General features: G+C 56.5%; 342 protein-coding genes and 3 non-coding genes across 345 annotated transcripts; 164 read left to right on the top strand and 181 right to left on the bottom strand.

The window, feature by feature from the left end:
- Window positions 1-393: 393 nt before the first annotated feature.
- B0I36DRAFT_37461 (uncharacterized protein) lies at window positions 394-3,044 on the top strand. The gene has a single exon (XM_046160291.1). It carries the CDS (start codon window positions 531-533, stop codon window positions 2,853-2,855), a length of 2,325 nt encoding a protein of 774 aa, XP_046006551.1. The 5' UTR covers window positions 394-530; the 3' UTR covers window positions 2,856-3,044.
- Window positions 3,045-5,012: 1,968 nt separating this feature from the next.
- Window positions 5,013-6,156, bottom strand: B0I36DRAFT_253623 (uncharacterized protein; the record flags this gene model as incomplete). The annotated part of the gene is made up of 2 exons (XM_046150769.1): window positions 5,013-6,014; window positions 6,082-6,156. The coding sequence occupies 2 exons, from the start codon at window positions 6,154-6,156 to the stop codon at window positions 5,013-5,015; spliced, it is 1,077 nt and encodes a 358-aa protein (XP_046006550.1).
- Window positions 6,157-8,635: 2,479 nt separating this feature from the next.
- B0I36DRAFT_335638 (S-adenosyl-L-methionine-dependent methyltransferase) lies at window positions 8,636-10,508 on the top strand. Its single transcript, XM_046155506.1, has 4 exons — window positions 8,636-8,904; window positions 8,995-9,169; window positions 9,315-9,401; window positions 9,513-10,508. The coding sequence occupies exons 1-4, from the start codon at window positions 8,864-8,866 to the stop codon at window positions 10,086-10,088; spliced, it is 879 nt and encodes a 292-aa protein (XP_046006549.1). The 5' UTR covers window positions 8,636-8,863; the 3' UTR covers window positions 10,089-10,508.
- A 592-nt stretch (window positions 10,509-11,100) lies between these two features.
- Window positions 11,101-12,749, bottom strand: B0I36DRAFT_368312 (F-box domain-containing protein; the record flags this gene model as incomplete). Its single annotated transcript, XM_046159599.1, has 3 exons — window positions 11,101-12,310; window positions 12,376-12,629; window positions 12,705-12,749. The coding sequence occupies 3 exons, from the start codon at window positions 12,747-12,749 to the stop codon at window positions 11,101-11,103; spliced, it is 1,509 nt and encodes a 502-aa protein (XP_046006548.1).
- Window positions 12,750-17,558: 4,809 nt separating this feature from the next.
- Window positions 17,559-19,274, bottom strand: B0I36DRAFT_368311 (uncharacterized protein; the record flags this gene model as incomplete). Its single annotated transcript, XM_046159598.1, has 4 exons — window positions 17,559-18,446; window positions 18,522-18,938; window positions 19,021-19,100; window positions 19,181-19,274. The coding sequence occupies 4 exons, from the start codon at window positions 19,272-19,274 to the stop codon at window positions 17,559-17,561; spliced, it is 1,479 nt and encodes a 492-aa protein (XP_046006547.1).
- Window positions 19,275-21,865: 2,591 nt separating this feature from the next.
- Window positions 21,866-24,403, top strand: B0I36DRAFT_388519 (uncharacterized protein; the record flags this gene model as incomplete). Its single annotated transcript, XM_046161250.1, has 5 exons — window positions 21,866-22,342; window positions 22,722-22,979; window positions 23,069-23,494; window positions 23,591-23,989; window positions 24,092-24,403. 5 exons carry the CDS (start codon window positions 21,866-21,868, stop codon window positions 24,401-24,403), a joined length of 1,872 nt encoding a protein of 623 aa, XP_046006546.1.
- A 495-nt stretch (window positions 24,404-24,898) lies between these two features.
- Window positions 24,899-25,791, bottom strand: B0I36DRAFT_354572 (uncharacterized protein; the record flags this gene model as incomplete). Its single annotated transcript, XM_046157327.1, has 3 exons — window positions 24,899-25,012; window positions 25,274-25,388; window positions 25,691-25,791. 3 exons carry the CDS (start codon window positions 25,789-25,791, stop codon window positions 24,899-24,901), a joined length of 330 nt encoding a protein of 109 aa, XP_046006545.1.
- A 1,421-nt stretch (window positions 25,792-27,212) lies between these two features.
- B0I36DRAFT_435617 (uncharacterized protein) lies at window positions 27,213-29,431 on the top strand (the record flags this gene model as incomplete). Its single annotated transcript, XM_046162779.1, has 4 exons — window positions 27,213-27,493; window positions 27,657-27,907; window positions 28,900-28,940; window positions 29,134-29,431. The coding sequence occupies exons 2-4, from the start codon at window positions 27,695-27,697 to the stop codon at window positions 29,429-29,431; spliced, it is 552 nt and encodes a 183-aa protein (XP_046006544.1). The 5' UTR covers window positions 27,213-27,493; window positions 27,657-27,694.
- Window positions 29,432-32,578: 3,147 nt separating this feature from the next.
- On the top strand, window positions 32,579-34,228 carry B0I36DRAFT_253814 (serine/threonine-protein kinase hal4; the record flags this gene model as incomplete). Its single annotated transcript, XM_046150784.1, has 1 exon — window positions 32,579-34,228. The coding sequence occupies one exon, from the start codon at window positions 32,579-32,581 to the stop codon at window positions 34,226-34,228; it is 1,650 nt and encodes a 549-aa protein (XP_046006543.1).
- Window positions 34,229-39,761: 5,533 nt separating this feature from the next.
- B0I36DRAFT_377554 (PX domain-containing protein) lies at window positions 39,762-40,325 on the top strand (the record flags this gene model as incomplete). Its single annotated transcript, XM_046160570.1, has 2 exons — window positions 39,762-40,176; window positions 40,297-40,325. 2 exons carry the CDS (start codon window positions 39,762-39,764, stop codon window positions 40,323-40,325), a joined length of 444 nt encoding a protein of 147 aa, XP_046006542.1.
- A 1,901-nt stretch (window positions 40,326-42,226) lies between these two features.
- Window positions 42,227-43,445, bottom strand: B0I36DRAFT_253519 (mitochondrial carrier domain-containing protein; the record flags this gene model as incomplete). Its single annotated transcript, XM_046150763.1, has 2 exons — window positions 42,227-43,193; window positions 43,324-43,445. 2 exons carry the CDS (start codon window positions 43,443-43,445, stop codon window positions 42,227-42,229), a joined length of 1,089 nt encoding a protein of 362 aa, XP_046006541.1.
- Window positions 43,383-44,240, top strand: B0I36DRAFT_37313 (uncharacterized protein). Its single transcript, XM_046160165.1, has one exon. It carries the CDS (start codon window positions 43,583-43,585, stop codon window positions 44,138-44,140), a length of 558 nt encoding a protein of 185 aa, XP_046006540.1. The 5' UTR covers window positions 43,383-43,582; the 3' UTR covers window positions 44,141-44,240.
- On the bottom strand, window positions 43,982-46,480 carry B0I36DRAFT_37292 (uncharacterized protein). Its single transcript, XM_046160152.1, has 3 exons — window positions 46,233-46,480; window positions 45,967-46,080; window positions 43,982-45,902 (listed from the first exon to the last, which is right to left on the bottom strand). Exons 1-3 carry the CDS (start codon window positions 46,348-46,350, stop codon window positions 44,482-44,484), a joined length of 1,653 nt encoding a protein of 550 aa, XP_046006539.1. The 5' UTR covers window positions 46,351-46,480; the 3' UTR covers window positions 43,982-44,481.
- A 3,296-nt stretch (window positions 46,481-49,776) lies between these two features.
- Window positions 49,777-51,215, top strand: B0I36DRAFT_276792 (uncharacterized protein). Its single transcript, XM_046151399.1, has 3 exons — window positions 49,777-50,357; window positions 50,545-50,616; window positions 50,681-51,215. The coding sequence occupies exons 1-3, from the start codon at window positions 50,126-50,128 to the stop codon at window positions 50,812-50,814; spliced, it is 438 nt and encodes a 145-aa protein (XP_046006538.1). The 5' UTR covers window positions 49,777-50,125; the 3' UTR covers window positions 50,815-51,215.
- Window positions 51,193-55,179, bottom strand: B0I36DRAFT_335608 (PAB-dependent poly(A)-specific ribonuclease subunit PAN3). Its single transcript, XM_046155505.1, has 8 exons — window positions 54,730-55,179; window positions 54,483-54,597; window positions 53,557-53,672; window positions 53,398-53,495; window positions 53,159-53,344; window positions 52,962-53,106; window positions 52,748-52,903; window positions 51,193-52,694 (listed from the first exon to the last, which is right to left on the bottom strand). Exons 1-8 carry the CDS (start codon window positions 54,803-54,805, stop codon window positions 51,652-51,654), a joined length of 1,935 nt encoding a protein of 644 aa, XP_046006537.1. The 5' UTR covers window positions 54,806-55,179; the 3' UTR covers window positions 51,193-51,651.
- On the top strand, window positions 54,603-55,563 carry B0I36DRAFT_37270 (uncharacterized protein). The gene has a single exon (XM_046160140.1). It carries the CDS (start codon window positions 54,806-54,808, stop codon window positions 55,364-55,366), a length of 561 nt encoding a protein of 186 aa, XP_046006536.1. The 5' UTR covers window positions 54,603-54,805; the 3' UTR covers window positions 55,367-55,563.
- A 292-nt stretch (window positions 55,564-55,855) lies between these two features.
- On the top strand, window positions 55,856-57,914 carry B0I36DRAFT_335604 (uncharacterized protein). The gene has a single exon (XM_046155504.1). The coding sequence runs from the start codon at window positions 56,226-56,228 to the stop codon at window positions 57,822-57,824; it is 1,599 nt and encodes a 532-aa protein (XP_046006535.1). The 5' UTR covers window positions 55,856-56,225; the 3' UTR covers window positions 57,825-57,914.
- A 1-nt stretch (window position 57,915) lies between these two features.
- Window positions 57,916-60,109, bottom strand: B0I36DRAFT_425330 (Pre-mRNA splicing factor PRP21 like protein-domain-containing protein). Its single transcript, XM_046162324.1, has 2 exons — window positions 59,849-60,109; window positions 57,916-59,786 (listed from the first exon to the last, which is right to left on the bottom strand). Exons 1-2 carry the CDS (start codon window positions 59,940-59,942, stop codon window positions 58,258-58,260), a joined length of 1,623 nt encoding a protein of 540 aa, XP_046006534.1. The 5' UTR covers window positions 59,943-60,109; the 3' UTR covers window positions 57,916-58,257.
- Window positions 60,110-61,388: 1,279 nt separating this feature from the next.
- B0I36DRAFT_37184 (dolichyl-phosphate-mannose--protein mannosyltransferase) lies at window positions 61,389-63,974 on the top strand. The gene is made up of 2 exons (XM_046160053.1): window positions 61,389-61,738; window positions 61,814-63,974. Exons 1-2 carry the CDS (start codon window positions 61,488-61,490, stop codon window positions 63,897-63,899), a joined length of 2,337 nt encoding a protein of 778 aa, XP_046006533.1. The 5' UTR covers window positions 61,389-61,487; the 3' UTR covers window positions 63,900-63,974.
- On the bottom strand, window positions 63,975-64,802 carry B0I36DRAFT_37185 (uncharacterized protein). Its single transcript, XM_046160057.1, has one exon. It carries the CDS (start codon window positions 64,649-64,651, stop codon window positions 64,049-64,051), a length of 603 nt encoding a protein of 200 aa, XP_046006532.1. The 5' UTR covers window positions 64,652-64,802; the 3' UTR covers window positions 63,975-64,048.
- B0I36DRAFT_335598 (uncharacterized protein) lies at window positions 64,801-65,770 on the top strand. The gene is made up of 2 exons (XM_046155503.1): window positions 64,801-65,224; window positions 65,378-65,770. The coding sequence occupies exons 1-2, from the start codon at window positions 64,953-64,955 to the stop codon at window positions 65,697-65,699; spliced, it is 594 nt and encodes a 197-aa protein (XP_046006531.1). The 5' UTR covers window positions 64,801-64,952; the 3' UTR covers window positions 65,700-65,770.
- Window positions 65,771-66,712: 942 nt separating this feature from the next.
- Window positions 66,713-69,835, bottom strand: B0I36DRAFT_297829 (uncharacterized protein). Its single transcript, XM_046151931.1, has 2 exons — window positions 67,793-69,835; window positions 66,713-67,731 (listed from the first exon to the last, which is right to left on the bottom strand). Exons 1-2 carry the CDS (start codon window positions 69,371-69,373, stop codon window positions 67,177-67,179), a joined length of 2,136 nt encoding a protein of 711 aa, XP_046006530.1. The 5' UTR covers window positions 69,374-69,835; the 3' UTR covers window positions 66,713-67,176.
- Window positions 69,836-70,346: 511 nt separating this feature from the next.
- Window positions 70,347-70,803, bottom strand: B0I36DRAFT_335595 (uncharacterized protein). Its single transcript, XM_046155502.1, has one exon. The coding sequence runs from the start codon at window positions 70,702-70,704 to the stop codon at window positions 70,507-70,509; it is 198 nt and encodes a 65-aa protein (XP_046006529.1). The 5' UTR covers window positions 70,705-70,803; the 3' UTR covers window positions 70,347-70,506.
- Window positions 70,804-71,135: 332 nt separating this feature from the next.
- On the bottom strand, window positions 71,136-72,426 carry B0I36DRAFT_335594 (uncharacterized protein). The gene is made up of 2 exons (XM_046155501.1): window positions 72,186-72,426; window positions 71,136-72,115 (listed from the first exon to the last, which is right to left on the bottom strand). Exons 1-2 carry the CDS (start codon window positions 72,192-72,194, stop codon window positions 71,591-71,593), a joined length of 534 nt encoding a protein of 177 aa, XP_046006528.1. The 5' UTR covers window positions 72,195-72,426; the 3' UTR covers window positions 71,136-71,590.
- A 185-nt stretch (window positions 72,427-72,611) lies between these two features.
- Window positions 72,612-73,725, top strand: B0I36DRAFT_368297 (uncharacterized protein; the record flags this gene model as incomplete). Its single annotated transcript, XM_046159597.1, has 2 exons — window positions 72,612-72,846; window positions 72,932-73,725. 2 exons carry the CDS (start codon window positions 72,612-72,614, stop codon window positions 73,723-73,725), a joined length of 1,029 nt encoding a protein of 342 aa, XP_046006527.1.
- Window positions 73,726-73,882: 157 nt separating this feature from the next.
- On the bottom strand, window positions 73,883-75,404 carry B0I36DRAFT_37150 (family 43 glycosyl hydrolase). Its single transcript, XM_046160018.1, has 2 exons — window positions 75,245-75,404; window positions 73,883-75,127 (listed from the first exon to the last, which is right to left on the bottom strand). Exon 2 carries the CDS (start codon window positions 75,091-75,093, stop codon window positions 74,068-74,070), a length of 1,026 nt encoding a protein of 341 aa, XP_046006526.1. The 5' UTR covers window positions 75,094-75,127; window positions 75,245-75,404; the 3' UTR covers window positions 73,883-74,067.
- Window positions 75,405-76,120: 716 nt separating this feature from the next.
- Window positions 76,121-76,963, bottom strand: B0I36DRAFT_354556 (uncharacterized protein; the record flags this gene model as incomplete). The annotated part of the gene is made up of 2 exons (XM_046157326.1): window positions 76,121-76,657; window positions 76,802-76,963. 2 exons carry the CDS (start codon window positions 76,961-76,963, stop codon window positions 76,121-76,123), a joined length of 699 nt encoding a protein of 232 aa, XP_046006525.1.
- A 922-nt stretch (window positions 76,964-77,885) lies between these two features.
- B0I36DRAFT_395008 (uncharacterized protein) lies at window positions 77,886-78,402 on the bottom strand (the record flags this gene model as incomplete). Its single annotated transcript, XM_046161515.1, has 2 exons — window positions 77,886-78,131; window positions 78,210-78,402. The coding sequence occupies 2 exons, from the start codon at window positions 78,400-78,402 to the stop codon at window positions 77,959-77,961; spliced, it is 366 nt and encodes a 121-aa protein (XP_046006524.1). The 3' UTR covers window positions 77,886-77,958.
- A 933-nt stretch (window positions 78,403-79,335) lies between these two features.
- Window positions 79,336-83,645, bottom strand: B0I36DRAFT_435602 (uncharacterized protein; the record flags this gene model as incomplete). The annotated part of the gene is made up of 2 exons (XM_046162778.1): window positions 79,786-83,645; window positions 79,336-79,351 (listed from the first exon to the last, which is right to left on the bottom strand). The coding sequence occupies exons 1-2, from the start codon at window positions 83,163-83,165 to the stop codon at window positions 79,336-79,338; spliced, it is 3,396 nt and encodes a 1,131-aa protein (XP_046006523.1). The 5' UTR covers window positions 83,166-83,645.
- A 332-nt stretch (window positions 83,646-83,977) lies between these two features.
- B0I36DRAFT_335590 (uncharacterized protein) lies at window positions 83,978-84,438 on the top strand. The gene has a single exon (XM_046155500.1). It carries the CDS (start codon window positions 84,079-84,081, stop codon window positions 84,418-84,420), a length of 342 nt encoding a protein of 113 aa, XP_046006522.1. The 5' UTR covers window positions 83,978-84,078; the 3' UTR covers window positions 84,421-84,438.
- A 489-nt stretch (window positions 84,439-84,927) lies between these two features.
- Window positions 84,928-85,576, top strand: B0I36DRAFT_253983 (acetyltransferase; the record flags this gene model as incomplete). Its single annotated transcript, XM_046150793.1, has 2 exons — window positions 84,928-85,208; window positions 85,321-85,576. The coding sequence occupies 2 exons, from the start codon at window positions 84,928-84,930 to the stop codon at window positions 85,574-85,576; spliced, it is 537 nt and encodes a 178-aa protein (XP_046006521.1).
- Window positions 85,577-87,594: 2,018 nt separating this feature from the next.
- Window positions 87,595-89,373, top strand: B0I36DRAFT_253784 (Alpha/Beta hydrolase protein; the record flags this gene model as incomplete). Its single annotated transcript, XM_046150779.1, has 4 exons — window positions 87,595-88,239; window positions 88,450-88,663; window positions 88,739-89,070; window positions 89,200-89,373. The coding sequence occupies 4 exons, from the start codon at window positions 87,595-87,597 to the stop codon at window positions 89,371-89,373; spliced, it is 1,365 nt and encodes a 454-aa protein (XP_046006520.1).
- A 320-nt stretch (window positions 89,374-89,693) lies between these two features.
- Window positions 89,694-90,991, bottom strand: B0I36DRAFT_335583 (uncharacterized protein). Its single transcript, XM_046155499.1, has 2 exons — window positions 90,626-90,991; window positions 89,694-90,444 (listed from the first exon to the last, which is right to left on the bottom strand). Exons 1-2 carry the CDS (start codon window positions 90,749-90,751, stop codon window positions 89,785-89,787), a joined length of 786 nt encoding a protein of 261 aa, XP_046006519.1. The 5' UTR covers window positions 90,752-90,991; the 3' UTR covers window positions 89,694-89,784.
- A 658-nt stretch (window positions 90,992-91,649) lies between these two features.
- B0I36DRAFT_395004 (uncharacterized protein) lies at window positions 91,650-92,814 on the bottom strand (the record flags this gene model as incomplete). Its single annotated transcript, XM_046161514.1, has 2 exons — window positions 91,650-92,172; window positions 92,419-92,814. 2 exons carry the CDS (start codon window positions 92,812-92,814, stop codon window positions 91,786-91,788), a joined length of 783 nt encoding a protein of 260 aa, XP_046006518.1. The 3' UTR covers window positions 91,650-91,785.
- Window positions 92,815-94,578: 1,764 nt separating this feature from the next.
- B0I36DRAFT_388498 (sorbitol dehydrogenase) lies at window positions 94,579-96,542 on the top strand. The gene is made up of 4 exons (XM_046161249.1): window positions 94,579-94,724; window positions 94,881-94,970; window positions 95,075-95,878; window positions 95,991-96,542. The coding sequence occupies exons 2-4, from the start codon at window positions 94,920-94,922 to the stop codon at window positions 96,330-96,332; spliced, it is 1,197 nt and encodes a 398-aa protein (XP_046006517.1). The 5' UTR covers window positions 94,579-94,724; window positions 94,881-94,919; the 3' UTR covers window positions 96,333-96,542.
- Window positions 96,543-98,418, bottom strand: B0I36DRAFT_335580 (Aldo/keto reductase-like protein). Its single transcript, XM_046155498.1, has 3 exons — window positions 98,062-98,418; window positions 97,180-97,857; window positions 96,543-97,037 (listed from the first exon to the last, which is right to left on the bottom strand). The coding sequence occupies exons 1-3, from the start codon at window positions 98,117-98,119 to the stop codon at window positions 96,820-96,822; spliced, it is 954 nt and encodes a 317-aa protein (XP_046006516.1). The 5' UTR covers window positions 98,120-98,418; the 3' UTR covers window positions 96,543-96,819.
- Window positions 98,419-99,317: 899 nt separating this feature from the next.
- On the bottom strand, window positions 99,318-101,152 carry B0I36DRAFT_335577 (integral membrane protein sed5). Its single transcript, XM_046155497.1, has 5 exons — window positions 100,463-101,152; window positions 100,297-100,385; window positions 99,829-100,222; window positions 99,631-99,769; window positions 99,318-99,564 (listed from the first exon to the last, which is right to left on the bottom strand). Exons 1-5 carry the CDS (start codon window positions 100,770-100,772, stop codon window positions 99,540-99,542), a joined length of 957 nt encoding a protein of 318 aa, XP_046006515.1. The 5' UTR covers window positions 100,773-101,152; the 3' UTR covers window positions 99,318-99,539.
- Window positions 101,153-101,874: 722 nt separating this feature from the next.
- Window positions 101,875-102,771, top strand: B0I36DRAFT_335574 (uncharacterized protein). Its single transcript, XM_046155496.1, has 2 exons — window positions 101,875-102,133; window positions 102,210-102,771. The coding sequence occupies exons 1-2, from the start codon at window positions 102,082-102,084 to the stop codon at window positions 102,533-102,535; spliced, it is 378 nt and encodes a 125-aa protein (XP_046006514.1). The 5' UTR covers window positions 101,875-102,081; the 3' UTR covers window positions 102,536-102,771.
- Window positions 102,772-103,336: 565 nt separating this feature from the next.
- B0I36DRAFT_335573 (uncharacterized protein) lies at window positions 103,337-107,093 on the top strand. Its single transcript, XM_046155495.1, has 2 exons — window positions 103,337-103,652; window positions 103,753-107,093. The coding sequence occupies exons 1-2, from the start codon at window positions 103,597-103,599 to the stop codon at window positions 106,823-106,825; spliced, it is 3,129 nt and encodes a 1,042-aa protein (XP_046006513.1). The 5' UTR covers window positions 103,337-103,596; the 3' UTR covers window positions 106,826-107,093.
- Window positions 107,094-109,103: 2,010 nt separating this feature from the next.
- Window positions 109,104-111,108, top strand: B0I36DRAFT_368283 (uncharacterized protein; the record flags this gene model as incomplete). The annotated part of the gene is made up of 2 exons (XM_046159596.1): window positions 109,104-110,437; window positions 110,499-111,108. The coding sequence occupies 2 exons, from the start codon at window positions 109,104-109,106 to the stop codon at window positions 111,106-111,108; spliced, it is 1,944 nt and encodes a 647-aa protein (XP_046006512.1).
- Window positions 111,109-113,339: 2,231 nt separating this feature from the next.
- On the top strand, window positions 113,340-114,827 carry B0I36DRAFT_368282 (uncharacterized protein; the record flags this gene model as incomplete). Its single annotated transcript, XM_046159595.1, has 1 exon — window positions 113,340-114,827. The coding sequence occupies one exon, from the start codon at window positions 113,340-113,342 to the stop codon at window positions 114,825-114,827; it is 1,488 nt and encodes a 495-aa protein (XP_046006511.1).
- Window positions 114,828-115,096: 269 nt separating this feature from the next.
- On the bottom strand, window positions 115,097-117,396 carry B0I36DRAFT_388492 (uncharacterized protein; the record flags this gene model as incomplete). The annotated part of the gene is made up of 6 exons (XM_046161248.1): window positions 115,097-116,287; window positions 116,433-116,836; window positions 116,899-116,966; window positions 117,027-117,063; window positions 117,127-117,222; window positions 117,298-117,396. The coding sequence occupies 6 exons, from the start codon at window positions 117,394-117,396 to the stop codon at window positions 115,576-115,578; spliced, it is 1,416 nt and encodes a 471-aa protein (XP_046006510.1). The 3' UTR covers window positions 115,097-115,575.
- Window positions 117,397-117,886: 490 nt separating this feature from the next.
- Window positions 117,887-120,023, bottom strand: B0I36DRAFT_425317 (uncharacterized protein; the record flags this gene model as incomplete). The annotated part of the gene is made up of 2 exons (XM_046162323.1): window positions 118,923-120,023; window positions 117,887-117,949 (listed from the first exon to the last, which is right to left on the bottom strand). Exons 1-2 carry the CDS (start codon window positions 119,928-119,930, stop codon window positions 117,887-117,889), a joined length of 1,071 nt encoding a protein of 356 aa, XP_046006509.1. The 5' UTR covers window positions 119,931-120,023.
- Window positions 120,024-120,268: 245 nt separating this feature from the next.
- On the bottom strand, window positions 120,269-122,256 carry B0I36DRAFT_335567 (uncharacterized protein). The gene is made up of 2 exons (XM_046155494.1): window positions 121,698-122,256; window positions 120,269-121,629 (listed from the first exon to the last, which is right to left on the bottom strand). The coding sequence occupies exons 1-2, from the start codon at window positions 121,985-121,987 to the stop codon at window positions 120,339-120,341; spliced, it is 1,581 nt and encodes a 526-aa protein (XP_046006508.1). The 5' UTR covers window positions 121,988-122,256; the 3' UTR covers window positions 120,269-120,338.
- Window positions 122,257-122,561: 305 nt separating this feature from the next.
- Window positions 122,562-123,218, top strand: B0I36DRAFT_335566 (uncharacterized protein; the record flags this gene model as incomplete). Its single annotated transcript, XM_046155493.1, has 2 exons — window positions 122,562-122,594; window positions 122,726-123,218. A coding segment is annotated over exon 2 (275 nt), but the record flags the coding sequence as incomplete, so codon positions are not given.
- A 1,244-nt stretch (window positions 123,219-124,462) lies between these two features.
- B0I36DRAFT_425316 (heterokaryon incompatibility protein-domain-containing protein) lies at window positions 124,463-126,387 on the bottom strand (the record flags this gene model as incomplete). The annotated part of the gene is made up of 2 exons (XM_046162322.1): window positions 124,463-125,018; window positions 125,374-126,387. 2 exons carry the CDS (start codon window positions 126,385-126,387, stop codon window positions 124,911-124,913), a joined length of 1,122 nt encoding a protein of 373 aa, XP_046006506.1. The 3' UTR covers window positions 124,463-124,910.
- Window positions 126,388-129,966: 3,579 nt separating this feature from the next.
- Window positions 129,967-130,582, bottom strand: B0I36DRAFT_368277 (uncharacterized protein; the record flags this gene model as incomplete). The annotated part of the gene is made up of 2 exons (XM_046159594.1): window positions 129,967-130,292; window positions 130,441-130,582. The coding sequence occupies 2 exons, from the start codon at window positions 130,580-130,582 to the stop codon at window positions 129,967-129,969; spliced, it is 468 nt and encodes a 155-aa protein (XP_046006505.1).
- Window positions 130,583-130,932: 350 nt separating this feature from the next.
- On the top strand, window positions 130,933-132,512 carry B0I36DRAFT_335559 (Snf7 family protein). The gene is made up of 3 exons (XM_046155492.1): window positions 130,933-131,265; window positions 131,391-131,684; window positions 131,764-132,512. The coding sequence occupies exons 1-3, from the start codon at window positions 131,215-131,217 to the stop codon at window positions 132,043-132,045; spliced, it is 627 nt and encodes a 208-aa protein (XP_046006504.1). The 5' UTR covers window positions 130,933-131,214; the 3' UTR covers window positions 132,046-132,512.
- Window positions 132,513-132,681: 169 nt separating this feature from the next.
- Window positions 132,682-137,039, top strand: B0I36DRAFT_276748 (antiviral helicase SKI2). The gene is made up of 2 exons (XM_046151398.1): window positions 132,682-136,010; window positions 136,088-137,039. Exons 1-2 carry the CDS (start codon window positions 132,828-132,830, stop codon window positions 136,766-136,768), a joined length of 3,864 nt encoding a protein of 1,287 aa, XP_046006503.1. The 5' UTR covers window positions 132,682-132,827; the 3' UTR covers window positions 136,769-137,039.
- Window positions 137,040-137,235: 196 nt separating this feature from the next.
- On the bottom strand, window positions 137,236-140,138 carry B0I36DRAFT_36930 (uncharacterized protein). Its single transcript, XM_046159754.1, has 4 exons — window positions 139,911-140,138; window positions 139,193-139,812; window positions 138,121-139,129; window positions 137,236-138,058 (listed from the first exon to the last, which is right to left on the bottom strand). The coding sequence occupies exons 2-4, from the start codon at window positions 139,794-139,796 to the stop codon at window positions 137,254-137,256; spliced, it is 2,418 nt and encodes an 805-aa protein (XP_046006502.1). The 5' UTR covers window positions 139,797-139,812; window positions 139,911-140,138; the 3' UTR covers window positions 137,236-137,253.
- Window positions 140,139-141,238: 1,100 nt separating this feature from the next.
- On the bottom strand, window positions 141,239-142,165 carry B0I36DRAFT_253768 (oxidoreductase NAD-binding domain-containing protein; the record flags this gene model as incomplete). Its single annotated transcript, XM_046150777.1, has 3 exons — window positions 141,239-141,777; window positions 141,848-141,925; window positions 142,000-142,165. 3 exons carry the CDS (start codon window positions 142,163-142,165, stop codon window positions 141,239-141,241), a joined length of 783 nt encoding a protein of 260 aa, XP_046006501.1.
- Window positions 142,166-144,152: 1,987 nt separating this feature from the next.
- Window positions 144,153-145,074, bottom strand: B0I36DRAFT_368272 (NADH-ubiquinone oxidoreductase 21 kDa subunit; the record flags this gene model as incomplete). The annotated part of the gene is made up of 4 exons (XM_046159593.1): window positions 144,153-144,442; window positions 144,611-144,816; window positions 144,911-144,927; window positions 145,018-145,074. 4 exons carry the CDS (start codon window positions 145,072-145,074, stop codon window positions 144,153-144,155), a joined length of 570 nt encoding a protein of 189 aa, XP_046006500.1.
- Window positions 145,075-145,376: 302 nt separating this feature from the next.
- On the top strand, window positions 145,377-146,792 carry B0I36DRAFT_335542 (replication fork protection component Swi3-domain-containing protein). Its single transcript, XM_046155491.1, has 3 exons — window positions 145,377-145,686; window positions 145,744-145,819; window positions 145,879-146,792. The coding sequence occupies exons 1-3, from the start codon at window positions 145,466-145,468 to the stop codon at window positions 146,656-146,658; spliced, it is 1,077 nt and encodes a 358-aa protein (XP_046006499.1). The 5' UTR covers window positions 145,377-145,465; the 3' UTR covers window positions 146,659-146,792.
- A 209-nt stretch (window positions 146,793-147,001) lies between these two features.
- On the top strand, window positions 147,002-148,800 carry B0I36DRAFT_335541 (peroxisome membrane protein). Its single transcript, XM_046155490.1, has one exon. It carries the CDS (start codon window positions 147,135-147,137, stop codon window positions 148,356-148,358), a length of 1,224 nt encoding a protein of 407 aa, XP_046006498.1. The 5' UTR covers window positions 147,002-147,134; the 3' UTR covers window positions 148,359-148,800.
- Window positions 148,801-156,216: 7,416 nt separating this feature from the next.
- Window positions 156,217-158,098, top strand: B0I36DRAFT_368269 (uncharacterized protein; the record flags this gene model as incomplete). Its single annotated transcript, XM_046159592.1, has 6 exons — window positions 156,217-156,324; window positions 156,406-156,541; window positions 156,640-156,824; window positions 156,908-156,944; window positions 157,020-157,090; window positions 157,181-158,098. The coding sequence occupies 6 exons, from the start codon at window positions 156,217-156,219 to the stop codon at window positions 158,096-158,098; spliced, it is 1,455 nt and encodes a 484-aa protein (XP_046006497.1).
- A 2,494-nt stretch (window positions 158,099-160,592) lies between these two features.
- B0I36DRAFT_425311 (uncharacterized protein) lies at window positions 160,593-162,914 on the top strand (the record flags this gene model as incomplete). Its single annotated transcript, XM_046162321.1, has 3 exons — window positions 160,593-160,651; window positions 160,740-161,595; window positions 161,653-162,914. 3 exons carry the CDS (start codon window positions 160,593-160,595, stop codon window positions 162,703-162,705), a joined length of 1,968 nt encoding a protein of 655 aa, XP_046006496.1. The 3' UTR covers window positions 162,706-162,914.
- Window positions 162,915-163,166: 252 nt separating this feature from the next.
- B0I36DRAFT_435580 (uncharacterized protein) lies at window positions 163,167-164,798 on the top strand. The gene has a single exon (XM_046162777.1). It carries the CDS (start codon window positions 163,480-163,482, stop codon window positions 164,728-164,730), a length of 1,251 nt encoding a protein of 416 aa, XP_046006495.1. The 5' UTR covers window positions 163,167-163,479; the 3' UTR covers window positions 164,731-164,798.
- Window positions 164,799-166,110: 1,312 nt separating this feature from the next.
- On the bottom strand, window positions 166,111-169,217 carry B0I36DRAFT_377530 (fungal-specific transcription factor domain-containing protein; the record flags this gene model as incomplete). The annotated part of the gene is made up of 5 exons (XM_046160569.1): window positions 166,111-167,017; window positions 167,081-167,330; window positions 167,398-167,516; window positions 167,583-168,742; window positions 168,969-169,217. 5 exons carry the CDS (start codon window positions 169,215-169,217, stop codon window positions 166,111-166,113), a joined length of 2,685 nt encoding a protein of 894 aa, XP_046006494.1.
- A 1,488-nt stretch (window positions 169,218-170,705) lies between these two features.
- Window positions 170,706-172,698, bottom strand: B0I36DRAFT_36819 (Di-sulfide bridge nucleocytoplasmic transport domain-containing protein). The gene is made up of 3 exons (XM_046159582.1): window positions 172,363-172,698; window positions 171,292-172,295; window positions 170,706-171,232 (listed from the first exon to the last, which is right to left on the bottom strand). Exons 1-3 carry the CDS (start codon window positions 172,478-172,480, stop codon window positions 170,858-170,860), a joined length of 1,497 nt encoding a protein of 498 aa, XP_046006493.1. The 5' UTR covers window positions 172,481-172,698; the 3' UTR covers window positions 170,706-170,857.
- A 382-nt stretch (window positions 172,699-173,080) lies between these two features.
- On the top strand, window positions 173,081-175,042 carry B0I36DRAFT_297784 (uncharacterized protein). Its single transcript, XM_046151930.1, has 2 exons — window positions 173,081-174,354; window positions 174,439-175,042. Exons 1-2 carry the CDS (start codon window positions 173,339-173,341, stop codon window positions 174,707-174,709), a joined length of 1,287 nt encoding a protein of 428 aa, XP_046006492.1. The 5' UTR covers window positions 173,081-173,338; the 3' UTR covers window positions 174,710-175,042.
- A 246-nt stretch (window positions 175,043-175,288) lies between these two features.
- On the bottom strand, window positions 175,289-179,454 carry B0I36DRAFT_335527 (kinase-like domain-containing protein). The gene is made up of 5 exons (XM_046155489.1): window positions 179,014-179,454; window positions 176,540-177,333; window positions 176,415-176,469; window positions 176,116-176,359; window positions 175,289-176,046 (listed from the first exon to the last, which is right to left on the bottom strand). The coding sequence occupies exons 1-5, from the start codon at window positions 179,214-179,216 to the stop codon at window positions 175,450-175,452; spliced, it is 1,893 nt and encodes a 630-aa protein (XP_046006491.1). The 5' UTR covers window positions 179,217-179,454; the 3' UTR covers window positions 175,289-175,449.
- An 835-nt stretch (window positions 179,455-180,289) lies between these two features.
- Window positions 180,290-182,838, bottom strand: B0I36DRAFT_335524 (putative lipoprotein). The gene is made up of 4 exons (XM_046155488.1): window positions 182,395-182,838; window positions 181,745-182,245; window positions 181,113-181,599; window positions 180,290-181,027 (listed from the first exon to the last, which is right to left on the bottom strand). The coding sequence occupies exons 1-4, from the start codon at window positions 182,629-182,631 to the stop codon at window positions 180,780-180,782; spliced, it is 1,473 nt and encodes a 490-aa protein (XP_046006490.1). The 5' UTR covers window positions 182,632-182,838; the 3' UTR covers window positions 180,290-180,779.
- Window positions 182,839-184,659: 1,821 nt separating this feature from the next.
- On the top strand, window positions 184,660-185,899 carry B0I36DRAFT_335522 (uncharacterized protein). Its single transcript, XM_046155487.1, has one exon. It carries the CDS (start codon window positions 184,678-184,680, stop codon window positions 185,233-185,235), a length of 558 nt encoding a protein of 185 aa, XP_046006489.1. The 5' UTR covers window positions 184,660-184,677; the 3' UTR covers window positions 185,236-185,899.
- Window positions 185,900-191,114: 5,215 nt separating this feature from the next.
- On the top strand, window positions 191,115-192,395 carry B0I36DRAFT_368261 (SWIRM domain-containing protein; the record flags this gene model as incomplete). Its single annotated transcript, XM_046159591.1, has 1 exon — window positions 191,115-192,395. The coding sequence occupies one exon, from the start codon at window positions 191,115-191,117 to the stop codon at window positions 192,393-192,395; it is 1,281 nt and encodes a 426-aa protein (XP_046006488.1).
- A 2,112-nt stretch (window positions 192,396-194,507) lies between these two features.
- B0I36DRAFT_253829 (uncharacterized protein) lies at window positions 194,508-195,464 on the bottom strand (the record flags this gene model as incomplete). Its single annotated transcript, XM_046150785.1, has 2 exons — window positions 194,508-195,313; window positions 195,383-195,464. The coding sequence occupies 2 exons, from the start codon at window positions 195,462-195,464 to the stop codon at window positions 194,508-194,510; spliced, it is 888 nt and encodes a 295-aa protein (XP_046006487.1).
- A 1,382-nt stretch (window positions 195,465-196,846) lies between these two features.
- B0I36DRAFT_435571 (major facilitator superfamily domain-containing protein) lies at window positions 196,847-199,772 on the top strand. Its single transcript, XM_046162776.1, has 3 exons — window positions 196,847-197,482; window positions 197,534-197,921; window positions 198,002-199,772. The coding sequence occupies exons 1-3, from the start codon at window positions 197,053-197,055 to the stop codon at window positions 199,371-199,373; spliced, it is 2,190 nt and encodes a 729-aa protein (XP_046006486.1). The 5' UTR covers window positions 196,847-197,052; the 3' UTR covers window positions 199,374-199,772.
- A 786-nt stretch (window positions 199,773-200,558) lies between these two features.
- B0I36DRAFT_297771 (putative cytochrome P450) lies at window positions 200,559-203,189 on the top strand. The gene is made up of 5 exons (XM_046151929.1): window positions 200,559-201,095; window positions 201,187-201,378; window positions 201,504-201,835; window positions 201,963-202,545; window positions 202,685-203,189. Exons 1-5 carry the CDS (start codon window positions 200,651-200,653, stop codon window positions 202,870-202,872), a joined length of 1,740 nt encoding a protein of 579 aa, XP_046006485.1. The 5' UTR covers window positions 200,559-200,650; the 3' UTR covers window positions 202,873-203,189.
- Window positions 203,190-203,431: 242 nt separating this feature from the next.
- Window positions 203,432-205,810, top strand: B0I36DRAFT_253437 (uncharacterized protein; the record flags this gene model as incomplete). The annotated part of the gene is made up of 6 exons (XM_046150755.1): window positions 203,432-203,963; window positions 204,021-204,493; window positions 204,602-204,806; window positions 204,873-205,028; window positions 205,179-205,423; window positions 205,571-205,810. 6 exons carry the CDS (start codon window positions 203,432-203,434, stop codon window positions 205,808-205,810), a joined length of 1,851 nt encoding a protein of 616 aa, XP_046006484.1.
- Window positions 205,811-207,168: 1,358 nt separating this feature from the next.
- On the bottom strand, window positions 207,169-208,667 carry B0I36DRAFT_354518 (uncharacterized protein; the record flags this gene model as incomplete). Its single annotated transcript, XM_046157325.1, has 2 exons — window positions 207,169-208,147; window positions 208,210-208,667. The coding sequence occupies 2 exons, from the start codon at window positions 208,665-208,667 to the stop codon at window positions 207,169-207,171; spliced, it is 1,437 nt and encodes a 478-aa protein (XP_046006483.1).
- Window positions 208,668-210,373: 1,706 nt separating this feature from the next.
- B0I36DRAFT_354517 (uncharacterized protein) lies at window positions 210,374-211,345 on the bottom strand (the record flags this gene model as incomplete). Its single annotated transcript, XM_046157324.1, has 1 exon — window positions 210,374-211,345. One exon carries the CDS (start codon window positions 211,343-211,345, stop codon window positions 210,374-210,376), a length of 972 nt encoding a protein of 323 aa, XP_046006482.1.
- A 610-nt stretch (window positions 211,346-211,955) lies between these two features.
- B0I36DRAFT_435567 (uncharacterized protein) lies at window positions 211,956-213,400 on the top strand (the record flags this gene model as incomplete). The annotated part of the gene is made up of 3 exons (XM_046162775.1): window positions 211,956-212,206; window positions 212,414-212,569; window positions 212,842-213,400. The coding sequence occupies 3 exons, from the start codon at window positions 211,956-211,958 to the stop codon at window positions 212,996-212,998; spliced, it is 564 nt and encodes a 187-aa protein (XP_046006481.1). The 3' UTR covers window positions 212,999-213,400.
- B0I36DRAFT_435566 (uncharacterized protein) lies at window positions 212,808-215,880 on the bottom strand (the record flags this gene model as incomplete). Its single annotated transcript, XM_046162774.1, has 3 exons — window positions 212,808-213,553; window positions 213,620-215,360; window positions 215,442-215,880. The coding sequence occupies 3 exons, from the start codon at window positions 215,878-215,880 to the stop codon at window positions 213,232-213,234; spliced, it is 2,502 nt and encodes an 833-aa protein (XP_046006480.1). The 3' UTR covers window positions 212,808-213,231.
- A 1,635-nt stretch (window positions 215,881-217,515) lies between these two features.
- B0I36DRAFT_368253 (uncharacterized protein) lies at window positions 217,516-218,884 on the bottom strand (the record flags this gene model as incomplete). The annotated part of the gene is made up of 2 exons (XM_046159590.1): window positions 217,516-218,686; window positions 218,763-218,884. 2 exons carry the CDS (start codon window positions 218,882-218,884, stop codon window positions 217,516-217,518), a joined length of 1,293 nt encoding a protein of 430 aa, XP_046006479.1.
- A 406-nt stretch (window positions 218,885-219,290) lies between these two features.
- B0I36DRAFT_335504 (uncharacterized protein) lies at window positions 219,291-220,496 on the top strand. The gene has a single exon (XM_046155486.1). It carries the CDS (start codon window positions 219,417-219,419, stop codon window positions 220,296-220,298), a length of 882 nt encoding a protein of 293 aa, XP_046006478.1. The 5' UTR covers window positions 219,291-219,416; the 3' UTR covers window positions 220,299-220,496.
- Window positions 220,497-220,900: 404 nt separating this feature from the next.
- B0I36DRAFT_377521 (uncharacterized protein) lies at window positions 220,901-222,858 on the top strand (the record flags this gene model as incomplete). Its single annotated transcript, XM_046160568.1, has 4 exons — window positions 220,901-220,937; window positions 221,030-221,296; window positions 221,403-221,734; window positions 221,803-222,858. The coding sequence occupies 4 exons, from the start codon at window positions 220,901-220,903 to the stop codon at window positions 222,856-222,858; spliced, it is 1,692 nt and encodes a 563-aa protein (XP_046006477.1).
- Window positions 222,859-223,768: 910 nt separating this feature from the next.
- Window positions 223,769-225,103, bottom strand: B0I36DRAFT_335501 (pre-mRNA splicing factor cwc24). The gene has a single exon (XM_046155485.1). It carries the CDS (start codon window positions 224,975-224,977, stop codon window positions 223,973-223,975), a length of 1,005 nt encoding a protein of 334 aa, XP_046006476.1. The 5' UTR covers window positions 224,978-225,103; the 3' UTR covers window positions 223,769-223,972.
- A 1,737-nt stretch (window positions 225,104-226,840) lies between these two features.
- B0I36DRAFT_253471 (uncharacterized protein) lies at window positions 226,841-233,524 on the top strand (the record flags this gene model as incomplete). Its single annotated transcript, XM_046150759.1, has 5 exons — window positions 226,841-227,101; window positions 227,167-229,119; window positions 230,308-231,182; window positions 231,990-233,320; window positions 233,382-233,524. The coding sequence occupies 5 exons, from the start codon at window positions 226,841-226,843 to the stop codon at window positions 233,522-233,524; spliced, it is 4,563 nt and encodes a 1,520-aa protein (XP_046006475.1).
- Window positions 233,525-234,268: 744 nt separating this feature from the next.
- Window positions 234,269-234,859, bottom strand: B0I36DRAFT_335499 (uncharacterized protein). The gene has a single exon (XM_046155484.1). It carries the CDS (start codon window positions 234,739-234,741, stop codon window positions 234,340-234,342), a length of 402 nt encoding a protein of 133 aa, XP_046006474.1. The 5' UTR covers window positions 234,742-234,859; the 3' UTR covers window positions 234,269-234,339.
- Window positions 234,860-235,573: 714 nt separating this feature from the next.
- B0I36DRAFT_377518 (choline dehydrogenase) lies at window positions 235,574-237,584 on the bottom strand (the record flags this gene model as incomplete). Its single annotated transcript, XM_046160567.1, has 2 exons — window positions 235,574-236,951; window positions 237,028-237,584. 2 exons carry the CDS (start codon window positions 237,582-237,584, stop codon window positions 235,574-235,576), a joined length of 1,935 nt encoding a protein of 644 aa, XP_046006473.1.
- Window positions 237,585-240,626: 3,042 nt separating this feature from the next.
- Window positions 240,627-241,139, top strand: B0I36DRAFT_368246 (uncharacterized protein; the record flags this gene model as incomplete). Its single annotated transcript, XM_046159589.1, has 1 exon — window positions 240,627-241,139. The coding sequence occupies one exon, from the start codon at window positions 240,627-240,629 to the stop codon at window positions 241,137-241,139; it is 513 nt and encodes a 170-aa protein (XP_046006472.1).
- A 1,479-nt stretch (window positions 241,140-242,618) lies between these two features.
- B0I36DRAFT_335491 (uncharacterized protein) lies at window positions 242,619-243,936 on the bottom strand. The gene is made up of 2 exons (XM_046155483.1): window positions 243,479-243,936; window positions 242,619-243,382 (listed from the first exon to the last, which is right to left on the bottom strand). The coding sequence occupies exons 1-2, from the start codon at window positions 243,657-243,659 to the stop codon at window positions 242,649-242,651; spliced, it is 915 nt and encodes a 304-aa protein (XP_046006471.1). The 5' UTR covers window positions 243,660-243,936; the 3' UTR covers window positions 242,619-242,648.
- Window positions 243,937-246,523: 2,587 nt separating this feature from the next.
- On the top strand, window positions 246,524-248,581 carry B0I36DRAFT_276695 (uncharacterized protein). The gene is made up of 4 exons (XM_046151397.1): window positions 246,524-247,036; window positions 247,177-247,282; window positions 247,352-247,745; window positions 247,859-248,581. The coding sequence occupies exons 1-4, from the start codon at window positions 246,887-246,889 to the stop codon at window positions 248,361-248,363; spliced, it is 1,155 nt and encodes a 384-aa protein (XP_046006470.1). The 5' UTR covers window positions 246,524-246,886; the 3' UTR covers window positions 248,364-248,581.
- Window positions 248,582-248,607: 26 nt separating this feature from the next.
- On the bottom strand, window positions 248,608-250,507 carry B0I36DRAFT_335488 (uncharacterized protein). Its single transcript, XM_046155482.1, has 4 exons — window positions 250,344-250,507; window positions 249,706-250,272; window positions 249,477-249,632; window positions 248,608-249,401 (listed from the first exon to the last, which is right to left on the bottom strand). Exons 1-4 carry the CDS (start codon window positions 250,401-250,403, stop codon window positions 248,658-248,660), a joined length of 1,527 nt encoding a protein of 508 aa, XP_046006469.1. The 5' UTR covers window positions 250,404-250,507; the 3' UTR covers window positions 248,608-248,657.
- An 843-nt stretch (window positions 250,508-251,350) lies between these two features.
- Window positions 251,351-252,646, top strand: B0I36DRAFT_388455 (uncharacterized protein; the record flags this gene model as incomplete). The annotated part of the gene is made up of 3 exons (XM_046161247.1): window positions 251,351-251,914; window positions 252,001-252,309; window positions 252,452-252,646. The coding sequence occupies 3 exons, from the start codon at window positions 251,351-251,353 to the stop codon at window positions 252,644-252,646; spliced, it is 1,068 nt and encodes a 355-aa protein (XP_046006468.1).
- Window positions 252,647-252,866: 220 nt separating this feature from the next.
- On the bottom strand, window positions 252,867-253,743 carry B0I36DRAFT_36636 (uncharacterized protein). The gene is made up of 2 exons (XM_046159287.1): window positions 253,345-253,743; window positions 252,867-253,229 (listed from the first exon to the last, which is right to left on the bottom strand). Exons 1-2 carry the CDS (start codon window positions 253,560-253,562, stop codon window positions 252,950-252,952), a joined length of 498 nt encoding a protein of 165 aa, XP_046006467.1. The 5' UTR covers window positions 253,563-253,743; the 3' UTR covers window positions 252,867-252,949.
- A 1,605-nt stretch (window positions 253,744-255,348) lies between these two features.
- B0I36DRAFT_t184 lies at window positions 255,349-255,447 on the top strand. The gene has a single exon. It is a non-coding gene; the product is annotated as a tRNA-Ile (tRNA).
- Window positions 255,448-255,813: 366 nt separating this feature from the next.
- B0I36DRAFT_335482 (uncharacterized protein) lies at window positions 255,814-258,719 on the bottom strand. Its single transcript, XM_046155481.1, has 7 exons — window positions 258,392-258,719; window positions 258,268-258,308; window positions 257,468-258,162; window positions 257,344-257,397; window positions 256,380-257,267; window positions 256,183-256,279; window positions 255,814-256,073 (listed from the first exon to the last, which is right to left on the bottom strand). The coding sequence occupies exons 1-7, from the start codon at window positions 258,487-258,489 to the stop codon at window positions 255,940-255,942; spliced, it is 2,007 nt and encodes a 668-aa protein (XP_046006466.1). The 5' UTR covers window positions 258,490-258,719; the 3' UTR covers window positions 255,814-255,939.
- Window positions 258,720-261,135: 2,416 nt separating this feature from the next.
- Window positions 261,136-262,692, top strand: B0I36DRAFT_377515 (putative vitamin H transporter; the record flags this gene model as incomplete). Its single annotated transcript, XM_046160566.1, has 3 exons — window positions 261,136-261,333; window positions 261,420-261,535; window positions 261,594-262,692. 3 exons carry the CDS (start codon window positions 261,136-261,138, stop codon window positions 262,690-262,692), a joined length of 1,413 nt encoding a protein of 470 aa, XP_046006465.1.
- Window positions 262,693-262,999: 307 nt separating this feature from the next.
- Window positions 263,000-263,965, bottom strand: B0I36DRAFT_253227 (ketose-bisphosphate aldolase; the record flags this gene model as incomplete). Its single annotated transcript, XM_046150741.1, has 2 exons — window positions 263,000-263,804; window positions 263,883-263,965. 2 exons carry the CDS (start codon window positions 263,963-263,965, stop codon window positions 263,000-263,002), a joined length of 888 nt encoding a protein of 295 aa, XP_046006464.1.
- A 1,462-nt stretch (window positions 263,966-265,427) lies between these two features.
- B0I36DRAFT_335472 (uncharacterized protein) lies at window positions 265,428-266,883 on the bottom strand. Its single transcript, XM_046155480.1, has one exon. It carries the CDS (start codon window positions 266,383-266,385, stop codon window positions 265,726-265,728), a length of 660 nt encoding a protein of 219 aa, XP_046006463.1. The 5' UTR covers window positions 266,386-266,883; the 3' UTR covers window positions 265,428-265,725.
- A 616-nt stretch (window positions 266,884-267,499) lies between these two features.
- B0I36DRAFT_354499 (elongation factor G 1 precursor) lies at window positions 267,500-270,137 on the top strand (the record flags this gene model as incomplete). The annotated part of the gene is made up of 4 exons (XM_046157323.1): window positions 267,500-267,711; window positions 267,795-267,903; window positions 267,976-270,005; window positions 270,083-270,137. 4 exons carry the CDS (start codon window positions 267,500-267,502, stop codon window positions 270,135-270,137), a joined length of 2,406 nt encoding a protein of 801 aa, XP_046006462.1.
- A 582-nt stretch (window positions 270,138-270,719) lies between these two features.
- Window positions 270,720-273,942, bottom strand: B0I36DRAFT_253584 (uncharacterized protein; the record flags this gene model as incomplete). Its single annotated transcript, XM_046150766.1, has 5 exons — window positions 270,720-271,778; window positions 271,975-272,534; window positions 272,602-273,427; window positions 273,500-273,611; window positions 273,668-273,942. The coding sequence occupies 5 exons, from the start codon at window positions 273,940-273,942 to the stop codon at window positions 270,720-270,722; spliced, it is 2,832 nt and encodes a 943-aa protein (XP_046006461.1).
- A 3,147-nt stretch (window positions 273,943-277,089) lies between these two features.
- On the top strand, window positions 277,090-277,782 carry B0I36DRAFT_368234 (uncharacterized protein; the record flags this gene model as incomplete). Its single annotated transcript, XM_046159588.1, has 1 exon — window positions 277,090-277,782. One exon carries the CDS (start codon window positions 277,090-277,092, stop codon window positions 277,780-277,782), a length of 693 nt encoding a protein of 230 aa, XP_046006460.1.
- A 1,736-nt stretch (window positions 277,783-279,518) lies between these two features.
- B0I36DRAFT_335461 (uncharacterized protein) lies at window positions 279,519-282,766 on the bottom strand. The gene is given in 6 exon segments (XM_046155479.1): window positions 279,519-279,751; window positions 279,928-280,373; window positions 280,383-280,469; window positions 280,479-282,129; window positions 282,162-282,495; window positions 282,561-282,766. Coding segments are annotated over 6 exon segments (2,613 nt in total). The 5' UTR covers window positions 282,644-282,766; the 3' UTR covers window positions 279,519-279,739.
- Window positions 282,767-284,895: 2,129 nt separating this feature from the next.
- On the top strand, window positions 284,896-286,854 carry B0I36DRAFT_435546 (SAC3/GANP/Nin1/mts3/eIF-3 p25 family-domain-containing protein). The gene is made up of 2 exons (XM_046162773.1): window positions 284,896-286,110; window positions 286,237-286,854. The coding sequence occupies exons 1-2, from the start codon at window positions 284,983-284,985 to the stop codon at window positions 286,507-286,509; spliced, it is 1,401 nt and encodes a 466-aa protein (XP_046006458.1). The 5' UTR covers window positions 284,896-284,982; the 3' UTR covers window positions 286,510-286,854.
- A 183-nt stretch (window positions 286,855-287,037) lies between these two features.
- B0I36DRAFT_368230 (coatomer WD associated region-domain-containing protein) lies at window positions 287,038-290,961 on the bottom strand (the record flags this gene model as incomplete). Its single annotated transcript, XM_046159587.1, has 5 exons — window positions 287,038-287,280; window positions 287,345-288,465; window positions 288,518-290,416; window positions 290,487-290,856; window positions 290,938-290,961. 5 exons carry the CDS (start codon window positions 290,959-290,961, stop codon window positions 287,038-287,040), a joined length of 3,657 nt encoding a protein of 1,218 aa, XP_046006457.1.
- Window positions 290,962-292,198: 1,237 nt separating this feature from the next.
- B0I36DRAFT_377509 (UDP-glucose:glycoprotein glucosyltransferase) lies at window positions 292,199-296,880 on the top strand (the record flags this gene model as incomplete). The annotated part of the gene is made up of 4 exons (XM_046160565.1): window positions 292,199-292,308; window positions 292,359-292,709; window positions 292,764-293,595; window positions 293,662-296,880. The coding sequence occupies 4 exons, from the start codon at window positions 292,199-292,201 to the stop codon at window positions 296,878-296,880; spliced, it is 4,512 nt and encodes a 1,503-aa protein (XP_046006456.1).
- Window positions 296,881-297,449: 569 nt separating this feature from the next.
- On the bottom strand, window positions 297,450-299,559 carry B0I36DRAFT_368228 (uncharacterized protein; the record flags this gene model as incomplete). The annotated part of the gene is made up of 4 exons (XM_046159586.1): window positions 297,450-297,620; window positions 297,678-297,874; window positions 297,932-299,108; window positions 299,443-299,559. The coding sequence occupies 4 exons, from the start codon at window positions 299,557-299,559 to the stop codon at window positions 297,450-297,452; spliced, it is 1,662 nt and encodes a 553-aa protein (XP_046006455.1).
- A 554-nt stretch (window positions 299,560-300,113) lies between these two features.
- On the top strand, window positions 300,114-303,288 carry B0I36DRAFT_377508 (lethal giant larvae like, C-terminal-domain-containing protein; the record flags this gene model as incomplete). Its single annotated transcript, XM_046160564.1, has 4 exons — window positions 300,114-300,232; window positions 300,299-300,381; window positions 300,467-302,479; window positions 302,540-303,288. The coding sequence occupies 4 exons, from the start codon at window positions 300,114-300,116 to the stop codon at window positions 303,286-303,288; spliced, it is 2,964 nt and encodes a 987-aa protein (XP_046006454.1).
- Window positions 303,289-303,793: 505 nt separating this feature from the next.
- B0I36DRAFT_394922 (uncharacterized protein) lies at window positions 303,794-314,796 on the bottom strand (the record flags this gene model as incomplete). The annotated part of the gene is made up of 11 exons (XM_046161513.1): window positions 303,794-304,488; window positions 304,627-305,114; window positions 305,206-306,063; window positions 306,124-307,661; window positions 307,727-309,161; window positions 309,212-310,682; window positions 310,735-310,909; window positions 311,107-311,206; window positions 311,273-312,450; window positions 312,509-314,349; window positions 314,453-314,796. 11 exons carry the CDS (start codon window positions 314,794-314,796, stop codon window positions 303,894-303,896), a joined length of 10,023 nt encoding a protein of 3,340 aa, XP_046006453.1. The 3' UTR covers window positions 303,794-303,893.
- A 1,248-nt stretch (window positions 314,797-316,044) lies between these two features.
- On the bottom strand, window positions 316,045-317,096 carry B0I36DRAFT_388438 (uncharacterized protein; the record flags this gene model as incomplete). The annotated part of the gene is made up of 1 exon (XM_046161246.1): window positions 316,045-317,096. A coding segment is annotated over one exon (1,052 nt), but the record flags the coding sequence as incomplete, so codon positions are not given.
- Window positions 317,097-320,468: 3,372 nt separating this feature from the next.
- B0I36DRAFT_335449 (heterokaryon incompatibility protein-domain-containing protein) lies at window positions 320,469-322,665 on the bottom strand. Its single transcript, XM_046155478.1, has one exon. It carries the CDS (start codon window positions 322,648-322,650, stop codon window positions 320,533-320,535), a length of 2,118 nt encoding a protein of 705 aa, XP_046006451.1. The 5' UTR covers window positions 322,651-322,665; the 3' UTR covers window positions 320,469-320,532.
- A 1,218-nt stretch (window positions 322,666-323,883) lies between these two features.
- Window positions 323,884-326,470, bottom strand: B0I36DRAFT_297727 (plasma-membrane choline transporter-domain-containing protein). Its single transcript, XM_046151928.1, has 7 exons — window positions 325,966-326,470; window positions 325,802-325,859; window positions 325,657-325,738; window positions 325,503-325,601; window positions 324,646-325,440; window positions 324,461-324,589; window positions 323,884-324,396 (listed from the first exon to the last, which is right to left on the bottom strand). Exons 1-7 carry the CDS (start codon window positions 326,299-326,301, stop codon window positions 324,228-324,230), a joined length of 1,668 nt encoding a protein of 555 aa, XP_046006450.1. The 5' UTR covers window positions 326,302-326,470; the 3' UTR covers window positions 323,884-324,227.
- Window positions 326,471-327,222: 752 nt separating this feature from the next.
- B0I36DRAFT_435537 (pectate lyase B) lies at window positions 327,223-328,725 on the bottom strand (the record flags this gene model as incomplete). The annotated part of the gene is made up of 5 exons (XM_046162772.1): window positions 327,223-327,445; window positions 327,526-327,890; window positions 327,980-328,087; window positions 328,198-328,334; window positions 328,428-328,725. 5 exons carry the CDS (start codon window positions 328,723-328,725, stop codon window positions 327,379-327,381), a joined length of 975 nt encoding a protein of 324 aa, XP_046006449.1. The 3' UTR covers window positions 327,223-327,378.
- Window positions 328,726-330,760: 2,035 nt separating this feature from the next.
- On the bottom strand, window positions 330,761-332,920 carry B0I36DRAFT_297725 (uncharacterized protein; the record flags this gene model as incomplete). Its single annotated transcript, XM_046151927.1, has 3 exons — window positions 330,761-332,432; window positions 332,515-332,664; window positions 332,726-332,920. 3 exons carry the CDS (start codon window positions 332,918-332,920, stop codon window positions 331,068-331,070), a joined length of 1,710 nt encoding a protein of 569 aa, XP_046006448.1. The 3' UTR covers window positions 330,761-331,067.
- A 631-nt stretch (window positions 332,921-333,551) lies between these two features.
- On the bottom strand, window positions 333,552-335,685 carry B0I36DRAFT_368220 (uncharacterized protein; the record flags this gene model as incomplete). The annotated part of the gene is made up of 3 exons (XM_046159585.1): window positions 333,552-334,845; window positions 334,906-335,155; window positions 335,217-335,685. 3 exons carry the CDS (start codon window positions 335,683-335,685, stop codon window positions 333,552-333,554), a joined length of 2,013 nt encoding a protein of 670 aa, XP_046006447.1.
- A 925-nt stretch (window positions 335,686-336,610) lies between these two features.
- Window positions 336,611-338,469, top strand: B0I36DRAFT_394907 (Alpha/Beta hydrolase protein; the record flags this gene model as incomplete). The annotated part of the gene is made up of 6 exons (XM_046161512.1): window positions 336,611-336,627; window positions 336,772-336,852; window positions 336,910-337,802; window positions 337,877-337,955; window positions 338,025-338,212; window positions 338,299-338,469. The coding sequence occupies 6 exons, from the start codon at window positions 336,611-336,613 to the stop codon at window positions 338,361-338,363; spliced, it is 1,323 nt and encodes a 440-aa protein (XP_046006446.1). The 3' UTR covers window positions 338,364-338,469.
- Window positions 338,470-341,457, bottom strand: B0I36DRAFT_394904 (glycoside hydrolase superfamily; the record flags this gene model as incomplete). Its single annotated transcript, XM_046161511.1, has 4 exons — window positions 338,470-339,999; window positions 340,142-340,716; window positions 340,800-341,248; window positions 341,320-341,457. 4 exons carry the CDS (start codon window positions 341,455-341,457, stop codon window positions 338,576-338,578), a joined length of 2,586 nt encoding a protein of 861 aa, XP_046006445.1. The 3' UTR covers window positions 338,470-338,575.
- An 835-nt stretch (window positions 341,458-342,292) lies between these two features.
- Window positions 342,293-344,228, top strand: B0I36DRAFT_297721 (uncharacterized protein; the record flags this gene model as incomplete). Its single annotated transcript, XM_046151926.1, has 3 exons — window positions 342,293-342,560; window positions 342,707-342,829; window positions 342,923-344,228. The coding sequence occupies 3 exons, from the start codon at window positions 342,293-342,295 to the stop codon at window positions 344,056-344,058; spliced, it is 1,527 nt and encodes a 508-aa protein (XP_046006444.1). The 3' UTR covers window positions 344,059-344,228.
- A 922-nt stretch (window positions 344,229-345,150) lies between these two features.
- On the top strand, window positions 345,151-345,618 carry B0I36DRAFT_253127 (Ribonuclease/ribotoxin; the record flags this gene model as incomplete). Its single annotated transcript, XM_046150733.1, has 2 exons — window positions 345,151-345,433; window positions 345,512-345,618. The coding sequence occupies 2 exons, from the start codon at window positions 345,151-345,153 to the stop codon at window positions 345,616-345,618; spliced, it is 390 nt and encodes a 129-aa protein (XP_046006443.1).
- A 530-nt stretch (window positions 345,619-346,148) lies between these two features.
- On the top strand, window positions 346,149-348,419 carry B0I36DRAFT_276661 (uncharacterized protein). Its single transcript, XM_046151396.1, has 2 exons — window positions 346,149-346,460; window positions 346,543-348,419. The coding sequence occupies exons 1-2, from the start codon at window positions 346,350-346,352 to the stop codon at window positions 348,265-348,267; spliced, it is 1,836 nt and encodes a 611-aa protein (XP_046006442.1). The 5' UTR covers window positions 346,149-346,349; the 3' UTR covers window positions 348,268-348,419.
- Window positions 348,420-348,669: 250 nt separating this feature from the next.
- On the top strand, window positions 348,670-351,256 carry B0I36DRAFT_36377 (uncharacterized protein). The gene is made up of 6 exons (XM_046158869.1): window positions 348,670-348,846; window positions 348,912-349,322; window positions 349,392-349,579; window positions 349,675-350,663; window positions 350,821-350,965; window positions 351,048-351,256. The coding sequence occupies exons 1-6, from the start codon at window positions 348,818-348,820 to the stop codon at window positions 351,101-351,103; spliced, it is 1,818 nt and encodes a 605-aa protein (XP_046006441.1). The 5' UTR covers window positions 348,670-348,817; the 3' UTR covers window positions 351,104-351,256.
- Window positions 351,257-351,408: 152 nt separating this feature from the next.
- On the bottom strand, window positions 351,409-353,520 carry B0I36DRAFT_368215 (uncharacterized protein; the record flags this gene model as incomplete). Its single annotated transcript, XM_046159584.1, has 2 exons — window positions 351,409-353,380; window positions 353,444-353,520. 2 exons carry the CDS (start codon window positions 353,518-353,520, stop codon window positions 351,409-351,411), a joined length of 2,049 nt encoding a protein of 682 aa, XP_046006440.1.
- A 577-nt stretch (window positions 353,521-354,097) lies between these two features.
- Window positions 354,098-355,528, top strand: B0I36DRAFT_394886 (putative aldo-keto reductase; the record flags this gene model as incomplete). The annotated part of the gene is made up of 4 exons (XM_046161510.1): window positions 354,098-354,273; window positions 354,350-354,549; window positions 354,649-354,718; window positions 354,795-355,528. 4 exons carry the CDS (start codon window positions 354,098-354,100, stop codon window positions 355,450-355,452), a joined length of 1,104 nt encoding a protein of 367 aa, XP_046006439.1. The 3' UTR covers window positions 355,453-355,528.
- A 76-nt stretch (window positions 355,529-355,604) lies between these two features.
- B0I36DRAFT_252964 (acyl-CoA N-acyltransferase) lies at window positions 355,605-356,453 on the bottom strand (the record flags this gene model as incomplete). Its single annotated transcript, XM_046150721.1, has 3 exons — window positions 355,605-356,063; window positions 356,118-356,248; window positions 356,297-356,453. The coding sequence occupies 3 exons, from the start codon at window positions 356,451-356,453 to the stop codon at window positions 355,605-355,607; spliced, it is 747 nt and encodes a 248-aa protein (XP_046006438.1).
- A 919-nt stretch (window positions 356,454-357,372) lies between these two features.
- B0I36DRAFT_252958 (stress responsive A/B barrel domain protein) lies at window positions 357,373-357,876 on the top strand (the record flags this gene model as incomplete). Its single annotated transcript, XM_046150720.1, has 3 exons — window positions 357,373-357,438; window positions 357,513-357,623; window positions 357,721-357,876. 3 exons carry the CDS (start codon window positions 357,373-357,375, stop codon window positions 357,874-357,876), a joined length of 333 nt encoding a protein of 110 aa, XP_046006437.1.
- Window positions 357,877-358,992: 1,116 nt separating this feature from the next.
- Window positions 358,993-360,170, top strand: B0I36DRAFT_253838 (uncharacterized protein; the record flags this gene model as incomplete). Its single annotated transcript, XM_046150786.1, has 2 exons — window positions 358,993-359,072; window positions 359,144-360,170. 2 exons carry the CDS (start codon window positions 358,993-358,995, stop codon window positions 360,168-360,170), a joined length of 1,107 nt encoding a protein of 368 aa, XP_046006436.1.
- A 508-nt stretch (window positions 360,171-360,678) lies between these two features.
- On the bottom strand, window positions 360,679-362,781 carry B0I36DRAFT_354473 (uncharacterized protein; the record flags this gene model as incomplete). Its single annotated transcript, XM_046157322.1, has 1 exon — window positions 360,679-362,781. One exon carries the CDS (start codon window positions 362,779-362,781, stop codon window positions 360,679-360,681), a length of 2,103 nt encoding a protein of 700 aa, XP_046006435.1.
- Window positions 362,782-364,612: 1,831 nt separating this feature from the next.
- Window positions 364,613-366,124, top strand: B0I36DRAFT_335431 (uncharacterized protein). The gene has a single exon (XM_046155477.1). It carries the CDS (start codon window positions 364,650-364,652, stop codon window positions 366,066-366,068), a length of 1,419 nt encoding a protein of 472 aa, XP_046006434.1. The 5' UTR covers window positions 364,613-364,649; the 3' UTR covers window positions 366,069-366,124.
- A 2,501-nt stretch (window positions 366,125-368,625) lies between these two features.
- B0I36DRAFT_253690 (uncharacterized protein) lies at window positions 368,626-370,681 on the top strand (the record flags this gene model as incomplete). Its single annotated transcript, XM_046150772.1, has 3 exons — window positions 368,626-368,755; window positions 368,860-368,978; window positions 369,188-370,681. The coding sequence occupies 3 exons, from the start codon at window positions 368,626-368,628 to the stop codon at window positions 370,679-370,681; spliced, it is 1,743 nt and encodes a 580-aa protein (XP_046006433.1).
- Window positions 370,682-371,015: 334 nt separating this feature from the next.
- Window positions 371,016-372,659, bottom strand: B0I36DRAFT_335429 (RmlC-like cupin domain-containing protein). Its single transcript, XM_046155476.1, has one exon. The coding sequence runs from the start codon at window positions 372,611-372,613 to the stop codon at window positions 371,081-371,083; it is 1,533 nt and encodes a 510-aa protein (XP_046006432.1). The 5' UTR covers window positions 372,614-372,659; the 3' UTR covers window positions 371,016-371,080.
- A 547-nt stretch (window positions 372,660-373,206) lies between these two features.
- Window positions 373,207-374,545, bottom strand: B0I36DRAFT_335428 (uncharacterized protein). The gene has a single exon (XM_046155475.1). It carries the CDS (start codon window positions 374,518-374,520, stop codon window positions 373,615-373,617), a length of 906 nt encoding a protein of 301 aa, XP_046006431.1. The 5' UTR covers window positions 374,521-374,545; the 3' UTR covers window positions 373,207-373,614.
- B0I36DRAFT_335427 (uncharacterized protein) lies at window positions 374,476-375,796 on the top strand. The gene has a single exon (XM_046155474.1). The coding sequence runs from the start codon at window positions 374,548-374,550 to the stop codon at window positions 375,661-375,663; it is 1,116 nt and encodes a 371-aa protein (XP_046006430.1). The 5' UTR covers window positions 374,476-374,547; the 3' UTR covers window positions 375,664-375,796.
- Window positions 375,797-376,539: 743 nt separating this feature from the next.
- B0I36DRAFT_253664 (putative N-carbamoylsarcosine amidase) lies at window positions 376,540-377,384 on the top strand (the record flags this gene model as incomplete). Its single annotated transcript, XM_046150770.1, has 3 exons — window positions 376,540-377,049; window positions 377,171-377,201; window positions 377,278-377,384. The coding sequence occupies 3 exons, from the start codon at window positions 376,540-376,542 to the stop codon at window positions 377,382-377,384; spliced, it is 648 nt and encodes a 215-aa protein (XP_046006429.1).
- Window positions 377,385-377,793: 409 nt separating this feature from the next.
- Window positions 377,794-379,902, bottom strand: B0I36DRAFT_335424 (heterokaryon incompatibility protein-domain-containing protein). The gene is made up of 3 exons (XM_046155473.1): window positions 379,409-379,902; window positions 378,906-379,334; window positions 377,794-378,785 (listed from the first exon to the last, which is right to left on the bottom strand). The coding sequence occupies exons 1-3, from the start codon at window positions 379,859-379,861 to the stop codon at window positions 378,015-378,017; spliced, it is 1,653 nt and encodes a 550-aa protein (XP_046006428.1). The 5' UTR covers window positions 379,862-379,902; the 3' UTR covers window positions 377,794-378,014.
- Window positions 379,903-380,934: 1,032 nt separating this feature from the next.
- B0I36DRAFT_394871 (major facilitator superfamily domain-containing protein) lies at window positions 380,935-383,400 on the bottom strand (the record flags this gene model as incomplete). Its single annotated transcript, XM_046161509.1, has 11 exons — window positions 380,935-381,156; window positions 381,281-381,369; window positions 381,434-382,038; window positions 382,124-382,180; window positions 382,235-382,293; window positions 382,377-382,413; window positions 382,475-382,566; window positions 382,629-382,756; window positions 382,851-382,874; window positions 382,964-383,055; window positions 383,123-383,400. 11 exons carry the CDS (start codon window positions 383,398-383,400, stop codon window positions 380,935-380,937), a joined length of 1,683 nt encoding a protein of 560 aa, XP_046006427.1.
- A 3,894-nt stretch (window positions 383,401-387,294) lies between these two features.
- On the bottom strand, window positions 387,295-388,717 carry B0I36DRAFT_368202 (uncharacterized protein; the record flags this gene model as incomplete). Its single annotated transcript, XM_046159583.1, has 3 exons — window positions 387,295-387,777; window positions 387,915-388,049; window positions 388,130-388,717. 3 exons carry the CDS (start codon window positions 388,715-388,717, stop codon window positions 387,295-387,297), a joined length of 1,206 nt encoding a protein of 401 aa, XP_046006426.1.
- A 4,359-nt stretch (window positions 388,718-393,076) lies between these two features.
- On the top strand, window positions 393,077-394,524 carry B0I36DRAFT_253117 (uncharacterized protein; the record flags this gene model as incomplete). Its single annotated transcript, XM_046150732.1, has 2 exons — window positions 393,077-393,573; window positions 393,660-394,524. 2 exons carry the CDS (start codon window positions 393,077-393,079, stop codon window positions 394,522-394,524), a joined length of 1,362 nt encoding a protein of 453 aa, XP_046006425.1.
- Window positions 394,525-395,380: 856 nt separating this feature from the next.
- On the top strand, window positions 395,381-397,352 carry B0I36DRAFT_388418 (permease for cytosine/purines, uracil, thiamine, allantoin-domain-containing protein). Its single transcript, XM_046161245.1, has 2 exons — window positions 395,381-396,321; window positions 396,394-397,352. The coding sequence occupies exons 1-2, from the start codon at window positions 395,462-395,464 to the stop codon at window positions 397,085-397,087; spliced, it is 1,554 nt and encodes a 517-aa protein (XP_046006424.1). The 5' UTR covers window positions 395,381-395,461; the 3' UTR covers window positions 397,088-397,352.
- A 399-nt stretch (window positions 397,353-397,751) lies between these two features.
- Window positions 397,752-399,089, top strand: B0I36DRAFT_335402 (Ribokinase-like protein). The gene has a single exon (XM_046155472.1). It carries the CDS (start codon window positions 397,977-397,979, stop codon window positions 398,934-398,936), a length of 960 nt encoding a protein of 319 aa, XP_046006423.1. The 5' UTR covers window positions 397,752-397,976; the 3' UTR covers window positions 398,937-399,089.
- Window positions 399,090-399,554: 465 nt separating this feature from the next.
- On the bottom strand, window positions 399,555-401,521 carry B0I36DRAFT_435518 (WD40-repeat-containing domain protein). Its single transcript, XM_046162771.1, has 3 exons — window positions 400,829-401,521; window positions 400,217-400,771; window positions 399,555-400,158 (listed from the first exon to the last, which is right to left on the bottom strand). The coding sequence occupies exons 1-3, from the start codon at window positions 401,328-401,330 to the stop codon at window positions 399,689-399,691; spliced, it is 1,527 nt and encodes a 508-aa protein (XP_046006422.1). The 5' UTR covers window positions 401,331-401,521; the 3' UTR covers window positions 399,555-399,688.
- A 255-nt stretch (window positions 401,522-401,776) lies between these two features.
- On the top strand, window positions 401,777-403,717 carry B0I36DRAFT_335400 (uncharacterized protein). The gene has a single exon (XM_046155471.1). The coding sequence runs from the start codon at window positions 401,831-401,833 to the stop codon at window positions 403,340-403,342; it is 1,512 nt and encodes a 503-aa protein (XP_046006421.1). The 5' UTR covers window positions 401,777-401,830; the 3' UTR covers window positions 403,343-403,717.
- On the bottom strand, window positions 403,718-409,013 carry B0I36DRAFT_425266 (uncharacterized protein; the record flags this gene model as incomplete). Its single annotated transcript, XM_046162320.1, has 8 exons — window positions 403,718-404,401; window positions 404,469-404,583; window positions 404,640-405,093; window positions 405,151-406,244; window positions 406,297-406,409; window positions 406,465-407,265; window positions 407,593-408,138; window positions 408,965-409,013. The coding sequence occupies 8 exons, from the start codon at window positions 409,011-409,013 to the stop codon at window positions 404,169-404,171; spliced, it is 3,405 nt and encodes a 1,134-aa protein (XP_046006420.1). The 3' UTR covers window positions 403,718-404,168.
- A 1,605-nt stretch (window positions 409,014-410,618) lies between these two features.
- B0I36DRAFT_335394 (heterokaryon incompatibility protein-domain-containing protein) lies at window positions 410,619-414,136 on the bottom strand. Its single transcript, XM_046155470.1, has 4 exons — window positions 413,994-414,136; window positions 413,402-413,868; window positions 412,360-413,347; window positions 410,619-412,231 (listed from the first exon to the last, which is right to left on the bottom strand). The coding sequence occupies exons 1-4, from the start codon at window positions 414,099-414,101 to the stop codon at window positions 410,861-410,863; spliced, it is 2,934 nt and encodes a 977-aa protein (XP_046006419.1). The 5' UTR covers window positions 414,102-414,136; the 3' UTR covers window positions 410,619-410,860.
- A 1,380-nt stretch (window positions 414,137-415,516) lies between these two features.
- On the bottom strand, window positions 415,517-417,096 carry B0I36DRAFT_354458 (uncharacterized protein; the record flags this gene model as incomplete). The annotated part of the gene is made up of 4 exons (XM_046157321.1): window positions 415,517-415,846; window positions 415,939-416,105; window positions 416,746-416,920; window positions 416,995-417,096. 4 exons carry the CDS (start codon window positions 417,094-417,096, stop codon window positions 415,517-415,519), a joined length of 774 nt encoding a protein of 257 aa, XP_046006418.1.
- A 1,545-nt stretch (window positions 417,097-418,641) lies between these two features.
- Window positions 418,642-419,855, bottom strand: B0I36DRAFT_354457 (uncharacterized protein; the record flags this gene model as incomplete). The annotated part of the gene is made up of 3 exons (XM_046157320.1): window positions 418,642-418,872; window positions 419,549-419,580; window positions 419,618-419,855. The coding sequence occupies 3 exons, from the start codon at window positions 419,853-419,855 to the stop codon at window positions 418,642-418,644; spliced, it is 501 nt and encodes a 166-aa protein (XP_046006417.1).
- A 1,215-nt stretch (window positions 419,856-421,070) lies between these two features.
- On the bottom strand, window positions 421,071-421,649 carry B0I36DRAFT_354456 (uncharacterized protein; the record flags this gene model as incomplete). Its single annotated transcript, XM_046157319.1, has 2 exons — window positions 421,071-421,325; window positions 421,443-421,649. The coding sequence occupies 2 exons, from the start codon at window positions 421,647-421,649 to the stop codon at window positions 421,071-421,073; spliced, it is 462 nt and encodes a 153-aa protein (XP_046006416.1).
- Window positions 421,650-422,626: 977 nt separating this feature from the next.
- B0I36DRAFT_335390 (thioesterase-like superfamily-domain-containing protein) lies at window positions 422,627-424,102 on the bottom strand. Its single transcript, XM_046155469.1, has one exon. It carries the CDS (start codon window positions 423,727-423,729, stop codon window positions 422,719-422,721), a length of 1,011 nt encoding a protein of 336 aa, XP_046006415.1. The 5' UTR covers window positions 423,730-424,102; the 3' UTR covers window positions 422,627-422,718.
- A 334-nt stretch (window positions 424,103-424,436) lies between these two features.
- On the bottom strand, window positions 424,437-425,494 carry B0I36DRAFT_36184 (AhpD-like protein). Its single transcript, XM_046158553.1, has 2 exons — window positions 424,716-425,494; window positions 424,437-424,636 (listed from the first exon to the last, which is right to left on the bottom strand). The coding sequence occupies exons 1-2, from the start codon at window positions 425,217-425,219 to the stop codon at window positions 424,559-424,561; spliced, it is 582 nt and encodes a 193-aa protein (XP_046006414.1). The 5' UTR covers window positions 425,220-425,494; the 3' UTR covers window positions 424,437-424,558.
- A 212-nt stretch (window positions 425,495-425,706) lies between these two features.
- Window positions 425,707-427,218, bottom strand: B0I36DRAFT_253867 (kinase-like domain-containing protein; the record flags this gene model as incomplete). The annotated part of the gene is made up of 2 exons (XM_046150787.1): window positions 425,707-426,860; window positions 426,936-427,218. 2 exons carry the CDS (start codon window positions 427,216-427,218, stop codon window positions 425,707-425,709), a joined length of 1,437 nt encoding a protein of 478 aa, XP_046006413.1.
- An 838-nt stretch (window positions 427,219-428,056) lies between these two features.
- On the top strand, window positions 428,057-431,951 carry B0I36DRAFT_253733 (condensin component; the record flags this gene model as incomplete). Its single annotated transcript, XM_046150773.1, has 5 exons — window positions 428,057-428,292; window positions 428,367-428,878; window positions 428,934-429,199; window positions 429,253-431,721; window positions 431,781-431,951. 5 exons carry the CDS (start codon window positions 428,057-428,059, stop codon window positions 431,949-431,951), a joined length of 3,654 nt encoding a protein of 1,217 aa, XP_046006412.1.
- A 295-nt stretch (window positions 431,952-432,246) lies between these two features.
- B0I36DRAFT_335384 (uncharacterized protein) lies at window positions 432,247-434,412 on the bottom strand. The gene has a single exon (XM_046155468.1). It carries the CDS (start codon window positions 434,094-434,096, stop codon window positions 432,426-432,428), a length of 1,671 nt encoding a protein of 556 aa, XP_046006411.1. The 5' UTR covers window positions 434,097-434,412; the 3' UTR covers window positions 432,247-432,425.
- A 1,551-nt stretch (window positions 434,413-435,963) lies between these two features.
- B0I36DRAFT_368186 (uncharacterized protein) lies at window positions 435,964-438,528 on the bottom strand (the record flags this gene model as incomplete). The annotated part of the gene is made up of 3 exons (XM_046159581.1): window positions 435,964-437,022; window positions 437,129-437,394; window positions 438,327-438,528. 3 exons carry the CDS (start codon window positions 438,526-438,528, stop codon window positions 435,964-435,966), a joined length of 1,527 nt encoding a protein of 508 aa, XP_046006410.1.
- A 411-nt stretch (window positions 438,529-438,939) lies between these two features.
- Window positions 438,940-443,694, bottom strand: B0I36DRAFT_252929 (autophagy-related protein 26; the record flags this gene model as incomplete). Its single annotated transcript, XM_046150719.1, has 5 exons — window positions 438,940-439,368; window positions 439,430-442,180; window positions 442,246-442,683; window positions 442,747-442,844; window positions 442,902-443,694. 5 exons carry the CDS (start codon window positions 443,692-443,694, stop codon window positions 438,940-438,942), a joined length of 4,509 nt encoding a protein of 1,502 aa, XP_046006409.1.
- A 1,933-nt stretch (window positions 443,695-445,627) lies between these two features.
- Window positions 445,628-446,946, bottom strand: B0I36DRAFT_335376 (60S ribosomal protein L28). Its single transcript, XM_046155467.1, has 3 exons — window positions 446,843-446,946; window positions 446,278-446,476; window positions 445,628-446,085 (listed from the first exon to the last, which is right to left on the bottom strand). The coding sequence occupies exons 1-3, from the start codon at window positions 446,872-446,874 to the stop codon at window positions 445,867-445,869; spliced, it is 450 nt and encodes a 149-aa protein (XP_046006408.1). The 5' UTR covers window positions 446,875-446,946; the 3' UTR covers window positions 445,628-445,866.
- A 612-nt stretch (window positions 446,947-447,558) lies between these two features.
- B0I36DRAFT_335370 (DEAD-2 domain-containing protein) lies at window positions 447,559-450,634 on the top strand. Its single transcript, XM_046155466.1, has 4 exons — window positions 447,559-447,798; window positions 447,854-448,300; window positions 448,357-449,064; window positions 449,129-450,634. Exons 1-4 carry the CDS (start codon window positions 447,604-447,606, stop codon window positions 450,506-450,508), a joined length of 2,730 nt encoding a protein of 909 aa, XP_046006407.1. The 5' UTR covers window positions 447,559-447,603; the 3' UTR covers window positions 450,509-450,634.
- An 838-nt stretch (window positions 450,635-451,472) lies between these two features.
- B0I36DRAFT_335369 (carboxypeptidase S1) lies at window positions 451,473-454,031 on the top strand. The gene is made up of 3 exons (XM_046155465.1): window positions 451,473-451,925; window positions 452,005-452,120; window positions 452,194-454,031. The coding sequence occupies exons 1-3, from the start codon at window positions 451,761-451,763 to the stop codon at window positions 453,893-453,895; spliced, it is 1,983 nt and encodes a 660-aa protein (XP_046006406.1). The 5' UTR covers window positions 451,473-451,760; the 3' UTR covers window positions 453,896-454,031.
- A 1,546-nt stretch (window positions 454,032-455,577) lies between these two features.
- On the top strand, window positions 455,578-457,908 carry B0I36DRAFT_202836 (uncharacterized protein; the record flags this gene model as incomplete). Its single annotated transcript, XM_046148791.1, has 2 exons — window positions 455,578-457,366; window positions 457,442-457,908. Coding segments are annotated over 2 exons (2,256 nt in total), but the record flags the coding sequence as incomplete, so codon positions are not given.
- Window positions 457,909-458,570: 662 nt separating this feature from the next.
- On the top strand, window positions 458,571-460,706 carry B0I36DRAFT_335365 (GRIM-19). Its single transcript, XM_046155464.1, has 5 exons — window positions 458,571-458,711; window positions 458,921-459,074; window positions 459,904-460,010; window positions 460,131-460,283; window positions 460,449-460,706. The coding sequence occupies exons 2-5, from the start codon at window positions 459,024-459,026 to the stop codon at window positions 460,495-460,497; spliced, it is 360 nt and encodes a 119-aa protein (XP_046006404.1). The 5' UTR covers window positions 458,571-458,711; window positions 458,921-459,023; the 3' UTR covers window positions 460,498-460,706.
- A 461-nt stretch (window positions 460,707-461,167) lies between these two features.
- Window positions 461,168-463,149, bottom strand: B0I36DRAFT_368179 (uncharacterized protein; the record flags this gene model as incomplete). The annotated part of the gene is made up of 3 exons (XM_046159580.1): window positions 461,168-462,442; window positions 462,559-462,944; window positions 463,011-463,149. 3 exons carry the CDS (start codon window positions 463,147-463,149, stop codon window positions 461,168-461,170), a joined length of 1,800 nt encoding a protein of 599 aa, XP_046006403.1.
- Window positions 463,150-466,261: 3,112 nt separating this feature from the next.
- On the top strand, window positions 466,262-467,310 carry B0I36DRAFT_253594 (putative tricarboxylate transporter mitochondrial carrier protein; the record flags this gene model as incomplete). The annotated part of the gene is made up of 2 exons (XM_046150767.1): window positions 466,262-466,430; window positions 466,526-467,310. 2 exons carry the CDS (start codon window positions 466,262-466,264, stop codon window positions 467,308-467,310), a joined length of 954 nt encoding a protein of 317 aa, XP_046006402.1.
- A 250-nt stretch (window positions 467,311-467,560) lies between these two features.
- B0I36DRAFT_388397 (uncharacterized protein) lies at window positions 467,561-468,933 on the bottom strand. The gene is made up of 3 exons (XM_046161244.1): window positions 468,615-468,933; window positions 468,189-468,518; window positions 467,561-467,998 (listed from the first exon to the last, which is right to left on the bottom strand). The coding sequence occupies exons 1-3, from the start codon at window positions 468,630-468,632 to the stop codon at window positions 467,855-467,857; spliced, it is 492 nt and encodes a 163-aa protein (XP_046006401.1). The 5' UTR covers window positions 468,633-468,933; the 3' UTR covers window positions 467,561-467,854.
- A 265-nt stretch (window positions 468,934-469,198) lies between these two features.
- Window positions 469,199-470,109, bottom strand: B0I36DRAFT_354443 (uncharacterized protein; the record flags this gene model as incomplete). The annotated part of the gene is made up of 2 exons (XM_046157318.1): window positions 469,199-469,509; window positions 469,608-470,109. The coding sequence occupies 2 exons, from the start codon at window positions 470,107-470,109 to the stop codon at window positions 469,199-469,201; spliced, it is 813 nt and encodes a 270-aa protein (XP_046006400.1).
- A 974-nt stretch (window positions 470,110-471,083) lies between these two features.
- On the bottom strand, window positions 471,084-471,741 carry B0I36DRAFT_368175 (uncharacterized protein; the record flags this gene model as incomplete). The annotated part of the gene is made up of 2 exons (XM_046159579.1): window positions 471,084-471,220; window positions 471,315-471,741. 2 exons carry the CDS (start codon window positions 471,739-471,741, stop codon window positions 471,084-471,086), a joined length of 564 nt encoding a protein of 187 aa, XP_046006399.1.
- A 3,088-nt stretch (window positions 471,742-474,829) lies between these two features.
- Window positions 474,830-475,621, bottom strand: B0I36DRAFT_388396 (uncharacterized protein; the record flags this gene model as incomplete). Its single annotated transcript, XM_046161243.1, has 3 exons — window positions 474,830-475,023; window positions 475,100-475,394; window positions 475,454-475,621. 3 exons carry the CDS (start codon window positions 475,619-475,621, stop codon window positions 474,845-474,847), a joined length of 642 nt encoding a protein of 213 aa, XP_046006398.1. The 3' UTR covers window positions 474,830-474,844.
- A 1,418-nt stretch (window positions 475,622-477,039) lies between these two features.
- Window positions 477,040-478,984, top strand: B0I36DRAFT_335356 (uncharacterized protein). The gene is made up of 2 exons (XM_046155463.1): window positions 477,040-477,985; window positions 478,045-478,984. The coding sequence occupies exons 1-2, from the start codon at window positions 477,527-477,529 to the stop codon at window positions 478,618-478,620; spliced, it is 1,035 nt and encodes a 344-aa protein (XP_046006397.1). The 5' UTR covers window positions 477,040-477,526; the 3' UTR covers window positions 478,621-478,984.
- Window positions 478,985-479,208: 224 nt separating this feature from the next.
- Window positions 479,209-481,203, top strand: B0I36DRAFT_335354 (uncharacterized protein). Its single transcript, XM_046155462.1, has one exon. The coding sequence runs from the start codon at window positions 479,216-479,218 to the stop codon at window positions 481,019-481,021; it is 1,806 nt and encodes a 601-aa protein (XP_046006396.1). The 5' UTR covers window positions 479,209-479,215; the 3' UTR covers window positions 481,022-481,203.
- Window positions 481,204-483,115, bottom strand: B0I36DRAFT_335351 (uncharacterized protein). The gene is made up of 6 exons (XM_046155461.1): window positions 482,544-483,115; window positions 482,333-482,458; window positions 482,107-482,228; window positions 481,927-482,011; window positions 481,548-481,754; window positions 481,204-481,428 (listed from the first exon to the last, which is right to left on the bottom strand). The coding sequence occupies exons 1-6, from the start codon at window positions 482,782-482,784 to the stop codon at window positions 481,268-481,270; spliced, it is 942 nt and encodes a 313-aa protein (XP_046006395.1). The 5' UTR covers window positions 482,785-483,115; the 3' UTR covers window positions 481,204-481,267.
- Window positions 483,116-483,290: 175 nt separating this feature from the next.
- Window positions 483,291-484,195, bottom strand: B0I36DRAFT_335347 (uncharacterized protein). The gene has a single exon (XM_046155460.1). It carries the CDS (start codon window positions 483,879-483,881, stop codon window positions 483,495-483,497), a length of 387 nt encoding a protein of 128 aa, XP_046006394.1. The 5' UTR covers window positions 483,882-484,195; the 3' UTR covers window positions 483,291-483,494.
- A 128-nt stretch (window positions 484,196-484,323) lies between these two features.
- On the top strand, window positions 484,324-484,703 carry B0I36DRAFT_368170 (uncharacterized protein; the record flags this gene model as incomplete). Its single annotated transcript, XM_046159578.1, has 2 exons — window positions 484,324-484,390; window positions 484,456-484,703. 2 exons carry the CDS (start codon window positions 484,324-484,326, stop codon window positions 484,701-484,703), a joined length of 315 nt encoding a protein of 104 aa, XP_046006393.1.
- Window positions 484,704-485,423: 720 nt separating this feature from the next.
- B0I36DRAFT_388391 (ASST-domain-containing protein) lies at window positions 485,424-487,192 on the top strand (the record flags this gene model as incomplete). The annotated part of the gene is made up of 2 exons (XM_046161242.1): window positions 485,424-486,128; window positions 486,192-487,192. The coding sequence occupies 2 exons, from the start codon at window positions 485,424-485,426 to the stop codon at window positions 486,912-486,914; spliced, it is 1,428 nt and encodes a 475-aa protein (XP_046006392.1). The 3' UTR covers window positions 486,915-487,192.
- Window positions 487,193-487,640: 448 nt separating this feature from the next.
- On the top strand, window positions 487,641-489,547 carry B0I36DRAFT_335342 (casein kinase substrate phosphoprotein PP28-domain-containing protein). Its single transcript, XM_046155459.1, has 3 exons — window positions 487,641-487,987; window positions 488,112-488,779; window positions 488,933-489,547. The coding sequence occupies exons 1-3, from the start codon at window positions 487,921-487,923 to the stop codon at window positions 489,047-489,049; spliced, it is 852 nt and encodes a 283-aa protein (XP_046006391.1). The 5' UTR covers window positions 487,641-487,920; the 3' UTR covers window positions 489,050-489,547.
- Window positions 489,447-493,609, top strand: B0I36DRAFT_354434 (uncharacterized protein; the record flags this gene model as incomplete). Its single annotated transcript, XM_046157317.1, has 5 exons — window positions 489,447-489,461; window positions 490,606-490,716; window positions 491,046-491,112; window positions 491,480-491,773; window positions 491,898-493,609. The coding sequence occupies 5 exons, from the start codon at window positions 489,447-489,449 to the stop codon at window positions 493,607-493,609; spliced, it is 2,199 nt and encodes a 732-aa protein (XP_046006390.1).
- A 1,626-nt stretch (window positions 493,610-495,235) lies between these two features.
- On the top strand, window positions 495,236-498,071 carry B0I36DRAFT_368166 (uncharacterized protein; the record flags this gene model as incomplete). The annotated part of the gene is made up of 2 exons (XM_046159577.1): window positions 495,236-496,524; window positions 496,610-498,071. 2 exons carry the CDS (start codon window positions 495,236-495,238, stop codon window positions 498,069-498,071), a joined length of 2,751 nt encoding a protein of 916 aa, XP_046006389.1.
- A 27-nt stretch (window positions 498,072-498,098) lies between these two features.
- Window positions 498,099-499,247, top strand: B0I36DRAFT_335336 (uncharacterized protein). The gene has a single exon (XM_046155458.1). The coding sequence runs from the start codon at window positions 498,522-498,524 to the stop codon at window positions 498,801-498,803; it is 282 nt and encodes a 93-aa protein (XP_046006388.1). The 5' UTR covers window positions 498,099-498,521; the 3' UTR covers window positions 498,804-499,247.
- A 1,294-nt stretch (window positions 499,248-500,541) lies between these two features.
- On the bottom strand, window positions 500,542-501,585 carry B0I36DRAFT_253735 (uncharacterized protein; the record flags this gene model as incomplete). The annotated part of the gene is made up of 1 exon (XM_046150774.1): window positions 500,542-501,585. One exon carries the CDS (start codon window positions 501,583-501,585, stop codon window positions 500,542-500,544), a length of 1,044 nt encoding a protein of 347 aa, XP_046006387.1.
- A 353-nt stretch (window positions 501,586-501,938) lies between these two features.
- B0I36DRAFT_35864 (uncharacterized protein) lies at window positions 501,939-505,637 on the top strand. Its single transcript, XM_046158000.1, has 3 exons — window positions 501,939-502,071; window positions 502,141-505,285; window positions 505,354-505,637. Exons 1-3 carry the CDS (start codon window positions 502,048-502,050, stop codon window positions 505,503-505,505), a joined length of 3,321 nt encoding a protein of 1,106 aa, XP_046006386.1. The 5' UTR covers window positions 501,939-502,047; the 3' UTR covers window positions 505,506-505,637.
- An 860-nt stretch (window positions 505,638-506,497) lies between these two features.
- On the top strand, window positions 506,498-507,274 carry B0I36DRAFT_368162 (uncharacterized protein; the record flags this gene model as incomplete). Its single annotated transcript, XM_046159576.1, has 1 exon — window positions 506,498-507,274. The coding sequence occupies one exon, from the start codon at window positions 506,498-506,500 to the stop codon at window positions 507,272-507,274; it is 777 nt and encodes a 258-aa protein (XP_046006385.1).
- A 713-nt stretch (window positions 507,275-507,987) lies between these two features.
- On the top strand, window positions 507,988-508,902 carry B0I36DRAFT_354429 (uncharacterized protein; the record flags this gene model as incomplete). Its single annotated transcript, XM_046157316.1, has 4 exons — window positions 507,988-508,404; window positions 508,433-508,438; window positions 508,468-508,469; window positions 508,821-508,902. 4 exons carry the CDS (start codon window positions 507,988-507,990, stop codon window positions 508,900-508,902), a joined length of 507 nt encoding a protein of 168 aa, XP_046006384.1.
- A 2,527-nt stretch (window positions 508,903-511,429) lies between these two features.
- Window positions 511,430-511,518, bottom strand: B0I36DRAFT_t177. The gene has a single exon. It is a non-coding gene; the product is annotated as a tRNA-Gln (tRNA).
- A 122-nt stretch (window positions 511,519-511,640) lies between these two features.
- Window positions 511,641-513,236, top strand: B0I36DRAFT_335332 (kinase-like domain-containing protein). Its single transcript, XM_046155457.1, has one exon. It carries the CDS (start codon window positions 511,975-511,977, stop codon window positions 513,067-513,069), a length of 1,095 nt encoding a protein of 364 aa, XP_046006383.1. The 5' UTR covers window positions 511,641-511,974; the 3' UTR covers window positions 513,070-513,236.
- Window positions 513,237-515,131: 1,895 nt separating this feature from the next.
- Window positions 515,132-515,613, bottom strand: B0I36DRAFT_253976 (Ribonuclease/ribotoxin; the record flags this gene model as incomplete). The annotated part of the gene is made up of 2 exons (XM_046150792.1): window positions 515,132-515,238; window positions 515,328-515,613. The coding sequence occupies 2 exons, from the start codon at window positions 515,611-515,613 to the stop codon at window positions 515,132-515,134; spliced, it is 393 nt and encodes a 130-aa protein (XP_046006382.1).
- Window positions 515,614-516,313: 700 nt separating this feature from the next.
- Window positions 516,314-516,946, bottom strand: B0I36DRAFT_335330 (uncharacterized protein). The gene has a single exon (XM_046155456.1). The coding sequence runs from the start codon at window positions 516,801-516,803 to the stop codon at window positions 516,414-516,416; it is 390 nt and encodes a 129-aa protein (XP_046006381.1). The 5' UTR covers window positions 516,804-516,946; the 3' UTR covers window positions 516,314-516,413.
- Window positions 516,947-517,826: 880 nt separating this feature from the next.
- Window positions 517,827-518,570, top strand: B0I36DRAFT_354425 (uncharacterized protein; the record flags this gene model as incomplete). The annotated part of the gene is made up of 2 exons (XM_046157315.1): window positions 517,827-518,276; window positions 518,343-518,570. 2 exons carry the CDS (start codon window positions 517,827-517,829, stop codon window positions 518,568-518,570), a joined length of 678 nt encoding a protein of 225 aa, XP_046006380.1.
- A 2,468-nt stretch (window positions 518,571-521,038) lies between these two features.
- On the top strand, window positions 521,039-522,108 carry B0I36DRAFT_335328 (uncharacterized protein). The gene has a single exon (XM_046155455.1). The coding sequence runs from the start codon at window positions 521,173-521,175 to the stop codon at window positions 522,019-522,021; it is 849 nt and encodes a 282-aa protein (XP_046006379.1). The 5' UTR covers window positions 521,039-521,172; the 3' UTR covers window positions 522,022-522,108.
- A 313-nt stretch (window positions 522,109-522,421) lies between these two features.
- On the top strand, window positions 522,422-524,185 carry B0I36DRAFT_335327 (uncharacterized protein). The gene has a single exon (XM_046155454.1). The coding sequence runs from the start codon at window positions 522,790-522,792 to the stop codon at window positions 523,909-523,911; it is 1,122 nt and encodes a 373-aa protein (XP_046006378.1). The 5' UTR covers window positions 522,422-522,789; the 3' UTR covers window positions 523,912-524,185.
- On the bottom strand, window positions 524,186-525,736 carry B0I36DRAFT_335324 (class I glutamine amidotransferase-like protein). The gene is made up of 4 exons (XM_046155453.1): window positions 525,334-525,736; window positions 524,803-525,222; window positions 524,599-524,654; window positions 524,186-524,440 (listed from the first exon to the last, which is right to left on the bottom strand). Exons 1-4 carry the CDS (start codon window positions 525,556-525,558, stop codon window positions 524,326-524,328), a joined length of 816 nt encoding a protein of 271 aa, XP_046006377.1. The 5' UTR covers window positions 525,559-525,736; the 3' UTR covers window positions 524,186-524,325.
- Window positions 525,737-526,409: 673 nt separating this feature from the next.
- Window positions 526,410-528,363, top strand: B0I36DRAFT_354421 (uncharacterized protein; the record flags this gene model as incomplete). Its single annotated transcript, XM_046157314.1, has 2 exons — window positions 526,410-526,951; window positions 527,010-528,363. The coding sequence occupies 2 exons, from the start codon at window positions 526,410-526,412 to the stop codon at window positions 528,361-528,363; spliced, it is 1,896 nt and encodes a 631-aa protein (XP_046006376.1).
- Window positions 528,364-528,811: 448 nt separating this feature from the next.
- Window positions 528,812-530,721, bottom strand: B0I36DRAFT_368155 (uncharacterized protein; the record flags this gene model as incomplete). The annotated part of the gene is made up of 2 exons (XM_046159575.1): window positions 528,812-529,878; window positions 529,941-530,721. The coding sequence occupies 2 exons, from the start codon at window positions 530,719-530,721 to the stop codon at window positions 528,812-528,814; spliced, it is 1,848 nt and encodes a 615-aa protein (XP_046006375.1).
- A 524-nt stretch (window positions 530,722-531,245) lies between these two features.
- B0I36DRAFT_377458 (uncharacterized protein) lies at window positions 531,246-532,532 on the bottom strand (the record flags this gene model as incomplete). The annotated part of the gene is made up of 1 exon (XM_046160563.1): window positions 531,246-532,532. The coding sequence occupies one exon, from the start codon at window positions 532,530-532,532 to the stop codon at window positions 531,246-531,248; it is 1,287 nt and encodes a 428-aa protein (XP_046006374.1).
- Window positions 532,533-533,909: 1,377 nt separating this feature from the next.
- Window positions 533,910-535,815, bottom strand: B0I36DRAFT_368153 (uncharacterized protein; the record flags this gene model as incomplete). The annotated part of the gene is made up of 8 exons (XM_046159574.1): window positions 533,910-534,541; window positions 534,673-534,749; window positions 534,825-534,934; window positions 534,995-535,002; window positions 535,069-535,336; window positions 535,405-535,481; window positions 535,547-535,583; window positions 535,645-535,815. 8 exons carry the CDS (start codon window positions 535,813-535,815, stop codon window positions 533,910-533,912), a joined length of 1,380 nt encoding a protein of 459 aa, XP_046006373.1.
- An 857-nt stretch (window positions 535,816-536,672) lies between these two features.
- Window positions 536,673-537,602, top strand: B0I36DRAFT_368152 (Alpha/beta hydrolase fold-1; the record flags this gene model as incomplete). Its single annotated transcript, XM_046159573.1, has 2 exons — window positions 536,673-536,890; window positions 537,020-537,602. The coding sequence occupies 2 exons, from the start codon at window positions 536,673-536,675 to the stop codon at window positions 537,600-537,602; spliced, it is 801 nt and encodes a 266-aa protein (XP_046006372.1).
- Window positions 537,603-539,010: 1,408 nt separating this feature from the next.
- Window positions 539,011-540,195, top strand: B0I36DRAFT_354417 (uncharacterized protein; the record flags this gene model as incomplete). Its single annotated transcript, XM_046157313.1, has 2 exons — window positions 539,011-539,898; window positions 539,983-540,195. 2 exons carry the CDS (start codon window positions 539,011-539,013, stop codon window positions 540,193-540,195), a joined length of 1,101 nt encoding a protein of 366 aa, XP_046006371.1.
- Window positions 540,196-540,853: 658 nt separating this feature from the next.
- Window positions 540,854-542,269, top strand: B0I36DRAFT_253450 (major facilitator superfamily domain-containing protein; the record flags this gene model as incomplete). Its single annotated transcript, XM_046150757.1, has 1 exon — window positions 540,854-542,269. The coding sequence occupies one exon, from the start codon at window positions 540,854-540,856 to the stop codon at window positions 542,267-542,269; it is 1,416 nt and encodes a 471-aa protein (XP_046006370.1).
- Window positions 542,270-543,648: 1,379 nt separating this feature from the next.
- Window positions 543,649-544,614, top strand: B0I36DRAFT_276524 (heterokaryon incompatibility protein-domain-containing protein; the record flags this gene model as incomplete). Its single annotated transcript, XM_046151395.1, has 4 exons — window positions 543,649-544,070; window positions 544,102-544,139; window positions 544,226-544,337; window positions 544,446-544,614. Coding segments are annotated over exons 1-4 (657 nt in total), but the record flags the coding sequence as incomplete, so codon positions are not given.
- A 1,393-nt stretch (window positions 544,615-546,007) lies between these two features.
- Window positions 546,008-547,505, bottom strand: B0I36DRAFT_368148 (uncharacterized protein; the record flags this gene model as incomplete). The annotated part of the gene is made up of 3 exons (XM_046159572.1): window positions 546,008-546,870; window positions 546,942-547,196; window positions 547,289-547,505. 3 exons carry the CDS (start codon window positions 547,503-547,505, stop codon window positions 546,008-546,010), a joined length of 1,335 nt encoding a protein of 444 aa, XP_046006368.1.
- Window positions 547,506-548,444: 939 nt separating this feature from the next.
- On the bottom strand, window positions 548,445-549,318 carry B0I36DRAFT_388371 (uncharacterized protein; the record flags this gene model as incomplete). The annotated part of the gene is made up of 2 exons (XM_046161241.1): window positions 548,445-549,086; window positions 549,253-549,318. The coding sequence occupies 2 exons, from the start codon at window positions 549,316-549,318 to the stop codon at window positions 548,445-548,447; spliced, it is 708 nt and encodes a 235-aa protein (XP_046006367.1).
- A 901-nt stretch (window positions 549,319-550,219) lies between these two features.
- On the bottom strand, window positions 550,220-554,514 carry B0I36DRAFT_435479 (uncharacterized protein; the record flags this gene model as incomplete). Its single annotated transcript, XM_046162770.1, has 4 exons — window positions 554,070-554,514; window positions 553,050-553,231; window positions 550,726-552,958; window positions 550,220-550,298 (listed from the first exon to the last, which is right to left on the bottom strand). The coding sequence occupies exons 1-4, from the start codon at window positions 554,306-554,308 to the stop codon at window positions 550,220-550,222; spliced, it is 2,733 nt and encodes a 910-aa protein (XP_046006366.1). The 5' UTR covers window positions 554,309-554,514.
- B0I36DRAFT_335309 (Alpha/Beta hydrolase protein) lies at window positions 554,505-557,040 on the bottom strand. Its single transcript, XM_046155452.1, has one exon. The coding sequence runs from the start codon at window positions 556,797-556,799 to the stop codon at window positions 554,715-554,717; it is 2,085 nt and encodes a 694-aa protein (XP_046006365.1). The 5' UTR covers window positions 556,800-557,040; the 3' UTR covers window positions 554,505-554,714.
- Window positions 557,041-557,410: 370 nt separating this feature from the next.
- On the bottom strand, window positions 557,411-559,859 carry B0I36DRAFT_335308 (uncharacterized protein). Its single transcript, XM_046155451.1, has 2 exons — window positions 558,438-559,859; window positions 557,411-558,371 (listed from the first exon to the last, which is right to left on the bottom strand). Exons 1-2 carry the CDS (start codon window positions 559,741-559,743, stop codon window positions 557,638-557,640), a joined length of 2,040 nt encoding a protein of 679 aa, XP_046006364.1. The 5' UTR covers window positions 559,744-559,859; the 3' UTR covers window positions 557,411-557,637.
- Window positions 559,860-560,874: 1,015 nt separating this feature from the next.
- Window positions 560,875-562,817, bottom strand: B0I36DRAFT_335305 (uncharacterized protein). Its single transcript, XM_046155450.1, has 2 exons — window positions 561,403-562,817; window positions 560,875-561,293 (listed from the first exon to the last, which is right to left on the bottom strand). The coding sequence occupies exons 1-2, from the start codon at window positions 562,772-562,774 to the stop codon at window positions 561,115-561,117; spliced, it is 1,551 nt and encodes a 516-aa protein (XP_046006363.1). The 5' UTR covers window positions 562,775-562,817; the 3' UTR covers window positions 560,875-561,114.
- Window positions 562,818-565,299: 2,482 nt separating this feature from the next.
- Window positions 565,300-567,941, bottom strand: B0I36DRAFT_394728 (uncharacterized protein; the record flags this gene model as incomplete). The annotated part of the gene is made up of 6 exons (XM_046161508.1): window positions 565,300-565,785; window positions 565,879-566,170; window positions 566,252-566,524; window positions 566,616-566,766; window positions 566,844-567,053; window positions 567,128-567,941. The coding sequence occupies 6 exons, from the start codon at window positions 567,936-567,938 to the stop codon at window positions 565,408-565,410; spliced, it is 2,115 nt and encodes a 704-aa protein (XP_046006362.1). The 3' UTR covers window positions 565,300-565,407.
- A 904-nt stretch (window positions 567,942-568,845) lies between these two features.
- Window positions 568,846-570,043, bottom strand: B0I36DRAFT_335302 (SGNH hydrolase-type esterase domain-containing protein). The gene is made up of 3 exons (XM_046155449.1): window positions 569,910-570,043; window positions 569,477-569,838; window positions 568,846-569,391 (listed from the first exon to the last, which is right to left on the bottom strand). Coding segments are annotated over exons 1-3 (801 nt in total). The 5' UTR covers window positions 569,911-570,043; the 3' UTR covers window positions 568,846-568,953.
- B0I36DRAFT_335299 (cytochrome P450) lies at window positions 570,044-572,354 on the bottom strand. The gene is made up of 4 exons (XM_046155448.1): window positions 571,415-572,354; window positions 571,263-571,340; window positions 571,017-571,178; window positions 570,044-570,925 (listed from the first exon to the last, which is right to left on the bottom strand). The coding sequence occupies exons 1-4, from the start codon at window positions 572,309-572,311 to the stop codon at window positions 570,485-570,487; spliced, it is 1,578 nt and encodes a 525-aa protein (XP_046006360.1). The 5' UTR covers window positions 572,312-572,354; the 3' UTR covers window positions 570,044-570,484.
- A 705-nt stretch (window positions 572,355-573,059) lies between these two features.
- On the top strand, window positions 573,060-573,749 carry B0I36DRAFT_35687 (uncharacterized protein). The gene is made up of 2 exons (XM_046157705.1): window positions 573,060-573,089; window positions 573,248-573,749. Exon 2 carries the CDS (start codon window positions 573,349-573,351, stop codon window positions 573,625-573,627), a length of 279 nt encoding a protein of 92 aa, XP_046006359.1. The 5' UTR covers window positions 573,060-573,089; window positions 573,248-573,348; the 3' UTR covers window positions 573,628-573,749.
- Window positions 573,750-575,293: 1,544 nt separating this feature from the next.
- B0I36DRAFT_297560 (neutral protease 2-like protein) lies at window positions 575,294-576,629 on the top strand (the record flags this gene model as incomplete). The annotated part of the gene is made up of 2 exons (XM_046151925.1): window positions 575,294-575,516; window positions 575,565-576,629. 2 exons carry the CDS (start codon window positions 575,294-575,296, stop codon window positions 576,383-576,385), a joined length of 1,044 nt encoding a protein of 347 aa, XP_046006358.1. The 3' UTR covers window positions 576,386-576,629.
- Window positions 576,630-579,148: 2,519 nt separating this feature from the next.
- On the top strand, window positions 579,149-580,256 carry B0I36DRAFT_335289 (uncharacterized protein). The gene is made up of 3 exons (XM_046155447.1): window positions 579,149-579,500; window positions 579,614-579,765; window positions 579,849-580,256. Exons 1-3 carry the CDS (start codon window positions 579,369-579,371, stop codon window positions 579,976-579,978), a joined length of 414 nt encoding a protein of 137 aa, XP_046006357.1. The 5' UTR covers window positions 579,149-579,368; the 3' UTR covers window positions 579,979-580,256.
- A 2,308-nt stretch (window positions 580,257-582,564) lies between these two features.
- Window positions 582,565-583,539, bottom strand: B0I36DRAFT_368136 (uncharacterized protein; the record flags this gene model as incomplete). The annotated part of the gene is made up of 2 exons (XM_046159571.1): window positions 582,565-583,299; window positions 583,360-583,539. 2 exons carry the CDS (start codon window positions 583,537-583,539, stop codon window positions 582,565-582,567), a joined length of 915 nt encoding a protein of 304 aa, XP_046006356.1.
- Window positions 583,540-586,366: 2,827 nt separating this feature from the next.
- Window positions 586,367-587,317, bottom strand: B0I36DRAFT_297556 (uncharacterized protein; the record flags this gene model as incomplete). Its single annotated transcript, XM_046151924.1, has 1 exon — window positions 586,367-587,317. One exon carries the CDS (start codon window positions 587,315-587,317, stop codon window positions 586,367-586,369), a length of 951 nt encoding a protein of 316 aa, XP_046006355.1.
- Window positions 587,318-587,966: 649 nt separating this feature from the next.
- On the top strand, window positions 587,967-589,390 carry B0I36DRAFT_425232 (heterokaryon incompatibility protein-domain-containing protein; the record flags this gene model as incomplete). The annotated part of the gene is made up of 2 exons (XM_046162319.1): window positions 587,967-588,936; window positions 589,123-589,390. The coding sequence occupies 2 exons, from the start codon at window positions 587,967-587,969 to the stop codon at window positions 589,305-589,307; spliced, it is 1,155 nt and encodes a 384-aa protein (XP_046006354.1). The 3' UTR covers window positions 589,308-589,390.
- A 616-nt stretch (window positions 589,391-590,006) lies between these two features.
- B0I36DRAFT_253798 (uncharacterized protein) lies at window positions 590,007-591,782 on the bottom strand (the record flags this gene model as incomplete). Its single annotated transcript, XM_046150781.1, has 1 exon — window positions 590,007-591,782. The coding sequence occupies one exon, from the start codon at window positions 591,780-591,782 to the stop codon at window positions 590,007-590,009; it is 1,776 nt and encodes a 591-aa protein (XP_046006353.1).
- A 1,598-nt stretch (window positions 591,783-593,380) lies between these two features.
- B0I36DRAFT_435469 (cytochrome P450) lies at window positions 593,381-595,983 on the top strand. Its single transcript, XM_046162769.1, has 4 exons — window positions 593,381-593,563; window positions 593,636-593,923; window positions 593,983-594,855; window positions 594,926-595,983. The coding sequence occupies exons 1-4, from the start codon at window positions 593,426-593,428 to the stop codon at window positions 595,532-595,534; spliced, it is 1,908 nt and encodes a 635-aa protein (XP_046006352.1). The 5' UTR covers window positions 593,381-593,425; the 3' UTR covers window positions 595,535-595,983.
- Window positions 595,984-596,622: 639 nt separating this feature from the next.
- Window positions 596,623-597,972, top strand: B0I36DRAFT_354400 (uncharacterized protein; the record flags this gene model as incomplete). Its single annotated transcript, XM_046157312.1, has 1 exon — window positions 596,623-597,972. The coding sequence occupies one exon, from the start codon at window positions 596,623-596,625 to the stop codon at window positions 597,970-597,972; it is 1,350 nt and encodes a 449-aa protein (XP_046006351.1).
- Window positions 597,973-599,289: 1,317 nt separating this feature from the next.
- Window positions 599,290-601,680, top strand: B0I36DRAFT_435468 (uncharacterized protein; the record flags this gene model as incomplete). The annotated part of the gene is made up of 3 exons (XM_046162768.1): window positions 599,290-600,251; window positions 600,328-600,746; window positions 600,829-601,680. The coding sequence occupies 3 exons, from the start codon at window positions 599,290-599,292 to the stop codon at window positions 601,506-601,508; spliced, it is 2,061 nt and encodes a 686-aa protein (XP_046006350.1). The 3' UTR covers window positions 601,509-601,680.
- A 524-nt stretch (window positions 601,681-602,204) lies between these two features.
- B0I36DRAFT_377447 (laccase-1) lies at window positions 602,205-604,631 on the bottom strand (the record flags this gene model as incomplete). Its single annotated transcript, XM_046160562.1, has 4 exons — window positions 602,205-603,043; window positions 603,124-603,726; window positions 603,793-604,030; window positions 604,575-604,631. 4 exons carry the CDS (start codon window positions 604,629-604,631, stop codon window positions 602,205-602,207), a joined length of 1,737 nt encoding a protein of 578 aa, XP_046006349.1.
- A 499-nt stretch (window positions 604,632-605,130) lies between these two features.
- B0I36DRAFT_388356 (uncharacterized protein) lies at window positions 605,131-606,041 on the top strand (the record flags this gene model as incomplete). The annotated part of the gene is made up of 3 exons (XM_046161240.1): window positions 605,131-605,302; window positions 605,358-605,420; window positions 605,539-606,041. The coding sequence occupies 3 exons, from the start codon at window positions 605,131-605,133 to the stop codon at window positions 605,889-605,891; spliced, it is 588 nt and encodes a 195-aa protein (XP_046006348.1). The 3' UTR covers window positions 605,892-606,041.
- A 717-nt stretch (window positions 606,042-606,758) lies between these two features.
- Window positions 606,759-607,594, top strand: B0I36DRAFT_394704 (uncharacterized protein; the record flags this gene model as incomplete). The annotated part of the gene is made up of 2 exons (XM_046161507.1): window positions 606,759-606,964; window positions 606,989-607,594. 2 exons carry the CDS (start codon window positions 606,759-606,761, stop codon window positions 607,281-607,283), a joined length of 501 nt encoding a protein of 166 aa, XP_046006347.1. The 3' UTR covers window positions 607,284-607,594.
- Window positions 607,595-607,700: 106 nt separating this feature from the next.
- B0I36DRAFT_354395 (uncharacterized protein) lies at window positions 607,701-608,615 on the bottom strand (the record flags this gene model as incomplete). Its single annotated transcript, XM_046157311.1, has 1 exon — window positions 607,701-608,615. The coding sequence occupies one exon, from the start codon at window positions 608,613-608,615 to the stop codon at window positions 607,701-607,703; it is 915 nt and encodes a 304-aa protein (XP_046006346.1).
- Window positions 608,616-609,301: 686 nt separating this feature from the next.
- B0I36DRAFT_354394 (uncharacterized protein) lies at window positions 609,302-610,560 on the top strand (the record flags this gene model as incomplete). Its single annotated transcript, XM_046157310.1, is given in 5 exon segments — window positions 609,302-609,309; window positions 609,742-609,981; window positions 610,008-610,057; window positions 610,074-610,207; window positions 610,411-610,560. 5 exon segments carry the CDS (start codon window positions 609,302-609,304, stop codon window positions 610,558-610,560), a joined length of 582 nt encoding a protein of 193 aa, XP_046006345.1.
- A 6,505-nt stretch (window positions 610,561-617,065) lies between these two features.
- On the bottom strand, window positions 617,066-617,468 carry B0I36DRAFT_368125 (uncharacterized protein; the record flags this gene model as incomplete). Its single annotated transcript, XM_046159570.1, has 2 exons — window positions 617,066-617,287; window positions 617,400-617,468. 2 exons carry the CDS (start codon window positions 617,466-617,468, stop codon window positions 617,066-617,068), a joined length of 291 nt encoding a protein of 96 aa, XP_046006344.1.
- Window positions 617,469-620,400: 2,932 nt separating this feature from the next.
- B0I36DRAFT_253341 (VHS domain-containing protein) lies at window positions 620,401-622,554 on the bottom strand (the record flags this gene model as incomplete). Its single annotated transcript, XM_046150749.1, has 4 exons — window positions 620,401-620,607; window positions 620,685-621,193; window positions 621,247-621,922; window positions 622,009-622,554. The coding sequence occupies 4 exons, from the start codon at window positions 622,552-622,554 to the stop codon at window positions 620,401-620,403; spliced, it is 1,938 nt and encodes a 645-aa protein (XP_046006343.1).
- Window positions 622,555-623,738: 1,184 nt separating this feature from the next.
- Window positions 623,739-624,953, top strand: B0I36DRAFT_368123 (uncharacterized protein; the record flags this gene model as incomplete). Its single annotated transcript, XM_046159569.1, has 1 exon — window positions 623,739-624,953. One exon carries the CDS (start codon window positions 623,739-623,741, stop codon window positions 624,951-624,953), a length of 1,215 nt encoding a protein of 404 aa, XP_046006342.1.
- Window positions 624,954-625,345: 392 nt separating this feature from the next.
- On the top strand, window positions 625,346-627,903 carry B0I36DRAFT_354389 (uncharacterized protein; the record flags this gene model as incomplete). The annotated part of the gene is made up of 2 exons (XM_046157309.1): window positions 625,346-627,454; window positions 627,694-627,903. The coding sequence occupies 2 exons, from the start codon at window positions 625,346-625,348 to the stop codon at window positions 627,901-627,903; spliced, it is 2,319 nt and encodes a 772-aa protein (XP_046006341.1).
- Window positions 627,904-629,019: 1,116 nt separating this feature from the next.
- Window positions 629,020-630,778, top strand: B0I36DRAFT_435462 (uncharacterized protein; the record flags this gene model as incomplete). Its single annotated transcript, XM_046162767.1, has 4 exons — window positions 629,020-629,183; window positions 629,258-629,589; window positions 629,676-630,134; window positions 630,212-630,778. The coding sequence occupies 4 exons, from the start codon at window positions 629,020-629,022 to the stop codon at window positions 630,475-630,477; spliced, it is 1,221 nt and encodes a 406-aa protein (XP_046006340.1). The 3' UTR covers window positions 630,478-630,778.
- A 276-nt stretch (window positions 630,779-631,054) lies between these two features.
- Window positions 631,055-631,483, bottom strand: B0I36DRAFT_368120 (uncharacterized protein; the record flags this gene model as incomplete). The annotated part of the gene is made up of 2 exons (XM_046159568.1): window positions 631,055-631,230; window positions 631,372-631,483. 2 exons carry the CDS (start codon window positions 631,481-631,483, stop codon window positions 631,055-631,057), a joined length of 288 nt encoding a protein of 95 aa, XP_046006339.1.
- Window positions 631,484-632,544: 1,061 nt separating this feature from the next.
- Window positions 632,545-633,046, bottom strand: B0I36DRAFT_335263 (uncharacterized protein). The gene has a single exon (XM_046155446.1). It carries the CDS (start codon window positions 632,936-632,938, stop codon window positions 632,753-632,755), a length of 186 nt encoding a protein of 61 aa, XP_046006338.1. The 5' UTR covers window positions 632,939-633,046; the 3' UTR covers window positions 632,545-632,752.
- A 32-nt stretch (window positions 633,047-633,078) lies between these two features.
- B0I36DRAFT_335262 (uncharacterized protein) lies at window positions 633,079-634,442 on the bottom strand. Its single transcript, XM_046155445.1, has 3 exons — window positions 634,014-634,442; window positions 633,605-633,982; window positions 633,079-633,530 (listed from the first exon to the last, which is right to left on the bottom strand). Exons 1-3 carry the CDS (start codon window positions 634,380-634,382, stop codon window positions 633,438-633,440), a joined length of 840 nt encoding a protein of 279 aa, XP_046006337.1. The 5' UTR covers window positions 634,383-634,442; the 3' UTR covers window positions 633,079-633,437.
- Window positions 634,443-634,810: 368 nt separating this feature from the next.
- B0I36DRAFT_368118 (uncharacterized protein) lies at window positions 634,811-637,258 on the bottom strand (the record flags this gene model as incomplete). Its single annotated transcript, XM_046159567.1, has 1 exon — window positions 634,811-637,258. One exon carries the CDS (start codon window positions 637,256-637,258, stop codon window positions 634,811-634,813), a length of 2,448 nt encoding a protein of 815 aa, XP_046006336.1.
- Window positions 637,259-637,564: 306 nt separating this feature from the next.
- B0I36DRAFT_435460 (uncharacterized protein) lies at window positions 637,565-638,082 on the bottom strand (the record flags this gene model as incomplete). Its single annotated transcript, XM_046162766.1, has 2 exons — window positions 638,056-638,082; window positions 637,565-637,949 (listed from the first exon to the last, which is right to left on the bottom strand). A coding segment is annotated over exon 2 (363 nt), but the record flags the coding sequence as incomplete, so codon positions are not given.
- Window positions 638,083-639,107: 1,025 nt separating this feature from the next.
- On the top strand, window positions 639,108-640,100 carry B0I36DRAFT_253410 (heterokaryon incompatibility protein-domain-containing protein; the record flags this gene model as incomplete). The annotated part of the gene is made up of 1 exon (XM_046150751.1): window positions 639,108-640,100. A coding segment is annotated over one exon (993 nt), but the record flags the coding sequence as incomplete, so codon positions are not given.
- A 5,296-nt stretch (window positions 640,101-645,396) lies between these two features.
- B0I36DRAFT_335252 (serine hydrolase FSH) lies at window positions 645,397-646,708 on the top strand. The gene has a single exon (XM_046155444.1). The coding sequence runs from the start codon at window positions 645,663-645,665 to the stop codon at window positions 646,614-646,616; it is 954 nt and encodes a 317-aa protein (XP_046006333.1). The 5' UTR covers window positions 645,397-645,662; the 3' UTR covers window positions 646,617-646,708.
- Window positions 646,709-648,663: 1,955 nt separating this feature from the next.
- B0I36DRAFT_354383 (uncharacterized protein) lies at window positions 648,664-655,206 on the top strand (the record flags this gene model as incomplete). Its single annotated transcript, XM_046157308.1, has 5 exons — window positions 648,664-650,746; window positions 650,847-653,382; window positions 653,732-654,203; window positions 654,289-655,068; window positions 655,150-655,206. 5 exons carry the CDS (start codon window positions 648,664-648,666, stop codon window positions 655,204-655,206), a joined length of 5,928 nt encoding a protein of 1,975 aa, XP_046006332.1.
- An 865-nt stretch (window positions 655,207-656,071) lies between these two features.
- On the top strand, window positions 656,072-657,459 carry B0I36DRAFT_335251 (uncharacterized protein). The gene is made up of 2 exons (XM_046155443.1): window positions 656,072-656,473; window positions 656,545-657,459. The coding sequence occupies exons 1-2, from the start codon at window positions 656,090-656,092 to the stop codon at window positions 657,013-657,015; spliced, it is 855 nt and encodes a 284-aa protein (XP_046006331.1). The 5' UTR covers window positions 656,072-656,089; the 3' UTR covers window positions 657,016-657,459.
- Window positions 657,460-657,501: 42 nt separating this feature from the next.
- On the bottom strand, window positions 657,502-658,900 carry B0I36DRAFT_354381 (uncharacterized protein; the record flags this gene model as incomplete). The annotated part of the gene is made up of 2 exons (XM_046157307.1): window positions 657,502-658,395; window positions 658,493-658,900. 2 exons carry the CDS (start codon window positions 658,898-658,900, stop codon window positions 657,502-657,504), a joined length of 1,302 nt encoding a protein of 433 aa, XP_046006330.1.
- Window positions 658,901-659,598: 698 nt separating this feature from the next.
- On the bottom strand, window positions 659,599-661,689 carry B0I36DRAFT_335250 (allantoate permease). The gene has a single exon (XM_046155442.1). The coding sequence runs from the start codon at window positions 661,510-661,512 to the stop codon at window positions 659,788-659,790; it is 1,725 nt and encodes a 574-aa protein (XP_046006329.1). The 5' UTR covers window positions 661,513-661,689; the 3' UTR covers window positions 659,599-659,787.
- Window positions 661,557-663,271, top strand: B0I36DRAFT_368111 (ribonuclease H-like domain-containing protein; the record flags this gene model as incomplete). The annotated part of the gene is made up of 2 exons (XM_046159566.1): window positions 661,557-661,634; window positions 662,132-663,271. The coding sequence occupies 2 exons, from the start codon at window positions 661,557-661,559 to the stop codon at window positions 663,269-663,271; spliced, it is 1,218 nt and encodes a 405-aa protein (XP_046006328.1).
- Window positions 663,272-663,645: 374 nt separating this feature from the next.
- Window positions 663,646-665,506, bottom strand: B0I36DRAFT_253239 (Alpha/Beta hydrolase protein; the record flags this gene model as incomplete). Its single annotated transcript, XM_046150743.1, has 2 exons — window positions 663,646-665,166; window positions 665,288-665,506. The coding sequence occupies 2 exons, from the start codon at window positions 665,504-665,506 to the stop codon at window positions 663,646-663,648; spliced, it is 1,740 nt and encodes a 579-aa protein (XP_046006327.1).
- A 939-nt stretch (window positions 665,507-666,445) lies between these two features.
- Window positions 666,446-667,375, top strand: B0I36DRAFT_222453 (uncharacterized protein; the record flags this gene model as incomplete). The annotated part of the gene is made up of 1 exon (XM_046149033.1): window positions 666,446-667,375. A coding segment is annotated over one exon (930 nt), but the record flags the coding sequence as incomplete, so codon positions are not given.
- A 465-nt stretch (window positions 667,376-667,840) lies between these two features.
- On the top strand, window positions 667,841-669,308 carry B0I36DRAFT_368108 (uncharacterized protein; the record flags this gene model as incomplete). Its single annotated transcript, XM_046159565.1, has 2 exons — window positions 667,841-668,957; window positions 669,025-669,308. The coding sequence occupies 2 exons, from the start codon at window positions 667,841-667,843 to the stop codon at window positions 669,306-669,308; spliced, it is 1,401 nt and encodes a 466-aa protein (XP_046006325.1).
- Window positions 669,309-669,332: 24 nt separating this feature from the next.
- B0I36DRAFT_368107 (uncharacterized protein) lies at window positions 669,333-670,544 on the top strand (the record flags this gene model as incomplete). Its single annotated transcript, XM_046159564.1, has 1 exon — window positions 669,333-670,544. One exon carries the CDS (start codon window positions 669,333-669,335, stop codon window positions 670,542-670,544), a length of 1,212 nt encoding a protein of 403 aa, XP_046006324.1.
- A 1,422-nt stretch (window positions 670,545-671,966) lies between these two features.
- On the top strand, window positions 671,967-674,653 carry B0I36DRAFT_435453 (heterokaryon incompatibility protein-domain-containing protein). Its single transcript, XM_046162765.1, has 2 exons — window positions 671,967-672,632; window positions 672,680-674,653. Exons 1-2 carry the CDS (start codon window positions 672,020-672,022, stop codon window positions 674,527-674,529), a joined length of 2,463 nt encoding a protein of 820 aa, XP_046006323.1. The 5' UTR covers window positions 671,967-672,019; the 3' UTR covers window positions 674,530-674,653.
- Window positions 674,654-674,865: 212 nt separating this feature from the next.
- Window positions 674,866-676,561, bottom strand: B0I36DRAFT_221187 (major facilitator superfamily domain-containing protein; the record flags this gene model as incomplete). The annotated part of the gene is made up of 5 exons (XM_046149024.1): window positions 674,866-675,131; window positions 675,208-675,436; window positions 675,511-675,931; window positions 676,015-676,147; window positions 676,216-676,561. Coding segments are annotated over 5 exons (1,395 nt in total), but the record flags the coding sequence as incomplete, so codon positions are not given.
- Window positions 676,562-679,549: 2,988 nt separating this feature from the next.
- Window positions 679,550-679,975, bottom strand: B0I36DRAFT_218956 (uncharacterized protein; the record flags this gene model as incomplete). Its single annotated transcript, XM_046149004.1, has 1 exon — window positions 679,550-679,975. A coding segment is annotated over one exon (426 nt), but the record flags the coding sequence as incomplete, so codon positions are not given.
- Window positions 679,976-680,649: 674 nt separating this feature from the next.
- B0I36DRAFT_t176 lies at window positions 680,650-680,746 on the bottom strand. The gene has a single exon. It is a non-coding gene; the product is annotated as a tRNA-Glu (tRNA).
- Window positions 680,747-680,752: 6 nt separating this feature from the next.
- Window positions 680,753-682,470, bottom strand: B0I36DRAFT_335243 (dienelactone hydrolase). Its single transcript, XM_046155441.1, has 4 exons — window positions 681,955-682,470; window positions 681,483-681,837; window positions 681,203-681,370; window positions 680,753-681,100 (listed from the first exon to the last, which is right to left on the bottom strand). The coding sequence occupies exons 1-4, from the start codon at window positions 682,243-682,245 to the stop codon at window positions 681,033-681,035; spliced, it is 882 nt and encodes a 293-aa protein (XP_046006320.1). The 5' UTR covers window positions 682,246-682,470; the 3' UTR covers window positions 680,753-681,032.
- A 2,374-nt stretch (window positions 682,471-684,844) lies between these two features.
- B0I36DRAFT_297516 (putative short-chain dehydrogenase/reductase family protein) lies at window positions 684,845-686,257 on the bottom strand. Its single transcript, XM_046151923.1, has 3 exons — window positions 685,614-686,257; window positions 685,089-685,417; window positions 684,845-684,993 (listed from the first exon to the last, which is right to left on the bottom strand). Exons 1-3 carry the CDS (start codon window positions 686,133-686,135, stop codon window positions 684,882-684,884), a joined length of 963 nt encoding a protein of 320 aa, XP_046006319.1. The 5' UTR covers window positions 686,136-686,257; the 3' UTR covers window positions 684,845-684,881.
- An 877-nt stretch (window positions 686,258-687,134) lies between these two features.
- Window positions 687,135-688,660, top strand: B0I36DRAFT_35422 (uncharacterized protein). Its single transcript, XM_046157282.1, has 3 exons — window positions 687,135-687,267; window positions 687,364-687,451; window positions 687,521-688,660. The coding sequence occupies exons 1-3, from the start codon at window positions 687,250-687,252 to the stop codon at window positions 688,465-688,467; spliced, it is 1,053 nt and encodes a 350-aa protein (XP_046006318.1). The 5' UTR covers window positions 687,135-687,249; the 3' UTR covers window positions 688,468-688,660.
- Window positions 688,661-690,103, top strand: B0I36DRAFT_35418 (uncharacterized protein). Its single transcript, XM_046157275.1, has 3 exons — window positions 688,661-688,930; window positions 688,991-689,717; window positions 689,891-690,103. The coding sequence occupies exons 1-3, from the start codon at window positions 688,853-688,855 to the stop codon at window positions 689,896-689,898; spliced, it is 813 nt and encodes a 270-aa protein (XP_046006317.1). The 5' UTR covers window positions 688,661-688,852; the 3' UTR covers window positions 689,899-690,103.
- Window positions 690,104-692,046: 1,943 nt separating this feature from the next.
- Window positions 692,047-694,234, top strand: B0I36DRAFT_388335 (Carboxylesterase; the record flags this gene model as incomplete). Its single annotated transcript, XM_046161239.1, has 4 exons — window positions 692,047-692,089; window positions 692,260-692,360; window positions 692,423-693,320; window positions 693,394-694,234. 4 exons carry the CDS (start codon window positions 692,047-692,049, stop codon window positions 694,164-694,166), a joined length of 1,815 nt encoding a protein of 604 aa, XP_046006316.1. The 3' UTR covers window positions 694,167-694,234.
- A 1,457-nt stretch (window positions 694,235-695,691) lies between these two features.
- On the top strand, window positions 695,692-697,055 carry B0I36DRAFT_368099 (uncharacterized protein; the record flags this gene model as incomplete). Its single annotated transcript, XM_046159562.1, has 4 exons — window positions 695,692-695,708; window positions 695,793-696,058; window positions 696,184-696,455; window positions 696,516-697,055. The coding sequence occupies 4 exons, from the start codon at window positions 695,692-695,694 to the stop codon at window positions 697,053-697,055; spliced, it is 1,095 nt and encodes a 364-aa protein (XP_046006315.1).
- A 566-nt stretch (window positions 697,056-697,621) lies between these two features.
- On the bottom strand, window positions 697,622-698,991 carry B0I36DRAFT_368098 (uncharacterized protein; the record flags this gene model as incomplete). Its single annotated transcript, XM_046159561.1, has 3 exons — window positions 697,622-698,084; window positions 698,175-698,535; window positions 698,598-698,991. The coding sequence occupies 3 exons, from the start codon at window positions 698,989-698,991 to the stop codon at window positions 697,622-697,624; spliced, it is 1,218 nt and encodes a 405-aa protein (XP_046006314.1).
- A 2,573-nt stretch (window positions 698,992-701,564) lies between these two features.
- On the top strand, window positions 701,565-703,256 carry B0I36DRAFT_435445 (uncharacterized protein). Its single transcript, XM_046162764.1, has 6 exons — window positions 701,565-701,807; window positions 701,878-702,037; window positions 702,117-702,130; window positions 702,193-702,717; window positions 702,790-702,851; window positions 702,946-703,256. The coding sequence occupies exons 1-6, from the start codon at window positions 701,674-701,676 to the stop codon at window positions 703,134-703,136; spliced, it is 1,086 nt and encodes a 361-aa protein (XP_046006313.1). The 5' UTR covers window positions 701,565-701,673; the 3' UTR covers window positions 703,137-703,256.
- Window positions 703,257-705,612: 2,356 nt separating this feature from the next.
- On the top strand, window positions 705,613-706,693 carry B0I36DRAFT_335214 (uncharacterized protein). The gene is made up of 3 exons (XM_046155440.1): window positions 705,613-705,955; window positions 706,021-706,157; window positions 706,222-706,693. Exons 1-3 carry the CDS (start codon window positions 705,672-705,674, stop codon window positions 706,293-706,295), a joined length of 495 nt encoding a protein of 164 aa, XP_046006312.1. The 5' UTR covers window positions 705,613-705,671; the 3' UTR covers window positions 706,296-706,693.
- A 472-nt stretch (window positions 706,694-707,165) lies between these two features.
- B0I36DRAFT_253159 (MFS transporter) lies at window positions 707,166-709,000 on the top strand (the record flags this gene model as incomplete). The annotated part of the gene is made up of 3 exons (XM_046150737.1): window positions 707,166-707,516; window positions 707,574-708,785; window positions 708,842-709,000. The coding sequence occupies 3 exons, from the start codon at window positions 707,166-707,168 to the stop codon at window positions 708,998-709,000; spliced, it is 1,722 nt and encodes a 573-aa protein (XP_046006311.1).
- A 134-nt stretch (window positions 709,001-709,134) lies between these two features.
- On the bottom strand, window positions 709,135-710,541 carry B0I36DRAFT_335213 (uncharacterized protein). The gene is made up of 2 exons (XM_046155439.1): window positions 709,612-710,541; window positions 709,135-709,514 (listed from the first exon to the last, which is right to left on the bottom strand). The coding sequence occupies exons 1-2, from the start codon at window positions 710,342-710,344 to the stop codon at window positions 709,219-709,221; spliced, it is 1,029 nt and encodes a 342-aa protein (XP_046006310.1). The 5' UTR covers window positions 710,345-710,541; the 3' UTR covers window positions 709,135-709,218.
- A 1,972-nt stretch (window positions 710,542-712,513) lies between these two features.
- B0I36DRAFT_335211 (putative oxidoreductase) lies at window positions 712,514-713,741 on the top strand. Its single transcript, XM_046155438.1, has one exon. The coding sequence runs from the start codon at window positions 712,568-712,570 to the stop codon at window positions 713,465-713,467; it is 900 nt and encodes a 299-aa protein (XP_046006309.1). The 5' UTR covers window positions 712,514-712,567; the 3' UTR covers window positions 713,468-713,741.
- Window positions 713,742-715,287: 1,546 nt separating this feature from the next.
- B0I36DRAFT_335210 (uncharacterized protein) lies at window positions 715,288-717,023 on the top strand. The gene has a single exon (XM_046155437.1). The coding sequence runs from the start codon at window positions 715,664-715,666 to the stop codon at window positions 716,810-716,812; it is 1,149 nt and encodes a 382-aa protein (XP_046006308.1). The 5' UTR covers window positions 715,288-715,663; the 3' UTR covers window positions 716,813-717,023.
- Window positions 717,024-717,286: 263 nt separating this feature from the next.
- Window positions 717,287-718,682, bottom strand: B0I36DRAFT_388328 (uncharacterized protein). Its single transcript, XM_046161238.1, has 3 exons — window positions 718,370-718,682; window positions 718,067-718,316; window positions 717,287-718,004 (listed from the first exon to the last, which is right to left on the bottom strand). The coding sequence occupies exons 1-3, from the start codon at window positions 718,597-718,599 to the stop codon at window positions 717,513-717,515; spliced, it is 972 nt and encodes a 323-aa protein (XP_046006307.1). The 5' UTR covers window positions 718,600-718,682; the 3' UTR covers window positions 717,287-717,512.
- A 1,853-nt stretch (window positions 718,683-720,535) lies between these two features.
- Window positions 720,536-721,267, bottom strand: B0I36DRAFT_377429 (uncharacterized protein; the record flags this gene model as incomplete). Its single annotated transcript, XM_046160561.1, has 2 exons — window positions 720,536-720,918; window positions 721,261-721,267. The coding sequence occupies 2 exons, from the start codon at window positions 721,265-721,267 to the stop codon at window positions 720,536-720,538; spliced, it is 390 nt and encodes a 129-aa protein (XP_046006306.1).
- A 1,345-nt stretch (window positions 721,268-722,612) lies between these two features.
- On the bottom strand, window positions 722,613-723,182 carry B0I36DRAFT_354359 (uncharacterized protein; the record flags this gene model as incomplete). The annotated part of the gene is made up of 2 exons (XM_046157306.1): window positions 722,613-722,940; window positions 723,025-723,182. The coding sequence occupies 2 exons, from the start codon at window positions 723,180-723,182 to the stop codon at window positions 722,613-722,615; spliced, it is 486 nt and encodes a 161-aa protein (XP_046006305.1).
- Window positions 723,183-724,195: 1,013 nt separating this feature from the next.
- On the bottom strand, window positions 724,196-724,754 carry B0I36DRAFT_335206 (uncharacterized protein). Its single transcript, XM_046155436.1, has one exon. It carries the CDS (start codon window positions 724,744-724,746, stop codon window positions 724,333-724,335), a length of 414 nt encoding a protein of 137 aa, XP_046006304.1. The 5' UTR covers window positions 724,747-724,754; the 3' UTR covers window positions 724,196-724,332.
- Window positions 724,755-728,216: 3,462 nt separating this feature from the next.
- Window positions 728,217-728,651, bottom strand: B0I36DRAFT_368088 (uncharacterized protein; the record flags this gene model as incomplete). Its single annotated transcript, XM_046159560.1, has 1 exon — window positions 728,217-728,651. The coding sequence occupies one exon, from the start codon at window positions 728,649-728,651 to the stop codon at window positions 728,217-728,219; it is 435 nt and encodes a 144-aa protein (XP_046006303.1).
- Window positions 728,652-730,402: 1,751 nt separating this feature from the next.
- Window positions 730,403-730,843, top strand: B0I36DRAFT_368087 (uncharacterized protein; the record flags this gene model as incomplete). Its single annotated transcript, XM_046159559.1, has 1 exon — window positions 730,403-730,843. The coding sequence occupies one exon, from the start codon at window positions 730,403-730,405 to the stop codon at window positions 730,841-730,843; it is 441 nt and encodes a 146-aa protein (XP_046006302.1).
- Window positions 730,844-731,611: 768 nt separating this feature from the next.
- B0I36DRAFT_354354 (lipoxygenase 1) lies at window positions 731,612-733,823 on the bottom strand (the record flags this gene model as incomplete). Its single annotated transcript, XM_046157305.1, has 2 exons — window positions 731,612-733,508; window positions 733,570-733,823. The coding sequence occupies 2 exons, from the start codon at window positions 733,821-733,823 to the stop codon at window positions 731,612-731,614; spliced, it is 2,151 nt and encodes a 716-aa protein (XP_046006301.1).
- Window positions 733,824-735,360: 1,537 nt separating this feature from the next.
- On the top strand, window positions 735,361-736,466 carry B0I36DRAFT_377427 (catalase-like domain-containing protein; the record flags this gene model as incomplete). Its single annotated transcript, XM_046160560.1, has 2 exons — window positions 735,361-735,514; window positions 735,574-736,466. 2 exons carry the CDS (start codon window positions 735,361-735,363, stop codon window positions 736,464-736,466), a joined length of 1,047 nt encoding a protein of 348 aa, XP_046006300.1.
- A 621-nt stretch (window positions 736,467-737,087) lies between these two features.
- On the bottom strand, window positions 737,088-738,540 carry B0I36DRAFT_425215 (uncharacterized protein; the record flags this gene model as incomplete). The annotated part of the gene is made up of 3 exons (XM_046162318.1): window positions 738,073-738,540; window positions 737,343-737,995; window positions 737,088-737,254 (listed from the first exon to the last, which is right to left on the bottom strand). The coding sequence occupies exons 1-3, from the start codon at window positions 738,258-738,260 to the stop codon at window positions 737,088-737,090; spliced, it is 1,008 nt and encodes a 335-aa protein (XP_046006299.1). The 5' UTR covers window positions 738,261-738,540.
- Window positions 738,541-738,812: 272 nt separating this feature from the next.
- On the bottom strand, window positions 738,813-743,183 carry B0I36DRAFT_394628 (uncharacterized protein). Its single transcript, XM_046161506.1, has 2 exons — window positions 742,819-743,183; window positions 738,813-742,758 (listed from the first exon to the last, which is right to left on the bottom strand). Exons 1-2 carry the CDS (start codon window positions 742,993-742,995, stop codon window positions 739,273-739,275), a joined length of 3,663 nt encoding a protein of 1,220 aa, XP_046006298.1. The 5' UTR covers window positions 742,996-743,183; the 3' UTR covers window positions 738,813-739,272.
- A 1,223-nt stretch (window positions 743,184-744,406) lies between these two features.
- Window positions 744,407-745,831, top strand: B0I36DRAFT_276440 (salicylate hydroxylase). The gene is made up of 2 exons (XM_046151394.1): window positions 744,407-744,546; window positions 744,610-745,831. The coding sequence occupies exons 1-2, from the start codon at window positions 744,478-744,480 to the stop codon at window positions 745,795-745,797; spliced, it is 1,257 nt and encodes a 418-aa protein (XP_046006297.1). The 5' UTR covers window positions 744,407-744,477; the 3' UTR covers window positions 745,798-745,831.
- A 2,070-nt stretch (window positions 745,832-747,901) lies between these two features.
- B0I36DRAFT_297496 (major facilitator superfamily-domain-containing protein) lies at window positions 747,902-749,969 on the bottom strand. The gene is made up of 3 exons (XM_046151922.1): window positions 749,283-749,969; window positions 748,362-749,216; window positions 747,902-748,328 (listed from the first exon to the last, which is right to left on the bottom strand). Exons 1-3 carry the CDS (start codon window positions 749,830-749,832, stop codon window positions 747,937-747,939), a joined length of 1,797 nt encoding a protein of 598 aa, XP_046006296.1. The 5' UTR covers window positions 749,833-749,969; the 3' UTR covers window positions 747,902-747,936.
- A 2,945-nt stretch (window positions 749,970-752,914) lies between these two features.
- On the bottom strand, window positions 752,915-754,578 carry B0I36DRAFT_253169 (major facilitator superfamily domain-containing protein; the record flags this gene model as incomplete). Its single annotated transcript, XM_046150738.1, has 2 exons — window positions 752,915-754,335; window positions 754,413-754,578. The coding sequence occupies 2 exons, from the start codon at window positions 754,576-754,578 to the stop codon at window positions 752,915-752,917; spliced, it is 1,587 nt and encodes a 528-aa protein (XP_046006295.1).
- A 3,078-nt stretch (window positions 754,579-757,656) lies between these two features.
- On the bottom strand, window positions 757,657-759,025 carry B0I36DRAFT_335191 (uncharacterized protein). Its single transcript, XM_046155435.1, has one exon. It carries the CDS (start codon window positions 758,995-758,997, stop codon window positions 757,798-757,800), a length of 1,200 nt encoding a protein of 399 aa, XP_046006294.1. The 5' UTR covers window positions 758,998-759,025; the 3' UTR covers window positions 757,657-757,797.
- Window positions 759,026-759,509: 484 nt separating this feature from the next.
- B0I36DRAFT_435434 (hydrolase) lies at window positions 759,510-762,058 on the top strand. Its single transcript, XM_046162763.1, has 3 exons — window positions 759,510-759,981; window positions 760,068-761,635; window positions 761,726-762,058. Exons 1-3 carry the CDS (start codon window positions 759,915-759,917, stop codon window positions 761,873-761,875), a joined length of 1,785 nt encoding a protein of 594 aa, XP_046006293.1. The 5' UTR covers window positions 759,510-759,914; the 3' UTR covers window positions 761,876-762,058.
- Window positions 762,059-762,657: 599 nt separating this feature from the next.
- Window positions 762,658-764,994, top strand: B0I36DRAFT_368077 (uncharacterized protein; the record flags this gene model as incomplete). The annotated part of the gene is made up of 1 exon (XM_046159558.1): window positions 762,658-764,994. One exon carries the CDS (start codon window positions 762,658-762,660, stop codon window positions 764,992-764,994), a length of 2,337 nt encoding a protein of 778 aa, XP_046006292.1.
- Window positions 764,995-765,419: 425 nt separating this feature from the next.
- B0I36DRAFT_35306 (uncharacterized protein) lies at window positions 765,420-766,522 on the top strand. The gene has a single exon (XM_046157175.1). It carries the CDS (start codon window positions 765,695-765,697, stop codon window positions 766,439-766,441), a length of 747 nt encoding a protein of 248 aa, XP_046006291.1. The 5' UTR covers window positions 765,420-765,694; the 3' UTR covers window positions 766,442-766,522.
- Window positions 766,523-771,398: 4,876 nt separating this feature from the next.
- B0I36DRAFT_354344 (uncharacterized protein) lies at window positions 771,399-771,822 on the bottom strand (the record flags this gene model as incomplete). The annotated part of the gene is made up of 2 exons (XM_046157304.1): window positions 771,399-771,528; window positions 771,602-771,822. 2 exons carry the CDS (start codon window positions 771,820-771,822, stop codon window positions 771,399-771,401), a joined length of 351 nt encoding a protein of 116 aa, XP_046006290.1.
- Window positions 771,823-773,387: 1,565 nt separating this feature from the next.
- B0I36DRAFT_335184 (terpene synthase metal binding domain-containing protein) lies at window positions 773,388-775,331 on the bottom strand. Its single transcript, XM_046155434.1, has 9 exons — window positions 775,159-775,331; window positions 774,971-775,097; window positions 774,893-774,911; window positions 774,618-774,784; window positions 774,547-774,556; window positions 774,241-774,487; window positions 774,144-774,177; window positions 773,779-774,047; window positions 773,388-773,668 (listed from the first exon to the last, which is right to left on the bottom strand). The coding sequence occupies exons 1-9, from the start codon at window positions 775,293-775,295 to the stop codon at window positions 773,494-773,496; spliced, it is 1,185 nt and encodes a 394-aa protein (XP_046006289.1). The 5' UTR covers window positions 775,296-775,331; the 3' UTR covers window positions 773,388-773,493.
- Window positions 775,332-775,779: 448 nt separating this feature from the next.
- On the top strand, window positions 775,780-777,276 carry B0I36DRAFT_335178 (uncharacterized protein). The gene has a single exon (XM_046155433.1). The coding sequence runs from the start codon at window positions 775,787-775,789 to the stop codon at window positions 777,185-777,187; it is 1,401 nt and encodes a 466-aa protein (XP_046006288.1). The 5' UTR covers window positions 775,780-775,786; the 3' UTR covers window positions 777,188-777,276.
- A 36-nt stretch (window positions 777,277-777,312) lies between these two features.
- B0I36DRAFT_354341 (uncharacterized protein) lies at window positions 777,313-778,622 on the bottom strand (the record flags this gene model as incomplete). The annotated part of the gene is made up of 2 exons (XM_046157303.1): window positions 777,313-778,047; window positions 778,116-778,622. 2 exons carry the CDS (start codon window positions 778,620-778,622, stop codon window positions 777,313-777,315), a joined length of 1,242 nt encoding a protein of 413 aa, XP_046006287.1.
- Window positions 778,623-780,044: 1,422 nt separating this feature from the next.
- Window positions 780,045-784,628, top strand: B0I36DRAFT_388315 (uncharacterized protein; the record flags this gene model as incomplete). The annotated part of the gene is made up of 5 exons (XM_046161237.1): window positions 780,045-780,449; window positions 781,695-783,686; window positions 783,763-784,003; window positions 784,100-784,334; window positions 784,439-784,628. 5 exons carry the CDS (start codon window positions 780,045-780,047, stop codon window positions 784,626-784,628), a joined length of 3,063 nt encoding a protein of 1,020 aa, XP_046006286.1.
- A 621-nt stretch (window positions 784,629-785,249) lies between these two features.
- On the top strand, window positions 785,250-786,882 carry B0I36DRAFT_335172 (uncharacterized protein). The gene has a single exon (XM_046155432.1). It carries the CDS (start codon window positions 785,337-785,339, stop codon window positions 786,720-786,722), a length of 1,386 nt encoding a protein of 461 aa, XP_046006285.1. The 5' UTR covers window positions 785,250-785,336; the 3' UTR covers window positions 786,723-786,882.
- A 300-nt stretch (window positions 786,883-787,182) lies between these two features.
- Window positions 787,183-788,593, bottom strand: B0I36DRAFT_377418 (uncharacterized protein; the record flags this gene model as incomplete). The annotated part of the gene is made up of 5 exons (XM_046160559.1): window positions 787,183-787,817; window positions 787,873-787,964; window positions 788,013-788,156; window positions 788,246-788,399; window positions 788,458-788,593. 5 exons carry the CDS (start codon window positions 788,591-788,593, stop codon window positions 787,183-787,185), a joined length of 1,161 nt encoding a protein of 386 aa, XP_046006284.1.
- Window positions 788,594-794,204: 5,611 nt separating this feature from the next.
- B0I36DRAFT_217611 (uncharacterized protein) lies at window positions 794,205-794,984 on the top strand (the record flags this gene model as incomplete). The annotated part of the gene is made up of 1 exon (XM_046148989.1): window positions 794,205-794,984. A coding segment is annotated over one exon (780 nt), but the record flags the coding sequence as incomplete, so codon positions are not given.
- Window positions 794,985-795,175: 191 nt separating this feature from the next.
- On the bottom strand, window positions 795,176-797,323 carry B0I36DRAFT_335169 (putative carboxypeptidase S1). The gene is made up of 5 exons (XM_046155431.1): window positions 796,983-797,323; window positions 796,519-796,849; window positions 795,924-796,452; window positions 795,548-795,814; window positions 795,176-795,446 (listed from the first exon to the last, which is right to left on the bottom strand). The coding sequence occupies exons 1-5, from the start codon at window positions 797,246-797,248 to the stop codon at window positions 795,385-795,387; spliced, it is 1,455 nt and encodes a 484-aa protein (XP_046006282.1). The 5' UTR covers window positions 797,249-797,323; the 3' UTR covers window positions 795,176-795,384.
- An 817-nt stretch (window positions 797,324-798,140) lies between these two features.
- Window positions 798,141-799,280, bottom strand: B0I36DRAFT_253214 (uncharacterized protein; the record flags this gene model as incomplete). Its single annotated transcript, XM_046150740.1, has 1 exon — window positions 798,141-799,280. A coding segment is annotated over one exon (1,140 nt), but the record flags the coding sequence as incomplete, so codon positions are not given.
- A 3,765-nt stretch (window positions 799,281-803,045) lies between these two features.
- B0I36DRAFT_435424 (Cyanovirin-N) lies at window positions 803,046-804,403 on the bottom strand (the record flags this gene model as incomplete). Its single annotated transcript, XM_046162762.1, has 4 exons — window positions 803,046-803,845; window positions 803,936-804,042; window positions 804,134-804,144; window positions 804,209-804,403. 4 exons carry the CDS (start codon window positions 804,401-804,403, stop codon window positions 803,385-803,387), a joined length of 774 nt encoding a protein of 257 aa, XP_046006280.1. The 3' UTR covers window positions 803,046-803,384.
- Window positions 804,404-806,864: 2,461 nt separating this feature from the next.
- Window positions 806,865-810,158, bottom strand: B0I36DRAFT_335165 (uncharacterized protein). The gene has a single exon (XM_046155430.1). It carries the CDS (start codon window positions 810,097-810,099, stop codon window positions 806,917-806,919), a length of 3,183 nt encoding a protein of 1,060 aa, XP_046006279.1. The 5' UTR covers window positions 810,100-810,158; the 3' UTR covers window positions 806,865-806,916.
- Window positions 810,159-811,939: 1,781 nt separating this feature from the next.
- On the bottom strand, window positions 811,940-812,382 carry B0I36DRAFT_354331 (biotrophy-associated secreted protein 2; the record flags this gene model as incomplete). Its single annotated transcript, XM_046157302.1, has 2 exons — window positions 811,940-812,244; window positions 812,349-812,382. The coding sequence occupies 2 exons, from the start codon at window positions 812,380-812,382 to the stop codon at window positions 811,940-811,942; spliced, it is 339 nt and encodes a 112-aa protein (XP_046006278.1).
- Window positions 812,383-812,939: 557 nt separating this feature from the next.
- On the top strand, window positions 812,940-813,439 carry B0I36DRAFT_335163 (uncharacterized protein). The gene has a single exon (XM_046155429.1). The coding sequence runs from the start codon at window positions 813,129-813,131 to the stop codon at window positions 813,363-813,365; it is 237 nt and encodes a 78-aa protein (XP_046006277.1). The 5' UTR covers window positions 812,940-813,128; the 3' UTR covers window positions 813,366-813,439.
- A 1,354-nt stretch (window positions 813,440-814,793) lies between these two features.
- B0I36DRAFT_35184 (uncharacterized protein) lies at window positions 814,794-815,986 on the top strand. The gene has a single exon (XM_046157053.1). The coding sequence runs from the start codon at window positions 815,120-815,122 to the stop codon at window positions 815,732-815,734; it is 615 nt and encodes a 204-aa protein (XP_046006276.1). The 5' UTR covers window positions 814,794-815,119; the 3' UTR covers window positions 815,735-815,986.
- A 1,971-nt stretch (window positions 815,987-817,957) lies between these two features.
- B0I36DRAFT_335159 (uncharacterized protein) lies at window positions 817,958-820,080 on the top strand. The gene has a single exon (XM_046155428.1). It carries the CDS (start codon window positions 818,235-818,237, stop codon window positions 819,621-819,623), a length of 1,389 nt encoding a protein of 462 aa, XP_046006275.1. The 5' UTR covers window positions 817,958-818,234; the 3' UTR covers window positions 819,624-820,080.
- A 3,847-nt stretch (window positions 820,081-823,927) lies between these two features.
- B0I36DRAFT_335155 (transmembrane proteins 14C-domain-containing protein) lies at window positions 823,928-824,683 on the top strand. Its single transcript, XM_046155427.1, has 3 exons — window positions 823,928-824,054; window positions 824,127-824,219; window positions 824,287-824,683. Exons 1-3 carry the CDS (start codon window positions 824,018-824,020, stop codon window positions 824,481-824,483), a joined length of 327 nt encoding a protein of 108 aa, XP_046006274.1. The 5' UTR covers window positions 823,928-824,017; the 3' UTR covers window positions 824,484-824,683.
- Window positions 824,684-825,192: 509 nt separating this feature from the next.
- B0I36DRAFT_368060 (uncharacterized protein) lies at window positions 825,193-827,112 on the bottom strand (the record flags this gene model as incomplete). Its single annotated transcript, XM_046159557.1, has 5 exons — window positions 825,193-826,100; window positions 826,152-826,219; window positions 826,296-826,687; window positions 826,805-826,909; window positions 826,969-827,112. The coding sequence occupies 5 exons, from the start codon at window positions 827,110-827,112 to the stop codon at window positions 825,193-825,195; spliced, it is 1,617 nt and encodes a 538-aa protein (XP_046006273.1).
- A 3,208-nt stretch (window positions 827,113-830,320) lies between these two features.
- On the bottom strand, window positions 830,321-831,795 carry B0I36DRAFT_35112 (glycoside hydrolase family 61 protein). The gene is made up of 7 exons (XM_046156984.1): window positions 831,596-831,795; window positions 831,386-831,519; window positions 831,278-831,306; window positions 831,083-831,198; window positions 830,772-830,989; window positions 830,594-830,638; window positions 830,321-830,509 (listed from the first exon to the last, which is right to left on the bottom strand). Exons 1-7 carry the CDS (start codon window positions 831,708-831,710, stop codon window positions 830,498-830,500), a joined length of 669 nt encoding a protein of 222 aa, XP_046006272.1. The 5' UTR covers window positions 831,711-831,795; the 3' UTR covers window positions 830,321-830,497.
- Window positions 831,796-832,619: 824 nt separating this feature from the next.
- Window positions 832,620-833,664, bottom strand: B0I36DRAFT_253255 (3-oxoacyl-reductase; the record flags this gene model as incomplete). The annotated part of the gene is made up of 3 exons (XM_046150744.1): window positions 832,620-832,803; window positions 832,947-833,020; window positions 833,158-833,664. The coding sequence occupies 3 exons, from the start codon at window positions 833,662-833,664 to the stop codon at window positions 832,620-832,622; spliced, it is 765 nt and encodes a 254-aa protein (XP_046006271.1).
- A 534-nt stretch (window positions 833,665-834,198) lies between these two features.
- B0I36DRAFT_276395 (3-isopropylmalate dehydrogenase) lies at window positions 834,199-835,714 on the top strand. Its single transcript, XM_046151393.1, has one exon. The coding sequence runs from the start codon at window positions 834,326-834,328 to the stop codon at window positions 835,478-835,480; it is 1,155 nt and encodes a 384-aa protein (XP_046006270.1). The 5' UTR covers window positions 834,199-834,325; the 3' UTR covers window positions 835,481-835,714.
- A 253-nt stretch (window positions 835,715-835,967) lies between these two features.
- B0I36DRAFT_253004 (uncharacterized protein) lies at window positions 835,968-837,904 on the top strand (the record flags this gene model as incomplete). Its single annotated transcript, XM_046150722.1, has 2 exons — window positions 835,968-836,570; window positions 836,639-837,904. The coding sequence occupies 2 exons, from the start codon at window positions 835,968-835,970 to the stop codon at window positions 837,902-837,904; spliced, it is 1,869 nt and encodes a 622-aa protein (XP_046006269.1).
- A 494-nt stretch (window positions 837,905-838,398) lies between these two features.
- On the bottom strand, window positions 838,399-840,163 carry B0I36DRAFT_394569 (uncharacterized protein; the record flags this gene model as incomplete). The annotated part of the gene is made up of 4 exons (XM_046161505.1): window positions 838,399-839,153; window positions 839,199-839,766; window positions 839,830-840,128; window positions 840,157-840,163. The coding sequence occupies 4 exons, from the start codon at window positions 840,161-840,163 to the stop codon at window positions 838,399-838,401; spliced, it is 1,629 nt and encodes a 542-aa protein (XP_046006268.1).
- Window positions 840,164-841,251: 1,088 nt separating this feature from the next.
- Window positions 841,252-841,915, bottom strand: B0I36DRAFT_368056 (uncharacterized protein; the record flags this gene model as incomplete). The annotated part of the gene is made up of 2 exons (XM_046159556.1): window positions 841,252-841,544; window positions 841,639-841,915. 2 exons carry the CDS (start codon window positions 841,913-841,915, stop codon window positions 841,252-841,254), a joined length of 570 nt encoding a protein of 189 aa, XP_046006267.1.
- A 1,420-nt stretch (window positions 841,916-843,335) lies between these two features.
- Window positions 843,336-844,321, bottom strand: B0I36DRAFT_354322 (acyl carrier protein-like protein; the record flags this gene model as incomplete). The annotated part of the gene is made up of 3 exons (XM_046157301.1): window positions 843,336-843,382; window positions 843,486-843,633; window positions 844,097-844,321. The coding sequence occupies 3 exons, from the start codon at window positions 844,319-844,321 to the stop codon at window positions 843,336-843,338; spliced, it is 420 nt and encodes a 139-aa protein (XP_046006266.1).
- Window positions 844,322-845,279: 958 nt separating this feature from the next.
- Window positions 845,280-846,211, bottom strand: B0I36DRAFT_377411 (uncharacterized protein; the record flags this gene model as incomplete). The annotated part of the gene is made up of 4 exons (XM_046160558.1): window positions 845,280-845,555; window positions 845,650-845,742; window positions 845,816-845,843; window positions 845,925-846,211. The coding sequence occupies 4 exons, from the start codon at window positions 846,209-846,211 to the stop codon at window positions 845,280-845,282; spliced, it is 684 nt and encodes a 227-aa protein (XP_046006265.1).
- An 827-nt stretch (window positions 846,212-847,038) lies between these two features.
- On the bottom strand, window positions 847,039-847,475 carry B0I36DRAFT_368053 (thioredoxin-like protein; the record flags this gene model as incomplete). Its single annotated transcript, XM_046159555.1, has 2 exons — window positions 847,039-847,110; window positions 847,209-847,475. 2 exons carry the CDS (start codon window positions 847,473-847,475, stop codon window positions 847,039-847,041), a joined length of 339 nt encoding a protein of 112 aa, XP_046006264.1.
- A 367-nt stretch (window positions 847,476-847,842) lies between these two features.
- On the bottom strand, window positions 847,843-848,973 carry B0I36DRAFT_368052 (uncharacterized protein; the record flags this gene model as incomplete). Its single annotated transcript, XM_046159554.1, has 2 exons — window positions 847,843-848,419; window positions 848,564-848,973. 2 exons carry the CDS (start codon window positions 848,971-848,973, stop codon window positions 847,843-847,845), a joined length of 987 nt encoding a protein of 328 aa, XP_046006263.1.
- A 3,866-nt stretch (window positions 848,974-852,839) lies between these two features.
- Window positions 852,840-854,169, top strand: B0I36DRAFT_335137 (uncharacterized protein). The gene has a single exon (XM_046155426.1). It carries the CDS (start codon window positions 853,006-853,008, stop codon window positions 853,765-853,767), a length of 762 nt encoding a protein of 253 aa, XP_046006262.1. The 5' UTR covers window positions 852,840-853,005; the 3' UTR covers window positions 853,768-854,169.
- A 295-nt stretch (window positions 854,170-854,464) lies between these two features.
- Window positions 854,465-856,413, top strand: B0I36DRAFT_335134 (uncharacterized protein). The gene has a single exon (XM_046155425.1). The coding sequence runs from the start codon at window positions 854,469-854,471 to the stop codon at window positions 856,290-856,292; it is 1,824 nt and encodes a 607-aa protein (XP_046006261.1). The 5' UTR covers window positions 854,465-854,468; the 3' UTR covers window positions 856,293-856,413.
- B0I36DRAFT_368049 (uncharacterized protein) lies at window positions 856,410-857,477 on the bottom strand (the record flags this gene model as incomplete). The annotated part of the gene is made up of 1 exon (XM_046159553.1): window positions 856,410-857,477. One exon carries the CDS (start codon window positions 857,475-857,477, stop codon window positions 856,410-856,412), a length of 1,068 nt encoding a protein of 355 aa, XP_046006260.1.
- Window positions 857,478-857,797: 320 nt separating this feature from the next.
- On the top strand, window positions 857,798-859,570 carry B0I36DRAFT_368048 (uncharacterized protein; the record flags this gene model as incomplete). Its single annotated transcript, XM_046159552.1, has 2 exons — window positions 857,798-857,893; window positions 858,740-859,570. 2 exons carry the CDS (start codon window positions 857,798-857,800, stop codon window positions 859,568-859,570), a joined length of 927 nt encoding a protein of 308 aa, XP_046006259.1.
- Window positions 859,571-860,610: 1,040 nt separating this feature from the next.
- On the top strand, window positions 860,611-862,665 carry B0I36DRAFT_368047 (heterokaryon incompatibility protein-domain-containing protein; the record flags this gene model as incomplete). The annotated part of the gene is made up of 3 exons (XM_046159551.1): window positions 860,611-860,839; window positions 860,889-861,773; window positions 861,836-862,665. The coding sequence occupies 3 exons, from the start codon at window positions 860,611-860,613 to the stop codon at window positions 862,663-862,665; spliced, it is 1,944 nt and encodes a 647-aa protein (XP_046006258.1).
- A 704-nt stretch (window positions 862,666-863,369) lies between these two features.
- Window positions 863,370-864,834, bottom strand: B0I36DRAFT_377409 (uncharacterized protein; the record flags this gene model as incomplete). Its single annotated transcript, XM_046160557.1, has 3 exons — window positions 863,370-863,594; window positions 863,657-863,782; window positions 863,860-864,834. The coding sequence occupies 3 exons, from the start codon at window positions 864,832-864,834 to the stop codon at window positions 863,370-863,372; spliced, it is 1,326 nt and encodes a 441-aa protein (XP_046006257.1).
- A 3,963-nt stretch (window positions 864,835-868,797) lies between these two features.
- B0I36DRAFT_435410 (carbon-oxygen lyase-like protein) lies at window positions 868,798-870,934 on the bottom strand. Its single transcript, XM_046162761.1, has 3 exons — window positions 869,664-870,934; window positions 869,212-869,593; window positions 868,798-869,127 (listed from the first exon to the last, which is right to left on the bottom strand). Exons 1-3 carry the CDS (start codon window positions 870,875-870,877, stop codon window positions 869,098-869,100), a joined length of 1,626 nt encoding a protein of 541 aa, XP_046006256.1. The 5' UTR covers window positions 870,878-870,934; the 3' UTR covers window positions 868,798-869,097.
- Window positions 870,935-872,810: 1,876 nt separating this feature from the next.
- B0I36DRAFT_354313 (uncharacterized protein) lies at window positions 872,811-874,156 on the bottom strand (the record flags this gene model as incomplete). Its single annotated transcript, XM_046157300.1, has 2 exons — window positions 872,811-873,981; window positions 874,053-874,156. The coding sequence occupies 2 exons, from the start codon at window positions 874,154-874,156 to the stop codon at window positions 872,811-872,813; spliced, it is 1,275 nt and encodes a 424-aa protein (XP_046006255.1).
- A 580-nt stretch (window positions 874,157-874,736) lies between these two features.
- B0I36DRAFT_335126 (NUDIX hydrolase domain-like protein) lies at window positions 874,737-876,709 on the bottom strand. The gene is made up of 2 exons (XM_046155424.1): window positions 876,307-876,709; window positions 874,737-876,069 (listed from the first exon to the last, which is right to left on the bottom strand). The coding sequence occupies exons 1-2, from the start codon at window positions 876,582-876,584 to the stop codon at window positions 875,061-875,063; spliced, it is 1,287 nt and encodes a 428-aa protein (XP_046006254.1). The 5' UTR covers window positions 876,585-876,709; the 3' UTR covers window positions 874,737-875,060.
- Window positions 876,710-877,190: 481 nt separating this feature from the next.
- Window positions 877,191-878,133, top strand: B0I36DRAFT_335125 (uncharacterized protein). Its single transcript, XM_046155423.1, has one exon. The coding sequence runs from the start codon at window positions 877,288-877,290 to the stop codon at window positions 877,654-877,656; it is 369 nt and encodes a 122-aa protein (XP_046006253.1). The 5' UTR covers window positions 877,191-877,287; the 3' UTR covers window positions 877,657-878,133.
- Window positions 878,134-879,030: 897 nt separating this feature from the next.
- B0I36DRAFT_368041 (lysophospholipase catalytic domain-containing protein) lies at window positions 879,031-881,091 on the bottom strand (the record flags this gene model as incomplete). The annotated part of the gene is made up of 1 exon (XM_046159550.1): window positions 879,031-881,091. The coding sequence occupies one exon, from the start codon at window positions 881,089-881,091 to the stop codon at window positions 879,031-879,033; it is 2,061 nt and encodes a 686-aa protein (XP_046006252.1).
- Window positions 881,092-882,330: 1,239 nt separating this feature from the next.
- B0I36DRAFT_335121 (cytidine deaminase-like protein) lies at window positions 882,331-883,583 on the bottom strand. The gene has a single exon (XM_046155422.1). The coding sequence runs from the start codon at window positions 883,284-883,286 to the stop codon at window positions 882,801-882,803; it is 486 nt and encodes a 161-aa protein (XP_046006251.1). The 5' UTR covers window positions 883,287-883,583; the 3' UTR covers window positions 882,331-882,800.
- A 454-nt stretch (window positions 883,584-884,037) lies between these two features.
- B0I36DRAFT_354308 (uncharacterized protein) lies at window positions 884,038-884,577 on the top strand (the record flags this gene model as incomplete). The annotated part of the gene is made up of 1 exon (XM_046157299.1): window positions 884,038-884,577. One exon carries the CDS (start codon window positions 884,038-884,040, stop codon window positions 884,575-884,577), a length of 540 nt encoding a protein of 179 aa, XP_046006250.1.
- Window positions 884,578-889,813: 5,236 nt separating this feature from the next.
- B0I36DRAFT_34965 (fungal-specific transcription factor domain-containing protein) lies at window positions 889,814-892,726 on the top strand. The gene is made up of 4 exons (XM_046156819.1): window positions 889,814-890,214; window positions 890,305-892,267; window positions 892,329-892,563; window positions 892,615-892,726. The coding sequence occupies exons 1-3, from the start codon at window positions 890,092-890,094 to the stop codon at window positions 892,361-892,363; spliced, it is 2,121 nt and encodes a 706-aa protein (XP_046006249.1). The 5' UTR covers window positions 889,814-890,091; the 3' UTR covers window positions 892,364-892,563; window positions 892,615-892,726.
- Window positions 892,727-893,020: 294 nt separating this feature from the next.
- Window positions 893,021-896,168, top strand: B0I36DRAFT_34962 (uncharacterized protein). The gene is made up of 2 exons (XM_046156816.1): window positions 893,021-893,919; window positions 894,008-896,168. Exons 1-2 carry the CDS (start codon window positions 893,259-893,261, stop codon window positions 896,077-896,079), a joined length of 2,733 nt encoding a protein of 910 aa, XP_046006248.1. The 5' UTR covers window positions 893,021-893,258; the 3' UTR covers window positions 896,080-896,168.
- Window positions 896,169-897,307: 1,139 nt separating this feature from the next.
- Window positions 897,308-899,154, top strand: B0I36DRAFT_354305 (uncharacterized protein; the record flags this gene model as incomplete). The annotated part of the gene is made up of 2 exons (XM_046157298.1): window positions 897,308-897,673; window positions 898,810-899,154. 2 exons carry the CDS (start codon window positions 897,308-897,310, stop codon window positions 899,152-899,154), a joined length of 711 nt encoding a protein of 236 aa, XP_046006247.1.
- A 1,812-nt stretch (window positions 899,155-900,966) lies between these two features.
- On the top strand, window positions 900,967-902,787 carry B0I36DRAFT_394519 (major facilitator superfamily domain-containing protein; the record flags this gene model as incomplete). The annotated part of the gene is made up of 3 exons (XM_046161504.1): window positions 900,967-901,211; window positions 901,287-901,715; window positions 901,780-902,787. The coding sequence occupies 3 exons, from the start codon at window positions 900,967-900,969 to the stop codon at window positions 902,624-902,626; spliced, it is 1,521 nt and encodes a 506-aa protein (XP_046006246.1). The 3' UTR covers window positions 902,627-902,787.
- A 174-nt stretch (window positions 902,788-902,961) lies between these two features.
- Window positions 902,962-904,226, bottom strand: B0I36DRAFT_394517 (uncharacterized protein). The gene is made up of 4 exons (XM_046161503.1): window positions 903,854-904,226; window positions 903,677-903,797; window positions 903,343-903,605; window positions 902,962-903,260 (listed from the first exon to the last, which is right to left on the bottom strand). Exons 1-4 carry the CDS (start codon window positions 904,169-904,171, stop codon window positions 903,048-903,050), a joined length of 915 nt encoding a protein of 304 aa, XP_046006245.1. The 5' UTR covers window positions 904,172-904,226; the 3' UTR covers window positions 902,962-903,047.
- A 1,867-nt stretch (window positions 904,227-906,093) lies between these two features.
- B0I36DRAFT_253141 (uncharacterized protein) lies at window positions 906,094-906,485 on the bottom strand (the record flags this gene model as incomplete). The annotated part of the gene is made up of 2 exons (XM_046150735.1): window positions 906,094-906,166; window positions 906,262-906,485. Coding segments are annotated over 2 exons (297 nt in total), but the record flags the coding sequence as incomplete, so codon positions are not given.
- Window positions 906,486-907,034: 549 nt separating this feature from the next.
- On the bottom strand, window positions 907,035-909,333 carry B0I36DRAFT_335114 (uncharacterized protein). Its single transcript, XM_046155421.1, has 10 exons — window positions 908,933-909,333; window positions 908,845-908,860; window positions 908,642-908,766; window positions 908,403-908,565; window positions 908,112-908,316; window positions 907,984-908,044; window positions 907,902-907,922; window positions 907,710-907,841; window positions 907,356-907,596; window positions 907,035-907,300 (listed from the first exon to the last, which is right to left on the bottom strand). Exons 1-10 carry the CDS (start codon window positions 909,090-909,092, stop codon window positions 907,204-907,206), a joined length of 1,221 nt encoding a protein of 406 aa, XP_046006243.1. The 5' UTR covers window positions 909,093-909,333; the 3' UTR covers window positions 907,035-907,203.
- A 1,036-nt stretch (window positions 909,334-910,369) lies between these two features.
- B0I36DRAFT_377399 (short-chain dehydrogenase) lies at window positions 910,370-911,438 on the top strand (the record flags this gene model as incomplete). Its single annotated transcript, XM_046160556.1, has 5 exons — window positions 910,370-910,853; window positions 910,917-911,053; window positions 911,119-911,174; window positions 911,241-911,349; window positions 911,406-911,438. The coding sequence occupies 5 exons, from the start codon at window positions 910,370-910,372 to the stop codon at window positions 911,436-911,438; spliced, it is 819 nt and encodes a 272-aa protein (XP_046006242.1).
- A 791-nt stretch (window positions 911,439-912,229) lies between these two features.
- On the bottom strand, window positions 912,230-914,376 carry B0I36DRAFT_368032 (uncharacterized protein; the record flags this gene model as incomplete). The annotated part of the gene is made up of 5 exons (XM_046159549.1): window positions 912,230-912,322; window positions 912,408-913,070; window positions 913,147-913,207; window positions 913,306-914,275; window positions 914,346-914,376. 5 exons carry the CDS (start codon window positions 914,374-914,376, stop codon window positions 912,230-912,232), a joined length of 1,818 nt encoding a protein of 605 aa, XP_046006241.1.
- Window positions 914,377-915,134: 758 nt separating this feature from the next.
- On the top strand, window positions 915,135-916,888 carry B0I36DRAFT_425190 (D-isomer specific 2-hydroxyacid dehydrogenase; the record flags this gene model as incomplete). The annotated part of the gene is made up of 2 exons (XM_046162317.1): window positions 915,135-915,328; window positions 915,959-916,888. The coding sequence occupies exons 1-2, from the start codon at window positions 915,257-915,259 to the stop codon at window positions 916,886-916,888; spliced, it is 1,002 nt and encodes a 333-aa protein (XP_046006240.1). The 5' UTR covers window positions 915,135-915,256.
- On the bottom strand, window positions 916,800-919,689 carry B0I36DRAFT_335108 (uncharacterized protein). The gene is made up of 6 exons (XM_046155420.1): window positions 919,384-919,689; window positions 919,216-919,310; window positions 919,000-919,155; window positions 918,776-918,928; window positions 918,420-918,721; window positions 916,800-918,356 (listed from the first exon to the last, which is right to left on the bottom strand). Exons 1-6 carry the CDS (start codon window positions 919,510-919,512, stop codon window positions 916,972-916,974), a joined length of 2,220 nt encoding a protein of 739 aa, XP_046006239.1. The 5' UTR covers window positions 919,513-919,689; the 3' UTR covers window positions 916,800-916,971.
- Window positions 919,690-923,359: 3,670 nt separating this feature from the next.
- B0I36DRAFT_388279 (uncharacterized protein) lies at window positions 923,360-924,671 on the bottom strand. The gene is made up of 2 exons (XM_046161236.1): window positions 924,277-924,671; window positions 923,360-924,178 (listed from the first exon to the last, which is right to left on the bottom strand). Exons 1-2 carry the CDS (start codon window positions 924,539-924,541, stop codon window positions 923,517-923,519), a joined length of 927 nt encoding a protein of 308 aa, XP_046006238.1. The 5' UTR covers window positions 924,542-924,671; the 3' UTR covers window positions 923,360-923,516.
- Window positions 924,672-926,637: 1,966 nt separating this feature from the next.
- B0I36DRAFT_253284 (NACHT domain-containing protein) lies at window positions 926,638-933,420 on the top strand (the record flags this gene model as incomplete). Its single annotated transcript, XM_046150745.1, has 5 exons — window positions 926,638-927,123; window positions 927,201-927,540; window positions 927,606-927,881; window positions 927,941-933,081; window positions 933,136-933,420. 5 exons carry the CDS (start codon window positions 926,638-926,640, stop codon window positions 933,418-933,420), a joined length of 6,528 nt encoding a protein of 2,175 aa, XP_046006237.1.
- On the bottom strand, window positions 933,374-934,576 carry B0I36DRAFT_34837 (uncharacterized protein). The gene is made up of 4 exons (XM_046156681.1): window positions 934,262-934,576; window positions 934,091-934,187; window positions 933,822-933,988; window positions 933,374-933,717 (listed from the first exon to the last, which is right to left on the bottom strand). The coding sequence occupies exons 1-4, from the start codon at window positions 934,453-934,455 to the stop codon at window positions 933,603-933,605; spliced, it is 573 nt and encodes a 190-aa protein (XP_046006236.1). The 5' UTR covers window positions 934,456-934,576; the 3' UTR covers window positions 933,374-933,602.
- Window positions 934,577-937,540: 2,964 nt separating this feature from the next.
- Window positions 937,541-940,687, top strand: B0I36DRAFT_276336 (peptidase S8/S53 domain-containing protein). The gene is made up of 2 exons (XM_046151392.1): window positions 937,541-939,038; window positions 939,098-940,687. Exons 1-2 carry the CDS (start codon window positions 937,664-937,666, stop codon window positions 940,216-940,218), a joined length of 2,496 nt encoding a protein of 831 aa, XP_046006235.1. The 5' UTR covers window positions 937,541-937,663; the 3' UTR covers window positions 940,219-940,687.
- Window positions 940,688-945,225: 4,538 nt separating this feature from the next.
- Window positions 945,226-945,662, bottom strand: B0I36DRAFT_394490 (Alpha/Beta hydrolase protein). The gene has a single exon (XM_046161502.1). The coding sequence runs from the start codon at window positions 945,635-945,637 to the stop codon at window positions 945,302-945,304; it is 336 nt and encodes a 111-aa protein (XP_046006234.1). The 5' UTR covers window positions 945,638-945,662; the 3' UTR covers window positions 945,226-945,301.
- Window positions 945,663-946,447: 785 nt separating this feature from the next.
- On the top strand, window positions 946,448-947,643 carry B0I36DRAFT_377394 (uncharacterized protein; the record flags this gene model as incomplete). Its single annotated transcript, XM_046160555.1, has 2 exons — window positions 946,448-947,309; window positions 947,384-947,643. 2 exons carry the CDS (start codon window positions 946,448-946,450, stop codon window positions 947,641-947,643), a joined length of 1,122 nt encoding a protein of 373 aa, XP_046006233.1.
- Window positions 947,644-948,851: 1,208 nt separating this feature from the next.
- B0I36DRAFT_354291 (monoamine oxidase N) lies at window positions 948,852-950,526 on the top strand (the record flags this gene model as incomplete). The annotated part of the gene is made up of 3 exons (XM_046157297.1): window positions 948,852-949,035; window positions 949,142-949,389; window positions 949,468-950,526. 3 exons carry the CDS (start codon window positions 948,852-948,854, stop codon window positions 950,524-950,526), a joined length of 1,491 nt encoding a protein of 496 aa, XP_046006232.1.
- A 119-nt stretch (window positions 950,527-950,645) lies between these two features.
- B0I36DRAFT_394484 (uncharacterized protein) lies at window positions 950,646-952,234 on the bottom strand (the record flags this gene model as incomplete). Its single annotated transcript, XM_046161501.1, has 3 exons — window positions 950,646-951,613; window positions 951,690-952,148; window positions 952,210-952,234. 3 exons carry the CDS (start codon window positions 952,232-952,234, stop codon window positions 950,646-950,648), a joined length of 1,452 nt encoding a protein of 483 aa, XP_046006231.1.
- A 1,553-nt stretch (window positions 952,235-953,787) lies between these two features.
- On the top strand, window positions 953,788-955,936 carry B0I36DRAFT_377391 (amino acid permease-domain-containing protein; the record flags this gene model as incomplete). The annotated part of the gene is made up of 9 exons (XM_046160554.1): window positions 953,788-953,888; window positions 953,977-954,181; window positions 954,288-954,357; window positions 954,446-954,601; window positions 954,673-954,826; window positions 954,887-954,934; window positions 954,993-955,530; window positions 955,595-955,640; window positions 955,713-955,936. The coding sequence occupies 9 exons, from the start codon at window positions 953,788-953,790 to the stop codon at window positions 955,934-955,936; spliced, it is 1,542 nt and encodes a 513-aa protein (XP_046006230.1).
- A 457-nt stretch (window positions 955,937-956,393) lies between these two features.
- Window positions 956,394-957,026, bottom strand: B0I36DRAFT_335086 (uncharacterized protein). The gene has a single exon (XM_046155419.1). It carries the CDS (start codon window positions 956,936-956,938, stop codon window positions 956,489-956,491), a length of 450 nt encoding a protein of 149 aa, XP_046006229.1. The 5' UTR covers window positions 956,939-957,026; the 3' UTR covers window positions 956,394-956,488.
- Window positions 957,027-957,570: 544 nt separating this feature from the next.
- On the top strand, window positions 957,571-959,717 carry B0I36DRAFT_253529 (putative Tripeptidyl-peptidase sed1; the record flags this gene model as incomplete). Its single annotated transcript, XM_046150764.1, has 3 exons — window positions 957,571-957,794; window positions 957,855-958,333; window positions 958,396-959,717. 3 exons carry the CDS (start codon window positions 957,571-957,573, stop codon window positions 959,715-959,717), a joined length of 2,025 nt encoding a protein of 674 aa, XP_046006228.1.
- Window positions 959,718-962,840: 3,123 nt separating this feature from the next.
- B0I36DRAFT_394475 (uncharacterized protein) lies at window positions 962,841-964,582 on the bottom strand (the record flags this gene model as incomplete). Its single annotated transcript, XM_046161500.1, has 5 exons — window positions 962,841-963,750; window positions 963,808-964,111; window positions 964,174-964,332; window positions 964,390-964,477; window positions 964,537-964,582. 5 exons carry the CDS (start codon window positions 964,577-964,579, stop codon window positions 962,878-962,880), a joined length of 1,467 nt encoding a protein of 488 aa, XP_046006227.1. The 3' UTR covers window positions 962,841-962,877.
- Window positions 964,583-964,989: 407 nt separating this feature from the next.
- B0I36DRAFT_425183 (mitochondrial carrier domain-containing protein) lies at window positions 964,990-966,936 on the top strand (the record flags this gene model as incomplete). The annotated part of the gene is made up of 8 exons (XM_046162316.1): window positions 964,990-965,208; window positions 965,266-965,352; window positions 965,409-965,535; window positions 965,596-965,713; window positions 965,769-965,955; window positions 966,008-966,179; window positions 966,233-966,365; window positions 966,417-966,936. 8 exons carry the CDS (start codon window positions 964,990-964,992, stop codon window positions 966,439-966,441), a joined length of 1,068 nt encoding a protein of 355 aa, XP_046006226.1. The 3' UTR covers window positions 966,442-966,936.
- A 545-nt stretch (window positions 966,937-967,481) lies between these two features.
- B0I36DRAFT_335082 (cytochrome P450) lies at window positions 967,482-969,476 on the top strand. The gene has a single exon (XM_046155418.1). The coding sequence runs from the start codon at window positions 967,496-967,498 to the stop codon at window positions 969,143-969,145; it is 1,650 nt and encodes a 549-aa protein (XP_046006225.1). The 5' UTR covers window positions 967,482-967,495; the 3' UTR covers window positions 969,146-969,476.
- Window positions 969,477-969,751: 275 nt separating this feature from the next.
- Window positions 969,752-971,440, bottom strand: B0I36DRAFT_354285 (uncharacterized protein; the record flags this gene model as incomplete). Its single annotated transcript, XM_046157296.1, has 1 exon — window positions 969,752-971,440. The coding sequence occupies one exon, from the start codon at window positions 971,438-971,440 to the stop codon at window positions 969,752-969,754; it is 1,689 nt and encodes a 562-aa protein (XP_046006224.1).
- Window positions 971,441-971,842: 402 nt separating this feature from the next.
- Window positions 971,843-974,412, bottom strand: B0I36DRAFT_354284 (uncharacterized protein; the record flags this gene model as incomplete). The annotated part of the gene is made up of 3 exons (XM_046157295.1): window positions 971,843-972,996; window positions 973,057-973,381; window positions 973,474-974,412. 3 exons carry the CDS (start codon window positions 974,410-974,412, stop codon window positions 971,843-971,845), a joined length of 2,418 nt encoding a protein of 805 aa, XP_046006223.1.
- A 159-nt stretch (window positions 974,413-974,571) lies between these two features.
- B0I36DRAFT_253059 (uncharacterized protein) lies at window positions 974,572-975,162 on the bottom strand (the record flags this gene model as incomplete). Its single annotated transcript, XM_046150730.1, has 1 exon — window positions 974,572-975,162. A coding segment is annotated over one exon (591 nt), but the record flags the coding sequence as incomplete, so codon positions are not given.
- A 1,950-nt stretch (window positions 975,163-977,112) lies between these two features.
- Window positions 977,113-977,403, top strand: B0I36DRAFT_227318 (nucleoside phosphorylase; the record flags this gene model as incomplete). Its single annotated transcript, XM_046149092.1, has 1 exon — window positions 977,113-977,403. A coding segment is annotated over one exon (291 nt), but the record flags the coding sequence as incomplete, so codon positions are not given.
- A 43-nt stretch (window positions 977,404-977,446) lies between these two features.
- Window positions 977,447-977,917, bottom strand: B0I36DRAFT_253670 (heterokaryon incompatibility protein-domain-containing protein; the record flags this gene model as incomplete). Its single annotated transcript, XM_046150771.1, has 1 exon — window positions 977,447-977,917. A coding segment is annotated over one exon (471 nt), but the record flags the coding sequence as incomplete, so codon positions are not given.
- A 1,393-nt stretch (window positions 977,918-979,310) lies between these two features.
- On the top strand, window positions 979,311-980,647 carry B0I36DRAFT_227613 (uncharacterized protein; the record flags this gene model as incomplete). Its single annotated transcript, XM_046149098.1, has 4 exons — window positions 979,311-979,437; window positions 979,528-980,184; window positions 980,277-980,438; window positions 980,565-980,647. Coding segments are annotated over 4 exons (1,029 nt in total), but the record flags the coding sequence as incomplete, so codon positions are not given.
- A 1,259-nt stretch (window positions 980,648-981,906) lies between these two features.
- On the bottom strand, window positions 981,907-986,385 carry B0I36DRAFT_211395 (killer toxin alpha/beta; the record flags this gene model as incomplete). Its single annotated transcript, XM_046148915.1, has 10 exons — window positions 981,907-983,273; window positions 983,360-983,623; window positions 983,687-983,786; window positions 983,893-984,111; window positions 984,231-984,648; window positions 984,749-984,984; window positions 985,096-985,252; window positions 985,319-985,519; window positions 985,571-986,103; window positions 986,161-986,385. Coding segments are annotated over 10 exons (3,720 nt in total), but the record flags the coding sequence as incomplete, so codon positions are not given.
- A 1,163-nt stretch (window positions 986,386-987,548) lies between these two features.
- On the top strand, window positions 987,549-988,739 carry B0I36DRAFT_368013 (uncharacterized protein; the record flags this gene model as incomplete). Its single annotated transcript, XM_046159548.1, has 2 exons — window positions 987,549-987,680; window positions 987,747-988,739. 2 exons carry the CDS (start codon window positions 987,549-987,551, stop codon window positions 988,737-988,739), a joined length of 1,125 nt encoding a protein of 374 aa, XP_046006217.1.
- A 1,178-nt stretch (window positions 988,740-989,917) lies between these two features.
- On the bottom strand, window positions 989,918-990,471 carry B0I36DRAFT_335080 (uncharacterized protein). Its single transcript, XM_046155417.1, has one exon. It carries the CDS (start codon window positions 990,455-990,457, stop codon window positions 990,002-990,004), a length of 456 nt encoding a protein of 151 aa, XP_046006216.1. The 5' UTR covers window positions 990,458-990,471; the 3' UTR covers window positions 989,918-990,001.
- Window positions 990,472-992,859: 2,388 nt separating this feature from the next.
- Window positions 992,860-994,329, top strand: B0I36DRAFT_354277 (putative LysM domain protein; the record flags this gene model as incomplete). Its single annotated transcript, XM_046157294.1, has 3 exons — window positions 992,860-993,057; window positions 993,115-993,175; window positions 993,236-994,329. 3 exons carry the CDS (start codon window positions 992,860-992,862, stop codon window positions 994,327-994,329), a joined length of 1,353 nt encoding a protein of 450 aa, XP_046006215.1.
- A 1,145-nt stretch (window positions 994,330-995,474) lies between these two features.
- B0I36DRAFT_335079 (uncharacterized protein) lies at window positions 995,475-996,751 on the bottom strand. The gene is made up of 2 exons (XM_046155416.1): window positions 996,304-996,751; window positions 995,475-996,176 (listed from the first exon to the last, which is right to left on the bottom strand). Exons 1-2 carry the CDS (start codon window positions 996,726-996,728, stop codon window positions 995,603-995,605), a joined length of 999 nt encoding a protein of 332 aa, XP_046006214.1. The 5' UTR covers window positions 996,729-996,751; the 3' UTR covers window positions 995,475-995,602.
- Window positions 996,752-997,917: 1,166 nt separating this feature from the next.
- Window positions 997,918-1,003,328, top strand: B0I36DRAFT_377384 (pectate lyase superfamily protein-domain-containing protein; the record flags this gene model as incomplete). Its single annotated transcript, XM_046160553.1, is given in 12 exon segments — window positions 997,918-997,966; window positions 998,264-998,670; window positions 998,752-998,799; window positions 998,883-999,314; window positions 999,394-999,475; window positions 999,567-999,856; window positions 999,868-999,912; window positions 999,998-1,001,598; window positions 1,001,656-1,002,928; window positions 1,002,982-1,003,022; window positions 1,003,033-1,003,159; window positions 1,003,233-1,003,328. The coding sequence occupies 12 exon segments, from the start codon at window positions 997,918-997,920 to the stop codon at window positions 1,003,326-1,003,328; spliced, it is 4,491 nt and encodes a 1,496-aa protein (XP_046006213.1).
- A 3,137-nt stretch (window positions 1,003,329-1,006,465) lies between these two features.
- On the bottom strand, window positions 1,006,466-1,008,041 carry B0I36DRAFT_388269 (uncharacterized protein). The gene is made up of 3 exons (XM_046161235.1): window positions 1,007,855-1,008,041; window positions 1,007,607-1,007,781; window positions 1,006,466-1,007,583 (listed from the first exon to the last, which is right to left on the bottom strand). The coding sequence occupies exons 1-3, from the start codon at window positions 1,007,956-1,007,958 to the stop codon at window positions 1,006,606-1,006,608; spliced, it is 1,257 nt and encodes a 418-aa protein (XP_046006212.1). The 5' UTR covers window positions 1,007,959-1,008,041; the 3' UTR covers window positions 1,006,466-1,006,605.
- Window positions 1,008,042-1,009,057: 1,016 nt separating this feature from the next.
- B0I36DRAFT_368007 (uncharacterized protein) lies at window positions 1,009,058-1,009,435 on the top strand (the record flags this gene model as incomplete). The annotated part of the gene is made up of 1 exon (XM_046159547.1): window positions 1,009,058-1,009,435. The coding sequence occupies one exon, from the start codon at window positions 1,009,058-1,009,060 to the stop codon at window positions 1,009,433-1,009,435; it is 378 nt and encodes a 125-aa protein (XP_046006211.1).
- A 1,071-nt stretch (window positions 1,009,436-1,010,506) lies between these two features.
- B0I36DRAFT_388267 (acyl transferase/acyl hydrolase/lysophospholipase) lies at window positions 1,010,507-1,014,989 on the bottom strand. Its single transcript, XM_046161234.1, has 6 exons — window positions 1,014,288-1,014,989; window positions 1,012,589-1,012,941; window positions 1,012,192-1,012,492; window positions 1,011,929-1,012,135; window positions 1,011,594-1,011,850; window positions 1,010,507-1,011,465 (listed from the first exon to the last, which is right to left on the bottom strand). Exons 1-6 carry the CDS (start codon window positions 1,014,772-1,014,774, stop codon window positions 1,010,656-1,010,658), a joined length of 2,415 nt encoding a protein of 804 aa, XP_046006210.1. The 5' UTR covers window positions 1,014,775-1,014,989; the 3' UTR covers window positions 1,010,507-1,010,655.
- Window positions 1,014,990-1,017,204: the final 2,215 nt, after the last annotated feature.

The raw sequence follows: 1,017,204 nt of genomic DNA, 5'->3' as shown, positions 1-1,017,204 counted from the left end.
GGTGTCACCTTTGACCAGCCGGATCTGTGTGACCTTCCTCCTCCTTCCTATACTATCCTCTTCGCTTCTCTATCGCGTCCCTCTGGTTCAGGGCTGGTTCACCTCTCCGCACAAGTCTTGTCGCCTGGTATTTGTGGCGGCTTCGATTTTCGACGACAACAACGTTCGCCCTGATTCGCAAACACTCAGCCGTAGGAGGATCTCTAGGCACGGACGACTGGCGCTTGCAAATAAGAGCCCGCGCACCGGGCACTAGCAGTCGACGTCGCTCTCGGAGAATCAACTCAGGTGCTTCCATTGTATGGTGTCCCATTAGGCTGGATCGGCCGAGGCGGCCTTGGACTCTTTGCTTTCTCTTCGACTTTCACCGCTTGCATCCGTTGCCCGGGGCTGGTAACCTGGGTCATGACTTTTTGGAGCAACGACGACATTTATGATTAAGACGACACCACAGCAAACGCACTCGCCCGATTTCACTTCGTCGCGACTGGTCTCGCCTCCCTCGCTCGGCTCCGCGCCTGTTGGCCTCCATGGCTACTAACGCCAATCTGCCCTCTGGGGCCTTTCTTACGACGATAGGGGGCAAGAAATGCACGGCTGTCCCTTTCGCCGCGAGGAACGTGACCGTGACGACGTCTTCCTTGCTGACCACGACATTGGTCACATCAACGACAACGACCGCAAACTTGGAAGTGACTGCATCCCCAGATCTTTCGTCATCAACCTCGGCCGAGTCTGTTAAGACTTCGCCAGCTGCCACTGTCCCAATCGCGGTTCCATCTCAGGCCGAGCCTTCAACGACATCAGCAGTCACGACAACAGTAGCGACGCAAGTCACCACCACATCTACCGAGGCTCAGACAACGGCACAAGCAACAACACAGACACAGGTCATCTCAGCTAGCGTGCCTCCCGCCCAAAACCCACCTCCTGCGCAAGATGTCGTTGCGCCTACCACGGCTGTCGCAACTTCAGCACCGGCTCCGCCACCGGCCCAGCCTCAGCCAGAGACCACTCAACAGCCAGTCCAGGATCCTGCCCTGGCCCCGTCGCCAACCACTGCGACGACCACAGCAGCTATCGTGCCCGGAGTGACAACGACAAACACTAGTGTGGCGGCCTCTGAGACCACAGTACCAGTGGATGATAGCACAACTACACCAAACGCGGCACCCTCCACGGATGTGCCGGCGGACACTCAACCACAACCTACCGAGCAGCAGCCAGGGTCGGACGGACAGACCACACCGTCCACGACTGCCGATGGTGTAGTCCTGCCCTCCACGGCGACAGCCACAGCAACGACGACAAGTACAAGTACAGCACCGCTGGGCGTACCCGTTCTGGCCGGACCGGGTCCGAGTGAGGCCTCGGAAGTTGTCGAGCCTGTCACGTCAACTAACGAACTGGGCGAGATTGTGGTAGCTCCTACCCAGCCTGCATCGCCTGACTCGCCTGGGGCTTCTTCGGCGCCTCGACCACCTGTCACTCCGAGCATCTCAGATACAAGACCTCCAGAGACCGCCTTGCCATCGCTGGAGGGCGGCGGTGGTGGTATGGGTCCTCAGGCCACTGCGGCTGTGGCCGGCGGCGTGGCTGGCACAGTTGTCCTGATTGGTATTCTGGCATTCTTGTTCTGCTGGCGCCGGAGAAGAAGAAACGGACCACGAAGTCCCGGCTCGCCCGCATCTACTGAGCGCGGTATACGCGAGAAGGCACCCTACGTCATCACGCGGACATCCATAGGCCCGACTCCTGTCAGCGAAAAGTTCAAGGCGTCCATGGTTTACAAATACCAGCAGGCATCTCTTCACATGGTCGAACTCGGCGTCAGAGCGGCTGAAGCTATAGGGCTTCGCAAGCGGACGGATGTTGATCTCGACAGAGGACCGTCGCAGTATGGGCCCCTGATGGCAGGGGGACATAGCCGCAATAACTCGGGCTTTGGCTTACCACCCGCCACACTTGTACCAAAACGCGATTTCCCGGATTGGTGGGACCGCCTAACAGAAGATGAAGCTCAAAACTGGACAATCAAGCCGGAAGATGGCGGCGCCCAACCTTCTAGGCAGCCTGCCGATCAGACCACCGACCGATCCAGTATCCGTGCCAGCTCAAACGTGATGGGCGCCAATGCTGTCTCGAATCAGGATCCGCCGCCACCTATTCCAACACGGAAAGGGCCTATCGCCAACGACGGCGCCCCAGCTCCAAAGACTGGTGGTACTCTACAGCCTACGAAGGCACCTGCGTCTGGAAGGCCAGGTCAACCTCGGCAAGCGGCACCTTCAGATCATTTCTTGAGCAATCTGGGCCTCAACTTTGACCCTGCGGATCCTTTCTCGGACGTCAACTCAATGTCACACGTCTCTGCCATGGTCATGCCTCTGTCCGCCCCGACTGGGACAGATCCGTTCTCGGATGCAAACGCAATACCGACAAACCCACAAGCCAGAGGCCCCGCCAACTACGTCCAAGGAGTCCAGCATGCGCGACGAGAAAGCCGCAATGCTGTGATGAGGCGGCAGCAGGCAGAAAGCGTGTATCGGGATTCGGCCGTCAGCGAAGAGTCCTTCCAGACACGACGCAACAGAGTCCGCTCCGACCCCTTTGACCTTGACCGACCGGAGCTTCGTGCTGCCATGCCGCCCAACGCTGCAGATCTCGCCAATAAGGCCAAGGAACCTGCGCCGCCGCGCCAGGCGCATGTGCGCACTCACAGCTCATCCTCGTCCAAATACTCGACGCATACTGTGTCTGAGGCTGCTTGGAGCGAGCCTGGCCCAGACATCGGTCCGGGCGTTGCACGCAAGCGGAGCAATGGCAGTCAAACAAGCGTCGGTCGTGCCATGTGATCCCGTTCCCCCCAACTTGTGATTTTATGGGAGTGCGCTTTCAAGTCGTCTTTTCATTATGCACGTTGTTTCCCCCACATTCATTTCACCGTATATAGGCATGCACGTACAAAAAGGAGCGCGTAAGGACCTGGGGTTCTTTTTGAATTTTTGGCTATACATTCTAGGTAATCTGCACACACTCATTTCGAAGCATAGCGGGGAGAGCAAAGATACCCACAACCAAGGAAGAGGAGGGATCATATCCGGAACAGGATGGTGGGAGGCGCTTCAACACAAAGCCATGGTGTGTCGTCAAGACACCAAAGGCACGGCCAAGGGAAGGGCCCTGAAGAGGGAGAACGAACGAAGTTGGAAGTGGCAGTTACCTATGTCGACTAAGGCGGCACTACGTCTTGTGAGGTTCGAGGGGCCTCATTTGTCTGTTCTCTTACAATCGAGGGGCCACTGGCATCAGCCGCTCCTTGTATATTGCGTATATAAGCCATCAATACTTGACGTACATATATCATCTGGCTTCTCTCGACACACTGCAAAAGTGACTCGCACGCACACACAAAGTGGCCTTCCGTACTGCAATGCATAATCTGCGCGTCTAGCCGTTCTCTTGTGGCCAAGTGGATGCTAACATAGGCCCTTGTTTGCATGGCATACATACGCTACTTACGCAAACACCTGCCCGCATGTGTGCAAGGCGCAAGCCTACGTCACACATAGGATTGCACGCAGTACTGGCTCTTGGCTATTTGCCGACTGCAAACCGTTTATAAACACACTCACCTGCAAACATTCCAAACACTCACACCCACGGGAAGTTAACCAATCGGAGGATCAAAAGGACAGATTGAGAAGGGGAGCAACCATGATGATGGACGTTATTATCACTTGCAAACATTGCCAAGCAGACAGAGAGTCGGGAGAGAGAGCCCGGCGCGACCATTGGTCTGAGATCCCCCCTCCATCCCCCCTCTCCTTCCCCCGCGCCTCTACTCACCCCCCCCCCCCTTCCCCTCCTCCTCCTCCTCCTCCTCCTTCTTCTTCCCACGGTCCAAAGGGTTGCCGTGGTTGTAACCATAGTATGGCCTACGTCATGTCCTCCGTGCGTGCGGTACGCGGTATGGAGGTCCGCTTTCAGTGGAAAAAAAAAAAGGCTCCAGGACGAGGGTCGAAAGAGCCCACTCTCCCAAAGGTTTGTCCGGTTCAATCATCATGTGATTGACGGTCCAAAGTGTCGTGAGTCATTTGATCGGGCGATGCACAGGCTTACTCCGGACCCCCCGTACGCGCATCGTTCACGTCAGGACGAAAGACTGCTCACTAAATTGCCCGCTACAAATCGTGATGTAGTGAAGCATGCCCGGGCGAACATGCATGAATTCACACGTCTTAGCCTGTCTCGAGACCCGTGGGGCGTCCCAGCTGCGATGCATGCACTTGGCAAAAGAGGACTAGCTCACTAAGATCCAGGGATTCTGATTGGCGATCACTAACTAATTGACACGAAAAGTCGCGTCACACGTGCTCAGCTCCACGCGCCCGACGCGTAGAGTGGCCCACATCTCAGCCCAACCATCTTTGCACAAACAAGATTCCAGCCAGCCTCGTGTGAACCGGGCTGGCGCAAAGCAACATGCACTCCCAGACGCCATTGTTCCAGTAGCAGCAGCGCCAGCATCTGGCGTGCGTCTGTCGCTCCAACATTCCCTCATACTCCGTACACAATGAAATCAAAGCGGCGGGGTCCTCAGGTCTCCTCCCAGGAGATCCTCTTAATCAGCCGTGTGGTGGCATGAAGAAACATGATGATGTCAAAGCGCTGTACAGGGAAATAAACTCGAACAAAGAAAAAATTATGTCACCGTGAAGAAATGGTGTCGTGTGCTTTTGGTGCAAGTATGCCTGTATGAGACTCAGCCGAGAAGTCCGGCTCCAGACACGGTCTGGATCGAGGCGTTCATGCGGCTTCTTGTAAAAAGAAACAAGTCGCCGATCATACGTCGTTAGCACATGGCGTGCTCGTGAGGACAGCTTGTTTGTGTCGTCAATGTCGAGGCTTGAAAGACATGACTAGGGTATTATGCGACGGAGCGAAATTGTAGTTGCCATTAGAACCGGGTCTGTGCTTCGGTAGTGATTTGGCCATGGAGCATCAGAGTCTTAGAGGCCGTTGAGCTGCAAGGGTTCATCAAAGGTGAGCCGTGCTCGTGTCAAGCTGCGGGGCGTCCGTGCAGCAGAAAACCCTCCAGGAGTCTTCCACTGCTTTTGAGCTGGGCTTGGGGTGATGTTGACAAAGTCCGACAGGTCGAACGGCTGGCCGGGTGTTGTGGGGAACAGGTTGCCGCCACCGGGAGTGGTCATCATCGAAGACGGGAGGGCGAGGTCCTTCTTGGACGGAGGCGTCGAGGGAGGCTCCATGCGTGTCCTGCCCGAAGGCATCGCCGGCGATGGCGAGGCAGCGAGGTACAGGAGTAGGTCTGCGCCTTCTTCACCCGACTTGGCCCCTGTGGCGACGCCGTTGCGATCCTTATTAGACCGGCGGTTGAGGCTCCGGTTACGCATAGGAGGTGTCCGTGGAGGCGAGGACCGGTTTGCATCGACACGGAAGGAGTGTATTCCAAGGATGTCATCGTCGTCATCAGATGGTGCCGCAAAATTGGGCGATGTCAGATCCACGGAGGGGCGGCGGGTCCCCCGAAAAAATGACACATCAGGGCCGTTGGAAGTGGTAAAGTGTTGTTGGCGCCGAGGTTTTATGGGAGAGGACTGGATCAGTTGCCTGTGAGCTCTCGTTGGGTTCTCGTCTGTGTGGAAGGACTTGTGGGCGGTGGGCGAGATTCTGAAACGTTTGGTCGGGCTGGACATGGCCATGTCAAATGTGGCCATGTAGGTCCGCTTGCGGTGGCCGGTGCTGCCGTTGCTGGAGCCGACAGCGTCGGAGAAGAAGGGCGCCTTCATCGGCGAGCTCATGAGAGCTCGTGATGGGTATGGGAGGTCGGATGTGCTAGAGGACGAGTCGGACAGGACGTCGCCCTCAAACTGGCGCCGTCTCCTTATCTGCTCTTCCACCTTGGGCTCAATGGTATCGAGGGTGAGGTCTTCCCAACCGTGCTTGGTCTTGAACTGGGCGAGGGCGAGGCATCCTTGCAGCCTTCGGGCAATCTGGAAGTCAGGACAGAGGCCGGGTCAGTCCTGGTGCCTGTGTGCAAAAATGGCAGCTTCATCTTACCTTGCTGACTTCGACCCGCTTGAGGACCTTGTCTGCAACCGCCTCGGGCTGTTGCCGCTTGGCGGGAGACAGCATGGTAAGCGATTGGCGGATTGCTTGCAGTGTATGCGTCGTGGAACTTGTTTCTGCTGGTGGTGGTTTGGGGCCGGAGGTCGAGGTTGAGGTGGTCGTGAAGCGAGCGAGGTTGTGTGCCGTCAGAGAGGAGATGAAGGAGTGGATGGGGTTGGAGCTGGGGAAGGAGGCCGGGAGGAGAGGAGGCCTTGCCTCGCCTGCCTGGCGGGAGGCTCCGTAAGCGAAAAGGGCTGCAGCTGGCCTAGTAACGCCGGCCTCCAGCGCTGGAGCTCCCTGCTGGCACCAGCCCAGCAGTGCGCAGGGCCGGCCAGGGCAGGGCAGCGGCACCTGCTTCTGCTAACGTGGGTGCTCAAGTGGTTTGCTGAAACACCTGCCATCTGTGCGCGCCCGCTTGCACCACCACTGCACGCTGTTTCTTTTTTTTTTCATCTCCCCCCATCTGCACGCTGTCAGTGCTTTTGCGCAAAGTCTTGCCCATCTACTACACTCCTGCCGTGGCTTCTCCAGGTCAAGGCTTGGGATCAATTCTATGCATCTGTCCAAACAGTTGGCCTACAGCCCGCGATATTGATGTGCCAGCCAAGCCCAGATCACACTACTCCTACCCAGCAGCTTATGCTGATAATACAGCTGCGCGGCGGCATCTTTTGCGACCTTGGCAAGGGCTAGTGGCACATTCCACAAGAAGTGCCGGCACGAGATCTGCTATTTCGAGGAGCGCACTTCGGATGTCTCGCAAGGTCCCGGTTGCGGTCTGTTCGACAGACCTCCGGATTGCCGTCCTCCCATTTGAGCATCGACATATCCAGCACAAGCACACTCAGCGCACAAACCTGGCAAACCATGCACACGTCACCCTCCCACAAGGCCAGAGGCAGTGGCCTCCGTAGCTGTTCAGCAAGCCACTTACAGGCTTGAAGCATCCACTGTAACCTTCAATCCCAGCTGAGCAGGGGCCGCGGCCTGCTGCTGCCCACTTGGTCCGTCGTTGGATGAGCAACAAGGCTCCTCATTTGCTCAGGACCACTGGGGCCTGGCTGAAGACGTGCATAGCATGTGGAATTAGCCTTTGCGAGCTCCCCACAGAGACCCACTGGCTGGCGCTGTCGTGATGCGATACAGCACCCAGCCCGCTCCCGGAAGCGCCTTCGGAGTCAGCTCCCTGGTTCAACATGTTGACATGCTTGCTCTTTGCCAGGCAGTCCTCTGGCGACCCGATAGGCTCGCAACTTCCCGTTGCTAGGACTTCCGGACCATCCAAGTCATAGTTGGGCTATATGAGACTTTTCTGTTGTCCGGCTTTCGTGAGCCGCTCTCTGCCCAAGACTTGCCCCTTTCTTGTGCAGCAAGTGTCTCACACCACGCTGCGTGCCCACATGAAAGTGAGACTGGAAGCTGTCCTTTGAAGTTGATCAGTCATCGGATCCGCCCTGGGTTTCTAGGGAGGTCGACTGATACCGGGACTCGAAAGGTAGCTCCGTCACACACGGTTGGCTCGGATGACACTGTCGCCTTCCACGTGAGAGGCAATCTCCGTCGGCCGCTCTACTGAAACGCAGCTCAGCACCTTATCCCACGGACCGGCATGTCAATATTGCTGCTGTCCCTTTTGGGGAGTAAAGTCACGATAAATGGGTGGAGTTCATAAAGTTGATCGCTGGGGGTGTGTGCCCCGTCAGGTGCAATGAGGCTCCCCGACAATCTGAACTGCGAACTTGAGCAACCGTGGTTGACACAACTGTCTCGAGGGCCTCGGTGCACTCTATGGACAAATGATTACCCAGGCCACGATTCTGCAAGCACTTAAGCCAGGCTGCGCCTGAGCATTAATTACCGTGGATGCGGGCCCTAGCGCAGCCCCTGGCGGCCGTGCCCCGTGTGGATCAGTCGATCTGGAGGCTAGGCTTCGATCGATGGCCACTGGTTCACCAGGCGATGGGCCAGTGGTTAATCTTCGCAGTGTCCCGCAGGCATTAATCACATGACACGTCCGACGTCCAGAGATTAATGCTCGCGTGCGACTCCCTGAAGGGACGGCTCGAGGTCGCGGCATGAAGATGCCCGTGTCAACCTCATCAGCAGGATTTGAGGAACCATGGCTGCAGACTCGGAATATTACTACTTACACTACTACGTACGTTACGTGGTCCAGATCCACCGGGATAGGTTGAGCATGAGCGGGTTTGCCCCCAAGGGAGAGAGTTGTGGCTGGGCATGACTCTGGGCAGTCGTTGTCTCCGTCCAACAACTAAGTGTGCTGGGTGATTGAATGATTTCATCCTGTACACCTGCTGCAGCAAGCCTACAGGCACTCACCGCAGCGTCCGAGATGGCAAGTCATTGACGTTCATCTGCGGTCGCAAAGTGCACAACCTCCTGTTGCAACCACACAAGGGCAGGGCTCTGCAGCCAGACCGACCCGCTTTCCCCCAGAAGGGCGACTTTTAAAGTTGACGAGAAGTCACCGACACCACGATTTTAGTCCGCGAGAAAGTCGCCGCACGACACCACCGAGCTGCAAGTGTCTGCGTATATATTCCAGCTCTCCAATCTACGGCATCACACTAGTCTGGTGGCAAACGTGACCAAACAAGTGATCAAAACCCCATCAGCATTGCAGACCACACTCCACGCCCAAAGCCAAGCCTACAAGTACAGGCCTGTTCAAAGCACCCATAACCGACATCTCAGCCCTGCCGACAAAGCAACCATGGCGAACAGCATCACCCTCCAGAACCAGGACTACTTCAAGTGATTATGCTCCCTCCCCTGGCTGAAGCCTGGTCTCGCAGGCAGCCAGTAAGAGACATGCTGGACTAACCCATCCATTCTGGTCCGCAGCAAGGAGGCCGCCACATACGACTCGCGGCATGCCGACCTGATCCAGAGGTTGACGACAACGATCCGGGACAACGTCGACTTTATCGGGGCAGACTGGAAGACTTCAAACGCCACCCCAGACGGCGAGCCGGTCAAGTTGCTCGACTATGCATGCGGGACGGGGATGTTGTCCAGGGTGAGGCTGCCTCTCTCCATATCTCCGTGATGTCCTGACTGCCACTTTGGCATGGCCAAGGGGCAGAGTTAGCAATGCCTTATATCGTGCAAGTATCTAGTAAGAGCAGACCGCACTAACATGCAAGCCTTTCAACTACATCCAGACCCTCGGTGACTACGTCGACCAGTGCATCGGCATCGACCTCTCCCCCCAGATGGTCGAGATCTACAATACCCGCGCCGCGGAAGAGGTGAGCAGCCAAGAAAGCATGCCGCAAGAACTTCGCAATATACATATACACACTCTCTCTCTCTCTTCCTCTCGCACACGCTGACTCGTCCCACCATTCACACAACCCCAGAACATCCCCTCGGCAGCACGCTACGCCGTTCAAGGCGACCTCGCCGACCCGTCAGACCCCAGCCCGGCTGCCCTCACCGGCCCAGAGTTCTACGGCTTTGCCATCGCTGCGGTGGGCGGCGGCTTCCATCACTTCGCGCATCCGGGCCTCGCGGCGACACGGATCGTCGAGCGCCTCCGGCCGGGCGGCGTGCTGGCCATCTGGGACTTCTTCCCACATGCTCACGACCACGACGACGGCGACAACCATGGCCATGACCACCACGGGCATGGCCATGGACATGGACATGGTCACGACCACGGCCACCACAAGCACACCCACAACCCCGACACCACCGGGGATGACGAGGCCACCACCACCACTACCGCGGCCCACAAGTCCGAGGAACGCGACGGAACGCACACAATCACCAAGCACGGCTTCAGCGAGCCCGAGCTCAGGGACATGTTCACCGCCGCCGGCGCGGGCCACGAGTTCGCGGTGCTCGACATGGGTCACTACAGCTTCAAGAGGGACGGGCAGCGGGAGATGAAGCGACGCATGTTCCTCGCAAAGGGCCGCAAGGGGCGGGACTAGGGCGGCTGGTGACGGTGGTGAAGGTGGTAGTGGCGGTGCTTTCCAGGGTCGACCTCGCTCTGAGTGTATAAAACACTGAAGACAGAGAGAGCCGGTATCAGATCGAGGCTTATCAGTGACGCCTGTTGGGTTTCACCGACCGAGATGAATGCTGGCGAGAAGAAAAAAAGGTCTCGTATAGATCACACGGAGATATGTAGATTTTGGCAACTGCATGGCTCGTCTTGGCTGCCCTTCCCAACCCGGACTCAACCACTGCCCCGAATGTACTTGAGAGTTAAGCTGAGCCCGTGATCCAGCGCTCTAGAGCTACGACGGCGGCACGTCCATCCGCCGACGGAACCCAGTTACAGCCTTGCGTACACGCTTTGAAGGTGGCGTTTCTTTTGTTTGGTGTATCGTAAGAAGGCTTCATCGTGTGAACCGCACGCTGCGCTCATGCACAGTCGAACCTGGGCATATTTACAAGAGCAACGAGCCAGTCACACACATCATCATTATCATGCCCACCCGGGGAGTTCAATTGGCTCAGTTTGATTACATTTTATTACTTTTTCTCTTCCCCCCTCTCTTTGGAAGGCGTGTTTATCCTCTATGACTGACTTTTAATTTGGCCCGGTTCGGATCGTCTTGATCGGAATCTCTATGTAGAGGGTTTTCTGTTGAACGTCTGCTCCTCTTAAGATGTTGACCCTTGTGAGGGACGTGGCTACAACGCCACTGGTCTTGGTCATCTTTCATGTGCTGAGCTGCCTGAACCAGACATCCTCGGCACTGTTCGCACGTCTATGAGGGATGGTGCGGCGGCATCTTTATGCCTTCTTCTGCTGACGAGGCTGATATAGCCTATGGCTTTCGTCGCTGCGTGTTTCTTCCAGTTGGAACGTTGTGTTGCCCGGCAGCTATGCTGGAAGGAGCTAAGCGTTGCTCGCCGGTGACGCGATTTGCTGATATATTACTTCTGTCGTGTCGCATTCGTTGCGGTGTTGGTTTCGTTCGTGAGGCCGTCGTCTCAATCGCGAATGTTGGCCCGCTCATACATTTCGTACTCCGCGTCAGAGTTCAAGGGCTGTCGCTCGAAGACGAAGCATCTCTCCGCGAAGATCCCTTGCTCATTTCTCTCCCTCCAAGCTTCGCTCAGGCGGCGCACCTGTACAGGACCCCAACCGCCCACGTTGATCGTGATCTGATCCCATCCGGGGATACCGCTACGGCCGTTCTGTTGGTGCTGCCGAGCTTTTTCGACAACGAGGTAGTTGCACATGTCTTCTGCGGCTTCCATATCCTTGTCGTTGTCCATGTCCACGTCTTCGTCGAACGGATTCACCAACGTCTGCACATGCAGCGTCAACCGCTTGAGCTGCGGAAAGCGACACAGCCCCGAGAGGAATTTGCTCGGATAACCATGATATTGCCTGACTTCCAGGTCGACCTCAAGACTCTCCAGCACCGGCATTCTTTGCGATAGGCTCATCAGATCATCTATCGCCATTGTGGGACACCAGATGTCGTCCTCAGCAAAGCCGACGTGGTCACGGAACCGCAAGGACCGTAGAGTCTGGCCATGCGCAGTCAGGACGCTGACAGGAAGTTCACTTGTTTGACAAGTAATTTTGAGCTCCTGAAGCTCTTCGATCTGGTTGATGAGGGACGCCAGCAGCGCCGTTGCCGTGCGACGCACCGCGGGTGAACCAGGGTTGAAGTCGCCACACTCCAGGCTTGTGATCTGCGACAGAGCCGAGGCTGGCACTGTTGACAGGAACTGATTGAGAGGAACATCAACCAATACAAGCGTTCGGAGCCGACTAAAGTCCCAATGTGCCCCAGCCTCCGCACTCGTATGGTTCCAATCATATGATCGCAGCTCGAGCTCTTGTATCGGTGGCAGCCTTTCGCCAGAGCGAAAGGCGAAGCGTGTTCCCTGCCCATTGTCGTTGTAGTGGAAAGTCTCGAGTCCCCTCGATTTGATTAGGAGACTTTTTAGCGAGTCGAGTTGAGGCGTGCGAAGTGGAAATCGGGTCTCGGCTTTTAGAGAAACGAGTAGAGGTGCTGGTATGGCCTGAAGGTACGCATCCTGGTTCTGGCCGGTATAATCTTCTAGGGGAAGGTCTTCAATGGCCAGTCGTACCCTCTGCCGGTAGATTGATTGAGCCGGCGGCTTGAGGACATCAGATGGCAGCCAATAGCCCCCTGAACACAGCCGCGGGGCGTGGTACTTCCATCTACATGGCCGTTAGTTGATATTCATGTGGCTAAAATCCAGAGAGTGCTTGTGCATCATGCGTACCTTACGGATTTCAAGCTGTTCATGCCATTCAGCACACGCCTGACGTTCTCGGGGTCCAGATCTTCCAGAACCTCCACGTGTCTCGTAAATGCAAGTACATGCCTTAGCCCATGGGCCATGTGGACCTCGCTCTCTGGCGACACAATGCGCTCAGTGAGGCGCAAGCGCTCGTATCGTATTGGCGTCGTGATATCATAGAGCCGTCTGGAGACGAGCCGTACTGCTGCTAGTGATGGTGCGTGGATTTCTCGCAGCTGCACGTGGCCATGTTGGTGTAAGCAACACACGAGCAATAGAAATCGTCGCGGAGCGAGCAATCTGGAACCTACCTGTAAAAGAATGAGAGCCACGAGCTCTGTGCTGAGGCCATCCATCGACCATGTTGTCACACGGGGACGTGGTGTAGGACCTAGATGCGGACGCACATTGCGGCTCCTGGGGTCTTTCTCCGCAAAAGGGTGATGCAAAAGAGGCCGTGTCTGTGTACGACACAGCAGCTCCGACGAGACCATCTCCACGGTGTTGGATCGACCTGGGCTGATAGGCGAGGGCCGGCCGTGGGGGACAGCGGGAGAGAGGCGGCGGCGTGTCTTAAGCCGGGCTTGGTCGAGATGTAAGAGACTGGCTCTCCTGGGCTTTTAGCCGAGCTGGGGGAATCGCCGCAACCACGGCGGGCTTGGCAGATGCGAGGCCGGCCAGGCAGGATCCTGGTCACAACATGCATGCAGCTCTTCGTGGCAGGCAGAGGGCACGCCGGGCTAGCTCGATATGGTGAGGCTCACGACACACACACACTTCCTAGCAGGAGGGCCGGAGGATAGATGCTGAGTGTAGACGTCGGCATGTAGTGTGTTGCCAACGGAGAAGGACGACTTTTGATGCCAAAGGATGTGGTGACCGGCGGGTGGCTGCAAGCCTGGAGCATATATGTCTGGGCAAGGGCCAGCACAGCGAGGGTCGAGAGCCAATCGCTGGTTCAAAGAAGGGGTACCGCACAGCTTGCGTGACAGGGCGAGCAGGCAGACCAAGAAATTTCGAGAAGCCAGCCAACACAAAGACAAACTGCCGGCGCATGGCACTGGCTGATTAGAAGAGGAGGCGGACAGCCGCGGACTAATAGACATGGCGGGCTGGCGGCCATCTGCTGGTGCTGAAGGAACGGCCCCCCTGGGCATGAGAGAGTTTGGGCTGGTCGAGCCCCGGGCGCGGTCGAAGCAGGCCGGGACCCTGCGGTGCCAGAGCAGGCCGCTATGGGTCTGCCAGAGGTACCTTATGGACGCTAATCGCCTGGATGGAAGCACGCAGTCGAAGCATGCATGTAGTATGCGTCAACACCAACACCAGCGGGCGTGGCGTCACGACGACTGGGTCAGAGCACGCCCCTGGTGCGCAGGAATTCTTCAACTGACTCGCCCGTCGGTCACGGCTGAAGCACTGACGCTGGCCGAGCGGTGCAAGCGAGCTTGCTGTGCCCTGCTGTGGGAGGAGTTGTCACGAGGGGGGACCTGGGGCGGGCAAGCAGCAAGTGCTCGAGTGGTTCGCAAGAATCGCCCAAAGCAGCCTGGGCCAAGAGCGCAGGCAGAGGGTCCCGGCCTGCAGCCAAGACGATTCTAGCGTGAGCCTCAGGCATCCGGTGGCCGCCCTGCAGGGAGCTAATCCCTTCCTGCCTCGTGGCTGCCCTGCCCGCGCGCCCTCCACATCACCACCATCAGCACCGCCAGCACGGCCTCACCTGCCCGTCTCCTCCCACGTCCTGCAATCACGCACATGCCCCAGTACGCCATGTACTATGGTACAGCACCAGAGGACCCGATAGGTGGGCGGCTTCACGTCCCGTAGCGTTCTTGACATGCTGTCCTGGCCTCTCGACCACATGCGCACGCTGCAGTCCTGCAGTCTTCCTCCTGCGACAAACCGCTTGTCAACCTCACATGCGCGCAGTCCCTTTCCTCAGCCACCAGGGCGGGCCGTCGCTGCATTCGTTCCCATTCAGCATCGACGACAGTCAATGTCAAGTCTGTGTCCCAGATGGCTACGTACCCGTATTGCACCCGCGGGACCGGCAGAATTACGAGCGGACGCCTCAAGTTCGGCAACGCGGGGCCCACCGTTGCATCCGCGCGGCGGGTCCCGCGTTGACAGCCTCCTCAGCCGCCTTGTTCTGTTCGGGCTACTGTAGCGCCTCGCCGACAGGACGGGACCGGCACTCGCTGGCCATTTCGAATCCAAAGGTCCCACAAGTGTCTACCTAAAGGTAGTTGCTGGGCTAGATTCGCCTAGCCACAGCTCCCGTCACCGCCGCCGGCCTGGCTCATAGTAGCCGCCAAGGTGTTCCGTGTCGGATCGAATTTCGATTCCCAGCACAAACAGGGGTTGTACCCACCGCGACCGCCCCCTCCCCTGCACAAATCTGAGTTCCAGGACCCCGGGAGCCAGCCAGTAACCTGTTTGAGACATGATCGCGAGAGACAACGTCGGACTCATCTGACCCCGGCGCCCAATCGCAACACCGAGCGTTTGTGGCTTGCATGTTCGCGCTCAACCCCTCTGGAGAATGCATCAGCCTCCTCCGATCTTTCCTACCCGTCCAGTGCCGCGGCAGGCAATGGCTGCCAGCTGACCCGCAGCGCCCTGGGCCCTGCTCACGGCCACAAGCCCCCTCAGCAACCCTGGCCAAAGTACTTTCCTCGGACACGTTTAGCGATCAACAAACGACAGCGAAACCCCAGTGTCAGCTTTCTTAAAGTATGCACCGCAAGCAGTCTTCTGATAGCCTCCATGAAGCCCGAGCCTCTGATGTGAAGGGCAGCTGCCAAAGCACCTCTGCACAAGCCGAGGATAATCTAACTGGAATTGCATCTGGTCCCTCAACGGCATGTCAATCAAGCTACCCGCGAATGCTGTGGGGCCGCCTTGTCAGCCGCTTCACTCCCTGGGGCCATGGCGCAAATTGACCAGTGAGAGCTGCTCTCTGGATGGCATAAGGATCGGCGTGCATACGGAGTACTCGCAAACCGGCGTGCGGCAGCGAAGCCGCCCTGATCGACAAGATGAGTCTGCTGGGGATTGATTCACTTCAGGCACTCGGTCCCTGCGGGGGGCATCTCAGGGAAAGCCACTTCCGTATTTATACTGCCCGGCGATGGGAACTGCTGGCGTGGTTGATTTCAAAAGTATCACAAAAGAGAAGTGCTGCGATTGGTGGACCTGTGGGCATGGACTCAGAATATGTGTTGAAGCAGCAACTACAGACATTCGTACTTGTCAGCATGTGCCATACCATGATGAGGTCATCCCGGAAGATCAGCCGTCCGCAGGGTCATCTTCGTAAGAGGCGGCGTGCCTAAGCGAGACACTGTTTTGGCAAGGGCAATTGAGCAGCTCAAGGTCGCACAGCCTTCGGGACATGCATAATCCTTACAAACGACCACGGGTTCCGGACACGAGCCTGGTCATCGGGGCCATCAGACTTGTTGCCCCTCAAACGAACTGGACCGCTCACTAACATCAACGCTTGCAATTGTGTTCCAATACGGTTCCGAGGTGAAACGTGGGTTTTGGGGTCGCAACCAAGCACTCGAAGCGGCAAGAGCAAGAAAGTTGGAGAAAGAGTTGCGGGTTGGCTAATTTAGCGCGGGCGGCGCCCCATCATCCCACGCCATCCATCATCTCCAGGCCATATCAATATCCGAGAAGGTCCAATTTTCTGGCACGTCATCCTAAGTCTGGAGTAGTGTCGGAGCACATGTCCAATGCTTTTCTTTTTGTTGCCCCCTGGAAGCCCTATGGTCCCCCCTCTGGAAGTTGGCGGGCCTATCGCATCCTGTCGATTTCATCTGAAGTTTGGCACACTTCACGGTGAATGCGGTTACTTCATTCGTTACCAAACTCGACATCATCCGCACTCTCGAGCGGGCCAGTGCTTGATCGGGACATTTTGCCATCTGCCATGGCTTTCGGGCCCCCCCACAGGCTCGGTCTCAAGTCTGTTCCCGAATGGGGCAATAGGCACGAGATGGACTCGCTTGTAGGCTCTTCCCTCGGATCCGACAGAGCCGGCGTCCGAAATTTTATCCAGGGGCAGCGGATGAGCAGGAGTCTAGCATGATGCGGCACATACATTAGATCCCTTCCGTATTCTAGCCGCCGCTTCACATGCACCACTAGGAGGCAATGAAGGTCGAGTAGCGAGGACCTGTCGTTACCAAGAAAAAACTTGGCCCCATTCTGAGAAGAGGCTAATAATGCCAGAGAAGCGAGGCGGCCCCCCCATGTAGTCTAGGCACGTCAAGCTCTCCGTCCGTCCGATCTTCAATAGATCAAGCCCGAGTCTGGGGGACTAGACGAGAGGCGGGAGCCGCATCGCTTTTCATGCTACATGTTCCACACACATGTGGACTGCAACCAACTCCATTACTTGAATGCTCCCTCTCTCCTTTTTTCCCTTAATTCGGAAGGTGTCTCGATTGAACGCTGGTCGCTTTCTTCAGCCCGTGACCCCAGGCAGATATCCCTTGCTACATGTTGACCCAAGGCCATCATCTCCTACTTCCCGTGCCTGCAGGCACTGGGCGGCCAGGGCTGATCTTTTCGGGCCAGGACCGGCCCATGTCTCGCACAGTTCTGCCCAAAAAAAAGAAAAAAAGTCACACTAGTGTAAAAGAACCAGGAACACAAAGTGAAACATCATGATGTCGCGCCGCTTGCATGAGACATGAACTGAAAGGCACATTCCGAAAGAGGGAAAGAGATAAGAGGAATAATAAATTTTGGTATTTCGCGCGCGCATTCGCAAAGGAATATGTAGTCGGACGACGATAGTAGCAGGTACATGCATTTGGCTCGCCAATATATGCTTGATGTGTCAAAGCGAGCGATTAGCACGCTGTCTCTCTCTCTCGCTCGCTCGCTCTTTTGAAAAGGGGCTTCTTCTCCTTTAGGAAATGTGTAGGTGCATGCCTGCCTCAACTCTCACAAAAACCTCGCTTAGCTCCCGGCCGTTCGTCAGCGCTCGTTCGCAGATCTTTATTTCCGTAATCCCCAGCCAATCGGGCGCTGCTTTATCGGCACTGATACATTTGGGGCTGGAAACTGCCACATTGGCCCAAACAAGAATGCAGGACCATCATCCATGTGCGGGAATGGTCCTGGCGTCTATCGTTCCTGGTTTCCACAGCGCGCGCTCAGTACCGGTAGGTGGGTTCGCGCCGAGCGCCTCGGGAAGAATCGACCGAGTCCGCGTCAGAGTCGCGCTGCGCCGCTGGCCGGCTCGAGGAGGATGAGCCCCCGGGTATAGCCCCGTGCATAGCTTCCTTGCCAAGCGCACTCTCCTGCCTGCCCGTATAGCTTGCTGTCGTGAGGAAGCCGGGATGATAGGGTTCGTCCGCATGTCTCTGTCCTTCGTCGTGGCCCATGTCATTGTAACGCGCCTTACCCTTGCCTGATGTGCTCTCCGGCTCGGGATCTCGGAAAGGGTCCTCCTCCACGCGGGGCGTGTGTGACCTGGAAGGTCCAGCAGTGTTGGTCTCGAGCTGTCTCTGCTTGCCCTTGCCATTCGTTCTTCCCGCCGTGCGCGGCGAGCCGTCGTCCTCGCTCACGGGTGAGTACCTCCGCGATATGGAGCCGTTGGGATCGGTCTCGGTCAGCGGGCTCGGCTCTTCTAATGGTTCCCTGGGGCCGGCCTGCTTCCGGGCATTCAGCATGGCTCTTTGGTGCAGGCTCATGGACGCCTGAAGCTGCTCGTTCGTGTCGATCAGACTCTCCATGGTGTCGTGGTCTGGCGTCGGGTCGGTGGCGTTCATGTAGCCTTGTATGCTGCGGCTTGCGCTCAAACACCGATCGGCGAATTCCTTGATGAGGTCGTTGCCCAGAACATCTTGTGGCGCGGTATTGGCAACAATATCGTGAAGCACCTTGGCAGAAGTCTTGGCTTCTTCCAGTCGACCGGCGAGCTCGACAGGGTCCGGGAGAGTGCGCCGGGGAGCATGCTGACGGGCGAAGTAGTTTTGCGAGTGAGGATCGGGCATGTGCTGCTGCTGCATTTGCGGAGGCGGAGGCTGCCAATTGTACGGCTGGGTTTCATGTGTTCAGAATCCCATCTGATAGCGGATGTTGCTCTCCCCGGGTCTGAAGCTGTTATAACTCACCATGCTGCCCCCAGACTTCTGCAGCGCCTTTTGCTTCTCCTGCTGCCACATGGCAATGATCATGCCGAGGTTCTCGTCATATGCCTTCTGGTGCTCGAAAGCGTCTAGCGTGTCCATCATCATCTGATTCACCCGGCGATCGGGAGACATGAGGATATGCTTGCACGTCTCGATGAATTTGGAATCCATGTTGCGCGTGAACGTTGGGCCGGGGTTGTCGGTCAAGATGCGCATGAGCATGATGGCGTTGTACTGGAACGCGGGCGAGTGCTTGTAGGCCTTTCTAAGATACTGCCGTATGATGCGCGCGCACTCGGCTGCGGCTTCTGGGGAGGACTCGGCGGCGTCGACAATGGCAGGGAGGTATATGTAATCGTCGCCCGAGTTGGGCCCGCCACCGGACTCGCAGAATAGTCTCTATCGGAGGGGATCAATCAATGTCAGTGAATAGGTTCTCGAGGGTTGTGTTTGCAGCCAGGGCGTCGTTCTGGGGACGGACCACATTGCGCGCGGCGATGGCTTCAGGAATGTCGCCTTGAGGGTCGTCAGACGTGTCGGCGCGTATCCGAACAGGTTCGTCTAGGCAGGAAGGAGAAGCGGGATCAGCATCAAGACCATATTCAGTCGCCTCGTAGAAGGGGAAAAGGAGGGCGCCCTACTGGTGCTGGTGCCATCCTGGCTGTTGCTGCCGCTGCCGCCGTTGGTCTTGCGCCCAAAGGAGCTCAGCGCCTTGATCTTCTTCAAAGACTTCATTGCGCGATTGGCGAAAGGCCTGGATTCCGGCAGGTCCGTGGTTGTGAAGCTGGGGATGCGCGAATCGGGGCGGCGACGAAGGAGGTTGCTGCGGACAGAGTTGAAAGGGAGCAAGCAATCTGGTCTAGGAGCTGGCGACAAGCGGTCTGAGGGCAGCGATGGCCGTGAAGGGGACGGTGAACAGGGTGAGCAAAGCGTTGGTGCCTGGAACGAATGAGTCGAGAAGGAAGGATGCGCCTGGATCAGGGTCACCCCTCGGGTGCTTCGATTGGCTGCCGCGGCTCCAGAGATGGGCGTTTGGGGGTGGAGCGGGAGGGGGAGCTATCAATAGGGCCCTGCAGCTTTGATCGGCCGCCTGACAGATAGACAGCGGCAGCATAAGCTTGATCTCTCTGCCTAAAGTACCTTGAGGCGAACGTACGGAAACTCCCCTTCCTTCTGTGGGCCAGCAGAACCACCCGGCTTTATCATGCTTCATTCACAAAGAAACTGCATACACTCCATACATACAGCAACCCCTTGGGCGGTGAGCGAGCAGGTCAGCTGGTGGCAATCGTGACGACTGCTTCTCTCTCGCGGCTGCTTGGCAGACACAGCCCCCACCAACGCGTAGGCGCGCTCGCCATCTGCCCTGCTAGCCTCAGCCGAATTACGTATGCCACCCCGCGCAACCTCGCCCAGCCAAGTCCATCAATGAGTGGTGTTGTCGGCTGTTGCGGCCGGCAGTGTTGCGCTGGGCATCACGGACGGTGGCCATGGGCCCTACGCGGAGCTCCCCGCCAACCAGTATTACTGCGAGCGCGCCCAAGCTGGGGCAGGTCGTAGCGGCGGCGATGTAAGACAGCCGTGCAGGGTCCTGCGGCCGTTCTAGGTTTGACCAGGCCACTGGTGCGTCCGCCAGAGTTCCAAGGTTCCTGCAGCCCTAATTACCTGCAGTCAGGTCCTCACGCATGTTTGCTTACCTAAGCCTATAGCCTCACCGGCGTCTCTCGGAACGGCCTGGATCAACCACGATGCGATCGGGGGGTAGTCGTGCCTGGCCGGCGGTCAAGGAAGCCGACCCCTTTCGCAAATCGTCAGGTGCCGCATGGGTTCTGGTGTCTTGACACCTTGACCAAATTGCTCTGGATAAGGACAACTGTTCACAGCCTCGACTATATGAATTGGGAAGGCCCTACATCTACCAATCGTATGTTTCCAATTGATCAAATGACGCTCTGATGTTACGGTTGTGAATCGATATTGAACTGTGCCCTGCCGCCATGCATTGAAGACCTATATGAGTTTTAAGCAAAACAGTCATCCCAACAATACACACAGGGACCTGCCTTTATGTCGCTTGTTGCATGATCGCTTACTTTGTTGAATTCCCGAGAGGATTTGTCCAAGGCGAGCAAAAGCGCCTCTACGAGAATTTAAGCTCGTCTAGATTGAAGCTCTGATACTCTGTGTCATCTTTGCCGATTCGGAGCCACGCATTCGTTCTTGAGTCCATCAGGCATTCCGTCACTTTCCAGTTGTCAGCAACTCTCGACCTTTTGCCAAGGTTCTTCTCACTCTCTAATAAGTGTTTCTTTCCTTTTGTACGCTGACGCACCGGGGCTGGTACTGCTTCTTTGAACCGTACACGGAGACTGCGATATCGGCGTCCTGTTGCTTGACGAAACGCCTGACAGGAGCACTTCGGGCCGATGGTCGAACATTGTTCCTTGACCCGCCATTGTCCTCCAGCAGAAGACTGGGCGTTGATGAATCATCTCCCTCATATGCAGTGAGCCATGAGCCAGCAGGGAGGCTTGATTACGGCCATTGTAACAATGAATGGATCTCTATGCCACAACATTGATGAAGGCACCCTTTCGTCTCCGAAAGTCTGTCCCCTGGTCCACCAGACACGCATGAGTTTTCATGACGAGGAACCATTTCGACAGACCTTTGTCCACCCAAGACACCCACTAAACCATTTGAACCCTCTGAACCCTCTGATTACAATTTCGCGATAATTTTCGCATGCCAACGCTCCCTCAACTGCGACTGGACGTCAGACGTCTTCTTGAAGGGACTTGACTTGAAACGTCCACGCATTCCTTGTCCTGACAGCATCACTCACCACGAACTAGAACGAGGAACATTTGGCAGTACGTAAGACTTGAGAACAAGCCTTGAAGTATACGGCTGAGTTATTGTTTAACCTGGATCTGAGTGGCGAGGATTCAGGCTTTGGCCTTAGCTGACGAGTTGCTTGTGTATAGTTCACTTTGTTGCCTTTCCGAGCCGATCAACAACCAAGAATCACATTCGACAAAGACACGGTTCTTGTTCCTGCCTCAAGCGCCAGTCCTGTTTTATCCTGTGCTGACGGCGGATTCCCTTCCTCAGCTGCTTCTCTTGGACAACATCTTGCTGAGAACGGTGCAGCTTTCCACGGCAGCTGTACCATAGCAGCAATATTCGCATTCAGGCTCCAGTATGTTACTTCCACATGGCACCTTCATACATGGCTCACGACCGATTCCTGGCTGACAAACGCGCCATCAAGCTCTCTTGGTGACGAAGTGAACCGAGTGGACTTGCTTCGTATACTCTTTACCATGCCTTCACAGAACACTCGCCAGTTTGGCAAACCATCGCTGTGGATGCAGCGAGAAAACGCAGAATATGGTGGGCAGCGATCGTTTCGCAACCGAGTGGTCCATCCCATCATCGCTTCTGAGGACTCTGACGAGTCCGGCGGCGCGCCACTCTGGACACCAGTCTCAGCAGAGTTCTCCGACACCACCACCACTCTGGCTACCACGGACTACGAAATCTTGAACGATAACTCACTGCAGTCCAATCGAGGCGAGCCGGGCTCTGGTTGCCCTCCAGACCAGCGTGAGCGGCATCAGAACATGGCTTCCCTCGATGTGGACGAGCCCCAGGGCGGCGTGTCCAGCGCTGAGCCAGCCCGCCCACTGGTCAGGCATCGCCATACTCTTGGCAGCTCTCTCAACGCGCTCACTGCACCATTCATTCCAAGCATCAGACACAAGAAGTCGCACTCTGAGTCCCTCGCGGTCAACGATCAGGTGAATATCACATTTGTCTCACTGCGGAGAATAGTCAGCGCTGGGCTCGTGGGTACTATGTTGCTAACTAACGAGGTCCTCGGACGAGATACAGGAAACGGTTGCTCATGATGACGAGCACGATGGCCCTAGTGGACGTACTCCAGCCCGGCCGGCCTCGAAGTCTTTCGGCAATGGCCCAAGTACCGAACGGGCTGAGCCACCACCCTTTCCGTTCACCAAACGCCCAGAAATTCCGGGGCTGAAGGAGTTGTTGGCAAACCGACCAACTGCTGCTCCACCCCAAAGCAGCACGAACAAGTCCAACACTTTCGGTGCAGCAGCATTTCATAGAGGTGCACATAGCGCTGAAGACAATGCTTACTCACAATCAAGACAGAATCAGCCGATGAATGAGAACGCAAGTCATGCTCTCGTAATCCACAACAGCGACTTGTCTCAGACTGTCGAGCACCGTCTTCGCATCTTTGCCAACCCGTCTGAGGAAACGCGAAAGACTCGCTCCGATCTGCTCAACTGGCTGACAGCCCGAGGCGTGCCGCACGAGCGAGATCTTCTGGACCCCAACTACTTGCCTTTCGTGGAGAGTGCCAGACATCATGAGCCTGCCGACTATGCGGTGGTCCAGATAGCCAATGTCAGTGCCTGGAACCTCCGGTCGTCTTTTTCCCTATAATCATGTCGCCAAGTATGCATGTGCTAACTTCTCTTGCACAAACCACATAGATCCCCTACGGAATCTCTCGCGCCGAGATTGGCAACCTCGTTGGACGCAACTCGCGCAGGATTGCAGACCCTCTCGAAGGCATCCACATCATTATGACCCGCGTTGATGGCAAGACCCACGACGCCTTTGTTGAGTTTGAGAACATGACGGCAGCCATGAATGTCGTCAACCGGCTCGAGACCAGACCAACAAGCAGCGGCCTCAACGCAAACACCCGCCTCGGCGACCGGCATGTCGTCGTCACTCTGTCGAGCCAGTCTGCCTTGATGGAAGCCCTGTTCCCAAATGCTCGAGGCGTCCGATGGAACGGCAGCAAGCCCCAATTTCCCCTGCAGTCCAAAGAGGAACCGTGGAAGCACTTCAAGGGCTTCATGACGCTAGAGGAACTGTCAATGCTTGTCAAGCACGTCGAATTCCCGCAGAGGGTATGTCTACATGATCGAGTCCCATAGACTGGCATGGTCTCCATATACTTCTTGACTCTGCTGACACGTTGCCTTTCCTGGGCGATGCGAGTATAGGCCTCATTCTCGACCAACTGTCCCGAGCGTCCGTATGAAAGCTACATCAGCGTGCTCAAAAAGTTCCCGTGGGATGAGACATGCTACATCACCATCCACATGCAGCACGTCATGTACGACACAGCCCAGAAGCTGCTCGACTTCCTGCAGGACAGAATCGGGCACGGGGAATCCACCACGTGCCACCGCCTTACTCCCCAGCTGCTGAAACGCTTCGTCGCCGCGTGCCTGCTGTGCCCGGGCTTCACAGTCCTGCAGAAGGACAACATCATGGTCTCGGCCAACCTGGACTTCTCGGACCTTGCCGGGCTCCCCTTCCACCAGCCACGCTTCGCGGACTGCTGGCGCCACCAGTACGCGATCTGCCCAGCACCTGGAGTCCCCCAGGATGTCTTGGAGGTAAGTTGCTTTTCCTCCCACACTCACCTTGTTATGCGGCACACGTCGTGAGTTCCTATAGCTGACAGCGTGGCCTCCCTCAACCACCACACATGAAAACAGTTCTACATTGGCATCATCCGCGAAGAAACATGCAGCGCCGTCCGCGACCTCCCGCTCGACGACCAGCGCCAGATCGCCGCCCGGGCCGCCACCACCAACGACTACTGGGGCTACTTCTGGCTCGAGGTCGGCTTCCCGCCCGCCGCGGACAACAGCCACTACGGCTACGAGGGCGGCGGCAGGATCTCGGCTTTTGACAGGCTGAACCTCGCCGAGGCTGCCCGTCTCGAGTGGGCTGCCATCGACCGGATCTTGCGCAGGGCGCTCCGGCCCGAGCCGCATCGGGAGAATGCACCACCGCTACTCTGCTGATGCCTGCTGCAGTCTGGCTGCGCTGTGGCTCTATTTGAGGGGGGTTTGGACTGCAACAAGGAGATATACCACAAGATGAGTTGTGCTTTGGCTCAATAATGGCTGAGCACAGAAAGGAATGGCCGGCGGAGAATTGCTGCCAGCAGCTCCTTTTGTTCTCTGTTCTGCGAGGGAACTCTTGACATGATGCGTCCTATATTGACGAATTGGCATGGTACACTAGGTGATTCTCTGGCAATTCCAGGAAGTTGAAATGGACGGGAGGAGATACTGGAAGGCGAACACTGCTTGATACCCCATGAGTTGACGGGTAGTCCCATAGCCATATCGAGCTCCTCACATAGCACTAACGGAGACAAGTAATCTCTGGCTTGCGTTGAGTTTACGTTGAGTGAGCGTGACCTTTGCGCAGCTGTTTTTGTGATACCGACCAACGATAGCCTCGTCTTAAGAGGCAGCCCACGCTTGCCGTCCTATCGGCAAGATCGAGCTGAACTACGGCACCATAAATTGGCAACGCTCCTCATAAATCCGCAAAACGTATTTGCGCTCACCACGGAACTCCCCTGCCCCTGGTCCAGTGATGAGCCACGGGCTGACCTTGAATTGCTAATTGGCTAACAGACAGCATGCTCGTCCTGCCTTCCCTTTTGTCTTGCAGCACTGCTTCTATCCCTAAATTCTTTCCACCTGTCCTCTTTGTGCGGGATCCGCGGGGGAGTCGTGCGCACAAACGAAAAAAGGGGGGGGGACGCAAAGACACAAAAGCCAAGACGGGCTGGTGCTGCTCTTCACACGCCAAGACCGTAGCCGCTGTTGTTGTTGCACGTCCCGGTCCGTGTGGGAAAGGAGGTAATACAAAGACCTTACGGAACCGCCCATCTTGAGCTTTTGTTGTTCCTTTGTCTTCTGTGCAGCTGTCTTGTCGGGACGGATTGCTTCGCCCCCGGGTGTATTTTCGAGGAAATGGCCGCCCTTGTCTTGTCTAAACCCCAAGTATAGCCAACCCAAAAAACCCTCGGCGGCTCTGCGCTCCTGCTGGAGAGCAGTAGTTAGTGTGAGGGAGATGCAGAAAATTTTCAGCGCCTCCAGTTCGCGTAGATTAGAAGACGGAACCTACTGATCGTAAGAGACAGAGGGAATAAGAGGTCTGCTCGTTGTCGCGTTCCCACAGGGTATGGGTTCATTAACGAGTATATGCCCGGTACATTTTTCAGTGGTCATAGTCATACGCGCTGTACATAGCTGACTGTGTATACTCGAGGTATCAAGACGTGGTGGTAATACCTGCCGTCACAAATGACATGACTTGCCGTCGTGACAAGAGACAAGAAACACGGCCAGATGCCACAAGTCGCACAAGCCCACGCGCAGAGTCTCCTGCCCATGCTGGCACCTGTGTGCCCGCCTGCATGGCTTGACGGGCAGCTGGCCGTGACCTGTTTGCTATGTTCCTTTTGCGACAGGGCGATAGAAATAGAGGAGTATAGTCGGGTCGAGTTCAAAAGAAAAATCAAAGTTTACATTAGGGTGAGTATCCTTGCCCTTGTTGTACCTTGGGTTTCTTTTGTCTCGATCAGGTTGACTATTGGCTTTGCTATACTCCGTGTTAGCCGCCCACTATCATGGGAGGAAGGGGAAAATGGATTGAGGGTCTCAAGGACTTTGTCGCTCCCATGCAGACATACTGGAGCTTTGGATGAGATGATATGTGATGGTTGCTCAGCACGGCTTACACATCTCGGGCTCAAATTGGGCCACGCATTATCTAATCATATGAGGATACCTTGCAGATGACTATGCAAAGGTCTTGCGACCCTGTAAGTATTGTGTTGCCGACGGGGACACATGGCCGCTAAATGTGTCCCAGAAGCGCTTTGCATATCCATAATTCACACAGCTTGATCTCGCAAGGTAGCACATTTCACAATGCACAAATGACAAGGTTGGTTCCATGCAAGGCACAGCCTCTCACCACATGGCCAGCCTTGCGACAATGCCCGATGGCGTGTCCTGGAAAAGCCCACATAGCTTGGCATGAATGGCAGGCAAAGGAGACTGCCAGCTCATATGCCTGTATGTTCCAGGGATTTCTACCAAATCATATCCCAACAGTTGTGTTGTCGTTGATCGACGTGCTTGGCCCGGATGACCTGTGTAGCCAAGTCCAAGGTGCTGGCACTGCAGCGTGCATCTGCATGCCTCTGTGCATGCCAGGCCCGACGGACACTACCGCTGCTCCACTCCCCTCCGCAGATACCTGTTCGAACGAAGCAAATGATCCTCGCCGGCAGGGCTGACTGACCGACTTGGATCGACATGAGACACATACACAATGACTTGGAGGTGCCATCTCTCCGCATGCCCGACTGTCAAAGCCGGTAGCGGAGGATCCAAGGGGACTGGATTCCACGGCACGAGGCGATGGCATCGAGGAGCGTGGGGGCCGCACGCGACATCTTGGCAAGGCAAGAAGACAATTAATTGACTTTGCGCCGACAGGACGCCCTGTTGCGCTCGATTGGCTCATGCCAGCCAGCCTGGGAACTTCCCTTGCCCCGGTGGTCGCGGGGCCGCATGCTCCGCATCAGTTCCGCGCCAGAGTACACGTGCATATGCATATGCAAATGCAAATGCACACACGCAGGAGACTGGCCGCCGCCGTGGAAAAAACTCTGCACTGCATCACATCGCCGGGACTCGTCGCGTGTGCTCTGCCTGCTCTGCTGTTCTTGCAGAACCCCCCCCCCCCCCCCCCCCGGGCCGGCCATTTGCTGCTCAATCGACTGCTACGTTTCAGGCGTAGATATGCGGGCTTGCTTCACTGTCCGGGATTCCAGGGACCTGGTGGATTGTCAGGAGTACCCAGTCGTGTACTGTGCAGTGCGCAAGTTCCGAGACATATGTAATTAGAGCTTGGGATGCTTCTGTCTCTGTGCACAGTACATCAAGTGTGCTGTCGACTGACGCTGGCATGACTGCAGACTCGGAGAGATACTGACGCCAAGGCCAGACGAGGCGCGCTGAGACTCACGATAGGTCGTTCCGCTCATTCGATCCAGATCTCATCTCCCTTCCTTGTCGTTAATAGTGAGTGATTTTCTGGCTACCATGAGCCGCAGGGCGAGCACAACCACAGACCACAACGGCGTTGCAGTGCGTCGCACACGCGCACACCGCCCCTCTGTGAGTGTTGTGTGTGATGTGCGTCTCGACAGGTCGGTTCATAGTGCGGCACGCTGACCCATAGCAGCACGCACCGGAGGTCACGCGTTGCGAAGCGACCCCAAAATGTCCCCTTGCCGATATCGTCGGTTGGTTGGTGAACCCAGCCGCCAGGAGGCGAATGCGCTGGCCGGCCTTCGCAGGGATCAAATGCTCACGCGGCAAGCAACGTCACCCGATGGGTTCCTCTGGAGTTTTGAGAGACGGGATCAATGCCCATCGCTTTGGCTACCAGGTGAATATCAAATGACTGCAGTCAAGTGCCATTGGAGCGGTCCAGTAAGTGGCAGAAACTACACAAGTAGTCACCCATCTTGAAACCCACACCCACCACTGCAGACGAAGCGAAGGGCTTGCCGTAGGCACATGGCCTTTCGATCAAGCAGAGATGTGGGGCATTGTTTGCTGTTCATGGTGTGGAGGTTCTCAAGCTGAAAGACCGAGCCACCAGTCGCGCAGGACAGTCATAGCAGCACTGCGATTTGGAGTGATGAGCATCCGACGATGGACCTTGGCGTTCCGCTCAAGTTTGAAAGCCACAATCCGATTTTCCCCGCGCACGAGCGTGGGGTCAGCCTCATGATAGGGTGAGGTCCACGAAGCTCTGGGGTATTTAGAGTTTCGAGGGACTGTGGCGGTTGTCAAGCGGCTTCAAAGTGGATGCAGATCAGTGACGAATATCTCAGCGGAGGGTGCGCCGAACGTCTGTCGGTCACGGGACCTCTATTTCCAGTCGGCGGATGCTCGCAGGCTCGCAGTCGCCGGGACTTGTCCTCATCAGTTCCGTCACCGACATGTCTTGCGGCAGTTAGAAGTCCATGGTATGCTTGTATCGCAGGTTTTGGCCACCCTGATTGCGTCTCGCGTCATGGCGCCCACCCATCGGGGCAATGTTTTGCTGTTCTTGACGACGGGGCACTTGTCATGGATTCACATCAAGACCGCACATTGGAGGATGCGGGCGTAAGGGCAAGGGCGAGGGGTGGGGGTTGGCATTAGTGTGGGGGCCTCAAGGCTGCCCGCTCTTGCTCGTCCACAGATGCAAGTACGGATAGATGGGCGACTAGCGAGCGACTCACGATGTCAACGCGACCAAGCAGCGCCTTTGCAGCAGTGGAAGGCGAGCGCCTTGTGAACCCACTGATACACACGTCTTGGATCCAGGAACATCGCCGAATCGCCCGGCCCCTTCATCTTCGTGGTTGATGTCGGCCTTACTGCGGAGCGGGCCAGACGCCAGTCATTTGGGGCTGACCAACCATCAAATCCAGCCGCTCAACGACGGTGCCCCTGATGCTGTGCTGTCGAGCAGGTAATTAATTCATGCTGCGGTGACTGCAGGCAGGTACTGGTCACTCCGATGCGTCGCCGTCCTGTCGCCCGCTCCCCTGAAGAGCTCCCTGGCTGCGGTGGTCTCTTGGTATTGGCCGCCTCCGTCAATGGCGGCTGCTGGGCACGGCGATTGCAATCAACAGTAGCGCCAGTTGTACATGATGGATCCATAGGCCCATGGGTGGCGCCCTGCGCTTTGGTATTATCGGCTTGTACAGTACGCCATCTCGATTCACTGTGCCAGTAAAGAACTGCTCATGTTGGTCGACAGCTTCTGGTGTATGCGGGCTTGGCGCCTACGCTCGCGGTTCCGTAATTTGTTGCGCAATGGTCGAAACACAAAAGGCTTGGCTAGACAATGAAAATGCTTCGGTCACGCCTTGCGCAAAAAGAGGAGCCCAAGGACGAACCCTCAACGGTACGGGAACGCCCAAGCTTGAGACCAAAAAGCTCGGCAGTCCGGCCGCCTGATATCTGAGCATCACCATTGGAGGGACAGCACGCGACTCCTGCTCTACTTGTCCCTCCCCAGGGCTGCCAAGAGGCTGGCGTCATTGCTGCGCGACGACGACACCTGCCACGAATTTGCCTCGGGGCGAAACAAAGCTTGGCAGCGATCGGGCTCACAGCACCAGCGGACACAATGAGTACTCTTGGGGTGAACCCGAGTGTTCTCGTCCAACAAGATTAACTGTGACATTGTGTCCCGTCGTGAAGCATTCGGAGTTTCCGCCTGACGCCGCCTTGCTCTAGCGTTTACTCCTTGATCGACAATCCTGCATACAGTTCCGGCCCAACGACACGACGGGCAGATTCGACCAAAGTTTCCAAAGCAGGAAGCAAATCGGTCAGGGCCAGGCCGATGGTCCCGATGCATAAGTGAACCAGCCAATGCTATTTTCAGGGGATTTCCCTCCAGCGGCAATCGACGACGCTTGGGCCCTGACTCGGGAGTAATAAGGTACACGGCCAAGTACAAGCCCACACGACCCTTGGATCTGCCGTGGTCGTACCGACATGGGGTCCACACAGTTTCGGCAGAATGAGCGGGCCAACAGTCGATGTCATCTCCCCCACAGCTATCTCCGGCTTTTTACGGAGTGGCTCCCCATATTAGAACACCAACGCCTCTATTCCTTGGGGATGCTGAAGACTGTGCGGAGTGAGGAATTGTGAACTAGCGAAAGCTGGGGCCATGGCATGCCTGGCATCCTTGACGAGGGCGGCCCCGTGTAGACGTGTTTGGAGTTGGCTGAGAGCGGTGCGTTGCAAAACACACCTGGCGCCAATTCAACAATTGTGCGACTGCGCCATTGCCGATCTGTTGGAGTATCTGTCGCGTGAAAATGCGTGTCGCTGGCCTGTCGAAGTCCTGTTTAGCTTCCGAACGCCTCACACACTTTGCCTTTTAGCCTCTTGATAGTGAAGAGTTCGTCGGACGCAGCAGCAGCAGCTTGACATTGCCGCTGCCGGCGCGCTCCCCCCTGACCTTTGGAGGCAATCCTGCATTCGGAGGAGCTACATGGGCAATGTCCACGGGTACCTCTCGAGCAGCAGGCAACGAGAGTTGATATTGTAGACACTTGGACAATTGGCAGCCGCACGGGCTGCGTCGTGTCACAGCTTGACTGTCAGCAAGGCGGTGCTGGACCCTCACAACACAAGATCCCCGTCGACGAAGCAGTCTTGGCGTTTACACGACACGGCAGATCACAACTTGGCAAGACCCCCCGTGTCTCGAGGGCCCGTCATCGCAGCTTATGACCCGTCCGTGTAGTACGCAAGCCGTGCAGTGACTGCACACCATTGCTGCTGCACCGAACATTCGAAGAAACACCTTGCCCCTTTGCATTCCCACCTTGACGGCGGCCGGGCTGAGAATCGCTTGGCAAGGTGCAAGCGGCCATTTAACTACTGCCTCATCGCCGCCCCGGTGGTGTCGACGCCAGCGACCTTGGCCCCCCTCAAATCGTCGCCTTTGTCCTCGTCGCTCTCACGCCTGCTACCCCCTCCAGGCCTCGTTTGGCATGACATGCTCGTCTGCATGAACCACTTTTCAGTCCTCCCCACCACTGGCCGTCCACGGAGCTGAGGCTTTGCAACCCGCCTGCGGCTTACCTGCTTCACGTGCCGCAACAGCAGCTGAAGTACGGGCACAAACCGGCGACGGTGCAGGAACCAGCAGCAGCCGCCCACAGGTCCACGACTTACAACTGGACTGGACATCCTTCCACCCTGGTCACGCCGTTGGTCAGCTGCCCCTTCTTCTGCCCTCGCAGTCTCTCTCGCTGCTGCACCCACCCACTTACCTATCCCCCTTGGTTGTCCCCAAGAAACACCTGCGCGCGGATTGCTTGGTGTAGGCCATGGTAAATAGTCGACAAGTGTGAGCCCTTGGTCTCGCCTTGGTTCTGGAGTAGCCAAGCGAACTCTGACACCACCGAGCTTGGCCGTGCCCGCCCGCAGCGACGACACGGCCCCCTGGCACTGTGCCCTATCTCATCACCGAGTTGCCAACCAGGACTAGGGCCATTCAGCCAGGCGAGCAAGCTCCAGCGACGACCCATAATTCAGCGCGCCCCTCTCTCTGCCTTGCCTCTCCTTTGCCTTGCCCTGCCCTGCCCTGCCCGCAGCCCAGGAGCCGCAGCAATGGCAGCCACCCAGACCCTGGCGGCTTCCGGCGCTCCAGCGTCATCGGCACCCACTCCTCCTCGAGGCGGCCGTCTGGCCGGTCTCGTGCGGGATTACAACATAGCCAGCCAGAGCAGCACCACCCCGGCGAGCTCGTCTTCTCCTTCATGTCCCTCTGCCTGCCAGTCTTCTCTTGCCTCGTCCTCCGACTCGTCTGCGCACTATTCAGTCCCCGAGAGCTGCGCGTGCGATGAGGAGACGGCCAGCGAGACTGCCACCGAGCCACTTACACCCGCCAGCGGCCGCCAGTCGCACGAGCACGACTTGCACCTCTATCAGCACCTCGCCCACCACCCCGCCGCCACCGGCCACTTCGCGGTTCCAGGTATTCCCGAGCGGCACGACGACGATGCGCACCTAGCTGCCATTTGTAAGCACGAGCATCTGTACCAGAAGCAGCAGCACCAAGATCATCACCATCAGTTTCAACCGGCTCCTCCCATTGTTGTCGTGGCCCTCGAGCCGCCTCGACGAGCCTTGTCCAGTAGCACCCACTCCAGCACCACCAGTGGTAATACTGCTGCACCTGCGACTGGCCCTACCCCTGCGCGCCAGACTCTGCAAGTCCCACAGCCTGCGTCGGTCCCAAGTGCGCCCCTACGTGCATCCCGGTCCACTAAATCCCTCACAACATTTGGACGGCACGCTATCGCTCCAAGTGGTGGTGGATGTACTCCCGCGCCGCCCACCCTCAGCACCACCTCCGTCGCCGCCGCATTCCTGCGTCGCCGGCCCAAGACATCCGCGGGTTCGCCGTCGCCTGTCTCGCACTCCCCCGCTGAGCCGCCTCTGCCGCTCTTCAGCGACCGGCACGACCTTTTCTCTCCGTCTTCGACTTCTACCACTGCCAGCACCTCCCAGAAGCCGCCGCACGGCCTCCGAAGAGTCATGTCGTTCTTCCGGCGCTCAAACTCAAATATGAGCGAGATGAGCTCGCGGCCCGTCATCCGGCCCCTGACGTCAACAAAGGATGCACCCAAGCTTAATGGCGGCGGCGCGTCGGACAACAGCCTCTCCAAGCACAGCCGCCGTTTCTCGTTCCACCGATCTGCAGGCACCACCCGGTCAAACAGCCCCCCTTCGCCGGACGACACCCCTCTCGAAATGACCCCCTCCGTGGGCAGAACCTCCCAGTCTTCCAAACGTGTGTCCATGCCCGCGGCCGACGACTTTTTCAACAATGCGCAGCGCAAGTCCCGCGCGCACACTGGCTTCTCGCTTCGTGGCCGAGTGGTCAACTTTGCGTCGTCGCATGCCAGCACCCCGAAACAGGAGTCTCCACGGCCTCGCGCCCGCAGCGTCGAGCGCCACAAGGTCCAGAAGGAAGGGCAGCCAGGCCAGGTCAAGCAGGACCTCATCCGCCAGCCATGGGCCATCGCGCCAGATGCAGGAACTGGCATGAAGGCGAGACGATTGAGTCTCAGCCTGCCGGATGACTTCACTGTCGATATCGCCGAGCTTGGCAAGGAGTTTGAGTACCAACACAAGATCCTCGGCCGCCACCGCAAGCATGTCGGAAAGGGTGCCACCTCGAAGGTTACCCTCATGGTCCGCAAGGGTTGCCCAACTGAGCTCTACGCCGTCAAGGAATTCCGCGCCAAGAGCAGTTCGGAAACCACGGAGGACTACGAGAACAAGATCAAGTCCGAGTATAGCATCGCCAAGAGCCTGCACCACCCCAATATTGTCGAGACGATCCGCCTCTGCACAGACCATGGCCGCTGGAACCACGTCATGGAGTATGCTTCCGAGGGCGACCTCTTCACCCTCGTGTCCAAGAAGTACCTCAAGGAGGACGGCCGCGAAACCGATCGCCTGTGCCTCTTCAAGCAGCTCTGCCAAGGCGTCAACTACCTGCACAGCCACGGCATCGCACACCGAGACATCAAGCTGGAGAACCTGCTCATTACCAAGGACAGCAAGCTGAAGATTACGGATTTTGGTGTTTCAGAAGTCTTTTCTGGCGTCCACCCTGGACTGAGAGAGGCTGGTGGCCAGTGCGGCGTCAACATGGGCGAAGTTCGCCTATGCAGCCCCGGAATCTGCGGCAGTCTGCCATACATTGCCCCCGAGGTGCTGGCCAAGAAGGGCGAGTATGACCCCCGTCCATTGGACGTGTGGAGTTCTGCGATCGTCATGATCTACCTGACGTTCAATGCCTGTCTCTGGGACAAGGCTGAGATCCCCAACACAGCGACGTACGAGAAGCTTGTCAGTGGCTGGAGAGGGCTCGACGCGAAAAAGGCCGAGAACCCCGACTTCGAGGCACACTATCCTTCAGTGCCGGCCTTTGAGCTATTTGTCAAGCCCGTCGCGCTCAGGCGTCTTCTCCTCAACATGCTGCACCCCAACCCGGAAAAGCGCATGACCATGGAGCAGGTCGTCTCGTCAAGGTGGATGAAGGGTGTTGAGTGCTGTCAGCTCGAGAGCTACGAGGACCCGACCAAGACTATTGACGCGTCCAAGAAGGGATGCATGAAGAACGGCACCGGCAGCAAAATCTTCTGCCACAACCACCTGCCACCGCAGGCTACCAGCCACGGCCTCCCCCCTATGCCTGGCAAGCCGGGATACTAGACACCCTCGTGGACGGGCAAGGCCACCCGTCGGCATTCTCCTTATCATCTTTTTAATCATGGGCCCTCGCTGTGGGCCAACGACTCCCTTTCTTTTTTAACTCTCTTATGTTGCATCGTCGGTTTCGACATTTTTCGAAGAAGCTCGACAATCAGGCGTTTCATGCAGATGCATTCAGACCGGGGCGGTGTCTCCAGTGTCGTGTTTGGATTTGGGAACGGCGTTTGTGACTGGCGATGCCAGTCAAGGTGGTCCATTGGCGTTGAACGGCGTTCATGGCGGCGGGCAGTCCAAATGTAGCCCGTCTTTTCTCCCTTTCCCTCTTGCTCTGAGTGGAGGAAGACATTGGGAACTGCCTATAAACTAGGTACATATATCATAAACATACGCGAAGGTCGCCTGTTTCTAGAAAGTCATCGTCATCGCCCATCATCATCCCGGGCCTCTGGTCATCCACCAGCCACGTGCTTGGGCGGATAATGCTATGCCGGCCCGCCACAAAAGATGGGGATGTCTCTTCGAGAAACAAGACGGGACCCATAATGTTTGGGGACATTTCCAGAAAGGATCATGTAAGCGGGGGCGGGATAAAACCAGAAAAAAAAGAGGGGATAGATAAAAGCAAGAAATATGATATGATGGGCTTTCAAGACCGGAACAGTTGTAATACCGCGCGCGTGCCTGGCCTGCCTGCCTGGCTACGTTTACACACTCTGATACTTTGATTATGTAGGATCCCCCGTTCTATATGACTTGTATAGACATGTCTGGAAGCATCTCGGCCACCTTCAACCCCTGGTCTTTGCCGAGCCAGCAGCAGCCCAACGGCGCTTTGTGATGAGCGTAAGGTAGTCAAGTTCCCAATACCTTCTCTTTGTTTCTCTCCTCTGTTGCAAAAGGTGTTTTGGTCGTTGTCGTGATGTTTAATATGGGACCCCTTAGTAACACCTCTTATCTAGACTGGCTTTGAAATTCGCCCATCTTGGGGGGGGGGGGGGGGCAGAGGTGGCGGCGCGTGTGCGCACGCAAAGGGGACTTTCTGACAAAGACACTTATTTGTTTCTCACACACACACACACACACACACACACACACACACACAGAGAGAAACCGAAAAATTATGTTACATTGATAATTACCTGAACTGGGAAGAAGGATGGAAAGGTGGTAGGTGGTTTGACGTCACTCGCTTGTATTAGGGCGGGGAGGTGTGGTGCTAAGTGAGTGAGTGAGTGGGTGGTGTGAGTGGGTTGGGTAAAGTTCCCAGCTTTTCTTGTGTGTGTGAGTGTGTGTGTAGTCCGTACAGGGCTAGAGCGGCCCCCTCCCCCTCTTTCTGATTAGAGAGGGTTTAGTGGGTGTGGTGGCGTTGGTTGATCTTGTGGGGTTTCCCGTCGGATTGGGACGAGATTGTGCCACTCCACTGTGTCAACTCTGGATGTAAGTGTATGGATGTGTGCGTGTGTGTGTGTGTGCTTGATATGCGCCCCCCCTGCCTGCCTTTGTCTGAAACCGTTTTGATGATGGCCCGGGACGGCCGGGAGGGAACTCCGCGCGCAAGTCGAGACGGAACGGAATCTGGCTGGTTTACATAGAGCACGGTTCGGTGATTTGTCAGGTCCCTTGGTTTCGGTTGGTGTTACATTCAAGAGTCTGATTAATAAACAGACCATCGGACACACTGAGCTGAGGAGACGAGTGGCGATTTGCGCACACGTCAGCGACAGGACAGTGACACGACTCACCTCATCGACAAAGAGCAGCGCACCTCAGAATCAAATTCGCCAGCGAGGGACGAGCTTGATGTGATTCCAGCTGACTCAACGCGGACCGGCCGGAACTGATGCTGTAAGTCAATGTCCGGCGCGGATGAGGTACCGGTACGTTCAGGTCACGTCACGTCTGACTTGAGATGAAGCTGAGCTCCCCGACTCACCTACAGCGCTTTCCATGTGCCCGTTCTCACATGCACAATGCCAGTCTTGGACGGGACGAGTAAATTTGATCAAACACTCTAAGCTCCACTGCTGCCAGTCTGCACCGAACGTCCAGCATGGTGATGGCAAGGACGGTGACGGATGCCGGCTTAGGCTCGAAGCCCGCCTTTGTACGCGGCGAGGCACATAAAGCGTGCCCAGAAACGTGAACATGCCGTGTAAGTCCGCTGGTGGCCAGCTTCCCAAGATTGCCCTAAGGAGTGTGTAACTGGCAGAGGGAATCGGCTGGATTAGCACGCGACGGCTTGTACGGTGTCCTCGGCTGCTATGAATTGCTGTGCTCTGGTCTTGGAGCGTCAAGCCCGGCAATAGCCACGGTATCGTGCTCAGTACTCACAAGACCTTTTGAAGTGGCAAACCTCTTGAACAGAGTCGACCAGATCCAGCACGCGCCAGGGGGGTCCTGACAAACTCCTTCAGAAGGCGGTTCGCCATTCCTTGGGCATGGACGACAATCTCACTGCACTGCATGATCAACGAACAGGTTACCGTTTATATTGACCTCAACGCATCACACCGCACAGCACCGCAACAGCCGGTTCATTTGAAAGCCAGCTGGGCCGGTGTGACGTTTCTCGCGCTTCCGGACCGAGTCGCGCGCAAGCTTTCTAGGAGCATATGCTGTGTGTGACTGAACCTGCAGAACCTCTGGCCTGTGGACGAGGCAACGCACACGCATGGTCTCCAACCGCGCGGCCTGCCCCCGATCGTGGCACAACGTCTCGATACACTGGGTGTTGTTTCTGGCAGTCGGCTTCCGATGGCACTGACTGTACCACACTTCTCTCAATATGTCCCGGGAGTTCGGGGGGGGGGGGGGGGGGATGTGGCTGAAAACTCCCATCCATTTTGAAAATCAAGGCGGCCGCGGCATTCACAACACGTACGCACACCACATCCTGAAGCACATGCCGGTTGCAACACCTTGCCTAGCTTGAAGGGCGACGAGGTTGCAAGAACGCTCAATGCGTGGAACTGGAGTCACACCACCGCTACCAGATCTACCGCAGAGAAGACAGTCAGCTTGTCAGCTTGTCAGCTATTGAAGACGCTCTCTGCTTCCGTCCCCAAACCCCCAATTGCACCCGCACACTGCGCACGGGGGTTTGAGAACTCGAGAGGCGTCAGCTGGACTATATTTCTTCACCGGCCTGCCGGGACCGAGCTCGGTGGGGGTACGCCTTCCCCATGCCCGCCGCCGGATGCTCACAGCTCGGACAGCCTGCCTGGAGTGTCACAACATCCGGGCCTATGGCCCCTTCTGCAACTCCATGCATGGGGGAAGCGGGGGAAGGGCGAAAGGGCGGGTGCAGATCATCGAGCACAAAAACACCGTGAAAAGGCTCGGGAGGAGAGGATACAGGGAGGGTTATGGAAGACGGGCCTAATCTGATACAGGAAGAAGAGGGCCAAGAGATGGGCTCGGAAGACAAGCTTTCTTGCCGCAGTTCTTGGCTTCCCGCGGGAAGAACGCGTATGAGTTATCCGCTTGGAAGGCTCGGTCCGTGGGTTACACAAGATCTCAGGAGAAACAGCTGTGTCGAGTGCCCTCAGATGGCCCGTGGTTCGGTTTTGATTTTGATGCGTTGGTTCGTGCTCATGCCCTTTTGGGGGAGGTTGGTACGTCGTTGGTGAAGACATGATGACTTATTTCTGGGGACATGCGTGTTGGCAAGAGGACAAGTGAGTCAAATCAGTGGTGGAAGTCGCTTTAACTTGTGAAGCCACCGGAATGTGCCAATACAGCTCAGGGGCAACCTGCCTGCATGAGTTTTGGTGGGAATAGGTCAAGACGGCAGGAAGCAGATGGTCCAACAGCTCTGCCGAGGCTCTTAGCATGTACGCCTCGCAACCTCATAGGTACAGCAAGCAACGAAGACAATGACAGGGAAAAAGACACGGATGTTGCACAAGAGCATGAGAGGGCATGAGCGTGGGACCGACACGCAGAGCCCAGCCGATGCCCGACCTGCCTCGTCGGCTTGACAGAAGTGGAGATGCCGGCACGACTTTGGTGAAGCTGAACAAGACACGCAGCCAGGACCCCCACGTGGGCTGGCCCTTTTGTCGTTTGTCTTGCCGATTTCCCCCGCGGCCCCCAGACACACGCCCGCATGGAGAAGGTCCGGGGGACGGATGGCTTCAGCCCCGTGCGGGGGTGGTTTTGGGGCAGGAGAGCGACAGTTGGGCAGCCCGCTGGCTTCATGTAGTAACTGGTAGTGCATAGTTCCATGCATACATATACAATGCATGCATGGAATGTTGCATTGGGGCTAAACTCATCAGAGTGAACGGCAAAGCCGTCTCTCTACCTGCTGCATCGGCTGGATGCGGCAGGGACAGTAGGCGTCTAGAAGACATTCAGCTTTTCGGGCCTGACTCACCCGAAACCGACGGGCGAGTACCTTTAAAGTCGAGAGTACTTGGCCAGGTTCATGCGCGAGGATTTCGCGTCGCGTGTCGTCTTTGGCCGACAGCTCTCGTTTGTCAACAGCGCTTTGCCATTACGCACTCGACATGATGGCAAAAAGTGATATGATTCTACTTCTACGGAGGACCAGCTGTGAAGCATATCAACGCGGCACTATTACGTCTTGTTGCTGACGTCTCACTCAGCTCACATTGAAAACACCGAAGGCGTCCTTTGTTACCACCCCATTGTTCTGGACTGTCCTGTATCAAGCGCGTTCCGCACAGCATGCGAGAAAAGTAAGCAGACGGCCTTTGGTAAACACGAGGCCGGGTCGAGGCTGGTTCTGGCTGTCGGTGATTGCACGTAGAGTCTCTCAGCAAGGGAAATCTTGAGCGCTGCTTCCCCATCTGAAAAGTGGTCACGCGAGCTATCTCCTTGGCTTCGAGCAACTCTTGATGCAAGTTTCCAATGTGCGATAGCCCGAGGGCAATTCTTGCGCATTGTCCTCACTCGTTCCAGGCATATGGCGACCCATGTTTTGGTTACGGACAGCTCAACCTTGTACAACTGAATTGGCACGATGCCTCGGAATAGAGACAGGTGCCCGTGTTATAGATTGTCGACGTGTGCAAGGAGATACATGGCTGTAAGCCGGATGCTTCCAAGGTTTGCTTTGGTGCTGCCGTGCCGTACCGGGCGAGCGACCCCGCCCGCAGGTGTGGGCCCCCGGCGCCTTCTTGGCGGGGCCGCCCGCCGCAGCCGCAGCTTCCTTCCTCGTGCGCAACTTCCCACTTGTGCCAGCCAGCTCCGACGACATCGCATCCGCTGCCGCCCTTTGCGCCTCACGACACGACGTCCCCAGCACTCCCGACCGGCTGCATCCTCTGCCCTTCCCACCATCGCCGCCGCCGCCTCCTCGGCCCTGTCCCCTCTCCGCGACTCCCGCCCTCCCTCCTCGGCCGGTGCAGAGCCGCCCAGTCTCCACCTCCCGCCTCCCCTTCGCCGGCTAGCTGCCCCGACTGCCCTCGAGACAGACAGACCGACAGACCGGCACACAACAGCCATGTCAGCCGACCAGCAGCCCACGTCGCCGCTCAACAAGTCGCCCTCGCCGCCCCTGCGCGGCATGGCCCGCCCCATGATGCAGGCCATGCCCGACACGCGGCAGCAGAGCTTCGACGAGATCTACGGGCCCCCCGAGAACTTCCTCGAGATCGAGGTCCGCAACCCGCGCACCCACGGCACCAGCCGCTCCATGTACACCGACTACGAGATTGTCTGCCGCACAAACATCCCCGCCTTCAAGCTCCGCGCCTCCACCGTCCGCCGCCGCTACTCCGACTTTGAGTACTTCCGCGACATCCTCGAGCGCGAGTCCGCCCGCGTCACCATCCCCCCGCTCCCCGGCAAGGTCTTTACCAACCGCTTCTCCGACGACGTCATCGAGGGCCGCAGGGCCGGCCTCGAAAAGTTCCTCAAGATCGTCGTCGGCCACCCCTTGCTCCAGACCGGCAGCAAGGTGCTTGCCGCCTTTGTCCAGGGTAAGTAAGCCCTGCTATATGTCACCTACTGATTGTGGGCGCGCGGCGCATTTCACCTGGGTCCCTTTTCTCTTGACGATGTGCCTCTTTGTGCTAACAAGCTTCTGCCGCCCGCCACAGACCCTAACTGGGACCGCAACGCCTGGTGACTTCGGCGCCTCAAAGACTCGTGGGACGCCGCCGCGGCATCGCGACGGACACCCCGCAAACTCCAAAAGAAGCCGCCTCCGCACGTGGGCGCCGCCCAGCAGCAGTACGCTCTGCCGTCCAGCAACTCCACGGCTACCCCCTGGCACCAACCGCAACCCAAGAGCGTCTCGGCTAGGAGCAGCTGGGCAAGCGCGGACACGCTGTGAGGGGAGCGGGGGTGGGCGAGACGTGGGCCTAGATGATCAAGGATGACCTCATCACACTCATCACTGTGAGGTTGTCACTGTTGATGGGGCGATTTTGTTGTGCGAGAGAAAGGAGGGGGGAGGAGTACATGTTTGTGGGTTCCTAGCAATTGCGTGCGCCATAGCGTATGTACGCCTACTACTATGACCACAAAGAAGTAGGTGTTGTAGGCGCTCGTGGTGTGTCTGCTGCCGACTTGTCATTGGAGATTTTGAGCTCGTCGTTTGACATTTTTTTTTTTTTTTTTTTTTTAGCTTCCTGCTTTTACCTCTCTTCCGTTCAGTTCCCAGGTCGAATCATTATCCATCATAGCCTTCATTCTGAAAAATCTTCCAGAACATCAATAGTACCTGCTCTGTCTCCGTCTTCTTTCATATTCTGTGTAAACCCCTGTTGTGTGTGTGTGAGTCTACCCATGAGTAGGAACGTAGCAGTGAGCCCCAATCGCTCACTAACCTAGACCAACGAGACCAGGCACACACGCACGCGCGCGCGCGCGCGAAGCTTTGAAAAAACCGTGGACCGTGGACCGTGGACTGTGGAGGACCAGGAAGTCTTTTCCAGATTTTGATCAGGCCCCTTTCCCCGCCCACTTATGATGTACTTGGGTTCGATCGAGGGTTTCAAGAAGACGAGCCTCTCCTCCCGGCGCTTCTTCTTCTTCTGCTGCTGTTGCTACTACTGCGGTCTTTTTGTGAACCCAGCTGCGGCGGAAGAAGAAGACGAAGAAGAAGAAGAAGAAGAAGGCGTGGTACAATATCAACCCACCCGCCAGCAACACGCACGACCTAGGCCAGACGAGTCCGTGCCGTTACAACCTACCCCTCTGGTAAAAGTCCATAACACACACATACCGTCACGGCAAAAGCGCAAGTTTCCATCGGCATCAATCGCAGTTGTCTGTGACGTTTTTGTCTCGTAAAACTTTGGTGGTACATGGGGATATATGTTTACATGTGAATATATATGGAACACGCCCACGCTGGAGGCGGTGCTCGTGGTCATATCCTTACATGATGTGTATTGGTACAGCTAGATCGTTCTACCCTTTTTCCCCGCCCGCGAGACTCCCGTTCGCCGTGAGCGGAGAAGTAGGAAAGATGTGAGTCTATGCAGGTGTGTGTGTGTGTGTGTGTACGTGTCGTTCATTTCTGCGTCTTCCTGAGGTGTATGTGTATATGCAAGATTGTTGCCCCTGTCGTTTGCGCCGCTGCGCCCTAATGGTCTAACTCGAAAGTCTATCCTCGTAGTGAAGCGGGTAAGAGTGTGGATGTTGTACAGTTTGGAAGATCGTGTGTGGGGGCAGAGGTGATTATAGAGATTCTGGTTGCGAATGCAGCGTGGCGAGTGCATCGGAACAGTTCTTAAGCTCCCCGGCGGGTTGCCGCGCTATGCAGACGTTATATGTTGATAATAAATATTGTTGTACAGTTGGTGTTGGGTGGTACGATCCTCCGTGTGTCTGGATGTGGAATGATGTCGTCCAGTGTGATGCTGTTTATAACTGCATGATGAGTTCTGCGTCAGAGCCGTGGGGTCGAGGTGTTGACAGCGCTCGGTGTCATTACAGCTCTTGGCCATAGGACCGAGTCTAGGCTGGCGAAGCATCTTTGGATGTCCAGTTCAGCCGTGCGGCTTGGACCAGGTTGCGTCTTCAGTGCTTCGCTCCCAGCACGGTCAGAATACCTTCGTACATGCCAAACATGATGGCGGCCGACGGGATCGTGCGCATAAGATGGGGCGTCAGGCCACCGTATAATCCGATGAAGCCTTCCTCCTTAAACACAAGCTTGAAACATTGGACGAGGCCGGTGTACTTGGGTCGGCCGTCTTGCATCGGCGCCTGTCGTAACCTCGTACGGGCGACCTCGTGAGGATATGTCAGGACGGACGCGATGCCTTTGGCAGCGCCTGCGCCCATCGAGTTGCCTGTCCAGTCCACTGTGCGGTCCCACCACGTCTTCTCGCGTCCGCTGGTGATGATGGCCTCCTCGCGTTGCCGGAGTGACGCCTTGATCTGCTCGTACAGCATCCACTGCAGCGTGCTCTCGGTGACGCCGAGATAGCTGGCACTCAGGCCCTTGAAGAAGCCTCTGAACCCTTCATTTCTGAATGTCTGCTTGATGCAGTCCCAACTGTTTCTATACTGACGGGCAGCCACGTCACCCTTCTTCGCCGCGTTATTCTTGTCGAGCTGCAATCGTGTCTTGACAAGCCAGATTGGGTTCGTCGCCGTGCCGGTGGCGATACCTGCTGTCACTGCACTAGCCAAGTGTACTGTTGGCGAGGTTGCGTCGATGCCCAGCCACTGGCTGTAGAATCTTTTGCTCGTCGGGTATACATAGAAGTTGATGCTGCGCGCAGGCACAACGCCGATCAGGTTGGGGCCCAGCCCTTTGAACATCGCGCGAAAGCCTTCCAGGCGATAGACGTCGCGCAGGATCTGTATCGTCTCGGACATGTGATAGGTGATAGATCGGGCCAGGCCCAGCCTGGCATTCGCAGATCCGGTGGCGGCTTCTCGGGCAGCGCGCAGCTGCGCTTGGTAGAAATCGGACTGCAGTCGTGTTTTCAGGACGTCAAGCGGTGCTGTCAGCACGGCAGCCGTCATGCCTCCTATGCTGTTGTGCCGTCACATGTTAGCCCAAGAAGTTGGTAACAAATGTGAGCTACGTCATATGATGGAGAGAGCATATCAGCTCCTATTCGACGCAGCCGGCTGAGACCGCCAGCGGCTGTCTTCCCACTTACCCTCCAGCAACGAGATGGGGCCATGACGAGGCAAATGGCGATTTCTTCGTGGCAATAGGTTGTGTATCTGGCATGGCAACGCCGAGCTCGCGGGACTCGGGGAGAGGTGACTGGCGTGGCATCCCGGAGCCCGCGCTCCGGTGCGTCGAGGTTGACATGTTGGCACGTAGACTTTGCTGAAGACAATGACTAGATCAAGTCGAGTTCAGGATCTTCAAGGTGGGTGTGGCGTCTTAGGCCTGGGCGTGAATGTGTACAAATGGCGCCGACGTTGGTCAAGTCGCTGGGAAGAAGGCTCTCAAGTTGCGCTGCTACCGGCAACCCATACGAGGAGTGGCATTCGCGGATCGAGGAGTCGTCGAAGTTTCGGCACAGCGCCTGTGCCGATTTGAGGTTCGTGCTGCAGGGTGGAGGGATTCTGTGCGACGGTCCGGTGGTCCGGTTCGTGAAAGAGCGGCGCAAGCAGCCAAAACGTGGACTAACAGGGCCTGTGCAGAGTCGGACTGGTCGAGGGGCGCGAGAGGAGCTGTGGAAAGGTGCGAAATGCCGGGTCCCGGCAAGATCATGGAAGGGTAAAGCGAAAAAGCGCACCCAGCAGGCGAATCTGCATTGCTTTCTCGATGATGCAGCTTTTTTTGCGGGCCTGATTCATCATCTCACGACTCGACTGCCAAGGCCTAGTCTAAGCTGCCTCGGGGTCCTCCTGCTTGCCTGCCCAAGTAGCCGTCTTAGTCATACAAGGGATCCACACTCACAGGCGCGCCCGCATGGTTACCATGAGCACGCCCAATACTGTCCAGTCCTGCCGACTTTGTAACTGCCTCACATCCCTCGTCAGTGCTTGCAGAGTGTGCACATGAATAGTCATTACATTATCGGTCTACGTGCCGGCGCATCCCAACTCTATGATGCCTCGCTTCGGTTGCTTCACTGCATTAATGTCTAGATTTCTTTCGTATGGTGCTGCACAATGTGCATGAAGCGGGCAAGGGAGTTCGCTTTGTCGGCTGCAGGTCATTAGGAAAAGTTATGTCGTGACTGCAGACTCAACGACTCAATGAACGGAAGCTTGTCTCTCCGGCTCGGTCGCGGCCACGGCGGGCCACTCGAAACTTACAAGAGAAGCCGTCAGCATCTGTACAATAATTTCTCGGCAGCTCAAGACTGATAGCCCTGACCATTATGCCGCGGTGAGGCAGCCGTGCTCGGTGTCGGTGCCGAGGTCGGGTGTGTCAAATGGCTTAGTCGAGAATGCGGACGGCCACCATCTCCCTTAGCCGGCTCCCTGGTGTCTATGTCCATATTCTCGTGTCTGTAGGGACTGCTCGTCGATGCGTTTCCTTTTCTCCACACGTCGTCTACGTGCCGCCCAATTGCAAGACGAGACACTAGCTGTCCCGACGGCGCAGCCTCGTTGCTTCGATCCCTGCTGTCCGAGAACTGTATTTGCTGTTGGTCATGGGATGGGGTGGCGAGATGGACCGTTTCTCTCGGGTCATCCGGTACGCGCGGTAGTGTTGTGACACGGCTGTCACTTTCGTCGTCGTGATGACTTCCGACTTGTCCTCTAAGCCAAACCACTTCTTCCTCAGTCAGCCCCTTCCAGACACATCTGGCATGTTTTTTGGTACATCCCTGACAGGCTGTGAGATGCTTGACACACTGCGTGCGCAGCCGACGACAGCGGTCACATGGTGGGTAAATTGTCTCTCCACGGCCCAACTTCTCTACAACTGACGTAACGAGATGCCGGTATTCCTCGTCTGGCTCGCGGGCGGACGATTCGGCGGAGAACACCGGTGACGGTCGACCGCTTGCAGCAGAGTACGCCGTTGACGGCTGCGATTGCTGGTGCTGTTGCTGTTGCTGTGGATGTTGTGGCTGTTGAATGTATTGTAATGAAGTCCGAGGCGTTGTGACACTGGTGCTTGCTGTGACTGGTGTCGGAGGAACCGAGCTGGTAGATGACAAACGGGACTGATGCGGGTTGTTCATAAATTGAGCAAGAAGATCCGCGTGGAGGTCATAAGTCGGCCCTGCTGCCCCTGGTCGCAGCTGATTTGCTGCCTGGAACGGGCTTTTTGACGATGATGATTGAGACGACCGCCGTGCATTGATAGCTGCTTTGCGGCCACCGAGGTGGTAGTTGAGCTGGCGAGCTTTGCGTGCGACTTCGTCCGCTTTCTTGATGAGCACTTGCAGGCGTTGTTCTAATATATCTAGTGTCGCAGCTTCTGTCATCTCATCCTCTTCTGCTGGTTGCTGGAGGCGAAAGCGATCGACTGCTCCAGCGACTATGAGACGCCAATCGTCCTCGGAGATCTCAACCTGGGCACCTTTGAGTTGAAACTGGCAGCAGCGTATGCCGCCAGCATTGTTCGATATGACGAAGTCGCCAGGGTGTGAGCGTGAGAATTCTACAATATCGAGCCAGGTGATCGGGTCGGGTCCAAACATGGCCTGTCGTGGATTTGCGATGATAGGGCCCTCGAAGAGTCCTTCCATGGCTTTGAGAAGACGGGGGCCTGTGAGTTTAGCCCCAAGGTTGACGGCGAGACTCTCATGACGGTTGAGCACGCCTACACGATGTCGTATCAGCAATCTGAGGTGCGAGCTCATGATCGTGTGTAGGTAGTGACCTACCTTCATACTCGCCAATAAGAGCCAGTACATCAGAGAAGGAATCGCTGTCTCCCTGCAGAAGGCTCAGACGGCCTGATTGGGCCCTGGAAAGATAGTTGATGGGCGGTTGCTTCGCTGTACAGAAGGTTAGCAGCCTTTTGCAAAGTGTCCGCCATAAGCAGCTGTGAAGCGCGCGATCCATGAATGCTGGCGCGGGACGTGGACCTGATCCGAATCGGTTGCGGGCCCAAAGCAGCGCCCGTGCGGTGAAGTCTCATGGAGCATACCTGATTGGGGAGGTAATGGCTGAGGTATGCGATCTGCAGCCAGGCCAGACTGAGTACCACTCTCATCTGAAATGTCGCGTTTGCGCTTGTGCGGTTCGTTTTCTGAGCTGGGTGCCATGACTTCGCATCCTGTACGCGAGACGAACGCTGGGTACCATGGAGAAGAGAAAATAATTTGCACACAGGAAGAGTGGCTTGGGCACAATGCACAGGGTGAAAGTCTGAGGTGGACAACAGCAACTGCCTTCTTTAGCGCCAATTCTTGCGGGAATACCTCTCAGGTCCGGCGGCGCAGCGCAGTTGTGCAGCGATATTTTCGAGAATGGATGGCGGACTTTGGTGGGTGCTGTCGCGGATGTGCTCAAGGACAGTGCCAGATCACGTTGTTGTTGGCGTGCTGGTGGAGGGCAGCAGTGGACGGTGCCGCATGGAGCGTCGGAGCGGTGGGCGAGTCGGGTGATTAGTGATCGTGAAGAAAGGCCCTGGCTGGGGTTCCCAGGTTGTTGATACAGCTGCTTCCAGGAGCCACTGAGGCAGGCGAGGCACAAGACAGTTGTTCACACATGAGATGGCTCCATCGTTGACCGCGGACGGTAGCGAAGCCAAGTCGTTCCTCGCGTCGAGCAGACGAGGAAAGTCCGAAGCAGAAATGAAAAGGTAGAAATGCAAGGTTGACAAGGCCGCAACGCTAGAGCGAGAAATTGAGATGCGCGGGGACGACTTGAGCTCTAGAGCTCTCCCATTCGAGGCACCGGCTCCCGCGCCGACGAGCGGGAGCGGAATGGGCCCCTGGTGGCGGAGAAGACATGCGCAACAAGCATTCCGCACCCCAGCAGTTCTGGGCTGTCCCAGCGCTGAGGACCCGGGGTCAGCGGGCCCTGTCGGTACGTGTATACAGCAACAAGGGGGGGGTCCTGAGACCAGCGCCCATTGAATCTCAAAGGCACTGGTGCCGATCGTGGCGAAACTGGATGCTGGCACGCAACCCACGTAGCTAGGTGATTTCCGGAAAGCTCAAAGCCGTCAACGCAGGATGCTCTTGTCGGATCGCCTGGGGATGGGGCCTAGGCCCTAGGCCGATGACAGGCTGGCCGATCATGTTTGCCGTAGTCAGTCGGCAGGACCAGGTCGCTTTAGCGGGGAGGACAGGAGCGGCGGATGATGGTAGTCCCGTGTCGTACCTTGACGTGGACGAGCCAGGCAAGCCAGGCATGGCACATATGCCGCGAGGTTATCCGGGAGAGGTTGTCACGGCGCGGTTAGAGATCGGAAGCCGGCAACAGTCGAATGAGAGGTCTTCATTTGCTGTGCGGCCCCGCCACCGAACATCAGGGTGGCCTGAGACGACTATGCGACCAGGATAGGCCCAAGACTTTTTGAAGGAAGGGTAAGCCGACTCGGTACGACGATCCTGCGTGTCCCACCAGGGTCCCTTGTGTTCTCTGGTGTCTTGAGCTCTCCTCATGCTCCTTACGCCGGCAGAAGCGTCCTGCAGCCCGGAGCGGTATCTTGCATGGCGAGGCTGCTGACGGAAGTGGTTGAGATCAGCACGGTGCAGGCGTCCAGGCCAGCGGTGCCGGTGACATGTCCGCAGATCGCGCCTCTCGACTGCTCGACTGTTCCCACGATGATGGTGTATGCGAGGTGTCCACCGGCGTTGATTTGAGATCTGGATCCGCGTCCCAGGTCTGGGAGTCACTGGACGTTGTAGCCGACAACAAACGGCAGTTGCGACCCTGCCGACCGGAGCCAATGCACCGCTCCGCAACCAACCTGGCCGGATCAAGATGATGTGCGCGATCCTTGTGTCCTCTCTCTCTCCTTGCCCATCTGCTGATGGCTCACAGACAAACGACAAAGACCAATCTCTCACGTTGCATCCATGGATCTTGCAGGCTCAAACAGCCCATATGCCCAGCCAGCCTTGCTCCATCCAAGACTGCAGCTGCGCTGATCTGCACCACGCCCTGCGCTAGCTCTCGACAATGGCAAGACCTTTTGGGCTGGAGCCTGCTACCCTGGCCCCTTGTCCAGGCTAGGCCTTTCCTCCGTAGCGACCATCGAGAATCAGTCGAGCGCCAGTCAAGCGGTGTCACCACTGGTCTGGTTCGGCGCTGGCTCCTCCCTTGCAGGGTCGCGAATGGGCGTGAAGAACCCCTGCCCGCAGCATCGACGGCGGTGATGAGCTCAACCACAGACCGACCTGCAAGGACTGGCACAATGCCCAGTCTGGAAGTGCGGGCTGGTCGTGGAGCACTGGCCGCACTGCAGATCTGCCAGACGGCATTGGCCCGAATGCGAATTATGGCTCATCTTGCTTCTGTGCCTACAGTCCCCCTCCATGTCTGGCCGACGCGGGCACGCGTGAGGACCCTGAACAGCCGGAAACATGCATATCATAGAACGGCAGTATGGCTCTCTACTAGGACGGGCGGAGGACCAATTTACCTCGCAGCTCGAGACAGCTTGCCCCTTGTTATGTCGTGACGCTCGCTTCAACTTGCCACACCCAACCCCCCAGCTCCTAGCTGCTACAGGGCAGCCTTGCCGGGAAAGCTACCCCGTCAAAACGACGATCATTCACTTTGCCACACCAGGACGAGGGCCCCCATGGCAGGCGAGGGCAGGCATTTGACAACTTCGGCTCTGTTAAAGGAGTTTTTCGGTAATTTTGATCCCTGCTCGGAGCCATATTCTTTGGCCTTGACTCCCAACAGACTGGCCGGGTTCCTTCCCGCTGGGTAGGGTTTCACCATTGCACATAGTACACTGGAGCCCGCTTGCATTGTCATCGTCCACTCAAGTCGTAATCTTTCGTTGCGTGGTATCTTGCCAAGCTATGAGCCAAATGTAACCACGCCCATAGCATCCAGGGAAGGCCCGGTCACTGATCACGGATTCACCACCGTCCAGCATCCTGGGCCCAAGATGATCCTCAGCTCATACGTGCATCGGAGCAATTTCGCGGAACGAATGATCCGACGGACTGGTCACTATGGCTTGCAGCACTGAGACACATGTCAGCGGCAGGGGGCGCGCAGAACTGACTTGAAAGGGTCCAGACAGCCGGTTCCCCGTCCAGTCCCTACACGTGCCGTTTGTGTGCGCGAGCATGAAAAGCAGTGGCAAGCTGGGATTTGGGACGAAGCGATTCCTGCACACTTTGTTGGCTAGCTGCGCTGAGCGTTCAATAGTCCTCCCCCAGAGCCATGGCTGTAGCGCGAGACGCGAAGTGGAAAATCCGGGAAAGTGGTAGCACGCAGTGTGCACGAGCAATTTGTCGAAACTGGCGGAAGCATATTCTCATGTGTAGTGCACGATGTCCAGTTCATGGCAAGTACCTATCTTAACCATGATCAGAAGGCGAGAACCCCATGGACGATGAAGCCATTTCCCATCTCTAGGTAGTGTAAGTAGGTATGTATGCGGTGGTCTATTGGTGAGGTGCCGACAAACAATTGGGACACCTCCGTTGCAACCTGCCATCTGGAGCAAATCCTGTGCTGCCTGTCCGAACCTGCAAGGTCCAACCATTTTGCGACATCCGGTATCGATAGGGCCCAATGACGGGGGCATAGCTCTCGCCGTGTGGTGGTGGAGGGCGGTCCGCGACACCCCACGTCGAGTGCAGTGCTGGAGCTGGTCGTCACAGGTAGGCATTGGCCAAGCGTGCAACAGACATTCTGCATTTCTGCCTTTTTGAGACCTAAGTCCAGCAGCACACTCGCGTCAATTGTGCCGTTCGCCTTTCACAGTGCGTCGCCGAAGAAGAAGAAGAAGACCATTGGATCCAAACTCCCGTCAGGCATCGCCCCAGGTCGTTTTCAAAATCATCCACGAGCATCGAACGCACCATATCCAACTACCAAACGTACCCGCATACTCGAAAAGAAATGGCCGATAGAGGGGGAGGTCATCACCGTGGCGGCGGCGGCCGAGGAGGCGGTGACAGGGGCCACTCGCGAGGAGGCGGCGGTCGGGGAGGTCGTGGCGGTGGTGGCAGAGGAGGCGGCGGCGCGGGCGGCGACAACCAGGAGCGCGAACGGCCGAAGAAGGAGAACATCCTGGACCTTGGAAAGTACATGGACAAGAAGATCACAGTCAAGTTCAATGGCGGGCGGGAAGGTAGGCAATCGGCCCTCTCCCCATGAGACTCGTTTCTGTCTTTGACAGGACCAGGAGGGAAACAAGGCCAGCAGGTTTGTCGAAGGCAGCCAGGCCCCGTTTCCCCCCTTGCGTGGTGCACTGTTGCCAGAGATATATGCGGAGCGTCGTTGTACGCAATGGCTAACGAAGAGACGGCGTATCACAGTGACCGGCACACTCAAGGGCTACGACGCGCTCATGAACCTCGTCCTCGACGATGTGGAGGAGTCGTTACAAGGTACGCGTACAAAAGCTTTCTCCAACTTGCAAATGGGAACACCTCTTCTAACAAGACCCCGCAGACGACGAAGGAAACACAAAGACGAGACAGCTCGGCCTCGTCGTGGCTCGCGGCACGCTGCTGGTCGTCATCAGCCCGCTCGACGGAAGTGAGCAGATTGAGAACCCGTTCCTGCAACAGCAGGACGATGATTGAAAAGAAGGTTCATGGCGTCACCACCTATCAGAGCAGAAGCACCGCGCGCCATGGGGAAGACGAAACGCCGATTACCCAGGTGGTTGGCTGGTTTGCTCCAGACCATGCTTCTCGTCACAGCAGAGAGCTGCCGAGCTGGGGCAGCGGACCTTGGACTTGTCTGCGATTAAGCGCTAGAAAGGTCTGTGGCTGTAGCCTTTATTGACGATGCGGCGGATTGAGATTTGGGCCCGGACCGGACTTATTGGGAACAGCGTGGGTGACATGGTAAATATATGAAGCAGTTCGGCATCAAAGCCGGGCACAGATGATAGCAAGAGCCAAAACCATACTCTTCAGGTGTCCCTCAAATCAGGTCACGGGTCAGTCAAACAACGAATAGATCCTCTGGTTTTATGATAATGCGTTTTCCCATTTTTAGTGTTTCTTCTTGAACGTGATCTTTCTCTTCCCTCTTCATTGCCTTCTTCTGCCTTTGATCCTAGCCCAGCTTCGGTTGTTACCTCACGAGTTGAGTGCTATGCGGAATATGGAGGATTGTCCTTAGTAGCTGTCAGGCGCCGAAGCTCCAAACGATGAAGCCTGTACCATACTGACTCGCGTGTCGGCAGTGTACAGGGCGAAACGCCTCTTACACCTCGTCCGACTTTGCGCTTGCTTGTGCTTCTGCCACAACCCGTGCTGACATTGCGTTTCCGGCATACATTCTGGTTCAGAAGTGCCACATAGCGTCACTGCTTCTGCTTCTGAATAGGAAAGGCCGAGTCAATATGACTTTCTGATGGGATTTCTTGTATGCTGTGCCAGGCGCTGCAGCTGATCTCTCAGGGGGTATTCCTAGTAACTCTTGCTCTTCGCAGCGCCACCCTTAAGGAGATCTCCGAATGCAGTCGTGACCTGCTTCTTGAGCTCTTTATATGTCACCACAAATGCGCTCTGATGATCGCGGCTTGTCAAGTATATCTTTTCGTCAATGCCAGCGTCGAGCTTGTTGAGACACTGTACGATATGACCAAGGTCAACAACAGGATTGCCTTGAGAGTCGACTTGGTGAAAGACGTAGTCGCGGAAGAGCTTCAAGGTATATCGCTCATTTGTCTCTGACCAGGTTGGGTCATTGTCGAATTCTGGCCGCTCGTTGATTGCTCCCAGCTTTGCCATGAGACGGAAAAGTCGGCCGTTCTCCAATTCCTTGCTGAGGTGGGAGGTCGTCTCATCTTGGTAATTGAATTGCGCAATCATGATATCGTCGAGATGCGTCGCAGACTCGGCAAGTATGACCTTCGTGGTCTTAGGTTGACCAGGTTGAGGTGGTGATAGCAGCCAGCTTGTCCGACTCACGAGCTCCTGACTGTAGGATCTGCTCATCTGATCAAGCAAAGGGGGAACTTCGTGGGAGTTCCGCGGCTGTGAATGTGTGGCGAGGCTCAGGATGAGTCTGCCAAGGTGCAAAAAGTCCTCTTGCTGCAAGTCTTCAAGGGGAGTTTGGTTCTCTCCTTGGAGGACATCGATGATGGAACAGCCTGCAAGTCTGATACGGTTCTTGTCCGTAATAATAACCTTGGTCGCGTCGATGCATCGAGCAGCCAGGCCCCCAGCATGTATCGCGCGCAATGCGCTCGTAATTTGCAACAGGTAGCTCCAAAGCACTCTTTCGGCTACTGGGCTGGGTCGCGAAAATCGGCCAGCGGCGGTGGTCGCGGAATGAGCCTCAGCCAGGGTCTTGGAGAGAGGGTGATAGTGTTGCACGAATATCAGCGAACTGTCGCTGAATTCCCTCGTAGTGAATGCTTCCACGGTAGTCACAACGTTTGGATGAATTATCTTCTTCCACGCAGTCATTGTTTTCACGAATGACCCTTCTGCGGTCAATCGGTAGCCTGAGAGCATGTTAGCACTGATGTAGCAGTGCCAAGGAATGGGCGTGACCAACCTTCAATGCGGCGTAAGCAGAAGGTGCTGCCTTGTTTCCGCGAGTACGCTTTGTATACAGAGGAAGGGAAACCAAAGAAACCGCCGGAGTTTGTCCTCATCTTGACATCCAATGGGACGAGCGAGTGATAATGAGTAGGTGATGGCAAAGTAGAAGCTGCAATAATGTCAGCGCTTGTGCAAAACGATGACAAGCTCAGCGCGGTGCAACCTACTAGGAAGGACCTGACGAGCGGCTTCTGACTTCTTCGCCAGTTCTTCTCGCAGATGTTCGGGTACAAAGAGCTCCTGAATCTGCTTCTGATGTGGGAGGAGATTTTCCCTTGATGGATTGACGGGGTTGTAAAGATGATGGTTGAGCTACGCAAGGTCAGTGAAAATAGCAGTTGGCAGACTCCAGGGGTCAACATACAGGCTGCAAGGGGGCCGTATAGGCACCTTGTGCACCATAATATTGGGCTCCGGCACCAGACAGCGCATTCGGATCTTCAGCATAAGGGTTGTACTGCGATGCGGGGTTCAAAGCCTGCGCGACGTTTGACATGGTGAATGGATCATAACTCATGGCGCCATCTCCTCCAGTCCCGTTTGTGCCCGACTGTTGGACCGTCAGCGTCGTGTAAACAAAGTTCAAGGTTGGCGCAGACATACTGCAGTGTTCAAGTCATAGTTTTGTGGTGTGAACTCGGCAAACGTGGGACCAGTCTTGTACAATGCCGGCACATCTTGCGGGAGTGATGATGTCGCAGCTGCTATTGCTGTTAGCGAAGATCAATTAGACCATACTGCGATCACTCCTTTATATCATACCTGCGGAACCGCGTGGTGTGAATGGCGTGGCAGTGGTTGAGAATCCGGTCTTTTTAGAACCCGGAAGCTGAGCCGGTGTGAAGGAAGGTGATTCCACATTGAGAGATTTCTTTGAGCTATGCAGAAGCAAATCAGTATAAGTTGTGGATTGGTTGAGCCTGCCAATAATTTTGGGTGTGCTACGGGTTGAGAGAAAACCAGCATCTCTCATTCCGGGTGAAGTTGCATCCTGATATTGATTATGGATCCGCTCGTCGTTTAGTTGATGCATTGATGGGGAGGTTTTGACATTGACAAGAGGTCTGACAGCCTGAAGAACTTCGGATGTGCTTTCGCCTTCGACTGCCCGCGCCTCGAGGTCCAGCGAGTCGGCCTGAAGACTCTCATTATGTGCAGAGTCATTGATCAAGAACAATGTTCGACCATCACCAGCGAGCAAGCTTCCGGTGATAGCGACTTCATCCTCACAGGCTGGAACGCGAGAGTCTAGGGATTCAGCCGTCGCCACGGATTCTGAAGAGCCATGTCCAAAAGTGGCGCTGATTGAAGGCCTTCTACAGCGGCCCCTATATCTCCTGAGAGGTACGGTAGCTGCCTGGCTCAAGGTCGGGAACTCCTCACAGAGGTCGAAGAGTGGTGTCGCTGGAGACGGGCGAGCAGAATCCGTGGGGGTGTCCAGATGGACCGACTGGCCTGTCATTGATCGCAGGAGCGGCATGATTGTCGGCCAAGAGAGAGAGAGAGAGAGACGGCTGGCCTCCTGTCACAAGTTGGACTTGCGCAGCCCAAGGAGTCTCGAGGTATGGTTACAATTGGCGTACAGTATTGCCATATACTCACATGACAGGGGAGCCACAGGGTGCCGAGGGGAGATCATTACGCTGGAGATGGGTGGGAGGCAGGAGGGGGAAATTCATGGCACCTACACATCCATTGAACTCGAGGAGTTCTTGTTCTGATCGTGATTGAAGGCGCAACCTTGGTCTTCGTATCGGCAGTGGCCATAGATTAGGACATTGCGACACAGAGTATCCTTTGTATCTATAGCTAGCAGGAGCAGTGGGTGAGCAGAGGAGCTTTAGGCATCAAGAAGCTGCACCAGCTGAGTAGTCTCAAGCGGGAGGACGCCTTCTGGAGAGGGCGGTCGGCTTGGGCTGGCAGGAGCAGACGTACCTCGTGCCTTGGGTCGTGGGGAAGCCATTGTCCTGCCTGCCCTATCGGTGGCAGATCCAAATCGGGTACTCGCCATATGTGGGGAGGACGAAACGGGAGGACCGGTGCCGGCATGAAAGCAAGCGCGACTCCAAAGGATGTAGTCTCCGACAGAAAGGCCCGACGTCGCTGGCGGCAGGAGAAGGAGGTGGAGCAGCCGCAACACTCGTGTGAGGCGAGACCCAGACTTCTCCTAGAAGTTGACTCGCTTTCCAAGAAATGCTCGCCCGGCAAGCGACATGGGTTCCAGCGCAGGCGGTGTGTAAGTTGCCCGGGGCAAGTGGTGTTGAGGGCGAGGTGGCCAGCGCGGGAGGCCGTGGTCCGGATCGCGGCCGAGGAGGAGGAGGAGGAGGAGGAGCACGTCAAGTCGCGTTCAAGACAGATCACGGGCGGCGTGGAGCGCGAGGCCGTGCAGGCGCTGGCGGGGAGCGTGGATGGTCGACAATGGTCACAGCGAGACCGGCATGTTTCTGTACGAGCAAGGCGTGGGCGGCGGCGGAGGCGGGCGGCGCGAAGGGAAGCAAAGGAAGCAGCAGGCGTGGTTGATGCGAAAGGCGGACCGGCGCCGCGATTGGGGATCGGGAGCTGGAGGGGCTGATGACGGTCGGGGGCCGCACAGCGGTCGCGGTGGACGATAACAAGCGCAGAGAGTCGGCGGGAGGGCCAGGCCAGAGCAGAGCACTGCTGGGCGTGCCTGGCCTGTCTGTCTGTCTGTCTGTCTATCTGCTCGCGGCAGTGGGTGGGCCGCCGTCAACCTCGAGGTGGGGACGGGGGAACGCCAGGGGCAGGCCTCGTCTTGTGAACACTGGACACGCTTGCTGCTCCTGGCAGTCAAAGGGCAAGAAGGAGAGGAGCTCACATCCAAACAACACCTCAAACAGATCAGACGTTGACATTGGGAACCGGGACGGCCAGCGGCTTCAAAGCTCCAGACTTGACGACTGCGCTCCCGCCCTGCACGCACAGTGATAGATAGTCCACGGCCAGGTCGCCGTAGTGGCCGTGCCCCACTCCCCTCCCGTGCCTGCACAGTAAACGGTGCAGCCAGGGCGGCGTCCGACAAGCACATGCTGGCCACATCGCACGTCATCCCACCTCGAGCACTCACCACCGTTGCACGCAGGGACCAAGCTTACCACGTCCTGCTCGAGTCCGCGGCTACTGGCAGCTGTCTAGAGCTAGTACTTTGTCCCGACAAAGCCGAGCCCTACGCCGCGATTCACACCACCCTCCATAATCAACTGGTGGCCCTTCCAATCGCTGGCCGCTACCACGCTTTGCACAAAACACACCATCCAGGCGTATTCCAGCCTCCACCCGACGACAGCCGAGGCTCGACTCGTACGTCCCCCTCCTCGCCTCGCCTCTTGGTGGCACATCCTCCGGGATACGGGCATCTTAGCAACAAGCGTCACATAGCTCTACCGTAGATTGAAGCTGCCTCAGTGCCTCCGTCCATGGCTACAGCCGCTGGTCCAGAGGTGGACCTGGACCAGCTCTCCGCGGAGCAGCAGGCTGCCCTCGAGCAGTACACAGCAGTCACCGCCCAGGACCATGCAGAGGCTATCCCCTTGCTTCAACGGTCGCAGTGGAATGTACAGATAGCCATCGCCAAGTTCTTTGACGGTGAGGGCCCTGATCCCCTGGCTGAAGCCATAGCCGCCCAGGATCACATTCCGACACAGGCATCCCGTTACGAGAATCTGCAGGAGACGTTTGCAGATGCGCCATTCGGTACTGTCCGGCCCCCAAGAAGAAACGCACCAGCTCCTGCTCCTCGAATAGTGCCTCAGCCTCCAAGTACACATCGGCCGCCACTTCTGCTGGCAATCTTCCTAGCCCCCTTCAACTTGGTCCATCGCGCGACCACTGGAGTCTTTCGAGTCATTGTCTACGTACTCGCATTCCTACCGGCAGCAATTCGACCTCGAGCCATTACCACTTCGATAACACAAGGTTTCAAGGGAACCTCGGGCCGCCGCATGCTCCTGCCTCGCGACACTGCAGCCAGATTCAAGCGAGAATTCGAGGAAGAATACGGGTCCAGCACCTTGCCATTCTATGAGGGTGGTTTTGCGCAAGCGTTGGACGAGGCGAAGAAGGACCTCAAGTTTCTCATCATGATCCTCGTCTCTCCGGAACACGACGACACTGAGTCATTCACCCGCGAAACGCTTCTTTCGCCTGAGGTCACCGCCTTCATCAATGACCCGCAGAACAACATCGTTCTATGGGGCGGGAACGTTCTGGACAGCGAGGCATTCCAGGTAGCCACGGAGTACAATGCGACCAAGTTCCCCTTCACCTGCGTCGTGTGCCTGACCCCTCGAGAGGGAAGCACACGCATGAGCATCGTGAAGCGAATAGTAGGTCCTGTACCACCGCAGACATACGTCGCCGAGCTGCAGACTGCAATTACCAAATATGCACCAGATCTCGCCGGCGTGCGAGCCGAGCGAACAGCACAGGAAGTGACGAGAAATCTGCGCAACGAGCAAGATTCGGCATACGAACGATCACTGGCGGCAGACCGGGAACGCGCGCGGCAGCGCAAGGAGGCTGAGGCTGCCGCAGCAGCAGCAGAGAAGCGTGCTCAAGAAGAAGCTGAAGCTGCTGAGCGCCTCGCCCGGCAAAGAGAAGAGTGGCGGCGCTGGCGTGCAACAACCATAACGCCCGAACCCGACAACACTGTCAATGCCAAGGACGTCGTGCGGCTTGCGCTGAAGATGCCCGAGGAGTCCGGCGCGGGGAGGATAGTGCGCAAGTTCACGGCGACCACGACCGTGGAAGAACTCTACGCCTTTGTCGACTGCTTTGAATATCTCGGGGCCGACGAAGATGATGAGAAGACGTCAGCGAATATTCAGGAGCCCAGTGGGTATGAGCACGTTTACAACTTCAAGATTGCCTCGCTCATGCCTCGCGTCGTCTATGAGCCAGACAAGGATGGCTCAGCCACGCTTGGGGACAAGATTGGGCGATCTGGCAATTTGATCGTTGAATCATTTGCCAATGACGAGGAGGAAGAAGAAAGCGAGGGCGATAGCAGCACGTAGAACCATTAGGCATGCTGAAAGCCTAGCCCGGGAACGCCGTTGCAGGTGTTACAATTTGAGGAGACGATGATGTCACGATATTAATGAACATGTTGTTAGATTGCAAGCGCTGACTTGTGACAAAATGTTCCCTAAAAACCAAAATATGGACATATTCCAAAACGCTTGAGGTGGGTATCTATCTCTTATACCTCTTGGTTTTGATGATGAGCCCTAGACGTCCAAGGACCTTCTTGGTAGTACATCCCGACCCTAAACTGAACCAGACTCTTGTGCTACTAATGATGCGCCAAATGCTCGGTGAATGAACTAAATGCACTTGTGTGCACTCATGTTACGCAAGAAATCGGATACTACGCGCGCCAGGCTCTCTCGTCGTTGTCGACGCAAACATCCTTCTCTCCTTGGACCAAGGAAATGACGCTACAAAGACTCATTGTCCCTGGTCTCTGCTCGCGAACCGCTGGTGGATCCGCGCAATCTGCTCGTCCACATTGACATTCTGCATGTGGCTCATGTGCGCCTGGCTCCTGCCCTCCGGGTTGCCGTCGTAGCTGTTGAGCGCGATGCGTTTCCTGCGCGCCGCCTCCTCCTCGGTGATGGGCTGGCCGGTGGTGCCGTCAAAGATGTCGACGCGGTTGCTGGCGAGGCGCTTCAGGTTGTTGGCCATGTCGGCGTGCGTCAGGTTCGTCGTTGCATACCGCTGCTCCGCCTTGGCCTTTTGCTCCTTCCACGACGGGTCCAGCAGCTCGATGCGCATGTGCTCCTCGAGCTCGTTGAGCGGGATCTGCTGCTTGCAGTTCGGGCACAGCGCCATCTGGCCCGCGCCTTGCCGGTTCGCGGCGCGCTGGGCGGCCTTCGGCACGTAGTTCTCCTTGATCTTCATCGGGGCCGCGCCACCCTTGGCTTCGGCTTGCGCCATCTGCATGCGTATTCTGGCTTCTTCGCGTTCTCGGATGCGTTGGTTCTCTTCGTCCTCCTGGGCGTCATGTGGTCGAGGTGGAGGTGCCATCTGGTAGGGTGCTTGTGCTTGTGGTATGTTTTGCACGGGATATTGTGCTTGTGGCGCGCTGGCGGGATGGTATGGAAGATTGTGGTTGGGTTGAGCGGCATAGTTGTTGTGGAGGCTGTCTTCATCTGAAGGGAATGCCTCCTCGATGCGCAGGTTCGCACTGACGGAGGCCTTGCCCTTTTGTTCGAGCGAAGCATACTGGAGCTCTGATAGTGATGTTGGGGGTGGTAGAGCCGCTTGGTCGTCAGCGTCGGTGAAGACCACCGTCTCGACGACGACAAAATCATGCCAGTCGATCTGGGCATAGGACAGTTTCTCTGCTTCCTCCTCCTCCTCTTTCTTCTGTTTCTCGCCCTCTTGGTGTTTCAGCCACTCGGCTCTTTGTTTCGCGCGAGTCAGGATATGGTATCTGTCTTCAACATTGTGCTGAAGTTCTGACACCAGCTGTTGCTGGACCTTGCCGCCTTCGCCGTCAACGCCTCCGGACCGTAGAAGCAGCGAGTATTGATCGATGAGATGTTGAAAGAAGTTGTGCAAACTGTGGTTTGGCCGAAGAAAGTCAAACTGGTAGTTACCAGCTTCTTTTTGGGATAAAGTCGTCATGAACTGGCGCCCATTCTTGGCGACGAACAAAGCTGTGAGCTTCACCACATCCAAGTCTTGCGCGCTGATGTTGGGCATGCGCGCTGAGAATTGGAAGTCCGGCGGCTTCGGAGGTCCCTTCGGCTTCTCCTCTTCCGCTGCTGCGGTGGCCTCGCCGGCGCGCCCGGCGGCGATGGCATTTCCTCGTCCCTCCTTGATCTCGCTTAGTCGCCAGAGATAATATGGGTTGTAGGGGTCCGCAGGATTCAGGAAGCTGAGTTTCGGGTTGTTCTTTTCCTTCTCGCGGATGCGTTCTTCGAATGCAAGACCGTTTCGGGCGACATATCCTGCCGTCTTTTCGAGAACAGCTATTGAGACGGGCAGTTAGTCATTGCGGTTTGTTGTGTCAGGCGCAGGGCGAGGAACTCACTTCTGAACTCTTTGGGGGGGAGGACGACTCCCTGGGGCGGCTTGATGCTGTCGAGGATCTCTGCGGCACCATCGCCGTTCGTGGCTGTAGCCATCACGCGCTCGTGGCTGGCGAGTCTGGCGAAGAGTCTTGTCGAGTGCAATGAAGTCGCGCGGTGCACGATAGTACACGTGTGTCTTGATGTGCCCTTCGCGACTTGAATGAATGCGCCTCGGTGCTGCCTAATGTCTCGCGCTCAGCTTGTGCATGTGCCGACATCACCAATCTGGAAAACTAAAGATTCTGAGAAACCAATCACACACGCGCGGAGCCTCAGCAGGCAGGCGGCTCACAGAGTTTGCTGACATAATGATGCATCTCGACTTCCTCTTATCGAAGGCTTGGCATTTCTTATCGGGCCAGGTATCCGCACTGTCAAGCGAAGAGTGGTGGAGCCTTACGACGCGGCTGCAGCCCGTCAACTAGGCACGTAGCGGGATGAAGGAGTTGAGGCCACCTTTGGCTGTTTCTGAACAGATCTACCTAGGCCCAGCAGCCACAACTCCACTTTGGTCTGAGACGACGCCATCGGATGGGGCTGCCGTCGTCGCATGCTGCGCGTGGACAATCGCATTGTCTGTGATGCAGGTCGACGGGCCATGTCGTGCCAAAAATGATTGGCATTCTTGACAGGGATTGGCCTGACCAGCCGGAGCAAGGTCTCGCCCTGGATGCCAGGAAGGGAGCTCGACTTTGCGATATGAAGGGACCAGCAATACTATTGACAGTCTGGCATGCAAGGAATTTAACTCGTTCCAGAGACTTGATGGCCACCCAATGAAACAATTCTGTAGTCCCAGTGTGCCGTACTAGGCTAGGCAAAGCCACAAAAGCATATCATTCTTGTCCCACGACGCAATTTCCCTGAATAGGCACTGCCGCTGCCCCGAGGCAGGAGACAAATCAAAGTCGTGATGCCGACAGAACAGCCTTGTGTCGAGAATATCATCAGGGGTAGGGGTTGCCTGTGATATCGCCTGGACAACTAACTGTCTTGCGCCTGTGAGCCCGTGAGTGCAATGAGCAGCAGCTCGTATCGTCGTAAGCCTGCCAGGCGAGTTGTGCACTAGCAGCTCAAGAACGCAACACGATTGGACAATGTCAAAAAGTTACCCTTGGAAAGGGGGGAGGGAGCCAGGAGCTTATGGCTGGGGCCGCCGCGATGGGGGGGCTTCCTTGTTGCGGCGGCTCGAACCGTGCCAGTTACGTGTGCTTCTGGGCGGACAGGACTAGGAGAGCGGGACCCTTTCCTCCTCCCTCAGCTCAAGCTCAGCCCTTCCGTAAAACACCTGTCAACTTTGAATGTTGCTCTGCAAGGGGCATCTGTACAACCAGCCCTGCCCGCTCTTCCATTCGCCTTCGACCGCTTCTTCTTCAATGGGTGACTGGCCCATAGCATCATTGTAATCACCCTTCCTCTTCTCGACTCTCTTTAATCGTTTCTCCCTCCCCTCTCATCGCGACCGGGCTGCCCACGCCGACCTGCTGCCCCCGGCCCACAGCTTCCAGTGCTGCTTGCTCTCGACATCAGTCGTCGAGCCACCCGACGCTCCCGATCTCCACGCCCATACCGCTGACCGCTGAGGTCTCAATCTCGACCATGGGCCGATCCAACTCGGCGCGGCCCCCTGCCAGCAGGAACGGCTCGGGCAACGCAGTTGTTTCTGCCAACTCCAAGTCTAAGAAGGTCGCCAAGCGCCAGGACTTTGGTTCCGACGGTGTCACCGACAACGATGTATTCCTCCTCCCCGGCTCCGACTTCCAGGTGCTCGTCTTGGTCACAATCATCGGCGCCGTCGTCAGACTCTTCCGTATCTGGCAGCCGACCAGCGTGGTTTTCGATGAAGTCCAGTGAGTAATTTCCCGCTCCGGGTGCTCCTGCTTGTGCCCCAGTGCTATGTGCTGACCAGAACCTCTCACTCACAGCTTCGGTGGTTTCGCGACGAAGTACATCAAGGGCAAATTCTTCATGGACGTCCACCCTCCGTTGGCCAAGCTCCTCATCACGCTCTTCGGCTGGCTCGCGGGCTTCAAGGGCGACTTCGACTTCAAGGAAATCGGCAAGGACTATATCGAGCCTGGCGTACCCTACGTAGCCATGCGCATGTATCCCGCCATCTGCGGTATCCTGCTCGTCCCTACGGTGTTCCTCGCGCTCAAGGCTGCTGGCTGTCGCACCCCTAGCGCTGCTCTTGGTGCCTCTCTGATCATCTTTGAGAACGGTCTCCTCACCCAGGCCCGCTTGATCCTCCTCGATGCGCCTCTCGTCGCTGCTACTGCTTTCACGGCCTTGTCGTGGATCTCCTTCTCCAACCAGCATGAGCAAGGTCCCTCGAAGGCTTTCCAGCCTGCGTGGTGGTTCTGGCTGGCCATGTCCGGCCTGGGCATGGGCATCACCCTCAGCATCAAGTGGGTTGGTCTGTTCACCATTGCCTGGGTTGGGTCCTTGACCCTGGTCCAGCTTTGGGTTCTTCTCGGTGATACCAAGACCGTCACCATGCGTATCTTCGCCAAGCACTTCCTCGCCCGCGCTTTCTGCCTTATCGTCATTCCCGTCAGCTTCTACATGGCCATGTTTGCGATCCACTTCCTGTGCCTCGTCAACCCTGGTGATGGAGATGGATTCATGAGCTCTGAGTTCCAGGCCACGCTGAACAGCAAGGGTATGCAAGATACACCCGCGGACGTTGCCTTCGGTAGCCGCGTCGCCATCCGCCACGTCAACACTCAGGGCGGTTACTTGCACTCCCACCCGCTCATGTACCCAGGAGGCAGCCAACAGCAGCAGATCACTCTTTACCCGCACAAGGACTCCAACAACATCTGGCTCCTGGAGAACCAGACTCAGCCAATCGACGTCAATGGGCTGTCCATTAACGGCACGGAGGCCTGGGACAAGCTGACCAACATCACCGAGAACTACATTACTGACGGCAGTGTTATTCGTCTCTACCACACCCCAACTTTCCGCCGTCTCCACTCGCACGATGTTCGCCCTCCGATCAGCGAGCAAGACTGGCAGAACGAGGTCTCGTGTTACGGTTACGAGGGTTTTGAGGGTGATGCGAATGATCTTTTCCGCGTCGAGATTGTCAAGGGCCAGTCAGCGGGTGTCGCCGCCAAGACCCGTCTTCGCACAATTGAGACTAAGTTCAGGCTCGTCCATGTCATGACTGGTTGCGCACTGTTCTCCCACAAGGTCAAGCTGCCAGAATGGGCTTCGGAGCAGCAGGAAGTTACCTGTGCTAAGCAAGGAACACTCCCCAACAGTATTTGGTACATTGAGTCCAATGACCACCCTTCCCTTGGAGCAGACGCCGAGAAGGTCAACTACCGCAAGCCCGGTTTCCTCGCCAAGTTTTGGGAGATCCAAAAGGTCATGTGGCGCACGAACGCCGGCCTCGTTGATTCTCACGCCTGGGACTCCCGCCCTGACTCGTGGCCCATCCTTCGTCGTGGAATCAACTTTTGGGGACGCAACCACCGCCAGATCTACCTTATTGGCAACCCCATCGTTTGGTACACGTCCACCCTGGCCGTCGTCATCTACATTCTGTTCAAGGCTGTTGCCGTTCTTCGGTGGCAGCGAAGCTGTGGTGATTACTCCAACACAACGTTCAAGCGCTTCGACTACGAGATTGGCGCCTCTGTTCTGGGCTGGGCTCTCCACTACTTCCCATTCTACCTGATGAAGAGACAGCTCTTCCTACACCACTACTTCCCCGCCCTTGTGTTTGCCATTATGGCCTTCTGCCAGATCTTTGACTTTGCCACGACGAGAATTTCTGGACCGCAGAACCGGCCGATCGTGAACAAGTTTGCTGCCATCACCATTCTCACTCTCTCTGCCGCCGCGTTCGCCTTGTACTCTCCACTGGCTTATGGCAATACCTGGACTAAGGCCGAGTGCAAGCGTGTGAAGCTCTTTGACACCTGGGACTGGGACTGCAATACATTCCTTGAAAACGTGAGTATTCCCCCACAAGGCTTGCCTGACCGTCAGAGGGGTTGAAGCAAAGTGGAATTCGCGTCTGCCAGGGGTTTTGGATTCGATACCACACCAGCGCAACCACTAGATCCAAACCGCGATTGACAGCTTGCGACAATGACATTACTGCGCTGCTTCTCCAGGATAACTAACCCTCCTCTTCCCCTTAGTACTCAGACTATGACAAGCTCGTCCTGACTACAACGCCCCAGGCGGTTCCCACTGCTCAGCCTGTGGCTCCGAAGGCCCAGCAGCCTCCGGCCCAGGAAATCGTATCCGGCGCGCCCAAGTTTGAGGTCCAGGATCAGCAGATCGTCAAGCGCGAAGAGAGTGTAGAGTACCGCGACCAGGATGGCAACCTGCTTAATGAGGAGCAAGTCAAGGCCCTCGCAGGAAAGGTCGAGTTCCACACCAAGTATGAGACCAGGACTCGCGTTCTTGACGCTGCTGGCAACCAAATTGAGGTCATCCAGGACGAGGCTGCTGAGGCCGGTGTTGCCCCTCCCCACCCCGACGTTGAGGGAGCCAACTCTGAGACCAAGCAAAACCGCGGAAGTGAGGAGCAGCCCAAGGAGGCTTTTAGCAGCAAAGATGGTGAGAAGGAGGCCGAGCACTCGATCCCCAAGCCAGCCAGCGAGGGCAACGAGGCCACAGTCTGAATGGTTTAGACACGTGCCGGAATGGTTCGGCAGCCACGAGTCTGCTTGTGGACATCTGTAGACATCAGAGATGGTCTCCACACGGCCTTGTATACCACCATAAATAATGAGGGTCATGGGAAAGAAAGAAGAAGAAAAGGGCACGAAAAGATCGTGATGTTCAGAGACATCTGAATGAAAGCACTTGCTACTCAGCCATAATTTCCTATTTAGTCACAAGAAACATTTCTTTGTTGTCGGAATAATCCCCCAGATCAAAGGAAATGCCGCAATTACGGTGACTCTGAATTATGCCGTCTTTATTCTCATGCAGTGGTAATGCTAGAGTCATTGCACGTTATCTTCGGTCCTGGCATTCGGCTGAGCCACCGCTAGCTTTCCCCCTTGAGGTTGAGGTGTCACTTGACTCCTCATTGCGATGAGTCGCATTGAATCTGGATCAAATGCCTGCGATGTCGAAGCGTGCGATCGACATCGTCCAAATCTGGCGTGCATGAAAGCCTGCCCTATCACCCACTTCCGCCCAGATGACGACTTTGACAGGGAAAGGTTTCGAGCGGGAACACCCGCACAGCTACCACTTTACAAAGTTCCAAGACAGATAGTTGCCCGCCGTGTACTGACACACGCTGTCAAACAGTGCCGCCTTGTCGCCCTTGTCGACGCAGTTATCCGTCGTGTAGGCATAGGCTGGTTGCGCGAGTCAGTACAGCAGCAATCACGACAACGACAATGACAACGACAGCTGGCGACTATTTTCTCCGCTGCGAAAATATCCAGACAGGGGCGATAAAAACAGGCCGGGCAGAATTGGGGGGTAAGGCCCGAGCTAGAAAAACTTACCAGTGACGTTGAAGTCTGTAGCATAGTGCGCGATGGCCTTGAGCCCGTCCCAGCCGCCCGCCCGACTGAAGGCGAGGCACTCGCCGCTGACGGCCTGCGAGCGCGTGCCAAACACGATGTTGGAGTACTGGTCCGAGCCCTGGCCTGGGCGGCAGGTCGTGGCGTCTGTGTACGTCTTGAAGATGACGAGCGTCGGGTCGTCGTCTTGTCTAGCAGTGGCAGCACCGGCGGGCGAGGCGACGGCGGCGGCCTGTATGGCCAGAGGGGCCAGGGCGAGTGCGAAGGCGCGGGTGGTCTTGGTTGTGTAATGCATGGTGGCTAGGAGGCGCTTTTCTGATGTGAAGTATGGTGCGATGCGGACCTGTGGGCAGGGCGAGGAATTGTATATTCTGTTCTAAATGGGGTTGAGTGCCGTTTCGAAGTTTCTTCGTGGATAGGCTATCCCAATATATATATATATCCAACTCGGCGGTGACGAGCGAACCTCCGCTTGTAACGACTGGGCGAGATTGCCTGCATACTATGCCCACCCGCAATGTCACTTCGTGATCGCACGATGGCGGATCTACACGAGACACCAGCATGCGGCGAGCGATTCCCACTCCACGGCACGTCGATCGACCAATTAGATAGGACAAACATTCGATCTCAAGATCGGCAGGTCTCCCGTTTCTGATTTCTCTGTTTTGACGTGGCATATGATGCTGCAGTCCCATATTTAGATACGAGGCTGCCATCAGGACTCGTGCCCCCCAGACGGACAACAAGATCGACATAGACATCAGCACTTGCAGAGAAACACACGGGGCATTTGCGAAGCAGTTGAAGATTTTACTCGCCAGCGGACAAATCTCACGTGGCACAGTCCTACAATCAGGCTTATTCCCAGCCACACACTAGAACTGGCGAATGACGGTTTTCGGCCGCTTTGCCGGCTTAGCACACCAATCCGACAGCGAGTCACACCGTCGGACATGCCAAATACCAGCTCTGAAATCGGAAGTGAGCCGATACCTGCCAACACCAAGACGTGAGTAGTCAGGGCAGAAACCCCACTTGTTACACGATGGAGGTCGTCAGCATACCTGCATCCTCCACCAAGTGGCCGATCGACAGCCTTGAGGATGAGATCGCATTCGTGACCATGCTTCGTACCGCCACTTACATTGTGGCAGTACAAGACAAGTGCTTACACTTCAACAACGGAGCACAGTCGACTGACCCAGCCAATCAACACGACACTTTGTGCATCGGGACGTCAAGCTACGTCAGCGCCACGACCGTATCACTTGCGTCCTGCAAGGGGTATGCACGTGTTGCCTTCTGGAATTATAGCACAGAAGGGCTTTTGTGCCCCACAGTATTTCATTCAGCGACGGAATAATAAGGGGACCGGAGAGTTTCGCTGCCCGTTACGGGTGCTACCATCCACGCGGCTAGTAATACCGAACCTACGTCTTGAAATCAAGCACAAGCATGGTTTCCATTTAGAGAGATATGAGAAGGCAAAGATCCATCATGGACGCTTGTAGGAGGCAACGAGGGCCAGGGGATGAGGTAAACGGGCCAAAGACGCAGTTTTCGCGTTACCCATTCTCTCGTTAAGCAGTTACAATTAAGGAACAGCTAATATACGTAGTCTTGTATAGTGGTGCGTGTCGCGTGTCGCGTGTGCGCCTCCTTGGTGAACCAAAATCCTGCGTTCTGTCATGCATCAGCTGGCGCACCTTGGGGGGCCTTCTGCGGTTGCATATGCTCCTACCAACGTTTCTCCCCCGTTCAAACTTGGCAGAATCGGCCTACTTGACCTCGGTTTGCTTCTCGTTGGTCAGCACGCCGTTTGTATCTTGCTCCGACGAGGACCTTCGGCCCAAACCGATTTCCGCCCTGGTGGTGGTGGCAGGCTTAGCCTCAAGACCGTCAGGAGACTCGGCTTTGCCATCTCCAGCTGAGCAACGCCTCCGAGCTTCGCTGTCGACACTGGCCTTAGTAATGATGTCTGCAGCACCAGCCTCGAGACGTTGCCGTTCGCGCAACTCGTCCGGGTCAAGTGTAACCAGGGGAGCGTAGGGAATGTGGCCCTCGTTGCGCCTCGGTGGGGGAATGAGGCTGTCGAACCAGCGTGGCACCACAAAGCCAAGCGCAACGATAAGCAGAGCGCAATGCGCGAGGGCAAATCCGTAGATGTAGGTGGGATCCTGACGCTTGCTGTAGAAGTCGGGGTACGAGAATGAGTACACAATCGCCAAAATCGGGCCAGATATGTAACGCAGGAGAGGTGCCCACCAAAATGGCAGCGCCCAGTTGCCGTTGGAGCCGACGACCACGTTGAGATCGGCCGTGAGTTGATTTCCCTGTTATGATATAATCAGCATGGTACGACGCCACTGAATAAGCCACGCAGAGGACGCTCACAGAGTAGAAAGCGAGCAACCAGAACCGGCGGACAAAGACATTCTTCTGCCAGAATCTGGGTGCCTTGACATCAGGCGTCTTGGCGATGAACAGCGCCACGAGTAAAGAAGCCAGAAAAACACCAAACCCAGCCCCAGCGCCGGCTGGCGCACTGACGGAGTGTGCGGTGATGAGACCGATGAGCATGCCGCCGAAATATCCGAAGTTGTAAGTCACAAAGGCTGGCAGGCCAACCTGACCTTCAATATCGCGCCAGCGGTAGACAGTGGTCGACGTGACGCACTCAGTGAAGACAACAAAGACTAGAGCAACGTTGCTGATCCAGCGATCCACTCCATCCAAGAGGTAATAGCCAAATTCTGTGGCGTAGGGCAGCGATAATAGGAACGAGACGACCACCAAGGTAGTCACAACGACCGGGCGAGACAGCTTGGTGCCACTGTCCATCCACAATGTGACGACGGCGTCGAGCATCGCAAACGCTGAGCTGAAACCAAGCACCATGAGTGTAAAGAAGAGCATGACCGCCCAAAAATTGGCTGCGGGCATCTCGACGATCGCAAGGGGCAAAGTGAGGAAGCCAACAGTGAAACCACCAATCGGTGACTCGCTCTCCCATGGCCAGAGACCTGTGAAGCCAATGACTCCATACACCGCAAACGCCGCAACGTTCTCAAACACGGCATTGCTGGTGGCGATCATGAGCGCATCCGCCAAAGCATTAGAGTGCTGTCGGTTGTACGAGGCGTAAGAAGAAAAATACCCAAATCCGATCCCGCAAGAAAAGAAGACTTGCGAGCAAGCGGTCTGCCACAGCTGACCCTTGGCTAATTCTTCACCTCGCCACGTCGCCCAGAAGGCCGCCACGCCTGCGGAGGCGTTCGGGAGTGAGCACGAGCGGCCGATGAGGATGACAGTGATGACGATAGGCAATCCCATGGTCCAGTAGATGACACGTCCTGTAAGACCTACACCACGGAATATGCAGAGCCAAACGAGGAACCATGTGAACAAACACCAGGCAGCAGTCTCCGGGATCACGCCCATGCCCGGATAGGATGTGTATGCGATGACCTGGCTCATGTCATCACTCAACATGCCAGGCACGGGATCCGGGTTGGCGACCACGACGTCCTCAAAGAACTCGGTACCTCGTCCAGCCCATGGGAGAGGGCTCGTAAAAGAGTACCGGAAGTAGGTCATGATCCAGGCGAGGTTGACGACGAAGTAGGGACCGACAACAAACCCGATAAACAAGATGGCCAGGCCAGCGCCCTTGAGGCGATGATGCATCGTGTTCGAGGCGACGACAGAGCCGCCGCGGTACGCGTTGCCGATGGCGATCTCAAGGGTGAGGACCGGGATTGCGATGAGGAAAATGGCCAACAAGTACGGGATGAACCACTGCAGGCCATAGTTGTTGTACACCTGGGACGGGTAACGCAGCAGATTGCCCATACCAGCACAACCGCCCATTGACGCCAGGACGAACGCCGTGCGGGAAGGCCATTGATCACGGCCATCAGCAGCTTTGTCTGGCGGTGGCGCAAACCAGCGCCCGACCTTTCTGGCAGCCTCCATGATTGCAGAGGTGATCAATCTGCTTGACTACCAAGGCAGCGTAGCGTGCCCGTGTACTCAGGAAGAGTCTGCCGAGAATTTGAACCTGTGCTCGTCTGAACCCGAGCGCGAATTGCAGGAAAGAAACAGAAGTTCAACACTATTGCGCGATCATAGTCGTTGCTGTGCTGGTCGAGTGCCACAATTGTTGATCGGCCAAGATTTTGGTTTAAGTACGAAAGGAGTCGTAATGAGACAGTCCAGAAGGACCGGGCAAGCTTCTTGAACAGTGGCTCGGTGGCTTTAATACGGCGAGCGTAGTGTTTTCTCCCAGCCTTGTGGTTTCCGACCAGCAAGATGGCGTGCGTGTGGAAGCTTGGCGACATCATCGCTCGCTCCGAACCAACGACGGCTCATACCGGCGGTGCCTCCGCCGCATTGCGGCTCTTTAGTCGTGGATGCGATTCATTGCGGGCCACCGATGTTACGGGCAGGCAGCTTTGTCGCGTGGTGTCCCGTTCCCGAGAGTGATGATCGGCCCTTACACGGGACCCTTACCGGGGTCCGCTCCGCTTGGCACCTCGGCGCCGTGCCGGTTTTCCAGGCCGGGCCAATCACGACTGTGGCAGGGCTGGAACTCGGCGACTCTACGCTGTCTTGAAAGATCCTCCAGCGCAGGCCAAGAACCTGCGCCCCATGCCGCGTTGGGGAGTCCATGGTCAGATCTGTGATGATTTTCCAGGCTTGGCAATGATGCAAAAGTATCTCCCTTCCCGGTTTGGTCTGCTGAGTGTATTCGAGCTCGTCCACGTGAAGCTCACGCCAAACGATGAATATGAACCGTGGCCTCCCAATCGTCAACGATCATAGGGTAGCCGTGCTGTCTTGGCTCTTAGGGACCCCACGAGTCTATTTTGAAATCCAGGACCGTGCATTGCAGACTGCAAATCAAGAATGAACGGCTAAGACGAGCCTCAAGGCGGCATAGCATGCGGGTATGGTGAAATGCTGTAAGTCGGAAACAGCCGACCACAACATCCCTTTGTTGTAGGTTGTCAATCTGCATTCCACCGTGTTTTGCTGAACTTGTATATCTCGTGGTCCTTCGTGCGTTCGCCAAATAACCAGAGTTTATGGGGCGTTCAGGACTCTGGTCATAATTCAGAAATTCCACAGCGGAGCAGTAATGCATTGCTTGGGTGCTGATAATGCAAATGATGATGGACATCCGGTAAGCCAAGCAGTTGCGATGTTGGCGTGATCGGGAAGCTGCTCGTGTGGCTGCAGGTCCTTGCTCGTGCCTGGGTCTGACAGGGACAGACCAACATCCCAAGGTCAGTTTGTCGTGCCATGGTGGTACATGCTACATAGTAGTGCAAGAGCCCTGGCGAGGGAGCATGGCTTCTGCTATGATTTGTCTCTTGGTTGTCATATAGAGTCGACTAGGCAGCAGCTGCTGTATAAGGATGGATAGACGTCAAATTGGGCGGCGTTGACTCTCGAGCTTTGGCTGATCAAATGCAGCCCTTGACTGCCCTGACTGTTCTCTTGCACGGTGTCTGACTCCTAGCAGCGACGGTGCCTGACAGGCGTGACCCACAACCGCTGAGATTGGCTCAACTTGCGTGCAGCTCCCGCATGCGCGTGCGCCCCACTCGCCTTGTCTGCCTGGCAGAAATTGAGCCGCGCCACACCGCCTAGCCAGGCACGGGCGCGCACCACCAAATTCCTATAAATGCACTGCGCGGCTGCCACCAATCTTGGCTGTTTCTCTTCCCTTTCCTCTCCATCCTAGTGCTAGGGCTTTACACATACCAGTGAGGAGAAATCCGAGGTTGTGTTTTTGCTAGTTGAAAACTATACTATGACTACTCCTGTTTGGCTACGGCCGGGCAGGGAATTTTTGGCACCCATCGAGAGATTCTCCTCACTTGTTTTCTTCATTGCTCGCGTTCCCTGGCGGAGCGCCGCGAAGAAGAATCGTCGTGGCTCCCATTGCTGTACACAAGACGCGACGTCTGCTCGCATCGCGAAGCACCAATGAGACGACTCGCTGGACTGTGTTCCAAGAAGCAGCAACGTTGAGCATCTCGCTTGACTAGTCGGACTGAGCAGGTTCAGATGTTTCGTACGTGAGGTCATTGTGAGATGTCTGCAAATCCACCGTTCAGCAGTGCCAGTGCCCCATGATCCAGACGCATGGTGTCACGCATAGAGATTGGTCTCGCACGTAAAAAGTCAATCAGTTGGTTTTCTCGGATCATAGACTTCGTACCCTTCGTCATCTGTATCGCTCTCGATCGTTTCATCGCGCAGTGAGAGCTTGCCCACCGTCGGCGGTGCAGAAGTCGAATCGCCCTTGCTATCGCGGACTTCAGCCTCATCCTCACCACCAGCCGGCGCAAACGCGCTCTTGAAGCCGCTTTTCTTGAACCCTCCCTTCTTGAAACCCCCAGAAGCACCACCGCCGCCAGCTCCGCTGCTGGCAGGACTACTCGTGCTGGCGGCTGCGTCGCCTCCAAACTTGATGCTGATGAGCCCGTCGGCCTTGGCCTCTGCCTTGCGCGCGCGAGCGCCAGCAGTCGGGTCCTTGACCATCTGCTTCATGTCCTTCATGCGCTGCCGATGGCTGTGGTCGTAGCTGCCTAGATGCGCCTCATAGTCGTTCATACGGGAGTAGCCCTTGGAGCATAGCTCGCAGTAGAATGACTGCATCGCCGCGCGCGCCGATGCGGTCTGCGCAGACGGCAGAGTCTGGTGTCTCTGTGTTTGATATCACGTCAGATAAAGAAGACACGTTCGGAAGACAGCTCGTGGCATGAACTAGACGTACTGGTGGCATGGTGACTGAAGTACTTGTGGTGACTCGTCAAGCTGGTGTCATTTGCGCGATACTACGAGACACACGATCTCTGCAGCCTCAACTCGAAGTGAGCGAGAGGAGAGCTTGCCTGTCCAATCGCTCGTCAACAGGGAGCAATGTCGTTGGATCTGTGCTCAGGCTGGTGTCTCGGATTGATCTGCCCACCCTTGGTGTGGCTCTCCCAAGGGCAAGCTCGGCTGGCGGGCTCCCCTGTCGCGGATGGGAAAGTCCCCAAATGCCACTAAATTGTAGCTGCGGCCGCGCCAATGACTTTGTAGCGATTTCCAACATCTAGACGTCAACGCCAGCTCGGCACCACCAAACACCACACGACAACCTACTTGCTGTCGGCAGGCACCATCCCAAGCTTCAGGTGAAGACGACAGCACCTTCATCATGGAGGCCCAAGCTGCGCGGCGGCGCGACTCGGTCGACACGATGGTCTCGCTGCTCCAGCTCGACCCCACGCCCATGGATCCCAGCACCGAAGATCTGACGGCATTGTCAGAGGATACCCTGGAATCCTCCACGTCGACCCTCAAGTCACACGGCACAAGCTCGACCTTTAAATCCAATGGGACTTCGTCCAGCCTCGGCCTGAGTGGCATGGGCAAAGGGCCGATCTACTACCGTAAGTACTTGAAGCCATCAACGGGAGCAAGGGGAGCATCAAGTTGAAGCCCTAGAACCAATCTAACGAGATGGATTTTTGACAGTTACACGGATCCAGCGCTACTCGTCATACACATTCGCTGCCTTTGCCGGCCTGCACCTCGCCAACACATCGATAATACCCTTGATCTACCAGTCGGTCCCATACTCGGAGCCGTTCCTACTCATGGCGCGCGAGATATACCAGACTCCCCTCACAGAACCGCTGCTCGTTGCCCTGCCCATAGTGGCGCACATAGCCTCGGGGATTGCCCTTCGCCTGGTCCGCAGGAACGAGAACCTGCGACGCTACGGTGGCGCGACGCCCGGCATATTACCCTTGCGGCACGCGCATACTTCCTCGTCCACGAAAACAAGCGGCAGCAGCACCACCTCGTCGACACCAAACCCGTGGCCTGTGATATCAAACATCTCCATGTCCGGCTACATGTTCGCCATCCTGCTCGTCCCGCACGTGGTGATCAACCGGCTCCTGCCGCTCCTCGTCGAGGGCGACAGCTCCAACATCGGCCTCGCGTACGTCTCGCACGGCTTCGCGCGCGACCCGATCCCGCCCTGGATCGTATACTCGCTCATGCTGGCGTTCGGCGTGGGCCACATGGTCTGGGGCGCGGCCAAGTGGATGGACCTCGCGCCGCCGGTGAACTGGCGACGGACCACGATCGACAAGAAGCTGAGGCGGAAGCGGAGCCGCGCGTGGTGGGGGATCCATGCCGTCGCCGCGACGCTCACGGGCCTGTGGGCTGCGGGAGGCTTGGGTATCGTTGCCACTGCCGGGCGGGCAGAGGGGTGGATTGGCAAGGTGTATGAGAACATCTACCAGTACAAGGGATGGTAGACAAAAATTAGAGGGATGCAACGACGACGAGCGTGCGCATGAATCACATGCCACGGATGAATGGACGACCCCGCAATGCATGAGACTTGGATTTGCTGTTTTATTCTTGCAAGCGTTGGATTTCTTTTCATGGACGAGCATGTCTTTGTAATTGTCCACGTGTACGATATATACACATCCCGAGCACGTACATTGAGCCTTTGTACTTTGCCTGTATCTCCAGACTAAAAGCATAGAACCACAGATCCATCTCTGCTCGGGGAGCCATATCCTTTTCCCCGAACAATTTCTAACTCCCTGCTTCCCAATCCTTACTAATCCACGCGACTTCCCCCAAGCAACCTACGGCTTCTCCAACACAATGTTGCCATCCTGATCATAGAAGATCTCGCGGACCTTGACATTCCTCAAGTGGTTCTTGCCATGGCTCAGCTCGCAGTCGTGGTAGAAGAGCCACCAGCGGCCCTCAAACTCGACGACGGAGTGGTGCGTCGTCCACCCGAGCACGGGCTCGAGGATCCTGCCGCGGTACGTGAACGGGCCGAGCGGGCTGTCCGACGTCGCGTAGGCGAGGAAATGCGTGTCGCCGGTCGAGTAGCTGAAATAGTAGGTCCCGTTGTACTTGTGCATCCAGGCGGCCTCGAAGAAGCGGCGCGCGTGGTCGGTCGAGATGATGGGCTCGCCCGTCTCCGGGGCGAGCAGGACGAGGTCCCGCGGCGGCGAGGCGAACTTGCGCATCGACTTGTCCAGGACGCCGACCTTTGGGTGCAGGGCCGGGGCAGAGTCCGAGCTGGGCTCCTGGGGGCCGAGCTTGGAGCCGTCGAACGCGGAGCCGTCCTCGGCGCCCTGGTAGCACTGCAGCTGGCCGCCCCAGAGACCGCCAAAGTATAGGTAGGCCTGCTCGTCGTCGTCGACGAAGCACGCCGGGTCGATGCTGAAGGAGCCCGGGATGGGCTCAGGGTCGGGCGTGAAGGGCCCGGTGGGGGTTGGACCGACGGCCACGCCGATGCGGAACCGGCCGTCGGCGGACTTGTCGCGGGCCGGGAAGTAGAGGATGTACTCCTTTGTCGAGGCGTTGTAAGCGCAATCGGGCGCCCAGAGCTGCTTTGAGACCCAGGGGATATCTTGGGTGCGGAGGACGGCGCCGTGGTCGGTAACCTTGGGCGGCTCAGGAGCTGTGTCGGACGAGGTAATGCCCTTCAGTGTGTCGATGGAGAAGACGTGGTAGTCTCTCATGTCGTATTGGTCGCCGTTGTCGTTCGACTCGATTCCCGACTCGATGTCGTGGCTCGGGTAGACGTAGAGCTTGCCCTCAAAGACATGGGCCGACGGGTCCGCCGTGTAGACGTGTGTAATGAGAGGCGCCATGGTCGATGGAACTGACCGTGGTGGACTTTTGGATCTGGGATCATTGAGGTGATCAGCTGGAGTAACCTGAGCGAACGAATTGAAGCGTATCTCGCAGCGCAGCAGGAGACTTGTTCTCAGCCGTTAGAGATGGCAGGAGCAGCTGACTTACACGATCGTGATGTGGGGCTGTTGGTGTTGAGGGGGTCGGGGACTGTACACTGCTCAAGTTTCCGAGCCACCTAGGTTCGCCTGCTTTGTCCAAGCTTGTACTTCTTTCATCTGAGGATCTTCACAACAGATCTCGGGGAACACGGGCTCGGTCACTTATACCACCTGGAAAGCCGCGTCTACCCCAATGACGAGGCTCGGCAGCTCCAAATCGCACCACTGGCGACGGCACTTTTTCGCATTTACCCCGATTTAGCCGGCGCTCGTGGGTACGTGAGTGGGCTGCCCCAGAAACCCCGCGGGATCGGATGGATCCCCAAGCTTGGTTGGTCGCATTCGTTGGTCGCACGGGCACGATCTCTGGTGGTGGTCCGCGACACTACAGGTGCGGAAGTGGCTACGTCTAGTCCCTGCGTGGTTCGAGCCTCCAACCCCTGGGGTTTGAGGCACGTGCATAGAAAAGCATGTGAGAGCGAGCGCGTTGTCTCACGCCGGATCTGTGTTCAAGTGGCAGAAACGTAACATTTGGGGTATCGTGACAGTAATTGTGTGTGCTTGCTTGGCTCCCAGGCTGTTTTGGTGCCCAGCAAATGCGCATCGTTCCATTTCTCCAGCCAGGCGAGACCAGCTTTCTCCTCGATTCGATCTCCAGCGACCGACGCGGCTAAACTCGTTCACTTCTTCTCCCGACATCAGGCTGATCGAGACACCCTCTACAGTCTTCTCTATCCATCCGAATTCAGGCACCGGTTGTACGAGAGCCGAGCGGCGGACAGTAGCATCTCTCGTGGCCAGAGTTGAAGCAGTACCTTCCGCTTGTCCTTGAATTCATCCACGGCAACAATATCCACCATGATCACTACCCACGATACAAATCTCATCTTCGTCCACGGGTGGCATACTCCCACGTGTTGTATCGTGGCTCCTGGCGCTTGACACGATAGACAGGCTTCTCTCCCGGCCTCAACGTTGGCGGAGGAATCGACCTCGGGAATGGCGGAAAACCTGCTCCTGAAGACTGTTGAGCTTGCATCTGCTGCAGGAGATGCATCTGGCGAAGGCGTTCGACATGTAGCCTGTACGCCTCGTGCTGTCGCCTCCGACTTGATCGACTGCCGGAAAAGTCGCTCTCCTCGATATAGATGAAATCTTCTTCGGGCGGGCCAGCCTCTCGCCACGCACGACGCTGGCCTGCTGACCATATACACCAGACGAGCAGCAGCACGAGCACAATCGCGCCCAGACAACAGCCGACAATAATGCCGACTTGTTCAGAAGGCACATCGCGACGCCCTAGTGGCGCGAATGCCACGGTTGGCATTTCGTGAGGATTGCGTGCGGCCGGCATGGCGGATCGGTTGATCTCCCCTCGCGGTAAAATCATTGGGTTGGCTTCGATCAGTGCGATGCGGTTCTGTGTCTCGTCGTTCAAGGCTGCTCATGCCCCTACGTTTGCGCGCGGCGGCTGCCCAGTGGCGTTGTCCGTTGGTGGTTGGATGCTAATGGGCTACTTTGTTGGGCGCCGCTTGTCGTCATATCCACCCTTGAAGTTGTTCACGTAATTAGGTTCGTGGGCACAGCTCTCCAGTATCTCAAGGGACGGGTCGTCAAATCTGGTGAGGTGGTGAGAGCGGGCCGAGTATCCCAATAGTTGACAGAGCATAACTAGGTAAGGTGGTCGAATGGCCTCGCCCTGCTCGCCAAAGATAACTCCAACCATATTGGCCCTTCCCGCCCAGGCAGACAGGAAAGAGGAGTCTGCTCGGCGGACAGACTTGGCTTTGGCGGCGTCCGTGTGCAGCAGCCACCAGCAGGTTCGTTCTCATGACCGCTCGGGGTGATACTGTCCAAGTCGTGTGGGTGGCTGTCCGGCCGTCCCGTTGCTCTGCCGCCCAGTGGGATTGGGCAGTCTGGCAGAAAATACAACCATATCAGCAGCGAGCCATGAGTGTGTCTGGCGAATAAGACGTGGCGCTGCCTTGCATATGCAGGCTGATGCGTTGGCCGGCTGGCATCTTGGTTCTCGTGCCCGCAATCGGCTGCTGGGCCGCGCGCACCATACCGTATTGAGTGACTTCGGTTGTCTAGCAGATTGGGGGCTATGCTGCACGCAAGAAGACCAACTCTGTCTCATGCATGACCTGTGATGTGCTCCAACAGGGGTGCCTAATGCAGTCATAGGTTGGGCTGGGACGCAACGATTCGGCACAGGTACCCGACGCTCTACCTATGGACTCTCAGCAAGGTGGCAAGTCCGCGGGCGAGGCGACAACCGTAGTTTGAACACTGCCGATGCTGGCGCATTCAGGCAAAGCAAGATAGCTTCATATATTCCCTTTGTGGAGAACCCCGAATTGGACATCAAGGGTGCGAACAATAATGGCTGGGACGAACAGTGATGTGCAAGGTAGTCTCAGTCACTCACATACACTACTTTGGCCTTGAGCAGGACTGCTAAAGCTTGACGGGTTTTGTTGCTGTCGAAACTCTGATCAGCAAGCTTCATGTCTAGACATAATACTCCCCAACAACTTTGCCGAGCACCATCCGCCTGTCGTAGTCTTGAACAAGTGAGAAACCCCGAGACGGTGCCCATAGCCGGCATGGCGGCCACGCTTTCCTTGTGTGCTTCAAGCGACCAGTGCCAATCGTAATCCGCTTCTCAAAACCCCGTCTCAAAGCAAGCATCGTCTCGTAGGGTTCATATCATTTGCCTCAATTTTGACCGTCCCGCACAATCACAACGTCTTCTCCATCGATGGGTGACTCTGAAGTGTTGTGGCAGCTCGAAGGCGCTGGCTTGCTGCTAACGACATTGGGTTTCTCGATAGCTGCATTTGAGCATTTACTCTTGTCATCGGTGGCTTTGCTCTTTCTCGCCCAAGAACCTGTTCATTTTGAAGGTATTTTCTGTCAGAACTGTTCGCAATCTGGACGCATCACAGAGGCCTCATCAATCAACTCACCCAGTGGCACGTAGGCATCGCCATCGCTGGTGATCTTGATCCGCTGGTACGTCTCGGTTTCCTGCTTCTTCTTCTGAGTGCTGGATTCAGGCTCGCAGGCCGGTGCCGGCTGAGCCGCATCGCTCGGCTTTTGGACAGTCGGGCTCGAGGCGCGTGGCGTGCCTGCCGCTTTGGGTGTTGTGGTGTCCTTCATGGTTTGTTTCTTAGATGTGTGATGGGAAGTCCTTAAGGTGGAGCGTGGTTGATTTCGTGAATATGTCGTGCTCGGGAGGGAGGTCCTTGCCGGTCAGATGTAAATCGAGCCGTTTGCATTGGGCGGACTGAAAGAACACAGAGTTGGAATAACCCTGTTCAAGTGGTCTGGTGAGCACGTGAGAAGCCAGTCATCGTTGACGCACGAGAGTCAGAGGCGAGGCAATGGCAGCAAGCACTCAGAGTCGTTCCTTCCAACGACCCATACATACTCCAGATATGCCTCACCAAGCATTCAGGCAGCAGTCAGGAGGTGACAGAAAGCTATCTGCAACCATTCAAGTCGCTCTCTGTTGCAGTGGTACATGACATTCACGAGAGGAGGGCGATTCCTAGGTACCGAGGTCGCTTTCACGATTACTTGCACGTCAGCACAGTTGAATTAATGCAAACAAAGCACCCACGAAGAAAACAAAGATGAATGAACTCCAGCTACATTACCCTACCGCGTTTCTTGAGCAAAATCCTGATAAACAAATCACCTCCATCGCTCCCACTTAGAGGAGTCGCTTCCTACCTCTGACTGTCACCGCGCGAAGAGGAATGGGCGTTTGAAATCGACTCAAAGACTCGGGTCTCATAGTACTGCATAGCGTATGTCCTATAGATCCGGTCTTCCCGGCCCATGTGCTCAAAGAGGCACTTTCAAGCACCTTCCTAATCTGTTGGCATGTCTCGACTCCATGCGAATTCTGTCTGCGTCCTTGTTGGTACCAGTTCTCGTATAGCAAGGCTTTACACAATGCACAGGCGGTCTCCTTTGACTCCTGGCCCTGAACATCGGGAATCCCCCATCCTCGCATTGAAGTTGTGTCCCAAGTGCTCACCAAGGACGCAGCTACATACCAACCACCCCTTTGAACATCCCACGTAGTTAAGCAAGGTTGATCCTACGGAAAAAAGGTGCACAGTAAACATTAGGCTCATGCTAAAGAGGTTGCCACCAGCCGGGAAGTGTCGTGATTCACCCTTGTGCACACACCAGCATTTCTCACGCTGTGCTGGAGTGCGTGGTATATGTATCAGAGCGTTGTGTAGCTCGCAACAAATTGGCATATTTACAGCTCGGCCGGCCAAAGGCAGGACTACGTATGAAAATACGGTAAGGTCAACCACAAGTGACTAACATGCCTGCAGCAAGTGCCTCCCCACGAGGCGAAAGCATATAAGGCTCTGCTTCAGCTATGCTGGATCAGCGATCTCGTGGCTGTGCCTGATTTCGTGACGGTTCTCGTATTCCATGGTCACTCGAAGACAAATTGAATGTGCTTCCAAATGCTACCACGCTCAGAAGCAGAAGCGCGGTACAATGGTACGCGTTTACCCTATCACCCCAAGCATAAGCCGCCTCAATGCATCCTCGTATCGACCAGGACTGTGGTCCATGAGCATGCTCGCACCGAACCGAATCTCGCGGAAGCGCGTCTCCACATCCCTGATGTACTTGAGCACAATCCTTGTCGCAGGGCGTCCGATTTGTTCCTCTGGAGCTCTGAGGAACGCATCCCTGCGTAGAGCAGCCGAGCATTCCACAGAAAAGACTTCGCCAGGAGGCAGCAACTTCGAGCTCATCATGCTGGCGCGCAGGGTCTTTAGCGCGGCAAATGCCCACTGCTCCTCCTCTCCGCTGGCTGCCTTGGGTGCGTTGTTGTACCATTTATCTGCAAGGCCGGTCTGCAGCCCTTGTACGATATGCCGGCGCACTTCGGCCTTGGCTTCGTTGTTGTCGGTTTTAAAGGCAAGTGCAACAGCTTGCAGATCGTGCAGCACGCCGAGCGAAAGATGCGGCACTAGATCATTTCCGTGAACCGTGCTCGTAATGAGGCCGCGCGTTGCTCTTTGCAGCGATGGCGACATGGTTGCAGGCGGGCCATACGCATAGACGTGGATGGGCCGGCCAGTTGGAAGACAGATTGGTGGCGGAGCTGTCGTCCCTGGTTTGTCGGTCAAGAGTCGCGTATGCTGATGAGCCGACGTCACGAAAGCTGTCCCTGACGTGGCAGGCTCAGCCAACATTGCTCCCAACAGTGCTGTGACAGCTCCACCCAGGGAGTGCCCGCAGAGGACGAGGCCATAATCGGGAAATTCTTCGAGAGCTTCTTTGAGTGTCAGAAGAACTCGCCCATCACCTCCGTACAGAAGACGTCGAGCTGATGCGTGGATGCCCTTGTGCACCTTGTAATTTCTACCACGCCAAGTTAAATCGTCGTATTCACACATCATGTCAACGAGGACATCGTCGAATCCCAGAGTTCCGCGGCATGCGAGAACGACGGCTTTCGATTCTTCATCAAGGGCGATGGTATGCACCAGGGGTATTCCAGTATCAGTGGAGCCTGTGTAGTCGGAGCCTCCCTGAGGATCGACAAATGAGGACAAGAGAATGCTATCCACCGGAAGGCCAGTATGATGGGTGAAATAGCGAACATCCGTATGTGTGTCGTCAACCGTTTTCATGATCGGCATGTCCTTTGAGATGCCCATGTATCGGAGGAAATTGGAGCCATATGCCGCCGAAGCATACCGACTATATCGTGTAATGTTCCGTAGTATATGGAAATTGGGAAAGATCCCATCTATGATTCCTGTGCGACGTAGAGCATCAACGTTTTCCGAGTCGCTGTATGCACTCTTGTGGTTGTAAGTCGAAAGAATCAGAGAGGTTTGAGAGGCCGACGTCTTCAGAGTCTGGATGCTTGGAGCGTACGACAGATGCGATCTGTTACGGTTGTGGCCTCTGCTTGGGATTTGTTCGTGGTCGTCATCCCATCGATGCCCAAAATAACCGCCGGGACCAGTCCTTTGTTCCACCCTGTATATGCTCGGAGATCCGGGACGGCTTGATTGAATCGAGAATGACTCTGCCTGGGAAACGACAGAGTTGCGTCGTCGCCTGCCAGATGCGGAGACGAGGCTCGATATGGACGTGCTCCTGCGGAGATGAGGTTGGTCGTCCACAATCCCAAGATCTCTGGAAGAAAAATAGTTTGGCGCCCCCCTTTGGGCAACTCGAGGTGAATCGCGTGGTGGAGCTAGCGAAGCTCGATTTGGAGCTGGGTTCCTTGCAGGTGCGCTGGTGCTCGATTTAGACTGCGAAGCTTTGCTGCTTCCCCACGGCGGTTTCAAGGAAGACTTGGTTTTACTGCTTGTTCCAGGCTGGTCTTTGTTGAGCAGACCGCTGAATGACGACATCGATCCTGTCTTTAGTACACCCTTCAGCTTGGGTCTTTTCGTGGTAGGCGTAGCGTCCGTCACCTCACTTCCAGCTTGCTTCGCAGTGCCTTGGGAATTTCGGGCCTGCGTGCCGATGCGACTCATTGGACGGTCTTCTTCGAGAGGTTTCCTGGTCTTTTTCTGGTTGGCAGTGTTTTCGTTGGTCGATCTGGGGCTGGCTGTCGGTGCACTCGGAGGCTCTGGCTTCGGCCGAGGAACGCCGTGCTCTTCTGTGATGGTCTTTGTTGGTCGAGCGCGGCTTCCATCATTGACGAGATGTGAAGAGACAATTTGCAGTACGTCTTCGTCTTCGTCATCTTCTGATGCTTGTAGGTCCCACAAGCGATCATCCCGTTCGTCATGCTGTGGCCCTTGATGTGTCCTCACCCTGTTCTGCACAGCGCGATAAACAAATTTGTACGTGGTCTCTGAACTCGGCGAGCCTGCTCTGCTGGGAGCGCGGACCTCATTCTCAATCATGTCAAGTCCCGGCAGGCTAATCTGTGGTGGCAGTTTCTGCAGTCCTTTGACTTCCACAGTTACAGTCTTGTTGATTGTGGTGGCTGTGGAGATTGAAACGTTGGCATGTTTGGGGAGCGATCGCAATATTTGTTGCCTGAGAAAATGTTCAGGTAAGCCGTCGTCGTCTGTCGCATCTTGCGCGGGGTCCGAGTCGTCATTGAGGGTTTCCAGCTGGCTTGGCGAGAAATATGATCCGGGATGCACACCATATAAGCTGTCATGATGTACATCAACTCTTTCGCCATCCAGTACGACCACATCCCAGATGATCTCCTCCTGTCCAAGCCGCCGAGACTCTTCCTTGATGAGCTTACGGCACCAGATCTGCAAGTATGCGAGCCCCAGAGTGCCAAGTACCAGATCCGCGACACCAACCTTCTCGCCCTGCACGCCCGTGGCAGGATTTTGGAACTCCCGGCGAACAAGCGTGATGATGCTAGCAATTGCTCTCGAGGAGTCTGTAGACCCGAAGAACTGGTCGAGGACAGACAGCAAGATTTGTGAAGTGGTGGAGACATTCGACATGGTTGTTCTTGTGAGATAGAAGCCTGCTGTGGTCCAGAAGACAACCTGGGACATGGTTGCGTGGAGGGCTTCAAGACTTCTCTCGAGAATGTTTTCAGCATCGGCCTTGGCGAGGTCAGACCGTGACCTTGCGACCACGTTTCTTCCAGTCTTGCTGATGATGCCCTCAATGATCCCTCGGCCGAGCTCCAGACTGGACAAAGTGGTCATCTTGGCGGCGCCGAGGCCAATGCCACCAACGAATGTGCCGACGCGAAGAGCCATGGACGTGGAGCGAGTAGCGAAACTGACTGCATTGGCAATGGGATATGGCAACAAAGTCCGGCCTGGGGATGGGGACGACGGAGGGGCGTTGATATCGTCATCATCTTCATCGTCATCGTAGTCGTCCAGCAGATGAGCCAGGACGAGGTCTGCGTCTTGTTGGCTTTGGAAGTGTTCCATGCTGAGTGTGGGTGGTGTGCCACATACGCCAGGCTGGTGCTTAAAGAATCCAGGTGCTATTATGTCAAGAACGATATGTATTTGCTCGTGTCCATGGCCCAGCACCTTGCTTGCTGAGGCCTAGGCAAGGAGGAGTGTTTCTGAGTAACAGGCGAGAAGGGCGATGCTCCCTGTTGGGGTTCAGTGGGCTGGTATTAGAGTCTCCGGGCTGGCATCTGGCGGCAGGAACAGGGCGATCTTGGTCCGCGAAGGACAGACTGAGCAATGGGCCGTGTCGAAGATCAGGGTGACCGCGCTATGCTGGTAGGATGACGACGGGGCAAATGTTGGGGCGTGCCGAAGGAGGGAGGCGAGAGTGGGCTCTGCGCCGGAATGGGGGGTCGCGTGGCCCGCTCCTAGTGGTGATCTGCTGCACCCCAAGCTGCGGGCCAGCCGCCCCTGTCCTGGCCCTCCATACTCCGTGGCAAAGGCATTCACACACATGGCAGCCTGGAGCTCGTCTTTGTCGACTATTCGACATCGCCGCCCGAGACCTGCATCTCTATTGTGGCCTTGTGATAGGTTCCGGTCCCTCGCGGCCTTTCTCAACGAGAACTGTGAGTCAACGCTGACCCTGGTCGCCGTGCAGCACATATCGACAGCATAGGTCTCACTGCGCGGCACTCTCCTGGCATGTGAAAATGGCCTGCCTCCTGGCTCCAACGCGCCCCCAACTTTGCACCTCTGCATCTCAAAATCACCACTAGTGAGCCCGCGTGCTTCCCTCGGCTCAACACCCAAAGATTCATGGGCACACCCACGATGGCCGGCATGTCATTTTTGGGTTGGCGCCGCCAGGCGTGGACATCTGGATGCGGCTGGTTCGTAGCGTGCTTCTCGCAGCATCGTCGATAATTATAGCGCCGGCCCAGGAATGCCAATCTCCCGCGCGGCTGAGTATCGAGGACAGCATCATTTGCAACAGGCAATGCCTGCGCGGTCGCCACTCATGACCGATTCTCTGCTTGCACAATGCACCTGTCTTGGTCAAACCATCATAATTACCACATATCAGGTTCCGTCAACACACGTATCGCTCGCCCTGGCTGGTGGAAGCCCCCACGTCGGACTGTGCGTGCCTGGCTACAGGATGGCCCGGCACGCTTCGCAGAGTGTATGCAGGCACACAACCTCGTCGTTCCTGAGCATGGTTGCTAGCCAGATATGCCTGCGCGGCCTTGCAGGATGCCCAGATATCGAGGCAGCTTGGCTTTAGCATTGGGATGGGGCAGGGATGCCATCCAGGCACGATGCAGACGTATGATGTCAGTATGTCCATGCCCGCGCGTCCGCACCTCCATCCACCAGCAAACATCCTGCTTTGAGTGCCTGCAGATGCCCCTGCATGGCTCCAGTCGAAGGCATCGTGTCGGCAGTCTCCCCTAGTCGGCTGGCAGCATGCAGACCCGCCCGCCGCATTCGTGCTGCTATTCTGAGCCACGACGCGTTGCAGGCAGGCGGAGCATGGCTTCTCAAGTACGCTATGGCTGGGATGCCATCCATGCATCTCTAGCGCCCAGGTCCCGCAAATACGAGGCTCAGCTCGCTAGTCAGGGGCGCCTCCAGACCCCTCCATCAGCCTGCCCGGCGCAGAGCTTCACGATCGGCACAAAAACATTCCCATCAGCTCGCGACATTTTACCAGACCGCTATCCCTCGACTCGACCCCGTCCACCAGTCCATCCTTCCATCTGCACCGACTCAATTGACGACCCCAGACACCATGGCTGCCCAAGAACAAGGCCTCTTCTCGTCCGACCTCATCTCCGAGACTGTGGCCCAGGCTCTCCCTGAAGGCTACACCGCCCGCTCTCTCCGCCTGTCCGACTACGATGCCGGCTTCCTCGACTGCCTCCGCGTACTGACCACAGTCGGCGACATCTCGAAAGAGCAGTTTGCCGAGAGATACGAGTGGATGGCCAAGTCGGACGGCTACTACATTCTTGTCATTGACGACGGCACGCGCGTCGTCGGCACTGGTGCACTGCTTGTCGAGCGGAAGTTGTGAGTCTCCATTCGTGACATTTCAGGGATAGATGACGCGCTGCGTTTCAATCTTCATGCATTTTGGTTTGAGACGACGGCAACATGCTGACACGGGGCGTCTCTGCAACAGTGTGCACAGCCTTGGCCTCGTCGGCCACATCGAGGACATCGCGGTGGCCAGTGACCAACAGGGCAAGAAGCTTGGGCTGCGCATCATCCAGGCTCTCGACTACATTGGCGAGAAGGTGGGCTGCTACAAGACGATCTTGGACTGCAGTGAATACAACGAGGGCTTCTACGTCAAGTGCGGCTTCCGCAGAGCCGGCCTCGAAATGGCACACTACTACGAAGGCGAGCAGAGCAAGTCGCAGACAAAGACGAAATGAGCCGAGTCGGGCGCTGGGAAGAGCTGTGGATGACGAGGAAGGCGTGCAAAAAAAAAGTAAGCTGTGGGTCTGTGTTGCTCGACGACAAGCACAGAATTAATGTTTTGAGGCGCCACGAGGCTGGCGATGACTGATGGGGAGGGGGATGGAGGAAGTGCGCGGGCGTGCGAAATCTTGTCCTTTTTGCAATGTCGCAAGGGGGCGTTGAACATACTTAGATATATCGGAGGAGAGTCAAGCGCTGATTCCCGACCTGCCAAATAGATGGCGACCTGATAATGGACACTCGGAGTAATTAACTCGATTACCGGGTGATTGCCTGTCGCTCGGCTCGGGGCATTCGTTGTGACCATGATACACGAATCAGGGACGCGCGATTATTCGTCGATGATGTCGAGCCTCGATCTCGGATTGAATGATGACCAAGTGGAGCGGGCCCCAAGCCAGCCCATTTCCGGCACCTTTCACTTTCACATGCCAACTGCACGCCCAAGCTCCTCCTCGTAAACCCTCCGCCAGCACTCGACAATGTCCCGTCATCTTGTCGACATCCGCAGCAGCACTGCTTGTGCCTGATTTGCTACTGCTCTCCGCGACTCGGCCAGAGCGAAAGTCTGGCCCATGTTCAGCTGCGCTGCTCTGGTCAAAGCAAGTCGAAGCCAGCCCGTCGAGGCTGACTGAAGCGCAGGCAGTTTAGCTCAAGCTCCGGGCTGGACCGCCCTGCTGGCTTATCTCTTGGGTTTAGTGACCATGCACACCTCTCGAGAGCCCTCCCCACACTCCTTCAGGTCCAGAGCCATCATCTAATTACCGGCCCTGTGTACCGTCAAGCATGGACTGCTGAGCTGGGATGATGCAACCCCCCCGATCACGCCCCGCCAACGGTCGCGTCGAGGCTTGTGACAGACAGACCTCAGGCAGGACGATAAGCTGACACGGGCTCGTGTATAAAGGCCACCACACTCTCCGGCACGCGCGGAGCGTGGCCTCTCCACCCTTCACGGCATCAGTCGCTCCCCTCCATCTTCGGTCTGCACCATCAACTAGTTCAAGCAACGGACGACTACCTAGGTATCCAGTAGGAGGGCTGAATTGCTGGCGCAGGATTCACTCTGCTCAACTCTGCTCAATATCGGTCCGCACAAGCCGGCTGTGAGGCGGCCCCGCCCTTCCGACTTATACGGCATCCTCAGGCACCGGTCAGCCGGACTTCCCCAACGCACCCAAGGCCAAGACCGAGCATAGCGGCTGGACGACACCACAACCGCCATTCAAATTCTGTGGGACAGCTAACCCCCCCTCTTCGGTCCGACGCACGTTTCGGACCTTGTAGACAGTGGAACATGGCAATCGCAAAGATGAAGACGGACGACCAGAGGATGCGGGCCATGTTCATCCGCCTGCACATCGCTCTCTTACAGCGCGAGTAAGTGGCGCACCCTTGCCATACAATCAATGTTCCTGGCCCGAGGAGGAAAATCCAGCCAAGGGGCTTTTTCTCCCTGCCCTGCATTTGTACCCTGCATATCCGTCTGTCTGCCATGCGGTTGGCCATCGCAATGGCATTGTCCGAAGCGCGAGTTCGGGGCGAGGCCTTTTTGTCCGGATCCCCTGGGGATGGAGCGGTGAATGGGACCTTGATATAAAGGTGTACTGCTGACCATCCATGCTTGACAGGATCCGTGAGCAGAGCAACTGGTACAGCACCAAACGTGTCGTCCGAAGAACACGATCCGGCAAGGTCGGACTGAGCCGCCTCGGGAGCGTCAACACCAGGCAGTTTCACTTCCCATCATCAGTCAGTGTGTGTGGCAGCGACTGGACAGACGTATCGAGCCACGATTTTGATCTGATATAGCCGGTGCTCTGCTTGTGTGGCGCACCCCTTCAGAGCGTGGTTCTTTCCGTGTCTGGGAGCAGTTGACGAACACGATACCCAATAATACCAGATTCTATAAATTCTATTTATCTTTTCATTTCCCTCTTATCTCTACCAAAATCCTCGCTCTGAGACCATCATGGCCCCACACCAAGTTGCTGATTATGACGATACCCTTATTCCGAAGGAACCTGTTCCTTTCCATGGAAAGACGTTCATCAAGACGGAGCCCATCCCCCCCACCGCCCAGCAGAATGAGCAGAAACCTCAGCGCAACTGGCTGATGGGCGAGAAGGCCTTCAAAACCAGCATGCCGCACCATCAGGGCATCAAGGCTCTCTGGGAGACGAAATGGAAGTTCCCCTGCACCAAGTCCGTGTACCCTTTCCACGACGGCGCGTACGAGGACTTTGCCCCAGTCTTTGAGCACCTGATCGCGCACGACATCAACGACGGCACATCGCCAGAGTACACGCGGGCATTCTTCCCCGTCACGGAGGAGCTCGAGGCCGCGGGCGACGCCGCCGTGCAGCAGGGTCAGGCAGAGAAGGCGAGCGAGCTGTACCTACGGGCAGCGTGTGTCCTCCGCATCGCACGGTTTCCGTACATCTCGGCGCATGTCTCCCAGCAGGAGGACCCGGACAAGTGGCGAGCCTGGGAATGGCAGAAGAAAGTGTACATGAAGGCTGCGGGTCAGCTGTGGGAGCCGTCGCCAGTGGTCGAGGTCGACATTCCTCACGTCTACGCGGCAAACAATGATCTCGGCCTGTCGATCCCCGCGTATGTCCGCATGCCGCCGGCAGCTCCTCTCAGCGCTGCTCCTGGGACTCCGCGCTCCGCGCGATCCAGTTCGGCGTCCCCATCGCCTCCTGGCTCTCCATCGCTTCTCTGGACGCTCGAAGGCAAAGAGGAAGAAGAGCAACGAGCCCTGCGGACCACGCAGCAAAAGCGCAAGAAGAGCCCGCCCAACTCACCATTCATGACCGCCCAGCAGCACGGCAAGCCCGTCCAGGAATGCCCCGTGGTCATCCTGCTCACCGGGCTAGATGGCTACCGGCCCGACAACACGGTCCGCTGCAACGAGTTCCTTGCCCGCGGCTGGGCATGCGTGGTCCTCGAGATCCCGGGCACCGCAGACTGTCCTGCTGATCCATCCGACCCCGCGGCCTCGGAGAGGCTGTGGGACTCGCTGTTCTCCTGGATGCGGAGTTACACATATAACCGTACTGCTGCTGCTGGCACTGGCGCTGGCACTGCCGCAGAGGACCGAAGAAACGGAGGAGCATCGGTGCTGCAGAAGTTTGACATGGCACGCGTCCTGTGCTGGGGCCTGTCGGCAGGCGGCTACCACGCGATCCGCATCGCGCACACGCATGCCGCGCAGCTCGCCGGTGTCGTCGCGCAGGGGGCTGGGAGTCACTACTTCTTTGACCGGGAGTGGATCGAGTACGCCGAGGGCCACGAGTACCCTTTCAAGCTGGCGCCCGCGATGGCGCGGAAGCACGGCTTCGACAGCGTCGAGGAGTACAAGGAAAAGGTGCAGGGCAGGTTTTCGCTGCTGGCGAACGGCCTGCTAGACCCCCAGGGCGGGAGCGCGAGGTTGTTGTTGGTGAATGTGAGTACCGCTACTTTTCCCTGTCGCTCTTTTACCAGTTTTTCTTCGTGAGAAGGGCTTTTGTGCTCGTGTTTATCTTGTTATGGTTCCCCACGGCATGCTAACAACTTGTTCTTTAATGTCTTTCAGGGCATGCAAGACGGCCTCATGCCCATCGAAGACTCTATGCTGCTGTTCGAGCACGGCTCGCCAAAGGAGGCTCGCTTCTTTGCTGCGGCGCTGCACATGGGCTACCCGCTGGCCAACTCGGCGGTGTATCCGTGGATGGAACAGGTTGTTGCGTCGGTGGTGGACAAGGCATGAGCCTTGCATACGTGCGTATTTAAAAAGAGTACTCATGAGATGATCAGATACGGTGTTATCTTGGGGATCGATGTGCCCTCGTCTTTCTGCCTCACGGTCTTGCTTAGCTGCGTTTCACTAGTCTCAACACTGTACATGGCATTGACTTTTGATGTGAGTAATGCATATGCCATGGCTTTCTGAATAGTATAGCCACAAACATACACAAACATAAAAGAAGCAATTTGGAATTTCGAGGCGCTTTCGTGGTTGGTATGGCCCCTTCTCGCAATACGAGATACACCATCAGCAAATCATGTCTGAGCGATCTTCCCTATTTTTATTTAAAAGCATGGGAACGAGATCAGTCCCAGCAGTCTTCCTGGTGCTTAAACACTAATTTTTTCCCCGGTCCATAACTCCCCCGCATCTTTACCTCCCCATCCAGCCACCGTCCACGACGAGCGTATGCCCACTAACGTACGCGGAGCTCTTACTCGCTAGGAACACGACGCTGCCCTTGAAGTCCTCGGGCAGGCCCCACCGCCCGGCGGGGATGCGCTCGCTGATGCTCCGCAGCCGGTCCGGGTCGTTGAGCAGGGCCGTGTTCATCTCGGTCGCAATGTACCCCGGGGCGATGGCGTTGACGGTGATGCCCTTTGCGCTCCAGCCGTTGGCGAGGGACTTTGTCAGCTGGCCGACGGCGCCCTTGCTGGCCGCGTAGGCGGGGACGTTGAGCCCACCCTGGAAGGTGAGCAGGGAGGCAAAGTTGATGATGCTCCCCTTTCGCCCTGTCACGGGGCTGTCGGGCAGGCCGAGCATGTGCGCGCCCACGTCGCGGCACAGCGTGAAGACGGTGTTGAGGTTGACCTGCATGACGGCGGCGAAGTCGGCGTCCGGGAAGGCCTCGCAGGGGTGCCGGATCTGGATCCCCGCGCAGTTGATCAGGATCCGGACCTCGTGGCCGTCGGCGAGGATCTTGGGCGTCAGGGCCGCCACGTCGCTCGCCGAGGACAGGTCCGCGGTGTAGGTGCTCACTTTGCGGCCCAGGGCGGTGATCGAGTCGGCCGTCTCGGTGGCGGAGGTGTTGCGCTGGGGACGCAGAGTTTGTGTCAGCCGGGAACGTTTTAACCTCCTCTTTAATCATGTGTCTTTTAGGCTGGGCTTTTCTTTTGCTTCTGGATAGGGAAAGGGACAGGTTGTTTTGGGGACAGGCGGATATTTGTCGAACCGCCCAGGTAAATGATGCTTGAGCAACGAGCAGTAGACGAACCTGGATGAGAATGATGTCGGCCCCGGCCTCGGCGAGGGCAATGGCAACAGCCTGGCCGATACCTCTGGTGCCGCCAGTCACGAGGGCAGTCTCGCCCTTGAGCGAGAAGAGAGCCTCTGTGGCCATTTTCGGACAAGACTAAGTCAAGGGGAGGGTTGTGTAGGGTATGCTGAAGTGTTCTGGGTGGTCTGTTCCCGGGTCCGCAATCGCTGGACCGCTGGCGAAATATTTGCAACTGTTTCGACTTGCGAGTGAAGCTATCGTGAGATTTCCAGGATCAGGTCAAAAATCAGAAAAGCCTGGAGAAGGAATTACGAAGACGTCAATTCAAGATGAACCCCTGCCTGTGAGGAGCACAACAACTCCACAACCAATGCAGGACACTGAAGCAGAAGGGCAATAGCCGCCGCCGCGTGGCCGCCGCCATCGGAGGGCTGCCCCGCGACATTAGCAGGGCCACCCCCATCCCGTCGGCGTCTGGGACCCTGCGACTGCCGCCCCTGTGACGATTGTCGGCTATTGAAGGCTAGAGACCAGCGGAAGACTGGAGGTGGGGTGCCGCCCGGGGCTTGCTCTCCACCCACCACTGGAAAAGCTGTCTAGCCGTGGTCATTTTCGGCGAAGGTTCCCGTTAGATGGGGCATCTGTCAGGAATATTCCCGGCGCTACAGGGTCGCAGCTTCGGGGCTGTTGTGGAGTAAGCCGGTGCTAGTGAGTTGGGGTTGGTGTCATGCGATATTCAAACATTCAGAGAAGCATTGGAGTACGTTGTCTGAAATGTGGTTCATTGAGTGATACCGTATGCGTTTCCTTGATTCTTCCCTCATGCTCCCGAAAACTCATAGTCTCGCCTGTATTTCACATTTCGTCACCGTCCCTCATTCAAGATTGGAGGTGGGACGTGCAACCCAGAAAGCCGATGTTGCTACCATTGCCTGAGAAGTGTCGAGACGATTACTCAATGCTGCAAGCGCATACTGCATGATCCAAGGCGGTCCAGTATGCAAGATAGCCATTGCTGCGTCAGATCTTGACCAATGCCGGCCCGCTGGAGCTAGAGTCAGTCTATAGCTCGTTGCCAACCATCTCCTGTCGCTTACCAGAATTCGCAACTCACGGAGATGATCGTCACCTCACTCAAAGGTGGCCTTCTCATACCTTCAGCGATACAGCTTGCTGTCGTACATAATGCTGAAATGAAAGTCGACTTCATCTGAAGATCGACCAGCACGCTGGGAGGGATGCGACCAGACGCCCTCCAACTGCGCCCGCTTGTGCAGCCATGCGAGCAGTCCGTCCACGATGCCGGTGACAAGACCCTCATCTGTAATGCCAACCTTTGTGGGGAAGTACACTTGGCCTTGTGAGGTGTACAACCACTCCTGGACAGTGGCTGTAAAAAACAAGGCCAGAGCGACCTGTCCCGTAAAGACGCCCTGGCGGACATTGTCGGCGGCCCAGCGTGCAAGCATGACCTCTCTGGACTGCGTGTTCTGGTTCTTGTTGTTTCCGTCGTGCTTGTGCTCATTGCTGAACACGGTCTGGTCCTACAAGACTCGTGCTCGGTTATATGCTTGAATTATCGTGCCGGCGGGGAGGACCTTGGCATCGGGGTTCGTAACGAGGAAGTGGTTTTTATAGTAGAAAAAAGCATTGAGAACCACCGGATGCTGCACGAGAAGTCGCGCGTTTTGCACGGTAATGTGCATGCTGCTTTGAAGCCGGCCGAAGCTTGGCTTCTTCGCATCCGACGACGAGATCGCAACGAGATCTTCGTTGTCAATGTCCTTTACGTCTGCACTGCTTGAACATAGGACGGGCTCGTCGAGACGAGCGGCAGACGCGACACTGCTAGAGCCGCGGGACACGAACTCCCAGTCGCTAATGTCACACAAGGGTCTTGCCGGTGCAGAACTGGCTTGGCTAGGGCTGTCAGCGTTGGTGCTGTCCGCAACGTTATCGTCAGAGCTAGCGGCAGCGACGTTGTCCTCAGGCGGCGCGCTGGCGCTTGTGCCCGCGCTCTCTTTTCCAATGCCGAGTTTGCGTCGGAAAGCTGCCATCGCGGCGATGTTGTCGGGGCTGTTGGCAGCGACCGTGTTCTCTCGTGCGGTACCGAGGATACAGAGACAGAGTGCTTGGAGGAAAGAGACTGGAGGACCGTCTGGAACTGCTTGGTTCGTGGGGTTCATTCTGAAGAGGTGAAAGAAGACATGCGACGAGGTTGTGGAGAGGAAGGGGTTTGATGAGGTTTGCGCGTGTCGCTTTATGCAAACGTGTTTGTGGGCATGTGGGAGACAATCAAAACTCCTGGCGGGGTATTCTGGGCACAGGTTTGTCCTTGACGAGGTTGGGTTTTCATCAGGTCGTCACATGTGCGCTGACTTGGTCTCGGCTAGGGTTGACAAGAAATGGGCGAAACCCGGGCAACGGCCTCGACGAGGAGGAGCTTGGGGCAGCTGGTCGTGTCGAGAGCGCGGATGGGGGCCGCCACAGAAATTCAGGTGCTCACACAGCTCGAGTATGGTCACAGATGGGTATCCTTGAGAGTGACAGTGACTTGAAGTGAGATCGCACACCCAGCGAGCTCGGTAGACCAATGGAGATATGTGAGCGCCATTGACGGCTGCCACGATGCCCAAGACAGACCAGTAAAGGACAGTACATAGCTTGCCCAGAGCCTTAAAGTGTGACTAACATCATAGTCTAGCCGCGCCCCTCTGACGTAGACATAATCGTACGTGATAGCCGCCTGGTGCCGGCTTTGAGACTGGCAATAACATATGCAATGTACGGCAGCATGTTAAGCGTGATGTCTTCCAGCACGGTCTGTCATCAGCAACCACTATGCTCACAAGGGGGTGGATCAGGGTATGGAGTTCCGAATAGCCCATTGAGGAGATTTATGCGTGACCCAGCCACATGTGTTGACAGCTGTGCTGTGCTTGTTCGCTGGACGACGCGAGGAGTCACAAAGGCTCGGCTCAATGGCCACAAGCAGCTATAGTCGTCCCCGCCCCTGCGATATATACCGACCACGACTATCCATAGAGTCTCAAACAATCGACAGGTAAAGGTGATTCCCAACGAGCTTCGGCCCTTCTTTTCGAGATGCTTGACACTAGTTCCGTCCGCTCTCTCGGGTGTACCAGCGACACATTGTACCAACCCAGCCATCAAAGGACCATTATCGCGCCCACCAACTGGTAAAGCCATGATTCTATGAGTGTATCCTATCAGCAATGGGAGTCAAAGCGTGCCGCATTGCACATGCTCGCATTCAGTCGTCTGAGTTAGTACACTCCTTCATCTTTGGGAGCGCTACAAGGACACAAGTTCCCCGTCATTTACATGGATCGGTCTAGCCTTATTCATGTGCTTGACGTTGCATTCCATCGTGAGAGATGTGATTCAAGCGCGGTTGGGAGTTGTAGAACACTACTCCCGTTCTAGTCTCGTTGTGCCAGTCTCGTCTAAGGGCCTTGTGGACACACACATCCGACTAATCATGTCGGTCTTACCCAACCAAGCCCACTGGCTTTGAGAAGCCGGGGCAGTCATACTTGTGGCCCTGATGATTACAGACAGTTGCTTCCTAACAATCCCAAGCCGGATTACAGAGTCATGGACTAGTAGAAGTTGCTTTTTCGTGACGATTCCGCCCTGCTTCCCCGTTTCGGCCCACTGCAACCCGTGATTGGCTCATGCAGAGCCACACCAGGGAACCCTCCAGGGCCAGGGCGTCTCGGCGGTCGTGACCCCGGCCTGGCCCCCCGAACCTAAAGGATCCCCCACCATACAAATTTCGCCGGCGAGAATTGGGGGCGCAAGAGGAAAAAGTTGGGGAAATCGGAGCAACTCTGCTGAGGGAGTGGGGGAGGGGCACAGGCGGCGGGTATTGGTATGGTATTGGTATTGCCCCCGGCCGCCATCGTCACGAGGCAGCGGTTGCCGATCGGAGCCAGAGTATTCTTTGCCAGGGTCGAGTCTGTCTGTTTTCCTGTTTTTGTGTGTATTGCTACTACACAAGGCACAGAGCATTCGAAGACTACACAAACCTGTCGACACAGTTTCCCAGGTTGGCCATTGGAACTTGCACAATGTAAGTAAACAGCAGTCGTCCCTTGCGGTCCCCTCGTCTTGGATCTTCCTCTCAGGCATTGGGGATTGCGTCACAGCACGGAGACTTTTCCCTGAGAAAACCCCAGGGCCGGCTCTGCTTTGTTGGCGGAAGCATTGTTCACTGACTCACTGCCAGTGTCTCCCAGCAGAACCCAGACACACATCATCATCAACCATGGCCGAAGTCAAGGCGTCTGTCCTCCACGGAGCGAAGGACCTCAGAGTGGTACGTGTTCTCTCGATCCGCAAACGTTTGGCTGGCAAACTTGCCAGAGCATGCCACCGCCACCAAGAGTCCACGGCTGACCCTCACATCCTCCAAACCTCTAGGAATCCCGCTCCCTCGCCTCCCCGTCCGCCGACGAGGTCCAGGTCGCCGTCCAGGCCACGGGGCTGTGCGGCTCGGACCTGCACTACCACGGCCACTACCGCAACGGCGACATCCTTGTGCGCGAGCCCATGACGCTCGGCCACGAGTCGGCCGGCACCGTCACCGCCGTCGGCTCCGGCGCCAGCGGCCTGCAGGTCGGCGACCGCGTGGCCCTCGAGGTCGGCCTGCCCTGCGAGAGCTGCGCCCTGTGCCAGTCCGGCCGCTACAACATCTGCCGCGGCATGAACTTCCGCTCCTCGGCAAAGGCCTTCCCGCACTCCCAGGGCACCCTCCAGGAGCGCATCAACCACCCGGCAAAGTGGTGCCACAAGCTGCCTCCCGCCGTCTCCCTCGAGCAGGGCGCCCTCGTCGAGCCCCTCTCCGTCGCCTTCCACGCCCACTCCCGCGCGGGGCTCACCAGGGAAACCGCCGCGGACGCGACCATCCTGATCCTCGGCGCGGGGGCCGTCGGCCTGTGCTGCGCCTACGCCAGCCGCGTCCTGTGGAACCCCAAGCGCATCGTCATTGCCGACATCCAGACCGACCGCGTCGACTTCGCCGTCCAGAACGGCTTCGCCGACGTCGCCGTCACCGTGCCCCTCGGCCGCCCCCAGAGCATCGAGGACAAGCTCGAGTATGCCCGCGGCGTGGCCGACCTCGTCAAGACGGCAAAGGTCCCCGGCTCGGACGGCGAGGTCGTCGGCGAGGTCGCCGCGACGTTTGAGTGCACCGGTGTCGAGACTTGCATGCAGGCTGCTATCTACGTAAGCTTTTTCCCCTTTCTCCTGTTTTTGTCCTCGTGTCTCTCCATGGCCAAGAGATTCTATACAGGTGAACACAAACTAACAACCCGCGCCTTCCCTTCCCCAACTATAGTCCACCCAGCCCGGCGGCAAAGTAATGATGATTGGCATGGGCACGCCCATCCAGACGCTGCCCCTCTCGGCCGCCGCCCTGCGCGAGGTCGACCTCGTCGGCGTCTTCCGCTACGCAAACACGTACCCCAAGATCATCGAGCTGCTGGCCAACCCCCCAGCGTCCTCGTCGGCGGAGGTAGAAGGAGGCAGCAGCAAGAGCCGGATCCCCGACATCACGAAGCTGATCACGCAGCGGTACAAGGGCCTCGAGAACATCCCCAAGGCGTTCGACATGGCGAGCAAGGTCAAGGACGAGCAGGGCAACCTGGTCATCAAGGTATTTGTTGACATGAGCGAGTAAAAAAAGAAAAAAGGCTGGTAGGCGTGTAGCGGTTTGAAGAAAAGACGAGACTATGGTATAGCATTTTGGGGGAAGGCGTGAGGTGGGGAGTTCGGGGTGCTGGTATTATCGTAGCGAATGATGCATTGTATATATATAGTCTGAAATGGATATGCGTTGAGTCAGTATTGGAGGCACGAATAATGCATGGGACAGCCACAAGAAGGCGTTGCATTTTCCCGCAGGGAAAGCTGACATGGACAGCCTGACATTTTGGAGCTTAATCCGTCTATGATCTGAGCAAGAAGCCCAATCTCCACGCTCAATATTCATCACGAAGACGAAGACAAAAAGTGAATCCACGTGCGAAAAGGCACACCACACACCTCAACGCAATAAATCGCAAGTTTTTGATCTATGTCTGAAAATGCTTTTTCACAGTATAAAAAAAACCATCTACCGCCAGAACCGCTTTCCTCCCTCCCCGTCTTCAAACCGCTACAAAATCTCAAGCTTCGAGGCCATTGGGCATGGTCTTGCCCGTGGTTTTGTCGGGGAAGCCAAAGTTGATGCCAAAGGGCGGGTACACGAAGCGCTCGAACTTGCCGCCGGCCGAGACCTCGCCGAGGGTCTTGAGGTCCTCGTCGTCGAGGTCGACAATCTCGAGGTTGGCCTTGATGCGCGACTCGGTGACCGACTTGGCCAGGACGGTGCTGCCTCTGGCGACTGATTGCGAGGGGGCCGAGCAAGAATTGGCCATGAGTTAGTTACTGGTACGCTTTTCTTTTCTTTTTCCCTCACTCGTGTGTACCGCCGCAACGATTCACGATGCGAGAGATGGGGAAAGGAGGATAGGGTAGACACTCACCGTGGTAGCTCAGGAGCACGGTACCCGGGCTGGCGCCCTTCTTCTCGGCGACCTTCTTGACGCTCTCGTTCTGGAAGAGCGGCGAGCCAGTGCTGCCGAGCGGGCTGTAGGCCATGATGTGGATGCCGTTCTCCTTGCAGATGGCGACGACCTCGTCCTGGGGCAGCGACGGGTGGTTCTCGATCTGGTTGACGGCGGGCACGATCTCGGCCTGGGCAAGGAGCTTCTCGAGGTAGACCTTGCTGTAGTTGGACACGCCGATGGCCTTGGTCTTGCCCGTCTTGACGAGGCCCTCCATCTGCTTCCAGGTCGCGACGTGGTCGTGCTCCCAGGTAATGTCGCGCTCGCCGTTGGGCAGCTTGGGAAACCGGTCGTCGTTGCCCTCCGGGTTCATGCCCACGGGCCAGTGGACGAGGAAGAGGTCGACGTAGTCGAGGCCCAGGTTCTGGAGGGACTTGTCGAGGCCGACCTCGGCGCGTGTGGCGTACGTGTTCCACAGCTTGGTCACGACAAAGATGTCCTCGCGCTTGACGACGCCCGCGTCAATGGCCTCCTTGATGCCCTTGCCGACCTCGTCCTCGTTTCCGTAGCAGTAGGCCGTGTCGATCAGCCGGTAGCCCGCCTTGAGAGCGATTGCGACGGCGTTGGCGACCTCGCCAGGGGCAGACTGCCAGGTGCCTATGGCGCGCACAAGCGGATTGTTAGCTTGGTGAAGATAGCAGTTTACAGGTCTGTTTGTGAGGCTGTCTGTGGGGGTCGAGACCATGCTACAACGTCTCCAATCCCAGCTTCGTTGCAACGAAGCAAATATCTTGCAGCTTCCGGCCAGGGATAATCTTATGCAAGCAGCAATAGTTCAGCAAAAGAAAGAGCAGCACGTACCGAGACCGACAGCAGGCATGTCAACGCCAGTGTTGAGCTTGAAGGAGGTAGGAGCCATGGTGAAAGTCGTGTGCGTCTGTGAATTTAGAAAACAGCTGGGTATACGCAAGGGGCTTCTCAATGGCTGGGAAAGTCACAGAGGAGCAGGTTGTGAAAGAAAGTGAAAGGGACGAGAGAGGGGAGGAAGTGAGGACATGTGAGGAACACATGGGCCACAAGGGCAAACGCAATTGCAACCACAGATCGGCACGGGCGAATAGAGCACGAGGGAGCCCTACGAGGGCACCCTTGGGACGCCCTGGGGCCTCCGCGGGGGCGGCGAGCGGATCACGATAGTTGCTTGGGGACCAGAGCTAGACGGGGCGGGGGAGGGGCAGCATCGGCGACAATGTGCGATTGCGTCAAGGCCTTCCTGGTCCGACAAGTGGGCGCCTGCCGCGATGGCGGGTCTGTTGTTCCACGTCCTCCCCCCCCTGAGGCTTTCCTGTTGGAGCATTTCGCCGTTCCGTGACCAGGCTCGAGAGCATGCGCCTGGGGGCCATATCAGAGTATACACGCCCTTCTGGGGAAGACTGATTCGTCAGTGATCTTGACGGCCATGTCATGAGACTGCAGTCCTCATGTGTTTTTGGAAGTCGCTACCCCGCGTGGCCGATCGCGGAAAACTGCCAGCTCGCGGGCCTGGGATTCCGGCGCGGAGGGCTGTCGGGTCCGGCACGCCGCTACTGGCAGGACCCCAGCCAACGCCTCGGCACCGGCCTGATTTGCCACGAATCAGCGCCCGCGCTGCCACCTCCCCTGGACAGGCCCAACACGTCCTATGCGCCCTTGCCTTAATCTGTGACCAAAGGTACTTGTTGTAGGCACTCTTCAGGACAATTGTACCAGGCCTGAAGATATCATGCATCTAAATGCACTGGCATCCGCGTCTGCACAATCCGTCACCTACGCACCCTTGTGCTATCATGATACCAGGGGAGACTCCGGTCCCTCGAGTTGTGTCGATTTGAACGAAACCCAGGCTCGCAGCACAGAGGCAGCCCGCAATGTGCCGAGCAATAGGCGTCGTCTGCAACTACACAACACGACTACAAGTTGGTTCTTGCGCAATCGAAAATAACTGGGTTAGTCCTGCCCGAAGCTGAACGCCGACTGCTGCCTTCTGACGTTTCATCTGTGAGTTCGAGTGGTTGGCAGCAGTATGGGCACGGCAAAGCATTTGAAAGCTCAAACGAACCAGGGGTTCGTCTGTCGGGGCTGTCGGTGACTCGTAAACATCTATTAATGCTATGTGCTCGACAACCAGGTCTGCCATAGTTGATGGACACCATTACAAAGGAGATCTCTAAGATGCAAATGCCACTCGACCGGAGACGGCGAACTCGCAAAATGAACAGAATAAAAGACCACGCAGTAGGCAATATACAAGGTGGGGTATTATGATATGGGGAGCCCGTGTCCCAAGAAGTGAGCACCATCTAACCAGCGATGAGAACCCAAAGACTAAGAATGCACGTTTAGTACTCGTTTTTAATACTCAGAGCAGACGGCATCGAGGGGGTGACTCACAGGAAGAAGATCATCAGAACTCCAAACATTTTGGCAAGAAGCCACCTGTTGCTCGAGACACGGGACCAGTATTTGAGCAGTTCCCTTTGTGCCCCGGAGACGTTATCGACAACGTCATCCGTGTTCGCGTCGATACGTTCTGGAGTGCGTCAGCTTGTTTGACCACGTAAACGTTCTTCAGGTAGCAGCGCATCTTACCTATCATCTCGCTTTGCTCTGAAACCATTTGAGCCAGTTGACCAAAGATAGATCCTAGCTCGCCAATCGTGCGTTCTATCGCTTCGATCGCCTCGCCTCTTTGCTGGATGTATGCATTTTGCGGTTGCGCCTCCTCCATCATAAGAACCTGCTGGTCGGCCACCGGATTCAGAGACAATAGGTCCTGCCCAGGAGAAGGCGTGCCTCTCGCGGGTGTGCCGTAGAGCGGAGATGCGTTCTGGTGCATCGGTGGCTGGACGTGCTGCGAAACGGAAGAGATGAAGTTCTCGGTTCGCGACCTCGAGGCTTGGATGTTCTTCGTCCGGACCTCGAGAACGTCCTTGAAATTGGCACCGACATCGCTGAGCTTTCCTTGAAGCATAAGAACTACATTCTGGAATGGCAAGCGCATTAGTTGCACGGAACCATCATGCAGATGTGGTCCTGGAAGGTTTCGCATCAGCTTACCTTGTTGTGCTCGCCTTCCTCTCCCTTGGGATGCTGCTGGCGCGTAAGTTGCTGCAGACCAGAGATCTGCTGGTTCAGCGAAGAGAGATCTTCGAAGTACACCTTGTCAGCCACAACTGCCACAACTGCCACAAATGGCTGTCCTCCTCTCCTGCCTGGAACATACCTTGCTTGATAATAAAAGTCAACTCATTAATCTCAATCGGCTTGTCATCGAACAACGTCTTCTTCCTGCAGAGCAGCGCCAGCTTCTCTAGCTTGCCCATAGTTCCCGCGATACCTCTACCAATCTCAGCGGCCCTGCGCGCGAACTCAGACCTCCTCTGGGGACCCTGCGCGCCATCTGCTGCAGCCTTCTGCGAGTCGGTCAGAAGGTTTCGGCGCGAGCCGACTTTGGCAGAAGCCTGGCGCTTCTGAGCTTGTTTCACGACAGAGCGGAACTCTGCCGTGCGGTCCTGCATGTTCGTCATCGCCATTGTTAAGGCTAAGCGGCGGAGCGTGAGTTCGGCCCGCGCGGCGGGGTTGTCCGGACTATTGCTCGTGACAGGCGTCTCTCGGCGCAGGTACGCGTACGGCGCAAAGAGTTTCGCGGCAGTGCTGTATGATGGGATCAAGGCGCGGCGCCGAGTGTGTGATCTAACTGTCGACCGAAGATGCGCAGCTCGATTGGGCTTGTCGTGCTGTCTGGACGTGGACAGCTGGAATTCCCGTTCGTGTGTTGGAGGGTGCGCGCCTCTGTTGTGTGGCGTCTATGGCAGTGTCGCTGGAGCCGGCGTGCTCTTGACGAGAAGCGATGCGAAAGTGAGGACGTCGATGACGGTGCTGTGGAGTGTTGGGATCTGTCAAGGAGCGTGATGGCGACGCTCTGGACGTTGGCAGGTGAAACCTGGCTCGATGCACGAGGATATTACACACTGTGCCATGTACTGTACGCCTGGGATTGGGCTGCGTGTCAGGATCCAGACCGCGGTGGGGGCATTGGGGCCGCAGCCAGGCACGCGCAGACAGCCACCACTCTCCTGCATGAGAGGATCCCAGCAGCCTCGAGGCGGCAAGCCAAAGTTAGAAACGGCCAGCCGCCTACGGGACTGTTGGTCGGACACAATGGCCGTGGTCCAGACCCACAGCCTACTTCTGGAAGCCACCTCGAAGCCATCATGATCCATCCGGCGTACAGGAAACTCTGCGGACACCCCACGTTGGCTCAGCGTACTGAGCAGGTATTCGGTAGACGCTCCGATGTACGGATGCAACGACGACGTTGGGTCGTTGAGTTGATGTAGAAACCTGTGGATGTCGCCTCTTACTTTTTGATCGACTGCATGGCATTTTGGATGAGCCCCGCCAACCAAAAATCGAGTGATATACCAGCAGCGCACAACGGGTTCCCTTATGTGCAACCAGTTCATCACCTTGACTTATCTGGCCCCATACCAAATACTAAAGGTGCATGTGCTTCCATGCCGCCCGGGCGCTTATGGCTGCTTCGTAGGTGCTGAAGGTGCCCTCCACGTTCCTCACAACCTCTGGTGCCCCGCAGGAGTATTGACGTAGTGATGAAGCTACAATTGCGTGTTGACATCATGAGCCATCACAAGTGACAAGCCCAACTCTGCTGTTATGGCCTGTAGCGATTGCTCATCTCGATGCCTGAGGTATATAATGCGTGAATGCTGAGCTGACAGGTTGCGCTCTGCTGTAAACTGCTTCATTCACAAGACTCACACCTAGCTTTATTGCAAACATCAGCCATATCAACCACGTTCCGCAATTACAGTACACATCATGTCTGACCAAGGCGGCGACTTGTTTGCGATGGCCAAGGACGGCACCAAGGGTAAGAGAAGAACAATCCCAGAGGCAGTAGGCCACTTTGACGGGAGCAATGCCTAATGCTTCCTTGACAACAATAGTCCCCGAAGATGCCGCCAAGCCCAACATTGTCCCGTCCAAGCCCAGCGCGAGCCAACTCAAAGACACTACAGGCGGCCTCGGAGCTGCCAGTCTCGAGGCTGCGGCCGACAACTACACGGTAGCTTCGAATGGCCTCGGAGACGGCATTACCGGTACTGGAGATGTCCTGCCCGACTCGACGACGGCCAAGACATTCGGCTCGAACAGCTACGGCGGCAAGAACCCGCACAAGGAGAGTCGCGGGCACGGAAGGGCTTCGGCGGTGCTCAGCTCCAAGGTGAACCGCGCTGAGAAAGAGGAGCGGGAACCGGAGCGGGTATTGTAGTGTATCGGTATGTAGGGCGACTCTTTGGTAGAGCAAGTGTGCTCTACGCGCGGTGATTGCATAATCGAATATTTTGCGGCGCAGGAGATAAAGCACGGGGTGTAATTATTTGGGAGTTGATGCCGTACACGCTGCAACGTTACGCAACGGAGTGCGCCCCCAGCAGATTGATTTGGCACGATCCGTGAGGATGAGGTTGAGACATAGTGTACGCACATTGGGCGTGAAGCACAGGCGTTAAGCTGGGGGAATGCACACAAACTGCATCGGATGCTGTCCCGCCTCAGCCTGGCTGTATGACGCGTCTAGTCTGGGGAATGCGCAGCACGGGCACTGCCATAGGCCTGTGGGGATTTGAACCACCTTGGTACGTCCAGAGGGGGTTCTCGTCCGAGGTGAGCGGCCTCTGCGGTACCAACGGCGACCGCGGGACATCTGGAATGGTTGACATGACTAGATCTCAAACTGGGAGTGCCGGGGTGCTGGTGGGCCATTGCTCCGTGAAGGGTCTTTGTCGTGACATCGTGTGTCGTGAGCTCTCTGCCAGAGGCCGTGGCTGGCCTTGACACTGGTTCGCGGCCAGGGGTCCCGAGGGCACGACAAAGCAAAGAAAGGGACACCCTGGCTGGCGCTAGCGAGGGCACGAATGCAGGTTCTTTGATTGAATGTCTGGGCTGGCGGCCCCGGCTTGCAGTGGCACGTCGTCATACCCGCCGCCACTCCACCCGCCCTTCGCGCGAACACATCCCAGACTCCTCCCATGCTGGCCCTTTGGAGCGCAGCCCAGAGAGAGTCCTGTCTGCAGCCTGGCCGCCGCCCAAACCCTGCACCACTGCCACCACGTTGTCAAGGAGAGCCCATCACCAACTGCCCTCTCCGCCCGAGGGCCCTCAAGCGTCGCTCGAACTAATTTTGATAGCCTGTCGCTTGGCCGCTGCTCTTTCAAGCTTGTTATATCGCTTAGAGTAAACCGGACAGCCCGAAGGTGACGTCCACATCACTGCCCGACAGTTCCAAGCACTGCGCTCGTGTCCTGCGCGAAACAGACCTCGGCAATCGCCATGGACGGCGGTTCGTATAACAACGTCGTGAGGACAAGCAGCCCCTTCTCTGCATCGTAAGTTGCAGCCCACACTTCTTGTGTCTCCTTTGCCTGCTTTTCCGCCCGCAACTTCTACCGGATTCTGGCCAACACCTTTGACTTTCCCCTCTCTTAGGTCCCCGACGAGCAACCCGAATGCATACAAGGCAAATGTAAACCGGACGAAGACGAGAAAATGGGTCGAGGCTCGCGTGCAGAATTACGACGGAGACGACTGGGGGGGTGACGATTATGACGACGAGGATGAACCAGAAGAGCCCATGCCTGCGCCACTGCAGAAGGCTCCCACTGGTGGTCTGCCATCAACTCTTCGCGCGGTCTCGCAGCCATTACAAGCCCGATCTACCGATGCGACAGATTTGTACGGCCGCCGTAGCTTTGGAGAACCAGGCACGAATCTAAGCAACCCGCATAATGGCGCGAACTTTGCTGCGCCTAGCTCGCAGCATCAGCTGCCCGCGTCGCTACCCCACGAGCAGCCAACATATACCATGAGCACACCACCAGGCGCGCAGCCCTTCTCTCCCCCGGCCGCACCAAGTTATGCCGCAGAGCCTCAACAGGATCCGTCGATGATGAATGCTACATTCCCGCCTCGCAAGAGCAGTATGAGTGGCGCGGGAGGTGTACCTCAAGGACCTTACGACCCGCAAAATGGATTCCAGCCTGGATACGGGACCAGCACTCGGCAACACGAGGGCCTGCCCACGCAGGAGAGCCCTGCGCCACCCGCAGCCAACAAGCCAAGATTTGTAAGACCCTCCGACATCTACAAGCGCATGAGCCAAGAGAAAGAACGGGAGCGTTTGTCCATGGAATCGAACCGCCCGAGTCTGGATGGCATCACTGGAAGAGGAAACGGCGCCACTTCGCCCGAAGCGAGCCGCACCTCCGGCGAGCAACGACGCAAGGCTAGCCTGGATCGTGACGAGCCTGCAGACTACACTCTGCACGGCGATAGAACGGCGCTTCCCACAGTCGCGGAAAGAGACCAATCAGCTGACATTTCTCCCATCAAGACGTCTACCTTCGACACAGGACCATCGCTGCAGGCCAAAGGGCCCGAGTCAACCAGCCCGTTATTGCCCGAAGTGTCAAGAATGTCCATGTTCGGAGACGACTTCTTCTCGTCAAGTATCAAGGATCTCTCGCCCCCGAAGCAGACAAATATTGCGCCGATTGCAGAGTCAGACGAGCGGCAACCACGGGAACCCATCGCCGCAGGTGCGAAGACGACACAAACGAGTGGTGCAGACAGTGCGGCTGATGCTGGGCTGGGTACGGCGGCTGCAAAGAAGACTGCCCATGGGCATCTTGCGCGGCCATCGCTACCTGGTGGGTGGGTTTCCGAGACACCAACGCCATTGGAGACACCAGCAGAGTCTCTGCCTGTTACCGATATGAGGCTGCCTGCGCCTGCGACGTCGAGAGGTGTCGCGAGCTCGGCGGCCGAGAGAAATGATGCTCCTGCCAACGTCATGGCAACGGCTCCTGGTGCCGATGCTGCCGCCGCCAGTGATTCCGGGGAGAAATGGGAGCCACCCAGCAACGGCCCTCCCACCAAGCTAGAGCAACACCCGACACCTCATTCTCTGCCACCACTCAAAACCCAAGATCCGCTCAAAGGCACGACCGACAGTATCCGCGAAGGCCCAGGCGCAGAATCGGCCACCAGCAATATTGCGCCGTCCTCGTCTGTTTACCAAGACTCCCCTCAAGTCATGTCACATCCACAATCGAGCTCAGAGACGCCGGTATACTCTCGGCAAGAAAATCTACCTCCTACCTTCGCTCCTCCACTGGGCGCACCAAGGAAGTCTACACTAAGCTCCGTCACAACAGCATCGCCACTTAAGGAGAGCGACGTGCTCAGAGAGGAGATCATCAAGTCGCTCAGTCCAGCTGTCGACTCCCCAACCCACGAAGCGCGTCTCGGCCCGCCGACTCCCTCGTCGCCGAATGCGCCTGACATGCCGCACGAAAGCAGATCATTGTCAGGCATTTACGACGACTACTACGGGTTTCAGGAGGATAAGGCCTTGCAAGAGACAAGTCGGTACCTGAAGTCAGACGCAGAACCCCAACAAGGCCCAGCACCATCTGCTGCTACCCAGGCCAATGCAAACCTGCCGGAGATTCGTCCTCTGAGCCCAAATAAGCAGGGACTCAATCCACAAGTTAGCACAGAGCACCGGGAACGGCGGTTCTCGTTCGACGCAGGCCCGGAACACGTCACGTTGAGCCCTGTTGAAGCTCCGACGTCCACCGCTGTCTCGTTCGGGTCTATGAGTGATAGGCAGCCTTCACGACCAGAATATCAGGCGGCTGATCGGACCGAGACATCCAACGGACCACCGCCACGCGAGACAACGAGCGGCCCGGAGTCGACAAATACGCAACTGCATGCACCAAGTCAGACGATCACACACCAGGTCTCACAAATGAGCATTGGTGCCAATAACGACGGGGATGTGAACATGATTGATCAGCCCTCGCCCTTGTCAGCTGGCAAGAGCGAAACGCCAAGAGGAGCTACGCCTGGGCCGATAGAGGACAAAGTGTTGGTGTTACCAGACTCGACCGCCGACGACTCTACAGCACCAGAAGTTGTATCAGATCAGATATTGGCATCAGACAAGGCGGAGGTGCTTCCAGAGACGGCTGATGCTCCTGCTCCAGCTGGCAACACATCAGGAAAGATCATGCCATTCCGCGAGATTCTCAGCATCGGCTTGCCGCAACACCGAATCCAAAAATTCGACGAGACGCGCGTGCAGTTCTTCAACATGGACACTGGTCTTGGTGACTGGCTGCGACACATGCACGCTCAAGGCGATGGCACCAACACAGATGGACCACGTGGAGGCAACGATCTGGCTTCGCCTACGACCGCTCCGGCTTCACAACAACCATACTACCAGCAGTACTTGAACGCAAGCAACCCGAACCTCAGCATGCCGCCTCCGGGACGGACAAACACAGGCAACGTCGCTGGCCAGTCTCCTAATATGTCTCAGGGGCAACAAGCCCAATTCGGCTCCAGCGGCTTCAATACTGGCGGACAAGTTGGCACCAAGGGCAAGGAACTGCTCCAAGCGGCGGGTGTTCTAGGCAACAAGGGTGTGAAGACAGGCATGAAGTTCTTCAACAAGAGCAAGACGAAGCTACGCGAGAGGGGGTTCAACTAGGACATGGAGTAGCAACCTCGGTACTTGGTGCAGGCTTGCTACAGGACCGTAGTGCAAGCACGGTCGTGTATTTACAGGTCGCTTGGTTCGGGCTCCATTCACGTCGTGCTTGGACAGACGGGGGCTTGAATTTCTTCGCTTGGTAACATATTTATCCATTATCGTGCTCAGTGTACATTCCGCAGCTTCACACGATCTACCCTTCAAGATATGTACAGTACCTAAGTCATGCATTCGCCGCCAGCCCGTGTGCTTTGCACATCAATGTCGTCCAACCACCGTGCAGACCAGGATGATGTAGCCGATCCGCCTCGGCATTGCAGGGCTGTGCCTCAACGACTGTTTATTCACACACAGGAAGAAACAGACAAGGACGGCACAGACAAGCGAGGCGAAATTGACATGATCCAAGAATGGAAGCAACCAGGGCAGCAGCGGCCGCCGTGGCAGGGACGCAATGGAAGTGGATTCGGATCGTTGATGGCGAAGAAACCCCCCAGGGAAACCCGCCCCCAGTGTTTCTATTTCTGGCCGCGAATGACGCTTGTTTTGCTGTTAGCGTGGGTTGCTGGCTGCACGAGTGGGCGGCAGGCTGGGCAGCCCTAAACGACGACCAGGGGATCCCAGGCTGTACTGAGCCTGCCCCCACTACCGTAATTCCTACCGAACTACGGATGTACTGCGTGATGGCTACTGCGTGACGGTTGTGGCCCCCTCCACCTTCCACTTGCAGGAGCCAAGGCATCCACATCGCCTGCAGGCAGTCACTCATGCCTGCAAAACCAAACAACCAACTGGGTGAAAAGGCGAAGTTGCTCTGGCCTGACTGGGCTGGAGTGGATTGCGGGAGACGAGATGCTGCGCATGCCTCTGAGAAGGAAAGGGCAGGGGGCCAGCTATTATTAATTTCTTTTCTGACATGGCGGGTCCCCCGGCCCCCCAGACAACGAAGCCAATGCCCAGTGGCGTGGGAACGGTCGGTCGTTAGGATGGGGGGTTTAATGTCCCTCCGAGGGATGCACGGTGCTCATGTTTCTTCTCCCATCGGACGTGGGCGCCAATGGGATTGCACCTGAGCTCATGTCAGTGCGTGCTGCTTTGAGCCCTTTGACAGCCGAACAATTGGACTTTGCACGCCAATGCAGACACGGAGAAACGGTGCGAAAGAGATGGCTGTAGGTTCTATGCGAAGGTACAGGAGAACTAAAGGGACAGCAGAAGAATGCTTCCTGGACCCTGTCGCCTCTGAAAAGTGAACAGACGATCGTCTCTGATCGTCGCTCGACGGGAAGCGGCCACGAACAGGAGACCGAGATGACAGATGTTGTTTGGTCCCCACAGGGCCAACAACGGCCCTGGCCTGCACCCAGCCGCAGGCTCAGCCCCCCTCCGCCGTCCCTGGTCGCTGTGTGCACGAGCGCTGTCTATCGTCGCTCAGGGTCGTCCCAGCCCGGCCAGGTTGGTCGTGCACGCTAAGTCAGCAAGGTGGCAGGTATTGCAGCTCCTGTGGAGCAAGGCAGCTCCCCGAAAGTGGAGGGAGAGCATCCGCATCGTCAGTCGGCTCGCCTGCTAAAGAGTGCGCGCTGGCGGCCCCCTCAGCTGCACGTCCAATCTCACGGGCCTCAGCCTTCGCTGACTCTGCATCTCGTCTCGCTCGCTTTTCGCATTGGCCTTCACCTCTTTCCCTTCCCTCCAGGAGACCTGTACTATACTGCCTACGAGAGAAAAACCTTGCGTGCTTAGCTCTCACCCCGTCCACCAGACCTCGTCGTGGTCGTGGTCGTCTTGCCGCCAAGCTTTGCGGGTCCCCTCCTGCCTTAGGCGTGCTCAGCCTCAGACCCCCAGCTAGAGCTATCCAGTAGCTCCCGCTTTCCCCTTGAGACATCTTTTCTGACCAGGACCAACGTCCCCTCCTGTCAGCCTCTCACCTCGTCAATTTTATTTCTGGCGAGAAGCTCCTTTCGGCTTGCGCCCAGGCTCAATCATTCGACCTGCTTCACTTTCTTGCGCATCACCATCTCATCTTGTTGCAGCTCCAAGGAGCTCAAGCAGAGCAGACAACTAGTCAGAGCTCGCCGCGCAAAGCGACTCGTCGCAACCATCGCCTCGAGGCAGTTGGCCAGTCGCATCTTGTCGCATAATGTTCTAGCCCCCCCGAATCGAGTCCATTCCACTGGCGACAGATACAGCACTCGATCGCGAGCATCATCAGCACCAACGAGCCTACGCTGAGGATTCATTCGAAGCTCCCTTGCCGGGCACAAGCTATTCTTACGCAATGGCAGGTGCTCAAACCCGGCCTAACGCATTTGGTGGCCAGCAGCCTGGCTCTCCCGAGCGCCAGTCTTCCTTCATTGGCCTGCCCCCAATTCGCCGAACCTCAACGTTTGGTGGCCTGCTGGGCAAGGGCGAGGGCGACGACTCCTCGATCGCATCCTCGGATAAGGACATCCCTCCTGTACCTGTGGTTCCACAGAACCTCGGTCCCCAGGGCCAGAGCATGCAGAACATGAACAACGCAGGCCCTCCGCAGGGCCAGCAACCGCAGCAATTTTACCAGCATCAACAGCAACACTTTATGCAACAAGGCCCGCCTCAGCAGTACATGAACGGCGCGCAACCTGGAGGACCGCCAATGGGGCCTGGCTCTGGCCCTAATGGCTTCATGGCCGGGCGTGGCTTCAGTGGTCCCGGAGGGCCATCGCCGCCTCAGCAGTTCGGGTTCGGCCGTGGCGGTCCAGGAGGTCCGGGGCCTCAATTTGGGCAAGGACCACCGGGCATGCCAGGACCATCCTTCCCACCTCAGGCTGGGGGCAATCCCGTCCAGAAGTTTCCTCCAGGCGGCCAATGGAAGCTGGTCGAGGCGCATCTTTCAGAACCTCTACATCAGCCGAATCGCAACAGGAGTCCCCAGTTGCCTCAGCCTAGCCACTTTGCTTATGACAAGGAGACCGAGCCACTTCCGCCGCCGCCCTCAAGTTCCGGCATACCTCAGCGTCGCAATAATAGCAGCATGCCGCCTATCTCGGCACAGCGGTGGCCGACCTTATTCCAAGAGTCTGGCCAGCCCGGTCAGCCCGGGCAGCAAGGCCCTCCAGGTCAACCTGGACAGTTCGATCCCCAAGGCCAGCCAATCCAACAACAGCCAGTCGAGCCTCACAAGAACAGTCTCTCGCGAACATCGACGAACGAGGTCCCCGAAAACGAGCGTGGTCACACACGTAATTTGTCTTCCGGGCTTCTCAGCAAGTTCAGCCGCGCTCGTGCTGGATCTGTCTCGGATGATAAGTCTTCGGTGCATGTCGTGGGAAACGACGCGGCGTCAGTCATGAGCGCGGAGACCACGGACAACAAAGAGAAGAAGGGTTTCTTCAATAACCTCGCCAGGCGCAGCACGGCGGCAGTGGATCAGATAACTGGACCATCGCAACCTCCTCAACAACAGCAACCATCGGACATGCCATCACCCGACCGTCGGCGGACATTTTTCTCCGGCGGTGACGGCCAAAACCAATCGAAGCCAAAATCCAGTCTCAATCTAATGCGCACAGCCACCAACGAATCGACTCCCAGCCAAGCACCTGTTTCCTCCGGCAAGAAGCGTCTCTCTGGGTTTGTAGACAGACTGAAAGGCTCCTCGTCAAGCGCGAAGGAAAATGACCAACCAAACAAGTCTGGTCCTCCGCAATCTAGCTCCGGGCCTCAGCAAGCTCCAGGATTTCAGGGTGGACCAAATGGCCAATTTCCACCATCGGGGCAGTTCCAACAGCCGGGTCAAATTCCGCAAGGCGGTCGACTTCCTTCAGGTGGCTTTCAACCGCAGACTGGGGCGCCAGGTGCTCAAGGCATGCCCGGCCAGGGTCCTTGGGGGCCTCCAGGACCGCTGCCTGGCCAGCAGCTCCCACCTGGTCAAGGACCGCCACAAAACTTCCAGACTCCCAATGGACCACCACAAGGCTTTCAGCCTGGCCAGGGCCAAAACCCTCAACTTCGACAATTCTCGGGGCCTGGTTCAGGCCCTGGTCAGGCCACAGGTCCACAGCAAGGTGGTCCTCAAGCCATGCAGCAACGACAATTCTCGGGGCCCGGGCCTCTGCAGCCTCAGCCAACTGGTCCGCAGCAAGGGGGACTTCCCGCCGTCCAACAAGGCCAGCTTCAAGGGCCGCCTGGAGCACAGCAAGCTGGTCAGACGCCAAACACCCAGCAGATCGCACCCCAAGGCTTCCAGCAAAGGCCCCCATCGCAAGGTCCGCAGCAATCCCAGCCAGGAAGCCCGCAGCTAAGTCAATTTTACGGTGCTCAGCAGGGACGCCCGCAAAGTCCTCTGGTCCAGCAGACTACGGGCTCGACGACGGGTCGGCCGCCGTCAATCGCGCAGCAAGGTCCTGGATCTGGTGCGCAGCAGCGCATTTCGCAGCCTCCTGGCCAGCTGCAACAGCCACAACAGGGAGGGCCTCAGGGCGGGCCTGGCGGACCTGGCCAGGTTGGGCAGCCCCCATACGGTCAACCAAATGCACCGGGACAACAATTCCGTCCCGGACAACAGCCACCTCCGAACTTTCAAGGACAGGGGCGTCCTCAAGGACCTCCTGCTCCAGGTCAAATTGGCCAGGTCGGCCAACAAGGGCTCACAGCTGGCGGTCCTCCTGGTGCCATCCATCCGGCTAGTGGAGGGTCTGGAGCACCTCAGAATCCGTGGGGAGTTGCAACAACGATCGCAGCGCCGCAGGGAGGTCAAGGCCGGAAGACCAGTGGCCTATTTGGCGGCCTTCTCAACAAGCTGAAAGGCAATGATGCCGAGCAACAGCCGGCTCAAACAGTTGCCCGGCAAGATGAAAATGCTTCACACTTTCCGGGACAGCAACGGCCTCCTTCCCAACAAAGACCTCCATCTCAGCTTAGCGCGAAGCCTCTGCCAGGTCAACAGCTCCCTGGTCAACCCGGGCAGCCGCCATTCGCTCAAGGTCACCCACGACCTCATTCCGGTGCCGGTGGCCCCGACGTACAGGGTGGCATGGGACGCGGCCAAATGTCACCTGCCCCTGGACAACTCCAGCCTGGCATGCGGCAAACGTCTCAATCGAGCATTGGCCTTCCAATCCAAGGCGGCACACCGAGTCCGCAGCCTGGTCAGAACCTCGACCCGAGACTATCGCTGCCATCGCAGCAGAACTCTCAGATTCCTCTCCGACCAAGTGGCGAATTCAACCGCCAGAACCCGTTGGGGTCCCATCCTGTCACTCCGTCGGCCGGTAATGATCACGACCAGGATCCGCTGGAGACAGCACAGATCCATACTGCTCACCGGATTTCCTTGCGCCCATCCAGAGAGCGCCTCAGTGTTGTCGGTCTGCCTGGTACACCCGTCCGGAAGCCAGTTGGCTCCGGTCTGTCTGCTCCGGACAGAGCTTCCGTGGTCTCCGGTCATACTGTATCGACTGTGACTCAGCCTAACAGTGCCATCTCCCGGCCTGATGGCTCGAGCCACGACGGCGAATCATCAGACGCTGGTGTTAGGGAGCAATCCTCTCAGGGCACAAGTTCACCCGCACCACTGAAGCCACAATTCAACGCTCCCGCGGCGACGGCTCTCGGCCGTCAGCCTTCGCTGCCAACTCCATCGCAGACTCCTGCTCCACACCCGCCATCGCCTAGTGCCCCAAGCGCTCCGAGCCACGCGCCAAGTCAAGCGTCGCCACGCCCATCGATGGCTGAGACCGCCTCGATCTCCGGCACCGAACGACAAGAAACACGACCTGGCATCCCTCCTGTCCAGCCAGGACCTGGCCCGCAGCCTGGGAACGCGCCTCAAGGCTTCCCGCCATCTCAAGAAGGACCTCCTAGAACACCAAATTATCCTCAGCAACAATTTATGGGACAACCCCCTCGACCTACAGGCAGCCCTGCACCCTCGCAACAGGAAACTTCCGGTACCATGTCCAAGCTTTTTGGTAAGAAAGAGAAGACACCTGCGCAGTCCTTCGGCCCTGGGCAGCCAACAGAGAAGAAAGAGAAAACCAGCTCGAAGCTTCTTGGCGCGTTCAGACGTGGGTCTAAGCAAGTCGAGCAGCCGGTCTCTTCACAACCGCAGCAACAGCAGCCCCCTAATGGTCAGCCTGGGCAAGGCCGTGGTCAGTTCCCTCCACAGATGCAACAACGGATGCACATGCAGATGCAAGGTGGCCGTGGTCAAGGTCCGCCGCCGATGCAGGGAGGTAGAGGGCAAGGACCCATGCCAGGTCCTCTACAAGGACCGCCTCCGATGTCAGGTGGCCGTGGGCAGATCCCTCCTCAGATGCAAGCTGGTCGGGGACAGATGCCGCCACAGGGTCCCCCAGGGGCCCAGGGTTTCCCTCAAGGTCAGTTTGGGCGAGGACAGCCACCGCAACCAGCTCCGCAGCAGTGGGCAGCTGGTCAGCAGCGGGCTCCTTCATTTGCTGGGGAGCAGCAGTATGCTCCTGTGCCTATCCCACGAGGCTACGAGGCCGTACATGGCTATGGCCAACCAAACATGATGGCTCCCAGTGCGTACAATCTCGGTCGACAGTACACTGGCCCAGGCCCTCAGCAGTGGAATCCGCAATGGGGGCCTCCGCCGCCACAACAGGGCATGCCCGGCCCCGCCCCCATGGGAGGTCCCTATGGTGCTATGAGCGGACCGCCGCCATCGCAGCAGTTTGCCCCAGGTAATGCGCCTTCATCAGGCGCTCCAGTGCCTCAAAGCGGTCCTACACCTGGTCCTGTCAATACTGGACCACAGCAAGCTGGACCAGTCATCCAAGAGCAAGGCTTCCGTGGGGCTGACGCGGCTGCTGCGCAGACGCAACAGAGCCCACCTCCGGCTCAGAATGCGCAATTCCAACCTCCATCTCAGCCGTCTCAACCTCTGGCACCCACTCAGTTCCAAGGACTGACAGCTGCTCAACGCCCACAAGGTGCCCTGCCTTCTGAGCCCAGTCAATCTGACGAGAGCCCAACGATCGCGCCCCAAGTGGCTGTCCCCGTGGCTGGAGCCGTCTCACCTCCGGCACAGGGTCCTACCTCGCCACCAGTCGATCCGTCCTACAATGTGTCTCCTCCTGTGCCCGAGGAGGGCAACCAGGGCCGGAGTCAGCCGAAACCCATGACCGTTCAAGGAGCCGTCACTCCTCCGACAAATGCTTCCACACCACACAATGTCCCTGTCCCAGATTCGGCAACAACATTCTCACCTGTGAACCCTGCAGCAAGCCGTCTACCAAACCCTCCGCCACCGACCGTCTCGCCTCCAGACGAGTCTGGCGAGGAAGCGGAACACTCACGCCCGACGCCACCTCCCCAGCATCGGCTGAGTGACATACGTCTGATGTCTTCGAAGAGCGCCGAGGCGTCAGAAAAGACACGTGGCGACTTCGCCAGCCCGGACCACGCTGATCGTGCTCAGCAACAAAATGGCCACTCAGGCCTGCTCGCTGCCCGCGCCATGAGCATGAGCCCGCCTCAGCAGCAGCAGCCCGGTCCTGGTCAGCAGGGTGCGATCATGAACGGCCCTCAGACACCAGTCAACAGCCAGCAGCCCAACCAAATAACGAACAACACCGCCAACATGAACATCAATGTGGCTCAGGCCAACGGGCACAGGCAACACTCGGACGACTACTACGATGCCACGCCTCGTAAGCCTCCCGTTGCCAACCAGGCCGCCCAGCAGCAGCAGCAGGAGCCGCCAGCCCACAAGCATAAGAATGTCGCTGCGGCGGTCGCCGTCGGTGGCGCAGCTGGAGTGATGGGCGCCGCTGGCGCAGCCGCGACTGTCTCAGACGAGGATCTTCCTCCCAATGGGACCGCCAATGGCAGCCAGGATCACGACCGTGACGCTGAGGAGAAGCAGGTCGTCGAAGAGGCGTACGAGCTACCCGCTGTCAACGACAACTCTGAGGACCTGCTCGTCATGAGCGCCACATCGTACCCTGGACAAGAGTGGAACCCTTACGGTGCTGGCGAGTTTGGAGATTACGACTAGACTGAAAAGGGTGGTGAAGTTGGATTGTGAATCATGATTCCAAGTTGATAATCATTCATTTTTGAGAGGCTGCGGCGACATGACACGTTCGATTTCTCTTCATTTCCTTTCCTATTGTTTCTTGGGGCTAGTTTACCACTTTTGTCTAAACACCCGACATAGCCTGCTTGTCTTGGCATCGCCCATATAGCGCCCTGTTTTGTTTTCAGAGGCGGAATTTTCTTGTGTTGAATAAAATTTCCATATACGCTTGACTTGATACCTCGACTATGACATGAAATGGTTGATTGGAGTAGTGAACTGGCCCGCGAGCATGTGGAACTGCCGCTCAACGGCATAGAGATCTCATCGACTGTTGAAAACGTGCACCTAGATCATAGATGATATTGCTACGAAAACCGGACAGGACTGCCTGTTGAATGAAAGCAAACTGACTGTATTATCAAGAGCCCAATTCCCCTGAGTACTCAGGCATTCTCTAGCCAAATAGCCTGTGCACAATGTACGTGCTGCAGAGAGAGCTACTGGGAATCAACCAGCAACCCATGTTCAAGAAACTGGTCGGGAACTTCTGCAGTCCCGCTGTCAACAGGAGGGGGGCCCGCCAGCTCCTCTTCCTGCTGTGATCCTTGTCGCGGATGTTGTTTGTTGTCGTGGTTGGACTTGCTCGGCTTGGGTGAGATAAGCCACGGATTGATCTGCCAACTATTGGATAGACCGACGGCTACGACGAAAACTACGACGAGGACTACGATGACGACGACGATGACGACGATGACAACCCCTTTGTCGTACCCGCGCGAGTGAGTGATCTTGTGCGTGAGCTACGGCTCCATCTCGCGGAGGAGTGGTGGCGTTGATGTGTCCTCCTCGAGGGGCCAGACACGCTCTTGCGCCCATGGCCGAGCTCGACGTCGCTGGCATTGCGACTGGCGCTGTTGAGCACTCGGCTGAAGAGATGTTCCGTGCTATCGTCTCCAGCATGCTGCTGGTGCTGGTGCACGCTGCCCCTGCTGCTACCGTAATTATGCGTAGCACGACCTATGGGGGATGAGGAGGAGGCGACAGAGCTCTGGGAGAGAAATGCGGCCCTGTCTGCTTCCCCTTCTTCCTCCCTTTCCCGTCTGACTCCTCCTCCTGGTCCCTTCCCAGCGCTGCCATGGCTGTTGTTGCTACTGCCGCCGCCGCCGCCGCTGCTCGCACCACCACCACCACCAGCGACAGCGACTCGGTCCTCCCGCGTGACGCGGATCTCGTGCGTGATGAAGATCTTGCCCCACTGCAGCGTCGAGATGACGGGCCAGAAGATGGGGATGCTCGCGCATATGGCGGCAATGTCGACCTCGACGGCCGCGAGGACGAAGGTGACCGGAGCGTACCACGTCGGGTCGCGCGTCGGGTACGTCGCGGCCTGGTGATGGACGATTGTCTGGAGGCGCCAGCCTGCGATTGCGAGGACTCTGCGGGTGGGGGGTCATCGCAAAAAAGGAAGGGTTTGTTAGTCGGGTCTTTTGATATCAGTTTTTCTTTTTTTTTGTTCTTTTTGAAAGATCCCCCGGAACAGCCTTTTGTTACCGTGGCGAAGAAGGGGGTAAACGAACTTACACTAGACCCATCGCCAGCAGACCGGCGACACGCAGGCGATCCGCACGTGTACTGCTAGCTTTGCGTAGTAAAGGCAGGGGCACGAGCAGCGTGAGCACATCGAGGGCGACGTTGATCGCGCCGTGGCTGATGTACGTCGCCACGAAAGGCCCCGGCTCCGGCGCGCCATAGCCGTAGCATCGTCCCGGCACCGCGTCGCCCAGCCATATCTTCCTAACGGGGGAGCAGGGAAACCAGGCCAAAAAGCAGTATGCAACGGACCAGAGGGCAGTAAAGACAATCAAGCATTGCGCGGCGCGGTGCGCGATGGTGCCACGCTCGAAGATGCGCAGGAATTGGAAGAGGAGGGCAAGCTTGATGAAAGATGTCGCGAGGTTGTAGCAAGCATTCGATATGTAAAAGGTCTATCAAAGGTAACCATGGCTGTCAGTACTGCTGGTAGCCCATAAAAGCAGGCTTGGCTTACCAGAAGATACGAAGGAATATCCTGCGGGTCTAGAAGCAGAAAGTGCTGCCCAAGCCCGTAGTGTACAGCTACTGGCCATCAGCATTCTGCGAGTGTAGCCGTGGACAAGACGGGCGATAATGGCTTACAGAGACACGTCGAGATTGATCCAGCCGTCATGGCTAACTACAGGTTGGAATGATCAGCAACAAGAACATACTTCCAGGCTCGCATCAGAGACTAGCTTACCACCGTGCCGGCGAGGAAGAGATCATCCCACCCAAGGCTGTGGACAATCTTGAAGCGAACATAGAAGCGAAAGATAGCACAAAGCCATGACATGATCTGCTCCCAGGGGTCAATCGATTTGCTGGATTTGCACATCCGGCATCATCAGTCATGAATCCAGTCAGGACATACCATGAATGTGATGACCATGCCCCAGATCACATCGCGCCGATTCGTCCACGGGAGCGGCTCGTCAAAGTTTGAGCTTCCGTAGTAGAACGCTTGTGCCATGACAACTTGTTGAAACTTTCCACCTTCTGACTTTTCGAGGAGGCGACGTAACAGGCAGCACAGGATTGCCTCGCCGATATATTCACTGTCCAAGAAGGAAAAGGATGCTGTTTTCACATGGGTGGTGGTGACACCAAATGGATCAGGTTGAGCTAAAGCCACATTCAACTCCATATATCCCAAAACCACAACACAGGCTGCGAAGCATGCTCTGATACAAGGCCGCACGCAAAGGTGATGGCATGCGCTCTACGGACCTCTGCCTACGTTACTCCCACCCTCCCCCTGGGTGACGCACCCATGCCAAGAGCATGCAGTACATCACCTGTATCTCGCACTATATCCGGAGGCTCGCTGGCTCGCTGACGGCATTGGGAGTTGGCGGGTACTTTTCTGCATTGCTGTTTTGATGTTTTGGACCGTAAGCTTGTCAGGGTTTGTTACTTCCGTCATGGCATGGGACCAGGGCGGACTGTCTCCAATCTGTAGCTCAAATCACACATGCCACTCGGGTTGTTAGGAGCGCGCCTGACTGTTGGTGGATGTGTTGGCCCTGAACAAGCAAGCAGTTTTAACAGCGCGGACGGGAGACTGCAGGTACCTGACAAGTCGTGTGCGCATATTGGATTTGTTGGTGCATCCCTCGAGGAAGCAAACAACCTAGCGTCTGGTCATGCCTTCCTAGTGAGGACGCCCAAGTGGTGTCTTGGAAATTCACGGTGCCATTTCTACAAGTGATTGGTGATTGGTGTTGTACGGGCGGGTGGCAGCATCCTGCTTTGGCATTGTGCCGTTCTGGCATGACTGGTAACACTTCCTCAGGCGCTGGGGCTTGACAGGGAACGGCACATCCGCTGGCGAGGCTTTCGTGCTGCTCTTTGGATGCTGCTGTGTAACCAGCGCGGGCGAGCGAGTCGGAAAGGTCGCCCAGACTCGGTGTGTTGGCCTCGGAGCCATGCAGCAGCCCCGTGAAAACGGCACGTCGCCTTCCCAGTCTATCCTTGCACAAGACACCGCTTTGAGCTTATTGAGCTGGCATGAATGCCACGGGCGATTCGCGTTCCAAGCGTGTTCGCAGCCACGCATTACGACCAATCGCTCGCGGTGTTGACCTTGGGGGACTGCCAGCTTCGATTGTTGCCATGAGTCCAGTGGCTCTTCAAAAATCGACGCTTTGTCCACAATGAAGGAATGCTTGCAATGGTGAAGAACATGGCGGGGCTGCAAGGATCGATAGGCCAGGCACCGCCCACCAGGCTGCTGTCATGTTTTGAGGCTGGATTCGCAACAAACAATGATCAGGGTTAATTCGTCTTCCAGTGGCATCCTCGAAAGCTTGATCGCAGTGCTGTGAGTCGAACACCCAACATCCCGCACAAAGTGCTTCATTGTGCAGTCGTCCTTAGCCAGGTCAACGCTTATCCACCAGACAGATCTATCAGTCTTCAACCGCTTCACCCTTCATCAACGTTCTGTTGGTCTTCCTGGGCGTTGGCTAGCGCGTTCCGTTCACGGTGCTGGGCGACATGCTCCAGGTCGCCCTCTGTGCCTCGCCACGTTCGCCCCTGCAGATGCCGCAAACATAGAGTTTGGCCATCATCCGGATAATAGAGCCAGCAAGCCCAGCGCGTCCACTGACCCTCCTTCATCTGGTTGCGCCCACGCTGGCCGATCGTGTCCTCGATGAATGCGCCACGAGGTATCGCCAGCCTCGTGGGGAAGACCCGCGACAGATAATGTTCCGTGGAAGCGATGTGCGGCTTGTCGTGCCAAAAGAACATTGGCGTCAAGGGAATTGTCTCTGTCTTCCCCGCGGCCGTCGTGGACGGAACGGCAAACTCTTTGCGCAGCTCCGCTGTCAGGCTCTTCAGGGTAGGAAAATTTGTGACATGGCCAGACGTGGCATAGCCCAGCATCCGCACGGACGGCAGGCAAACATACTTGACGGGGCTTGATTCGTGACATTCGTGCCGCCTCATGACATCCAGAATGCCGCCCAGGGGAACGTCCGTGACAAGTGACCAGTCATGCTGCTGGATCCAGACGTACGGGGTCTCTGTCAGGCGCAGAGCTGACCGCACGGCGAGCCCGAACCCAAGCCTTCTCGTCGGCTCGAGGAATGTGATGCGCCCGTCTGGCGTGTGCGTTGCTACCACGGAAATGTGGTTGGCCTCGTTTGCCTCGTATCCGAACTCGGCTTCATGGGTGCTCGAGCTCAATTGTGGTTTCTCCTCGTGCGGCCAGTATTGCTCCAATATGAGGTTCTTGACGTTGGTCTTGTAGTCGTCAACGTCCTTTGCGCCTTGCTTGGTAACCTGACCCTTTTTCAGCCGGGGCTGGAGCCCAATGCGCTCAAAGGTATCCAGAACAACAATGATCCGACATGTCAGAAGTTCGGTGCAATGTGTCCTGAATGACTCTAGAATGGCGCATAGCAGTTCCGTGGACGGCGCACTTGGTGTAGGTGAAGTTGTGATGACTAAAGTCACAGCATCGCTGCTAGCCCTGGTGTTCCCCGTCTCGAGGGATCCCATGGCGCCTATCGGCGCACAGGATATGAAGCGCAGCTGTTCAGGGCAAGCTAGCCACTGCGAAGAACAATTCGTCGTGGTCAGAAGGAATGATATGGAGAAGCTGTGGATGTCAAAGGCGAACAAAGGTGCACCACAATTCTCGTGTAAGTCTGCAGCAGCCGCCGCCAGCTGTCGGCCTGCCCAGAGAAATGCATTTAATTGGCTCGCATCGTTAGTGGCGGGAGGCGACACTTGCACTGCTCCTCAGCGGTGTCATTTGCACGACCCATAGCACTTACTCAACGAAAGAGAATATCAGAGACGTACAAGTCACCAAGGCGTCAAGGAAGTTGAAAAAATATTGTCATCGTGATTGTATTTTCAAACAGGTTTTTGTCTGTTCATCATAGCAGTCGTCATAAACTGCAGCTAACGCCGTACCCCGGAACTCCCAAACCTCAACCGTTGAACCGCCCCCTGATCTTTGATTGATCGTTTCCTTTTTAATGTCATGTTTTGTACATTGTTGTATTCAGTTGGTGTTTGTTTATGGTGAAAGACGCTTGACCCTGATCGGGAACTGGGCGAGGAGTGGTAGTTCTCCTGTGCTGTTTGTCGTTCCTGAACTTTGATCGCCCACATCAAAGTGAGCAATAGCTCTTGCGACGGTAAGCTGGTGCCATCTGGCCACGTACGCGGGCCACGGCTACGATCTCCCTTGATACCCGGGGATCCATCTGCCAGCTCCTCGATCTGGTCATCGCGTCCCTCAGACACCAACCGCAATAACCCCATCGTCGCATCCAAGAGAGGACGCGCCAGGAAGGGGCTGCTGGTTAAAAGTCTCCGAAGGGATCTGATTCTCAGAGTCGAAGAAGCTGAAAGTGGATTCGGGCTCTTGGGTGATCGAGCCGTTTCCTGCGGCAGTGCCGGAGGCGCCGCTGACGTCGTCGCTGAGGAATTGCTCGAAGTCGAATTCGGGGAATTGGGGGGCCGCGTCACCAGCCATATGATTGTACTCAAAATTGAGGGGGTCGCTGGAAGGGCTGAATTGTTCTTGAGCGCTCCAGCTATCAAGGTCAATGGACGCCGATATGCCGAAAGAATCGCCGAGGAGGCTGTCAGCAGCATCTGGAGCTGCAGAAAGAGAGACAGCGCTGGCGGCAGCACTTGTCGCGATGCCGACCACTCCTGAGGAACCTCCAACGACTGACACTGCAGGTCGCACAACACCGCTGCTGGATGTTGTGTCACGTCGGAGGAGGTTACCTTGGGGGTGGCGGCCGCGTCAGTGGCTGACGTCGCCGCTGTCGAGTTGACCTCGGGCATGTCATCGGGTACGGGTGTCATCTCGGGGGAGAGAGACGCGGGGTTGACAGTGCCATTGTTTTCGGGCATCAGGATGAAGTCATCCATCTGCTCCGATCCATCGGAGCCGAAAAGGGGCTTGGACAGAGAAAGGGGGGAGGGTTGGTTGTGGTAGGCGTTGAGAGGAGAGGAGCTCCGACCGGGTTGGCCCCGGAGGCGCTGCATCTCGTCCATCAAGAGGTCAACAGTGTTGTTCCGCTCCCGAAGCGCCTCTTCCAGTTGCTTGCACCGTTCCTCCAGGGCCTCAACCTCTTGGCGCTTACGCTCTCGAGAGGACTGGGCGGCGCGACGGTTTCGCAGGACACGCTCGACACGGCGCTGCTCCTTCTCATCTTCCGTCTTGGCGCGTTTCCTGTGTCTGGTGTTAGTGGTGCTGATTGGATTCACTTCAGCGTAGCCTGAACACCTAAAGAGACTTACCTGGGGGGCAGATTGGTCTTGGGCTCTGGGAGAACTTGACCCCACGACTTCCGCTTCTTTACGGGCTTCTTGTCGCCGGCCGACTCGGGCGCGGGTGTCTCCTCTGCATTCTCCATGGTGGAGGCTGGGGTGAGAACACCCTCCAGTGGGTCCATGACACTTGAATCGTCCATGGTGTTGTCAAACAGCGAAGGGTAGATATCGCCGGGGACTGAGAGGAGGGACTCGACAGGTGACGCCTCGAATTTGACGAGTGGCGTCGAGGACTGCTGAGAATCTGTAGAGGCCATTGTGAATGTGGTTGGTGTGGTGAGTCTGGATATGCCGTGCAGTAGAGGAGCTGTCCCAAAGCCTCAATACAAATAACAGGCGCTGGCTACCATCACCATGGCATGGCTGCCTCCGTCATGAGTCAACGCTTGGGGTGGGTGGGGTTGACAGGCAGGCACCGAAATGGGCTTCAGACCAAAGGCCAAGTGTCCAGAGCTGGCTGGAGGGGAGTATGTATACGGCCTGGTGCCTGCGTCGTGCTGGGCTGTGCTGAGTGCTCTGGTCTGTCTGGGCGAGGGCTGCCTGGTGGGTGGGAGCGAGGGCCTCTCTTTATGTTCAGGACACGTTGTTCGCAAGGGAGCGGCGGGCTGCCTGAGATGCCAGGCCACCAGCCCCTTTTGGGCCGTGTGTCAGCCAAGGAAGGTTCCTTCGCGGGCCTGCGGCGGGCGGAGCAGGGATGGCGTGCCGGCCCCTCCACGCACATCAAGGGCTCCACCGTCCCTCCGTCCTTCCTCGAATCCGTCCACGGGTCTCTCCCTCGCTCCCTCGCTCCGTCGAGCCCACCCACACCTCTTCGACGCTCGTGTCGAGCCACGACAGCAGCCCGCTTGTTCAGGGGGCGACATAGTACGTATTGTATTGCAGTCACTGGCGCCCAGGGGGCTCGTCCGCCATCGACGGTCAGCGCACGAATTGTCAGACCTGCAGTAATCCAGGCCGGGCCATGCAATATTCTTACACCGCTGACGACAGCGAAGCCCACTGATAGCCCATCTAAAGTACCAGAAGTTGCAGGCCAGACTGAGTTATGGCCAGGCTTCCTCGCGGTCTTTGCAACAGAGAGACGAGCGCCTCTAGAGCAGGTGGAGCAGCCCAATTTAGAACACAGCTGGCGTGATGGGATGCTATGGCAGAAACCATCATTCAGCCTTCCTCATCGACTGAGCATCCCATCCCTCTTGCCCACCTCAGTTGTACGGATTTGCGGGCCCGTACTGCACATTCGGCTGCTCGTGTGGCCAAGGCATGCATCTCATTGGTGGCTTGACATGTCCTCAGCTTCTCTGTGCCTCCGTGGCACCCGCTTGGCCCAGCCACTGAACCAGCCCTGGAGGTCCGTCTGCACAGTACCGGCAGCGTCAGCACCGTCCTACACTGCCTTCCAGTGGAGTCGTAGGTAACGTTAGTCGAGGGGTCTCGAGTCTCACCCCCCGGCCCTCCTTCAGATTCCCACGAGATCCCGCCAGTGCCGTCCCCACGGATGACATGCTCCCGCCCACTTTCCAGATAGGGGGGCCAGCGCCCCTTCACCTCCGAGCCCTCCAGATTCCCCTGCACGGCAGTCATCCTGTGTATGCAGCGATACCACTCCGCAGCCATTCCTCCTAGGCACAATAGGCAAAAATGAGGATCCAGCGCCAAGATGCCCCATGGACGTCTTTGACGGGAAGCCTATTTGCGGAAGGCGGGCGGCTCGAACCGTGCGATTAGACCGTGGGGCAGGTTCAGTGCGTGCTGCGCATTTCTCGGACACGGAACAGCAGGGGCTCCCGAGGAGGCTCGAGTACGTCGTGCGTGCGGCTATCAGTGCGCCAAAATTAGCAGCTTTCCCGACTTGACCTAGGCCAATAACACGACGGCGGGGACTTCTGGTTGGTTCAGTACGGCCACCAGAAGCCCTTAGACACCTCTAATGACGAAATGCTCGCTGCTTGTCGTCCATCCATTGCACATATGTCGTAAGCCCAGAGACCTGGGTACATTGGCGACGGCGGGTTGCAGAGAGGCCTGCTTTAGATCGTCGCTCTCTAGTAATCATACAGAGGAGAGTATACTCGAGGCTGGTCATTAGCTGAGTTGTGCCACAGATTGCTGCCCGTCAGAACTGGGCACGCATGGGCACGTGTCGCAGGTTCCAGATTGGAAGGTTGCGCAATCTGCGGGTTTCACCCCCTGAAGAGTTCGCGGCCTATCTTAGACGAAACCTTGATACGCAAACCGTCCTGCTGGTTCGAACTGGACGCTTCCCAATACGGATGCAGTGCTGGCCGTAGTTGGCATTTTTAACTAGGGAGCCGTCGATAATCTTTTTTGGCTCTTGGGGGGTCAGTCTCGTGCACATTGTCTGCCTAGATGATGTGGGCACACAGTCACTTTATGCCCGAACCGTCGACTGTGTCTCATAGCAGAGTTCTGGGCTGCATGGAAACTTCAACCGTCGCGCATCCGAACGTAAACATTAACATCACCGTCCCAGTTCCTCCGCTATGAGGTTCGGTGAGTGGCGTGCCCAATGTTTCATGAACATGGACAAACAGGAGGCATGTTGTAGCTTGAATGAGTGGGGGGACTCTGGAGCCCTCCTTCGTAGTGCTGCTTTGTAGATTCTGGATCCTTCCACAACTACGAAATGTGGGGTTTACACAGTCACCACGATAGGTAGCACACTCTTGCGAAGAGAAGTGCAAGTAACCCTTTTTGGGCACGTCCAGTAGCGCAGGTATTATGCCAGTTGCTTTGAGGTTTCGGAGCGTGCTACTGAATAGGGCTCGCAAAATGTTCACCACCTCCAAGGGAGATCACGCAACGCTTTTCAAGCGTTCAGAATCAACTGTAGACGATTCTATCCCTCTTCCCATGAGATATCAAGAACGTGTACCCACTCCCCGAGGACTTGCTCGGGGCAAAAGGTAAACCTCACCTTTGACGAACCCAGCTGAAGCACAGCCTTAGCAGCATTCGACCGCCACGCGCCGTTCCCATCGAGATACAATACGCCCTGCGCATGGTGGGCCCCCGCGGTCCCCAGCCGCCGCGCAGCCTCAGTGGCGAGGATGCCCGTCGAGCCCCCCTTGGGTACCACAACTGAGGAAACCTCGATGCCGACATGGTAATTTGGGAGCTTGATCGAACTGTGCGACTGAAGGCGCAGGACTACCACGACTAGTCTTTGACTAGGTTCTGGCGCGTCGGGCTCAACACGGCTGCCGCCCTCGAAGAGCAATATGCGGCGCTTACGCTTGCTCCGGTCATTGACCAGGGGCTCAAAGACTTGCCGTTCTGGTCTCCATGCCTCCGGCGGGTCAGCACCGGCGATGAGCAACTCTGGTGGGTAAGATCGTAACCATATCCGTGCCAGTTTCTGCATTGTGCTGAAGCCGCGTCCCTGGCCGGATTCTAATTGAACATCCTCCAGCAGACGGAATTTTTCCTTTGGGGGGTCTTGCAGTGCCTCGGGCGAGACATCTCGACCAATGACAAGGTAGCGGAGGCCAGTACGCTGATATAAAGGTAGAGCCTGGGACGACTGCGGCACATGTATAGAGTGGCCGTCGTGCGTCCGAGCTGGCCTCATCCCGATGCCGAGAAGACCTCGAAAGTCGCCCGACCTGCGAATCGACAGCACCGCGGTGGCGGTGGACGAGCCGTGGACCTTGTGGATGACGGGCGCCTCGAGCAGCAGGCCTAGAGGCGTCATGGCCATGTTCTCGAGCTCGAATGCCCAGGGCGACAGGAAGTGCACAATGTCTCGCGCATCGCGGAAGCAGGCGGGCGAGTGTGCCAGTGCCGCCAACCCACGATGGAGTGCGTAGGTAGACTGCGACCATGACTTGGCGTCGTGGGGCGCGGGGTTCCATGCCAGGATGGAGTCGTCCGCATGGCGCCGTATGATTTCCTCTTGGAGCCGACGAAACGCGCTGGGGCCTCCTTCGCCATACAGAGGCGCCATGTTGATGTCAAAGACGCCAAAGAGGGAGTAGGAAATGTCCTCTTCGCGCGTGGCCTCCCTGTTTGCGGCCCATGACATCCTTTGCGCCACGCTGGCATTCTTGTAGCCCTCGGGGTACTGGAGTACTTCATACGATATTCCAGTCAGCTCGTTCAGTGCACCGGTCCATGCAGGATCGTTCTTGATACCGAGCCAGGTCCATCCGCGATCGTAGAAGTGCACGGAGCTCGGGGCGATTAGCTCCTGGAGCGTCCAACTTCTGAGGAACCATCGGCTGCGATTGAGCTGCTGGCGGAAGTGTTGGTCGTGGATAGGCGAATTGTCCGCGGTGCTCGCAGAGGCCGACGATGATGAATGCTCAGGAGATGCTGAGACGTCGTGTAAATAGACGTAGCACTTGCTTGACCTGCGATACCATGTGAACATGGAGTTGATAGCCTCGGAGAGCTCAGCGCTGGACGACTTGTCGATGCAGCAGTTGTCGATCCAGATGTACTTGTAACCTTGGTCCCTGGCGAGCTTAACTGCTCCCTGGAACTTGGCGTAGCCTCTTCTCTCAGGTGCACAGCCATTCTCGACGTCTTGAAATGAGACTTCGCCCACGTCCCAGGTGTGGGACAGAATCGCATAATGTGCTGGAGGGCTCACGAGCTGAACGAGCCGCTCGGTAGCTGTGTTGACGAGACGCATCTTTGTTACACGAATTCCTGCAAGTTACGAGACGTGGCTGACAATGGCTGTTGGTGCACACAAAGCAAGGCTGTCGGAGGGGTTGCAAGATCTCCCCCTCCCACCACTGGCCCTGTTGCTGGCATGATGCATGAGCAGAGGTAGATATCACAGCTCGTCTCCATGCCCAACCGGCATGCGCGATCCTTCTCTTTGCTTCTGTTGCTGAAGAACTCTTTGGTCGACTACTCAATTCAACATGGACTAGCAATGTGTTGCAGAGTTGACAGATGCGAAGTGATAGCAATAAACACTCGTAGACGCTAGCTCCGATCACTGAAAGACTTTGGGAAACAGACTGCGCCGAACAAGAACGGAGATGTGGGACATGGTCCTGTAGTGAGTGTAGTGTATCGTATGCACAATAAGTCAGCTCTTCGCTCTGCTCAATGGTTTCGGGCAGGCGAGACCAGAGAATCTGGAAAAGTGCAAGTACCCCTAGCTGAAAGAGTCTGCGATGCATTACATATATGCTGGCTCATGCTTTGAACGCCCGCAAATCCCCAAAGAGACGCCCCGAGGAAGTCGTAACAGAGCAGGGACGATGGTTGTCAACCAAGGTTGGCTTACTACGCACGCAGTACGTCGGGCGGGCACGACCGTGGGCAGGAGCCGGGCAGGACAAAGCCGGCTCTAAAACGAGGACGGAGGTCCTCAATCGTGGGGCGCATCTCCTGGTCTTCGTACAACCCACTCAGGTGGGAGGTCAATGTGGACATTGATTGACTCGACCGATGGCTGGAGATACGATAATTACTGGGTCTTCGTCTTGGTGGGGCTCAATGGCGGATGCTGCTCCCAAGATCCGATTCGTAACCACCACAAGCGCTTTGATTCCTGCCCCATTCATCAGTGATCATCAGAGACACATCTTGTGCCTGCGGCTCGAGAGGCCTCAACTAGATCCTGGCTCCACAAGGCTGTAGGAATGAAGTCAAGAAAGAGCACCTTGTGCACGGTGCTCAGCTCTGTTGATCGGCCGCCGGAGAGTTGGAGCCTGCATCAAAACGAAGTAGGAACGAACGATATGTATGCAGGGGCAAGACACAACTAAGTTCTCAGTGCGATGGCGTCGCCAGAAGCTCCACTAGGCAGGCACCAAATGAATCGTTATTACGCTGTTCCAAACTTGGCTTGTAGCGCAATTCAGCAGGTCCACCACGGTTTTGGAACCACTCCTCTATCATTAAACAATCCTGCCTGTGTACAACGACTGAGACCGGGGTTTGCAAGAGACTGCCACGACCATGGAGACTCAATCTCAAGAGGGCCGCGCGTTGCACCAGTCGTGCCAGTATGGACCCAGAAAGTCCGTGGGACAAATACGAGATATTCATAGGTATACGAGTAATCTGGGATATCCCACAGATGCGATTTCGAGATTGTTTCAGTCTTATCCACAGCTCTTATGTTTCGACAAGCCTGAGACATTGGAGAATTGAGCTCTACCCCTTGCCGGAATGCTTTCCCTCCCCCCCTTGACTCGAGATTTGCTCGATTGGCCACAGCGGGTGGGCATTTCAGTCCCTTGGCTTGGCTTGCGAGACATTGTACGCACCAGTCGTCGTTCGCCAGTCAACCCGGGATTGCGGATCGAAGATCGATTCCTAGCACTGTCCATTCTCTAAGCATTTGAATCAATGTCCCTGCATGTGCCCGAGTGCCGGTAGGCATGGAGGACCGAGGGAGACATTGACAGGCATAGCAGGCACGACTCAGATGACTGGTGGGATGAAGCTGACGCGTGACGGACGTTGACGACGATCCGGATCCTATTCCTCCGTGCCGTTCAGCATCGAGGATCGCCGCAAAGCATAGCATGAGCTGCATGAGCTGCATGAGCTGCATGAGCTGCATACAATGCACAATGCAACATCTAGAATCCGGGGCGGCGCAAGGGACGCGGCGTGGCAACTAGTCTCGAAGGGACCTTGTGCTACCCCTGACACGGGACGATCCTCCGAGATAGGCCAAGGGGTTTCTTGTTGTTCCATCGCATGGCAAGACAGTAACGATTCACCTTCCTCCGACGGGGGGGTCCCCCTTGTTGTTTCTCAGGCTGGCTTGCGAGGCTGGCCAGCCACGTCCTCCCCTCCCGGCAATCAATCGTCTGCGTTCCCCGCAACATCGGCCCTAGGAAGCGAACCCCTGAATGCGCAACCCTTGCTCCAACTCCGCGCAAGGGGACCTCCCTAGATAGGCAGTCGCCACAACGGAGGTCGAGACCTGCCCGTTCTCCCCCAGACGTGTAACAATTCTGCAGCGGCGGGCAGCTCTCCGAGAGCTGCAGGTCATGCATGCACCGGATTGTGTCTACCTTCTTGGTGAAGCAGGTCGGCGGCACTGCACTGCCCAGCTGCCGCAGCACTACGTCTTCATCGTCGGCTGGTCCAATCTGGGGCAATCATGCCAGCCCACAGGCTCACATGTCCGACTCTTGACATGGTGCTAACATGTGATTCTCGTGGATCTGGAGAAGGGAGATACGGCCCTCCTCTGGGCTACGAAGCGTGCCTGGTATTTGCGCGACTCGACGTGCATATTCGTGACATTTCATCCGTCCCTCTATCACACAGATTACACAAGGGACTTTGCTTACGTCAGGAGCCCTTGTACCCAGAACGGCCACAAGCCCCTGGCCTCTGCAGGACAGATGGATAGCAAGCGATACAGGGCCATTTGCATGCTCACGGGCTCCCGATCCTTCTCTTCGCGAATCGATTGTACTATCGTTTGGAGACCTATCGGCCGTCGGCCCCCGCATGCAGCTTAACGCAGGATGGTTAGGTAACATGTTACCATGGGCATGGCGCCAAACGATCGTGACATGTCAGCAGCAGCCTTCCAGGAGCCGGATCCCTGCTGATGCTGATCGGTGGGAGATACCTTTTGCCAAGACGTGCTGACTGGGGATTTGTGGGATTGGGAGGATCTGACATAAGATACAGGTCAGCTTGGAGCTACAAATGGAGGAGTGAATGTGTCGATTAAGGAGTGCTGCACAATGCAGGAATAATAATCATCAGGAATCGGGATTGTCGCAACAGTCGTGAAATGTGCCGCTGCTACTGGGCGATATGGTGGCGGGAGTTCGTCTGGCAAGGATCTGCTCCGGCGGCTTCCTGTCCGAGCCGGATATCAGCGTATTGGACGTGGCTCATGGACATTCAACGGCGAGGTGGTTGTCAAGTCATGCTCAGATGTCCATGGTTTTCAACATGCAAGAAACTACGCAAGACGATGGATTAGTTTATATTGCAAATTTGAATAACCTCGGGTACCTTTTTATCATCATTTCTTTTGTTAAATGTTTGCTCCCAGATTGGAATCTTTCATGGTTCAAGTTCAGAGTGATGAACGATACTGTTGTTATTTGAGCTATCATTGGCGGCAGCAGATTTGTTAGATCAACCAGAGAGCCTAATGCAGCGACCAAGGCCTATCGGGAATTCCCAATCGATCACAGGAATTCCTATAATATTCAGTCTCATTCAATTTGTTGCCATCTGACGAAACACCTGATGTTCACGAACATTTCTTTTACACAACTGGGTCAAAGTTCCCATCTCGCCCTTTGACAATGCCACCAATGTCGCTGGTCACCCAGCCGCCGTAGAAGTCGCCCGGCTGTGGCTCGACCTTCTCGCCATCCACGTAGCAGTCCCAGGGCCCGGCGTAAAACGACAGGTAGCCCTTGATGGGCGTGAAGGAGCTCGTTGGCGAGTTGTATGACCAGATCCGGTTGGCCACCGTCTCGCCGCCGTGCGTGATGGAGTAGTACGTTGCTCTGCCTTTCCACTCGCAGTATGACGAGCGTGGGGTCTGGGCCAGAGGCACCCTGATGCTGGCTGGTGGGAGGTAATACGCTGTATGGTTTGGTCGAAGGTGTGGTTAGCACAAGAGACTTACAAATGAAATTAACTTATATAATTATATTGAGCATAAATCGTCTCTCTCTGCTCAAATATCGAGTGACAGAACCCAGATCGAGAACGGGGAATGCAGGTGGCGTACTTGGAGGATGGTGAGTTTCCAGGACCCAGTATGCCTCCTTCGTGTCAGCAATGACTTCACCCTTCCATTTCACAAGCAGATGGCGAGCGGTTCGTTCGAGCAGTGGCGGCCGAGGAAAAGATTGGACATTGAGTTTCGTCATCTTCGTTTTGGTAGCTATGATGTGCAATATGATGCCGAAGCCATAGGGATTAAGTAGAGTTTTTTGAGTTCCCTCGAGTTCTTTCTATGAGGCTTCTTAATGTCTGTTTCGATGCACCCATCAGAAAGTGCTTGTGTCATAGAAGCGAAGCAGCTTGGCAGGGACCAAGGACGAAGCAAGAGCGCCAGTCAGCCACCGTCAGCTGCACCAGCCACATGGCGACCGGTGGCCAGCTGTGGCGCCAACGCGGGGTGTCCGGGCTGGACTCTGGAGCGCCGACCAAAGTGCGTCATTGGGCGCAGGAGGGTGTGCGGTCCCGCCAGCCAGCCAGCCAGGCCAGGCAGCCCAGATGCGCCTGACTCCAGCCTGCGCATGGCCGAGACCTGGACCGACAACGGCAATCCCGCGCAGGCGACCTCTTTGATGCGCCGCCGTCCCTTATCGACCCCGACGCCCTTCCAGCAGTCTTGTCCTCCGCAACAAAACACCATCGCACAGCATAGACACTGATCCTCGAGCCAACCGACATCTTCCAGACAGCTGCCATCCCATCCGACGATCGACACCTTCCCCGCACGTCATCGCCCGATAACGACTGTCATCACCGGACTCCTCGCCCCATCTCTGCCAACATGTCGAATCGCCAGCAGGCCCGCGATATGCAGGTCGAGTTCCAAGCTCGCGTATGTCATGCCTAGCATACACATCTCCACCGCCCGCTCGGCGCAGCCTTGGCGGCCGAGTCCCAACGAGCGTCTCCTATCACCCATTTCAACAGTCGCTAATTTGGCCATCTCCTCGATCATAGTTCCAAGCGAAGCAGGCGCGCCGTGAGGCGCAGAAGGCTGCGAAGCAAGATCCGTTACTCAAGAAGCAAATCCAGGACCTGCTGAAGAAGGGCGAGACGGCAAAGGCCTACCAGAAGGCCAAGATGCTGCTCTCGAAGCAGGCGCTTGCCCAGCAGATGGACCAGATGGCCGACATGGCCGAGCTCAGCGCCTCGCAGATCCAGGCCAACAACGCCATGAACCGCATGACACACATGATGGCCCAGTCCTCGCGCGTCATGAACGCCGCGCAGCGCAACACGAATCCGGAGAGGGTGCGTTTCCCACTTCGGGCCTTGATGGCTCGTGCACACATGTTGCGTCGTGATGATTCGTGGCTAACCTGTGAGACAGACACTGCTTACGCTCGAGCAATTCAAGACGCAGAATGAAGAGTACGCCATGAACAACGGTATCTACCAGGACGCCATCAGCCAGACCACATCGCAGCAGGTCTCCGAAGATGCTGTCCACGAACTTCTGGGCAAGCTCGCCGACGACGCCGGTGTCGAGCTGAACCGCGAACTCAATGCCGCTCAGCCAAGCACGGCCGAGCCAGTTTCTGCCCAGGCAAATGAACCTACCGCAGAGGAGGAGGATGCCCTCCAGCAGCGCCTGCGTGCGTTGAGGGCCTAAAGTGCCAAACTGGCACATGCTTATTTGCGACCATACTTTTGCATTAGAAATCCTCAGAAGGAAGGCAGAGGAGAACCACCCTCGCTTAGAGCCCGAGATGGGAGGTATTCGGCCAGCGTTTGTTTTCGAGAATTGGGGTATTATCTGGCGTTTTGGGCCTTTTGCGATGCATACTTATCTAGCACGAGTCTCGCTGTCATCCAACCCTCACAATATTCAGCATGTTCTTTGAAATCAAGTCATTCACCCAGGTGCAAGATGTTCAGACATGAGCTAGCAGAATGGATACTTCCCCCTGAAAGATCCCATGATAACCTCGAAGTGATCGGCAGGCTATACACATTTTCCTAAGCGGGATTGAAGCAAATAGACGAGAGTAAGCCCATCTGGGCAACACGTAGCCTGGAGAAAACTGAAGAAGGAAACTGATCGCGATCGAATGAGGATTATATCATAATTTGAGGTCATGAATTGTCGTGAGTTTTCAGGAACTCTAGAAAGCTCTGAAGCTGCTTCGTTGAGAATAGCGTGGTGGTGACGTTGTGGTGGGGTCCTTGTTCGGACTGAGACTACTGCGGGACACCTGCACAAGCGCGGAATGAAGCCCTCAATGACAGCTCGACCTCACCACGAACCCACGAGGTTGGCACCTGTTCTCAAGCAGGCCACACACTTGTTACGGCCTGTCGTCTGCCGCCGAAAGCTTCTCACCCCTGGTAGCATCCTACGTCCGACATGAAAGCAAGTTTCTGAGCTACTGCACCCTCCCCCACCAACCCACCATGGCTTCCCCAGACCTCGCGGAAGCTATGCAGCAGCTTCACCTGCAGAGCGAGGAGCAGCAACAAGACTTCGAGGTCGACAACCTGCTGTTCCAGCAGAAGCCACGAAAGAAAGTCAAGCAGGACCCCGCCGCGATCAAGGCCGACCTCGAGAACCGCTTCCTGACCCCGTCCAACAAGTTCTCGACCGAGTGGCTCAACCGCCTGCAGCAACGATGGGACTGCCCGACCGACCTCACCGAGCTCTTTCGCATTGCGCCGACGCAGTCTCGCACAGTGACTCGGTTTCAGAGACAAGGGCTCGAGGGCAGGGTCACGGGCTACAAGAATGTCACGATCCCCGCCAACAGCGCGACAGCCAAGAACTCGACGTCCCTCCTGCGCAAGCCGGCTGGCCGGGCAGACTTTGTCCGCGGCGCGGCAGGCTTCTTCCCGTTTGCTCCGGGTGGCCTGGAGAGCGTCGAGGCCACCGCCGCCATGGAGGACCAGATGATGCGCCCGATACAGGGATCTAGTGAAGGCTCGACCAACAAGCTTGAGCGTGTCATTAAGCTCGGCACCGAAGGAGGTCTACTGTCCGTGGCTCCTGGACTGGAGCGAGGCATCGACTTCAGCAAGAAGAAGTCCAAGGTCAACGAAAGGGCAGCCAAGGACATTGAGGCAGAGCTCGACCAGGAGCCCGAAGACGCTCCGCAGAGCGACGATATCAATGGCCACACGGATAACCGCCAGGACGAAGCTGGCTCCGACGAGGAAGATGTCGAGGACATAGATGCCCTTCTACCAAACGAGTTTCCTGCACTCGAGCCCCATGGCAACCTGGCAGCGTCCAGTGCGAGGAAAGCTGGCAAGGAGTGGGCGCACATGGTCGACATCAACAAGGACATTACGAACTTCCGGGAACTCGTGCCAGATATGGCTAGGGAGTGGCCGTTTGAGCTCGACACGTTCCAGAAGGAGGCTATTTACCACTTGGAGAACGGCGACTCGGTCTTTGTTGCAGCTCACACCTCTGCCGGCAAGACCGTGGTGGCTGAGTATGCCATCGCTCTGGCAGCTCGACACATGACCAAAGCCATCTACACGTCACCTATCAAGGCTCTAAGCAACCAGAAGTTCCGAGACTTCAGACAGACATTCGACGAGGTGGGCATTTTGACCGGTGATGTGCAGATCAACCCAGAGGCCAGCTGTCTGATCATGACGACCGAGATTCTACGGAGTATGCTCTATCGCGGCGCAGACTTGATTCGGGACGTCGAGTTTGTCATCTTTGATGAGGTCCACTATGTTAATGACTTTGAGCGCGGAGTGGTATGGGAGGAAGTCATCATTATGCTGCCCGAGCACGTGTCGTTGATTCTCCTTTCCGCGACTGTGCCAAACACGCACGAGTTCGCCTCCTGGGTTGGCAGGACGAAGCAAAAGGACATCTACGTCATCTCGACGCCGAAGAGGCCGGTTCCCCTAGAGCACTATCTCTGGGCTGGGAAGAACATCCACAAGATCGTCGACAATAACAAGAAGTTCCTCGAAAAGGGATGGAAGGAGGCGGATCAAGCATTGCGAGGCAAGGACAAGCAGCTCCCGCCCCCAACAGCCGCAGCGGCGTCTGGCCGTGGAGGCGGCAACCAGAGAGGGAACCAACGAGGCGGGCCTCAGCGTGGCGGACCCCAAAGAGGCGGCCAGAGGGGCGGCGGGCAGCAGCGCGGGAGAGGCGGTGGTCCTCCACGAGCCAGTCATGCACCTGGCCACATGGGTCGTGGTGGTCGCGCGGGTGGCTTTTCGTCCGCCGCACAGGACAAGAATTTGTGGGTGCACTTGGTGCAGTTCCTCAAGAAGTCCAATTTGCTGCCGGCTTGCATATTCGTCTTCTCCAAGAAGAGATGCGAGGAAAATGCCGACGCTCTCAGCAACCAGGACTTCACGACAGCTCAAGAGAAGAGCCATATTCACATGATCATTGAGAAGTCGGTAGCTCGCCTGCGACCCGAAGATCGAGTCCTGCCACAGATTATTCGTCTGAGGGAGCTTCTTGCACGTGGTATAGCGGTGCACCATGGCGGTCTTCTGCCCATTGTCAAGGAGATCGTCGAGATCTTGTTCGCGCAGACGCTGGTAAAGGTTCTCTTTGCGACCGAGACCTTTGCCATGGGTCTCAACTTGCCCACAAAGACTGTTGTCTTCTCTGGTTTTAGAAAACACGACGGGCACTCTTTCCGGAACCTTCTACCTGGCGAGTACACGCAGATGGCTGGTCGTGCGGGACGTCGTGGTCTTGACACAGTCGGCTATGTCATTCTTGTGCCACCAGGGAATGTGGACGAAGCACCGCCAGTCATCGAATTGCAAAAGATGATATTGGACCCTCCTAGCAAGCTAAGGTCTCAGTTCCGACTGACGTATAACATGATTCTCAACCTCTTGCGAGTCGAGGCATTGAAGATTGAGGAGATGATTAAGCGTAGTTTCTCGGAACATGCCACACAACAGCTGTTGCCCGAACACGAAAAGGCAGTCAAGCTCTCAGAGGCCGACCTGGCAAAGATCAAGCGTGAGAAATGCGAGATCTGCGACCCATCTATCGACCAGTGCCACCAGGCAGCTATGAGCTTCAAGCAGCTGACGCAGGAGCTGTACCAGGGCCTCCTGAGCATACCTATTGGCAAGAAGATGTTTGCACAATCGAGGCTGATCGTGTGGAACAAGGACGGCGTGCGGACGCCAGGTCTTTTGCTGTCAGAAGGCGTCAGCACGAAGACGCTTGCTGGCCAGCCTACAGTACACGTCTTTGAGATCAGATGTGGGCGCGAGACCCGAGACTCTACTGATCTGTTGCCCTTCATCGACAACTTCCGGCCCCTGCTTACACCTCTGCCCAAGGCCAAGAAGCAAATGATGGGGAAGACGGTACATGTTCCACTTAGTGATGTGGAATGTCTGACCGGGACCATCGCTTCTGGCATCGTGCCAGACTTCTTCCGAGGTGGGGACGACTACCAAAAGGCCAAGGAGCGCATGCTGGCGCTCTGCAAGACTGGCTGGGAGGCAGATATCTGGAAGGAGATGGACTTCTCCAAGATCAAGAGCCTTCCCTTGCAGGAGATTATGGAGAAGCGCCGCACGGAGCTCAAAATCACACAGGAGACGGCCACAACGCCGTGCCCGAACTTCCTGAAACACGTAAGTCCGATGCTCTCGGATCCCGGCTTGACTTTTGGGGGGGTGGGATGAATTGCTAATCATTCGTTGTTCCATAGTATGCCATGTGCCACGACCAGTGGCTCATCAAGGAGCACATCTCCTCGCTGCGCCAGGCCCTGTCAGACCAGAACCTGCAGCTACTGCCCGACTATGAGCAGCGCATCCAGGTCCTCAAGGACCTCTCCTTCATCGACGCGGACACCCGGATCCAGCTCAAGGGTAAGGTGGCCTGCGAGATCCACTCGGCGGACGAGCTCGTGCTCACCGAGCTGATCCTCGACAACGTGCTCGCCGACTACGAGCCCGCCGAGATCGCGGCGCTCCTGTCCGTCTTTGTCTTCCAGGAGAAGACGGACATGGTGCCCAACCTGACGGGCAGCCTGGAGCGCGGGATGAAGACCATCGTCGAGATCAGCGAAAAGGTCAACGCGATCCAGACGGAGCACCAGGTGATCCAGTCATCCGAGGACAGCAACGACTTTGTCTCGCGCCCGCGCTTCGGGCTCATGGAGGTCGTCTACGAGTGGGCCCGGGGTATGTCGTTCAAGAACATCACCGACCTGACCGACGTGCTCGAGGGCACCATTGTGCGCACAATCACCCGCCTCGACGAGACGTGCCGCGAGGTCAAGAATGCGGCGCGCATCATTGGCGACCCGGAGCTGTACCAGAAGATGCAGACCGCGCAGGAGATGATCAAGCGCGACATTACTGCCGTGGCGAGTCTGTACATGTAGTCTAGGAGAAGAAGAAGAAGAACTGAGAACGGCATGAGAGCATGGTGTTCATGCAGAGTCTTGATCAATCTTATGGTTGTCCACAGGACTTTCTCGGTACGATCCGCGGAGAGCGTGTGTTCTCTCGTGCCTGTCCTGAGGACTGTGTGTCGCTGCATGTTGGTATCTAAATAAGAGCAGACAAACAACGACAGCACATGTATCATGAACGAAGGTGTGTATGACGAGCGCGGCAACTCATCGTGTTATAGACTCATTCATTCGAGAAATATGTGTCACAATACAACAGCCGCCGAGACTGCACTATACTACAATGTTTCACAACGTGATTGCCTGATCTGGCCAGTAGCCGGGCTTCTCTTGGATTGTTCCATGCCGTTTTTCTCAAGCGAATTCAAGCCCGGGCAAAGTTTCGCATCCGTGCGATTATGCCGCAAGTCTCTTAATTGAGAGATAAATGCTTGCAGCTAGCTACTTCGATCTCCTCACGGCGTCCAGTTGAACGTGTGTATCCCCGATAGATCCTCTTCTAGCAAACCCAGCATGTAGTTGTTACCCGAGAACCAGTCACCGAGCTGATTCGTCGTCAGGGGCTGCTGTAACACGGACCCTTGTTGTTGCTGCTGCTGCTGCTGTTGCATAGGAACACCGCTATTGCTGCTAGCTGACGGGAGCATGCCCTCCATCCCACTATGTGATCCGCTCGCGCCACCGCCGAGCATGGTGGCGTCGAGCTGGTCTGCGTTTGCGGCGTTGACGCCTTGCTCTTGCTGGGCTTGTGCTTGTGCTTGTGCTTGTGCTTGTGCTTGCTGGTACTGCCCTGGCATGAAACCCAACTGGCTCAAGTACATGTCAAACTCGCGCACGTCGAGCGGGATGCCGCCCATTTCGCCGTTGTTGCTATTACCAACACCGCCACTGCCGGCTTGAGTTGGGTCCTGTGCTGATGCTTCGGCTGCAGTGCCGCGCATATAGGAACCGCCGTCGTCTTGGCGTTGTGCCTGCTGGTGTAGCCTGCTCTGCTGTTGTTGCCCTTGCTGCAGGAGCATAGACTGTTGCTGCGCCTTGGCTTCGACATATAGGGACGCAACATTGTGCAGGACTTGGCAGAGACGGTGCATGCGGCTGACGGAGGGAGAGAAATCGATTGCCGCTTCCAGAGAGTTGACAAAGTTCGACATAAGCTGCAGGTCTGCAGAAACGTCGTACGAGGCCATCGGATCGGCGCATGTCTCAATGAGCAGGCAGAATATGACAATGAATGGTATGAAGGGTGCGTATAACACGGTCCTGTTCGGTATCAACAATCAAAGTCCCACGGATGTGCTCAGAGCATCGCATGTGTGACTTACCAGTGCAGATGCGCAATCATCATGGAGTTCTGTCCCTCCATTAATGCCACCACTTCTAGATGTACGCGGATAGCCGAGTACGCCGCTTCGCAGCACTCGTCTGCGAAAGTCTTGCTGCGTGCACCCGGCGCCGGAGGCAAGGCACGATATATCAACGCCAAAGTCGAGTGATAGCCAATCTCGTCGCTTCGGAGAATCTGCTGAAAAATGCGACTTTGTGGATCACTACTTGTATCCGCTTCTCGTCGCCGCGACAATTCTGCGGAAACCGCTTGCGAGTGCTCCAGGATCTCAAGTTCCTCAGCCGCTAATGCCCGAACATGCTCAACTCGGGATGCTTCGGACTGGCGCAGCGCGCCCGGAGAGTACAGTCGCTCATATATACGTCCCTGGCATGAAGCATGCTTGATCCATATGGTGAATATTTCTCTCGCCGGAAAAGGTCCATCGATATGGTCAAGGTTCTGGGGGAAATTGATATCGTAATCCTGCAAGATACTCGCTCGGCCGAGCCGGAGCGACAGGCCTCGATCTAGGAGGTAAGCACTCCAGAAGAGTAGTGTCTTACGAGCGACCACTTCCGGCGGATCGTTTGTCATTGTGGACACGTCTTGGATACCCAGCGCCCGGCACATGTGCACCGCCCGACTCGTCAAGAGCCATGCAAGGGATGGGCGTGAGACTTCAACGCTGAAAGAGGCACCGTTGAGAAGCGCCTCGACATTGTCGAGAGTTGCCGGCATCATCAATGGCATCTGGGCAAGGGCGACCTCGAGGTTGTTCTGGCACATTGCCGTGCAAGCTTCATACTGGGCTCGCTTCACGGGATCAGAGTCTCCAACCTCTAGTGACGCCTCAAAAAAGAGGGTAATGAGTCCTGAGTTGACGACGATGAATGCCGACTCTGTCGGTTCTTCAGTGCTGAAATAGACTCGCCGACAACGGTCTGTGAAGGTCTCGGCGTCGATGAAAGCCGAGACGACGGTAAGCATTGGAGGTGCTGGCGTGTCTGCACGATTCGGCTGTCAGCATGTGAGGGCTTCTCCATATCACGCCACAATCTTTTTCTTACTTTTCAGCTCCTTGAGCTTCTCAACCACAAGCGCCATGGGAGGTAGTTGCAGATCCCGCAGGTTCATCTTGTGCAGATGCTTCTCGCCAACGTCGTTGACACAACCACTGCCGCTCTCGCCGCCAAAATTCTCAAATGATGCTGAAAGGCCTCCCCGACGATTCTGCTGCATGCCGACAATCTGCCGCAATGACGCAAGGGCGATATCCATCTTCGCTCCGCTGGCACTGCCATCATGCAGCATGCTCGTCTTGTGCACGGCGTTCTCGAGGAACTCGGACGCGAAAGCAGCATGTGCAGCCGTCGACGAGGCACCTTCAAAGTTGGATGCGTCCTGCGGGTCAAACACCGTACTCATGGTCTCGTCGGTGGAATTCGTCGTGGCCGGCCCTGCTGGGCTCTTGCTGTGAGATGATGACGGGCCAGTGCCTGCATCAAATGATGCCTGGCCACCATGACGCCTTTGCGACGCTGGAGAAGATATGTTGGACAAAGATGTCTGCTTGCCTGGTGCTTGAGGCGATGCCGGGGCTCCTAACGACAGCGTGGCATTGGTTAGGTTCTGCAGGAGCTCCTCAATGCCTCCTAGCCGTTCCTCAATCATGTCGATCTTGCGCTCGCTAGTGAGCAGCAAATGGGTGCAAGTCAGCATGGGCTACCATTCACGAGACTGCGGACACTCTAATGAACGCGCGCAATGCCATGGGTCTTTTCTTACTATTGACTCGAAATGAGCACCCGCTGCCGGGCTTCCTTGGGCTTTTGCCCGAGCCCGGTAGAGCTGCATATTCGCCTGGCAATGCGGCAGTTCGCGCAAGGTGATTCTTTGTCACATTTTATCTGCGAAGTGTGCGTTAGCACAAGTGTTTGGCGTGGGAGTGTGTAAGTGGTGGTCTGTCTGCTTGCTATTGGAAAACATTGAGAAGTTTCAAATATTGCTTGACAAGACGTGCAAAAGGCATAAGAGGTGAGTCCGATCTACTAAAAAGATCCTGAAGATGTTCGTCAAGGAAAATGTTAAGTACGTACCTTTCTCAGACGACACTGGTCGCACTATATTTCGGTAGGAAACATGGTCAGTTTCTGGATTTCACGAGGTCGTTCCCTGTTCCAACTTTAGGCCAGGTGCATCTCGAATTGCGAGGAGGCAGAGTCCAAGTTCGACAGCATGGAGCTTGAGCACGACGTGACTGAAAGCCCGAGATTAGTGGGTATATCAAACGTACCGCCCTGCGGACTCCGATGCCCAAAGACCCTCCATGGTACGGATCATTCGGATCCATGGCCGCCGAGTTGCCAAGGTCCAATTCGGCCTGTAAGCCGCCTTGAATGTCGCGTCGTGTCTCTGAGAGGCTGTCAAGATCTACGCTGCCACTCTCAAGGATAGTGAATGTGGTTGTTGTTGTCGTAGTTCAGGCAAGAAGACATGACGCCAATGGGGTCTGCAAGAAAATGGAGGCTGCGACCAGGAGAGACCAAGGATATGTGCCAGTGTGAAGCACGAGACCAGGGCTGCTGCCTTGAACCCCTTGACACAGAGGGCGCTGGTGGCCTCTAGAGTTTCGTCACAGGGCGGAAGCGAGGTCGATCGCGTGGTCCTGGGCGCATGGATGGAGCATCAGGTCATTGGCCGGCGCTGCAATTTGGGCGTCGTTGTCGGATGGCGTGGAGCGGGCAGGCACGAAAAGCGGGGCCATGGAGGGCGGAGGCCGCGGATGCCAGGCACGACCAGCCCGATTAGGCCATGGCTGGAGCGACTTCTGTTCCCCATGCATGCAGGAACCGCCTGGTCACGTCGTTCCTCGAGCATCCTCACCAGTCTGTGCGAGAGCTTATTTCTCACCTTGAAACACCCAGCCCGTTTGGTGCCTGCGCGAGCATTCCATCTGCTGCGCCACTGCAGCCCACGTCACGGAAGGCCCCTTGCCTTGTTACTGATGCTCACCAAGGACGACTACAGTATTCTCTCTCATGCTCCCCTTCCTGTCCTCGAAATATCATGTGGTATATTGTGTTCGCGGTACAAATGAGGCAACCGCCTCTGGCTTAAAACTTGTAGATCTGGCTCTTCTTGTAGCCCATCTGCTCAAGGATCCCCTTCCGCCCGCATAGCGCCGCCTCCATTGGCGGTGGCCCGCAGACGAAGACCTGTGCGCCATCGACACTAGGCTTGACCCCCTCCTCCTCAATCAGGGCCTTGTCAACGTAGCCCTGGCGCAGAGAACTGCCCAGCTCGGGGTTGCTGACGGTGTACACGGCCTTGAACCGGCCAGGGTAGCGCTTCTCCCAGGCATCAAACTCGTCCTTGAGCAGCACGTCCGAGTCCGAGTTGACGCCAAACAGAAGGCGGATCTTGGTCTTGTCCTCCGGGTTGTCGAGGATGCCCCGCGCGAGCTGGTACATCGGGGTGATGCCCGCGCCGCCGGCAATCATGGTGACTTCGGGGTGCTTGTTGGCCTCCCACTTGTAGCCCCTGATGGGCACGACGAAGCGCAGGCTGTCGCCGGGCTGCAGGTTGTGCAGGTGTGTGCTCTGCTTGCCATTGGGATACTTCTTGACCAGGAAATCAAGGACGCCCGGTTCATCTGGGCACGTGTGTGTAAGGTTACTGGATGATATACTACTGGAGAGAGGTTCCAGAGGGGGTAAGCTTACCAGCAGAGCTGATTGGGGTATATGGTCTTAGCACTGGCAACTTGTTGCCCTGGGGCCAAGAAAAGGTGAGGAGAGCAGCTGCACAAGGAGCGGCCACTAAATTAGCACGGGAAACCCACTCCCAAGTTACTAGGAACGCCACAAAGACTTACACGTCAGGGGAAGGCCGCTGGTGGTCTCCGAGGAGGGCAGCTCGAAGCGCAGCCTCTTTGTGTTGTGGTTGACAGACTCTGAGCTCTGGAGCTTGAGGAGGAGGAAGGCGGGGCCCGAGCCAAACGCCTTGGCGGGCGTGCCTGTTGATGATGTTGATCCGGCCATGAATGCGTAGTATGCGCCGACAGCGAGTCCCGCTCCTGCGATTGTTGCGGTAGTCTTGGACATTTTTGCCTGCCTGCCTTGGTGGTGCGGCGGACGACTTATATGTAACGCGCGCCCGTGAATGTGCACTTCCTTGTCTGTTTTTGGATCTCGAGGATGGCTGCTCGGCTTGTTTGTCTGTGTGTAATTGGCCGATGCGAGATTACGTTGCGTGAGGATCCCGTCCCGGGCCGTGAGGGTGCGCTGCTGGCGTCGCCTGGGCGAGATGTGATGGGCTGGTGGTGGGTGTATCAAGGTTTCGGCGGACTTTCCCCAACTCTAATCCGGGCTACCAGCGGCGGTCGAGCAAGCGCTGCACCCAATGTGGTTGTCTGCTCGGCGGCCGAGAGCAACACTACAGGGCTTTGTGACTGGCTGACGGACCGAGAGGGACAAGGTGTTTGATTGAGACGGCCTGTTCGGGACAATCCTTGCCTGGGATCAGACAGACGATGGTGTACCGTTGCAAAGCTGCGCAGCGGCGGGTAAGCGCGTGTAAGTGGAACACCAGGGTGGGCAGATGAAGTCTTTGTGTTTTGTGAAGGGACTCCCGAGTGCGAAAGAAAAGTGACCAGGGGATCATTCATTGTCCTCCTTCTCGACGTTCTTTGCCTCGACCTTTAAATGCGCAGAGCGGTGCCAAGGGCTTGCCGTGTCCGGGCTTGGTCTCTCGTGCCGCTCTGAGCATCAAGCCTCATCTCGCACCAGGTCCGGCGGGGCGGCACGGCAGGTCGGGCCCGAGCCAGTCAGTTGCACTGCGTCCAGCATGCTCGGGGCCGTAGGGCTGGTGGGGGCTCGGGGCCAGCAATGGCCGACCCTGCAAACTCCAGGCGGCCACTGCCACTCCAAAAGGCAAGACTGCCTCATCCCATCCAGAGGCTGCATTGTTGCGTGCAGGCCGGGGCTTGTTGGGCCCGATCCGCCGACATCTGCGGCCACAAAGAGTCTTGTCGTCCTGCAGGCAGTCCGACCAATACATGTGGCCGACTGGCCTTTTAAAGCTGTGCCTACTTAAAGTACCTAACATGGCGCATCATTGCTGACCACTCACCGTACCCCGGCGCGCCATGGGGACCTGCAGTGCGCAAAGAACAACTCAGGAGGAGGCTCACAGGCTTATTTTTAGTTAGCATGCTGGACAAAGTCGTGACGCGTTCAACCCAAATAATCCCCAATACAACACAGACAATCCCCAGATCTAATCAGCTCCACCACCCAGCTACTCAAGCATATACTAACAGCGGTTCCACGGAACGTCTCTTAACTCCGCCGATCAGGGCGGCCAGGGGTGGCTGATTCGCACCAGAATCCCCTGAGATCAGATTGGAGGCCTTGTTGTGTAATGACAACAGCCTTCGGCTGGGCCTTTGAACCTCCAAGTCATGACCTATGCTCCGCTCACTCGCAATTTCGAAAGGCAGGTGTATGCTGCTGCCATCCCTTCACTTGTTTGTATTGTTATGTGCTTATTGTCGAGCGGCATCTCCTCAGGCTCCGTGAATTTACTATCCAGGAAACAACGGCCCCCCAAAGTCTTCCACTGTAAGCGTAACAAAAGAAACGCCGCGCGCATTGGATTGTGTCATGATGGGACATGCTGCTTCGACTCCGACAGCACAAGTCGTCAGTCTGGCCACGAATCGTGACCAAGATTAGGATGCGTTACCAACGTTCGTGTGAGCGTCGTCTGTGATTTACAGAAACAAAGCACTGATATGACATGGAAAATCAGCAAGCTTTGCATTTCTGGACTACGCGTCCCTCCCCAACTCCGGCTCAACCTCTGCTTTGCCGTTCTTGTAGATCACCCGACTCTATGTACAAACTCGACCAGGCTGATCCGAGGCACCAGTTGGTTGTTGCACAACCCACCCGGCGACCTCGCTCCACCATCCTCCTCCTTCACCACCTGCTGCACTTCCATCGATCCCGCCACCGGCAATCCCCTTTAACCCTGCACGGGGCTGTTGCTCAGGCGCTCGGCCTCGAGCTCCCGCTCGGCCTGGCGGTAGTACTTGGCCGTGTCGACGCCGTGCTGGTTGTGGTTGACAAAGTTGAACCACGGCAGCACCGCAGTGAAGAGCGCAGAGTACCGCGACTGCCGCGCCGCCACGCCCTGCATGTGCGGGCTCAGCTGGCTCACGCCGTACAGCGGCTCGCCCGCCTTGACCTTGGCCACCATCTCCTTCATGTCCAGGTCGATCTCGCGGGCGTTCTCGCTCATGCCGTAGAACCGCACTGTGGTGTGTGTCGAGACGTGTGTTAGCCAGCCCCCTCTGATATCCTCCTCGGTGCGGGTTTTTTTCATGCGGTCCAATGTAGGACGATCAACAAAGACACCAAACGTTTCTCAAGTGCTCCTTGGGGTGTGTGCCTTAGCTCGGGAATGTGTCGTGTATGACGTACGTGTAGATCTCTGGTAGAAGTAGAGGAAACCGCCGATAGCACCAATGACGCCAGTCAGGCGCATGGCCGAGGCGAAACCGCCCTTGCCGACGTGTGACGGCGCGATGCGCTCCATCGTCCACAGGGCTCCGGGCCCAGCCGCGGCAGCTACCGCGCCGTGGACATAGTCGGATGGTCTGGCATATGCAATGACTCTCTTGAAGTGGCTACCCCGCAGAAAGCTGTCAGTCAGACTGTCGTCGGAAAATGAGGGGATCGTGTCGGGGAGACGCCCGGCCGTCGAGCTGGGAGGGTACATACGGGTCGTTGTCGATGAGCTATCGTGAGGAAAAGAGCTTGCGTTAGCGGAGTGCGAAGCTGGAACGAATGGCGTGAGCATGCCATCAATTGGAGTCGGGGCGACTCACGGGATACTCGGTCCGGAGCGTCTTGCTCGGCACGTATGTCTGCTGGGGGGCGGCCATTGTTGCGGACACAATTGGGCTGCGCAACAGCTCGTCGTTTCTGGGCGTCAGCGGAGGTTGCTCTGCTGTGAGGTCGTCAACTTCGCCTGATTGAAATCGCGGAGTCGGGATTGGCTGCGATTAGGTAAGCGGGGATGGTGCGGGAAAACTTGTGGATCACTGTCATCCCAAGTCCTTCCCGGCTTACCTGGCACCTGTGGTATGCCGCCTAGCCCTTTTGGGGGTTTAATGGCCCAAACGCGTCGAGGGGTAGTGAGACGCGTCTCCTGGACTTTGAGGTCGGATTGAGCTTTTGGCACACTCCCGAGGTCATCTGTAAATCTGGACATTCCCCGTAATCAGACGGTCTGCACATATAACCGAAAGCCAGCACTGCTCTGAGATTTCAGAAATGTCATCAGCCATGTCTGGGCGAAAATCGTCGCCTCCAACAGCCAATCTCGACATAGACGACTACGATGTGGACGATGATCCTTTTGCGTCAGAGCCTGAGGACAAGCAAAAACCTGCCTCTTCAAAGAAACGGAAAGATGTGACCGGACTGGGTATCGACGAAGAGGTTGCCGTGGCGAAGAAAGCAAGAGTACCTAACGTAAAGCTTGACGAGACAAGGTATGTAGGTTTCGGTGGCAGCCTCGACAGAGCATTTGGCTAACGTGAGATGGGCAGGTTGCTTTCAGAAAAGGGCATTCCAAGACTACGGCGGAAAGCCGGTGAATTGAAGTTCAAGGGCAAAGGCCATGAGGTAAGGATCTCAACAGCACAAGACCGTGTAACTTGGCCAGACCTAACGACCCTGTGCAGTTTTCTGATGCCGCCAGATTACTATCCTTCTATCAGCTGTGGTTGGACGACTTATTCCCCAAGGCGCGTTTTCTCGATGCTCTAGGTATGGTGGAGAAAGCCGGTCACAAGAAGTTCATGCACATGAAGCGCGTGGAGTGGATCAACGAGGGCAAGCCACAGTCATCACGGCCTGAGGAAGATGACGTATTTGGGGGAGGAGGGGAGGAGCAAAGAGATGCCGCTGTCTTTCCGGCGAAAGTGGCGCCTATCTTTCAGAACCAAGCCTCGGGGCGGCCGAAGACGCCAACACCAGCCGACGTGCCCGACGACGAGGACGATCTGTATGGGGCAACACCCAAGGCAACCAACTCAGTACGACCTACTGGTAACTCTTTGTTTGGTAATGGTGGTGACGACGCTCCAGATGACGACGATCTGGATGCGCTCATGGCGGAGGAAGAGGCGCAGAGGACGGGTTCTGTGTCGTTATTTGGAAATGGGGGCAATGTTTCGTCTCGGCCAGCACAAAAATTGGCGCCAGATGAAGACGACGACCTTGACGCCCTCATGGCGGAATACGAAGCCGGCCCTTCGTTACCAGTGAGACAGGCACCAAGAGACAAGGTGCAGTCGGTGGACGAGGCTGAAGACGACCTCGATGCGCTGATTGCAGAGTCGGAGGCTCGAGCAGCGCCATCTGCGAATCAGGCAAAGACCTCTCCAGCCAGCAGTAGTCTGGAGAAAGAGGCTGATGCGGACGAGGAGGCAGCAATGGCAGAGATGGATGGATTGTGGTAATCTTGGCGGGAATCGGAGAGGCCATTATGAGACAATGTCGGGTCTGCAGGATTTATGATGTGCCCTAATACATTGCCCGTCGTGATGCTTGGGTACGTACGTTACTCTCCCAAAAATTACCATGTTGTTGTGCTGCACCAGAGTCAAATCACTGCCTGCCCCACTCCGCAAGCCGACACGAGTCCCGGGACTGGGGTTGCCGCAGGCCGTGTCTGGGGAAAGCCATGCCAGCCACAGCGAGCCGAGGCAAGCTAGCTCTTCCAGCTGACGGGGCCGAGCACCGTCACCCCTTCACGTCTCCCATGTCATCAGCTTGTCCGTCGTTTTCGTCCTCTACTCCAACCACGCCACATCACCGCATCACCAACACTGCAACGGCACGCTCTTCCACCTCCGACATGCGACAGCAGCAGTCGACAACTTGCTGCTGATCACGCCCAAGAGATGCCCCTGCGCCACACCTGCACATAGTCCCAATGGCTCAGTCGTCCGACGTCGTGCGCAGCGCGCCCGCGCGCCCCTCGCGGAATCCAGCCACCGCCAACGCTTCCAACCAGAGCAGCAATCCCGTTACAAAAGTCCTCGCCCTTCCACCACGGTTCCTGCACATGTACAGCGACTTCATTGCCAAGAATTCTGGCCAGGTCTCGCAGATTGAGAGCGCGCTGCGGTCCCTTACCTACGTCATTCCGGGCCGCTTCCGCGATGCAGAGATCGCATCGGAAACCCTTCACTCGGGCGTGCAGCTCCTCACACTATATCACGATGCCCTGTTGCGGCGCGCCGCCGCGAAGAACCCTGCGGGCGCGGCAAATCGTCCCGCGCCGACACCACATGCGCGCTACACACAGTTCTGGATCAACAAGAGCGGTGTCTACCGACGAGTAGCGTTGCTGCTGCAGGTTGTGCAGTACACTGAGCTCCTATGGGAAATGGCTGCCGCGCGGCGCGGGCAGAAGATCCGTTGGCGCGTCGTCATTGTGCTGGAAGTCATCAAGGCTGTCTGCCGTTTGCTGCTCATGCGCATCACGCACTCCCGCCCCATCATGACCCCGGCACTGCCTGAGCGCGAGCCGATCGTGCCGAGCAAGGAGGAAGAGGAGGATGACGGCGCGGCTCTGCGCGAGCTCATGGGCGAGGACGACGATGACAACGTCGCGCTGCTGCGGCCCATGAACGGCCACAGCAAGCCGGCGCACGAGAAGGAGTGGAAGATGCCGCGCACACAGAGCAGGCTGCCCAGTCTCCCGAACCCAAGCGACATCAGCTCTTATCTGCAGAGCCGGGTCCTCCGAGCAGACGATATCAAGCCTGCCGCCAAGCTCCTGAACAGCTTATCAGCATCCGGCCAGGCGGCCGAGAGCCTGCACATCCTCGCCCCTCTCATCTACGCGATAGCCCTGTCAAGGAGCAAAGACAAGAAGTCGTGGACGCCGTGGATCATTGGCCTCACCGTCGAGTATGCCGCGCGGCAGCTGCGCGACGGCAGCCTGCGCACCACCACGCTCGAGCAGGAGGAATGGGGCAAGAGGAGATGGGGCAGTGCCTGGTGGCTCATGCGCGGCGCCTTTTACCAGAACGTCACCAAGGGTCTCGTTACTGGCGTGCGGTCACGCATGCCCAGCTTTATTGGGACCATCATGGAGGACTATGAGTATTTGTGGGAAAACTACTACTTCAGCACGGCAAGCTCGAGCTGAGGGGGGCTATTCATGTGATCTGGAAATGGCGAGAGACGAGTGTACTATAATGGGGCGGTGCTATGTTAATGCGGCCGACTCGACTAGAATTAGACGAGAGGGAGCCCTAGAGCTTTTCTTTGTATATACCGAAGCCGGCGTTCTTGGGTTTCTTGTTGCCACTTATCATCTGCGCAGTGCAGCAATTATGACGATGCCAGAGATTCTGTACTGACAGTATCTAATTACTGAACAATGCCCTGGCAGAGACGGCGAAATGAGGGATGGAGGCCACTCGTCACGTTGATACTGGGTGATATACACCAATTAATTAGAGATACACCAAGACTTCAGAACTCGAGAGTCCGCGGGCTATCTACCTGAGTTGAGTCTGCAGATCTGCTCAACCTGGTCCCCCTTGTTGACAGACCAGCGATGAGGGCTTCAGTGAAGCCGTGTCCAGCCCGAAATGTAAGGTAATCCTGAATCGGTTAAGGGATTATCTGCACGTATCCATGTTCAACATGTCTAAGTTGTGGAAACTCTGGGCAGGAGACTTGCGTCCAGATATAGGTACTGTGAGGAAACGCAGTTCTTCTCGTGTATGCCGCCCCAAACTTTTCGATAATGCTGAAGCAATTGAAGCTGTTCAATCCTCGGCTCACGAGCTGGTTGGCGATCTCTCGTTCGGCCCAGAGCTGAATTCTCTCGATTCGGGCCACCAGCATCGAAACCCGGCAGGTCCCTAAGCCGACCGGGGAAGACGCAACACATAACAGCTCAAGCTTAGGTCTTTGACAAAGTGTAGCTTTACCATCTTCGAGTCGACCTCTGTTGCCGTTGACTTGATAGGAAGCAGTTTAGACTAACCTGCAATTGCCGCCAAAAGATCTCAATCCTTCGCAGCTGGCAACTCAGCAACGTATGTAGGCCTCTCTGGTCACACCGAGCGACGAACCACGAACGATTCGCCTATTTGGTGCACTAATATTGTTGAAACGAAGGGTGAATGACCAGCAGGTTTCTGTAGCCTGTTCCCTTTGAAATTGACAGCGGAGCAGTTCGAGGACCACAACTCGCACCAAAACAGAGAAACTGCTATGTTCCGGTAGCCCTCCTCATCTACAGCCAGAGCATCCTATCTGGTGAAACACCTGTATATGAGCCATACCTGTTCCAGGAGAGAGGCTCAGCACTTTTAAGCAGGATTGCCCTGAGGCAGTAAGCGGGCGGCCAGACAGTGCCGTACTCACTGGGGGACTCTCAAGCGAAGTTGTAGGTGATCGAGAACACCGCCAGAGGTTGCATCAGGCGTCCCCGGAACTCGCACTGCTTGTCCAAGGAACAAAAAGATCCTGTAATTGCCATCAGGGTAAAAATGGAGAAACATCTGATGTTAACTTCGGGTGCAAGGAACCACGACCGAACTTGAGCAGCAAGCTCGGAACCTGTACTGTGCAGGTCTTTGCACACGCCATCACTGCTGATCGTAGTGCTCCTTTGGCATCTATAATACATGTCGTTCCTCACAGACTGTCATGCTTTCCTGTTCTGCAGGTCTTCCGTGATTAAAATTGGCTCAGCTAGGCCGTGTTTCGGAGTCCTATTGCCTGGGCACACTAATGTCACGATCCGATCTCCGGGGTCAACCGTCTGATCGGCGCGGTGGGGTTTATGTTCTGGATAAGGTAGGTAGCGACCTCATGCAATACTGACTCCGTGCTTCTCGTGTTCTCGAGGGGGTTGTCGTTCGTGTCTCTTGCGAGATATCACACTCGGATCAATTGAGTGACTAGGTCAAGTGAAGGGTGAGGGTGATACTTAGATTGATCGCTGAAGTACAAAGGTAATGACTGTCTACAAGGAAATCCTTCTGGCTCTATATATCCTTTGTCCTTCATCGTGAACTGTGTTGCCGTGCCTTGGAACTGTCAGTTCTACCGGCGCACTGCGCAGTTCCTACTGGGACTGCGCAGTCCCACAGTTCTTGGCACAGTTCCATGGTCTTGGCGTGGTCCTGTCCTGGATGACTCATCATGGTGGCTTAGGTAATGTTTCTTGGACCCGCGTGCATGACCTGCCCTTGTCCCTGGCCCGATCTTGCGACCTGTTGGTCGGGTCGTCACAACTAATTCACAAGCTGGAATTACCTGACCACTACGAAATGAAGCTGGGGGTGCTCAGTGTGCATGAATGTCGGTTTACCAGAAACGAATATATCGGAATATTATACATTCATAAGCAACCACATCTTTCTATCGGATAAGGATCATCTCAAAAAGTAAAGAAACTTTTGTTTGACTCTAATCTACATATGAATGATAAGATAGAGTAGAAGATGGAAGAAAGAGAGGGCACGGGAAAATACTTTAAAAATAAAGAAAAAGAAAACTAGGCGAGCAAGGCTACTTATACATCATCCGTAGTCCAGGAAAATGGCAAAAAATTGCCTCCACGCGGAATCGAACCGCGGATCTTCGCATGTGCATCGTATAATAAACCAGAAGATTTTTATATATTACGAGTGCGACCTTTGGTCTTGTTAGTCGACGGTTCTCGAAAGAAACTGGTGTTTCGATGACTTACGCATTACCCCTGTGCCATAGAGGCTGGTTTTTGAAAAGGTGGCGTTTATTAGAACTCATATAGAATCGATCTAGAGCTGAAGGTCAAGCTCAACCTAGTTCGTGTTCACAATCCCAAGAGCGAGAGGACGCACCCGGGAGCTGAGTTCGCATGACTAAGCAGACTCTGGCTGCTAGACGTGCAAAACGGCTACAACCGCATGCACTCGGCACGGCGCCTGATTTCCTGATATGGACGACCAACAAGCCGCTGTCCAACCCGAGGGAGGGAAGCTCTGATGTTTTCCAACCACACGGCATTTGGCAGGTTGTCACCTGAGCCACGACAAGCTAGCCACCCATTCATTCATTGAAATGTTGTAATTGACTTTGGCCCCCTATGATCGCGAAGCACCCATGTGAATATAGCATTTGCGGACAAGCGTACTTGAGAAGGGTAATTATTTGGCCGCACTGGTACCCGACCGCTAGCAGATGGCCTAATAAAGCCATCACGGGAGAGCACGATGGCACAGCCAACAAGGTGGCGATCCCATGCCCCTGAGATCAGAATCCCCTTTCTTGGCCACCCTTCTGCACTCCTGCAATGCTCAGTGATGATCATCATTGGCCGTCGGCACATGTCAGGGGCAACACGAGCCGACACATCGTACCCATGCCATGATGACTCGTCTGCATAGTACGAGTGTTTCGGCGGTCACTCCAACGTCCGCGGTAGTTCCGCCCATGGATCGTCGTCACTACGGTCCGCTACGTCGGGAAAAAGAACCAGCGGAACGACTGGATCTGCACGGGTCCGTGACACACCCTGTTCCTGCGCATACGTTGAGGGGAACTGCGCACTGGTGAGGCAACCTTTCGTGTGGTTGGAGTTCTTTGGCACGAATGCGCATCTTCTGAGGTTCAGAGGTTCAGAGGTTCAGAGGTTCAGAGGTCCAGACGATTGCAGAGAGAAGCGTAGGTTTGGACACAAGCCATTAAGAGAGCACATCAGTCAGCTCTAAGCACGTTTCCGCGGGCCGTACGTCTCAGAAGTTCTGACGATTCATTTCATTGGCTAGATCCTGCCGGAGTGGCCTACTATCCGTTGCTGCTTGAAGGCTTGTTTCTCAGGATGATTGACTTTGAAAATCTCTTCAGGTCTGGCGTGTGGTTGTGGGCAAAGCACCAGATCACTAAGGATGCTGACCCGGACTATGGGAACTACCGAAGCATGGGTTCAACACAGTGGGACGACATCATGGTCCTGTGAAACCTTGCAAAGCTCCATACGGGAGGAGAACCATAGATCTATTCTGTTCGTATTATGAAGTGCTCCGATGACCGTAATTCTTGCCCGAGCGCCAATTGGCGAATAGATCCTGATGCCTGTTAGGTTTGACAGCATAGACTCTGAATCTTGTCATCTAGAGGTTCGGGTCGGTCATCCAGGTCGACAAACATCTGAGCCCAAGGACTATTGGCAGGGTTCTGAGAATTATCGGAGATAGCCAGTCGGGATGGCAAGTGAAACTCTACCCAGAGATTGTTCATCTCATGACGGCACGGGATGTAACCTTGCCATTTGGCAATTGACAGGGCAAGCAGCCGACTCCACATGACTTCTCAGGGAAGGCTGATTGTTGCCTTTTTTAGGCCACCGTTGCGACTGGGCCAGATGGTGGCTCCATTCAGAGCGGAGAACCGTTTTTTTCAAGTGACGATCGACCCAATTCTTGTGATCAAGGAACATGCCTCCAAGATATATCCTTGCCTCGAGACAGACGTACTCCGTAAAGCTTCCAGGAGATTGTTGCTCAAGAAGCACACATGCACGTGATCCCTGTTTGTTTTCTAAGTATCCATGTCAACGACGAGACAAGAAGGCTTTTTCCTTGAATTTCTTGGTTTGACAGAAAGAGGGTCTCTGGTCGAAGACCCCACCAGCCTTGCTATGACGCATGAATTGTGGGATATTGGCCTCTGCCTCCCCAGAGCACATCTCACAGTAATGACAGTCATCATGGCGCACTCAGGAAGGCAGCACAGTATCAGTGCTGGCAAACAAGTGAGGATGCAGGTACAGGGGTTTGTCTGGAGGACCCCTGGAACTGCCATTGTTGGTCGCGCCTGGTTATCCCATGTCGTGCTCTCCGTACGAGGAAGCAGTCCCGACGGTGCAACATTGCAGAGAACACTCCCAGGGCCATAGCAACTCATTGACGTATGAACCTCCAGGATAGGCAATGACCCTTGAGCAAGATACCCGGGTCAGTGGACTTCCTGCGCCACTGCCCTGCAGAAGCCTGCAGCAAATGGCCCAAGGTCCAGTTATCCTCCGGGCCCGGACCGGCGGAAGATGTCCGATGAGTGTAAATCTTCGAGAACATATGGAGAATTGCTATCTTTCTATGACCACATGGATTCGTCGAGAACAATCTGGTTGAATCTCGGTGAAGAAGGATTCATCAGTCGACAACAGGCGCGAAGCACCATCATTGTGAAGCCTGCAGGCTTTACAGTCTGCGGTGGGTGCAACTGCCGGCATATGCCGTGGGGAAAAGTACGCTTCGCTTAGCGAGCAGGCAGCTCCCTCTGGCATGCACGACCGTCGGCTCGGGGTGCCATGGCGGCATGCTGACAGGCATCTGCGGTGTAAAATGCAGGCACAGCACGTGTGAAGAGACTGCCAGGGTCATGGACTGTTACTGTTGGCGGCGTGCTGGAATTCATTGCTTGGACGGCACATTCTGTTCCGTGTGTCACGGCTCATTCTTCCCGAAGACATGTTTATCGCCCGCTGCCGCTTGCCGCGTAAACCGACGACTGGCGTTGTAGCTTCACCCGGACAGCAATGCTGTTTTGGGTCGTGACGGACCATGGCGTTACGATCTTGACACATGCCACCAGGACCATCATCGTAGGCAAAATCCTTGTTCTTATCTGAGGAAGCATAGACGAGATGATTAGCGAACTTCATCAGCACTTCCGACCTGGAGGCCAGGTCTGGCCAAGGTATCCCTGATGATAGCACAGGCGTCTGCCACCAAGACATCGAATATCGAAGATTTGGCATGGCAATTTCGAAAGTATCAAACAAGCTCGACGCTAAAGTGGTTGGACTATGATTTTGGCGCCGTTCTGCCGAGATTCTTTCCGTTGCGCTAGCGGAGCACTTTGAGCGGACGGCTTGGACCACGCCCCCGCGACTCCATCTCCCAGACGGGTGGTACCTCGCGACCGAGAGCTTGGTAGCTCGTGTGGAGACGCAATAAGCAGGCCAAGCTCGCCCCAAGCCACTGCCAGGGAAGACGGCCGTTGGTGAAACAAGAGAGCAAGATTGGCTTCTCCATATCCCGCTGGAACCTGCCAACCCTCGTCTGGTTAGAGGCTCGCGGGCTTTTTAACCCTTGCCCTATAGCCAGACGCCTTTATCACTCTGACCTTAAGGTAGGGTTGCGCCCGGGACCATATCGAGATAACGCAAGTCAGACACATGACAGCGGGCCATGCTGACATTGGACGCTGTCAGTTGTAATGGAGGTTGGACCCGATGTGACTCTACGAGCTTGTCAGACTTTAGTCCGTGTCCTATCGACCAGGTCCTGGTCGTTACTGCACGTGGCTAAGCAGCCGTTGACACACCCGTCTCGTATCTCATAGCTCGTACAAGCCGTTGCGTCAGAACCGGGCATCGTTTTTAGACCAGCACGCACCTAGCCGTCGGCAACCTTATTCCCCTCAATGATCGTCATGGCCCTCGCCTCTGGACATCACGCGTGCTGGCTTGTGTGCTCTTCTTCCGGTCGATCATTCAAGGGAATCACGCCACGGGTCAGTGATTGTCCCATGCAGGCGTGCCTCACATCCCCTGGCCCTCATGGTTTTGTGTGCCAGGGCCCACGCAACGGGCGCCTGCAAGCCCCTTTACCGGTTCTGCGGAACAACCGCAACTGTTCGGCGTGATCCTGGCCAGGCCAAGCAGAATACCGTGGAAGACCCGTTTCCCCCGGCGTACTATGTAGGCGTACCTGCAAGGCACTCGAAGGCCAAATCATGACTGCATACAGAAGCCTGCCCAGGATCGAGGCCCTGGTCCGGGGAGCAGGCATTCGAAGCCGCCTTGGACAGCATTGATTGTTTGCCGACGGTCTCCTCGGGGTGCAAACTGAGAAGTGCCCATCCTGTACTCCAACTACACTTGCGGATCATCACCACATCTCTCGAAACGTCACTGACAAGAGTGTAGCACAAAACTCTAACTGACTAGCCCGACAGGCTGAAGACGTAGCCTGGACAAGGCGAGTTGACACGGCCCATGCCTAGAGCAGTATTAGGCTTCTTATTGCCCAATGCAGCCGGGAGGCCGATCGTTCCCTTGTCTGTATCTGGTTCTTGTTTTTTGTGATCAAGCCCAGTGGAGCTGACAGGCCTTAACCCCGGCCTTGGAGGAACGCCCGGAACCCTGTCCCAAGTCGCCGTGTACCAAGAATCCACCAGCCAGGGGCACCGCCGGGTCAAGCACCAGTGGGCGCGGCAAGATTGCTGGCTTGTCGCACTCTCGCAGGCATTGTCCGGACCTCTCTCGTCAATCTCCATCTCGGAGTGGCAGTTGGCGAGCCGGCGGGTAGGCCGGCAGCAGGTATGCCTGCAAGAACAAGGGCCAGGCCCGTGGCGTTTCTCCAGACAGGTCCACTAGAGGCGCGAGCAGCTCCTGGGGTCGACTTGACCAACATAGTACTTCGTACAAACACGGTGGGCTTGGCATACTGGGTCATGATGGGGTGGAGTTGGCCGGTCTGCTTGTTCGACAGAGACCTTCCAGGGTTCATGCTGGATGCGGCGGCGTATCCTGGGAGCGGGAGGAAGGAGAGCCATCTGCAGAGGTTTGCAAAGAAATAGAACTCGCAGATTATTATTCCTGCTGGCTGTCGAGGACAGGGAAGTGTTGAACCCATCACTCTCTCGTTCACCCTCTAAGTCGTGGCTGATTTTTATATCAGCAATCGCTCTTTGCTTCTGTTGCGTGTCCCGTCACACCATTACTCTCCTTCTCTCGTCGCCGAGGAGTCTCACGTTGCTTGCCTGGATTCGTTCTCATTCCTAAACAGTGGACGTCCCTTTTCAGAGCTCAGGAACGGATCCCAACGATTGAACACGCCAGACGAAGACGGCCAAGGCTCACGTTCGACTCGCTGGTCAGGACCAGGCGACGAGCTCATCCCTAGAACGGGACTCTCTTTCATTTCTTGGCTCGGCACAAGACTTTGCTTTTCCCTTACTCGCTGCACCAACCACGAGCGAAACTCGCAGCCATGAAGTTCATTATCGTTGCAACCATCGCCGCGGCCCTGGCCTTCCAAGCCGTTCCCGTGCTGGCACAGGCTCTGCCGGCCGGAGTCGCTCTGCCGCCAGCATGCGGTGTAAGTTTTACGGATACCAACCCTCAGAGAACTACATTCTTGAGAAAGCGTCACTAACACTGATGCCTTCGTCACATGCAGCTCAAATGCACAATGCAATACGTTCCCCAGATCTGCGGCAGCCTGACAAACATGACCTGCATCTGTACCGACCAGACCCTCGCGCCAAAGCTCACGGCGTGTGTGGCCACCACCTGCACCAAGAGAGAAGCCCTTGGTATGTCTCTTTCTTGTTCATTGCTGTTTTCGTTCCAACACCGGCGATAACTGGAACAATGCAGTGCTAACGTCAATTGCGACTGGTGTCTCCTCCAGCTACCAAGAAGTTCTCCGACGTCTCCTGCAAGCGGCCAGTCAATGACCGGTCGCTGCCCGTCGTCGTCGTGACGCCCGTCTTTGGCGCGCTCGCGCTCGTCATCTTTGGCCTGCGCGTGCTCGCTCGCGGTGTCGTGGGGTGGCAGTCGTGGGGTCTGGACGACTGGCTGATGATCCCCTGCGTGGTGAGTCTGGATGATTGTGGCACATCTCAACCAAGGGGGGTTTTTTGCATGAACTAACCTTGTGTCTTTCTGTGTGTTTACAGCTTCTGTCTATTCCCATGACTGTGTTGTCTGGGTTGCGTAGGTTGCTTCATCGACTCAGTGTGTCACATTACAACGCTGAGCCAAAGAGCTGACAAGGTTTCGAACGTGTAGTCGTCAAATATGGACTCGGCAAGGACATTTGGATGCTTGATGACTATGACTACATCAGCGAGATTCTCTATGTAAGAAACCGGACCCCTCAAAACAAAGAAGACGAAATTCGACCTCGTGACAAACCACAACCTGCTAACACAACATCACATTCGCGGCAGATCTACTTCTGGGACGAGATCTTGTACCTGGCCATTATCCCGCTCACAAAGATCTCCATCCTGGCGTTCTACCTGCGCATCTTCCCGCGCAAGGAGTTCCGCAAGTGGGTGTACGTCCTCATCGCGGGCAACGCGCTGTACCTGATTGCCTTTGAGGCTGTGACCATCTGGCAGTGCGGGCCCATCGAGGGCGCCTGGCTGCACTGGGACGGCGAGTTCGAGGCGACGTGCCGGGACGTGAACCTGCAGGCGTGGATCGCGGCGGCGATCTGCCTGGTGCTCGACATTGCCATGATTGTGCTCCCGCTCCCGGAGCTCTGGAAGCTCAGCATGTCGTGGAAGAAGAAGATCCAGGTGCTCTCCATGTTCTGCGTGGGCTTCTTCGTCTCGCTCGTCGCGATCCTGCGCCTGCAGTACCTGCTGCACTTTGGCCAGGGCGGCAACGTCACCATGGACTTTGTCGAGATTGGCATCTGGTCCACCATCGAGGTCAGCGTGGGCCTCATCTGCGCCTGCATGCCCGCCATGCGCTCCCTGCTCAGCCTCGTCCTGCCCAAGGCCTTTGGCAACACCACCAAGCGGCCCACGGGCGCCGGCGGCAGCGGCGACGGGCCGTCGTATGGCGGCGGCGGCGGTGCCAAGGGCAGCAGCAGCTCGGCCGGGCTCTCCTCGTCGGGCCTCTCGCACAAGGTCGGCCCCAACAACATCAAGGTCAAGTCCGAGTACATGGTGCGCAGCAAGCAGCGCGACGAGTCGACGTTTGTCGAGCTCCAGCCGTTCGATTCGGACGACAACGACGACACGCGGGACATACTCGCCGGCAAGCGGAGCACCCTGACCGCGACGGTGTCGGCCGGAGCACCACCCCGGTCGGTGGGCGAGAAGTCTTCCCACGGCGATTTCGGCCGGGCCATGTAAAGAGGAGGGAGCCCATCGGCGAGGAATGTTTGCTCTTCGTGCTTTGAAAGCAGCACCAGCGCGTTTTACCAAGCAAAAGTTATACAGAGATTTGGTCGCCCACGCCTCTCTGTCATCATATACATATTCTTCTCTAGTCTATAGCATGTACCTATGGATGGCTGTGTCCAAAACGACTGCACTTTCTGGCGGGGAAAGGCAGCATGTGGCCAGCCGGCGGATTATTGGCGTTTTTCATTTTATATTACAGACTTGGATTGGCTTTCTGCTGCCTTGCGGTGCAAGGCGTATCGCTGCAGGCTGAACTGGAATCAGTCACTTCTTGTTTTCAGACCTTGATGGCATTTTTCGTAGATGGAGGGATGGCGCACTGGGCGTCATCTCCGGTTGTTAGGAAGGCACAGAGACACACAGTCATTACCTTTGTGGCAAAGCCACCGATCGAGACCAGGCCCAGTCTGACCACCACTCTCTGTTTCACATGTGGTGCTTGCGTGGTCACATTTTGCTTGCCTCTCTGCTTGGACTACAGTGTCGGGACGGCCCTGTCCGTCAACCATGGCGACTCGTATCGGGGTGGCCGTCTGTAACTATGGCCTGTTCTCCTGATTGCTCTCAAATCACAAGAGTCAGCCGATCCTCATTCCTATGTAGATGTTAGGGGGGGGGGGCCGATCGACTGTCAGGGACGGCGAGCAAGGGCCCGGGACGGGGAGACGGAGCAGGCCGAGCACGGGCGGAACGGGTCCGGTTGAGCTGCAAAGGGGGCAAGCAGTTCATGGAGAGAGGTCCGGAGAGTGGAGGACAGATGCAGCAGCAGGGGCTCCCCGGCGCCGTCCCGGAACGGCAGTCACGCTGTCAGATCGCGCCTTAAACCCCGGCCATGGGCCCCGGTCTGGCAGGATCAAGGGTTGTCGAGGTTGTGTGTGCAGGGTTGACTATCGCTACTCCACTGGAATGCAGTGGAGAAAGAGGCATGCATGGCCTGAGGCCGCTGCCGTTGAGCAGGGCCCCCGCCTGTCAGTGTGCTCCCCTCCCCTCCCACAGGGGCATCACTGCCAATCTGCCACGTTCTTCGCTTCCCACTGCCGATCGCCAGCTTTGTTCCTAGTCCTGGCATGGGTCGTTCGCCGTCGTGTCGTCAGCTCCAGGACCAGGGCTTGCGGCGCGCTCGGGGGAATTCCCTGACCTGGCATGGCAACCTCAGTTGCTCGCCTTGCTGCCTCGAATCTCGCGTGTATGCAATTCTCTGCTCTTGCCAGCGTCCCGCTGGCCACTCACCCCTACCACCATCCCATGTCGGCGGATTTGCCTCCCCATTCGGCGGCCTTACGCAGCATATTTGACTTCAAGGGGCAGCCTATGCTGATAGCTGCTCAGTGCCCACGCCAACGGCACACTTCCTTGACTGGGGTTCATCGACATTTGCTCGACCTTGCCCACGTGGTCCGCCGAGATTGCGCCTTTGGACTCTCTCCGCTGCCTACTAGGAGTCAAGCTTTTTCGCCAGGTTGACGCCCGCATGCCTTCTCCATGAGAGAGGCTTGGGAGCGGATTGAGCACCCTGTCTTGACTCTTTACCTTGCATGCCGATCTGCTCCTCCCGCACGCGTCCGCCGTCTTGGGCCGGCCAGGGTTGCCGACACGGGCCAGCCAGGTCCAGCCGGGAGGACCTTGCCAGTCTCGGTCTTCTACCTCCGGAGGTCATAATAATAATACTGTCGTGCTCATTGTCCAGCTTCCGTCGGCTTTGTCTCGTCGTCATGCAGAGTCTGTGGCCAGTCTGCAGTCCTCTATCATGGGCATTGGGTGCAGAAATGTCAGAAATGATTACATGAATGGTCTTGCTGCAGGTACAGCCAACAATTGCAACATCCAGCCGAAATCGAGCCAATGCACAGGAGCGCAGGCGGCAGGGGTCGGCAGTCCCTCTCGAACAAGCCACTGCGAACCCTCCCGAACGGGAAATGTTCTCGTCGACAGGCATACCCCCCTGGCCCAGTTCGCTACTGAAGGCAGTTGTCGAGAGAGCACCGCCTGGCTCCACCGCGACGGGGTGACGGGCAAATTCCTAGGCGGCCAGGGTCCTTTGACATGCCCGCGCCGCTGCCATGTGCTTGGAGCACGGTTATCCTGGCCACGCCTCGTTGCTTGCGAATTTGCTGTATAACAGCCTGGTGATGCCTTTCGCCTCCGGACCCCGATGACCTCCGGTGGCGGATTTCTCACTCCCCAGGAGCCAACCATACACTCTTTTGCATATCGACTTTGGTAAATCCTACCTCTTACGCTCCTTTATTGTTTTCTGCTTCTTGGCTTCTCAGGTGGAGAACGTCTGCTCAGCCCGTGGTGGCGTCACGGTAGCCATCAGAAGAACTATTTCTATCATTGATCTGTCCAGTTACTCCTACCGACAAAAGCTTGTATTGGGAGTAGTCCTCGCTGCCCTTTGTCGCTCCTTTTCCACAAGTAATCATAATACAGAGAAGCCAATATGCGTACCTCCCAGGTTCTCGTGGCGGGTGCCTTCCTCGCCCAAGAGGTTCTCTCTGTGTAAGTCTTCGAGTCTAGCCCAAGAACATGTACAAACGCTAATTATTTGTGATAGCTCTGTTCACAGGCACAGCCCCTTCCTGAAGAGGCAGTCAGGCAACAACACGCTCGAGGACTACGAGTTTGTTGTTGTTGGTTCTGGACCTGGTGGTGGTGGTACTGCTGCCAACCTTGCCTACGCTGGTTACAAGGTCCTCCTCATCGATGCCGGCGGTGACTATTCCGACAACATCTTGACCCAAGTGCCGGCCTACAGTCTGGCCTCGACCGAGTACGATGAGATAGCTTGGGACTTCTTCGTCAACCACTCTGCCGACCCGGAGGAGCGGGCCAGGGACACCAAGATGGTGTACGAGCTCGCCGATGGCTCTCGCTACATGGGCCTTGACCCTCCCGCCGGGGCCACGCCTCTGGGCGTCTTGTACCCCCGTACTGGTACCCTTGGTGGCTGCACGCGTCACAATGCTTTGGTCACGATGCAGGCGTTTGACAGTGACTGGAACGACATTGCCACTCTCACCGGCGACAAGGGCTGGAAAGCCGACAAGATGCGCAGCTACTTCCAGAAGATTGAAAAGTGCGAGTACCTCCCCAACAGCTATGTGGGCCACGGCTTCAACGGCTGGATGAACACTGGTCTCACCTCGCTGTTCACGGCCATCACCGATCTCAAGGTTGTGACGCTCATCCTCGCCGCCTGCAGCGCCATGGGCCAAGGCGGTCTGCTCACCGGACTGCTGACCACGGTAACTGGCCTTGCCTCTACGCTGCTCACCGATATCAATGCCCCGGGCCAGCTTGACCGGGAGGGCGTTTACCAGGTCCCCCTTTCCATGAGGGACTCGAAGCGTGGTGGTGTCCTCGACTGGATCTACGAGGTTGCCAAGGCCACCAACAAGGACGGCTCCCGCAAGTACCACTTGGACATTAAGCTCGAAACTCTGGTAAGCGACTGCGGTTCGTAAGGTTGCCAAACCACATTTCTCTGACTTGTCCTACAGGCTACCAAGATCATCTTTGACGAGAGCGGCGCCGTCCCTCGGGCCACCGGTATCGAGTTCATGGAGGGCAAGTCTCTGTACCGCGCCGACGCTCGCGCCCGCAACGCCAGCCCGACCGGATACGGCACTGTCTCTGCCACTCGTGAAGTCATCATTGCTGGCGGCACTTACAACACGCCCCAGCTCCTCAAGCTGAGCGGTATCGGCCCGCGCGACGAACTCGAGTCTTTCGACATCCCTGTGCTCGTCGACCTGCCTGGTGTCGGCACGAACCTGCAGGACCGCTACGAGAACACGGTCGTCGGCCAGACCACCTCTGACTTCAACCTCATCAAGGAGTGCAACTTCTACCGCACCCCCGACGACGCATGCCTCAAGAAGTGGAGGAATGGTGCCACCCAGACCGCCAAGGGCGTCTATGCCTCGAATGGTCTCTCTCTGGCGGTCCTCAAGAAGTCCTCGGTCGCTGAAGGTGGCCACCCTGATCTTGTCATTACCGGCGGTCCTGCCAACTTCCGCGGATACTTCCCGGGCTGGTCTGGCGAGGTCCTGCTTGACTCCCGACACTGGGCTTGGATTATCCTCAAGGCCCACACTCGCAACCGTGCCGGTACCGTCAAACTCCGGTCTGCCGACCCTCGCGACACCCCCCTGATCGACTTCAACTACTTTACCGAGGGCGCCGACAAGGACCTCCAGGCGATGCGCGAGGGCGTCGACTTTGCGCGCGACATGTTCAAGAAGCTGATCCCCCTGGACGGCGGGTTCCAGGAGGTCTGGCCCGGCCGCCAGAACGCCACCAGCGACGTCGAGATCAAGGACTTCCTCCGGAACGAGGCCTGGGGCCACCACGCCTCGTGCTCGTGCCCCATCGGCGCCGATGGCGACCCCATGGCCGTGCTCAACAGCAAGCTCCAGGTGCGCGGCACTCAGGCCTTGCGCGTCGTCGACGCCTCCGTCTTCCCCCGGATCCCCGGCGCCTTTATCGCCCTGCCCCTGTCGCAGGTCGCCGAGAAGGCCACCGTCGACATCATTGCCGCCAACCCCAAATAAGCGATCGGCTCGTTTGGTGGTGGTCCCGTGGCGCGCGTGTGTCACGGGACACAGGAAGCGAGAAGAGAGAAGGAAGGGAGGGGACGAGAACAAGACTTTGCAATGTTTCTCATGATACTCAAAATCTGGCACGTGCAAGATAGACGTACGTAGGGTTTTCTTCCTGCATTTCACTACATAGGCTCTCGATTACATATACAAATATTTGGGGATGTTCCACACATATGTGCCAAATCAGATTGCTGTGTTTTAGTGAGACCAGATCCTGTAAATACCATGCCAATTTTATCTCCCTGGCCATTTCATTGGGCAATGCCATGAAATCGAATGTCGTGCGTGCCTCGGAGCAGCTGGTCTGCGATGGATGTGCAGGGTGCAAAGTGCGGAGTCGATGAGGGGAAACACTGCTCCGAGCACGCCATCTCCTCTTCCCCTTCTCCGCACTTCGGGGTTATCATTACAGGGCACTTTGCGTAACCATTTTGCAGACACCTACCAAAACGAAATCGCATTGATCGACTCGCCTATCTACTGGCCCGTATCGCAGAGACAGACCAAAGTCGTGCGGCTTGTACGTTGACGTGTAACGTCTTCCTTTCTGGCAGCCCCCCCCCCCCTGGCAGAGCTGTTGGGGTGCAATCTTCCTCTTATTTGTCCTTCACGACTCCAGAGTGGCCTGACGCCTCTCCAGTGTCAGTGCCAGTGCCCGTCTCTGCAATATCGTCAACCACAACCTCCGGACCATCTGCACAGGACCCGCAACCCAGAGACACAATGTCCTCGTCTCTCCAACCGGGCAGCGGCGGCGGCAGCAAGAAGAAGGGAGGGAGAAGCGGAGAAGGCCGCAGAGTGACGCTAGATCACATCGTCGTGCTGGTCCCGTACCACTTCCTCTCCGGTCTGCCGGGCTTATCTGCGTCCGGTAACGGCGGCGGCGCAGACGGGACAGCAGCACAAGCCGCAGCAGGACAAGAAGCAGCACCAGAGTGGTTCCGGGAGCTATTCACCTTCTCGCCCGGCGGGCGGCACGCGGACGGCCTGACCGAGAACGTGCTCGTGCTCTTCAAGAGCGGGGTGTATCTCGAGTTCATTGCGTTCACGCCCGAGGCGGCCGGTGCTACTGCTGCTGCTGGTGGTGGGGGGAAGGGAAGGCAGGGGCACAAATGGGGCGGGTTTGCCGAGGGGAGCGTCGTCGACTGGGCCGTCACTGTTTTCCACGACGGAGGAGGAGGAGGAGAAAGCGGGACGGGAGCGGCAAAGAATGACTATGACGAGGTGGTCAGGCCCATCACGCAGCGCGTGCTGCTCGGACACCGTCGCCATCACCAGCCCGACGACGAGGGGCAACAGCCGGGCGGTGGTGGCGGCGGCGGCGGCCAAGTGGTGGTCTATGGTGATTTGATACCCGGCGGGAGAACGCGGCCCGACGGGGTCAAGCTCGAGTGGGCTACCGTTCCTGCCGTTCGGCTCGACCCGTCGTCGTCGTCGTCGTCTTCGCCATCGCCATCCGAGAAAGAAGCTACTCCTGTTGATCGTCGCGGTGGTGCCGCAGCCGCAGAAGCAGAAGGAGAGCAAGTCCACCCCGGGCAAGCGCCGTTCTGGTGTGTCGACGAGACCCCGCGGGAGCTGCGGGTGCCGTACGCGCACGCAGGCACAGAGCATGCCAACACGGGAGCCGTCGGCGTGGCAAGCGTGCAGGTCACGCCCGCTCCTGGAGTCTCCGCGGGGGATCTGGGCCGGCTGTACGATGAAGTCTTTGCCCGTGGCGATGGCGAGGATGGCGCTGAGGAGGAGGAGAAGAAGAAGAACAACAACAACAAGTGGGCGCTTTCTGCGCCCGAGGGCACGCACTTTCATCGAGATGGTGTCCTGGAGCTTGTCGATGCGGCTGGTCATGAAGCAGCAGTCGCTGCTGGCGATGTCGTCGTGGCGCTCTACACTGACAAGCCGGAGCTTGCGGGGAAGAGGGTCGGAGGCAAAGTTGATGGAGACAGGGCAATCTGGTTCGATCTTGTGGGAGTTTGAGCTAGTGGGATGTTAGAAGCTTCGTCTTCATCATGAATAGACTGTATGGAATTGTGCTGTGAGCGTCGGTTACAGTATTTGTAATTACCCTGTTGCTTGTGACGAAAGCTAAGTTTGATGCCACCGGCGACCTTGCTTGGATAGCAGTCGTGAGAAACGTGCTTGGCGGAGAAGTATCTGTTGATGAGTAGTCGGCACCTTGCGAAACACAGAATTTCATCAATCCTTGTCCACGAGCTTTCGTTTGATGGAGGAACCTCGCAGGGTTACCACCAGCTCCCGGACCGCGCAATGGACTCGGCAACACGAGCTTTGGTTATTTCATCATGGATGAGAACAACACACGTAATAAATTAGAGCCCAGTTTTCATAACATTGCACCATCCGGCGGAGAACCAAGCACCGCTGCATCAGCGGCAACGGCACCGCCCAGGACTTTGTCTGGGCCATTCGTTGATGGCTCGCCAATTTGAGGGGGCCGGACTATACGGTTGTGTCGACTCGGGATGTGGCCGTTCACTGCAACGCCAACAGGGTGGCAAGAAAGTGGACGGCATTTGTTGCTGAGAGCAACACGCCCCTTTGGCCGGCTTGATTCTGAACACATGGCTGCAGAAGGCTTTGGACAAGACTAGGGAAGTCGTAGCAGCCGAACTTAGGAAATGAATACCCAGCTACTGCAAAGACAAAATAGTAAGCCAACCCTGTTCTACATCTCAACAAGACATCCCCTAAAGCAGACAACATCTTACAAGAAATGCTCACTCCAGCAACGACACACTGATTGTCCAAGCTCAAACGTATCATATGATAACAAACTCGCCCTCATCACCCATCTACTAGACAAAAATGTTGTATAAGTATGATTTATGGCCGTTCCATCTCGGACCTGCTGCTAATACAAGTACGCTGCGCGGGTGCTAGCCTAGTAGACGAACTCCGAGGCGGGAAACAACGAGGCCCTTATAAACACTTGGCTCTTGGCCGGCCCAGATTCACTGGTCGGGATAAAACTTGCTTCATCGGGGTTCCACTTCCTCTTGCCTGCAATCATGTGACCCAATGTAGATGAAAAATGGCCCCGGTCACAATGGTCACAATCAACACGTCATGGGGCCCCCCTGATCTACGGCACTCGCACTCAGCCCTACGAAGCAACAGCCCACACCCATATCCAGCTCGGTCACGCCAAGACGTCACGTCACATCACCACATCCGATTGGTCAACTTGCAGTGCTTCTTTTCCTGATGGTTCCAGGCAGAGCTACAAGTGTCTCACGAACCCAAAGGGGGGTGGGGGGGGGGGAGTGGTCCCTAAGTCCCATTTATTCATCAACCGGCTCGGCGGCCGTCTTGTCTTGTATTACTCTTCCTCTATCCTTATAACTGCGCAAACCCAGCCTCCTCCAGGTGCTTGCCCTCTGGCAACATCGGCCGCCCTTGCATCGGGAACGGCCAGAACAGCGGATTCTCTATGCTTGCCGCGGTGTGTGCCATCGGCCCGGCGGACGAGGCGCCTCTCAACGGTAGCCCGGGACCTCCTCCGCCCGGCGAGGGCTGCAGCGGCGGGCCCATGCCCCCTTTGTTGAACTTTTGCAGCTCGTCCATCTGAGCCTCCACGCTCGGGATGACACCGGCCCCCGGCACCGCCGGCCACTCGCACACAAAGTCGCTCTCGCCCATGTTGAGCGAGAAGAAGTTGAGCCCGCTCGTGTTGGGCCGCATCAGCTTGTCCGAGGCACCCGGCGCGGCGTCCGGCTTCTCCGGGATGTCTATCTCGACCTTCCACTTCTTTGCGAGATATCGTAGCATATGCAGCGCCTGCTCCGCAAAGTGGTGGCACGGGGCCATCTCCTCGAGGTCAGAGATTCCCTGCTCTAGCGCCTGCGCAGCCCGTCGGTCTATCAGGCCTCCCCGGCCGAGTCCGCCGCGCATCGGCTTGCCGTCAGACCTGTCAGTCTCCGAGTCGGACCGGACAGACTGCCCACGACTCGACCGCTCCTCGCTCTTCGTGCCAGGCGTCCGCGACGCCGAGGCGTCGCCGTCCTGCTGCTCATCGGGTGACTTTGCGCCGAGGGCAAGGTGCATGATCGATGAGGTCAGCAAGAAATACGGCACAAACGACGGTGTGCGTCTCAGTGTATACAGCTGCGCGTAGGATCGGAGGAGACCCTGGATGGCGTCTGCTGCTTGGGAACAGACGTCTCGAGGCAGGATGCTCGAGCCAATGATCCGCAGCTTGATCAGTGGCCGGAACAGTAAAAGGATCGCAAAGTGGTAGTACATGCTGTGTGCACCCCCAAGTTAGCTCATGCATCAGATACCGCACCATGCCACTAGGACTACTTACTGGGCGAAGAGCACAGCCGGGGTGAAATTGTGGCCCAACCTGAGAACTTCTGGAATGCTCTCATACCAGTTCAAATATTGGGTATATATGCTCAGCAGGTCCCGACTCGTCACCGGCTTGCCTGGCGAGTGCAGGACATAGAGCGATTGGTGTACAAGCTCGCTCAGCTCACAGAAGCACTTATACACGGAGCGCACATTTGATGGCTGTTCGCACGAGCGTTGAAGTGGCGCGCCAAGATTATCAGACCCTAAGAGCCCACAGGGTCAGCAGAGAGCCCCATGGCAGGAAGTCAAGTATGATCATGAAAGACTTACCGTCATCCGTGTAGGGTTTCCACTGTGACGCTTCCACGTCATCGACAATCGCTGGTTTTGGTGGCAAATGCGGGTAACACGAGCTCTGCGGGAGCGAGCCTGTTGCCAGGGACCAGGCACTGGAAGACATGTTAGATCAGGGTAGTGCATCAGGATTCCGCCGCATCAAACAGACCGAAACTTACTGGTCAAGTGCAAAGGCTCCCCAAAATGTGGCAGACTGCACGGCAACCTCGTCCTCGTTCCCATTTTGATCCACATAGTGCAGCCCCATTTCGAACGCCAATCTCATACTCTGGCCGGCATAATACCACGACTCGGAGTCTCGGCCACAACTAGCTTCCCGGATAGACATGATGCCAAGTGCCTGGATTGTGGTCAGGCTATGGTGGTTCTTTTCTTGGTGGAACAATCGTAGGGCTTCCTTGAAGAAGTGGTCGCCCGACGTATAAGGGTCGTTTGGATCGGCTCGAGTATGCGGGTGCGATGAAAACCGGCAGCCAAGTGCCAGCAGGGCGTTCACTAATATCTGCGAGCAGAAACGCGGTCGGCTGGCCCAGAAATCGGTGAGGAAATGCTCCTTGCTGAGTGATGCAAAAGTCGGGTATTCCCAGCAAAAGTACAGCGCAAGTAGGTGCTGAACAAGGGCGGCATCGCGAGTGACTAGTGTCCATCTGACAGGTGTCGCTTTCGAGTATTGGGCTCCGGGTGTCGCCAGAACCTGTTCGACGCCTGGATACCGCTGGCTATTATCAGTCGGCGATTGCGCCTGCACCCAAGAACCAACCCTGGGCATCCTCGGCTCGGCTGACCACTGCATGTGCTCTGCATACGAGTCGCTACGCCCTGAACCCTGACTATGCGACGAGAAGTCCCAAGGACTATTCGAACCGAAGTCTTGACTGTTCCGAAAGGGGTTGGGGTGTTGTTGACTCGGAACAGGACTAGGTGCCATGGGAGCCGCGAAACTGCTTGGGCTCGATATCATGCCCAGGTAGCCTCCCAGAGGAGGTAATGTTATGCCCGTCATTGGCTCGTTCGTGCGACCGAAATTGCTCAACTGGCTGATCGGGGGGACTGGGCCAGGCACTTCCGCGGAAGAGTAGCCGCTCAGCCAGTCCGCGATATCTTCGACCTTGTGTCCAGTGCGAAGCCTCTGGATCACTTCTTGAGCAAGGTCAGATCGATGGAGGGCCGATAAAATGCTATCGCTTTGGCGCTTCTCTCGCCGCAGGCTATCGATCTCGGTGCGTAGGTTCTCTTTGGACTGCCGAACGGGCACTTCGTAGACACACTCTACATCTTTTTGGGACTTGCATCGACCGCAGGGTTTGTTCCCGTCACACTGGGCAGAACAGGTGGTTAGCCATCAAGTAGGACCATGCTGTTGGGCAGGCGTTGCGCTGGGTGCCCCTCAAAGCCGAGGCAAAGCCGAGCCACGGCACTCGATGGTCCTGCACCAGGACATCCGCACAGCATTCGAAGCTCAAGCCGAGCAACAGACTCTGTGGCAAACACATTCCAGTCGCGCTCCTGCCCTCTTCCTTCCTTGGACAGCGGAGGACGCTTACCTTGGCACGCTTCTTGCGGCATTCTGTGCACGCATTGGGTGTCACGACACCCAGGCCTCTCCGCCTCTTAGACTGGCTCTCATGAGCCGCTGACGATTTCGCAGCCGCGCTGCCAGACTCGCCGTCCGCGTGTGTCGAATCGGGCGGCGAGCTCTCTGGAGCCTCGTGCTTTTTGCCCGCCGCAGGAGTTTCGGAAACGGAGCGTCGTGGCGCGCTGCCTGACCTTGCAGCATGGTTGTCCTCCTCCATATTATCGTGTTGCCGGGCGGCCGATCGACATAATGGGACGAAGCAGCGAAAGGAAGGCCCCCTTGTCCCCCGAGCGGGTGGACTTGGCTCAAGGGCTGTAGCCGGTGTTCGAGCAGCTCAAGTGAGCCTGGCGACTTAATTCCGGCCGAGGCGGCGGTATGCGGTGCTTGGAGAACGGTTCGCAGCACGCGGCCGAGTTTGTCGGGGGGCTGGAGGGCGTCGGTGTGGAAAGTCGCATCCCCATCCAGAAAGGCCCTGGCGCTCGATTCTCAGGCGGGTGCGAGAGGGGGGATCTGGGCCCTTCTCGCGACTATTGGACGTCTATGCGCTGACGCGTCTGTCGGAGAGCATGTGTCGGCTCCAAGACGGTGCCAGCAGTCCAGTGACTGGGAAGAGAGACTCTGAGGCCGGGTGCTTCGTGAGGCGCACGGATGGACAGGACCAACGCCTTTGCTCTATGCAGTCGGGACGTAGCTGAGCCAATTGCGCTGTGCAGGGCTGAGCGAGGTCGGTGCGGACGGAGGCGCGGGAGAGGACCAAAAAAAAGCGAAGACAACACGATGTGGTTGTGTTGGTGGTGGCCGTGGCTGGTTGGCGGGCGTTGGGTTATGACGCGTGAGCAGCGAGCTAAGAGGCGCTGAAGGCTGTCGGCAGCGGCTCCGAGGATCTCCAGTGGTGCTTTTCTGCAAAGTGGGGATGGGACAGGGGCCGTGGGGGAGCTGCGACACTATCTCCAAGGCCTGCCCTGATCTTTGGCCCAGCAAGGCGGGCAAAAAGCCGGACGCAATATCTGCTATAATCTCTAGGCCGCTATGCGCCATGCGCCAGGCGCGGCTGCTGCCATCGGTGAGATTCTCACGTCAACATTCGCCCGCCCTCGCCCTTCAGGAGCAGCAAAGCTGCGCAGGGCCCCCACCATCGCGCACTAGAGCAGCAGAGAGTCTGTGGTCTCTCCCATAGCGCAAAGCTGCCTTTGACATCACCCACATGAAAACCAAGAAAAGACTGGAGCTCGAGGCCGTCCAAGTCCCGAATCGGCGATCCCGCCGCCCACAACCAGCAGACCCGCTCCTCGCAAGGAAGCCGCTAACCTTAATCCTCCTTTTCCCCTGTGGCCGTTGTGCCTCACCCGCCCAGCTGGTGCCCCAAGCTGCCTCGCTTCGGCACCCAGATGCGAGCTTCCATCGCAAAGCTTCACTCGTCATTGCGCAGTCTTCAAACGAGCCCTGTCCTGCGCCTGCATCCTTGCCCGACTGCTTCATTATGCCTCGGTACCTTGTCCTAGACACCAGCACGCACACAAGCAAGCCAGCCGTGCTGACTGATGCTTGCGTCATCCTTTCTGGAGCTGTTTGCCTTTCTTGGAGCCTGGCAGCAGTCACCAATCACCTCAAGGTCGACTTCACGAACGAGAGATCGGTGCAACATGATGCACAAAATAGCCAGGCCCTCCCTGCCCCATATGATGTTTGGTGGCATGCTCGTTCATTCGTCTATCTCAACCCCTTGGGATTGCTACTCCTTTGGTGCACTACAGGTGTACCCGTAAACGCCGCCAAAATTGACCGGACGTTAGAAACAAAAGATGACAAAGGGAAGATAAACCATGAATGTTACAGACGCCCAAGACCGACTTCATGTCAGTCCCGGTACCTCTTAGTTGGACTTCTTGATTTCGTCGGGCTTCGTGCCCGATCCCCCTTGATTGGGCTGCGCCGGGTGCTCGGAGTTTGCGGTGCCGGCAAGGCCTTGTATGGTGACGGTGAAGCATCCGTTTCCGGTGTCTCGTCATTGTTTAGCAGATGTCGTGAGTGCAGATGACGAGGCGTCTGCGGAATCTGCTCCCAAGCAATCCCCTGCGGCGACATAATCATCGGATGGCCCATAGAAGCGGCATGTGATGTGAATGGCCGAGGGGGCGGTGCAGGGGCGGCAAAGTTGGCGTAGCCGGTGGTGTTGTTGATGAGAGATCTGCCACTGAAGAAGAACATGCCTGCAAGGGCAATGAATGCGATCTGGGAAGCAAGAATGTTAACGCGTGTCTCACGGACGCATGGCCAGCTGCGGGACTTACCATGGTCTTCCAGTGCATCGCCTCCACAATCTCATTGAGGATCTCAACTATGCCCTTGGCACCGATCTGCACGTTCTTGATCCTGTTAGGATCTTGGTTGAAACATTCAAACCACTGCTCGCAGAGCTGGTACATGGCTGGCAGGCGTTGCTCTTTCGGTGCACATCTGTTCTCCATGTAGTCTGCCCGGCACTTGTCCATCTCATTCACAATCGCGTCACGGGCGGCTCTCCGTGCGGCAAAGAAGTCTTCACGGAGACCGGACCAGACCATCCACATGATGGAGAAGGTGATGCCCAGGACGACAAGGTGGAACACAAAGGTCAGCCAGAAGCCGAGAATCTGGGGCACATGAGGGTGCTTCTGGATGGTGGAGAAGAAGTGCCCAAAGAACCCTTTGCCTCGCTTCGCCGCCGCCGATGATGAGGATGAAGGCCGCCCAGCTTGTGCCGTACTATCGTCAGAATCATAGTCGGTTCCTTCGTACTCTTCACCATACCGGTACGGGAGGCGGTAGCCGCTGATGTCCTTGTCGCCATTGTTCCGCCTCCGCTTGCGCACTTTGTCTCTGGAGGCAAATATGGTCTGGGCGATCTCGCCTTTGCCAGAGGTCTTCTTGTAGGGCGATCTGTGATGGGCCATGGAAGCAGGCGTGACGGTCATGCGTCCGAAGTCGTCGAGGTTGTCGCGGTCGGGGGTTTCAGGGAAGTCGGAGGCGTCAGTAGCGGCGGGACTGTCCTCGGCACCAGAGACCTCAGACAATACATCTGCATCAAAGGCCTTGCGCGGCGTGGTGAAGGCAGGATTGCGGAAAGGAGGGGCGGTCGCTGTTCGAGAGAAGCTGCTGGCCGAGAAAATTGATGGAACCGAGTTCGTTGCGGCGGGTGGCCCTGGTGTGGGCGGAAGAGGCTTTGAAGGTGTGCTTTGTGTGCGCTGAAAGATGGATGGTGCCTGGCCCTGCGACCTGTGGCCAAAGGTGTTGAAGTTGGACGAGGCGAAGGAGTCTGTCGCGCGAGCATATCAGTTGGTGCGCTGTTCTTGCACATGGCCACGCCGGCAATGAACACCTACTCTTCTGCTTCTGCTGTGACTGTCTGGCGGAGCGGGCGAAGGGACTTGACGGATCCATCGGGCCCTGGTCCTGATACTCCCAGTCCATCGGGGACTCGAAGGTGCGGCGGTGGTCCATGACGTTTATGGTGTCTTGCAGGCTCGGGTCGTCGAGGTCAGCCAGCCGAGTCGTGATGGAGAAGGGCGAGTTTATCAAACAAGCCGGACTGCAGCGTGCACGCAGAATGCAGCAAAGCGACGGATGGGAATTTTGAGAGAAGCACAGAAGAATACACCAGGACGGTAGCAAAGAGTGACGAGGCCAAGATTGGGTGGCACTTTGGAGGTTGCTTGAAGTAGGTATGCGTTCACACTGATGCGACCCCGTTGACTGGCTGGCTGGCCTCTTGCGCACATGGCAACGGGCCCTGCAAATTCGCCGCCCAAGCTCCAAAGTAAACAAAGCCCCGGCTGCTGAGCTCGCAGACCTGCAAGCATGTGCAGTGCTCAGTCTAGTGTGGTGGTGCCCCACCCCGGACGGTTGAGCCCGGGCTTGCGCCTGGGCTGGGAGCACAGCAAAGCCACAACTTGTCCGCCACAGGAACCCGCAGGTACTCAGGACAGTGCCTGTACCACGTGCGGGCTCTGCACCTATGCACCCTCCCGCACGGTGCCTCTCACGTACAGTGCATCAAGCTGCTTTCCTCATACGCAGCATTTGACAATCGTCTCTTGGTCGCACCACAGGCAGGGACTACACTTTGCACCAAGACCTGAAGACACAGCTTGTGCACATCAATCTTTGCCTCAGTTTATCCGTGCGGCGACATTCACCGTCCTTTCACGCATCCGGATAACTTCTGCTCGTGTGGCAACGACCATTTGAACACCATACGTCTGTCGAGCCCAAGGCCTTGCCCAGGCGTTGTCGCCTACGAACCGAGACGGCAGTCGCCCTTCCAGCGATCGAACTTCAGTTGCGCCAATCATACCAAGCATGTCGGACAGAGACTCACCTGCGCCCGAGCCGGCGACCGAGACCCTTCACGACGGGGTTGACGAGGTCCCCGAGGAGAGCACCAAGGACCTGGGCGACTACGACACCGCGCGCGCTGGTGACTCAGATAGAGATTCCGATGTCCTCTCCGATGTCGACGAGGTCGACGAGGACCAGTTTGACGAGTACGATGCTTCAGCAGCCAACATCGATGAGCGCCCGGTAGAGATCGACGAGGATGTGGCGCGGACGCTCAAGGCGTCCAAGCGGAAAGGCACGGCCACCAAGAAGCCCAAGGAAGGAAAGCGGGAGAAGAAGAGGCGGGATCGCACAGATGACGCCCTCGATGCAGGCGACGCCGAGCTCTACAGTGGCAAGCGTGTACGGAAAGCCACAGCTGTCGCGGAGCCAGAGCAACCCGAGCCGGAGAATGAGGAGGACCTGACGCCCGAGGAGCGCCGCAGGCGAGCCATCGAGCGCGCCGCCCGCAAGGAGGTCAAGAAGCCCTCGCAAAGGCGGAAGCGCAAGGACGAGGAAGATCTCGAGGACGAGCTGGACGACATCATCGCTTCGCTCAAGATCCGCATGGAGAGAGCCTGCGAGGCCGACAACGTTGCCCGTGGCGAGGGTCAGCCTGCTATTCACAAGCTGAAGCTTCTCCCCGAAGTCATGGCTCTGCTGAACCGCAACAACAACCAAGCCGCCGTTGTCGATCCCGACACGAACTTCCTGCAGCACGTCAAGTTCTTCTTAGAGCCGCTCAACGACGGCTCCCTGCCTGCGTACAACATCCAGCGTGACATCTTTACTGCCCTGATGCGCCTCCCCATCGACAAGGAGTGCCTGCTGTCGAGCGGTATCGGCAAGGTGGTCCTGTTTTACACGAAGAGCAAGCGCCCTGAGCTTGGCATCAAGCGCATGGCAGAGAAGCTGATCGGAGAATGGAGCCGTCCGATCCTGAAGCGCACTCACGACTACCGAAAGCGCCACGTCGAGTCGCGTGATTACGATTACCAGTATGTACTTCCTCGCCCTTGAGAATAGGCTCGTCCTCAAGTTTCCCCCAGACATTACATGCTAACCACAACCACACGTCACAGAGCCGCCAAGCTCAAGCAGGCCACGCAGAGCAGCCAGTTCACCCTGACGCAGAGACCAGCAGCCCAGAACGCCCGTGACGCGGAGCGCGAGCGCATCCTGGCACCAACCAACACCAGCAACCGCGCCCGCGTCGTCGGTCTCCCTTCGTCCTACACCATCGCTCCTCGCAGCACGTTCGATGCCAGCAGGGGCCCGGATCACCGACCCATCGGCGCCAGCGGCATGGAGGCGTTTAGGAAGATGACGACCTCGCGCAAGAAGAAGGCGTAGAATGGACGTGTCCGACCGCTTTGAGCGACTGCAGAGCTTCCGGGAGGTTACTGATCGCCCGTCGTTAATAACAACTCTGCTTTGTTTCTGATCCTGAGCAAGGAAAATTCGCTGCTCCCCTGCAGCACACCGGCAGGAAACGGGGGTATCGCTCCTGCACGAAGCGTGTACGTGTGCGTGACACCACCATCACCGCGTAACATTTTTCGTTTTCTCGCGATCACATCACAACCAGCAGAACCATTTGGCGTTGGATCGGCGTTTTTCTTTTGCTCTTAGATCATACCGGGCGCGCGCGCGGTCTCGAGAATGAAATCTGTTCTTGACGGATACTTTCCTGTCTCGCTTGCTTGAACTCTGTCTTGTGTGACTGTGTGAGATCACGGGCTGTGCAGGCACATCTGCGACGTGAAAATGTGGTCTCCTCGGGGACTGGAGGACAGCAGCACTTTTCAACGCCGAGGATGCGAGCCATGTTCACCACACAACCAAAGTACCCACAAGCGGCTCGTTGGGTCGTGGTTGCTTCCACATCGGGCATTTGTTTCACGGCGCGTGACATTTACATGAGATTACATACTTTCACATCAGTATTCCAGCCCACTATGAGCTTGACGCACTCCAGGGGCGTCTCGAGGAGCAGTTTCGGAGAAAAAGACGTCTAATTGCTTCGCTGTTTAAAACAAGTTTTTGACGATGTGTGTGTGTGCTCCGAACGCCAGACTCGTTCGTGGTCTAGTCTACCGTCTCTTAGTCTCTGTAGCCCAGCCCTCGATGCCCTCGCCCTGACTGCCGTGCACTAATCCCGGAAGCCTGACATCTTCCATGCCTGGCGTGTCTGCAAGCCAGGGGTGATTAGCCATGCCGCCTGCGTTTGCTCTCTTCTCGGGAATGAGCTCAAGCATGGGGAGCAGGAAGCTCGCGACTTCGGTCGGCCGGTATTCCAGGGGCGGTTCTGGCTCTGCAAACCGCTCCTCCACTTCATCCTCGTCCTTGCCGGCCTTTCTTGCCTCCATCTTGGCTTTCGCCTTCGCCTCGGCACGCTCTCTGGAAGCCTTTTCTTTCTCCTCCTTCTCCTTCGGTGTGAGCTCCTTGGCGTCCTTGAAGTGGTACTTTTCCCTAAGCACATCTGGAAGTTGCCAGTGTCGAAGCCGGTGGATGTTTCGCAGCTCTCCTCTTTTGTTGAAAATCTCCTGCGACCACCGACCAGTCTTCCACAGCTCTTTCGGGAAAGGCCCCAACAGCTCGATAATCTGTGCAATGTGGTCATCATCCTTTCCGTACTTGGTACCGGATTGTGGATCGAAGAGGTAATCGCCCGTGATCAATTCAAACACCTATTATTCGCAACAAAGTTAATCATGGCGTATTCTCGTCATGCCCAGCAAGACTTCGGAAAAACTTACCATGGCAGCCATACTCCACACATCCGTACTGGCACCCCATTTCGAGCCAAGAATGACCTCCGGAGATCTGTACTGTCGTGTCTGAATGTCGTTGGTGAAGTGATGCGACACCCAGCAGGCATTGCCCAGGTCCGCTATCTTGACGTTGATAATGGGTCCTCTGCGCTTCCGCTTCTTCTTGTCATCTGAGGAGCCCCCAGACTTGTCCAGCGAGATTCCTGAAACCTCCCTCGTGAGGATGTCACTGCTCGAGTCAGCAAAAGGGTCCACGAAGATCCTGGGCAGGGTTGATAACGTACGCTGTTTTCTCTCTCTGGCCTTGCGCCTCGTCTGGTGTCTGCCCTGCTGAATCTGCTATGCCATATAAAATCAGCTCCGATCTCCAAGAAGGGAGGTCGCCTTATCGGCATACGCTGCGACTTACTGTCGCTCATCATGGCATTCAAGCTGCTGTGAGAGGTTGCAGATGCGAACAGGTTGTCCCTGTTGAAAGTTGCGTTGAGCGGGGATGGCAGTGGCTGACTGCCGGTAATCAAAGTCCGTCTCCTCCTCCGACCATTTCGGTTGTTCTCTTTGTCGACATTCTCGGTTTTGACCACCTTTTGAACCACTTCCTCGACATCACCAATCTCGATGAGCACATTCTCGGGCTTGAGATCGGTGTGGATAATGCCGCATTCTCGGTGGAGGTAGTCGAGGCCCATGAGGACCTGCTTCGTGATCTGCATAACGAGCTCTCGAGGAATGCCCCGGTGCTGCCATTTCTTGATAAGGCCTAGCAGGTTCTCACCGAGGACCTCGAACACCATGCAGACGTGCACTCCATTTGGTCCTTTGTGCTCAAACGAGTCCAGGAGACTGACGACGTATTTGCGACCGGGGTGGTTCGGATTGGCTTGGACAATCTTCTGAAGAAGCTTGATCTCGTCGATCGCTGTCTCGGTGTAGTGGCTCGCGGACCGGACGACTTTGAGGGCAACATGCTTGCCATTGGTGGTGTCGCGCGAAAGCCAGACGGTGGAGAAATGGCCCCAGCCCAGCTTGCGGACGACGACATATTTGCCATCCTTGAACTTCTCGCCGATCTGGACGGGGTGGTAGCCACCCTTGCAGTAGTCTTCAGAGTCCTCCTCGTCGGCTGTGTTTTCGGCGGCGTCCTCGGGACCGGATGACGATGTGGGTGAGTGCTGGCCCATGTTTGTGGCTAGGTGCGGTGGTCTGCGTGTGATTGGGAAGAGTAAGCAATGAACAGGAACAGGCGCGACAGATGCAGATGGGCACCCAAAACGCAGCGGGTGACGCTACAGGTCTGGCGGCGTGTCGAATACTGGGGATTGCTACCAGGGGCGACGAGGGGGCTGCGCGCGCGAGGCAAAAGAGACGGGTGGGGGCAAATGTGATGAGGGGGTCGGGAGGGGCAGCAGCGAGTTGGGAGCGCGCCTCTGGCTGCTGCAAAGCAAGACCAGTAGCCAAAGCAGTAGCAATGGCAGTGATGGTGGCGAGGACCAATGCAACTGTGGACTGCGGCAGCTCGAGCTGGGCTCTAGATCCAACGCTGGCAGTAACGCAGCTGAGGGCGAGAACCAGACTGGTGTATCCGTCCGTGGTGGCAGCCCAAGCGGGGTGGGATTGAGATGCCGTTCGGTGCTGGGACACTGGGCAGGGAGAGTAGCGTGGCCGGAAGCGGGCTTGGGACTGGCCAGCGCGGCCACAGCAACCAGCTTGACTTGACAATGCAGGGCACAAGAGTGGGATGTGGGGTCGAGCAGAGTCAAGCCAGTGTGAGAGGAAAGAGAGGTGTAGGTCGCATGGAGGACGAGACGGAATGCACTTGCACACGACTACGACGGCCTCACACCGACTCGGGCAGAAGGAAACAGATGGATTGCGGGGTCAAGTGTGAGTGAAGAACGGCACCTTTTCTTCATGGAGGCCATGGCTGGTCAGGACAGCGATGGGCGGCTCGTTGATCGGGACAGAAGATGCGGCAGTAAGTGACACAGGCTTGGAGGGCGTGAAGCAGGCGACGAGCAGGGAGGAGTGGTCTTCCGTGATGCTGGCTGGCGGGGAAACAGAAAGACTGGACAACAAGGACGAGATAGCAGAGAAGGAGAGCCAGGAAGAACGAGCTGGTTGCAGAGGGAGACAAACAGATAGAGCCGGCGCCGTCTGAAGGTACGGTGTCGAGAGGTAGTCTGTCTGGAGGTCGGTCTGCCTGTAATAGGCGCAGGAGGTGCAAATCGGGACGCCCACAAGATGCACAAAAGGTGAATTGTTGCTCCAGCTCCTCGAGCGAGAGGAACTTTGACGCTCTGCTCTGCTCTGCTCTCTCGGCGGAAGGGGGGGTGCCCAACCTCCAGGCTTGGGGCAGAAAGGGTGGCGCCCGTGGTGGACCACAGGAACTCGTCGTAGGTGCCCCAGCCATCGGCACAAAAGGTATATCGAAAGCCTGCTTCCGAACCTGTTGCACCGAGACGGACACGATCCAGCTGCTTCACAAGTTCATGGAATTCCACACAGACGATTCTGGACTTCCACGAGTCGATGTGCTACGGCTCAAGCCGTCTCCTAGCATCGTCGCCACAATTCGCTGCTGACATCACCGGCGCGCAGACTGCGCCAGACAGCCCCATGTCATTGGGCAGCAGGGATATGTGCAGAGCCAGGGCAACGGCGGCTGACAGCCAGCTCCATAGTCGCTAGTCGCCGTCTCATCTTCGCGCTTGCGAAATGGCAACTGTATCGCCGTCGAGCTGCTCTGACTCGATCGTCGCATTCATTACTCATGGCGAGGCTGCGACAGGCAGATAGACAGACAGACAGACAGGCGGTATCCAAAGCGGGCGAAAAGGAATACAAGAGAAGGAACCGTTGCGCTTCGCGCGCGGACGCACTTACCCTGGTGCGGGACCCTCGGTTGTAATGATGGGCTTGGTCTTGCGTTTCTTGTTGGCGAGCACGGCGGCGGCGGCGGCGGCGGAAGTGGTCGTGTTGTTGCCGTTACCATTGCCGTTCGCACCAGCCATAAGCGGCGGCCCCGAGGTTGCTGCAGAATCTGCGGCGTGGTCTGTGCCAGTAGACGACGAGCCGTTCATGATCATGAGCAAGGTGCCGAATGTTGTTAAGTAATGTGGCTCGGCACGGACAACGCGCAATAGTGGAAGAAGCTGGCCGGTCGCGGGCAGTCAACAAGTGACAGCGCTGGATGGGCGGACTCGAGCTGCTCAGCCCGGGCTGGACGTGATGATGCCAGTGCCGGTGCTGGTGCTGGCGATGGCGCAAACCAGCCAGCCAAGTCGGCTGGAGCGAAGCGGGACGGGAGCGGGAGGCGGGGCTGTCTGTACAGCGCGCAAGCGACAGGGCTGAGCCGCGATGATGCCGTTGATGGTCGACGGTGGGCGAGAGGAGCGATGGGGCCGGAGTGATGCTATGCTGTGCAGGCGAGTGCCAATCGGAGGAGAAGCGAGAGACCGATGCGCTGCGGGAGCGAGAGTGAGTGCTGGACTTGTATTCCCAGATTCTGGCGTGGGACGAGATGCCCAACGGGCTGGCTGGGATGCTGCACATCGACGCGAGAGCTCGAGCTTGGCTGTGCGCAGGACGTCATATGGGGGCCGCACGCACGAGCTTGGCTGCGGAAGCCGCGACCACAACAGGGGCGGCCCCTCTGGTGTGGGGGTTTCCCCATCCGCACCTACTCAAGAAGCCATCCACCTTGCCTGCAACAATGCTCCCCGTCCGTCCTCCTTGAGTCCCCAGCCATCGCAGGCTTGTTTATATCGGTCCGTCGCAACAGCCAGGCAACGTTCTCAATTCCTGGCCATCTCCAACCCCCAGGGCCCCCGGGGTAAGGCCCTGGGTGACTTACTCGCCGTGCCGCCCGCAACGGTCGACGGCTGCACGTCATCCACGGATCAGCACTGGTGTCATGCTGCCGTGTGCAAGACGGTTTTCCCCTGGACTGCAAGAGCCTCTGAATGTCGCTTCGTGGGGACCGCAGACCAGGAGCACAAGGTTTCTGTCCGGTAGGGCGGCCACGGCAGAGGATGTCACGACTGGGATCCTTGGGCATCAAGACAACCAATGACGCCTGGTAGGGCCCCCTGGCTAGAGTCGGCCCGCTCCGTGTTACAGATGTTGTTAGACACCCGGTCTCAGCGATGACTTCATCTGTGCTACATGCGTGTGTCTTGCATGCGACGGCTGCGTGCTAAACATGTCACGATTTTGCTGTTATAGATTGGACAATGCTGACACCAAGCTGGACAGCATCCCATCTTCTGAAAGGAGTCCTATGCTAGAAGTGAATGCACGCCGCCAATGCCGTATGGGAGCTTCTCGTCTACAGTGCTTGCAATAACCTCCTTTCCAGCCATTTCTTCGTCGAGTCGACGATTTGCAATCATGAACAACGCACAAACCTATAACTGGCAGCACACTTGGGGGTATTCGTGGCTGTCAGCGTGAGGTGATTTGAATATCGCCGGCACCGCGATGCCTTGTTTGTCCGTGCACATTTATCGATATTCAGCATTACGTGCAAGTAGAACAAGCTGCGGCTTTGCGACCTTGGCTGCGCACACAGGGTATACCCTGCTTGTAACAAGCCATACAATTACCTCACCGAAACCTCCCAGAGCCATTGTTATATGCTCTGAAGCCCGCTACAACTCCCCAATCTGGGAGTCCGCCTCAAGGTACTCGATCAAGATGAACTTGTCCTGCCGTCCGTAGACCCAGTCCCAGGACTCGCCGGTGGCATTCCAGAATACGTCCTCCTCCTGGTAGAAATAGAGCGACTGATCTAGCTCGGGGACGTAATGTTCGGCATAGAGCTCGATGCTGTAGTAGGTGTCCTTGAGGAGAGGCAGGTCGCCCAGGACCGGTACCCCGTCTTGCAGGTTCGTCATTCCTAGCGGTCGGATAGCAATCGTCAGTACTCGTTTGCGCGATATGCGGAACCAACCCGAAGCGCCGGGTCACAATTCTTGACTCACCGATGACCGAACCCGCAGAATGGCCAAACTCGCCGGTCGGGTGACAGTAGATCTTGCCCACAATGCCCTCGCTAGCCATCTCCTTCCTCGAAGCCTTGAGAATCTCATTGCCCGTCAGGCCAATCTTCATGTTCGCCCGGGTGATGTCCTGCATCCTGTTGGCCTTGTGCAGTCCTTCGTGGAGGCTCTTGAGGATCTTGTCCGAGTCGGCCTTTGACTGCCCCGGAGGCACCACGTACGCGAGATGCTGCGTGTCGGTGTTGAGGCCCAGGGCGGTGACGCCAAAGTCGGTGTGCAGCACGTCGCCGTACTGAATCGGCCGCTGGGTCGCAGCAGTGTCGCTGCTGGTGCTGCGGAACAGCTCGGAGCCCGTCTCGTGGGTGGCGTTCGGGTTGAAATCGAAGAGGGTCACAATGTTGACGGCTGGTTGGAACCAGGTCGTGTAGTTGAGGGACTGGATCCTCTCGCGCATCCACCACACGACGTCCTGCATTCCGTTAGCCCGGATGAACAGAAGACGACTGTCTTGCTGCCACACTCAAGCAGCCAAAGGTCCTGTTCTATGCTCTGCTCGAGCCCAGACCCCTCTAATCTACGGTAGACCAATCCACGCCATCACCAAAAAGACTTACCTCGGTCGTCGTAACTCCAGGGACGATAACCTTGCTGCTGAACGCCTCCTCGATGATCGCCCACGCAGTCTCCATCATCTTCTTGTACCAGCCCAGGCGGTCCTCGACCATGGTCGCCACGAGCTCGACCGCGAGCAGTGGCTCGTCGGGAATGAGACGGGCAGTCCACTTGTCGCCCAGGCCGCGCTTCAGCGTCTCGAGCTCGCCCGCGTGCATGCCCGAGGCGAACGAGATCTCGCCGTGCGCGTTGACGGCGAGTGTCGCGGGTTCGTGCTTGTCCAGGACCTCGCGCAGGTGCAGCCACAGGTCGGGCGTGTTATCGATCCAGCGGTACGCGAGCTGGACCTCCTCGCCTGAAGAACTGCCGGTGGTGGTGGTGGTGTTCTTCTTGGTCAGAGCGGAGGACAGGAACAGATACGTCGTCCGCCGGCGCGCGGAAAAGGCGACAAAGGGCTTCAAGGCCCAAAAGGCGGTCTCCTCGGCGTACTCGCGCTGGCTGAGCTATATTGGGGGGTTGGTAGTCAGCTTGTTTGTATTCGTGGACGTATGAACCTCATGTTCGCTACTGGTTGCCAGCAAAACTGCAACCAAGCATCATGAAACAAAGGGGGCCAAACTTGCGCGCGAGAGGTCCAAGGGCCAGAACATACCACCCAAGCATCGATGCCGCGCCGCTCGAGCATGGCGGGGATCCGCGAGGCGCGCTCGGCCGTCCAGCCGTCGACTAGCACAGCCTGCTCGCGGAGCGGCGGCAGCGTGTGGATCTGCGGGCGCGGCGCCGAGCGGGAGGCTCGGGCTAAGAACCCTTCGGCTTCAGCTTCGGCGGCGGTGGTCAAGCCCAGCAGCACCGTGGCCGTCACGGCGGCGAGGTCGAGTGAGAACCTCATGGTACAGGTCGTTGCGATGTGATGTTCGCGTGTTTGTCCCTTGGGGACTCGGCACGACGTGGACGAGTGGCTTTGTACAGTTGGCGAATGCGGTTGGACAGCTCAAGAACGTGACGTGTCTTCGTTGAGGGTGAGACGACAAGGTCGACGATGGTCAACTGGCCGTGATTCAATTACAAAGCGCCTGCGGGCTCGGGTCGAGAGGAGAGGAGCTCTGGTCACGATAACATGCTCCGATTCCGCAAAGCCCGGGTTGGTGGCCGGGGGATCGGATACGGCAGGCCCCGACCCCACCGCGCCCCGGCTCTCGCCTTCCGCACTCACTTGACCTCGAACACCTTCCTCTTCGGGAAACCCGGCCTCTGCATGGGCTCGGAAGCGGACTCTTCACAACGTCTTTTGTTTTTGAACCCTGCTGCGACTAACAATGTCTGTGGGCCTCGTTGTTCTTAAAAGCCTGGGTTTCGACAACTTTGGGAAATCCTTCTCTACAGGGACTGCGGGCCAGGAGGGGCACAGCTACGCATTATTCTTTATTTCCCGTTCTCTATAAAATACCGAAGGTGAGAAGGAGTAACAGTCAACGCTGATATAATGAATGGCTTTTGTTTCCTAGTTACAGAATTGAATTCCAGAATCAATTGCGTCTTGGGGTGAGCCTCAAAGACCCAGATAGCACACACAGGAAAAGGAAGAAACTAGGAGGAAAATGTAAGGAGCACTTCGGGTTGGATCGAGCACAAAACTCAGTATACAAACCAGTAAATGTTTGGCTTGCCATTTTTAAGTCCCCCGAGGAAATTTTCTTGGGCTTTCTCTGAACTACTAATTAAAAAACAAAAGTCGTCTCGATAGACAGCCTCTTAAAACAGTGTGTTGATGTTGAGCATAATGCAGTAACAGGGCTAGTTTCTGTGTTGCAAATTCTGGGCGCGAATGCATTGAAGATGGAATACGCGCTGCATAGTTGGACTCCATCGACAGCTGAATTAATGTCAGTGCATTCGCAAGCATTGAAGTGCGGCCAGCCCAGGCATTTCTGGGACTGCCATCGCTCGCATCAGTCTCCATATGGGAGGCAGTTAAATCCGAGAATATCTCAACAACCAATGAGTAGATTGCTAACCTGACCCACGAGCAATTGATCCCAAGGATGTTCACTTGGAATTTCTAGGTATCCGTCGAGGCCAGTCTTGCTATCATGTCGAAAGACTGAATTTGGCAACCTCTATTAAAAGGTCTTAGTGTGGTATATCGTTCGAGCATCTACCGCACACATAGAATATACCTCTTATGACGTGTCCACAACTTCGGAGTTTATTGATTTGGTATCACGGGTACAAGGAGTTTCATTGGCTGGTGAGTTACTCAGCGGGATGGATATCCCAACCCATCCGCCATGCAACACAAAGAGCATTGCTTTCCACATACACACCGTCATGTTTGAGAAAATACCCCATCGTTCATACAGTATTATACAAGCAACCCAGCAACTTTACGGGACCGGGGCGTGGGTGTGAGCCTACGGGAAGTCTTCCAACGACAAGCCTCAAATCCAGGCTCTGCAGCAACAACAGCTCACGTCATGCATGAACAATAAGCTTTACTGGACCGGCATATATGTGCGATGTTTCTTGCCTTCGTGTCCACATGACTTTTACGCCTACCCGTATGTTTAGCAACGTGCCAGTCGGAGCCTGAGAGCCGTCGTCCTTTAATTTTGACCTTGTCTTTCTTGTATATCGCATCGACTTGACCGCATGATACAGCGCTGGCCGGAATGCTTACGTGGACCTCAATATCTACACATGTGCTTGTTTCACGGTGCAGTAGAGTACAGCCTTTTCCTGAATGAAACTTGCCATCTTGATTGGCCTAGTTCTTCCTGCAAGCTGTCAGCCAGGATATCACCGTCGACAATCCCAGCACGTGACTTCACGAACAACAGCGGGCTAACCATGGACCTGGAAAAGGCATTGCAACATGTAAATCTTGGTTACCTTCCAAGGCAATGCCCAGATCATGACAGTCCGCACCTCGTTTCATATGTGTCCAGTTCCCCGGAAAAGTATGGCCACGAGGAGAGAAAGAATGACAATGACAAACAAGTCCATCATGATAGCAGAACCATTCATCTCATCATTGACTGGCGTAAGGGTGGAGGCTGAGAAGCTCGCTTGGCTACACAACTACTTCCAGTCCTTCTCATCTTGGCTTGCCTCCTTCGGAAGTGTGTGTATTGGTTATTGTCGTAGAGCAGACCAGCAAACCTATTGTTTTCCAAGACTGTTGCGCCCTTTGTCCTGCCAGGTAGTATGTAGGACATTCCCACTGTCGCCTTCCCAAGCTTGGGAAGTGTGCTCACTCACTCACACACTGCAGATACTGTTCTTGTCAAGAGCCCCAGCCCCCCGCTCAGCAACTCAACTGCCGTGCCTGGTGCCGCTTCCCAGCGGGCTGTGCCACTTCTACAAGCAACGAGGGGCAGATAACTTCTCCCCGGCACGAAACTTCTTCCAACGCCCTTCCGCTGTGCTGACCGCACCAGGTCTTGAAGTTGCGCGCTTTTGCGGCACACGAAGTCACAAGGCAGAGTCGGCTTGACCAACCACAACTTCGAAATGAGCCACATCCCAGGCAGAGAAAAAAAAAAAGAACGTCTTCACTGAACTGTCCCCAGAAGCAGGGCCTGCCCGGGGGACCGGGAGGGGGGGTAACCTCACAGAAGGCACCACTCGGATGGGCTGCTAAAATAAAGAAAAACATGAGTCAAAAAACACAACCTCCCTCCCTCCTCCCTCTCCGCAAAAAGCAGAAGCGCCAGAAAAGAAAACCCAGGGAACTAGTCTCCACGCAAGCCAGGTTTGGTGGTGGAGTCCTGATGGCGGTCTGGAGAGAAAATCGGACCTGCATCCCCCCATCATGTCCAAAACTTACGGATTGGCTTCGGGCCAGCCAGAGAACCCCCAGGGTCGTGGGGCAGGCGCGCGTAGGACCCTCCCTTAAGCGTGCTCTCTAGTCTGGGATCGTGACACTGGTCTTACCGAAAGCTTGAAGAATGACCAGGGTGGTGATGAAATTGATCCGGGAGAAAAGAGGGGGGCAAGTTCTGAGAATGACTTGCAACAGCAGCAGCAGCAGCAGCAGCGAGAGAAGGGGGCCCAATGTTTTTGCCGCCGCATCATTGTCCTTGTTTTACCCCGAACCCGGGTCATTGTAATCCATGATGGCGCTGGCCGACTTGGATAGACGGACAGGCTATTATTTCTTGCCTGTCCTGTCGCTGGCACTCAACATTTGAGTTCTTCTGGTCTACCCATTGCCGCCCCGTCGGAAGGACGCAGAGACGAACTCAAGAGCAAAAGACAGCGTCAAGCGTCCTGCAGGAACCAGGGAGGAGGGGTTGGGATAGTAAAAGCACCACCCCTAGCGCGGGGCCGAGGCGGGCGCCAGCATCGTCATGCAACGGTTGGGTATCGATAAGATGTGTCAACCACATGGCCAAGGAGGGGTTGGTTGGTCCCTTTGTGTTGAGCAGAGTATCGCTCGAGGCCGCGACTGTGGTTCACAGGCGTCAATTGATTGCCGTGGGCATGCCATACTCGTGGCCCTGGGTCACTGCAGTCGTCATGGTCGCAGCAGACTTAATTGAGTTGGCAAGCGACAGAGAAGACGAGCAATCAGCCTGAGGGGACGGGCGAGGGCGAGGCGGGCAGGCAGGCGTGGAGGAGGGGCAGGCGAGAGATAGTGGGAGACGGGCTGCCAGATAAGGCCACTGACCAGGGCCCCTGCCCGGGTTGGCCTCAGACGCGCTGCAGGGCCCCCAGCATGTGAAAGTGCTCCCGGTCTCGAGCACATGGGTGGCATCGCTTTCCCCCTCCCCCCACCATCCCGCGTGCCGCCTGACTATGTCACGAACCACGATGTCTCGGATGGGCGCCACCCGCCGACCCCTCCTGTTCTTTGGTGGTCGCTGCGACATGGAGCGCTGTATCGTAGAGGTTGTCAGTGAGACGTCCGTGATCAAAGCCAACGGCCGCCCAAGATCTCGATAGACAATTTCCCGGGGAGAATCGTCACCACAAGTGAGTGCTCATGCTCGTGCTTCAAGAGGATCGGACAACTCTGTAGTAATGTAGACAACACTCGGGACAAGCAAGGAGGAGCCCATCATGACCTCGCGTAGGCCCACACCCGCAGACAGGTTATAGATCGAAGCGCCGCAAGCCTCATCTCCAGCTCAGACCGCCTTCTCGTTCAGATGAGCCTGTAATGCCGCCGGGAAGCAGTAGGTCGGCACTAGCGACGCGCCGTTGAGCAGCATAGAGCGGTGCGTCTGATTGCGCAAGAGGAGACTGGCAAGGCGGTGTGTTGGTGCGAAATGGTTTATTCGGCGACCGCGCGAGCTAGAATCATAGAAACAATCAAGCTGGGGGCACACACTGGCCGGAGTGGATAGCATCTTGAAATATACAAAGCTACGCCAACTTCCCAAAGGTTGCTGTTGACCGCTGTGGATATCGTCCAGGTCTTGCAAGACATACGGCTGCTGCTTTGCTATCTCTGAGAACCCGTAGAATTGAGCTCTTTGAAAATCTGTACTCAGATCGAGGCGGTTTCATTGAAGGCCCATGCAATTGACAGTTGCAGGTCTTGCAACTGTTCGATGTCTCACCATGCGCTAAACTTGAAGGTGGGTTGCGAGACCTGACAAAGGCTAAAACGAAGTCATCCGCCGATAAGCCCTTTGGCAGTCCGCTGCAGACCGACCCTGCGTAGGCCGCCGGTGGTCGTTCAGAATTGCTTCATCGAGATCCCGAAACTCCTCGAGTACGTAGGCGACTTTTTAGTCGCGGCCTCGTCTATATCAAAAGGGTCCCGTTGAAGCTCGAGCGCACGTAGGTGGCGCTGGTACTTCTGGAGCAAATGAGCGGCTGATACCATAGATTCGTCCAGTTGCGCCATGGGTTTGTCCCACAAAAGCCTGAGAGCGCCGCAAATAGATCGGCGTGCGCTATGGTGTCAAACACCAGAGGCAGGCGCTTAAGGCACTGCGACCCTGGTGTTTGTGGCGGCGATGTCGAGCATCAAGTAGCATTAGACTTGGCTCATTATGGCGACACGCCTCTAACCTCTTGAGAAGTGGTCGCGTGATTTGACATCGCTCGTCGTGTCGGGTTTCGCCAGAGTCTAATAGAAACTCGGGTCGATCTTGAAGAGCATCTGGGTTACCGACTGACAGAGAGAATCGAGGACCTGTGACAGGCGCGTTGGCATGTCACTAGCCGGCCATTGACCAACAATGGCTAGCATTTGGAATGCTCTCCGCAGGTGACATGATCTGCCAATGCAGGGTGCGTGCAGCACACTGGACGCCGCCTGGAGCAGTCAACAAGACGAAGAGAGCTGGGGGTGATGGCTCAGGAGGGTGCGGGGAGTGTGCGTGGGCGAGCAGCGTGTGACCAGGGCAGCTGACCCGTCGGGGCTCTGAGTGGACAAAGACGGCAGGGGTGGTCGTGATAGGGGTGTGCGTGAGGGCGCGAAAGCCAAAAGTAGCGGTACGAGAACCGAGCCAGAGATACCTGCTGCCGGCCAAGGCCATCAAAGTCCTGTGCCAAGCCATTGACGCCTGCGACGATATCCGCAGCTCGGCGATATGTAAGGGTGCAACTCGGATTAAGTTGGCATGACTGCCTGCCTGGCTGGTGGGTTAGTTCCTGTCGAGGTCGAGTACTTTGCCTGAGTCGTAGTCGAGGTATCAGCAGGCTGCTACGTAGAGGCCAACGCCTGCTCCGTGCCCGTGCCCGTGGCAATTCTCAAGCGAACCGTCTGTGTGAGGCAACCGTGAAAGCCTCTGTCGACAGTGCTTGGGAGGGGAGACAAATGGCCGCTCCATTACCAATCGCGACAGTCCAGCAGAGTATGAGTCACTCCCTGGCAGAATGCCCACACCAAATCCCCATCCCAGCGCACCATGGATTCCATGAGTTCCATGGCACCGCACCCCCCGGCGGCAGCTGCGTGCCTGATTGGTCAATCAGCTCGTCAGAAGTACGCATTGGGGCAGAGTCGGGGGCGAGCCTTGTCGGATCTCCCGCTGGCATTGATTCATTGATGCCCGGCCCCGTTTCACCAACCATTGCGCCCCGACCAACTCAATTCGATTCACTCGGCTTCATGCCTATCGAGTCGTCATTCACTTTCCTGCACTCTGTCCTGCTGTCTCATCTAGACGCACTGCCTTGAAACCTCGCAGAATCGTTGGTGCGCTCTTCGTTCCCCTTGGCCAATGTGCGCTGCATCATACAGTGCGTGTTGGACAATAAATCTCTCCATGATACTGCTGGCCGAGTTTGTTAGCAGCCGACCAAGGTCTGTTGAGGACATGGTCAATCGCCGCCCATGTGCTTGACACTCCGGCTGGTCTGTACACGTCTTTCTCTCTGGCGTTTTAGTAAGAGGGGACAACACGCCGTATGGGTAAGCCTTGAGAGCAAAACGTGAGGAAGTAATGAACACCCGTTGCAACTGGTACGGTGTCGGACGTGTACGAGGAGCTCATCAAGGCTTTAGCCAGCCCCCAACACCACTACATTGCAAGCACAGGCATGCCACGTTGGTTCGTCCGTACAAGCATGGCCCTCTGCGCAAGGGTGATAGCCAAAAGAAGGCATGCGGCCATGCTCGTTGGGCGTCGACTCATGCATGGAATAGGCACAGCCGGAAGAATAGAGAATGGAAGTAACACTCCCCAGCAGGTCGAACCAACTGCGTTGAGCCTTGAGATCAGGGTCTATTGTAGTTCGGTGCCATCCCAGGATGCCGCGCATCACTGCCGCTGCCTTGGGACTTGCCTCTGCACAGGCTGCATGGTGGGTGTCGGGTGTATGGCCAATTCCGCTGCTGCCGAGCATCGCTTATTCTTTGTTCGTGGGCGCGTCATCACAAGGCCGGGACAACTCGCGCCGTGACTACGGCGATAAGCACAAGCGCAGATTGGTTCAATGGCCAGATCGGGCAACACGGTGACCATAGTCTGAGGTGTGAGAATGGCGTTTGCAAGATTCTGTTTCCCAAGTTCGCAGAACACAATGGGGAACGCAATCGATGGCAGAAGAAGAGGTACTTCAACATCCAGGTATTCACCTCAGCTTCATCGTCGCATGGCTGGATCAGGGTGCCCGCTCCGACGTTGTTCCAGGCCACGGCCATGATAAGTATCCCACACGAGGAGGTACTTGGGGTACTTGGCAGGCTCGACAACAACCTGGAAGTGTCGGGCGTATGCGGATCCCCGCATCCAGGAGGGGGCGTGTGGGTGTTTGGCAGTCAACAGGGCTGTATCCACGCCCCCCTGCGTGTGCGCGCGCCCGTCGTTGTCCGCAATGCTGTCGACAGTCCTCTTGAAGCCTGACGGGAGGGGCAGCCGCCTCTTGCCCACATGGGCGTGTGGAGCGAATGGGCGGGCTTTTCTGCTGATATCGACAGCCTATTGTTTGGCAGGTCTGCGCCTGGTTGTTTGCTGTGAGCGATGGAAATGGGCGAGGACCGCCAGAGGGTGTGGGCGGAGGAGGGATCGTGGCGTGTGATCGTGTGAGTGTGTGTGTTGGAGGGAGGGCGCGCGCAATCCACCGCCGTCCAGTCTCACTGACCTTCGTTATTAGGACTCTGCCTCCCAGCGCTCTCAGGCGCACGCTGGCTGTTTGGCTGCTTCCCTCTCTTTCTCCTACACTCTCCTCAGTTCTTCTTGGGACAAATCTCTTCTCGTACAGCGATTGACGACACTCCAGACCACGCTCAATCAGCAGCATCAATTCGCCACTTGGACAAACAACCAATTGCACGCCCGTCTCCTTGGGAACAGGGTGCGCCGGGGCTCACTTACACGACGACTCAGGCTTGCATGCACGTAGAGTCATAGCTCAGTCAGAGTCATACCCATCAAGCACAACTCGACACGGCTCCAGCACGGCCGTTCACGACAGGCGCAGCTCCCAGCGGCGACAGCAAGGCACGCTAGGATCACACTTGAGCAGGTCGTCGTCGTTGTCATCATCACTTGCAACTCGGAGGTGCACAGCCATAGCCTCCAGTGGGCGACACCAACCGCCGGGGGCTTAACTCCGGCACTAACCCCTCTGTGGGCTTCTGGCGACTTCCACTGGCAACGCACGCCTCCCACACGCCCGAAAGCCTTTGTCATCGCCGCCTCAGGCTTTCGCCTCCCAAGGCTCCCTTACAAATACTCGGCTGCCTAGGCCTGGACCATCCAGCTACAACGGCTTGCGCTCGTTGCTCCTCCTACCAATTGGTCTTTCTTCTTCTCCTCATACAATCAATCGCATTGCTCATCGTCAATTGACGCATTTTTGCACTGCATTGCATTGCAATATCCACCGAATATTTCGAGCCAGCACATCCCGTTACATATTACGGGCCCGCGACCCGCCAACCACTTATAAGTCAAGTCGTGTGCGCACAGGATGACCACCAACCAGCATTGGGGCCAACGATCAGCACCACGCCCATTCAGCTTTTTCGACAGCCTGAGGCCTTCAAGCACCATCTCACACCGAACCGATCCGATGGCCTCTTCATCCGCCACCCCCAGGGCTTATAAGCCCGAGACGGCGCACACTACAGCCGAGCCCACGAAGCCGTTCGATACGAGCATTCTCATGTCGCCACCGGAGCCTCCTCGATACGAATCCTTTGCGGACAGAACAGCTTCAGTATCAGTAAAGACGATGGATAGTATCACGGTCGCAGATGTTCGCCGGGGTTCGGCACCAAAGCAGCCCCTCTCGCCACCAATATCACCCGCCGCCCGAGTTGATGATAGACTATCGAGTGGTGAATTGTCACCAACAATACCCGTCAAAGACCCGATTCTCTACCCAACACCCAGCAGTGGCCCATCACCTCCGCAGCCGCCTCTTTTCAGCCGAGAGGATGTACTTGTTACCAGGAAAATCGTTGACGACCACCTTGTTGCACGGCCCTCGAGACTCTTCCAGCAGTCGACCCCACCACAGCGCGAGGACTACGAATTGATGTTGTTCTTCAAGTCACACGTCATGAAGAGGTACAACGAAAACCCCAAGGGCTGGCTGCGGCGGGAACGAGCTCAACTCCTCGCCGACCGCAAGGCCGGAGCACGGCACAATCAGTTTAAATTGCACCCTATCCTGCCAGCAAAGCCGCAAGCTATTCGGACGATGGCGCAGCGCGTCGTCAAGCCTGCTGCAAAGCCCGCCAGAACAATTACAGTGGCGGCGCCCCGGCCGATCCGGGCCAATCCTCCTGCATCAACTCCCAGACAGCCAGCGGTTCGTGTTCGCAAGACCACTCCGACTCCTGACCCGTCCTCACGCCGGGTTGTGGCGCCAAACCGGGAGGATAAGGAGTTTGCCCTGCTGCCAGACTACTGCCCGCCACTCTCTTCGCTGCCTAGCAAGGCCAACAGCCTCAAGGTAGACTGGAAGGGAGCCCCGATCGACCTCAGCACTGACCCGCATCGAGGTCTCCTGCATCCTGATGAGGTCATGCTAGCGGCCAATCTACGGCTCGACTGTGCGACATATCTCACCAGCAAGCGCCGCATGTTCATTCGCAGGCTCGAATGTTTGCGGGTGGGCAAAGAATTCCGGAAGACAGACGCCCAGCAAGCCTGCAAGATAGATGTCAATAAGGCGTCCAAGCTGTGGACCGCTTTCGACAAGGTTGGCTGGCTGGAGAAGGGCTGGGTCAGCCGCTTTCTCTAAGCTCAAGTCCGCTCGGGCGCATCATGACGTGCTTCTTGCAACAACCCTTCACAATTTCATCAATGATTCTATCACCCCAAATGGTGCGCCGCATTCCAGCATGTTTTCGAATTCCGTTTTCTTGCCGCAACCGATTCATTTTGTCACCTTCAACTTCATCACGACTACGACATGACGCATCCTTGCAGCGACCTTTTATCACAGCACCACACGACATCACGGCACAATACGGCATATTAGGGCACATCTTTGAAATGATACCCGGAGTGTGCATGCTCGCAGATTACTCCACTCCACCATCCCCCTTCTGCATCCCTTCTCCTGCCGCGACTTGCACTTTACATTTGGATTTTCCGGGAATTGGCGTTTCTTGTCTAGTCTACTGGGATTATCTGGAGAATCATTCTTGTCGATGGGCTTTTTGGATTCGGGAATATCATCGCACGGCTGTTTTGTTGCTTCTGATAAGCTGGCTTCAGTTTTTGACCTGTCCACGGGCATGGTTTTCTTCTACACTCATGTAATGACGGACTACTATTGAGTCTGATAGTGTGGTCGGGTGATACCTCTTCGGACATTCGGCCACCATCATCAGTCGTCTATCCGCCTATTCAATGTTACTAGCTGTGAATCAGCATCAAACGCAGCGTTTTGTTGCACTTTTAAAACACTGATAGCTGTGAAACCCCGACCGTGAAACAAACGTATTTTGCCATGCTAATTGTAAACATGTACATGAGCGAAAGAGATGATCGCTGTCCAGGATTGCAACTATTTGACAGGCATGCCTTTGTGGACCCCACGAGGTCCGATACCCATGCTCAGTAGCAACGCCACAAAGTCCGCTAGGCAGGCAGGCAGGCAGGCAAGCAGGCAGGCAAGCAGGCAGGCAAGCAGGCAGGCAGGCATTGTGACCCGCATGAAAGGAACGGCGGGCACTTCTGACCGAAAAGGGGTGGTTGAAGTCCTACGGAGGCGTGACAACTTCAGTGGCCAGTCAACGTGTACAGTCGATCGCGTCGACAGGCGTCCCGGAGTCAGAAGTTTCTTAGCTCCACGGTGTCGAGCTCCACGCGACTCTCTGCACATATAATCGACTGGCAAACTCGACTGGCAAAAAGTTTCCCTCCTTCATTCGTGGTGCTGCTGTCTTGCAGTGGTTGCTCCGCAGCAGCTTTTTGATGGCGATGCGTCCCTGGGTTTCTTATCACACAGGCAGTTGACCTGCCCTGCTTCTCCATTCCCATAAGTATCCAGTTATCAATACGGTCAGGCCACGATGAATTGCTGGCCCAAGAGGCTCTCAAGAAAACAGGCTCCTCAGGAAGCCAGGGCGCAGGTCGTCCCTCAACAGGCCGGATAGCGCTGCAAAATGGGCCACCACGGTCCACAGCGGGCATGGGCATGCATACGGTGTGTACTATGGTAAGTATGTGTGTGTGTGTGTGTGTGTGTGTGCGTGTGTGGCGTTTTAAGGCCCGGAGAGCCCTAGACGATTTTGGCCCAAGGAAAAAACCAGGGATTGCAGATCGGCAACTCTAAAATTCCGGCATGATGGCATTGTGACAATTCCAGCATGGGAATTTCTGGGGGTTTAGTGCCCCAGTTCAGACAGGACTGCACTGGGGATGGGGGTTTTAGAGATTCGCCACGCCGAGGCTACGCTTAGATTGAGTTTCCTTTTAGTCAGCTTGCATGGAAAGTTGGCTCTCTGCTCTCCTCGAGGTGGTGGTGGGTCCGCTACTAAGTACATGCGGCTTGGTCACGGTCTTGGCTTGCACTGACACTGACACAGGCTGCATTGATGAAAGCTAGATGTTCGGACTATTTTTGAGAACAGGGGCACTTGGTTATGAATATGGATTTATTCATTGGACTTTTTCCACCTTGTCGTGGTGCGGAATGTGAGAGTATTCCTCTCCGGAAGGACACCTAGAACGTCTGTCAAGGTTCGATGATGTCATGAAAACTGGGACTCGGGTGATCATAGCACATGTGCTCTAGCAGAACAATATGCAGCTTGTATCAACAAGTCGTCGTATCTCGTCAATCTCCGATATGAGTTTTGTAGACTTCAGATTAATATACAACTATTTCAAGCATTTGACCTATTTACAGCCCCGCTGCAAGAGTGTACCCGCCATCAACAGCAAAAGTCTGCCCGTTGAGGTACTGGTTTGTCGCGCAGAACAAGACCGCCTGCGCCATGTCCTCGTCCTTGCCAGGGCGCGCGGCGGGCACCTTGTCGGCGTACTTGTCCTTGGGGATGTGGCTCTTCTGTTCTTCGTTGCTGTCGTCGGCGGTCATCTCGCTGGGGAAGACGCCCGGGGCGATCGAGTTGACTCGGATCTTGAGCTCGTTGGCGGCAATCTCGGAGGCGAGCATGCGGTTGAGGTGGATGACGGCCGCCTTGGACGAGTTGTACGAGAAGTGGTGCTGCGCCGTCTTGACCATGCCGCTGATGGAGCTGATGTTGATGACGGTGCCGGACCAGCCCTTGTGGCGGTCCGAGGACTTCTGCAGCAGAGGGAGGAATGCGGTCGTCATGAAGTAGATCTGCGGGACGTTGGTGCGGTAGGTGTTGGTCCAATCCTCAAATGTGGCCGACTCGTCGTCAAAGAGGTTCTTCTTCATCTCCGTGGCAGATCCGGACTCGGTCTGCTGCGTGGCGCCCGCGATGCCGGCATTGTTGACGAGGACGTCGAGAGACTGCTCCTTTGATTCGATCTCTTGGACGAGCTTGGCAATGTCGTCCTTCTTGCTGACGTCTGCTACGATGGGTACGATGGAGCCCTTCCCTTGGGAGTAGAGCTCGACGACCCGATCGAGCTTCTCTTTTGTGCGGCCAGTGATGTAGACCTTGGCGCCGTTGGCAACGAGTGCTTGGACGGCCATCAAGCCGATTCCGCTTCCACCGCCTATTATTGGGTTAGGTTGATGAGCTATGATGCTGATCAGGGTTTGTGCACGTGGTGCGGAGCACTCACCAGTAACAAGGGCAGTCCTGTCCTTCAGAGAGAACAATGAGCTGCTGACAAAGGGCGCATTCTTCTCGTTAGTAGACGACATGGCTCTTGAGATCGCGTAGTTCTTGTAAGTTGGGAGTGAAGTCGGCGTTCTGGAAGTAATAGAGGCAGGATGAAGCTTTGGTTGGGATTGACAAGAGACGAGGGAAGATATTGTTCTCAAAGTAGGGATGCCGGTCAGTGGTGCTTTATTGAGCAGAGTTGATGCACGAACTGCGGCCGCCGCAGGACGAGACAGGGCAGACGTGTAAATCATGACGTATAAGTTGATCAAGCAGTCGACAATGGATCTGGCTTATGGCAGTGCGCAGGAGGGTGGACTGTGGACAGGACGAGGCACGGATCAGATATGCACTGAAAGAGAGCCTCGTGCCTGGCTTCCAGCGCTAATGGTTCGGTAAACATGAAGTCACGCTGAGGTCATGGACACCTTAGAGACAGTGGTTGTGCCAGCGACAGCCAGCTTCATAGACGGCCACTTTGGAGCAACGATCGCTGCCATGTCAGCATCCACCGCTGCGCCATCGGAGCAGAGGGTTTGCAGGGACGCAACGGCATCGCGATCCGCACAAATAAGTGGACGATGCCAGTGGTTGAGGGACACAAAGCGAATGGTCATGACGGCATCGAGGAGGCTCAACGGCGCACCCGCGGGCCCTCCCGTGGATCGGCAGGAGCATGTAGTCCGGGCTCTGAGCAAAGGTAAGCGTCCCTTGGCTGGTCCTGAGAGCGCTGGCAGACCACGGGGCTGTGGAGGGAGGTATAAACCAGACCAGCACCCCCTTCGCAACCCTTTCTGGCCAGTTCGTGACAACTTCGTCAGACCCGAGAGAAATGCCACCCATTGCACGACGAAGCCGTCTGATCCACAACGTCTTTATCCCAAGCCTAATGACGGTGCCGATCTCCGGGTCGCCGAGCGTCACCCAACCGCGAGAGGCGCTGCCAAGGGGCTGACAGGCTGTCATTGTGGTGCGCCGAGCAGGACCAACCTGCTTGGAAGAGACAAATGAAGGGGCGCGGGGCTGGTCCCGTGCGCGTGGAGGCTCACAGAGCGACGGGTCTCGTGAGTGCGGAGGCAGCAGCGGTGAGGGGTGCCAGTGGTGGCAGTGGGTGGCAGTGGATGCTGGGGATCAGCCTGGGACCAGCCACATGACCCGGGCGGCGGGGACCTGCTGCACCCAAATGCCGCCCCAAGGTTGGCTGCTGCAGCGGGCGTTGCAGCACATGCCCAAGCACAGCAGTTGGGCCGCTCCTCCCCCACGACTCGCGCGCCTGCCAATCCTTGGGGACCCCGTTCCGCTGCATCCAGCGTGCTCTCAGTGACATATGCCAAGCTGCCCATCCCCTGCAACAAGGGACCCTGCCGGCATTGCAAAGCAGCTTCCTTATCTCACACCTCAAAGTAAACATCGCGCCATGTGTGGATGCTGTCCAAGGGCGATCCACCAGACCTAGAACCAGCCCTTTGCTTTGTTGTATATATCCTTGCCTTCCACGCGTCCCTACAGCATTCCTCTCTCTATCCCTCTCGCAACCATCCCCTCCATTCACCTTGCTTGACGAGCCCACGGCGGCAACCTAGGCCTCCAGTGCCTTGACCTACGCCCTTCCGCCGCCTGCCGCGCAGCATGGCCTCCTGGTTCCCTCGCCGCCGCGATGGCGGCGAGCGCCCCGTCGAGGACAAGCCCCGTACGTGGAATATGGGCATGCTTAACGATCCGGACACCATTGAAGTTCCGGGCTCGGTTCTCCTCCTCGCAAAGGACCGCAACGAACCCCTTGGCCTGCGCAACGCCCCAGCCCGCACCTCCCACTCCTCCGTGGCTACCGGCTGGGCCCCAGATGTGCCGCCGCCCACACCGCCGCCTGTCGACGACAAGAAGAAGACGCAGGACGGCAACATCATCCTCGAGCCTCAGCCTGACGATTCGCACAATGACCCGCTCAACTGGCCCGCCTGGCGCAGAGATTGCGCGCTCCTCTCGCTCGGCCTTTACTGCATGGTTGGCGGTGGCATCACTCCGATCCTCGCCGCCGGCTTCACCGATGTCGCAGAAGGTATGGCTTCCCCTATCATGTTACTTGTGAACCGCGGCTAACCAAGTCTAGACTATGACGTCCCTGTTGAGCGGGTCGCCTTGACGACAGGTCTCTACATGATGGGCCTCGGCATCGGTAGCACAATCTTCTCTCCGACCGCCATTCTTTACGGCAAGCGGCCTATCTACCTCTTCAGCGCCATACTGTTTATTCTCTCTACCGTCTGGTGTGCTCTGTCGCCAAACTTCATCTCCCTCCTCATCGCCCGGATATGCCAGGGCATCGCTGTCAGCCCCGTGGAGTGCCTGCCGTCCGCCACCATCGCAGAAATCTTCTTTCTGCATGAGCGTGCCTACCGTATCGGCATCTATACTTTGCTCCTCCTGGGCGGCAAGAACTTGGTCCCTCTGGTCAGCGCGGTCGTCATGCAGGCGCTTGACTGGCGCTGGGTGTTCTGGTATGCTTACTCCCATCTACATTGACGTTGGAACATATTGTGATAGTGACATGGCTGACCACATGCACTGGACGGAACAGGATTGTTGCCATGATTGTGGGCTTCTGTGGGACCCTGCTCTTCTTCTTCGTGCCAGAGACCTTCTGGGACCGCTCGCCGATCCCACGAAACCGGACCAATCACCACCACCTGAAGCGACCGAGTTTCCTTAGTAGACGATCAACCTCGAAGCATGTGCCGCAGCTCCCGCCCAAGACCTTGGACGAGTCTGCGCCTGGCAGTGGCGGCATCTTGGAACCAGACGTCACAGATGAGAAGGTACACCACACAGCTGAATCGTCTGCGGGCCCAACTTCCCGGCACAAGACAGCCCACGTGGGCTTTGCGCCTGAAGCCAATGAGCCAGAGGACCCTGCCACGGAAGCATCCGTAGGTCAGCATGCCCATGCTGCTTCGAATATGCCGCCCACGTTCGGCAATATCGACATTCCCGACCGCCCCCGCGTTTCGCGGACCCACACGGAGCACAGCGTAGTTCCTGCCTCGCCTCACCCGGATCTGGAAGCACAGTCTGTCACAATGGACGCAGCGTCGTCGAGAGGCCACGGTACTGGTACCGATACCGCAAGCGAGAAGCTGTCGCTTTCAAACTTCCCCACTGCGACACGTGGGCAGATGTATACACATACTTTGCGGCAGGCACCTCCGAAATCTTTCACACAGCAGCTTCGTCTTCACAACGGTCGGCTCAACCAAGACCGGTGGTGGAAGGTAGCTCTGCGGCCATTCATCTTGTTCTCGTACCCAGCGGTCCTTTGGTCTGCCGTTATCTATTCCTGCTCTGTCGGCTGGCTCATTGTCATCTCTGAATCGGTTGCTGTCGTGTTCCGCGAAGGCAAGTACCACTTCAATGCGTTGCAGACAGGACTAGTCTATCTCTCCCCCTTCATTGGAGGCGTGTTGGGCACTGCCGTGGCTGGCAAGGTCAGTGACATTGTGGTCAAGGCCATGTCTAGGCGCAATGGCGGCCTCTATGAGCCTGAGTTCCGCCTCGTCATGGCGATTCCTGTCGCCATCACGACTACAATGGGTCTGATTGGGTTCGGCTGGACGGCGTCTGCGGAAAGCCCGTTCATCCCCATTGTGTTCTTTGGTATCGTGTCGTTCGGGTGCTCCCTCGGCTCGACCACTTCCATCACATTCTGCGTTGACAGCTACCGCCAGTACGCCGGCGAGGCGCTTGTTACGCTCAACTTCAGCAAAAACGTCTTCCACGGCCTTGTCTTCAGTCTGTTCGTCACGGAGTGGCTGACACATGACGGCCCCAAGACGGTCTATATCTGGATCGGCATCATTCAGCTGATTGCCTGTCTGTTCTCTATTCCCATGTATATCTTTGGCAAGCGAGCGCGCATGTGGACGGTTAGAAAGAACTTGATGGAGAAGTTCTAGATCTGCATATTCCTGTCTTGGCTGCATACATTCTACTTGGCGTTTTGGTTACAGATTGCATAGCATAGAGCATCGCATGGACTTGTCGATGGGCGACAATCCGATAAACCAAGGTTATCATTGCTTTTCTTGAGACGGCTACATTGTGAAGGCTTATCTGGACTTCTGAAGGAAACCTTGGAACGAACAGGCAGCCGTGTCATACCCCGCTTGGTGGGACGGTGCATCAAGATGTCCCCGCAGACACCCATGCCTTGCATGACAAAGACTACGTCTGCTTTCCGTCTCGTTAGCAGGCGTCTATGCCGCCGTACAAGCATATGAGCCTGACAACAGTATGGCACTTGTAGAAAAGTCTGTCAATACTACCTTAGGCACCCTAGGCGGTGGATACTCGATGTTGCAAGGCAAAATGTGAGCCCACTTGTGATGATGTGAATTGCTCAAGTTTTCGTTCTCTCTGTCACATTTCGCTTACGTGCATCCTGGTCGGTTCCATCGTTGACATGCTTGACATTGATCTTCTACTTTCCAAAATGGTCCCTATCAGTACAGTTCAGGGATGCTTGTACAGTTGGCTGAGTATTGGGTTGGTGACACCAACCAAGACCCCGGCAGACCGGCCTCCAACATCGACCACGAGGCTGCGTGTGTGTCGTCGGCCCGAGTCCCCTTCCCGACAAAGGCTTTATGTGTCGTTCAGAGAGTATAGGCGTGCGAGTTTTGCCAGCCTTTCTGCAAGTCTCGCTTCACCCTGGCAGCTCACCTGCAGGCAGCCAGCGAGCGTTGCAGCCGTACTGTACATGCAATCTCTTGGCAGCATGTAGAGTTGCGTAGCATTATCTTTCCCCGCGCAGAATGCATCCCCATGAGGAAAGACATATATGGTTCCAGCCAGGCTTATCCATTACTCAGCGACACCCTAGATTCGCGGCCTCATCCGTGATAGACATGCAAAGAGCTGTGTGTGCGTCGCTCATGCACCAGTGAAACAACCTCCTTCTTGCCCAGTTTCGGCAAGATCTGCTCTCTCGTTGTTGTCTTGGAAGCTGTAGACGAGGTTACACTGCATCAACGTCGTTATCCTTGGCCGGGAGGGAGGGGGGGAGGGCAAGGCTTCTGAGGAAAACAATGAGGGCCTGATTCTCGGGGGGCGTACATAAGGGATGCTATCTTCTCTGCCTCTTTGAATCGACAGAAGACCTGTGCGACTAGCGACTTACGGCCCATTACCTCGATACAAGTGATATACACGAGTCAACTAGCACCTGCCCAGCATGTCGCAGCACACAGTCCTCCCTCCCGTCCTCAACGGGGCGCTCCTGAGCCTGGACAAAGTGCACCCGCTCGTCCCGCCCGCGGTGCTCGGCATCGTCTGCCACGCCATGTTCCTGCGCCGCTACGAGGTCGAGCAGTTCATGTACACGCTGCTCTTCAGCATCGTGGCGGTCGTGGCGGCCATCTTTGTCGGCTACGTCTCGCAAGGGTGGACAGTGCTCGGCGCCGGCGTGGAGACGGCCACCATCACGAGCACGTTCTTTGCGGGCTTGTTCTCGAGCATGCTCGTCTACCGCGCGTTCCTGCACCCTCTGCACCGGTTCCCGGGGCCCTTTGGGGCCAAGCTGTCCCGCTTCTGGTCGGTGAGGGCGGCGGCGAAGAGTGTGCAATATTACAAGGAGGTGGATGCTTTGCACAAGCAGTATGGGGACTTCATCCGGACCGGTAAGTCCGCCGGCTTTCGTTCCTTGGGAGCTCCTGTCCTGTGTATTTGTCTCTGTTCTCTTGCTGATTTCTGTGATGCCGTTTTTTGCAGGACCCCGTGAGGTGTGCATTGTCCGGAGCTCTGCGGTGCCGCTCATTTACGGCCCAAAGTCGGACTGCCACAAGTCGACGTGGTACTCGCAGGTCGACGTCAACAACAAGGCCTGCTCTATTCACATGACCCGGGACTATGAGAGCCATCGGCTGAGACGGAGGGCCTGGGACCGGGGGTTTTCAGTCAAAGGTCTGTGACTCTCGGTGACCGCCGTGTGCCTTCTGAGAGAAGAGGAGGAGGATGATTGGCCATACACAGCCTTGTTTTTGATGTGAGAGAGGAGTACAATCACTGACTAGGCCTCACTCTTGCAGCGCTGAATACCTATATCCCACGCATCCTCGAGAAGGTCGACAAGTTCGTCACACAGGTCTCGCAGCCGGGGACCACCGTGAACGCCTCGTCGTGGACCATGCTGCTCACCTTTGACATCATGGGCATGGTCGGCTTCAGCAAGGACTTCCGCGGCGTCGACACTGGCGTCGAGCACCCGGCCATCAAGTGCATCCACGATCACATGGAGGTCCTCGGCGTGGTCAGCCACATCCCCTGGCTCCTCAACATCATCCCGAGGATCCCGGGCGCCAGTGCTGGCTACACGCCGTTCTTCGAGTGGTGCGGGAATGAAGTCAGGGCCAAGCAGAAGGTATGTGACCTCTGTATTTCTTTTGTCTGGTGAAATCAATGCATCGCCAGGTGATGAGACCACGAGGATATCGGTGAAGGGGGGATCGTGAATATCCTGCTAACACCATTATTTCCGCTACTGAAAGACACTCGACATCAACGAGTACCCGCAGGACATTGTGTCCTGGCTGATGAAGGCCTTCCTGGAGAGGGACATCACGGCTGCGCCGACCGAGGCGGCACTCGACGACGACTCGCGCGCGGTCATCATCGCAGGCAGCGACACGACCGCCACCACACTGGCCTGGATCCTGTACTTCCTGTGCCTGAACCCCGAGGTCCAGACCAAGTTGCAGGCCAAGGTTGATGCCGTGCTGCCCCGTTCCTCTGCCACTACCACCATCACCGGCGCCGGCGGCGGTGACAGTGGTGAGAATGGCTGGTCGTACGAAAAGGTCAAGCAGATCACGTACATTGACGACATCATCAACGAGGCGCTGCGGATCAAGCCGGCCTTGCTGACGGGCGGGTATCGACAGACCCCGCCACAGGGCCTGCAGGTGGACGAGCAGTTCATCCCCGGCGGGACGAATGTGTTTGTGCCCATCAGGCAGATTCAGAACGATGCGCGGTACTGGAAGCAGCCAGGCGCTTTCAGCCCGGAGCGGTGGGGCGAGAAGTGGGAGGAGATGGGGACAGAGGCGGCCCCGTATATGCCATTCAGTATGGGTGAGTGTTCTCCCCGTCTTTTGTTTGCCTCCTGTCTTTTGGGAGACATGGTGTAGTCTGTCTCGCTATGATGTTTCGAGAGTGGTTACACGTCCGGCAAGTCTGGGTATCGAGGAGGATGAAGCTAACCTATGAATAGGATCGTACTCGTGCCCCGGTAAGAACCTGGCCATGATGACCATGCGGATCGCCCTGTCTCGGCTGGCGCAGGAGTGCACGGTCAGCTTCGCTCCTGGTGAAGACGGTGTCGAGTTTGAGGCCGGGGCCAAGGATACCTTCACCACGACTCTGCTGCCACTGCAGTTGCAGTTTCACCGGAGGGAGTAGTGCTGCAGACCAAACCAAGCAGAACCCCAGCGTCTGTAGTGATGGAACCATTCTTTGCGGTGTCAAGACTTCCTGTAGCTTAACATTCGTGATGGGAGATCCCAGGCTCAAGAAAGAGCTATGTGGAGGAGGCCTTGAGTAGTTGTATGTTGTATGGACCGGGGGCCATCTCATGAATTAGCAGTTCTTTGTAGTAGTCGTCTGTCGTGATATCTCCTTCTTAATGGCCGTGCAAGCCTATAGTCAATCGACACCAAGCAGTAATTACCCACCTCTCTAGAACAGGCGCAGCTGGCGATAATTAGGGTTCTTTGTCCGTCGGGAAACAGCTCAACCACCATATGTGGTAACTCCGCTAACGCCGGCGCCACCATCGCTGGCAGATGGGCCTAAATCTGGGGAAGCGCCCCCCAGTGGCACGCCGCACGGAACAAGGCACTGGCAGGGGCGTGCCTCTAATCGGACGACGATGCAGGCTTCCGTTTCTCGTTTCCCACTTCTCCTTCTTCTTCTTCGCGAATCCTAATCCGCGGGCACAGACTGCACCCGCCTCACCACGATGCCGCGCGTCCTTCAACCAGGCACGAAGCGCAAGCGCTCTGCCGACGACGCCGACACACTGACAGCCGCGGCCTCGACAACGACGACGACGAGCAGCAACAAGCGGGCACGGCACACGAGGCAGCACGACCTGCTATCGCCGCTCTCGGACGAGCTGCTGGTGCGCATCCTGTCGCTGCTGTCGCTGCCCGACCTGCTCAGCATCGCGCCCGTCTCCCGCCGCTTCCACGCCCTCGCCGCCGACTCGCAGCTCTGGCGCCGCCTCTACTACGCCCGCTTCGTCCTGCCCCGCGCCCTCCGCATCCCTGGCTTCCGCGACGGCTCCGCCCGCGAGGGCAAGCTGCACTATGCCTCCCGCCGCACCGTCTGGGCTGACGGCCGCCGCGGCGGCTGGGTCGACATGGACGACAGCCGCGGCGACTGGAAGAGGCAGTACAAGCTGCGCCACAACTGGTCCCTCGGCAAGTGCGCCGTCGAGGAGCTCAATATCCGCCAGGAGGTCCGTGCCGCCGGTGCGGGCGGCGGTGGCGGTGGTGATGGTGGCGATGGCATAGAAGGTGGTGATGGTGCGAGTGGTGATCTGATAGCCCGTCAGGACGGCAAGACGTTGGTCAAGGTGGTCGAGGGCGTCGCCGTCACCGCAGATCTCACGACAGGCCTGCGGGCGTGGGACCTCAAGACGAAGAGACTGGTCGCACAGACGGGCCTGCTGGATGCCGGCTCGGTCGCCGCGCCGAGCTGCATGACCATCGACGACCAAAAGCTGCACGACAGGCTCCTCGATGTGGCCATCGGGTTCACCGACGGCAGCTTCGGCGTGTGGCGGATCGGGCTCGACCAGCACGACATCGAGCGTCGCTATCGCCACGAAAAGTCCAGCAATGGGGCGCTGGTCGGGCTTGCGTATTCGAGCCCGTACCTGTTGACGGCCACAAAGTCCGTCCTGGTCTCTCTGTATACCTTCAATGTCCCAGAAGCCCGGCCGTCCAAGGGCGGGCACTCCAGTGCGCGCCGGAAGGGAATCATGGAATCAGATAGCGAGACGGAGAGGGAATCAGCAGTTGAGAGCCACACGGAGGACGAGTTTGAGCGTCACGATCCCAGGTCCAGGCGCCTCGCCAGCCGCGACCAACATGGCCGACCAAAGACGAAGCCCGCAGCCGCTGAGGGGGCGTCCTTGCCTGCTCCATATCTTCTCACCTCTCTTAAGTCACACACATCAAGAGACCCGCTGGCGCTATCAATACGCAAAAGTGCAGGAGGGATGACGGTCGCCTCCATCGCATATACATTCTCCACGATCCAAGGCTGGTCGCTGGGAATCCAGGACTTGCACATACGCCCTCCGCTTCCTGCTTACAGCATCAGCGGCAGTAGTAGCAGCAGCAGCAGCAACAACAACAACAACGAGAACCGGGCTGGTTCTGGGCCCTCACCAGAAGTGGTGACGACCCGCTTGGCGTACACGCTGCCTGTCAGGACGGCCCCAAGGGGTCGGAGGAGAGCGGGATCCAGCCTCGCTGCGCGACGGGCCGCGCGTGACTCGCCTGGAACTTCATTTGCCCGGGACGCCGACATGAACGAGTACGACGAGGGTATGACCCGGCGACGACGACGACCCATGTCAGATCTCGCTGCCGCCGCCGCTCATCATGCTGGCGACCTGCCCGGCCCCGCCAGCAACAGCAACAGCAACAGCAACACGAACAGCAACGACGATGGTGATGACGACGAGGATGAGGAAGGCCCCACAAGCATCTGCTACACCCACCCGTACCTCCTCGCCACGCTGCCCGACAATACGCTGATCCTGCACCTGTGCACGTCGACGTCGACCTCACTCTCGATCTCGCCGGGGATCCGGCTGTGGGGCCACACCTCAGGCATCAGTGACGCGGAGATTACGGCACGCGGCAAGGCGGTCAGCGTGAGCCATCGCGGGGACGAGATCCGTGTGTGGGAGCTCGAGGGCAGGGGCAATCATTCTTCCGTGAATCACCAGGGTGGCGGCGGCGGCAGCAGCAGCAGCAGCAGCAGGCGGAGAGGCGACGGCACAGCACTAGCAGCAGCAGTGGCAGCAGAAGGAGGAGGAGGAGTCGGTGGTGGGGCAGGCTTTGTCCCTTCACCAGGACCCCAGAGGAGGGTCCTGGATGCGAGTAATGGCAGTATTGCAGTGCGGCCGACACCAAGGGCTGTCGAGGACGGTGCTGAGCTGGAAAAGAGCGGTGATGTTGCCACCGCCGCCGCTGCTGCTGCTGCTGGGCACGAGCAGTGGGATGACAAGAGGAATTGGGTGGGCTTTGACGATGAGATGGTCATTGTGCTCAAGGAATCCAGAGACGGCAGGGAAAGTCTGCTGGTGTATGACTTTACTTGATACCATTTCATGGAAAAAAAAAAAAAAAAAAACCAGACAAATGAAGAAAAGTTTTTGAGGGCTACCCCCCAAGCAAGCACTTCTTGCTGGATTTTGGTGAATGGTTTGTTTGCTGTCACGGATGTTCTGTTGCAACTCAAATCTCCCGTGCGCCACATTTGCGGCGTGAAGGTCTGGCCCCATAGAACACCCGACTGTTATCGTGAAACATGATTTTGTCTTGCTGTCTCTCTGTCTGTCTGTCTGTCTATCAACTTGACGAAAGAAGACCAGCCCCCGTGAGCGCCGTGAGCGCCGTGAGCGCTGTAAACCTGGATCCGGAACTCCTGTTTACCAAATTTGCCCATGACCTTTTGTACCCGCGCTTCACAAAAGAAGGCAATGACAGCTGCCTGCCAGCCAGGGTTCGTCTCCTCAAAGAACACAAAAGACCGGCCCAAAAGCTCCTCGCTTTGTTTGCATGAACGGCAAAGAAAAAAGCAAAACGCATATCAGCCCTTTTCAGTACCCTGTCTGTGCATGGTTAGGAACTACAGAGTAAGGATGAGGGGGCACTCGCGGCCGACTGTCCGTCAGGCTCGACGGTCCTGGCGGTATGTAACCGGAAGGCACATGCGTGTGTACCAAGAAGGAGAGATACAGAGACCAGCGAAAGCAGTCCAGACGGAGCTGAAACTGGGTCGCGAGTGCGTGAAAACCTGATGCCGAAAAACAGGTGGTCGAAAGACGATGAAGGAAAGTGTACCGAGGCGAGGTTCCTTGAGGGCCGGCTTTTCCCTTTGGAGCCGGGGGAAGGGGGACAAGAACGTCGATATCCTGGACTTCAAAAGTCAGCTTTTCATTCTTCTCGCAAAAAGGATGTTCTTGTCTGCTGATGTAGCTTACACTTTGCCGGGAATACCATGAATGGTCGTCGACGAAGCAAGTTAGTCCGTTCAGTCAGCCAAACCCATAGAAGGAAGTTTATTGCCGTAGGAGGGAAAAGCACCGTGAATGAGCGCCATGTAATAAAAGTAGAAGAAGACAAAAGGACATATGTAGAACTTAGCGTGCAGGAAATGACTTCGCAAGCTTCCGTCGTGTACATGTCGGGTGGTGGACTCGTAGCTTTGTGTGAGGGCTTGTTAGCAAGCCATCTTGTGAGGCTTTGTAGATAACAACAAAACAGAAAACCGCAGGAATCTCATGGTGTTTGTGCCAGTTGCAAGCCAAGGATATCTCCATCCCTCCTGATGTAGAGGTGAGGTTTCCAGATATCTTCGGGGCGCGACCAGGCAAGTAGTCAAACTGGTACCGTCGTTGCCCAAAAGATGATGTGCTGACAGGTCCCTATACCGCAGACTTTTGGGCTGTGGTACTCACCATCGGAATGCTCTGTATGCCTGCGAGAACTGGGAACCTTGACCGTCCTGGGTGCCCTGTTGCGACTGGTTGGGAAAGTCTTGTCCCATGATAACTTCGTCACTAAGAGTGTAAGTCATGTCAACGCCCGTAGTGTCTATCTCGAACCGACCCGGACCAGCTTCGGATCCAGATTCAGAGGGGGCGCTCATCTCCGTGGGAGTTTGACTGCGGCTTGGGATCGCGGGCAGTCCGTGATGCTGGTAGAAGTCCTGGAGATTCATTGTCTGTTGTATCATGGTCTGCTGCTGTAGCCCCTGGTACATGAGGTTGTTCTGCATGTAAGGATAGTCCTGCTGCATTAGGTCGTGCGGCTGCTGCATGAGACGCGGATCAGCGGTAAAGTGCCCAAAGTCGAGGGTTGGCATGGTCGGGCTCCAGCCCATAGCCTGAGGGTTGAGCTGAGAAGCCTGGAAGAACTGGGCATCCGGGATAGCTTGAGAGAACTCAGAGCCAAAGGAGACGTGAGCAGCTTGCGGGGTCTGCAGAGCTTGAGGAGCCAGGTGACTCTGAGGAGCTTGATGACCCTGAGGAGTCTGCATGAGCTGAGTATTGACGTGGGATCCAAAACCTTGCGTTGCGTGCGCACTGAGCGAGTTCTGTACCACAGAGTGTGCCTCCATTGCAACAGGGGCCTGCGTGCTCGACGGAGCTGGGGCAATGGGACGAGCTGGTGTGACTTCTGAGCCATCTGTGCCTTGTCGAGCTCGAGAGGCTCTGCGGGTGCGAGTTGTCTGGCGCGTCTCGGGACCCTGACGAGATTCAGGATCATGGCTTGACAGGGCAAAAGGACGGACCGTCAGAGGCGTCGGAAGAGTTGCACCCGCATTCCCAGCGGTAACCGAGTCAGCTCGCAAGATCTCAAGGAAGTGGCGTAGAGCATCCCGATAACGAAGGATGCGAGGATCGTTGATGCGCGCCAGAACTCCCGGCTCGCTGTTTGTTCATTTAGTCCCCGCTGAAATTGCCCATGCCATTGTAGAAAGATGAAGACTTACTCGGAACCGAAATCTTCGTAGCCGAACATGCCAAACAGGGTTCCCTCGAGCCGACCGCCAACCGCCAGGCGGTTCTCCAGATTGCTCGCATACTGCATGATTGTCATGCCAGTATCGTCAACTTCCATCGTGTGGAAGAGAGCCACGAGAGCATCTCCAAGGCCCGGGATGAGGTCGGCGAGCGTCTGGATTGCACTGCGAGAATTGGTCCAGCCAGCCTTGGGGCCTCGTTTCTTCTCCGGGTCGTCGTAGCTGCAATCCTCGCGGCGCTCCTGGCATGGTCCGCAGGGCAACTGCTCATCACAGCGCACACGGCGCTTGCGGCAGTTGTCACATGCCTTGGTACTCAACTTCCGACCGGGCGACGAATTGTCGTCGGGATCCTTCTTGAACGGTTTCTTGCGGCCGGCATCTGACGGTCCTCCGCCGGTTGCCATTCCCACTGCCAAGGTTGCCATTGTGACGGTTGTAGCTAGTCGGAGCGATATGATACGTACAACCCGTGATGCCTATCATACACCCAGTCAGTGGCTATGATGCCTTGCCGAGATACCAGGATCGAAACTGCGCAGTATCGTGGGCGGAATGGCTCCTGTGGGTTCTGCCCATTATGGCCTTGTCATCTTCGACAAGGTTGTGATATGAATTCTCCATGGCACCAAGCTTTGGCCCGCAGGCACCTTTGGAGCTGAGGGAAATGGTTCTAGCATACTTACAATGTGAATCCAGTCTCTGGAAAGTTGTTGATGCGAGATGTGCTTGGTTGTCGTGGGAAAGAAATGAAACTTTCCTTGTGTCGACTATGGGTGGTTGCGAAGGTGGGATGTGGGATGGATGGTGTTCAGGGACCAGGTGGTGGCCAAGACTGCTTTTCACTGCCCTCTCAGTCCACAAGGAGAGGGGCACAAGGCATCAACGTGACGATGAGCACATTAATCCGTGGGCTGGTCCGCAGCCAGCTCTGCTGGCGTCTCCAAGGAAACCAGGACAACGCGGCATGACTGCGTCCACCCCGTTGATACCTGCCGAAGCTCCATTGTCCGGTCCACAGTGCCTTGTCCACACCGTACAACAGCCTTGGACGACTGCCGGGCGAGCTGAATGCCTTGCAAGAGGCCGAGCAGTCATATCAAACGACTTTGTGCCCCTCCTCGCCCTTGGCCTAGGTGTGCGAATACGCGGGTGCCTCGAAGGCCACTCGGTCCCGAGGTGGCAGAGAACAGTCGACATAGCGGTATTGATGCCTGTGACAACCATTTAATGGATAACAACAGACGATTGCCTTTGTACGTTCAAGCTGAATGAGACAACGTATTCTAATCATGAACGTTCTGGTGTTTGTGTGTAAGTCGTAAACGATTTCGTGTCAGATATCAAACATTCAAGCAAACGTCAATTCGCGAGCCTGCTGGTTATCACTCAAATTCCCGCAGCATTGAATCTAGTCATCCTGCCGAGTCGCCCAAGGACATGTAAATCACCTGAGCCTTGCTCTGAAAATTGTTGTACCGCCCTTGAAATCGCCGAGTTCAATGGCCCGAGCATAAAGCTTGGGCCAGGTGGTTGCCAGCTGCATGTTGTGGCGTTAGAGAGCTTCGTGAACACATAAGCAGTGTAAAGTAGAGGAAGTGTAGCAGAATCTTGAAAAATGGAGGATTCGTCACATGCGAGCCTTGGTGCGCTTGACAGTGTCATGTTCAAGTCCATGACGGGTGCGCATGGGCGCCGCAAAATCATGACCCCTCAATGAGGCCGCGTGCCGCAAGCATTGTTTGCACCCAGGTCGCTGAAGACTTCCACAGGAGTCTCATTACTGCCAGGAGGATGTATCCGAAGCAATGGCAGCAACCGTCAAAAGGTCATATCATCCGCGTAGATGAGCGTCCCTGATTGACTAATCGATGAGGATGACTTCCGTTACAGTCACGACTCTGAACCCACCGCGTGGGTATCATGAAAATATGAAAATGGGTCCGTTATTCGGGATGTCAATTCTATCGTCAATGAGGCCCAAGGCACTGCCAAGCAATATCAATGAGCCACAAAGCGCGCTGCTCAGAGTGGGCTTCCACCACGTTCCAGGATGTTATGGCCGTTCTGGCTCGTGCTGAAAACCATACGATGAAGAAACCAAACGCCCTGGGACCTTTGGAATTGTTAATATTCAGGGGTCAAGGAAGCCAGACACATTATATTCGACTACGAGTATCGTGACATCGTCGCCCGCGCGTCGGCCTTGATCCTCAACAACATAGCGATATAAAGCTTCAGCAAGATTGAGCTCCTCTCCGGAGGATTGAAGACTCGCAGCAACCTTCAACACACATTCCATGGCGCTCTCAGAGCTTGTGAGATCCCACAGGCCATCTGTAGCCAGAATTGCGAACATTCTTCCAGCCGTGCTCCCGGCAGCATTCGAGGTCAAGAGGCCAGCTCTCGCCCCCGTCCCACGATCTTGGTCGCCAGGTTGTACTGCATCTTCGGAACTTTCAACAGCTCCCTCCTGCCAAGCTTGGACTTCCGGGAGAGGGGAGACGTATGGTGGCGTCAAATAGGACGAGAACATGGCATCATACCTCTCTCCAAGGGCAATCGTCCTGGGTCGACGCTTCACTTTATCGCCCGGTCCGTCCATCGACGACGAGAACCTGGAAGCCTCTGCGTCGACCAAGCACGCGCTCATTTGATGAACGTAGTGGCAATGCAGCGCCTTCTCCTGGGCGGATAGTTGCCGTCGCGGAATCGCATCGACAGTCTCACCGTCTTCCGTTCTCCGAAGTGGCAGCTTATACAGGGCATCACCAAAAGCCCGAGTCGACAGGGTCTCGCCAAAGAGCCTGCCGCCAACAATCACATCCCTGGGGTCGTCGAGGGGATGCTGCGCCATGATATACTCGCGCTCGGTCGACACGGAAGAATTGACGTCCCTCGTCTGGGTCAAGCCTGATGAACCATTGCCGCCGCTGGGGACCCCATCACTGCGAAAATTTGCCACGACGGTCCGCGAGTCTCCGAGATTGACGAGGCAGCTGGCATGCTTGCCTCTGGTACGATTGCTGCTACTTCCCACGGAGTCGTGGTCGAGGGGATTTGCCTGGGCCGGCGAGGATTCGTGCAACCATTCGAGCAGCAGCATCGAGGCGGTGCAGCCACTTACCGCTCGGAGCGCTGCGATGCTGCTGTCTGTTTTCCTTGGTCTTGTGTCCTCCTCTTCAGAAGTACCCCTTCCTGCCTCCGCTTTCCCGAGTTGACTCTTGCTCCTCAGTCTGAAGAACTTGGCTATCCTGGAACCATACTGACGTCCTTCTCGCGAGACAGGTGCCCTCGGACGATGACACCCCTCGAAATCCTCCAAGATATGCTGATCGAGTTGCTGAAAAACTGTCTGGACGTTCTTTTCAACTGTGGCAGCATCGGCCTTTCCGCTAGTCAAACCGCCAATCCCGAGATCAACACCATCCAGCCTCTCAGACAACGAAGCCGCGACACACTCTGCAGCCCACGGGCCCCGATGGCCATCGTACACGCCGAGCTGGAGACGGATCCTGGTGCTGCTACTGCTGCTGCTGCTCGTCTCTGTCCTGCTCCCCGCCCGATCCGAAGCCGCCGGCGTGGTGTCGTCGACGACAGCATCATCATCATCATCAAGGCTGCTGCTCGGTGGCCTACATCTCTCCCCTGCCGAGCGCGTCAGGCGCACCGAGAATCTGTCCTCGATAGGCCGATCCGTGGGCTGGAGCTGCAGAATGTGCACGCGCGCGAGCGTCCTGCTGCTCCTTCCGGAACTCCTTGGCTTTCTTGGCTCCGCCGCTGCTGCTGCTGCTGCTGCTGCTGCTGCAGGTCCCGCCTCAGCTGCTGTGCGGCCTGCCGGGGAGGAGAAGTCATGGGACTTTAGTACGTCGTCGTGGTCTGGTATGCTCAGGGTCCGGACCGTGGAGATCGGCTGGCCTGGGACAAGCCTCTGGGGAGAGCCCTCGACACTACCGGCAGCAGCGGAGTAAGCGTGACTCGCTGGTCCCTCGCTGCTCGCCAGGGTGGCTACATCTCCTCCATTATGGTTGTTGGTGGTAGTAGTGGTGTCTACTTGACGGCGTGGCTCGAGTATGCCGTGCAAGTCCAGCAGAACATGTGGTGTTGCAGACGGCATCGGTTTCGGGAGGGCCTCTGTGTGCACAGCCTTGATATTGCCACGCCTGTTCCGCAGGTCTCAAGATCGAACACGTGTGAATTTTGTGTGTCTGATAGGAGCAGGGGAGGAAGGCAGAGCAGCTCTTGTCTTGCGAGAAGACACAAGTGATGGTCTCATGGCTGGCTTGAAAACCCGAAGACAAGTGTCGTCAAGTCATGAAGGGCTGGCACGGTAAGACATGGCAAAGAGTGGCTGAGTGAAGGCTGAAAAGAGCCGATCAAATGGCTTGCCTGCTATCTGCTGGGGCTGTGCGACTAGTGCCCTACGGTTCACAGGGCTGAACTCCTCCTGATGGCCTGCCCATAGGTGCAAAGCAAACAGTTTTCACATGCAGTTTCCATGTCACGCAAGCCTTGGAGATGTAGCCCCCGGCTATCCGAACGGTGCTTTTTGGGGGGGCAATGGAATGGGGGTTTCAGAATCAAAGCTTTGCTGGGATCTAGTTTGCCCCAAATCAAGCGTCAGAAGTCTGCGGCTGTCACTTCCGCAGACTTCAATGGCTCACCAGAAACCCGAACTTATGGAGAACACGAAGAAAGAGATTCTGAGCAAAGAGTTCGTGGTGCTCTTCACTTGCTACAGGAAATTGACAAATTATGATGAGCCATTAACATCGCCATCCGTCCGAAAACCATGGCTCTGCTCATTCGACCTAATCAATACTGAAGTAGTGTGGTGTATCTTATTTACCGAGTCCTGATCGCTATGAATAAACCCTTACGCCAACCCTCGTGCTAAAAGAAATGCAGAACCTATCCCAAAACAAACAGCCAACCAAGGTCGAGGTAAGCACAGCAACGCTGTCTCCATCCACAGTGCACGCGCGCAAGCCATCACCGATCACGGTCCTGTTCGCCACGATCGTCCCTGCGCTGGGTCGAACGGGGTCGCAGAATGCCAGTGATCATAGTCAGCCAGTTCTCCTGCCGATTGCTCGTCAAGGAACTGACTCCGCGCTCAACGTCGGGATCCTCACGATCTTCTGCACTAGCTTGAGAGCTAGGTAGCGAGTTGTGCGTGGAGACATCGTCGTCCTCGCTGTCGTCGCGATATGGTTCGTAGCGAGGGCTTGAAGAAGAACCATGGGCGAGTGACCGCACCACATCACCCTTGCAGATGGGGCATGTACGTCGCCGAGTCGTAAGCCAAGGAGTGCTGTTTAAAATCGTCAGCTTGAGCAAAAAATAGCATCTCAAGAGTAAGAGGTAGGAAAAAACTTACATGCAGTCCACATGAAACTCGTGGCCGCAGGGAAGACTCATGACTTGGCTGACGCCATCGACATATTCTTCAAGACAAACAACACACTCGACCTGGCGTCCCATGTATTTCTTCCACTGACTACCACGCTTCTCGTGCTCCGGCTTCTGCCCTCCCCTTGCCCGCGCAGAGCTGGGTACAGCATGAGCCGTCTCAGCTTGCATGACTTCGTCGGCCGTCAAAACACCAGTAGTGGTTCGAGACCGAGGTCGGGGTCGCTGTGGCAGTTCCGTGCTTTGAAGAAGCGGTGTCGTCGGCGACGAACTTGTAGGGGATGGTACACGAGAGCTTTGGGTCGATGAATTTGCCACTGTTTGGTAGGTTCGCACGGGAAGCCTCTCCACGACAGACTTAGGTGCTCTCCAGCGTCTTCTGCGAATGCGGGCGCGGAGAATCAGCAGCGCATATACGACGGTCAGTGTGATCAGTGGGCTGATCACAAGAACAAGCAGAGTGTCGAAGAAAGGACTGGCGCCACTTGAGGGAGTAATGACGACCCAAAGTCCCTCGTGATGCGGCGGCGGCATGCCCCTGCCTTGATCCGGTCTGTTGGCAGGAGTTGTGGTGATTGGCGCCGGTTGATCTTCGCCACGAGGGCTGCCAACACCGTCGTGATTGCCAAAAAGCTTCGAGATTAGCCCACCAGGGCTCTCCTTGGTTGTAGGTGACGTCTTGTCCTTAGCCTTGCCAATAGCGTCGCGGTCCTTGGCTGGAAAGCTGCTCGCAATGTATTCGCCGCTGCTGGGCGTGATGCTGTTCGCTTGTCGTGGCTTCTCCTCCGCTGCTCGTTTCGCTGCGGACTCGGGGGTCTTCTTCGTTTTCGGCAGACTGCTGTCGGCGTTGTCCGCGCCATCCTCAAATCCCACCAGATCAGGATCACGCCAGTCTTGCACTCCGATCTGAAAGTCGTCAGGCGTGACCTGGTCCGACGTCGATTTGACCGCTGTGCCAGTTTTCGCGCGGCCTTTTGCAGCCGGAGCATCGATCTCATCGCTAAAATCCTCGACTTGCTTCCACTCCAGTCGTCCGCTTCTCGGCGGTCTGTTATCGACATCGCCAGCACCGGAAGTCGTTCCGATGCCGAAGAGACGAGCGAACCAGCCGGAAGAGGATGCAGTGCTGTCCGCGGTGACCGCAGACTTGCCACTTGTGCCCTTCCCACCACTAGTTGCCACCGAAGCAGCCGAGTGAGTGCCCTGCTCCTTCCCCTTCTTGTTCTTGGTGGTCTTGTCGAGTGGCTGTCCCTTGAGAGCCAGCTTCCCATGCTCATCCATGACATTTTCGAAACCTGCGCCAGACTGCAGCATGAGAGAAAGCAGATACGCAGTAGTGCGCGAGGTAAAGATGGACGGAATCGTGACGTTGGAAGTGTCGCCCTTGGCGAACATCTGAATCAGAGGCCCGCCACGCTGGTTGTCACCAACGATAAGAGCGACCGCGCCACGCCGCTGAGCCCACTTGGCCTTTTCGAGGAACCCGCAGCCTCCACGACTCAGAAGAACAATCTTGCCAGCAATCTCAGCACCCTCCTGGATGGACTGAATGTCGGCATGTCCGACGCTGTCGAGGCCGAAAGCGTCGCTCTGAGTCTGCTTGACAGGTTTTCCACCGAGACCCTGGTGCAGATAGTCGTCTGTACCATCGTCAAGCGGGATCGGAGGTGGCTTCGACTTGGCAGCAACACCAACAGCGGGCAGTCGATCTATGACAGAGTCTTTGAGGGCGTCTGCTGGGCCGTTCCTGCTGTGGCGGCTGCCCCCAGGCCCGCCGAAGGACGGCCTACCTTTGGGGCTACCACTCAAGGGCGTGAACACTGAATTTGTGCCATCGTCCCAGTTGGGAGCGTCACTACAGCCTCGCTCACCCTCGCCTTCGCCGTCGAGTAGCGACTCCTCGGTGAACCCACTGCCAATCCATAGCTGACCTGTGAGACCGAACGCGGGCAGAGGAGGACCAAATGCCGCGGGTCTGGCGGCGAAAGATGTGGTGTTGTCGTCGGCAATGGTGATTACGGCGTTGGGTGGGAAGAGAATGAAAGGCGCCGAGAAGGAGAAGAGCGACGAAAAGGTGCCTATGCGCTTCGTGGTGGCAAGGGGCAGCGAGTCGATGGCGGGAGGAGGCGGAGTGGTCGACCTCGTGGTGGCCGTCGTGATGGCACGGCCAAGGATGAAGAGGCAGGCGCCGAAGAAGAAGGCGAGGATGGCGATCCTCGGTGGACGCATGATGGGCGAGCTGGATATTGGTTGATGCAGATAGGTAAGCACGAGCGAGTAAGTCGGATTGTCACAGCCGACTCGAGAGTTGCCCGTGTCTCAGGCCAGCCTGAGGATGAGCCCCAGGCTTTGTGTTCGCTCGAGCCGTCGTTTTGAAGGGTGCAGAGCGTGGCTACTGTCGTGGGTGAGAGGCCTGGCGGAGGTGGTGTTGGGCGCGCACAACGGCGCTCGTGCGATGTGGTGTTGAAGTGGGAGGGCGGGCGCCTTTGGGGGAGCACCGAGTACAGTACGAGCCGCCGGAGAAGCGTGCCGCAGTTGGTGGAACGTGCCGCCTAAGCGTGCCTTGGGTTGGTGTACCTATCCCTGCAGGCTGCCTCGCCAGAGTGACAGCGCAATGACAGCAACAAAAGACAACCTTGCAACAGTGCACTCCAGAGATGCCATGGGCCCGAGACGAGAAGCACGAGGCGAGCAGCTCGTCGAGCATATGAAGCCTGGAGCGGTGGATGCCAAGGCGCCCGGGTTCCGATGTGGCCTGGTCTGGTCTGGCGAGGTCCTGCGCTGGCGGGCTAGGCTTGACTCTCACACGCGGCGCGGGTGGTGTCATTGCCGTCGTCATCACCAGACCTCCTCCCCTCGCGCCCGTCACGGCCGTCACGCCGTCACCTGCCTGCCTGTGCTGCTTGCTGCACCCTCTCTCTCCTCTCTGCCAGCGCCCCCTGCTCGCTGCGTCTCCTCCTACCCCAGCTCCAGCGGGGATCACATGCATGCGCCAGGCTCCGTCCCGTCCCACCATCCTGCCATCCCATCCACCTCAAGCCCCCCAAGGGTCCTACAGCTGTTCATGGGGGAAGCAGCTCCCATAACATCGTCACAACTGATAACGGCCCTCTAGACAAGCGACTCACAGTGGCTGGGCATGATCAGTAAGGCGCGCGGAACGGGGCGGACACGACTCAGACGCCTCGGATCGCCCGCACTTTGTGCTTTCCCAGCCTCGCGGGACCACCGCCCACGACCGAATGCTGCGGCCGAGCGCCGAACCCCACTATGCGCTCCACTGGGACACCAGATTGTCTCACTTGACGCAGTGCAGTGACTCCTCTAGTATTTGCATTCGATACTGACGAACCACCAAGGCGCGCCACAAGACTCCCGACCAGCCCAGCCCACCCGGTTGGGCCGACCGTTTGGATCTTCATCCGCCGCTTTCTTGTTCTTGGGCGGATCTCCGGCACGGCATTGAGCCTTCTCCTGTGCCGTTTGACTTTCTCCTGCGATACCCACTTGTGGCTTGTGGCTGTCGACTCCTCTCTCGGTGTTCCGCACCAGCCCATGGACGGTAAAACCTAGATCGCGCACTTTATCTGCCTTATGCATCTTCCTCGGGATTATCTACCTGGAAAAGGAGGTCCATGTCATGTGGCATTCCTGCCCAGGCCCTTTGACAGAAATCCCCCGCGAGTTCTGGATACCTCCTCCATGCCGAGGGTAGAGTGTACAACTGCATTGGTCTATTTTCTGTGCTGCCCATATTGGCCACCGCTGCATCCTTGCAAATGCCAAAACGCTATGCATGCTTGATTTCGTCGCCAAGAAACGAGTACGCGGCAACTGCCCTCCCGATCGAGCAAGGCGTGCCCGTTAGGTCCCCTTAAGCCTTCCCCATTCCGGTTCGAGCGCAACATCGCCGTCGGTATCGACGACCTTGCCCCTGTCCCATTCACGCACAGCGCCTTGTTTCGTCCACCGCACGTCTGTCTCGTCCTTCTTGTCGCCCGTTTCCCATCGCTTGATCTCGTCCTCGGTGAACCCTACGCTTCGCAGTCTTTCGGCGCCTTGCTTGCGCCATTTCTGTCGGTCACGATATGCCTCTACTGTGCCTTCCCAGTCGGCTTCCGCAGAACCTGACGCGGGCTCTGGACCCACGTCCATGGTAGGATCGTAGTCTGCTGCAAAGCGGCCATCAATACCAGACGAGCTGGCATGCGCGCCCCGGCCTCGAGCACGCACAGTATCCTGCTTTGGCGGGAGGGTGGGCCCGATTAGGTCGTCAAGTGGATCAGAGTCCGACTCCATCTCTGCAGGAGCGTCCCGCGTTCTTGAAGACCTTGAAGGTGCTGATCGCTTGTGTCTTGCCGGGCTCCTGCTGCGGGACCGTATCTTGTGGTGTCGATCACGTTCTCCTTTGTGCCTCGAGCTCTTATGGTGATGTCGACCCCTCTCTGCATCATCCTGACTGGTGTCACGCCTCGAGCTCTTCTTGTGACTCCGGCTAGTCTCGTCGTCGCTGCGATCTCGGTATGCGCGACGCCTCGACTTCCGATCGTGATCATCCCGGCTCTTGTCCGCGTTCAATCTTCCTGCAGATTCGCGTGTCGTGCCCGACTCGTTGAATAGATCCTGGCTTCTGCTGCTGGAATGCCGGCCAGACGTTGTGTCGCCTCTTGAGCGCCTCGGTGGTCTTGAGCGTTCCCTATCATCTGTTCCTCGTCTGCCGTCTTCAGCAGTCTCCGCTCCTTCAGCCTCCCCGCGCCTCCGTTTCGTCGCCCGAGACGAGGATGCCGCACCGGGACTTATGAAGGCGGCGATGTCGCCGAGGATGCGCTTGCGCGTGTCTGCAGGGCCCGGCCGTGCTCGGCGCTGCAGCCGCTCCTGCTCGCGTTGCTTGTCTCGCTCGGCCTGTTCGAGCTCGCGCAGGCGAGCCTGTGATTCGGCGCTCTCTTTGGCCAGCAGAGCACGGTTGTGGGAGTTTGTGTCGCGGATTATGTTGTTCAGGAATCGGGTGTTTGGTTTCGGCTGGTTTTGTGGTCGTCTGCCGTGCAGAAAGTCAGCCATCTGTCATTATGCAGACCCCGGTCAAGGCAGCGGGCGCACGCTCGTGCGCTTACTTTGAAGATTTGTAGGCGTCAAGGCCGAGGGCCGAGTACTTGGTTGAGCAGTCATTGGCCTCTTGCGAGAGTAGTCCGGCGACGTAGTCGTCGGTCAGGAGAGGATATTCCTTCTCAGGCATGGTGCCATGCTGCAGCTAGCGGACAGCGAGTATTGGGGAGGGTGATGTGTTGGAAGACGAGCCTCAGAATCCCTCTGTATTCGTCGTGACGGAGAAGCAAGTAAGCGAATGTTGTGTTTGGAGTTCGAGATACTCGGAAACGAGAACAGGCTGAGCGTAAATGCTACTCTAGATTGGCTTTCGGATGGTCTGATGTCAGGGTCCTGCCGCCGAGACAGTGGTGTGTGACCCCACATCCCCATTTACAGTGTGTAGCACAGCAGCATTGACAGTACACGTCGCCTGGAATTAAGTGTCGGAGTACAGTAGGGTCTACAGTGCTAATAGCACTAGTCCGAAAAGGGAATCGATGTAAATAGAGACTGATCGGCCCTTTACGCGTGATCATGGGCGATTGAGTAGCCCAATCCCACAAACATCCGGACTCCAAGGTATTGGTGCACCCTTGAATCGTATCGGCACATTGCGCTAGATCACCTGTTCTTCTGCGTTCGTTTCCTCAATCTGCAATCTAACACGACGCTACCACATCATGCCGCCCAAGACACCACAAGAAGTGTTGGCCGCCATAGAAGCTCTGCACGCTGATCATGAGCTCTCCATACTTCGGCTCAGCGAACCCATAGCAGCCGCAGAGGGCCCGTCAGCTGCACGCAGAAACTCGCAAGACCCAGGCCAACGGACTTCTGACGTGTCAAATGCATCCCTGGACGATGCGCCTACCCCCGCCTCGCTAGAAGGGGATCTCGAGCACTATCGAGAGCTCTTCGCAAAACTCCGCTTCAGTTATGTTGAGCAGGTCACCAAGGAGAAGTTTATCCGCGCGATTGTTGGCGACCCGCCTCTGATCGTCACTCCTCAGGAGAATCTCGACTTGGAAGCGCAGAACCTCGAGGCGAAAGCTGCGCTCAAGGCCCTCAAGACAGACGTCACAGAAACGGTGGCGCGGCTCGAGGCGCGGGCACTCGAGCTGAGCGCCAAGCATGAGCGCCTATCTGCAGAAAATTCCAGGCTCGCGGGCCTTCCACAGAGGATCAAAGCGCTTGAGGAGTCTGTCGCAGCTCTGAGGCAGACACAAGAAGCGGCAACCAGCAATCCGAACCCAGATCTGAACCTGCCTCTGAGCAAGACCTTGGAATTGGTGGAAGCCAAGAAACGGCAGAGGGCTGAGCTTGATCGACAGCTCGAACAGTTGCAAGCCCTTGTGCCACGCAAGAAGAAGGAGCTGGATCGCCTGCACGCAGAGCTGCAGCCCCTGGAGACGAAACGCAACAACAGCAGTGCGGCCGCGCGCGAGGCGAAACGGCGGAAGGACGCTGCGCTGGGCGGGGTGGAGGACGACCTGGAGGAGAGAGGACGATGGTACAGAGCAGCGGATGCCACACTGCGCCAGCTGCTGAATGTGCCTGCTTGAAGCCTACCCTAGGCTGGGGGTTGAGCAACGGCGGCGTATGGGAGATCAGGGCAAATTAGGCATTCGGGCGGCGTTTGTGACGGGGCACTCCCTGAGATATCCATGGGCTCATGTTGGCGTCAGGAGTTGTGTTGCGACCATTTCGTTTATAGATGTTGTATTTACATGAATTGCCATGATGCCTTGTTCGAACTCACAGATTATTCCCGATAGCGCTCTGCGGAACGCGAGGTTGAGTAGCGCACGACAGTGCCTGCGCGGAATGTGGCCGCTTCTCAGAGTTCGACGGGGGGCTCGAAATCTGGGGAGTTGCAAGCCACTTTTGGTCGGGCAGGGACTTTCTCCACAGTCCGATTGCGCTCCCGATGCAGGGGTGTGTCTGCCGTCATGCGGGGAAGCTCCATGCAACTCCATCATACCCCGGGGGAAGGTGGGCTAAACCGCGGCTCGTACAGAGGAGAGGCCCTTTCATCCTGGGCTATACACAGTTGCTCTGCACCTTCCTCTCTCTTCTTTCTTCTTTCTTCTTTGTAGCAAGCAGGCTAGATTCTTTCCCCTCTTTTTGCGAAGCGTTGGCTTTTCGACATCTCGATATCACCAATATGGTCGTTTTTAAGAGCACGCACCCAAGCATTGACTGTAAGTGTGCATGCTCGAGATGGCCCTTTTCCTGATCATGATGGCCCGAGCGGAGTCCGTTACAGTTCTCGACTGACACTAAACGCGCCAAGTGCCAACCGACATCACTATCTGGCACTGGCTCTATGGCGATGACTCTCCCTATTCGCCCATCAACAGGTTTCCCGAAGACAAACTCGCTGGTTTTCTCGACGCCTCGACTGGAGAACGACTGTCTTGGAAACAAGTCAAAGAAGCAGCCACCTACATTTCCACGGCGCTCACCAAGAAATATGGCTTTCGCGAGGGCGAGACGCTCAACCTGTTCAGCCGCAACTCGGTGTGGTATCCTGTCACCTTGTTCGCGGCCATCCGAGTTGGTATGTCCAAGTTTGAGCTGTGAAGATGTTTTCACCGACATGCTTTTGTCTCTGTTGCACGGCTGAGAAATGTCTTTTTTTTACTGACAAATATTATGGAACAAAGGCGGCGTTGCGTCCGGTGCCTCTCCAGCTTATAACGTGGAGGAGATGACATATGCACTGAAGACGGCCAGCGCTCGCTTCATCGCAACTCACCCTGCATCCATGGAGGTTGCAGTGAGGGCAGCCAAGAACGCGGGCATCCCGAAGAAGCACATGTTCTTGCTAGAGGGCAAGTATGAGGACTACACGACGGTCCAGGAACTGGTTGAGATTGGCAAGTCTTACGGGCCAGAGGGGCAGGTCGCGGAGTACAAGCTACCTCCTGGCAAGAAGAACAAGGACGTCTGTGCATTCTTGAGCTTCTCCTCTGGCACCACAGGACTGCCGAAAGCCGTGAGTAACCGTGCCTTGTCCTGGTATACTCAATCGCCAAGCTTAAGCTGAACTTTTTGTTTTCCAAGGTAATGATCGCCCACCAGAACGTCATTGCACAGGCCATGCAGATCCTCCAGCTCACTCCGGAGGACACGAACAAGGCCCTCGCCGTGCTGCCCCTGTTCCACATCACCGGCATCGTGCACAGCATGAACCTGCCCGTCGCCAAGAACGCGGAGGTCATCATGCTGCCCACATTCACGATGGAGGGGATGCTCGAGGCCGTCGTCAAGTACCAGATGCCCGAGATGCTGCTCGTGCCGCCGATCCTGATCCGCCTCGTGCGCGACCCGGTCGTGGACAAGTACGACCTGCGGTGCGTGAAGCGCTTCTCGTGCGGCGCGGCGCCGACCTCGGAGGAGATCCTGCAGCTCCTGCAGAAGAAGTTCCCCGGCACCGGGTTCAAGCAGGGCTACGGCATGACCGAGAGCTGCTCCTGCATCACCGCGCACCCGCCGGACAAGCTCGACTTCCGTTACGCGCACAAGGTCGGCACTATCGTGGCGAGCACCGAGGTCAAGATCATCAAGGAGGACGGCACGGAGGCGGGCATCGGTGAGCCTGGCGAGATCCTGGCGCGCGGGCCGCAGGTGGTCATGGGGTACTTGAACAACGAGAAGGCCACGCGCGAGACGTTTGATGCGGATGGCTTCCTGCACACGGGGGACCAAGGCGTCATGGGCGAAGACGGGTTCCTCACCATCACGGACCGCATCAAGGAGCTCATCAAGGTCAAGGGCATCGGCATAGCGCCTGCCGAGCTCGAGGATCTGCTGCTGGGCCACGAAAAGATCGAGGACTGCGCTGTGCTGGGCATCAAGGACGAGTGGTCCGGCGAGAAGCCCAAGGCCTACGTCGTGCTCAAGCCTGGAGTCAGGAAGGAGCAGGCGGTCGGGCTTGAAATCCTGGATTATGTGCGTGCCAACAAGGTGCGGCACAAGTGGCTCAAGGAGATCGAGTTTACCGATGAGATTCCCAAGAGCGCCAGCGGCAAGATATTGAGAAGGGTGCTGCGCGATCAGGCCGCAAAGGGCACGGCGGGGCTTGTGGTCAGGGCCTCAAGCTCAAAGGCGAAGTTGTGAGCATAGTTACTGGTCGACATGGGTCCGGGAAGTGCGCAGTATGCGACTGGCAATGTATGGAAGCCGTGATTTAGTCGTTCACAATCAAATGGCGATGATACGGATATATCACAATCGGTTTTGACAACTTCGTACTTCCAAGGAATAAATAATGTAGTGTCTTGTGTATGTCTTTTTGATTTTATGCCAGTTCGGTCTATCTGTTGTCCATTTTTTTTCATTTCTAAAAGTTTTGTCCTTGGGGTATTTGTATTCCATGAATTGATGGTTTTGGTGGAAATTTCACTTTCTCATTTTTCACCCGTCTCACTTGAAGATTTTTGTATCATTTTGAACCCGTACATGTATTGTAGTTTCATTGATGACGAGACAGATTATTAATTAACCTTGTTTGTTTTCTTTCAATTCCAGAGACCATGGCCAGCTTACAGCAAAATGAATTTCCCGACAATCCACTGAGAGGGCGTCGCAAAAATCCCCCAACAGTAAAACCTGTCACGATTTGTTACAAACAGTATTCGTGGAAAAAAAGGGCCAGGTCAGACCACAAATATGAAGATGGTACACTCCACAGCTCATGCGAAGATTATCATATCAGTGACATGCGAGGCAGTCCAATTGCAATAAGCGCATATATATCTACATGATATCTGATTCACGCTTCTCTCCATACTCCTGAGACTGTGTCTCGAAACGTCCCATCAACACCTTGACGCTTATAACTTTGGTTGACACAGTGGCGATATTGTAGCCTCCATGCAACACAGGTCTTTGCAGAACATCGCAGGACTCGCCACGGCCGACCATGAAGACCACTTAGAGCGTTCCGAGGCACTGGCCGCGTGCGTCTTCGTTCCCAGACCACCATCGCGACAACAGCCACAGTCTAAGGCCACAGGATGCGCGCCCACCGTGAAAGGGCGTAGAGTTGTGGCGTGGAACTTCATTGCTCGTAAGAGGCCCGAGGCTGGGACACCAGCCGTTCGCGTTTCTAGCGAGAGACGTCGCGGCCGGTGTGCAGACTGGGCACTGCTCAAGAATGGTGTAGGTCCCTTCGCTTTTACAATCGGCTAGGGACACACATGGGATTGCTATTCGAGGATGCTCTTTCAGCTCAAGCTGGGGCGTCTTCATCTGCCTCTGCCTTCAGACGCTCCTCACGCTGTCGCTTCTTATCGAGGAGCTTGTTCAAGGTTTTCGCGGTGTTGAATACACCACTTGTGCCCGCCCCGCAGGCTGCACAGCTTGGGTCTTTCCGATACCGCTGCAAGGCACATGGCAGGCAGAAATAATGGCCGCACCTTGTGACAATGGGCTCTTTGTACGGCCCTTTACAGATGATGCACGCGAAGGGAATCTTCTCGAGCAGGGCGGCCTCGGCCGCATCCTCGCCATCATCCTCGGTTTTGGCAGAGCGATCGGCACTGGCCATGACGGTGCCCGAAATGTTCTTCTTGCCCCTGTTGACCTTTTCCCACTCCTTGTCGAGCTGCCAGCCCTGTTGGTAGGCCTCTCGAGCGTGGAGGAACTTGCAGTTGTCGCCGAATCCACAGAAGCCCGTCTGCTTGTAGTCCTTGCACACATCGGGCGCGAAATCGGTGACGGTAATGGTGCGGATGTTGGTGGCAGCCTTGATCGGGCCTACCGTCCTGTTGGGGGCGTCTGGGTTCTTGGCGATGTATTTGGCCTGGTTGGCGAGGCCTTTGTAGGTACCGTCGGGTCCCTGGGGTCCGGTGCTATCTTTCGTCGTTTGTGAACTGCCGGGAAGTGGCCGCGTCTTGCCGAGCAGAGCAGCGTCGTCCTCGTCGTACCAGTTGGACTGCTTGGTGGCATCGTTGGTGCTGGTGATCGGCACGCTGCGATCGGCCTCGAAGACCGTGGCGGAGGAATGGGCGGCCGCAGGTTTGTTGTCCCGCGACGAGGCATTGACCGCGGCGGTCTTCTTGCGCCGCTTGACCCGTTGGCCGGCTTCGTCCTCGGAAGATGTGTAGTCGTCGTCGCTGTCGCTGTTGGCTGGAGGTGGCGTTGCTGGCCGCTTCCTGATGTTCGCCTTTGCCTTTGCGCCTCTCTTTTTGAAGAGTGCCACCGGGGCAGCGGGCAGATCGGTGGTATCGGCCATGGTGAAGAATACACTGCTTCGAGGTCTCGGAAGGCAACGGAAGGTTGGGAATTTTCTGAGTCTGGAAAGCCGCAGGTCTCGTGCCTGTAGTAGTAAATCACGGCCGTCACACTTCGAAAGTTGCAGCTCCGTCACTGATCCACAGCATTCGCAGGGGTTCTTGGGCGTGCTTAACAATCGTCCTATAGAGACACACCGTCAAGCCAGTCCCTCGTCGTGGCTGGTGCTCTCCAGTCGTGGCGTAGCTGAGTCAGCGGGGGTGGGGGCTCACCTCCTCCTCGAGGTGATGCAGCTATCGAGGCCGGGCCCATGCTGGGATCCACACTGCGGAGCCAGCTAGACGTGCATGCCAGGTACCCGTCAAGTCCAGTCCCGCCTGTGGGATCTGGCCAGCCAGCGCGCGGGCGCACAAGATACCTGTGGACACTGCGGATTGCTTCTCCCTCGACTGCCCCACTACGCGCTGCGACTTTGCTGGCCCTTTGTTTAATTAGCCCTCGTCACTACTTCATGCGCCAGGCAAGCAGCAAGGGTCTGCAGGGCCGCACGGCGAGCATGACACTTGTGAGATACTGCAGGCGACGGAGAAGATATCAGATGACTCAGAGAAGCATTGAATCCAAGCCCTCGCTTTGTGGCTAGCTAGTGGACAGCGCGTGCCAGTTCGTGCGACTGAGGGCGGGTACGTTCCTGGTGCTGAGTTGCATGACTGATCCGAGGTGTCGCTTGCGCTTGTTTACTTTGGACCATCCCGTCCCCACGCGTCCCGGCATGAAACTGCCCGCCTCAACAGGCCGGCCAACAAGAACGTCTGGACATTAGGCACGCTCTTGGCAGCAAACAAGGTTGTTTCTGGAGCCGAGCCGGTCCTGCCAGTCCTTCGTCCGCTGCGCTGTTATCGGTGATCACCACTCATAATCGCCGCACGTCATCCTGTCTTGACAGATCTGTGATCCTGGCTGGTGGCACTTGACCGTGTCGTACCTCTGCCCCCTCCTGTTCTTGCCATCAGCTAGTTCCCGTGCACCCCTAAGCGACCATCGACAAGATCTTCCCAGCGCCCGAGCTCTGCTCCAGCCAGTGCAGTTCGCGATCAAGCACGGCGCTTGACAGATCTTTCGGCTACAGCATTGTGCAGCCTGGGGTGCTTGCCAGAGCAAAGCGTTGCTGGCCCCGGGCCCTTGTCCAGTCAGTGCCTGCGCTGGCGCCGTTTCGTCCACCCAGAACCCAATTTCACCCTGCCGTGTCCACTGCCAAGCAGGCGCCTTGCACGCACGCTCGCTCCACTCTCCGCCGCCCCCAGTCGTCGCGCGTCCAGCTTTCACGCTTCTCTGCTTCAGCCCACCGGCCGGGCTTCTCTTTCTCGCTACTTCCGTCATCCGCCATCGTCGACCTTGTCGTCGTCGTCGTTGCTGTCGATCGCGGCGCTCTTTCTGTTCCTTTCCCCTCTGTCGTGCCGAGCCGTGCTGTGGCCCCCTAAGCCTCACCAGCTCCTGCATGTCACCCTTCCCGCCCACGCGGCGATAATCACGCCGCCTCACGTTCCTTACCTTTTTCAACACAAACAGTTCTTTTAATAGCTCGCCTGCACCGCACTGCAGAGTGTCGAGTGTCGGCTGGCCTTTGCTGCCCCTTTCGCCCGCCATGGCGTCACCAGAGCCTGCCGACGGCAGCAGCCATAATCTGTCGTCGAGCTCGGCTGCCACGACACAATACGATCCCTTTGTCTCCCCCAAGCCTGCGGTGGCTGCCAACCATCGCTTCTCCAGCTTCGATCCAAACTTCTTCGCTCTCGCCCCTAATGCTTCTCCGGCTCAGGCCCGCAAGGCTCTCCAGGCCCATCTTGCCGACACAGATCGCCGTATGGAGGAGGCCGGCAAGCTTGGCACAGCCCTAGTGCAGCAGCGCAAGCAACTCGAGGAGCGGCTCCAAGATCTGGACAGCATTCCCGCCGAAGAGGACATCACCCCGGACCTACGCGAGAAGCTCACAGAGATCGAGAAGGAGTACAACGAGGTCGCTCGCGAGAGTGCCCGGGCGTTTCTTCCCAAACAGCGCGTCCCTTCAAATGAGGCCGCAGCCGCCGGTGGCTCGCCTTTTGTGCCTGAAGTGAGGAGTGGCCGAGTAAGCATAGCTCTTTGAGAACCGGGGATCGATGCATACAGTATTCTAACAAGACCTGCCTGTAGCGCTCTGTCAGCCCTTCCAAATTTGAGGCGCAAGCAACCGGCTCTCCAACAAAGTTGAGCGTGCCCAACAGAAAAATCCGCAACCAACCAGCGAATCGGATCCACGATATCGAATTCGCGACCGAAATCAGCACATCTCTGATTGCACAAGTCCGCAACCTGCAAGCCCTTCTTGCTGAGAAGGAGGAAGAGCTCCGAGAGGTCAAGGTCGAGAAGTCCAAACTCGAGTACGAGGCCGAGGGTTTCCAGCAACGTGTCAAGTCGCTCGATGAGAGCGAGCATCGCTACAAGGATGAAAACTGGAATCTCGAGACGCAAATTCAACAGCTCACAGCTGCGCAGAGAGAGGCTGCCGACAAGGAGAAAAAGCTGCTGCAGAATCTCAACTTACTGCAGGCAGAGAAGAATGCGGCGCAGCGCGAACTTGACGAGACGAAATTGAACCATGCCAAGCTCGTCGAAGAGCATGCAGCCGCCGTGAAGCAGCATGACATCGAGCTGGGCACTGCCAAACGTACCCTGGTCATGGCAGACTCTGACAAGGCCACGCTCCGCAAAAAGATCGATGATCTCACGGGCCAGAACACCGAGCTGGCCAAGGCCTTTTCATCCCAAAGAGGACGTGGAATCGAACGTGAGCCGTTGCCTGGCATGAGCGACGAAGACTTTGAGACCGCCAACGACAACATCACTCCCGAGCATTCCCCGCCTGCTTCGCCAGTCAAGGGCACGACCCCGCGACACTCGATGCTCGAGACGGAAACCCTCAAGACGTCCTTGGGCCACGCGCAGCGCACCATCCAAAGTCTGCGTACCAACTATCATCGCGAGAAGACGGAGAAAATGGAGCTGAGGCGAATGCTTCAGGACGCCCGCGACGAACTCGAGAAGTCACGCCAGGAACCTCTGGGCCTGGCAAAGCGTGCTCGCAAGACCGAATCTAGAGAGTTTAAGAAGCCACCACGGCTGCTGGGAGGTGTACGTAGCGTGCGCAGCGAGATCTTTGCGGGAGAGGACCCCAACTGGGAGGACCAGATCGGAGAGCCCCACAGCCCTTCGCTGTCCATGTCCTCGGTCCGCACTCCAAGACTCCCGCCGCCCATGGAGCACGACAGTGACCAGTTCGAGACTGCAAACGACGCCAGTGATGCTGCGTTCGAGACTGCCAATGAGAGAGGCACCGATACAGACTTCCATACTGGTGCCGAAGAGTTTACTAGCGACGATGCACAGACCGAAACGGAGAGTCCGTCGAAGAGGGCCACTAAGGCAAAGACGCGGCCGGTCTCTGGATTGACGCGTAGTGACTCCCTTCTCAGCTCGGCTTCGACTGAAGATGATGAGTACCCGTTCGAAAGCGACACGCGAAGTCTGAACGCTTTCCCGCCCTTGCAAGCTCGCTTTCCTCTGCGAGTAAGTCGCGGCGCCAACAGACGCTCCCGTTACCCCAGCGAAGAGCCCAACCTGCAAAGCAGCCCCGCCAGTCTCGTCGCCAGTAGCACTGCAGGGACGCCTCATCAGACCCCGATCCAAAGTTTGGCTGCTGAGCTGGGCGATTTTGATGGCAGCGACAATGAGTCCACCCTCTCTGCAACCCCTAGCAGGAGATCCCTCCGTGCAAGGACTGCTTCTCCCCCGCCTGCATTGCCCCCTCTGCCGAGGCTTCCTATGGTAGATAGCGGCACCATGACCGACTCACTCGTGAGCAGCTCCTGGGACGAAAGACCCATTTCCATGGCTACTGTTGCGAGCGGCCTGTCCACAGCATCATATAGTGACGCTGGCACCCAGGACCTCCATGACAATCTGGACAAGTTCCCGACGCCTCCAACTTCTGCCCCTTCTGCTGGCCTGGGCATCTCCAATGTGCATTCCGTCTCCGTGGAATCGCTACCTGAGCCAGATACTCATGCTGTGGAACTGGCTGCTCTCAAGAACGAACATGCTGACCGAGTCAAATCTCTGGAGGCGGAGCACGCTGCAGCTGTTGCCTCCGCTCTGGCCGCCCTCCGTGCTGAGCATGCTTCGGAAATCGATGCCCTGGCCCAGAGGAATGAAGATAGCCGGGCCCAAGCGGCACTTGAATTGCAGTCCAGCCATGCCGCCCAGCTGGCGCAGACTGAGGCCACTATCCGGCAGGAGCATGCGCGGCAGCTGGAGGAATTGGCTGCCGAGCACAGCAAAGAGAAAGACGCTGCTGCTTTGGCCGCTGCGGCAACCTTGGCAAGAGAACTTGAGGCAGTCAAGTCTACACATGCCGACGAGCTAGCTTCAAAACTGTCCGAGCGTGAGGCTGCTCATGCTACATCGGTAGACTTGCTGACTGCAGCGCATGCTGAAACTCTTGCCCGCAACGATACTGAGAGACAAAGCCAGCACGCCCAAAATGTCGACGAACTGAAGTCGACCCATTCCCAAGAGCTAGAGCGTCGCGAGAAGGAGCTTCAGCTATCTTTCAATGAGACTCTTGGCGCGCTAAGGGCCCAGCATGAGGAAGAGAGGAACTTTGCGAAGAGGGAGAGTGAGGCCGCCCAGCTTGCTGCTATTGCAGCACTTACCGCAACTCACACCAAGCAAATTGAAGATGCGAAGCGTGAGACCGCGGAGAGTGCTGCCAGGGAGCTAGAAAACCTCAAGGCTTCGCATGAGCTGGAATTGAAGCACGCCAACGACCAATCTGCAGCAGCACTCGCCAGCCAGATTGAGAGTGCCAAGCAGGCTCATGCGCAGGAGATTGACGAAATGCAGAAGAAGCTAGGCTCGAGTCACTCACAACAGCTCGAGGCTCTCAAACAGTCGCACGCATCCGATCTTGAGGATTTGAAGACAACGCTGAATACCACCCACGCTCGCGCGATTGCGGAGCTCCAAGAATCACATGCTTCAGCCTTGGAGGAAGTCAAGCAAAGTCTGACCGCGCTACATGCTCAGGAAAGCCAGACCCTGATCAAGGAGCATGCACGCGAGATTGAGGCTATGCGGGCCGCTCACGAACAGGCATCTGAGGCTTTGAAGACAGCGCACGGCAATGAGCTTCAGAATGCGGAGGCGGTGCACAGCCAGAAGATCGAGGAAGCCAGCAAGAAGCAGACAGAGTTGCACACAGCTGCCCTTGCTGCTCTCACGGCTGCTCACGTCAAGGAGTTGAGCTCCACCAAGGCAGAGGGCGAGGCAACTCTTGCCAAGGAGGTGGCACTACTCAAGGAGACCCACGCCCGGGAAGTGGAGTCCCTCAAGGCACAGCACGCTGCTGCGCAAACCCAAGAGCTGGAGAACTTCAAGTCTGCTTTGGCCAAGCAAGTCGAATCTTCAAAAGCAGAGGGCAATGCTGCTCACTCTGAGCAGCTTGAGGCACTCAACGCAGCCAACACGCAGATTATCGAGGCGCATAAACGCGAAAGCGAGCAAGCTCAGGCGCAAGCCTTGGATCAACTAAGGACGACTCACGAGCGCCTGGTTGAAGAGCTGAAACAGACACACGCCTCCCAACTGACACAGGAAACGGAGAAGCTGGCAGCTGCACATGCCCAGGAACTCCAGGCAGCGAGTCGTGAGAGTACGCAAGCCAAAGCTGCTGTGGCCGATGACCTGAAACGCGAGCACAGCGCCAACCTCGCGCAAGAGGTTGAACGTCTCACATCCGAGCATGCCCAGGCACTTGCTGGGCAGCAGGCTGCTGCTGAGCAGTTGCGCAGCAAGGCTATGGAGGATCTTGCAGCTTCTCACAAGCAGGCCCTTGAGGATCTTCGCAACACTTCCGACCAATCAAAGACCAAGGAGATTGAAGAGCTCAAGGCATCCCACGCGCTTCTATTGGAGCAGCTCAAGGCTGAGCACGAAGGCTCGAGGACGAAGCTGAGTGAGGAGCTCAAGACTGCTCACGAGCAGGCCCTTGGCCAAAGCCGAAGAGAAGCGGAAGAGTCGAAGACCGCAGAGCTCTCTGCGTTGGCTTTGGCACATGCGAAAGCACTTGAGGACCTAAGGAATGAAAATGGAAGCTCACACGCCGAGCAGCTGTCCGCTCTCCGCACGGAACACGAGACCTTGCTCGCCCAGAAGCTCGATGCGTTGAGGAGCGAGCTTCAGACACAACATGCTCAAGCACTTGAACTGTCCAAGGCTGAGCACGAAGGTGCCCGTACAAGCGAGGTTGCAGCGGTCACTGCGCAGCAGCAGGAAGCTCACCAGGGCGAGCTGCAAGCTTTGAGGGATCAGTTGGATCTGATGCAATCGCAAGCCTTACAGGCACTTAGAGTCGAGCACGAAACGGCGATGACCCAGAGCCTGCGGGAGGTCGAGGAGCGACACAACTCCGCACTTGCCACCCTCAAGTCTGATCACCAGTCCTTGCTGGCGTCCGAATTGGACAAGCTGAAACAAGAACACGCCACGGCGCTGGCACAAGTTGGGCAGGAGAACAACGCAAAGGTTGCGGATGCCACAGAAGCCCTCACCAGGGATCACGCTCAACGTCTTGAGGAATTGGCCGCGCAGCATGAGCTTTCCCTTGCGAAGGAGATTGAAAGTCTCAAGGCTGAGCACACCCGAGCCTTAGACTCGCACAAACAGCAAAGTGCAGCAGACTTGGAGGCTCTTGTCACGACACATGCCAATGAGCTGGCAGCGCTGAGAGAGTCACTCATGATCAAGCCGGCTGCCCTGGCTTTCTCCGGCCTCAGTGTTATTGAGACTGAGCCGATAGATCCTGCCGATGTTAGGAGCCCGAAGCGTGAGGCCTTCATCATTCCGCGGGAGTCGGTCGCCAATGGACACGCAAGACAATCTTCCCAAGACATGCCAGCATCACCACGGTCGATCATTAGTGACGCTGGCTCAACGGGAACCGTGCGTATAAGAAGGTCTCAGGACAGTCTCGCGAGCTCTTCTCAATGGCAGAGAATCGTCGATCCAAGCACCACACAACCGCAAGAAGCTACCGTCGCTCGGCGCCCAGGTAGCGCGGCGAGTGCGCGAGCGTCTATCCAAGACCTTCCCCCCTTGCCAGCCAACCACCGTGAGGTTATTGAGGCTGCTCGGACTCAGTCTTCTAGTGGAGGAAAGGGCACCATGGGCCCGCCACTCATGCCGGCGTCAGCCTATCGCTCTACCTCGTCGTCCCGACCTCGTACCCCTGGTAACCAGCGACCAATGTCTTCTCAGTCCACCAGCAGCACAATGCTACGTGCAGGACGAGCCTCGGCTGACGTGCAGTCGCCTCAACGCTTGCCCCCGCGTAGCCGCCAGTCTTCAGTGTCATCCTTCGCATCGGAAATTGACACGAGATTCAATATCCGTGGAGACATGGGCATGCACGCCGCCGGCTTCGGACCGAACACCGATCCCCGCATGATTCAAGCAATCACGCAGACCATGATCGGCGAGTATCTCTGGAAGTACACGAGGAAGGCTGGTCGTGGGGAAATGTCGGGGAATCGGCACAGAAGGTACTTCTGGGTCCACCCCTACACAAGGACTCTGTACTGGGGCGACCGAGACCCGTCTACTGCGGGCCGTTCCGAACTGAAGGCCAAGAGCGTGTCGATTGAGGCAGTAAGAGTCGTCACCGACGACAACCCAATGCCACCGGGACTACACCGCAAGAGCTTGATTGTCATCTCTCCTGGGCGCACTGTGAAGTTCACATGCACTACAGGGCAGCGACACGAGACCTGGTTCAATGCCTTGTCGTACCTTCTCCTGCGCACAGGAAACGAGAATCAGGCAGATGTTGAAGATATCGCTGGTCAGATAACTCAGGAAGACATTGACGAATTCAACCCATCCGCCAACAAACGCCCCGCCAACGGAACCCGACCCCGTCCTCCGGCCTCCCTATCGTCCTATAATTCCCGCACTACGCGTGGCACGGATTCCCCTCAGATGGAGATGAGCATGGCCATTCCGACGCTGACACCGACACACGAACGCGGACCTGCGCGACCCGGCACACTGAGCCGTCTTAGTGGTTACTGGAAGTCGAGCACCGGTTCGATTGGCACCTTTAGCAGCCGGCGGGGTCGTGGCCATGTCATTCCTGATAATGCCATTTACGAAGCCAGCGAAGTCCATGACAGCGCCGAGGATCTTCGACAAATCATTGAACAGCAAGATCGAGAGTCTGATAAGCTCGAGAACGTCAGAGCCTGCTGTGACGGTATGTTGCCCATTGCTACTGACGTGCATAAGGTTCCGATTTCAGCTGACACTTTATTTAGGCAAACACGACGTGGGCAGCTTGTCACATACACCAGCAAGACGTGGGCGTCTGTCTAGCCTCCATGCCCACCCTAGCACGTATGGCACAGCCTCTGGAGCTGCGTCAAACTCAGCAACGCCCGTCGGAACCGTGCGTTCGTGAGCTTAAAACATACACATTCCATCATTTAAGATTTTCTTTTTTGACAACACCATCGATATTCTCGTTACCATGACAATCCTTCCGCCGATTTTTCTTAATTCCGTACTCGAGCACCGATTGTTCATCAGATCCAATACTGGATTCTCACGACGTCGACGACATTCTCTATCATTTCCTTGTCACTTTTGCTTCTCCTGCATAGGAGCTGCGCGTCCCCTGGAGGGCTCTCTGCCACAGCAAATGCTTGCTAATTCTCGTCATTTGGGTGCGCGCCTGGTTGCAAGGTTGCACAAGCTTGATTTGAACAGCGGCCTGAGCCGTGGGAGTTCCATGGAGTTACGATATCCCGTCCTCTCATAGTTACCATCTAGTGTACCGCGATTTCTAATGCCAGGGCGTAAATCTTGATCAGTCGTGCTTTGAAGTGTGAGGTCTAATGCCATATAAGGGCAACGCTGGCTCCTGTGGTGATTTGTCAAGATGCGGCTGCTAGTCTATGTTGCCTTTGCTCGAGACGAGAGTTCAATCAAAAGGCGTGCGTCCAGGTGGGGTTTTTGACAACCCGCGAGAAGAGAAGATACAGCGAACTACATGAACGGTATTGGCAGCGCTTTCACTCAGTTCGGACTTCTGTACTGCGTCGTCATGTCATGGCTTGGGTAGGCTCGCCACTCGCTCCCAATGGGGAATTAGGGGGGGGGGGGGGGGGGGGCGTGTCTTTGCGAAACAAGCTTTTCCCATCATGGGAGAACTCGGGAACAACGGAGGAATACATGCATGCACCCTAGAAAAACACGCGCGGCGCGCGCTCTGTGCTAATAATGACTATCAATGGCCGGGCCCTGGTGGCCGTAGATGGGATCCTGGGCGAACCACTCCAGCTGCTCGATGTTGCTTTCGAGCTTGGCCCCGTCCTCCCCTTCGTTGCCGTAGCACATGTCCCAGCTGCATCCGGGGGGATAGCTGCCCACCATCTCGAATGGACCTGGTAATAATGATGATTTTGTTGACGAAGACGGCGAAGAAGAAGAAGAAGAAGAAGTGTCTTCGAGCAGTCGGTGCCCGACGCCCGCGGGGACGACGAGGACATCGCCCGTCGCGACGTCGGCCGTGTGTCCCCCGGGGTTGTCCTCCCCGCCGAAGCGGAGCCTCGCAGTGCCGCGGGTGATGACCAGGACCTCGTGCGTGGTCGAGTGGAAGTGCGTCGTCGAATACATTGTGTAGCGCCACTGTGGGGTCACGACGCCGGTGCTGCGGAGGTGGGACTCGACAGCGTCGGCGAAGGAGGATGGAGATGGAGATGAGGAGGACGAGGAGGAGGATGAGGATGAGGATGGGGAGAGGGAGAAGGCGCCGTGGTAGTGCACGAGCGGGCGGTGCTGGATGCTCGTGTTGGGGATCTGGTTGTGCGCGGGGATCTGGTGCTTTGTCACGCGCAGCTCTGTGAGCGGGGTGAGGAGGGAAGTCATTTTTTCTTCTCTCCCTCGGAATGGGGGCCTTGAGGATGGGAGAATTGGTTTGGGATCGTGAGCTGCAACTGGTGGGAGGTTTTGACAGTCAGGATTTACAGGGAAAGGTGATGGCGCACGCAGCTGGACCTCGTGGAAATGACGGGGGCGAGGAGCTTTCCGAGTGACAACGTCATTATGCCGTCTTGGGCGCGTCGTGGACGGAAGTGGCGGCCTGCCGGCTTTGGGGGCCCCCCGGCGCCGGGCCTGGAGTGGGGCCGTGTCTGTCTGCCCGGCATGTCACTGAAGCACTTGCGGCACCTTGTTAGCCCATCGCGACACACAGCTGGCATTCTCCTCGACTGCTGGACGAGTGCGCCGCATTTAATCCCTCCGCCGGGAATTCGCGAATAGCCTGTTGCAAGCGCCATAGCACGCGGTCCAACTTGCGAGTCACAATTCTGGTACATAGACTTGGTCACATCATTGGAGCCGTTCTTCTAGTTCTTCTAATACCCGGACAAATTCTCATTTTTATTTTTTGTTGCGCCGTCGTGAATTAATTTATCAAAAATACAAAACCCTCCCCGACAAAACCTCATCATTCCGACGAGTTGTTGATCATGTCGTCCGCAATCTTCTCGGCCAGCGCATAGATGGTGGCGAGCGGGTGCCCCGGGGGCAGCAGTGGGAAACTGCTGGCGTCGACGACGCGGAGGGCCTGGACGCCGTAGACGCGGGCCCTGCTGTCGATGACGGCCATGGGGTCCGACGCCTTGCCCATCTTGCACGTGCCCGAGGCGTGCCACACGGTCTGCAGGCTGTCCTGGATGACGGCGAGGATCTGGGCGTCGGTCTGGTGCCGCGATCCGGGCCAGTACTCGTCGCCCTTGGTGATGTCGCTGAGCGCCGCCCACGCCTCGCGCGCGCGGCGGAACCAAGCCACCGCGACCTCCTGGTCGGCCTTGGCCGTCAGCCAGTTGGGGTTGATGAGCGGCAGGTCGTCGGTCGAGGCCGACTGGATCGTCACGTTGCCGCGCGAGACGGGGCTGACCAGCGCGCCCAGGACGGTGGCCACCTGCTTGCCGTCCAGGGGCTGCTGGAGCAAGGGGAAGGTGAAGTCGCCCAGGAAGCCGCTCGCGGGCAGGTGCTCGACCTCGGGCCAGTCGTCGGAGAACTGCGCGAGGGCCTCGGTCGTCTCGGCCGAGAAGTTGGCCCGGTACTTGGCCGGCAGCTTCTCCCAGCCGATGAACTCGCACACGTTGGACGACAGCGGGCCCGACTGCTTGGTCGCGTACTGGGACAGCGCGGACAGGAGCTTGAGCGGGTTGTAGAGCGTCGCCGCGAGGGTGTCGAACTTGATCTCGAACGAGGGGCCGAAGAAGACGTGGTCCCACATGTTCTGGCCCACGCCGGCGAGCTCCGAGATGACGGGGATGCCAAACTTGGAAAGGGTGCTCGACTGGCCGATGCCGGAGACTTGCAGGAGCTGGGGGCTCTGGAACGCGCCCGCCGAGAGGACGACCTCGCGGGTCGCGCTCAGCGTGTAGGTGACGCCGAGAGATGTGACCTGGACGCCGGTGGCGCGGCGGTCAGAGTTGAAGAGGATCTTGCGGGCCATGGTCTGGGTGTAGACCTTGAGGTTGTCGAGGCCCGCAGCCTTGGCCGCGTAGATGTACGAGGCCGAGCTGCTGCGGGTGGCGTCGCTGGGGCGGATGTTGACCTGCGCGTAGTGCGTGCCCATGAGGGAGCCACTGCTGAAGTCTGGGTTCGTCTTGAGGCCCAGCTTCTCGGCGGCCTTTGCGTACCACGTCGTGAAGGGCGCGACGTAGTTGGTGTAGCTGACGTGGATCGGGCCGTCGTTGGAGCCGCTGAAGGCGGTCGCGTCGTACACGGGCGTCGTGTTGGCCGGGCGCTTCGACATGTCCGGGGGAGTGAAGTGAACGGCCTTCTGGAAGTGAGGCACCAGGTTGTCGAAACTGTATCTCATGTCAGAAAAAGAAAAGAAAAGGGCACCTCGCCGCCCAAAAATCACAATGTGCGGCGCAGACTCACGTGTAAGAATCGTCGCCAACCTCGTCCGCCCACTTCTGGTACGCGCCGACGGTGCCGCGGTGGTGGACCATGAAGCTGACAGTCGACGTGCCTCCGAGGGCCTTGCCGCGCAGGTAGTGCATCTTGCGGTTGTTGGCGCCGGCCTGGGGCTCGGTCTGGAATTCCCAGTCGATCAGGGGGTTCGAGTCCAGCATGCTGCTGCCAACGCCAATGATGTCGCCAGCCGGAGTGGTTCCCAGGAGAGGCTTCGCAATCTCGTAGAAGGTGCCGGCCTCGACGACGGCAACCTGGTGGCCGGCCTGGGCAAGCCGGACCGCAACGGCATTGCCAGCGGTGCCACCGCCGATGACAACATAGTCGTAGGTAGCAGTCTTGCCGGAGGCGCCGTTGAGAGCACCCAGGGCAGCCTGGGTGAGCCCGGCGCCGCTGAGAGCGCTTTGCAGGACCTCGAGAATGGGGTTCAGGAAACCGCCCAAGAGGGACCGGGCCGAGGGGCCGCTCACCGGCACTGCTTGGCCCTGCTGGGCAAGCAGCAGCAGCAGCGAGGCGATGAGCATGGTGAAAAGAGTGGAAGATGGCGCAAATGGCCGGAAACGAAAGGCTAGAACCATGATGAGTTCTGGATGTCTGGCTTTAGGCGGTTCACTCGTGGGGTGGTGAGTCGCTGCCTGGTATCAAGCCGGTGGCCTTGGGCACGGGGCGTACATCATCCTTAAGTACTCCCATTTTTTTGGATGTGCTACCTCTTGTAAGTACTGTCATGTGCATGAAGAACCGCGGCTGAGGTCTAATTGCAAGAAACGGACCCTGGCGAGCATGTCGTGATGTGGTGGATCTGGCCAAGGCAATAGATAGCGGACGCCTGAACGGAACGGTAGGGGAGGGGACCAGGATGTGCCCCTTAGCGTTGGAGCAGCGATACGACTTTGAGTCAGGCACGCCGTTCGAGAAGGGCCCTCGAAGAGTGGCAGCTCAGCGCCGAGCGAAGCACGTGGATCACGGCCTTCTGGCCGACAGCCGGGGGCGGCGATCCCGTCCAAGGTAACGCGACATTTGGACGGTTGGCCCACTCAACCTGCCCATAGCACAGCAGTGTTAAGAGAGCTGACACCTGCCACGGCTTGCAAGGCGACTCCACAGCATGAAGTGGTGTGACAGGCGTGCCCGAAGCAGGGCTCGGAAATTGCACCAGCATTGTCTTCAAAGCAAAAAGGCTTCCAAAGCCGTCTTCTCGAAACCCCCACGGTGTCTGGACCGTTGGAGTATTGGCGGCCCAGCTAATAGCTGAAAAAGTTCCTGCATCGGGACCAGCTCTTGTGGATCTCGCGGTGGCGCAGTCTGCCGGAACTAGCGGAACTCGACCCTGCAAGAGTAAGGCGTGCTCGGCTTCGAGTTCAGACGAGGCCATGCCGAGATGCATGTGGTTCGGTTCGGTTCTCCACACCGGCCGATGTCCAGCTGGGAATCGTAATCCCCATGCTGGCGCCATCGCCTCCCGCCGTCCGAGCTTGTCCATCATCGCGAGCTCGGGGCCGTTTATGGCTTCCTAGCACGGCAGGCCAGCACTCGCGTCCCGCTTCGGCGCTTGTATTATGGTGATCTGCGGAGTCTTGCAAGCTGGCCGTGTCCTTGTCGGGCCCCAGGTCTTGATCGCGGTCAAATATCTGTTCACACATGGTGCTCCCACCAAACATTGGCCGTCCATATATGGAAGCCCTCGGCCCTCACCAGAACGGTGGCGATTGTTTACTCAGGCTCGTCCTGTCCTTGCATTGCTGCTCCGGATTCAGTAAGTTGTCAACCTGGCTAGGTGATCCTCAATTGCTCTCGGAATGCGTGTCCTGACCAGTGTCTGAAACCTTCACAGAACCTCTGGTGATGTCACTCACAGAATCTCGGTTTGTGTAACTCGTTCGTTGATGCGTCTCGCGAGACTACGAATGCTGTAAACTAGGAGCCACTGGTGGTCTCGCAGAGGCAGACGGTAAGCCAGAGCTGTGTCTCTCGGCCGAGATGATAATTAGATGAGTCCTGGTTGTAGTAGGTGGAGCTCATAGAACCCTCAAAGAGTAAGTACGCTAGCGTAGCGTAGCCACACCAGTCAAGAGTTACTGACAGCCTTGGGCCTCCACAAATGAACAGTCATTACGACGTCACATAAGGCAAAAGTCTCCGAAGCCGATGGATTTCGGGGCTGCCCCGACGTTGCTAGACATGTGTGGCTTCAGGACTTTTCTCCGCCAGATGTCTTTTGCTTCGTCAGACAGCTCCCCCTCAGACAACGACTCTCCTCTTTTGGATGTAGCAACACTCCACAAGCACATCCACTGTCAAGTGGTTTTCAGATGCCAAGCCAAAGGCGTCGAGGTCTGTGTGTGAGCTGGCCGCGCCCAATGCAGCAGCAGTTGCATGAGCATATGCCGATCATGCCGGTCGTGCTACTCGATCATGCCTGTCGGGATATTATCTGTGGCTGAGGGTGTTCATGCCTGGACAAAACCGGCTTGCAGGTTCAGGTGAATCAAAGCGGGGCTTCATATCGCACGAACGACGAGTTGCATGGGCGTGCACAGCAAATGCTTCCGGCGCGCCAGTGAAGAAGAACGCGTCCTGTTGTCGACACTGCCACTGGCTTCTCCCCTGAGGACGCAGGTCGCCGTGCTGGGCATCGTCATCCGAGGCATGTGTGGTTGCATCCGACTGATTTACAGCGCAGCTGGGAAATTTGGCCAGCACCCCGGGTCAGGGCCCCCTTTCCTGCTGCAGACAAGTCCTGAGCATGTGAGAGGACCAAGAAGGCCCCAGACCCAGCAGGCTGGAACCCCGTCTCCACAGATGCTGATCGCAACGGCCACAGAAAGATGTGCCCCTGCAGAGGGGAAGCGGCAGTGCTGCTGGCCGGGAGGCAGGGGATGGGTTGCCGCCTGGTGAAGCAGCTGTGGTCTCGAGATGCGGACGACCAGGCTACTGTAGATACCCTAGCGTGCAGGCTGTGCCTGTCCTGTCCAAGTCTGATCTGTAGTTCCCAGCGGCCATGTGCTGCTGCTGGAGAAAAGAGAAGGCTGCCCCTGTCCTGGGGTGCGCCTCATCCCTGGGCTAGGCTGGATCGGGGGGAAGTCGCAGCTGCGTGAAGCCCCGTCACCGCTGTGGCTGGCCACTCAGGAGCCCGCTGCGCGTTGCAAGCGCCGGGGTGGGCCCCTGGCCGTGCCTTCCCAACGCCTAGCGCAAGCCCCGACTCTGCCTGCCCGCGACACCCTCATGAGACGGCCCTGAAACACCGTCCCATTGGCCCGCAGCCCATCGCCAAGGGGGCCCATCGTCGACTCGCCTCTCCATCTTCGTCCCATTGCCCGCTGCCGACTTCTCTCTTCCTCTTCCCTCCTTTCTGCTTTCGTCTTCGCCTTTTTCGTCGTCGTCACCACCACCATCCAGCCGCCTTCGCCTTGCGGTCCCTTTCCTTCGCTTCTTCTCCCAGTCTCGTGTGCCGGCCACATCGCAGACTCTTTTCCACCCTGCTTCTAATATCCTCACGTCCGGACTGGTCCGTCATCACAACCCGCTGTAATTCCCGCTCCAGCGCTCAAAACCCAAGACACGCCATGGCTGCCTCAACATCGTCTCTGCGCGCCCTCGTGGCCCTCTGCGTCCTCGCCATGCTCCAGTGCACCCTCGCCTTCTCCATGCCCGGCTTCGGCGCTGCCCTCGCCCCGCGGCAGAGCCCCAACGCGGGCGTCCCCGCTGGCACCGCCGGCACGGCCGTCACCTGCGCCGATTACTCGCGCGTGGCCAACATGTCCATCATCGGCCTCAACTCGACCCTGCGCGGCGCCTTCCTGCGCTCCGCCCCGCACGGCACCGACGCCGCCTCGGCCCTGCTTGACACCCAGTCGCCTAAGCTGCCCGCCTACCAGTTCAACGTCGCCCTCAACGCCCAGTGCGGAAACCTCACCACCGTCGCCTTCCAGGGCGCAGACTTCAACCTCAGCCGCGGCATCGTCGCAGAGTTCACCATCCTCCCGGCCCCCGGCATCGGCGTCGAGGGCCTCACCACCCTCATCCTCTGCATCGGCATTGTCTTGTTCATGGGCGGCACCTTCATGACCATGGAGTGAAAGTTTTTCTTTCGTTTTCGGGGGTCTAGGTCGCAGAGGGAGAGGGGAGTGTCGAGCGGGGTGGGCGCGCACATCACTGGCCCGAGAGGCACGACAGTCGGGTTTCTTGTACCCACATGTATGCCTGGGTTGTTTTCAAGCGTTGTCTTCTGGTTGAAGAGAGGGAGGTTCAGCACCGGCGATTCTGTGTAATTCACTACCGGACTCTGACAGGGGTCTTTTGTTTATTGATGGACGCGCTTTCCCAAGTGATGCTTGTTAAAGGGATTTGAAATAGAGAACAAAAACAATGGAAATACCCCCGGCAAGGATTTGCTACCTGCAGTCTATCTGCCTCTCTCTTTTTATGTGGTCTAATTGTCAATTGCTGAGTAAGTAATGAACGCTTGTCTTTCGTCTTCTTGCCACGGTGCCTCTCAATTGCGGCGGCCATGCCGTCTCGGAATCTTAGAGGAAACAGGTTGCGACAGTCTGATCATCGTGGGATATCGTGGATTCGACCGAGTGAAGAATAGTAGCGAGAGTTTTTCTTTTTCTCCCTTCTCTCGTCTTTCCCGTTTCCCCCTATTCCTCTTCTTTTTTTCTCCTCGTTTCCTCAGCTGAGCCTCGTGGTGATATTCGAAGCTGGAAACACCTTGATACGAGATTGTACCCCCCTCTCTCTTTATCTTGTCGAGGCAGACGAGAGTCTTTCCACGTGTGGAAAACATATGCCCGCTTGCTTAAAAGCGGCATTTTGGCAAAATATAAGAATTGTGAATAAATACCCAAGCACAAAAAAGAGAGAGAGAGAGAGAGAGAAAGGATCCGGGATATTTTTCATTTCTACACGATCATCCCCTGACATTGGTGCCCATGAGCAAGACCTCCCTCACGAGTTTGCACTCTCACCTGAGCATTGCGCACCCATACAGTCTGTTCTATAGATCAAAGTACTTTGTCGGTGAGCACGGCTATCAAACAGAAATATCAGGACAGGCGGGGCGCCGAGTTTGAGCAATGCCTTTTTTTTTTTCTCTCTTTTTTTTTTTTCTTTTTTGTCACGATTCATCTGCACTTGAGATCGAGTCGCGACCGGTCGGAATATTAGCCCAACAGAAAAGCGGTTAGGCACGCACTCATGTCAAGCAGAGGACGAGCCCACCGATAATCTCGTGACGAGAGGTAATGATCTCCATGCCCAGCTCGCCAGGTCAGTTTGCACAGCACGACTTCCATCCGTGTAACCTCAGAGCGGTCACGCTTTTCTAATATTTGACCTCGGTATAAATGCTTACAATACAAAGAAAAGATAAACTTCGCTTGCAATGCTAGGAAGGCATCTGACCCGCACGTGGAAGCAAGCCAGACACATGCTAATCAAACTACATGAAAAACGCGCGAAGGATGGACCGTCCACCCCAACCAACAACCAACCAAAAAAAAAAAAAAAAAAAAGGCAAAAAAGTCCCCGTGTCCGGGACCTGTAGAGCTCCCCCCCCCCTTCCCGCCGCTAGTAAAGCACAGATATCACGGCAGCTCGGTCGGCCTGTGACCGCTGTGCAGCTCCGAGGGCTGGTAGCCGCTATGCAGCTCGGCGGTCGGCGGCACCGAGTCCTGGTACGCGCCTGGCGACTTGGCCACGGCATAATGGTGTTGGTGGTGCTGCTCGGGCGAGTAGTACGTGGTGGTGCTGGTCCCGTCGTATTGCTGCATGCCGCCGCTGGGCACCTCGAAGGGCCCGTTCGAGTCGGTCGACTGCTGCTGCTGCTGTCGCTGTGTCTTCCGCCGCCGTCGCCACAGGAGGAATCCCGCCACGCCGGCCACGAGGAGCACGCCCAGAGCGACACCGACGCCGATGCCTGCGGAGGTGCCCGCGGGGAGACCGGTGCTGCCGCTGTCGGCCACGGCGGAAGCTCCGCCGGTTGGGTTGGCAGGCGGGGTGTTTGAGGCGGAGATTGCCGGGAGGTCGCTCGTGGCGCTAGTTGCAGCAGCAGAAGAAGAAGAAGAAGCAGTAGACGACGCGGTAGAGGAGACGCCGGACGATGAAGTGGCGGAAGAGGAGACCGAGCCGGCGGACCAGGTGACCGGCTTGGCGAGGGGCTTGTTGTCGTACTGAAAGACTATGGTGTTGCCGTGCTTGGAAGGGCTGAAGTAGAAGTGGCAGAACGTCAGGTCGAAGGCGCTCTGCTGGATGGCGGTCTGGTCAAAGGTGTATGTGATCGGGGGCCTTTTATCCCGGACCGCATAGTAGTTTGAGTTGTCTATTTTCAGGGTTGGTAATGGAAGTTGTCAGCACGCGAGTGTCAATGTATTTACTCAAGACCACTCCACCTATCTAAGTTGGACCAGTTACTGACTCTGTAGCTGAGAAAAGCAACTAAAGATCACGACAGGCGCGGTCGGGGCATCCCAGTCGAGAATCATCGAGTCGCCATAGTGGACAGGACCAAAGTCGCCCGTGGCAGCAATCGGAGGGACGTCGACGCCCGGCGGCGGGAACACCCACGTCTGCGCGTCCGTGTCGCCGCTTGAGGCCATCGTGACCGGAGCCCTTTGGGACCGTGGTTTTGCGGGGGCGGCCGGGCGACGACGGCGTGGCCCCGAGGCTGATCCAGAAGGCGGAGATGGGCGAGGCGATGGACGCGCGCTAGTGAGGTTACCTAGCCCTTCGAAAAGCCACGCGAAGACTGAAGTGAACTAGTTTCTCTCGCGTTCGAGATGGTGCGTTGGAGTTTCGCGTGCTGGCACCGGCCGGCTGGCGAGCTGGCCAGGCACGACGACCTGTTTACCGCAGGTTGGCAGTGCCCCTGAACCCTCTTCTCTTGCCTGTCAGCATTATTGCTTGTTCGGGAAGGCTCGCCTGGCAGGGCAATCTCTTCAGCCCCCGCGCGGTTATCACAGCCTCCTCCAACAGCCCCTGGTCGTGTCACGACATGAGCAGGGATGCAAATAGCCAATCCCAGTATTCACTGCGGGTAACATGTCTCCGTGTGGAGAGTGAGGGCCCGCCTTGACATGTCAACGCAATTGCTGTTTGGCGGCGAACAGAGAGACCAGGAATTCGTGAGGCCAAAGACAAAATCGTGGTTGTGGTCACCTGCCACACTTGTACATAGTGGAGTGGCCATGTTCAGATGCCAAAGTCCCAAAAGGCACCCGATGCACCGGAGATTTGTCCGGACGTTCTCCAGAGGACAACAGCCACTAGAGTGTGACTAGCGTAGTTCGGTAAAGTCTGATGCCTCTGGGGGCTATCGCATCTCGGCCACAAGTACCAACTTTGGTTCGTGAGTGACGCTTTCCCAAGCGGGCTAGGAGTTCGCGACGACGAGCAAGCCGTCAATTCAGCTCGGGCCTGTCTGCCGAACCCTGGGCGCCTTCTTCGATCCGAAGGGTCAGCCACCAGCGGTGGGGTTGGCTCGGCTGCTCACGCGAGGGCAACTTCTCCAGCAAGCCACTCGAACAAACTTCCCCACACGTGCCTGGACCTGCAGATTCTGCAACTGCTTGTTATGCAGCCTCGTTGGGCTCGGCGCGTGACGGCCCCCATAGCACCAGCATACATAGTGCGTGGTGCGCTACCAGCTGTGCTATCAACTGGGCTGAGAGAGGGGCAGATTGCATCGAAGTTCTGGACCAGACTCGACGGTGCACAAGCTATTGTCGTAGAATTGTCGGGTCGGGTGAGAGGATCCAAACCACAAGTGCCCCCGTGTCTTCCCGTCAGCAGCACTTGACATGAATGCGGTCCCGAAAAAATCCTGTTTCAAGAGGCGCTGTGAAGAAATGGTGGTAGACCATCCAGGCCCGCTATGCCATCAGCCCCTGACCTGCTAAGTCCCTGCCCCTGTAGGGTTCTGAGATTCTGAAATCGCCAATGAAATGTAAAGTACGCGTACATACATCATTGCAGCCGCAGTATCTTTGTACGCCTCAAAGGTCTGATCCCACCGCTATGGTGTCCCCCCCATTTTGGTATCCCCTCACACGTCGCCCCGTAGGCTGTGTCTGTACGTCATGCGACTAGGATCGGCGAGGTGGCAACTCGTTACTGCGAGCAAGTGTCTGCAAGTGTCTGCAGATAGCACTAAACAGCAAGCAGCGGTCTCCTTCCAGAATGCAGCTAGTGTTACTTGTGCGACACCAGCTGACTAGGGTCGGGCTCCTCCCGCACTAGAGATCAACAGACGAAGAGGAGCAATCCTGCCTCGGCTTGGACTCTGCTGTCCATGAGGCGCCTGTTGTTTTGCCCGTGGAATGCATCAGTACAAAAGCTGAAGCAGACACAGAAGCCTTGTCCCTGCTCTGACCCCAGACCTGCCGTGCCGCCCCTTGATAATTATCCAGATCAGGCCTGTGGGTTGTGCCACTAACAAGGGAGGGCGTCCCAGTGGCTCGGGATGGCATCTGCGTGAGTGGGACCGGCCGCGTGAACCCAGATGCTACTCATTCAGGGGTTTCTATGGATCTCTCCATGACTCCAAAGCAGATCAGCTCGCAGGTTCCAGATGCTGAGCAAGACTGTCGCTGCCCTGGAATATAGCCTCACATGCTTCACGAGACGTATAGGTAGTGGCGGGGCGGATGGGTTCCGCACAGCTCAGCCGCATTCGGCCCGCAGCCCGCTGTTCGTCGCTGTAGCCGGACACTTAGAACGTGGCTCGGCCCCCAAAAGGCCCAGCACCCCACCGCTCTAAAGGACGGTAGCTTAGCACGCAGCACGTCTGGACCGGGCATGAGAGCCGTGCTTGGCGCCGTGTGGCTCTCGTGGCGCCCGTGCTCGTGGCAACGGAGCAAGGACTCCCGTGCGGCAACCACGGCGAGCTGGCCGAGTCCGGTAGTTGATTGCCGCCTTCACGGGCGATCACATCACCCTGCATTATCCTGGGTACCGAGACGAGGCCCGTCGGGTCACACATGGGCAGGGTTGACGATCTCGGATGCTAGGCCCATGTTCCATGCGATGGGGTTTATGGAGCCACTACTGCGATGATCTGCGATGGGCTGGCTCAGAAGTGTAGATATGGCATGCAAGAGGTTTGTGTACGTCAGGCATTCAGGTGCCGCGCCCAAGGATTTTCTTTGTAGCAACAGTCAACCGGCACTAACTGCTGTGCCTCCAACCTACGAATCTAACAGCAAAGATGGCTTCGGCTGCGCACATGGCAATCGGGAGCTAGCCTCAAGTGCCGAAATGTAGTGACGAGTTCGCCAGCACTAGCACAGGACTAGCCCAGGGGCGCTCTGCCAGAGCCTAGCCAAGTTGCTTCAGCCCTCCGGTCGCTATACCGCCTTCAGCATAGCGTGCAGACTTCCTCACCGTGGCGCCACGTCTCGTCTCTAGTCTTGTAGATGGAGCCGCCATCCAGCTCTTCGATCGCTCGGGTGGCGATCCCTATGCTGCTGCGGTGCTCGCATCAAGCTGCCAGACATGGTTACCTGCTCACGAGCCGCACAGAGGGCATGTGTATAGGTGTGGAGGTCCAGCTTGGACCCCTTTTTGAGATCCACTGCTGCTCCAGATTGCCGTTGATGCATTTGAAAGGAGGAGGAGGAGGAGGAGCAAGAGGAGTAGGAGGAGTCAAGAATGGGGCTCTTGGTGTCTGGCGCGGTTGAGTTGGTATAACATCGGATCACCCCAGCTCAATGTCTTGCGGTCCCCAGACACTCCTTTATCTCCTCTGGCAACTGGAGCTTCTTCGACAACCGTCACACACGCCTTCTTCACTGAACCCCCGGTCACTAGAAGCTGCATCCAGGTCGTCATGGCTGTTGGTGGTCGTGGTAACGAGGTCCAAGGCAATGGCATTGCCATGCTGGTGTTGAGCACAATCGCTACAGCATTGCGCATCTACTGCCGTGGCTGGGTCATCAAGGCATTTGCTCTTGACGACTGGCTGGCCATTGTTGCTCAGGTAAGCAACTTCTTGCGTCGGTGGTTGTTGCATTGTAGTGCTGCTCGGGCGGAGCGAAGACGGGGGCTTGGGGATAATCCTTTTCTCACCCATGGAACAAATCTTACATCAGGATGCTGACAATCAAATACACGTTGCAGATCCTATTCATCGTCTTTTGTGCTTTCGAGATCACTGGTGTTCATTATGGCACTGGTCAGCACATCGCGAACATTGCCCCTGAAGCCATTCCCAAGGCCATGGAATGTACGTGAAGCGTTTTACCTTACTCGAACCGCATCACTTTCGAACCACAGCAAGCTGACAATGATACAGCATGGTGGAACTGCGAGCCCCTATACGTACTGGCCAACATGGCAATCAAAGCAAGCATTTCCCTATTCCTGCTGCGCATCTGCGTTGCCAAGGTACAAAAGATCATCATCTGGACTTGCTTGGTCGTCACGGAGGTCTACAGCACCTTCTTCTTCCTCTTGTTCGTCCTCCAGTGCCGGCCGACATCTCTTTTCTGGCTGAGGTATGGGCCGGATCCCCCGGCAGGGAGCTGCCTCGACCCCAGTATCGTGCCTGCCGCCTTCTACGGTTATTCGGCCATCAGCTGCGTCGTCGACTGGACATTCAGCATCTTGCCCATCTTCCTCGTCTGGAATCTCCAGATGAACTTTCGCATGAAGGTTTCCGTTGTGCTCATCTTGGCTGCCGGTGTCATGTAAGTCAAGCATTCATTCACAAGTCCCGTGGTGGATGGTCGAAGTCTATTGGGTGGTGTTCGACTATTTCGAAACTCGGAAGAGCGATTGCTAATTTCTGTCTCACCAACAGTGCCTCCAGTGCCACGATTGTCCGGTTCCCGTACCTGTACTCTCTTACCGATGTCGAAGACTTCCTGTACTCGACCTCTGACGTCGCCATCTGGTCCACCGTCGAGACCGGTCTCGCCATCACAGCCGCCGGAGTTGCCACCCTCCGCCCACTCCTCCGCACATTCTTTGGTGGTGGCTCGTCCGCACCAGACTATGGCAACTCGGCCCGCAAATGGCATAGGACTGGCAGTGCCCACCAGAACGAGCCCGGCTTCGACCTGCAGCACCGCAGCCAAAAGGGCCTCGGCGTCACCACCGTCATCGACCACAGCAGGATCCCCAACGAGGTCGATCTCGAGGGCAACAAGAACGACGCCCGCTCCGTGGCTTCCGACCCGTTCCAGCAGGAGGAGGACTGGAACAGCAGTGACTCGAACCTTGCTACCAGAGGCAAGGCGCCCGAGCACTCGGATACCCCTTGGAACATCCACGTGAAGAAGTCGATCGTTCAGACGAGGACGTAGTGTTGTCAGCAATGGATAGTTTTGGAAATGAAAAGGGCCGGAACACGAATGCAAGAATCGTTTGACCGATGCTGTTTGGAAGCTTTGAGGTGTTTTCTGGAGAGGTCAGAGATACGGGATGACATCACATTGGCCGACGCTTGATAGGACTCAAAGACTTGTGTGTGAGATACCCAATGTACATATTTATATACCAACATTAATGTCAGTTTCGCTGCGTCAACCTCAGTTCATGAGTACAGGCCAGAGGTCCAGAGGTCCAGAGGTCCCCAGGTCCCAGGACCCGAGCGTAGCTTATTGTGCTGTGGCGCCTGGGGCACTGGTCCTTGTGCGCGTCACCATGTCTTGTTGGAGACGAGGGGCCTTTTGAGTAACCAGTTCAGCCACAAGAGAGTCCATAAAGGGACCAAGCGTGGCCTGCACATCCGGCCGCGCCCTAAGTCGAGCAAACATGCCAATAATCTCAGGGTCCGTGTACGGATGGCTGTATAAAACGTACAGGGCCACGCCCATGGGAAATGTCCCGCGGGCGGTGGCTATGATGCCCGCCCCGGCTGTCCAGATGACTGGCAGCGTCTCCCCGATCTTTCGCAGGTATACCAAGGGGTCGCACCGCGCAGGGAGGCTCTGCGGATCGTCCACCACCATGCCCATCAGCTCGTAGAGCAGCAGGCACGCAGACCAGTACACCTGGACCATGTCGGCGCGGGCGTAATCGTCCGGATCCCAGGCTTCCCTGAAGCTGCCGGCTGAATCGTAGAAGCTGACCACAGGCGCGTCTTCCGCAGACCAGCGCTGCAGGCGCTCGTCAAGTTGCCAACACGCGTCGGCAATGTCGAGACGCAGTGTTTCGTAGTTTTTGTCCCCATTGCTCGCCGCGGCTTGGAGAGAGTCGATGTCCTCCAGCAGGCCGGCCACTTCGAACATGATGTCGACCAATCGGTCTCTTGGATTTTTCGGTATGACTAGCCACGGCACACTCATCCATTCTGGGCTGTGCAGGAAGGAGCGTTTCCTTGTCCTAATGTTGGACACGAGCTGTTGAAGCAGAAAATAATCAGATGGCAGGGTCTATCTATTTGGGGGGAAGGGGGTGGGGTAACATGGACGCACCAAAAAGAGCCTGCCTACAACGAGCATCTCGTGAGCGTCTCCTGTCTGTAACGATGCAGGACCCCTGGCCTCGAGCATCGCTATCTCGCCTTCAATGTGACTGATGAGCTTGCGAGACTGCGCCACGATTTCTGCATGGTCCTCTCCAAACATAATCTGGTCCAAGATCAGCAAAGAGGGACAGGAGGTTACACCATGTTTGGTGTTGGAGTAGGCCAGGCCTCGGTACCTCGAATGTGTTTAATCCTTTTACCAGGATGAGGGCGACGTCACTGCCCATGCTTAGTCCCGAGGCGATCATGTTGGCCAAGCTCTGGACCGTGGAGGTGTAAGCGCGGACGCCGCCATGGACAAGCGCCATGTCGCGATTGGACCTGCCGACGGTCGACAGGCTGAGCGCGAGGAGGACCCTTTGCACGGCGGGCTGCGACGTGTACATGCTCTCGGCCACCAGGAGGAACCCTTCGCTGCCGCAGTGGTCATTGGCTCGTGCGGACGCCTTCTTGCCGTGGGGTAGGAACTGGCTCCAGAAGAGGCCGTTGTACCGCTCGACGTACGCCGTGCGGGTGAGGCCATGCAGCAAGGGTCTCATTGCGCCACCGGCCTGCTGCCGCGCAACTGCACCGTCCCGCGCTGTTTGGCGCGCGTTAGTGGTGTTGCCTTCGCGGTCTCGGCGGCTGTACGCGACCGGGGTGTCCCCTTCGGTCCAGTTGACAAAGATGGTCTGGCGGGCATAGCCGGCGCACTCGAGGCCGGCAGCGATACATTGGGAACAATTTGGCCGCGCGCCATCACACTAGATTTGGGCAAGGACATTATGGTAAGCCATGGGTGTGCTTCAGGGCGGTCCTGGACGGAGATGCTCACCCCCTTTCTCCGCCGCCTGCAGGTGAGGCAGGCCTTGGACCTTCCTGGCACGCCAACCATGCTCCCTTGCGCCACTGATACGGTGCTGCTTTGCAGTGCTGTGCAAGGCTGAGGCGGAGGAGCGGGCTGAGCCGGGCGGGCCAAATAGGTGTCAGACCCAGATTTTGTCTGTGCCAAACCACCCGTCTCTGGCTCGTATCCGCGCGCGGATTGTCTCTCAACCAGGCAATCCGCAGGGCTGGCCTGGATTTATACCTGGACTGGCCTCTGAGACGTGTCGGAGCTCTTGCCCGTGCCAAGCCTCAGGGGCGTAGCTCAGCGGCTGACCCCTGAGCTCACTGGACTGGCAAGGCAACAACTGTCAGCACATTGGTAGAGGCACACAAGACTCGCAAACTGTGGAGCAGCAGGCATCCACCAAGAGCGTGGCCATGCTTATGAAGCAGGCAAATGACGCTGTGCACAATTCTGGAGATTATTCCTTCGCTGGCCCTGAGGTACATGCTCCTTCCCAAAGGGGAAGCATTGCGCTGTCTCAGCCAATCACAGCCCCTCATCAGCCTCATAGTCCCCGCTTAGCCCGCCACGCTCGAACGCTCGTGGATGCCATAGGTGCTCTGCTCCTAAGCTAGGTAACTTGAGATCTTGTCAGACCAGAGCTGCGGCGGCGCTTGAGTCCCGGACCCCTTTTAGAAGGGTGATGCATCTGATCGTCGCCTTTCGTGGAGGCTAAGGGTGGCCGTCGTGGATTGTCCCTTATTGTGGAAAGGCGTTCTGCAAATCGCAGCAACCAGCAGTTCCACGGAATCCTGGGCGTGTGCCGCAGTTGGCACCTCGCACTGCTGCAGCCAGTCTCTGATAGCTCTCACCTGGAAGCAGGAAATATACAAGTAGCTACCTGCTGCCCATCCTCAACCTCCCAGTTCCCCGACCAGCCTTTCGTTGCTCATAGATCAGCGCGAGAATCCAGTCCGCCTATCCATTCTATATCTACCCCGTCAGAAAGCATGGCGCTCACAGACAAGCCCCCCAGGAACACCTTTGTCAGGGTGGCTCGGAAGCTCTATCATCCCATCGGATTCTCCAAGGGCTACAATGCGGCTCTCTGGTTCATTTTCAGCGGCGCATTGTTCGGGTTCGTCCTCGCACGGTTTCCCAGCGTCAACGTCTTGGGTGTCTTTTGCAACCCAGAAGCTCCCAGCGGTGCCCAAGCAGCGCCGGGGGAATGCTACTACTACTTGCAAGACTACTATGGTACCGGCATGACCTTGCATCTCGTCGGCATCTTCTCGGCCTCGATATTCGCCCTCGTACAGTTTGTGCCAGTCATTCGCCACAAATACATCATGGTGCATCGAATCAGCGGTTATGCGTCCATTCTTCTCTCTTTTGTCGGCGTCGCCGGGGCCATCATGACTGCTCCCGCGTCCTTTGGCGGCTCTCTGGAGATACAAGCGGCTGCCGGCTTCCTGGGCATTATCTTTGTCGGCTCAATCGTCATGGCGTACATAAACATAAAGAGGCTGCAGATCGAGCAGCATAGGATGTGGATGCTGCGTGCCTGGTTCTATGTGGGTTGCCCCTTAGCTGTCCTATCTCCTTCCACGATGTCAGGAATCGCCCGTTTCTGACTGCCTGTCACTCCACTCTCCTCCAGGCAACCTCCATCATAACGCTGCGAATAATCTTCATCATCGCCGCCACCATCATTTCTAGCCGCGGGCCATATTTCTCCAGCATCCCCTGCGCACAAATCGTGTTCACGATAGGCGAGGACTTGACCCGAGCGGAGTACCCATCATGTCAGCCGTATTTCTCCGGCGAGGATCCGAGCGCTCACGCCACAGTGCGCGCGAGCCTGACCTCACCGACCAACGCCTCCGAGGTCGGCGCGGCATTCAACGTGAGCTTCGGCATGGCTGCGTGGGTGGCGTTCGCCATCCACATCTTGGGCGTGGAGATCTATGTAAGTGTAGAACCCGGGAGCGCGGGTTTGCTGGTCATGCCTCAAGCCATCTTTTTATGCCCGCTTCTGAAATGGGAAAGAAACTCGGGGACAAGACCGCAAGAACGCATTACAGAACTGACCATTGGGCGGACATTTGCAGATCAAACTCACCCCGGCCGAACATGAGCGCCTCCGTCAAATATCGTACGAGCGTCAGCGCAAGGCGGGCTTCCGCAACCCTGGCCGCGCGGGACTCACAGTTGATCGCTTCGGAGACTCTGAGCGCTGGGTCCCCGTTCCCAAGTGTGGTGATGATGAACTCGCGCATCCCCTGCGGAGCCATTTGGGGCCGTGAGATTGCGCCTTTGAGAGCTCTATGGAGTGCCTGGTGAACAAGATCGCCATCCGCGTGGGCATGGGCACGGACAAACCTTTTTACTTTTGGCCATAGATTATCAGGATGTTCGACCAGACTCTCCCCATGCCAGGTAAGAATGCTGGCTGTTTGCCTTTATTTCGACGCTCACGGGAGGGCTGCCTCGAGCAAAGATCATGCATTGAGATCGCATCATAGACAGTAAACTATCAATTGTAACGAAATGTAATGAGGAAATTGCCCCCTGGGACTCGCTACTATGCCCACACAGCTCTCCGTAGGTCATCCCCCATGAGCCCTTCTCTCGTGCCTCCGAAGGTTGTCCTCGCGGGTGAACTCTTCGTTGCAAGTCGGACAACGGATCAACTCCTGGACGAAGCCGTGATTCACTGCCCACTGCGTATGATGCGCTAAGACGTGGCGCTCCATGTCTCGCTGCTCTGCGCAGCGCCAGAGCTGGTCGACTGCGAGCTCGTCGGCTGCAAGCTCGCCACCGGGGGACCTCATAGGGCGAGGGCATACGGGACAAATGACGGGTCTGAAGTGCTTGCGGAGATGTTTCCTGCTGGTTTCGCAGTGTGGTTAGTTGGCCATTCGCGCGATTGTCACCAATCTCCTCGGAACTTGCTTGTCCACTAGAAAGAGTTGTTTCAAATGTTGCGTGGTATCAGACTGACGCTAGATGGCTCCTCCCAGGGTAATTACGACCGCAGTCCTTGAACCAGCACTCAAATCTTCCTTGCGCGTTCGGGGGCCAGCGTTCGAGAGATGGCATGGGTTCCTCCTCGAAGCGCAAGGGTGTGCGCCGTGTTTGCCCCATGGCCTCATCGAGCTCTTCGCTATGATTAGATTGGTCTCCCGCAGGTATCTCACCATAAGTGTCAGGTCCATCCATCGTGGTGGAGTCGTCGAGGAAGGTCGACACATCAGGGAAACCCTGATCTTCTGCCTGCCCAGTGTCGCTCTAAAGAGCTAGCTGGTCAAGGTCAGGCACCAAGGGAGCCTCAGCCGGATCCATGAGAAATCCCGGATCCTGTGTGGTAGGATCAAAGAAGGAGAAGCCTGGATCCTCGAGATTCGGATCGAAGAATGAGACGCCTGGGTCCTCGAGGTTCAGATCGAAGTGCTCCGTGAAGTGACTTCCGGTGCTTCCCCAAAAGTCATCGGAATCGGGTTGGACTCCGACATAGGCATCAGAACCAGGGTCAGCGTAGTACAACGAGTCGGGATCCATTGGATCCACGTCTGGAGGGTTGTCTCTGGCCCGGCGGAGGCGTGGCTAAGAATATTCAGCATGCTTGGTATGTGCGGGACAGGGCCGTGTCACCTACAGGCATTCTTGGAATAGAGGATTGGCTTGTGCTCTGCGAGGGCGAAAGTAGGTAGTCTGTGAGTCGAAAAGTTGATGATTCTGCTTGCGACATTTGATGACCCAAATGGTCCATTTATTCTTGCTTTATATATTCCATCCTTGGGACTACAAGACTCAGGCTCGAGGCTCGAGGTTGATTCTGTCAATTTCCGCGACCTTCTTTCTTCGACAGCGACTGCCCTCATTCATTACCAGCATGCGGCAAGGCTGGCAGCCAGATGAAGTCATCAGCGCTTGAAATTAGTGCCAGACACCGGGGTGGTCGAGTTCGCTGTGGTTCTGTCCTGCAGCATGGATGACTCTGCAGGCATGTGCAGTTCCCAATGCTTGGCGATGATTGGACGATATTGGATATGCAGTCGGGACTCTCGCATGACCTCACCGAAAGCCGGAGGCCAACCTGCAGCACAGGGATGCTTCTGTCCCGAGCTAGGTGTTTGACTTGGAATACAAGCACTGCGCCGGACCGGGCCTTGCTACAACATCAAGTATCACGGATCACGAGACCATTTCTCTTCCGATTGTTGGGTTGCAGTTCGGGACGTTGGGCAGAAAGCCTGATCATGCAAGGCAGGCTTGTGCAGAGTGGCGCAGCCTGGTTGAGAAGACGAGCAGCACCAGCACCTGGGCGCCAGGATTGACCACTCCGCCCTGGCCAATTTTGAGAAGGCCTTATGGAATCAGTATGTCTGGTTCATGTACCCGAAGCTTGTGGAGAACGGGAAATACTGCGAAAGCAGATCAAGCAAAGCTGGTGTGTCCTCATAGGATCCTGGGAAGATGTGAGTGCATGAACTCATTTTACAAGGGCATGAGGTCTGTTGGCCTGCGTGACCTCGGCCAAGTGCTGACTCCCGAACAAAACGATGAGAACATGGTTGCCTTGCACATCACGTCTGCGACACTAAGGGACATATTGAGGATATCAAATCAATGCTAGCCTTTTTTGTTTTTTTTGTTGACGGGTTGAGGGTCATGAGCGTGCCCTCACGCCCAGTGAACCCACGTCCGAAGCCCGAAGCCAGACTACTTGATGATATTGGACAGCATGTTGAAGCGTCTGCTCGAGGCCAATAGCCCGCAGTTCGTGTTTCTCAACAACGACCATGGATAAGAAGTTTGAGCTCCAAAAGCGAGTCGATGAGGTCTACGGAACGAGAGAATCATGCAATAGCGCAGGCGGGCATTCAAGAGCTGGTTTTTATCCAAGGATAGAAATCTGCAGGTGTGCTTTTGATTATATATCAGTACATAAGCCATCCGCTTCCAACAACCACCATCCGACCAAATGACCACATTTGGATCCACAGCTCGGTTAGCTCAGTTGGTTAGAGCGTCGTACTAATATCTCGCCTTGGCGACATATAAAGTAATGCGAAGGTCATGAGTTCAACCCTCATACTGAGCATGTTCTTTTGCCCTTGGAAGCTATGATCACCTTTTTTTTTTCTTTCATGTTTTGTACGATGGTGATTCTACTGTTTTGGGGTTGTGGCGGTGTTTCCGTGTGTAGTTATGGTGTGGAGCTGCAGACCAACCTTTTTGCGTTGCACAGGCTGTGGAGAGTGCACTTCAAGGCCTGGTCGTTCGTACCTGCCGACTGGTCTCTGAAAGGGGAAAGGGTTTTAGAGGAGCTCTTCCACACTAAGGACTTCTGCACGAGAAGATTTGTGCTTCTAGTTTCGTGGAACGTGGCATATCGTACGTAAGCGTGCCTTGTGTATTGAGGAATCGGAGGAATCAGAGGAATCAGAGGGTTCAGAGATTCAACAGCCAGAGGAAAGTAGCACGTTTACAAGCCAACATGTTCACCACGAAACATCGAGCACGTCCCTCTCTGAGAACATGTAGAGACAGTTGCGCATCGTCACTGAGATCGCTTCATTTCCCGAGATAACTATTATGCGACCTTGGCCCATTCCGTCCGCAGGTCGTTCTTCATCTCATTCATGGACCACCCGGTCCGCGCCTCGCAGGCATCGATCAGCGACAGCACAATATTCCTCTTGACGTCGTCTTGCACGCAGAGGCCGGCTGTTGTACCAGAGACATCAATTCATGGTCAGCGGTCATGCACAGGGGGCCGTGGTGTACTGAAGAGATCCGAGCAGACAGAGAAGAGGGAGGGTAACGGGCAACTTGCCTCCAAAAAGACACTGCGCGGACATGATCTGGCAGCCTTGGTCTTTCAGTTCCATGGCGATGCCGCAGATTGTCGCTACTGCTTCAGCCAATATTTTCTGCATGAAGGAAGAAGGTCAGCAAAGACGTTCGAGGAAGTACACAGACGCGGAGGTAAGCCACGGTCATAGGGCCAGAGGGTCAGAGGGTCTCTCTCACCTGAGTCCTGAGATAGCCATCAAAGCCGGTCGCCGGACTGTGCAGCGTGATCAGGATGCGCGCGAAATGGTACGCCTGCATTGCCACGCCAAACTCTGGCGGGTGCATCCAGAGCGGCCGAAACACGGCGGCCATGCTCGCCTGCCCTGGCGACATGGGCGAAGGCAAGGGGAGGAACTTTGGCCCCGTGAACGACTTCCAGGTCTCAAGCATGCCCAGCAGCGCCTCGCCAGACTGCGACCTCCTGCGGACCACGGCCGGGTCGGTAGAGTTCACGTCGGGCTTGGCGCAGTAGTTGACCGACTGGGAGAGCAAGTACACGACGTGGTCGGCGAGCTCGTGCTGGCTGAGCTCGTGAAGGCCCCTGACGGGCCGCCAGAAGGACAGGCAGCGCCTGCCCTCGCGGAACGCGGCCCAGATGTCCTGCCGCAGCCACGCCCACCAGACGGCCTGCCGCAGGCCGCCGCACCCGCCGTTGGAGTTCTGCGAGCGCTGGATCCAGAAGACGCCCTTGAGGTGGCGCTGCCAGTTGCTGTCGGACTGGTCGAGCATCTCGTACGTCGAGATGACAATGGCCGTGCCCAGGAGCTCCTCCGAGTGCGCGTAGCTGTTGTAACGGAGCGCCGTCTGGATGTAGTGGAGCGTCTCGTAATAGTACTGCACGGCGTCGTTGGGGTCCTCGCGGGCAGCGACGGCGGCTGCGGATGCGGGGGCGCGGGTGTATGCCAAGTCGTTGGTGCGGTTGTTGATGTTTTCGATGGACGGGAGGAGCGCTTGTGGTGGCGGTGGCGGCATCGGGTTATTCACCTGGGCCGTCCGGGCTTCCTCGAGAGCTTTGTGGCGGGATGTGAGTGCCAATATGGCCTTCATTATCCCCGTGTTGCGGAGCTGTCACAATGGGAAAACGGTGGAAGTGGTGTTAGTCAGTAGGGCCATGGGACATGCCGTACCAGGATAGGCTTACGGCTAATCTTGAAAGATAGGTCGAGAAATGTTTCAAGGGATCGAAGAGATCGAGCTTCGCAGAGTGAGGGGTGAGGCGTTAGTTGTTATACCATGGCCACACAGATCCGGCAGATGAGTCTTACCCACAATGCAGCCTTTTCTGCAAACGTCCGGAAGAGAATGGTCTCGTGGTGGTTCAGCACAAAATCTTCGGGCAGCTGCCAGGCGTGCTTCTCCCTTGCCACCGCTTCTGATTCCGCAGCGGCTCTCGACATTGCCGCCTGCGGATCAGAAAGTGCGTCGAGGCCCTGGCTGTCTCCTTCCGGTGCTGGAGACGGCGCTGGCGCGGGCGTCCCGGTCAAGGAGAAAGCCCCATCTGCCTGTGCGGCATCTTTTGCCAGGAGATCCAGCCACCGCGTGGACGCGAGATCCGCCGTCAGGAGTTCTGAAGTCACTGTTTCTGGTGAGAAAGCCCATGGAGACGCGTGCGCATCGACGCCGTCAGCACCGCGCAGCTGACCGGGGTCCGACGGGAGGCCCCGGGGCGATCCGAACTTGGGGGCATCTGGGCTGGGGACGTTGATGCTGTGGAGCGACGGGGAGCCGCGTTGTGAAGGCCGGAGCGGGCCGTCTGGAGAATGTGTGTGCAGCGAGAGGGCCGGCGTGGCGACCGGCGCGGCACCTGCCGCGGCTGCTCCGGCCGGGGCACTCGTGGGGTGGTGTCTGCTCCGGAATGCCGGAGCCGAAGGGGACGGAGCCGGCGGAGGCCAGGGACGAGGCCCGCCGTCCGCGTAGACGCAGTCCCGGCTGGAGATGGAGCAAGGGCCACAGACCGGCACTGCATAGGAGCAATACTGTTAGCATTGTATTGGCCGAAAGTGCTGCCGCAGGGTGACAGAAGTCAGGGCAGCAGAGACGGAAGACAGGAGGGATGAGCACGAACCATTCTCGTCACACTTCTTGTGACGCTTCCGACAGGTCAAGCTGCGCACAGGATCCGCGCGTCAGTCACCCTGCAAGGGAGGGCAGTGTGTGTGATCAGTAATGGGATGGGTAGGTGGACACACCAGCCAGTCTTTGTCCGCAGCCCCCGACTCCGGGACTTGCGGATCCGTTTCTTGGGAGGCTCGGCCCCGGGCGAGGGCGTCGCCCCGGCCGAGGACATGCGGGCCGCCGGGAACACGAACAGAGTTTGCTCGGCAAGCACTCAGCGCGTGCCGGGGAGCTGTTTGGATGGGAGAATGGGCACCGGGACGCTGCATGGCCCACAGAGCAAGGCGAGACGAGATTTGGGATGGTGCAGCAGCCGCGGTGGAGAGTGTCCAGGAGCAAGAAAACTCGACGCAAAGATGGTGAATTGTGGCCAGGACGCAGCGGGAGTAGCCAGGAGAACGGACCCCATGCACACAGCGGTCCGTCTGGAAGAGTGCATTTCGCACGGGAGAGAGTGCGCTACGCCGTCACTTTGCAGGCGTTCAGCCCATCGATAGCTCCCGGTTTTGCACGACGGCAGAGCGGAATCACCGAGCCTGGTTAGCACAAACTCAAAATCCAACCGCTGCGGGGGCATTTGGTGTTCTCCAATTTGACACCCACGGGCGGCCAGGGGCCTGCCTCCATACAGTATGCGGAGTACCTGGCAGGGGGCGCGGATACGTTGGCCAGGCACGACTAGTACCCAATCAAAGGGGCTGGCTTTCTTTGCTGGTCCTGCTGGTGTCCCCGAGACGCGGGCGGCGGGTTGTAAGCAGACGGAGCAACCACCCTAGCAGCACATATCGCACGACCGTTTCTCAATAACCTGGTTTCTGTTGAACATGGATACATATAACCGAGAGAGACTTCTTGTTCTGTACAGGGAGTGTAGGCGAGACGGGTCTCCTCCATTCCGTTTGCCCGTAGTACACATTCATTCTATGTAACTCCAGGGCTGCCAGCCATACACTTTCCGGCTGCACACTCGTGGGTAACCTCATGAAGTCTTCTGCCTCGGTCAGAAACCCAGCCATATACGAGGCTGGAAAAGGAATTTAAGGCTTTGCCGTCTTTCTGCGGTTCTCATTCAGCATGTTCACAAAGCCTTTCAGCCGATACCCGCATTATATACCGCGTATTCGACTCCTCACTTGACACTGAGCACGGTACCAGCACAAAGGTAAGAGAAAATACAAGACATGGGGCTACGATTTCTCCACACGCCTCTCTTACACTGTAAAACATTTACATTATTGGGCTGCACCTCCATATCTCTTCAGCTACAACCGTGACCCATAAACGGCATGGCAACACGGGATAGGCTCCGAGATGGCTTGAGAATTATCGTTTCCTGTCCTGTTGGCGAATAACTCGGACTGGGATCTTCCTAGCGATCACTTGTATTGTGCAGACCAGTTTTGTCATTTGGTCATAGAAAATCCCTCAAGATTTATCGTTTGGGAGTATCCAAACGTGCCTGACTGGGTACACTATACTCACACGAGGTAGGCTGTTGAAACGCTATTAGTATGGTCCAAGTTCCACGCCATAGAGCATGGCTGTTGCCCAGATCTGCGCTTGAACATGAAGGGGAATCATCAAATCGTTGTGCCGTGCAATGGGCGGCCACCGAGCACTATACCCCCACTGCAATACGAACGCGGGATGTCAGAAACTGTATCTTGGTTGTCTTACAGAATTAGTGATCCCTGATTTTTGGTCGCTTTCACCTGGACACCGCGGACAATGCGGACACAGGGCAACGGCAGATCGTTGTCGCCAGTCTTGCTTCCTGCTCAGAATTGGCCGGGCTGCTGGCAAGGATGAATGCGGAATGACTGTTGGCCGTGGCACGTTCCATGGCAATCGAGCAGCCACGAATCAAGGCCCTCTCAGCTACGTGTGCCGAGCAATCTGTAGGATTTCCACTTCCAAGATTTGCGGCCTCATCGCATGGTCATTTCGCGGTTGTCAACGACATAGTTGTTCTCTAGCCGCAACTTATTGTTCTGCTAGAGACCAGCATGGCCGCGACACGCGCTCATCCGTCCCTCGCCCTCTAGCCGCAGGTGAGGAGTGTGCGCACATCAATCTGAGAAGTGGCGCACCCACTGGGCTGAAGGTGTAATAAAGCGCGCCGCTTGCATACAGTAGAGACTGCACCCAATCCATGGCCGTTGTCCAGGGACCCCGGCAAAGTCCCCGCCAACACTGTGCTTTCGTCACTGTGCCGCGACTCAGAACCGTTCCACGGCTGCACATCCATCCCCGAAGTCACGCATTGTGTGTTATCACAACTTCTGCTTTCCGTCATCACCCGCAATCGCGTTGGCACATTCGAGGGTGTGTTGCTTTGGCCCCGCCGCTGCACGTCAGACGCCCCTGACCTGCCCAGGCCAGCCCAGTCGGCCCGTGCCCACCAACTTCGGCAGACGCACCTTCTCCAGCACGGCTAGCTCTGCCCTCCACCATCATGAATCGCTCGGGCTAGCCTTGTCATTCTGAGCAAGCCGCTCCTTCATCATGGGGGTAGGCAACTCTCTCCACAGCCACGGTGTGCGTGCCATCAGCTGTGTTGGCTGTTGCCCCGGATTCCCCGCGAAATCGACCCCAGGCCTGGGCGGGGACTACGACAGCGTCCTCCTCACAAGGCCTACATAACACCACCCGGCTCCCTTAGAGTTCATCTTGTTGGTTTGCGTCAAGCTGGCCCCCAATTTCTCATTGCAGATCCCGTCTGTCACAGAAGCGTCTCGCCAGATCTACGAAGCTTGTTCTGCTCGATCGGCAGTTCCACCACTGGTCATCGCGGACCACGGCGGTTCGACCAACAAACATGGCCAAGTCAGACCAGTACGAGCACGAACACCGCGAAGAGATGGACGTCGAGTCCGTCAAGCATCGCGAGGAGAGCCTTATCGCTGCCTACGTGCCTGACACGGAGGAGGAGAAGAGGCTTGTCCGCAAGATTGACCTCTACCTCCTGCCTTGCATTTGGTGCATGTACCTGATGTCCTACCTGGACCGAACCAACGCAAGTCAATTGCCATGTATAGCCTAGAAGATAGCCAGCGTTGGTGGACCCTGTTTGGCTGACCTCTCGTTTCCCCTTTCCCACAGATCGGCAACGCGAAGATTGCGGGGATGGAGAAGGATCTCGAGCTCACCTCGGATCGATACTCGATTGCACTCGTCGTTTTTTTCATCGGCTACGTTTTATGTGAGATACCGAGCAAGTCAGTCATTATCTCGCTTCTGTGGTGTGGCCTGTGACTAACATGGACTTCCACGCAGCATGATTTTGGCCCGGACACGGCCGAGCAGATTCCTCCCGACCATCATGTTCATCTGGGGCCTCGTCACGATGGGCATGGCCTGGGTGCCCAACTACAAGGCCCTCATCGGGTTCCGTGTCGTTGTCGGTATTCTCGAGGCCGGATTTGCACCAGGCGTCATCCTCGTCATCTCGTCGTGGTACAAGAAGTCGGAGCAGAGCAAGCGGTTTGCGGTTTACATCTCAGCGGCGATCTTGTCGGGTGCCTTTGGAGGGCTCCTGGCTGGGGCAATTACAGCCGGAATGGATGGAGTCCATGGCTTATCCGGCTGGAGATGGCTCTTCCTCATCGAAGGCGTCGCCACCTCTGGTGTTTCCGTCATCTCCGCCTTTGTCCTCCTCGACTTCCCGGCCACGACGTCCAAGTTCAGCCCTCGCGAGCGCGAGCTTGCAATGCAGCGTCTCCTCGCCGACAATGTCCAGAACGACAACGACGAGGACGCGCCGAAGCCAACCCACCTCGGCGCTCTCAAGATGGCCCTCCTCAACTGGCGCGTATGGCTCTTCGTCGTCGGATACATGGCCATCGTGGGCTCCTCGACCCTGTCGTACTTCTACCCGACCCTCGTCAACGGCCTCGGCTACACGGCGCACATCGCGCAGTACATGACCGTGCCCATCTATGGCGCCGCGTTCGTCGTCACCCTCGCCACCGGCGTCGTGATGGACCGCTACCCGCAGAACCGCGGCCTCGTGCTTGGCGGCTGGCTGACTTTTGCCATGCTGTGCTCCGTCGTCATCTGCGCCGTCTACAACTTCACCGCGCGCTACGTCCTGCTCGTGCTCATGGCCAGCGCGCTCTGGGCCGCCAACGGCCTCGCCATCTCGTACGGCTCCTCGACCTTCGGGTACATGGCGCCCGAGGTCCGCGCCATCGCGCTGGCCTTCATCAACGCCATGGGCAACCTCGCCCAGATCTACGGGTCCTACCTGTTCCCCAGCTCTGGCGCGCCAAAGTACCTCATGGGCTTCGGAGTCATCAGCGGGCTGTGCTTCACGGGGGTCGTGTCGTACCTGACGATTCATGTCGTGCTGCGCCGGTGGCCCATTCATAAGTAGATGGTCTTGTCTTTTTTTTTTTTTTTTTTTTTTTGGTAAAGCGGCCGTAGTGGATGGAGTGGACAATAGACACAGACGTGACATTTTGGTATTAATTGCATATTCTCTAGCAGCGATGCGTCATCCTTGCCCTCTGTGTTCTCGGTGTTCTTTGTATACGACATGTACCAAACACAGCAAAGACACACCTTTCCCAAGTACCTCAACAGCAAATTCATAGCCAGCTCTATTGTTGCAAGTTCCCAGTCTCTATGCTTAGAGGAAAAAACAAAAAGAAACATTGAAATCAAATCCAAAAGAACTACGCTCACGCCTTCCCCGTCGACCCGCACACATCCATCTGCCACTCCGTCAGCCGCTGGATCTCCTCGACGCCCTGCTCCATGTACGCCGTCAGCGACTGCGTGGCGGCATTGGCCCTCATGTGGGCGAGGTAGTCGTCGAGGACGAGCTTGTTGACGTTGATCTTTGTGCAGCCGCCCGCGATGCACTTCTTCATGACGTCCTCGGGGAAGCCGTTTGTGCCGTGGAGCACGACGCGCACGTCGCGCCCCTTCGCCGCCGCCGCCTTCTTGAGGCGCTCGCGGATGCTCCGGAGCCGGTCGTACTCGAGCACGGGGCCCCCCCGGGCGGGGTTGTACTCGCCGTGGACGTTGCCGAACGCGGGGGCGAGGAAGTCGATGCCCGTGGCGACAAAGTCGTCGACCTGCTCCGGGGTGGTGAGCTTGCCCTCGAGGTCGGCCGTGTCGGCGATGCCGTCCTCGCCGCCCTCGATGCGCCCGGGCTCCGCCTCGGTGGTGACCTCGTGCTGGTTGCAGAAGGCGACGAGCTCTTTGGTCTTGGCCAGGTTCTCGTCCATCTCGTGGTGCGACATGTCGACCATGATGGAGTCAAAGGGCAGGTCCGCGGCCGCGTGCCGGATGAGGTCCTCGTCCTGCGCGTGGTCGAGGTGGATGGCCACGGGCACGCTGGCGTTGCGCGCGGCGTGGGCGGCTGCGTGGACGAGCAGGCCGCCGCTAAAGGTTATGGCCCAGGGAAAGACCTGCAGGATCAAGGGGGAGCGCTTCTTCTCCGCGGCGCGGATGAAGCCGAGGATGCACTCGATGTTGTAGCTATGGACGGAACGAGGGGAGGTCAGATCTGCGTTGCGCATGGATGTAGTAGTGTCTTGGGGGATGAGGGAGACGTACGCAATTGGTGCCACCACGCCATACTGGCCTTCCTCGGCTGCCTTGAGGATTTGGAAAGTCTTGTTGTCCTTCTTCCACTCCATGTTGGCGGGGTTGCTTGGACAGTATCAGGAATTGTCCAGAGTGTCTATCGTGCTGATGTGCTCCAGAGCTGAACGAAACGATGGACACTGTGTCTGGGGGGTCATGACAAAGCCCTAGGATGTAGAGACATAGAAGAAGATGACCGTGACGAGATGTTTACAAGGAGGCTACTGTAGCAGGCTCCCAATCTGTGAAAATCCAAATGGTTGCAGGCAGCGACAAGGAGAAAGCCCCTCCTGCCGATACAGTGACGTGCGCAGTGCTCGCTCGTCACCGTGGCGGCCCGATGCTCTTTCCTCACCTTTACGTCTCCTGTCGTTGTTCCCAAAGCTCGACCCCCCGTGTGCACTTCCCGTCCCGCCCGTGGGGAAGTTGGAGAAGGGTGCCACTCTGGTGTGGGGGAGCGCAATTCTTTACATGGCGCACTCTAGTTGATGTCATACTACTAGCATGCGCCACTTTTCCCATGTCTGTGAGCTGTGGTGACCTCGTCTCGCGGCTCGTTACTGTAGTCTGTACCTTGGGGAGACTCCTCGTCTCGCGGCCATCATCTGCTTGCGACGAAGCCGCGACACGAGTAGCCACGGCCTCCCCAGTTCTGGAGGAAGGCCGTTCAGCCTTAGTCTCACAATTGTCCTCCTCTTTCCCATGTCTATTGATTGTCAAAGTATATATTGTGTTTTGCTGCGGCTGTAACCTGCCAGCCATGGGCTCTGTTCAGCCGTTCTCCCAAATGGGGGCCTGTAGCGGAATCTTCGTCGCCCGGAAACTGTACGACTCTCGGATATCCCAAATAAAATGTAAAGGAAATGCTCCTCCTCTTATCCGAATTCGTCTACACCGTAGATATGTTAGTTAGCCCCAATGTCACTTCTGCGCTTATACTTCACAATGAATACCTGCCTGCACGCCACGCACAATGCTTCGCGGAAATGGCTGCCGATATGGTTGGGGCGCCCAGGTACCTGCGCGTCTTCGGAGCTGTCAGCTTGGAAAACCCACCGCACCTTTAGGCGAGGCTGAGCGAGCGTTTGCCATGGGCCGACCCGTCCTATTGCATGCCCCGTCTCACATTTGCCCCAGTCATCGAGCAGTGGCTGCCCCGAGACCACGAATCCTCGTGGTCCGGGCTTCGTTGGGAAAAGAGACTGTAAGCGGCAGCAGCGACCTGTGCTGACATGTTTGCGTCTCCGAGCATAAACCAGACCATTGAGGCTGCGAGGGGGCTATCCGTCAGTGCGAGAGGGGGAAATGGGGCGGACTCTTGAATTTCACGTGCGACAAGGTGACCTTGGGGGTCGCAAGAGGAGAAGGCAAACGCCTTGCAGGGCTAGGTATGTCGCAAGAGTCAGGGCGAGCAGCAAACCCGGGGGTCCCGGGTGCTGTGTCATATGCGGAGTGGTGTAGCAGAGAGTTTCGGAGCTTTGAGGCCAAGGGTGGACAAGATGAGAAGTCTGAAAATGCCGAAGAACGAAGTAAAAATGCATTAAGATGTACTTGGGTTCGATTGCTTTGCTGTTGTGCAGAAGCGATGTCTTTGTGCCCCATTCGGAAGCTTCTCAACCTGAGAACTATATATATTGTAAAGCGAAACACCATACGCCGTCCCGATGAAACAAGTAAACGAAAATCCGGCGCATATCGCCATGGACATGTAACAATGCTAGAAAAGAGTGCGATGCGACCACAGAAAAAGAAGACACGCGTCCGCCGAACAGCTGACATGGAACACTAACCCCGTATCGCAAGCCCAGCAGGTTCATCGCTTGAGGTGAACCTTGTCCAGGATCTTGGGGAGCACCTTGGGAACAATATGGCCGTACTTGCCGTGAGCCTGTTCCGCCTTGGCAAAGCCCCCGGGGACATAGCCGTCAACCTTGTCGCTGATGGCGCCCTCGAGGTCATCGAGCTTGTGGTCGATCTTGTTGTTGATCTTGTCGCCGACAAACGAGCGGAAGCAGCCGTAGCCGCCGGTGATGGCCCAGAAGATGCAGTTGACCAGGTCCACCCAGACGGCGCCCTTCATGACCGAGACGCTGGTGCCCTCATACTCTTTGAGGTCGTCTGGCTTGGTGAGAAAGGTGCTGGCGAAGATGCCAAAGACGATGATCCAAAACAGCAGGAGCAGGAGATCCCAGGGGAAGAGACGATGGGTCTTGATGAATGGCTGGGGAATGGCGAAGATGACGCAGGTGATGCAGGACGTGCCGGCGACGAAGAGGGCGAAGACCCAGGCCGGGTCCTGGCCGAGGCCGTGGCGCGAGTCTGAAGCGACGCGGCTGCCGTAGAGGCCGCAGACGATGAGGGCAAATACGAACTGAATGCCACGAGCGATCCAGCGGGCCATCGTCTCGTACACGAACAGGGGCTTGGTGGCAGCGCCCTTGCCAAAGGTCTTGACAGCCGACTTGAGCATCATGGTGGCGATGGTTGCGGTGAGACGAGGGTCGATTGATTTGGAAAGAAAGACAGAAGCGTGTATAAGTCGTGGCTGCCTTGGAAATGGTATATGTCGACGAAGAAGAAGCCTGTATGTATGAGTGAGACTGGCCGAGGTGTCAAGCGATCAACGCAGATTGACAGGGCGCGGATGATGATTACGTGCCGTGTTTGGCAATGACGAAGGAAAGTGAACAAGGAAAAGGACGACTTTTGCGTCAACACGAGAGGTGCAGAGTGAGCTGGGCAGAGAGCACGGGAAACAATGAGTGCTGTCGACGTGGAGGCTGGGCAGCCACGGATACTTGTAATTAGCTGTTTGCTGGCTCTGCGGTGCCTCGCAGGAACAAAGAAGCGCGTCGAGGCTAAGCGCCAACAACGATCCGGCGACGACAGGACAGCTCAAGACAGGGCAGGACAGGACCAGAGAGCGGCGTGTACTGCAACACTGTCGGGAGCCAGAGGTCGAGATGCAGATGCTGCTCACTGGGCAAAGGGGTCTTGTTGCCGTCGCAGGCGGGTTAGAGGTGGCCTGGTCGATTGGCTGCCGGTTGCCGGCGCCTAGGACGAGCGGGAGCTGACCCTTGCAGTGTCCACTTTCGTTTCTATCTTTGTTCGTGCTGGCGGTCGCTGACGACTGCTTCCTCGCTTTCTCCAGACGGGAGACGGTGAAGCGCCCAGGGCCCAGCGCCTGGATATACCCACAGGAGCTGTGTATGGCGTGGATTGCGTGTTTCACACAAGCTCAGCCTTTGACAAAGAACATGAAGCTTGGAGTTGCAGCCTCCCATTGTCTCGAGGCAAGCGTACGCCCCCACAGAATATGGCTTGGCAGGTACCCTATTCAGCTAGGCCGCATACGGCTAGAGCACCTTCCATGGCCCAACACTGGAGCATTGTGCCTGGCCCCGAAAAAAAATCTGGGCGGGCGGGCGGCCGTTGGCAATCGATCGGGCCATCTCGCGCGATAACGACAAAGGCCGACTTCGACGACGGCTGCTTTTCCAGTGTGCTTTGTGTTGGCGTGCGGCACTCCTTCCGTTGCCTAGTTCCTTGTTTCAGCATCTCCTTGCTTGTCCCAAACACAGCTCGCCATGCGTGGACAACGGGCTGTCACCGTCCTGCGTGACAGCAGGCTCCTCAGCCAGCATCACAGCGCCCGCTTCCTCTCCTTCGCCGCCCGCGCCCCGACACCCTCGCAGCGCCCGGCGCCCCTCATCGCCGCGCCTATTCAGATCAACGGCCGCCGATACTTCAGTCTCACGAAGCCCAGGCATGCCGCTGCTGCTGGTGCTGCCGCCGCTGCGTACGTCCCCACGCCTGCCTCGACCACCACACCACAACCCGCGGTGCCCCCCACCACGATGCTAACATATCTTTGTCCTACAGCTTCAAGGCAGTTGAGGCTGCTGCCACGATCTCGCCCGAGGAGGTCGCGGCCAAGATGAGCCCAGAGGAGAAGCACAGGCTCTCCAGGGTCCGCAACATTGGTATTGCTGTATGTGCCCCGCCCCTGGCGATCCGCCTTATGGAGGAAGACTGGTCTTTCTGACTTGCCTCGACCACGCAGGCCCACATCGACAGTGGCAAGACGACGGTGACGGAACGAGTTCTCTTCTACACGGGTCGAATCAATGCCATTCACGAGGTTCGTGGCAAGGATGGTGTCGGGTCCAAGATGGACTCTATGGATCTCGAGAGAGAAAAGGGCATCACCATTCAGTCCGCTGCCACCTTTGCCGACTGGAAGAAGAAGGAAGACGACAAGGATGAGACATACCACATCAATCTTATCGATACTCCTGGCCATATTGACTTCACCATCGAGGTCGAGCGCGCTCTCCGGGTTCTGGACGGTGCCGTCATGATTCTGTGCGCCGTGAGCGGTGTGCAGTCTCAGACCATCACTGTTGATCGCCAGATGAAGCGCTACAACGTCCCTCGCATCAGCTTCGTCAACAAGATGGACAGAATGGGTGCCAACCCCTGGAAGGCCGTCGAGCAGATCAACACCAAGCTCAAGATCCCCGCTGCTGCGATTCAGATTCCCATCGGCGTCGAGGATCAGTTCAAGGGTGTTGTCGACCTGGTGGAGATGAAGGCTTATTACAACGAGGGTCCTCGCGGCATCAACATCCGTGTCGACAACGATATTCCCGCCGATCTCAAGGAGCTCGCTGAGGAGAAGCGCCAAATCCTGATCGAGAAGCTTGCTGACGTAGACGATGAGATGGCCGAGATCTTCTTGGACGAGCAAGAGCCGACGTCCGAACAGATCAAGGCCGCCATCCGCAGGGCCACCATCGCCCTCAAGTTCTCCCCAGTCATGATGGGCTCCGCTCTGGCTGACAAGGCGATTCAGCCCATGCTGGATGCCGTGTGCGACTACCTGCCTAACCCCGGTGATGTGACCAACTTGGCCCTGAACAAGGCCAAGGCTGAGGAGGAGACCCAGCTTGTTCCATACAACTCGTTGCCCTTTGTCGGTCTGGCATTCAAGCTCGAGGAGAACAACTACGGCCAGCTCACATACATTCGCGTGTATCAGGGTACTCTGCGTCGCGGCACATACCTCTTCAACTCGCGCACAGACAAGAAGGTACGCATCCCGCGTATCGTGCGCATGCACTCGAACGAGATGGAGGATGTCGACGAAGTCGGTGCCGGAGAGATCTGCGCCGTGTTTGGTGTCGACTGCGCTTCCGGAGACACATTCACCGACGGCAACTTGCCGTACACCATGTCGTCCATGTTCGTGCCTGATGCCGTCATGTCGTTGTCCATCAAGCCCAAGAAATCAACTGATGCCGACAACTTCAGCAAGGCCATGAACCGGTTCCAGCGTGAGGATCCCACCTTCCGCCTGTCCATCGACGACGAGAGTGAAGAGACTATCATTTCTGGAATGGGTGAACTGCACCTGGAGATCTACGTCGAGCGTCTTCGTCGGGAGTACAAGGTCGAGTGCACAACTGGCAAGCCCCGTGTCGCCTACCGTGAGACCATTAGCCAGCGTGCCGACTTTGACTACCTGTTCAAGAGGCAGTCTGGTGGTCCTGGTGATTTCGCCAAGGTCATCGGCTGGATCGAGCCTAACCCTGAGCACGCCGAGCAGAACGCCTTCTCCAACCAGGTCGTCGGTGGTGCCATTCCCGACAAGTTCATCTCGGCTGTCGGCAAGGGTTTCGAGGCGATCTGTGAAAAGGGCCCTCTGCTGGGTCACAAGGTCATCGGTGTCAAGATGGCGCTGACCGATGGTGCCACTCACGTGACAGATTCTTCCGACCACGCCTTCTCCCTGGCGGCGCAGATGGCGTTCCGCAAGACCTTCCCCGACGCCGGCGGTCAAGTGCTCGAGCCTCTGATGAAGACGACCATAATGGCGCCCAACGAATACCAGGGCAACGTGCTCATGCTGATGAGCAAGCGCAACGCGACCATCATCGACACCGAGATTGGCCCCGAGGAGTTTACCCTCATCGCCGACTGCAGTCTCAACGCCATGTTTGGCTTTTCGTCCAATCTGAGAGCCGCCACTCAGGGCAAGGGAGAGTTCTCGATGGAGTTCAGCCACTACGCCGCGGCGCCGCCTCACTTGCAGTAAGTTTTTGCCCTCATGTCCCCTCCTTCATTGTTCTTACCGTCTTGACCTGTTTTTCACTGACCCCCATTTGCAGAAAGGAGCTGGTGGCCGAGTACCAGAAGGAGCTCGAGGCCAAGCGCACCAAATAGACGGATAGACAAAAACACGATAGCAGCATTTGACTTGTACAACAACAGCAACAACAACAGCAACAACAACAATACCACGACATTTACGATGTACCACCATCATCTCGACTCTTGGGGAGGGGAAATCAGGGGTAGAAGTGTAGAAACATCTTGACGGGACATGCCTTTTGTATATACGTAATGGTTCAAAATCATAGATCAGAGGAAACGCAGACAGTGTATCAACCAGTGTATCCACAAATGTGGTTCGTGCGACAGTCTTGGATACCGACTCGACTAGATGATGATTACCTATCTGCCTTGTGATTGATGAGGTACTCGGATCAAGTACGCATATCTGCAGGAGTCTGTATTTGACCAGTATTCTTTGGGAGGTATTTGAGAATGATTAATACCTACGCTTACACATGTTTCTTCTACGCCTCAAACTCCACCCCATACCCGGAAAAAAAGACCAAGAATGACGACAACTTCCAACCCTCTCCCAGCCCACCATACGTAGTAGGTACATAAAAAGCATACTAAGCACACAAAGGCGAAGAAAGAACCCTTTGTGTTGGTTTCCAACCGCACATTTGAGACTCAGCGCTTCGCAGTAGCAGTAATAGTAGCAGCAGCAGGGGTAGAGATCACCCCATTAATGACCTCGTCCCGCACGCTCCACCCTTCGTACGCGCGCTTGAGCACCTCGTTCTCCCTGTCCATCGTGTCGACCCAGCCCTTGAACATGTCCCCCGCCAGGTCAATCAGGTCCTGCTCCTTCTGCCTCTGGGCCTCGCGGGCCTCCGACTCGGCGCGCTTGGCGTCCTCCCCCTTGCTGCGCAGCTCATCGCGGGCCTTCCGCTTGGCCCGGCGGTCCTCGACCTCGCGCGCCCGGTCCGCAAGGTACCGCGCGCTGTGGCCCAGGGCGGCCGACTCGGCCGAGAGCCCCGCGTGGGGCCGCAGCAGGGGAGGCTGGGTGAAGAAGATGACGCGGCCGGCCTCGTCGCGCTGGAGCTGGGAGCGGACGGCCTCGGGGATCTGGGCGTCGTGTTCGTCCGCGAGGTGGTACACCTCGATGGCCCGGGGCGCGGTGTATCCCGGCTGTGGCTGCTGGTGGTGTATGATGGGGGCTGGGCTCTGGACCATCGAGCTGCTCCGGGCTGACGGTGATGGCGCGAGGCGCTGTGACGTGTCGTAGCCTCCCACGGGCGTGCCCATGTTCTGCTGCGGCGGGTAGTGCTGCGGCTGCTGCGCGTACTGGGGAATCTGGGGTGGGGGCACTGGCGAGTTGCTGTACTGCTGTGGTTGCTGGTATCCATTGTAGTGCTGCGCCTGGTGCGGCTGGAAGTGAGGTGCCTGTGGTGTGCCGTGCGGGTGGGCATTGTGCATCGCCGGGCTCTGGTGGGCGTTGTACTGCGAAACAGGCACAGGCGTGTTGGCCGGCCGTGCTGGCGCAAACTGAGGCGCAAACGAGTTGGTCATGTGGCCTGGTGTTGGAGTCGGCGGGGCATGGCCGAGATGTGATTGATAGTGCTGGGCATTACCCATGGCAACATCGCCTTGGTGGTCGAGTCGGGCACCCGCCATCATGGCGCTGGGCCGTCTCGAGGTATCCATCCGCGGCTGCGGTGGCGGCGTAGGCTCAGGCGGCGGTGACTCCTGCATGTTGTTTGTAGATTGTCAGCGAGGTGGTTGTGGACGGCATGGAGATGGATGAGAGATGGGTGCCAGCATCTAATCGAACGAGCCGTGTTGACGCAGCAATCGATAAGCTGCCCTCGACATGCGAGACAAGGCACTCAGGCACACACACACACACTCACACACCAAGCAGGGGGCCAGTGACTGTACTTACGTTGGACTCCCGCTCCCGGCAATGCACGGCTCCAATCAAGGGCGGCGCATTGGCCGCTCCCCAGGTTGGCTTGGGCATGGGATCTGTGGGTTTCGCATCATCCCGCAGGAGATGCTTGATCGGGCTGGGCAGCTTCTTGAGCCGCCGCGGCTGGTCAAAGAGGTCCATCTGGTAGTCCTTCTCCCTCACCTCGTCCGGAATGCAGCTTGCCCAAGTCTTGATCTTGGCAAACCGATGCCTCTCCTCGTTGTACCGAGCCTCGCAGACATAGACTGACTTGTCCTTGGGCAGTCCCCGAGGTCGTCCCTTGGGGAAGCGAGTGACAAACATGACAAAGCAGCGATCAATGACCTCCTGGATACGGTGGTCACGGTACTGGCCCGTTTTGACCACTTCGCTCTCGTAAAAGTGCTTCTCGGCGCGGTGGACTGTCTGCTCCGGCCTATAGTACCAGCAGGCGTTGACCCACTTCTGCCCGGCCTTGTCCTCCCATGTCCGGTAGATTTGAGCTACAATGGGTTTGGTCAAGTCGTTAGGGTTGGTGATGTGCACCCAGTCGCCTGTGTATATCTGCATTAGCATTTCCCAGGCCCAGTCTTGCATACCATAACTCCAGACTCGACTTACCAACTCGCCATATGTCGCCATTGTGTGCTATCTCGGACACAGGCCGCCTTCCGTCTTCGTCGGCAAAGGCATTGTCCGGCTTGGACTTTTCTTGCTCGGCAATCTCCCGAGAGTGACGCTGAAGCTCTGCCGCCGCCTCGTAGATGTCGCTTCCTTCCTCATTGTACTCCTTGGCGTTTTCGAACATGAGCTCAAGATCCCGGAGGGCGTCGTCAACGCTCGCGTACTTCTTTCGCTTATGACTTCTTTTGATCTCGTGCAAAGAGATGGGGTTCTGGATGACGGTGTAGTAATCTGGGTGTGCCGTCCTGTCCGGCAGCTTTTCGAAGGGGTTAATCAGCAACTCTCCGTCCGAGTCCTTGTATCTCCTTAAGCCTTTGAGTAGCGAGTGGATCCTGGCCTCGAGAGGCGTAAAGACCTTGGGAGGGCGGGCACGCTTCTTTGCGTCTTCCTCTTCCTTCACGTCGACCCTGCGCCCACGGCTGTCGCGCCTTGTCCGGCCTTGTTGCTCATCGTTGTCGGAATCGTCGTCTTCCTCATCTTCCTCTTCTGCATCCTCCCCTTCCTCGTCGGCCTCGTCGTCGGGGGGTGGCGAATCTTCAGTGTCGGGTATCTCGCCCAAGTCCGGCAAGACAGCCTCTTCAGCTGTGATCGTCCCCTCATCCACCATTTTCTTGAGCTCCTCCTTGAAGACCTCGCGCAGCCGTCCTGCGTACTGGAAGAATGACGATGACGGCCTGTTGTAGACTTGCGCATTGTGGGCGATGAGCGCTACATCTCGGACGAATTCTGAGAACTTGGTGTATTCCTTCTTGGATCTCTTGGTCTGTCGGTCAAAGGCTGTCAGTCAGACTCAGGTCCACCACGAACAAGCGCGTGTCAAGTCGTTGCGACATACTCGAATTGTGCTGAATGCAATGGGCTCTTGAATGACATCGTAGTAGTCGGGGATGAGGCGTCGATTCGGAATGCGCTGGAATCCTGTAGCAATTTGCTCTCCGCTGTTGCGACTCCAGCATTAGCAGAGATTCTCAGGCATTCATCAGTGCTGGGGGTTGAGACGCACTTTGGCTCACGGTACGTGGACAGGTAGTTGGCCGTGTTCTCGATGATCATCAGCATGTCCCGGGACGAGTTGTATCCACCGTCATCGTCGTCTTCGGGCTCGCCTTCCGCATCCTCATCGCCGTCCTCGTCCCCGTCGGCATCTGCATTGGCCTCGTCTTGGTCTCGCGCACCGGTCTGTGTGCTGGCTCCTGTCGCGACAGCAACGCTCTCATCCTCTTCGCCGTCCGCGTCTGCGTCCGCGTCCGCATCGGAACCGGCATCGGCGTCCTTCATCTCGACATCTTGGGCCGGCGCAGCGTCCTTGGCGGGGGGGTCGGCGCGTACCGAGATGGAGTCGCCTGCGGCTTCAGGCGCGTCGCTGGGCTTTGCGCCCTGGTCAGCCATGGGGTGCGTGCGACTGGGCGAGCGATGCGGCGGGTGCAAGCAGGTGGTCGAACACGCAATGGAGCGATTGGGCAGACAGGAGCGGGCGCTTCTTGCGTGGGGTGGTGGTGATTCGCCGTTCAAGCCAAGGGCAGCTCGCGGTCTGGATGGAGGCGGCGGATGGAGTTCGAGGTTTGGAATTGTCGAATGCGACGCGACCCAACCACGCCCGCCCGATCGGCCCACCTGCAGCCGGAGCGTTTCCAGCCTGGGCGCCAAGCCTCGGGGAACTGCCTATTACGTAAGCGGAATGCATCCACCGCTAGCACTGAGCTCTCCAGTTGCAGCATGTCTGTCTGTCTCCGAGCGGTGATCTGTTTCTTGGTCGCTCCCTCACTACATAACACATACATGCATGCCTGATGCAGAAATCATGGCTTGAGAGCAACATGTCCATCCCCATGTACAACCCTTGCAGCTGCTGTCGGATTGTTGGAGATCACCTCTTCGCCGCATTTGTGGGGCTGCGCGATGACTCCAGTTCCTCGACGAAGAACGTCCGCCATCTTGAACGGAGCACCGGGGAGCCATAATAAAACATGCCCATGCCTTAGCCAGGTACAGGTGCTGAGCAGCCACCGGTCAAAGTGTCGCTAAAACATGTACACAATGAGCCAGGTCCTTGCTACTCACAAGAGGACGGGCGTGCAAGCATGGAACAGCTGAGGCCGGCCGGCCTGGCATAATCACAGATTCGCAGCCGCCTGTTGGCAGCTTGCCTTGCAGGCCCAGGTTCATGCTGGTTGTCTGTGAATGGTTCGCGGTGCTGCAGGTGCAGGAGGCAGGGCCCAGCCCGTCGCTCGCTCGTGGTGCCACGTCGTCGAGGCAAGCAGCAATGCCAGCGAAGCTCGAAGCGGTCAGGGGCCAGGGCCAGATTTCCACAAGGGGGCACAGGGAAGCGTCGTGCCGAGCAAGATAGGCTCCAAAGACGACGCGGATGCCAGTTAGGGAAGTACCTTGCTTGTGGTAGTTATCAGGGAGGAGGAGACGAGAGGAGCGCCAGGCACACAGATTTTGGCCCAAGAGGGAGTTGCTCGGATGGTTGGGTGTCAACGCGCGGGGGCTGAGGCCGACACTGCAGAGCCTGCCCAAACCCAACAGCGGGCCCGGCAGGCGAGCCACGCCGCCGCCGCACGTTACATGCGAAGATGCCGGGCATGTTGGCAGATAGGCCGTACCCGTGCTGAGCAGAGGCGGACGGCTTCCGTGTCTCTGTCTGCAAGGCAACAACAGCCTCGTGCTGCCTGCCCGTGTGGAATTCCCAAGGGGAGTCCACGGGGGGTGGTTTGACGGTGATGGTGGGGCTTTTCAGGGTCCTCGCCTCGGTCCCGCTGTGACTCCAGACGCCGCTGGCCAACGTGGTCTAGCGGGCAGCCCTGCCTGCAGTGCCGCCTTTTGCCTCCCTGCCGACGCCGATGACAGCGTCATGCAACCTCCCGCGCGCCCAACATCTCATCTTTCCCTCACCCTCCTCTTCTGCATCCTCCCCCATCATCATCATCATCATCAACATCCATCATCATTCATCAAGGCAAGCAAGTCTCGTTCCCAGCGCCTGCTTCATCTTCTGGTTTGCTACTCGTTGGACCTCCGCTTGCAGCACTCTGCGAGCATCTGCTTGCCTGGCAACCGCACCCCAGCCCCGCCCCATTTCTCGTTTGAATATGGAGATTCACCAGGCCCCAGCAGCATTGACTCTTCCTGACCATTAAACATACCTGTAGGTACTCGCTCGCGCCGGCTTACCCTCATCTTGACTGTTCATGCTGTGGCTCGACTAGAGTTCGCCTTTGCCCAGGCGTCACATCCGTGTCTTCCGGCCTCAGCGCCCTCATATTCATCTCATCTGCTCCATGGCGATATCATGCTGACGGACATTTCAGATCCCACGCATCATCATTATCTATAGTCCCGCAACCATCAGTCTCAGCGCATAGTTGAACTTGATATCCAGTGCTCGCCATGCTCAATGAGGGCCTGGACGGCCCACTTCATGACAGCCGTGGTTTGGCTCCAACTGCCGCCCAAGGCTACTCGAGCATTCAACCTGGCTCGTCAATCACAGCACGTCCAGTGACAACAAGCCTGCAATCTCTGTTTGCTGCAACAACTGCCCACAAAGTAACAGCACCACGACTAGGATTTGGACTCCAGGATATCTTTGTCTTGGATGAGGAAATCGCGACTACCCCCCCGCCACCCAAATCGCCTGTAGCATTTCAGCTTGGCGCCGGCCTTGGGGAATTTTTTGAAGAAAATGATCACCTTGTATATACGCCGGCCAGGCGTAAAGCCGCGCGCCATGTTCCAGGCACGCGCAAAGACACCTCTTACCAACCCAGTGTCTCAAACTCGCATCACCATCTGCGGTCCGCTAGCGATGTAGTCCTGTGGGATCGTGAGTCAGATTCGGACTCAAGCGTAGAGTCCTTCGAGGACGACACCCTTGTCGACGAGTCCAAACCCTCCACACCAGAAACGTCCCTGCCATTCACTCCCAGTCCCGGCGACAAGACCGCTTGTCAGGTACACACCCCTGACCATGCGCGAGCCACCAGCGATCTGGCTGGACCTCGATTGTCCTCTTCAATCCATGTCATCGACTACGAACCCCAAGCTCACGGAACAATTACTGCAATCCAGCACGACATGTCTGTGACCACGACCCTGGCAACGCCAGCACATTCACGCCTCACGAACTTATCCAAGACAATCTTGTTACAAGATTCCGATGATTCTACTCCCATGACACCTGGCTCGATCGCTGGGGTTTCGAGCTATGCTTCTCTTGTCGCCTCGGGCCCCTCAATCGGTGATTTTACCAGGCTACTGGCAAGTAGTCCAAACATTGGGCTCTTTCCAACACCCCCCAGCAAGCCAAAACCACAGCCCTTACTCACCCGCAGAGAGCAGAAGTGGGCATCCTTGGAGGCAAAACTTAAACACCATATTGCGGTAGACACGCATTCTGATGCAGATGTCCACATTTACGTCGACATGTCCAATATCCACATTGGATTCATTGATACTTGGAAGCTCGCACATAACGTGCCGATCTCCCAGCGCATCAAGGCTCCGAAATTTTCTTTCGAGAACCTGGCTAGGATCTTGAGCCGCGACCGACCCGTCAAGGAGAAACACCTGGCGGGATCAGTCGCTTTTCCAGCAACACGAAGAAGCAATTGGCCAAAGCACATGAAAGACGCTGCAAGCATGGGTTATGCCATGAAGATCATGGAGCGCGTGCTGAAGGAGAAATCTCCTCCCAAGCATTTCAACACCAAGACTGCAGGCGGATACTCGTCCATGTACGACGCAATATACAACTTTGCCACAACCAGTGCCGACGACTCAACCGAAGACAACGCGCCATCATATGTCTCCAGCAGGAACGGCGAGCAGGGCGTTGATGAGGGTCTGCATGTAGAAATGCTGACCACCGTCATCGACCACAAACCCGGCATCATGGTCCTGGCCACAGGTGATGGCGCCGAGGCAGAGTTCTCGCAGGGCTTCAAATCATATGCGATCCGCGCAATGAAGCTCGGCTGGGACATTGAGGTGTGCGCCTGGAGAAAGACGATCTCGTCCGCGTGGAGCGAGTCCGCGTTTCTGGCCGAGTGGGGTGACCAAATCCGGATCATCCACCTCGATCCCTTCCTGGACGAGCTTGTTGCCGAAATTGCGTGAGCCTAGGCCTTCTTGGCGAGCTCTGTTGGCACCAGCCTACACTTCTTGGATGGGCTCGCTATCAAGAGCTCTGCTATGACCAGTCGCGATAAAAGTGTCATGGCGAGTTGGGGTTGACGAAATTCACCCCGCGGCCACTGGCTCACTTTTGCCATACTTCAGGACCACGTGCCTGCAGTATCTGGCATTTTTCAACAACCATACAATAATTGTCAGGGCATATCAGCATCGCAACCGCGCCATCGATGGCACTTTTTCGTCTTGGGCACTGGAGGACTTTTGAGACTGTGACGCTGGCGAGACCATTTCTTCGTTTCAGCATTCATATCGGCATCAGCGACATTGGCGAAATGTGCAGCACAGCGATTACTTTTTGCAAGGCCACGGTTATGACAGCTGGATGTTCACCGCGTGGCCAAAAGCTGTCATGGGGTGATCTCTTTTTGCGGATACAAACCAACGGGAGGCAAGCGGTGTCCCTATTTACAAGTTTTTGAAACCACGCCACAACTTGTTGGTGGATTCGAACGTTATATTTCACACTGGGATGGGACCACCACTGGCCGGAACAATGATTTATGTTAGTATCATGATTATGATCTTTATCGAACGACCATAGACGAGATGAATATGAATGAGGGAACGGAAGAGGAAGCACGGCTAGAGCTGGCAAAGCAAAGTTGGGCGGGTTCGACTGTTTATGGGAAAGCCAATTGTTCTGGACTACACGGGAGACGGCGGTACATCATCGCACAACAGGATACAAGACATCTGATCATTTGGGGCCTCACATAGCGAGCTCGATTTACCGAGGCGGTCTGGCAGACCGGCTGTTCACCAGCCAGGCCGCAGAAGATATGATTGGGACGCCGGTGTTGGGGGAGCTTTTTTGCATTGTTGAAACAGCGTCGATTGATTGCATATCCTGACTAGCGAAGATCAGGCAGGGCAGACGCTCAGCTCGTCGTATCCTGATGGAATGACAACCCTTCACGGAGTTACTCAAAAGGACACATATTTTGTTTTCTTCACTTCCACTTCTTAAAATGCCTAGCTAAAGTGATCGAGGATTGCGCGCCGACGAAAGAACAATATCTTCCCCGCCCAAGCAAGGACAGCACAACAACGACCACTAGACGCCGGGGTAACCAAGCTATTTTCGCCCTTCTATGGTCACGAAAAGGCCGGATTCTTTTTGCAGAGATTGATAGTCAAGCCCAGATACCCTAACCCGGTCACGAACGTCCTCCAAACTTGGTCTGACTTTGTGATGGGGCATACGACGGCTAGCTTGCTCTTTTCTTTTTGTCTTTTCTTTTGTCCTTTTTTTTTCCCTCTTTTCTCTCTCTCCCCCCCCCCTTCTCTCTCTCTTGTTCTGGTTCTTGCCCTTCCCGGATTAAGGAAAAGAAATTGATAGAAATCGAGGGGGCGGACAGAAAGACCCAGGATACCTCTCTATACAATCTTCTCCGTTTTCTCTTCCCCCCCCTGTCCTGCCTCTTCTTTATTATTCAAAAGAACACCCTTCTCTTCAGTATTTTTTTTCTTTCATTTTCAACGATTATATCCGAGCAAGAGCAAGACGTAGGCGTGAAGATAAGAGCCGCACAGACCATAGGAAGCGTTCATTAGGCCAAGAAAGAAAATCGAGGAATGTAGACTTTGAATACCGCAGTAAGATGACGTCGAAGATCCTCAACTAAGCGAACAGCAAAGTTGGACAACAGCAGTGAAAGAGATCACCGCATTTTAGCACCAGCGTAATAACAAATGCCACCAAGGCAGCAAGCCACAAAACCCCCAAGAAGTGGTATCATTTCTTTTTTTAACTCTAAAAATATCAATTTGCCTCTGTGCCACTGCTGTACCTGGCAAAATATGCCCAACCCCAGAGAAATATATTAAAAGTCAAGCAAGCTCCGCCGATAATGCACCACCAATTTGGGTTGCCAAGGTTTTAAACACAAACCTAGCAATGCAATGAATAAGAGGGAAATCTCGCTATGCAACCCAGACAAATGCGAGAGCATACCAAATGGCAGCTCTTTTGAGACCTTGTTTCGTTCTCAAGGTGTTTACATAACAACCTGTACTTCATGTTAGCAGCGCTGCGCGTGTGATCAATAGACAGAGATGAAAACTTACACAGTCGTCCTCCTTCTTTGCTTTGGGAATGCCCATGGCTTCAAACGTGGCTGGTCCTTGCTTGGCAGGAGTAGAGGTGCCACTGGCTGGTGGCCGCATGGTCGCCGTCGACCCTTGGGTGCTTGTGCTAGGCGCAGGGCTGGAGATTGGCGGTCGAGATTGTGGAGTACCAGTGCGGCCATCTGGGCCGGCAGGCAGACGGCCAGGAGGTCCGCCCAGACCGCCACTCATCGCAGGAGATTGAGGACCAGGTCCAGGAGGTCCGGCAGACGCGCGACCGGGGCCATGAGGACCGGGACCATGAGGACCGCCAGGACCGCCAGGACCACCGCCGGGTCCATAATTGGGGTTCCTGGGTCCGGGGCCGACATCTCGCCCAGGAAGTCCTTGGCCAGGCGGCAACGGCTTGCGTCCTTGCCCTGGGTTGCCCTGCATTGGGCCGGGCCCTGGATAACCAGGCTGTGGAGGCCGTTGACTCGATGGTGGTTGTGTTGTGGCAGGACGAGGTCCGGGCTGCCCATATCCACCGGGAGGACCCTGAGCTGGATAACCTGCTGAAACGGGTCGGCCACGGTTGGGGTCGACTCCGGCAGAGGGCAGCGGAAGCTGCCCAGCAGACTGTGAAGGGCGCATGCCAGGACCCATGGGCGGGCCACCGCGCCCCGGGGATTGTGTCCGAATACCAAATGCGCTTCCCGGACGATCTGCGATCGGGCCTGCGTTCAAGTGTGGACGCAACTGGCCGCCATATGAGGCGGGTCTCCGCACGTCATCCTCTGGGTACGGCGCCGCTGACTTGGGCCGCAACGCCAGGCCACCAGGAACAGGCCTGTCTTCAGGGTAGGGAGCCGCGGAGCCTGGCCGGTCGGCGATGTTGAGAGCGAAAGCTGGGCCTTTTGGATTTTCGTGCCGGGCGGGATCCGGAAAATCCATGTGATTCTCAGTTGGTCTTGCCTGTGGCGAAGGCTGGGGCGAGGCTCGCGGTGAACTCTCGCTCAGCGTTGGCATTGCGCCCCCGACTTGCTTGAATCTCTCCGGTCGTTGCCCTCGCTGGGAACCGTGCTTCGACTTGATTCTGCCGAGCGCAGTCGTCTCGTGATCTTGCTTAGAGAGCGTCTTGGACTGCGACAGGCCATCGAGTCGTCCAACAGCGTCCTTGTTGCCATGATCCGCCGCCAATTCGTACCACTTACGGGCCTCGGTGATGTTCTTGTCGACCGAAATGCCGATCTCGTAGTAGTAGCCCATGGCAAACTCGCCTGTCGCCAGGCCCGCCTTGGCGGCAAGCTGTGCATACTTGAAAGCGAGCTGCTCATTCTTGGCAAAGCTGCCTTCGTAGCCGAAGAGGAACCATCGGCTCACACCTAAGCACGCCTCTGGGAGTCCTTGCTTGGCCGCCAGCCCGTAGTAATGCAGCGATAGAGCGGGGTTGAATTCGCAAGCAAGTTGACATAGCTCATAAGCCTGGCCCATCTTCAGCTGAGCCTTGGCGAATCCGAGATAGGCGGCCTTCTCGATGTATTGCTTCGCAAGCCCAAGATCCAGGGGAAGTACACCGTCTGGCACGGCGACATCGGGAAGATCTCGTGCTATGAGCATTCCGTACACGAAAGCGCCTTGGGGAGCATCCTCATCGGCGGTATCTGCAGCCGTGTGGATAAGGTCCAGCCCCCGAACAAGGTCTCGCGGTTGACCGCGTTGTCCCATGAGGTTGACCATTCCCAAGCGATATGAAGCCGCAGAGTCGTTGGCAGCCTGGCCTAAGCGGTAGTGCTTCATGGCATTCTCGACGTCGTTGGAATTCTCATACAGCATTCCAATCCGGTAGTCGGCACGACCCCAACCCTGCTGGGCAGCCATCGCATAGCCACTGTAAGCCTCCTTCTTGTCCTGTCTCTTCCCGAATTTGCCAAATTCCCACCATTTGCTGCGAATGAAAACAGCCTCTGGATGTCCTTGGTCGGCTAGGTACGACACGATATTGATCGCATCTACTCGTAGCTCATGCTCAATCTTGGGTGTCGCGGGTCTTTCGCTGGAGGAACGATCGCCGGGGGCTCGGACAGCATCCGCTTCGCGTGCGGCCGCCTCGGCAGCAATCTCAACATACATGAGGACGTCGCGAGCCCAGCATATCTGCATGTTCGGATCGTTTGAGTGGAGTACAAACTGGCGACTTTCGGCAAGTACTGCCTCTTTCTCCTCGTCGCTCGGGGAATGTGTTCTCCTTTCACAACAGGAAAGGGCGAGAAGGACGGAACGCCGCCCTTATCCCGAGAGCTATCGATCTTCGGACTTTCGGTCTCTGGATGGGCGCTGTACACTGACGAGGTGTAAGTGGTCGCCGAGGCCACACTGTAGTCGGTGTTGGATCTGGTCGCCTGTTGGCTGTATTGCGAGCCATAGCCACCAACCTTCGTGTTAAGTACTGTAGATAGGGAAGGTTCTCGGCCATGACGGGTCTGTGGTTCGGGCGATCCTGCTGTTTTCTTGGGCTCGACAGAGTGCGCTTCGAGTTCCATCCGTTGCAGCCCCTGTTGCATATTCTCGGGGACTTCTGGCATGATCCTGCTGTCGTCATCAGTATCCTCCGACTATAGAAAGACAGCGGATTTCTGTTGGATGGAACGGACCTCTGAGGCGCAGGAGCGATTACTTCGGGCATGTAGTAGTCGTCCACACCTCCGGGGTAGAAGGTCGCCCCAAACTGAGGCATGTCGGTGGTGTCGTGCCGGACTGGCGATCCTGTGGGAAACAAAGACTGGTGAGAAGAAGGTCCTGACAGAGACGAGAATGAGCTCAAGCTGAAACACGGCTGTTAAGGATTCGCAATGCGGCAAACGCAGTTGAAGTACAAGGTCGGGCAGACACGGCGGGGTAGAAGCAGGCGGCGCCCAGGGTAAAGTATGTTCGCTGCATGAGCTATGGCATCCCGCCCCATCCAAGTTTAGTGGCCGGAGCAGTGACAGGGGACAACGGCCAAGGACAACGGCGGGTCCTGTCTGGGTTTGAATAGCGCTGAGGGCACTGCCACAGACCTTCCCCATGCATGTGGGTTGGCGCAGCGCAGACCCAAGGAAATTGAGCGACCCTCTGAGCCTAAGGGGGAAGCAAGGCCGACAGATTGCTCGACGACATGGTTGGAAATCGGTAATAACTTTTCAGGTGGTCTGCGTTTCAAAGCGGGAAAACCATGCCTGGAATCCAGAGCTCGCGATCCTATAGACTGTACTTCTTCTAATGGCTCATCAAGATACGGTCGTGCAGAGAGGCTGAAAGAAAGCACTGGGCGTTTTCCTTAGACGACGTCGTCTACTGCTGTGGGGTGTTGCGAAGAGCGCAGTGCTCCTGCAGGCTGGCCTTGGGGGCAGTGACCCTATTTCGGGCAACACAGACCAGCACAAGGACGTGACATGGATCCGCCGAAAGCGGGAGAGGATCGCCTGCATGGACCAGGTCTTGGACCATGTTACTGTGCCCGAGTGCCATCGTTCAATCTGGACCACGCAAACGGAGCGCCAATAGGCAGCAACGCAAGCGTTTGCGGCTGTGGTTGCTGCGAGGTCAAGGAGAGAATGATGTAGGGTGGGTGCTGGTGCGCTGTGGCTTATGCTGGAACGCGAATCCCCCGCTGGTCGCGAAGCAACGCGTGGCCTGGGCAATACGGCGGCGGTTCAAGACGACATGACGACATGATATGCCTCCGGGCGTATCCGAGCACCTGTATACCCGACTCTGCAGGACCTGGCCTTGCAGGGGCAGATGAAGGAGGTCGAACATGAGGACAATTGGAGACGAGGCCATGTGCCAGTCGAGAAAAACTGCGGGGAATGCGCCTTGAAAGCTGGAAAGCTGGGTTGCGGATGCCACTTTGGCAAGGATCTCATCCCTGAGAAACCCGCGCAATGATGGTCCTGAAGGATGACAGAGCGAGGACGGCGTGGACGAGCAGCATACTGTTCTTACCTCGAGGGTGGTGCCCGTCGGCCATGTTGGGCGCCAGCGAAGCTTTTGGGGTCGAGATGGTGGGGTAAGCGCAAGGATACTGGTGGGCGTTACAGTGGTGACGACTGCGAGCGCAGCGTGGTCGTCGACTGTTGTGGCTTGTCTCGAGCTGCGTTGGCAAGGACAGGGGCTGGGCACATCGGAAAGGCTGACAGCCAGCCTAACTGAGAACGGGAAACGTGTTGACGTGCAGCAGGTTGCTGACGGGTGTGGAGGATCGCACGAGTACGAACTCAGGCGGCGAGGAGTTTGCAAAAGAAAAATGACAGCCGGACAGTGGATGGTGGCAGGAAAGGGGCGAGAAGGTTTTGTTTGTCCCTATTTGACCCTCGGGTGGAAACAATGTTCAGAAGCCGCATTCCCAGAGGCAGCAGGCCAAAGCCATTTGTTTGGGTTACCTCCTGGACGCAACTGGCAAACTGTACAAGGGACGTGGTCATGCCATCCCTGTGGGCGCCTGTGCAGATTCTCGGCGCGCTCTTCTGAATGCTGCCTGCTCAGATCTGCAGCAGCCACCGGATCTGTGTCGTCGCGGTCCGCAGCAGGGGCAATGCATCACGAGTGCTGGGGCTGCTGAACTTCAGCTCCTTCAGCTCGACGGCGCACCGCAGCCGCAAGACCCAAAGGAGCTAGACATCTCGGGAGATGGAAGACGGCCTGGGCCTAATTACGCTGTCCTTGGTTGGTCTCGACGCTCCTTCAACTAGGAGCCGAAATGCCACTCTCTGACACACGAAGCCGATCGCCAGCCTGTGATAGTTGCCCTGGATCTTGACAGGAATCTGTGCTCTGCTCAAGGCGCGCCTGTTATCTCCAGCCCAGCCAGCATGGGGAGTGGCCACATGAGCACTGGCGGTTGTCTTGTTTCTCTCGTGACCACATCAACAAAGAGGGCAGCTGACTAGTGGTGACAAACCAGCCCTATGCTAGAGGCGCCCTCCGCACACTGCCTCCGAACTTGATGGCCGCATACAAGTAGAGACACGACCCAGTGCCGTCACGGTGGCGGCTCCTCGTGCTAGAGTCACAAACCGGTGTCAGGACTGCACAATGCCGTTCAAGCTGGGAAGCTGGCGGAGACGCAGCGGGCAGGTCGAAGTGCAAGTGGCCGCCGCCACACTTGCAGAGGATGCTCCAGCCACGACGACTCTGGATGGCCGGCTGCGGGCCAGCCACCTGTGGCGTCGTCGGTCCCAGGCGCGGCGGGGCGTACTCCCCAGGGCCAAAGCATCACTGCCCGAGCCCGCGCTCAACGTCAGCTCCGTCGTGCCTGCTCTTGCCAGCTCAAGCTCAGCGCGGCTGCTGGCTGCTGCTGCTGCTGCCCCACCGCCGCTTCAGGACCACCATCACCATCAGCGCTCTCCATCGTCACCACCATTGGCACAGACTACCATATCCAACGAGCCAGCCGAGCACATTACCACCGCTACACCCGTACATACACCTCCCAGGATACCCGAAGAGACACCTGTACCAACGTCCTACCCAATCCGCACCGGGTCTACCGCCAGTAGCACAGCGACGGACGTCGCCATTGACCTGTCGTCACAGCTGCAGTCGCCGCCGCCGCCGCCGGATTCCCTTCCTCCCAACCGACAACACAACCCACTACCACAGACAATACGCCCTCCTGCCACCATGGCCGACCGCACTCTCCAGACAGTGCTCAAGCAGCTGCAATCGAATCCCAACCTGCCATACCCCGAAGCCTCGTCGCTGCTCTCCAAGGCCAAGATCGCCCTTCTTCAGCTCAACGCCCTCACACCAACACCAAAGACCCCCGGCAACCTCCTCGCCGCGGCCCGCGACGTCTACGAGGCCGGTGCGCTCTTCAGCATCCGCGCCAAGGACGCCGACGCCTTCACTCGCTATGTCTCGCAACTCCAGCCTTTCTACGAGCTGCCCCCTAGCAGCGGCGCCAAGCCCAACGATGTCGAGCGCAACAAGGTCACCGGGCTCTACCTCTTGCTCCTCCTGACGCAGGGTCGCTACGGTGAGTTTCACAGCGAGCTTGAGAGCTTGAGCTGTCGAGAGCCCGGCGTCGAGATCGAGAACGACCGGTTCCTGGGATACCCGATCAAGCTGGAGCGATGGCTCATGGAGGGCAGCTACGACCGGGTATGGAAGGCCATGAAGAGTCGCGAGGTGCCGTGTGAAGAGTACGGTGTCTTCTTCGAGGTGAGACTCTCCACACAATTTGCGATCAAAAGTCCCCTTGCTTCAGCTAGAATAGGCGATGCCTGTCGAGCCGTGCTGCATCCACTTGAACGAACTCACAAACTGACTTCACTTTCCCCCAAATAGATTCTCACATCCCAAATCCGATCCGAGATCGCGTCAAGTAGCGAGCGCGCATACCCGTCCCTACCACTCAGCAGCACCAAGTCCCTGCTGTTCCTCGAGTCTGAAGGTGCAGTGGTCGAGTTCGCGCGGCAAAGAGGCTGGGCCGTGCGCGACGGCCAGATCTACTTCCCCTCGTCCTCTGTCGAGGGCGAGGATGGCGAGGAGAAGGACATCAGCCAGATGGTCATCGAGAACACCTTAGGCTACGCTCGGGAGCTCGAGACCATTGTGTAGATGGCTGCCCTCTTCGACACAAGAGCGAAGGCGTATGGCATTGTCTGTGGAGGCAAGAATAGTCGCCGGGTGTGGTGGACGACAGGAAAAAATGTATAAAAGCCATGGGAACTCAGTCTGGACGAGACAAGATAGACTTGCAACGACTAGAGCACCATGCACAACACACTGTCTGCCCTTCGCCTCTTTTTGGAACATAGCAATGGGCACATCTTGTACCTGATGCATCTTGAAAATCTGCTGTCGCCAGCCGGCGTTTATCTGTCCTTTGTCCCCCAGAGTTGTGCATTGCTACGTCGCCCGCCTGCATATTCAATTTCAAGCGCATTCAGCCCCATCACCACCGGTGGCTGTCATTATGCCGGTATAGTAGTCAGATTATCTTGTCTTTTGGTTGGAAACTTCATGGATAATTTTATCTAGATACCGCCCTTTTCTACCGCCTTCTGGACAATCCTAAACATCTCCCACCATTGGCCTTCATTATGCTTCGTCAAAGTGGCTCTAGTCTTATCACGCTTGCTGCACCTACGCGAATAGCTTCAACCCACTGCCGTGCTTGCCAACCTCGCAGACCTCGCACACGGCGCAGACCGTTCCCTTGTACTTGGAGTGGTACTTGGAACCGTCAAAAGAGCACGACTCAAAGGCATCGCCACTGTAGATGGGAGTGTGGCTGGCAGCGCAGATCTCAAACTCCGCAAACTGGTCGTACTCGATCTCAACAGCGTCATGCGGGTTGCGCTCGCACTGAGCCTTCACTCGCTTGGCCTATTATGAGAACGGTAGTCAGCATCCGCAATTTTCTAACACGATCTGGATTTGATAGGCTTACATTTTCGAGAATCCTGGCCGCTCCTCCGTTCGCGATGATGCGGTTGGCGAAGCTCAATGCCGAGCTGAAGTTCTTGCTCCTCGATGCCAGGTTCATTGCGTTCAGCAGTGCTAGTTGACGGTGAGGAACCTCAATCTTGGGAATCGTGAAGTAGGCAGACAGCTCCAGACTCCTCTTCAGGAGCTCTGGCTTGCCACTGACAACGTCAGGAGATCCGAGCTTGCGGCGAGCGAGCTCCACAGACATGGCCACGGCGTATTCGCTAGCGGACGCGACCAGCTTCTTGGCTTCCTCAACCTCACTCTCACTGGACACAGCATTGACAAGAATAGCGTGGAGGATACCCTTGAACAAGCGAAGACCGTCCTCGAGCTGGTTGGTCTTCATGGAGTCATAACCTTTCTGGAGGTCATTTGTAGCCAGGTACTCGAGATCTCGAGGAACAATGGGCAGGACCTTGCGAGGATCTGTCTCATCAATGGTACGTCGAATGTAGTTGACGAGGGGAGGAAGCCCCGCAGAAGCAGGCAAGAAAGACCGCGAGGCCGTGTAAACCTCCAAGAATCGTGGCTTGAGAGGTGCAAAGTGGACGGCACCGACTTGTCTGTTCAGGAGGTTCATCGCAGACTCGAATGATCCTCCCGCGATGTGGTCGACAGCCAGGGGTGAGTTGCGAGCCCACATGTCAGCTTCGCTGCTCCCCGCTCCAGCCGCATCCGTGCTCTCGACATTGACAAAGTCACTATCGGCTTCCGGGGCGATGTCATCACCCATGTCCCATCCGGCAGCATCGTCCTCGTCGTCCTCGAGTACGGCGGCTTTCTTGGCTGGCATCTCATCTCCCAGGAGGTCACCCTCCAATCCATTGGCAGCCGCAGAAGGCTCGTCCTCAATGCTAAGTCCCTCAAGCTGACCAGCAAGGGCCTTCTCGAAGAACGATTGCGAGGTTGCCTTGGTGGGCCAATTGGCCTTGAATGTTGGTACTATCGGCTTCAAAGTCGTCAAAGGTTCGCTGAGTGTCGGAAGCGACAGCTGGTCTTCCGTAACACCGGTGACTTCCAGGATACTCTGGCACTCCTCCTCCAGGCCGTGGGCCTTCGCCGTCAAATAGGCCAGAGGATCTATCCATACCGTTAGTCATTTGTCCTTGTCATGCTGCAGATATAGGCTTACATAGGTCAATCTCTTTGAACATCTGGATTCTGTCCTCGACATCGCCAAGGTACAAGGCATTCTGGAATCTCGCCTGGAAGTCGCCGCGGTGCTCCGCAATCTTGGCCATTTTGCTGAGCTTGGAGTGGTCACCAGTTGCGAGATACAGGAAAGAGAGCTTGTCAAACTGCTTCTGCTTCTGATAGCACATTTCGACAATCTGGTGGTTGCCATGGGCAAGAGCTTCAGCTCCGAGTCTGGTCCAGAGCTTCGGCCTGTCCAGCTCCTTTGCCATCTCGAGGGCGACGTCCAGGTTACCACACTCAATGGCAAGCTCGAAGCGAGTCTGTGGGTCTTGGACGAACTGCAGCGCAATCTCCGGGTAGCCCTTCTTCTGCAAGTAGGAGATGATGGACTGGCCAACCAAGCTGGAGGTGCGGATAATGTGCAACATCTCCTCGTAGTTGCGCTTCACGAGCGAGAGCTTGAATCGGTATTCAGTGGGGTCAATGTGCAGAACCTTGGGCTTCGCGCTGCGGTCTAGGCAGTACACGTTCCGACCCTTGACCCTTACGAGGTACACGGTCTGGTCGAGTGTCCGCACGATACCGTTATCGCCGTTCATCAGAGTGTACTTGACATGGTTCAAAGTCGAGTACAGCAGGACGCCAGCATCGTCCCAGGTGGCGCTCTTGATCCGGATGGTCTCATGCAGCGTACTGACTTGCTCTAGTGACTTGGTCACTATCGTCACATTGTGCTTGCTCAGCAGAGCAGCATGAAGACCATCATTGGACCACACGACGTACTTGACGCCGTTGACAGCGAGCTCCGCGACGCTCTTCTTTTGCTGGATGTCGTACAGGTGAACCGCAGTAGGCGTGATAATGAGCAAGTTGCCCGTGCCGCCAAAGTAGATGTCAGTGGTGCCGTGTGGGGGCTTGAATGAACGCGCCGTGTTGTTTGACAGATCTTTGATATCAATGGTCTGTGTGGCCGTGCTGAGCACGGCGAAACGGTTGCGCGCCACGAAAATGGCGGAATTACCCTGTCCCCTCTTTGAGTCTGTCGCATCAGTGGCTCCGGAGCCATCACGCGGGAGGTTAATCAGCTCGTATGTGCCACCCTCAGCCGGGGAGGTGACAAGCACGGAGCGCTCCGCAGGGTTATATGAAAGTGTCCGCGGCGAAACCCAGGCGTTGCCAAGTCGCTTGAGGGACAGAAGCGTGGGACTCTCAGTATTCTTTTGGAAATCGAAAGAGCGAACATGCTTCTCCTTGGTAATGAAGAAGAGCGAGTTTTGGTGGACGGTCGAGGCCGGACGCTCTCTCTCAAGCTTGAACACCATAACACCGTTGTCGTGGCCGGCAGCAAACAAGTTGATCTCTGGATGCGCTGCGATAACCCAAAACCGGTCATTCTCCCTCTTGAACGACTGCACTGCTGTGCGCTTCTGCGAGTCCCAGACGCGGATTGTCTTATCCTCACCACACGACAGGATGAGGTCCTGGTGGGGATGGAAAAGACAACCTGATGCATTTTGGAAGTGACCACGGCATGTGTCAACTTCCCATGCCTTGGTCTCGCTGAAGCGCCACAGCTTGATCAGTCTGTCGTCGCCAGCCGAAACGATGTGGGGCGCAGTAGGGTGGAATGCCACCCAGTTCACACCACGATCGTGGCCTTCGAGAACAAACTTGACAACGGCGTCGGTATTGCCGAACATGTCGGCCTGCTGTTGGTTCGATCGGGCGACTTGGTCTTCGAAAGACATTGATGTAGGTGCAGAATGCTTCTTGCGGAGGCCCGAAATGTCCCAAACACGGACAGACTGGTCGAGGGAGGCGGACACGACGAGGTCGTCCTTCGGGTGAAACTGCGCGCACATGACATAGTGGTTGTGGCCCGTCATTGTGCAGACTACGAAACATGTTAGTGTACAAGTCGATGGTCGCAGTGGAAAGGGGTCGAGTTCGGAAGAGCAACGCACTCAGGGACCGGTTCTGCCAGTTCCATATCCGGATTGTCTGATCATCTGAGGCGGAAATGATCCAAGGCAATTCGTGGTGGAAGAAGACGGTGCGGACGTAGTCGAGATGTCCATTGAGAGTGAAGAGGCATCTCCTCGTCTGGTACGACCAGACCTTGATCTTGTAATCGTCACCGGCAGACACGAAAAGCGGCTGGGTCTTGTGGAAGTCGACGCCACGAACGGGGCCATCGTGCTCTTCAAAGCGGTCGATCAAGGTGCCCATGCGGTAGTCCCAGAGCTGGATGGTTGACGAGTGCAGGGAGACGAGAATCCAGGGCCTCTTCGGATGGAAGGCAATGCCCTTTGCCCGCGAGGACTTGGACTCGAACTATGATCGAAGAGGTGGTCAATTTGGAAGTCCTAGCAGCATCCGGTGCAGCCCTCCAGGGCATAGGCAGCGAGGACCTACCTTGGTGAGCATGCCGGACGCCATGTCGAGGTCGTTGCGCCTCAGGGGCCTTGCGGGCGGACAAAGCTCAGGTTTCGGTGGGGGCGGGCTTTCGGGAGGGCGGCGGAAGAGTGTCGGGTGGTGATGCGCGGCAGCGCGAAAGAGGGCCTCGGGGGAAGAGCAGGATTGAGCTGATGCGAGCTCGCGGAGGCGTAGTGGTGGTGGTGGTGCCTCCTAGTTGTTGTGCTCGAGGGCAACAGCTTGTCGTGGTGGAGGTGGGAATGGCATCAATGTGTGCGCCCACCCGTCAGGTCAGTCAATTGCGGCGGTGGAAGGTGCAGCTGTCGTTGGCCATGCTGAGGCAGGTGCCTGTCTCGCCAGTGCTGGGGCAGCTGCAGATGGGCAGATGTGGGGCTGCGTCGAGTATGCCAGGCTGGCCACTCCGCCTCCACTCGAGGTCCTGAGGCGCGAGAACAATGGCACAGTCGCAGCGGGCCTAGAGGGAGAGGGAGGCCCCTTGGGTGTCGAGACTCGTCCTGCGAGCCAGCGCAGAAATGGCAGCACGTCTGCAGAAAGTCTAGTGCGACAAGTTCTCTACAGCTCGGTCACACCATATTCTTCATCTCGCAAATGCTCTACAGAAACTGCTGTGACCTTGGTGCACCACAGATATTCTCACGACTTGTCCAGCCTGCAGCTTTGTAGATGGAGGGGCAGACGAGCATCGAGCTAAGCAAGGGACAGGAGTAGAACCCCTGAAACCCGCCCACGGCGGGTGGAGCTCAGGATACATCTGACACAAGTCGTTACTCACCAAGGCGGGCGTATTGGAGGACCTCCGGCACAAGTCTCTCCAGCTGGTCTTTGGACACTGGCGCGAAGCATCTCCAGGGAGCTAACGTCAATGTGTTCACTCCCGCCATCACCACTTACACCCACCTCCCTCGCCTGAAGCTGCAGTCGACCTCAGCTTGAGACGGCAACGCAATCACCACCAAGCGGAAAACGTCTCGTATTCGTCGGCATTTGGAGTCTACCGCCTGGTGCTTCGTCTTGAGGCTTGGCCGATCCCTTGCCGGCGGCATTGAACGGAGCGGTGTCTGCGCTGACTGAAGCCTCGATATTCGAGTCGTTGCAACTCAGCCTTCGATAGTGGACGAGCAGTCCGCTCCTCTGACGGACCGGCGTTCTTTCCAAGTTGATGCTCTAGCAAGTGATTGTCACGAGACATTGTGCTGCGAAGATGGCACGGTCACTACGAATCCCATGCGGCCTGGCTGCCATGGTGCTATCAGCACTGGCTTCGCCATGGATGGAGTTCGTAGCGGGTTCATCGATCAACGTGGGGATGAAAGCAGCTTTTCCCACTCCCCCGTACTTGTTGGAGCTGCTGTGAGTACCGGCCCAAACACGATGGATCTCCTTTTACTGATGAATTTTAGGGAGACGGCTGCGGGAGAGGACGCGAATGCGTACTTTCCTCTTCTCGACGAAATTGCTGCTGGCACATTCAGAGCCGCCAAAACTGATCAGGCCCTGTATGAGAAGTTTGTTGAGGTGCTTGAGGCCAAGAACTTAGTTCAAGGCCGCGAGGGGCTCTCGACATTCAAGCTGGCTCTTGCTCTCCGGGCGTCCGCTCCGCGGATCGAAGCTCATTATCAGTACTACGAGACTGCAGCCGCACCCTCCGTCTCAGAGCTCGAGCTTGGCTGTGAGAACTGGATATTGTTTGACGGCCACGGCTACTGCACACCAACCTTTGATCAGGCTGGGGCTAACGTGAAAGACGAGTCGTGAGTTCTGCACAAATCACCGTGGTCGTGCTAAGATCGCTGACAGAGGGACAGTCAATCACGCCTCCTGCCATTCGACCGCGAGCTGGGCAGCGGCCCGGCTGCGGTTCTCTACGCAAATCCTAATCACGCCGACTTTTCGTCGCTTCATCAGCAGCTCGTGGCTAAGGCGCGCAACGGAGAGTTGACTTACCGGTTGAGATATCAGTCACAATCGAGGGATCTCGCCGAGCCTTTGCCAGTGAGCGGATACGGAGTGGAGCTGCAACTCAAGCGGACGGATTACATCGTCATCGACGATCGTGAAGCTGCAGCTGTGGAGGCTGAGCCGAAAGAAGGATCGACAGCTCAGGTGGTGCTTGATGACGAGGAAGCGGTATCAGACCTCAAGCCTCTGTCATCATCAGAAGTTGCATTCCTCGGACACAAAGCTTCGTCCTTCATCCTCAACAGCGACGCGCCTTTGACGACCCTGGTCAAATTGACCCAGGATTTCCCAAAGTTCTCCGCCTCCATCGCGGCGCACAACACATCAGATGATTTCTTCAACGAGCACCAAGACAACAGGGGCATTCTGGTACCAGCTGGCATGAACGTGCTCTGGATGAATGGACTTCAGATGACGGACAGGCAAATCGACCCGTACACATTGATCGAAAATATCAGGCGGGAACGGAAGTTCATCAAAGGAGTGACAGACATTGGCTTGACGGGTGAGCAAGCAGTCGCACTTCTCGGCCATCACGAAGTATCCGCGGCAAGTGGATCAGAGGAGTCTGAGAGATTCGACTGGACCGATCGTAGCGAGGATGGCAGGGTCATCATATGGCTCAACAATCTCGAGAAGGACTCGCGATATGCCAAGTTTCCTTCAAACATCATGGCTGTATGTTTCTCATCGCTGCCAATAATCATTCTGTCTCGTCTGGTCCAAGCTAACAAAGACTCACAGCTTTTGCAACGAAGCTATGGTGGGCAAATCAACCCGATCCGCAAAGATGTGTTCAACCTGGTGGTTCCAGTCGACTTCAGCAACCCAGATGACTTGACATTGGTGGTAGAGCAGCTCATGAGCTTTATACAACGAACGCTGCCAGTTCGCTTTGGCCTCGTCCCTCTAACATCTACAAAAGATGCCGAGGACCAGGCCAAGCTTGCTTATTATCTGCTTGAGAACTATGGGCTGGCTGCTTTTATGGCGTACCTGCAAAATTCTGCTGCAGAACCCGAAATATCACGGTCGAAGCAGACTGCCAACTTCGCCAAAGCAATTGATGGACGCAAGCTCCACGAAGACTCTGAGGCACTGACAATGGAGGAGGTTCTCGGCTCAGAAAACTACAACAGCCAAATCCAGCTTGCGCAGCGGTGGGTGCGGAGACTCGGCGCAGATTCAAAGACACCCCCTGTATTCTTCAACGGATTCGCCATCCCACGAGATCAGGCTTGGCTGCAAACCATGAGTCGGCGACTCGGTGCCGATATGCAGGTTGTCCAACAGGGAATTTTCATGGGCAACATAAATGATGACATGTGGATTCCAGGTGTCTTCCTCCAGGGTGCCGCAAGCCGGCGCAATCCCTACGTCTTGACCAGCAGTGATAACCCTCTAGTGGTCATGAACATCAACAAGCTCTACACTGAGCACAAGGACATGTTCGACGGGCTCACTGTGATAGAGGAAGACGCGGGGTCTTCGCAATCTACACTAGCAGTCTTGACTGTTCTGACGAACCTCGAGACTGAAGAGGGCAAAAAGTTACTATTATCAGCTGCGGCGTTCCGTCGCAGCAACCCTGGGGTACGCCTCGAGATTGTTCCGAATCCTTCTAATGCGGTTGCTGCCGATTCAATCAATCATGCACTGCAAGGCCAAGCTCAAGAAATCCTCAAAGCGACGACATCCGATGAGCTGGCTGCAATTCTGAGCCGTCCTATAACCGCTATATACAATGGCTTCGACGAGAAGCTGGCCCCGTTCTTGAAGGCAGTCGGTGTTACCCCTGGCGCACAAGTTGTGCTCCTCAATGGCCGCGTCGTGGGACCATTCAACAAAGACGCACCGTTTACGGAGGAAGATTTACAGCAGCTACTCGAGTACGAGCAGGCAGCTCGCATCTCTCCGGTATACCGCGCTGTAGAGGCTCTTGGTCTCGTTGACAAGATTTGCGACCCAATCGCAGCTGCGAAACTGACGTCCATCACCGCGCTGTCAACAATCTCTGATGTGCCAGAAGGCATATTTGAATCGGCACCGACTGTTCGAACCACCATGTACGACAAGTTCAAGTCTGAGCATACCATGTTCGAGGTTGGTGACGCGGCAACGGCAAGTATCCAGCTTGCAGCTGTCCTCAACCCTGTTAGCGAACAGTGCCAGAAGTGGGCGTCGATTCTCAAGGTCCTCTCCGAGCTCGATGGCGTGTACTTGCGCGTGTTCCTCAATCCCCGCGACCGACTTGATGAGCTGCCGATCAAGCGCTTTTACCGCCAGGTATTTGAGTCTGCACCGTCCTTCGATGCTCACGGTAAGGTCGCTCCAAGTGTAGCAAGATTCACTGGTGTGCCCTCCGAAGCCCTTCTCAACCTGGGCACCAATGTTCCTCCCGCCTGGCTGGTATCTGCCAAGGAGACTGTGCATGACCCTGATAACCTCAAGCTCGCATCCATCAAGGGCGATGTTGATATCGTTTACGAACTTGAGCACATCCTGATTGAAGGTCATTCGAGGGACAACAATGGGTCGCCGCCTCGTGGTGCTCAGCTTGTCCTCGGCACCAAGCAGAACCCCCATACTGCAGACACTCTGATCATGGCGAATATTGGCTATTTCCAGTTCAAGGCCAATCCAGGCTACTACAACATAGAGCTCAAAGAAGGACGTAGCTCTGAAATCTTTGAGATCGAGAGTGTTGGTACCCAAGGCCACGCTGCTGTGCCTGGTGACGAGGGTACTGAGGTTGCCCTGATGAGCTTCGAAGGCGCGACTCTCTACCCTCGCCTGAAGATCAAGCCAGGCAAGGAAGAAGAGGATGTGCTCGAAGAGAGCAGCTCTACTGGCGGAGATGATCTGCTGTCTCGCGGCCTTAAGTTCGCCGAGGGACTACTCGGGAGTTCCAAGTCCAAGTCCAAAGCTGTCGACAAGGTCAAACACGCCGAGATCAATATCTTTTCTGTGGCGAGTGGTCATTTGTATGAGCGAATGCTCAACATCATGATGGTCTCCGTCATGAAAAACACGAAACACAGCGTCAAGTTTTGGTTCATTGAGCAGTTCCTGTCCCCTTCCTTCAAGGAGTTCATCCCACATCTCGCAGCCGAGTATGGCTTCCAATACGAAATGGTCACCTACAAGTGGCCGCATTGGCTGAGACAACAGAAGGAGAAGCAGCGCGAGATATGGGGCTACAAGATCCTGTTTCTCGACGTACTCTTTCCCCTTTCCCTTGACAAGGTAATCTTCGTCGATGCTGATCAGGTTGTACGCACTGACATGATCGACCTTGTCAATCACGACCTCGAGGGCGCACCGTACGGATTCACGCCCATGTGCGACAGCCGCACCGAGATGGAAGGCTTCCGCTTTTGGAAGCAGGGCTACTGGGCTAACTACCTACGCGGCCTACCGTACCACATCTCAGCCCTGTACGTCGTGGACTTGAAGCGCTTCCGTCAGCTCGCCGCTGGCGATCGTCTCCGCCAGCAGTACCACACACTCTCTGCTGACCCCAACTCTCTGGCCAACCTGGACCAAGACCTGCCAAACCACATGCAGTTCAACATCCCGATTCACAGCCTGCCGCAGGAGTGGCTCTGGTGCGAGACGTGGTGTAGCGACGAGAGCCTCAAGGAAGCCCGCACCATTGATCTGTGCAACAACCCGCAGACCAAGGAGCCCAAGCTGGACCGCGCACGGAGGCAAGTTCCTGAGTGGACTGTCTACGATGACGAGATTGCCGCGGTCGATCGCAAGCGTAAGGGCTTGCCGCCAGTGGCGCATTCATCGCCTGTAGTTCAAAAGGACGATGCTGGCGATGGGGCGGTTCATATCAAGCCAGGCGATGTTGACAACAGTCAGAAGGTCATGCGTGGAGATGACAAGAGGAACACCAAGAGCCGCACTCTGCAAGAAGAGCCGACCTCGTCTGCGTCTGTCAAAGATGAGCTATAGAATTCTCGGGATAATAGCTCTGGCACTCTACTCCACGATGAATAGAGCTAAGTTTCCGCTGGTGTAATGGCCCTCGTCCCTAAAGGTTTCTGGCAAGGTGGTCCGCGACTTCATTTCTTGGCAATAGATGTAGATGCCCAGTAACCATGCGATATCAATAGCCATGTGCATGTGGAAATAAGCACCAAGATTCTGTAGTTCTTTTCGCTCTTTCAATATCGTCTACACGAGAAGGTGCCTGCTTTCTGATCCCTAAGCAACTCCATGCGCCATGCTTTGCGACTCAGGATCTGGGTTTTCCGCCTGCGTATCATGATCGTCATCAGCATTCGTAAAAATCCACACTCCCGCACTTTGGTGGCCTGTAACTCGATACAGTCACCATAACACCCCTACTGGGAAAAGACATGATTAACACCACCCCTAGACTCCGACAGCCAGGCCGCGCTTACACGCTACATTCATATCCCTCTGCCTGGCGTCAAGAACCGTCAAACACAAATCACACCTCAGAGATATTATGCGCAGCCGCAAAAAGAAAGATAGCATGCGAAACTCTTGACAACTGTTCAACTCGGAAGCCCACAGCCGGTCTGCTGGTTCAGGAGTACCCGCACGCGGCGCTGGAGCTGCTTGTTCTGCTCGAGCAAGTCGGCGTTCTCTGCGCGGAGGGCCTCGACGACGACAGTAGCGGCCGTCGTTGAGGCTGGTTTGTTGGTCGCGGGCTGTACGTCCTCGGTCTTGTTCTAGGTGAGGAGACTGGCCGACTCGGGCGGGCTGTGATGCGGCAGAAGAACAGGGGCGTTGGTGCTGAGGGAGTCGGCGAAGCTTGGGGTCGCTGTAGGATCCGCGTCGTGACTTTGATTGGTGCCTGATTCTGGTGGCGCATTGGGAGAGTCCGCCGAAAGGGGCTGGATGATCTGGTCTGGCTGGGCGTTGAGCTGTGCGATGAGATCGGACAAGTCGTCTGCAGGGCCAGCTGGAGGATCGCTGGCTGGCAGAGCAGGACCGTCAGTTGATGGAGGCACCAAGGCTTGAGGCGCCAACGGACCTCCTGATGTACTGCCCGGCTTGCCTGATTGCTGCTTCTCGGGAGCTGGAATAGTTGACGAGGTTTCTACTGCTGTGTCCGTTTCGGGCTGGGTGCTCTGCGCGGAGTCGCTTTGCTTTCGTCCGTAACGACGACGACGTTTGCGACCGTCGATCTCAAGCAGTGAGGAGCCGTCTGGAGTCCCGATGAGCACCTGATGAATTCTGGAGAGCAAGTTCTCCCCAGCATTCACGACATGGCCGTCGTTCGCGACATTCTTAGCTGTCGGCGTGGCCAGACTGGCGGATTGGTGCTGCGGAAGGGCCGCAGTTTCAATGCTCTTCCACTGCCCAGTGAATAGCGAACCAGCCGGCCTGCTCACAGGAGGTGTCTGGGCAGATCCATGTGCCTGGGCCTCAGGCTGCGCAGCACCGACCGGATTATTATTTTTAGGGGCGTCTCCCGCAACCTGTAAGGGACGACCAAGCTGCTGTCGCGGAGCTGCCACTTGCGCCTGTTGCGCCTTGCACCGGTCATATAGCTCATTCACTTTGGCTGGGTCGGCTCTCAGAAGGAGCCCAACTTGCGGGAATATGGTTTGGACGATGTGCCACGACGTGTCGGTTCGCCTCTGTGATGCTCGCAGCTTGTCGTTGGCGTCCTTGACCTTGTCGAGCTCTTGCATAGTCCAGACGAGCTTGTTCTTCACTTGGAAGAGGTCGATACCCTTGGCTCTGCAGAGCTTGAGCTCGAGATCTTTGATTTTGGCCTCGAGCGCCAAGACATTTGATGTCTCTGGGGCTGGGGCTGGGGCTGGTGCTGGTGCTGGTGCTGTCGCTGCTGCGACCGGTGTGCTGCTTTGTGCCGGACTAGGTAGCGGATGGGCAGCGAATGCCTGTGAATCCTTCTGCCCAGCGACATTGGTGACCTGTCGCTCACCTGCAGTTGGGCGGCCACCGGCAGGTGACTGGTCAGAACTCGACACTGTGGCCTGCAGCTTCTCGGCGGACGCCAGGCGCTTTCCTGGCCGTGGCTCGTGGCCGAGGATAGGCGATGGAGGGGTTTGCCGCTTGTGCCGGGCGGTGACAAGCTCTGGTGACCATTCTTCGTCACGGGTGTCGTCGCCCTCGTCGTAAGCTGTGGTGGACTTGTGCAGAGAAGACCTCCGCAGGGGCACGTTTGGGGCGATGCCCGACTTCTGACGTCGAGTGTCAGCAACGGCCTCGAATGGTTCCAAAGTCTAGTCTGGCTTGCCTTGATAGTAATTTTGGGTCGAAATTCGCGGACCATATCGCTTGAACAGAGTGACCACTTGTCTCTTTTGCCGAGTTTCGAGACTGCAACAACCATGTAAGTGCTCGAGGCGGACAAAGACTGGAAGGTCGTCGCGTTGTGCTGTCGGCCCGTGATGACGTGACTGTCCGTAGATATTGTTTCGGCAAGAGCAAAATGTTCAACATGCAGAGTGCCTCGACATTTCAATAGGTGTTTGGGTTACGAGAAGCTCTTGGGTCGTTTTCCCCATTGCCCACCTTGTGAGTCAATGACATGCTGGGCGGCCCGGAAGGCCTGAGGCCAGGCATCCTGAAATACGGGCTGTTGCTGTCGGCGTGCTGCCGAAACCACGGCAACTCGCTTTGTTCCTCCATGGCGAGGTTGGTGGTTGTCCTGGATACCTGGGATTGAGGTTTGTGGACTCTGGTACCGAGCCCTGGTGTACGGAAGGCGGGACAACGACACCACGACGGACCAAGGCGGACCTGGCCTACCTGGGAGGAGATGACGTCGGCAGGGTCCTGCACCCCTGCCTGCCTTGTGGCTGCCCCAGGCAGGCAGAGAGCTCCCCACTTGCCCCCAAGCTCAATGCGCATTGCCGTGTTCCGTGGGCACCCCGCGAAGGGAGGATCCATGCCCGTGACTGACAGAGCACCACTTCGAGCTTGCTTCGCCGCACGGCACGTCAGATCCGGCCAGGCCCTGCAACCTCTGAACAGCAAGCGGGCTCGCTGTCAGGTTCTTGCTTCCGCTACTCCTTGTCTTCCGGCGACAAGTCACCTCCCTCAAGCGAAACCTCGTTCGCACTGCTTCCCTTGCATTCCCACTGGTGCGTTCCAGCACGGCTAGCCACGGCGTCGACAACACCCCAGTCCTTCACATTCAGACATCAGCACGCACGACTCCCGGATCGCGACGCCAGCCCATCATGTCCGCCTTCCTCCGCGGCAAGCAGACGGGCATGCACAATGACCTCTCGGTCAACATCCGTCCCGAGCTCTTTGCCCCAGACGATCGCTCGCGCTATGGCATAAACTCGCAAATCAGGTTCGACACCAACTGGGGGGGCATCTGGACCTGACTCTTTCTTGCTGACGGGCGAGGAAAACACAGTTGTTTATGCTACGAACCAGTCCAATCTCTGCTCGCCGTCGGCACGAATGAATCCAAGTTTGGCAGCGGTCGGATATATGTGTGTAAGTGCTGGCGGCTTAATCTCTGGCTCTGTCTTTCAAGATCGCAAATCGTTTGATTGAGCTGACCATGACCTCTCGTCGGCAGTCGGACAGAATCGGGTTCAGAAGCTCTTTGTGCCCAGCCAGCCCTGTTCCTTTGTCGATGTTCAGTTCTGCGCCAACCGCTTGATCAGTCTCGACTCGAAACATGAAATGACAATATGGAACCTCGATACGGGAGCGAAAGTCAACTCTTTCCGCGCACCAGGCGTGTGCGTCTCTATGCTCACAGATCCAATGCTTGACTGGTGCTTCATTGGCATGCAGCAGGGCGATGTTTTCGCCTATGACCTCGACCGCGAGCGCATGTCGAACTTCCGGCTACCCAACTTTTGGAACAAGAAAGATCCCAAAGCCCGCGCCATATCTCTGGTGTCCATGCAGCTACACCCTCGAGACATCGGCAAGCTCATGATCGCGTACAGCCATGGTGTCGCTATATACTCGTTCAAACAAAACCAGCCCACAATGTTTCTGGAGTACCAAGTACCACCTGGTGCACACGGTGGCAACGGCATTGGCGTCGACATGTTGCGGAAACCCAGGGTCACGCAGGCGGTGTGGCATCCGACAGGGACTTTCATACTCACGGCGCACAATGATGGAAGCTTGGTCTTCTGGGATGCAAAGGACGGACGTGTCGTCATGGCAAGAACCCTAGATGACTTCGGTGTTGATCAGCCTTCGCCGAAGCACCCCACGCCGAAACAGCGGCAGCCCTTCATTCGGATTACTTGGTGTTGCAAACCCAACCCAGAAGACAGTGGGCTACTGATCGCTGGAGGGCGGAGTATGGATGAGCCAGCCAACGGGCTGACATTCATCGAGCTGGGTGTCACGCCCGTGTATGCGACATCGTCATGGCAGATTCTGGCTGACTACTGCAAAGGGAAGAAGCAGTCAACGCTGGAAACACCTCCCGGAGCAGAGGTCGCCGACTTCTTCCTTGCCCCGAGAGTATCTCCACATTTCGCCAACGCCTGTGACCCTATTGCCGTGCTGACGCTACTCTCCTCCGGTGAGCTTCTGACCATGAGTTTTCCTAGCGGTTACCCGATCTCGCCTACGAACCAGCTCCATCCTTCCTTGTCGTTTGTTCATCCCTTTGCCACAAAATTCGAAGTCACAGTCCTCGATCGGCCAAGATGGCTTGGAATGGTGGAGAATCGAAATCGTGGTGAGCCACTGCTCAAGGGTGGCGCAGAAGCAGCGTTGCCTTCACGCAAGTTTGAAGGCCGGACGATTATTCAGGTCGCACATGCTGATAGCACCGTGCGCATCTGGGATGTTGGCCACGGCGACGAGATTGAGAACCCGACACAACTCCAGGTTGATGTTGCCCGGTCGCTGAACCGGTACGAAGACATCACAGTCACAGCCTTGAGCATGGGCGCTCAGACGGGCGAGTTGGCAGTTGGCACAACTGGTGGCGAGGTCCTCATCTACAAATGGGGCGGCAACAAGTTCTTCGGGCAGGACCAATCTCAACATCTTGACCCGAATCCTGGCGGGCTGACCGACATCAGCTTGAGAGCCGAGCCGAGCCTCAAGACTGGCCTGCAACCAGCCGTCATGTATGAGATGATGCAAGGACCCATAAGCGTTCTCAAGGTTTCCGACATCGGGTTTGTGGCTATCGGATCTGAGGGTGGCTTCATCACCATCATCGACCTGAGGCAGCCGGCTGTAATCTTCCAGGCCTCGATGGCGGACTACATCAAGAAAGACAAGAGGGCGTCGTTCTTGAAGGGCAGCACGCCAACCGCCAGCGGCAGAGACTACCCAGTCAAGGTTGAGTTTGGCGTTATGACTCTCGAGGACGACAGTTACTCGAGCATTTGTTGTTTCGTTGGCACTACCGAGGGCAAAGTAGTTACGCTGAAGCTGCTTCCGTCTGGCAACGGCTACAGCGTGCAAGCTGCGGGGGTGACCCAGTTCAACGATCGTGTTGTGGCTCTTTGCCCGATTGTCGCCGCGACAGGCAAACCTGCATATGCCACAGGCAGCGCCGTTGCTGGTCTCAGAGAGGGCAAGAGCATCGAAGGTCTTTTGGTTGTTGGTAAGTCTAAGGAAAGCTCATTGGCACTTCTGCCGGTCGCACTGCTAATTCAGGCGACAGTGACACGCAGCGAAGCCCGCATCTTCAAACCTGCGACAGCCAAAGGCGCAAGCAAGTCCTTCGATGATTACCTGTGCGACGCGGCATCCGTGACGGAGTTTCAACTCCACGGAATGGCTCTTGTCGGTGTATTTGGTGACCGGGTCACACGAGCATTCTCGCTACCGGGACTGAAGGAGATTGGCAGCGCCAGAATACCAATGATGGACGGCAGCCGTGGCGAGGACGCTATCGTCACCAATGATGGGGATGTCTTTGTCTGGGCCGGACCTTCTGAGCTGGCTATTCTCGATGTTTGGGGTATTGGCAAGCAGCTTGGCAACACTGCAGACAGATTGATTAACCCGGCGCTGGTCTTGCCACCCCGACCTACGATATCAAACGTCCAATGGATATCAGGCACACAGTACATCTCGCCACCGGACTTGGATCTCCTCATCGGCGGGGCCGACCGGCCGCCTAGCAAGCGGATGATGGAGGCAGCGACAGCCATGCAGCAAGGCTCTCGTGGCAGCACGGCTGCAAGCCAAGGCTATGGCTCTTCGTCCATGGCGGGCACGAGCCAAGAGGGCTGGGGCGAGTATCTCACGCGGCAGCTCAATGAGCGCACAGAAAAGCTCAACTTGATGAACGACAGCGTTGAAGGTGCGGCGAACGCCAGCCAGAATTGGGCCGACGAGGCAAACAAGTTTTTCAAGAAGCAAAAGAGGAACATTCTCTGGGGCTCCGTGACGAGCAAGTTCTCGTAGCGCACCGCGTCGCCAAGTTTCGCGTTGGGGTTTGAATTTTGGACGGGAGTTGCGCTGGCGTTTCGGGATAAAGTGTTCGTTAGCTAAGATTTGGGGAGGCTTATGAAGCGACCCGGTCATTGATTCAAAGTCTGCAGTTCATTATATGCGGTCCTCAATATGATATCCAGACGTTCGATGGTTTTTTGGTTTCTTATCAAACATCTTTTTGAAGTGGCTCTTCTTTAATGATCCTCCAACCTCTTCTCGCTTTCATCTCTAATCTCTGAGCAGCCAGATCTTTGAGCTTCTGGCGACCTTGACGCAGAACATTCAATCACCTCTTTCGATCGTCTCAACCTCAAAACTTTAGTTGTGATGACTGCCGACGGGCACGGATGCCTCGGCAAATGTTTGATGAGCATCTCACGTTAGGACGGGTTAGGTAAACCTACAAAACATGTTATTCCTACAAGAGTTGAGTAATCCTACAAAACTTCGCGACTCCATCCGAACGCCACATCCAGTCTCATGTCTGTGGTCCATCAAACACTGCTGAAAAAACAGAAGGCCCCCCTTCCTCCAAGAAGAATCAAGCTCTCCCAAGAAAACACTCTCACACACAATTAACGGCTTCTGCCGCCTCGACCTTGTCTTCCCCCCCGTCCAGCACGCGCCGCGGTCGCGGAGACTCCTCCTCCATCGAGCCGTCGAGCACTGGCCCAAGCCGAGTGGCCCGCACCTCCCGCCCCTTCGCCGCCGCCGCCATTCTGGCCAACATCGCCCATCATGGTCCCGCCCACGTCGTCCTCGCCGTCTTCGTCGCTTTCATAGCGGATCTTGACGTGGACGTCGTCGTCGCGCAGGACAGCGGAGGGGTCGTGCTCGCCGAAGTCGACCATCTCCCCCTCTGCGCCGCCATTCGTCGTCATGCCAGCAGCCAGCGCGGCAGCGGCATGGTCGCCGCCGTTACCGTCACCATCATCATCACCGGAGTTGTAGTAGTCCCCACCGGCGCCGTCAAGTTGTGTAGGGTTCATGGTGGCGAGCTTCCCCGGCTTGAGGTCCTCGCGGCGCACAAAGGCGTCCGTCTTTTCAAAGAAGGCGTGGTCCGCGTGGAGGGGCTTGCGCAGGCACAAGAAGCCCATGGGCGAGTGGGAAAACTCTTGGCCGTGGCGGCGGACGGACAGCCAGTCCCGCGTGAAGGAGAAGGGCTTGGTGCTCAAGGCGGCCGCCGCGGCCGGTGTGGAGTCACGCGGCGGCACGTGGCTTCCTTTCTTGTTGGCCTGGTCGTTCTTGGCATCGAATGCACCGTCCAGAGACGCTTCGAGGCTTGCGGAGTGGTGGGTGGGAGCAAACTTCTGCTGCTGCTGCTGCGCCTTGGCGTCGTCTGACGAGTGAGATGTAGCGTCTGGCCCGCTTGCTTCGACGCCGCTCGTGGTGTCTGTGACCTCGCTGATGCGTGCGATCTCTGTGAATTCGTCTTCCATGTTTGTGGCGGCGCCCGTGGTGTCTGCGATTCCCAAGAGCTTGCAGATCTCGGCGTACTCGTCCCAGTCAAAGTACAGCCGCCCTGCCAGCACGCCGACTTCCACCTTGAGCCACGGAGGCGGAGACCAGTTCGTGGGTAGAGATGGTATGCTGTAGAATTTGAATGATCCTACGGTCGTGCGCATGCGACGAGTCGTCGCGCCGGCATATGTTATGAGGTATGTCGCAGGCTCGCCGGTCCCGCTATCCTTCTTGCCGTGGCGGCGCAAAATTGGAACCAGGCACTCTGCTTCCTCTGGGGTGACTACGACTGCTGCCTCTGGCTTTGGCGAGTACAATATCCACTGGACCGGGCGCTGGAAATGAGTTGAGAAGTGTCAGCCATGTTCAGAAACACTGCTCTAGAAGTCGCGTTCGCACGCTTAATTGTGTGGAGTGATGACTTACAATAAAGTTGTCGTTTGTAGAGACGACCTCGATTCTCACAGTTCTGGTGAACTCCATCGTGACAAATAACTTGGCGGACCCAGCCTTTGAGTTGACCTTGTACTTGCGTCCCGTGGACGATCTTGCCATGAATGTCAGGGCAGAGACAAAGACATCGGACCCAGCGGCAAAACGGCCAGTTCTGGCAAAGTTCTCAACATCCCTGTGCAGTCCCGGAAAGGTGAACGGAGTGTAGGGAAGGGGCTTCTTGACCTGCCGGACGGCCTCGACTTCTTGTTCGATCTCGCGCTCTTGCTCAACCTCTTCGAGGGCGGAGGCGTGCACAGCGTGGCCCGTGTCTTGGAACCTTTTGCGGCGCTGGTTGAGCTCCTTCCGGAAGTCACCAAGAACGCCGGTGAGCAGGAGCTTGTCCTTGGCTGTCTTGGCCTTGGTTTGTGGCGCGTACAGCTGCTGCAGGGTCTGCCGCTCAGTCTGGCGGATGGTGCGGATGTACTCTCGCCTGTCGGCCGCGTCTGAGAGGAAGTCTGGGTGATCGACTGCAGCTTGCATTCTTGCGCAGAAGTCCATGCCTTGGGCGAAGTACAGCGGTTGAAGTGACTCGGTCAGACTGCACGTGTTGTGCACCAACCATTTGATGACATGGCTTGAATCGATGGTGGCAAAAAGCTCTTTCTTGCAGAGATCTCGGATACTTTGATCAACCTCCACGGGGGCGAAGAACGTCACCGACTGTGTCGTTCCGAGCTGGCGGAGTCGCATGGCAGCCTGGACTGTGTGATCCTTTGTCTGGCCCAAGCCCAGTGTAAGGGCAGCATGCGCGTCACGGTCAAACCGCAGGTCTGTGCCGCGCGTATGTGCCTGTCACCTGTGTTAAAAACCGACCATATCAAGCTAAGAACAATTAGATATTAAGCTTACCTCGTCAAGGTAGACGAGCACCTCCTTGAGATTGTCGGCATACGGCGAAGCCGAGAGGGGAACCGTTGTACCAGTCTTGGACATGATGTACGGGCGATCTCTGCTGAAGTAGAGCGCCGCACTGGCACGGCCGTCCATCTTGAGCCATTTCTGGACAAGCTCAGCGTTGGTCATTTCAAGAATCTGTGCGCCCGAGTCGATAAGGATACGGATGCCATCTTTGCCGTGGCTCTTGAGCATGAAAAGGAACTGCTCTTCTGACATCCGCTTGCCAAGAGGGAGTCTCATGATCCTGTAGTTGCGCGATCTTGGCTGAAGGAGATAGGTCAGCACCTTCGCATTTGTCTTGAGCAGGGACGGGATGTCATCTTGGCTGATTGTGAGAGGTAAAAGTGGTTTGATGTCGTTTGTGCCCGAAAAGCCCGTGGTCAAGTGGCGACCAGTCTTTGAGAATACAGCTCCCTGGTCGACCTTGTTGGATTGTGAATCTGGCTTAAAGAGGGGGATATCCCAACCGCTCGATTGCAGCTTGACCTTGAATTGTTTCGCATGTCGAGGAAAGACAAAATTGTTCAGATAATAGTCGATGACCACGACCTTGAACTGGACGAACTGATGGATGTCAGCAATTTGTCGTTCGTCGCCAGCGTTGACGGCATGCCAGTTCCTCAGGTGGTCTGGAAAATCGTCGTGGTCACACCAATTATCGTACTCTGCAGCCGGGTCGTCGGACTTGAGAACTGCGCCAAGTGCCTCGCGAATCTGATGTGTGTTCAGACCTTTGTGGTAGAACGCCAGACAGGTCAGTAAGATTGAGACATCAACGTGCCCGAATTCCGAGGTGTCGCTGGGGACGCCTTTGGCATGGAAAGGAACGGCAACAGGATCGCGGGTTTCGTGAAGCCCATATGTCACACCATAGCGCTTCTTCAGCGTCATCAATAGGATGCGGTGAAGCAGGAGACCTCTGAGAATCATGATCGAGGAGCGAATGTGGGCTTGATCAGGACAGAGGCCACTGATGCGGTCTAACGTTGACTGTTCGACATTGAATGAGGTCAGGAACTCCTTGATGGCTGAGCGATCGGCTGCATCTAAGCTGTCGATGGGCAGAATGCCTCGATGGCCACGGCAGATGTCCCAGGTCAGTCTTCGAATGAGTTCTTCTTCAACATCAGAACGCAGGAAGAACACGTGAGGAAAGCCACCAGCCTCTCGTCTGACTACCTCAATTGAGCGAGGGAATGTTTTCTGGAGGTCATCAAGCTGAAGCTCTACAAGAGCTAGGACTTGTTCGGCCACAAGCCACCGGTGTGGATGCCCATCCACGGCTGTCTGGGGTCCAGAGGGGTATATCAGCTGTGTTCGCACCGCCAGCGTGTGGTCACTTTCGTCAAGAATATCCCTGGCGTGTGACTGTAGCCATTTCTGAAAACGTGCCATGAGTCTGGCTTCAGGTACACGGTCGTCCAAAACCCGTTGAGATGTCGACAGTGAGAAGGACAACTGGTGCTCGGGGAGACATATCATCACGCCGCCTGAGATAAGATCGTTAGAATACCTGTCGCATTGAAGCGCTTTTGACTTTTGTGAAATGACTTACGATCCTTCTGTAGCATAACATGCAGTCGCTGGAACTGTTTGATGGTGGGCTCGTCCGTCGTCGTCTTGCGCGAGAACGGTACATGACCAATTCTGCGGCCAACGAGACCTCCAAGGCGGGTCTGCAAAAGTTGGGCAGTTTGCTGTAGTAGTGCCTTTGGGACGCAGACCCTGACGAGGTTTTCCCCGTCGGCCAATACAGTAGCGACCATGGGGATGATGCATGAGGTTTTTCCCTGGCCCATATTGAGCTGGAGGACGCTGGATTTACCAGATTGTGGTGCGATGATGGCCTGAGCAACCTCGACCTGTCCATCGCGAATCAAGATGTCTGACTCGATCTCTAACAGGAGCCAGTCGGGGTAGTCTGTAGGGTTCCATGTTCTGTGTCCAGGATTCGCCTGCTCCTCCCTCCAGCGGACTTTTTCCCCTGACTTCTCGTGCTTCTCCATACGCAGAGCCCGTTGCAGGTCGATTATGGAAAGTGCGAACTCGATGATTTGTGCTTTTGCCGAGCCATCAAGTCTGGGCTCTCGTGATTCGCGGAGCTGCTCGAGGAGCGTGATGGGTGATGTGACCGGCCACAGCTTTCCCGCGTACAGCCAACGTATCTGGGCCTGCGAGAAGTGGTAAGATTCTGTTGCTGTATCTGACATGAGTGAATCAAGGAGCCGCATGGTGCGCAGGTTCAACGACCTCAGAGTCCGCGTCACCTCCTGGCCAACCGGCAGCTCCTCCGCGCCGCCATCGACGAAAGCCTCGAGACTGCGCCCGAGGTCGGCGGCGTACCTCTGTTGCACCAGAGATGCTGAACGAGACAGGTCTTTCACAATCTGTGCGAGTTCTCCCACTGCTCGCGCGTCGTTGGGCGGGATTGGGCGCTTGGATGTGAATCGTGAGTTGGCCGCACTCAACGAGAGGCACGTTTGTGAATTCACCAGGCGTTCAGAGGTAGATCCCCTGGCTGTATTCGACGTGTATGAGTCCGCCACGGGTGAAAAGGACGACCCTCTAGACGTCTGGCTCAGACAAGTAGCACCGCATGCAGTCAGAACCTCTGTCAATGTAGGAAGTTCTCTTGGGAGCGTGGGACGCGGAAACTCGGCATTGGTGGCGTGGAAGTCAGGGCGTGAGAACGCAAAAGATGGATCTGTGTGTTCATTGAGAATGCCTTGAACCAGGTCAAGATGAAGAGAGAGTTGTCGATTCGTGTAGAGCTGCGTCCACTCAGGAAGGATGCTGGCGTAGGCTGCTGTGATGTCCAGCAGGTACGTCCTACTGGGAAGTTCGTACTGTGGGATTTCGCAAGGCCACTGATTGAGGAGGTGCCGGACAAAGAACTCGCAATCCTCGGTGGCTTTCCTCTCATGCGCCTCGCGAGCCTGTTTGAGGTTCTTCTTCTGCTTGTTCGTGGCATACTCTGCCAGTTCCGGGTCCTGATACGATTAGCACCATTGACACGGCAGGATTGGGCGGCCAGACTTACTGCTGGGGCAGGCACTTTGAACTGCTCGACAAGCTTAGTGAGCACAGCGAGCTGCGGGTTTTGGTGTGGGCGGAAGTTGTTGAAGGTAGGGGCCGATGGTAAAGATACGGTTCGCAAGGGCTCCCAAATGCTGTGTGCGACAAGTGTGCGAAGTAGCTCTCGCTCGTGATTGTTGCCATATGCGATGGTGCCCAGGAAGAACATGAGCGGGTATTTCTCCATTTTGCGCACAGCATGGACCAAAGAGCCCCATTCGCCACGGATGCTGACATCGAGCTTTTCCGAGATGGTCGGCCTGTCAAAGATGGTGGTAAACCCACATATGGAATGCGCCTCGGAGAGAAGCTGGGCCAGGTTGGTGCAGGTTGGCATCTCGCTGGGACTCTGTCGCAGCAGGGTAATGATCTCGAAGACGCGGGCGTACTTGCCGTGATTACGAGGCCGGTCACGAGCAAGGTAGGGGCTGTCTGTGACGTCCTCCCACCGCAAGTCCGTCTCGATCGGCCTGCGATGCTTGTCTCGCCGTCGGAGGGCTCTGAGCCTCAGCTGCTGGTTCCCATGCTCGACCTGGAGAGGGATGAAGCCGTTTTCTAAGTGGAATGTGCTCAGGCGGGCAGATCGCTCCAGAATGCGGTGAACAAGGATCGGATACTCCTCGCGCTGTGCATGACACGGGAGGTCTGGATTCCACAATGTCCTCTGCATCACTTGCTTGTCCTCTGGGTACCACTCCCGCAAAGGACTGATCCTGGCAATGGCGTGCAGTATCCCTGAGGGTATGTTCGCAAGCGGTGTCCACGGCTGCGCGAGACCAGAAGACAAGATACTCAATGCTTCTTCGGCGCCAGTGCGTCGCGTCAGAGGGTCTGCCAACATGCCCGATGTAAGCGCATGGATCTCTGCCTTCTTGTAGACAAGAGCAGGCTCCGCAACGCAGTCGAGACGACCGAGCACGGAGTTGACAGTGTACCGAATGTAAGGCACCATGGCATCGGAAGTGCCAATACCGTGAACGTAGACGTGGGAAGCGTGTCGTACCGCCTTAAGAGGGCGCAACGGAACAAGCACTGAACGCTCATCCGGGTTGTTGATGTTCTTGCACACCAGAGCACTGCGGAATCCATACCAAGTGCCAATATCTTGGTTGAAGTCGATTTGCACCGAGAGTTGTCGAGATTGTAGTGCAAACTCGTCATTGACGTGCCAGCGAAGCTGCATCCGCTTCATGTCAACCGTCAGAGCGAACCTGGCTGGCTGAAACACAGTGAGGTATCTCTTGTACTCGAAGTAGTTGAAAAGTCGAGCTACGCGCGCGAAGAGTGGACTGTAGGGGTCAACCAACGAGTCTCTCGAGCCGTACTGTTTGTCTCTGTAGCATGCCGATGTGCTGACATCAAGTTTCCACTGGCTTTTGCGCGACCACCATATGGACCATTTGGGTCGGATCTCCAAAATACCCCTTTTCAGATCGCTGTAGACAGGTATTAGTGGTGTGCAACGCCGAAGGATAGACTTTGACTCACAGCCAGTGGAAGCAATCGTCAACAAGCTCAGAGGGCAGATCGAATTGCCCTTCTTTATGAAAGAAGTTCCGGCTGATCAGCTCCATGACTTGCCTGCCTTTGACGGCGCGAATGATCATCCGCCTGTTCACGTAACCAACATGGATACTGTGACCTTCCTTCTTGAACGCCAATTCTAAAAGAAGCTGGTCAGCTTGACACGCGAATCACAGAAATAAGTATGAGAGCTCGAGAGATTCAGTGCCTCATCTTCTATACCGTTACATGGTGGAATCTCGTACGGCGGCTCATGTCTTCAGCAACCTCATAGACAACTCCCAATCTTCGGATTTTGCACGGCATCATCTAATTGAGCGAGAATGGTGTGCTTACCATAGGTCATACCAGGGAGAGCCGATGGCCGCTTCCGCAGGTTAAGAACACCAAACAATTCCGTCAATATAGCCTCGTTCTCCGGTTCAGGTGCGAGACGCTGCGGTGTAGATTAGCAAAATATGCCACACTGCTTGGTCGAGGAACGCTGTGCTTGGTCACTTACAGTCAGGGGCTCCCCATCAACAAGAAGAACGCCGTACAGGGAATTGTACTGAACACTCTGCGCGACGTGATGGCTGGAGGAATGGATAGATGCGGTGACCCAGCACTTGTCATGTTGCTCAAACTCAAAATCGCTCAGCGTGTCGGCGCCGATCCAGAGCTGCTTCAGAGCAGCAAGGAGACTTTCTGCCCCGGACTGCGCCAAGGCGCGCTCGACGCGCTGCTTCAGTTGATACTGAAGTCTGAGGTCGCTGGTCAGGGACTGCTGCAGCACGAGTGGAAGGTCTTGAATCTTTTCGGGAGTGGCGTCATGAGACGTCGCGGAGCACTCGATCAGCACCGCAAGGTCTTCTGAGTCGATGTCTGGGCCCATGGCGGTGATGAACGCGGCGAAAGTGCGCTTGCACAGGATTGCCGCCCACAGCGTGTAGCACTGGTTCTGCTTTGTCGCGCCGACGTCGACGATCTCGAGTCCTGCCGAGCGCAGATCGCGCATCCACTTCCGCGTGATGTCGCGAGAGGACTCGAGGAGTTGCAGCGCGTGAGGCACCCAGTCCCGAGAAGTTGAGTGCTGTGCTGCAAGCGTGGCAATGCGCAGGCTCAGGGTGATGATGACCTCCATCAGGTGCATCTCGCGCCAGTTGTCTTTGATGTCCGCTAACTTTCGGCGGAGTTGACGCAGGAGGGCTTGGCAGAAGACTGGATCGCGGAAGACGGAGTGTGTCACCCCCGCGGAGTCGTTGGGGTCTGCAGGACCGAGCTGAGCAGAGAGATGCTTGAGCAAGAGAACGGAATCTGCGGAAGACATGTTGAGATTGGGGGAGGCCAACTCCACGAGAATTGTGATCCACCGGATGGCTTTGCCGCTCAGCATGGACTGAAAAGCAGAGAACTCCTGAGCGTTGAGATTGGGAGGGCAGCTGGTGTGATTGGCGATGATTTCGTACGAAGATGGGCCATTGCCATCTGGGGCAAAGGTCTTCTTGCGCAGTAGAGTTGCGTACGGTGATGAAGGAGGGATGGTCAGTTTGCAGTGGTGTAGCAGCTTCGGATGCGCATGCAGCCTGCCAGGCCATGTTCTTGTCTGGTCGTGGTAGTAGCCGTACTTCAACGCATTGGGCCGGATGACCTGATCCAGCCCGACTGGGAATGTCGCAGTAGCGTAGTGCGTCATGAGAACTGACAGCCTCGTTAGCTAGTCTACCTTGCATCTTCGCAGAAACAGGCCTCGACTTACAAGATTTGGTGGTTGATGCCAGGGTAATGGCGCCACAGACAAGCTGCGCGTCGATGTAGCATCTGAGTCCCGAGTATTCCCACAAGCAGACGCGGGGCCCTTGACCAGGCTCTTGCTTCTCAAAGCCCAGGCGGTACCAGATGGCCCAGGTGGCATCGCGGTATGCGACAAAATTCTCGGGCGGCATGAGCTCGAACACCACGACTTTGGCCTGCATGTCATTCTGGGGAAGAGGATCCTCAAAGGCTCGGATCTCGATCCGGTTGCGCCTCTTGTTGATTTGGCAGCGAGGGCATTGCCAAGCCTCGTGCTTGGGCCCGTTGACACCGTCATCGACGTACAAGCATGTACCAGCTTCGTACTGCCTTGTAAGACTGTCAAACTGTGCCGTGAGCTCTCTCCACTGCGACTCTTTGGCCTGTTTGGCAGCCTCGGTGTCGGCCCTGATCTCCAGAAGCAGACTTTCCAGCGCACCGTCTGCATCGCAAGTGTCGAAGTATTTCTCCGCAAAGCAGCCGCTGCGAGGATCGTCGAGAACTGTCTGGGAATATCTTGCCGATTCTTTGCGATGTTGGAGATAGTCTTGGACCCTGCGGGCTCGCAACATGTCTGAGTGACGCGGGAGGTTCAGCACGTCGAGCATACTGGCTTGGAAGCCTGGGTCGTACTCGCTAAGGAGAGGAGTGGTCTGGCAGACCATCTTGTCGAGACTCATCCATGCCTCGAAGACGGTCAGGAGAAAAGAGCTCTTGAGCTCGACGTTGTTGTCGAACTGGCCACCAACACTTTCGATGTACCCGAGAATGCTTGACTTAAGCTTGGAGCAATCGGTCGGGGCAATTCCAGTGTCAAAGGAAGTGCACAGTTGCCGCAATGCATCTTCTCGCTGGAAGAGGGAAGAGTGTGTCAGTGCGAACTGCCTCACCTGGCTCCCACTCGACCGAGGTGAGAACTGGACATTGGTCTGTCGTGATCGGTATGGCTTATCGGCTGCGCGGAAACGTTCTTGAGCAGCCATGAGCTCGGGGCGGCTCAGCACTAGCTGAAGACGGAGATGGTCTGCCTCAGCCTTCTTTGGCAGCATCGGAATTGTCTTGATCATGCTTGGGATATCTCTCTGCCAAGCGTCCAGGGCACGTTGCCCTGCTGTGTCGATTGGAATGCTCAGAATGTCTCGCAGACTTGACATTAGGCTAGCGTATGCTGATTGGACGGACGTTGGCCAGTTGGCACTTTCTCGATCGAGCTTGAAAAGGCGCCGGCAGACTTTTGACTTGAGGTGAGCTTGGTCCTCCAGGCTCACGTCGCTCTGTGTTCCATCCAGGACCAAGCAGTGTAAAACGCACTGGAATGCCTTGTATTGGAGGCGGCCGTGCAGTGGCTCCCGCTCGAACATGATTTGCAAGTAGCGCGCAATAGTGACCCGTTGGACGAGCCAGTATGGGAGTCGTCTCCAGGGGCGTGCAGCATTGTTCCAACAAACATCGTCGCGGACCTTCTTGTGCAGCAGGGTGGCTTGGCATCGCTGGCCGTTGGCGTCGATGGTGGCGGTAAGAAGTGCGGTGATGAGTGACGGGTCGACAGTGTCACGACTTTCCAAAACACTGCTGCCGGCTTTGGTGACGACTGGGGTGAAGTGCTTCGCGGACTCCATCGAAGCCTGTTCCAGAAATCCGGAAAGGGTGTCCACGAATTCGTCGTCTTCAAAAGTCGCTTTCGAAACTGCCACAGCACTTCCCGGAAATGTCCAAGACAGAGTTCCAGTAGGGGACTGCATCACATCCTCCCGGTTTGCTGAAGTCTCGAAGAACTCGAAGATTGCAAACTGTTCATCAGTTTGTCTGCTACGCATTAGTCACTATTCGGGCTGCAGGGGTCCAAGGGTCCAGAGAGCTACAAGGGCTTCGGAAGCTCAGAGGGCTGATCGGCAACTTGTAAACATACTCAAGAGGTAGGCGAACGAACACTGCGGCGTTCTGCGCAGCGATTCGGATCACCAAGAAGTCACCTGCGACCATCTGCCGCAGGCAGGCCGTCAACCTTGTTCGCTCCACAAGACCACCCATGTTGATCGTTTTGCAACGCTCCAAGCATCGACTGATCGATTCCCATGGACCATCCTGGGCAGCAGACTTCATGATGTTTGCTGCTCGCAAGAGGTAGTCTACCAGGGCTGTCTCGATCTCTGCGATGTTGTTGTCGGCGCGTTGCGGCAACTGAGCTGGCAGCGTCACATGGTGGAAGACGCTCGCCTGCACCGACGGGGGCAGCGGCGAGCGAGGATCCATCACGGCTGTTCACCTACGCGCCTCGACTACCTTGCGGGAGTGTGCACGCGACCGTGCTCGCCACGAAGGAGTTGAGGCTGTTGTTTGTCCCGGTGAGGTGAGTTGGTGGTGAAGCTCTCGTGAAAAAAGGGGAAACGGAATAGGTAACGGCAATCACGAGAAGATGATGGCCAAGGCACCACCTGTTGTGGTGCGAGATGCTCGAATGATGAAGCCCACGAGAACGGGATGAGGATTGGGCATGCCCAGCAGAAGATTGGTTGGGTGTGGATGAACGTGTTGGTTGGAAGCCCAGGGCTGCCTGCAAGGCGTTCCGCAGCCTGAGACGGGGTTCGCAACAAACGGCCGCCCAGGGTCGGCGGAGCAATCTTCCCGCAGCGCACGGCGCACAGTGCACGCTCTGCTCACATATGGCAAGCAAGCAATGCTGTGCCGTCACGGTAGAGCCTCGAAGGAATCAAAGTGGCAGATGATGCTGTCGGCACTTTCCCGTCTGTTCCCAGGGGTTGACTCTTGTGCAGCTCAGATAATACAGCTTATCTATTATTAATGCAACTATGCACACCCATGTCTTTTAAGAATCTGTCAGTGTATAACTGAGCATTCCATGGTTCAGCTTTACAACTCATGTCGAGGAAGAGAAAAGGTGGCGATCTTTGTCGTTCATGTCCAGCACGCCTTTTGCGTTTACATCAGAGTTAAAATTTCTATACATGATTCGCCGCAAACTGTCTCATAGAAGGTTACGTATCATTTAAAGGCTTTAAGGAAGAGCTTACGGCCGGAAGTGAATGAAACGAGAGCTACTCTTGAGAGGGAGCATCGTATAAAAAGCGGTAAAATCTGTGTTTTGAAAGAGTGTCATTGGACGAAACCTCAAAATATGTGTTGAGTCGGCACCATGTTATCGTTCTTTGTCCCCTGCAATACCCATTGCCCCACAACTGCATAGGGCTTTAGCTTGGTTTGAACCTTGGAATCTATCTGTTCAGCTATACTTTGGTGTAGGAGAGCGTTAATTCATAGTCTCATTCTAATAATTCTTGAACCGTCTCCGCCACGACGGCTCACAAAATGTCCAACAATCGAGTCATCAAAAAATCGGCTCCATAGCCGGGGAACGTAGAACCACCGAAGCACACAGAGACTGCTCTGACACACAACCGCCAAGCTTGCTCGTTATCATGCTGTTCCCCACGCATCACAAGCGCTCTAAAGACCAACAAGTGTCACGCAGGAACCCAGTCCTCAAACCAGCATGATATTCCTCGAAGTCGCATAGATCCTCTTTGCCCCAAACCTCGCCTTGATGGCCTCAATCGCCGGGTCGCCCTCTACGTGCACCACCGGCATCCCGCTGCTGGACGAGCGCCCGGCGAAGCGAATCGCGGGCGCCGAGAACGCGAGATGCCTCCCGTCGTTTGCGGCCGAGTCGCTCCGCGGGACGTTGACCCGGCGGCGCATCTTGCCTGACCGCAGGTCGATCTCTGCGATGAAGTCGTCTCTGCCCGCACCGCCGCCTGAGGACGACCCGGAGGACGACAAGCGCCCGCCGCCACGACTACTGCTGCCCCCTCGATAGGAATGTGTCGACGTGGACGACGCCGGGGACGAGTAGAAGTGCGCCTGGTCCCCACCGTCCGTGCCGCCGCCCGCGAGCTGTGCGTCGTAGACCATGCCCGTGTCCGGGTCGATGCAGATGCTGCCGCCGTGCTCGACGTTTGCATAGATGAAGGTGCCCGAGTCGTGCAGCTCGAGGCAGTGCGGGCCCACGTAGGGCAGAGTGTCGATCGTCGAGGTGATCTCTGCCGTGTTGATGTCCATGACCCAGACCTCGTGGGAAAGCTCGATGGGCGCGACAGAGTTGCCCTGTCGGTACCGCTGGCTGATGTATATGACGTTCCGCATGTAGTCATGGACAATCTCCTGGGGCTCGGCGAGCAGGTCGTCGAGAATGTATAGCCGATAGGCATATGCAATATCCGCGAAGGAGCACGGCCCTTGGCTCATGGTCACTCGGCTCCTGCCAGTCGTCCTGTCTACACGGCGGTGTTGATGCCCCTGGTCTGTGCTGGGTGATGGCGGTTGTGACGATGACGTCGGAGGTCTATGGTCAGTTGTGACAGGATGAATGCTGCTGTTCCAAGACTGAGAGCTTGGTCTTGGTTCTGTGTCGTCGTCGGAGCTTTCCTGCTTGATATTGCTGGTGTCCTCGTTGTCACTTGAGGTATTCCTCGTGGAGGAGCTTGTGTTGGATATCGTATGACCCTGTGGCCTGGTAAACCGAGAGGAAGCCATGGTGAAGGGCAGTGAAGATGATGATATAGGACTTGAGGAATGAGGCAGGCCGTCGCAAGGCTTTGGAGGGAGGGGAGCGGTTTGAGGGCTCCAACGAGCTATTCCTCCACGGCACGGAAGATTGCAAGAAGGCCCAAAGGCCAAGGGTGGATACTAGCCACACAATCAGTAAGGAATGACGGAGTGTGATGTGTACGGAACTCGAAACTCTGGCCCCGTAGCGTCGTAAAAAACAATGAGGGACACAGGGGGAAGAGGGGGGGCGTGATATTTTCAGAAGGGAGGGACAAGTTCGCGTGTCCCGGAGTAAGTGTCTTGACACATCCACTTTTCAGGGAACGTCAAGACCAGCTTGGCGCAGGCGCGGAAGCGGTTGACATTCAGCGAGTATGCAAGACAAAAGAAGGAATCGATAAAGGCCGCCGACGATGGTGACGTTGAGCACTTGGCTCGGCCTGACGAAGACGGGGAAGACCGCCCATCGTGAAGGGTCCTGATGAGATCGCCCAATCAGAATTAGCGTGGCCGATTGGAGCTCTATACCATCGTAAGTCCCAGCCAATAGGACAACGCCGCTCAGTACCATAGCTGCTGAACCCGGAAGTACCGCCCAACCACTGATCAGCCAGGCGGGACTTTGACGAACATGAGCCCTGTGGTAGTGACAGCGGATACCTGAGGGTGACCTCACTTTGCACCCCTGCGCACAAGGCGTGCAAAAACCGGGGTGCCCCTCTGTGCTGACGCTTTCTCGTTCTTTGGTCCAACACACCGGCGCAAGGCTTGCAGGGGTAGCGCTGAGACGCCAAACCTAGACCAGGGCTTCTCTTCCAGTTTCGTCATTCCCCGAACACTAGCCGTCCCGACACTCTGGTTGGCGCGTAGCCGGGCCTCTGGGTATGAGCTTCAAGATGCTCTCATGTAAAAAGGCTGAAACAAAACGATGATGGCTCATGGAAGCCCTTGTGAACCACCAGGCTCATCCGGCTCACTCTCATGTCAGGGTAAACAGACTGAGATATCCAGTCATCGCCCGCGAGACCTGACATCTGATGATTCCCTTCGAGCAAATAGTAATGCAGGGACGCCCGTCTCAAGCAGCTTCCACGAGCTCTCTCTCGGAGGCCACCAGGCCTTCCCAGGTGTTGGGGAGCTGTACCCGATTTTCAGACCCCAAATTATGAGGTCCATGACATGGCCTGCTGACGGCCAGCCACAAGCCCTCAACGGCCCCCCTGCCAGCAGATTGGCCCCGCTACAGCCGCACAGCCATGCCAACGGCCTTGTGTGGCCTCCGCCTGAGAACGACCAGACCGAGCTGTGTGGTCCACAATCCGGCAGGCCGTTTGCTGGGCGATGGAGTGACGCAATTACTGACTACTGCGATGCGCAGCTCTCTCTCTCTGGTTTGTTCTTTGGTACGATCCCAAGTCTCACTGCCAAGTTGGTCGTCCTGCTGGCCGTAAATGACGGCTCGATGCCAAGCGTCCACTTATGAGTTGATGGCGGCTCTCGGAGGCGCTCCCTCTTTAGATCCTGGCCTTGGCTCTTGGTCTACCCTGAGTAACACTAGACCGCCACGGTTGTAGCACAACGGTTCAGAACGTACTAATTCCTTATCCATCGGTGATTCCGATCAAATCTCATGCCCAGCCACTAAGGCGCAGTTCCGCGAATCATTAGTGCCGCCTGATGATTGGTTTGAATTCTCCATCATTTGACTTTCACTTTGGTCCTCAAGCTTGTGCGCAATCTCCAAAGACGTTGTGCAGCAGGACTCAAGCGCGATTGGCCTCGGTCTCAAAAAAAGCGTGATTGGAAAGCGGCCTCGTCTCATGCACGGCTTTTCTTTTCCAAGGATTACGATCCTGCTAAATCGCGCCGCGTTTTGGAATTAACCAAGCACGCATTTCCCTCCCCTCCGGCGGGCGTGTCGAAGCGACGCGCTTAGCGCTTACTCCGAAGGCCGCTGCCGCGCGCGCGCCCGGCGCTCACTCCGCAGCCATTCCCGCGGTAGATAAGCCGCAATCCGCAAAAAGTGCGGGTGGCACGACCACCCTCCCTGGCTCTGAACTGCGGCATTTGGGGTCCGGAAAATGAACAACAAGAAAAAAGACAAAAGGACAAGCCCCTTCTGGCTGCCTCAGGATGTCAGCAGCGGCTTAGGGGCACGGATCACCCGTGGGCGGCGGGCGGGCTCCCGTTCCCTGAGAGGTTGAGGGAGTGCTTTACCGCGTTGCTCTCGAATTCCTCTTTACCCTTGCTTGCAAGGCTGGGAGTCAGCCCTACAACCCATGTCTACGTTGCTTGGCGCAGGCGGGATGGATTGGATTTCGCCTCGTTGCGGGTCCTGTCTCCCCCTCTTCCCAGGCAGTTCTATCCGGGCATGGTTCAGGATCCTATCTTTACCCTTTCCCGCCCTCCAACTGCTCACAATGCTGGTGCCCTGGGAACATTCCAGGCGGAAATGCCCCTCCGAGACTGCATAATGGTCCGCTCGCTTCAGATGTCCTCCTTAGGCATGTAGTCTCTCCCCTTTCCCCCACGGTGACACCCATGCCGTCGATCGCCCTCATGCCCGTTCTTTGTCGCTAGAAACCCTGGTCTATACACGCGCAAAACATCCTCAATGAACCAGACGGCCCAGCAAGGGCTCTCCTCTCTTTGCCCCCACCGGCCAACAGGCAAAAAGGTTGCGGTGCTGATAACGCTATAATCACCAACGCCGTTCTCCAAACCTGCCCAAGGCTGTTCAAATATAGCGGAATGGGCTGTTCTGCCGCCGCCGCCGCCCACACCACAATCAAACGTAGCCTCAAGTGTGGGGGGGTGGGAGAGGACAACCCTGCAGGGTTGGGCCGATCCTTTGCTTCCACCCCATGGACCAGCCATCCGGTCGTAAAGTGCGTCCATCGAATGCATGGGGCCGGATGCCACGAGGGAGGGCTCCCAAGTGCCGCACGCACGCCGAGGAGCCCCCCTGCCCCGAGCCGCCAAAAATTCGAAATCCTTCGGCAGATAGCTACCGGCGGAAAAAAATGGGCTCATTTGTTCTAGAGAGGGCGAAGTTTGATGACTGTACACACACATCCCCCGCCCTCCCTCCCTTCCCCCCATGTCCACTAAGCGCGTATCTCGCATGTCTGCGGGCACGCGTGACATTTAGCTAATCTCGAACACAGGAAAATATATACTTAGCTGCTAATCCAGGACAGGCCTACCACGTACGACGCGAGGCCGCCGAGCTGGCTTGGTCAGGCATCATGCAGGCGTGCATCTGCCCGCTGCAGGCTGGAGCTAATATGAGGATGGAAACCTTGTCATGCTGGCAGGCAAGGCTGTAGCTTGCACCCTTGACGGAGTCCCGCCCTTGCTTATTTGCATATCATCAGATGTCTCTACCAATCAGAAATATAGTCTAGTGTGTGTGTAGAGAGCTCAGCAGATATCTATCATTTCGACACTGACCCCTCTAGCCTGCAACTGCTCAAGGCCTACCTCGAGCTCCCAAGGCTCCTTGACAAACTTTGCAATCTCGAAACCATAGTCTATCAAGAGCTGGACCATGTCCATCCTGACCTCCCCAGTCCTCTCGTTCCTCAAGACCAGCCTGTGCATGTTTCTCCCCGTCGTAGTCTGGACCGGCTGGAAGCCCTCTGGCAGTGGCCCGTGGATGGCCTCGCCGTTCATCAGCCCCGGGACGTAACACCCGCCCACAACCTGCCAGCGCTTGTGGCGTGTGGCAGTAGAAGTGGTAGCGGCTGACAGAGGTACTGCACCGTCGTCCTTGACCTCCCCGGCGCCAGGACGGAGGAGCATGGGTAATCTGCAGCCGAGAATGACAAACACAACGTCCCCAGGCCGGGCGTGCTCTGGCGCAAGCCCGATATATCCCTCTGCCGTGGTGATTAGGCACCTGCCCAAGAACATTCTGACCGCCATGGCGAAAAAAGACCGAAGCCGCCATGGCCTGTAGTCGCGCAGGATGTCGAGCAGCTCCTCCTTGTCCGGGACGGCGCCGAGCTGCCTCACAAACGTCTCGGCGTCTTCAAAAGTCGTCCTCCCTACCCGCGCAAGGTATCTGTCTTCAAAGAACTCGGCCGCAAATGTCTTTGTGAACGCATCGCAGAGGTCATTCCCGCCGACATACGGCCGGGAAAGGTCGGCGTGTTGTCGGAGAAGTTCCCACATGCGGACAATGACGTTGCTTTGGACAAGGTTGTGCTCCTCGAGATTTATGTCTAGTTCATGTGCCGCTTCCACCGTTGGGCCACAAATCGAAGCAGCCCTCAAGATCTTCCCAACACCACCATGCTCATCGTCGATGAATTGGGAGTTGGCTGTAATCCATGCTGAGGCATGCCAATGGTTTTCGATCGGGGTAACACGGATCGGGCTGGACCAGTCCGGCACCCAGGATGGTAGTTCCGATATCGATTTTGAAGAGAGCTCGCACGTCTTGAGGAGCGTCAGGTTCTTCGAGCGGGTGATGAGCCTGGTCGCGACGTCCTGGAAAACGGCCGCTGGAGACAAAGTGTAGTCTGGAACAATGCCGAGCTTCTGCTCAAAAGGAGGCAGCAGACTCAGTGCCGCGTAGATGTGGTCCACCGGATCACCGCACTTGAGGCCGCGTAGCCCGAACCGCAACCTCTCCAGAGGCTCGGTCTCAGGCGAGGCGACGCAGAGATCATGCACGAGCTGTCGGCGAGTGAGAAAGCGCGTTGCGTCTTCGGCTGGCAAGTCGAAGCTGGTCTGGTTCGTGTGCATCATGAATATCGCTCGGAGGAATGGCTGCGCATCCACCTCAATAGTGCCGCAGCGCACGAGTTTGGGTCTGTCGTTAAGAACTTCTTGGCGCGTCCACAACCTCTTGAACCACTCGCGGCTGATGAGATAGTACACCGCGCGAGACTCTTTTTGGTTGAGTGAATCTCCCGGCAGGGCTTCGTTGACTGCTGTCCCAAGCTCTTCTCGGCGTGGTGGCTCGGCGAAATGTTGCAGAACAGTCACCCGGAACTCGTCCCAATCGACATCGACTCGTAAGCCCCAGGTGCTCAGGAATTCTAATCCGTATTCCGCCTCGTTGTCTTGTCCTCCCGGGCCCAGCCAGACCACAATGTCCCGGGCCTGTCGGTACAGGTGGGCCATGAAAGCGACCTGGCTGCTCCTTTCTTCAACATCGCCTTGGTTGATGCAGATGGCGTCTACCCACAAGGTCCGTGGCTTTTCGGAATATCGCAAGTATCTAAGAGCTTCTCCCAAGTTTTGCGTGATTGAAAGTTCACCTTTGCTGTGTCCATCCGAGACCAGAATATGACCAGGATTTTCTGTGGGGCCCCAGACGTAAGACAGTGCTGTGTATTGACCATTCGCGTATTCCGAGGCCCCGGCTGCTGCTTCCGGATCTTCGTCATCTCCCGATTCATGACCCAGGGGGAAGAGTGAGGATTCCTTCAATGTGATGTTCACCTCGTCGTCGAAATGTCCCGGCATCAGGGTCGCCAGGCGCAGACGATGACCAAGCCCAGCCAGAGGGGAATACCGGAACCGGGCCATGGCGCCTAATGTCAACAAAAGATGGTTAGTGTGTGAAGGAAAGTCGTTGTAGGCTTCGAGCGAGTCTGAGGCAGTAGGCTGACACTGCGCGGGGCTCCTGCTTCGCCCCAGGCATTCGTTGCAACGAGAACCCCACTCCCTCAATCATTGTGTAAGGCTGAATTGTGCTGCGCCTTACAATGCCTTGTCAAGCCCGACTCTTTGCCACACATTAAGAGATGCGTGCTCAAAATTTTCGAAGGTTCAATGTGGCCATCTCAGCTAGAGGCGCGCCATGATCAATGATGCAAATCCCACGAGCACGATTGGCCACGAGGCAATTGCAACACGTGATTAGCAGCCAAGCGCCTCTGTATAAGCCCATGCGGCAACTATAAGTTCCTTGCTGGAGCCTCTTGGAGGGGTTGCCTGTTGCGAGGGTGATCCCCCGTCCACTCCGATCTTCCTTGCAGTTGGGGCGTAACGCCGCATTAGCTACCTAGGTACTTTAGTCCATAATTTGGGCGGTCGATCGTATCAGTGCCTCAGAAGTGCTGGTTGGACATCTGTTCGTACGTCGGAAGGTAAGACTCGCGCGGCACGTAGGCCCATCGCACTCAACGGAGAAGCTGTGACGCCACTCTATAAAGAGTTTGTGGACGAGCTCCTTGCTGGCCCTGTCTAGTGCGTCGTGGTCCGATAATATAGTCCAGGTCAAGTACTTTACCGTGGCATTCTACAATTCGTGCTCGCGATAGTATAAGTCCATGTCGCTGAGGAGTTTCGCGAGATAACGCTCCCACAGGTCGTCGTCAGAGTAGTCACACCGGTAGATAACGAGGCCCCAGGCCCAGAAGCCAATGTCCTGCCCCTGTTTGCAGTGGCGGCCGATTCTGAGCTCCAAAGGCTCCGCGGCCTGCAGCATGGCGAAGTTGGCGGGGAGCAGAGGGTGCGCTGCGGCCTGCTGCAAAGTGGTTGCCATAGTTGGAGAGAAAACGAGCCGCAGGCGTGAGGAGAAGAAGCATCGCAGTCGGTGAATCAGACGAGAGCGACCAATGTAATGCGAGTCATTATGCACAAGTCGGGCAATGTTCTGCTCAAAATCGTCGGCCAGCACCCCACTAAAGTTATTGGCACTGTAGGTCTGTGTACCACGATCTCGACAAGGTACGGCAGCTGAAAAAGCGCTGGGCACGCCAAATTGGTATGCAGTGCTCTCCGCAAAGTCCGCCTGCACCACCGGAGACACGACAAGCTCATCATGATCGACGGATCCTCTTCTGCGGCGCGAATGCGAGGCACTTGCTTATTTGTCCGCTGTGAATTGTCTTTCAGGGATTCTTATTGAAGGGTCCAGAGCCAGGTTATAGCGCCAGGCATGGTCCCTGGAGCCTCAATGGTAATTACTCAATTATTTCTATTGATACGACCTTGGAGAAGCGCAGCTGCCGCGGGTCGGAAAGCGTTTTCGAGTTTTACAGAGAAAGGGTATTAATGACGTGTATCTTGTGTTCCACAAGCCAAACTGGTGCCGAAACGCCAATTATGAGGTCAATGCTTTTCCCGATTCAGAAGAATGTGGGACTTGGCATTGGTGATTAGGCGTGAATAGCCTGCTGGACCTGAGGGTAAACCTGTACCATAGCGTGGTACAACTCTGGGTGGTTGTTCATCAAGGTCTGGGGGTCCCAAGCAGCTGCAACAAAGATGGTGTCGATACCAGAGCTGATCGGAGTAGTGAAAATGTGGCAGATTTGGAGGCCAATGCTGCAAAGAACCGGTCAGCTTCCAGTCGAAAGAAAGCGCGAGCGCGCAAGATGAGGGGACTTACAGGAACGCGAAGGCGACAATGACAGGAGTGTAACCGCCGCTGGCGTTGTATCCGGGGTTCGTGAACAGCAGGTACAGGTAAGCGAGCAGAGCGCACGCATAAGCAACAAAAGTAGCGCCGAAGGTGAGACTATCGGGATCCTGGTTAGTACCAGAAATCGTCCCAGGAACCAGGGGCTAACTTACACAGGTCCGATGAGGCATTCATTCACCAGAGCATCGATACCCCGATCTTTGATCATCGTCCAAGTGTCCTTGGCGGCGGCAAAGTACGACTTGCCGTACAAAGCAATGTAGGAGAACGCGTAGCGATTGAGGAATTCCACAGCCCACTGCAGAATCGAAATGAGGCAGCCAAGGCAGCAAAAGAAGATGGTACTGATGATGTCGCCCTCGGCGGCCTCGTTGCGCTGCGCAATCGAACAGAGCTGGCGGAGGAAGTTGATGATGGCGACAAGGAGCGAGCCGAGACTGATAGAGCCGAAGCTATACGTGAGAGCTCTCTTGAGAGCACCACGAGTGGCACCCTTGGGCGGGTTCTGCGGGTGGAAGTACCAGGACCCGTAGACGCCGGAGATGGTGACGTGAATCGTGTTCTTGAGCCACTCGGAGATCCAGTACATGGTGAAGGTGATGAAGACAAGCAAGCCAATGACCTTGCCGCTTGAACAACCGCCCGCCCCCTCACTGCAAGCCGGTTGTCCTGGTTGGTATTTCGTGTATATCGATACGAATGTGATCGAATACCATGCGGCAAGCGCCACAGCGACCAGACCGCCGAGTGCGCTGACGAGGTAGACATGGCCATAGTTCTTGGAGACGTCGATGGCAGTCTTGAGCATGAGCGCGCTGAATGGGATGCGAGGGATCCATGTGTAGAAGCAGAAAGCCAGGAAGACGACGAAGATGAGGAACACGATGCCACCGGAGTAGTTCTTGCGGATCAGCATCCAGATCGCGGTGACGAGACCAAAGACGATGCTATTGCCAAGTGTCAGCTGATGTTTGATTCCAATCTGAGGCAAGAAACCCTTTGTACTGACTTCAGAATACCAGTAACCCATATGAATTGCTTCGGGAAGAGGCGAGCGACCCAGACATAGAGATAGCTAAGAACTGCTGCGATGACGAGAACGAACATGCTGAGGGAGCTTGTCAGCAGAGTTGATGATTCATGTGTGGCGCAATGAGGCTTACAAGAGGACGATAGTGTTGGTGTTGAGGCCGACGGTGTTGTTGCCACCGTAGATGCCGCCTCCTTGCAGGCCACGGGACGAAGCTGTAGTTACTCAAAGTTAGCAAAGGCGTGGCTGCAGATGGGCTGCTGGGCAACGGCACGTACAGTATCCCTGGAGGGAGATGGCCGAGACGACGACGAAGCCGGATACGAAGAGCAGGAACTAGACGATCTCGAGCATTAGCATTTCTTCGCAAATGTGGTGTCTCCATGTCTTGGCACAGGCGCTGGTTGCTCCAGTCACCCTGCCCCTCGCAACCCGGACATACCAGGATGCCGGCCCAGAGGTCGTTCCACTTGGGCTTCTCAATCTTGAAGACCTGGTCGAACATTGGCTTCTCGCCGTAGCCGGCGCCGTTGCTGTACCCGCCGTTGTTGTAGGGCGCGGACTGCTGGGGCGGGGGAGGGCCCTGGGGCTGCTGGTATTGGGGCATCGCGTACTGCTCCTGCTTCTGGTAGGGCTGCTGGCCATAGTTTGGTGGTGGTGGCGGTTGATACTGGTTCTGCTGGGGCTGGTAGTAGTTGTTATTGTTGTTGTTATTGTAGTAGCCTCGGTCGGTGTTTGCGCCGCCGTGGTACGAGGCGGCCTCCCCGGGACCTGCCATGGCGATGGGATGCCCAGGTATGACGATGTGCGACGGACAGCAGAGGCGATGTAACGAGGACGGGTGCGGAGCAATTGGGCGGCAGCGAGAGGCAGAGAGGAAGCTGGAAGTGTGGCTGGCGGTGGGCGCGAGTGGCCAAGGAGCTGAAGCGAGGGTCAAAGGAAGGAGGGGAACTCGCGAGAAAACAGAAGGAGCTCCGGCGCGAAGAGACTGGACGCCATGCGGATTGAGGTGCGGGATCTAGATCGTCATAGGGGAAAGTGACGTTCGTGCTAGGCTCGAAACTGGCATAGCGCGGGTGGGGGCCGTCGCCTTGTAGACAGACGTCTGTTTTGGGCCAGCTGCACACAAAGTCAAAGTCATGCAAATGACTGCTGTGCAGCATCAAAACATTGGTCTGGTCTGAGAACGGATTCAGGGGCTTTCTACAGGACAAAGCGCGTCGAAGAATGCACGCTCGTGTACGCTCGTGACGGCACAGTCGGCAAAGACCTGAAGCTGCTGTGGCACCTGCAGAGTGAGTGTGCGACAGACAGCCCTCCTGTGCTCGCAGGAACGGCAGTGCAGTGCCGGCAAGATTGCAGCCCCACCGCCATCGAACAAGAGAATGCTTGGCAATCTCGCGCACAAACGGCACTCGGCACCGCACACCCCTGCTTCAAGGTGGTGGCGCTTATGTAAGGCATAGAGAAGCGTACTGTCCTGTTAATATTAATGCTCATCCAGAACGAGAGAAACAAGTCGAGGACTGCACCAGATGTCTGCCAGCTGATCTGTTGTCTCTGACAGCAACAGCACGAGACCTCTCTGGCGAAAACAGGTGTCTCCAATTGATAAATACACAGAAAAATAGAAAGAATAAAGTATGTACTGGAGAGAAGTATGGCGTCCTCTCTGATGCGCCAAGTTTGGCACCCCCGTCCTCATCTTTGTGTCTGGCTGTCCTTCGAGACCAATGGAACGACAAAATCTGCAGCCTGGAGAGCACACGTGGAACTCTTGTCTCAGAACACCTCCCTTTCAGGACCACCTTCCACCCAACAGCCAGCCAATAATGCGTTCTCCACTCATCCGTCTTCAAGCAACGATGCCAGTGCCAGCGTAGGACTTGACCATGTTGCAGACGCAAGACGCAGAGTCGAGCCTGTAGTTCGTGTTAGCCACCAACATTGTTCTCTTGGAAACACCCATCCATAGGCGATAGACAGGGCAAAAACCACTCACGTGTAGCTGTACGGCACAGTGGTCAAGCTGCCCGTCTTGGTGATCCGCGTCGTAGTGCTGCCGGCAAATACATTGTCCCGGCTGACGGCGTACCCGTCCTGGTCGCTGTCCAGATCCGTCACGATGGCGAGCTTCGTGTCCGCGAAATAGCTCTGCTCGACCAGCACCTGCGCCCCCATGCGCGAGTTGATGCCCGACGTCGGGTTGCCCTCGTAGCACGACGAGTACAGGTGCACCGTGCCGAAGCGCACTGACGGCAGGCGCGAGTTGACGTTGTAGAAGTGGTTGTGGTGGTACGTGACGTGCAGCTTGCCCGTGTCCTCGGACGCGTTGCTGTCGCTGTGGCCGAGGAGCGAGCCTTTCCACTGTGAAAGTGAGAAGAGGAAATGCTGTCAGTGACCACACAGATGAACTGCCTTCAGAGGGAGAAAGTAGTGATGGGAAAAGTGCTTACGTGGTCGTGAAACTTGGTGTAGGACACAGTAATAAAGTCACTAGCGTGAGTGATGTCAAGGAGACCGTCATAGTAGTCCTTGTCACCAGTGATGCCGTTGTTCGACAGCTATACAAGTTGCAACTGTCAGTTTCCGTGTTCGTGACAGGCTGCTGGTTGCAGAATAAAGCCTATGCGGCAAGGACTCTGCAAACGCAGCATCGTATGCTTCGACTCACATCCATGTGGTCGACCCAGACCTTGGTCGACTTTTGAATCTCAATTAGATCCTTGCCCTCAGGCGAGTTCTTGAGCTTCATGTTGCGGATGATGACGTTGCTGGCGCCCTTGACTCGGAAACCGCCGCCAGTCAGACCTTGCCACGCACATCAGTATTAGCATGATTCGAGCAAGAAATTGCAAAAGGCAGCCCTCCAAGTAACTTTAGCAGAAAGCACGCAGAACTCACCAGAGTTGGCACCAACACCAGTGACTGTGGTGCTGCTCTTGAGGTCGACAATTCCGCACCCCGACAGGATGCCGGAAACCTTGATGACACCGCCCGCCTTGGCAGCAGTCGTCAGCGCCGAGCACGAAGTGACAGTCGTGCCACTACCGCTACCGCCACCAGTAGTGCCTGCGCCGTAGCCGACAACACTGTAGTTGGGGCTCGCGCAGTTTGCGGCAGCGCGAGCGACCGGGCCAGCGAAAGCCCCGGAGGGCATCAGCGCGGCGGCCGCAGCCGTGATGAGGGTGAGGCTGTGCATTTTGATGGGTGCTTTTCTTGAGAATAGAAAGCGGATTTGACAAAGAACAAGAAGCTATGGCGAGGCACTGGCGTAGAGAGGGCAATTGGTAGACAGCAGTACAGCCAGAAACGACGATCTTTATACTCTGTCAGTTCGAGTCCTATTTTGTGTTAGCCTTGGACACATCGGATCCCGTAGCAGGGATATGTGTTTCATGTTGCTGATTCTGGTCATTCCCATGCTCTGCCATCATCCAATGCCGTCACTCTCAGGCCTGGGAAAATATCTGTCCACGAATGGCAGTAATTTCCGCGGCCCGGGCTATTCTTTCAGAGACGGGAGTGATGATCTGGCCAAGCTTAATATAAGCATGGCATCCGGCAGTGGCGGACCTGTCACGCAATGTAACGTTGATGACAGCGGGCCAATCCAGGGGATTGCGGAGGAGAAGCATGCACAACATCCCTGCCAGCTTCGTGGAGCACCGCAATCTGTCTATGACGGCTCCACCGGTGCCCATCCATATTGACAAAAGCAAACTTCCAGCAGCCCGCTGGATGAAATTCAGTTTGAGCGATAACAAGGGGCTGATAGCTCCTTTTACCGCGCTCCCGTGCGAAGACTCATATGTCAAACTGGATACTCGCATACATAGACCTATGCAATGCATTCCGTCAGGACCATGATGCCGTCCAGCTAGGAGAACCAGGACCTTGTCAACAACGAGCCCTATACATCCCATGGGTCAACGCTGCCGCTCCTTTCAGTGGACGGAAACACGTATCCATGCTCACTCCACCAATCATGCTGCTTGTTACATGGCCCCGAATACAGGTACGCAAAAGCAACAAAGCAGCGTGCACGCAATGACTTACTTGCATACAGGACTTGCACCCTAGCTGCTTCTCCAACGTGGCGTTGCAGCCGTGCCCGTGCGACTGCAAGTAAACTCCCCGGCACGTGCCACGGCTCTTCTCTCCCCTGTTTCCCTCTTTCCTTTCCTTTCCCCGCATATGTGCGTTGGTTATGCCGCCCCCTCGCCGGCGCTTGGCCGGAATAGTCTGCGGGGAACCAGGCGCCGAGACGTTCCTGCATAGGGTTGACAGCCAGTGCGAAGACCAGGGTCTAGACCAGTGATAATGGATGTGGATGGCCCCCCCCCGTTCAGAAGGATGATTGATCGAGGTCAGAAAGATCCGCCAAGCAGAGGATAAGTCAGGCAGGGACAAGCAGCATGGATTCGCCTGTTGTATGAATGTATGGCAAAATTGGAAGGCTACTACCAGGTGGCCATCTACGAATGTTCACCATTGCCTCCTCGTTGTACAATTCACCTGGAGGTTTCCGGGAATCCTCGATCATCCATGAAAACCGTCTTTTGTAGGGTCTCTCAGGACCCAATCCTCTATCAAGCGTCCGGGGTTTTCTTTTCTTTTCTTCCTTCTTTATTCTCTTCCTAGTGGATTGGTGACATGGCCTCCCGGGGCCGCAGCCCACGTGATGGGGATAGCTCGTAGAGTGCATCCCTGACAATTTGCCGGCATCTTGATCCCGTCAGCAATCCTCTTTGAAACTTCGTGGAGCGGCTCCGTGTCAGCATCTTTGCCACCCGTTGATATTGTAGCAGCAAAGCTGCAGGGTGCATGCATTGTCGCCTCTAGTCATCGGCCGCGAAATAGTCCGGCGTTTGATTGGGGGAGTCATCCACCAGCTAGCTGTGTCGCAGAGACTCATATTCGATAAAGGCGGCGTCAAGTTTGTGGCTGTCCGCTGGGGCGTGTTTACTCAAGTAAATGTGCCCGATTGGCTCATTCACGCATCGGTACGCACCTTATCAACGTGTCTATCGCTGATTACAATATCCCAGCCCCATGCCTATGTATGGCTATTGCCGAATACTCATTGCGGCTACCGTCCTGCTCTGGCGTGATCATGCTACTTGAGTTGGACCTGCGTCATGGGGCTACTGACTTCCGGCTCTGACTGTCTTCAAGCGATGAGAATGCCCTTTGGTCGGTACTTGCACATCTCACTCCTGCGACGGAAACATTGTGTATGACAATGTGTGTTCCATTAAGTGTGGCTTTCCATTAGTAAGAGCTCCCAGCTTGATCCAGCTTATTGCATAATGTGCTACTCCTGTCACTATGTCCACCTCGACTGTATGCCCTGAAGACCCGAGAGAAGAAGAGAAGGCCAACCATTACACGACCGTTTCCTTAAGGTTGACTCACCTCGCGTTTGCCATCCAACTACCATCCACACAGCAAACGTTTCCGCCGCAACCCTCTCGCTATAGAACTCCAAGACCAGTCCTTACACTTGCAACCTCTTTAAGAAGCTCTTTGCTGCACATTCTCTTAGAACGAAGCAGGAATCTGCACCCCAAACGGCGGCGCAAACACCTCCTCACAGACAAGCCCGTCCTGAGGCACGATCCCTTGCACAAAGAGCTCGTTGGCGACCTTGAAGAAGCACCCGCTCGCCGTGACAAAGCTCGTGTGCCCCGCCGCGCGCGTCTGCACGACCACCGAGCCGCCGATGCTCGCCTTGATGCGCTCCGCGTTGCGGATGCTGCTGGCCGGGTCGCCGGCGGCGTTGTTCACGATGACGACCTTGCCGCTGCCGCCGCCGCTCAGTGTAGGGGCAGAGAAGGGCCCGCGGTATTTGTTGACGGGAGAGATGGACCAGGCGTCGCAGAAGAGGCGCCAGCTGCCGAAGACGGGACTTACCGCCGGCGCAGCGGCCTCGAGGGCGTCGTAGTACGCATCGAAACTCCCGGCGCTGCCGCCGCCGCTGCTCTGTGCGTCAGTGCACAGACCCGCGAGCAGGCCGTCAAAGGTCGCGTCCTCGGTGAGCATCGGCAGTGGCTGGGGAGGCTGGTACGTGACGTTGCTCATGGCGTACGACGTCCAGCCGCCCGAGGGCGGGAACTGGCCGGCCTCGAGCTCAGACAGGACGCCGCCGAGGACGGGGAAGAACCCTGGAGAATGCAGGGCGATGGACTCGATGTACTTGAAGGTGGACCAGGTGAACTTGCGCGGTCCCGTCGAGCCGGGCACCGCGAGGCCGCCCCGGCCGTTCCTGCTGGCGGTCTTGAGCGCGGCCTCGATCTTGTCAAAGCGGGCCTTCATCTGCGCCAGGGTCGTGGTGTTGCTGTTGGCAAAGCTACACGGGGACTCGGGCCGTGCGTTCAGGCAAGTGTACAGGAACGCGTCGAGCCCCTTGCTCGAGTCCTCGAGCACGTATCCCTGTGCTATCGTGCTCTGCCACGGGTCCCGGCCGTACGCGAGCTCCGCTGCCGCGGGCGCGTCGAGCAGGAACTTGTCCACCACGGCCGGGTACTTGTACGCGACGGTTTGTGCGACGATGGCGCCCGAGGATATGGCCCAGAAGCTGAGCTTGGTGTTGCCCATGGCCTTCATGACCGTCACGTGGTCCTCGGCGGCTGCGTAGCTGCCTCCGTACCGCGCGGCCTTTGCGGCATGTTTCTTGCAGGACGAGGCAAAGGTCTTTGCGCGGGCGACCCAGGGTGGCGTTGTGGTTCTCTTGTCTGGCGTGCCGAGGAGGGCGGGCTCGGAGAGGCCAAAGGCTTGTCGCGAGGATTCGTCAGGGAAGCAGGTCAGGGATGGGGTGGACCAGCCGTGGCCGCGGTAGTCAATAGCCAGAAGCTCGTAGCCCGCAAACAGAGGAGCGTAGGACTCGCCGTAACGGACGAGGAAGTTCTGGATAGCAGAGGTAGAAGTTGTTAGTGAGAGGATGTCAAGTCAGTTGTTTCACAACAGGGGAAGCTGGTTAGGAACATACGGTATTGGATGAAGACCAGCCACCAAGTTGTATATGCAGTGTGCCAAGTTGCTGGGCTGGCATGCTCGGGTCGGCCTGCTTGTAAGGCAATCTGATGATCGCGATCTCAACGCGTTCGGTGCAGCCTTTGCCGTCCACTTTGGCGGGTACCTTGTCCCCATGTCAGCATTGCAGTGTGGTGTATAACAAACGGTGTTCGAACAGAGCCAACCGAGACATCACTTACCGAGAGGCGCGCACATTTGAACACTTCGTAGCAGTCGGTCCACTGCAGTTTGTCGGTAGGCTTGATCTGGGGGAAGACGGTCGGGTCTATCTGGCGATTCGGCGGTTGCTGAGCTGCGACGCTGATGACCCCGAGGCCAAGGCAGAACAGCACAGTCTTGCCTACAGAAGAAAATCGCATCTTGTTCAAGTATTACCGGCTGGTCGCGGCAATGTGTTCTTCACGTGGCAATCGGGTTGTGTTGAGCCCATCCGGCATCCTCGAGCTGTGCGACGCATCTTATATACACGTATGTTCCCAAGTCGTGGATCTTGCCAAGAACTGTGGTAGAACCTGGCCATGCGCCGAGATAGTATCGCAATCCACGACATACACATATCTGAGCCTTGGCATGATTGGGTCTTCCAGAATGGTTATTCCCGAGCACGGTTGTGGAAACAAGACTTCGATTGCGTTGAGATCAGCCGCATCGCAAATTGCACGTGTCCAATGTGAGGCGTGGCTGAGACGGCCCAACCCCGAAAAGGTCATTTCCGAGGGGAACAATTCTTTTGTCTTGCGCCCGAGTCCGGCCAGCCGCAGGGCGTGCCCATGCAGGTACTCGGAGATATTGGTCCGCAACAAAGATTTCGCTTGCAAGATTACTTGATTGGGTCGCGCCATGCACCAAATAAGGCCGGAGTATTCCTGGGCGAGGTACAGATCCGTCGAATCGTACACTAGCCGCTTGACCATATCAAGGGGTCAGCGGACCACGAAGCGGACGTTAAAGAATGACAAGACCTGCTCGAGTCGTAAAGTGGTCTCTACATCACCTAGCGTCAACCGAGATAAACGCAAACACTCCGATGGCGGCTCCGTAACATGCTGAGCTAACAAGATATGGAATGCCCAGAGCGCCGCCTCCGATCGAGATGCCCCGCACCCATAATGTGGCCATGAGGGGCGCCCCCAGAAGGGAGCCCAGTGTCTTGACCATCATGACGACAGCAAAAAGCTGCGTCTCAGTGTTGCTTGTGTTGGCGTTTCCATCACTGAAGTGTGAACCCTGGTGGTCAGAACTTGCATCACCATTCCCATCCAGGTCGCCCGTTCTCTGCTGGGGTGTTATGCTGGCTGCACCAAGCACGGCGGACGAGGGAGCCACGCTGGAGGTCGCTGTATCCGCCTCATCAGTGGAGGTTTGTACACCAGGAGCAGGTACGATGAACGGTGACTTGAGCAGCGAAAACGTGAAGACCGGCAGAGCAGAACCCAAGGCATATACGCCCAGTGCTGGGAAGAGCACAGTAATCGAGCCAGCAGAGGCTATGAGTAGCGCGCCGAGGAGGGATACTGCGAGGCAGACCCGAGCGTGGAAGACGTTCGTCTTGGTTTCTCTCCTACTGCTGCTGATGTTTGCCTCCGCTTGCAAATCGGAACCAGGTTGTCGAGAGGAGTCTTGGGCATGATCGACGAGATGAGGATAATCTTCGTCCCTCTCAAAGCCGGCCTGGCCATTGTCCTCGTGGCGACTATGCTTGAGCACCCGAGGGACAATGAACACTAGCAGGACGAAATTGACAACAGCCTTGCAAGACAAGAGATACCCAACGTCCACAAAGCGCCATCCGTATCGTTTCGACATGTACTGTGGGAGAAGCTTCGTGTCGGAGCTGGCCAGAGAGGTGAGGAAGAAGCTGGCCATTAGGAGCGGCAGGTTCTGGCCATTCCCGAGCTGGGAGTGCTCTGGGAGGAATGTGGCGCGCAGAGTGTAAATGTGTGCTTTGGTGCGAACCCATGTGCTCCGAACCGTCGATGTCGCTGAAGGTCCAGTACCTTCTTGAGAGCGAGCGGCTTTGAGGAGCGGTGACGATGGAAGGAACGGCTGCTGCTCATCTGCGCGTTCCTCTGTATGGGAGAAAGCATGATTAGGCTTGGCCGCGGTCAAAGATTGTGAGCCCCCACCCGGCAACAGACTGATAGCTGGAACAGCGAGCAGCAGGAGAATGATGCCAATGACAAAGGGTAGCCACAAGGCTGTGCCCATTGTGGCGCTAGCAAGGCCCGGACCCAGTAAGTTCGTTATGTAGCTCACTGAGCTCATGTAGCCGAATAATGATGCTCTGTGTGAAGGCTTGGAGTCAGCAAAGGGACGTGACACTTGATGCCGGAAAGCCACTTACCGAGCTACGTAGTCATGAGTTGATCCGGCGGCAAGGCTGTATGTGATGGAGCCAAACACACAATCACCACCAAGAAAGGACAGCAAGGGACCAACAATGACCGCCGCTATGGGCAACCTCTCGCCAAACTCAAGTCCCACGATGGGGGCCCAGGCCAGCATAAACAGCCTGGGCACAAGGGTGAGCCACAACACGGCTCTCTGGCCAAACCTTTCAGCAACGAAACCTAGCGGTATGGCCATGACAAAGTCTTGCAAGTCGCATCTGTTAGCTTGGAGAGGCATGTCCTGAGGCGATCAGAGTATGCTCACCTCCGACGATCCAAGCCGTCTCCATGGCCCCGAGGATCCAGGCAAGGTGCTGCTGGACCTCGTCCACCTTGCACAGGCTCTCGTCGATATCGTCGCCATTGTGGGCATCTTTTGAGCCGTCATAGAAGTCGCGGCAGAGGCGCCGCTCGACTAGGCGGACCAGAGGCAGCTGGTAGAGGCTCGTGGCGAGCTGGACGAGGAGCAAAAGGGCGAGGAGTGCGAATGTGGAGGCAGGCCGGGAGCGCTGGGGGGGCAGTGCAGAGACGCCGGCTGGCATGCCGGCGGTGCCACGGCCGCTCATGTCATGCAGCTCTTTGCGGGCCGGTACATAGACAGCGGCGCGCTCGACGTGGGCGGCTGGGTGTGTGCGATGGAAGATGATGAGGGTGCGGAGATAAGGATTGCTGGGGAGGAGGGGGCTCGTTGTGTGGTGGATGAGTGGACAGGGATTCACAGCGGCGGCCCACATTGATTGACATGAATGAGTGCAGGCCAGGCACAATACACTACAGAATTGTGCTCGCACTGCACCCATGCTGAAATACCCGTCAATCAACGATTTCAGAATTGTGAATCCTCTGGGTGAATCCTCCCTGGTCATAACAAGTACGGTCCTGGGTTGCAGCGGGATGGACAGCATGTCAGAATCGGTGCTCCATGTCTCAACACAACTCTGTAGGCGTGATAGTGGAATTACTGGGACTCTGCCAAAGCGGAGCAACGAGGGCAAACGCCGCGCCTCGTACGGTCAGCCTGTAATTGCGAAGCTCGCGCGGGTGGTGCCGTTAGGCGGCTATCCCGCGACCAGTGCAGGTACGTGGCGGCTGACCGTGCCATCCATGGATATTGCATGGTTTGATCCTTCAAGCTGACAGGCAACTGCTCGCTCGGCGAACGGAACCTGCCTGGAGAAGGCGGAGCAGGGGTGTTTGACAAGCTTCGACAACCTTGTCCCCTGGGGGCTCAATAATTGTTAGGCACACCGCACACCGCACATCGTCGTACGGCTGGCCAAGTATGTCTCGCAGTCAGAAGACGGGACGAAGATCCGATTCACCGACACCCAGGGTGTTGTGGATCAATCCAGGAACGAAATTGGTCAGCAGTACACTGGCGTTGCAAGGGTGTGCCGCTCGCCGTTGCAACCCGCCTGTGGAGCCGCGATGGTCGAAGGATGAGCGACAGGGTCTTGGCAGCTCACCAAGAAGTGGCCCAATTACGATACGTGGACCACCAAATGGTTCCAGAAAGGATACATTGGTCATTCACTGGTGTCACATAAAGACGGCCGATGTTGTCAAGTATTCGATAGATGTGCCTCGGGATTTCAAAGTTGTCATCAACTTGTCCCCATTGCCACCACCATCTTGGGCAGGCCACAACAAGCCGGCACAATGGGCGCCATCACAAAGTCATGGGCAAAATATGCCTCGCTGCTTCTCCTAGCATCTACCACATGGGCAGCGCTGCCTCGGCTATCGCTCCAGGAAAAACGCACCACATCCTTGACACTTGCGCGCAGCAATAACAGCAGCGAGCATGTGTTGGTCGAAAGCGGCCTGTGCGAAACCACGCCGGGAGTCAAACAGACCTCGGGATACTTCACTGTCGGTGAGGATGTGAACATGTGGTTCTGGTGAGTAGCACGGTATACTGCTCCACGCAGCTACGTAGCCTGACAGTCGTTGCACAGGTTCTTTGGAGCGCGCAAGAATGCCGACACCGCACCACTCGTCATCTGGCTCAACGGCGGGCCCGGCGCATCCAGCATGATGGGTCTCTTCCAGCAGAACGGCCCTTGCCATTTCGTGCCCGGAACAAGCAACACAGCCGATACCAACAACCCCCAGCCCGTGTTGAACGAGTTCAGCTTCAACGAGGAAGCCAACATGCTCTACATTGACCAGCCCGTCGGCACGGGCTTTTCCTTCACCAACGACCCCCTCGTCGAGGAGCAAGTCAATTCGACCGGCACCGCCGTGCGGTATCTTTATGATTTTCTGCAGGAGTTCTACGCCACCTTCGAAGAGTTTCAAGGCAGGCCAACCGGGATATTCACTGCCTCATACGGCGGACGCTACGGGCCCGCACTGGCACGCTACATTCAGAACCAGAACGCCATGACTGCCGAGACGGGCCTGCAGCAGATCAACCTCCTCGGGCTCGCCATCAACAACGGCCTGTTCGACTACGCCCTCCAGCAGCGCACCCTGGCCGACTTCCTGCTCTACCAGGGCTTCATCACGCCCAAGATCCACAGCGACACGATCAAGGCGTACGAGTCGCAGTGCGTGCCAGCGCTGAACCAGTGCCGCGCCACGGAGACCGAAAAGGACTGCTCGGCGGCGGACGACGCGTGCTATGTCGCCGTGGAGGAACCCATGGCCAGGGCGGCAGGGTATGTGTATGACGTGCGCGGCCGGGAGGAGTTTGCGCCGCCCGAGACGTACGCGAGCTGGCTGGTAAACGGGACTGTGCAGGTCACCGGCAAGGAGGATGTTCCTGTGAGCAAGGCCATCGGCGCGCAGACGGTGTACCATGCTGGCAGCGATGATGTGTTTGGGCGATTCATCAGTACCGGTGATAGTGAGTTCTTTGAACTGTACAAGGCCTGGTGTCTGTTCTTCTTGGTCCTCGGTACTGATATTTCCATCCAATAGCCGCTCGCTCGTCGATGCCTGCGCTTTCTGAGCTGGCCAAGTCGGGCCTTCCCATTCTGATCTGGGCCGGCGACAAAGAGTGAGTGTCCACAACACTGACGCTATGGTTCCAGACCTCCGATTAAGTACTAACACCATTTTTGCCCAGCTTCATCTGCAACTACATGGGCGTCCGCAACGTCGCCGAGAGCGTCGAGTTTCCAGGCCAAGACACGTTCAAAAGCAAGTTTCTGTCTTATTGGAAGGTCACCGACAAGATATACGGCGACTTCAAGACGCAGGACAACTTGTCGTATCTACAAGTACGGAACGCTGGCCACTATCTGATGTACAGCCGTGAGTGAAACTTCCACGACCTAGAATTGGGATCTTGACGAACAGTGAATCCTGTCAATTTGGCTAACACTTTCCCCATTTGGCAGAACCGAAAGTTGCGCTCGAGGTGTTTCGGCAGTTTGTGAGCAGCGGTACAATTGTTTCTACATAACCTCATCTGTTAGGCCGCTCCTGGAATCTGGCATCCTTGGTGTTATAGCGGTTTGATTGAAAATATCGGGCAAGGAGCTGTGAAGTGTGCCTTCCGTTTGCTTGGGGATTCGCGAATTCTGACACGTAGCGACCAGAGAGGCAGTACGAAACATGGCAAATAGTGTTCTTCTGAAGATCTCAGAACCGAATGGAAACTAACGCCCGCCATCATCACACACCGGTCCACGTGAAGCCCTTGTCTACAGTGAAGTCGATGGCATGCGTAATATCCACGCTCGACAAGCCCACAAGCACCTTGAACGCTCCCGGGCGCGCCTCCCAACACATCTGCGCTGCATTGTAATAGCTCACGGAGTCCCTGTCCAACGTAACAGTGACGTCTTTGGCCTCGCGGGCCTCCAGAGCGACCTTTGAGAAAGCCCGCAGTTCCTTGGGCGGCCTGGCACGGCGCGCCTGACTATTCGTGCCGTCACGACCGCTGCCGCCGTTGCAGTCGGCGACGTAAAACTGCACCACGACTTTTCCGGCCCGGGCGCCCGCATTCTGCACCCGTGCTTGCACGGTGATGTTGATGTTCTTGTCGGTCGCCGCGAATAAGACCTGCTGCTGCACGATCTTGGCGTCCAGCACCTCGAACGTCGTGTACGAGAGGCCATAACCAAAGGGGTACAGCGGCTTGGCAGCCTTGTCCTGGTCGTAGTAGCGGTAGCCGACGTCCAGCCCTTCCTCGTAGCGCAGGATGTTATTGTGCGAGGGAAAGTTGCCATATGCCGGGTTATCCTCGACCTTTCTCGGCCACGACAGCGGCAGGCGGCCACCGGGATTGACGTCACCCGAAAGCACGGCAGCGACCGAGTCGCCCATCTCCTGTCCCGGGAACCACGCCTGCACAATGGCTGGCGCGGTTTCCGAGAACTGCGTCATGCCAACGGGCCCGCCTGAGAAGTTGACCACGACGGACCGGGCCGGGTTGGCCGCCAGCACGGCGCTGATCATGTCGTACTCTGCCGCTGTCAGGTCCATCGAGTCCCGGTCAAACCCTTCAGACTCGATCTCGTTGATCGTGCCGGTGCACACGACGGCGTAGTCGCACGCTCTTGCGACTTCTGACGCCTCACGCAGCCGGGCGTCGAGGTCGATGTGCTCGTAGAAGCGCACCGCGCTGCCCTGGAACATCTTGCCGTTCAAGGGTGGCGCGTTCAGGATGGCCGGGTCTGCGGCCCACGAGTCCATGCGTATCGAGTAGCGCTGTCCTTGTATCATGCTGTGCGTGAAACGGCGCTCGAGATGCTTCTTGTAGAAGTAGAACGACTCGGGCCTCAGTTTTGTCTCTTGCGGGCGCTCAAAGACCTGGACGCCGTCAATATAGACGACTGCCCTGCCCGTGCTGATGGCGGACAAGAGATGCTCCCCCGACGAGGGCGCCACGAGGTCGAATGTGATGCGCGTGCAGTAGTCTTTGTCCAAGTGGTCTGGCCAGCGCTCCTTGATCATGTATTCGGCTTGTGGCCGCATCTCCTGGAACGCGAGGTTCTCTCCTATCGTAGAGCCGTTGTACCATTCCACCTTTATGGGTGCTGGCGAGTGTTCGGTCTTGCCAACTTCGAAGACCGTGGAAGGATTGGCGTGGGGTACTGCTCGCCAGTCAGCATGTTTTGAGTCTTTTCCGGGTGTTTGTGTGTGTGTGTGTGTGTGTGTGTGTGTGTGTGTGTGTGTGTGTGTGTGTGTGTGCGTGCGTGAGAGAGAGAGGGAGAGAGAGAGTATGGCGAAACTTACCTGCTCCAAACACTGGGACTCCCGCAGCTACTCTTGTGTTGTAGCCCAACTTGTTGAGCCCGTCGATCAGTGTGATGGCATGCGGCGCATCGACTCTGGCGCTTCCGCCACCGCCAAGTACAACCGACGAAGCATGCTGACCTATTATGGCCACGGTGGCGGTCTTGGGGATGGGCAAGACTCCGTCCTCGTTCTTCAGCAAGGTGATGCCGTCTGCGCCAGCATCACGGATCAGAGCGTTAATGGCGGGATCGTCTGCACACCGCTCTGGAGGCTCTTCGGGGTTCTCCCAGCGTCCGAGACGCTTGGCCAGCTCCAAGACACGGCGGGCACTCGTGGTGATTGTCTCCTCGGATATTGTGCCCTGCTCGATCTTCTTGACGATATCCGGCACGGTTCTCCATTTTGTTGGACCAGGCATCTCGAGGTCTTGCCCGGCTTCGAGGCCAAGTGCTGTAGAGTATGTGCCCATCCAGTCCGACATGACGAGGCCTTTGAAGCCCCATTCCTTGCGGAGGACGTCGTCAATCAGTCTCTTGGAGTCAGAGACGTATTCTTGGTTGACTTTGTTATAGCTACGATGCGTTATTGGTGAGCTTGAGAGCACATCATTTGTCGATGGATGGGCCCCAATAACATAGGTTCATAGCGAGCATACCTGGTCATGAAACACCATGGCTCAGAATGTTTCATCACGAGCTGGAACGGCCTGAGATATATCTCGCGCAGCGTCTGCTCGTCGACCTCGACCGAGGTTGTCGTCCGCTCGTTCTCTGCCTCGTTGGCCACAAAGTGCTTCGGGGTTGCCGCGATGCCTTCCTCCTGGCACCCGTTGACGTATGCGGCCGCCAAGAGCCCCAAGACCAGAGGATCTTCCGAGTACGTCTCGTAGTTGCGCCCGCCAAGAGGGTGCCGTATGACATTGAGCGTTGGTGCCAGGAGCACGTTAGCCGACTTGCTCTTTGCTTCCCTGGACACCGCAGCACCGATCCTGTGGGCCAGATCGATGTCGAATGTGGCACCGAGGTTTGGGCCGTTGGGAAAGCAAGCGGCCTTGATGCCGCTCACGTAGCTCTCCCCGCGGGCACCATTGGGCCCATCAGTGGTCTGTAATTGGTATGTGGTGTTAATTGGTACAACCCACTGTACGTCTAGTCAAGGGGAAATTGCCCACATACCTTGATGTGGGGAACAAAGAGACCATCTCTCTTGATGACTGGAGTCCTCCACCAGTCCACAGCCGCGAGCAGCGAGATCTTCTCTTCCAAGGTCAGCTGGGAAAGGATGTGTTCCGTGTCGATGGTGCTGGAGGCCATGATGACTTTTGCCCCCGGGCTGCTACAGAAACACACAGATGGGGTCAGATAGAAGAGGCCGCGGCAAGGGACGACATAGTGTTATATGGGGTCCGGATGTGATCGCTCTTCTGGCGGAGCACGGCCAACGATAGGCACACCACCCACTCTCTCTGAATTACAAGTCCGACTCCGAGGACGGGACCTTGGGCTTGCGCAATTAGCCCCACACAAGACGCATGTTATTGACCTTCAGCGGCGCAGCTCGCGTAATGTGCTGTTGTTCGGCTCAATGCCGGCTGAGCCCACGACGCTTGAGCGAGTTGATTGGCTGCATAGTCCTCTGAAGCGGCTGCTTTCCGAGAACCCCCTGTTGCGCTTCCCGGTAGTTCCTCCGGCCAACGACCCTTCTCATTGGTTTTCCTCCGAAGCCCTCCGATAACGTCGGCCACCTAGCTTTATCATTGGCTGTGCTCCGATCCCCCTGACTCGACTTTCCTCGCTGTGGCTGGAAGCTGGCTCAGGCTAGCTCCAACCACGTCCTTTCTCCAATTCAATGTGACCATACACAAACAATTGACGATTCTGCGGGGAAACCGACTGAAGGGGCCCCCATGAAAATTACCCCAGATTCCGTTGTTGCGGGCCCGGATCTTGGACAACAAGCGATCGTGCAATACTGTACGCTGGATGAGGTGATCGACATCATCTCTATAAAGCCCCCCGATATGCCTCCCCTACATGGAAGCTTCTTTCACAACCACGATACGCGCATCCTCCCCTTGCAATCCTTGCACGGGTCTCTTGTAGAGTACCGGGATCTAATCGTCGCCTTCGTTTCTCATCACATCACATCATGGCTTCCAAATCATCCTCTTCCACCAAGGAGGCGGAGGCCTGGGCCACGCCAGTCGAGGACGCCCGCAACGGTGGCGGAGCGGCGCTCGAGGACACGGACGGCATTCTGCAACGGCTGGCCAACGAGGCTCCTCCTTTTTACAAGTCTCGCAACCTTTTGATGCTATATCTGCTCCTCATCCCGGGCGGCCTCATGCCTGCCGTAACCCTGGGCTTTGATGGCGCCATGATGAACGGCTTGCAGGCCGTGCCAGCATGGGATAACTGTAAGTTAAATCATGAGCCCCCCATCTCGACTATTTGTCCCACGTTATGGCACGAGCTTGCTGGCTGACATCCAAACTCCCTCTGCAAGACTTCAACAAGCCTCGCGGTGTCCTCCTCGGACTGTTGACTGCCATCCTGCCTTTAGGCTGCATCGTTGCCACCCCATTCATCAGCATCGTCGGCGACCGCTTCGGACGAAGAGTGGGCATTTGCACAGGAGCAGCCATCATGCTGGTAGGAGGCATCATTCAAGGCGCCTCTGTGAACAGTGAGTGCATGACGTGACGCCTGCAATGTTTGCCTCGCAAGCCGAGGTGCTACAAGAGCAACTGCTGATTATTACCATTGGCTTCGTATCCAGTCGGCATGTTCCTCGCCTCTCGATTCATTCTCGGTTTCGGCCTCGTCTTCTCCAACACTTATGCTCCTATGATTATCGGCGAGCTCGCACATCCCAAAGACCGCACCGTCGCAACATCTCTCTACCAGACTTCATGGTACATTGGCGCCGCCCTCGCTGCGTGGACAACATTCGGCACATTCCGCATCCCCACGGACTGGGCCTGGCGCATCCCCTCTTACATGCAGGCCGCACCCGCGCTGATCCAGATCATTTTCATCTTCTTCCTACCCGAGTCTCCGAGATGGCTCATTGCCAACGGCCGACCGGAAGAAGCCAAGGCGTTCCTCATCAAGTATCACGCCGAAGGCGACTCGCAATCCCAGCTCGCCAATCTCGAGTACAAGGAGATCCGCGCGGTCATCGAGGCCGAGATGGCCAACGAGATTGGCTGGATGTCGCTGCTCAAGACGCCCGGCAACCGGCGTCGGATGCTCATCATAATGATGCTGGGCGCCTTTTCGCAGCTGTCGGGCAACGGGCTCGTCTCGTACTACCTTGTGCGCGTGCTCGCCACCGTGGGCATCACGGACCCGCAGACGCAGAACATCATCAATGGGTGCCTCATGATCTTCAACTGGGTGTGCTCCGTGGGGTCCGCGTTCGCCACGACCCGCTTCAAGCGCCGCACGCAGTTCCTCATCTCCGTGGTCGGCATGTGGGCCGTCTTCACCTTCCAGACACTGTGCGCGGGCTTGTTCAACGAGCAAGGGAACCGCGCCGCGGGCCTCGCCGTCATTGGCATGCTCTTCCTGTTCTACGTCTTCTTCAACTTTGCGTTCAACGCCCTGCTGTACTCGTACCCAGTTGAGATCCTGCCCTACTCGATCCGCGCCAAGGGCTTCTCCGTGCTCATGTTCTTCGGCAAGGGTTTCTCTTTTGTCAATGCGTTTGTCAACCCCATCGGTCTTCAGGGGCTCGGGTGGAAGTACTATGCTGTGTATGTGGCGTGGCTGGGTGTAGAGACCTTTTGCGTGTGGAAGTTCTTTGTTGAGACCAAGGGTCCTAGTCTTGAGGCTATTGCGGCCCGCTTCGATGGCGACAAGGTTGCCGTCGATACGGACAGGCTTGCGAAGAAGGAGGACTCACGGGACTGAACTGTCGGGGTTCGTGGCGAACGGAAGGGAGTCGGTGCTTCGTGATGATGGAGGGACATAGTCTGTGATCGAGAGGAGATACTGATACTGGTATAAAGCACTTCTCTGCCACTTGGCAGCCAATCATGGGACTCGAGGCTTTGTTTCCAGGTTGGTGCCTAGAATCCTGGCGTTCGACTTTGAGATGAAGTATCCAAGGGAATAGAGTAGGTCACAGGGGAAACCAAAATACAGATAAATGAGAGAATGTGCTGTTGATGCCGCCAATTTCGGTTGGTGTGTCCCACCGTTCCTTGCGGCTTTGATAGTGGGGTTAGCCAGAGGCCTAAGACCACGTCCTCACTTGACCACCGCCCAACCCAACCACACATACCCAACTCTGGAACCCCTTCCCCAAGATTCATGATCCCTCAGTGACTATCCCTGGCCAGACATGGCAGTTGCTCGTAGACGTAGAAAGGTGCCCAGCCTCCTCAGTACTGAGACAATGGTTGCGGAGACTAGGGTGCGGAGGGAGGCTGCTATTGCTGAGGGGCGATGCATATGCGTCGCTACATAATTATGGTCTCGTGTTGCCAAAGCACGCCACCTAAGTAACTCAGGTATATTTGATTCAATTCACATATACATCTTCCTCTCATGATCAGATAAGGAAACATCAGCATCTCAGTTCTGGGGTCGCCCTTGTATGGTCCATCAAGTTTGTGGAGACACAACTGCCGAGGACTGAGGTGCGACCTTGATTAGAACAGCAGCAGAGAAGTGCAATGATACAGAGAAACAAGCATCACGAAGCATTTTTATGCAAAGAGCGCAGCGTTTTGACTCGTCCAGTCTGTGCATCAAAGGACTCTGAAACCCCACAATCTTGGCGCCTCAGTCGATTGCCGATTATCCAGCGCCAAGAGCTAACAACACATCACTTATGGCGGAGGCCTCGATGCCAAGCTATCCCCGCTTAGGGAAGCCCCGCAAAAAAAGAAAAGGACGACGCGACACGATACATGCCCTTAAACCCCTGAGTCCGCACGTGGTGGCTGACGGCCTGGAAGTCAACCCAAACAATACAGCACACCATCAATCACCAGCACGATGCGGCTGTCAGCCATCGTGACCGCGCTCTTCGCCTCCGCGGTCCTCGCCAGCGACGAGGAAGCGCACCTTGAGCGCCGCGCCGCCGCGACCTGCGGCACTGTCTCGTATTCAGCTTCCGCCGTCACCGCTGCCTCCCAGCGCGCCTGCAGCAATGCAGCCAGCGGGAACACTCCCGGTGGTTATCCTCATCAGTTCAATAACCGCGAGGGCTTCGTCTTCGCCACGAGCGGACCGTACCTGGAGTTCCCGATCATGAAGAGCGGTTCTATTTACACTGGTGGTAAGCCGACAGAGATCCTGAGAGGCTGCGTCTGGGTGTGGAAGGCAAGGCAAGGTGCTAATCGCGTTGTGGTAACAGGTTCTCCTGGTCCTGACCGCGTCATCATCACCAAGTCCGGCTGTAAAGAGGCCGGCCTAATCACCCACACTGGTGCTCAAGGCAATGCCTTTGTCACGTGCAAGTAAGTGAAGTGAAACAAAGTCAAGAATAGAGCGATGATGTGGTTGTGGCTGATTTAATCGAACTCCTTCAGTGTCCAACAAGAAAAGCCATCATCCGGCCACCAAACAAAGAACATCAACATGATGCTCCTCGCGTCCTTTGCACTGCCAGCAGCTGGCGCTATAGCATTGACGTGATTGATCTTGTACCAAAGATGAAGCTCGGTTCGGGGTGGCTTCTCTTCGTCGAGCGGAGGTGGTTCTGCGCCCAAGTTTGGAGTTTCTATAAGCAGTGACTAAACAGAGATATTCAAACAAGACCCCGGCACGTGCATGTGCCTGCTGACGCTTACCCCTGGCGGAGGGGTCAACTTCCCTAGTCAGCCCTGTGCGGAGGATCGACTGAAGGTCGAGAAATTCTTCAGATGTACGGGGTGGGTAGGTTGCGCATGATGTACCCCAACACCGCGCCTCGTGGTGACCCCTGGCATCGACTGACCGATATGATTTAACCATTGACCCTGCAGGAGGCCAGGATTAAATTGGGAGAAATCCCTGTCTGGGAGCATTAAAGTTCCTCCAAAATCGACCAATCAACTTGCGCTTTTCTCTCCTTCGTCGCACCCAACTTCCCGTTTAATCATTCCTCTCCGCTCTTTGTCGAATTTTCACTTCCAAGCTTTTGAAAGAGCCTCGTACACCTCTTGCGCACTTTGAGCAGACACACCACCACAAGTGCTTTTGAGGGCGCGACCATGCAGTTCTCGGCGGTGTCTACAGTCTTACTGGCTGTTATAGCCTGCGCTGCTCCCGGAAACAGCGGTGTGATTCAAGACACGGCGGCGAGCGCGAAAACCTATGACTACGTGAGCGAAGCATTTGTTTCATTCGGAGCCATAGCTTTCTTGTCAAACCACATCCATATCACCAGCTGACGCGTATTTACAGATCATCGTGGGGGGAGGCACCGCGGGTTCCGCCCTCGCGACGCGACTCAGCCGAGGTCTTCCTCGCGCGCGGATACTGCTCATCGAAGCCGGTCCCTCAGCGCTGCAGGAGGACCGAATCAACATCCCAGGTATGAAGGGCTCGACCTTGGGCACCATTTACGACTGGAACTTTACGACCGTCGCGCCATCAAACCTCAAAGGGCGTTCACTGCCAGCTAGTCGCGGCAAGGTCCTTGGTGGTAGCTCGGCTCTGAACCTCATGACATGGGACCGCTCTGCGGCTGCTGAGTACGATGGCTGGGAGCAGCTGGGCAATCCCGGATGGAACTGGGATAACATGATTGATGCCATGGAGAGGGTCGAGACCTTCGCGAGCATCAACACTCCTGACTATGGTGATCAAGGCGTCGGCACCACTGGCCCAATTCATACAGTCATCAATAGGATCATACCGCAGCAGCAACAGCTTTGGTTGAAAGCAATGGCTGGTCTCGGGATCCCCAACAATCGCAACTCTCTAGGCGGTAATCCTATTGGCTACATGAACCAACCAAGCAACATCAACTCCCACAACTGGACGCGGTCTTATGCTGCCAACGCCTACATTCCCCTAGGCGGTGAGAACCTTGATATTATGCTCGATGGTAGAGTATCCAAGGTCAACCTGAAACAGCACGGATCCTTGCAGACCGCAACGGGCGTGACCATGGCTGACGGAACCGTCATCATTGCTCGGAAAGAGGTCATCCTGTCAGCTGGCTCTTTTCAAAGCCCAGGGCTACTGGAGTTGTCCGGCATTGGAAGCAAAAAGGTCCTCACTGCCGCGGGGATCAACCAGACCATTGATCTCGAGGGTGTGGGCGAGAACCTCCAGGATCATGTTCGCTATCAGACATCGTACCAGCTCAAGGAGGGTTTCTCGTCGTTCGACATCCTCAGGTACAACACCACCTATGCCGCGGAGCAGCTCGCACTTTGGCGACAGAACAAAGTTTCCCTGTACGACTACACGGGCAGTGGTTACGCGTTTCTCAACTGGGACCAAGTTGTGGACCACACAGAGTCTTCGGCCTTGTGGAACCTCGCCATGGCCAGCGTTGCCGAATCACCTTCGGTCGTCGACAAGAAGAAGCTCGAGTATCTCGCCAATCCAAGTACCCCTCAGGTCGAGGTCATCTTCTCTGATGGATACACAGGCTTCAAGGGCTACCCAGCCAGAGGAAGTCCATCCTTTGGGCAGAATTATTTCACACTCATCGGAGTCATCATGCATCCTCTTAGCCGCGGATCAGTCCATGTTACGTCAAACGACATCACCAAAGCGCCGAGCATCGACCCGAACTACCTTTCTTCGGCCTACGACCTGAGGGCAGCCGTCAACATTGCGAAATACTGTCGCAAAGTCGCTACGGCCGCGCCTCTCTCGTCGTCCTGGGACAGCGAGTACGAGCCCAGTATGGGGGCCGTGAAGACAGATGACGAGTGGGAACAATATGTCCTCAACACAACCCTGTCAATCTACCACCCTGTAGGAACTTGCGCCATGCTGCCCCGAAAGGATGGAGGAGTTGTCAGTCCAGAGCTCAAGGTGTACGGCACCACCAACCTGCGTGTGGTCGACGCTAGCATCATGCCCGTGCTTCTGTCGGCACATATTCAGACGGCAGTCTATGGCATCGCTGAGCGCGCGGCCGCCATGATCATCCGGGATTCTCACAACTAGTCTCACACCGTTTCTCTTCTTGGACGTCTGGGCAAACATGCACCTTCTTTGTATTTCTTCACCGGAGAGAATCAAATTTGATATGGACAGCTACATGACTGCTGTCGCATCAAAATGCTTGCCAGCAACTAAAGCTTATGCCACGATTCCTCTATTGCTGTGCTCGCTGTCAACAAACTTAATTCTTTGATATCCCCTTTCAAGCAGCTCCGGTCATCCTGCCGATTATGCATCTTTCTGTGATACCGGCGCGATGCGCGGAGGAAAAGGGGATCGGCCGAGGTGCTCCAATGACTAAAATCCTTGTCATCCTTGGGTAGGTGCTTCACTATGATTGTAAGGTATCATCATGTTGATAAAGGGATAGTTGCAACTGGGGTTGCGGCACCTTGCACCGTGCAAGCATCGCATACCAAATAGCAGGGCAGCTGACCGCCAGCTGGATGGCTGCAGACTAACCTAACTCTCCAATTGAGCGCCAGGTCTCCGACAACGCTACTTTGCTTGCAGACGCGCTCGACATGCTCGAGCTCCGTGGAGCAACTACCAGATGGCACCAAATGCGTGTAGCGCTTGCAGGTAAATTGTTGCACATGGACCCCACCGAGCCGAGGCCTGTTGACTCACTCTCCTCCTCTGCCCAGGTCCAAGAAGCTGAAATGCGTAGCCCAGGCTGGTCAGCGAGCATGTGTGCGCTGCTCCACCCGCGACCTGCCGTGCTCATATGAGCCGGCAATACATGACGATTCACGGCCAAGCGGCGCAGTGCCTGGCATAATCCCCGACTTGCCCACCGCTGGAGCCTACCCACCCGCCGCGGCGGATTCTTCTCCGGTGTACCGCCTCCGAGGTGGCTATGTGGGCTTGGACATCAGCCGTGGCCGGCCCCAGGACGTCCTGCGGGAGGGCCAGCTGGCGCAGTCGCTGGTGCAGCTGTACTTTATCCATTACAGCGATATTCACTTCATGCTGGACGAGGAAACGATGCTTCGACAACTGGCCCTTGGCGAGGTTCCCAAGATCTTGCTCTACTCAATCATGGCTCTCGCTATCCGGTAATTGTGGCATTCCCGGCCCACACTGAAATCGGGATTCTCGAGATGATGCTAACCCATTGGTTGCAGATTCTCTCATGCACCGTTTGACGACGACGGCTCCACTGCCAACCGAGGAGAACTCATGTTCGACCACGCCCGGCGTCTGCTCCAGCAGGACTTTGACCGCCTGAGCATCACCAACATCCAGGTATACATACTGCTCAGCACGTACAAGCTAGCATACGGCGGCCCTGCCCAGGCTCACACATTCCTCAGTATGTGCTCGAGTCGCACCGTGACTTATCGGCAACAGAAGGAACGCCGATTTCTTACTGACAGCTTATGCTGACTGGATTTTGGACCACGGCAGGCATCGCAGCCAACATGATCCAGCTACTGCGAATCATGGAGTTCGACTCAGAGATCGACCCAATCCGGATCGAGCTTGATCGCCGCCTCGTCGCCACGATGATGATTATGGACCACCTCGTCTCCGGCTCGCTGCGGCTACCACTCCTTATCAGCTCGCAATACGCGACTCCCACAGTCATGAACGAGGACGAGTTCTGGGCCTTGAAGCGGCGCACAACGAGCGTGGTCAACAGCAGCGCAATGAACCCCGCCAGCATGGCAATACCAGACCACATACTGAGGCTGTCGAGGCTTCTACACGCAGCCTGCACGGCGTACTGGACTGCCGGAAGTCGTGATATATCAGAGACCCTGACCTCGCTGAGCGAAGAACACCGCCTCCTCAGGGAAAGCTGGGACGCGTCACTCCTCTGCACGGAGGAGAACCTCGCCAGACACCGCGCGAAAGAGTCAATCCGGATATTTCTCTTTATGCACCTGCTCGACAACCATGTGGGCCAGGTCATCCATTTCTGCTCCCTCCTGGATCCCTTTTCGTGGTTCCACCACTCGCCGTCTCACACCACCACCACCACCGCAACTACCTCGCCGCCTAGCTTCTCGTTCTCCGCGGCGGCACAGGCTGCGGATTGGCAGTCGGAGTGTCACAAGCACGCGCACGCCGTGATGCACATCGTCGAGTACGCGCTTGCCGCGGACATTGACCTTCATAACTTCCAGGTCGGCCAGATCCTCGTTGCCGCCACGGTGGTGCTCACGCATGAGATCCTGACCCGTCTTGCGAACAACGAGTTCTCCCCGTCCCCGCTGGCAACAACGACGACAACGATAACAACACTGAGGATGTTGGGAACCTCGGATCCTCCTCCTGCCGCTGCGCTCGATAATGTATTAATGGCAGCGAAGATTGAATCGAGCCCGCAGATCCGCGCGATACGCGAATGTATTGTCCGCAGCCGGCGTCATACGAGGATGTATGACTGGGTAGTACGTCTGGTGCCCACGCCTTCTTTTCCCCCCTTCCCCGCTACACTTCTTCATAACCAACCACACCCTTTTGTCAAAGCTCGATGACGCCCACTCAAAAAAGAAAAAAAAAAAGAAATGCTAGTCCTCCCGCTAACCCAGCTCTCCCATGTCACAGCTACAGCAGTTCGATGTTTTCTGCCAGTTATGCTCCTCGTCCACTCCTGCGGCTGTCGGGGCCGTGTTCGCCAAGAACACCCAGCTGCTGAGGGAGGTCCTGCGCATCGGCAGCTTTTATGAGCGGAGAGATCCGCGGACGGGAGGTTAGTCCTAGAACATTCGGCTACGGCTAATCAACGACAAGTCTCATGCTTGGAATGGTATACACTAACTCGGTTCCGCCAGGTCGACGGGAAGGTATCGAGGCCCTGTTCTATCCAGACGGAAACTCGCCGTCCTGACGCGTTTGTATGTTTCCTCAGCAGAATCAACGCAAGCGTCATATTGTTCTTAAAACCGAGACCTGTGTGTGAAGCGCGGGACAGGATTGAAGTCATCGATCGCACTCTGTATACCAAGAATCTCTAGCAAGACCCCGGTCCGATCTGAGGTCAAATGTGAACGCTTGTTTGTGCTGCCCATCACGGCTTTGGAGTTCTATGGGGTTTTGTGCGTGGAGTGGAATGAGACGGTGGTTGCATATGGGCTAGCCACCAATTCACCTTTGAGGAACCGATACACGATTCTTTTCGTGGTGACGAGCTTGCTAGTTGTCCTGCCATCTCTGCGATGCGACATCATAGACAGCAATACATCGCTCAGCATCCCACTTCTCCGCTGTCCGCTTGTCGCTCCTCAGCCCGCCTCTACCCATGAGCATAACTGCCTCAACCGGCTCCCCGGCCGTGACCAGTCTGGCATCTCTGAACCTCCTCTCCGCTGGGATCCTCGGCAGCGTCAAATCATACCGCGTTGGCAGTTCATACAACTCGTACGCTACTTTATCCGGGTCATACCCAATCTTCTCGTAGAACCCGCGCTCCTCGAGATCAATCACCTTTCGCGCAGCCAGGGCCGTGATGCGTGAGTCCCAAAGCCCCTCGCGGTGGTGCGATGCCCCCAGGAGGCGGGCGGCCTGGTGCCGGATACGGTGCACGCGACACTTGGTGGCGAGGAAGAAGAGCGCGGGAATCCAGCCGCAGTCGATGAAGGAGTGCAAGATGTCTGCCGTGAACACCCCGGGTGCTGAGGCTAGACCTTGCACTTTGTCGTGGTCGTACAGAAGCGATATTGGGCTTGCCGGTGCTGTTGTCGATGGCGTGGAAACGGAGGAGAAGGAGGCCGAGCTCCCGGAGGGAGATGAAGAACTCTCTGTGGCACCGTTGCTGCTGTGGTTTTGTTCTTGTCGCTGCTGCGGTTGCTGCTGCTGCCGCCGCCGTTGCATCGCCTCTCGGCTCATCCTAGAGAGCCCTACCATATGCTCCAGAATGGTTCTGAGCTGATTGGTGTGTTGCAAATCGTAAGCCATCTCATCATCCGCTTCGCTCCCATTGTCAGCAGCCCGTGCCAGCATGATGCATGCCTGGATGTGGTATGCGCGAGTGATGGAGTAATACTTGGCCGACTCTATAGAAGTCTCACACGCACGCCCCAAGACGCGGTCTGACGCTTGCACGGTGGCCAGCCAGGCGTCTAGCTGCGTCTGGATTGCTCGTTTTTGTTCTTGCAGTAGTGCCATTACCGCGAGTCTGTCCGGCTGCACCGCTTGACCAGTGGCTAGAGCACCACCTTCCAAGCCGGGTTCGACTCTGGCCGCAGCTCGTGAGGCCCGCTGGAATTGAAAGATGTGGGCAAATATTGCCTGTAGGCAGCACCATGACTCCAATGGGGTCTTGAACGCTTGTGGCAGGACGACGGTCTCTGAAGGGACAACCAAGGGCCAGCACTCTGGCAGGGACAACAGCCCCAGCTGTGTCTGCGCGCTCAGATATGTCTGGACGATCCAGAAATCGGCCTGCCTGCGGCATGGCTTGAGAGTGGTGACCTCTGTCGTGGTGTAGTCAAGGTTCTGATATAGAAGGAGCAGCCTGATGCCGTTCTGCATGTGGATGCGCGCAGATTGGAAGTGGCCTCGGAAGAGGTCGATGGTGACAAACACGATGCACACGATGAGGGTGAGTTGCAGTGATTCCGATCCATTATTGGGGTCGTGGCTGGCCGGATTGGCTTCTCGTCGTAGATGCTTGACTGCCTTGACGTAGTGCTGGAGTGTCTGTGTATGGAGGTGGGCAGGCGTGTCTGTGGTCGCAAAAGTTGTCCCTGGAAAGCTGAGCAGGCCTCTCTTGTGTGCAGAGCTCAGGGCGAGGCATGCATGTAGCAGCAGAGGCTCGCTGTGGGCGGCAGGGAGAACAATATGCGCCCAGAAGTCGTGGCCGGTCGAGTGCAGGAGCTTGAGGGTCGCCCGTTCCCGGAACCATGTGTACAGAGGCCGATCGCTCTCGTCGATACTGGACAGGCCCGGGACCCAAGAAGGCATCAGCAACGGAAGACCCCTGTTTTTCTCTTCTGCGACTCGTCTTGGTGCCCGCTGCAGCGTGTCTGAGATGTCGACAGCATCCTCCTTAATCCTCCTGCTGCTGCCGCCGCCGCCCCAGATGCCATAGCCCGCGCAGTCAAATCCACCCGCCTGGCAACGGCGGCATTGGGGGAATGCCTCGTCACATTTCACCTTGCGAGCTCTGGCCATCAAGGTGTCAGCAACTGCGAGTGGAGCGTCTGCTAGGCCATTCGCGTGTACTTACCTGCATGTCTGGCACCCCGACTTGACCCTGCGACGGGACGGAGCTCCAGCTTTTCTATTAAGTGAGCTCGTGGGCATGGTACCAATCGCAAGTGGTGATAGCCGAGAGAAAAGACATGAACGCGAGCAGGATCGTGGGCAAGGCCATAGAGGACGTGGACCTGGGCCGTTAATCCCGGAGGAAGGTGCACCCAGCTCGCCAACGACGAGATCTGACTGGCTGACAACGGTGGAGACTTGCCCAGCTCCAAGTTGCTGTCCCTGTGTCATCCCCGCCTTCTCACCAATCAGCAGCCGACATATAGTGGGCCGTGATTTGTGGAACTACCCTGTCCTGTGTGCATTACAATACGTGCTACACCGTCAGCGATGGCAAAGTCATGTTTCAGTAGTACAAGGTCAGGTCTTTGGGGTAAAGAATTCCAAATCGCAAGCCGAGTCTTATGTCCGCTCACTGGGGGGCCAGCTTGGGCATGTACTCAACAGCGTTACCAAGTCATCATGGCGCTGGGGGTTTGGACGATCAAAGGTCGCGCTTGGTATATATATAACCTCACTAGCCCTCCTCGCCAGTTAGGAATCAAACACACACACCAAAAACATTACGTCCAGCAAGCATCATTAGTCCCCCTTCCAACCAAAACCTATAATCACCATGACCAAGTCCTATACTGCACCGCTGGGCAAGAATGGCCCTCTTGTCTCCCGCATCGGCCTTGGTCTAATGGGAATGTCGCTTCCCGTATACGGCAGTACACCATCCGACGAGGATCGATTCGCCCTGCTCGATCGCGCACTCGAACTAGGCCAGACATTTTGGGACACTGCGGAGTATGCTCCATTTACAAGCCATTGCTCTTAGATCAAACCGCCAGATATGCTCTCTAACATGGACAAAACCACGCAGTATGTACGGAGATGGCGAGAGCCTCGTTGGGAAATGGTTCAAGCGCACTGGGAAGCGAAACGAGGTCTTCCTGGCCACAAAGTTCGGATGGTTGAAGGGACATCATGCTAGAGACTATTCCGTGGACAGCAGTGCTGAATACTGCAAGTCGTGCTGCGAGGACAGCCTGGCAAAGCTTGGCGTCGACTATATCGACCTATGTAAGTGATGCTGCTGAATTCGGATAAGCGTCTTCTCAGTCAACACGACCATTCATGAAGTATGATCCCCTTCTTGAATCATGGCTGATGATGTCTTAGACTATGCGCACAGCTTGAACTACGACACACCCATCGAGGAGACCATGAGGGCTCTCAAAGAACTCCAAGAGTGCGTCTTGATGTGCCCCTGTCCTGCAGGAACACGACTGGATTACGCTGATCAAGAACATTGTTGATCAATATAGTGCCGGCAAAATCAAGCACATCGGCCTTTCTCTCGTCTCCTCTGCTACGCTCCGGCGCGCGGTCAAGATCGCGCCCGTCGCCGCCGTGCAGTTCGAGTACTCGCCCTTCTCGCGGGAGATTGAGAACGCCTCGGGCGACAACCTGCTCGCAACGTGCCGCGAGCTCGGCGTCGCCCTGGTCGTAGCGACCCCCCTGAGCCGCGGCGTCATCACGGCCGACTACCATCAAGCTGCCCCTTCTTCCTCCACCGCTGCCGCTGCCACTGCTGGTGCGGCGGTGGACTCGATCGGGGCGTCGTCGAGCGGCGCTCTGGGAAGCAACGACCACCGCGGCCAGAGCATGCCGCGCTTCCAGCCGGACAACATGGCGCATAACGCCAAGGTCGTCAAGCTCTTCGAGGAGTTTGCTGATAGAAAGGGGTGCACTGTCGCACAGTTGAGTCTTGCATGGCTGCTGAGTCGCGGTCTGGATATCTTCCCGATCCCCGGCACCAAAAGGATGCAGTATCTCGAGGAGAACTGGGCTGCCGTTGACGTTGAGTTGAGTGAGGAGGAGTTGCGCGACATAGACGAGTTTCTGAAGACCAATGCGCTGGAGGGTGCGACTCTCCCCGAGGCGTTCAAGCACTTCAAGTTCCTCGAAACCAAGGAAGAGTGAGCTGGGGGGCACGTCTGATAACGGCGGGACATGGAGTAGCCCGGAGGAGGGAGCTTTTCTTGGCTTAGCTCGAGTGTTTAGTCTTTCTATCTGTCTAGGCACGCCCTAACGTCTATCTGTCCTTACTCTATATGCAAGTCACCACATGTCTACTAAATATCAGCCCGTACTTGCTCCAGACTTCTCTTCTGCCTCCCATTCTCATCAAAATTGTCGTCCCGCAACCATTCCTCAAAACTGGCCTTCAGCCCCTGTCGCTTCCCATCCTCCGCTTCACCAGACCACTCGTCGTCCACAATCGAGAACCACGCCGTATCGCGGCTCCGCCCCCTCAGGATACGGTGTTTCCTGAACACGCCCTCGGGCTTCATGCCCAGCCGCTCCGCGGCCCGGCGGCTCGGCGCGTTGAGCGTGTCGCACTTCCACTCCACGCGGCGGTTCCCCAGGGCCTCAAAGGCGTGCCGGATGAGCAGGAAGAACGCCTCTGTGGACTCGACCGTGCGCTGCAGGACCGGCGAGAAGGCCACGTGGCCGACCTCGACGCTCTTGTGCGCCGTCTCGACGTTGAGCAGGGATATCCAGCCCACCGCGGAGCCAGCTGGCGTCGTGATCTTATCCGCAGTGGTGGTAGTGGGGTTGGGAGTTGCGATGTCCCGCTGCGCGACGACGGCGTAGAAGAACGGGTCCCCGCTGCCCTCGCTGTACGCCCGGATCTGCTGCGTGAACTCTGCCTCGCTGGCAAACGGTCCCGCGGCGAGATACGCCCACCCGGGCCACGCACTGGCTTCTTCTTCTGCTCCTCCCGCTCCGCCGCGAGAGGGCGAAACTTGGGCCGGGACCTCACATAGCGCACGGTAAAGGCTTGCGGCGTGCTTTTCCGTGTCCAAGGGCTCGAGCGCCACGTATTTTCCCTGGAGGCGGGTTTGCTTAGAGGGGGCAAGTGCTGGGGACAGGTCGGCCACGGCTGGGCCGAGCGGGGTGGTCGGAAAGAGGGTTGTCATTGTTGGTAGGTATCTGATGAAGCTGCCCTGGTGCCTCAAAAAACGTGTGCGAGGGTGCTGGAGAAATAAGTCCTTGACGGGGAGATTGCGGATCGGAAGTGGCCTGGCGCTTCGGGGCCAGAAAGAGATCCGAGATCGGATAAGCACCCCTACTTGACTCAGAGGGGGGCATGGTTGGCCAAAGTCCGGTGTGCTTGCATTGATCGTCTGCAATCCGGTCTGGGTGAACAGTGACTCGGCGCTCTCAATGTGTTGCTAGAATAAGCGCTTTCGCTCTGCCGAACGACAGCCTGCCATACGGCTCTCATGCAGCTTTAACTTTGGCAGTAGAAAAGGGTGCTGGCTTAGCGAAGTACGAAGATCAGGGTCCTAGACGTGTGGGGCCAGGGCGGGGGAAGCGGGTTGTGTCCGCAACGCAGAAGGAAGCCGAATACAAACTGCATCTTCTGAAGTGAGTAGTTTACCAAGAGAACTATAGTATTCAGGTTCATAGAGGAGCCCAGCCAAGGGCATCTGCTATCTGATTGCTAAGACGTCCGAGTGCCTGCAGAACTTGTCCGGCTCCTGTAGTCTGGCGAAGCTCCCGAAAAGCCCCAATAGATTTGGAGAGCTCAAGCGCAATCTCCTGACACCACAACACAGAAACGTTGTTGTCACGCCACTGCCTGCACATCGTTGTTTCTAGTTCACTCTACTCCAGGGCATACTTGACGACGATTGGGACTGAGTTGGAGATTGACAGCGATCATAGTGACGCACATTAGTCATCAGAGGAGGTGAGGGGTAACCCCAAATTATGGCCATTGCCGACCTTTTTTCATGGGCAATTCCTGTTCCTCCGGCTGAACACGATACAAACCTCACTTGTCTTGTCATCAAGCTTGACCTAGACGACAGCACGGAAGAGCAACCTGCAGCCATGACCGTCTACCATGTTGTCATCTTCAAGTTCAAGACCCTCGTCCCCGAAGATGAGGTGCAAGCTGTATGCGATTCCCCATCCCGCCTTGATCAGTCTTGGAGATGCCGAAAGACAGCAATACTAATCGAGCCAAACAGGCCTGTGACCGCATGCTAGCCCTGGGGACACAATGCGTGCACCCCAAAAGCGGCAAGCCATACGTCAAAGTCCACGGCGGAGGGCGTGACAACAGCAAGGAGGGGTTGCAGGTGAGCAAAGCCCAGCCGCCCATCCAGACTTGGGGCAGCACCTGTGCCATGGAGAGATTATAATACTGAAATTTTGCGACTCGATGAACGAAAACAGCAAGGCATGACACACCCGTTCATATTTGAGTTTGAGAACGAGGAGGACAGGGACTACTATGTTGACGACGACCCGGCACACATCAAGTTCAAGGATAGCCTGACAGATGTCGTGGATAAGGTCCATGTGCATGATTTCTCGCCTGGCAAGTTCTGAGGGTGTCTTTCTGCATTGACTCTAGGGCTCGGAAGGGGGAAAGCAACGAGAAAGGAGCAGTACAATCACAAACTTTCCGCAATGTTGCAGACATCGAAAGTATCGCAGGGTTTCTCTTAAGCACTAGTGTGCAGCAATAAAATAATAGCTTGGAGCTCTCGCTTCCCAATAAGTCAATGCCACCAACTTCTTCCGCGAGACCAGGCCAGGAAAATGCAGACCAATGTATCCGTGATCTTCTGGTGCTCGCGCGGGAGAGACGAGATGCTGACTAAGCCTCTGCTCTTGATCGGGGATCCGGTCGTGGGCCGGCCCCACAGCCACGTTGGCAGCCATGCATGACAGCCACGGCTACGTCATTTGCCTCTGCAGGTGCCTTTCGCATGTTGTCAGGCCTGAAACGGAGTGGTCTGGAGCCCGAGACGGGCATGCGAGATACACAGAATGGTCCAGACTGTGCCTCAAGCAATCTGCATCATGCAGGTCCCATGGCGCAGCCGTGCGCATCGTAGAGCAATCCGTCAAAGCGTGGCCGTGAGATGACCGTTCTCGGTTAGCGTTGACGAGGAAGCGAACAATGGATATCCGCCCTGCTGGATGCAAGCTGCTCAAAAGAAGCCCATCGCTCAATCAAGAACTGAATGCCTATGCCAGGCTTGAAGCCGCCTCGTCCAATTCTTGATATGCATGTCAAAAGCATGTCGTTGAATGAACTCGTGGACATTGGGAAGCAAGCAAGACAGAGACTTGACGCAGGCCGGGAGGCCTGCCCCCCACATGTGATGCTTGGCTGTATGCAGGGCGGCGCCTTCCTGCCTTCCTGCCTGCGCGTCTGCCTGGGGCTTCCAGAAACTCAGCGCCCAACCCCGCCAACCATGTGCCCTGCCCTGCCCTGCCCTGTCCTGCTCTCCCCATTCAAGGTTCAGCTTCACTTCCCGCCGCATCCTCCATCCTCCATCCTCGACTTGAAGCTCGCCATCCTTTCCCCTGCGCCTCGCCTGCGCAGCTTCCCGCCGTCCCCGACATCCTCCTCGGCCATCATCGCGCCGTCCGCCTTCTCTCGGCACCGTCATCACGTCATCGGCAATTCCGCCCACGACGCCCTCCTCGTTCGCCATGTCGCAATCACAGACAGGCCCCATGCTCATCAACATCCCGCCGCCGGGGTCAAATCCAGACACGCCCAGTGACATGCCGTGAGTACACGCGCTGCCGGGCGCTCCCCCTCAATGACCGTCGCTGACCATGCCCTGCGCGCTTGATCCAGTGGCACCCCCACCAGCACCACCACCTCGCTCTCCGCAATCTCCACAACGGCCATCAAAGATGGCCACCGCGGCCATGCCCACCCTCTCCAGCACTTTGGGGGCCGCGGCCACCAGCACAATCCCTCGACCAACAGCCTCGAGGCCGAGCGCGCGGACCGCATCAGCCGTCTCGCCGGCCTCGAGCGCGTCTCAACCCTCCGACCTGGCGGTCATCATGCCGCCGGTGGCAATCAGCAGACAACCCCAACCTCGACCGGCTTCCCCGCATACCCTGGCGGCGCGCCCGCGTATTTTGACTCCAATGGCCAGCCGACTGCTGCCAATAAGATGAGCACTGTCGGCTCGGCATCGGCCACGGGCAGCGTGGGCGGCCGCACAACCACCGAGGGCGGCGACAACCACTCCGAGATGGGCGGTACCAATACCGAGGTCGACGACGACTTCATGAGCAACCCGTCCAATTACCGCGGCAACATGGACATTGACTCGGTCGCTGGCGCCATCGATCAGGACGAGGATATGACCAACCACTCGGTCGGGGGTTTCGAGGACCACGACCACATGAGCGACGACGGCACTGCTAGCCTGGTTGGTTTCGGCGAAGGCGCAAACAGCACAGTCAGTGGGCCGATATATCAGCGCCGTCCGTTACCCGGGGGTCTACAGCAGCAGCAGCAGTCGTCCGCCAGCGCTACTGCATGGGGGCTGGAACGGAGCAGCTCTGGGCTGTCTGATGCCGCGGTCCTGCGCAACAGCCGGGCAAGCGACTTTCGGGATTCCCATCCTCACAGCTCCGCCACCAACGACGACGCCACGTCACAAAATCAGATTCCTGTGCTCCCCGGCCAGCCGCAGACTAGCGCGCTGCGCGAAGGCGTCGGTGGTCCCGCGAGCCGCGAGAGCGCCGCCGAGCGGCTCATCCGCGAGCGCCTGGACAACGGGGAGAGCGAGGTTGGCGCTCACGCCCTGGGGAATCCGCCACGGGGCGCCGAGGACAAGCTCGGGCAATTTTACTTTGAGAAGTAGGTGGAAGCATTGGTGTGCCGGCTGGCTTTGTGATGATTCTTTAGCTGACTGACTGACTCCTGGCGCGCTCTAGTTTCCAGTCAAGGAGGTGATCGCCCTGGTGGCAAGCCGGACTCCCCAAGGTGATGATGGCTCGGTAATAAACCTGGGAAGATATGGTGATTTGATTTTCCATATAGCGGGAGTTCTATTCGCAAATTCAAGGCGTGACTGCCTTCATGTATTCTTCACGTTGCTGTTGTTTTTTGGACTCGACTTCTAGTCGCTGCCGTGGGGCATCTTTGCAATATTGGACATGAAATACGACCCTTCTATGATGCTCTATGTATGCTACCAACGAAGGTGACTTCTAATAAAACCGTCCGTGGGCGAGAACCATGATATGCAAAGCTCCGATAAGCCTACCCCCAAAAAATACAACATGGTCAAGCAGATGTCGTTGCGCCTATTTCATCCAAAGAGAATAATGCTATAAGGTATGCGCGGTGTTACATTTCGTCAAGAATCCTTACAGCTTGGCCTTCTCGCCACGGCTCTTGAACAGCACGCCCGAGTTGGGATACGGATCAATGGTAATGTCATTGAGAGGGTTGACCTGCGACGCACGGTGGAACAAGTCCTCGTACACCTTGCCATCCTCGCGACCCAGGGCCGAGTCGAGCTGCCAGTCTGGGAACTTCCAGGCGTCAACCAGCCGGACGGCGTGGGGACGAATGTCATTGAGCAGGGCCAGGGTGCGCTTCGTCCGGGCGAGCTGGATCTGGCGCACCGTGGTGGCACCAGAGGTGAAGAACTCGGAGGCGTGCGAGGAGAGGTGCGTCAGCGCAAAGAGCTGGAACAGCTTGTGCAGCAGGGCAACCGTCTCTGGGTCGAGCTGGGATGTGGTCTCGGTGGACTGCAGCGCCTCGTAGAAGTTCTTGACCACCATGTACTGCGCGTACGCGGTCGAGAGGCGCCAGAAGTCGATGAGCAACGAGTTCCAAGACTGCTTGTCCTCGTCGCGGTGCCTGAGGGCCTCGAAGGAGAGGAAGGCGACACGCCAGCCAAAAGCATCGACGAGGTCCTGGTCGCTGTCGAGAACATCAAAGGCAGCACCAAAGTCCTGCCGGCGGACAAAGTTCTTGAACGTCTTGGCGATGCCATCATTGTCAGGCGCCTTGCCAGCCAGGACAAGGCGGGCAGACTTCAGCAGGTACCGGGCAACCTGCTGCGTGAGCATGTAGTTGTCACCTTCCCAGGTGACAGTTGGCAGGTAGTCGGCGTACCAGGAGCCGATACCAGAGAAGGCAGAGTAGCCGTGACCACCGCATGCGCGGCGGCAGACCTCGAGACCTTCAGCAGCAGTGGTCGAGGAGAAGGATTTGAGCGCGCAGGAGACGGCGTGAAGATCTGCGAGGAGATCGCTGCCGGCATTGATCTCCTCAGGTCCAGGGGACCGGCGGGAGTCGTTCTTGCCGGCCTTGCCAAACTGGGCCATGCGCTTCTGGTTGGCATTGTAAAGATTCAGCATGCTCCGGCCAGTAAAGTGCAGGGCATAAGAGGCCGCGAGCAGAGGCAGGATGCGGAACTGCACCATGGTGTAGTCAATGACTTGGTTCTCGCCGGCAGGGGCACCCTTGGGAGTGTCGCGATCCTGGAACTGTCTGCGGACAGCGCAGTAGCGAGTCGCGATGGTAACACCACGGGCGAGTGTCGAGCCCGACTGGAAGACGATGCCGGACCGAATGTATGTCATGGTGCCGTAGACGAGCGCAGGGTTGGACGGGCGAATGTACTTGCTCGTGTTGGGGTCGACGCTTGAGAAGCGGCCCAGCAGGCTGATGTGAGGAATCTTGTAGTGGTTGAAGAGGAGGAATCCATTGTCCATGGTGTTGTAGCCAAACTTGGGGCCAATGTCGCCAACGTGGACATTCTCTAGGGGCTCATGGGTCTTAAGGTCCCGGATCTGGACAACAAAGGGGTGGGGGCCGTAAACCTTGCCGCTGATGATGAGCTGAGCGACAACGACGGCGTGGTTGGCTGCCTTGCCGAGGGAGCCAATCCACCACTTGGAGGCAGTGAGGTGGGGCGAGTGGAGGGTGAAGGTCTTGTCCTCGGGGTTCCAGGTGGCTGTGGTCTCGAGACCGCGGACGTTGGAGCCGTGACCGAGCTCTGTCTGGGCATAGCAGCCGATGATCTCGTAGCGCTTGGCGGGCTCGAGGAAGCGCTTCTTCTGCTCAGGGGTGGACTGCTCCTCGAGGGTCTTGAGGAACATGGTCGCGTGGAGGCCATAAGGGGTGGGCTCGCTGATGAGGTCGTTGGCCATTACGTAATCATCGTCGGACCAGTTGTGCTTCTCGCTGAGCTGGCGGAGAGCCTTTGCGCGGGCGAGTGCGGCCTCGAAGCGCTCGGTGCGGCCGCGGAAGTAGTTTTGGGACTTGTCAAAGGTCGGGTGGGCCTGGAGGATGGCGAGGATCTTTGCCTTGCGCTCGAGGACCTCGTCGGTGAACATGAAGCTGGCGAGCTGGTCGATGTTGAGGGACGACTTTGCGCGCTCCTGGGCCAGCAGCTCTGAGCCCTGGGGCCCCGAGGGCGTCAGGGCCTGGACCCAGTCTGGATTGGGGCGCGGCATGGCGGCGGTGTGGTTGCAGTGCTGGTGCTGTGCGGGCAGTGCTGAGCTGCTTTGGATGCGAAGGGTATTGACTGGTGATGCTGCCCTTGTGTGGTGGTGATGGTGGTTTGTGTTGATGAGGTCGGTCAGTGGGAGGGAGGGAAGAGTGGTGGAAGAGGCAGGCGCGAGGGCACGTCATGAAGTAATGGGCTCGGGCCGGCAAAGCGCACGGCACAGCGCAGGCGCGCACAAGACGATGCAGCACATGTGCCGAGGTCGAGCGGACAGCCGGTGGAGCGCTCCTGTCCTCCACCAGGGCCGCCAAGGCCCCAAGGCCCCAAGGCTAAGCCCCCCTGAGCCTGGCACGGCGACGGTTCCGCACCGCGTGATGCGGAGTTTTCCCCTTCTTTTCCAAATCTCCACGCCCGGAGAGGCCCACTCAACACCGGCCCGTGCTCGGCGGGGCCTGCCGATAAGTACAATGACGCCCAGACCCAGGCCTTATCGCCCGGATGCCCCGGGGCTCTGGTCCAGCACCCTCGTCACTGCGTTTCATTGGTGGGCGGACACTTCCCCTGCTGAGGCTGATACGACACTGTAAAAACGCACAGGGGCCGTACCATCACTCACGTGGAGTCCTATGTCTTCAATGTTTGACACCAGTCATGGCTCGTCAACCATTACAAGCAAGAGCCCCAAAAAATCTTCTCCACAGGCATCAATGGTCTAGAACCAGAGAGTGGTAGGCCGAGGCCGGCACATAAGCTTAAGCACTCTAGCTTGAGCTTGGCAGCACGACATTGACTTGTGCCGTGCCTATGTTGGAAATGGCTGTGAGATTGCTTCGTGAGAAGATCCATGCTTCAAGGGACCAACTATACTTTTAGAGCAAGGCCCGGATGATTCGACCGTTGACAATACTTATGTGGGAGTGCAGTGCACACTCGTTTCGTTTGGCGAACTATGCCATTCGCCTCAACTCCGTGCGATGTTGGACCTCTGGCTTGTGTTGAAGGTTTGACCTTGAACAGAGCCTGAGCAGGACTTGGGAGAGCGAAAGCAGAACCGAGCAGGCACTGATAGGCTCCAGTTCACTCATCCACTTACCGCATGTGAGCTTATGTGTGATGCGGATCTATTTGCGATTTATTGACTCGACAGCTAGATAGACCACCTGCGTCCTTTCCAAGATTAAGCAGTACCAACCACGTAGCAAGCTGTCGCATTCTGGCCCAGAGAGGGTCTGGAAGCGACAGTAGTATCCGACGGTTGTGTGTTTGCACTAGCCGTCCATGTCTAACAACATCACATTTGGATTAGAGATCGTACTGTGATCTCTACTAGATATCTTCCCAGAGCTGAAGCTGAATCCCGTCCCATCGATCCAAGGCCTTGGAAAAGTGCTTGAATCAGCCATGGAGCTAACTGGCCAGAGGACTGGCAGCTCCTATTATGAACAATGTGGTTTCTGCTAGGCTATTCGACAAAAGGCAACTCCCCAAGTGGGCGGTTTTGTTTTCCCCGCTATACTTTCAATCATGGAAGATCTGAATTTGTCTCACTTTGTATGTCAGGATGACCTCTTACAACCGGACAAGAGTTGCATGAGCTCACCCCCTGCACCAATAGCAGTCCGCGCATCAGACTGTGGGAGGAGGTGTGCTGTAGAGTCATGGTTCCTGGGCCTCCTCCGTTGAGCCAATCAGCGCCTCATATTCCCCTGCTTATGGTGGTCCGTGCCCACTTACACGCAAGGTTGTTCTGCCCTTCTGCCTGGCCATGTATATGACTTTGCTGCTCTCCTCTTACCCCTCGTCTTCCTTCTTCCGTCCTTTCCTCCACATCTCAGCCCATCAACGCGATATCACTTCACATGATACCAGCTCATCATGTGTCCCCCAGGCACTGACCAGACTACCCGCACCAGTCCCCGCTGGAACATCCTCGCACTTGATGTCGAGCAAATTCAGAAACTCCCCGAACATCAAGACCCTCAAAAGCTTCTTGCCTCCGGCACATCACTGAACGCATGGCAGAGACTATATCGTCTTTCCACCCCGCTTTTCCACCACAATAGTCCCCTGCACAGGCCATCAACCCCCAATACGAGCACGCCAGCAGGAAAAGTGGCCAATGTACCTAGTAGTGTAACGACCTCCTCCTCGGTGATCCAGCCCCTGGCAGAAACACAATGCCATTTCGATACTTGCCCACCGGAGATCCTGTCACTCATTACAGCCTTCCTGTCCACCGAGCCGGAGTCCCTGATCGCGCTGGCCCTCTGCTCCCGGCGGCTATGGCACCACGTCGTTGCCGGCGACCTCTTCCGTCTGGGGGGCAGCAGTAGAGCAGGGATCTGGGCAGGCCAGCCTCTGATCTGCACGAGCACATGGCTGACGGGTCTTCCCGATTCTGTTCTTGCACACTGCCCCCAACTCGTCGCCGACATGGAGGAGTGGAACGCCCGATCCGACCCGCAGGGGCAGGTCCTCGTCGGTATCCGGAACGGGCGCGGCAGATACAGAGCCCTCGGGCTCATCCGTGGCATGAACCCCGTCCGGAGGTGGAACTGGAACGCCTACGGTCAGTGGAAAGATGTTGGCGAGTGCAACAACCCGCAGCGTATATTTGTTGAGGCCTATGAAAAGCACATTCGGTCTGAGCTGTCCGATGGTAGGATAGGGCGGAGGCTCGCCTGTTCGTTGAGGGGCGCTCTGGCGCGGGCGCTGGACCCGCTCGAGATGAGTTCCGCCGAGTCTTGGATCCTGAGGAACCTGGACACCCGGGAGTATGTCCGCTTCGTTGTTTCCGGGTCCGACGATACTGGTACACACAAAGATGCCGAGAAGGCGAAGCTGCCTCTCACGCCGGACAGTAGTGATATTGCAGGCGATGATGGTGCCCACAACGACGACGACAACGACGATTCTGAAGCCAACCAAGGCCCACCATTGAAGAAGCGGAAGCAGACGAACTCCTCGACCCCGGCGGCAGCAGAGGACAAGGCAAAGTTCCTCGCCGTCCCCGGCTCCTCGTGGCTCACACCAGACTATGTGATTTTATCCCAGATTTATTGGTGTGATTATCACGTTCTGCAGCACCACCCTCTCCTGCGTAAACTGTGGCAAGGAGCATGGGCTGGCCACCGGTTTGATATTGTCGAGGCTGGCCGTGACACTGAACTGCATCTTCCCGCGACCGGAGCTGGAAAGCAGGATGGCGGCAAGAGCGAGTGGGCGGACGTGACGGATCAGATCCTGGAGACGTGCACAAGGTTGCGAGAGTATATCGCATCTGTCGAGCTATAATTATAAAGACGTTCGTGTCATCTGGCGTATCTCGTCAATTCTGACCTCTCCTAATACCTCTAACTTCTCACTGATAACGATGGAAAGTGGTGAATAGTATTGAGCGCGGGGCCCTCCAAAAGCCAGCGTTGGGGGCATTTATCATCTGAGGGCTGGCTCCCCGTTTATGAGCCAGCACTAGAGTACTGTTGAGAACCTAGGCCCTGTTTATACACTGTGTAGAGGGGTCATAGCGGTTGTGTCAAGCCCACACAATCACACTCCTCGTTGTACACAATTCTGTATCCGCCCGGCGTGTGAAGATTCCTCGAGCTTTTGTTGCGGAGAGGTGGACACAATCGAGCCATCAACCTGCATGGCTCGAAAGATCTGGAGCCTCATGACACGCACTACTGTCAGCTGGCTGTGAACAAACGACCATCTGCTTGCAGATCTTGCACGATGGCTGCACAGTATATAGCTTGCCCGAGGTCCGTCCACGCAGTCTCTGGTCCCCACCAATAACACTGTCGGGCAGGGCGGTAATGTCGACCAGCCGACACCTCGAATGCTAGCGCCTATCCCCTCCCACAGCTGTTTGCAACCATGGAACTTTTGGCAGCAGCGCTGGGGGGGTTGTTAGCTCCTCTGCCTATGCCTATGGACTGTCCCCCACGTGCATCGCTACCACAGCGAGCGGGCAGCCGGAATGCAACATGATGGCGGAGATCTTTCCGGAAAAAAACTTGAACCCATGTACACGTTTAGTGCGCTTGCGAGTGTTGGGCAGACACGAAATTTCCATGTCCTGTAAGTGCCGGGTGAGACATGAAATTGAAGCAAAATGATCATCTTTTTGAGCCTGAAGCATTGGAAATTCGCCACTATGCGACCAGCGTGAGCGCCGGGATGGTGTGCGACTCCGCACTCACGCACTCGTATCTGCCGGGCGGCCTCTTGTCTCAAGATCAAGCATGGAAGTGGACCAGCATAGCATACACCCCCCGAGACTGAAGACTTGTATATCGTGTTCGGGACAGCAGTTCACTCAGCAGAAACGAAGATGATGTTGTTGTGAGCAGGAGATGGCCTTCCTTCCAGGGCCAGGATCCCAGACCACGGGCAATCATTAAATTTGTCGAGGTGAGTGCACTCGGCCGGAAACAAGCCTCCGCCAGAGGGGGTTGCTGAGGCTGAATTTGACGGCTGGGATTTGGGTGATTGTTGCTGTAGAAGCAGTATCTTTGCTATCGAGGGTCAGGTGGTGCACTGCAGTGCCTCTATGTACCATGCTTTGCCGTGCTCACGGGCGGAAGTGGTCACTTGATGTCTCCACACCTCTGCGAGGCTGGCACGCGGAAGGAGTAGCTGCTAGCGTCGCCTGCCGGAGAGCGGGTTCCAAGATGATAGAGGGTAGCGCGGTGCGGAGCTGCGAGTAAGCGCATGACCAGATATTGCTGGGACCACCCTCACCAACGTTGAGCGGCGGCTGCTAGTTACTTGAAGTAGGTAAGCGTAAGTAAGCGTACGTACGCGCGCTCGTGGATGCCCATCCAGGAGGAGGCTCCCAGCCACAGGGAGCGAGGGATGCGGATGCTGCGGAGATGGCTGTGGGCAGGTGCTGGGAGCTATCATTCAATCATGGATGACAAGCAACAGACTTGGCGTCTGCCATGACTTGGCGTCTGCCATGGCATGCGCGTGCTGCAGCCTGCTGCGCCACCCAGCAGCACGAAGCGTCAGGGTGGTCATCTAGACCCGGCCGGGTGCCTGTTCAGGTATCATCCATCATATACCATGTAGGATCAATGACGGATGCGCGACACGGACAAGAATGGAGGCTCCGCGCGACCCCCACCATCCGCCGCTCACCTGCCATCACGTCCCAGCCCGCCCCTGGCAACCAACAAGCGAGTCTGGGGCGGACAATGGATGCAGCGCCTTCCATGACCACAACAAGCCACACACCTGACATCCGTCCACTTCTGGCATTTCCCTTCTGCTTCACCAGCTACGACCGTCCTGGTTCCAGGGGATAAGAATAGGGCATGCCCCTTCCCTTCCCTTCCCTTCTTGGGAGTTATTCGTCACCGCATCGTCGCACGTCCCGTCCCGCTGCAGAACCTCCAGCTTTGTCTTAGCCGCCCAATAATCAGCACCAGCATATCATCCGGCCACGCGGCACCTGCTTCACTCTTAACCAGATCCTCAGCCGCTATTACCGACTGCTGCAGCCTCAAATCGGGTGTTGCTGATTGGGAGCCCACCCCGCAAACAACGACCGGAAACGACAGTCGGCAGGACAGGCCTGGCGCCGCCCACCCGAGCAGGCCCTGTCACTGGCCACCGCGACCCCGTCGACCCCGTCGCGGCTTATCGAGCACCCACGATAAGCAATCAGCAAGCAGCCCGCCCGCCCTGGTCTGATGCCATGCCTGCCCTACTGACATCGCGGGCCGGAGTCGCCCCTCCCTCTACTTCCTCCCTCCTCTCCCAGAACCCACGCCGCCATCCCGACCGCGCTGCTGCCTTCCTCCTGAGCAGCAGCCACGGTCTGACGCCGCTTCCACGATCCACCATGGCCGAGTACAGGCATGGCCGCTCCGGCAGCGTCAAGATCAACGCTGCCGCTGCTGGCGATGCCGCCAACCCCGCAGCCACCACCTCCCAGCAGGGCGGCCGCTTTGAAGGCCCGCGCAGCCCCCCAAGTCAGTCTCACCCGAGGCCGTCTGTTCCGCCCCTCTGGGCCGGGGATGGGCCTATCCTGCTCCTTACAAACATCTTTGCTAACCGCGCCTCGCTGCAATTCCAGACACATCTCATGTTCCATGCAAGTTCTTCCGCCAGGGCGCCTGCCAGGCAGGCTCTGCCTGTCCCTTCAGTCACGACCTGGGCAACGCCGCCGAAACCGTCTGCAAATACTTTGCTAAGGTGAGCAAAGCCCCGTTTCCCGCTCGACTTGACAGGATGTACCAGTGCACTGCCCGCCGAGGAATTGCTCGCCCATCTCTGCACCCCCACAAACTTCCCCATGTGGCGCCCGTGCGACATCCTAGGGCCGAGCTGAGGACGTGTCACAAAACCTCATGACAAGCCACCAATGATCAATTGAAACTAAAACTTTGTGCAACGTATGACAGGGCAATTGCAAGTTCGGTCCCAAATGCGCCAACGTCCACATCCTCGCCGACGGACGACGCATCAACTACGGCAAGAATGGCATCTCGATTGCTCCCGCGCTTCACCTCGGCAACCGAGTGAATCCCGCCGCGTACAACTCTTCGAATCAGAGTGCCCTGACACACTCGTTCCTCCGTGCCGATGCTGCCCCAAGTTATGCCGACATCTATGGCTATCCAGCTGGGCCCACAGATGGTTACCAGGACCTCGAGGGTCGTTCGGGCATTGAGAACGGCATCCCCACCATTGACGGGCCCTTTGCGCAGATAAGCTCGCAGTATGGATCGCCAAGGGACGAAGATGCTTCCAGGTTCGGATTGGGACTGTCGCCACTGGCTGCGAAGGGCCTGTCGGTGCTAGATGCTCCGCTGCCTGCATCCTTTGATTCCAATGGAGTCTCCCATGCCGCTCGCCACCCTGCCGGCCCGTTCCCGTCCTCCGTACCCTCGCAATTTGGCATCGATTCCCCCTCACCTTCCCTCACAGCACAGAGAGATGGCCGCACCTCGGAAGCATTGAAGCTTTTGCACCACTCAGCATTTGGCGGCAGTGATCGCCTCTCTGCCACCGTCACCCCGTCATCGCCGCCTAGCCACACGCCGGACGAATACTTTGGGAAGAGGCCCATGCACTCCAGCCGTTTCGCCAAGCCCAAAATGCTTAGTAGCAGCGCCCCTCGTTCCAACATCGACAGGGATTGGGAGTCCGACTTCTCGTTTCTGGAGGAAGACTACGTGCCGGACAACCTAAGGGATCTGCTCACACCCGCCGAGAAGGCCCGCCGAGGATCAAGAGCCGCCGAAGACGAAGCCATGAACCGCCCCGGCGCCTCACCTGCTCTCACTGGCCTGAACACGCCGAGCGGAGATATCTCTGCACTGAAGTTCGGAAGTCCGCTGGCCTCGAGCCCTGGTAGATGGGGTCCGTCATCTTTCCACCGCCCGATCGAGGATGCCGAATCACGACGGCAGGCTGCGGCAGCCAGTGCCGGCGCCTTTGGGCATGTCGGTAGCCCACTCCGCAATTCAAGTCTCAGCTCGTCCATGTCGCACTTACACAACGCCAAAGCGGGAGGCATAGAGGGTGGCGTGGGCGCGTTATCTCAACAACTGCAACGGACCCGGATCGACGGCGCTGGTGGAGAGTCGCCCAGGCTACACCCACACTCGCACCTGGCGCGGCCCGCGAATGGCCGCTCCGGCGAGAGGCACGTGAGCAGCTCGTCGATAAGCTCGAGTGCTCGCTACACGACCCCGATCGGCGAGGAAGACGGCGAGTTTGTCTTTGCCATGGACGAGGATGGCGACCGGGACAGCACGATCCGGGCTCGCAAGCGGCAATCGGGCGTGGGCACAGTAGCCAACATCTGGGGCACTAGCTATGCCGGTGTGGTTGGTGGTGGCGCGAGCAAGAAGGACGACAATACCACCAGTTCATCAAGGACTGCCAAATGAGAAAATGGCACTCTGTCCGGTTAAACATGAACAACCAAAAAGCGCTTGCAGTCTCTTCTCGGCATACACAAAAAAGACATGTGATCTTTTGACGCAAAAACATTTCTCGGGGGGCATGGAAAAGCTTGGTTTGGATATTTTGAAATTTGACGCACGAGGGAGGGAAGGTTGGCATCTGTGCTTGGATCTAATTTCTCGAAATAAATACAACCAGGGGGCGGGGGGAACTTAACTGTACATAAGTAGCACAGAAGGAAGATAGCACGGTTCAATCACAAAGGCGTCGGGTTGCAATTTCTCGAATGCATTTCGTCACACGCTTGGTGGTTCTTCACTCTCCACATGTTACAATCCACCAGCCATTATTACTGTTGCCTGTCAGATTGGTGACTGCAGACTTTACACGGCGGCGGTATGGACCTGCAGCCCGTCCTTGCCATCCCCGGCCTTCCATGTGACCTCGACGCCCGGCGCCACGAAGAAGATGTAGCCCTCCTTGACATCAAACTGCTGCCCGTCCGCCTCGAGCAGGCCGCCGCCCTTTGTGACGATGGCGACGGCAGGGCCCTCATGCGCTCCCAGCACGTCCTCGTCCCCGGGGCCCTGCAGGTCCGTCTTGAACATGTCAAACTCGCTCATGGGGGGCGCGTAGACGACCGTCCTGCCGTTCCGGCTCTGGTGGCTACCCTTGCCGAGCGGCTTACTGGGCAGGTACATGTCGTCGCGCGAGTGGGCCTGGCTGAAAGTGAGGGTGTCGGTGAAGAGGTCGACGTTGTCGCGGTCGGCGCGGGGGCAGAAGCCGCTGTTGAGCACGTTGTTGCTGCGGGCCATGCACTCGACAATGTCGCCCGCGAGGTACGCGTGGATGCCGTCGGCGGGGATGTACACGGCGTCCCCCGCCGCAAAGGTGAAGAAGTTCATGCACAGCAGGGCGACCAGGCTCCCCGCGTCGTCCGGGCCGTACTGGGACTGCAGGCGCTGGAGGAGGGACGGCATGTAGTCCGGGATGTTCTTGGCGGTGGAGGAGGTGGATAAGACGGACTGGACCGACTTTGTCGTCTCCGGGGACGCTTTGAGGAGGTTCCGCGTTACTTCGCGCAGGGTCTTGTCCGTCCACTTGCTGTCTGGGGAGGTGCCGGAGGGGAGGAACTGGTGGAGCTCCGGGACCGCGGCGAAGACGGGCGCGATCTCGCCGAGCGGCTTCCACCCGGCAAACAGCTCGAACTTGGACAGCGCGACGGCAATCTCGGGCTTGTGGTTGTCGTCGGTGAACTTCTCGGGGTCCTTTTCGTGGAGCTTGCTGGCGAGGTCCCTGTTGGGATGGATCTGGAGTGGCAGGGCTTTGGCAATAGACAGGATCTTGGGGAGGAAGGGCAGTTGGCCACCCATGTGCTTGTTGACCTTGCTGCCGAGGAGCTTTTCCTTGTTGGCCTGCAGGACGTCCTTGAGCAACTCGCCCGTGGACAGCTTCCGGGCTGGGAAGTCGGGGTAGTCGCCGAACCACATCTCCGAGTAGTACTCGTCGTCCTTGATGGAGAAGTCGGTGCCGGGCGTCTTGGCACAGAGCTGGGCGGCGAGGGACTGGCGGCCCTTTTTGCCCCAGGGGTAGTTGTTGCAGGTGCCTGCGAGCTGGAAGACGCGTTCTGACATGGTTGCGGTGGTGATGGTGGTGATCTCCCCTGGTGCAGTTTTGTTTGTTCTTGCTGCTGTCGAGGATGGGGAGTCTGTAAGTTGTCTATTGTCTTCAAGTTCGTCAAGGGCGGGCCACAGGACAGCGGCAGCCACGTCCAGGTGCCGGCCGTTGGCCGTTTTAATCATTGCACCGAGCTCCCCGGCTCTGGAGAGGCGGCTTTGTGTGATGGGACGTGGTTGTGCTTGGCCGGAGGGCTCGGCGGTTGGGTGGAAGCTGCCGTGATGTGGACATGGCGTCATAGAGGAGTAGTGCTCCGGCGGTTGTGGGTGTTGCGGTGGTGGTGGGGGGTGCCCTTGTTGCAGAGCTCTTGCAGACATCTACGCATGGCAAGTTCAAGTTCAACCCTGTGCAGATTCAACACAGCCAAGGGCACAGCTGCGACGATGGCAAGATGGCCACGAGGTAGAAATAAAGAGGCAAGTGGCAGGTTTGCCCAGTTGGAAGAACTAATGGGCATGTTGTCGCGACTCGAGGTGGCAGGTCGTGTGCCGCCCAGCGGCGAGCGAGCAGCATGGGAAGCAGCGTTGCATCATCATCGCATGGCCAGTGGGGAACAGCCCGGCCAGGCCCCCTGTCGTGGTGCCGTCAAGACAACGTCTGGGCGTTTGCCGCGGCCGATCGATCGTGTCCTGCCTGCTGGGGGCGTCGATGTCGTGATCTGGCACGGGCTGGCATGTCTGGGTTGTCCAGATCTGCAAATGGCTGTCCCAATTGGCATCCTGTCTCTGGGACGTCTTCTTCAGCCGCACGCACAGTGACAGCTGCCTCGCATGCCTCCCGCGGCCAGGCTAAACCACCAACTGCCTAGCCCAAAGCCCCGCGGGGAGCCTGCTCCGCAAACGCAAACACACCCTACGTCATCTGTCTCAACACCTGCCCAGCATGGCCTCCGGCGCAGTGGTGCAAAAGCAAGGTCTTGCTCGCTTTCAGTACGCCCAATGCCTCACTTGCATCGTCCGTGTTGATCTGTCCCGCTCTGTCGGCTCTGCCAAGTTTCTTCCCCGTCCCTTCTGCTCCCTGGTCATCGTGGAGCCATAAACCCTGCAGTCTCCTCATCAAGCTTGCAGATCCAGATCCAGATCTCATCCACTGCTTCCCTGCCGACCTCGACCTATATCAGAGCCTCGTGCGTCGATATCGAACGCACAGCCTCTTCTTCAACATGTCCTCCTCGCATCCAGACAGCGACCCTACAGGTCCACCATCGGGCGCAGCACAGACGGAAAACACAAACACCGTCTCATCCCTTGTCGACACCATCACCGAAGCCCTGCCTCTCCCCAGCACAACCCAGCCCGTCACAGACCCCTTGAAACACGAAAAGGCCACCCACCTCGCCGAGAAGCCCACGCTCTCGCACGCCCTCGTCATGGACGACCACGAGGAAGTGGGCCATGCCCAGGTCCCTCACGACGACGAGGTCGCCAACCTCGGCTGGAACGAGCCGAAAGAGGAGATCCCGCAGCCCCTCGTGGGCGGCATCGACAATGAGGAGCTCTGGATGCTCACCCGTCGCTTCAACAAGCAAATATACCACGTCAAAGAGACTCCCGCCTCCGTCCCAGGCAACCTCGATCTCAACATCGCCGATGAAGAGGAGTTCAGCCCAGACAAGCTTAGAGCCAATGTCGAGCGTCTCTACATGACCGTCATCATTGGTGTCCTTGGCGCGGTCAAGCACATTGTCCGTCTTCGGTCGTGGCGTGAGTCGCGACGTACCGCGGCCTTTTGTGCTACCTACTTTGTCGCTTGGATCTTTGACCTGATTACTCCCCTGTTGTTGACGACGACAATCACTCTGATCGTCTACCCGCCTGCGAGAGAGACACTCTTCCCTCCCGCACCTTTGGCACTGGTAGACTCCAAGACTGGCGGCGTGCAGAAGCCCAAGTCGGGCGTCCTGGCGAGCCATGATAGCGCCACCGGTGCTCCAGAGAACCATAAGGGCGAGGCCGTTGAGAAGGAGGCTTCCAACTTTTTCAACACGTTTGCCAGTGTCGCCATTACCAGCGCCACCGGCAAGCACCCGCAGGCGGATCCGGATGGTGATGACGATTCTCCTCCTGGTAACAATGTGCCTGACCCGACCTCGATTGCTTCGGGCGCCGCCGAGGCCAAAGAAGTCGCCGCGGGAGGCCAGACACATCCGGCCAAGGACAAGACCAAGGTGCCCATGGAGGCTGCCGTCTGGACCAAGATGCGACCTGCAATGCGCGCCCTGGCCGACATTGCGGACACGTGGGAGCGATTTGGCAACGCCTTGTCTCCAACGCCGCCGTTCCCCAAGCATGTCGGCCGCGTTAGACTTGCCGGCATTCTGGCTCCCCTTCTTCTGGTCTCCCTCTTCACCACATCATACCTGTTCACCAAGGGCATGACCTTTGGCGTCGGCTTCGGTTTCTTTGGCGACCCAATTATCCAACGGGGTCTCGCACTGCTCAACAGGAAGTTCCCACACTGGCAGAAGCTCCTTGAGCTCCGCAATACAGTACTCAAGGGCATCCCGACCAATGCTCAGCTCACCCTTACGCTCCATCGCATCGGCGAGGCCAACAAGGCCCCTCTCCCGCCACCTCCGCGCGTCACCGAAGGTCCTCCTGATCGTCCCGCCGAGATCACAAATGATGAGCTCAGAGCCACCGGCGCGGAGCCTCCCTTGAATGCCACGGACGCCGAAATCGAAGAGGCCATGGCACACGACCCGACTGTTGCCTATGAGACGGGCGGCGACGACATAGACGCAGCCAAGGACAAGAAACACGGCAAGAAGGGCGCCAAGCTTGTCAACTTCTTCAAGAGCTCGACCAAGGGCGCTGTCAAGGCGGTTATTGGCGCGGACCACGTGCGCGCCAAGACGGGCTCGCACCACGCCAAGGACCGCCTGGGCGTCGTGCCCTCGCCTCATAAGGTTTTCACGTCGGGTCCAGTGGACTTCAAGGCTCGCTACAAGGGGCAAAAGGGCCATGTGTACATTTCGAGCAAGGCGACGATCCCGTGCGTGGCGTTCAGCACCGATGTGACCATTGAGAAGATTGGGTCTGTCGATCGCGAGGACCTTCACCCGCTCTGGAGTATACCGATTGGCGACATTGCGGGGCTGAAGAAGCTGGGTGGTTATGGCTGGAAGGCGAAGCTGGTGGTGGGCTGGTCGCTGGGCAGAGAGGTTAATGATGGTCTGGAGATTGAGGACCGCCTGGGAAATGTGTGGCGTATCACGGCCATTCCGCTGCGCGATGAACTTTTCAACCGGCTGATTGCCATGGGCGGGCAGAAGTGGGAGGCGTGGTAAGGCGTTTTGGTTTTATGACGGGCAGCAAGCCGAGGTGCAGATTGTGCGGCAGTAAGAAGACTGTAGCTGGGGTACACGAGCTATGGGTGAATTACATACAAAAGCAAATGAATAATACCTACATTGAACTGCGAGAGAGCTCTTTTTATCGAAGATCGGTGGCTTGGTGGTGAGCGAGGGAGAGTGTATCTCATATCTGCCATGTGAACCGCCAGCGATGGTGGGTGCTCGGCCATCTTCCCGACCCGGCGCCCCACCCGCGAGGTCGGACCCCCCCAGCCGTCGGCATCCCGGGCGCCGGGACCACGAGTGCCGACCATTGTCCAATGTGGGTGGTTTATCGAGAGTGTGAAAGTGGGGTCATCGGACCAGTCCGAGTCTATATCAAGGACCCCCTTCTGCGCTGCCGCCGACGACAACCACCGTGACTTTGTATGACCCCTCCCGCGAACAGGATACGATCACCGCGTCTTGGCACCGCGCCCAGCCTCAAACCTCCTTGACGCCGAGGATTTTCTCAGGCGAACAGCAGTCAACCATCCCCTACAAGGAAAAAGAAGGACAGTCCTTATCGCATCTAGGACATCGACTATTAGTGGTCTGGACTGGGCAGCAAGCAGCAGCAGCAGCAGCAGCAGCAGCAGCAGCAGCAGCAGCAGCAGCAGCAGCAGCAGAACAGCTGGTATCTATCCCTTGACTCTTCGACAGAAGCAAAGCCTGCTCGAGCTCAGAGGAATCACATATTTGACCCACGCGCACCCGGCCGGGGCAATAGTGCCAGAAGAAAAAACACAATAACCCACCCAGACGCCCGAGGGGAATAAAAAAAAAAGGACCGAACAAAGAAGAAAAAGACGAAAAAAAATGGCCGACGCCATGATCGCAGAGTACAAGGCCTCCGGGTTCGGCAACGTGATGGGCTGGGGCGCCAAGCCCGTCCTGCTCATGATCGACGTGTGCAAGGCCTACTGGACCGAAGGATCCCCCTTGTCCACGCTCTCCCACGCCCCCTCCGCCGCGGCGCCCGACGTCATGCGCAAGCTCGTGGCCGCGGCGCGGGCCTCGGGCACGCCGGTCGTCTGGACCGCGGTCGAGTACACGCACCCGGAGATGAAGGACGCGGGGCTCTTCTGGCTCAAGAGCAAGAGCCTGGCGGCGTTCAACGTCGCGGATGATAGGGGGCTGGGCGGGTGGCTTGAGGGCCTGGAGCCCGTGGAGGGGGAGCTTGTGGTCAAGAAGAAGTATGCCAGCGCCTTCTTTGGGACCAACCTGGCGACGGACCTGGCCGTGCTGGGCGCCGACACGGTCGTGCTGTGTGGCGTCAGCACGAGCGGGTGCGTGCGGGCGAGCACGCTGGATGCGATGCAGTCTGGGTATCGGCCTATGGTGAGCTGCCCCTTTTTCTTTCCTTCTCCCTCTCCCTCTCTCGCGCGCGCGCGCACTCTACGCGGAGGGGTAGTGGCCGGTGTGGTGGGATTGTGCTAATAGGTGCTTTCGTGACGTCCAGGTTGTCGCTGCGGCGTGTGGTGATCGCAGTGGTAAGTGCCCTCTAATGACCCAGGAGCAGACAGAAGAGGAAGTCCATTTTTGCTGATTCATGAATTACAAAAACAGACGAGATTCAGAATGCCAACCTGTTCGACCTGAATGCCAAGTATGCCGACGTGGTGACCGAGGCCGAGGCGGTAGAGCATCTCAAGGCAGGGTGGCCTAAGGCATGATGTTTGCAACGTGGAGAAAGCATGTCTTACAGAGAACGTAGCTGGATAGATGCGAACCATGATACAATGATCAAATACTCAAGTGCTCTTTTCCGCTGTGACGTGATGTGGTTATGGTTGTTTTGTTCATCTGATCAAGTGCAAACCAGGTGCGCTTCGACCAGGCCCTGCTGACAGCGCAGGAGTGCGATCCTGGGCGTACAGCGAGATACCGCTTCGTAGATTCTCGGGTGTAGCAGCAGAAAGAAGCAATCACAATAGTGATGGGGCCGACGACGGATCCGAAAACTCAAAATGTAGAAGATATTCTAGGAAGGTAAGCTTTGGGGGTTGCAAGTGACATTACCGTGAATCATCGGCATAGCACTGGCCACTATTCACACCAAACGTTTTCTGATCCATGACAAGATGTGTATTCCCGCACTGGCCTAGATCTACTGACCAACGCTTTCATTGCGCCTCCTGCTCATTCGCGGATAATCCTCGGCCAAAACTGGTAATCAACTCCCTTACGGCCTTGCACAGTATAGCGTCTGCTTCTTCTTCGAAAACTTGTTACGGCAGACCTTCGACGTTCTGCCCGTTGAACTCTTGACTATGACCTGCTTCATTAGAGACGAGATGGCATGCCTACTCCAACTTGACATCTATCCGCTGGCCCAGTAGACTTCCGTACTCGGGACTCGTCTCAAACCCCGGCTCGACAAACAGACGCACCATCGACCGCCTTTCCCACACCCCTTTCTCATGACCTGGATCTAGCATAAGAAGATACAACGCATGCCGGACTCGACCCTCCGGTGCAGCTCTGTACGTCAGCCTCTCCACAACGAGGAAATCAAACACTCCCTCCGGCAACGTGTTCTTGTGCAGGGCGTTGCCCTCGTGCAGCATACCGACCAGAATCCCGCCGTCACTGCCAACCACGTACCCATCGTTGAACGGCTGGTTGCGTATCTCGAGCCGCAGGGTGTTCCCACGCAGACGCAGAGTGTGGTGGTGGCCGCCATCAGCAACGCCAAGATACTCGACCACCAGGTCCGTCTTGGCGTCGTACCTCCTGACCTCGCCCTCGCCGTGGACGAGGTCCAGCGTCTCATTGTACAGCGCGGGGCCCTCCCATCCGACGAAGCTCCAGGACGGGAACGCCAGGCGCCGGCGAGCTTGGACGCTGCGGTGGTGGATCCAGCGCAGGGACTGCGGCAGCTCCGCGAGCGGCAGGCCGAACACGAAGCCGCCCGGCAGGACGGCCTTGCGGAGGTACTCGAGCGCGCCGAGGACGGCGTTGAGCGAGTCCGAGCTGTTGGTCATCTTGCGGTTGGTGTAGGCGTCGACGAGCTGGCGGTAGTGGAAGTCTGCGACCGCCAGGCGGCTTGCTGGGGCGGCATCGGCGTGGGAGGACTACGTAGGGCACGTACCCGTCAGGGATCCGAGCAGTCAAGATACTATGCAGGGCGAATACCTGCCGACCATGACAAGGTCACAGTCACTGGCTGGGTTATATAATGGATTTCAACTCACAGGAAAGTAAAACCCAGTTTGCGTCCCTTCTGGCGGCGCTAGCACCTTGGCCGGATCGACTGTCTCGTCTATAGTCTCCGTGTACTGGGCCGTGTTGCATAACAGGTGAGCCTGGTTCTTGCCAAAGACCAGCCTGCGCGGGCTGAGGAGGAACTCTTGCAGTGTCCACGCCCGTGTGTTGTATTGAGAAGTCATCAACTCGAGCTCTGCCAGGGCGAAGATGGAGACCAGCTCGGTGCCGTCGATGACTTCACAGGCCTGGCTGGGACGTGGGGACTCGTCATCTCGCACGCCGCAGAGCCCCGAATCCGCATTGTCCCCGTGCAGTGCGACAATGGTGATGTAAGCGCAGCTGTACAGGAGGTCCATCATGGCGAGCTGCTGCCTCTGCTGGTCGCTTGCAAACTGGTCGATGCAGAGGGCGTCAACCTACCCACCAGATATACAGTTAGCAGCCAGATCAGGATCGCCACATATTTTGATGAGGGAAACTGGCGACACACCCACAGATAGTCGACGCCAATAGCTTTGGTCACCGTTATCGCATCTTCGATAGTTCTCGGAAGCGTTCCCGCCTCCAGGGCGCCTGGCTGCGGACTGACGCCTCCCCACATGTAGCTCAGCGCGACGTATCGGCATTGAGAGGGGCAGGTGACGATCTTGCGTGCCTTGACGTCAATCATGCGACTCGAGAGCAGCCGATCGGACCACATCCTAGTGCACTGGACCGTGTGCTCCGTCTCGCAGATTCGAAGCCATTGCAGGATCAGCGCAGGATCAACCCTGGCTCCTCTCTTCCTGCCAGGCAGAGCCGGTCTGCTCCGATTGGGGTTGGTGTTGGACAGGCCGATGAACCTCTGGGTTCGGAACAGCTGGGACGTAGACGGCATGCCCAGGTGTTTCGTGTGGAGAGAGATGGCATTGTCTTGGTCCTCGACGTTGAAGTAGACGGCCATCTGCCGCTTGGTTGCATCGTCGCAGCTCGGCTCAAGAGCCACACCCAACCGCTCGTAGGACAGCACCGGCCGGACGTAGTACTCCGTATCGAGGTCTGCATTCGTCAGGGGCCCCGGGAAGACTTGATAGATCAGTCTGCAGAACGGGCAGCTGTCGAAGAGGTCAATGTCGCGGAGCTTGCCCAGCTGAAGACGCCTCCTTTCGTTCTCGAGAAAGGCGCCTTCTGTTCTTGTCAGTTCTTCCCTGATATCGCCAGCCTCCAGTACTTGCACTGGGTTGTAGTCTCTGCATCGCTGGCACAAGACGCCATTGCGAAGTGGCGTCTCCGGTCTGGAAGAGACTCGCCCATTTGCATGCGGCTGCGGCTGCCAAGGTGCGGGGCAAGCTGCAACCCTGTGCCCGACATCATGACAGGATAAACATATAAGTGCCATCAGGGGATACAGGAGAATCAAATACTGCAGTGCTCGTGTGATGTGGTTGATATTGCGCGGGAGATTGCAACGCACGTGGTAGAGTTTAGACAAGGCAAATTCACGGGGTAGTGCGCCTGTTTGAACATGGTGAAAAGTTGGGGGTTTGTTTCCCCTCTGGCGCGACAGGGGTTGCGACCGGGTCGATCCGTCTGCGATAGGAAGGGCATAACGGCACGAAAATTGTGGTAGGAGAGGCGGCCCTGTGGCTTGAAAGTTACGAAAACCTAGCGGTTCACAGGCTATAGAAACTCGTTTGCCGCTCAGAGGTCTAGAGTTGGTGTGGTCCAGATGTTGTACATTCTAGGTCTGCCCTCGGCTGCGTCACGACCCGACATTCCTGCTGGGTATACTGCACCGGCCGCCTCAATGGATTTGCACTAGAAGACATCGGGAAGACTTTGACCACATGCTAACATCTGAGGTATTCAGATATCGCCTCTAAGTTGCCTAGCCTTCCACGCTTGTCGAGCGATCGGGATCAATATGAGCTTGTGAGGGCCGGTATGATAATGAGCCAAAGAAGGTAAGATCAAGGGAGTATTGTTCAATTGCTCTGTCGGTGCTACAGGCACGGCATGTGGGTAATACGCCGCTTCCTATACGCCAGTCCCAGCCTTCTTGCTATCTTCCTCGGCGGCCTTGTCCCGTGGGATTCGGAACCTGGGCCCAATCTTCATCTCAAGATACATCAATGGTATGCAGAGCAGACAGATGCCCGCGAGGAGAAGATATGCCCAGGTATACCCCAGTACCGAAGACACCATGCGCTCCGTCACTCCCACCATCATGGCGCCCAATAAACAGCGGGTGCAGTTTATCTGTTTCTCCCTGTCAGCTCGAGGCATTGCGGATTGAAGCCAACTTCGAACCACGAATGGATGAGTGTGAAAAGGGGACGAGAAAGCATGAAGTGGTCCACGTTAATGAGGGTTGAACACTTACGCATGCAGTTGCCGAGGAACTTCGGGACTGCAAGATGTCGATCATCAGCGTCGTTGTCGAGTTGAGAACAGCCATGCCCGTATACCCAACTAGCGCAGATATCAGAGTCAGTATTCACAATCGCCACCGCAAGGCTTCGGTGATTCATCTTACGGATAGCCTGCAGTACTAGGGGCGCCGCGATGGGCACAGAATGCCCGATACACGCGCCCCAGCCCACGACCGCAGCCGCCATCAGCACAACATGGGCCGGCATCGTCCTCAGCCGCGCGTGCTCCTTTGGAAACCTTGGGACCTCCACGGCGCTGCTCCCCCCCGCCACAGCAGCAGCAGCAGTTTCTGCTTCAGCTACCACGGCTGCATGCCGGCTTTTTGCCCTTGCATACTCCCGGTCGAGCAACTTCCCCGTCAATGTCGCTCCCAAAATCATGCCCAGGCCTGTTGGTAGGTATCCGATCCCGAGCAACGTGGTCGAGAGCCACGGATACGCGTGTTCCAGCGCGGAAGAGGTGGTCGCCATGATGGAGTAGTATACCGAGTACGTCACCGCGTTGAAGCTCAAGGTCAGGGCGACATCAGGGTATGTGAAGAGGATGAAAGGGTTGATGGAGGGTTTCTTGGCGGACGGGTCTCGTTTTGGGGCTGGATGGGTCCGCACGCCGCGGCCGAACACCTTGATGACCGGCTGATTGAGGACAGGATTTGGAGGTCGGATGGATCCGTTGCCGACGAGGCTGCGGAGGGTTTCGGGGAGGAAACTGTGGAAACCTTGGTCAGGCTGTCCTCGATATCATTTTCTTACAGGACATCAAGAGATCCAGCGGGGCTGACTATCTGACTTACAGGGAGATGAGCACCATACAAATGGCGGCCATGATGACGAGAGCCCAGAAAATGGCCCTGTGAGACGTCAATGAGATTGAGCGTTGCGAAGATTGGATGACAGGCACTCACCTCCACCCCAGTCCGTCAGCTAAAGCACCGCCAATCGCTGGACCGACGCATGTGGCAAGCTGTGCATGTTAGTGAACCGCAAGAGAAAAAAAGAGTCCCAGGCGGCTCATTTCGCGCTCAACCGTGTTGCTGATGGACGTACCATGGGTCCAAGGTTAAAGAAGCCGAAGTAACCGCCCCTGGTGAGTACGTATCAGCGAATATCAAGATGGTGTATGACACGTCTGCAAGCCAACTTACCTCTCCTCCGGTGTTGCAATGTCACCAGTCACGCCTGCGCCAAGGGCGATCATGCTAGCGCACCCACCAGCTTGGAAGAGGCGGAGGAAAATCTGGCGGTTTTGAGTTCCAGTCAGTAATAGTGGTTCGGGGACGGACACAAAGGAGCACCTACCAGCAGCCAGAATGCATTCTCGGGACACAGGGCGAGGCCGACGCAGGAGCCCAGCAGGACGGTCAGGCAGGCGAGGTATACGGGTCGTCGGCCATAGCGGTCTGAGAGGGGTCCCCAGAGCATGGGAGCTGTTTACCGTCCTTGTCAGCATTTTACGAGAGTTTCGTCTGTTCATCCCAGAAATGACAACTTCCGGCTGGGAAGGAGGAGGTAAAGACTTACAAATGCCTTGCATGACGAGATAGGCTATACAAAATGTGAAATGCAGATGAGTATTGCGTCTATGGCTGCAATAGTTGTCTGGGGAAGGATTGAATAGTGGCGGTGCAACATACCAGTCACAGTCTGATTGATCGCCTCCTGCGACACGCCGAACGAGACACCTATCAGAGGTACCGCAGGGAAGTAGATCGTCGCTGGGAGCGTGCTAGCTCATGAGGAGCAATGTTAGTGACTATGGAAAGCGTATCTGTAGACGCTGAGCGTGGCAATACCTGTAGACCCCAGCAAACGCCACGGTGAGCACGATGCACCACCGCTCGCGGCGCGTGTAGATGCTGTACGGTTCCTTGTCTTCGTCCCGGGGCTGCGCCGCGTTCTTGTCTGTAGCTTTCTCGGCGTCGAGAACTCCGCCTCTTTCTTCACTAAGAGATCCATCTTGCCGTTGTTGCGTCCGCTGCAATGGAGCAGCAACCACGGCGCGATCAGTTGTGAAGGTTGAAGCACTGACGTCAGCGCTATCTTCATATGGCTCAGACCTGTCCGCGGTCATATCAGCCATACTGTCCCCTTCGCCATGCTTGATCCCGCCCGTGAGTGGTGTAGCCGTGGCCTGTCCCTGGCTCTCGTCCTCCGTAGCGTCGTCGACAACCTGTTTCTGAGCACCGGGCTCCTGCTGATCGGGAGCGGGCCGGTCTCGGCTGCCGGCACCCAACATCTGTGCTGTCGTCCGTGGCCGTCGTAGTCAGCTCTTGCCCGTGTTGATAAATAGTTATAATCTCTGCTTGTCGTGCACGCGCCTTGTGTTGTCTTCCCGTGACCCTCGCATTCGGCCCAATCTATGCCCATTGATTATGAAAAGATCTCAATGAGATGGACACCACAAATCCTGCGAGCGCAGTCTCCCCCTGGTCCCGTAATCGGCGCCGTTGGACCCCGGTAAAAGCGGGCGCTATGCCTGATCCCGCTGATAGAGGAGCGAGGAAAAGACTGGGGCCGACGGACGCGATGAGCCGTGACGTATGGGCCCCGGCGGACTATTCTTTCCGATGTGCACAATCTAGCTCTAGCACGCTTTTGTGATGCATAATGTCACTTTTTCACTTTGGCAGAGCAACAACGGATTTTAGGCCTGCTTCTACTTACCAATGATTATTATGCACGCTTTGATGGACTTAAAGGAATCGCGCAATTTATATTTTCACTCACATGCCTGAAGAAAGGCTATAAACCCAAGCTCCGTTCGGCTGAAACCAAATGCCTCCAATCTCTGCATCACTGTTAAGATGACTAGGCACAAACAAACATATGATCATTCTGGCATCTGGTTAAAATTAGAAATAATTGTGTGCGACAATGCGAACCTTGATTCATGATTATGGGGATGCCGTATCCATATGTACTTTTGCAGATGTACAGAACAAGGTCGTGTGCAGGAGGCCAAGGCCAACGCGCAAAGAACGCTCCAAATAACGTAATCCACGGGTGAGCGGGTCACACGGGTGAACGGGTCACTTTACTGCAATTTAATTGAGGTTCACTTCCTTCTCCTTTTTCTCCACCTCTAATTATGGGACGACAATCAATTGAAAGTGATTTGGTTCTAGCGTTAAATGCGCTCCAATCCGACCCAAAATTAAGCGTACGAAAGGCTGCGCAGATCTATAATGTATCTCGTACGACACTCCAGTAACGATACCACGGCCGAGCTGCGAAACACGACACCCGACTACCCTGCTAGAAATTAACCTTATACGAAGAGGAGAGTATCGTACGATACGTACTCGACCTAGATTCGCGTTCGTTTCCACCGCGGTTAAGTGGTATTTGAGAAATGGCGGATCGACTCCTCCGTATACGCGACGCGCTACGCGTTAGAACGAACTGGGCCTCAACCTTCGTACGACGACGACCTAAGCTCCGTACGTATTTTAATCGAAGAATCGATTATTAGAGGGTCCTTTACGAGGATCCGGACGCGTATCGTACGTAGTTTAAGCTCGTACGAAATATAATCGCGAAATACGGGATCCACGATAACAACATCTACAACTTCGACGAAACGGGCTTCGCGATAGGTAAAATCTCCGCTGAAACTGTTGTTACGACCTCCGATCAACGCGGGAGGCTAAGAGCCGTATAACAAGGTAATCAGGAATGGGTTACAGTAATCTAAGGTATCGTGTCGTACGGCTATTTTGTGACGACCCGATGTCACGATCCTGCCTCCGGGGTCAACCGTCTGGCAGGGCGCTGGGGTTGCTGTTCCGCAAGATAGGTAAAGCCTGTGCAATAACAACTAACACTCTGCTGTCGTTCTCTCTCTGGGTTGTCGTTCGTGTCTCTTGGAAGAGATACCAGTCTCGGCAATTGAGTGACTAGTTCAAGTGTGGGTGAAACTGATACTTAGATTGATCGCTGAAGTACAAAGGTAATGACTGTCTATCTAGAAGATCCTTCTGGCTCTATATATCCCTTTGTCCTTCATCGTGCCCGTCGTCCTGCGACACCGTTGGGTCGCATGCCGACAGTTTGTTGTCGCAAGACCGACGGATGATGGTCGCCGTGCGACCGTTCATCGTCGGCTGCTGACATAAGGTGGGTGCTTACATAATGTGTTCCCCGCCAGCCTTCGCTGGTCCGCCCTTGTCCCTAGCCTGATCCTGCGGCCTTGTTTGTGCTGGGCTTGTTTGTTACCTCAGCCCCAAGCAGTTCCCCTGTTGGTCGGGTCGTCACACCCGACCAACAGGTCGCAAGATCGGGCCAGGGACAAGGGCAGGTCATGCACGCGGGGCAGCACACCCCTGGTTACATAAGCATCCCATTATGTCAGCCAGACGGAAGTGGATCGCTGGGATCACCACAGATCCAAGACGATCCAGGATCACCGAGGATCACCAAGGATCCAAGACGATCCAGGATCACGAGGAAACCAAGTGATCCAGGGAACCACGATGAAGGACAAAGGATATATAGCACCAGGAGGATCTCCTTGTAGACAGTCATTACCTTTGTACTTCAGCGATCAATCTAAGTATCACCCTCACCCTTCACTTGACCTAGTCACTCAATTGATCCGAGTGTGATATCTCGCAAGAGACACGAACGACAACCCCCTCGAGAACACGAGAAGCACGGAGTCAGTATTGCATGAGGTCGCTACCTGCCTTATTCAGAACATAAACCCCACCGCGCCGATCAGACGGTTGACCCCGGAGATCGGATCGTGACATATTTAATCCCGCCGTACATTATCTTCGCCGGGAAGGTCCACCTTAACTCCTAGACCGCGAATAGCCCTCTACCGGCTAACTAGGTAATCGCGCTTTTAGAAAACGGTTAGACGACGAACGAGAGAGGCCTAGAATAGGTAAAACACTTCGATTTCCATATAAAGAGTCGTACGAAGGGTACCTACCGCCTCCTTATCCTCGACGGCTACGAGAGCCACCATTCCGTCGATTTCGAGCTCTACTGCAAGGAATAGAATATCGTTACCCTCTATATACCTGCTTATTCGTCGCATAAGTTCCAGCCTCTCGATGTTAGGTGTTTTGGACCTCTAAAACGGGCGTACGGTAAAGAAATCGAAGGTCTAATGCGGGCGTACGTAACCCACGTTTCAAAGGAGGACTTCCTCCCAGCCTTTTATAAGGCGTACAACGCTGCAATAACCAAATCAAACATCCAGGCAGGCTTTAGAGCGACAGGCCTAGTACCGTACGACCCGGACTATGTAATTTCGCAGCTAGATATAAAGCTTCGTACGCCAACACTACTAGGTTCTGCCGGACTACCACCCCCCTGGGTCTCAAAGACGCCGAATAACCCGATTAAGGCCGAATCGCAGACGGAGTATATTAAAAATCGCATCGTATAACACTAGAATAGCTCACCGTTATCCATAATCGCAAGCCTTAAGCAGCTTAATAAAGGGATCGCGATAATAGTATATGAGCAGACCCTTATACGCTACGACCTCGCCGAACTTCGAGATGTGAACGACCGCCTTAGCCGCCGTCGTCGTACGAAAAGAAAGCAGCTATAGAAAGGAGGGTCCCTTACTATTGATCAAGCAAAGGATTTGAAGGCTTAAATCGATACGACGTAGCAGTTAGTAGCGGAAACGAGTTAGAATAGTGGGCGTACGAGGAGGCCCGAAACGCGCACGCGGCGATATGGCGTCTACGGCGAGCCCGGTTATAATACTCGTACGTATCAGAAAGTTGTATCTACCTCTGAAGAAGAGGATTCCGAATAGTTTTAATTGATTTCAGGCGTTGTGGTTGAATTGTCTTACATATTGTTGTACGAGTCACTGGAAGGTGACCCGTTCACCCGTGTGACCCGCTCACCCGTGGATTACGTTAATCATCAACAACAAAGACATCATCAAGTCATCACCCAGAGAACTACCAACTCAAAATTATGTCCAATCCACGCGTCCCTAGATCTCATCCTCATCACCATCATCATCCTCAGTATCATCATCCCAATCATCGTCACCATCCTCCTCATCCGCCGGTAATCGATTAACCCTCCTCATTAGGATAATACCCCGCTTCCTGTTCGGATATCCCGCAAGACTCTGGAAGACAGGTCCATTGAACCCGCCCGTGATGCCAAGCGCCTGGACAACTTGATTGCCTACGTTCGTGGTAACGACATTGGGCAGGTTGGCCAGGGTGTAGACGGTACCAGCTATGGTGCCCTTAAGGTCGCTCTGGCGGTCGAGCATCTTCTGACGGCACTCGGGCAAGACGTCCAGGCTGATTAGGGTCTGTATCACCTGGTCAATCGTGATCTGCACCGCGACTAGCTGCTGCAGTACCAGGTTGACATCGAGACTGAGGGGGCTGCAGAGCACGCCGATTCGGTTGATGCATGCGTTTTGTACAGTGGTGAGCAGCCTCTCCTCAGCATCAATCAGCTTCACGTAAACGGCGGTAGATGTTAGCATTATTCTTTAAATAAAGATGTAGACTTGAGTGAGGATAAAATAGGCCGAGGATGATGTGCTGGAGGAGGAAATGCGCTTGGTCACGCATCAGGGCCCAAGGTACTTACCTGGAAAACCAGTTGACAGATGTCGAGCTGGACGCCGACCGAAAGGCAACCACCCCCGGCACTGACAGCAGCCAATATTCCGAGGACGTTGACGTTGAGAAGGGTGTTTATGGAGCCCAAGTCGGCGAGAAGTTGCTGTTGCGGACACCGGCGGCCGGTCAGATTCTTTCCCTGACGGAACGTGATGGAGGGCATTGCTTGCTTGAGGGACTTACCGTGGATGTCAGTGTCGTCGATACCAACGGGCTGAGTGGGCCCAACAGTGGATTTGAGGCCACGACTGGGTTCGCGGCCTTGTTGATGGCTGTTGTGACGGAGCCCAGCCCTGTCGACAGCGCGGGCACATTGAGGAGAGGGCTGGCAGCAGGCACGCAGAGGGCTATCGTGGCAGATGCGCCGACCTGGCTGGAGAAGAGGGGGTTTGCCGACAAGCCAATGGTCCCGCTCACGATGTTCGTGGGAACACTGACGGACACGCTCACCGACACACCCGCCGAGACGCTGGGCGTTATGGTCGGTATGCTGGCGGAGACGCTGGCAGAGACGCCTACCGAGACGCTCGCCGATATGGTCGGTACGCTTGCAGAGACACCCGCCGAGACGCTGGCCGAGACTCTGATGGAGGACGACGATAGTCTGATCGAGCTCGAGGAAACTACTGGGCTGAGGATTGATCCGACGAGTGAGGTCACTGGGTTGAGGGCTGAGGTAAGGGGTAGATTCAACTGTCTCTCCTCGATAGCATCAGCTGAGGCGGTGGTGGCCAGGCACAAGGCCAGGAACTTCAGGATGTCGAGTTTCATCTTGGCGGTGGTACCAGAACAAAGGCTCCGGGCGGGCTGGTCGATGCAAGAAGGCAGAGGGAACGCAAGACACGCAGGCGAAACTGCGGCATCCTGCGACACCGGGTCGTTTCTAGGCTATATGAGGTGGCCGTCCCGGACTGGACATGCCAGGCCAGCAAGGACCAGCGCCCATGGCATACGCTCAAAGGTCTCGATCAAAGATCGTGTGGCGGACAATGGAAAGGCTAACATGGCGACGTAGCGGATCTCGGAGAGTTTTGGCGCCGTGCAAGAAAGTTCCGAGCCAAAGCATGTGTCCAAATCCGGCCAGCGCCAGCGCCTCTGCTCCGGGCTCGCGGAAATGCCAGAACGCGGCCCTATTGTCCAGGAAGAGCCCGCCTGCCTTGGCACTGCGCTGCTGTGCGTAATCAGCTTGGCCCGTCTCGAATCGCATCGGGTCGTGGGCGCATTGTCAGTCTCGGGCCGAGCTCCCCTGGGCTATGTCGTGGTGTGGGAGTATACTCATTGAGGGACTGTGACCGGACTACTCTCAGAAATCCTCTCGAGACTTACTGTAACCTCAGGATGGAGCACCATGGGGCTGCAACAACTGGCCGTTGTCCCATCGTGTCATGCCGCAGTTGTATGGCGTTTGGACTGGGGTGCTTGCTGTCAAGGGAGAGGCGGCTGGGTAGGAGGCTTGTCTCAATCACGACGAGGCGAGTGCGACAAAGCAGTGGCACCCACGCCACCTCGTTTAACCTTTCAAGGGTTGCTGTCAAGCCCGCTTGACAAGCTTCCCCGTGATAGCGCAGAACCCTATATTCCAGGCTAATTCGGAGCTTGCCGACCAAAAGCATCCGAGGCGTCATCGCCAGAGCCTCCTTGGGACACCCCCACAGCATCCTGCGCGTCGCCACTGCAAGCTTGCAAGCTCGCCGTCACAGTCGCTTAGCAGTTTCCGGCCAGTTCGGTGGGGCCAGACGAGCTGGCGCAGGATGCTCTCAGTTGGACGCACGATCTGAATTCATAGTCACTTCATGCTTGCTGGCCAGGGCCTTCGTCATCCAGCCAGCCACCTGACTGACAAGCACCTGCTCGTCCTGGCGCAGAGGCGGGGTGATTCGACCCGGAGATCGGTTCTATAGAGTCATAGAGCACAATGCGACCATGTTTCTGCGCTAAGAGAAGGCGACCTCAACAACAACCTGCGAGCTGGCTAGCTGCAGACGATAGTGACATGAGCCGCAATACATCAAATCCGCCGAGCTGGGAACTTTTTCGGCCGCTACGCCCACATCGAGCTGGTTCAGATCTGTTCCCAAGGAGATTCGGGGAGGGATGACGAAGCAGAGAAAGGGTGGCGGGCGCGTCTGCCATGATGACTGCACCCTGGCCCCGCCTCCTGGCTTCCCCAGGGCGGGCCGATGTGTATCATTTTGGCCTCGGGAACCTTGCGTAAGCTCGTCACTCCCTGACCTTTAGACTTTGGAGCATACGGAAGTTACCGTGGCGGAGCTCACCCCCGCGTATCAATGCACTTTCATTCCGGTGTGTCAGCTCCGGACTCTCGTCACCCTTGGTATAGGCCGGAGAGCACTGATGTGTAGTCCATGACCCCTTCTGTCTGTTTGCAGCACCCTAGATCTAGGCAAGAATTTTCCGCTACTGGCGCACGCCTCCAGCTTTAGTACAGCCCTGCCAAACGCGCCAAGTTGATGATCTTGAAAACCCTACAAGACGTGACTTCCCCCCTGTGAGGGATGACGGTCCTGTGTTTCTCCAGACACACAGAAGGTACATGGCTTCATGCTGGCTTATGTCATAGAATGGATCCAGCTCAGCTGAAGCACAGGCATATGGATATTTCATCCCTGCCCTTGTGCCTGCCCCAGTCCTTGATCCTAGGCCGGTCTACTCACCACTGGTGAGCGCCACGGCTTCCTGGTGAATCTGGACCCTGGTACAAGGTGGCGTTGGCACGTCCAATCTAGACTCTCCCGCATACGTGTTGAACTTCCAGGCCGACCAAGAGGCGGTATTCGCTCGACGTGTCGCTGACTTTGCAATTGGGTTTCTCGTTTTTGAAACCAAAACATCCAGCAAAACTGTCCGTCCATAGTTCTTGGTCTTCATTGGCTTCTACAACCTTGCCTAAGGAACACTTACTGCGATGAGCACTAGGAGACCTCGGAGAGTTCGAGTAGGATGACCCAGTGGAACCCCCACGCCCTTTCCCTGCATTGTCGTTCTTTCACTATCGCAAACTTGATCATGTCCCCCTCTCTGCGCTCCTCTTTCTTGCACACGGAGTAAATTAGATACATCAGGGCTGCTCACATAGACACATCACCAAGGGGCAAGAGGAATAGCCGGCATCATCGACCAGTCCAGACTCTCGCCGCCGCGCCAAAATGGATCGTCCAGTCGTACTATGCTCATGCTCAGGCACGTAAGTTGCCGAAGTCCTCCCGGGACCATTTCAGAGGCATCTAGATCACAAAGCCCCGCGCCGTCTTTATCAGCTCCCGTGAGCCACGATGGTCTGCAGCAGTCGGTCTGCAAGATTATCCGTCGCTGCTTATAGTTTGCAACATCCGCCGACCGTTCTGGACATCATGGGCTGGAATCCGCGCGACTGTTGTTACCCCTGAAAGATTTGCCGTGGCACATCTTTCTCGTGGACAGGGTGCCCTCTTGTCCAGGTACACAAGCCGTTGAATTCTTCTTTTTGTCAGAGGTGCTCGTGCGACTCTCATGAGTAAAAGACGTGATCCCTTGCGGTATGTGATAGCGAGGTTCTGCGTGTTCAGATCGCCAGCACGAACTGGACTCTTCCGAGCCCGCTATGGGCTTGGCTTGAACAGCTAAGGCCGTCACTATGATATTTTCTGTGCTGAATGGCAGCCCCAGGAAGCACAACGGCTTCCGGGGCATGATGCTTTGCATCTGGGCAATTTGCATCGTACTCCTCCGTGACAAATGGCACCGTTGAGAATAGGCCTCTTAAAGGGGCCGGTGCAGGGCGTGATTTACGATTGAGTAGCGCCTATCTCGCTTCAGGACATATATATATATTCGGGCAGCAAAACCCGCAGGAAACTTATCCTGGAGAAAAGATCGCTCATAGGCCTTAAGCTGGGAGCCGAGCTGTCTGGCCCGATGCCTGTCTTCCTAGTCCGTGTGGCGTGGCCTTAGTCCTGGCTTGAACTCCTGTACACTCCCTGTGCGAGTGTGTAATTTTCATGATACACCACAGAGTTGTCGAAGGGCAGCTCGAAACTCCAGTTGTTTCTAAGCGGCAGGGCGATTCCGGACTTTGGACGACGTGGGCTTGATAGCCCTTCCGAACATTCCCCGGCCCGGCTCAGACCGGACAGAGCGCCGCACCGAATGTCAGCAGAACAGCCAATGTGACTTGTGGGGGACGCACTGTTACCACTTTCAAGCCTCGGGCGGTCTCGCCCTTGGTCCGGACCGCGATCGTACCTCGGCAAGTGCACATGGTCTAGGGTGCTGGACGTGGACAACTAGCATCAGTCAACGAACGTCAGTCAACAAGTACCGTCCACAAGCATCAGTCAACAGCATCAGTCAACAAGCATCGAGCAGGGTATTTGTCATAGTCCTCGACTCGATTTTCTGTAATGCCATCAAGGATCATTCCTATTTTCTCAGTCTCCAAACAGTGTTCTAGGCTGGGAATTCAGCACCCAAGGAGGACAAAACACGACTACAATATCCAACGGTCCAAAAACACCTAGCAGTACGGGCGTATGGCATTTTCCATGCAAAAGTGCCCAGTCCAGTCTGGCAAACCATGCACATCATGCCAGGAGCGAAGGCCACGACCCCAGTCCCGGTGGTCCGGGCCATCGACCTTCCCCGCATTCTTGGACTCGATCTAGAGCGTGCGGAACGCTTAAAGAGTGGAGTGTTGTCTTGCATTGCCCAATGAAATGTTGACTCAATTCTCCGTTGCTAAAGAACGCAGACGTCATAAATGGTCTGGCTGTTGGGGTTTGGTTCGCGGAATAGCCCTCAAGACGCGGTGATGGGATAGCGTGCGGAGGGCTCATGTTTCTATAAATTTGAGGGAAATCTGAAGATTCCCCCGTCGTGGAGCTTCGTACCTCTGTGCTTGACCCAGCCATCATTGCAGTACTCCGGAAGAATACTTGTTGAAGCGTTTAAAACATTCTTGGAGCTCTTCATACCACAGGCACAATGGTGTTAGTCGTACACGCAGACCCCTGCACGATCAACTGTCGCAAGGTCATCGCCGGCCTGGACCTGCTCGGTGTCGAGCACGAGGACAAGTTTGTCAATTTCTTCAAAAACGAACAAAGGAGCGATGCCTACAAAAAGATCAACCCCATGGCCACGATTCCTGCAGCCGTTGACGGGGACCTCCTCCTGACTGAATCCAACGCCATCTTGCAATACGCGGCTGACCTCTCCAAATCGGACACATACTATCCCAAGGATCCGAAGAAGCGTGGCAGGATCAACTGCTGGCTGCTGTGGGAGGCTTCGCAGTGGTTCGCGAGCTGCTACGTCTACCTCGTCGAGAACGTCGTCAAGCCCAACATCCTCAAGACCGACCCGGACCAGGCGGCGCTGGACAATGAAAATGAGAGGTTCCACAACCTGTGCGGCGTACTAGATGCCGCCTTGTCAAGACACAGGTTCGTGGCCGGCGAGGAGCTGTCCATTGCGGACATATCGGTTGCCGCGCCAATGCACCTCTGGAGGGAGTCGAAGCTCGAACTGGACAAGTACCCAAACATTCTTCGCTGGATCAAGGAAGTCGAGGCTCTGCCGTCGTGGAAGAAGACACAAAAGGCCGTCACGGACGCCCTGTGTCCTGACTCGTAAGCACTCCTTACTCGAGTAGACATTTCTGCATCTCTGTTATGGATGCTGGAAGTGTAACAGGTCGTCCTAGAGCCACGACCAGTGCAAATGGAGCCGCCGGGCACTCCCCTACAGCAACAAATAATGTCCGGGCATCCATCAACTACACGAAAGACGTCAGCCCCCAACTCACAGAAATCTACTTTTACGAATCCCCCGCTGCATCTCAAATCCACGAGCCCGGCGATGACCCCCACGAGATGACCTTTCACGACGGCTGGCAGCGTGATGCCGAGACCTTCTCCGTCGACAGGGAAGGGTTCGCGCTCCGCGACTTCCACACCGACTTTGACGCGTGGGACGACAACGACGCGGTGCGCAGGCACTTCTACCCAGAGGTCGTCTCGTTCCTGCGCAAGGCTGTCGGGGCGTCCGAGGTCGTCGTGTTCGACCACACCATCCGCACAAAGGCGAACCAGGCCAAGCCGCTGACCGACACGGCCAACACGAGCCAGCGCGCCCCCGTGATGCTCGTGCACTGCGACTACACGGCCGAGTCGGCGCCTCTGCGCCTGCGACAGCTGCTTCCCGACGCCGCAGACGCACAGCAGCACCGCGGCCGCAGGGTGGCCTTCTTCAACGTGTGGAAGCCGGTCCGCAACCGCGTCGAGGAGCGTCCCCTGGCCATGTGCGACGTGACCTCGTCGCCGGCCGCCGACTTCTTCAAGCTGCACCTGCGCTATGCGGACCGCGACGGGGAGAACTACGTCATGCGGCATAGCGAGCAGCACAAGTGGTGGTACTTCCCTGGGATGACGCCTGGGCAGGCCATCTTGCTCAAGACGTACGATAGCGAGACGGACGGTCGCGCGAGGTTTGTGGGACACACGGCGTTTGAGGACCCGAACTCGCCAGCGGATGCCAAGACGAGGGAGAGCGTGGAGATTAGGACTATTGCATTTTTCTGAAGGTTGATAATTACGTACCGACGTAGGTAGTCAGATGGAAGATGGAACTTTTTGCACATGTCATCACATGCCTATTTGTCATTGTCCTTTGGGAGCTAAGGCGTGTACTCAGCTGGTAAGCTGGGTGGTGGTACAACAGAACCGCAGCCTTCTTGAGAGGCAGCAAGTATGATCCGCATGGAACACCTCCATTCATTCCACGTGAAGACGTTGCCATTTTTCCGGGTGATTTTGCCTTCACTATCAAGTGCTCGATATGTGACCACCCACATTGGCCCACCAGGAAGCGGTGACAGCCAGCCGGATCGATTCCAGTGTAATATGGGTCTAAATGGGGGGTCGTTTGGTGGATAAAAGCACAACCATCAGCCCGTTGCCATTGCGACTGAGCGCCGCACCGGCGTGACAGACTTTAATGACCGAGACCGCATCAGGAACTGGACCTCGGATGGTATGTTGCACGGGCTCATCCCCTGTCCTCACTCGCAGTTGCGTGCAAGCGAGTCCCGTCCGGTCATTGTCTGTCTGTGTCCGCAGCCGGGTGACTACGCAAGCCGTGACGTTGTGACTGATGACTGCGATTGCCGGGCCCCACTGGCCCCACCGGCCCCTCCGCGTTCGCAGGCCCGCGGCAAACTCTGCGTGGCCAGTGGCGGGTTGCTGTGGCCCAGCGGGTGCTCGCTGCTGCACCCTCTGGGGCCGCACTTGGACCCCCACCAACACCCGCGTGGCCGGGCTGCTCCCTCCGCGGCAAGGGTCCTGCCTGTATCGGCCTGCGCTAGCCACCAGCTGCCCATCTTTTTTTTTTCCCACGTGCGCCTGGAGAGCTTCATATTTATTCCCTCTACGCTGGTGTCCTGCGTCATTCGGTTTCCCTCTCTGCTGTGCGCACCTTTCCTGTTGGCTGTTCCAATACTGCCATTGGTCCCCTACAAACATGGCTCTCTTTGATCAGCCCGCCGTGGGCACGGGCTCCCCCAGCCAAGCAGCCGACCCTGAGAAGGGTCTGGAGGCTACAAGCAAGACGACCAAGAACAACAACAACACCACGACCGACGCCAGCGATGACGGCTCTGTCTCCGGCTCCCCCTTCACGCGCACCCTTGACAAGGTGCTCAAGGTCAGCTCCGTCGAGATCCGCGGCGTGCTGCCTGTGCCTCTCCACGAGCGCACCTCGCGCCGCTACTCGAGCTTCTTCACGCTTTGGACAACCCTCAACATCAACCTACTTCCCATCACCTTTGGCATGCTCGGCCCAGCCTTTGGGCTCGGCCTCCGCGACTCGGTCCTCGTCATTGTCTTCTTCTGTCTCCTGACGGCCGCCCTGCCCGCCTATCTTGGAACCCTCGGCCCCAAGACTGGTCTTCGTCAGATGATCCAGGCCCGCTTCAGCTACGGCCGCTACCTTGTCTCTGTCCCTGTTCTCCTCAATCTCGCGACCCTCGTTGGCTTCATCATCATCACGGCTGTCATTGGCGGCCAGTGCCTGTCCGCCACGACGGGCGGCAACCTGTCCTCGACCGTGGGCATCGTCATCATTGGCATCCTGGCCATGTTCATCTCCTTCTGCGGCTACCGCGTGGTCCACCAGTACGAGCGCTACGCCTGGATCCCGGCCCTGATTGCGATTGTCATCACCACGGGCTGCGGTGGTTCGCAGCTGTACCTGCAGGCTCCTCCCGAGCCTGCGACCGCATCTGCCATCTTGTCGTTTGGTATGATTGTTGCGTCGTACATGATCCCGTACGCGGCTATTGCGTCCGACTTTACTACCTATCTAAGCCCAGACTTTCCAATGTACGTGCACACCGAATCGAATAACTTATCCCGCTGTTCTCTCAAGTGACTGACTAACACGCCTTTGAATAGTTGGCGCCTCTTCACCTACGGTTACCTCGGCCTGCTCTTCCCCGCGATCCCTCTCATGACGCTGGGCGCCGCGATCGGCAACGCAAAGTCCAACATCCCCGCATGGCAGGACGGTTACGACACGGCCGGCGTGGGCGGCATCCTGGCCGCGATGCTCGCCCCGTCTGGAGGGTTCGGGGTCTTTGTCCTCGTCATCCTCGCCCTCACGCTGCTGGGCAACGTCTCGGCCACCATGTACGCCGTCACGCTCAACTTCCAGATCTTTGTCCCCCAGCTCGTTCTGGTGCCGCGGTACATCTACTCGATCATCATCACGGCCATCGTGATCCCGATCGCCATCAAGGCCGCCGACGACTTCTTCCTCAGCCTCGAGAACTTCATCGCCCTGATCGCGTACTGGTCCGCCTCGTTCGTCGCCGTCGTCATCCTCGAGCACGTCGTCTTCCGCAGGGGCGACTACGCCAGCTACGACCACGACGCGTGGAACGACGCCAAGCGGCTGCCCTGGGGTGTCGCCGCGCTCGCCTCGGGCGTGCTGAGCTTCGCCCTCGTGGTGCCCAGCATGTCGCAGAACTGGTACGTCGGCCCGATCGCAGAGGTCACGGGCGATCTCGGGTTCGAGTTTGCCCTGGTGGTGACTGGGCTGCTGTACCTGCCCATGCGCGCCCTGGAGAAGAAGCTGTGCGGTCGGTGAGAGAGAGACGGTGGCAACACCTGATGGGCTTGTCCCGGTGCAAAGTAGAAGAGCTTTGTGTGTATATACAAAGACATTCGGAATTAGAGAAGCGGCAGCAGATTTCAACACTGCGCAGACAGATAGAAATGGAACTTTAGAAGCGTTTGGAATACAACGCACGCACCGACGATCGCTTCATGCAAACGGTGACCTCGGCACGATTTCTCCCAAGACGTAATGGACCTTGAGGTCAAGGGCTTCTCGTCTCTAGGCTTCTCTGTGCCAAGTGGTGAAACAGCGATGGACGAACAGTCTTGTCTAACTGAAATCAATCATGCTGAAACGAACTGCGACTGAGTCTGCGGCCGGATGCTTGGCATGCAACAATTTCTGCCCACCGAGAAGCGAATGTCGTAGGCAGTCGATGAAGTGGGAAACTGTTTCTGTTTCCGCATTAACAGGGGACTTGACCCAACTAGTTCGCAACATGCATGCTGCAATGTACGGATGCGTACAGGTCGAGAGCATTCGACGGGCTTCCCCAACTTTGGAGCAATTGGGGAAAAACTGGAGCGAACAAGTCGTGGTGGGTGAGTGCCTCAAGGTGGGGAAGACCAACTGGACCCCGGAATCCGACGGGGCGGGGCACAAACAGTGCCCCAAAGCAACCTTGGAACCCACTAACGCTCTGCCGATTGGCCTGCTGGTCTCCCAGTAACAAAAACCCACCGGGGAACCCCGCGATCATACGTCAAAAGGACCAAGTGGTGGAGGGGATCAGGCACAAGAACACAAAAAGAAAAGTAGAAGACACCCACCAAAGGGAACAAAGCCACGTCTCCCCTGAGCGGACAGGCACGACGACATTGACCCTCCCTCAACAGCAGCAAACAAGAACAAAAACACAATGGCGACCCGCAAACCCATCATCACGACCATCGGCTCCCTCAACGTCGACGTGGTCGTCTACACGCCCCGGGTGCCCGAGGGCGGCGAGACGCTGACGGCGAGCTCGTTCCACACGGGGCTGGGGGGAAAAGGCGCAAACCAGGCGGTCGCGTGCGCCAAGCTGTCGCGGTCGCGGGACTCGCTGGCCGACGGCACCGCGGACGTGCGCATGGTCGGCGCGGTGGGCAGCGACGTGTACGGCACCTCGATGCTGAGCGGGCTGCGGGACGTCGGGGTCGACACGTCGGGCGTGGCCGTCCGCGAGGGCGCCAAGACGGGCGTCGCGACCATCATTGTCGAGGAGACCTCTGGCCAGAACCGGATCCTGCTCTCCCCCGAGGCCAACCACACTGTGCTGCCGGAGCACTTCGCCACGGCGCTGCCCGAGCCGACCCCGGACCTCGTCGTCATGCAGCTCGAGATCCCGCTCCCGACGGTCCTGCAGATCCTCGACACGGCCAGGCGCCAGGGCGTCCAGGTGCTCCTGAACCCGGCGCCCGCCGTCAAGATCCCCGCAGAGTACTACCCGGGCATCACGCACCTCGTCGTCAACGAGACCGAGGCCGCCCTCCTCACCGGCTGCGCCGAGTCCGAGCTCGACACCCCCGAGGGCCTCGCGCGGGTCGCCGGCATCTTCCACGGCTACGGCACCAGGAACGTCCTCGTCACCCTGGGCGGCAGGGGCGTGTACTACAGCAGCAGCGGCAACAAGTCGGGCCTGGTGCCGGCGCAGAAGGTCAAGGTGGTCGACACGACTGCCGCTGGAGACACCTTTGTCGGCGCGTACTCGCTGGCCGTGGTGGGCGGCGACTTTGACATTGAGAAGGCCGTCAAGGTGGCCAACAGCGCGGCGGCCATCACGGTGCAGAGGCGAGGCGCGCAGGAGTCGATACCCTGGCTGAACGAGCTGTCAAATTAAAAAGAAAAAGAAAAAAACTGGTTGAAGCAATATGAATAAATCAATGGTAAAAAGTAGGCGTTCATTCATGCCGGCTCTAGGGCAAATTGTTCCGTAGATGATTGTGAAGCACGCACCTTGTGGGCGCTCAGTGTCAAATCAGTACGTCAACACGACTTTTCAGCACTACGTACGAGATGGTGCCTGAACGGCGCGCCGAATGCCTGTTTTGCGAGCAAAACACATAAACTGTGCAAGCTACCATGGCCAAATCTGATTTCAGCCAGTGCGTGCTACTTGTCTGGGAGGTTCAAAGGCGCCGCCAGAGCAAAAGGCTGACAACGGAGACGAGTCGAGCACCTGGTTTTCTAGTGAAAGCCTTCGACATTCCCGCAAATCTTCGAACGTCCGTCACACGCTCAAATTCAAAGGTATCCATGCAAAGCAGCACGGCGTCCAGCAAACAGCTGCAGGTCGCTTCGAGAAGAACCTTGGAAGGCCAGAACAGGAAAGTGGGATCCCAGCTGCGTACCCGTGATTGGCCATGCCTAACATAACCACCACCACCAGCATGCAACGAGTCTGCATGCCCTGCAACGGCTTCTGCCGCCGCGATTTGGTCACCAGGTCGAGTAAGGTCGTGGACATCGGAGTTTTTCATCATCTAACCTTAGGAACAATGGTTCTTTCTAAGTACTCAAGTGTGCGTTTTGTCATCAAAACATCTATACCAGAACTCCAACGCTGAAGTGAGCCAAGATCCTCAAATCAATCTACATCCAAAGACACAGCTTGCCACTTCCCGTGCCGCCAGCGACCCAGTTATGCCGTGGGTGGAACTCGGCCACGGCCGGGACGGCCGTGATACCTTCTCCCTCCAGCTGCGCGAGCTGCTTCCCGTTGCTGTCGAAAATGTCCACAAAGCGGTTCATGTTGGCAATCGCAAACTTCTCGACGCCGTCGGCCGGGTTGATCTGCCACTGCGGCTTCAATATCGTGACCCAGCGACCCGTCTGGTTATTGTGGCGGATGGAGTGTTCTGGCGTCATGGCGCTCTCGGAAATCTGGTGGCCGGCTTTCCACTTTGACGATTCGCTCAGGTCATAGATCTTTACTGTGTCGTCGTATGACGAGGTGGCAAGCTTGCCGCCTCGGCTCCACGACGCGTGCGACACGGATAATCTGGAAGTGTGCTCGCCGAGAAGAGTTGGGTGGGCATTCTCGCCCTTGCCCTTGATCATACCTGTATTGTGGAGTTAGCGGTGGATATTTGACTGAAACACGGGACGCTAAATGCTTACGGAGATCCCAAATTTTCAATGTGCGGTCAAGTGAAGCTGTGGCAAGCAGGTGCGGCTCCAGTGGGTGCATGGAGAACCCGCCAATCTTGTTGTCCGTCAATCCCCAAATGTCCGTCGTCCCCTTGGCTCTTCGATCTATTCTTCCGACAGACCCATCTAGTGTCGAGAAGAGTATTAGATCCTTAGCCTCCGCTGAGACGTCAATACAGCTTATGCCTAGGTCTGTGCCATCATCGTCGGGCTGCCACAGCTGACTGCTGACTTGTGTCGGCAGGTCGAGACATCGGATCGATGAGTCGTATGAGCTGGTGAAAACGGAGTTCTGATCAAACATGGGAGCCTTGATGGATGAGATTGTTCTCGTATGCAGCTCAAACGCGGCCACCTTTGGAAGTGGAATCTTGGCGTCCTCGTCATCCTCGTCGTACTCTGGTGGTGGTTGTGAAGCATCAAAAATTCCCAGGGTGCCCTTTTTGTCTCCTGCAAGCACGAGTGGCTTCTCTTGTATGGGATGGAACGTCAAAGCATACACGCGCTCCGGTGTGATTTTGATGTCTGCTTGCCAGTTAGTTGCTGCTATTGATTCCACGAAGCTTTCGGCACAGCACTAACCATTTGGCAACCAGCCTTCATAGATGTTGAGCTCGCTCATGTCTTTTCTCAAGCTGGCGAGTTTCTCATCGGAGTCCTCCTCCTTGATGTCATCATTGTTGAACGTCCGTACACCCGGCTGCGCGCCCTGCCTGAAGCTCGCGAGTGCATCGCTGTCAGACCACCTGTTGCCGTCGACCTGGAGAGACGCCAGGTTCATGTCGCCGCCAATGCGGGTGCGCTTCGGCTCGCGGTCCTTGATCTCTAGGGGAATGTCTTCCACCTTGATGCCCTCACTGGCGTCCCCGCCAGCCAGCCGCCGGCTCTGTCGAGTTGGCATCACGCGAGTCTTGGGTGTCGGTTCCGCAGCGACTTTGCGCCTCTTGGGCGCGGAGACTCTTGGCGGCGGGGCGGCAGCTCTCTTCATCTTGGCACCAATCTCTGCCGTCTCCTTGAGCAGCTTGGTGTTGTTGGCGACATTGGCCTGCCGCCGGGCCTCGAAGGCGCTGAGCGCAGGCGCCATGGTTGCGATCAATGTGATTGTAGTCGGGGAAAAAGGAGCTGAAATTGCTGTGGTGCTGTGATGAGACCGGAAGGACCAAAACCCAAGTATGAGTGAAGTACGTGCAAAGTTGTGCCAATTACTCCAAAAATTGGTCTCGTGAGGGAGGCAAGACAGTGAGGATGCTGATGTCACTGATGCTGGCACGACGCGTCCGGGTGCGACGAAAAAGGGCGTCTGGGCCAGCCGGCTAGCAGTGCTACGCGTCGCGAAATCAGGCGGCCACTGCAGCCTGCTAAAGTGCTCCAGGGGGGGGCTAAAGTGCTTTTCGGCTGGCGGGCAGCAGGACCCCTGCAGGCCCCCGCAACGGCGTTCCTGGCGCTATCGATAAGCAGCGACAGCAGCGATCTGGATGCAAAAGTTATGGCCTGGTTCCTCCATGTCCATTCCTAGAGCTGTCGAAAGATAAACGTACCTTGTGCAACTCTCTGGTTCAATTTCGCATCGGGGCTTCTGCCGCGATGTCGTCCTCCGGAATGTCCTTCCTCTATATGACGAGGACCATCCTTCGCGCCCCGCCTGTTCGTCGAGCCACCGCCCTCCGTACACTGAGCACCACACCCTGCCGCCTGAAGGCCAGCAGCGAGATCCCCTTCGAGCACGAGCTCGCCGACCAAGACATCCCCCACGAGGAGCAACCGACCGCCCCTCGAGGCACCATCACCCCAAGCGAGCGCCAGATCTTCGAGCGCATCTTTGCCGACATCCGCGCGCGCGGCCTGCAGCCCAGCATCAAGGACGATGCCGATGCCAAGCAGCCACCAGCGACGGCGGGGCGCTCCGCCATGCTCATCATGCAGCAGGCCGCCTACGATGTCGGCCAGTCGCGATCTTCCACCCTCGCGGCTCCTGCAATGCTTGCCGGTGCGGCCAGGGACCGGAGCAAGGCGCTGCTTAGGTTCCCTCCTGAGCTGCGGGCTGCGGCCAGCAGAGCGCTAAACGCTTTCGACCCGTACGAGCCCGTGGGCAAGGGCAGTCCTAGGTCTGGGGAAGCCGCTGTCTCTGGCGATGCGGAGGAAGAAGAAGGGTGGAAGACCCCAGCGGCATCTTTTATGCGGACCGTCGAGGTCGAGGCGAAGCGGCTACCCGAGCGTCGTCGGGTCGAACGCGCCATTACCGAAGCAAAGTCTGATCAAGAGCTCTGGGATGTCTTGGAGAAGGAAGTATTCACATTTCCGGCTAGATTCGGTCTCGCTTCGACCCCAGAGCTGACGCCTTCTCCCGCGCCTTCTCCCGCGCCGACCAGGGGCCGCAAGACAAAGAAACAAAGAGAGGCAGAGGAGAGAGAAGAGGCTGCCACCGTTGCCGCCGGGGAACCGCATGCCGAGCAAGAGCAAAAGGTGACATCCCAGACGACCGAGCAGAATGCACAGCCATATGAAGACAGGATCCTGATCGACGACGTCAACCTCGACACCGACAGTGCGACTCCCACCAGCACTGCGGACCCCTCCATCCCAGCCGAGCGCATGTCCCTCTACATCTACGGGCCCCTGTACCCTGCATACCTCCTCCTCGCTCTGCGCCGCCTCGACTCGGCCTTCCACCTCCCCTCGCCCCTGGTCTTCAACCTCCTCCCGCGCATCAAGGAGCTCGGCCTCGAGTCCTACGTCCTCGGCATCTCGACGCCCTTTTACAACGAGCTGCTCGACATCTACTGGCGCCGCCGCGGCGACCTCCAGGGCATGCTCGGCCTGCTCGAGGAGATGCGCCACTGCGGCCTGTACTTTGACGAGCAGACCTCGAGCGTCCTGTCCAGCGTCCGGCATGAGGCGCACGAGCTCAGCACGGCCCGCCTGCTGGGCGGCGGCGCCAGGAAGAGCGACTGGGCAAAGGGCGGGTTCGCCGCCGCCGTCATGCACATGCCCGAGTACGAGCACTCGGTGCGCGAGCGCATACGGCACTGGCAGCGCGCCGTAGACATTTCGATTGCCGAGCGGAGAGGAGACTTTAGCAACGCGCCTGTGTCGTAGAGAGCCAGGCGAGAGTTTTGAAATACCACCAATCATCGATTTGTGCGTCCGTGGCTGTGCAGACCTCGACGGGCGCATTTAGACGCAGCGAGGGAGGCCAAACACAGGCATACGCTGTGCGACAATTTCAAAACTGGAAAGAGTGGTAAATATCACACCAGTGAGCACGTCCTGGGGAATTGAAGCATATCACGGAAGAGCCATCAAAAAGATGGGGGACGCAAAGAGGCCTTAGCAAGCCACTGTAAGAAAGGTCGATTATACCAACACCATGTCACGCAAATGTACTCTACCAGCGGAACAATTCCGCGTGTCCATAGATATTCCCCGGAACACTGTACATAATACGAAATGCAATGCAACGTCATGCCAAGTCGAAGCTGGTGTCATCACGCAGGGTGTCCCCGGCTGTCCGTCTGTGAAGAATATTTCTCAGAAGTCTTGTGATGACCTGCGTGTTCTCCTTTCTGCTCCTAGTTGAAGGCGATTTGCTCATCTGCGCGGCATAACATGTGTTCGCTGCCGCTCCACGATTTGTCCCTGCTAACCCCCTTGGGAAAGTTGTTTTTACACGATATTGCAATGCGCCCTCCTCCCAGATGGTATGATATGATGTACTGCCATGCTCCAATGTTACACACTCTTGCTTTCCCTTTCATACCGAACTCCAAAAACGCCTCGCTGAAACACTTGAGAACACCCTGAGTGCGTGGGTATGAGAGAGAAATAAATAAAAAGACCAAGTCGTGGTTCATCATGTCATCTCCCACGACATGTATGCGATGTTAAAATGCTGCCAATCCGTGGCGATCCAGTCGGGTTTCTCTCAATTTCCTCCATTCCGCCCATCTTGAGCGATGAGGTCTTTCAGCTGCTGAAGTTTGACTGGCTTGGTCAGGAACAAGTCGATGCCACTTGCGAATGCCTCCTTCTGCATGTCTTCGGAGACAAGCCCTGTCAGGGCAATGATCTTCGCCGGTCGTGGAAACTTTTGCTCGCGCTCGAACATGCGTATCCGCCGCGTGGCTTCGAGCCCGTCCATGCGTGGCATGGAGATATCTGCGCCAGAAAGCGATCAGTAAGAGCGTCGGTGTATGGATTCGTCTTGAAGGAGCGGCATTCGTACCCATAAAAACATAATCAAAGTGGCCCGGGGACGTCTTGTATGCTTCGAGCGCCTCAAGACCATCCATGGCAGTGCTGTGCACCTTCTTGAGCTTCTTCAAGAAGCTGCTCAGGATCTGGTTTGCAAGGTCAGCAACAGCTCCCGGTGCGACTGAGCTTCATCAACACTTGCCTGCACATTGATCTTGTTGTCGTCAACCACAAGAAACCTCATCTCTGCGCGCAGGGCTTCCGTTGTCGGCGATACTGATTCTGCTGGGAACACCTCCACTTTCTGAAGCTTGGTGACTAGGTCTTTGGTGGCCAAGGCGAGAGTGGCCTCACTGACCAACTTTTCTGATGATGCGAGTGCCAGGGAGGGCATAGAAACCGGTGTTGCCTGGTCGGAGAACCCTGATGGCGACGCAGAAACATCTGTTGGTGGCGATGGACCTTGTGTAGCACTCTCCGCGTCGCGCACAATGTCCGAACTGGTGGAGACATCTGGCAACACCGAGCTGGCAGCCTCACAGACGGAGTCCGCCGTCAATACATCTTGTTGTGCCACAGCTTCGAGGGCTTGAGCGTTCTGCTTGTACTGCTCAATGCTAAATATCATTGCCTCCGCAAGTTTTCTTGGGCCAATTCTGTGGCAGATTAGCTCAATGTTCCACACACGTGACAGAAGGGCCGATGGTTCTTACGGTTGTGTGATGAAGTGGAGGCTGGATCCTTGTGATAGTCTCTTCGCATTGGTAGATAGATCATGCGCCGTGACCGAGCTGTGGCATACTACAACCACTGGACATACTGCCTGGCCCCGCGACTGTAGGAGCTCAATCTCCTCCAGGCAGGATTCGTCAGCGATAAGAATGCCAAGGGTCGACCCTGCCTCCCAGCTTGGGCCTTTGGTCAGAGTCATGCCGAACCAGTCTCGGCACAAGCGGGCCAACAAAGTGCGTTCGTCCATCCGCCTCGAGGAAAGAAAGTGTGTGTGCAATACGTTCTCAAATCCCATCAAATGGACGCTCTGGTTCTTGAGCACTTCCACTTTAGACGAGAATAGACTAGCGGACGGCGTTGGCTCGGTCGTATATGCCAAGGGGATGGTAACCACAGTTTTCGTCCCGAGTCCGGGCTGACTGACTACCGTGATGTGGCCTTGTAGCATGTTGACGATCTGTTTGACTACGTTCAGCCCAAGGCCGGTACCCGGAGAGAGTTTGTCTTCCTGAGAGAATGGCTTGAAGAGCTGGTGCTGCAAAAAGTCTTCAGAGATACCACGGCCGGAATCGATAATGGTGATCACAACATCCGCCCCGCGCTTCGATTTCGTGGGTGCTTCCTGTTTGAGGCTTACAAAGATGAATCCGTCCGCTGTGAATTTGAGAGAGTTGCCAAGTAAGTTCATGACGATGCGCCGGATTGCTCCGGGATAAGCAGACATCTGCCACGAGTGACCATGGTCGATATCCAGGTACACGGAGACCTGTCCATTCTCAATGGAGCTGCCTGCTGCCCGCAGATGTGCCGAGTATTCTGCAGAATGTGGACTCTGTGTTGCAGAGCTTAACGAGGTCTGTGATTGCTGCTTCGAGATGTCCGCGGTCACAACTTTCTGGAAGTTGTGTCCAGTGTAAACACTATCAACTACCTCTTCGACAATGAGATCCACGTCAATTGGAGTGAGATGCTGGCTCTTCGCGTCAAAACCCCCGAGGCTCGCAGATTTTCTCGAAGACGATGGGGACTGGTCAGAGATTCCGCGAATGGAGGACATCTTGCTGTAGTCCAGTAGCTGGGGAAGATGTCAGAATAGAGTATCGTCATACAGCAGTCACGAAGCTTACATGATCAATCACATCCAGCAGCGTTCGTCCACTAGTCTCCGCCATGCGGACCATGTCCCTTTGGAAGGCTGACATGCGCGTATCATGTAACAGCTCGCAGGCCCCCAACAAGCCTGGAAACTTGTCAGTCTATGCTTTCCCGTGTCTAGTCATCCGAGTCCAGCTTACCATGCAGAGGGCTGCGCAGTTCGTGACTCAGGCTACCAAGGGCATCCGACTTAGCTTTCTCGCTGAATGTTGTCTCGACCTGGATAAGCTCGGTTTGGATGGCCTTTCCAAACGTCCTCAAAAAGCCCAGCTCAACCTCTGAGGTGAAAATCCGCGACGAGGAAGTGGTGTAGACAAAACCGCCTGCGTACCAGCGCTCTCGCGAAGCGTCCCACACGGGCAGGACTGCCAGACTGCGAATGCCGGGGAAAATCTTCAACAGCAAACTCGCCTGCGCAGCCCAGTTTTGGTGGGTCCGCCCTCGACTTCTGGTGCTATGTCCCGACGATTCTGAGACCGTCTTCACATTTGAAGCCGCGGCCGGTGCTGTGTCATCTTCTGACGATGAGCTATCGCCTGGGAGCACAAGGCCATCAGAGTCGAAGTTCATGATGTGGCCTTTCGGAAAACGGCGAAGTAGGGCACGGAGGAACTTCTCCTTCACAAATGCGTAGCCGGGATCAGGGCTGTCGTGGTTCAGACTCGAGGAGTTGTTGGTCGAGAAGCCCAGGACACTGCAGAACGGACTTCCGTACAAACGCTCGCCGGATATGCCTGTGTTGGCCATGGCTTCATCGCCGCTCGATGCAGACGACAGGGAATCAAGAGGACCCTCGGCAGCGATACCATTGAAGTCAACCAGACCACCAAATGACCGGATGCTCGCGTCAAGGAAAACAACACCGTCAACGTCGATGGATTCACGTATGATGTTGGCAGCCTTGGCAAAGACCTGCTTCACCTCGGAGAAGTGCGACGGACCTTGGGCATCGGTCATATTTGGCGTTGGTGCCACCGTGGCCGGATTTTGGTGTAGTTGGGAATCAGAGATGCTACGGACGGAAGCAGGGTCGACGGGCCGTACGGGCTTTTCAGGTACTTCTAGCAAGCACTCGGTGGTCGCCCGAGCATCTTCGGTCTGGAAAGGCTGGACAAGCTGGTCTGCCTCATGCTCTTGCAGCTGGCGCTTGAGTTCGTCCTTCCGCACGTAAAGTGCACCATATTCTTCTGAGTCTGAGATATCTGGAATGATCTGAATGGACGGTCGTCGAAGCTGCCTGCGGTCCAGGCCAGATATTTGGGCGTCACCTTCCACGAAACTGCCGAGGCCCCGCACCATCTTCTCGTGGCGGGAGGCGGCGTCGCGGACGCGCCTAGCTTCGAGATAGGACATGATGTTTCCAGAGAGGTCTCGCAAATATTGCTTGGAAACGTCGTCCAGTCCGCTGTGGGGTTTGTCGTCGAAAACACAGAGCACACCAATGTTGATGCCTTTGTACGAGCGGATGGGGACTCCAGCATAGAAACGGTTGAATGGCGCATTATGGATGTAAGAGCGCTGACAGAAACGGTTGTCTTCGGCAAGATCTGGCACGACAGAAACGGGCAAAGTCTCGCCCTGCGGTGCGATGAGCACATGTTCACAGATGCCATGCGACCGAGGGATCCCTGTGCCACAAAGCCACAGATCCGGATGGAGGATGCCAGGCTCTAAAGGGAGTGATTGAGTCGCCTCGGCCACAATGTACTGGAAGTTCCGGTCGTACAAGGAGATCAGGGCGCGCCTGCAATCAAGGCGGAAAGCCGCCAATTGTGCAAGGGACGTGAGGCCGCTGTCTGAGGCGGCCGACAGCACTGGTGGCAGGGGCGACGACTCCTTCAACCGGGCCTCGATCGCGGGAGTTGTGTGCTCGGCACCTCGGACGTTTATAATGGACCTCGAGACATAGTCGCCATCGTACCTGTCGAAAGTCACACGAAATCGTCAGTACACGACAGGGATAGTGCTCTTGCAAACCGCCAGAGAGCCTTCTTGCAAGATCGATTCAAGGGCCTTCCGATGCGCTCGTTCCTGTCGATGACAAAGACTTGCAGAGCGCCAAAGGTGCAAGGGCGGACCTACTTGAGAACCTCGCGCTCCCTCACAGCCTCACGAGTGGTGATCATTGTCGTCGAGGCCAAGGCTGTGGACGGCCCAACGGCTAGCCCGAGTGTGCCAGCAGAGCTTGGGCAGTGCTCAGGATGGACTGAAGCATTGATTAGGTCGCGAGACTGGAGGAGGTACCGTCGGATATGGTGCCCGGAGCCGAGTTTAATGCAGCCGTGAGGGGTGAGGGGAAGGAGAAGAAAAAAATATGTCCCCTCGGTGATAGACACCTGGAGCTAAGTGGAAGGGGGCAGAAGCGTTGGAAGTGCTAGAAGCGGATGTCACGGCCGAGGGCGGAGATCCACGCGGGCGAGGCTAAGACGGGAGCCGCGTGGCGGATACACTGCTAGCTGGGCATGGCGCTGTGCGAGGATCGCTGCTTGGGGATGGTGGGGATTCGGTGAGAGGGGTTTGACCTCGCTTTTGCGAATGGGCCCGCAGAGCAGCAGCACATCTACTGGTTCGCAGAATACCAGAGGGCCGGGCCGGATGGATCAATGGTCTTCCGCCCACACTGTTGGGAGTTGTGCTCACCCTGGTCCTGATATGGTCCAGGCAAGGTCAGGGCCGCAATCTCGGACATTAAGTCTCGTTCTTGGAGCCGAAGCAGTAGGGGAAGCAGAACCCTGCCGGGCAAATTCGACCACATTCATCAAGCCTTTCACAAGATGATTTGATTCCCATTTGTGACTCGTAGGTGCTGCACCCTGACTCCGGTGACGAGCGGCATCCTGCATCATAGATCATATCCAGCAACACGGCCGTCAGCAACTGAAGTGCTGAGGCCGCGAGTGTCGATATTGGAGTCGTACGGACCGGTTTGTCTCGGCTGGCTGGGTGGCGCCTAAAGACGTGCCACGTTGCTGGGCTCCGTGTCTCGCTTGGTTGTCTCGTAAGTGGGCAGACCATCACAGGGACCCCGAATTCCTTCTCGCCTCCGGTGGCCGCCGTGATCGATCGTGCACAACGCGCCCATCAGACTGAAGTGATGCGCCGTGGGCCCTGGTCCCTGTCAGCGCGGGCAATCATGGCGAATTGGGACATTATGACACAGGGGGAGGGGAAGCGGAGTTGTCTGCGCATCTTCGACACCCTGCTGACTTGGGGCAACTGTAGCACGAAGCTGTCCGTGGCAAGAGCATCGCAGAGGCAGCCTATCGAGCGTGCCACGGAGGAAATGGTCCACCGGCGGGCCTAGACTTTGTGGGTGTAGTCCACCGGCAGGGTCTGGCGAGATAGAGTGGTGGAGCAGCGCTGCTCCAGGACGACGGGCGCCCAGGGCCAGGACCAGGGCTGGCGACGGCCAGGGTTGGCGAGGGCTTGGGTCCCCACCCCTCGCCGCGAAACCTAAACTTCAGCGCCCTGCCGATCGTCCACGGCTGCTGCCGATGTCAAAAGGGCCGCAGGGATTGTCGATCATGGCTGTCGGTGCTCATCGGGCAGAGCCGTCCTGCATCCCCACCCATAGCGTGTGCTTGGCGCGTGTGCCGATGCCTGCCATGCGCTGCAGGGACGATCTCAAAGGCTAGACCGGGCGTGACCAGGGCTCCTGGCAAGCACCGTTACATCACGTGTCGGCTACACGAGCGAAACTCGACGATGGGGACAATCGGAAGATTCTGGATGGTTGAGAATCTCCAGCGACGCAGACCATGCCGGCATGCGATGGCTGGCAAGTGGGCAGTTCCAGGGCAGTGCCCCCGTGTTTGTTGGAGATGGCCTGAGCAGGCAACCCCAAGTTGGTCTGCACAGTGCGTCGTCTGCGACTACACAGTCCGCGGCGCAACCAGCTGAGAAACAAACGACTCCGTACTGTGTCTCGCTTTACTGCCACGCCATGATTCGGCTTATCAACAGCGTAAATGCTAGGTGTTATCAATGTGAGATTGCCAAAATTCGCCGGGCTCGAGGCGCTTGTGTGGTGGCTTCACGCCGACTGCTACTGTATACATGAATGGTACAGATCACTCGCCGTTGAATTTGCCATGCATTGTGACTATGATAGGAGAATGGCGTATAGAGGGTAACATCTTGAGTGTCCTGTCCAGCTTTCTCAGGTTGAACTCGCACTTCTCTGTTCTTTATAGCATCGTATTTCTGCCGCGACGAGTCTTTTGATATAGACCACTGGATACACTCACCGCGACACACACACACACACACACACACACACACACACACGTCGATCCCTCCAAAATACCACGTCAATATCATTACAGTCGTAAGGAGGACGCCAGACAGCGTTCAATTGGAGGCTAGCTTCCTACACTCAGAACTGAATGACTATCCTCTCTTACGCTTTGTACGCCAGCTTGGCGTCATTGTGCTACAGCAAAGACAAATGTTTTCTGTGACGACAGTAATTCACCTTTGCGAGGTGTTGTTGCTGGATTTTGCAACAACGGTATCGTTCCTACACTGCCTCACCTCTTAGACAACATCGATGCTTCCGTACTCTAACCCCGCAGCTGCTTCACCCTGCATGATGCCTTCGACATAAGCTTCCCCGATCAGCACCCAGCGATCCCCCGGTCGTTCTGCAATCGTTTGGAGGCGATGCTCAATCTCGGCCAGCCTAGCCTCCTGTGGGACTTTGACCGCCGTCCACATGACCTCCTCATCGTCGCCCGAATCCACATGGCTCAGTCTCTCTTCAATCCTCGCCTTCTCTCTCTTCAAATCCTCCTTCTCTAGGGCGAATATGAAAGGCACTGAGACACCCGGCAGCAGCATGACGGCATCTCCCTCTTCGAGCCAGAGGGGTCCCAGCAAGACGTGCCCTTTAGCCGTCAAACATAACCGGCGCCACGTGAGTGTCTCGATAAACGCGTCTTCGAAGGCGCGGCACTCGTCCGACATTACTCGACGGAACTTTCCTCCTACACTCAGTGCCCACGTGTTTAGGCGGTCGTATAGGTCGTCCGTGATCTCGACCGCCTTCGCCCGTCCGCGGTCCAAGGCGTCGCGAATGCTGCTGCTCGACTTGGTATCGATGGATCTCTTCTCCAGGAGTTCCCCAAGCTGTTTCTCCTTGGCATTCCTTCTCTCTAGCTTGGCGCGCTCCACGTCCTCTTCCCGTGGCACGACGGCAATAGTGCCGGCGGGTAGCCATTGCAGGTGCGAGTAACGGATCTTCAACGCTTCAAGCTCGGCTGTGACTTCGGTCACCACTTCGAGACCCTGCTTGTTAGCCTCATCGCAGATTCGCCACTTCTTGGCGTTCTCGTCGTCCTCTGCAGTCTTCAAGTATTCGATGCTCTGGCCTCGTTTCTGAGCCTTTGCTTCCAGTGTCTGCTTGATTTGTTGATTATCTGAAACACTTCGCTGCGTCTCGGCAACTACCTGCTGCACTTTGGATTCGATATTTTCGCACAGCCAAGTCCCAGCCTGGGACGGCGTGACCTTCTGCCCGTGAACGTGGCCCGCTACCATGGCGCATGCGACCGCCTCCAAAAGGCATGGGGTGGCCTGCGACTTGGCGGCATTCTCTCCTTGCCGCTGGGCAAGTACCTGCTGGAGGCTAGAGTCCTGATTCGTGGCGTACAGGTCTGACGGCTGGTCCAGAAACCGTAGCAATTTGCGCAGCTCCGCGAAACCCTGCGGAGGATCCTTTTCGTATACGTAAGCAGACACGCGCTCGAAGACTGCAGCGGTGAGAGACAGCGTCCTGCCATCTGCTGAGATCGAGACGCTGGTGGAGGGCGATACATCGGCTGTGTGTGCATCGGTCTCATGGGGCACCATAGAAACCTTGAAAGGGCTCTGGGCGTCAGGCGGTACCAAATCCATCGTAAGACATGACTAGGTAAATCGGATAGGTCAATCCAGTGCCACCTGGCGAGCACGCCGAAGCCTTGGCTTGAGCGGACCGGCTACCACGGCCCAGTGCCAACTGCCAACACATCAAGGAAAAGCACTGCCTTGCTTACCATCCATGATCCAATCGCTGGAGTCCAGCTTGGCAATCCCGAGAACGCCTCCAGATCACGAGGACGCAGGGAATCAACGGCCCTAAATTGATGCTGGTCTCGGAGGCGCGCAGCCAGCCTAAGAAAATCCTCCAAGGAGGCATGAGATAGGAGACATGCAGCCGCATTGACAAAAACTTCCGCGTCTGAGGCTGAATAGTCGGGGGCCAACTTCGGCCATAAACCCCTAGGCGTCAGACTTTGGTTCGCAGCCGGTGCTGGGGCTGAGAACCTGCTGGAGAGACCAGCGGCCGCGTTCGTCTCGCCCGACTCCTGGCCGCCAACTGGCCGACGTGGTAGTGGCGGCGGGCCAGACTCAGTCGCTTGCAGATGCTGGTCAATGTCCAGGCAGCTCTGCCTAACCAGAGACAGCCCTGCGAAGACGTAGTCCTTGCCGACAGATGCTAGACGCCCATTGCAGGCATGGAACCACTGTATGAGAGTCCACTTGTTGCCCTTGGCGAACTCTTTGCGGGCATCAAGGGTAGTTGGGAGGAATCGCATGTGCGTGGTAAAGTGAGGGGGCAAGAGGGACTCCATGGTTTTAAGGTCCACCATGTCACGGCCTGAGCCCTTGTCGACACACCACTTACATGAAGTCAGTAGTGTTGCGAAGCTTATCTCATGCTTGCCGTGCAGATATATGACCTCCCTAGCGAGGCAAAGTTCCTGGACGACCCAGACGCGCTTGAAGTACGACCGAAAGGCTAGGTGGAATGCCGTTAGGGCAGCAGACTCTATCCGCCAGTCCTCGGCCGCACCATTGCCCACTCTCGTGGCAAATATTGGATTGGCGACTAGAGGCTCACCGGATTGAACAATTCCCTCGAGTGTCTTCAGGCCCTCCTCGGCGATTGCGGGAAAAGGCCCCAGCCAGACAACAACTAGTTGCGCAGATTGGTAGATGCGGCCCATGATCTGGATCTGAGCAGTGAGCTCGGTCGAATCACTGTCTTAGTGTCAGCAGCGCTGCAGCGGGCAGGACACGTTCGTCAAGACTGACCTCTGGTTCATACACACTGCATCGATCCAAAGCCACTCGCCAGGTCGGCCCCTGCGTAGCTGTTTGAGCGCCTCGAACAGGTTCTCGAATACCATCATCTCGTAGCCGTTGCACGTCACCTTGCGAGTAGCTCGAAGCTCATCATCAGGGTCGGGCAGGGAGTAATCGGCTGGCCTATCCTGAACGAGTTCCATGAAGAAATGGTAGGCCCATCTCCGCCAAGCAGTGACTTGCGAGCGCTGTCTGCGCCATGTATATGACAGGGCAGTGAATCGAGGATTGCGGTCCAGCTCCACTGTGCGCATGATGAAGCGGACATCATCGTCGTCATTGTGAGCGTCGCCGCTGAGGACTTTGCCAGTTTTTGCGGCCTTTTGCATTGCCTTGGAGGGCTCCAGCTTGAGCAGGCGGATGCTTGTCGGCGTAGGCAGAGCCTCGTACGGGAAAGGCTCGTCCGTTTTCCATTCCTGAGCGACAGCGAGGGTCAGCCAGGTGTGTCTCGCAGAAGACACTTCGTTTAGGCATCTGCTACACAGACTAGAGTCTCGGAGACTCTGACGACGGTGTCCGGAAGCTACCCTAGGGCACTCACATGGTAAGCGCCTTTCGACTTCTGCACCACTTGTAGCTCATTGAACAATTTTGTGGCAGCGTCCGCCGCGCCCTGGGCGGCATTTGCCGCCCTCAGGAAGTGCTCCATGGCTGATTCCGGGTGAGCCTGCCCAGGGTTCGTTCGGGCACGAGAATGAGTCGCGAGAGACGTGCGAACTTGGCGGGGAAGCTGGAGGTGGCCCCTCAAAAAGTCACCCCTTGAGGTATCCATGTCAGCATGTCTGGTCAGGCCCGGCCAATGATGGCTCGCGGACAGGCGCCCGGGCATTGCAAGTCGTTCGCTCCTGCCTGGGTACGCTATTTTTAGAGTCTTTCAGCCCTACAGACCCCGCCAAGATATCGACTCTGTACAATACGGTACCAAGCTCAGATATTGCATCCTTGATCGTGAATCCCCAAGTACAAGAGCAACTGCAAGGGGAGTTCTGCTACATTTATTCATACATATTTCCACTTCTTCAAGTGTATCGTGCATCGAGCCTGGAGAGCCTGCCCGGGTGATGTGCCGGAAATCTTCGACCATCAACCATCAGGATGAAAATGCCGGCCCGAGTCAATTCGCGCAGCCCTGGCCAATACGACATGTCGCCTGCATATCAGTGCGGCAGAACGTCCGACTTTGCCTTTGACGCGTGCATTAGGATAAGGGACGAGACATGGAGAGGGGGCACCATCATCGCTTCCGGCTTGGTGTTTGAGCTCGCGACCAAGTACCACCTCTAAACTTGGGGCTTCAGTTCCACAGTCGCATATGGTGACCGGCACCAATCGGTAGCTAGTCGAGTTAGCTTCAGTCCAGCCACGCCGCGTGGACACTTAGCGACCTTCCCCGCTGTGGCCGTTCTCGCATCGCATGTTTTCATGATGCCTTCCACAGCAACAGCCAGCGTCGATCGATGGATCTTCGTGGTCAACGCAATAAGGCTGACCTGACGTCATTTCAGCAGGCCTGAGCGTAGCTCGCCTTGACAACTGCCACCCTGAGCCTCAGTTAAGATTTTGCCAGTTTCTGCGACCCTTGTCAAAATGCAAGCCAGCTGCGCTCTGTGGCTCAGATGGCACCTCACCTTTCACGTTTCTTGCGGGAGTGGGTGTTTCTGGAGCAACTTTTCAACATGAATGTCGGTGCCTGTCGTCTGAGCACACCGCCAACACTGCTCTTGTGCTCTACCAAACTGGGCAAGCTCCAGCCAAGACATGGCAAAGACATGGGTGACATGACAGCAAAGCAAACCTGTTCACGGAGGGCCGTCTACGCAATTGAAGGTGAGAGATCCATACGACGAAAGAATACATCCCGCTATTGAAGAGTGGCCGAAACAGAGTTAACTTCTTCCTGCATATCGTGCTTTCGTGGATGGGACCTTTGTTGACCAGGGACATGTTGCCCAGCCGTCCGACGTTCCTTGTCCACATGACCTCCTCTCTTGTGCAAGCCCGCTGAGTCAAGCCACCGGAAATCTGTGATCCCCCTGCCCAGGACCTGGATATGCTCCCCCTCACTCACGGTCGAAGCTCTGAAATGGCAACCTCCAAAACATCGCGGCTTCCCCTCTTCGCGATCCCCACAACCTGCGTCCACGCGTCCGAGTCCGAGAGCTGCAACATCTCCAGCGGCTCAACCTCGACTTGCGAGTTGACACTCGCCCCGGCGACGGCGGGAGCGACGGAAGCCGTACCGGGCGGCGGCATGTCGATTATGAGAGGCGGGATGCCCTGCCAGAGAATACCGACGGATGTGATCTGCGTCGGGTGTGCGACGTTGGGAAACAGCTGGCCGGCGGCGTGGGTAAGGACGTAGCGGAGGCGGGACATATTGGCTAATGCATCGGCCTGCGCGCAATTCCCGCGTCAGTATGTTGGATCATGGCTGTGCTGGAGACGAGCTTGGACGATCAGAAACTCCTCGAGATGAATGTGCTTACATCGGGTTCGTGGCGGATTTTGAGGATTTTGGCCCGTGCTTTGGGGGACTTTGCCATGTGAAAGGATGCCAGGATGTAGATGTCCTCTGCTTCCATTGCGGGCGGGCTGCTGTGCTTGGACGCCTGCGACATGATGCCAATGGTGACAGGGCTCGAAGGTCGCTGGTCTGCCGAGGGAGGAGGTCGCAGTTATGGACTGGCAAGAGAACTAGGGTTGATCTAAGAGCTTGTCGTATTTCAGTTGTTTTGGGTGTGTTGAAAAGGTGCGGTGTCTATGGCCGGGGTTACAGTCCACGCGTGGAGTGCTCAACTTCAGGACTCCAGCCCACCTAAAGAACCAGTACCCATGATAAGAGTCTATCTCATGAAGTGGATGGGCACGGTTTCTTGAGGTGCTGCGACAAATTTCTTCAGCCCGTCACGCGCACGCCACAATCATAACACAAAAAAAGGGTGCAGTGTATGTTGAAGTTGATGCAGCTGTCGGATATTGTGCCTCAACGGCCTGTGCCTTGCGAGGCTGGCTTACTGTTAATCGTGTCCTCAACTACGAAAAAGTCTATTCTTTCCTTTCACACCACCTCGTGAGAACCCAGTGATCAACACCTGAGAAGCAGCTGAACATTCCATGAATCCTAGATGGCGAAAGCTCCGAGGCCATGTACTTCAGCTGTCTTTCGGCATGATCGCCGTAGACTTCTGCCAGCTAGATCTAACAGAGGCAATACTCTATATCGAGTACATCCCGCGTGCCCTTATGCGCGCTGCCCGCAATTTGCCGCATCGCAATCTCGATGTCAAAGTTACCGGGTTGAATGATGGTGCGAGCGGCGAGAGTATCCCAGGCCGTGTCCCAGCGGATGATGATTGAATGAATGTCAACATCATGCTTGAATTGGACATGTTCGCCTCTTTCTTTGGCGTCTTCCATACAAGCCAGTTGCAGTACTTCCTCGAAATCCGCGATGAAGGTGCCGTTCTCCTTTCAGAAGAGAGCGTTTGTGTAAGGGTCACCTCCTGGGCATGAAATTGTGAAAACGGGGGAGCCGAGCTTACTTCTGTGGACAAGTCGAATCTCAACATCTTCGTATTGTGATTGTTGTCGTCGACACCGCTAAGGACTATCGTCGCCAGGATGTAAGCGTAGGTTGGCGCCATTTTGGTCGTTGATAATTGAGCAAGCTGGTGCTACTGTCGCGTTATTGTTGTTTGTATTGGTTGAAGTGAATGTGACTGAAGAGTGCCCAATTGGACAGGTTAGGAGTCTGATCGAAAGGGTTCTAAAGCTTGCATGACTGGCGTGTCGGCAGCAGAGACAGGCCTTTTTTTTATATCTAAAGTATCATATTGGACAATGTCTGAACCCTGGAATTATGTCTACATATCTGTCCCGCAATCCGCGGATCCGCGCTTCGCAACGCCACATATTTGCTGCCAAGCTTGGCTGTCTCCGAGATCCAGAAGTTCGAGAGGATGGTGCATGCCGTTCTTCTGCTGATTCCAAACATTGGCAGACTGGACTGCGACACGCTTCGTGCCATCGTAGGCTGCATCGGCGTGGTCCTCTATCTGGAATCGAATGGTTCGTGAACACTGTCCAATTTGGAAGGAGTAGTCAGTTTTCGCGGCTTTCCACGAATTATATCTGGAAGTGAACCTCGGGAATCCGTGCTGCTCACTGATGGGTGTGACTCGAGCATGACCATCTGAGTCTTGCTCCACCAAGCGTTTTCGAGCGCAAATCTGACGAGGACGCAAGCAGCCATGGTGACAAATCGTGTGATCTTGGCTTCGTGCGAAACTTACGATGTCCAGATTCTGGAAGGACACATCTAGAGCGAAGCGTTGATTTATGATTGAAATTCGTAGTTGAATCGAAAAAGGTGTGGAGGATGAGGCAAGGATTGTCTTAACACCGATTGCTTGTGAGCCGATGTTTACTGGTGTTTGTGCATTGTGTCACGATTGCAGCCCGTTTGAGCAGGCACCTGCGGAGCCGGACGCATAGCATCTAGAAACGCTTCAGCAGCACGATTTCCTAAGCTGTATGGGCATGCGAATCGCTTAGGTGAGTTTCGCCTTCATTGACTTGTCAAGACTGCCAACCTGTTGGCGATAACGAACGGGAGGCCTGAAGACCCGCAGTCTCAGTGATTGCTACAAACGCACACCCCTTCCGGCCCTGGCGCTCTTCTCGTAGCACTCAACACCACTAAATCCGGTTGATTACTCGTTGTTCGTAGTTATGAGACCAAGGCAGAGTCACATAGGTCCACTACACGGAAATGGAGTGGGCCATAGACTCAACGTGCGACAGTGATCAGCTATCAAGAACACATGTCGCTGGTAGTTGGGTCAAAAGATCCGGGCGAGACCGATGCCGATCTCGCATGGAGAGACAAGTGCGCTTTGCTGGACAGAGCTTCATAACAAGCCCGAGATACCATGAGCTAGTGCTTCACCGAGACGACAATGGCACGGCAAGGGAATGCTAAAAGTTTGACACTGCGAGTACCTGCGAGCGTCTACGACACCCTCTATCTGCGAAACCAGCACACCTAGTCCTACACCAAGAAAGAACTGATTCCAAAATCTTATTGGATGTGGAAATCGTCCTTTGAGTACGTGACATGAGGCGAGGTGCTCGCCGACCCTGGACTCTGCCAATGTCCGATTGAGACTGGGCGAACCGTCAAAAACGTTTCAACCCGTGATGGTGTACTTGACCTCAAGCACGTCCATGGCGCCTCGAGACGCACCGCCAACGATTTGATCCATGCACTGCTCGTCGGGCAGTGTGTTCAAGCTGACCCTGTCCAGATCTGTCGGCCAGCGGATGTCCCAGAGGATGGCGATGGAGAAGACGGATGCCCTGTGAGCAGGCTCAGGACTGTGACCGGAGAAGTTGTAGTCCTCGAGAGCGGCTTGGGATAGCTGCGGTCGGAGTGGTTTGAGGAATTGTCCGTCGCGCTGTGTTCTCTTTTGCGTTAGCTAGTGCTGTCTACTGTGCGATGGATTGATTGAGCTACCCACGTCTGTTGAGCAATCGATCTTGATCATCTTCTGCCGAGTTTCGATCTTCTGATTTTTGAACAACACCATGACGTAGATGTGAGATTGAGGCATGTTGGCTGGTGGTTGCGGGTGTTGCGCGTGTGTGTGCGCGAGATGCAATTGATTTTTTGCAAGAGAGCCTTCCAGAATCAGTGAATGGGGTGGTGGGTGTCGGTTGGCTTGGAAGGTCAAACTGTGAAGAAGTGGCAGAGACAGAAAGGGTTGCCCAGAGAAGGATCGCTGTAGATCAGATTGAGCTTGGTGCTCTAAAGTTCCTCCTGGGCAGGCATCAGCAATTTGGTATCCGGGTAGTGCGATCGTCCGTCCCAGAGTACTCATATGTGAGCTTCCGAGACCTGGCCGCTAAGGCCAGATGGGAATGATTTAGAACTTCATGCGTTTGTTCAAGACGCTGCCTGCCGTTGTAAACGATGATTCAGTGTGGACGCAAAGCAGTCTTGAGAGCTTCTGAGGTAATGGAAACGGCAAAACCAATTCATGCTGTTCTGCAACTGGCCCGTAACTTGCACGATCTCTGGGCCATACTTGCACTAACACTACCCAGCCTCCATGATGATTTGCGAGCAGCTACGACCAGATCAGTGTCAGTGCCTAGTACGCGTACTCCTTCCACCCGTGAAAAGCACCTCGATCCCCTTCAGTGAGCCATCCCGATGGGCCTTGATCAAGTGTTCCATGGCCGTGTCATTGCCAAGCGCAACGAGTTCCTCATCATCCCGGCCGCGGCGGCGCTTCATGTAGATCGAGTGAACATTGCCGGCGCCACTGATGCGCACGCGTTTGCTCGTTCCCCACCAGATCTTGCAAGCCGCAGCCTCGAGCTGGGACTTCAAGTTGTACATGAAGTGGTCGTGTCGCTTGTGGCGTTGTCAGTGTTTGACTTGGGAGCTTGCAAAAGCTTCAAGGGGTAGCATGACAGGGTAGCGCTTACATCTTTGTCGCATCTGATTTTCAGTCCTGCTTCAACCTCTCGCGATGAGCTGTGGTCGCTGAGGTTTGTGAATGTCACGTCCACGGTTATGCGATTGCGTCCGGGGGTATGCCGGTCTTCGGGCCCCGGCGTTTGTCTGCGGCCCAGCTCTGAGACGTTTCGATCTTGAGGCCCAGAGATTTGGCTAGACCGGTAGTTGTAGCGGTAGTTATATTCATATTCTGACTCAGAGGATCGTCGAGATTGGGAATGACGAGGCTGTGAATAATAGTATCCCGATGGTGTGTAATACTCGGGGCGCTGATAGTGTCCAAGCGATGAGTAGTATGTAGGCTGGGGATAGTACTCAGGGCAGGAGTAGTACATCAGCGGTGAATGATACGCAGGCTGGGATCCATATCCGTGATGGTTGTGCTGCTCATGCTCATACTCATGCTCAGAATCGTAGGAGTATTGAGACTGGGACCTGCCCCTGGACCCGAGATGCTGGCGAGAGATGGAACGACATCGCGACTTCGAGCGGCGCCGGGAGTAGGAATGGTCTCGAGACTGGGACCGAGATGGTCTCATCATCATGCACATGTCTTCGTGGATTTGTGGTTGAAATGGTCTTCCCCTTGAACGTAGGATTGCTGCTGACTGTTCTCGATGAATCGTTACATTCCCGTACAGCGCTCGCTGAGCTCAAATACACATCGGTCCTCCTCATCATTGCGATTCCGCCGTTCTTAGGGTTTGCCATTACAGAATACCAAGCCGCAACAGCAGACGAAAGTGACCGTGCAACGAACGCGAGCAGAAATGGACGTTGCATGGGTGTCAAACCGATCATAAACGCCGAGCACACAAAGGTGTAGCCCAACGGCAACAAGAGCTTATGGAGCAGCATTTTCCGTGGTGCGGACTGACGGTCGCGTTGCCGCGTGATTCGCCTTTGCCAACAATGAATGTTCTGATCCGAAACAAAATCATAATCCAACACTCCCGCAACGTGTTCCAGGAATAAGACTGAAGAGGGCACCCAGACAAGGACTCAACACCATTGTGCACAATGCTTCCGTCACTTTTCTCTCCTCTATCCTCGATTGGTGGTCGAGTACATTCTCTCAAGACGGCGAGAGCGAACTTAATCAGTTATATCGGAATTAACGACGAGCAAGTGTTCCGACGACCTGCCGATTGCCAGAAGCTGCTCCAGAAATTCGTGTTCACTCATGGTGAAGATGTTCCGACTCTTGCAACCCTTCGCGTGCCATTCAACATGAGCCGAAATTGGTCCACTCTTTGGGTTGCCCTTGTTGTTGGGCTCACAGCGCCATTCCTGGAGCAGCCACTCGTGAAGATCGATCTTGATGCGATCCTGGATAGTAATGCGCCTCTTCTATTTGCGGAGCAGTCATAAAGAGTGGTCAGTCTGATGATCGCCAAGTCTGATGTTGATGGAGGGGGCGGCAAATCGGCGGTTTACCTGCCGGGGTTTTCCTTCGATTAGACATACCTCGCCCTTCGCTAAACCACCAAGCTTGGAAGCCTTCTGATCATGATGCTTGCCATCCAGAACCCGGGCTTTCCGCGCATCCTCGGTTATGCGAGCCTGCGCAACTCGCCCCATTTCGTCGGCAGATATCTCGAAACGAAACACCTTTCCCCGCCGATCCGTTCCACGCACGGCAAGGAAATGAATAATTGTACTTTTGTGATCCATGCTGGCCGAGTTTCGGTCTTTGGCATGCGAATGAACTTTGCGCAAAGAGCGGCTGCTACTGGCAGAGGACCACGATCTGCTTCGTATGCTCAAGTGAGGTTATTGAACAAAAGAAGGGGAAAAGAGCCATGAGGCATAGTCCTCTTTTATGCCTGCTTCTTTCTGCATCTGTCTCGTCAAGTCCGTACTACTCAAGCACAGAAGGACTCATCGCGAAGGACCAGGTGTGAGAGGCAAGGAATGCTTCATTCTGACAGCGCCGCACAATCAGCTCGGCTACATTGCGCTTCCCGGACAAACAAACTCGAGAATGAGAAGTCAGCCCACATGCCAGCACCAGTGTGACCGGGTCATGACATTCCGTGAAGCGCACTAACGACAATTTGATGCTGACTCTCACCATTTCATAGTTCAGCGGACCAACAATAACGGCGACACGAGACCGGCCAGTGTCGAGAAATGAACTTGTCCACACCGAACTAAGACTTCTGTGTGGCAAGGCTTTTGCGTGGTCCGTCCCCTGCCACAGCTGCCACCAATTAAGGAAATGCTCACAGCAATCAAACGTAGGCATTCGCCCAGCAAACAGCCTCATACCTTGCCCGGATGCCAACCGATCGTTACCTACCACCGCCCAACACTTGACATCCCTGGCCCGGGTGGGGATCAAGTCTTGAACCGTCTCGAGTCAGTTCGGATAATCCAAGTGCTGCTTGTGTAGATTTGCTTGGCTTTCTAAGAATTGTAGGGTTGGGCGTACAGCTTGCCGACACTAGGTAGGCCGCAAGCAATCACAGTATGCAGTTGCACAAAATTGGCTGGGGAGTTTTGTCATGCCACAGCCAGACTGGCAAATACTGGGATAAGGTACAAAAGAGGGACTCAAATTCAGGCCACCTTGAGTTGACGAGAACAGTCACAGAATGTAGTCGCCTGGTGAAAATGTCTGAACGGCAACGAAGGCGCGGTTTCACGGTCCTCGGAATGACACTGTTGTACTCTTGAGCTTGTTATATTCCCCAGGTTCTTGGTAAGATATGTGCATCGCCTCCCTTGTTTGTCCCACCCATCACAACATGGATCCCTTCTTGTCCTTTGGCGCTGGCTTTGGTGGCCGCAAGATAGACGACTGCGTCATTGAAGCGACCAGCTCCCCCTTCTCGTCCCACAGCCTCGCCTCCGAATAAGTCCGGCCCTTGGCACCCGAGATGGTCGTTCGCTCCCGCAGATGCCACTCCTTGCCCAGATCAATGTCGGGCACCATGAACCGCAGCGCAAAATCCAGCGACGAGCAGGCCCCGGTGTCCTCCATCCACATATGGTTATGGGTGAGCGGCAGGAACGACAAGCCGCCGTCCATCAGGAACGACACGGCAGCCGCCCTGTCTCCTCTGCGTGAGATCCGATTGCCATTAGTGTCTTTGCTGTCGGACAGGTCGTGCTTGGCCTTTGACCACTCCGCCGAGCTCCGCTGGCCCAGGGGCAGGTGGTCCTGGTTGTGACTGCGGTGCTTGAGCATGCCGTGCAGGTTCTGGCCCGCGACGCCCTCGGGACAGTGCCGGGTCTCGAAGTAGCGCTTGTTCAGGCCAAACATCTTGTTCGCAGCCGCCGCGCTCTTGTCGTCCCCGTAGGCATTGATGTCCTTGGGCACGGCGTCCCACCGCGCGTAGCTCCTCGTGGGCTGCGCCGAGAACTCGAGCGCGGCGGGCTCGTCAATGTGGAAGTCGACGAGCATCTCCATGACGGTGCGCTTCGTCTTGCCGTCGGCCTGGAGCTGCCTGAGCTCGACGCGCCGGGTGGCGAAGGTCTTGGTGTCGCGCGTGCGCGTGACGAACATCTCGAGGGGCTGCGAGATGGAGGCCGGGCCGTGGTAGTGGCCCACGAGAGAGTAGATGAAGTGGGTGTCTGGCACGGTCTCGTAGGCGGCGCGGGTGCCGGCGCCCAGCGCGCAGCCGCCGTAGGCGATGAGGGAGGCGTTGCCCATGTGTCCCGGCAGCCATCTGGTCTGGAAATGGCCGGGGGCGATCTCCTCGACGGCGTTCTGCTCGATGATGGACTGGGCGGGGTTCTGGTTCACCATGATGGCAATGACTGGTACGGTCCGTGGTGTGGCCTGGGGTTGTTGCACAGTTTGATTGAATACTGGAAGGTATGAGGAAAGGCAGATCCAGCAGCTGCTGAGATGAACGCGGGTGTCAGGTCAAGTCGAGAATCAGGACGTAAAAAGCAAGCACCTTGCTCAGGGTGGTTGCTCGATCGAGGGCTGTGGCCTCGTCGCCCATTTCGGGGTCTTTGGGACTCTACTAGGTACTGCAAGTCTCCAGCGTAGCGCGGAAAGAGGCCGCATCCCACTCGGGCCATGGCGCCGGTAACCTGCAATCGCTGTTGGTCGACAACACACCTAGCAGACTGGATTGCGGTGGTGCTACGCCCAGACGGCATGCCGAGGCAGCATTTGAGTTGTGACCCTGGCTGGACACGGTCAAGCGCCAACAGCGACGGATTCCCCAACTGGGGAGGGCGATCCCCATTGACCACTCGCCCACTCTGGGGAAACAATGGGGCTGTCAGCGACGGAACGCTTCCGCCACAACGCCAGCCGAGGCAGCATATTATTAATCGTCAGTCCTGCCCGTCTGACTTGTTCCTCTCCGCTGACTTAGCATGGAATGGAACATGACTTGGCATTAAAGCAACCAACTAAGCATGCCAATGACGGAGGCTATAGGTACCACCCTCTGAAATTCATTTGTCTGGGCGCGAGGGAATAAAGCAGGGGCCAGCCACGAGAGTGATATCCAAATTTCGGAACAGCAATCTACCTAACTTGGACAACCAGAGTCTTCATTTGTCGAAATGCAGCAGCCCAAAGTTGATCTTGGACCGGCCCGCTCATGCAAGCTGCGCCATTAGAGTTTCGAGCCGCTCGATCCTTCAAGCTCAACCTCAAACACCGTCGTGATCCTCGAGAATGTAAAGTAAAAGCCCTGCACCCCCATCACACAACGTCAGCCAAAGATACCACCACCACCCCACGCAGTGAGATTTGACAAAGAGACGACTTACCACAAGCGACACAATCTCCACCAGCTCCCTCTCGCCAAAGAACCCGCTCGCCGACTTCCACAGCTCCTCCCCGACATCCTTCCTCTCCACCACATTCTCAACCAGCACCAGCAGCACCTTCTCCTTGTCCGTGAACAAGCCCTCTTGCTCCTTTCCTCCTTGCTGCACGGAATTGAGCACCCCTCCCTCCGCCAGCCTGGCCTTGTCCCCGATCCACGCCCGCTGCGCGTCGCTGACCCCAAATTTCGCCGAGATCAGCGAGTGGTGCGTGTGCTCGTACGTGGACCCCAGCTTCGCCGTCGTCAGCAGGATCGCGAGTTCGCGCAGCTTGGCGTCCAGCTGCAGCGCCGTGAAGTGCGCGTTGGCCACGGCGCCCCAGTGGGTCGCGGTCCCCGTGCTGTGCGCCAGCACGCGCGACACGTTGGGCGGTGGCGGCCGCGGCGTCGTCGTGGTCCCGTCCTTCTTCGGGGCCGGGGGCAGCGGGGGATACGGGATGCGCGCCATGGTGTTTGCTATGTGTGCTGTGTGTCGTTGACGTATGCTTGTGCCTGAGGGTGGTGAGTTGGTAAAGGAAGAGAAAGAAAAAAAAGATTTGCTTATGGCCGGACAATTCAGAGTGCAATTGTCAAGAGGATCAACAATCCTGAGTGATATCGAGTTTGGCTCACAGGCGAGATCCCCACCCCTGGTCGTCTAGGTGTTAGTCCCCAGAACGGAAGCCCCGGGCCTGGTCAGGTGGGGCCGTGTTTCTCAGTGCCGAGGTCCAGCGATTTGCGTGCTTGGTCAGCCCTGGAAACGGACAACGACACGACGACGATGACACCACCTCATTACAGCCCGTCAACTCATATCGAAACATGCTTCTGCATTCATTAGATTAGGATGGTAGCCTAAAATCATCATGGGTGTATCTATCGTGCCATGCTAGCAAACAACTGCATCATCATCATCGCCAGTGCTATGCAGGAACCGCAGCGCATAAAAGCAACGCTCAAACTAACATGACGTCCTCCTCCTCCATCTCGCCTGGGCCCTGACCCTCGGTGTCCTCGTCGTCAATTTTGAGGAAAGGATGCTCAAGGGCCTCGTCGGCGCTGATGCGCTTGTTCGGGTCCAGGTCCATGCAGCGCGATAGGAATTCCAGCGCCTCCTTCTCCTCCTCGGACAGTGCATCTCCCTTTTGCGCTTTGCCGTCACTACGGCACGTGCTCCAGAGCATGATCTTTTCAAAGGAGAATCCCTGGGCACCAATGCTGGGAATATTGGTATCAAACACACAGCCGTGCAGTGCCCCCGACTGCTTCATCCGCTTCGTGCCAAAAATCGTTGCTATCTCAATCATGGCCTCGACGTCGTCGGCGCTGTTGAAAAAGGGGAAACGCCGGCATAGAATGGTCAGCAGGATGACGCCGGCGGACCAAATGTCGATCTTGGTTGTCTGTTCTGTGCATTTGAAGAGAACCTCTGGCGCACGGAACCCACGCGTGCCGGCGCGGTTAGCACGCCGAGATGGACGGGTATCGTTCTTGGGATACCCAGGTTGAGGGCCGACTTGTGCTGATGTTGAATTGCGGACACGCTGCTTGCGGACCGCAGAGTCCTCGTGGCACAAGCAAGGTTTCGAGTCGACGCCTTCGCGCTCGGCAAGACCAAAGTCGACGAGGACGCCGCGGCGCTTGTCTGGGTCGTACAGGAAGTTCGTCGGCTTAATATCTCGATGTATGATGGCTTGCTTATGCACAGCAGCCAGGGCCGTGAATAGTGACCGAAAGTACAGTCTCATGTCGAAGACCGTCATGTTCGGGTAGTATTTGCGGAAATCTTGGTGTCGAAAGTACGGTAGCACCGCAAGCACCTGGTCCCCCTCGCGCATGGCAGTAATGAGAGGACAGACAGCCGGCGAGTCGCGCAGGTCGTGTAAGAGCTCGAGCTCGTTGAAGATGCGACTCGGTGAGGATGTGACATAGATCTTCTTGACGGCGACGAATTTGGGTTTCCTGCGGTCTTGCGGTGGTGCGTTGCTTTGTGACTGTGATGAGGTCCTCGGCGGTGGCGTCCACCGGTTCTCTCGCGCATCAAGGTCCCATTTGTTATTGTAGTAGTTATAGCGGAGATCCTCAGCCTTGTAGACCGTCGAGAAAGTGCCTACACAAGTCGAGGCTGTTAGCTTCGCCTTTCCCAATTGCAGAGCAATACTGGTACCGGAACCTGTTTACTCACCCTCGCCTATACGTTTGATGAGACGGTAGTGGCTCTTGAAACTTGGGAAGGTCTCTTGAAGCTTCTCCATGTCATGCTGAACCATGTTATCGACAGGTTCGTTGTCGTCTGACGACTCCACATCGCCGTCTTCCTCATTGTCATCCCCTGCTACCTCGTCCATCTCCTCCTCTTGTGCGTCGCCGTAGTCAGCTTGGGGACGTTGGACTGGGCGAGCTTGTGTGCTCTCGTCTATCTCGGAGGTCTCCGCGTCTTCGTGAATCTGGAAAGATTCCTTGGCCATTGGCCTGCCGTCTATGTTTGTCGTCATTTTGGTGCGTCACCTGGTAGTTGAGGTCGGGTATTTGCAATTATGGCAAAATCTGAGGTTCGCGTCGATACCCTGGTCGCATGCCCTTCTAGCTGAGTCTTCGCATAAGAACCGCGCTGGCGTGACCAGAGCTGGTTTCAAGAAGTCGAGCGCAAGTCAGGCCTGGTAGGTAATTCGTGGATAGTCCTGGCCAGAGGTGCCCGGGGGAGCGGCTGATCCAGAGACCGAGACGAGTTTGGTAGCAACTCGAGGGCGAGGAGTCCAGGGCTGCGTACTGGCTGCAGTATGCATGCAGCTATTGAAAGGCCGGGGCTGGCCTGTCAGATGTCGGTATTGTTCCTCGGTGCGTCCCGTCATTACACTTGAGCCGCTAGGGCTGCTGTGATGCACGCTTCCAGACGCGTCTTATCGGGTGCGTGGTGGGGTGATAAGCCCATGCGCGTCTGATTTGCGCAGCGCCAATGCAAACAAAAACAAGTGGTTGCCAAGGGGAGGGCCCTGGTCCCCTTGTTTGTGACGGCAGGCGCCCCTCTTTCCCCCCATGCCCGAGCAAGCATCAACACAACAACACCACCACTCGGCAGGCCGATCTTGTCAACAGCGGCGGTCGACGTCGACGAAAACCACCACTGCTGCCACGACGGCGGGCGCGACACACACACACACACGCACGGCCAAGCAGCTCGGATTCTACCGGCGACCATCTCAAGATTCAGTGCAGGTAGCGGATAGGCTACAAACAGAGGCACACCGACACATTGTCGCTTGATCCGACAGCATCCTGCCAGGCACAGAGCCTGCGACCGCCACCATGGAGTCCATCAACTTCGACATCAACGATGCGCTCAAGCACTACATGAGCGATCCGGCTGCCATAGCTACTCCAGAGGCAGATGCCGCGCTGGTAGACTGCGAGTCCGATCCAGATGCACTGAGCAACATCGCTCTCATAAATCCAGTGCTCAACCCTCTGGTTGACGCACTTGCGGAGAGCCCAGACGCGATCATGCGCAGCTCATATTTCGACTCTCTGCAGTTTCTTCTCAAGTATGCGACGTCCGGGAACTCTGGTTTGGGTGTTTTCAAGATGGCCTTGAGCTTTGCTAACAGGTCCTTTCCAGGTACTCAGCGTTCCTGCCTGTTCACGCTGTGAGCAAGATCTTCGACCTTGTCATGAGTGGTCTTGCCGCTGAGGCCGATGCTATAAATAACGACCTCGAAAGCCCCGATGAGCAAGACATCATCGCACACCACAAGACCCTCCTCGAAATCTACGGCTATTTATTACAATGGACGATAGCCTGTGTCGAAGCCAAGGCGGCAGAAAAAACGACTGCCGCACCTGTCTCACGAGCCAGGGGCAAGGGCGCGAAGTCAAAGGCTGCGGGCAAGGACGCCAACTGGGACAGCGCAGCGCAACTGCAGGCCGCTCTGGATGTCATGGCCAAAGTTCTTAAGCTCAAGCTTTCCAAGATTTTTGTCACAACGAGTGAGCGCGACACATTCATCGGCCTCCTGACAAGGCCAGTATATATGGTTCTGGAGAGCGAGCAGAGGGTCAAGACGACCTCGATCAGAATGCATGCGTTTAAGTTGCTGTGCATTGCGGTCAAGCACCACGGCCATGGTTATGGTACGTGCACTTCCCATGACCTCGCGGAGAAGCAGGGTACTGACACCACGATTAGCTGCACAAATCAATATTGTGCAGAACCTTACCTACTTCGAACATCTCTCAGAGCCCATGGCTGAGTTTCTGCATATCCTCGCCGAACAGTACGACTACCCACAGCTGGCAGACGAAATTCTGCGTGAGTTGAGCAATAAGGAATTCAACACCAACGACACGAAAGGCCCCAAGTCGGTCTCGTCCTTCATTGTCAAGCTGTCGGAGCTCGCGCCAAGAGTTGTCATCAAGCAGATGACCATGCTTGCGAAGCAGCTCGATAGCGAGGTATGCACCTTCCCCACCGCTTGACAATGCCTATCCACTGACAATTATCACAGTCTTACACGCTGCGGTGCGCGCTCATCGAAGTCTGTGGCAACATGCTTGCGCATTTGAGCAACCAGGAAGAACGAAGCGAGAACCACAAATCCCAGCTCAACGCGTTCTTTGATGTGCTTGAGGAGCGCTTCCTCGATATCAACCCGTACTGCAGAAGTCGTACGATCCAGGTTTTTGTCAAGCTGTGCGACCTGGAGCAGAAGTTCCCCAAGCGACGCCAAAAGGCCGCTGAGTTGGCTTCACGGAGTCTTGAGGACAAGAGCAGCTACGTGAGAAGAAACGCTGTCAAGCTTCTCGGTGCCTTGGTGAAGACGCACCCCTTCACTGTATTGCACGGCGCTCAGCTCTCCCGCAAGGACTGGCAGGAGAGGTTGGACAAGGTGGACACAGAGCTCAATGCCCTGCAGCCGCCTGCCGGCGAAGCTGGACTGGCCGAGAAGGACCCCAATGAGACTGCGAACCTGATAGACGAGCCCACACAGATCGAATCGCCACAGAAGCCGCAAGACATGTCGGAAGAGGAAAAGGCAGCGATCGTCCGCAAAGCGCAAGAGGATGCCGCCACCTCGGAGGCGATTGAGAAGCTGACCCTGACGAAGCGCTACTACACGGATGCGCTAAAGTTCATCCAAGTGCTGCATGACTCGAATGCGACCGTGTGCCAGCTACTCGGTGCGAAGAACAAGTCCGAGGTGATCGAGGCCATGGATTATCTTGAGATTGCCAATGCCTACAACCTGGAGGACAACATGGTTGGCATTCGCCGCATGTTGCGCCTCATCTGGACCAAGGGCAACAGCGACGAGGGCAAGGGCGTGCAGTCGCATCTGATTGACTGCTACAAGCGCTTGTTCTTTGAGGCTCCAGACCTGTTCAGCCCCAGCGATGCGGCCAGTTACATTGCTCGCAACATGATCAGTCTGACATCCGGCACGACACCTGCCGAGTTGACCAGTCTTGAGCAGCTGCTAGCGACGATGATGAAGGGTGGCATGATCTCAGACCGCGTCGTCAGCAAGCTCTGGGAGGTATACGGCTACCAGAAACGCGATATTTCTCGCACCCAAAGGAGAGGCGCCATCATTGTGCTCGGCATGCTTGCGACAGCTTCGCCCGAGATTGTCGTGGACGAGATGGAGACCATGCTGAAGATTGGACTGGGCGCACTGGGCAGATCTGACCTGCAGCTTTCAAAGTACACTTGCATAGCTTTGCGCCGTCTCAACCCCACGGGCAGGCAGGCCAAGGAGTCGAACGTCAAGTTTAGCCGCCTGCCGAGTGACCACGCGGTTCTTCGCAAGCTTGCTGCAATCACCGAAGTCGAGAGCGACAGCAAAGAATGGTTCGGTGTCGCAGAGCAGGCCATCAATGCGATATATGCGCTGGCCAAGCATCCTGATACTCTGTGCTCAGAGATCATCCGGAGGAGGACTAAGACTGTCTTTGCCAGCCAGAAGCCGCTCTCCAGGCCGATGTCCCGAGACACCGACATCACGACGTCTACAAACATGACGCAAGGCATGACGCAAACGATGGCCTTGGATAATCCTACCCAGACGATTCAGGGTCTGGAAGAAACGCCGGTGAAGCCGAAACAAAAGCCGGCGATCGCGTTGTCGCAGCTCCTCTTCATTGTTGGCCACGTCGCTATCAAACAGATTGTCCATCTGGAACTGTGCGAGCTTGACTTCAAGCGCAGGAAACAAGAGAAGGAGAAGGAGGCGGCAGCATCCAAGGCCGACGAGAGCAGAGCCTCCACTGGCACGCGCAAGAGCAAGACACCGGCTCCGGCGGCTGAGGAGGAGGGCGATGAGCTCGACCTCATTGGCGGCACGACTGAGGACGACTTCACCGAGGCCATGGCGCACATTCGGGAGCGGGAACTGCTGTTCGGTCCACAGTCGCTGCTGTCGAACTTTGGGCCTCTGGTTGCCGAAGTCTGCTCTCGGAGTGACATCTACAAGGACAAAGGCCTGCAGGCAGCTGCCACTCTGGCCCTCGCCAAGCTCATGTGCGTGAGCAGTGAGTACTGTGAGGCTCACCTACCGCTCCTGATCACAATCATGGAGAGATCACCCGACCCGACTGTGCGGTCTAACGTCGTCATTGCCCTCGGCGACATGGCTGTCTGCTTCAACCACTTGATTGATGAGAATACCGACTTCTTGTATCGCCGCCTGGCAGATACGGATCTCTCCGTGAAGCGGACATGCCTGATGACGCTGACGTTCCTCATTTTGGCTGGACAGGTCAAGGTCAAGGGCCAGCTTGGAGAGATGGCCAAGTGCCTCGAGGACGAGGACAAGCGCATCGCGGACCTGGCACGCATGTTCTTCAGCGAGCTCAGCACCAAGGACAATGCAGTGTACAACCACTTTGTCGACATGTTCAGTCTGCTCTCTGCAGGCGAGATGGAAGAGGAGCCGTTCAAGCGCATTATCAAGTTCCTGCTTGGCTTTGTGGAGAAGGTAAGTTGCAATGACCCAGCCTGGAGACGCGCGGAAGCTAACAGGGTTCTCACTTCTAGGACAAGCACGCCCGGCAGCTGGCCGACAAGCTGGCGGCTCGCCTGCAGCGCTGCGACACGGAGCGGCAGTGGAACGATGTTGCTTTTGCTCTGGGGCAGCTGCAGCACAAGAACGAGGAGATTGCCAAGGTGCTGGGCGAGGGTTTCAAGGTTGTGCAGGCGCCAGCGTGAGCGTCGAGAGAATGACGAGGCATGATTTTACGAGACTGCAGCGGCGTGTACATAGCGGTTGTACGATGCGGAGTTGTGGCGTCCGGTCTGTCTGTGTTACGATGGAATCTGCAGTATATATACCCTGTACGTGACAGCTGGTTATGAGCTGGTAGACCGGCATGATGCTATCATAATTCACGAATGTTGTGCTCCGGCCCGCCGTGGTATTGACATAATATTACTCTTTGCCAGCGGACTTCCGAATTTCCTGGGTAATGCACAGACAATGCGGCAAAAGCGAGACGACGACATGTACTTGTCGACAAGATTTCATAAACTATGCGCGGGCTATTTCATTTCTTTATTCACAGTGGACGAGCCAGCAATAGATGCCATGGGCTCATACTCGCAAGTCCTAAGTTCCCTTCTTCTTCTGCTTCTTTTCTCGTCGCAATGTCCCCCCCCCCTTCTTTCCGAACCCTAAACCTTTTTTCACAGCGACCCCTCGGGCAAACCCAACGCGACCTCGCATTTCCTCAAGCTCTCGGCCTGGGCGGCGGCATAGAGCTTGTCCGCGTCGAGCACCTTGCACCCCATGGCGCGCTCCAGGGCCTTTACGTCGGAGATGGACAGTTTTACCTGCCCCGGCTGTTTTGACGGGGACGTCGCGGCGGGAGGGGAGTGCTGGTGCTCTGTGCCGGTGGCGAGGTTGGACTGGAAGATGCCCGCGGCGGAGAAGGGCAGGAAGTCCTCGTATGTGAGCGGGGTGGCCTCGATGAGGCCCTGTGTTAGGAGGGACTCGATTGTCACGGTTTCGCCGCCACTGGGCGTCCCTGTCGCCTGAACGGCGGGAGTAGTAGTAGTGGTGGTGGTCGGGGTATAAGTAAAGTACACGAGCCCCTGTTTCCGCAGGGCGTCCCACGAGTCCGGGTACGACGCGCCAAAGATGCGCTCGGACGCCTCGTCCATGCGCCGGTTGTGCTGGCGCTGGCTGCTGGCCGGGTGGCCCGCCGAGGCGGCGGCGAGGGAGCTCTCGTGGAGGAGGCGGTCGTAGAGTTTCCTGCCCAGGGGTGTCACGGCGGCGCCGCGCTCCTCGATCTCGCCGAAGCGGGCCTTGTGGGTGCCGATCTTGTAGGATGCCGGGTCTGCCGCGTCGTCGTCTTCGGGGTGCTGGCTGTCGTCGAGGAGGGTCTCCTCGTCTACGGCGGCGGGGACGCTGCTACCGCCGAGGGACTGGGGGAACTTGATCTTCTCCTCGAGGGCGAGGAAGCTGGTCTGGCGGAGCAGGATGGGGCAGTTGCGTCGGGGCGGGCCCTCGATGCGGTCCTTGATGGCGAGCCCGTCGTCGAGCATGCGGTCCTGGGCGACCTCGATGTCGAGGGTGCGCGGGGTGAGGTGGTTGATGTGGGAGCTCTGGAAGCAGGCAATGTCTGCGAGGATGGGGTGCTCTGCTTTCAGCTGGAGGTACTCCGCCTCGGTGGCGACGGCGGCGGCGCGCCAGGAAAAGGTCTTCATGGCCTCGGCGATGAAGAGGGGCGCCTGCTCGGTGGTGAGGCGGCCGCCCTGGGCGGGGGACTCTGCGGCAGCGATAAGTTGCATGAGCTGGCGAGTGAAGATGTTGCGGCGGGCGAGGAGGGAGAGGGCGAGGTCGCGGGCGTCAGCGTCGACGAGGAGCTCCGGGCGGAGGAGGGTGGTGAAGACGCGGAAGGGGTTCTTCTTGAGGGCGGCCGGGTCGGTCGGGCGGAAGGCGGTGGCGTGCATGGGGAGGCCGGCGACGGAGAGGTCGTAGTAGCCGACGGGGTCGAGGCCGATGATGCGGAAGAGGCGGCGGACGGTGTGCAGCTCGTCGGGCTTGCCGAGGCGGATGGCGCCGTGGCGCTCGAGGTCGAGGCGCTCGGCGGCGACGTTGCCGTGGCGGCGCAGGGCCTCGATCTTTGCGTCGGCCGACGTCGCCAGCACGGCCGTGTTGGTCTCGTTGACGATGCGGATCAGGTCCCCGTACAGCGGCACCTCGGCCCGGTACATGGCAGACATGGCCTGCGAGAACATGGTCCGCAGGTCGTCCGCGTCCACGTACTGCGCCATGCTGCCGGCGGCCGGTTTTGACGAGTCGACGACCTGCGTCGCGGCCGACGATGATGTGGTGTTGGCGGAAGAAGACATGGCGGGTATATATATATATATGTTTATATGTCTGGATGTGTGTGAGGGAAAAGCACCACTCGGTGTGACAGAGGTTGTGTTTGTGGCTGGCACCAATACGGTCGTGATGATGTTGGTCTCGTCGAGGTTGAGGTGGTTGTGGTGGTGGTTGCTGGACTTGTCAGGCCAGCTGGGGGTTAGGTGGCTTGTGTGGTTGTTGGCTTGGGGTTGGAGTTGACAAGCACAACAGGCGATGGATGGTCTTTTCAATCAGGAGTATATACAACAAGGCAGCCGGCCAAGTAGTACCAGAGGAAGTCGAGGTTTAGAAAGGTCGTCGCGGTGCGACGGGGGCGGTGCGGTGCCGGAGCGAGCACGCACGGGGGCGCACTTATACGCAGCCACGATCCGGGCGGTGGAAGAGTCCATATCCGCGCCTCCGCATGGGGCAGGTTTCCCCGGAGCCCACTCCAGCCTCAAAGAAGGCCACGCCCACGTGTGATAGGCCAGGTCCCCGTGCTGTGGGGAGTGCGGATGCCGGCAGGCTGCTACAACGGCCGCTCCCACTAACAGCCAATGGGCGTGGTGCGCGGGCCGGGACTTGGCCGCCTCTGCGCCTTGGCCCCGGTGGCACTATTGCCCGCCTTCTGTGTACTTTCCTTGGAGCTATTCCTCCTTATCAGCTGCCTGCCTGCCCGCCACGGCTACCACAGGCACAGGCACAGGCCAGCACCACCCCTCGACAACGGGGCGAGCAAGTGATGCACCGCCAGTGTGCAGTCAAAGAATTCCATTGCTTTCGTTGTCTGCTGGGAGTCTAGTGTGATCTGTGTGCCCGTTGATGTCCCTTGATCCCCCTTCGTGAACGGCAGCCCCCGATAAAACAGGACACCAAAGAACTTCCGAGCTTCCGTGCCCCCGCTTCCGAGGTCGGAGGCGTGGTTACTGGAGTTGGATGCACCGCACCGCACCGCCGGATCCGTGGCTCTCTCGGCCGCCGTAAGCCGTGACAAGCCCGCCGCACGTGGACTGGACGGGCACCCCCGACCACCGCATGACCTCACACACCCTGCACCACCTCCGCCATCCGGACATTTACGTTACCCAGCCAGCCCAGATAGGCGTGACGATCAGCTATGTATAGGTAGTCAGTCGTACGATCCGCGTACGATCCGCGCGGGCCTTGCATCCCATGGGCATTGGTCATTGTCTTCCGCATCTTTGTTTACCCCAGACTAAGCTCGAGAGGGCACAAACTTAAAAGCCACAGCAGGGCAATGGAGGAGGGAAGCTGCGATGGTGCGACATTGTGTGCGTCCGTGCAATGGATGGCCCTCTCCTCCCACGCCCGCCAAGCCCCACGTCTCCTTCTTTTCCCCCGCAATCTTTGTTGGCAGGGCCTATTTGCACTAAAATATCAAGGTTCACTACATACTTGGCAACTTGGTGATTTGCAACACACCAATTGGACAAAGGGAAATGCCTGCCCCATCGTGTCAGTCACTTGACGTTTCGCAGATTCGCACACAGATGTGGAACTGCCCCTTTTGGTGATTCCGTAGTTCCAGTAGCAGCCACGGAACTGTCTGGTTTGATATAGAGTACCAAAGAAAAAGAAATCCATTTTCTAGTTGCCAAACAGCACTCTCTCATATCATATTCTGTGCCCCACAAGACCCCGACTGATCACAGACCCCAGGATTTCGTGCGCCACCACCACCCCCTACCCCGTGACATTACAATCATTCCTCTCTCCCGTACTTTTCCTTCATCTCCCATTTTCCAGGGCAGCGCTCGGTCCTCTCCCAGCATCTGCGTGAGATACGAAACCCCAAAAAAGCTTGCCATGTAGAAAATTGCCCTACTCGCCGCCACCACTTTTTTCCCCTTAATCCCTCCACACCATGATCCCCTTAGCGTACAAGCCCGCCATGATCCCCACACCCCTCGCGGGGTCTAGCACGGCCGTCGCGCTCGACGGGTACCCCGTGCCCGAGTACAGGTGCCTCAGCTGGCCCGTCGCCGGGTCCCACTCGCTCACCCACGACGTCGCCCGGTTCTGACCCTCCACGTCCGCGCAGTACTGCTGCTGCTCCGCCGAGGTCGCCGCGCTGGCCAGCTCGGCCGGGTCGTTGCAGATGTACCGCGTCTTGGCGTACTTGACGGTCGAGAGGACGTGCGGGTGGCCCGCGATGAGGAGCTTCTTGGATGATGAGGATGAGGGGGACAAGGAAGACGTGACGGAGAGGTTGTCCGGCAGGAAAGGCACAGGGATCTTGGTGCCCGTGTAGGCGAGCCGGGGAGGAGCAGCATCATGGGCGGCTCCTTCTTCTTCTTCGTTGGGAGTGACGGTGTACAGGTACACGGCTGCGTCACTGGTGCTGGCCACGGCGAGGGTGGTCGCGTTGAGGAACTCGATGCCGTTGGCGTAGGGCAGTCTCGCAACCACGCTGGCCTGGACTCCTTTGCTGCTGCTGCTGCCGTCATCGTATTTGTTGTTGTCCAGTCTCACATGCACGACCGTCCCGAATGGAGGGGCCAGGTACGTCTCGAGCATCGCGAGCACGCGGTGGTGCTTGACGAGGAAATAGTGGTCGTTGGTCACAAAGAATTCGGTGCCGCTCACCACGGCGAGCGAGTTGGGCCCGTGGATCAGCGGGTGCTCGATGGTCCGGAGGTGCGTGGCCGTGGGAGCCTCGGGGGAGGAAACATCCAGCCTGAACACCTCGATGGACGCGCCGGCGGCGGCCTCGCGGCGGTGGTTCGCGACAAAGAGCGTGCCCGTCTGCTCGTCCAGGCCCATGCCCAGCGTGTGGAAGTCGAGCCGGCCCTCGTCGAAGCCCACCAGCTCGATCCGCCTCAGGGCTTGCGAGTCTGGCGTCGACGCCGTCTTGTAGTCGTACAGGTAGAGGTCTGCGGACGTCACGGGGCCCGGGATGAAGATGCCCTGGTGTCTCCTGGTCAGCAAGCAAAGTTGGTCTCCCTCGCGAGGGATACACCCAGAATGTGAAGTCCAAGTAAGTGAAAACAAAGGCAAGCAAAAAAAAACTCACCATGACAGTATTGTACCGTTCCCTCCCCGGATCGCACCCCATCACTGCCAACCCTTGCTCCTCGAGCAGGATGACATCCTCGCACGAGCGCACCCGGTCGCCAAACTTGATTTCGTACTTGCCCGTGCCGGCGCCGAGCACGTTGTGCCGAGGGAGCACGTCGGGCGCGTTCCGCCAGAAGAGCGGGATGACCTGTAGTCGGCCCCAGAACCACGGCGCGAGCAGCACCAGGAACGGGAGCTGTTGTGTGAAGCAGCCGCCGCAGGCTGTCTGTTAGCTTATGATCCCCCTTTTGGTGCGTACAAACATATAAGTACGGTTGATTTTCATTTCATGTTTTCAGGTAGAGCGGAACACACAAAGGAAGCGTCTGAAGGACGTTGCTTGCGGGGGTTTTCCAGGCCAAGGCTTGACGTACGAGTAGAGTGCGGGTGTTGACGAGACTCATTGTGCCTGACCGTTGTCGGGTATTCCGAGATTTCCCAAAATAACTTCAGACCTGGAGTGATAATGACTTTCCCAGAATATTTTCGCCTTCTCTCGCCCGCGACTCGCTGCAGGTAAGCCCTTGCTCAAATTCAATTTGGAAGTCGGAGAAGGAGCGCGCGTCTGGGTAGATGAAGGCCGGACGTCCCGGAAGGCGCTTAGAAGATTCCGTCTCAGCTGATAGTCAAACTTCCACGGCTCAAGTCAGCGGGGTCCATTGTTGGCATGGTCAAACCTCCATTTGCATGTGTCTGACTAGTTTGCTGCAAGTTCTTGAGAATAAGAAAAAAAGAATCGAGTCTGTCTCACCTCTTTGACAACGCAAACTGCTCACCGCTACTGTGTCCGTTGGAAGAATAGAGACCAGCGGCGATTGTGTTGTGAGTCCTTTTGGATCAGCGTGGTCTCCTGGCGCACTCAGGAGTTTCCCCAAAAGGCGCAAAACTACCAAGCAAATATCTCTCCACAGGCTAGCTAGCAGCAATTGCTGAGTGATGCAATCCCTCGCGTAGCACTGACAGGAAAGAATGCGAACACAGAATGGTGCTTCCACAGTGGCAACTCTGAACAAGAAAGAAAAATATTTTTTTGGCTGTTCAAGACAGGAATAGACAGTCTCACCTTGTTGTTGGAGACCAACTTTGTGCCGCTGGAGTGCCATGCCATGTCACGCCACGCATGTCCGTCTGCCTCAACAGTAAGCCCAGCATACCAATCTGCTGGGGGTCCGAGCTTGGCTCCATCTCGTCCCCCGCCAAACTCTCAACGTCAGCTTCTAGGGGCTTGGCAAGTGTGTCGGGGCAGTGGTGTTGATGCCGCTTACGTGCTCCGTCGTCCATGTCCCTCCAAGGATCACGGCACTGGTCATTGAATCTGGCGTCATCATCCGAGCCGCGGATCATTCCAGGAGCCATTGCAATCCTGGTAAGCCCATGCCAATGAGTCCCAGGCACAAATATCAGTAATACGCATGGGAAGCAGAAGGGAAAATTGTGTCTCCAATTATGTTCGCACTAGCCATGCCTTGTCTTATCCAAACCATGTCTATGAAAACCGTGCATCTGTCATAAAGTCTTCATGTCGCTCTCCAATGTAACGCCTTGACCCAGCATATGTCGTCGCAGGAAAGTAATCGAAATACTCGCTCGTCGTCTCGTCTAATGCTGTCATGCCGCTTCCTCTTCTGACCTAAGACCATGCGTGCTGGCTAGGTCCTCCCCCTCTCTGCTCCATGGCATCTGCTCGGCACTGGCCGGGGCCGCATGTGTGCCCAGTGCCCGGCAGACGCTCATAATCACAAAGCCACAACAAGTGCTTGAATCATCCTAAGACACCAGCCTCGAAGTACCGGTGCTCTTCGTATGCGCCATAGTGGCAACAGGGCTGCCACCTCGCCCTGCTGACCTGAAAGCGCTCGCACCGGTATTGCCGCCAAGGACCTTTGAGCCCAAGGCCCGGCTGCCCACGCTGCTCTGGCTGGACTCCATTAGTCCGTGGAACGTGCGCTCGGGTGAGCCGCGCAGAGACGTCCTCTTAAGGGCAAACTCATGGTCAGCATCGTCGCCCGTACCCACAAACGTCCAGCTCTCCTCATCATCCTCGTCGCCGCCAGAGTTGCCATCGACACTCATACGACTGCCGCCCGCGCCGCCGGCACTGGCAGCCGCGTTCTTGCCCGTCTTGGCTTTGATTAGGCTCGTGGAGTACTCCAAGTCGCGGTAGAGGGATTGGATGGCCGTCTCAACGCCGGTTTCCTGTGAAGATGTATGAGCTTGATGAACATGGTCACGAAGGTTACATTGATGGATATCATACCTTGCGGATAGACTCGCCGAGGACCCTGGCCTTTACAATCATCCGGTCACTGTGAGTCGCCTCCCACAGGGCCCTGGCGAATGAATTGGCGCCCCACTTCTTGAGACAGATGCCGACACCAAGGTCTTCCAGACGGTCGCCAAAGAAGAACTGGTCGCCAAAGAAAGGTCTGATGATGGTGGGGATGCCTGCGCGCAAACTAGCGCCAGTGGTGCCTGAACCTCCATGGTGGGCGGCGGCGTCCATCTGCGCAAACAGCCAGTCATGGGGCGCGCTTTTGATCTGGAAGATCTCCGGTGGCAGGGGCACTTCGGGGGCTGGATTCTCCTTGGTGCCTCCAATGCGATCTGACCACCCTTTGGACAATACGCACCGCACGTCGGCCTTGAGGACGGCATCAATCACCTCTTGTGTCATCTTGGCCGGATCAGGAACAATGATGGAACCGAAACCGACGTAAACCAGTTTCTTGCCGTCCTTGCGTGCTTGCTCAATGAACTCGCGAAGGTCATCTGGGGGCGTCCAGTCGCTGCCTTCATCCAAGAACCAATATCCTGTCACTCGAATCCAGTCGCTGTAGTCGAGTGGAGGCGCCACAACAGAGGGCGAGAAGTTGTACAGGAAGGGCACTTTGTTGGGTTGCATCTTCTCCAGGTTGGTGCTTGGCAAGCCGAGAAGGTTCCTACGCCAGCGATTGACCTGTGATGCCGTCGCTTTCCAGAACACATTATCGAACATGACATAGGTGACGTAATTGTAGGCACCACCCATCTTGTGCTCCGGCATCACAAAGGCGTGCGGGTATGCACGAGTACGCGTCCACGGCATGGTGAAAGCTCGGAAGTATGGAATCCCGAGAGCTTCGGCAATGTGAATGCCTGCCATGGCGCTGGGGCTCTCGATGAGCAGATCAGAGCCCTGGCAAGCCTCCCAAGCCGATGCGAGCAGCTCATCAAGCCACCCACGAAATTTGGAGCTTGCCTCGCGCATAAACGCCCATGTAAAGGTCCCGTTCTGGATGCAAAGGCGCATGAGCTCGCTAGGATCACCACCGATGGGCGCGAACTCAATGCCATGTCCCTCCACCCAGTCCTTGAACTCGGCATGCGTCGCAATCCGCGGCTTGTGGCCCTCTGCGAGAAGGCCCTTGCAGAGTGCGATGTACGGCTGCACATCACCCCTCGAGCCGATTGTGAGGCAAGTGATCTTCATCGGCTCGGCTGGCTTGAAGTTGAGGAATGACGCCTTGGGGTCGTCGAAGAGAATGGTCGGAGCTGAGTCGCCAAGCTCAACGCCTTGGGGCATCTTGAGCTCGTGCTCGGGGTTCTGCTGGAGGCGAGCCTCGTTCAGCGCATCGCGCTCTGCAATCGCTTCTTCTGCCTGCACCTTCTCCTCCCTATTGAGGGTCTCGGAGTCACGCATGTAACGGGCGGCCTCCAAGCTGTGATGCAAGGTTACCGCACAGTCGTCTCGGGCTTCTGCCTGGTTGAATTCGAAGAAAAGCTCCTCATGACCACGGATAACAACCACCAAGCCAGAATATCCAAACCGAAACCCCTTTTCCTTGTCCACCGTCTCAATGTCCTTGAGTGGCAGGATGAGCTTTGTTCTGGTCCCCGGCAGCAGGCTTCGGAAGCAGAAGTTTCGTTCGCTAATGTAGATCTTGCCGTAGAGCGGCAGCACGCGAATGATGAATCCAAAGTAGGTAGCCTGGAGCTTCTCGGTAGGAGGCAGTGCAAAGTGCTGCTGGAAACGTTCTGTGGCGCCGGCGACTTGGCTTTCGTTGTCCTCGTCGTCACTTTCATTCTCGATTTTGAGCCCCGGCTGCTCAGTGTAGTGCTTGCGTCCACCCTTCCACATGCCAGAGACCTTCTCCACGTATCCCATCGACTCCGTGGCGAGGAGATTGCTCATCCGACGGCTGGTCTGGTTTAGGTAGTTGGCGAACAAGCCAGCTCTCTGTAATGGATATGCTCCCATCTTGACCAAATTTTGCAACGACTGAGGTTCACCGTCATCGGTGGAACCGCCAGTCTTGCTATCAGCGGTCGGAACCCCGGCAGGCATGGATTTAGGCTGTACGCGAGGTGAGTCCGGCTTGTGCTTGAACGAAGGTTTGTGAGCGGGTTTCGATTGTCCCGGGGCGGGCGAGCCGGACGTAGATCGGCGAGGCAATGTCGGACTATGAAATACCTCACTGCCTCGAAGTATTTGGCTGCCAGAAGGTGATTCATTGGATGATTCGATCATTCCCGAGGCACCACTTGGGTCTTCGAGGGATTGAACATAGGACTCGGAGGAGGCCAGCTTGTCCGTGTGAGCGGACTGGTCGACGTGTCGGCTTTGGCTCAAAGACCTCGAGGCACTGAAGCTACGGCGCATCGGCGATGATCTGGCCTGCTCGCGAGCAGCTGAGTCCAGGTCCATACTCCTCCTGCCAATCTGCCGAAAGGCGTCAAAGCTGGCGCGTGAGAAGTCGCCACTAGCCCGAGGACTCGAGGCTTCGGGATGACCAATAGGCGATAGTGTAGCCTTGACATGATCACGAAGTTTCGGAGATTTCAGCTCGGCCCCTGGCGCAGGGCTGTGCGAGCGTGTGACAGAGCCGGATGTTGCGAGTGGGGAGCTTGGTGAACCAGTGTTGATGTTGAGCTTCAACTTGTTCGTCTTCGCGCCGGGCACTGGTCTTTCAATCGTCGCCTTCAGGGCATTGATGGCCTCTTTGCCAAAGCTGAAGAATGAGAAGAAATACTGCTGTCGTGTTAGCACAATTTCTACAGGATCTAGTGATCGAGTAATTGAAAGTGACCACTTACCTCATCTATCGCATACGTCTCATCGTTATCGATGACTCGGATCTTGCAGGTGTCTGCAAACTCCACCATCTGGCTGTCCTCAATATCCAGCACATTCTCGAGTGGAAGGGAGATTTTGACACTGTCGCCATCGTTGTGCGACCTGAAGATGACCCTCTGGAGACTCTTCACCCATTCCTTCGCGCTTGGCGAACTGTCGGCCTTGAAGTTGTATGTGCGCTGGTGAGTGACGACTGAGAAGTGGATGGACTCCTTGTCCTTGTCTGTAATATTTGCAGAAATGGCGTAGCGAAGGTCAATCTGACCATCCGGGAAGTACAGATTGGATGCGTTGCGGTAATATGCCAGGACATCGCCCTTCAGTCGGAACCAGTGGCGATTGAACTTGGGATTCCGCTTGCCGCTCTTCGAGAGATAACCAGACTTTGCGACCTCATGCTATACTCAGCTGTCAGTAAGCTGTCTCTCTTCTCATGACTGGTCAGTCAGCTCCAGACTCACAGCTTTTTTAGGCAAGTATGCGTAAAAGCAGATGTGCTTGTCAGTGATGTACATGTAACCCTGTAGCAGTACGCTCTGTAGAAGCCAGCATGGATATTCTGTGCACGTGTGCATCAGCATCAAACTTTCACGAACAATGTAAGCTGAGGACTGACCTTGAATCACCTCCTCAGCATGCTCAAACTCGAAAATTTCCTTGAGTTTGCGGGCCAGCGCGCTCGGCCCGTCATCACCCCGCCGGAAGTCTCCAGACAGTCTTTCCAGGTCGAAGCTTGGTCGTGATGACATCTCGGCACGGGCTTCTAGCATTCTACTCATGACAGGTGCCAGTCGTCCACCGACCTTCTGCTCCGTAGGTGATGCTACTATCGGAGAGTCAGCCTCTGGGTCCTGGGGACTTGACGAGCTCGACTCGTCTCCCCCATCCGAGGAAAGTTGTGAGCTGCGCAGCTTTGAGGACTTGCGCAAGGAGCGACTTGTGAGCTTGGGTAGCTGAGGCAAAGAGCGCAGCAGCTTGCCGGACAGGCTTCTCCTATGATGCTTGCCCTCCTTGTCATTGCCCTTGTCCTTGCTGTCAGCCCGCTTTGGTAGCACTATCGTTTGGGCACCGGAAAATGTGCCGGGCAGACGGTGCTTCTTGGTGCCTGGCGGACCGTCAGTGCCGACGCCACTATCGTCCTCGTCGCTAGACTGTCCGTCGAAGCGGTCGCTGAAGTCAACAGTCGATCCAGCCGCTGCGATAAGACCAAATATTGACTGATTCATGTTCATAAAGACCTGGGCACCCTGGTTTGAAGGCCGCACGTCTTCCTCGGCGTCGTCGCCATCGTCTCGAAATCGTTCGGGGAGCTCCATCGTGGGCTGGTGGCCTTCTCTGTGGGTTTTGCGCAGCTTCTTGCTCACCCGCCTCCTAGTCGTGCTCCCCTCGTCTGGGGCGGGAGGTGCCATGGTAGGGATATGGACGAGGCTCGTTCTCGCGGGCGGCGTGGCTCGGCCCTTCCGGGTTCGCAAGGCGTAATGTGACCGCTCTGCAGGCAGTGGCAGCAGCTCATGTGCCGAGCTTTTGTTGCGGGGCCGATGCCTGCGCTGACCCAGGCAGCACCTGAGCTATGACCGTGGTCGGGTGGTCGTCACAAGTAGTTCACCTTCGAGGTAAAGGCAGCAATATGTCGAGTCTGGGCGTATCTGACAGGCGGGACTATGGTTGTCTGAGGCCAACAAGGTCCGTGGTGGACCTCTGGAGACGATGGACGGGTACGATCTGGGCGACAGGGGTTCGAGGTATCGACAAGAATAGAAAACAAGGGTCTCTGTGCCACTGGGCGCAGAGGCTGGACTGTCTGTTCTCTTGGAGGGAATCGGTATCAATGAGCGACTGCAGCAGCTGAGTGGAATGCAGCAGCTGTCTGGCGAGGAGAGAGTTTGGCACGAAGACGATGGTTGACTATCGACAATGAGACTGAGAACGAGACGGATCCGTAGCTGGTCGGGATGCCTGGGAGGGTGACCCGCGGCGCGCGACTTGTGCAGAAGCTAAGCGTGCTAGGCGGACTGATTGCCTTATCCTGGCCGTGGATAGGCCTTGTTTGGGGGCGCCGGGATGGAGGAGTGGGGTCGTCGATTGGCTCACGTCTTCCTTCCGCGTGCATGTGCGTTCACAATGCGCCTCCGTCAGTTCCCGCGCATGGCGTCCCGTCACTGTGTTTCCAGTTGTGTCACCCACGCAGCCACGTCCGGAAGGCTCGCTCGTAATGACTGAATCCTGAAAACTATTGTCCTGGGGCTTCTCCGTTACTGCTGGAGCTGCAGCACCTTTCTCCGCATGCCACACCTTCTCCATAGTGTACCATTCTGCGTCAGAGCCTTTCCGCATCAGTGCTTTATCGATATCGTGAGGCAAGCATCCGTCATGCCAGCTGCAAATGACGTTCGACGGGGGAGCCTACCGGTAGTTCATCGCTAGACCAAGACACACGGGCACCCTTCTGCACGGGCCCGGATGACCATGCCAGGGGCAAGCATCCCATTTGCACTGGGCCAGCGCTTATCTCGCCGCACATCTGCTGACACCAACACAGTCACATCACCTGACTGTGACCCCCCCGTGAATAATGAATCCTCACCACTCACCGGCTCTGAGGCATAGATAGCATGGACTGCAGTCTTGAGGAGCTCGACTCAAATACGCCATATCGACCGGTTGAGTCAGCTGCACACCAGATGACCAGGTTGGTGCGTGTCTGGTGTGCAGCGTTCCTGGTTACAAACTCTTCTCCAATCCGCCATGCGCCATTTCACGTGCTTGACTCCTAGCCCTTCATGTTATGCCTGGAGTCCACTAGCGGTACATGCCACAAATGTCACGACATAGCGCGGTACTCTTCCTCTGTTCCAGCGATTCGGACGCCCAGGCATATTGTTGGTTTGAACGTTGCGATGTGTTTCCTCTCTAACTTGGGTTTGTACCTCAGATGGACATAGATCCGAGCGCAGAGCACCAGTATGTTCATCAGGCTCTGCAGAGTTCTTGTAAGGAACGACTCAAGTCTGTCTCTTTGAGGCAGTGCATCAATGCAGCACGCATCCTGGCTGTCCAATACCCGGCCTCTTCCTCACCATGGCAGAACTGCCCGGTAGTCTTGACGACATGGTCTAGCATTTACTATGCGATGTCCAGCTGTTGAATAGAGTGGTTGGGCGTTGTTCCACCTGGATAGGGGCCAGTACCCGTCGTGTAGCAATGTTGAACTCCGCCACCGCCAACTCCATCTTGGGAGAGGCGCAGTGTAGTCCTCTACACCGAGAGTATTTCGGGTAGACTGTGAATCAACGGGGTATCACATTTCACAGTCACAAGTCAAGAGACATCTCATGATTTGGCTTTGTTCAAATGATTTTTTTGTATTCAGCAGAACTCCCATTTCGTAAAGCCGATCATGCCATGCGATGCTCAAGAGGCCGGAGCCGACCCTGCGGGTTTTCCTTCATTGTAACTCCGCGTGTAGTGGGGGGTCGATGCTTTGTGACGAGAGCCGGCCCTCCGGTCTCGTCAGGTATTTCCGTTCCCATAAAGCCCCAAGTGTGATGAAAATTCCAACCGTGATTTCCTTTTTTCAACATTTACGCAACCAACTGGATGACGCCGCCAGCCTCGGTGATCTTCTTCTCAGCCAGCTTGCTGACCCATCTCGCCTTGACGACAATGGGGACCTCGGGGAGCTTGCCCTTGCCGAGCAGCTTGGAGTAGCCGAGGGGGAGGAGGTCGATGACGGGGACGGTGTCGGACTTGGAGCCGTTGAGGTGGGCCTCACGGGTCTCGGCGGGAACGAGAGACCAGAGCTGAAGGACATGTTAGCATCAAGTGCTTCGAGCTAGAGGCTGTGCCACGGCCATAGTCCAGCTCGACCGAGTAAAATCGCTAGAGGTGCTCTTCGCTTGAATCTTCTCGGTCGAGGACTGGCTAATCTGGACTAAACACAGTGGTGCTGGACCGACGGCTCGCGTGTCCGGCGTGGGGAAAAGTATTCGTACCTTGTCGAGGTTGAGGACGGGCTTCCAGAAGTGGGCTTGCTGCTTGTGGAAGTACCGCATACCAACCTTACCGAAGTAACCAGGGTGGTACTTGTCCAAGTTGGTGCGGTGGTGGTGCTGACCACCGGCCATACCACGACCACCGGGATGCTTGCGGTGCTTACCGACACGACCGTGACCGGCCGAGACGTGGCCACGGCTAAAGAGGAACAATGTCAGCCTGTCTGCTCAACCGTGCGATACTCGTCGCGATCACAAATTCGGGCATTTTGTGCGTTGTCCGTGAGCTCCCCCCCGCGTCTGTTGCGTTGCAGTCTGCGTTGTCGATCAAGTGAAACAATGCGGTCGTGTGCGCTTGAGTGATGCGGAAACAGTCGCGCTCGACAAGGAGCGTTGGGTCGTCCTCCATTCCCTTTCTGTTCTTCGATTCATGGTCGACGCATTTTTGATTGGGGTCGGGCATCGCAGTACAATATTTCGGCGGCGGACAGACGCAACAGACGGCGGGCGGGTTCAACAAAGACGGTGCGACAGCATGCTGGAGGGCGCATCGGTGAAGACATACTGCTTTCTCGTCTTGGAGAACCTGGTAGGCATGGTGGCGGTTAGTTGAGTAGCTGGGTTGTTGTGGTAGTATGGCTACTCCTGTCGTGAGGACCAAGATCCGGGTGGGAAAAGTTCAATGGCAGGCCCAGACGCAGCCGCACCGGTTTTCGCTAAATCAATTTTTTGTGTGGTGTGGACAGCCCTGTGGAAGGTGTTGGTCCGAGCGCCGATCTGCACAGCCGCACTTCTGCCCCCAGCGCGCTGGGCTCAAGTGTGGCTGGAACGCGGCTCCACCATCTCGCTCATAGCGACGATGCATGTGGGTCAGCCACGTCCTGGAAGTCCTCTTCCTCTCCTCAGTTGGCAGTTGCGGCAATGGACAGTGTGCGCCAGGACACAGCTTTCAGCAACCCTCATACATCTGCCTCCCGAAAGAGTAATACTCTTGAATTGGTTTGTGAAGCTCTCAAGAACCCGTCTGTCCCTCTGGAGAGTCCTGTTACGAAACAGTTCCAGTCACGCTCATCTGGCTTACGTAAGCGATACCTCTTGCTCAAGTGCCGCTGACTCTTCCAAGGTTGGGCTCAGTTCATGGTTCCAGGCTGTCAACGAATCTAGGCGCCTGTGGAGGACTCAAGGGACCATGCGTGACCCACACACAACAGTCTCCTCCTCTAAGTTAAGCATGGGAAGCTGACGGATGTGCATGTTCTTGCATGCCGCTCAGTACTGCAGCCAATGAGAATAACCCCGTAATTCGTTCAAGTATCAACGCCATGAATGGTCACGACAATTGGCCATGCCCAGCTTGAAATCGCGTTCACCATGGACACCTTGACGGACAAAATGGAGAAGATTGATTTTCACCATCCTTACATGCCATACGACGTCCAGAAAGAATTCATGTCGACGGCATATCATGTTCTCAAGCAAGGCAATGGCCAAGTCGGCATCCTGGAAAGTCCGACAGGGACGGTAAATGCAAAAGACTGCGGAATTTGGTTAGTCGCCTTGCTGATGCCAAAACTAGGGAAAGTCGCTGTCACTCATATGTGCAGCCTTGACATGGCTGCGAAATCACAAACGAGAAACCTTTGATGTCTCAATCGAAGATGCCGTGAATGGTTTCACTGACGAGCCGGACTGGATCGTTCAGCAGATGCTCAAGAGGAAACGGGACGAGCTCACTTCGGCATGGACCGAGCGAGAGGCCCGACTCGAGAGTATCCGGGCAAGGGAGAAGGCATTCGAAGCTCGCGGAGCGAAACGCAGGAAGATGCAAGAGGACAGCGCTGGCGGTCACCATGAGCCGACAGAAGACGACGAGTGGCTCCTCGCCGACAATACGGCGGACTCGCAAGAAGATGCAGGCGGTCCAGGGTTCAGTAAAGAGACCCAGGCATTGATGGCCAAGCTTGGTATGGGACCACTCAAGAGCCAAAATGATGAGGAGGCGGCGGATACAAATGAGATCAAAGTAGGCCCTCAATTTTCCGCAACCGTGTGCACAAATGGCTCACCGAGAAACGGCAGATTTATTACACGTCCAGAACACATTCACAACTCACACAGTTTGTCGGCGAATTGCGACGGCCAAACTTTCCGTCATCTCTGCCAGACTCAATTCGTGAACAAAAGACAGAAGGCGATGCCGAAGGTGTCAAGCATCTGCCATTATCATCCAGGCAACGTCTTTGCATCAACCCGTCTGTCTCGCGCCTGGGTTCCCTTGCAGCCATAAACGATCGCTGCTCCGAGCTACAGCAGTCAAAGTCCACCACGAAATGTTCGTTTGTTCCTGGTGCCGACAACCTTAAAAACACTCATCAGTTTCGTGACAACGTTTTGGCCACACTGCCCGATATTGAAGATCTCTTCGCCCTTGGCAAGAAGTTCCAAGTATGTCCGTATTACGCCTCTCGAACGGCCATTCCCAGTGCAGAGATTGTCACGCTGCCTTATCCACTGCTGCTTCAGCAGACGGCGAGAGAGGCGCTTGGGATAAAGCTCGAGGGCAACGTAGTCATCATCGATGAGGCCCATAACATCATGGACGCCGTGTCGAATGTCTACGCAGCAGAGATTAGTCTGAGCGACCTCAAACGGGCGAGGCAAATGCTTGGAGTGTACGTGAAGAAGTTCGGCAAGAAGCTCAAAGGCGAGAATCGTGTCATGGTTGCACAGCTCGCGAGGGTCGTTGACGGTCTTAGTGCGTGGCTTGATGATGCCATTCAACTCAAGGTACGCTGCCGACGCTTCCCCAACCTTTGAAACATGGATGTGGACACGGTACTCACATTCACAGACCGACCAAGGCATCGTCGACCCCAATGCCCTCTTGAAAACTAAAGGAGCCGATCAGATCAACTTATATCAGCTCATACAATACGTGCAGACCTCGAAGCTCGCGTACAAGGTCGAAGGCTACGTAGCTCAGGCAGAGTCTGGAGAAGGAGTACCGATCAAGTCAAGCTCGACGCCAGTCCTGCACACACTGGTGTCGTTCCTGATATCCCTCAACAATCCCAGCTCGGAGGGCCGGATCTTCTACCACAAAGACATACGCGACATCAAGCTCTCGTATCTACTGCTCTCCCCAACGCACGCATTCTCGTCCATAGCGAACAGTGCGAGAGCTGTGATCCTGGCCGGCGGCACCATGTCACCCTTTGATGACTACACGGCACATTTGTTCCCGGAGCTGCCCAAGACCAAAGTCACCACGCTTAGCTGCGGCCATGTCATCCCGTCATCTAACTTGTGTGTGTGGACCCTCGCATCGACGAAGCCGGCGTCAGACAGCAGTGGGGTGCCTTTCGAGTTCAGCTTCCAGCGAAGGGGCGACAAGGCCATGGTCAGAGAGCTTGGCCTGGCGATCCTCAACATCTGTACCATCGTACCAGATGGCGTCGTTGTTTTCTTCCCTAGTTATGGCTACTTGGATGAGGTTGTGGCTGCGTGGTCCAACCGCGGACCTGGGGAGCCAAAGTCGATCTGGGAGCGCCTGCAGGCGAAAAAGGAGGTCTTCAGCGAGCCCAAGGGAGGGTCTATTGACGAGGTTCTGGATAAGTATACGAAAGCCATTCTCGGCGAAGGCGACGAGACAAAACCGCCTTCGAAGTCATTGTCGAGCCTGGGTAGCGGCAGTTCCACCCGCCCACAGCAGCCAAAGACCACCAACGGTGCGCTCCTGCTCAGTGTGGTGGGCGGCAAGATGAGCGAAGGCATCAACTTCTCCGATCGCCTGGGCCGGTGTGTCGTCATTGTTGGCCTGCCATATCCGAACATCAATTCGCCCGACTGGAAAGCACGCATCGAGTACATCGAGTCGACGACTCTGAAGCGGCTCACGACTCCCGCAGCGGAAACAGAAGGCGGTGATCTCGGTGCAGGACGGCAGCCAGCGATGCCCCGGAACGAGGCTCTGGCCGTGGCAAAGCAGGCGTCGAGGGACTTTTACGAGAACGCGTGTATGCGGGCGGTCAACCAGAGCATCGGCCGCGCCATCAGGCACAAGGACGACTACGCCTCGATTGTGCTCGTGGATCGAAGATATGGCACGCCTAGGATACGAGGGAAGCTTCCCGGCTGGATCCAGGGAGGGCTGGTCGAGGGAAGTGAGAGGGGTGGCCTTGGGCAGATGATGGGCAAGTTGAGTGGGTTCTTTAGAGGGAAGAAGACGTAAGAGAGACCGTTCTCTTCTGTCAAGATTCGAGCTTATTCCGGTGTATCCAAAAAGTCGCGTAGTCAGCTTAATGATTTCGGCGTAGGCCATGAAGCATAGCAATGGCCCCACTGATTGTCTCGAGGCCGAATCATTTTCTTGAGTGCTTTGTCTTCTCGCGTGAATACACTATTGAGCCGTGACCTATGTTATTGTAAGACTTGCAACTGGGTATGGTGCTTGCTCCCGACCACTTGCTCTTCTCTATCCTGGGTCCCGGTCATTCAAGTATTCAAAGGCCAACTGACTTGTGACTGACTCTATAATGTATAAAAGTATGCAGCTGACTTGGAATGATGAATGGAGTTTGTCGTTTATGTGCGTTCTAGGTTGTTCTGACTAGTGGGATTGAAAAAATGATGATTAAAAATGCAGCATTTAATTATTCACCAAATCACCAACATTCATGCCCCTTCCAATACAACCCAGATGACGTGCTTGCTCCGTGATCGTATCTCAAAAGATGAAATCCAAAAATTTCAGAAAATTCTCAGCATGTCCCAGGAATCATAATGCTTTGCATCCGATATCATTGCACCCGAAACGGGCGCTGTCCTGCGAGTTCCAGGGGCCACCCTCCACGGTGCAGGGTAACCTGCCCGACTCGACATCACACGGTGCAAAGCCACAACGGATCATTGAATCAGCCTGGGTGTCGGGCTTCTTGGTCACAGGTGCAGTTGGACCTGGAAATTCCAACAGTCTCAAGATCTACTTGTTCTCCAACAGGACCGTACACGCCACCGGAAGCTTACGCGCGTACACACCTGTTCATGTAGTCGACAACGCACGCCAGCCGTGGCACTCTGTGGAGCCCCATGCCGCCCACCGATAGGTCAAGCTTTCAGCCCCCACACCGTGAGCATCGGAGTTCAGAAGAGGAAGGTCGGCGTTGAACAGCTCTCTACAGCGCTGGGTGCCGGTGGCCGGCAGCAAGGGCATCCCACTGCACCGGGCTCCATTATCGCCTGCGCGATGGCGTCTGTGATTCGGGGCACTGTTGCCTATTGCGTGACTTCGGCGGGATTCGTTATAATGGGCAAGACTTCCCACGGTGACTCTTTCGCAGACCTTTTCCCGCTTCTTCGCCGTCACGATTGGAGATCGAGACCACCAGTATAGAGTGCTTCCTCGCGTCCCGGCTTTGCTCCAGCTGGCTGGTAGACAACGAATCATATCCGCAGGCCGAGGAACCGCCAACTCAGCCTCCACAATGGCCAGCTCATCACCATTGTGGAATCGCAGCAGGGTCGCTCTGCTGCCGCTGCTGCTGCCATTGTTGTCCCCATTTGCAACCGCGCAGTTCCCGCCGCCGCGCGAGGGGATTACCCTACTCAGATCCAAATTCCACGAGAATGTGACCATCTCGTTCAAAGAGGCATGTCCCTGGGCGCGGTTGTCCGAATTCAACTTTGCAAGGTCTATTGGCCGATGCTAACTGGGTACTCAACATACAGCCGCAAATCTGCGAGACAACGCCTGGCGTCAAGTCGTACTCAGGCTACGTCCATCTCCCGCCAAGAACGCTCGATGACGGCGCGGGCGGCGAGACGCAGGACTATCCCATCAACACGTATGTCCACTGATATCACAGCATTGCAGCATGCGGAGTGCCATTGATCACCGCTACTGACCATATTGCACAGCTTCTTCTGGTTCTTCGAGGCTCGCAAGGACCCTTCCAACGCGCCACTCTCGATATGGCTCAACGGCGGCCCCGGCGGGTCGTCCATGATGGGCCTCCTTGAGGAGCTGGGCCCATGCTTCGTTGGCCCAGACTCCAAGACCACCGTGCACAACCCGTGGGCGTGGAACAACGAGGTCAACATGCTGTTCCTGGACCAGCCCGTGCAGGTTGGCTTCTCGTACGATGTGCCGACCAACTTCTCGTTCCGTTACCCGACTGCCGACGAGGACGAGAGCTGGGACGATGCGGCCCCAATCTACACGGAGCTTCCCAAGGACTTGCCCGACTCGGAGCTGCCTGAGCATGATCTGAACCGTGCGAAGGGACTGGGGACGTTCAGCAGCCAGAACGCGGCGCACACGGCCAATTCGACGACGCATGCTGCCCACGCGCTGTGGCACTTTGTGCAGACGTGGTTCTTCGAGTTCCCGCATTACAAGCCGACAGACAACGGGATCAGCTTGTGGGCTGAGAGTTACGGCGGCCACTATGGTCCCGGGTTCATGAGCTTCTTCCAGAAGCAGAACGACAAGATCAAGAGCGGCAAGGGCACCGAAAAGGACGCGCACTACCTGCGCCTCGACACACTGGGCATAGTGAACGGAGCGATCGACACGGTGCGCCAGGTCGAGAGCTACATCAGCTTCCCGCACAGAAACACTTACGGCATCCAGCTCTTCAATGAGACCCTCTACGAGGCACTGATGGCAGACTGGGTCGCGCCAGGCGGGTGCAAGGAGAAGGTTGCGGCGTGCTCTGACGCCCTGCGGGATAGCGACCCAATCATGGCGTCTCTGGGGATCGTGACGGAGGCTGCTGCCAGCGTGGCTGCCAAGAAGAACATCAGCGAGATTTGCGACGCCGAGGCCATGCTGTGCGCGATCAAGCCCTGGATGACATACAAGGCCGGTCTGCCCGCGGACCAGTCTCGAGGCTGGTATGATATTGCGCATCCCCATTTCGACCCGTTCCCAGCTCCCACCATGCAAGGGTATCTGAAGGAGGAATCGGTGCTGCGAGCACTGGGCGTGCCTGTCAACTTCACCTCGGGGTCTGCTACCGTGGCGCACGATTTTGAAAGCACAAGTGATCTTATTCACGGCGGCTTCCTGGAAGGTATCGCATACCTGCTCGACTCCGGTGTAAAGGTCCACATGATGTACGGCGATCGCGACTACGCGTGCAATTGGGTCGGCGGAGAGATGGCCTCCCTGGCCGTGCCGTACACGCGGCAAAAGGACTTTGTCGAGGCGGGATACACAAGGTTCTATGTCGACGACGTGCTTGACGAGCCGGGCCACGGGTGGGCGGGGATGACGCGGCAGGTGGGCAACTTCAGCTTCACGCGGGTCTTCCAGGCCGGCCACGAGGTGCCGAGCTATCAGCCGGCGGCGGCGCACGAGATCTTTCGGCGGGCCATCTTTGGGCTTGACATTGCCTCGGGGCAGAGCAAGACGACGGACGAGTACAAGACGGAGGGGCCTAAGGACACGTGGGACGTGGTGAACCTGCCGCCGCCGTGGCCGAAGCAGAGGTGCTATGTGCTCAAGCCAGAGTCGTGCAACCCTGACATCTGGACCAAGGTGCTGCGTGGCGAGGCGACTATCGAGAACTACTATGTCGTGGATGACTTTGATGATGAAGAGATGGGAGAACTCTGAAGGGGCCGGAGAGGTCTGGTGGGACGTGCCAGTCTGCCAGATGGTCTTTCACTGTTGCCTCCCCGCCTGGAAACTGTTAGTATCACAGCAAACCCCGAAAGTATTGCAACATGTAAACACCCGAGTTTCATCGCAATTTGCGCCTTGAATGTACTTGAGTGTTCGTCGAAGTCGAAGAAGCATGGCTCTGTGCCCCGCCATGTCTACTTTAAGTACGTTAGTGTACTGCAAGTACGCTGATGCATGCGCACCTTACAACGGATGGTGAGACGGTGGCCAGTTGGAGAAACGGGGTCGCCCCTGCAGCACGAGGTACAAAAGGCCTTGGAATTCCCCGCGCTTTTCGTGGGTGCCTCAACTGCCGCCGCAGCACGGAGCCCCACTTTGAGCGGCCAGCAATGACGAGACGCCTCCCACTCACGCAAACACGCTCAACGTCGATGAGCCGCCATCAATACCTTACATCCGCTAAGTAAAAGACACACGACTCAGGACCTCCGAGACTTTGGCCTGTCCAGCCGCAGCACTGCCCGCCTCCTTCCGCGGAACGGTTCCAACAACTATCACCTCCCGTCGTCGCCATCTCCGCCTGCAGCTGGATCGCGCTCCAGGTGACCTTGATCCGGCAAGAAACCAGATCGCATCGCACCGCTCAGCTGAGAGAAAAGCCTCCAAGCACAAGCTTCACGAAGAAACATGTAAGCATCGCTAGCATCACACTCTCCCCTTTGTGCTTTTCTATCTCTAGTACAACAAACAACCCCAATGCGTTATTCGCCCCGTGCCAGCCAGGTCCCACCTCAAAATCCCGACTCAGGAACTTGCCAGGCCAGGTTGCTCTCCACCCCTGCTCCTGGGATGAAGAAGTGGGGATGAGGACTTTGTGCCCCCTTTGCTGGAGGTATCTTTGTGCTTGCAATGTGCGACACGATACTTGCCAGCAGCCGGACCTACAGTACCCAAACACCTCTTGTGCCATGCCATGGGCTGCGCTAACCGACCCGCGTGCACTCCAGCGAAGCTCCAAGCTGGCGGTCGATTACGTCGGCCCCGTGTAGCTAGCCTCCGTCGCCGCATGGCCTGATTGGCTCAATCCCTCTTTAAAATCGACAGCTCCCCAAGCTCTTTGTGCTTGCGCCGCGCCCCTGGTCCAGCCAAAGCTCTCCCCTCCAGCCGCAGTCACCCCCAATCGCCTCGCGTCAAACGATAATTATCGGCACGACTTCCTTCCCGGCTCGCTCGCGCGCCAGCAACAATTGTAGTGCCTCCGACAAGGGACTACCAACCCTCGATTCTCTCTGTACCGTGTCGGACCTCCAGCTCAGCCAGAGTGTTTGACAGAGCGCGCTTGCTTGGCGTGGCCATGCGACAGCTTCCGTCGCTCGCTTGTACACAGTCTTCCATTGCGACCACCCAACTCCCGACCTCAATATAGAAATCGCACAGGTGAGTTTGGGCAAACAAGGATCCCAGAATGTGACCCTCCAACACGGTTGGATGATTGCTTTGGCTCCCTTCACGAGCGTATCATGACAAGCACCATTCCCGCTGTCACGAACCACTTCAAACACAATCCAGAATAGTACCTAGCGCACATATGCTAATCTCGGACTCCCTTGTCTCTGCCAGATAACAAACCTCTCACGCATGTCACCCTTAGCGTGACCGAGTCGAGGTCTAGGATGGGAAAAACACTCAAGCTTGGAGCTGCGCTCTCCTACCCGATCACCATCACCAAGATCTTAAAAAATGTCGGAGACGACATCTCGAAGAAAGAGCCCCTGCTCCAGTACAGCTACAAGTTTAAGAGAGTCATCCATCAGGAATACGACCAAGACCGCGTCGACATTGAGACGGGCTACGCCGAGTGGGACAGCCCTGCCGAAGGACGCATCCTGAAGTGGCGAGTCAAGAACGGTGAGGTCATCGAAAACGACCAACAGCTGGTCACCATAGAAGAGGCGTGCAGCCACGAAGTCCAGTATGCCGGCTTGTGCGCCATTTGCGGCAAGGATATGAAGGAGGCCAACTATGCGTCCGAGCAGCTCGACACATCTCGCGCCACAGTCGCCATGGTCCACGACAACGTTTCCCTCACGGTCAGCTCCGACCAGGCCATCAGAGCCGAAATGGCATTGCAGAAGCGCCTGCTCAAAGACCGCAAACTGAGCCTGGTAGTGGATCTCGACCAGACCATCATTCATGCCTGTATCGAGCCTACAGTCGGCGAATGGCAACGCGACCCCTCAAACCCCAATTACGAAGCCGTCAAAGAGGTCAGGAGTTTCCAGCTCGATGACGGTCCCCGAGGACTTGCCAGTGGTTGTTGGTACTACATTAAGATGCGACCAGGACTGGCGGAGTTTCTTGAGCGCGTCGCAGAACTATTTGAGCTCCACGTGTATACGATGGGCACGCGTGCGTACGCCCTCAATATTGCCAAAATTGTAGACCCGACACAGAAATTGTTCGGCAACCGGGTTATTAGCAGAGACGAAAATGGTAGCATGACTGCCAAGAGCCTACAGCGGCTGTTTCCCGTCAGCACAAACATGGTGGTTGTGATCGACGACCGAGCGGACGTCTGGCCCCAGAATCGCTCAAATCTCATCAAGGTTACGCCGTACGACTTCTTCAAGGGCATAGGTGACATCAACTCCAGCTTCTTGCCAAAGCGGGAAGACATTATCGCGCCCTCGCCCTTGCCAGAGCTCACCCCCAAGGTGCCCCCAACGCTTGAGTCCACAGAAAGCACAGAGAGCACCAAGTCCAAGATTGCGGAGCACGAAAAGGTGATGGCGGCAAGCAGCGACGAAACCCTGATTCTGCAACTACAAGCTGAGGAGCAAGAACGCAGCTTGGAGAAGCAGCTCACCGATAGACCCCTGTTACACCTGCAGAAGCAACTGGACAAGGAGGACGAAGAAGCGGAGAAGGAGGCATCAGAACACAAGGACGACACCCAACCGTCATCGAATGGCGAGGCAGAGCACCATCGACACAACCTTCTACGAGATGACGACCAAGAGTTGATACACCTGGAGAAGCATTTGGCCAGCTTGCACCATTCCTTCTTTGAGCAACTCGACGCACGCGCTACGAACCACCGGGTCGACGACATTGCCCCTGACCTGATCCCCGATGCGGGCAAGATTCTTACTTTCCTCAAGTCCCGCGTCCTCAGAGGCACTAAAATTGTCCTCTCTGGACTTGTGCCCCTCGGCGCAGATGTTCGGAGAACAGAAATTGGGATGCAAGCAGAAAGCTTCGGAACTGAGATCAGGACGCGCATCACCAGCGACGTTACACATCTTGTCATCAGCAGCTCACGTCCACGAACGCAGAAAGTGCAACAGGCTGCTCGGATACCGTCTATCAAGATTGTCAACCAGAATTGGCTGGCTGACTCGATAGCGCAGTGGGAAAAGCTAGACGAGACGCCGTACATGATTGACGTACATCCATCAGATCGTGTGGTCGCAGCTCGTGCCTCCGTGGATGATGCCAATGGCACTGTCCCGACGCCCATTCAACCACGAATCACAGTCGTCCAATCTGGTCAGCACCTATTTGAAGACGAGCAGGGGGAAGATGCTGACGAGGATGACGACGATGACGACGATGGAGACGCGGACTTTGACGAGGAAGACCGAGCAGATGACCAGGATCTGTCCGACGTCATGCCGGCGGAACTGGAGGACGGAGAGAAAAGCCCCGGTGCGCTTAAACGGAGCACCTGGGACGACATCACCAAAGAGCTCGAGGACGAGCTTGGCTCAGATATGGACGACTCCGACCTTGAGAGTATCGATCGTGGGTTTGACACCGATGATGATTCCAACAAGAAACGTAAATACGACGGCGACGAAGGCGACGAGGAGAGCCTGCTAGCAAAGAAGCAGCGTATCGCCAAGACTAGGACGACTGGTCTACGCAACGTGCACAATGCTGGCGAGGACGACGCTGAAAGCAACAGTCTGCCTACTCCAGTGGGTACCGGAGATGACGACGAGGCGGATCTTGCTGGGGCATCAGGCGAAGCAGAATCTTCGAGCAAAGAGCCTACAGGAGCCGCAGGGCAGCCAGAGGAGGATGACGACGACGACGACATTGACGGCCTGGAAGCCGAGCTCGAAGCCGAGCTTGCGGCCGCGATGGACGAGGACGACTGAAACCCACTGGGGTCTTTACTGCGTACAGCAAGTTACGCTGACCGGTCTTCAAGAATACAGGAGGACTACCTGCATGTACAATGTCGGGCATGATACCCTTTGTCATTGGCCAAAAGCAGTCATGTTTGCAATTAAGGCTTGCTGTAGCATCAGGGCTTTTGAGGAGTTTTTGGGGGGTTTAAGGTGGGATCTACGGCGCTGAGATATCAGTTTATTGTATTTACAACAGGAGCGTTGCGGCATCGTATAGCGAAATTCATTCTCCGTCGGCACATTTGATATGTAGTTTCTTCGTCCCCCAGCGACTCAGAACAGGCACGTTCCTCGTAGTAATGCTGCCCGGACAGGGTACCTTGTAGGCGTCATACACCATGTATGCCGTGTGAGGCTCTTGATCGCACGTGACTTGTGAGTGCTGACATAATGCATTTCTTTCCGCCCCGATCCACATGAAGGCGGGTGCCCCCCACTTTATCACACCCTTGCAGCCACTGGCAGAGCTCCTCCAGTGCAGTCGGGTCCTCCAATTGAACGTCCAATCGCGGCGACGTCAATTGAAAGCGCAACTCGACGGAGCATCAACGACGACAACAACAACGACAACCGAGTTACCCCCCGTGTGACCGGACGAGACAAGAAGTCGGGTAAGTCCAGGCCTCTCGCCCCTCCCTCATTTCCTTCATGTCGCAGCCTCCCTGGTTGCGCTCGCTGCAGGCTCTATCCCGCACCGTCCAGCCTACAGTCTTGCGAGCGCTGAGCTTGCCCATTCTTTCCTCCCCCGGTGTCGTCGGTATGCCCTTGGTTGGGAATGCAATGCGGATGCAGAACAATTCGCTGATGAATGAATGAACAGGTCAAATAGTCCTGACGACAAGCCGAGCGGCCGGACTCCCCCCGCGGCGATTCGATAGCACGAGTAGTCCCGCCCAAAGAGACGAGGAAGAAAAATCGACAAGATGCCTCAGGATATGCCCCCCATCGGGGGCTACGGCCCCGTGCAGTACAAGGTTAGTTTTTGGTGGTCTCCTTGATTCTTTGGCGTTGAGGAGGGGGACATTGGATGGTGGGAGCGATGGTCTGGTCTGGTCTGGTCTGTTCGAAGACGGGATTGGGAGTCGGGGTCTGGCTGCTTTGGGAGGGGGAGGGGGAGGGGGGGAGATGCTTGCGGAAGGTCTTGACGAGCACCGCGGATGGGCAGCGGAATCCGACGAAATCATGCAAACAGAAAGTAGGACCGCAGGCGAGGACGACCAAGACTGGGGGAGGTATGAACACGATTTTGGACGACTTCGACGACTCGATGCGACGACTGCGCCAAGCTGCAAAGGATACAAAGCGCTCGACCGAGGAGCGCATGTGGCTTAGCGAATCACTACGATGGATGATGGGCAAAAAGGAGGGCAGGCTTGCTCTGCGACCTGCCATCACTTTCGCGCAGGACACGAGAGGACCATGAGCGGAATTACTGCTATCAGCACATCTTGGACGAGGACGAGGATGAACAGAGCATTTCGAAACCCCGGCGGGCGGCACGGGTTTCAGACCGCGTTGGCATAAGGTGCCTTGTGGAACGGCAGTCCGAGTAGTGTGGCTGTATGCAGAGTGCGAAGAGGAGTACCATCTGGCGGACTCGGGACTGCATGCACAAACGCCGCCACGTCTGAGAGCAATGCCTTCGTCAGCCCTAGGCAACGGCAATGCCAGACCGCACGATCAGATGTGTTTGGAATCGAGGGATGTTCGGAGGAGCAGCGGACGGACAGGCAGACCATGTCGCGATGGGAAACTTTTGAGGCAGCCGTGCGCATATGGTGCTAACATCGATTCTTCCTACAGCGCAACCTGCCCGCCCCCGGACTGCGGCCCGGCACCTGGCTTCTCGGCATGGGCGCGGTGTGCATCTACGGATTCTACAAGCTCGGCCAGGGCATCAGCGAGCAGAAGTACGTTGCCCTTTTCCCCTTCCTCAAAATGCCCGGCGCAGCGCAAAAAAGGGTTTCTGGCCAGGGATTTTTTGTTTGGTTTTTGTTTAGCTGACACCAGCCTCGCTTCCTGCGCGATAGTGAGCTCGCCCGCGAGAAGATGTGGTCCCGCATCCACTTGATCCCCATGCTGCAGGCCGAGGAGGACCGCGACCTCGTGCGGAAACACTTGGCCGACCAGGCCCGCGAGAAGGAACTGCTCGGCGAGAACATGCGCGTGTACAACTCTGACAGGTATGTTTCTGTTCCCTTCCCTTGTACAGCACGCACACACACACACACACTTGATCGAAGCCTGGGTTACCCGTGACTTCCACGACCACCAAGCCCAGAACTTCGGTCCGTGATGCTCTCTTCTGTTCAACAGATGTACTAACCTGCTACTTGCAACTGCCGTAGATACGTGCGGCCAACATATGCCGTCACGCCCGCTAACCAGACCAAGTAAAATGGCCAAGAGCGTCAGAGGGTTTCCTTGTGTGGCAGGCTGGGATTCCTCATTTTCCTTCTTGTCCCTGGGGCAGCGAGAGAGTACGCAAGCTCTGGGTTGTAGCTAGGACAGAACACCGAGAACGGGGATTGAATGTCAATGTACATATGTTCCGCACTGGTTACCTGGTCGTGTCGTGTGTGTGTGTGTGTGTGTGTGTGTGTGTGAGTGATGTAGGTTGCTTTTGCAACGAACCTTGGGACGCTATGCCTTGTGACCTGAACCTCAAACGGCTTCGAATCTTTATCACGCAGATACCGAGAACTCGCTTAGAGGGAGACGCAGACAGTGCAGAAATGCTGTGCTGCTTAAACTAGTTACACCAGTGGAATATGTGCGACCGACCGCGGGATTTCCCCCAGACTTTGCATTGGGTTATGGTATTCCGCTATGACACTTTGACTGCTAAGTCTTGCTTAGGCCTTTGTCGCTTCTTCTTGCCGATTTCCTCAAAGCATTATGCCCCGTCATATGGCAAGTCCAAACGAACCTAGGAATCATGATCCAATCCGTGCTCCGCATGCCAAATAAATCATCATGAGCTATGCCGTATCCCTACCATGATATCCTTCTCGGCTTACCACCGGCTATTCTCTCATCTCTCGTTCCTCATCCGATATTTCTTCCTTCACGACGTCTTCTCCCAGGCGGCCCACCATATGCCGACGTTGGCAGCCACGACGAGATCCAGCATCTTCAGCCCGTCCTCGGCAATGATGAGCTTGCCCATCTTGGCTCTCTTCCCGCGGTTGCCGCCGCCAGCTTTCTCCTGACCCAAGCTCATGTTCAGGCGTCCATCTTCATCGTAGAAATCCTCGTCAGAGTCGCTCCTGCCAAACGGGCCATTGGCGCCACCGCCTTGCCCGTTCGTGTGACTCTCGATGCTCTGGACGACCTTGCTGAACTGGCTCTGCAGCTGGTCCCTGGCCCGCGCCGCACCGCCCTCGAGACTCCGCGCCCGATCGCGCTTCTCCCTGCTGTTCAAAAGCTCGCTGCTAGGCAGGTTGAAGCGCAGCTCGCTGACGGCGCGGATGTTGCGATTCTTCCTGCTGTTGGCATTGTTTGGGCCGCCGCCGAACCCGCTGACGGGCCAGCCGTTCCCAGATTCGCTATCGTCGCCGTCCACGAGCGGGTTGTAAGCGCCTCCACCCATTTGTGGGAGAATGTGGTTGCAACGGAGGGTGCGCCCGGCATTGCCCGTGACGAACTCGCACCGACCGTCCCACGGACTTATGAAAACATAACCGCGCGGCCGCAGACCAGGCCCTGGCTTGGTAATGACCGGCTTGGCGCCATCAAAGTCGCCGAAAAACGACGTCACAGAACCAGTGCTGGCTTCTCTGCTATGCGTAGGCCGCACTACCTGCTGAGGCATCGTGGAGGGCGCGTCATCGGCACCTTTGGAGCTCTTACGCTCACGGCCGAAAAGATTCCGGATATTCGACGTGAACGATGGGGTGTAGGACATCATGACTTCACGGTCGAAACCCCCTTGAAGCGATGGGACTGGCGGATTGTGCCCCGGAGCATTGAGAAAGACCCCACCTGAACTTCCTGGCCGGCCGTCGAAGCTCCTGCGCACGTCTGCGCTACTCATGCTTGGGCGAGTAGGCATACCCCGGAATTTGGCATAGCCTGATGTCTCGAGGTGGATGCTGATTGAGGGTGATGACTGTGCAGCGGGGTTTTCCTGGTCGAGATTTTCTAGATCGTCCAGCTGATACGATGCCACCTGCCCGACGTTCCACTGCTGGCCCTGAGTCGGGTCGCGCCGGATCAGAGTTAGCGAGAAAGGCGCAAACGGCTTCTTTTTCTTCTTTTCGATGGCGATGCAGGCCGGCTGCTGAATGGTGGTGGCGCCAGTCTCGAGTCTGGACTTGGCGACCTGGAAGTGAGATAGGTCCTTGGTGGCAGAGGCGGGTTAGGTTCTTCAGCAGCTTGTGGCTGCAATGTCCGCGCTGCTTGGTGAGTAGATGCGGTCGACGGGACCGGCTTCCTTGAGACTGGTGCAAACGGAACAAGGGCTTGTTGACCACCACTGGATATGTGCGAATGGTCTAGATGTGGAGGAGGCGGCGGTGGCATCGACTGAGACGTGTCATCATTAGGGTTAAAGGCTTCATACACCTTGGCAGGGCCGGCTTCAGGTGGCTGCTGAACGGGCGGTTGAGGTTGAAGCTGGTCGACCTCCGTGCCCAAGTGGCTAGGTCCTTGAGCAGGCAGTGGTTTCCGCTTTATGGGTTGGCTCTCTGAGCTTGACCTGGGCGACTGAGAGCCGCTCTTGTGCTCGATTGGAATGAGCAGGTCGTCCTCGGGGGTATTGAGATGCACATAGTACAATGAGCGTGCCACGTCCTCTGCAGTGACATTTTTGAGCTGTGGCTTTTGTGTGGAGAGTATGATGTCTGGATGAATTGTTAGTCTCGAATACGAAGAAAGGCGCCTGGGTGAATGGAGGCTGGTTGACTGACCTCGAGAACCGGGGACCCGGGAGATGTAGAGGACCACGGGGTCCTGCCGCTGGCTGACAGGGGCAGAAGGATACTGCGGGGGGTTGGCAGCGAGGAGATTGAGCGAGGCGAGGGAGCGAGCCTCGACGTGCTCTGCCATGTCCTGGCGCGGGCGAATGTGAGCGCCGGACTGGTGTTGAAGTTGCTTTCACAAGACAATGTTGGAGATGCGGCGGCAGCCAGACAGAAGCAGGAAGAGGGGCGTGTGTGGGGTGGTGGTGGTTGCCGTAGGCCGTTGCCCCCGGTGAGGACTCCAACTGGCTGTGGGGGTTGTAACCACCTTGATCGACGGCAGCAACAGAAACGAGATGACACTCTTGTGTGACGTGCAACGCGATATTGTTGCCGTCTGATGTCGCGCCTGGAAAGATGGGAGCGAGACGCAATACTGTAGACAAAGGCGGCGACAGCGCAGGAAGAGGCGGGATGGGATGCAGGGGACTTGGCCCGGTTCTTAATGCTTCAGTGGCTGCTGTTGCTATTCCCGTCCGGCGGCCGGGTGCTCCGCCGCTGGGCTTGCTTTGGGGGCGGCGCACGCGACGTCAGGCGGCGCCCGAGGGTCCGGAGCCCAAGGAGGCGGTGATGGAGACTGGGAGATTGAGGTGCCGTGGCACAGGAGGCTCGAGGGCAGGATCGTATGTAGGACAGGCTGACAGAGACGTGCTGGAGGAGCGCAGTAGCCGCTGCCAAGACGAAGCATAACAAGACAATCACGACGGCCTGGACACGTCACGCGCGGCGGGCCCTGCCAAGCAGGCGGGAGCCGCTGCGTTAGCGATCACCGTCACGGCTGTGTGGCCCACGAGCTCCAAACCTTGCAGGTTTAGAGTCTCTGACTGCCGGGCCTCCTACACCCTCCAGAGCGCTGGACCCTGCAGGCAGCTCTCTTACAGGTGTCTTAGCTGCCCTTAGTGCAGCCGCCTGGACCTCACATGCCCGACCTGCTGTGGTACCCGCTGGCCACCTTACGTCAGCTCTGGGGCGGTGCCGGCAATAGCGGCGACAGGCAGCCAGTTGCAAGCGTTTGTCCCGTGTCTCTGCCGGCAATGCGTCTGTGCTGTCATCCAAGAGGTTTGGCGGCTTGCGCGACCAGCATCATCCCGGCCCTATTTGTCACTTCCCAAGCGCCCGCGCGTCGGTGGTCGAGCCACATTGCATGACTTCATCCAAAAGACGGGATGGCCAAGCGTGACACATAATACAAGATGGTCCAAATGTGTGCCTTGGTCTGGATACCTCGACGTCCATGGCTTGCAGGTCAATTGTCATCGTGGCTCGTGTTGGGCGCTGCCAGAGCATGAGGGACTGTCGCTGCGTTGTGTGTTTTCCCATCAAATCTGGGCGTCCCCATCTTCGCCTGCCCGGCTTGGCGCCAGGCTGCTCGTGATCGATGATCACGACAATGTCGTGTTCCTTGTGTGTCAAGAGGCATCGCATAATGGGTACATTGGCAGCCATGTCTCTTGTCGATACGCTCATGGGTGTTTCTCCGTTGCCAGTGGCATGCTGCATGCAAGTCTGTGATGGATACCAGTTGGGGCCCAGAATAATCCGGCCCAACCACCCCACCGACGCGAACGCGTCGCGCCACCTGCAAACCCTCCCTTCTTCAAAACCACCATTTCGAGCGCATTTTGAGGTTATCATGGATGATTTTGTTGCTGGAGTGTGCGCCGATAGGCTGCCGAAGCAGGATTTCACTCCTAAGAAGAAAGCAGCTATCTGCGCCGCCCATTTCGCAGGTGTAACGCACCGCCGCATTGCCGAGCTTACGCGGGCCTCCAAGTCAACAATCACCCGCATTATCTCGGACTGGAAAAACAACGGCAACCTAGCCAAATCGCCTCGGAATGGTCGCAATGGATTCACAAATGCCCAGAGAAGGCGCGTACTAACTATCGTCAAACGCAAGCGAAAAGCGACGTGGCCAGAGATCATACAAGCCATGCCCTTCCAGATCTCCAAGACATCTATAAAGCGCATCATTCACGAAGCTAAGCTACGTAAGTGGAAAGCTCAGAAGAGGATTCCGCTATCTAAAGAAGCACGAAGAGCTAGGCTTGCATTTGCAAGAGAGTGGCTACCAAAAGTCGACGAATTGCAGGAGGTACGTGTAAGTGAAGTTGGTGGGATTATCCTGACTTGATCTAGGTGATTTTCACGGATGAGTCGTCCTGCCAGAACTCCACGAACGCACCCGCGCAATGGGTATTCCGCTTCCCAAGCGAGAAATGGGACGACCAGTTCGTTAACCTTAAATCGCACGTTAAGGCGAACCTATCCATTATGGTTTGGGGTGCCATATACCTGAAGAACGGCGTGGGGTGCCGGTCAGAGTTGGTGATAATGCAGCGCGAACCGCAGCCAGATCCTAACAAGCGAAAGAAGGGCTATACGGCCTGGAGATATCAGAAGGCATTACGCGATGGCTTCATCCCAATATACGACGATTGGCAGGTATTTCAGCAGGATAATGCAGCAATTCATTGCGCAGAGAGTACTATGGATTGGCTCGCCGTCAGGGGCATTGCGGTACTACCAGACTGGCCAGCACACTCGCCAGATCTCAACCCAATTGAGCACATTTGGGCCTCAATGAAGCGCCAGCTAGTAAAACTGTTTCCAAACATTATGGCCCTCAAAAGAAACGACGGTGATACCTCCCAATTTGAGGAGTGTTTGAAGTCGGCGTGGGCAGCAGTGCCGGAACGGCTGATCACAAAGGTCCTCACTACAATGGACCGTCGCCTTCGCGCAGTGGCCCGTGCGCGCGGAGGATACACCAAATATTGAAGCCGCCATCGCCAGCTTCAAAATGCAATAATTACTACTCGATTCTGACCTCGTTTGACGGTTCTGTGGCCTTTTGTCGTGTGCAAGTACTGTGCAGCCAATTTTGGTGGGGGGGCTTGGGCCGGATTAATTTGGACCTGATCAGTAGTGGACAACCAGGAGGGGAGCCCTGTCCTGGTCCCGGACGAAACGCCCCGCCATCGGACACCTGCAGCACCTTCTCTGTGGTCTCAGCCTCCGACCATCGCTCCTGCTGGTGATGCAATGCTCCATCGATTCTAGTGCCGACTGCCGGCCTCATTTTTCGATCCTGTCTGCACGTGCTGCATACCACGACTCCCCTCGACAAGCCCCCAGGTCTCCGCACGGCCACCTGCGCCCGACTTCAATTGCCAGTCGTCCCTGGTCCGCCCAAGGCCATGTCGTCCGCCAGCCCCTCGGCAACCTCGGCTGCGTCGCTTGCGACTGCGGCGACACCCAGACAAGATGCCTTCCCGCAGGCAAACAAGAAGCCCAGCGCCATGCGGTCCATCCTCGCCGGCGCCTTGGCGGGCGGTGTCGAGATTGCCATCACATACCCTGCCGACTGTGAGTCTTGATTGCCACACTGATTTTGCGCGCCTGCTTGTTGGCACAAACTCAATGGCCAAGGAAACGTGACTGACCACTGCCGCAATACTTAGTCGCCAAGACCCGGACACAATTAAACCGCAACCTCGCCGACGGCAAGAAGCTCCCCTGGCCACCGTTTGGTCCCCAGTGGTACGCCGGCTGCACGACCGCCATCGTTGGCAACTCGGCCAAGGCCGCCATCCGCTTCCTTTCCTTTGAGCAGTACAAGCGCCTCCTCTCCGACGCCGACGGCAAGATCAGCGGGCCCAAGAACGTCCTGGCAGGCTTCGGTGCTGGTGTCACGGAATCCCTCTTTGCCGTCACCCCGTCAGAATCGATCAAGACCACTCTCGTCGACGACCGCAAGTCGGCAAAGCCGCGGCTGCGGGGCTTCCTCCACGCAGTGCCGGTCATCGCCCGCGAGCGCGGCATCCGCGGCTTTTTCCAGGGTCTCGTGCCCACTGCGGCGCGGCAGAGCGCCAACAGTGCGGTCCGCTTTGGCAGCTACACGAGTCTGAAGCAACTAGCTGAGAGCTACACGGCGCCAGGGGAGAAGCTCGGCACCGTGGCTACGTTTGGCATTGGCAGTGTGGCCGGCGCCATCACCGTGTATACTACGCAGCCCCTCGACACAATCAAGACGCGTATGCAGACACCCACGGCCAAGGAGATATATGGCGGCAGCAGTCTGCGGTGTGCGGCCATGATCCTCAAGCAGGAAGGTGTTCTCACATTCTGGAGCGGTGCGATGCCCCGGCTGGCCCGATTGGTCATGAGCGGTGGCATCATCTTTACAATGTACGAGAAGAGCATAGAGCTGTTTAACAAGCTGGACCCGGAGGGTCGGTACATATAGGCAAGGGTGGCTTGGTGTGCAGGCAAGGTCTGAGCTGTAGAAATAGAATACCCCGAAAATGTAGCAGCACATGCAGAGACGCTTGCGAATGGCATTTTTCAGGAAACTTGGGGCATGTATGTTGTTATACGACGAGATGATGTGGCAAGCCATGGCTAGCCCTCGCAGCACCTTTGTACGAATGGTGAGGCGACGTAGCCAGCCAAGAGTTTACAGAAGGAAGGGAATTTGATAGCTTCATAATACAGGTCTCGCTAGATTATTCATAACCTGTCATTATATTTCAATCGTACAACAAATCGTACAAAGACACATTCCGCACAGTCCCATCAACAGTTCCTCTACAACCATATCTCTCTCCCCCGCTATTCTCCAAAGCTCATCAAATCCGCTTCCGTAAGCATAGCTAAGTCGGAACACGGCTGAGACTGTCCTAACACCAGAATTGCGTGAACACGGGCGGGACACCAGAGCCCAAAGAGGAGTGCCAAAGAGAAGGAACGAAACATCGCGGGTAGTGGCGCAACAAGACGTATATGAACTTTCACTGATACCGCACGAGGCCCTTCATCCGGACCAGGAACCGCTCGACAAAGGACCGCTTGGGGCCTTCCTCGAGCTCGCGGACCAGGTCGGTGAAGTGCGTCGGCTTGCTGCGGGGCTGGAGGAGGCCGTGCTGGATGGGGTACTGGTTGCGCCCCCAAATTGTTCCTGTTAGTTTGATCCAAAAAAGGCAGCTTGTGGAGTGGTACGGCGTGGGATGGGAGAGTAGGAGGGGGGAAAAGGTTGGGAGAGGGAGAGGGGCCGCCTGTGCCGCCCTGCCGTGTCTGCTTGTGTATGTGTTCGTCTCGCTTGTGAGGTAGAGCTGAGGAACGTACCTTGCGCTTATACCGATCGTTGAGCAGCGAGTACAGCGCGTTGGCCTGCGCCAGGAGCTCCTTTTCCGAGAGCTGCCTCGGCGCCGCCGTCGTGGTGCCTGGTGTCGGTGTCGTTGGTGTCCCCGCGGCGGCGGCGTTGAAGGATGTCGAGCCCTTTGATGACGAGGACGAGGACGTTGCTGATGGTGATGATGGTGATGATGATGATGGCGTTGATGAAGGGGAGTTATTTTCGAACCGCTTCGTCAGGATGTCTTGGAACTGGATCTGTGGTCGGACTGTGTCTTTGGGCCATTGCGCGAGGGCGCGGAGGATGTGGCGCTGGCCGCTCTGGAGTTGGCATGACGGGAGATTAGTGATTGCTTCTCGAGCGGACGGGGATCACGAGGTGGTGAACGAGGGGTGACAAGGGCGCAGGGGACGTACAATGGCCTGGCGAGACATTGCTGCTGTCTTGGGAGTCTGCGCGAGGGGAGGATATTGCTTCGTAGAGGGCTACGGCTGTTCCGGCTCGTGTTGCGCTGTGGAGGGGAGCTGTGCTTTTGCGAGATTGGGCGCTGGGGCAAGGTGGTGCTGTTGGTAGGTGATTCAAAGAGGGGGAGGGCTGGGCCGTGGAGCTGCCGTCAATCGTATCTGAGGATTCTGCAGAGAAAGGAGTGGTTGCTGTTGCGTGGCTGCATTGGCCAAGGTGGTGATGATTGCAAACGAAGGGTCTCGCGCAGTTGCAACCAAAGCTGGGGACCCACTGAAAAAGTGAATGATGCAGTCGAAGTTTGGGGGCGGAACGCTGGAGCGGAGCGGAGCTGGCGCGGAGCTGGCGGCCGGCAGTGGGGCCGGCCCCCGCGGGCACATTCACGCAACGGCGACGGAGGAAGGGACACTAACACTGGGGGATAGACCCTCAGCAATCACCAAACCTCAAGGCCCACTGCCGATTAGTTCAATTACTTCCATTAGTTCCAGAGAAAACCGCCGCCCTTCTCGTTCCACCTCAACATATGAGCCGTCCTTCACTGACGCTTGGCCTGCTCCTTGCCCTTTCCCTTGCCCTTGTCCACAGCCTTGACCTGCCCAGTGCCCGTCAGCTTGGCGGCAGGCTTCTGACCCCTTCCCCCACCAACTGCGCCCTTGCCCTTGCCCTGACCCTGGGCCTGACGTCCAGAGTCGCTCCCGGAGCTGCTGCTCGAGCTCTCCTTTGGCATCTCCGCCAAGTCCTCAAGCCTCGGCCGATATGTTTCAGCCACATCCACCTGAGTGAACTCGGCGTAAAAATTCGGATCATGCTTGAGCAAGTAATACAGACCCCCATAACGGCGCACCACTAAGACATTGTATCAGCTGCCTGCAGACACGGAACATTGGGGGGCAAGCCGTAGCTCTTGTCGCTCTAGATATCCAGAGGAGGCATAGCCCACTTACTCGGCTTGGGCAGTCTGCCCTTCCTATGCACCTTGATCCTGGCCTGCTTTTGGAAGCTAGGCACGTCGAACTGGTAAACACCGCTCTCAAAGTGGAACCGGAAGACGATGAACACCAAACCCTGGTACTCCTCATCCAGCTGTGACCGGGGCTTCTTCGCGATACCTGTCAGCCTCTTGGACAGCTGCCGGGGATTCGGCACGGGCACGCCAGTCTTGGGGTCCATGTCGAGCCTCGTGATGAGCGCCTCGCAGACTATCTGGTAGTGGCCCGGCCAGTCCATCCCGACGTCGCAGCTGATGATGATCTCGTAGGGACCTTCTTCAATATCCGAGTTGAAGTTGACCATGGAGCGCCAGAACTCCTCGTCGATCCCGTCGGGCCTCTGAGGATCCGTGACCACCAGCTCTTGCTGGAGGGAATGGCCTTGCTGGGCATATCCAGGCTTCTGGGCGACTTTGGATGACCGGGACGATCCGGTCCCTTTGGAGGATTCTGGCATGATTGCAATGTGTAGAAGAGACTGCTGGGTTGAAAGAGCGATGCTAGGAGGTGCTGTGAGATTTGATTCTCATGTAATATGAGTCTTTGGTCAAAAGCATGTGCAGCTTGCGTTTGATATTTATCCACACAACCAGAGAGATTCAAGCTCGTAATCGCTGTTGGCACCCATTGACCTGTGCCATGTAACCAGGATCCTGCCGTTGCACGAAACACCGGGCAAACGGGGCTTTCAAGAAAACACTTCAACAAGGCACCTGTTTGGCCTAATGATACAAGTACTACTCGTCAAGACTGTTCAGAATGAAAAAGAGTAGTGGCTGTCTCGCCAACCACAAGTGATCCCAACACCATGTGGTAAAAGAATGCAAAGTGGCAACAATTGAATTTCTCAGGGAAACTGTTACACAGCCTACGTCTGTTCATGTGACATGGCTTTGTAATGAGCTGGATACGTGTGCATGAACTGCGTTACACAAGCCTTTGGAATGTTGACGTTTGACAAGAAGAGCCGCTAAGGGCTTTTGACCTCAAAGACACATCTTGGGTATCCATTGCCTAAGGGCATGTCCTTCATGGATGTAGCACGAGACAGCTTTGGACCTCGAGTGTACGGCGCATGTTGGCAGTCAGGCGATGGGCCTGAGCAACCGGCGGAGGATAGATTCCATGACATTCTCGGCCTTGACTCCACGACGGCAATTGACATTCCGATCTGGGAGGAAGGTCATCCATTGCTTGCCCATGAGGCTTTCAAGACGTTCTTTGACTCGGACACAGTTCTCACGCCCATCATCAACTTGATTGAACATAATCCTTCTCAATTTTCTAAAAGAAAAACTGGGGCCAGGAGTCTCAGGACCAGCATCCCTCCGAGGATATTTGTTGCACATTGGCATTCGAACATTAGGTTTTCATTGAAGGCCAGTTCTATCTATTTATTCGCTTCCGAGTGAGTCCGTAGTAGTCACTCTCCTAATCCTCAACATCTTCTTCTTTAATCCCGTCTAACTTAGTACGAGCTGCAGGAGTATCCTTTCTCTCACGGTCCTCATTAAAGATAGGGCTGGTGAGAACCTTATTATAAAGCGCCCTCGAGCCACTCGAGGAGACTATTCAGTTCTCTGTTAGCGAAAGCTCAACCCAAGAAAACAGAAGTTGAAGTCAAGCCAAGTTCTGGGAAGAGCACGCGAAAGTGAAACCTACTGGGTATATTGTGCCCTGTCGGGACCACCTTGATCGTGGCTGTGATGTCCGTGTTGGGGATTCTCAACTTCCAGAGCCCGGCGTCGACGCGGAAGCGATAGTATATGAAGATATTCGTGGCGTCGATCCGATTGGCCTCGAGACATTTCGCCACGGCTGTGCTCTGCCTCTCGACCATCCTGGGCTTTTTGGACTTCTTCTGCTTGACGTCTGAGTCAGGCAATTTCGTCAAAATCGCCGTGAATTTGAACTCGTCCTGGCTTTGCCTCCAACCGTCCGGGTGGACGGTGAAGACGGCGTCCATGGTGCCCGCTTCGACTATGGGATCCAGTTGCACGGCTCGCCGGCGACCACTCTCAGATATCCATCCGGGATCCGTAGCTGGGATCGAGCTGGAGCTAGATGAACCTGGACGGACCTCAGCCATGTTTGGGCTTTGCTTGAGGGTTCTGTGGAAATTATCGTGTTCCGGAGATCGTGAGGGGGGGCGATGCATGAATGTAGACACTTCCGAAGTTCGCGCGTCGACTTTGGCCATGTACACTGGGTTCTTATGCCTTTTTATCTTGCCTACTCCTTATCCAGACGCTATTCTGTACACGCACCAATACGTCTTTCTGAAATACTACAGCATTACATAGTGGTCGTTGGAGGTAGGCTCGTGTCCATCACATTTACACGGCTTTGTGCTGTGATGGACGCGCAAGCTCTTGGTACAACTTCGGTATCCATTGAAAAGAACCCAGGAATGGTTTCTACAGCTCAAAAAGACTACTCCCGTTCTGGTACGGTATTGGCAGCACTGCACGACATTAGTCCTGTGCCACGGACGAGGTTGTCATCGCCTCGGGACGACGCAACGAGCAAAACAGTCTGCCGTCTTGTCCGACACTGTCAGCTTTGTCAAGAAGCCGCGTGCTAACCTCCTGAAATGCGGAATCTCATTTTGGAAGACTGCAAAGTCACACTAAGGAACAAAGGCAGGTCGCTCTCGACGACTGATAGACCGTGGGACTTGTGTGTTGTTACACGGCCATGTTTTCACGTCACGCCCTGTACGCGTATCATGATGAAAAGCCAGGCAGTTCTCAACTTCGATGATGGGCATCCATCTACAGTCTATGGCCACAGACAAGGTCTGGCAGGTTCTTGTTGGAGTGGCCTTCACGGCCAGACTTTTCTCGATCCATTTCAGAGCGGAACAACACAGAGCGCAACCTGAAACAAGTTATTGAGCCATTGCTGACGACTTTGTACGGCTCCGGAGTCAAGATCTGCATCCGGGACACCTTGTGCGACGGTGATGCTAGTGGCGAGAATAGGAATCAGTTTCGAAGGGCGAACTAGGTATGTGACTGGACTGGCACTGTTTGGCACAGAATCACACTCTGAGTCGACCCGGTTTAATTGTGACCATAAATCGGCTTAACAGTTTTGCTGGCACTTTCGAATTTACTAAACTGACTGTAGGGAATGACTGTAACAAGAAAAAGGAAAGCCAAAGCAAGAGAGCAAGGAGCAAGGAGCAAAGCGCCACGTGTGGCATCTCTTGCGACAAAACAATTAAAACTGTGGAATCTCATCATAAGAACTAATAACGATAAAGAAAGGGAGATTGTTGAGTTCTTACGGAGCACTTGAAGCCTGCGACCCAGCAGCATCATAAGCTACAGTTTAGGAAGACCGTACTCTAGCTAGGCCGATGGAAGGCTCCGACCGTCCAGTGAAGGAAAAATTGCGAAGCTCTACCGGTGCAAAGGGAATCCTATCACGACGTGTCTCCCGGGGTCTGTCGCGGTAACTTTGGATCCATCGCCAAAGTGGTTGAGCTCCAACAAAAAGGTATCCTTGTTGCGCCAAATAGATTCTTCCATCACTAGGTAGCGCCCAAGACCACCTTTCTCTAGCACAGATTGTTCAGTTAGCACAAATACAATGTGTTTCTCACATTATGAAGCCAGTGCGAGGTTTTCTCTCACCGTCCAAGTATTGCTTGCGGGACCTCTCGTCGTCCTTCAAGTCGGCCCGAATTGGGAACGTCGGCGTTTCCTTCCAGTTCCCGAAGGTGAACCTTCACATGCCTTCTGGAACTGCAGCTCTAAAAACAAAGACAACTGGAAGTTGGCCATCCGACTTGTCGCTTCTTGTATCGATTGCTTCCTTTGCTTTACAATCCTTCCATATGCGAATTCTCGGCGGCTTCAATGACTGGGCCCCAGTGGCTGGGTTAAAAGCCATCCGCATTCGCTCGTCCACAGATAATGGCTTGTCTGGGACAGCTAATGGCTGGGCTGGGACAGCTGCAGGCTCTTCCAATGGCTTGACGTATTCCAGCGTCGCCTTCACCGAGGCTTTAACCCATTTTTTATCGACCCAGGTGGTGACAATGATGAGGAAGGCATGGCAAGCAGCCCAGCCTTCCGTTGGGCCGTAGATATGGGTCTCTTTTTCGTTGGGGCGGAAGACGTCGATGGCCTGGTCAGTCATGGTGGTGGCAGGAGAACCGTGGAAAAGTGGAAGAGTGTCGTTTAACTGGGTAAGAGTGGTGCGCTTCATACTACTCATGTCGTCCTCATATCCGGGCGTACGTACGACTTTTATGTGCGTTAGAGTACTGGGAGACGGGTTGATGAGCTTCTTGTCTAGGCTTTGTGCTGAAATCACGTAGAGCCGTCAAAGAATGCTGGTGGCACCATGTCACAACGCGGCCACACGGTCACAAGTTCTGGCTCGTACAATCTCGTTGACATGAGTAGGCAAACCTCCGGTGAGAATGCAGTCCGAGTCGCGAGGACCAGTCTCTCTGATCATCCTCACGACCACAAAGGCAAGTCGTGTAACTTGTCCTCCTCGAGACCTGGCATGTATTTGTTAACCCCGTGTACCGGTTGCAACTCGAATCTAATCCTCGCACGATTTGAAGGCATGCGACCTGGGCTTCTACACGTCATTCGCTGGGTGCCAAGCCATATCCTGATTGTCGTCGATTCGTACTGACGTTCACCTCTGTGAGCCTGATTTGCATGAGCTATCACGCCAACATGAGACTCGCGCGATACTAGAACGCCAACTAGCGGCTGAAATGCCAATCTGGCATGGGAAACTCAGTGCTTTGATCCGTTCTGCACCACCGTGCGTCAGAGATATTTTGAGAAGCCTTACCTGAAGCGATCATCTAATAAACGAACTTTGTGATGGCCGGAGAAGGCCGATGACCCTCCTCGGGAAAAGCGTGGGAGCATTACAGACATTTTGAGTTGGCTTTCGAAGGCTTTCAGCATCCCCTAGCTCGGCCGTTCACTTAGGCTGAGAATCATTGCCTACAATGGTGCTACTCAGCCTTCAATTAAATCAAATACTATGATTCGTTTTCGTTCCTGCTAACTCTCAAAAGGTGCTTGATCAAGTCAAAATGAAAACCCTACCGCACACCGACATACTCGGAAGATCCCACGCCTCGACAATCCCTTCGACGTCCACAATTGAAGCCCAAAAGCCAACGAGCATATAGAATCGGACAGAGGCCACGTTTACATCGGACCCTGGTGTGCTGGTTTGAACCCGATCTGGATTTCTCGCGACGGGTCACCCGGGAGTAGTCTTGTCCGGCTACCAGGGACCGCGACATCACGCAACTCCTCCTCCCACGTCTTGCTCTCCGGGTTCTTCAGGTCCAGCAGGATCGCCCTCAGCTTGAAGTAAGCGCTATCTGTATCTGCAGTTAATTGACTGGCCGAGTCCGACATTTCTTGCCAGACATGAGTTCGTAGAGGCGGGCTACTTACCATTGTACTCGTCATCTGGAAACTCTTTCGACACCTTTTCTCGAGGGAAGACCTGGAGTAGTCGGCCCCCTTGTTCAATCTTGCCATGTCCTTCGCCAAGTTGGAATCTCCACGTCCCCTTATTGACCGCGCCTCGGAAAACAAAGAAGAGATCCTCCTTCCCTGCAGGGGGAGGGTCCCTACGTGTGGCTCTGCGGAGCTCTTCGGTACACGGCTTCCCCGTTGCCTTCCAACTTCTGGAGACCTCTCGCGGATCTGTGGGTGGCTCATGCTGCGAGCCCTCCTCCTCAGGGTCCTTGTTTAGGGAGCGTGGAGCGTGCAGGGCTTGTTTGTCTTGTCGGTCCGCCAGAACACCATGAAGAGGAAGTCGACTGTTTCAATCCAGCCTTTGCGTGGGAAGTAGACCATCAAGTCGGGGGCGGGTTGCTCTTGTTTGGTGGCGGTGTTTTGGCCCGCTGCGGTTAGAGACCTGGTGGCAGCAGCCGAATGCTGTGCTTGACCAGAGAGATCCGATGAGGCCATATCGTGGTTGCGTAGCAAGTGGACTAGCACAGATGATTGACTGTGGACAGACGCAGAAATCCGAAGAGCTTGTGGGTGCAGGTGAGAGACACGTTGAAATATGCAGCGTCCAAGCAGCCTTTAAATATGCAGTGTTCGAGCACCATGTCGAATTCATCTCACTTTGAAGCTTTCCACTGCGTCTTGGTTTTTGGGTTCACCACGTTGGAATGTTACCATGTTACGCAGTATGGTTTCTTCTGAACAATCAAATTTCTAGGTGGAAACCCAGCCCGAGGACCAGCTGATTTGGTCCTGAGACCATGGGGCATCAGAGGCGTGGGCGCGGCTTATACGGCGAAAGTGACTTGTTTGGTGTTCTGTACTACGTGCCATTGTTTACGCTTCGTGCATCGTGAAAATAGTGCCTCACGGGCAACTTTGGTTTGTCTTACCATTGGTGAACACGCACGTGCTAGAAGATTTCCAGGATGCCGGCGTAGCTCTGACACATCCCAAATTCGAGGTACCTTGTCACACAAAGATGGTGAGGCGTCCAGGAGCGGGAGGCTGTTGCCACCCGTCTGCCAAGTTCGTGTTTCGAGGCCAGTGGCACCAATCTCGAGCAACAAAGCAGAGACCGGCAGAGATCTGCCCAGGATGAGGTTTACTTCAACCAAGACTGTAGTGGCATCTGACTCTGAACTTTGCTGCCACGTGGTGGACCTACAGAATCTCCAAGGTGGCTGTCAGAGGCGGGCTCCACTCTGGGATGGAGCAAAGAGGCGGGCCAGTCAGCTCGTGGCAGGCTTCACCCGGATTTCCTAAACGGGGAATGCTTCGAGAGCCATGCTCATCTTAAGTTGTCCACCTGCATCAACGTTACGGTGTCATGAAGAGACGGGACGGGGCTACCCAATGGCTGGTCTGTTCTGGCGGGTAATGCCTGTGTTCATGGGCGGCTCTGTGAACTGACTTGTGTGGGCAGATGTCCTGCTGAACTCCGGTGCGCACAGCAACTGAAGCAGCAACACTAATGCACAATGGTGATGGTCGAGACCACCGTAGTAAGCCCCGGCCGATCCCACCCAAGCAAGTCTGGAGGTCTGGCATGTGTGCTCAGCCAAGCTGCGCAATCGACCAATTTGCTTCTGCAGTGCCCCTCGACGCGGAAATTGCAGCTTCGTGTCCTGCGAGGAGCCGCGAGCCGCAATATCCGCCATGGCCAATCAGAGAGGGCAAAGCTGAGGCAGCTGGTGATGCACCCTGAAACGGTAGTGCCAACTTTGGAAGCCGAGCTGCTGTCTGAGCACGACCTACCCGGCACCTTTGCTGAACACCTCAGGCTTCAGGCTGCTGCTTACCTCATCTGGCTGCCTGGCACTGGCTCCGGCTGGCTGCGGCGGATCCACGCCATTCCATCCCCAACCGTCGGAGGCCTTCCAGGCGCCACCACTGCGGGTTCAGGCTGTCAATCACGTCGTTCGTCAGTCAATTCATCGTCTGTCCGCGGTCGGGTTCCTTTGCCTTCGGTGCTGCCCGGACCTCTCTTTGTTGAAGCCTCGTCATCCTCAGTCTGAGCTCACTTGCCTTGAGACACAAGCACTGTTGACATTGCTTCAGCGCAACCTGCTTTCTCCTGCCCACCCATTGCTTGCGCCCTGCTGTGCACGCCTTATCTCCGGTTGCAGTGTCACGAGTCGCCTGTGGCGGTTGCGGTTACGTGCCCACCCACCCCCGGCACCTGCAGCATCGGCGCAACACTCTCCCGCCAGGTCCCCTGACTCCTCCGTGTCGCCACCCGCCGCCAACTCTCACCTGGCCTCTCCTTTCACCATCCATCACCATCATCACCAGTCCATCAGTCCCAACCGTCACTCCTTTCAGCCACCGACTCGTGCGCGCGGCATCACCCACCCACCCACCATGGCTCGGTACGAGCGGGTCAACACTCAGGACGACGACGTCGACAGCCCCGTCCAGCGCACCCCAAACTCGCCTCCGCCATCGTTTCATTCCCGCAGCTCCTCAAACGAGCGCCGCCACAACCCCGTCGACTCAACTCTTGCCGACGCTTTCGATGCCGACGGCGACGACAGCGACGACGAGCCTGATGACAGGCAGCGCCTAGTTCGCGGCGGCAACTCTGGCCCCGTCTCGCGATCATCCACGTTCGAAGTCCCCGCGCCCTCAGCGAATGGCTATAGTGCTGTCTCGACTGGCGCGGCACCACAGCCGACTGCGCGCCCTTCGCAGCCAACTGCCGCGAGCGCCGCCAACGGCTCGAGGGTCTACGGTGGTGGCATTCAATCAGATGGAGTGTTCTCGAATATGACCGCTAGACCGGAGAGGGGAGGCGAGAAGATTGTAGAGGAGCAACCGCCGGTACGTGCATTCGGTGTATCTTAAGGATGTCGTCCATGCTAACGTTGAATGTTGTTCAGACCTACGAGCAGGCAGCCGCCGACTCGGCGCCACCTTACTGGGAGACAACCATTCTGGCTCCTGGCCTTGGTGGTCCCGACGAAGTCTACATAGACGGCATGCCAGTTGGCTCAGTCTTCAGCTTCATCTGGAACGGCATGATCAGCATGTCTTTCCAGCTCGTCGGTTTCCTCCTCACATACCTCCTCCACTCGTCCCATGCTGCCAAGAACGGGTCTCGTGCCGGCCTTGGTGTCACTCTGATTCAGTACGGCTTTTACATGAAGAGCGCCAACAGCGACGGCGGCAGCATGGAGGGCTCGCCCTCGGACGGCTATGCCCAACCACCAGACCCCAACAGCCACGACTTTGACCCCAACACTGTCAGCGGCGAAGGCACCTCTCTGGTGGACAAGCTCAGCAGCAGTGACTGGATAGCGTACGTCCTGATGATTGTCGGCTGGTTCATCCTCATCCGAGCAGTTAGCGACTACATCAGAGCCCGTCGGCATGAGCAGCTGGTCCTGCAGAGTCCTGACAGGGGTCTTGGCGTTCCCATCATTGCTGAAGGCGAGAGTCCGGACCGGGTTGTCTGAGCGAACATTAGCCTCTGCATTCTGGGCCGAAGCTCAGTTGAGCATCCGTTTTTTTTTATCGGCCGCATATACTTTGGGCCTTATAGCATGGCGTCGGGCTGTTTATTGTTTACCATTACACCACCACTGATGGACGTTTTCTTTTTTTATCTCATGGTTGCGGCGTATATAGCCACCCACGTGCACACCATCAGCGGCACCAGCATTTTCCTTGAGAGCGGAGAGCTCCACGTGAGCGACCAAAATATATGAGCTTGAAATACAAGGATCCAACCATACAATCCATTGACTCGTGGTATTTGTCCCTCAAAGGATGTTAGTTCTAGGATAGGAGAGATACCCTTTCAACAATGACTGCCTCGAAGAAGGTGTCCACAGGTGTAGAGCGTGATGACTTGCTCAAGTAGCATAGCGTCTTTTCGTCGGAAGCGAAACCCACTGAGGCGCCGTCCTACTGTGTCTACAGGTAGAGCCCCGCCGTAGTGCCCGGGCGTGCTAGGTAGGCGTTTCTTAGTGGGCGCTAGCGGGGGATCGTCCGTGTGGGGTAGTGCTGATCTGCTGGCCTGGCTTGTGATGGAACCTCTGTGACTTCAGGATGATGCCCGCCACCTGGTTGACGTATTTCACACTGACCTGTCTACAGCGAAACCAAGTTTGTCGGACTCTCACGCCGCAGCATTCATTCGTGGGGAAAAGATCCTCGGTCGAAACCAACTATCAGACTGGCGCCCGCGCACTGAATCATCAACGTATTGCAGGACACCACGAGCTTCGCAAGTCAGCTCTATTCCTGTGCCACAAGCCGGGGATCCGGCTGCATCTCAGGATCACCGTGGGAACGTCCCAAACCAAAACAAGGCACCAGAGCGCATCCACGGCAAAGGAATATTGGCCCAGTGTGTATTTCCCGAGATCACCACGGTTAGTTGCTGGCTGCAGCCATCGAGTTTGTCGAGCTGTTGATGAAGGCAAAAGGGCAGGACAACAACAAGCACGTCGCATAACGGCTCTGAATATCCTCCGTGCTGGCAGCCTCAGAGGCGGAAGTAGTAGTAGCAGCAGCAACTTGGCCGCCGGAACGCAAGAAGCCAGGGCCTCGTATCCAAATATTGCTACGGGGTGGAAACCTTGCAGCAGCAGCAGCAGCAGCACAGCCAGGCTTGAGGGCAGGAGGATCGTGACATCTTTCACATTCTGCTCGCGGGCAGCAGCAGCCTTCCATTACTCTTCCGCCCGTTTACAGCTCCAGATCTATATCCAACGTCAGCTTCAGCAACAGCAGCAGCACACCTACACCACCGCTTCTTCTTCTTCTCCCAGGAGCCACAGCAACAGCAACAGGAACAGTAACAACAACAACAAGATGGCGTGGCGCTCCTCTGGCGCCACAAACACGGACCTGATCGAGAACCTGTGGCGCAACGGGATGCTCAAGTCCCCCGTCGCCAAGGCAGCCTTTCTCAGAGTGGACAGGGCGCAGTACTGCCCCTCGGCGGCGACCGCGTACCAGGACCGGCCGCAGGGGATCGGGCACGGGGCCACCATCAGTGCGCCGCACATGCACGCCAACGCGGTGGAGAGCCTGCTGCCTTACATCCTGCCTCTTGATGGTGGTGGTGGGGGCAATAGCAGCAGCAGCACCGGTGGCGGCCATGAGCAACAAGGGGCAGCGCTGTCGCCGCCGCTCAGAGGTGTGCCCAACCGGCCCCGGCGAGTCCTCGACATTGGCTCGGGCAGCGGATACCTGACGCACGTCCTGGCCGAGCTCGCCGGGCCGGACGGCGTGGTCGTCGGGCTCGAGCACATCCGCGAGCTGCAGCAGCTCGGGGAGGGCAACATGCGCAAGTCGGCCGAGGGCCGGGCGCTGCTGGACTCGGGCAAAGTCAGGTTCCGCATGGGCGATGGGCGGAAAGGCTGGACGGAGCCTGCCTCGTTGTCTTCCTCGCCCTTGGATTCGGCGTCCTTACTGGGCGCGGCCGCCGTGGGAGGGCATGGGGGAGGCGTGATTCCTGGCGTTGGCGGCTCGGCTCCTCCGCCACCACCAGCTGCTCCTGCTGGTGGCGGTGGTGGTTCTTCCACTTCTTCTTCTTCTTCAACAAATACAACAACGACATCAAAAACAACACAAACCGAAGGACAGAATGGACCAAAGGGTAATGACGAAGGCGGCTGGGATGCGATCCACGTCGGCGCTGCGGCAGTCACCCTTCACGACGACCTGCTGCGGCAGCTGCGCAGCCCGGGAAGGCTGTTCATCCCCGTCGAGGACGAAGACGGGTCGGGGGACCAGTACATCTGGACCGTGGACAAGGATGAGAACGGAAAGATCACGAAGAAGAAGCTCTATGGTGTGAGGTATGTCCCGCTCACGGACGCGCCGAAGCCGTGGTGTGAGATCTGAAAGGCGGAAAAATGAGCACGGGTGACATTTGTTGGCTGTCCAAGCCAAGGGAAGGGGGTTTTCCGCGCCGTTGTTTGTGTCGAAGCATTTTGCGGTGTTGAGACCCGAGTGATGCCTCAGAGCTTGAAGTTTAAGGCATCTCGCTCGATTTCAGGTTCCATAAGGCCCCGCCGATGGCAGAGATTGATACGATGCCCATGATCTTACGTGCCCAGACACGCTTTGTTCTTTTGTTTGTTTGTCTGTCTACATGGATCCCTCGTGCATGTGTTCATGGTCCATATGTGAAGTACTCGCTCCCATGTTCTCCTCCTCCATACCACTACCGCCCTCATGGTGGTTGTGGTTATCCGGATCCTGCTCCTTGAACGGCTTGATGCTCTTTCCATGCGGAAAGGGCTCAACACCTATTCAAAGCGCGGGGGACACATCAGCAATCCAAGAACTCAGGAATGATAATAACAACAACAGACAACGACGTAGTATCGGGAAGAAAGGGCAAGAAGAAAAAAAAAAAGAAACTCACCAGTCTTTGGGTTCACAATGTAATGCTCCTGGTACACGTCCACGGCCATGGACGCAGAGTAGTCCATGACGGCGTCCCAGTCGACGCACTGGTGCGGCGCGCGCTGGTCGACGTTGGGGTACGGGCTGTCCTCCTTCCAGCGGTGGTTGATGAGGGAGACGTCGCCGCGGCACATTGCGCTCATGCGCAGGACTTCGAGGCAATGCACTGTTTCATGGGGGGCGGAAGTGAGCATTTTGTGTCAGACATAAAAGAATTTCTCTGCCGGCATTCCTTGAGAATGCACTTGATAGCACGTGGTGTGGAGGTGAAAGTCGGTCGGCAGCAAGTACACGTGAGAGGCTTCGAAAGGGGAGAATATGGACGGGCAAAAACTTACTATCATGCTCGAGGTTGACATCGAGCTCTTCTGCGGTCGCATTGGGAAAGTAATGGTCGCGATGAAGTGTCTGGTACAAGCGTTTCTGTTGTCCGTCAAGTCAGTAAGGTTTCTCCTGCCATGAGCTCACACAAGTGCCGCATCAAGCAGATGCGGGCATCGAATCCGCCAGTCACTTACCACGCAGTGCACCTCGTGGAAAGCGCTCAGCATGCCCAGATATCCCCCATCGGGCAGCTTCACAGCAGTGTCCTCGCGACCGTACTTGTGGATCCATTCATCCGAGATGCGGATGTTGTTATCTGTTCAAAGACACACAAAGGGCACGTCAGCCTGGACCTCTAGGGCTTGGGGGGCAAGGATGGTGGTGATGATGGACAGAAATCTGAAAGTCAGGCAGACTTACACTGTAGCAGCGTCCGCCACGCCTCGTCAAGCTCCTCTCGCGGCTCGCCCGTGTAGATGCCCTTTGGTGGGCCGGCGAGTGGGAAGACCTCGAGATGTGTATTTTCGCCAATGTACTTTGCCGGTGCTGTTTCATGCCAAATACTCAGCCAAGTCTGTTCGCACTGACAACCTGCCACCTCCAGTACTCTCTGCCCACCAAAAGGACTTACAGTCTACCATGCTAAATGTTCCCGTCAGCGGCCTGGCGTACATCGAGCCGAGGAAGATGCCAGTGTAGAGCATCGGTAGGCCCAGGTGCAGAGCCCAGGGGCGGGCCCGCCGCCAGCGAGAGTGGCGGCGACCACGCTGGCCCAGGGCTTTCATCTCGACATCGTCGTAGTCTGATTCTGACTTCTCGCCTGACGAACGAGGATCGTATAAAGGCGCGTATTCTTCAGACTTTTCTGCCATGTTGGGCGATATGTGCAAGACTCTGGAGTGCTGTAAGAAGACAAAAAGCCTAGAGGAGCGGAGAATCAACAGAACAGCACAACGCAGCCTGCCAAGTTCAAGCCGGGAAGCAAAGACTCGGAGAGTGCTCTCAAACCACAACGCCAGCTTTAGCGAGCCCGAGCATGGCACCGCTTATCGGCCCAAGACGACCCAAGCCTTGCCAACAATGCTTGTTACCATAAGCAAGTCACCCTGCGAAACCCCTGCAAATGTCTTCGGACCCGAAGCCCCCCCACCTGCAGGTTGACAAATAAGGTAGATGGCGCGCCGGCGACCTGGCGCTGATTAGAGAGCGATACACTCGTTCGACTCGGGACCATCGTATCTTGCCCCATGGAGAGACCCCTGCCGGCAGTAAGACAGGAGTCGAGACCCATGAGTTCGGGATTCTGCAAGAGCCTTGCCTTACCTCATTCTTTCCGAATTAGGAAGGAGGACAAGGTCTTGGCATGTCTAGAACTCGGCCAATATCACGTTGCCGGCACTGTCACACGACTTCGCTAGCTGTCAAGCTTAACACCTGGACTTGTAGTAAGCACGTGGCTAGCAGGACGAGAAGTCGGTCTTGTGATTGAATCGCGACGGACCACATGGCTTGAGCCAGCCTCGTACTAATAGGTGCAAAACACACAAGTCACCTTCAGAGTTGCTCAATGCACAGACGTTGGTCAGATACAACTTGACAGTATCAGAGGAACCGAAAGAGGGGTACTACAAAATCTTCTTATCGAACATTGGAGGGTAGTATAGGTCCGCGAACTCATCTGGGCAGTCTTGCCATTTTCGTCGTCGTGATGATGTCCGGCAATTGCTGCTTCACGTCGTTTATCAATTATCCTACTACAACAGCGCAGTTTCGAGTCCGAGGCGGGATGAACTGTTCCGAACAAGCGAATGATAGAGCAACTAGGTGATTCTTTGCGGCAAGGTCCTTCTTTCTCTTTCGGGATAGTTGCCTCCTCGGATTGTCCCCGAGCAAGCCGGTTTACTGGAATGCACGCAGCGCCAAGCCTCCACGAAAGCCAATACGTGACAAGCCTCCATATACTTTCCATGATGGCTGGGATCGGCGCAGAAGACACCAATGCCCATGAGGAAGGTCTGAAGCCAGTTAGGGCGGCGATTTGTCCGTTATAGTGTCGAGGGGGAGAGTCGATAGAGGTGTGGCCCAGGGTAGGCGCCCCTGTGTGGACGCTAGGTCGAGCAGTCAGCCGAGTTATTGGCTGGAAGATTTGTCAATGTTTCCAGGTTCTCGTCCTCTGGACTGGAGACGATACGGGCATCCTGGACTTTGGGCGGGGCAGCGATGCTCAGGCATCGGATGTTGCCGCTCTGTAAGCTCTCAGGGCCGACGGAGATGGCAGCCGTGGACTTTTTCTCGTGGAATTCCATCCTTCATTTCAGATACCTTTTCCACTTTCTTACCTGGACATCCTATCCCAAATTCTTTCCATCATTCAAGAAACCGGCACGCAATTGTCGTCAAACCACCCGAAGATGAAGGCCTTTACCATTGTTGCGTTGCTCGCTATGGGAGCTATTGCCCTTCCGATGCTCCCGAGAGGTAGGCTTCATCGACCTTACGCATCAAAGACATCAATAAGTCCAAGAATTCTGATAATGTCACAGGCGAGCAGAGCGCTGATGAGAGCTACCTGCCTTCGAAGCGTGTCGAACAAAGCGCTGATGAGAGCTATCTGCCATCGAGGCGTGCGGAGCAGAGCGCCGATGAAAGCTACCTGCCCTCGAAGCGGGTAGAGCAGAGCGCCGATGAGAGTTATCTCCCCTCCAAGAGGGCTCAGCAAAACGCAGATGAGAGTTACTTGCCGTCGAAGCGCGTCGAGCAAAGCGCGGATGAGAGCTACTTGCCTAGTTAGACACGATGGGGTCTGCGAGCTCAGGCTTGAGAGTCTTAGTGGACTGATTCTCCTGGAAAGCATACTGAGAGACTCTTTCGCTTGGGCGCAGCTGTATGGTCTTCAAAAGCTTAGAAGTTGTGCCTTTGTTAGGAATTCATTGGGGGTCTGTCTCTTCATGGCTGTGTTCAAGAAACACTGGTGCTTATCAGGTTGTGACCTCCTAGATGTACCCGCAAGCTGGCGTGGCCAGCGAGTGCGCCTGTGCACAGCCTAGCGTACTTGGATTAATTCAATATTGCGAAAAACGTCCAACACAAGCCCAAGTGTTGATGATGAGTGGAAGGCGCGCTCCTCGATGGGAAGCATCTAACTTGAATGTTGGTGCTAGCAGAATCGCACATGCCTTCGCTGGGCCCATCGCAACTACCCTATGCCAATGTCCTGTCGCACACGCAAGTGCTTCCTGAGGTTTGGGGTGGCCGCTTCAAATTCGCCTTTCTGGTTTGTCCAGATGTCCCCAGCCGACTTTGAGTACGTTAAGATTTGATTTCAGCAGCCATCACGATCTTTGTACGCATCACGAGCATGTTTCTTCACGGCCTCGGAGTGTGCTTTGCTTGGACCGTCCACTCCGTGAAAGCACTACTTCATCCGGATCTGCCCCTGAATGGTGCGCCATGGAGCCATCTCAGCTTCAGGACCGAGCCGTCCTTTGCTCCGCCAGTCATCGAACTCGATATGCCTCAAGAGCCGGCACCTGGCCACATCCTGTTTGCCCAGTTTGGGTCTGAAGCCACACAGAACGCTGTCATGATCATGACGCAGTCTGGTAAGCTTCTTTGGCAGTCGGACCCAGCAGCGACACAGCTCGTGTCGAATCTTACACCCGCCAGGCTCTTTGGCAAGGATGTTCTCGTCTACTGGGAGGCCAGCAGCGCAGTAGCAACCAACCTGCCCGTCAGTTCTCACGGCTGCATCCGCATCCTGGATGATTCCTACCAGTCCATCTACAATGTGACCCTTGCCGATCCAACTTTGTCAACAAATGGTCAGTTTGACTCTCTCATCGACCCGCATGAGGCGTTCGTGACACCATCTGGCACATTGCTAGTGCTCGCCTACGACGTGCAGCCATGGGACCTGAGTGCGGTTGGTGGTCCGCGCAATGGATGGATCCATGATGGTGTAGTGTACGAAATCGACATTGCCACCAACGACATCCTCTTTCGCTGGCGTGCCTCAGACTACATCCCAATTACGAACTCGCATGCACCGTTACCTCTTGCCCGCGATGAAGTTGGCGGGTTGTCTTCGCCGCCATGGGACTACTTACACCTGAACAGTGCTACCGTCTTTGAGGATGGCATCGTGGTGTCGTGGCGCCACACTTTCGACGCGATCTATATTGACCGAAGCACTGGCGACGTCAGGTGGACGCTACAGGTGAGCAAGCAGTGTCCTGCCTCATTCTGCATATGCAGACTGCCCTACTGACAGCTCTGCCAGGGTGACGATGGTGGTGATTTTGCCATGACCCCAGCAGCAGCGTTCCAGTGGCAGCATGATGTACACATCCACAGATCAGCAGAGGGGCAGATGTTGCTGAGCATGTTCAACAACCGCAACAATGGGACTTTGCCGCTGAACGAGACCTATGGCATGCTCTTGGAGCTGACGGATGGCGAGGCTGATGGTCACGCTGTTGCAAGTACGCGCATATACAGGGACGTCAACGAGGCCATTAGTTCTGTGGCTGGCGGAAGCATGCAGGTGCTCGATAACGGCAATGTCTTTGTCGCATACGGCACGCAACCGGTGATCAAAGAGTATTACGAGGATGGCACGGTGGCTCAGACGTTTCGTTTTGGACCACGAGGCTCGCACGTGTTCCCTGGAGCTGGAGCGTACCGTGCGAGAAAGCACGAGTGGAAAGGATATCCAGCGACACGGCCCAAGGTCACAGGCTGCCTACGCAACGATGGGACCGCTGATGTGTGGATGAGCTGGAATGGTGCGACGGAGATGCACAGCTGGAACTTATATGGAGGCGGGCCAGGTGGCGACCTTGAACTCGCCGTCGTAGAGGCTCCGCGGGATGGGTTCGAGACAAAGGTCACCGTCGCAGCTGGACGGTTTATCCAGGCAGAGGCGCTGGGAGGATGTCGCGGTGCGAACGAGACGAGACGGTCGAGCATTGTGGCAATTGTGGACGACTGCGCCTCGTGGTGATCTGGAACCAAATTGCGAGGCATGTACGATAGCGCCCCCCCCTTCTCACAGGCGACAGTCACGAGCATGTCAGAAGCTACCATCACGTGTAGTGTGCACGTCGAGATGTCTCGACCGAAAAATTTCTCCGGGACCCAACACATGGAAGAAACAGGCCGGAGGGTAAGTGGTCGAAGGAGAAGCCTTGTGAGCCCTCCTGGGGATTCCTCTCTCCTCCAATTTCCCCTCCAAGACCTGCCATTGATATTGACGAAAGCCAGAGTGAATATGAAGGTTTGTTTCAGTTTATGGAGAGAAGGAGGAAAGCAGGCAAAGTCTCTGCGCCTGCGTGACAAATTTAAGGGCGCCGGAAGCGTGGCTGGGAGCAGGGGACCCACCCACGCCAAATTGCTTTCAAGCCACAACTTGGCTGTGGCTGGTGGTGTTCCTGACATGCGCGAGGGAGTCGGCACTTCAACATTGGAAGTCCCTGAAAGCCACTGGACTTGCAGTGCCCCCACCATCCCTGGGACATGACAATCCGCGTCATTCCATTCGCGCGCACTTTGGGCCTGACTGTCCTGTCCCATGTTTGACGGCAGGGGCTTTTCTTGACGCGGGGCACTGCCTGCACAGCACCCAATCGTGCACAGGGCATTGCCTACCCCGCCACTGCGTGGGAGATGATGGTGAATGATTCACAGGCGCCGCCGTGATCAGTCCGCCCGTTTGCAGCCGCTGGATTGGGGATAACCCAAGAAATGATGTGAATTAGATGACTCTGACAGCTTGACGTTGAACCTGCGCTCTAGGGTTATTTTAGTTCACACGCTCGCCCTCTTGCTTGTGTCGTCCGTACTTAGACTTTCCTCCCATATGCTTCTCTGACCATAAACTTGGCTGTACAGCCTGACGTCTGTGCCCCTCCACTTTCTTTGTGCAAGCTTGCAGTTGCTTGTTGTTCCGGCTTCCATTTTGCGCCATACCTAAATCTCCTCTTCACCAAAACCACACATCCACAACCACCATGTCTGGACGAGGAGCAGCTACCGCCCGCGGCCGCGGGGGCAAGTTCAAGAAGTACACAAGAGGAGGTGAGTACTCGCCCTGACTTTTCAACCCGACCAAAACGCACGGTCAACGACCAAGTGGTGGAAAGGCAAATGGCATCTGGGAGAAGAGCCCCATCACTGACTTGCACCCGTGCCTTTGGAACAGGTGGTCACCACTTCTCTCGCGACCTGCGACCCCTCGACGCCGATGGAAACGAAATCAGCATGTGGAGCGTCGACGCCCAGAAGAAGAACCGCCGTGGCGCCGGCGGCGACTCTGACGACGACTCCGAGGAAGACTCTGACGAGGAGGACTCCGATGAGGACTCTGACGACGACGACGCCGGCCCTTCCACCAAGACGGCTGCTGCTGCTGCCACGCCTGCGAGCAGAGAGGAGCGCAGGGCTGCCAAGAAGGCCCAGAAGGACGCCGCGATAGCCAGGAAGAAGAAGGCCGCCGTGCAGGTCGGAGACATGCCCAGCGACTCGGATGAGGACAGCGACTCGGACTCTGACGACGACAAAGACATGCCCGCCAACCCCAACCACAGCAAGGCCGCGCGCAAGCAGACCCGCGCGCCTCCCAAGGCCGCCTCGGACGAAGACGAAGACGACAGCGACGATGACGCCGGCGTCAAGAAGGCCACCGCGGGTGTCAAGAAGATGGCCGTCGGCGGAATGAACCGCAAGGAGAAGGAGGCGTACGAGGCGCAGCAGGCCAAGGAGCGGTATCGCAAGCTCCACGAGGCCGGCAAGACGGACGAGGCCAAGGCCGATCTCGCCCGCCTCAAGGAGATCCGGGAGCGGCGTGAGGCCGAGGCTGCGCGCAGACAGGTAGGTTACTCTGTGCATGCATACAAACACACACACACACACACACACACACGCACACACCCCTCCGGCTCTGCAGACGCGAGGGCTCTTTGCAATAGCTGGGACACGATTACTTCTAGATGCGTGCTGACATTGTCTCCCCCAACATCACAGGCTGAGCGAGAAGAGGCCGAGGCCCTCGCCAAGGAGAAGCGGTCCGAGATCGAGCTCAGGGAGGCCAAGAAGCGCGAGGCGGCGCTCGGCAAGCCTGCCAAGAAGGGCAAGAAGTGAAGCTGATGCCATTGCGTCCTCGCTTCAGCATGGCATTCGCCAAGTTCTCTGGGCGGCAGTCGTCGGTGGGATATTCTTCGCTAGGACGGTCTGTCGGAAGCGCCCGTACATGGGGGATATGGCGGCGCAGGAGTCGCCTATCTGTTTTGTCGATATAAAGCCGCGATACATAAAATACGATTTGGCACAAAATGACCGGCAACAACAAAGTGTTCCCCCGTGGTGACGAAGTTGCGATGTAAGGTCATCTTTGTGGAGCGAGTCCCCCTTACCATGGTCGACGTCCAAAAAGAGTGGCATGAGCTCTCTTGAAACGAGGTGACTTACCGTCCAGACAAGAGTTGATACTTTGGTCGCGCTCGTCATATTGCCCAGTTAGAAGCCTAGGATTTCAACAATGGGTGACCGCAAGGTAAGCAAGTATCTGCAGGTGCTTCGGGAGCTTCAGCCTCGCGGGAAGGAACCACAGATGTCTTCATCTGGACGAACGAACTTGAAAGCTTGATGCAACCTTAAGAAACGCGAGTCGTGCGCTGTCGAACTGCATGTTCAGGTGTAAATGTCACTTGTCTTGTTGCGGAAATCCGCGTGTTTTTTTCCAGAACGGGCTCATCGTGCGCTTCTCTCCCGAATCCTCTTGAACGGTCTCGACCTTTTAGGCAGCCGTCCCATTGCACAGTCTCTGAACTGCCGAATTTTTGAGATCCAACCCAGGTCGTCGAAACCTGCTTGGCGCAAGAGACTCCGCGCGAGAAAAACATCCTGGCCCCCGGAATGAGCTCTCTCCTGATTGTCTCGTGCCGCGATAGATACGGCTGGATGCGTGCGCGCCAGCCCAGCAACGGGCATGTCACGCGAACAATGTGTCCCCTTGCCAATCTTCTCGGAAGCCGTGCTGGATTGGATCGGACCGAAGATTAGTTCTCCTAAGTTGCTGCCTGGCCGGGCTTCGCTTTTCAGGCAGCCGTTTTAACCGGTCCCTGGGGCACACACCAAGTACAAACGACGTCCAATCCCACCCGACCATGAGCCGGGGACAAGCACCTCAGGAGTTCGTAAGAGAAGTGCACCCCACAAAGATCCGCCATATCAAAATAACATCCCCGAAACTAGTAATCATGCCTAGTTCAGGCACATGAAGCGGCCGTCCCTGCATGGAACACATCTTGTTGCCAGACCCTTGTGCTTGGGCCCAGAGGGTCGGAGGGATATATGCTTGATGAGTTCTGACCGCGGCCCCCCTGTCACAAGCGCTAAGCCCTCTTCCGGAATAACGCCCTCCTTACACATCGGAGAACCCAATCTTGACTACAGAGCGTGAGGCTCTTCTACAGATGTGTTTAAAAATAATAACCGTCCGTGCCTGCCAGCTAGTCTCAAATACTGGGGTGGGTTAAGAAAGCCCTGAGAGATACCCGGGCGGCCCAGGGTGGATTAAGAAAGCCCTGAGAGATACCCGGGCGGCCCAGCGTGGGTTCGCATATTTGGGGACATGATCAGTGTGGGGGGTCCCCACATGTCCAGGCAGCCTCATTCTCTTGTTTGCTGTTCGCCAGATCCAGGTCACCAGCGGCCATAGATGTGAGCAGGTGATTGGGGTCCGAAACAAGCCCAGTGCTTTGTTTAGATACGGCTTGAGATTCCTGCTTCAGCAAGTCCACCAAGGTGTAAGTGAGGAAGAGCTGGACCATGCTCGGACGAAGGAGCAAACCTTGAGTCGTTTACTGGTTGACCAGCTGTCTCCGAAGCGGTTGACCGATTTATAAAGATTTGCGTCCTACCTTTGAACGAGCTCCTAAGATTGGGATTTAGGTAAACGGGATGAGTGGACACGCGATTGACAATGCTAGACTTGGACTCCACTACCTTGTGCCCGGACACATCATCTCACTAGTGTATCTTGTTTGATGTTGGCAGCATCACCAGCGAACAGCAAAGGTTCGAATGCAGTAAAGTGCCGTGAGTTGCAGTCATGAGCCGCTGCGTGGTCTTACAGATGGCAGAATACACTCTTTCCAAACTTCCCGCATCTCGCATACACTCTGTATTCAGATTGCCAGCAAGTAAGTTCTCTCTCGGGAGACGGGTACATGGGCCATCGTTCGGGGACCACTTCCAGTCTCCGGTCCACACATCTTAGAAAGCCGGGTATTGCTTGCCCCATCTTCAATCATCCGTGTCTGGACATGACATGTTACCCGGGCAGGCATTGCTGTCAGTGCCAAGCAACTAGGATGGGTGAGCACAAGACCACGAGGTTTCAACGTCCCGGCTGGGCACATTTGCTCTTTGTGGCAATTTCTGTGCATACAGATGGGCCACATGGGTACGGCGGCAGCCCCAACAAGTCTGTGTGCAAGGAGGAGGACGTCCTAGTCGTGCCTCGAGTTATCTGTTTTGATGCTGCCTGTTGAATGACCCTGGTGGCAGAGAAAGTGCCTCTGTGTTCGTGGCCCAGGCCCGTTTTCCTTGGTGAGGCTGATATTCGCCGTTGGCAATGTCCTTTCGCTTCGTCTCGGTATCCTTGTTTCCTTCGCAAAGCCGCTGCTGCTCAACAAAGCAGCACCAGCAACGGCAGAATCGACAACGACAACCACAAAAGTTTTGGCGGGAGCGTTGATCGACACACACGACCATCGCTTTCCTCTGCCCAGTCTGCCGGTGTTTACCATGAAGCTGTCATGGCTGCGAGACCGATCACCCCTCAGGAGTCGCTGGGCGAGGGTTGGTGGTCGGTCCAGGCTGTATCATATGATGGCCATCTCCCTCATCTCCATCCTTTTGTATGGATATTGGCTCTTTGCAGCACCTGACAACACCCCTTTCAATAACCCAACAACCTTTGCAGAGTATCTGCAACATGTCGACAGCGAGCATCCTATCGACGAGCTCATCCGTGACGCCTACAAGCGGCACGAGCACACTCTCCAGAGCGCCAGCCATGATCTGGGCACGGCAGCTGCCCGCTACCGAGAACGACGTGGTCGCCATCCGCCACCAGGCTTCGATCTGTGGTTCGAGTATGCACAGAACCACAGCGCCATGGTTGTCGAGTCCTTCTTTGATAGGATCGACAAGGACATCGCGCCATACTGGGCTCTCGATCCAGAGCAGACTGCATTAAGAGCTTCCACTTGGCTCAACACTGTCCGGGTTCGCAATGGTGTTGCCGCGGGCACCGGTCCCATCAAGAAATGGGCTCCGCCATGGCTTCAGCTCTGGACGGACCTCATAAACGAGGCTGCGCCACACCTGCCGGATGTCGACATGCCATTCAACTATTACGACGAGTCGAGACTTCTCGTGCCATGGGAGACCATGGATGGCCTGATCAAGCTTGGAAACGACGGCAAGGTTATGCCTCCAGTCGAACAAGTCTCCTCGGAGTTCTCGGGGCTCAAGGCAGTGGACCGCGTACGGGATCAGACCGACATGTATGAGCCCAAGTGGCTCACGCGGAATATTTGGGACGCCGTCAGGGCAACGTGCCCACCGGAGTCGCCATCGCGTCATGTCAAACAATACGATGCCATGTGGGAGCGTCCCATATTCCCCGATAGAGATCAACACTTTCACCACAAGGGTTACGTCCGCAACTTCACCGCCGCGATGGACATCTGCACCCAGCCACACCTCCGAGGACTCCACGCTACCTTGATTGAGCCCCAGGCGATGCTGACTTCGCAGGAGATGATCCCCCTCTTCGGAGGCTGCAAACTGCAGTCGAACAATGAGATTCTGATCCCTGGAGCCATGTATCTGGCCGAGTCTGCGCACTTCCGCGTGACGGGGACACCCAGATACAGTGTTGCGAACTCCTGGAGCACCCCATGGAGCGGCAAGCAAGCGCGGGCGGTGTGGAGAGGCATCTCATCCGGCGGCAACGCCACCGAGGAGAACTGGACGCACTCCCAGCGCATGCGTGTAGTCGAGATGCTTGATGGACGCAAAGTGGCTGCCATGGAGGCACGAGATGGCATCCCGGCTCAGACGTTTGAACTGCCCTCGGCGGAGCGGTACCCGCACGTGATGAGGTCGCACAACACAGGAATTGGCAGCTGGATCGAGTCCGTTGGCGATGTCGGATTCACGCAGCTGACGTGTGTTGATGGCACAGATGACCAGTGCGGGTATATGCAGGAGACCTTTCCAAAGGCCAAGAAGTTGTCGTTCCACAAGTACTTTGACTACAAGTTCCTGCCCGACATTGATGGGAACAGCTTCAGCGGCCGGTTCCGGAGCTTCCTACAGTCGACGTCGCTGCCGGTCAAAGCCACTATATATGCCGAGTGGCACGATGACCGCTTGACCCCGTGGCTGCACTTTGTGCCGATGGACAACACGCAGCAGGACCTGTACGGCATTCTCGACTACTTGACGCGTGATGCCAAGGGCGACAAAGCTGCACAGATGATCGCCGAGCAGGGAGCTGCGTGGGCGGCCCAGGTGCTGCGGAGGGAGGACATGCTGCTATACACGTGGCGCGTGCTGCTGGAGTGGGCGAGAGTGGTGGATGTAAAGCGTCACCGGCTTGGCTTCGTAGGGGACCTGGTTGATTGAGGTGTGGTGGATGCTTGTGGACATTGGGATTTTGATTTCTTTTCTTCTTGTAGCAGCGGCGTGCGACCGAGCCCAACGTTGATATCCAGAGTAGGCAGACTCAAGTGGGCGAACAGCCTTGATGGTCTCGAGGGGCCTGAGAAGTACTGTATGTTGCTGTCTCGAATCTCAGGTGCCTAGTTGGTAGTGGACGCGTGAAATTTCGTACCCGGAGCCATCCTCGCCACCAGGCATCCTGGCACTACCAAAAGCTGCGCGTGTGGTTGGGTCATGATGGTTGCAGCCTGGCAGCCTTGGAAGGCAACCGAGGTGCCTGCTGTTGCCTGTGCGGGGACCTCTCTGACCTGACCTGACCTGACCTGGAGTTCCTCTGCGGGGCAGTGCCTCGATTGCCTCGCGGTACACTTTACCCCAGCTTGTCAATGACAGGGACTCGTGAGAGGAGTGGTAAGCGAGAGCAGCGTCTGCTGTGAGTTTTGGCAAAGTGATGCAACTACCAAACTGCACGACCGAGTTGAAAGGATGCTGGGGGAGCAAAGAGGCCACCCCTATAGGGCTGAAAGGCGGGCCTTCCGCCCACAGTCTAGCAGCCCTCGACGATGCTGGATGCTTGAGACCACGGGCTCCGTCGCTTGGTTGCTTGAACCTCCTCGTTGACGGGCAGCAGAGATCATAGAGAATTCCCCATTGCTCTTGCTCTTTCTCTTGCTCTTACTCTTTCTAGTCTCATGATCAAGCCCTATGGATTGTCCTAGAGCTGCGTCGTGGTGAGTGCCCTTTGGTGCTGGCAGTTTATGCTCGGTGCTCTGCATGCTGTGGCGCACACCAGCCGCCCAAAATAGAAACCTGCAGCGGCTTTCCCCACTGGCAGGTGCGACCCCGGGATGTCGATGCACGCGTGCCGCAGCAGGGCTCCCTCTGCTGGCGCGATCACGTCAAGAGCGAGGAAGGACGGCAACCCGACTCCCACTTCCCGCCTGGCTGACCTGCACCCTCCATGTAAGCCAACCTCCCACAAAACCGGCGGGTAGCGTACCCTCCTCCAATGTTATATCCAGCTCCCGCGACGCCGCGCAACCACTGCGGCAGTGATTGGCCAAAACGTACGATCGTGCTCACCCACCCCGGCCACCCCGTTGTTCTCAAACCGGCCCAGCCTAGGCGATTTGGGGGCCGATTCCCCATACGCGAGCAACCGCCTGATCGATGGCCAGCCACGTTGCCCCAGCAGACGCGGCTAGAGCTGAAATCAATGCACGAACCCGGCTGCTAACCGGCACAGTGTTCCCGTGATAGGCTCACGGCCGGCAGGGCTGGCCTGCCGTCAGCATTTCGTGCTGCAGGCCCCGAGCTATCCACGCAAGGATGCCGCTTGGCATTGGTCCCCGTACACGGCCACCAGAGGGAGCAGTACAGGCTGGAGGACGACAGAGAGCGAGGAGACGGAGAGCATAGTGAGTACAAAAAGGGCGTTAGGTCCCGCCGTCGAGATTCGTGATGTGCCCCCAGGAGGAGATCACATCGTGTCGGGCAATTGCTCCTTCCACTCGCCCCTCCAAAACAACCTCAAAGGCGTTGTGCTCGTTATCCCTTTGACCACAACGTGAATACAAGAAAACATCCAGCATGGCAACCTACGGCGACGCCCCTGCATTGGCTGCGCTGGGCGGCTCCAACAAGAGCCGCAACAAGAAGGCGCCCCAGGAGGTCCTCTCCGACTTCTGGGACAAGTTCCACACAAAGAAGCCCGGCAAGGTCACCTCCATCTTCCCCCGCAGCCTCTACAAGGACATCCTCCCTCCGTTACACCCGCGCGGTGCCCGGTCCGCCCGCAATGCCGCCGAGAGCTACGAGGCCGCGGCCAAGGAGTGCCGCGACCGCGTCAAGCGCATCGTCCGCGAGTGCCACCGCACCAACGCAAAGTTCACCGACCCAGACTTTGACATTGAGCGCGACCAGTTCAGCAACTGCCTAAATGGGCTCGTCCGCGATTATGGAGCCGCTGATGCTGGGGACGCTGGTGCCGCGGCTCCGCCAGTCAATGCCTGGGAGGTCAAGAACAGCCTGCAGACCCTCGCACAGAGCCAGATGCTCGGCGCAAACGGCACGCTGACGGCCGATGCCAATGCACTGAGCCGCTTCGTCGGTGCGGACGACGGCTTCGCGTTCGGCAGTGGCGGGGTGTCGAGCGGCGAGATGTACAACCCGGGCTCCGTGCACCGGGTCGACTGGATCTTTGAGTCGCCGCGGTTCACCGTTGGCGGGTACTCGAGTTCGGATATCAAGCAGGGTGCCAACGGGGACTGCTGGTGGCTCGCGGCGGTGGCTACAATCGCACACCGCAAAGACCTCATGGAGAAGGTGTGTGTGGCGCGGGACGAGGAGTGCGGTGTCTATGGCTTCGTGTTCCAGCGCGACGGCGAGTGGGTGTCGACCGTCATCGACGACAACTTGTATCTCACGGAGGAGGATTTTGACTACTACGGCGATGTGTACGACAGCACAGGCAAGCGCTCCCGTCGCCACCGCAAGGAGAAGCAGACGGGATCCGAGGCGCTCTATTTTGCCCGCTGTGACGACCAGAACGAGACCTGGCTCCCACTGCTGGAGAAGGCATATGCCAAAGTGCACGGCGACTACGAGTCCATCTCTGGTGGCTGGCCTGGCGAGGCGGTCGAAGACATGACGGGCGGCGTCACCACGACATTGGCGTCGAACCGCGTGCTGCTCAAGGATAGACTCTGGAAGGAGCTGCAGAGCAGTGGCGATGGCGACTTTGTCTTTGCGCTGGCGGCCATGGGCACTGGGTGGGATCGCCAGAAGAGCGGCCTTGCCCTGGGTCACGCCTACTCGATCCTGCAGGCGAGAGAAGAGGTTGACGAGGATGGAAATAAGGTCCGGCTTGTGCAGATCAGGTGAGTTTGTGACCGCTTTGTGTTCTGCCAAGCATGATCCTCCCGCTCTCCTAGATATGCAGCAAAAACACTGACATGACCACAGAAACCCCTGGGGCGAGCGCTCATGGTCTGGGCTCGGAGAATGGAACGGCCCTTGGTCAGATGGCTCGCGCGAGTGGACACCGTACTGGCTCAAGAAGATGGACCACAAGTTCGGCGACGATGGAGTCTTCTGGATGTCGTACAAGGACATGCTCGACACGTTCATGTTCCTGCACCGCACCCGTCTATTCGACGACCGGTGGACAGTCGTGCAGCAGTGGACCAGTGCTAACGTATCGTGGATCACGGGCTACCTGCAGTCCAAGTTCGAGATCGAGGTCATCAAGTCTGGCCTCGTCGTCATTGTTCTCACCCAGCTCGATGAGCGATACTTTACTGGTCTAGAGGGCGAGTACACATACAGCCTGCACTTCATCCTCCAAGCTGCGCCAACGGGCGACAGCAGCGACAGCTCGCCCCAGGAACACATCTGCCGTGTGCGGCCCATCCACGACTGGGAGAACCGCAGCGTCTCGTGCGAGGTCGAGCTCGACGCGGGCAAGTACTACGTCCTGCCCAAAGTCACGGCCAAGCGCAAGGAGGGCTCAAAGCCTGTGGAGCAGGTCGTCAAGGAGTACGCCGACCGCAACCCACAGAAGCTGCGGCAGATCGGGATGCAGTATGACCTCGCGCACGCCCGTGGTGGCGTGCCCGATGAGGACGAGCTGCTCGTCTCGAAGAAGGAGCTGGCGAAGAAGAAGAAGGACGCCAAGAAGAAGAAGCTCAAGGAGAAGAACCGCAAGGTGCTGAGACAGGCGGCCAAGGCGATGGAGAAGGTTGCCGTGGCTATTCAGGAGGCCACCAAGGAGGAGGATGGCGCCAAGGCCAAGAAAGACGATGGTGCTACGAGCAAAGACGAGAAGGAGAGCAGCGATAAGAAGAGTGGCGACGCCACTGCTACTGCTACCTCTGCATCGTCGGCTGCGGCACCAGCCACAGCGCCAGGGGCTGCTCCAGGCTCGGCTCCTCCTTCGCAGACGCCCGTGGAGGCCGCGAAGGGTGATGTGGCCGCCAGTACTTCCGGTGCACCCCCCAAGGATGCGCCACCGCCTGCTGATAAAGCAGCCGAGGAGAGCAAGGCTGCAGAATCATCCTCTTCGTCCGAGGCCACTACGACTGACACGCCCACCACAGAGACTGAGGCTAAGAGCGACGTTGCAGCGGACGGCGACGCAGCTGAAGGAACCGCCGCCCCCACCACAGAAGACCCTGTGCCACCGGCAGTAGAGGATGCTCCTCCAGTGGAAGAGTCCGAAGAGGAAGAAAGTGACGATGACGACGAGACTCCCGACGCGGCAGACGACGAGGACACGCCGGCGGCGCCGTGGAATGCCGTGGTAGTGATGGGTCTGCGAGTGTATGCGCGCGACGCACAGGTCAGCGTCAAGCTGATCCAGGCCGAGACGGTCACCGAGGCCACCGCGTTGACTGTCGAAGGGCAGCCTGCTGGTGCTACAATGTAGGGAGGTCGTGAAGTTGTGGGTTGGTGTGGCTGAGGAGTTGGACACACACTGGGCTTGCCTGCCATTCGTACTTTCTGCAGAAATGAATGAACGACTTATGACTTTGTTTACTGCTTGGCTGACTTCCCCTGCAAATGGTGTATCTTTATTCCGCACATGCAGTTTTGTCCCCCCTTCTAGATACGAAGGCCAGGCAGTTTTCTCATCCCCTGTTGAGGTTTTGGGTTGTTCTCGATCCCTTCAAGTGACTCGAGTTCACCAGACCAAGTCGACAATTAGTGGGCGACACATACACACATCTCGCCGAGACTGATCAGTACCTACAACGCTGGTCTTTGTCACCTTTTCACGGCCAACTCACCATCCAAGCATCCCACCACTACACACAGTAACCTCGGCGACACGACATCCCACGCACATAAAGGAAGCCCCGATCAGCAGAACTCAACAATGACACCCATCTCCATCTCGATCCACAACGCCGACCCTGCTACCCTCCAATACCACGTAGAAGAACAGCAGCCCGGCCACTGCCGCCGTCCCAACGACGACGAGGACGAACAAGCAGGACCACAAGCTCGGGAATACTACCACCACCACCGCGACCACCACCAGTACGAGCCCTACAATTCACCAACCACCACCAATCCTCAATCGATTCTCGAAACGCGCAGAGTTACACTGCCCAGGCCATCGCGGGCGTCATCACGGGTTGCATATTCGGCTTCCTAGCGTTCCTGATCACGTTCTACTGCGCTGTGCGGTACCAGGGACGGCTTCTGTCCCGGTTCCGGTTCGGCTGGGGGTCCCGAAACCAACAACAACGACGACGACGGCAACAACAGCTAGTGGAAGAACAAGACCCGGAGGACATCATCGACGGCGGTGGTGGTGATAGAGTGCACGAGCGGGAGCAGCTGGACAGTTCTGGTGGCCGGACAATCTACCGCGCTGGTGCTGGAGCTGGTGGTGTCAATGCTCTGGCTGCCGACAACAATGGGAGCGCTGGCAACGAGAGGGCTGCTGTTTATGGTGGCGGCGCTGGCGGCAGGCTTGCTCTTGCGCGCGGTGTTCCCGCCCGTGATGGTGTTGCTGCTGCTGCTGGAGGAGCAAGTCCGGTGTCTGCTGGTGGTACTGATCGTGCTGGTGATCCAGCCGGTGGTGGTCAAGATGCTCGAGGGCGCGCTGATGATGCTCGAGTGGGAGGTGCATCGGCAGTTGGCGGTGGCCCAGCTCGAAGAGGTGGAGAGGCGCCAGCACCTGGCCGCCCGGCGTGAAGAGTCGAGGAGGCAGCAGCAGCAGCTTTTGTTGGCCCGGATTGAAGCGCGCGAGGTGCAGCGGCGGCTGATTGAACGGCTTGAGGAGGGGGGAGAGACGGCGGCAGTTGGCGGCGGCTCCCCGACTTGACGAGCTGAAGAGGGAAAGAGAGACAGACTGGAGCTGGTGGCGGAGTGAGTGAGATCAGACGATCGGATATTTGGGCCGGCGTGGCGGACAAGGCGGAGAGTGGTGGTGCTGTATTCATTGGGGGATGAGCCCGTGAGTCATGATGAGGGAATCAGAAGATGATATTTTCTGGTCGTTGTCAGGCAGGATGGACCTCATCTGCCCATGACAACAAGAATGAGCAGCCTCTCTCATCGACATGGGCACAGGATACCTCAGAAGTCTCAAGAACGTCGTCAACACCGAACATAGCTGCTTCAGCAAGACTCCGGCAGCCGGAACGATGGGGAAGGCGGACAAAGTGATCCCGAGCAAGACAGTCTGCGTGGGAAGAGCATCGGGGAGGGCTTCTGGGACGGAACCTTGAGGGTACCGACAAATCAAGTGCTAAAGCTTCATGAGCCTTGCGACCACTTGTATTTCAGCAGCATGAAGCACCGTATTCAGTCCATGCCACCACCATCAGTTGGACAGAATCGGCCGAAGGGTAGAGACTTGATAGAGGCCAAAGATGCACGAAAGAAATCCCAAAGGAGTGGGCACTCAAAAGGCGAAATAAGGGACGGTTCCAGCAGTGGTCTCTTTGTCTATCAAGTTTTGGAATGGTGGTATCTGTTTCGTGCCTGAACTTTCTATCCCACCCTGAATACGATTTCGCTGTGTCTTTTGTATCGGGTTTCTGAAACACTTGCCCGTTTGAATCGTGATGATCAATATTGGCCAGGTTATGCCTGCAACCTTTCGACCGCGACGAACATCAGCTGGGTGGTCGAAGGGCACAATATGTATGGGGCTGAGATGTGCATCAGTCCCGTGTAATGCCGTGCATCGTGCAGACGAGGTGGCAGCCGGCCTGAGAGTATCAGACAGGATTCGGCTAGTTTCCTGTTGCGAAATTGCCAGCACCGTCCTAGTCACCGCGAAGACTTCAAATCGGCCAGCCGCGAACATGGATAACATCAGGTTAAGGTAGGAAGCACCTCCCCAGTGCCTAGATCTGATTGAAGAACGCCTCGGTGTTGGCCTACAGCCCCTCAGACGCATCCGTACCAACAGCTTCCAGCCACAGCTGGTCAAAGTCGATATTGTCCTTCTGGAACAACTCCCGGATCTGCTTGGCAGCCTCGACCTGTCGCTCCTCGGTGAACCCGCCAGGCCGCGACGACTCGTACTGCACAAGCTCAATCCACCGGTAGAACAGGTGCTCTTTGTCGAGCCCCCGCAGGGCCTCCCGGAATGCAAAGATGTTCTTCTGCTTGAGCCGCTCATCCGCATTGACCGTTTCCGACTTGTCAACCTCGACCGAGAGCCAGCCGTACTCGTCGTGGAAGACTAGCACGATTGTGTCAAACGACAGAAACTTGACCATCTTCTGGTCGAGCAAGCTGGTGGCGTCGCACATGGCGTTCCAGTCGAGGTCCCACTCGGCGTTGATGAGCAGGTAGCCCGTCTTCTCGTTGATCAGGAGCGGTGCCGTGGCCACGCCGATGTTCATCATGAGCAGACCGCGACTGTTGAGGTCGTTGACAACGTCGCCGAGCGCACGGTCCCAGTGGCGGCTGCGGCGGACAATGATCTCGCGGTCCCGGAAGCCCACGTTGTAGCGCCACATGACGGGGTTGCCGCCGGCAATCTTGAGGGCAAACTCGATCGGCCACGGCCAAAGGAACATTGTGAGCACGAAGTCGAGGGCGAGGGTGAATGTCCTGCGGCCGATCTCCATGAAGATGTCCTCCCACTCCATCTCGTAGACGTTGAGGGTGAGCTCGTTGGGGTAGCCAAGGACGGACACCAGGAGCTTGAGGTACCATTCCCCAATGTACCAGAGCCGTAGGAAGAACAGAACACACACGGCCAGGTTCATAAGCACTGGAACCGCGAAGATGTTGCGCTTGAACGAGGCCGGGTGGTTGTCGATATGGGCGATATAGACGTGCTTCTCGCTGAGCGTCTCGAGAAACGGCTTGAGATCCGCGGGAGGTGCCTGGAAGCCCTCCGGGATTCCATTGATCTCTTTTGGCTTGCGCAACTTGGCTGCGAGAGGGTCCTTTTTCCTTTGCCGCGCCATGGTGGATGTGTTGCCGAGAGAACTGGCTGTGAATATGTCTGATATCGCGGGAGTGACGGAAGGGACATGCAGTCAAGTCAGCGTGTTGGAGCCAGATCTGCGTTGTCTGTAGTGGAGAACGGTTGACCCTGGCCACTGTAATTGTGTGTGCACGCGATAGGGGAGGACCTGGCCCACCGTTTTGCCAAACGGCGAGAAACGGTTCTAGTACTGCCGTTTTCGTCCCAACCCTGGCCCTTGCAAGACCCACTGAGGCAACAAGCCTGATGGGGCCGGCCAGCGCCCGCCATTGAGCTGTCGCAGATTTAGGGCGGCTCCAGATTATTTTCACGGCTTCACGACAGCTTGCTGTCGCAGCGTCGACCACCAACTCAACCCCCGCCAGTCTCCTACTGTCGCCCATCTGCACCTTTGAGAATTTCCCCATGCCCAGGTGATACTGCTCACTTGCCAACCGGCACCATGATCAGAGGCAGGATCGCGCAGGTAAGCCATCCTAGATCGCCCAACCAGTTTGCGCCATTCACCAACTCACCCGGAGTGTTCAAATTTTAGATGCGGCGCGACGCCGGCGTCTGTGCCTTTTGCCAACATCGCCTACTTTCCCAGCGCAGTCTCAAGCCACATCATAGATCCATATCCGCGACTGCCCCTTTGCGACAGGAGGAATCTCCGAATCCGAGTTCGCCAGCAACTTCGCCCTCATCTCGACCTCCGGGAACTGTTGGCTGGGGCGCGCCTGCGGGTGCTGCACCTCGAGGCGGTTTTGGCTGGGGAGCGTCGTCTCTGATCAAGCCATCAGGCGGTGCAGCGAAAGCCCCAAGCGAGAGCCTACTCAGCCCTCACGAGCTTGAACAACGCAAGCGACTCATTGCGCAACGCGAAGCAGCCGAGAAGCCTACACAGACGCAGCGCCCACTGCCGCCTTTCAAACATGTTTTCAACGCCGAGCGCCAAAATGCCATGTACGAGAACTGGAAGAAGGAGGCGGAGGACAAGAAGAAGGGCATCAGCAGTAATATAGGGATTGGCAGTCTGGCAGGCCGAACCCTGGACCCGCCAGCACCACCAAAGGCGAAGGTGGCAGAAAGGCATCGACGACCTCCACGCCCGTCAAGCATCGCGAGGGCGCCCAGCACCGCATCACCACAGTGGGACATGTCTAAAGGTCGAAGAACAGCCGCTGCTCCTCCCCTCGCCCCTACGAGCCCGTCCGCTGGGCCTAAGTTTACCGCAGCACCGATTCCAGCCAGCCCGCCCGCAGTCGCTGCACCAGATATCAAACCTTCAACACCAGCGACCAACAATACAAGCGCTGTAGCTGCAACTGCACCACAGTCCGACTTGCTTGCACCACCCAAGCCAAAGGAGTGGGGCGCTCTGGCCACAAAGCAGTCTGCTCCAGATTCCCGAACCACCCAGACCCATGCTTTAACAAGCGAGGCGACGCCGACATCCGATTCTGCGTCTTGGAGTCAGCTTACCAGGAAGGCGGCTGCGCCGAAGAAAGACAATAGTGCGGAGTTTTTCAACAACCTGCTCAAGAAAGAGCAGAAGAAGGCATCAAGCAACACCACGCAAGACTGGGGTCGCGCTCTGGATGAACAACCGAGACAGAAAAAGAAGCAAGACCCCTATGCCGTAGACGAGCCCAAAGAAAGTGTAGCGCCAGATGTCTCCCAGTCAACGACATATCCCACAAGGTCCAATGGGGGGCGAGGCCGCCGGCTAGAGTACGATTTTGACGAAAGCAGTTATGATACAACGAACCGCAAGGGCGGCAAGCATAACCAGAAAAAGGGTGGCAAATCCGGCCGTGGCTCCAGTTCCCGCTTTGAAGAGGAAGAGGAGATGGACGAGGACGAGGCTAGTGCATACGAGGCATACCTAGAGAAGCAGCGGTTGAAGGCGGAGCGGAAAGCTGCGAAGGAGGCAGAGCGTACGGGACCCATCCCTATCAAGCTGCCGGAGCTCATCACCATCTCGGCGCTGGCTAGTGCTCTCAAGATAGAGGTTCCACTATTCCTGGAACAGCTTGCGGAGCTCGGGTTCGAAAACATCACTCAGGACAGCATTATGGCGGGAGAGACTGCCGCTCTTGTTGCGCAGGAGTATGGATACGAGCCCACAGTCGATGTTGGCGTCGAAAGAGATCTCAAGCGCCGACCTCCAGCGGCAGATCCGTCAATCCTACCGCAACGCCCGCCTGTTGTCACAATCATGGGACACGTTGATCATGGAAAGACGACCCTGCTTGACTACCTGCGGAAATCTTCTGTCGCGGCACAGGAGCATGGAGGCATCACGCAGCATATCGGTGCCTTCTCGGTCAAGATGTCTACTGGCAAACAAATCACCTTCCTCGACACGCCTGGTCACGCCGCCTTCTTGACGATGAGACAGCGTGGTGCGAACGTTACTGATATCGTTGTGCTTGTGGTCGCTGCGGATGACAGCGTCAAGCCTCAGACCCTCGAAGCCCTCAAGCATGCTCGCGGAGCCAAAGTTCCGATCATCGTCGCTATCAACAAAGTGGACAAGGACACCGCCCGTGTCGAGCAGGTCAAGAATGACCTCGCTCGTAATGGCGTCGAACTCGAAGACTTTGGCGGCGACGTCCAAGTTGTCTGTGTCAGCGGCAAGACGGGCCAAGGAATGGACGAGCTTGAAGAGAACATTGTGACGCTAGCTGAGATCCTGGACATGCGTGCCGAGGACGATGGGCCAGCTGAAGGCTGGATTCTTGAGAGCAGTCTCAAGGCCAGCGGCAAGGTCGCTACTGTTTTGGTGCGCCGTGGCACAATGCGACCTGGGGATATCATTACGGCCGGCACCACCTTCGCCAAGATTCGACACCTGCGTAACGAAGCTGGAGTCAATGTGAAAAAGGCAGGTCCAGGCACCGCCATCGAGATCTATGGCTGGAGGGAATTACCCGCAGCCGGCGATGAGGTCATTCAGGCATCCGATGAGGGTCGTGCACGCACTGCAATCGAGTACCGCGAGGGCTTACGCGAGCAGGAACAAGCGGCCACTGACCATGCAGCCATATCCGAAGTCCGCAACGTGCAAGATGAGCAACGACGGCGCGCGATGCAAACAGCCCGCAACGAAGTCAGGGATATCACCCGCGGGAAGTGGAATGCCCGAAAAGCAGCGTTCCTGCGCGAGGCCAAAGCCGCGGCTGAAGAAGCTATGCAGGTCGATGGTGACGCCAGCGATGGCCCCCGCATCGTCAATTTTGCCGTCAAGGCCGATGTTCACGGCTCCGTGGAGGCTGTTTGTGCGTCGATCCAGGAGATTGGCAATAACGAGGTCACCCCGCGCATCTTGCGCTCCGCCGCCGGCCCCATCACGGAGTTCGACGTCGAGCACGCGGCCATGTCGGGCTCAGTGATCATCAACTTCGCCACCACCACGCCTTCCAACGTCAAGCGCCTCGCCGACGAGCAGGGTGTTAAGATCATTGATCACACGATTATCTACCACTTGATCGACGACGTCAAGGCCACTCTGAGCAGTTACCTTGCGCCGGATGTTTCCTCCAAGGTTCTCGGTGAAGCCGAAGTCCAGCAAGTATTCCAATACAATACCAAGGGCCGCGCATTCAAGAATATCGCCGGTTGTAGGGTGCGCAACGGCGTCGTCACTGCGGGCAGCATGTATCGCATCTTCCGTGGTGGCGAGAAAATCTTTGATGGTGAGCTCAGCTATGACGTGGACCTCTTTTCCCTCATACAGATTTACTGACCCGTGCGTGATGTACAGGTAAACTTGAAACTCTCAAGCACCACAAAAAGGACGTCACCGAGATGCGCAAGGGTACCGAGTGCGGTATGGGCTTTGAAGACTTCCAAGATATCCGGGAGGGCGATCAGATTCAAGCCTACGAGGAAATCAAGACGGCAAGGAAGCTCTGAGGTCTTCCCGCGCGCAACAGCTTCTCATTGGAAGCACAGAGCACTGCCATCCGTCATCGTGGTGATGCAGGCTTTCTCGACTTATGTCAGCACGATTCGAACCCAGTTGTATTGTAGTCCAAGGGCATTGAAAGCATGAGGGAGAAGCCCGATCTCGTTAGTATTGTAAGATTACGGAGATGTACAACATAGGATTGTATAATACTCGGATGGGTTGAGGATCAAGATTAGTGTACGACCTAGGACTAGATGTACAATCTACAATGGGAAGATGGCGGACAAGAGCACGAAGCACGATTAGATATGTACCGATAGATCTAAAGACAAGAGCAAGGCATTGGCTTCCTCTCTCCACGGTGTCCAACTGTCTCAAACGCCTGTCGAGGGAATGCTCAAATACAAATCAACCTCGTTCAAGCATAAGCGAGCCGCAATGGCTGTCAGTGGCCATGAACGCTCAAGCGTGAATCATCATACAGAGGCGGACAAAGGTCACACTTATGTGACTTACGAGGCACGTATGAACCAAGGCCTGTCGTGCAGCATTGAAGCTGGCTTTTCTGCTCAAAGAAGGCTACTTTCTGGGAGGGTCGTGTAGATGAGCATGCCTGAGTCGGTCTCCCGTCGAGCGAGGGCAATTCGCTATTGACGCCAAGGATATGAGTAGTGGCCTTCTGAGGGGTCCCCTTATTCAGACTGAGACGTCACCAGCAGGTGTTGAGTTTCAAGTTCATGAGGTGAAGGATAAAAGCACTACTGCTCCTAATAACGAGACAGTTTGTGGGATATCACTTCGAGGAATACATTCCAACCGCGGCATCTCATCACAGAACTCAAACACGTAGTGCTGCGACACAACAGCATAACTCCTCCACCGCGACCTACTCATTTGACGACATAAAATCGCAAAAGTCAGAAGAAAACACTCCTTCGGGTTCTACTGAGAGTCCAATCCGGCACAGACTGTCCCCAGCATACTCTTCAACGTGAACATGGCATCACAGCCGCTGTCGTTCCAGAGCTCCTCTACTTCAGTCGACCACCAGATCAGCCAATGGCTCTTCTGGGACTACCTCCACAACGGCTGGCTCTACGGCCCGAGCGCCTACCAGACCGGTCTCCCCGCCGAGCACGAGGACCGACACGACTGGACTTACCGGAACCACAACAGCCGCTTCCGCTCCCGGCCGGACATCCCCTACCGCCACCCCCTCCTCATCGAAGACCTGCGCGAGGGCGTCGAGGCCTACGTCTCCCACGGGCAGCAGTACAAGTGCCAGCGCCTGCTGGACATTGTCGACGGGACGATCGCCATCATGAACGCCTTCCGCAGGGACAGGGCGTGGCGGGACCGGGTCGTCGCGTTCACGAGGCGGTTCGAGGACGGGAGCGCGCTGAGGGTGGAGCGGAGCCTCGCGGCGCTGGCGGACGACGTGCTCGGGCAGTGGACGCAGGTGGTGTGCAAGGGCGTGCTGGAGCGGACGTTTGAGAGCGTAGGGCTGGACGCGGACTGGCCGGACCAGGAGAGGCTGCCGGTGCCCTGGGTGTGGAATCGGGCCTGGGTAGAGGAGTTCTTTGGGGACGTCGTGCTCTGGGCGCCGGAGTGGTGGAAACAAGGGACGCTGAGGAGGTCAGAGATGCTGTTCAGGAGGTATCCAGACCGGCCGGGGGAGGTGCTGTGGGATACGGTGCAGAGGATGTGGGAGTGGCAGTCGGTGCTGAAGACGTCGGACAGAATTCTGACCGAGGAGATGAGCCGGTCTGGCTGAGGCATAAACCTGGACAGTGCCGAGTCACGATCTGGGAGCAGGACTTGGTTGGTCGTGCTCACACGAGCATAAAGGGGGTTTGATCGGGGGGGTGTTGGCACTCCAGCATCCAACAAAGGGCAGTCCCAGCCGGGCTACACAATATCATTAATCGAGGCAAACAATTTTTCATGGTATGGACTACGCCGTTGGTGTGCACAGCCAGGGCTGTCTTTGTGCTTTGTGCCTTGTGCTGAAGGCGACTGGCATTTGAGGGTGACAGCCACAAAGACGCCCGCCCAGGAGAAGTTATTAAAGGACAAGCTTTGAGGTTTTGAGGGCCCTGAACGGCACCTCAAGTGTGCCTTTGTTGTTCATTCACAAGAACTCGTTACATTTCATTGTCATTGACCAGAATCATGTGGTTGGTGATGGGATAAGCTGCTCTGCAGTCACCTTGGCCAGCTACCAGTATGTGGACGTCTGGCATTTGTCAATACCGAAAATGCACAGACATGCATCGTCTATAAAAGGTCTTGTGTCTTCACCCTAAAACGGGAGACCTCATCTACGCGAGGCACTCTCAAGGCGATCACGAGCCAATACAACAGGGCGTCAATTCCAGTACCATACCCTGCCAGCAGATGATCGGCCGCGCTTTTTTGCGGCGTGAACTACTTTTCGAACAAGCTTCATCGCAACCTGAGAGACAATAACTATGCCGGAGACACGCCATGAATTCCGAAAAGAATCCGCCAAACCGCGAAATAGCTCGTCGGATCGGCGCGCAGACCCAAGGCAGGAACAGGGATTTCGCCAGCCCCCGCAACGCTGACCGGCAGTCGACGAGACGAGACAAGAGTTTGCGTAATGAGCATTCTGAGATTTCTCATCGGCAATACCACCGCCAGCACAATTCTGGCGAGCACCGTGGTCAGCATGACAAATTAGACCGCAATGACCACCACGGTGAACGGTCCAACTCCATGCACGACCGATACGATGAACCCCTCCATTATGATCAGAGCAAAAGGAATACCGGAAAGTACAAGAGATACGATCGTCCATTGAGCCCAGACAGCGGCACAGAGATTTTCGTGGGTGGATCCGGGCCACTGCCCGGTTTCCCTCGAGCCATGACGCCACCTCCAGTACGTCTTGAACCACTTGAGTAACTAGACTATAGTAAGTATAGTTATAAGAAACCCCTATAGAGGTAAGTAATAACTAGACTTTTATAGGAAATAAAGTTCCCTAGACTAATATTACTATAAGCCTTCTACCTATTAAGATGATCATCAGGGGGAGAACCTCAAAGAGGAGGAGAGGACTACCAGGCGCACAGAAGAATGTCGTGAGCACCAGCATGCAGAACGATCGCATATCCGGAGACGACCTCAGAGACCGGCTTCGAAGACTGAATCTCGTATTCAGCTAGCGCCAGGAGATCAAAGCCGGTTCACATTCATTTATGAACGAGGTGGCTTTACCATAGAATCACCTCTTCCACTCCAACATCATCCTTAATACTAGAAACTTAGACCCAGATTTTGATGGCTTTCCATAGCACTCTTACACCTGATCAGCTTTGGATCTCTCGTCGACAGTCGCTAGTAAGCCTCGAACTTCGCGCAAGTGATCAACAATGATACCACACGCCGCAACGGGAGATATGTATCGCATACCCGTCTCAAACATGCATCTACCTATGCAAATGGTCTTCACAAACGAATTAAACTGTTCCCGACCAGCAGTGAATTTCGGAATGAGAGAGCACCTCGTGTGTATGCCTCCTGTAGCCCACTGTAGCGATGTCGTATGATTATCAGGCGAAGCCGGTCAGGTATTTAGAACGGTTTGTACTTCTAATGGTGCAATTGTCATGGTGTCGACACGTTGAAGTGTGAGTAACTGCCATCGTGTGTCCGGCGTTGACGAACGCCAAGCCCGCTGCACTGAGTGTGTCCGTCGAGGCCACGCTGAAGAGAGAGTCCTTGATCAGGCAGACCATCTTAGCTGACTGGACATTAGCTTTGTACAAAGCAAATAAGAACCGGGCGAGATACTGCCTACTTCAGGGTGAATACGAGGCCGCATGTCCGAGGCAAGTGGCCATTCTCTTTGACCAACCCAATTCGGCCATGTAGCTACGAAACCCTTTGTGCAGCGCGCGCCGCCGGTATGGGACGATCGGCGCAAGCCCATGAGGCATGCGCTTGCTAATCGACATACCGATGACTTTATGTCAGCTGTTCAGAAAACTCGACACGTTTGCTCGGGTGAAGCAAACCGGTAACCTGATCCGTTCATCCGCCCAGGCATCCGCTGACATTCCAGAGGTAATCTACTTCGTAGTGGGCTAGGGGCACTAGATCCGCCATTAAACTTCAAAGCAAACGTACAAAGAAAACGCGAAGACCTAAGGAATGCGGCTTTTTTAGTCCCATTTCGCCACTCTTTGTTTCTCCGATATGGTCGTGTGGTGAGCAAGCCTTGCTCAAAAGACTCGCGGACCATTGGCCCAGCGTATATGACATGCTTTCCCATTGAGACTCCCAATGTGCTGAAATCACCACCAATCAAGACAAAGTTTGCTGTCTTTGTTCCGGGGGGCAAAGGACATGGGTCGCCATGACGGCTGCCCCGTCCACCGATGCTGAACGCATACGACAAGGCATGGACGTTTTCGGTACAAATACGAGTCGCCGCCACCAAATTTCATAGAAATGTCTCGATCCTACAAGACTGCACCCGAGACACGCGAGCCCGGTGAAAGGCGCCACCGGAAAACTCTGTTTCCGAGTTACGAAAGAGACCTTCTGCAAGCCAATCTACCCCCCACGACCGTGCGAACCAACCCTCATCCAAGCTCTCGCCATGTCATACGAATCAGAAAATACTTGTACCCATAGTCGGGGTTCTTTTCATCGAATCCAGGCAGGAAATCCTTTTAGCCCAGCTGTTCCTGGGTGGTTCTACAAACCAGGCCGTGATCGAGAAAGTTTATTAGCCACGCTCCCGCAGGAGCCCTGTCTCGTTTTGGCGCGCAGGCCCGCCATCAAATCTCGATTTGATAAATGGAAAATGTTCTTCGAATGGATGCGCAAGGTATCGACAAACCACGGAATGCTTGATACAACCCGGCAGGCTCAATTCGCACAAGCAAGCGCTGATTTGCGCAAGAAGATCGATCGAATCATAGAAATGATGATGGGAAACCTTGGGGAACTTGCAGTACGATCACAGAATCAATGGCATGACAAAATCAGCAAACACATACGAACTTTGGTGGAGATAGAGGACAAGTTCCACAAGCAAGTTCACGCTGTCGGTCAAGAGCTCTTCACGAAGGCAAGCAAAGTGGAGCCGGAAGGGGGCAGCAAGGCTCTGTGTAAGGACTATGTCACTACCTTGGTGGGGCTACAGAATCCTCAAGAGCATGGTGGCAACTATGGAGTCATCACGGAATTTTTGGTGAAATTACAGAAGTGGAAGAAAGAAGGTAAGAAAATGGGAAACAGGGCACGCGACGCACTGCAAGAGGAAGATAAGCGCGTGGCGGACCTGATTGAGCGCAACACCAAGGGAAGGAACGGCAGCTGAGATGAGATCCTTGATGCGCATAGGGACGTGCTCGTGTAAGCCTGGCAAAGGGTTTACGTAGGTGATGTACGAATACAGCGTTCGGATATCCACTCTCACCTCTTGTCACTGACCACCACTACCATGCTAGATCACTAATACCCAATGGAGTATCCATGTGACGTGTGACATGTGACATGTACAGAAGAATAGATGTATACGAAGACTGATGTAGTTTGCCCACCAGCTCTTGTGCATGATCCGGCGGTTCAACCACGTTTTCCGTTGGGCATTTCAGCGTCCCTTCATTTACCTGTTCGGGCAGTCATTGTCAACTACCAATTGGAGTAAATACGCGAACGTACGCGTTGACTCGGGCGTCCCCGCCTGGTGAGGTGGCTTACTCACGCGGCGACACTAGCGCCGTGGTCAACTCACCCCACAGATATGAGGCATTCAAAACCAAACTTCAACAGGCCACGGTAGGCACTGGACATAGCCACAACGACTTCATTCCAAAAGTGAAGTCATTGGGGAAGGTCTCTTCTGGCGATGAGATGAAGGTGTCGTTCGTCTCTTTCGAGGATGGCAAAAAGGTCGTACCCGGGCTCGAACCGGGGTCTCAGGAAGAAAGAGGCAAGGTGCGTCAAAATCCTGCGTGCTAACCACTACACTATACAACCGATTGTGGAACCTGCAGGCCAGGAAAAAGTCTATATATAGCTGACAGCAGCCTCGCCTTTGAGAACAGCGATAGTGCTTGCGGGCTCGGCAGTTGTCAGCAGCCACGAACCTTGTTCTGGGCGCACAACATAGTACTGTTGTGCGGCCGAGATAGGAAGCATGTCACGAGCAGAGCCCCATGTTGTGACAAAAGTCTGGGTCAGCAGACAGGACAGGGTCTCTAGATAACAGGTTCAGCTTGCATCAATTGATCAGGCTTGGCCTCGGCGTCTCGAGAGGGGTCATAACGATCCGAGTAACGATCAACACGTATACCTCTAACTCACCCCTGGACTCTTCGGCTATCACCTCGTATATTTAAAGCACATCTTCTTAGGCCCCTTCAGCCTCGAACACTAAGGCTCACACTCGCACATACAGTCCTCCACTCTACATTTCATGCTCGACGGTACACAATGGGCTCATTGACCAACCTTCCTCTCCCCCGCACGGCCGAGCAGGTAACTGCTGAATGGCTCAGCAATGTCCTAGGCTACAAGGTCAAAGCTGCTGAAGTCACCAGGACTGTCCTCGACGAGACTGCATCCAAGCTCTTCATCACCTGTCATTATCAGGATGAGAGTTCGCAGGAGTCTCGGCCACGCTACCTGTGCGTGAAAGGCGGGCTCAATCCAGACATGTTCAACCTCGAAGGCTATCACGAGATCCTGAAGCTCATTTACACCCGCGAAGCCCTCTTCTTCTCTCGCATCGCGCCAAAGTTGCGCCCTGAGCTGATTCTCCCCAAGATTTGGTGGGCGGGAGCAGACATGGAGATGGGGCAGGGCATCAACGTCATGGAAGACCTCAACCACGTCGGCGCCACCTTCGGGAACCCACTTGATGACTGGTCCGTCGACAGTGTCAAGATCGGCATCGAGCAGCTGGCGGCCCTGCACAGCTCGACCTGGGGCATGACCGCGACAGATGAGAACGCGTGGATTACTCGTGGATACGACCAGGTCTTTTTGGGTCTGACGATGAATTGGGACAACATGATCAACGGCGAAGGCCGGCCCGAATTCCCCAGCATCATCAAGGGCTCGCGATCACGCGTTGTTGCGGCTTTGACCAAGCACTTCGCCATCAGAAATCCTCGCTTCCAGGCGCTGCTGCATGGCGACCCGCATACGGCCAACACATTCTTTGACAAGGCCGGCAACCCGCGCTTCCTCGACTGGCAGCTCCTGCACATTGGCTCCGTGTTCCACGACTTCGCGTACTTTGTTGTTGGGGCACTCTCCGTAGAAGATCGGAGACAGCACGAGGTTGAGATCGTGACGCACTACCTCGATACTCTTCACCGGTTCGGCGTGCCAAAGATGACGGTCGATGATCCAGAGGTCATGATAGAGTATCGCAAGTCGTGCATGTCAGGCATCGGGTGGATGCTTACTCCTTACAACATGCAACGCAAGGAGAGGGTGGTGGCCATGAGCGCGAGATACTGCGCGGCTATTGTGGATCACGAGGTCATCGAGCTGCTGGAGTCACTTCCCGGCCCGGAGTGAGGCTGCAGGTGCTGTTCAACTAGATTCTACCATTGAGTCATGGGTTGTCTTGTACTAGCAATGATGGGGGCAGATACTCCCCTTCGTTGCCGCCTCATTATCAACGGGTGATATTGCGCTGCTCCACGTCTCGTAGATTAGAACAGAGTCCCATTGTTTTATTTCCACGTGCTAGCGACTTTGGTGATATATGCGTAAATAAGAAACATTGTGCTCTTCGTGGGAGCACAGTATATAATTCTAACGTTTGACAGCCCTGAAGGCGGTGATTGTGGAGGCGCTGGTGAACATACTCAACCATGGCACTTAGTGGTCATTATTTCTTATCTATAGCATAAGAATCAGGGTTAAACATGAAGTCCGTGTAAGTTTATCTTCTGAACGAGATCTTCTAATGCTAAGATGTAGTCTCGAAGATGTCCGGGATAAAAGAAGCTTACGATATCCCGCCTCAAGCAATAAATACAGGGAGCTGTGCCGCGCTGACCATACAGCGTTTTGTTAGGGCTGTCAATATGTCAGAGATTCTAGCCCTGCTTACCCTCCTCCATATTAGTTAGATGCTATACGATTCTGGGGCGGCCTAACACATTCCTTTCTTAGTTGACTGCGTCTAGTCGTCGAATACTTCATGAAGTGGCCACGGCAGCCACTCGCGATAGAGGATTTGAGACACAGTAGGCAGCCTGGCCAATTCTGTCTGTTTGAGTTCACACTTTTACCGCTAGGTCTAATCTCAAACGTGCTGTCCGAAGTGAAACTTTCTTCTTAAGCTTCCTCGGGAAGCTACTCAACGCCATGGCTCACATCCCACGTCCCGATTTGCTGGTGGGTTGAGTCGACCTAATTTGATCTCTGCCAGCGCTTGCCCTAGCAGGGCGAACTTAAGCTTTCCGGAATTACAGGATGCTAAGACGCCCCTGTGTTGCTCGCCTTCAGATGTCCAGCATCTCGTTCAGAGAGTCATGTCTAAATCGTATTTGCGGCTCTGGAGACCAGAAGAGTCTGCAACTTCAGACACCCCACTGGTGCAGATGTCGGTCAATTCTTTTTTAAACCTGGCGTACATATCATGCTATTTCTATCGGTCTCGTCTTGGATTTAGGCATTACACGCACCTTCAACCGAGGATACGCATGCTATTTTCGACCACACGCGCAGCGCCTTGCTTCCTGATTTCTGCTCACACCATGTCACCTTACGCAGCGCTCAGACTTGCCGACCTCCTTTCCGGCCTCAACGTGAACGCTATGCTGCCTAGTCCCAAATACAGCAGCACTTTTCACACGTTTCCGACGAGGAAACCCGCTGCGCCTGTCGCTCTGCTGCTGGACAGCAAACCAATTGTCCTACACATTCAAGACGAGGTATGCTGGGCAGCGTGCACCTTTACCTCGCGTGAATACAGAATGTTCAGGGGTATTGACAGCTTCACTCCCTTCAACAGCAGCATCATCTACTTGGCAGAGCCCGCAGCCTGTACACCATCCACGAGACCACATCCGACGGGTCTTTATACTTGCGTCTCGACGATCATTGTGCTCCAGACGTGGACTTTTTCGTGGAAGCACAGCGCACATAGCCGTTAACAGTCGACTGATTGCCCATACACTTCGGCTCCTAGAATGGGGAAACCGAGATGGGCTGGCCTGGTCTTGATGCTTCCTCTCACTGGAGCTGGACTTCTGGATTGGGCTGAGACACAGTTTTGAGGATACCAGATTGCAAACCTGTATCTTGCAAAGCGTGGGACGCAATTCTGTTCAAAGAGAAGATCTCTAGCGTCATTGCGGAATTGCATCATCATGATTGATTTCATTTCAAAGTGAAGCATGACTGATTCAAAGCGCAGCCAGTACTGCCAACAGAGCTCCAGCTCGACTGACACACAACCCGACTATGTCGCTCGACTCGGTTGGATCGTTCAAATCGTGAAATATGTACATTTGCTAAGTATATATCTTGAGAAAAGGATGGCCAGGTACCACACAAACGAACAAAGCCCCTTCAAGTGCGCAGCCGATGCAATCATCCGCGCCCCGCTGTGATGGACAATTGTTTCTTACTTGCACTTGACAAAGTTGTTGCCGCTGGCACCGGTGTGGGTGATGGCGCCGGCTTGCTGGCACGAGTTGGTGTTGATCACAACACGGTCGGGGCCGGGCGAGCCTTTTCATCACAACAGCATGTCAGCACTCATTTCCCGGGCCAGCCTATATCAAAGGGACATCAAGGCAGGGAGACAAAAAGCCACATACCACCAGTGTACAGAGCACCGCTGCTCATGATAGGGAACTCGAGGTATGGTCCGGCCACGGCGAATGAGAAGCCTTCGCGGTTGTTAAAGGTGTGAGGATAGCCGCCAGGGGCGTTGCCGTTCTTGTAGTTGGTGCAAGCACGCTGCGAGGCGGCGTTAACGGCAGTGGCAGAGTAAAAGACGGAACCACAGGTCGCAGCTGCACGGGGCTCGAGCTGGGGCACGGCAGCGGCCGCAACAGCGGTGGCGCCGAGGACGAGCGCGGTGAAGATACTGGTGAGCTGCATTTTGGCGGTCTGTTTCTGAAGGAAGGAACGGGGAGTCTGCCAAGTGCGCTGTGTCCTGTCTCGACTTGCCTCTGGCTGAGTGTGGCGACCAGCGGCTTCTCATATAGTCGGATGCCTTGTCTGTCTTGCTGGCGTACGCTAGGACTAAGCTTATAATAGAATCTAGGTATTTCTCCGCGAAGACGGGGCTGTTTCACGTTGATCTACAACTTCCGAAGTAAACCTGCGGAGCAAGAGAGACATGCTCAGTCATGTGCTTGAGATGGTGTGCATGATAGGGTGACAGCTCCCGTGGGGTAGACGAGAAATCGCGGAGATCGACATGCAGGCCCCCATGCCCAGGAATATCGGTAAGTCTAATCTGATAGCATCCCACGGCTCAAGCCGGCAGACCCAGAGGCCAAATGCCCTATTAGTCGCTCACTACCGAAGGGCTCGGACTGGCAGGTGGCCTTGGCCCCGACGTCGGCAGTCAAAGCCCAGACACTAAGATACTATGGAGAACTAGAATAGAGTGCTAGGATCTAGTCAGCTGCAACTCTGGGCGGGGACCTGACTGTTTAGGCAGGTCAGCTTGAATGGCGCCCATTAGCTCGCTATTGGCATTTGGCAACCCCTGGCGCCTTGATGGGCAAGTGATAAGCCAGAATTGGAGCACAATGTGCTTGGCGAAACACTGATTCGTAGCAGAACGCATGTCCTCGTTCCTCTGTCACTAACGCACCCATGCCTGACATGGGTCGCATCTCGAACAACGGCAACATAACTCCATCCTGAGCACGTGTAGCAACAGGACCTGCTCATGGCTTCTGCCGAACCGCCAAGTCCAGCGTGACATGCTCACTGCCGTCAGGGATGCGTGCACAAGGGACCTCGTGGTAGATCTTCTCGACAAGCTCCCCCTGCCCCGGGCGGGTGCACCCGTTGCCACCGAACAGCAGCACCGCGCATCTGGCGCACTCGTCCAGCACTATGTCCGCTTTTGCTTTGAGCAGCGCCATCGAACCACCCAGATCCTTATGCGCGTCCTTACTTTTCATTTGGTACCCGAGCTGGTAGCATGTTGTGCTTCGAGGAGGTCTGGAAGATGTGCGCAGGGACTTTGCCGCTGGGCTCCCGCCCCAGTGCATGCGGCACGTGCGCTGCCATTTCTTGTAAGAGTCGTTATAGTACGGTGATAGCATGCCCATGAGCCACGGTGGCTCAGAGAAAGGGACCGGGGGTTTCGAGGAGGCTGTTGCTGTTGGGTTTTGTGGTATGTCGCAAGTGTGTCCTGCATCAGGCCTATGAGATACTCTGCGATGATATATGACTATAATGGAATCAATGTGGGCTTGGCAGACTTGCGGAGGAGGCACGATTCCCCCAGATGCCCTCAACTATTGCATTCTCAAGTCGCGTGGAGGGAACACAGCTCAACCCATAGACATCCGCAACTTTGCTTTGCGATGCCGAGGCACAATCTCCACCGACTCGATCAAGTTCGAGGCTTCGCTGGCGCTCCCGTTGACATGAATGTGCACCACAAACAGGGTCAGTCAAACTACTTGCCGGTGATGGTTGTGGTAAGCAGCTGGCTCGGCATCACGAATCACTTCATGAAAAGCTGAAAAGAGTCACCATCAGGGCTTGGCGGCGCTGTAATATTCCATCCCTTGCGCGTAATCCTAGTTGAACCACACTCTCTGTTTCGCTAGTCGAGCCACAAATGGTCTGTCTCGACGTCTCTACCCTATGGCGAGGATCTGACGAGCCCAAAAAGTTCTCGCGGCCCATGCGGCCGAAAGACAAAGTCCACGATTGACCAATTGAAAGCCAGTCGGAAACGTACACAAGTTTTCTTCTATGGGAATGAGCCAATGAGATCGAGGTAGAAACCATGTCCTCCACAGTTCGTCTAACAGGGTTCATCGGATGAATCAGCATATCAACTCTGTTGTGTTTGCTGAAGCGCAAGGGGCTCCCTTACTGCTATGGTGGCTGCTGTCCAGAGCAGAACAAGCAATCGGCAAGGCAGTGGCTCACGTGATGATTTATGTTTCCGCACTGGGGGATTCCCCTGTCCTTCACGACGATTTCTCTGTGGCGGCGTGAGTATTTAAGCAGGACATCTTCCTTCTCACTAATAGCACTTCTCTCAGTCATCATGACCGTCAATTCCGTTGGTTCACATCTCACAAATTAGCACAAAGGCCTATCCGCAATCCTCAAAGATGCACTTCGCTGCCCTCGCCCTCACCCTGCTCCCCTTGGCCGCGGCCATCGACAACCGCTTCTTCCTCAACAGCAACGATTGCATTGGCGCTTTTGCCTCCTGTCCAGACATCAACCCGGGAATATGCTGCACGACCGGGGCCGTGACCTATGGCTCCGTGTCCTTCGAGCCGATCCCCTCGAACTGGAACATCTGGACGCATTCCTTCGATGGTGGCGGCTGTGGGCGACGCCTCGCCAGGGTCCAGTCCAACCACAACACCGCCGTCTGCCATGGCGGAGGCCGTTTCACGGGCCTTAGCTACGACTTTGTCAACAGGAAACGCCGGGTAGCCGCGGCCCTGCGGGATGTTGGAGACGAGGATTGTGTGCGAGCCAATAACTTGGTCCTCGCGGACGGCGCGGTGTACGATCTGGACGGTGTTGAGGACACAGTCTATGCCGAGATGGTGAGTGCACGTCGACGACCCTTTGAAGCTATGAGGGGCAGAAAGCTAATACGTCTCGTTCCGTAGTCAGTGCTTAGCCGCCTTTTCGTGAAGATCACCCAAGAGCGCTGCTCATCCTCTGCAATTTGGAGCCCATCTGCCACAAATTCCTCTAATTCTACTGATACCCATGGAAACCAAATGCTGACCAACCTGTGTCTTTCCTATAGTATTGAGGTGGTTGGAACCAATAATGTCACCGCCCCTGAATTGGAGAGCGAGTTTGGCAGCGCTCTGTTCGAGAGAAAGAGATGAAGCATAGCGATGGGAGCAATCATCGGATCTTTCCGTGCGGGACACGCTACGACTTTGTCTATTACCTCACGGACCTTCTCACGCTCGACCGCGATTTCAACCTGCATGATGGGCAGCTGTCGTTGAATTGATGCTGAGGCCTTTCCAGCGTCATAGTCAGTTTTCACAATTGATTGTGGCTTCCACATGTGCACTAATTCCTTGATTTCATAAGAGAAAAGACACGGCAGGCGCGATGTCCAAAGGTCACTCCTTGTCCTGTCCAAAGGCTGACCTGAGTCCTGGTATTTGCATCGTGATCCACGGATCACTTTCAGTCACGCGTGCTTCGGAGCGTTGGCGCCCGCCCCTGATCTACAATTTCGTCGTCAATGTAGGGTATGTAGCCTGGCTGCCAGTGGTAAGACCCGTAGTACGATATGATAAATCAGAATTCCATAGAAGAGCAGTAGCGGCTGTACGACCATAACGGATTCATTCAATTGGGGGTAGCCGTTAGAATGTCACACAGCAACCGTTTTGCTAAACACATAAAGGGGTAGCGAGCGGTCAATCTTGCTCCATGTACCTCATTCTGAGCCCGTCTCCATTCTCTCTTCATCGGAGCCGAATATCCTCCAGCATCGTGGGTGTAGTATCTGAGGCACAGCTCTCAGAAGTCCTCAAGCTTGACAGAACACCTCAACGTGCGGCTGTGTACATATCACAACTAGTCACAGTCACATCTCGTCACAGTCTTCCCTCACCCGTCAGCAATGTACATAACCCCCGTTTTACTCGCAATCGCCGCGGCACCCGTCATCAGAGCAATCAACTTGCGCCTGTACCTATCCTCCGACAACTGCACGGGTCCATATGTATCCTGCGAGAACCGCAACCCGCAGGACTGCTGCGGCACCCGGCCCAGCAGCATGACCATACGGTCCGTGTCGTGGGAATACATCCCGTCCGAGTGGCTGCTGCTCTTGAACTCCTATACCAGCGGCAACTACTCCGAGTGGCTCGACTCTCCGGTGTCGGACACGCAGACGCGGATGTGCGAGGGGAAAGGCGGGTATACCGGAATAAGTTATACCCTATTCTCCACGATGGACGGCGACGGACAGAGTTTGGGGAGGGATGCCAAGGCCGGAAAAACGGATCGTTGTCAGCGTGCTGACGTGCTGGTGTTGGAAAATGGCACGAGGTATGAGCTGCGGGGGGCGGAGGACGGTGTCTACACTGCGATGATCGGGGACATCATAAGAGGAGCAGCTCGTTGAAGACTACTTCGAAAGAATCTCCGACCAGGTGGCATGAACTATGCCCTCACGTGCCGGAACAAGATCGGCAGAGAGTCTATCCAAGGCACATCTCGTAGTGTTACTACGTCTTGTTCCAAGCAGAGCATGCAGCCAACAGGGACGTCCGTGTATGGTTTCGTGGCGCCAGTGTAATCATACTCGCAGAAAAGTCGCAGTGCCTACGTGCCGATGTACCGTTCCGTGATGACTCTCCCGAGGGGTGATTCGCCTTGCGGGTAGATGCCTTGCTTGGGGGACTTCTGTTTGTGGACAAAGGCGCCGAGAGTAGACATCGTGTTGAACATGCCTCGTCACCCAGTGTCACAGAGATATCCACATGTCTTGGAGTAATGTCTCAGTGCTCTAGATACAGACGCGCGTGCGGTTGTAAGCCCGGTCGATATGAGCCATGCGAATGGACACGCGGCAGGAAAAAGCGTGACTTCGGCCTGTTTCTGTTACCATGTTTCCCCACCGTGGTGCAAAGACTTGAAAACGCGGTGACACGATCTTGGCCCCCGAACCCTTGCCTAGACACTGCCCAAGGGCCCCAGTTTGTCTCGGTAATCTTCATGTCCGAGCACGAAATGCAACCAGTGCTCTTAAGTTCCTCGCTCGGATACGGTGTACTTGTACTGGGTTACATGTCTGAACCAAGTTTTCTCCGCGATGTGCCCTGGAGGCATCGTGGGTCTGGCGGACTCGCGGCCATGATTCTTGGGGTCAATGCAAGAACCCCACAGGTGTAAAGTTCCAATTTTTCCCCGGCTGCCATAGCATCCCTGAGTTGCAGCCAAGCTAATATTTCTTCAGGGTCCAGGGAACTTTTCCAAGCAGCCTGGTCCAAATTTAGGTGCCACAAAAACTTGGTGCAAATCAGCAGCTCACAGTAATGATCACGTCCGCCAGCAGATTTGCTCAGAAGGACAAAGTTCCTCAGAACTGTATCTCTTCATACCTGGATCGTCTGATTGACTTGATGACTGTGAGACACGTGGTCCTGACGGTCAACCTACCAGGGTCATGTTTTGTTGCCTCTTCCAGAGGATTCCAGCAGGCCTACCTAGCCTCATCCGGCCTGGACCCTGAAGTGGGGCACGCAGCGGCCAAGGACTCACGCCGGCCGAGAAAGTGGAGCGTGGGCGACGTCACCGCCTGAGGCCCCCATCGTCAATGGCGGGTCCTCAGCATCGTCGCGTGTCTTTTATACGAGAAAGACCCAGCATCAGTAGACCTCGTGGGCGACCGACCCCCGGCTGGTGAGGAAATCATTAACCTGGAGCAGGCAGTTAATTAATGCACGGGACCAAGCCGGCGGAATGATCCGCGAGGACCAGCAGCACAACTACGACATCTTCCGCGAGTGCTTCTCGACGGTGCTCATTGAGAGAATCACCAGGCACGAGGCTCACGGCAAGAGCAAGAGGAAGAGGGACCGCAGGGCAGCCAAGCCCGGGCCTGAGGACACGCCAGCTAGAGGTCATGGGGAGACCCCAACGGAGAACCTGGGCTCGCCCGAGGAATTGGCAGACTTTGTCGACTTCACGGCCGAGCAGACATTCGAGTACCTGCCCGAGGAGCTCAAGACAGTGCAGCACTACGAGTGGGCCAAGGACGCAGAGATGCAGGCCCGGTACCAGCCGCCCCTGACCAGCGCAGACATTGCTGAGCTCATGCCGTCCCTGGACCCGGCCATTGAGGAGTCCCTCGCCGCATATGGCATCGTAGATGGCACCAGTACCAGTGCCAGTGCCAGCAGCAACAGGATAAGCAACCGGCGCAACCCCCAGGGCCTCGTGCAGGTGCTCGCCCCTGTCCTGTCAGCATTCATTACCACGGTATCAACGCCGCCTCCGCCGCCGATATCGACCAAGCAGGCCGCGCAGGAGGCCGGCTGTGAGATCTGCGGGAGGAACTGGGTGAACCTGACGTACCATCACCTGATCCCACGATTCGTGCACGACAAGGTGGTGAAGCGCGGGTGGCACCGCGAGGAGGACCTCCAGAACGTGGCGTGGCTGTGCGGCGCCTGCCACCGGTTCGTGCACCGCTTTGCCGGCCACGAGGAGCTGGCGCGGCACTACTACACGGTCGAGCTCCTGATGGAGGAGGAGAGCATTGTCAAGTGGGCAGACTGGGTGGGCAGACTGAGATGGAAGGGCCGGTGATGCAGCGGGCATGTGCCATCCTGGGCATGATACCTAGCAGAGACAATGCACCAACAATCAAGCCACCCGCCCGTTGGACTCACTAGCGCCCACACTACAAGCCATGTCGTTCGTGCCCCTGAGACACAAATTCCAGGGTCCTCGCGCAAACAGAGTCATGAACAGAGCCTAAACCGGCGCCGTTGCAACGTCAGCCTTGGAATGCTTGGAATGCGTGGACTGGTCCCCGGAAAGCGCACCCTGGGAAAACAGGGCACAGACAGGCACGACCCCGCAAGCCTACCACCCGACGATCTGCACAGGCTGTTCCTTCCATTGCACAGGGGCATGATATGAACCCCCGAGCCCCCCCACGGCGGGCCAACCACAGACCAGCCGCCGGCGGGGCCGTCTCCGCTGCCTTGCAGGCACAACTGCCTGATGATGACGTCGCCGTGCACATCTGCTGCTCTCGGCTCCTCGAGCTCCTGGCAACCCTCACAGACCCTTCTCGCATCTCCCGCATGGTCTGTTAAGTCAGCTGCTCTCCCGCCTAATCCTATTCTTGCTTTGTCCTGGCCACCTTCATCCTCCTTTCCCATCCCTACCCCCTTGCTGGATGCTCAAGCCACGGCCCACTGTCCCCTACCTCCGAGCCATGTGCTGCTGATCTGACGATCTGCCCACGTCGATCATCAGGCACAAGCACTTATACTCGCCCATCCCATCCTCGCACATCACACAACATCACTCAGTCAGCCGTGTCAGCTTTCCCTCACCACCGCCATCATGATCAACTCTTCCCCAGGCACGGCGTATAACCCCGAGGCCGTGCAGTCCGCCTTGCGCATCGCCATCGAGCAATTCCAACAACAGACCCTCGCCCTCTCCTCATCATCGACCAGCGCCATCGCCTCTGATCCGACCTCCCCCACCGGCATCCCGACCGGGCCTGGCTATTACCGCCACAGCCGACACAGCAGCCTCGCGGTCCCGCAGAGCACCCGCCGCCGCAAGGTCATCGCCTTCGATCTCTACGGCACCCTCCTCTCTACCGACTCCATCGCACACGAGCTCGCCAAGCACTATGGCGAGGAGGCCGCCCCCGGCATTGCAACACTGTGGCGCCGGTTCCAGCTCGAGTACACCTGGCGCATCACCAGCATGGGCGAGTTCAAAAACTTCCAAGAGATCACCCGCAGCGCCCTCGGCCACGCTCTCATGGAGCACAGCGGCATCAAGCTGACGGCCAAAGCTGCCTCCGAATTGATGCGTGCCTACGACTCGCTACACGTGTACCCGGATGTCGAGGCCGGCTTGAAATTGCTCAAGGACGCCAAGGAGGGCAAGACACTGGAGGAAGTCACAGAAGAGGGCGAGGGCGAGGGCGAATACACCACCAGGAAAGAAGTTCCATCCCCGCAGTCGTTGGACGTAAGAGACAGCACAGGCCGCAGCTCATCGAGATCATCAGCCTCGTCATCCTCTTCGTCATCACTACCGGAGATGGACGCATACATCTTCACAAACGGCACGCCCGAGATGGCGATGCGGTCCATGGTCACCTCCCCCGAGCTGTCGCACCACACCAAGGCGTCCGAGCGCGGTCTGTTTAGTGATCCGGGCAGTATCGTGTCTGCCGACTCGGTTCAATGCTACAAGCCAGATCCGCGGGTGTACCAGCACCTTTTGGATGTCGCCGGCGTGCGCACAGAGCAGGACAAACGCAATGTCTGGGTCATCAGCGCGAACCCGTTCGACGTGGTTGGTGCCAAGGCGGCGGGGCTTCGGGCGGCCTGGATCGACCGTGCCGGGAAAGGCTGGGTTGATCGTCTCGACGAGATGAGGGTCCCTTCAGTCACGGCAACGGGGGTGGATGAGGCTATCAAGGCAATCTTATCATGGAATTGAGTTTCTTCGAGTAGCAGCGGGAGAAGCATTGATGGGGGGTTAGAGGTTTGGTGATTCTAGAACCAGGAGAAGAAGCACTTTCATAAGTTGCAGAAGGTCGATATTCGTGGCGCAGTCTCGCGCCTCTCGAGATACCACTTTGGGAATGGACAGGACACAAACAGGATACGGGAACACAAAACAGGAGGCTCTTTGGTTTGGAAGCGACAAGCTCTGTAATATTAATTCGCAAAGGAAAAGGCATAAAAGCATGGTATCAGCCTCTAAAATGACACCCCAATTGATTAACGACCCCTCGATACGCTGTGCTGGAGAGTTCACCAAGTAAAAAAGAAATGGCGCCATTGTTGCGCGAGGACATAGAAGCCGGTCTTTTTGAGGAATAGGCACAAGGACGTAAACGAGCTGTGTCCCTCAGACAATCTTGTTGAAACTCTCGACGAGCTTGATGATTTCTTCGGAGAAGAGCTGTGCGTCGCCGGGATACCGCGCCGAGATGTAGTTGTAGTGCTCGTCCTCGACGATGAAGCTGTTGAGACGTGCGCAAGTCTGGTTAGCGATGGGCCAGTTTTCGGGAAGCATTGAGCGTCGAGCTCGCGCTCGCTCTCGTGTAATGCATGGGGGCAGGCTGAAGCATCGTCATGTGTGTGTGTGTGTGTGTGGTAACGGGTGAGTCGGATTACTTACGGCCCGGGGTTGAGCGTCGATTTGAACTGGGAGGGACTTGCGAGGACCTTGGTGACCTGCATTACAAAAAACGTCAGCATTGTGCAGGCCGCTAAGAGGCGATCTCGCCCGCATCTCGTATGCGTCTTCGTAGCGGAGGAGAAAGAACCAAAAAAACCGGCCAGGTTCTAGCTCCTCGTTCCAATCACTGTAGAAAAGACTCACTGATGTCTGCACGTCCTCGCTCCCCGCCCCGTATGTCTTGTAATAGTCGCCCAAGAACACCCTCGTGCCCCAGTACGCGCTCTGCTCAAACCCTGAAGGCAGTGCCGTGGTGTCGCAGCTCCTGATGACGCTGTGGCCAGTTGCCGGGTCCCTGGAGCTCGAGAGCACCATGACGCCGTGGCAGACGGCGCCGACAATCTTCTTGCTGGGCTTCTGCGTGCGCGGGAAGTGCTCAGCCACGAGCTGCTGCACCCGGGGCGAATCGATGACCTGTCGGACGGCCTTGTCGTGGCCGCCGGGGAAGATGACGATATCGTAGGGCTCGAGGGAGAAGGACGGGTCGGACCAGGATTTCGGGTGCTGGAACTCGGGGGAGAGGGACATTGTTTTGTATTGGGAGACTACTTCTTTCTTTGCGCCCTGTTTTTTTTTTTTATGGCTCGCGACGCAATGATTAGCAGCTGTCGTGAGGATAATGCGACAGACCGGGGGGGAGGGGGGATGAAGGGATGGAGGCAGGGATACACGCACGAGGAGCTTCTGGGTGACGCCGGAGAGCATCTTCTTGTCGCACTCGGGGGCCTTGCCGGATTCTGTGACAAAGGAGATGTCGTAGCCGGCGGTCTTGAAGGCAGTGTAGGGGACGGCGGTCTCTGTGGGGTCGTGACCGTAGTCGGCCATGACGAAGACGGTCTTAATGCCGGAGGCGATGCTCGTCTCTGCGGTCGAGATGGGGGTGTCGGGGATATTGTCCATTGTGGCGGGGGTTGTGAGAAGGAGGGAGTGTGTTGCTGCTGTGCTTCTGGGGCCTCGTCGTCGGGGTCGGGAACTGGTGGTTGCTGGGTGGTCTTTATACAAAAGTATCGCGATGATGGACTTGCTCTGGGAGGTGTTTGCTGCTCAGCCTTGTGGGTGCAGTGGAGAAGGAAGGCAGCTGGCAGTTGTGATGTCAGTGGAGGCTCTACGTAGAGCTCTCTGGTGGGGGGGGGGGGTACTGTCTGTCCCTTGCGCCGCATCCGCACTCGCTCCCTTTCCACATCAGCACACTCGCACTCGCTCCTCCGCCAGCAGTTGCAGCTCCAGTGGCTGATGAGCTTTAGCAATTGCTTCTCCCTTTCTGGCTCATCACTCATCGCGGCATCGCATCGCACTCTGCAAGACAGCCATGAGCATCGACTTTTTGTTTACCACGACAACAGCAGCCAGCAAGAGCTACGCTACGCTACTAATCATGGCACACGCCGCCCGCCGTGCCAAGCCGGCATCGCCAACCGTGGTGCAGCCCCGTCGCAGGCGTCGTCATTGGCGCGCTGGTCACCAGGCCCAGTGAGCAGCCACCCTCTCTCGTGTATGCCCGTGTCGCGTGCCGCTTTTCTTCTGGCAAGGACGGCATCAGGCAGTCAGGCAGGCAGGCTGCGTCCCACGTGCATTTCCCCAGGCTCAGGCCTTGCTATATCTCTGTCCTCGGTGCCAGACCAGGCCCTGTTCGCTGACCGCCTCTTTCACTTCCCCACGGGCGCCTCTGACTTTAGAGTCTCTTCATGCCGGCATGATCTCTCTGCCTTGACTACGACCCAATTGCCACCACCCTTCCGCAGCTCATCGTCATGTCTCACCCTCCGCCGCCCTCCGCCGTCCCGGGCCCGGGCTCGGCGCCGGCTCACCACCAACGCCCGCCCGCCGCCACGCCCGACGCCACGCCAGGCAAGATCCGCTTTTTCGGCTCCCAGGTCGGCGGCGAGTCCGTCGTCAACTACGGCTACACTGACATGCCCATGAAGCTGCTCATGTGGGACATGCGCAACTTCTTTGTCTACATCTGGTTCCTCCCCTGGATCGTCTGGCCCCTCAACCCGGCCAACAGCGGCGACTTTGACGAGCTCGCCTTCAACCGCTCAAATGCCTGGTGCATCTTTGTCCACCTCATCCTCATCGCCCTCCAGCTCGGCTTCATCGTCGCCCTGCCCTTCTCGCTCCTGTTCCCATTGTGGATCGACGCCCTGGCCATAGCGCTCTTCTTTACGCTCAACTGGGCAATCTGCCTTCTCCTCAATGGCAGGACCAAGACCATGGTCTCAGACCCTAAGTATGCGGTCGAGGAGGACCATCCACACGAGCAGTGGATCTTTCTCAACGGCGTGGCTGCAGGGTAAGTATCGTGATTCCCAACCCTTGAAAGATGACAATTTGCGCTCACACCGCCACAGAGAAGCCTGGCTGGTCAGCAACATCAATCGCCTGGCGCTGACGTTCCGGCGTCCCGTCATCGGCATCCACAACCGCACGAGCGGCATCCTGTTCGACGTCGTCGAGTGCCTGATTCAGCGCAACTTTGGCTACGCCACCGGCGACGTGCGTGAGGCGTACAAGGTTGTCAAGGACAAGCTGTACAACCCGCAGTACTCAAAGGTCGTCTTCATCCTGCACTCCCAGGGCGGCATTGAGGGTGGGCTTGTGCTCGATTGGCTCCTTCAGGAGATGCCCCAGGACTTGCTGGCCAAGCTCGAGGTGTACACTTTTGGCAACGCCGCGAACCACTTCAACAACCCACACCTGCACGTCAAGGCCCAGGAAATGCAGGAGCAGCACTCCGCAGCAGCACTGCGCCATCACTGTGATGGCGAGGCGATCCCCGTGACCGACTCGCCGGTCGAGTACAAGTCATCAGCATCCCCCACCAACACTCGGTCATCCAAACTTGCTGACCTGGCAATGACCTCGTCGAGCACGACTAACGGCGACAGCAACAGCAACGCCAAGATTCAAAACCGCGGGACCACAACCACCACAACAAACTCGGCAGCAGCCCACGTCATCCCAGCCACCTCGGACCGCGTCATAGCCCATGTCGAGCACTACGCGCACACGACCGACTTTGTCGCGCTCTGGGGCGTCCTGCACTTCGCCACCGCGCAGATGGCCAACAAGCAGCTACCCCGTTTCATCGGGCGCGTCTTTGCCCGCACGAGCCCCCGTGGCGGCCACCAGTTCTGCCAGCATTACCTGGACGGCATGTTCCCGCTGGAGTTGGACCCACATGGGGACGGCAAGAACGATTTCCTGGGCTGCGCAGAGACAAACGAGTTCATGGAGAGCATCGTCGAGGACGCGGCAGCGGGCAGCGACGCTTTCGGGACAGGGCTTCCCACGACAACGGCGGCGACGACGATGACGGCTGGACCTGGCGGCGACGGGCAGCAGCCGAGCAGACCTGTCGTCTCGACCGCCGATGCCCGGCCCAATCACACCGCCGCCGCCGCCACTAACACTGCCAGCAAGGAACAAGGGGAACCATGGGACCTGCGCGAAGACCTCGCCACCTCCCTGGCCATGCTGCTGCCCTTGCCCGACCGGGCCGCGGTCCTGCCCACCGCCGCCGACACCGAGGTCCAGTTCCACGGCGGCAGCGGGACTTTCGGGCCGGCACCCAGTCACAAGGGCCCAGTCCGCGTCAAGGATCTGAGCAGGTTATGGCTGTACCGCAACGGGCGCAGCCCGCCCGACGTGCCGAGGGGGATGGCCGTCGGCGCGGACGGGCTGGCTCGGGGGCGGACGCTGTGAATCGAACTGTGGTGGCGTGCTGCGCTGACGAAGGAGTTGGATGGAGAGAGGCCCGTCGGTGCGTTTTCGCCATTTTCGAGGGAGGGGAGGGAGGGCTTCGGTTGGGTGGGTGGGAGATGACCCTTATCAGGAGCCCTGTAATGGTCTTGGAGTGTGGCATATAAACATTGCGAGCATGACAAATAGCATATAGAGTCTTATTCTCGTCTGTTGAGAGCTCAGAGTCTAGTTTGTCAGTCATTGGATTCCCCGAAAAAGTTAGCAGTAGGTAGCATCTGTGCAATGTGTGTCTATGTAGGCGGCTCGTAAAAGAAGAATTCTGCCATTACCAGTCGGTGCGTTCAACTCCCAGACTCCTTGAAAATGACATCGTCCCGACCCGGAAACTCCTTTCAGGGTTCTACCTCGCCTCTCCCATCATAAAGCTCTCCACCATTCAGTGTCATTATCACCACGGCAAAAACCCTTCGTACGTGTCCATGAACCCGCCAAACTCTGCATCCCGCTCTCCATTGACGACCCTCACAAACGCCCTCCCCGCAGCAAGGACCTGCTCCTGATCAATCCCAGGCCCACCGGCATTCTGCCTGCGCCACCTCCGGCGCTTTTGCGACCTCTCCGTGCGGTTGGCCGCACCCGAGGCTTCAGTCGCGGCGGGGACCATGTCGCCTATGCTTTGCCGGGGATCGGCCCGGGCAAACTCTGCCGGCATTGGTGGCGGTGGGAGGAGGCCGCTGTTCCATACGCCTACGCGGACGCCGGCGGCCTGAGCCGCAGATGCTTGGCACGCTGCTAGCATGTTCAGAGCGGCTAGTGACATGCGGTACTCTGCCATGGCGGGGGTGGGCGGCGGTGCGTCGGTGTGGTTTCCGCCAGCCATAGGAGCTGAATAGTTAGTGATCCCGCTAGATCCATTCTCATTCGTCATATGAGAATGATGATGGAGCGCGAAACGAGTCTGGCTCTGCTGCACAGCAATTGACGACAGTGGGGATGTCACGTGTATCAACCTCTTCACTTTGTGAAGCTGTGCCGGAGCCAGCACCGCAGCAGTGGCAGCGCTTGGCGTCGTGGATGTGGCAGTCGTGCGGAGGGCAGGCTGCGCCATGAGCAGCCACTTCAACCCTTCGCTCACCGCGTACGAGGACACCAGGTTTGTCTCTAGCATGTCCCGCAGTATGGATACGAGGTCATTCGGTTGTGCTTGACTTCTATGCTCGTTCTGGCCATGGTCGCTGTTGTTGAGTACGAGCACGTCGATACGTCCTACCGCTTCGTGGATGAACCGTGCCGCACTGATCACGGATTGCGGGTCGCGCGTATCCAACTGCAGCGGACTGACAGTGTTACTATGATGACATGTCAGGGTCCTGGCTGCGTCGCTTGCTTGGACAAAGTCACGGTCCGCCAAGAGGACATGGTACGGCCCGCCGCTGGGGGGGCGAGCTGTGACCGATGGGCAATATGCTAGGCAAAGAGCGGACGCAATGGCATGGCCAATGCCAGTACTGGCGTCTGTCGGACAATTTTGTTAGCGAGTGAAAGGGGTCGATGATATTCAAAGGGCGGATCCTTACTGGTGACCAGCACAATCGTCTTGGTAGGGTCGCTGGCGTGGATCCTCAACAGAGGATCTTGCTCGAGCGGTTGAGTCTTGGTCAGATACTCTAGAGGCCTTGCGCTACTGTGCTCGTTGTTCGGCGCCGTCTCATCTAGGGCACTCTGACCGTCCAAGTCTACATCCAAGTCGTCGTCATTGTCCGACTCTAGGTCATCACTGCTCTCTTCATCTTTGTTTGTTGCTGAAACATGGCTTGCCCCGTGGCTCAGAGCCTGCTGTGCCATGGCCATTGGCGTCGTCATTGTCTGCACAGCCTCCCACGGAGCGACTGGGCCACGACGGCGAGCGGGCCCGCTGGTGAGAGCCGGGGCGGCTGTAGCCGTGGTAGAGGTATTTAGTACGTTGGTACCGTCCTTGCGGGGCCGACCCGGTCGCTTCTTAGGGACGGGCTGCTTTATGGCTGTCCGGACCTGCGAGAGGGAGTAGCCTGTGAGGCTGACAATCTCCCGCTTGGTGCGGCGACCATCGAAGTAGAGGGTGCGGGCGCGCAGCCGCTCGATGGCACTGAGGTGTGCTGTGCCGTTCCGGCGTACTTTGGCCGGCGGAGGGTCACCTGGAGTGCCCTGTTGTGTGTCTTGGGCCGTGAGTGTAGAAGGGGGGCCTTGGGGGCCGGGTGACCCAAGATTCGTCTGCTGTTCAAGCTGCTGCTGCAGATTCTGTTCTTGCTGGAGTAGGAGAACATCCGAGTCTTCGAAGCTGCGTGGCTGAGGCCATCCCGACGAGGCTGCCACGTCCATAGCCACGGATGATGACGAGATCGCCGGCGCGTTATGGTATGTCAGAGCCAGGACGCGACAGCGTCGACATGACTCTCAGCAGTAGATGCCGGTCAGCGGATACGACTGTCGCCCAAAACTTGAGCAGAATTGGACTCCGAATCTCCAGAATGGATTAGAGGGCCGACACTGGCAGCTCACTGGCTGTATCGCTGGACTTGTGCCCGGCTCGACAGGTGCGGTTTGCGAATGAGGGCGGGCATGCAAGCGCTGGGAAAGAAAGTGCAGGTGCTCAAGTCGCGTGGGTGGGGGCAGCAGCAAACACGCACCAGATGTCGCGGGTGGCTCCACTCTGGTACCTTGCAGGGGTCGAAACTTCCTGCTCCGCTCCAAGCCTGTTGTTTGTGACCACAAGGTAACCTTCCAAGCACATCCTCCAGGCTCCCGAGGTCAGCACTGGACTCAACCACTCTGTAAGTACGGTCAAATGTCACTTGATCTCATCGCGGACGCAGAAGCTCTTCTCCATTACGACCGTCCGCCCATCACCACCTCGAGGGCGCTGACGCCCCGCCAGAGGTAAATGTTCTGCTCGTTATGTGTGCCCGCGACCGCTCCTTCTCCAGCTTGGCCAGCCCGACTTTGTCCGTCACCGGCACCGCGTCAATCACGCTGTCAAACGCGTCATCCTCGTCTTCATCCGAGCCGCCGTTGTCTGAGTCAGGCTCCGCATCCGAGTCGATGCGGTACCGCTGCGGCTGCGGCGGCGGCACGACTGTAGGCTTGGCCTTGCGGTCGTCGTCCATGTTGGAGAACGGTTTCGACGCCAGCACCTTACGCCTGATCTCCTCCATCTCGGCGTCCTCGTCGTCTTCGTCTTCTGAGATGTCGAACTGATCCTTTTTCGACTTTTTATGGGCGCCTGTTGGGTCGCTCGTCGCATCCCCAGGCTTTGGCCACAACTCTGGTTTCTTGCCTAGGTAAATACCGTCCACGCTCTCATCGTCGTCGTCGTCCTTCTTTTTCTGCTTTGTGCCGCCCTCGTCGTCATCCTCTTCTTCTTCTTCCGAGTCGCTGCTGGCCTCAAAGGTCATGCGATTCCTGTTGCCACCTTTCCATAGGTCGTCCTCGTCTTCATTCTCCCGGCTCTGCGCGTGTTCCCGCTCCAACCTCTCCATCCATTCGGCTTCCGTCTTCTTCACAGCCTCCTCGTCTGCGCAGGCTGCATATTTCTTGAGCACCTTGGAATTGATAGCCAGGAACGACTCGCCATAGTTGAACGGCGCAAGAACTTCCTCTGCCCACTCTGGGTGCCCGCAGATGTAGAAAGATGCTGCGAGCGCCTCGACGCAGTTGAGGCGATACGGCTTGCCATAGTTGACGGTGTTGGCAGCGACCAGGTAGGGTAGGAGGCGCTCGCACTTGCCGCCGACCTTGCTCCACTGGATCTCCTTTGTGCGCGCCCACGAGCACTCGACGACGGCGGCGCCGTATTGCTCCATGAGCTCGCGGTCGGCGGGCGAGATGGTGTGCTTGCCGTTGGGGGTGATGATGACGCCGTTGTGCCGCTGGCCGACGTGCAGGTCGCGCATCATGCCGAGACGGATTAGCTTCTTGCCCGAGCAGCGCTTCGGGTCGCAGTGGTTCAGGTCCCAGCAGGCCGCCTTGAACGCTGGGCCGTCGTAGTCGCCGCCGCTGTTGTCGCTGTCGCTGTTGTTGTCGCCATCGTTACGAAGTGGTCGCGCCTGGCGAGGGCCGCCGCCGCCTCTGCCGCCACCTCTGCCTCGCCCGCCGCCGCGGCCGCCGCGGAAGTCCTTCTTGTGCCGTACCATGCTGTGAGCGGATGTCGCGACGTCGATGGGCTCTTTGCGGGGCCAGAAGGGGTTGTCGTGAGGGGGAGGTCGAGGTCGAAACTTGAGGATTGAGGGTTGAGGGTTGAAGGATGGTGGGGCAAGCAATCGTTATGTCATGGCTGCCAGAAAAAAAAATGGCAGCTCCATACTAGGCACCGCCCGCACAGACAGCACGTCCTTCTGCGGGGGCAACCGGTCCACACACACCACCGTTACTTCTGCAGGGTCTTGCACCGGCTCTCGAAACAGTGTCGCAGTTATCACTACTACCTCAACTGCCACGTGGAAAGCCTGACCTTTTTGAATCTTTGATTGTTGACGAATGTGTCGTTATTATTCGCTGCCCAGCCTCTACTGAAGCTCCCTACAACAGTCCTGCGGGTCCTCATGTGCACTGCCGACACGGCTGGGCCAAGAGCTTTGCCCTGGACTCTATGGCGGACAATCCCAAGTGAAGCACGCATCGTGCCCAACGTATTTTCTCACAGCCATCAAGGCTCCCGAACTCAACAGTCTTACGTTTACCCAGCGATCATCGCGGTGCTGGAGTATAGACGCGGCAATACCCTTTTCGAGATACAGACTGCTGGCACCTTGAAGATCACTCACTGGTATTTCAGCTACGGCGTGTTTGTTGTGAGCCTCGGTGTACGTCCGGGAGAAAGCAACACCCACTGACTGTCGGGGGAACTTCAAAGGCCTGCACAATCTCAACAAGACAATGACGTTTCGGACAACCCTTGTTGTCTCAGGAGGATCCGAACCATACGGGCCCCGTGCAAGGAAAGGAAGTCGGCCGAGACAGTCGGCTAAAGTGCATAAAAAATACAAGGGGGAGCATGCCGCCCGTGTGCGCGCGGATCAGCGTGAGCGCTGCAGTATGTAATAATCACATAATCACTCTGTTATCCAGTTCGAGTCTGGCGCCTTCTCTCCCAGGCGCAGGCAGCATGGGAGGGATTCTGACTCGGCGTCTTCCGACGGAGACGCTTCCGAAGGCCCAGGGCTAGTGCACCCCAGGCTCGCCCGGCAGGGTGAATTCGAATAATAAAACTGCGTCGTAATTATGGAGTACCCAGGCAAGGCCAGGGTTTTCTGCGGACCACCCCCGGGAACGTCGTCAGTAAATGAGCCGGGGTTTTGTGCGAGCTAGATCCGGGGGGGCCTTCCGCAACTTAAGTTATTCCGCTTCGCTCCCCGTGATGACAATTATCACATTGACCTTGGCCACAAAGGCACCAAGCAAGCAGATGTCAGCGGGAAGCGGAGGGCTCGCACGAGGGTATCCAGGTCGAATCTTATCATTTTTCAACGAAACTCCCGAGGGCCATTTTCTTTAATGCTTGGATGCCCGACTTATGGCCTGCTGGAGTCCTCCACCACCGTCCAGGTCATGTCCTGCTTGACATGGATCCCCTGGAGCGGGATCTCATCCGCCTCCAAGTCGGCGTGCCCGTTGGCCGCCCCGGGAGCACCCATGGCAACCACGGCGGCAGCAGCAGGAGCTGTTGGTGATCCCATCCTCCTGCAACCACCACCACCAGCCGCCGCCGCCGCCGAGATCTCCACGCCATGCTCCACCGCGTACCCCTTCGGCGTCACCTTCGGGTAGAACCCGTCATCGTCCGCACCGACCCCAGCCCCAGGTCCGCCATCCCCGTCCCCGTCAATGTCCACGGAAGAGTCCCCGTCGAGCCTCTGGAACTTGCGGTTGCTGCGCGACGGGGAGAAATGGCGGTGCTGATGCTGATGCTGCTTCCGCTGCCGGGCGTGGTTGCTGCTGCTGTTCGAGTTGTCCAGCGCCCCGGAGGATGGCGTCAGCGTCGCGCTGCCGGCCGTGTTGCTCGCGCCCCTGCGCCCCGTGCTGAGCAGCCGCAGCGTGGCCGGGCCAAAGCGCGCAACCAGCGGTCCCAATGTAGGGAGGCACGCGCAGATGATTGCGACTGATACCTCGGTTACCGTCCAGAGCTCGACTGGCATGAGCAGGACTAGATGCGTGAAAACGTCGAGGGGGGAGTGGGTTAGCGCGCGCTCTTTGCTCGTGAGTATCGGGCTTTTTGTGACGGCGTGTAGGCAGGGTGACATTGCCCCATGGAAGACGGCGGGGGAAAAGACGCACCTGTTGTGTCTGCCTCGTCGCCTGCGTTGTACATTGCGATAAGCGTCGTGAGTCGCACTATGGAGACGACGACGATACTGTGATGGCGGTTTGGTCAGCAGTCAGTCGTACTCGGGCGGGGGGTGATCTGAAAATATGTCCGCTTGACGTACAAGCCACCCAGCAGGAATATCCCGCTAATCGCCCATTTCTTCCAATTCGGCATCTGCAGCTTCCGCAGCTCGAACAGCGGGAGGGTGAGTATCAGTACGTCTGTTGCGGTCTATTCCAAGAATTAGTTGTCATGGTGAGACCCGGCTCGGAGGGTGAATGGCCGGCTCACATGTGGTACTGGGCAGAGCGGTCCGTCGTTAGCAATCGGCCACGCCAGATGACGGCTTCATGGGAGAAACTCACCAGCAACGCCAATGAAGTACGCGCCCTGATCAACGCAGTGCGCCGCCCCAGATCTGACCAACGACTTGTCCCAGGCCGCGTTGATCGGCGTGCATTGGAATATCGTCAGGATCATGCAGCCAACCGTCCACAGCGCCAGCAGTACGTATATCCCCTTGACGCCTTTGTTCATGTACGGCGTCGGGAATACATGTAGGTAGAGCTGGAGGATCGAGACTTTGATAAGTCCGATCAGGGAGATGTATGCGAGTTCTCCGACGAAGAGGATCTGTAACGGATTCGAGCAAGTCAGGGTGTGCCGCCTCTGAGTGGCCGTTGGGAAGAGATCGATCTTACGCCCATCACCCATTGCATGTTGTTGGGGTCTTCTGCTTCGACAACTTCGATGTGTTTCCCGACTCCATGGAGAGCACCTAGCACACACGATGCCTACGTGTGAGCTCGACCCTCTTTCAGATGGGACCATGTCGGAACTTACTAAGAACAGCCGCGATTGGGATTCCAAAAGAGAATGCCTGTGTGCCCGAGATTGTCAACAGTGAACCTCAAATGCCCTTCACGTCCATCCTTGCTGACCTGAGCCATGATGATGAGCCAGTCATCCATGCCGAGCTGGGTGCGACCGATCCTGCGTGACCACACTCGCAAGCCTACAACCAACACGGACAGGATGGGCATCACCACTGACACCTTGATGAGCAGAGGGCTTGCATCGTACTCGGACCTCGAAACGTCCTGGTCCGCCATGACCCATACGCTGTCTCAGATGCCACTGCCGCCCAAGTAGCGGTCGTGGTCGAGCGCAACGGAAGTTGAACGTCTTTCACGGGGACGACATGATCGAAAATTTTCCACGGACACCACCCATTGAAGCTTGGATGTGATAGCTCTAAAAGGATGATCGTTGGAACCGGCTATTAAACCAGCCAAGGATGTCCCTCTTCAAAAGCAATGTCCCTGGCTGCGGCCCACCTCATTTGGACCCGACCCGTGTGGCACATGTCAGGCGAGACGGGATGCAAGAAAAGCTCGCTCACTTGCAGAAGAAAAGCCCGCTCCTGTCCAGCATTGTTGAGCAGACCTTTTTCGCAACCTCCCTCGTCGGGGCATTCACGAATACAGGGTCCCTTGATCCTGGAAAGCGTACCGTGTCAGCGACCTATCGCCGGGTTTTGTCCCGCATCCGCTGGTTGGTCAGCAGCGAAGCACAAGTTCAGCTGCCCCAAGGCCGTATTGTTATCGCCAGGGGTGCCACGCTGATCCAGCATGATATGGGCTGCCGAATTGCTTCTGCGGCAATGTTGACCCCGGCTCCCCTGAATAATCGGAACACACGGCCCATCTTTTTATTTCCTTTCTGGCTCCTTCCCCTCTCGTGTCTTCCAGTGTGGATCCAGCCGTTGCTCGTTCCCACCCCGTTGCACAATATCTGACAGGTCGGGCGGAGTAGAGCAACAGGTCGCTCGCAGATACAGTTCCCTCACACGCACATACATCAGACATACATACATACATAGACACGCACGCATATCCCGCGTGCACACCGCCTTTCGACGAGAAGATTCCAGCCCTCGCTTGGCCCCCATCGTAAACCACAGACAGACATGGCGAGCGAGAATGCAGCACCCGAGATCAAGCAGGACCAGGGCGACGACAAGCCCGTCATTCTCCTCGTCCACGGCTCATGGCACTCTCCAAAGGTATATGACAAAGTGAGGGCCAAGCTCACTGAGCTCGGGTACGAGAGCCATGCGCCGCGGCTGCCAAGTCTGGGGGACCAGCCCAAGTTGAGCTGGCGCGTCGACGTCGCTGCCATTCACGAGTATGTGCCTCGAACGACGGTTGGGCCGTGCCTCTCTGCTCTCATGTGGGCGCGGCACAATTAACCCAACACACAAATGACTCGCGTGATGGCCTGCTGACGATGACGTACGTCGTTCTTCTTCACCAGCTGGGCGATTCCGCTCTTCGAGGCCGGAAAGAAGGTGATTCTCGTTGCGCACTCCCTCTCCGGAGTGACCGCAACCATTGCCGTCCAGAACCAGACCACCTCCGCGCGCGCCGCCGCCGGGCTCAAGGGAGGATTCCACGCCGCCGTCTTCCTGTGCGCCTTTGTCGCTCCGCAGGCCGGCGTGGACGTCATCACCCTCTTCGGGGGCGTGTGGCCGCCCTGGTCGATTCCCGACGAGAAGTACACGGGCGGCACGATGCGCGTGAACCTCGATATGGCAGCGCAGACGCTCTACAGCGACCTGCCAGAGCAGGAGGCCGCGGACTGGGTCGCGGCGCTGCTGCCGAATTCGCAGGCCACGGTGGAGACGACGATCCCCGTCTCCGCGGGTGACGTGCTGGGCGAGGGCAAGATCGACTGCCTGTATGTCTTGTGCACCAGCGACAAGACCATTGCGCCGGGCCTGCAAGAGGTCATGGCCGGGTCTATCCCGGGAGCTAAGGTGGAGAGGATCGATGCTTCGCACAGCCCAATGCTGAGTCGGCCGGACGAGGTTGCAAAGTTGGTCGTCTCCACGGTTTAAGTACGGGACGCCCGATGAACCCAATTAGTACAATTGACGATGCTTCTTAAGAACCTGCTCAACATATTGCCAGTACGTGATGTTGGCTTAGGTTGGCGGCCGGGCTTGTGCAAATACGCCACCAAGAACGGACTCGTGTTTGCGTGTTTACCCCGGATGCTCCTCGTTTTATGGGCCTGGATTGGATACTGAGCACTGCAGCAGAGCGGCGGCTCTCAGTCATCGAACTCTGTTATTCTCTCCATCGATGCGGGCTGTATAAAGCTCGGCGAGGCACCCAGTTGGGCCGCATGCTCGGGCTAGACACCGGCATCCAGGACAAGACGCTGCCGTGTTTGTATTGCAGCTTCGGCTTGCGTTATCTTTGTATACTCTGGCTCGTGTGTTGAGCAGCCAATCACCGCCAGCTACGTAAGTACGTTGGCTTGGCCTCTTTGTGTTCACTCGATCTCTTCGTGCCAAAACGCGGGACGGTATGGCCAATCAGGGACGCCAAGCAAGAAAATCAGACATATTGTGTGTTGACCATGACTTGTTACAACCCTTCGCCTTTGACCTCGTCGCACAAATATTCGAACACGCAGGATGGCCAAGGTAGGATGTTTTGTCATTCATAATGAAAAGGAGACGCTGCATCCGGGTGTGGATCAGGTATAGTCGTGTCTCAAATAAAATCACCAACATACCACGGCGCAGGTGGAGTGGCCACACACAAGCTCAAAGGTCCGACTCCTTGTCTCTCAATCACAATGAAGGCTTGTGATTGTACTCAGCCGTTGCTTATACGGAGATCTCGCACGATATTATATGGAGATCTCGCACGATGTTGGTCGTGACTTTTATCATATAGCACTCATGTTTCATAAATTGATATTCTCAAGAAGGTCTCTGTTCTGGACATGATTGCCTGGAGAATCCTATGGAATGAAGGACCTGAGCTACGCACCCAGCCAATGACTATACTCGCAAGTCCTCTACAAACAAAGGATCTCTAAGAGCCCCCTCGCTTCCGGGTCAAGATTTAACCATCCCGTCGGGATATGATGATTGTGGCTGGGAAGCCCATGGGGTAGCGCCTTGTCTCGGAGGCTGGTGTCCATGATTTCCCCGCTTCCCCGCAGCTCGGTTCATCCTGGATCCCTACCTGCCTCCGCACTAGGTGCGGCACAGTCCGTCCCAACCGTACGGCCAGGTTAAATGAACAGCCAGAGCTTGTCAAAATCTTGGAATGGCTGGGCAAGCTTGTGGTGCGGACTCGGGCTTGGCTTCAGACCTGATGACGTGCTCGGCTGATCTAGTAGTGGCTGGCGATTATATAAACAGTGCCAGAAGGCCGCGGGAGGGTGGCCAAGTGCTTGAATTAATGCTCTTGCTGTAAAGTCCTTCCGAAGCGAGGCTTTCACTCCTAATGATCGTCAACGGGCTCATTTTAGCCATTAGTGGCACGGTCCTCGCCGCGGTGGTCCCCATCAACAAGGTCCCCGTTGCGCGGGCCTTTGACCGCAGCAATGCCCTGTACGCGAACTGGCCCAGCTACGACGAGCTGCCCCTGGACAAGTCCTATCCCAGCAAGGCTGCCTGGGGCGTCTGGGGAGCCGACGACGAGCTCGGGGCCCTGAATCACATCACCAACGAGACCATCCTGGCGGCAGCCGCCGAGGTCAAGCTGGGCCAGGCGATACCGCTCAATCTACGCCTGGGCCTCCCCGACCCTCCAGCGAACCCCAGCAGGAAGCCTCTCCTGCACCTTTTCCAGCCTGGGCCGGGATATTCAGATGATGTCATCACCCTCAACACGCAAATTTCGACTCAGTACGACGGCCTCCGGCACTTTCCTTACTCCACCAACAATAGCATCGACACGTACCAGTGGTACAACAACCTCATCGCCGACTACAATGACGTGATTGGCCCGGCCCCGTCAGAGGTACTCGGGATCCAGGTCGCGGCCGAGAAGGGCATTGCGTTGCGAGGGATTCTTTTGGACTGGGCTAGATGGATGGACTCTCAGGACGCGCCGTTTGACGCCTTCAGCGCGCGGTCCATTACCGTGCGCGAGCTGGATGCCGTGGCGGCCTGGCAAGGCCTGTGCGGGAACTGGTCCAGGCCTGGGGACTTTCTCGTCATCCGCACGGGCTGGGTCAGGCAGTACCAGACGCTGAACCAGACGGGCCGGGCTCTCCTTCCGATCGGTGACGGATTTTCGGTGGGAATGGAGTCCAGCGAGGACTCGCTGCGGTGGCTCTGGGACAAGAAGCTCAGCCTGGTCGGCGCCGACAACCCGGCGTTTGAAAGTGTAAGTGTCTTCCTGCTCTGTGAGCTTCTGTGCAGCCCCCATGGGTGTGCAAATTCGCTGACTACTGCTATTCCGTGAGGACAGACGCCGTTCAACATGACCATCGATGGCGAGGCCAGGTCTCTCCACCAGGTTTTCATCGGTGGCTGGGGTCAGAGTATAGTCGAGTTCCTCGACCTAGAAAAGCTGGCGCCGCTGCTACACCAGCTGAAACGGTCGACCTTCTTCGTTACCATCCAAAACCTCAATGTTGTGAGCGGTATTGCGTCGCCGCCCAACGCGATGGCTATTGTATAAAAAAGGGAGTCTCAGTGGTCGCAAGACCTGCCAAAAATGCTGCATTGGTTATTAGCAACTAAAACCCCAAGAATAAATATCGATTCAAGCATAGCATCTGTTGAATTGCAATACTGCTTTGTCTCAAAACCTGAGTCTGAGTATTCAACCTTCTTGCACCAACGCAGTTTGCAGTGTTTAATCTCGTTGAAGTGATCAACTTGTCAAAACACACCAGGTTTCTAACCCTGTATGCGGGAGATTGATATCTGGTTGTCAAGAGATTGCGAATGTTATAGGCCATTGTCAGGATCAAAGAGGACTTCTCTATAACTTTTCTGTTGGCCATCTACAGAATGTGGGTCCGACACGGGGAACAGGCTCGGGAATAAATGTTGGAGGTCCACGAAAAGTCCCGGTTTTATTTTTTGTCCTCCGACTTCGGTCAGAAACGGCGCGGGCGGGCCCGGCAAAGCAACGGTCGGCATTCTCCCGAACTTGTTCGCCATTTCTTCCGATCCGGCTTTTCCCCAGGCCAAGCACTGCGACGGTCGACAACGCTACCTACGGCAATGTCACGTCTTGGCAACTACGCGTACGCAGTCTACTCACCTCCGCCATGACTGCCGTGCACGACGATGCTCGCAATGGCATCCCTACGGAGGAGACCAGCGGCGGCATGCTGTCTGACCTGGAGGCCGCCACTGCAGTCGGACCTGGCCCGGGCGATGGGAACGTCGACGACAAGTACACGCGGTTCGGGCGCTGGAAGCGCATCCGCATGGTGGCCGTGCTGTGCTACTACACCTTCCTGACGCCCATCAGCTCAACGGCGGTCTTCGTGGCCATCCCCGAGGTCGTCGCAGAGCTCGGCAGCACGCCAACCGTCGTCAACATGTCCAACGCCCTCTTCTTTGTCTTCATGGCCCTGGGCCCGCTGCTCTGGGGCCCGCTCGCGCAGGTCGTCGGCCGCCGGCCCGTGCTCGTCGCCTCGAGCGTGCTCATGACGGCCTTCAGCGCGGGCACCGCCGCCGCGCCGAACCTCGTGGCCTACTTCATTTTCCGCATGCTGAGTGCCTTCCAGGCCACGGCGATCTTGGTGGTCGGCTCAGTCGTCATTGGGGACCTGTACGCGCCTTCGAACCGAGGCCGCGCGATAAGTGCATTTCTGGCAGGGGCGTTCATCGCTCCCGCGGTGGCGCCGATTCTTGGTGGTCTTGCCGTCACGTTCTCGACGTGGCGAGCGATATTCTGGGTCATCACGATCCTGACGGCCATCTGCACCGTGCTGGTGGTCGTGGTGGTAGAAGAGACTGCACCAGAAGGCGCGCTGCCCATCAACTATGACAAGAACAAGGACAAGGCAACAAGCTCTTCGTCGCCGCGCCAGAGCATCCGAAAGGCGTTCAACCCGGGGCTCGTACTGGTGTCGCTGGTCCGCGAGCCGGGTCTCTGCATAGCGGCCATCGCCGTGTCCGCCATCATCTGGAACCAATACTCGATGCTCGCCCCGATCCGCTACGTCATCAACCCTCGCTTCTCCCTGACCGAGCCGCTGCAGGCGTCGCTCTTCTTCCTCCCGCCCGCGAGCGGGTGCATCTGCGGGGCCTTCTTTGGAGGGTGGTGGTCCGACTATGTGGCGTCGGGACAGGAGCGGAAGCACGGGCGCCGGGTGCCCGAGCACCGGCTCAAGAGCTCGGTATGGCTCATGGCCGTCCCGCTGCCGGGCTTCACGATGCTGTACGGCTGGTCGGTCCGGCACGAGGTCGGCGGGATCCCGCTCGTCGTCGTCGCGCTGTTCCTGCAGGGGTTCACCCAGATGCTGTGTCTTCCTGGACTGAATACCTACGTCGTCGAGGCAGTGCAGGACCGCGGGATGAGCTCCGTGGCAGTGGCGGGCAACTACCTATCACGCTTCATGTTTGCGGCCGCGGGCACGGCGGCGTGCCTGCCTGCGATCAACCTTATTGGTGTGGGCTGGTTCAGCACTATTTCTGGATTGTTTATAGTCTTCAGCGCCGGTCTCGTGTTTCTCCTGACTGTCAATGGAGAAAAATGGCGCACAGAGAATACGAAGAAAGAGGGGGGGTTGTGAAGGCGGTTGACAGCCACTTAGAGTAGAGGACAACGGAATAGACATCCGAGCCAATGAGAGAGCCCTTAGACTGGTTTGTTACGGGACAGAAAGACGCCACGATGGGCCGACTCGGCGTGTGGACCCCAAGGGTTGACTGATGAGGCCCTGCGAGCCATCGACGATGGGGCCGCGAGAAGGCCGATGGTGGCGCCCCGTACCGATCCGGGCGGCGGAGCACAAAGCTTGGCGAGCTTATTGGCGTCTAGGTTTGGGCCCAAGGACCCTGGACGTCCCAGCCCGGATCCCAAAGGCCTGGACTTGGACGCAGTGGCAAATGCCCTTGAGAGAGCCCTGACGGCGTGAGGCATTTTGCGACGCCCGCCGTGCTCTAATTCAACGTTGGGAGGCCTACCACGTGCGCACAAGTCCTGTCAAAATATGTGTTCTGCTTGTCCCCGGTGGGCACACAGCCGAGGTGAGTCAGGTTGTGTGTGCTTTTCCCTGTCGGGCGCACCAAAGACGTTGGCATGCGTTCTTGTGCAACCACACTCTCCAGTCTTTCGCCTATCCCTCCTGCAGCTCACCTGACAGCTGGCCAAGCCAGCGCGGTCGATCAGGCCGGGCAAATTCCCGCGTGGCCCAGCCAACCCGCGCCCTGCATCCCACTTGTGTGCCAAAACACATGAGAGCCGCTTCTTCAATCCTTGGTGGCCTTCCGAGTGCAAAGTCTACGGAGTATTCTCAAACGGTTCCTTGTCCAGCAATAACACCCATGGCTTGACCGTGGCTGAGTCACATGTGGCCCCGAGTACGAGCATTGAGAGACCGGCCATCAGCATCAGGTCAACCTCGTCCTCGTTATGCCGCCAGAGGCGCCCCTCCCACCAATCAACCCCAGCAGCGAGCGTCATGGCCCCGAGTTGTTTGACGCCCCGGAATCATGGGACAAGTCATCCCTGATGAGGATCATCAGTCCTTCCACTGATCGTACATGTCCTGCTTGCAGCTACCCGAACGGTCTCGCCAAGATCTTTGCCTATCCCGTCGAGGTGCTGTGCTCGACCAGATCCACCTGTCAGCGACGACACGAGAAGGGAGCCAAGAATGGCTGCTTCTTATGTTCCACCATCTGTGCGTTGCTGAGCCTGCTGGAGGACAAAGAGTTGGACCTGGAACATGGCAGTCATTGCCGCAACGATGGCCCAGCGACCAGTCTGTCAGCAGCAGCAGGCTCACTGGTCTTCAGGTGTCATGAGACATGTACGAGGCCCAGAGCATGGCAGGTGTTCCTTCCAGACTCCGCGCCCGCCGGCCTTTCCGACATACCCAGGTTCAGCCTGCTCCATGGATCATCATCTCCGGAGGCGCTCAAGTTTCTCAAGTCGGAGATCAAAAAGTGTCTGAAGTCGCACCCTAGCTGCCACGTCCGGGGCTCAGACTACACGCCCACACGGCTTCTCTACATCTCAAAGGATGGCAAGATGCAGCTCCGATTCCACACAGACATCCCCAAGGGGGCCAAGTATACCGCCCTCAGTCATAGATGGGGCCAAGGCTCGGACAAGGCCGGCCCGACTACACGGGGCAACATTGAGGAGCGCAAGAACGACATCGCATGGGAGGCACTACCAGACCTGTTCCACGATGCTGTCAGCCTCACCCTGGGCCTCGGCGTCTCCTATATATGGATAGACAGCCTCTGCATCGTGCAGGACGACGTCGACGATTGGGAGAGGGAGGCCGCGAGCATGACGCGCATCTTTAATAACGCCCTCCTCACCATCGCGGCCCTGTACTCAGACAGCCCTGCAACGACCATGTTCCCCAGCCCAGCAGACCTTCAGCGCGAGCTTCTCACTGTCCGGCAAGGCTCGGCAGAGTACCAGTTGTACGTCCGGGAGATTGTCTCCAACCCACCTGGCGTCATCTATCACGCACCGGCCACGAATACTGGCACAGAACCCCATACTGGAGCACCGCTGCTGTCACGCGCATGGGCTTTCCAGGACTGCCTGGTCTCGTCGAGGATAGCCTATATAGGCGCCCAGGAGATCACCTTCGAGTGCCGCGCAGGCATCACCTGTGAGTGCGGACTCCACCGTTTCAGCGACACGAGCGGCGCCCGGCACGCGCTCGCGAGGTCCAGCCAGAACACCTCGCTGGCTTCGAGGTGGTTCGGCAAGACCACGAACAGAGACGACTGGAGAGACTTTGTGGAGCACTACTCTCGCCTGGAGCTGACCTTTGAGAAGGACCGGCTGCTGGCCTTGGGGGGATACGCGCAGCAATATGCGCAGGCGCGCCCCGGTCAGCAGTATCTGGCAGGGTTGTGGTCGGGAGCGCTCTCTCAGCAATTACTTTGGACTACGCGGTCGACAGCAGCGGCGGCGACGACGACGACGACGACGATGGAACCACGAGGGGCCCCAGGTGAATCGAGCTGCGCTGCACCGTCGTGGTCCTGGGGCTCGGTCGGGCGGCCGGTCACTTTCCCATGGCAGCGAGGGTATGCGGCAGTCCGGACGCCATTTGTGATCAGACAGTCGTCCTGTCGCTCTGCCGACGGCAATCCATTCGGGGCCGCGGTCCAGGGTTGGCTCCAGCTCAAGGGTCGCCTGACTGAGGCGAGGCTGTCTTGCAACTTTGTTAGCAACAGCAATAGCGCTAGTCGAGATTCTCGGCAGGCACCACCACCACTCAAACTGAATTTGGTGACCATCGAAGGCCAGGCCATCCAGGACGTGCGCCTCGATCGTCCTCTTGCCTTGGACTCGCATGAGATCAGCCCCCGCGCGGCCGAACAAGCTGTGGATACCAGCTCCAGCAGCTCAGAATCTGACGTCTCTTCAGACGACGAACAGTCTTCCAACTTCAGCCAAAGGGTCTTCCTGTTCAAGGTCCTCGAAGCCGACTCGAGCCTGGACGAGAAGAAAGACCATATTGCAGCATATCTCATCCTGGTCCCAGCGCCTGCCGCCGAGGCGTCCCCTCGGGTTACTGCCTCGTCACTGAAAATATTCAAGCGGCTGGGGATGGCCGTGACGACACGAGCCGCCGCGGAGGTGGGCCGCGAGCAAGCAGAAGCGGCGGCCCGGCGGCCTGGTATACCGGCTCGAAGGTCGTCCAGCTCGGTTTTTGTAGAAGGGCTGACGCGGATGCTGTCCTTTGGGGATCATGCGGGGAAACGCGACAGCGAGTTTGTGCTGGTCTGAGCTGTCTCGGGTCCTTGGGGGCCAACACACGACGGTAGTTGGCCATAGTGAGCCAGCCACATTGTGTGATGCGGATCCCTCTCATCAATAGATTTACCACGAAAAGTTATGGTGTTAAATAGTAGCTGTTCCCAGCGGCCAAATATCTGCTGGAAATGAAAGTTGGAATCGACCGCCATTCGAGAGCATTCTCGAAGTATGCGTCCAATGGGACGATCACGAGACCGGAGCATTTAACAACGTAATAAATTCGCCGGAGATGTTTCATGACTAGCATCCGCGAGAAGATGTGAAAAGGCTGAAAATGATAGTCGCCTGTGTGGCTCTGCCCCATCTGGTGCCTGAAATTACCAAGATATATATTCTAAAGTCTGACTACAAAGGGGATCAACGAGACAAGTGGTCAGGGCCGCTTGGCAGCGACCGGGGTTGTTGCTGCTGCTTCTCCCTACGAAGCCAAAACACTGTGCGCTTTTCCACATTTTACGAGCTGCACCTGTGCTTCGAGCATAATGGGCACTGCCGACGCATTGCCACGATCTCGTTACCACTTGGACCCCTGATGATTCGACGGGAACATCGTTGCCGTCGGCGCCACATCTGGATGCTGATTATACGACAACACGGTTGACGACGGTACCGCCTCCGGCGGCTGGTTATACGGAAACATGCCTGGCGATAATACCTCCTGGGGCCGCTCGAGCGTGGGCAGCTCAGGCGGCTGTACACCCGTGTGCATCTCATAAGGCCCGCCGCCGTACTGTTCTGGTTTCGCGTAGAACTCCTGTGGCGACGGTGCGGTCCACCCGCTACTACCTCCCCTGCTCTGACGCTTGGCTAGGTCGTTCTGGTAGTTTTGCTGCTGCAACTGCTGCCCCTGTTGTGAGATGAAGGTGCTCGTGGGGTAGTCCTCGGCCGGGAGCTCGTTGGCGCCGTACGAAGGGCGCTGCCTGCGGCGGGCCATGAGGAAGAAGACGAGGCCCGCGATGGCGAGAGCCGCGCTCACGCCCACGCCAGCCCCGATCCCGGCCTTCGCGCCGTCCGAGAGACCACCGTCCCTCGTGTCGCCGCCACCACTCCCGTTACCACCGCTGGAACCGCCGCCGTTGGAAGCACCGGTGCTGCCACTGCTGCTGCCACTGCTGCTGTTGTTGTTGTTATTATTGTTATTGCTGCCGCTGGAGCCTGGGATGGCCGCTGGATCTGTTGGGTTCGACAGGTGACCTGTGCTTGTGGATGTGACTGCTGTTTTGGTTGCTGGGTCAGCAGTTGTTGACGAGGAGTTCACGGCTAACGAGTCCACGTCTGACGTCTCTGCGATTGGAGTCGTTGTGGGTGAGGAGTCGGCAGTCGTGGCTGGTGATGTCTCTGCTTGTGCTTGAGCCGGTGGTGGCGAGGCTTCGTCCGCTGAGACCATGGTCAGGGTCGCTTTTCGTCGAGGACACATTCACGTGGGGGAGGTCAGGGAGATGCCATACCTGGTGAGGTTGTTTGTGCTGGCGGGACCACAGTAGTAGTGCCTTTCGTCGTCGTGGCTGCCGCTGGTGGTGGTGCTGCTGGCGGCTGTGTAGTCGTCTGGACGGGACGGCTTTGCTTAAACGTCCATATCGGGCTGTTGACACCCCATATGTTGTTGGCGTTCTGCAGATTGAACCAGCACCCGCTCACGCCGTCCATGTTGAGGACGACGGTCTTTGTGCCTGTGCCCACAGTGATGGCTGTTTCAAGCTTGTCTGTGATTCAAGACGTTGGTTAGCGGTGCGCCCAAACCGTCGCCAGCATTCCGGCCTATCGACGAGGCGTCTCTGGAGCATTGACAACGTACTGATCACCCCGCTGCCCGCCACATCATCATAACAGAAGATGTTCAACTTGGGGTCGGCGTAATCCGTGACATATCTGACAGCGACGGAATCGCCCTGGTAGAATGTCATTCCCTCCGCAGCAGGATACAGGACCTTGTTGTCTGCTTCCACAGCGCCGAGCAGCCCCAAGATTCCAACAAGCCCCAGCAGGGACTTGTTTCGCGTGGACGACACCATCACGGGCCGATGGTAGACTTGTTTTGCGTCGCTTGCCGGGGTATCCTCATTGGCCGCAGATAGTGACGAGCGCGAATATCGTGGTCGCAGAACAAGAGTCGTTCACCGCATTCGTCTCGGTGGTGCTGGTCGATGTTGGGTCCACGACGAAGTTGTCCCAAGTCGACAACACGCGTGGTATCTGGGGGTCGAAAAAGACCAGGAATATGGCGCGTGGCCCGCTCTTTAAGGAAGGCATGGACTGACTGGGATTGCTGGCTCATTGAGATGAGCCACGCCTGAAATCGGACGGCGAGCAGGGTTCTGGTGCTCACATCGTCGACTTTGCCGCTCCAACTACCTTCCCGGCGCAGCTTGGGCCAGGGGTAAGGCTGACATAACCCCACACAACCTCGACCCGGTGCCTGAATGATGCGCCCACAGGGTGCTCGTGGTTGGTTGGAGACGACGAGGATTGGACTGGGGTTTGATTACTTAGAGTCTTGGCCGCGGCTTCTCGTCCGGGTCCGAGCCAGATTGCCGCCGCCTGGACAGGGATGCTGCTTAGCTAAACTCGCCTGCTCGTATGTTAGCCAGCTGACGTGATTCTCCGCTGCAAGAGGACAGACAAGGCTGCATGCTGATGCACAATAGAGTCACATTGCCGAACACAGCTCGAGGCTACGCACCTGTACCCCCTTTTAGGAGCCTGATGTGGCTTCATGCAGGAATAGCTCCCCTGACACGCCTCGAGCGCAGCACGACTCGACAATGGCTAGGCCTTTAGGGACGGCTCACCGCCCACGTTGAAGAACGGCATTTTATCCCTTTTAGTGACACACCTCCACGTAATGATGAGTTTACAGCCCAACATTAATACCATAATCTCGATATCGCAGTTGTGTTTCTCCATCGATTATCTTCCATCACACAACGGCACTCTTTGGCGCCCCGGCTATGTCACCTGGCCACAGCATGCAGCGGCGGCGACGGCAGTTCCCAACGCCTGTCAACCTGAGAGCCAGCCAGCTCGGTCCCCGTCACTGACCAGACCGGAGCTCCGATCTCGACAGCCTGCGACGGCTGGTAGTAGTACGTTGGCGCTTCGTGGACCGCCCATTGGCCGTTGCTCGGCGCCTGTGCCATCATTGGGCCCTGGGCCGCGTGGCCAGAAGGTTGGTAGTACTGCTGCTGCCACTGCTGCTGCATCTCCGCGGGCGCAACTGGCTCGGACTTGGCGGCCAGCTCCGCCTTGTGCTGCTGCTGGAATCGAGGATTTCCATCCAGTTCGTCGAAGGGCTGCCGCGTGAAGCCCGTAGCTATGGCAGGAGACGGAGATATCGTGCTTGGCACCGTTCCGGCAGCTGTCCAGAGTCCGATGGCACTCTTGACCGCTGCGGCATAGAGAAGCACGAGCGCGACGAAGTTGAGGTAGTAGAAACCGATACTTTGCGCGAGGTTTTGCTCATTGAGGCTGTTGATACCATATTGGATCTGGACTGGCAGGAAGGCGACAATGTTCAGGGCTAAGGTCCACATCGTCTGGAGCCAGAATAGGACCGCGCCGATGAGGACAAGGGTTTGTAGTCGTGTCTGGGTTTTCTAAACAGTCGAAAAAGTTCGCTAGTCAGTGGATCAGACTCCCCATCTGGCCTTTGACCGCCCGTTCGATTGTGAGAAGACTCACAACATTTGTGGCTGAAGGCGGCATTTTCCGTACCGAAGAACACGCACGAGAGCTCAGAACCAGCGCTGCCGTGCCACCTACGAAGTACAGGATGTTGATGACGAGCCCAAGATACCGGAAAGATAGGTCGGAGGACCACAACGCCATGTTGCCGCCGAACACCGCTGCAGAACCACACATCAGGATGATGCTGGCTGCAAGATTGCAGTAGTGCCATTTGACCCTTCGGGCGGCGCGTCGGCACATGAGACTCGCTTCGACGAGGATGAATAGAATAATGGCACACGTTAGTCGCGCAAACAAGCTGCTTATATACAATGCCGTGTTGTGGTAGCCTCCTGGGATCACACCCGAGAGAGAAAGTTCGTAGAAGTTCAGGCCGTATGACACTGCTCTGCAGCCTGTGGCGCTGTGAAAAGAAATGTCAGCATGGAATGCGATATCCTGCCACTGATGTCCCAGGTGTGTGGCGAGAGCTTACATGGCCATACAAAGAAAGGCATTCCCGACCCATCTGAATCCCCTGCGTGCTGGGTCTTTGCGATAGCGGACAGCCCCACAGCTCATAAAGCCCATGACGAGCGAGGGAATGCATAAAACTCCGATCAGGGCAGCTCCCTCCACTGCATTCCGTCTTTTATAATCCATTCTGACTCCGCGTGTGGTTGTAAGTCTTGTGATCCTGGTTGGCGGCGCTCTTTGGTGGTGGAGCCAGATCCGATCACGCGGCCGTCGACGCACAGAATTGCTTGGAACCACGATCAACCGGGGAACAAGTGGCGGTGGAAGTGCCCTGTATATAACTGCCACTTTTGTCCAACCCCTCAAAACCGCCAGGCATACTCAGCCCTGTCAACGACCGATGACTTTGATTTAGCGCAACGCCCTGGCGTTTCTGCCGCGCAATCTGGCCCTCGGGAGCACCATCCCTGACATTTGAATGCCGGACATCCAATCGGCATCAAGCATAGTCGGCGATAGGAGACTAGCCTTTTCAGCCGCACGGACGGGAGAAAGCTTGTGTGTGCAATGGTGGATGGTGGCTGGTTCAGCTCAGGCGCACTACGCCGTAAATCGAGTACTTGGCGGAAAGTGAGCAGTACCAGACGGCTCTGAGGTTGTGGCGCCTTGTCGGATTAGATCGTATTGATGCGAAACAATTGGGCCCCGATGTCTCACATTTTGTTGAACGTAGTCTAATTCATGATGCGGCATAGCTCTTCTCGTAGAGTTTGAACTTCTCACAGGCATCTGAGTCGCATGCAAATGAGGGAGACTGCCCGGGGCCAACGTGAAATGCATCGCGGGCTCAACAACGATTCTGCGGCTCGTTCCCGGCAAGTGGTCGAACAATAGTAACATTTCACCCAGAATAACCTGCTACGCCGCGAAGCCAAGCCCATCAGGACGACACAGCATATTACCGTACTAGTCTGGTCATGATCTGTTGGCTGAAGAGCTATAACCAAAATAGCTGGAACAAAAGTCAATCACCGCGCCACATGGTAGCCCACAAACCCAGTCCTCGCGTCCAGGGTCGCGGATAAGTACGACCTCCCGAACGGCTCGACGCGAGTCGACAGCATGCCCTCCACGAAGCTCATCTGCAGGCCCGCCTCGCGCTTTGTCCGTCTGGCCACGTGTGCCTTCCTCTCATGCACCTCTTCACTCTCGAGCCAGTCGTCGTCTATGCCCTCGTCATCGTCATGTCCGCCCACAATGCTCAGATCTTCCATCCTGCCACCATCCCGGTCCGACTCTCGAGGAAGTCCCGTCGTGAATATATCCCTGCCATCGTCGTCACCACCGTCGTCCTCCGCCGGCCACAGACCGAACCACCGAATGATCCGGTCTTGCTTGACCTCATCCGGCACTTCCCCGGCCGTGTAGAGGCCGAGCTCCCCATCCCTGAACTCCAGCAGCTCGCGTGGGTGGAACGCCACCCAGTCTGTGAATGCTGGGAACTGGGGATGGCATAGGCCGTGATAGTAGCTCATGTGCCTGCCTGCTATCCGGGGGCTCTGGGAGGTCTTTTGGCGACGGGTATAGTTAAGGATAACGCGGAGGTGCCGCGGCCATCCTCTGCTGACGTAGGCGAGGAACGGCCTCATCTGCTTGTAGCAGTGCCTGTGCAGGCGCTGGCTGTGCTTGTCGTGGCTGCGGAGAAGGCTACGCTTCTGGAGACGGTAGGCAGCGAGCATGTATAGGTAGGTGACACAGATCTCCAATAGTTGGCACTGGCAGTCGATCAAGGAGAAGCTGTGCTGCAGCCGGTCCGCATGGCTTGACCCTGACCGGTAGCTGCTGGCCGGCCGCTTTGTAGGTCCCTGGTCGTCAGACACGACGCTTTGGTCCTCATTCAGTCGTTGAGTTACCAGCTCCTCTCGTTCCTTCTCGTTGGTGCTCTTCTTGCCCAGCAGAAACTCCCGGGCAGTCCCATGCACCAGGTAGACTCTGCCTTCCACAACACGCACCAGGTTGCCGCATAGGCCCTCGAGGTCGCTCGCCGAGTCCGGCACATCGTCAAGTCGGTCGACTACATCGGCAAACTCGCGCCCCTTCGGCCGCCGTGGGGACCGCGAAAGGTCAAAAGTGTCATAGTCTGGCTCTATAGCGCACGCAATCCGCAACTGCTCTACCGTGAGAGGTTCCTGTGCTGCAAGCACAACCGCTAGGATCTTCCTCACCTTGTGGTAATCGCTGTTGGGGATTGAGCTGTTCAAAGCTTCATAGATGTCCGGGAGCGTTTGACATTCCAGGATCGGTTCGATCTGTGGTTCTCCTCGCTGTGCGGCGGCGGTGGTGGCGGCGAGTCGCCGCTTGATAGCGGTGAGCAAGAGCGTGACTTCCAGGAACGAACGGTCGTCTTCGTGGCCAGTGCCGTCTTTACCAGGTAAGAGTTGTTGGCGGATCGTGTCGAGAGTTTGTGGCTGAACTCCTTGCTTCTCCATACCCACGATCTCCCGCTCAACTACCAACGCAATATCCCGCCGTTGGAAAGCACTAAGACTCTGTGCCCGCAGATGCACAATACGCACACGTGCTGCATCGGCTGCTGATGAGCCTTTCCCAGGTGACGGGCCTGCCACACCTTCTGCCGATTGCGTGGCCCCGCGAGCGAGGAAGACACTCTTGACCCCGTGATCGGGCCTGCTCGTCACAAAGATCTTCAGACGACCCCCGAACGCCGCCCCGCCAGGCTGCTGCGACGCCGCCAGGAACGCAATGATCAGGTCCAGCAGCTCCTCGCGGGACACGTCCTCGCACTCGTCAAAGGCGTCGATGATGCACACGGTCGGTCGTGAGCGCGCGATGGGGTGCTGGAGCAAGCCGAGGAAGCACTGCCATAGTGCGTGGAGGCGGCTGCTCGTCTCATAATTCGCGGTGGATGTTCCGCCTCCTCCGCTGGTGTATGCGCTGCTAGGCTGTCTTTCCCCATTGTCTTCGTCGTCGAGGAGGAGCTGTAGCAGCGTCTCATCCTCCTGCTCTGCCACCGCGGATAGCAGCTCGGGCTGAGCGGCGATCAGCTGCCTGCAAAACGTCCTGACCGCCTCCTCGGCGGTGCTAGTGCCATGCCGTCCTCCGGCAAACGTGCCCGTGGAGGCATCCTTGCCCCCGAGGAAGAAATAGCAGCAGTGCCACTTTCCGCTCCCCTCCTCCTGCTCCTGGTCTCCCGTCTCCTCACGCGGCCCTGCGATTTCTCGGCCAGGCTGTTGTTGCTGGTCGTGCTGGTGCTGCTGGTGCTCATCGCCATCAGCCCCAACTCGGCCGGCCTCTCGCCGCCGACCTATATCCAACGCGGCGGCCGAGTAATGCTGCACGAGAAAAGAAGCAAGCACAGACTTGCCCCAGCCCGCCGGGGCGGAGAGCCACAATACCGGTGACGTTGGCGTTGACGCTGGCGACGACGACGACGGTGATGATGACAATGATGCACCGGACGCCGCCCAGGCCTTCAACTCCGGGACCTCGTCGTCGAGAATCCACTGGCAAGTCCCCTCCGCCGCCGCCCCCTCGGAGAGTGCTTGTGTTGACATCGGGGCGCTGCTCATGACGACGCCTGAGTTCTTGGTGCTTTGTAGTACTCTTCTTTTTCTTTTTTTCTTTCTTTCCTTTCGTTGGGACCAAATGTGGAGTGGAGGGCGGAAAAGAAAGAGCACGAAAACCTAGGGGGAATGCTGCACAGCCGTTCAAATCAATTAAATCGATCTAAGCCCGGTCCCCCCAAAAAAGAAAAAAGGAAGAAGCTGGAAAGATTAATAGAAAAGCCCCCGCTGGCTGACGCACGGGCGGGAAGGCAGACAGCAGGCAGACAAAGGCAAGCTAAGGCAAGGCAAGGCAAGGTAAGGCAGACAGGAGACTCCAACGAAGGACAAGACCAGATCCCTGGGCGGGCGCGGTGCCAGCTGGTGAAGCGTAACCGGGCTCTGGTCTTTTGGTTGAAAAGTGAACCCAAGCTCGTTCGCCTCAGTTCAATCGCGGCGGTCGTCGGTCATGTCGCTCAGATTTGAAAACCGCGGGGACTGGAAACGTGTAGAGAGTACGCACGGGGATGCTAAATTCGCACGGAAGAACCCGCACGACAGGATCGCGAGGAGACGAGGAAACGAGGAAAAAGGGTCAGGGACGAGGTCGGGATGTGGACGAAACGTTCAAGGGCCAGCCTAGTCACAGTCCAGGTCCCTCGCTCTCATTTCAGCTGCAAGTAAAGAAAGGGCAGCCAAGGCAAAGTGTCGTGTCGCATGGTCATTATGAGCTGTTTTAAGCCGAAGAGACCCGCGCGGCCACGTGTGTGTGTGTGCGTGCGCTTTTGCGTCAGCTGGTCTTCCGCCCTGCTGTCCCGTCTCAAGGTTGAAAAGGCCGCATAGTACGCTCCAAAGTCCATTAAAAGTACGTACTTCAGTGTACGGGCAAGGCTTCCCGGTGTTGGTCTCCCGAAAGGTCGAAATGGGGGGTTAGACAATTCAGCACTGCCTCGCTGTCTCCCCTGCCTCCCTGTCATACCCAACCCGCTAATAACCCGCCTGCCCGCCTCGTCAAACCACCGCAACCACCAATCATCACCACCACTGGCAGGCGCCCACCCGCACAGCCACCACCCACCCTGGACACCAGCCACTGGAACGGCAGCAACCATTCAGCAGTATTAGCGAGACACAAGATGAGGAAATGTCATTTGACGTACACAGAAGACAGAACCCCTGGAGAACACAGACTCAATGGAGCAACACAAAGCCCCAGTCTGTTCATGAACGAGGTACAGCATGCAGTCCGACATCAACATTTGGATACGTGAGCACGAGGATATGTTTCAGATCTGATGGGATATCAGGTACCGCGAAGATATACGTTTTGGTTGATATTAAAATACCAATACACATTAAGATAAATACATGCTATCATGCATAGATACTTTCTTCGCTTCACAGGCGTGTGTTTGTCTTCTTTCCAGGCGGGTGCCCTCCAACGACATGACCACCCTTGCAAAGCCATGTCAGCCATGTCCGCCATGGCATTTCAGATCATCAGAAATCGCATGCGCTCTACCGCCTCCGCGCCGCCTGGACGACCGCAGCCTCGCTGACCCGCGTCTCGTCCACGTAGTTGCGCTTGACGCCCGTGACGGCGAGCTGCACCTCAAAGTCGGACGTCGGCGCCGTCGTCGGGGCGAACCGCACCGTCTGGCCCTGCGCGACGGCAAACGCGGCGCCGCTGGGCTCCCCGTCGACCAGCCACTGCGCGGTCAGCTTGACGCCCGGGTCCCAGCGGCCCAAGGTGCCCGAGACGGAGGCGCCGCACTTGACCTTGGCTTGCTTGACGGTGACGACCGGGTCGGCCTGCCTGGCGAGCGCGGCGCCGCGGCCGCCGTTGGCAATGACGTCGGCAAAGACGTTGCCGCGGGTCGAGGGGCTCGTGGCCGCAGGCGCCAGCGGGGTCGGCCCGTCGGGGGCGTGGTCCGAGATCCACTTGTCCAGCAGCTCAATGTAGTTCCAGGTCTCGCGGCGCTCGTAGAGCCCGCCGTGCGTGCGGTTGGCCAGGATCGTGACGTTGGCCCACCCTTCGCCGCCGAGGGCGTCGACGCGCGACTGGAACTCGACGACGCCCTCGTTGAGGAAGTAGTTGTCCCAGGTGCCGACCGAGATGTGGATGCGGTCCTTGAGGGCCTCGCCGAGGTTCTTGGCGCCGGCCCAGTTGGTCGTGATGTAGTTGGCCAGGTCAAACGACTTCCAGTACTCAACCGACTCCGGGTAGATCTCGCCCGTGACCTTGTCCCAGGGCTCGAGCGGGTACCCGTTGAGGCCCTGGACGCCAAAGACCGAGTTCCACACGTCCCACTGCAGGAAGGAGCGCGAGGCCGTGCCGAACACGAGCTCCCAGTGGTTCTCCTGCGCGACGGTGGCCAGAATCTGCTGGTTGCCCGCCGAGTCGTGGGTCTGGATCGAGGGGATCGCGGAGCCGTCGGCGTTGACATAGGCGTTGGCGTTGGTGTAGAGCTGGATGTCCTGGTGGCGGTGGAAGTCGAGCGAGTCCGGGTAGTACGAGAAGCAGGCGCCAAACAGATCCGGGCGGAAGATGAGGCTGGCCGCCGACACCCAGCCGCCCGTGGAGCCGCCCTCCTGGATACGCGCGTAGGGCTCGGCAATGGTGTTGAAGAGCGAGTCGAGGTGGGGGATCAGCTCCTCGTTGATGGCGTCGCCGTAGGGCCCAATATTGGCCGTGTTGACGGCGTACGAGTCGTCGTAAAAGGGGCTCTCGTGGCGGAACTTGATCATGATGAGCTTGGGCGTCGGGCGGTCCGGGTTGCCATTGGTACCGGGGATGATGCCGTTGTCCCAGGCGCTGGTGAAGGCTGCCGAGTTCGGATACCCAAAGGCGCCGCTGTCGGCATCCCAGTGGTCCTGGGCGTAGATGACGGGATAGCGGACAGACTTGTCGTCGGCATCGTAGCCCTTGGGGAGGAGCACGTTAGCGCCGACGTACATGTCGCGGCCCCAGAAGGCGCTGAGCTTCTCGCTGCGGATCTTGACGAACTTGAGCAGCTCCGTGTCCTCGTAGTTGCCCTGGTAGCAGCTGCCAATCTCGGAGCCGGAAGAGGTTGAGGGAGGCTCAATGTCGTCAAAGGCGAGGGTGATGGTCTGGTCGCTGCCGGTGACGTCGACCTCGACAGTGGTGGTCTTGAGAGAGCCGACTCCGTTGACGTTGGGAGCGCCGTCGCCGCAGGGGAACTTGAGGCGGACCTGGGAGCCGTCGGCGCGGGTGGCGGTGTCGTAGGGGCTGAGGAAGGCCTGGACGTTGTAGGTGCCGGGCTCGACCTCGTCCAAGGAGACCAGAGGCCAGCCGTAGACGCCCGTGGCGGTGCCGTTGACGTCGCCGCCTGCGAGGGTGACGGTGTCGGAGGGGCCAAAGGCGGCGACGTTCTTGCCGTACATTTTGTTTGGGGACGAGGTGACGTCAATGTCGTCGAGAGGGTCCGTGTCCTTGGGCGCAAAGATGAGGACGACGCGGCCATCGACAGGGCCGGTCAGGACATTGTTGGACGAGCCAATGGTGACGCTGAGCTCGGCGACGGCAGACCCGGCGAGGGCGGCGAGGGCAGCCGAGGCCAGGCGGTAGCTGGTGAGGCCCATGGTGGCAGGCAGGCAGCCTCGTGGTCCCTGTGGCTAGCGAGAGTGGTGTTGTCTCTGGCAAACGAGTGAGCCAGGCGAGACGAACAGGGCGAGGGGAAAAGAGGCCAAGGGAGCGACGAGGAGGACGAGAAGGGTGGAGGGCAGACCGAGAGGCTAGAGCTAGCGCGTCGGCCGGCCACGCTCTGGTACTTAACTTCTCTGGGGTGGTGGTTTTGGCGATCGGGGCCGGGCCTGCGAGTGCGCAGGACACGGCGCTGGGCAGTGGAGATTGCGCCTTCCCCAGGCGGCTAAACGTGCACGATGGCCCTAGGCCGCGTTGGGCGCTGGCAGGCGGCGCCACCGCCCCCAGCTGAACAGCCTAGCAGGGGCCCTATCCTTATCCGCCAGGGGGCAGCCAATCAGTGCGTCCCCGTCCCCCAAGCCACATCGTCAGGCCCTTCCAGGGCTGCCTCTTTGAGCCTCGGCCCTGGCCGTGGGCGTCGTGGGGCTTGATAACAATACTGCGCGGCCCACACAAACAATGCCTCTTCAGGACCAACACTTCATATCATTACAGTCTCACACATGCAGCAGCAGAGACAGGCACACAGGGGGGTCAAGACACCCGACAATGTCAGAAAACCATGCAAGAGCAAATTCTTGGAAATCAAGCTCAGATACACCTCATTCTGCCTGTCTCCTCCTCCTCTCACCACTACCTCGCTCGGATCCAACCGAGAGTCAAGCCCGCCAAGCCATGCACGACATGGGCCCGACCGTTCTTGGCGCAACGCTGTCGTTCGTCTCCCCAAACCTTCTTCGAATTCCAGAATGATGGTACCGTGGCCCACTGAAACTCCTACTCCAGCCGACCTCCACCATGATGCCGCTGCAAATGGCGTGTGAGCGTGTCATTCCGAGCATAGCTCCTCCTACAGCCCTGCCGCGAGCAGGTGTACCGGACGCGCGCGTGGACCTCCCGCACGTGCTTGCCCAGGTTCGACGTCGTCGAGTACCACTTGCCGCAGGTCTCGCACTTCAGGTTCGTTCGCTGCTGCTGCCTCCCGCGGCGTGGTGGCCCGCTCGTACGGTGGTGGTGCACGGCAGGGGACCACTGCACGAGGTGGGGCGGCTGACCAGGGGGACTGCTGCCCGAGCTTGCAGTGCTCGCAGTGGAGGTTGTTGCCATGGCCGAGACTCCAGGCGTGTCTGGCAGGACTCGGCTTTGATGATGATGATGCCCGAGACTGCCTCCCGACCATGTCATGGCCTCAGGCACCTCAGAAAGCTCGTCATCGCCAGGCGACGGTGTCATGTTGTGGTTGTCCATCAGAGGAGACGGATACGCCATTGGCATACGGGCAGGCGAAAGCTCCCGTTGGCCGTCATCGACTTGCGTGCCCTCCCGGCACTGGCATTGCGGATCCGGGGGCTGCAGGTACTGTCTCAACAGCTCGGTGGTTCTCGTGACGACTTCGTAAAGCCATTTCGACCGAGCACTCTGCGGATCAGCATTGACGTGCCAGATAAGGAGCGTAGAGGCCAGCGGGCCTCCAAGCGGTTTGAGAGACCCGTGTAAAAGCCCACGGATTCCTGCGAATGCCAAGATCAGTACCTCAACCCGTCCGGTAAGCTTAAAAGTAGTGTGGCTCGACGTACCAAGCAGGAAGCCGAGAATGGCAGCAAAGGCCACTCCGGCCAGTATCAACACCAAGGTGTTATCGAGAGGGTCGGTTCCCAACAGAGCTGGTCCCGGATCATGCTCTGCCCCTGGCCCAATGCAGGTGTCATGAGTTGGGCTCTCTTCCATCCCACTCATGACAACGTCCGGACCCAACGCATCCCCGCTCCCACTGTTATCCGGACTGGACTCCTCCTTGACGGTGCAATTCGCGTGTGCAGTGAAAACTGCCACATCATCGCGTGGGAGTTGACCACCTAGATCCTCTCTCGCGATGCGGAGCAGTTGGTGCGCCTGGGCTCGGAAAGTGGCCAGGGCACGAGCGAGCTCGTCGGTGGGAGTCGCGGGCATGGATGCGACGTCGATCCTGAACAGCTCCCTCGTGGCTTGTTCGAACGAACGGAGCTGCTTCGGGTCATGGTAGAAGAGAGCGCGCCAGCGAGAAAGGTCCTGGGCGAACTCGTGCCGGAACTGTTCCGCATCCCTCCCCCCGACCTGGGCGGACATGGACCACACAAAGACCAGGAAGAGCAGGACGGCATCGAGAGCCCGAGGCAGGTGGCCCTTCATGAGATCGTCAAACACCCCGACGCATTTCTCCCATGCAGCCTGCTGGTCGCGGATGAAGTTTGCGCTCCACGCGTGCCTGGATTCGGCCGAGCCGGGGATGCACTCCCACAGCCTGCTGATCTGCCCGATCGGGCCTCGGCTGCGGGCTGCCACTCTGCGCAGGATGCTCGGGATCGCGGCGTGGCGGCTGGCCGTGACGAGGCCGTGCATGCGCTTGTGCTCGCCAAAGAACATTAGCTTGCATGTTCGCAGGCATGCGCGGATATGGGCCCTCTTGGACCGTCTTGCGCGGCGACGGAAATGGTCGATGCACTGCTGGAAGGCTGGCAGGACATCATCGGCGGGCATTTCACCGCCACATAGCGCGATGAGTGCGTACTGCTCGTCCGCGCCGCTATCAAGAAGCAGGCGCATCATCTGCTTGTCCTTGTTGCGTGCGGCCATGGCCAGTGGAGGGACGCCGTTGCACAGGAAGTCGGCATCGACGCCCGGGCGCAAGATCTCTCGTGCCGCATGCAAGTCGCGAGTCTGGACGGCGGCCACAAGTTGCTCTTCGGTCGGAGAAAGCTGCGCGCTGTTGCTGGTGTTCAATTGAGCCGACGGGCTGAGGTCGCCACCTGGGGCGGGAGACGTTGGCGGCTCATGGCGGGGAACAAAGGCATAGCTGGTGATCAAGGGCTGGGTCTGTGGAGTTGAGTGGCGAGCATGTCCCATCGTCACATGGGAAGGCGAGACTGTTCTTTGGCGGTGGTGTGCAACCTGGCTGGTGGTAAAGTCTAAAAACCCAGGCCCATTGCCACACAGGCTGTGTGCGTGTAGGGCTGACGTGCCACCGACATTGAGAGGGGCGGGCCAGTCCATCTTATGGAGCTTTTGAGCTTGTCGAGGTCGTCACGACATGCCGCAAAACCAAACCAGCAGCACTGCCACCTGGTGCTGTCGTGCAGGAACTAGCCGGGGGTGGAAGATGGCGACGGCGAATGGGATCTTGGCCATGATCGTCCCAGATGTGCTGAACCGAGTCGCCGTGCTGCTGTGGGATTGGGCTGCTGCAGGCCATGAGTGGTTCGCGGACGTCGCCTGGCCTGTCGAGGCGTCAGGCTGGATGCTGCAGAATTCGTGATGGGAGGAGGAGCAACGAGACCAGGCAGCCAGACACAGCCACGATCGCCTCACCGTAGAGTAGCGTTGCTGCTGGCGAGGCGGCTGGCGGCTGGCAGGAGATGAAACCAGGTGCTGTTCACCGTCAATGTTGGTGCCGCATGGAGGGCATTCGTTCCAAGGTCGATTCCCACGCACCACCACTACCAGCCAATCCTCACGGCCTCGAGGGAGGCTGTGCTCGCTGTGCGTCAACGTGTCTGCAGGTGGATCCTCCAAGCATCGTCACCGGCAGGCGGTCTGATTGGGTCGCGCATGGGCGGTGAGCTGTTGTTGCGGCTCTGCTCTGGCCCGCTCTGGCCAGAAGGCAGGGCGAGATTGTTGCACATTGCCGGTGAGGCATCAAGGTTGTGTGTCGAGAGTCACACCAGGTCTGAGTGCCTCGTGTAGTTCGAGTGTTTGAGTGTTCAGCGGTCAAGCTAGGGAAGGCGCGCCGCCTGCCCCACCCGGCTTGCGAGTGCCCCACCCGTGAGCCCCACCGACCCCGCTGGCCGCACCGGGCCGCAATTGACGCCTTGGCGGCTAGGCTTGCCGGCTTCAATTGTGGCGTCAGCAGATCTAGATGTTGCTGCCAGAGCAAGCATTTAGCAATCTACACATGGGTCTAAAGGCACAAGGGTGGAAGCAATGAATAGGGCCCCTCACGAGCTTTCGCCCTATTCGCCTGGTAAGTGGGATGCTGCAGTCTCTTGGTTGGCCGACATGCACCTAGGATCGTGCAAGGCGTACGGTTCACACACAGACTGCTGGCTCATACAAACAAGACACGGTCTATTAAGAATTAAAGGAACAAAAGGCGACCCCAAAAAGTCTCATCGACATGACCCACAACAATCCTTGCCGGCATAACCTCCTCAAGCACTCTTCAACTTGGCAAATCCCTTCCCCAACCAAGCCAAAAGAACTGCGTCGCCCGTCTTGACCTTAGAGGACCTGGGGCTGCCACTCGGTGCAGCTGTGCCAGGGTCCGTTGGTGCAGCACTCGACCCGGTTGCGCTGGCTCGTCGTGAACGCGGCCGTGCCGTCGGGAGCGGAGGTAATCTTGATCTGCGTGCCCACCTGCATGAAGTCGCTGGACGGCCAGACGACAGTGTCCGCGCCGCCTGTGACGGGGTGGAAAAAAAAATATGGTTAGCAAGAGACTGTCGTTTCGAAAATCGTGATATGCCCGCCTCCCACGAGAGCGGCGGGGTTGCAAGAGATCAGACTTACCCTTCGAGATGCTGTGGTGGTTCTGGTAAACCTGGACCGCGTCGTAGTACTTGTAGTACACGACATTGGGCGCGTTTTCATACCACGTCGCGCTGACGTGCATGCCGGCGTGGCCCCATTGGTAGGTCGCCGCGTACCAGCTAAGCGTGAACTGCCTGCTACCCTCGGCACCCGTCACGCGGGTGTACACACCGACAGGCCATCCGGGGTAGAGGTACTGCCCGGTACCCTGGTAGACATTCATGGTGATCTGCTCGCCGAGGTTGTCGGGGTTGGTGAAGTAGAACGCGCCGTCCGAGGAGACCTGGATGACGCTGGTGCACACGCCATAGGCACAGTAGGGGAATGGCAGCTGCACGACGGCCGTCCCATAGTACACACCGTACGGGTTGGGACCGGGGCTCGCAAGCTCTGCATCCCACACACCCCAGACGGGCATGAGGCTCTTGTACTCGGCCACCTGCGAAGGCACGACGCAGGCCACAAGGCCAGTAGTAGTTGCCGTGACGGTAGTAGTGGTGGTCTGAGACGGTACGACGGATGTGCTGACGACAGTGACGACACCAGTCGCGACGTCGGAGCAGGCCTCTGAGATTCTGGATGCTGGCCAGTTGGCAATCGAGGCGGGGGTGGCGACAGCACGGCGGTCGAGAGCTGCCGTGCCGTTCGTGGGCCTCGCGTCCTCGGCGGTCTGGGTCAACACGGCAATGGTGCTCGGCCCGAGGTTGTCAATCGTCTCAATGGTGGCGTCAATGGGCCCGAGTGTGGCGGTAGGCTCGGACGCGTCTTCAGTGGCGGTGTCCTGGCGGGCAAAGCGGCCGCGTCGCTTCCAGTGAGAGTCTCCGGTGACGGTTGCGGAAAAGCCATTGGCGACAGTCGTGACAGAGGTGGTGGTCACGACAATCTTGTCCGCAGGAGTGGCAGTGGTGTAGGTCGTAGTCGACGAAGGCGTGTACGCGAGGAAGGAGGAGCAGAACTCCTGGCCCTCAGCCTTGAGGTAGTCGATCGAGGATTTGCAGATGGGCTGGCGGTCCGGCTTGGAGTAGAAGAAGCTGTTTGTGAATGTCCACTTGGTGCCATCGGGGTCAGTACTGCCAGTGTTCTTGGCGTACTTTGTGTCCCAGGCCGAGGTATACATGGTGCACATCTGGCCAGTGATCCAGGTCCCTGCTGAAGTCGTCTTGTGGACGAGGTAGGTGCCGAATGCTCCACACAGGGAGGGCTTGCCAGACGAAGGAGGGTGGGCAATATTGTAAGCTGTCTGCGCGTCGCAGGCGGCGGAGCATAGGCGGGGATCGAAGGGCTGGTTGCTGTAGATCTTGTAGCCCATATAGGTCCAAGTACCGGCGCAGTCCCTGAGAGGTGCGTTCATGGCAGCATTGTTGAGGTTTAGTGGCGCATCGTAGCCATCGACTGGGCCGCCGACGGAGTAGGAGGTGTACGCAGTCGAGCCGGCAATCCCGACCTGGAACTTGGCTCTCCACTGGCCCTTGTTCGTCGCCGTCGTTGCATCGAGAGGCACACCCCAGAAACTGCACTTGATGTTGGCAAACGCAGCAGGGTTGTCACATCCGGTGCCGGGCGAAACGACGGGGTCGCGCTCAAAGAAGATGTTGAAGGCCAAGCAACCATTCTTGGCGTCACACTTCCTCGCACAAGCCTCGACATCATAGCCAGTAGTAAGAACCGAATATCCGAGGTAAGCACTGGCGCTGTTGGCGCCAGCCAGGTTCTTGAAGTTCTGGAAGTAGCCAGCAGGCACAGCAGCGCTGTTGGCAACGTTGGCGATTTTGGCATCAGCCTTGAACGCCGCGTAGCTCGAGACATCAACGTTGTAGAAGTTCGAAATGGTCGGCTCTGGCGCGCATGCCGCGCGCGCCGCAAGCTGCTGCTCGTGGGCGTGGTGTCGGCGAGCGGGACTAGCGGCAGCAGTCTCGACGGCCGCATCTTCACCAGCAGCGTTGATAGGGTCGCCGGTGGCAGCAGGGAAGACGCTCAGGGGCGACTCCTCGACATCGGCAGAAGCTGTGGCGACTGCGGCATCGGCGTCATAAGGGACTGTCTGTTCAAGAAGACCAGGCACAATATCGACCTGAGGATTGGGCAAGCTCTTGAGGTATTCGGTGTCCAAGGCGTCAGGGACTTCGTTGATGTCATCCTGTGCAGATGCCACCGCTGCAAGAGCAGCGATCAAGAAGTAAGACCGCATCGCTAGTGCTTGAGGGGAAAGAAAAAGCAGAGGCGGCTGGAGGCAGATAGAGTTGGCCGGTCGGTGATGATCTTGTGTCCCTTTCCAAACTGTCAAAACCGGCAGCCGGACGGCTATATATATGCGTCGTCCGAGAAGAGAAACTATCCATCCTCACCACCACAAGGGCATGGTCGTTCCTCTTGCCAGTCGAGTCCATGTCACGCGGCTGTGGAAATTGAGGCGCCTGCCATGCATCGCTCAGCTCCGACTGACGATGGGCTCATCCAGCCACAAACTGGATATTTCGTGAGCATGGCGAGTAGCTTGGCTTCTACGCACGGAGCAACAGCCCCAATCTGGGCCGGCCGAGACCATCTCGGAGCTGGTCGTGCTGTCTCGCATAGACGCTGCCCCACACCGGATTCTCCAGGGTATCGATTGATCGGTCGAGGGTTCTGATCTGGGAGTTGGACCTTTGTGGCGTTGAAGGGACAGCTGAAGTTGGATGACCAGCCGTGGAGAGTCAAAGACACGTGCATTCCCAGGGCCGGCCCACCGGGGTAAGCCGCTCTGGGGTTTGTTTGTCGACCACGTAGCCGAGCCAGCGGCTCAGCTGCATGATGCCTTGGCTTCAGCTTTTCACTAGACGGGTGGCCACATGTGCGGTTGGCCATGGACCTGCAGCATGTATTTTCCGTGCTGCCCTTGCATATCGTGGCGCGGTGCTCAGCTCGTGGTCGAATACGCCTGTCTCACATGGGTGGCCTTGGTGCGGAAGAAAAAGCAAAGTTCTTTTTCCTTATCCCCAAGCACGAGCCAAGAATATCATTTTGCCAAGATCCATCAGAATGCGATTTGGGGAAGGGCTGAAGAGGCAAATGGAGAATCGGCCGGCTCCCCATTACCTGGCACATCTGCTTTTTCGGTAGTGCTGACAAGGTCGAGTGAATGCATTGTTGGAAGCCCTGAAGCCCTACTCCGACCAACCTGGCTGAAAGCGCCGGCTACATCCGTGCACGTCGGTGCCTGGACCCATGGAACCCTGGCCTCTACCCTGGTTGATCGACGCGGGTATCGATAGTTTCCGCGTTTCTATTGTCCCTGCCTGGTCTAGATCGAGGTAAGCGAGGCCCAGCTGGACTGGATGCGGCCAAGGAGCATTCAGCCCGAACAGGCCATTTGCCTGTCCTCCCGTGTATGAAAGTGGTGTGGAGCAGGCTCGTATCCAATAAGCATTTCACGGATCTGCAGGTATCCCAAATCGTCTAGTCATGCTGCCGCCCAGACGCTCGTTTCGGTGGTTCTGTGAGTTGTCAGGCCTGAAGGCGGTACCCAACCGAATTGACCTGCGCTATGCCGACCTGGCCATCCCGGCACAGCCAGCCTCGAGCGCCTGCCGCACATCAGGGGAGCTGCTGGCGTGCCTCGCTGGCCACGGTGCCACGGGCGGGTGACGGGACCAGTCATTCGATGGTGGCGCTTTGCAGGCCGAAGAACCCGCTTGCCTGGGTCCCTCTCTTTCGGACTTTGGGCGGGGAAAAACAAAAATACATTGGCCGCACCATCCCAAGAATTAGGCGAGGAACAAATAGGCAACATCAAGCGACAAATCACTCACTCGCCACGAGCAGCGAAGACTGACTGAGACCTCGGAGTGTAGCTGAATGTGCTTTGCCTGTCCAGGCTGCGTGATCGGGAGCGGCGAGGCGTTGGGTGTGCTTCTGCCCGACACTGACCCTCACGTGTCTGCAGCTCGCAGGACTCTGCCAGTTGCCCAACTGCCACACGCCTCTTCAGCCCACTTCACCAACGCCTCAAAGCTCGGCGGTGAGCCAGTCGAAAGAATCCATTAGGTCAAAATTGAAGTCGAGTCCTTTGCCAAGGAATTCGAGGCCCATCGGGTCGCTCTCTGTAGTCATGGCCGAGGACAACGGGACAGGTGGGCCTGCGGGACCGCCCACGCCGTTCAATGCTTGGTCCAGAACGAGCTGGATGACTGACTTGCAGTCGTTGCAGAGCTCCGCGTTCGGTGCCAAGGGGTCGACCCACTCAAGGAATCCGACGAGCAGGGACAGCTTCTGGATGATGGATGAGCGGGTGATGCGCCGATCCTGGGGATGTCGCCCCGCAAATGATGGTTTCTGCAGTTCTTTGCACAGTATGCCGCCAGCTGGGGCGCCATAAGTCATGAGCTGTCCGAGACATGTCAGCTGGGGTCTCGCCATGCGAGCATGGACGAACACACTAGCAGGGCAGTGTAAGACTTGTGGGGTAGCATGACATACGATCCATTCAAAGTCTCTCTTCATGGAGACAAATCGCTCAAAGTTCGTCCAGACGATGAGCGTGTCGCTCACAAGCTGGAAACTCGTTACCAAGAGGTGGGCGCTCGAGTCGTAGCCCCTCTTCAGCAGCAGGCGGTCAAGGAAGAACCCGCTCTGAAGCGCGTCCATTTTGATGAGCAACCGCGCAAAGACAACCTCGCTGAGTGTCCCGGAGCTGGTCACGTCTTCGGGGCGGTGCTGGGCGGATCTCGGCAGCTCTGCCATGATGGTAGCTTGTCTTTTTCCGAGGTTGCTAGCAATTTCCATGGATCAGCCAGACCATTCATCTGTACTGCTGTTGTGCAGAGGCAGGCAAGGGGGAGTGCCAACTCACAGGAGCGCGTCCACGGACGCATTTTGCTCAACTCCTAGTGCGATGGTCAGAATGTCTTCCCGGATGGTTTTGAGCATGCCTCGGGCCCGATATGCTGTGGCTGCGGTGAAGTGCCCCTCGGTGCTCCACCCGCGCTCGTCTAGTGTTGTTGCTGCCTTCTCCCTCAGCACGCTATGGTTCGAAAAGAGATAGTCCTCGCGCAGGTCCAGGGGCAAGGGTGTCGTCATGAAAGTCTTTGACAATAAAGGCGGTCGACCAGCGAATGAGGCAAAGCTAAAGTGTCCAACCGTGAGAGCGTAATGTTAGTTGTCAACGCAGGTGACACCACTTCGACTTCTCATATACCAAGCATCATCCTACTCACGTCTTGTCGCCGCCATAGATGGAGGCACAGAGGATCCTCTTCAGCTCAGACGTAAATGTGGGGACATATGGCTCCCTGTTGTGCTCGGCATGATACCCCAGGAATGTGAGACACGCGACTGTCTGCGCGTGGTATTTCCAAGATCTGAGACCTGTGCAAGCATGAAAAGTTATACATCGTGCGCCATGTGTGGATCTGCACAAGCGGTGTGACGCGTGCCTGACTTACTGGCATCTCCCGACACCATGCTTTCCATCCTTGAGCGGCGATGAAACATGAGCAACACCAACAAGTTGCCACGGGAGAACTCGTTGCTCAAAGCAAGGCACCTGTTGAGCCCGTCCCGCGTTCGAGACCAATTTTCGTCTTCGTCAGAGGGCGTGTGAAATTGTAGTGGCAGCTGCCGGCGCGCTGTGTCCCAGAACGTGAATAAAAGACCTGAGAAGCCATCCATCAAGTCAGTCAAAGAGAGTTCTACAGGGTTGGCATCTACCCAGCGTTGCCGTGCATACCAATCGATTCCCAGCGGATGTTGTTGCCAGTGAACTGGGCCACCCACTCCTTGGCTTCGAGGCTGTCATCCACAGGCTTGACAGTGTTGGCGCAAATCACTTGAGCCATCTTCCTGAGACCATCGTCGTCGCGGCGCTTCCCCACATACATGCCGAACGCCTTTGGGTCATACAGCGCTTCGAGGATGCTCTGCGCTATACGGTGGACCCACTGGAACAGGACCAAGTAGTCCTTGTCCAAGATTGTGCTGTCCTCGGCAAGGGGAATCCGTCGGAGGACCGCAATGCACGCGCTCATCACGGGTTCCGTTATTCTGGGCCCGGGCTTGGCTTGTTCCGGCTCGACTCCGTCCCTGGTTGCCGGGTCGGCGCTGGCCGTCGGCAGGCTCTCGCGGGCCTCGTCGAGGACGGTTGTGTAGCTTGCATAGCCCAGGTACCCTGGAGCTTTCCAGTTGGGCGTGAGAGTGCTTGTACCTGGGGTGCTGGCCGGGGTCTGTGCTTCGATTGTGTGGTCGCCCTCGCCCTCGACGACGACGCCGCTCGGCCTGGGCTGACCTTCACTTGGCGGCGGCGATTGAGCGCTAGTCTGGGCGGGAGGTTGTGACACGGCCCCTTGAGATGCGTGCCGGTTGAATGGGACGGCTGAGCGCTGGGAGATGGTGTAGGTGCAGCGGGCATCCCACTGCTTGCGCTTGCACCGCTGGCAGACGGGCTGGCCGTGGTCGCAGGCCACTTTCCTCCTGCGGCACGGGTCGCAAGCCTGGAGCCGGCCGTTCAGCCGCCGTAATCTCGATGAGTTTGCGCTAGACATGGCTCGTGGGTTCGTGCTCTGCTCTGCTCGCAGGAGAAGCGATCATGTTATTATGAGGACGACAAGGTTTAAACAAACGAGGCATGAGCTGGGCGGCATGCCGTGTCGAGGATCGAGGAATCGAGGAAGGCGCGGCTTGGACATCGGCTTGGATGCGACCGGCTTGGAAAACCGCGGCTTTGGAGTGGGGGCCGCCTCGGTCTGACTGCCAAAATAAGCTTAGCGCGCAATCCCAGGCCGACACCTCTGTGATTCTCGCGTCAGCAGCCTTGTCCTCATTGTACTTCCTCAAAGGAAATACTGTGTGGCAGTAGACGATTCCCATGCTTAAAGCATGCCATACTGTAGGAGGAGTATTGTTTCACGTGATTTGCCAGTGAAGGAATCTCAACCAGGTCTCTTTGTGAAATCATGCACAAAGAGACTGTCAAAAGCACCATGCCCTTCTTCACATAAAATTCACGAAATTGGATAAGAAATACAAGGGTTGATCCTTTTTCACAAGTAAGAAACCTTGAATGACAAGGGAAAGGAGGTCTGTTTGTCGCAAGTACCAGGGGCTACGAGCTGTAGATTAAACCTCGATTTACTAAATGGCCAATTGTCGGACTGGGGAGATCGTCAAGGAATCGTGTCATCCACAACCAATACGACCGTCTCGTCAGGCGTGTGTAGGAAAGCTGCAAAAAAAAAAAAAAAAGATGTTTCGAAGCAACCCCACGCCAGCCGACCATCGGCATAGGTCGCGCGCCACAATACTCGGATAAGGGCCCGAGGCATGGCATCAGCAAGACCGGAATCGGTTCCTCGGTGGCACATGAAATTAGCTTCTCGTTGAAGCACGAACAAGTCTGAGACATCTACTGGCAAGGGAAAGACTGGCCATTGAGCAGCACAAAGGGCATTTCAGCATCAGACCGAGGATGTACAATTGTAAAGAAGGTCGGTTCATTCTCGTATCGACTACTGCGCCATGATTCTTTTTCCACCAAGCTCCGCGATGGGCATATCTGCTTCATGTGCACTGAGAGTACCACTCATTCGCCGCCTTGCAAGTCCCCTGCGAGCAGCAGGTGGGACCGTTCCAGCCATTCCCTCCGCACTGGCCATACAAGCTGGCGCAGCTGCCCGTCGGCGGCTTGGTCGTCGAGGTCGGCGGTGCGGTGGTGGTGGTGGTGGTCGGGTTGGTCCCGGTGCCGCCGCTCTGGACGTCCCTGACGAACTGGATGAGCTTGGGGCCGACCTGCTGCGCGATGAACTGGTCGCCCTGGGCGTTGGGGTGGACGCCGTCGCTGGCCTCGAGCATCGCGTTGGTGAAGCCGTTGGCCCGGGAGCAGTCGGCGATGGTGATTGGGGACTGCGAAGTAGAGTACTGCTGGACCCAGCCCGGTATGGCCCTGTTGACGGCCTCGATGGTGGCGTCGGACCAGCTTGTCGGGATGAGTTTGTCGATCTAGGGCAGAGGTAGCGTGAGCTTTTTCCATCATTCTCACTGGGTAGGCTCGTGGCTTGTTCTTGGACGAGAAGGTAGTACTCACAATGACCTTAGCCTTGGGGTTGGCGTTGCGAATGGCATTCAGAATGGTCGTGTATGAGGCCAAGATGGTGTTGACGTCCCTCTTGCCAATGTTGACGTCGTTGGTGCCGAGCATGAACTGCACAATGTCGGGCTTTGTGCTCTGCACCCAGCCCGCAATGTTGTTCCTGGCAATGTCATATGCCTGCCACCCGGAATGGCCCTCGTGGTTGACATCAAAGCCCGAAGGACGGGAGCACTTGGACTGGAGATTGCTCATGGAGCCGACAAAGTCCACATTGTTGGCCAGCCCAGCCGAGGTCAGCTGGTTCCAGACCATGGGGCGCCAGCAGGTGATCTCCGTGATGGAGTCGCCCAGGAGCACTGGTTTCCATGGTGAGCTTGAGGCCCAGAACACACACACCCATACACACGGAGCGCGATTGTTTACTTACTGACTTTGACCTTCTGGGAGGCAACACTGGCCGCGAGGGGCAGCGGTGACGGTGGCGATTGACAACTTCATGGCTGCAGATGTCGTAACGAGATGCAACACAACTATGTGAGAATCACCTGGCAAACTGAAGGAACCACCGTGTCGGACGAGGCTGTTGTTATAAGGACCAAGGCCTGCTTTTACAAAGATGGCGTGCAAATGAACCACGGCGGGCTGCCACAGTCCGAAGCTTCCCAGTTGGGCAAGTTACATGGTTGCAGTGCTTCGAAATGCTCCGATTGGTGGAGAAGCCCCATCCATCACGGAAGTCGGGGCAGCGAGGCTCAACCCATCTCATATTAAAACATCCCTTCGCCCGGTGCTTGCCTGTGTCAATCATGGTAAAGTTTGGGAAAGAAAGCACAGCGCTGTGCTTGTGTGGACGGATTCATCCTGGCCGTTGGAAGCGCCAAGCCACTGGCCAGGATCGAGTGTTAACATTTGCTCCGACACTAGCGCCCGCGTTCCGAAGCAGTCGAGAAGGGAGATAGTACACTATGATACAAGGGGGTATTCCGACGACAACATCCCATCTTACAACGACTCCCTCTCTCTTATCTGGACAAGTAGATTCTTTTGCCTCCAGAACACCGCCGAGTCTTCCTCCAGCGGTTTCAACGGGTTGACGAGCTGCATGTCGAATTCCCTCAGCAGCTCAAAGATGACCTTGCTCAGCTGGGTGAACGCGACCAGCTTTCCTGCGCACAGCCACCGCCCACTGCCAAAGGCCAGCTCAATGACACGCTCCATCTCGGCCTTGTGCTCGGCAGGACACTCGAGCAGCCGCTCGGGTCGGAAGATTTCGGCATCGGCCCCGAATATGTCCTCCGACATCATGATGCCGAATATGTTATGGCTGACGGCTGTCCCGCCGGGTAGGAAGACGCCGTCGATGGTGTCGCCCTCGGGCGGCACGACCTTGAAGTGGCCGTACAAGGCCGGTGGACGCATGCGGATGGCTTCGTAAATGACAGCCTGCCCAGGGTGTAACAGGTTCGTTAGATCTACGCCAGTCGTATGTGTAGTAGGGGGTTGAGATGTTTATGCATTCTGCTTTGGGACGTACCTGCAGATATGGCAGCTTCTTGGCTTGCTTGTACGTGATGGTCTCACCCTCTTCGACGAGGCCCTCATCCACTGCCTTGTTGATCTCGTCCAGGAGCTTGGCGTGGATGCGTGGGGTGGATAGCGTGAAAAAGAGAGCTGTGCGAATCGTCGTGCCGGTTGTCTGAAGAGCGCGTCGTAAGAGTCAGTGCTGCGTACAATGATAATGATGGGAAGTTCCTGGCATTGGCAAAATCGAAATACTCACATCGGATCCCGCGATAATCTGGACCTGGCATTCCGCCTCGCACTGCTTCTGAGACAAGCCGTGGCGTCTGAAGGAACTCTGCGTAATTGCAATGTTATTACCATAGTCACGAATCACTTAAAGGGGTCCTGCTCGGGGATTTCGTAACATACAACCATGTCGGTACTGCTTCCGTCTTTGTCCTCCTTAAAGTGCTTCGCTACCAGCCCCTGGCCGATGCCGATGAGTTTGCCCATGCCGTCCTTGTCGGTGGCCTTAGGCATCAAGGAAGGGCCCAGGGGTGAGTTGATAATGGTGCGCAGGACGGGGGTGTTGAGCATGACGGCAACCTGCACGGTCATGTCGCCCACCTGCTTGTTGAATCCATATAGGTCGTCGTCGGCGTCAAGATAACCAAGAGGCTCGCCGTAAGCCAAAGCTGTGACACTATCCAGAGTGAAATAGCGGATGAGCCAGACCAGATCTGCTTTGGCCGGCGGTTTCGACGGATCCGATGAAGCGAGGTAGTTGCGCCGGATGAGGTCCTTGAGCTTGTCGACCTGCGTGCCGATTCCCGCCTCGACATCGACATTGTCGCGCCCGTTGTAGCCGTTTGTCGTCTTGGCCTTGAGGACGTCGTGTGCGGTGTTGTCCATGGTGGTGAGCATGTTGTCCGTCTCGACGTCGATCCGGACACCCTCCCACCACGAGTCGCGGACGTAGCTGCTGCGCGGCGCCGAGATGCGGCGCAGCGCGTGGGTGTCGGTGGTCAGGACGTAGTTGGGCGCGATGCGCACGACGGAGCCATACTGCTTCCGGATGCGATTGAGCTGCGTGCTCGAGATGCCCAGCGCGTTCGTGCGCATGAGCCACAGGTACGAAAAGGACGCGAGGAACGGGCCCGGAACATGGCGGAGGCGGAACCACGACCAGAGCGAGGACACGGTGTAGTAGAGGGCCACGGCCCCGGCACCGAGGGCCGGAATGCTCACGGAGCTTGGATCGACATGGCCGAGCTGGCTGAGAATATCGGCAAGGAGCGCCTGAACGTCAGCTAGTGATGGCAACATGGGGATGATGCTGGCGATGAATGCGCAATGGCTGTTTGTTGTGGAGACAGCACATTTGATGTTGTTGTGATTGATACTTGATGTGGTATTTATAGCATATAAATAAATGGGTAGTTACTTAAGTACCTATGTCACAAAAAAGCATGTGCCCTGAGCGACTTTCGACGGCCAGCTGACCCTCGACTGCTCCACCATTGGTTCCAGCAGCAAGCCACGGATGACTCAGGTCAGGGTCTCGAGTTCCGCACGACCGAGGCGTGTCACGCTAGGAATTGACTCCGTAGTCCACCGCTCATTTCACACCTGTCATTTGCTATTGCCCGGTATCCTCCGTCACAATTGCGTACAGCTGACACAGACCAAGCTGCGAACCCGCATACTGGGTTTTGGAGAAGACCCTTTTCCTCCTTTGGACCCCTATCCGACTCTATCCGACTCTATCCTCCGACACTATCCGATCGCGTCACAGCAGAATGATTATTTCCATGCTTCGCTGGTATTGCCGGATTTGAGTTGACAGCGACTTTCAATTGATTGGGCGAGTGCTTGCAGTTGTCATGGTGTTGAGCTAGTCTTGAAGCCCCTGAACTCTCTGAAGGAGGCCGCGAGGGGAGCATGCATGCCGACCTAGCCGGCAGGATCTTCAGACCTAGCCGTGGGGATGCACCTGCCTTGACATATCAGGAAGACGGCGATTGCATCTGAGCTGGATCCTGGAATGTCTGTCCTAAATGCGTCAGGTGTTCTTGTGGTCATCGTCTGGTGACCAAATACTTATGTAAGCATTGAACCAGACTCCAGGCTCTTCTCCTTAGTTAGGAGGAATTGATCAGAAATGATTGGAGGAAGAAAGCTCGGGAACATAGGCTAGTAGCAAGAAATGACTGGGCTTCCAGACAATATGCCAAGTATTCTGACAGGCTGTCCTACGAGCAGGCAATTCACAATTCTCGTCACTAATCGACGGAAGCCTACTTCGGCCAGGCAACCAATGGTCGCCGTTCCTGCGATCTCAGATCCGTGTAAAGCCGCAGTGCATGGGTACTAGGCCTATGCCAGCCATATGTCTACTCAGTCTTTGTATTGCCGGACAGCATGGATCAAATCACCACTTCCTCAGTGGCTCATACCTCTATGTCTCACAGAGTCATGTTTTTGAAGAACACCTCAGATGCAAATTCCTACACACGAATTCAGCTGAAAAGGATACTCCCTCGCGGTCGAGCATGACATTCCAACTCATCCGCAAAACATATTCACCCTGGGTCTTGCAGACATTATGCATCGTGGGACGTGGCTTCATCGTGCACCTTTGACTGCTCGCCAGCGCCCGCAGATTTGCACTGATCTTTTGTCACTTATATGCAAGTCATTTTGCCTCAAGCCTTTCAAACCTTGCGTGGGGCAGCGACCGATCACAAACCCCTTGCATCGGTCTGAGGTCTAATTCACGGACGTATGGCTAATGACTCTTGTCATCCGCGCCAGGACGGCACGAGAAAGGATGTGGGCGTCAGGGTTGGACAGGAAGATCATGAGAAAGATAACCACTCTCTTGCAAATGCCGACAAAACAATATCTGGCGGCTGGCACGGGTGAATCGAGGGAGAAGTACGCCGACCTCGCGTGTTTCAGATCCTTCGAATTCCCAGAAAAACACTATCCGGAACTGTCGATCATGATCGCGGGCTGCAAAATCGAGGGACAATTGAATTCCCTATGTAGGTCTGGATTAGTGCGATTTCATGACCACCCCGGAGTGAGAGCTCCTTCCTCATCGTCGAGGGAGGCTCTTGGCGCATGAAGATCCCTACCGTGACCAACGGCAAAAGCCGCATTGAACCGGGGGGGGGGGGGCTCCCAAAATCCAATCAAAACCCCAAACTGGAAAGCAGGACTCCATACGCATAACGCCGAGACTGAAACAATAACGAAGATGAATCGTCGTCGCGATTTTGATAGTCTCTAGAGGTGTAAAAAATAAACAAACGGAGGACTGACGTTACGTGTGACGTCCGCACTATTGATTGCTGGAGCTCTTGGGAGCACGTGCTCCACACAATCACGAGTCTGGGTGAAGTCCTTGGACACCAGCACAAAGCTTAGAGCCGGCACGCCAAAACAACAATACGGCAACCAGGCATGAACTGCCGCCGTTAAGTCCGCCCGAGCAAGGGGTACCCCATGTTTGCCAAGCGTGCTGGGCCCACGGGTTCCTGGACAACTCCCACATGAGCTCCCTGAACCGGCAAAGCCATTTTAAGCGCCAAGGCGCAGGGGTCAGCGGCAATTGCCCCCAAGGTCGGCCAAGCCTGTCTATAGGAGACGTTGTGCACCTGCTGTATTGAGACGGCCGCGCCGCTTGACGTGCATTCGAGGTCGCCGATGCCGGTCGTGGAAGACTGGGGTATTGTTGTGGCACGCCTAGACATCAGGAGAATAGTAGGCCATCAAGGCGAAACATCTCTCCCCATGCTCGACTCGGAATTTGTTGAGGGCCAAGCATTCCGATAACAATACTGCCTCCGTGCTTGGCAGCTGTGAGGCCCTATCTCACCGCCAAGAATGTGACCTGCCCCAGCTTTCTTCTCGGGTCATGGCAACGAATTGGGCAGCTGTGTCGCTGCAACCTCCCGCAGCGTGACAGCTTGTGGTCTCCGGTAGCACGAAGTGAGCCGGGCGCGGACATTCTGGCGGCTGTCGGCCTTCTCCCATTCAAGGCGCGCCCTTTGCTAGGAACTAACCACTGAATCGGGCAGGTAGACATTCACCCCACAACCCCGTGCCGGGCAACGGCGGTGGCCGACTTGCTGCTAAAGCATCTCTTGATATACCCAATGTCAGGATATATAAATCTGGAGGTTTCGCTGTCCCCTTGGATGAAGAGAAGTCTCCCTCACCACGCTTGCTCTCGCTCCAGCAGTGACCACGACCATCGAAGCACCTCACTCTCATTAGTCCCGACCTCGAAACATTGGAAACATGAAGTTCCTGTCCTTTGTCGCCCTCGCCTCCATGGCCATGGCCGCTCCTGCCAACAAGAAGCGGGCCGACGCTCTTGACGTGCAGCTCGAGCAGATCGGCAACACCGAGGTCCGCGCCGTCATCAGCAACAACGGTGTGAACAACCTCAAGGTCCTCAAGACTGGTACCATTCTTGACAGCAACCCTGTCGAGAAGGTCCAGGTCTTCCAGAACAGTACGTGTTGATGACGCTATACCTGGGCTCTCAGGTGCTAACATCTAAAACTAGACGAGGAGGTCCCCTTTGATGGTCTTCGTCTTCTCGTCTCGACCGAGAGCCTTGACGAGGATGCCTTCCGCACCATCGCCGCCGGCACCTCGATCGAGGTGACGTTTGACATTGCCGAGCTCCACGACCTCGCGGCCGGTGGCAGCTTTGACCTCGTCTCTGCTGGCGCCCTCCCGATCGCCGAGGCTGACTCGACCACCATCTCTGGTGTCGTGACCTTTGCCTCGAACCCTACCGTCGCCTCCGTCAATGGTGCCGAGGCCGCTGCTGTCCGCCGCGCACTTGTGGACAAGCGCTTCGCCGTGCAGTCTGACTGCACCGGCACGCGCCTGACCACGGTGCAGAACGCGCAGTCCGTGTGCCGCACCCTGGCCACGGCAGCCCAGTCTGCGGCCAACTCGGACAATGCGCGCATGACCGAGTTCTTCAAGTCGTCGTCGTCGTCGACCAAGAGCACCGTCGCCACCGTCTTCTCGCGCATCGCCAGCGCCTGCGGCTCCTCTTCGGGCCAGCGCCTGTACTGCTCCGACGTCTACGGAGCCTGCTCCAACGGCGTCATTGCCTACACGCTGCCGAGCTCCAGCTACATGGCGTACTGCCCGTACTTCTTCAACTCGATGCCCCTGCGCGGCACGGGCTGCTACACCCAGGCCCAGGGCAACACCATTGTGCACGAGGCCACCCACCTCACCCAGATCAAGGGCACCTCTGACTACGGCGGCTACGGGTACAACTTTGTCCGCAGCCTCAGCGCCAGCCAGAACCTCAACCACGCCGACACCTACACCCTGTTCGCCCAGAGCATCGCTGCTGGCTGCTAAGCGTCTCGCGCCGTTGGCGAGTGCTGGAAATATCTGGAAGGAAGGATAAAACAATTCTTGTATCTAGTTAAACCTACTCACGCTGTCAATACATTCTCCCCATCTCTTAAGCACTAGCGAGTTGATTTGTACCGTCCGTTCGTCTGTGGGTTGTGACACTTGGATCTGAGCACGAGATGCACGGCTCCAATGTTGTGATTAATTCCAAATCCGAACACTATTGACCCGTTCATTTCGCAAGAATAAACCGGCTGCATTTCCAAGACTGCGTTCTACTTGGATATAGTGTGCTGCCCCACTCTTTAAACCAGAGGCAGCCGATGACGTCACCCCCACTTGCCTTTCTGCCACCGATCACGAGAGCCCGTCCGTCCACTTGACAATCCATCGTTCACACCAGCAACATCAAACCCCAGAACTCATCGCAGCATTCCTACAAATTGAAACCCCCGCCAGCTTATAACACCAAGACAAAACACCGTCACCATGAACATCCCATCCATCGCCAACAGAGAGCAGGCTCTCGAGAACGACTACATCCGCAAGAAGGAGTGAGTAGCAGCCTTTTTCCCCACGTGGCTGTTTCCGACCCTCCCCCCAAGGGGTCTCTTGATACAAACGTCGATCCCAATACTGATGGTGACTGGCGCGCGGTGGTGCACAGACTCGAGAAAGCCAAGGCGGCAAGCGCCGCAAAGTCCTCCAGCTCGTCAGGAACAGCAGCAGCAGGCCAGCAGGCGGCGGGCGGTGCGGGTTCAGCCGGTGCTGGGGCGCAGCAGGTAAGGCGCACGCTCTACAACGTCGAGGCGATAGGGCGTTTGATTTGGGAGGGCTGCTAATGTTTGATGACATGCGTAGGGCTCTGCTGAGCAGAAATAGAACCGGTATGATAGCCAAAGGTCTTGGATTGAAAGACCGAAACCCGGCAGGAGTTCAAGCCTGCTGCTTTAATCAGTTGACCGGGAATAAGAATGCATGCTTTAGCTACTGAAGCGAGTTCTGATTCTGTGATTGCTGAAAAGTGAACCTGTCAAAAAGTGCACTCACGCGTGCTATCGTAGCTCGAAGCCTTGTCCTCCCAAGTATAGTCTCTCGTGGCGCAGATCTGGCGGTTTGACATGGCGTGGGCTTGAGGATTCACCTCTGGGAGAATAAAAAATTCTGATTACTAGGCACGATGCCCGCCACGCCATGAGTTTCGCATGGACCAGGAGGACTAAAGGGAGGAACCTGGTTAAACTGAAACCAGATAAAATTGAGTTCGTTTGAATCTATCACGGTAGCTACTGTCACACGCGTCCGATCGATGCTTTGGGAGGTCAGAGTCAGACGTCGGCCTCTCAAGGCCACGCAAACAACATTTCAGGATCCCGCGCTGAACTCAAGCCATGGAAGTGCGTCAAGAAAACCCCTTCGCGACGAACAAGGAGTCAACAGCCCCATTCCCGAGGAGCTTCTGGTCGGTACACCTACCCACTAGAGATAGACTAGGGCCGTCATAGAAGCACTCTTCGATATTAGTGACCAAAGCATTGATCTAGCCCAAAGCCTCATAGTTGCAAATTTCTGCGAAATACTCTAATCAATCAACAACCAACCTCTGCGTCCAGGAGTCATAGCAGGATGTGCACAATCTTGGAGACTGGGGTCAACTCGCAAGACTCACAGTATGGGTACGTCGCGTGTCTAACACGAGCTTGGACCCTCCCGACGATCAACACTGTCCTGCCTAGCAGATAGCCTACTTTTCACACATTACCCGTACCACCGTGGGTGCCGTTCCAGCAGGGCCAATGATTTCCGAGGGAGCGGGGATGGCCAATGCACCTGGCCCTGCCAAGCGGATAGCCGTGCTGACAGGCTGCTGCAAGGATCTCAAGATTGTCCGGGGCGAGAGGCATTCGCCTATTCGAGAGCCCCACGTCTGGGCTGTGTATGCCCAAGCGCAAAGGTTCGCACGAGCACCGTCATAGACTCCATACCCGCGGCCCGGGAGGGTAACGAGGCCCATTCGGGGCAGCTCTCGTAAGAAAATGGCCGGGCCAACGGCGGTAGCTGTCGGCCCTCGTGCTGTCACAAGTCGCGAGCCACGTCAGTCGGCTAGTTCCGTCTGTCACCGCCTCCGACATCTCGCCATTTCGGGTAGCACGGTCGCCCAGCACAAGCCTGGATGGATATCTGCACCGAGTCGGGGCTAATTATAGATACTAGCCAGCACAGGACATGTGCGGAACAGTCATCCTCCAGCGGTTTCACCTCGGATGCCTTCGCGACTAGCAACATCTTCAGAGGGTCCTTCAGCGAGATCTGTGGCCGGGCATACCAAAATCGCTACACCGCAGGCCGACCCTAAAATAGGACAGAAACCGATGGGCCGCGACACCCTCCCGCCCATCTCATCTCATCTGTGTCCCGCAGGGGATGCAACCCGGACCGACTTGCCCCTAGAGTCGCTTCATCGCGCAGCCCTATAGACAGAAACAGTCAGGGGACCCCCTGACCCGTACATCGCGACCAGCCTCGAAATGCCTGACGGGGACCCACAGCCAGGCCGACTCTCGCAGTCAGATTTGGCTCGCTATGTGGGACCAGAGCATGCGCCACTGACACGACGAGGATGTACCCTCTTTGTTCTCCTGACCGGGTGTGAGAAGGCTGTGTAGCCTCATGTCCATTGTGGAGGCTGTGAGATGTGTGCGCAAATAGAGTCGTACTGCACCGCCTGCCTAGTCTTAGACGCTGTGAAACGAAAGAACTTCGTGAGTGATTGTGTGTTGGACAGTGCTCTTGGTCTCAGAGCTGCCGGCTATAAGACGAAGCTCTCGTCCTCTGCTGTCCTGTTGAATCTGAAGCATCATCACCATCACCATTCTCACGAGCATCACTAGCAACGATATTCCCTAATCAATAAAGTCGCGACAATCGCCTTGCGCAATAATCAGAACCCCTTCCGCAACCCCAACAACCCACTACCATCACCAAAATGGTCAACTACGCCGCCATCCTCTCCACCATCGTCCTCGGCCTCGCCGCCACGACCAGCGCGGCGCCCTACAAGCTCGAGGCGCGAGACGTGAGCTGCATGGACAACCTGCCGGGCGACACTCTTGCTAACGTACGTCTTGCTTCTCCCGTACCCACAGTTTGCAGTCCCTGCATACACTGTTCTTCGCCTCTTTATTTTTTTCTCGTTCTCTTCTCAAATGCTAAACAACCATCAAAACACAGATCAACGAGGCCGTCGAGTGCATCAACTACCTGGCAAGCCTGGGCGGCCAGGCGTGCGAGGCGTACGTGGGCGGTACTTCGTTCTGCCGGCGTGGCAACACCCAGATTACGGGGCTGGCCAAGACGGGCCACGTCACGACTACTTCAACCTGGTTAGTTCTTCCCTTGAAGATACCATCATTATGATAATATAATTCTGTTCATAGCGCTAACGCAGCTGTGTTCTTTCAAATAGCCAGGAAGTTGCGCAAGGGCTGGGCCAGGTCATGGACCGATGCTCGCGCGGCGACGGGACGGTGCGCGGCCAGAACGAGGCGTGGGGTAATGGGGACATGCTGGTTGACATCCGGCGGGTTGTGCAGTGATAAGTCACGGAAACCGCGAGGTGGGTTACGTGACGCCCTGGAACTCCTGGTTTGTTACTGCATTTAGACTGGCGCATTGGGGTATAGAGTTTACTTGCCGTTCAGCATGTATTGGACTCCTGTTCTTTTGCATCCTGATGTAGAAGTTTCAATCACGAATTGTGTCCAACTGGGGTGACGCGAAAATGTCGTGACAATAAAGGTATCTGAGCCGGTGAACTGGCGTGTTTCGGGGGCCAGATTCCAGAGGAGTCTAACACGCGACTGGTGTGGCGCGCAAAAGAGGGAATACTCCGCCCTTGGCTGGTCCGATGGAGTTTGCTCAGTGCCTTCGACGCTGCTCCTCCTGGCTCGGTCAAGTTGAGATTTGGAAATTCCACGATAATCGCAAGCTAATCTCAATCGCGCTAAATGCTTCTCTCGCCCACGAGCCTGAGTACCACTTGAGCTATCCCCACATCCCGACTGAGCCTGACTGAGCCCGCCTGAACTGCCTCGCACTGACCCGGGTATTGCTGATTAAGCGACCGATCACGGAGCTGGTCGCACGCATCCATGCTTGTGCTAAAATCATGCTGCTGAAATGAAGATGCTACAACTTATGTATTAAATATATATATATATATGCTCGACATGAATTCGTGCATAAATTGCTACCTAGAGAAATCGTAACGTGAATCGCAAGCATCACCAGAGGCTTGATACATAATGCCACTGTCTAAAGCTATGAACTTGGCCTTCCAGGCTAGCCACGAGCTCCGCGCTGATGCTGGACAGAGTCGATTGCAGTATCGGCATCGTCGATGAGTACTCGAATCGCGTCAACATGGCCGTTTGTGAGACCATGTGAAACGAAGTCTATCCGTCTTCCTCGTAAACAGAGGTCGAGGCACCAGCGTCGACAAGTATAGTTCGTGGAGCTCTTGGCGTCGGGCTTCGCTCAGTGTAGCCTGAAACCCGGTAAGGGCGTCTTCCAGGCTATACTTGACGGCTGTAGGGCCTAGTACGGAGGATAAAGGTCCGGCTATTATACCGCGATAATGTCAAGTAGAACTGGTAGCGATACTTCGGATGTGTTATAGCCTGGTGAACACGTCTTGACATCTGGTGAGGGTTCCTTGTAGTTTCCGCCCTTGAGCCTTATGGTTAGCCCTAGCGTCTTATTATAAGGAATTGTATGACGAGATTAGTGCGTGAGGGGTATTCCGTTTGTGCTGAGCCCGATATTCGGTAGGTTTATGTAATTGGCGCTGCGGTACTGTGACCGTGTCCGACACTTCTATGCTTCACCCTCCTCCTGCGATGTCAGGCACTGTCCACCATAGCCACCCGTTTAATCTACCGCGGTAAGACCCTGATTGTGCTCGACGCGACTTCTTTACACTACGGCTTAGATATTGTCCATTGCTCAAGATCTTGACGGTATCCTCTGTCTCGGTTGTGGCACGGATGGTGTGGCTTAGAAGACTGGTCATGGGCCACTGCATCTGCTTGACTGCCTCCTCAATTGAGGGGCCGAAAACAGACATACCCCACTTGGTTCGAGTGGCTGAAGGACGGCTGGCAGGCGTGTGTGCAGATCGTTGCATACTGCTGACCCGCTCTAGACTACATTACATGCTTGGGTCATAACCGTATGGTGGCTGGGGAAGCGGCCGTCCGATATGTCTCTCTCCTTTGTTGGTTCCCTGGAATCTCTTCCGATTTCTCGACTCAATAGACTGCCAAACACGTAAAACCACAGGAAGTGACCTTTATATCCAGCTTGTTCCTACTCACGTCAGGCATGGGACCATGGCGATGAATTTGCTCTCCAGCTATGATCGAAGATGCCCTTCAGTATTGCATGACCATTGGTGGACCATAATTCGTTCTCAAGTCACACAGTCCTACAGGCCATCTTGCGGCAGCCTGCGCTCCATGCCGATCGGGGTCAAGTCTGTCCACATGCTGCGGCCGAGTCTCAAATGCTTAGCAGGGAGTACAGGATGACCCCCGATTGGGCTAGACCGATATCGATGATGCCCTCCCGTAGGGCTGAGCTCCCTCGGACTTGGACAGCGGTGCACACGGAACATTAGCCCCACTCACACTCGCGTGGAGCTGGAATCGGCAGAGCCACACCTCCCATGACGGCCATCGTCATTTTCGTCCCCAAAAATGGTATGTCTCTTGTGCCCTGTGATGCTGCAGTTTCGATGATGTGCTGATGCAAGGTCGGTTTTCAATCATCCTGGGCGAGGAGCAGAGGTAGGAGACAGGTGGGTAGTTAGTGGAATGGCTCTGGACGATATGAACGGGAAAGAGAGTCCGCTCCTTCCTCTGCTAAGCCTTCCACGTCGAGAGCCTGCGATGCAGGGCTCGTGGAACGCTGGAATTGTTGTCTTGCCGTCCTCGATGGTTTAGAGAGGTCCCATTAAGAGTCGTGCACTACAGTCTGAACAATTATGCATAACCACTCTGGCGCTTTTGACCCTGGTTTATAGCCATCTCAATTGTGGCAGTCATTTTGTTTGTGGTTCTTTCAGACTGCTAAAGAACTAGCCAAGGGGCCCTTCGAGCATTGCCGTACATTCGGAACCGCATCTATGCTAGTTCCATTGGCGCCGCCGGCTTACACGACTGACTGTCCGCCTCATAGATTGGAACGGGTGTCGACTGGACCCACGCGCTGCTCGGGTACGAGTCACCGGTGCTCTGTGCGTGCACGCTGCTCTGGTACGAGCCACCCGTGCTCTGTGCGTGCACCAAGGCTGGGAATCCTTGTCGGTTCATATTGTCCACCGAGGAGACTGAGTAGTAAGTTTGCTGTCGCTGATGGGGTGACATGATATGTGGGGAGTAAACATCTTGCTCGGGGCCGGCGTTGTGCTCGGGTTCGACCTTTGAGTAGCCCGAGGGCTGAGGATACATTTGATAAGACTGCTCAGACTGCATGAGGACCTTCCCTCCATCACGTTGGCCGCCCGCGGCGACGCGCTTGCTGTGAAGACCGGCAGAGCGGTGGCGGCTGATGAGGACCGAGTTCATGACTAGACTGACGAAAAATAAGATCCAGTTCATGGCGCCAATAGCGCCGGCAGCGGCCATGACGGAGCCTAGGACAGCGATGAGATCGGCGGACTCCGAAGTCAAGCTATTTCCGTACGCCTGCCAACTGGCGATGAGGACCGCACCGGAGCTGCCCATCAAGGCAAAGGCAACGAGCCAGGCGAGGAAGAGAAAGATCTCAAAGGTTAGGACAGCCCAGTAATTGTAAAGCTTCGGGTGTATATTACAAGCGACGATGTTGTAAGTGGTTGTAATCAGCGTAAAAATGCTCTATTCGTGTAACTAGAGATCAGTATGCGTCTAGTGAAGAGGGCTCAGGTCGGCACGTACGACAAAGATCATGATCATAGGGGTTGAACTGGTCGCCAGGGACAGGGCGAAAGCCGACAGGCTCATACAGATGAGGCTGAATATCAGCTGGATGATGCGCAAGGCGACAAAACCCTTGGGATACTGAGGAATGTGCTCTCTCCCAGCCTCTCGCTCTGCGGAGTGCTTTGAGACAACCATGATTTTGGGGGCCTGGAATGGAATTGTGTGCGCCGAGTTTGGTGTGTGTGGACCTGGTTCGGGGCCGCGAAATCAACGGTATCGTAGAGACGGATTCAAATGATGGATTTCTGTACAGCTGCAAAAAGGAGCGGAGGAGGAAGCAACGAAAGCTTCAGGGCAACAGAGAGAGAGAGAAAGAATAAAGAGTGCTCTACCCAGCCCGGTAGCAGTAAGACAGATGCCAATGTAAGTTGGAAGAAAGCAAGCTGAGCGGAGGTAGAAGGTGAGCGAAGTAATAAGAGAAACTAGAAAGCTGCGGTTCATGGACACGCGCCCGAGTCGTCTTCTATTAGCTTCTGGGGCGGTTGTTAGTATGAAGGGAAGGTGCAACAGACTTATCCACATGGCACATTACAACGACAGGATGCTTGCAGGGATTGTCAACGGCGCAGCCATAGGGCAGACTTGCGGGAAATTACGCCAGCACATTCCATAACACCCTTGCCTTCGGCTAAAAGGCTCGCTCCTTGGCGCTGACCAGTTCCTTCATGCCGCCTCAGTGCATCGGTCTGTGTTGACTTTCTTTGATGCTTTCTGGCCATCTCTCATACGGGACCTCATGTACGACCTTCAAGCCGCCTGGTTCTGGCCTTCAAGCACTTCTGCCTTCGCAATTTAGTCTGTTCGTTCGCCCGCATCGCGATTGCGAACAGCGGGGTGAGCGAGATGTGTTCTGACGAAGGGCAAGCGATGTTACCGAGGCCCAACACAAGGTGGGACAACAAGCTAGCAGCACGCTGTTTGAGAACCAGGAAAAAACCGCCACGACCGGATGACAGGGCCGCAAGACAGGGCTGCATGGCTGGGTAACGGACTGGGGTGGGCACCAGCGTCGGATCATGTCACGCAAAGATATGAACGATCCAAAGACTGAAGGCAGGGCTAATGATCCTAGATCGGCCTAGAGATAAGATACTGTCGGGCGTTTGGTAGTGCGGGCCACAACGGTGTTTGGGGCAGAGCCCTAGTTAAGGCTGAGCTACTGAGCCACCCCACCTCAGCACTGCCCATATACCCAAGCAGAAGGGAGCCAGGGAGCAGGGACCAGGGAGCAGGGACCAGGGAGTCAGCAGCGCATCAGCAACGCTCTGCAGTGCGCCAGGGGCAGTACAGCTGAGTTCAGGGATAGCCTCGTATCACGTTAGCACGGACGGAGCTAGGATCTACTATGGTACAGTGCGCAGCTGGTTAGGAACGGGATACTCGCAGGTGGGGCCATACATAAGGATTGTGAAGAGGCTGAACATGCCTGCCGTGGACAGCTACCTGCGAGCGCGCACAAGGTCAAGGGTGCGCATATGCAGCGGGCACCACACATGCTCAATGGATCTGCTCGCCGACCCGCGTCCGGTCGTCGGAGCTATCCTCGCAAACTAGCATCATCGACCTAAGTGACTATGCGTGTGAGGTTCAAGCACCATATGAGCTACAGATAAGTCCCTCTGCTTTGCGAAGTCCAACTTCGAGAAGCCCTCGTTCCCCCATCAAAAATGCGGACGGGTGACAACGTGATGACCACCTGTAAGGACCCAGCTAACAGGTCGCAGTATCACGCCAAGCCTCGGGCAGGTCATGCACGCGGGGGCACATACCCCTAGGTCTCCTTATATAATTACGATAACCGGTAAGGATCGGAGTACCGTACTAGGAGTCATATATATAACGTAATCCACAAGTGACCCGTCCACTTTCGAGGCACTCATACGACAACGTACAAGTCAATTCAATCACAACGCCTCAAATCAATTAAAACTATTCAGAATTCTCTTTAGAAGAGGCAGACTCAACTTTCTAACACGTACGAGTATTAGAGCCGGTCTCACCGCAGACGCCACAGCGTCGCGCGCGCGTTTCTACTCTCCTCGTACTGTTATGGCCTCGGGCTCTGGCCCGCCGAAGGGAAGCCCGTGCCAGCCTACAGGTGGTATGCTGGGGCAAAGTGAGGTTACTTCTGATCATGAGAAGAACAACCGCCCAACGACCGAAGGGACTTCACGGCCTACCAGGTTCGATGGTGTTACGATATCGGCATTTCAGCATAGTTACTAAGCAGGGGCTAAGCAGGGCTAAGCAGGGCCGTAGAAGCCGCTAACTGCATTAGGGTTTACGTGCAATGCAGATTAGCTTGCGACTTCCATTTCAAAGGGACTGCCAAGAGACCATGATGGTATCAATGCAATAAGCATATGTGAGGTCGCAACAGGCCTTTCCCCCCCATAACCTAGCTATTATTCGAACAGCCGAGTCTCTTATCCAATACAAGTGAACAAGTATCGAATTCATATACTGGTCGATCAATCTACTTGACACCATTAAAGCTGTTTCCCGTATACGAGGTGCATGCCCCCGCCTTGTCCGCCTGGCCTTCCTTGTTAGCAGAATAAGCTAGACTGAAGCCCGAGCTGGCCGCCGCTTGTAGCCCGATAAACTGGTGTTTATCAGGTGCATTGTCTGTAATTCGAGGGTTCAGTATAGTCCCGGCTACTGAGGGCTAATACCTCGGCTGTCGCTGCCGCTTCGATCTACCTAAAGAATGCATGTTCGAAGAGCCTCAAGCTTAGCATATCATCAACCTGGCCGAGCTCTGACGCCGGCAGAGAAAATCACCTCTCCGTGTGGCAAGTCTCACGCTGCTATGGCTTTAGTATAAGCTTACTAGAATTCGCTTCCTTAAACCAAAGTACGCGGATATCTCAAATCCAAAAAAAAAAAAGAAAAAAGAAAAAGAAAAAAAAGAAAACCCAAGAGAAATATTGAAAATGGAAGGTATAAGCCCTCCAAGAACCTATGTTTCGTATTTGGCGAACCCCCTGTACTGCCTAGAATTTACGAAGTCCAACATGAATTTCTCTCTGGCCAATATGGTCCTCATGACATATCCAACCGCTCCCTCCTCGTCTTGGTCGCACTTGTCCCTTCCCCACTCGGAGTCGGACTCATCCTCTCCACGCTTCCGACACATGGCCAGATCAATCATGTAGACATGATAGCCCGATGCGGCGCAGGATGTGCAATCGTGGTGCTTGGTGCCACCTTGTTCCTGGCTGGTTTTGACCACCATGAAGTTTTCCGGCCGTACATCTTCGTTGAGAATGTTATATTCATCGAGTTTTCTCACGATCTCGACGGCCTGATCCACAACGTTCTGCCACGCAGATTGTGGGGCGTGTTTAACCAATTCAGCCATGGTGAAGCCTTCGAGGTATTCTAGGAGCAAGCCGTGGACGTGGAACACGTAGTTTGGTTCCGCAGAGCTCGGCGTAGGATGGGATGCTGCAACCGCCACAGCCCCTGCACCATTCGAGGCGGTGACGTTTGCGTGCGATCTCGGATCAATGTCCAGTGTGACCCCAGACAAGACACGCGGGATCTGTTTTCCTTGGAGTGGCTTCAGAACGTCATAGATGGCCATCTCGGTGTTGCGCAGCTGCATGGCCTCGCTGGCCAGGTACGCTTCGCATTCTGCATCGTCCCAGTCTCCTCCTTCCTTCTCAGCCAGGTCCGAGTCGGTCTTGAGCCGTGACAAGAATCTGTCGGCTTCGCCTGATTGAACGAATTTGACACAAGCCTCCTCCATGCCTTGTGCGTAGGGTTGCACGCAGAAGTCGTCGCGGAACCGTGGGGCGTGCCGACGGTCAAAGAGCTTGAGGAATGCAGTGGAAGGCAATGATGGCGTACGTTGTGGCAGACCATCCGTTGTGGTCCTGGGGATGTCAACCACCAGGCCGCAGGACATTGTGCAAGGCTGTTGGAGACGCCGCACTTGAACCTGGAGACGAGAGGCTTGCGAGCTTCTTGATGGTCCTGGACCCGGGTACGCAGCGAGCGTGAGCACTTGGGAGACCTCGTACATGTTGGCGCTTCTGGTCTGGTCGATGATCTCGAGGGGATGGTGGTCAAGCTAGAACTTTTGAGGCTGCGAAGGCGGTTCGCCGAGCTCGAGCTCTGCAGTGGATGAGGCGAGCGGTTGGGCAAGCTAATACAGATCGAGGTCTGTTGATGTTGAAGAGGAATGATTATATAGGTTCAAGTAGGAATCGCTTCCAGGTTCCGACTGGAAGTCGCGCACGGCTTTCTTGACATTGTTAAAGTTCCAGAGCCGGGGCTTTTTGAGGCTCACCAGCGATGGCGCAGGCCGAAAGGCCGGGGCTGACATTAGCCCAGGGCACGTATTTCCGCGCGCGCTTCAACCAACAACCCCCCTGCTCCTGCATATGCGGCCCGACCCCTCTTGTGAAGCTGATTCTTGGCACGCCACACCCTGCCTATAGATAGAGAGAGCTTCCTGTTGGTACCATGCGCTCTATTTCCCTTTCTCCTACTCTTACAAATCTAGGAACAGCACGCTCGTCACAGAATAGTCCGGTCCATACCCTCGCAACATTATGCGCCTGCTCGAAGTTAAGACACTCGAGCCCGTCGAGTTCGTCCCGAGTGAGATCCCTCCATATGCAATTCTCTCACACACCTGGGAGGCGGATGAAGTCAATTTCCAGGAGCTCACCGGGGTCGACAAGTCTTGGCAGTCAAAAGCAGGCTGGTCGAAGATCAAGGCTTGTGCTCGACAGGCAGATAGTGATGGCTACAGCCACATCTGGGTCGACACTTGTTGCATAGACAAGAAGAGCAGTGCAGAGCTCCAAGAAGCTATCAACTCAATGTTTCGGTGGTATGAAGCCTCGGAGGTCTGCTACGTCTACCTGGCCGATTGCACTTTTGATGAGACACGAGGATCTGCCGTGCTTACGAAGAACCTGCGCTGGTTCTCCCGGGGTTGGACGCTGCAGGAGTTGATTGCACCACGCAAAGTCCTTTTCTTCGACAAGGATTGGAAGCGCATTGGTTGGAAACATGGACTCCTACGTGAGATATTTCATCTCACAGGCGTCAGGACAGAATTCCTCTGCCACCTGTTCCCGCCATCGTGGGCGAGTGTTGCAGAGAGAATGTCATGGGCGGCAAATCGACAGACCACCCGAGAAGAAGACATGGCCTACTGTATGCTGGGCATTTTTGGCATCCATATGCCGATGCTCTACGGAGAGGGACGCGGTGCCTTTCGGAGACTACAGGAAGAAATCATCAAGGTCAACGACGATGCGACGATCCTTGCCTGGGGCGCCACGAACTACGCATTGGGCCGGGGAAAGCTCTGGGGTCAATGCATTGATTCGCCCCTGTTCGCAGAGCAGCCGCGGGACTTTTTGGGTGGTGACCTCCTGTGCCCACTTGACACAAATGATGAAGAGTATAGGTTCAACCGCTTCTTCATGACTCAACGAGGCTTGCAAATCTCGCTCGACGTTGCAAAGGACCCCAATTTTCAGAATTTAGCGTACGGCGTGCTCAACTGTGGTATCGTCGGCCAGGGTCGGTTTCCACTTGCCTTCCCGATTCTTATGGGAAAGACTGTCGCAAATCGGAAGCCGGTTAATACCTTCGGAATCCGGGAGGGAGTCTCCTTGTTTGGCGGTTCGGTCCCCGTCAGCGAAGTTCCTCGGGACCTCGAGCCAGAGATGGAGACGATATGCCTTCGACCAGCGGATTACATCACATCTGATCAACGACGGGAGCTTGACCTTGCGCCGAATCCTCGACTCAGGTTGCGCTATACTCGTTTCTTGGCCTACCCGCCATGTGAGCTCGGCCATCAAGGCTATTGGTCTACCCGCAATGCGGATAGTGCTTCTATCATGAGTTCTTTCAAAGGCGATCAACAGATCTGAATCTGGCTACAGGATGAGACCATAGCTGGAGAACATGTTCTTGCCCGCTTAGAGGGAGCCCATTCGTATATGGAAGGCTGGCGATGGACATGGCGCGTGACGCCTTGGAAACAGGCACCTTCACTGGAATTCTTCATCCAAAACTACGATGATGATGAATTCTGGGACAATGCGCAAACTTGCGTTTTACAAGATACTGATGGCGTGGACATAGATCCAGGTGAACTATTTATAAAGGTATGATAGCCACGTGTAACAGAACATGGGCAAATGCCATGACCCCGACGCGGAAAGCCGTCTCGTAGTCTTCTGTGTGAGAACGCAACCGGAATTCTAGCTTCACAATAAGCCCCAAACCTCCCAACGGACCACGAGTCGACTGCGTGCTTGTGTGATTGAGAGGGTTTGCAATGTGGCTGTGTTCAGCACTCCCTATCAAGAAAGGACGAGCTCTTCCAAAGCTGCCCAGGTAACCGGCATAGCTGACCTAGCTCAGCGAATCCGTCTCAAGAGGCGCTTGGCACAAATAGATGCTCTGCTTACATATAGTCCCTCCGGCAAGACCAGGCGCAACATCTGTCATCTTCAACCCAGTGTTGTGGATAGGGCAACTCGCAAGCAGCGTGTCAACCCCCTGCAGGAAACACACATACCCAAAACAAGAGTCGCAGAGCCGCGAGGTACGGCCACTGTGGACTTTCAGGATTGCTTCCTGACGCCAGGCGGAAGCTCTACAAGGCGGCCGAAGCTTTCATCCCAATCCGGCTTCTGTCTGGGTAATTGATGGAGTTGGTACATATTACCACTCAAATAACTTGCCAGCGGCTTCCCTGGTTCCTTAGCCTTGCTCGCCGTATCATAGAGCCGGAACATGTCCAGGCACTCAACGCAAGGCGGTGGGCGCAGTGCTTCAGGTGCACAAGCGAACAGCTCAACTCGTGACGCGTCTGCTTCATAGCCGTTGTAACGTCCTGTGATGGGCTGTTCGAGCCAATCGAGATGGTCAACTCTTGGGAATGGAACAAGTTGGTTTCTTGCGAAGCTTTTCGGATGCAGCAAACCGTAGAGGTTGCGAGCGAAACTATCGATTCCTATTGGGTGAGGGAGGTCGTACGGATGAAGCCCGAGCAGCCTGCTCTTCTCCAGTAAATGCAAGACGTAGAAGGGATTCGGGGAATTCCTCCCTTCTTCTAGGAGGCCCGCGTCGGGCTGGTAATCAAGTTCGATCAACTGATCTTGTCTATTCATGACAATGAACGCCCTGGCGACAGCTGGTTTCATGCCAGGCTGTCGTCGCAGAAGCTCCTGATATGTCGACATCATTGCTTGTTGTGGGAACCAGATGTTGTATGGCAAATCCTTGGGGAAAACATCTTCGGGACCGTCATGTGGCATGAGGGGCACTCGAGACAAGTCGTCGCTCATGATGTATCGCGCGGTGATAGATTTCTCGAAGTTGAGGCGTTCAGAAGCTGGTCTCGTGGTCCACCATTTCGCAAACATGATGTTGTGATGGATTCCACGAACAATCATACTGTCCTCTCGGTCCAGGCGAAAGTTGTGCGGCCGGCGCAAGCGAGCGTAGCGATCCACATCACCGTACCATGCTGCCATCAATGTCAAGACATCCTTGTTCCCCGGAGGCAGATCTTCCGGCAGAGGCATCCAGAGCAACTCGTTCATGTCTCTGTTTTGTGCATAGGTATCGTATTCGTCGGAGCTTCTTTCGCCAATGCCAAAGTCTTCGGTTAAATTGAAGTAGATTGCAAACAAATCGTCGTCCAACTCGTTGTAGGTTCCCGCATCGAGATCAGAAGGGTCTGTGAGTCCGCGGCGCCGCTCGAGCGACGATCTGACAGCTGTGTCGCCATTCAGGCCGTATGCTGCTAGCAGAGGGACTTTCCTCACTGTCCTCGTATAGTCGTCCATAACAAGCCACCGCCGGCGCTGATTAATGATGTGGTCGAAGATGTGCTTGCAACCTGGGTTGCGAGTGATGTTGTCTCTGGCCTCCTCGGCAATGGAGATATCAGGTAAGAGATCCAGCTCCGCTAAAAGCTGGTGGTAGCCAGCCACCGCGCAAGCCCGACCAATGTTATACTTGAGTTGCGGAAAGGCTTGAGCAAGCTCGCGACAGGCAGATTCGGAGGCCACTTCGGGGTACCAGATGCAGTATGGGAGATGGTCCGGATCGGACATGTCTACTGGAGTAATGCCGCTCATGATTTGGCGAGCATTTAGGGCTCGGGCGAACAGAGCGTCTCCAGTTGCTCGGAGCTCGTGCGCATAGTTGCGATGATGCCTGATGCCACTGATGATACAGAGACGAGTGACGTCGCATTCGAGCTCCTGGGGGACGGCTTCGCCGCGCATGGCTTTCCGACATGACTCGATGCTCCATGGGCAGCATTCTTCCCTATCGTGTGCGCCTATCAGGTGGCAGGCTCGTCTTGTTACCTTGACAATGTCTTCCATGTTGTGAGATGATTTGGACGACCCCGTCTTGACGCTCACTGTTCGGATATTGACACGAGGCGCTGGCGAATCGGACTTGTGAGCAGACTATGGTGCGAAGAGGGAAAAACGCCAGTAACCAGCGAGGAAAGCGGACTGGTGCTGATGGGAAGCGTAGGAAAGGGCTGGTCCAGTTTCTGCCTCAACAGGTTAATGGTGTGCTCTTAATCGTTCTCATTGCGCCCCGAATTTGAGAATGAGGATCGTACTAAGGAATTTTGCAATTCCAGATAGGGGTCCGAGGACTCTGAACATTGTTGGCTCTAGGCGGGGCCAATACCCGCAACGCACTGACTCGAAATCATCTCAGTAGCCAGTCCGCGAACGAGGGTCACCCGTGTGCAATAGAATCGCCGCCGGTGGCGTTCCAGGGGTCCCTGTTCCTCTGTGACTCATCGCCGAAATGGCCTGCTGTGGCTTCCGTAGCTGTAGTCTGCAATAGTACCCCATCTAGTGCGCAACAACATCGCTTGTGTACAAGCCTTGCTCTCGTCCACATACGCCACCATATCGGCGAAGGCGTCATATCGCCCTTCATCTTAATTTGGCATAATAGCTAAATGCAGTGGATGTGCAAGTCTCAATCAATTCGAAATTTTCGGCAATTGAGGCTTCCTTGTCTTCCTCTTCTGTATAAAATCCATCAGTTTGTGCTTGGTCCGAATGTTTTCCTGAGCCCCAAAGGAATATCCACTCATCGGATGGAATAAGCCACTTCAAGCAAATAGGATTGTTCTCTTTCACGGGCCGAACCACTGGACACATGTTGGTCGCTGGTTTGAACGGACAACCACGTGGCGCCAGGACCCACTGATTGCAGGGCAATTCGTTCTGCCCACATGACTGATTCCGTCCAGAGTGGACTACCGCAACCCAATATTGATGAATAGGAACCTCTGCGTTTCACGTCGTAATGGTTTCTTCTGGCTGTGAAAACGTCATTGTCACTCTATATGAGCGTGCAATTGCAGGACAGTGGTCTGGGATCCTTTCGACCAACATGGGTAGAAGTATGCCTTCGATGCCCCAATGTGGATCTGCAGAGCAGTACCACGTCCTGGAAAAGTACGTATCCGTTGTCTGAAGCCGAACGTCCTAGGAGGGTCGTTGACCCAAAAATATAACGAACATCTCACAACGGGGGTCTCACAAGCTAAATCCACAGGCGCATCGGGTCCAATATTGCATGCAGCAAGAGCTACATTACCAGCAGATCGAATCATTGCCATGGAATAACAGACGCCGGGCGTCTGATACAGCATGTAGGTCTGTATTCTGGTCAAGCACAAACAGAGCGCAACGGCGTAGCATTCATCTCTTGACGCTTTCGGCGACCCGGAGCTGTCGGGTTCCGAGTACCCACACTCGACTTTTCTCCATGTCCATGGGTGGAGACGGCAGTTTTGGCTTCCGGCTGGTACGATTGATTGCTCAGGCTAACATCCGGTGTGCCTCTCCGAATGTATGGTCCAGTGCGAGTGCTATAGAAAGTATGCAGGACGCTTTCTCCCGCATCTCGCCAGTATATATCAGAAGACCTCCCCGATACATAGAAATGTCTCATTCCCCTCTTCTCAGCATCGAGAATAAAGGGACTAGGGACAATGGGGCTCTTACTTGCCGTTTTCGGCGGGCTTTCGCTGCTTTGGGCAGTCGTAGAGCTGCGGGCTCTTCATCGCAACTACCAGGCCGCGCGACTGATGGGCCTTCCCATGGTTGTCGTCCCATATGATCCCGACGGTGTAAGTTGGAGTTCCGGTCTCTGCAGTGTCGAGATGCGCTTGAAGACTGATCATAAAATGCTGCACTCCTAGTTTCTCTTTGGGGTACTTTCAGAGCCTCTGAAGCCTCTCCTCCGTAGGCTGCTCCCCCCTCGCGCCCGTCAGGCGTTTGACTTGACACTATGGGGCTGGGAGTGGCACGATAAGGGGGCAGCCCACGAGCGCCTCGGGCCCGCTTTCGTCATCGTCACAACGGCTCTTAACCGACTCGTGACGGCGGATCCGGTAATGGCGACCGCCATTATGCAACGCCGACGCGACTTTGTCCACCCGAAAGTGACGACCCAGGTCATGGGACTGCTCGGCCATAACCTCATCACTGTGAGTGAGTCTTGACTCTTGCACGAGTGGTCCAGCGTTAACGCCATATCTTGGCTCAGGCCGCAGACGAGGATTGGTCCCGGCAGCGCCGAATTATCGCGCCGGCACTGAATGAGCGAATCAGCGCCGGCGTTTGGGCGGAGAGCATGGAGCAGGCCGAGGGGCTAGTCGACTCCCTCCTCGCCCCTACAACCTCATATTCTTCCCCTGGCGGATCAGCCGCATCGACCGATACGGTGCCAGGACTTCGAGAAATCGCCATTAACGTCCTCAAGCGTGTCGGGTACGGAAGGCCCGCGCCCTACGTGCTGCCACGCGAGTCCGAATCCACGCCAGCACCATATGCAGACATGTCATATGTCGAGGCCATTGCTTTGTCCAGTGAGATGCTCCTCGTTGCCGCGTTCGTGCCGGCTGCCATTTTGCGGCTGCCGATTATGCCACGATACGTCAGGAGGCTGGGTGTTGCCCTGGCCCGCCTGCCGAAACTGACGAATGACATGCTGGAGCAAGAGCGGCTGTCCAGCAAGTCCACGAAGTTGCGGAGCGATAATGCGAGCACGGAATCGACCTCAGGGCCACACACAATTATGAGGACACTACTTCGACTGTCTGACGAGGCCAAAGAACAAGACGATGGTGAATCAGCGACCACGATCAACAACAAGGTCGGAGACAGATCGCAGTATCTGACCGAGGACGAAATCGCCGGCAACCTGTTCATCTTCACGGCGGCTGGTTTCGACACCACCTCAAATACACTGGGCTATGCTGTGACCTTGCTTGCCGCGTACCCCCAGTGGCAGACGTGGATCCAAGCAGAAATCGACTCCGTCCTGTACAACGGGAGGCGTAGCGAGAAGGGTAGCAGTGGCAGTCGCCCAGATTATGCGGGGGCTTTCCCGCGCCTGGTTCGGTGCCAGGCCATCATGGTAAGTCCAAGCACATAAATTCAGTTCTCTCGCGGGTTACCCCTAACGTTGATATTTCTTTTCTGGTTAGCTCGAGACCCTTCGCATCTTCCCTGTCGTCACAATGCTCATGCGCTCGACTACGGTGCCGCAGACGATACCTTGCTCGCCGACATCAGCAACGGAGAGCACGAAGCTGCCGACACTGTCAATCCCGGCTCCTTGCGCAGTCTATGTCAATACCGTGGCGCTCCACACCTCGCGCGCTACATGGGGTGAGGAGGATGCGATGGACTTCAACCCGGCGCGGTGGGTCAAGCCAGCCACTGGCACAAGGGAGAGTGCCGAAACGGTAGAAGCAGAAGATGCAGCTCCAGAGACCCTCATAAGCTCGTCCGGAGCGGGTGGAGTCACTCCAGGGAGCTTCTTGGGCTGGTCTTCGGGCCCGAGAAAGTGCCCGGGGCAGAAGATGTCGCAAGTGGAGTTCGTCGCCGTAATCGCAACTTTGTTCGGCAGATGCCGTGTCGAACCCGACATCGGTTCCGATCCGGCGGGCTCAGACGAGAAGACCAGAGAAGAGAGCCTCTGTGCCGCAAGGCAGAGACTCCTGGATGTGGCGCAGGATAGCGGGATATTATTCACACTAGCCATGAATAAGCCCCGCGATGTGCGACTGCGGTGGACGCCACGCCAACAATGATACCCGGCCGGTTAGGAAGCACGTGTGTCAGTGAGCGAGATCACCCAGACGCAAGAGTCGCCCACGCAAAGCACCAATGGTGTGATGTTTTGAGGGCGTTCACTAGCTCGGCGGCGTGAAATGGTCCTTTGGCGCCAGCGCATACTTCACTGTCGTCAGTCGCGGTCTACACAGAACGTTAGAAGCACGCCTTTCACCATAAATCGCCACCTCCTTTAGCCTTCATGTGAATGAGATTCGCCGCTTAGAGCCAGGCGCTTGTAGGAACCATACGGTGAGTTCTAGCGGAATGGGCAACTGAGCTGTCAGCTTTTGGCACCCTCAGCCACACAAGCGGATAGCCCAAGGTCAATGGAACGAGTATTACGGGCTTGGTTTCATCGGGAAGGACTTTCCGGAGGCTTGGAGTATCATGGTTCGGCGGGCTAAACCCACACTCAAATGAGAAGAATAGACTCGGCCAGAATCTCCATTTCCATGTGCGCACGCGGGCCGCGGCAACTTTAGTGCATGCTTGCCCGCCTAACCATATTGGCATGCCAACCTTGAATTTGACACAACCTTAATCGTCGGATGCAGCATGCTTTTCGAGTGGAGCGGAAAGGACGGCCAGATGGGCCGAGCCCGAGACGGTGAGACACTGCGGGGACAAACCCACGCGAACAACCCGAAGGGGGGATAGCAGCTGGACCTGGACAGCGGAGTCTACCATGCGGTTTCGCTGATATTGTCTAGCCGATGGCAATCCAGATCTGCTTGGCAGGTGCATCAAGCTTTCTCGGAACGTGGTCGCTCGTTCAGCTATCGCCTCGGGCGTTGGCAAAGTCCCCGGTAGAAATCTTCAGCGTGGCTACGCACGTGGCGAAGTGCTCGTTCTCACTTCAAAATTGAGTTTCGATGCTCTTAACCATGCTGCGAAACGGTATGTTACTCGCCACGTGAGAGATATATAGAGGCCCTGGTCTGTCAACCTCGACTGGGCTATGATGGCCAGGCCAAAACATCCGAGCCAATATCTTTCGTGCCTTTCTCCAGTACTGGTTTGCATTTCCTCAAAATCGATTACCAGCTTCAATCGCCCGGTCACTATGCCGAACCTCATCACCACCAACATCTGTGCCACGCCAGCAACTACCTACTACAACAACCCCGTCTGGACTTCGACCGTTGGGGCATCTCCCATTTGCCCACCGGCGTCATACTACACGACCGTGACATATCCCTCGCAATCGTACACCGACATTCAAACCCTCTGTGACGGCCCCTGCAATTCTTATAGCACGGCTTGCAAGGCCTACGTGGCCACAGAGAGCTACAACCCAGGGATATCTGCTTTCGACGTCAAGTGCTTCCTGCTTACAACGCAGGCACCAGCCCCGACACCGTGCCACAACAACGAGGCTCCAGCGTCAGTGCTGGCCAAGTACCGTGACGACGTCAACAGCTGCTTCTCCAAGTCTGTTACCAACGCCCTTAGCTTCTGCAGCCGTCTCCTAGGCCGGCGAGATCTGGCGGCCACCTATGACTACACGACAACCACGACCCCCGTGATCACAACGACTGTTACCGCGTATGCCACCAAGGGCGTCTGCTTTGTTGGCGGTGGCGGCCGTCAGATCGTTGGCGAAGACGATCTCCCAGCCGAGCAGACCCCAGAGGCTGTGGCTCCTACCAACCCGCCACAACTCCCGGCGCCGACTCTCGCTCCTCGCCTGGATCAGATGTTGAATGAGCCACGCGCCAATCCTGCTCCTGCCCCAGCTTGTCTCGACGCTGCTGCATATCCATCCTGGAACGTCCAGTCAGCCTGCAGCTGCCTGAACACCATCAGGGCGCTGACCAAGAGGGATGTCTTCACCGCGGCGCCGACAACCAAGACCGTCACCAAGACTGTGACCACGCGCGTGCAGAAGTCGACCATTCCGACGTTTCAGCCCAAAGTCAGCGTGCCCGGCAAGCAGGGCGGCCAGTTCAACCTCATCACCCGCGTGGTCAAGGACTCGAGCAACCAAGACCGCCGCATTGTCATGTTCGGCAAGCCCAACGACCCGTCCAAGGGCAACGTGGGCATGCACGTCGGTCTAGACCAAAAAATGTACGTCGTCACGCAGGGGAGGAATAACCTCAAGCCGTACGGCCAGCTCTCGTTCGTCACGCTCGAGGGCGGGATCACGGTCGTGGGCCAGCTGCCTGACGGTAAGACCGGGTCTGATCGCGGCGGCGCGGAATTCAACAGCTGCGTCTCGCCCGCGGCAGGGCCGATTTTCTGCAAGCTCAAGAGCGGCGAGACGGCTGTCTTTTCACAGGTCGAGATCCCGGGGTTGAAGAACAAGTTTGCGGTCGCTGTGGGCAAGAAGGCGTTAGAGGGAGCTAAGCCCATCTCGTTGATTGTGACCGAGTGGGGAAATGTGACTGTTGGTTGCGGCGGGAAAGACTAGGATGGCTAGGAGAGCGCTGATGGGCAGGTTTGGGACGGAAGAACAATGCTGTATCATGACTGACGAGATGACGAATTCTAATGCTTAGTTTCTCGGTTCTCTTGGGCAATCTAAGGCAATTGATTGATTGAAAACATTGACCCGGGATGCGATCTTGATTTGTATTACGGACTAAATGTTCAGAGGTTTGGTAGTATACTCTATGTGTGATCGGTCACGATCGAAACTCTGCGTCCACATCTAGTCCTTGCCACGCTGGGGTAGTCGCCAGGGAGCAATTAGCACCACCCTCGAGGTTGATGAGGGAGACATCCGCAGTAGGAGAGCCCACCGCATCGTCTAAGGCTCTAGAATTCAGCTGTTTTTTGGGCGAATAGGTTGGAGAATGCGTCTCGAAGAAGTAAATGTGCGGGCAATGAACGTTCCCCTGCGACATGGTGCCTAGGATGGGTACTGTAGCCCGTTAGGAGACATGTCGGCGCCATGTTCACACAAAGTGTTATGCTGCAAGGCAGCCGATCCAGTCACTCATCTGCACGCAGATAAATCCGAGAAATTGTGGTGGGAACAGACTATCTTGCAAAGCTGACGTGCATCTGCAGTCAGCACGATCCTTGTTTTGAAACAACCGATGCGGTGGGGGCCGATCAGTTATTCACCCCCACCAAGCAATGCGAGAGAGTGTCTGTTGCCTGTTGAGCTCAGTATAATAGCGTCACCGATAGACTATAATTATTGTAGACCATAAGCATGTGATGCATCAATCAAGGCATTAGAGGCAAACGTTCTGGAAATGCCTCGGCAAGAAACGGAGGGATCGTTCCGTTCGACGAAGCTGGGTTCTTCCCCTCGGGCCCGATAAGCCAGCCATAACAACCTTGGCAGTGCAGGGGGTGCCCCTGAAGGAACTTGATGAGATTAACGACAGCTCGCAAACAAAGGGCACTAGTTGGACTTGTACGGGGCCACCTGCCACACTAGTTCCTGGGACCGGGGGTGAATAATGGTGCTGCAGGCCGTCTACAACCCCCCGCATCACGGGCTGAGCCTCTGTTTGCCATGGTCTCTGAGCGGGACCGAAACACTTTCCTGTTATATATGGTAGAACGAGGGTCTGGTGCCCCTAGATTCTGCAGGGGCACCGCCACTGCGACGCGGGTGCGGCAAAGAAATTGGCAGGGCCTCCCACCTCGTACCCTGAGCTGAGGGCAGACAAAATCCGAGGACCGTCTAGCGGGTCTAAATCAACGCAAGTTGTGCTTCCTCAACTGTCCCACGCTGCGCGACTGATATGCGCTGGTTCGCAACCTCACCAGAATGGCGGACGCTTCAAGATGGACTTTATGGTACGATCATTCATCAGTAGGTGGCGGGGGTTGGGTCATTACTGTACCCAACGAACACGGGTTTTACATTACGTCCTTCCTGTCGACAATAGTCACGATAGCAGGCGCATCTGCTTGGAACATCGTTTCGCTACTACTACATGCGCATCTGGCCCGAGATGGACCGGCCACCGACGTCTTTGGTCTGCAGCAGCAGGTCTCACTGCGCAATTCCCCTAGTGGCATACGTGCCGCTGTAGATGCCCTGTCATTGCTGGCATCCTGGCGACACACCCCGGGATGGAAACGGATCCGGCGAACAGCCCTTATTGCAGCCCCCGCGGTGCTTGTATGGGGAAGCTTCTTTGCTGCCTCTCTACTGACGTCGCTAGTTGCCAATCAGGCGACTGATAGGGCCATTGTGCGAGCCAAACCCAGCCGTTGTGGCTTTCTGGTTGCCAGAAGAGACGATTCGGATTCGGGCGACGGGGAGAGAGTCGACAGGATCACCTTTACCGACCTCATTACAGACAAATGGTCCAACGACACAATTAATGCGCGGGCCTATGCCCTCTCGGTGCGGACGAACTCTGCCCGCAATGGGCCGCAGCGATCGATCTTCATGAACCCGAAGCTCGACTACACGTTTGAAACAGAGGTTCCATGCGGACTGCCCAACGCCACATACTGCCTCAACACCGTTAATGCTACAATCAGCCTCACTTCTGCCAAGATCAACTCCCATGCGGACCTCGGCATCAATGCGCCGCCGTCTGACCGTGTTTCGTTCCAACATAAGGCGGTTTGCTCCGTCATCGACGATGGCTATTTTCAGACTAACAAGTCCGGATACATCCATTATTATCTGGGGCCTGTCGGCAATTTCAGTAGCAAGGGACCGACCTTCAGATATCCTCTGGGACATTGGAACTCAAGCGTAGGGTATCAGATGAAGTGAGTCCAAGCGAGCTGCGGCCCTTCATATCAATGTCTAGGTACCGTCATTACTGACACAGGGAATTTCCGATAGAGCAAGTTACGCCCGGGCCAATTCCAATGCCTCCATAATGTGGCACCCAAGGAAAGGCATAGCAAGAACAGATGCGGACCAGGGCGTCATTTTCCTGAGCCAAAACGGCGTTAGGTACACTCAACCTGTCAAAGACCTCTTCTTCATTGCCGAACGATATGAAAGGAGCACAGACTCTTACAAGCGCAATTCTTTCGTCAGCACCATGGTGTGTGCGGAACAGCGCCGCTGGTGCAGCCCGTCGACCGCCGTCGAGACGTGCACGGAATGGGGCAGCATGGAGGACTTGTGGAAGGACGCCATCAGCCTAGATGGCATCTTGGGCTTCAACACTGCCCAGAGAGCAACTGCCGCCCGAATTTCTTTTACCCCCAATGCGGTCCGTATCATCGACAGCCCAGTGAGCTTGAACACTGCAGGTAAGAATCCAAGCTTACGTTCTGCCTCGCGCTTTTAACTTTTTACAATGCAGCAACCGCTGATCCTGTTCCTCTACTGCAGCTCTATTCGCAAATACCAAGGTTCGCTTCAACCGAGAGTCCTCAGGACTTGCAGAGAATCAATGGCACCAGGAGATTGCCGGTTGGTTCGAAACCATGTTGGCGGATTACCAGGCTACCACCGACGAGTACGTGAGAAAGAGCAGCAACCTGGACGCCTTCAAAGTTCTTTCTCCATTCGACGACGTCAACGAGATGATCACCCGCTACAACTTTACCCACGACATGGTGGCCACGCTACAATCTCAGTGCGACAACCAGCTTATCGACGATGCAGTGCACATCCAAAACTTCAGCATGGTCGGTGTCGTCATTATCATCGCCTTTTCTTCCGTCCTTGTCCTCGTCAGTTTTTGCTTCGTCGAGATCCTCGACTGGGTGAGTGATCTGCGCCGCCGAGGACTGGGGGAGAGCTCGCGCACCAAGATCGCCAGGCAGGCCGACGAGAAGCTGCAGCTCCTGCGCTTCGCAGTGGACAGCAGCTCCGAGAATCCAAAGCACTGGAAGCTCTCCAGAGTCACGGGGATTCCTGTACTCGCCACGTCTGGAGATGGTCGGGATCAGGAGTGCAAAGTGACGCGTCCAACAATGAAGGGGGACGATCTGGCCATGTACCCCAAAAACATTGAGGAGGTCCAACAGGTGGCTGACTCGGAGATGTCATCAATGCTAACACATTGATTATTGAGAGAATTACATCATGGAGGGTGATGACATAGTGGAAAGATGATATAAATGAAGTTCACTCTTGATGTACATGGACCAGGCCAGGTCTGCACTGGGCGTGTGTGGGCACAGAATGCAATACTCAAATGTCCCGGCTAACTGCGCACAGATAACGGTGTGTAAGCGCGCTTCGAAGGTCTTTTGCCATTCACACGTTTGAGTTTTATATAGGATAGTGATTGACAGGCCAGCTCGCGTTATGATATTTGTCGTCCAGAGCCACACTGCCGGCCAAGTGTACAGCAACCTAAAGCAAATACAGAGTAGCACTTTCCCAATAAGGGACATCTCCCTGAGTTGCTTCATCAATCATTTTGGCACCCATTACCAGATCTTTTTGATAAATATATGATAGTACCAAAAGCAATCAAGGAAATCGGTCTGTCAATTATCTACGCAAAGGCTACGCAGCGAACTGTTGGCTTGGTTCTCGAAACACTCTGCTCTAAAGCATTTCCACTAACTCCAAAAAGCCGCTTCATAATGGCTGTCCAAATAGCCATCGAAGATTTTCCTGATGCATGCGTACTTTGGTCGGCGGCCTCGTAAACAAAACAACAATGCGGGAAAGTCCGACTCCTTAGGCCAAATAGTTTCGCGATTAAAATCAGGGAGCGGAGGGATACCGTGCTGTGGTGGAGGACACGAGGTCTAGACGCCAGAGTCATCCTGCACAACGCGCGATGTCGCAGCGTGGTTGCCCCATGCATCACAGTTGCCTTGCAGGGAGTCTTTGTCGAGGAGAGCGCTAATTTCGCTGTACCGCTCAATGAACTGCAGCGCGAACCCCTCGCTGGTGTGCCACCCGATGTGGCAGTGCATGAGCCACGCGCCCGGGTTGTCGGTCTGGAAGGCGAGCACGAGGTGACCGCTGGCAGGGAGCATCGCGGTGTCTCTGCGCGGGGGGTTGGCCATGTTGAGCGCGACGGTGCTGGAGCTGTATGTGCCGGACCCCTGGGCGAGGATGAAGAAGTCATGGCCGTGCAGGTGGATAGGATGCGGCACAGACATGGTGGTGCTGATGACGAGGTAGATCCAGGCGTCGGCGTCGTCGAGCATGATGACGCCGTCGCCCTCGCTGTGCGCGTCGTCGGCCGCGAAATCAGAGGCAGCCTCTCCATCGATCGCGATACGTTCCAGCGTCGGGTTGTCCCAGCTGACCAACATGGTGGTGCTGTTCAGGTACCACCGGAACAGGTTTTCCGCGTTCAAGCCGACAGAGACACCCTCGCCGAGGTTCCAGGTTGCGTCGTCGCCCACAGTTGCGGGCAAGTAAGGAACCAGGTCAGTAGTGTCCTCATCGGCGCATGCATCGACATAGGCGAATCCCGTGGTTGTGGGAGTGCCAGTGGAATCGCCGTAGTGCAGGATTCCCCGAATGTTGTCCTCGGCAGCGTTTTCTGAGCAAGCAGACTGTGGAATCGCGCGGATCCAGAAGTCCGAAGCCACAGAAGACTGATTCGCGGTGATAATAATGTCATAGCGTTGGCCTGTCCGATAGCAAAACTTGGTCAGCAACGCGTCACTGAAGTCTGGACACGCGAGATAGGCGCGGCGTAAAGCAACTTACCCATTCCGATACTAATACCATCAGTGACATAGGGAACAATTGGCACGAGATCCATAGCGATGACCTGCATGGTGTGGTTGTCGATGGAGAATCGGAAGTGCGTATCGACTGCGCCGTTGACGAGTCTCAGCCGATACGAAGATCCCTCGGCAACAGATACGCTGAAGCGTTGTCCGGTCTGGGATTCATCGCCATCCTCGCCGAAGACGTTCATGCCATTGATCAGCCCATTGTCGAGGACTGGTGGGCCTTGGCTTTCCGCCTGATGGTACAGCTCGTCTACGGTGGAGTGGTCCCAGTCGTTCAAGAATACGTGACCCAGGTCCTCGTCGTAGTTTGCCGTTGCCGGCCCGTTGATGACAATGGGGCCAAAGACACCCTGCCACGCCTGAAGCGCGAAGTGAGAGTGATACCAGGTTGAGCCATACTGGAGAGCACGCCATGTATACGTTATGGAAGACCCGGGAGGGGTAGGGCACTGCGTGATGGAGGCAACACCGTCGTTCTGGTTGGTGTTACGCTGCCAGATGCCATGGAAGTGGAGCGATGTGCCGTTCGTCGATGTCGAGAGCGAGTTTGTCAGGTGGACCACTACCGTGTCACCTGAAGGGGGGAAGCTTGTCAGTCTGAGAGTCGACAGATATAGAAACATTGTTGCAGTATACTAACCCCAGTCGGCGACAATGGCTGGGCCAGGAATGCTACCATTGATAGCCATTGCGAAGCGCTCAACTCCATCAGGGGCGACAGTGACTTCTGCCAAGTCAAAGTAGTAGGTGCGCGTCACGCCGGTATCCGGCACGGTTTTGGTGTAGTCCGTGTCGATGGAAAGGTCGCACCACTCCGATCGGGAACTAGCAGTGTTGCCATCGCATGCAGCGCGCGGAGTGAGAAACGAGGTAAAGGGCTGGGCATGAGGTGCCGCGCTCGCAGAACCGAGTAGCAGAGCCGCGGCACCAGCCAGAAAACGAGTGTAATGATGGCTCAACATATTGATGACCAGAGAAAGGACAGACGAGGCCGCTGAAGAGTAGACAACGAGAGTGTGGCGACGATGCTGATGAGGACAAACCATGGGAACCAGTGGGCGCACATCTGAGCTGATATACACACGGTCTACGCTTCCGCCGTAATAGGAGGCATGCTTCCAAGTCCTGGGACGAGTCACGAGCCAGAACTGAAGCATCACATGCATTGACGGTGACACGGCGCTGCACTGCCTACTGGATCAGGCTCACCGTTGCCGACAGGAGCATGTCGTGGGGCGTCTCCATGCAGCACTCTCTCGTCTCATTTCAGTCGCAACATGGACAAAGCCAGGCGGTGCTGAGGGGCCAGGCTACCGACAGACGGATGCAGATGTGTATCCTGGAGCTCCACCAATGTCGAAGAAGCAACGCCTGTATACTACCTTGTCGCCTATTCCGGGCTGCCGCTCAGTGCCGCTTTACATTAGCACTTGTGCATGTGACCTGAAACGCAAGGGCATGACGGACATGACTAGCCATTGGGAATCTGCCGTGACGTATACCTCCGGGCAGGGGTGAAGGGTTTATGCTTATCGAACATCTGATCGGGTTTGGATCTGGTCCCTGTCGTGAGAATAAGCACCTCGGAGGACGCGTGACCCCTGCAGAGGAAGGCTTATGTGACATGCTAGATCCTTATTTGACATGCTGTACCCGGATTAGCCACGCGCTGATTGACCGAAATGACCCCGTGGGTCCCGCATCTACAAGGGCCTGACGGCGAGCCTGCCACACGGCGCTGCACTGCATGCCGTGTGCTCACACCTGAAGTCATGGCTCGTGAACGCCAGCCTCAGAGATGGGGTGAGGTGTTGAGCACAGGCAATGTCCAAGGCATTCTTATGTGAAGCTCTCTCCCGCTCGCTCCTGTGTTCTGGTCCTTCACGTCGGCATCCTTCTCTCCCTTCAGCAAGCCAACTTGTCGTCCTGTTCCACAGAGATCCGTCATCATCACCTTCTTTACTCCCCATTTCCAACGATGCCTCTCAAGTTCTTTGCACTTTGGTCTACTGCCGCATCTGCTCTGATTGCAGGAGTGGTCGGCCAACCTCTTGACGTGCGGCGCGCCAATACCCCATCCGACTTTCGCCTGTTCGCTTACGGGCCCAAAGAGTCTGGCATTGGCGGGTTTCCTGTTTTCCACATGGAGGGTACGGCCGGACATCGATCCTGTATCTCTTTTGCTCCAAGCTGACTGCAATCAAGGCTTGGCCTACACCGCCCTCAATAGTTCTGACTCAACCAGTTCTTCGGCTGAAGAGGTTTCCTGTAAGTTGCCTTCCAACCCTTGCAACATCTCCCTGAAGCACGAGGCAATCTAGTTGCGGCCTCAAGTGACTAAGCCTCTTCATTCTCTTTTGTCTTTTGCTAACATCAACCAATTTAGTCACCCTCGAAACCTCCGGATCACTCGTTGCCACAATTGGCGGCAACTCCACTGCCACGAACGGAACGACGTTCCTCCACGTGCCCTCTACTTCAGGCAACGTCGGTTTCACAACCGCGGCTGGCAACAGCTCCGCAGGGACCGATGCGTTCGGCCTTTACGGAGGAATGCTCTACCTCCGCGCCCAGGAAGGAGGGATGGAAACCCAGTGGTACGCCGTTGCCGCTGATACGGCGGGAGATGGCCAGCTTTGGAACATCAAGTGGAACGTCAGTGAGATCGAGGCCGCAGGGGATGGCGTCTTTCCTGTCGCCATCCGGACCACGGGACCAGACGGCGAGCTAGCCGAGTAGCAGCCGTCTGCCCCCGTGTTTGCGCATGTGATTCTCCTGCGCCATTGATCAATCCCTACGTACTCTGTTCGTTCGGGGGCGTCCAAGACTGAAAACCCTTGTCTCCTCGCCTTGTCTATAGCTTGAATGATTACTGGAATTATTGATCGCATATAACAATGTTCGCCTTCCACGTGAGCCTGCTTGATGTCTCAACAGCGTCTAAACTGAAGACATACGAAAAACGGCATTCTGTTGTAGCAAATCAGAACTGCGTATGATTGGGGCGGCGGACGGACTGGACTGGTAAATCGCAAGAAAAAACGGCTAGAGGGTTATAGATCGGCGACGAGGCGTCACTACGCACGGTAGAGATGGACCTGAGTAGCCGGGGAGCAAAGGACCCTAGGGTACCGAACCACACCACGTCCTCACTACAAAAGTACCAACACACTTCACACGGCATGCTATGTCGTTTACAAACCTCGATCGGGTAGACTCGGACCCGCACGTGTGTCGAAATAAAGAGGAGACACAATTTGCTCCGCAGCGGCTAGCCGGTGAGCATCCTTTCCAGTGGATGCTGGGTGGGTAGAGCCATGAACAATCTTGCTAGCCGTCTATTTTCTGCAAGGTATCTCGGCCGAACAATGCTAGACTGGATGGGGCCTTGGTCCTGCACAGGGGTGCCGGGGCCCCGCTGGGAAAGTCCCCGAACACTCCACAGACAGGCGGAAGTGGACCGCTGGCCAAGGCGCAGTGCGGAATGAGTTGTTGCTTAGTATCAGGAGTGCCGGGATTGGAGGCGCGGACTTGAACTCCCGGGAGACTTGTCCGGGGGACAGGGACTGGACCAAGCGCACCAATGCGGTGCCTGGCAGTAATTACATGCAAGGGCAAGGAACACGATCCATGAGCCGGGCAAGCGCATGTGTACGTAACACCAAGGGCGTTCAACCCCGCGAGCTCAGGGCCAATGACGGCGGCACCGCTGCCAAGCCAAACCCTGGGCACGGCCGCGTGTGTATGGTGGCTGATGTTGTGGAATCCCGGTCGATAACACAATCACGCCATGCTATAAGGTACAATATCACGTAAGTATACAACGTCGAGTATAGGCACGCTATGGGCCAGTTCCACAACTCCGGGCCCCCGGTGGATCTCCCGCGACGGCACGGCAGAAACGGCATAGCGGCTGACTCGCGCGACGCTGGGGCGCCTGCCGCAGATCGCCGGCTGCGGCAAATCACGGCGCGGCCAATTCGTCTGCATCAATGCTATCATGTTTGGCACGCCTGGCTGCGTGTCAGCGATCCTGGACCTTCTCCAGCAATAACACGGCAGACCACGATGAAGGTATTACAACGGGCCACATTCAGCGCTGCGAGAGCTGGCCATACAACTACCTCCTAGGGTCCCCGCTCGTGGGCACGATCAAGATGGAGCAGCTCGGCATGAGCGAGCGACCAAGGCACGCACGTGCACGACTTTGCAATCATGCAGCCTTCGCTCAGAGCCGATAGTGGCGCCACAGACGAGAGTGGCGGCAGGCTTCAGCGGTCATGAAATGATCCTGCAGAGATCCTGCCCAGCGCAATTCACGGCAAATGTTGAAGGCCAAGCTATGACAGATACGGGGGACATTGGACCAGAGCAGTTTTCGCCACGGATAGTTGTCGCGTTTAACTTTGTTGATGGCATCCAGTGGCTCTAAGTGAGTTGGGGACAACCATTTCTGGCTTGTCTAAAAATAAAGAATAAAAGCGGTCCAGCAACCCTTCACAGCTCCTGAGTGCAAGAAGCCATTACAACATCCTCTAACGGGGATTTCTATTTATGCACGTCTATCTCTTCAGTGTCTCTGTCTGTCAGACCGACCACTGAGGGATCCAAGTCTTTCGTTTTTGCCCAAAATCTGTACAAGTGTCTAGAGGCCCGGTCCTCCATATTAGGACCACCTTGCGCTTTGAGAGCGCGATAAACCATCGCCCCATGGCCAATGACTTCAGTGGCTGGGCCCATCTCGCTTGAAAGAAAGCTGTACCACTTGATGCCGCAGAAACCTCGCAAGTCCACTTTTGATAGCTGAGTCATGCGTGATAAGGCCCAAACAAATGCCAAGTCCGCGCCCAAGGGGCTGACAGGGATCATCGATGCCAGCTCAGACTTGCTCGGCTCAGGACAAGAGTTGCCATTGTTCATGTGGGCTTCCACCGCAGCCAGTAGGCAAAGTCTTTGGAGCAGCTCGGGAGACCTATCCAGGTCGCATTCTCGATGCCCGACGGCGTCAGTGAAGGTGATCGTCAGAGACCTCAGACTGGTAGCTTTCTTGGTCAAGATGGCGATCACCGCCATCCAGTCCTCTTTCTCCAGGTCCGTCACGAACCCTGGCTCCATGGCTACAGTCTGGATATTGGCCAGAATGTTGCTGCCGTATGCGAGCTGTTCCAGGCGCAAGCGGGACTTCCATGCATCTGTCAGCTTAAGGCAGATGTGGCGATAGGCATCTGGCCCTGCCTCCGCATGGACTTTCTTGCAGCTCTGCAGTAGTTCAGTGTGTCTGAGAATCGTAGAGTGGTTGTTTCTGTGGTCTTGCGTGATGAAGATCGGCCATGGATCGACAGTGCTCTCATGCTTGAGTAAAACATCTCTGTAGATCTTGATGCGGAGCTCTGGAGGCAGGCGGAATAACGGGCTACCAATCTGAGATTGAAAGTAATGATATGGTGTTTTCGTGGTGGCCATGATCGATTGTGGTTTTTGCCTGCGTTCAATCTCATGATCATTGAGTTCATGTGGCGCAGAAAGGCAAAGTGATGACAGCTGCTTCTCGTCAACTGCGCAATAAGTGGGGTGCTTCTGTTAAGGTTTAATGCACGTGATAGGGTGAGTCTGGATAGCTCTGTGGTGTTCTTTTCAGAGTATTTTTCAATTAAATGACGTGGTAAAGGAATAGTCATTCGGACCAAAGCTAGTTCCTGATATAATCCTGATTCCACCTGACATGGCAAAATCACGAGAATGCTAGGTAGGGGTAAGTGAAGACCGCGTCTGGAAGTGTTGCTCTCTAGTGCAAGAGCTATCGCGAGCTCTAGACCCTCTGCATTTCACCGATCCTCAAGTCCGTAGCCTGTGGTCCCCTCGTCGGTCCGCTTCATCGTCCGGACCCGAACCCGCCACACATCCGCATTTACCTCAATAGTATACATTTTGAGCAGCAGCATGTCCATTCTCCGATGGTTCACCATATCGCTCCTACAAGTTGAAGATTAAAGCCGCATGTTGTGCTCCAATGATTGTTAAAAAGCGGAGCCTTGTGCATTACGGTGGCAGCCAACCGCTGCGGACAAGGACACGCTCTTGAAGCATATGCAATCATTGTGTCACTAGCCAGCAAGCTCATCACCACACCTCATTCGGCTCCTGACAACATGGCTCAGTAAGTCCAATAACAGGTGCATGTAGAGGTCTGCGAGCCTGCTTTTATTTCCGCCATACTGAGGTAACACAACCAACACTCCACTGATTTTCTTCTCTCGGAATGATACGGCTCTTCAGGACGGGGAATGAGCTCGTGTTTAACGCTAGTCGAAATGCCCGAAACCCTGTTGACATCCCGAGCCTTATTGACCTCGTCGTTTCGTAGGCTTTGCCAGAATGTACGGTCTTCGTGGGATTGTCGTGGAACACGAGTGTCTTGAGTTTGATTGTTTCCATGGCGAGCTTTTCACGCAGAAGCAATATCACTATCCGGACGAGAGTTGTGCCAGCCGAGAGAGCACTTTTGAGGGCATGAACAGATGAATGCAAGCAAGTAGAATAGAAGTCAATATATTTGAATGCTTGAATAGGGTGACTAAAACTTTTGAAGATCGTTCTCCCATGTTGCAACAGCGGCCAACGGGCTGACAACGCTAGGAGTTGTTGACGACGTACGTGTCAAACTGGGCACAACTGGGATGGCTCTGGATGTCCGCCAATGTCCCAAGCCGCCAAAATGCCCCGCAGTGGAAACTGGTGCTGCCCCGAGCACCGGTGCAAGATATTGGGCATGTCCCATCTGGATTATGCGTGATCTCGCACACCAGGTGGACAAGGCCCTCGCCGCTGGGTAGGAACTGTACATTTGCCATGTAGCCCTCCAATGTCGGATCTGAGTATCCGAGTGAGCCAGCCTGGGGCCCATTGTCAGCTCGTAAATAGCCATTGCTCTCGAGCGTGAATCTCAGGGCCGAGGACGGGTCTGCCTGAGCGAGGAGAACGAAACCTTGGACGGCATCCGCCTGCTCGAATGTGTTCAGGTCTTGGTTCTTGTAGCCCACGATGTTGAAGTTGCTGTACGTAGAAATGCTTGGGGCGGCTGACGCGGTATAAGTGGTCTCTGTCACCGTAGTCGTAATGGTCGTGATGGTCGTCTCTTGCGTCGAGATCTGTGCGGTAATGTACTCTGTCACAGTCCCAGAGGTCGTCTCCACCGCAGTCGACTAGCCATTCAGAGCATGTCAGCCATGCTACAACACCACTTCGCTGTTCTCGATAGGTCGGCGAGGAATACAGAGCTGTCTTGCTTACAGTAATGGACAGGGTTGTGGTCGTCGGAATCCTGAGGGTGTATATGCTAGTCACCGTGGAACCCAAGGGCTCTCCGATACAGCTGCACGCTGATGAGAGAGCTTCACCCTCGGAATAATTGCCCAAGGCTGTGGGTTTGGGGTACACCAATACATCGGCGGATTCCACAGCCCTCCTTGGGATGAGGGCGGGAGACGGAGTAGAACAAAGAGCAGCATGTGTATATATGGCACTTGTAGTCGCGGTTCGGGTCAAAGTTGTAGTGCTAATGCTGGAAATGGTAGCGGTTTCCGTGGCTATCGTTACTGTCGAGGTCGCCAATGAACTTTCTGTGAAGCTCGACGAGATATAGTTCGTCTGCGTGAAAGTCCTACTCAAGTTTAGTGCCCAGTACCGTAATCGAGGGTTTGGAAACGACTGACTGCGTGTAGGAGGTCACAGTGGACAGTGCTGTGCCTGTTTCCGCCCCCGGTATGCCCAAATAGGAAGAACAAAATGACGTGGCTTGAGCTTCCTCATTCCCCGAAGCCAGGGCTAAGGCTACTCCGCTGCAAAACGCTGTCGATGAGCTTTGGGACGGGATGGACGCTGATGTCGGCAACGTATCCCTAGATGAAGCGGAGGGCCAAGGTATTGGTGATGAAGAAGATTCCGGATATCTCAGCGAACTTGTTTGTGAGCTTGTATGTGGGCTTGTCTGTGAGCTTGTCTCTGCGCTTGTCTGTGAGCTTGTTTGTGAGCTTGTTCGTGAGTCTGTTTGTGAGATCGCTGCCGGAGTCGTCGTGGAGCCGGTGGTCAGGGTCGTTGGGGTTGGAACACCGACGAAAATCGGCGGACTGCCAGGGACTTGGGCGCGAAGGATGAATCGGACTCGAGTCTGACCAGTAGCACGTCCGATCAACCCCAAAACAAGGAAGAGAGTGATTTCTTTAACCTGCATGTTGCATCTAGGAGAGCTGCGGTGTCTGATCCTCAGCGCTGACCAGACTCAGGAAGCAATCAATGCAAAGAGAAGCTGGAGGCCACATGCAAGGCGTCCTCATTAGTATCATATGTGTTCAACACAGATATCCCTGGTCGCAGAAGCCACAGCCAATATATTTCACAGGTCTCGTGGTCATGAAGCGACAGACATCAATGCCTGCGCTCATGCGCTTGCCCGATGACACATCTATCGCTACGTGGCATATCCTGTTCGAGATCACTGTCCAGGGAAGCAAAGGCTTAAAGGGAATGTGGCGTTAAAAATCGGTATGGAGGTTTCGGAGCTCGACCTCGGAAACACCCGTGGGCATGCGTGACAGCATCCCGGATGGCTGTCTACCGTCTTTCCCATCTAGAAAGGCAAGGCTCTCGTCGGGACCGCTATGCGATGTCAATAATTCAGCAAGGGAAACATGTCCACAGTCAAGTGAGCCCCTTTCACAGTCTTTGGCATTAGAGCTGTAGCAAATAACGGTGCGATAACCACAACTCCAATTGTGGCAAGCCGGATACAAACCGAGTTTCTGAGGCGAGCCAGCCCATGACAAGTTAGGAAACATCCTCACCAGCGACGCTTCCTACGATGAGGCTTATGATAAAGCTCGATCTCATTTTCAATTTTGAGGCCGATGCTGATGAAATGCACCTATGCCTGCTGTCCGCTCCAAGGGAGATACAGCACTGTCAGTGGTGGTCATTTGAGACCATCACTTAGACACTTGCCATAAGGGCAGCCTTGTGATCCCATGGTGTGGTTTCGGGATCTTCCGGGGAAATAGACAATAGCTTATTGAAACAGGTTTCAGCAGGGGGTTGAAGGCAATTCAGTGGCGCTTGTGGCAGCTCACACGCGCTGTGATTGGGTTGAACACCGATCGAGGGATGACACGATTGGCTCCCTTATTTTTCGCTTTCCCTCGGGCCGGAGCTTTTCATGTTTGTACGTCTCGAATCCTTCCGCGGTCTAGGCCCGGAAAAGCCTCCGGGGACACGAAACCGCCGCTATGCAGCGTTACAATACCAGGTTTTGGCGCATTCATCCTGACGCCACGAGTCGTCAGCGTCATATTCCCTGTGAATGCCAGAAGCGCACGCTTGCCAAGCGCCTCATGCTTGCATTCCACGTTCGAGTGTGCGGCAGCTTTCGAGCATTCTACGGACTCGTACACTTGAGATGCTGCACATCGATCAGCACTTCCTCCAGACCTTCGAAGAGGATGGACGCAACTGAGCTTGTGCTTTTCATTGCTCTGTAGTTCGGGATCGGGGTCTGCCCCCGGGCCTCTCTTTTGCCAATTTGAAGTCAACGAGCTCAATTCCTCGCTGAACAGATCAGCCAAGAAGTCTTTGCACACCTGGGACGCAGACGCCATCATTGCGCAAGCCTGGAATGAATCCAATACCTAGATCGAACTCCATGCCAAGCCTCCTGTGCTCCGTTGTAAGAGATAGAAACATGGGCGAATGTCTAAGACAAATGACCGCCGTGACTTTTGGACACCAGCAGCAAAAAGGGAAGGCAATTACTACACGGGCATGAAGAATTGCTACCCGGGCATGACTCTTACACGGGCATGACTTCTATCGCCTCTGATTCGCTCATTTTTTTCCTTCGACCCACAGGTACATCAGTGCAAAGGCGGTGAAGCAAGCTCTCTTAACAAGGCCGTGCTTTCGGTATAGTCAGAACCAACCAGGTCAACCAGGCCTCTAGAACAGGTCTTAGGCGTATATCAAAACAAGGTCTGGTTTTCAATACAGAACACGGCCAATTCCAGCACGCCCTAGAGGGCAGCTATCTATATCTCTATCCTCTAACTACTATAGATGGAAGAACCTCCTCGTCGCTGTAAAGCAGCTCCCACTGACTCCTTCGCCTGCGAATGCTAGATTGCGTCTTCCGTCCGTTGGCACGTACTCCTGTAGTTCTTCCAGCTCCAAGAACAGCTGACCGGCTGCGCGTCTGGCGCTGGGATGAGGCACTGGCCTGGCTACTAGCCTGGCTGCTGGCCTGTTGGCTCGCTTCCAGAGCAAGCCTAGCTAGCGTTGACTTGTTGTGACTTCCTGGTGGTCGACCTCGTCTGCGCCCTGTCGCTTGGCTTGTTGGATTGCTGGCTCGTTGGCCACTCGGCTGGCTGCTTGCCTCAATGGCTAGCCGCGCTGGAACAGCCTGTGTGGTGTTCTTAGGTCTGCCACGGAGAGCAGTGGCGATCTTAGGGTCGAGGATTCGTCGGTATGGATCTCGAGAGGATGGCTCTCGTAGGCGCCACCGAGGATGGACCTCCCATTTGGTGAGAGGCGTGCCACTCACCAGCTTTGAGTAGATTGTGTGGCAGCAGGGGATTCCAAGCTCGGTCGAAACCGAGCAGTCCTCACTGCAATCGCCAATGGGGTCAGGGAACAGATTCTTCCCCGTCGGCATTGCTTTCCTTGCTAGCCGATATTGTTTGTTGATAAGCCCGAGACCCTTCGAAGAGAGTGCTGTCCGGGGTTCGCCTAGATACTCCGAGCTGGACCCTATGTACTCTCGCGCGGTAAGTACCTCGTCCGCTGCGCAGGCGTCGTTGAAATCTCGCTCCTGGTCCTTCATCATGTCCTGCATAGCCTCGATAAGCCGATAGAGATTGCTCATACCATTCAGGAGATAGCTCTTGATGTTGTTGTTGCTTGCTTCTGTCCCAGATGTGACGCGTATGCCGAAGTTGCGATAGTTGCGAATGAAACATCGTGCCCACTGCGCCCTGACAGGCATGTAGGTTCCATGGAGATACCGCAGGATGGCCCGCTGATCGTCAAATTCCCTACAGAGGCTTCCCCACGCCTTCTCGTGAGCCTCCTCTGTCTCCGCAAACAAGACGACCTTCCACATCATGAGAACCCCTCGATGGCTATGAGGGACGACTTCAGCTGTCTGCGCGTTGACCAACTGTCCGTCTTTCGGGCCGAGCTCAGCCTGTGCCTGTGGAGCGTAGTCCTCCCCGTTGCTGCTGTCGGGACTACTACTGCTACATTGGCCCTTGACCCACTTCTGCTTTGACTTGAGCAAGACGTTAGAATTGATGTGGTGGATGCACAGCTGCTGCTGTGCATCAGGGAACTGATCATTCAGGGCGGCCTTCATCTGACCGTCGAAGTCAGTAATGATAACGTCCGGTTGGCGAATAGAGTGCTGCTCTGAGATCTGTCGAATGCTCTCAGAGAGGAACTGGAACCCCTCCCGTCTCTCGTTGTCGATCAGACCGAACGCCGCATTGTAGACAGAACCAAGGCAGGTCTGTCCTGTTGCTTGGAATAATGGAAGCTTGAAGCGGTTGGTGTTGTATGTGTTGTCGAAGCTGATGACCTCAGGAAACCGCTTCCACATCTGGAGGCAGTACGGAAAGGTCCAGACAAGACCGACGAGGCGGTTTGGCTCATCATCCGCCCACTTAACAAGATAGGGAATCTCCATCTCGTCGAACAGCTTGATCAGTGCTGCAGTAGGAGTGTGGCCGCTCAACTTGTCTCGACTGATACGAGACCTGGCGTTATAGATATCCTTTCGTGTAAAAGATGACTCGGGATGCTGCTCCAGGACGATCGCGCGTACGTCACGGGCCCGAATTCCGACCCGACGGCTTGTCGATTCGACTGTTGCCCTGATAGGTGTAGTGAGTCGTCTGTGGGAGGGATGGGCGGATGGTTTGATACTGGCCCGGTGGTTATGCTGGCTATGCTCGGAATTATCGTGGTGTCGTAGAAGCCATCTACCCTCCTCCAGTGCTTCGGCAATGACCATCCATTTACAACCACACTTTCGAGACTTCCGTTGCCGAATACCGGTACTCTCTGAGGGGCGTGGTTCTCCGAATCGATCGCATTGGAAAGAGTACCGGATCTTCCGACCCTTATATGAGTAGGCATTTCGTCGAACAATACCGAAGCCATTAGCCTTCGCGAAAGTATTCACCCACTCGAACAGGACTTCGGCTGACGGCGCTGGGTCGTCTGGGATAGGTGGGTTCGGGATCGGGTCAGGGACAGGCGACAAGGGGTGGTCGGGCGAGGGCGGCGAGGCGATAGGCGGAGAGTGCCTTTCTCGGGGAGGCGAGTATGGCGGAGATGATTCGAATGGAGTTGAACTGAGCGGCGAGTAGCCCCATATCTCGCGCCATTGGCGGACTCGTTCGTATGACCGGACGAGCTCGATGGTAAGTCTTCGATCTGTCCCAATCACCTCGCGCACTAGCCTAAGGGCGGACTGAAACTGGGGTCTTGTTGGAGAGAATTGTTCTTGTGCTGATTGTTGTGGAGAGCAGGCAGGTGGCTGGTCGATTTCCGGGCCTGGTATAGGCATTCTTACTCGTTGCGACCGTCTTCCTCGGGTTGGGAAATCATTCGATAGGTGAATCTCATGATCGAATCGCAGCTCCCATGGTGGCTCGTTCAGCCCACGCGATCCATGGGGGCGTGGAGCGGTCGTGAAGGTCTCTGGGTACGAGGCGAAAGCATTACAGAGTGCCTCGTCGTCTCCCACGCCATAGTGTGGGCCAATGCTCGTCCCTGTGCTATTAGACGAAGGTGGTCTTGAACTCTCAGATTGGTTCTGCCGCTGTCGTTTTCGAGGACGTAATTGATAGCTTCGAAGTCGTTGGTTGCTTGCTGAGCTAGATCGAGAGCCGGGCTGGGACATAATGACGGCCTTGATCGCGACAGGAAGAGTGTCGCACGCACGGATGAGCGCATGGTTAAAGGGGCAGTTGATTTGACTATGAAAGAAGGAAAGAGGGGACCAATTTCAGCACAAAGGAATGACCTGCTTTGTGATGCAGATGCCTTGGAAGATGAGGCTATTGGATATTCCTGATACAGCGTGTGTTTGAGTGTTGGTCTCAGCAGGGGGCCTAACACACCACGCCTGGAGCCCTGGGACCTTGACAAATATGGTATCTTTCACGAACAATCATTATCAGTAGGCTTGACATGCGACAAGAGGTAATTGGTGTAGTAGCTAGCTAGTGAATAGCTTCCATATGTCTCGTCGATCGTCGTGGTGGAGAGCTAATCCCGAGGTACAAGGGAAGCGTTGGCAGAATCTAGATGCACTAACAAAAAGGGATGGACCAATCAGAGGCTGCAAAAGGTCATGCCCGTGTAAGAGTCATGCCCGGGTAGCAATTCTTCATGCCCGTGTAGTAATTGCCAAAGGGAAAATGGAAATGCATGCTGCAGAACTGACTATACCTCCACCAAATGAAGTTCCGCTCGATGAGCAAAGCTAAGCAGGGGAACATGAGACTTGCTGAAGACGTTGTGCCATGGTCTCGACCACGCTTTCAATGACAAGGATGATGAACTGTGAACCCAGTGACAACACCATTACCCACTGCGACGCCGAGGACAGGGGGCGATAGCAGTGCTAGTGATGTCTCCATTATTTATGCACAAATGCTTGACAGACGTCCCGTTGTTTCGCAGTAGATTGATGTTATTGACTTTATCGAGTGTTACGTCTTTGCTTGATCTGACGCTCTTGGATACATAGGTCTCTGCTTGCTGACTAGTGATGCTATCATGATACACCTGCCTGATGCATATTCGCCACCCATCAGGTCGACTACGCCGATGAGCTGTGCGAATAGCGCTATGTGTCCAGCCATCTAGGACGAGCAGACAACAGCCGTGGGGACGGTGACACCCTGGGCGCTGCAGATGCTGTGGGCGTAGCTGACGGCCGAGGTCTGGTCGCCCTTGCTGCAGCCGCTGGAAAGACAGCAGGCGAAATCCCCAAGGAGGGCAGTGTTCTTGCAGATGCAGGCGGCGTTGGACGACGGGCAGCTGCCAATGTTGCTACCGCTCGTGAATTTGGTGACGCAAGATTGCTAGGAAGTGTAGCTCGGTTTCAGTTCATTGCTTGTCGTCAAAGTAGAAAGGTCCGAAGAGTGATGCAGGACAGTCACGGCACGGGAAGGATATGATCGAGGGGAAACATACGGCACAGCTTGGCAGGGTGTTGGCGGAGACGGCGCCGACAAGGGCGGACAAGACAAGTACGGCCTTCATGGTGATAGTAGTGATAACGTGGCAACTTGTGAGGCAGGGCGATGTGATGTGGTATGAGGATGCTGAGGTGCAGTGTTGTAGTTGTCGAATGGAGTGTTCAAAGTCGGAGGAGCTGCAAGCTTTATATACTCTTGCAGCAAACAATATCACTTGAAGGCAACTGGAATCAAGTACTGTTGGTGGCTTCGACACCCTGACTGTATAGCCGAGTCACGACGTGAACTCTATCCGCGCGCCCCGGAGAGGCGGGATGCAGGCTTGTGCATCGAAAGTATAACCAGCTGTACGTGGCGGTTTCCGCGGCATGAGATCTGAGTCAGATCCCTGGTTGTATCTGCCAGCCGCGAAAGGTTAATTTTGACGATTGAGATCGTCCGATGTTAACGTCTCCAAGAGAGATCGAGAGGAAAGGCTAGAAGCTCGTATGACAGGCCTCTAGAGCGGAGTAGATCTCTGCACGACTTATAAAGTTGGCGCCAGCGGTCCGCCATACAGGGGATGCCCCTGAGGGTTCAGTGTTTTCTGGGGGTGAAGGTTCGACATGTATCAGGCAAAGCCTGGGGTCAACCATTATGTGGAAATTAAGCGTGGAGACTTGGCTAATAGGTATGCATGAGAACTGACCGCTGCTGTTTCTTTGAGACGGCCTATTAAAGCACATGGTGACATGATGGTCACTAGCCCAGTCCGACATCCCCAGCAGCGATTCAAGTATCTTGAAAGTGTTCCTCACGCTTCACACAAACCCTGAGTCCTGGCCCGCACCCAAATTTAGAGTTCATATTCCAAATATCTATCTAGCTCACTGGTTACACGCCGAATGCTCACCCCTGGTCCTCGGCCCCAGGAGTCTTGCTTGAGCCTGAGCCCAAGCCAACGCAACATGCCCACAGGCTGCAAGCGTTAAGCCAGCATTCCGAAATTTACTCCGAGGCTGCAAATGTGAACAACACGAGGCTAACTCGAGTACCTTCGTGGCTGGCGACTGGGGGCTTGGTGTATTTTCAGAAAGACGTGAGCACTCTTCCAAGTGTTAGGCTCCCACTACGGCATGGCCGGACTTGCTGAAAATAGAGTTGCCAGGGGCTTCGGTCAATGAACGATAATTGGATCGCTGATACAAAATGATGACCCGGAGCAATGAATGCACCAAACAGGATGTGGTTAGTGCCCACAATAGTAGCGCAGAGCACGCATGAGCGCGTAATTGCTACTCTTTGGCAGCTCGAACGCGAAGTGTCACATTCCCATTTTCACCCTGGGAATTGTACGGGTAGGACATGAGATCTTGCAGTCCGTGCCTAGTGAGTATTGCATGCACACATTTCCTCACATGCAATACAATGATTCTACTAAGGTTGGGGCTCTGTTTGTGTAAGCGATCTGCCACGATAGCGTAGTGATCGGGTTAGTGTTGAAGGACTGATGAGGGGGGCGCGCTTTAGTGCTCTGAAGAGTCTCGAAGTATTCGATAACGACTTCGGCCTCTGAGGTGGTACCTTGCGTCGGTTCGGATCGTGCTGCAGGAACTTCAACAGTGCCTGTGATCCACACAGCTCTCTGAGCTGGGGGGCTGGGGGCTTCACTCCCTGTCGGAGATGATCTACCTTTTCTCCAGAACAGACCTGGTACACAACAAGCTTGCCGTCCCAACCCATGGCCTCCCTCATTTGATGTATTCCAGTTGCCTAGAGATGGCGAAACATTCACGGCAAGAAAGAGTGCTTCGTGTCCAACTGCATCTTAAGCGGTGCATATTCTTTGGTAGTCAATCACCGTGGTTAAAGTCATCTACCAAAGGCCCAAATCGTGTCGATAATTTACAACGGCAGGGTTTCGACGCAGTGGGTGAACCGTAAATTGTGTGGCGAAACTCATCGAATCACGTAGAGATAGGCTTAGCAAGAGAGGACAGAGTCCGCGGGTGGAACGGAGCAACGAGACTGAGGAGCGGTTTACGTGCGATTCAGATGATCCGGCGAGTACATGCACTGCTTTTTTAGCCCACGCAGAGGAGGCAGGAGCCCCCTGCTCGAAAGGACCGCTCTTGCCGTTGGATCAGCTTGGAAAACAGTGCTTCATCTTGGTTTTAAGTGGGGCTAGGACTTGATTAGTTGCACTGCTTTTTCATCTCTCTCCGACAGGAACAACCTCAATCCTTGTGCTGCTGCTGCTGCTGCTGCAAAGGCTCAGCCCCCCACTTCCCCCCTCTGGGACTTTCCGCCGAGATCAGATGCCTTGGTTGCCTCCTCTTTCTCTCACCTTTCGGCTTGCCTAGAGCTAGGTGTGTGATTTGTTATGCTCGTCTCCACGATCCAACTGCTAATACACAAACACACAAACACACATACACACACACTGACACACAAGGCCCTCCTCTCAGCCGATTGAAGTAGCCACCTCCCCAACAGCGTACTGATATAACCAGATACACTCGTCCACACACATGTCCAGTCTCCGGGCGACACCTTTCCAGGGCCCCGCCGCCCCCACCCACGTCAGAGAGAACAAGCCAAATCTTACTGGCTCCAAGTTCCCAAAAAAGCAGACCGGCCGCCTGCACTGCATTCTTAGACCACCTCCGGCCTGTGGCATGGCTTTTCCCCGTCAGTCTTGACAGGTCGAGCCTAATTAAAGCCTGCACACTTGCTAGGGCGTATGTATTTAAAACCCGCGTGAAGGCTACTAACCAGATCTCACATCAAAACAACTCTTTCTTTTCCGGCATCGTCGTCCCCATCTAAGTATTTCCGGCTCGTCTATTTTCACCCCCTCCAACCTCCCTGATCCCCCAACAACTAACTCCTTGCACATCCACTGGTTGCAGCTCCACATACACACGGCTCCACAAAAATGAATCGACAACCTGCTCGGCACGACCAACACGACGGCCATCGAACCACGACGACGACATGGATGCCGGGCAATTCACTCACGCAAGGAAGAACTCGGCAATGTCTCCCGTCTCCGCCTTGGCCTCGCCTCCCAGAGTGTACGTCATCCGCCACCTCAGCTTCAGGCCCTCGACCTTTTGCGTCGCGTTGGCCGCATGAGACACAACCATGTTCTGTTGCACGCCTCGCACCTCGCTCGGCGCCAAAGACCGCCCGGACTGAGGAAATGGGGAGAGACGATAGCCCTGTATTATAGATTTTGGTTAGCGTCCATCGCTGTTTCACGGGACAACAGAGGGAAGGAGGGAGAGCCTGTATGTACCTTTGTGACGGCGAGCTGGAAGTGGATGTCGCCCACGCTCAGGCTAGTGCTGTTGGAAAACGCAAAGGCCAGGACAATGCTATGCGGCTGCGACTCTGGCCTCTTGGCCTTCATCTCGATCTTGACCGGTCCTTCTTGCACAACGACAGACAGTTCCGCAGGCGGGGATGGCTCCGGGGGGAGGGCGGACGAGAATGACCATTCGTCGTCGTCGTTAGCTGCAGGCATGGGAGCCGGGGGCTTGGGCGTAGAGGGTTTGGATGCGGAGAATTGTGCGGCAGATAGGGCGGCGAAGACGTCGTTGGCAGGTGTCGGCGATTTCTGTGGCGGTGGCTGTGCGAATGCAGAGCCAAAAGCGGATGGCTGGGGTGTCGGTGCTTTGGACGTGCTGGCTGGCGAGGTGAAGGCGGCGAAAGGAGAGGATGCTGGAGGTGGAGTGGCAGTGGACGGCTGTCCGCCAGCCGTGCTATTCTGCGATAACGAGGACAGGAGTGATGGCCCCGGAATATCTGCACAGAGTTAGTGACTGAGAAGAGGGGTGGTCTGCATCCCAGCGACTCACTTTGATTTGACCCGAAGCCCAGCGAGATGCCGCCGCCTTGGCCAAAAGTGCTCCCTTCGTCCATGGACAATCCGAGGAGGTCGTTTTCGATGCCTGCAGACCCCTGCGCACCTGATGCCGCGCCATTGGCATTCTCCGGCTCGCCATCGAGATCGATCAAGGACAGCTCGTTGGCGGCAGAAGGCGCCTTACCGGCCGATTTCGAAGGTTGTATCGGAGCTCCAGCGGCGATCTTGGCCGCACCCTCGACGTCGCCCTTCTTGAGCAGCTTCCACCTCTCCACTGTCCGATGTATGCTGTCGTTGATCTCAAAGAGCCTGGCGACCGCCTCGTGGTCCTCCGACTCCTCTTCGCACATCTTCTGGATCTTAGGCTGGGCGCTCTGCAGGGCTGACGCAAGCTCGGAAAACACGTCTCCGTCCTTCATCGTGTCGCCAGGCTTGAAAGCCTCCAGCCGCTCCTCGAGGAGCCTGGCTTTGGCCTGGATCTTGGCGACATCCTCGGCGGCCTTGGCGCGGTAGTCGGTCTTGCTTCGCGTGTCGTAGCCGGCCATGATCTTCATGAGGCGGTTGGCTTCCTGCAGGTCTTCGGGTGTGCCGCGGCGGATGAGCTCTTGGAGCTTTGCAGACTGGTGTTCTCGTTCCTCCTCTTCCATCTCCTCGGCCGATTTGAGGTTCTGTCATTGAGAAAACGTGTCAGTTGTCACACGGCGCAAAGCTGGAGAGCGTCCACGATTGGGAGGCGCGGGGATAAGACACGTACATCACTAGGATTGAGGACGGCAGCGTCGTCGCGCCGGACCTCTGGGAACATGTAGCCTTTGTAGCTGAGCAGGCGATGCATGTCGCGAATGAAGCCGAGGTCCTCCTTGTAGCGACTCGTCTCGCAGATTGTGCTGCGCCACTCCTCGATGGCCTCGAGGATCTTGTTTTGGACGCGGGTGCAGCGGATGGGGGGCCGCTCGGGGAAGCGGCGGACGAGCTCATTAAGGAACTCCTTTGTGCTGATCTGGAGGTGGAAGGGGTAGCCGCAGTTCTTGACGCAGTTGTCGAGGAGGTTCAGGGCGAGGAGGGCGACATTCTGGTTGCGGTGGTTGATGTAGTTGACGATGGCGACGGCGGCCTCGCGCGGGGAGGAGCCCTTTTTGGAGTTGATGAGGTCGCATATCTCGAGGTTGAGGGCGAGGTTTGGCTCGTAGTTCTCTGGACTGCAGGCGCTCGAGATGAAGCGCTGGAGCTGGGAGGGTCGGGGCAGGCCCAGCTCGTTCCAGCGGTCGCGCGCGGCCGCTCTGGCCGAGGCGGCCTCCATGGCTGGCTACGGCGGCGGCTGCAGCAGTCGCTTGAGAGGGGCTTGGAGGAATGGGGCAGGCTGCGTGGAGTGCCTCTGGAGGGCGGGAGTCGTGATGAGAAGATCGTCGAGGACGTGGAGGACGAGGTGGTAGTGGTGGGTGGTAGTGTAGGCAGGGGCAATGAGGCCAGCAGCAGCGATGACGATAGGGACAGGTCGGGCAGGTGGACGGTTAGGGGCACTTGAAGCGAGGGGCGGCGGGAGCTCAGCAATTGGCCAGTCGGAAGGTGGGGTCAGCCCAGGTGGGCGCTCGTGTGTCTTGCCTGCCTGAGGTGTCCGAGATGGGATGAGACGGCAGCCTGCCACTGCCTGACCAGAGCAGAGCCATCCATGCCATCTCCAATGCATCCAATCCTGGCCAGCAGTGTGTTGGAGGCTGTAACTTGTCCACAAAGTCCAAGGTATGCTTCTCAGCCTAGAGAGATGTGGTCGGGCGTGCTGATCCTCGAGCTCCAGCAGCTCAACAGGCACCAGCCATGAGCTCCCCGCCACGTGGGGCGCTCACTATTCCCCCCATGTGCAGGAGTTGCCAGACAAACCAGAGCACCAGACTGTTCAAGGCAGACAGCCTCAAGGTGAACTAGACACATGCTGGGCTTCCATCTTCCTACGACGCTGGCAAGAGACACGGCCGATATGGCACTACACAGGCCTGCTGAGCAGCCACAGCTGAGCTGCCAACCTTGGAAACAGCAGCGGGACTCGCAGACACACTTCGGTCACAATCTCCAAGGGACTCATGGCCAGCATTGCGTTTTTTGATATCTGGAAAAAGGGCAGCCTATTCGTGAACCTGCTTCAAACGCTCGGCACGATACCACTCCGACAGCCTGCGCCAGACACGCAACCGCGTTTCTCAGGCTTACGTAAGCTTTCGAGATTCAGTCCATGCACCAACCGGGGCCGGCTCCCTGGAGCATCTCTGGACTGAACACCTTCGTTCGCTGGTCTCACAGTGAGCAGACCATTTCAAGCTTCCACGGTTCTTTCAAGCCCGGTCTATCCAGACATCGGCCTTCGGTCACACAGACTGTTAGGCTCTCCGTGTGACCACGACGAGGAAAAGCTTTTGGCAGGGCAGTATCTGCAGGCGTCATTTCCGCAACCGCCCCGTCTCAGCATGATCAGCTTCGTCCAGGGACGTCATGACGGCGGCCAGGCAATGCGGGCCTGGTGACAGCCTGCAGAATACCGTGCCCACGCGGGTTTCAACGGGGCCTCACAAGCATGCGGCGACTCTTACCAGCAAATCGACGGCGACCGCCAAGACGACACAGCCAAGTGGCACGCGGTTCACCGGCGCCACCGCGCAAGATCCGGAGCAGGATGATACCTCCAAAGTCGCGCCACCATATGCAGACACACCATACGAGCCACCTCTGGTGTCGCCAAGTTTCGCTTATTTCACGAGACTCCCGTCCGAGATTCGCTTCCTTGTCTGGCGCGAGGCATATCTGGAACATCTCGCTTCGCAGCCGTGCGTATGCATCTATCAGGGCGGCACCATTCCCATAGGGGACGAAGATGACACCAGCAAGATGGCCGGAGCTGGCATGGCGTCGCGTGGCGTTCGGTACAACCACGCGCCCCCGAGAGTGCACCCAGAATCTGCGCTCCTCGAGACGGTGTGCCGCGAGGCACGCTTGACATGCATTGCTCAGCGTGGCATCAGAAACGCTCCGAACCAAGCCGAACTGGCACCGGCCTCTCATGGCAAGGCAGAGTCCGCAGCAGGCTCTGAAGTCGGAATCTTGCCCCCCTTGCGCCTTCCGTCTCGAGTATTCGATACAGCGAAGGACATACTGTACATCGACCGCCAGAAGCGCCACGGCGACGGCTCGACCATAGTGTTCTACCTCGGCGACCGCACCCAATGGGTACGGCATGTCCGGCACATTGCACTTCCCTTCTCTTTGGCGCTTGACATCGCCTGGCAGCCAGCACTACTGAGACACCTGACCAGCCTGGAGACGATCTCTCTCGTCTTTCCATTAAACATCCACTCAGCCCACAATCCACGGGCGCCGTCACAAGAGCTGCAACGCCGTGAAGTCATGCTCTGGTCGTCGATCACATTGCCGAGTCCGACGCCCACGCAGCGCCTGAGCCTCAGAACACTCACGGCTGAAGAGCTGGAGGAGCTTCGAGTCAAGGACGATCCGCGACGCCCTCCGTCCACGCTCGTCGGAAGAAACTGGGCTCGAGGTGGGGAAACGGGACGTGCCTTTATCGAGCTCGTCAAGAGCAGCATTGGCAACCGGATCCGCAGGACGGACGAGTACAGCAAGGAGCTTCAGCGCTTCTACTGGACACCAGACGGGAGCTTCAAGTTCGAGATCGAAGGGTGTGTCTTCCTTTGAATACTGGAAGATGCCTGGACAGGACGGAAACAAACAACCCATGTCCCGGCGAATGCACACCTCACAATTCGCAGACTGCACTTTATACTCCCGGCTCGGATCGAAATCTGAATTGTTATCGTCAATTGCTCTATGGTGCATCCTGCATTCTCCGTGATCTGACTGGTATGAGGGATCCTGCGTATGCGATGTTGGAAGAGCTGAAATACTGCGCCAACGCCCGCGGGAAGCAGACTGGATTCAGCGCTTTTGGATAGATGTCAACCAAGAGCGAATCAAAGAGCGAATCCAAGCGCGAACCCCTGTCCTGTCCTTGTTGACCACATGGCGCCGGCTCATCGTGGCTGTCGAGGCTGTATCATTCTGGCCAGGGTTGTGATCCTGATCGCCAAATGTGGGGCCCATACGAGATCGCCACACCCGCAATCTTCGGAAGGGCCTGGGCTGCTGCCTGGTCTTATAAGAGCTTCTTCGGTCACAACACGACCTCCCTTTTAATCCATCGAGTTTCCACATACCCAATATCGCAATTGTACTCGCACGCACAATCGGCACGGCTCCTGGCGCCGCGCACATTCCGGATGCGCAAATCACCGCATAAGGTCCTGCTCGAGGATGCTACGGGGACTGAGGTCCCGCAGTGGAACCTGCTCGCGCCAGCCCTTCATCAGGTTCTCAAGCTGTCACGGGCTGAGATGAATGAGGACAGCCGCCGAGGTAGCCATGGCTCGGTCACTGCAGGGGCACTGGCGAACCCCTCACCCCATGTCGGCTGTGCTATAGAAGAGGAAAATGAGGTAGCCAACGAGCAGGACGACAGCCTAGATCCGGTAACCGTCTTGAGGATTAGACCACATTGGAAAGCGTTCCGCCTCCTCCATTACGCCCCTCGTGACAGAGGCCTTCTACGGAGAGCCGTGCGCTACCTACCCCCGACTGAGCTAAGAAGTGCTGGGAGAGCCATCGCTCAGGGGAAGACGTCGACGGGCGCGCCGTTGGGAACAAGCGTGGGGCAGTCTCCCATCGAGATCCTTCCGCCCGAGCTCCTGGCCATCGTGCTTGGCTATCTCACCAACGACAAACCAGCCACCATCGGGCTCGCATTGGCTTCTCGGAGACTGTGGTGTCGCGTGCTGAGCGAGTATATCCTTCGCAATGTCCACAGTCGGCAATATAGCGCACCAGATCCTACTATCGTGGACAGGCAAGACACGGCTTATGGCCATATGATGCAAAGCGGGCAGTGGGCAGGCACACCACTAATCTGCACGTCGACATGGCTGGTCGACCTCCCGCAGAGCATGCTTGCCGTCGAGCCGCGGCTGTGGTACCGCGACGGGTGGAAAGACATTCCCCACAGGTGCTGGGCCCGCCAACTGGAGTCTCCATGGACGGGGACGAACGGGTGGCGGCGGCACGGATACTGGGAGCCAGACTACGTGCATCGCATACCAGACCCGGATCTCGCGCCACCGCTACCATCAGCACCAGTGTCACACCATTCGGATGAGGTTGGAGGTGCTCGACGTGCCCTGGGCGGTGTAGGCGCCAGTGGCCGTGGTGAAGCCGGAATGTGTCTCGCTCGGATGTGGAATTGGAACGCCGTACTGACATACCGGCACCCAAGAGACGCGGACGGCCTGTGCGAGAAGGATGTCGAGGCCTATCTGGCGGCATTTGATGGCAAAGGGAATGCGTTTGAACAGAGCGAGGTGGAAAGCCGGTGGGAGGCACGTCTCAGGAGCTGGCTGAACATGCTTCTTCGTGGTGGAGACGGCCGAGAAGAGGACGAACACGCGGATGATGACGCGTTCATGATGGGGGCTGTTGGGGACGAGTGGGTGTTGAGGAACCTGGACACGAAAGAGTACGTGAGCCTCCAGGTGCAAAATCAGCCAGCCCCCACGATCACCACCCCTGCGGATCAGGGTTCTCATCCTGAGGACGATACCGCGGCGACGGCAAGTCTACCGCAGACACGAGGGAACAAGCGAAGGTTGCCCAAAGCACAAAACTCGCGGTCTTCCAAACGACAAAAGCCGACTGGCACCCTCACTCAGTCAGAGGATGGGCCAACTGCCCACGCGGATCCAGCCTCTATGAGAGCGACAGACGAACACGTGACCCGCCAAGCGCATTCCACAATCCTGGCCATGGAGAACCATTCTCAGCTGACGTTAGACTTCATCGTGTTGTCCCAGATATGCTGGGGCGGTGGGATAACGCGGTCGGGGCCACAGCCCGCTTCTCGTACATTGGGGACTCCGGGTGCGCAGCAGCTGACGACTCTGACGACTGGCATCTGGGCAGGGCACCGCCTCGACGTAGTGCCAAGGGAATGCTTCGCTCATGTGCGAGAAGAAGTTTTCCTGGGCGGTGGCCGCCCAAGTCAAGCCCCTTGTATCGTAGGAGCAGAGGCATCATCCCCTTGTATCGTAGGAGCAGAGGCATCATCAGAGCACATTGAAGAAGGGACAGATTGGAGGGATGTCACCGAGGAGGTAAGTGCCGAATGCCGCGCTCTGCTAGAAGAGCTACCGAACATGAGACGCCAGGGCAGGATCGTAAAGATAAAAGTTAGGCCTCGTCCTGTCTAGGATGACCGGGAGACTGCGGAGAGACTTACTTTTGTCGCCACGCCCTTTTGAGGCGGGACGAGGAGGAGTTCTGAGAGGATATGTCACACGCCCTTTAGCTCAATGGGATGTGTGCGATGTGAATAATGATGCACGTTCACCAGGCTGCGATTCTGGCAGTTCTCGCTCCCAGATTGCCGAACGGCCGGGATCTGTTGATACCCTTGGGGTGCCCTGAGGATGCACTTGCTCGCGATGAAGCGCTGGTTGGGCCGATCACCCTGCTCCCTGCGCTGGGAACATCATCGGCTTACATGCCCCGCCAGCCCGCGGTTGCTGACAGCAGATTGATTGGCATGTATGTCTTGATTTAAGGCTCGCGAGGCACTGACCAGGCTTTGCTAACTGGTGGTGGCTACGGCTGCCTCCCTCCAGGTCCATTCGTGGGCATGTGATTGTAGAAGGGCACGGGCTTGGGCTGCGATCGTACTTGACGTCTGTGGGATCTTGCGGTGGTTTTGTAAGTGACATGTAAGGCCTGCTGGATAATATAATCTACAAGAAGTGGCTGCATGTCTAGCCAGCGGACTTAGTTGGGTTTATAGACCGTGATGACACATCGAAGGATGTGCTTCGAGTTACACATGCCGCCCGTCAAAGACGCCACGAGTCAACGGAAGTCAGGGCTCCACAAAGGGTCCCTCCCCGTGCTCAGGACCTCGCGACTGGGTAGCAATAGACACTAGGCCATGGGAGGCCCGTCCCGCTGGAGCACGTCCCTAGATGGGGGATTGGGGATGATGATGGCGATGATGACATGGACCCTTCGTGGAGGACGTGTCGGTATATCGGAGCTTGGCTCACCGATGGTGGGGGGGAGCTCGCTGATGCGCGAGCTGCGGCTCCGACGAGATCAGCGACGAGCCTGGTGCTTATCTGCGATGTGTTATAGTGGCTATCTCCGGGAATATTACCCAGTCGCGACGATCGCTGCCCAAAGCTTACTTGATTAGGCTTGGTTTAGTGCAAGATGTGCCAGACAAATACACGACACGGTCCAGCCCACTTTTATCCCGGTCGCCTTAGGGAATTAGCAGCGGCCGAGAAGGACATTCCCAACGGCCGAAAACGAGCTCGCCAAGGCCCGGCGAGTCAACCCTCCCAAGGCTCGGTGGCGGGAGATGGACAGATGGACTGTTCCTGCGTAGACAAAGCCAAATCTACGCCACAGAACGCCAATCAAGGCTGAACCCTTTATGCTTGGGACGACCTACACAGACTTCTCTCGGGGGACCATTCTGTCATGACGTCAAGACATGAGAGTCGAGACATTAGAACACTTGAGCGATGCAGAGATATATATAATTGTACGTCTGCCTTGTTATGGACTTTGTTTGTAAAATACTGAGGCTACGAGTGTCAACAGCCATCATTTTACAACTACTCGCAGCAGCAGAGTCAAACCTGAACGATAAACCATCTTCTTCACAATGCACAGCACGGCTAAGACACCTCACGTCCTCATTCTGGGCGCAGGCTTGGGAGGCCTGACATTCGCCCAGTCCCTACGCAAGAAAGGCCTCTCCTATCAAGTCTTTGAGCGAGACAGCGATCCCCATGTCCGCCCCCAGGGCTGGGCCATTGCCCTCCACACGTAAGCCCGGTGCTAGCAGGCTTCTTCATCACCCGAAACATTATAGCCATCTGACCGCGGGAGACCAAACACAGCATGTTGGACGACTTCCACGCCTCCATGCCCGACGACATGACGGGCTTCGAGAAAGTCAACCACCTCCACCCGCTCACCCTGCCCGCCGAGATCGCCATGCACCGGGAGGGCGACGACCGCAAGTGGGGTGGCCGCGACGACGGCACGGGCATATTCGTCCGCGCCAAGCGCGACATCCTGCGCGACTGGCTGAGCAGCCACATTGACGTGCAGTACGGCAAGAAGGCCGCGCGGATCGAGGAGGGGGACGACGGCGTGACGGTGCACTTTGAGGACGGGACGTCCGCTGCCGGTGATGTCGTCGTCGGGGCCGATGGCGTGCACAGTATAAGTATGAGTTCTCTCCCTCTCTCGGGTCCCTTTGGCATCACTTCTGCCTGGATTCGCAACAGTGCTAACGTGTGGCTTTCATGACAGCACGGCGCCACATCTTTGGCGGCAAGCAAAACGACCCGATGCGCGTGCACAAGTCGGCCACCATCAGCGGCGTGACCAAGCTCTCCGGCGCGGACTTTGCCGAGCAGCTCTCTCTCGGCCACTCGTCGTACATTGTTTTCTTCCGCAGGGGCCAGCAGCAGTATATGCTGTTCATCGGGCTGGACAGCGTCTCTGACGACGGCAAGACGGGCAGCTACTACTGGGACCTCATCTGGCCGTGCGAGAACGGCGACCGGGACGACCACTGGGCTTTCAACAGCAGCCAAAAGGAGCTGCTAGCGCACACCAACGAGGTCATCAGGGGCCTGAAGCCCGAGTTCCGCAAGGTCGTGGAGATGACGCCCGAGCATAAGCTGCTGGTGCCCGGCTTGCACTTCCACGTGCTCCTGATTGATGAGTTGCCCGTGGGGCGGGTGACCTTGCTTGGCGATGCGGCGCGTAAGTACCTTGGGTGTTGTGAAGTTGTTCTCCCCGCTATCACTCTTCAGAGCTGACACTGTGTGAAATACGTCTAGATGCCATGCCGCCTTTCCGTGGCGAAGGAGGCTGCCAGGCCATTGAAGATGCCCTGAAGCTTGCGCGGGCCGTTGAGAAAATGGACAAGAACGACATTGGCTCCATCAAGTCCACCATGGACTCGTACCAGCGCGAAATGCTCGCAAGGGGAGGCAAGGCTGCCAGGTTGTCTGCCGAGGTGCTTTCGAAGGACAGTGATTCCTCTGAGCGGGTTGTCGGCGGCAGGCCTATCGAGCTTTTATCTCGGGAAGAGATTGTTATTTAGGTGGCATCTGCCTTAAGGCCTTGTAGGGTTCACATGGCATGTCTTCGGGGATGCTAATGCTGTCCATGCTCGACTGGCTTGCGTCGCGGAGTTCAATGACGGGAGAGGCAGGGGGGTCAGAGTCGGGAAGAAGGGCCGGGTTAGAATTGTACTGAGCTCCTGACGTTCCACCACGAAAGAGGTAAAATATCCCGTGGACTTGACCTGAGGAGGGAGCAATATTCATCCGCGTCTCCGGCAGAGCCAACTTGGAAATAACCACGGAAATGATCATTTTTATACTTCCAAATCTAGTGTCCATAATAACGCGTCCTTGATTGCAGAATAAATACGAAGAAACTATATACACTAACAACAGCAGACCATTGTGAAACCGCCTGGTCCCCAGGGTGTGGTGTGCTTTCTCCATCTCGGCGTGTAACGATGTCTTGCGCACTGCGACGACACAGTGCCACGTATATACGCGTACACTTCATCACTACAGCTCCACCCCTCTCAACGTGAAGCCAGCGCCCTCGCATGATCTTTAAATGTCATACAAAAAGCCACCGGCTAGGGAGCAGGTGGTTGACAGACTTCAGCGCCGCCATCCGAGCGCATTGAAGAAACTCGTCCGAGGATCCTCGACGGCGCCAGCAAATGCCCGCGCCCGTGACGCTTCGCTCTCGGGCGTGTTGTACTGTGCAAAGGCGCGGTCAAAGTCTCCGGATGTGCGGCGCAGCTGGCGCTGGACGTAGTAGACTACTAACGAGCCTGTTGTTCCAAAAGTCAGTTGTTGGTCCGGGTTTCTCATTCGGTATATATATACGCATGACACAGACTGCGACAGAGGGGGGCTGAAGGACGGCTTGGAGCATAGACGTCCGAAGGGCGAGGGCATAGAAAGGAACGTACCAGCTGCGCCGAAGACGAGGGCGGGGACGAGTCGCGGTGGAGGGGCGGATTTTGGGATTGCGGCGGCCATAGCTGGCACCGGGTATGGGTGCGAGACCTGAGCTCGCAGCATTGTTGTTGGCCGCATTATGATGGTTTTGGAAGAGAGTGGAGTGTTTCGAAGACAAATGATTTGTTGATCTTGAAGCGATTGCTTAGAGTTATGGTCTGCAGCTGTTCAGATTGTTGTCGATCTGCAGGTGTCCCTTTTTTTTGATGCTAGTGGTTGCTCGTGTACTTGCAGTTGTCCAAGCGGCGAGTAGATGCTTGTGGTGTTGTAGTCGATGGTTGCTTTGATGTTGGTGATGACGACCAAATACAGACCGGACCTCGCCCAGGCACGATCCGATATAAATCTTTCCAGAAATGACGCTTCCAGTTAATTCCTGCCTGCTCGATCTCGATCGAGGCGCAGGTTCATTGGCCTGATCCTGCGCACAACCGTGGTGTGATCCGAGCCCGGGTGTGACCGCAACGTGGGCTGACGACCGGCTCATCGGCGCCCGCCAACCAACCCCGGACCGGGGTCCCACCAGCCTGTCTGGTCAGTTGGGTCGCCGTCCCATGTCTGGTTGCCATCAACCAATCTAGTTGCACCTGGAAGGCTGTACTCTCTGGTAAGCCTTATGGCATCCTTCAGGATAGCCGACCAATGATCAGGTTGACGATGCAAATCAATCAAGAACTTCAGCGGGCTCGACCGCTCAGAACTGACTGGCCCTGGCGGAAACAGTGAGCACATTCCACCACGTCGACTCACAGCGGTTCCCCTAATTTCTAATTCGCGATCTTTCCTCAGTCTGAGCTCATGGCCAGACTCTCAGTGTCTGGCCATCTCAAGCACAAACTCGTAACGTGGCCCTCGCTGCACATGAGATGGCATCACCTGTCAAAATCCTGGGTGGAGCCCACCCAGGACAGCCACGTTCGTGCGCCGGCGGTCTGCGCCGGGTGGGCGGGCCCGTTGTGGCACCACTTGAGCCTCAGCCCTGCGCCGCCTGTCAGGAGACCCGGCCGGATTGGGCCGGGACGACTCCTTCGGGATCACCAGGGCTTATTTTCACCCGGAGCATGCTGGTGCTGCTTTCGCTCATCGCCAGAATTCGGATCGGAGGCGACCTGGGCTGTGCCTCGCGGCTGATCACGAGGGTCGCAAAAAGATTTGGTTCTCGTAGTTGACTGTCCAGCCTGCCGATCCCTCGTCCGGCCAAACGAGCGTCACTTCCCCTTCCGGCCTGATTAGCGGCCAACCGCATTTCGCATCGGCGAGCGGAATAAACACAAGACATGTGTTTCTGGAGCCAGCTTGCCAGAATCACTCGCGGTGCGAGTTGCCTGGCGATCATTGCCGCTTCTCAGACAGCGGCTGGCGTTGAGCTGATGACGATGGCTTCTCCTTAATCTTGATGCCGGCGGACAACTTTTTCTTCGCGAGCGGTTGCGAAGCTGGTACTTCCTTTTGAGGCGCTCGAGGCTCGGGTGCTCGTGCCCTCAAAGATGCAACTTTTTGAGTATCCGTCACTTTCATTGATCCTTCCAAAATAGGCACAGATTCCAGCTTGCATGCCGCACTCCTTCGCTTCTTTCTTGCCTTTCTTTGCTGTTTTCCACGCTCTTTCCTCTCCTTCTCTTTCCTCTCCTTCTCTTTCCTCTCCTTCTCTTTCCTCTCCTTCTCTTTCCTCTCCTTCTCTTGCCGCTCTGCCGCCTTGCGCTCCTTCTCTAATCTTGCAGCCTTCTTGCCAGCTTTGCTTGTCTTGCTCACCATCTGAATAAGAGGTGAACATGCGCTTTCAGCCGAAGGCCTGCTTGTTGAAGCCGCTGGGGCAGACACTGACTGTGACACTCCGACTTGAGTCTTCGGCCCTGGTGGAGGCGGATACCCCATTGTGTTCGGTTGGGTTGAGATTTTCTTCTTGGGAGGGTTGGATGCGTGCACGCTAATGATGATCTTGTTTTTGTGCGGAGACAGTAACACCGTGGGCGAGGATACGCACGTCTGCGATGTCGGGTCTGGTGCCGAGCGTCCCTCAGGAGCAGATGGCTTGACTTCCAAGGAATTTGGCTGGCTGCTGCTGCTGCTCACGCCCAAAGACCATCCCTTCACCTGGCGCCACTCCATCCTTTTGTAAGAGCATTTGCAGAACCTTGACTCCCACCCACCCGCTTCATCCCTAGGCCACAGCTGATACCTGACATCAGCAGCAGCAGGGATCTGTGGATGAACAATATCGATACTATGCAGCCACGACGGACCATACAACCCAGCAATGATCGGACCTTCGATGAGCTGCAGGTTTGTCAGTCCCGAAGGATGAAAACGCTCTCCAGGCGGCGGAGTGACCAGCAGGACGCTGCCACGATTCTGCGCTATACACCACGAGAATAGAGCGGACGCGCCCTTCATGTAGAGGCTCCAGGCTTTCATCGTTCTTCTGTCGCTCAGGTCACAGCGAGTCCTGCATGTCTCGTGAGCGGTAGTCTTGAGGGCGCCCAATGCTGTCGACAGCGTAGCAAGGTCATGCTTGTCGGCCCACTTCTGCACGACCTCCTGGTTCATGCCGCTCCACAACACCTGCCCATCCCTTCGCCAGCGCGAGCCATACCGAAATACGCGAAGAATATCCACTGCCTCGTGGACAGTGAGATACTTGAGGAGAAGTGCCACAAATGGCTCCAGGGCCGCTGAATCTTGGCGAGCATTTTCTTTTCGTGCGGCATGTTGGTGAATTGTGCCCAGGGTATTCAACAGATCGGTCCGGGGACCAGTGCCGGCAAAACAGGTCTGCAGGTAGACGCTGGCTGGCCGCAGTAGCGAGTACAGCTCTGCCCAGGGGACCACAGGCGAATAAGCCACGCAAGTGGCGCGGCCATATTGCTCGTCTAGGACGCTCATGGGGGGCAACCTGAGAGTCAATAAGACATGTAGTACCGGTGTTGCTCAGACCAGGCAGGGGTGCAACATCACCAAGCATTCGTGCCGATATAAAGGGCGAATTCTTGTATGTAGAGCAGGAATCCAAGGGACCATTAGAGTTTGGTGTTCTCAGCTGGTGCGTCATTTATGGACAGTTCATATAGACTCTGGTGGCACGCCTCTCACATTCAGCCGTTGGAGGTCTGAACCTTGCAAGACTGTCGAAGCGCGATTTGATGAAAGGCGATCAGTAGCAGCGCACAAGTGCGCAAATTTCTAGCGAATGAAGTCGATCCGCATTCATGCCTCGGCAGTTTGCTATCTTGGTAAACGGCCATGCGTGAAGGGCTCGCTCACTAGATTGTTGCAATGTATCAGTTATCAGCCTCGAATACAAGTGATTCCATGTCAAATAGCGAGAACCGAAATAAACCGACTTGTGAAACAGCTTCGGGTACTCTGTAGTGCCCGAAAGTAAAAGCAGGCCTAATCTTGAACACGCTGAATGAAGTCTGAATCTGTGAACGGCGGCCCCGCCTCATTGTTGTTTTGCCATTCGAAATCCTCCAGAGGTGTCTGCACACCCAACGAAGCTCTGAGTTCACGACGTCTGGCTTCCACTGGGACTGCCAGAGCCCTTATCCGCTCGAGAGCATGAAAAGTCCCTGATTGAATATCCGGAGGAATTTGTGTCTTGCAGTGCATGTACCCATAAAAAATGTTTGCGTGGTTATAAACGACGCGAGGCTCTTTCAAGCAGTCCGTGGCGAACTTGACAAGGTGGGTGAGCTCCTCGAAGGAACCCCGTAGCAAGCTCTCAGGGAAGATGTCTTCCGAACAAAATATCGGTGGTGTCAAGAAACGGCTTTCTCGAGGTCGGCCCGAGTTTAAGTCAACCACAGCAAGGACCCGTCCCTGACTCTGCCAGTCCCACTGAAAATCGCAGAGCGCGCCATCGGCACTGAACACGACGTCTCTGAAACAAATATGGCGGATCAAGCTTAGTATGGACGGAAACGAATAGGCCACAATGACAACCAGATGGCCGATATCGTCAGTCGAACAGGCAGGACGGCGCTCGCGTAGATCGAAACGCCATAGTTCTCTGAACGCAATGAAGTCCCGCTTGATCTCAAGAACAACATGGAGCTCCTCATGCAGGTTCGCTCCGTGAGCGACGAGCAATGATGCAAGATCACAGAGCTTGCGGAAATACCCCTCTTGCAACGCCCTTTGTGTTGCATCATACCACAGAGACGTGATTAATGCCCGCAAGGGCGTGCCCTCGACTTCGATGGCCGGTGCGTCGCCCCATTGCGTGACATTCTGTGGGTATATAATCGCTGTGTACGTATCCGCACCCCACTGAAGAAGGGTTTCTATTGATTTCCGGCGCTTCGAAATCATGCCAGGCGCGTCGTCGAAGTGCTTCTCGAGAGAGCAAGCATGATGGAGAAGACGAGACAGGGTATACGCATCACGCCTGCGGTCTTTCATCAGAAGTAGAATAAATCTGAAAGCTTCGTGTTTGAGTTTGCTGTGGGCGAGCTCGAGGAGAAACTCATGCTCGCGTTGAACAGAAGAAGTCCCGTAAGACGTGCGCATGCCTGGTGTGAATGGCCCTTGGATGTACCGCATACTCCGAGGCGGGGTGACGGTCGACAAGGACAGTACGCCCAGTCGGAAAAGCCGCTCACACTGCCGAAGCAGCCGCAGTGTTTCCGCAACATCGGCATCAAGGACCCTGCTGCCGGTCGGCCACAAGTCGCTCAAAACCAAATAGAGATAGCTTGTAACACATTTCTGCATGATTGCACCGCCGCGGTCATCACAGATGAACGTGGCATGCCTGAAGAGGCGGCTGTACGCCAGATCGGCTTCGAAAGACCGGTGTAGGGCGACGCTGCCAGGGAACTCGCCATCCGCCAAAATAGCCTGCCCTACCCCAGTCGTGTCAAAAAAGTCAAAGGCGGTACGATGAATGCACCTATAATCAGTTCTGCTCAACTGTTGGAGCTTTCCGTAAACTCCACCATACCATGGGAAGGCATATTCTTCAGATTCCGGGACCTCTCTCGGCCTTGTGCAACGAAGTAAGCCCGCACAGCGTGCCAATGTGTCTTGCTGCGACCACTCGCATGCCTCAGTCAGTTTCTCAATCATCGTGGGGTCTGGTGATGCAGCATCCAGTACCTGGCGCATCAAGTTCTGGTTCATTGCCAAGGCCATTGTCATGCAGTCAAACGACTGCTTGGGGACTTGACGAGACTTGTACAAGGCCAGCTGCAAGTATGACGCAGCGCGTTTTCTGATCTGCCTAGTGTTGCCATTCGCTCTTGTCCACATGTCCGCGAATAGATCCGCCAATTGGGTCGGTAGAGTGTTGATACGGCTCTCCAGGTCCTCAATCGTCTCCCCTTCTCGCAATGCCTGGCACACAGTCGAGACGGTCAGGCACAACCAGAGGAAGATGCCATTGGCACCACCCACGAGAGTGTTCACCAGCCACTCTGCAAGTTCGTCATGGCTGTGCAGCGTCCTCCGATGAGAGAGTGCTTCGCCGCGAGGGATCGTCAGAGAGGATGATGCGTTGATGTTGTAGTCCGGAGGAATGGTAATGTGGGCCGTGGCATACCGCTGGAGGTCGGCGTGATTCAGATTCTCGAGGCGCAGTTTTGGGAAGCGCCCTAGCAATGTAGAAATGAGTGTCTCTGGGCGAGAAGCCAGGCAGATTTTGACTTGAACTGATGCTCCTGCCAGCTGCTTTATTGTGTCGAGCAGACCGCAAAGTCGGAGGACTCCGTCCTGTGGATATACCTCGTCCAGTCCGTCAAGGAAAAAAGCCAAAGGGCGGTTGTAGTGTTGTATAACGGCCAGTAGTTGTGCCTGTAGCTCTGACTCTGACCAGTCGGTTTCTGTATCCTTGTTGGACATGTCTTTGTCACTGGAAAGCACCCGTTGCAGGGCAGCGCGGCTCTTACTGAGTAGTTGGTGTAGCAGCGAGCATAATAAACCCTTGATGCTCTGTTGCATTACCGTGCCAGGACGCCAAAAGAAGTGAGATGCACAGATAGTGCCCGGGCTCCACTCCTGTAAAGATTGTTGCGTTGCTGATTGCCCGAGTAGAAATTTCACAAGGGTCGATTTCCCTGTTCCTGGATTGCCACTAATCCAGTACACTGTTTCCGTCGACCTAAGCCAATCCGAAAAGCTGTCCCAATTTCGGTTGTCTGAACTTACAGGATCAGCTTCGCTACCGTCGCGTAACATCCACGTAAAAGTATCTGGACAAGAAGGCGAGATTTGATTCCGACGTTCATTCATCCGGTCAAACTTGAGACTCCGGAGCAGATGCTCCTCGGTAGCTGTAAGTTGAGCTGCAGCGTCCTGCTTCGCAGCATTCGCGAACGCTCCGTTGATATGATCGGTAAAAGAAACACTGAGTTGTTTGGTGACCATGTCAATGTGGCGTGCCAAGTTCTTTTCATTCTTCTTGGATGCGTCTGAGATAACTTTTCGGGTGGCTTCGAGATCGTGTTTTCGCCCATCGCGATATTCCTCGAGAACTGTTCGAACGTCGGTAGACAGAGAGGACAAATCCATTTCGGTCTGAGCAGAGCTATCCCTGAAAAGAAAAAAGACGGTTAGCTCACGAACTATGCTCAGCGACACCCACTGATTGCTTCAAGGAAGTGTCAAGTCACGGAAAATAGAAGGAGAAGAGGACTTGCAGTATATTCGTCAGCAATCCAGTTTGCAAGGTATTTTGTGCTTCGGCCAATCTCTGATCGAGCTTCTCTAGGCGCCTCTTCCGCCAAATAGTCTTCGCGGCGATCTTCAGCGTTGCACTCAATCTTGCGGTCTGCGATGCGCCGTTTAGAAAGTTGACCTCCTCTTGGAGATCACGGGCTGCATTCTGACATCTTTCGACCAGGCTGAGAAGCTGCTTGTCGGAGGCTTTGAGTTTCGCACCTGGCGCGGGTGTCGTAATGTCCCGTATGTGGCTAGCAATGGTCTCAAGCTCGACAGCAGCATCGACTAACGCAGGATCTAAGGCTCCATCCTGGTATACCTGGCGTGCGAGCCGTATAGCCTCTCATCCAGTGCCGATGATCTGTAGAATGTTGCAGGCGAGTCCCAAAGCAGCGAGCGGCTCCAGGCCAGACATGGCGTTCGACGTTGGTTTCGGGGCCTGATGGTATCCCCGTAGGCTGTTAGACTCTTAAACTCTTGTAGTAGTCAGAGGAGAGGATGCATGGAGGTGCGGGGTAAACAGGCTGATCTGCCTTGCTTATCCCAACGCCACCTTCAAGATGCCTCGTGTAACGTTCAACGATCTCGTATGTAACGCTCGTCTGGCCCCTTTAAGGAGCGATGTCGTAGGCGCAACGGTAGTTCAGCAACGAAGGAGGAGCACAGTCAGGAGAAGGAGAAATCAGGGGCCAAGTTCTTCAACTCGGACAATGCCCTGACAGAGGTTGTGGTTGCCTACTGGCTACACTTGTGTCGTTCTTGTGAGGTGCCAGGGTGGGCGTCAGAAGAGTGGCGGGGCACGCATATCGACTGTGCCTCGCAATATGCCTTCCCTGCCCCTGCATAAAGCTGAAAGAAGAGTCCTGCAGGCAGCAGGTACCTCCAGTCCGTTATCATTGCAACAGCCATTCACCAAGGCCAGCCTACTTTTCACTGAGCTCCCACGACGCACGTTATCGGCGCTGCTCACGTCGACCCATCGGACCATGGAATCATAACTTGCACTCCGCCGGGTGCAGCCCCAACCAGCATGCCGGGTCTCGAGCCAGTGCCTCAAGGGCAGTTGCCCTTTGAATACACGAAACTCGATCCTACTCGACACGAGATCCGGCTGATCAGACTCAAGCCAGCCACTACGGGACCCATTCATGGCGACATGATTGTCCAGAGCCTGGACCACCACAGCTTCGTCCCTTATGAAGCTGTGTCCTACGTCTGGGGCGAGTCGGACATGTGCGAGACAATCACCGTGGACGGCAACAAGCTCCCGATCACCAGGAGCGCCCACGTGATGCTCGACAGGCTCTGCAGGGCCAACCACGGCCATCTGTGGATAGATGCCATCTGCATTAACCAGGCCGACGACGCCGAGCGCGGCCACCAGGTGCAACAGATGAGACGCGTCTATGCTTCGGCCACCAGGGTAATCATCTACCTTGGCCACTCCAACGCGAATATCGACCTGCTCATGAAAGGGCTGCGGGCCGGAGTAGAGATGAGCGGAGCAGAGACCCAAAACCCCATGTCTCGAAGGGCAGAGCGATCAACGATAGAGATGTGGTGGCAGGTCCAGAGAGTCTTTCGCCAGAACTATCTCAACGCCAGGCAGCGGCAGCGTGCTGCCCTTTGCGAGCTTCTCGACCGATCATACTTTGAGAGGATCTGGATCATTCAGGAAGTAAGCAATGCAAGGGCTGGCCTTGTCCATTGCGGCGACTATGCCGTGTCGTGCAGTGCGTTCACCTTGGCTCCAAGTCTTCTGGACGTCCAGGTCAAACAGCACTGCCTCCACATTCTGGAAGCGATGCCGACCATTCAGCGGCACGAATCGTCATGGCTGAGCGCAGGACAAGACATGAGCCTATTCCATCTTCTTTCGAAATTCCGTGGCTCCCAGGCAACTCTTCAACGCGACAGGATTTACGCTCTCCTTGGCCTCTGCGAGCGGGAGGGGGATCGAACGCTTCTAGTCGACTACACGCTGTCCGATGTGGACGTTGTGCGGCATGCAGCCGCGTACATCTGCAGCTGCAGTGTTGACTGCCTGCCAGCAACGCTTTCGCCTACCATTTTGTCGTTCCTGGACAATCTCGCGACCTTGCATCAAAGAGCCTTTAGCCAGCTCGTGCAGTCCCAGGCAGAGCGCGCACCCCAAGACATGGCCAGCATGCTTCGCGCTGTGCCTCGGAAGTTCGAGGTCACAACCACAATACTTCAAGACGCTGTCAAGAATAAGGTCCACGGCGAAGCCATGTTCAGACTGCTCCTCGAGCATGTGCCTGTCCACGGCGAAGCCATGTTCAGACTGCTCCTCGAGCATGTGCCTGATATTCGCATCGATGCGGACATTCTTGAGAGTGCTGTGCGAAATCGGAGCCAAGGGAAAGCTCTGACACGGCTGGTTCTCACTATGCGAGGCGATGATATTGACTTGACAGAGGAACTTGTCACAGCCATCGTTTCAAACGAGTCTGACGGACGTGAGATTGCGCAGATCTTTCTCGAAGAGCATACGAGTCTCGCTGCTTCTCACGGAAAAATGCTCACGGAATTTTGGGAAGAAGGAAGTGCTTGGACAAAAATGTACGGCTATTTTCGCGAGGCAGGAGCACGACTGCAACTATCTGAACAAGTTCTGTCCGCAGAACTGAGAAGCTCCAGCGCTGGGCGGAAGGCCCACCAGTCCTTCCTCCAAACTAGAGATTGGCACGTTATAGCCGAGCCACTCTTGGTCGCCTTGATCCGATCCTCGGCGGACGCAAGACGCGCAATGGCGGCCATTCTCCGCGACACAGCTCAAATTGGGACTCGGTGCCCTGAGCAGGCCCTCGCAGCCTCAATGAGCCATCCGACGTGGGCGGCCGAGTATCTCAGTACCTTTGAGCAGTTCTATAGCGCTGAAGTGATGGCTGCAACGATCCATGGCAGCAGCGACGAGGCCCTTTGGGGGTTTCTGCGCCATAAGGTGCGAAAAGAAGTGGCGACCCCTCGGCCAGTTACATTTGATAATGGGCAGCCAGCTTTGTGGTGGGCGATCAGCCGAAAGAGCGTGGGCTTCACGAGCGCTCTGCTCGACAAGGGCGTCAGGCTCGAAGTTGAGCATCTCACATTTGGCACGCCGGTGCTCTTTGCGACCATGAGCGGAAATCTGGAGATGATCAAGCTGCTCCTGTCCCACGGCGTGCCTCCACGGGCAAAAGCGAAATTTGTAGGCCCACTATTGGAACCCCTTGCTCTTGCGGCTGAAGACGACCACCGGGATATTCTGGAGCACCTTCTCACGTATACCAAGATGTCTGTGGACGAGAAGCTCCTCTGCCGCTGCAAGCTAATCACTCATGCGGTGGAGGGTCGACAACTAGAAACAATACAATATCTCCGGGCCAAGGGGGCTGAAGTCGACCCAGCGGGTTGGTACCGAGATCGTATTTTTTTCCCGCGCTGTCCTTGGGAGAATTGGTACAACCCCGAATTCTTCGCCGAACGCAAGGGCCTCGCCAGCAGGGGGGCCACGAGCGCGGAAATGATGGAATACTTCCTCGACGATTTGGATTATACCACCATCATCGACCTCGCGTTCGTGGCCATCAAGAAGAACGACCCAAGCGAACTGTCTATCCTCCTCCGTCGTGGCAAGCCGGCCAGCGCTGTCGACGGTGAGGGCAACACGCTGCTCCACAGAGCGGCGATGGAGGGACACGAAAAGATCGCGGCCCTACTGCTCGAGCGAGCCGACATCAACACCAACGCCGACATTCAAAATCGACAGGGTAACACGGCGCTACACATAGCTACGATGGAGGGGCACGATGAGATCACGCGCCTGCTGCTCGAGCGGGCTGACGTCGATGCCAACCTTCCAAATCGAGACGGCAGCACGCCACTACACATAGCCGCGATCGAGGGACACGACGAGATCGCGGGCTTGCTGCTCGAGCGGGCCGGCGCCGATCCCAAGATTCAAACCCGACACGGCGACACGCCGTTGCACTTGGCTATCGCGTGGACCTGGATGCCTGTGGTCGAGCTGCTCGTCAAACACGGCGCGGCGGTTGACATCAGAAACAACAAGGGCGAGACGCCGCTGGACGTTCCCCGGCGGCGTGTTCACGGGGTGGAGGTCCCGCTCGACGGACCCCGGCCGAAATGGGTCAGGTGCGGATCAGGCTGGTGCCGATCAGACAGCACAGAGAGGGGGGGTTCAACATGTGGCTTCCAAGATTATGGGTTGGAGGACTGGGTTGAACAGCAGCGCCGGCGGGCAGACGGAAGTGACGACGGGCTTGTCACGACGCAACGACACGGGTGAATGGGCACTTTTTTTTTTTTCTCGAAACTGTGTGTGTGTGTGTGTGTGACTATGCTTCGGCATCGTCCGATAAGCCTCTGCAGGAGGCGCAGCGCCACCCACGACGCTTGGGAGCCGCAGGGGACAAAGACAATGCAAGGGCCCGCTTTCTTCAACAATGCTAAGGGGCGCGCCTGGGCTGGTTGGTGCGCTCTTTGTTGTGGCATGCAGCTAGCCGACCCTCTTCCTATCGTGGAGGGTGGCTGCAGGCGGTAGATCGTCCGATCACTAATGGAATGCATGTGCATGGGCTTGTGTTGATGAAGGGGAGAAGACAAAAAGGAAGAAGAGAAAGAGCGGCTGCCATGCACCGGGGATCTGCATTGTGTCAGGTCGCTCTGAGGATGGCATGACAGCGGCACGTCGCCCACGACGACACATGCCAGTCGCTGGCCCAAACATTGACAAGCTGGGAGCAGGTGGAAGCGACGGCAAGTGCGCCAAGCAGGCCCCGGAGATTGCGTGCAGGCGAGCAACGGCCCAGCTCGCCGGATAACGAGCCGGGTACGCAGGGGCCTCGTCCTTTTCTAGTTGCTATTTGGGGCTCGGGTGGTCCCCGTCCCCGCCTGCCTGCCGCTCGCTCTCGCAAATCGCCAACCCTACCGCCGTCATTCATTCTTCTCCTACTACCGGTGTCGTTGGCAGTTAGCTCCCCGCCAGGCCGATCAGCAGGAGTCCGTTCTCCTGCGTCCATTCGCTCTACCACGCCTCTCTGCGTTCACTCTCGCTACACTTCACTCACCAATCGTCGACACCTTGCGACAACTTGCGACAACTTGCGCCAGCGCGACAGCTCGATCTTCCTCTGCCGATCCTCAGACCTTCACGCCTCGACGTCTCCCACGCGAAAACAAACCAAAAAACAGCGCGAAACCACGCTGCCCACCATGGTCGCCCCTTCGTGTCTCTACTCGGCCATCAGCTACACGGTCATGTCCTTCTTTACCGACTACGAGCTCGCCGCCGCCGGTACCCAGCCGAAAATCATCTCGCGGACTCTCGCCCCGGACTGCAGGCGCTACTTCCGGCCCCAGTCCTTCCTCGACGCCGCCGGCTTCCCCCCGGGCTTCTACTTCAACAACACGGCCTACGAGACGAGCGTGGCGCCAGAGCTCGCAGTCACACAGTCGGCCAACTGGACCGTCATCAACCTGTCCATCGACACGGAGCAGCGCACGGCGGCCGCGCTGACCGAGTACCGCGTCAGGCTGTGCGGCACGAGCGAGTACCTCCTCGAGTTCGAGTGGACGTGGTACTTTGACCAGACGGGCACCCGGATCGAGAAGATTATCGAGTTTGTCGACCCCATCGCCACGCTCAAGGAGGCGGCGGACGCGGCAGAGATTGCCGCGACGGGGGTCAAGTGCTAGACGTGACCTAGGGAAGAGGGGGCGGGGTCTTTCGCACGTGTGGTGCTCGCTCCTCTGACCCTTGCGGTCTCTTGTTTTGTTCTTCTTTTGGCTGATTTAGCGATGTTTTTCTCACATCCTTTGGCGTATCTCGTGCGGCGGTACATGTTGGGTATTAGGATCGTGCGATCTCACGACCTGCGTTGAGGGGGGTTTCCTATCGAGCTGAGCGGCTCGGGGAGCGGGTCCCGTCGCGCAAGCGCGCATGTCGAGCGATGACAAAGTCACTGGCCGCGTGCTGCTAGACATCGTGGCATTCGGCCAGGAGCGTTGAACCGGCCAAGGCAGAACCAGCCACATGGGATGGCCGCTGGGGTGGAAGAAAAGGTAGATGCCAAACGTTGGAAGATCAAGGCTCGGCGAAGATGAAGGAGCGAGGGTAGCAACAAGCACACGGCGACAAGCAGCCCCCCTCAGAGGGTTCTGTGCTGGCGAAAAGGTCAAGATACAGGACCTGGTCTGGTTGCGACTCTTCTGGCGGCTCCCAAGCCACGCACGCTTGGCCCGGCACGCCGGCGCCACGCCACTCAGCCCCCAAGCCCTACGCCATTGCCCTCGCTGGCGGTGGCTGGACTAGGAGCGGAGCTGATGTCGCCCGCTGAGAAGTCGTCAGGCGCGTCTCGCGTCCTGCGTTCTAAATGGCGAGTCAGTCAGGCTAGCTAGTGAGAATCAGGTCAACTCGGCTCGGTACAAACTTCCGGGCAGAAACACAAGCATGCGCATTTCCTGGGCGACAATCACGACTCCCCCTCTTCTTCATTGCGGTATCAAATGCCTAGCGACTCAAAGAAGGCTCTTGGCAATTCATTTGTATATATTTCTTACATCCTGTTTGTCGTGAGCATCATGGCATAATTGTAATCACTCGATTCTTCCGATTCCGTAACGCCCCATCGTGATCAACCCTCATTCGTCGGACGGGAACCAGCGAAGGGCCAAACAACTCTACGACCGAGCAGAGCTGTCTCTGTGCGACACGCAACTACTGCATGCGACTATGACGTCTCGTGTCTGGAGCCACTGTCTGTCTGTCCGTCTTAGGGAATGGAGTAATTGTACTCCCGCTGCCAGAGAGAGTGTTGCCCGAAACGATCGGCGACCGAATGCCCAGGCAGCGGGCGGCGGACGGCGGGCCGAGCGTTGGTGTGAAGGGGTCTCAGTGGGTGGAGGCTGGGATTTGTGGGTGTTCCCGCCCGAGTCCTGGGCTAGGCACAGCGCCGCCGGGCCGAACGCCTGTGGCCGCCGGTGGCTTGGGAACGCAGCGATTAGATCAGAACCCGCAGAGAAGGCAAGCAAATGCTTGCTGGAAGAACCGACATCTAGCTGTACTGGACGCCTGGAACTTTATCATGCATTTGCACGTGAATGACTCCACGAAGTGCAACACAACAGAATGCAAGGGCACAGGATTGGCAGGGGTCGAAGTGGGATGGGACGACAATGGGAGGGGAGCGGGGATCTCTCACAGGCCAGCCAGCTACGGGGCGTGGGGGCCTGACGACAACGCCCGCCTGCCCGATGGCGAAGTCCGGATATCGTGGTGGTGGCCTCTGTCGAACAAGGTGTGAGTAAGACACAGAGACCCACGCTACGGTCTCTTTGTCCATGCCGTAGCTCGCCTCATCTTTTGCGTTCCTGCCCCTCTTTGTATTGTGCTGATGCTAACATTATGATCTTTCCTTGGGCCCGAAGTCCTGGGTCTTCTCTCGAGCGTGTTTCTAAGCTCCAACATCGTCAACTTCTTAAGAACGCAGACTCGCCGCAGCAGAAATCCCCAAACCTGGTAGACCCTATATTGGACAACAAGGAATAAAAGAAGACCGTCAACATGACGCGAGACACAACCAACCCTGCAGCTCTGCCACGAGCCACCACCACCACCACCACCCACGCTCCCGCCCAGCAGCCTCCTCGGCCAACCTCCACAAACCCCCTCAGCAAGCCACGCATCCTGTGCCTTCACGGGGGCGGCACCAACGCGCGCATCTTCAAGGCGCAGTGCCGGGTCCTCTCGCGCGTGCTGGACCCCTGGTTCCGCCTCGTCTACGCCGAAGCCCCCTTCGAGTCGCAACCAGGGCCGGACGTGCTGTCCGTCTACGCCGACTGCGGGCCGTTCAAGCGCTGGCTGCGGTGGAAGCCCGAGCACGCGGCCATCACGGACGAGGATGTAGTCGCGGCGATCGACGAGGCGCTGGCCGAGGCCATGAGCGAGGACGACGACGCCGGCGCGACGGGCGAGTGGGTGGGCTTGCTGGGGTTCAGCCAGGGCGCGAAGCTCGCCGCAAGCTTGATGTTTCGGCAGCAGGTGCTGCTCGCTTCTCCTGGGGGGCTTGCACAGGGACGAGACAACAATAAAAACAGCACAGGGACATCAATACGACCACTACTGTCACCGGTCGAGTGGAAATTCGCCATCCTCCACGCCGGCCGCGCCCCGCTCGTCAACCTGCTCGGCGAGGCCACGTTTTCCTCCTCGCTGCTCTCGCGGCCCTCGCAGATCGGCCTGGCCGACAAGCCTGACGACTCGGGCCACCACGTCCCCCACGACATCATGGACGTCGCCTCGGGGAAGCACATGCTGGACCTGCCGACCGTGCACGTCCACGGCTTGCAGGACGTCGGCATCCACCTGCACCGGGACTTGCTCGACACGTACTGCACGCCCGGCAGCGCGGTGCTGGTGGAGTGGGACGGCGCGCACCGGATGCCGCTCAAGGCGGGAGATGTGCAGCTCGTCGTGGACGCGATGCTCGCGGTTGCGGCGGAGACGGGGGCGATATGATGGGCCACGGCGAGGTGTATATTATTGGAGTATATTTAGTATATGATTGCCTTCTAAGCGAATGAACGAGTTGCAATTGTGTTGAGTGTGCTGAATCTTACGGGCGGCATAGTGTCGGGTGCTCTAAGATACTGTTCTAGGCATGGTTCGACTCACCCTGCAGAGCGGCGGTTGACTTTTGCTGGGCGAGGTCGCTCGCAAGAGCATGCTAGGAAACTTGAATGTGAAGCTGGATTGATAGAGCGGGCTTGCCAGGCCTGTCCGGGTTACTGTCTCTGGGAACTGCTGTGGGGACAATATTGGCTCAATATTGGCTCCCGAGGTTCGCGTGACCTAGCTCGGGTTGATAGCACCATTCGAGTCTGACGTTGATCGTTATTGGCACGGAGAAGCGCTGCCCAGACAATTAAATCATAAATTGAAGAACTTTGACTGCTGATCGCGAAAAACTTGTCGGGGCGATGATATTTCATGTGATTGTGGCGCCAAGATTGGGCGAGGCCATCGACACGCGTACCTTGTGGTACGTCGCAGCTGCTAAGCATCGTTCTGAGTGGAGGCGCACCAGGATCCTGTGGACACGGAATGATAAGAGGCCCGCGTTGTAAACGCCCTCTGTGTCTGTCGGTCTTGGTTCGCGAAGCATGCAGTGCAACTTGCTGGAAGCAAGTCAACCCAACCCGCAAGGCAACCCCGCAAGCCGATTAGGCAGCAGATCGTCCAACCGTTCTGAACTGGCAAGGATGATAGAGTTATAATGATGTGTAGTGCCACCACGTTTTATACAAACCGCTATGAGTAGAAGTATCAAGTTATTCTCATACAGCCTTTTTTTCCAAAGAGCCCACAATAACACGATGGCAAGTGCTAGCGATTCGTTCAAATATGCTTCACGCCTCCCTGGCGACTCCCTGAGACTTCTAAAACCCACCTCGATCACGACAGACCGTCTTGAATTTGAAGTCGTCGAATGGGACCGGCAATCTGCACCACACTACACTGCTATCTCCTATACCTTGGGAGATGAAGAGCCGACCTTTATTTCACGGGCTGGGACTGGCTGAGCTGTCGACTGAAAGTAGGGAGAGTCTGCTGGCTGAGGCAGAAGGGACGGATTGGCAGCCACCCTCGTACAGTGGACGTGTACGACCCCTTCAAAGGATTCCTTTTCAGTCTAGTCGTGGAGCAGAATAATATTATATGCGTCCAATATACAATGCACCATAGCGTCTTTGGGCCAGGTGCCCCACCTACTCCAGCTCTAACGGCTGTAGCCTCACTCGCTCATAGATGAACCATGTTGAACTTTTGCCCGCCTGGTCATCTTCTACGAGGGTTGCTATCAAGACAATCGTCCTCGGAGATTATGCGTATCATGTCAGCCAGCAAACATGCCTCACCATTCTAGTCCACACTGGCCGATAAGTGTGGAACCCTAATTCGGGACCCATCTCGGCTTGGAGGCGTTCGTGGCGGAACTGGATTCCGACCGAGAAGCTGAATATGCGACCGAGACGGGTTAAACACTCCAGGTCAACCTGCGCTACACCGTAACGAGCTATTCTGACTCGCCCCAGGTCTACCGGACAACCACCTCAGCTCGATCCTGAAGTAAGTCTCGACCATCAGGCCACTACCCCAAACCTCCCCGCCTAAGACGCGCAGGCGTCCCTCCCAGAGCAAGCAAAGCCGCAGCGGAATTAAACTGCAGGCTAGCCGGCCTCGGTGCACCTTAGTGCTGGGCTGATGCAGGTCGACGGCGCCCACCGCAATCGCCTCACACGGCCGCGGCCAGCCTAGATCGAATTTAGGGTTTCCTCGGGGGTCGAGGGGCTGGCTGGGAAGGCGGGTAGCTCGATTGCCCTGAGCTGCAGCAGGGTGAGACAAAATGATGTTTTCCTTTTCGACGATGGACACGGCTTCATCAATTATCTTGTGAAGTTATCCCCATTCATGCATTTTGCAGCAGGTGAAGCCAATTGCAAGGCATCATCGTCCATCGTGTTGCCAATCTTCATTCCTGACCTAGATCAATAACGGCGACATCATGTGGAACAAGTACGTCAAGAACCGGCACCGGCAACATGCTGCGGAGGGGACCTCTCCACAAAGATCGCCAGTGTCGTTGAAGACGAACAGCAGCTTGGGAGAGTCATCACCAGTGACATCCTCGGCTCCGTCAACCCCAGGCTACCACTTTTACGGCAGGGAGGACAGCTACATGTCACCATATCAGCAGGTTATAGACTACGGCTCTCCCACGCAGGAGACGATGCAAGCACAGCCCAGGGGCTTCCCCTGGACAAGCAAAGATCGCAACGGCGGCGACCACCGACTCCACAAACCCTCTGGAAAGGCCGTCGCTTCTGGACAGGCCTCGGACTATGCTGGCGAGGCTTCGCCAGTCTCGCGGTATCCGCCCGGTACCGCAATCAGCGACGAGGGTAACAATAACGATGACTGGCCGGAGCAATACTATGTGTACGAACCCACGATGGCAGGGCCCACGAACTCGATAGTCACCGAGAGCGAGACCTTTGACAAACCAGAGCCCTACGGCATTCCGTACGAACAGACCAACGCCGACACTGCTGCTATCCGCATCCAGGATGTGGCAGACAAGGAGCCCGTGGGCATCCCCTACAGGGACGCCCAGGCCGGCGCGCCGCCGTTCATGAGGGCCCAGTCTGCCACCGAGTTCCGCCGCGAGCAGGAGCAGTATAAGAGAGCGCGCGGCGGCGGCGGCAAGGGCCACAAGCCGTCCAACAGCCTGCCTCACATAGCCCTCAAGACCGGGGTGAACAGGCTACGCAAGAGGCGGGCGTTCACCGGCGACCTCCAGCTCCCCGCGCTGGACGTGTCCGGCTCCTCCACGACGGTCCCGGCCATCGACCCGACAGAATCACCAGGGTCGCAGCAGCACCGACTGCTCAGGCAGTTGTACTTCGGCCAGGGGAACAACAGCAGCAGGGAGACTTCCGAGTCTCCCGTGACGCCGCCGATCGAGACTGCCCGCACGGCGGTGCCCGTCAAGCTCACGAGGACAGCGTCTGTCCCGATGCGCAGCGCCGCGCCGCCGCCGATGAACGTGTCGCCGCCGTCCAGCGAGGACGACAGCCTGAAACTGACAAGGCACGCAACGACGTCTGCGTCCTCCGCGTCTGCCATCAGGGCAGCGCAGATGAAGAGCCGGGAGAAATCACCGGTCGACCTCGAGTCTTTCGCTACGGCCCAGATGCCTCGCTCGCCCGATGAGTCCCCGGTCCTGGTATCTGCGACGCCGGTGTCTCACTACCGGCAGTTGTCTGACCGCGAGCACAGGCGGCAGGGGCTGCCGCCTGCATTCCAGAAGCCTCAGCCTCTGCAGCAGGAGCAGGAGGAGAGCCGGGCCGGGTCGCTGGAATGCAGCAACGACACTAGGCCGCTACACCACGAATACTCGCCCATGAGTCCGTATGCGGACTGGGGGGGCGCAGAGACAGCGGAACCTGCCACACCACGGCGGCCGGAGGCGGCGCCGGACAGGGCTGGGATGCTCACTCACGGCATTCCTCCGCAGCACCGCCAGCGAGATGCCCAGCATGCTCGAGACGAAGACGGAAGCCGGCAGAGTAGGCAGGATGCCGCGGTCCAGCAGCAGCAGGGTCGGTGGCCCGAGGACAAGGCCCCTCGCATTCCCACCTTGTCCCTCTCCACGGGCACATTCGGCTGGCAGCCATCTGGTTACTCTGGCGGTCGCAAAGACAGCAACAACTACGATAGGACAGCACGAACGACCTCTCGAACGACCAAGCAAGAAACACGAGCCGGGACTTTGTCTGACCTCTTCAGCACCAAGCCGACGAGTCAGTTATATAAGGACAGAAAGCCTATCTTGAGATCACGAAGCAGCGAGGAGGAACTGGAGCGCGAAATGCCGGCCCGGATAGATACGCCACCGATCGAGGACGACATCATCCAGCTATACTGGGAATCCCACACCAGGAAGCCATGGCCGACGACACCCGACGTCGCCGGGAGGACGACAGCTAGGCACGAGACAGACGCTCAGGCGAGCTGGGACGCCAGCTGCAAAGCCTACTTTGTGGCCAAGTACCGGGAGCGGCTGCGAGCCGAGAATTGGAGAAATGGTAAGGCTTCGACTCACTCTTCAAGGATGAAAAGGTCGTTCAGCGACAGCGCTGTGACGGCACGCGATCTTCGTTTCTAACTGACCAAATGATGGGACAGAGCCGTACCGCGAGAGCATGGGTATCAGCCCCAACCCACAAGACTCGAAACACGCCCTGCCAGACCACATTCTCCGCCCGAGTAACGGCGGAGCGGAGGACGACATCCTGCCTTATCTTCTTGGCGACCGATTGTTCTACGTCGCTCTCGTCCTCAGCGCATCACTGAAGGGACCGCACGCAACCCAGCTGTGGGAGATATTTGGCACACATCCAGGCCACCTTCTGTCCATATATGCCTCGCTCTCGTCAGCGAATCGTCCTCAGGGATCTGGCTCGCTCGACCTTGAACAATACTTGGCTTACGCAATCGGGACCAACATGAAGAAGCCAGAATCAGCCAGCAGCAGCAGCTCCTCCATCGAGGACGGGCCCCATGAGACGCATGCCAGCTTCGACACGATGATGAATACTATCACCCGTAGGCTCGACGGGCCTGGTATCTGTCCGCACGAGATGGTCCTGCGGCAGATCAAGGCTCAGTTGAAACGACTACAGAAAGATCTCAAGTCGCACCCTAGACTTTGTGAGTTTCAAGACCCAATTTTCGGTTGCCAGTTGAACATGATGATGCTGACCAAGAGCCGCACAGTCAAACGCTGGGCATCCAGGGGAACCACCACCAGCGAAGCCTCGCCACTGTACCACGGCCTGCAGCAGTACCTCATCTCCCGCCGGGACATCCTCCAGCGCATCCTCGCCGACGCGAACGACAACCTCCCAGACATGACCGCCCTCCTTGGAGCCACGGATCGCCCGTTCCCCGCACGCGAGGACCCGGCGCCGCCGACAGACGTGACGGTCGTGTTCGACGCGCCCGGCTCCGGGAAGACGCGGTTCCTGCGCGACAAGGTGCTCGAGACGGGCGGGTACTACTTCATGGCACCGAACCTGCCGTCGATGCGCCCGCCCGTGCCGCCAAAGGACAAGCCCATCAGCGGCAGCGGCAGCAACAGCAATACCAGCTCGCCGAGGATCGCGCACGGCGTGGTGTTGGCCAACGCGACCCGACAGCAGCCGGAGCTTGATCACTTGTTGCTCGGCGCCTGCAGGAGCTTTGCGTCGCGCGACACGCACACGCTGTACCAGGACCTGTCGTTCCTCGAGGGTTCCGGCATTGTACCTGCCGGCCGGCCCGTCCTGGGCACGCATCGGCGTCCCCATGAAAGGCTGCTCGACACCGAACTTTGCGTTGAGCCGCTCCTGCGCGCGAGGAGGCATCTCTTGGACCATATGCCCGGATACAAGAGCCCGATCCGGTGGCTCCAGCTACAGATTGTCGCGGCCTCGGCAGCTGAGAGTGGTGGTATGGATGGGATGACAGATGTGTTTGACGTTGCGTACCGGCTGTTCCGGCTGAGTCCCACGTGGAACGCTTATGCTTCAGAGGACAGGAACGACCAGTTATCGGACATCTCGTCTGCGGTGCCAATCTGTATTGATGAGGCTCAGGAGATCATAGGCGATCATCTGGCAGAGCGTATCCTGCAAGGGATGGTGGATTACCATGAGGGACATGCGTACATCGCGACTACTTCGATCAACACTCTACCCTCAAAGGGGCCGGGCAAAATCAACAACACTGAGAGGCAGCTGGCGCAAGACGTCCGCGGGCGTGACTATCAGAACGGGCCAGTGCAAGGCAAGTTTACCTCAAACCAGCAGCAACTCCTCAACGAAAGAGCTGTCACGTCGATCAACCGCATCTCGAGCTCGCGCACAAACGTGAGCAACGCAGAAACCTTCTGGAGTGTGCTCTCACACCACGCCTGGAGTGTGGCCAGCGAGATGTTTGAGCTGCAGAGCCAACGGCAGGCCGGCACGTTTGGCAACTCAGAGAACAACACCAGGCTTCCCCCAGCAGCAGACGGGCGAGATGGTGACCACCACTATCCACTTCTCACGCGAGACGGCCAGCCCCTAGGCTTCTCCATCGACCTGCTGTCCCTTCTGCCGCCAGATTCCTCATCCCCCAACTCAAGACGACTGTCCTACAGCGACAGATGGGCTGCTGTGGAGCAGGAGCTCTTGGCCAACTGGACCGTGTTCTCCGCGGACGTCCGGCACGAGGCGATACAGAAGGAGTGTTCACGTTTCTTTGGCCGTGTGCGGTGGACAGCCACTTTCACCGAGGAGCTCCTGCGCATCTCATCATCATCATCATCATCATCATCTTCGACCGCCATCGCCACAGACCGCCAGCGTCAACCGCAGCAGCACCAGAACCAGTACAAAGGCAGACTGTCCGCCGAGGACATCCGCACCGCGAGCGCCCGCGCAGCCGAGCGGATCAAAACGGCGCTGAAGCTGCAGATCCACAAGATCCGCGACACGGCGAGCCTGCACGAGTTCCTGGCCACGGCGGTCGAGGTGGACACGTGCGGCGTGTCGCGCGACTTTGTGGGCGAGAGCGCGTCTAAGCTCGTCGCTGCGGGCCTGGCGCTCGTGTACGAGAGCGAGTCCGGGTCCGTCGTGTCGGTGATACCGCCGGAGCTCGAGAGCGTATCGGCGGCCGCCGCAGACCCCCTGAATCCCAGGTACATGCGGGCGCGGCTGGGGGAGCCGCTGGTGCTGGAGGCCGCGATGGAGTATGTCCGCGAGTCGGCGGCGCCAGTTCCCTCGTCATCGTTGTTGTTGTCGTCGTCGGCGGCGGCGCAGGATGGGTATCTGGATGTGGCTTGTCGTCGGATGATTGCCGGAGCGTTAAGCGTGAACAGCGTGAGTGAGTGGACTGGGAGGAACATTGTCGAGAACGCGATCACATCTGTGAGTCCTGACCCGCCCCTGCGGCCTCTACTACTGACTGGCATGGGCAAGTGACTGACTTTCAACCCAGGCCATGAAAATGCTCCTCCACTTCCCCTTTGACGAAATCGCCTTGCACAGGAGAGCGGCGTTCATGTCCATCGCCCAGTCCGCAGAACGCATTAGCCAGGCCGCCGCCTCCGCGCACCACGACCCAGCCACTCATGGCCATCAGAGAAGCAAACCTCCCGTGAACGGCAACATCGACAAGACTCTGTCCAGTCTGCTCACCGGCACGCTGGGGCGGTATCATCTGTATGACTCCGGGCTGGACCTGGACCGCGGCGAAGGCGGTGGCCGGCGCTGGACGGCCGAGGAGTGGCTCATGGCGCACTACACGACGAGCTCGACGAGCGACAACAGCTTCTACCAGAGCCTGCCCAACTTCTTCTTCGTGCCGGATGTAGATGGTGGTAATACTGAGCCTCGTGATGGCAGTGCTGGTGGTAGTAGTAGTAGTAGTGGTAGAGGGAGTCAGGGAGGACTGGGCAGCTGCATGTTCTTCCTCACAGACTATGAGGACATGAGGAGGCGGATACTGTGCGTTGTGCAGGTAAGAAAGCCCTGTCTCTTTTGTGCTCTTGCTTCCATTCAAGAAGACCCATCCCATGTTGGTACTAACTCCTACGACAATATAGTTCCCTCCCAAGGCATCAGACGACGCTGCCCGACGCGCGTCTTCCTGCCCGTCGGCGTTGTCCCCGCTGACGACTCGTAGTCCGGACCAGGCAATGTGGTCACGCCTGACACCACCACAATCGCAATCATCGTCGTCATCAACACCACCACCGCCGACAGGAACACGCCCCGGGATCGCCAGCCAGGACCATCCCGCGTCGCGCAGCACCCGGCTCGTCCACCAGATCCAGCACCTCCTGCCGCGCATCCACTCGAGCTGGCCGGCGCTGTACATCTCCGTGGGCGCGGACGGCACGCACGAGGAGGACACGTTTTTGGCCCCGGGAGTAGCGGCGGGAGGAGCACCAGCCGCGGCAGTAGGCGCCGTCGGGGCTGCTGGTGGAGGCGCAGGAGGCATACGCCCACCCGTGACCCCGTGGTCCAAGGTCATGGATCCGTCGTCAAGACAACCCGGTGGTGGTGGTGGCGCTGCTTACTATCAGGAGGACGGCCAGGCATATACCGACGGCGGGGAGCGCGGCACCACGGCATCACCCTCGCAGTACTCGCATCATTACCATCACGCCCGCTCGCAGTCTCAACAGGAGAGATTCGGTGCCGCGAGGCCGGGAGACAACCACAGGCGCGCCTTCAGCGGTAGCAGTGTCGGCGGCGGCGGCGGTACTGGGAGGAACGGGGATCACGCTCAGTCGGCCCAGCTCCAGCTGCAGCGGCCGAGCTATGCCGTGCGAGTTGACGAGGAGCGGTTCGCGGAGGTGTGCGGTTGGGCGCTGAGGAAGGTAATTTCGCGATGATGGTTTTTTTGCTTCATTCGGTAGAGTTAGTTAATTTATGTCTTTGATACAAATGGTTAACCTAAGGGATTCCTGACCCACGCTTTCGGCCGCCGCAGCACCATGATTACCATGGTCGGATGAAGATACTGAGCCGACAGAATAAATTACCAAATTAATATCCAAGCAGTGCAGACCTAGCATCGTTCGTGTTGCCGGGGTGAGCTAGCCGCACTGGCCTACCATTCTATTGTCCACTCCCACAAATCAGACATATACACCGGCTCTCACTCGAATAATGAGGAGAGTGCACAGAAGGTATCTAGCATCCTCGTGGAATCCATGAGGCTCCGATATAAATGTGTCCTACGATATCCCGGCGTTAATCGAAGCATCTCTATGATTCTTATCTTAGCGAAGGTGGCAAGTACCTTTGAAGATCGTAGGGACCTCAAAAGGGCTGTTATTTGGCCTATGAACAAAGAGTATGTCCAAACATAGCCGACCGTATTGACTCAGATCCTCGGATTTTCTTCACTCTTTTGGTGCGGGAGCTTTAAGGGCTGACCGATGTTACTGTGTCTCAGTCGAGTTAGGGCGAGTTGCTCCCAAGACTCTCACGGTGGTGCGCGCATCTTCGGTCTCGACCAGAGTGGGGTGTTGCATTCTCGTATCCGCTCTCCGCAGGGGATGCATTCCTCTGATCTGATCTGGCTCGGTTACGCTGACCGCATCAAACTGACAGGGCTTTTGGGCTGACAACCCACAATGGGCGGATCGCCATGGCGCCGTCGCGGATCTGGCCGCCCTTAGCTCGCCGCGATGCATGCTTTAGGTTACTGTGGGAAAAGCAAGGTTCTCGATCCCATCTCACTGTAGCGCCACTGCCCTAACGTTGCATGCAGTGTGAAAAGTTTGGCCTTGCAGTGGTCGAGTTTGGGCTATTTCAAGGAGTTGGAGTACGCTCGAGAATGCTGCTTCTCCCTCTTCTTCCATCTTCACAACATCGCTTCGAACATACGTCAAGATGCACTGGGCAAACCTCTTCTCGTCGCTGCTGCTGCTGCTGCTCGCAACGCCCGCGTGGGCCGGCAGCCGGGGCATGTGGTTCTGGAACGCCCAAAAGATCCAGAGCCAGACCGAGGTGACGCAGCTCATCAACTTTGCACTAAAGTACAAGATCGGCACGCTCTACACAGAGATGAACACGGACCTGGGTAACGCTGCCTACCAGAGCTTCGTAGCGAAGTGCGCAGGCAACGGCATCCGCGTGCAGGCTCTCATAGGAGACTCCAGCTGGGCCACAGCCGAGGGCTTCCCAAACCTCAAGCCGAAACTCGACTGGCTCAAGCAGTACCAGGCGAGCGCCCCGGCGGCGTCGCGCTTTAGCGCTGTCCACTTTGACGTCGAAGTACGTTGTCTTTTCCCGCTCTTCTATGCCGCGACTCCAATTCAAATTGACCCCCTTTGTACCTATTACAGCCGTGGACAATCCACCCTGACTGGGAGAACAACCGCGCCGGCCTCACAACCGGCCTCCTCCGCGTCGCCGAGGCGATCATCAAGGTCGCCGCTGAAGACCTCGGGAACCTGCCCGTGGAGGCCGACGTCCCCTTCTGGGCCAACGAGATCGACTGCCCGGGCTACGACGTCACCCTGGACGTGTGGATGTTCCGCCGCATCGCGGCCACCCACTTCATGACCTACCGCAACACGCCCGACGCCTTTATGGATATCGCCAACAGGGCCCTCGTCAGGGGCTCGGGAGAGGGCAAGCCCGTGTGGCTGTCCATCGAGACGGTCAATACCGGCGATAACATCCAGAGCTACTACGGCTCCACGCTCCAGCACTTCCTCAGCGACCTGAGCATCGTCGAGGGCAGGGCAGGCAAGTTCTCAGGCTATGCCGGCATGGGCATCCACTACTACGAGGGCATGCGGGCCTTGCGTTAGTTTGCAACGCTACTCTCGCTGGACTATTTTTGCCTTTCCTACATCTCTTGCCTGGAAAGGCCCAACCACTGCATGCGACTGGGAGCAAATCATACAATGGATCAAGCAATGCAAAACCGGGCCATCTCCCATTCGCCCCAGCTCGGTAGCTAGGAATGGAGCCGCCGTAAATGAAGGCGTTGAGAGAGACCGAACCGGACGAAGAGACTCCAAAAGGAATTCCCTGTAGCAGCCTAGTCTAGCACAGACAATAGCTTAGTATCAAACACAGGGTGGTCTAGCGATTTTTTGATGTCACGGTAGCCTTCTCTGACCCTATCAAGGGCTACTGACTTGTCTAAGCCTTGTACCGCAAATTACTCGTCCTTATTATCCTCTTCGGCTTTTTCTAGTCAGGGATACCTAGATAATATAAGCGCCCGACTAGTGTTGGGTATATGATAGCAAAATCGGTTGGAGAACCGCATTTTCTTCTTTGAGATACATTCAGCTGGCAAAGAGAATACCCAAAACCATGGAAATTGCAAGACTCGCACCACCCTTCGCCAGAATCTCCTGCATGATTTTCGGATCCCCTTCCAGCCTCGAGCCTCCTACTTCCGTACCCCTGGCCGTCGAAACCAGCTTCATCAGCGTCGCCGCCAAGACGTACTCTTTGAAAAGCGGATCGATCCCGGCAGCGACCTTCACCGTGAACCTGCCCCGCGCGGCAGCCCATTTTCCTCTGCTCTCCAGCCAGGCGAGCTTGACGTCACTCGCGTCGTCCTTCCTCTTGCCTGTTTTGCTGCCGGCGACTGGCTCCGTGGTGGTGAACTCGCGCAGGACTTGGTCGGACCACGAGCTGGCGTACTTCTCGTCGCCGGCCGGCGGCTTCCTCACGAACTGCCGGCCGCCAAAGCTGAAGCGCACAGGGCCCGGATAGCCCTCCCGGTCGGGAACTTCTGTGATGATCGAGCTCGCGCGGCGGAAGGCCGCAATGGTGTCGCTGTCCGCCTCGGGCCTCCAGTCCGGCTCAGGCAGGCCGTATATCAAGGTGGGGAAGACCGAGCTCATCCACAACCACGGCCCGCTCGAGACGCTCCTCGTGCAGTGGTCATGGTTGTAGACGTGATGGAACACCGGGATCGGGTAGTCGGCCGCTCGGTAGACAAAGGCCTCGCGCACCTGAGGTCGACTGCCGCGTGGGGCAACCCAGGTCTCCAGGATGAGCAGCGTCTGCGAGGTCTCCTTGTCGGTGACGGTGGCTACGCAGAGCTCCATCTCCAAGTATGCCCTGTGCTCCGTGTGGTAGTCGATCTCGTATTGATTCGGAGGCAGATTACGAGGCAGAGTGTCAGAGTAATTGGACAGGCCAGTCGCATTGGGGTCGGTAACTTGTTGCTAAGCGGCTTTTAGAACCGGGAGAAAAGACATGACAGGTGCTAATGATATGGGACATCGGAATGAAGTTTGTGATAAAATGTCAAATGCAACTTACATGAGTCAGCACAAGTGCCTCGTTCTTGGTCACACTACGAAGAAGTTCTACCATATCCCCAGATTCAGAAAACCCGCGCACGGTGAGAGTGTTCGAGGGATGCATAATCACCCTCTCTGGCACAGGATGACCTCCCTTGGCCCATGGCTGAATATACGCCATGCGTTCAAGATGGAGCCGCTTGCGATACTGGGAGTATTGCAGGTAGGATTTGCCATACTGCCATGGCACTTGCTTCACCGGTTTCTTGAGAAATGCTGCGTAGTCTTCTGTGGCTTTCTTGTGGAGGTCATAGGCTTCTGACCACCGGGCACTTTGCTCGGCTTGGTATGCACTCTTGCTCAAAGTAAGAAGGACGTCGCTGAAGTATTTGGTCTCTGGAGACTCAGGTGGGGGCCGCGGCTTCATATTGGTCAGCTAAAGTTGAGGATCAGATGGGCATGCTTGGCAAGGAAAGCTTGTTGTTTTCCTAGACAGGGAACCCAAATATATGGGTATGCCAGGGAAAGCCTCGATATCCATCCTGCTGCAAGACCCCTGTCCCTCTTGCTGGACATCCTAGCAAGCTGAAGCAAGTGTCTGACTGCGCAAGCGAATCAGAGAACTGGCTGACGCTCACTTGAAGTTTATCACCAGTTAACTCAGCCAAACATCAACCCTGTGCCCATACACTCGGGTCAACAATCAGGCCGCCAGGCACGTGCGCCTGTGGTTCACCCATCCCTGGAGCAATCTTGACGTGAGCTCTCCACACACTCCAACACAGTTCACAGTAGGAGGGATAAAAGGATTCTCCTCCAGCTAGGTAGTTTCCGGAAATGATGTGTTTTATACCCTCCAATATTCCTGCACTCTGGGTATTTGGCTGAAATCCAGCCATTTGTGGCTTAGCAACAACCATCAGCTGCGGCGGTATTGGGCGTCATACACCACCCTACCTCTGGACCCGGGCAGTGTAGTGTATCTTGGCAAAATCTCTAGATATGGCACTGTCCCTCGCACATACCTGTTAGGGTCGCTCTTGTCATCGAACGCCGTGGCGACACCCAGTCCTCATAGTGAAGGGAGGGGTAGACGAAGTCGAAGGTATGAGAAGCTACCGTAGATGGGAATATAGTTTATATATATTGAGTAGGACTGATCTAGGCACAGGTCGTCAAGCGGCCAACTGCGCCAAGGCCGTTTCAAAAACCCGCCACCCTATACCGGGGACGACGGCACGTTCTCGATTACAATAATATCTCGGTGAGCATTTATGCTAAATAAGCGACAAAGTTGCCCAAATAACAACACACTCACAGCCGGTACCGGAACCCAAAAGTGTTCCAGTCCGTGACATCCTCGTAGTCCTCCGGCCTCAGCTGCACCTCCCGACCTCCCTGCTGTTGCCCATTCACGTCGCCACCAACAGAAGCAACCACGTTCCCGTCGTCAACGACCTTGCCCCCGCCCACAGCCCCCGCGGCACCAGAGCTGCCCTCGATTCCCTCCTCGCGCTGGCGCCTCTTGTTGACGGCCTGGAGATACACCCTCAGCACGGCCGCGAGCAGCACCACGAGCGCGTAGCACACCATGATGGCCCGGAAGGCCGTGTCGTACGTGGGCTCCTCGGACGCCTTGAACAGCTGGGGCCCCGCGATGTTGCCGGCGCAGTACGCGATGAAGAGCATGGCCGTCATGGTCATCTTCTTGGTGACGCCGCGGTAGTTGGCCTGGACGAGGGAGAGCAGCAGGGGCAGCGCGGAGGGCCCCGTGGAGAGCAGGAAGTAGCCGAACAGCGAGACACCGTGCGGGATCTTACCGCGGGAGCCGATGAGGGCGCAGCCGATGACGGGGGGGAGCACGATGAGGGCGACGAGGATGCAGTTCATGGAGCGGAAGCGGCCGGCAATGTAGCCGGTGCCCGCGATGCAGCCGGCCGAGATGAGCGAGTAAGGGATGTTGATGAGGGTGGACTGCAGCGAGGTGAAGCCGAAGGACTTGATGACGAGGTTGGCAAAGGTCTGGGTGCCGCCGTTGGGGATCTGGCAGAGCAGCGAGATGCTCCAGATGAGCCAGGTCTTGGGGTCGCGCAGGCACTCGAGCATCTGGGCCCACTGCCAGGTGGTCTTGTCGGTGCTGCCCGTGCCCGAGATGACGACGCGGTCTGCGGCGTGCTGGCGCTGCTCCGGGGAGAGGAACTTGGCGGTGGAGATGGAGTCGGGCAGGAAGAAGTAGAGCACAAAGCCCCAGACAAACGTGCAGACGCCGAGGATGATGAACATCCACCGCCAGGGCCCGACCCGGTCGGTGATGTGGCCGATGCCGTAGGCGAGGAGGGACGAGACGAGGCCGCCGACCGAGTTGCCGGCAAACCAGATGCCGGTGCGGGAGGGGACCTCGTCACGGGTGTACCAGGTCGAGGTGATGAACATGAGAGCCGGGGAGATGGTGGCCTCTGCGACGCCGAGGAAGAAGCGGACGGTGAGCAGGCCGGCATAGTTGTGGCAGGCGGCAGTGAGAGCGACGACGAGGCCCCAGAAGAGGGTATTGACGGCCATGTACTTGCCGACGGGGAGGCGGGCGACGAGGAGGGTGGTCGGGTAGGCCCAGAAGAAGTAGCCAAAGTAGAAGACGCTCGAGACCCACGAGTAGTTGTCGCCGACGAGGCTGTTGTCCTCGCGCAGGCCAAAGACGGCGGCGCTCGAGAGGATGGTCTTGTCCATGAAGTTGAAGAGGTACGTGACAAAGAGCAGGGGCATGATGTGCCAGTCAATGGCCTTGACGAGGCCCGGGAACTGGTCGAGGTCCACGAGGTGCTCGTGCGAGTGACCGCTGGGGGCAGCAGGAGCGGCCTCATCCCCATCGTGCGGAGCGCCTGGAGATGCTGCCATGTCCTTTGCAGGCATCGTGGTGGCTTCGTTGCCGCTGTAGGACTGGGCGACGGCCATGATGAGAGGCGACTGGCTGTGAGTCGAAGAGGACGAGCCCCGTCGTGGGCGGCGCTGCTGCTGGACGTGGGACGAGAAGGGAGAAGACATTCCTTCCTCTTGATCGCCGGCCGGGGAGATTATTATCAGCAAAAATGTGGTCGCATGCCGGGTGTGGCTATCTCGACGTCGGGCCGGCTCCGACAGCGGCGACCCGCGATAAGGCAGGCAGCGTAGGTCGCCGACAGTGTTGCATCGGCTCCAAACGGGGAGGACCCTGGACGATCACGGAAAGATAAGTAAGCGTACGTACGGAATAATAATTAATTAGTAGACCACGAGGCGATCCACACTCTCCAAAATGGCATGCGGCAGAATACCCCCACCGCCTTCCGTCTGTGGGGGGCCCAGAACGCACCTTCCACACGTACCCACCCACGTCCGCACAACATCAACGTCGTCGCTTCGATGATGCTACCACTCTCTGTTCCCATTTCCAACACCACCGTCCCTCTGGCTGTCTGGCCCGTTCCTACCCCCGAGCTTCATGACTGCTCCCAAGGCATGTCTCCGTCGCTCATGTAGAGCTTCACTACGGCCAGCCAGGCTACTCCAGCCGGCAACATGTCCACTGCCCACCATCCTGCTCAGGACCCTTCACTCGGCTGCAAATAATGGCCCAGTCTCAAAACCCACACGGCCACGACGGCAAACTTCACCACCACAACAGAAGCCCAACGCCCGTGTCTTGACGTCTGCCTTCTCTCCCTTGTCAGCTGCCGCCACGGCCAAGCTCATCTCCACCCCAGCCGAGCTGGCTACTTTCCTCGCACAGCTGCCGGAAACCACCTCTCTATATGTCGATCTCGAAGGCCACTGGCTGTCCCGGGCTGGATCTCTCGACATCATTACCTTGCTCTCCCTCCCAGACGGCCAGGTCCGGCTCATTGATGTCTGCACTCTCCAGCACGCAGCTTTTTCCACTCAGGCCGCCACCACGACCACCAAGAGCCGGGGCAGACCCAGGACCACCCTCAAGTCTATCCTCGAAGACCCCGCCGTGCCAAAGTATCTCTGGGACGTCCGCAACGACGCCGACGCCCTGTTTGCGCACTACGGCATCGCGCTCGCAGGTGTCACCGACCTGCAGCTTCTCGAGAATGTCGCGCGGCGGGCCCACCCCGTTCATGGCCACCGGAGGCGCTATCTTCGTGGTCTGGCGCGGAGCATCGAGACAGACCTGGCACTGACCCCGGCCGAGCTCGCACTGTGGGCAGGGACGAAGGACCGCGTGCGCGCGCTGATGGAGCCGCAGCCCGGCCGAGACGACGAGCATGCAGCCAAAGGGCCGCGGCAGATTGTAGAACTTGCAGGAAACGTCATCTCCGGGGTGATTCCAAAGGTGCTACTCAATGCGGTACGGGCCGGGAAGCGCAGTCACTCATTGGACGGCAATTCAGAAAATGGCCTTGACCGTGGAACTCCAGCCCTTGAAAGTGGAGGGACGGCATCATATCCGCGAAAGGTAACACGGACACCGCGGCACCAGACTTCCCCACCTCCCGGAGACCTCGACTTGTCACAGAGCGTCTTCCGCACTCGGCCCTTGTCCCTTGAGACCATCGCCTACTGCGCCAACGATGTGGTCCACCTGCCGGCTCTGCACGCCGAGTTCAATTCACGCCTCCCTCCTACGTCGCCGTGGCATCAGAAAGTCCGGGAGGAGAGTGCGCGGCGGGTCGTGGAGGCACAGGCGACGAAATATGATCCCTTTGGGGCTCGGAGGGCGCTGAGCCCGTGGAGCAGGCTTGCAGTAGGGCCGACCACGACAACCGCGGCAGCCGCGGTTGATGTCGCGCCATCGGCTTGACCTGCGGCTCTCAGGTCTCTCGAACGAGATGAGCAGGCTGCAGTGTTTCGTGAGCAAGAGCAGACTCGTGGGCCACTTAATTGACCCGGCGAGGTAACACGACAGAGGCTGCAATGGGACTTTTCAATGGCTCTGTCTTTGGCATGATGGAATATTAGGCTTTTTGTAATTGTACACTAGAACTAGACAGTAGGTGGCGGATTGACGGTGGGGCTCTGATCCGAGAGAGGAAGAGCCGTACAAGCGCGAATAAAAACATGCGTATATCTCTAACATGTTCGTCTCAACCACTCCTGGAGAGCACTCAACCATCTAAGACTGCTTCACGGCCACACACAAGCCGACCACGAGGAGACCTCTCCGCGCCCCATTCCTCACTGCTGCAGATCCAGAGCGATGGTCTCCAAGTACCGACACTTGGCGGTCTGGTTCTCGACCCCATCATCCACGCCCTCCATGGTCGTGCCCCCACCCGTGCTGAACAACAACCTCTTGCCCGCCGCGGGACCATCCATCTTGCCCTCCCAGTTCTCCCACTCGGCGCTGCCGGGCACGCGGTGCGAGTTGGGATCCAGCGTGCGGATGAAGCTCGTCCAGTACCCCTGCACGACGGGGACGACACCCGCGTTCACCCCGCCGGGCAGGTAGCTCTTTGGCGCGGCGCTCTGGAGGTTCTCGGGCCCCCAGACGGCGTTGGTCTCGACGGTGTGCGGGACGCCCAGGCCGCTGGCCTCCTGGGCGGGGTCGAGCGCATTGTAGCGGTACAAGAACACGGGCGGCTTTTCCTTACCCGGCTGCTTCTCCCCGGGACCAGCCGGCGTGGCGGGATCCGTGAGCGTCTCGGCCAGGAACAGTCCCGGACAGGTATACCGCGTGTCACCGTACACGTCGGACGCCTGCCTCCACCAGCAGCCCTTGTTGGGGCACGTGCTCTCGTTGTGGTTCGGGTACAGCCCGTCCAGCACGCTCAGCTGCGCGGCCGTGGCGGCGGGGAAGTTGGCCCGGTAGAAGTCGTGGCTGTCCTGCCTCGTGGCCGCCGTCTTGGGCGCGAACGTGGTCCCCTCGTTGGTGTCGTCGCCAAAGATGCTCGGGACGTGGATGTATTTCCCCTCGGCGAAGCGGTTGTACGTCAGGTCCTGGATGATCTTGCCGTCGATCAGGGGGGAGAACATGTACAATGGGGCCTGGCTGAAGGAGGAGTTGGCACTGGTGAGCTCCGGGTATGGGATGTTGGTGCTGGCGGCTTGTTGGACTGTCTCGACGGGTGCGGAGCGCATGCACGCGAGAACGGCCGCGTCGTTGGATTTGTCCTCGTCATTATTAGACACGGCGGACTCGTCCCAGCACCCGAGCCTCTTGGCCAGGTTGACAAACTGGTAGCGCGACTTCTCGGCCGTCCGCACGGGGCCGAAGGACTGGGACTCGGCGGCCGCGCCGACAAACAAGCCCTCGTCGGCCCCGTCGTACGCCGTCAGGTGGTACGTCACGCTGGCCGCGCCGGCCGACGCCCCGCCGATGACGACGTGCCGCGGGTCGCCGCCAAACTTGGAGATGTGGCTCTGCACCCAGCGCAGCAGCTTGCGCTGGTCGAGCAGGCCCATGTTGGTGTCGATGAGGGTCGTGTCCGAGGCGTCGCCGTTGGTCATGAACCCGTACGTGCCCACGCGGTAGTTGAACGTCACCACCACGAGGTCCATGTCGGCCGCCCGGATGAGCCCCGTGCCGTTCGAGTTGGGCCCCGCGTTGGAGTTGAACCCGCCGCCCATGATCCACACGTACACCGGCAGGGGCTTGCACCGGGTCGCCGCGGTGGGCGCGTAGACGGCCGCGTACAGGCAGTCCTCGGACTTGGTGGCGCTGGGGGACTCGCCGGTGCCGATGCAGGAGGGCGAGTGCTGGTGGTAGTAAAGCGTTGTGTGTTAGCTTGCTGTGTATATTCCATTATGATTTGCGGTGGTTTGAGTGACGCTGATTTAAGGAAGAAGAGAATTGTGTCTGTGTGTGTGAAGAACTCACCTTGTTCGCAAGCTGGATGCCCTCCGTCTTGGCCGGGTCTCGGGGCGCCCGCCAGCGCAGGTCACCCACTGGGGGCGCGGCAAAGGGCATGCCCAGCCATTGAGTGATGCCGTTGTCCAGGGGCGTGCCCTGGAAGCTGCTGTAGCCGAGATGGACGACCGGCTTGACGGCTGCGACTGTTTCGCAGATGGCGAGGGCGGTAGCGACGGACAGCTTCATCGTGGAGTAGTCTTGTCCCTGTGATGGTAGCGTGAAGGGTGACGATGGACGCGGAACATTCTTGACACGGCGGGAGGAGCGCTGATCGGAGTTTTATAGGCCGTTCTTGGCAGGGCCAAACAAAAAAAAAAAGAGCCAAAAGGGCAGCACTGCCCAATGACGATGGGCCCTGCATAGTCCCATGACAGGCCAGGCGGTAGTTGGCCGGGAATTCTTTTACGCCCGTGGGATCGGGGCCCCGCGCGTGTGGAGGAACGGCAAGGTTCATGCCGGGGATGAGATGGAGTCGGTCGGGCCCAAGCGGAAGAAAGTCGGGACAGGCGGCTGCAGAGAGAGGGCAGTGACGGACTGCATATTAGAGCAGGTTGGAGGCGTGCTGATCATGATCTTGCTGGAGCCGGTGCTGGTGCCGGGTCTTGTGGCGCTGGGGATCTGGGGCTAACGCAGCAGCAAAACAAGGCGTTTGTGGAGAAGATGCGGGGAACGGCCCATGCCTCCGGGTCTCGAGTCGGCCCTTCTCCAGTCCGGGGGGCGCCCGTGCACTCCATCGCGCAAGCTGGTGACCACTACGCTGAGTCGTAATGCCAGGCCGTTCTTCTCCGGTTGACAAACTGGGAAAATCCCGCCAACACAGGCCCCAGAGACATCTTGGCCATCCGAGGCCGTGCCGAGCCCGTCACATGTTGTGCCATGCGTGGGGGATGATGGATGAGTTATAACCACTTTTGCCTGTGGGGATTGTCTCCGCATGCTGACATAAGCCGATGACATCAATGCCTCTTTTTTTTGGTTTGTTGTCTTGGTGGCACAGGCGGGCAGGCAGGCAGCACCAGGCACACACACACACACACACATAGGACAAGCACCACGCTGTAGCCCCAACCTCCCCCCGCCTCACCACTCATGATGCGGCGGCCCGACTACTCGGACGAGTCTGATCTGGGCGAGCTTGTCGACACCACCGAGGCCCTCACCCTCAAGTCCAAGCGCACCGCCCGCGATCGGCGCAAGCAGGACCGCCGCGCCGCCCGCGCCAAGCGCCAAGCCTTCAAGCTGCTCGACCTCCCCTACGAGCTCGTCCTCGACATCTTCAGCCTCCTCTGCCCCAGCGACGTCTTCCGCCTCCTCCGCGTCGACAAGACCTTGCACGCCTTCATCACCGACCCCCACAACTGCCAGCGCATCACCTCCGCCATCGCCAGCTGGCGCTACGCCTGCCTCCTCCAGAGCTACCGCCTGCCCGTGCTGCTCGAGGACGTCGACCCCTTCCTGCACGACGAGCTGACGAGCGTCGAGCGCCGCGAGCTGCTGGGCATCCACCGCAAGCCGTACTACCAGCACATCCCGCCGCCCGACCCGGCCGGCATCTGCACCTGCCTGGCCTGCATGCTGCGGTGGAACGTGCTCTGCATCGCCGTCGACTTTGCCCACTGGCAGGACCACCTCGACCAGGGCACCCCGCTGCCCATGATCAAGCGAGGGGCCGACATGCCCGCGTGGAACAAGGAGCTGCTGGCGAAGCACGCGTACGTGGTCGGCAAGGCGCTGCGCAGCCCGCTGTGGCACGCGCGGATCCTCGAGGCGCATCTGGACTCGACGGTGCGGGCGGTGGCGAGGCACGCGGCCAATAAAGGCAACCAGCGGCGGCGGTTCCGGATGACTGAGGAGGACGCGAGGTCTGGCTGCGACGCGTTCCTCGAGAGGAGTGGGCCCCCGAGCTTCGAGCTGCCGTTCCACCGGGACAACTATTACATGCTCGAGGCGTACGTGCCGAACCGCAGCTGGATCAAGGAGTACAACGGGTGGCGGTACCTGCCGGCGGACCAGCATGACAAGGACCTGGCGTGGGTGTACCGCCGGGCCGAGGACCGGCTGAAGAACGGCGTGTCGAACACGCTGGTCATGATGGGTTCCGGGGGGAAGCAGTCCTGAGGTGGCAAAATTCGGGGTCTGGAGGATTGTTGTGTTTCTGAGTACGAAAGGGACGGGGGCCTGGCTTGGTATGGCTGTCTCGTGGTGTTTGTCTATGGTTGGTGCCTTGGTGCCTTGGAAACTGCCCAGGTGTGCCCAGGGGTGGCTGCCCTGCCCTGTCCACACTTCCTTGCCTTCTTGTGCCATTGCCACCATTTTGCAACACTCAAGAATCTCTGCCACCTGGTGCGCTACACACCAGCCGGGACGAGATTTCATTTGGAGCTCTCGTCGTCAGCCATGATCTGCTGGGGGGCAAGGATTTTCTGAGTACTATGGCAGTTGCTGTCCTGCCTTGTCTTTTTCACCCAGATCTCACCATCATTTCACCACAGCCACAATCGCCCTTCTACCGCCACGACAATGGCCACACCGCGCGACACGGGCTTTGACGCCCTCAAGACCGCCATCAACGACATTGGCAAGGCCGACGAGACGCGCGTGCGCATCGAGAAGCTCTTCTCCGACCTCCTCAGGGCCGAGCTCAACATCGGCATGTCTTCCACCCAGGTCTCAGCCGCCTACCGTGACGCCCTCGTGGCCTTCCTTAGGGGTCTGCCCGACTACCTCAAGGGAGGGCCCCTCCCCTCCCCCGAGGTTGTCCAGGCCACCGCCACTGACAAGCACCTCACTACTCAAAACTTCCTCGCCTCAAAAGCCCTCACAGCCCTCGACGCCATCGACGACAACATCGGTGTCGACAAAGTACGCCCGGCCTTCATCATGGGCCTCCAGCCGCTCTTCCTCATCAAGGACAAGTTCTCCACAAACATGGCGGACTACCTTACCCACTGCCACTGGTCCTGTCTCGGCCGCCAGGTCCCGCCTGGCACAAAAGAGACGACATCTTTGGCAAAAGGTTGCATCGGCTCCCAAATCGATCGGGACTCGAGCGATGAAGAGAACGACGACGATGACGAGGAGCACAGCGACGAGTGTTGCACGTGCGCTAGCTTGCCGGCAGAAGACGGCCTGGACGGGAGACCCCCCGAAGCCATGGCAAAGCGCCTTCACCATCTGCCATGCGATCTCACCTGCCCCAAAAAGTGCGCTCACTGCGGGATGGCGGACCCGTCCCTCGTCTGCGGTGACTGTGCCGTCAAGAACAACGACGTTGTTGCCGTCGGCACGGGCTACTGCAACGCAGATTGTCAGGCACAACACTGGGGCCAGCACAGAGAACACTGCTTCGCCCAGCGCAAGCTCAAGACCGTGGTCGAGGTGATTACCAAGACCCTTTACACCATGGAGTCGGACGCCTGTGGCATCACCTTGCGAGCGACGCGCGTCGGCAGAGACGCCTTGCCTGTGGCAGAACTGCGCTTTAATCCGGACGAGGTCCTGTGTGGCGGGCCACTGCTGAGGCCTTTCCCATGGCGGGACTTCCCCTCGGATCTGTGCGCGGAGCAGGTGCTCTGGCATGGCGTTGGGGAGTCCATGCCCATGATTCAGACGTACCTTGTCAAGTGGATGCTGGCCAGTAAGTTGTCTCTCCCTGTCTTCTGTCATGTTTCTTGGATGGCCGCTAAGACCACGCACGCACACAGCCAAGCTCGACATCTTTTACCGCATCGAAGAATATCGGCTGCAAGTCAAGAACGTCCCCTTGTCCTTCATTATCGATTCGGACCAGTACATCACCACGCCGCTGTCGCACGGCCGCACCGTCCAGTCACGCGTCTCCAGCATTGCCACGGCTTTGGCCGTGCACACCGTCCACCGCATTGTCTTCCGCAACGGCGAGGACTTTGCCATCGACTACTGTGCGCCCCGGTTCGGCTGGAGGGAGACGATCTCGCGCTGGAGCCACTTTGTCTCCCAGCGCGTCTAGCAGTCGCCTGGGTTGCCACTATTGATGTACCAGGCTGCGAGCGGCGATCAACCAGAGTACCTGCATAAGAACTTGACTGTGACGAGCAAGACCGCAAAGGCCAGGGCAGCACAAGCCGAGACAGCACAGGCAGGCAAGGCAGCACAGGCGGCAGCCGCCTCGCAAGTGTTTGAAGCAGACACAATCATCAACGACCAGCCGAGCACGATCGGAACCTCTGCCCGTGCCCCCAGCGTCACGCCCCGTGCTGATTCTCCTGCTGGTCCTGATCCTTCTCCGCCCAACACTCCAATGGCTGCCGAGGCGGCATTCACCCACCTTCTGAACCCACCTCGATTTGACGGTGGTCGAGTCAACGACCCGTTTTTTGCAAAGTGGCGCGCTCACTGCTACCTGCTGCACATGCTCCTGGGAGAGTGCGCCAAAGTCGTCGTGCCTGTGGCTCCAGCAACCAACACCACCGATCACATCTTGCCGGGCAACTCGTGGAAGTTCCTCACCTTCCGCAACCGCACAAAGTACACGCGGTGCATGGATGAGTTCCTCATGTCCATGCGCGCCTACCTGAAGGGCTTCATCACAGGCAAGGGCGAATCGCTGCTCGCCGACTGGAAGCTGCACTTGGGTCACGGCGGCGACCTCACTGACAAGGCCGGTGCCCTTGATGTCAACAAGCTTGACCTCGATAGTGAGCGTATTGAAGATGGCAAGGCCGGACGGGTCTACGTCACGCAGTGCCCCGAAGACGTGTGGCATCTGCGCAACATCTGGTTGCTCGAGCCACCCGAGCTTCCGCCTCCCCAACCCACGGCTCCAGCTTCGTCCACCAAGTCCGCAACGACAACGGCCAAGAAAGCCTCGGCGGCAACAGCCCAGGCATCCGAGAAGAAGCCAACCACCAACACCGCAACGACCACCACCAAACCCACAATGACCGTCCCCAACACCGTCGACCCAACCACCAAGACCAGCACGCCCAACATCAAGCCCAACAGCGAGAACATCCCTTACGACTACACGGACCCGCTGCAGGCCATCAGGATGTGGGACAAGCGCCTCCAGACCCACGGCAACAACGGCCTGACATTCATCGACCCGCTGCTGCTCTCTAAGACGAAGGTGCTAGTCCGGTCAATCGAGTGTCGGGACCCGCTGTGCTTTGTCTGTGCGGGCCGGCTGCCGCCTTCGATCCCGAGTGGCCAGGGAAGGAAGGTGACGAAGGCGGACCTGAAGTAGATGGAAAGTGGGTTGCGAATGTGATACTGTCAGATTGGCAGGTCGAGCGAAACTCTGTGTCAGTGCTGTAGTCGTAGAATTGAATGAATAGACCTCCCGATTGTCATCCTGATGTGTACTCAAAGTAGTTGGTTTCTGAAAGACTTTGGTGGGATGACCGACGCCAGTTTAGCTCAATGCAAGAGCTGATGCCTCTCGACTGCCAGTGGCGCGGCGCATGGTCGCATAAAGACGAACTCCCAAATCAACGAATGTTTGCTTTACTGGATATATGTCAAGCAGTTTCCAACAAACACTGACCCTAAAACCGTCAACAGGACCTTGGGGGAACTATGCTTACGTACCCAGGAGGAAGGTGATCGTGTTGGCGAAGCTCTCGGCAAGTGACACCTAGTTACCAACCTATTTTTAAGCCGACAACCATCACTATAACACAACTGCCTCTGGCTAATCAATAACTTCTGCCCTGATGGAGCGAGCGTGCAAGCTCCAGCTTCTGGCAGAGGCCTCCGCCGCCGTCAATGGGATCCCCAAGAAGCTGATCCCAGAAGCGAGCGCAAAGTACACATTTGAGAACTCGAGTGAGCCGGAAAACGCTGTTACTGGGAAGATCCGCCTGATATGCAGTACGGAAACTACATGTAAAATGGGGAGCATTTGTTATAAAGCAATGATACGGCTATCGTAAGAGTAGTGGGCAAAAGACAGCCGGGCACCAAGGGTCTCCCGTTGTTATCAGCAGCAAGAACAAAACCATGAGTCAAACTAGCTGGTTATGATTACCTAAGTAGGATTAGATAACTTTGTAATGATTCTCAACTCTAGGAAGCGAGTCTTTCGTCTACTTGGGAAAATCTGTATACTAGTGTAATAAGTAAACATGAATTATATACTTTAGGAAGGACGGCACTTGTCCAGATCTTAGATCTGAATATATTGTGGCCTTGCTGAGTCAGCTGTCGCTGATCCTCAACTTTAAGATGCACTACAGGTGAACCCCGTTTATACGGGCCTCACATGAGCGGATTTCCCTCGCTTCTGCGGATCAAGTGGTTGTCTTCTTTCAAAACACACGCGACTCCCCTAATCCCTCGCGTTCGTCTATTGCGTAAGGGGATACTTTGTTCGTCGCGCGACATGGCTGTGTTTTCGAAGTACTTGCGATCGTCACAGTTACTTGCCACTTCCGCCTGAACAGGGATTATCTAGGTATGACGATAAGCGCCAGGGTAACGCGGAACGCCTTTGTATTCGGAGCCTTATGGGTATTGCGAAGATAATCCGCATAAACGGGGTTTGCCTGTACTACTCGAATGATTGACTCGGGAAGTGTGCCCGTTGCCACGTCATCTCCTTTGGTCACGTAAGCAAGGAGAGGGGCACATTTCCAGCCGTCCACGATTTGACCACGGCCCAGAGATTCAGATGGTGTCTTACTCAAGAGTCAACAAGACTCAACACAGAGGCCCGACATCATGACCCGTCCGCGATCGTTATCCGCTTCGAATACCGTGCGAACCCCGATTCGGAGGCGAGTCCACGCTATAGAGCATCTTCTTGCTGACGACGCTCGATCGTGGCCGACTGTCACAGAAGCCCTGTCGAAGATTTCGTACAAGGATGGGTACTCTCTTGTCGGCGCCGACGTAGGTCTGGCGGAAACGATCATGGTCTGCGCACCATGCAAATCCCTCCTGCAGACTTCGCCCTTAGCTCCATTGCAATCCCATCAGTATCGTGAAATCAGAAAGGAGAGAGACATACCCATCGACGCCTGGCATACACACCACCGTACACTGTTTGCGCTACTGGATTGCTGCTATGGTCATCGCCAGACTTGCTGCTTGTGTGAAGTCCTTTGGCAAGGTCTTCGGCGGCAGTTGTCACGCCAGCGCTCGCTTATACGTATGATTGACAAGCAAAAAGAAGACTTGGCTGGGTCTGCTTTATGTCTGCGAAATGACGGCGTAGTGAGAATCATGTTCGTTGGATCTAGCGGCTTGTTAACTAATCTGCCATTCGCTAAACAACTCGATGCCGACTCCTTAATGTTGCAATTTCGATGGTTCACACTACACCTGCAGCCCAGTATGTGTCCTGGCTCTTTGGATCTTTCTCAAACTAATCATTGGCAGACTCTAACCGGAGGCGAGATACATTACTCACGAAGAGCACAGCTTCGCCCGAAGCGTTCTCACAAATCAGGAGCTGGATAGCCTTGTGCGATGAGTGTCATGGGCATTGCCAGAAACATAGATCAACAAACTCGGGCCGACCTACTCGCTTAATCCTCATAGATCGAACAGACGTGGTCTCTCCCGTCGTTCGTCTAGTGAATTCGCCGCCATCACCGAAATACATGGCTCTCAGTTATCGGTGGGGAGCTACTGGATCAGCAGGCAACATATCGCCCACGAAGAATCTGGACGTAACTATGCTCAACGCCCAGACGGAAGCTACGCTTCGTGCTGGCATACCCGTCTCCTCACTCAGGCGCACTATAAGAGACGCCTGCACTGTCGCCTCCGAGCTGAATATACATTACCTTTGGGTAGACAGAATGTGTATTATTCAAGATTCTCGCGAGGATTGGCAACGAGAGGCTGGGCATATGGCGACTGTCTACAAGAGCGCTACCGTAACCCTAGCAGCGAGTTGCGCTTCAAACGAGGATCATGGAATCTTCCGAAACCGCCGCGCAGATAGACTGCAACCACTTCGTTTGCATGCACTCTCATCGGGGGCACCTCCTGATTCATTAATTGCTACATACGCAAAGTTCCGCCGCAGTCGACCTGGTTCTCTTTCGCCTGGAAGTTCTTCTTCGCCTGGAAGCTACTATGTCTATAGCGACTTGCCCCATCAGAATGACAGGTACCGCGGCAAGCTGGGTTATCTCGGAGATCGCGGTTGGGTCTACCAAGAACGCCTGCTTTCCCCCCGGATCGTGTATTTTAGTGAAGAGCAGGTCTATTGGGAATGCCGCGAGAGTGAAATTAACGAGATAGCGTGTTTGTCTTCTCACTACCGTCATCATTTGGGTAGAAGTCGCCCCTGGGACTTGGTGAGCGTGGGCCACGACCGGCAGCTTCAGCTTCAGGGCGACGAGAAGGCAAGGTGGCACAGATGCGTGCAACATTATGGTAGACTTGAACTGACGTTCCCACAGGACCGACTTACTGCTTTGTCAGGTCTTGCGAAGGAGTATTTCGATACCCAACGAGGTTATCGCCGCATACAAAGTGGAAAGGGGAAGCCCGAACGATACTATGCTGGGCTGTGGGAGCAGACATTCCTCGACGATCTCTGTTGGTACGCCACCACTACGCCCATACTGCTGCCGGAATACGTCGCCCCTTCGTGGTCATGGGCGAGCGTTACCGCCGAATTCCGGTGGCGCGGGCCTCGTGATTCTTACCTTCAGCCGCTTGCTCGGATCAATTCTGTGCATATCAAGCAAGCAGGGCATGACCCTTTTGGAGCTATACAAGATGGTTGGCTTTCGCTTCGTGCCACTGTGAAGCCTATCAAGATCACATTGGTGGGCGGAGTTGCAGTCAAGATTTGCCAAAGAGACAGCACTCCCCTGGGTTTTTGCGTTGAGCAGAACAGCTCCTTGGACGACGAACGATTCGCGAGGTCGTTGACTTGTCTTCCACTATTCTGTTTAGCCCTCGGCTATTACGACCACTTCTATGGTCGCTACAGAACTCATGGCCCCTCCGATCTGGAGAACACAAGAATGCACGGAGTGTGCCTCATACTTGCACCACAAGACCTTATACGACACCAACGCCCTCAACCGAGCGTCTCGGACCACAATAGTCCCCATGATCCTTCGCCGGACTCTCCAGGATTGTCTCAACTCGATACTTCTTGTGAGCAGTACCAGCGCGTCGGAATCGGCCTATTCACCTTTCGACATTCCAATGGCTGGAAACCATGGCTCGATGAAGAAGAAGAGCGTGACATTATCATCCGGTAGAGCGTGGGAAGAACAAGTTTCAAGTTTCAAAAACGTCAAATGGAGGATATGTATCTCGTATATAGCTACGGAATTTGTTCGTTTTACCTCTGCGCAAGTTCCTGTCAAGCAAATACGCGATGCCACACCCAGTAAAGTCTGAAAAGATGTTCGGAGAGACAGCAGCAAATGGTGCACTGAAAGTTGTTCGAACGTTGGATTGGCTTTCCCAATACCGGGGTTTTCCAGGGCGGAACACAAAGCACGAACCCAAACACTTGCTCGAAGCAAACAACACTGGATTCTGTTCGGCGCTCATCCATAAGCTCAATTTAGTGTTCAAATCACGAAAGTCAATCAGATCGAGACCAGCCACACAACCCCCGTGGAAACCGTCATGATCGCGGCCGCGCACATGAAGGGGAGACCGATCCACATCCCTCCCAGCCTCAGACCAGCCCGTAGGCTCTGCGACAGCGCGGGAGCAGCGACCAGGAGGCTCGCTAGCTCCATGATGCCCAGCACGGCGTTCAGCCTGCCCAGGTGGCGGGGCTCGACGAGGCTGTTCAGGAGGCTGCGGAGTACCGAGGACATTCCCCCGCTGAGGGACACGACGACTAGACCTGGAGGCTCGTCTTAGCATCTGCACGAATCTTTTCTGTTCGATCAATTTGGGGAAGTGAATGGTCGTCTACTTACCAGTACAGAGAATCACAGGCGTGTACGCAAATCCAATGAGCGAGAAGCCGATGATCCCGAGAACGCCAGACACCCGAGCGATCCAGACGTCCTTGCTCGTGGCGGAGGCGCTGTTGCTGCTGCTGTTCCTCCCCCTCCTGTGCATCAACAGGAGGCGGCTCGCAAGTGGCATGACGACTGTCAACACGATGAAGTTGCTGATGCTTCGGATCGTGAGTACGAATGAGGCCTAGGCGGAGATACTCGCGTCAGTCCGGGCTGGTTTCTCAAGGCAGCGGATGTTTTCTGGGCAGTTTTGCTTACCTGGCTCCAGGTCCAGTTGTACCGCTTGGTTGTGTATTGTAGCAGCATTTCTTGGACAAAACGCCCAAGGACAACGAATACAAGGGAGATGGTGAGCGCCACTAGACGCTTGTTCGTGGAGACGTATCTCCAGATACGAGATATTTTCTCAACAGTGCTTTGGCATCGTCCTGCCTGCGCGGGTTCCGGAACTGAGCCCTCTGCATCTGACGACGCGGCCATCGTCTGTGTCCTGGACTTGGCTCCGAGCATAGTCCCGGTCTCGGGAAAGAGCATAGTGATGACAAAGGTCGCAAGGAGTATTCCAAATGAGGTGATGAGGAGTCCCCATGCCGAATGCAGTAAGATGAGCCCGGCGAGCGGGCTCGACAAAACCTCCGAGGCGATGTATGTGGCAGACACAGCGAAGAAGACGTCCGCCCTAAACCCCACACATGTCAGTCAGCCAGCCAGTCAGACATCGAAATGAGTCTTTCAAGATCAGGAACCCCTGGCCCCACTTACCTGCTCGAGACTGCAGTGACATCAGCGATAGATGTAAAGATCATCGCGGACATTGTGGACGGCGAGCCGCCGATGAACATGAAGATTGTCGAACAGAACAGCATTGGCGCTGGGAAAACCGGACCAAACGAGACTTGAGCACGAGCCGTCAACTTTTCATGTCGCGAAAGACGCCGAAAAAGATGCTGGCTGAGAACTTACAGACGAAGATTTGGAACGCCACGCTAAGAGTGTAGCCGACTGTCGCGAGAATCAGGATCGGCCGCCTACCCCAGGTATCCGAGAGCATGCCGTAAGGGATAGTCGTCAGAAGTCCCGGGATGACGTCAAGCGAGGACTGAAGGCCCCGGAACGAAGCGAGGCGGCCTTGAACCTGGGTCGTCTTGCACGCAGGGTCGTCAGATGCTGGTGGCCAGGGCAAGCCAGGCTGGACATCATAACATAGTCGCTGCTCGAGGAGGGCGAGCGCGCTTGGGATTTGCAGCCCGGCCTGGAACTCCAGCAGGAAGATGTAGAGGCAGCTGAGAATGACGACCCGGCGAGTTGTCGCGGGCGAGGGGTCTTTGGTAGGGGTAGTCCGGTCAAGGAGAGGCGTCGCCTCCGAAGCGTCCTCGCTACGAAGACTATCGATGGGTCTGGTCATCTTGGTGGTCAATTTGTTCGCCGATGTGGTTGTGGAAGACAGGAGAGCAGCTGAAGTCGCTTGATGAGGAAAGGTCAGATCTAATGCGGCCAGGCCAGGGAGGCAGCTCCGACCAAAGGGGCACATGGACCCCTCGAACTTTTGTTATGGGCGTTGGCCCGATTGCTTGTCAGCTAATCTGACTCGTTGATTGCGGGGAACAATGCCATTTGCATCTGGCAAATTGGCCCAGACGGCTCAGACAAACCTAGTCCTGGCCAAGTGAGGCACGCTCGGATTAAAGGAAAGGCATCCGTGCTCCTTACTCTCACATGGTGAGTGGCAGCATGCATGTGTTGGCCATTGGGTGGGCGGATGGCGCTCCGCGGCGCTCCGACCATCAAGACTGGCACCAACCAACAAGACCGGCGCCAACATTACATCCGACAAGGATGCATCGCTGCCACCTTCCCTGTCAGGCCTCTTGGCAGGCGGCAGAAGGTGTCGCACCTTGTCGGGTTTTTCTAGTCCAACGATTTTGCTCGGTCGCTCGCCCGTATTGGCTTGGACTTGTCCGAAAAAGAATGAAAACGGGCAGGGCGCAAGGTGCTCGTTACTCGATTGATGTTGTAAATCCGCTGGCCATGCATTGGTCTTTCGATGAGCAAAGAAATGCAGCTGGTCTTGGCGAGCATGAGGTCAACGGACGATCAATCTCTTAGTTCCCGTGCACGAATAGGTACTAAATAGCAAGGGCATGAAGTGCGACCTGCCAAATCTGAGCTCGCGGGCCGTACGAAGGCCGATCTGATATAGATTAATGGGTTGCAATATGATTTTACTAAATAGGGAGAAATAGGGAGATGAGTAGCGTTTCTGCGTGAAAGCCCTGAGCCATAAAAGGAAAGATAGTCAGGGCTTCATGATTATCAGGATGTGAAGCCAATTATTCAGTCTTCCAGAAATTCCGCACGTCATAGACAACAGGTACAAGTCAGTGCTCGAGTTCACATATCTATAATACCGTAGCAGTGTTGGCAAAACAGGCCGAACTCTAAATTGATGAACAATGTTTCACTAAAGATATTCCATAGGCTGACTCTTGCCCGGAAGGGGGGGGGGGATCCCGCCACATTTTGAGGGTATATGTTTGCTCATCGCTCAGGGAAGCCCACGAAAATAGATTTGTATGCGACGGAAATTGCCCCGGAATTTGAATCGTATTTACTTACCAACCAGGGCTGTCCCTTTTTTAACTTGCTTTTGGGGCCGTTCTTGAAAACCCAGTCTCAACTTCACTTCGCTCAACCATCTCCTAGTTATAGTCTGTTTCTCCTCTCTAGCCCTGTGAGATCTCTCCTCTCTAGCCCTCTGAGATCTCTCCTGTCGTAAGAACGCGATTCGTCTTGGATTATCGTCCGACCAACGCCGTTTACGGCAAGGATAGTTCTCGCAATTGCCCTCCTTTGCGTGCAGAAAGTAGGTGCGCACCAGGTATTGGTCTGACTCTTGGAAGTCGTCAGAGTGGCGGCTGTTTATATCCCGCTCCTTTACGATCGCGTTATCCTCATGGAGTGGTAATCCCTGATGCCGGTAGTGGCACAGTTCTCCAAGCTGAATATCTGCACATTCACGCGAGGCCGCTCGAGGATCAGCGCCCCGTTTGAGGAGCATGGCTGCGACGTCGAAGTGCTCGTACAGTATAGCGATGGACAAAAGCGATAATCTCGAGTCGCCTCGCTCATTGACGGATCCCGCTCCGTGGGCAATTAGAGCTTCGAGAACTTGACCTTGCCCGGCCTGTGCGGCGTACCCAAGTGCCGTCCACCCGTGTTTATCCCTTGAATTACCAGTTTTGAGATTTTGCGCAATCAGTGGCAGCAGGGATGGCTGTTCATGAAAGGCGTGGTGTATAAAACGAGGCTTTTCAAAGCGCATAGTATATGGAACATTTGGGTCTGCCCCAGCCTCGAGGAGTATTTTGGCGATGATCATACTACTACATAGGGATAGAGGCGGGCATGTATCCCCTGGTGTCGATGTCGCGTTGTACTCCAGAAGAAGTCGTACTATGTCAGCACGACGCCTCCATGCAGCACGCGCTAGCGGAACAATTAGTTCCAGTCCGTTGGAGAGATTCATTGGAAACTTTTCGTCAACGTCGGCGCCGTAGTCCAGCAGGAGCTGGACGACTCCTCTGTTGCCACTCTCTATAGCGTTGTGCAAAGCACTGGGTAATTTTCCGTATGTCCGGCTTCCCGGAGATTGGTTGTCTCTTTCTTTATCATCATCGGGGGTAGGCAAGTGATAAGGTCGAGCCGTGGCGTCGTTCACTAAAGCGCCTCGAGAGAGGAGCAGAGAAACAATCTCAGAGCCGTCCGAGCGGCACGCAGCAGCCAACGAGAGTGTAGACCATGTGCGCCATGTCGCATGAATATCAGCGCCATGATCCAGCAGCCAGGTGACCACCTTCAAACGTTCTTGCTCGTCCAGTGATGTGCCAGAGCCGATCGCGTAGTGCAAGGCTGATCGGCCATGGCTGCACAGCAGGTTCACATCCGCGAATTCCGGAATGCCTGGACATTTTAGGACTCCATGCAGACCAAAACGTACGGCCACGTGTAAAGGGTGCAGGTCACCGGTACCATTGTAGTGCATATGCAGAAACCTGGGTGATAGTCGATGTGCTGAGAACCACATCATGAGCTTGACTTGCTGCTTGAGGCGCAGAAATCCTATCACAACTTGACCATCCTCATCCGCGATAGTGCACCGACGAACATGGTAGTGCCAGTGCATGGCTGCATATGCGTAGAACGGGCGCTGTTCCATGAGTGGGCCATTGGGCGTCCCCAATATACGTCGTCTGCAATTTTCGCTTGTCCAGATGGTTGGGGTAATAATCGAGGTGGGGTAGGACATGTATGTAATGCAGGTTCTGAGAATATCCGCATGAGCATCCGAGAACCATCTAGTAGCCGCCCGTTCTAAGAATTCCTGAGTCGTATAGTGGACAAGTGTAACGACTGATGTGCCCTGGCTGACTGTCAGAAGACCGGCGCAAGCCGATACTATATCATCAATTGGCGTGATGTTCCCACTGTCGAATTCTGTGGCGTCCGGCTCCGTTGCAAGAGCGTGTTGCAACTCCAGTGCTTTCAAGGGTCGCCTACAGAATGCGGTCCACATCAGAGCCTTGAGGGCGGTCTCCCTTTGATCGGGCATCTGACACTTTATGCGCTCCATGGTATTTGTATAAGCTGCTTCATATGACCCCCCACCGTTCTCGAGGCTGTTTAAAGCATTCTCAAAGGACCTGAGAGATCTTTTGCTCTCCAGTGCTTGAAGATGGAGTTGCGCAAGCAGAAACCTGGTAGCTATATCAGCCGAAGTCTTCGAAAACTGCTTCAGTATCACACTCACATGCCACCCGCCACGCGCGCCAGTCTCGAAGATACATTTTGGCGGTAATTTTTGTCCTCTCGCACCGATTTGGGTAGACCGTTCATGTTCTGATTGACATACTGCTGGATATCATGCTCACTTGCACAGATCTCCAGTCGTGGATGGGAGCCAAAGTGGCTGACCAGCTCTGGCAAAGCTCTGGATGTCGCCAAAACATTTATCTGGTCACTGGCACAGCCTTGCAAAGGGTGGCGGAGCACTGCAGCCTGGGATGGAAGCCAGAAGATAATAGGCTAAGGGAGAGCGGTGGCAGAGGTTGTCAGGATAAGGCATCTGTTGGTGGAGGTGTGCCCATCACCAATGCGTTGGAGCTGGCACAGAGGAGGTGCACGGCAGCACTCCCCACCCATCCTTTGGGAACGTGCAGCCCACCACTCAAGATGATGCAGCCTGAGAGCCTTGGCCCAGCACTCCAGGCAAGGAATTAAAAAATCAAAAAAATTGTTGCTGATGCGAATGCAGACCAAAATGGCCACCTCGGAAGCAAAGTCGCCTGCCTCAGCAGCCGAAGCAACCTCAAAAACAAGATAAAAAAGGGCAAAAGGTAACTCCGAATCGGGGAATCGAACCCCGGGCTTGACGGGTCAAATCCTCAGAAGAGGAAATGATGAGAGCGTCAAATGTTAGCCACTACACCAATTCGGATTTGTGATGTGATTGGTTGACGGTGTTGTCTCATATCGTCCCTCATATCATAATGATTTAAAGAGTTGAGTAGCACCCAGGTTTCTTGCTACAGAGGCCGGGCCCTGAACTCCTCGCGGATTCTTCACTCGCCCGAAAATTTTCAATCCGAGTCTGTGAGTAAACATTGGCTGCATTGTTTCCTGCCACAATACTCAGGCTTGACGTAAGATCGTGATAAATCAAATTCCATACCCGACATGACATGGCCCAAAGCCAGTCAGTCACCAGTGGCCAAGCGTATCCTTCACTTTTGAGCAAGCCAAAAGTCGAACCATTGCACAATCGCCGAGAGGCTCTGCTCTTTGACCCAGCCTGCCAAGCCCTCAACATCGTTAGTGAAGTGCCTCTCAGCGAAGAATAAAGCCGGAACCTTGGACGGGCATTCTACGATCAAGTTACCAGCGGGAAACTCACGTTGATAAGGATCCTTCGGGTCGCCCCTGAGCGCAAAACCATGCTCCACGCCCGAGAAGAGCTGGTGGTGATACACCTTCTTCTCCTCCTGCAGGATATCTATCGCGCGCCTGCGCGCCTCGGCGCTGAAAGTGTGGTCGATCTCGGCGCAGGACAAGAAGAGCGGCTCTAAACCCGCCCTCGTTTGTCAGTCAGTCATCCGCGGAGAGAGCACGCCCTCGCAAAGAGAACATACACAGAGAGAGAGAGAACGCAGTCTCAAACAGGTCAAAAGACTTACTCGTGATCTTGCGGAAATGCTCCTCCTTCAAGAACGCTGGATGCCCAAACGCCCCCACGCTGCATATCCCCCGCGCGAGCTCGTCGCACACGTACGGCGCACCGAAGCAGTACCCCGTACAGGCAAACTTGGGCTTGAGGCCCGTGTGCGTCACTCCAGCCAAAGTGGCAGTATTGGTGGTGCTGTTGTTGTTGTCGCTACCGCTGCCACCACCGTACTTTTCCACGACGGCATCGACCCAGCGCGGCACGGCGTCCACAGCAAAGGCGGCGTGCTTGTCCTTCCAGGCATCAAAGTCGAAGCCCGGGGATGTGGTCGTGTCGTGCCGGTCTTTGCGGTACTTTGTCACGGGGTCCTAGACATGTGGTCTCGTCAGTTGTACAGGCTTCTTCTCCACGATCGCTACTTTTCCTTTTCAGGCCCATGAGAAGATGGAGATTGAAGCTCAGGGAATCAAGAGGGAAAAGCCCACCCCGCGGAAATAATCAACCCCGAGGACCAGGTATCCCGCATCCGCGAAAGCGTCCATGACGAGCAGGCCGTTGTTGAAGAACCCCCAAACGTCAGGGAAGTATAGGATTACGTTGCCGTTGGGCTTGACGCCGTCGCCGGTAGGCTCGGTGATGTAGGTCTGCAAGCCGGCGAGGGTCTCGTAGCGCCCGCGCGGGGTGCCCTCGTGGAGAGTGCCCTTGAGGCAGCATGGCCCGCTGGGCTGGGCGAGGTAGTCTCCCGAGGTGGTGCTGGCAGTAGTCGTGCTCGCCATTTTGATGCGGTGTACGTTCTGTGAACTTTTGTTCGTGTTGTTTTTGAGTCTGCTTTCGAGAACGAGGGGACAGCGGCAATCCGTGTTGCCTTGGTGGATCTTGTTGGTGATTGTCGTTGCGATGAGTCGGGCACCATATGGAATCTGAAGATGGCACGGGGTCTGCCAAGCCGCTAATCTCTTGATTTATGGAGTCCACAGCTCATTGGATGTATCTGATAATTGATAATGTTCTGGAGAGTAGGATTGGACAGAAAGCTAAATAATCCCACTTATATAACGTAATCCACGGGTGAGCGGGTCACACGGGTGAACGGGTCACTTTACTGCAATTTAATTGAGGTTCACTTCCTTCTCCTTTTTCTCCACCTCCAATCATGGGACGACAATCAATTGAAAGTGATTTGGTTCTAGCGTTAAATGCGCTCCAATCCGACCCAAAATTAAGCGTACGAAAGGCTGCGCAGATCTATAATGTATCTCGTACGACACTCCAGCAACGATACCACGGCCGAGCTGCGAAACACGACACCCGACCACCCTGCCAGAAATTAACCTCATACGAAGAGGAGAGTATCGTACGATACGTACTCGACCTAGATTCGCGTTCGTTTCCACCGCGGTTAAGTGGTGTTCGAGAAATGGCGGATCGACTCCTCCGCGTACGCGACGCGCCACGCGTTGGAACGAACTGGGCCTCAACCTTCGTACGACGACGACCTGAGCTCCGTACGCGTTGTAATCGAAGAATCGATTACCAGAGGGTCCTTTGCGAGGATCCGGACGCGTATCGCGCGTGGTTTGAGCTCGTACGAAACATAATCGCGAAATACGGGATCCACAATGACGATATCTACAACTTCGACGAAACGGGCTTCGCGATGGGTAAAATCTCCGCCGAAACTATCGTTACGACCTCCGATCGACGCGGGAGGCCAAGAGCCGTACAACAAGGGAATTAGGAATGGGTTACAGTAATCCAGGGCATTGCGTCGTACGGCTATTCGATCCCGCCGTATATCATCTTCGTAGGGAAGGTCCACCTCGACTCCTGGACCGCGAATAGCCCTCTACCGGCTAACTGGGTAATCGCGCTTTTAGAGAACGGTTGGACGATGAACGAGAGAGGCCTAGAGTGGGTAAAACACTTCGATTTCTATATAAAGAGTCGTACGAAGGGCACTTACCGCCTCCTCATCCTCGACGGCTACGAGAGCTACCATTCCGTCGATTTCGAGCTCTACTGCAAGGAACAGAATATTGTCACGCTCTGTATGCCTGCTCATTCGTCGCATAAGCTCCAGCCTCTCGATGTTGGGTGTTTTGGACCTCTGAAACGGGCGTACGGTAAAGAAATCGAAGGTCTAATGCGGGCGCACGTAACCCACGTTTCAAAGGAGGACTTCCTCCCAGCCTTTTATAAGGCGTACGACGCTGCAATGACCAAATCAAACATCCAGGCAGGCTTCAGAGCGACAGGCCTAGTACCGTACGACCCGAATTATGTGATTTCGCAGCTAGATATGAAGTTTCATACGCCGACACCACCAGGTTCCTCTGCTGGACTACCACCCCCATGGGTTTCAAAGACGCCGAACAACCTAATTGAGACCGAATCGCAGACGAAGTATATTGAAAATCGCATCGTACGACACCAGAATAGCTCACCGTCGTCCATTGTTGAGAGCCTACGGCAGCTGAGAAAAGGAGTTATAATGATGGTACACGAGCATGACCTTATGCGCCAAGAGCTCGCCGAACTTCGAGATGCAAATGACCGCCTCAGCCGCCGTCGTCGTACGAAAAGAAAGCAGCTATAGAAAGGAGGGTCCCTCACGATTGATCAGGTAAAGGATTTGAAGGCTCAAATCGATGCGACGCAGCAGTTAATAGCGGAAACGAGTCAGAATAGTGGTCGTACGAGGAGGCCCGAAACGCGCGCGCGACGATGTGGCGTCTGCGGCGAGCCCGGTCATAATGCTCGTACGTGTCAGAAAGTTGTATCTGCCTCTGAAGAAGAGGATTCTGAATAGTTTGAATTGATTTAAGGCGTTGTGGTTAAATTGTCTTATATATTGTCGTACGAGTTACTGGAAGGTGACCCGTTCACCCGTGTGACCCGCTTACCCGTGGATTACGTTATGTGGTTTATTTAACTGCAGAATCAATTGTTAGTAGAAACCCCAATTTGCAGGGGGGGTCGTGCCACCTTCAGATTCCAAATGGTGGTCGGGGTCATAGACCTGGCAAAGTGGAGATGGCTGTTGGAGCTCGGTTGGATTGCCACCGAGAGCCTTCCCTCGAGCTCCGGCTTCGGTCTGGGGTAAGAGTGTGGGGTAGCTTAACCTGGCAGGACTAGGTACTAGATAGTGCCGAAGGGGATGTACGTTGCACGCATTCTTGTGGTTCTCCAGTAGAAGCATTAATCAGACGAGATCTTTCTTTTGCCGTCCTTTGTCCTCCGGCTTGCACCCCTGCTCTAATTGGAAAAGCTGAAGTGAGGTAAGATGTCAAGAACGTCGAATTCCCATGAACCAGATCAGGTACCGAAGCATGTATCTAAGAATACACGAGACTATTATGCAAGAAGTGAACAGAGGATATAACATGTGTACCAAAATCCTGCAAGCAATCTCTCAGATAGCATTCGCGACGGCCGGATTAAGCCTCTCCAGCTTCGCCACCAGGTCCTTCCAGATGCGCCTCTGCGCGGCAATCCCGTTCGTAGACGTGACGTACTTATTTGGGCTGTATCACACAAAAAGCCCACTGGTTAGCAAACTCATTGCACACAGCTTCCCCTTCGAAGCAAGTGAATGCGAGAAAGAAAGGTCATGACTCACGCAGCGACAGCACAGTTGCTCAGATACTGCCCGTGTGCCTCCTTGCCGCTCGACGCGGCAGCATGCACCAGCGTGCGCCCGCCCACCTCGGCCGTCCACAGCATATACCACGAGGACACGACCACGAAGCGGTCAAACCCGGTCGCGTCGCGCGTGATGTCGGTCCGGACGCCGCCCGGGTTGAGCACAGAGACGGTGACCTCGCCGGGCTTCTTGGATGCGGTGACGGCCTCGGCGAGGGCGCGGATCGCGAGCATCTGGACGACTTTGGAGAGTGGGTATCTGTGTATATGGAAAAATGGCGCCGCCAAATGGGGGTTAGCATGGCACTGGGTATACAGCAGGAGATTAAGGAGAGAGACACAAGGAACGAGTGAGAAGAGGAGAGGAGGAAGCAAATGGACGAGAGGGGAGAAAAAGGACAGAAAGAACCTACCTCTCCAGATTGCCAACTTTCTCGGCCCTCTTGCTCAGCCCCTCAATCACCTTGCCCTCCGGCATCTTCAGCACATCATCGACACTAACTAGTCCATGCATCCAGCTTCCCGTGAACGTCAGCACACCGGGCTTCCCCAGCCTGACCGCCGTCTCTCGGAGCTTCGGCAGCATCAGGATCCCGTGGTGCAGACTGTTCACCACGTTGACCGTGATGGTAGCCTCGTCCTCCTCGGCCCTCGAGGTGTCGTACGGCAAGATGCCCGCGTTGCCCACGACCACGTCCAGCCGGTCCAGCTCTTTGTTCACGCGTTCGCCAAACGCCGCGACCGAGGCATAGCTCGCCTGGTCGACCAGCCAGACCTGCACGACACCCGGGCCGCAGGAAGTGGTCTCCTCGATGGACTTCTTCGCGGCGTCGCCCTTGGCCTGGGACCGCACCGCGAGGATCAGGCGGGCCGCGCCGAGCCGGGCAAAGTGGCGCGCGGCCTCGAGGCCCATGCCCGTGTTGGAGCCGGTCACGATGATGGTCTGGCCCGTGAAGGATTGCGTCGGGTACGGAGGGGTGAAGCAGAGTTGGGACTTCATGTAGGAAAGCCAGACTCCAGCCATTTTTGGAGATGTAGGGCGCTGCCCGGAGGTTGCTGTGTGTAGATATGTTGGTTGGATTCAGAGAATAAGGTGTTGAGGCGTCGTCACGTCGGAGGCGAAGGGTTTCGGTCTGTAGTATATATCACTTGTGACCAGGGGATTTCGTGACCTGGCATCGTGAAGCCGGCTCGTCCGAATCTATATATATGTCGCGGGCTTTGTCTTCATGCCATGATTCATTTGTAATCCAACTTCCGACGCGTCTCCACGCCGGATATTATTCATCTACCAATTCTCAGTGAGGCTTCGGCGAATATACTCACATGGCCTACGCCTTCCAGGCATGCTGAGACAGCCCGTGTAAGCAGTCTGCATTAGCCAACGGCGCACTACGCCAAAAGCATACAAAGCCCAGCACCCAATAGCGCGGTCCCAGCCATTAGCGCGATCGAGATTCCGGCCAAGCGGCACTGTGATTGGCCATGTAAGCAGCTGGCACTCTCTGATTGGTCAGGTAAGCAGCTGAGCGAGGTTGCGGCACGATGATTGGCCGTGTAAGCATTTGGGGGCTGGAGCTAGGGGGTACTTATCTCTCCGGGGACCGGGGGTGGAGACAGGGAGACGAGGAGATACGGAGCACACACTCCAATGCCAGCTGATACAGCCGCACGCAGGTTGTGGCCTGATCAGAAGGAGCCGGGCTGGGTTTGAAGCTCGCGACATGATTGGCCGTGTAAGCAACCCACAGAAACCGGCCTGGCTAAGGTGGCTTTGTCCTTCCATGGCGAGACTAGCACAGTCCGCCTCCCTAGGCCCGGCCCGGCGGCGGTCAGCAGCAGAGACAAGGTTGGCAGGGGCCAGCCAGCCAAGCACGGCCTGCTTCCCTCGGCCTAACGCATCCCGATCATCGGAGGCCACCCCTTTCATGCAATGGTGGCCTTGTCTCACCCTGGATCATCGATGGATGCCTGCAGCCTGCTTACAGCTCGTGCGACATCAACCTTCTTATCGTCCGGTTCTCGTCGTTCCTCTCCCACTTCCTCCTGTCCCATCGGGTCGCGAAGCGGCATTCTACTGAGAGCGGAAAAATAACACCCCCGGATTGCCGGAAACAAGCTGGACTAGCGAGGGCAAAATGCACAGCCTGGTCGAGGTATTTTTGGATTCCATGACGATTACTCGGCTTGACATGTGACGAGACGCAAAAAGACGCAGCCGAGTTGCTGACAGGCCGCTTCTTTCTTGCCAGATACGTGGAGCCGAGGACGACTGGACGGGGCTCGGGGACGCCAAGCTGCGGCGCAAGCTGCAGAACCGGCTCAACGTGAGGGCTCATCGTGAGTGATTATTTCTTATTCTTTGCTTTTCGCGACGGCGGAAACTGAAGAGCTGACCTCAACATCCAGGCAAGCGGAAGCTTCTGGCCGAGAAAGCCCGTAAGACGGGTGGTAGTGCTGGTGGTGCTAGCGACGCCATTAGCAATCATGATGCATTAAGCTTTGCGGCGCCGGCATCGGCTCCGCTGGCTACGACAGCATCACGACACCAGACATACATCCAGACGAGGCCTGGAACATGGGGATCATCGTCATCGTCATCGGCGCTTGTCTCTGTTGCACGCACCAGCAACAGCGACGATGCATCCAAGCGCGTGTTCCCCGACATGGAGCCGTGCAAGCTCACGCTGGCGGCGCAGGCGCTTCTCGACCTCTCGCAGATGCCCGACAGGCCACGGCCCGTCCGGGAGTTTGTGTTCAAGCTCCCGCTGAGCAGCGACCACCTAATCATCGTGGTCCAGTTCAACGTGCTGCGCGGGCTGCTGTCCAACATGGCCGCCCTCCGCCGGATGGAGGAGCTTCGGGCCCGGTATCCGGAGAAGGCACCTCCGCTATTCCCAGGGCCATCGTGCTCGCCGTTGTCGTCGCCAGACTATTCCTCGTCGTCGTCGTCGTCGTTATCGCCGCCATCAGCAGACGATAGGGATTGCCACCTGTCGGCAGTCCCAGCCGAGCTCCTGCCGACGCCCCTGCAGCGCAGCACACTGCACGGCGAGTGGATCGACTACTGCCCGTCGGGGACGATGCGGGACAACCTGGTGCGGCACGAGCAGGCGTTCGACCACGAGCAGCTGCTGCGGGACATTCTGGGCAGCGTGTGCGACTCGGGCCCCGGGGGCGAGGAAGGGTGCGGGTTGATAGTGTGGCAGGACCCGTGGTCGCCGTGGGGGTGGGAGCTGACCGAGGGGTTTGCGCGCAAGTGGTCGTTCCTGGTCGAGGGCTGTGACGAGCTGCTGGCGAGCACGAACCGCTGGCGGGCGTCGAGGGGTGAGGAGCCGCTAGTGATTGAGTTGTGAGGGAGCGTGCCTGGTTATTGTTTGTTTGTGGACGACATGAAGGCGGGAGTTCAGATCGTGCGGCAGATTGGGGCCCGTTTGTCGAGGCACGGTGTTGCCTGAGGCAGGCCTTTGCGCTTGCCCTGGAACAAACCGTCCCAACAACACCTCTACACCAACACCTCTAGCAGTGACAGCGCGCCGCGTCATCTTGAGGCGCCGCCAGCTGGATCGAGCCTCTAGACACGATTTCGACACTCTCAGGACACAGCGCGAGCCGGCGACAGCGATCTGACCACGGTCCTTCATCCAGACACGGTTCCTGCGTCTTGTCTCTCCACCATATCCTCACCACGCACTCACGCTCACGAGAGCTCTGAGTCGCCGGCGACGAGACAAGGCCGCAATGGTGGCTACCAAAGCAGGGCAGCGACGCATCAGACTCAGGAGTCCCGGCGCCCCTGAAGCTCAGTGCACCACTACAGTACGTCCAAACACGTCGTTCTCCAGGAGGCCCAGCGACTAATGTGCTCACGCAATCCAGGACATGGTGATCCACATACACCACCATGGCGGCAAGATCTGGCTCCCACGCGGAGGTAACGCGAGCGTCCCGATCCAGTCGACCATCCAGCTCGCCAACGGCGCAATGATTGCCGCTGCTGACGACAACCCCGCCGATCTCATCTTTCAGACACATGCCATCGAAAGCGCAACCCCCGGCAGCAAGGTCATCCTGCTTGGAGACGCGGTTCTCAAGACCCTCCCAGGAAAGCCCATCGAACTCCTAGGAAAGCAGAGCAACAAACTACGCCTCCCACCCGGCACCCTCCTGCAGTTCGGCACGCCGAGCACACCCCATCGGGTCGTGCCATTTGGGGGCGGCTCTCTCTGCTCTCGGCGGATGTTGCGCGATGTCCTGACCCTGTCCGATGCGTCTTCCGTGGCCTTGCCCCAGCCCATGACGTTGGGGCCAGGCGGGTTCACGCTTCAGGGCGACATGGCACTACCGCAGTCTGTCATCCTGACGGGCAACATGGCGGTATCCTCCGGTTCCATCATCCTACCAGAGCCGCCGGAGCTTGATGAGCAGTACGTCCTTGAAGTCGTCATTGACGGCCTCTTTCGGGAGACCTACGTCCCAGGAACTCAACTGCGCAACGGCACCGTGCTGCCGTGGGCGACACGCCTCCCGGCTGGTACGGTGCTCAAACAAGGCTTGCACATCCCGGGCGGCATCACCCTACCCACGGGCACGCTTATTCCCGCAGGTACGTCGCTCCCGCGCGGCACCATGCTTCCAGCCGGTTTGCTCCTGCCTGAAGGTACGCTTGTGCCATCGCAGGTTGATCGCGACCTGAGCTTGCTGGGGCCGGACAAGAAGATTGGGGGATGCCCTCGTGCCGAGACCTGCCACAATGCCAAAACTCACCCTGACGTCAAGGACCTTAGTATCAGGGGTCGTAGCCTCAAGGAATGCTCAGGCGTCGAGCCCGCTGGATCTTCTTCGGAGGATCTCATCACCTGGGATGACTAGGATTTCCATGCTGGCTGTCGAAGATGATTGGGTCACGTGATGTGCGGCTATTGCTTGGGCGGTCGTCAAAAACGTATGGTCAGGTAGAGATGACAGTTCGCGACGCGGGAATTGGCAATAGATCCTGGCAGGAGCACATTGATAGCATATCCAGGATCAGAACTCGCAGACTCCCAATCGAGCCCCGCTTAGACGACTTGACACACTCAGCTACTGTCTGACTCCATTTTGTGCAATCCTGCGCTCTGCTCCAGTCGTCCGTCCATGTTTATGCCCAGCAGCCTCCGCAATCTCCACAGCAAGTTAGAGCACACGCGGCCTCTGAATGACGCTGACTCCGTTGTCAAGGTTGCCTGTATCCTGGCTAGGCAACGTCCCAGCAGCGCCGTACTCGCCTGGACCGACTGTACAGTGTGAGTGTGAGCCATTTCCGAACTCGACCAAGCTCAAATGTAAGAAATCTGCTTGGGCCGTGCAGACTTACCAGCGACGGCCCCGGGCGCACAACCCGACCAGGGGACACCGGCTCGGTCGAAGCTCACCGGCCGACCGCATCGGAGCGATCCATGCCTCTCCCATTCTTTGGCCATGGTTCGATCGATGCGATGCCCATGTCTGAATGCGCGCATCGAAAGTAGGCCTGCGTAGTCTGATCAGCACGACTGGCCGCTTCGTGTCCCAGGCTGAGAAGACGTCTGATCCGAAAAAAGGTAACTCCAAGCTGGGTGGTCCAGCGGGCCGGGCCAGACTCCGGCAGATGCATTATCCGTTTTTGGTCGTGCCGGCGCAAAAGTCCCCTTGGCAAGGGTACTCCACACCCCGCGTCTCCCTCTCTCTCCTCCGCCTTGAGCAAGAAAAAAGGCGAGAGTAAGAGCTTGTGGTCGTCACTGATCAATGAGCTTGGTGCTCTAGTGCGGTGAAACAGCCCGGGCTTGTCTCACTGGAGAGAGTCAAAATCTGGGTGAAACCGCTCTGGTCGACGCAGCCGCGTAATGCGGGGAGGAGGGTCGGAGACGATGTCAGACACGGCATGAATTCACATCGAAGTTCAAGTTGGCGTTTGGCTGTGGCTGGTTTCTAGGGAAAGGCGTGCGGGCTGGGGAGATTGATGCACACAAGTCTTTGCGTCCAAGGTTGATCATTACCATCATTGGGCACAACGCGTGAACTTGACTTGACCCTGCGAGAGCCAATTGTCGGGATCTCCAAGCTTTTGGACCTTTAGATATGTATACAGGCCAGGGAGATTCGAAGCCCGAATCTAATATGTATTTACACGCGCGGCTTGTGTTTTTTACAGGCCGGCAGTTGGAAGAAAGGGCCCAGAGCAAATCCCAACTTCTGCCAGTCCGGGGCAGGGGTGGCTGGCGTGCGGAACGGCCCGTCTCAGCCTTGCGCGGATCATTGACTGATTGGCACTTGCAGTGGACTGTGGCGCGTTCGATGCGGAGGATCGGATTAGTTCTCTGCCTGGGCCTGCAGGAGCGGGATCTCCCGTATGTCTCCGGCAGACTGGGGAGTCGCCCCTACCTCACCGGGGTGGAGAATGTGGTTGGGAAAGACGATGTTGGAATGGGAGTGAAGGGAGGTCGGCCGGGGTGCACGGATCGCCGTGTTGACTTGATTGAACGGTCGTCTGCGGCACGATTGTGGAATAGGGTCTCATGTGTACCGCTACTTCTGGACAAGGTTCAAGATAGCGAGGGATTTGTAATGGATCTCGACGAGGTCATCACGCAGATATGGTGGCCAGAAGGCTCTCTGAGAGCGGAGGGCGAGTTGTCACCTTACATGGATGGAGAAGTGTCGCGGGTGCAAGCTATAATGTTTCTCTTCCAACTTCAGGTAATCAAGAGCATGGGCGAACCGCCAATTACTTTTGATTACTGTGCTTAGGCCTTCTTAGTTGCTTCGAATGCGCGGTACTACGTTTAGCCCTTTTGCGTTCCACCCCGTCCCGTCCCGTCCCGTGTGTCTTGCGACTCAGCAGCAAGCAAGGGATGTGCGGGCCTGCCACCGACGACGTCCATGATCTGCACAGGGATCCCACTGTCTAAGACACCATGGCTAAAGTATCGTCATGTCCGGGTGTCAGCAACTGCGACAGTTTGGCAAAGGAATTATACATGCTCCATTATTAGAGTATAAAGGTCGGCCTTGTACTCCTCTACGCATGTGGCCTTAACATTTTACTCTGTCGCGGAAGTCAAGAGCAGAAGATCAAAGCAGAACGCTGTTGACCATGGTGAAGTCATCATTAATTATTGGCCTGCTAGGGGTTTCGTGCCTCGACAGTGCTTTCGCTCGCAAGGCGGCACCGAGCATTGAGCTGCCATGGGGCATCTATGAGGCCAGGGAGCTCGCGGAAGATCCAGAGGTAAGACGGTCCAACGAGCTCGCCACATCTGCTCCCTTCACAGCTAACAATGTGCCTTCCAGATCTACATTTTTGAAAACGTCCGATTCGGCGAGATTCCCGAGCGCTTTGGTGCTCCGCAGTTCCCCTCGTGGACCAACTCGTCCGTGCAGCCCGTCAGTGACGGTCGAAACTGCATCCAAATTGACCCTTCGGTGCTCAAGAACCCCCCAGGAGGCGAGAACCCCATCGACGCCCCCGAGGACCCTAAGGAGCCCCACGTGCCCGAGTCGGAAGACTGCCTGTTCCTGGACATCTACGTGCCCAAGTGGGTATTTGATGAAGATTTCGACGGGGGGCTGCCCGTCGTTGTCTGGATCTACGGCGGTGCTTTTGCCTTTGGCGCCAAGAACCACGGCGGGTCGGTGCTGTACAACGGCCGCGGCATCATCTCGGCAAGCGAATACCAGACCATCTTCGTGACGGGCAACTACCGCATGGGAGCGTATGGATGGCTCGCGGGCGACTACATGCAAGGCGTGGCGCAGCCAAACGCTGGCCTATATGACCAGGCGCTCGTGTTCGAGTGGGTGCAGAACCACATCAGCAAGGTCAAGGGCGACAAGGAACAGGTCAGCGCCTGGGGCGAGTCCGCGGGTGCGAGCTCGGTCCTGCACCACCTTATCCGCGAGGACGGCAAGGTCGACCCGACCTTCAAGACCTTTGTGGTGCAGAGCCCTGCCTACCAGTGGGCTTGGGACAACAAGCCCAATGGCGGACTGGACCAGATCTACAAGAGCTTCTCGGCTCTGGCTGGCTGCGGCGAGGAGTTTGACATTGACTGCCTGCGCGAGTCCAAGAACATGAGCGAGGCAAATCAGGAGCTGTACAAGACGGTCGCCACAAGCGGCTTGTTCCTCCTGGGCCCGTCCGTGGATGGCAAGTGGATTACCACGCTGTCGCCCCTGGCCTTTGCGAATGGTGAGTTATTCCTGAATGTTGTCACAACAAGCAGCTCCGCACGAAGTAATAGAACTAACTCAAAGCGCTTTAGACAAATACTGGAAGTCCAGCATCGAGTCCACCATTGTCTCGCACTGCACCAACGAGGCCGCCATATTCAGGCCGAAGTACGTGACCTCGGAGGAGACGTTTGACCAGTTCCTCGAGTCCTTCCTGCCCGGCAGCGGCGCCGCGGACCAGCGGGCGGCCATCAAGAAGCGCTACGCCTGCCGGATCAACTTCCTCGGCGACTGGAACAAGTGCATCACAACCGTCATCCGCGACGCCTCCTTCACCTGCAACACGCGCGACCTCTTCTCGGCGTACCCGGACAAGACGTACATGATGCGCTACGCGTTCCCCACAAAGGACCTCGCCCACCACGGCTCCGACATGGCGCCCCTGTTCACCAACAACGCCACCGAGGCGTACCACATGCTCACCAAGAACGGCATGAACGAGACCGATGCGACCCTGTACTCGGCCTTCCTGTACTTCAACAGGATCCCCCTCGCGTACAAGGTCTACTTTGCCAGCTTCGCCGCGTCCGGCGGCGACCCCAACGTCCTCCAGCAGCAGGGCAAGGCGCCCACCTGGCCCCTCGCGGACGGCAGCGACGGCGATTTCATGAAGGATGTGATGACGGTCCGCATGGCGAACTGGGAGGAGAGCGCGTTCGTCACGGACGTCGAGGACCGCCAGAACGCCAAGGGCACTTGCGAGTTTTGGACCGGCGTTGCCGGCGCGATCGCTGGTTCAGGGGGCGGGTCTTTTATTGCAGGCAACAACTTTGGAGCGGAAGGTCAGATTCCAATTGAGCTGTAGGAGTAAATCAAATGGTTAGATGCAACTTTTGATGTATATCGTTGGTTGCCAACGGGTTGTGGTGTACGAAAACGGTAGATTAGGCATCACGGACTGTAACGGGCTGAGTAGAGGGAAAAACAAGATTGACACTTTACGTAGCAATGAATTATTTTCCTCGCTTTGCCTGCCCATGCTTGTGATCATGCAATCCGACATTATGCTTGTCAAGCGCCATAATCTACTGGCGATTCCCTTTTGCAATTTGGCTACCGTAGGAAAGAAATTAGGGGCGACTCTCTCGCCAGGCGGATGACAAACCCAGAAGGCAACCACTATTAGTTGGCACCTCCTGACTAATATAACGCACGCTGCCAGATAGCCCCCCCCCCCCAACAGACCCGACCATCAGGTTCCGGTCCCTGAAAATGAGGGGTGATCGAATCCTTCCACCGTTGCAAGGATACAGGGACCTGTGGTCCTCAGCCGTGATGGGACCCTGGCAACGACGGGTTGTGCAGGGGGAGCAGGAGCCAGGTCTTGCCCCAGGTCTGGCCTCCTAGAATTCTGCCAAGGCAGAATTACCATAAGTGGTATGGGCCGGGGGATCTGTACGGCCAGGTCCGTGTGCCGAGATCAGGTCATTTCTCTGGTCCGAGATATCAGCTTCTCATGCAATACGAGCCGAATACGAGAGGCACCCGTGAGGGATTGCGGTATTGACTTCAATGTTCCAAAATGAGGTAGGTATTGGGCCTGGCAGAGCTGAACTATGACTGGGTATGAGTTCAGTTGTCCTTCGGCCCAATCGGGGTGTGGCATGCAACCAACTCGTGGGAAATTATTTTGTGGATGGTCTAGTGCGTTGAGAGTTATGAAAGGTGTAAGGATCTGATTTAGTGAGGGAAACGGCAATGACTCTTTCTCACGCATTTGTTGCCCACTAGCTGCATCAAATCGGAGACGCAATTCCAAGGGGTCACAATCATGAATGCACCATGAATAGATTGTATCGGCATGGCTGACTGAGCGCCCATCTGCACGTTGCCCCTCCACTGACCTCTTTCGACCGAATCTCGACGTGATCAACTTCGTCCAGGCTTGGACTCGAAGTTTGCGACATGTAGATCTACAATATGATCGAACGTTTTGATTAGGAAATCCTAGATCTTGATCAGAGAATCCTAAAGCTTTCTACTATTTGCTTCGACTCCACGGCCTGGCTCGTCACTGCCGAGTTTTATCAGACTCGGACAGGCTGGACAGGGTTGACTTGTGTCGTGCAGGAAAAATGACGAATCACTCGGCACGCAGTCTTCGATCAGCCGCATTACCCGTAACGGTACAGGCACATGCAGGTGGGAATGAGGTAGAGCATTGTTTCCGGAGTTCGTCTGCCCCTCATCCGTGTGCCGCTCGTGAGCGAACTTCCCCTCCACGAGCTTTTGCTTCTGGCCACATCCAAGCTGTGATACGAGACTGCTGCTCTCTTTAGTGCTAGCACCCCCGCGTCGACATCCCTAAAGCACGACCATAACATCGCAACATGCCAACAGTATTCTTGTAAGCTATCTTCTGTCTATACACGTGGGGTTTCATCGTGGAGAGGGACCGTCTCGACTGACTTCCACACGCGCACTGGGAAAGCATCGGGGCGACCGGCCACATCGGTGGTGCGATCTTGCACCTGTTAACCAGCAAAGACAAGTTCACAAAGGATCTGCAAATCCGAGCTCTAGTCCGGGACTCGGACAAGGCTACCCGCCTCCAGGACAAGTTTCCCAAAGTGAAGAACCTCGAATGCGTGGTCGGCGACCTGAAGACGCTCGACGTCCTTGAGCGCGAAGCTGAGGCGGCAGACATTGTAATCAACACGGCTCCTGACATCACCCACGACGATGGCATCAACGCTGGTATGTGGCGCAGTACAGGTCGACGACCCCTGAAGTCCTGATGACTCTCTTCAGAATCACGTGTGCGGCGTGTGAATGAAGTAATTAGCATGACGAGACTCGACCGCTAACGTCACATCGTCAAGTCCTGGACGGCCTCTCGGCGGGGCCTTCCAAGGCTTACTACATCCACACCGCCGGTGCGTCTCTGATCTGGGACGAGCCGACGGGCAACCCAGAGGCCCGGGAGTGGGACGACATTGCCGACCTCGAGGACATCAAGAAGCTCGACGTGGCGCACACGCACAGCCAGACCGACCGGCAGGTCCGTGCCGCCCACGCGCCGGGCAAGCTGCACGTCGCCATTGTCAGCCCCGTCATGGTCGGCGGGATGAGCCCCTTCTCGTCGGAGCACCCGGTGCCGATCAGCACTGGCGCTATCGTGACCACCGCCCGGGGCTTCGGGACGGGGTTCTAGATCGCCGAGGGGAAGAACCAGTTTGGCTGGGTGCATGTGGACGACCTCGCGCGCATATACGAAGGCCTGGTCGCCGACGCCCTGGGCTCCTTGGCCGCCGCCGCAGCCGGGGACCCGAGTGATGTTACTAGTGCCGATGCTACCTTATGGGGCCCAGACGCATACTACTTTGGCTCGGCCAAGAACTATATCTTCCACGAGTGGATGCAGGGGATCGTCCCGGCCCTGCAAATGACCCAGCTGATAAAGACCTCGGATATCAAGTCTGTCAATGTCCACGAGGCCGCGCGCAAGGCTCTGTATGGGGGCACGAGCCAAGAGTACGACGAGAACGCGCCGCCTCCACCCGAGGACTCGTGGGCCATGCACATTGCCATCATGTACGCAATCAACATGCGGGTGCGGCCGTCGCGGGCGGCCAAGTTGCTGGACTGGAAGCCCGAGAAGGACGTCATGGCAGACTGGGAGCACATCTTTCAAACGTTTCTGAAGCGCGAGGCTGCCGAGGCCGCAGCAGTAGCAGCAGCGGCGAAGGCCTAGAAGGAAACCCCCCTCCCCGCTCCGCCACCTCCGCGCCGCGCGCGCCCTGTGCAATAGCATCACGTGTTATCATGTCCGGGGAGCTCAATGTCCGGCAGGGTTGCAATGCGATTGGAGAGCATCCTGGTGGAGGATTGCGGCACAGTCTGCGCTTGCGATGGGGTTGTGATCGCCACTGGGTCTCGAAGCAGGCAATATCCTGGCTAGGCTAGGTCTTCTGTCGGCTCCAGCGAAACCGAGATTGTCCCCAGGGGGTTGGCCGGGCTTTGCGAGCCGGATCATCCGCCAAGCCGGCCGGTTGCGGGCCTGGCGAGACCCGTCGTGTGTCTGGAGTGTCTCGATTCACAAAGAGGAGGTGAGGCTCCGTGGTAGTTCATCCCGCGATCGACTCGTAGCTCAGTCTGCTCGATTCCCGTCATGTCACTTGGTTCCAACAGAATGGCTGTCTGATTTGCAGATGAGCGAGAGCTGGATTGGGGTCATACAAATGTATGGGCTTCTTGCAAACACTACAACAGGTATCATGAATGAAACAAAGTACTCGTCTTCCGAACCGGCTGATCCTCTCATGCAGCCCGGCCGCCAGTCCACACCTCGCTTTTGGACACTTCCTCGCTCGACGAGCCACCTTCCTGATATGTAATCTGCACGCGTGTATTCTTGACAATGTCGCGAGACCTGTTCTTCCCACGCCCCACCTCCACCAGCTCAAAGTCGTCCTGGATGATGCCCTTCTGGCTATTGTTGTCATTGTCGTCATGGTTCGTGCCACCTTTAGGCCCCGAGGAGAGCGGGATGGCGTTGGATCGGTTCCAGCCCCTGGACCCGTTGGGGCCGGCCTTTCCGGGCCCGTAGCCGTAGGCCTCGCCGCCGGTGCGGCTGCGCTTGGAGCTCGAGAGGAGGCGGCTTGCGCCGATGCTGGTCAGGAAGCTTCGGAGAATGGGCTGCAGGGCCGGGAAGCAGCCGCACCAGAGGCCCACGTGGCCCTCCAGATCGGTCCATTGGCCGATGGTGCTCATTGAGTAGGTACTGTTTGGTGGGAGAAAGTGTGAGTCAGTGAGAGGTGAAGCAGGCATGGCTGAAAGAGGATTGAGATTGTTGCAAGGCGGTTCGACTTACGCGTCTTCATTGAAAGGGGTCGTCCGAATCAGGATGAACCGCACCAGGCCAGTGATGATGACGAAGATGCCGACGGCGAAGATGAGGATGACGCGGAACTTGCGCTTCGAGAATATCATCTTGGTGTAGATCACCCAGACGGGCAGCGCCACGAGGCTGATGTCGATCGCGATACCGAGCGCTGCGTGGACTGTCATCATCTGGTCGAGCGCATTCCCAGACATGCACATGTCAGCGGCGATGAAAGGCGGCAGCCACATTGCGCTGACGGGCTTGCAGCTCGTCATCTTGACGATGAAGAAGATGATGGTCGACACCAGCGTGATGCCGCCAACACCCCAGACGAGCCTCACGTATCGTTCTAGTTTCACATGTTAAGTCTCGCTTACCGCTTCTCGTTCTGTCACAGGGTTCCCAACTTACTGTCATTGTGGAGATTCGGCAGGAATGCGGCAATGTGGAGGCGCATCAGGCACACACACCAGAAGTACAGAAGACTCTGGGTTGTCAAAGCGTCAAAAAAGGCAAAGAGCCTGTTCTCCGACACAAAGCGGATGTGGGTACCGCTGCCAACCTGCACCAGGCGGATTTCCATAACTGACAGGGCGACCAGGCAGCCGAGACATAGCACGGCAATTATGTCGTCGATGCCCGGCCGCTTCACCATGAAGCATCGTGCGTATAGCCGGAGACCGACAAAGAGGGCCGAAAAGGCGATGAGGAACGAGTTGAGATAGAGTTGCGTGTCGCCACGGTAGCCGGGAGTGTCACGCAGGACGACATCGTCCGATGCCATCGGGGGTGGTTGGTCCGACATCGTGTTTGGTTTTTTGGTTTTTTTTGGCGGGGCGGCCAAGCAAAAGCTTCGCCTGGTCCGAGAGGGAAGGGATCGCTCAGAACGCGGGCAGAGTCCCGGTTGCTTTGCTGAAGTGATGTGCAGTAAGGTTTTCTCCGCGACGGGGAGAGCACGAGCGCCGCCTGCATGTATTTGAATCCGCTCGACCCAGGAACCCATGGCGGACACTTCAAAGTGATGCGAACCGGGGCTGTGGAGAGTGGTCCCGAGAGATTAAAGAGTCTCGGGCCTAGAATGTTGCCCTCACAGGTGAGACGCGGAAGAAACCAGGGCTCAAATCGAGCTGCATATTCTTCAGCCCAACATGGCACTGCCTGCAACATACCAGTAGTCTTTGGCAGAAGTTCCACTGGTCCCGTGCTAGCCAGGGTACCTGCCTGTGCCTTGCTCAGCTCGACCAACTTCCCCGGCCCCTAGCGCAATCTAGTTGACGCCATGTGAGAACTACATGGGCCGGGACGACTTGGGCGAGCGAGCCGCAGTCTCGCATTACATATCGTGGCTGCTCTAGCGCAGGACATCCAGTCCTCCCCTCTCCACCCCGGCCCAAACGAGCGCGCCCATATGCCACGATTAGCCACGGAATTACCCGTGCGTCTCGTGTATTTGTCCGCGAATGTTGCCCACCACGGCGGAGTCTTGTTGGCTGGAGGGTTGCGATTGTACGGTGGGACCCATGGTGGGTTTCTTTATGGTACCTTTGAACCTGCTTTGGGCGAGATGGATCCCAAGATGGCTCGCGGGGAATATTTCGTCTGGCTGGCGGTTGTGAACCACAATTTGGCTGCGATGCGGCTGCAGAGGGGGGACCGAGCGGTGCCATGTGGTTTTGCCGATTGGCGACTTGTAGCATGTCGTCAGGCAAGGGAAGGGATTCGGATCCTTTCTGGAAGGTAATGCGTGGCGCTGGCAAATTCTGCAGCCACGTGTGCATGTCTTGCCGTGGCCGGAACCTTGGTCTCCCTAGGGACCTTCGGGCCTTGCATGTCTGCACGGCCAGGATTGCAACCGGGGTGGCCTCCGTGTGTGCATCTCCAAAGTGGCAGGGTTACTTGAAAAATCCCAATGCACCGGCAGAGTGTCTTGACTAGCCTCGACTAGCTGTGTATCTTCGTGCATGAAGTGGTCGGCCCGGCGTGGCCAGGAATGCTGCATGCCATGACTGAGCCCTATCGGCCTTTCGTCCAGTATACTAGAGGGCCGATCTTCGCCGGCTGAGGTGAAGTACCATTGCCACGGCCGGGCTGCGCACGGCTGGGTGTTCGCAGAAATCGGCTGGGACCAAAGGCACCTTGGCACAAAGGGTCGGAAACTGCAGGCCGCAGCCAATATTGCTGACACCCTTGTCGTCCCGGAAGCCGACGGAAGTGAGCGGCCTGGCCCCCGCGCGCCACTTCTCTTCTAGAAACCCGGACCTCATCGTAGTCAAAGACACTCGACCAGTTTAAGATGTCTACCAAGAAGACCCTGACCAGAGCGATCATGAATGCATTCGTGCTTTATAGCTGCATGACATCCATCGTGGATGACAGCGATGGCCAGGGCCAAGATCCCACCCAGACTTCCGGCTGCTGGTTGCAGGAGGCACCCGGGTGGATGCCATGTGGAGTTGCTATGTGTCAGAGGTTCACAAAAACAAGCAGGGGCGGGCGATTCGCAACTGACTCAATGTGGACGGCTGTGGGCTGTGGCGCCAGCCAACATGGCCCAGCAAGGCAAGAAACCTACAGTTGCGGTCCCTGGAAACCCCGGGCGCTAGGGTCTGACAGACGAGGCGAAATGCGGCGAGGACGGATACTCCGCTGTGAGAACCCACACCTAGGGCAGAACTTGGAAGGGTCTGTATCTGTCTACTCCATTCTCTCCATACGAGCATCCGATCCTGCCCCGGAAGTCCGCCAGTGGCGCCCCCTTTTCCGCGTCCCATGTGTGGGGTAGCATCACCGTTGCCAACCCGCACTCGGACGACACTATTTAATGGCGACATGGGCTAGTCATCAGCATCCACGCCCTAGGGAGGCACAACTCAAACAGGCAAATGGACCGACAGCACAGCTTCCACTCAACATGACCTTTGCGAAGGCAGGCGTAAAGGCAAAGTGCGGCGTACGCCTCTTATCAACTGACTGCCGCGCACCTCCTACACACTATTAGTATCCCATCCGAGCAGAGTAGCAGGGCTGGGCTCAGCAGCTTGGTGTCTCGGTTCATACGAGTACGCAGTTCGCGTCTCCAGTTTGAACAAAGTCATGCTTCCCGGACGCCTATGCTCCAAGCCAGAAACTTGCCACTGTGTACTGGCAGCGGCGCAGCAAGCAGGGCCCCGATGGAGTCTTTGGCAAATGTGGATCACGCGCGGCCTGGACGCTTTGTTTTTGGCAAATTGGCCTCCAAGCATGGCCTCGCAGATGCATGTAGTCCCCGGACAGAGCCCCGGAGCCGCGCTGCCAACGCCAAGCGGGCCTTGCAGATAAAAACCGTAGGATCGCCGTGCATGAGGTAGCACGGAAGGTTTGGTCTCTTCAGCGCAGTAGCAGACAGCCAATCCACATCCTGCAAGGCGTTGTCCTTTCATTACGGCCCGTGCTTCCCCGTCCGTTCCGCATCTTCGTCCACCACCTGTCTCCAGTCCGTCCTGTCAAGATGCACTTCCTTCAGCTCTTGTCGTTGGCGCTGCCACTCAGCCTGGCCGTCGCCGTTCCCTATGGTGCTGCTCCTGGTGGCTGCAAACCCAGTTCGCCGGCCTGCTGCTCGAACCCGCTGATCCGTAAGGAGTGGTAAGTCGCTGCTGACCAGCCACAACGGGATGATCTATTCAGATAGGGTTTTACTGATCGCGCGATTCAGGCGGACCCTGACCACCCAGCAGAAGCAGAGTTACATCTCGGCTGTCAAGTGCCTGCAAAGCAAGCCAGCTAAGCTGTCCAACCTCTACTCGGCTTCCAAGTCTCGCTTCGATGACTTCCAGGCTTCCCACGTGGATCTGACCCCCAACATCCACTGGAATGTACGTGATGCCCACCCCACCTGCCGTGAAACCACTCATTCGCCTCAAACTGGATAACTAACACATATATACTTCTCAGGCACCGTTCCTCCCGTAAGATCCGATGGTAACCTGGCATGCTGACTCGAATGCCCTGACTGACTGATCAACTACAGATGGCACCGTTATTTTATTTCTCTTTACGAGCAGGAGCTCCGCACGACATGCGGCTACACTGGTGCCCAGCCTTACTGGAAACTGGCCCTTGACGCGGGCAGCGAAGCCGCCATTCTCAAGTCTCCTGTGCTGGACCCGGTCACCGGCTTCGGTGGCAATGGCCCATATATCCCCGATGCCGAGGCAGCTGCCTTTCCCAACTTGCCGTTCGTTGTCCCTGGCCGCAGCGGTGGTGGTTGTGTCCCCAACGGCCCCTTTGCGAAGCGCAACGTCTCCCTGGCGCTTGGCGATACTCTGGGGTACGACCCCCACTGCCTGCGCCGTGACATCAGCCCATACATCGTCACCCAGGCTGGCAATGCCTCTGTCGTCAACTGGGCTCTTGCCGCCCCGAATTTCTACGAGTTCAACATCCGTCTTCAGGGTGGCCTGCAGCCCGACCAGATGACCCTCCACGCCAGTGTCCACATCGGCATCGGCGGCAACAGTGGTGACATTGCTAATGTCAACTCGTCCCCCGGAGAGTGAGTCTTAAACCCCTGTGCTCACCTCCCTGGACCACGATATACTCAACGGTTGCTAACAACACAAATCAGCCCCCTCTTCTTCCTCCATCACGCCAACCTGGACCGCATCTGGGAGCAGTGGCAGGCAAGCGGTATGTGATCTCCAACCACCCCCCCCCTCCCCCCAAGACCTTCTCCTCCAAGTCTTGTTGTCTTGTGGCTAACTGGCTCTCCCCTTCGCTCCAGCCCCTGGCCGCCGCACAGACTTCTTCGGACCCGACAAGGAGTGGGCCTACCCTTTCAACTTCTTCGGTGACATCCCCTACTCGAACATCACAGCCGACTTTGACGTTGGCTTCGGTGGTCTGTCCGGATCGAAGAAGGTTCGTGACCTGCTCAACCCGCTCACTGGTCCCCTTTGCTACAAGTACGCGTAAGGGGGGACAGCCGCCAGGCGAGAAATATGTCCTAGAGGAGATCAATGGAGAAGAATTACTTTATAGATTAATAGCAATAGACAGAGGGCTCCATAAGCTGTTCTACCAATGGTTCGCCGCAAATAAGTTGGCCATGCTGGGTATGCGGCTTGGTCGAAACATTCTATCGTGCAGTGCCTCGATTGTCAAGCACCGCTCCTAGGCCCGGCTTTTCGGCCCCAGCGGGCACCGCGCTACGACGGCGGATGCGGCGCCTCTGATTTGTGACCGCCCCGTGCGCAATCGACTGCCTCTTTCAAGCTAGACGGACGGGGGCTGAAGGCAGAGCTAGCAGGGTCAAGGGCTCGGCAGGGCCTCAGGCGTACTGAGAAGAGACGGCACGGAAACTGGATTTAGCCCAACCAATCGGGAGGCTAGCCCTGGGAAGTCGTTTACGAAACCAGAACCTCCCGTGGAGACTGCTGCGCCGATGAGCTACTGTAGTTAGTGTCCACATGGTGCGTCAACTTATGTGTCGGAGTCTTCGCCCTGGCGCTAGGGCGGGCTGTGGGAAGACATAGTTTAGTCATAAATCCTAGTATGATCCCCGAGGAACTCCTTGGCCCGCTGGCCAAATAAGTTCCTGTGCCCCTCTCGTCGATCTACAGAAGCTGGCCAGCCTAGGTGGAGATACATGATCACCCGGCAAGCTGTTCCAGGTCGGGCGGAGGAGGTTAATGCTTAGAGAAACCACCAACAGACTTGGCAGTGTCCGTATGTGGGTTGGGATTGCTTCCGCGGCTCGTCTGCCTAGACCAGAAGGGGAGAGATATTGCTCGTGTCGGCCGTGCGCTGCGGATGTCATTTTCTTTCGGAGTGGCTCCGACAGCCTCGGTGCCAACAAAACACGATTAGTAAAGCAATTCAAGACTCGCCGCTCGCGCGAGGTCGAATTCGCAAGTGGAAAGGACAACGCGCCTTGACCTATCATTAGACTTTTCGCAAGATGGCAAACTGTGGGTTATTTCACTCCGGGAGGGGAGGGTTTTGGCCACGGGCGAACGGGTCGAGACTCTTAAGAATGTCCAGCAATCTGAGTCAAAACTGTTTCGGCCCGTCAGGTTAGAGCTCCAATATATCACCAGAAGTTTTGCTATTAAGACCAATCAAGCCTGTCAATTCGAATAACATCATGTATGGCGAGCAGGCACAAAGGACGAACATGATGATACAAAATTGCCGACGGAACGAAAGAGCCCTCCTACTTTTTACCGGCTGATAAGCTGTAGATCTTTAGCAAAGAAAAACAGGACATTTATTTCGACGACAACATTCACCCCTCATGGCCCGAGCCACGGGAAGTTTCATGTAGTACCTACACTTCCGAGGCGAAGGCGGGATGAATGCTCTCACGGTATCCCATTATACCATTCTTGGCTATTAGTGATAGCTATAACACCTTACCTCGGAGGTGTTGTACATCTAGACGTTCAGCATAATTCAAAGAATGGTACCTTTGGATCAATAAGTTTTCAGCATCAACATCGTGACGAGTCTCGCCGTTGTCTCTCGGGGAATGTACCGACCTGCACAAGGTACTATCGACTGTACATTCGTGCTTCGATAGAGATCATGGGTCTGTAGCGAGTTATGCGTGTCGAGGCAAGTAGCCATTTATGAGATAATTTGAGCTAGATTACCCTGGATGCTCATTTGCAGATAAACTGCCAAGTCACGAAGATATGTGTCCCAAGAATACGAGGGCACGGTACACGATCCATTCCATGATACTTCACAGATCAAGATAGTACATTGAAGGAGGTGGATTGAAAGTGCAAACACCGCTCATTTATGCTCATACTATTACTTTCTCTCTGTTCACCTACCAGGATTGCGGTCAGACCACGTTGTTCAATCGAAAGAGGAAATACTTCTTTTTGTGGAAGTATTTGCGCGCGCAATCCAGGACCGGATCCAGTGCGTTGCAGTGCATGTGGTCGGCAAATCCTTCGAGGTAAGAATTACAAGGTCTGCACTGCACGTCCATACACGGAGTCCGAGAGCACGGCTGCTTTCGTGGGGCGTAAACTGCCGCGGAAGAAGCAGGCATCCATTCTTTGGCCCCCATGTGGGAACGGGCGATCCCGCAAATGCTTATGCATACGACGTAAGGCTTACGATCAGAGCGACCATCCTGAACGAGCCTTAAGCCCGTGTTCGCTTTCGCCGGTCTTCATTCGCCAATGCCTACATATGATCCTTGGTCCGTGCAAGAGGCGTCTTCTGTCCTGTCAACATCGTCAGACAATATAACCATCGTGGCCGAAGTAGGGGATATTACCTATTCCACAACTGCACATGTGCATGTACGTTGGAGGGTGCATATTGACATTTGCCATGTGGTATTGTGCTGACGCAGCCTGAGGTACTTCATGGCCCAGCCTGCCCTCCACATATGTTGAGCACGACTACTTCCACTTTCACCCACAGTCCTACGGCACATCTTGTTCTTTAAAGCCTCGAACGCTCACCGAGATCTCGACTTCATCCTTGATAATGTTTATCCGTGCTGCTTCTGTCCTTGCCATCGCGGCCGAGCTCGGCGCGCTTTTCGGCGCGGCCACACCCATTGCCGACCTCGCAATGTTGAGCAAGCGGGAATTCGGCTACGTCAGCTCGTGCGACATCAACTCGGTCAAGATCGACCAGTTCTACCCAGGCAGCCGCAACTCCGTCATTGCCGGCACTTGCTACACTGCGACGGGTCAGAAGCGCGACACGAAGCTCAACCTGAACCACTGCCTCGGCAATGTGCAGGGTAACTTTCAATATGTCGAGGAGTGAGTTCTATTCTCTAGGGCAGACTACCGCTGATTTCAAGTACTGACCAGAGTGTTAACAATAGTGGCAACTTTGCCGACTCCTGCAACACGTTTACCGCATATCTCACCAACGGCGCGCTCGGCGGCAAGAACCAGAACTACTGCGTGGCCTGCTACCGGGCCGACGGCACGACCAACAGCCTCAATTGTATTGATTTGAGTAAGCGTCCTCCCGCACATGAGGCTGGAGATAGCATGATTGCTGACCACGTTATTTTGCGTAGATGGTGTTGTTGGTAATGTCGATGGCAAGCTGCAGTGCTTCGGGTACACAGACGTTGTTGGTGAGCCCTATTGAGTCTTCCAGGCTCTAGTTTTCTGGAGAGAGGGAACTTGCTGTCAGAGTTCTAAAGTTGCTGGGGCGGTTCTGAGGGATGGTTGAAAGGCTCGAACAGGCATCGACCTCGGGTACCAAACACGGTTCAAAATGTTCAGAGCAGCCAATGCGCCCGAAGCGTCCTTGCTGTGCAAGAGACAAGCAAGCCGCAGCGTTGCAAACCCCATATTTGAGCTGGTTTTCCATCCCGCACAATTGTCTCTACCACACCAGGTGCCCGTGACGGATACTTGCAAATCTACAAAGAGTCACGCTGCTTATTTTAGGGCATTTCACGCGGCCTAAAATGCACTAGTTGTGCTCAAGCGCGCATTTGAGCAAAGCTTAGTAATGACAAGCACAGCAAAGAAGCACAATGGTCCAAACCGTGGCGTCATAGAATTTAGCCTGGAGGTGCGCTAGCGCCCGCCGTGCGTTGTGACAGAGTCAGGGTCCATCCTCCGAAGGTCCGGAGCGGTGCGCTACCGAGCAGGCATGCCGTCACCACTCTAGCTAGGCGACCACTAACCCGCACGTTTCATCATCGAATCGGTGTGTCTCGGCCCAGCAATCCGTGCAGGGCAGATCGGCAGGTCCTAGGTGTGTGCGGCGTTCCGCACTCTGGAATCCTCTGGAATCGTAAAAATACATACCAAATCGGATCACGTTGTGTGCTCAGAGAAGTGCCAGACGATCTAAAAAGGCCCCATTGATCTATGACGCGGAAGTAATGACAGGCCTACATGATGAGATAAAAGTGACAATCCAATATAAGCCTGATGTCTCTGCAGGATCAGAATTGCAAGCCAGACGACGAGTCTTCGCCATTTTGACACCACAAGTTAGCCCAGCATGTACGATCTCGTGCGGGACACGGTCTTTTCGCACACTCTGCGTGTTCTCACTGGAGGCCGCGTCTTCAAGTATCCTGAAGAAGAAGACTCGTCGCTGTGGAAGCGCTATGTGCACCCTGAAAAGTCGCACAATATCGCTCGACATGGCCATGTTGATGGGCCACAGGATGACAATGGCAACAGCGAGACCAGCAGCGACTCGCCCTCCAGCGGCGACGGCCCACGAAGATCCTCGGCAACAGCCATCGAGCACCACAATGTCGTTCATGGCACGAGGAAGCTGCCTGTGGATCCTGAAAAGGGCAAGGACTACTTCATTGTGGACTGGTACGGGCCTGACGACCCTGAGGTATGTAACGACCAGCACGAATCGTGTACTCCACTCCGCTAATCGTGAGCACTGCAGAACCCCCAGAACTGGGGCCGCTTGAAGAAGGTCTTTGTGACCTTTGAAATCACGTTCCTCACGTTCGCCGTATACATAGGCAGTGCTATCTACACTGCCGGTCTCCTGGACGTGGTAGCGTCCTTCAACGTCTCGACCGTGGCGGCCACTTTGGGCCTGACCCTCTTCGTCGCCGGTTATGGCCTGGGACCGATGATCTGGGCTCCCTTGTCTGAGATTCCCCAAATTGGCCGCAACCCGGTGTACATCATCACCCTCATCATCTTTGTGGCCTTCCAGGTCCCTACAGCCCTCGCTCATAACTTCGGCATGCTCCTCGCATTCCGCTTTCTGACTGGTTTCTTCGGCTCGCCCGCACTCGCCACCGGCGGCGCCAGCATCGGCGACCTCTATGAGCCAAAGAAGCGTACTTATGGCCTCGGCATCTGGGGCATTGGCGCTGTCTCTGGTCCGACCTTGGGCCCCCTAATTGGCGGCTTCGCAGCCGAGGCCAATGGCTGGCGATGGCCCATCTGGGAGCTCATGTGGCTGTCCGGCGGCACGCTGCTGGTTCTCATCTTCTTCCTCCCCGAGACTTCGTCCGCAAACATCCTGTACCGCCGCTCGCGCCGTTTGCGCAAGCTCACGGGGAACGACAAGCTTATATGCGAGCCCGAGTTCCAGGGTAAGGACATGACTACGGGTGACATTGCAAAGATGACTCTCGTCAAGCCCTTTACCCTTCTTTTCACCGAGCCCATCGTGTTTGCGCTGGACTTGTACATTGCACTCATCTACGGCCTGCTATACATCTGGTTTGAGTCCTTTCCCATCGTGTTTACGGGCATTTATGGCTTCAGCCTCGGTCTGGAAGGGGTCGCTTTTCTCGGCATCCTCGTTGGTGTGCTCGTCGTATTTCCTTTCTTCTGGTGGTACAATAAAGCCTATACGGAGCCAAACTTCAACGAGAATGGGGAGTTGAAGCCCGAGCTTCGTCTCCCGCCGTCCTTTGTCGGGGCTTTCGCCATCCCGATCTGCTTGTTCTGGTTCGGCTGGAGCAGCCGGCCCGACATCCACTGGATCATGCCCATCATTGGCACCGCGTGGTTCAGCATCGGCGCTTTCTTACTTTTCAACTCGGTCATGAATTACCTCAGCGATGCTTATCCCGAGTCTGTGGCGAGCATCCTGGCAGGCAATGACTTCCTGAGAAGCGCACTTGGTGCAGGATTTGTAAGTCATCCAAGGAGCTATTTGTTTAGCGCAGGTTGTTGACATTGTCTCTTCAGCCACTATTTGCCAGGGCCATGTACGAGAGGCTTGGTGTCGCATGGGCGAGCTCCACCTTGGCCTTCATCTCGGTCGCGTTCATCCCGATTCCTTTCATCCTGTATAGGTACGGCGAGAAGATCCGTCACAAGAGCAAGAACGCCAGACACGACTTGTAGTCAATCAGCCAGGCGAACAACTCCATGACGCCACTGGCTGGAATCGACCTGCAGTATCGGCTGTGATCTGCTTGCGGCAGGAATATGAGACCTTTCCTGGACGAGGTCACGTTTCTTTCGGGAAGCGCGGGAAGTGCGACATAGATATTTGATTTATGATGCCTAGACTTGCTTTTTTACCATCCAGCTTGCACCGATATATAATTGACTGAAGTGATCTACTCCAAATCCTCCGTATTCCACCTCACACTCTGCTCCAAGCTAGTCCAACCGTCCTGGCCCATGTCGCGGAGCAGTTTCTCCGCCCTCGCACGGGGCACAATCTCATTCAGGTCTCGTCCCGGCTGAAAGTTCTCTGGGAACGTCTTGTGTGGATACATTTTGCGTAGTATATCCAGCAGCGCATCTCCGCTTACGGGCTCTGCAAACGCAAAGATCCGTTCCGACACGACTTCTGGATGTATGGCTGCGGCCACGTGCAGGCGAGCGGTGTCCTGCACATCAACAAAGTACTCTAAAGGCGCAGCAATACGTTAGTCCTGAATATGAGGTTGGTTATTGGGCGGCACTATGGTCGCGTCGCGGCAATAACAGCGAAAATTTGGACTCACGAGGTGGAACAAGCAGTAAAGGCTTCGAGTCCCCCTGGAACAACGCAGCCAGCAATCCCGCAGTCGTAGGATGGCCCTGGTTGACAACATCAAGGCTCTTGCCAAGGTTCATGTTGGGCAGCACAGCATTGAACTTAAACGTCGGCTTGTCCTCCTGCATGAACCTCCACGCCTCCTTCTCTGCTACCGTCTTGGACGCGGCGTACACGGCATAGGCGCGCTCAGGCTCGTACGGCGGCGGCCGGTTCGCGAGCTCGACCCACTCGTCGTTCCAGGTGTCCACGGTCACCGTGCCCGGCGTGTCTGGCTTGGGCACGAGCGCCGCGGAAGAGGACGAGGTGAGCACAAAGCGCTTCACCGAGGGCTCTTTGGCCGCGGAGCGCATCGCGCCTAGCACCATCCCGACGGCCCCGGGAATGACGATAGTCGGGTCCGGGCTGAGGGTTGTGTCGGTCGCGGTGTGTACGACCACTGCTGCCCCCTTTACGATGGCATCGAAGGCGTTGGGAGCCGTCATGTCGGGAACTGCAACGAGCGAGAAGTTGGCGGCGCCGTATTTCTCCGCAAAGAGGTTGGAGAGCCAGGCGTTTTTGCTCACATCGCGAGTCGTCGCTCGGACCTTGTAGCCGCGCTGCAGAAACTGGTCGGCAATGTGCGAGCCAATGAGGCCAGTGGCGCCAGTGACTACCACAAGGGAGCCCTTGGGGACGACGGGGGAGTCTATAGGGGACATGGTGTATGTTCTTGGGTGGAGTGACAGCAAAAGAATGCCTGGCGTAGGATTGAGTTGAACGTGGACCAAGAATCAGAGATTGCAGGTTGTGCAAACCCCGAAATTATATACGAATTGTTCCACTGGGCCGAGGACATGTGCTGACAAGGAACGTGACCCCTGAAAGCATGGACGCGGAGCATCTATTCAAAGGACGGTCGTCTTGCATGTTTCATCGCTTACAATGCAGCTCCCACCGAACTTTGAGGCCCGGACAAACCCCATCGGCCCGCCCCGAGCGAGGAGCAACCCGCTGCCCGACCCCATTTGCAAGACCTGGTCTGTCCGGGAATTGCCGTGCTGACTGATGTGGATTTCCAATCGTCGGTGTCCGATGGCCAATCACAGCTGCGCGCACGTCAGGGCCCACGGCTGATTAATCTGCAGTTTGCCTTCTAGGCGCTCGCTGCCTTCTAGAAACAAGATTAAGCTTCAGCTTGGGAATACGTCATGACTTCCTTCTTCATGTATCTTTGTCTCTCTCGGGCTCCCAACCTGCTGGTTTGACCGATTAATTGGACCCCTGTGCTGACCGCAGATAGGCTACTTCGCATGCAGTGCCGAAATTGCAGTTAGTGTCTGGCAGGGCGTCCCTAGCTAGCCCGTGAACCCCTCCAGTGCTGCTGAGCAGCCCGCGATCCGCTCGTCAGCTCGGTGATCAATTGCCTCATTGGCCTGATATACATGGTTGCAAGGATTGGCGAAATCCTGCACTACATGAATGATACTTGATTGTAGTGGAAGCAAAATCAATATTGAACGATAGGTCCAGGTGCTTTCCTCTGCCTCCCTCCCTCCACGTAGAGTCGCAAGTCCTAGGAAATCGCCGGTACGGTTGATCCACTCACTCTCGGACAGGCGGGAAGTACCGCGCTTTTTTTTGTTAAACCTGGAGACCCTCCACAGACACGTAATCCTCGCGGCATTCCTGCAGGATTGCACCACTAGGGACCCCCGCCATGGTCCGACGAGGGCTGGAAAGCTCCGTGCTTGAAAGGAAGATGGCATATTAATAGACTAAGGGATTATGCAGAATGTGAATAGGATAGGAGCACGTAAACAGCCGCTGCAATAGCCGATCAGGCCTTCCCCGCATCCTCTGGCATAACTCACTCTACTACGTAGCGTAGGTACCACTAGGATCGTTCGCTCCGGCTAGGTACCGTGCTGGGGTGGGGTAGATCACGCAAAAAAAGTACTAAACGAAGCACTATTCCATGAATTGATCGCATCATGTTGTTCGTCCAGAGCGGACTAACAGAAACACAGGTATATATCCAAGCAGTCTTGGTCATAATTGAACTCCATTTTTTTCAATCTTAAGCAGTGTATGCAACTGGGATTGCGTTGATTAGACATTCCCTCATGTTTGTAGCGATACTACTTTAATGCTACAAAAGTGCCCGGCCCCGAAAAGTCTGGGAATAGACTGAGGCACTACCGCAGACTCTGGCAGGCGATGAGCTCCCCTTCGGTGATTGTTCTTCTCTTGATCAGAAGGAACCTTACTTTGCCTCAGCACATCACATCACCAGTGAGCTTGTGGCGGGTTTCAAGCGTACTTCCGATTGGGGCTGATGTTATTGGTTCTGATCCCTGAGAATTCTCCATAATAATTGCACTGGGGCCGCGTGGCTCTGAGCAAACACTCAGAATAACTAACTTAGTTTCGTCGATATAAGGTTAAGCCCGCTGACTAAACCTTACCCAATCAATTACTGATACACCGGCTCGACTGCCTGATGGAGTTATTGTGAATATATGATAGGGCAGCAGATGATTAGGGTCTTGGCATTTGGGTGCCTCCCTGAGTCCTCTCTCTTTTGACCGCTGGGTACCTGCCGCCAAGAGGCTAGGACCGTCCGTCTGCACGACCTAGATTTATGACGAACTATGCGGCGTTAGCGGAAACGGATATATCGGTATTACCCTTATTGAACAGTGACTATTGTTACGCGAAGAGGGCGACGAGTTCCTTCCATCCACATCGGGGTTAGCTAGATGTCGATCTATGGCGGTGATAGTGGGTACGGACATATCGGCGTCATTGTGTCCGCACAGCCGTTGCCCTGACGAGCTTCCCCATATATATACCTCGGCAGAGACGATCTCCCAAAGTCAGACATTTGGCCACTGACACCCAAGACGAAACAACTCATTAACGGAAATCCCTACACAATCATCATGTCGGCAGCCGTTCGCGACACCGGCGCAGAAGCCGCCGTCCGCTTTATCGGCAAGATGCACAACGACACCTACGCAGATATCGACCCGCTCAAGGCCGACCTCTCAGGCAAGACCATCGTCATCTCGGGTGCCTCGAAAGGTATCGGCCGCGCTGCCGCCATTGCCTTTGCGCAGGCCGGCGCGTCCAACATTGCCATCACCGCGCGCTCCAATCTCGACGACGTGGTCTCTGCCATGCTGAAGGCCGCTCGTGATGCTGGCCGGCCCAAAGATCCCGTCATTCTTAGCGCCACCGCCGACGCGACTTCCGAACAGGACGTGTCGCGCTTCGCCAAGAAGGTCGGCGAGGCATTCGGCGCCGTAGATCTCCTCATTAACAACGCCGGCTACCTGTCCGAATGGACGCCCCTTATTGACACGGACCCGACGGACTGGTGGATGAACTTCGAGGTCAACGTCCGCGGCATATATCTTTTCACGCGCGCCTTCCTGCCTCTCGTCCTCAAGTCTGCCTCGCTCAAGACAATTCTCAATGTGACGAGCTTCGGAGCCGTGGTCATCAGCGAGGGCGCCAGCGGCTACCAGACGACAAAGTTCGCCGTGTGCCGCTTGACCGAGCATGTTGCCGCCGATTATGCCGACCAGGGTCTCGTCTGCGTCGCGATACATCCTGGCGGTATCAAGACCGAGCTGGGCACCCGGATGCCCAAGCCGATGCACGAGTGGCTCGTGGACGAGGTCGAGTTGCCGGCCCACTGGATGACGTGGTTTGCAAGGGAGCGACGAGAGTGGCTCCAGGCGCGCTTCGTGGCGGTCAATTGGGACGTCAAGGAGCTCGAGTCGAAGAAGGACGAGATTGTCAATGGGAACAAGCTAAAGTTTCGGATGGTTGCTTAGATGACTACACAACAAAGGTCGCGGGTACAAGGACAGCCACGTGGTTGCCCGGGTCACTTGAGCTTGATTGGAATAGCAACTGGCTGCTCTACGGAACAACGACATTTACCCGTGGGCTTCCAAGCAATTCCCCAAGAACTGCTTGGAAGCTGGACTCGACCATGTTTAGGAGTTGGCAGTTTCAAATGATGGCATTTTTAGTGAGACTGGCTATCCTACCCCTGCTGAATGGCTATGGCCTCAACAATGCTACCACTTCATAATGACTAGAGTGCACCCGAACATTGTCCGGTAGAATACGGTCACGCAATCCGTGCACGATGTGCGATTAATTGCTCTGGTCTGTCTGTCGCGGCAAGTCCGGCAAGAATGTCCAATTTATGCGGCCATCAGTGAGCCAGTATCGATGTCATCAGACCGTGAATAACCGATCAAGATTTTGACAATGTCGCTGACTGCCTTACTGGCATACCGTCTGTACAGTCTTGAGATCATCCCGTCGATGCCGCTGGACGGGAGAAGTACCCGGAAAAGAGGGGAAACATGCTGCATACAGCGGATCTAGACTAGCCACCCTCACGGCAGCCACTTCGGCTTCACGGTATTCTCGCGCGACCTGCTTTAGCGTGCGAAGATACGACTACAGCAGCGCGGCACATGCGGCAAAAGGAAGCCATTTCCCGGCTCCAGCTCCCCATGCCTCCTCCAGACCACCTTTGCGACTCATGCGCAGCGCTTGACCTCGAGTCTCTGATAACGGCGCCATGGCTGACAAGCGAAGACGCCCGCCACGCTCACGCCTCGCGCCCTGCCACAGACTTCGAGGTAGAGCGATCCGTCTACATCGACGACTTTTCTCTCAGGACTGCCAAGCGCAGCTCGACGCGCTGCCAGCTCTGCCAGCTTGTCGCCGCGTGCGCCCGCATGACTGGCGACGAGGATGACCTGGAGGACAAGCACTGCTGCATCCGCCCAAAGCTCGTGTGGGCGAGCCCGGCTCGGCAGGCTGATGCGCCCAGGCTCGTGCACAGCGGGCAGCTCTATGTCTGGTTCCATGAGCTCAAGAGGAACCAGAAGATTGCTTCGCCAGCAAGCCGTGCAGCTAAGAAATCGGAAGCCCGGGAAAGGAAGCGCAGCGGGCTTTCCGATCGCCTGATAAGCAAGAGTGTGCGAGACAAGTTCCCTGATGTGGTCCGAGATGGCGACGTAGCACTATCAAGCGGAAGAGAACTTCGCGATACCCCAGGAACAGGCCCTGGAGCAGCAGAGAACAAAACAGCAGAGAACGGAGCAGCGAAGAAAGAAGCGGACGAAACAGCGAAGAACAGGGCAGCAGAGAACAAAGCAGCAGACGCCATCATCGAGTCAGCTGTGGGGTCATGGAAGATTGATATACTAGGCAAGGCATTTGACAGCTTTCGCCTGCTGATCCAGCCTCATGCCGACCTCGACATGCTGCAGTCATGGTTCAATTGCTGTACCCGCACTCACCAGCACCGCCAGGAGTTGGAAGACGTATCTGCACGTCTTGCTAGTATCCGCAACAAGAGCCTATTCAGGGTAATCAACACCTCCACCGGCAGACTCGAAGCACTGAGCGACCGGAGAGAATTTGCTGCCCTCTCATATGTCTGGGGGACGGTCCCTGAACGCTCGCGCCGCCGCAGCCCAGCAAAGCAGGGTCTAGAAAGCTATGCTCCCACTTTACGAGATGCTGCACAGCTGGCCAAGGCATTGGGTATAGAGTGGCTCTGGGTAGATCGCATCTGTATCGACCAGAAGAACGACGGGGAGAAAGCGGCCCTGATTCCTTACATCAAAGATATCTTCGCTGGTGCTCAAATCACCATCGTTGCGGCCTGTGGTGATGGTGCGCACACAGGACTCTCTGGAGCTCCCGGAACGCCTCGGCCCTCAGAGACATCTTATGAGCTCAAACTCGGCCACGGTGAAGAACAAACCGCAAGTCTTGCCCCGGCGAGGCACAGCTTCAACACTCTGGACAAAGCATCCGTTTGGCACACGCGCGGCTGGACTTTTGAAGAATACGTATTCTCACGCCGCCTCCTCTACGTCTTTCCATCCGAGATCATCTTTAGCTGCAGCAGCGGCACGTTCAGAGAATCCACCGGGCAACAGTATGTGCCAGAACCAGCCGGCTCGACATGGGGCGACACTGGAACCGAGCCGCCACTCATGGCTGCTCGTCTCCAGGCGCAGTTCAACGGCGGAGGAGACGGCCGCGAAACCGTAGTCACCCTACCAGACTTTGTCCGCTCAGTTGAGGAATACACTGCCCGGGAGCTCAGTGTAGAGGAGGACCGCGTGGCGGCGTTTGCCGGGCTCGTCACAGCCACCGCGGCCTCGAGAGCACACGAGCAATCCGAGCAGGCTCTCCTCAAGCATGGCCATCCCCTGCCGTACTTTGAAACCTTGCTGACATGGCAACACGTGCTTCAATACGACAGTCATGGTCCAAGAAATCATCAAATGGTGCGCCGCCCAATGTTTGGTGAGCCTTTTGTTCCATCGTGGAGCTGGGCTGCTGCCGGCATGAAAGTCCAGTTCCTCGACAGGGGCAGTGGGCGTCCGTCAGCAGCCTGGTTCGAGTTTGCCCCCCTGGGAGATATACATGTCCTCGGATTGCCTACGGAAGCCATGGTCCGCGATTTGTCGCGCCGCTTCGGTGTAAGCAGCCCAGATTCCATCATGGCACTGGCAAGGTTGGAGCGAATGTCTGAACCCACGAGCACGTATCCACCAACCTACATGGAACTGGATGGTCCTCCGGCATACCGCGTCGAGGCCAACGCAATGCCACCGCAGCTCGACCCATCCTTGCGTGGGCAAGCAACGTCAAAATTACCACAGCTGCACCTAGTGACTGTCACATTTTCTGCCTATTTGTACTTCGCCGAGTCTGGCTCCAAGCGGCTCATCCTGCAGCAGCGGGCGACTGGTGCATTTGCGTCCTCGATCATCGAAAACTGGTCTATCCCGCCGGCCGGTAAGGACAGCGCAGCCAGGCGGCGGTCCTTTTGGAAAGAGGTTATCAGGTTGAACGGAAAGCACAGCAGGGGAGCCAGCCCTGGCAGATGCAAGTCCATCCCCGTCGGCTACGACGAATCCAGCGGACTTGGCAAATTCTGCGTCATAGCTGGGCTGGGCCATATCTACATCATGGCTCTGGCAGAGACGGATTGGGCACTGCCGTCGTCTTCACCCACCATCCCCGTCATGGCAAGATTGGGCTTGTGTAGAGTATCTCAGGTGGCCGACCAAGCTGCCCTCGTGGACATCATGTCCGAGGGCGGCGCCAAGTGGCAACGTATTTGCATTGTCTAGAAAAGAACACGATTCGATTATTCAGCGGAGACAATGTTGATCTGCCTCTTAGGCGATATTCGAGCCAGTCCGAAACATAATGCAGCTGCTCCTCTGCCAGGGGGCTTGATTAGTTCGACGGCATTTGATGTGTCACTTTCAACGCATGATTCTACGGCATAGTCACTCGATCGACTTGAAAATTATAGCAATTTAGGATGCTGTTGTGAGCCACTCAATCCACAGGATTGGCAGCGTGTCAGACTTCATTGATGCATGTGTATGTCCCCAGCAACCCCTCGTCCTATTGAAAACTCCACGACACAGGCAGCTGAGGGAAACTAGTTCAGGACATTTCAGCTTGGCCTGGCAGTTGTGAAGACAAGGCATCTCATTCAATATGCGCGGTCAGCCCATAATGGCTCAAGGTCCAAGCATCACTCTTCTGACACTGTTGTGGTTCCCAAAAGGGTTGATTCATATTTCAATTGTCACATCACAACCAAGTAACAACCTCCCTCGCCGTCATCATTAGCATCGATATCCCGTACAGTTGATGGTGTTGACCAACCACGTCCAGCCTGTCACAGATGCAGACCGTACCGAGGGCAGTCCACCATCATCACAACCTGCGTTACCACCGACTGGCAGGGTAGCCTTGGACGTTGAAACAAACGACGCAGCCTTCACAAGACTACCAGCATCTCAAGAGCTTGTCCAGTTATATGACCACCACGCGGAGATTACTCGACACCTGACCACTCTGGCTGCTCTTCGCCGCGGTTCTCCAGACATTCCAGAAATTGTTGGAGTCGGCCGACTCTGATGAGAAGACGGGCGAAGTAGATGTATACAGGGTCAACTTGCCCGTGGCGCGCTCGACCTTTCCCAGCACCGTCTCGCCAGTCTGCTGGTTGCTCGTGGTACCCCGCGGGGCGAAAGCCAGACCGCCTCCGTCATTGGCAGTAAAGCCAGGCACGATAAGGGTAAAGCTGCTGGTCGACATGATACACCCTGTCCCGAGGCTGAAGAAGAAATTGAACTTTGTCGCAGTATCGCTGGTGCCGACAAAGGCAAAGGGTTCGGGGGCCGTGGCGTCGCCACCAACGAATTTGGCGAAACGATTATTCTCGTCGTAGACTTTGAATGTGTACGATGTCTCCAGCACAGTCGTTGTTGTGGTGCTCGTGACCTGGTGCGCCAGAAGGCTCGCCTGCTGTCAGTTTCTGCTGTAGGATTAGGCATGGATTCTGGGGGATGGGAGCGGGTTCCTACGATGCTAGTCGAGGCTGTAGGGGTGGTGATAGCTAAGCAATTGCAGGCCGACGAGATGGCAGACGCAACATTGAATGCAGAGAGGCAGGCAGGCTTGGCGACTGCGCGCTCGTCATGGTGCTGTCCGAGATGTGGTGCGGCGCGTGGAGCACCGTCCGGCGCCTCCCGCGCGTGCTTTGGTTCCGATCCGGCGGGATCATGCCTCTTGGCAGGAGCTGGGGTAGTCTCGCAATTCAGCAGGTACGACACTCTGGCTTACTGTCAGCATCGACTCTGTCATTGGCAACGGTCCGCAGTCCTTACGTGACGGTGGTTGGGCTGGCGACATAGACCGTCTGCACCACGGCCGGTGGAGTGGTGATCGACAGGTACGAGGCGCAGTACTGTGTCGCCGCTGCTTGTTGCTTGAGGAGGCTGACTGCTTTGGTGACCACAACGCACAAAGGGTCAGCAGCTCGGGCATCGAGCGGCGAGGCGCTCACCAGGCCCAAGAACGTGGCAGCCAGGACGAGCGGATTAGGATGGAACAGCATTGCGTCGACGTGGAGGGTGCTCAGGATTTGGTGCGCTGCTTCACTTGTCGATCAAGCCTCCATGCCGCTCCCCTTTATACTCGAAGATTGGGTTTAGACAACTCTGGGATGGCCCTCCTGCGCCGCGGCAAGACCATGCGTTTAGTACGGAGCAGGTCCCCGGTCAGAGCGGTTGCTGCTGGCGGTAGCACCCTCGATTCAAGCGGCACTAGTTGGTCAGCGTTTTAGGAGATCAACCCGGCTGCATCTCCCCACTGGTTCGGTCACGGGCCAGGCCTGCCTAGATTGCCTCGAGTGGCCAGCTGTGAGCAAAAGCGCACTAGCGCCCTTCGACCTTCAAGGCTGGGCTGCATAGGCTGGCCTTGGGAGGACTTGCATGGGAAGATTGAGGCCCTAGTGGCTATGTCCCTCCACTGGACTCGCATCAGATGCACGAGTCTTATGTCGGTGCAATGTCTCTGATAATACGCTCGCAGCAACTGATCCGCAAACGCCGAGAAAAGACGGAGGCTGCCAGACTCGCTGAGAAGTGCAAGCAAGACCCTTTGCCCAGCAGCCGCGACGCCAGCATGCGTGGCCTCCCCGACACTCGAACATTGCAAGTGACGATAACATGGAACAGCTCCCTGGCGATTCAGCTGATCTGGCCAGGTGGTGGCTGGCAATAGCTTGTGGCTTATCGCGACCGATCGTGCATTAGTCGACGAGCTTCCCGCCACATCTGACGCGGGTGAGATCCAGATCAAACAGCCTTACACGAGCGGCTGCCCATGATTGGGCGCCGTCTCTCTTAAGCTCCGAAGCTTGAATGTAGGGGTCAACTTTTAGCTGAGGTCTCTAGCTCATCTTGGGAGTAGCTCATCCGCCGCCCAAAGAAGCTTGTCCTTTGTTGTACTGGCGGATGCCGGAAAATCCTGCTTAGACTCATCCCGCGCATCCAGACGATAAGCGTCATGAACTTGCGGCCGTGGTGAGTTGCAACCGGCCACCTTTTTGTAGAAGCGGTGTTCAAGTGTACCATGTTTCTGCCACCCTCACCACAGCCACTTCGGGCTCAAGGCACTCTCGCGCAACCTTCCTTGGCATGCAAACACACGACTACAGCAGCGTGACACATGCACCAAAGGAAGTCATGCCCAGGCTGCCTAAGCCTCCTCTGGACCACCTCTGCGGCTCATATGCAGTGCTTGACCTTGAATCTTTTTACCACACGATGGATGGCAAGTGAGAACCCCTGCCACAGACTTCGAGGCGGAGCGATCCGTGTATATCAACAACTTCTCCCTCAAAAAAGCCGAGCGCAGCTCGACGCGCTGCCAGCTCTGCCAGCTTCTCGGTACGATCGCCCGCATAACTAGCGACGAGGACGTCCTGAAGGATAGGCACTACTGCATCTACCGACAGCAACTGGAAGGGGACGTCTAAGCAACGCATTCCAGACCAGATGAACTACTCTTTCATATGAAAGCGTGTACTTCAAGACGCAGCGAAAAATGCTTCGATTGGTAGCTACCCATCTAACTATGTACTATATCAGAACATCGCTATGAAATTGATTTATGAAATAGAACCCTACCGCGCAGAACTCTAGTCTGACCGAGGTGGGGGTCATTGCTTATTGTACCTTCTGCCAACCTTCGCCGACCCGCCCTTGTCCCTGGCCTGGTCAAGCGGCCTTGTTTTGTGCTGTCCTTTGGCCACAAACATACCCCTGTTGGTTTGGGTTGTCACCCTTAGGTAATTGTCCTGGCTGACCCGCGTTGTGCCTTGTTCTTCGGGCCGTCATGCCAAGCTTTTCGAAAACGCGTGTTCTGCTGTTTCTCCTCCAATGCCGACTTTGCCGCAACTTTCTCTTCTCTGTTGATGTCGTTCCGCTCGTCGCTTGCTGATTTGAAAAGTACTCGCGCCAAGGGATTAGTCTGAAGCTCTCTTAAGTTCAGACTCTCTTGCAGCACCAGAAGACGCCCGAGTAGAAGTATGGACCGTTGGCGCAACGTGCACCGTGACTATAGCAGTTGCCGAAGTTGCCTCCGGTCGTCTTGACCGAGCCAGGCTTGCCCGAAGAATCACATCCCGACACACCATATCCGTTGGGATAAGGCGAGGCCGAGCAGGGATTCCCCTTGAATGGCGACTTTCCTGTTGCGATGGTGTTGCAATTGTTGGCCACGATATCCCAGCTGTCGGACTCGAGCACGTTGTTTGCACCATTGTAGTTGTAGACTTGCACGCGGCTGATGCCAACTTCCCCGCTCGCGCAAACTGCCTGGGCACTCCCTACAAGAAATGCCACAGAGGCCAGAATGGGCGCGGCAGAAGCTGATATGAAATGCATCGTTCGTGAAATTTTGGTCGTCTGGTCAAAGGATGGGCACAAGATCTGGTTTCGCTGGAGGACTGTGATGGTGATGAATTTTCTGGTAGGACCCCGTGAGGGACATGTCGCTTATATACAGCGCCCTAAACTAGTATCGACGGGCAAAATGTGTCTCGTCGCCGAAACTTACGCTGCCATGCTGCCGCAAAAAAAACAAGACGTAGTTGCGGAGTACCAGGGTCTCGGGAACCATGGAATCCTGCTCCCTAGTAGGAAGGTGGAATAAAATTATATGCACCAATCAAACGTACACTGCGGTGGCCTGTTCGATGGAAAATGCTCACGCGCCATGGAGCCATTCGAGAATAGCGATACGCGCGCACCGTTTCAGCGATATCCGGCGTTCTAGCAGGCTTTGGGATATTCGACCTGCGTGGCTGGTATCTACATGGTTCCCTGTTGTCAGGCACACGGACAGGAATCCGTTGGAATGAAAGAGCAAAGTCACGCAACCAGCGGCGGGCCCACCTCGTGGTTGGCCACCGCCGGTGTGCCTTTTGGGCTCGATCTTGTATGTGCGATATCGTATTTTCGTCGTGCATGGTTCCAGTGGGGACCGGCCGCGAGGCATTGCGGCCAAGGCGACCATGCACGATCGGCAGGCGCTGCGTGGCCTCGAGGGCCTTGTCGGTGAGGTCGAAATAATGGGCCTCCCGCTGTTCGTTGGTGGCGTTCTACATGGGCAACCGGGCCACCTAGCTCAGGTAGAGGTCGGGGTTGCCGCTCGAGGACTCGTCGTCGATACTGTAGGGCTGGGAGGCGCAGGCTCGCAGGGTTCCGGGGCAGGGTTGACGGCCTGTTTCGCGCCAGCAGGGGGCAGGGGTGGTATATTCAGTTATCGGTGGGCAAGGGTACACTGCCAACACAAGATGTCCCGATGCGGCAACAGTATGCGCATCGTCATGGCCGCCTCCCCGGGCTCCGTCCCATCGAAGCCACCGAGCTGGGCTTATTGGTGTTGATGCTTCCACTTTCACGATAGATCATGACAGCATCCCCCACCACTCAGTCTCCATTGCAGTGCTCGAGGGCTCATGGGATCGTCGCCACCTCCAAATGGTATTTGGTGCAAGATGGACTGGGCGGCAAGTGCCACACCACCTCGTTCCCGCCATAGCTGACTGGCCGGTCACCTAAATCGCCCGTAACACCGTTTGTACCTGGAATCGCCGGCCCCTACGAGGGCGGCTCCGGCAAGGCTTCTGTACGTCAACAGATGTAGCGGGAAATGATTGGCCAGGCTGTGCAGCTCCTCTTGTGGACCAGCCCTGTGGACTAGCGTGTTTTGTGCCATGCAAGCCCATGGCCTCATCCCACACGCAGGACGAGTCTCCAGATGGTACTCGATGGAGATTTTTGACCAGTAACACGCAAGAAAGGATCCTTCTTATTTGTGTCACTCTACTGTCGATCGTCTTGAGGCGCTCATATAGTATATTATGTGTAAAGGAGTGCATAGGCCTTCCGAATCAAGTACATGCATTTGAAAAACGACATGCAATCAAACGATGCCCGAACCAAAACCAAGGTGCAACCTGTCCAACGCCCCCCTCTCCCAACTCTCAACTTATGGTCTATGATGGCGATCTCTCTGAGAGTCTTTCGTTGTCATGTCCGTCGGACGGTTGATGCGCTTCTACTGACCCCAGACGGTGGGGACCGTGACGGTCTCTGGGCCAATGTACTTCTGGCGTCCAGCAGCGCCGTTCATCACGAGCTGAAGCTCCTCCTGAGAGATCTGATGGGTTCCCACAATCGAGGTGGTAGCATTGAGGCGCTCGATGACTTGAACGGCCTGACCGTCACCAGGGCGGGAATAGACAGCCCAGGCGAAGAAAGAGTTGTCATCGCACGTGCGTGATGCCACAGTAGGCAGGCCGTTGGTCCCCAGAGGAGCCAGGCCAGAAGCGCTGCAGTGAGCGATCGGGGCCGTAGACTTGGCTGGCACCACGTCGATTGAGTAGCTTCAGGCGTGAGATGAGTGTCAGCGAGCAGGTATCGGGGATGCAGGATAAGCATTGTATTTTCTCAATTGGGGTCAGACGTACGAACAAGTCGAGCGAGGGATGCATTCAGCCCTGTAGTTCATAAAATTCCAGCCGGCAGGCAGGCTTCCGTCTGCAGGGACGGCTGCATCTCTAGCGAGAGTTGCTGGACGAGCAACAACGACGGAAAGCAAAGAAGCAAGGGCGAACGAGGTCTTCATGATGGCGTTGGTGGAGAATCTAAGATGCAAGTGTTGTATGAGAGGGTGGAGTGATTGGGATCAAGGCAAAAGTGGCGCGTTTGGCTATGTTGTTTGTTTCTGTGGTAGTCTGTGGTAGTCTGGTAGAAAGGCTCTGCATCGTGCGGCAGCTGGCTCATTTTATATCGCACCTCCTCGCTGCTGGTCTTCACTATGCTCGCCGATGATGAAGGACTTTTTGAGTCGATGACGCCAATGTGAAGTCCAACACGAGATTTACCTGTGATGAATCCCCTGTATAGACGTCACTGTCGACTGTTGGGCCAGGGTTCTTCAGGACTTGCACCATCCAGTGATCGAGGAGCAGAGCCTAAAGAGAGCCAGCATACGGACTCGGGCAATCTCGGCTGCCAAAGACTTTGGTGTTTGACGTACTTTGCAGATCGCTTCCAAATTTATCTACGTCATGAAGGTTGCGTGAGGCTCTCTGTGGCTGAGCCATAACTCACCCTGTAACCTCGCCGAAGCAGGACTCCGCTGTGACCTTAGGGTAGCCCTGGCTAAGGGTGTCAATGCCCTCCACCACTGTGTTACCCCTTCATCGTCGGTCAGCAATACGAGCGATCATCCTGTATAGTCTGCATCAGGGATACCAGGGTGCGAGTTTCTGTTTCCATGATGAATGATAGGATGAGATGCACGCTCCGATCACGAAATTTGCCCCACTACGTCTTACGCCCAACCTTGTCGATGGGAGGGCTATGCACATGGCGCTATGCACGTATCGGGGATGAATTCGTTGCAGAGATATTGCCCAACAGGGTTCGGCTGCTCTTGTGGGATACTCGACTTATTCAAAATAGAGTCCAGTTCAAAGCCACCCTTGGGCAATTCGTGACGTAATTGTAGAGTGACCGCTTTCATCGCTGTCGCCGGTTGCAGCTCTAAGGCTGTCGCAGTGACGGTAATAAGAATATCTCACATCGTGTCCAATAGACGGATTGGACGAGAAGCATGGATATGTGAATGCGATTGGACTTATGCATGTCTGATGCTCCACGAGCCCTTCACTGAGACCAAACATTCGCCTACAGTCCGCGTGGCACCATCCAAAGGCGCCAGTGATAACAGAAATCATCAAGTAAAAGCTATCCATCACCCTCGTCTTGTTTCACGACGGACTTGGTAAAGGTCCACCCATCAAGGCATCATGCCTTCTCTTCAGCGATTCCTTATCCGCTTGTCCGAAACCCCATCTCAGCCCCAGCGCCTGCGCCGCCTGCACCGTCCAGTCCATCATGACACGTGCTGTCTCCACCTCCGTGTCCGACGATGTAGTGATGGACCGCTGCTCCAGTCGGTACCAGGCGGCAAACGCGAACTGCAATGGCGCGAGGATGAGCTCCGAGTATAGCGGAAGCACGGACCTAGCTTCGGCGGCGTACGAGACCGACATGGCCAGATGCCTTGCGTAGGAGACATCAGCATCCGCGATGACCTTGCGCAGCCGGGCGGGCAATATTTCCTTGAGCGTGAGTAGAAGACCGCAGAGCATACAGCGCAACGGCCAGTAGCACGCGCCCATCAAGTAAGTCGTCACGTGCCGGAATGTCAAGCAGTGCTCGAGGTCTGGGACCGACCAAGACCTGCCCGAGGCCGGAACAAGTCGCATGTCACCCATTGTCACCCGTGAGTCGAACCAGTGGTCGAGGCTGCTTATGTACCAAAGGTACTGGCCCAGCGCAGCTGCCCTGTTCCCAGCCCCCAAGTCCTCGGGCAATTGACGAGCCTCCCTCACGAGGCAGACGAGGGTGGCCAGATTGATCGTCAGATTGCGAAAACAGCTCAGTACGGCGGTCTGGAAAGGCTCGTCGCCCGGGATCGGCGGGGTGACGCCGGTGGCGTCCACGAAGCGCCACGTTGCCGAGCTGTAGGCGGAGTGCGCGCCCTTGTCTATGGCTATGAACATCTGCGATTCCGTCAGGAATCGGACGAAACCAATAAGCCGCGAGCGATTCAGACGACGGCGTACTTACCTCTCGGCAGACTGTGTTGTAGAACATGACTCTGACCACTGGATGGTGCGCGAAGCCTATTTCCCCAAGGCGGAGCGTCAGATGAGCGAGGCCATCCGCGTGAATCGCGTGCGCTCCTGATGAGCCACTTGCCAGAACCTGAGGCACAGTGAGGCGGTTAAAGTCCGTGATTCTTCATTTATTACACCGAGTAGGGGGCTGGATCAGGAGCACAGTTGATTCCTTACATCTGATAACTGGATCAGCGCGATGGACAGCAACGTATACTCCGCATGGTCCCTTGGGCTATACTGAGGCAAAGCGCGCCTCAGGACTCGGACTGTTCGTGCAATAGAGTCGTGCGCCACTGCCAGGTTTGTCGGCGTCCGGTTGATCCAAGCAGTGGCGGCGTCAACAATGCACGCGGTAGCTTGGTCCAACAGGGCACTCTGTCCGATCCTCGCCGCGATGAACTGTTGCCAGCCCGCTAGCATGAAGCGGAAGTCAAAGCCTTGAGAGATGACTTGTGAAAACGAGATGTATCTCGATAGAAGGCGAAATGTCGCTCCGCTTTGCAGTTGTCGCGATATCATGATGGCCTTGTCGGGTTGGTCGTGCCGCTGCGACAGCTTATTCGTTGTTCGTTTTGCTCGAAACTTGGTTGAAAACCGCCGCGTCGCTGTCGTATGTCGAGTAGCCCGGACGGGAACAACGCATTGCGAGTCATGGTCAAATGCCGCGCTCGTCTCTGCCGACCCGGCATCTATGTCCTTGTGAGCTACGCAGGTTGCGTCATTCAGTTCATGGTCTCAGTATATGACTTCTCACCCTGACCCTTATTGGTAGCATTTTGCGCATCTGGTGGATCGGCTAGGTCTCCTTCTGGTATGAGACTTGACACCCAGCTGACCACGAATTTCACCCCGTTCTCCGGTGGCCCGGAACAGGTTCGGCGTGCGTGTGCACATGCTGAGCAAGTCGGCCACGCCTCGTCGCACTAAGACAAAATCGTGTTAGCCCAACTATCCACAAGACAAAGTTACCTCAGGTACATAACAACACTCCTGCCTTTTTCTTCCTTAGCCGACAGAATGTACAGCGCTGCGAACGAAGAACTCCAACCATGTCGATGCTGCGCTGCGTGGAGGACCGCCCAGCAAAGGCAAAGACGGCCGAGGTGTGGTAGAGGTCGCCAAGACTTCGGACAATTTCGGTGATGCGATCTTTGGGGTATCCGCAAAGAGGCCCGCATCGTTTAAAGGGCCACTCTCGGCTCGGGAATTATCGTGAGGAACGGGATGCTATAGCCTTGTCTCGTGTCTTCCAGGCAGACCCCTGCATCATAATACTTCAAGGATCAGACAGCAAAGTGGCTAGGGTTTAGACGCAATTATGGCAGTGGGGCATCCTTCCGATATTGAACCGTAAAATTTCCGAGATGGCAAGTCTTGTGCGCAGCTTGGATCCAAGAAAAGTCCTAGGTTAGTCCTATGGCCGAGGACTGCCTTGGGCAAGACAGTATTGCCGAGATGCCAAACGTTAGGTGATGGCAAGCGACTCGACTCTGCGAAATCTTCTCTACAGCCACTACAAATTAATTCATTCCCATTCTTCCTGCGATCTCTTCGCCGCATCCCACATCTAACATCAATCCAGCGCCGCTCTGCACATCGTTCTCTGACCACACTAAGATCTGTCGCCTCGTCAAACATTAAATACAACATGCGTGTGTCAGTTCTGGCTTTCGGTATTGCCGTCGCCACATTGACCCAGGCGTTGGACTGTTCTTTGTAAGTCCCTTCGTCCTGCTCCATTTTCAGTAAAGAAGGCAATCTGAAGCTTCCGGACTGACTGATGGTTGTGTTAGCTGCCAAACTAGTAACCCGCTAGCCCGGTGTTTCGCTGTGGAATCAGACGCTCGGGCCTGCGGCTGTACCAAGACGACTCGCAACCCGACGGCTTGCGATCCAGATTGGACTCCAATCTTGTGCCTCCAATGCTAAAAGCCTCCGACCTGGTGGAGAGGAGGAAGGTGTGAGGGTTTACAGGCAGTTCAAGTATAGCCTCTATAGTTCAGTACCTTTGTCCAGAGGCTCGTTATAGTCCGGAGCACAACCATTGCATGTCAACTTGAACTAATAGGGGCGGCCTTTGGGCTAAAGTCAGGACGCACCAGGCGGCAAGGCTTCTCTCCCGTAGCCCATTAGCCGATAGGTGATCAGGGAATTTTAAGCAAGGATTTCAATGTATGAACATCCGCGTTGGCCTCTGTGTAGTTGGGTATGATCTCATCGACGCCACCTCTTTCCAAGCTTGTCGCCTGAATGCATGGACGAACAACATTGAAAGATCAACTGTGTCGCTTCCCACATCCATAGCGTATGCCTTCCAGCTAAAGAAACCATGCTAGACTGACCATGTAGATGGATGCCCAGCTCACACGCCGTGACGCAGGCGTTCCGGGTGCTGTACAGCTGGTAAATGGAGATCCAGCATGTTCTAGCAGTAATAAACCACATGCTCGCTCCAACGACGATTTGGGCCTGATCTTATCTTCTGTCCACTCAAACTGGGAAAAGACTTCAGAAGACGGTGAGTTCTCTCTCTGCGGGAACTAGTTGATAGGAAGGACAGCGCTGGACATCCAGCCCTCCATGGCGTATTCTTGGCGACTTGTTAGATCTGCATTGCTTGTCACGCTCGTGCCTTCTGCGCCCCATGCAGCAGGTCGTCGAATCCAAGCATGAACACAAGGTAGTCTACGTTATACCGTTTCACCATGTCGCGATAGTTGCGCATCTCCTGTCACCTAAGCAATTTTACTTGAATTTCACGCTTCACCTTGAACTTCGTTGATTCTCGCAACATAACGAGTTTTTTATATATTGATGGTGTTGAATGAGTGTGTCTAGATGCTTAATCAGGCCTTTAAACGAGCGACGGGGTTGAATGAGTGTGTCTCCATGCTTTATCACGCTTTTGTACGAACGACGGTGTGTAGTAGTTTATGATCAACGTTGAGCAACGCCACGACCAACCCTTAGGGAGTGCATGGCAGATCCCACGTATACTCGGACTGAGAGACAGTAACGGTGCCAGAGTCGATCGAGTTGTGGCCCTCGAAGGAATTGGTCTGGCCGTTGAAAGCCCACGTACCACGCAACTGGTTGTCTCCGCCCGAGAAGCCCGCTTCGATAACCACATCGGCGCTACCATGCCAGTCAGCCGCTGTGACAGTGTTTGTGGCGCTGGGGTTGTAGCTGTTGCGGTCCGAGTAAACCACGTCGCCATTCGAGCTGGTTACCGCTGTGAGGCACATGATCTGATCCAAAGGCGGCATGCCCACACCGCCTCCGCCGTAAGAGTGGGCGCAATTGACCTTGAAGGTGCAAGTGTCGTCGCGGGCATTGAGGGGGGACGCGCTGCTGGCTACCGCGAGGACGCCCAAGGTTGCGAGAGAAGTGCTGAAGAGCATGGTGGAAGTCTTGTTTTGCGAATGAGATTGAGTAAAGATACGTGACAGATTGAGCTTGTTCGACAGCTATGGGTTTGTGTGCTTGTGTTATTCGTATGCTCGCTCGTCTATTCTTTTCTGGTGAAGGTATAATTCAAAGCTGAAGAGCGGCTCGTCACAATCGATTTATTCTCAAAGCTCGTCCGCTCCTGGGCTCCCACCTGATACACAGTGGCAATATCTTAGTGACGTCGTCGATCCATCATCGATGTTTGCCTTAGGAATTAAGAATCTCTAGTCGAATACACCCAGCGCATGTTGCTTACCATTTGGGAAAACAATGTGGCTCGCCTCAGTAAGTGCATTTGAACCCAAGGCGAATCCGCGAATAATGTGGAGTCTTACTTTAGATACAGGACCGGACCAGGTACGCACTGAGTGGAGCCTGTCCCCATACGCGCAGCAAACCCCTGTCTGGCATCACGTCTAGAACAAGGTCTTTCACGATATGCCTATGATGAGCTACATGTCCTGCTCAGCTCACTATAGGCTCGTTACTTAGATTGCACATCGCCTATAATGAACACTCGTATTGCTGATCTCGTTCAGCAGGGATTGGTATACGGTGCTTATGTCACGAGAAGATCACCCTTCGATACGACCATTAGCACATTGTGGCTCCACTACTGGCGTTTGTTCTTATCTCGCGATCGTCATGACGTGGTATTCAGGGGAGAGATTTGCTGGACAACGGGGGTGATGACCGTGGCCCCTGAGTCCCAGAATCGGTCCCTATCCGACAGGTTGCCTATGCACGTTACCTCTCATAATAACATGGCCTGCGGAAAGATTTATCCGTAGCCGATCAGTCGTATACTAACGTCTTCAAGCAGGATCGGGTCCAGGAAAGACCTCGTATCGGGCTACCCATCGGCGCCGGTACCCAAAACCTGCATGTTAAAAAGCATGGCGGGCAAATATCCATAAAAGAGGCGAAAAATGAAACAGCAGGCTGTCCTTCAGATGCAAGGTTCCAATCGTATCATCTCAAAACCAACTAGGTATTTATGCCTCGAAGTAAATTACCCGAGCCTCTTCTATAGCACTCCTATATCCTCAGCCATACTACCACAAAGACAAACTATCTCCAAGCTACTGTCAAGAGGATCTTTATATGAAGACACGATTGATAGGTCACAGGATCAGGCTTGATCGGGCTATAATCGCTCCTTCCTCTTCCAGGTTCCGCCTTGAGTCACTAGGGGGCTGGTTATCATACCCTTGACCTTACATCTAGATTTGCCGTTGGGAGAATGCGCCCACTCTCACTACCATGATAGCGCCATCGTGGCATCTGTAGCCCCGCATTTTTGCATTCAACGAGGCCGGACACGAAGGAGCATCCTAGAACCATGGTAGTTATTGCTAGTCACAATATACCCCATTGCGAGTACCTCTATCCTAGCCAATCACGGCGGGCCGGAGAATTGACTGATGGGAGAAGCTATGCTGGAGGGGCTTCGTTGCGGGACGACGCGGTAAGCCGCCAACCATTCGAAGCTTGCACAAGACTTATCAGTAAGACTGTTGTTGTGCGAACATTGAGATAGGCTGAAGCCCATGGGATACGGAAAGTACCTAAGGACGTGTGGACGATCATAAAAGGGCATCTGATGTCCGGCCTTAAACGTCCATCTTGTCCTATATTAACCTCATTCGCGACCATATTCTCACGATCCTACACCCACAATCTGCCAACTCAAACGCCTAACATGCAGCCTTCAAACTTCTGGCTCCTCGCTTCGGGACTGCTCGCAGTTCGCGCGGCTGGCGACCCAACCCCCGACACTGGCGACGCATCCGCCAACCCTCATTCCTTACTCACACGGCAGGCGTATGGCTACTATATGAAGTGCTCTGGCAAAGAGACTGGCAGCTGGAAGATTGGCAATACCGAGATCAACAAGTCTGTTTGTCAGTCAAACTGCGGATGCCCCAGCGGCGGGTTCAGTTGCCTCTCTTACGGCCAGGCCTCGGCGGGCCAGATGAAAGACATCTGTGGCGGCACAAACCGTTCCGAGTACGCCTGCCGCTGCTACATCACGCCAGGGTGCAAGCGTAGCTTGGAGGGGAGGGTCGTTTGCAAGCGCGGCGTCGAAAGCGAGCCCGAGCTCGAGGAGGAGCTGGTGCCGGTGCCTCCGGTTGATGCCTGAGGCTTCTCTCGGACGCGTTCAGGGTGAAAGGGCCGTGTGATGTGGGAAGTTCTGAGGCGTTGAGAAGCACTTTTGGGAGCTGCGAGATATTCCATGTTATCACATTTGCGAATCTGGGGGGAAACAGATGGTACTGGCAGCTGGGGAGTATTTACGTTCTTTGAAAGTAGTGGCACGCTCGTTTGAGCTTCCACTGCGCACGCACAATCATGTGCATCATCTCATTACATTATCAGCTCGCTTTGTCTAGACACTATGTAAACGGGTTTTCCCGACCACGAGGTGCTTTAGACTCAGACGTTGTGATTCTACCTCGGGTGTAAGGTTTACACTTGAGAAACTGCGGGTGTGAGAAATCCCCTCACTAAAGTTCAACACGCCCTGCGAATGATAATCAGGGTGGCTTCTGTAGATGGTGGCATCTGATAGTCATTTTTGAAGGGTACAGTGCTACGACAAAGAAAATCCGTAGGCCTGAGAAATATACTGACTTGGAGCAATCTCCTAGGCCACGCAATCCTCAGGGATGGAGTGTTCCAGGACTTTGTCACTAAGGCATAACGCGGCCGATTCCAGTGGCTTCCCAGATAGTTGAGACTGCAAGACTGAATAGACTACTTTTACTTCTCGTTCTGCGGCCGCTTCTCCACTCCGTCGTCCTCCTAGGCTGGAGCCAAGCGTGGGAAGGGCAGTTTTGTGTCAAAGTCCTCCGTCACCCAGCTTCTGCGCAACCACCCGGCCCGCTTCTTCACCCCAGAAGAAAACACCCTACAGCAGAATAGACACAGCCGTGGTGTCGGGGTTCATGACCTTGTACTCGACAGTGCCGGGCGTCTGGAACGCCGAGTTGGCCTCGAACAGCGCCTTGAGCGAGATGAGCCGGCCGTACAGCTGCGCGCCGGCCTGGGCGAGCACGTCGCTGCCAAACTTCTTGGCCTCGCCGGGAGAGCGCTTGACGTTGATGTCGTGCAGCGTCTTGGCGTAGGTGAGCAGATTGTACTGGTCCTCGACGCGGAAGCTCAGGAGCTCGGGCAGCTGGGCGGCGAGCAGCCAGTCCTTCCACTTGGCGTCGGTGGAGCCGATGGGCAACGCCGTGGTGAGGTCCTTCTCCGTCAGGGCCTGCAGGGTCCGGAGGTCCTTGGGCAGCGGAGTGCAGAGCGCGGGAGGCTTCGAGGGGACGTAGTTGTAGTAGTAGTTCTGCAGGTAGTTGATGGCCGTGTGCTGCGGCGAGGCGATGTGGATGCACATGGTGCACGCGTCGATGAGCTGGTCGAGCGTCGTGATGGTCGGGAACGTCTTGACCTGGCCCCCGACCTGGATCTCCTTGGCCCAGTTGGCGATGACGGGGTCCTGCTGGACATGGTGGTCCGAGGTGTACTTGATGCTCAGCACCGTCTTGACAAAGTCCCTCAAGACACCCCACAGGACAAACATGTTTGCGGCATAGGGGTAGTTGCGGAGCTTGTCTGTGTGCTGCTCGGCCTCGACATCAAAGCCGCGCTTCTTGAGATCGTTGGGCACGTACTTGCCCTGGAAGTCAAAGTGGTCATACGCGTAGCGGATCAGCTTGTACGCGTTGCTGTCGGCGAGCGGCACGCCCTCGACGGGGGGCTGCCACTGCGGCCCGAAGCCGCCGATGCGGTTGATGACGGCAGGGACGAGCACTGACCGCGCGCTCTGGTTGAGGCTGAGGGTGCGGAACCAGTGTGGAGACAAGAGCTCGTACAGGAGATGGTCGTCCGGCACGGTTCTGTTGGTGGCGACAATGACGGCCTCCTCGATCATGTGGGTGTCGACGAGGTGCACGGCAATCTCATGGCGCGCCCAGTCGGCGGCCTGGAGAACCGTCTTGGCGTACCGCCACGGCCAGTCGTCCTTCTCCGGGACGGCGGCCTTGGAGTCTGGGTCCAGGCGCTTGTTGAAGATCGTGACAGACTTGTCAAGCGAACCCTTGTAGTCAATGGTGATGGCAAGGGGGTGCAGGCGACCGTCATCGTGCAGCTGGAACAGGCCGATAGGAGCCGAGGCATAGCGATACACCTTGGCATCGGGGTACCGTGGGTCAAAGTTGGGGACGTGGTTGACAAATTCTTCACCGTTGGTATATCCTGTGGCCTCACGGAAGAACGAGTAGTCCTGCATGTAGATGTCTTTGCCCTGAGCAAGACGTCCTTGCATCTCCGTGAGACCCTGCTTGCCCGCCTCAGCAGCGAACTTGGTGATTGTGTCCCTGGGGGCCAACTCGATGGTGCATGGGTTGACACCGCTCAGTTGCTGCTGCGCGAAGCGCCGGTCCGAGTACCAGTCTGCCAGCTCGCCAATGTTGTGGCCGTTCATGATATCCGTGGCTGGGGATCTGTTGGTTGGGTCCCTATTGTAGGCCTCGGTATCGGCGAGGGAAGGCCCAATGTAGGGGGTTCCTTCGTGAGCAATGTCATCAGGAATGATGTACGACATCGCCTTGGCGATGCTCTGCACGAACAACAACTCCTTCACATTGAAGATTTCAAGCGGGCTTGGCTGGCCAGCCGGCAGAGTGAGCAGATGGGGCGGGTAATGGTCAGTGGCCGGGTTGCTCCACTGGTACAGATCACGCTTCTGCTGAAGTGACCTCTCCGTGGGGAAGATGGTCTCGTAACCTTGGGAGTTGTAAGACGAACCCATGCTGCTCGTAGACTTGGTTAGTCACGAAGCTGGAATAGTGCTTGTGAGTGGAGGAGACGAACGCGTCATCATAGAGCTTGTACAGCTCTAGGGCCGCCAGCTTGGTTCCCTTGTAGGTGCCAGTGCGAAGACCGCGGTTGGCAACAAGAGATCCGTCGACGTTGCCATTATTGTCAGTGCTGAAGGCCACGCCTTGTCTCTTGAGCTCAGCCAGGAACAAGCCCTTGTCGAAGACATTGAGATCGTCCTGGAGGACTCTGCTGTCATTGCTATCCCGAAGGATAGCATCGAGTTTGGCTTGGATGGCTGTCCCCATGGCGAATGTGCTTGGTAATGTCGTAAGTGTTTTGGATGAATGACAATCTACTGGTCGCTGTTTATGAGTCTTTTTCCTCGCTACAGATTGCTGCCACGTCTGGTCGCTTTATAGGAATCAGCATTCTGCCTTCCCCTCCTATTCTCGTGATAGGTCGATCGCCAAATTCGGACAGAGCCCAGCATAGTGTGTTCACCAAACTCAATGCAGGTACTATCCTGAAGGCTCAAGCAGAGGGGATGGTGTCTCAAGACTGGCTACAAGAGACCTGTAGGCTAAGCCTGGACCCTGAACTGGAAAACCCAGTTCGCATGTCTTGAAGACAATTGGGCACGGATGGCATGTTTCGTGTCCGCATTAGGGTAAAATGTGTGAACCCTGTGAGTGGTTCGCCGGAGTGAGCGCCGACAGGCTGAGTTAAGGTTGCGGCACGTCCCGTTTGCGACTGCGCCGGGCACGAGTAAGACTCGGGGTATTGCGTGGTGTCTTAGCTTACGCTACCTTACACACAATTATCAGGTCGGTGCCCATTGGACGACCGCAACTTTGCCCGTGGGGAGACACGTTATGAGAGTTTTTTTCGCATAGGATTTAGATCATGTCTAGGACTAGTCGAATGAGCCAGCTGCATTGAGAATATGCCACCTGATTCAGGCTTTGCCCTTCAGCTCCAAGCGCTCGTGCAAATCTGGTGGTGCCAGGTTCCTTAGCGAGGGACATGAAGAATACCGTGGCTAGCCAGATACCGTTGTTAAGCCTGGACGCAGCCAAGGACTGAGGATGATGACGATGCAAGCTCAGCTGAGAGTGATGCGCTGTTATTCTGCATACAGCGAGTCTACCTTGGTGATGCGACGTGTAACTGTAGGACACGCAGTTTCACGATCCGCCATAAAGCAGGAAGTAGTCAGCGCTGACCGGATGCAGAACTTGCAAGGTCTGAAGAAAGACTGAAAACGATTCGGGCTCATTAGAAGTCCGAAGACCTCCCTTCTGGGCCTGAACACGGCACCGCCTGTAAGTCACTGCATCTTGTCCTCGGGTTGGTCCAAGGCCGGCACATGTCTGAAGGTAGAATGCAGGAAGACAAGCTAGACTTGTGCGAGTGAGGACTCGTTGGAATTTCTTCAGAGTGTTCAGAGCTGCTTCGAGAAAGTTTTACCCCTCATTCCAGCATTCCTAGGTGGAGGCGGCTTGCTTCGCGGTACTGAAACACACCTCAGCTCATGTCTTGGTTGACGACGTCTGGAACAAGTGGGCCGACGTGATTGGCATGAGTTGGCGAGACGGTCGCCTAGCACAGGAAACCATAACTGTCTTGTTCTACTCGCCGAACTATGTGCAGCTGCTATTGATCGCAAGCACAATCAGAAGTCCCGAGCATAATCCGCATGCGGTTTTGTTTTGCTTGACGCCGTAATATAGAAGTGCCGAGTCGCACACGTTGGATTTCAGGATTCGAAGCAGGACCAACCTTGAAAAGTTCACCCACAACTTCATCCCCTCTATTCCTGTCCTCGACCGCTAAGCCGTAACAATGACTACAACATTCCCCAAACAGCCTGCCTTTTCTAAGGCGGGCGCTACTGCTCACGTCGAGTCTGTCACGACTGACTCGAACGACAACCTCTCCCAAGAGCTTGTCGATGCCATGCAGGCTATCTTTGGCAAGCACCAGGGCTACCGCACAAGTATGTTCCCCTGCGCCCATATCTTCATGCAGAGCGTGTCACTAACAACCAGCTCACAGCTCACGCCAAGGGCCTCCTCGTCCAAGGAACCTTCACCCCTACCCCCGAGGCCAAGAACCTTACCACCGCAGCACACTTCAACAAGCCATCCACCCCAATCACCGCACGCTTCAGCGTGGGCGGTGGCATCCCCAATATCCCCGATGCCTCGGACACGGCGACCCCCAAGGGCGTCGCGATCCGCTTCCAGCTCGGCGGGGACACGTACACGGACCTGATTGCGCACTCGTTCAACGGGTTCGCCACCCGCACGGGCGAGGACTTCCTGACGTTCCTGGGGCTGATCCTCGCGCTGCGGCAGGGCAAGCCCGACGCGCAGCAGAACATGGGCGCGTTCCTCAAGTCGCACCCGGAGGCGCAGACCTTCTTCACCGCGGACAAGCCCAACCCGCACAACTACGGCACCATCGTGTACTACCAGCCCAACACGCACGTCCTGACCAACGCGCAGGGCAAGAAGACCAACCTGCGCTACCGCCTCGTTCCGCAGGATGGCGAGCACCTGTACACCAAGGACGAGCTCCCCGGACTCGCCCCGGCGTACCTGCACGAGGACCTGCTCACGCGCTTCCCCGCCAAGCCCCTCGTGCTGGAGCTCCAGGCGCACATCCCCGGGCCCGAGGACGCGGGCAAGCTCGAGGACGCGACGCAGCCGTACGCGAGCCAGACGTTCATCCCCGTGGGCAAGATCGTGCTGGACAAGGTCCTGTCCGACAATGCTGCCACGCAGCAGCAGATCGCGTTCAGCCCAGTCCCGGAGAAGGGCGGCGTGTCGGGCATCGAGTCGTCTGGGGACCCGCTGATCAGTGCGCGCAAGGGGGTCTACTGGGTCAGCTCGGACCAGAGGAGGCATGAGAGGAGGACCGAGGATGTCGGGTTCAAGATGCCTTAGAGGAATGATGCAGAGGAATTATGCGCAAGAGCCGAACGAGACTTCGAACGAGAATGATCGGAGGGGCTGGAGACAAATATTGAAGAATGTGATATGCACACCCTCGCAGCCTTCCGTAAGAAGGATATCAATGAGTAGCACTTGGCTGTCCGGTGAATAGATCTAATCGTTACCACGGAGTATCATTATTGCACTATCAAACCATGTGTGCTTTTATGCCGAGCAGAACGTGTCGTGTTTCCTTCACCCTACTAGACAAGGTCGTGGTTTCAGCTGCCATCCTGCACAAGCGAGCAGAAGTGGCCTTTTCAGGCCATGTAAATCTAGCAACCTTCAAGCGCACGCAAGTGTCGAGACAGACAGGACGTTACTTGGTTTGATCAATTTTACTTTGTTTGTTTTGTTCCTCTACTGGCTCGTCTTTCCGCCGGCGAGACCGGGGATTCCTGCTTTCCGTCTGACTACCAGCTGGTAACCAATACATGCTATATAGATAGAAAAAAAGAAATGCAAGCGGAAGCAGAATGCCAAAGCAAGACTCGTCATGTACACATTATGCTAATCAACACTGTTCGCTGTCCCCCCCCCCCCCCCCCCCCCCCTTCTCACCCGTGTTCCTGCCTAGTTGGCCTTGATGTAGGGGATACCGGTCAGCTTGAAGGCGCGCTCGCTGAGCTTGGGCTCGTTGAGCGGGCGATCGCGCGACACGAGATCCTCGCTGCCGTTGCGCTTGGCGACGTTGGAGCCGACGTGGCGGGCGTTGGGCCAGTGTGTGGTGCCGAGGCGCTCTGTGAAGTGGAAGAAGGACCAACATGTCAGCACGCAGATTCTCGAGCGGCGAGGTATGTAAATGCAGGGGCCAAGGTGTCTACTCACTCTCGAAAGCATCCTTCTTGCGGATGAGGTCCTCTTGGGTGGCATCGGCGACGGGCATGAAGCACGTGTAGATGGCGAGACGGTCCTGCTTCTCGCTGGCGGGGACGTTGTAGTGCGGCGTGCGCGAGTCCCAGACAATGAGGTCGCCGGGCGCGGCCTCGACCTTTACCCACTCGAGGCCGGCCTTCTCGAGCCACTTCATGCCGGCCTCGGTGTAGCCGTACCACTCGGGCGTCCAGGCGGGGATGCGCTCCTCGTTGATCATGTCCTTGTGGAACTGCTCGGACAGCAGGTGGCCGCCCTTGCAGACGATGAGGCCGCCGTCGTTGGGGCCGTTGGGGAGCAGGTTGACGAGGCCCTGGAGGCAGCGGAAGCCCGGCTTGGCCGGGTCCTGGTCCTGGTGGGGCCAGGGCTTGTTGGCGGGCATGCATGTCCGGTTCGAGAAGCCGTAGTTGATGGCGTCGAAAGAGACAATCAGGTCCTCGGTGTTGTAGACCTTCTCAAAGGCCTTGACCACGCCGTCCTCGGACCGCACATCCCACACAAAGTCCTCGTGAGGGGCGCCGTAGTTGAGCAGCATGCCCTTCTCATTGATGACGGGCAGCTTGTCGGGGTGGACAGTCGAGGGGTCGTCACGCTTGTAGCCCAGGCCGCTGTGAAAGATTCTTAGAGTCACACTGATAGATAGTGTAGTGAGCACCAGCGTGGCAGCTCGTGGGACCAGACTTACAAGGACTCGGCAAGAGCCAGCATCTTGTCGGCGTAGCCGAGGGCCCGGTCCTCGGGAATGGCGCCCTTGATCACAGCGAAGCCATCGCGGACCAGGTCATCGCGCCAGTCGTTGTAGATGGGGTCGGTGCCGTCGACCTTGAGGCGGCCCTCGGAGACGGACTGCAGGGCAGTAGAGACACTGGCCATTGTGTATGGTTGTGCGTGTGGCTTGGTAAGGACTAGAAACTGGAATCAAGTAAGATGGGGTATATAGATGCTAGATTCGTAGCAATGGAAAAGAGATATTCGATGTGGTGGTGGTTGTGATGAGATGCTGCCAACCAAGTCAGTGGATGGATCGGGCAATCCGGGGTAGATATACCTCCAGCAGCGACAGCACAGCTCAAGACTGCAACAGAGAATCTGGACCAGCACGAGTGTAGGGCCCGGTGGAGGGGGCCACGCCCCACGACTGCTTGCTGCGGATGCTGTAGTAGCCTGGGACAGAGGCGAAAGAGGAGGGAGGTGGAGTGGAGTCTGGGGAACCGAACCGAAGCCACCGACCGGCCAGTCCGATGACGAACCCTGCTAGGCCGGCCTGTCCCCAGCCGAGAGGGGCCCACAGACCCCAGGTTTTCTGAATCGGGGTTCAGGTTCGGCAGCGGGACGAATCATTGAGCCACATGGACAAAATTCCATCTTCCTGGGCGGGCCAATTAGCAGGAATTGAATTGTCCTGCTCCCCGTGATTCCGTGCCTGATGCTGCTTCCCCACATCATGCGACACCCGAGAGGGTCATGCGTGGCGTTCCTCTCGGCTGGGACATTTTGGACTCGCGCGCACTCGAAGTTTGCAGGACCCGGAACATTCCCGGAATCCAGCCATCACGTAATGGTACAGATTTTTCACACCAGCAGTTCCAGATGCGGACACTTTTGAGCAGCAGGACAATGGGACAGAGAACGAGAGTGCAGTCAGGTCAGCGCCGCGAAGACCATCATCTGCTGGTGGCAAAGTAATAGGGAGAGAACCCAGTTTAGTCACGCTTCCCCGGTTTATTGGTGTATTGATTATGATCAACAATTTCCATTGTTTCCTTTGTTGGTCGTTACACTTCATGTGCCTGATACTATTGTCAACGCCTTCATTCACACAGATGGGTATCAAACCTGTTCCTAGCCCGCTCTTCATTTTGTGCCCCGAACCAGGACCATGAAGCTAGAACGCATATTCGCCCCTCCCGTCCGTAGTCCCAATCATATTCCAGAGCTCGTCAAACGCGAGGCCCTCGAACGAATCCACATCCATCATCATCATCGAGCTTGGGGTGCTCCCGGGCATAAACCCACCGAGAGTACTACCAGCCCCACCCATGCCACTACCAGCACTACCATTCATATATCCCATGCTGCCGTCCATGAACGGTGCCATACTGTGGCTGTTGTGATCATAGACCGTGGTGCCGCCGTCCGTGAGCAGCGCGGACAGACTGCTCGTCCCGCCGCCACCACCACCACCACCAGCACTACCAAGTCCACTGGGCGAAAATACCTGGCTTGGTGTCCCCGGCCCACCTCCTGCGCCTTGTCCTGCTCCTACTCCTACTCCTTCCGCGCCGTTGCTGAAGCCTTCCGCCCCTGGCAGCGGAGGAGGCGGCATGTCATTGTTGTTGTTGTTGTTTGTGTTGCTGCTGCTGCTACCGCCAACACTCCCATTTCTTGTTGTGGATGTGTTGGAATCCGGGGTTGCGGACGAGGATGACGTGAAGTGCGACGCCGAGAAGCCCTGCGGGCCCATGAGGTGCTGCTGCTGGTGCTGTGCCTGGGACTGCTCGTACTGCTGCAGCTGGTGGAGCGGGTGCTGGTACTGGGCCTGGCCGTGACCGGTCTGGGAGCTGCGCCTCTGGTCCTGGTAAGGGGATTGGCCTGAATGGTGCTGGTGTGACGTGCTGTCGCCACTGTTGTTGCTGTTGTAGTTGATGCTGCCGGTGGTATGGGCGGAGGCCGACTTCTGCTGCTGCTGCTGCTGCTGATGTAGATAGGGAGACGCCTTGCCCCCGCCGCCGCCAGCACCGCTCATTGACGCCATCGTCGCGGCCGCGGCGCCCCGAGTGCGGAAGTGTGTGTGATACGCATCAATCTGGTCCCTCAGCAGCGCCACGAGACCCATCATGTCTCCGCCGTCACCGCCACCCCCTGACGTGACCACTCCTTCTTCGTCCCCATCCTCTTGTCCAGCACCAGTACCACCATCATTCGACCCCGACGGCCCCCCCATCACGACCCACCGCGACAGATACTCCTCGACGAGCTCCAGCGCGAGATGGAAGAGCTGCAAGTCGGCCCTAGCCAGGCGCCGCGTCGGCTGCCGCAGGATCCCCAGCGCGAGGACCATGGCGCTGACAAACATTGGGTTCGCGCCGAGCAGGACGGACCGCTCGGCGTCGTCGGCGAGGGTGGTGGCCTCGGTGATGACGGAGCGGGCCGCGCCGAGGCAGATGTCGGCGCCGTTGACGAGGCGCGAGTGCGCGCTGAGCCCGCTGTGCTTGTTGCCACCATAGTGGTAGCTCCGGGGCAGGTGCTCGCGCTGCTTGGCAATCTCAGCGAGGAAGTCGGCGTGCGGGAAGATGAGGGCGATGCGCAGCAGCGTGATGTGCGCCTGGTAGTGCTGCAGGCTGAGGAAGCTGGCCAGGTGGTGCTGGTACTCGAACTTGGATGAAGAGGCGTCGTGCGGATGTGTGCCCGGCAGAGGCGGGTAGTCGTCGTCGTCTTCCTCCTCGTCGCCGCTGTCCTCGCCGCCGCTGCTACTCTTGTTGTTGTTGTTGTTGTTGTTGTTGTTGTTATTGCTGCTTCTACTGCTGGTGGTGGCGTGCCTGTCGTGCCGGGCCTGTCTGGCCGCAGCAGCGTGTCTCGATGCCCGCGCGACGGCGTCCTTCCTCAGCCTCACGCTGTCCGGCAGCGTGTCCTTCCACTCGGTCAGCATCTGGTCCAGCCGGTACACCCGTGTGAACAGCTCGACCGAGTCCCGGGGCTTCTGCCCGTAGAACTGGTCCGAGATCTTGCCCATGATGTGCGCCAGCGACACCCACGCCACAAAGTACTCGGACCCGTGCGTCGCCGGGTCGAGCATCTGCGGCAGGCGCGGCGGCGGCGCGTGCTCGTTGTTGTTGTTGTTGTACGTGTCGCTGTCAATGTTGCTGATGCCGTCGCCCACGCGGTCGTGCACCACCGCCGGCCGCCCAGACTCGAGCTGCACCAGCCGCTCCAGCGCGTAGCACGACCACCACAGCCGGCTGTGCAGCCCTGCGTCGCTCGTGTAAGATGGCGAGCACCCGGGCGGGGGGCGGCGTGGTGTCTGTGGTTGCTGTTGGGGTTGTCCCCTCCCCTTTGCTCCATTCATCTTTTGGTTGGTCTGAGACGAAGATGCCAGCGCGGACGGAGAGGTACGATGCAGGCCGATCGAGTACGCGATCCGCAGAGCCTGCCCGAGAACCTGCCACGCCTGCCCGTCACGCATCTGCGCCCGCAGCGCCAGCGCCATGAGGAACAGCGCCTGCACGCTCACCGTGTACGGCAGCGCGATCAGGTGGCCGTACAGGCTGTACGCCGCCGTCAGGTACGACGTCGACAGCGGCGTCGCCTGGCCTGCCAGCTCGGCCGAGCCGAGCGCGAGGACCGCGTACGTCACGGCCAGCGTGGGCAGCGTCAGCTGCGGCAGGTGCCGCGCGAAGCGTTCCCCGTGCAGCGCCTGGACCTGCATGATGTAGTCAATGTCGGCGGCGACGGTGGTCTCGTCGACGACCGGGTACAGGGGCCACACGCGGCGCATAAACGCCGCCACGTACCCGTCCGTCTCGGGCCGCACGGGCAACGGAGGCAGGTGTGGCGTCAGGGGCAGCTCAAACTCCTCGCTGTACTGCATGCCCTGCTTGAAGCCCGGGCTGACGGGCCGCAGGCCTTTGCTCACGAGGTGCAGGTCCACAAACGTGCAGAGGCACTGCAGGCTGCTGCCGCCGACAAACTTGACCCGGTACGCCGTGTCATCCGTGTTGACGACAACGTCGGGCGTCGACCCGTTGAGGTTCTCGGGGCCACCCTCGACACCGCCCACGCCTCCGCCGCCGGCATTGCTGTTGCTGCTGCCGTTAGGCCCGCTGCCATCCGGGCCGTGGGTGCCGGACGCGGCGACCCGGTACGCCCGCTGCACCCAGGAGAGATTTGGTGCCTCGCTCGTGCTGCCGTTGGCCGAGGTGGCGGACTCGGAGGCATGGCGATGGGACCGCGAGTCTGGGGTCGAGGTGGCAGCGTGGCTTGGCTCGCGCTGGGATCGGGGGGATGGACTCGTGGTAGTGCCTGCTGGTGGGCGTGACGACTTAGAATGATGAGAAGACTGTGACTGGGTCCGGCGGGGAGGTGCAGGGCGCTGGTGCTGCTTGTCCGCGTCGTTTTCTGTCAAGCCGCCGTCATCATCTCGAGCGTCTGCAATGGATCCATCACGGCCATCGTCGTCCCAGCTGCGCGGTTGGCCCTGTTGTGGCGGTGCCTGTTGGCGGGCCTGCTGGTTGCCGTCCTTGATGGCGAGGGCCCGCACCCCCGGCCCGTGGTCTGGGCGGCGGAGGTCCGACGTCTCACAGTGCTCGTTGCGCTGGACGCAGTTGCGGCACTTGGGCAGCGTCGTGTCACACCGGACCTTGCGCTTGCGGCACTTTGCAACTGTCAGTCAGGGAGGGGAGCTTGGTTGATAGAATGTGCCTTGGGAACATACCTGATTACAGGCCAGTGACAGGCGGATCCGTTTCTGGTAGGGCCGGTCACCACCTGCAGCTGTCGAGGTCAAAGCCGGGTCTGTGCCTGCGTGTGCGGCTGCGGGCGGCGACGGCGAGAGCGAGGTGCGCTTGCTATTGGCGTTGAGGCATGCTGTGGCGGTGCTGTCCACAGCCATGGCTGGTGATCACCACAGGGTCTTGTCCAGGGCAGGGTGTGTTGAGTCAGACAGCTGCTTGGGCCCTGGATCAGGCGATTATGGGCCGAGAGAGCAGGCGGGCCTCGTGTGCTGCTGTTCAGTGCTGCCAGTCAACGTCAATGCCTACGAGGAGGGATGGGCAGAGTGGTAATGGCAGAAGAGCGAGCCGACTCGGCTCGGTTGAGACGGGTGCGGGGAAGAGACGGGGTAATAAAGGTTGATCGAGGGGACCAACCTGTCGGTGCTGGAAGGGAAAGGGGGGGACAGAGCATCGGGGGAATCTGATCCCCTCACCCGCAAGTCTTGCTAGTCTCTCCCAGATTCCCATCCTCCATGATTACTGGGCCTGACCCGGCGCCCTCCGGTCGCACGCCTGCACCCGGTAAAACCCCAGATCGTGCGGAAAACGGGGCCAGTCCTGCCTAGGGGGTGCCCAGCCGTCGGACGCTAGCCGGGCGAGGCCGGCCACGCAGTGCCTCCTCCACATTCCCGATGCCCACCCCGGGACGGGGCAGCCAATGGCTGGCCCAGCCTTGGTAAGCCTGCCTCGCCAAATCCGGGGTTTCCTCCGGGGTTGGTGGGGAAGAGCGGAGACGCGTGAGATCTCGGCCTGGTCTAGAGCCGCAGAGGGGCACAGAGGGGAGTCAGTGCCTGTGCCAGGGCGGGGAAGGGCACGTTTTACGCAGACCACGGCTGAGGACGACGGCAATGAGCATGACAAGACAAGATCTGTGACAGCATGCACAGCACAATCACGGTGGCCCAAGCCAAATGACCACGTGGTTCTGTGCCATGGTTCGTAATCAGACCCTCCCTTTTGCAGCCTCTCCGATGCTCCGTCCTTCGACCGCTGACATGGCGTCTTGGAAATCACTCGCCGGCCTGTGTGTCGTTAGCCCCATGACCGATCATGGCCGACCCCACATCCACACGGGGGACCTACCTGACGGAGAATATTCGATCTGGCAAATACTCTGGCCTTGGCCAGGCAAAGACTCGGCGACGGACTGTGGTCAAAACTGAAGCTCATAGACGTGCTTTGCATATGGTGGCCCCGAGCTCAACATGGCTCGACCACACCCACATCTATTTAGGCCGGGCACTGTCAATATCGAAAGGCCACAGACGGGGCTCAGGACAGCACTCCCGCAGTCCACGGCCGGGGATTCCCCAAGTGCCCGGCCGAGCAAGTCCCTTCCCCCGCAGTCCCCCCACCTCGGGTCGGCCCAAGACTGAATACTACAGCCCCAAAACCTCCGCAGCTACAGCCCCTCCCAAGACCCCAAACAACAAAAGTGCCAGCAAGTTCAGTCATCCAAGCTGCTCTCGGGTGTCGAGTCATCTTCAGTATCGCGTGTTTTCCTAGTCTGTAGCATCCACTGTCCAGATTCTGTCTGTCCCCTGCAGACTCGAGCATCTCCAACAGCACAACACCACAGTACAGGAGCACACACAGCCATCATGGGCAGCAGCACGCCCCGCGACACCCAGATCCTCGTTGTCGGAGGCGGCATTGGGGGCCTGTCAACTGTAAGTATATTCGCAAAGACACTCGCTGCAAGCAAGACCTTTTTCTAACCCAGACTTCTCCAGGCCATAGCCCTGCGCAGCCCCGGCCGACAAGTCACCGTCCTCGAAAAGTCACGCATGCTGCGTGAGACGGGCGCCCTCATCTCGCTTCAGCCCAACGCCAGCAAGATTGTCGACAGCTGGGGCATCGAGTCGTTCCTCGCCGAGTGCAAGCCCATGTCCGACAAGGCCTTCCGCATCTTCAACACGGGCGGCAAGCTCGTCAACGAGGTCAAGCTCGACAAGGCTGCGTTCGGCGCCGACCGCGTCCTCTACCACCGCCAGGACCTACACACGGCGCTGCTCAAGGCTGCGACGAGCCCCGACCGCCCCGGCCCACCCGTCGTCGTCCGCACCGGCTGCGGAGCCGCCTCGTGCGACCCGGAGGCCGGCAGCGTCACCACGACCACAGGCGAGACCATCACCGCCGACATTGTCATTGGCGCCGACGGCATCCGCTCCGCCATCCGCGCCCACGTCATCGGGGAACAGCGCGACTCGATCCCCACGGGGCTGTCCGCATACCGCCTGCTCCTCAAGACCGCGGATCTGCAGGGGCTCGACACCCCCGCGGACCTGATCGACTTCAAGGACCCCGTGACGACCATGATCGTGGGGCCGGACAAGCGCATCATCATGGGCCCGGGGCGGGATGGCACGCTCTTCGGCGTCGTCGCCCTGGTTCCCGACACCTCGCTCAACGAGGTCTCGGCGTCGGACTCGTGGGTCGCCGAGGCCTCGCTCGACGCGCTGCTGACCTCGTACGCCGACTTCCCCAGCTGGGCGGCCGACATCTTCAAGCGCGCCGACGACGTCTCGCTGTGGCAGCTGCGCGACATCGACCCCCTACCCACCTGGACAAAAGGGCGGACGATCCTGATCGGCGACGCCGCGCACGCGATGCTCCCGACCCAGGGCCAGGGCGCGTCGCAGGCCATCGAGGACGCCGAGGCGCTGCAGGCCTACATTGCCGACCTGCCCGCGGAGCCGAGCCGGGAGCAGGTCGCCGGGGCGCTGGGCCGGGTGTTCACGGCGCGGTACGATCGCGCGAGCCTGATCCAGAGCTACAGCCGGCAGCAGGCGCGGCCGGGCGCGGACGCCAAGAGCGGCGCCGTCAACCTGAACCCGGGCCAGTTCTTGCAGTACAACTGCCGGTACGCCGGGGCCAAGGACTGGGTGGAGAGGCAGAAGGCGGAGAGCGGGCAGGCCTGAGAGGTTTTCTGCGGGTTGTTGTTTAATTATTGACTAGACTAATGGACAGCGTCATTCCTGTGATCGATGACTTGGGATTCCCTTTGTCCGTGTGCATGCTCTTTTAGGCAACAGACAGGCCCACGGCTCGAGCACCGATCGACCGTCTTGTCCTTGTCTTTCGATGCTTCACAGGGGATAGGGAACCACTTGAGCTTGGTTGTTGATCGATATACAATAGACCGCGCACGCCTGCTGGCTGATTGGAATACATGGACACTGGTACACCAGTCAGCTTAGTCACGATTCATCTTAGGCAGGCCCGGTACCTGCTAAACAGCTCAGCCGAACCGAGCCTGTGCTGCTTCGGCTCGCTTACCCCCGGACCCCACGCGCTAACGAGTCGCTGGGTGGGTGTGGTCCGGGACAAGGCGGGTTCCACCCACACCACAAGCACAAAGACTTGCAAGAAAAGTCTGGGCGTGGGCCAAAGCCAAAGACATCCGGATGGCAGGCTTACGGCTGGCTGGCTGGCTGGAATACACTGCGCTGCGCTTTGTACGGGTAGGCTCGGCTGAGTTGCCGTGAGCAGGCCTTCCCGGGCTGGCCGTTGTTTTGTTACGTCAGATGGCGCTCCCAAGCGTACTTGTCGTGTAGATATATCGTTCCAGTCTGGCAGATGAATCTTTCCTGCTGCTCCTAACCATACAAAAGCACATGTTTAGTATCGCCGCTCGATCAACTACTGCAAATACCTGCTTCAGAGGCTTATCTGATATCACCTCATCTTAATCACCCCAGAGACAGAGCGGTCCCGGAACATCCATTAAAATCTCTGCCAACTCTAGGGTCAACCACACGAAATAAGTAATCACGTACTACACTTCTCGGACGGGCAAGACCAAAGAAACGCCCCCGCAATGGCCCCTACACACACCATCTCCGCACATCTCGGCAAGGAGCTCTACCGCTCCCTCTTCTGCCCATCCGCCACACCTAGCGAGCAGAGCGCACTACTACACCACCACAGCACCACCGTCGTCTCCTCGTTCTCACCACAGTCCCTGTCAGGAATGCGCTCGAGGAATTCGTCTTTCTCGGACGGCCCGTTTCATCATCCCGGCCATGACGACAGCTCAGTCGATGCAAGACTTCATGGCGGGGCCGGAGGGGCGAGGAGGATACCGGGTCTGGCCGCACTGAGCGCTCGGCGGTGGTCGTAGTCGTCGTGCTGGACAGGAAGGAGACATTACTTTTACTGGGCGCAGGGTTTCGTTTGTACACGAGTCATTTGTGGGTTTTCAGGGGTTTGGGTGTTCTCGAAGCTTGGCGGGCCTTACACTTCATGGATGGCGGGGGTAGTTTATGCAGGTCAGGAAGGAGGGCGAAGTGCAGTGAGACGGAGCATAGTTAACATGTGAGGCGCATTTACTTTTGGTCGGTATCTTAGCAAGCGTTGAATGGATTTGCACCGCTCGGTACATTTTGATACGTCTTAATTCGCACCTTGTGCTTGGTTCGTGTGGTTGTGGCCTCAATTTCGGTGCTCTTTGTCAATTCCTTACGTTTCCTTGCTCGGTCAAGCAGAAGCCTTCTGGGGGTCAGATTGCCCGTTGTATGATGGAATATAGCCCATTAAATTATTTTGTTCAAGTTAGGCCAAGTTCTTGCATTTCCCCCTCGCTTTTCTTTTAACATAGAGAAATGATATTATTTTGATGGCAGTGAGAGAACGTATGGAATAGAACAGAAGCAACATACAAAAAACAAAGCTTGAAAGTCATACCAGCAGAGTGCTTCTGACGGCTGGTAAGCTCACAAACGAGAAATAATTCACCTCATTGATCAACGGAGTACGCATGGCAGGTCGAGGTAAATGGAACACTAGACACAAATTTTGCATTTTGACACGCAAAAAAATCACTGTTACCTAATTATCGACCTTGATCAATGCCTCTAGCGATTAATGATGTGTCACAATCAATCCTGATGGCCATCTAAAATGCTGCGCTTGTCTCCCACATGCAACTCGAGTGCACCGTACATCACACCACGAGGACAAAATCATGACCAGTCTTTTGTGCGCATATTGGCATAAGACAACGAATTTTCAATTTTTCACACTGTTCGACAAAACCATCTATGATATAACACAGTACTTTACAAGCCCTCCTTCTTTCTGTCCGCATCCATGACCGCCATGGCTTGGCCCAGGTCCTCCACGGCAATGGATTCCTCCTCCACAGGCTTCTTCTCGTCTTCGCTCGCCGACGTCTTGGTCCGCAGATCATCGGCATCAGTCTGCGTGCCGGTCTCCTCATCCTGTGATTGCGATTGCAACTCCGACTGCGGCTGCTGCTGCTGCTGGGACTCGTCCTGCGACGCGGGCTGCTGCCGAGCGTCCCGCTTGTTCTTGATGTTCTCCCTCTTGAGGAAGAACGCCGACAGCACCGTGAGCACACAGATGCACGTGTAAAATACCCACATGATCTGCAGCGCGCCCACATACGCCCGCTCGAAGTTGCCGTCGCCGCCGCCGCTGCTGCCGCCGCCTTCGCCCCCAGCACTACCACCAGCACCACCACCAGCCGCGCCGCCTCCATCGTGCTGCCCCTGCGTCAGCCCTCCGCTGACGCCGAGCCTGCTCTGGATCAAGACGGTGCCGACGATGATGGAGCACGAGGTGCCGAGGTTCTTGAGGAAGCCCAACGCCGACATGGCGGGTGGGATGAGCTTTGGCTGGAGCTGGCTCTGCAGGGCAATCATGGGCACCTGGAAGAGCGGGCCCGTGCCGAGGCCCAGGATGATCTGGAAGCACACAATCTTGGCCCAGCTGACCTCGGTGCCCAGGTTGATGAGCAGGCCGCTGCCCAGGGTCATCATGAGCACCGCGAACCAGATCGGGATCTGGTAGTTGCCCGTGCGGTTGACGAACTGGCCCGACAGGTACGTCATGGCCGTCATGGGGAAGATCATGGGGAAGATGGATATGCCCGAGATCAGGGGGCTGAACTTGAGCACGGTCTGGAAGTACAGCGGCAGGAAGTAGCTGTACGCGATGATGACGAACGAGTGCGCGCACAGCATGACGTACATGGCCACGTTGGTGAAGGACGCGAAGATGGCGGGCGGCATGAGCGGGTTCTTGGCGACGCGGGCCTCGTAGAAGCAGAAGAAGCACAGGAGCGCGATGCCCACCACCATCAGAGAGATGACGGTCGGCGAGGACCAGCCGCCGCCGCTCCCGTCCGCCTGGTGCTGTCCGCTCGCGCCCGTCTCGAGGCCGTACAGGAAGCAGATGGTGCCGCCGACGATGATGAAAGAGCCCACCCAGTCGAGCGCCTTGAGGGCCTCGAGGACGGCAATTTTCCGTGTGTCAAGCTTCAGGACGAAAGACAGCATGGCCAGAGAAAGAGCGTCAAACGGGAGGTTGATCCAGACTGTGAATGGCGTCGCAAATTAGAATTGGTTCTCAAGAAAGCGAGGTGAGAGCAGTTGGAACTTACAACACCACCGCCAACCTATGGTCTGAGTAAAGGCACCGCCCATGACCGGCCCAACTGCACCAGCAACGGCCCACACCAGCGCAGTCAGGCCGTAGTATTTTGCGCGGTCCTTTAGCTCAAACAGGTCGCCGATGACAATTGTGACAATGATGAACATGCCGCCGCTGCCCAGACCCTGGAGCACACGCCCACCGACAAGCACGGACGCCGTGTTGGCAAGTGCCGCGACGGTGCTGCCGGCCATGAAGCACACGTTGGCGCCGATGAGGGCCGACTTGCGGCCCGTGATGTCGGACATCTTGGCCCAGATGGGCGCCATCGAGGTCGAGGCGAGCGTGTAGCTGCTGCCGACCCACGCGTACTCGGCGGCCGTGGCATTGAGGGCGGTCGAGATGGTCGGCAGTGCAGTGGCCACAATGGTCACGTCGAGAGCGGCGAGGAAGAGGGTCAGGCACAGCGACAGCATGATGCCGCGCCGGCGCCAGGCGCCCATCCGGCTACCTGGGTACATGGCAGACTCGGTCGTGGTGGTCCGCGTGAGAGCGGCCATTGTGAGCGATGGCGGACGGCTGAAGCAGTCGGGAAAGGAAAGGAGGTTCTGGTGATGCCGGTTCTCAACTGTACAGGCTGCACTGTCGGCGGAGAGGAGCAGATTGGTGTGTGGGCGAGGTCAGGAGCGGAGTTTGCACGTCGTTTGATGAGGATTGCGGCTCAAAGACGGCCACAAGTCAATCCTGGTCTACCAAGATGTGTTTTTGCAATTTCTTACCCCGGGGCAACAGCTCCAGGCATTATCTCAGCCCTGCGGGCACCTATCGCGTCTTGGCCAGAGCTCGCGGAAACGCAACAGCGGCAGCATGGCATACCAGGTTGTGACGGGCACGGCCTTGCGAACCGAGCCGGGGTCCACCATTTAGCGGTTGGCGCGCACCACACAATAAGCATATCCTTGGAAGTACGCAGGGTCCGCCGCGGGCTAGGCCGACTGCATCCGAACCGAGCCCGGACCGTTGTTAGGGTGGTCCCAACCGAGGATGCTGGAGATCACCAGAATGGTCAGATTCTCGTGCCAGGCACGCAAGGTGACGGGCCGGCGAGCGCACACATATCTTCGTGGCCGCCGCCCTCTAGCGCGGTCCAAGAAAAACCTGGCCAAGTGTTCCTGCACACCATAATCTTGTCATGGCTGACAGGTGCCGTCCGTCGTCCATCATCCAAGCACGCCAACAAACCAAGCTTCTTGCTGCCACCACAATGCACGCCACAGCTCCTCACGTGGCGGCGGTCCCGAGCACACCAGGCCCCCCTCATTCGACTTAAGCAATGCCCCTCGACATGGACTAGCACAAACCCGTGCACTGGAGGGAGGCAGACACGGAAGCGACTCACAGTGGGCTGGACTCCTTTGGACTCATTTAGCCATTGACTGAGCTCTCATTCTGAACAACTGGGCCAGGCCAGGCCAGGCCATACGACCACCTGCAAATTGGCGACCCACGGGCAACAGCGACTCACCTCTCCGGCCCTAACCCTTGCCGCCTCCCCTTCTCCCTTTTGCAGGAGAGGCTCCATTTCCTCCACATCCTCCACATCCTCCCGAGCATTCATCCAGAGCTGGGGTCTCCACAGAACCAACAACAATACGGCATTCCCCACCTGATCTCTCCTCCACATCCCGTGGAACCCTGATCCCTCCCTTCCCCCGCCTCCCCGGCATTCCACTGCACACGGCAAAGCATGGATCATGTCCAGGCTCGAGCGGAAAGCCACGGGGGGAATGGGGAGGCCAGAGTCTGTGTGTGTGTCCATGCGCTGAACTCTGGCTGGAACTCGATGCAACGGTCCTCCCTTCGCCAGATGGCGCGCATATTCCAAACGTCTGTCTAAACTCTCTCTTCCCCAAGGCCCTGTTCCAGTCCCCCCTCAGATTGAGTATGCCACGACAGCACGACGGCCGACCAACATTCTGCTTACCCCCGTTTCTTGGCTGCAGCCAGATGCGGAGTCTTCATGACGAGTCAATTCCTGCCCCAGAGAGCAGCCGGCCTGATTCAAGAGGACGCCCCCCCGCCCCAAATTCCCCCTCGGCAAGCATCAGCAAACAACAGCAGCAGCAGTAGCACATGGAGTAGCAGGGGTTGTTGGTACCCCGGCGTACACAGCGGAGAGACGCGACCGGCCAAATCGCCGGGCTCGGAGCCGGATCCCTGCGCCTCCGCTCTACATGCATGCATGGCCCCCTTGCCAGATCCAGCTGCGGGGCCCGTACCACTACTGTGTTTGCCTCCTCACTCATGCATTTGCCCCTTGTCTTATCTTGGAATAGAGACCGTCCCGCGCTGCCACGCAATGACAGTGCTGCAGCTAGCTCGCCTCGACCGGTCAGGAGTGTCCGGTCTGCGCACACACGCGGAAGATGGCGCGGCGTCGACCAGGGGGGGCTTGTTGGTTCGTGTCTAGGGAGGGAGTTCACTGACCAACGTCGTGTGCTGGAAGGTGAGTGGCAGTGAGGAAGAAAGAAGGAAAGAAAGCGGGCAGTCTCTCTTGAGTGGGAGCCCTTGCTGTTCAGCAGACAGCGTAGAATTCCACGGAGCCCTGCCCAGGCAAAGCCAGCAAGCAGGGGCGGAAGTGACTGGGCTTGGGAGCTGGCCCTGGACCGCCGCGGGTTCGTCCACATCCGGTGCGGTGTGGTGCAGCAATATGGCTATGCCAGGATGCGTGCGTACTTGACTTATGAAGACCCTGGAACCAGGGCGCGAGCGGCACGTATGCGTTGTCTGTGCGTCCGCATCAACCTGAACTTTAGATCACAACACTTTTCAACATTGGGTAGGGTTTGACGCGTGATGAGACGGAGCATCGCGGCTGGTAATCGCAGGTGTTCTCTGTTGCGTTGCGATAAGGAGAGGCCACCACGAGGCTGATCCACGACCAGGGTCGTGAGGGAGAGAGCCGCACTGGCGCATTGAGTGTCGTCAGCGTGCCTGGATGGGAGTGTGGCAAGGTGCCCTGCAAGAATGCTAGACGGGGCTTCTTGTGCGAGGCGCCGTTCATAATACTAGAATAACAGGGAAGGGTAACTCACGAGAGCAAGAGGAGCAAGAGGAACAAGTCATACCATCACGTCACAAGGCACAACAGCATGGTCGCTGCACAAAAAGGTCAAGAAGTAGTTCCCGTTTCATTCAGTGCTAATTCTGGTCCCAATATCGAATCCCATGCCGTTCCTCAGGGAACTTCGAAATACCACCCTGCGCATTCTACACTCTACCGCCCACCCTTTGTCTCTTACTGTCCGGGACTTCTAGCGCAGGAATGCCCGGCTCTCAAAATGAGGTTTGTCTTTGGCATAAGACATGGTATCAAAAATCAGAAAGATGTGTTTTGCTCCAGTACTTCGCGCGCAGGAATGCCTGGAAAAGGGTATATATGTGTGTGTGATCCGCCGTCATTATTATCATAAAAGGTTATCGCTTTCAGGACTTCTAGCAGAGGAATGCCTGAACCCGCGGTCGTGAATTTGATTTGTACAGATAGTGTGAAAAATGTTGCGCCGTAGAAAAAGTGGACAGAATCCTGCTGTGCACCTTTCCCGGCCTTCGCTGTTCCGGCAGCAGCAGCAGCTCCTTTGCTTAGGATGCGTACTTGCCGAAACGCGCGCGGATCTTCTTGCCCCAGATGTACATTGGGATGGCCATGAGGCCCAGCGCGGCGGTGAGGCCGCCAAAGGTGTTGAAGGCACCGTCGTAGCCGTTGTTCTCGATAAAGGGAGTGATGCCGAAGCTGACGCCGAATGAGATGATGCCGCGGAAGGCGCAGATGATGATGAGCAGCGGGCCGGCGCGGGCAGGGTAGCTGTCGAGAAGGTAGGTGATGGCAACAATGTTGGCGCCGACGAAGCAGAAGTAGTACGCCGCAAGAGCCCATACATAATTGAACCAATGATAGCTCTCCGGATGAGTTGCGCCCTGGCCGTAGAGGATCGCGGTGATGACACCAACAACGGTGGGGAAGGCGAGCGGGATGAGGCGGACCTCGGGCTCGTGGACACCGTTCCGGCGGTTGGCAAAGGCGCGGATGAGCTTGTCGGAGCCCCATCCAAAGACAGGGAGTGCGATAAGGGCGGTAACGATCTGGCCGCAGTTGGCATAGCTGACGGAGGACTGGGCCCAGTTGTAGGGAGGGGCGTGGAGGATGTTGCCATAGGTGATGCCAATCGCGATGTTGGTGCCGAGGGTAAGGCCGTTGAGGCAGAGAGCCCAGAAGACCTGAGGGTGGACGAGCAGCTCAAAGGTCTGGCGAAGAGCAGTCCACGCAGTCGACCACTCGGGGGTGTCAACCCACAGGCGCATGTCGGAGCCGAGAGTCCGGGGAGCAAAGTTGACAAAGTCGAGCGCAGGGCGGACGGTGCAGAGCTCGGAGGCGCCCTCGCTGTCGCTGCCCTCCTGGTACGCAGCCATGGAGCGCTTGTACTTGGTCTCGGGGACCCAGAATACGGTGCCGATGAATTGGGCGCCAGCAAGGCATGCACCAAGTCCGTACCACCACTGGGGGGTGATGGCCTCGGCGATGGGGGAGGCAAAGAGAACCCAGACAGCAGTCAGGATCACCTGGACAGTCTGCTGGACCATGAGACCCTGGGAACGCTCGTGGAGGAAGAAGATCTCCTGGGTGATCATGGGCACGAGTGCCTCGGATTGGCCGGCGGCGAGACCGATGATGCAGCGGGACCACAGGTGGAAGTCGTAGTTGTCGGCCTTGGCGCACATGACGGCACCGGCGATCATGACGAGGGTCGATCCGAGGAGGACGATGCGGCGGCCAACAGCGTAGGCAATGGGCATGCCAATGAGGTTACCGATACCCATAAAGAGCGTAGGATAGGTCATGAGGGCGGAGATGTCGGCGTAGGTCTTGCCGGCCGCGGCATACTGGGGGATGTAAAAGCCCAAGAGGCCACCGAATCCGGAGACAAGGGACAGACCAAGGGTCGAGAAGATGGAGATCATGACAATAATGCCCATCTTCTGGATCTTGCTCATGTTCAGAGGGTCTATCAACCGCCAAGACTTTTGTCAGCAAACAGGCCCATCTTACATCTTAGCGGCGGGTGGTCCTTAAAGCACATACCCTGAGGATCGGCTGTGGCCGCCGGAACGTAGACAATGGTGCCCTCGGTGAGTCGGACGGTACCAGTGACCGTGGTGGCCAGAGGCGCACCGCCGATCTTTTGCGACTCATAGTCGAGAGCGCTGTCCTCGACGTGGTCGGAGACGGTAGACTTGATGTCACCCATGGTTGCCGACACGGATCCTTTGTTGCACACACTAAGGAGGAATAAAAGGGCTCAGGAGAGCTGGACAAGGTGGTCTTGGGGAAAAGACTGCCGGGCAGCTGTAAGACTGGCTGGGTGTTCTCTCGAATGTGTCAGAGATGCTGTGTGTGAGATGAGCTCTGGATTTCTAATGCCACGAGGGGCCGGCGGTGCCAGTGCTTATGACCTTTTTCGGGACGATGGGTTTGGGGAGTGGAGGAGGTGCGAGCATGCGAGCGATGTCTTTCCCCAGGTTCTCCATGCGCTCCACCTCCAAGACGCCCCCCTCTTCTCCCCTTCCCCAGCTCCTCCCCCATCGTGGGACGTGGATCCGGGGGCGCCAGGGCCGGGAAATGGTGTGTGGGGGAGGACCCCCCCTTGGTCAGCAGGCAACTTGGCGACGCTCATTAGCCTGCGTGGCCAGGCCTGGCGCTAGCTTGGCTGGTGCATGGCCGCCACGCCCTCCCTCAAGCATCACAGACTCGTCTAGCAAGTAGATCCACCCCTCGGCTGAACTCTAGTCGAGTGCCACACCTGTTTCGGCGCAGTCGGGCCACCAGGAATCCAGGGTTGGCTTTTTCTCACGCGAAACAGAGCGTACCTTAGGTGGCATAGAAGTAGGGTGCGCTCATGCGCACCGTTGCAACATTAATGCGTCGCAATTTCGAAGTCGCAAGCCGTGTTCTTAGTCCTGATAAGCCCACCAGGAGATGCCACGTCAGGGCCGTATGCGACATTGCGCAGCGCTGTCGCCATGAAAACATCAAGAACAGATGGAGATTGTGCCATAACCCCCACCGTGGGGCAATTGAGCAAGACAGGACCAAGAGAGCCCAGCATCTTGGAGGTTGTGATGATTCGTGCTGGGCGCGAGAGACTAGCGCGTGCCGAGACCGCATCCATGGTTTGGCCGCAACAGGAGGCTGAAGGGCCCGAGGACGTGGAGCCGTAACGCAAGAGATGTGGTTGGTGTTGTTGGGGCAGGCCACTCTCGGGAAACTCATGTGGAGGAGCAAGTTTTGAGGACGACGACACTTGACGACCAGGGCAAGGTGTCGGATCAGCCGCGGCCAGACCCCCATTCTCCAACTTGGTTCCAGCAAAGCATTGAATTCACGCCCTTCTGATAGGTCCGGGCGGTAGGTCATCTGGATCGCACTCCACGTTTCCTCCACAGCACCACGAGTGCGGTCTTGTCCACCTCGCCTCCTCCACATTCCTGTGGCGTCGTGTCCCGCGTGAGTTTCCTCTGTTTCAACGAGAGAAATGTCGACTGCCCCTCCAGTATCAATTGCAATTCGCCACGTTCCGGCTGGGCAGCACCTTGACGACTTGCCGTGTTGAGGGGAGAGTGTTCGGCACTCATAAACGGCAAAGATCGTGACTGCTTGCGAATTACGCTTGGGGTTCCTAGTTTCCCAGCGCCGGCCCTAGTCACGCCCTGTGTGCAAGGTTTTCTCAATTTCCGTTGCAATCTCTGGTGGCCATAGCAGGGGTTGAAATCACACTATCCATGGGTTCTAGTTTGTGGGCTTTTGATTCGAGGCAGTCTGGAGCACGTGAGTCTACTCAATGCATGACGCTATAGCTCATGCCGGCCTGGCTATACGGCACTTGGCCCAGATCCTTGGATTCATGTCTTTGCCTCGATGCGACTGTGGCGGCTGCATGATGAGGTAGTGTCATCCGGCGATCTGGTTCTAGATCGATCGTGACTGATGCCTTGCTCATGGCTACATTCTGGCCCAGCTAGTGATCAAAATCAGCTGGAATATAGACCCTACTCTACTGGACAAGACTTGTGAAAAGAGGCGTCACATCACCTGCGTGGTTTTTACAGAGGACCGAGGTGAAGAGCAACTGAGTGCAATGTGCCTTGATGTGGGCCCGAGACCGAACACACTGGAGCAGAACGCGTGCGTACCTCACTCTTGAGGGCAGACGCACAGGCTATTCCTCAGCCCATGGGCCGAGCTACTTCATCCCCACCGCACCAGTTCCGCCTGCTTGAGGTCATGTTACGAGGTCCAGACCACGGTAAGCCCGACTACCGGCTGGCTTCCAAGTGGCGTGCCGAGCGATCTGGGGTTCCTGCGGTCACTTGCGCCCCGCAACTTGAGGCATAGCAGCAGTTGGCTGTCTGCCGTCTTGCTTTGCCGCGGTGTGTTCTGTTGTGGGGGAGCTGAGACCAGAAAGGTCGAATATTGTCACGGCTTCAAATGCCGTGCCGTCTTCGTTGGGCAAGCTCACAGCCTACTGGCTGTGACAGAACTGACATCTATGGTTGTTCGGTCAAAGTAGCAATAACTTTGGTACTTCAGAGCTATCTAGTCGTTCGGCCGTGGAAACAAGTCCAAGTATTCAGTCCCAGGATACAACCCGAGATGTTGAAATTGGATCGCTTTAAAAATTGGAAATCTCGGCGCCAGATTCTTGGCCTTTTCCTTGTGGACCGTTCGAAGTATCCCACCTGGTCAAGTGACAAGTATGGACAGTCGCCGTGTCAGATGTTGTTTCCCTGCTCTGGATCATTTGTGACATCCTCAACGCCCTGGCCAGCCCTAATGATCGCTCTAGAAGCTCAATGCAAGCCCGGGACTGTATTCCAGGACTGGACTACTGAGCGGGAACTGACCAATGCCCTTTTCAAGGTGCGAGATGGCCTGCTACGGCCAGGTATCAGCCACTGAAGCAAGTCGATCACGATGATACTGCTCAATCGCGAGCGGGACTCGGCAGTATTGCAATTTTCATGACGATATGGGATATACTGGTACTGGCCATATGGCAGAATTCCCGCTCCTCTTCTTGGAAGCCTCCAAATCCTGTCGCATCTTCCGCTGACTGGCGAAACGAGTGCCAAAAATGAGCAGAAAAACGACTCATGATCAACATTGCTGTCGGCCGTTGCTCCGTTGCCTATTGTTGTTTGTCGATACAACCAGGAGTATCAAGCTACGAGAGTTTGATGCGACGTGTCGCCAGCATTCTTATCTTGATTTTCACTGTCACGCACTATGAGGCAGAGAATTTAAGAAGTTATTTGAACAAATTTTTATTCTCGTGTCTCCATCATGTGTTGTTGAGCCTTGTAAATGCAAACCTCGCTAATAGGATCACGTATAATAAAACAGACAGGAAGCTACCAAGCAACACAATTTTTCCCTTGTGCTCTCATCACATAGAGCATACCGAATCAACCTAGTAAGACTTGACACCGGCGAGTCTGAGGAGCTGGTCGGTGATGACCGGCTTCTCGCGGGGCTCGGTCCTGTTCTTGGGGCAGGGCTTGCCGTCGCGCATGGGGGCGTCATCCGTGGGGCGGATGTTGCAGTGAGGCCAGTGGGTGGTGCCCTGCCACTTCTCGAAGCACTCCTTCTTGGCGGCGAGAGCCTCCTCGTTGGCGAACTGGACGGGGGTCATGCAGATGTACTGGACGTGGCGGATCTGGTTGCCCTCGGGGAACTTGGCGTAGTGCATGGTGCGCGAGTCCCAGAGGACAAAGTCGCCGGGCTCCATGTTGATCTTGACGAGCTCGCAGCCGCGGTCCTCGAACCACTTGACGTCCTTCTGGCTGAAGAGGAAGAGGTCCATGTACTCGAGCTCCGGGGGCGGGGCGTCCTCGTGGTCAAAGGACTCGCGCTTCTCGGCGAAGAACTCGTTGAAGAGCTTGGCGGAGCCCTTCATGAGGACGAGGCCGCCGTCCTTGTCGCCGCAGGGGGCGTAGTTGAGGAGGCCCTGGACGGCCTGCATGCCCTTGCGGCGGGGGTTCTGGTCGCAGTGAGGCCAGGGGGACCACTTGATGTCGGTGCGGTTGGGGAGAGAGATGTTCATGCCGTCGAAGGAGCAGAGGAGCTCCTTGGTGCCCCAGAGCGTCTCAAAGATCTCGACAATCTTGGGCTCCATGCGGGCCTCCCATGCCATCTTCTCGTGGGACGAGGCGTAGGCCATGTACATGCCGCCCTTGAAGCTGACGGGCAGGTGCTCGGCGGTGTAGGTGGACGGGTCGTTCTCGTCGAAGCCGAGGTCGAAGCTCTTGAGCCACTCCATCTGCTTCTGGGCGTAGTACTCGGCGCGCTCCTTGGTGATGACGTTCTTGATGACGACGCAGCCCTGCTTGTGGAACTCATCGCGCCAGTCGCCGTAGACGGCATTCTCATCGAAAGTGATGAGATCCTTGCCCTCGAACTGAGCACCGTGGGACTTGTTGTTGAACGAGTCGTCGTGCTTGGCAACCATTGTGACGTCTGGGGGTGTGCGAAAGTATGAAAAGTGCTGATGTGTACTCTGACGAAGGGGAAGAGTAGACAGTAAGAAGATCTGAGGATGAGGATTGAGATTGAACAAAGGCCAAGGTGAGGGGGAGAGACACGCCGTGATATAGAAAGTCGGGAGATACATGCGCCCAGTGCAGATATGTCGCTCCGGCTGGTCTTGATGGGGCGAAATCCGGAGCGGCATCCACGGGGACCCCGCGTTGGAAGGGGTCGAGGCCCCAGACTATCTGGTGTGTGCAGCATATTGGGCGCACTGAGCAGCCGGCCCGGCTCGGAATCTGCGAGACTTAGCGTGAGCGCAGCCAAGTTTAGGCTGCAGGACCGCGTTTCAAAACGGCAAGATCGGTTTCGTCGTGCGGAGAAAGAGGTGCCCTCACGTTGGATCGGCTCGGGTCGGTTGGCAAGTGGGGCCCAGCAGGCTCCCCCACGGGGAACCGAGTGGGGCGGCCGGGCATTCGGGTCGGAGGGTCCACTGAGGACCCCGTGTGACAAATGCGACATGCTGACTGGCTGAGGTCCAGTCCCTGCTCTGCACTGCTCGGCCCCGCTTCTCCGCACCGTGTTCCTGGCGCGCCTTCCCCAATGTCACTGCGGTCCACGTCTCCCCTTCCCCTCCCCCACAACCTCCCGCCGTCCCCACGCTGCCCGCCTGCCTGGTCTCCTCCAACTCCTCGCGAGAGCTGTCCTGCTTGTCCAGGGAGAGGGGTTAGATGGGGCAGAAAACCCCTCTCCGTCACAGTCTGGCTCCATTTTCGCTTCGCTTCGGCTCCCAAGCTCCTCTCCTGGCAACTCCTTGACCCCTCGGCCGAGCACTGAGCCCTCTACCGTTCGGGTCCTTATAATCCTGACCATTTGGAGACTCATCCTCTTTTTTTGCACCATCCTTTCTCTGTTGATCCCGTCCTGCATTATCTTGTTCAATCCCCTTGCTGCTGGCTGCACTCTTCTCTGCGTGCCTATACCCCCAGCTGCATCTATCAGTAGCACCATCTGGCTTTTCTCACACCATCTTCCATTCTAGACCAACCAAGTACAAAAGATATGCCTGAGCCCGTCCAGGTCGCGTACAAGCGCCTCAAGCTGCCCAAGGTCGGCGAGAACGGCTATGGTATGCCCCGTTCCTGTTCCTGTTGACATCTGGTCGCTATCTGATCGACCACACGCGCTAACTCCTCATTTTACTCCCTTGAACAGTCGGTTTCCAGCCCGGCAAGAGCGAGGTCCTCAAGGCCGGCACCAAGCCTTTCGGCCACAAGGCTCTGACCAGCGACATTCAAATCGACCACGATGTCGAGGTCGTCGTCCGTGACGGCTGCCGCCTCTACATGGACGTCTATCGTCCTGCCAACTCGATAGAAAAGGTCCCTGCGATCCTCAGCTGGTCGCCGTACGGCAAGAAGTACAGCGCCCTCGACATGCTGCCCATGTGCGTCTGGCACTGCTGTGTCGACCGCGACTCGTTGAGTGGCCTGGAGAAGTTCGAGGGTCTCGATCCTGCTCTCTGGTGCCCCAAGGGCTACGCCATCATCAGTGTCGACACGCGCGGCACTGGCCACAGCGACGGCCAGATCCCCATCATGGGCCCCCAAGACGCCGAAGATGGCCACGACGTTGTCGAGGCCGTCGCCAAGATGGACTGGTGCAATGGCAACGTCGGCATGGCCGGCAACTCGGCCCTTGCCATTTCGCAATGGTTCACAGCCGCGCAGGCCCCACCCTCGCTCAAGGCCATCGCCCCCTGGGAAGGGATGGGTGACATGTATCGTGAGCAATTTTGCCGTGGTGGCTGGTTCTCCATGAGCAACTTCGACCTCATCACGAGTGAGATCATCCGTGGGCAGGAGAATTCTGGTGTGGAGGACTGGGCCGAGATGTACCGCCGGTCCCCGACACAGAATGACTACTGGAAGGCCAAGCGCGTCGACATGACCAAGATCAAGTGCGCTACCTACATCCGCGGCTCCGACGTTTCGGGCATCCATACTATGGGCTGTATCCGCGGTTGGCTCGAGATCCCCCACGACAACAAGTGGATCCACTGGAGCAGCAAGCAGGAGTGGTTCGAGCTGTACCAGGAGCCGCACGCCCAGGAGGAGCTCGCCGTCTTCTTCGACCGCTTCCTTCGAGAGCAAGACAATGGCTGGGAGAAGAACACACCAAAGGTCCGGTGGTCCGCGCTGCAATTTGGCGACCGGGAAGCCATCGATGACATCGTCATTGAGGACTTCCCTCTCCCCAACACTGACTACCGCGAGCTCTTCTTCCAGCCCGGTGGCCAGCTCGCCGGCACCAAGCCGGCCGAGGCCTCAAAAGTCACCTACGACTCGGAGAACCACAAGGACTTTGCCGAGTTCAAGTACACCTTTGAGGAGGACTCGCGGCTGATCGGCCTGCCCAAGGCCATCGTGTACGTCTCGTGCGATGCCCGTGACGACTTCACCATCTTCACAATCATCCGCAAGCACGACAAGGATGGCAAGCCCCTGATGCACCTCAACATGCCGTTCAAGGCGACCCCCGTCAACAGCATCAGCGAGATCCCCGAGAAGGAGCAGGCCACCCTCAACCTACACCTGGGCCCCATGGGTATCCTGCGCGCCTCGCAACGCGCCATTGACTCCTCCAAGAGCATCCACCCCCAGTTCCCCTTCCACCCGCACGAGAAGCAGGAGAAGATCCAGCCGGGCACTGTCGTCCGGCTCGAGATTGGTATCTGGGCCATGGGCACTGATTTCGAGGCTGGCGAGAGTGTCAGCATTAGAGTGAGTCCACATTTTCCTGTTCTGCACCCCAAGTGCATCCATCTCGTACATCGTACTGTGACTAACATCAAGTTTTTCTCATCCAAACAGGTCGGCGGTCAGTACCCTAGCATCATGGAGTACAAGACTTTCTCCGCGCCGCGCCCGGAGCACGAGCTCAACCGCGGCACCCACAAGGTGCACTTTGGCGGAGAGTACCCCAGCTCGGTCATCTTGCCTTTCACCCCTTACAAGAAATAGACGGCCACGGGAGTAAATAAAGAAGAAAGCAATCAAAATAAAAACAATGTACAGGCCTGAGGGTTCACTCGAAAGCAATAGATTTAGAAGGTCCCCAAGTGTATATACGTGCAGAGCATTTACTTTGCGGGACAGGCAAGGGCAAGGAATAGAGCTGTTCCAGCCTCGTACGAATACCACCAGTGATTCTTTATGAACGCTTTGAAATTCGATCCCGATGCGAAACGCGCAGCTAAGCCATTACGCAGGAAAATTCCAATGTCGAGGACTGTATGGACTGACCTTGTTGCAAATTTGGAAGTGAAGTAAGTAGTCCGGGGGGGGGGGGGCAGTGAATACATCTCAACCACCCCAGACCATATTCAAAGACCAGTACCCAGCTCGTACACGCGTGAGCCGCCAAACTAATATGCCATCTTAGCCAGTCATGTTTAGATCTTTCCGGGGACGATCGTGCCAAGAGCCGATAGCCTACTTGATACCCGTAGACGGGGTTTCCTGTCCCGCCGCTAGTCCAAGCTGGGATATCGTCAGACGTCCCTAAAGGGATTTGGCAGGGATTCGCGTTGCTGGGGTTGTCGTGCGATCATTCGCCACTATTCTTATCCGCTGCTGACACGCAAAGCCCCTTCTCGCATGAAAACCGAGACCAGGTACGCTGCGGCGTTGTCGACAGTCTCTCCCCTTTCACAAAATGCCGCGGCCCTGACTGATAGAAGCACAACCGAAAGCCCAAAAGCCTCCGTTGCTGCCCAGGCCAAGCGCTAGGCCAACCTCGAACTATGGCCAGCCCAACCGTGATCCAGTTCCGGGTGGACCAGGGCCAGCCGCCACCAGCAGCAGGCCTGAGCGGCCGAGCATATCACTCGAAGTCCCGCGCTGGCTGTTTCCCCTGCAAGAAGCGCCACGTTCGCTGCGACGAGGCCAAACCCGCGTGCTCCTCGTGCCGACGACTTCTGCTACAATGCGAGTATCCCACACCGCGCCCGGCCAGGAAGGCCGCCCCAGTCAAACAGCAGGCAATGCAGGGCGTCCTTCGACTGGCCAAGCACGGCAAGGAAGAGACGACCCCCCCGTGCCACGAGCCGCTCCGCGCAAAGCAGCCACCGGCAGCCTTCCGAACCACGGCACGGAGCCAAGCCCGGATGACCAGGCACCTCTGGACGGTGGAGGACACGGCACGGGCGATTGTGCATGCCGCATTCCAGAACTTTGACCCGGCCCGCCTCACCCGTGGCGACATGCTCGCCCTCATGCTGCCGCGCGAGAGCCTGCACAAGGAATACTACCGTTACGTATGCCTCGCGATCCGGGACCTGAGCATGTCGCCCAACAAGGAGCTGCGGGCCAAGGGCCTCCGCACCATGTGCCAGTCCGAGCACCTCGGCAGCGCAAATTCGGGGAGAGGCACCAAGGAGAATGACCGCCATCTCGTCTCGGCTGTGCGGAACTACGCGCACGCCCTCGCGACCTTCCGCGACGCCCTGCCCAGTATGTCGCCGCCCGACATTGCCTATGCTACCGTCTGCTTCGGCGGGCTCGAGCTCCTGCAGGGCAACATCGCGTCGCGCAACGTCATCCTGGTCGCGGGCGCTGCCATGCTCCGCGCGCACGTCGTGGCCCCTCGGGAGGTACGCTCTGATGGCGCGCTCCGTTACGGCGTGCACCCGCGGTACGCCGACTGGCGCTGTCTCTGCGACGCCGAGGCCCTCATAGTGCGCTTCGCCTCGGCTGGAGTACTGGCAGGTCACACGGTGCCGGTCGTGGCCGCCAGCAGCAGCAACGGCGGGAAGAAGAAATCCTTGCTGCCGACGTTCCACCTGCCCGGCACGCTCCCGGCGCCCCCTGAGCTGCGCGGCGGCGGCTTTACGGGTCCGCTCGACCTCGAGGCGCTGCGCTGCCGGTGGAACGCCTTCCACGGCACGTTCGAGTCGTGGCTGCTCAGCCGGTACTGGGCCATCGCCGCCGGCCAGACCCTCGACGCCAGGCAGCACCTCGCCGATGAGGCCCGGCTGTGGAAGCACATGGGTGTTTGGCAGCGCAGGCTTCGGCATATCATACGGGCTATCCAGAAGGAGGAGGGCAAGGGACAACGAAAAACATGCGAGACTAATCTGGCAACTATGAGGATGCTGAGCGCGTACCTGCACTGCTACCAGATCGCCATGGCCGCCACCGTCTGGGACGGCCCCGGGGCCAGCGCGGCATCATCAGGAGCAGCAGCAGGCCCGGGGCGGCCAGAGTCGGCCGGGGAGGTCCCCGTGGACGTCGACGCCGCGAGCCTGGCGGACCTAACTCGTCTGGAGACGAGGACCGTGGACGGCTTTGGCGCCAACTGCTGCGGCGACCTGTTTCTCGACTGCGCGATCCTTCCCCTCATCGCGAGGCAGGCGACGCGCAAGGTCTGGGGCCGGGCAGCGACAGCATCAGCTGGCAACATGGACGGCACTGCCTCTTTCACCGCGACGGCGACGGCGACGGCGACGACGACGACTGAGGAGCGCCAGAGGCTTCTCGCTGAGCGGCAGCTCGCGCTGCTCGACTTGCAGACCCAGGTCGTGAAGAGGGCAATTGACGAGCAAGCGGAGCAGGTCGCAAAAGCGTACGCGGGACAGCAGCACCCGGCCTGGACGACTGCGGCCAGGAGAGACGCAGAAGCGGGATGCGTGGCTGCCTCGTCCTCTTCCTCGTCCGGGACCCCAGATGCATCACGATGGCGGCCAGCACCAGACAGGAACAGTAATGTGCCTCCACGGGAAGAGAAGCATGAAGACAGCACCAGCAGCACCAGCAGAAGTGAAGATTGTGGTGATGGTGTTGTGCCACCACTGTTCGCGGCAGCCGAAAGGGGCCCACGCTCATGGCCTATCTCCTCGTCGCCAACATCCCCGGGGCTACAGAAACAGAGCAGCCAGAAGCAAGAGACACGGCCGTCGCCACCAGAGCCGATCCACCACCAACACCAGCCGCGGACCACCCCGTCCTCGCATCACGGGCCCTTCCAAGTCGTAATCTTCATCACCCGCAGGGAGACCATCCTCGCGTGCATGCCCATACACGTCGCCACTGCCAGGGCGGGGCTACGGGATGGCGTCTTCTACACGCAGGTCGTCGCATGAGTTGCAACATTACCCCTCCTGAGAAGAACGAAAGGCGACTAGGAGCACCTGATGTTCACCATGGTCACAAGCTGACGGTGCAGGTTATCCATATGCGCTGGGGGATCGATTGGAAGATAATATGCCAGTCGATGTTCAAGAACAGCTGACTATTGTAAGCTATGGTGGAGCTTGGATCGTGCCACTACGCTTCCTATCGCCACCGACCGGACTATGCGTGACTTTTGTGACGACGCCGACCTAACGAATAACAACGACACGGCGCACAAGCCTAGGAGGAACCTGCAGCACCCATTCGTCTTTACCAGCGCAATCCACATTTCCGTACCCGCTCACTGACTGCGAGTCATATCAGCATCATATACCATGCCATCTAACTTCAACATCGACCAGGACGGTCTTTCGGAGATCGGCCGCCAAGGATGCAAGATTATCCAGGCGCAGAATTGGATCCCTCAAGCAACTCGCGACTCGGCGTGCGAGATGATCCTAGAAACCTCCGACATGCCGATCCCTACCCCCAAGTTCGGCGCGCAAACATTGGCGGCTATGGACAAGACCATGTACCAGGCACCATATATTGTTACTGCAGCCATGCTCGTTGCGTTTGCCGAGCGAACATTACACCGCAATATCATCTTCACCGAGACCTTTATCTACTATACTATGTCTGGTCCATCATTGCCTGTCCTAGAGATGGATGAAGGGCAGTTGCACTACTGCCTTTCGTATCGGCACTAAGGTCATCACAGTCATCGATTCCCTGGTGGGCCCTAACGACCGCTTTCGAAGCTCAATGCAGCCTCGAACTGTGAAGCAGCATTGGGAGATTCAGCGGGATTTGATTGACGCTCTTTGTGAGCTTTTGCGATGGCCCAACTCCACCAAAGATTGGCTACTGAGGCAAGTCCAACATCACGACCCCATCCAGCCAGCAAGCAGCACACGGCAGTATCGCCAGGTATATGACGAGATTCGCACTGGCTCGGGCACCCCTACTCTATATCAGCTCGTGCTACATTGGGCCGCCAACCTCGGCCAGATCAACTCCGATGTCATAAGCAAACTTCCTGAGGAAGGTCAGCTCTGGCTCCTCGCCGTAGGCCCAATGGCTGTTGTCCTGACAGAGGAGCGACCTGGTACTGGCCTTTTGATTGTCCTACCGGTCCCAAAAGGAAGCCAACCCTCTCAAATGAGCAGATCAGAGACCCTCATCGCACACAAGTGCGACACATCACGCTGTCAATGCTCCACGCCTCTACCGATAGCAGTTGGCCCAGTTGGTTCGAGCCCAACGCTGAGACGGCTCCGGCCAGAACCTTGGTTGCCTACGAGGTCGATAGGCTTGGCAAGAGTCCTATCATCGGTGCAACTTACTGTCGGCAGCACAGCGCTTCAGGACAAGACGGCATTGGGCCCATCCGCCATCCGCCATGCACGCTTGTAGCTACGAGCCAAGTAGGCTCGCCTTTCACAACGCAAATCACGCCGTGTTCATCGGCCGCTCAGTCTTGATCGACGAGAGACTGTAGCTGGGAGGAAGGGCATCGTAGCGCAGGCCGTATCCGCACCTGATCAAGACTGCAAACGCGTCGGGTGCGCTTTTTGTTACCAAGGATGTCTGCCATGGCGGTGGTGCTGTATGTCTGATTGCAGAATCGGCCGTACGTCAGGCTGGGTACACAGCTGAAGTTGGTCGAAGCTGCCCACGAGCAGGCGTGGACACCCAGACGTTGGTACCCGAAGTTTGACGTCCACGCGCGGGTGGTCGGCTGTGGCGAAGTGGCCTGCGCGTCGCGACCCGTTTCGCATCGGCCACCATTCAGTGCCCGCAGCAACGACCCCAACAATGGGACAGCACAGCCGACTTTCCAACGTTGAGCAAACCCATGAAAAGCCTGGATTCCGTCTGGGGGTCTGGGACAGCTCGACTGGCCGCCTCGGGTAACGCGCCTCTGCTGCAGCCCTGGCCACTTGCAGCTTGGCCGAAGCCCATCGCCTTCCCAGGTTGAAGTGGTTCCAGAGCCCTGGACCGCGTCCGTGGCTGGTATGACTCCTTGCTCGTGCAAAATATTGCTAAGCCTATTTATGACAAACTGGCTGACTCATCGTCGCTGTATCGACTGTCGACAAGGTCATTGAGGCAAACAAGGCAACACTGAAGAAGGTGTACAGCCGTCAAATCCTCGAGCACGATCAATCTTTATAGGACAAGATGATAAAAAGATCGGACTGGAGCGACCTCAGCACGGCGTCACGGTACGCCTGGCGCACAATCGAGTGCCAGGACGAGGCTCCGCCAGGTGCGGACCGATCGACGAAAGTCCTTCAGGAAGCACATTCAAAGCCACTACGTAGGCCTACGGACGCTTACACATCCCGCCCTTCTAAACGTGACAGATGACACATGAAAACGACTTCGTGCCGAAACGAAGGTAAACAACGAACGTGACAAACCCTCGAGCCATCTCCACCCTCACAGTACTTGAGGCCCCAGGGTCGTTACAGGAGGGGCCTCCTGATACAGCCTTGTCGGCAAGCGTAATTCTTGTACGAAAACACTTATTTGGCGGCCGACTAGACCTCTGGACCTTTGCACCTCTGCACCTCTGCACCTCTGCACCGCTCTTGGCGTAATATCGCCGCCAATCATGTACTCAGGGCCAACGGAGATATTGGGGTGCAGTATGTATTCGCGAGGCTGCACAATAGCGACTTGCCTCAAGAGCTATGCACGAGGGAAAGTCTTACAGTCATCATCTAGTTAGTCTGCTTATGACGCTGGTTTGCCAGGCACGACATCTGCATTTTTCATAGATATGCACCTCTGGACCTCTAAACCTCTGGGCCTCTGGACCTCTGACACTCTATACCTCTATACCTCTACACCTTTGTACCTCTGTACCTCTATACCTGTAATACATTAACAGCTGTTATAACTAATCCCCGAGGCCAGCTGTACCCATTTCATAGGGTATATATTATTGTTCGAACCAGAGATATTAGAGGTACTAGACGTCCATTAGAAGGGAAGCTACAGGTATAAAACATATGTCTCCCCCCCCCCCTGTTGTGAAGCAAGGGCGTGAGCGCTAGCAATCTCTGGGAGGACGAAGAAGCGCTCGTGGAGACAGAGGAAGGCGCTGGCACCGGTTCGCTGGTTGGGCTATCCGACTGTGTATATCTGTGGAATGATCGCACCAACCAAAACTGCCCACATCCAAGGCCAATGGAACTGAACGAGATATGGACAAATTTCGGAGGGGTGTACGCGTTTCGAGTAAAAGATCCAGAATGGCTTAGCCGCGCCGTAGATGGGTCGTGGGATTGCAATCCCCGTCCTTGCGTAGTGCGGGGGGTCCAACCCACTCAGCACAGCGGTCTGCCGCCTTCGCTGTATACGTCACCCGAGATATCCAATGCCATACGACGCAAGCAATAGATCTTCTGGGTCTAAAAGAATCGCCCAGGGGTAAATGATCCTTGCCACAAGATGCAGAAGTCTGGCGAGACTAGATGGATCAGGACTGTGCGTGAGTGTAGTCTCGCCCGATGATGACGCGTCATGGAACACCAGGTGCATCTTGCAGACTTATTGTCTCGGTGATGGCCATCAGCTGAGCAACGATGGGTCCGGCTGGATGGCGAGGAGACTCGTGGGCAGGAACAAAGAGCAATGCATACTGCCGAGTCAATTTGGTGTTGTGCTAACCTACCGGGAAGACAACATCAACGAGCTCTGGCTGGCGGATACACATCAATCATTCTGCTATAAGCTACAAACCATGCTGTTTTCACTGACATACGGATTCGGAACTCGCCGTGAATTGCGTCCCCGTCTGCCGAGTGGCTAGGCGGAGGATCCTGATCCTTGCAAATACTCGCTCGCAAACCAATGGATGGGACGATCCCCAACTGCATCTGTTCCTAGCATACACGGGACCTCCCGAGGTTGTTTCCTATGGCTGCAAAGTCGTCGTCATCAGCCTAATGACTTCGCTTGAGGAACGTCATCTTGGCAAAAGTCCCACTCCTCGAAATGGTCACCGAGGATTGGGCACCAGTTTGCAAAATCATCGAACGGGTCTCTTTATCTCTTGTCGGACACAACGTTCAAGAAATAGAAGTATAAGTAAATTGGACGCTGCCTTCTTCTTGGCCGAAAGTCAGACAGCTTCAACCCGTTCTCCAGCCACAAAGAACACCACAGGCACATCGCAGCGACAAAAATACATCCCATACACAACCCTAAAGTCCTTACTTGTCATCCATCATAATGAAGCTTAGCCTCTGCTCCATCACTGGCGTCATGTTGGCTCTTGCCAGCATCTCCAGCGCTCTTCCTCGCGGCAGTAGCGACAACGCGCTCGTGCCTCGTAGCTGCGACTGCGCGTGCGAAATAGAATGCAACGACAATTGCAAGAACGGCTTTGCACTCAACCCTATTGGAGAGTCTTTCTGTTTCCTGGCGTGCGGCGACTCGTGCGGCTGTGGCGAAAATGTCGCCTGCTGAGACCATGGGGATGTTTTGCGAAGCTACAATTACTGTCCATCAAGGTGAGCTCCGACCAACGATATGACCAGGGCGCAAGGAGGAAACTGACTAACCATACAAGAGCGCATCTGCCCTGAAATGCTGCCCAAGTATAGAAGCTGGGTGGTTTGGACCTATATGTGTGGCGGCTTTGATAATGGAGTGCGACAAGGAATATGGTGCTCCCTTCTGGAACCCCATTTTCGAAGTTATGTTGAGCACGCGACCATAAAACGGACAATTGTTGGATACAAGCAGGTACCTCTGGACGATCACACTCATTTAGCAATACTGCTCTTATTTTAGATGAATACTCACTCGTTTGGCCATTACGTCTATTCCCACATGGATACCTTGATAGTGAGCACGATGTGATGCATCAGAATTATCGAGTGAACCACGGGAAAGCATTTGGGCTTCGATTGAAGCATCGCAACGGCAGAATAGCACGCCTGAACGTTCAGGGATGCAGCGCTTGACGTGCAACGCGGGTGGACCGGGCAAGGGGGGTGAAAAGCTTGATTTTTGCGCCAAGGCCACGATCCTTGCTTGGATGCAGGGGTGCTAGATGCTGTCTACCGGTACTTGGCCTGCCCGGAAAGCGACGACTCCGAAAGCGGCACCGCCGACTGATTTGACCATACCAGCCGCCGTGCTCCACAAGATCTCGTGCCCAGAAATGATTGCACTAGCTGCACCTTGCGTGACCTTGACGACGAGATCCTGCTAATTCGTGAAATTCAAGCATATGTCTTTTGGTCGAGGACGTTGGGGACAGCATGCAAATCCTCCAGATAGGCGAAGCCTAGGGTCTTGGCCGTGAAGGCGCGGCTCCGGTCGCCGGTCTGCCACATAAAGTTGGCCTGATCAGGGCAGGAGAAGACACCCATTCTGAAGTGTTGATGCTGAGAGTCTCTTGAGGCTTTGGACAGGCGCTTCCTGGTGGACGGGAAGGGTATGTCGTTCATGGTGAACTTGACCACATAAGAGGCGATCTGGACCCTATGAAGGCCATAGCCGTCAGCCCATAGAAGCAATGTGGCGACGCCGCTCCTCATTCATTATTGGTATGCCTTCAAGATACATAAGAACGCGTGACTGTATGAGACCAGCTGATTCCGCCGCGTCCTTTTCGAGTCATAAGCCACAAATCAATGAAGTGCGGCACTCGAGACAAAAGTTTAAACACACATGCGACGCAGTAATCATAACGACGCACCAGTTTACCAAGACTGTACCGGCTATTGAAACATGAAGATGTCTATCACATCATCTGACACATTGGATATATTCAGACTAGAACACCTCTCGTTCCGTCGTGGCTGAACTTATCATTGCTGCAACATTGTCTCTGGTAGCCGAGTATTCTGCTCATTGTGAGAGTCCAGATGTAGTCCTTGTCCAATTCCCATGCTGATGAAATACCCCGGATGGATCAAGACGTCGATGTGGCGACTCAGGCGCACTGCCTCACCGTGTCGGCCGAAGTACCGCTGGCCTTTGAAACTGCAAGAGAAATCAGTTAGGCTTGACTTCATAACAGGGCCCCTACACACCAGCACTTGAAGATGTGACTACATCAATCACGCGTGACTAACCTCCAGTACATGTTCGCCCGAACGACATTTTTGATCACTTCCACATACTGCAGTATATGTTCTCGAGTGGCTAAATCCGCGGACGACTCCTCTGCAGCGTCTGTATTTGGGGCTTCCGCAGTAGAATGCTGAAGTAAGAGGGACTCTAGCTCATCCCATCGCGCAAAACACGCAGAGAGCAGCTCATTTACCGTATCGAATGCTTCTTGCGCCGACTGTCCGCGCATACGACACACCGCTACCATGTTGTGAGGTACATCCTCACGCTGTTCTCAGAAACGAAGAGGTTGTGTCAGCTCAGAGCTTTCCGGGCGCATGGAGTCGATGCCAGAGTAAGTGCTATCGGACCAACCATTACGATCACCTACTTCTTCCTTGAGATAACTAAGCATATCGTTTGAGCTACAAATCGTGAAAGCAGTCAGCAGTTTAGTCTATGCGACTGCTTTACGCAGGGGGTTGGAGAACAATTTACATGGCTATCATGTCCATGCCCAGTATCTCCATCTCTTGGATCAACGGCAATTCGAAGATCTCATCAGGCAACCGCAGGCTGCGGGCGTACTCTACCAGCCGGTAAATCGGCAGCACTCCGGCCGAGTCGCGCCGGGTGAGAAGAATCTCGGCCAGGCCGGGCACATACCGCTTGGACTTGTTGCGCACTTGCTGGAGGATCCTTGAGCCGCACTTTTGCATTGCCCTCACGTACCGAGACCGCACTCCTGCTCAGATATCAGCCGATGTTGCCTTCCTGGCCGTTTGTTGATCGTGGTCATTAAACATCTCTCACCTTTAGCAGACTTTCATCGGTCGTGGTGTTAGCCACAGGTTCTGATCCACTTAAGGAAAGGAACTATGCTACTAACAGTTGCGATGCGCCGGAAGATGCTATCGTGGGCAATTATAAGCGGTATTTGGCGCAGACCCTCGGGCTCTGCGTCATCGTCAACATGGCCCAGCATCAAGTCCATCAGACTCTCTATGATAAGAGCCGCCTGCCATGGCTGGTCCTTGGGCGGTCCATTGTCGAACACTAGTTCAATATAGAAAGGTCAGCTTGTGGTTAGGTACAATGCAAGCGACGACTCAAGACCATGTGTTAGGCGCGGCTGCTGCCGCTCTCGAATGTGTTTACCGTCGTCGAATGGAAAGACCTGGTACAGAATGATGTTAGTGAATCCTACCGTTACAAAATGGTCACGGCTTATCTGGCTCTTCTCACCCAGCTGCCCCAATCAAATAATGTTCGAAGTCTTTCCCTCGGCACATCAGGGGCTACGATGGAGAAGAAATATGCAAAGTCGCAGCGGGTGATGCGAGCACTCATCTGTGGCGAGAGCGAGCAAAGACTGTGCCGGTGAGCCATAGGCGTCAGCCAAGAAAGCCGGCAAGACGTTGGAAGAGACTCTGACCTGTTGAGCCATTCTTCTGCTTCTGGTTTGACACTCTCATAGTGCTGGTTGATTCTCGGTGGTGTCCCGAGAAACGATTGAAAGACATCTGGGAGTTACACTCGCGTGTAACCCGAGGCTGGTGATGAGGCTGCTTTCATGTTTCCCAACGACATTACTGATGATTCTTTCTCCTTGTAAGGATTGAAAAGGGAGCAGACGAAGCGGCGACCGGAGGGTAAAATATTGGCTGCCGCCGTGCCTGTCACATCTGGCACCCCCAGGCAAACCATCTGATCCATACCCGCGTGGCATTCTTCTACACGTCGATTGTCTCACAATAAGAGCCAATCTTAAGCGCTACTTGATCCATGCGGGTGCGCCACGTTAGGGCAAGCTGAGCGCTAATGCAATCATGACCGGGTCGGGCCGTGCCCTGGTGCAGATCCCAACATCGCTTTGAAAAAGTACCTGGCCACGTCATAATGCATAGGAGATTGCTTCTTCTGGTAGAACCATGGGCAGATGTACGTACCATTGTTTGACAACCCGATCATACAATCAGAAGAATGGCGGTCGTCCACTTCCGTGATTCATCTGCTAATCTTGGAGTTTGCCACCTCAGACAACCTTCACGGCCTTACCAATGACGTTGCCCCTTCTTAAGGTAATGTGGGCACAAGAGATAAAACTTGCCATTGCGCAAAGTCCCTCATTCGGGCGAACACGGTGCCTTTTGAATGCCTCCACTCAGCACACCAGCTTTACAACAAATACTGACCATACTCCAAACTTGGCACTCATTACGGCAGCCCAGCGCGGATATTTGAACGCCAGCCGCGGAATTCTACTGCTCGATCCGTGAAGCTTGCGGAAACATGAGTTCATTCAACGTAATCAGTCTATCCAGACAGCCGAAGCTTATATATGTTTTTGCAATGCTTTCTAATCTCAGATATGGTTTCTGCCCCCGCGATCATTGTTTTGGGATCTTCTTCCATGGCTTAGAGGCCATTCTCTGCATACCTTGAACACATCGGTCGTTCGACATGGTGTTTTTGTCAAGATAGGCCGGATGCACTAGTACGTCAATCCCTCTACTCAACCGCACGGACTCTCCATTTTGGCCGAAGTATCGCTGGGATTTGAAGCTGTGTAGACGAGTGAATAAGCCTCGCCGCCATTCACGCGTTCAATCGCCACGCGCGCGGAAAGGAGAAACAAAAAGGAAAGTGGAAAGGGGGGGGGGGGGGGCACAAACCTCCAGTACATGTTTGCTTTAACGACGTTTTTTATTCCTTCCACGTATTGCAAGGCCTGTTGCCTCGTAGCGGAATCGGCCAGGCATAGATATGCTGTAACTGACTCTGATGGCGGTTCTCGCGAAGAGTCTTGGTTCAACAATGACTCTAGTTCGTCCCAACGCGTATAGCACGCGACGAGCAGCTCGCTGACAGTGTCAAAGGACTGTTGAGCAGAAAGACCGCGCATACGGCAGACCGCCACCATGTTGTGGGGAACCTGTTCACGCTGTTGAAGACAACGAGGAGAACATGTTAGATTGGACAGTTTGAGTTTCGGCGTGAAGGACTAGGGGTATTTGGGGTCAGGATGTCGGAAACTTACCTCTTCCTTGAGGTAGCTGAGCATGTCGTTCGAGCTATACGCAAAAAGCTGTTAATCGTTGACCGATCACAATTTTGAGCAGTAAGACACTACACACATCGAGACCATGTCCATCCCCAAGACCTCCATTTCCTTGATTATGGGTGACGCGAACACTTCCCCGGGCACGCTCAAGCCATGAGCATACTCAACGAGGTGGTACAGCGGCGACACACCCGCTGATTCACGCCGAGTGAGGACAATCTCTGCCAAGTCTGGTGTGTAGTGGCTGAACTGGTCAGATACTTGGACAAGGACGCCTGTCGAGTACTTCTGCATCGCGCGTGCGAAGCGAGTGCGGACTCCTGAGGAATCAATTAGATACGTTTCTGCGTATTGTGTGCACAGTGACTGCGTAGCCTACCCTCGCCAGACTGTGCAGATTAAGTGTTAGTCGGAAGCCTGCATAGCTCACCATCAGAAAGTATGACTTACCACCGCCATCCGCCGGAAGACGCTGTCGTGGGCCATGATGATAGGCATCGCGCGCAGCCCAGTGGGCTCCGCATTGTCGTCAACGTGGCCAAGCATGAGAGCCATCAGACTGTCCAAAACAAGTGCTGCCTGCTTCGGCTGGTCTCTGAGTTCGCCATTGTCGAAGACTGCAAGTCGATCAATCCGGGGTCAGTGTTCCTTGCGACGTGCAGGAGTCGAAACGTGGGGTCCTCGCCATGGTTGGAGGAGAGCATATTCTTGTTGGAGTGACTGACTGTCGTCGAAGGGGAACACCTAATGATCAATACATGTCATCAGCCTGTGTATTCCAAGCATGTTTCCACCAAACTCACCCAGTTGCCCCAGTCACATAGCGTCCGGAATCGGTCTCTCGGCGCGGTTGGCGCTGCAATGGCGCAAAAGTACGAGAAATCGCAGCGACTGATACGGGCTCGCATTTTTGGCGAGAAAGAGCCGAGGCTAGGCGCACAAATAGTGGTGGTGGTCAGAAGAGACATCTCGGGGCTGACCTAGACCATACCTGTTCAGCCACTCTTCCGACTCATGTCTGACCTCTTCATAGTGCTTGTTGATTCTAGGCTGGTCCTTCAGGAAAGACCGGAAAAGGTCCGGAAGTCGCACTCGTGTGTATTCGGAGCATGGAAGAGGAGCATCCATTGTCGCGCTTACTATTGTCGTCAGGCGCGCTCGACGCTGCCGTGTGCCAATGAATGTTTAACAGAGGTCCGGATCTATATAAGTGTGCTGATAAAAGTCTGGTGCTGGCCCGCCGGTGTTCGCCAAGCTGTACCGCGAGGCTCACATGCGTCAACGGCTCCGCAATCATGCAGCAGTATACATGGGGCCAACCGCGCCAGTGATGCCCAATCCGGTATCATTTCCAGAGCGATCGACCACACTTAGCCAATAGCTGTCTATACCATACGCAAACTCGTTCTTCATTCGTTGGGGCTGCTGACCAACTGACATAGTTTCCATGCAGAGTCCTATAGCGTCTCATCGTGCGACCGTGCGCTGACTAATCGGATGGCGAGGTTTCAATCGAGTGCCGACGAGTAGCCGAAAGGACCAGCGGATATCCTCGAGATGCTACACCGGTATGATTCCCCTCCTTCGCATCCTTATTCTTTCTACTTTGCAACAAAAAGATGGAGAAACAGACGAATCCCGAACCTGAGCGCCTTGGCCAGTGCCATACCCACGGGCCCTACCACTACACCTGGTCAAAGCTGCACTGGCCTAAGAGTCACCTTGAGCCCCTCCGCCAAGAGTATGATGAGTTGGGATCGGCTGCGCTTAGCAAACTTCAAGAGCTATCTCGCACACAAACATCCTCCACCTCCCCACCTGAACAGACCGACCTTCTCGCCCTGCTCAAGCAACATCATCCTTCCGACCACACACTCTCCGCATTATGGCACGAACTCAACACCGTGCCAGAATGGGTAGATTGGGCACAACTTGCTCGAGGCCAGCGCTTCTTCTACCGCTATGCACCCGCCAACTTGATGGGTTTCGCCTTGCAGGGCTTTGTCGGGGAGAACTCTGCCGCCGCGGGCGTCGTCGAGGTCCTTACCAGGACAGGAGGGTTCTCTACACGGGTGCTCTTCCGCCGGCTCCTCGAGACATTCCAGCTCGTTCTCCAAGTAACCGACTTCTCCTCGCTAGTGGATTCTCATGTCGGCCCAGGCGGTGCTGCTTGGGAAACAGCCATCCGAGTCCGCTTGCTCCATGCATCAGTGCGGAACAGGATCCTAAAGCTCGCCAGCACAAAGGACGGATATTTTGACACGGCCAAGTATGGCGTGCCGGTCAATACTCTCGACTCAATCCACTCGATCTCTACGTTCTGCTGCAACCACATGTGGCTCCAGCTTCCACAGCAGGGTGTGCATCCTAGCCCTCAGGAAATGGCGGATTACATTGCGCTGTGGCGATACGTGGGGTACCTCCTGGCCACCCCGACGGACGAGTACTTCTCTACGGTGGAGCGGGCAAAGGCGACGATGGAGAGCATGCTCATGCATGAGCACCAGATCACGCAGACTGCAGTCGTCCTTGGGCATAACTTCGTCGAGTGTCTCCGGGACTTGCCGCCGTTTAATGTCTCGGCCCAGTTCATTGAGGCTGGGAGCCGGATGATGAATGGCGATGAGGTGTGTGATGCTCTTGGCTTTGACTTCGAGCCGAGTTGGTATCACTATGCCTCCTGGAGGGGTCATTGCTGGCTGGTGAGAGCACTCGCTGCTTTGCAACAGAGTATGCCTAGTGGTGTGGACGAAATCATCCTGCGGTGGTGGAGGAACACTCTGCACGGCGCAGTGATTCAAAGTCATGCTGGCCTTGCTGGAGGCTCGAAGATGGACTTCAAGTATGTGCCGCGGGCAGACCAAATGACCGCGAAAGAAGTCAACGGCCGGTCTAGGCTGCCACGATCTCCGCTGTACCGACCGGTAGAGGCGATCTACCTTGCCGTGTGGTTTTCAGGGGTACTAGTGATGATCATTGTGGCCGCTGCATTGGTATCAACCCTACAGCAGCTTACTTGATTGATTGGAGTTGATAAAGATTAACAAGCTATGATAACTTGCATCTCCTTAGTCTTGTGAGGAATGAAGAGTGTCCTGTCGCTGGCCAAATAAAAGAAAAATAACTTGCTCGTCGTCGCACTTCTCTAACTACCACCATCAGTCTCCTTCTTCCCCTCCATCTGGATGAAGGACTTGAGCAGCTTAACAAACGGCTCGTGACTCTCTGCAAACATGATGTCCGTCATCATGTGTCCCTTGCTTATCGACTTCAACCCGCGCGGCAGCATGATTGCCTCATACTCGCGCACCACAGCATCGAGAGCGTCCTGCGTCCTCTCCCCCTCGCTCAGTCCTGTCCAGCGACTGATCCGGCCCGCCAGATCCAGCGCATCCGTCATGGCCAGATTCACGCCTTCGCCATTCGGCGGCGTCAGGTGCGCGGCGTCACCCGCAAGCGTGACACCAGAAACCGCCTTCCACCCCTGCTCTCCGCCCTCAGACAGCCCGGCCGCGGGCAGCGAGTACAGCGACCACCCGCGGAAATCCGTGGCGTGGCGGATCAGCTGCTTGTAGCTCTCCGCCCAGGTGCCGTAGTGCTTGTCGTCGAGGAGCATGCTTCGCGCAGCCTCAACTTTGTCGGCGTCAGACAGGTCGTATTGTCCACCTTGCCGGAGAATGTGCTCGGGCATCTGGAAGCCGAGATATAACCTGTACGACGCATCCCCTTGTTTCTGCGAGAGCAGGATATGGTTGTCGCCGACGGCGCTTGTGGATCCGCGTCCCAGCAGGGATATGGCAGACTCGTACAGGGGATTAGTGGGCTGGATCCGGGTCTCGAAATAAGTTCTGCCCGTGTATACTGGTTTTGAAGGGGTGATCTAGATGGAACGTTAGCAGGTACGCAGCGCATGACCGGCGAGGGGGGCCACTTGAAATGCAGATTCACCAGCGGTCGAACTTTGCTCCACGCCCCGTCCGTGCCAACGACCAGCTTGAACCCAGAGACCTTGACGCCATTGCCAAAAGTGAGCACTGGCCGGCCATCGCTACCCAGCTGCGCATCTACCAGCGCGTGGCCCCAGCGGACCTTGTCCTCTGGCACCGAATCGAGCAAGATCTCCTGCAGCTGCAGGCGGTCAATCTCGGGCGCGTCTCGACCTTCGCCGAGGCGCAGATGCTCCTTGCCCTTGGTGTCGTAGATGGTGAAAACTGTGTCCTCGTAGCGGGCCAGGCGCTTAAACTCGTCGATAAGGCCAGCCTCTTCGAGTGCTCGCTGGCCTGAGCCTGGGCGCAGGTCGAGGCTGCCACCAGCCCTGTTGGCGGTGCGGCCCGCATCGCGCTCGTAGACGGCGTAGTCGGTCATGCCATGCTGCTCGAGAAGGCGGGCAAAGGTGAGGCCGCAAGGGCCAGCGCCTATGATGGCGATCTCGGCCGTTGCTTCTTGTATCGTCATGGTTGTGGCGGCGCTATGTAACACGCTTTTAGGATGTGTGGTGAACCAAAGTGTTGAAGATCCGTGGAGCTATCATCTATATCTCTTGGTGCGGATCCAAGACCAAGGGGGCTCTATTTATACTCGACCCTTTGAGCACCACTCGGCCCAGGACAAGCTTTCGCGGAGCTGTCAGATCGGCAGAGTCTAGCACCCGCCCTGCGTATATGCTCAGCGCCAACGAGATTGGCGGGGCTTCTACTCCGATGCAAGTAAGATCTTGCGGGCAATAGCAATGCCCGGGTCAAGCTAAGCCAGAATTGGAGCTGGCGCAGCCGCCAGCTACAACCTTCTCGGGCAAAACCAGGGGCCGGTAGTGGGAAACCGGGGTAAAGTAAAGCTCGAATCGTGGAAGCACGAGTAGAGCCAGTGGCAGCCTGGTCGCCAAAGCTGCGCATTTTTGCTCTCATCTTTGTTGACGCCGGCCATGCAATCAGCCGATTGCGCGTTGCAAGCTGCCAGTTCACTCTCAGCATCCTGTGCTCCTGTTTGCGATTATGCAGGTCTCGCCACACACTCGACGATGACGCATGCACCTAAACAGACTGCATTCGTGAGGGTTGCGAGACGGCCCGCTCACCCATCAGCGGATCAGCTGAAATCTCGAACAATGGAAGTTGTAGGGCTAAGACCATAAACATACTGCAGTTCGCCAACACCATCTTGGTGTCAATCAATCCTGGTTTGAGGCCCTCTCGGGTGTGTTCAACGAGGCATCTAGGCGGATGATAAATTGTGGTTCGGCTATGCAAATACTATGTTCAGGGTCGACAGATTCTGTCTGCACCATCTTGCTTATCAACACGAGCAAGCATCCTGCCAAGGGTCCGGCCATGGAACCGAACAACCCCGCAGCCGATATATTGATCATGCATGTCAGCAATCGACCGAGATGGGCCCTGTTGGCTCATCTTGCGAACAACCAGCCAGCCGAGGCCCATCAACGCCTGAAGGCTTACTGTAGGCTTCAAAGCACCAGCTCCCAAATGTTCAAACCCGAAGTTCTATTGGAAAGCGCCAGACGATGCCGCAAGTCGAGACGTGGGAAATGCAACTCTGTGCCTGCTTTGTTACAGTCGCCTCGGCAGCCGACCTCACTGCGTGGAGATTGTTCCCCAAGCTTTTCCGACAGCAATGGCTCGCACTTCCCGCTCCAACGAAACTGCTCATCGTCCTTCGCCTAGCCACATCGCCAGCCAGTGTGTATTACCTGTGGGCATCCCTAAAAGTCTTGTCATATTCCGACGCTGCCATCGTAGTAGATCAGGATGGCGTCCAGTCCTTAGCTAGATCCACATGGTTCGTATGCCGCAGCAACACGCAACGAGCAGGTCTCCAACACAGAAGCTAACGGCCAGGCCCGAAAGGCTCCTCGCAGCGGCCATGTACACATACGAACTGGCGAGGACCTTCCCGCCACGACCGCAAGACGTGGTTTACCACGTCGGCTGGATGGGCCTCACCTTCTCTCTGTACTGGTCTGCCATGAGTACGGATCCGGCCATCGCCACGCTGATGATCCGCAACGTGGCGGCATGCAGCTTCTTCAGCCTCGGGCTCAGCAGCGCCGTGCAGCTGGCCATGCTTATCATGGAGCGTCTGGGGCCGTGGACGCGTCCGCCGCTCAGGATGACACGGTGCTTCCGCGGACTGGTGTGGACGCTGGTGCTGAGCCGGCCAATGTCGTGGGCGGTGTACATCGTCACATACGAGGCGCTGTGGCGGATCACGGCGACGCTGGCCGACTTTGCGGTCATGACTGTGCTTACCATCGCGTTCCTCGGGCTGGTGGATCTGCACATACGCTGGTCGATGGGGTTGCTGCACAAGGAGTCGCAGCTGTGGAGGAACTAGCAACGCACTCGGTTTGGTGACTTTGACCTAGAGGTGCGGCCGTCTCGAGCTGGCAAGATCATTGTGCTGATGACATACTGGCTTGTTGTTATCGCCATGGCAATTGTAGTGTTGACTCGTGCTACGGGCATGTCGTGGAGTTCGCGACGCGCCGCTGTACTAGAAGCGCCACTCGCAGCAGACTGGTGACCTCTGGCGCCCGGCCAGTCAGCACCACGGTAGTCGCATCACCCTGGGCCACGGAGAAATAAAGCAAGCAGTCCGCGGTCCTGCCCTTTTCTGGGCTTGGCAGAATCGAGCGCTATTTCAAAGGAAGCATCATTGTCGCGCAGATATTGATCTATCTGGAGGTCCACCAAGTCGTGAAGGGCGAAGGACCCAAGAGAAGCATGGCGCTCTCCCGGACACGCCGGGCTCATCCGCCTCCAAACAGCGTTGGGGCCAAGGCAAACACCCCAGAGTCCCTGAAACGGCCGAGCCTTGGGCGGCCCAGACGCGCGCAGCCCAAGTGGTGGTGTGATGCCGCGCGCAGGTTCAGCTGGGTGGGCTATCTTTCGCGTAGAACCAACAACTGCAGGGGTGTACGCATGTCGTGTGGAGATGCAAAAAGGAACGCCTCGGCGCCTAAATGTCAGGGCAGCACCCACAAGGTTATCGTTGCATCCCCGTTGTCTCTGCTGTACGCTGCGTGGAGTGGAGAGTTGCGTTTGGCTCATATGAGTTCAAAGAAGCCGTCCTTGCGTCTCATTTCTAAACTCAGTCGACGTCGGGTAGCCCGTAGCGTTACACTGGCTGTGCGTGTGAATCCTTCTGCCTCATTGAGTCTCCAGGAGCTCCAGGAGGCAGCCCCTGCCTAGGCGCCCTGGTGATGTTGGTTGCTCCTTGTTGGCCTGCAGCGAAGCCCCGAACCAGGCACTTGCCCCCCTTTCCAATTCGAAACGCGGTAACGCGGTGTCAAGGGGCTTCAGCTCACCCTCATCACCTGCAGTTCTGCACCCACGGGCTGATACATGCGGGGCCTGTCTTGGTATCGATCAGCATACTTGCTGGGCTGCTTTGGCTGTATAAGAATCGAAAGACGGCCTGGTTGCGGTCGAAGGGATCCTCGTGTTCAGCTCAATCAACGACCGAATCCGTTCTTTATGCCGTTCTCAACTCACACCCGCCAACATGGACAAGTCTTTTCCCAGTCTGGGCGCCCTGAGCCAGCTCGCCTCGGAGCAGAAGCCTCTGATGGACACGATTGATGAGCTGCGGAGATATCAGATAGACAGAATCATCGACCTGCCGCAGATCATAGTCATCGGGGATCAATCGTCGGGCAAGAGCTCAGTGCTTGCTGCTATCTCCAGAATCCCATTCCCAGCCAAGGGTACCGTCTGCACCAGGTTCGCCATCGAGCTTGTGCTGCGGACAAGCTCCCGGTCCACCCTCGGTGCACACATTCACCGCACAGATGGCTCGGCCGTGGAGCTCCGCGCAGTAGCCGACACCAATTTCGACAATGGCCTGCTCGCCCAGATTATTGGGGACGCCGGGCAGAGAATGCGGGCACCTACCGGCTTCTCCGAAGACGTGCTCAGAGTCGAGATCTGCCGGCCGGACGTGCCGCATCTGACACTGATCGACCTCCCTGGCTTCTACCACTCGGAGAACGAGGAACAGTCGGCCGAGGGCCGGGAGCTGGTCGAGCGGCTGGCGGACAAGTACATGGCGAGGGATACGAGCATCATCCTCGCCATTGTGGCGGCCAGCAACGACATGATCCTCCAGTCCGTCCTCTCCAAGGTGCGCCGGCACGACAAGGGCGGCCGTCGCACACTCGGCATCATCACCAAGCCGGACCTGCTTCTGCCCGGCAGTCGTGGTGAGCTGATTGTGCGGCTGGCCCGCAACACACACCCGTCCCACGCACTCGAGCTCGGCTGGCACGTGCTCCGCAACCGCGACGAGGACGAGAAGGACGACTCGGACGACATCAGAGACGCCAAAGAACAAGAGCTGTGCGACAAGGCGCCCTGGAACTCGCTGAGGAGTGCAGACCGTGGGGTCGCCCGGCTGCGGACGAAGCTCAGCAACATCCTGCTCCGCCATATCCAGAAGAGCCTGCCAGATCTCGACGACAACATCCAGCGCAAGATCAGCGAGTACGACGTGCGGATCCGCCAGCTGGGCCCTCCGCGCGACAAACCCACCGAGATGCGCGCTTTCCTGGACAGAGTCGCCTCGCAGTACCAAAACATCTGTAGCCGCGCCTTGAGCGGCAACTACAGTCACGAGTTCTTTGGTGGTCTGTACCCTGATGACGAAGAGGATGGGCGTATCCGCAAGATCAGGGCCCTCGTGCGCGACCTCAACCGCGCCTACACATACATACTCGCCAGCAGGGGCTCGCGGCGTCGGGTAGTGTTTCCCGACGACCATGGGAAGCTGGGCGGTGATGCCGAATCAGATGGCGATGGGGGCACGAATGACTCTGACTCTGACTCTGACAGGTCCAGCGGCGATGGTGATACCGATGCGGCCGAGGAGGCTCAAGCCTTCATTGGAGGCTGGAGTGTCCACGCCTCGGGTGAGATATTGCGCCTTACCCAAGCTTACAAGTTCGACGAGCCAGAAAAGGTACCCGTGGCCAAGATGGCTCGAGAGCTGGAGCTGCTCGCGTCGAGGAATCAGGGCACAGAGCTACCTGGGTCTTCCAACGACAGCCTCGCGCTCAATCTGTTCCGGGACCAGATCACGCCCTGGAATGAGATTGCCAGCTTCCACGTCAGACATGTCACCTCGTTCGCCAGGGCCTTTGTGGAGAAGCTGTTGACGCATATCATTGACGAGCAGGATGGTGCGCCGTACCTCGCCATCGCACAGCACCTGGTGGACCCGTTCTTCGAGACCACCGCCGCGAATCTGCACGACAAAGTTGCGGAGTTGCTCTTCCATTACCAGGAGGGCCACCCACAGCCGTTTGACCCCGAGTTTGAGGCGCTGTATATAGATGCCAGGCGTCGCTCCACCGTTGATGCGGCAGTAGACATGCTCAAGGAGAAGCCATGGCTCTTGTCGGAAGAAGGTCGGGCGCTTCTGGCTGACCGCCTTCGCCAGGCGCAGGACAAGGTCCAGCCTGCACCCGCGGCACTGGATATCATCGCCAAGTGCCAGACCTATTACCAGGTAAGTGAACATCACTGCGACTCTGTGTGCCAAACCCCAGAACTCTGGCCAGTAGACTGACTGATGCCTTGGCTAGATCTCCATCTACTCCTTCATAAATAACGTCATCGTGCTCGCCCTCGAAAATTGTCTGATCAGGAAGTTGCCTTCAATCATCACGACCGAGATGGTCAGCAGAATGGAAGACGAGGAGCTCCGGCTGCTCGCGGCTGAGTCAGCAACTACCCAGCTCGACCGCGCCGAGCTGCAGCGAAACAACGAGGCGCTGAAGAAGGCAGCCAAAGCACTAAGGCCATACCGCACGCGCGGAGCCCATCGTAAGTCATCTGCACGCCGCCTGATCAAGCCTTTAGGACGATATTCCCATGAATCATGCGGGCAAACGCGCGACTAACTCTTGTATGACACTGCAGCGGCCCTTCCGATGTTTGTAAATGATGCTGTCAGTGAACTTCCTTCGCCAGACAAGAAAGGGGGCACAAAGACAGACTCATATATTTCTTCCACCTTTGGTCTGTCCGGTTCGAAGAAGGATCCTACGAACAAGGCCCAAACGCCAATTCTGCCACAGGGCTCCCACGTCAACCCGACAACGGACACCCAGACATCCCATGAAAGCGTTTCCCTAGGCCAAAAGCCCTTGCTACAGTCGCCATCACCGGTGGGGCTCAAGAATCATGAAAAGCCGAAGGACGACGATAATGCTAAGGCGAGCCACAAAATCCAGGTGTCGCTGCCATTGTTCCATAAAGAAACGGCAACGACCCCATCGATTTCATCCTCAGGTACATCTTCGGTGTCATCCTCGTCGAGTACCGTGGCAGCGAATCCCTTTTCTGGAACTCCTATTATCCGAGGCGAGCTGGTGTCGTCCAGCGGGCTGTCAAAGTCCACATATGGGCCGCGTGGATTTTCGTGGGACAAGGTATAGTCGATTTATAGCCCTCTTAAATGCTTCAAGCACCCGGATTCCCTTAGTTTATGAAATAGAATAGCTAGTTAATCAATGAAGGAATTACCTCTCTACAGACCAATAGTCCTCACCGATGGTGCAGGCCTTTCTCCACAAAGTTATCCGGATAGAGCTAAGCTTGCCAGCTGAACGGGACATGGGGCGGGATAAGAGGACGTGATGACCTGATTTCGTGCAGGTCATGCCTGTAGGGGTTGTTCCCTGGGTCTCTGGGGCCATTGTTACTTATAGAATAATACAGCCATTGACTTTGGGCTAATCATGGTGATAGTTTCAAACGTGGGATTTCTGAGCACCCCATTACAAGAGAGCCATGGCAAAAGCATGGCCAACAGCCTTGAATCAGCTTGATTGTTTGGTGTTTATCTGGGCCTGGCTGGGGAACTGTTGCTAGTGCGCACTATTTCTGGAGGGTCCATCCCGCAGTGGCTAATTGAGTCAGTCGTCGGAGAGGGCCCCGTTGTGGAACGTCGTACGAGCAGGGGTAAGACCAGGGGGTGGTCAGCCGTGTCAGCCAGGATTGATGACTCTTACCTGTCCGCACCTTGTCCGGCCCATCGTGGCCATGGCTGGAGCTAGAGATGAGGCTCTGAAGACCTTGGCGCCAAGGCAATCAACTCCTTTCCAACCCTATGGTCCGTCCCACATACGCTCAGTAAAGGCACTTGACGTTCGCGATGGCGACCTCTCAACTCGAAAGACTCCCCACCGAACTGCTCGACGCGATTCTTGAGCACCTCACCCGCCGCGGCCTCGCTCATTTGTCAGCCTGCAGCAAGACGCTGCGACGGCGTGTCGAGCCAACTCTGTACAGAGGTCTTGGCTCATGGAGAGAGTCGCGAGCGATTTCTTGGGGCCTTGCACGCGGGTATCAGACCGTGGTCATGAAAGCCATTACTTACGGAGGGGCAATTCCGCGCCGTTGCTGCTACGTCTTCCTGGAGCTCCTCAAAAAGCGGCTCTTGCGTGTCTTCAGGATGCTTTGGAAAAAGGGCTGCTGGTCGCCCAAGACCCCAACGTGGCACTACGGCAGCTGGCGGGGCGGCACCGTCTTCTTCAGCCCTCGGGTTAAGACCGACAATCATTGGCGCCTGTACTGCGATTACGGTTGCTTGGAGGGTGCTGGTATGGAGATGATCTCGTTGGCCTCCACGCCTGCATGCCGGCCGTTTATGAGGACCATGCTCGAATACCCGTCTACGTCAATGCACTGTGGCGGCGTCGCGATCGCAGACCTCTTCCTCGCAAACATTCTGCAAAGGCCAGACGCCACGTTCGACCTGGTGCACTACGTGCTCGACCACGGCGCGAATCCCTACCGCATGCAAGGCACCCACCACGCCAGCAGCTGCCCCCTGGTCATGGCCATGTTGAACAGGGCCGAGCCGGAGATCTTCGACCTCCTGCTCGCCCGCGGCGCCAGCATCCACGGCCGGCGCTTCCATCCTGGACCGGACAGGCCGTCGCACATCCCGATCTTCATGGCCGCCCATCTCATGGCCGATCTTGGCCTTGAACGATCCTGGATGCTCAAGTGTCTCAAGCACGGCGCCATGATCAACCACACAGCCTGCATACTGCACCAGCATCGTCGCGGGCGTGGCACAGACAAAACGGCCCAAAAGCACTACATCGCCTTCCCGATCTACGCATTCCTCGACTCATACAGCAAGTGGACATTGCAACCCCCTTCCCCGAAGATCGGACCCATTGACGGCATCAAATTCTGGCTGGACAGGGGGGTTGTGATCGGTGCAGACGGGATACCCGACTCTGGCGGCACGGCGCGGCCAATATATCGAGGGATCATGCTAAGACCGCTGGCGTGCTTCCTGATTGACAAATTTGGTATCGGTAAGCTTGCCGATGATGACTTCTTCGCGGTCATCAAGTATCTGGCAGGTTTCGGCGTGGACAGCAACCACGTTCTGGACATGCTGCGTGAGTCTCACGAGGAGTATCTGCAAGCGTCGGAAGTCGTGCAGCAACGGTGGGAGGAGGTATTGGGAATGGTTGGCTTTGATTATGGCTTATGGTCAGCGGCTATCGCGTCGGAGATCTGACAGGACTGACTAGCCTAGTCTTGAAGGAAGTCGACATAGGCAAAATGCCGAGACTGGACACCACCGTGCGCTGCCTGTTGGGGGCCACTCGGTTTATCTAGCATGGCGCCTGAAAAACAATTATGACAGTCGTAGCACTTCATTTGACTCTAATGGAAGCCTTTATATGTTTTGTTACTCTGCTATGCCCAGACATGGCTCTTTTACTCGCGTCGCTAGAAATGCGGACAGACAAGAGAGAGGGCAAGCCGGTTCTTCGGTCGCACTCAGCTGTGGCCATTATACTACACATACACAACGAAACCATGTATGCCCTTCACAAAATAATGAGCAAGCTATGAAACACAACTTAGAATGTTCAGGGAGATGCAGTGGACACTTTGCGGGCACAGAATGCAAATCTACCGCGGCCCGGTCCATAGGAGCCTATTCCCTGACAGGCGAGAGTTATTGATGTGAATCACGCCACAGCGGTTCCGAAACAAGGCCCCAAGTAGTAGTCCTTCCCATCCGAATCCCCGAGGTCAAGATCGGGGAAGCCTCGTGGGCACAAGCCCGAGGTGCAGGCACTTCTGAAGTTAGGCACGGTGCTGAAGATATCGCAAACACCGTCGCCAATTCTGAATTGCACGCAGTTGAGGTTTGCAAAACAAGCCAGGCAGCAGCTCCTTACAGCATCAGGTCCCGTCGCGTCTTGGCTGGAGGTGATCTGGATGCTAGAGCCGGAGATTTGTTGCTGGATTGGATTATCAAGATCGCCGTCGCAGGGGTCTGCGGTGGCCGTAGCAGTGGCAGTCTCAGTCTTTGTTTGAGTCACAGTATCGATGACGTCGTCCGTCTGTGTAGCAGTTGTTGTCTGAGACTCTGTGACGGTGGTGAGGGTATGTTCGGTTTGGGTGATGGTAGTAGTGGCGGTCTTGGTGGTCTCCGGGGCGGATAGGATTGGTCCGTCAATATAGCGGGTAAATGTGACAGTCTGAGTGATGGTATTTGCGGTCCCGGCTGTTTTGAACACCGTGTGGGTGACAGCGGGCAGATTCTTGGTGACGGTGACAGTTTTGGTGGCTGCAGGCTTGGAGGTGGTAAGGTAGCAAGCTATGACAATCTTCAGTACAGGTCAATCACCGTGGAAGGTCTGGCATTGACTTACAGCACGAGGATGGCACTTTATAAGCAGGTGCTCTCTTTTTCCGGCAGGTTTGTGGATCAGTAAAGGGGAGGGTGGCAGTGGCGGTTACGGTTCTGTGATGATGTTAGATCTGAACAGAGAATTAACTTGCACGAACCTACGTAGTGGCGCTTTCAGTGTTGGTGATGCAGTTGATTTCAATGAGGGTGATGGTGTGTAATTCAGTGGCTGTGGTACCACCAGTCAAAATGGTTGTGTCGACTTTTGTTGATGTCGCAGTAACCGTTATAGTCGGCGCGGTGGTTCTACTCATCAATTAGCCCGGCACAATTCGGATAATCGCTATCTTTTGACTTTGTCTTTGGATCGTATGGGGCGAGTAAGAGGGACATACGGGGTTCCAGTCGCGGTGATAGTCATGGAAACCTTGGTAGTTGTTGGTGGCGGCGCCAGAGTCTTGGTGGTCGTGCTCCCAACGCAATTGGTCTGAGTCGAGGTAACGGTCTTGGTGGGAAGCTGGCATGTCGCGACTTCAATGTTGTTCTCGGCTGACGACGAGCAAAATCAGTAAGGACAGTAGAACACGCTTGATCGACTGAGCCTCACCAAATAGCCGCTGACATTCGCTCGCAGCGCGGTTTGAAGTGCCCTTGCAGCAGGAAACAGCAGGACCCTTGCATGTCGGTGGCGCTGTGGCCGAGACAGCAGCGGTGAATAAGACGAGAATGGTTCCGAACTTCATCTTGGCTAACGAATGTATCAACCGTACAATAAAGACAACTGCTGTGAGACGGCGGACAGTTCTCGGGAGATGTCGCGCTTGTTTTTATTATTTACTCCTGCGCACCACTGCCTACCTACCCTGTTCCGCCCGCATCAGGACCTTTTTCTCCCGATCGTGGGGAACAACCTGAACAGGGCGGCTTGTTCCGGCACTAAGAGGGACCTAACAAACCTTCGTAAGCCCGTCACGGCCCTCTCTTAGCAGCCGTACAGCAGGCATTACGGTCTAGAGGCGGTGACAACTCCGATTGTAAATAGTCTTTGCTGAAAGTGGGGTGGACCCCCAGTCTGCGGACGCCCCGACCGCAGGCGACTGGTGGCTAGCTTCAAGTAGTTACTGTTTTTTGGGCAGTTGAGGACAAGTCACCAGGGCCCAGGAGCGCTGGCAATCTCGGGGCTCGGGTGGACCCCCTGTCTCGAGGCACCATCGCCGGCGCTGCCTGCTGGCGGTTCAGCTCCTTCCTTGCCCGTCCCTTAGTTTTAGCGGCCGTATGTGCATCACAGTGGAGCCCGAGACCGATCTCGTGCTTAATTCGATTGCAGGGTCTGCAGCTAAGCCCAGGCCTGGCCAACACCAGAACACGTAATCTGTAATGGGTGCTCGACCTCGCTCAGTCCCTTGCTCAGCTCAAAGCGGCAGCAAATTGAGCTCTAGGTAGGAATGGAAATGCATATATAGGGCACTCGAGCTCTAGCTCCAAATATATCGCTAATTATCCCGTAACCGACCACTTCATCATGCCGAAACTTCGTATATCCAAGACTCTGCAACCTCGTCAATTAACACGACAACTTTGCGTTCAGTTGACACGTTTCATGTGAACCCTCGATTCCCCTACAGCATATGACTGGGCAGCGATCGGTTGATTTTGCTCCTTACTGCCGTTGACAAGTCTGGTCCCCGCGGCACTGACATCCGACTCGTGCAAAAGCTTTGCCTTTGAGTTAGTTGCTCTCGACAGCCAAATCGGACGCCGGCTTGCCGAACACGGAGGGTTGTCGCGTGCTTGTAGCAAGGGTATGGTGAAATATATGCGCAGACTTGCTCTTCCGTGTTCTATTCGGGAACAGCATCTCCCAGACAAGAAGCTAGTTCGCCGAACGTATCAGGTCTACTTTATTCACCTCCTTCCATGGCAATAATGACGTTTAGATCCCGCATCTTGGAAGACTGGAAGAAAAGGAAGGTACCGAAGAGCAAGCTCTGCAACTAGGAACGGAGCGGCGAGTCAAGCACCACAGGAGCACGAAGATGCGTATCCAGGACGCTCAGCGCTGTGACGAGACGTCCCTAGCTTTAAACATTGCCCAATACCGAGTTCTACCATGCCCAGATGATACCGCCGTCGCTGATGGACTCAGCACCTTACAGTAAATATGACTGGTCCTGAATACTACCACCACCCAAAAGTCTGGTTAACGGATGGACGGAGCAGGCAGGGCGTGAGCCACGGGGCTCCAGTGGTCATTCCGAAGCGTGCTTTAGGCTCGTTTCGCATAGGGTCCAGCTCGTTGCGATCATTTCTGATCGAGTGTCTTAGTGATCCACAACGCTCTTGGTTATTTTCGTCTCCCATCAGTGGCCATTGATATTCTCGCCACGGACAGCAGGTTTGTTCAAACTGTGGAGGCCTGCCGTAAACTCTTCTGTCCCCGTCCCTGCTAATGCACGGGACCAACTGTGCATGCTGAGGCAGAGGCTTGAAAGAAAAGTCTTCACAGACCTGAAACATCAAAACCATCTCGAAATGCGTTTTTCCAGCGCATGATGTAACTCCAGCACGAAACGCCACGACGAGCAGGCAGAGGAACACGAGTGAAGGTGTGTGGTACAACTCCGCGGTGTAAGGTCTACATGATGGCACTCTTCTCTTCGGCTGCGAGCCGTCACTCCAGTGTGTGCCATAACTCAGCTCCCATATGTGCCTACCAAAAGCGTGGTCGAGTCCGTGCCACCACCAACATCAACGACGAGCACCTGGACGCTGACAAAGTCACCTCGAGCGCGGTCGCGAAGGACAACTATACTTTCTGTATCCAGGTCGAGTCTGATGCTTCAAGCATTTTCCAGTTGGTGAGTCCAAACAGGGCTGTATTTTCGTGTGTCCTCGTCCGAGTGGACACGAATCCCGAGCCTAAGCAGATTCAATCCCTGAGGGTTATTGTCCGCCCTACAGCGTAGATGAGCTCAAAGAGTTGTAACACCAATTCTCCGATTTCCGATTTGTTGCCCGCGCCCCAGCGAAGATGCATCTACGATCACTGAGTATGCCAGAAGATCACGTGTCTCTGGCCTTTCGTGAAGCTGAGAGCACATACGGCCTCCTCCCGGCCACGTGATGTAAACCAAGAAATGTCTCGTGTCCCCTTGGACCTGGGATGATGTTGTCTCGTCTCCCTTGGCTCATTTCCGTGTCGCACCCGAGCCTGACACAGGCTTCAGCGCAGGTACGACGGCCTCCATGTGGTGGCTTGTCCCGAGAAATCGGTTGAGATGGGAGTCTCGAATGAGTGGCATTGTTCCATTTGTCTTTTGGCGTGGCGGGCAGCTGTTCTTTGAGGCTGGGTGGCATAGGATGGCAATGGAATTTGAGAAAGATGACAAGACAAGGTCCAGCTGAGGGAGAACTTGCCACGTGCCTCTGGCGGGTGATGTCCGCATCAAGAGAACCACAGAGACATGGGCTGGCCAAGTAGGTACATTCAGCTTGATCCAGGAGGAACAGCATGCATGTCTGTTGACAGAACACCACAGCCTCAGGACTAAAGATGTCATGTGACTGCACTGCCCAACTTCAGCGCGCTTGTACGGGGTTCGCCGGAGTCTCGGCCTGGAATCACCTTGACAGCTGAGCCTGCGCAGGTTCCCGCAGATTGATCTGGCCCTTGATTCAAGAGCGACACTTCTGCACTGCCATCGTCCCTTCCTTCATGCAGGGTGATCAGGGATCGCGCTTCCCACGGCAGGCAACAGACAGGAGTCAGAAGCCTGAGAGACATTCCCAAGAGGGTTAAGCCCATGAGTCTTTTGTGATGAAGGCCCGTGCAGCATCTGCACGTGGCTTGCGGCAATCGGAAGGTGACGGCAAAGGGCTGAGTCCGACCTGAGATCCGGGCCTGGCAACCGAATGAGGCTGAGCCTAGGCCTCATACAGCTTACGGTCTACGACGATCGTTATATGAGTCGGGTAGCATTAGGTAGATGTCACATTCTTCTATAGCACAAGGCTGACTGGAGAACGGCCTCGCCAGACACTGCTCTTCAGCTAGTGATATCGTTTGGTTGCAGACTTGCATGTGGTTCATGCTAGCCATGACCCCTGAATCATGGTTCTAGGCGTGTGCTGCCGTTGATCGATGCCAGTCGTGCAATCGCTGCAGCTGGAGAACTTGCTATTTTATCTCAATTACACGTGGTGCTCATTACAAACGATCCTGTCACTATGGGTCCAGGCCTGCGCTTTGCTTTTTCCTCATTCCAGTCTGGACAGCTTATCGGACAGGCTATGGTGGTTCATGCGAGCCGCGCTATCGGGCTCACAACACCGTGTTCAGTCTCATGGAGGACGGGCCCCCAAAGCCTTTCCTTCTCGGAGCCGAGCATTGTTCTTCTCGAAAGCAAAAAGAAACCCTTGAGAAGAGCAACTCGGATGCTGTGTCCAGTTTTGGCCATCGCGCCTCCTGATTGGGATGTCTTCGTCGCCTTGCTGCCGGCTTGGCAATCGACTATTGCGCTGATCCGCGAACTTGGTTGCTTCTGCGGAGCATAGGCCGTCCAGGAGTATTGGCCACGAGTTTGGTTGTCCAGCATGGGATATTTCCGCCCAGTCTGGGCTGTGAGTGTGTATTGTCTTTACAACTTTCCTCCGCTGATATCTGCCCCTACAAAGGGTGAGAGGGTCTCGGCAGCTCGCTTTAATTCCACACCGCTAATTTATGCCGGTGCTTGACCAGGCCGGCATGGCCCCCAAGGTCGTGTGGAATTTAAACAATAGCTTTAAACTCAGCCCTTGCCCCCTGAGCCGCTTCCTGACTTCCGATGAGCTTGTTTGGTGGGTGCCGCATGCCCGAGACTTGGTGGCCTCTACGTGGCTATGATGGAATCAGCAGGGCGGGAGAGACAGTGCCTCAAGCCACCATTCACAGAGGTGGTTGTGTGTGTGTGTCCTTGAGCCGATGCGGCTCAACGGGGTACTGAAGTATCCCTGGGAACCAGGCCTCTAACCTCACCACAGCTTGTCATGCAGAGGAGCGTGCCTGGCTGGTGGCTGGGGGGCTGGGAGACATGCATGCTCCCATTGGCTCAGCTTGGTCTGGACCTTGGCGCCATCCTGGCTGGCTGGCTCACTCCCACTCAGCCTTTGTGAGTGTTCACCAATATTGGATTCAAGACTCGCAGCACCTTGTCAAGCCACAAGTACTGAGAAAGATGGAAGACACTCAGCTGAGCTCATGTTGGGAGCCAACATCTCCAGCACCATCTTGCAGCTTTGGCCCATCTCCACGGAAGCCGTGTTGGTGCAGGGCTTTGTGCCGTGGAAAAAGCAAGTGAACCAATAGACAGACTGCGGGCACGGGACGCAGAGGTCCTACGCCCGCTTATCAGAGACAAGAAGCCTCCCTGACAGCAAGCTCTCTAGCGAGAGGCTCTGAGACGAGACACTTGTGGTGTCTGGCATCTTGCGCGCTGGGACCAGTTCAGCCCTCTCGGAACAATGACCAAAGACGACAAGGCCTCCGTTTCGCGGTTCTCGGATGATCGTGGAGGACTCGGCACACAGCACGGGCTTCTGAGCTCGCCTGCGACACTGCCAGCGCTCGGTTCGCCCATCGGGGATTTGTGTCTAGGGCTAGACCTATCTGTTGCAAGGTACATCTCTTCCCAAGCCAAGACTGTACCGACGCCCTGCATGGCCGTGTTGACATCCCTCTCAGTGGTTGGTGGTTCCCACTCTCTGCAAAATCGGTGTCCAGATCGTGATTCCTGAGACTCAACCACAACAACCACTGGTGGTGAAGCGGTTGCGCGACCAATACTTAAGGCCCAACTCCCCTCCGCGACAAGACCAGATCTGAAAATCGTTACTCCACTCAGAACCATCCCACCTTGTGCGAGACTTCAGCAACCCTCATAGAGCAATTCCTGCCGCGCCACCATGAGATCTTACCTCTTCATATCGGCGCTCGTGGCTGCCGCCAGAGCCCAGGACCCGACCAGCTCGCCGGCACCTGATGACATTGCGTTCGAGAACTTCCCCGAGGCCACTCCCGCTTCCATTACGCCTGGTCAGACTGAGCAGGTCGTGCCTATCATCCCCATCGAGACGCGACTTTCGTCCGTGAGTGACGACATCTTCGCGCACCCATTCTCCATCCACGAGGATGAGGAGACGGAGGCCGAGACCGCCACGCCCACCGACTCCCAGTCCGTGCCCACCGACTCCCCATCGACATCCACGGAGTCTACGGAGTCCCCGGCCGAGGCTACAGACAGCCCGCTCCGGCGAGCCAACCCGGTGGCCTGTGCCGCCGAGCCCACCATCAGCAATGTCTACGGCATCAATGTGTCCACCTACAGCAAGTTCCTGGCCGATCCCAAGATCGCCGCAATTGCCAATGCTGCAAAAGCCCCGGCCGGCTACTTTGCCAACTTCAAGAACGCCCCTGGAGCCAACAGCGCCAGCGCTTACCTGGGCTACAGCGTTCTCGAGACTGGTTACGACGTTGAAGCCTGCGCGGCCAAGTGCAACGAGAAGGCTGGCTGCCTGGCCTTCAACGTCTTCTTCGAGCGTGATCCGGTCATCTCCCCAGGGAAGGGTTGCGAGAATCCAACTGCCTTTGCCAACATCAAGTGCTCGCTCTGGGGTGTTCCTCTGGACAACAGCACCGCCACCAACACTGGCCAGTGGCGCTCCAAGTTCCACGTCGCCATTGCCGGCTCCAACGCCTACACTACCTACCTCACCGGCGGTCCTGTCGACGGCTACCTGCCCCCCCTCAGCCTTGGTGGCGCTGCGCTCAACGCTCCCCTTCGCGACTGCGCCGGCACTTGGTCGTACCTGGGCTACAAGTTCTACCAGAACCAGCCATTCGACCCGCGCCTGTGCGCGACCGCCTGCGACGCCATCACCAAGTACAACCTCGCCCACCCGCCCCGCAAGGGCACGACCCCTCAGTGCGGCGCCTTCGGCACGTACCTGGTCACCAAGAAGACCCCCACGGGCGTCGGCAACAGCATGGGCCAGATCTGCGCCTTCTACACGCAAAAGTGGGAGGCCAAGTATGCGCTCAACGTGGGCCGCAAGGACCCCAACGGCAACAGGTTCACGTTCTCGTACAGCTACTTTTACGCGAACCCCAACCGGCAGCCGGTTTGCAGGAACCAGGCGAGGGACCTCATCCGAGGCGGTGCTTGGAGGGAGTAAGACTTCTCTACCGCTGGGGTTTGCAGGCAGGCAGTCATGTCGGCTAGGTTCTCGGATACATCCTTGGGATACGGAGTTTGGTGGAGCGGGACTAACTAGTGAGCGGGCGGGGAACTGGGGTAACGATTAGAGCTTTTATGCTTTCTTAAATTGTTGCACTAATGATGGGCGGCTATAGATGATGTATTTCTCAGGGCTTTTAGAAGTAATGTGGACTTTCCTTAATCACCGCTGTTGCTGCTGTTCTTTTCACCATGGTATGCTCTACGTTGCAACGAGCAACTAGCCCGTGGGCGGTATGTACCCTCTCAGTCCATCCTATGACTTATGTCGAGACGAAGCTGCCACCAAAAAGCTGCCTCATCACTTGCAGGGCAAGTTCCGGCTCTATTATTCAGCGGCGCTACTGTCAGCCCAGCTCCTCATCTCTCACAATCGGCATACTTGCTCCATTTTCAAAGCATCGACAGCAGTGGAGATGTACTTACGGAAATATGCCAAGTCATGCCCAGACTCGTATACCTTCATATACGACAGATTCTCGACAGTCTTGATGAGACCCTTCTCCACGCCATCTACAGTGTATGGAGCAAGCTCTTTCGCCGTGAACTCTGCCTGCCCAGGCCACACGATCGACTCGGCCTCGCGCTTGTTGGAGATCCAGTTGCAGGTCCAGTCTGCGTCGCCCGTGTAGATGATGACCTTGACACCGGCGTCAAGCAGGCCCGGGATGTACGTCGAAGACCGACGCGAAACTATTGTACCCCATGGTTAGCATGTGATTCCCACCTTTCCTTTTTCATAGTCTCGAAGCATAGCCGAAGGAGGGACGCCGGGGGAGCAATGAAAACGAGGAGAGCGTACAGTCTCCCGACCCCGTGACGTTGAGAAGCACATCAATCGCCCTAAGCGTGTAGTTCTTGCGCGCGCCGATCGCGCGCTGCACGTCCTCGCGGTACAGGTACGCGGCGTACGTCTCGGGCGGGAAGATGCCGTCTACGGCCTGCCGGATGTCGTTCCTGCTGAACGGCTCCACCGCGTTGGCCGTGGTGACTTTGGTGCTGATGGCCTGGCACGGGTTCATTGCGCCGGCGCAGTCGGCTACGAAGCCGGTGGCGTAGCACGCGTCGAGCCGCGGCTTGCACTCCGTGTCGTAGTAGGCGGTCAGCTCGGAGACGAGGGAGGCGTTGGCGAGCGGCCGGTAGCGGTTGACGGCGCTGTAGTCGATCCAGGAGCGGTACCAGATTGCTGGGTCGAAGATGCCGTCGTTGAGCCCGAGGGCTACTAAGTTGATTGGCGTTGCGGCGGCGGTCGAGAGGGCGCCTTGAGTGATGGCGGCGTTCTGGGTGAGGATGTAGTCGGCGAACACTGGGGCATAGCGGCCACCATAGGACTTTGATCTTTAATGTCAGCGTGATTTCTGTCGTTGTCGCGGCCTTTGACTCGGGGATTGACTGACCTGGGCAAATATTCCAAATTCCCGCCCCGTGAACTCGGAAAAGGTGGCATAAAACACCTGTAAAAACTCCCACACATAGACGGCTGCGGTCTCGGTCGAGTTGCAGCACCCTGAGCCATAAGAGAAACCCGTGCCGATGGGCTGGTCAATGTAGATTATGTTGGCGAACTCGTTGTAGCTGTGCGGGTTGAGCGAGGGCTCTTGATCGCCGTTGTAGAATTGGCACGGCCCGTGGCTCTTGAACAGCCCCTGCATCGACGAGGCGCCCGGGCCGCCGTTGAACCACGCCACGAGGGGCGCTTGGTCGGCGTTGTGGCGGGCTTCGAAGAACCTATCCTGGAACGTCAGCGAGGCAGATTCATGTCGATGACCTTGGCTTGCTTGACGACGCCCCTCGATTTGGCTCTGTATGTCACCACGCCGTAACACCGGGATTGAGGATATAAAGTCCCTTGAGTACGCACCAGAAGAACATGTTCATATTCTCCCCCACAGACAAATACCCAGAGTACGAATTTACTCCAGGCGTCGTCTCGCATATGCCCGAGTTGTGCACGAACTCGAGCTTCGCCCCTCGCGCCTCGTTCTCGACGACATGATATGTCACCTGGTCCCTCTCGGTCACGTAGCGCTTGTAGAGCGGTGTTGCCGCGGCTCGGACTGTCTGTAGCAACATGACTGTTGCAAGGCAGCCTGCCGCCGCACGAGCGAGCAGTGAGGATGTGCGCATGGTGACGGCGCAGAAGCAGAGCGGTGACCGGAATGGATCGCGGCGAATTAGGTGAAGAACAGCGGGAGGAGGAAGAAGAAAGGAAAAGGTAGCAAGCCTGCTCGAATGTTACCAGCGCCCCCTACAGAAGAATTCTTGCACAAGTTGCTGACATCGCCAGGGCCCTTGTCGATGCTTATCGCTCATACGCTTTCTTCACCGCGCCCGTCAGCACAAAGGACCCTGTGGACATGCTATGCGTCGCCAAGAGCCAGGGTTCCCCGCCTGGGCTGGACCGAATAGGCAAGAGAGATGGCCCAGCCTACCGCTATCAGGTAGTGCATGACACGAGCATGACTTGCTCGTCTTCCAGGCCCACGAACTGGTCAACGTCAGGCAAATGGACCACTGCATCGGAAATGACCTGATACGATAGGCTAGGGAATCGGCAGCTCCATTCGGCCATGTTTCTTGTGCTCCGAGATTGATGCGATGGGCATTGAAATGTCTCTTGACTCTGGATACGAGTCGTCTCAAGAGACGCGCCGGGCTCAAGCTTCAGTGGTCACAATGCGGCATTCCCACCACAATGCAAGGTCCAACAAGTTCCACGCATGGGCAACTGCACATCAAATATTCACATTGGCTCAAGTGAGTTTGTTCAGGATCAACATAAATATATATTAAGAATTATAGAATTAACGGCTCGAGAGGAGATATTGCCCCTCCGTACTCTGCCAAGTGTCAGACCTTTTTATCCATTTTACCTGGTCCGGCACCACATGAAAAAATGCAGACGCTGCTGTGTTCGTCGTCATGATGCTCGCCCTCGTTTCCATTCCCTGATTACACGGGCACCCTGAAATCTCATTATTGTCGCCCGACGAGGGAGTTTGCTTTTGGCACGTCTAGCTTAGACGAGACGGCCACCAAAGAGGCCCTTGACGACACCGGAAACGGTGCCGAGGAGGCCGCCGAGGAAACCGCCGCCGGAAAGCTTGCCGGCGGAGAAGCCATTGCAGACCTTGAGGAAGCCGCCGCCGCCGAGGAGACCAGAGATCTTGACGGAGACGCCGGCCGAGATCTTGAGCAGGCCCAGAGCCTTGGTTGTGAAGCCCAGGTCGGCAAAGATGTTGCCGCACAGGGTGTAGACGTCAACCTTGGCGGAGAACCAGGCCTGGATGAAGCCGGTGAACTTGGCGGCGAACTGGGCGTCGAGGAAGAGGCCGGCGCAGGTCTTGATGAAGGCACCGCCGCCAAAGTAGCCGGAGCAGGCAGAGTGGAAGGAGCCGGCGCCGAAGAAGTTGACGAGGATGGACGCGCAGCTGCCGGAGCCGAGGAAGGCAGAGAACTTGCCCTTGAAGGCAACGCCCAGGATGGCCTCAAGCTGGGCAGCGAAGCCAACCTTGAGGTCGAAGAGCGCCTTAATCTTGGCAGAGAGATCGACAGAGAGGCCAAGGACGCCGCAGACGTGGCCGACAAAGTTGCCGTCAGCGAGCAGAGCGCCGAGGTTGGCACCGAAACCGGCCTTGAGGACGAGGAGAGCGCGCAGCTTAGCGATGATGGTGGCGTCGTTGAGCAGGAGACCCAAGTTGACACCGACAGAGCCCTGGCCGAAGACGGCGACGAGCAGCTTGATGAAGTTCTTGTTGCCGAGCCAGGCAGAGAACTTGACGCCAAAGTCAAAGTTGGCAGAGAACTGAGCAGTGAAGCGCGTGAGGAAGCTACCGCTGGAGAGGTAGGCGGTGAGCTGCTTCATGAACTTGGCATTGGCGAGGAGGATACCGATCTGGGCGTTGATGTTGGCATTAACAGCAGCACCGGCACAGGTGTTCAGGAAGGCATCAGAAGAGAGGAGCAGGTCGAGCTTGGCGAGGAAGTCGGCCTTGCCGCAGAGGGAGTCGACCTTGAGGAGGAAGTCGACATCGACAGAGGCCTCGAGGATCCACTTGGCGAGATCCTTGTTGCCGAGGAGCGCAGTCAGAGCAAGATCGATGTTGACACCGGCGTAGAGCTGGTCGACAATGCCGCCAATGGGGTTGGAGGCCGAGCACTTGCGGCAAGAACCCTGGGGGTAGCTGCCACCGTTGCCGCCAAGGACAGGCGAGTCCTTGCCGCCAGTGGTTGGCGTAGTCGGGTATCCGCCGTTACCACCGGAAGGAGGGTTGGTAGCAGGAGGAGGGTTGGTCTTAGGCGGACCAGGGACTGGCGAGTTGCCACCACCGTTTGAAGGATAACCACCATTGCCACCAGATGGGGGGTTGGTAGCAGGAGGGTTGGTCTTAGGCGGGCCAGGAACCGGCGAGTTGCCACCACCGTTTGTGGGATATCCGCCATTGCCACCGGATGGAGGGTTGGTCTTGGGAGGGTTGGTCTTGGGGGGAGAGACGTTTCCACCGTTCGAGGGGTAACCACCGTGGTTGCCGGAAGGAGGGTTTCCCTTGGGCGGGTTGCCTCCCTGGTGGCCGCCGTTACCGCCACCTTGGGAAGGGTATCCGCCTTGGTTGCCGCCCTGGTGGCCACCGTTGCCTCCCTGGTTGCCGCCATTGCTGGGGTATCCGCCGTTGCTAGGATATCCGCCATTGCCGCTGCCGCCGGAGGAAGAGCCGCCGGTAGAAGGGTAGCCGCCGCTGGTCGCGTAGGAGCCGGGCCAGAAGGTGCGAGCCGCGATTCTCATGACGTCGTACTTGGCGGCCTTGTTCTTCTCCATGTCGGTAGTGGGGACCGCGATGGCCGAGGCCACGGCGGCGAGTGCCGTCACTGATGTGAGGAGTCTCATTGTGATGTTGTGTGTGAGGTTGTGGTTGAGTGAGTGTGATGTGCGAGAAGGTCGAGTCTAGGCCAGCTATGGCTTGGTTCTTCTCGTCGGTGTAAGTCAACGAGTGAGTGTGAGTGAGCACTGCTCTATTAGGTAGGAAAGAGTGTCTTGAGAGACTAATGAGGGAAACTGTGAAAACAGGACGGAGTGATCTGGACAAGAGAGGGAAGTAGAAGCATCCGAGGGATCGGCGGTCGTGGACTTATATGCTGGAAGAGGGAGTAGACGGCCCAGACTCGTGATTCTGGACACACCCGGCCGAGCCTGTCCGTGTGTATGTGTGGATATCATCTCTTGCGGCTACTTGAGATACTCGCCTGCTCCGCCCGCGTGCTAGCTGGACTACACCACCTGACGTGTGTCAGTCGAGAACCTCTTGGCCGGTGGCGGCGGGTATCGGGCCAAATCGCCCGAGCATCGTCGGCGTTCTTCCACCTGAGCGCTAAGATCTAGGCGTCGCCAGGTAGCGTGACGCCCGGACTGGGGTGGCGCGAGGGAGACAAGTCGAGTGTCCTGGGGGCACGCAAAGGCGCTGTAGTAATCTGGCTGCTGAATGATGAAGTCGTTGCATGCGAGCGGCAGCTTGAGGGTGGATGACGGCAAGCCGCGGCCATGCCTGCTAGTAGAGGTCCAGGGGCACCGCTAGTCCATTGTGGCGTCCCCGTCGTGGAAATTGATCGCTGGTGGAGTACCGTCCGAGCATTCACGACACCCGCGCAGTCTCTGCGGCACGGCTTTGGACGCGTCTGGATGCCGATGCTGAGCGACGATCACGCCAGCGTCGTCAAAGAAGATCTGACACCTTTGGGGGATCTGCGGACTGTGGATGGTCTCGATTCAACAAGGCCCGGCCGAGACGTGAAGTGCCATTTGGGCTTGGTCTAGGTGCCACGAGACCCTGGGCCTCATCGCGGCAATCGCCCTATGCACGTCTATCGTCTAGTATGCTTGATGCAGTCCTTGCTCGTGATCATTGGCTCGGAAGTTGGGCCGCGTCGGAACATGCGGGAGGTCGCCGCTGAGCAGGGCCAAGCATCAGTCATGGTCGTGCCGAGGCCCTGCCTGCCTCCAGCCGGGTAGCCATCCCGTCTCGACGATCTCACGCACAACGACTTGCACAATTTCTCCTTGACAAAGGGCATGAATTGCCGACCTGATGCTTGGCAAAATGGCAACCCACGCGTCTGTCGAGCTGCCCGCAGGTGGGTGGCGAGCTGAAACATAGAGAGCTCACAGACGGCTCTCGCCTTCTTGAAACGAGCGGTGCAATCCACAGGCCGCCAGGCTGTCTTCCGGCCCGCGTCGGTCCAGAAAGATCAGGTGTGTGTTCCTGGCTAGTCACCTCGTGATGCTGGAATTGGCTAGCGGTGCAGCACTCGAACCATTATGACAGCAAAAGGGGAGCTTGGGGCCGAGCAGCCGCGCTAGGGCAAATTGCAGGGCGGCCGAGCTGGTGCTGAGCTAGCGTTGTTGACATGGCCCACCCGCAAGGGGCCGTGCCTGGACTGACAGCATGCCCTCCGGGACAGCAGCTGCAGGTCTGTCTGGCACCGTAAGATTGTTGTTGTAGCTGGCAGACGCAAGCACAAAGCTTAAGCGACGTTGATCTCCCGTGGCGGACTTGGCCGAGCGAAATAGCAGATTGCACATATTGAAGCCTCTGTCTCTCTTGCAAGATTCTCGCACCAACTCGTAGATATGAGGACGGTCTTGCTAGTAGACCACATCTCGCACACTTAACCCCTCCTCATGCCATCGGAAAATAAATAAATCGTTATACCTGACCTGACCCCTCCCACCTTCGCCTGATCAGCTCACAACCAGGGGCCAACCCTGCACGTCCTCGCAGCACCTCTGAGCATCTCCCAGTTGTGCAGCAGCTGATCTCCCGTGCTTCTCCACCCCGCACTTCGTGGCGTGCGGGCACCCCTAGCCTAGGGTCCGATCCAGCAAGCCACCTTCAGCTGTGGTTCATCGAGGTAATATCCGGTAGCTTGCGCGCCAATGCCCGATTGAGGATGGCAGCCGCGTGCCTGCAGCTGACTATTTGACTCTTTGGGGGCCGGCCGGGAGTCGGTCAGTTGGCCAAGGTAGCACTGAGAGACTTGGAAATAGACCAGCCGCCCCCAGCTTATGACTCGATGGGCCAGGTCGTGATGGCTCTGCTGGACTCGTGGAGATGTCATTTCCACACGGCGTTTGCCGCAGTGATGTGCCCGCATGGCGGGGGCGGGATGCGGCCATATTTAGCAGCAACTAACACGTTCCTCCTCGCTGTTCAATTACTCGAGTCGAGTAATCACCGGCTCGAAGGACGGTGCTCTTACTACCAGCCGGCTCGATGACAAAGCAAGACGAGCGCCTTCCGCCTCTGTATACGTGAGGTCCGCCTCGCTCAAGGGTCCCTCAAGCTAAGGCGGGCTTTTTCGCTTCTTGTGGCACTCGGCAAACCTGAAACCATGGTTCGGACGAAGGAAAAAAAAAAACCACCACAAGAACGCCGCGTGCACAGACTTGTTATGGGTTTGTCTGTCGACTTTTGCCCCCTTCCTGCCGCGCGCGGGAAACAATCCATGTCCTTGCTGCTGATCTGCTGCCACACCGTTCTTCCTCTGCCCTGCGCTTGTCCGCCCTGCTGTGCCTCCCTGTTAGCTTGTATACCCCTCGAGCACCGGCTCCGCTTGCCCAGTGAAGGACAGGCATCTACTAGACCACGGTCATGCTGCCGTCTGATTTTGTCCAAGTGAGGCTGGGCCGGGCTTCCGGGTTGCTCGCTACGGTGTATTAGCGGGCCGGCGTTCACACCGCACGACCTGGGCAAGGCCGTCCGCTCACCACGATCTACCGGAGAATGTCACCTGATCGGAGCCGGGAGGCTCTTGCCTCGGATACCTCGCACCTGGCAGGGGTACCCGGATCCGAGGCCTTCAGCCTTTGTGGATAGATAAAGCTCGATACGGGCGAGTCAGTAGGCGGAGACGCTGGACGCTCAGCTGGAAACTCATGTCTCTCGATGCTCGTGCAGGAGGTACACCATGCTTAATGTTCGCGGGCGCGGCAACACCATCCGAACACATTCACTTTGCCTCAAGTGGCATGTGAAGCATCATGTAACACATCACAAATTCATTTGGACACAACATTTCTTCAAGGCGTGGATAATGGCCCGAGCCAAGCTCGACTTCGGCATGGAGTAACGGTCAAACACCGGTGTCTCTCGGTCCCAAACCTTCCGCGGCAGTCCACCATCAAGATAGCACCAGGACCCAAACCCAACCTCTTCTTCAACGACACGACAATCCCTCCGCAACAGCGCTGCAACGCCAAGTGCCGCCACACCTAGACACGCCAGTCCCCGTTGAACAGCGGCTCGACCCTGACGCCGACGCCAAACTCGGCAAACTTGCTGCACGCCCCCTCTGGCGCCTTGCCCAGCGGCGCACCACTGCACTCCAGGTCCCCGAACACGGTGAACTCCCACGCGCCGCTCACCGCGGCGCCCGGCTGCAGGCTCTGGAACGTCGTGTACACCTCCCAGGGGAAGTACCAGCGGTTCTTGAAGCAGTCGACGGCGTAGTTGAGCGAGAGGCCGCCGCCGTTGGCGCAGTCCCCCGGCTGAGCGAGGGGGAGGTCGTCGTTGCATTCGTAGTAGTCCTCGGGGGAGGTGCAGTTTGTCGCGGCGTAACGCAGATCGTAGGAGAAGGAGGCCGGGACGGGGACTGTGCTGGCACGAGAGGGGGTGCGGGCGGGGCCGGTGAGGTTGGAGAGGAGGAAGCCGTTGTAGTTGGCGATGTGTTCCTCTTGTTGATGATCGAGGTATAAGTGTCAGTGGAGGTAGCTGCTGCTGCTGCATGCCGTGCAGTGGGGCCAGAGCGAGATACGGTGCCTACCGAGATTGATACTTGTCCACTTGTACTGGCCAAAGTTGGGACGGCAGCTGCAGGTGTATGTGGTGCCGGCAAACGTGCAATCGCGGCAGTAGGTGGCATAGCCGCCACTATAAGCTGTTCGTCAGCAGGATTCATGACCTCAGAGATTCCGTCGTGTTTGTCCTTCCGGCCATGTGGGCGTGCTGTGACGAGACATACTTCGCTTGCCACTGCATGAGCAAGCTGTGGTCAGCATGTATCAACAGCGCCAAGCTGCCGAAGGAAATCGAATACCTGTAGATTGCCGTCATTGTTGGTCAGCTTGTTTCCAATGAACACGGCGCTGTTTATGCGTGTCGAGGCATCCTTGCCCGTGAGGCAGTCGGCCACCAGCCATTTCTCGCGGAAGTCAATATTGGTGCAGTCGCTGAGGATTCCAGCCGCTGCAACGGTGGCCAAGGCGGCGATCACGGCAAGTTGGCGGACCATGATGTCTCTTCTTTGTTCCAGCAATAACAACCAAGCTCCTGATCTTTTGGAGCACTAGAGGGTTTGCGACGGTGTGCAGATCGTTTCTCCCTGTAGGCTTACCCTTGTAGACTTTTTGCAGTATTTATATTTAATGATCAATTCGAAAGTGGTATACGGTACCACGCGGAGATGTCTTGCAGGGTTCCCGGCAACCTAATACCCGCAGAGGATCTACCCCATCCTCATTCCTTCGTCCCCGAGCCCCAGCCTCATTGATGTGTGCCTCGCGGCGTGTCCTGGCGCAATCCTGATTTGGCAACATGTCCAATTCTGGTATCTGCGTGACCAGTGATGAGCTTTATGGTGTACTTCGCGCTCATCCCATTCGTGAATATGCGAATCAGCCACCGTGCCGTTGGCGCGCATTTCTCCCGAGTGTTTGCGGGGTTCGTCTCGTTCGAGCCCATTTCGGCATGCCTGAGAGGCAGGCAATAGTAGAAGCCTGGGTGCTTGGCGCAAATGATGTGGCTGCAGGCGTGGTGTGTAGAACCAATCTCGAAGGCTTGTCGTTGTCGATGAGGCCTCTAAGCCATTGAACCCCCGGCCGTGCTACAGCTGACCTGTCAATTTCGGACAATTGCGCACGGTAGATGCCCCTTTGGGGTTCCGGAGCAACGCATCCGTCGAAACTTTTGTCAGCATTGAGGGGAGATTAGGCTATCGCGCCTGCGCCACGTTGACGGCCGGCAGGCTGCTTTGGGATGATCGAGATTGGGTATGTTCAAGGGTGTAATTTCTAGCATTCAGAACCTCTATTCATGAGGAAGGTCTCGGTCCCAAGAAAGATCTGGGTGAGATAATGGGCCCGGATGATCCACTTGCATTTATTGTCAAGCTGCGAGACGCAAGAAAGCTATCGAAGATGGCCAGTTGGCTCAATTTGATCCTGGAGAGAACAATGAACCGCCCTCCGAGTACAAGTTGTTCGATGTCGGGTAAGCTCACATTGCTGAGCTGCTGCCCGCCTCGAAGCCTTGCCAGCGAAAACCTTGATTTTTGCAGGCTCTTCAAATTAGGCGCGAACGCACAGAAAACACGTTATCGTTCCATTTGTCACGTAGCACAACAAAGCAAGGACTTAGTGGCCCTACAGAAAAGATCCACACACAAACCACTGTCGTATTCATAAATCAAACGCTACAATGATTCGGTTGTGCCATTGACAATCATCCAGGTGACAGACCCAAGCCCTTCTGTCAGTCGTCCACAGAGGCTGATTTGGCTGCTACTCTCAAAGTCCCCCAGACGTTGGAGTTGTTGCATCAGCATGTCATCCGCCAATATAAACGTGTGCCCTTGCGGCCATTTCCTTCAAGATCAAAACCAGGCGCATCTGCGCTTATCCCCGCCCCAACTCGGAGGTGCCGCTGCTCCCACAGCGATCTAGCTCTCACGCTTGTCAACAACAGTAAACGCCTTCTCCATCTCACAAGTCCCGCCCGTCTCCCAGGCGCTCTTGATTCTGCTGACAAACACCTTCATGGTGTATTCGCCCGTCGTGGAGAAACTGATGTTCTCGAAATTGACGAGGGTGTCGTCGACGCGTGGGCGGTCAAGCAAGAGGACTTGGTTGCCCTCCAGCAGGAACTGGATGGTGATGAACTTGCTCACTATCTTCGTGGTGTCGACAATGACGTTGAAGGATTGATCCTGCTGGACCTCGTCGTAGGGCAGCTCTACAAATGTGATGGAGAGGTTCGGGAAATGGTCCCCTTCTCGTCTAGGCTGGCGTGGCATGGTGGACGAGGTGGCAGGAGTTTGAAGCTGTGGCTGGGTCGGGCTCTCAAAGGCAAGACCAATACGTGGTGAAGACAGACGGCCGCGAGGATACCTCGCGAGACTCTGTGTTCTCGATCTGATTTGTTGGTGGTGATTGTCTGGACACTGGCGGCTGTTCTCAAGTCGTGATGGTGCTGTGTTACAGCGACTTGGACGTCGAGTCGTCCCTGCGCCACCTGTTGAAGTTGCAAGATATACATCATCATCGGATGGCAATGGATGCCTACCAGACGTGCTTCGCAGTGATCGAGGCATCATTCCTGTCTCTCGCTGTGCGTCCCATTGACAAAATCCAGCGAGGCAGTTAGTGTTCTTGACCTCTCAGAGACTGCGCCCTGCAGGACGCTCATGGTCCACGGCAGCTAGATATAGGGATGCCTGGCTGCAACTCTGAGCTCAGGCTTGTGTAGATCGTCTTGGACGTGGCTGGCCATTGTTGCTACCTGGGCGAGTGTGGAACAACGAAAGCAAAGCGTTGTTATGCATTGTTTTTTTCACCTGCTGGGCCAGGGCAAGCAAATCTCCGTCGCTTTCGTTTTCCATTGGCCATGACACAGGTGTCTTTGACCCATGGCAAGTTTGCTTTCCAAAGTCCATCAACTCATCCGGCGAAGCATCAACCATGGAGCTTGGAGCAACATTTGTTCGTGGACAATGTTTCATTTTCTTTCAATTGAGCCTGACTACAGATGCTACCGATGGCCATGCTGATCCAGCAGCGAGTCGGCACTCAGCCGCTGCTGCCAAGGCATCCTAAAGAACGGCCTTCGAGGCCGTGGAACATCCTTGCCGTCCTGCTGCCCATTGTTGTTTGCGACAGAACCATAGCTATGCGGATCATAGTGCGTGCCCGTGCTTGTGCTCAACCCACCGCCCTCGATTCCATTCCGGTTCGAGCTGCCAGGCCAGTCAAACGTCACCATGGTCTGGTCCGCGATGCGCTGCATCTCCTTGGCCTCGAGCAAGCTGTTCTGCATCTCGGTTGCTGCCCGATGATAGTCATCGACCCCTGCTACAGGACTTTTGTCTTCTTCTTCTTCTCCGCCTCCTCCTCCAGCCCGTCCTCCCTTGACCAGCCCATACGGCTCCCCGCTGCCATCTTGCACCCTAAATTTGGCATTGTAGAACAGCATCGGCAGCACGCTGTCCTTCCACACGGGGCGGTGATGCCGCTGCCTCCACGTCCCGAGCACCGTCCAGGCCAGCAACCCGGCCGTGACGACAAACAGCGCCGCCGGGAACGCGAGCCACTTGAGCTCGGCGGCGATGCACACGCCCGTGAGCCACACCTCGCCGGTGAGCTCGCCGATGGGCATGACGGCGTTGTCGGTGGTGGCGTTGTATGCCCCGGCACCGAACTGGAAGCGGTACCGGGCGGTCAGGGCGTCGGCAAAGTCGGCGAACCAGCCGTCGACGGTGCGCATGCTGGCCATGCCGCTGTTGTAGAGGGCCTCGAGGGCGCTCTCGATGACGTTGATGGGCGCCGAGCACGCGGGCCCCGTGCGCGGGTCGTTCTTGCAAGACCCCTTGAGGATGCTGTCCTGGATCACCTTGCCGATGGCCATGTGAAACTGCACGTCGTGCCGGTAGATGCACTCCTCGGGCACGCGGTACTGGGCCCAGTGGTAGTCTGGCTCCGAGGGGGTGGCGTTGTCGTCGTCGTTGTTGTTGTTGTTGTCACTGGCGACGGCGACCGGTTGCAACCGCTCGTCGAGGATGCGTGGCTGGTAGAGCACCATGTCGACCGCGTTCGGGGCCGTCGACATGTTCTGCCGCGTGTACACGGCCGTGATGGGGCCCTCGGACGGCGAAGCGGGCGGCAGCGTCACGCGGCAGGGCGACTTGACGGCCGCGTAGAAGACGCCCCGGGGAAGCCACATCGAGTTCATGCTCGACATGCTCAAGCCCTCGATGGCCGGGCCCGACAGGTTGCCCATCACGCCCGGCCACATCTGCCGCTCCGCGCGCAGCAGTTCGTCGCCCGCGGCGTTGACGCTGTCCGGGGTCTCGACCTCTCTGAGCTTGCCCCCTTCCACGGCGGCCGAGAACGTTCGCAGGCACGGGTACAGGTGGCACGCCGCGGCAAAGTAGTCGGTCGGGTGGATGCTCGTGGGAATCGCCGGGTCACCCTTGCCCGAGGGGTCCGTGATCATGAGCAGCGTCGTGTTGTGCAGGGCGTACCGCGCCGCGCGGCCGGCGGCGGTCGCGGGCGCGTAGTACGCCGGCTCGAGCCAGTCCATGCTGTCGAACCGGCCCGAAGTTGGGCTCACCCAGCTCGACGTCATGTTGATGATGGGCGCAAAGGCGTTGGTGCTGACCGTCATGTTGAGCAGCACGCCGGAGCCGGCGCCCTGGCCCTGGCCCGGGACTGGGCGGCGCGTCTGCACGGCCGACGTGATGTTGCTGCACAGCCGGCACAGGCCGACAGTCGAGTGCGTCGTCGAGAGGAAGCTGGTGCTGTATGCGGTGGTCCCGGGCGGCGCGTCGACAGTGTGGCCGAGGAAGGGGAGGGTCGAGTCGGCAGAGGTGTCTGACGCTGCTGCTGCTGGCTGGGCCGTGTCCCGGCGGCTGTTCTTCCTGCTGTTCTTGTCGACGTTATTACTCTCTGCTGACGGGCCAGTATCTGCTAGAACAGGATCGCCATTGACGAATGTGCAGTTGCCCGTGCTACAGGTAAACCCGACTCGGTTCTCGACCCCCTTTGGCACCGTTGCGCTGGACAGCAGCGCCACGATGGTGTCGCTCGTCGGCACCCCGATCGAGCCCGGATAACCCCTCTTGTATCCCGACGTCCGTGGCACAAACTTTGCAATCGGCACGGACGCCTGGTCCTTCGAGAACGTCACCATGGAGCAGCTCATCGTCTGGCTGGCCTGCTGGACAAAGGGGCCCACGAGGAAGGACAGCAGGAACACGAGCGCCGCCAGGAGCGCGACCAGCTCGCGGCCCTTGAGAACGCCACCAAATAGCCAGACCGCCTTGAACGAGTTGCGCGACCCGTCGTCGAACTTCTGGAGCTGGCCCAGGGACCGGGGCTTGCTGCGATTGCTCGTGCTTGGGTGGTGGTGGTCGTCGGTGGCCGCGAACCAGCTCCATTTCCGCTGCGAGATGACCTGCGTGATGACGACGACCAGGCCCGCGCGGAAGACGGTCGACAGGAGCGCGAGGACGGTGTTGAGGTTGATGTAGCGGCCCCAGTCGGGCACCGGCTTGCCGTTATACATGGTCAGCAGGATCGCGACCGCCCAGAGCAGCAGGAACATGAGGACTAGTGTGATGATCTCCCACATCCACTCGGACCATATCCGGTACGAGGGGACACCTTCCCTCTTCGTGTCGTCGTTGTGCTTCCTGGACTGTGTTGCTTGGCCGGGTCCTTGTTCTTGGGGATATTGATTGTACCTGGCGGGATGCGGAGGGTAGTATTGCTGTTGCTCGTGGTGCTGCTGATGATCCGCGTCCAGGGGCTGTTGATCGTAGCCAAGGTACTGCGTGCCGTCGTACGGTCCAGCCGTGCTGTCCTGGAAGTTGCCATCGTACGGGCCTGGCTGGTGCTGCTGATTGTGGTACTGATGCTGGTACTGCTGGTACGCCTGCTCCTCTGCAATCACCGGGTGGACCTCGACGACCGGGATACGCGCACTCTTAGCCGTGACCACGCTCACAGAGCGGCCCAGATACGCAGAGGCGGTGTCGGACTCGGACTCGAGCGGCGAGACGGGGCGGGTCGGCGGTGCGCCGGGCGAAACTGCGTGGTGCTGGGACACGGGCGACGGCTGCCGGCGGTCGTGGTCGGCCGATCCAGCACGCTGGTGGTGCTGGTGGTGCTGGCTCCCGCGTGGCGATAGCGAGACATACGAGAAGCCGCCCGCCATGGCTGGCGAGGTGTTGGTGTACTCGGGGTCCAGCACGCTCAGCGGCTGTTAGAACTGGGGAAGAGAGAGGATGAATGAAGAGAGCACCGCCGCGAGGCAGGCATGGCGGAACTTGATGTACCGGCCTTGAACCACCCTAAAGATTGCCAGCCTGCAGTGGGATCGTGGAGTGGCGGGCTTGGCACGGCAGGGCTGTGTTTCGGCAACGAGGCTTGTCGTGTCACGGTCCAGTCAGCAGCCGTGCATGGCGAATTGATGAGCGCCTCTGTGGTGCATCTTGGTCCACCTGTCAGCACACATCCCGGCCCCCAGTGGGACCATGTAGCCTTATCCAACAGGGCTGCTTGTGGAAAGAGAGCGAGGCTTCGTAAGGATCGTAAGACTGCCTCGCATGTCGCAGCATTGAGCGACAGCCCTGTCTGCCAGCCAAGAATCTTCCAGTCATTCGAGTCCGTTTCTCTTGCCCACCTGGGATGGGCATCACCAAGACGGCGGTCGAGACCGAAATCAGGGTCGATCAAGCTAGGGGCCAGCGCTAAGAGATGGGCCTAGGATTCATCTAAGCTATTTTTAGCCCCCTGCGGTGTGACCCTCGATCTCACCAACCCTGTGCAACAGCAGCCAGACACAGATAACAGCGTCACCTCTTGCAGCCAACACACCGAGAAGTGCATCGTGATGCTCGACATGGGATGAGACAATGATGGCTGGAGAGCACCTCACATTCGCTCGGTCACGCTAAGGTGCGAGAGCGTCAAATTGACCATCAGCATTGTGGCTGGCCACTCTGTGAAAGTGCGACCAATCTGTAAAGCCGAATCAAATGTTGCCCCATTAGTCTGGACCGCGTTTGGACAGTTCTGCGGGATCACAATCTTTATCATGCAATGCGATCAGCCGTCTTCTGAGCAAGACTCTCACATAATGCGCAGTCCGGCTCAATTATTCCCTCCTTCAGCAGCAGAACTCTGGCCGCGCCCCTCTTTCGCGTGCTCATTGCCATCGTCCGCTCAAAGTGCAGTCGATCATGCTCACAGTGCTTTCTAGGTACGAGTTTGCCAGCTAGGGGTTACAGCCGCGCTTTCTCAATTGAACCTCATCAACCATCTGCAGACGAGCGTCCACAATATTCCACTACTCGATATCGTCCAAGGAGACAAATGGGCAGCCAGACAAATATTTGACACTATTGTAGTAGAACAGAAGATCATCTTTGGAGCAAGACCTAGGGCTCAACGGCCAGGCACGCTTCAAGGAAGGCTGTTCTATTGTCTCAATGCGCTTCCCAGGAACTTCATGGGGGGTACCGCCACAATTCCAAGAGACTTACTTCATATTGTGGAGCTTGCCATAGTCGTGTGGATAGACAGAGTCATATGCGCTTGGGCGCTGATCATGCGTAACTGTGCTAGCACGGCTTTCTGACTTACCAGACCGTAGGACTTGTGAAAGCAATCCCACGGGCCAGTCGAGATATCTCGCCGTGTATCGCGTCATGATGTCCAATGTCAGCGAACACGATGTCCGATTCACGCATTGTTTCCAACAATATCAGGGTCCTCGACAAGCATGTGTCAAGCGATGCGTAGAGCTCTCGAGTTTATTGTGTTTAGGTGATAGGTGGTAGTGGTAGGATCAAAGAGTCAGAGGTCGCTCGCTCTAAAGAGCATGCAACTACACAATGCTCTCTCTCGTATGCCGAAATCCTTCCCGCAGGCCTGCGCCGTGTCTTGTTTCCCAAAGTCACTCCCCTCGCCACAGTCCCGAGGCGAGTTGCAGGTCGCGGCTACCAAACAACCCAGCCACCCTCTCTCTAGGCGAAACTGAGCGCAACAACAACCTATTCCTCGCGAACCACCCGCTTGAAGCCCTGCTTCTTGGCCTGGGCTTTGGCGTCGGCAATGTTCTGCTGGGCGTTGGGGTCCTGGAAGCCGCAGCCCGTCTTGCCGTTCTGGAACTCGGCGCCGATGCCCGAGCAGATGCCCGCGGCGCGGCCGGTGATGGACGTGGCGCCGCCCGCGCAGCAGCCCTGCTGGCAGTCGGCGTCGCTCACGCAGCCGCCCGTCGTGAACTGCTTGCCTTGGCCATTGCCGACCGCGCTGGCGCCGGCGTTGTTGGGGGTGAGCGCCGTAACGGAGAGAGCGACTGTGAAGGGGGGAAAGGGAAAAATGTTAGCTTCAAAAAGGCCCGTCTGAGACTTTTGACAGATTCTCGTCTGGAGCTGGAAAATGGGCCTGTTTGGTGCTTACAGAAGAGGGCGGAGATGATGCTGATCTTGACCATTTTGACTGATTTATGTGTCGAACTTGACGGGTATCGTGCGATGAATAAATGCGGAAAATGCGAGATGCAAGTAGAACTTTTGTACAAGAGTAATAATCAGACACCAGGTCGAGAAGAAAGAAGCGAAATGCGACACCAGGTCGATGAGAACGAAGATGCGATGGGTGAGGTAGGACCGTTTGAAGACGAGGATGAGGATAGAGACCAGAGAAGCCTGCCCTTAGAAGGCGGCTCATCGCGACCTTATGTAGAGATCTGAAGTTGTCGAACATGAGTTGATGTCCCTGGCTGATGTCGCAAGATGCCCCAGGCAAAACGGGATGAAACACGGAATCAGACGAACGCGCTGTCTGAGGAGACCCCTGGTCGTCGCACCTCTGCCTATCCCGCCCCAAAAGCGGGATGTGGAGACAGCGGCGGCACGACAACTGAGACGCGACCAGGGTGCTGCGACTCGTCATTGGCGGCCCCAGATTTATGCTTGCGTGGGCGTTCCAGCCTCCAGTCCCGGGAGTTGCAAGGAAGCGATTCAGTCTCGTCCACACAGAATACTATGTAATGGCAAAGGCTGGCCAAGAGTACATTAAATACCCCCGCATAGTCTGAACTTGCTCAAGTGCATCAGTATGGACAATTGGTATAAAGGTTCATGCTAATGCAGCCCGCACTTGTGATACTGACTTCACAAGCCCTGGTCAATTCTAGCATAGTTTCTCTACCACAGAAGATGAGTCTCCCTCTATGAGATGCAATTCATCGGAGCTCTCTTTTTTCCGAAGTATGTATGGTTTCTCCTTGCGCTAATTCAATCCCTAGAGAACTTTGAGGAAGTCATCTCGAAATGGACGCGGAATAATTCAACTATTTTTAGAAAGGTCAATCTAGAGATCAGTTCTTCCCTGAGCCCTCGATGTGCAATCGATCCAACAGTGCTTATGCTCGAGGAAAGCCATATGATTTGCTTGACATGTCTCTGCGAATAGATTGATCTTGTTGATCACAACCTTCGGCATGTAAGGTTAAACAGTGATTTGAGATTGTATGCCTTACGATTAAACCCTGGCTGGTCAAAAGTGGTTTATTGCGACTACAGAGAATTCATGCTTAGCTTCAAGCTTTGAAGGAGGAAAATCTCCGGGCGCAGTGTAGGACTGTGCAACTATGAGATCTCAACCTTGCCACGCCCACATGTCGCCTGTAACGCAAAGCAGGGCATCGTATGGCTGGGTCAGAGACCACGCCACCAACACGCACAGACATGATCGGACGAGCCTAACGTGTGACCTGACTGACGACTTCGTATGTGTCTATGTCTATATATAACCCTGCAGCTATATCCAGGGATCCGCAGCCATACACGTTGCCAAGGCAGATGCGCCTCTTGACGTACGTGCCATCGAGCGGCATGCATCCATCTGCACGAACGCAAAGGACTTTGCTGCAGCCACCTGCAGAAAGATGCGTCGGCCTCAGCCACGACCGTGGAACCATACGGGCATCGCAAAGCGCGCTGCACAAGAAAAGACCCCGGGAAAAGAAAAGTAAAACCCTGCAGCACGCACACCACCACTGCAACACGAGGACAGAAAAATGACCCCGGAGGCCCGGACACGATCGGTCTGGAGCCCTGCAGAGCCATCCAGAAGCGTCCAAGCATCATCCGCATCATCCACACTCCCCGATACGACCTTACTGCGCTGTCATTGCATCATCCTCCCCGCCATGCCATGCCAGCTTTGCCAGCCACCCGCAGAGCAGGCGCCAGGGCGGGCGCGCAAGTAGCATGATATGGCCTGGTCATCATCCCCACTGTCATTCCTCGCCGTCGGCAACGGCTGAACAACCGAGAGAACAGGGCGGAGGATCAGTCAGGTCAGGCAAGCACGATACGAAGTGGCGCCCTCCCCACAGTGGCTTACCGGCTGACACACACATCTACACACCTACCTCTTCACAACCGGCCACACGGATCTTCGAAAAGGACGATGACAGCAGTGGCGCAAGCAGCCTGCATACGGGGTGTGAATGTGCCAAAGTGGAGCAGATCAAAGATACTGTCCTGTGCCTACAGTAGTGTAGGCACCACAAAGAAATCCCAGGAGCCAAGACACGAGGAACGACAAAAGACCCGTTTCCGCCTTTTCTCAAGCCGGGAAAAGCAAAAGGGGTCCACCGAGCCGCACGCCCCGCCTGTGGCTCCGCTGGCGGACCTCTCGGAGCAGGGTTATATCCCTGCTGGCGGCCCAGTTGGGGCAACGCGATCGGGGAGCCGGACCATGCTCGCTTGGCGGCCGCCCGTTCCCAGTGAGGTGAGGCTCTGGATTTTTTTGAGGAAATGTTCCGCGGTCTTTCCATTGCTTGGCCGAACCAGGGTGGGCCACATGACGGGGTGGGGAGCACAAAAAATAGAGGGGAAATGTCTCGCCCTATGCAATGCGAGGGGCGGCGCATAGATCATGCGCAGAGTGAGCTGAGATCAGACACAACCACTGCTATGATAGGACACGGACCGCATATCGCACGTTTAATTGCACATTTGGGACAAAGGGAGACGCAGTCAGACCATCGTGCGTTCTCTTGCCGATCGTATTTGTTCTGGACGAGAACAGTAACAAGAGATGACTCCAAAGGTCCCGCGGACCGTGTATGCACTAGATGACAAACCTTTGGGAAGTAATAACCGAAATGTGCAGGGGCAGGACCGAGCAGCTGAGTCCGGCGGACGAGTTGCCAGACGATGCCTGCCTTGCTGCAAAGGAAGCCCGGTGGTCGTCTCTCGACTAGCGACTTGCCACGCATCGATCGATGCCTCGCAGTAAGACGCCGGCGCCGGGCTTATCCTTCCCCTCTTTTCCGGAGCAGAATCGGCCAAGACACAGGATGGCGGGCGGCGAGCAAGACTCAACTCGTAACCAGATCTTCCCAGCCAGCGACGAAGGCAGGGCATCAAACTAGTCTTCCTGTTGTGGTGGATCGTGGAAGCTGTCCGCTGTTACTTACTCGAAGTATCATCATCCCCACTTTGAACACTCTTGACCTCAGAGCGGCCGGAAGCGCGGTTGCATCTCATCGTGGAAATCGCGAGTGGACTACGATGATGTCAGCTTCCGAGCCTAGCTCAGTCACGGCTCCATTCTTGAATCGCAACCATCAAGCATCGTTGCTGAGCGAACGAGATGGTGAGATGGGCTCAAAGGTGCATTTCCGGGAACTGGCTATTTGTGGGGAAAGATCAAAAGCCCACTTAGTTAAGAAGGCCGGCAGGAACGGCAAAATACGAGGGTGTGGTCTGGTCGGGGCGGCCGAATCACATCGAAAGGGCGGGATTCGATCTTGCGCGCCGTTAGTATGATTGCTGGAGTGGCGGAATCAACATGAGCTTGAAGCCCAACCCTTTTTGGGCAATGGATGCCCAAAAGCCGGCATTGAGGGGGATTTGGTTTCTGATGGTGGTATTTGCTCTGTTGCGTGCTAGACTCTTGGAAAATAGAGGCGTCTGGCTTAGTATAATGGCTTTGAGCCAAGCTGCGTGGGCGGCGAAGAAGCAGCCGACGCGTGCTTCTTAGCGTGCAAACGACCGGTAGAACATCAAGGAAACGTTACAGAGCTGACGGATAGGCTATCGTCTTTTAGCACTGATGGAGGCAGAAGAATGTCATTGTTTGGTCAAACGACTGCCATGCTAGCCAAAGTCTGTTGCCGCGGGATCCCAAGAACCGAAAATGAGAAAAATTGGAGTTCTACCGGCGCCTTGCCATTCCAGAGTATAAACTGGAGCCGAGCAGGCACACGAGCTTCTGCGTTAATGGCCCCTCCCCTAGGCTGGAGCTAACGTAGTTCGAAATCGAGTCTCTGAATGTGGTTTGCCGGCCCAGAGTTCAGACCTGCATACGTACACATGGCAGGCTCTCGTTTGAAGGTGGCCGAATTCTCGAAAGTTCGTATCGCGTGGGCAGAACTGAGCAACAATTCGAGGCTAAGCTGCTTCGAGATGCAGCTCATGCGCATGCCGCCAGACCACCCTGGAATTGGCAGAGAGCCATGGTCAGCCACGGAACGTGGTGTACGCCTCTGCAATTGCATTTTCACTTTGGACCACTCAGCCATGTCCCCCTTTCGAGAGCTGCAAGCCGTCGGCTCTGGCGTGGCTGACCTTTTCTGTGTTGAGTTGCTAGCGCCCTGCGCATCGAGTCATTGTGTCCAAATGCAGGCCCTCCTCTGCTCTGCTGGGAAAAAACGATTTTCCAGATTAGTCTGATGCTCTCGATACGCTGCTCATCCGATGGGGAGTGCGCAGATGAGCGGCGTCTGTGGTCAGTCAGCCCTGATCGAGATGTGGATGGAGGTCGGCCGTGCGCCTGCGGCTCGTGTCTGACGGGGCACGGTGTGCAAAGCTAGCCGTCCCCGTCCACTTGGTAGCTTTGCTAACAATGGGCATGGGCAGACGGCGCCGCCGGCCGTTGGACTTTTGGCATTGTGTTGTGCGCGCTGTGGTCCACATTATGAATGGTGCATGACGTATCACCTGCTGGTTTTGACTTTGGGACGGCCAGCGAGCTAGCGGCCGTTGATCTTGTTTGCTGGCAGCATTGAGTTCTTTGTCGCGAGGCCCCGACGGCTGATGCACGGGCTCCCATAGGACGACGCGGCCAAAGGGGGGCCTCGTATTATGCACGCCCCAGTCGCTGATCTGCACTCGAGCAGCCAACCGAGAGGGCAGACCCCTGTTTTCCGCTCAAAGCCTCAAGCAGGCAGCCAGCAGCGAAGACGTGGAGGGGAGAGAGGGGTCCATCCCATCCGTCGACAGAGCTGACGAGGACCCCTCTGGCCGGCATTGTACTACGGTGACGGCAGAACATGACAGCATGGAGACGACATGTCCTTGAGGACAGCACAGGGGCTGGCCGCGAGGAACGTCGAAGGAAACCGGCAACAGGCAAAAAACAACACGAGGCCAGGCAGGCCAGGCCAGGCACTGACTGCCAGGCCGTCTGGTGGACCTTGGGCAACGGCACGTCCTTGTTCTGCACGGAGCAGACGGCAAAGAGGACCCGCCGCGGCCGGCACAGCGCCGGTGCAAATGACCCCTGGCGGCTATTCGTGGACACGAGTGGGCATGCTGCTGGGCTCCCACTGCAGGACAGCACTGGAATTGGGCTTCTCGCGTGCTCCTGCTGTTCCGCCGCCCGCCCTGCAAGCTGTCGGCGGCGTGCCTGCGCCGGCTCGGCCACGGCCACGACATCAGTAAGGCCGGCCAGGACACGGCGGCGACTGGCCAGCACAGCCAGACTCCACCACACCCGTCGTGGCCTGCTGTGGTGCCAGGACAGGACAAACCTGGCAGGGGGGAGGAGAGTTGCTTCCTGCGCTAGTGAGCCGCACTGCCCAGCAACGTCAACGTGCTTCTCGAGGCAGGTCCGACAGCTGCCAGGGCAGGGCACTCTCAACGACTGACGTGCCCTGGGAGGCAAGCCTGGGTGGGCCACGCCTGGCTGTCTATCGATTCACAGTCCACACTTCCCACTAAAGTCAAGGCTCGGTGAGATGAGATGAGATGCGGTGCGCTTTCGCCGTATGCGAGGTGATGCCTCCATCACGCCGGCCCGCGGGCCTCCACACGCCTCCCTGATGACATCTGCCCTCCTCGTTCTCCGCGAGCACTTGCATGTATAAGAGTCGCCCGGCAGTTCCCCGTCCTCTACTGTTTTCTGGTCTGCTCCCCATCCAACGCTCGACTCCAACGACTCTCGCTCGTCTTCTTTGGACCACTCTCGCTTCACGCCAATATCTCTTGGCAACCTTCGCTTGGAACAACCTTCGACAACAAAAAACGAACCTAATCTTAATTCACCATGAAGTCTGCCACCGTTGTTCTCATGGCCTCGGCCGCCGCGGCCATGCCCGGCAACTACCACGCCCAGCCGCCGACCACCACCTCGTGCACCGACGAGTACCCGGTCACTACCAGTTCGACTTACGAGGTCAGCAGTTCCACCTCGTGCGAGGAGGAGACCACTTCTTCGGCCTACGAGGTCACCACGTCGTCGAGCTCGCCCGTGTACCCCACGACCACCTACCCGGTCACCACTGAGTCCAGCTACCCCGTGACCACCATCTCCTCGACCTATCCTGTCAGCTCGGAGTCTTCGACCTCGTGCGAGGAGACCACTTCCTCCACGTACGAAGTCAGCACCTCGTCGACCTACCCTGTGTACCCGACCACCACCGAGTCCAGCTACCCCGTGTACCCGACCACCACCTACCCAGTTACCACTGAGTCCAGCTACCCCGTGTACCCGACTACCACGTACCCGGTCAGCTCCGAGTCTTCCACCTCGTGCGAGGAGAGCACCTCCTCGACTTACGAAGTCAGCACGTCGTCGAGCTACCCCGTCTACCCGACTACCAGCTACCCGACTACCAGCTACCCGGTGTACCCAACTACCACCTACCCGGTCAGCTCGGAGTCTTCGACCTCTTGCGAGGAGAGCACCTCCTCCTACGAAGTGAGCACGTCGTCGAGCTACCCCGTGTACCCGACTACTAGCTACCCCGTGTACCCAACCACTACCTACCCGGTCACCACTGAGTCGACCTACCCCGTCACTGAGTCAACCACCTGCACGGAAGAGACTACCTACTCGACGACCACCGAGTACTCGACCTACTACACCACTGTGACTGAGTCCTCGACGACCTGCTCGGAGGAGATCACCAGCACCATCTACACCGTGACCTCCTACCCGGTCACCTACCCGGTTACCTCGTACCCAGTGATCACCACCAGCGCGACCTACCCAGTCACTGAGACCACTGAGTACCCGACCACCGAGTACCCTACCACTGAGTACCCGACCACCGAGTACCCTACCACTGAGTACCCGACTACCTACCCGACCAGCGCCCCCGAGGAGTCGACCTCGTGCCCGCCCACCACCTTCACCACCTACACTCACCCTACTGTTCCTACCACCTACCCAGTTCAGCCTCCTCCCGTTGAGACCACCTACCCCGTCCAGCCTCCCGCTGAGACTACCTACCCTGTCCAGCCTCCCGCTGAGACCACTTATCCCGTCCAGCCTCCCGCTGAGACCACCTACCCTGTTCACCCTCCGGCCTCGACCACGGTCCCGGCTCCCCCGGCCGGCACCACTACTCCCGTCATCCCCACGGCCGGTGCTGCCCTGAACACCGTCAGCTTCGCCGCCGTCCTCGGTGCCGTCGCTGTCCTGTTCTTGTAAGAACAACGCGTGTGGCTTTCAGTGACTGACTAGTCGGTCTACACCAAAAGAAAAACACTTCTTCGTTTCGATTCACTCATTATATCCTGCCAACTACAGAAGCAGCAGCAACAGTCACTGTATTGTTGAAACGCGAGCACTCCCCTGATCAATCTTTGCCATTAATCTTTTTCCGGAAGACAAAAAGGAGTTGAGGAGGTATAGCAGCGACGCCACCCATGTTTGGGGGAAAAGGTTGAGTTGATCCCTTTTCCTCGGGTTGCGGCATGTCCTGCTTTTATATTTTGACTTTTTTGTACAACCCTCACGACATTTTGCACACGCACATGACCTTTTCAGATGGGATGTATCTAGACTTTATTCTTCTTTTTTATATTGCAGAGGCAAGATGGTGGAGCTTTGATCAGGACGATGGTTGTTGGGGGATGGGATTTAATGATAATTGCCTCTTTCTTCATATACTCTTACATGGCTCCGCTGCGTGATGTGACTCTGTGTATTATGCTTCACTGCCTCAACACTCTTCCCTGAAATCTTGTTTGTGAGTGAAGCGAAGACTGGCAAGCCACCCACACGGCAGTGCCTTCCGGCCTAGAAAACCGGCCCCAAAGAGACATGGAGTGCGTCAGCTCATGTGGGGTTACCCTCTCGGATCCAGCGAAGAAGGCCGCGTCTACCGGTACGCGGTTCTCCACCCGCCCGTGCGAGATCTCAGCAACAACACACTGTTCCTGTCCCTCTATTTTCTCTGCTGGTCGCCTGGCTCGCGCATCCTGTCCGCACCGGGCAGGATCTGTCCGGCGTAGTCCCCAGTCTTTTCGTCTCTTCGCGCAATAATTAGGGCTGTCCCATATGTACCGTACGACTCATCAAGGCCCCCGAACAAGGAAAAGGAGGGTTCCTAATAACGCCAGTGGCGAAAATACTCGCTGGGTACCTGCATTCCCATTATTACTCTGCCGGCTCGAAAAATTCAAAACTTCCCTCATCGCTTTTTCTTCGCTCGATCCATTCCACTGCCCCCCCCCCCCCCCCGCGCCGGGCCTTTTGTGAAACACGCCTCGTTCCTGGCGCTAGACTGTCTTGGGGATAACGGCCTTTCTCTGGACGGGTGCCTGTGCAGCCAGCCGGACTAGGACAAGTCGGGTGAGGCGGATGATGATGGGGGTCATCATCGGGAAACGGACAAAAGGCGCGCAAGGCAACACGCAGCATGACTCGGACGACGCAGGGCCAGCCAGCTGCTACTGAACACGCTTGGGAATATGCACGCTTCTCTCCGCACATGCATGTACGTCTATCTGATGTGCATCCTTTAGTTGTACTGCATTGGTGTGTCGGACAAGCCAGCCAAGATGGGGGCGGTGCCGAGGCTGAAAGGAGGGGAGGGCAGTGAAGCAGCATTGGGCAATCGATACATGCGCGCGCACACGAAAGAACAATGGCCCAGCCTTTTGGAGAGCGGTTACGTGGAGGTGATGGCATTGGAAGTCGGACAAGAATAGTTTGTTCCTGCATTGCCCGAAACTAAAAGGTTCTTCCAGGGCGGTGCCGGGCTACTGCAAGCCGTCGTGCGCTTGTCGTCTAGATGGGTGACCAGCAATTGGTTGCCTACGCCGAGTTGGTGGTGTGGGCAGGCGTCGAACTCCTCAATTGGCATGGCCGGTTCTTTGTCGAACAGCAGAAAAGTCTGTCTCGTGGTGATGTTCGTTCTGGGTGTTATGGGACCATGTCGGCTGCTACCCTTTGCCATGGATTTGACGTGTGAATGATCATGACCTGTTTGGAATCTTGGACAATTAGCATCGGATGACGTTGGACGTTTTCCTTGCCATCGGACCCAGCCAAGGAAATCCCTGCTCACGGAGGGTTCCCTCCAGCAGAGGACAGGGTTCAAGCGACACTGAGACAGGGGTGCTCGGTGCGGCTCTGCCGCCGTGGGACCAGAAATCTTGGCTGGCGGCGGGCAGAGATGGTGACGTTGCAAGCCCGTTGGAGAAATGGCGAGTGCCTTGCATGCCCTGGTTTTCCAAGACCCGACGAGCCGCGTTTCTTGGGGCGCGCAGAATCAACAGTCGAATGACTGACGCCTTTGCATGCTTTGGCCTTGCAGTAGACTTGCGCCTGGCGCCGTGCTAGCTCCAGGGGCACTGCTGCCTCTATCTTGCAGTCGAGGATGCAGGTCATCGTGCACGAAAACCCTGCCACACCTTGCTCTCGGCTGAACTCGCCCACACTGTCCTCTGCCAGGCACAAGTCACTGCATGACTACGCGTGTGCTTCGTGTCATTCCCACGTCCACGTTCTCCGTTTCTGTACCTGGGGCCAGCCCATCAGGCCGGTTGCACAGCGCTGTGGAGTCGAACAGTGTGAGAGTTTTCATGCGCCAAGGCGGGGCCGGTGAAGAGCCAAGGCGAGCGGCGATCGATCGGATGCGCCGGAACCAACGGCTGAGCTTGGGCTGGCTAGTTCCATTGTAGAGGAGTATGCCGCAAAGGCTAGGCCGGCCCTTGTCCACAGGGCTTCTTTGTTCTTCCCTAATGTTCTTAGTGGAAGGTAACAACTTAGGTAAGCGTTCTGCTGGGTTTGAGTGGCATGTTCACGTGAGTGACTTGTTTTCTTTGTTAGGAGGCGACCCGGCAAAGGGAAGCTGCCAAGGGAAAGTGAGCATTGTGCCATGGTTTATTTGTTGCTTGACTCACCTGGTATCTTTCTGGGTTGTCTCGGGTTCAGAGAGGAATCATTACATCAGGCTTCCGCGGGGGTATACTGCTCAGTTTGGATCTGTCGTTCGAGGGGTCGTTGGTGCGTGGCTGGTCCTGATTCTGAGTGGAAGAATAACAACAAGAAAGCTCGTCCTTTGAGCAACAGTTGTTGGCACTCACGCGTGAACGAGCTGAGAGACGCTAGTTCATATGATGCTGTCTCATTTATCCGCTGCTCGAAGCGTTCATGGATGGGACGGACGGGAATATCCAAGTCGTTGCTGCATTGATGCTACACTTGTAGAACCCAACCTGTGACAACCAATGAGACGAGTTCCGTTGTCAGTGTTCGATACAGAGCCAGAACTTGCCAATGAACGAGCGAAAGCGTCATATTATCCAGGTCACGGGTGCTCTTCGTGAAGGCATGGGGCATGATCGAGTTGCGGGTTAGGGAGGCTCTGTCTTAACTTTAGTTAACAGGTCCCAGATATTTTGGATCAGGCAACCTGTTCTGTGACAACACCTCTCGTCCTCCGGTCTTCCTTGCCTCGCCGTGTTATCTGTGGACGAGCGTCCAAGCTTACAGTTCCTGACAAAGTTCGTGAATATACCAGAAGCGCAAGACTGATACCTCACAGCTGCATCGATCTCACATGTGGCATATTGTGTTCCGTGGTAACATTGATACAGTCTGGTAGCTTTCATTATCACAGACACGTCCTAGCACTACAAGACTCGGATTGTCGTAAGGCCACAACGCTCCTATTTCCAGACCACAAACCGTCAAAATCAGTTAATAATTTCGCGCAGCAACCTCTATGATGCAATCTCGGATGATAAAGGTAATCGTATTACGCTCGAGCTTCTCCTTGCCGCTACGCCTGTATTGAAAACGCTAGGTTGCTAAACGCCTTTTTGCAAGCATTGAGGGCCATTCTTGATGATCTAGCAATACAAATCCAGATTGAAGTTCTTAGCGACATAAAGACCGGCCACAAGTCCATGTAGTCAATCTAGTCCCATTGGTCCGAAAACGCCTTCTTTACTAGCAGACTTTGATTAACGTGGCTGATGTTTGTGCAACAGAATGCCTGCCACTGAGTGTTTAGCTTGAACGACTGTGGCTGGGCCTGCAAAGAAGAGAACTAAAGACCACATGACCCACGGGGTTGAAGGCTCTTGGGCATTGGGCTTTTCAGGACTCATCTCATGTTTCACCAGTATCTCTCGAATGAGTGACAATAGTGCGTACAACACCGCAATGTCGTGTTGCACAAATTCCATCGGCTGTGCCGCATTGATGACTATCGGAGACCGCCTGGTAGCGGAGTCTTTCCTGTCTCTTGGCCCGTCCGTAGTCAAACGGCAGAACTTGCCGTGCTCACCGCAAAGAGATCAGGCAATGATGATAGATCAGAGTGGACTGGAGGCAATGGCCGTATTTGAATCGTGATCGATGCCTCCAGAGAGACAGCCACCAGAGCCTGTAGATGTGCTTAGTCATCCGCTCCGCGGCCCAACGGAAGCAGTGTGGTTCCGCACACGCGCGCTTTTCACGCACGTGTCCCGCCGGATCTGCCGACCGCCCTTCTCCCACACCGGGATAGTATCCGACAACTGACTTACACAACCGGCACGCCTTCCATCTACTTCTAGACGCCCAAGTCAGCTCCATCTCCTTCAATAATGGCCGAGCACCCTTCCTTCACCCTCGCTGGTCTACGTAAGTCCCCTTTCTCACGCACCTGATCCAGTGGGTCTTTGTGCTCGTTGCTGACGGATTCTCCTCGAACAGTCGCCGTCGGCGGCACCGCCGGCTACGTCCGGACGCGCTCGCTGCCGTCTCTCATTGCTGGCGTCGGCCTGGGTGCCTGCTTCGGCTATGCAGGTAATGTCCCAGCCCCTTCTCACCCCCAGAATCCTCTCGACTGAACAATCCCGCGCACCCTGCCCAGGCTACCTCCTCAAGAACAACAAGGACAACGGCGCCGAGCTCGCCCTCGGCAGCAGCGTGCTCCTCACCGGCTCTGCCATCCCGCGCGTCATCAAGACGGGCGCCCGGGCCCCCGTGCCGCTGGGCCTGCTCGCCACGGGCAGTCTCGCGACCTTCTACTACCAGAAGAAGTTCCGCGAGTTCAAGTACGGCGTCTAGTGCTGCCCCGTCGGAGTGAGTGCAGCATCTACAACCGGGGTTCCCGGACTGAGGTCCATGATGCGTTAGGCGTTTGTCCCAGGGACAGTGTATTACCAGATGTACAACAATAGAAAACTCCCAATGCCCAAAACGCAATACCAATGATGTGTCCCAGATTGCGCTGGATGAATTGACTCCAACTTTTCATCTCTGTCTCATTTCCGGCCGGCTTTCTCTGTATAGCAGAGGCTATTCACAGTAGAACTATGGCACGCCTCGTCCCTGCCATCTTGTCCCTCGAGGTGCTACTTGAGTCGAGAATTTAGACGAAAGGCGGGCCACCTCTCTTGAGTTTGGACATGGCACATTGGTTTCTCGCTTGGGATCGAGAAGAGGCACTTAGGTCTCCATGCAGGAGAATCATCCTACCAAAGGTTGGCTCCAGAAGCAGTTGCAAGCTCGATTCCTGCCCATAACTGTTTGTCGAGGACCTCTCAATTTGGCAGCATGGGGCCAATCTAAGCTCTCTCGATGCAATTCAAGGCCGCTATGATTAGGACATATCTCACAGGTTTCGCAGCGGACGGCATGTCAGCACGTCATGCACTTGTATTGCTCCTGAAGCATGTCAAGAAAATGCATATTGGCTGTGAATTTGACCATTCAAGAAACAGAAACACGCTCAAAATGCTAGCAGGACAAACACAATTCCGTGACCCATATCAAACTAATATCTTCGATCCCCAGCGGTATTCCGCGTGCCGCGTGCTGTTTGCACCCCATCAGCACCACTACCTTGTTGCCTCGTCGTCAAAGTATGTGGGTACAGCGCCTCCTGGCTGTCACTCGACGGCAGCCTGTGGTGGTGGTGTGTGGTTTTGTTACTGCGGGCGTTCGGATCATCATCGGAAGACGACGTCCGGGTCTTCCCCCGGCCGCTGGCGCTGTTCTCTGCAACGATTTGCGTGCGCAGTCCGTACGGTCTGCCGCCGTCGTGGTAGATACCATCATGGTCGTCTTGGCCGTAGACGCCTCCGCCGGAGAGGGGTGCGTTTGCCGGAGATGACGTCGTGAAGATCGAGGTTCTCGCCGTGATGCCTTCCTTTGCCATCGTGGTGTTATGGTTGTTATTGTTGGCCCTGCTGAAGCTGTCGCTCCGCTCGTACTGCGCGCCGACATGGCCGCTATTATTCGGGAACCCCTTGCCTTGGTTGGTACCTTTGCTCCTTCTGCCGTCCTCGTTATTCTTGTTGTTGTTCTTCTGATCGTCGTCGCTTCCCCGGCCAGTGCCGCCGTACTCCCCGTCATCGATATCAGACAGCGGGTACACGCCTGCCGTGCCGCCAAACACGGTCGCAATGCCGAGGCTGAAGCTGCCGTTGCTGCCATGCGTACCGCCGCCGCGACGATGATTGCTGCGCGACTTCTTGCTGTCGGTTGTGGACCGGGCCTTGTACGCCGCTTGGCCCGCGGATCCGCCCGAACCGTCGAGAGGGCCAGACTGGGCCGAGCCCCGAGTGAAGCCGAACTCCTGCATGAGGTAGCGGTACAATGGGCGTAGGGTGGCGAGGTTGCCGGCGACGATGGCCAGGCCGCCCTCCACCGTTGACCATATCGCGATGTCGATGGTGGACCCTGTTAAGAGTCAGTGACGGTACCGGAACAATAACGATATGGACGACCTACATAGGAAATCCTCGGTGTCCCGGAGCTTGAGTAGCCAGGGAAGCCTGACGACTAGACCCAGGCTTGCACTAGTTACATTGTCAGTCTGGAAAACGCTCTTTGAAACGAAACGGGAGGGGAATCGCCAGGACACAAGCCACGTACATGGTTCCCATCGCCATGAGCGGGATTAGCAAGATCTTGAGCTGCCGGTTCATATTTAGCGCCGAGATGAGCAGCGCTGGGAACAGCGCCATCATGAGGTCCGACGTGATGGCGAACACGCTGTACATGTATGCCAGGACAATGATGATGGTCGGGTCGATGCAGAAGCCGCCGGCCGGGTCGCCGTATCGTGTCCACCAGTACGAGATGGGCCGGCACTGCAGGAAGCTGCCGACGAAGAAGGCAAGCCCGGCGCAGAGCGTAACGGCCATTGTGATGTACAAGAGCCAGAGGTGCAGCCGGCGCACCGTGACGCGCAGCAGAAAGTACCCGATCGAGAGCTTCGAGGCGATCATGACGGAGCTGTAGAAAGGATAGCAGATCCACCAGGACTTTTTTTTCGTGTATGATGTCAGTGTCTATCCATGCATGAAGCGCGGCGCCCGAATCCCTAGAGCAAGGGATGGGTGGCAATGGCGAGCGTGAACCGTGATGTGCCCGGTACTGACCTTCATGGCGATTTCGTAGTCCTCAAGCGGGACGTCTTTGAAGTGCCGCCCTGTGCCGTACATGACTCCATGTATGGAGAAGGATAGATAAATCCCGTAGAAGAGCTGTGCCGTCGTCAGTACCAATCCCCGGCTTGTACGTCCCCAGGAAAGAGTGTGCGCACCACCGCAGCCGCCATGAGCGAGTCGTCCCAACCCCACGACTTGACGATTCCCAGCCGCACCCACATGCGCAGGATCATGGTCAGGAGCATGAGGCCCATGAACACGGCGTTCAGGATCAGCAGTGTCGGTCCGCGGTTCTCCATGTTGAAGTCGTCCTGGTGCCACCGAGATTACTCCTTGTTGTTGTGCGAACGGCGGCAACCCCTCTGCCGGGCGCCCCCGCTTGGCGTTTGCTTGATTTTCGAGGTGGTAGATTTGATTGCTGAAGTCGCCTTGGTCGATCAGGCGGCCAGCTGGTCTCATGAAGTCATTGTCTCTGCTTCTGCGAACATGAGAGATGCTCACAAAGGGCGCGAAGAGCCGAAGTCGATAACCAAGCTGACCATCGTGGGTCGTTACCCATCGGGGAATCTACCAAGGAAAGGGAAAGTGCGAAACTTGCGCTGATATCCCAAACAAAGGCCCCACTGGATTTCACCAAGCTCTCGTCCAGGTTGCAGGGCGAGCAGGGATGTCTACCGGAGCGGTGCCGCGGCACGCGAGGCACGCTGGGTTCTCAGGGGTGCGGGTCCGCAATCACAGATAGATCAGAGCACCCGGCCAGGATAGTGGCGCCATAGTCACACGGCAAAGGTGCTGGTGGAGAAGAAGCTCGCCCAGGTGGACTCAAGGCCCATCAGCAATTGCGCCTGGAGAGCTCGGGGACGGTCTCCGCCCAAGTGAATCTGACAGATATCTTGGGGGAGGTGCCACATGCTCGATGCTGACGATCAGTAGCGTGTGTCTGTGCTTGTGCCAGAAGGAGGGGCTGCCGATGGCCCGGAGGTGGTAGCCGAGCTGATGACTGACGCTGCCCTAGGGGGAGCCAGGGGTCCTGCTGACCATTGCTGGCCTTCTGCTGAAGAGTCCTCCCCACCATCCACCATCGGGGGGGCGTGATGGCCCAATGCAGTGGTGCCGCCAGGGGCAATCCCTGGTGAGGTCACACCGGCCCTGGAGCATCGAGCATGCTTTTGGCTGCCGCGTAATAATACCACATGTTGGTAGTTGTCATGTTTCATCGGCTCGGCCTACCGGCTGGAGCCGTGAGTGACTGCCTCTTCACTCCTTGGACGGCAAGCTCGTGCAGGTCGTCCTTCCCACCCTCTCTGAACGCTTCTGCCGCGGGCCGCGCGCAAATGCTCCGGTCTTGTTATGTCTGTGTGCCTCGGGTCGGTGGCATTACGGACCCCAAACGACGCCTCGCCGCGCCGACAGCGTGTTAGCTCAACGTCCATGAGTGCTCTCTGGCGCCGCTAGAGCAGCCTGTCGAGGCCAGACCTCGACCATTTTCGAACGGCCCCGGCGTGTGGGTTGTATGTTCCCCTGCCCTCTACGGGTCTGGCCTGAACTCTGATGCCCTTTCTCAGCCCATCCCGGCCACTTAGGCTTTCAACCTCTCGGCGCTCCGTCCGTCGCGGCATATGCACAAATGACCCCCAAACCCGCATTGGAGCAGGCAGAGCGCATAAGCGGCCAGAAATTGTGCTCATGGCTCCACTGCCAAAGCAGGAGTGCGACGATTGAGCCCAAGCGTACATACTAATTATCCAGATCTCTGTGCACGCGGACACGCACGCACATGTCAATGTCGAGATTGCGATCACCACAAACACTGTTACTACGTGCTGACAGAGCCTTACCGTTGCCTTTAAGATTCGCGGACAGGGACCTGGCCCTCGCTGCCCTTCAGCCCTGGCCAGGAGCTGCACCGAGGTTTCCCCAGACCAGCAAGGGCCCTCCCTACCCCAAGGTTAGGTAGTCACCAATTTGATGCGGTGCGGCAGCCCTGGGTCCACGATGTAGGTACAGTACAGTAGGCTATTCGACAATGCGGGGATTTGTGCATCTTCAGCACCCTCCCCCTGGTCCTGTTTCGATGCAGGACGATGCATTGGCCTTGGCCCTTCACATCTCTCGGGGGGCCCCTTGCTGCTGTGATGGGGGTGCATCCTTGTCCCCTTGTCAGGCAGGTGTCAGCTTGACTGACTGACCCGCGCACGTCTCATCCCAGGGCCCGAGGGTTAATGATCCCACGGCAACTGCCGACGGCGCATGTGTTGACGACGAGCCGCGTGGAGCCCCTGGAGTTTGCCACACGGCATTGTTTATTGAACAATAAAAAGCAAGAACAGAAGGTGGCACTGAAAAGTGGTTGGTTGGAGATTCGTAATTATTGATCCTGTAAAGGCCTGTGCTCCTGCTTGTGGCGCCTTGGTTGGTCAAGCACCGCAATCTGAACCGCCAATGCGTGATGTCTGGCCCCTGTCAGATGCGGCCGTGTCTGAGCAGGTCAATGTGTATCACACATACTTGCATATTTGCCTCGGCCTGTGGGGAGGTGGAGGAGGAAGCGAGCTGATACTGACCGTGAGCTGCATGGACTCGTTTGTTCTTTGTTCTTTTCTTTGGACAGGCCGCCGCCATTCATCCTACTGGCTTCCGCACAGGCTAGAACAGGCAAAGCTTACGACCTCCATTTCCAGCCTCCATGTGCTAGAAAAAGTAATTGGGGTGCATCACAGAGCCTTCGCCACACTGCCTAATGCAGAGCAGGCCAGCTCCTGACCTCGCTTTGCTCCGAGGGTGAAGCATCGCAAAGGCGTCAGCTTGAGACGTACTCTCCGGTTGACGTGCAGTAGTCATGCATCTAGCGGCGGGCCGAGCACACCCACCTACACCTAGGGCATTGGCGCGCCCCAGCCATGTGGCAATCTAAGCCCCCTCGCGAGGATGATTGTTTGCATGCCTGTCACTCTTCTTGGACATGGGCATCTCTGGATGCTCATCACGCTGATGGCTGCCGTGCTGTGAGCTCTTACCTTCCCTGTTCCTCTGGCACAACGGTGCAGCGGCTAGCCTCCCTGGCAACGTAGGGCCCCGGCCAGCATAACAACTAGTGACTACATAGTAATGTTCTGATCGCAGGCTGCGACTCGTCCCTGGTGTTGGAAATGCAGGCAGGGGCATTCATTCGAGGAGGCCGCACTCGTCGTTCCAACAGCCAGCTGATTGACTTCATCTTATCCGTTGGCGAGGAGCCACGGCGTGATAAATCACTCAGGCTAGCCCTGGCAGCCCATTCTGGTGGAGGACTACCGCTCTGCCAAGTATCCATCTTAGGCATCAGACTCATTGATCAATCATGAATAGAGAAGGGTGACGTCAACAAAACCCCCATAGGCGGATTGAGGACTTTCGTTCGACGCTCGAGCTTTCAATTTCTGGCTACAATCTGTCAGAGGTTTCCACCTCGAGGCTTGAAGCTTGACTCAAACAGCACGCACGAGGCCTTCTCGCTGCAGGAAAAGACGCTGCTTGCTGCTGATTGCCACCAGGACGTGGGGAGACACGTCCACTTCGCTCTGCCCCCCTTTCCCCGCTCGCCCCATTGTGTTTTACCTGTTCGTGAGCAATTGTGCCCCCGAATTGGACGACATTGGAAAGGTCACGACAGCGTGTGTGCTCCCCTCGTGGCGTGCGATGCATTTAGCAGGTGAACTGGAATGCATGTCAGTCTCGTCATTGCCCGCCAAGAGGGATATCACCAGTCCCTGAGGAGCAGCAAGAGAGAGAAGGACTTACGACAGTCGGGCCGGGAACAGTGTAGCTGTTGAAGTTGCTGTAGATCTGTATTTCCCCAACCCCAAGGCACGTCAGCATACATGCATGCACGTTCAAGGGCTGGGCTGCGAGCTTTCAAAGCTGCTGCGAGACAGCGCAAAAAGTCAACAAAAAGACGGAGGGGACAAAGGAAACTCACGTTGGCAGTGTATCCCGGGTCGGTGCTCTTGAAGGCGCCGGGGATCGACACGGTGGCCGGGGTGCGGGCGCCGGAGCCGCCGGTGACGCTGATCTGGGCGCACGAGATGTAGAACTGGGGGATGCCCGCGGGCCACGGGTTGTGGATGGCGAGCGACTGGATGCGCAGCAGGTACTCGCCGTTGGCGATGCAGGTGGGGATCGTGGCGGTGTATTGCTCTGTTTTTTGTTGCGAAGGGGGGCGCCGCGTCAGTCAGTTTGGCTGTGTGTGTGGTGATGTAGAATAACGACAGGAAGGAGGAGACAACTTACGGTACAGGGGCCACGAGGAGGAGCCGCCGCTGAAGGTAGGACCAAAATCCTTGATCTTGAACCAGCCGCCGCTGCCGTCGTAGGAAGAGACAGAGCCGGGGGCCTTGGACATGTAGCTGGATTCCCAAAAAAGTCAGTGTGCTGATGCGATATGCTTGCACCTGTGCATGTCCAGTCATCTCAGTCAATACTTACACCGAGATGGGGCCCTGGTGGTAGACAGCCTAGACAGACAAGAGGGTTAGCAAAAGTGCAAGAGGCATGCGAGGAGCTGGGCTGTCGTTGATGAAAGGTTGTACACACAGTGTCCAGGGTGAAGGTGAAGCTGTCACCGGCCTTGACCGAGGCGGTGGTGCCGGCCTTGGCGCCAACGTTGCAGCGGAGGTCGTTGGACGCGAGGTCGGTGACGGGCGAGTTGCCGTTGGTGTGTTGGCGGACTGTCAAGCATATAGTCAGCATGGTCATCCATGTGCTCCAAAGAATCTTTCCTAGCAAGACAGAGGGAATACGCACTGTTCTGCCACAGGCTGAACTGGGTGTTGGCGACCTTGAGCTGCTGGAAGATGTAGTGGGCTGAGACGCCCTCGAGCGCCACAGCGGCGACGGCGAGGATTCCGGCGACCTTCATGTTGATCTTGTCCGTGTAGATCTGTAGTGGGTGACTGCTTGGTCGAAGACTGTTGATGCTGCTCGTCGTGCTGCGGATGACCTGGAATCGAGAAGCGAGTTTCGAGAAAGAGTCGCGAAAGTGCTCCCAACTTATATATGACTCCTGCGATGAGTCGGCAGGTTGCAGCGACCGGAGCAGCGGCTCAGCATCGCCGCACGTGCAGGCCGCACTATCGCGGAGGACGATCGATGCGGCTACCGAAGAACCACTTAGACACGGCTGCACAAGGGATGCAGCTAGTGGCGGACTGCCAGAACCGGCGGATGGGGAAACAAAGCCTCGAGCTGCGGGCACAAGGCCAAGCAGAAACCTCCCCGGGCCGTTGTTCCCATGCAGACCCGCTGTCGTAAGGTGAAGGCGAGCAGTTGAGTCGCCTCCGGCACGTCGAGACAGAAGCCCGAATAGGCAATCGCGGAGGCACGGCTCCAGATTGGGGTGCGTGGGGAGTCTGCGCTGGGATGGACCGCCAAGCCAGGGGTTCTGGGGCTCTGATTGGCGTCTGGTCATGAGGCTATGTTTAGCTGGTTTGTTTCTGGTGCGGGTTTTCTCTGATGTGAGTAGATGATGTTGCATCTAGGCCGTGAGACATCCGGCAGCAGTTTGGATCGCAAGGGCATGTGCGTGCGGGAGTTGCAGCCGACGTCTACGTGGCTGCCCTCGCTTATCCGAGGGCATGGGTTAGGAAAATGTGGTGAGCAGCACTCATTGGGCCTTAATAACACACAGCGCTGTCTTGAAGTCGATGTCGTGACACGCATCTGGAAATGTCCTCCATGTTTGGGCTGCGAGGACGCCACGAGAGTTACACTCTGCAGCAAGAATCGCTATCCATTGATTCACTCTGGATCTGCTACAATGTCTCATCTTCTAGACACAGCGCCCACCGTCCACCTCGATGTTGACGCCCGTGATGAAACCGGCCTCTTCGCTCGCCAGGTATGTCACAGCATTGGCGACATCCTGCGGCGTGGAACCCCTGCCCAGCGGGATGACCGACTCGAAAGCCTTGCGGTTCTCCTCCGTGTTCTCCTTGCCGATGAAGAGATGCGTCCTGTAGGCATCGCGTACCTATGTCAGTGGCTTGCTCTTGTGTCCCATTCTCCGGATCTGTCAAGTTCCCGATGTGACGCGTCGGCGAAATGCGACGCTGAAGAACGGCCGGCAGAAGAGGGTGAAGGGAGATATATTACTTACATGCCCGTGCTGCCAATGACAGGCGACACGGCGTTGAAACGGATCTGCTTGGGCCCGTACTCCACGGCCATGGTCTGCACGTTGATAAGCATTGGCTTGTCAGCTGATGGTCCTTGGAATCGTCATCGTCCGAGCGTATCACGTCGCCGCCAGTGGATCGTCTCCATAATACTCGTCCCAGTTCAAGCACGCAATAAAGTGACTGACTGACCTTGGTAGCATTGATAGCCGCCGCCTTGGACGCATTGTACCACGTCAATCTCGGCCTGGGCCTGACCCCAGCCGTCGAGGCAACCTGGATGAAGCACCCGGGCCGCCCACTGTCCAGGAAATACGGCAGCAGCACGCTCGCCGACAGGTAGATGGACTTGACATTGACGTCGAAGACGAGGTCAAACTCCTTGTCCGTGACGTCTTCGGTGGCCTTGTTGGTGTACGACGCGCCGGCGTTGTTGACCACAATGTCGAGCCCGCCGAACGTGTCGATGCTGACGCGCAGCAGGTTCGCCCAGTCTTCGCGGCTCGTCACGTTGCCCCGGGCGAAGGCTGCTGCGCCCGCGCTGCCGCCGAGCTCGCTGGCCACGGCCTTGCCGGCGTCCTCGGCCAGGTCTGCGATGAGCACCTTGGCGCCCTCGGCGATGAACTTGGCCACAATGCCCTTGCCGAAGCCGGAGGCGCCGCCGGTGACGATGGCGACCTTGCCGTCGAGTCTGCCCATGATTGAAGTGGTGTGGATGTCTGTGGTCTGGACGAAACTTGGTGATGAGCTCCAGTGGCTGAACCAATGGTAAGAAAATGTAATGTGAGATATGTGACTTTCGCCAAAAGTATCCCTCCAGCCGCTCAAGTACGAGGAGGCCAGACCGGAAGTTTCTGTGGGGTTATGCGGAAGCGCCAAGGTGAGGGAGCGGCTGTCTTCGGCCAGGTGCGGGGAAGAGGCAGTGGCGAAGAGGAGGTGATCCTCGGCTTCCAGGTGTTGGGCCAGGACCTGTCTTAGATGACACGAGGGTATTCTATTCCTACTGGAGCCCTTGGTCTTGACAGCGAAACATGATTTTCACTTCTTGAACGAAGCCTTCTGCTTTCTTTGCTTGGGCTCGTGCAAATTTTCCTGTGACAATGCCGTCCCAAAGTTGACCCATTACTGAGCATTCTGGTCGGGGCTGGCTCCGGCTACCATCGTCCCATTCCCCGCACTCACTAGGTGTCCGACTCGGGTCCGCCCCGACTTCGGCCTGGAGCCACAGCACTGATCAACTCCCCGACATGCTCGTGTGAACATCGAAATTGCTGCAGACTATTAACAATCACATTTGTCCAGATCAGTTCGGTCTCAACAAGGGATTCGCACCCAAATAGGCCGTCGCCACAAAGCAGCCATGGCAGCAGACACAAAGTACCGCGAGTACAACATCCTCGTCCTCCCGGGCGACCACGTCGGCCCAGAGATCGTGACCGAGGCCCTCAAGGTGCTCGACGTGATCGAGTCGTGCCGCCCGGGGCTCAAGTTCCACCGCGACATCGACCTCGCAGGCGGCTGCTCGATCGACACCCACGGCACCCCAATCACCGAGGCCGTGCTCGACAAGGCCGCGTCCGCCGACGCCGTGCTCTTCGGCTCCGTTGGCGGACCCGAGTGGGCTAAAGCCCATCCAAACCCAGAATCCGGGCTGCTGCGCCTGCGCGCCAAGCTCGACGCCTTTGCCAACCTGCGGCCCTGCGAGGTGTTTGTCCCGTCCCTCGTCGATGCGAGCCCCATCCGGCCCGAGCTCGTGCTGGGCACCAAGTTCGTCGTGGTGCGGGAGAACTGCGGCGGCGCGTACTTTGGGGAGAAGGTCGAGACGGAGGACCTCGCGTCCGACCTGTGGGTGTACAAGGCCTCGGAAGTCGAGCGGCTGGCCCGGGTCAGCGCGGCGATCGCGCGGATTATGGGCCGCGACGGGGACGGCAAGGGCGGCGGCGGCCCCGCGGTGGTCTGGAGCGCCGACAAGATGAACGTGCTCGCCAGCGGGCGGCTGTGGCGGCGCGTTACGCACGCCGTGTTCGAGAAAGAGTTCCCGGACATTGAGCTGAGGGACCAGCTGGCGGACAGCCTGGCCATGTTGATGGTCAAGAACCCGCGCCAGTTCAACGGCGTGATCCACACGGACAACACGTTTGGCGACATCATCTCGGATATCTCGGGAGGGCTCACGGGCACTCTGGGCATCCTGCCGAGCGCGAGCATCTCGGGGGTCCCTGGCGAGGGCCGGTGTAACGGCATCTACGAGCCCGTGCACGGCAGCGCGCCGGATATCTCGGGCAAGGGTATCGCGAATCCTGTGGGCCAGATCTTGAGTCTGGCCATGATGCTGCGGTACTCGTTCCTGCTGACGGAGGAGGCGGCGGCGGTCGAGGCGGCAGTCACAAAAGTGCTCGACGCGAAGAGTGCGGGCGGGCTGGAGATCCGGACGGGCGACATGGGCGGGAGTGCAAAGACGGTCGAGGTTGGCGCTGCCATCTGTGAGGTACTGCGGGAGATGCTTTCTAAGTAACTAGGGAGCATGAATGTACACCACCAGTAGCCTAGCTGGTAGTGCGTACTTTCCTCATAGGGCAAGAACATGGATGATTTCGACGAAGACGCATGACCACTTTGTTCTAGTTAGTTCTCTCATCTTGCACGCCAAACCACGATCCTCTGTACAAAACGGACAGTTCGGTGAGGATCGTACTACTCGACGTGGAAATCCTGCTGTCGCTCTGTAGCAAGGGCCAGTACAGTAACAGGGGCTGCTGTCCTCTTCCATGGACATACACCGGACTGCGCCGGAGCGCGAATCGGCCATCGGCTCCGATCCCGGCGACGGGCGGCGTGCACGGGCCCCCCGTGCCGCTCCACCTCTGTACTGGCTTATCGCCGGGCGCTTGTCCGCCTGTCCAATCCTCACGTGCCCGATGCTCACCTTGCTTGCAACGAACTCTGTAGTCGGGTAGGACAGGTCACATAGAGACGTATACCGCGCGGAGGTCGTCGCAGATATGGCACAAGGGCGGCAATATGTTGCCTTTACGTGGCCAGACACAGGCGTTGACCAAATCGGCCACCTCGACCAGGAGTTGCAGACGGTCCAGCCCCTGAGCTTCGCATCCGGCCACCCCGTCGAGAACCTCTACCAGCTCATCGAGGCCGGCTCTGTCCATGCAGCCCAGGTCATCCCCAGCCATGCGTGCCAACCTCTCCCCCTCTCCGCCGTGACCATCCGGCCGCCGCTCACGGGCCGCGATGTGCTGGCAGTGGGCAAGAACTACATGGAGCATGCCAAGGAGTTCAACAGCTCTGGCTACGACAGCTCTGACAAGGTCGACCGCCCCAGCCACCCCGTCATCTTCACCAAGCGGGCCACCTCCATCATCGCCCACGGTGAGCCCATCCACTGCCACGACGACAGCTTCACCACCACGGCCGACTACGAGGGCGAGATCGGCGTCATCATCGGCAAGCCTGGGTTCCCCATCGCCCAGGAGGATGCCTGGGAGCATGTCTGGGGTTACACCATCATCAACGACATCACGGCCCGCGAGAGGCAGCGCGGCCACAAGCAGTTTTACATTGGCAAGTCGGCCGACACGTTTTGTCCGATGGTGGGCTTCTACTATCCTTCCACGCTGTTTCTTTTTCCTGTCGACTGACTTCGCATTATGATGTGTAGGGCCCCGTGGCTGTGCCTAAAGAAGACCTCCCCGCGGTACTGCATATCGAGACACATGTGAATGGCGAACTGCGCCAGCAGTCTTCCACGGCAGACCTCATCTTCTCCATCCCAGAGCTCATCGCCACCTTGTCCGCTGGACAGACCCTGCAGCCCGGTGATGTCCTGGCCACAGGAACCCCGGCTGGTGTGGGCATTGGCAAGACTCCTCCAATCTTTCTGCAGCCGGGAGATGAGATTTCCATCTCCGTGACGGGACTAGGCACCTTGACGAACAAGGTCGCGCAGAGAGGCGCGATTAATGCCACGGGCGCACGTGTGAATGAGCAGACGGCCTTCACCGCGACCAACGGCGCCCGCACGCATGGCAAGGAGGGCTGCCTGACCACGATCAACCGCAAGCCCGTGTCATATCTACAGAGCCGTCCTAATAGTGCCACTACCACCCAGGCCAGCAACAACACCATCTTCGTCCACGGCCTCGGCGCGACAAAAGAGTCTTGGACGCCCCTCATCTCCTCCATGTCCTGGCCCACTGAGACAACCCTGCACACCTACGACATTGAAGGCCACGGCCTGACGCCCACACACCCGCTCAGCAAAATTACAATCTCCTCCCTGGCAGACGACCTGGAGGTTCTAGCCCAGTCTGTCGCTGGAGCTACCCCGGAAGCACCTGTAACAATCATCGCGCATGGGCTGGGTTGTCTTATCGCGCTGAAGTTTGCCGCACAGAACCAGGCCTTGGTCAAAAGTCTGATTCTGGTAAGCCCGCCAGCTTTACCAGCCACGAAAAGCGCCAAGAGGAAGTTACTCGACCGAGCCGCCCTGGTGCGCGAGAAGGGGATTCCTGCTGTCGTGGACGCCGTGCTGCAAGAGACACTGGCAGGGCAGGCTCCGAATGGAAAGACCAAGCCGCTGGTTGAGACGGCAGTGCGGCTTTCCCTGCTCAGTCAAGACCCGGAGGGGTATGCGAAGGGTGTTGAGGCGCTGGCTCGCTGCAATATTGGCGGTGATGCAGTTGGTGCCGAGGACGCTTATGATGTGGTCAAGCTGGACGAAAGCTCGCGGGTGCGGTGCCCGGTGCACATTCTCGTGGGGAGTGAAGATGCAGAGAGCACGGTTGAGAGCGCGATGCGTTATCAGGAGCTTCTGAGTAAGAGTAGGCTTGAAGTCGTAAAGGGACTCGGTTACTGGATGGTGTTCGAGGACCCCGATGCTGTGGTGGCCGCAATTGGGACGTTTGACTCCCAGCTGGATGCCTAATCATGTAAACCTGGGAGGACAGAGTGCGAAATCGCGCCCAACGAAGATCGCAGTCACCCAGACCGATTCAAATTCACATGGCAGTCGTTGACTGCAACCACCTGGGTACTAGCCGTTTCAGATTGTGCACTTGGCGTCCTCGTCTTGACATACTGTGGTCCGTGCTCCCAATCATCCTTGTGCAAGAGTAGTTCTCCTCGACCAAACGGCATACAGTCAAGCAACACTGGACTTTCCGACTTTTTCGCCACCGAAGGAAGCAATGGTACTGTTGGAGAGCACGACGGAGAAAATGACGTGGCATAGGTTGCTCCTGAGGAAAAATGAAGTGGCAGTGATGAATGAGCCTGAACTACTAGCTGGTGTTTGAGAACGTCGAGACTGTAGTAGATGCCCCTAGGAGACAGGTACGAAGCGCACGAATAGCGAACCCATTCAGCGCCCACGGTTGCAATCCGATCGTTTAGTCAGAAACGTTGTACCCTACAAAAGATCTATTCGACCGAATAGAGGATTTCCACTGCCCCCCTTGTCCACTCCCTCAACCTCTCTAGTTCATGCCTAGGCCAATCCGCATATTCATCACGCACGAATGAGTCTACCCGGCATTTCGCCTCTCCCATGTCAAAAGGCGATTTCTTTCCGTCATCGTCCAAGAGCTGAACCCCGACACCTGGTACACTAAGAACAATGTATGACCAGATGTCCGTCCGAACCTTAGCTGGAAAAATGTCTGTATCGTGACGTCGTCCTCGCGCAACTAGGGCTTCCTTCAACACCCTTTCATCGGAATCAGAGATTTCCTTGACCATCGCCGTTGTGCCGAAAACCTCTGTCAATGCATTCTTGATCTGGAGTCCAAGACGCTCTTGGCTTTCAGTATCATCAACCCAAAGGTAGTCCATGATCTTTTGTCCAACACCACGAAGTCTGGTACAGGCGTCTGGGAGCCAGCCAAGGTGACACGATATGGCGGCCTTGAATTGCGAGAACTCTGTATCGCTCGCGAACTCGACTATTTGAGAAATGCTCAGAGTGACGGAGCGATGGCCGTGCAAAAAAGGCTGAACAGGATTCCCCAGCAGAATCACCTCAGGACCAACTAGGTCTTCCAACTCAGTCCATCTTTGACCGGAACGAGTGTTCCAACGGAACTGAGCGAGATAGCTTTCACCGATAGGACCACTTGGATTCGCGTCCCAAACGAGGCGATAGATCTCAAGCAGGGCATCTTCGGGGGAGGAATGGACTGCCATTGCCTGGTGGAGGCGATAGGCGAGAATCTGTGACTTACGCACGACCAGGGACATATTGAGGTTCTCGAGATACATTGTACGGAAACGTGGGTGACAGTCTTCGCTCCACACCAAATTGAGACGTGCTAGTGTCAAGAAGGCGCTTGTCGCTGCAGCCCGTCCTTCGTCAGACGATGTCGCCGTCAGTGAGCCCCCTGAAGCATATCGGTCCCGGGAACGGCAAATAACGTCGAGCTGGGACCTGGGTGATAAGTCAATAAATTCCAGGAAATCTTCCATCGCGATGGACTGTGTGTCTTCGTGGACGTCATTATTAGCCATTCCCGCAAGCTTGGATATCTCAATGTAGCGTTGTGCGGATTTGGAAATCCAAGCAGCCCTGGGACGAAAGCAGGCGACGCCACATTCGAAATTCTCGTCAAGCATTCTGGCTGTCTCTCTGCCAAAGACAAACGGCAAACGGCGCTGGATTTTGTCCCAGATGTTTGACCATTTGGGCATTTTGCGAATTGTGATCGAACAATACACCCAGAGTGCGGTTTGGAGACGGTGCTGGCGATCAAGCAGACCCGCGACCAATGCCTCATCTGTTTCAGTTGAGTGATCCTGCTCATGGCATATTAGCATCACTTCGCGCTATCCCAGATGATGGCCTTTCGGGTGGCTCACTGAAATCAATTGCTCAGAGCGCTTCCGCAGCGTATAAAGAACCATGAGGATAGAGAAGATGTATTCTGTCTGTTCATCGATAGAGCGTTTGTGAATGTTATTGGACATCCCCTGCAGATATTTAAAAAGACTAGTCTCGGTCCAGCGCGAGACAGCCCAGGATACCGATTTGGCAAGATACACCATGAGGTCGGGGTGTTCCTTGCAGCTTTGGCATCTCCATCCGTCTTGAACGGCACTTGCGCCATCATACGAAGAATAACAGAGTCTCAAGGTGTTATGCTCCCTTAGTGATTGATCTGGACTTTAGTGTTTTGAGAGACTTACTATCCATTCTGATCGGGATGTCCCTGAACCCAAGGTCACCTGTCTGTGGTCCTGCAAAACTTTATATGAGCCCATGTTAGAGCTCGAGAGTGGTGAACTTTTCGGAATACGGCGTTGTCGATCCACGTCTCGTACTAGAAACGTATAGAAGGCTCTGGTCCAACAGTCTACAGACCACTGAAAAGGACAATGAGAATGCGAGAAGTAATCCTTGCCAAAGGCAGGGCCATGCCCTGGATCGCCCACCAATTTCGCCTTGTGGGAATGGACTTGCAGGAAAAGCGACTGGGGATCTCCATATTTAACCAGAGAAATCTCCTCATTGGCCAGGTCTGCCCGTAAATCGTCAGTAAGCGCGAGTTGTACAGGGAACCTTGTTCTTACGTAGGAAGATTGTTCCCGCTTCCACGATGGCCATGAATTGTGCTTTCGTACATGGGGTAATCCAGAATCGGGGCTTGTTGGCGATGTTCAAACAGGATTTACAGGGAATTCCGCCGCTACACTAGAAAGTTAATCAGCATCATGCCCCAACGGAATTTCACCAGCAACCTACTGGCTTGCGGTCCAGCCTGCAACGGATGCAAGCGCCCCCAGACTGCCGGATGGTTCTTGCGTTTCTCGCTTGCGTCGAGCTGAGTTTGCCCCTCCTGCCACCCTTCTTCTTCGGAGGTAAGGGTATCTCGCTCTGTATGGGGCCCCGGGTGGAAGCGGCGGAGCCTGGTGTTGTTGTGGCGGACTGAACATGTGACGGCTCGGGACGCTGCTGGACTTGGTGGGGCATACTATCTCCTGGCATGAATTTCCAGTTGTTGAGGTCTCGGTTCAAGGACTCGGGGATCTCTGGGGTGATTGGCGGCATGGTCTGTGTCCTATATTAGAGTACGGACTTCCTCTTGTGACAGGGGCTTTTTGAGTGCATGGGGACATGCCAGAGTGTCTGGTGGCTGCATGAAGAGAGTGATTCCCTCGCTGCGCTGTTGCTGAGAAGTGATGTCGCTCATGGTGTTCGACAGGAGGGGGTTCGATGTATATGGCGGAGCCCAATCCACGGGTGCAAATGAGTGCTCGAAGCTTGTACTGGCTGCATTATGCTTAGCGGATGTCTTTGGACAAGTAGATGCTAGGTGCTGGCCGACCTTGAGGAAGTCTCGTCGAAGGAGCCGGCGCCATGAAATTAGGATGTTCGAAGTCGAAAGCCCAAGAACAGTCGACTGGATTATGGTTCACCGCATGAGTAGTACAACTGAGATCAGGATGGAAAGAGAAGTCCTCAGTAGGGCCATTGTCGGATATGTGATGCTGCTGTGCGAAGCTCGGTACATTGTAGAAGGCTTGGTCGGCCCCGGAAGGTCCTGGAAACCCCGTAGTGTATGCCCACGCAACTTCTGGTTGAACACGGCAATGGTCAGTATCGACTTGTAAACTGGAATCTCGTGTGGTCGGGCGAGACTATAGTATTTAGTGGATACAGAGTCTTACCTGAATTGGCCTGGGCACCGTAACTTCCGAAGGCCGGCGGGTTGAGCGTGGTTGGAAGAGCAGGACCAAAGATTCCTTGTGCCACTGGGAAAGTCGGATCGCTGCCGAGGGCATCTGCGGGTAATTGGGTTGGATGATTGCCTCCAGCGCCACTTTCGTGAGGGGGCACTTGGGCACCATCAGGCAGATCTTCGAGGTCCTGGAAGCAATCATGGTCCACAAAGACGGCCTCTTCGAACAAGGGAAAGCAAGGGTTGCCATTGGCAGTGGAGTCCATGGTGAGACTGAGGGAGATGGGAAGGTTGTTGGAGATATTGGATATGAAGTGTTGGTGTAGATGGTGACGAAAGCAAAGCTGGTGAAGCTGAAGAGTGGAAAGGAACAGGTCTGACAGGAATCGAAGCCTGATCTTTATACCTGGCATTCATCCATTCTTTGAATGCCATGAAAACTGGCAAGCACAGCAGTGATCGCGGTCTCGGTGTGCAGCCAACACCGCCGGCACACTGCTGCATGCACCTTCTTCGTCCCGGCCAATGATAGCTCTGAGCGGTAAGTGCTTGTTGCAGGAACCCACTTATCAAGCCAACCAGATCTCTGAGCGGTAATTCGAACCCCTGCTGATGTCGAAGCCACCTTCAGCCCGCTTTGCACGGGAGTGTCAGGGATGACGACTTTCTCAATCCAGTCATGCCAGCCTTGTCTTTAGTGCCGACGGCAACGGCAGTGTAGAACGCAACGACCCTGAGGCAGCAGACAGGCCGGGCAGGCGAGAACTGACACAGTCCGAACCTCCTTGAGGATTTCGGCCGATTTCTGGGACGCAAGACGGAATAGGGGGGTGGGTGATACCATGCCACCACAGAAGAAGGAGCAAAAGGAAACATCAACACACCCCATCGGTCTCTCGGCGAGGCTCTTGACAATATCATCCTGTACTCTACATAACAAGCCTCTCATAAGACGGGCGTGATACAGAAACGTGGCACCTGCCATGAAGTTGGATGCAAGATCTGGGCCAGATCAAGCCGCAGCTAGTAGGCAAGACAGACAGCTGTGCTGGTATGGCACCCCCCTGGGAAACATGATGCTGCTGCTGCGCCTTTCCTCATCATGAGACTCCGCTGGGAATTTGCTCAGGTTGACATGCCAGGGTCTCTTGCACAGATCTCGTCACTCGTCAGCGGTCGACACAGAGCTGTTTCACAGGATGAACTTCCAAGCTCGGGCACACCCCTGCAGTAAAACGAAAATCAGCTTGAGCACATCACCGGATCTCAAAGACGACGAGAACACCCCACTCGGCACGAATCCATGTACACACAAGACGACTTCTTCTCCGTGGGCTCAGATTACTGCTCGCAGGTCTACAGGGCTACACACATACACCGCTACTACTCCTCAGTCCAACTCCGGAAAAAGTCTAGATGTGTCCTTCCCCGCTGCTCAATGCCCGGGCACTTCGGGGCCATTGTTCTCGGATCGTGATCTCCATCGCACTACCCGTCTTGTCCGATTTGTACATGATCCTTGGTTTTTTGTCTTTTCATTTCGTCAATGTCTTGGAAAGTCGTGACCCAGAGCTCCGCGACATGCCGAGTCCGAGCAGAGGGAGAAGGGAGAGCGGTGCGGTTGTTCACGTCGTTGTTGTTATTGTACAAATATGCTGTCAGGTTTGGGGGTAAATTGACAGGCTTTTAGTTGGCATCGGGCTGGCTGAGGATGTAGGTGACGGCCTGGTCGACTGTATTTCGGGGCAAGAAAGGTCATGTCAGTGGGTGATGATTTCATTTTGCCATTGGCAAGAAGCCAGGATGTAGTCAGAGAGGGTCAGGGTCAGGGCTTACCGCTGTGGATGGCGTCGGCGTCCTTGTCGGGGATCTCGATGCTGAACTCCTCTTCTATCGCCATGACGACCTCGACGGTGTCGAGGCTGTCGAGGCCGAGGTCGTTGGAGAAGTGGGCGGTGGGGCCGACCTTGCTAGTGTCGGTGACCTGGATGAATGTGAAAGAGAAGCATGTTAGCATGGGGAACATTGAGAGACTTGGAACTGTATCGTAGTGTCTGCGTGGGCTCTGGAGCTGCGGCGGGGGGCTTGCGGTGGCCAGGGAGGGAGCATGATGAGTGGCGCGCCTGGTGATCCAGGACAAGCAGTAGATATGACCACCAGCGCGGACGAGCAGCGTCACCGCACACTCGAGCAGGACTAAAAGACTTGCTCGAAGAGGCCATGGGTGCTCTGCTTGTTCCAGTGCTGGCTGTCGACAGCTGCTGTCGCGATATCATGCTCCGACCACGCTCAAAATTGCTCGACTCGAGGCATGTTCACCTCGAGCAAGGCTCGGTTGTTTCCCCGACATCCGGCAGCACACAAGCCACGGCTCCCAGAATCCCAGCCAGCCCGCGTCCACACACACAGACGCACACACACACAAACACACGCACGAAAGGACTGACCTTGTCAAAGCCGTTGAGGATGCCAATGATGCGGCCCTCGACCTCGTCCTTGTTGAGCCCCGAGGCGGCCGAGTACATGCGCACCGACTGGAGAGCAGCCCACTTGGGGACGGCGGGAGCGGCAGCCCTGGCGAAGGGAGCAGCGCTGAGGCGGGAGACGACGGCCGGGCGGGCGACGGCGCGCGAGGCCATGGCGGCAGAGCGGATGATGGCGGTGCGGAACATGGTGACGTTTTTTTTTTCTCTTTGTCGCGGGGGACGGTGGTGGTACTGGGCGGTGCGGCAATTGACGTCGTGGACGAGCACAAGGACGAAGAGACGCGAGGTGTCGTCGAACTTCGAGAGAGCACAGAGGCTGTTGGTGTCGTCGAGGCGAGGGGGGGACTGCGGCGGGCGGGCGGGTGCGAGGCAGTTGGGATGGAGAGGGAGGTGGTGGAGGTGGAGGGTGGTGATGATGCTGCTGCTGCCGTGTGGTCGGGGAGCTCTCTCTGCGGCGGAGGTGCGGGTGCCGGCCGTGATAAATTTCTCGCACCGGTGATTGGCTGGTGGTTCACTCTGCGGGTGCCCGGCTCACCAAAGCTCAGAGCAAGGTGCTGGCCGGGCGTGGGGGGAGCTTGACATAGGTAGCGGGACTTGAGTTTGGGCAGTAATTGTGTGCAGCAGCAAGTATCGGCTACCTTTCAGCCACGTGATGAACCGCCCACCCGGCAGACTGGGCCACATAGCACAGCCGGCGCCAGGTGCCCGCAGCGTGTGCTTCTCCCGTCCCACCACCTGCCAGTGTGAACCATCACCAAGCCGCATCATCGATGATACCTCGAGATGGTCGGTGGCATGTACTGCAGCTCAGGCGCATATCAAGAGTAACATTGACAAGTAGACACATGCCATCTGTGCAATCAGTCATCTGTCTATGCAAATCACTTGCAAAGGCCATGAACGTCCATGCACACTGGACACAAGAGCGAGCCCTCCGTGTCTTGTCAACAAACACGAGTAGCGCGCCAGAAATGACAATTGCAGGACATGTCCGTTTTCCTCGTCTCGTACAAACGAAAAAAATGCTTGTTTGCTGAACCACCTCTCCTGTCTCGACCGCCTCACCCCGTGTATGTACATGTGGCGATATCAACATTAACAAATCCCCAAGGCCTCCCGAGTCTATCCCTGCTTTACTTGTCTTCTATCTGTAGGGCGAGTCGGCGCGGATGACGGCGGCCAACTCGGGCTCCCACTTGTCGCCGTTGGCGAGCAGCTTCTCCTTGTTGTAGAGCAGCTCCTCGCGCGTCTCGGTGGCGTACTCGGCGTTGGGTGACTCGACAATGGCGTCGACGGGGCACGACTCCTGGCAGAAGCCGCAGTAGATGCACTTGGTCATGTCAATGTCGTAGCGCGTCGTCCGCCGCGAGCCGTCGGCGCGCTCCTCGGCCTCGATCGTGATGGCCTGGGCGGGGCAGATCTGGAGGGAAGGGAAAGACTGTCAGCATGTTTCTTCGTGTGTGGACAAGCAGGAGACGAAAGATGATCGAAAGAGAAGGGTGAAAAGAACGTACAGCCTCGCACAGCTTGCAGGCAATGCAGCGCTCCTCGCCAGAGGGGTATCGCCGCAGGGCGTGCTCGCCACGGAACCGGGGGGAGATGGGGCCCTGTAGTCTGATCAGCATGGCTCGGAGTCAAGATGTCGGTTTGGTTGGCAGGCTGCCAGTATGATTTACGAACCTTCTCAAATGGGTAGAAGATGGTGTATCTGTATGATTCCAGTCAGCTTCCTTCCTTCGTCTCGGCCTCTTCGGACCATCAATCCCAGACTCTCCAGGGACACACATACGGTGGTCTAAAGTACTGCTCGAGCGCGACGTACATGCCGCGGAACATCTCGCTGAGGAGGAAGTAGCGGCCGGCCTTGTCGAGGGTTGACTCCGGGTCGTCCTCCCACGTCTTTGTCTTTTCGAGGCGGAAGCCCTTGGGCGGGGGGCCCATGGGCGTCGCATAGCCGCGCTGCTGCTGCTGCTGCTGGAGGGCGAAGAGGCGGGCCATGGTGGTGGGGGTCACGGCCTGCGGCCGGCGGACGAGCTGGCGGGCCATGACGGCCGAGGATGCCGTGAGGCTCTGCATGGCGGCGGATGTGTATGTGTATGTATGCGTGTGGAGCGGAGAGGGAGAGAGTTGTTTAGTTGACCTCGAGGTCGATTGGTGCCGGTCTGTAGGTCGTCGCTGGCTTCGGGCGGACGCTCGGGGGGATTGTGCCTGTGTGTCGCGCGCGCGTGCCGGAGAAGTCTGGAGAAGGCGGCCTGGCCGTTGCCACTGGCGCAGACTCGGCTGGGGTGGTGTGATTGACGTCGTCAAGGAGAGAATGGCCCGTGGTGGTGGTGGTGGTGGTGCCGCTGCCGTTGCCAGTCGCAAAAGCTCCAGTTGGTGTCAAATTGACCTCATTGAAATCTCCAGGGCCGCCATTGGCTGGGCGAGCTTGCTGAGCTGCGAGCAGGTGGCGCCCCACTCCCGCCTGCCGCAGCCGCCAATCGCACGCCCAGCGATGGTCAGGCTCGCGGGCACTCACGCCCTGCCGGGTAGCCAGTCCCGCCATCGGCTTTCAAAAGATGTTTCATTCTGGACAGATGGGATGACACCCTCTGGGGTGAACCTGGGATGCCGGTTGAGAATCCAAGCGGCAGATGCGTCCTGATACTGGCGTCCATGAGATGCCCCAAGCACGGCTCTCAACGACTACAAATGGTGGTCACGTCTTAGTCGCAGTTCCCTTGCACTGCATCTCGTACGGTACTGAGCACTGTACCAGCCCGCTGTGACTTGGACTCCAGCACGACCTCAAGAGTCCATATACTTTGCTACGTGCCATACATCCATCGACTATGTACCAAGTAGTTCTGTTGCAGAGGCTCATCGCCTCTCTGTGTCTATTTTGATGTCCTCTGTGAGTCTATCTACTTGATGAGCTTCCTCAGCGCCGACTCCTGCTGGCTCTCGACATCGCCCAGCCGAGCCACCTCCTTGCCCTACCCAGTGTTCCCGATCAGCAACTCGGTCGATATGAGCAACACTGTCCATCCAGTGTCGCCCAAAAGGCAGGAGAGACAGGGAGGGAGGGACTCACACTCTCGTACCGCACGACGGTGGGCAGGCAGGTGATGCCCCAGGGCTGTGTGCGGTACTTGTTTTTCGGGTCCCGCCACTCCGGGCGCTCGCCGGCGCGGACGAGGTGGGCGGTTGGGGCGTCCTGGCCGCCAAACACGGCCTGCAGGGCGGGCAGGGCGTCGCGGCAGTCCGGGCACCACGAGGGCTGGCCCGAAGCGAAGAAGACGACGTACTGGGCACCCTGCTCGTCCAGCGCGGGCGGGGCGGCGGCGTCGATGAGCGGCATGGCTGTTTTCGTGGACTCGGGCTGTGAATGAAATGTGATTGTGGGTATTGGGCTGCGAGTTAATACAGCGTGGGTGAGCAATGCAAAGAAAGAAGCAAGAATCAGGTCGGGAGCCGGGCCACGATGACAAAGCACGAAAGACGGCGCTGGTGGTGTTTGTGTGGTGTGTGTGTGTGTCGGGCCGGCGCCGAAGCCCAGAGGCCCGGCAGGCAGCGGCCGCGTTTGCAGCCACACGGGGCAGTCCAGGCAGTCGGTCGGGACGGAGCCCCGGTCAGCACGTCCGCCTGCAATTCATTAATTAGTCAGTCTGGACATTTCATCACCACTCGTCCTCATCGCTACAGCCATTCCCCGCCAAAGACAATCATCAAAACACCCGCACTGCAGTCAGGCACCTGCTCCCGCACGGCCGGGCTTTCTCGATGCTCGCCGTCGCATTCTTGAGCCAGCAGTTGACCCCGTTGCGCGCATACGCCTCGGCCATGTCCCACCGGAACGACACGGCCTTGCACTCGTCTCCCGTCTTAAACCGCGCCGCAAACGTGTTGTAGCTCGAGCACGCGTCGACGCACGTCGCCAGGTCGTATGCCATCACCGCCACCATGTCCGCCACCACCACCGTCCCCGTCCCCGACTCGGCGGTCCGGCTGCCCCAGCCCAGGTCCACCCCGCAGTGCACCTTGAACTTCTCGTTGGCGCTGCTGCTCTGCTCCTGCCGCCCCAGCGCCAGGCAGTCCACCGACAGGCTGTCTATCGTCGACGGGCCCGGCGGCACGTAGTTGACCATCAGCCCGTCGGCCGTCGTCTGGAACGTGCCAACAGATGCCTCGCTGCTGCTCGTCGTGGGCGTCGGTGGTGATGCCGGATTCCCACTCGTGGCCACCGCGTTGTCTGGCTTCGTGCAGCCGTACGCCTGCAGGGCGTTGAGTTCTGTGCTCGTCGCTCTGTTTGCATATCCACGTTAATATCTCGGTCGTGCTCGTCAGTCCCGTGCTCTCTTCCTTGCGTGTGTGCGTCTTGTTCTCACACACCACTCGGGAAACCATATCAGGGGCTCAAAGACGAGCAGAGAGAAGAGAAAAACACACCTTAGATCACTCCTGCAGGTCTGCAGCGTCGCCCCCAGGCCGCCTCCCACCGCAGCGCCAACTACCAGCGCCGCCAGCCCCGCGGCTATCGCGGCCGGCAGGAGCCACGGCGAGCGTCGTTGTCGTCCTCGTCCTCGATTTTCGTGGCCCTGGTGCTTCTCGTACAGCGCGCGGGGCTCGAGGCCGCTCGGCGAATGGGGCGGCGCCTGTGGGGATGAGCCAAAATACGTGGCGGATGATGGTGGCTGTTGTTGTTTGTCGCTCCTGCTCTCCTGGTCGTATTTGTGGTAGTCGTTGTAGTATGCCGACGAGTAGGGGCTTGATGCGGGGCTTGTGGTTCGTTCCGGGTACGATGACCGCACTGATTGCCTGGCCACCTCGATGCCGGGATCTTGGCTGAGGGCCTCCATGGTGCCTTTGGAGCTTGGGGGGTGAATGGATACTCGAATACAACGAGGCCCAAGCAAAAGGGATTGCGGTGCGGGAGTCAAGTCGCGCCAGGCCAGTGACTGGATGTTTGTGATTCGACGAGACCCGTCGTCAGGAGAAAGTGCCCGGTGAACGCAGTGACGTGTGCTTCACACTCTTCAAGCTGTGGAAGAAAAACAGATCGGCAAAAACCGACTACAAGAGGAGAACAGAGAGTAAAAAAGAGAAAAGGAATGACGCATGTGCTGCAATGTCGCAACCAACATACCAAAATGGCAGTGCTGTGGCAGCCGTTCCCTGTGCCGTTGTGCCGCTATCTTGCTGCGCAACATGTGGTACCTGACTCAGCTGGCAATCAGGCCATCAGTGGCCACGTTCAGGCGGCGCACAGGGGACCGCTGCCCTGGCCCATTGGGGGCTGTGAGTCCAGGTTGGGGTAATGCTCCAGGGGTTGAGAATTCTTGGCCCCCAAGGATACCGCATCGTCTCTGTTAGTTGCTGCCTACTAACGGAACGAGGCGGTTTCCTGCATCCTCGGCCGTGATCTTGGTTCAAGGCACGCACAGGTTGGAATACCGTTGGTCCGACCAAGAGGAGCGTGGGCTCAGTCATCAAGAAAACCTCCGCACTAGGCACAGTTAAAAGGCCCCGCCTGTGCAACCGGAAAGGCGCCAAACTCCTTCTGCAACTTGGCACACTCGGAATAGTGGTGGATGGGCCATGATTGGGGGATAGAGAGCCAGGATCCAACTTCCTCTGCAGGCAATCGCGAGTATTACAATACCCCAAATCATAAAAAGGCCAAGAACACCGTCAGCTTACGTTGTCATCTTCTTGACAGCATGAGCGGGTCGGCTGTGCCTGTTGCGGGCACCCGAAATGAACTGCCGCCATCGAGCGTCGTTTTTGTTGGCTGAGAAAGCCGCGCTGCCAGGGGGATCCCTTGTATGACCTCCACCTGCCCGCATCGGCACCGAGTAAGCCTCCGCTTAGTTAAGCAATAATAGAGCAGACATGTGTTGCACTGGGGGTTCCCTGAGTACGTACCTCCGACAAACCCTGAGTTCCGCATCGTCTCGACCCGTAATGTAGCATAATTATTATGGCTCTCCGTTGAGAACCTGAGTTCAAAGACAGCGGGGTTTGAGCGCACTCTCTTGGCATTCCGCCGGGGCTTGCAGCTGACTCACGACAGCAAGGTCATGCTTCTTATCAAGTTCCTGCAAAACGCGCGGCCTTGACTTCTGCAACTCCATCTGCTCGAAAGTGTGGAGTATTGAAAAAATCATCGTGCTGCCACCCTGGACTCCTCCTATTCCAACAAATTCTTTGTGCTGTTCCACTAGGTTCTTGAGATGGCGTCACGAGACTGCAGCGAAGGTAAGTGTCACGAGCCTTTTGGTGCCGCATCAAAGCGGTTGGAGAACTTACCCCGAGACGTCTCCCGATTGTCAACGTCTGCCGCCGACACTGGGTGTTCATCATTTCCGGTTACCGCGTTTGTGCCGCCAGGTCGAAGTTTGCCCCCTTTTCTTTTGGCTGTGATATCGGAAAGGAAGAGAGCCGACTTTCTTTGGCAGTAGTCAGAAGAGTTGAAGCACCAACTAGGCATCCCGCTTATACACGCATCACAAGCATGTGACCACAACCTCAGTTCCTGCCTCTTTTGCGGTACAACCGACGGCATGTACTGCATAGTTCGGTGGTATCTGCCTGGTATGAATCATGGAGACGGCCTTCTGGGTCAGGATTTCAGCATTGTGCATGTTTACTGTCTTCTGTAACCGCGGACCATGCATGGGTACCCGCCCCCGAAAAGGGTAGGCATGCAACAGCATCCGTCAAATGCGTCGGACAACACACAAGCAGATCTCAGTCCTGGCAGAGATATCGCAACCCGGAACAAGACGTGCCATCAGCCGATGTCCATACCTGTTGGTGAGAGTCTGTGTCCCCCGGGTTTCAGAGCTATTCTTCTCACGACACGGTTCCGGCACATCCCGAGAAGTCACTGGGCTGGCGTATGCGATATGGCATCGAGCTAGCGGCGCATGGCACCGTTTGATGCCTTTCAACGAAGACCGGGCAATCGTCTGGGCTGCAAGCTTTCGTACCGCTGTTGCCAACTAGCAACGGCCGGGTGACTTGTTGGCTCGAGCCGGCCCTCACCGGATCCTAGTGGAATTAGAAGTGATCATCTGGATGCGCTTCTGAATATGTCTTGCCGAGGCGGTAGCTATCGAGCTGTGCCGATCCCGCCCATCGGTAGTTGAGGATCAATCATCCGCGACACACACAGCACAACCATTTCTCCGCCTCCGCCGCTGCGCTTACTACAGCAGCACCATGCCACCAAAGATGTCAAATTGAATGTTCTACTACTCACAAAGAGTATAGAAGCCTCTTCATGGAAAGGAGACTGACGTGGACGCAGTTGACATCGTAATGCATTGTGTTTGTTGGGAAGAGCTGCTGGTCTGAGCAAGCCAGGCGCGAAGCTTGGCGCTGCACTGGGTTGAGATGAGCTCTAAACGATCTGAATGATATTGCAACAATTTATATCACCAGCTCCGAACCCATGGAGATACACGCATGTTGGAAACCAACCAGGGATATGCACCGCCTCACAGTCCTGCCTGGTCTTGAATTCAAGACAGGCAGGGACACAGCAGCATCTGGCCGCCACGAAACCACACAAGGATAAAGCAGCAGGACCCAATAAAAACCCCCCAGGATGAAAAGAAAATCAAAGAGCACCTATATCTGGCCGTGGGAAGTATATCGGTGGAAGTAAGCTTTTTTTTTCTCCATTGCAAGGCGTATCGAGCGCGGCCAAGTGCACGGCGTCCGAGGACCCTGACAGCCCCGGAGGCGGACTCCGCGGGCGGGCTGGCGCTGTATGACGTCGCCCCGCCTGGGCGTACGCACTGGCCAGGGTTCAGTCAACCATCTGGCCGATCCCTTGGCATTGCGGCCACAGGGCAAATGTGGCGGAGTATTACTCTGCGGGCATCATGGCACCGGGCGGTCTTCTCGGGACCCGACAGTTTTCAGTATTTCAGGCATAGGAGGAAGGCTGGGTTGTCTCTTTAGTTCTTCAATCATTTCTTCTAGCAAGCGCGTTGGCTACTACATGGATTAGACACCAACCAGACTCTCCACAGTTGGCAACAGCACGAGCTGCTGCCCATTCATTGTTGAAGAAACGTTCTGTGACCAGGCGACAACTGCTCCAACGACACCTAGGATGGCCAAGGTCGTCACATTCGCGGCGCCTCCACCGGCGATAGGCACTTCCCACGTCAGCCCAAGCATCCACAACAACGAGCTCCGTGACAGGCAGATCCTCCAGTCACCGTACCCAGCAGACCGGCACTCGCCCAGTCCACCACCATATAGCCATTCCAGCGACCAGCTGAACAACGACGCGGCTGACCGCGCTTGGTCACCACCACTACCACCAAGACCACCTCGACAGGTGGCAGCGAGTCGCCAAGATGGACACTCAGTATTGGCATTGCAATCAGAGGTCCGAGATGCGGACGCATTTGGCAGCCACAGCAGCAGCAGCAGCAGCAGCAACAACAACAGCAACTCCACTCTAGTTGAAGACCGCGGAAGAGCACACACCAAGAGCGACGACAAGTTCATATCCAGCACCAGTGGCACCCCGAGTCCCGGCCCGCTTGCGTCCCCAAAACCGACGTTCCAGGAGCGCATGTACCGGTGGAGCAACAGGGCCGGCGCGCACGTGAACCGCGTGACCAACAAGCTCGGCTGCGAGGCGTGGTGGCCGACAAGCCTGGACAAGGAGTGCGACAAGTGCGCGAGAATCCTCAAGAGCTTCGTCCGTAAGTGTTTGCATTCTTGATTGCGAGTTCGTCGTGGGAACCCCCCTGTCTGCGTACACTTTGGCTGATCCGCACGTGCCTACCGACACAGAAGACGGAGTTTACGTCGAAGACGCACCAGCCTCGTCCTTGTCGTCACCACCTTTATCAACCTCGTCATCAATGCTTCCAGAACAACAGACCAGACACTATCCTATCCCATCGCCCGATTCACTACACTATCCCGGGCCGAAACCCCGCATCGACAAGACAACCAACAGACCGATAACCAACAAGTCCCTCGTCAAGATCCCACAGTCGGTGCTCGCCCAAGCCAAGGGCATCGCCATATTCACGTCCTTCCGCACCGGAGGTCCCCAGATCGGCGGCGCCGGCGGGTCCGGCATCGTCATGGTCCGCCTCCCCGACGGATCCTGGTCGCCGCCCTCGGGCATCCTGCCCAACAACCTCTCCGTGGGTTTCATGCTGGGGTTCGACGTGTACGACTGCGTGTGCGTTCTCAACACGACGCAGGCCGTCGACGCGTTCACGAAGAGGGCCCGGTTCTCGCTGGGCGGGGATATCGCAATGGTCGCGGGTCCCGTGGGCGTCGGGGCGCAGCTGGACGCCGATGTCAACTTCAAGGGCGGCGCGGCCACGAGTCAGCCCGTGTGGTGCTACGTCAAGTCCCGCGGCTTCTATGCCGGCGCGAGCGTGGACGGGACAATCATCATTGAGAGGCCCGATGCTAACGGCATGTTCTACGGCGAGAAGAAGATCCGGCCCGAGAAGATTCTGCGTGGCGATGTTGTGGCGCGGCCGTACGGCACGTTGGCGGAGGACGGGTCGAGGATGTGGCCTGAGGGAGCGGCGCGGTTGATGGATGTCGTTCGAGACGCGGAGGGGGCGGGGAGGGGACAAAGACGCAGGTCGGTAGAGAGGTAGGACTTTTTGGTGGCAGTCAGTGAGCAGACTTCTTTCCGCGGCGAGACTTGGGAGCTGCGGACAGGATTGGGAGGCGCATATAGATCAGATATCCAGCAAGCGTAGTAGTTCCTTTTGGTGTTCTTCTTCACTCCAGGCTTTCGAATTTTCTCCCCCGTGCTGATTCCTCGCATAGCGCCTACGGGTGAGCCCAGTTACGATGGTTGTCCCTAAGTAGGTACACTCATCCATGGAGAAGGGAAATTCCTGCTGAGCTCTAATGAGTAGGCTGCCGACAAGAGCCGGCACTGATGCAGGTCTTCGTCCTGGCCAATGAGAGCTCATGCGTAGCAAGAGCAGCAATGTCGCGTCGAAGATGGATCATATCCCGGCACGGGAGACGGGAGTTGCAACAAGGCTAACTTAAACACGAAGTTGGCGATGTAGTCAGAGACGTGAGGATGGGCGGGGAACACAAGCGCCAGTGCGACAGGGATGCATGCCATCCTTACCCCTGACCTTGCTCCTGGCTGTCCCCTCTCTCCGCACTCCCTCCGCCGAGAGCAAAGCCCCTATCGCTGCCGGCGGTGATTGGACCAAACCCCAACGGGCTGTTGCCTAACCTAGCTCCGTCCTTTTGCATATTACCCGCCTAGGTCCCTCGTACGTAGAATAGGATTTTTCGTCTGGTGGCTCAACTTTCATACACGTTCGCCCACATCATGGCTACGATAACTAAGCTCCCAGACGAGTTGCTGCTTCAGATCTTCCTCTACTTCAGACCACTGCCCGGCAGACATGACTGGTATGGCAGCCAAGTGGAATATGATGAAGACATCTCCCAATACCTGGAGCTCAAACAGCTGTGCAAAGTCTCACAAGCTTTCCGCCGTATTGCCTTGCCTCTGATGTACCGCGGCTTGTACGCCGATGCATTCAAAGCCGACGGCGTCAACTGCATCATTCACACGCTACGCCGGCGCCCAGAGCTTTGTACTATAATCCGAGACGTCCAATACTGGTCGTGTGTGCAGTCAGTTCGAGATGTCCGCAAAGCTTACTACAGGCAATGTTTCACGCACGAGTGGTACTCGCCAGAGTTCTTCAGGTTCATCGAGGAGCTGATGATGGACAAGCAGTACCTACAGAGCCATCTGGATGGGCTAGTGCTGGCTTTCATCATCCTCGTCGCACGTGACGTCGAGACATTGGACTTTGTACTTCCCTCTCGGGAAACACGGACTGTGCTGCCACTAATCTTCACGGCGTGCGCGAAAGCAATCATGGCGTCAAAGGAGGGAAAAATATGGGTTCACAAGGGTCTCCAGCCCGAGGCGCGTCATGGAGGCGCACCGTTGATGGACGCAGCTGATCAGCCGCCATTTCTGGCCGATGATGAGGGCGTTTGCACAGATCTCGTCCCTCTGTCCACACTCCGTGCCATCAAGCTCAATATCGGCACCTGGGATGAGGTGCGTTTCCAATATCTCATGTTCCTCGACGATAGCAGCATCCCTTCCATGCTTTTCTTTCCCGATCTGGAGAGATTCTCGACAAGAGGACTTTTCTGGGGTACGAAGGCGGAATATGCCTCCCTCGGAAAGCCTAGGGATGCGTTGCTGCCAGACGCTCATGACGATGGTTCCGGCGAGCACCATCACTACGACCGAGCCGAGAATAACAGACTACCGTTTCCTCCATACGGATCACGACCACGCATGAAACATCTTGAGCTTCGAAGCACAGATATACATCCCTCGCGTGGGCTTGTTGACATTCTGCGCACGTTTGACAGTCTCGAGACCTTGGCTATCCACTTTCTAGATGACGAGCGACGTTGTCGCCATAATTTCAACCCGTACGGACCAATACTACGCCAGTTCGGCCGTCATCTCAGTCGTCTCGAGCTTGAGCAGAGCTACGACAGAGACCGGCGGTTGGAAGAGGAGGACTTTGGCACTCTGGGATCCCTCCGAGGATCAATGGAGGATCTGGTCCAGCTTCGCCTGCCACTTCACCGGCTTATTGGCAGGATCGACGCCGGTCCTGCTCCAGACGCTCACGGTTCGGGCAGCCTAGACGCTTCCGGTGATTGGAAGACAGCGCCGGACGTCACGCGACTTCTGCCCCCTAGCCTGCGATGGTTCTGGACGTCGATGGCTATCGGGAGGGATAGACGTCCCCATGACAAAGCAATCGAGCGACTGCTGAATACTGCGGAACAGCAACTGCCCGCGCTTGAATGGCTCCTGGTCCGGACGCCGTACAAGTACGAAATCCAAGCCAGTTCGGAAGACTTTTTCAAGTTGGTTCTGGGGCCAAAGCACACGTTGTACATCCGGAAACACCGCACGAGTGAAGCTGGGCGATGCCTTTTGCCTTGTAAGAAAATACGAGTGCGTCCGGAGATGAGCGATGCCTATGAAAGTCTCAAGGACCAGTATCATGGCATGGTGCCTGTGCCGCCTGGCTGGAGGTTACCGGTTGAGCCATATCCCCCGAGGATCGTGCCGGGGACGTGTAAGATTTGGCGAAGGCCACGGTAGTCGGGCCCGAGAACCTGCGTTTATTACGACAAACCCTACGTAGCCTTTGTAAGCTCATCTGGTGGCACCGTTCTTGGCGATGTCGTGCGGCCTCATAGCAGAATACAGCCCAAGACTCTACAAAGTTCGTGTTTGATCTCGTGACAACTTGCACGCTGCTTGATGCCTGCGCTCCCTACGATAGTCCACACGTATGAGCTTGGTTTCGCGAGACCCGCCGTCCGTGCCGCCATGGTCGGCGTCCCATAGCGTGCATAGAAACCCGACAAGGTGCACTGCCAGTCTTGGTACATCGCCAATGTCGCCATCATCGTCATGACTATCACTATTACGCCCACCCCCATTGCCATAATGAACAATATGTTTATCCAGTACAGCTGGCCATACATCCTCGTACACCCCCCGTATCTCGAGCCTCTCGAGCCTGCGAAGCCTGCCGAGCCTCTGTGCCAGCGCCACGTCTTTCGCGAGCTCGATGCAGCAGCCGCCCGACACGTCAACGTCATGAGTCGACCTGCTATTCGTCCGGCGGAAGCGGCACTGCTCACGGTCCTTGTCGTGCGCAAAGGTGACGCGGAGGTGTCTCAGCCTCTTCGCGTCGCCCGCGAGGAAGTCGAACGCGTCGAGCCACGCCCTGTGCACCGCCGCATTGACGGGCGTGACGACCGTGATGCTCAGCGAGGCGCAGTGCTGCAGCGGGCGCGGCAGATCTGCCGGCGTGTTGTTCCGGACCGCGCGCCTCAGGTATTCCAGGGGCGAGTCACGGTCATGGCTCTCTGAGGGCGAGTACGTCCAGCACCGCGGCTGTACGCCGCCCAGCCCGCCACGCCCGGCGTGCAGGACGATCGTGTGCGACGAGTACAGCATGGGCGCGAACTCGCGGTAGACCTGCCTGCACGTCCTCGCGAAGCGGCCTGGAGGAGTGGTCAGGATCGTGTGACCCCATCGCGGGCGCAGCCGCGCGCCTTGCTTCTCCTCGCGTGCTTGCAGCTGTCTGGCCACTGGCGTGTACTTTTTGGGCGGCTTGAGCACGGGGACGATACGTCTCTCCATGTCGTCTCTGCGCCAGAGGAGTATGGTGTAGATCTGGTTCCGAATCTCCCCTGGGAGGTCTAAGAAGGAGAGACCATGGCCGTCACTACTCGCCACGGAGGCCCGGTCGTCATGATCACACGGTGGATACATGGTTGCGGAGGATGGTGGAAAAACTGACATGCCAGACAATGGTGAGCTGCATAACAGCGGAGGGAGCAGTCACGAGCTTCCAACGGCCTTTTGTTGCAGCTTAGGCAAGGCCATCACACTGTCGTGCCTGGCGAAGTGACTCATTGCCCGCTCGTCGTTCCCGAATCTAGAAATCTTGGCTGGCATCCTTGCGTCCACAACTCCAGACCCGCATACTCTCCATCTGGGAAGGTTGCTACAAATGGCCGACTCCAATATAAGGACAGCCAGGACCCTGCGATAACGACCGAGCTACGCAGCGCTGCGCCAGCCTCAACACCATGCGGACATTTCAGTACGCTCAGGGCTATGACGGTTTGCAAGCCCCCCTGACCCTCAACAACTACATGCACCGCCACGACGCCGCACGCCGCAAGGTTCGCGTTACCTATTACATACTTGAGCTTCGCGGGATAAGCTCATAGTTCGACAACCCAACTTCTCGGCTCACTGGTGACGGCACACCTTTTCTCGGAATTCAACTTCAACGGCGCAGCTATAGCCCTTTAACTTCAACCCACTATAATGACACCGGCAACATCACCAGGGAAGTAGCGTTCACCTTCTCACAGCAAGTATCAGTACTATAGCATGGTGCCCGTACCACCTGGCTGGAACTTAGAAGCAGATCCATATTCCTGGAGGCAGGCATTGGGAAAGTCAAGAACTAAGCGATTGGCACGGCAGTGCAGCGACAGAGCCTGCGTTCATTGGAATAGATCCTACATGGCCTCCACAAACTCGGCGCCAGCCACCGTTCCCGCTTTTCCCCTTCCGCCTGCCTGTCTTATCCTGGGGATTGATAGACTTAGCTTCCCAACCTTCCGTACCAGACCTCCTATCACTGAATATCGCTCTGACTGCTGCGAAATGCATCCATTGCAGACTCGATCCCGTGAAGTTTCTTCCTATGCTTCCCCACTTTCTCACTCTACTTCCTCCATCTTTGCCTCCATGTCCCCGAATTTCACTATTGACAATCCGATTTTGACCTTGCCGTTGGCTAATCGCGGCTCTTGATCCGATTGCGTGTCGCGAACGAGGAGGAACTTAACTCCTCAAGAATTAGGTTTGCAATAATACGGGCCCCTACTAGACATTCGACTGCTACCTGACTTACCCCATGGTATGCTGTCCTTATACTCAGACCATGCTGAGGAAGGTACAGAAACACCCTGCCTGGAATTCAAAACTTCAACGACTATATTGGGTGGAAATCAGAGGACATCATCGATGAGATCGATCTTGGAGACAATTTCGTCTGGAGGATCGATCTCGATGGGAAAGGCGCCGTTCCTGGACAGCCGGCAGGTACACTTCGGAGCTCCAATGGCAAGGACTCGAACGGAGACCCATTGCATTTCTATTGCTGGCCTTACAAGCGCAAGGGCGCGGCACAGGTTTGGAACGGCCCTGTTTGCGACTCGGCATTCGTGTGCAACAGGAATGCGCACGAGCTCTTTTCGCCGGTGCTCGACGTGAGCATTAGCAACGACCAGACTAGGCTTCGCCACAACGTTGATGTCAACGACAAGATCTACGGACTGCTCACGAAATCCCTCGACGAGAACCCGAGAGGCGGCGGCAACTGCAAAGAGATCGAGTACGATATCCCTAATAGCGATTGCAAAATCCAATTCGAATGCAACGCTGCGTCACGGCTTCAGATGGACGGTCTGCGTAAATCTCTCAAGGTTATAAGCCAAAACAAAAAGTTTGTTTATGTGGAGGAGAAAGACGACGGCCAATGGTCTCCCTGTCCAGTGGAGAACATGGGGCGCCCATGTCACCAGGTGTGGCAACCGCACAGAGAGATCACCACCTTCCTCCCTGCTCATGTCAAGATGGTCTACTACGCGAACGACAATATGCAGGGAATGCTCGAGTATACTATCACCTGCCCGGCGGACGCATGTGGTTCATGTGTCAACTCAGAGACCGCACAGGACGTCGTTGGTAGTGCTCTTGAGGAAGGACTTCAAGGCGTCATTGGAGGTGCTGTCGATGTCGCCGTCAGCTGTTTCTCCTCTGCCCTTGCATGTGCTCTCTCGTAAGCGCTTCCAACCTTTAACCTGTTCGGCGTTACCAGGTATGCTGCACACCGCTCGGTGTAGGCCGTGGCGTGCAAAAAGCATTGATATGGTGGAACAGGAACTACTTGTCATCTTTTTGGAAATCGCGAACAGACGATTTGAGATGGAAATAAGCAATTATACCATGGCAGAATTCATATACTTCGTCTCTTCATACATAGCAAGCATTTACAAGCATGTTCATGATTTGTGCTATACGACATGAATCACATTGACTATCAGCTAGCGCCCTCATTATGGGACGATCCAGAGTAGCAAACAGGTGTACCATAAAGAGAGTAGCAAACGAATATAATGCAGTGAGGGAATATTCCATAAAGATAAGCACGACAGCCCAAAAAGAGCCTCAGCGTGCACCCATTCTAAATTCAATTATGTTGCGCTCGGTTGTAGCAACCAAGAATGCTGGCATGAGGGATCTCTGGGCCGTGATCCAGCCTGAAGAACCAACGTCCACATGACCGAGACACCCATCTCCAGGGATGCTGTTTTGTAGCAAAGCCCGTCTTCCCACTGCCGCGTAATCAGATATGCCACTGGCACGGTCGTCCTTGTCGCCCAGAAAGACTTTGGCAGCGTCGACTTCCGGAGTGGCACGGCACAGATCCAACCAACTTTGCAGTGCTGTGCGGAGTGTCTGGGCTCAATTGCACTTGACATGCTGCGCAACGCAGGTGAAGAGAGCGAACATGCTTCTCGCTGCACGGTATTGTAAGTCTGTGCGACACCTGAAGACAAAAGAAGACAGCCACTACCTCGTTCGGCGAGTCTGCACTTCGGGTCTTTCAGAAAAATGGTATTAGAGTGCATTTCACCCCACTAGAAACATCGCCCTTTGGAATCCCTGTCACAGCGGGGGATTCAGTGAGGATGAGGCGGGTTCCCTACCCGGCCCCCCTCAGCATCCGCATAAGCCAGGCTCGGGTCTCAATGTTCCGCTCACCACGACCCAGCCGCCCTCAAACCCCTCACGACTTGCGACAACCGCAAAGCCAACTCCCATGCGCCTGCTTCACACCTCAAGACACCGCCTCGAGGACAAGGCCCCTGGCTCTACCAAATATGCCATCCTGTCACACGTTTGGGATAAGCGGGAGCTGCTCTACAGCGACCTCGTCAACCCGGACAAGAAAGAATCTTGGAAGACCAAGAAGCACGCCTCCAAGGTCCTACAGGCCTGTGCCCTCGCGCGGGCCGATGGCTACGAGTACATATGGATAGACAACTGCTGTGAGAAAGCCCGCAGGACCATCCGAGTATCCAGCTAACGATATGGCAGGTATTGACAAGTCGAGCAGCGCTGAGTTGTCGGAGGCCATCAACTCCATGTACAGCTGGTACAGTTTGGCCGATGTCTGTTATGCCTATCTCTTTGGCGTCCTCACAGAGCTAGGACTGAGCAAGTCCAAGTGGTTCGAGAGGGGATGGACGCTTCAGGAGCTAATCGCCCCTAAGACGGTCAAGTTTTATGGCAAGACGTGGAACTTTCTGGGAACGAGAGGCTTTCTTGCAGCCAGGATCAGCAAGATCACCCAGATCCCTGGGACTCTGCTGACGGATCGATATCGACACATGGAGGAGATGGCTGCACTACACATACTGCACACGACCAGCATCGCCAAGCGCATGTCCTGGGCTAAGTCTCGCGAGACGACTCGCGAAGAAGACCTCGCCTACTGTCTCATGGGCATCTTCGGCGTCAACATGCCCCTGCTTTACGGGGAAGGAGGGCAGCGAGCATTCATGCGACTGCAGGAGGAAATCATGCGGCGTTCGGGGGACCAGTCGATCCTGGTGCACACGTGGCCGTCCCTGCTGTCTCCAGGCCCAAGACACTTCAAAGGCGATGTGTCAATCTCGCACCAGTACCGAAAGTCTGCCATCAGCTTCTCCGACGGCGATCTCGCACTCGATGTCCTCCTCTGCACGTGTACCTCGGCAGGCAGGGTTGCTGGCCAGGCGGCCAACTTTCTGGCCATTCTCAACTGCTCGTTGGACGAGGATGACCACCTTGGTCGGCCAGCCCTCGTTGTTCAGCGTATCGACAAGCAGTCTGAGCGCTTCAAGGTGGTTGAATATGCGGACGGGAAGCGCCTCCTCGTCGTTCGACGGAACGGCACACTTATCTCGTACAGCTCGAGGACGATAGATAATCAGAACTCCAGTAAGTGCAATAACGCACGTCCTTCGGACGTTCGCTTCGCTGACAAATGCTCCATCCGGCAGTCGACAACTGGGACTTGACCCACGCCATCAGCACCCGCATAGTCATCGAAATGCCGGATGATCATCCTTTACCTGACCACTCATCCATGGGCAGCATGGTCGTCCGCTTCAGGCCCAGCGATCACGTGCAGAGGCGATATACCGTCGTCTCGACAGCCCCAAAAGCCGACGGGGATTTCCTTATCTCTTCAAACAGCTCGGTCCATGAACGGGACTCCCGATACCTGTTCGACGACCACAACAAGTCAGAATGGCTGGGTGTCATGCTCCTTACCATCAACGAGGCGGCTCGTGCTCGAACTGGCGGTGTTGACGGCCCATACTACATTCTTGTCTGGGGCCGAAGATACAAAGCAACTGCTCCTGGCTCCGCCTCTGCCGAGCATCATGGCAAACATAGTGGCACCCCGTGGTGTAAGATACTGAGGCCCCCGGAGCTGCAGAACCAAGTGGACAGCGAGATTGTTTACGCCCCCACCCCATCGGTCCCGAGTGCTTCTGGCACGAGCAGTAACGGCGCAAGGCTTCCTTTCAATATCGTCCAGGAACTGCAGGCACTACCTTTTGCCCCAAACCATGTACTCTGGCACGAGTCCCGGTTTTCCACGGTGAGCGACGACACGTCGTCCCCCGTTTCGAGCCAGTCCCAGCAGAGGCAACGTCGCCAGATGGGCAGTCTCCTCCGGGGCATGCAGCGGCTCTGCCATGACGCGGAGACATCGTCTGTCGCGAGCGTGGGCGCGCACAGCGAGTTGATCGCTGGGATAGAGCCCGTGACATTCCTGGGAAATACCGTGTACGACCTGCACCTGGACGTGAGTAATCCTTAGAAAGACCTTCTCTAGCTCCTCGTTGATGCAAACCAAGCTCGTGGCCTGACCGATATATATGTATAGGAAATCGAAGTTGCTGCTCTCGATGCTGCAGCTGCCGAGCTCGGGTTGCGTCTGCAGACGGATGAGGGGCGGCAGTCTGGGTGGGCTGCTGAGACGGGATCTTCCCGCTGGAGCACTTCTCCGCCGCGTGATATCCCTTTCAGGGGCAGATGATTGGTACCACGACGAGCATGAGTTTGGTGGCTGCCGCGCCACGAGTCAAACGTGCCGGTCTGTCAGGGTCTCTCTTGCTAAAGAGAAGGATAGAGGACAGATCAGATCTCCGGTAGCTTGAACTCATATGGAAGACCTTCGAAGCGACGTTGCATTCAAAAGCGGCAACTTTCGGGGCTCAATCATTGATTTTGGTTACTGTGGTGTCCCCAGCACTTCCAAGCATGTCCCGTTAGAGATAAATTTACGGCAGCTCACTTTGCCACTGTCAGCTTGATTAGATGAAGTCAGCGTGCGATACGTAAAATCTCGAGCATCACGTAGCAGTACTCGCACACTCCATCTACAAAGCCCCATTTTCCCTCGAGAACGATAAAAACGCCAGTCTATTCCAGCTATGCAAGACCAACCCACGCTTGATTACCCCACAATGCGACGTGTATGATACACATTAGTTGCCACTTTCCCGCCGTCCTTTCGCTAGATCATTTCGCCATCGTTGTTGCGGAAGCGCCGCCCTTGACGTTGAACTTGCGGGCAATCTCCTCCTCGGTGAACTGCCGCGTGTGATCTTTCAGAAACGCCGCACGCTCGTCCATGGTCATGGCAATCTGCTCGGCTCCGATGGGCACCAGACACTTCGCGAGCGTCTTGTAGTCCTTCATGAGCAGGCGGACCGTGAGGACCATGTAGTCGATGTTGTGGAAGACCTTTGCCATTTCGCGTTGTTAGCATATGGAGGGGAGACTACTGAGCGGAAAAAACAACTTACCAGGGCACCCTGTGTGGCGTACTGCTCCTTGCCCTTGAGGAAGGACTTGGGGTGGTCGCGCCAGTGCCGCAGCGGGTTGAGGTGGTGCGAGGTGTGGTAACCGTCGTTGTAAGAGTGGCGGTTGCTCTGTCCGAGGTGGTCAGTCATCAGGTCTCATTTTCGGGTCGTCCACAGGACGTGGCTAGGTAAACACGGCGACCTACCTGGACATCAACCAGGGTGATGCTCGAGCGATAATCCGAGTCCGGCTCATCGTGGTCGACAAAAGCGTGCTGCGCCCAGTTGCCCACCATCAGACCCAGCCGCATCAGGAAGAACGGCATGAGGAACACGCAAAAGGTCGCCCTGGGGTTGATGCGGAACAGCGTCACAAAGAAGGAGTAGTTGGCCATCTCCCAGAAGAACGCCTTGCCCGCAAGAACATACTTGCGTGTGCGCATAAAGTACAAGGGCAGATCGAACCAGATGAAGAAGTAGAACCGGCCCAGGTACATGAGGAAGTGCGGGAGGCTGTCGCGCTGGAAGCGGAGGGTTGACGAGAGGTCGTTGGGCCCGTTGCCCTCAATGTGGTGATGCTTCACGTGGTGATAGTAGTACGTGTTCCAGGTGTGGCCCATCAGCGGATCCGTAATGTACGGAAACAGGCCGTCGAACAGGGCCCACCGCTTGGCCAGCACGCCGCGCATGTGAATGTGCTGGTGCATCATGAGCGTGTACGTGCCGACAAAGGTTGCCTGCATGACAAAGTGGGCAATGCCGTGCAGCCAGCTGAAGTGCCAGAAGAAGAGGGCTAGCGCGCTGGGCACCGATGTCGTGAAGTAGAGCAGAATGTGCGTGAGCATGACCACGTCCGTCTCCTTGCGGACGATGCCGCGCGCGACGCGGACATAGGGGGCGAGCACCCAGGCGTTGAAGGGCTTCTTCCAGTCAATGTCGGCATAGTCCCAGCTCGTGAAGACGGTGGGCTCAAAGTCGGCGGTCCCAGGGGTGTTGGTGCTCTCCATGAGGGCCACCAGGGCCTCTTCATCGCTGCCTGTGGGCTTGGCCGCCTTTGATGTTGCCGCTGAGCTCTTGGTGTTGCGGCGGCTCTCCTGAACCCGGATGTCCTGGGCCAGGCTCTCGAGGACGAGCCGGTCGTCCCGGGTGAGCTTGGGATCGAAGAAGATCTCCTTGTCCATGGCGAGCAGTGCTGTTGGTTCCACGCTCTTGTGTTTTACTGACCTACTCCGGGATAGGACGAGTGAGTGAAGGTGCTGCCGCGGGGTGGAGTGAGCAGGCACAAAGCTTCGTAGTAGTGCCAGTCCAGCCAGGGCAAGGTAGGTCCCGCCGCTGGAATCGGCACAACCAGAGCTGTGACCAGGTCAGGCGAAGAAAACCTTAGCAACACACGCGGCTAGCCTCACCGATGTCCCCAGAGTGGATCGGTCCGGATGATTAGGCTGCCTGCTCATGTGCCAGAAAGGGGTTCGGCTGGTGCACACATGTGGGTGCGTCAGGGGCTCAATTGGCACGGCCCAGGCTCCAGCCAGCACGCAATGCAGTAAGCTGCGCTCCGCGAGTTAAAGTCAGCCGAGGTGCACTGTGCAATGCAATGCCAAGGGCTACGAGAGCATGCAGCTGTCATCTGGTTTCTGCATGTAATTCCACGCCATGGCAGCTCGTGGGAATTCCAGGATGCATCCTTGGTCAGTTTATAGGGAGGTGGTGTAAAATATGCCCTGTACTGTCACAGGGTCTCGCCCATAACTATTAGCGGCCCCCTTTTTGTTCAGGGTGCTTGCACCCCGGCAAGGTCCCGAGATTCGCTCGCACTCGTGCATTAATATGGGCCTCCAAGCGCCAGGTAGTCGGGCTGCTGGCCAAGCCAAGCTTCTTTTGAGAGAGCTTGTCACTTTCCTTGATCTGTCTGGACTTGCTCGCTTCCCATCGCTCTCTGCGACACTCTTCGAGCGACGTGGTTGATGTGTGCCACTTGTCGCAGGACACCAGCACGCAGCAAGTCCGGATGCTCCGGAACAGGCGGTGGAAGGACAGACGGGCCAAGAGCCCCTTGAACCGGACGTCGACATAGTTAGCGTGCGCGATAAAGTTACCCAACGTGCGGCCGCTCAGCCAGTGCCGGCTCATACCGCCTGCCTGCAGAGCCGCCCACGAGGTCTCAACCCCCAAGCTCAGTAGCGCTGCTATGATCTTTGCTACGATATCGCGGAGGCATGAGCTCTTGGTGCATCCATACTGCATCGCCAGGCACTGGGAGCTGTCTAGCAACTCTTTTATCCAGGGCATGGCTGATCGGCAGGACGTGCAGATAAACGCAACAGTCTGCAAGCCACTCCGCCACACGTGCCTCGAGCTTGTTTCTTTTTTTTGTCCCCCACCTGTGTCCGGAGCCCATCACGCACGCCCATGTTGTCGCACTCAGACTCTTGCTCTAGCCGCACCACGCAAGAGCATTTAATTCTCTCAGACGGGTTATTCGCCAGCTTGTTATTAGCCTCACTAATACTATATCAGAATGCGTGTATAAACATGCGCAGACGGACCGCACTATCTGGCCATCCATCCTGTGCTCAGATGCCAGCCAGCCTATACGCCACCATACTTCATCCCTATGCCGCCATGGATTACACAGTCTGTGAAAAATTAAGTCCTCCCCCCATGTGTCTCTCCCCTTCAGATTTACGCGGCGAATAGGGCGTGCCTGTCCTTCATGCGCTTTCAAGGGATGTTGTTCACCATGGCATCCAGGATCGACTCGAGACTCTCGGGCACGCCGTTGAGCAGAGTGGTGTTGATGTCCGGGTTGTTCTTGTTGAGGTTGATGATGGAGACGATGAGCACACGGATCGGCTGCAGCAGCGGGCCCAGGCTGGCCTCGAGCGAGTTGACGTCCGGGCGCAGGACCTGCCGGACTGGCGGCGCGAGCCCGGCGATCGTGATGGTGATGGTGTCGCGGATCAGGCCGAGCAGGCTGGTCAGCTCCTGGAGGCTCGTGGCCAGCGCGTTGATGTCTCGCTGATTCAGACCCCGCGTGGCTCCAAGCAGTCCCGAGTCGGTTGCACCCGTGGTCACCCCTATATGTGCGATGGCGTGCTGGATCGACGTTGTCATGCCGTGCACGCCAGACTCCATCAGGTGTTCGCCGGTAAGCAGCAGCTGGTTTGTGCCTGGGCCTGCGGTGGTGTTGGTGATAGTACTGGCTGTCTGCCCTGTTGGTAAAGTGTCAGTCGCTGTTCCTCGGCACGCGCCCGTCGTAGACTCCGGCATGGAGCTTCGGCGGTGGGAGGCTGGAAATACTGACTGATCAAGGCCGCATTGGCGCGGATCGAGGTCCCCATGAGGCCGATGGTCATCTCCATCGTCTCGAGTATACCTGCTGCGCCCGCGTCGTTGGGCTCGGCGCGACGTTCGATGTCCGACTCTGCCACCATGTGCTCCCGTGGGTGCAGATCGTACACCTTGTGCAGAGCTCGTGGCGGAGGCGGCGGTGTCCCGCCAGGTATGGCCTGGGCCAAACCAATCAAACCGACAGCATAGAGAAGCTTCATGATGATGTCTGAGGGAGTCCCCTGGAACGTCTGTAGAGTTAAAGTAAAGAAATGTTGGCAGGAGGGCGACCTGACGACGGTGAACAAGGTCGAGAGTAGAGGTTCAATACCACCGCTAAGCAGAACACCAGCAAGATGGGAGGAAATAGAGAGGATCCCACGAGATCAGCAGGCACCGACGCAGCTCAGGGTTTTTGATGGCAGCGCATGTGCCGGCATGCTTACTCGTGGCCTGCTCCTTCTCGTCGCCCATGCATTAAGGTATTGGAGACTATTCTTGTGCGTCATGACGAATCGGCAATCATTCCCTTTCCGTCCATGTCCATGGCAGCCGTGGTAAAAGCTGAATGCCCCTTCGTCGTTAGTGTCAGTGACGACATGGTGGACTGCCCTTTCTCGGCCAAGGAGGGCCAAGCTGCGCTCATAAAGGCATGCAGCACAGACCGCCCAAAGCTTATAACTGACACTGGGCATCCTCAAAGGCCGCCCTAAATTGCCATGGGCGCTCAAATGTGAGCCCTTGAGGGGGCTCGAGTCGTGCATGGCAGCAATGTGCATGAGGCGATCACCAGGATTATAACAATAAGCTATGCCGTCACCTGCGGGACTCGGGAGAATGATGATGGCTGCCAAGACCCGCAATCGGCAAGAAGCTTGCTTAACCAACTGGCTTTATGCCAGGAGAATAGACCTTCTGAGACATGGCGCGCAAGAAAGGCGAACCATGATGTCTCAAAGCACGGGACGCCTCGTCCGGCGTGCACGCTGCAGCACATCAGTAAAGATGCTACTGTGAGCAGAAGAGCGTGTCGTGAGCATAAAGGTTGCGCTCATCTCGATTGTAACATGGCAACAGGTGAGCCAAACCGTCTAGCTGCGCCCTGTTCGCATCAGCCGAAAGGTGTCCAATCTCAGGTTGCTTTCATGACAGACAGGAGAAACAACCTCGGTGCGAAGCACTCAACTAATGGAATTGATCGCCCTGCGAAGATTTGCCAAGACCTTGGCCAAGACAGCCAAGCCTGTTGCCAGCATCCAGACTTTCGACTCGGTGCAAGCTTGATCCCAGGCCGTCGCTATTTTGGCACTGACGATCCAAATCTTCTTTGGCAGCTGCCCCATCTCCAAGGCCAAGGGCAGTCCAGGTGTTGGCCGCCGCTCAATGATCAACAGGGCATGTCGGAGGCAAGACTTTTAGACAGGCACGCTCCTCGCTCAATAAAACCAAACTGTGCCTGCAAGCCAAGCGCCAAGTCGACAACGACTTCGAAGAGCCGACGGCTGATCACAAAACGGCGAGCCTGGTCTTCAGCTAAGAGATGTGCTCTCCGGAAATGCACAGAGTTCTGTAAGTCCCCCCCTCCCCCCTCCCCTGGCCGCCAGCACGTGTCCCGCCTTCTGATCCGCACACCCGCACACGCCCACATGGCACTGACTTGTGTCAGAATTTGTGGCGCCGGCTGTCCCTGCCGGCCCCGCGAGCAAGGTTACAGCTAGTTTTTGGATCATGATACAGACAGAGCCTGAAGGAAGGTCTAGCCCGAGAGCATTCCCAAATGCGGAGCTCGATCAGATGACGTCGCTTCACGAACTCTGTATGGTTATTCCCCGGCAGTGCTTTGTAGTCACGAGCATCAACAGCCGCCAGTTCCACGCTATTAAATCTGCCCTCATGTCTATGAAAGCGTTGCCAAGTTCTGTAACAAGTATAGGCAGGGTCGAAGAACATGATTGTGTGGTTGATTTGTACGCATTGCGTGGCTTGAACTTATGTACAACGAATGGAGAGAACATTTGTGTCTGCGAATATGTATACGACGCTACGGAAGAATAACACGGAGCGCGCGAAATCAACCCGGGAATCGAGCAAAGTTTGGCAATCTCGACCCTGCCTCAGTAGAAGAGCTCAATAGCATCAAAGACCTGGAGTCGAATCTCTGTTAGCCCCACTTCACGACCCATCCACGGCCATCTCGACATATGCTGAGGGCCAAGACAAAAACTCACCACATTGGGACTCAGAAAGGTAGCCCCGTCGCTGCCGGAGATGACGTTGATTGTCACCGTGTTGGCACCGGCGACAAGTGTACCCGCGGGGACGGTGCAGGTATACACCTCGCCGTTGCCGCGGTACGCGACGCGTGTGACGCCCCGGCTGTCGATCTTGGGCGGCGCGCTCGGCGCAGGGCAGGTGAAGCCATTGACGGAGGCCTGGGGTCTGCCGCCCGCAAAGGAGAGCGTTGTGGCGATGCGGAGCGTGGTCGCCCGGGCTAGGGCGCTGGAAAGCGAGAAGGAGATCTTCTGCCCGTTGTTGACGTTCTTGAAAATTGCCATTGGCCAGGTGCCGGGCTGGTTGGACGGGACAGTGCCGGGCGTCCAGCTCGCCATGCTAAACGGAGTAAAATGATCGGGTCAGTCGATACAGTCATGGGGCACTTTAACTGGGCCGGAAAACGAACCGGGTGTCTGATGGGTGCATGCGGAGCTGGTTGGCGGCGTTGCGGAAGCCTGTGGGCTGGCCATCGTAGTCGCCCAGCTGGAAGATCTTTGTGCGTGTCTGGGTGATGATTGGATTGGTGGCGGCGATGTTCTGGCTCGTGGTCCTCCCAGCAGTGACAGAGACGCTGGCTGTAGCGGCAAGCAGCTCGTCCTGGTACAGGTTCATGGTGTAGGTGCCTGCAGGCATGGGAGGGGACCCAAAGGCGCCGTTGGAGCTCGCGTAGGTCCAGAACTGAAAGCCGCTATTGAACCAGTGCACGACAATGGGGAATGCCGTCGAGACGCCAGAGGCAGTGCCGGACACGTAGCCGCGGTTGCCGCTGATCGGGACATAGCCCTGGAGGCCTAGGCTGTCGAACCAGGAGAGGTCGAATGATCCAGCACTGGGGATGCCGCTGCGAGTCATGGTGAAGACATACGGGCCGTGGAAGCCCTGGCGGAAGGCCTCGGTCTGGACGTGGCCCGAGTTCATGTAGTAGGTGAGAGAGGTGTAGGCACCGTTCGGGTTGGTGTTGATGTCGCGGAAGAAGGGGCCGCCAGAACTCTTCTCTGTGGCCTGGTGGTTGGGGCGGACAAAGCAGGCATGGACGGTGGCGCCGCTGTCGGTCGAGCAGTAGACGCGGTCGTCGATGAAGCGCTCGGACGAGTAGAACTTGGAGCGCGTCTGGCCATTGACGATGTAGACATCGCTACCCTCGACGGCAGATGTGCTGCCGACGGTGTTGGAGGCGTCACCGAACGGGTACGAGCTGAAGAGGCCGGTCAGGCGGAAGATGTAGCGCAGCTCGCCGATGCTGGGCTCCGCGTTGGTCTGCGTGCCCATGTATATGGTAGGCTCCGCGTGGCGCAGGACCATGTAGTGCGCCAGGTTGAAGCCATTACCCGTCTGGCCGCAGCGGACGATGACGGTGTTGCCAGAAGGGCTCGTTGAGTAGGAAACTGCGGTTCCACTGCCGAGGCCCGAGCCAATGTGGCTGAACTGGCCAGAGTACTGATACTCGATGCCACGGTACCGCAGCGAGGTGATGTCGCACGTGCTGCGGCTGATGGTAACGACAAAGGCGTTCTCGCTCTGGGCGTCGATCACATACGAGGCCGAAGTGGTCGACACGGTGATGGCCCAGACCTGCGCCACGCAGGCGAGGAGGGTTGTCAGCAGCACTTGGAGCAGCATCGCGGCGGTGTCCTCCGATGACAGAGCTTATGGTTAGACGTCGTCGTTCGACAAGTCTGCCCGCAATGGGGGAAGGCAAGATTCAAGGCGAGATGGGAGTAGGCAATGTTATATCAGTACCTGACAAGCACCCCTGCTAGGCGAGTGTCGATCATGGGCCATCGGATCTTGTTTTTTTCCGGCCGTGACATCGGCTCGGGACGATTCCTGCCTCGTGCTGCCAAGTCTATGGCTCCCTGGCCTTCCTCGACAGGGAAGCTTTTCGTTATGCAACCCCACTCGCAACCCTGCTTTCATCTCTAGAAAGCGGCACGGCCTTGAGGGGTACAGCGGCACTGGAACGACGTTGCAGGTGGCGTCTTGTCCCCATATGGCCCTCAGAATAGCGTTGCTGAGCCATCCAGAGCGGTCATTGAGACAAGCTTTGCTGCAACTTGGCGCCGGACAACTCTGTAGGCTCAGTAACCCAAGGATATGGTGATAATCCCGGGCGGATGCTTATGGACGTGCCGAATCAAAAGGAAACACTGGACCGGACCTGGTACTAACCCAGGTCCCCACCCCCTGGTAATTTCCCACCAAGCAGCACCGCAACTCGCCCTTATCAAGACCGTGGACAATGCTCCAGCGGCTGCAAGGGCAAGGGCCACAGCGGCGCACGTGGGTGGGCGCCGTGCTCCGCACCCACACCGCGACGGAGAGGCTCGTTCCGCATAACGAAAGGGAGCGGGAAGTGCCAGGCACTGCAAGTATCCCCGGGCAAGCCCAAATCAGCAGTTGCCCATGCATAAAGTAGTCGTGTGTGGTCTTCCCCGCACAAACTTGGGTGCATCATGGCTGACATCTGAATTGCCGAGCAGCGTCCCAATCAGGAATGTCAGGAACAGGCTTGGGTTGCATCCAGGACCATCACGATTGCCGGGCATGCGCACAAATCACAAAGCGCGTCTCCTCTCGATTTCGGCGTACGCTGCCCATCGTAGGTCGACATCTTCGTCCTCGTCACTTCGTTGTTGAAGACAAACCATGACATCTGACAGGCGGACTCGGACGCACTAGCCAGCACAACTGATAGTGCCAACCACGCATCCAGTTAGATGATTGTGGTTCGATCTCGCGGAATACGGCGAAGGGCCATCTCATCCAGGGGAAGCAGCTCAGGGCACAAATACATCGTGCACGATCTCGAGTGGCGTGATTAGGACAAGATCCGGGATTCAAGGTCGCCTGCGTCGACGCGTGGGCAGGTCGCAAGCAAATGGGCGCACATATCACGAGTCTCCCACCTCAACATCTGCCTCGGACCGTCGCTTCGTCACCAGGACCAGCTTCATCACAACCGATAGGGGATAGATAAGCTCAGATTGATCAAGCATCGGCTCGTGGACCAAGACCAGTAGCAGCATACTGTCCACTTGGGGTGCATAACTCACGCCAGGCGCACAAGCGGCCTGAGCGTCGGTGTCGATTGGTAGCATGACCTGAGAGCGCCTTCCCACAACGCGTGCTAGCTGATCCACTGAGCCGGATGACGTGGTTTTGAGGCCGCTGTCGCCGGCACGGGCGAGTCAAAGGGACAGATTGAGCTGATCTGGGTGCTTAGCGGACAACCATCGCAGCACGGATCTCGCAGCACTAGAGAAGCACTGAGCTGCTTGAGTAGATGCAGGGCCGCGGATGCTTCTTCGCACCGTTTTTAACAAGTATGGTAACCATGGTCTGGGAGAACGCGGTAACAAGTATATGGTCAAGCTTCCACCTTGGCCATCTCTGTTCCCAAGTAGCAGTAGAGGTATGGAGGCACAAGGGGAATTCACGATTGATCAAGGCGTCAAATCAGCACATTAAGCTCTAGGCTCTAAAGCTGATTATACTCTGCTAGATAAACCCGGGCATACTGCACTGACAAGGTTGGAAAGCTAACCAGACAATCTCATTGCATAACCCCTAAGGATGAACCGCTCGTCTCTCCGACGTGGTGATGCTGCGAATTCTTCAAAGGAATCATCTCGGATACAGTCCCGCCTCCCAGCATATGCTGCTCGCCCTCGTCCTCTTCGGTTGGGTCGTAGTAAGTACTCTGCTTCATCCCGGACAGCTCTAACCGCACAATCGCCCTGCATATCAGCGTGCTGGCCACGTAGCGTGTGACTATCAGCAGCACTTCCCGGACGCTGAAAAAGAGCAGAGACGAGAAGATCATGCTTCCGAACACCAGGTTCACCAGGGTGCCGAAGGATAAAAGCCAGATCAGGAAGTTGGCAAAGAGTGTCTGCTTTCGCCACCTCAGCCGCTTGGGTTCTTGGAACGCCGCGGGCGTGACCTCTTGGCTTAGACCCGTGGTACGTCGGCGCAGTATGCCGAGTACCAAAGGCTCAGAGGCCGTCGAGTGGGACTGCTGCTGCTGCTGCTGCTGCTCGCCAATGCCCCGGTAAGGCTCTGGATTGTACATTTCGTGCCCGCGTTGTCGGGGTTGATCATCGTGCTTAGGCGCTTTGCGGTCGATGCGCAGCTTGAGGTACAAGATAAGGACGCCTCCCATATGTATGACGACGCATATGAACGTCCATAGCGGGAGCATGAAGATGGTCTCGGGAGCAAACATGACAATCGCGTGGAACCCTAGCTGGTAGGCGAGGTAGACGACGTTTGCGACGGCGACCATGGTGACCAGATACTCGGCCACGCTCATGGCCACGCGCCACTTGCTCGTCACATAGCGCCATCGGAATGTGGAAATGGTTGTCGGCCGCGTGTCCCCCTTCTCGACGAGGTCCTGGATTGTAGTCATGAACTCGCTGGTCTTCATCGTGGCCACGGAAGGGCTGCCCAGGGCGAGAAGGAAGGCGAGGACGGGCCGCCGGAGCGAGAGCAGGGCGGTCTCGGCAGGCGTGCTCCCGAGGGTCTGAAGCATGGTCGGTAGCAGGCCGAGGATGACGGCGCTGGCGCTCAGCTCAGCCTTCCTGAACTCGGGCATTGTCTCGAGGATGCAGTTGATGACGGGGGTGATGAGCGAGGACAGCGGCGCGCCGGGCTCCCGCTCGCCAGTCTTGTACACGGCGTACTCGGCCGAGCAGTTGTCTCGGAGGATCCCCTGGAGCATTCTGATTCGCTCTGTTAGCCAAGAGCAGACTCGGGCGGTTCTTGAACGCCGCCCTGGAAGATCCCAACTTACTCGTTCCAGTCGGGAAAGAACTGATCAAAGTTGGTGGTTGGTGTTGCCTGAGCCACGCCCACGGCCAGCACCACCACGGCGAGCCATGGCTTCCCAAACGTCATGTCCAGGAACTTTGCTTGTATGATGTCTTGATCCGCCCAGCGACGAGCTTCAGGGTCCTCGCAGTTTATACCAGTGTGATGCGATAATGGGCCAGTGGATCGGAGCCTGCCATGCGTGGTTGGGGGAGTAGCCCTGTGCATATTAAATATTGCCAAGCACCCCAGTCAGTGTATTGGGATGAGCTGAGCTGTATGCACAAGCACGGCCCCCAAAAGGCTATGAATAACCAGCTTAGCCGCCAGTCGCTCCACTGAGGTATGGCCGGCTCTGGATATGGAAAAGCTGCCTGCATGCCAGGCTCATGATTGGGTCTCAGTGCGAGCTGCAGCCTCGTCGAGGTTCCCAAGGCGGGCATATTTCCGGTTGGGTTGACCATCCGCAACGCCCCACGGCCCGGCGCGACCAGGATGACAGCGGCTGTGCTGACACTATCAGGCGAGAGATCCCACCGGCGGGTTCATCTTGCCCAGGATCGTCGGAAGATGCCGTGCTTTGTATGGGGCATCGCACCCGCTGTCAGCCCTGTGTCAGCCAAGCGTTCCGCACCCACGATCTGCTTTTGGACGAGTCCGACTGCCTCTTATTAATTGTGGTGCGAGGAGGGCTTCTGGTGGGCCCGCTGCGGTCTCCTGCCTTGATTCAACCACAGTGCACAATGCGTAAGGCTGCTCGGCCAGACAAGCCAGGAATCACATCATCCCCACTGCCGCGACAGGGGCGTGATCTAGAAGCCGCCCATCGGGCCACGGTGGCAGGTGGCGTAGGAGTCGAGGCCGTGGGCCGTCTCGTGGTACAGTCAGATTCAAAATCGGTGTCCGTGTAGGCCACACCCTACCCTAGTCCCAAGTCACCCAAACCGAGTGATACTAGCTGGGCATTATGCGCAGATTCGCAACTCGTGACTTAGAAAGCATAAGCCAAATGCGGCCCTGGCAGTGGCAGCTTCCTATGCATCCTCGCCACAATCTCATCATGGTCGGGCTCGTTTCCCCTTGTGAGGATTCCATGCCGGACAAAAAAGTCGAGCAGCACGAGCGCACAGGCAGGCTCGAAGCTGCCCTTTGCCAGCTCATCCTGCACCTTCTCCACGCTCATGAGCTCGAACCCGGCGACCTCGCCGTCCTTTGGCTTTGGCAACACATCCGCGGGCAGCTCAATATCGTAAACCCATTGCATCTCTGGGCATATATGCCCAGCCTCGCCGCCAGCCCGGGTGTCAGTGATATGCATGTACGTGACGATGCCGGTGTGTTTGCACCTCTGGCGCATAAGATCTTCAGGCAGGGACGCCTCCTCGTCAGCCTCACGCAGCATGCACTCAAAGGGAACCTCGCCCGTCATGAGCCCACCGGCGACGGTACTGTCCAGCATGCCCGGGTGGGTCTGCTTTGTCGAGGAGCGGCGGGGGATCCAGATCTTCATCCTCCGCCTCAGGTCGTCTGCTTTCTCTCCCTGAATTTCTTTGCTGCTGGAGATGGTGTTCTTGTCAACATCTTCGAGGACATAGCCCATCATATCCACGCCATGCCGCAGCACGCCGAGTAGCCCGGCGCCGCTGCGCTCGACGCTGTACAGCACCTCGTCGACGGACCTGTATACGGGCCACAGCTCGTCCCGCCAGCCCCGGAGCACCTCGAATGTGCCCTGCTCACGCCAGTACGCCATGACCCTGCCTACCGTCGCCGTGCGGGCGAGTTCCCCTGCTTCGTTCTCAAAGGCGTGAATGGTCCGCGCGGCTCTGTCCACTGTTACGGGACCACGAATAGGCTCGGGCACCGCGAGCAGAGCGTCAACGACGTGTTCGCGCAGGTAGCCCAGCACTGTGTGTCCGTCTTGCCAGAGCAGCGTGTACAGCGTCGCCATGAGCGCCGCATGGTCGGCTGCCTCGGTTGGCTTATCTGGGTAAGGGAACCTACAAATGGGCGTTGATTGCTTGTTTTAGTCACAAAGAGCTGTGTGTAACGGGGCCAAAAAGAAACTATCCATGTGAACCACTGCAGCGAGACGTCATTGTGATTTTCGTGAGGTCTGAGATAACTGACGGCTTCATTCTTTCTCTTCTTTTTCGTATTGCTCTTTCATCTTGCTCTAAGGGCTCTGTGCTTCGAGTATGCAGAGACAAAAGAAGAAGGAACAGGAAAAGGCTCACGCGTCAGCCGCCCTCATCAGGTCGAGGTTGCTCATGCGCATCTTGCCGGTGGCCATCGTGGCGCGCAGGCGTGCCGCGTAGGCGACGACCGGGTGGGTGGATTGGGACTGGGACTGGCCGACGAAAAGGAGGCACGAAGCTGTGGTGGGGGTGCTGCCGGGCACAACAATATCGGCCTCTGCTGAGGGAAAATTGGATCGGCTGACGAGTCCTCGTTGGTGAGGCGAAGGGAGAAAGACTCGGGCAAAACAATTCCGGGTCATCAATTGTCCATCCATTCAGTCCTGACGAATGAATCAGGACCGGAGGCGGAGTGGCACACGACTTGACTGATGGAGTAACCAGGACGCCGTCCACGTGTGCTGTGTTGCGCCGTGCCGGCCGTAGCGAGCGCGGCCGAGGCCCCCCAGAAATGCAGGCTGACGTGCCCCAGCGACCCTGAGCAAGCTCGAACAGGCTCGCAATGCTTGCGGCACGGTCAGCCGAGCGTCGCGCACCCACGACTGCTTCTGGACGAGTCCGACTGCCTCTGAACTATGGTGCGAGTCGAGGAGGGCTTCTAGTGGGCCCGCCGCAGTCTCCTGCCTTGATCCATCCACGATGCGTGAGGCTGCTCGGCCAGACAAGCCAAGCCAGGAATCGCATCATCCCCACTGCCACGACAGGGGCGCGTGATCTAGAAGCCGCCCGTCGGGCCCCGGTGGCAGGTGGCGTAGGAGTCGAGGCCGTGGGCCGTCCACAGTCACGTCCACTTGTCGCCGAGCCTGGCCGCTTGTGGCCGGTGCCAAGCCGTCACGACGCCCACATCGCTCCGGTCATCGGCAGCCAAGTAACCATACTGTGACCGACGGGCGAGGCGTTGATAATGGTCCTCACCACTCGACCATGCGCTGTCATGGGCGCCTGTTGTTTTCATTGCCACGACTCTAAAAGAAAGGGAGGCGCGAAATAGCAGGGCTAGATCCCGACCCAGCGAAAACAATGGGGTCACAACAGGTCTCCTACGACGGCAGGACATTCCGCTCAGCCTCAAATACGGAAAACGGCGAAGTCTCATCAGCGACCGTCTTCCACTACCACCAGGACGGCAAGATCGTCTGGGCAGAGTACGGCGGTGGCAGCATCGCCAGGGGTTTCCTCATTGCCACCGTCCAGACCGACAAGGATAACAAGCACACCCTTGACGCACGCTACGAGCACGTCAATGTTGCCGGTGAGCTCATGACGGGCCGCTGCAGGAGCACTCCGGAGATCTTGGAGGATGGCCGGATCCGATTACACGAGGACTGGCAGTGGACGAGCGGCGACGGCAGCAGCGGGCAGAGCATTGTTGAGGAGGAGAAGAAGTGATTGACAAGGACAGGTTCACATGCAGCCTGTGGCCAACCCCGTGTCACCGCATGAGCAGTCACATCACCCCAACAGCAACAACAGCCCTGGCTTGGGGCTCCCAGGGAGACACTACGTTACTATCTGACGCTGCCGCCAAGGGGGTAGATGCAGGACAATGGGCTGGGCTCAAGCCGACAAGGGAGGGTACACCACCCGCTGTACGCACTATGTCCTGATGCAGAGCATCTCGTCTGACCACCATCGCTACCACTTGCCAGCCAAGGCCGCCGCCAAAAAGAGGTGCCCCTGTTCAACCAACCCACTTGACCTCTCCCAACGAGGCGGCGCATTGTTTTCCTTGGGCACCCGCCACGTCCGCCACGTCCGCCAGGCGTGCCGAGCTACCCGCGGCCGAATTTGTCATCACGAGCCTGTATTCTTATCACGTATCAGTGTAGCATCCCCCAGTCAATCACTCTCTCCCAGAACTTGCTGTTTGAATTTGCTAAACCTTTTGTTTTGCTGTTTGAATGTCCATGATTCTGAACATAATAGCACCACATGTGGAAAATCCAGCTTGCAACCACGGAGTGTCTTGTTGCGTGTGGTGGGTGTGCACGGGACGGCCCGTGACCTGCAGCGGTTACGCAGCGTCATGATTGGGGCTGACACCGAAGTCCATTGCTGCGGCGCTAAGTGAGCAACTGGTCGGTGGTCGGAGCTTAGGACGTACTTCAGTCAACGAAATATTGACCGTGACCATGCATTAGGAGCGTGTCCGTTGGCGGCATCGAAGTCTTTTTTTTTTCTTTCTCGATCATAATCTCGGAACCTAGCATAAATATCCTCAAGACCGCTTGTGCTACGCTGCATCGCAACAATTTTTACAAAGTGGTGGAAAGATGATGAGGTAGAGCTCAAGAAGTGATGCATCACTACTGAAGCGCGTTGAGGCTATTCACCGGTTCTGTTGAAAATTTGGAAGGGTGTGCATGTTTAATGGGCTTGCAGAACATTTTGCAACCGAGATTCAGAGCCAATCTACACCACCAATTGGTTTAACTGACCGCAATGCGTTGTAATCGGACGATCGACAATTCTCAGAGGTCAAATATCAAATAATATGTCAATTGCACTAGGTAGCAGCAAGGCTCCTTTCACATAATGGAGTTGCGATTTAGTGGACAATTTCGTTTACGCCGTACCAACTCCACCATGGACTCTGGTGATAGTGAAGATGAGGAGCATCTTATGGCTGGGATATATCCTGGTCCTCTCTCAATTATGACAGGGCGCGATTCTGCAGACATGGAAACCTGTCACCAGGTCAAGCTCGAAGAAAGCATGCTTTCCCCCTCGATGCTCGTTAATATGCAAGCACTGTCCATCAGTCTACAACAAAGCCGCCAGCGCTCCCAGGGCAACAAGAAACGCAGTAACGGCTCCATCGTACCCGAGGCCGCCGACGACCCGAGCAGCGGCATTGGTGTGGCTCGGGTTCGCCGAGCCAGCTGTGGCGGTGGGCGCACCGCCAGTCGAGCTGGCGTTCGTGAGCTGGAGGAACGGGATCGGCTCGAACGACGGAACGGGGGTGTTGTCGACGGTGCCATTGTAGCAGAAGCGACGGAAGCACGCCTGGCACTCGGTGGGGATGGCCCTCCCCGTGCGGACCAGGCTGCGCTCTAGGATGAAGCAGCCCACGCACTTCGGCCAAGAGGCGTCAAGCGTGCCATTGCCCATGGTTGCGACGTTGTACCCGTTCTGGATGATGTCATTGCGCGTGGCGTCGTCGTAGCTCATCTGGAACGTCGATACGTTGCTCAGCGCCGTGTATGGCGTGTTGGGGATGTAGACGACGAGCGGATAGTCGACATTACCGCTGACGGCGCTGGTGCTGCTGTTGGACGTGCTGTTTGAGCTGGCGACGCCGGCGTTGCAGCCGAATGCTGTCGGGCGGCGGTTGAGTCCGAGGTTGATGAAGGTCTCGGCTGAAGGAATCGCGGGGAACTTTGTGCCGTTGCCGATGGGCTCGAGGCTGCGCTGGTAAGTCGCGCGGAGAGCAGTGGCATTGGGCCAGTTGTTGACGTCGGCCGAGGAGTCAATGGCAAAGATGACGTCGACAGCACGCTCAGGCTGGATTAGAGGGTGCAGGGGGATATTTTGCAGGTCTGAGCCGCCGTCGACGAGGCTCAGCTGGTCGTCAAAAGCGTTGGGATTGGTCTGGTCGTTGTAGTGGAAGAACGGATTAGGGGCGTACTGGGCAATATCGTCGTCGTCCTCTCCCAGCTCGCTGGCCAAGCTTGTCAGGGCGTCTTGCACAAACCCAGGGACGTTGAGTGACGAGATGTTCAGGAGCAATAGCTGGTTGAACAGGCTGCTGCTGGTGCCCATGAGGAAACCATATTGGTCGAACCCCCTGACGCACTGCTGGCCCGTGGCATTCGAGACGGTGCCGTTGGTGAAGTTGGAGCCAATGTACTCGAGCGGCGCGAAACCGTACACGGTCGGGTCCCAGGAGCCCATCTCCCACGGGTTGAACTCGAACACGGTCGAGTTGAGCGAGATCAGCAGCGTACCAGGACTGCGCTCGTCGGCGACCAGGATCGGCAGCGGCTGCTCGGCGTCGTTGAAACCAGGCGTGCGGCTGATGGACGAGAAGGTGTAGGCCGGCCCGCCGGACGCGTCGTTGATGAGCTGGAACGAGAGCGCGCGGCCCCAGTAGTCGGTGAGGGACGTGTTGAAGCCGGCCTTGTCCTTGCTCTGCACTTCGCCGTATATGGTTGCCCAGTACTCGGCTGTCGACAGCAGGCCTGCGCCTGATGTGGACGGTCCCTCAAGGATGTTGCTGTCGAACGCCCACAGGCCCGTGTCCGGGTTTCCTGCTTGCAGCGCAGGCACTGTCGAAAAGTTGTTGGCATAGATGGAGCCCACCAGCCAGCCGCCGCCAGACAGGCCCGCGAGGTATGTCGCCGACTGCAGCAGGCCACTGATGCCTCCTGTTTCGTTGGAGCCGGCCACACGGCTGTCTGCTGCGGCGATGAAGCCCGCGCCATTCATCAGCGCCCGGTAGCCACCGCCCGAGGCCGCAATGGCAATGTTGGGGAGGACCGTGGCGTCATTGCCCGCGCTCGACATGAACTCATCGACGTCGAAGCCAGTGATGTTGATGCGCTTGAGCAGGGCCGTTATGGGCTCCATGGTGTTGTTCCGCCGCGTCGATAGCCACTCCGTCTCGTTGGGCGAGAGCCGCGTCGCATTCCGGACAGCCGGCCGCGATGACGGGCAGTCGACAATGGCCGGCGCGTAGCCGCCGCTCGGGTTGTCTGGCAGGGCCCTGCGCATCTCTGTGGCTCGGAAGGCGCGTGCGATGTCAACGCCTTGTGTGCTGGCCGCCACATCAGCCAGCAAGACGGCCGTAGCCAGCGCTCCGAGAATGGGCCTCACAATACCCATGTTGATGATCAGCAGCAGCGAGTAGTGCCTGTGGAACGGGACACGAGCAAGAGCAAGGATCACCGATGGCAGGACTCGTCATAATTGAGGAGAGCGCGGAGGAACAGCCCTCGTGCATCGCAGTTATACCATTGCCGGCCCTCGGGTCCCTTGGGGGGGCGACGCGCGGTCGCTCCCTCACCGTAGCTAGCCCAGAGTAGCACGAAAGATGAAGTTTATTCTGCATGTCGCGCCGCGAAACAGGCGCGACGACCTCCAAGCCATTACCTCGCCCCAAACTCTAAAAAGCTGCAACAGCTGCCCCTCTCGATCGGAGGCGCAAGCCACCAATGCCACTTCCGCGAAAAGGCTCCCCCAGCCAGATGACTGGAAGCCGCGCAACGCTCTTCGTGGCCGGCGCCTACCGCCTCCGGGCGCCTATTGGAGCCACGCATTAGCGCGTTGCTCAGAGTTTGATTCAGGCCCGAGATCTCGGGCTCCAGCTACCGTAGATGCGCGCAGGAGAAGCGGTCCGTGGCGGAAGTCTCTTTAGACTAGTGCTGTGCTCAGCAACACCTATACCTGGTTGAAGACAGAGATCTGATTTCTGTAGCGGGGCCATGTTTGAACAAGATCTGACCCGAGATCTGGCCCTCAGCTACCGCAGATTCGGCCTGAAGAAGCCGTAGCGGAAGTCTTGTCAGGCTAGTGCTGATGCCAGCAGCATCAAGGTCTAGTTGGAGACAGACCATCTCGCCTCGTCAAGAGATGATCTCTGCCGGCAGCCATGTTCGACCCAAGATCTGACTGGAGGACACAAATAGCTCAGTTGCTCAAACATGGTAACAAGTGCTCTGCAGGCGACCATGTTTGTCCAAGATTTAATTGGAGGACACAGATAGCAGCTGCTCCAACATGGTAACAAGTACTTTGCAGTGTCGCTCCACCGCTTGGATCGAGAGGGACGAATAGTAGTGAGCGAGTTTGTGCTTTGTGCTCTGAGCAGGGCCGGGCACACCACCGGGACCGTTACCAGGCAGGTTCCGAGGTCTGCCTCGACTGCCACTGCAACATGACCCGGCAAGGGTGGCGCGGCAGGGTGAGTGCTTCTTGGAGACATCAGGTATGCATGTACTGATCGATCTGCGGTCTTGTTTCTGGCACAGGTGTTTCAACATGCCCGGATGACGCAGCAATCAATCAACTGTCGAGCCCAGTCACTAGGTCACTGCTGGTGTTTGTGAACGCAGCTGACCTGACATGGTTACGTGATGTAGCTACTGGGGCCGCCTGCCGCACAGGGCTTGGCGTTGGCACAAGAGTGGACATGACAGGGCCTTCCCATGCTTGGGCCGCTGGGATAGTGGTTCGACATGTTATATAATCGAACGCTGAAGAAGCAAGTTGAGGCCAAAGCGAGGGATTGTGAGCTGCGCGGGCCTAACCCCCCCGGCGTTGGCCTTAGCTGTGTGGGTTTACTCCCGTCGTGCCATCATCTCCCTCCCCACAACCTTCGGGCTCGTGCGAATCCCTCCGACCCGCATTGCAAAGACAGGCAAGGAAATGCATGCGGCCACCCCTTGTCGTCCTCGTCGTCCTCCTTGGCCCGAGTCATCGTCGTTTAAGATGATTCTTGATTGACGCATCCTCCTCCGAACTCGCTTACCCTAGCTACCGGGCACGGACGCGTGTGTGTATGCCGTGGAGCTAAGGGCGGCTGGGCGGTCTCGCTACGGCTTGCCACGCCAGGCCTGGACGAGCTTGTGGACCTCGGCCGATGTCTCGTCGTCGGGTCCGTCGACCGTCAAGCCGGGCACGACATCCTTGATGGGGATGCTGCGGACGGGACGATTGGTGATGCCGAGCTCGCTTAGCCACTGGACGAACTGGGTCGACGACGAGGCAAAGACGATGCGGCCAAGCCCCGCGTAGCCGTGAGCCGTCGAGCACATCTGGCAGTGCTCGCCCGACGTGTAGACAGTCGACGCGGCGCGCTCTGCTGCCGACATATGCGTCTGCGCCCACAGGACAATCGTGAACTCGGGGTGCCAGGTCACGTCCTGCTTCGTGCGGGTCCTGTTGCGGTCCGTGTAGCGGACCTGGCCAGTGCCGTCCACAAGCACGGAGCCAAAGGGGTCGTCGCCGGCCGCGAGGGCCTGGCGGGCGAGGTCGACGCACTGGCGGAGGAAGCCGCGGTCGTGATCGCTGATACCCATGTTCGAGGGACGACCTGTTCACCCGTTCCTTGGCAGGTGCCTAGAGTTACCTCGTGTGGTCGTTGGTATTGTGTGTAATAGTGCTCTTCGGGACCGACCCAACTCCAAGGGGGGGTGTGGTCAGAGTGTGTAGTGTTTTGGATTCCGCGCGGCAATCTCCAGTGACGGGGTATCAGCCTCGAGACACACGCCAGAACTGCCAGGAATCGACTGCAGGTGGTGCCTGTGGTGAGAACTTTAGCGTGTGGCAGGTAGGCACTCGGTGCCGTCCCCCTCCTTCTTCCGGCAGGGCGTTCGCTATCTATGGGGCGAGAGGCCATCTACAGTACGCTTCCCCGCTTCGGGGGAGACCTTGGGCCGTACCCGTAATGCATCCCGCGCTTGTTGTTAGTCAGCCAGATCCAGCAGGGTCAACATGGGCGAGGCAGGTCAAGGTAGGCAGTGCATCAAGTGGTAATCAGGGTTCCATGCCGAGTCCCTGGTACTGGGGGCCCTTCTGCAGACTGCTCACTACGGGGCGGTGGCCGCGGGGTCCGACCAGTACGGTACGCCTCGTCCTCGCCCTTGGAGACAAGATATGCATGCTAAGTCATCGCCGATGGGTTAAGCCCGGTGGGCCACCGGCCCGTGGACCAGGCCTTGTTGCACTGCCTGCCAGCTTGCCTCGACGGACGGCCTAACCCGCTTGTCGTGGGCCGTCGGCAACGGCCAAACTGACCATGCCCGTTGGCAGATTATGTAACCCACAACCATGTCCTTGGGGCACGAACTCCGCCCCTACCATGGTAGCGAGACCCTGGTTGTTCCGCAACCAGTTCCGGCATGCTCGGCGATCGGAGGAACACCAAGGCTACGCCACCCCGTGGGCCGCGTCTGGAGGATTCGTGGAAAGCCCGGCTTCGAGCCAATGGCTGGGGTTTGCGAGCACGGAAACGGCTTGGTCTCCGGCGTAATGAGCGTTCTTGGCCTGTTGCATATACCACATGCAGATGTGCTACCATGGTACGGTAGTCCGCCCTCGTGCGGGCCCACTCGTCGTACACTCTCCAACATTATTCGACGACAATGCCTAAGCTGGGGGCCCCTGTTGGCACCTGGTCGTGCAGCTCCAGGGCCCGGGGTGAGCCATGACGGGGGCCACGGTCAACGGGATAGACTACCGAGACGATTCCACGACGACAGGCATACAGGCCGCGGCGCGGATTGCCATTTCGGGATCGGAAGATGCCAACCAATCAGTGCGTGGGTTGCGTTTGGTGGCAACGTCAATGTACATCCTCTCCATCCATAATTAGTGCCTTTTCATGCGTCTGCTCGTGCCACTCTATTTCTGGCTCGGGCAGACAGTGTTCACTTGCAGATGGCTGATCAGAGTGTGTCCCAGCGCAGAGGCGGGGCGATACTGGTACAGCTGCAGTGTGTTTGCTTTGGCGAGGTGCCATGTGGCAACTGACAGCTGCGGGATGACCGCCGAGTACGCACCACTGCAACCCAGCCCGACAGGCCGAGCTGGGAGGGCTAGGTCGATATCTCGCGGGATTAGATCTCGAGGTTGCCTATTCAGGCATGGCTGCCTGCCTGCCGCATGGGCCATTAAATGCGCGCATACAGGGGTGAAGCTGGGGTCTGGAGTATCCAGGGATTCCTTGGAGCAATATCGTGGCAGGCCCAGGAACAGTCCGTGCCAGAGCGACCCGGGGGCTACAATAGGGCTGAAGAAGGGATGGCCTGGCCTTGGCGCAGGAATATATTGATGGTCTTGTGTTGAAACGCTTCAAGGCTCGCTTGGGGTAACCCTATCGGGGCTTATACACGGCGGCACGGGAGAAGGATGACATAGCAAAGCCGTGAATCCCGCGCTTGGCGATCTTTCAGACTGCATCACAGGCATGCGGCTGCCGTCAACCTTTCAATTTGTCCGGCATCGTTTTTGTCCCAAAGAGGTCATCTCAAGGCTTGTAACTACGACCTCTTCACTATTGACAAATAGAGGAAAGAACTTCTCCCGTTTAGTGTTTGCAAATCAGACTGGACTGACTAAGTGGTTTGAGGCCTTGGGCTTGCGTGAACTCATCAACGCCGTGAGACGAAGAGGTCGTGAAATCCGGGCACATGGCAGGGTGACGCCACAGGGGTATGCCTATAGAGAGAGACTGACCCTGGAGTGTGTCGCTTGCACCTCGGCCCCCTTTCGTGGAAGCATCTCAAGCCGCAGGCAGCAGTAGTGAGTGAGTGACACTGGGGTGCTCCTCGGGCTGTTACGTCACATAGCCTTTGGCGCTACCCTCCGTTCTGCCATTTACACGACGACGACGGGGCACGACTCAGGGGTCGAGTGGAGACGCCAGCGGCTGTGCTTCGCCATCTCGACACAGATCAGGCCATGGACATGATGCAGGCCCAATCACGTTTTGAAGCGCGGTTTGCGACCGGCCACAGGCGCCGTTGCGTGTACTACTATTGCCCCAAGCAGACAATCATCATTACTTGGCAACGATGCATCTTGGGTCACAAGCGCGCCCTGCCTGACTACGTAAGCTCTTGTCAAAAACTCCCATGCCTTTTTGGCCCCACTAGCCGACTAGCGTGCTGTCGTTTTCCCTTTGGCTTGGCATCGCTCCAGGGCATGGGGACGGCGATGACTGCGAAGTTGGAAGGCATGACACTTCCCGCTAGAGCTATTAACGAGACTGCGCCACAGATGAATGTGGTGGAAATTAATTGTGCTGATATACCCAAACACTTTCATGTCCCATGATGTCCTTGTGGTCTTGGTGTTGCTACAACCGGTCCCGATCCCGGGCGAGGCGGTGTTGCAGTGGTTACAATTCTTGTGGTGGTGTTGTCACGCAGGTTCACAACAGAGCGGAAACTCCGCTACGGCCATGGGCCCGCATTGGATCCTTCTAGAGACGATCATCAAGCCGTGTGGAGGCTCTGGATGACATAACCGCAATGCGGCCGGCGGCCCACGGACGACAAGCGGGACAAGGGGACGGACGTGGCTCCGTCGGCTGCGGATGGGTGGATTGCGGCGCCTGTCTGCCTGTCTGTCTGTCTCTTCTTTGACCCCTGAACATGCCTGTCCGACCACCAACACATTTCGGATTGATGGTACCCCTGATCCTGGCCTGGACCATGAGTTGACGAGTGCCCAGGGGCTGGGGAGGGGAGGTATTAACACCCAACAGTAGGCAGGCAGGGAACCTGGCACATTGTGCTCAACTGCAACGTCGAGCTGTGTCATGCAATGGTGCCCTTCGCCTTTAATCTCCGCCTTTTCGCCTACCACTTTTTCAGCCATGCTGCCACGTGTGGCGGGTCATGGCCAAGCTATTTGAGGAAGTTGTTATGCTTGCAATACAAGAAAGGAATTGGCCGAGCCAGGGAGCCTCATAGGGCTACAGTGACCACACTGGTCCGAGTTGCAGCGGCGACAGTAGGTGGGCACGGACCCAGAAGCCCACCAGGACCCGCGCGACCAGATCCTTTGCTCAGAACGGCATAGCATGCTGGGGCGGCGGCGAGTTGGGGCTCTGTGGCAGCGATCCGGCACACACACACACACACACACACACGCATACACTCACCCACACCAACATGTCTGGCAGGATCACACAATAACACCACCCCCTCGCTGTGCCCTACACAAAGTATACCCGGCCCTCAGGGGTCTGACTTGGGCCCCAGGGTTGGATACACCCGTCAATTATTGCGCGGGTGTGTTCTAGACGCTATTAACCATGGCCCAAAGCCGGTGTTGCGGAGGCGTGACCCCACAGCTTAGACCATGGCCATGGTTAGTAAAGTATACCGTCGCTCAATGCTCACAGGGTGTGCCTGGCACAAGCCTCAGGTTGGTGGCATGCCGGTAGTGCTTGACCCGGGCTTCTCCCTGTTCACGCACTCTGGGGTCGTGGCTCGTTCTTTTAGTAATCGTGATCCTCCTGGTACGTCCTGCTTTGTCACCGAGACTTATATGAAGCCAGCGGCAGCATTTTGGCCATTCGACTACCGATAAGGTTCACTTTGAGCCCAGCTCAGATCCCAGGAGAAAGAAGGGGCATCCTTATCAACATTGTCCTCTGTTCGAATCAGCGAAGCAAACAAGTCCCTGACCTACGGCCAGTCGAAATGACGCAGGCGCAGTTCCCGCGTGTGCGTTGTGCACACAAGAAAGTAACCTCTGGTATGTTAGTCAGCGTCAGCGGCACATACTTGCGCCCTTACGAGGTGATTTGGAATCTTTGGCCTGCTTTGGCAGTAGATGCTGACAGCCGCTGTGCACACTCGACAGGCTGCAAGACTTGCAAACGACGGCGGATCAGATGCGACGAGACTCGACCAAAGTGTCTGCGATGCCAACGTTCCAAGGTCGACTGTGACTATGGCTCCGTGCCGCCACCCCCGGTGTCACAGGGGACGTCTGCTGCTCCGTCGCGGGCAACCACACCCCGAGCAGAGGACTCAAGCCCAGTCCTTTCAAGGGCACGAGCAGATTCGGGCAAATTCGTCGATGACTTGAGCGTCCAACCCATCAAGGGCGGGCAAGACTTGGTACTGACACAACAGCCGTCCCTGCTCGACCTGACACCCAAGCAGGGCGCTTTTCTTGACCACTTTCAGAACCGTGTTCTTGACAGCCTCGGTCTTCTGGCTATTGATAAATCCTCGATCGCCCGCACCCTCATGCAACAAGTCGTGAGTGACGAAGACATCAGAGCATCAGCACTGAGCATAGGGGCGTTGCTCTACGTGCACGAATCCCGAAAGCACAGCCTGCGTGCCACTCGAGAGGACCATGGACTCGGCGGTGAGTCGTGCGACACGTACGCCATGGCGGTCCGTTTCCACGTCAAAGCCCTGTCAAAGTTCCGCGAAAGGGTCACTGCGAAAGACCCAACATTGACGCGGCGCCTCATCCTCGTCATGTCCGTCCTTTTCGTCATATTCGAGAACATCCTGGGGGATTGCAAGTCTGTCGACCGCCTCATGGCGATCACGGTCCAGATGCTGCAGAGCGACCTCTGCGGCTTAGGACGGCCAGGACCAAGGACGGGCAAGACGAACGACACGGAGAAGGATGAGAGCGTCAACCAGATGCACTTTCTCTTCTTCACTATGGCCTGCATGAACAGCTGGGCCTTGCCGAGCTATCCGAACCAGAGGGCCGCCATGTCACAAGTAGGCGATGGTACCACGTCCATACGACCACCTGACTCGACAATGCCAGCATCTGGGTGGTACGAAGCCTACCGAATTTATCTCTACAGGACAGCGATATGGGCATATCAAGCGTGCCAGACGATCGGGTTCTACGGAACTGCTACGGAGGACATGCGTTCCCAGCAAAACGCCATCCTGTCGCACTACGCAACGTGGCTCCAGATGATCCGGACCCGGGTCGACGAGGCAGCCACGGCTGACGAGCTGTGGAAGTGGACCATGACACTGTTCTCGAGCCTAGGCTCTCACCCGCTGTACGCCTGCTTGTTCGACAGGGAAGAGATGATGTACGATCTTTACACAGAGTACTTCAGAGAGGCACTCGACGTTTTCGACAGGCAAGTGGCCATTGCTGAGGGCAAGTCGCATCTGGGCTTGCCCAAGGTCACGGTCTGGAATCAGAGGGAGATCCAGGTGCTGCTGTTCATCATGATAAGCAGTAGAGACCTCGAGATCCGCACTCGTGCCTCAGCGCTGTGCAGAGCCCACATCACTATCAACTCGAGTTGGGACGAGAAGGCAATGTTCATAGCAGGAACAGAGTGGATCAAGCTTGAGGAGGCGCACAGGAACGAAGTTGGCATGATCCCCAGGGAAGCCCGCCTGCGATGGACCCGGGTCGAGTGGAATGACGATCACACAGAACTCTTTACGGATCTCTTCAACCTAACGAGCCATGAGCTCGTGACAGTCCACGTGGGACGGCATAGCGAGTTTGCGGACTTGTTCTATATCGGGTAGTTGCTCGAGCACTTTTTGTATTTCCAATGATACCATAGCCTGTAGTAGTACAGTTCTGCCTGAATGAAAGAGTTGATAATATGCAGTATGACCTTGTTAACGTCTCTGGTGCTTTTGGCACTAGTGAAACCCGCTTCGAGGGAGTGGTGGCTTTCAGAGAACTGTCGATGGAGCCCTGTCCTGTGTTTGGGGGCCGTTGTCGCAGGGGCCGAGTCTAGGCACCAGCTCAGCCGCAGTGCAACCCTGGAGCACCCAAATCACCTAAATCTCCTTCGGCCAAGCGGGAGAAGCTCGAACCAGGCTTCTACGCAGCACGCAGTGCAGGCAGCCAGCATCAGGGGGGACGGAACTCTGCTGATCTGATTCGTTGGCCCGTGGGGGGGGGGGGCGACAAGGGTGTTCTGATATCTACCCGTCGGCACGATTGGTTGACGCTTCCCGTTGGTCCTTATCAGAGTTGGGGGAGCTCGTCTCCGCGCCGGGGAGAGATAGATGCATGCCGTTGAGGGGTAGATGGTCACGGTCACGGTCCTCTCTTCTCGCGAACTCTGTTCTCTGGCCCGTAAGGGCTCCTCCTCACCTCTCCTCAATTTTCCAATGTTCCGTTGCTCGTCTCATCCCATCAAACTCCCCCGTGGGAACCGCTCACTCCTTGTCGCGCACTCACCCGCATTGCACCCCCCTGCCCTGTATCATGCCCGGCTGCGGCGGCTACGTCAAGCGTAGCGCGACATAGGCAGGCGAACTCTGACAGGGGCGGCCCCTTCTGCATCGGCCGCCGGAGCAATAGGGGATCTATTCAACCCAGGGACCACCAGCAGCGTCCCGGAGCGGAGGCATGCCACGGCCGGCAGGCCAAGGACAGCAAAGCAGCAGCGCCACAGCCCGGCCTTCGCGGCGGCGAGCGAATGCCCCGAAGACCCGGTCCCGGAATGGCTGCTCCACATGCAAGGCGAGGCGGGTATGTCCCTTCTCCTCCTGGGGCTTTCTTTCGCGTGGCACGATCATCGCATGTTTTCCCACTGCTGACCCGCAACCATCCCTCTCCTAGCTGAAATGTGACGAGACGAAGCCTGCGTGCCTTGCCTGTGTCAAAAGCAACCGCCCATGTCCAGGATACCGCAAGGCCTTCCGCTGGTCAACAAAGCACGAAGCGTCCCTCGGCGATCCAGACGACAGCGCGTTGGAGCTGCCATACGCCGAGGTCAGCACTGCGCTCAATGTCCTCTCGAGCCCCAGTAGGCAGAGCGCGCCGCGCCGCAAGACCTCGGACGCCGCCCACGACATCATTACCTTCTCGACGCCTTCAGGAGGTCTGACCGAACATGAATCAGACACCAGAGCCTCACGGCGCACGTCGACTGGCGACATTGACGAGAGCACGCCCAACTTTGACGACTTCGTGATCGATGAGCTCGAACAGGCACTGGAAGAACAAGCACTGGAAGCAGCAGCGGAGCAAGTGTGGGACATGCAGGATGATGTCGGCATGCCCTTGCTGCAGCCGGCTGGCAGCGAGACTGTCTCCTCTGCGGCAGACATGATGGTTGTGCCCTTCAGCGACGTCGCCCTCTTGACTGGCGGCGACCGCATCCAGATGTCGACGACAGTGCCTCGCGGACTGCATGACTATTCGTCCCTACTGGTAGGAGAGTGGTTCAAGCACGTCTGTCCCATGTTCTCGAGCTTCGACTCGGACGTCAACCTCATGCGCAAGTTTGCACAGGAGTCCTGGACCAGGTCCGTGGCCATCAACAGCTCGCTACAGAGCATGGCCGCCATCTGCCTCGCCCCGCAGATGCCCTTCATGCGCCGGGTCGCCGCCTCGCACCTCAACAACGCCATCTGCGCCATCGAGACGGACCTGCAGCTGGTCCGCAACACGGAGACGCCCCAGCTGCACACGGACTTGCTGCTGGCTCTCTGCTGTGTCGGCACTACCGCATGCTGGGTCAACACGAGCGATACCGTCACCCACTATCTCAAGGAGGCCCAGACGCTTTTCCGCCGGGCTCTCAGGGGTTCAGAAGACCGCTCGCCTGCCGAGGCCCAGCGCCTGCAGTTTTTCAGCGACAGCCTAGTCTACTGGAACATGCTCGTGTCGGTCGTGTCGGAGGACTCGGAGGACGGCGAGCCAGACGCTGCCACCGCGAGAGTGCTCTTGTCCACGCAAGACCGCGAGCAGGCTCGCATCATCCCTCACCCGTGGACGGGGACATCGGCTGCTGCCCAGGCATTGCTAGGCCGTGCCATCCGACTCTGCCGGCTCTTCCGCCTCCGCTTCAAGCGCAACATGAAAATGACGGCGCTCAATCTCGAGGCTGCGCTCGGCGAGATACGACAGGCTCAGCAGATTGAAGAGGAGCTGCTCGCCCTCGAGCACCCAAGCATCGACAAGATTGTCGAGACGGGCGACAAGCTTTCCCCGCGGTCTCACTTCTACTACGTAGCCGAGGCCTACAGGCTGGCTTCGCTGCTACAGCTCTACCAGACCTTTCCGGACCTCGTCACGAGACGCCTACCCGAGCAGGCCACCGACTCGTCGGGCTGTGTGCCTTGGGATAAGTGGATAGTGCCGCTCTGCCTTCGTCTTGTCGAGGTCTTGCGCCAGATACCCGTGAGCTCAGGCACGCGCTGTATCCAGCCGCTTCTGTACATCACAGCCAGCACCGGCCTGCGCTTCGACCAGGCTGTCCTTGCCCAGTCTCGGGCGCCGGCTCAAAACACCCCTGTGGCCGACATGTTTCCACTCGCCAACGAATCAGCAGGCCTCGAGGCCATGCAATCGCTCTTTGGGATCGACAGTACTATGCCCTTCGCCGCCAGTACAGGCGTCACTGCATTGTCCCTGGAGGTCACGCACGCGCGACAGTTTGTTCTCGGCCGCCTAGGCATGCTCGAGCATAGCCTGCCTCCTGCTCCGATCCGGGTGGCACAGGATCTGGTCAAAGCCATATGGGCCGCATATGACGCGGACTTGGATCCGGGAAAATACACTCATTGGATAGATATCAGTAAGTCGCACATTCTGGATCTGGCCCGTTTCGATGTGTGGTTGCTGACGTGTGCACGCAGTGGAAAAATCCAACCTACGAACAATTTTTGGATGATTTCTGGCGGACAGAGATCACGGCGTTTAGCACCCTAGTGCTGCTTTGAGGCGCTGTCGCTCACGCGGTCGTAATCTCGGCGTTTGCCGCCCACAGCGACTTTTTGGTCGTATCATAGCACTTCACGCATGGCGCCAGGCTTCCGATTCGATGTCTTGTCTTTTCCAGGTCTAAAACCTGACTCTGGCCATGTTCCCAATGTATGCGCCCCAGCCTGGGCAGTGTGCCTCGATGCTGACATCCAGAATAAGCAAGTCGGCATCCTGGACGCGGTATATTGCGTCGTGAGACGGCATAAGATGGCCAGGCTCCCACATCGAGCACCAAACATACACATCACTACGGTTTTGCCAAAAGACGTGGCCCTCTCATGTGGATCAGTATTCGCTCTTGCCTTTCATGGCGCAAAGCTGAGCTGATAGTGGCTGCGGGGGCGTCCTGGTGGAACCTGGACCCCAGCAACAACATAAGCTTCCACAGGCAGACAGCGCTGCTCGTGGTTGGACGAGGCTATGCGCGCGCGTGGCGCGAAATTGTAGTCTCAGCCTGACACGGCGGCTTGAATCAGCATCGCGAGACACTAGCCGCGCACGCAGCCACTGCATTTTCTTTTCCTCCAGCTGAACCGCGTCCTCTTGCAACAGCCAATTGGAAGTCAATCCGCAAGTCCTACGATGCTTGTTTGTGTAGAGATGTCCTGGATGCGCTCAAATGTAATACTGGTTGCCTGCATGGTTACGGAATATAAAATCAACCCTGACCCGCATCGTCGACATGGGCAAGAATGCTACAGCGACAGCAGACCTGCTTGTGATACGACATCTTCCCTTCAGCAGGGCGTATTTGACATTCCAACTTCTCCAGTCTTTACCTCCGTCAACCCTTTTGCTAGACAATGCTGTCACTGCCTGTCATCCTCCTTTCACTACTGGCGCTCCAGCCTGTCCTTGGCTTCTTCCCGACCAAATGGAAAGAAGTCGTCTTCGGTTTCGGCGGCACTTCGCATGTCGAAATGACTGAGGATGTCTTCGAGGAGCGCGCCAAGGCTTACTTCCCGCTCGTCAAAACGCTCACCTCCAAGATGTCCAAAGCCAGAGACGAGATCGCCGATGCCAACGCCGATGTCGACGACAACCAGACTGCGGCCAGCTGGCACTGCGACGGCGAGAGCTTCCCCGAAGCGAAGACGCGAATTGCAACTTTGAAGCAGGAGGCCATTGCAGCGCTCCAGGCAGAGAATGCTTCTCTAAGCCGCCATAAGGTCGGAGAAGCACTGCACACCATCCAGGACTTCTATTCACACAGTAACTGGGTCGAATTGGGAAATACCGGTGCCAACTTGGATCTCATCCGTGATGGCGATATGTCCTCGTACACGGCAACATTTGAAGAGACCACATGCAGCGGTTGCTCTTTCACTCTGCTGGATCCTTTCTGCCAACTGTTCAACTGCGACGCGACACTCAACGGCTTCACCAAGCTGACAAGTGGTTACTATCATGGAGAAGACACGCCGCCTGCCGGTGTCGACATTCCTTCGCACAAGTGTCATCACGGTGAGCTTTCCTCCGACTTTGGCATCAGCTTCGCCTCTGGTGAGGACATGACCCTTGAAGATTTTTGGCTGACATGCCATGGTGGCAGGGGGCTACACGGACACTCCTCTCGGCAGCACCATCGGCTTCCTCTTCGGGCCTCCCAACCCGGGCATCAACAAAGACAGCCTGAACTGCGACTGGTCGCCGCACTGGAAGTGGCACGCGAGAGCCGTCGCCGGCGCAAAGGAGGCGACCAAGCAGTTTTTCGACGACATCAAGGCCGAGATTGACGAGCATGCGCTCCGCCTGCTCTTCGGAGTCGGTCCCACTCTCGCCTTTGCGATCGATACGACTGGCAGTATGTCTGCTGTCATCTCCACTGCCCGCTCAATCGCCATCTCCATCGCGGAATCTCGTGTTGGCACGCTGGACGAGCCCAGTTCCTATGTCGTCTCGCCCTTCAACGATCCCGGCACAGGCCCCTTGACTGTGACCTCGAGCCTCGATACTTTCAAATCTACCGTCAACGGTCTCTTCGCGTCGGGCGGCGGCGACTGCCCAGAGCTGATAATTACCGGCATGCTGGATGCCGTGAATGCCATGGAAAAGGGAGCGACTCTGTTCGCCTTTACCGATGCTGCGCCCAAAGACATCGCGTACGAGTCGCAGCTGCTTTCCACTGCTGTTGAGAAGAACCTCAACATTTACATCCTCAAGTTTGACTCGGACTGTGACGATGGTGGAGCAGGAAGTGGTACGAAGCTCAAGACCCGCAAGGATTCTCTCTCCGATCTGGTATACAGCGAGATCTGCGCCGCCACCGGCGGACAGTACTTTAGCGGCCCAGTCTCGGATGTCAGAAACATTACCGATATCTTGGACACGCTCATCACAGGCGATATCAGCACCATACTTCGCATCCAGGACAGCGTGGTAGGGGACACCAAGACATATACGATTCCTGTTGACTCGTACATGACCAAGGTGACCTTCTCGCTGCAAGGTGTCGGCATCGCCATCATGGTGGCACAACCCGACGGCTCGGCCCTGGGGACCGACGGCGTGACGAGGACGGTACTCAGTGACAGCGAGTTCATCTCCATCAAGTCGCCAATGATGGGCAGCTACACAGTTACGGTCTCTGGGACTGGCAGTTTCTCTCTTATCAGTCAGGGCGTGTCGACGCTCCGCCTCTCGCGATTCAACTTCGCCAGCGTGCGTGGTCGGCCCGGCCACACAGGGTGGTATCCCATCAGCGGCCCGCCGCCGTACAACCAAAGGATCGGCGCCATAGCCGACATGGCCGGCCCCTTCTCGACAGCAACGTTCAGCTTCCGGCAGCCGTCCTTTGCGCCCATCGGAGAAGCCGCCATGACCGCGGGCTCAGGCGAGAAGGGCTTCCCGCCGCGCAACTCGTTCTTCAACATCCTGCAGGTCCCTGAGCAGTCCTTCTTTGTCTACGTCTCCGGAACAGACGACAAGGGCCTAGCCTACCAGCGCGTGGTCGACACCATCACAGTCCCCATTTTCTCAAACGTCACGTTCCCGCTCGCCGGCAACCAGACCTTCCCCGTCAATAACAGCACATCGTCCAGCTCGTCAGCCACACCCACTGTGTCGACGAGCCACTGGTCGAACTCGAGCACGATCGCAACATCTTCGACGGGTCCCTGGTCAAACTCGAGCGCCAGCGCGACGTCTCCGGTGTACACGACCAGCACCGTCTACTCGACAAAGGTCTACGCGGTGACGTCCTGCTCTCCCGGGGTTCCCCACTGCCCCGGGACCGTCGCGACCGAGGTGGTCCCCGTGAGCGTGACCACGTGCGCCGCCGGCGCTGCGCCGCCTGCATCTGTGGTGGCCTACACGACCAAGCTGCACACGGTGACTGCCTGCCCCAACGAGGGCGGCACCAAGTGTGCCGACTACGGCAGGGTCGAGACGCGGACGATCCCCATCCCAGTCGTGCCGGCCACGGGAGGAGGGCCTATAGGCGGCGGGTCGAGTGGCGGCAGTAGCCCTGCGGCGACAGCTGCCACTGTGGGCGCCAGCAGCGCCATCACCTCTGGGTACGCTTACCCATCCGTAGTCACGGCAGGCGCGTCAAAGGCGATGGCCGGATCCCTTGTTGTGGCCGCCAGCACGTCAGCTGCCTTTTTGCTGTTCTCTTTCTTGTAAACAGAGTACTAAGATGTCAATATGTAGTCTGAGCTGTTTAGATAAGCGGGCTGAGGGATAGGTCAGAGCTTAAGTAATATTATAACTCTTGGTTTATCTCTTGGGGTTTATGGCGGTCGGCATCAGAGCAATTGCGCCGGCTGGCAGCAACCTAAGCCCATACACCCGCATTCGTGTTCAAACGTGAGCGCCCGGGGTTTGGCGTTCAAATAAGTTCCTTGTACAATGGATTAGGTACGACCCGGCCTGTTTGCGTTGCGAAAGTTGGCGGATGCACCAACCGAGTTTGGCGTCGCCAACAGCAGTTTCTCTTGTATGGCTGTAATTGCGTGCACGATTAAATCTGGCGAGTGATGAAACTATGTGTCGAGCTTTTGCAGGCAAGTAGCCATTCTGGAGAGAGTGCGGCCAGGGGAGCAACCATGTATAAATGATGGTGCTACAGATGCCAATGATTCTATAGGCGCTTTCGTGGCATCGAGCCCTTTATCAAGATGGTCTGTTCTTCATGGCGATTTGCGGTTACATGATCAACAATGGAATTGTGTTTGCAGCCTTGGAGTGGGAACAAGAGGGACCCGATCTGGGTCGTCCGCTGTGTCAGGCACCTCTGGATTGTTTACTGCTGCTTCATGTCTCGAGTTTCTTCCTGAATAAGATAAGTCTTGACCGGTCTAGGATGGATATGGCCCCCATTTGCTCGCACGTCCTAGCTCTGAAGTGGAAATAAAGCGCACAGTCCAGGCCCGAACTCGTCCACCACGTCATCGCGCACAACTGCAACTGGGTGCAGCAGCCTGAGTGCCGCACTAGGTACTTGCAACTACCGACATGGGCATCAGAAAAGCAGGCTTGGGAACGTGGACGGCCAATTCGGCAGGACATCTGAGACATGCCCGCCGTGGCTTGTCCGCATTCGACAAGTGGCAACCTTGAGACATTTTGAATGCGGCATCGAGCTGGCCGAATTCCACCTCTGGGCCTTGGATGGTGGGGCAGTCTTTGTGTCAAACATGTCACGATGCGAGCTTAATGTGCAAGTGTGGACTTTGGCATGGCATGCATGGATTCTGCTATTTAAGTATTGTATGACTGTGCGCCGTTCTTGTGCGCAAGTGTTCCCGTCCTAGCCCTCCCGTGCAGCACCTCTCGTCTCGTTCACAGTGCTCCTCTCGCCATCTGCCTGACAACGCCAGCTGCCCTGCTGTCGATCTCAGCTACCATCGCCATGTTCTCTTTTAGATACGTGATCACTGCGCTCTGTGCCGCCGGTGCCGTCTTCGCAAAGGAGTCTCATGATGTGCCAGTCGAGGAAGCTCCCAGTATCATCACGGCTCTTTTTACCGATGGCAACAATCGCGACAGTCGTGCCGACTTTACACCTGGCAAATGGGAGTTTGACGGATGTGCGGCAAATCCAATACCCCCCTCCTCTGCTTTCTCCGCAGCAACCAGTCTGATGGATACTGACCAGTGCAATGTCGCCGGAGCAGTTGCCCCTTGGCCCATTCACCGCATCAAGCAGCATGGTATCCCTGCGCAATGTACGTACAGAGGCTCCGAGGGCGGGTCCTTCCAGATCTTTGGCAGCGGCGTGAGTGGTACCTCCCGTTCATATGGTGTGAAGCGACTATTGACGATCCCGGAATCCATTGCAGAGTGCCGAGGTCTCGCCACCGCAGAGCATTGCAGATGTCCACTGCACCGTGTAGTGCGCAAAAGGTCACTGTCAAGCCGGCCCTCAGAATATCCGGTACGGGCGTTACCGCAGAAAGAGAAAGAGCACGCGATTCACTCTGGAATAAAGGAGCGTGCCGGATCATGTCTCGGTGGCAACCCCAATGTAGGGTCGCGCTTCAGTATAATGGAAAATAGACATGGATTTGAAGCATAACTCGAAAGTGATCATCATCACTTCCAGCGCCAGGGATGCGCGCATGGCCAACACATTGCAAATTTTTGACGCTGTGTCGGTGATTGCTGTAGCAATCGCAACACTTCACGAAACGACTCTCTAGCAGCAGACCCGGAGACTGACATCCGGCCATTCTGCATAGCTTCTGTGCGTTCTGATATAATGAGTTTAGAACTGCAAGCCGTCAACCATTTCTCTATGAGTACCTGAATGAACAAAGTGGCGAAGAATGCCACAAAACCAACGTTCTTAGACCGAACATGATTGTGAGGATCGAATGAGTAATTGCCAGGACGGGAGTGGCCGGTCTACAAGGTTTCAAGTTCTTCTGCCTCGGGTCGAGAAAGCAGCAAGGCAGATTGGGAAACAAAGCCATAATATGCAATTTTGGACCCGCGGGATCAGCGCAACCGTGAGCATCAATTTGGGGCGGGGAAAATGTCAGTTGCTGCAGAACCCGGGAAACCACTGCGAGTGGACTTCGGAGCCTCATTTGGTAAGGGTGCGAACAGGCACATGTCGATGACAAACACCAGGATGCAACGTTGAAGCTCGCAGGAGGCTGACAGAAGCACGCGTGTTGGGAGTCGTCGTTGTGGATATAAATCATGAGCTGCCAAGTGGCTCAGCACGCGCACGAGCATGCACAGCAAGCGACCCTCTGGGCAAGTAAAGCTCACAAACTACACATCGTAGGTGTCTGTCCACTTTTTGACTTGCTATGTTTCGACCACTTGGCTTAGGGGATTTTTCCGTGCAGTAGAGGAGGCGCTTATTGAATGCTGGAGCAGACTCAATGACCGTGCTAATCCCAGCTCCGGCATCAACCGCCCGTGCACCCGCTCTCCACGACCTTGACTTGCACCTGGGACGTGCAACACCAGTGGGAAGGTCTAGAACACCCCGTTGACCGTCCGAACCCTGAACCCCTTGCTGAGATTGTCTCCACCCCCAGCCAACAGCATCGCACAGTGTCGACGGATCATTCGATTGTTCTCGCTGGCACACCCACCTTGGGTACGCCCAAAGGTATCTTTAGTGTTGTGGACAGCGAGGCCGCTTTTGCCGACGCAGTTGATACTGTTGTTCTTAAGGGGCTCAAGTATCGTACAGCGCGGATGATACCATGCACGATTATCCGCGGGAACGCATTGGCATAAAGGATCGATGATTTCAAGGAGCAACAGAAAGCCACCATTTAGTGTGCTTGCACTAACCATTGTCGTCCTGCAGTTGGACGCCCGCGCGGACGAACGGGTGTACTTCATCACCATCGGTTAGGACGGAAGGTCATAGGCCGTCGAGACGAGGTTCGGCAATGTGTCTCTGGGATAGAGTTGGTAACCAGAGGAATGCTACCGCTCAGGCTGGTGACTTTTTCGATTTCTCTCCGCACACAGACAGAAAAGCCATCAGATCCTGAGACCCAAAGTGTGCGAGCGAGTACTCCATTAAGCCCCCACCGTGTGATTGTAGAGCTACGGCTGCCACAGGGACTACCAACAAACCAGTCCATCGCGTGTGAGAACTCGTAGGCTTCTCGTATCATTTCCGCTTTGCTCGAAGTGCACGTCTGCGTTTTCCCAGTGACGACTTCATCACGAGGCCCCGCTATATATATGAGGATTGAGGTTGTCACATGGTCATCTCATTGTTTCGTTCACACTCAGAGATATCTCTGATGGTCAGGTGATGCGACTGAGCTGTAGAAGCCGCGGGAAGTGCTGGTCAGCGGCATGCGAACTGGAGATTCCCACAGCGCCAAGAGCGCGGGGATGCCGATCCCGCGGAGACATCCATCCAGGTGGCAGTGGCTCCACAGTGAAGATCCCGCGGGTTCCAGGCCCAGCTTTTTCCGTCGGCTCTTATTTCCATTGAGGGCGACCACAGGAACGATCTGGCAATTCGTTTTCGCCCGTCTGCACGATTCGGGATTGGAGATGTTGTGGTTGCAAACCGACTCAGCTTCCCCCGAGGCCTGTCAAGACTTTGATAGAGGGCTATCATATCTTTGCTTCGCGCAAGTTTTCGTGTGAGGACGTGCAACGACCCAAGCCGTCCTACCCGGGGTATTTACCAGATATAATCGGTGGCCCAGAGACTGTGGATTCTCAAGTAGTAGCAAACGCCCATCATGACACGGCTGCTTCGTGGAGCGGCCCCACGACGTTGCCATCGGCACACGTGCGCATGCCACCAGGATGGGCAACGGCTCGATTGAAATTGAAAGAAGCCGTCAGGGCGATCTTCCCCCACAAATGCGGAGGTGGGCCCATGTTGAGATGGGGTTTCCGAGCATTTTGCCATGAATAGTCAACTTCCCCGCAAAGTCTGTGGGCGGGCTGGCTAAGACCTCCGGATGTCCTAGGGGCTCGCTTGTCGGTGATGGTGATGACTTCACGCGGTCTCCATTGCCTTCTCGGTCTTGCGGGACGGGACCCTGGGAGCGGCGGTGGACAAGACAATAGGCAGATCCCGCGGCAAGCTGCGGCAGCGGCCACACCGGGGGGCTGCAACGGTCCATATGTAAGTCGGGGGAGCTCCCAAGACTTTTAGCTCTTTGCGAGCTTTCTTGGCCTTCATCCACGTTTCTTGGCTCACGCGTGCGGCTGATTCATGAGCGCAGTCAGAGCTCTCCCAAGGCCACACCAGTCCCGGCCCATGCGCCTTGGCAACTCGCCTTGACCCCGCAACCCTCCACGGCCATGGGCTCGCCAGCTTGACCTAGATGCATCTGGGGCCCCAGACGGAGTGCCTTGGCAGCCCTCGACCGGCACGGGGCATCTCAAGGGTCGCCCACAGAGTTTTTCATCTATAAAGATGGCCTCCCGATGCAGGATCTGGAGTCTGGGGTATCGAGGCATCTCATCAGCAGCAGCAGAAGCATCAGCCGACGCAGCAGCAGCCTGAGCACTTGCGACGACCAAACTTCTGAGCTCGACCCGACAGCTGGCGAAAATTGAAACATCAACATGACTGCCCACAACACCGTCGACGCAAAGGGCCGCTCCTCCGATGACCTTGCCCGGGTCGAGGAGGCGGAGCTCAAGGGCGAGCAGATTGGCCAGCCCGGCCTCGCGACAGCCCTGGAGATCCAGGGGCGCTTTGACAGCCTGCGCGACCTCACCCCTGAGCAGATGGACGCTCTCAACAAAAGAGTCGTCAAGAAGGTCGACTGGAGACTCATGCCCATGATCACCCTCATGTTCCTTCTCAAGTGAGTGATCGACCATTTGCGCAGCGCCCGATTTCCAGCCCGAGGGCAGCTTTACTGACATTCAGCGCTCTTCAGCTACCTGGATCGGGTCAATGTCTCCAACGCCCGCCTCGCCGGATTCCAGACCGATCTGGGCATGAGCGACACCGTCTGGAGCGCTGGTATCTCAACCTTCTACGTCGGTTATCTCGTTGGCCAGCTGCCCGGAAATATGATCCTCGCGAAGACCAAGCCCAACTGGTTTCTGTCCCTCATCATGCTGCTTTGGTCTGCCGGCACCCTATGCATGGCAGCGCTCACCAGCGGTGCCGGCTTCGCTGTCTGCCGCTTCTTCATCGGCTTTACCGAGGCGCCGTTCTTTCCCGGTATCACCTTGATGACCTCGTCCTGGTACACAAAGGAGGAGAGTCCTCTGCGCATGGCCATCTGGCACGCCGGCAACACCGCCTCCAACATTTTGTCTGGATTCCTGGCCGCTGGCATCCTCGAAAACATGCAGGGAGTGTAAGCAGCAACCAACCCCGTATGCAATCACAAAAGGCGCAATTTACTGACTATCGAAAAACAGTGTTGGTCTCAAGGCGTGGCAGTGGTTCTTCCTGATTGAGGGTGCGGTCTCCGTCATCGTTGCTATTGTCGCCTACTTCATCCTTCCCGGCTGGCCTGAGGATTCCGGCTTTCTCGACGACCAGGAGCGCGACATGGCCAAGTACAGAATGCTCGTCTCGAACGGTGGCATTGACGAGACCCAGGTCGGCGCCTGGGCTGGTCTCAAGATGGCTGCCAAGGACCCCTTCACCTGGATCTTCTGCCTCATGCACTTTGCCCTCATCACCGCCCAGAGCTTCAAGGACTTCATGCCCTCGATCATGGAGACCTTCCACTTCAACAAGCTCACCACCTACCTTGTCCAGGCTCCTCCGTACGCCATTGCCTACGCTGCAGCCTGTGCCCTCGCCTGGTCTTCGGGTCGGTTCCAGGAATCGTTCTGGCACGTGGTCATCCCCATCATCCTCGGCGGTGCTGGCTGCGGTATCCTCATCGGCACTCTCAATGTTGGGGCGCGCTACTTTGGCCTGTGCCTGCTCGTCGCCGGCACCTACAACGGTCTCAACTTGCAGCTGTCGTGGGAGACGACTGTCGTCCCTGCCCCCCGCTCCAAGAAGGCCGCGCTCGTCGCCATTGCCAACTGCATCAGTCAGACCAGCCACTGGTTCACACCTTACTTCTTCCCCCGCTCCCAGGTTCCTTACTACCGCCTTGGTGGATCCATCATCCTCGTCGGAGTGGTCCTCGTCGTGGTCTCGGCTGTTCTCACAAAGTGGAGAGCCACGGTTCTCAACAAGAAACTCGACGAGCAGGAGGGCTGGTCGCCTACCAGCGGCAACGAGCGTGGCTGGAGATATGTTTCTTAAGTAAAGCACAGAGACTCACCAAAATGGGCAAATCTCCAAATCTCTGGCGATCTGGCGACTTTCGGCGCAAAGGACATGGACTGGGATGCATTTGCAAGTCTTGAGGCGCGCACATCTGCGCAGAGGGCTTTGCCGGGTATGATGAATGATTACATACGAGCAAGAGAAATTGAAATTTTATTCTGCACAAAATTTTGACTATATGCAGTGACTGCTCCATCCTTTGAAACGTTGTATGTCGGGAAAATATATTCATGGAAACTTGAGAGAATAAGAAAGAACCAAAACTTTGCACCGCACCCCAAGCCGCCAGCAAATTCTATCGAAAACGAAGGAGAAGAAGATATAAAAGGTGAACTTGTAGGTGCGCCCAATGATGGCTGGTGTCGGAGGCACTCATGTCCAGATCCATGTGTCAAACTCAGTGGAAGTGAGACTTATCGCAGGAAACGCTGCCGACAACCTCCTCGAGGACGGTAACGTTGGCGCTCTTGAAGCTCACATCGGGCATCTCGCCCATGGCGGCCGTGCTGACCTTTGCGCTCCGGCCATACATCGAGACGACCTTGCTGTTGGGGATACGGCTTGGGCATGTGCCGCCGTACTGGATGGTGTCGCCGAGGTAGCCCTGGTACTGCAGTGGAGAGAAAACATTAATAGCCATCCCGTCTGATCCTCCTTCCTCACTGCCAGGGAGCGCTTGGCCGTTGACTTACAGTTGCATACTGGTGGAAGATCTGGCTCCAGTTGGGCTGAATGTTGCCAATGCCACCAGGCACGTAGCGGTCGTAGAGGCCAATAGGGCCCGACTCGGCAAAGTTCTCAACCCAGTTGCCAGCGGCATATCCAGTCGGGATGCGCGAGTCCTGCGCCCAGTTGTCCTTCCAGATCGCGGTCTCGCTGAAGGGTGAGCCGTACTGGCGGAGGGCTGAGAAGTCGAGAGCGTGCGAGGCCTCGTGCATGAGCACGTACATGTCGACTGTGATTCACCCGTCAGTAAGCAGCAGCACACGACTGAGTAAAGAAGCCGAGGTTGGCAGGAACACCTACGAGACTCGTCATCGATTGCAATGTTGCCGCCCCAGTAGAGACCGGCGTACGGGCCAATGTCGTAGGACACGATGAAGTGCTTGATGTGCTGGCGGACACGAACAGGCAGGCGGCCAATCATCTACATGGCCTAGAGTCAGCACACGCTTTGACATCGTCAGGAAGCCTGATACTCACGTCAATCATGCGGATCTGGTCAACCTTCGCCGATCGGTGGCGGCACATGATCCAAGGCTCGGAGCAGTCAGTGTAGTGGACGTTGAAGACCTCATAATCGGCCGGGTTCTGGCCACGCTCGCGGGCAAAGTTGTAGCAGTCCTCCAGCGTCCAGCCAGCTCCCCACTGGTCCCAGTGAGATTGGGTCGGAGGCATGTAGTTCATGATCGGGTTGTAGATCTGATCGCGACGAAGCTCGGGGCTAATGACTTGCTTGGACTGCGCAAACGCGCCAGCAACGAAGGGCACGAGGGCCAGAAGGGACTTGGTGCTGATCATCTTGAGGGAAGTCGAGGAGATGAACCTTGGATTGTGTTAAAAGCTGAAAAGATCGAATGTCCAGATGAGGCTGTTGAATGGGCTGATGATAATAGAACAGAAGAAGGCCAAGGAGCATGCAGTGATGGTTGCTTATATACCTGAACACCTCCCTAGGTGCTGAGATCGTGAAATGCGTTGCAAGTATCTTCATGTTGTTCCCAATCCCCGAGAGATGCTAAGAATAACTCAATCGGACTCTCGCAGAACTTCTATTTTCGGTCCATCACATTGATGGAATGTTCAGCCACACAGATGGTTCATTGCCAGGTTGTGGTTCGCTAGCACAACGTATTAGATTCTGACCATCTTCACTCATGTGCTCCCACCCAAGTGGCAGGGGTGCTCGCTCGCATATTGAAGCTTGTGGCACGCTGCTTAAGTCAGTGCGCTTCTCCAACCAGCATGGATGTCAGTGAGCGGCGCCCTGACATAGCTCAGGTGTTCCTTTCCGCATGTCCAGCATTTCGAGCTGGAGATTAGGCGCAGAATACTAGGTGCATAGCTGGCACGTTACATAGGGGTGCCAGTAACCACGTAGCGACTAAGTTGGACCAGGATATCACTGTGATCCATGCCGAGCAGGGGTATAACTACCGGCGACCTCATCGCGCAACTAAGGTGCAGCTGACCCCTGTCAGACCAGCCGTAAAAGTTTAAAAGGCTATTTACATATGCTCCCCGCCGTGATCTAAAGAGGAAGGCTTACTCGAATCGATGCGAACAAGACAGCGAGTATAACACGCAAGGCGACCCGACCAGCAGGCCGCAAAATCGGGCTGAAGGCAGTATGTACACGCACGGCTACCCACAGCAGGCTCAAGATAACGTAGTATCCAGGCAGGCTCAACCCACGGATATGGAGAATGCACACAGAAGGTGGACCAGCGTCGAAACGACAGCGAAGCTATCCTTGCATCTGATTTGAAGATTAGTTTATTGCAAGAGCACGCAAGTTCGCACAACCGGCATCCGCGCTGGGCAGGTGTGAATCCAACGTTGCACACTTGGGATGGACAACGGCAAATCTGACATCAACAGATTCTTCGACCCGGCCTTGGGGCGCAAACTTCCATCTATGATTGACTTCAACTCGACAGGCACGAGCGTGTAAGCGTGCGCAGGAGCAGCCACCGTGGATAAGCACGCACACTTGATTGAACACTACCAAATTGGCACACAGAACATGCGACCGCGTCTGGCAGGCTTTCTGGAGAGAAGAGGCTCTTGTCTGTAAGTTCCCGTAACTGGTAGCAAGGATGAGTATGCCCCGTCGGTACCAGTTGTTGCTTATTGTTTTCGGAAGCATGCGACTGAACGTAGAATACTGCCCTTCCGTTCTACGGGCACCGGCGAGCCCCACTTCAACAATTCGACATTTTGCCTGCCGTCAAGAATCGTCGTCCATTCCCCAGGCAAGCACCAGGGCACTTCTGCACGCCGAGAATGGGGGTTGCACGAACGCGAACCGTGCTGAGAGACTGACTCCGAGGAGAAAAGCAAGCGCCAGATTCTCGCGTGCCTACCACCAACGGCTCCAGCCATGCCGCCCTTCCTATACACGCCGTATCCACCGAGGACTGGGGGATCCGCCTGCACACCCTCTGGTCGTTGAGCTAGTATTGTTCCGGTCAAACGAGGTTCTCCTTACTCGAGCGTGTTCCACGCGAAGGCCGGCGATATGAATTTAATAGATATAGCATCTTGCATCGACGTCGGGTTACTGGATAGATTGGTTCGTCACGGGCCGTCTCAAGTGCCTGAATACACCAAAGAGCCGGCTGATGCAGTCTCGAGGTAGTCCTCAACCACTGGAGATACAACAAAGCAGAATTCATATTGCATTGAGATTCTACTATACAGCTGATCCAGTAACTTCATATCTAGGGCAGCTCAGGTACCTCCAGATCGTATGCCAGAGTTTCCGTGCAAACGCCAATGCGAATATTATGGAGACTATTTCAAGGCAGATGTCAGCGTCTTAAAATCCCTTGTGCCTCGACGCGCATCCTCCTTCCTTTAATCTGTACCATGGATAATTCAGTACTTACACGAGATGTGCAGGATGCGTCGCGTAGCCTAACACCTGCTCCTCGGTATCTAGAACGGTGACCAGACCCATGTCGTAGCCCTGCGCGCGGTGGGCGGTGCTGGCAAGAGGAGGGCCAAGGTGGAAGGACCTCAGACCAGGGACAACGCCCAACATGGCATTGCCCGCAGCGCGCATTTTCTCGATGACCTCGGCCGGGGTGCCGGGCTTCAACTTGAAAAGAACTACGGTGGGGGACCCTCAAGGTTAATTGGCGCCACGTGGGGTCTGGGCGGGACGTGACGAACCGATGTGGTAGATGGCCATTGTGTGAAGATGAACGTGAGAGGGTGTTCTGGGCTATAGTGCTGTTAATGGAACGACAAATGACGACGAGTTCAGAGATGCGGCAGGGTTTTGTATATCAAATTGGGTTCGTCGTTGGTTTATTCTCGGACAGCTTTTCCCTTTTCCCCGTGGGGCAAAGCAGTAGGAAATGGGTGGGTGCGCGTTAGCGCGAGCATGGTCCGGTCGGGGAGAGTCCGACAAGCTCGGTCTAAAATCCGCGCCCGCAGCGTGGCGAGTCATGTTTCTCCACTCAACCTGATATCCGAGGGCGGAGGGTTCTTCTGATCGCAAGGAAGCACCCACACACGACGGAAGGGACATCACTGCTAACTCGTGGCGCATAATACAAGTCCACAAGCCCTCGCGCGAACGATTCTTACTAAGCACGCTCTACTGCCCTTGGCTCAATGCTGGGGATAGCAGGCGAGCTTTGCTTAGCCATTATCTGGGTAGGAATGCATTTGTTTATTGGATCAGACTTTTAGATGCAGCTCAGGTCGTCTATACGACTGGTTATTCTAATCCCAATCACCAATTTTTGATTTCGCCGAACCTTCCTAAACATTACGTGAGACAATTGCTGGTGAGGACTACAATCCGCGTCTTGACTGCAGCATTACGTTTGTAGTTCTCTGTAATACGATCGAATGATAGAGTCAGTATCATCGATTCCTAGCGGGCGCACATCGGCCATGGCCTTGATCTTCTGAGTACTATATCGGTTGTTAGCAACAGCTGAATACCGACGGAGGGACTAGGAGAACGTACACCTCCTTGACCTGAACATCGGTCATGGGAAGCCCGAGTTGGTCTACGCGGCTGCGAACAGCATTCCAACCTGTCAAGCGTGATCCGATGTGCACGAAGCGGGTCATGCCGAAATCCTCGGGGTTGATAATTTCGTAAGTGCTCGGGGCATTGAGAATGGCCTTGGCGTGGATGCCGGCCTTGTGATGGAAGGCCGAGTAGCCAGTAATGTAATTGTTGAAAGGAACATTGACCTCGACAGCTATCGTTCATTTGCAAGTTAGTATACGTTGACAGGAGGCTCCCTGTCCAGCAGGGGCGGAGACAGAGAAAAGGGCCAGAAAGGCAGAAAGCAGGGCTGATCAAGGTGCTTACCATCGGCTACCAAATCCTCGATCTCCTTGAGCTTCTGTAGCTTGTAACGCGAAGTCACATACTCCCGATCAAGGGTGATCATCCGGGCGAGAAATCCTCCAAGAGGGGTTATGCCGTTCCGCTCGCCAATGCCTATCCTGTGTTAAGCCGACGTCCTTCTACATCGTGTCTCATATGGAACTATTTGCTTACCCAAGACAGACACATCAATGTCTAGTAATATGAGTTAGCAGATCGATCACAAGGATGGAAAAGTCCAAGGGAGCCTCCTTACGTGTTGCACCAGCCTCCAACGCCGCAAGGGCATTTGCAATGGCACACCCAGTATCGTCGTGCTTGCATGAAGTTAGTTACCGCCGTGATGGGTTAAGACATTTCAGTCCAAGATAGGAGGGCACTGACGAAATGGACCTCAATATCGCACGACACCGCACCACGAAGCGTGCTGACCAACTCGTAGACCTGCCGGGGCGTGGCACAACCAACGGTATCGGCAACACCAACGCGGTCGACACCCGCAGCATCAGCGGCCTTGTAGAGAGTCATGATGTCGTCGAAGTCAGACCTGAACGAGTCCTCGGAAGAGAAGCGGACTTCGCGCCCCTCGCTGGTTCACAGAATCTTGCGTTAACATCAAGGCGTACTGCGCTACTACGGTCTATATGGTCAGGGGGTAGCAGCAGTGTGTCTCACCTCTTGACGTATTCGATCACCTCGAGTGCCATTTCCTTGATCATTGCGATACTCTTGCCATGTGAATACTTCTGGAGGTACGAGGAGGTGCCGATAACAATGTCGAGGCCGTCGACACCAGTTGCGACAGCAGCTCGAGCGTCGTCCATGTTGCAGCGCACATCTTAGGAATGGGCGATCTTTGTCAGGTGAATCTGCGGAGCGGGTTTGGGCGACCAAGGGAAGCGAGGAATACGAACGGGTAAGAATCTTGGACTTCAAACCAAGCTTGCAGATCGCGGCGCAATCATCTCGAGACTGTGGAGAGGCCACAGGTGACGTGAGCTCTAGGTATTCCACGCCGAACTCGGACAACGCTGTTGCACTATATCAATTGCGAATGAGTACACGGTATGCAATGCTAGCGCCACCAACGAAGGGGCCATGCGAAAGGAGGCCGTACATCTTGATTTTGGTTTCTATGCGAGTCCAATCACACGTTAGATTATCTCGGCAATGATTCTGATGGTGGGCTGTATCGTGGGATTTACCTGTGTCGAAGAAGGCATTTGAGAATTGCTCGCCCTCCCGCAGGGTGCTTTCAATGAACTTGAAGTTGCCGACATTGGACAACAAGTTCTGGCTCATCTGGAATGGCCTGGGCGTGTGGGGGGCGGGCGTGCCTTCAGGCGCGGTGGTGGTTGCAGGCATGTTGTGAATGTGCTGCTTTTTTGGCGGTCTTGCGCTTCTGGGAGGGTCAGGGGACTGTCTGCGGCGAGGGCAGGGAGAAGGAGAAGGTGTGTATGGAGGCCGTTTTTGAGCAATGAAGACCCAGTACTCGAGAAGAGATGTAGAGATCAGAGGTGTAGAGCAAAGACTTCAATTGCGTCGATGAACAAGATCCCATATATGCATGGCAAAAGGTCAATTGGACCAATTTTTTCAGCCCTCATGCTTCCAGATGACTCGAACAAAGATTGAAAAAAACTGTTGCAATGGCGGGGCAGAGAGAACGCGGTCCTACATCGGACGTGACTCAGATCGATCTACCCGAGGCGAGGCCTGGTTAGTGGTATTGGGACGCAGAGGCTGCAGTGCCGGGGAGCGATACTGTGTGCTCAGGTACTCCGAGGAGCGCCCGGGTGGCATGGGACTGCGAAGTACTGGAGCCTTCTCAGCTTCAAGCCTGGGCCTCAATGTCTATCTTAGTATGAGAAGCTATTGAAACACTGTATGCTTGACGCCCCCGAGGCGAAAAATGCGGCTCAGTCCATCCCAAAGCTCCAAAGCTAAGGGATAAAGGGCGGCGTCGCTCCGCACGAACTTCTGGGGTCGGTGTGGATAAGTCTCCTCCGATCGCTAGTCTTCGGACAATGTTCCGTGTGGATCCACGGGTCAAGTCCGACAGCATGGAGCCATTTTGTCTGCGGCCGCTCCACTCCCACCAGCCAACGAGGCGGCGTCTGTGACATCGCAACTCCTATTGCTTTATCGAACGACCACTACTTGCCCCGAGCATCGCCTCGAACGTGACTCAGGCAGGGGAGTCCCTTGTTGTATGACGTCTAAATTCACTCCCCTTGCGTGGCTTCCACTATTTGCGATTGCAAGAGGCGCGGGGTTGGCAGAGCAGACCGCCAGCATTATTACAATTGTGCATTGCGTTGTGAATTTATCGTCTCTCGTGCACACGCGCCATTCTTCAAGTCTTTGCTTATTAAGACTGCCGTGTCCGTTTGATCGTGCTCCCTTCAGCCTCCCAGATGAGCTTCTCATAAAGAGCAGCTTCATACTCCTTCCCTCTTTTTTTCTATATCCCTCAGGCCTTTCCCCACGTCTCGTCGCGAGTAAAGTCCCGCCGCTTGTGACCAAAACTGTCAAGCCTATTGTTCGGCCTACTTCATAGATCCTCTCTACTTGTCATCACGTCTCCAGCTTTGCTTGAGTTCCTCTCTCTCTCTCTATCGTCACCTTGATCATCATCAACCATGGCCTCAATAGCAGCGCAGCGTCTCGAGGGCAAGACGGTGCTGATCACCGGTGCCTCCAGCGGCATTGGCCGGAGCACGGCCTTTGAGTTTGCTCGTACTGCCCCCAATTCCGGCCTCAAGCTCATCCTTACTGCTCGCCGCATCGACGCGCTCCGGCAGATCGCAGCGGACATTTCCAAGGAGACCAATGACAACGTCAAGGTTCACACCGTTCAACTTGATGTCAGCGACCCTGCCGCCATCCGGAGTTTTGTCGGCGACCTGCCTGCCGAATTCCGTGATATCCACATTCTTGTCAACAACGCCGGCCTCGTCAGAGGCGTGGCCAAGGCTCCTGAGATTGTCGAGGAGGATATGAACATCATGTTCCAAACCAACGTCACCGGCCTGATTAACATGACCCAGGCGATCTTGCCCATCTTCCTGGCGAGAGGCTCCGAGGGCGGCGAGGGTGATATCATCAACATCGGCTCCATCGCAGGTGAGTGCCACGTCCGCTGATATATTGCCTCCCGCAAGTCCCAAGAGACTGAACTGAATGCAGGCCGTGAGCCGTACGTCGGCGGTTCCATTTACTGTGCTACCAAGGCCGCCGTCCGCACCTTTACGGACAGCCTGCGCAAGGAGCTCATAGCAACGCGCATCCGCGTGATTGGTGTTGACCCCGGTCAAGTAGAGACGGTATGGCCCTCTGGTCTCTAGAACCTCCACTCCATCAGAGCGAGCCTGGCTAACCAGTAGTCTAGGAGTTCTCCGTCGTGCGATTCTACGGCGACAAGTCGAAAGCGGATGCCGTTTATTCGTAAGCTCTTGCGATCTTTCTTTGGTCCTATTCGTCTACTTCTAAAGCTAATCCGAGAAACTCTAGTGGTTGCGAGCCTCTGACTCCTGACGACATTGCCGAGGTCATCGTTTTTGCTGCCACTCGCAGGCAAAATGTTGTGATTGCAGATACACTGATCTTCCCAAGCCATCAGGCAAGTCTTCCTCGAGAGGTTTCTTTGACTTCAATATACTAATGACGTCATAACAGGGAGCTGCCACAGTCATGCACCGGAAGTCTTGAATGCACATCTTAAGAGTGGTGGAGTTTTCGTGTCAAGAGCCAGAGAGGTGGACGACAACGCCTCATACATGAACGTAGCTGAGAAGCAAAACGAGGGCGATTCCATAAACATAGGAAGGCTGATCAGGCTTGCCCCCCTCTTCTCTCTCGTCCGGCTACGATAATGAGGTGAAGATAGATTTCCTTACCGCCTATTACAATGCTCTGTAATGGTACACTCCGTGGAAAGTGTATATTCAGTGAGTGCGCTTGAAGGGACGAGGGCTCGTAGTGTAGCGAATTTCTCAAGTGGCATTAACTAGATGTACAAAAGCAACTTCCTATCTAGATCACCTAAATCGCTCATGTTAGTTTCCGGCCTCCTTGCAAGTCTTATACATAAGGCGTGATGACCTGTAAGTTGGTGATCAGGACTACCGTAGACTCCAGTCCGATATCTTACATGTACAAAGAAGAAAACAGAGAAGGCGTTCCGGATCAAGAGGTAACAGGGCGGCCGGCATGAACATTGTGCCCATATCTAGCCCAAAGAGCCCATTTGAGATTGAGATACGGCTAGTTCCTGATTTCCACAGGCAGATGATTCCCCGTTCTCACCGCGGTGGTCGGGGAAGAAAAGAATTCCCAGACCAAAGCCTAATTTCATTAGGATTGTCGGAAGCCGCCCAAGTGGATTTCTGTTGGGCGTTCAGGGTCATTCATGGGTGAGTTTCCACCCCTCTCCGAGATTACTAGACTAGTATTTATTACAAGCCGCCTGTTCTCCTTGCATTTGAAGTACATCCTCTTTCCTAGTAATTGGGACTCGTAGAAAAGCTCATGTCTATGAGCCGGCGGAGTGATGACGGTAAGTTCCGAGGATACTCCAGGATCTGCCCCGTAGACTAGAGATCATAGAATTAGTAACTTGCGATGAAATCGTGAACTCCTAAAACAGGAGAAGGGTTCTCGGCGCACCCCACAACTTACCTCGCCTACTGCCTTGCTAGATAAGGAGAGAAAAAGCCTATGGAATCCATCGAGTCCTGGAAACCGCGACGCTATCTGCGTCACCAGGACGGACGATTTGTGAACTACTTCCATCAGCTCGGCCTTGTTGGGACTCCTGGACCCAACTTGTGAATGTTGCCCCTGTCTTGCTTCTAGGCATATGTAGCCTACTGTGGCGGCCACCAGGTCGTAGGAGTCCAAGAAGGATCGTGTTATTGGCCACTGTCCTGCACGGTCGTAGGATGTCATGACGAATCGACGACATGAAGCTCTGGCGTCCTTCTGGATCTCGGCTATCATTCTTGCGGGGACGATGCCGGCTTCAGTGTGGCGCTTTTCTTGATCACCTCGTCCCCCGTCTTCCAAGAGCGCTACTATCTGAAGCAAGCCGCGGCACATAAGCTGATCCACGCTATCTTCCCATAAGCGGACCATATCTGAGGATGAACTAAGCGGAGGGTCGAAATCTCTCCAGTTTGTGAGGTTGCCATAGTGGGACAAGGGGTTAGCTCGGGAGTCGGTTCGAATGTTAGAGGTAATGTGCGCGTGGCGGATGAAATGAAGGCCCAGGGCCTCTCTGAACTTGGACAGTCCATGTAAGGGCGTCCTTGACGGGGAGCTTTCCGACTTCTCATTGGGGGGCTAGCGAGCCAGAGTCAGTCAAGGCAAGGAGTGGATGCTACTAGGAGAGAACAGGGTCGTCTTGGAGAAGACTTACCTGAATGCTTATGTCGACATCCCGCATTCCAAATGGTCTATCCATGGCAATAGAAACCCAGCTACAGCGGAAAATGTTAGATCGAGATGCGGTCCTTTCTCGGGATGAGGCAACGAGATTGACGCTATTGGGAAGGTTGAGAAGAGACTGTTCACGCACCGGTCCAGGACATATACGCTCCAGAACAACCATCTCGCTTCCTCAATCTCCTCGAGTGGCAGGCCGGTCTGGCTCGTGGGTTCCTTGTGGAACCCGGCAGTGATGCATACGCGTATAGCCCATCCGAGAAGATGCCATGTTGACCCGCCCCCAGGATGCACTAGCGAGAATGCGATGAGGAGTAGCAGGCTGCGGAGCGAGTCCGCATAATGTCTTGATCTGAACACAGCAGGGAGCAACCTGGTCGCAGCCGCATGTAACGAATGGGCATAGTTTGCTAGGCGGACAGCGTCCTGGGACACCATGATGCCAATGGCGATCTGAAGGTGGATCTCAAATAGCTCAATCGCACTGGTGTTGGCCTTGGCATGAGTGTTGATGTCAGGCTGGCCATATTGCTGCTCAGGCGCCACGGCAGCAAGAACATTGTCCAGGTGGGACACCAAGGTGGTTTCGTCCGGTCTCACGAGGCAGGGGATATGATACAGAGCGTCAAGGTAACCACGTATGTATTTCACGGCCTCTTGACGCGGGGGAAGAGCGCACGGAGTCACCCTATCCAGGTCGCCCTGACCCAATCTGCTCGACGTGGAGGCTGATGGGTCGTGGCCATCAATGGCGAGGGCAGCCTGGACCATGTGCAACAAGTTTAGCTTGTCAACGGACTGGTCTGGCTCTGCCCGGGACTCGGCCATGGCGCGGTTGGTCAGTTGGCCAATGGCCCCCATCGTGTCACCCACGGAAGGGTCCTCGTCGTCAGCTGGACGCCCAGGCTGATGGGGATCGCCGGCTGGCAGTGGCACAGGGGATGTCTCGCCGGCGGCAGGCGGCCCCTTGGGGTCTGAACCCGGCGGGCCGTCCGGAGAGGCCGTTGACACACCTCGGCCCCGCAGCCGAAAAGGCTTGGCCTGCTGGGTTGGAGACCTGGAAATCATGGTGGCTGTCGTTCCGTTCGAGGGATTCCAGGTAGCTGCATTGGACCAACATTAGCGGTGCGGCGCTCGTTAGCGGGAAGACGGGGGAGCGCGGGCGAGACTTACCTCTCGAGAGTTGCATGCGTAAGGGTAACATCTTCGAAAGAGTCCTTTGGGGGTGCTGCCCGAGCAAGGCATTCGAACCCACTTCTCTGGCAATTTGTGCAGACTGGGAGTTTCCGATCGCACTATGCACGAGGAGGCAGAGCAAGAATCAGTATGTTGACCTTCTGCTCGAGGTTCTTTCAAAGACAAGGGCATCTGGAGGAATCTGAAGCCATATGCTCAATGTCAGGGCTGGGCGAGTGACTGGCCAAGAGTTTTGGAGATGTGAAGCGACCCCCCCACCGTTGCCCACCGTCGCTCGCAGCACCTCGGCACGTGCTCAAGATGGTTCACTTACTCTCTGCTTTCGTCTCCAGCATCGTTCGCAGGCCCGTGTCCGCTTGCTTGGCGGGGATGATGTTCGTTGGCGGTGACCTTCGCGTGTGGGCGGACCAAGCCCGGAAACCTCGGAAGGGGGCCGGGAGGTCATTGGGTCGGAAAACGCTCCGTTGAGATACTCCTGTCAGTCATGGGACAAGCGGAGCCACCAGGCGCAAGCACAGTATCGATATATGTCCTTTGCCAGCAGCCGAAGGCTTGTGAGAAGCAGCAGTCGGTAGGCCCAGAGATCACCCAGGAAGAAACCCCTCACCCCAGATTTGGTACCACCGTTTCCGGGTAAGGGGTGAAATGGTGGGGGGCCACCGAACTCTCCCGAGATTGGTGGATTCGCGGCCGAAGCTCCAAGCCCTTCGGCCCCGCGTCCGACAATCGGCCCATGTCCTGCCTGAACCTCACATTTTGAATGGGGTGATGACAAGACAAGGGCAGCATATTACCAATCGTGAGTTACTCAATTGTACGTTTTCAATCATCGGAAAACTTTACCTGAAGCATAGGCATGGATCCTTTCGGCTAGAGACCACCCGCAAATGACCCCACACCCGACTGCCTTGACCTCCTGTCATGCTGCCAGTGTCATTCGCTCGGCCTCCTCCCGACAGGTGGAGTCATCACGGCTCGAGCCTCTCACTTCTCGTTACCTTGGTTGTGTCCAGCTCGTCGCATCTGCATAGACGTCATATCTTAAGTCTTGGCCAAAGTGCCTGCCCAATCCAGCATTTGGGCAAGGGAAAGGAAAAGGCATGAGTGGTAGGATATGAATAGATACACATGGGTGTGATTGCTCCTTGATTCTCCTGGGGTTGGTGCAGGGGCTGGTGTCCGGTCAGTCTATCGCTGAGCCCCTGCTCGGAAACGGGCTCCGGTCCGCCGTCCTTCCCCTTCTGTGATTGAGATGTCCTCGTCATGAGTTGCCTGAGATGCCGATCCGAAGGGTACGCTGCTAAAGCGGATCAGGCCGCCAACTCGCTGCCCTTAGCGTCTTGCCTTGTTGCAAGTGCCTCAAACGTTGCCGGCAGGTGGATCACTCTGGTCTCGAACGGGTATCCTTGAAGTTTGGCTTCTTATACATTATATCCTGGCCCCTTCTCGTTTCCTGATTCCGTCCCGTCCTCATTACTGACATCCATCCGGTCAATTGCCTCCTCTGGACATCCACGCGACGCATCTCTTGCACAATGGCCCTGCCCGTTTCGTCTGATCATGACCAGGCAATCGCATCGCGGTCTAAGCCGACGGTCTACCTCCTCGACAACTTCCATCCGGACGTTATAGCCTTCTGCGAAGCCAACTTCAACCCCATCACCCAGAAAAACAACCCAGAGGAGCTTGCCAAGTGGCGCGAGAACGCGCAGTACATCCTCGTTCGTGGTTCCCGGGTCACCGCAGAGGATATAGCAGCCGCGCCGCACCTCAAAGCTATCGGGAAACAGGGAGTCGGCATTGACAAGATCGACGCCGCCGCCTGCAAGGCGCGCAACATCCAGATCTTGAACACGCCTGGCATCAACGCCCAGGCTGTTGCCGAGCTCGTCCTCGCCTTGGCCCTGGGTGTTGCACGGCAACTGGGTCCCGTCCTCGCCAAGCAGGCCCACGGCATCCTTGTCCCCAAGGAGCAGTGCATCGGCTTTGAGCTACGAGGCAGGACGATCGGCATCATCGGCATGGGCAATATCGGCTCTGCCGTCTCCAAGATCTTTGGGGCCGGGTTCGACTGCCCGGTCATCGCCTATGACCCTTTTGTTCCCGCTGGTGCATGGCCGAACATTCCCCACGAGCGTGCCTCCACTCTCGATGAAGTTTGGGCCAAGGCCGACATCATCACTGTCCATATGCCCCTCACGCCAGAGACGAGGGACATGATCTCCTACGACCAGATGAAGGCCATGAAGCCATCCACTATTCTCATCAACGCCGCCCGCGGCGGCATCATAAACGAACACGACCTTGAGCGGGCTCTCTCCGAGAAGCTAATCCTAGGAGCTGGGCTTGACTGTCACGAGGAGGAGCCTCCGAGCAAGGACAAGTACGGCGCAATGTGGGACTTGGGCGTCATGAGCACCCCTCATCTTGGTGGCACAACCGCAGACTCTCAAAGAGCTGCAGGCCTGAAGGCTGCCGAGAACCTCCTTCAATTTATCCAGAAGGACACTACAGTATAGAGAAGGGGAAAAGGCAATCACAGAATTCAACAGGATTAATTATATATAGTTCAACTTGCTCCATGAGGCCCCGTGGGACAGTCTCAGAACCCGCCCGAGAACGTGTTTGGGATTTGCCCAAATGAGTCTGGATCTCCGTAGATGTAGTCCAACAGGGTGTTGTCCATGTTCCACAGCGTCGAATCGTCCGTGCGTGTCCAGTGCAACAGATCGTCGCTGAGCGTGTTCAGCTCGTTTGAGCCTACAGTAAACATTGTTTCGCCAACGTCTCCAGCGGGCAGGCTGAAGTTTACCTGCAGCGGACCGGTCATGGCGAATGCTCCTGTGGAATGAACGCCGTCGAAAGGTTCGGTAGATGGCACATGTTGCTGAGCGCTATGCAGCGGGACATCCTCTGCCAACAGCATGCTGACAGGGGCTCCCATCGTGTCGTCCAAGACTCTCTGAGCCGGTGTTGTATCTTCGTGGCGATCCGCGTTGTAGCCATTCGGCGAGGAAGGGGCGCTGCCCGGCCTCGACGATCCCATGCTTTCCACCAGAGCTTGCTGGATCTTGTGGGACACGTCGCGATGCAGTGCCGCGTATACGGTCACGTACGGATTGGAGTGAACCAATTTGGCAGCCATGTCTGTGAGGGTGGCCTCGCAGGCGCGAAGGCCCTGGGCGGAGGCTGACAGATCTTTGTACGACAGTGTAGCCTTGGATGAAATGCAATAGATGACAGACAAGCCAGCCGTGAACATCATGTGGAAATAGTTTCGCGTGTGTGTTACCAGCGAGGACTGGCAAAGGGTCGAATACCGCTCAATCACCTGCAGGGCGGCGTGCAGGAGGTGGGCAGAGAATTGCTTGGGGAGAACACCGTCCCTGCGGGGCACGAGATCGACAGCCCTCCGCACAAGATATAGCTTTTCTCGCGCATACAAGAAATTGTTCCAGTCCGGCAAGTGGTATACGCAGGCTGGGTTCGCAATGACCGGCGCCGCTGCGCGCCAGACTTCAAGATCCTCGAGCAGCTGGTTGAGGACCATATAGATGCGACCAATAGTGAGATGAGGCTGCAGAGATGCCGAGGTGCACTCCTCTCGGAGATGGGAAAATTCAGTGTGTATACGGGACGAAACCCGCCGAAGGGTGACGTTTCTGAGAAGGACTGTGGTCTCGGTGGCCACAGATGGGTCTTGAGGGATTGCCACGGAATCAAGGGACTGGAAAGGCCCGTTCCATGTTTCGAGGTGATGATCGTCAATGTCGGCAGGGAGACCGATACGAATATCACGGTCGTCTATGGCGAATGGCCGATCCAAGGTCGAGGAACAGTATCTGTCGAGGAGATAGAACTTCCAAAATACGCGGCGCCGTCGCTGCTTTTCTATCAGTGGCAAGTTTGCCGGTCCGTCATGAGCGTGGAGCTCGAGCTCGATGCAGAGGCGGCCACCTAATCGCACGATGTCCCATATGGACGTCCCTGGATAATGTCAAGATCTGAAAGATGACGTGGCGTGGACGAAAGGTGAATGGGTGTCCTTACCAATATTTTCGTAGATTCCGTAGCGGCATATGAGCAGCAGATTCTCGAGCGACCGCATGCCCCATGCGAGGAAGCTCGAGTCTAGATACTGAAGAGCTGCCATGTAGTAGCCCTCCGGATGCTGGTGGTGTAGGCCTTTACGGTATGGGATAATGGAGGCCAATGCATAGATCATGAAGATCCGGAACAAGTCTCCTGTGTCGGGTGCTTTGCCGTTGCTCTGATCTACGTAGACGCGGGAGTGAAGATCCCACACCTCTCGCCGAAGAAGGAACGGCCCCATTACATGTGCCCAGCTGAGACTGCTCACGTTGTTAGTCTTGCGATCGCGAGGGCGCTTGAGTGCTTTGACTGACTATCGCTCGACAAGAGAGCTTCCCTCTGTTGCCGACGGTAAAGAGCAAGGCTTGTGAGTCGCTTCAGGCTCGCCAGATGCTTTCGTTAATTCCCGGAGCAGGCCCGCGTTCGACTTCCTCCAGCGACCATCGGAGAAAAGCAAAGACAAGAAACTGGACGCTCGCTTAGCTAAGTGCTCATGCTGTCCATGCTATGAATAGCCAAAATCCAGAGTCGGTCTTACCTGAGTCCACCGCGGTTCATCACCGTAGACGAGCTGCTCATCGACGGGACGGACGGTGCATCTTGAGGTAGTCCCTGAGCAGAGCTAGGGGTTCTGATAGAGGCATGCTCGGAGGGTGGCGAAAGCCCTTGCTTTTGTTCAAGGCGTTGGATGTAGCTAGGACTGGAAGTCAACACATTTTGAGCCTGCAGCAGCAGGAGATTTGGGGTTTCTCACGATCGTGACACCATCCGCTTCGTCACGGAGTTGTAGACGAAGCACTGCTCCTTTGCACGACTGCAATTGGCACATGACGGGCGCTGGTTGTCGCACTGAATGACTCGTTGGCTTCTGTCAGCATGGTCCGTTCTTGACACTTTTCTCTCTGGATAAGCAAGACCATACCTTGATCTTCTTCTGCGAGCAAGTATGGCACGCGGGGAGGCGAGGGAGGCGAGCGAATCGAGGCAGTTGTGAGGGCGACAAAGCCGATGGCGGTGACTGCGCGGGTCCAGTCAAAGCGTGGGACGCCATGCTTTGCCTCACGAGCCGGGATTGGCACCAGGGCTCGGTACCAAGATCTAGCGACAAGGTAGGCTGCCGTTTCGATGCTGATTGGGGTGGTGAGGGGCCATCCGTCGTGCATCAAACTGGAGGCTCTCGGCAAGTTCTCGGCAGACACACACATCCTGGGGAGGCGGAAACAAGCCGAGCGCGGAGGTGGACGACTGACTAAAGAAAGTTGGTGGGGCTGGGGCGGGGCAAGACGGCCGCGTCTTGAAAAAGTACTTGGCGTAACGTAATCCACAAGCAAGTGAGCCACACAAGCAAGTGAGCCACCCACCAGGTACCCGTACTATAATGTATAAGAGAATTCAACCATAACGCCTGAAATCAATTGAAACTATTCAGAATCCTCTTCTTCAGAGGCAGATACAACTTTCTAACACGTACGAGCATTATGGCCGGGCTCGCCGCAGACGCCACATCGTCGCGCACGCGTTTCGGGCCTCCTCGTACGACCACTATTCTAACTCGTTTCCGCCCTCAACTGCTCCGTCGCGTCGATTTGAGCCTTCAAATCCTTTGCCTAATTAATCGTAAGGGACCCTCCTTTCTATAGCTGTTTTCTTTTCGTACGACGACGGCGGCTAAGGCGGTCATTTGCATCTCGAAGTTTAGCGAGGTTATAGCGCATAAGGGTCTACTCGTACACCATTATTATAATTCCTTTATTTAGCTGCCGAAGGCTCTCAATAATAGATGACGGAGAGCTATTTGTCACGATCCTGCCTCCGGGGTCAACCGTCTGGCAGGGCGCTGGGGTTGCTGTTCTGCAGATAGGTAAAGCCTGCGCAAGATCAACTAACACTCTGCTGTCGTTCTCTCTCTGGGTTGTCGTTCGTGTCTCTTGGAAGAGATACCAGTCTCGGCAATTGAGTGACTAGTTCAAGTGTGGGTGAAACTGATACTTAGATTGATCGCTGAAGTACAAAGGTAGTGACTGTGTATCTAGGAGATCCTCCGCATCTATATATCCTTTGTCCTTCATCGTGGTCATGCCGTGCTCGTCTGACGGTCATGGTGGTTTGTTCGTGACCATCAGTCTTGGCATTCGTGACGGTCATGCAGGTGATGCATGACCGGTATCCTCCGTGCCTTATCCTTATCGTGATCCTTGCACATGCTTACATAAGAGACCTGTGACGGCACTGCCACCTGATCCGCCCTTGTCCTTGGCCTGATCCTGTGGCCTAGTTGTTTGTGCTCTTCTTTGCCCAAACAACCGTCCCCTGTTGGTCGGGTCGTCACACTATTCTAGTGTCGTACGATGCGATTTCTAATATACTCCGTCTGCGATTCGGCCTCAATTGGGTTATTCGGCGTCTTTAAGACCTAGGGGGGTGGTAGTCCAGCAGAGGAACCTAGCGGTGTCGGCGTATGAAACTTCACATCTAGCTATGAAATTACATAATTCGGGTCGTACGGTACTAGGCCTATCGCTCTAAAGCCTGCCTAGATGTTTGATTTGGTCATTACAGCGTCGTACGCCTTATAAAAGGCTGGGAGGAAGTCCTCCTTCGAAACGTAGGTTACGTACGCCCGTATTAGACCTTCGATTTCTTTACCGTACGCCCGTTTCAGAAGTCCAAAGCACCCAACATCGAAAGGCTGGAGCTTATACGACGAGTAAGCAGGTATATAGAGCGTTACAATGTTCTGCTCCTTACAGTAGAGCTCGAAATCGACAGAATGGTAGCTTTCGTAGCCGTCGAGGATAAGGAGGCGGTAGGCGCCCTTCGTACGACTCTTTATATGGAAATCGAAGTGTTTTACCCATTCTAGGCCTCTCTCATTCGTCGTCCAACCGTTTTCTAAAAGCGCGATTACCTAGTCGGGCGGTAGGGGGCTATTCGCGGTCCAGGAGTTAAGGTGGACCTTCCCGGCGAAGATAATATATAGCGGGATTGAATAGCTATACGACGCGATACCCTGGATTACTGTAACCCATTCCTGATTCCCTTGTTATATAGCTCTTAGTGTGACGACCCGACCAACAGGGTGTCACGATCCGATCTCCGGGGTCAACCGTCTGATCGGCGCTGTGGGGTTTATGTCCTGGATAAGGTAGGTAGCAACCTCATGCAATACTGACTCCGTGCTTGTCGTGTCTCGGGGGTTGTCGTTCGTGTCTCTTGCGAGATATCACACTCGGATCAATTGAGTGACTAGGCCAAGTGAAGGGTGAGAGTGATACTTAGATTGATCGCTGAAGTACAAAGGTAATGACTGTCTATCTAGGAAATCCTTCGCATTATATCCTTTGTCCTTCATCGTGGTTCCAAGGAGGTGTGCCCTTGGATCGCTGGATATGTTCCGATCCACATATCCTGGATCGCTGGATATGTTCCGATCCACATATCCTGGATCGCTGGATATGTTCCGATCCACATATCCTGCTGACATAATGAAATGCTTACGTAACCTGGGGTGTGCCGTCCCGCGTGCATGACCTGCCCTTGTCCCTGGCCCGATCTTGCGACCTGTTGGTCGGGTTGTCACACAGGGGACGACTGTCTGGGCAAGAAGAGCACAAACAAACCAGGCCGCAGGATCAGGCCAAGGACAAGGGCGGATCATGTGGCAGTGCCGTCACAGGTTTCTTACGTAATCACGGGCCAGGGGCACGATAAGGATAAGAAGCGCGGGTACGGTACCACCGGTCATGCATCTCATGCATGACCGTCATGAGCGCCAAGACTGACGGTCATGACCAAACCACCATGACCGTCAGCCAGACATGTCATGACCACGATGAAGGACAAAGGATATAATGCGGAGGATCTCCTAGATAGACAGTCATTACCTTTGTACTTCAGCGATCAATCTAAGTATCAGTTTCGCCCACACTTGAACTAGTCACTCAATTGCCGAGACTGGTATCTCTTCCAAGAGACACGAACGACAACCCAGAGAGAGAACGACAGCAGAGTGTTAGTTGTTATTGTACAGGCTTTACCTATCTTGCAGAACAGCAACCCCAGCGCCCTGCCAGACGGTTGACCCCGGAGGCAGGATCGTGACACTTAGCTTCCCGCGTTAATCGGAGGTTGTAACGATAGTTTCGGCGGAGATTTTACCTATCGCGAAGCCCGTTTCGTTAAAGTTGTAGATATCGTTATCGTAGATCCCGTGTTTCGCGATTATGTTTCGTACGAGCGAAAACTACGCGCGATACACGTCCGGATCCTCGTAGAGGACTCTCTAGTAGTCGATTCTTCGATTAAAACGCGTACGGAGCTCAGGTCGGCGTTGTACGAAGTTTAAGGCCCAGTTCGTTCCGACGTATGGCGCGTCGCGTTCGCGGAGGAGTCGATCCGCCATTTCTCGAACACTACCTAACCGCGGTGGAAACGATCGCGAATCTAGGTCGATTATATATCGTACGACGCTATCCTCTTCGTACGAGGTCAAATTCTGGTTATGTGGTCGGAGATCGCGTTTTGCAGGTCGGCCGGCTCGTCGTCGCTGGAGGGTTGCACGGGATACATTATACAATAATGCAGCTTGTCGTACACTTAATTCTAGGTCTGATTGGAGCGCCTGAAGCGCTAGAATAATGTCGCTTTCAATTGATTGCCGTCCCATAATTGTTGGTGGAGAAAAAGGGGAAAGAAGGTAGCCTCTACGGAAATGACGGAAAGTGGCTCACTTGCTTGTGTGGCTCGCTTGTGGATTACGTTACCCGTTCTTGTTAGCTTCGATAAACCTGGAGAAGCACAGCTGTCTGACATCACTTGCATTCTTTGTGTACATGAAGGGAGATAGAGTCAAAAATAGTAGGCCGGCCAGTCTTGACATCAACAAACACGTGGCCGTCCCACAGGTCACCCTAACACAAGCGCCACACCGCAGCTTCATTTTAAGCAAGGAAGGAGAAGACATTCCATTTGAATGTTGGCTATGATAATCTCAGAGTAAGCAGGTTGAAATCGTCCCCAGGGAGAGAAGCAGCGGTGCGCCCTATTTCATCTCCTCTAGTCAAGAGTCTTGAAGATGGACGTCGGTTTGTCGTCTGAAAGGTCGCCCGACGCCGTCCAGTGCTGGTGTTTGTGGGCCTTGCGCTCTGACTCGTCTGCCACCGCAATCGCTAGATCGGCTGCCGTTATGCCGGTCAACCGCCCCTCAAACATGTTGTCAGAGACCTTTTGGCCAGTGAGTGGCACGTCATCCACAGCCACCTCGTAGCTGCCAGTGCGTGTCCCAGGCCGGTACAGCGGAGGCGGCGACACAAAGGTCCAGGAGAACGAGGTGTTGCCGTCGAAGAACATGAACGTGGTCCTCACTGCCTGGATGAACTCCAGAGCAAAATCCTGCGATCTGGCCTTCTCCTCGTAGTCATCGATGAATGCGCGCGTCTCCTCCGTCGCCTGGCCTTGACGCTCGGCCACGCGTGCGGTGCGAAACTCGCGCAGCGCGGAACCCATGGGGCCTAGTCTTTCCACCAGATAAGACGTGTGGGCTTCGCTGTCGGCGATGGCCCTGCGATAAGCCACCAAGAAATCGGGGTCGTCTGCCGTGCAGATGCCTGTCGTTCCAGGGACATGCAAGCTGCCGGCGCCGCCAATGAACATGAAATACAAGTTTTCGACCTGTCGCACCGCAAGGACGATGCGGCGAACGACCTCAATAAATGACCCTGCGTGTGAGGTTGTATCAGATCTAGTGCGTCTTGCATACTGTGCCACGATGCTGCGGTTCTTGTGAAGGGACTCGCCGTATTGGTGGTCTACTCACTGTATAGCGAGGATCCTGGACCTCCTGGTTGAGGCCCATAGCAGCAGATGAGCACATCGAGGCCACTGAATGCCTCTGCAAGCGCGGCTATACTCAGCTGCCCGACGTCGACAGACTTGGCGACATATCTGGGATGCGTGCCGAACTTCTCGGGGTGGCGGGATATGCCCACGACGGTGTGTCCTCGCCCCAACAACTCGACACATACATGAGATCCCGTGAAGCCGGCTGGACCGATGACACCGACAGTCAGTGGGGCCGACATGGTTATCCTTCGGACTTGATATCTCTCCGAGATGTTGCGTAAGGACAAGGGCAGGAGGATGGCGATGATGGAGAATGGCCGCCGAGGGGAAGCTATATTGCGTATGGTCAAAAATTGCGAGACAAGGCGTTGCGTTCCATATGGTGGGTTTGTCCGTACAAATTCTACAGTTGCGGGGTCTGATCAGCAGCGGGGTCGGATTGTGGACGGGCCGCATGTCCTCCTCGCAGTCACGACATACATGAGCGGCACAGTGGATACCCTCCGCACAAGAAACACATCAACTGACGAGTGAGGACTTGTGAAGCTTCGAGCCTGCTCTAAAGCAGCAGCTCGCCTCCTCTTCCATTGGCGCTAATAAGAATCGAATTGGAATCGAGCTTTATGTGCTTCAAGGTCTTCTCAGCCATTCTGGTGAAGCCTAAGCCTACCTAATCCAGCCAGGAAGCCATAGTTGATGGAGAGCATCAGCTGCATCCAGAATACGTTGGAAGACGACAGTAGCCGTCTTAGGGTCTTAACTACTACTCTGGACGAACCATGTCCTCCGGACCTGATATTTGCAATATCTAGGAAAGCTACTCCAGAAGATATCATGTCAGCCTTGCCGCTCCGCCAAGTTACCAACAGGACAATATCTGCCTACTCTATCTTCCGTTCGACCAAGAGGACCAGGTGGAGCGATTAAACTAGGAGGGGAATGCTTAGGCTGCGAGACAGAATGGACCAGGCCGCATTTGTCGCCAGTGCCGATTTCTAATAGTCAATGACCATGGACCGATCAAGCTAGTCCCAATTTCCCCTTGTCGGCGTCCACGTGGTTTGTGGCTGGCTGGTTGGGCTCAGCTCGAAGGCTAGGCCCGGCGACCCTACGTTGTCTCAGCTGTCGACTGCATTCCTTCGCTCAAATACTCTCCATCGAGTTAATTGAAGGAACGGCGTCCGCATAGGACTGGTCAATGAGAACTTGTACCATGGTCGATGCAGTTGAGCATTCTTCCATGCAGGTCGCGATGTCGACATACTCAAGAAGAATCCGGGATGGTGTATGAGCTGAGAGAACAGCGTTGTACTCGCGTCGAGTTTCTCCAGGGCTAGGGGTAGACCACAGCTGAGACCCCAGATTTAGAGGGACATGCAGGGTTCGGATTAGATTTGGCTAGCACGGAGGGTCGTCCCGCCCTCGTGCCGCTCCGCAAGCCACAAACAAACCCGGGATGCCCATCACATTCAGCTGGTCTCAAAGTGGGGCTAAAATCAGGTCCAATTGCCCATCTAGGAATTCCATGTCTGCTCTCGATCAGCTTCGGCGACGCCCTGAGAATACCAAGGCGGGCTCCACAACCAATCTTGCCGGACTTGGCCATCAGATCCGGGGGGGCTGAGCATGCAATGCATGCCCGGGTGGCTTCTGGTCTCGTGGGTCGGAGCACCCTCCAGTTCCGGACAGCATTCTTGGCCGTGAGCTACTTCGTGTACCACAGCTGGGTGTAAGTACCCCATGTATGCAGAAGCGGAATGGTTTTGCTTCGGGCATGCATCACACTAGTCTGGCTCAAGGCCGTACAATGCATTAGTGATGGCGAGACGCAGACTCTGGTGTGGGATGCTGTGTCTCATTTCGGTGGGGTATCCGAGGCTCACATTCGGATATGGGCATGCTCCCGAAGCTGCTGAAGACAAGCCAGAGTCAAGAGAGCGCTTCACGGATTCATATAAAGACTGAGATCAAACCGGGCCAGATGCAAGAATTGTTTGGCGACGTTGCTCATATTACCCTTGACGAATCTTTCCTATCGCAGACCATCTTGTACGCTGATCATCGGCAAGCCAAGATTTTGACCCAGCGCCCTGGCTCGACTCTGTGATCTCATATCCTGCTGCTGTCCATTTGTTCTCTTGGGGAGCTGGCGTGGAAGGTGAGATCGCCATCCCCAAATTCATCCTCGTGTTGGTTATCAAGCACTGAAACTCAAATCTTCACCGTCACCAGAAAGCAGAAGAAGTCTTTAGGACGCACATCGACATCAGCTTCCCCTCCTGTCGAGTATTCCAACAAAAGACCAAGCCTTGCCCCGTCATCATCAGCAGCCAAAATGGCACCCAGCATGCTGTCTCCCCACCTCCCGGCTGCGGCTGCCCTCACCATGCCCGATGACCCTTCCTCAAGTTATTTCAGTCGCAGCGTCAGTGCTTCATACTCAAACCACCATGAGGAAGAGTTCTCCGGCAGTGTGATCGGGAGTCGCCAGCTGTCTTTTGGCCCTCCGTCCACAACAAGGAAGGTGTCCACGGCCAGCGTGTCCAACCTTTCTCATCTTGTTCACTCCATTAGACAACGTAGCTATGACGAGCTTGGCCGCGCCATCCTCAGTTCCACATATGATTCACTGCGTGAGTGGATCAGCGAACAGCGCATGAGTGAACTGCCCCCGGAAGGAAGCAGTTACGACAAGGTACTCGCGTGGGCCCAACTCTTTGCTGACCGGCTGCACTCTTTCGAGTACGCCGTCCAAGAGATTGCTGGCGACAGCTACCTCGCCGCACAGCTTAGCTATGGTTACTGTTCATTACTACTGGATGTAAGTTCTCGGGCCTTGAAAGTGTTGTCCGTACGAGCTTGATCTTCTTCTGCTGACGCCTCTCCTCCTATCAACAGCTTGGCCAGCAGAACGCGCGAGCCTTGATGGTCTCGTTTGGATTCTTCTACAACATGTCGATCCCGCTGGTCGATCTCCTCCAGCGTACCGAGCTGTTTGGCGCCTCGCGCGAGATCCGCGACCATGTCATCATGGCGCTTTCCGATCTGGTCACCCTGGTCGCCAGCGTTGCAACGCACTTCCACGGGCTGATCAACAACTTGACGAAAACTTCGGTTTCTGTCAATGTCTATTCAACGTTTGCCGGCCAGATCAAGGCATTCCTCGGCCGGTGCGAAATGACCTCTGAGCTCATGTGGACGCATCAACTGCAGAAAGAAAGAATAGATGGTAGCAAATGTAAGCCCCGAGTAAATCTAGTGCGTCGCACATGGACATAGCTTACTCACATTATTCCCCCGCAGTCGCAAGCATTAAGCATGTGCGAAGGTGGCTGGCGCCTGAGGACCATGTCCTCGAGCATCTCGCCGACTCAGCCTCCCACCTGGCCCATGAGAGGGAGGAGCTGACGTGCCTGTACATCGGCACTCATCTTACGCGATTTCTGAGAGGACCGCAGAAGATCATGTCCCTGCATGGTGCACCTGGCTCGGGAAAATCCGTATTGGCTTCTGTCATCGTTGACTATCTGCAGCGGCCCATTGCTGGCATCAAGTATAACACGCTCTTCGTGGCCATCGGTAGGTTCCTAGACCAACTCTAGCTGTTCCCAGGCAATGGCGTCTAATGTCCCGTGCAGACTCGAGAATTCCAGTTGAGGCTATGCAGCGAGGAATCGCTCGGTGTCTCCTCAACCAGCTATTCCAGCGATGCATTGGAGATGTGAACCTTCTTAAAGTCCTCGCGGACGCGCACGAACGGTCCCTCAAGTCTACCACTGACGAGGCTTACAACGACATTCTCTGGAAGGCACTTGCGCGGGCCGTGTCCATTGCCACTAGTAGCCTCCCGCAGCTCGTTCTTGTTGTGGACGGGCTGGACGAGTGCAAAGGTGGCGAGGGTGCCCTTTACCAGCGTTTACGCTCAATCTGCACGACCAAAGGCGTCAGTCCAATCAAGTTGATCGTCACGGGCGCGCAGGCCCATCAGGACACGCACGCCGTCCATCTGGACGAGGACCTCATTTTCGATGACATTATGAAGGTCATTGACGACTACTTTGGCGGCTGGAAGCTATACGTGTCGATGAGCGAAGCCGACCGAGACGCTCTCGTTGATCGTATCGTTACTGCGTCCAAGGGTAGTTTCGTTTGGGCCAAGCAGGCCAGTCGACTACTTCGTCGTGAAGAGTCAGCCGAAGCCGTGTCGGCTGCGCTGGACAAGATCGAGAAGTCTACAGTATTCGACTTTGTCCGCAACACATTGTCGGCGCCCGAGGTTACGGAGCAGGCTCGCATGTTGTTGACCTGGATGGTTACTTCTGAGCGCCCTCTCAGCGTCGGTGAGCTGGCGATACTCGCAACTGTTAACGTCGAGAAAAAGACCTTGGATTCCGGAGTCAAGATCAACGTTAACGGCATCCTCAACCCTGCTTGGTCTCTGTTGCATCAGCAGGACGGGCTTGTACACTTCCGCCATGCAACCTTCCGCCAAGCAACCATCGAGTACCTGGCTACTGCCAAGGGAGCGATTAAGGACCGCCATGGTGACTTTGCAGTAAGACTGCTGGTATACATCAGCTCTACCGTCACGGAAGAACACAAGTGTTCTCTCACGATCCTGGGCAGCCAGACAGTTCACCAGCTTACGACTAGGAGCCACCTACTAGACTTTGCTGTCTGCTACTGGCCCACGCATTTGCGCAAAAGCCTGGCATACCATCAAGCCACAGAGAACGGCGACAGCAATGCTGCCAGGCTTGTCGCCAAGTTCTTGCCCCAGAATATGACAGTGTGGCTGCTGCAAGCGGCGCTATGGGAGCACCGGCCAACCCCAGTCCTGCTGACGCTTTACAGCATGCTGTCAACTATTTGCCGAGAGTTATTCACCACAAAGAGTGTTGTAACACTCCAGGTGCTTATCTTCTTGGGCAACGTGTACCGGCAGGTAGACTTCACCCCCGACGCAATTACATGCTTCCACGAGGCGGCAACAATCTCCCATGCGCTTCTGACTACCAATTCCGCTATTACCGTACATCTCTCCAAGGTCTTCCTCGAGCTTACGAGCGCACTCCTGACCAGTGCCAGGACGGACGTCATGCTCCACCGAGAGCAGGTCTTGCGAATTCTGGTTGAATGCTATACTGTCCAGTACGGCGAGAGTTCTGAGTACGTCGTCAGCACCTACCAAATGCTCATCGACCATTATCGGCTGCTCAAGGATGAGAAGAAAGCCGAAGCCATTCTTGTCAAAATCCGGATTATCACGGGCAAAAGTGATATCCCCACAGCGGATGACAAGCACATGGACGGGAGTCTGGAAGTTCATCTACGCGGCCGCAAGGGCCACCCACATGGGTCTGACGTCGGCATCATCCTGAGTCTCGATGAAGAGGACTGCGATGAGTCTCTCGACTTTCATGGAGGCGTGCACTGGGAATTTGAGGTGCTCCTGCTGAGGGCGCAAGAGTATCTGGAGCAAGGGCGGATTGAACTCGCCGAACACACCTATGTCGAGATCTGGGAGCATGTCAACCGAGAATTCCGCATCTCGCATTCGTCGATCTGGGAGGAGCGCAAGTTACGCACTGTTGTGTGCTATGCGCGATTCCTCATGACGCAAGAGACCCGTGTCGAGTATGCCAGGAGTATCCTGTCCATTGCGTACGCGGAGTTCAAGTCCACAACAGTGGTTATCACGGAAGAGACGAGCTCGTGGTATCTTGAGATCTCGGCTATGATGAAGACTATGGGACTCGTCTCCGAGTCGCTCACAATCATGAAGCGTGTCTCAAGCTTTTTCCAGAGCACAAGAAAGACCGAGACCTCTGTATACAAGGAGCTTCAGATCACCATCGAATCCACCTCGGAGGAGATCTTCAAGTCAATCAGCAGTACTTCCAGCACTACCACCACTATCTCTGAGGAGATGATTGAAGAGATGGTTCTGGAGCAGAGCAAGTCCATCACAACCATCGAGCAGACAACCTTTACTGCAACATTCAGTCTCGTTCGCATCTACATAGCCGAACACCGGTGGCACGACAGCTCTCGTCTCTTGAAACAGATTCTGCGCGGGATCTGGCCGTCCTTATTTGCGGCAAACATCCAGGACGTCATCGCTCCTGCCAAGCACGTTGAGCACTGCGTCGACATGGCCACCCGTCTCGCCGAGTGCTATCGGCATCGTCGTCGCAAAGCCAAGGAGGGAGATATCAGGGTGCGCGTGTACAGAGCCATGCGGTCTTGCCGCAAGGTCGACAGCAAGCTCCGCGGGCAGGCCACGCACGCACTGGTACACTTCCTCAAGTGCGCTGAACAGACCGAACAGCTTATCGTTACCCATCAGGAGATTCTCGATGACTACACCTGCCACTACGGCAGTGGCCATGCACTTGTCGTCAAACAACTGTGGATATTAGCCGAGCTCACCCGTCCCAGGCCCATTTACATTGAGTACTACCAGAAGATCATCCGGGCGCTCCACAAAGACAACGACAAGGGCATTATTGTCTGCCATGACGCCTTTGAGCCTTTCATCATCGTGGCTACGGAGCTGTACAGCAAGGGTCAGTTTACGGAGGCTTTGTCGTACTTCAAGGTCATCTTCTCGACTTTTCTACACGACTTCAAGTGCTACAGCAAGTTCTCGGATTCCGTCTTTGCGAGAAGTGTCTTTGACAAGTACACGTACTGCTTGCGTACCGTACGGGCAGATTTCAGCTTGGTGCATAGCGTCTGCGTCGAATACCAAGCGCAATGTAAGGCAATCTTTGGCATGTCAGCGTCAATCACGGTCCATGCTACATTACATCTGGCTAGGCTATGTATGGAGTCAAAGCGCTACGAGGTTCTCGCGATCGAGCTGTTTGAAGCGCTGCTGCACATCGAGTGCGCCGAGATTGACCACGAGGAGATTTGTGGTTATCTCGAGTCCATCTATGAGTCGCAGACGGACGTGCTTACCTCGACGACCACTTCCACCACCACAACAGTCACTCTTTCATCCGAGCAGGTACAGAGGGCGATCAAGACACTGAGAAAGCGTGTGACGACGATCCGCGAAACCCATGGCTGGGCGCATGAAGAATCGCTTTGCAAATTGAGCGAGCTTATCAAATTCTATAGCACCTCTACGACAACCACTAAGGAGGAGTCGACAATCCGAATCGAGACGATCCTTACTGAGCTGAGAGAGGCGACTGTTCATATCTTGTCCGAGGAGACATCGTCGGTCCGTCTTATTGCCGCCGCTTCAACAATCGCATCAAGTTATGTGTCCTCGGAGTTAGTTCACAAAGCCATCGAGATCAAGCATGAGCTTTACCGCCAAATCATTATGAAGAACGCGAAGCAGGTCGCGTCTTGTGGATTCAACTTGACGCACAGGAATCGCGAGGTCCTCGTCTTTCTGGCCGAGTTCGAGTACACCCTTTGCCGGCACAGCAAAACCATCACTGTGACGGATATCCTGGCGCAGCTCACAACGCAGTACCTCTACTTTACCGAGTTCCGAGCTCTGATCTCAGCAAAGACGTATGATTTCTGCTCTCTCGTAGCCGCCACGTCCCGCCTCTATGGCCACTTGCAGAGCTGCGAACGATTTGACGCTGCGGACGAAGTATTTGCCGATTTCGCCAAGTGCTTCACCAGCCACGCGGCGAAGACAGTCAAGTTTGCCAAGGGTTCACACAGCACAATCTTCCTGCAGAGCGTACTGCAATACTTCAGCAAGCACCGCTCCAGCAATTTCCTCAGGTCTGTGTGTATCGGTGCCGTCCGTGATGTGCAGCACTTGCTTCAAGAAGGCAAGTACGAAGGTGCAATCGACCTGGCGACCGCCGTCTTCACGTACGTATCCACACAACAGCCCGATTGCCAGGAACGAGATGTAGCCAGGACGGTCCTCATTATGGGCTTGACACTTGCTGAAGGGACAGGTGCCAGCCATGGCGACCACCACCATCACCATCACCACAGTCACGCGGACAAGGAGCACTCTCCCTCTCCTAAACCCCGCCTTACCAACGCCCTCCCCCCGGGCGCGTCTGCCATTTTGGTGACCAAGTACTTGCCCGTCAAGGCGAACGCTGCGACCATGGCTCAGCTGCTCAGCGCCTCCACGCCCATCACCCGATTCTCCCTACGCATCCTGCTCAAGAAGACAAACATGTCTCTGATCCCGCTGCCCCAGCTGGACCGTCTGATCTCCATCATCGGCTCCCAACGGGACTACACCACCCTTTCCGACCTGCTGACGTCCCTGTGGACGTCCTCGCGTGACAACTGCGCCGCAGCGGTGGCCGGGGACCAGAAGCGCGCCAGCGCATGGCCGCGGCATATCACCAGTGCGCTGTCGCAACGGGTCATCCTCTCGCGCTATCTGGTTGGCGACACGCCTGGCGCCGTGAGGCTGGCCGAGGATGTCGTCTACAACTCGCGCCGCGTGCACGGCTCGCAGCACGGCAGGACGCTCGACATGGGCCGCTTCCTGGCGAGCATGTACACGACTGTGGCCCTGCGGTACCTGCAGCAGAGCAAAGACGGCAAGATCGCGGGCATGCCAGCGCGCTACCTCAAGAAGGCGGCCGCAGTGCACGAAGGGGTCTTGCGGAGCTTCAGTGAGGTTGGCTTCGTCGACATGGAGGGACCCGCGATGTCATGGGACCACTCCAACGCTGATTCGAGGTCCAGCGCCAGTGGTGTCGCTGGCATCCAGATCGCTGCTGCTGAGGAACCCTTCATATTCTCATCCAATGTCGACGGGACCTGCGGCGGTGTTCAGCCACGCAGCCCTGTCACTAGCACCGCTGCCGCGGACGATATCGACCAGCACTTTATGCCCACTGGTGACAGGGTAAGGCTGCATTTCCGTCTACTGAAGCTCGCTGTGCAGAGGTTAGGCGCCTGGCCGAAGGATTATAAGGAATATGAGCGGCTCAATGCCGATGTATTCCGCGAGTTCTCTGACAGCATGCGCGGCGTCGATGGGGTCGAGAAGTGGGATTTCACAAAGTTTGGCAAGGGCAAGGCTGAGGGTTCTGACGACATTCTCGACATTGAAGGTTTTAGGGAGTGGAGTTTATTGTCTGGCGATAACATACATGTCTCTAACTAGCAATAATTTTGGGAAAAGGAATTGGAAGGCGATGGGAAGGAGCTGCCTCATACGGTCAAGAAATAGCAGATGAAGTGTTGATGCATTCTCCCGAGTCGGGCGTAGTGATGGTCGCGCGGGCGCAAGAGGACTCGTGCATAGACTAAATCGATCCAGTCAAATGTCATCACAGATATGCTAAGTTACAGCCAGGCTTCTCCCAGGGTTGCCTTGCCGGACTCTGTGACCACGACCTGTGGCTGCGCATCGACCACGACGGCGACAAAGCGCACCCAGTCTTCGGTGCGATTCTCCCAGCTATACACAATACGCAGTTAGCATGTGCACACAAGCTGTTCTTGTAGAGCATTGTGAATCTGCACGCTGTTCTTGCCAAGATATTTGCTCATGCGGGGACTCACGCATGGAACTGTCCTCTCTGAACCACAGTCGACCCCTGCGGGACGACGGTGTCAACAGTTTCGGTATAAGTCGCCTTGCCACCGATAACACTGAACGCGCCCTTGGGTGCGACCAAGGTTGGGCTTCCCGCGAGCACAATCATGTAGTCGGCAGAGACTGTCCGGTGCTGTTGATCGTTTGTTGGGAAGAAGTTAGCACGCTTCTATACAACAATGTAACCCGAGATGCGGAAAGCAGGGACGGCCCATGGGGATGGTCGGGACGTTACCATGGGTGTCTTGCTGCCAGGAGCCAGGTCGAGATAGTACACAGTCGTTCCGCCCGGATATACAATGCCGGAGCCAGGTTTGGCGCCATCATCGAGTCAGTTCGGAGGTAAGCATGTATCTATATATGCGTCCTCGGGACGATTTTGGAAGCATGACGAGAATTGACTTACAAGCCGTCATTTTCAGCTGGAAACACGCTGTTGGCCACGGCGCCTCTCCTCAGCATGCCACCAAACCCCGCCACGTCTGCCACATCTATCTCTTGGACCGTAGTCTCCACAACGGGTTCATTATGGTGAGCCGGGACCGGCAGGATGTTCTGCGACAAAATACGTTGAGGGACGGGCAACGTGGAAGGACTCATTGTCGGTAGCTGCTAAAGCAAAGTGAATTATCGGAACAGGAGCGCCGATGTTATGAATGATGGAATGCAAGGTGAATGAGACGTTGTTTCAACCAGCTCCTCTATTTGCTCGTTCTTGTCCAGTCTAGTCGAGCTGCAGAATACTTGCTATACGTTCGCCACTATTCACCTTATATATACAGCTGTCGTCGCACGACTCCTTGCGCATCTACAGGTATCCTACAAGTATTTGTCAAAGCCGGATTACCCTTGCCGTCTTTATCAGCAGGCGTGTGGAAGCGCTGACCAATTTCAACACTTGCAACCAGGGGACGACCACGAAAGTGCGGCGCAACTATTACCCGCACAGACACGAGGCCAGGATAACGAGCTAATCCAGAGTGGGGACGGAAAAAAAAAACACTAGTCTGCGAAATCCAAGTCCCCGCAAATCCACTCTCCTAGCTTAAGATTTAGCTATAATTCCTGCTGAAACAGACCTAACGCAGTCAGGTTGCTCGTAGGGGCACGGGCTATAATAAGGCCTAAGCCAGACCGACGGCCTGCCGCTTATTCATCGAGGTATCGAGGCTCGAAATTACACGTGGGGCTTTACCTGAGAGCCGTACGCTGGAGCCGGCCGGACGGTATAAGGCTACAACTCTAGCGGACCGTACCGTCTCAAGGACGAGACAATACGCCACATCGCCGACTATATCTACGCCGCCGCGCCCCGATCGCTAACTCACATACCGTATCAGTGCCAGCCGAAGAATCACTACATATGGAGCAGCTGCCGGCCCCCGACGGCCCGAGCTGCTCGGGCTGCCGCTTCCTAACGAGCCGGAAGCTAATCAGGGCCCGCCGCTCACAAGCATGGGCATCTTATAGCCTTGGCGCTTGATCTCGGATTCCTTATTTTGGCCCTGCCATAAACCAAGATGTGTTAATCATTAATACCCCACGGACATACTTCCTAGCACTTGAATGACTACTTACAGGACGAGTGGGTCTGGAAGATGAAACCTCCTCGATAGCGGCTCTGCGAACTCGATATATTAGTACTGAGATATGAAGGAAACCTGGAAAAGCGTGTTAAAGACATGCTCAGCCTTGTTGGCGCCGACCTGGGTTCCGTGGCAGTGCTTTCTGTGCCTTTTCCTGCAGTATTTCAGCCATTGCGACCAGGTGGGTGTGCCGGGGGCGTATATAAGAGTCCAGAATTGGTGAAAGTGGAAGTCGACGTGGATATAACTTTATCCCATACAGCTGTGCACATCTTCAGTACGGTAGGGGTGATGAATGCGGAAGGCGTCAATCGTGCCCAACTATGGGACGCACGCAAGCTGGTATTAGAAATGCTAATACTTATTGTCCATTGATCAGAGCGTTGTCCAGAGGAGCGGGGGAGAAAGACCGAGCACCCAGATGCACTTTGCCACGCTTCACAAATTGCGCCGATTGCGTAGACAAATCGAGAAAATTCACAACACTCTCCGACCACCACTACCGACGTTAATTTTGCAATTTTACCACATCATTCTCCACGACTATACCATTGAGGCGCAGCGATAGGTCAAGACGTTAAAAGCCCTCTTTCACAATCGCTGCCGGGACAGCGCTTCACTCGCAAAGCTGAGCTCACATCTCTTGGTACCGGGATATTGGTACGATGAAGCAGAGAAGAAGCTACTCCGGTAGCCGCTCCCAGCGTGCACAGTACGCAAGGCTCCGGATTGAGTTACAATAACACCTACCGCGGGTTGTGCGCTGCACGCCGATGGAACGAGCTGTCAGAGGTGATTTTGTCATGCAGAATCCCCGCCAAATGGGTGAACGATCATGAACCCTGTCGTTGCTGGGCTTCCGCGGGCTGCCCCTTTTGTTGTGCATGTGGCAGTCTCCGCTTCTGCAGCACCCATGTTCACGTTATCGGTGGTGGTTGTCAAGCCGTATCAACCAGTAGGGATAATTGCAAGGATTAAACACCCCATCCAAAAACACAGAAAATTTCCCCCGAGCCCTTAGGCCACACAATCTCTAACTACAATCTGACCCTAACTACCCTGATTTGACTAACCTGTCCAGCACGTCAGTGTTCGTTGAAGCGTTTCTTAACGAGCGTAGAGGTTGAAAAAGATGTCGTAAATGGTTAATTATGCACGGAAGAAGACTGTGTAATCCTTGCAGAACCCCTGCGACGTAACATGGGCTCATGCGGGGTAAGATGGTGTCTTATCCTTTCAGGACCCCTGATGGCTGAATCGCGTGATGTAAGACATAGTAGTTCACTTCGTGTTCAGAATCCTCCGCACATGGAGCTTATCTATGAGGGAAGAAGCCCCTTGCTCGCAACCGGGTATGCACGGCATGGCGCGTACTGCACCTTCCTGATCGGACCTCTGTGGTTTGTCAAGAATACAGTACGTAGCAGTTATTCGTATTCGGGGGTCACGTTTTCTCATAGTGGAACTTTGGTGAATGCAAGAAGGCTTATACTTCCTTCTGAATCGAGCTTTTCTTCCCCAAAAATGCGACTATCATGGCGTCGGGGATGTCGGCAATCCTCTGACCCTTGTTTGGCGCGCTGCTCTATACTCCTTTCTAGAATGCCAAGACTGCAGATCCAAATGCAATCCATGCATGGCAGTTATTGCGTTGTTTGTAAGCTGATAAGATGTGCTCCGCGCGTGATAGAAGTATAGATAACCCGGCAGTCACGCTCGTCTCGTGAGCCACAGAGTAAGTTGGAGCAAGACACCACCCATCTGCGGCTTACACCTCGGGGAGTCCATCTTTCATCATATCGTGACTGTTTCCTAGGCAGACGGTCGCCATGGTCGCAAGTCGCTTGTTGCCTGTGCTCATCGGCGCAGCCGCTCTTGTGACTACGCCAGGCGCACATGCAGCCACGATTGACGTCGACGGCCCCGGTGTGCTGAGGAGCACAGCCACGGCCGGAAGTCCGTCCCACCCGGCCGTACAATCGGGCGTGTCAGTGCCGCAGACTGTCCCCAAGGCCTACATTGTCGAGCTCAAGCCGGACGCAGCCTCCCTCAACGGCCGTTCCGACTCCTACTCCGACTCGTCGAGCGGCATACACGCACGCTTCTATAAGCGGGCCGAGGCAGAGAATGTCGATTACCAGATTCGCCACGAGTTCACAGACGCCTCCCTCTTTCGCGGACTTTCCCTTGAGCTGGCCAAGGAGGATGACAAGGATGTGCTCATGCGCCTGCCAGAAGTCAGCAGGGTTTGGCCCGTTGTGACCATCTCGCGGCCTAGTCCTGTTAGCCTGGTCGATCTTACCGAGTTCGACGGTAGCGTCGGCAGCCCTGGTGAAGGGTACTCGACAGACATCGTCCGGGATAAGGATTACAAGATTGACGACAACCTCAAGATGGCCGGTGTCGATCGCCTTCACGCGCTTGGGGTCAAGGGCAAGGGTGTCAAGATTGCCATCATTGACAGCGGTGTCGACTACAACCATCCAGGCCTGGGCGGCGGCTTCGGCCCCGGCAAAAAGGTTGCCTTCGGGCGCAACTACGTCCTCGACGACGGACAGGGCGGACTTGACGATCCAATCGCCACATGCTCATCAGGCGGACACGGATCGCACGTCGCGGGTATAATTGCAGGCGAAGACCCGGACGACTTTGGCTTTGGCATGCTCGGCGTCGCCCCGGAAGCAACACTCGGCATGTACCGCATCTTTGCCTGCAACGGCGTCGCCTCCAGTGATGTCGTGATGCAGGCCATGATGGACGCCTACAACGACGGTGTCGATATCGTGTCCATGTCCTTGGGCTCGGACAGTGGTTTCGAGGACGCCGATCCCTTCGGCCAGATCATCACCAACGCCAAGAGTAGAGGCATCGCCACCATCATCGCCGCGGGCAACAGGGGTAATCTGGGCCCGATGCTCACCAGCTCACCAGCCATTGCGCCGGATGCGGTGGCCGTCGCGTCGCTTGACGGGGCCAAGTATCCTACTACGTACAAGATGCAGGGGACGAGCAGCACTGGCAATGGCAGCAGCGAGTGGCGGTATGGTAGCCTATGGCCGCTCGATGGCGAGTTCCCCGTGTACGCATCAGCCGACTACGACGAGAGCACGGGCTGCGAATACGCTTCCATCCAGAAGGCGGCCCAGGCCGTCGGGGTGAACGTGTCCTCCACCTTGTACATGGTTCGAAAGACGTACCTCTGCGATCTGAGCTTGCCTCTTACCAACGCACGCTCCCTGGGTTTCAAAGGAGTCGTGGTCTGGAGGGACCAGGAGCTGCGCAATCCTGCCGACAACGACTACCAGAGCTCCGGGCCGGGTGATTTCATCATACTTTCCATGGACCACGTAGATGGGCCCAAGCTGTATGCCGCAGTCACTGCAGCTGGCCCAATTTTCTACAGCGCCCAGTTCTCGGACCGCCGCTTCCTGTCTGTCGATAATCCAAGTGCCGGCTTCACCAGTAACTACTCGACTATGGGGAACACCTGGGAGTTCAGCGTGTTCAAGCCTACCATCTCCGCACCCGGCCACCTCATCCTCAGTGCTTGGCCCTTGTCGGTTGGTGGGTACGCCATCATCTCCGGCACATCAATGGGTGAGTGAAACGCAATTGGTTTCGGATGACATTCATACTGACCGAGTTTGTATCAACAGCCACCCCATTCGTGTCCGGATGTTACGCCCTCCTGAAGTCGGCATACCCCAATCTCAGCGTCGATGAGATGACCAACCTGTTCACCACAACGGCGCAGCCGTCAAAGTGGTGGGGCGACGACAGGATCACGCACAGCGTTGCCCACCAGGGCGCGGGCTCTATCAACGTCTGGAACGCGTACAACAGCAGAGGGACCAAGTTTGACCAGAGCGTCGTGCTGGTCGGACAGGGCGCGCAGCCAGTCACTAAGAACATCACCTTCACCAACACGGACCTTGAGGGAAACAGCAAGACATTTGAGATCAGCCATGTACCGGCCGGACTGATGCAGCGAACGCCGTATGCAGACCTCAACGTGGTGGGGAACATGGTGTACGGGTTCCCATCGAAGCCCATATACGCCACCGTCGACTTTGAGACCCCAACCCAGATCGTCTTGGCGCCCGGAGAGTCCGCCACCGTCTCCTTTGTCGTGACGCCGCCATCGGGGCTCGATCCCGATACGGTACCCATATACTCTGGCTATATCCGCCTGGTTGTCTCTGGAGGTGGAGGCGACGTGTATACACTGCCCTACCAAGGCCTGACCTATGTCGTCAACGAGGTTCCCGTGCTGGAGCGCGCCCTTATCGACGACAACCCACAATTGCCAGCTATGGGCCACTTGTCAAGTGGAGGAGGCGCGATAGAGTACAACACCGAGGACGTGGTTACTTATAATACGACGGCTGGCGAGTACGTAACTATGACCTACTTCGCCCGCCAGCCGACCTACGTCTACCGCGTCGACCTCGTGGCAGCGAACATTACATTTGAGCCTACATACTACGGCTTCAACGCATCCCATGATTTCGAGACTACTACACCGATCTTACCTATCGATAATACGTTTGGCGGCGTTGAATCCTTTGGGCTGCTCTTTGGTAGCTACTATATGGACCCAACCTTCCATATTCTCTCCTGGTGGGGCGGCTTGGTTGATTCGGATAATAACGATTATCTCGTACCACCCGGCGACTTCCGCTTACTTCTGCGCCTCCTACCTGTTAGTCGGGATTATGACAATCCGAAAGACTGGACAAGTTGGCTTGGTCCGGTCCTACGTATTACGGGCCCTTAAGACAGAGACGCAATTAGAGCTATCAGACGCAGAAATTGCAGGAGAACTACTGCAGAGCCGGAGATGGAGGCATAGGATCATCTTCCGAGACAACACGTGCTTGAATCGCTTCGCTTTTGGTGAATCTAACCTTTCTTAACGTGAGGCTCACTGCACTGTGTCTTGGAAGAGAGCAGCACCGGTTTATCAATATTTTAGGTAGTGTCGGGCCCGATTATGGCTTCGCCGGCGATTTTGCAGGATACGCGGGCAAGAGGAAGACTAATTATGAGGCTCTTATGAAAGAGGACCTTTGCAATAGCTTCGAGCGTAATATCGCCCGCGAGTTCACCTGTATGGTAGAACGTGGAGTCACTTTAACTAAGGTCGAGCGAGAAGCTCAATTTATTGACAATCGTGTGAACCCGAGTCTGTACTCAACGTTGATATTGAGTCCAGCGTATGTCAGCAGGTGGCTCTCATGACTGACGTTAACTTCACCGCACTACCAAAATCCGTCATTGGGCTTGGAGGTCAATATATCACCGTAGCGATGCAGGAAATCTCGTTTGATCTCAGGCTCAAGCAGCTGAGCGACTTAGTCGATAATGCTGGTGGATTTGGACAGCAGCCGGCGACCTTGTGAACCCAAGATTGGGCGACAAAGGAGCAACCTTTCCTACTTCCATAATGCCAAGTTAAGCAGCTCATTTGGCACTCCGGCTTTGGAAATATGCTTCTGCAGTCAAGCATGCCCAGGGCTGGAAACTTCTCCACACGTTGTTGTGCACCGTCTTGCACCTGCCAATCATACGGCTCCATTTCAAGAACCGCGTCATAACCAGACACTCGCTGCATAGTTCCCGAACCCCTGCTTACTGCCCCTCCTTATCAGAGATGACTGCAATGACGTCAGTAGCCATAGACAGCTTGATAAACCATATTTCTCTAACTTGGTCTTACACCGACCCCTCAAACGTGGCGAGAGGTAGCAAACTTCTCTCTGCGATACGTGTCTCGTTATACATTGTGCATATCGACAAATAGGTTCACTGGTCCATAATGGCCATCCTTTCCAACGACACGATCATCAAGGCATTCGTCGCGTTTGCAACACTTCAGGAAAAATCTCATAATTCGCCTTCTCTGCGGCATTCAAAGGCAGTATTACAGGTTGGTCTGAACACAACAACGCCGAGTTGATTTGATACTTGCAAAGTTGAGGCTTATATTCTGTCAACCTAGAAACTGGTTGGAGATAAAGCATTTCCGTACGACACACTACCGACATCAACATCTATCCGAGTCCTCCGCCTCGAACCTGCAAAAGACGAAGACGACAACCATGTCCGCTTGGTCATGAAGACGGTTTCGCTCGAGGACAACCCCGTGTACCATGCGCTTTCTTACACATGGAGTCGGCAGCGTGGTGTCGCCGCGTATGGGTGGTACAAGAACTCTGCCTAGCCAGGGACGCGATCTACATCCACGGAGAGCACGAGATTAGCTCCGAGGCACTATCTTTCGCGCGCTCCTGGTTCTCTGGCAGGTTGCTGAATGCCAGACGGGCACAGCTTACAGCCGAAGGCTATTTGCGAGCGATGGTCTTCTCGCGAATGTGGCCGCATGCCACCTCCCGGTTGGAGCTCCTTCCCCTGACGGCGGACGCCCGACGCGACTTCATCCAAGGCAACAAGTGGTCTCTGCTAGAATGGTTCCGCGTCTGCAAGGGCAGGCAAGCCTCGGTGGTGAAAGACTATGTATTTGCGGGATTGGCACTTGTAAGGCCGGAGTGCCTCACCATCGACCAAGGCCTACAGCCCGTGTCCAGCATGCCTCGGACATGGCCTGGCCCCCTCCCTGAAAGTACCCAGGAAACAGAACTTCGGCAACCCTCCAGCTCTCGTGCAGGTCAAAGCCACTTACCAATCCGCCTTTGGTCAGAGTTAGCACCCGACTACTCCGTCTCGGACAGAGAAGTGCTTCTCAATGCCACGGCCTGCTTGCTCACTCACGACTCTGTCGGCGATGTGTTGAGCCTGGCACTGCGGCAGCATGACAACGCCGACGGCTTCGGTAGACTCAAGAACGCCTTCCTGCCGGATGAAAAGCCTCTGCATCCCGTCCCGTCCTGGGTTCCGGCGCCATGGTTGTGGAAGGTCAGTTTGCCAGATGAATAGCCGTGACTGGCTTACCTGATTGTCTCCTCGGTGCAACTGACACAAGATGCTACCACAGTCCACAGACGCGATTCCTTTTGAAGTCTCTCAGGGACCAAGGGTGTGGCCGTCGCGTCTCTCCCATCTCGCTGAGGCTGGAGAAGCTAGACACCAGAGACGCAAGCCGGTCATATCTGCGGATGCCCGGACCCTCACAATCAGTGTTGTAGTACTCGACAGCATCGGGCCCACAGACGACATTGTCAAAGCTCCGTTTCTCCAAGGAATCTCTGATGCGCTATTGAGATTGATGTATTACCTCGTGCAAAACCCAACACTGTACGATCCAAGAGCCATTGGCAGCCGGCCAGATCCCAACGCGGATGTCTCCACAGAGCAACTCACATTGTTTGAAGTGCTAGCCCACGTCATGGTGGGCGGTCATGTTGGCGACAGGAGGATCACGCACGGCGAAGCGGCAGGCTGGATGTGCGAGGCGATGGAGTCCCAAGTCCGTGATGAAATCACCAAACTGCAAGCGGAGATCGCCATGCAGCGCGAGGCCATGGACAAACACAAGGTCGCGGCACGGAAAAGGTTCGGCAGCCAGCACGGTAACGACCTCGAAACGTCCAAGGCAAAGGACGCCCTGGCCTTTCGCGCAGCTCGCCAGCAACTGGACATTGCTCAGGAGCAACTCTCAAAAGTCGTGTACATCTTTAGTGCCCTCAGGGACAAGTATACGCAGCTGCCCTGGTCTGGCGAGCCTGTAGCTACTCCACTGCCCGGCGAGGAATCACTTTTGCCGATGCGAGGGGATGCCGGCGCGTCCGCAGGCGCACAAGAAGGGGGTTCACAAGGCTCACCACCTCACGGCCCGCCCAGTGCTGAAACGCCGCCCGTAAGCGATGCGTGCAGGGCGTGGGAATCGATGCGTGAAACGACAATGCTGCGCCGTCAGCTTTGTCCCACGGCGAGCGGGTCTGTGGGACTGGCCGCTATACTGGCCGAAGTAGGTGACCAAGTCATGCTTATACCGGGCTGCGTAGTTCCGTTCGTATTCCGCAGAGAGGAAGTAGACTTGGCACGACGTTCTCATACGCTACAGGGAATGCTGAAGCAGCTGAAAGACCGCGGAAAAGGCGAACAGGTCAGCCGTCGTGATTATATCAAGTTGCTGTCGTTCTTGGAGGAAGAATTGAGGGGCACAGAGCGTCGCCTAAGCGAAGCTAGAGCGCGAGAGACGCCGTGCTGGATCTTGGTAGGAGATGCATACCTCGAACCCGTGGAAGAAGGAGAGCTTGGGGAAGCCCTCAGCTTTGAGAGAATCGCTATCATATAGATGGCTCCACATCAGGATCTGTCCTTTGGCACATTACAGGGTATTAAAGGTCCAATTTGTGTTGGACTGTATCGTCACGAAGGCGCTTCCACGCCCATCATATATCCCGGATTTAACCATCCAGTCAAAGTCCTTAGAATGGTTGCAAGCTGGCTCAACAGCTGCGAAGCTCTGTTTCTCGGCTTATGTTGGTCAGCCTACAGTACGCCTGACGCATCTGGGACCGGCGTCAAAATGCCCGGACTTTCGACCCCCTGCGAGTTGCACGGTTCATTGTTTCTGCAAAGGCTCGACCGACTGGGCGTAGTAGGTTAACAGACTCCAGAACTCCGCAGACACGAGGGTATTGGGCGAGGTCGCAGAAGGCAGCGAGGGGTCCCCCAGTGATACTCGTACGAAAGGCGCGGATATTAAAGCCCAGGAAGCCCAGGGACGGGTAGCCCCAGAAGGGCGTTTTTTAGGGACAGAGAAACCCTCATCCTCGAAGACCCTGAAAACTTGTAGCAGGTCTTCCAGGTGCTGCTGCTTGTCACCAGGAGAAGTTAAGCATGTCGTCAATAAACGCAGGGCAGGGATCCGAGTACGGCTTGCACGGGCTATTCACAAAGCATTGGAAGGGCCCTGCTGTGGATTGGGTTCTGGAGAAAATAAACTAATCAAGTCATTGCGCACAAAGTACAGCTCACTAATTTGCTTCTGTCCGTCCTCCCCTTCGACAGCGCCGATTACTGCAGATGACCGCATCCCCCCGCTTGCGAGCCAGGACTGCAAGAGCCGTCTAGTGACACCGGGTTGATCAAGAGGTGCCTAGTTTTAAACGTCAGTACAATCAGCAGTTTGGCAGAGAAGACCATGAGGAGGTGGCGGCTCACCAAATGCCCGGCGTCATATATTCCCGCTATCCAAAACCCACTGATTCCTTTGAGTCGACCCACGGGTGGCCCCGTGCGTGTCTTCGACGGCAGATCGGCCCCCCTTGCGCGAAGTATATCCTCCCTCCCAGACCACTGAGTTTGCTTGAAGACGTCAAGCATACCACGGGAGTTGCACGATACATCAGCAGCGCCAGACAAAAAAAGCGCGCCAACCTCCGGAAAGTCCAGCACCCGCTTCAGCTCTCGGTTGGTCAGTGTAACGAAGTCGCCGCTGGTGTCAAAGTTCTCGCTGATCACGTCGCTTGATAAATCCCACTTCAGTCTCTTGCTCTGCGTTGCGGCCTTGACTTCGAAATGGTGGTCGAGAATATCAGCTGTCATTCGGGCCAACAGTCGCCCACGCAGTCAACTTTTCTGCGGTCGTAGGCAGACTTGTCCGTCTTGCCCAAAATGATGTCAATAATTCCGTCCTTACAAGTAGGATAGGTTGCGAGCCAGTCGTCGGCCGTGAGCGTAGAGTTGCAGACTTCCATGTCTGCGGCGCAAGGTGCTAGAAAAGACTCAATTTTGACGCATTCCTCACATCCAGGAATGGGCCATAGCCTGGTGGTGGATGACAAGATGAGTCGTATAGGGAAGGAACCTGTATGATGGGGTCCATCCATCCGTTGACAACAGCTAGCGATCGCAGGGGGATCCGACGGTCCGCCTGCTCCCGGGCGTTGTGCTCAAGGATCAGCGACGCAAGAGCCGGGCCATACCTCCCCTCCAAAGCTTTCACCGGCTATGTACAAGCTGGTCTTGGAAATATGAGGAAAGACTTCATAAACAAGCTCGATCAGAGACACCACATCGCGCACCGCATCTCCAGTGCGGTTGGGATATGCGCTAGGCTCATGAACGTAGGAGAGACTGACGCCAGCGGGCTGGTCCACGTAGAGCATATTGAAACTCTCCGCCCATGATTCAGGATTGCAGGCGGTGGTATTTGCCTCTGTGATGAGGCAAGGTCCAGTCTCAAGGAGTGAACTCAACAAAGACGATGTCCCTGGGCCGCCTTGCATCCATAGGAGTAGAGGGGCAGTGTCTCGGCCACGACGGGCCTCATGGAGCCCTATGAACCACTTGTCAGTCTTCATTGCCACGTTCGACGCCGTTTGGATTGGGACGCGGTTCTGCCTACAGTAAAAGAGATGATGGGGCCCCAAGTCTGCCCAGCCGGCGTGGTGAGGTGTCCCGCCAGCATTGCAAAGATCAGCCTCGTTGCCGGTGAAGGTCTTGACTCTGATGCTGTGACTCCCGCTGATTAGGGATTTTATTGTTTGATATTCGCTGCGGACCTAAGAAGCAAATAGCATGTAGCTCGCCAGGTATCGCCACCAGGCCATGTTGATTCTCTCTCTGTGGCGACCCGGAGTCCCTGAGGTGTCTCGTCTCGTCTACCTCGTCGGATTCACGTCACAGTAGCAACCGCAGCCTTTATCATGAGTTCTCAGAGTACCTGTAGCACGGTGGTTGCATACCGGACGAAAGTGGACCTCGGTCTCGGCTCTGCGGGGAGCTTAGCCCAGGAGCTGCGCGTCTACACACCTGATTAGGAAATTTGCGCCCTCTGCGCCGCAAGCCGACGAGTCTAGTGAGGGCCTCTTCTCACCGCCCGCGCAAACTGCGTGCGTGCACGGTGGGCCAAGCCTCAGCAGTGCTGATAACCTCAATTTGGCTCACCTTCCCAACAGGCCAGCCAAGAGATGTGATTCAACCCAGACCCGCCTAACCGTCAGTCACTCACTATGCATGGCGTCGCCCCCATGGACAAAGCAGTGGCCATCGGCGCCCCTCGGGATGCGCCGCCCGGCATCATCCGCACCGTCGACATGCACACCACGGGCGAGCCCACTCGGATCGTCTACGCCGGCTATCCTCCACTGAGTGGTACTCTGCTGGAGCAGCGCGCGCTGGCCCGCAGCAAGTACGATCATGTCAGGCGCAAGCTGCTCCTGGAGCCGCGAGGCCACCGGGACATGTACGGCGCGGTCCTCAGGCCCGCAACAGAGCTCGTAGACAGCGGCGAGGCCGACATTGGGGTGCTGTTCATGACCAACGTGGGCTACTCCAACATGTGCGGCCACGCCACCATTGCTCTCGGCCGCTTCCTCATCGACACCCACGACACGAGCATCTTCCCCAACCGGTGGCGGCTGAGGTCCGATGACGGCAGCACGGTTATCAAGCTGCACGTCCCGAGCGGGATCGTGGTCGTTGCCGTCAAGACTCGCCCGGACCATCGCGCAGATGCGTCTGCGCCCGTGTCTTTCACGTCGGTCCCATGTTTTGCCACCGGCATTGGTGTTCAGATCGCCATCCCAGCCGACAGGAGATGGAGGGTCGGCCAGTCGGTCCGGACCGTGACCGTGGACTTTGCTTGTGGCGGTGGCTACTTTGCCATCGTCCGTGCCGACGAACTCTATGACGCAGGGAAATCGGACCTAAGCGGCGGTGACTTGAAGGACCTGGATGAGGCCACGAGCACGCTGAAGGACTTGGTGAACGAGAACCCAAGCCTACGCAAATATGTAACACCTCCAAACACGAATCCCAGTGGAGCCGAGCTTGGGCTTCTGCGCGCCCTCGTCGTTTCTCTACCTGGGCTAGGAGTGATTGGTAGTGGAACGACAAGTGCAGAAACGGGCATATGCTACTTTGACGATCACCAAATCGACCGGTCCCCTACTGGAAGTAAGTTTCGATACTCTCGTCAAGCGAGGTTATACATCCAGGATTTCACATTAGACCACTAATATGGTAAGCAGGTGCTGCTGGTGCTCGTATGGCGCTTGCCTATGCACAAGGGGCCATCCATTTAAATGAAGGCCGCACATACCACTCCCTGCTTTCAAATAGCAAAGGCGGGAAGGGGTCGTTCAAGGCTAGAGTATTAGAAGAGACCGCGGGTGGAGTAATTGTAAAGATCGAGGGCTTTGCTTTCTACACTGGATATCACACCTTCATCAGCGAAGAGGAAGACATCCTGGGTGATGATGGATTCATACTGGAGCAGCTGCATAGTTGATTAAATAGGTAAAATTTGACATAGCAAGTATTCCATCACTAGGTGAACGCGTGCAATTCAAGTAGTCAACACAAAAATACATAACCATCGAGCGCATTGAACCCGGCTCAATAACCCTTCTTCATAACCTAGCAGGAACAGGCCGGGCAGCCGATCTGGGTTCCATAGTAGTTCGGCCCAGCAACTTTGGCGAGGTTGAGAATGGCATTGATGACGGCCCCGATGGCCTCGCCAGAGATCATTCCCGCAGCCACGGTGAACAGGAGCCTTTTGTGCGAAGCGGGCCACGGGTTGCTTGTGGCGATTTACCCGACGGCCGGATCCGAAGGTCATGGCAAATCTACACCGCACACTGAATTGGCGAAGGTCTTATAGAAGATGCTGCGATCAGAGGCACAGGGTTGCGACACCGACTTTCTCGAAGATCGTCGTTCATTCGGCCTGGAAGGTGAAAGCCAAGGCTAAGATTGGCTGCTGACGGTTGAGGTCTGCCCTAGCGAGACTCCGACGATGATCTAAGTAGAACGTCCCAGTGGGATCAATACTCGGCCACGACTCGCTGAGGGCACTCAAAGTGTCCCATTCTTTTCCGCGCATCCAGCCTGCACCTTTCCACAATTTAGGTTGGACCCTATTACGTCATGTAATTATGCCGAAAGGCAGACTCTTGTGAAAAGAAATGTCATTGACACAGGCAACACTAGGTGCTTGGTTAGAGCAATCGATCATTAGTGCAGGATAAGAAAGGTCGCCCAGTAATATTGCCTTGTTCTCTCAAATGCCGCGTCTTCAACATAATCATGCCTTATCAACAAGTGATTGGGCCGTACGTCCAATGAAAGATCACGCAAGTTCAAGGCCAAATCTGTTCCGATAGCGATAGGCTTACAAGTACAGATACTTGACCTCCTCGCCTGTCCCCACAACTGACTCGTGCGGCAGTGCAGGGAGGCACTTTGCCCCATCAGGAAATTTCCTGAGAACAGCGTCGGTGATCAAGGATGGACAGCGGTGCCCGGGATGCGTGTCACGAAAGGGCGATTTCTAGGCATTTGTGGTAATCATTCGAACGGAGCAGCGCACGTAGAAAAACGGAGCCAGCAACGTTAAGCGCGCATCAATAAATTGCAGAGTTAACTGTAGCTTCTCTCCTGAGGCCTTCACTTCCATCGCCTCCTCAATTCGTATGTCTGAAAACCTGGAAAGCCATGGCTTCCAAGGACGGTTTCTCGTGGACAGAGTCGCAAGGGCTCAAGGCCGGTGTGCCATGTATTGGAGCAATCCAGCCGCCGACAAACCTCAACGATGACAGCCAGCATGGTGACTTCGACGTCATCGTAGTTGGTGCCGGATATGCCGGCCTTACGGCGGTCCGAGATGCCAGTATTGCAGGTATGTGCATTGAAGCCCGAACTGCAGGATTCATCATATTCCGTTCCCACGGGTCAATCGTGCAAGATTGCTGACGCTGTCCACGGCTGCGTGCGCCTGTGTGTAGGTCTCAAAGTGCTCCTTCTCGAAGCCCGTGACCGCATCGGCGGGCGTTCGTGGTCCTCCAACATCGAGGGCTACCCGTATGAGATGGGAGGAACCTGGGTATACTGGAACCAGACCAACGTGTGGCGCGAAATTGCGCGGTACGGCATGCAGGATGAGCTTGAGGAGTCGTACGACTTCTCCAAGGGCATCGACCAGTTTCTGCTGTCCAACGCCCAGCGAACACAGAGTTTTAGTCATGCTGACGAGGTACGAGAATGTCCCATGGGCGTGGTGGATGTTACAGGCAGGTCACAGGCTGACTAAGGGCGCTTTTGGCTCGTCTAGGATGCGTTGATGAAGACGGCCCTGGAGAAATTGGTCAATGTTGACGGCAACCTGGGTAAGACGGCAGTGCCGTTCCCACACAGCGCCAAGATGAGTGCCGCGGAGCTCCGATATGACCGCATGACACTGGCCGACCGCATCAATGAGCTTCGCGACGAGCTGACGCCCAACGAGCGGCTGTGTGTGGAAGCGTTTGTGCTCCTGTGCAGCGGTGCGACGCTGGAGACGGCGAGTTTGTACGAGTTCTTGCACTGGTGGGCGCTGTGCGACTACACGTACGACGGCTTGATCAACTACCTGGTGCGGTACAAGTTCCACGGTGGCCAGTCGTCGTTTGCCATTCGCTTCTTCCGCGAGGCCCTGGCGACGGGCAACCTGCGGTACGCATTCGAGCAGCCAGTAGCCGCGATTAAGCAGCTCGAAGGCGTCAGGGGAGGGGCCGTCGAGGTGCAGACGCGAGCTGGGCGGTCGTTCAGGGGCCGGCGGGCCATCTGCGCGGTGCCGCTCAACGTGCTCGACAACGTGGCCTTCTCGCCGCCGTTATCACCAGGCAAGCGGGCGGCAGCTTCGCGGGGCCACGTCAACCAGTGCGTCAAGGTACACGCCGAGGTGTCGGGCACGCACCTGCGCAGCGTCACTGCCATCAGCTACCCGCACCACGCCCTCATCTACAGCCTGGGCGACGGCACCACACCCGCGGGCAACGCGCACATTGTGGCCTTTGGCGCGCAGCACAACCACTTTGAGCCCGACGAGGACGTCGCGCGCGCCGTTGACGCGTTCCGCGGCCTGGCGCCGGCCGAGACGGACATGTGCGTGCGGCGGTTGGTGTTCCACAACTGGTCCAAGGACGAGTACGCCAAAGGCGCCTGGTTCTTCCCGCCGCCCGGCCTGCTGGCAGACCACCTGGCCGACATGCGGGCGCCACACGGCCACGTCTTCTTTGCTTGCTCCGATTGGGCTCTAGGCTGGCGTAGCTTCATCGACGGCGCCATACAGGAGGGTGCCCGGGCTGTCGTGGCTGTCACTGGGTCCCTGGCCGGCACTCCATCACTCTAGTAAGCTCTTGTTGGGGTTTTTCGTAACCAAGCACCGTGGTGGTGGTAGTGGTGGTGGTTGATACAAGCAGCAAATACTACACTTGGGACAGTTCTATATTGTTCAGATAGGTAGCTCCTTTACATTATCAGTATCGGCCGCATAGATATGATGATCTGTGTCCATTTGCGCCTTCCCTGGTGTTCCCAGATCAGCGTGAGCGTGTCGAGAGCCAGTGGAATCGTGTGGAAATGCGTGCAGGCGAAGAGAGCCCGCAGGCGACTTGAGAAAAAGTCGCGGTGACGAGGTAACACGGCCTCGGCGGCCGCCACGAAACACGGCCACACAAGCGCATGGGCGCCGTCGACACCGGGCAGGGCCACCTCGTCCACCAACTGCTGCAGTGCGTCCAGCCGAGCAGCCGGGCACTCAAAGCATACGCTGCGCTGCAGACGGTCGCGGCAGAGCTCACATGCGGCTTGGATGGCCGAGCGGATGCGTTTCACGGTCGCCACCTGCTGAGCTGAGTCGTTGTTGGCCGAGAGGGCCTTGACATGGTCGGGAGACGCAAAGGCCAGGTAAGGCTCGACTGGCCCCGAGAGAATGTCGTGGGCTCTATCCTCGTGCTGGGTCAGCGCGGACCCAAGGAGCTCAAACATTCGCGTCTGTTGCATGAGAAAATCTCGAGTCTCTTCCCTTGTTGTACGTGTTGAGGTGGGTGAGCTCGAGCCCGAGCCCATCACGACGCTCGATACGTGGCGCAGCATCTCGAGCAGCCGCGGGTAGTTGTCTGAGCCAGTGATGGTGTCGCCGACCAGTAGTATCAGCACAGCCGCCCAAGTTGACATGCTGAATACACGGTCCGGGTTTAGCTGCCTCGAGTCCTGCACTAGCTTGGACAGGATAGCCTGCTGCCCAGCTTCGGCGGCTGCGCGGAGGCTGCTCGCGGTCGAGGTCGTTATGCCCATCCCAGCCAGATGAAAGGCTGCCACGACCGACAGGGCTCTCATTACCACGTCGCTTTGGCACGCCATGGGCATGATGATGCGCCGGTACCCATTGTCGCTCGAGTCAAACACTACCATCTTCGATGCGATGAATTCTGAGACTGCCATCATAGGATGGGCAAACCGCCCGCTCGTCAGCCGGCGCATATCAACAAGCAAGGTAATACAGTGGCTTACAGTGTGAGAAGAGCATCATGGCCTGGGGCGTTCGTGGTTGGACAAGAATGTCGAGGCCTGTGTCTTTGACTGAAGGGCAGTGGTCCGGGACATCAGGCGCAAGTAACAAATAGTCCGCCTGGGGATTGCTTGGTTTGTCAACTAGACATGGAGGTCTCCGTTCTTGGTCTTCAAGGTTCATACTTGATTGATGGCGATGACGGCGGTGTCGTTTAGTTGGGGATGGCGACACACCCGCAGATCCTGGCCGTGTCTGAGCGGTCTCGACGGTTCCTGGCGATGAGGACGTAGTGGACGCTGAGCGGCGGGGACTGCTGTCTTCTGCCGAGCTGTTCATGTGCGCACTGAAGCGGCATTCGAAGCCAAGGCCGCTGCAGTGGAGTCCCTTCTTGATGCACTTTTGGCACTCGGGCACCGCCATATCGCAGCGCACGCGCCGGCGGCGACATTGCGGACAGCCTTTTCAACAGAAAGGCGAATTAGAGACATGCTGCACTCCGAATAGAGAGTGTAAACCCACCGTGGTCGCGGCGCGCCAGAGACATGCTGGCAGCTGACCCAAGCTGCTAGTGCTGATCAGAACACCAGTCATCCAGTGCAAGTGCAAGCAAAGACATGCACAATCAGGGCTTCGATTCGAGCCTGCGAGGATCAATCCGGGCAACAGAACAGAATCGCGGTGAAGCAGAAGGGACAGCCGGGGATCCATCCTACAGACTTCGAGTCGTGGGCTTGCTATCATCAAGATGGGACCCATGTGTTTCAGCGCCAACCCGAATGGGGCAATTTCTTGAGAAAGTTTAAATGTGGTGCCGGCCTGCCAAGTCCACCGACTTATCTTTATGTGCGCTAGACTCAGTGCTTCCAGCTCGGCAGGCTTCCCCCATGAACAGGGTCGTCGGTTCCCCACACGCACAGCTCGCCAGGATCCAATGGCTCTCACGTCGAAATCATCACACTTCCCGAGAGCACGGTCGATGAATGGAGACTGACTTCTCCCACGGCAGCTGACTTAGATGGCCCACTTGACTGCCGGTATGCGTCTATACCATCGCGGACCGATGCGGACCATGCATCCCGACCTGTTCTGGATGGCCTTGCCAGTAATTCTGTAGCAGGCGGTGCTTCAACACTTTCTCTTTTGTAACATCACGAACAACTGCTGCCTCTGCTCAGTGATTCCTTAGCCTTTGTGTTTTACTCCGAGGAGCTCCCCAAGACTGGCGCCTTCCTAACTGCTAGCATCCTGCCGTCTCCCTCACTGTGGGACCTCGACTTGGTCCTTCCGATTGCCGAGACTGAAAGACCTATCACTACTGCCGACATGTCGGCCGTGGCGAATGTCTCCTTGGGTATGTCCATGGCGCATCTGCCCCTGCCGCCCGAGATAGACTCGGAGTTCGGCTCAAAATTGCTGGATGATACACCTGTTGACCAATGTGATATTAACGGGCACAAAGCACAACGGGACTAATAAACCAGGTGCCAGTTGACTACCGTGCGCATGGTAATAGATTGCCCTATCAGTCTGATAAGGACGCTCCCCAGCCCCAGCCTCGGCCCCTGCCCTGGCAGCATGCACCAGTCAACCTGGTGGTGGAGAAGGTGGTCTAATCCACCCAACCAGCAGCCGTAATTGTCAGCGTGTACAGGTACGGAGCAAACTTGCATCCAGTAATGCCGGCTAGTCGGTAGTGACCATTCATCCCGCAAAACCCAGCTCGACGCTTAGACCTTTTCTCCGAAAATAGCCGGTTTCGGGAAAGGGCTGATCGTACCCCATATAATTTAGGTTGGTGCTAATGATAAGACCGTTGCTTGAGTCGGGTGGCCTCGACCCGCGTTACGTGTCCCACTTGTGAATCTGTCGTATCTGAGAGCACTGAAGGTACACTTAAGTATTATGGATATTGGTCGGTTTTGGAGCCCTAATAAGAGTTGATGATAAGATGACATGCGCAGTATGCACCCGTGTTGATGCTTCCCAACGCATGTATATGAGGGCTCATCGCCTGCCTATCGTGGAACACCATTGTTGTCAACATCACCATCCCTCTGCCCTGTCACTTTTTATAGCAATTATATCATACCCACCAACATGAAGCGCGGGCAAGCAGCTCCCACGGGTTCTGCCCACGGGCACCTGCAGCAGAGGCTGTCAGTGCTGAGCACCATGGCCATGGCCTTCGCCATTCTTAAGTCGGTCCCCAGGCGCCCAGTTGCGTTCTACCCCGCGGTGGCCAGATGAAGCTTCCAGCCCCTTTACTTTACTGACTGTTCATCACAGTACATGGATCGCCCTCGCTGGGTCCCTAGGCCTCGTCTTGCCCTCTGGCGGTCCGACCGCCCTTCTGTACGGCTTCATCATCTGCGTGATGTGCAACTTTGCCCTGGCAGCCAGCCTCGGCGAGCTCGCGGCTATCTGGCCCACAGCGGGCGGCCAGTACCACTTTGTTTATGCACTCTGCTCTGAGAAGTGGGCACCCCTCTTGGTACGTACATGTGCAGACAACTACTACAGGGATATTTGATAATCATACGCACATGCCTTTATTCATACATGTATACGTACCGTCGACACTGACGTGACTCTGGTAGAGCTTCTTCACAGCATGGGCCAACATCTTCGGTTGGCTAAGTGTCGTCACGGTCCAGGCCTTCTTCGGTGGTAAGTAAAGCACACATATATGATGACAGAATCCGCGATGTGTCCTAAATCCTATAGAAACTGACTCTTCCAAAATGAACACCAACAGCCCAGTTCATCTCCGCGGCTGCCATCGTTGCATCTTACGAGCAGTACGAAATCACCGCCGCTAAGACCTACGGCATATTCGCAGCTCTGGTCCTGTTCGGCACCTCCATCAACATTTGGGGTAACAAGATTCTGGGATTCTGGAACGACGGAGCACGTAAGTTGAGAAGAGAAAAAGGAGAAGAAGAAGAAAATCATTTCATGGTCAGTTGCTGATACAGGACGTAGTTTACTGGTCGATCGCCGCTGTGTCCATCATCAGCGTCATTGTGCTCGCAATGTCGGACAAGACAGTGGCCAGCTTCGTCTTTACCGAGTTTGACAACTCCACTGGCTGGCCGGACGGCATGGCGTGGCTCCTCGGCTTGCTCCAGCCAGCCCTGTCGCTCATCTGATATGACGTCGTTATGCATATGGCCGAGGAGATGCCGCAGCCTGCAAGGGATATCCCAAGAGCGATGCTGTACGCCGTCGCCGTCGGGGGAGTCACGTACGTGCAATGACATAATCCTTGATTGATAGAAGCTGACAACAGGCATCATCTGCAGTGGCTTCGCATTCATCCTGGTCACCCTGTTCGGTCTCACAGACCCAGCCACAATCTTGGCGTCCACGACCGGCATCCCCATTGTCGAGCTGATCCTGCAGGCCACCAAGAGCCGCGCAGCCGCGACCATCCTGAACCTGATGATGGCCGTGTGCTTTATCAACGGCACCACCGCCAGCATCACCAGCGCGAGCCGGCTTGTCTGGTGCATGGCCCGCGACAGAGGCACCTTCTTCAGCGAGTTCTTCACCGCCCTCAGCCCGACGCTAAACGTGCCAGTGCGCACCATCTTGGCCTGCACCGTCTTCAACCTGCTCTTCGGCCTCCTCTACCTCGGGCCCCCCGTCGCCTTCAGCGCGTACATGTCGTCCTGCACCATCTTCCTCAACGTCTCGTACGGCGTGCCCGTCATTGCCCTCCTCGCTCGGGGCCGAGCCGTGCTTGCTGCCCACCGGTATCCCGGCACGCCCCATCAGCTGGGCAGGTGGGGACTGGCGGTCAACCTTGTCGCGTCTTTATACGTCGTCGTTACGTCTGTTGTAGGTTGCTCGTTGGTTCTGATGTTGGTTTGGTCAGCCGGTAAATCTAACCGTTAATCTTCAGCTCTTCATGATGCCCACGAGCCTGCCGGTATCGGGTGCCAATATGAGTAAGTCCCCTGCCTATTCTTCCTGTCATTGCATCGCCGGAGCCCTGGATCCCTCGAACTGACAAGATCTAGACTACGTCATTGTCGTCATTGGCATTTTCCTCATCTACGTGTCGATTTATTGGGTTTTCAAGGGTAGCTCTTTTACGGGACCAGACTTCGACGGTATCCTGGGGAGAGCTGTGTCTAATGTTATCCAGGCCAGCTCGAGCAACGTGAACGAGCCATACTTGGCTGCGAGCGAGGCAGGGACCAAGGGTGGCTTGGCTGACGGGGTCAGCAAGCATGTAGTCTAGTTTCCACGTAGCCAGGCATGCGATGTAATACAAATTAATGGCTCCTTACGCTAGTTACCACTACCATCAAGACAAATACGACTACGACTACTACTACCCTGCACAATTTACTAGACCTCTCATCCATATTTACGACGACAGTCAGTGCGCCCCTCATAGAGAGCCCGGACTCAATCACCATCAATACCCCGACTTCATTGGCAGACTCTCAACAGAGCCTAGTTTTGCTCCATTAGTCCTTTTTGCATCATTCTCCGGCCGAATCATCGCGGTGCTGACATCCCCCGGGCTGTGCGCTTTCGGGACCACGCTAGGCCATTCAACCAAGGACATGTCAAAGATAGCCATGGCAGACGACCTGAAGGCGGTTGCCTAATCAGGTTGCCGGGGCTTTCGCAGGCCCCTGCGGCCAGAAGACCGCAGATTCAGCAAAAAAATAGCAGAACCGATATTCACTGCAGACAGACATCGTAAACGAATATGTATAACTTGCTGAGCTCGCCTAGATCTGGATTGAGTCCTTGGGATCTATCAAGGTGTGTGATCACGATACTATATACAAGTTTCGTGGGCAGACCCGGGGATTATCCTACACACTCGGTGGTTAGCCTCTTCTCGAACATCTGTTGGAGAGTTTGGCCCAGCAACAGTGTGCAATCTCGCCGTGAATGAAGAGGCAGAAAGCAGAACCCGTTGGCATCTGCAGCTTGGAGGGCTTGTCGTACAACGTCCAACACTCGTGCCAGTGCTGACAACCGCTCGATCTGGTGCGATGTCAACATGGCATTTATGGCTGATTGGTGCTGGCTGCATTTCTGCCCGGTCTTTCTTAAGGCTCAAAGGAAGCAGCATGCTGTCGAAGTATAACTCATTTGTGGCAATCAGCCACAAGCCGTGCAAAGAACGTATCCTATGCCCGGTCAGGTCCTGGGCATCACAAACATCTGGACTCTCAAGAGTCTTGGAGCTGCCAGATTCTCTTCGCGGCGCTAGAGATAGCATGTTACACTTGACGTAGAGCTGCAGATAGGTTCATCAATGCCTTGAAACGGTGCGATGTGGCGATGCAGAACCACACCATCGCAAGTAGGGAAGGAGAAACGCGCTTCTCGTAAGTCGATGATGCTCCCGTGCCGCAGCTTATGACCTTTATCACCCAACGGCCAGGGGCCCGGGTCAAGGGGACGAATGGATCAGCCAACGGGCAGGCCACCCACTGGGCTCGTGCATTAGCCCTTTCCCAAAAGGGCAGCTCAAGAGGCCGTTGGCCCCATACGAGCTCCAAATGCACGGACTATCATGATCGGCTGCCTCTTCCGGGGTTGTGGAGTGGCAGCAGCCGCAAGCCAAGCAGGTTTAAGCATTCTCCAGGTCTGGGCAATCTTGGCGATTGCAATTTCCCGGGACCATGTCCATGCAGGAGGGCGAGAGTAGCACAGCATAATGAGCCCATGAGAACTCGGATAACAGCTGCCACTCGGGAGTCGGCAGGGGTTGAGCTGGAGGTGCGGGCACGGAAGCTACTTCAAAAGCAACGATGATCGCCGTCACCGGGACTTTTCTCTTCTTTCCCCCCTTACCACCCACCTTCCTTCAGTGTCTCTCGTTCTCTTCGTGAGAACTAAGCGCACAAAATGAGGTTCCACGTCATCCAACTCGCCCTTCTCGGCGGCATTGCCCTCGAGGCGGCTGCCAAGCCTGTCGTGCCCACAACGCACACGCTGCATGAGCGTGCGGGCCAACATTGGGGTCGTGACTGGAGGGTCAAGCAAAGACTGCCGCGCAATGCCAAGCTGCCGATGCGCATTGGTCTGCAACAGTCGAACGAGGCTGTTGGCAGAGACAGACTTGAAGACATGTAGGTGTCTTGTGCGCATGATTTTGATCCACAGCAAATGACTGACGTGAAGCGGCAAAGCTCCAACCCCAAGTCGCCTAACTATGGCAAGCACATGACAGCCGAGGAGGTCCGACAGCTGTTTGCGCCGGCGCGAGAGACGGTGGAGACGGTGGTCGAGTGGCTCACCGACTCGGGCATCCATATTGATCGCATCTCGCAGTCGTACAACAAGCAGTGGATCCAGGTCGACCTGAGTGCCGACGAGGCGGAGAGCCTCTTGCTCACCGAGTACCACCTCTACGAGCACTCTGCCTCGGGTGCCCATGACATCGCCACCAGGGACTACCACGTACCGCGCCACATTGCGCAGCACATCGACTACATCACGCCCGGTGTGCGTCTCCGCGCCGATCCCAAGAAGACGGAGCTGGCCAAGCGCAGGTCCAACTTGCACAAGCGGACGATTGCCATGCACAAGGCGGAGAAGCTGCTTCCCGCCCTGCCGCAATTGAATGCTTCGACGTGTGCGACCTACATCACCAACGATTGTCTCTCAAGTAAGTTACCCACAGCTTTCGCTTGGCACGTGGATCACCGCCGCTAATTGTCAATCAACCAGCCCAGTACCACATTCCCCCCGGCAACAAAGCGAGCCCTGGAAACGAGCTTGGCATCTTTGAGACACTCAATGATCACTACTCCAAGAAGGATCTGGATGAATTCTTCGCGGCCCTGTACCCTAGGGTCCCGCAAGGCACGTACCCCGAAGAGCGCCTCGTGGACGGGGCCCTCGGAGCGGTCGAGACGCCCGGCGACCCGACTCTCGAGGTGGGCTTAGAGTCGAACCTCGACTTCCAGTCGGCGTGGCCCATCATCTGGCCACAGAAGACGGTTCTCTTCCAGGTGGATGACCAGCCGGTGGAGATTGCGGAAGCCAACCCCCTGCCGTACCTGGGCTTCTACAACACCTTTTACGATGCTCTTGATGGGTCGTACTGCAGCTACGCGGCCTTTGGCGAAACGGGCAACTGCGTGCGCCCGGAGTGTCTAGACCCCAGCTACCCCAACCCGGCCGAGGGCGGGTACAAGGGCGAGCTGATGTGCGGCGTCTACAAGCCAACCAACGTCATCAGCATCAGCTACGGCGGCGGCGAGGCTGACGTGCCTGCCTCGTACTGGAAACGCCAGTGCAGCGAGATCATGAAGCTTTCGCTGCAGGGTGTCACCGTCGTGCAGTCATCCGGCGATTCAGGCGTAGCCAGCTACCCTGGCGACTTCGGCTTGCCAACGGGATGCACCGGACCTGCTGGCACCGTATTCTACCCAGCCTACATGTGCCCTTACGTTTTGAGTGTTGGCGGCACCCAACTGGACAGCCGAAGCAACAGCACCACCAACAAGCCGGGCTGCAAGCTATACGAGCGTGCCGTGACCCGTTTCCCCTCAGGCGGCGGCTTCTCAGACTACTTCGACGTGCCCGACTACCAAAAGGACGCAGTGCAGACCTACTTTGACACGACCCCCCTTCCCTTTGTCGGCTACACCACCCGCGACCCGGCCAAGAACTTCACCGACGTCGCGCCGGGTGTCTTCAAGATCGGCGGAAGGGGCTATCCCGACGTTGCCAGCGTTGGCGATCGCTTCGTCGTCCGCTCCAACAGCACGTGGAACACCATCGGTGGCACGTCGCTCAGTGCCCCCATCTGGGCTGGCATCATCACCCGCATCAACGAGGAACGTCTCGCCAAGGGCAAGAGCACCGTCGGCTTTGTCCACCCAACGATCTACGCTCACCCGGAGGTCTTCACCGACATCACCGAGGGCTCCAACCCCGGATGCAAGTCTGGCGGATTCCCGGCTGCCAAGGGCTGGGACCCTGTCACGGGTTTGGGCAGCCCCAAGTACGACCAGCTGCTGAAGGTCTTCATGAGCCTGCCCTGAGCCATCTTGTACTTCCACCTGCAGTATAACTCTAACTTTGTAATCTTCGATGGGGATGACCAGTGTAGATGAAGTGGACAATTTAATGTGGAGCACATTGGTACTCTATACACTGGCAGACAACGACGTTTATCGAAGCAGCGAGTAAGAGACGAATCAAATATGACCTGATGTGCCTTTATTGGGGCTTGACCTTATCCTGAAGCGTGCCAATCCATTTGCCGTGTCAGGCAACGCGATGATGGACCATGTACCCAAGCTTGAGAGTCGAGACCTAATAATGACTTTAAAAGTAGACATAGACCAACGAAACACCAACGAGTGCGAAAGTCAACAGTCATCAACCACCGCGACGCCCAAATTTTCACTTTGTGGCTTGCCGGACTTGGTGTCGCTCGGTAACCGCTGCACGAGCCACCTAGGTCAATCTTCGCCAAGGCAAAGTGACACTAAAAATGTCAGCGGAACGCCTTGATTGGGACCAGTGTTGCACGGTGAGAAATGCCGACATGGCATGCAACTTCTCATACAGGTGTCACATTACGTCGTTGCACGGGTGTGGGTGATACGACTGTCGCACGTGAGCCCCGATGTACTACAGCCGCCAGTCGAGACGGACAACGCACCAGGGAGGGTTTACAGGAGTCGTATCGGCGTGGCGTCGGCAGCAGCCGCTCGGGAGGTCTCCCGGGAGCGCTAGTAAAAGGTAGTCCGCACTTGCTGAGACATTGTCACTCGGTTGTAGCACCAAATGACGTTTGCCGGCCACCGAATGCCATATAACTCAGGAGCGTCCTTATCGCGCGTGAGCTCGGACGACATTGATGCCTGGCCCCTTCAGCTTCATTGTGTTGTGACCCGCACACACCTGTGCCCGCAATGATATAAAAGAGTCAGCTCGAGGGAGCCCCCGAGCCCGATGTCGTTCGCTCTAACTGGGACTACTTCCTTGCAAATGTTCGTGAGCGCGGAACCACATCGCCGTCAGCAGCACATAACCGCCAGCCAGCCTCTGCCAGATGCATAACCCCAATTGCTCGACAACCAACCCCTTTGACTCCGATTGTGATCCCGAGGCCACACTGCGCTGGAACTATGGAAAATTGTTCGAGGCCATCGAGCGGCTTTCCCGGGGTCTGAAAGAACGGGGTGCTCAAAGGGTGCGCCGTTGATCACCTTCTTGTGGAATGGCATCAAGGCACCCCTATGTCAGTGGACAGCGCATGCCGAGAGCTAAGTCTACGCGCCTCTGCACCCGAACAGTCTGCGAATCGGACAGACGCTAGCCATATGGTTGAGACCATCCTGGGCTGCTGTGGCAGTGATGCTCGACCAATAGTGGTCGTGGGCGATGCAGCCACGACCCACGACCTGTTTATGGCGAAGGATGCGCCGAACATTTGCATTCAATTTAGATTGGACTGTCAATCTGACTTGGTCGCCGTGTACCACGGTGCACCTCAATGACTGCTTCAAGGGGCTGGGTGCGAAGAGCGTCGAGAACAAGTAGGAGATGAGCAAGGGCATACAGTTCAAGACTGGAGCCCTTGTTGCCGATGAGATGCACAAGATGTCGGCTGAGCGCGATTTTCGGTTGGCAGGGCGGAGATGGGAATGAATATCACAATTTGTGAGCCGAGAGCAGGAGAACCCTTGCCGGTCAGTGTCGCCGGTAAGTTCCATATCAGCTCCAGAACAACCATCCAGAGATACTACGGTACTAAGGGCGCCAATGATGATGAATTCACCATGATGAAGAGGGGACTCGGTGGTTCATCACGGGCGATCGGGCTTTGATACGGGAGGAAGAAGGTCTGTTCATTGTGAGTCGACATAAGGAGACCATCATTCGTGAGGGAGAGAGCATATCGCCTATCGGCATTGAGAAAGCCATCGCTCGGAAGCCCAGCTTGGCTGCGCTAGAGTTCCTCGTTGTGGGCGCACCTGATGCCATTGCTAGCCAGATTCCAATCATCGTCGTGAAAGGATCGCCCGGGACCGACACGCTGTACTCTGTCCAACATACGGTATGCGAGCTCATGGGCCTTATTTACGTGCCCGGGTAGCTACTAACACTCGACGACCTGGGTCTACAAGACTGGCTCAAAACCATCATTGGGGAGTTGAAACGTGGGAAGGTAGCTACGGGACTGAAGAAAGGCATCGATGCCTGGCAGCAGCAGTCCAGCTCCGAGGACGGCCACATGCCTTCGCAAAGCCAGGACGATCGGGTCAAGAAGATTTGGGCATAAACAGCCGGTATGCACCTAGAGATTTTGCCTATGACGACACTCCTCCAGGCGTTTGCGGACAGTATCGCTGTGATCCGCGTCTGGGCCCGTATCCACCGCGAAACCGGGCTGATGCTGTTTCTGGCGGACATAAGCAGCGCCGGGACGGTTGCGGTACTGATAGAGATGCTACATGCCCAGAAAATCTGAGAGGGTCATGCTCCTCAGCTCCGACTACTCAATCACCAGCAATCCCTTCCCCGGGGTCGTTGAGCCGCACATCCTCACAGTCTATTGACCAGCAATTGTCCCCGGCGGAGCGCGAATCCGTCGTTGGTACCTTGCACAACCTTTGTCTCATCTGGGAATCTGTGCAGTAAGTCCTTCCTGCCCCTGACTATTTCGAAGGTCTCACGGCATCTCTGGTCGTTGTCTGCCTTGGCGCTGATCTCAAAACCGTGAGGTCGGCACTGCGTGGTAACTTGGTGCGATATCCCCTACTTGTTTCCTGCACGGCCCTACGACAGAGAAAAGCGCCTGACACTTGCTCTTGAAACCAGACGATGAAGTTATGGGCCGTATCATCCACAGAAGTGAGTCCGTTGACGGTAAGAAGGCTCTGTTGGACATTCCACGGCGTTGCCCTGCGCCACGAGGGCGGGACGGCAAAGCCCAGTGACACATTTGTTACTGTTGGTCTCCAAAAGCCATGCATGGGTATGCCTGCCCGGCGTAGCGCAGCAGGGTCAGCTGAGACAAAGAACACTAGATAAGATTCCATGGTCACAGATCAGACCGCATCGCAGGAAGGCAAGCGTGAAGAGGTGTACATAGGACACCCAGGATGTAGCCGTGGGGGCTCCTCTCGCACCTCAAAGCACGTTCATTTGTAGGCATATATGTGCGTTCGTGCGGCCTGCGACGCGCCATTATAGAAAAGCTAGGCTATCTTGGCGCGAACTTTTCACGACAACCCATTCTCCTTCGGCTTCTATGCATTGGTTGTCTCTTTGAGGAGGATCAGGGTACTTGCGAAGATGCTCAATAGCCCATACCATGTCCTTGCCTAGTACGGGGGGGACCCTGCCCGCGCCATGGATTGTCCCGAGTCCTGCGATCTTGAACAGAAAGTCGAAATACTCCGTTGTCTCCCCATTATCCCATGGAATGTCATGGAACTTCTTTCCCTCAGATCTAGTTCGCTTCGCCCGTGCTTTTTCCCACTCTTCTTGATCTCGAAGCGATGGCAGTGCTGTAGAGTTTCTGTTCGACCATATTCGTGCGATCGCGATGGCTTGGTACTCGAAGCTCCGGAAGGTCAATGTTCGGGGTACGCCAACGAGAGCGATTGTGGGAAAGTCTCGGAGAAAAGTGTGCCAATAACAACCTCGTAGCCTGTTTTCCGCGTAATCCCATAGAGCTCGTCCATTCGCCTTTTCGTTCCAGAAAGGGAACGAGGTCTTGTACCCGGTACAATATACGACGATGTCGACGTCGTCAAGATAGCTCTCATCATTAAACGTGATCCTGCCATCAGTACCAAACTCCTTGATGATTGGCTTCCACTCGATCCCTTCTGGTGGTTGGTCGCCATCCCACCTCGACTTCGAGCGTTGGGATATGACCACGGGCAGCCTTGCTGTCTTGAGGACGTCTAAGCTCACATCGCGACCTGAGGCAGAGTTACCTACTACGACGATACGCTTGCCTGCAAAAAGGTCTGGAGAGCGATAGAACTTGGAATGTAGCACTCGCCCAGGGTACTTAAGGAGGTAATTTTCAAGACCTTGAACCTGCGGGACCTATGCAGTTTGGTCAGTCTCAAAAACCGAGAAAGAGATTCGGAGGAGCATACATACGTAGGGCACCGCGTAGTGACCATTGGCCAGCACTACAGCATCGAATCTCTCCTCCCACCAGATGTCGACGCGGCGAACAGGGTCGTACTTTCGTAGAGTCAGGTTCCAATCTTGTTTTTTCTTGTTCTCGGAGTCGAGCACCATGGAGAGGTCTTCCACGGTCGTATTGAGCTCAAGAAAGTCATCGGTGTGGTGAGCAGCGAAGTAGCTTTCCACGTACTGCCGAGCTATGTAGTGGGGCACGAATGGCCCATACGCGAATCGCTTGTCTGAGAAGCACATTGCTATGTCCGGGACATTGGTTCTAGCATAGAATTTAGCTTCGAGTCAATATGGGTTTAGTCGCCACCGGCTTCATAGGCTTACGTCAATGTACTATAAATGGGGGTAGTAGTCCAGCGCTCCCGCTTGGAAGGCTGGGTGATTGTTGGCAATTCCGGGGGTATTTCAAGAGGCCTGTCGACATCGACAGGCAGTTTTCCAGGGAAGATAGGGTGCTTGGCCCCTGGGTCAGCATCATAGATCCTGTGGCACTTTGATTAACAAAAGCAATCTCGTAGTCTTCTCCTAGTGGTGGCATACCATGTACCACCCGCAGCTTCTCGCCGTTCAAACACCTTGATACGCTCGAAATAAGATTCGGCCTTCAGCGCCGCAGCCGTGATGGCCCCTGAAGAAATGATTATTATGTAGTGCACATGGTAGAAGACTGAAAATGGGACAGTATACCAGCTGCGCCTGCGCCAATCACGGCAACCGACTTCACGTCCATGTTCAAGTTGTTAGGTCTCAGAGACTGGAACCTGGCCTTTTTGACTGTAACAGACAAAATCAATCACCTTAAAATCATTCAGACCCAAGGGCAGGAGTGAGAAGATGCTCGCCTACTCGTGAATCCACATGGGGACTTCTTCTCTTGAAATGACCTGGACCACACCGGAGTTGCGACGCGCCATATTGCACACATATTGCACCATAAGCCGTCATATAATGGTTGCACGGTGTCTGAGCAAAACAGATTGCCTCCAAAAGGCGAGCTGACTCATCCCCCCACTCGGATACTGCACCATGGATTCCGCTAGTGAGATTGGGAATCGAATTGATAAGATGACGGCGCTCATTTATTTTGGAGAGGGGCCGGGTCTCCTCACGACATGACCAATCCAGAAACCCGACACCGCCATGGCTCAGCAACGCGATATCGAGAACGGGATCACGATCAACGAGCAGACTCCTCTCATTGAAGAGTCTTGTGCGGAAGATGCCACCGATGCTAATGCCCATGAGTCTCCAAAGCGGACACCCAGCTGGTACATCTGGCGGATCCTCTGGACAATTGCGGCCGGTCTCGTTCTGGCTCTCTTCGTCAGCGCCTGGTTTGAGGTCGGCGGAGATGTCGAGGCATGTGCATGCTCGTATCTTGGTTATGACCAGGATAACTGACTCGTGGCTGTTTAGTTCGACCTTGGGCCGGCCCTGAAGAGAGCTCTTGGGGGAGGCTTGAGCGGCGCGGCCGCCATGGTTCTGCAGGTACTGCTTCTGATGGTGAGATCCCCCGATATGTGCAACCTCAGCTTACAGGGCACTGACACGTGTAAAAGCCACTCCGTACTATTATGAACTATCAGTATCGCTTCGGCTCTTCGTTCGCGGAGGCCAGTCGAACACTTTATCAGGATGGGGGAGTTCGGCGGTACTACCAAGGAATTGCTCCGGCCTTGGTACAAGGTATGGCATCCCTGTGATCACAGTAATATTGTTCTACGTTGTTGATTTAGCATGACAAAGGTCCAATCGCCAGGTTCGGGGACACTGCCGCCAATGCTGGCATCATCGCCCTATTTCAGTCCAATCGGTATCTAAAGCATCTTCCGTCTTTAGCAAAGACCGTATTTGCATCCCTTTGGTTGGTTCCTTAACTTGCATCAGGCGTCTTCTAATGCTGACGTTTGCGCATTCAGTGCTGCGGCTTTCCGCATGATTCTTACGCCGGTCGATACCCTCAAAACCACTTTACAAGCCCAGGGCGGTAAGGGTACTGCCTTGCTCCGGCAGCGTATCAGGCAGCACGGCCTGGGCAGCTTATGGTGGGGAGCCTTTGCCACAGCAGCAGCAACATTTGTCGGCCACTATCCATGGTTTGCTACGGTCAGTCTTCCCTCTCGAGTTCGAGGCTGTTTCTACCCTAACATCAAGGCAGTACAATTACTTGAGCGAAGCTATAGAGGAGCCGCCAAAGTCAGCCATTGTTCTGTTCTTGGCTCGTCTAGCCTTTATCGGCTTCGTCGCCTCACTTATAGCCGACTCCTTATCCAACTCCCTCCGAGTTGTTAAAACATATCGCCAAGTCAACGAAACTAAGATTAGCTACTGTAAGCGCACTCTATTTTCATGTACTTGGTTAACAGTGCTAACTTCAGTTCAGCTAGTGCGGCGCGATCGGTCGTGGCTGAGCAGGGTATTGTCGGACTTCTAAACCGAGGGCTGAAGACACGAATACTCTGCAATGGCCTCCAAGGCCTACTGTTCTCGATCTTATGGAGGCTTTTCCTCGATATGTAAGTTTGAAATAACCCACACTGATATCTATAACTGACGAACCGTCGCAGCTGGGAAGATAAGACGCGAACTTAGCGGGGGTGACCGAGGCTTCGACAAATCGTGGCGACGGGAGATGCACGACTAAAGGGAGTTCACCGCTTGACGTCAAGCACGGCGAAATAACCACGCGTCACAGGCGCCATACGTATACCCCGTGTTTGAACGTAGTGAAAACTAAGGCGTTTGCTACGGGGCTGAGGCCGTCAAGTATGGCTGGATACCAGCCCTCGGCCTCGGCGAGTCGCTATCGCGTCGCTGAGGTTGGAGCTGTCAGTAACGTACTTCACGGCAGTGCCTGGGGTGGAGGTGGCTTGCAGCTTTGGAGATGGGGGCGAGGAGGCCATCCTGGAGCTTTGCGGAACGACTTTGCAGACTCCTGAACTGGAGAGACCCGCAAAGACGATGGAGTCTGCTTTGTGCGTCGTTTGTCACGACGAGAGTTGAGCCAGGCCTATCAAAGACTTGTGGTGTTAGAGCAGTCGGCTTATCTAGATCGTTTTTGGCTAAAATAACTTGAGTCGCCTTTCCTACAAGACCTGTCTGGAGGACCGGCGACCACGCCCTACGTTGACATGCATGGTACAGGAACAGGGATCTGGTCCACCAACCACCATCGCGCCTGCTTACCATGTGTCGCTGGTAAGCACGAAAATAGAGCGGAGAATCAGGGCGATTTCGGATGTTGGTATTAACCCCCAAGCTCATTGCAGGGAATGACAAGACATTCACACGAATGCTACTGAGCTTAATGACTAAGGTGGAGCCCCTTTCTGCTGCTCGCGTTGTGATTCGCGGATCCCGAAATCTTCCCCAACTGGCGTGACGGAGGATTCAACGAATTCGAAGACGATAAAGCCACTCAAGCGGGTGCGTGGGCATAGCAAGATGCAAATTTGGTATCTACAAATGCCCGGAATGGATCGGAATTTGCGGCAGTCGTGCAGGACAAGCAGGCGCCAAGCGCGCCACTCCTGATAAGCCTGACAACAGGGCAAATTTGGATCCACTCACCGCCCAATTTCTGACCACCCACCCACTTTCTTCCTTTCCATCAGCACCCGCATCCCGCCCAAGTTCAACAATCACGATGCTGCTACAAGTACTAGGAAGCTCCATCTTGGGAGCCATACTGGTGACGCAAATACGGGGATCAGAGAAATGTAGCAGCTTCCTATCTTGTTACGTCCTGCCCGCAATCGCAATCGCGACGGTCCACTGCCTGTGCCTGGCGTTCTACCACATCATTCTGTATCCGTTTTATCTCAGTCCGTTGCGCCACCTGCCTCACCCGAAGCAAAGGCCCCTTCATCAACGATTCCTATCAGAACCTGGGTACCGCAGACTCGTTAGTTGGACCAATGACGTGCCCAATGACGGCCTGATTCGCTACTACGGCCTCCTGAATGCGGAGAGAGTGCTCGTGACGAACCCTCAGGGATGCAAAGATGTGCTGCAGACGCAAGCATACAACTACATCAAGCTGCCGTGGGCACTGGAGGTCATGGGCCAGATTGCGCCGCAGGGCATCCTCGTATCGCCGCCCAAGAAGCACAGGATGGACAAGAAGATCATGCAGCCCGCCTTCAAATTCAAATACGTCAAGGATCTGTCACCCATCTTTTGGGCTGAGGGTGCCAAGTTCCTGACGGCAATCGAGAAGCAGCTCGACGAAACCAAGGAGAGCATTGTAGACATTGGATCCAGGCTGCACCACGTCACACTGGACGTCATCTGCTTGACGGCATTTGGGGCTTCGATACACGCCGTCGAGAATCCCCAGTCAGCCCAGGTCAAAAAGTTCCGCAACCTCTTCGCAACCAAGACCAGCCATCTGATGTACCGGTTCACCGCGTTCATTCTGCCACTTTGGCTGTATAGACGGCTGCCAGTCAAGGCGCGGAACGAGATCATGGACGCACGAAAGACCATCTCCGAGTTCGTCAGGCCGCTGGTCCAAGAGCGGCGCAGGAATAAAGACGGGCCCGAGGCCGTCAAGTATGGCCAGGGCGACGTCATCGCCACCCTCTTGCAGTCCGGGGCAGACTTCAGCGACGAATACCTGATTGACCAGTCCATCCACTTCATGCTGGCTGGTCAAGAGACGACGGCGACCGCCACGGCTTTCACGCTTTACTCGCTCTCGGAGCACTCACCCGAGTGGCAGACGAAGCTGCGCGACGAGATCCGCGCCAACCTTCCATCGCCATCCTCCAACACGCCCGTCGACGCCACCCAGCTGGAGAGTCTGCCATACCTCGTGGCTGTGTGCAACGAGGTGCTCCGACTGTACTCGCCCGTGGTCTACTGTCATCGCCAGACCATCACGCACTCGGCAACGGTGCTGGGCACGCCCATCCCCATGGACACGGTCATCGTGGTCGCGCCAGGGCTGATCCATGAGTCCAAACACGTCTGGGGTCCCCGCGCCAGCGAGTTCGTCCCTGAGCGGTGGTTGACCCAGGACAGCAACGGCGAGACCCGGGTCGATCCCCTGGGGGGTACCAACGACGTATACGCCGTCATGCCCTTCACGTACGGTCCCCGCGCGTGCATCGGCGAAAGGTTTGCCCGTGGGGAGTTGTTGTCGCTCGTGGCGCAGTTGGTGGGCCGGTTCGAGTGGAAGTTCAAGGGCATCGGCCGAGCTGGGGACAAGCCCATGCAGGTGGCGCACGCCGTCGTTGCTGGGCCGGTGGGCGGCGGTATGACTTGCTATGCGAAGCGCGTCGATGGGTGGTGAGGTAGAGCGAGGATTGGGTGATGTGATGTAGAGCCGTTAGATTATTATCAACAGCCGTTCTGTCAAGATCCTGCCTCCGGGGTCAGCTGTCTGGCAGGGCGCTGGGGGTTGCTGTTCTGCAAGAGAGGTAACGCCTATGCAATAACACTTCCATTTTACTCTCGTTCTCTCTTTAGGGTTATCGTATCTCTAGGAAGAGATACCAGTCTCTGCAATTAAGTAACTAGTTCAAGTAGGATAAAGATTTGCACTGGTAGTAGTACGAGCATGATCATAGAGAAGTGTTTCAGGACGAGGGAGAGCAGTATAATAATAAGCGTGGTTAGTCTGCTACGAGGCTGCGTTCTTCACAACGTCATCACGTGTGCTACATCTGATTTCGGTTCAAGAGAGCCTGTGAAGTTCTAGAAGTGACAGAGCGTTGACACAGAAACCTTGAGATCCAGCCAAGGGACACGCTAGGGAGATTAGCCGGTGTTGTGACGAGCATATCGAGAGTTTGCCACCATCGTCAACATGATAGTATTGGATCGCTTGGTGACACCAACACTGCATGTCGCTTGCTATCTATCCGCTGAGCCTTGTGCCCAAGAAATGACTGGGCAATCAGGCAGGATCCTTTCCACCGAAGATGCCCAGCAGCTTGGCACGTGTACGGAGTCGAGACTTCGAACTAGGTGGCGCATTGGTACCATTGCGACCTCGGGACGACTCTTGCTGTTGGTCAGTGAATGACGTACTTCGAGGAGCATCTCTCTGCACGCTAGGGCGTAATTGTGACCCGATGGGATTACCTGGCCGCAGTTCGGGCCGCAGCTGTTGTTCCCCAGCAACTACTTGCTGTCCCTGGTGTGAGGGCTCTTCTTCAGGTTGTATAGCCCAACCTTCGAGCTCAAGAGGTTCGAGGCCCGGTTCGTCTGAAGAAGTCAGGATCCGGGTTTGCTGCCCAATATCTACATCGGAAAGCTCATCGTCTTGCAAGGACGTCCGGGCAACGCGAAGTAGCCGTTGATGCCAGTGCGTAATTGTTTCCTCGGGAAGGTCAAGTCGTCTAATGCGGAGTTTTAACCAGCAGTACTGCTCTGTCGTCGGTTCTCCAGTCAAACATAGCCCAGGAGCTACATCTCGCATAAGAGGCGCGACCTCATAGCGATTTTGTGATAGATATCGGAAGAAATTCCGAATCATGGTCTCGGAAGCTATTTTGAAGCAGCCACCATGGCGTACAAGAATGCTCAGATGCTCAAAAAGCCAGTCCATACCAAGGAACTCAACTGTAGCGGAGGGCGAGTTGTCGAATAGACCCACTAGGTGATCCAATGGTGTCCCCAATTGCGTGTCGTAGTTGGCATAATCTGGGTGGCGCTCGAGAATCCATTCCACCAGCCGTGGTGGGCCAAGAGTTATGAGGCTGAAGCGGTTTAAAGTGTTCAGAAAGTCGAATGGTGCCTCTCTTTGAAAGCCTGGGAATGCAGTATGGGCAGCCAACGTTGTTGATATCGCAGCTTGGAATAACTCCTCAAACGACATCGTGTCCTGGCGTCGTGCCTGACATCGCACCATTCGGCTGGCCAACCTGGAAACACCGATGGGGTCGAGGGAAGCTTGGAAGCCGAGCCGGAGCAGCAACTTGCTGGTCTCAACCGCTCTAGCGTCGGGGACAACATGGTTCCCATTCTCACTTCTCCAGAGAATCGAGAACAGCCATTCTTCTGACTCTGCAATGCTCGTATCTGCATTGTGGAAAGCGTCCTCCAGATACAGCCATAGTCCTTGATGGACTGCAAAGCTCGCCGCAGAACCAACACGATACAGGCCAAGCTGTTCGTAGAAGCTGCCCGATAACGATCTGAGAAAGTCGTATTGGCTGATACCAGTTGTTCGCTCAGCTTCAACCGCGTGGAAGGCAAACCGTTTTACATGTGCAGCGAGTTCATCAGGCTCACCGAACATGGCGAGTTGATATGCCCAGAATCTGGTTAAAAAAGAATGACCATTCTCAGGCGTTGAACCAGCCCGACTCCCAAGTACGACATGTTTGAACGTAGCGGCCTCCACCCATTCTTTGCATGTTTGATGCATAAGTTGAACCGTCATCATGCTCTTTAGGTTGTCGGCTGTAGGGAATAGGCGCTGCAAAGTTCGATTGATGGTCTGGTCTTTCGACACGAGGTTGACAAGCCCGCCAGTCACCGTGTTCAAGTACGCTTCGAGCTTTTTACGACGTGCAGATGCCGGTAGTGAGTCTGCAAGGAGGGGCAGGGGATTTCGGTGCATGCCGCTGGACAAGAGCATGGGAATTTGTTCGATGGTCAACTCCGTGGTGGATTTAGACAAACACTCCAGGAGTACATATGCTTCTCGTTTGGATGAGTATGGCAGGCGTTGAATAATGGTTGTGTAGTACTCGTGCAATTCATCCGGTGCTATCGCGAAATGTCGCCTGAGAAGTTTTTCCGTTTGGACTTTGTTGATGCCATCCAGGTCAGAAGCCGAGCTCAGGTCGTGCAAGAGCAATCTCACCCAGAGGAATACCCCATGTGCGCGCTCTGTTATCTCGTCGGCCAAAGGGAGTAAAGTTGCGCGGTTAGTATGATTCTTTTGGAGGATCCCAGCACAATACTCCCGGATGTCCTCTCGCGTGTGTTCGTGTATGCGAAGCCCGGGGCTGTCGCCAAACACATCCTGAAACACAGGTCAGGGGCGACTAGAGAACAATACTCTTGCTTGTGTTCTGGAGGACTTTCGAGTCGTGATGAGATCTTTCAAGAAGTCTGCAATGGTCTCCGGACGGCCATCATACTCATCCAGAGCATCGAAGTATAAGCAGATCTGGAGATCCAGGAGACTCTGATCGAAGATCTGCCGCACGGCTTCCTCCAACTCTGCCCTACTCCAAGCCGAGAGTTGAATACTGAAGCGGAGCTGTTGACGCGCTATCTGGCGATCCACAGCCTTCTTGATAAGCTTTCTGTGTCGAAGGCTATTTGCTCCCATGACACCAGCTTCCAATTCCGCGAAGGGAACCGAAGTGGTGTCGCCCGTCGTAGGTACCGCGAGAAGCTTATGTTTCTGCAGGAACTCCGTGACAATGCGTTTGTAGTCGATCTTGTAACGCCAGGTTGCTATCGCATCGTCTAGACAATCGATGTTGACTCTATCGGCTTGGTTACTCAATGAGATAACATCACTCATCGAGATGCTACTCGGTTCATCGCTGTTCGATAGATTTTGGAACGCCAACAGCAATACGCGCTTGATAGCCAACTGGCGATCTTGTTCCAAGTTGGGGCACTTATCTGCGAGCACAGCATCCAGTTCTGCGGCAGGATCGATCGAAAGGAGATCCTCCAGTCGTTTGCTCAAGGTCTGATCGTAAGCTGGTCCTGCAATTGACTCAAGAAGTTTTCGAGCGTCATATGCGAGAGAACCTAAGCGTTTGGAGTCCAAAATCGCCTGCAATTTAGTGTCTAGTAGGGAGCTGATGATTGGAAACAAGCCCCGTTCTTCTGCAAGTATTTGGCCCAAAAGGGCTTGAAGCAAGCCTTCAAACGACTTCTGTAGGTGAGTCCCTCGATGGTGGAAGAAGAAGCTGGCGATGATCTGATGATGCTTTGAGCGCCAGCTGTGCATCAGTTCCATGGTGCGTGGATCTTGCAGCAGAAACTTCATGAAAGTCGACTTGCCGGAGCCCGGTTTGCCGCTGATCCAGAAGATCCCCGTTCCACTGCGTAGCCATTTGGTCAGACCTATCGACGTATCATCGAAGGCCCAGTGGAATGTTTGTTCAAAGCTTTCTTCGATTTGTGAAAATCTTTGATTTGTCTCGGTGCTTGTGGAATGGACAAAGACTACCGCAATCATGTCAGCCTTCTGTCAGCGGCGATAAAAAAGAATAATGGAGGACGTACGATCATACTGCCATAGCATCGATTTCGTGCCGAATGCTGTTTGGTCAAGCTCGGTCGGACATGTGAAAGAATCGTCCTCCAGTTCAGTTTCGTCACTGCGAGCGTCGTCATCATCTGAGCTGTCTAACTGCGCGGCAGTAGCAGCACACTCGTCTCGATTGCGACACAGATCACTAATCCTGCCAGCCCAGACGCGAATCTGGTCATCACCCCGGCCCAACTTAATCATGTCCCAGTGGCTCTTATCGATTTGAACCATAGCCTTTGTGTCAATTTCAGATCGACCACTTGTTGCGGAATCACTGTCCACGATGATGCCAAATGACTGCGCTCTCGACATTGTTCCCCCTATGGCGTTCTGTAAACTGTTAGAAGTGACCAAGCCATAAGCCTTTCTTCTATAAATAGCAAACTAACCGCTGTAACCATAGACGGCTGTGTCTCGTAGGCCCAGACGCTCTGTATACCCGCATGGCAAGACACGCCAGAGAACTGGGCCTCTAGGTCGAATAATACTTGTGACTGGTTCGTCAAGTTTTCAATCATGTCTCGATTCGGTTGGCTCCCGAGCACAGCTAGTAGATGCGATACTGGCATGCCTCTACTGGGAGTGCCAAAGAAGACCACACCCTTGATGTTCGAGAGAATGAACTTCGCACGCTCATTGCCATCAGCCAGGAGGACGGACATCTGCTTGAGAATAACACCACCCAAGCTGTGGGCTAAGAACAAGAGTGGTTTTGAGGTCGGTGCAGACCAACCGCCGGTCTGCAGGTCCAACATGAGTGTCCTCGCTAGGTCAAAGATATCTCCTACAGGCTTTTGGGGCAAGACGGCAGCGCCGTAGCCATACAGTAAGAACCTTGTCCGTGGCATCAGCAAAGGAAGTGCGTCACGGATCCACATGAATGATGGTTCGTCTTCCGAAGGCTGCCAACAACCGAAAGGGTGACCAACAAGGCCGGGAAGCGCAATGCAGTCGAAGCGGTGTCTCGATTCTTGTATCGCATTGAGCACAGTGAAACCTTCGAAGTGCGTGTCAAGAATCAGAGGTTCAGAAAGTAGGGGAACCGTCAGTTTCCACTCGCGACTCTGAGGCTGCAGATAGCTGTCCACTGTCGACGAGCGGCACATTTCCGGGATTACTTTGAATGATAGTGTCGCTACTTTATTCTGCGATTTCTGGTCCCAGTCGACAGTATTGGCCAAAGAGTGGATATCGATGTCGTCTGATGTAAGTCGTGGATCTGACACCGCTGCGACAAGAAGACGAGCTGCTGCAAATCTGTCAACGTCAGCGGGCAGATTGCGAAGCTGGTATGTTTGCTGCGGTTGGCTGTGCTTGGTGTAGGCCATGCTCGGCGTTAAAATCGGCCTCGGCGCAGTGTGTGCTCCATCATTTGCTGCTTCAAGACGTAGTATACATTAGCCTCACGAAGTAATCAAAGTGAGAGTGTAGACACGTGCCTTGTTGTGTTGGAGCAGCATAATCCTTCTGCAATTGCACAAAGTGAATCAACAATGCTTTGGTGACTGCGGCAGCAGCGCGAACGGCTGCCATGTCTTATGCTTGTGGCTATCAGCATAGTCGCACACGCCTTTGATGATGATGCAAGGCATTTCGTCCCAAATCCCTGCACCTTCCATTTCGAAAGCGATCAGATTGTGGGAGGTCGCGACTTTATCTCGATCCTTGCCTGACTTCATGACTGTATCGCCCGAGCCCACGTTTCCTACGAATACCCTCAGGTTGTCTCTGTTAGCGAGGCGCGGGCGCGTTATTGACATCGAGAAGTCACAGCCCAACTCCTGACAAGAAGACTGTAATGCTTGAGCGCATGGGAACACAGCGTCAGCGCATTCACAGTCAGACGCCTCCTGGTGTTTATGCGTGTATTCACTGGGTAAGAGAATGTCTTCCTCGACGCCAGGATAGAGGTAAGTAGCTTTGCGTCCTTTGAGCTCTGCATTCAGCTGAAGCTCTGGGAGGTACTGCCTAGCCCCGTGTTCTAGGCGTTCCAGGCCGTGCTCGGTCTGCATGGTGGCGATCAACGTACGAACCACGCGTTCTGGTCGCCTTGAGGCATCCTGGAGGCCAGTCTTGGATCACGCGGGCTTGGACACTCCAAGAGTCCGTGCTATCCCGACGCGTCTTGGTCTTCACTCCAGACCAGATCTATTTCGAATGCAAGTCTATGAACTGCTTCGAGAGCCTTGACGCTCCATTGGACACCCTACACACACTTCAAAAGCCGCGCTTCCGAGCTTATGCACGCGCCGGTCTCTTTGCAGGTCGAGACGAGGGAATCACTGACGCCATCTTTGGCTCGCCATTTGGGCCATGGGACGAGGCTAACAAGGACTGGCACTACCACTTCAGGAAATTTCTTGTTTTCGTTACAAATTACACGTCACGCGATCTCACCTTCGATTCAGACTCGATCCGCGCTTTCACTGGCATCCTGAGGCACATGGAGTCCAACATGAGCTGCATTGGTCACTTGCTAGGGATTCCATATATATCGTCAACGTCCCTCTTACAGAGCGAGTCCGTAAACTCTATGATCGCAGGTCTCTGCTGGAGGCATTTAGCTAGCTGCTGGGATACGACTAGGGTACAGCCAAGAAGGAGACATGCATTTCCTTCGTGGAGCTGGGCCGGGTGGGCCGGCAGTATCAGTTGGACCGACCTCTTTACCTCCGGTAAGATGGATATCGAGTCTCTTGTACACGGCTTCAGCTGTGAGCTCAATGACGGCACTGTTCTCTCTCTCGCTAGGTACATTGGCCTGCGCACTATCCGCGACGGCGAAACGCCCAACGTTATCGCGTTACGGCTCTCAGCCTGGCTGTGCCCTCCAGAGATGTTCACCCTAGTCCAGACGGCGACGGGGCCGCTCTGGGGCATCGCAGGCTATGAATTGCAGCTGCACCTGTCGCTGTTTAGAGGAAGCCCGCAAGAATGTCTCGAAGCTGTGAAAGCAGGCAGTGTTCAGTGCACTTTTGTCGGCAAAGGGCTCTACAACTCTTACTTCCTAGTAGTCGAAATGCAGGGGCAGTCAGCGCAGCGCATAGGCACGGCAGAGGCGCAGTGGAATCGATACCAGACGGTATCTGAGATAGTTGATATGAGATTCGCAGACCATGTAAAGTTCGATTTTCCTAAGACGGAGTTCCGCTTAATATAGAGTACTGTATCTTTTTCATGCCAGGAGGAATCGAGTAAAGGCGAATAATGATAGAAACCTCAGAATACAAGTCAGTGACACTATTCCACGCCTTGGTTGGGGTCAGATAGGATCGAAACTGCTGTCCTCTGTACGTTCCGGAATAATAGGAGTCCCCTGGGCCCGCCGTTTACAATATTCCAACCGGGAGTTTCCGCTTCGATACCGTCTAGAATAATACGCATTTTATAAGCCTCTCCGAGCCGCAATACTGATAATAGGTTATTTTATAATAGCAGAGCGGGAGGGGGACTAGCTAAAGGTTATAGTTTGCGTCTACTAGGACAGGGGTCTAGTCGCTCACGTATATTAGAAGCATTACATGCCTGACTTAATACGTACCATTTACATCTTCCTGTTCCTCTCCCTTTTGCTATAAGGATTCTAAACTACCTATTGTCGGTTCCTAACGTAAGATAGGGTAATTACCTAATATACCTCCCTTCAGCCTTCGTATGGTCTATCCTTATCCCTGGCCTAATCCTGCGGCCTTATTTGTTCTGGGCCTATCTGTTACCTCAGCCTCAACCAGTTCCCCTGTTGGTTGGGTCGTCACGGTATGGTACTCCCTCAGCCGTCCTTTAGTCAGCGCAGCTATTTAGCTCCTGCCGTCCCATGTTTTGCCACGCGCAGCCTTGCGGAAGACGCTCTACCCTGCTAAACCGACTGTTCGCGTGTGCCTCACTGCTTCTATCATATTCAATCAGCCAACATCGTCGCCTGAGCTCTTCCTACTTGAGGCACGCGCGAGACTGCTTGACTTGGACGCCATATCTTGGTAGCTACCATGACTGCTCCCACCACGCTTCCTACGATTTACCCTGCGCTCCCCGCCTCCCGCGACGACTTCGATATTGCCATTGTCTGCGCCCTGCCCGTCGAGTTCGATGCGGTCTGCCTTCTCGTGGACGAGTTTTGGGACACAGACGGCGATACCTACGGCCGAGCTCCTGGCGACAAGAACCTTTACACGACCGGCCGTATTGGCAGGCACAATGTTGTCCTCGTCCTGATGCCCGGCATGGGCAAGGTCAGCGGTGCCAGCACTGCAGTCAGCCTGGGCTACAGCTACGCCAAACTCAAGCTCGTCATCCTAGTAGGGGTCTGCGGCGGGGTTCCGGGCGCAAGTAAGGACTCTGCGATTCTCCTCGGCGATGTGGTTATCAGCCAGCAGATTGTCCAGTTTGACTTCGGCAGACAGTACCCTGGTCACTTTCTGCCCATTTCGAACCTTTTATGGCCTGATGGGGATGAGGAGGGGTGGAAAGGATGGTGATATGTCCGATAGAGAGGGCCAGCTGTCGGTACTGCCGTGGAGCGCCTACACCTGGGAGCCCGGTGTGCTCATCGACACCGGCTGCTGCAACTATTGTTACTTCACTCCTGCTGTAAATCAGATCCATCTGGTTGATTTGACCGAGCTTGTCTTCCGCGTTGGACTGGTCGATGCAATAGCGATCTACCCACAGATAGCGGTAGCCCAGTGCTGTCGTAACTTGGACAGCATCCAGTATGACCGCCGAAGCTCCGACGAAGATGTCCGTCGTCGTTTGCTGGTGGCCAGGGTATGGAGTACGGCTGTGGGTGAGATTCTGCTTTGCAGCAGATCCCCAGACATATGATAGGGCCACGTATAACGCACCAGGCGGGGGGGGGGGGGGGGGGGGGCCTCCCTGGGGTTAGTTTCCCTGCCCACTGTAAGAGTTGGGGTTCAGAATAAGTGCAGTAGCCCAAGCGTCCACCCCCCCGCCCCCGCGCAGAGACGGTCAAACTGCGCCGGAATGATGGATTGTCCGGGGTGCCCGTCCCACGTGTATGACCTGCCCTTATCCCTAGCCCGATCTTGCGACCTATTGGTTGGGTCGTTACATTTTACTTTGCTTGCCTATCCTGGCGACGCTACCACGTCGGCGGGTGAGGGGAAACAAACCCCTTAGTTTTCACTACGTTTAAACACGCGGCACTAGGCTAGCCAAAGCGAGAATTCTCGGAACCCCTTGACGCAGAATCGGGGCTACAAGGCTTCCTTGCCACGGGACGATCTTGAACGCAGGTACGGATTGCCCATTGTGCGGAGTCCCTAACGACACCCAAGATCGCCAGTAACAATGGTATGGTGTACACGCTGAACCCGCTGCTGTCCACCCGCCTGGCTTACGCTGGCATCCTGTGCCATTGTCAATCTTCATACAAAGTCAAGGTCATCGGCTTGCGTGTCGCAAGAGATTACCGAAACCGGCCCGCGCCCAAGCATGACTCGTCTTCCTCCATGATCGCTCAAGCCATGACGACACACAAGACCGCTGCAGGGGTTATGGCTGCACTGACTGACCTTGCGCCAATGCAGGCGACGGCGGTCATAGCGGTGCGAGTTGACCCCTTTCCTGCCAGGCGCAGAGCGAATTCCGTAGCTCATGACACGGCTAGTGCCTACCTAGCCTCCAGTGTCCCTAGTCTCTATCTCCAGGGACGCCATTTAGGGCTGGGCATCTTGGGTCATTGGCTGGGCCCCGCTGGTTCGCTAATCCCAAGACACTAAGCTGCAGCCACCACGGATTACTGGTATTGTTCCGCCGTAGATTTGTTACTGAGCTAGACGCCACCTCCCATAAGGTTCATCAGCCGCTTCAGGACCGCTTCATGTGCCTTGGACAACGTGGTGCAGGCGGCAAGTGAACTCCGGTTGCTGAATTGAGACTTAAATACGTCTTGTTGTTGAGCTTGAATTGGGTCGCCACGGGGCTCGCTTCCCGGCTTTAGAAGAGTGCTGTCTACGTGGAAGCGCTTGGTTCCTCCTCAACCAGCATCCTTTTTGCCCAGCACCTCAACAGACTCGCGAACACTCGGTCAGCATGCGAGCCGCAACCTTCACCCTCGGCATATGTTTGCTCTTGGGCCTCGCGGTGGCCCAGCTACCCCCGGGATTACCCAAATGTGCAGTAAGGATGCCTCACCCTTGCGTCTTCGTTCCAGGGCACCCCCGCAGTGTCCGGATCAACGCACACGATTGACTGGTTCCAGATCGCTTGCTTCGTCAAGGGCGCCGCAGCCTCGCCATGCCTCACCAACGCCACCTGTCTTTGTACAGATCCGATCTTCTTTGCGTCCATGGAACCCTGCGTACGGTCGAGCTGCATTATCGAAGATGCCCTTCGTAAGTCTGCTGCCAACCTCCCCCCCCTCCTTCAAGAAATCTGCTGTTTCCATGCATGTCTGGTATCTCTAACATGCATAACCCCCATAGTCGTCAAGAACGCTTCCAAGGCCCGCTGTGGAATCGAGCCTCACGATTCCGGGGCTATGTACACCGAAATATCCACGATCATGACGTCCATCGCCATATTCTTGGTCCTCGTCCGTATCAGTTATAGACAATGGGTCATCCGACTGGGCCTCGGTCCTGATGACTGGACAATTATTGCCGTCGCGGCAAGCTGTATACCGTGTACGGTTATAAACTCCAGGCTCGCCATATTCGGTATTGGTAGAGATATCTGGACTCTAACGCCGAACGATATAACGCAGTTCGGTCTGCACTTTTGGATTATAACGTTACTCTACTTCGCCGACATGGCGCTCTTAAAGCTGTCGATTCTGTTCTTCTTCCTCCGCATCTTTCCAGAGTTACAATTTAGGCGGAAAATGTGGGTCACAATTGTCGTCGTTATACTGTATGGTGTCGCTTTTGTCCTCACAGCGCTATTTCAGTGCTGGCCCATCAGTTATAACTGGACGCGGTGGAACGACACAGCCAACCAAGGGCACTGTGTCAACAACGCAGCGATTGCGTGGGCAAACGCAGCCGTCGGAATCGCCCTGGACATTTGGATGCTCTATCTGCCCATGTCGCAGATCTCGTCGCTCAATGCCAGTCTGAAGAAGAAGATCGCCATTGGTGCCAGTAAGTCCCCTCCAACACAGCTCGTCCACCAGATAGTAGTAGTCCTGTAGCAAATGTGTACTGGCTGACTGACTGACATTCCCGATTGCTAGTGTTTGTCGTCGGCACCTTTGTCACGGTCGTGTCCATTGTTAGACTGGCTTCGCTGCTCCAATTCCGCAGTAGCGACAATGTGACCTACGATTACACTGGTGTCTCGCTCTGGTCGACCGTCGAGATTAGCACAGGCGTGATCTGTGCATGCATGCCGTCGAGTATGTGTATTCGTCTCCTCGTTTCCCTGCTCCGCCAATTCGTATCTATTCTTTTGTTTCACGCTTGCCTCCACTCACACAGAACGTCCGCAACCGTTCTTCTGACCTCGCTTTGTTACCATTCAGTGCGCCTCATCCTCATCCACTTCTTCCCCAATATCTTCGGGACGACGGCGCAGAACAGCGCGGGAACGCCGCAAAACAACCGACGCAGCGGCTACGGCAAGTTCTCCGACCCGAGCTCGCAGAAGAGCCAAGGGTCGAGCCGCACCGGCGTAGACTCAGGACGGGGGTCCTTCTTCAGTGGTCGCGGCCGCGGCCGCGGCAGTGGTGGTGCCCAGGACAACGTGTACGCGTACCCGGGCCGGCTGGGCCGGGTAGACTCGGACGAGTCCGACACGCTGCAGCTAAGGCCGATGGCGAACCCGGCCAACGTGCCCGTACATGTTGCGGGCGCGTCGTCGGCCTCGGAGCTCGACCCGGAGCAATTTCACGAGGAGGACTCGAAGGCCATAACGGTCACGACGAGTGTCAAAGTCAAGTATAAGAATTAGCATGGATAATACCCACATAAGGTGATGAAATGATTCATAGAGAGCACTTGATTTCTTTTTAAGAGAAACCCTGGTCGTCTCTTGTACATATGTCAGCAAGCATCGGATGATGGACCAGTTGCCGGAGCATCATACGTTATGGTTCTTTGGTATATTCAGTAAGACCCCAAGTTGGCAATGACGAGTCACGCAAAAGCTCCTGGTGACCATTGACCTCTTCGTGGCGTCTGGGCCAGCAACGTGCAAGTCCATGTGCCTGACCCTGCCAAGGAGGCGAGTGAGACAACAGAGAAGACAAAGAGGAATGCGGCATGGGGCTGCGGCGCGGCGATCTTCTGTGGCGACCACCCGCAGGCTGTTCCACCTCCTTGGGACAGCGAACTTGGGCCACACGGTAAGTGGGACTGGCCTGGCCTGGACCGAATGCCAAGACAGTAAATAGATAAATGGCGTGTCAGCGTAGTTCGGACGAAGCGACAGGGGCTTGACAGCTTACCTGATAACGCTGAGGGCAGTGCACAGCCAGTATAGTACCAAGTTTTCTAGTAGTAGGCAATAACAGATGTGAGACTTGAAATTATCATCGCTCGTGATTCGCTATTATTAGCCAATAAACGCTAATTACTATCAACTTGTTCCCATCGACCAAAGTGCCTTCCCTAAGCCCGTAGTGTTCTCTTTTCCATCCGGAGCTAAGTCGTTGCGCATTTGCTACAACCTATTGTTACACTACCATGAGCAGAAGTGGGTACACTTCTTCAATAGCCGATCCCAATAGGCATGGCAAGATCTCTCCCAGTCAAGTCGCTAACGTGCATGCCCCCCACGGGGAACACCTTGCTGGACTTTCCAGGCATCGGACATGAGCCGTAACGGATGTTGTCAATCTGGTCGATCCGGGCCTTAGGGCCGGGACCGAGCTTCTTGATGTCCTCGGGATCCATACCCCGCCGGATCTGAGCAGCTTTCGACATGCGAACGAGATCGATAATGTCGAGCGGGGCTAGCACGAGACCGAAGATAGTGAAGAAGTCTGGGTGACCCTCATCCACGAGACTGTAGATGTCGTTGCCGATACTGCCCAGGGCACCTATCAGTGACAGAATCCGGCCGACGTTAGCGAGCGCTCCAACAGTCGCGATGACCTCGCCGACGACGGGCAGGAAGAAAAGCAAGGCACTAATGAATGCCAAAATGATCATCTTGCGCTTCTGGGCGTTCAGGTCTTCGGCAAACTTCTTGATCTGCTTCATATTGTTGATCGCGTCCTCGATCATGGCCACGGGAATAACCAAGGCGTCAACCAGGTCGTCGAGATCGCCGGCCCAGCGCCCATCACTGATCGTCTGCAAGACCTTGGACAGAGCTGGCCCAAGATAGTTGAGCTTCCCGCGGGCCTCATATACCAGGTCCTTGGGATCGAGCACCTCGTCGCGCGTGAAGCCGTCCGGCACCGGAAAGTTGTAATCGTGGTAGCGCTTGCCGCAGTCCTCGTCTGTCGGGGCGCAGCCGTAGTGCTGGATAGTCTCCCACTTGATGTTCTTCTGGTCGACGCCGACCTCGTCGTACAGGTCCTTCCAAAAAGCTTTACTCTGCGAGGCCCGGAGCGTCCAGCGCACCGCCTGCGGCCAGTGCTCACCGCCGTTAGGGGCCTCGGATCCGCGCTGCGAGTAGTCTGGAGGGCAGGGCTGGCTCATGTCGACGAAGCGCCACTTGTGACCAGAACACTGGACATCGGGCTGGTTACAGAGCAGACTCCAGCCGCAGTCGTAGTCCTGGCAGTATCTGCAGCCGGGTGTGCCCGCGCCCGTCCTCCAGTGGCAGTGGTAACAGTCGTCAACGGTCTCGGTCATGAGGCATGTGAAGTACCTGTTGCCGTTCTTGTACATGAAGTCCTGGACCGCGCCACGACTTCCCTCGACAACGACATCGGCATACGTGTTGAAGCTGTCCTCGTATCCATTGCGCAGAAGTTCGTCAAACTCGGACACGGTGTTCTCCAGCAGACTGTGCATGGCCGTCAAGATGTGCTGCGAGCGACAATGAATCGGGATGTTGCCCAGATTGTGCTCAATGTCCTCAAGTTTCGTGTAAAAGCCACCGCACTTGGCTGGCATTCCGACGTCCAGTTCCCACTCGTTGATGCTGTCGTCCAAACTATCACCATTGAAGTGCTGCAAGTCGACGGCCCAGTCTATCGTGCCTGCAAAGCCAAAGCCTTTCCAGAAATTCCTGCGAGTCGACTTTGTGGTCTCTGTCATATACGCTACCCATTCCAGGTCTAGGTGTTTATAGATGTTAGAAGCAAGTTTGCTACCAAGAAACTTTAGGTGGTGTATACAAGAACTGCACTTGTGCAAAGCTTACCGTCGTAGACAAGGATATCAGTATTGGAAGGCGAGTCGTGGAATGATTGGACCTTTGAGTATGTTTTCTGGATATGCTCGATCTCCGCATTAGATATGTAGCCTGCGGTGTCGGTGCACATGCCTGGAGCGGCTTGCGAGTCCATCCTATCTCCCGTGAAGGTACACATGGGTCCCGTGCAGCCCATGGTTGCCATACGGAAAGATCGCCCGTAACTTGACTCGCCAACAAAAATCTTGGACGGCGAGACTCCGGCCTTGGTAACTTCAAGAAGGCAAGTAAGCATTCAAGCAGATGACTTTATCTTGTGCGGAAGACTTAGCTTACTCATCGACAGTGCGAGATAAGTTTCTGTGATGTTGACATGGCTCCGCAAGCAGTTTCCAGCAGGACAGCCTTCTGCTGACCACTGGTTACCGGCATCCCACTGGCCTGTACAGGAAAGTGTCAGCGTTTGGTCATCGCAAGCGGCATGAACCTCTACTTGAATGGCAAGTTTCAACTTGTGGGGTCTCCACGAATCGGGGAAAAACCTGACCATGTAGATCGTATGTCATGTACACGACGTAGTCGAGAGACGCTGCCATGAGCTTGATAGGGAATTGCTTGAGATACCAGTACGAGGCTGGAGCCGCGATGGACAGAGTTTTGCCGGTGGTCCGGGGTAACTTCTGTCGCATCAGCTGGAGGAACCGGAGATAGGTGGCACCATCGGTGGCTAAGCCTGGGGGCGTGCCAGGAATATCAGTAGCCTATCAATGCGGTGCAGCGGAGTAGTTAGCACGTGTCTTGGTTCCTTTTATGGAAATCTGATGTTGATGAGTGTTTCTGTCGTTGAAATGGAGGAGCCCGGGCGGCATGATAAACTTACACCTGGATACTCCCAGTCGAAGTCGACCCCGTCAAGCTTGTATTTGTCCAGGAACTGAACAATGCTGTTGGCAAACGTGTCCCTGTTCGCGGGACTCATGGCCTGCCGAAGCACATCGTAGGTTGGAGGATCGTTGGAGAAAGCCCAACCGCCAAACGAGACGACGCGTTTGGCGCTTGTCAATGCCACGAACTCGTCCCACTGGCCATACTCATCCGCAATTTTGACAGTGTAGTCACTGTTGAGCTCCAGGAAAGCCCAGTGAATGATAGTATACTTCTCGCCCACGTTGGCATTGGAAGCGCGCAGATGAAGACAAGAACGCCCGAAATTCCAGCTCTCGTAGTACCCGACTCTGCCGAACGCTGCTGGGGCGGAGCCATCCGTCACAATATCGGTACCACAATTCGAAATGCACCTGTGTTGTTTCATTGAAGTGGATTTGTCAGTCATTTCATTTTTTTTCTTCGTGAGGGAGTGAGCGGCGGCCCATTTGGGATGAGGTTTCCATAACTTACGGGCTGTTGCCTCCCGGAGATGTACCAGGATTTGCCGGAATTTTGGAGTCTGTGAACTTGCAGAAATCGGGCGTCATGCCACACTGCCCCCACACGTTGCAGCAGATGTTGAGTGGGCATGGAGCCAGGTCTGCAAGCGATTGACCTGCGAGCGGTTGCGAAACCCCAGGCTTGGTCGGCCCGCACACTGCATTAGACACAGGTGCTGGGAGAGGTGGTTTGCCCTCAGAGACACACTAGATCAAGGTCAGACATAGCAATGTATACATTTGGGCCTCCTTGGAGCGCATGATCAAGAGATTTTGATGTGGAGCCGTGATCCATCTCGTGTGCGACAAGTTACTTACAATGTTGATTCCAACAGGGAGATTCTCGCACGATGTCCAGCCCCAGGTCTTATCCGAGCCTTTATTGTAGGACTCCAGCTGTGTTTGCGTGATTCCATTCGCAAGGGCAATCTTGACGCAAAAGTCTCCTTGTTGGACCAGGTGCGTTGCACAGGTACTGTAGAATGAGCCCATGCTTGTTAGCCTGTTCTTGTGCTTGTCCATCGGCGGAGGGACGATTTACCCATCAGAGTCTGCCTTGCGCTTGAAGTCGGGCAGGTCACCAGCAGTGCAGCATACAGGCTGCCCGGCCTTGAGCGTCGTGCAAAAGTCGGTGAAGGGATTGAATGACTCTAATTGTGCGATGGTGATGCCACACCTTGCGGCCAAGTGCTTACACTGATCCCCGCTGACCGCGGAGGTCGTGCTGCATGTCGCCCGAGGACTCAATTTGTGGCGGCTCAGGAGCACAGTTGAGTTGCCAGGCCCGGATGACGTACCATTGGCAAGTGCTGGTTCGCTAAGCACTGCATCCAAGGGTGTTTCGAAGATTGTGATGGGTGATTTCCATGGGACTGAACCACCATGACGCGACTGACAATCTCGGTCGTCCCAGCGCTGCAGAGCCTTTTGAGCAGCAAGCACATCCCCAGTCGTGTCAATGAAGACACCCAAGACATGGTGTGAGTTTCTGTCCTCTTCGCAAATCTCGGCAGTGATTCGGGTTGTGACTCCGTCATTGAGGGCTGGGTGCTGGGCAATCTCATCGAGCACAGCCGAGATCGAGGACGGTTTGCCAATCTCAGCACCCGTGTATAGACCAACCACCGTACCGTTCAGATATGCGAATGTGACTGTTTGCCGACAGTGAAGGCTATCCTCGAAATAGCTTTTGAGCTTTTCAAAGATGACATCGGCAACTGGATTGGTGGACCCAAGCCCTTGATGCTCTGTGGTGATCGATACTTGTGCCTGAGCAGGCTGGCCAATGACACATTGGCTTTCGGCATTCTCCGATGTCTGACGGCGCTGCAGGCTGCTTGCCTCTGGACTGACCGCTGTTGATGATACAGTCGGATCCCAAACAGCTTCGAAAAGCGCGTTTTCCTCGGTCTCTGCATCGCCACTCGTGCAAGCACGGAATCTGAAGAGAGCCTCGGGATCAGGGTTGTCCAGGTCGCTATGGATGTTAAAGTCGAACAATTGTGGTTCGGGACAAAGCTTGAGTCGTCCAAAGGAGGGGAAGACGTCCCAATCCCCCGGGGCTGTGCCTTGGCAGCTTCGGGGGCACGGATGAAGATCAGAATAAAATGTGCTAGAGTCGTCCGTCGCTGCGCTCAGGAGCTCCAGACTCTCCGTCAAGGCTGGGCTGACTGCATTCAAAGACAGCAAGGCCGTTAATAAACGTCGACGTGACATAGCTTCTACAAGGAAAGAAGAAATCGAGATGAACAGTAGAGCTGGGCGGATGGAGAAGGGGATGCATGCTGCGAGGGAGTTCTGTACCTAGAAACCTGTGGCTCACACGTGCTTTATTGTCCACCAGGCAAGACTACGGGGATTGGCACACGCAGCTCTTCAAGCAGTGTTCTGATACTTTGGAGACAATTTTTGCCGCAGGTAACGCATCTTCCTCGCGAACCGGTAAAGAATCCTCCTACCCGGCTTCCGCAAGCCCACCCGTCTTTCACAGTAATTTCCGACTCCAGCTCCATTTCGTTGCTGATGCCTGCTCGCCTAACAGACATGCGGTCGTCTTGGGCACGCGCAAAAAAGAAAAGGCCCAGTTCGTCTGCTCATGTCCGACCGGAATCGTCTTCGGCTTTCGTCTTTCGACAATGTTGGCAGCTGTAGCAACATGCATGCACGCGTTGCGACAAGGATCGTGAAAACCGGGGATCCATTGGACGACAGGGGCTAATTTACCCTGACTGTGATCCTTGCTCGAGTTTGGACAAGGATGGTTGTTGGTTGCAAGCATTAGGCAGCATAGGATGCAACAAGGCTCATGTACAGTGACTTCCTTCGCGCTCAGCCCAGAGCATCTGATCCTTGCTTTGCTAATTTGGAAGCAGACCCTCTACACACTGCACAATCCGCTTATTGTGGTGGGCCCGGCGGCGGAGTCCTGGGTCAGACAGCCCTCTCGGAAATTCACTGTATCGTTGCCGGAACAGATCAATTGTTGCACATGGATCAGGGGCAGAGTTAGTTGGGGTTTCCCGAAGCATCGTTTGCGTAGTACTGCCCCCAGACCAGATAAAAGAGTGAATGTGTTGATGCCTTCTCCACGGACTTTGACTTCTTTTCTCTATATCGACCTAGTCCAAGACGTCCCAAGAAGGCAGAATGCATTCCTATGTTGGCGCTTTCGTGTTGTTCGCATCCGTGCAGCTCGCCTCCGGTTTCGGAATTCGTGGAGCTGCAGAACGGTATGTTCATCCCAACCACGAAGCTCGAGGACAACACTAACGATGGAGCTTGGGAAAAGAGCTCTGTACTGGTCTGTGTACATGTCCGAGGAGATACTTGATGATTCTGATGGATACACCGTTGCTTCTGGATGTCAGGGCTCTCGTACGGGTGTCCGTGGCCAGCAGAACCGAGTAAGTCGCTGCTGAGTTAGTGTCGAAAGCACCGGCAACAAGACTGACGCGAGTTGATATGCTAAGTGCAACATCCTCGAATTCCTTCTTCATATCAAGGACCAACCTTCTGTCAAACCGGAACTTCTAGGCGACGTGACCATCGCAGACCGCAGTCGCAACTGGGCTCACGCGGTGGTTTTCAACGATCAACTACGGAAGCCTGACTGGGGCGCACTCAACGAACTTGACGACAAACCGGTCGGTGATCGGATCAAGTGGCTGGTGGACTCAATTAAAGATGCACTTATAAGGGCAATCAAGGTCTTCCACACGGAACCTGAAGGGGATGCTGACAAAGCGCGCTGGCTTGCGCGAAACCCCCCCGGCCAGCAGCCCATCTACCCCATTCCTGAGTTAAATCCGCATGGAAAGCTGATAAAGATCCAGACCAAGAGTCCGGCGGATCTGCTTACAAAAACCGTCAAGCCCCAGGCCCTGGCGGGAGCATTGCCGGGCGGTGTGGCATGGGACAACAATCATAGTTATGAACAGCTGATCGACCGTATGCCTGCCATCCAGGCGAAACTGAACCAGAGGATTGACAATTTTGTCCCGAAAACCGCCGCTGAGGAGGCTCAAAAGAAGCTCCTGATCTCATGGAAGGAGACAGCATCAGCAGCGATGCACGCGATTGTTCAGATTCGGCAAGCCGACTTAGACAGATGCCGGGTTGAACCATGCCCCGGGTCAAAGCCACTCCAAGAGTTCAAAGACTTCTTTGATGGGGAAATCATCAAAGTTAAGAAGCCTTATCCATATGGCAGTGGCGTGTACGAAGTCAACGTGCTCAATTACCCGGATACCATTGAGGCCGCGGTCAAGTCGGGCAAGTACGAGAACCAGGAGGACGCAATCAAGGCACTCGAAGCAGCTATCACGAAGTACAATGCGCAGGAGTTCGTCATTACAAGCAAAAACAAGCCAGACAAAATCACTCATCCAGTCTTGGGACATGAAGCGGTTGTTATACGATGGAAGAACGGTGGCGCACAGTTGGGCTGCAAGTTCGACGACTAAATAAGATAGACACTCGAAGGGTCATCAACTTTCAACGAGGTACAATTTATGTTTCGGCACATAGCCCAGCTGAGATAGTGTACTCCGATCAACCACCATGAAAATACTGTGAGGCAAGGTCAACGGTTGTCTGAGGCTTGAAGTCTCCCCATGCTGCTTACACATGATTATCCTAAGCGATCTGCACCATCATATGGCTCCCAACTAATAATCAAGGGTCCCCTGCCCTTGTCCATTGTTTTGTGCACAGACCAGCTTCGCCAATGCGGCTGCTGGAGCATATGACTCCCACCCGTCCATGACTCCATGTAGGATGCAAAGCTACTTCTCTGTCTCACGCGCGATTCATCCCCGACTTGTAACATGGCCGAGTCAAGACTTGCCCTACTACCGGAGGAGATTCTCCTATCCATCCTGGCGCCTTTGAGCTCGAGCGACCTTGTCAATCTGTCCATCTGCTCAAGACGTCTTCAGCACCGCATCGAGCCTTCGTTGTATCATCGCATCGTTGAGCCTAGCGCTCATTGGCACAGTTGGCGTGCAATCACATGGGCGGTGTTGCACAACCACGACAGCGTCATTTTCAAGGCCGCGCACTATGGCGTGGTGCGCAAATGGCAGAACCCTGCGATCGACCTGAGTCACCTAGTTCGAGAAGATCGATTCGCAGCCTTCGAGCTGCTCTGGAACTTGGGATTCTGGTCGCCAGCGGACGAAATCGAGAAACACAACGGGAGCAAGTCGAAGTACGGAAACAGGAGATGGTCGGTGCCGAGAGGTCTGCTTCAACCAGCGGCCGTACCATCTCGGCTCCGATTCCTTCATCACATGATTGAGCACCCACTTCGTACCCAGCACTGCATGGGGGAGGCAATCGTGGACATCCTTCTCCGTGAAGTTCTCAGGCGATCTGACACCTCGATCGGTACGGTCCAAACACTCCTCTCCCGAGGCGCAGATCCGGCACGCGTGCAAGCCACGGGTGGACTTGAACCCTGCCCTGTTGCGCTTGCTGTAAAGAACACCAAGATAGAAACCATGGATCTACTGCTCGCGCGGGGTGCAAGTATTCACGGCAGGCGCTTCTGGCGCAGATGCGACCGCATCCTACATTTTCCAATCTTCACAGCCGCCGCCAGAATGGCGGAGCACGGTCCCACGGCGGTCGTCGAGTGTCTCAAGCGCGGTGCCTCTGTCAACGCGCGCGGCATGATCTTTGCGTCCGGAGGTAGCCAGAATAAGGCCTTTATGCCCATGCCCATCTATGTATACCTCGAGTACGTGAAGGACTGGAATCCGCACCCCCCTGCACCGAAGATCGGCCCTGTTGACGGAATCAAGTTCTGGCTCGAGCGAGGCGTAGTCTTGGGCCGTGATGGCATACCCGTCCACGATTTCTTAATGCCGCCCACTCTTCGGGTTCGTGGTATCACGGTGCTGCCAATCATCTCCTTTCTCGTGCACAGATGGGGCGCGCGAAAGCTGAAGGATGACGATTTCTTCGTGGTCATCAAGTGGCTTGCGGGCCTTGACTGCCCAGAAACCCACACTTCATGGACGCGGACAGAACTGGTAGCCGAGGTTATGAGGCAGGAGCCACTTGTCCAGGAACGTTGGCTGAAGGTATCGGAAATTCTGAAAAGGACCAATAGATCGACGGTGTGAGATTTGCAGCCAATCTCAGTCATGTCTCCAAAACCATCTGAATACCCAGTCATACCGTCATTGCTACAGTCATAGTCGGAGTTTTCCATGGCGACCACACACGCTCGAGAATTTTGAGACTCCGCTTCCCGCTGCAGCGGGAGGACAGACCGTGCCCCGTGCATCCGCCAACCAACACACTGGCACATTCAATGCTATTTTGGTGCGAGTTAGGTGGTGACTTTCTGCCCTCGCGTTCCGACAAACAATCTCGTCTATCAGCCAGACCGCCCAGAATCTGCAGACCGCGAAGTTCCTGAGGAATTGGCTCCCGCCACGTTGATTTTGCGCGGGTGGGTTCCTCCGATTTTACAAAACACGGAATGGACACCCTCAATGCAGGAACCAACAAGAACCAACAAGACTGGGGATCTGTGGAAGTGGAAACCATCATGTTGCAGCCTGCATCATGGCCGACTCGCCTGCAGTGTCAGATCATGCGACCATGTCAACCAACATACCACATGCAGTTGCAAATTGCTATACAAGACATCCTTGTCTAGAGGCTTGGCGGTACTCGTCAGATTGCTGCAACAGCCAGAGTCCAGGGTCTATGCACTGGTGTGATCCACTGAGAAGTTGTTGGCTCCAGCAGGCGGGCGCTTCATTGACGGATGCAAGGGTTTCCACACGACAATAGAGTCGCGTCAAGGACCAACCCCATGTGTTTGGGGGCCGGGCCTGCTAAGGCCTACCGGGGCTGCCTCCCACCATAAACAAGCATGATAACACGAGGAAGCAGGCCGTTGGATTCCGCACGCGCTGCAACGGTCCGCGGGTTGTGTTGCCTTGAAGAGATTAACAGCCAGGGTACTGGAGTCTAGACACAGGACCCTGGACCCCAGGGAAACTTGGCATTCTCCTGCGTCAAAAGGTCAAGGCTCCAATCTTATCTTGAAGTACGGCTTTTGACAACGCTCAAGATGGTATTGCGTCAAGTCATGTAGCTCGATGCAGGATGTGACAGGCTGAAAATATCTAGAGGACATTCGTTGCAAACTAGGTAGCGTGGATTGTGCCGTCCACATTGCACGAGGGCAGCGGGTCATAATCTTCGCCGTGTGATTCGGTCTATGAAGCTCAACATGTCATCCAAGGACGACAACTATTGCGTGCACTTCATTAATTTGTTGACTTTGTTCTCATGCCCACTTTTCGCAGACGATTGTGCGCCAACCAGCAGACATCGTGAAGGATGGGTGCATTCATGCAAGCAGGTCACCGCAGCCGACAGTCATGAGCCTGACCTGGTCGCAATGTTGGTGTTTGCGATAACGTGATCCACCTAGTGACCAGACACACCTCGTAGCGAGACACTTACAGCGCTGGCAAGCGCATTGCCCGCAAGGGAAATCCTCTGAACTGTATAGCATGGGGCAGATAGGCGATCCCTGCTGTCTCAGAACCTCGACCGGGAAACTGTCAATTGTGCATTTTTGCTTTTTCAGCTGTCTCGGCATTAGGTGGAACACGTAACCCTGGCCTGGGCTTCCCCAGGCGGCGACCCATATCACGATTCTGGCACATCGCCCCCAATTTTGACCGCACCAAGGCGACTCCGGAACTTTCTACATCTGGCGACCGTAGCTCGCTCGAACAGCCCGCCTGCAGGGTATTATGCAGGTACAAAGTAGACTAGCCTGAGACCCCTTGCTACACTCGCGATCCTATACCCGATGCTGACCGCATCTAGACTGACCTTTCAGCACAGATCCCTGTGAAGTACCTGTACGTGTCATGGGTATAGTGGCCAGAACGTTGCATGTCATGCCCATGCTCGTCCGCGGTAAAGGCGGGACACAAACATAGACCCGCACTATGTCTGCAGCCACTGATCTCAACGATGAAAAAGGTTGGTGGCAGTGGTTCTGAAGACAGGTGGCGCCCACAGTCATGAGGAGCGCGCGGAAACAACTGCCGCTCGTCCGGCTTGACCTGAGAGGCCCCGCTCCTCTTTCGCTTCCGCCTGACGGTTCCCGAACGAGATCACATGTGCCTCGGACAAAGTCCGCAGCTGAAAAGATGCATTTCCAAAATCCCTTGCAGGCAGTGCACAGCATGATCTGTGAACGAGAAATGACATTCCACACTGGAGCCGACGCGAAATTGGTTCGGTGGGGCACTTAGGCATGAAGGAAACGGCGGGGTTCTTTGTTGGAAGTTGTGTATGCGGCAACACGCCGATAGCTACAGGACCACTGAGAGGGGCCCAGCCCATGTCTTCGAGTGCAACTCCAACAGCATTACATAAATATATGTAAGACTAAAGCTCGAAGCATCTCCGCCTGGAAAGACTACTTGACTGCTACAGCACACTCTCCGAAGGAGCCAAGTCACCATTGTCTTGTGCTGTCGTCGTTGCTGCATCTGCCACTCGTTTACTCACACACACTCTTTTGCCCATCTAGCATCTACAATGCGTCACTCCTTACTATACCTTGCGGCGGCTGCCTTGCCAGTCAGCCAGGCCGGCCTGGTGGCATCGCGGCAGGCTTACGAAGTTGACCCCAACACAAGCAAGTACTGCTCCTGGTACCACGACATGTCCACAGGTGAAACCTGCGACTTCATCCTGACTTCTTTCGCCATCTCTCTCGAGGCTTTCCTCCGCTGGGTATGCGAACATAATCAGTACGCAGTAATGATCATGATTGCTAAACGGGAGTTTTAGAACCCATCCGTTAATGCCGGCTGCACCAATCTGCTCCAGCAGCACTCGTACTGTGTCGAGGGTGAGTCTTGATTCCAAGTCCTGCGCGCACGAGACATCACCACTGACAGCAGCACTATAGCTGCCGACGAGCCTGCCCCTCCGACGCCTTCCAAGCCTCCTGGAGCCACAGTCACCACACCACCTTCGACCACGACGCAGCCGCCGGCCCCAACAACAACTGGCAATGGGGTTGCAACGCCACTTCCCACCATGCCAGGCATGACGAACAACTGCCGACGCTTTTACTTGACCCAGAAGGGCGATACTTGTGCCGCAATCGTTGCTGCTGCGGGAATCAACGGGCCAATCTTCTACGCCTGGAACCCTGCCGTCAACAGTGACTGCACTGGACTTTGGAGTGATACCTGGGTCTGTATCGGGGACACTGTTGGCCCGTCCATCACGCTCCAGCCCCCGGCTTCCACAACGACAACGTCTGCTGGTAATGGAGTCGTCACCCCCCAGCCGGTCCAGTCCGGCATCACGAGCAACTGCCGCCGCTTCTACTTTGTCCAGAGCGGCGACACCTGCGACGCCATTATTAAAGCTGCTGGGATCTACGGGCCAAAATTCCACATATGGAACCCTGCTGTCCAAGAGAACTGCTCGGGCCTCTGGTCCAAGTATTATGTCTGTATTGGTAACACGATTGGCCCATCAATCACCATCAACCCCCCAGCGGCCACAACCACGACTTCAGCTGGCAACGGTGTGGCTACACCTCAGCCGGTACAGTCAGGTATGACGACTAACTGCCGCCGCTTCTATCTCGTCCGGAATGGCGATACCTGTAATGCTATCATTGCCGCTGCTGGGATCTATGGTCCTAACTTTTATATCTGGAACCCGGCTATTGGTTCGGCCTGCACAAACCTTTGGTCGAGCTACTATGTTTGCATTGGCAACACTGTTGGCCCCTCCATCACCATCAACCCTCCCCAGCCGACCACGACCAGGCCCGCGGGCAACGGCGTCGCGACGCCGACCCCTATCCAGACCGGCATGGTGACCAACTGCAAGTTGTTCTATCAGGTGCGCTCGGGCGACACGTGCGCGACCATTGCCGCGAGCAAGGGCATCACGGTCGCCAACTTCGTCAAGTGGAACCCCGCTGTCGGGTCGGGCTGTACAGGCATGTGGGCGAACACCTGGGCTTGCGTAGGCTTGATCTGATCTACTTACCCTCATCCGATGGTTAGATTAGGGCATTGCCCATCCCAGGTTCAATCATTTCCCGCCATGGGCCCCCTTTGTATGCCCTTCCTGGTGCTGTGGGAGGCGCAACCCCCGGCGGATCCCTGGTCCTCCTCTGCGCTTCCGTCGCTGGCACCAGCGCAATTTTGTGCAGCTGCCTTGGTCTCTCACTCGCCATCTTCTTTTAGTGTCCTCAGATGCGGTTGAATGATAAGAGACAGGGCTGTAGATGGCCGCGGTCCGTTAATGAGTAATTCTAGCACTAACAAATTCTTGTTATCTATCAAATTGAGAAAGAAAGTCTATGTGTGCTTTCTTGGGAGTTGGGCTGCCTATACCACCCACTTTATCCTTGACATGTTCCTCATGAGATTTCGAGTTGGCGTTGCCAGGACTTTTGCAATATTATAGAGAGGATCTCAACCCATTCGTCGTCTATTTCCTTGTTTTCGTCGTGCGAGCTCTCGCATGCTTGTGCGAGTCCTGTGAAGCTGTACATCAGTCGCAGAGAGCTTATGCTCAAATAAGTACATCCGTCGTTTAGGCAAAAGGTATCATGTGTCTCAAGCCGCCTTGGAGCATGGATGGAAGCTATGCCGTGATGATCTTCGAACTTTCCCGCTGCTATCTCTCTTCCCCAGAGCCGTCAGGCCCGAGTCTGCGCCCGGTGAACGATCAGACTGCGAATGACCACCATCATGTCTGTCTAGGTATGTAATGGGGCAGCTGGAGCCTGAAGACTTATATAGTACATAGCGGTTCAAGTAATGCCAAAGCACGCGCGGATCCAAGCTGAAGACAATGCAATGCCAAGATGGTCGTGATTGCCAACAGGTCTTTCCCAACCAGGCAAGATCGCCAATCACTTATGACTGGGAAACACACCGATGCTTGTCTAGCGTACTGCTCGCGAATCAGGCTAGTTCAGTCGCGCTCTACATCAAGGGACTCGGTCAGTGATGTTTAGTAGGGGCAGCGTTCAGGTCGGAGAGCTGTGGGCAGATCCGGAGTTTGTAGTTGTGAAGCATTTCAACCCTTGAGTCTGTGGTACTCACATGATTAATCAAAAACATGTCACAAACACGCAGGGGAGAGTCGTGAAGCCCCCAGCATTCAGAGCAGTGCATTCTGTATAATCGCGCTAATGTGAGTGCGTTCCATCTCTTTTGTCCTGTGGGTATCCAATGCCACTCCTTCGCCCTGTCGGGAAACCTCCTCTGTCTGTTATCCAGCCCAGAGCCATCTTCGCCTCCTATTGTTTGCTCGACTTTTGCATCAGTTCCATTGTATCATTGTGTTGCTGCGCGTCATGCGGTAATGAAACATTCTGTTCCGCCATGATTCGGGCTTCTGCCCTTGCTCTCTTCCTCCTCGAATACCGAAACAAGCCCCATGTGCAGCACCCGGCGACCAATAAGAACATGCAGATTGGGAAGATGATAACGAAGTATAAAAAGCTCGAAACTCCAGCCGAACCGCCGCCCCAGCTATCAGTCGGCTGCTCGCAGATGCCCATGGCAGCGAGTGCGGCGTCTGTGGGGAGACCCGGGGCCCAGCTCCTCAAGGCTGTGGTGGTGCAGAGACCCAGTGGGGGAGGGGGTGGAGTGAGCATGGAAATGTCCGACTCTTGCCAGCGGATATCCCATGCCTGGTGGATGTAAACCTGGTCGAAGCCGGTGAAGGTGTAGGTAGCGAGAGTCGTCTCGTTCGCCTCGGGCCTAGTGGCGGTTACTCGCGCCGTGCCCTGGCCGCCTGACGCGCAGGCGAAAGCGTTGAAGACACTGTCGTCGGTGTGATATGAATGGGTGTAGTCTGGTGCGAACCCTCTGTATCCGCAAGGCAGTGCGAGGGACGGCCCGCGTGGAAACATTAGCATATGACAATATGAGTGAGCTTGTGGTGAGCTTTCAACGCCGTCCCACACGATTCATAAACACGTATATATAAACTTACCCTGCGCAGCAAAAGCCCCCAAAAGAATTTCCGGGAGCGCTGCTGCTGATCGCTATCCGCGGGCCCAACCACCACGCCGTCCAACCGCTGGGACACACAGCGGGACTGTAGACTTCACCATCGCCCTGGCATATCCCGCTAGAATCAGACAGGTAAAGTGTCACCTGCGTGCTTGCCCAGGCATTATTGCCCTCGGACAGGGTGTGCATGAAGCTGGTGGTGATGAAACGACTGGCACACGCAGAAGGCTTGACGTAGGGCGTCGTCATCGCGCGTACCATCATGGAAGACGAATGGCTGCCCGTCGGGGCAGTTGTGGTAGAAGTTGTCGGAAACTCTATTGGGGAGGACGCCGGCGACGCTGCGAGGGAACCCAACGAAGAGATGGCGGCGTCTGGGCTCGAGCTAGAGCCGATGGCTGCCATGCTGCCGGATCGCTGCGCGTGCTTGTACGGATGCATTCTGGCAATGGGATGGTGTCACAAGACTGTCTGACCGACCAAGCGAAGCTGTAAATGCGCAGACATATGCCAGCAGGTCCGCCATGTTGGAAGTATAGAGTGTCGCTTTGCCGGCAGCACCTGACCACGTGCTCCTGCTAGTTTTTGGGCCAATTTGCCCTGGTTTGGGGGACGGGGGGCGATAATCAGGGGAAGGGGCATGGGCAATGGCGAAAAGTGTGACATTGGGAATTATGTTGGCTAGCGTTTTTGCGCGCTCAGCGTTGCAGCCTTGTGCTCTGCCATTGAGTCCGGGAAGAGCCACAGGATAGCCCCTGGTCTCCCTCCCTCCCAGAGGTGTTGGTTTGTCCCCTGCTTTACACCTGACCTTGATAAAAGCGGAGTAAATGGGGTTCTGCTTGCCTACCCCTAGAAAATCGAATATCCGAGCCAACCCCGGCTGGCTGTTGGTTCAGATCCTTGTCGCTCTCTCGGGTCTCGACCGCCCAGACCAGGGAGCTTAGCAACAGTGCTTAGCCCACTGCTATCCCCATCGAATGTGGAGGCGAACTTGCCAGCTCATTGATCAGCATGTTCAATGCAGGTTCCCACTTATTAAAGGTCTGGGCCGCGGACCGCTCGGCCGTTGAGGAAAGCCCCGGCACCTTTCCCGGCACCAATCCGCGCCTGGCCGGATCATGGTTGCAAGGATATTCAACCCCCAGGCAGAGGCGGCTACCCAACAACCGCCTGCCCTGCATATCTTGGTGATGTGACTTGATCAGCAAAGCATATGGCAAATGTTGGAACCCCCGCAGACGTAGGGCACACCCCAAGTCTGGGACAGCAGGGCACGCACGCAGGGTTCTGCCGCAGATGGCACATGCCGTGCGCATCGTCGAAAAAGGCTTGAGTTGCCACATGAGTCCCTTCTCGCATTCAAATCATCCCGGGGCTCCTTGTGTTGTCGGAATCTTACAGCTCCATTAATGTATGCAGGTCCCAGAACCAACAATATGTCAACATGTGAAAAATAGAAACTCAGTCAGACTGGAGAAAGACGGGATCCACACCCATCAGGGTCCTTGGACAACCGGCTTTACCTTGTCTCCATAGAACCGAATAGAGCTGTTGGTCCTTGGCACCTTGCGTTGCTGGCTACACGACATGCCCAATGTGTTCGATGGCTTTTCTGCACGTTCGGCCATTGTCGGATAAAGATGGTAATGGTAATCAGTACATGTATAAAAAAGCCACCTTTGACTTTTGAGAATGTTCATCCCTCAGGTTCGGCTCTCTCAATCACTCCCCTTACCCTCTCTGAAACTCGTTCTGAGTCTTCCACTCCTTTAGGCACGCCAGGGAAGAGACATCACCCCAATTTATTATTTCGGAGTGAAAGAACACCGCATCCATGCGGACCTCCCCTTTCGTGGTATGGTCCATGCTGGGCCTTGCCGGATCGGGCCTTGCATCACCGTCTCCTCATGATGCTATCTCAGCACCCCCGTTGCTTCTAGGCGGTAGCAAGAGCACTAGCAGTACGGGCAGCCAAAATGAGACATCCGCTCTTGGAACTTTGACTGCCGCCGGCAACACAACCAGCAGCGAGGTTGACGCAGCGCGCAAGATCGTTCAGGATGCCATCGCCAAGATGAGGGTGCTGAACAAGGCCCGCTTCGAGAATCCGGCTCGCAACCGAGGCCGGTACTCGCAGGACGCTGAGTCCCGCAAAAGACAAGCAGCTGAGTCCGCTACCGAGGGTTTTCCCGTTCTCGTCCCCACCGACGAGATGTCTCGAGCTGCGGCACTCTTGGCCGAGCTCGAGGCCGAACCTGTCACGCTCCAGAAGAGGGCTACGACTTGGTGGATGCAGGGCCTCAAACACCTCGGTAGCGTCCCGTGGGGACCGGATGCTTCATACAAGGTTCGTTCCAATCTCTTGTTCTACCGTCTCTTTCCTTTTTGGAGGTAATATGCAGCTTGCTGACAAAGATTTCCATTGTAGACTTACCGCAATGTGATTGACTATGGTGCGGACCCGACAGGTAGCAAGGTGAGTCCGAACAATCTGAGCACATTCGTCCTTCGCCATTTTCCACTCATCAACATTCTGCTAACCCGCAACTCCCTTCCCAGGACTCAACAGCCGCCATCCAAAAAGCCATAGACGATGGCAAGCGATGTGGAGCAAATTGCAACGGCTCGACCGTCAAGAACGCTATCGTGTACTTTCCCCCTGGTCGGTACCTGGTCTCCAAATCCATCAGTGTCCTCTTCGGCACGCAGATCATTGGTGACGCCAACGACCCGCCCACAATCGTCGCTTCGGCTAGCTACATCGGTTTGGGAGTGTTGTCTACCGATGTGTACGTCGAGAACGGTGGTGTCGGTCCCGATGGCAATGCCCTCGAGTGGTATATCAACACCGCCAGGTTCTATGGTCAGATCCGCAACATCAAGATCGACATCACGGCGACCGATCCGACCGCATATGTTGCAGCTCTGCATTATCAGATGGCACAGGCTACTGATATCTCGCAGGTCACTATTGTCATGAAGCCTGGGACCGTACGTAATTTCATTTCCTCTCACTCCGGTCCGGTCCGTGCCTAGGTGTTCTAATGCATGCGCAATTGGACTCGACCAGACCCATCAAGGTATCTACGCAGAAAATGGCAGCGGCGGTGTTATGTCGGACATGACGTTCATAGGTGGCAACTTTGGCATTTGTAAGTCTGCACCGTCCACCTCTATCATGCAAACGCATCCCAGCACGCAGTGAAGTACACGGCAACAGCTAATGAGTCTGTTTTCACACAGACGGTGGTGCGCAACAATTCAGTGCCTCTCGAATGACCTTCAACGGCTGCAGTACCGGCGTACAGCTTATTTGGGACTGGGGCTGGTCCTGGAAGAGCGTCTCTATGAATAATGTCGGAACGGGCTTCAGGCTGTACAATGACGGCGATGCTTCCCTCCCTGGTTCTGTCAGTATTATCGACTCGATCCTCACGGGTATTAGCAAGGCTGGGATAGAAATGGTTATGCCTTCGGATAGTATGGATAAAGGATATACGGGCTTACGCTTGATAATGTCCAACTCGACGGGGGTATCAAAGAGCGTGGCACCGGGTATATCATCCTGGCACCCGGATACTACCACACGGTAAGCAAGGCCTCCCTCCTGTCATTTTCTCGTTTCTCTCATCAACAGCTTTACGGCAAGCTTACGTTCCCCATTTTTGGTCCAGTATGTCATTGGATCCACCTACTTCAAGGGCGTGCGCACGTGGTCCCGACGAGCGCAGTATTACACCCGCGAACCCTCACTGTTAGGTCCTGCGCGATCAGGCTTGGCAGTCGCACCGTATCTAGAGCGGGCAAGACCACAGTACCAAGATAGAGCACCAGGTGATTTTGTACACCTCAAGGACCTCGGCGCCCGTGGTGACGGCAGTACCGACGACACGGCGGCGATACAGGCTGCCTTCTCCCGCTATGGCGATGGCAGCAAGGTCATCTACGTAGATGCCGGAAGCTACATCATCAAGGATACGGTCCTTATTCCGCCCGGTGCTAAAGTCGTCGGCGAGACTTGGTCGCAGCTTGTAGCTACTGGAGCCAAATTTGGGGACGCGATGAAGCCGGTACCTATGCTCAAAGTAGGCTCCGAGGGCGACGTGGGGAGCGTGGAGCTGCAGGACCTGATCCTGACGAGTCGAGGCCCGACGCCGGGGCTGGTGGTGATGGAGTGGAACATTGCAGCCGACTTCCCTGGGTCGGCCGGGCTCTGGGACGTCCATGTCCGGCTCGGGGGTGCCGTCGGGACGCAGCTGACGCCGGCGGAGTGCCCACCGATCCGCTCTGGGCTTAACCCAGCATCTTGCCAGGTCGCCAGCATGATGTTGCACGTCACCCGCCGTGCCTCGGGCTATTTCGACAACGTGTGGCTATGGGTGGGAGACCACCAGATTGACGATCCCAAGCTCGATGACCCTCTCAACAATATGGACCAGATCACCGTCTACTGCGCGCGTGGTATGCTTATCGAGAGTCAGAAGGCAACTTGGCTGTACGGTACAGCTTCAGAGCATAGCGTCATGTATCAGTACAATTTCGAAGGAGCCATGAACGTCTTCAGCACAATGCTGCAGACCGAGACGCCCTACTACCAGCCGACTCCTAAGCCGCCGGCGCCCTTCGCCGCCACGGTGGGCATCGCCTCCAAGAGTGATCCGTTCTACGACTGCCAGGGCGGCCCGGCGGACGGATGTGACGCTTCCTACGCAGTGGTGATGCGACGATCACAGAGCATTCACATTAGCACAGCGGGTACGTATTCATGGTTCAGCACGTATACGCAAGACTGCATCTCGTCGCAGACCTGCCAGAAGAACCTATGGCTCATCGGGGCCAACAACGGCGACAACGTCCGCATCGAGCAGCTCATCACCATCGGGGCCAAGCATATGTTTGCCACCCGTGACAATGGCCCTATTGTACTCGCCTCGGACAACTTTGCTGTCTCGAAGCATCCTAAGTGGTCCCATATCTCCCTTTTCCAGGCGCCATCCTTCGGTCACCTAGAACCGGAGCGCTTCGCCGAGAAGAACGACTGCCGCTTGTCCGACAACTCCTACAGTACTGAGAACGTGCCTGTGGGCACCATTGCTTCCTTCTCTAACGACGGCTCCACCCTTAAGAACAAGGAGGGCGAGGACGTCTACAACTTCGTCACAATCGTCAATCTGACTCCGCACCGACTGGTGAAGCAGGGCGGACCTACCCCTTACCAGGTCGAGGCTGACTTTGCCGACGTTCCCCCTGGCCGAGCCCGGCAGTTCAGGGTCACGTACGCGTGGTTTGCCGGTATCGACTTCACCACAACTAACGGGTACTACTACTACAGTCTCGAAGGCACCAACAAGCGCTTCCACGTCCACATTGCAACACATATGGATGACAAGTACGAGCGCCGGGTCATCTTCGACCTGGGCGAGATGGGCATGGGCTGGCGCGAGCTTGGCTTCCCCGGGAATGGTCTGGGCGTTGCGCTCGTTATCACGGGCAGCGAGCAGTACGGCTATTACAACTCACTGCAGCTCAATGGCGCCGGATGGCAGCAGAGGATCAAGAGTGTCATACAGAACCGCCAGTTGCGCCATGTTGTGGTACCTGGCTCGCACGATGCCGGCATGAACACCATCTCGACGAGCGCCTCGGGCTGGACCGGGGGCGGTGTTAACTTTAATACCGAGACCCAGAGTCTTGACCTGTACAACCAGCTGCGTGTCGGTGCCCGCTACTTTGATATGCGCATCTACTCGATCAATGGCGATGGCTTCTGGTCCGCCCACATCAATGACGACAAGGAGAAATCGCCCGTGGGAGCCACGGGAGCTAGCCTGGACGACCTCATTGCGGGCGTGAACCGCTTCACGACCGACTTCCCGGGCGAGGTCATCGTGTGGTTCATCAAGGGCATGAGGAATCTGCAGATAGCAAACTACAACTTTGGCTGGAGCGCCGACACGCAGCGGCGCTTCCTCACGAAGCTCGAGGGCATCAATAACCGGTGTCCAGACCTGCCCCTGAAGGATCTCGCGACGGGCGGCGTCTGGATTGACACCATCACCATGGGCAGCTACATGACCAGCAACAGCGGCCGGGGCTGCGTCCTGCTCGTCCTCGACGCCGGGGCTGTCGGCAGTGGACTGGAAAAGAAGCGCCCGTCGTCGGGTATCTACTCGTCCGAGAACTTCCGCCGGGACGACACGTGGCCCAACAAGCCGACTACGGAGGCGATCGCGGCCTTCCAGCTCAGCGCGCTCCAGAATAAGCCGCGCAACGGCTCCGACTGGACGGCCGCCGACGGTACCATCAAGGATGACTACTTCATTCTGCAGTGGCACACGACCAAGTTCCCTACCGAGCTGTCGTTGGCGAGGAGCATACAGGGTTTCGCCAACCAGGAGACCAACCCGTCCCTGTACCACGTGGGCATGAGCGGCATCACCCCTCAGCACTTCCCCACGGTCATTCAGGTCGACGCCCTGGGCCTTTTCCACACGTCCGACCTCAGTGAAGGGGGCTATAACCCCATGCTCCAGACACTGTGCATCGGTCTGAACTTGTACATGGTGAGCGAGAACTGCGCCCTCAGCAAGAAGCGCAACCCTCTTGTTGGCGACTCCACTACATCAAGCATCTCTTCATTTGACGATGACGGCAACAGCCCAGCTTCGGCAGGAGTCCCCGTCGTGGCAACGGGAAGCGGTGTCCAAAGCGTCTTCACGGGCGTCATCTTTGCCAATGGTACCGTCCTGGACCAGCGACCTCCAGACTTTTGCAGCATGTGTACGTTCAACGACACTGTCGCAATCGACCGGCCTCCGAAACTGACCGCCGAGCAGGTGCAGGAGCAACAGCTACATGCTCAGGGGTCAAGCGAGAGGCAGCCTGTCGGGAGCGCGAGGCTTGATCTAGGTGCTTCCCATGCTGGTGCTCATCATCGCCAGCATCTTGCGCACCACGCTCGGCATCATCATGGTAGACATGATAAACATTAATTGGACCATGTAGGAGACTAGTGTAGGGGTGGGTAGAGGATTGAGGTTCGGCCAGGCTAGAACTCGTATATGCATAATCATGGGTAGTTGACATGGTAAATATCATATAAATGAATTTGAATTACCCTGACCTAGACCATCCCGCTGTGATGCATACAAATGTACCCAAGACAGTAGGTCGTATTTCCCCGTAAGATGACTTGTTAGCGCAGATTGGTGGCAACCCCGCTATGTTCAGTTGCAAATTATCCGAGAATAAGCCAAAGCCAGGCCCTGTCGTCCAAATGCGACTTTCTCCATATCCGGTGACCTTGATTCTGCCGCAGCATGCAGCATCTGCTCAGGGGGCGCGCAGAAGATCCCTTTCCCTTTCCGCGTTGTATGTTTTATACTGAGAGGTCTTTGCAGTTTCCTTCAAGTCCACGGATCGCAGCACTGCGTCCACGGTGCCGGTACCTAAGTACAGCAAGGGCAAAAGCGACTTTTCATCCCGTGCGGTTATGAGCATTATTTAGGGAGGAATCGTTGCTTGGTGGAGATTGAGACTATAGAGTTCGAAAATGAGATAGTAGTAGGCAGCTAGCCAACTATCAGGAGCAACCGAGGACGTCTTTATTATACTAAGCAACACGTTGGCGTATACCCCGTGTTTGAACGTAGTGAGAACTAAGGGGTTTGTTTGTTACTAATCTTTCTAACCTTTGCCCTTAACATATTGAAACAGGCGTGGGACTTAGTGAGAATCGAGCGCTCTATACTAACATTTAAGAAACTTCGGAGACCTATACAAGGAGTATTATAATTCAAAACAGAGGTTTTATAACGTAATCCATAAGCAAGCGGGCCACACAAGTAAGCGGGCCACCCTCCAGGTACTCGTACGATAATGTATAAGACAATTCAACCATAACGCCTTAAATTAATTGAAACTATTCAGAATCCTCTTCTTCAGAGGCAGATACAACTTTCTAACACGTACGAGCATTATGCCCGGGCTCGCCGCAGACGCCACATCGTCGCGCGCGCGTTTCGGGCCTCCTCGTACGACCACTATTCTGACTCGTTTCCGCCATTAACTACTACGTCGCATCGATTTGAGCCTTCAAATCCTTTACCTGATTAATCGTAAGGGACCCTCCTTTCTGTAGCTGCTTTCTTTTCGTACGACAACGGCGGCTAAGGCGGTCGTTTGCATCTCGAAGTTCGGCGAGGTCTTAGCGCATAAGGGTCTACTTGTGCACCATTATTGTAACTCCTTTTCTTAGCTGCTGTAGGCTCTCAACAATGGACGACGGAGAGCTATTCTAGTGTCGTACGATGCGATTTTCAATATACTTCGTCTACGATTCGGTTTCAATTAGGTTGTTCAGCGTCTTTGAAACCTATAGGGGTAGTAGTCCAGTAGAGGAACCTAGCGGTGTCGGCGTATGAAACTTCATATCTAGCTGCGAAATCACATAATTCTCGTCGTACGGTACTAGGCCTATCGCTCTAAAGCCTGCCTAGATGTTTGATTTTATCATTACAGCGTCGTACGCCTTATAAAAGGCTGGGAGGAAGTCCTCCTTTAAAACGTAGGTTACGTACGCCTATATAGGACCCTCGATTTCTTTACCGTACGCCCGTTTTAGAGGTCCAAAGCACCTAACGTTAAGAGGCTGGAGCTTATATGACGAATGAGCAGGCATATAGAGCGTTACAATGTTCTGTTCCTTATAGTAGAGCTCGGAATCGATAGAATGGTGGCTCTCATAGCTATCGAGGATAAGGAGGCGGTGGGTACCCTTCGTACGACTCTTCGTATGGAAATCGAAGTGTTTTACCTATTCTAGACCTCTCTCGTTCGTTATCTAGCCATTGTCTGAAAGCGCGATTACCTAGTTGGCCGGTAGAGGGCTATTCGCGGTCTAGGAGTCGAGGTGGACCTTCCCTACGAAGATAATATATAGTAGGATGGAATAGCTATACGATACGATACCCTAGATTACTATAACCCATTCCTAATTGCCTTGTTTTACGGCTCTTAGCCTCCCGCGTCGATCGGAGGTTATAACGATAGTTTCGGCGGAGATCTTACCTATCGCGAAGCCCGTTTCGTTAAAGTTGTAGATATCGTTATTATGGATCCCGTATTTCGCGATTATATTTCGTACGAGCTTAAACCACACGCGATACGCGTCCGGATCCTCGTAGAGGACCCTCTAGTAGTCGATTCTTCGATTAAAACGCGTACGGAGCTCAGGTTGTCGTCGTACGAAGTTTAAGGCCTAGTTCGTTCCGACGCGTAGCGCGTCGCGTACGCGGAGGAGTCGATCCGCTATTTCTCGAACACCACCTAACCGCGGTGGAAACGATCGCGAATCTAGGTCGATTATATATTGTGTCAGGGCAGTGCGGGATAGACTGATCAGGGGCATATTTGTACAGTACTACTTAAGGCTTGAAGCCACCGTGACGTTTTTCATAGTATGGAGCCAGACATTTTTTTTCATCACTCAGCTTCACAATCCGACTTGATTTTTTCCACCCCATTGAATTCCTACGCTTCTGCACCCGTTCTTGTACGCAATTGACTGACAATGCCATGATCAGAGATTCCCTCACAAGTGTCGCATCAACAGGGCGTTGTTGATGTGGCTGGCTCCCCCGTCGAAAATCTGCTTTGGCCCCTTATCTGGGAATGCCCTCACTCTGGCCCAGGGCCAGAGTGAACCTCGCCGGAAACACCGCCGAAACTGGCAAGCGGTGAACTCCCTTCGGTCGTGGTGGTTGTTTTGTCCCCGATCAGGAGAACCCTCATCCGCCCCCTGGACAATATCGTACGATGCTATCCTCTTCGTACGAGGTTAAATTCTGGCAGGGTGGTCGTATATCGCGTTTCGCAGGTCGGCCGGCTCGTCTTCGTTAGAGGGTCGTACGAGGTACATTGTACAGCTGTGCAGCCTTTCGTACAGTTAATTCTGGGTCAGACTGGAGCGCCTGAAGCGCTAGAATCAAATCGCCTTCAATTGATGGTCGTACCATAATTATTAGTGGAGAAAAGGGGGAAAGAAGATAGCCTGCACGAATATAGTAGGAATGTGGCCCGCTCACTTGTGTGGCCCGCTCACTTGTGGATTACGTTATGCCGTCCTCTTGTACATTCGCATTACTTTATTAAGATCAATCATCTCTGAGATGTTGGGAAGGGAGATTCGAGCGCGAAAGCATCTATAGTGGCTGCCTCGTCACTACGATAGAGCTGATACGTCACCCAGTGCTCTCTAGCCGACGCCATCGCACCAAGGTACTCAACCACTGACCTCGCGCCCATATGGGTGCTGCACATTCTTCAGCGGGATCGTCTCAAACGCAGCACCGCTGTTCCTCATCACCCGGTGCTCGTCGTCGTCGTCGTCCTCATCGTCCATCGGCTCGTAGTACGTACACTCCTTCATCCCCGACAGCTCGATCCGCACGATTGCCCTGCAGATCAGTGTGCTGACAAAGTACCGCCCGACAATCAGCAGCACATCCCTGACGCTGAAGAAGAGCAGCGACGAGAAGATCATGCTGCCCAGCACCAGGTTCACCAGCGTGCCGATGGACAGGAGCCAGATGAGGAAGTTGACGAGGATGGTCTCCCGGCGCCACCGCAGCCGCGTGGGCTCCTGGAAGGCCGCGGGCGTGAACTCCTGGCTCAGGGTTGTCGTACGCCTGCGCAGGATGCCGACCTTGGAGGGCTCCGAGGCTGCCGTCGAGTAGTGCTGTTGTTGCTGGACCTGCTGCTGTAAGCTGTCGTCGCTCCTGGAGGAGTCGTGGTTGCGCAGCGGGTGTGCTGGTCGGAAGTCGTGCTTCTGCTGCTGAGCGCACGGTGTCTTGTGGTCGATGTGCAGCTTGAGGTACAAGATGAGCACGCCGCCGAGGTGGATGATAATGCAGATGAACGTCCACAGGGGCAGCAGGAAGATGGTCCCGGGGGCGAGCATGACGACCGCGTTGAAGCCGAGCTGGTACGCGAGGTAGACGACGGTGGCCACGGCCAACATGGTGACGAGGTACTCGGCCACGCTCATGGCCATGCGCCACCTGCTCGTGACGTAGCGCCACCGCGACGCCCGGATCGTTGTCGGCCGCGTGTCGCCCTTCTCCACGAGCTCGCTAATGGTCGTCATGAAGTCGCTCGTCCGCATTATCGCCACGGACGGGCTCCCCAGGGCGAGGAGGGTGGCGAGAATGGGGCGCCGCAGGCCGAGCAGGGCTGTCTCGGCCGGTGTGCTGCCCAAAGTCTGGAGGATAGTCGGGAGCAGACCAAGGATGACGGCGCTGGCGCCGAGTTCGGCCTTTTGAACTCGGGCAGCGTTTCGAGGATGCAGTTGATGACGGGCGTGATGAGACCGGACAGCGGAGACCCGGGCTCCCGCTCGCCTGTCTTGTAAGTGGCGTACTCGGATGAGCAGTTCTCCCGGAGTATCTCTTGGAGCATTCTGGCATGTTTGTCAGTCGAGCCCAGCCTGGACGATGGCGCGTGTCTGTGGCGAGACGCCAGCTTGCACTCACGGGTCCCAGAATGGGAAAAACTTGTCAAAGTTGGTGGTTGGTGTTGCTTGAGCCACGCCGATAACCAGCACCAGGAGTGCAAGGCACGTCTGCGTGAACGCCATATCTGATCAGTGCTCCTCGGGGCTCTCTTGTGCCGCGAAGCCTTAGATGATGGGGGGTTGCCAAAGAGCAAGAGTAGTGGAACGAGCCTCAAGCCCAACGATCAGGAGGGACGGCAGCCCTATGGATATTAGTATTGCTACGCGGAACGGCAAGCGAGCCGAAGCGTCAGTGCTAGCGCCGGCGGCAAGGCTATGAATAGTATTGCGTGCATGCGCTTGTGGGGGTCCTGGGTCGGGCGATGACGTGAAGACATGGCTGTCTGCGTTGCACGCCCAAGCACTGCGCTATCAGAAGGATAGCTCCTGGGTTCCAGTGGTGGACTTGCAGGGTGTGTTCTCCTTCGACCGTGGAGCGAGGTCGACAGGGGTGAGTTGGTCAGCAGTTGCCACGGCGGCTCGAGCAATCACAACGGCTGTCGAGGCACGAAAGATGGGGAGCCCTTCTCGGGGCTCCAGGGGCGGCCGGGCGGCAAGGATCATTACGGTATTAAGTGCTGACACGTGCGGCGGAGCAAGCCCTGGCGATGACTTCCATGTTGGCCTGTCGACATTCGGAATTTAATTGTCTTCCTCTTTTGGCCATGCTCAAGCCCCAATACTGTCGAACATGTCGGCTGCGCGGGATGGCCCTCAGCAATGACGGGCCCCGGTTCCGTGGGCCGTGGCCTGATCATTAAGAGACTGCACGTCAGCCTCACGCAGCGAGCCCTGCCCCGGCCGGCTCTGGCGTCCGATGAGTGCCGCACTGTGCATGCCCTTTCTGTTACCTCGTGACGTGAGAGGCTCAGTCTAACTAGGGTACCTGGTAGCGTGGCTGAACAGGACGAGCCGTCCCGCACACCCCACAACTTCAGCCGGCTGCCGCGCCTTTCCGCATGTTGCCGAGCTGATGGTGACTTTGCGGCTCTAATACTGCATCACAGCGCTCCGGCATCGGCGGCCGAGCCCAGCGAAGGGAGCTGGAGGGGACAATTAATATCATGACACAACTGTGTGTGTCCAAGTAGGGAAGTGTATTGAAGCAATAGCATCACCCCATTCTCGAAAGCCGCCGCAAGGACAAACACAACATTTCATCTCAGCATCCGCGGGTCCAACAATGGCTGCTCCCCAGCTCTCCTACAACGGCAAGACATTCCGCTCGGCCTCCAACACAGACAACGGCGAGGTCTCCTCCGCGACCGTCTTCCACTACCACCAGGACGGCAACATTGTCTGGGCTGAGTACAGCGGCGGCAGCATCGCCAGGGGCTTCCTTATCGCCACCGTGCAAGGGGGCGTCGACACCCACAGCGGCAAGCACACCCTGGATGCGCGCTACCAGCATGTCAATGTCGCGGGCGAGCTCATGACGGGGCGGTGCAGGAGCACCCCAGAGGTGCTTGAGGACGGGCGCATACGGCTGCACGAGGAGTGGCAGTGGACGAGCAGCGACCAAAGCAGCGGCCACAGCATTGTCGAGGAGGAGAAAAAATAACGACTGTACAATCAAGCCACAGGTCGTGCGTGCAGTTGACACAAGCTACGTTTGACCTGCCGCTCACGGGTCAGATAACGGGTCATGGAGGCGTGGTTGGGCTTGACACAAAGAAGGGTACAGCACCCGGTCAGCTGCTGCGGCCAAGGCATCTGTCTGACCACCATCTCCACTGAAACCGGAAATAGTGCTGCATTGACTGCCCGCTGCAGCTCGCACTTCGCAGATGGATCACCTGGACGAACGAATCACGACATCAGATTACCTAGGAATATACCGTATCGTGCCCTGCACCCGCTGAAAAATCAACCACACGCTCTTTCCTATCTCCGAGGGATGAAACGTGTCGTTGCCAAATACGAAGGCCCCGAGGCCGGGTACCTGCAGTCGCCACGTTGCATGGAATGATGAGATAATTTCGTCTGATGCAACGGTACCTCCGCCCAATCAGGGCGGATGAGTAGTCAGCATTGTAATCAGCACTTACAAAGACATATGTGCGTGTAGCGTAATGGTCCAGTACGAAGACCAGCGGTCTCGATGCTGGCTACAAAGATTGATTGGTTGTTAGGGAGGTTTAAATGAACTTGTATCTCGCGCGGGCAAATGGATCTGAATGCCAAAGGGGCCATCGTCGATAAGCACGTGTAACGCGGCATGATCAGAAAGAATGGTAAGGAAGATATGAACACATAACATAGCTTGAAGCATTCTAGATAAGAGATGACTACACCAGACTTTTATATAGTGATTCTGAATTTTTCAAATCTGTTTACTTCGTCTTTGTCTGCTCCCTTTCACATTTTCCGCTACCCTTTCTTTCTTTTCTTTCGTTTTTTTCCCCTCTCTTTTTTCCGCCTTCTGTATGTCAGATTCATTTGACTAGATCTTTCCATTTAATGAATGCGCGAGGGGTAAATAGCAGAGGAAACGAACTGTACACACCCGTGCCCAAATTCATGGTCCATGATTCTGGTTCCACAAAACTCATTTTCTGACGATTGTGCCACTTTGCAATTGGATAGAGCGTGCTTGGACGGCATAGGCGACAGAGGGTACGGGCAGACATGATAAAATATCACAGTATGTCATTATGGTATTATTTGTATGCACTATTCTGTCAAAGTTACAGTGTGATCAATAGTTGAGAAGGAGACGTCTTGCTCCCTCCAGCTCGAACTCAGTCAAAACCGCCATATAGCACCACTATGGAACACCCCTTACATCAAAGCCACAAGCGCACTCACACTCAGGAGAAACGCAGCAGCCGCGCCACTGTAGGTGCCCGTAGCCCGGACAGCCCCGTTCGTGTGACTGGCGCCGGGGCCCGTGCCCGCCGAGCTGGGGGAGCTCCCCGTGGTCGAGCTGCCCGTGAGCTGCAGGAACGGGATCGGGTTGTACGCCGTGACGGGCGTGTCGTCGACGGTGCCGTTGTAGCAGAAGCGGCGGTAGCAAGCCTGGCAGGCGGTGGGGATGGCGGCGCCGGAGCGCACGAGGCTGCGCTGCAGCACGAAGCAGCCGACGCAGGTCGGCCAGGAGCTGTCGATGGTGCCGTTGCCTATGGTCGCGACGTTGTAGCCGTTCTGGATGATGTCGTTGCGCGTGGCGGCGTCGTAGGACATTTGGAACGTTAAGACGTTGCTGAGGGCCGTGTACGGCGTATTAGGGACGTAGACGATAAGCGGATAGCGGACGGGGCCGGTAACGGTGCTCGAGCCACTGTTGGTTGTGCCGTTCGAGGTAACGATACCGGCGTTATAGCCGAAGGCGGTCGGGCGGCGGTTAAGACCGAGGTTAATGAAGGTCTCGGCGGAGGGGATCCTGGGGAATTGAGTGCCGTTGGCGATGGAGGTGAGGCTGCGTACGTAGGTGGCGCGCAGGGCCGTGGCGTTAGGCCAGTTGTTAATATCGGCAGACGAGTCGGTAGCAAAGATAACGTCGACGGCACGGGCGGGCTGGATCAGCGGGTCGAGGGGGATGTTCTGCAGGTCCTCGCCGCCGTCGACGAGCTGAGCCCCTCCTGGAACGCGCTCGGGTTCGTCTAGTTGTTATAGTGAAAAAAGGGGTTGGGCGAGTAGAGGGCAATGTCGTTATCGCCGTAGCTCAGCTCGGTGGCCAGCGTCGTTAGGACCCCCTGTAGAGCCGAGGGGATGCCGACCGACGAGAGGTTCTGAAGCAGCAGCTCGTTAAACAAGCTGCTGCTCGTGCCCATAACAAAGCCGTACTGGTCGAAGCCCCTGACGCACTGCTGGCTAGTGGCGTTGGACACGGTGCTATTAGTGAAGTTGGACCCGAGGTACTCGAGCGGCGTGAAGCCGTACACGGTGGGGTCCCACGAGCCTAGCTCCCAGGGGTTAAACTCGAAGACGGTCGAGTTGCTCGAGACGGCCGTGGTGCCCGGGCTACGCTCGTCGGCTACGAGGATGGGCAGCGGCTACTTAGCGTCGTTAAAGCCCGGCGTGCGGCTAATGGAGGAGAAGGTATAGGCAGCACCGCCGCTAGTATCGTTGACGAGCTGGAACGAGAGCGTGCGGCCCCAGTAGTCGGTAATGGACGTGTTAAAGCCCGCGGCCTCCTTGGCCTCGACGCTGTCGTAGATACCCTTCCAGTACTCGACCTCGGAGAGCGCGCCCGCACTCGGGCCGACCAGGATACTGCGGTCGAAAGCCACAGCCCTGTGTTCGAGCTGCCGGCCTGCAGCTGCGGCACGGTCGAGAAGTTGTTGGCGTAGATAGAGCCCACGAGCCAGCCGCCACCAGACCGGCCCGCAAGGTACGTCGCCGACTGCAGGAGGCCCCCGATACCGCCCGTACTATTAGCGCCAGCCACGCGGCTGTCAGCGGCCGCGATGAAGCCGGCACCGTTCATCAGGGCGCGGTAGCCGCCGCCCGAGGCCGCGATAGCAATGTTAGGCAGCACGGAGGCGTCGTTACTCGCGCTCCTTATAAAGCTATCGACGTCGAAGCCCGAGATGTTAACACGCTTAAGGAACGCCGTCATCGGCTCGATAGTATTATTCCGCCGCGTCCTCAGCCACTCGGTCTCGTTAGGCGAGAGCTACGTAGCATTGCGGATGGCGGGACGCGACGACGGGCAGTCCACGATGGCAGGCGCGTAGCCACCACTGGGATTGTCTGGGAGGGCTCTGCGCACCTCCGCAGCGCCGACACCGCGGGCGACTTCTGCTGCTGCTACCGTGCTGCTCGAGATGCCCGAAAGCAAGCCTGCGGCGGCGACGGCTCCTAGGATGGGCTTTGCGACTACCATGATGCTGGATATCGGCGAGTGCGACCTGTACACCACGATGACAGTGACGATAGTGACGACGACGAGGCCAGTGCTGGATGCCGAGCAGATCTCAAGCAGCAACAGCAAGACGAGAAGTCGCGCCAGCAACGGCCGCCGCGCGTCGCAGATATACCAGCGCCCGTGCTCCAGCGCATCGCGGCGTCTTTTCCGTAGATCGATCGCGGGCGCAGTCTCACCGTAGCTAGGCCCAAAGGGCACTGACGACGAAGTTTGTCCCGCATATCGCGCCCTGTTCTACGCGCGTCGGGCGCCAAACAGACGAGACCATTGCCTCCGGCCCGAACCTTAAGCCGCCGCGGCGTGCCACCGAGCCACTGCCGGCACTGCGGCACCCGCGCGAGCCATGGCAATACCGTGTGTAGTCGCAAAACGTGCAATGCCGCTGCGGCTTGCGCCTCTGAGCTCAGATTTTAGATCGGAAGCTCCGGGTTTAGGCCAGGCCTGTGGTTGGATCGCCATCGCGACGGAGCAGACGACGGCCCAGATGGAGTGGGCGCGGGGAGTCCCGGGGAATGCCGTGGTGCTGCTCCTCACTTGAGCATGTCAGCGGCTGCAGCGCCTCAACGGCTCTGTGAGCTTACTTGGTAGTCAGACGCACGGCGGCAGAGAGAGTTCTGGTGGCCTGGTCTCGGCCTCGCAAGCCTGGGCTGGTGCTGCTGCGTCTCTGGGCGCAGAACGATGCCTTCGGACAGATCAGAGACGGGACGAGGACGGCCTGTAGATGCATCCAGCACGACAGCCACAGCATTGCCCGGACCTGGTGAAGCACAACAAGGGGTGAACTCCCTGCTTTGCACAGTGAGAGCGACCAGCCTGGTCAATTGTCACCAGGCATGCCACTTCGCGGCTGTCACTGAACCAGGCCCTCGTACGGCGGCAGCAGCTCCCGATGCACCCAGCGGTGCTGCGCGTGCAATCCTATCGCGATGTGCCGACCAGGATACGCCCCTCTGGCGGAAAGTCCGCCAGGCGCGAAGGTGGTGACATGTCGCGACGTTGCCCGTTTCGACCCGGGTCCGGATGGCGCACCAGTAGCCAGTCACTTGATGCACCACGGCTTTGACGATCACTGCCGGCCGAGATGCTTACATGTTCTGGCTCCGGGCCCGCCCGGGGCCCGACGATGGCACGAGTGTGGATTCGACAGGGGCTTCCCATGTCCTGCCGCTGGAGAGTCGTTCGATGTTTCTATACCGGTACGTAGATTGCTGACGAAGCGATGTTACATAGTTGGGCGAAGTCAGAGATGTGCGGTGCGGCCCTCCGACATGGCACTAGTCAGTCGTGGTTCGTATCCCACATTCCGCGGTCCCTCCATAGCATACTGCCCCGACCTCGTGCGAGCTTGTCCGGACGAATCGAATCACTGGGGGAGGCGCCCCCATGCAGCCCTGCCCTGCCCTGCCCTGCCTTGCCTCGTGTATTTGGCTTTTTGCATCCGGCTATACTCCAGCGTGCCGCTATGTTTCAGGGGGCTGCCCTGGCCCTGAGCCCTGCCAGGAACACGCCGGGCAGGACACCCCACCGCCGTTGAGCTAATTACCCTTGAGCTTGCCGTACCGGGCCTGGTGAAGCTTGTAGACCTCAGCCGCCGTCTCGTCGTCGGGCCCGTCGACCGTCAAGCCGGGCACGACATCCCTGATGGGGATGCTGCGGACCCTGCGCTCGACGACTCCCAGCTCGGCGAGCCACTGCGCAAACTGGCCCGACGACGACGCAAAGACGATCCGGCCTAGCCCCGCGTAGCCGTGGGCCGTCGAGCACATCTGGCAGTGCTCGCCCGACGTGTAGACGGTCGCGGCGGCGCGCTCCTCGGGCGTCATGTGCGTCTGCGCCGACACGACAATGGTGAACTCGGGGTGCCAGGTCACGTCCTGCTTGGTGCGGGTCCGGTTGCGATCCGTGTAGCGCACCTTGCCGGCGCCGTCGACGAGCACCGAGCCGAAGGCGTCATCTCCGGCCTCGAGAGCCTCACGGGCAAGGGCGACACACTGCCGAAGAAACACGCGGTCGCTCTCACTAATGCCCATTGTGCTGGTGGATCGGAGAGTTCTTGGCCTGAGGACAAATTGGGTTGTTGCTGCCTGGGGCTCCTTGCAGGCTTCGTGTCCGATATGTTGCTACTATGCCGGTCCCAAGGGGAGGGGGCTGTGTGTCTGGGGGCCGCAATGTCGTGGACGCGCGCACTGGAAGAAGGCAAGCCAGGCGAGATAGCTCAGCCAGCACTCGAGGCAGCGACTCTGCTAAATCATGTAGTGAGACCCTTAGCATGACCGCCCTGTCAAAGCCCCTCCCCACCGCCAAGCGACCCAGTCCAGAAGCCCGCGGGGCTCTCACCCACCTACGGACTGGCAGGCCGTCACTTGATTCCCCGCCTCGGGGGCTATCCGAGCGCGCCAACACAACTTGGTCTTCCAGTCGCCGCCATGAGAAGCCAGCACGACCCAGCGGCACGGTCGAAGGACGCCCTCGTAGGCTACGTAATTTACCAAGGTTAGTGGGCAAATAGTCAAGCTGAACGACTCGGACGAAGGATTGTTTCATGTAGCTTCTTGAAACGGGTCTGATGGCCTGATCTGGTTTGTCATCGGTGTTGACGTACTCAGCAAATGCGTAGTGGCTCGTAGGGCCATAGGCGTCCTCCCCGACGAACTCGACTGGGTGTGACAGCACATGGCCCCAGGGGATTATGTAACTCTGTGACCCATGCCCATTGAGCATCTTGTCGCGTGTCGGGCCCGCGCATGGACCCTTTTGGCTGCGTACCTCGCTGTCGGGCCCTTCCTAGTCCTGATTGCGGAATCCGAGGAATACTGATACCACAAGCGCGCCACAGTCGTGGCATCTCCAACGATTATGTGCTGGGTACGGCTAATGGGCCAATGGCCGAGACTCTGGCAGACAAGGGACGTGCAGTGTGGCCTGTCCTGGCCTGGGCATGCCCAGCTTCCCTCGTCGCCGCGGACTGCGAATTTCGAGAAGCTTGCGTAGTCAGCCACAGCGAGGTCCCACCACGTCGTACATTCTGCAAGGCGATTCGACGACGTGGTGCCTGCCGCCCCACTCAGCTCCGGTCGTGCAGCGCGACAGGCAGGGGCTGCGCATGACCGTTGTGGGAGCACGAGACAGAACTACCGGGACCGAGGACGATTCACGACAGGCATGCAGGGCAGGGGCGTTGCGACGCGTCCGGATCAGCCAAAGACGGGCAATCAGTGACAATTCCGCACACGATACATCCGCTGCAGGTCGGAGCCCGGTACCGAAGCCCGCCACACGTTGGTGCTGCTGGCTGACGAGCTGGGGAGGCCCGCTGGTGGCGCCGGGCAGAGAAAGAAAAGCTGCCCGCACGAAGTCCCGCAATGTCCAGTTCTATAAGCCTACGGACTCGGATCGGCCACACTTCATCCTGCTGGAGCCACACGGTGCCTGACTCGTCTGTAGCATGTGAGATCCAGTGTGGAGGCTGAGCTCATAACGCCTCCGCTACTCCTGGGTCTCGCCATGCACTCCAAGCCAGCACTGCCCGTGGCAGTCTGCGGGAATACCTGGTACTAGAGAGTTCCTAATAGGGCATGCTTGATGCAACAAGGGTCATTAATGCGCGCAGGGGCTGGTGGGGAGTCTGGAGTATTCGCCAACGCTCTGGGCGCAAGAGCAAGGGGGTCGTAGCTGGTACCATGCTGAGTTGGATGAACTCGGTAGGGCTGAGGAAGCTTGGCGGTGGAGCATGTCGGAGTGCCTACCTGTTTATGCTTCGAGGCTGTCCGAGTCGCATCGAAATGTGTACTTGCATTCGTTTCTGGGGGGTGGTACCAAGCACTGTTGCCTGCTAGTGTCCCGCAGAGTAATTGAGCACGATCCGTTGATGTTGGCCCAGGGGGAGTTCCCTGGTGGTTGAGAATATGAACCTGCTGGCAAGCGAGTACGAGGAGTGGTTCTTCATCTGGGCGTGGCATTCAACCAAGTACTGGTAGTGGTCCCTCTACGTTGAAAGCAGGATCTGGCGTGCTGGCGAGCCGGGAGCCGGGGGCTGCGCTTAGAGCCTTAGCCACTACTGCTGGGCTAAGACTCACCGTCCCGCGGGTGCCGTATGCGCGGTGGACAATGGTGAGTTCGTTGAAAAGGCCAAGTTGTTGGTTCGACATTGTGGCGAATCCCATAATTTGTTTGAAAATGCCACGTCTGTTTTGTGCACCATGGCCGTGGTCTATTACAGCTAGCATAAAAGCTCACTGGTCAAGGTACAGCCGAATCAACCTGCATTGAACTCAACCATTCCGTGCCCAAAGATCACAACGGAACATGTAATCACCACAATTTGAGATGTGCAGCAACTTACCTGCCCACAAGGTGTCTCTGAGACTCAAGCTCGAGGCTGTCAAGTTTGCTTAGACAACACCTGGTGTTAGCTAAGTGGCATGAATGACGGCCCCCAGGTCTGCAGCTTGGCCTCCCTT

Source organism: Microdochium trichocladiopsis (assembly GCF_020744255.1).
Source record: "Microdochium trichocladiopsis strain MPI-CAGE-CH-0230 chromosome Unknown B0I36scaffold_11, whole genome shotgun sequence".
NCBI classification, from domain to species: Eukaryota; Fungi; Ascomycota; class Sordariomycetes; order Xylariales; family Microdochiaceae; genus Microdochium; species Microdochium trichocladiopsis.
Note: the sequence above shows the minus strand (reverse complement) of the source record. Positions and strands in the feature narration are given on the sequence as shown.

Bases quoted from the DNA above. Each gene is read 5' to 3' on its own strand.
- B0I36DRAFT_335250 (XM_046155442.1), bottom strand. From the start codon at position 661,512: ATGTCTTCTCCCTTCTCGTCCCACGTCCAGCAGCAGCGCCGCCCACGA.
- B0I36DRAFT_335354 (XM_046155462.1), top strand. From the start codon at position 479,216: ATGATGCCCGCCACCTGGTTGACGTATTTCACACTGACCTGTCTACAG.
- B0I36DRAFT_297516 (XM_046151923.1), bottom strand. From the start codon at position 686,135: ATGGCTGGAGTCTGGCTTTCCTACATGAAGTCCCAACTCTGCTTCACC. The intron at 685,418-685,613 runs GTTAGTGTCGAT...CTGTATACCCAG, and splicing joins GAAGCTGGATGCATGGACTA to TGCCATGCTAACCCCCATTT. The intron at 684,994-685,088 runs GTGAGTCATGAC...TGTGTGATACAG, and splicing joins AGCAACTGTGCTGTCGCTGC to CCCAAATAAGTACGTCACGT.
- B0I36DRAFT_34837 (XM_046156681.1), bottom strand. From the start codon at position 934,455: ATGAGTCCTTCCACGTTGCCCGTCCCTCAACGTATTTTGTCGCAGAAC. The intron at 934,188-934,261 runs GTAAGTCAATTC...ACCTCCGAACTG, and splicing joins CCAGCTGAAAATGACGGCTT to ACTCGATGATGGCGCCAAAC. The intron at 933,989-934,090 runs GTAACGTCCCGA...AACGATCAACAG, and splicing joins CTGGCAGCAAGACACCCATG to CACCGGACAGTCTCTGCCGA.
- B0I36DRAFT_335243 (XM_046155441.1), bottom strand. From the start codon at position 682,245: ATGGCGAGCACGACTACTGCCAGCACCACCTCGGGAGACTACCTCGCC. The intron at 681,838-681,954 runs GTGGGCTTTTCC...CCACATGTCTAG, and splicing joins GGGTTGATTATTTCCGCGGG to GACCCCGTGACAAAGTACCG. The intron at 681,371-681,482 runs GTAAGTCTTTTG...GGGCGGGTTTAG, and splicing joins GCATTTCCGCAAGATCACGA to AGCCGCTCTTCTTGTCCTGC.
- B0I36DRAFT_335424 (XM_046155473.1), bottom strand. From the start codon at position 379,861: ATGGCCGTCTACTTCAACGTCGAGGACCAAGACAATGCCATCTCTCTC. The intron at 379,335-379,408 runs GTGTGTCGCCAG...TCTGGTGGGTAG, and splicing joins TTGGCGTCGACTATCTGTGG to GTTGACGCCCTCTGCATCGA. The intron at 378,786-378,905 runs GTGAGTTGAAAT...TGCCCTACGTAG, and splicing joins AAACTGGGTTTTACTTTCCT to TCCTCCCACGCCGATGCCGC.
- B0I36DRAFT_335542 (XM_046155491.1), top strand. From the start codon at position 145,466: ATGTCATCAGCCATGTCTGGGCGAAAATCGTCGCCTCCAACAGCCAAT. The intron at 145,687-145,743 runs GTATGTAGGTTT...TGAGATGGGCAG, and splicing joins GTAAAGCTTGACGAGACAAG to GTTGCTTTCAGAAAAGGGCA. The intron at 145,820-145,878 runs GTAAGGATCTCA...GACCCTGTGCAG, and splicing joins TCAAGGGCAAAGGCCATGAG to TTTTCTGATGCCGCCAGATT.
- B0I36DRAFT_297771 (XM_046151929.1), top strand. From the start codon at position 200,651: ATGTCGCAGCACACAGTCCTCCCTCCCGTCCTCAACGGGGCGCTCCTG. The intron at 201,379-201,503 runs GTCTGTGACTCT...TCACTCTTGCAG, and splicing joins CCGGGGGTTTTCAGTCAAAG to CGCTGAATACCTATATCCCA. The intron at 201,836-201,962 runs GTATGTGACCTC...CGCTACTGAAAG, and splicing joins AAGTCAGGGCCAAGCAGAAG to ACACTCGACATCAACGAGTA.
- B0I36DRAFT_335567 (XM_046155494.1), bottom strand. From the start codon at position 121,987: ATGGCCTCTACAGATTCTCAGCAGTCCTCGACGCCACTCGTCAAATTC. The intron at 121,630-121,697 runs GTAAGTCTCTTT...CACCAGACACAG, and splicing joins AAGACCAATCTGCCCCCCAG to GAAACGCGCCAAGACGGAAG.
- B0I36DRAFT_34962 (XM_046156816.1), top strand. From the start codon at position 893,259: ATGCTGTCACTGCCTGTCATCCTCCTTTCACTACTGGCGCTCCAGCCT. The intron at 893,920-894,007 runs GTGAGCTTTCCT...CCATGGTGGCAG, and splicing joins TTCGCACAAGTGTCATCACG to GGGGCTACACGGACACTCCT.
- B0I36DRAFT_335365 (XM_046155464.1), top strand. From the start codon at position 459,024: ATGCCTCAGGATATGCCCCCCATCGGGGGCTACGGCCCCGTGCAGTAC. The intron at 459,075-459,903 runs GTTAGTTTTTGG...TTCTTCCTACAG, and splicing joins ACGGCCCCGTGCAGTACAAG to CGCAACCTGCCCGCCCCCGG. The intron at 460,011-460,130 runs GTACGTTGCCCT...CCTGCGCGATAG, and splicing joins CAGGGCATCAGCGAGCAGAA to TGAGCTCGCCCGCGAGAAGA.
- B0I36DRAFT_335527 (XM_046155489.1), bottom strand. From the start codon at position 179,216: ATGATCATGAACGGCTCGTCGTCTACTGGCACAGACCACGCCGCAGAT. The intron at 177,334-179,013 runs GTAAGTGCGTCC...AATCACACGCAG, and splicing joins ACCGAGGGTCCCGCACCAGG to ACCACCGCACCTAGCCACAA. The intron at 176,360-176,414 runs GTACGTTATCAA...TGACTCGAGCAG, and splicing joins GGCCAGAGAGAGAAAACAGC to TGACATCCTCACGAGGGAGG.
- B0I36DRAFT_335252 (XM_046155444.1), top strand. From the start codon at position 645,663: ATGACGCGAGACACAACCAACCCTGCAGCTCTGCCACGAGCCACCACC.
- B0I36DRAFT_335299 (XM_046155448.1), bottom strand. From the start codon at position 572,311: ATGTTGCCATCACTAGCTGACGTTCAGGCGCTCCTTGCCGATATTCTC. The intron at 571,341-571,414 runs GTATGTTACGAA...GCAATTACGCAG, and splicing joins GAAGCAGTACCGACATGGTT to AGTTCCTTCAGACGCCACGG. The intron at 571,179-571,262 runs GTGAGTATTTCG...CGCGCTCTTCAG, and splicing joins AGATTATCGCGGGATCCGAT to ACAACCGGCACGACGATTCG.
- B0I36DRAFT_36377 (XM_046158869.1), top strand. From the start codon at position 348,818: ATGGCACCAAATGCGTGTAGCGCTTGCAG. The intron at 348,847-348,911 runs GTAAATTGTTGC...TCCTCTGCCCAG, and splicing joins AATGCGTGTAGCGCTTGCAG to GTCCAAGAAGCTGAAATGCG. The intron at 350,966-351,047 runs GTTAGTCCTAGA...CGGTTCCGCCAG, and splicing joins GAGAGATCCGCGGACGGGAG to GTCGACGGGAAGGTATCGAG.
- B0I36DRAFT_435453 (XM_046162765.1), top strand. From the start codon at position 672,020: ATGACCCGTCCGCGATCGTTATCCGCTTCGAATACCGTGCGAACCCCG. The intron at 672,633-672,679 runs GTATGTGTCCTG...AATCATTGGCAG, and splicing joins CACACTACACCTGCAGCCCA to ACTCTAACCGGAGGCGAGAT.
- B0I36DRAFT_335472 (XM_046155480.1), bottom strand. From the start codon at position 266,385: ATGATGCTCAAGTCGGCTGTCAAGACCTTTGGCAAGGGCGCTGCCACC.
- B0I36DRAFT_394517 (XM_046161503.1), bottom strand. From the start codon at position 904,171: ATGATCAGCACCAAGTCCCTTCTGGCCCTCGTGCCCTTCGTTGCTGGC. The intron at 903,798-903,853 runs GTGAGTATCAGG...TAGGCCATGTAG, and splicing joins ACCAGATCCGCATGATTGAC to ATGATTGGCCGCCTGCCTGT. The intron at 903,606-903,676 runs GTAGGTGTTCCT...GGTGAATCACAG, and splicing joins TGCAATCGATGACGAGTCTC to TCGACATGTACGTGCTCATG.
- B0I36DRAFT_335574 (XM_046155496.1), top strand. From the start codon at position 102,082: ATGTCTGACCAAGGCGGCGACTTGTTTGCGATGGCCAAGGACGGCACC. The intron at 102,134-102,209 runs GTAAGAGAAGAA...TGACAACAATAG, and splicing joins GGCCAAGGACGGCACCAAGG to TCCCCGAAGATGCCGCCAAG.
- B0I36DRAFT_335580 (XM_046155498.1), bottom strand. From the start codon at position 98,119: ATGGCTCCTACCTCCTTCAAGCTCAACACTGGCGTTGACATGCCTGCT. The intron at 97,858-98,061 runs GTACGTGCTGCT...TGCGCGCCATAG, and splicing joins CATGCCTGCTGTCGGTCTCG to GCACCTGGCAGTCTGCCCCT. The intron at 97,038-97,179 runs GTGAGTGTCTAC...CCTCGCAATCAG, and splicing joins CGTGCTCCTGAGCTACCACG to TCGCCAGAGGCAGCACCGTC.
- B0I36DRAFT_335431 (XM_046155477.1), top strand. From the start codon at position 364,650: ATGTGTCCCCCAGGCACTGACCAGACTACCCGCACCAGTCCCCGCTGG.
- B0I36DRAFT_37461 (XM_046160291.1), top strand. From the start codon at position 531: ATGGCTACTAACGCCAATCTGCCCTCTGGGGCCTTTCTTACGACGATA.
- B0I36DRAFT_435546 (XM_046162773.1), top strand. From the start codon at position 284,983: ATGCCGTTCAAGCTGGGAAGCTGGCGGAGACGCAGCGGGCAGGTCGAA. The intron at 286,111-286,236 runs GTGAGACTCTCC...TCCCCCAAATAG, and splicing joins AGTACGGTGTCTTCTTCGAG to ATTCTCACATCCCAAATCCG.
- B0I36DRAFT_435469 (XM_046162769.1), top strand. From the start codon at position 593,426: ATGGGGCTCTTACTTGCCGTTTTCGGCGGGCTTTCGCTGCTTTGGGCA. The intron at 593,564-593,635 runs GTAAGTTGGAGT...CTGCACTCCTAG, and splicing joins TCCCATATGATCCCGACGGT to TTTCTCTTTGGGGTACTTTC. The intron at 593,924-593,982 runs GTGAGTGAGTCT...ATCTTGGCTCAG, and splicing joins TCGGCCATAACCTCATCACT to GCCGCAGACGAGGATTGGTC.
- B0I36DRAFT_335178 (XM_046155433.1), top strand. From the start codon at position 775,787: ATGGAGAAACAGACGAATCCCGAACCTGAGCGCCTTGGCCAGTGCCAT.
- B0I36DRAFT_335080 (XM_046155417.1), bottom strand. From the start codon at position 990,457: ATGACTGGGTATTCAGATGGTTTTGGAGACATGACTGAGATTGGCTGC.
- B0I36DRAFT_335210 (XM_046155437.1), top strand. From the start codon at position 715,664: ATGGCTGCTCGTCTCCAGGCGCAGTTCAACGGCGGAGGAGACGGCCGC.
- B0I36DRAFT_35422 (XM_046157282.1), top strand. The intron at 687,452-687,520 runs GTGAGTGATTAT...CTCAACATCCAG, and splicing joins GCTCAACGTGAGGGCTCATC to GCAAGCGGAAGCTTCTGGCC.
- B0I36DRAFT_335184 (XM_046155434.1), bottom strand. From the start codon at position 775,295: ATGGATGCTCCTCTTCCATGCTCCGAATACACACGAGTGCGACTTCCG. The intron at 775,098-775,158 runs GTATGGTCTAGG...TTGTGCGCCTAG, and splicing joins TCGGAAGAGTGGCTGAACAG to CCTCGGCTCTTTCTCGCCAA. The intron at 774,178-774,240 runs GTGTGTAGTGTC...TTTTGCGTATAG, and splicing joins GGGATGGACATGGTCTCGAT to CTCGAACGACATGCTCAGCT.
- B0I36DRAFT_335155 (XM_046155427.1), top strand. From the start codon at position 824,018: ATGGCCGAGCACCCTTCCTTCACCCTCGCTGGTCTAC. The intron at 824,055-824,126 runs GTAAGTCCCCTT...CTCCTCGAACAG, and splicing joins CTTCACCCTCGCTGGTCTAC to TCGCCGTCGGCGGCACCGCC. The intron at 824,220-824,286 runs GTAATGTCCCAG...CACCCTGCCCAG, and splicing joins TGCCTGCTTCGGCTATGCAG to GCTACCTCCTCAAGAACAAC.
- B0I36DRAFT_36184 (XM_046158553.1), bottom strand. From the start codon at position 425,219: ATGGCGCGCATCCCGTATCCCCCGCTGCCCCCGGCCCCGAAGAAGGAC. The intron at 424,637-424,715 runs GTAAGTCGTCTC...ATGGGGGTGCAG, and splicing joins TGGAGATTGTGTCGCTTGTG to GGCTTTTACTTTACATTCTC.
- B0I36DRAFT_335376 (XM_046155467.1), bottom strand. From the start codon at position 446,874: ATGCCTACCAGGTTCTCCAAGACGAGAAAGCA. The intron at 446,477-446,842 runs GTATGTCTTCAC...GTTCCTCTTTAG, and splicing joins TTCTCCAAGACGAGAAAGCA to CCGTGGCCACGTCTCGGCCG. The intron at 446,086-446,277 runs GTACGAATACTT...CATGTCCTTCAG, and splicing joins CCGTCCTCAACCTCGACAAG to CTCTGGTCTCTCGTTCCCGC.
- B0I36DRAFT_335108 (XM_046155420.1), bottom strand. From the start codon at position 919,512: ATGGCGTCCCACGCTTTGACTGGACCCGCGCAGTCACCGCCATCGGCT. The intron at 918,722-918,775 runs GTCAGTCAAAGC...CAACGTGAGCAG, and splicing joins AGCTCTCTTGTCGAGCGATA to TCTCAGCTGGGCACATGTAA. The intron at 918,357-918,419 runs GTAAGGACACCC...GACATTATCCAG, and splicing joins CGGAATCTACGAAAATATTG to GGACGTCCATATGGGACATC.
- B0I36DRAFT_335086 (XM_046155419.1), bottom strand. From the start codon at position 956,938: ATGCTATCTCTAGCGCCGCGAAGAGAATCTGGCAGCTCCAAGACTCTT.
- B0I36DRAFT_335305 (XM_046155450.1), bottom strand. From the start codon at position 562,774: ATGAACGCACCTCTCAGGGACTGCGCCGGTACTTGGACCTATATGGGC. The intron at 561,294-561,402 runs GTAAGTCTGATC...ACCCCGTCACAG, and splicing joins CCACCACAGCATCTCGAAGG to GCGGCGCGGACACTGTCGTC.
- B0I36DRAFT_335330 (XM_046155456.1), bottom strand. From the start codon at position 516,803: ATGGGCATGCTATCACCGTACTATAACGACTCTTACAAGAAATGGCAG.
- B0I36DRAFT_35184 (XM_046157053.1), top strand. From the start codon at position 815,120: ATGCCTGCCTTGCTGCAAAGGAAGCCCGGTGGTCGTCTCTCGACTAGC.
- B0I36DRAFT_335214 (XM_046155440.1), top strand. From the start codon at position 705,672: ATGTTTATCCGTGCTGCTTCTGTCCTTGCCATCGCGGCCGAGCTCGGC. The intron at 705,956-706,020 runs GTGAGTTCTATT...TGTTAACAATAG, and splicing joins AACTTTCAATATGTCGAGGA to TGGCAACTTTGCCGACTCCT. The intron at 706,158-706,221 runs GTAAGCGTCCTC...TATTTTGCGTAG, and splicing joins CCTCAATTGTATTGATTTGA to ATGGTGTTGTTGGTAATGTC.
- B0I36DRAFT_335262 (XM_046155445.1), bottom strand. From the start codon at position 634,382: ATGCTTGGTGATGTTGCACCCCTGCCTGGTCTGAGCAACACCGGTACT. The intron at 633,983-634,013 runs GTATGGCTCGCG...AGGGATGGGCAG, and splicing joins GATATTCTTCGCGTATTTCG to GTGTTGTGGAGCGGCATGAA. The intron at 633,531-633,604 runs GTCAGGTATCAG...CTCTTACAAAAG, and splicing joins AGATCCCTGCTGCTGCTGAT to GATGGAGTGGCGCCAGGTGA.
- B0I36DRAFT_335126 (XM_046155424.1), bottom strand. From the start codon at position 876,584: ATGGATGGACAATTGATGACCCGGAATTGTTTTGCCCGAGTCTTTCTC. The intron at 876,070-876,306 runs GTGAGCCTTTTC...GCCCATTTGTAG, and splicing joins CTGATGAGGGCGGCTGACGC to GTTCCCTTACCCAGATAAGC.
- B0I36DRAFT_37184 (XM_046160053.1), top strand. From the start codon at position 61,488: ATGGGCCGATCCAACTCGGCGCGGCCCCCTGCCAGCAGGAACGGCTCG. The intron at 61,739-61,813 runs GTGAGTAATTTC...TCTCACTCACAG, and splicing joins GTGGTTTTCGATGAAGTCCA to CTTCGGTGGTTTCGCGACGA.
- B0I36DRAFT_335394 (XM_046155470.1), bottom strand. From the start codon at position 414,101: ATGGAGCACTTCCTGAGGGCGGCAAATGCCGCCCAGGGCGCGGCGGAC. The intron at 413,348-413,401 runs GTCAGTCTTGAC...ACACTAAGACAG, and splicing joins GCAGTGTGTATGAACCAGAG to TGATTCGACCGAGCTCACTG. The intron at 412,232-412,359 runs GTAAGCAAGGCA...CGATTTACCTAG, and splicing joins CAGCGATTGGATCATGGATG to TCATGTCTTACGATGGATTT.
- B0I36DRAFT_335342 (XM_046155459.1), top strand. From the start codon at position 487,921: ATGTCTGGACGAGGAGCAGCTACCGCCCGCGGCCGCGGGGGCAAGTTC. The intron at 487,988-488,111 runs GTGAGTACTCGC...CCTTTGGAACAG, and splicing joins CAAGAAGTACACAAGAGGAG to GTGGTCACCACTTCTCTCGC. The intron at 488,780-488,932 runs GTAGGTTACTCT...CCAACATCACAG, and splicing joins CCGAGGCTGCGCGCAGACAG to GCTGAGCGAGAAGAGGCCGA.
- B0I36DRAFT_388279 (XM_046161236.1), bottom strand. From the start codon at position 924,541: ATGTCGGCCCCACTGACTGTCGGTGTCATCGGTCCAGCCGGCTTCACG. The intron at 924,179-924,276 runs GTGAGTAGACCA...CCTCACACGCAG, and splicing joins TCCAGGATCCTCGCTATACA to GGTCATTTATTGAGGTCGTT.
- B0I36DRAFT_335206 (XM_046155436.1), bottom strand. From the start codon at position 724,746: ATGGGCGCGTGCTACTGGCCGTTGCGCTGTATGCTCTGCGGTCTTCTA.
- B0I36DRAFT_36930 (XM_046159754.1), bottom strand. From the start codon at position 139,796: ATGATTGAGGAACGGCTAGGAGGCATTGAGGAGCTCCTGCAGAACCTA. The intron at 139,130-139,192 runs GTAAGAAAAAGA...CGAATCGTGCAG, and splicing joins GAAGCTCAAGGAGCTGAAAA to ACACGCCAGCACCTCCAATG. The intron at 138,059-138,120 runs GTAAGTCACACA...GATACCGAACAG, and splicing joins ATGATTGCGCATCTGCACTG to GACCGTGTTATACGCACCCT.
- B0I36DRAFT_335595 (XM_046155502.1), bottom strand. From the start codon at position 70,704: ATGGCACGACAAACTGACCTTGGGATGTTGGTCTGTCCCTGTCAGACC.
- B0I36DRAFT_335172 (XM_046155432.1), top strand. From the start codon at position 785,337: ATGGCGACCTCTCAACTCGAAAGACTCCCCACCGAACTGCTCGACGCG.
- B0I36DRAFT_335332 (XM_046155457.1), top strand. From the start codon at position 511,975: ATGGGCTCATTGACCAACCTTCCTCTCCCCCGCACGGCCGAGCAGGTA.
- B0I36DRAFT_276440 (XM_046151394.1), top strand. From the start codon at position 744,478: ATGGGCAGCAGCACGCCCCGCGACACCCAGATCCTCGTTGTCGGAGGC. The intron at 744,547-744,609 runs GTAAGTATATTC...AGACTTCTCCAG, and splicing joins GCATTGGGGGCCTGTCAACT to GCCATAGCCCTGCGCAGCCC.
- B0I36DRAFT_335429 (XM_046155476.1), bottom strand. From the start codon at position 372,613: ATGACGCCATGTCCACATCACGGCAGCTTCCACCCAACCGCCGAGCCC.
- B0I36DRAFT_37292 (XM_046160152.1), bottom strand. From the start codon at position 46,350: ATGGCACCCAGCTCAGAAAACGAACCGCACAAGCGCAAACGCGACATT. The intron at 46,081-46,232 runs GTATGCTCCATG...CCTTCTGTACAG, and splicing joins GCCATTACCTCCCCAATCAG to CGAAGCAACCGCCCATCAAC. The intron at 45,903-45,966 runs GTAGGTCACTAC...GACATCGTGTAG, and splicing joins TCTTATTGGCGAGTATGAAG to GCGTGCTCAACCGTCATGAG.
- B0I36DRAFT_394628 (XM_046161506.1), bottom strand. From the start codon at position 742,995: ATGGCTGTGGACAGCACCGCCACAGCATGCCTCAACGCCAATAGCAAG. The intron at 742,759-742,818 runs GTATGTTCCCAA...ACAGTTGCAAAG, and splicing joins TGTCACTGGCCTGTAATCAG to TGCCGCAAGCGCAAGGTCCG.
- B0I36DRAFT_36819 (XM_046159582.1), bottom strand. From the start codon at position 172,480: ATGGACCACCGCCGCACCTTCGAGTCCCCGATGGACTGGGAGTATCAG. The intron at 172,296-172,362 runs GTAGGTGTTCAT...CTCGCGCGACAG, and splicing joins GTCACAGCAGAAGCAGAAGA to ACTCCTTCGCCTCGTCCAAC. The intron at 171,233-171,291 runs GTAAGTCCCGCA...CTTGCTTCCCAG, and splicing joins CGATGCACTGGAAGACCATG to ATCGCATTCATTGCCCTTGC.
- B0I36DRAFT_335351 (XM_046155461.1), bottom strand. From the start codon at position 482,784: ATGGCAGAAAAGTCTGAAGAATACGCGCCTTTATACGATCCTCGTTCG. The intron at 482,229-482,332 runs GTAAGTCTGCCT...GTCTTTGAACAG, and splicing joins GTGGCGGACGCTGCTACAGT to ATAACAACATCCGCATCTCG. The intron at 481,755-481,926 runs GTAAGTTTTTGC...CCCATGAAACAG, and splicing joins TGTCAACCTCGAGCATGATA to TGCATTGCCTCGAAGTCCTG.
- B0I36DRAFT_335356 (XM_046155463.1), top strand. From the start codon at position 477,527: ATGGCTCGGTACGAGCGGGTCAACACTCAGGACGACGACGTCGACAGC. The intron at 477,986-478,044 runs GTACGTGCATTC...AATGTTGTTCAG, and splicing joins TTGTAGAGGAGCAACCGCCG to ACCTACGAGCAGGCAGCCGC.
- B0I36DRAFT_435571 (XM_046162776.1), top strand. From the start codon at position 197,053: ATGGCCTCCTGGTTCCCTCGCCGCCGCGATGGCGGCGAGCGCCCCGTC. The intron at 197,483-197,533 runs GTATGGCTTCCC...AACCAAGTCTAG, and splicing joins CTTCACCGATGTCGCAGAAG to ACTATGACGTCCCTGTTGAG. The intron at 197,922-198,001 runs GTATGCTTACTC...TGGACGGAACAG, and splicing joins GACTGGCGCTGGGTGTTCTG to GATTGTTGCCATGATTGTGG.
- B0I36DRAFT_335121 (XM_046155422.1), bottom strand. From the start codon at position 883,286: ATGGGTATCAGCGATCACGACCGCGGCTTCCTCCGCCAGTGCGTCGAC.
- B0I36DRAFT_335163 (XM_046155429.1), top strand. From the start codon at position 813,129: ATGCAATTCATCGGAGCTCTCTTTTTTCCGAAGTATGTATGGTTTCTC.
- B0I36DRAFT_335524 (XM_046155488.1), bottom strand. From the start codon at position 182,631: ATGAGGTTCTCACTCGACCTCGCCGCCGTGACGGCCACGGTGCTGCTG. The intron at 181,600-181,744 runs GTAAGTCTTTTT...AACGGAATGCAG, and splicing joins CTGGAGTTACGACGACCGAG to GACGTCGTGTGGTGGATGCG. The intron at 181,028-181,112 runs GTGAGTCAAGAA...TCCGACCGCTAG, and splicing joins TTCTGCGGGTTCGGTCATCG to GAATGACGAACCTGCAAGAC.
- B0I36DRAFT_335289 (XM_046155447.1), top strand. From the start codon at position 579,369: ATGGTCAACTACGCCGCCATCCTCTCCACCATCGTCCTCGGCCTCGCC. The intron at 579,501-579,613 runs GTACGTCTTGCT...ATCAAAACACAG, and splicing joins CGGGCGACACTCTTGCTAAC to ATCAACGAGGCCGTCGAGTG. The intron at 579,766-579,848 runs GTTAGTTCTTCC...TCTTTCAAATAG, and splicing joins GTCACGACTACTTCAACCTG to CCAGGAAGTTGCGCAAGGGC.
- B0I36DRAFT_297829 (XM_046151931.1), bottom strand. From the start codon at position 69,373: ATGGAGGCTGCCAGAAAGGTCGGGCGCTGGTTTGCGCCACCGCCAGAC. The intron at 67,732-67,792 runs GTGAGCGTCCTC...ATATCATAACAG, and splicing joins GGTTGCTCGCTTTCTACTCT to GGAAATCAACTCACGGCCGA.
- B0I36DRAFT_388418 (XM_046161245.1), top strand. From the start codon at position 395,462: ATGGCTCTCTTTGATCAGCCCGCCGTGGGCACGGGCTCCCCCAGCCAA. The intron at 396,322-396,393 runs GTACGTGCACAC...GCCTTTGAATAG, and splicing joins CTAAGCCCAGACTTTCCAAT to TTGGCGCCTCTTCACCTACG.
- B0I36DRAFT_335336 (XM_046155458.1), top strand. From the start codon at position 498,522: ATGACACCCATCTCCATCTCGATCCACAACGCCGACCCTGCTACCCTC.
- B0I36DRAFT_335491 (XM_046155483.1), bottom strand. From the start codon at position 243,659: ATGGCCTCAAGCGGCGACACGGACGCGCAGACGTGGGTGTTCCCGCCG. The intron at 243,383-243,478 runs GTCAGTAACTGG...CCCTGAAAATAG, and splicing joins TTGCTTTTCTCAGCTACAGA to ACAACTCAAACTACTATGCG.
- B0I36DRAFT_335211 (XM_046155438.1), top strand. From the start codon at position 712,568: ATGTCGGCAGCCGTTCGCGACACCGGCGCAGAAGCCGCCGTCCGCTTT.
- B0I36DRAFT_335402 (XM_046155472.1), top strand. From the start codon at position 397,977: ATGGCGACCCGCAAACCCATCATCACGACCATCGGCTCCCTCAACGTC.
- B0I36DRAFT_335427 (XM_046155474.1), top strand. From the start codon at position 374,548: ATGGAGGCTGCCGTCTGGACCAAGATGCGACCTGCAATGCGCGCCCTG.
- B0I36DRAFT_388328 (XM_046161238.1), bottom strand. From the start codon at position 718,599: ATGCTGTTCCATCCTAATCCGCTCGTCCTGGCTGCCACGTTCTTGGGC. The intron at 718,317-718,369 runs GTAAGGACTGCG...ACAGTAAGCCAG, and splicing joins GCCAGCCCAACCACCGTCAC to AGTGTCGTACCTGCTGAATT. The intron at 718,005-718,066 runs GTAGGAACCCGC...AACTGACAGCAG, and splicing joins CTACAGCCTCGACTAGCATC to GCGAGCCTTCTGGCGCACCA.
- B0I36DRAFT_276748 (XM_046151398.1), top strand. From the start codon at position 132,828: ATGGCTTCCCCAGACCTCGCGGAAGCTATGCAGCAGCTTCACCTGCAG. The intron at 136,011-136,087 runs GTAAGTCCGATG...GTTGTTCCATAG, and splicing joins GCCCGAACTTCCTGAAACAC to TATGCCATGTGCCACGACCA.
- B0I36DRAFT_335308 (XM_046155451.1), bottom strand. From the start codon at position 559,743: ATGGGACATGCTCGCCACTCAACTCCACAGACCCAGCCCTTGATCACC. The intron at 558,372-558,437 runs GTACGTCGAGCC...TGGCATTCGCAG, and splicing joins CATTCTCGGCTTCCTGCTTG to GAATCCGTGGGCTTTTACAC.
- B0I36DRAFT_335347 (XM_046155460.1), bottom strand. From the start codon at position 483,881: ATGGAAAGTATATGGAGGCTTGTCACGTATTGGCTTTCGTGGAGGCTT.
- B0I36DRAFT_388498 (XM_046161249.1), top strand. From the start codon at position 94,920: ATGGCCGAAGTCAAGGCGTCTGTCCTCCACGGAGCGAAGGACCTCAGA. The intron at 94,971-95,074 runs GTACGTGTTCTC...CCAAACCTCTAG, and splicing joins GAGCGAAGGACCTCAGAGTG to GAATCCCGCTCCCTCGCCTC. The intron at 95,879-95,990 runs GTAAGCTTTTTC...CCCCAACTATAG, and splicing joins GCATGCAGGCTGCTATCTAC to TCCACCCAGCCCGGCGGCAA.
- B0I36DRAFT_35864 (XM_046158000.1), top strand. From the start codon at position 502,048: ATGATCAGAGGCAGGATCGCGCAG. The intron at 502,072-502,140 runs GTAAGCCATCCT...TTCAAATTTTAG, and splicing joins TCAGAGGCAGGATCGCGCAG to ATGCGGCGCGACGCCGGCGT. The intron at 505,286-505,353 runs GTGAGCTCAGCT...CGTGATGTACAG, and splicing joins TGGCGAGAAAATCTTTGATG to GTAAACTTGAAACTCTCAAG.
- B0I36DRAFT_335400 (XM_046155471.1), top strand. From the start codon at position 401,831: ATGTCGTCCTCCGGAATGTCCTTCCTCTATATGACGAGGACCATCCTT.
- B0I36DRAFT_335598 (XM_046155503.1), top strand. From the start codon at position 64,953: ATGAGTCGCATTGAATCTGGATCAAATGCCTGCGATGTCGAAGCGTGC. The intron at 65,225-65,377 runs CTGGTTGCGCGA...AGAAAAACTTAC, and splicing joins ATCCGTCGTGTAGGCATAGG to CAGTGACGTTGAAGTCTGTA.
- B0I36DRAFT_335169 (XM_046155431.1), bottom strand. From the start codon at position 797,248: ATGCGCACATCCTCACTGCTCGCTCGTGCGGCGGCAGGCTGCCTTGCA. The intron at 796,850-796,982 runs GTGCGTACTCAA...GTTCCAGGATAG, and splicing joins AATATGAACATGTTCTTCTG to GTTCTTCGAAGCCCGCCACA. The intron at 796,453-796,518 runs GTCAGTCAATCC...TAAAGATCAAAG, and splicing joins AATTTGGAATATTTGCCCAG to TCCTATGGTGGCCGCTATGC.
- B0I36DRAFT_435434 (XM_046162763.1), top strand. From the start codon at position 759,915: ATGCCTGAGCCCGTCCAGGTCGCGTACAAGCGCCTCAAGCTGCCCAAG. The intron at 759,982-760,067 runs GTATGCCCCGTT...TCCCTTGAACAG, and splicing joins GGTCGGCGAGAACGGCTATG to TCGGTTTCCAGCCCGGCAAG. The intron at 761,636-761,725 runs GTGAGTCCACAT...TCATCCAAACAG, and splicing joins GCGAGAGTGTCAGCATTAGA to GTCGGCGGTCAGTACCCTAG.
- B0I36DRAFT_335328 (XM_046155455.1), top strand. From the start codon at position 521,173: ATGATCCGCGAGGACCAGCAGCACAACTACGACATCTTCCGCGAGTGC.
- B0I36DRAFT_435445 (XM_046162764.1), top strand. From the start codon at position 701,674: ATGCACTTCCTTCAGCTCTTGTCGTTGGCGCTGCCACTCAGCCTGGCC. The intron at 702,718-702,789 runs GTGAGTCTTAAA...AACACAAATCAG, and splicing joins GTCAACTCGTCCCCCGGAGA to CCCCCTCTTCTTCCTCCATC. The intron at 702,852-702,945 runs GTATGTGATCTC...CCTTCGCTCCAG, and splicing joins GGAGCAGTGGCAGGCAAGCG to CCCCTGGCCGCCGCACAGAC.
- B0I36DRAFT_335522 (XM_046155487.1), top strand. From the start codon at position 184,678: ATGTGTCCAGTTCCCCGGAAAAGTATGGCCACGAGGAGAGAAAGAATG.
- B0I36DRAFT_388269 (XM_046161235.1), bottom strand. From the start codon at position 1,007,958: ATGGCGTTCACGCAGACGTGCCTTGCACTCCTGGTGCTGGTTATCGGC. The intron at 1,007,782-1,007,854 runs GTGAGTGCAAGC...CAAACATGCCAG, and splicing joins TTTTTCCCATTCTGGGACCC to AATGCTCCAAGAGATACTCC.
- B0I36DRAFT_435518 (XM_046162771.1), bottom strand. From the start codon at position 401,330: ATGGCGCCTGCGCTCAGCGCCTTCGAGGCCCGGCGGCAGGCCAATGTC. The intron at 400,772-400,828 runs GTTAGTGCTGTG...ACTGGCAAGCAG, and splicing joins TGAAGGCTGGTTGCCAAATG to ACATCAAAATCACACCGGAG. The intron at 400,159-400,216 runs GTAAGCATTTAG...TCCACAATACAG, and splicing joins ATTGAAAATTTGGGATCTCC to GTATGATCAAGGGCAAGGGC.
- B0I36DRAFT_335324 (XM_046155453.1), bottom strand. From the start codon at position 525,558: ATGGACAATATCCCCGACACCCCCATCTCGACCGCAGAGACGAGCATC. The intron at 524,655-524,802 runs GTGAGTCTTTTC...TTTGTAATGCAG, and splicing joins GCGAGGACGTGCAGACATCA to GTCACCAAGGTCCTCGCAAG. The intron at 524,441-524,598 runs GTAAGTAATCCG...ACGTCTCAACAG, and splicing joins TCGACGCTCAACCCCGGGCC to CTTCATCGTCGAGGACGAGC.
- B0I36DRAFT_335573 (XM_046155495.1), top strand. From the start codon at position 103,597: ATGGACGGCGGTTCGTATAACAACGTCGTGAGGACAAGCAGCCCCTTC. The intron at 103,653-103,752 runs GTAAGTTGCAGC...CCCCTCTCTTAG, and splicing joins AGCAGCCCCTTCTCTGCATC to GTCCCCGACGAGCAACCCGA.
- B0I36DRAFT_335125 (XM_046155423.1), top strand. From the start codon at position 877,288: ATGGGGTCACAACAGGTCTCCTACGACGGCAGGACATTCCGCTCAGCC.
- B0I36DRAFT_335428 (XM_046155475.1), bottom strand. From the start codon at position 374,520: ATGTGTCTGGCCTCCCGCGGCGACTTCTTTGGCCTCGGCGGCGCCCGA.
- B0I36DRAFT_394490 (XM_046161502.1), bottom strand. From the start codon at position 945,637: ATGCAAGGCGGCCCAGGGACATCGTCTTTGTTGAGTTCACTCCTTGAG.
- B0I36DRAFT_335577 (XM_046155497.1), bottom strand. From the start codon at position 100,772: ATGGCGATGACGAACATGCAGGACCGCACGGCAGAGTTCCGCTCTGTC. The intron at 99,770-99,828 runs GTAAGATGCGCT...GACGCACTCCAG, and splicing joins AGAGCAAAGCGAGATGATAG to AACGTATCGACGCGAACACG. The intron at 99,565-99,630 runs GTGAGTCACCCC...GTGCATTCTTAG, and splicing joins GTTCTGATGATCTTCTTCCT to TCTTTGGGTTCTCATCGCTG.
- B0I36DRAFT_297784 (XM_046151930.1), top strand. From the start codon at position 173,339: ATGTCGGACAGAGACTCACCTGCGCCCGAGCCGGCGACCGAGACCCTT. The intron at 174,355-174,438 runs GTATGTACTTCC...CACACGTCACAG, and splicing joins TCGCGTGATTACGATTACCA to AGCCGCCAAGCTCAAGCAGG.
- B0I36DRAFT_425330 (XM_046162324.1), bottom strand. From the start codon at position 59,942: ATGGCTACAGCCACGAACGGCGATGGTGCCGCAGAGATCCTCGACAGC. The intron at 59,787-59,848 runs GTGAGTTCCTCG...CCGTCTCAATAG, and splicing joins CCCCCCCAAAGAGTTCAGAA to CTGTTCTCGAAAAGACGGCA.
- B0I36DRAFT_37150 (XM_046160018.1), bottom strand. From the start codon at position 75,093: ATGGCGCCTCTCATTACACACGTCTACACGGCGGACCCGTCGGCCCAT.
- B0I36DRAFT_335309 (XM_046155452.1), bottom strand. From the start codon at position 556,799: ATGGGCCTCACCAGCTACCGCCTGGCCTCGGCTGCCCTCGCCGCCCTC.
- B0I36DRAFT_34965 (XM_046156819.1), top strand. From the start codon at position 890,092: ATGCCACGGCCGGCAGGCCAAGGACAGCAAAGCAGCAGCGCCACAGCC. The intron at 890,215-890,304 runs GTATGTCCCTTC...TCCCTCTCCTAG, and splicing joins CCACATGCAAGGCGAGGCGG to CTGAAATGTGACGAGACGAA. The intron at 892,268-892,328 runs GTAAGTCGCACA...GTGTGCACGCAG, and splicing joins CACTCATTGGATAGATATCA to TGGAAAAATCCAACCTACGA.
- B0I36DRAFT_37270 (XM_046160140.1), top strand. From the start codon at position 54,806: ATGTGGGGAGGACGAAACGGGAGGACCGGTGCCGGCATGAAAGCAAGC.
- B0I36DRAFT_335604 (XM_046155504.1), top strand. From the start codon at position 56,226: ATGGCTACAGCCGCTGGTCCAGAGGTGGACCTGGACCAGCTCTCCGCG.
- B0I36DRAFT_335501 (XM_046155485.1), bottom strand. From the start codon at position 224,977: ATGGCCGATACCACCGATCTGCCCGCTGCCCCGGTGGCACTCTTCAAA.
- B0I36DRAFT_335251 (XM_046155443.1), top strand. From the start codon at position 656,090: ATGCACTGGGCAAACCTCTTCTCGTCGCTGCTGCTGCTGCTGCTCGCA. The intron at 656,474-656,544 runs GTACGTTGTCTT...TACCTATTACAG, and splicing joins CTGTCCACTTTGACGTCGAA to CCGTGGACAATCCACCCTGA.
- B0I36DRAFT_335590 (XM_046155500.1), top strand. From the start codon at position 84,079: ATGCCAATCTCCCGCGCGGCTGAGTATCGAGGACAGCATCATTTGCAA.
- B0I36DRAFT_35418 (XM_046157275.1), top strand. From the start codon at position 688,853: ATGGTGGCTACCAAAGCAGGGCAGCGACGCATCAGACTCAGGAGTCCC. The intron at 688,931-688,990 runs GTACGTCCAAAC...CACGCAATCCAG, and splicing joins AAGCTCAGTGCACCACTACA to GACATGGTGATCCACATACA.
- B0I36DRAFT_335504 (XM_046155486.1), top strand. From the start codon at position 219,417: ATGCCGCCCAAGACACCACAAGAAGTGTTGGCCGCCATAGAAGCTCTG.
- B0I36DRAFT_335384 (XM_046155468.1), bottom strand. From the start codon at position 434,096: ATGTCTTCTTCCGCCAACACCACATCATCGTCGGCCGCGACGCAGGTC.
- B0I36DRAFT_335370 (XM_046155466.1), top strand. From the start codon at position 447,604: ATGGTCACGACAATTGGCCATGCCCAGCTTGAAATCGCGTTCACCATG. The intron at 448,301-448,356 runs GTAGGCCCTCAA...GAGAAACGGCAG, and splicing joins CGGATACAAATGAGATCAAA to ATTTATTACACGTCCAGAAC. The intron at 449,065-449,128 runs GTACGCTGCCGA...TCACATTCACAG, and splicing joins ATGATGCCATTCAACTCAAG to ACCGACCAAGGCATCGTCGA.
- B0I36DRAFT_335541 (XM_046155490.1), top strand. From the start codon at position 147,135: ATGGCTCAGTCGTCCGACGTCGTGCGCAGCGCGCCCGCGCGCCCCTCG.
- B0I36DRAFT_35306 (XM_046157175.1), top strand. From the start codon at position 765,695: ATGAAGGGCAGTTGCACTACTGCCTTTCGTATCGGCACTAAGGTCATC.
- B0I36DRAFT_388267 (XM_046161234.1), bottom strand. From the start codon at position 1,014,774: ATGGGCATTAGTGAGAGCGACCGCGTGTTTCTTCGGCAGTGTGTCGCC. The intron at 1,012,136-1,012,191 runs GTGGCGGCTGGC...ACCGTGCCGCAG, and splicing joins GTACCTTGCGGGCCGGTCTG to CTGCAGGCCGGCAGCTCGAA. The intron at 1,011,466-1,011,593 runs GTCGGCATCCCC...GACGAACCCGAG, and splicing joins TGCTTCAGAACCTCTCGTCG to CGCGTTCCAGGAGGGGCTCA.
- B0I36DRAFT_276695 (XM_046151397.1), top strand. From the start codon at position 246,887: ATGGCTGTTGGTGGTCGTGGTAACGAGGTCCAAGGCAATGGCATTGCC. The intron at 247,283-247,351 runs GTACGTGAAGCG...ACAATGATACAG, and splicing joins CATTCCCAAGGCCATGGAAT to CATGGTGGAACTGCGAGCCC. The intron at 247,746-247,858 runs GTAAGTCAAGCA...TCTCACCAACAG, and splicing joins ATCTTGGCTGCCGGTGTCAT to TGCCTCCAGTGCCACGATTG.
- B0I36DRAFT_335583 (XM_046155499.1), bottom strand. From the start codon at position 90,751: ATGGCCACAGAGGCTCTCTTCTCGCTCAAGGGCGAGACTGCCCTCGTG. The intron at 90,445-90,625 runs GTTCGTCTACTG...CTGCGTCCCCAG, and splicing joins CCGACATCATTCTCATCCAG to CGCAACACCTCCGCCACCGA.
- B0I36DRAFT_335134 (XM_046155425.1), top strand. From the start codon at position 854,469: ATGGCTACGATAACTAAGCTCCCAGACGAGTTGCTGCTTCAGATCTTC.
- B0I36DRAFT_335302 (XM_046155449.1), bottom strand. The intron at 569,392-569,476 runs GTGAGTACTACC...CCTCTGCCCTAG, and splicing joins ACCCCAAGGCTAAGGTCATT to ATCGACAAACTCATCCCGAC.
- B0I36DRAFT_335488 (XM_046155482.1), bottom strand. From the start codon at position 250,403: ATGGTTGGCGTGCCAGGAAGGTCCAAGGCCTGCCTCACCTGCAGGCGG. The intron at 250,273-250,343 runs GTGAGCATCTCC...GCCCAAATCTAG, and splicing joins GCAGGCGGCGGAGAAAGGGG to TGTGATGGCGCGCGGCCAAA. The intron at 249,633-249,705 runs GTACCGAGGCCT...ATCTTGGACCAG, and splicing joins AAGGATTAAACACATTCGAG to ATTATGTTTGGAGAGGACCA.
- B0I36DRAFT_297727 (XM_046151928.1), bottom strand. From the start codon at position 326,301: ATGGCAGGTCCCGGGGAGGCCGCCTCGTACCACGGCGGCGCAAACACC. The intron at 325,860-325,965 runs GTATGTCCGGGT...GAGATCGTCTAG, and splicing joins ACCTCTGGGCCGGCATCCTG to TTCCTGCTCTTCGTATCCGG. The intron at 325,441-325,502 runs GTCAGTACAAAG...ACTTGGCAATAG, and splicing joins TGGGTTACTGGTATTCTGAA to CATCGTCTTTGGTCTCGTCA.
- B0I36DRAFT_37185 (XM_046160057.1), bottom strand. From the start codon at position 64,651: ATGACCCTCATTATTTATGGTGGTATACAAGGCCGTGTGGAGACCATC.
- B0I36DRAFT_276336 (XM_046151392.1), top strand. From the start codon at position 937,664: ATGCGCCTGCCAGAAGTCAGCAGGGTTTGGCCCGTTGTGACCATCTCG. The intron at 939,039-939,097 runs GTGAGTGAAACG...TTGTATCAACAG, and splicing joins CATCTCCGGCACATCAATGG to CCACCCCATTCGTGTCCGGA.
- B0I36DRAFT_335499 (XM_046155484.1), bottom strand. From the start codon at position 234,741: ATGTATTCGACGACGCACTTCCACTCGACCACGCACGAGGTCCTGGTC.
- B0I36DRAFT_36636 (XM_046159287.1), bottom strand. From the start codon at position 253,562: ATGGATGGACCTGACACTTATGGTGAGATACCTGCGGGAGACCAATCT. The intron at 253,230-253,344 runs GTCAGTCTGATA...CGAAACCAGCAG, and splicing joins CCTGGGAGGAGCCATCTAGC to GAAACATCTCCGCAAGCACT.
- B0I36DRAFT_335159 (XM_046155428.1), top strand. From the start codon at position 818,235: ATGAAGTCTGCCACCGTTGTTCTCATGGCCTCGGCCGCCGCGGCCATG.
- B0I36DRAFT_335482 (XM_046155481.1), bottom strand. From the start codon at position 258,489: ATGTCCTCGGCCGGGGCGACGCCCTCGCCCGGGGCCGAGCCTCCCAAG. The intron at 258,163-258,267 runs GTTCGTGCTCAT...GCTCCTATGCAG, and splicing joins CAAGAAGTGTGACGAGAATG to TGCCGGTCTGTGGCCCTTGC. The intron at 257,268-257,343 runs GTAAGCCTATCC...CCATTGTGACAG, and splicing joins CCTATCTTTCAAGATTAGCC to CTCCGCAACACGGGGATAAT.
- B0I36DRAFT_335079 (XM_046155416.1), bottom strand. From the start codon at position 996,728: ATGGCAGCCATCGGCTCTAGCTCGAGCCCAGACGCCGCCATCTCTTCG. The intron at 996,177-996,303 runs GTAAGTTTATAT...TTGCGGATACAG, and splicing joins GGGGGCTTTTGCTGCGCAGG to AGGGTTCGCACCAGACTACA.
- B0I36DRAFT_335165 (XM_046155430.1), bottom strand. From the start codon at position 810,099: ATGGCGGGCGGCTTCTCGTATGTCTCGCTATCGCCACGCGGGAGCCAG.
- B0I36DRAFT_276661 (XM_046151396.1), top strand. From the start codon at position 346,350: ATGCAGTTCTCGGCGGTGTCTACAGTCTTACTGGCTGTTATAGCCTGC. The intron at 346,461-346,542 runs GTGAGCGAAGCA...GCGTATTTACAG, and splicing joins GCGCGAAAACCTATGACTAC to ATCATCGTGGGGGGAGGCAC.
- B0I36DRAFT_335608 (XM_046155505.1), bottom strand. From the start codon at position 54,805: ATGGCGAGTACCCGATTTGGATCTGCCACCGATAGGGCAGGCAGGACA. The intron at 53,496-53,556 runs GTATGATATAAA...CAGCAATAGCAG, and splicing joins CACACCACGCGGTTCCGCAG to CTGCGACATCATCACTCCCG. The intron at 53,107-53,158 runs GTATGTTGACCC...GACCTTGCGTAG, and splicing joins ATACGGCCCCCTTGCAGCCT to CTCAACCATCATCTTTACAA.
- B0I36DRAFT_335559 (XM_046155492.1), top strand. From the start codon at position 131,215: ATGTCGAATCGCCAGCAGGCCCGCGATATGCAGGTCGAGTTCCAAGCT. The intron at 131,266-131,390 runs GTATGTCATGCC...CCTCGATCATAG, and splicing joins AGGTCGAGTTCCAAGCTCGC to TTCCAAGCGAAGCAGGCGCG. The intron at 131,685-131,763 runs GTGCGTTTCCCA...CCTGTGAGACAG, and splicing joins GCAACACGAATCCGGAGAGG to ACACTGCTTACGCTCGAGCA.
- B0I36DRAFT_335390 (XM_046155469.1), bottom strand. From the start codon at position 423,729: ATGGTGAACCAGAACCCCGCCCAGTCCATCATCGAGCAGAACGCCGTC.
- B0I36DRAFT_37313 (XM_046160165.1), top strand. From the start codon at position 43,583: ATGGCGCCGACGTTGGTCAAGTCGCTGGGAAGAAGGCTCTCAAGTTGC.
- B0I36DRAFT_276792 (XM_046151399.1), top strand. From the start codon at position 50,126: ATGGCCGATAGAGGGGGAGGTCATCACCGTGGCGGCGGCGGCCGAGGA. The intron at 50,358-50,544 runs GTAGGCAATCGG...GGCGTATCACAG, and splicing joins GTTCAATGGCGGGCGGGAAG to TGACCGGCACACTCAAGGGC. The intron at 50,617-50,680 runs GTACGCGTACAA...AAGACCCCGCAG, and splicing joins TGTGGAGGAGTCGTTACAAG to ACGACGAAGGAAACACAAAG.
- B0I36DRAFT_335369 (XM_046155465.1), top strand. From the start codon at position 451,761: ATGGCCAGCTCATCACCATTGTGGAATCGCAGCAGGGTCGCTCTGCTG. The intron at 451,926-452,004 runs GCATGTCCCTGG...CTCAACATACAG, and splicing joins TGACCATCTCGTTCAAAGAG to CCGCAAATCTGCGAGACAAC. The intron at 452,121-452,193 runs GTATGTCCACTG...CATATTGCACAG, and splicing joins CAGGACTATCCCATCAACAC to CTTCTTCTGGTTCTTCGAGG.
- B0I36DRAFT_388397 (XM_046161244.1), bottom strand. The intron at 467,999-468,188 runs GTACGTTCCTCA...GGGCGCAACCAG, and splicing joins ACGATCGGTATAAGCGCAAG to TACCCCATCCAGCACGGCCT.
- B0I36DRAFT_276395 (XM_046151393.1), top strand. From the start codon at position 834,326: ATGGCAGCAGACACAAAGTACCGCGAGTACAACATCCTCGTCCTCCCG.
- B0I36DRAFT_35687 (XM_046157705.1), top strand. From the start codon at position 573,349: ATGGGTACTAGGCCTATGCCAGCCATATGTCTACTCAGTCTTTGTATT.
- B0I36DRAFT_435580 (XM_046162777.1), top strand. From the start codon at position 163,480: ATGTCCTCGTCTCTCCAACCGGGCAGCGGCGGCGGCAGCAAGAAGAAG.
- B0I36DRAFT_335449 (XM_046155478.1), bottom strand. From the start codon at position 322,650: ATGGCCCGGTTCCGGTATTCCCCTCTGGCTGGGCTTGGTCATCGTCTG.
- B0I36DRAFT_297496 (XM_046151922.1), bottom strand. From the start codon at position 749,832: ATGGCCGCTCTCACGCGGACCACCACGACCGAGTCTGCCATGTACCCA. The intron at 749,217-749,282 runs GTAAGTTCCAAC...CGCCATTCACAG, and splicing joins CATAGGTTGGCGGTGGTGTT to TCTGGATCAACCTCCCGTTT. The intron at 748,329-748,361 runs GTGGTGGTGCTG...CTGGGGGCGAAG, and splicing joins CGATGGAGGCGGCGCGGCTG to GCGGCGGCAGCAGCGGCGGC.
- B0I36DRAFT_335263 (XM_046155446.1), bottom strand. From the start codon at position 632,938: ATGAAAGTGACGGATACTCAAAAAGTTGCATCTTTGAGGGCACGAGCA.
- B0I36DRAFT_335114 (XM_046155421.1), bottom strand. From the start codon at position 909,092: ATGCCTGCAACCACCACCGCGCCTGAAGGCACGCCCGCCCCCCACACG. The intron at 907,923-907,983 runs GTAAGGAGGCTC...TCATATTACTAG, and splicing joins GTTGGAGGCTGGTGCAACAC to ACATTGATGTGTCTGTCTTG. The intron at 907,842-907,901 runs GTAAGCAAATAG...AACACAGGATAG, and splicing joins CATTGATGTGTCTGTCTTGG to GCATTGGCGAGCGGAACGGC.
- B0I36DRAFT_335327 (XM_046155454.1), top strand. From the start codon at position 522,790: ATGATCAACTCTTCCCCAGGCACGGCGTATAACCCCGAGGCCGTGCAG.
- B0I36DRAFT_335638 (XM_046155506.1), top strand. From the start codon at position 8,864: ATGGCGAACAGCATCACCCTCCAGAACCAGGACTACTTCAA. The intron at 8,905-8,994 runs GTGATTATGCTC...TCTGGTCCGCAG, and splicing joins CAGAACCAGGACTACTTCAA to CAAGGAGGCCGCCACATACG. The intron at 9,170-9,314 runs GTGAGGCTGCCT...AACTACATCCAG, and splicing joins GGACGGGGATGTTGTCCAGG to ACCCTCGGTGACTACGTCGA.
- B0I36DRAFT_335213 (XM_046155439.1), bottom strand. From the start codon at position 710,344: ATGTCCCCTATAGACTCCCCCGTCGTCCCCAAGGGCTCCCTTGTGGTA. The intron at 709,515-709,611 runs GTGAGTCCAAAT...CTGCGCCTTTAG, and splicing joins TTTACTGCTTGTTCCACCTC to AGTACTTTGTTGATGTGCAG.
- B0I36DRAFT_335082 (XM_046155418.1), top strand. From the start codon at position 967,496: ATGCTGCTACAAGTACTAGGAAGCTCCATCTTGGGAGCCATACTGGTG.
- B0I36DRAFT_435410 (XM_046162761.1), bottom strand. From the start codon at position 870,877: ATGCTGCTCCAAGTGCTGCTGACAACCCTCCTCGCCTGCGTGGCGCAG. The intron at 869,594-869,663 runs GTTCGTTTTCCG...TACTCCGTTTAG, and splicing joins ATGCACCCATCAGACACCCG to CATGGCGAGCTGGACGCCCG. The intron at 869,128-869,211 runs GTGAGTTTTTGT...ATTCGACTCCAG, and splicing joins CCTTTCTGAGTCCCAATGTG to GTCTTTGATGCTATTGAGCT.
- B0I36DRAFT_335191 (XM_046155435.1), bottom strand. From the start codon at position 758,997: ATGTATCTCCCGACTTTCTATATCACGGCGTGTCTCTCCCCCTCACCT.
- B0I36DRAFT_335137 (XM_046155426.1), top strand. From the start codon at position 853,006: ATGCTTCCAGAACAACAGACCAGACACTATCCTATCCCATCGCCCGAT.
- B0I36DRAFT_35112 (XM_046156984.1), bottom strand. From the start codon at position 831,710: ATGAAGGTCGCCGGAATCCTCGCCGTCGCCGCTGTGGCGCTCGAGGGC. The intron at 830,990-831,082 runs GTAAGTTGTCTC...AACAAAAAACAG, and splicing joins CTCCTCGTGGCCCCTGTACC to AGCAATACACCGCCACGATC. The intron at 830,639-830,771 runs GTGAGTTTCCTT...GGGGAAATACAG, and splicing joins ACCCGGGATACACTGCCAAC to ATCTACAGCAACTTCAACAG.